A 1,118,611-nucleotide genomic window follows, 5' to 3' on the forward strand; every position below is an offset into this window, starting at 1 on the left:
CCCTCACAGACCTCGAGGAGCGAGTCCACCAGATTGTTGGAAGCCGGATGAGTGGTCCTGTCACCTCTGGAGCTGCCGATCCCATTGTGCACAGCGATGGTAAGGTCATCACCTTTTTGAGCTCTCTCCTTCCACTTGTTCCCCCCACCAGCATGCTTTTTCACTTTGGACCCAAGTCAGTGCATTGCAGCACTCATGCATCCCTTGCTGCCACCCTGTCCTTTCGCTAAAGCCACTCTTCAACCTCCTTGCTTTCAGATGCTGCATCACCAGCTCGGGAGCCGGGCCCTCAAGCTGCCACTGCCACTGACTCCGGAGGCGACGAGCAGGAGGAATCCGGACCATCCCTACCACCCTCAGGTGAGCCAGCCCCTCTGCAGACTGGGGAGACTACTTCCCTGGAGGGGAGCAGGGGGGAATGCTCTGAGGAGGAACCAACTCCAGGAACCAGCAGGCTGCAGCAACCCAAGGGGGGTAGGGAAGCTCGGGGGCCGTCTCCCCGGAGGGCGAGTCAGGCCGCGAGTGCTGCTGCACAGAGCGCAGAAGAGGTGCGTGCCCTCGCAGAAATGAGCGCCCAGGCTCGGCTCAGGCACACTGAGCTCATGGCTGCAGTGGCAAGGATGCCTGAATTCATCGAGACACTGGCAAGGAGTGTCCAAGACTTCGGCGCAGCACAGTCAAGGAGTCTCCAGACTTCGGCGCAGCACAGGCAAGGAGTGCGCAGGACTTCGGGACAGCACAGGCAAGGACTGCCCAGGGCTTCGGGACAGCACTGGAAAGGACTGTCCATGGCTTCACCGAAGCACTGGCACCTGCCACGCAACTGCTGAGTGCTGCCACGCAGTCACTCGCTGGTCTCTTGCAGACGCAGATTGAGGCCACGCGACCACTGACTGCTGCCACCCTCGCTGGATCAGGCAGGATTACCCAGGGCCCTTGCAGCACCACAGCAGGCCAGCAATCTGTGGACCATCTGATTGCTGCGCATGCTGCGGTGCTGCCCCGTCAGAGTGCCAGTGTGTTGGCCGACCAGGGAGCTGCTGTCCGCTCTCAGGATGACAGCATTCCTGATGCCACCGCTGGCACGTCTCCACTGCAGCTGCCACCACCTGCAGGACAGACTGCTTCCACCCATGCACAGTTGGAGCAGTCAGCAGCCAGGCCCTCCAGGCCCAGAGGTCGTCCAGGCCGCCCCTCAGGGGCATCTGCACTTTCGGACAGTCAGCAGGCCTCCCCCAGCCTTGCTCCAGCCACTGGGGTCCCATTACGGAGGAGCTGCAGGGAGGGAAGGGGCCAATTTCGCAAGAGAAGCAGATCACCATCAAGGGGGAAAGAGTAGAAGGTGCTGCTGAAACGTCTTATTTGTAGAAATCAAGGCCGAGGATGCTGGTCTGAATGTTAGTTATGTTTTGGACAGTCTCCCAGGTGTGCAATACACTTATGTGTCAGTGTGTTAGTTTTGCTTTCTGTTACCATTGCTTTGTCTTGTTGGAAGGAAGCACATTTTGTACAATAAACAACTTTCTTTATTTACAATGGCCATGTCTGCTATTTACATGCATTTTGCCCTTCACAGGTTTTGGGGTATCAGAACGGTTCCATTCCTGGTCTTGGAATGGCAGCAAGCATTCCGTGAGAGGGGCCTAGAAGTGACTTCTGATCAGCCTCTGATGGATGGCCCTTCCAGTTTGTGCCTCCCTCCCATCTTGGTCCTCCTCTTCCTCTTCCTCCTCCTCCTCCTCTGCTGGTGCTTCAATGTCTGGTGGCATTGGCTGGGTACGTAGGATAGCGAGGTTATGCAGCATGCAACATACAACCACGAAGTGGGAGACTCGCTCAGGCGAGTACTGCAGGGCTCCTCCGGAATGGTCCAGACAGCGGAACCGCTGCTTCAACATGCCAACTGTGTGCTCCACAATGTTCCTCGTCGCCCGATGGCTCGCATTGTAGCGTTCTTCAGCAGGGGTGCTGGGTGAACGGAGCGGGGTCATCAGCCACGGGCACAGAGGATTGCCCTTGTCCCTGAGAAGCCAGCCTCCTGGGTGAGCCGGGGCCTCGAAAAGGTTTGCAACAGAAGTCTGGCGCAGGATGAAGGCGTCGTGGCTGCTGCTGGGAACTGCACATTCACTGCGAGGATCAGCTGTCGGTGGTCACAGACCAGCTGGACATTCAAGTAATGGAACCCCTTGCGGTTGCGGAACTCCTCCGGATTCAATACAGACGCCCGCAAAGCCACGTGCGTGCAGTCAATGGCACCCTGCACCATGGGGAAGTCTGCTGTTGCTGCGAAACCCTCTGCGTGCTCCCGCTGCTTGTCCGGGGTCATTGGGAAGGAGATGTACTGCCGCCTCCTTTTAAACAGGGCATCAGTCACTTGACGGATGCAGCAATGCACCGCAAACTGCGAGATGTTGGCTATGTCCCCTTTGCGGCCTGAAAGGAGCCGCTTGCGTCGAAGTTTAGGGCAACAGTCATCTTCACAGCCACCGACAGAGATGTCCTGCACCTTATCTGAGGCTGCAGATCGGGCTGAAGCAGGTGGCATGGCTCAGTCACCACCTCCTTTCTAAAGCGCAGCCTTCTGATACACTGCTCCTCCGACATGTTCATGTGGGAAAACTGCTGTCGGAAAACCCTGGCAGCGTAAGGTCTGGTGTGGCGACGTCTGTTGGCCCTCCTCCGTCTGGCCATGCCTGCCCCTCTCTCCCTGCGTCTCTGCGCCCTTTCCAGATGATTCAGCAGCAGGACGTTCCCCTCCAATGCAACCCCCATAATAAGTGCGCACAGAAAGTTTCCCCATTTAAAATGCTCACCAACAGCAAGGTGATGGTCAGAAGGCTGAAGTTCCTCTGCCAGCGCTGGCTCAGTGGTGAAATGGCTCTCAGTGTGCAGCTCAGCAACTCTCTGTAACTCTCGAAGAAGTTGTGCTCCAAAAATGGCTGCCGCTTTTATACCACAGCAGTCCCCTTTAAAGAACGCCCCCCCAGCCCGACAGCGACTGGGGAACGTTCCAGGTAAGCTGTCCTTATTAGCGCCAGGCGGAACGGAGGGGGGCGCCACTGAATTTCCGGTCCGGGGCGCCCAAAAGGCATTGCACACTGAAATGATGTCATGATATGCCTGCGCCCGTGAGCGGGCGCTAAGATTTAGCGCCGGCGCTAAATATCCGCTCAATATGGGAAGAGGCGCAGTGTTCGCTGTGCCCGGGCACTAGTTGGTTACCGCCCCACTTCTCGGCCTCTTTAGGCGCTAATGGGTGGCGCAACCAACCGAATTTCTCCCCCAATATCATTTTGGGGGAGAGAATTCCAGATTTCCATTAACCTTTGTGTGAAGTAGTGCTTTCTGACATCACCTGAATGGCCTAGCTGTAATCTTAAGCTTATGCCCCCTTGTCATGGACACTGCCACCAGAAGTAATAGTTTTTCTCTAGCTACACCATGGCTGCGATTTTCCTAGCCCTGAGGAGGCGGGTTTGGAGGCGGGACAATTGGGAAAATCGCAAAACGTCAGCGTAGGCTCAGAACCCGCCTCCGCGCAATTTTGCCGGAGGCGGGTTTGATGGGTGCGATTCGGTCCCGCCTCCATCAGTCAGGAGAAGTAGTTAAGACCATTAAATAGTCATTCAGAGCCTCTATAATCCTATTTTGACAGACCTTTGTTATTTTGCCACATTTTGTGCGTGTTGCATGACCCTCCTAAACCACGCCAGCTGATCCTGGCGGGTTGACAAGTGGGTGGCCTCCTCACAGCTGCAGCTCCACCATTAAAATGGAGCTTTCATCGGGGAGCAGTTGCAGGTGGCAGAACTTTTGTTCCACAGGCCTTTCAGCACTTTTAGTAGGCCTACCAAAGTCAGAGGTGCTGCAGCTTCGATCTCTCAACTACGGGACCTCCTTGGAAGACCCTCTCCCCGCTTGGACTGAGCGCTTCCCCGACAGAGGTATCTGCCAGCAGCATGGGAAGCATTTATTTCCTTTCATCATGGTCCTCAGATTCGGATGAGGAGCAGCCATGACAGCAGCAGAACCAGGCAGCTCAGCAGCAACAGCAGCAGGAGCCCCAACCTCCTGCTCATCCACCTGATGCTGCACAGGGCAGAAGGCGCCAGCGCATGGCAGCACATCGCCACAGGAGATACCTTCCTCTCAGCGTTTACAGACAGAGGATGAGCTACCTCAACATGACTGAGCAGCAGTGCCAAAGGAGGCTGAAAGTTTTGCGAGAGGTTGTCGGAGACATCTGCGTACTGCTGCACCAACACCTGGAGCCCAGAGGAGCGGGTGGACACCCCTTACCTGTGGCTGTCAAAGTCACCACCGCACTCAACATTTTTGCCTCAGGCTCCTTCCAGGGATCATCAGCAGACATCAGCAGCATCTCCCAGTCGGCTGCCCACAGTTACATCACGCAGGTTACCGATGCCCTTTTCGAAAAGGCGCACAATTACATCCACTTCTCAAGGGATCAAGCAAGTGAAACCGCATGTTCAGTTGGCTTGCAAATATGGCAGGCTTGCCAATGGTGCAGGGCATCATAGACTGCACACATGTGGCCTTAGGGCACCCCACCAAAACCCAGCTATCTTTGTCAACCGCAAGGGCTTCCATTCCCTCAATGTACAGCTGGTGTGTAACCACAAGAAGGAGATTTTGCATGTTTAGAAACATAGAAACATAGAAGATAGGAGCAGGAGTAGGCCATTCAGCCCCTCGAGCCTGCTCCACCATTCAATGAGATCATGGTTGATCATCCAAACTCAGTACCCTGTCCCAGCCTTCTCCCCATATCCCTTGATCCCTTTAGCCTTAAGAAATATATCTAACTCCTTCTTGAATATATTTAATGAATTGGCCTCAACTGCCTTCTGTGGTAGAGAATTCCACAGGTTCACCACTCTCTGGGTGAAGAAATTCCTCCTCATCTCTGTCCTAAATGGCTTACCCCTTATCTTTAGACTGTGACCCCTGGTTCTGGACTCCCCCGCCATCGGGAACACCCTTCCTGCATCTAGTCTGTCTAGTCCTGTTAGAATTTTATAAGTTTCAATGAGATCCCCTCTCATTCTTCTAAACTCCAGCGAATATAAGCCCAATCGACCCAATCTCTCCTCATACGTCATTCCTGCCATCCCAGGTATCAGTCTGCTGAATCTTCGCTGCACTCCCTCCATGGCAAGAACATCCTTCCTCAGATAAGGTGACCAAAACTGCACACAATACTCAAGGTGTGGTCTCACCAAGGCCCTGTACAACTGCAGCAAGACATCCTTGTTCCTGTACTCAAACCCTCTCGCTACGAAGGCCAACATACCATTTGCCTTCTTAACCGCCTGCTGCACCTGCATGCTTACCTTCAGCGACTGGTGCACAAGGACACCCAGGTCTCATTGCACTTCCCCTTCTCCCAATCTATTGCCGTTCAGATAATAATCTGCTTTCCTGTTTTTGCCACCAAAGTGGATAACCTCGCATTTATCCACATTATACTGCATCTGCCATGCATCTGCCCAATCACCCAACCTGTCCAAATCATACTGGAGTTTCTCGGCATTCTCCTCACAGCCAAGTTTGCGCCAAGTTCTGTGGTAGTTGCCATGACTCGTTCATCCTGCGGAACTCAATATTCCTCCGCTCTTCAATCCGCCAAACCAACTTAACGGATGGCTCCTTGGTGACAAGGGCTACCCCCTGAAGAAGTGGCCGATCAGGAGACCAGCTAACGAGGTGGAGGAGCGCTACAACGCCAGCCACATTGTGACCAGATCCATCATTGAGCAGACCATTGGCTTGCTGAGGATGCGATTCTGATGCCTTGACAGATCAGGTGGAGTATTCAGCAGCTGGGGTCTCCAGAATGGTTGTGGTCTGCTGTGCACTGCACAACATGGCACAGCGTCATGGCTTGCAGCTTCCTGATGAGCAAAAGGCTCAGTTCATAGCCTCCTCAGAAGAGGATGAGGAGGAGAAGCGTGCGGCAGCGCATTTACCAGCAGCAGCGGCAGCACGTGAACACATGGCTTCCCGTGATGCAAGGGATGCACTCATCCTGGTCAGATTTGCATAGGTTGACCATTGTGGAACATGTGCTTGGCTCCTTCTTAACACATGACAGACAATGGACGTGACTCTCTGGCCTCCTTTCATTCTCACCACCAGCTTGACCATGCAAGTGTTGCGGAGCCCGCAATGTGGAGCTGCCTAAGCCGAAATAACAGATGCCATCACACCAACAGTTTGCCATCACCCAATTTTAATACATTCACACAGGGATGGCATTTAAGAACATAAGAACATAAGAAGTCGCAGCAGGAGTAGGCCATTCGTCCCTTCGCGCCTGCTCTGCCATTCAATGAGATCATGGCTGATTTTCTGCCTCAACTCCACTCACCGGTCCGATCGCCATATCCCTTGATGCCCTTACTAGTCAGAAATCTATCGACTTCTGTTTTGAATATACCCAATGACTGAGCCTCCACAGCAATTCTGGGGTAGAGAATTCCAAAGATTCACCACCTGTGTGAAGAAATTTCTTCTCATCTCAGTCCTGAATGGCCTACCCTTTATCCTGAGGCTGTGACCCCTGGTTCTAGACTCCCCAGCCAAGGGAAGCATTCTCCCAGCATCCACCTATCAACCCCTGTAATAATTTTGTATGCTTCAATGAGATCCCCTCTCATTCTTCTGAATTCAAGAGAATACAGGCCTAGTTTACTCAATCTCTTCTCATACGACAGTCCCGCCATCCCAGGAATCAATCTTGTGAACCTTCGTTGCACTCCCTCTATGGCAAGTATATCCTTCCTTAGGTAAGGAGACCAAAATTGTATACATTACTCCAGGTGTAGTCTCACCAAGGCCCTATATAATTGGAGTAAGACTTCTTTACTCCTGTACTCAAATTCTCTTGTAATGAAGGCCAGCATACCATTTGCCTTCCTAGTGGCTTGCTGCAGCTGCACATTCACTTTCAGTGACTCATGTACAAGGACATCCAGGTCCCTTTGAGCATCTGCATTCCCCAATCTTTCACCGTTTAGGAAATACTCTGCCTTTCTGTTTTTTCTACCAAAGTGGATAACTTCACATTTATCTGCTTTATATTCCATCTGCCATGTTCTCGCCCACTCACTGAGCCTGTCGAGATCCCCTTGAAGCCTCTTCACATCCTCTTCACAACTGACACTGTCACCTAGCTTTGTATCATCAGCAAATTTGGAAATGTTACATTTAATCCCCTCATCCAAACCATTGATATAGATTGTGACTAGCTGGGGCCCAAGCACCGATCCTTGTGGTACCCGACTAGTCACAGCCTGCCATCCTGAAAAAGACCTGTTTATCCCTACTCTTTGTTTTCTGTCTGTTAACCAATTCTCGATCCATGCTAGTATAGTACCCCCAATTCCATGTGCCCTAATTTTGTTCACCAACCTCTTGTGTGGGACCTTATCAAAGGCCTTCTGAAAATGCAAATACACCACATCTACTGGTTCCCCTTTGTCTACTCCACTAGTTACATCCTCAAAGAACTTCAATAGGATTTCCCTTTCATAAATCCATGTTGACTCTGCTCAATCTTATAGAGTCATAGTCATAGACATAGGGGGAAAAATTCAGTTGTTTGCGTCTCCCGTTAGCGCCTTAAGAGTGCGCTAATGGGGTGCAAAGCAACGAGCGCCTGGGCGTGGCGATATTTGCGCCGCTCGCGAAATTAACTAGACATTTTGCGGCGGCGCTAAGCACTACTGCCACAATCTCCTGTGCCGGCAGATCTTGACATCAGTCGAGTGCGCAACACCCCGGTAGCGCCCCGGACCGGATATTGAGTGTCGCCCCCTGCCTTACCGCCTGCCGCTAGCAACGACAGGTTTAGGGGAGCGTTTTGCAGTCAGAAAGGGACTGGGGGAGCGCTATTTAAAGGCGATCGCTTCCTGCCTTTTTTTGTTGATGATATTTTTGCACCACGCATTCTGAGAGAGAGAGAGCGAGAGAGACTTCTGGAGAGATTCAACGCTGTGTGAAAGAGTTTTGGGTACTGAGCAGCACTTTGCAGGTTCATTTTGATTTGCCCTTCCTTGCTTTGTCAGCGCTCTGAGGTAGCGCCTCGCTCCTCGGCCTTTGCGCCTGAAGACAGGTGTGAAGCACTTGATTTAGCGCTCCAATCACCTCCAGGGGCGATAAAAGCCAAGTTTGTCGTCGGAGGCGATAATTAGCACCAAGCATTAAACTTTGCGCACGGGCGATGATGGCGCCCCAAAGAGTGCGATACTGAATTTTTCCTCCATAGTGTTATACAGCACAGAAAGAGGCCCTTCGGTTCATCGTGTCCGCACCAGCCATCAAGCCATGTCTATTCTAATCCCATTTTCCAGCACTTGGTCCGTAGACTTGTATGCTATGGCGTTTCAAGTGCTCATCTAAATGCTTCTTGAATGTTGTGAGGGTTCCTGCCTCTACCACCCTTTCAGGCAGTGAGTTCCAGATTCCAACCACCCTCTGGGTAAAAAAGTTTTTCCTCAAATCCCCTCTAAACCTCCTGCCCCTTACCTTGAAACTATGCCCCCTGGTTATTGACCCCTCTACTAAGGGGAAAAGTTCCTTTCTATCTACCCTATCTATGCCCCTCATAATTTTGTACACCTCAAATGTGTTTTCTGCGTAAATCCGAGCTTTGCTGGACAAATCCTCGGACATCTTCGGAGAAAAAATTAGTTTTTCACCCCCCTCAGCCTTCTCTGCTCTAAGGAAAACAACCCCAGCCTGTCCAGTCTCTCTTCATAGCTGAAGCACTCCAGCCCAGGTAACATCCTGGTGAATCTCCTCTGCACCCTCTGCAATGCAATCACATGCTTCCTATAGTGTGGCGACCAGAACTGCACACAGTATTCCAGCTGTGGCCTAACTAACGTCTTGCACAGCTCCATCATAACCTCCCTGCTCTTATATTCTATGCCTCGGCTAATGAAGGCAAGTATTCCATATGCCTTTTTAACCACCTTATCTACCTGTCCTGCTGCCTTCAGGGATCTATGTACATGCACACCAAGGTCCCTCTGATCCTCTGTCCTTCCTAGGGTCCTACCATTCATTGTGTATTCCCTTGCCTTGTTAGCCCTCCCAAAATGCATCACCTCACACTTTTCAGGGTTAAATTCCATTTGCCACTGTTCTGCCCATCTAACCAACCCATCTATATCATCCTGTAGCCTGAGGCTTCCCTCCTCGCTATTTACCACTCCAAAAATTTTCGTGTCATCTGCAAACTTACTGATCATGCCTCCTGCCACTAAGCCAATTTTGGATCCAATGTGCCAAATTGCCCTGGATCCCATGGGCTCTTACCTTCTTGACCAGTCCCCCATGCGGGACTTTGTCAAAAAGCCTTACTGAAGTCCATGTAGACTACATCAACTGCACTACCCTCATCCACACACCTAGTCACCTCCTCGAAAAATTCAATCAAATTGATTAGACATGATCTCCCCCTGACAAAGACATGCTGACTATTCTTGATTAATCCTTGCCACTCCAAGTGAAGCTAATTCTGTCCCTCAGAATTTTTTCCAATAATTTCCCTACCACTGATGATAGGCTCACTGGCCTGTAATTCCCTGGTTTATCCCTACTACCCTCTTGAATAATGGTACTACATTAGCTGTCCTCCAGACCTCTGGCACCTCCCCTGTGGCCAGAGAGGTTCTGAAAATTTGTGTCAGAGCCCCTGCAATCCCCTCCCTTACTTCACACAGAAGCCTGGGATACATCTCGTCTGGGCCTGGGGATTTATCCACTTTTAAGCCCGCTAAAACCGTTCATACCTCCTCCCTCTCAATGCTAATTTGTTCAAGTATATAACAATCCCCCTGCCTGATTTCTATGCCTACATCGTCCTTCTCCATAGTGAACACAGATGCAAAATATTCATTTAAAACCTCACCTACATCTTCTGGCTCTACACACAGATTGCCACTTTGGTCCCTAATGGGCCCTACTCTTTCCCTGGTTATCCTCTTGCCATTAATATACTTATAAAACACCTTGGGATTTTCCTTTATTTTGCCTGCCAGTGTTTTTTCATGCCCCTTCTTCGCTCTCCTAATTTCTTTTTTAAGTACCCCCCTGCACTTTCTATACTCCTCTAGGGCTTCCACTGTTTTTAGTCCTTTGTATCTGCCAAAAGCCTCCCTTTTTTTCCTAATCCATTCTTGTATATCCCTTGACATCCAAGGTTCCCTGGGCTTGTTGGTCTCACCCTTGACCTTTACGGGAGCATGTTGGTGTTGTACTCTATTTCCTTTCTGAAAGACTCCCACTGCTCTGATGTGGATTTTCCTACAAGTAGCTGATTCCAGTCCACTTTGGCCAGATCCTGCTTTATCATATTAAAATCGGCCTTCCCCCAATTTAGAACCTTATTTCCGGACCATCTTTGTCCTTTTCCATGACTGCCTTAAATCTCACCGAATTATGGTCACTGTCACCAAAATGCTCTCCTACTGACACTTCTACCACTTGCCCGGCTACATTCCCTAGAATTAGGTCCAGTACCGCCCCCTCTCTTGTAGGAATTTCTACATGCTGGCTCAAAAAGCTCTCCTGGATGCACTTTAAGAATTCTGCACCCCCTAAGCCTTTCATGCTCTGACTATCCCAGTTAATATTGGGGAAGTTGAAATCCCCTACTATTATTACCCTATTATTTCTAATCTTACTATTAGTTTCTAAGTGCCCAGTTATTGCATCCTTTATAATAGATTCCAGCATTTTCTCAACTACTGATGTGAGGCTAACAGGTCTGTAGTTCCCCATTTTCCCTCTCCCTCCTTTCTTAAATAGCGGGGTTACATTTGCTATCCTCCAATCTGCAGAAACCGTTCCAGAATCTAAAGAATTTTGGAAGATGACAACCAATGCATCCACTATCCCAATAGTCACCTCTTTCAAAACCCTAGGATGTAGGTCATCCGGTCCTTGGGATTTATCGACTTTTAGTCCCATTAATTTTGCTAGTATTGTTTTTTTACTGATAATAATTTCTTTAAGTTCCATTTCGCATGCATTCCAAGAATTCATCCTCCACACCATTAGTGGTAATTTGATTTGCCCAGTCAATATGTAGATTGAAGTCCCCCATGATTACCATATTGCCCTTGTTACATGCTCTTTTACTTTCTTGATTGATACTGTGCCCTACATTACCACTACTGTTTGGTGGCCTATACACAACCCTTTGCTGTTTCTTAGCTCCACCCAAACTGATTCCAGTTCTACATCACGATCTGCCAAGCCAAGATCTTTCATCTCTACCATACTGATCTCATCCCTTATTAACAGTGCTACGCCACCTCCTTTTCCTTTTTGTCTGTCCTTTCTAAATGTTGAGTACCCTGGAACATTCAGTTCCCAGCTTTGGTTACCCTGCAACCATGTATCTGTAATGGCACTTACATCATACCCATTTACTTCTATTAGTGCCATTAATTCATCCACTTTGTTGCTAATGCTACGTGCATTTAGATAAAGTGCCTTCAACTTTGCCTGTTTAATATTTTTCTGCACTTTGACCCTCTTTACTGTTGGCCTTTGTTTCTGCTCCCTACTAGCTGACTACTTTTCTAACTTGCACTTCCAGCTTTGTTTCTCTCCGTTCTGGGCCCACACTTAGGTTCTCAATTTCATCAATAAACAGAACGAATCACCCAATCTTCACACAGATCTGGAGGTTATATCCCTTGCCAGCTGGACCCACACAGCCTTGGTTTCTTTGGGAGACCTCTTCCTCCCAGATGAGGGGAAGAGCACCTACCTGATAGCTCTCGCCCCCTCAACCAGCATACCCAGCGCCTCATCCGAGAACCTCGGGGAGGCCCTTGCCTTGGAGCTGGACATTCTTCAATGAGATAAAAGTTTGGAGGTGTTGCAGCATCGACCAAAAACCAGTGGAATGAGCCAAGGCAGCAAGCAGCCCTTAAATGAAGCTGGATAAATGATGTCAGCAGAGGTGAGCTTCAGTCCCAAAAGACGAATAGGCCCAGGGGAACCCACACCTCTGAAATTAACTGGCCAATTAGGGGAAAATCGCAAATGTTTCCCACCTGACAGTAGAGACGGGTTTGGAACCCACCCAAACCGAAACCCGCCTCCAATGGGAAAATCGCCCCCCCATGAAATCCATTAATCAACTTAAACACCTCAATTAGATCATCCCTTAATCTTCTATACTTAAGGGAATACAAGCCTAGTCTATGCAACCTGTCCTCATAATTTAATCCTTTTAGCCCTGGTATCATTCTGCTGAACCTGCACCGCACCCCCTCCAAGGCCAATGTATCTTTCCTAATGTGCGATGCTCCAAACTAAATGCAATACTCCAGGTGGGATCTAACCAGAGCTCTGTACAGCTGTAACATAACTTCCACCCCTTTGTATTCCAACCCTATTGATATAAAAGCCAACATTCCATTAGCCTTTTTAATTATATTTTGTACCTGCCCAGTAGCTTTTAGTGATTTCTGTACTTGGATCCTTAAATCTCGCTGCTCATCCACAATTCCTAGCTTCTCACCATTTATACAATACTATGAGCTATTGTTCTTAGGTCCAAAGTGGATGACCTCACACTTTCCCCCATTGAACTCCATCTGTTACAGTTTTGCCCACTCACCTAATCTATCAATGTCCCTTTGCAACTTCCTGCTCCCATCTACACATTTACTGCGCCACCTAACTTAGTGTTGTCAGCAAATTTAGATATATGGCTCACTATTACTTCATCAAAGTTATTTAGAAATATATTGAAAAGCTGAGGCCTTAGTACAGATCCCTTGGGGACACTACCAGTCACATCCTGCCAATTTAAGTACATACCCATTATTCCTACTCTCTGACTCCTACCTCCTAACCAATTTCCTATCCAAGCCAATAGATTGACTCCAATTCCATGCACTTTTATTTTTGTTAACAGTCTCTTATATGGAATGTTGCCAAATGCCTCTGGAAGTCCATTTAAATAACATCCATATGTTCATTAGACTTGAATTACTCTTTACAAATCCATGCTGGCTCTTTCTGATGAGCTCATATTTGTCCAAATGCTCAGTCACTCTGTCCCTAATAACAGCATATAGATGAGGACAATAATTTCCTAGTTTATCTCTCCTACCCTTCTTAAATAATGGAGTGACATTGGTAGTTTTCCAATCCAAGAGGACAATTCATGACTCAAGAAAGTTTAGGAAGATTAACAATTTCCTTACCAATTTCTTTTAATACCCTAGGGTGGAAACCATCGGGTCCTGGGGATTTGTCTATCTTTTCAGATGACAGATGTCAGGTTGAGAATACAAGTGAGAACCAGGCTGAATATAGAAAGTTCAGAGGGGAATTGAAAATGGAAATTAAGAGAGGCAAAGAGATGAGAATAGACTGGCAGCTAACATAAAAGGGAATCCAAAAGTCTTCTGTAGGGTAGTAAGAGGAGGGGTGGGGCTGATTAGGGACCAAAAAGGAGACTTATGCATGGAGGCAGAGGGCATGGCTGAGGTACTAAATGAGTACTTTGCATCTGTCTTTACCAAGGAAGAATATGCTGCCAAAGTCATAGAGGAGATAGTTGACATATTGGATGGGATAAAAATTGATAAAGAGGAGGTACTAGAAAGGCTCACTGTATTTAAAGTAGATAAGTCACTAAGGGCGGATGGGATGCATCCTAGGATGCTGAGGGAGTGTAGATATTCATGTATCTCTGGTAAACAGGATCGAGTGCAAACCAATATGGTGGGTGACGTAAGAAAACTACTAGGCACTTGGTCTGAGTATTAACAAGGCTTTAATCAACTGTTTTTCAACATGGAGATCTAGTTGTGTCCTTCACTAGTTCCTGTTAAAAAATGTCCTGAGCAAGCTGGGCCCATGCCCGAGTATTTATACTCTCCCTGGACAGCGCCACCAGTCATTTCCACATGAATGATAAGATTCATGTCATTCTTCCCGCCTGAAAGATTGGAAGTCTGGCGGCTTCCTTCTACTGAATTAATCAGACTAAGAATAGACGCAATCGTTTGGATTTCCTTTGGAGGCCGGAAGACACGTCTCTTCGGACCGTGTTTTGGTCCCTGGGTCACTTGGTTCATACCGGCAGGCCGGCAGAGTCCGTGTCATCTTGATCAACCTGAGGAGGACTGGGGAGATCGTGGCTCCGGGTGTGGGCCCCCACCGGCGCAGAGCTGGCTTCACCCTGCTCAGTAGTCGGTGACTGACCGGCGTCCTGGCTTCGGGTGGCCATCCCACGGGGAGCGCTCTGTTCCCCGGGTTGATCCGGCGGAATAGCTGGCAGATGCCTTGACGTCCTGGGCAAGGCGTCATCCTCAGAGGAGCACAGGGTATCGGCGTCATTAATACGGATCCCACTATCGATTGGGTCCATGGGACCGGTTGGGCAGGGAGCCAGATCCCGAAGTGATACTGTGGATTCCCGCCATCAGGGTACCACACGTGCGTGTACGTGGGATTGACATCCATCAGTTCCACTTTGTCGACGAAGGGATCACTCTTAGAGGATCGGACGAGTCTTCGGAGCAGCACGGGGCCAGGAGCTGCCAACCATGATGGTAGGGACGTCCCGTGAGTGGAGCGATGCTGGAATCCGCAGAATCGTTCGTGAGGAGTAGCTTTGGTGGATGTAGAAAGAAGAGACCGGATGGAATGCAATGCGTCAGGGAGCATAGTTTCCCACTGCTGGTCTGATAGGTTGCGTGACCTCAGTGCAAGACAAACAGCATTCCAAATGATAGCGTTGTATCTCTCAACCTGTCCATTTCCAATAGGATGATATGGTGTTGTTTTACTTGTGGCGATTCCCCATTGGGAAAGATAACTTTTGAGTTCGCTTGACATGAAGGAGGGACCCTGATCAGAGTGGATGAAATTGGCCATACCGCAAAGGGAAAAGACCTGATCAAGGCATTTGATCACTGTGGAAGTAAGCATATTGGGACAGGGGAAAGCAAAGGAAAAGCGTGAATATTCATCCACCATAGTAAGCAAGTAGGTGTTTCGCGTTGAGGAAGGCAATGGCTCTTTAAATTCAATGCTGAGTCGCTGCATAGGCTGTGTAGCATGTATGAGCGAGCCAACCGATGGGTGGAAGAATTGTGGTTTTAATTCTGCGCAAATTCTACAAGTGGAGCATGTTCTTTTCATGTCTTCCGTAGAAAATGGGAGATTTTTAGATCGCACAAAGTGCAACATATGGGCAACGCCAGGATGGCACAAGTCAGTATGAAGATCCGTAAGAGTCGAAGTTGACATGGAAGAGCAGAATGCACGCGTGAGGGTATCTGGGGCCACATTGTCTTTGCCGGGTCGATAATGTATGGTGTAGCCAAAGGCGGCAAATTCCATCCTCCAGAGCTGTATTTTGTTATTCTTGACCTTAGTGCGTTTCCGGTTATCCAGCATAAAGGCCACAGAGCGCTGATCAGTTATGAGCGTGAAATGATGACGAGCGAGAAAATGACTCCATTTGTGTACTGCTTCGATGATGGTCGTAGCCTCCTTCGACAGGAGGATAATGGAGCTCGCTACCCTGCAAAGTTCTGGACAGAAATGCAACGAGTCGACCGCCTTGATTCAAGGTAGCCGAGTTCGCCACCTCCGGTGCATCGCACTCGACCACGAAAGGGAGATATTCATCGATGGAATAAAGCGTGGCTTTTTCCAGTTGTTGCTTGAGGAGGTCAAAAGCTGAAATAGCCATCGCGTCCAACGGAAATGACTTCGCGTGAAGCAGGGACTGGATCTTGCCGGAGAAGTGGGGTATCCACTTCGCATAATAGGCAAAAATGCCGAGGGCCCGACGAAGAGAGCCGAGATTCGTAGGAGGAGGGAGCTCCTGAAGCAGACGAAGTTGCTCCGGATCCGGTTTGATGACAGCATTGCTCACCCAGTAGCCAAGGATGTTGACTGATGGTACTGATTTCACAGATTTGGACCTTTAAGGTTAATTTGCGATGACGGAGGACGTCAAAAAATTTCTGGAGGTTGGCATCATGCTCCTTCTGGTCATGACCAGTAATGGTGATATTATCCAGATATGGAAAAGTTTCCATTAAGTTCTCCTGTTTGACTAGGCTGTCCATTGCCCGTTGAAAGACGGCCACTCCATTGGTGACCCCAAATGGAAGGCAACAAAACTGTTAAAGCCGACCATTGGCCTCAAAGTCCTTTAACGGTACTTGATGGTATGCGCTCTTTAAATCAAAAGTTGAAAATACCCTGTAGTTGGCAAGGTTATTGACCATGTCATCGATGCATGGTAGTGGGTAGGCATCCAGGTCGGTATACTGGTTAATAGTTTGCGAGTAATCGATGCAAAGACATTTCTTGTGTTGCTTCAGAGGATTTTTAACAACGATGACTTGATCCCGCCAGGAAGATGAACATGGCTCAATGATACTGATGTAAAAAGACTACTGAGCGCTTGGTTTGAGTATAAAACAAGGCTTTAATCAACTGTTTCAAAACCATGAGATTTCTAGTTACATCACTAGTTCCTGGTTACAGAAACATCCTGAGCAAGCTGGGCCCACGCCCGAGTATTTATACTCCATGGACGGCACCACCAGCTGGCCGCCTAGTGTTACTTCATGAGTCATGATAAGATTCATGACATCCTTCCCGCCTGAAAGTTTTGGAAGTCCGACGACTTCCTTCTAGTGGATTAGGCGGACCACGAATAGGCGCAGTCTTTTAGATCTTCACTTGTGGCTGGAAGCCACATCTCCTCGGACCGTGTCTTGGTCCCTGAGTTGCTTGGTCCGTACTGGTAGATCGACGGGGCCTGTGTCGCTTTGATCGACCTGCAGAAGACTGGGGAGATCGTGACTCCTGGTGGGAGTCCCCACAGGCGCAGAGCTGGCGTCATCTTGGTTGGTAGCCGGGGATTGACCGGCGTCCTGGCTTCAGGTGGCCATCCCATGGGAAGCGCTCGGCTCCCTGAGTTGATCCGGTGGAGTAGCCGGCAGATCCCTTGATGTCTCAGGTAGGGCGTTATCCTCAAAGGAGCGCAGAGCATCGGCATCATTACCATGGGTTCCTCTACCAGTTGGGTCCATGGGACTGGTTCGACAGGAAGCCAGATTTCGGAGTGAAACGGTGGACTCCCGGCCATCAGGGTACCACACGTGCACGTAAGTGGGATTAACGTCTGTTAGTTCTACCTCGTCGATGTGGGGATCGTTTTTGGAAGATCGGATGAATCTTCGGAGCAGCACGGGGCCGGAAGCTGCCAACCATGATGGTAGGGACGTCCCATGAGTGGAGCGATGCTGGAACCTGAAGAATCGCTTGTGAGGAGTGACATTGGTGGACATAGAAAGAAGAGACCTGATGGAATGCAACGCGTCAGGGAGCATAGTTTCCCACTGCTGGTCTGGTAGGTTGCGTGACCTCAGTGCAAGACGAACAGCGTTCCAAATGATGGCGTTGTATCTCTCAACCTGTCCGTTACCTATGGGATGATATGGTGTCGTTTTACTTGTGGCGATTCCCTGTTGGGAAAGATAACTTTTGAGTTCACTTGACATGAAGGAGGGACCCCGATCAGAGTGGAAGAAATTGGCCGCAAAGGGATAAAACTTGATCGAGGTATTTGATCACTGTGGAAGTAAGCATATTGGGACAGGGGAAAGCAAAGGGAAAGCGTGAATATTCTTCCACCATAGTAAGCAAGTAGGTGTTTCGCATTGAGGAAGGCAATGGCCCTTTAAAGTCAATGCTGAGTAGCTGCATAGGCTGCATGGCGTGTATGAGCGAGCCATCCGACGGATGGAAGAATTGTGGTTTTAATTCCGCACAAATTCTACAGGTGGAGCATATTCTTTTCACATCTTCCGTAGAAAATGGGAGATTTTTAGATCGCATAAAGTGCAACATACGGGTAACGCCAAGATGGCATAAGTCAGTATGAAGATCCGCAAGAGTCGAAGTTGACATAGAATGCACGTGTGAGGGTATCTGGGACTACATTCTCTTTGCTGGGTCGATAATGTATGGTGTAGCCAAAGATGGCCAATTCCATCCCCCAGAGCTGTATTTTGTTATTCTTGATCTTAGTGCATTTCCGGTTATCCAGCATAAAGGCCACGGAGCGCTGATCGGTTATAAGCGTGAAATGGCGACGAGCGAGAAAATTACTCCATTTGCGTACTGCTTTCATGATCGCCGTAGCCTCCTTCTTGACAGGAGCACAATGGAGCTCACTACCCTGCAAAGTTCTGGACAGAAATTCAACGGGTCGACCACCTTGATTCAAGGTAGCCGAGATCGCCACCTCCGATGCATCGCACTCGACCACGAAGGGAGATTTTCTTCGATGGAACGAAGCGTGGCTTTTTCCAGTTGTCCCTTGAGGAGGTTGAAAGCTGAAATAGCCGTTGCCTCCAACAGAAATGACTTTGCGTGAAGCAGGGGCTGGACCTTGTCGGAGAAGTGGGGTATCCACTTTGCATAATAGGCGAACATGCCGAGTGCCCGATGAAGAGAGCCGAGATTCGTAGGGGGAGGGAGCTCCTGAAGCGGACGAAGTCGCTCCGGATCCAGTTTGATGACACTGTTGCCCACCCAATAGCCAAGGATGTTGACTGATGATACTGATTTCACAGATTTGGACTCATTTAAGGTTAAGTTGCGACGAGGGGGAACATCAAAACATTTCTGGAGGTTGGCATCATGCTTCTTCTGGTCATGACCAGCAATGGTGATATTATCCAGATATGGAAAGGTGTCCGTTAAGTTCTCCTGTTTGACTAGGCTATCCATTGTCCGTCGAAAGACAGCCACCCCATTGGTGACCCCAAATGGAAGGCGACAAAACTGATAAAGCTGACCATTGGCCTCAAAGGCCATATACTTTTTAAGAACATCAGAACATAAGAAATAGGAGCAGGAGTAGGCCAATCGGCCCCTCGAGCCTGCTCCGCCATTCAATAAGATCATGGCTGATCTGATCCTAACCGCCAATCTACTACCACTGAACCATCTCCTGAATCTAACAGAATTAGACACACGAAATAGGAGCAGGATCAGGCTACATGGCCCCTGGGCCCGCTCCGCTACCCACAGGGCCATGACCGATCCAAACCTAGACTCATGTCCAAATTCCTGCCCGTTCCCCATAACCCTTTATTCCCTTTACTTCTAGGAAACTGTCTATTTCTGTTTTAAATTTATGTAATGATGTAGCTTCTACAGCTTTTTGGGGCAGCATATTCCATGGACCTACCACCCTCTGAGTGAAGTAGTTCCTCCTCATCTCAGTTTTGAAAGAGCAGCCCCTTATTCTAAGACTACGCCCCCTAGTTCTAGTTTCACCCATCATCGGGAACATCCTCCCCGCATCCACCCGATCCAACCTGTAGTGTATGTACCCGTCTACCTTTAAGAGAACTATTGTATGTAACCGTTCACCTTTAAGAGAACTACTTTAGGTGTGGCACTACTTGTTTGGCTTCTGTATACTGTAATACCGACGGTGACCACACCGGTATATAAGTGTTGTGGCATGATTCCTTGGGCAGATTCGCCCTGACCTTCGAATAGTAAAGACCTGTTTGTTTGTTATTCCTGAAGTCTGTGTCATTATTAACTGTACAACCCACAGACTTTACAGTGGCGACGAGTCCGATCGTACCCTGCGGCAAGACTACCAAAGCAACTAAAGAGCGTCGAAGAGAGGCAACCGCCCTCGTCGTTCTGCTGGAAGAAAACACGAGGCTGCAGCAATAGAAAGGAGGAAGACTTTAGCAACAAAAGCTTCCATCAGCAACAGGCACTGACTACCCTTCTACCACGGTGCGGAGTGAGCCGATCAGCAGGAAACAAGGCGGCCGCGGAGACTGTGAGTAGGGGAAAGTGTAAAGAATATCCGGAGGATAAGGGCTGTGCACTCGACCACGGTCGAGGGGGAGCGGAGCCGGTCAGAAAGTCGGGTCCAACGGCGTCGTGAGATAGCCGGACCGCGATCGGCGGGAAAAGCCGGGCAGCGACCGAAGCCACGAAGCGCTGAGACCGGGAGCAGGCGCGGGAAGAGAGAAACTCAGCCGCAGCCGGGGAGGGAAGCACCGGACTGCGTGAGGGCTGGGAGGCGAATGGGAGCCGGGCGTGTGGGAGAGGCAGAGCCGACCAAAGGAGGCTGCGCGAGAGCCAGTCCAGCGGCTGAACTGTTCCCCACCAACGGGGTACCCAGCGCCGGTAGAGCTGAACGTGGGGGAGAGAGAGACAGAGCCGAGCAAGGGGAGAGGGACTGCGTGAGAGCCAGTCCAGCGGCTGAACTGTTCTCCGTGAACGGGGTACCCAGCGCCGGTAGAGCTGTGCGAGCGGGAGAGAAAGACAGAGCCGAGTAAGGGGAGAGAGACTGCGCGAGAGCCAGTCCAGCGGCTGAACTGTTCTCCGTGAACGGGGTGTACCCAGAGCCGGTAGAGCCGTGCGAGCGGGAGAGAAAGACAGAGCCGAATAAGGGGAGCTGTGCGGAAGCCAGCCCAACGGCTGAACCTGTCCGCTGTGGGGAAAGCGTACCCCTCCCACCAGGGAAGAAACGCGGGAAGCCGCCATTAGGCGGAGAAGACGACAGACGCGGGAAACCGCCATTGAAGGGGCGGGGAGAGAAGGAAAGAGCGGGAAACCGCCATTTTCGCGGGAAAAACCGCCATCTTAGAAATAAATAAATAATAAATAAGAATTTAAAGAAATACTTGTGCTGCTCCCAAGGAAAGGAAGATGCCTAAGCGAGGGAATATTAACGATTTTAATTCTGAGATAGAAGACTGGGCCACGTACGTGGAACGCATCGAGATCTATTGTGAAGCCAACAAAATAGAGGAAGACGACAAAGCGATAACATTGCTAAACTCGATGGGCGCAAAGACATACGGGCTCTTGAAGCATCTACTAGCACCAGCTAAACCGGCGGATCAGACTTTCGAAGGGATTGTGGCTGTTCTGAAGGACCACTTGAACCCCACACCGTTGATGTTGGCTGAACGATTCAAATTCTATGCAAGAACGCAACGGAAAGACGAAAGCAACGCGGAATATTTGGTCGAACTGCATAGGCTAGCGAAATGCTGCCAGTTCGGAGGGAATCTGACAGAGGCACTGCGAGACAAGTTCGTATGCGGATTGTCCAAGGAAGGGACATAAAAGCGACTACTCGAAGAGAACGACCTCATACTTGACAGGGCTGTCCTTATAGCTGCATCGCACGAAGCCGCAGTGAAAGGAACGGCGGAAATGCAGCTAAAGGCGGCGGCACTCGGGGTGGACCAAATTACCTCAAGTACAACAAAATGCTATCGTTGTGGGAAGACAACACACGACCAGAATCAATGCTGGTTTAAGAACCAAGAATGTAGGAAATGTGGCAAACTGGGTCACATCGCTAAGGTATGCCGGTCAGGGAAGAAGACCAACAACCAAAGGAAGCCACCACAAGAAAAGTACAACAAGGTACACAAGGTGGCTGAGAAGAGTTCAGACGAACAGAATTCAGACTCAGACCCAAACAGCCAGGAGCTGGGTAGTCTGAGAATTCACAATGTGAGTAAGGAAGCTGACCTACAAACTATCTGGGTCATACTAAAAATAGCTGGAGTCCAAGTAAGAATGGAGTTGGACACTGGATCAGCTCTATCAGTCATAAATCAAAGGGACTACCACCGGCTATTCTCTCACATACCCTTAAGAAATACCAAGTTCGTATTGCAGACATACACGGGGCATAAGGTATACCCCATGGGGAAGATAAGAGTCAAGGTGAGAGATAGGGGTAAAGAACACCCAAGAATGAACTTGTACGTATTATCTGAGGGAGGACCACCACTTCTAGGACGAGAGTGGATCAAGAAAATAGACATGGAATGGCACTATCTAAAAGCCATAATGAGTGAGGACTCGGTGCAAGCTATCAGCTCAGATTCTGAAACGGATGACGATAAGACCAACTCAAATATGGAAGACAAGGCTAAAATGAACTTGCCGACTATGGTGGAGAAAACGAAGACATGCATAAAGGCTTATGCTACCGAGAAGAATAAAGCTTCAGAGCAGAACTCCAGTTTGACAGAGAATTCTGAGCCTGTTCAAGTTAAGGACTTATCCACGACGGAAGAACACCGAACTCGGACTCAAACTTATTTCAAAGTACGACAACAATTAGAACAGTTGAGTTACCGTCTCGTACAAGAGATGAAAACAATGGAAAAGTTCTGGGATGCCGAATGGGAGAACCTGGAAAGACAGCAGAGGCAGCTAGCTCAAGCAAAGAGCGACCATAGAGCCATCGTGACCAATTACCGATCACATCTCCCTTATGATGTTCAGGAGTTAGAATATTTGCATGATCTAGAGATACAGCATAAAGGCAAACCACGCTACACTGAGGATTTTGTTCTGCAATTGGAGACGGAGCTAGTGCAGGCAAGGTTAAGAGAAGCTGAATCGCAGTGTGCACTTAAAGATATGCAGAAAAAAATCTTGGACATGGAAAAGAGAAACGCTTCTTTACCTGATGTGAATAATGTGGCCATGTTGCAAGAGGAGCTTATAGGGGCGAAACTGATAGAAGCTAAGCAAAGGATGTTGGAACTTGAAACACAGAACCAAATCAGCAGTAACCAGCTATGTCGAGCAGAGAAGGAGTGCTATGGTCTACATGAGAAGGTGCAATATCTCTCAGCCCAGAATAAGGGACTACTCACTCAGTTAAATGAAAGTAATCGGAAAATGGCTGAGATAGACTGCAAGAATAAAGAAGATTTGATGGCAGTGAGACTTCGAGAGGCAGATAGCATTGCAGCCTTGGCTGAACTCCAACAGGAAATTGCGAAAGAAGCAAATGAAGAGGAATCTTCAGGAAGCCAGGATGTTATTCCAGTTCTTCTCTACGACTCCTTACAAGCAGAGTGTGAGAAGTTGAAAGAACAGTATGAACAGGCCCAGGCTACAATCCTGGAGGGGGTTAACTCGGCAACCTCCGAAAAGCTAGTTTCAGTAGAAGCATATGAACAACTAAAGGTTGAACATGAGCAAGAAGTCCAAAGGCTGCAGGAAATTCTTGATGAGCTCAAGGCCAAGACAGACTCATCGGTAGAAGTTCCATCCATAGATGAGAAATTAGAGGTGAAAGACATGGCAGAACATGAAAGACAAGATGTCCAAGAACTCATAAAAATATTGAAGGAAACCCAAGACAAATATGAGGCGGCAATGTCCGAGGTTCAACAACTTGAAGAACAGATTCAACTGGGAATCCTTTCAGTGGAAGAAAAGGAAACTGTAAGAAACACAGAGACTGTAAGAATGGTCCCTGAACATGAGCTAGAGAGCATCAGGGCGCAACTTTTCCGAGCGCTGAAAGCCAAAGTACAAGAGGAACAGAAGGTGGAAGCATTGGAGGAAAAGGTGGATGAAATGGAGAAGACTCTGATCCACAGTGTTCCCGTGGAAGAGTTAACGGTCAGCCAACTCCTTCATATGCTGAGGGAAAAGACTCTGCAATGGGAACAATCTGAACACAAGCTTCAATCTTCAACGGGAAGGAGTTCGGAGCTCTCAAAAGTTTGGGAAATAGCTGATGTTGCAAAACAGACTTTACTGGGTTGCCAAAAGTACGCTGAATCACGTCTATGTGAACAACAGAATGTTGAAACAGCTGCTCCAGTAGAAGGATTGAATAGCCCGATCAATCAATCCCCGAGGGAAGGGGAAGTATTGAAATCACAAATGAGGTCATTAGTGAAGGATTTGCAGGAAACCCAGGAAGAGCGGGATGAAGATGAATGCATGAAGAAGTCTTTTCAAGAAAGATGTCTAGGGAAGGAACCACAGTCAGCTAACGTCCAGATGGGTAAGGAGGAAGTAGAAGGCCCTCTCGCTGGCCTAACTCAGGACGAACCCGAATATTACCATGACCTGTTGAGTGACACTGAATATTACGAGGATGTGGTCTGCCCAGTTTGTGATGAAAACTCCCAAAGTGCCGAAATCAGGATGAAGCACTTAAAGTCGAAGGAACATAGAGAGTTGGTGGCGCTACAGCTGGCAGCTGATAAGGGAGCCCCGAGAGTCTCCAAAAAGCAGAAAAGAAAAAGAAGAAGCAGAAGATGATAACTATCGCAAATATTATCACTTCTACCAGATCATGCGTGGACCCTACGAAAGGAGTTAAATCAGTTGGGAAGTAGGAAAATATCAAGGCAACCCAGTTGTTGTAAAAGTCAGCACTGCTGGTTCAGCAGGACGAAAGTTCAAGCTGTTACGTCAAGAAAAGGATATGGAGGAGTCACGCTAGCAATGTGAACCATCTACACCAAAGAGATGTTGTTCGGACCGAGTCAAGATCAGAGACTGAATCTGTGAACTGTTCCCGCAGAGACTGAACCTGTGAACTGTTTCCCACCGAGACTATGTCTGTAAATTGTTTTATATGAAGTTGAAGATATGTTATGTTTAATGGGGACTCTGTATGTAATAAGCTAAAAAGGGAGGATTGTAGTGTATGTACCCGTCTACCTTTAAGAGAACTATTGTATGTAACTGTTCACCTTTAAGAGAACTACTTTAGGTGTGGCACTACTTGTTTGGCTTCTGTATACTGTAATACCGACAGTGACCACACTGGTATATAAGTGTTGTGGCATGATTCCTTGGGCAGATTCGCCCTGACCTTCGAATAGTAAAGACCTGTTTGTTTGTTATTCCTGAAGTCTGTGTCGTTATTAACTGTACAACCCACAGACTTTACACAACCCCTTCACAATCTTATATGTTTCAATAAGATCGCCTCTCATTCTTCTGAACTCCAATGAGTAGAGTCCCAATCTACTCAACCTCTCCTCATATGTCCATCCCCTCATCCCCGGGATTAACCGAGTGAACCTTCTTTGTACTGACTCGAGAGCAAGTATGTCTTTTCTTAAGTATGGACACCAAAACTGTATGCAGTATTCCAGGTGCGGTCTCACCAATACCTTGTACAACTGAAGCAATACCTCCCTATTTTTATATTCTATCCCCCTAGCAATGAAAGCCAACATTCCATTGGCCTTCTTAATCACTTGCTGCACCTGCATACTAACCTTTTGAGTTTCGTGCACCAGGACCCCCAGATCCCTTTGTACTTCAATACTTTCCAGTTTCTTGCCATTAAGATAATAACTTGCTCTACGATTTTTCCTGCCAAAGTGCATAACCTCACACTTTCCAGTATTGTATTCCATCTGCCAAATCTCTGCCCACTTACTTAGCCTGTCTATGTCCCCTTGCAGGTTTTTTATGTCCTCCTCACTCACTACTTTCCCTCCCATCTTAGTATTGATGTAAGAAAAAGGAGTCTTACCATCAAGTAATTTTAAAGTAAGCTTTAAGTAACTTATAAACACACTATATACAAGAGAGGTCTTTACCATGCCTCTGGTCGAAGCCTCTTACAATACTGAACAGTCCAGTATTTATACCAGTCCAACAGGAAGTGACATATGACAGGAAGTGAGGGATGTACACAGTTCATAGTTCATAGTTCACAGTTCACAGGAAGTGATGACATAACTTCCCGGAAGTTATTATTATTATCACAAGTATCATCTGCAAACTTTGACATGTTACACTCGGTCCCCTCCTCCAAATCGTTAATATAGATTGTAAAGAGTTGGGGACCCAGCACTGACCCCTGCGGAACACCACTGGTTACTGATTGCCAGTCCGAGAATGAACCATTTATCCCAACTCTCTGCTTTCTGTTAGATAGCCAATCCTCTATCCATGCCAGAATATTACCCCCAATCCCGTGATTTTTTATCTTAAGCAATAATCTTTTGTGTGGCACCTTGTCAAATGCCTTTTGGATGTCTAAATACACTGGCCTAGAAATTGAGTGGGCTTAGCGCCCATTTTGCGGCGCTAGAGGGCATTCACAGAATCACAGAATCACAGAAACCCCACAGTGCAGATAGAGGCCATTTCGGCCCATCGAGCCTGCACCGACACATATCCCACCCGATCCCTGTAACCCCTACACCAACACATATCCCACCCTATCCCCGCAACCCCACGTATTTAATCCCCCTAACACTAAGGGTCAATTTATCATAGCCAATCAACCTAACCCGCACATCTTTGGACTGTGGGAGGAAACCGGAGCACCCGGAGGAAACCCACGCAAACACGGGGAGAATGTGCAAACTCCACACAGACAGTCACCCGAGGCCGGATTCGAACCCGGGTCCCTGGCGCTGTGAGGCAACAGTGCTAACCACTATGCCACCATGCTGGACTTACAGCCGGTTTTGAAATTGACTAGGGCCCAACATCGGCGTTACACCGGTAGCACTGCGCCGGCACCGATGACGTCATCGGTGTGCGCAGCGTCCCGGTTGCCGTGGTGACGGGCCCCAGCGCCGAAATTCAGTTGCGGCCGCCTCGCCCGTGGCAGCCGCAACTAAGACTCTGGCAACAGAGTCTTGCACGACTTTGCGCCGGCGCATAAAGGTGGAGCGGCGGCCGGCCGCTTTCCCGCCGGCCGCCTGCCCGCACCTCCCTTCCCGGACTCCCCCACCCCCCCCCCGCGGAACAGATGCTTCTCGGCTGCGAGCCCGGCACTTCCCCGAGGTGCCGGGCTCATTTTTGTGAAGATTTTACCGGCCAGCGGGCGGGTGCAGGCAGCTCCTCCTTAACTGAAGGAGGAGGCCTGCACTTCCTGAGCCTGCCGCACCGCATCGGGCGCCGCAGCGCCGGAATAGCGCTGCAATGCAGCGCGTAGCGCCAGTTTTCAGGCGCAAACCGCCTTCAGTAGCGCCGGCAGCCGTTTGGGCGCGGCGCTACTGAATTTTTGGCGCGCACAGCGCGACTTAGCACCGGCGCTAAATTTCCGGCGTTAAGCCCCGGCGCAGCGCAACCTCAATTTCTAGGCCACTACATCCACTGGTTCCCCTTTATCCACCCTATATGTTACTTCCTCAAAGAACTCCAGCAAATTTGTCAAACATGACTTCCCCTTCATAAAACCATGCTGACTTTGTCCTATTAAATTATGATTATCCAAATGTCCTGTTACTGTCTCCTTAATAATGGACTCCAATATTTTACCTACCACAGATGTTAGGCTAACTGGTCTATAGTTTGCAGCCTTCTGTCTACTGCCCTTTTTAAATAAGGGCGTTACATTAGCAGTTTTCCAGTCTGCCGGGACCTTTGCTGATTCCAGGGAGTTTTGGAAAATTATTACCAATGCATCCACAATCCCTACCGCCACTTCCCTCAAGACCCTAGGATGTAAGCCATCAGGTCCAGGCGATTTATCTGCCTTGAGTCCCATTATTTTACCGAGTACCACTTCCTTAGTGATTTTGATCGTGTTTAGCTCCTCCCCCCCTATAGCCCCCTTTTTATCAGAGTCCTTTAACGGTACTTGATGATATGCGCTCTTTAAATCAAAAGTTGAAAATACCTTGTAGTTGGCAAGGTTATTGACCATGTCATCGATGCATGGCAGTGGTTAGGCATCCAGGTCGGTATACTGGTTAATAGTTTGCGCGTAATCGATGCAAAGATGTTTCTTGTGTTGCTTCAGAGGATTTTTAACAACGACGACTTGAGCCCGCCAGGAAGATGAACATGGCTCAATGATACCGTCAGCTAGAAGGCGAGAGATTTCTGCCTCAATAAAGGATCGATCATCTTGGCTGAAACGTTGTGATTTAGTGACTCTGGGCTTACATCAGGAGGAAAGATTGGCAAACAAGGAGGGCTTGTCGAGCAAAGCCGCCGAAAGTGCACAAAACGGTACTTTGGAAATAGTAAGCTCCGGCTTTGACCCTCCAAACTCGAAAGTGAATCTTTTATGTTGTTTCTGGAAATCCTGTCCCAGGAGCACAGGTTTTTGAGCACCCCGAGCCGGGTGGAGAAATAAGTGCAGCCATTGAGAATAAGGTCGACAAGACAAAAGCCGGAAGAGTTGGTGGTGAGTGTCATCAGAGCCATTGCAATTTCCCTGTCCGAGGGGTAAATACGCAGTTTTAACTTACTGACAGCCCGCTCACTAATGAAGCTGTCAGAGCTGCATGAATCGATTAGTGCACTCAAAATGTGTCCATTTACCGAAACCTTCATGGCTGCATGAGACAGACTTTGGGGAAAAACAGCTGTGATGGGGGAAGGGGCAGTTTTACCCTTGACAGCTGTAACCTTAGTAGTGGTTCTTGGCGGGGGGAGCAGTTTTATAGATTGCAGCTGTAACCTTAGTAGTGGCTCTTGGGGGAGGAGCAGTTTTATAGATAGTAGCTGCAAAACTAACGGGGCTCTCGACCGGTAAACCTTAGAAAAGTGGCCTTTTTTACTAACAGAGGCTCTTGACTGGCATACCTTAGAAAAGTGACCTTTCTTACTGCAATGATTGCAGACTGCGTTACGAGCAGGACAACATTTCCTATAGTGGAATGCACCTCCACAGAAGAAACACTTCCTTCCAGATTGCCAATATGCCGCTAGGGCAGGGTCGTCATCAGTGAAGGCTTCTAGGGCAGGGTTGTCATCAGCCAGGTGGGAGTCATCATCAGTGAGAGCTTCCGCTCGAGGCCTGTCGAAGGAGTCACTAAAAATGATAGCAGCAGCCTGTGCACGTGGTGAAAGATAGGTATCTGCATTCCTCTTTGCTAAGTCCAGAGAGCATGCCTGGTCATAGGCAGCCTGTAACTTAGGGGTTTTATTCTCCAACAGACGCTGACGTATGAAGGGAGACGCAATCCCATTAATAAAGGAATCACAAATTAACTCCTCCTGGTACTGCTCAGCTGTGACAGTTTTAAGATTACAATCCTTGCTGAGCCTGCAAAGTTTCTGAAGGAATTCGTTAAGTGATTCCCCTGGTTGTTGTTGAGTTGTGGCCAATAGATACCAGTGTTTCCATACCTTAGCAGCTGTAAGTGAATTCGGGCCCAGGTCGAGATTGGCGGGTCTGAGTAGTTTCTCCATGATGGATTGATTACTATGTCTGAGTTCCCTTCTACAGTTTGAATCGTAGCTGTCTGTTCCCAAATCTCTCAGAGCGTGAAGCGGGTTGCAGTTGATTAAATTGACATCAGAAAACTACTAGGCTCTTGGTCTGACTATTATCAAGGCTTTAATCAACTGTTTCTTAACATGGAGATCTAGTTGTGTCCTTCACTAGTTCCTGTTAAAGAATGTCCTGAGCAAGCTGGGCCCATGCCGAGTATTTATACTCTCCCTGGACAGCGCCACCAGCAGGCCACCCAGTATTACTTCATAAGTCATTTCCACATGAATGACAAGATTCATGTCAGTGGGTATATTGTGTTTAATTGGAGTTTAGGACGGAATATAACGCACAAGTAATACAGGAAACTTTGTTATATCCGGCACCGACGGGACCGAGCTGTTGCCGATCTATCAAAACTGCCGGACATACAAAGTTAATGTTGAAGCATACGGAGGTTTTCATCTCTGTATCTGACAACAAACACTGTTGCTTAGCAACAGCTTGTAAACAGTCGGCCCGTACCTTGGAAGCGTCTCTGTAGCTTAGCATCAGCTTCAGAGAGACTTTCCAGAGCCCGACTGTTGAAAACAAAGCCACGAGAAGAAAAAAAACCTAACAAAACGGCTCCTGATTTCTGCCGGTAGATCGAGGTTTCCGGACATACAACCTCCGGATAAACCAAAGTTTCCTGTACAGCAAAAACATACAACTGTGACAAGCAGCTGGTACCGGACCCGATTGGAGAGACAGCTGGCGTGCGTGAACAGTCCTCTGGCTTCCGGCCTCTCTCACTCTCTCTGTAGAACCTTCGATGGTGAGCATGGGTCACTCTCAAAAGAGCATTCGACCAGCCCAACTTCTGTTCGACTCTCCCCTCCACCGTCTGTGTGGACAAGCCCTGAGGGTGTCACTTTTATTCTCTTTTTAGGGGTCGGCCTGAGGCCAAGTTATTGACAAGACCATTTAACCTATAGAGGTTCCTCTAAAACCTCATCAACCAATGGGGCATCGAGTTCTTTGTCTCAATTCTTGGATGAAAGCCCTCCCCCAAAGGGGGTCTCATTGTGTCATCCAATTTATCTTTCTTGTTTTTACATTTTGAAGGTTCCTCCATTGGAATTCCTCTTATCTATCTTGACTCTATCCTCCTTGACCCAACAAGTATAAGACCCGGCCCTATCCCTCTTAATCATGGCCCCATCCAGAGCTGTCGCACGTTAGCCAGTCGCTATCTCACCTTCATCTAGCAAATGGCCCATTCTAAGATGGATACCTTAGCCTCCTCATTTCAAGTTTGGAGAGACCCAGGAGTGGAAGTATATGCACCTCAGGAGCCCTCAGGTAAGTTCGTAGATTTTTCCAGATCAGAGGCCTCCGCACGCAGGAAGCCTCCAATTGGAAAATATGGGTCTGTCTTTTCCTAATTAACTGTTAATGATCTTCGCAGGCAGTTATGCTAAACAAACTCCAAATTCTATCTGTAGAGACTATAATATGGTTATTAGTAATAATGGAAGAAACATAAGTTGGGCCTTCACTGGCCAAATTAAAGATACATTAACAAAGTCAAAACCCTAACTTACAAACAACAGATAACTAGCCTGACAGGGCCATCCTATGGGCCCCCACGTGGAATGTTTATGCTTCACCTAATCTACCTGATTAAAAAGACGGTCTCAAATTCTAATGCAAGCTTTCCAGGAAAACAAAACTTATCATTTAAACACAATATTATTCGTGTAGCTATATATATTTTTAGGCACCCCTAGTTTCTAACAGGAGGTAAGGGTGGAAATTGTGGAGGTACTGGCCATAGTCTTCCAATCTTCCTTAGATACAGGGTGTGGTAAACCACTGTTATAGTTATCACTGTATATTGTTCTCACTGTTCTCACTGTCACATCACTACACGAGGTCGCCTCTTGTCGCACTGTTATACCTGGGCTGACCACCTCCGACTCCGCCCATTACCTGCCCAGGTATAAAGGTAGCTGACTGGCTAGTATTCCTCCCTGTTGGATCGGATCACCCACGAGGGTGGGCTCTGTTATTTAGCCAATAAAAACCTTCAGTTACGTTCTTAACTCGTCGCCTTTTATTGGACTAATTGATAGGCATATCAATTTTATTAAGGCCCGCAACCTGCCATACTCCATCGAGGAGGTCAGGACCATGACCAGGAACTGCCAGATCTGTGCTGAGTGCAAACCGCACTTCTATAAGCCGGACAGAGCAAGCCTGATCAAGGCCACCCGCCCCTTCGAGCGTCTGAGCATCGACTTCAAGGGGCCCCTACCGTCATCCGACCGTAATGTGTACTTCCTCAACATCGTTGATGAGTACTCCCGTTTCCCCTTTGCCTTCCCCTGCCCAGACATGACCAGTAACACGGTCATTAAATGCCTGAACAAACTCTTCGCCTTGTTCGGGTTCCCGAACTATATACATAGTGACCGGGGCGCCTCCTTCATGAGCGAGGAACTCCGTCAGTTCCTATTGGAGAGGGGTATTGCAGCAAGCAGGACCACCAGCTACAACCCCCGAGGGAACGGCCAGGTGGAAAGAGAGAACGCGACGGTATGGAAGGCCACCCTCTTAGCCTTAAAGTCTAAGGGCCTCCCAACCTCCCGCTGGCAAGAGGTCCTCCCGATTGCGCTGCACTCCATCCGGTCACTACTTTGCACTGCCATTAACACCACCCCCCATGCTCGAATGTTTGTCTTCCCCAGGAAGTCGACTACGGGAACCACCCTACCAACCTGGCTGACCTCTCCGGGACCCGTCTTGCTGCGAAAGCACGTGAGGGCCCATAAAACGGACCCCCTGGTCGAGAAGGTGAACCTCCTGCACGCCAACCCCCAGTACGCCTATGTGGCTTACCCAGACGGACGGGAGGACACTGTCTCCTTACGAGACCTCGCACCCTCACCCCCCCCTCCCAACCCCCCGAGTCCAGCCGAGGTAGACGGCATGCCGGAACCCCACGAGCCTTTGCCGACTACGCAGACACCAGCTTTAACACCGGATAATGTAACACCGCCGCTGCGACGATCGGAGAGGCTAACGAAGCCTCCGGACAGACTGACATACCAGAGCTGGTAATACACTTCACCCCGCCGGACTCTAATCTAAACAAGGGGTGAATGTGGTAAACCACTGTTATAGTTATCACTGTATATTGTTCTCACTGTTCTCATTGTCACATCACTACACGAGGTCGCCTCTTGTCGCACTGTTATACCTGGGCTGACCACCTCCGACTCCGCCCATTACCTGCCCAGGTATAAAGGTAGCTGACTGGCTAGTATTCCTCCCTGTTGGATCGGATCACCCACGAGGGTGGGCTCTGTTATTTAGCCAATAAAAACCTTCAGTTACGTTCTTAACTCGTCGCCTTTTATTGGACTAATTGATAGGCATATCACAGGGGTGCTGCCAGAGGACTGGAGAATTGCAAATGGTACACCCTTTTTCAAAAAAGGATGTAAGGATAAACCCAGCAACTGCAGACCAGTCAGTTTAACCTCGGCAGTGGGAAGCTTTTAGAAATGATAATCCGGGACAAAATTAACAGTCACTTGGACAAGTGTGGATTAATTAAGAAAAGCCAGCATGGATTTCTCAAAGGGAAATTGTGTTTAACTAACTTGATTGAGTTTTTGATGAGGTAACAGGGAGGGTTGATGAGGGCAATGCGGTTGATGTGGTGTACATGGACTTCCAAAAGGTGTTTGATAAAGTGCCACATAATAGGTTTGCCAGCAAAGTTGAAGCCCATGGAATAAAAGGGACAGGGATATGAAATTGGCTAAGTGACAGGAAACAGAAAGTAATGGTGAATGGTTGTTTTTTGGACTGGAGGAATGTATACAGTGGTGTTCCCCAGGGATCGGTACTATGACCACTGCTTTTCTTGATATATATAAATGACTTGGACTTGGGTGTACAGGGCACAATTTCAAAATTTGCAGATGATACAAAACTTGGAAGTATAGTGAACTGTGAGGAAGATAGTGATAGACTTCAAGAGGACATAGACAGGCTGGTGGAATGGGCGGACACGTGGCAGAAGAAATTTAACGCAGAAAAGAGCAAAGTGATACATTTTGGTAGGAAGAATGAGGAGAGGCAATATAAATTAAAGGGTATAATCCTAAAGGGGGAGCATGAACAGAGAGACCTGGGGGTATATGTACACAAATCGTTGAAGGTGGCAGGGCTGGTTGAGAAAGTGGTTAAAAAAGCATACGGTATCCTGGCTTCAAAAATAGAGGCATAGGGCAGGATTTTGTCAATGGGGAGCTTTTGGAGGCGGGACTCCTACTTGTTGGGTTTTAGTCCTGCCTCCATCGACTTGTGGCCAACCCACTCTATTTTCCCTTGATTGACCTTGTTAAGCCCACCCAGTCGGTTTAGCAGGCCAATTAAGGGAAAGCCAGTTACAGGTGATGTCAGCGAGTGCCGTTTCATCTGTCAAGAGCTTTTGACAGATGAAATGTCATCGTTTGACAGCTCTGTGAAGCTGTCAAACACTGACAATCTGTCTTCTAAGTTGTGTCTTTACTCAAGACTCAATTAGAAAGCCTTCCTGACCAGAAAGCAGAAGGCTGCAGCTTTTGACAGTTCAGCGGCCATTCTGCTTTCTGTGCCAGTGAGCTGAGGGACTCCCGAGACCTGAAGGGAGGAAGCCTGCAGGAAGAAGTAAAGGTAAGTAAAACTTATTAAAATACTTTACACACACCTCACACACTTACCTCTGCACACATGCACCCATTACTCACCTGCACAACAGACATCTCGGCCCCTCCGACCCCCGCGGACCAACAGCCTACCTCGCTGACCCTGGCGAGGTTCGGAGCCATCGGGAAGCCCACACTTTAGGGCTCAAAATATGATTAGCCAAAAAACTGCCTGTTTACTACCTGTTAACAGGCAGTTAATTGGCATTAATCCCCTTCCTGCCTCGGCGGGACCCGGCGCGGGTCGGCTACCCGCCTCCTGGGAAGATAGCATGGAGGCGGGTTGGGTGGGCTGGGCACCCGCCCCCAAATTCTGCCATTTTCCCGGCAGTCCCGCCTCCAAACCCGCCTCCCCAGGGCTGGTAAAATCCAGCCCATAGAATACAAAAGCAAGGAAGTTATGATGAACCTTTATAAAACATTGGCTCAGCCTCAACTAGAGTATTGTTTCCAATTCTGGGCACTGCGCTTTAGGAAGGCTGTGAGGGCCTTAGAGAGGGTGCAGAAAAGATTTACAAGAATGGTTCCAAGGATGAGTGACTTCAGTTACGTGGATAGACTGGAGAAGCTGGGGTTATTCTCCTTAGAGCAGGGAAGGTTGAGAGGAGATTTGATAGAGGTGTTCAAAATCATGAGGGGTCTAGACAGAGTAGATAGAGAGAAATTGTTCCCACTGAAGGGTCGAGAACCAGAGGACACAGATTTAAGGTGATTGGCAGAAGAACTAAAGGCAACATGAGGAAAAACTTTTTTATGCAGCGAGTGGTTAGGATCTGGAATGCACTGCCTGAAAGGGTGGTGGAGGCAGATTCAGTCGTGGCTTTCAAAAGGGAATTGGGTAAGTACTTGAAGGGAAAAAAATTGCAGGGCTATGGGGAAAGGGCGGGGGAGTGGGACTAGCTGAAATGCTCTTGCAGAGAGCTGGCACAGGCTCGACAGGCCAAACGGCCTCCTTCTCTGCTGTACCCATTCTATGATTCTATGATTCTTTGATTCTATAATTTCACCAGTTTCTCCATTACCATTTTTTTTACTTACATTGAAACTAGTTAGTTCCTCCCCTTGATTTATTTTTATTTTTCCTTGCATCTCTGGTACTTTATCCACATTTAGTATCAACTAATTAGCATCTCTGCCATTTCCTGATTTCCAATTACAATTATCACCTGCCATTTATTATTAAGGGGCCCACATTACTCTTAGCCACTCTCTTTCTCTTAATATATCTGTAAAACCCTTTAGTATTGTCCTTGAGATCCCTCACAAGCTTTTTCTCATATTCCCTTTTTGAAGCTCTTTGTATGCCTTTGCAGTTCTTTATATCTCTCCCAATCTGCGGGATCTAAGAACATAAGAACATAAGAATTAGGAGCAGGAGTAGGCCATATGGCTCCTCGGGCCTGCTCCGCCATTCATTAAGACCATGGCTGATCATCGACCTCAACTCCACTTTCCCGCCGATCACCATATCCCTTGATTCCCCAGAGCCCAAATATTTATCTATCTCAGCCTTGAATATACTCAACGATTCAGCATCCACAGCCCTTTGGGGTAGAGAATTCCAAAGATTCAAACCCTCTGAGTGAAGAAATTCCTCCTCATCTCAATCTTAAATGGTCGGCCCCTTATCCTGAGACTATGCCCCCTAGTTCTAGACTCTCCAGCGAGGGGAAACAATCTCTCAGCATCTACCCTGTCAATCCTCCTCAGAATTTTATATGTTTCAATCAGATCACCTCTCATTCTTCTAAACTCCAGAGAGTATAGGCCCAATCTACTCAATCTCTCCTCATAGGACAACCCTCTCATCCTAGGGATCAATCTAGTGAAACATCATTGCACCGCCTCTAAGGCATATATGTCCTTTCTCAGATAAAAAGACCAAAACTGTGCATAATACTCCAGGTGATGTCTCACCAAGGCCCTGTATAATTGTAGCAAGGCTTCCTTACTCGTGTACTCCAACCCCCTTGCAATAAAGGCCAAAATTCCATTTGCCTTCCTAATTGCTTGCTGTACCTGCAGGCTAACTTTCTGTGTTTCCTGTACGAGGACACCTAAATCTCTCTGAACACCAACATTTAATAGTTTCTCACCATTTAAAAATATTCATTCTGTTTTTCTATTCTTCCTACCAAAGTGAATAACCTCATATTTCATCACATTATACTCTATCTGCCACCTTATTGCCCCTTCTATAGTAAGGGGAACAGATAGGCGTTTCTGTGGCCGTAGACGTGAATCCAGGATGGTTTGTTGCCTCCCTGGTGCCAGGGTCAAGGATGTCACTGAGCGGCTGCAGGGCATTCTGGAGGGGGAGGGTGAACAGCCAGTGGTCGTGGTCCACATTGGTACCAACGACATAGGTAAAAAGAGGGATGAGGTCCTGCAGCAAGAATTTAGGGAGCTAGGTGAAGGATTAAGGAGCAGGGCCTCAAGGGTTGTAATCTCTGGATTACTCCCGGTGCCACGTGCTAGTGAGTATAGGAATAGGAAGATAGAACAGATGAATGCGTGGCTAAAGGGATGGTGCAGGAGGGAGGGCTTTAGTTTCCTGGATCACTGGGTCTGCTTCTGGAAAAGGTGGGACTTGTACAAGTCGGACGGTTTACACCTGAACCAGAGGGGAACCAATATCCTTGTGGGGAGGTTTGCTAGCACTGCTGGGGGGGGTTTAAACTAACTTGGCAGGGGGATGGGGTACAGAGTGGAGCTATAGTAGGGGGTGATTTACAGCCAAATACAGAGGGAAAAACAAGTCAGCTGGGAAGGCAGAGCAAATATGTGAAGGCAAAAGGGAATATGGCAGGGCTGGAAGGCATTTATTTTAATGCAAGGAGTCTTGCAAATAAGGTGGATGAACTGAAGTTGTTGTTGAACACATGGGAGTACGATATTGTTGCTATCACGGAGACATGGTTGAGGGAGGGTCAGGACTGGCAGCTCAATATTCCGGGGTATAGAATCTTCAGGCGAGACAGAGGGGGGTGTAAAAGGGGAGGGGGTGTTGCAATATTAATTAAGGAGTCAATTACTGCTGTAAGGAGGGATGATATATTAGCGGGTTCCTCTAATGAGGCCATATGGGTAGAACTTAAAAACAAAAAGGGGGCAAGCACTTTGCTGGGAGTGTACTATAGGCCCCCAAACAGTCAGGGGGAGATAGAGGAACAGATATGTAGGCAAATCTCAGAAAAGTGCGAAAATAATAGGGTAATAATAGTGGGGGATTTCAACTTCCCCAATATAAATTGGGATAGTCAGAGTGTGAAAGGCTTAGAGGGTGCAGAATTCTTAAAGTGCATCCAGGAGAGCTTTTTGAGCCAACATGTAGAAAGTCCTACAAGAGAGGGGGCGGTACTGGACCTAATTCTAGGGAATGCAGCCGGGCAAGTGGTGGAAGTGTCAGTAGGAGAGCATTTTGGCGACAGTGACCATAGTTCGGTGAGATTTAAGGTGGTCATGGAAAAGGACAAAGACGGCCCGGAAATAAGGGTTCTAAATTGGGGGAAGGCCGATTTTAATATGATAAGGCAGGATCTGGCCAAAGTGGACTGGGAGCAGCTACTTATAGGAAAATCCACATCAAAACAGTGGGAGACTTTCAGAAGGGAAATAGAGAGAGTACAACGCCAACATGTTCCTGTAAAGGTCAAGGGTGGGACCAACAAGCAAAGGGAACCTTGGATGACAAGGGATATACAAAAATGCATTAGGAATAAAACGGGGGCTTTTGGCAGTTACAAAAGACTAAAGACGGAAGAAGCCCTAGAGGAGTATAAAAAGTGCAGGGGCGTACTTAAAAAAGAAATTAGGAGGGCGAGGAGGGGCCATGAAATAACACTGGCGAGCAAAATAAAGGAAAATCCTAAGATGTTTTATAAGTATATTAAGGGCAAGAGGATAACCAGGGAAAGGGTAGAGCCCATTAGGGACCAAAGTGGCAATCTGTGTGTAGAGCCAGATGAGGTAGGCGGGGTTTTAAATGAATTTTTTGCATCTGTGTTCACTATGGAGAAAGACGATGCAGACATAGAAATCGGGCAAGGGGACTGTGACATACTTGAACATATTAGCATCGAGAGGGAGGAGGTGCTAGCGGTTTTAGCAGGCCAAAAAGTGGATAAATCCCCAGGCCCGGACAAGATGTATCCCAGGCTGCTGTGGGAGGCAAAGGAGGAGATTGCAGGGGCTCTGACACAAATTTTCAGAACCTCTCTGGCCACAGGGGATGTACCAGAGGACTGGAGAACAGTTAACGTAGTACCATTATTCAAGAAGGGTAGCAGGGATAAACCAGGGAATTACAGGCCAGTGAGCCTAACATCTGTGGTAGGGAAATTATTGGAAAAAATTCTGAGGGACAAAATTAGTCTCCACTTGGAGAGGCAAGGATTAATCGGGGATAGTCAGCATGGCTTTGTCAAGGGTAAATCATGTCTGACAAATCTGATTGAATTTTTCGAGGGGGTGACTAGGGGGGTGGATGAGGGAAATGCTGTGGATGTGGTTTACATGGACTTCAGTAAAGCTTTTGACAAAGTCCCGCATAGGAGACTGGTCAAGAAGGTAAGAGCCCATGGGATCCAGGGTGCCTTGGCGCGTTGGATCCTCAACTGGCTGAGTGGCAGGAGGCAGAGGGTGATGGTCGAAGGTTGCTTTTGTGACTGGAAGCCTGTGTCCAGTGGGGTACCTCAGGGATCGGTGCTGGGTCCCTTGTTGTTTGTGATCTACATAAATGATTTGGATGAGAATGTAAAAGGTATGATCAGTAAGTTCGCAGATGACACGAAAATTGGTGGGGTGGTAAATTGCGAGGAGGAAAGCCTCAGGCTACAGGACGATATAAACGGGTTGGTCAGATGGGCGGAAAAGTGGCAAATGGAATTTAACCCTGAAAAGTGCGAGGTGATGCATTTTGGACTTACAAATAAGGCAAGGGAATACACAATGAGTGGTAGGACCCTAGGAAGTACAGAGGGTCAGAGGGACCTTGGTGTACATGTACATAGATCCCTGAAGGCAGCGGAACAGGTAGATAAGGTGGTTAAAAAGGCATATGGGATACTTGCCTTCATTAGCCGAGGCATAGAATATAAGAGCAGGGAGGTTATGATGGAGCTGTACAAAACGCTGGTGAGGCCACAGCTGGAGTACTGTGTGCAGTTCTGGTCGCCTCACTATAGGAAGGATGTGATTGCTTTGGAGAGGGTGCAGAGAAGATTCACCAGGATGTTACCTGGGATGGAGCGCCTCAGCTATGAAGAGAGGCTGGACAGGCTGGGGTTGTTTTCCTTGGAGCAAAGAAGGCTGAGGGGGGACCTGATTGAGGTGTACAAAATGATGAGGGGCATAGATAGGGTAGATAAAGAGGAACTTTTCCCCTTAGTGGGGGGGTCAATAACAAGGGGGCATAGATTCAGGGTAAGGGGCAGGAGATTTAGAGGGGATTTGAGGAGGAACCTTTTCACCCAGAGGGTGGTTGGAATGTGGAACTCAATGCCTGAAAGGGTGGTAGAGGCAGGAACCCTCACAACATTCAAGAAGCATTTGGATGAGCACTTGAAATGCCATTGCATACAAGGCTATGGACCAAATGCTGGAAAATGGGATTAGACTGGACAGGGATGGATGGGCGGCGCAGACACGATGGGCCGAAGGGCCTCTTTCTGTGCTGTAAAACTCTATGACTCTATGACTCACTTAACCTGTCTATATCCCTTTGCAGGTTCTTTGTGTCCTCCTCACAGCTTACTGTCCCACCCAGCTTTGTACCGTCAGCAAACTCGGATACACTGCACTCGGTTCCTTCATCTAAGTCATTAATATAAATTGTAAATAGCTGAGGCCCAAGCACTGATCCTTGTGGCACCCCACTAGTTACATCCTGCCAACCAGAAAATAACCCATTTATTCCTACTCTCTGTTTTCTGTCCGTTAACCAATCCTCTATCCATCCATGCTAATATATTACCCCCAACCCCATGAGCCTTATCTTGCATAGCAACAATTTATGTGGCAACTTATCAAATGCCTTTTGGAAATCCAAATATACTACATCCACTGGTTCCCCTTTTTCTACCTGCTAGTTACATCCGCAAAAAACTCCAATAAATTTGGTAAACATGATTTCCTTTTCCCTCTCTACTGTTCATATAAGCCTTTTCTTTTAATTTTAAACTATCTCTCACTTCCCCTGTTGACCATGGTTGTTTAATTACATACATAGAGCTCTTGCCCTTTAGGAGTATGTACAGGTCTTGTATTCTACCAAATACTTTTTTAACACCTCCCACTGTTCATGCCAACTCTCCATCCTGCACTCACAGTGGAGAAAATAAGCTTCTGATTTTCCAGACAAGGACAGCCAGCACCATACACTGCTGAAGAGCATTGGTGTCACCTGGAGAAAATGCTTAAAGCAAAGGTAAATTGAGTATTGAAGTACACGCAAAAAGTGATAAGCATGTAAAATAACTTCCAGGTAGGTTAGGTGGGAAAATCCCTGGAATCATTTAAACTATAGTAGGATGATGTGACGGGAGGACTGGAGCTTCTTTCTGGTTGGATGATCGACCCATCTAATGGTCTTTCTCATTAATACCTATCTTAAAATGTTGTGATGCTGTGAACAAGCAGGCAGAATAATGAGTGTGTTCCATTCCAAGAACACAACATACATCATAGGTTTCGAACCTGGTGTCCACAGACTCTAAAGGATTCACAAAATTATCAGATTTCTTCAAGCATGATGTCTTGTAAATTGTGTATGCTTTGTTTTATTTATATTATTATCTGCAAACTTGAATGCATATGGTGCATAACTGGATTAACCATTCTTCACCAGATCTGATTGGATCACATCAAGTGCTGCTGGGCCTTGCTTTTCTCTGCCAAAGCTGTTTACTACTCCAGGGTCATCCTGGGAAGCAAAGATAATCCCCATTACCAACAATCTCCTTAAACCGCTCTGCCCTGCACCTTCCTACCTCATCTGCAACAAGTGCAAGGAGCTCATGGACTTCTTTGTTACTAAGATTGAGACCATCCGTTCATCTGCCTCTGCCGCACCCCACTTCTCCATGTCCACCAAACCAAAGCTCTGCCAAGGTTCCTACCTACCCTAGCCCTGACCTGAACTTGCATTATTTTACACTCTTACCTATCCAACTATAGCCAGAGTATTTCAGGCAATGTCTTCTCTTCTTACCCAAACAGTTACCTCTGGAGCCCGCCCAAAATTTTATCCTTGACCCCTTCTTCTTCCTCATTTACTTGCCGCCTCTTGGCAACATCATCTGAAGACATGGGATCAGGTTCCACATGTACACTGATGACACCCAGCTCTACATTTCCACCAACTCTCTTAAACTCTCCACTGCCTCTGTTTTGTCTGACTGCTTGTTGACATCCAGTCCTCGATGAGCTGGAATTTTCTCCAGTTAAACATTGGGAAGACTGAAGCCATGATCTTTGGACCCCCTGCCACAAACTCTGTATCCTTGCCACTGATTCTATCCCTTTCCTGGGACACTGTGTCAGGGGGAACCAGACTTCGCAACCTTGGCATCCGATTTGACCCTGAGCTGAGATCCTAACCCCATATCCCCTCCATCATAATGATTGCCTACTTCAACCTCTGTAACATCGCCCATCTCTGCCCTTGCCTCAGCACATCTGCTGCCAAAATCCTTATCAATGTCTTTGTCACCTCCAAACTCGACTTTTCCAATACTCTCCTGGCTGGCTTACTTACTTCGACCCATAAGCGCTTTGTGACGTTTTACTATGTTAAAGGTATTATATAAATGCAAGTTGTTGCGAATGCATAAACTTCAGCTCATCCAACTCTCTGCTGCCCATATCCTATCCTGCACCAAGTTCCAGTCATCCATCACCCCAATGTTCGTCCACCTACTTTGAATCCCAATCGCTCAATGCCTCAAGTTTAAAATTCTCAATCTTGTGTTCAAATGCCTTCTTAGCCTTATAACTGTCCAAGAATTCTACATTCCTCCAATTCTGACCTCGTGCATCCCAAAATCCCTTTGTCCCACCATTGGCAGCCGTGCCTTCAGTCATCTAGGCCATAAGCTCTGGAATTCTCTCCCTAAACCTCTCCACATCCCTCTCCTGTATGACCCTTCTTAAAACCCATATCTTTGATAAAGCTTTTATTTGTCCCTCCTAATATCTCCTTCTTTGGCTCGGTGATTTTTGTCTGATAACACTTCTGAGAAGCAGCTTGTGACGTTTTACTATGTTAAAGGCGCTATATAAATGCAAATTGTTGTTATTGACTTAGGGCATTTTTTCTGTTACTGCACAAAGAAAGAAATAACTTGTATTTATTAAATGTCTTTATTTTCTCAGGACTTCGCAAAATGCTTTACAGCCAATTAAGTACTTTTTGAAGCGTAGTCACTGTTGTAATATAGGGCAACAAAGGAATCAATTGCACACAGCAAGCTTCCATAAACAGTAATGAAATAAAGAACCAGATAATTTGTTCTTAGTGGTGTTGGTTGAGGGACAAATGTCCAGGAAATCAGGAGAACTCCCCACCCTTCTTCAAATAATGCCATGAGATGTTTTACTTGCACCTGAGAGGACAGATTGAACCTTTGTTTAACATCTCGTCCAAAAGACAGCACCACTATCCATGCAGCAGCCCCTCACTACTGCAATGAAAAATCAGCTTAGATTACAGTCTTGGAATGAGGCTTGAACCCAGAACCTTCTAAATTAGAGGCAACATTGCTACCACTGAGCCAAAGCTATTAATAACAACAGTTTTTTTGCTAATAGTACTGATTCTCTTTGGTTAGTTCAAAATCTATATATATAAAAGGATACATCTGTCTGTCTGCCTGTCTGTCTATCTGTCTGTCTGTCCTTCGGTGTGTGTCTGTCCGGCTATACACTCTAAAGTTATAGAGCGTACCTACACGTGCGTCACATCAAAAGAAAGCTTACGATTCCAAAACGGTCGTAAGCATATTTATGTTTCGGCCGGACAAAAATTGCACCCACGGTATCCAAAAAAGTTCAAAATTCCGCTCATTAGCATCTCATTATCCGCTCATTAGCAATAGAGTGACGTCGAGGTCGACCAATCGTACGCCGGGTTCCTGGCGCGTACGGGCGGGCCCTCCTACAGTCGAGTGACGGGACGATTGACCAATCCTACGCTTCGGTGACCTGACGGTCCACCAATCGGTGCGTGTGTGGGCGGGCCTTATCGTTCTGAAATGAGGTGAGTGGCCGCCATCTTGGTTCCAAACTTTTCATTTCTTTTTCCCGCTTTCTGCGTGTTTCTTTTCAAATCTACACTTCCAGCAAAAAAAAAGTTGCTTTTAAAAGACAAATTGTTTTTAAAAAAAGTTAATTCATTTGTAAATCTTTTGTCTAACCTCTATAATTTTCCTACCTTTCACCATTTTTCCAGGCCCGGGGCCTAGGCTTCTCCAACTGCCAGCAGCGCAACTCCACTCCCAGGCTCCCGGCCTAGACAGGGACCAACACTTCCAGAGGGGAGAGGGTGTGCTGCCTCAGCTCCATTCCCGGGGTCGGTAGGTGGGGAGGCTTCATAAGCAACTGGGGTAAGTCGCAAGCCCCGAATAATAATCTAAAGATCCTGTGTTTGCAGCTGAGGGAATTTCTTCTGCTGACAGCCCCAGCTGTCAAGGAGGGCAAAAAGTTTCAGTGCAACGCCATTTTGATTCAGCGTGTAACAGAGTGCATGCGCGGCCATCTTAGTACAGGAACATAGAGTGGGTGGGGCTTCTGTGCTCCCAATCGGGTCCTGGTGACCTAGACAGACAATCGACTGTGTGGGCGGGGCCTAATCTTTCCAACTGAAAAGCAAGCAGCGGCCATTGTTTGTGATACAACACACTGAGAGGTGAGCACCCCTTTTTTAATAAAAAGATTGGTGAGGTTGTAAAGTGTATGTTATAGAAAGATTTACCAAAAATGTTTTATAAGTACAGGAAACTTTGTGCAATCCGGAGGTGAGCTATCCGGCAATCTGGAGCCACCAACAAAAATCAGCAGCCATTTTTTATTCTTTTTGTTTGTTTTTTTTGCATTGTTTGAACAGTCAAGCTGTGTAAGGCCTGTAGCTATAGCAACAGCTTTAGCTACAGAGCTTGCAGGCCACACCTGAGTGTTTAGAAGCTGTTGCTAAGCAACAGTGTTTGTTGTCAAATACGGAGATAAGGATCTCCGTATCTCTCAACATTAACTCTGGAGAGTACAGCAGTTTTGAGGCAAGGCAGCAGCTCGGTCCGGTGGGTGCCGGATAGCACAAAGTTTCCTGTACTTTAAGTTTATCTCCCCCACCTCCCTTTCCACCCCCACACCCCCCACACCCCCTTCCCCCCCACCCCCCCACCCCCCCTCCCCACTCTCTCTCCCCCTCCCCCCCACACCCCCTTCCCCCCACACCCCCTTCCCCCCACACCCACTTCCCCTCCTCCACCCCCCCACACCCCCCTTCCCCCCACACCCCCTTCCACCCCCTCCACCCCCCACACTCCCCTTCCCCCCTCCACACCCCCTTCCCCCTCCCCCTTCCACCCCTCCCCTCCCCCAAACCTTCCCCCTTCCCTCCCCCCCTCCCCTCCCCCCTTCCCTCCCCCTCTCCGCTCCCCCCTCCCCCTTCCCTCCCCCTTCCCCCCTCCCCTCCACCTCCCCTCCCCTCCCCCCTTCCCCCCCCTCTACCCCTCCCCTCCCCCACCCCCTCCCCCTCCCCCTCCCCACCCCCCTTCCCCCCTCCCCTCCCCCCCACCCACCCCTCCCCCACCCCTCCCCCCTTCCCTCCCCCCTCCCCTCCCCCTCCCCTTCCCCCCTCCCCTTCCCTTCCCTTCCCCCCTCCCCTTCCCCTCCCCTTCCCCTTCCACCCTCCCTCCCCTCCCCTTCCCCCTCCCTCCCCTTCCCCTCCTCCCACCCCCACTTCCCCCCTCCCCTCCCCCTTCCCCCTCCCCCTTCCCTTCCCCTCCCCTTCCCCTCTCCCCTTCCCCTCCCCTTCCCCCTCCCCTTCCCCTCCCTCCCCTTCCCTTCCCTCCTCCCTCCCCTCCCCTTCCCCCCTCCCTCCCCTTCCCCCCTCCCTCCCTCCCCTTCACTTCCCCCCTCCCACCCCCCTCCCTCCCCCTTCCCCCCCTGCCTCCCCCTTCCCCCTCCCCCTTCCCCCTCATCGCTTCCCCTTCCCCCACTCCCCCCTCCCCCTCCTCCCCCCCACTCCTCCCCCACCTCTCCCCCACTGCTCCCCCACTCCTCCCCCTTCCACTTCCCCCACTCCTCCCCCCTTCCCCTTCCCCCACTCCTCCCCCCTTCCCCTTCCCCCACTCCTCCCCCTTCCCCTTCCCCCACTCCCCCCTTCCCCCACTCCCCCCTTCCCCTTCCCCCACTCCCCCCTCCCCCTCCCTCCCTCCCCCTCCCTCCCCCCTCCCTCCCCACTCCTCCTCCCCTTCCCCTTCCCCCACTCCCTCCCTCTCCTCCCCCCCTCCACTCCCCCCTCCCCCTCCCCCTCCCCTCCCCCCCCAGTCGCCCTCTCTCTTCCCCCCAGTCACTCTCTCTCTTTCCCCCAGTCGCTCTCTCTCTCTCTTCCAACAACAACATGCCCTCGAAAAAGCCTCGGAACCGCCGGGCACTCCAGCTAGTATTTCATAAATTAAGACACAAAGGCCACGAAATTCGGGATTGTAGCGCCGGCCATTAAGGCCAGTTTTGTTGAAAAAATGGCAGCTGCCTTGCTTCTGCCCACTTCCGGCAAGGAACACGGCAGCCACCATTTTGGAGAGGTCGGCAGCGTAGCCATTGTCTGCACTTGCCTCTCCCATGTAAATATACAAATTATAATATCAATCGGCGTGCAACGCCTGAATTGACACATGACTGTGATTTTGGACATCGTCGCTCCCCATACCACTCTCTTTTAACCACGCATGGAAGAACGTGCTTGCAGCAGCTGTACAGAGACGCTTTCAGCGTTTCATAAAGGGATACACACATCTTTCAGGTAATTTTCAATTTCAACTTTTGGAGTTTTTTAAAACATTTTATTGGAGTAGTGGCTTGGTGCAATACATTTAACAAGATGTTAAAGTGTGCAGGGAGTGCAGGGCATGCTGCTGGATGCTTGCAAGGCTTTGGATGTTAAATGAAGGCCTCTTAGAAGACCACTTGCTCCCAGTCCTGGGGGCTCTAGTTGCAATCCCCCTTGGGCTGCAACATCACGTGGAGATGAAGCAGAGGCAGTAAAAGGGACAAGCTGCTCACAGAGGGAAGAGGAAGAAGCAGAAGAGGAGGAAGCAGAGGAGGAAGATGCAGAAGAGGAGGAACCGGAAGGAAGGAGGCAACCTAGACAGCCCCTTTCTGACCGGGATATCTGGGATCGAATCATCTGCCTACTGTACTAGTGACCACAAACCCATTCCACTTTCAACATTTGTCCCATACCTTATGTTCTCTCTGTTACTGACCATCACAGCGTCTTCGTGGCCACAATGCTGAAATAAAAGCCACCACAAAGCAAACTTTCCAATCCAACTTTATCCATATATGCATTCAATAATACATCAAAACATCAACTAATCACCCTTGTCCAAAGTGTCAACCGTGGCTCAGTTGGTAGCACCCTCGCCTCTGAGTCAGAAGGTTGTGGGTCCAAATCCCACTCTGGGTCCAAATCCCATTCTAGAGACTTGAGCACAAAAATCTAGGCTGACACTCTAGTGCAGTACTGAGGGAGTGCTGCACTTTTGGAGGTGCCGTCTTTCAGATGAGCTGTTAAACTGAGGCCCTGTCTGCTCTCTCAGGTGGACGTAAAAGACCCCATGGCACTATTTTGAAGAAGAGCAGTGGCGTTATCCCCAGTGTCCTGGTCAATATTTATCCCTCAATCAATATCACTAAAACAGATTAACTGGGCATTATCACATTGCTGTTTGTGGGAGCTTGCTGTGCACAAATTGGCTGCCACATTTCCTACATTACAACAGTGACTACACTTCAAAAGGTACTTCAATTTTTGTACAGCACTTTGGGACGTCTGGTGGGCGTGAAAGGAACTATATAAATGCAAGTCTTTGTTTTTGCATTCCCTTGGTGACTGTCTTGTGTGTGCCTTTGCCTATCCTACTGATGTCACACAGTGCTACCCCAGTGGCTGCAGCATGGCTGGTGGAAGGCTGCTGACTTTCAGTGGGGGACACTGCAGATGATCTTGCAGGACGACCTAGAATCATCGGCCAACATTTTCCTTACCTCGGCGGATCCGGAGCAGGCAACATCGGTGGCGTGTTCCAACCCCGCTGCTGTCTCCATCCTACTCTGGAAAATGATTTTCTGTTGATAGGGTTTGCTAAGTCCGCCCAGCAAGTTTCCTAGGCCAATTATAGAAAGTGGGTCTGGTGACGTCATTCATGACAAGTCATCCTCCAATGAAATAAGAGTAGATGGAGAGTGGAAAGTGGAATGTCTGCCGAATCTGTGCTGGAAATGGACTGAGAAACAGCTTGTGGCTGAGGAAAGTGATGATCTGCCAGGTGGGAACTTTTACTGTACATTTTAAGCTGTCAAGTAATCAGCTGGAGCAATGGCCACTGAACTCCTGCCTCAGGTTGACAGCCGTGGACCCCGAAAAGTGGTTCCCGTGGCCATGCAGTTAAAGTGAAAAGGTAAGTTAAAAAAGCCTGTTAATGATCTGTCAACTAAATACTAATGAGTTTAATTGGGTCACCGCCGCTGCCTGTTGGGTCTGCTCAGCGCTGACAGACCCGACATCGGGAAAGGCGCATTGAAACTGTTCCCATTGGTGGAATGGCTGAGAACCAGAGGACACAGATTTAAGGTGATTGGCAGAAGACCCATTGTCAAAAAAAATCAAATTTCCCACCTGACCTGCCACCGATCCCGCCCGCTGACCCCTGGAAAATTCTGGCCATAGAATCATACAATAGTAACAGCGCAGAAGGAGGCCATTTGGCCCGTTGAGACCATGCTGGCTCTCTGCAAGAGCACTTCAGCTAGTCCCACATCCTTCTTCCTGGAGGGCCTCCTGGTTCCCTGTGGGTAGAGGACAACTCTTCCAGTGTTCACCCTCTGCACAAAGCTCAAGTGCTGTGTCCAAGAGCCTGGGTGTCCTTTCCCTGGCCTATTGAGCCATTTGTGTTATTGCTGAAGCACTTTTACCATTTTGTACATGCAGAAGGCAGTTCAGCTTTAAGAGCTGCAGTATGCCTAGTTTGGAATGATTTTTAATTTTTTTTTCAGAAGTCAGTTCACCTTTAAGGGCTCGAGACTGCTTTCAAAACTAACAACCTTGCTTTAAGAAAATGCAGTTCGCTACAACAATGCAACATTGGGCCTCCTGCTGAGTGCACAGCCTGAAGCAATGCGATAGTCACTGGGCTATGCGCTTAAATCATTAAAATTTGCAGGCAGCACCAAATTAACGTGCTTCCTGCATTTTGTAAATGGACGCGAGCAAATCTCGTCCTGTGGTGCCACCGCCCGTTTTCGGGCCTTATCGAATTTCACCCCCAAAGTCTCTGGAGTATTGATCCCTGGAGTATATAATTATTTATGGGTCTCTTTGTCAATAGTTGCAGGGATCCTCATTAGGGTTGCCAACTCTGGCGAGACATATTCCTGGATACTTGGTCATGTGACAGTTGAATGCATGGTATTCGTTCTCGTGACACCACTCATGTGATGCTTAATCACATGACATCTGATCACGTGACATTTATCCACTGTTTTCAAATGTTACTGCATTTATCTTAGTTGAGTGCCTCACTATCACCATAGAAACATAGAAACATAGAAGATAGGAGCAGGAGTAGGCCATTCGGCCCTTCGAGCCTGCTCCGCCATTCAATGAGATCATGGCTGATCATCCAAATTCAGTACCCTGTCCCTGCCTTCTCCCCATATCCTGTGATCCCTTTAGCCTTAAGAAATATATCCAACTCTTTTTTGAATATATTTAATGAACTGGCCTCCACCGCCCTCTGTGACAGAGAATTCCACAGGTTCACCACTCTCTGGGTGAAGAAATTCCTCCTCATTTCAGTCCTAAATGGCTTACCCCTTATCCTTAGACTATGACCCCTGGTTCTGGACTCCCCGGCCATCAGAAACATCCTTCCTGCATCTAGTCTGTCCAGGCCTGACAGAATTTTATAAGTTTCGATGAGATCCCCTCTCAATCTTCTAAACTCCAGTGAGTATTGTAATGTATGTAACCGTCCACCTTTAAGAGTTGTAGTGTATGTAACTGTCCACCTTTAAGAGAACTATTTTAAGGGTTGCACTACTTTATCTTGGCTGCTGTATACTGTAATACCGGTGGTGACCACACCGGTATATAAGTGCTGTGTAATGATTTATTGGGCAGTTCCGCCCTGACCTTCGACTAGTAAAGACCTGTTAAATTTTACTCTTGTGGTCTGTGTATTAATTCTCAATATAACACACAGACTTAACAGTGGCGACGAGTACGATCTTACCCTGCGGCAGAGATACATCCAAGGCAGTTTGACGGACGTCGAGAAGAGGCATCCGCCCTCATCATTCTGCTGAGAGAAGACTCGGGTCTGCAGAGCAACGGAAGAATTCTAACACGAAGCCTTCCATCAGCAACAGGCAGGATCATCCCTTCTATCACGGTGGTGGGTAAGCTGATCAGCGACGAACAGCGAGTCAGCCACGTTGACTGTGAAGTAGGGGAGGGAAAAACGGAGGATATAAGGGCGGAGAACTCGACCACGGCCGGGGAAAAGAGCCGGACAGAAGTCGGGGCCAGAGGCGCTGAAACTGGGGCAGCGTAAGGCACGGAAGCCGCGGTGAAGGCTAACGCAGCCGGTGTGAGAGACCGTGCTGCAAGCGGGCTGGGAGACGCAACAGTGTCGAGAGCAAGCTCGACCGCGACCGGTAAAAAAAAAAAAAAGGCCGGGCAGCTACCGAGGCCGCGAGGCGCAGCGACCGAGAACCGCTTGCGCGGGAGAAAATAAAAAAAATAAAATAAAAAAAACCGCGGAGAACTCAGCCGCAGTCGGGGGGGGGGGGAAAGGACCGGACTGCAAGAGGGGCTAGGAGGCACGATTGAAAACCGCTGGGGAGGGCGAACGCAGCATTACGGCAATCGCCATTACAGCCAGCGGGAGAGACAGAGCCCGAGCGAGCAAGGGGGAACGAGACCGAGCGAGCGAGGGAGACCGTGCGAGCGAGGGAGACCGAGCGAGCGAGGGAGAACGAGACCGAGCGAGGGAGACCGAGCGAGGGAGACCGAGACCGAGCGAGCGGGAGTGACAAGAGACAGCCAGCGGGTGAGAAAGGTGGACAGCTCCCCCCCTCTGTGGAGCCTCGCTGCCCAAACTGAAGCCGGCGCGCAGGCTGCGAACCCCGAAAGCCAGCGGTCGTTGCCCGAGGGCAAAGCTTTACCCCTCCCGCCCGAGGAAGAAACGCGGGAAGCCGCCATTTAGGCGTGGAAGAAGACAAGCGCGGGAAACCGCCATTTTGAAAGTAGGCGGGGAAGAAGACAAGCGCGGGAAACCGCCATTTTGAAAAAAAAAAGTTAAAGAAAAATTTCTTTTTGTTTTCTCAAGAAGAGTGCGAGGATGCCTAAGCGTGGTAACATCAACGATTTCGATCCCGATGTTGAAGATTGGGCCACGTATGTAGAACGCATAGAGATATATTGTATGGCAAATAAAATATCAGATGAAGACAAAGCTCTAACCTTACTAAACTCAATGGGTGCGAAGACATACGGGCTATTGAAGCATCTTCTATCACCAGCTAAACCGGCGGATCAGGCTTTCGCTAATATTGTTGCTGTCCTGAAGAATCATTTGAACCCCACACCGCTGATGTTAGCGGAACGATTTAAATTTTATGCGAGAACGCAACTGAAAGAGGAAAGCAACGCGGAGTACTTAATTGAACTGCGTAAGCTAGCGAAATACTGTCAGTTTGGGGAAAATCTGACAGAGGCACTGAGAGACAAATTCGTGTGTGGGTTGTCGAAAGAAGGAACACAAAAGCGGCTACTTGAAGAGAATGATCTTACATTTGATAAGGCTGTCACTATTGCAGCATCGCACGAAGCCGCAGCAAGAGGCACTGCGGAAATGCAGCTGAAGGCAGCGGTACTCAGCGCAGATCAAATGGCTTCGGGTACAACAAAATGTTATCGTTGTGGGAAGACAACACACGATCAGAACCAATGCTGGTTTAAAAACCAGGAATGTAGAAAATGTGGCAAGCTTGGTCACATAGCTAAAGTATGCCGGTCAGGAAAGAAGACCAGCAACAAAAAGTCACCGCAGGAAAAGTGCAGAAAGGTACATAAGGTGGCTGAGAAGAGTTCGGATGAACAGAATTCGGATTCAGACTCCAACAACCAGGAACTGGGTAGTCTGAGAATTCACAATGTGAGTAAGGAAGCTGACCTACAAACTATCTGGGTCACGCTCAAGATAGCCGGAGTCCAAGTGAAAATGGAATTGGACACAGGATCAGCCTTAACAGTCATAAACCGAAGGGACTACAAGCGGCTATTCTCACGTATACCCTTGAGAGATACCGAGATTGTCTTGAAGACATACACGGGGCAAAGAGTATACCCCATCGGAAAGATAAAAGCCAAGGTGAGACACAAGGGCAAAGAACACCAAGGAATGGACTTATATGTACTACCTGAGGGAGGTCCACCACTTCTGGGACGGGAGTGGATCAGGAAAATAAATATGGACTGGCACTCCCTAAACGCAATAACGGGAGATTCCGGAAAAAGAAAAGATGTCAAACCTGCACGATTGTCCAGAATATTGGATGAGGGCATATGCAGCAGTGACAGTGACAAAGCAGCGAGTGAGAACTCAGGGAAGACAATCAGCTCAGACCCTGGAACTGATGATGGTAAGACCAGCCCATGTGCAAAAGACAAGTCTAAAATGGACTTGCAGACAATGATGGAAAAACGAAGGAGTGTATAAATGCTTCAGGAGAGAACAAAGTATCAGAACAGAATTCCACTGAACAACAACAACATAGTTTGACAGAGAATTCTGAGTCTGTCCAGTCTACAGACATGCACATTTCTGAGGAACCCGGGGCTCGAACTCAACTCAATCTCAAACTACAACAGCAATTAGAACAAATGATTCGCCGTTTTGAGCAAGAGATGAATGCAAAGAAAAAGTTCTTTGACACAGAGTTGGAGAATCTGGGAAGACAGCAGAAGCAGCTGATGGAGGAAATGGAGCAGGAACACACAAACCGTCTGCACGAGGAGGCTAAACGAATCAAAGCTGATTCGGTTTCTGAAGGTGCGTGCTCTAATCTGGTGGAGCAAGATGTTCAGCAACTGAAGGCGATTGTTAGCAGGTTGCAGGCAGAAAAGACTGATTTGGTTGCCATGAATTCCGAGCTCCTACTGAAGTTGGGTGCAGCATCACCGGACGATTCATTTGTTGAAATTCGAATGGTGGAGGCTGCGGATGATGGCGAATTAAAAGCAACAAAGGAGCCCCAGTGCAAGGTCACAAACAGCCCTGCAACCTATACGTCAAAAACACATGACGACGATACTGGGAAACGTCTGATGTCAGAAGAGTTAACGGTCAGCCAACTCCTTCATATGCTGAGGGACAAGACTCTGAAATTGGAAAAACTTGAACACGAACTTCAATCTTCAAAGGAAAGGGGTTCGGAGCTCTCAAAAGTTATGGAAACAGCTGAGGTTGCAACACAGACTGAGAAGATTGCAGCAGAGCAGCCCTTGGATGCCAAGAGTACGCTGACTCACGTCAATGTAGAACAACAGAATGCTGAAACAGCTGCTCCAGTAGAGGGATTGAATAGTCCGAACAATCAATCTCCGAATGAAGTTGAAGTATTGAAATCACAAATGATGTCATTAGTAAAAGACTTGCAGGAAGCCCAGAAAACGCTGGATGAAGCTGAACACATGAAGAAGTCTCTTCAGGAGAGATGTCTGGATTTGGAACAAAAGCTGGCTAACGTCCAGCTGGGCATGGAGGAAATAGAAGACAATAGAGAAGAAGCAGAAGATGAGGACTCATCTGAACCATTATCACCCCAACAGGTCACGCACGTGGTCCCTCCGAACTGAGCCAAATCAGTCTGGCAGTAGAAAAACTTCCCAAGGTACTCGAGCCTTCTCTGACTATATAAGCTGTGTCTTTATGCATTTCTCCACTTCACCTGAAGAAGGAGCAGCGCTCCGAAAGCTTGTGATTTCAAATAAAGCTGTTGGACTATAACCTGGTGTCGTGTGACTTCTTACATTTGTCCACCCCAGTCCAACTCCGGCATCTCCACACCGAGCCTTTAGAAGTCAGCAATGCTGGTTCTGAAGTTACGGAAGTTCAAGCTGTTAAGTCCAGTGAAGGACTATTAGATGAGTCACCCCAGCAACAAGAACCTACTACACCATCGAAGACTACTACACCACCGAGGCGTTATCCGGACCGAGTCAGGAAGCGCAGGAGGCGCCACCGCAGAGACTGAATCTGTGAACTGTTTTTACATGAAGTTGTGTATATATATGTTATGATGTTATGTTTAATGGGGGAATATATATACTGTTAAGCTAAAAAGGGAGGATTGTAGTGTATGTAACCGTCCACCTTTAAGAGTTGTAGTGTATGTAACCGTCCACCTTTAAGAGAACTATTTTAAGGGTTGCACTACTTTATCTTGGCTGCTGTATACTGTAATACCAGTGGTGACCACACCGGTATATAAGTGCTGTGTAATGATTTATTGGGCAGTTCCGCCCTGACCTTCGACCAGTAAAGACCTGTTAAATTTTACTCTTGTGGTCTGTGTATTAATTCTCAATATAACACACAGACTTAACAAGTATAAGCCCAATCGACACAATCTCTCCTCATACGTCATTCCTGCCATCCCAGGTATCAGCCTGGTGAATCTTCGCTGCACTCCTTCCATGGCAAGAACGTCCTTCCTCAGGTAAGGCGACCAAAACTGCACACAATACTCAAGGTGCGGTCTCACCAAGGCCCTGTACAACTGTAGCAAGACATCCTTGTTCCTGTACTCGAACCCTCTTGCTAAGAAGGCCAACATACCATTTGCCTTCTTAACCGCCTGCTGCACCTGCATGCTTACCTTCAGCGACTGGTGCACAAGAACACCCAGGTCTCTTTGCACTTCCCCTTCTCCCAATCTATTGCCATTCAAATAATAATCTGCCTTGCTGTTTTTGCCACTAAAGTGGATAACCTCACATTTATCCACATTATAGTGCATTTGCCATGTTTCTGCCCAATCACCCAATCTGTCCAAATCGTACTGGAGTTTCACGACATCCTCCTCACAGCTTACCCTCCCACCCAGCTTTGTGTCGTCTGCAAATTTGGAGATATTACATCCAATTCCCTCGTCCAGATCATTAATATATATTGTGAACAGCTGGGGTCCTAGGACCGATCCTTGCGGTACCCCACTAGTCACTGCCTGCCACTCGGAAAACGACCCGTTTATTCCAACTCTTTGCTTTCTGTCCGCCAACCAGTTCTCTATCCAAGTCAATACCTTGCCCCCAATCCCATGTGCCTTAATTTTGCACGCTAATCTCTTATGTGGGACCTTATCGAAAGCCTTCTGAAAGTCCAAAGACACCACATCCACTGGTTCTCCCTTATCTATTTTACCAGTTACATCCTCAAAAAATTCCAGTAGATTAGTCAAGCATAATTTACCTTCTGTAAATCCATGTTGACTTTGTCCGATCCTGTCACTGCTTACCAAGTGCTCTGCTATAACATCTTTTATAATAGATTCTAGCATTTTCCCCACTACCGATGTCAGGCTTACCGGTCTATAATTCCCCGCTTTTTCTCGACCACCTTTTTTGAATAGTGGGGTAACATTAGCTACCCTCCAATCCATGGGTACTGTTCCAGAGTCTATCGAGTTCTGGAAGATGACCAGCAATGCATCTACTATTTCCAGGGCCACTTCCTTAAGTACCCTGGGATGTAGATTATCAGGCCCTGGGGATTTATCGGCCTTTAGTCCCATCAATTTTCCTAACACCATTTCCCTACAAATACTGATTTCTTTCAGTTCCACCCTTTCATCAGGCCCTATGTTCCCCGGCATCTCTGGGAGATTATTTGTGTCCTCCTTTGTGAAGACAGAACCAAAATATGAATTTAGTTGGTCTGCCATTTCTTTGTTTCCCATTATAAATTCCCCTGATTCTGACTGTAAGGGACCTACGCTTGACTTCACCAATCTTTTTCTCTTCACATATCTATAAAAGCTTTTACAGTCAGTTTTTATGTTCCCTGAAAGCTTACTCTCATATTCTATTTTCCCTTTCTTAATTAATCCCTTTGTCCTCCTTTGTTGAATCCTAAACTGCTCCCAATCCTCAGGATTATTGCTTTTTCTGGCCAATTTATATGTCGTCTCCTTGGATCTTATGTTATCCCTAATTTCCCTTGTTAGCCACAGTTGAGTCACCTTTTTTGTTTTATTTTTATGCCAAACTGGGATGAACAAATTCTGTAGCTCATCCATTCGGTCTTTGAATGTTTGCCATTGCTTATCCACCGTCAACCCTTTGAGTGCCATCCCCCAATCAATCCTACCCAACTCGCTCCTCAGACCATCGTAGTTTCCTTTATTTAAATTGAGGACCCTAGTCTCTGAGTCAACTACTTCATTCTCCATCTTAATGAAGAATTCGATCATATTATGATCGCTCAGACCCAAGGGGCCTCGTACAACAAGATTGCTAATTAATCCTTTGTCGTTACATAATACCCAGTCTAAGATGGCCTGATCTCTGGTTGGTTCCTTGACATATTGGTCCAGGAAACCATCCCGTAAACACTCCAGGAATTCCTCCTCCACAGTATTGTTACTAATTTGGTTGGCCCAATCTATATGTAGATTAAAGTCACCCATGATGACTGCTGTGCCCTTATTGCACGCTTCTTTAATTTCCCTTTTAATGCCATCCCCAACCTCCGCCTTAGTGTTGGGAGGTCTATATACCACTCCCACTAATGTTTTTTTCCCATTAGTATTTCTCAATTCTACCCATACAGATTCCACCTCATCAGAGCTAATATCCTTCATTACAATTGTATTAATCCCTTCTTTAACCAGTAATGCTACCCCACCTCCCTTTCCTTTTTGCCTATCTTTCCTGAATATTGAATACCCCTGGATGTTGAGTTCCCAGTCTTGGCCATCCTTGAGCAACGTTTCCGTAATCCAAACCAAATCATATTCGTTTACCTCTGTTTGCGCAGCCAATTCGTCCACCTTATTACAAATGCTCCTCGCATTAAGACACAAAGCCTTCAGGCTTGTTTTTTTAACGCACTTAGACCGATTAGAATTATTATTTACTGTGGCCACGTTTGATTTAAACCGTTGATTTCTCTGACTGCCACTTTTGTTTTTCTCCTTCCTATCTTTTGCTTTTATCCCTGTTTCCCTTTCCTCTGTCTCCCTGCTCAGGTTCCCAACCCCCTGCCATTTTAGTTTAAACCCCCCCGAACAGTGCTAGCAAACCTCCCCGCAAGGATATTTTTCCCGCTCTGGTTCAGGTGCAACCCGTCCGACTTGTACAAGTCCCACCTTTCCCAGAAGCAGGCCCAGTGATCCAGGAAACTCAAGCCCTCCCTCCTGCACCAACTCTTTAGCCACGCATTCATCTGCTCTATCCTCCTATTCCTATACTCACTAGCACGTGGCACCGGGAGTAATCCAGAGATTACAACCTTTGAGGTCCTGCTCTTTAATCTGCTACCTAGCTCCCTAAATTCTTGCTGCAGGACCTCATCCCTCTTCCTACCCATGTCATTGGTCCCAATGTGAACCACGACCTCTGACTGTTCACCCTCCCCCTTCAGAATGCCCTGAAGCCTTTCAGTGACATCCTTGACCCTGGCACCAGGGAGGCAACAAACCATCCTGGAGTCACGTCTATGGCCACAGAAATGCCTATCTGTACCCCTTACGATAGAATCCCCTACCACTATTGCTCTCCCACTCTTTTTCCTCCCTTCCTGAGCAGCAGAAGCACTCCTGGTGCCAAGAAGTTGGCTGCTGCTGCCTTCCTCTGGTAAGTCATCCCCCTCAACAGCATCCAAATCGGTATACCTGTTTGAGAGGGGGCTGGCCACAGGGGTCCCCTGCACTACCTGCCTGCCTCTACTGCTCTGCCTGATGGTCACCCGTTTCCCTTCTGCCTGTGCAGCCCTTACCTGCGGTGTGACCAACTCACTAAACGTGTTATCCACGACCCTCTCAGCATCGTGAATGCTCCAAAGCCCATCCATCCGCAGCTCCAGCAATGCAATGCGGTCTGCTAGTAGCCGCAGCTGGATGCATTTCTGGCACACGTGGTCATCAGGGACACCGGCAGTGTCCCTGAATTCCCACATAGAGCAAGAGGAGCATAATACGGGGCTGGGCTCTCCTGGCATGACTTACCCTTTAATTAATTTAAATTAATTCACTATCACCAATTAAAGATAACTCTAAGGTGCTTGTATGGTTTACCAACAGTCCCTGCTACACCAGAAAAGACCTTAGTAACTATAAACTACAGAGTTAAAGTTTAAAAAAGAGAAATACTCACCAACCAATCACTTACCTGCTCCCTGGTGACGTCACACTCTGATTACTTTTTACCTCGCTCCTCCTTTTATACCCGGCCTCGGTGCTCTCCTGGTCCGCCCTGGCCGGGCCTCGCCTCGCTCCTCCTTTTACACCCGGCCTCGGTGCTCTCCTGGTCCGATCTGGTCGGGCCTCTCCTCGCTCCTCCTTTTATACCCGGCCTCGGTGCTCTCCTGGTCCGATCTGGTCGGGCCTCGCCTCGCTCCTCCTCTTATACCCGGCCTCGGTGCTCTCCTCGTCCGATCTGGTCGGGCCTCACCTCGCTCCCCCTTTTATCCTCGGCCTCGGTGCTCTCCTGGTCCGCTCTGGCCGGGCCTTGCCTCGCTACTCCTTTTATACCCGGCCTCGGTGCTCTCCTGGTCCGCTCTGGCCGGGCCTCGCCTCGCTACTCCTTTTATACCCGGCCTCGGTGCTCTCCTGGTCCGCTCTGGCCGGGCCTCGCCTCGCTCCTCCTTTTATACCCGGCCTCGGTGCTCTCCTGGTCCGATCTGGCCGGGCCTCGCCTCGCTACTCCTTTTATACCCGGCCTCGGTGCTCTCCTGGTCCGCTCTGGCCGGGCCTCTCGTCGCTCCTCCTTTTATACTGCCGCCTCGGTGCTCTCCTGGTCCGATCTGTTCAGGCCTCGCCTCGCTCCTCCTTTTATACCCGGCCTCGGTGCTCTCCTGGTCCGCTCTGGCCGGGCCTCGCCTCGCTCCTCCTTTTATACCCGGCCTCGGTGCTCTCCTGGTCCGATCTGGTCGGGCCTCGCCTCGCTCCTCCTTTTATACCCGGCCTCGGTGCTCTCCTGGTCCGATCTGGTCGGGCCTCTCCTCGCTCCTCCTCTTATACCCGGCCTCGGTGCTCTCCTGGTCCGATCTGGTCGGGCCTCTCCTCGCTCCTCCTCTTATACCCGGCCTCGGTGCTCTCCTGGTCTGATCTGGTCGGGCCTCGCCTCGCTCCTCCTTTTATACCCGGCCTCGGTGCTCTCCTGGTCCGATCTGGTCGGGCCTCGCCTCGCTCCTCCTCTTATACCCGGCCTCGGTGCTCTTCTGGTCCGATCTGGCCGGGCCTCGCCTCGCTCCTCCTTTTATACCCGGCCTCGGTGCTCTCCTGGTCCGATCTGGTCGGGCCTCACCTCGCTCCTCCTCTTATACCCGGCCTCGGTGCTCTCCTGGTCCGATCTGGCCGGGCCTCGCCTCGCTCCTCCTTTTATCCTCGACCTCGGTGCTCTCCTGGTCCGAGCCCCGAATAAAATATTTGGCTTTTTTATAGTGAGATGAATAGCATAATTTTATAACTCAAACAAAGAACACAAAAGTATAGGAAGATTTAATATTTTAATGTTTAAATAAAAACTACTTGTGATGTTTCTACAGTATCGACCACGATGAGAAACACCAAGTAAATACCACTGATTCAACAAAATCATCAACATAAGTAATTTCTCACTAAAATTTTCATACAATTTTATGACTTTTTTACAATATACAGGAAGTAATAAAAATAATAAATAAAACCAAAAACAAACCTAATTCAATTCACTGACTCCCACACCACACTGCTGAAGCCCAGCTTCAGGGAGGTAAGATTCAGGCCTCAGGAAGCAGCACCAAAGCTGCACGGCACCCGTAATAAGAACATAAGAAATAAAACACATTATACAACAACGCACATCACAGGCCAACATGAACTACATAGAATTACATAGGATTACACAGGATATACAGCACAGAAACAGGCCATTCAGCCCAACCAATCCATGCCGGTGTTTATGGTCCACTCGAGCCTCCTCCCATCCTTCCTCATCTAAATCTATCAGCATAACCCTCTATTCCCTTCTCCCTCATATGTTTGTCCAGCCTCCCTATAAATGCATCTATACTATTCGCTTCAACCAATCTCTGTGGTAGCGAGTTCCACATTCTCACCACTCTCAGGGTCAAGAAGTTCCTTCTGAATTCCCTCTTTGATTTCTTGGTGACTATCTTATATTAATGGCCACTAGTTATGCTCTTCCCCACAAGTGGAAACATTCTCTCTGTATCTACTCTATCAAAACCTTTCATAATTTTAAAGACCTCTATTAGGTCACCCCTCAGCCTTCTCTTTTCAAGAGAAAAGAAACCCAGCCTGTTCATCCTTTCCTGATAGCTATATCCTCGCATTTCTGGTATCACCCTTGTAAATCTTCTCTGCACCCTCTCCAGTGCCTCTATGTCCTTTTTTATAACATGGCGACCAGAATTGTACGCAGTACTCCAAGTGTGGTCTAACTAAGGTTCGATACAAGTTTAGAATAACTTCACTACTTTTCAATTCTATATCTCTAGAAATAAACCCTAGTGCTTGGTTTGCTTTTTTTATGGCCTTGTTAACCTGTTTCGCTACTTTTAGTGATTTGTGTATTTGTACTCCGAGATCCCTTTGTTCCTCTACTCGACCCAGACTCACACCGTCCAAGTAATAAGTGACCTCCCTATTCTTCCTACAAAAATGTAATACCTCACATTTATCTGTTGAAATTCATTGGCCAATTATATGCCCATTCTACAAGTTTATTATTGTCTTCTTGTAATTTGTTGCAGTCCTCCTCAGTATTGACTATCCCCCCAATTTGGTGTCATCCGCAAATTTAGAAATTGTGTTTTTGATTCCAAAGTCTAAATCGTTAATATAAATTGTGAACTATAGTGGTTCCAGCACTGAACCTTGTGGAACACCACATCCCACCGTCTGCCACTCTGAATAGCTACCCTTTACCCCTACTCCCTGCATTCTGTCTTGAAGCCAGCCAGCAATCCATTCTGCTACTTGTCCCCTGACTCCGCATTCTCTGACCTTGTTCATCAGTCCATTATGGGGTACCTTATCGAAGGCCTTTTGAAAATCTAGATAAATTACACCTACTGCATTACCATTGTTTACTCTCTCTCTGTTACCTCTTCAAAATAATTTAATGAGGTTGATGAAGCAAAACTTTCCCTTTTGAAATCCATGCTGACTATTCCTTATTAAATTTTTAATTTCTAGATGTTCTTCTATTTTCTCCCTTAGTAGGGATTCCATTATTTTTCCTACCATCGGTGTTAAGCTGACTGGTCTATAGTTCCCTGGACATGTTCATCTCCCTTCTTAAATATAGGTATTACATTAGCTATCCACCAGTCCTCTGGCACTGCACCTTGTTCTAATGAATTATTAAATATGTGTAGTAATGCCTCTACTATCTCCTCCCTAGATTCTTTTAAAATGCGCAGATGTAATCCATCTGGACCAGGGGTTTTATCCTCTTTGAGTTTGATTAGTTTATTTAATATATCCCCTCTTTTTATTTTAAATACAGTTATCTCATTAATAATCTCACCATCTGATGTCATGTCTGCCTGTTCTATCTCCCTGATAAATACTGAAGCAAAGTAATTGTTCTGGACCGATGGACATTATGTGACATTCTGGACATTTTTACATGCAATAGCACCCTCTGGTGGCGGTTATTGTGTTAACAGTTTGATTGCAGAAAGGTCATCTGATCTTTCTTCCTGTGTGAGGTCATTTGACCTTTGTTCCTTTCTTCCTGTGAGGGGTCATTTGACCTTCCTACCTTTCTTCCTGTTGACCCCAGGAAGCAGTTTTGCCAGGAAGAACCTGACTTGAGTAATGGAGAATTTGCTATGAGAGGTTCCATTTACAATCCAGTGTAATCTGACTTCATATGTTAGGCCAAGTGCAATATCTGTGAGTATCTTTGTTCCTTAGCATAATAGCAACGTTGTCAGAGTAATATTTTGATAACACTATGTTTATAAAAGGTTAATATTTGATAGTTATAGAAGTTAGTCCAAATGTTAGTTAGTTATACAATTAGTCTATTCTACTGTTGTAAATATGTTTATATCTTGTGTAATATCGAATGTGTAGTACTCAGTTTATGTACAAAGCATACTTTGTCTTTGTTTACAGTTTCACAAATTTGTTCAAGTAAAACCTTCAAAACAGCAAACAGAATTATTTTGAATGAGTGTTTAACTTGCTGGATAGCTAGATAGGAGCACGTCTAGCGCGGCCAGTACAGTGAAAAGATATCAGTGAAAAGATAGCAATACGGCTAGCTGTGAAGAGCGGAGCAGGAGGAACCCAGAGTAAGCCTTAACCTCGTAGAGCACATCTACCTCACATCAACATGTCAGAAGATAATAACGAAAATGCTTTGCAGCAAGTAGAAGACCCTAAACAGGCAGACGAAACTGTAGAACGTGACAATCGGTCTATAAGCACCGGTTACTACAGGTCGCAAGTTGGCTCACGGTCATCGGGTGGTTCTAGAGTAAGCATAGCCCTCGCCAAAGCACGGGCTAAACTAGTAGCAGCTCAAGCCAGAGCTGCGCATACGGACAGTGAAATAGAAATAAAAGTAAGTCAGGCCCGTCTCCAAGCTGAACCCCAAGCAGAACAGGCCCGGCTCCAAGCAGAACAGGCCCGGCTCCAAGCAGAACAGGCCGGACTCCAAGCTGAATCCCAAGCAGAACAGGCCCGACTCCAAGCTGAATTCCAAGCGGAACAGGCCCGACACCAAGTGGAACGCCAGGCTGAACAGACCCGTCTCCGAGCCACATTAGAGGCTCTGCAGCAACAAAAGGAGATAGATGCTGCATTAGCCGAGACACAAGTATTCGAGGCAATTTTGGAGGGAGCTGATCCCGAGACAGCTTACAAGCCTTTAATTCCCGTTCCGTGGCAGAGCCACGACAGCGCACCATAGATTACGTGAGCGACCATGCCGACATACAGTTTACAGGAGAAAGGGATGGAGGCCCGCACATCTCTACAGACGCAAACACTTCGTATAACATGCCACAAGTTGCCAACCAGGTCAAAGCAGACGGCGTGCCTCAAGCCGCAGAGTCTCCGCCAGCAGAACGGAAGACACGGTGCAAAGGAATAGGACGCCGAATAGAGAAAGCCAGAGGCACATCCCCTCTCGGTCCCTTGAGACCCCCAACAGAGCCCCCAGCCAAGGCAACCCTGGCACAGGTCCCAGCACCTACGGCCTCGTCAAATACCTTGCACGCACCCAGCTGGTGACTTCGGGGTTAATCAAGTTTGATGACAGGCCAAAGAATTATCGGGCTTGGAAGTCCTGCTTCCACGATGCCACATCGGGCTTAGACCTGTCGGCAGGAGAAGAGCGCGGCCTCCTTATCAAAGAAGCCAAAGCCAGGAACGACCCCAGCTTCAACTTCTTCTCCTCCCACCCAGCACTTGCCAGAAGAGACAAGTTCGACAGACATGGAAAGACACCAATATCTGTCCACAGAATGCAAGTGTCCTCAACTGAGCACACAAAGATTCAGAAGAAACCTGAGGATATGAGCAAACAATGCCCTATCCACAACAAGCCCCATCCTTTAAAGAAGTGCAGAGGCTTCAGGGAGATGTCCCTGGAAGATCGGAAACAATATCTTAAAGAGAACTCTATATGTTTCAGGTGCTGCTCGTCCATGAGCCATCTCACCAAGAACTGCAAGGTGGATGCAAAATGCACTGAATGTGAAAGTGATCGGCACGTTTCAGCACTACCCCCAGGCCCAGCTCCTTGGAAGTCAGAGACGCCTCCTCCTGCATCAGAGCACGGCGGGGAGAGAGAGGGAGCTGCTGGTACGGAGATTACATCAAGGTGCACCGAGGTGTGTGGAGAAGGAGTGAGCGCAAGAGCATGCTCCAAGATATGCCTCGTTAATGTGTACCCTGTAGGACGTCGCACACTAGAGAACAAGCCATCTCAGGTGAGCACACTCAAGACTTCCATCTTGGAGAATGGTCGTCCAAGCTACCTTACCCCATGCAGTAGTCAGATCCGCGTGGTGTTTGACACCAGTGCACCATATCAGGGAGTCTCTCTCAACGTCGTACTCCTCACAGGGCCCGATCTTAACAACAGCCTCTTGGGAGTGCTCATGAGATTCAGGAAAGAGCCCGTCGCCATCACTGCCGATATCCAGCACATGTTTCATTGCTTCGTGGAGAGAGAAGACCACAGAGACTTCCTCCGCTTCCTGTGGTATCGGGACAATGACCCTAATAGAGACATTGTGGACTACAGAATGCGTGTCCATGTCTTTGGGAATAGCCCATCCCCTGCTGTCACCATATACGGACTAAGGAGGGCTGCCAAGGAAGAAGACGACGACTTTGGCAGTGATGTGAGAGGGTTCATCGAACGAGAGTTCTACGTCGACGACGCACTGAAGTCATTCCCGACCGAAGCAGAGGCCATCAGTACCCTCGGACGAGCCCAGGAACTACTTGCACTATCCAACCTCAGGCTGCATAAGATAGCCTCTAACAGACCAGCAGTGATGGAGGCATTCCCCCCTGAAGATCGTGCTAAGGACGTCAAGGACCTAGACCTCTTCACTGATGACCTCCCCCTACAGCGTAGCCTAGGGGTGTCGTGAAACAGAGCAACAGACACGTTCACGTTCCAAGTCCTAGACGCCAAGAAACCCTTCACACATAGAGGAGTGCTCTCTACAGTCAACAGCCTATACGACCCTCTCGGCTTCTTAGCCGCTGTCACCATACAAGGCAGGCTGCTCCTCAGGGAACTCTCCACATGCGCTGAAGAGTGGGATTCACCTCTCCCTGAAGAGATGGAAGCAGAGTGGGACAGATGGAGAGACTCACTCCAAGACTTACAGGAGATCCGAATACCTCGCTGCTATTCGTCTTTCTCTCCCTTAAATGCCCAATTCAAAGAGCTTTGTGTCTTTGCAGACGCATCCGCTAAGGCCATTGCAAGTGTGGCTTATCTGAAGGTCACCACTCAAGATGGACAAAGCAAAATCAGCTTTGTCTTTAATAGAGCCAGACCTCACCATACCCAGGTTGGAACTGTACGCAGCAGGACGCAACCTACCCCCTCACAGCAGTCTAATGAAGCTGCATCCTATCATCGACACCAACGGACCGTCTCCGAGGTGGTTCTTCTTTTGTCGCCAGAGGACTCCAGTGACAAGTAGAGTTTGGACTATGTGGAGTCGTTAATGACCCCAGACGGGGAGTGTTCTGGACCGATGGACATTATGTGACATTCTGGACATTTTTACATGCAATAGCACCCTCTGGTGGCGGTTATTGTGTTAACAGTTTGATTGCAGAAAGGTCATCTGATCTTTCTTCCTGTGTGAGGTCATTTGACCTTTGTTCCTTTCTTCCTGTGAGGGGTCATTTGACCTTCCTACCTTTCTTCCTGTTGACCCCAGGAAGCAGTTTTGCCAGGAAGAACCTGACTTGAGTAATGGAGAATTTGCTATGAGAGGTTCCATTTACAATCCAGTGTAATCTGACTTCATATGTTAGGCCAAGCGCAATATCTGTGAGTATCTTTGTTCCTTAGCATAATAGCAACGTTGTCAGAGTAATATTTTGATAACACTATGTTTGTAAAAGGTTAATATTTGATAGTTATAGAAGTTAGTCCAAATGTTAGTTAGTTATACAATTAGTCTATTCTACTGTTGTAAATATGTTTATAGCTTGTGTAATATCGAATGTGTAGTACTCAGTTTATGTACAAAACATACTTTGTCTTTGTTTACAGTTTCACAAATTTGTTCAAGTAAAACCTTCAAAACAGCAAACGGCTTCAGAAGAATTATTTTGAATGAGTGTTTAACTTGCTCGATAGCTAGATAGGAGCACGTCTAGCGTGGCCAGTACAGTAATTATTTAATATTTCTGCCATCTCTCTATTGCTGCCTACAGTATTATTCTGTCCATCACTTAGTGGTCCTATTCCCATCCGGACCTTATTTATTTAAGTGCCTGTAAAATATTTTATTATTTTGTTTTATATTCCTTGATAATTTAATTTCATAGTTCCTCTTTGCTTCCTAATTGTTCTTTTGAATTCTCTCCTAGTCTCTTCATATTCTCCTTTATCATACTCTCCTCTGTTGTCCATGTACTTAATGTATACTTCTTTCCTTACACTCAATTTTTCCCTTATGGCTTTATTCATCCTTGGTGTCTCATTAGTGTTTTAGCTTGTTCTTGTTTTTTAGTGGAATATATTTTTCCTGAACTCTGTTGAATACCATTTTAAATGTTTCCCATTGCTGTTCTACTGTTTGCCAGTAATGTTGTCCATTTTATTTTCCCAGGTTCTGTTCTCAGCTCCTCAAAATCAGCTTTTCTCCAATCTACTACCCTGGTCTTCATCATACTTATGTCCTTCTCAATTATTATCTTAAAGCGTATTTTATTATGGTCACTATTGCCTAGATGTTCCCCTACTTTTGCTTCTCTTATCTGCTCTGGTTCATTCCCTATTACTAGATCCAATAGCGAATTCTCCCTTGCTGGGTTTTTTACATATTGGGTTAGAAAGGAGTCCTGTACATATTGTAGGCACTCCATTCACTTATCCCCTTTACCTACCTCTTCTGTCCAATTAATATCGGGGTAGTTGAAATCCCCGATGATTATTACTCTATGATTTTTACTCATTACCCTAATTTGTTTGCATATATCTTCCTCCACCTCCCTTCCACTATTAGGTGGTTTGTAGATGACCCCTATTAGTGTGATTGATCCTTTATCATCTTTTATCTCTCCCCACCCTCCAGTTTGTGTTTCTCTCTCTCTCACACTCCCTCCTAATTTATGTTTCTCTCCCTCCCCAGTTTGTGTTTCTCTCTCTCTCCCTTCACAGTTTGTGTTTCTCTCTCTACCCAGTTTGTGTTTCTCTCTCTCTCCCTCCGCAGTTTGTGTTTCTCTCTCTCCCTCTACAGTTTGTGTTTCTCTCTCTCTCTCCCTTCCCAGTTTGTGTTTTTCTCTCTCTTTCTCTCTCTACCTAGTTTGTGTTTCTCTCTCCCTCCTCAGTTTGTGTTTCTCTTTTTCTCTCTCCCCAGTTTGTGTTTCTCTTTCTCTCCCTCCCCAGTTTGTGTTTCTCTCATTCTCTCTCTCCCCAGTTTGTGTTTCTCTCTCCGTCCCTCACTCTCCAGTTTGTGTTTCTCTCTTTCACTCTCTCCCCAGTTTGTGTTTCTCTCTCTCTCTTCCTGAGACTGGAAGGAGCGGACCTGGTGGGAGCTCAGAGAGAGCAGAGCAGTTAAAAGTAGCAGTCCCGAGCGGCAGCAACTCAACAGAGGTAGTTTTTGAAAAAGTGACGTCAGAGTAAAAAAAGTGACATCGGCAAAAGGGAAGGAGCTGATTGGTGAGTAACTGGTGAGTGTATTTTTTTAATTAAAAATGTTTTTTTTTTAATTTTAAGTTCATAAATTTATTTCTGCTAAGTTAGTCAATAGCCTATAAAATAGAGGGAAAGAGCTGATTGGTGAGTAGCTGGGGAGTGCTTTTTGTTAAGTTTTAAGTTTATTTCTGCTGGGTTAGTTCTTAGTCTATTAACTAGAGGCAGGGCAGGGCAGCTTAGTCCCATGGAGTGCACATCCTGTACCATGTGGAAAGTCCTGGATGCTTCGCGTAGCCTGAACAACCATATGTGCAGGAAGTGTCACCAGCTACGGCAGCTCGAGCTCCGGGTGTCGGAGATTCAGTGGTGGCTGGAGTCACTGTGGTGCATCCGCAAGGCTGAGAACTTTGTGGATAGCATGTTTCTAGAGGTGGCCACCCCGCAGCTTAAGAGTATGCAGGCAGAGAGGGAATGGGTGAACACTAGACAGAAAGGGAAGACCAGGCAGGTAGTGCAGGAGTCCACAGAGTGCATCGTGCTCTCCAACCAGTATTCTGTTCTGAGTCCTGGTGAGGGCGATGATTCCTCTGAGGAGTGCAGCCAGAGTCAAGTCCATGGCACCAAGGGTGGCTCAGCTGCACAGGGGGGGAAGAAGAAGAGTGGAAGAGCAATAGTGATGGGGGATTCGATAGTTAGGGGAGCAGACAGGCGTTTCTGCAGCCACAGACGTGACTTCAGGATGGTATGTTGCCTCCCTGGTGCCAGGGTCAAGGATGTCACTGAGCGGCTGCAGGACGCTCTGAGGGGGGAGGGTGAACAGCCAGAGGTCATTGTCCATATTGGTACAAACGACATAGGCAGAAAGAGGGATGAGTTCCTGCAGGCAGAGCTTAGGGAGCTAGGAGTGCTATTAAAAAGCAGGACCTCAAAGGTAGTAATCTCCGGATTACTCCTGGTGCCACGTGCTAGTGAGTACAGGAATAGGAGGATAGAACAGATGAATGCGTAGCTGGAGAGATGGTGCAGGAGGGAGGGCTTTAGATTCCTGAGGCATTGGGATCATTTCTGGGGAAGGTGGGACCTGTACAAGCCGGATGGGTTACACCTCAACAGAGCCGGGACCAATATTCTCGCGGGGAGGTTTGTTAGTGCTGTTGGGGAGGGTTTAAACTAACTTGGCAGGGGGATGGGCACCAGCATATAGGAGTAGAAAAGAGGAATAAGGTGCAAAGCGGAGTGAGTGTGTTGGATAGTACTAGAGAAGAAAGTAGTACTAGAGGCATAAGTAGTACCATATTAGATAGGAGCAGACTAAGAAAGACTACGAAAAATTCCAAAATGGATTTAGAATGCATGTATGTAAATGCACAAAGTGTGGTGAATAAGGTAGGTGAGTTACAAGCACAATTATCCGTGTGGTAATATGATGTTGTGGCAATAACGGAAACGTGGCTTAAAAATGGTGAGGACTGGGCACTTAATATTCAAGGGTACAAGGTATTCAGAAAAGATAGGGAAGGAAAAAAGGGAGGCGGGGTGGCAGTGCTGATTAAGGAAGACATTTTAGTGTTGGAAAGGGAGAATGTTCTTGAGGGGACAAGGACAGAATCCATTTGGTTAGAGTTGAGGAGCAAAATGGGTATGATCACGCTATTGGGGGTATTCTATAGGCCTCCAAATAGTGAGAGGGAGGTAGAGGAGCAAATCTGCAGGGAAATCACAGAGATATGCAAGAGCCATAGAGCAGTGATATTGGGGGACTTTAATTACCCAAATATCGATTGGGATAATGCTAGGGTAAAGGGAAAGGAGGGGGAGGAATTTCTGAAATGTGTTCAGGAGAATTTCCTTGACCAATACGTTCTTGACCCAACTAGGAAGGAGGCATTGCTGGATCTGGTGCTGGGGAATGAGGTGGGCCAGGTTGACCAAGTGTCTGTGGGAGAACACAAGTGATCATCGTATCATAAGATTTAGATTAGCAATGGAGAGGAGCAAGGAACAATCTAGAGTGGAACTTCTAAACTGGAATAGGGCTAACTTCAATGGGATGCGAAAGGATCTAGCCAGGGTAAAATGGAATCAAAGACTGACAGGAAAACCTGTAATGGAACAATGGGTGATCTTTAAGGAGGAGATGTTGCAAGTACAGGCTAGGTACATTCCAACAAGAGGTAAGGTTAAGGGAACCAAAGCAAGGGCTCCTTGGACGACGAGGGAGATAGAGAAGTTGATGAAACAAAAATAGAGGGTGTATGATGCATGTCAGGTGAATTCTTCAAGGGAGAACCAGACCAAATACAATAAGTTGAGAGGGGAAGTGAAGATGAAAATAAGATTGGCATAGAGAGAATATGAGAGTAAAATGGCAGTTAACATAAAAGGGAACTCAAAAATCTTCTACCGGCATGTAAACAGTAAGCAGGTAGTAAGCGGCGGGGTGGGGCCTATTAGAGACAAAGAAGGTGATATATGCTTAGAGGTGCAGGGCAAGGCTAGAATACTCAATGTGTACTTTGTATCTGTGTTTACTAAGGAGGTGGATGCTGACAAAATATCGGTAGAAGTGGAAAAGGTAGAAGCAATGGAAGGCGTGAAAATTGATAGACAGGATGTACTAGAAAGGCTGGGTATGCTTAGAGTGGACAAGTCGCCTGGTCCAGATGGCTTGCATCCCAGGTTGCTAAGGGAATTGTGAGAGGAGATAGTGGAAGGGCTTGCCATAATTTTCCAATCTTCCCTAAATGCGGGGAGGTGCCTGAGGATTGGAAAGTGGCAAATGTGACACCATTGTTCAAAAAAGGATGTAAGGACAATCCTAGTAACTACAGGCCGGTCAGTTTAACATCAGTGGTGAGTAAAGTTTTAGAAACAATAATCAAGGAAAAAATTAACGGGCACTTGGAGAGGTTTAAGTTAATTAAGGAGAGCCAACACAGATTTGTAAAAGGTAGATCGTGTTTGACTAATCTAATTGAATTTTTTGAAGAATTAACAGAGCGGATTAATGAAGGGAATGCAATGGATGTTGTTCTATTCCTCGATTTTTGGAAGGCATTTGACAAAGTACCACAAAATTGAGACTCATGGAATAGGTGGGTCAGTGGCAGCTTAGGTAAGGATTAGGCTTAAGGACAGAAAACAGCGAGTTGTGGTAAATGGCTGATTTTCAGACTGGAGGATGGTAGACAGTGATGTTCCCCAAGGGTCAGTGCTGGGTCCACTGCTTTTTTTGATATATATAAATGACCTGGATATTGGAATACAGAGTAGAATTTTTAAATTTGCCGATGACACCAAACTTGGAGGTGTGGCAAACAGTGATGATGATATCAATCGACTGCAAAGGCTAGCAGAATGGGCAGACAAGTGGCAGATGGAATTTAATACAAAGAACTGTGAGGTGATGCATTTTGGCAGAAGGAACAGGGAGAGGCAATATAAACTTAATGGCACAATTTTAAAGAGTGTGCAGGGACAGAGGGACCTGGGAGTTAATGTGCATAGGTCCCTGAAGGTGGCAGGACATATTGAGAGAGTGGTTAGCAAAACATATGGGATCTTGGACTTCATAAATAGAGGTATTGAGTACAAAAGTAGAGAAGTTAAAATGCTGAACCTTTATAAAGTGCTGGTTAGGCCACAACTGGAGTATTGTGTCCAGTTCTGGTCACCACACTTTAGGAAGGATGTGAAGGCCCTTGAGAGGGTGCAGAGGAGATTTACCAGAACGGTTCCGGGGATGGGGGATCTTAGCTACAAGGACAGGTTGGAGAAGCTGAGTTCATTTTCATTAGAGCAAAGGAGGTTCAGGGGTGATTTGATAGATGTGTACAAGATTATGACGGGTTTGGATAGGCTAGACAGGGAAAGGCTGTTCCCACCAGTTGATGGTACAAGGACTAGGGGACACAGATTTAAGGTTTTTGGCAAGAGATACAGTGGGGACGTGAGGGAAGACTTTTGTACGCAGCGAGTGGTGAGAACCTGGAATTCGCTGTCGACGGAAGTGGTGGAAGCGGACACACTCAATGTTTTCAAGGGGAGACTGGATAGGCATTTGAGGGAAATAAACTTACAGGGCTACGGGGATAGAGCAGGGGAATGGGACTGACTGGATTGCTCTACAGAGAGCCGGCACGGACTCAATGGGCCGATTGGCCTCCTTCTGTGCCGTATGACTCTATGACTCTTTTTCTCTCTCCCCAATTTGTGTTTCGCTCTCCCTCCCCAGTTTATATTTCTCTCCCTCCCCAGTTTGTGTTTCTTTCTCTCTCTCTTTCCCTCCCACTGTTGGTGTTTCTCTCTCGCTCCTTCCCTCCTCAGTTTTTTTTCTCTCTCTCCCCCTCCCCAGTTTGTGTTTCTCTCGCCCTCCCTCCCCAGTTTGTGTTTCTCTCGCCCACCCTCCCTCCCCAGTTTGTGTTTCTCTCGCCCTCCCTCCCTCCCCAGTTTGTGTTTCTCTCGCCCTCCCTCCCCAGTTTGTGTTTCTCTCGCCCTCCCTCCCCAGTTTGTGTTTCTCTCGCCCTCCCTCCCTCCCTCCCCAGTTTGTGTTTCTCTCGCCCTCCCTCCCTCCCCAGTTTGTGTTTCTCTCTCCCTCCCTCCCTCCCTCCCCAGTTTGTGTTTCGCTCTCACACTCCCCAGTTTGTGTTTCTCTCTCCCTCCCTCCCTCCCTCCCCAGTTTGTGTTTCTCTCTCCCTCCCCAGTTTGTGTTTCGCTCTCACACTCCCCAGTTTGTGTTTCTCTCACCCTCCCTCCCTCCCTCCCCAGTTTGTGTTTCTCTCTCCCTCCCTCCCTCCCCAGTTTGTGTTTCTCTCTCCCTCCCCAGTTTGTGTTTCTCTCTCTCTCCCTCCCCAGTTTGTGTTTCTCTCTCCCTCCCTCCCTCCAGTTTATGTTTCTCTTGCCCTCCCGCTCATTTTTTGTTTTTCCCTCCCTCCCCAGTTTATGTTTCTCGCTCCCTCCCCAGTTTGTGTCGCTTTCTCACTCTCCCTACCCCAGTTAGTGTTGCTGGAGGTTGTCCAGTGGAATCAGAGGGCTGAGGAGGAGTAGAGCGTCAACCGTGAGCCAGTAGAGATTGATACAGTGGCCCAGCAGAGGTGCAAAATGGCCTCAGGCATTAGCAATGCACACCAGAAGAAGAGCAAGAAGCAGTGGGAGTGAAACTTGAGGGCTAAGAATAGTCAAGTTTGGGGACCCAGGGGAGGGTGAGGGGTAAATCCATAGGCTCTGTGCAGATGAGGGAGCTGGTTTAAGGAACAGCTGAAGGAAGATAAGGAGCACAGAAGATCAATAACAGCAGTGGAAACTTGTGAAGTTGGTCCAACAAAGGATGATGGAGGAGCCATGAAGGATGAGTGGAGCAGAGCAGTCAGTGGCCATAGGAAGCAGGTGGATAACAATGAAATAGAGATCATTCAACAGCATGGGAGCAGAATTCAGAGCAGGATGGGAACCAGGAGAGGCAGATCAGAGCTAGTTCAGTGTAGAGTGAAAAACCCCAGGAGAAGAGCAGGAAACTGAGCCTGCAGAAACAGGTAAGAAAATTGAACAGAGGTCATCCAGAAGAGAATGCTTTCTCAGCAGAAAGCAGTGGTGAAGGTGAAGGTTACAGTAAAGCACAGACGCCAGCAGAGAAATGGAATTCAGCCCAGGATACAGTGGATCTTTACCCAGGAACCAACACAGCAGAGAGTGAAGTTGACAAGTCAGCAGAGCAGTACAGTCCTGAAGCCCATCAGGTAATAGGAGCAGGTGGTGGCTGGGCGGTGTAGGCTGAAATGTGTTACCTTAAACTTAAACAGATTGGGCCAGAAATTCGCGGCCAGAAGCGTGAGTATGGTCGGGGTACTCACGCATCTGGCCGTTGGAAAAGCCGGCGTTCAGCAGGAACAGCGCATGCGGGGAACGCCGGCATTTCCAGACCCGAGGTCTATTCATAGCGCGTGCGACTGCACAGGCAGCGCTTGCACAGTGAACTTTGTGGATTTCAATGATGGATTCAGTGAGGGTAAGTCCTTGGAAGTTACACTTGAAAAAAGCAAGTGTAAAGTTGTTCATTGGCTGCGGAGGAAGATATATTTTATCGTGGAGCTTCTGAAATGCAATATTTTTGTTTGGGAAAGGGAGGGAAGTTATTTTAAGAAATTTTAAGTAAGTTTTAAAGTTAAATTTTTTTTTTTTTAAAGGGTTTTCAGAACGGTAGGTAGAAGGAGCAATTGTGGCTGTGTGAATGGAATGTGAGAATGAGTTATGTATGTATGTCCACATATATTCCTTTACGTATATGTATGTATGTTTTATATTCCTTTACTAATGTGTATGAATGTATGTTTTTAATTATGATTTTCCAATAAGTTACTTTCTCTGAAAGTCATAATTAAATAATACATTCATACACATAAGTAAAGGAATATATACATAACACGCAAAGGAATATATACAGACATACATACTTTCAGAAGCTCCACGATAATAAATATCTTCCTCCGCAGCCTCTGGAGCAACTGTACCCATGCTTTTTTCATGTGTAAGTTGTAATGACTTGACCTCGCTGAAAGCATTAATGAAAGCGGCGAATTATACTGCGCACGCGCTGTCTGTGCAGTCGCACGCGTTCTGCCTCTGAACTCCTTCGTTCAGAGGACAGGAAATGCCGGTTTTCCCCACATGCACTGTGCATGCTGAAAACCGGCATTTCATCCGGCCAGATGCGTAAGTACCCCGACCGTACTTGCGCATTTGGAAGGGAATTACTGGGCCAACATTTTCCATGTCAATAAAATGAAAAATTTAACAATTGCACGACTTGCCCCCTCGCATCTGCGACTGAGGGTCCAAGGAGGTGCATTGCGCAAGAGGTCATCATCGTACGTATCCTCACACTGTTCCCTTTGGGGAACTGTATGAAGTGGTGGAAGGATTTATGGCCGTGATTAACGCTCATTCCGTGACCGTAACCATCTTTGAACCAGCCATTAGGGTGGTTAGTCCTATGGCGGGAGGGTTTTACGGGCTCCCACAACCCATCTGAGGGGGGGGGGGGCCACCAACACCCACGGACGCAAGTATCCCGCTGGATGTCCACCCAGAATTTAAAGTTGGAGCTCCGACTCCACTTGCCGGGACTGTCTGGAGTGGGGTTCAAAACCCTACTCCTTCTGGCCCAGCGGCGGGGATGCTTACTGCTACGCAAAAGGCCCACTCCGCACAAAAGGTGACACCCATACGTTTCCTGCGCCTTTTCCCTCCCCGTGATTGGAGCCCTATGCTGCCATTTCACGTTGCTAATCGGATTGGGCCTTTGTCATAGCGGTAGGATCCCCGCCGCTGGGCCAGATCAGGGTAGGGTTTCGAACCCCGCTCCAGACAGTCCCGGCAAGTGGAGTCGGAGCTCCGGCTCTAAATTCTGGGTTGACATCCAGTGGGATATTTGCGTCCGTGGGTGTGGGTGGCCCCCCCTCCTTGTATAGCTTGTGGGAGCCCGTAAAACCCTCCCGCCATAGGACTAACCACCCTAATGGCTGGTTCAAAGATGGTTACGGTCACGGAATGAGCGTTAATCATGGCCATAAATCCTTCCACCACTTCATACAGTCCCCCAAAGGGAACAGTGTGAAGACACGTATGACGACGACATTGCTAAATAAATAAATGGAATTAAAAAAATTCTTTTAGGGCTTTTAAAAGTCTTTAAATTGCTTTAATTCTCTTTAAAACTACTTCAGATTACTCAAAATAATGTAAACATTTAAAAAAGTTTATAAAAGTTACCAAAATCTTCAAAAAACTTCCAAAAACCTATTTAAACTGCTGCTTTGCATGTAAAAATGCTTAGCAGCTTGACAGAAACATTGGGGGCGTGTCCAGTGAAACTGAGACCTCAAGGGGCGTGTCTCACTTACACTGCACGCTCCTGGCTTCGCGCTGGCTGCACTCCTGGGCGGCATGACGTCATACGCTGCCCGGGATTCTTCTTTTTCAAACACCAAGTCCAGGCGTCCCTGGAGCTGATCGGCAGCAGCGTGGGGTAAGTGCATATACGGGGCTTGCACGCGCGGCAAGCCCCGTTCACCAATTTCTGGCCCATTAAGTGATGGAGCAGAGTTAGGGCAGCCAAGGATTACAGTGTAGTCGAGGAGAGCCAAATGGCAGAGGAGTCCAGGAAATCAAATATGAGTAGAGTTCCAGCCTCTGAAAAGAGCTCCAAGTAAAATCACAGAAAAAGCAGGGTCAGGGATGGACAATGTGCTCTACACAGGTAGTTTGATCTGGTAGCTTAAATGTGTATATTGAACTAAAAATAACTCACTACTAGGAGCAGGGGCTTGCATAGTGGAGGAGAAGTCACTGGGGGACAAAGGCAGTAATGCCAGCTCTTGCGAATTACACAATTTTTAATGAAAATTTAGCCCAACTCATGATCTCGCGATTCAACTCTGAAAATTTGTTATTTGTTTTCTACTGTATCTTCTCCAGTATCCTGTTCTCACAAGCACTCCCTTCACTATTTTGCCGAGTCACTAACTAAGTTTCCAGGAAGCAGTTTGCAGGCTGTCCTTTCCCACGGAGTTCGCCGGTCTCCACAAGGCCAACACTCCCCCGTCCCAAAGTGGGACTGGGCTCTCTGCCCTCCAACAGAATGGGCGACAACTTCCTTGCACCCCGTGACTCCACTTCCACAACAGATATAACTGTCGTGTTTTTCTCCTTCCATTCGTTCGGTCACTTTCTGTTATTTCCTTAGCTCTGAAAATGTTGATTTCAGCAAACCAACTGCCCACTGAAGGCCACCTTTATACGGCTACATGGGGGGTGGGGGGGCGGTGGGGGGGGGGTAAGAACTAGGAAGTTAAAAAGGGATTGTTTTGCACATGTGCAATACAGAAAAGGCCAATCAGAGGGAATGCCCGCCAGGCCATGCATGTGCGCAGTAGCTTTCTTTTGGCTCCTGCTGTCATTAGTTACAGAGGCTGCTGGGAATAAACATTGTCTCTGGTGATGGGAAGCGTGGCTGTGGGAGAAATTGTTCCAATCGGCTGCGGCTGGACTAGAGGGACCGAGACCTCACTCGGCGCACTGCAGCTATATGTAAACAGCAAACAGGCGCAAGACTTCGCTGAAAGAGCAAAGAGTAAAATAAAAGCAGGGGCAGTGTTGAATTTGATGGCAGGCTTACTGGTTTCCACAGAAACTGGCGGTGGGTGCTGATAGTGTAATTGCCTCATGGTGTTGGCCCCAGGACCAGACCTAGTTGTGGATCTCCAACTGTTGCTGAAATGTCAGATGTTTGCACATTTTACTTGTGACTTATCCCACCGAAGAATACATACATAAATTTTTAAGATGTCCGGGATTCTTTACTAGAAGAGGTCTGCCAATGGAATGAGGAGATGTGAAAGAGGAAGATGGGACCTGTTCTCCCTGAACTTGTCATATCCTTTAACTGTTTTATTTGAAGTTCTGTAATATTGATTTGTTATTACCAAAACTGATAAATACGAAGTTACTAGCAAACATGCTAGCAAAGTTAACAAGTGAGAATCCCTAGTTAATTAGAATGAGGTAATGCATATTTAATGAAAATGACAGATACGTGACAGGTAGTGAATTATGGGGTAAAGATTTATCATAAGTTATGGAAATTTCGACCAGGATCATCTCTGGGTTTGGCAGAGGAAATTCAAAGGGTGCATTTGCACAATAACTACAGTTATAGTGTAACAGCAGCCTAAGTCCCGAGTCAGAATCCAACTTGACACCAGAGCAAAGTAACAGTCAAAAGCAGAGCGAGGCCGGCCTGCGAGTGACGCAACAGTGGGGCCACCAATCCACCTACTCCTGCTCCTATTTCTTATGTTCTTAAGTTCTTATGTCAGTAATCGGTTAGTGACGGCAAAATGCACTTCCTGTCCGGGAGCAAAGAACACAAGAACGTAAGAATTAGGAGCAGGAGTAGGCCATATGGCATTCGAGCCTGCTCTGCCATTGAGCAAGATCATGGCTGATCTTCGACTTCAACTCCACTGTCCTGCCTGATCCCAGGTCATGGAATGAGCTACCTGTCTGGAAGCAAAGGTCACCAAGAGGTCGGGTCAGGAAAAAATAGCAACTCATTATTGCTATACTAAATCTCATGATTTTTAAGAGTATTTCTCCTGATTTATGAGGCGGTGGGTTTGGCAATACTGCAAAAGGCAAAGGATGGCCATGGATGGAGTTGGAAAGGAGAGGAGCACAGTAGGGATCTACCAGCCATTGTGCCATCTCCCTAATTGTTCAGCTGGGATTCAAGTAAGTACCATTCTACATTGGAGGGCAGGTTTTTAACATGCAGTTCACTTTTTCAGAGATGCACCTACACTTCCATTTGATTGGTGTTTGGGCCATTTTAATGCTCACACATTGCCAAGTGTTCTTTGCACTGGCGATTTCCAAAGGTTGACTTTGGGGCATCATCAATTTTCATTTCCTGCCCGTTTAACAGTTTTTAAAGGTTATGGGGTAAACCTCTCTGCCTCTCGACCTCCCTCTCCTCTTTTAAGACACTCCTTAAACCCTACCTCTTTGACTAAGCTTTTGGTCATCTGCCCTAATATCTCCTTATGTGGCTCAGTGTCAGATTTTGTTTGATAACTTTCCTGTGATGTTTTACTACATTAAAGGTGCTATATAAATACAAGTTGTCGTGGTTGTTAATTGGGTTAGGTAACATTATGCTTACAATGCCACCTACCATGTTCCCATGCAACATTGAGGCATGCTTGATGCAAGACTTTCAATTATATAGATATTAATGCAAACTGTTGGTATATAGATAAAATTTCACTCGAAATAACATCCTGCATAGAGGACAATGTATTAAATAGAACATATATAAAATAAGTATTGACTCATAGTTCTGGTTCACTGAATGGATTGTTGAATGTAATTGAATTAGGAATTTGTCTGAAAAAATGGTAAACAAACTACAGACTTGAAGTGGATCCTTGATGGCATAATGGACTAGTTTAAAGTGTGCAAAGATCCATGGGATATGATTTATATCCAATGCTGGACTGACTGCATAACTCAGCGCAATGAATTATGATCATTGCTATGTAAGATATAAATCATATTCTGTGGGTTTTCATAATTTAATCTGTTTACATCAAAAGGCACAAAAAACTGAAAGAAAATACTGTGGCCTAGAAATTCAGTTAAGGCCCGCCAGCAGGCTAATGCCCAAAAGTTAGCGCTGCGCGCGGAGCCAGTTGCGCCCGCCAGCTATTCATTTTTAGCGCCCCAAGTCGGAACCGGGCGCTGTTCCAAGGTGTGCCCACCTCCGCTTGGGGCGCTGAAAGTGAATTTCAGCGCTCTTGGCGCCGCTGCGCCAGCCGATGCGGTGCGGCAGGCTGGGGTACTGCAGGCCTCCTCCTTCTCTTAAGGAGGAGCTGCCTGCAGCCGTGAGATCGCCGCTGGATTCTGCCGGCAAATGAGGCCGGCACCACGGAGAAGTGCCGGGCTCGCGGGAATCAGCCACCAATGCCGCGGGGGGGGTGGTGTAGGAGGCCGGGGAGAGAGGTGCGGGCAGGCGGCCGCCGAAAAAGCGGCCGGCCGCACCTCCACCTTAAAGCGCCCCAGTTGCGCAGCAGTACGGCCCCGTTTTTCCAGCGCTGTTTGCGGCCGCTGCAGAAGAGGCGGCCGCAACTAAATATGGGATTTGGGCCGGAAGCGGGGCGGAACCGGGGCACTGCGCACACCGATGACGTCATCAGTGTTGGCGCAGCGCTACCGGCTACCGCCGCCATTACCGCAGCGCTGAATATCAGCGCACCCTCTTACACTGGCGCAGAAACCCTCTTTGGGCGAAAAGTGGGCGCAAAGCCTACTGAATTTCTAGGCCTGTATGTTTAAATAGGTACTTATGTAGAACTATAAGCAATCATGGATTTTGGATTGGTTTCAGTGGGAACTGATCATAAGAGAAATTTAGATGTAACTGTTAGTTGCAGGCAAAATGAGTATTAATTAGTCTATTGTGTGACGCATGTGAGGATATTAATTATGTGAATATTCATTTAAAACCAATCTTCAAAGGAAACCATAGATCTAGCAATTTGGATGTGATGACACTAGGGACTGGGTGCAGTGAGTTAAAAATTGTTGGGCCAGAAATTCGGGTTGGAAGCTTCCCGCAGGTGCAAGCCGCGACCTGCACTTACCTAGCGCGCCGTCCATTGTGCTGTGGGCTCATGTGGGATTCCGATCCTGGGCCTGCTCCAACTGCTGGCGTACAGTGCTTGTGTATCCCAGGGGCGCAGTTAGTTTGAAGTGTCCCCTGGGCTCACATGGGCCATGGAGAGTCAATCGTAGCAGGGAATCTCTATTCATAGATTTGACAGGAAGGCCTGTCAAATCTATGAATACAGTTCAGCCCCATAACATAACTAAAACTTCAAATATTTTTTTTTTAAATCACATTTTTAAAATAACTATAAATTACATAAAATAACTATTTTAAACAATAATTTAAATTTTTGAAAAAATTAATTACAGTTTTTAATGGGGCTAAAAATAAACTTACCTTTCTTTAAGGTACTTAAAAATAATAAACCTGTGGAAAAAATGTTTTAATTTTACTTAATTCACCACTACCTTGTTAAAAGCAGGCCTTGCGACTGCTTTTTAAAAGCGTAGCTGCTGGAGACTTACCCTCCTGGAGAAACCTGTAAAAAAAATGGAAGTTCCAGGCATACGCGCTGCCTCTCCGGCACACGCGTTCGACCTGTGAACCCCTTCCTTTAAGGGAACAGAAGTTCTGGTTTCCCACGCATGCGCAGTGCATGCATGAAACCGGCACTTTCGTGGGCCTACGCGTGAGTACCCAGCGCGTACTCACCCGTGGGGACCCGAATTTCTGGCCCCATGTGTTATCTCTTGAACATGCACTTGACTTCAGCCCAGACTGATAGAATGAAACTCTGTTGCTCGCAGCAAGGGCCATATGTCCAAATGTGTTTGGGCCACTTCAATTCATTCCTAGTGGATTGTGCCCACAGTATGAAACTGTTCAAGTTCAACTATAACAGTGTTATTTAGGGAGGCTACCACATGCCTAGTGTGGGAAATGAAAAAAATGTCCCATAATGCAGTAGGGGGGTACGCTTCTGAAAATTGGGGCAAAGGCATATTTTTGGAGCTTTACCCGGCTTTAACTGTGCCATATATGGGGCCAGAAATTCGCGGCCAGAAGCGTGAGTACGGTCGGGGTACTCACGCATTTGGCCGTTGGAAATGCCGGCGTTCAGCAGGAACAGCGCATGCGGGGAACGCCGGCATTTCCAGACCCAAGGCCTATTCACAGCGCGTGCGACTGCACAGGCAGCGCTTGCACAGTGAACTTTGTGGATTTCAATGATGGATTCAGTGAGGGTAAGTCCTCAGAAGTTACACTTGAAAAAAGCAAGTGTAAAGTTGTTCATTGGCTGCGGAGGAAGATATATTTTATCGTGGAGCTTCTGAAATGCAATATTTTTGTTTGGGAAAGGGAGGGAAGTTATTTTAAGAAATTTTAAGTAAGTTTTAAAGTAAAAATTTTTTTTTTTTAAAGGGTTTTCAGAACGGTAGGTAGAAGGAGCAATTGTGGCTGTGTGAATGGAATGTGAGAATGAGTTATGTATGTATGTCCACATATATTCCTTTACGTATATGTATGTATGTTTTATATTCCTTTACTAATGTGTATGAATGTATGTTTTTAATTATGATTTTCCAATAAGTTACTTTCTCTGAAAGTCATAATTAAATAATACATTCATACACATAAGTAAAGGAATATATACATAACACGCAAAGGAATATATACAGACATACATACTTTCAGAAGCTCCACGATAAGAAATATCTTCCTCCGCAGCCTCTGGAGCAACTGTACCCATGCTTTTTTCATGTGTAAGTTGTAATGACTGGACCTCACTGAAAGCATTAATGAAAGCGGCGAATTATACTGCGCACGCGCTGCCTGTGCAGTCGCACGCGTTCTGCCTCTGAACCCCTTCGTTCAGAGGACAGGAAATGCCGGTTTTCCCCACATGCACTGTGCATGCTGAAAACCGGCATTTCATCCGGCCAGATGCGTAAGTACCCCGACCGTACTTGCGCATTTGGAAGGGAATTACTGGGCCAACATTTTACATGTCAATAAAATGAAAAATTTAACAATTGCACGACTTGCCCCCTCGCATCTGCGACTGAGGGTCCAAGGAGGTGCATTGCGCAAGAGGTCATCATCGTACGTATCCTCACACTGTTCCCTTTGGGGAACTGTATGAAGTGGTGGAAGGATTTATGGCCGTGATTAACGCTCATTCCGTGACCGTAACCATCTTTGAACCAGCCATTAGGGTGGTTAGTCCTATGGCGGGAGGGTTTTACGGGCTCCCACAACCCATCTGAGGGGGGGGGGGGGCCACCAACACCCACGGACGCAAGTATCCCGCTGGATGTCCACCCAGAATTTAAAGTTGGAGCTCCGACTCCACTTGCCGGGACTGTCTGGAGTGGGGTTCAAAACCCTACTCCTTCTGGCCCAGCGGCGGGGATGCTTACTGCTACGCAAAAGGCCCACTCCGCACAAAAGGTGACACCCATACGTTTCCTGCACCTTTTCCCTCCCCGTGACTGGAGCCCTATGCTGCCATTTCACGTTGCTAATCGGATTGGGCCTTTGTCATAGCGGTAGGATCCCCGCCGCTGGGCCAGATCAGGGTAGGGTTTCGAACCCCGCTCCAGACAGTCCCGGCAACTGGAGTTGGAGCTCCGGCTCTAAATTCTGGGTTGACATCCAGTGGGATATTTGCGTCCGTGGGTGTGGGTGGCCCCCCCTCCTTGAATAGCTTGTGGGAGCCCGTAAAACCCTCCCGCCATAGGACTAACCGCCCTAATGGCTGGTTCAAAGATGGTTACGGTCACGGAATGAGCGTTAATCATGGCCATAAATCCTTCCACCACTTCATACAGTTCCCCAAAGGGAACAGTGTGAAGACACGTATGGCGACGACATTGCTAAATAAATAAATGGAATTAAAAAAATTCTTTTAGGGCTTTTAAAAGTGGGATGCTCCTCCTGCGCTATGTGGGAAATCAGGGACACTTCCTGTGTCCCTGACGACCATGTGTGCGGGAAGTGTATCCAGCTGCAGCTACTGACAGACCACATTGCAGTGCTGGAGCTGCGAATGGATACATACTGGAGCAGTCGCGATGCTGAGGACATCGTGGATAACACGTTTAGGGAGTTGGTCACACCGCAGGTAAAGGCTGCACAGGCACGAAGGGAATGGGTGACCACCAGGCAGAGTAGTAGGTGCAGGCAGATAGTGCAGGGGTCCACTGTGGCCATCCCCCTCTCAAACAGATATACCACTTTGGATATTGTTGAGGGAGATGGCTTATCGGGGGAAGGCAGCAACAGCCCATTTCCTGGCACCATGGGTGGTTCTGCTGCACAGGACAGGAGGAAAAAGAATGGGAGAGCTATAGTGATAGGGGACTCTATTGTAAGGGGAACAGATAGGCGTTTCTGCGGCCGCAAACAAAACTCCAGGATGGTATGTTGCCTCCCTGGTGCAAAGGTCAAGGATGTCTCGGGGCGGCTGCAGGGCATTCTGGAGGGGGAGGGTGAACAACCGGTTGTCGTGGTGCATATAAGTACCAAGGATATAGGTAAAAAACAGGATGAGGTCCTAAAAGCTGAATATAGGGAGCTAGGAGGTAAATTAAAAAATAGGACCTCAAAGGTAGTAATCTCAGGATTGCTACCAGTGCCACGTGCTAGTCAGAGTAGAAATAGGAGGATATTTCAGATGAATACGTGGCTAGAGGAAACATAGAAACATAGAAGATAGGAGCAGGAATAGGCCATTCGGCCCCTCGAGCCTGCTCCGCCATTCAATACGATCATGGCTGATCATCCAAATTCAGTACCCGGTCCCTGCTTTCTCCCCATACCCCTTGATCCCTTTAGCCTTAAGAAATATATCCAACTCCTTCTTAAATATATTTAATGAATTGGCCTCTACTGCCTTCTGTGGTAGAGAATTCCACAGGTTCACCACTCTCTGGGTGAAGACATTCCTCCTCATTTCTGTCCTAAATGGCCTACCCCTTATCCTTAGACTGTGACCCCTGGTTCTGGACTCCCCAACCATCGGGAACATCCTTCCTGCATCTAGTCTGTCCAGTCGTGTCAGAATTTTATAAGTTTCAATGAGATCCCCTCTCATCCTTCTAAACTCCAGCGAGTACAAGCCCAATCGACCCAATCTCTCCTCATACGTCATTCCTGCCATCCCAGGTATCAGCCTGGTGAATCTTCGCTGAACTCCTTCCATGGCAAGAACATCCGTCCTCAGATAAGGCGACCAAAACTGCACACAATAGTCAAGATGTGGTCTCACCTAGGCCCTGTACAACTGGAGCAAGACATCCTTGTTCCTGTACTCAAACCCTCTCGCTATGAAGGCCAACATACCATTTGCCTTCTTAACCACCTGCTGCACCTGCATGCTTACCTTCAGCGACTGGTGCACAAGGACACCCAGGTCTCGTTGCACTTCCCCTTCTCCCAATCTATTGCCATTCAGATAATAAATTGCCTTCCTGTTTTTGACACCAAAGTGGATAACCTTACATTTATCCATGTTATATTGCATCTGCCATGCTTCTGCCCAATCACCCAACCTGTCCAAATCATCCTGGAATTTCTCGTCATCCTCCTCACAGCACACACGGCCACCCAGCTTTGTGTCGTCTGCAAATTTGGAGATATTACATCTAGTTCCCTCGTCTAGATCATTAATATATATTGTGAATAGCTGGGGTCCAAGGACCGATCCCTGTGGTACCCCACTAGTCACTGCCTGCCACTCGGATAAAGACCCGTTTATTCCAAGTCTTTGCTTTCTGTCTGCCAACCAGTTCTCTATCCAAGTCAATACCTTGCCCCCAATCCCATGTGATTTAACTTTAAACGCTAATTTCTTATGCGGGACCTTATCAAAAGCCTTCTGAATGTCCAAATACACCACATCCACTGGTTCTCCCTTATCTATTTTACCAGTTACATGCTCAAAAAATTCCAGTAGATTAGTCAAGCACGATTTACCTTTTGTAAAGCTATGTTGACTTTGTCCGATCCTGTCACTGTTTTGCAAGTGCCCTGCTATTACATCTTTTATAAAGGACTCTAGCATTTTTCCCACTACCGATGTCAGGCTTACCGGTCTATAATTCCCCGTTTTCTCTCTACCACCTTTTTTGAATAGTGGGGTAACATTAGCTACCCTCCAATCCATGGGTACTGTTCCAGATTCCATCGAATGTTGGAAGATGATCAGCAATCCATCTACTATTTCTAGGGCCACTTCTTTAAGTACCCTAGGATGTAGATTATCAGGCCCTGGGGATTTATCGGCCTTCAATCCCATCAATTTCCCTAACACCATTTCCCTACAAATACTGATTTCTTTCAGTTCCTCCCTTTCATCAGACCCTATGTTCCCTGACATCTCTGGGAGATTATTTGTGTCCTCCTTTGTGAAGACAGAACCAAAATATGTATTTAATTGGTAGCCATTTCTTTGTTCCCCATTATAAATTCTGCTGATTCTGACTGCAAGGGACCTACACTTGACTTCACCAATCTTTTTCTCTTCACATATCTATAAAAGCTTTTACAGTCAGTTTTTATGTTCCCTGCAAGCTTACTCTCATATTCGATTTTCCCCTTCTTAATTAATCCCTTTGTCCTCCTTTGTTGAATCCTAAACTGCTCCCAATCCTCAGGTTTACTGCTATTTCTGGCCAATTTATATGTCCTCTCCTTGGTTCTTATGCTATCCCTAATTTCCCTTGTTAGCCACGGTTGAGTCACCTTTTTTGTTTTATTTTTATGCCAAACTGGGATGAACAAGTTCTGTAGTTCATCCATGCGGTCTTTGAATGTTTGCCATTGCCTATCCATCGTCAACACTTTGAGTGACATTCCCCAATCAATCCTACTCAACTCGCGCCTCAGACCATCATAGTTTCCTTTATTTAAATTCAGGACCCTAGTCTCCGAGTCAACTACTTCATTCTCTATCTTAATGAAGAATTCGATCATATTATGATCGCTCCGACCCAAGGGGCCTCGTACAATAAGATTGCTAAGTAATCCTTTCTTGTTACATCATACCCAGTCTAAGATGGCCTGATCTCTGGTTGGTTCCTCGACATATTGGTCCAGGAAACCATCCCGTAAACCCTCCAGGAATTGCTCCTCCACAGTATTGTTACTAATTTGGTTAGCCCAATCTATATGTAGATTAAAGTCACCCATGAGGACTGCTGTGCCCTTATTGCACGCTTCTCTAATTTCCCTTTGATTGCCATCCCCAACCTCCGCATTACTGTTTGGAGGTCTATATACCACTCCCACTAATGTTTTCTGCCCCTTGGTATTTCTCAGTTCTACCCATACAGATTCCACATCATCAGAGCTAATATCCTTCCTTACAATCGTGTTAATCCCTTCTTTTACCAGCAATGCTACCCCACCTCCCTTTCCTTTTTGCCTATCTTTCCTGAATATTGAATACCCCTGGATGTTGAGTTCCCAGCCTTGGCCACCCTGGAGCTATGTTTCCGCAATCCCAATCAAATCACATTCGTTTACCTCTATTTGCACAGCTAATTCATCCACCTTATTACGAATGCTCCTTGCATTAAGACACAAAGCCTTCAGGCTTGTTTTTTTAGCGCTCTTAGACCGATTAGAATTATTATTTACTGTGGCCATGTTTGATTTAAACTGTTGATTTCTCTGACTGCCACTTTTGTTTTTCTCCTTCCTATCTTTTGCTTTTATCCTTGTTTCCCTTTCCTCTGTCTCCCTGCTCAGGTTTCCAACCCTCTGCCATTATGGTGCAAGGTGTAAGGGGGAAGGATTCAAATTCCTTAGACATTGGAATTGGTTCTGGGGAAGGTGGGACCAGTGCAAACTGGATGGTTTGCACCTGGGCGTGACCGGGACCGATGTCCTATGGGGAGTGTTTGCTAGTGCTGTTGGGGAGGGTTTAAACTAAAAGGCAGAGGGTTGGGAACCTGTGCAGGGAGACAGAGGAAAGGGAAGCAAGGATAGAAACAAAAGACAGGAAGGTGAAAAGCAAAAGTGGAAGGCAGAGAAATCAAGGGTGTAAATCAAACAGGGCTACAGTAAATAATAATTCAAATAGGACTAAGGGGGAAAAATTCAGTTGTTTGCGCCTCCCGTTAGTGCCTTAAGAGGGAACTAATGGGGCGCAAAGCAACTAGCGCCCGGGCGCGGCAATGTTTGCGTCGCTCGTGAAATTAACTAGACATCGGCGGCGCTAAACACTACTGCCACGATCTCCTGCGCCGACAGATTGTGACGTCAGTCGAGTGTGCAACGCCCCGTTAGCACCTCGGACCGGATATTGAGTGGTGCCCCCTGCTTTACCACCTGCCACTAGCAACGACAGGTTGAGGGCATCATTTTGCTGTCAGAAAGGGACTAGGGGAGCGCTATTTAAAGGCGCCCGCTTCCTGCCTTTATTTGTTGGTGACATTTTTGCACCACGCATTCTGAGAAAGAGAGAGAGAGTGAGACTTCTGGAGTGATTCAACGCTGTGTGAAGGAGTTTTGCGTACTGAGCAGCACTTTGCAGGTTTATTTTGATTTGATCTTCCTTGCTTCGCCAGCGCTCTGAGGTAGCGCCTTGCTCCTCGGCCTTTGCGCCTTAAGACAGGTGTGAAGCGCCTGATTTACCGCTCCAATCACCTCCAGGGGCGATAAAAGCCAAGTTTGCTGTCGGAGGTGATAATTAGCGCCAGGCACTAAACTTTGCGCACGGCCGATAATGGCACCTCAAACGGGGCGATACTGAATTTTTCCCCCTCAGAGTGTTAAAAAAAACAAGCCTGAAGGCTTTGTGTCTTAATGTGAGGAGCATTCGTAATGAGGTGAATGAGTTAGCCGCGCAAATAGATGTAAACGGATATGATGTAATTGGAAATACGGAGACATGGCTTCAGGATGAACAAGGCTGGGAAGTCAACATCCAGGGGTATTCAATATTCAGGAAGGACAGGCAAAAAGGAAAAGGAGGTGGGGTAGCATTGCTGGTTAAAGAGGAGATTAACACAATATTAAGGAAGGATATTAGCTCTGATGATGTGGAATCTGTAATGTATATACCTTTAAGGGGGGGAACTACTTTTTACAGCTCATGTATACTGTAGTACCAGCAGTGACCACACCTATATATAGCACTGAGTAGTAATCTGTACAGTCAGTTGCAGTGTGAGCCACGTTGAGTAAACACCTGTTGTACCGTTCTCTGCAATCTGTGTCTTATTATTGCATGGACGCAACATTGGCGACGAGGCAGGTTCGAACCTACCTGCAACTCTGCATCACCTCCCGGGGATTCGTTCCTGGAGATCAGTGGATTGGAGGTCAAGGCCAGAGACTCGGGCGTCGACCATGGGCAACCGCCCAGTCATCCAACAGAGACTCGAGAATTGCGGGGGAGGCTGTCGAGAGCCAGGCTTGGCTTTCCAGTCGAGGTGGTCCAGCGAAACGGGCTGGCAACAGGTAGTGCGCAGACCCTTCCTGGACAGCGGCAGGCTAGAGCTCGACCGAGCGGCACAGCAAAGGGCCGAGCAGCGTCGACGGGGGAGAGAGAGAGAGGGCAGAGCGCACAGGGCGCAGCCGGTGTTCAGGGGCTGAGCAGCGTCGGAGAGAGGGAGAGAGAGACGCGCAGAAACCCGCGAGGCGCCGCCATTGCCACGAGGACCACTGAGAGCGGCGTTGGCAGCAGCGCAGGAGAAGTGCGTGAAACCTACAGGGCGCCGCCATTGCCACGAGAAACTCCGGGAGTGGCGTTGGCAGCAGCGGGGGAGGAAGGAAAGCGCGGGAGATGCCATTTTAAGCCATTGGGAGATGCCATTTTAAACCACACCCAAAATGCCGAAGAGTGGCAGTATCACCGCATTTGACAATGAAGTCGAAGATTGGACTGCATATGTCGAATGAATAGAGGTGTACTGCAAGGCAAATGAGGTGTCAGATGACAAGAAAGCGTCGGTATTGTTAAATTTAATGGGTGCAAAGACGTATGGTTTATTACGAAATCTAGTAACCCCAACGAAGCCAATGGAAAAGAGTTTTGAAGACATAGTAACGATACTAAAGGAAGATTTAAACCCCACACCGCTGCTGATAGCAGAAAGATTCAAGTTTCACAAACGGAACCAGCATAAGGATGAAAGCAATGCTGATTATTTAACAGAACTGCGCAAACTATCGAAACACTGCCAGTTTGGAGCGGGACTGGCAGATACCTTAAGGGGCAAGTTTGTGTGTGGGCTTCAAAGTGAAGGAACCCAGAAACGGCTTTTATCTGAAAAGGACCTTACGCTGGAAAAGGCTTTCAGCATTGCGGTATCATGTGAAGCAGCAGCACGGGGCGCTGCAGAGATACAACAGAGACCGCAAGAATATGGCACAAACGAAATGTCATATGGAACAGAGAAGTGCTATCGCTGCGGCAGAACAACACACGACCAGAATGATTGCTGGTTCAAAGACAAAGTGTGCAGACAGTGTGGAAAAGTAGGACACATAGCAGGAGTCTGCAGGTCGGGAAAGAAAACCAGCAATAAGAAACCTACCAAAGGAAAGTACAAGAAGGTACATAAGATGACAGAGAATAGTTCAGACGAACAAAAGAGTGATAACGACTCCGAAAGCAGGGAACTGAGTTGTCTGAAACTAAATAATATGATCACAACGGAGGATCACCGAACCATTTGGGACACTCTCAAGGTAGCAGGAATCCAGGTAAAGATGGAATTGGACACAGGATCAGCCCTAACAGTCATAAACCGACAGGACTACGAGCGGCTATTCTCAGACATACCCTTGAGAGACACAGAAATTATTTTGAAGACGTACACGGGGCAAAAAGTCTACCCCAAAGGAAAAATAAGGGTGACCGTTATATATAACGGTAAGGAAACACCAAAACTAGACCTGTATGTATTGCAAGATGGAGGACCACCATTACTGGGACGTGAATGGATCCGGAAAAGACAACTGGATTGGCATTCCATACAGGCACTGACTGTGGCTGACAAAAAGGATGATGACGTCACACCTGGGCGACTGTCAAAGATCCTAACTGACGTGAAAGAAGTGTTCCAGCAAGGACTCGGAACGCTAAAAGGCATGACAGCAACGATTAAAATTGAAGAAAACGCAAGCCCAACATTTTTTAAGGCCAGACCGGTACCTTATGCGATCCGCCCAGCCGTCGAAGCAGAGCTGGAGAGTCTGGAACGTTCAGGTGTACTGTCCAAGGTAGACTGGAGCGAGTGGGCTACACCCATCGTCCCTGTGATGAAAAAGTCGTTGAGCAGCACGCCTGGGGAACCAAGGAAGGTTCACATCTGTGGGGACTTTAAGGTAACAGTGAACCCGGTCCTTCACACCGTACAATATCCACTTCCGCGGATTGAAGATATTTTCGCCTCGCTATCTGGAGGGAAACGCTTCACTAAGATTGATCTGGCCCAGGCGTATCTGCAAATGGAGGTAGAAGAAGCATCAAAAAAATACCTCACAATCAACACACATAAAGGTCTCTACCAATACAACCGGCTGGTATTCGGGGTAGCATCAGCTCCGGCTATTTGGCAGAGGGCAATGGAACAAGTCCTGCAAGGGATCCCAGGGACCCAGTGTTATTTGGACGACATCCTGGTCACGGGCGAAAATGACAGTGATCACCTTGCTAACCTGGAGCAGGTGCTCACTAGATTGCAGGATTATGGGCTCCGAGCTAACCGCCCCAAATGCGAGTTTTTTAGAAAACAGATCTCGTATTGTGGCCATGTTATCGATAAAGAGGGGTTACATAAGTCCCCAGAGAAGATTGAGGCAGTAGTCAAGGCTCCAGCACCGGAAAATGTGTCACAACTGAGGTCGTTCCTCAGGCTGCTAACTACTACCATAAGTTCTTGCCAAATTTGTCTACAATACTACACCCACTGAACACCCTACTGCAAACTGGGGTGCCATGGAAGTGGAGTGACGAATGTAGACGAGCTTTCCAGAAGAGCAAAACACTAATCACATCGAAAGAGGTATTGGCCCATTACAACCCGGCATTACCAATTCGGTTGGCATGTGATGCATCACCCTACAGCATTGGAGCGGTGCTGTCGCTCAAATTCTCGGATGGCTCAGAGAGGCCAATAGCCTTTGCGTCATGATCACTAACCTCAGCCGCGCGTAACTACGCCCAGATTGACAGGGAGGCCCTCAGCCTAGTGTGGGGAGTGAAAAAGTTCAATCACTATCTGCACGGGCAGAAATTCACCTTGCTGACTGATCACCAACCTCTTGTCTCCATTTTTAATCCGAAGAAGGGCGTTCTGGTGATGACTGCGCAACGACTACAAAGATGGTCACTTTTTCTAGGGGCGCACCACTATGAGATTGAATATAAGGGCACGAAACAGCATGGAAATGCTGATGGGCTATCACGCCTGCCACTGCCTACTGCGGAGGAAGCACCAGCAGTGGATCCTGTCGAAATATTCCATTCGACTATAGTTGAATACCTACCGGTAACTAACGCTTGTATCGAAAAGGAAACCCGAAATGACCCGACACTGTCTCGGGTATATGATTTGACGGTGAAGGGATGGCCAGCACATGGCGACTCACTGTTGCCAGCATTCTCGACAAGGAGCGAACAGCTGTCAGTGTGCCGGGGGACCTTGATGTGTGGATCCTGAGTGGTAATTCCACCCAAGTTAAGGGATAGAGTGCTCAATGAGCTTCATGAGGGTCATCTGGGAGGGGTAAAAATGAAAAGCCTAGCCAGGGCTTATGTGTGGTGGCCGGGAATCGATAAACAAATTGAGGACCTGACCAAGAGCTGCTCAGGATGCCAGAAAGTCCAAAATGCGCCACCACAGGCCCCTCTACACCCATGGGAGTGGCCCTCATCTCCATGGCAACGGGTGCATATTGATTTTGCTGGTGCATTCATGGACTCAATGTTTTTAATAGCCGTGGATGCGCACTCGAAATGGCCTGAGGTCATCAAAATGTCCTCCACCACCACGGAGAAAACTATTGCAGTCCTATGGACCATTTTTGCCAGGAATGGCTTGCCAGAACAGATTTGCTCCGACAACGGACCACAGTTTGTGTCCGAAGAGTTCCGAAGGTTCTTGAAAAAGAATGGGGTAAGGCATTACACATCCGTCCCTTATCATCCAGCCACAAATGGATTGGCTGAGAGGTTCGTACAAACCTTTAAGAAGGCAATAAAGGCTATGTACAATGACAACATTCCGCTACAGCACAAGGTGGACAATTTCCTGTTCGCCTATCGGAATGCGACACATGCAGTCACCAACCAGGCCCCAGCCATGATGTTCTTTAACCGAAGGTTAAGATCTCGCCTGGATTTGCTCAGACCAAACGTACGAAGAGATGTTGAGAGTAAGCAATTCCAGCACATCCATGAGAAGCCAACAAGGAGCTTCAATGTAGGGCAACCAGTCTTGGCCCGCGACTACCGAACAGAAAAATGGCAGCCAGGAACGATATGCACACGGCAGGGCCCACTAATGTACACAGTGGACGTTGGGGAGAGCATCGTGTGACGCCATGCTGACCAGATCCTAGAGTCACAGGAACAAGTCAACCCCATGCCTCGCCCATACGTACCTGGTGATGAACCCGACGTACAGGTTACATCTACCCCAGAAACAGTAGCATCGGAAGCTGATGAACCAACCGACGACAGGGGGCCAGAATCGCCTCCGCACCAAGAGCAAGACACTCGGGAAAGGCGCTATCCAGAAAGGATCAGGAGGCCTCCCCAAAGACTGAATATATAAATAGACTATTTTCAGCTAATGTTGCATGTTAAAAGTGTTCATTGTAATTAGTTTGATATTTAATTGTTAAATGAGTGTTATGGTACTGTTAATCTAAAAGGGGAGGAATTGTAATGTATATACCTTTAAAGGGGGGGGAACTACTTTTTACAGCTCATGTATACTGTAGTACCGGCAGTGACCACACCTGTATATAGCACTGAGTAGTAATCTGTACAGTCAGTTGCAGTGTGAGCCACGTTGAGTAAACACCTGTTGTACCGTTCTCCGCAGTCTGTGTCTTATTATTACACGGACGCAACATAATCTGTATGGGTAGAGCTGAGAAATACCAAGGGGCAGAAAACGTTAGTGGGAGTTGTATACAGACCCCCAAACAGTAATACTGAGGTTGGGGATGGCACTACGTGGGAAATTAGAGATGCGTGCAATAAGGGCACAGCAGTTATCATGGGTGACTTTAATCTATATATAGATTGGGCTAACCAAATTAGAAACAATACTGTGGAGGAGGAATTCCTAGAGTGTATACGGGATGGTTTCCTGGACCAATATGTCGAGGAACCAAATAGAGATCAGGCCATTTTTGACTGGGTATTATGTAATGAGAAAGGATTACTTAGCAATGTTGTTGTGCGATGCCCCTTGGGGAGGAGCGATCATAATATGATAGAATACTTCATTAAGATGGAGAGTGAAGTAGTTGTCTCAGAGCCTAGGGTCCTGAATTTAAATAAAGGAAACTATGAAGGTATGAGGCGCGAGTTGGCTAGGATAGATTGGGGAACTTACTTAAAGGGTTGACGGTGGATAGGCAATGGCAAACATTTAAAGATCGCATGGATGAACTACAGAATTTGTTCATCCCTGTTTGGCATAAACATAAAACAAAAAAGGTGACTCAACCGTGGCTAACAAGGGAAATTAGGGATAGCATAAGATCCAAGGAGAGGACATATAAATTGGCCAGAAAGAGCAGCAAACCTGAGGATCGGGAACAGTTTAGGATTCAGCAAAGGAGGACAAAGGGATTAATTAAGAAGGGGAAAATAGAATATGAGAGTAAGCTTGAAGGGAACATAAAAACTGACTGTAAAAGCTTCTATAGATATGTGAAGAGAAAAAGATTGGTGAAGTCAAGCGTAGGTCCCTTGCAGTCAGAATCAGGGGAGTTAATAATGGGGAACAAAGAAATGGCAGCCCAATTAAATACATACTTTGGTTCTGTCTTCAAAAAGGAGGACACAAATAATCTTCCAGAGATGTTGGGGAACATAGGGTCTAATGAGAGGGAAGAATTGAATGAAATCAGTATTTGTAGGGAAATGGTGTTAGGGAAATTGATGGGATTGAAGGCCAATAAATCCCCAGGGCCTGATAATCTACATCCTAGGGTACTTAAGGAAGTGGCCCTAGAAATAGTAGATGCATTGCTGGTCATCTTCCAAAATTCTATAGACTCTGGAATAGTTCCCATGGATTGGAGGGTAGCTAATGTAACCCCACTATTCAAAAAAGGTGGTGGAGAGAAAACAGGGAATTATAGACCAGTAAGCCTGACATCGGTAGTGGGGAAAATGCTAGAGTCCATTATAAAAGATGTAATAGCAGAGCACTTGGGAAACGGTGACAGGATCGGACTAAGTCAACATGGATTTACAAAAGGTAAATCATGCTTGACTAATCTACTGGAATTTTTTGAGGATGTAACTGGTAGAATAGATGTGGGAGAACCAGTGGATGTGGTGTATTTGGACTTTCAGAAGGCTTTTGATAAGGTCCCACATAAGAGATTGGAGTGCAAAGTTAAAGCACATGGGATTAGGGGTAAGGTACTGACTTGGATAGAAAACTGGTTGGCAGACAGGAAGCAAAGAGTTGGAATAAACGGATCTTTTTCCGAGTGGCAGGCAGTGACTAGTGGGGTACCGCAAGGATCGGTGCTAGGACCCCAGCTATTCACAATATATATTAATGATCTAGACGAGGGAACTAGATGTAACATCTCCAAGTTTGCAGATGACACGAAGCTGGGTGGGCGTGTGTGCTGTGAGGAGGATGCAGAGGAACTCCAGTATGATTTGGACAGGTTGGCTGATTGGGCAGATTCATCGCAGATGCAGTATAATGTGGATAAATGCGAGGTTATCCACTTTGGTGGCAAAAACAGGAAGACAGATTATTATCTTAACGGCAATAAATTGGGAAAAGAGGAAGTGCAACGTGACTTGGGTGTCCTTGTGCACCAGTCACTGAAGGTAAGCATGCAGGTGCAGCAGGCGATTAAGAAGGCAAATGGTATGTTGGCCTTCATAGCGAGAGGATTCGAGTACAGTAGCAAGGATGTCTTGCTGCAGTTGTACGGGGCCTTGGTGAGACCACACCTTGAGTATTGTGTGCAGTTTTGGTCGCCTTATCTGAGGACGGATGTTCTTGCCATGGAGGGAGTGCAGCGAAGATTCACCAGACTGATACCTGGGATGGCAGGAATGACGTATGAAGAGAGATTGGGTCGATTAGGCTTATATTCGCTAGAGTTTAGAAAAATGAGAGGGGATCTCATTGAAACTTATAAAATTCTAACAGGACTAGACAGACTAGATGCAGGAAGGATGTTCCCGATGGTGGGGGAGTCCAGAACCAGGCGTCACAGTCTAAGCCATTTAGGACTGAGATAAGGAGGAATTTCTTCACTCAGAGAGTGGTGAGCCTGTGGAATTCTCTACCACAGAAGGCAGTTGAAGCCAACTTATTAAATATATTCAAGAAGGAGTTAGATATATTTCTTAAGGCTAAAGGGATCAAGGGATATGGGAAGAAAGCAGGGACAGGGTGCTGAATTTGGATAATCAGCCATGATCTCATTAAATGGCAGAACAGGCTCGAGGGGCTGAATGGCCTACTCCTGCTCCTATCTTCTATTCATAGGTGACATCAAGTACAAAAGCAAAGAGGCAATGCTAAACCTATGCAACTGATTGATTAGGCCGCATTTAGAATATTTGTCAAGTTTTAGACCTTACTTTAGGAAGGATGTCAATACAATGGAGAGAGTGCAGAAGAGGTTCACTCAGATGAAACCCAGGATGAGAAGCTTCAGTTTTGAGGGGAGAGAAGAGAAACTGGGCCTCTTTTCATTCGAATAGAAGAGGAGATCTGAAATCTAGAATAAATTAAGTCTTAAGATAAATAGTCAGTACTAAAGAGCATAAATTTAAGATTATCCCCAAAATAACAAAGGGAGAGGTAGGAGTATTATTTTTACGCAGAGGGATGTTAGTAAATGGAATGCCCAACCAGAAACAGGGGTTGAAGCAGAATCCTAAAATGGAAGTACATAAAGATTTGAAAAAGGAAAATTTAAAAGGGTATGGGAAAAGGGCAGGGGCGTGGGATTAATTGGGTTGCTCTTTCAAGAGCTGACATAGGGATAATGGGTCAAATGGCCTCCTTCGGTGCTATAAAATAATATAATACAAATAAATATATATTTTTAAATAGCATAACCGCATTTATACACATACATATATGTGTATGCATATAAATTATATGTATACTAGCTGAAGTGCCCGGCGGTGCCAAGACTTTTTTGAGGGCATGTTGTTGTTGGAAGAGAGAGAGAGTGACTGGGGGGGGGAGAGAGAGAGAGAGAGAGCGCGACTGGGGGGGGGGAAGAGAGAGAGCGACTGGGGGGTAGAGAGAGAGCGACGGGGGGAAGAGAGAGAGAGACTGGTGGGAAGAGAGGGCGGGTGGGGGGAAGAGAGGGCGGGTGGGGGGAAGAGAGGGTGGGTGGGGGGGGAAGAGAGGGCGGGGGGAAGGGAGGGCGGGGGGGGAGAGGGGGGGAGGGGGGGCGGGGGGAAGGGAGGTCGGGGGGGAGGGGAGCGGGGGGGAGGGGGGCGGGGAAGGGGGGGCAGGGGGGAGGGCGGGGGAAGGGGGGGCGGGGGGGGAATGGGGGGAAGGGAGGGCGGGGGGAAGGGAGGGCGGGGGGGAAGGGTGGGCGGGGGGGAAGGGAGGGTGGTGGCGAGGGGAGAGGGGGGAAAGGGAGGGCGTGGGGAGGGGGGGCGGGAAAGGGAGGGCGGGGGCGGGGAAGGGAGGGCGGGTGGGGGAAGGGAGGCGGGGGAGGGCGGGGGAAGGGGGTGCGGGGGGGAAGGGAGGGCGGGGGGAGGGGTGGGGGGAAGGGTGGGCAGGGGGGAAGGGAAGGGAGGGGGGAAGGGAAGGGAGTGGGTGGGAAGGGGGAGGGGAGAGGGGAAGGAGGGGGAGGGGAAGGGGGGAGGGGGAGGAGAAGGGGGGGAGGGAGGGCGGGGAGGGGAAGGGGGGGGAGGGCTTGAGGCTGAGAGACGGCCACGGCCACGACCGGTTGCCGGGGTAACCCTGCCGCGCCGCCCCGCCCCGCACTCCCGAGAGCCCCGCTCTCGAAGCCCCAGCCGCCCGCCCCGCACTCCCGAGAGCCCCGCTCTCCGAGCCCCGCCCCCCCCGGCTGAGAGCCCCGCTCTCCAAGCCCCAGCCGCCCCGCCCCACACTCCCGAGAGCCCCGCTCACCAAGGCCGAGATCCGCACTCTCGAGAGCCCCGCCCCGCCCGAGCCGAGCACGGAACAGAGAGAGACGCCGCGTCTCACCTGCTCCTGCTGCGCGCGCACCCTGACCCTCGTGGCTGACGCCGTTGCCCCGGGTAACGTGACACGGTGGGGGGTTGGTGAGGAGCTTAGCAGAAGCCCAATTACCTAGCTCGGGCCTGGCTGGGCAAGAAAGTCCCAGGCTTTCAGGCCTAAGAAAAAAACGGGGAAAGGTAGGAAAAAGAATCTTCAGGTTAGAGAAAATATTTACAAATGAGTGATTTTTTTTAAAACAATTTAATAAATTCAATTTTATTTTGCTGGAAATGTATATTTGAAAAGAAAGACGCAGAAAGCAGGAAAAAGAATGGAAGCAAGATGGCGGCTACTCACCTCGGTTCAGAACGATAAGGCCCGCCCACACATGCACCGATTGGTCGACCGTCAGGTGACCAAAGCGTAGGATTGGTCAATCGTCCCGTCACTCGACCGTAGGAGGGCCCGGCCGCACGCGGCAGCAAGCCGGCGTACGATTGGTCGACCTCGAGGTCACTCTGTCGCTAATGAGCGGATAATGAGATGCTAATGAGTGGAATGTTGAAGGTTTTTCGGATACCGCGGGCGCAATTTTAGCCCGGCCGAAACGTAAATACGCTTAAGACCGTTTTGGAAAGGTAAGCTTTCCTTCGACGTAACGCACGCGCATAGCCCGACAGACGCACACGTGACACAGACAGACAGAAGGACAGAATGACAGACAGACAGACAGATAGACAGAACGATCCTTTTATATATATAGATGCATATATACCTGCATATATTCACACTCAAAAAATATATATAAATCACAGACAAAGTTATCAGTGCATGCTACTTTTGTGCCTCCACATCCTTCCAGTTTAGTATAAGAATTATTTGCACTGTCATGCAATGTGCTGCCTATAGTTGTACGGAACAACTGACTGATGGTATGGTCAGTCTAGCTGGCTATTTATTTCCTTTGCTATTGATTAGCACCAGGAGCATCACTTAGCTGCCCAATGTGATCATATTTCTACATTTTCCAAAGTACATGGGATGGGAGCAGAAATAAACATGTAACAGGTTGTCCAGCAACACTTTGTGGTTTGCATACTTGGGGTATGTACCTGGTAATTGGTACCATTGGATAAGCTTACAATGACCATCTTCTTCCTCATCTGTTCCCAGGATCTTATGGGTAGTGCACACAATCATAAGCTTGACTACCACCTCCTGACAACCATGTTACAATGCTGTCCATTGGGAAGAGTGTTCTGGAGTGCTACAGGCTCCTTTACACTTCATACATCACTAGTCCTCAAACAGGAAATACTGTCCCATTCTGTCAGATCCTATGGGCTGGATTTTCCTCCACAATGCCATCCCAAATTAGATGATATAGTAGTGAAAAATGTGGGAAAATTGATGGAAAGGCTTACAGATGCATCCCTGTCCTGATCTCCAGGTTTCTCATCCAGCCACAACCAGTAAGATCTCCAGTTGCCCCTTCACTGCCTTGCCGCATGTAAATGACAGTGCCCTCTGATTTTCCTACTTATTGCCACTGAAACCACCAACTCTAGGGACCACCAGGAGAGGGGTGTTGTTGGACCCTATGGTAGCAGTTGCAAGTCCTCTAATTTGTTGATTAGAGGGAGAAGGCCGAGTAGTGGCCTCCTTTCCCTCCATAAAGGCCCCAATTTTGAAGACCTCCGCTCAGCCTCAGGCCTTCAGTAAAAGATTTGATGAACACTTTGGGGCATTTCTGCTACTTGAAATGGTTTCCCTCCTCTTCTGGTGCTGCAGTGGGTGTCCTGCTATATCTTCTTGGCAGTGGCGGGCTCCCTCTTGGTGATAGAGATCCCGTGGGGAACCTGTCCTGCATTACTAATGAGGCCTGAGGAGGAAAATGGGGTGGGTGTGAAAAGAGCAGAAGTCCCGCCCTGACCTCCTGTGACCCCATTAGGAAAATCCAGCCCCATTTCTTCCCTCCACATATATTTTGCCTATCACTGGTTTTTGGCAATCAGTATTTTCCCCCACACAGCCTTTATAAAGGCTTTCTTAATTTTATAATGATTTAAAACTGTTTTTAAAACACACCATTTCATTTGTTGTAATTTAAGACAGCCTTTGGAAAGGCTTTGAAAGAAATTCCTTCAATCAGTACAGCCTTTCTGTCCCCATATATGTGGTCACTTCCTTTTAAGAGGTTGCGTCCCTTTTAAATTCCCCACGATTCCCCTTTGGAGGGCTGCAACACACAATTTCCCACCTCCCCATAGCAAGTTCTCAGTGGCAGCCTGATACAGTTCTGATGGATAACAATGACGAGATTTAAACATGAACTTACGCAGATGACAGTATAGACAGGGGGATAGATACTGTTCTCTGCAGCCGCGACAGGGAGTACCGAAGGCTGTGTTGCCTACCCAGTGCCAAATTAAGGATATCTCCCCGCAGCTGGAGAAGAACTTGGAGTGGGAGGAGGAGGATCCAGTTGTCGTGGTCCACGTAGGAACCAACGACATAGGCAGAACTAGGAATGAGGCTCTGCTGAGGGAGTTTGTGGAGCTAGGATCCAAATTAAAAAGCAAAACCTCAAAGGTAATAATCTCTGGATTGCTACCTGAGCCATGCACAAATTGGCATAGCGATAAACGTAATAGAGGTTTAAATGCATGGCTCAAAGAGTGGTGTGGGAGGAAGGGGTTTCAGTTCATGGGACACTGGCACCAGTACTGGGGAAAGAGGGAGCTGTTGCATTGGGACGGGCTCCACTTAAACCAGGCTGGGACCAGTGTCCTAGCGAACTGAATAACTAAGGCAGTAGACAGGGCTTTAAACTAATGAAGTGGGTTGTTGGGGGGGGCGTGGGGGTGGGGGGGGGGGGAAGGGCAAGGAGGTCATTCAGGAAAGAGTAAATTTAAAAGCAGTGAGAGAAATGTCAAGGCTCTAGAGCAGAGCAGAGTTTTGGGTAAAAATAAGCAGAGTGGGTCAGGAAGGGACAGAGAGAGTAACAAAGGTAATAGGGCATCAGTGACTAAGGTGACATCAGGGGAAATTAGAAAAAAGTCAACACTAAAGGCACTATATCTGAATGCACAAAGCATTCACAACAAAATAGATGAATTAGAAATTAATAGGTTTGATCTAATAACCATTATGAAGACGTGGTTGCAAAGTGACCAAGGTTGGAAACTAAATATTCCAGGATACTTAACTTTTGGAAGAGATAGGCAAAATGGAAAAGGAGGAGGGGTGGCCCTGACAATGAAAGCTGAGATAAAGACAGTAGAGAGAAAGGATCCTAGCTCCGAAAATTAAGAAGTAGAATCAGTTTGGGTGAAGCTAAGAAACAGCAAGAGGCAGAAAACTTTGGTGTTTATATTTGTTTATAGGCCCCCAAACAGTAGTTGTAATGTAGAGCAGAGTATAAATCAGGAAATTAGAGGCATATGTAACAAGGGTAATGCAGTAATCATGGGGGACTTTAATCTACATATAGACTGGGCAAACCAAATTTGCAGTAATAGTATGGAAGATGAATTTATGGAATACATACAAGATAGTTTTCTAGATCAGTATGTTGAGGAACCAACTAGGTAACAGGTCATTTTAGATCTAGTATTGTGCAATGAGAAAGGGTTAATTAATAACCTTGTAGTAAAGGGGCCTTTAGGGAAGAGTGACCATAATATGATAGAATTTTATATTGAGTTTGAAAATGATTTAGTTAAATCCAAAACTAGGGTCTTAAATCTAAACAAAGCAAACTACATAGGTTTGAGGGGTGAGTTGGCTACTAATTAGCTTCTGAAAGAGGGAATAGACATTTTTTAGATCATGAATGGGCAGCTGATACCTGTTGCTTGCAATTCCTGCACTGTGTGGGAACTTCAGGACACTTTATGTGTCTTGGGGGACCATGTGTGTAGGAAGTGTTTCTGGCTGCTTGAGCTCAAGCTCAAGGTTTCCTACTTGGAGTCACAGCGGAGCATCAGGGAGTTTTGAATAGGTGCCTCCTGCCCCCGAGCTAATCATAATGCCACAAGAATCTGAAGCACTCCCTCCTGCACCATGCCTCAAGGCACGCATTGATCCTCCTGATCTTCCTATTTCAACTCTCGCTGGTGCATGGCATTGGGAGTAATCCAGAGATTACTACCTTTGAGGCCCTACTTTTTAACTTCCTCCCTTGCCCCTGAAAGTCTGATGGTAGGACCTCAATACCTGCCCTCTATATGTCATTGGTACCGACGTGTACCACATCTCCTGGCTCACTCCCTTCCCCCTGCAGAATATTCTGCACCCTCTCCACGATGTCCTTTACCCTGGCACCAGGGAGGCAACACACCATGCGGAACACATGGTGACGGTTACAGAAACACCTGCCTGTCCCCCTAACTATGGAATCTCTTATAACGACTGCACAGGGGGGATCAGCAAAGCTTAGAAATGCAGGTTCACTAGTGTGGTTGGGGAGGGTTTAAACTAAATTGGCAGGGGGGTGGGGACCAGCATATAGAAGTAGAAAAGAGGAATAAGGTGCATAAAGGAGGGAAAGTGTTGGATAGTACTAGAGAAGGAAGTAGTACCATATTAGATAGGAGCAGACTAAGAAGGACTACAAGGAATACAAAGACTGGTTTGGAATGCATGTATATAAACGCACAAAGTGTGGTGAATAAGGTTGGTGAGCTACAAGCATAATTAGCCGTGTAGGAATATGATGTAGTGGCAATAACGGAAACGCGGCTTAAAAATGGTGAGTACTGGCTGCTTAATACAGGTCCACAATCCCTTATCCGCAATTCCGAAATTCGAAAAGCTCTGAAAACCGAAAGTTTTTTCGTGGAGCGTCACTCGTGTGCATGACATGACCCGAGTGGCGCCAAACATGACCCGACGCGGCCGATGCTTGACCCACGCAGGTGTGAGGCGTCAGTTGTGTCTCAACGCTGCTACCAGTCACACGTGCGTCTGCTGCTCTCTGATATTTTTTGTTATTTTGTGATTTTGAGTTTAATTTCACTGAAAATGTCAAAAAGAGTTGCAGATACCCCTACCGTTCTGAAATCCGAAAAATTCCGAATTCCAAAACACATCTGGTCCCAAGGGTTTCGGATAAGGGATTAATAACCTGTATTCACGGATACAAGGTGTTCAGAAAAGATAAGGGAGGAAAAAGGGAGGTGAGGTGGCAGTACTGATTAAGGAAGATATTGTAGTGTTGGAAAGAGAGGGGCCTAGAAATTCAGTAAGGCCCCGCCAGGTCTTTAGCGCCCAAAATTTAGCGCTCGCCCGGATTCCCGTAGCGCCCGCCTGAAATTCAGTTGCGGTGCCCCAAGACGGAGGCGGGCGCTATTGCAGGGTTTGGCCGCCTCGCTTGGGGCGATGAAAGTCAATTGCAGGCGTCCAGCTGCCGCTGCGGCACCCGATGCGGTGCGGCAGGCTGGGGTACTGCAGGCCTCCTCCTTCTCTTAAGGAGGAGCTGCCTGCAGCCGTGAGATCGCCGCTGGATTCCCCCGGCAAATGAGCCCGGCACCACGGAGAAGTGCCGGGCTCGCGGGAGTCAGACACCAATGCCGCGGGGGGGTGGTGCAGGAGTCCGGGGAGGGAGGTGCGGCCAGGCGGCCGCCGGGAAAGCGGCCGACCGCCCGTCCACCTTTATGCGCCGGCCTCTCGGAGCTGCAAGGCACCGTTTTTCAAACGCTGTTTGCGGCCGCCACGGGCGAGGCGGCCGCAACTGAATTTGGCGGTCGGCACGGAATCGCATTGGAGCCGGGGTGCTGCGCACACCGATGACGTCATCGGTGCCGGCGCAGCGCTACCGGCTAACGCTGATGTTAGGGACCAACTGAATTTCGGGTGCTAAAAAACTTCCGGCGCAAACCACTCTTTAGCCAATAAGTGGGCGCAAACGTGACTGAATTTCTAGGCCAGGATGTCCTTGAGGGGGCAAGTACAGAATCCATTTGGTTAGAGTTGAGAAGCAAAGAGGTTATGATCACACTATTGGGGGTATTCTATATGCCTCCAAATAGTGAGAGAGAGATAGAGGAGCAAATCTGCAGGCAAATCACAGAAGAACTATAGAGTGGTGATATTGGGGGACTTTAATTACCCAAATATCGATTGGGATAATGCTAGCGTAAAGGGAAAGGAGGCGAAGGAATTTCTGAAATGTGTTCAGGAGAACTTCCTTGACCAGTATGTTCTCGGCCTAACTAGGAAGGAGGCATTGCTGGATCTGGTGCTGGGGAATGAGGTGGGCCAAGTGGAAAGTGTCTGTGGGAGAACACTTGGGTAAGAGTGATCATCGTATCATAAGATTTAGATTAGTAATGGAGAAGAGCAAGGAACAATCTAAAGTAGAACTTCTAAATTGGAAGAGGGCTAACTTCAATGGGATGAGAGGTGATCTAGCCAGGGTAAAATGGAACCAAAGACTGACAGGAAAAACTATAACGGAACAATGGGTGATCTTTAAGGAGGAAATGTTTTAGGTTCAGACTAGATACATTCCAACAAGAGGGAAAGGTAGGGGAACCAAAGCCAGGGCTCCTTGGATGACGAGGGAGATAGAGAAGATGATGAAGCAAAAAAAGAGGATGTATGATGCATGTCAGGTGAATACTTCAAGTGAGAACCAGGCCAAATATAATAAGTTGAGAGGGGAAGTGAAGATGGAAATAAGACTGGCAAAGAGAGAATATGAGAATAGAATGGCAGTTAAGATAAAAGGGAACCCAAAAATCTTCTACCGGCATGTAAACAGTAAGCGGGTAGTAAGCGGCGGGGTGGGGCCTATTAGGGATAAAGAAGGTGATATATGCTTAGAGGCACAGGGCAAGGCTAGATCACTTAATGAGTACTTTGCATCGGAGTTTAGTAAGGAAGAGGATGCTGACAAAATATCGGTAGAAGCGGAGATGGTAGAGGTAATGGATGAGATGAAAATTGATAGGCAGGATGTACTGGAAAGGCTGGATATGCTTAGAGTGGATAAGTCGCCTGGTCCGATGGCTTGCATCCCAGGTTGCTAAGGGAAGTGGGGTGGAGATAGCGGAAGGGCTTGCCATAATCTTCCAATCTTCCCTAGGGTGGGGGAGGTGCCAGAGGATTGGAAAGTGGCAAATGTGACACCCTTGTTCAAGAAAGGGTGTAAGGACAATCCTAATAACTATAGGCCAGTCAGTTTATCATTAATGGTGGGTAAGATTTTAGAAACAATAATCAGGGAAAAAACTAACAGGCACTTGGAGAGGTTTAAGTTAATTAAGGAGAGCCAGCACAGATTTGTAAAAGGCAGATCATGTTTGACTAATCTAATTGAATTCTTTGATGAAGTAACAGAGAAGGTTGATGAGGGGAATGCAGCGGATGTTGTCTATGTGGATTTTAAGAAAGCATTTGACAAAGTACCACATAAAAGGCTGGTTAACAAAATTGAGGCTCATGGAATAGGAGGGTCAGTGTCAGCTTGGATAAAAATTGGCTTAAGGACAAAAAACAGCGAGTCATGGTAAATGGTTGTTTTTCAGACTGGAGGACGGTAGACAGTGGCGTCCCCAAGGGTCAGTGCTAGGACCACTGCTTTTTTGATATATATAAATGACTTGGCTATTGGAATACAGAGTAAAGTTTCAAAATTTGCTGATGATACCAAACTTGGATGTGTGGCAAACAGTGAGGAGGATACCAATCGACTGCAACAGGACATAGATAGGCTAGCAGAATGGGCAGACAAATGGAATTTAATACAGAGATGTGTGAGGTGATGCATTTTGGCAGAAGGGTTAAGGAGAGGCAATATAGACTTAATGGAACAGTTCTAAAGAGTGTGCAGGGACAGAGGGACCTGGGGGTTCATGTGCATAGATCTTTGAAGGTGGCAGGACATATTGAAAGAGTAGTTAGCAAAGCATATGGGATCTTGGGCTTCATAATTAGAGGTATTGAGTACAAAAGCAGGGAAGTTATGCTAAACATTTAGAAAGCTCTGGTTAAGCCACAACTAGAGTATTGCATCCAGTTCTGGTCACCACACTTTAGGAAGGATGTGAAGGCCCTTGAGAGGGTGCAGAGATTTACCAGAATGGTTCCAGGGATGAGGGATTTTAGCTACAAAGCTAGGTTGGAGAAGCTGGGTTTGTTCTCCTTGGAGCAAAGGAGGTTGAGGGGAGATTTGATAGAGGTATACAAGATTATGACGGGTTTGGATAAGGTAGACAGGGAAAGGCTGTTCCCATTAGTTGATGGTACAAGGACTAGGGGACACAGATTTAAGGTTTTGGGCAAGAGCTACAGGGGGGATGTGAGGAAAAACATTTTTACATAGCGAGTGGCAATGACCTGGAACTCACTGCTGACGAGGGTGGTGGAAGTGGAGACGATCAATGATTTCAAAAGGAAATTGGATAGGCACTTGAGGGAAATAAACTTGCAGGGCTACGGGGATAGAGCGGGGGAATGGGACTGACTGGATTGCTCTACAGAGAGCTGGCATTGACTTGATGGGCTGAATGGCCTCCTTCTGTGCTGTAATGACTTTATGACTAGACTCTATGGCTAAGGTAGATTGGGAAACTACATTAAAGGGTATGACAGTAGACAAGCAATGGCTAGCATTTAAAGAATTAATATATAATTTACAGCAGATAGACATTCCTTTAAGGCACAAAAATCCCAGAGGAAAAGTGGTCCAACCGTGGCTAACAAGAGAAGTTAAAGATAGTATTAGATCAAAAGAAGAGGCTTATAATGTTGCCAAAAAGAGTAGGAAGCCTGAGGATTGGGAGGATTTTAGAATTCAGCAAAGGAGGACCAAAAAATTGATAAGGAAAGAGAAAAAAGAATATGAGAGTAAATTAGCAAGAGACATAAAAACAGGTTGTAAATGTTTCTGTACATATGTAAATAGGAAGAAATTGGTGTCCTGGCCAATATTTATCCCTCAACCAACATACAAATTACCTGGTCATTATCACATTGCTGTTTGTGGGACCTTGCTGTGCATAAATTGAGTGCTGCATTTCCCACATTACAACAGTGACTCCATTTTAAAAAAAGTACTTCATTGGCTGTAAAGCACTTTGAGACGTCCGGTGGTCGTGAAAGATGCTATATAAATGCAAGTCTTTCTTTTTTCTTTCTAATCTTCCAGAATTCCCTAGATTCTAGAACAATCCCCAAGGGTTGGAAGGCAGCAAACAAAACCTCGCTACTTAAGAAAGGAGGAAGAGAAAAAATGGGGAACTATAGGCCTGTTAGCCTGACATCAGTAGTAGATAAAATGCTAGAATCTATTATTAGGGACGTGGTTACAGGACACTTAGAAAATCATAATGGGACGAATTTTCCGATCGGAGGCTTCCTGCGTGCGGATGCCTCCGATCTGGAAAAATCTACGCACTTACCTGCTGGCTCCGTAGGTCCCGAGACTTCCGATCCTGGACCTCTCCGGGTCCGTATGCACAGAGGCCCAGGTATCCCAGGGGCGCATGCTGGCCATGGGGAACCAATCAAAGAAGGGAATCCCCCTTCACACTTTTGGCTGGTCTCTACGCATAGATCTGTCAAAAGTATGAATGGGGATCACTTAAAAAACAGTTAAACATTAAGGCCTAGAAATTCAGTACAGCCACGTTTGGGGCGCTACAGCCGGGCGTTCGTTAAATTTAGCGCCCGGTGCAACTTAGCGCCACCTTCGCCGATATTCAGTTGCATCACCCCAAGAGGTTGCTGCTGCGCTAAAGCAGGCGATGCATGACTATCATAAGGCGCTAAGCCGGCGTGCCAAGGCGCTAACACCGAGGGCGGGCGCAGCGCAGGTGCGGCGAGTTGCTGATTGAAGGCAGACACGCCGGCGCCGGTCAGCTCTTAAAGGGGGAGGGTGGACTTGTTTGGCTGCCACGCCCTGCACACTGCAGCCCTGAAGCAAGGCCTGACCATTGCTGGATCATCATTTCTACGCCCAGGACCATGCAGAAGGCTAGGGAGCGAGCGGAGCACTTCAGCGAGGGTGCCCTGAGGCTACTGGTTGGCGCAGTAGAGCGCAGGCGACCTGTCCTCTTCCCTGACAATGGGAGGAGGCCGCTCCCCAGCGAATACCGAAAAGCCTGGAGGGAGGTGGCAAACAAGGTGACCACCAACAGCATGGTTGCCAGGACTCCAGTTCAATGCAGGAAAAAGTTCAATGACCTCACTCGGGTTGTCAGGGTGAGTACCCTTTCCACTATCCTGTTCATCCCTGCACATGCACCTCAGTTTCTGGCCAAAGGGACCGGAAAGCCCCAATGCCCAGCCCTCATCCAAGAGCTATGGGACTCTCATGAAAACCACTTGCACATTCAGCACGTTACACACTGTTAGGGCTATTCCACCATGGGAGGCAGTGCAGGCAAGATGAGGGCTTGACACTGTCAGGGCTATTCCACCATGAGAGGCAGTGCAGGCAAGATGAGGGCTTGACACTGTCAGGGCTATTCCACCATGGGAGGCAGTGCAGGCAAGATGAGGGCTTGACACTGTCAGGGCTATTCTACCATGGGAGGCAGTGCAGGCAAGATGAGGGCTTGACACTGTCAGGGCTATTCCACCATGGGAGGCAGTGCAGGCAAGATGAGGGCTTGACACTGTCAGGGCTATTCTACCATGGGAGGCAGTGCAGACAAGATGAGGGCTTGACACTGTCAGGGCTATTCCACCATGGGAGGCAGTGCAAGCAAGATGAGGGCTTGACACTGTCAGGGCTATTCCACCATGGGAGGCAGTGCAGGCAAGATCAGGGCTTGACACTGTACTTAGAGGCTGTCCTTTCTCTTGCAGGGCAAGCTGGCCCACAATAACAGGCAGTGGCGACGGACCAGGGGAGGCCGTCCTGGCCTCAAAGAGCTCAGCGACCTGGAGCAGCATGTGGAGCACATTATGGCAGGCCGGCTGATTGGCCCCGTCGCCAGTGGAGATGCCGACCCTGTTCTGGACAGCAATGGTAAGGGCATCACCTTTTGACCTCTCTCTTTCCACTTGTGCCTCACACCAGCACCCTTTGCCACTCTCGAACCAATGCAGTGCATAGCAGCACTCATGCCTCCCTCGCTGCCGCCCTGTCCTCACTCTAAAGAAACTCTTGTGCCTCCCTGCTTTCAGATGCTGAATTGCCAGGTGAGGAGGCGGGCCCTCAAGCTGCCACTGTCAGTGATTCTGAATTCGAGGAGGAGGAAGAGGAAGCCGGCCCATCAGTGCCACCCTCAGCCGAGGCAGCCCATGGCCATGATGGGGACACGTCTTCCCTGGAGGGGAGCAGGGGGGAAGGGTCTGAGGAGAGTGAAGCTCCGGGGCCCAGCGGGCTGCAGCAACGCGGGAGGGGTGGGGAAGCTCGGCGGCCTTCTCCCCGGAGGGTGAGTGCGGCCTCCAGTCCTGCTACGGTGAGCGCAGAGGAGGTGCGGCTCCTTGGTGAAATGGGCGCCCAGGTTGAGTGCAGGCACACTGAGCTCATGGCTGCAGTGGCAAGGATGCTTGACTCCATAGAGTCACTGGCAAGGAGTGCTTAGGAATTCAGGGCAGCACAGGCCAGGAGTCTGCAAGAATTCAGTGCAGTACAGGCAAGGCGTCTGCAGGACTTCGCGGCAGCACAGGCGGCTTCCAGCCAAGGGCTCAGTCGTGCCGTGCATTCACTGGCTGGTCTGATGCAGACACAGATCAGGGCCACACGGGCACTAATTGCTGCCACCCTTGCTGGATCGGCCAGGCATCGCCTGGACCCTCGCCGCGCCGCAGCAGCCCAGCAGCCTGTGCTTCAGCAGATTGCTGCACATGCTGTAGTGCTGGGCCGTGCGAGTGCCAGTGTGTCAGCCGACCAGGGAGTGCCTGTGCTCTGTCAGGTTGGCAGCATTCCTGCAGCCAACACTGTCGCTCTTCCACTGCAGCTGCCACCACCCGTAGGACAGACTGCTGCCGCCCAAGCAGAGTTGGAGCAGTCAGCAGCCGGGCCCTCCAGGCCCAGAGCTGGTCCAGGCCATCCCCCAACGGCATCTGCCGTCTCACCATCTGACCCTCAGCAGCCTTCCCCCAGCCTTGCTGCAGCCACTGGGATCCCATTGAGGAGGAGCTGCAGGGCGGGAAGGGGCAACTCGCGGAAGCGAGGTGGATCACCCTCGCAGGGGAAAAAGTAGAAGGTGTGGCCAATTGTTTTTTTTACGTAAAGGCCGCGAAGGTTTTTTTTACATATGAAGGCCGATAAGGTTTTTTTTATATATGAAGGCCGAGAATGTTTTTTTATATATGAAATCCAAGATTGTTGTGTTTGTTTTTTATGAAGGCCGAGACTGTTGTGTTTGTTTTTTGTATGAAGGCCGAGGATCATGGTCATTTTTGTTTAACTGTTTTTTTCATTTTCGGAAGGTTGTGAGAGCCAGTTATGTCTCTGACTGTTTTTTGGGGGGTTTATGTGAATTAGTTTGTCATGCGGGAAGGGCACAGAGTTTGCACAGTAAAAAAAATTCTTTAATCACATTGTCCATGTTTGCACTTTGAACTATTTGTTGCCATGACCGGCTGAGGGCTTGCGGAGCGGCTCCATTCATGTTCTTTCATTGGCACAAGCCATTCCCTGAGAGGGGGCCTAGAACCGAGTTGCAATAAGCCGCCGACGGAAGGCCCTTGCACTTTGTGCCTCCCTCCCGTCTTGGTGCTCCTCCTCCTCCTCCTCCTCCTCCTTTGGTGGTCCTCCAATGTCTGCTGGCAGTGGCTGAGTCCTGCGGATAGCCAGGTTGTGCAGCATGCAGCACACTACAACGAAATGGGAGACTCGCTCAGGCAAGTACTGTAGGGCTCCTCCGGAACGATCCAGACAGTGGAACCGTTGCTTGAGCACGCCGATTGTGTGCTCAATGATGTTCCTGGTAGCTTGATGGCTGTCATTGTATCGCTCTTCAGCAGGGGTGCTGGGCGCACGGAGCGGGGTCATCAGCCAGGTGCACAAAGGATAGCCTTTGTCCCCGAGAAGCCATCCTTGTGGGTGAGCCTGGGCTTCGAAAATGTCTGCCACAGAAGTCTGGCGCAGGATGAAGGCATCGTGGCTGCTGCCTGGAAAGCGGGCATTGACAGCTAGTATGAGCTGCCTGTGGTCACACAACAACTGGACGTTGAGCGAATGGTAGCCCTTCCGGTTGCGGTAATCCTCGGCATTCTGTAGAGGTGCCCGCAAAGCCACATGCGTGCAATGGCGCCCTGGACCATGGGGAAGCCCGCTATTCCTCCAAATCCCATTGCACGCTCTTGATGCTTGTCCAGGGTCATGGGGAAGGAGATGTACTGACGTCTCCTTCTGAAAAGGGCATTGGTCACCTGGTGGATGCAGCAATGTACCGCGAACTGGGAGATGTTGGCAATGTCCCCAGTAGCGGATTGGAAGGAGCCGGTGGCATAGAAGTTGAGAGCCACCGTCACCTTCACTGCCACCGACAGAGATGTCCTGCTCCTCAGCTGTGGCTGCAGATCCCTGCGAAGCAGGTGGCAGATCTCAGTGACCACCTCCCTTCTGAATCGCAGCCTCCGAATACACTGCTCCTCAGACATGTTCAGATATGAGAACTGCTGGCGGTATACCCTGGGTGGGTAAGGCCTCCTGTGCCGACGCCTGTTGGCTCTTCTCCGTCTGGCCATGACTGGCACTCTCTCACGGCATCTCTGAGCCCTTTGAATTCAGTGCAGTAAGCCAACGTTTCCACCCATTGCAGCCCCCATTATATGTGATGTGGCGACTCAAGGCTATGGCACTGAAAGTTAAATTCAAGTGCAAAGCTCTGGACTGAAGCCAGAAGTACCTGTGCGAGCGCTGAGTCAAACCAGAAAGCCCTCACCCTTTGTCTCTCTCCAAATATCCGTCTCTCACACAGAAGGATTGCCACAAAATGGCTGCCACTTATAATGCAGGAGGAGTCCCCTTTAAATAGCATCCCCCGTGCCCCGCAGCGACTGGGATCCGTTCCCCTCTACCAGTCGCTGGGGGCGCCACTGAAGTTCCAGTTTGGGGCGCACCAAGGGCATTGCACCATGAAATGCCATCAGGATCTGCACGCGCAGCTGAGCAGGCGCTGCGGTTTTGCGCCGCCGCTAAATCTTGAGTGAAGTTTGCGAGAGGCGCAGATCGCGCCGCGCCCGGGCGCTAGCCGCTTAGCGCCCCACTTCTCCTCCTCCTAATGCGCTAGCAGCTGGCGCTAACAACTGAATTTCTAGGCCTAAATAATTTTTTTTTAAATCACGTATTTAAAATTAGTTAAAATTACATTAAATTAAACATTTTAAACAAAAATTTTTGAAAAAAATAATTAAAGTTTTTTACAGGACTAAAAATAAACTTACTTTTTTGAAAAGTATTTTTACATTATAAATGAGTGAATTAAAAAAAAAAACTCTTATGCAGGTAAAAGCAGACCTTATGCCTGCTTTTACGAGGCGTAAGATTTTTAAAGGTTTTCAGCGGCCGGAGGTTGTGCAGAAAGCGGAACTCTCTGCCCGTGGAGGCCCATCTCCCGGGCAGGTGAACGATCTGTCAAGAGGATTCTTGACAGATCGGAAGTGCTGGGCTTTAGTGCATGCGCTTCGCATGCCTGAAACCAGCACTTGCGAGGCCCCTATGGGCGCGTACACACCTCGTACACACCCATGGGGGTCGGAATATCTGGCCCAATATGATTAGGCAGAGACAGCATGGTTTTATGAAAGAGAAATTGTGTTTGACAAATCTGTTAAGAGTTTTTTGAAGATGTAACTAGTAGGATGGATAAGGGGGATCCAGTGGATGTAGTGCATTTGGATTTTCAAAAAGCATTCGATAAGGTGTCACACAAGAAGTTATTATACAAAATTAGGACTTATGGTATTGGGGGTAATATATTAGCATGGATTGAGGATCAGTTAATGGACAGAAAACAGAGTAGGAATAAATAGAACTTTTTCAGGTGGCAGGCTGTAACTAGCGGGGTACCGCAAAAGATCAGTGCTTGGGCCACAGCTATTTACAATCTATATTAATGAATTAGATGAAGGGGCTGGAAATAACGTATCCTAGTTTGCTGATGATACAAAGTTAGGTGGGAAAGTAAGCTGTGAGGAAATCACAGAAATCACAGAAACCCCACAGTGCAGATAGAGGCCATTTCGGCCCATCGAGCCTGCACCGACACATGTCCCACCCGATCCCCGTAACCCCTACACCAACACATATCCCACCCTATCCCCGTAACCACACGTATTTAATCCCCCTAACACTCAGGGTCAATTTATCATAGCCAATCAACCTAACCCGCACATCTTTGGACTGTGGGAGGAAACCGGAGCACCCGGAGAAAACCCACGCAAACACGGGGAGAATGTGCAAACTCCACACAGACAGTCGCCCGAGGCCGGATTCGAACCCGGGTCCCTGGTGCTGTGAGGACGCAAAGAGGCTGCAGAGAGATATAGACAGGTTGATTGAGTGGGCAAGAAGATGGCAAATAGAGTACAATGTGGGGAAATGTGAAGTTATCCACTTTGGTAGGAAAAACAAAAAAGCAGAATATTTTTTGAATGGTGCGAGACTGAGAAATGTTTGCACTCAGAGGGACCTGGGTGTCCTTGTACATGAATCACAGAAAGTTAACATGCAGGTACAGCAAGCAATTAAGACAGCAAATGATACGTTAGTTTTTGTTACAAAGGGATTGGAGTATAAGAGTAAAGAAGTCTTACTACAATTATACAGGGCATTGGTGAGGCCACACCTGGAGTACTGTGTACAGTTCTGGTCTCTTTACCTAAGGAAAGACGTACTTACCTTAGAGGTAATGCAGCAAAGGTTCACTAGACTGGTTCCTGGGATGAGGGGATTAGCCTGTGAGGAGAGATTGAGTGAACTAGGTCTATATTCCTTAGAGTTTAGAAGAATGAGAAGTGATATAATTGAAACATATAAAATCCTTAAGGGGCCTGACAGGGTTAATGCTGAGAAAATATTTCCCCTGGTTGGGGAATCCAGAACATGAGGTCACAGTCTCAGAATAAGGGGTCGGCCATTTAGGACTGAGATGAGGAGAAATTTCTTCACTCAAAGGGTTGTGGACCTTTAGAATTATCTATCCCAGAGAGCTGTGGATGCTCAGTCATTGAGTATATTCAAGACACAGGTCAAAAAAATTTTGAGAATGAAGGGAATTAAAGGATATCGGGATAGTGCGGGAAGGTAGAGTTGAGGTAGAAGATCAGCCATGAACTTGTTGAATGGTGGAGCAGGCTCGAAGGGCCAAATGGCCTGCTCAAGCTCCTATTTCTTATGTTCTTAGTTATGAGAAGTTCTATGACAAGTTTTAGTCAATCAGAAACCTCATTTATCTTTACACAGAATCTAATAATCAAAATAATAATTGTGTATTAAAACAATTATTGTCAAAGAGTTTATATTGCAATTCATTGTACAAGTGGTGAAAAAAAATTTCATTAATTTTAAAATGTGCCCTTTCACAATCTTATGACAGACATTTGTATTTTCCGATCCCTACAGGTGTGTACGAGCTGTGTACACACCCGTAGGGACCTCGCAAGTGCCGGTTTCAGGCATGCGAAGCACATGCGCTGAAAACCGGCAATTTCCAATCTGTCAAGAATCCCGTTGACAGATCGGACGCCTGCCCTGGAGAAGGACCTCTGTAGGTGGAGAGTTCCACTTTCTGCAGAACCTCCGCCCGCTGAAATCCTTTAAAAATCTTACGCCTGGTAAAAGCAAGCGTAAGGCCTGCTTTTAGCAGCATATAAGAGTTTAAAAAAGTTTTAAAAAAATTTTTTACTCATTTATAATGTAAAAATACTTTTAAAAAAGGTAAGTTTATTTTTAGCCCTGTAAAAAACTTTAATTTTTTTCAAAAAATTACATTTTTGTTTAAAATATGTAATGTAATTTTAACTAATTTTAAAAACGTCATTTAAAAAAAAAATTATTTAATGTTTTGATGTGTTTTTTTAGTGATCCCCATTCATACTTTTGACGAGTCTAAGCTGAGAGACCTGTCAAAAGTATGAAGGGGGATTCCCTTCTTTCATTGGTTCCCCATGGTCCACGTGATACTGCTTGCGAACCGCATGCACCCCTGGGATACCTGGGCCCTGCACATTATGTAATGGAGAGGCCCAGGAGCGGAAATGTCCGGACCTCCGGAGCCCTCATGTAAGGGCGTAGATTGTTTCCAGATCAGAGGCCTCCGCACGCAGGAAGCCTCCGATCGGAAAATACAGGCCAATATTTCATCATCGCTGAACTCCCTGCCTAATAGCTTCACAGATGAACTGCAGCAGTTCAAGAAAAAAAACACCGCCACCTTCTCAAGGGCAACTAGGGACGGGCAATAAATGTTGGACTTGCCAGTGACACGACACCCATATCCTGAGAATGAATTGAAACAAAATCGTATTTACAGTATTTTTAACATTTCAGATGGCCTCCGGAGGGCGCTCTGAGACAATATCCTTTATTGACAAGTGGGAACTCCATTTGATTTCCACTCAGGAACAGGTATTGATGAAACTGTGACAATCAGTAATTTCTTCACTCATTAAGAGTAATGTTCTGTTCTGAGCATGCCATTCTTCATAAACAAATAGTATTCTTCATGACTTAGCCATTTAATTATAATATCCTTGTAGTACTGCAACACTAAACTTCACATTGAGGAGCTTTGATAGTGGAGAATTCATCAGTCCAGGACTGTGACACAGGAGAGGAGTTTGGTCATCACCTAAGTAACCTAAGTAACAGCAATAGTGCAATTATACATGTCTACTCTTCCTGATTAAGCATAGTCCAAACACTGTGGGAGTATAGCCTAGCTTGAAAGGTTCTGGGGGAACTATGCGCTTAGCATACACATAAAAATATTGTCAAGACCTTTCTGTGCACGGACCTATATTTTTCCTCCATGGTAGTTTACCTGCCGGAAGTGCCCCGGGGCTACCCTTGTGCCCCTGTCGGATTTTCCTCAGTGGATCCTAATTATTGTGGGAACACTGACTGTCAGCATGAAACACTGACTGGTGGCATGTGTGCTTGAATTTTACATAGGTTTTGCTAAATTACTTCATGATGCTGATCTCACAAAGCCATCAATGAAACAGAGGATGCTTCATGAGCATGTTTGGGTGAACCAGTCACATCTCCAAACAGCATGTAGTCCCCCACAGTTGGTGCAGGACAGACTATTCCATTTGGTCCGCAGTACGCAGAGTGAGGCAGCCAGTGCAATCACAAAGTGGTTCTCAGGAGACCTCTCACGATGCTTTTACTTTGTTAGTAGGCCATTGCTTAGAAGTAGAATACCAGCAAGATCATGGTGCATCACTGTGGTGCATTACTACACATTTCACAAGGGAAAAGAAAAATAGCATGCCATGTATTATTTAAATAAAAGCACATCAATTAAAAGCCAGTATTTTATTTGTAAATTTTCTTTCATATTATAAACAGCAATAAGGAATGTGTTTTAAAAAAAATGTTAACAGGCAACGAATATGAAATGAAACAAAGGTTTGAAACTTCAAGGAATTATTTATGATTGTTGCTTCACAGGCTTCAGGATCTCATCAGGGATAGCTTAGCTTTTTGCATTAGCTATTCTGCATTTGCTGGCTCGCTGGCATTATCTTCCTCTTCCTGTGGCATGGTTTGTAGTTGTTGTGTAGAAAAGCTCAGGTACATAATACACAGAACAAAAAATGAAAATATTCATCCCATCAAGCCTACATTTTCTACAATCCATGCGCAAGTTGCTAATTTAGGACGTGACATTCATTTTCTTACAAAAGGGGATATATAGCCTATTTTTCTGTCAAAGTAATGAAGTGCTAATGAAACGTGTGATTCCTGAGAATGCAATTTTGATAGTGGTAATAAGAAATAGCAGCCGCTCATAACATAACTACAACAATAATGCTTTAACACTTCTCAAGCAGTTAACGAGCCACTTAACTGATATAAATGTTGGAAAGTTTGTTAATTCAGCTGTGGAAAGTGCACAATTGTTGAAGGAAATGTACTGAATATCAGCAAAAATAATCACAACTTTCCAATTAGGCCCTGCAATTCCTGGTGATCAGAATATTGAAGTGTTGCAAGCACATTTTTGGTGGCGGAGGATCGCCCTCTGAGAAAGAAGTTGCATGACTTAAAGAAGATCACTGAAATAAGACATATAGGGATAAAAATTTGATTGCATAGCATCCGTTGTTTGGGTGCTACATGTGCCGTTTTGGGTCGAAAATGGCATCCGAGCCATGGGCACACAATTCTGGTGTGGGACACGCCGAACGCTGGAACTAACTCCCTGTGTTAACCTCACACAGCTGAACATGTGTTCAGCAGCTGCAAGGAACCCTCACCAGCGATATTTAAAGGGATCATCAACCACTCTCAGGTGAGTTGCTGATTAATTTCTACTGGCTCTGTGCAAGTTTGTGGAAGTGCTTGGAGCTTTCCAGAGTTGTTTAAAGTTGCTAAGGTGACAGGGAGTGGTGCTGCAAGTGGAGAAAGCCTTGGTTCTGACTTCAAAGGTTTTGGTCAGACCACTTGCTCTCAGTCATGGGAGCTCAAGTCGTCATCCCCTTGGCCTGCAGCAAGACAGGGAGATGGAGCAGAGGCAGCAAAGAAGAGGACAAGCTGCTCGCAGAGGGAGGAGGAGGAGGAGGCGGAGAAGGATTCTCAGCAGGAGGCCTTACCCAACTAGGGTCTCTTAGCTCAGCCTGAGCCAGGAGCAGTGTGTGAGATGTCTGCGCTTTACAAAGGAGGTGCTCACAGAACTCTGCCACCTCTTGCAACCAGATCTGCAGCATCACACCAGGGCAAGGACAGCACTGCCAGTGGCTGTGAAGGTGACCATGGCTCTGAATTTCTTCACGTCAGGATCCTTCCAGGCTGGAGCAGGCGACATCTGTAACATCTCCCAGTTCGCCGTCTCCTGGCTGTCACCTCTCTTATGCAGCAGTGGAGGGGACTTCATTGTCTTCTCTCTGACCAGAGAGAAGCAGGCGGAGCAATGCACATGGCTTTGCCAGGATAGCGGGCCTCCCCTGGTGCAGGGTGCCATTGATTGCATGCACGGGCACCGCATCTAAATGCTGAGATGTACCGCAACCACAACGTTTATCATTCGCTGAATGTACAGTTGGTGTGCGACTATGCTCAGCATATCATGATGGTGAATGCCCGGTATCCTGACAGCAGTCATGATGCTTTCATTCTGCAACAGCCCGCTGTTCCCTCAGTCTTTGAGCCATCAAGACAAACCAAAGGGTGGTACTGGGCAAAAAGGGCTATCCGCTGACCAACTGGCTCATGACTCTGCTCCGCAATCCATCCATACGTGGGCAGCATGAGTACAATGACAGGAAGTGGAAGAGGAGGAAGCAGAAGCGAGGAGGCAAACCAGACAGACCCTTCCTGCCTTGGCTGTCCGTGATCGACTCATCTGACTGAGGTATGAGTGAAAGCAACCCCAATTTCCCATTCAACAATTGTCCCACACTCCTTACCTCTCTCTGTTACTGACCATCACAGAATCCACAATGCTGAATGCTGAAATAAAAGTCACCACAAAAGAAACATTCAAATCCAACTGACGTAATAAAACTCACTACGCACTTTGTTCGAGTATAAAGCAAGGCTTTAATCAACTTGTTTCAGAACATGGAGGTCTAGTTGTACTTCACTAGTTCCTGTCTTACAAAATGTCCCTGGGCAAGCTGGGCCCACGCCCGAGTATTTATACTCCTTGGACATCGCCACCAGCTGGACATCCAGCGTTATTTCATGAGTACTTCTTTACGATGATGAGATTTATAACATTCTTCCTGCCTAAAAGATTTGGAAGTCCGACGACTTCCTCCTAACGGATTAGGCGGACCACGAATAGCTGCAGTCTTTTAGATCTTTGTTTATGGCTGGAAGGCACGTCTCCCCGGATCGTGTCTTGGTCCCTGGGCCGCTTGATCCGTACTGGTAGATCGACAGGCCCGTGTCTCATTGATCGACCTGAGGGAGACTGGGGAGATCATGACTCCGGGTGCGGGTCCCCACAGGTGCAGAGCTGGCTTAATCTTGTTTGATAGCCGGGGATTTACCGACGTCCTGGCTTCGGGTGGCCATCCCATGGGGAGCGCTCAGCTCCCTGAGTGGATCCGGTGGGGTAGCCGGCAGATCTCTTGATGTCCCAGGTAGGGCATCATCTTCAAAAGAGCGCAGAGTGTCGGCATCATTACCGTGGGTCCCTCTATCAGTTGGGTCCGTGGGACCGGTTGGACAGGGAACCAGATCTCGGAGTGAAACGGTGGACTCCCGGCCATCAGGGTACTGCACGTGCGCGTACGTGGGGTTAACGTCGGTGAGTTCCATCTCGTCGACAAGGGGATCGTTTTTGGAAGATTGGACGAATCTTCGGAGCAGCACGGGGCCGGGAGCTGCCAACCATGATGGTAGGGACGTCCCATGAGTGGAGCGACGCTGGAACCTGAAGAATCGCTTGTGAGGCATGACATTGGTGGACGTAGAAAGAAGAGACCTGATGGAATGCAACACGTCAGGGAGCACAGTTTCCCACTGCTGGTCTGGTAGGTTGCGTGACCTCAGTGCAAGACGAACAGCGCTCCAAATGATAGCGTTGTATCTCTCAACCTGTCCATTACCGATGGGATGGTATGGTGTCATTTTACTTGTGTCAATTCCCTGTTGGGAAAGATAACTTTTGAGTTCACTTGACATGAAGGAGGGACCCTGATCAGAGTGGATGAAATTGGCCGTACCGCAAAGGGAAAAGACTTGATCAAGGCATTTAATCACTGTGGAAGTAAACATATTGGGACAGGGGAAAGCAAAGGGAAATCGTGAATATTCATTCACCATTGTAAGTAAGTAGGTATTTCACGTTGAGGAAGACAATGGCCCTTTAAAGTCAATGCTGAGTCGCTGCATAGGTTGCATGGCATGTATGAGCGAGCCATCCGATGGATGGAAGAATTGCGGTTTTAATTCCGCACAAATTCTACAGGAGGAGCATGTTCTTTTCACATCTTCTGTAGAAAATGGGAGATTTTTAGATTGCACAAAGTGCAACATACGGGTAATGCCAGGATGGCATAAGTCAGTATGAAGATCCGCAAGAGTCGAAGTTGACATGGAAGTGCAGAATGCCCGCATGAGGGTATCTGGGGCCACATTCTCTTTGCCGGGTCAATAATGTATGGTGTATCCAAAGGCAGCCAATTCCATCCTCCAGAGTTATATTTTGTTATTCTTGATCTTAGTGCGTTTCCGGTTATCCAGTATAAAGGCCACAGAGCGCTGATCGGTTATAAGCGTGAAATGGTGACGAGCGAGAAAATGACTCCATTTACGTACAGCTTCGATGATGGCCGTAGCCTCCTTCTTGACAGGAGGATAACGGAGCTCGCTACCCTGCAAAGTTCTGGACAGAAATGCAACGGGTCGACGACCTTGATTCAAGATAGCAGAGATCGCCACCTCCGATGCATCGCACTCGACCACGAAAGAAAGATTTTCATCAATAGAACGAAGCGTGGCTTTTTCCGGTTGTCGCTTGAGGAGGTTGAAAGCTGAAATAGCCGTTGCCTCCAATGGAAATGACTTTGCGTGAAGCAGGGGCTGGATCTTGTCGGAGAAGTGGGGTATCCACTTCACATAATAGGCGAACATGCCGAGTGCCCGACGAAGAGTGCTGAGATTAGTAGGGGGAGGGAGCTCCTGAAGTGGACGAAGTCACTCCGGATCCGGCTTGATGACACTGTTGCCCACCCAGTAGCCAAGGATGTTGACTGATGGTACTGATTTCACAGATTTGGACTTATTTAAGGTTAAGTTGCGACGACAGAGAACGTCAAAAAATTTCTGGAGATTGGCATCATGCTCCTTCTGGTCATGACCAGCAATGGTGATATTATCTAGATATGGATAAGTGTCCGTTAAGTTCTCCTGTTTGACTAGACTATCCATTGCCCGTTGAAAGACGGCCACCCCATTGGTGGCCCCAAATGGAAGGCGACAAAACTGATGAAACCGACCATTGGCCTCAGAGGCCGTATACTTTTTGTCAGAATCCTTTTAATGGCACTTGATGATATGCGCTCTTTAAACCAAAAGTTGAAAATACCTTGTAGTTGGCAAGGTTATTGACCATGTCACCGATGCATGGTAGTGGGTAGGCATCCAGGTCGGTATACTGGTTAATAGTTTGCGAGTAATCGATGCAAAGATGTTTCTTGTGTTGCTTCAGAGGATTTTTAACAACGACGACTTGAGCCCGCCAGGAAGATGAACATGGCTCAATGATACCGTTAGCTAGAAGGCGAGAGATTTCTGCCTCGATAAAGGATCGATCATCTTGGCTGAAACATCGTAATTTAGTGACTATGGGCTTACATTGGGGGGATAGATTGGTAAACAAGGAGGGCTCATCGAGCGAAGCCGCCGAAAGCGCACAAAACGGTACTTTGGAAATAGTAAGCTCCGGCTTTGACCCTCCAAACTCGAAAGTGAGTCTTTTGTGTTGTTTCTGGAAATCCTGTCCCAGGAGCACATCACTGCATAGGTTTTTGAGCACCCCGAGCCGGGTGGAGAAATAAGTGCGGCCATTGAGAATAAGGTCGACAAGACAAAAGCCGGAAGAGTTGGTGGTCAGTGTCGTCAGAGCCATTGCAATTTCCCTGTCTGAGGGGTAAATACGCAGTTTTAACTTACTGACAGCCTGCTCACTAACGAAGCTGTCAGAGCTGCATGAGTCGATTAGTGCGCTCAAAATGTGTCCATTTACTGAAACCTTTGTGGCTGCATGGGACAGACTTTGGGGAAAAACAGCTGTGATGGGAGGGGGAGCAGTTTTACCCTTGACAGCTGTAACCTTAGTAGTGGTTCTTGGGGGAGGAGCAATTTTATAGATAGTAGCTGCAAAGCTAACAGGAGCTCTTGACCGGTATGCCTTAGAAAAGTGGCCTTTCTTACTAACAGAAGCTCTTGACTGGCATACCTTAGAAAAGTGACCTTTCTTGCTGCAATGATTGCAGGTTGTGTTACAAGCAGGACAAAATTTCCTATAATGGAACGCACCTCCACAGAAGAAACACTTCCTTCCAGATTGCCAAGATGCTGCTAGGGCAGGGTCGTCATCAGTGAAGGCTTCCAGGGTAGGGTTGTCATCTGCTACATTAGAGTCATCATCAGTGAGGGCTTCCACCCGAGACCTATCGAAGGAGTCATTAAAAGTGATAGCAGCAGCCTGTGCACGAGGTAAAAGATAGGTATCTGCATTCCTCTTTGCTAAGTCCAGGGAACATGCCTGGTCATAGGCAGCCTGTAACTCGAGGGTTTTATTCTCCAACAGATGCTGGCATATGAAGGGAGACGCAATCCCATTAATAAAGGAATCACGAATGAACTCTTCCTGTTACTGCTCAGCTGTGACAGCTTTAAGATTACAATCCTTGCTGACCCTGCAAAGTTTCTGAAGGAATTCATCAAGTGATTCCCTGGGTTGTTGTCGAGTTGTGGCCAGTAGATGTCAAGCAAAAATTTTGTTTGGGGCCTTAACGTATAGTCGCTGTAATATTAGGATAGTGGAGTCATAGTCTACACAGTCTTCGATATCGTCAAACACATGAGGAGATACATAATTGGCAAGTATCTCTAATTTATCAGGAACATTCTCACCACACACCCTGAGGAAGTTGCTGAAGGTACGATACCAGTGTTTCCATACCTTAGCAGTTGTGGGTGAATTCGGGTCCAGGTCAAGACGGGCGGGTCTGAGTAGTTTGTCCATGGTGGATTGATTACTATGCCGGAGCTCCCTTCTGCAGTTGAAGTCGTAGCTGGCTGTTCCCGAAATCACTCAGAGCGTGGAGTCGATATCAAGTTGATTAAATTGACGTAATAAAACTCACTACACACTTGGTTCAAGTATAAAGCAAGGCTTTAATCAACTTGTTTCAAAACATGGAGGTCTAGTTGTCCTTCACTAGTTCCTGTCTTACAAAATGTCCCTGGGCAAGCTGGCCCCATGCCCGAGTATTTATACTCCTTGGACGGCGCCACCAGCTGGCCATCCAGTGTTATTTCATGAGTCGTTTCTTCATGATGATGAGATTTATAACACGAACATTATCCCTCCAATATAAAATAACAGAGTCAACTAATCACCCTTGTGCATTCCCTTAGTGCCTGTCTTCAGTGTGCCTTTCCCTGACCCAGTGCTCCTACAAAGTGCTACCCCAGCGGGTGCAGCATGGCTGGTGTAAGGCTGCTGACTTTCAGTGGAGGAGATTGTAGATGGTGTTGCAGGACGATCTTGAGCTACTCTGGGCCTAGAAGGCCAGGCTGCGGACTGCACCACCTCGGCATGGGCGGTAGCCGTCTGGGCTGACTGGCAACGGCAAAGGCAATGGCAGAGTAGCAGTGCTGGGAGGACGAATGCTGTCATACTGAGAGAAGACAGCAGGTTCGTTCTCCATGGAGCCACTGCCATTCCCCCGGGACGGCACCTCAGCACTCCTAGCCATCTGTTGGAGGACAGATTTCTGGACTGCTGTGACACCCTGCAAGCCCCTTTCCATACTGGTAAACCCAGCCACGATGGCAGCTGTCTGAGCTTGCGTGGCAGCAAGCTGAGCCTGCATGAGTGCAGTCTGAGCTTGCATGACTTCAGTCTGAGCTTCCGCTGCAGCACTCAGGCGGATGATCGCATGTGCGTGTGCTGCAATGGAAGCTGAGACATCAACCATCAGAACTGCATGATGGATGGGTCCACAAGTGCGCTAATGGATCTGACCACCCCTTCCATTCTGGAAAGGATGGACTTCAAGCTCTGCACATAGCCCTGTGCAAGGTTGGTGCCTGACTCCTCCATGCTCCTTGACATTGCACTCAGGCTTTCTGGCAGGCCTGCCAATGCACCAAGCATTTTGTTGTACATACCCATCAGCATTCTTTTGTAGCCTGCCCCATTGAAGTCCTCATCTGAGTTCTCTGGAGCAGAACTCGTGAGCAGCCTCACTCTCCAGGGAGCTGGCACCTGCTCTATCCTTTCCCTCTGTCTTGGCTGCAGCCCACTCGTGCCCGGTGACTCACCACGTGCAGATCCCACCCAAAAGCTACCCTCTAAACTCCGCGCAGTGCCAGTATCTGAGCTGGTGGCTACAACTGTCAGGTCGAGTGACAGTGTTTCTTCTTCTTCATCGCTCTCCACTCCCTTTTCTTCAACCACTGGCTGGGCAGATTGGATTTCTTGGGTCTCTGAAATGAGAATTGCACAAGGGTAGGGTTGTGGTGAGGGGAAGGGGGGAAAGCAAGAGGTGCATGCTTACACCATGTGCAGCTTGTAAATCAGGAGAGATTGTGGGATGAGGAGGAAGTGGGATGGAAGAAGGAGGATAACGTATGAGGATACTGGCATCTTGTACTCTTTCAGCCCTGCCGCTGGCCACAGGCTCAGCCTTGCCCCCTAAGAATGGCCAGCGACGTCTCCTCCACGGGGGTAAAGTGATGCAAGTGAGCCTGTCTCCCACTGGTTAGGTTCTGGTGGTGCCGGTTATGTGCCACCTTTTCCTGCAAGAGAAAGGGAAGTGTGTCAATGAGTGTGGTGCAATGTGTTTGGGTGATGTGCCTGTCATGGTTGAATAGCTGACAGTGTGTGAAAGCTGTGAGATGTGGGTGTGATGCTTACAGCAGTGGTAAATGTGTGAGGGCAAGATGGAACATGTGAATGTGAGGCATGAGTTGTGATTAATAGAGATTGTTACATAAGAACATAAGAATTAGGAGCAGGAATAGGCCATATGGCCCCTCGAGTCTTCTTCACCATTCAATAAGATCATCGCTGATCTTCGATCTCAACTCCAATTTCCTGTCCTATCCCCATATCCCTTGATTCATCTGGAGTCAAAAATCTATCCAACTCAGCCTTGAATATACTCAACGATTCAGCATCCACAGCCCTTTGGGGTAGAGAATTCCAAAGCTTCACAACCCTCTGAGTGAATAAATTCCTCCTCATCTCAGAATTAAAAGGCCAGCCCCTTAACCTAAGAGTATACCCCCTAGTTCTAGATTCTCCAGCCAGGGAAAACAATCCCTCAACACTTAACCTGTCAATCTCCCTCAATCTTATATGCTTCAATGAGATCACCTTCATTCTTTTAAACTCCAGAGAGTATAGGCCCAATCTGGTCAATCTCTCCTCATGGGACAACACTCTCATTCCAGGAATCAATCTAGCGAACCTTCGTTTCACAGCCTCTAAAGCAAGTATATCCTTCCTTAACTAAGGAGACCAAAAGTGTACACAGTATTCCAGGTGTGTTCTCACTAGAGCCCTGTACAATTGTAGCAAGACTTCCTTACTCTTGTACTCCCACCCCCTTGCAATAAAGGCCAGCATACCATTCGCCTTCCTGTTTGCCCGTTGGTAGGTGAGTGATGGGGATGTGGTGCATTGAGCAGAATGTAAGGCAAGTCTTGCAGTTTGAGGGACATGGCATTGGAAAATTAATTCACTTATCATGATCACTCATGTGAGTTCATTAAACTTCTTCCTGCACTGCGCCCAGGTACTCGGGGCTACACTGCTGGCATTCACCACAGTGACTATCTGCTCCCACTGTACTTTGCTCTGTTGCCTGGAGGGCCTCCTGGCTCCCTGTGGAAAGTGGACCTCTCTCCTCCTTTTGCCCTCCTGCACTATGGCCTCCAGTGCTGCATCAGAGAACCTTGATGAACACTCTCTCCCCTGTTGTGCCATCATTAATAGTTCCTTTCCACTATCTTCCTCAGCCAGTTCAATGATCTGTTGCAGTAGTGCAGGCTAGCTTTAATTGGTGCTAGAGGTTTTTAAAATTAAACTTCAAAACAAATCTTACCTTTTCTTTCTGTCTCTTTTTTTCTCTCAATGAAATCTTTCTTTCCTTCACTTTATTTCTCTCTCTGTATCTAATTTGACTCTAATTCACCCTATTTCCTCCTCTGTCGTTCCTCTGTTTCTTTCTCAATCCTTAAATTTCATCGGTTAAGGACAGACTGTTGGTCCCGTCATTCACCAAGGTCCCCGATGCACTGCTGACCTCGCCGTGTCGTTCTCAACAGCAATTTGTGGCACAAATTGTTTTCGAGCTGAAGGGCGAGGAAAAAATCCAACCCCACTCCAGCAAATTCTGGGCCAATAAGTTTTTAAAAACTTTTTCTCGGGATGTGGGCTGCAAGACAACATTTATTGCTCATCCCTAATTGTCCTGAGAAGGGGAGGTGGGTCTTCTCCTTTCCCATTCCTATCCTCCGTCTTAGCTATTTGCATGTTCTTTTTTTGTGATAATGTATTTTCATTGTCTGACTGTGATGATCTTTTATATGATTTAACAGTCCTTTACTTCTCTATTAACCAGTTGACAGGCCCTTCAACCCACTATCCCACTCTGATCTGGGTATCTGTTGTTTCTTTCTCGCCCTTTAATTTTATCTCCACCCCCATTAAGTCATTGTTTATCTTCCAGCTTTCAGTTCTGATGAAGAATTATATCCAAAACATTACTCTGGTCTTTCTTTTTACAGATGCTGACAGGCTTGTTTTATATTTCCCACATTTTTGGCTTTTGTTTCATGATCTGTTCATACTGTTTAGCACTCATTACATTCTGTGTCATCCCATAACCCTGCATTCGTGACAGCTGGTGCTGCTTCTGAAAGCAATGACCACATTGCAACTACAGTATAGGAAGACCCCTGGCATTGATGTAGCTCTATCAGGGTTAGTCACAGATAATGATATATCTTCTATACCCACTGTAGTTCATTAGTTGGTTATGCAACTACATACTAGTACTACCCCCTCAACTGGGGATGCATTTATTAGTGGGGTAAAAAGGGAGTAAAACAAATAACATAGTGTTCTGACACAAGGTCATCGACCTGAAACGTTAATTCTGTTTCTCTCTCCACAGATACTGCCCGACCTACTGAGTATTTACAGCATTTTCTGTTTTTATTTCAGATTTCCAGCATCCACAGTATTTTGCTTTTATATAACATAAGGATTGTAACACTTCAAAAAAAAACACACTCAATATATATCTGAATCTGTCATTCCTTCATTGTGCAGATGTTCAAAAGTAAACCCAACAGAACATATGCAATTCTCTGAAAACTAAATAGGCTAAACTACTAGCAATTTAGAAGCAGTATGCCAATCATATCCCACTCTATATTATATTAAAAATCTTATGTAGGGCATACACTTCCTGTTTGACTGTCAGCTGTGGCTCAGTTGGTAGCACCCTTGCCTCTGAGTCAGAAGATTTTGGGTTCAAGTCCCACTCCAGCGACTTGAGCACAACAAATCTCAGCTGACAGTCTGAGGGAGTGCTGCCCTGTCAGGGGTGCTGCCTTTTGAATGAGACGTTAAACCGCGGCCCAGTCAGCCCTCTCAGGTGGACGTAAAAATCCCACAGCACTATTTCGAAGAAGAGCAGGGGAGTTATCCTCGGTGTCCTGGCCCATATTTATCCCTCAATCAACATCACCAAAACAGATTATCTGGTCTTTATCACATTGCTGTTTGTGGGACCTTGCTGTGTGCAAATTGGCTGCTGCATTTCCTACATTACAACAGTGAGTACACTTCCAAAAAGTACTGACGAAAGGTCATCAACCTGAAACGTTAACTTTGTTTCTCTCTCCACAGATGCTGCCTGACCTGCTGAATATTTCCAGCATTTTCTGTTTTTATTTCAGATTTACAAAAAATACTTCATTGGCTGTAAAGTGCTTTGGGACATCTGGTGGTCGTGAAAGGCACTATATAAATGCAAGTCTTTCTTTCTTTCTGTTGACTAACCTTACCTCTGTTGTCAAGATTTTTGGTCACACTTTTGTCAAATTTCCCATTCTAAATTGATGCTCCAACATTTCCCATTTAATTTTGCAATGTCAACTGTCACAATGTAGGTGAATTCCCTGGGCATTAAGTGGTTCTGTGGAGCAAACTTCCAAACTCTATCTCCCAGTTCCATCTCCCAACCCTTTGTCTGGTTGAAGATAATTATATCTCCCATGTCCTGGCTGGTCAAAGTTCCAAATAAATTATTATTTTTCTGTATTTAGGCTTCTGGGCCTGCTCCTGATTTCAACTTTTCTCCCCCAAGAAAGTATTTTTTTTTGTACACTTGCAGCTTGTCCTTAACTTTCCACTGCCACTGCTACTGTGGTTCCTGCTACCATCGGGCTCCCACAGCCACCATCAACCTCCCTGTGCAAGCTCTCAGCCAATGCCGGCCTCCCACCATCTGTTCTCTGCTGCACCCCAGCTCCCAACCTGCTCCCTGTTGCCTGATGGCGTTTAGCATCTCTCGCTTTTTCACTCCCTACGTATTCCTCTCAGTTGCTCTCAGGCCTGTTCTTGGCTCAGCCCACAGCCTCCACCCAATGACTTTGCACACCTCTACCTGCTCTTGTCTGGCATTGGCCATCTTCTGCCTGTTCTCTGCCTTTCTATAGCGCATTCCTGGCTACTCCCTGCCACTTGACGGTTGGTCACTCTCTGTGCTATATGGTGACCTTTTGTGTCTGGGCCTCGGCACTGCAGTTCTCATTGCCATGGATCCTGCCACCTTTCCTCTTGGAGGGGGAAGACTTGAATTAGGACTGAGGAGTCATATTAGGTAGTGAGGGGGAGGAGAATGTTAGGAGCCAAGGAGTAGGAGGAATTTTAGGGCAGTGAAATGTTTGGGGGCAAAGAAGCATCAAGCATTTAAGGGACACATGAAGAAGTTAGGGAGGTGGGGTATTGGAGGATACTGGGGGGCACAGGAGGATATTAGGAGCAAGGAGGCACAGTGGCATGTTAGAGGGCACAAGCAAATATAAGGGAGGCAGGGCAGAGGGTAATGTTGAGGAGAGAGGGGATTTTAGGGAGCAAGAATGATGTTGGGGAAGAAGCACTGGGGTTCAAGAGGAGAGGCAATGTGGGATAGTCATGTTAGAGTAGGGGTGGGAGATGTTAGGGATCGAAGAAGAGGATGTTAATGGAGAAAAGGGGATCTTAGGAGTTGACAGAGATATTAGGGGATGAAAAAGGCATGTTAGGGGTCATGTTAATAGGAGCAGAGGGGGTTGTTGGGGACAGAGGTGAGTATTAGGTCATGAGGGTGATGTTGGGGGAAGAAGTAATGGGGGTCAATTGGACGGGGACTTGTTAGGGAGTGAAGGTGCTGTTAAAGAATAATTTAGTGGAGGAATTTAACAGCACAAGGGGCCAGAGGGGATGTTAGAAGGGGGTAAAGGAGGCTTTTAGGGGTTAAGGCAATATTAGGCGGGAAATGGGAATTTTGCATGGACAAGAGCCCAAGAGACCTACCTTGTGATGTGGGCAGATGTTAGAAACGGCAGAAAGATATTGGGGGATATAGAAATATTAGGGACAAAGGTGATGTTACGGGGGAAGCAATTGGGGTCAAGGAGAGGGGGAATGGAGCTGAAGGGAAGGGTTGGGGAAAAAAACAGGGAGGGGAGGATAAAGGAAATGAGGTGAGTATAAAGGTGTGAGGGCACAGCAAATGATGGGTGACTCAGAAAGCAGACATGTGACGAAACAGCTGAGAGCTCTATTCTCTTCACATTGCCTGCTGCTACCACTGGAACAGATGGCCTCTTACCCGCAGCAGCACCCTTCCCTGTCACACCATCCACCACCACACCTGGGCCTAGAAATTCAGTATAGCCACTTTTGGGGCGGTAAAGTCGGGCGGCCGCTAAAGCTTGCGCCCGCCGGAAAGTGGAGGGCAGTTCGCTGAAATTCAGTAGCTTTGGCCAAGGAGTTTGCTCGAGCGCTAAAACTGGCAATGCACGGCTATCCTTAGGCGCTAAGCCGGCGGTGCAGACTGATACCGCCGAGGCCGGGCGCAGCGCCGGTGCGGTCATGTTTTGATTGACAGCAGACACCCTGGCGCCGGCCAGCTCTTAAAGGGGGAAGGGTCGACTTGGTCTGCTGCCACGCCCTGGATCCTGCCGCCCTCCAGCTAGGCCTGAACACTGCTGCTGGAGAGAAATAGCGCCAGGAAGGGTGGAGAGGGCCCGTGAGCGAGCGCAGCGCTTCTCTGGCCATGATTTAAAGGTGCTGGTTAGGGCTTTGGAGAAGAGAAGCCATATCTTGTTCCCGGACAGTGGCAAGAAGCCTCCCAACAGGGTGTACAGGAGAGCCTGGAGGGAAATCGCCCAGAGGGTCACAGCCACCTGCGATGTCCCCCGGACTGTTGTCCAATGCCGGAAGAAGTTTAACGACCTCACTCGGATTGTCAGGGTGAGTACCCTTTCCAGTGTCCTCCTCATCCTTGCATGTGCACCTCACATTATGGGCAAAGGGACCTCAAAGCCCTAATGGCCAGCCCTCATCCAGCAGCTATGGCACTGGCATGAACATCATTTGCACTTTCTGCACTTTACACACTGGCCAAGCTATTCGACCATGGGAGGCAGTGCACACAACAACAGGGCACCACACTGGCCAAGCTATTCGACCATGGGAGGCAGTGCACACAACAACAGGGCACCACACTGGCCAAGCTATTCGACCATGGGAGGCAGTGCACACAACAACAGGGCACCACACTGTACTTAGAAGCCGTCCTTTCTCTTGCAGGCCAAGCTGGCCCAGAATCTGAAGAGCCGGACTGACACCGGGGGAGGCCGTACCCAGTTCCAGGAGCTCAGTGACCTGGAGGAGCGCGTGGGTCGACTCATGGGTGCCCGGGTGATTGGCCCCATTGCAATTGGAGATGCCGACCCTGTGCTGGGCCCCAATGGTAAGAACATGACCTTTTGGACCTCTCTCGTTCCCCTTGCGCTTCAGATCTACATCCTTTGCCACTGTCCGACCAATGCGCAGAATGCCACCACTCATGCCTCCCTCGCTGACGCCCTGTCCTCACTCTAAAGCTACTTTTGTGCCTTCCTGCTTTCAGCTGGTGAGGAGGAGGTCCCTGAAGCTGCGAGTGTCAGTCCCTCGGAAGAGGAGGATGAGGAGGAGCAAGAGGAAGGCGGCCCATCGGGGGAACCCTCATCCGCGCCAGGGGATGGCAATGGAGGGGACACGTCTTCCCTGGAGGAGAGCCAGGGGGAAGTGTTGCAGGGGAGTGTAGCTCCTGTGCCCAGTGGCGTCCAGCCACGCGGGAAGGGTTGGGCAGCACGGCTGCCTTCTCCCCAGAGGGGGGAAGTGTTGCAGGGGAGTGTAGCTCCTGTGCCCAGTGGCGTCCAGCCACGCAGGAAGGGTCGGGCAGCACGGCTGCCTTCTCCCCAGAGGGGGGAAGTGTTGCAGGGGAGTGTAGCTCCTGGGCCCAGTGGCGTGCAGCCACGCGGGAAGGGTCGGGCAGCACGGCTGCCTTCTCCCCAGAGGGGGGAAGTGTTGCAGGGGAGTGTAGCTCCTGGGCCCAGTGGCGTGCAGCCACGCGGGAAGGGTCGGGCAGCTCGGCGGCCTTCTCCCCAGAGGGAGAGTCCGGCCTCCAGTCCAGAGACGGTCCTCGCCCAGGAGGTGCGCCTCCTTGATCAAATGTCCGCGGACTCGGATCGTCGGCACACTGAGTTCATGGGGGTTGTGGCACGGTTGCCTGAGGCCATCGAGTCCCTGGCTCATAGTGTGTCCGATTTCGGGGCCTCACAGGCCAGGGGTTTCGAACAACTCGCGGCAGCACAGGCCAGGGGTCTGGAACAATTCGGGGCATCACAGGACGCGATTCGGGAACAATTCGGGGCATCACAGGACGCGAGTCGGGCACAATTCGGGGCATCACAGGACGCGAGTCGGGCCGAATTCGGGGCATCACAGGACGCGAGTCGGGCCGAATTCAGGGCAGCACAGGACGCGAGTCGGGACGACTTCAGGGCAGCACAGGCAGTGAGTGGACAGTTGATCAGTGGTGCCGTGCAGTCACTGGCTGGTCTGATGCGGGCACAGACCAGGGCAGTACGGGCACTCACTGCTGCCACACTCGCTGTGTCACGCAGGCGTCGCCAGGGCTCCCGCCGCGCTGCTGCAGCACAGCGGTCTGGCCTTCACCAGATTGCTGCGCTTGCTGCAGTGCCAGCCCGGCCGAGTGCCAATGTCTCTGGCGAGCAGCGAGCGCCTGGCATCAGCCAGCTTGCCCCCATTCCTGCAGCCGCCACTGCCACTCCCCCAGTGAAGCTGCCACGAGCTGCTGGAGAGACTGATGCTGCCCAGCCACAGCTGCAGCAGTCAGCAGCCGGCCCCTCGAGGACCAGAGCTCGTCTAGGCCGACCCCCAAGGGCATCTGCCGTCACGCAATGTGCCCCTCAGGAGCCTTCCCCCAGCCTTGCAACACCCACAGGGCCCAGGTTGAGGCGGAGCAGCAGGTCGGCCAGGGGCCGGAAAAGGCTGGACAAGGACTCGCCCTCTCGGCACACAAAGTAGAGTGTGTTGGCAAATGTTTTTTTATATGGGGGTGGTTGTGCTGTCTATGGGGGGGGTTCTTTTGGTAAGGCCGAGGATGAAGGCAAATGTTTTTTTATATGGGGGTGCTTGTGTTGTCTATGGGGGGGTTCTTTTGGTAAGGCCGAGGATGAAGGCCATTTGGATGGACAAGTTTTGTTATTCCTCCCCAGGTTGTGGGAGTGAGATATGTATTTGAGTGTTTTTTGGGGGTGTTGTCTGTTTTTGGGTTTCATGTGGGAAGGGCCCTGAGTTTGTTCAATAAAGCTTTTTCTTTATTCAGCTTGTCCATGTGTGATGTTTCAAGTGTTTGTTGCGTTAACCGGCTGAGGGCTTGCGGAGCGGCTGCATTCATGTGCCTTCATTGCCACAAGCCATTCCCTGACAGGGGGCCTAGAAATGTCGTTGAATAAGCCGCCGACGGACGGCCCTTGGACCTTGTGGCTCCCTCCTGGGCTGGTACTCCTCCTCCTCCTCCTCCTCCTCCTCATGGTCCTCCTGATTGTCCTCCTGAGGTGGTGGTCCAACGTGAGGTGGCAGTGCCTGAGTCCTGCGGATAGCCAGGTTGTGCAGCATGCAGCAAACGACGACGAACTGGGAGACTCTATCCGGCAAATACTGCAGAGATCCGCCGGAGCAATCCAGGCAGCGGAACCGTTGCTTGAGGGCGCCAATCGTTTGCTCTATGATGTTCCTTGTGGCTTGATGGCTTTCGTTGTAAGCCTCCTCAGCAGGGGTCCTGGGCGCGCGGAGCGGGGTCATGAGCCATGTACACAAAGGATAGCCTTTGTCCCCGATAAGCCATCCTCTTGGGGGAGGTTGTGCCTGGAACATGTCAGCCACAGTAGTCTGGCGCAGGATAAATGCATCGTGGCTGCTGCCTGGGAAGCGGGCATTGACAGCTAGGATGCGCTGCCTGTGGTCACACACCAGCTGTACATTGAGGGAATGGTAGCCCTTCCGGTTGCGGTAATCCTCGGCATTGTGGATAGGTGCCCGCAAAGCCACATGCGTGCAGTCAATGACGCCCTGCACCATGGGGAAGCCCGCTGTTCTCGCAAATCCGACTGCACACTGCTCCTGCCTCTCTAGGGTTATGGGGAAGGAGATGAATTGGTGTCTCCTTGTGAAAAGGGCATCGGTGACCTGCCAGATGCAGCGATGCACGGCGAACTGGGATATGTTCGCTATGTCCCCAGCAGCGGCTTGGAAGGAGCCGCTTGCATAGAAGTTCAGAGCCACCATGACCTTCACTTCCACCGACAGAGACGTTCGGCACATCAGCTGTGGACGCAGATCTCTGTGAAGCAGCTGGCAGATCTCTGCAACCACCTCCCTTCTGAAGCGCAGCCTCTTAACACACTGCGCGGCAGTCATGGTGAGATAGGACACCTGCTGGCGGTATTCCCTGAGTGGGTAAGGCCTACGTTGCCGACGCCTGATGGCCCCTCTGCGTCTAGGCATGGCTGCCCCTCTCACACAGCGTCTGCGAGCCCTTCGCACATAATGCTGGAACTGAGGGTTGGAACCCCATGCAGCCCCCATAATATACTTGCAAACAGTGAAATCACAATGAGTCAAATTTCCAAGCTCTGGCCAGAAGCCAAAAATGCCTCTCCTATGTTGGCCCAAATCAGTAAGGTCTCTTCCTTGGTCTCTGTCCAGAAATCCATTGCACTAAAGTCATTGGAGCAAAATGGCTGGCCTTTATAGTTCAATCTAAGTGCCCTTTAATTAGCGCTCCCCGAGGCCCGCAGGGCCTCTGCTGCGTTCCACTTCACAGTTCTTAACAGCGCCACACCCACATTGGGCGGGCGCGACTGAAGTTCCGGTTTGGGGCGCACAAAGGGCGTTGCACGACGAAATGACGTCATAAGTTGCGCGCGCAGCTGAGCGCGCGCAAACACTTTGCGCCGGCGCTAAATGTCTACTGAAGTTGGGCGTAGGCGCAGATCGTTCTGCGCCCAGGCGCTAAGTGCCTAGCGCTCGAAATCTACTCCTCCTATGGCGCTAACGGCTGGCGAACGTAACTGAATTTCTAGGCCCTGGTCTGCACAGAGTGGTCTTAACTGGAGTGCACGTAAAGTTTGGAATTTGGAGAGAGTAAAAGTCTCTGGTAAGTATTGGGCTACGCGGCCACCTAAGGTTTCAAAATGCACACTTCTGACAGGAAGTGCACAGGACACCATCTTGGTAAAGGGGTTTGTGCGTGCGCGCCCAACAACCACTGACAGCATGCAGAGCAGCGCGATGCCGACGCAAATCAGTGTGCAACGGTGATTTGAAGCCACCTCTGCCATTTTGGAACTCCACACTCCAGCCAACGCCCTGTCTTAACCGCGCACAGCTGAACACGATGCTAAAAGGCATGAAGGACCCTGCCATCAATTCTATTTAAAGGTATCATGAAGTACTTACAAGTTAGTTGTTGGATTATTTTTTCTGGCTGCTGGTGCAATTGTACAAGTTTTTGGGGGTTTCCTATATTTTTTCCAATACTAAAGTTTTTAAGTACTCTACAGGGAGTGGTCTGGCTGGTCTTGTAGTCCTCTTTGTGTCATTTAAAATATTGTGCTTCCAGATATGAGTGATCTGGTAGGGTTTCCTCTGGGAATTGAACATGACTAGGAGAATGAAGAGAGGCCACACAGGGCAGGACAAGCTGCTAGAAGAGGGAGTAAGGAGAGCAGGGAACTCAGCAGGAGGCCATATCCCCAGAGGGTCTTCAGAGAGGAATTCTCTTATCTTAACTTCAGCAACGACCAATGCAGGAGGTGCCTTTGGTTCACAAAAGAGTTTGTGACTGTAATCCGTCAACCGCTGCAGCCACAACTGCAGCCTCAAAGCAGGGCAAGGACAGTATTGCCTGTGGCTGTCAAGGTTGAATAGTTGCCAGTGTGTGTGAGCTGTGAGTTGTGGGTGTGCTGCTTGCAACAGTACTAAGTATGTGAGGGTGAGATAAAGCATATGAAGGGTTGAGTACTGATTGATAGAGATTGTTGGTAGGTTGGTGATGGGGGTGTAGTGAATTGAGGTTAGTGATGCAGTTGGTAGGATATGCCATTTGAAGATTAAACTCACTCACCTTGACAACTTTCAGATCACGAAACTTCTTCCTGCACTGCATCCATATTCTTGGAGCTATACTCCAGGCACTGATCTCCGCCATTACTTCCTCCCATTGCCTCTGCCACCCCGCGGATACAGGATGTCTTTCCTTTTCTCCACCTCCTGCACCAAGGCCTCCAGTTCATCATCAGAAAACCTTTGTGCCACTCTCTCGCAGGTTCAGCCACCTTGACAAAATATTTCAAAATCAATTCACTTCCTGATACCACTTCCAGCAGCCACAATGCATCTCCCCTTTAAAAGGTTCAGGCTGCCTTTAGGTAGGGCTAGCCACTCGCAATATCAGGCTTCCTGCTGATGCTGCAGCCAATGAACAGTGCACGGAACAATCATGGAAATCAGCAGGCAGCACAAATCTACCATACTGCCTGCAACGCAATGAACGGGCTTGGGTTAATTATGTACCGCGATCCCCGTGCCCGTTTTCGGGCATTATCCAATTTCAGCTTCGTCGATAAAACCTGTTTCTTCTGAGAGAGATTAATGCATCAGACCAGAAATGCATTGCTGCTGCAATGTAGGGCCCTTCCCTCTTAAATGCTTAATCTGACGCATTAATTGCTGTACCACATGAATTGAGTGTATTAGCGCTCAAAGTAAAAATTTTATTGCAGTAATTTGGTTGGCCTCAGGAAATATGTGCTAAGCAAGCATTGTATCACACTCCTAACTGAAGCAAATAAACAAGATTTGCATTTATATAGCGCCTTTCACGACCTCCGGACATCCCATTGTGCTTTACAGCCAATTAAATACTTTTGAAGTGTAGTCATTGTTGCTCACTATAATATATCTGACACTGCCACAAAGGCTTTACGTTGACAGTAATCTCTAGCCTTTAACCTCTAGGTTACTGTTACCTTCTTGTTTTGTGACAACAACAACAACAACTTGTATTTATATAGCACCTTTAACGTGCTGGGAATTCTGCGGTGAGTGTCTCACCTCCTGATTCCCCAAAGCCTTCCCACCATCTACAAGGCACAAGTCAGGAGTGTGATGGAATACTCTCCACTTGCCTGGATGAGTGCAGCTCCAACAACACTCAAGAAGCTCGACACCATTCAGGATAAAGCAGCCCGCTTGATTGGCACTCCATCCACCACCTTCAACATTCACTCCCTCCACCACCGGCGCACTGTGGCTGCAGTGTGTACCATCTACAAGATGCACTGCAGCAACTCGCCAAAGCTCCTCCAACAGCATCTTCCAAACCCGCGACCTCTACCACTTAGAAGGACAAGGGCAGCAGACGCATGGGAACATCACCACCTACAAGTTCCCCTCCAAGCCACACACCATCCTGACTTGGACCTGTATCGCCGTTCCTTCACTGTCGCTGGGCCAAAATCCTGGAACTCCCTTCCTAACAGCATTGTGGGTGTACCTACACCATATGGACTGCAGCGGTTCAAGAAGGCGGCTCACCACCATCTTCTCAAGGGCAATTAGGGATGGGCACTAAATGCAGGCCTAGCCAGCAACGCCCACATCCCATCAATGAATTAAAAAAAAAAAAATACGTCCCAAGACGCTTCACAGGAGTGTTATAAGACAAAAAATTGACACTGAGCCACATAAAAAATGAGGGCAGATGACCAAAAGCTTGGTCAAAGAGGTAGGTTTTAAGGAGCATCTTAAAGGAGGAAAGAGAGACGGAGAGGTTTAAGGAGGGAATTCCAGAGCTTAGGGTCTAGGCAGCTGACGGCACGGTCACCGATGGTTGAGCAATTATAATCAGGGATGTTCAAGAGGCCAGAATTTGAGGAGTGCAGATATCTTGGGGGGGTTGTGCCTTCTCTTGCCTAGGCCCTAAGTTCTGGAATTCCCTGCCTAAACTTGTCTGCCTCGTTACTTCTCTTTCCTCCTTTAAGATGCTCCTTAAAACCTACCTCTTTGACCAAGCTTTTGGTCATCTGCCCTAATTTATCCTTATGTGGATCAGTGTCAATTTTTTTGTCTTAAAATACACCTGTGCAGTGCCTTGGGACATTTTACTATGTTAAAGGTGCTATATAAATACAAGTTCTTGTTGTTGTTGTAGGGCTGGAGGAGATTACAGAGATAGTGAGGGCCAAGGCCATGCAGGGATTTGAAAACAAGGATGAGAATTTTGAAATCAAGGTGTTGCTTAACCAGGAGCCAATGTAGGTTAGCGAGTACAGGGGTGATGGGCGAACGGGATTTGGTGTGAGTTAGGACACGGGCAGCTGAGTTTTGGATGACCTCAAGTTTACGTAGGGTAGAATGTGGGAGGCCAGCCAGGAGTGCGTTGGAATAGTCAAGCCTCGAGGTAACAAAGGCATGGATGAGAGTTTCAGCAGCAGATGTGCTGAGGCAGGGGCGGAGACGGGCGATGTTACGGAGGTGGAAATAGGCGGTCTTAGTTATGCCACGGATATGCGGTTGGAAGCTCATTTCAGGGTCAATAATAACACCAAGGTTGCGAACAGTCTGGTTCAGCCTCAGACAGATGCTAGGGAGAGGGATGGTGTCAGTGACATGACAGTCTTTCAGTTGTGATACAACTAAGTTATTTTTTTATATTCAATGTATCCTTTCTGTATCTCATTGTGTTTATAAATTCAATCTCGGAATCACAAAAAATCTTTAATGTGGATGAAAAATGCAAAGTTCCAGCTTTTCAAGTGCTTCATACTGTGGTTCTAATCTAAAAATAGAACTGTTGCATCGTGTTATTCAGGTTTCTTCTTTCTTTCTTCTAACATTGTTCTTAGTTTTTTAAAGATTGAGTTCACTGAGATACTACAGTAAAAATAAGGTCAACTTTGACAACATAGAACTATTTACTGCAGACTAAAAAATTCCTAATATGTACATTACAGCCAAAAAGCACAAGAGGGGTTTGAAGCACAGAAATACTTGTGACACTTGGCAAGCTGTATGAGGCATCAAAATCATACCAAATCGAAGCTTAATTTGGGATTTGGCATGAAAGTAGAGGCAGAGTGCCTGTTGCTGTAAACAATACCCAGTGTTTTGTAGATTTGGACTAGCTGACAAGAAAAGCTATTATAGTAACAGACCAAAGATGGAATTGGTACTACATATGTCAACTAATAGTTGCTCAAGCGTGCTGACACATAGAGGAGAATTTTAACACTTCCCACTCATTGGAAACCAGGCCGAGGGGGGCGCAGTTATAATGGAGTAAGGGAATTACTCACTGGATTTCTGCTTTGATCTGGCCATTTGCAATTTTAAATTGCAGATGGCAAGGACCCCTGTCCAAAGCCGTGGTGTCTTTATGCAGATTGGATTCCGATGTCAACATTGAGGCCCGACTGCAATATTAACGTGAGGCCTTAGTGGGTGGGCAGCAGTGGCTCCCTTGTCAGGCCAAAGCTGTCAGGAAGTGAATCCAGGGCCAGAAAAGGCCCAGAAAGGTAAGAGTTAAAAAAAAAAAAAAGTTTCCTTTTGGGCCAGGAAGAGCACGAGGTACAGGCGTTCTCCACTGGGACCCACAAGGAAACCTTATGCCTCTCCTGCCTCGAGCTGCACTCCCCTTCCTTGGCCACGATCCTTGTTGGAACCCGTCCTCATCACTTACCTTAGATCTGGGGACCAATCCCTCTTGTCCCTGGCACCAGTCTCCTGTTGCCTGATTTTAGCGGCTGGGCAACCATTTCCCGCTGACTTCTAGGCCATGTTGGTCAGGAAGTCGGCCAGTGACATGCTAATGAGGCCTGACTGTTAAAATCAGCTGCCTCCCCACTGCTAATCCTAGATAGGCCAGTCGCTCGCTAGGCCGTGTTTTCGCCCAGGACTTAAAATCAACCCCATAGACTGTTATAAAAAAAACTGTAACCAGGTTCTGAGTCTCAAATATAGCTATACAAGTTCTTTTATACATTATAAGCTGTTTAATCTCCTGTCGCTGGACGTTTATATTGACACTTATCTCAACATGAAATCCAAGTATTTTAGGAACTAGCTGTGCGTTTAAGGGTGAATGCATATTATGCGGGGTAGAGGTATTGCCTACAGTTTGATTGTCTATGAGAAAATGTGCTGTATTTTTAAACTTATTTATTTAAAAAAAACATAGGGAGTTTGTTTTTTTATGTTATCCTACATACAAAATATTTATTGAATACAAAGAAGTGAATTGAACATGCCTTTCCCATTTATAGCATACTCTGGAACTATCAACAGGAAGATCAGGGCAGTTACATTTCAGGACCTGTTACTGCACTAGACTAATCCCTCGAATTAGTCTGTGGGCATGAACGGAATCTTTGGAGTATTAAAGATACAGATATTACTTACCTGGATATTATAGTTATTGGCATTGGTTGTTTTCTTGCTTTAAGTATGTTTTATGAGTACATACCATCATATGGCCTCTCATCAAAATTATGTTCACAGTTGTCTAGTTCCCTCTCAAGTCACTATCTTTTCTGTAATTGATCGCTCATCCTTTGATTCTTTCCATTAACTCATGGATTTTCCGGGGCTCTGTCCTCTTTTCATATCAGTGATCTTTTCCACTCACCAACCAACCCTATTCATTCTTTTGGTAATGATTCTACTTTTCATTTATTAATTTTCTTCAGATCACATGCCCTCAGAGCACCAACTTCCAGCCCTCTTGTAATGTAGTGCCTGAATAACTATATCTCGATATAGTTATATAAAGGAAAAGTAATAGCAGGATATTAGAAAATCATAATACAATCAAGCAGAGTCAACATGGTTTTATGAAAGGGAAATCGTGTTAGACAAATTTGCTGGAGTTCTTTGAGTATGTAACGAGTAGGGTGGATAAAGGGGAACCAGTAGATGTAGTGTATTTAGATTTCCAGAAGGCATTCGATAAGATGCCACATAAAAGGTTACTGCACAAGATAAGAGCTCACGGGGTTGGGGGTAATATATTAGCATGGATAGAGGATTGGCTAACTAACAGAAAACAAAGAGTTGGGATAAATGGGTCATTTTCCAGTTGGCAAACTGTAACTAGTGGGGTGCCACAGGGATCAGTGCTGGGGACTCAAGTATTTACAATCTATATTAATGACTTGGATGAAGGGACCGTGTGTACTGTAGCCAAATTTGCTGATGATACATAGATAGGTAGGAAAGCAAGTTGTGAGGAGGACACAAAGGGCTGGATTTTACTCACTGAGGTGCGTTGGGGTCAGGACTGCTGCCTTCAGGGTTCTAGTCCCGCCCCAGTGACGTCCGACACACAGACACTATTTTCCCCTGATTGGCCTAATTAAGCCCGCCCTGCAGGCTTGCTGGCCAATTAAGGAAAAGCCGGTGACAGATGATGTCAGTTGATGACGCTTCATCTCCCAGTTCTCTTAAAGGCACATGAACCATAATTTTTTGACAGATGATTTGACAGTGTTTGACAGCATTGAGGTGCTGTCAAACACTGACAATCACTGTACACAGGTGAGCCCTTGAACCCAGGCTTTCCAGTGACTCTCTCCTTAGGATGAAACAGATGGCAGCTGCAGGCGAAGGTACAGAAGCGATCTGCCACTTCTCAAATTGAGGTGAGGCCACACAAACACTTCAGAGCTTGTCACCTACAGAAAAATCTAAACACATTAAAAATGACTTTCCCAACATTTCCTTACCTGTGATACTCACCAGTGTCCCATTGATTCCTTCACACCACTTCTGCAGCTGTCATCTATACACCAACATAACAACAGACCCACAGCACACCTGACTTACCCTGGTGCGTTCCCCGATGTCAGGAAGCCCACAGCAGAAGTCTAAAAATTGGAAAAAGCCTCTTAACTGCCTGTTAACTACCTGTTAACAGGCAGTTAAGTGGCTATAATCCTCTTCCCGCCGCTAGGAGTTGGGTCCCTGCGCAAATCAGGGACCCGACTCCCAGGAAGATTGGTTGGTGGTGGGTTTGGGAGTTGGTTTGGGACCTGCTCCCATTCTTTTGACTTTCCCAGCAGTCCCGCCTCCAAACCCGCCTCCTCGGGACTGGTAAAATCCAGCCCAAAGAGTCTGCAAAGGGATATCGATAGGTTAAGTGAGTGGGCAAAAATTTGGCAGATGGAGTATAATGTGGGAAAATGTGAGGTTATCCACTTAGGTAGGGAAAATAAAAAAGCAAATTATTATTTAAATGGAGAGTGACTACATAATGCTGTGGTACAGAGGGATCTGGGGGTCCCCGTACATGAAACACAAAAAGTTAGCATGCAGGTACAGCAAGTAATGAGGAAGGCACATGGAATGTTGGCCTTTATTGCAAGGGAGATGGAGTATAAAAGGAGGGAAGTCTTGCTACAACTGTACAGGGTGCTGGTGAGACCACACCTGGAGTATTGCGTACAGTTTTGGTCTCCTTATTTAAGGAGTGATATACTTGCATTGGAGGCAGTTCAGAGAAGGTTCACTAGGTTAATTCCTGAGATGAAGGGGTTGTCTTATGAAGAAAGGTTGAGCAGGTTGGGCCTATACTCATTGGAGTTTAGAAGAATGAGAGGTGATCTTATTGAAACATAAGATTCTGAGGGGGCTTGACAGAGTAGATGCGGGGAGGATGTTTCCCCTCATGGGGGAATCTAGAACTAGGGGGCACAGTTTCACGATAAGGGGTCGCCCATTTAAAACGAAGATGAGGAGGAATTTCTTCTCTCAGAGGGTCATGAATCTTTGGAATTCTCTACCCCAGAGAGCTGTGGAGGCGGAGTCATTGAATATATTCAAGGCGGAAATAGACATATTTGAGCTACATGGAAGTCAAGGGTTATGGGGAGTGGGTGGGAAAATGGCGTTGAGGCCAAGATTAGATCAGCCATGATCTTATTGAATGGTGGGGCGGGCTCGAGGGGCTGAATGGCCTACTCCTACTCCTATTTCTTATGTTCTTATGTTCTTATGATCTCCTCCATGCTCTTTAATGGGATAATAATGGGGCAAATTATCCCATTTAGTGATTTGGCATAAATAATCACCTAATAGAGCACACAATGAATATCATATGGGAAGGAAAGCCAGCCTGTAATGGAACTCGCCTGATTTTTTTGTCCATTAATTTGAATGGACAGAAAACCGGCAGGCTCCATTATAGGCATACAATCCTCCAATTTTCTTCCATTTGCTCTACCAGGTAATTATTTATGCAAAATAGCAAAATCTGTCCCCTTTTATTAAACACCAGGTTAGTGCCTCTATTAAAATATTGTGCTGAGGTATTGCATGTGAACACGTTAAGCACTGAATAATTTCAAGGCCACGATTTCTTCAAATCTGTGGCAAGCTTAACCAAGAGCTACCACCTCTTACATTTGATGGATTCCCCACTAGTCCTTCATCTATTGACATTCTTGGCCTCATTAACTATTCTGATCTCAAATGGAATTCTCACACCTTTACTACTATAGCTGCTTCCAACTGGCTTAATTTTGTCTTTCATGCCAAACATTCCTTTTTCCTTCAACAACTCTTAACTCTCCATAAAGTCTAAGGGCTGGATTTTGTCAATGGGGACGTGATGGAGGCGGGACTCCCACTTTTTGGGTTGTAGTCCCGCCTCCATCGACTTGTGGCCAACCCACGCTATTTTCCCTTGATTGACCTTGTTAAGCCCGCCCAGCGCCCAGTGGGCTCAGCAGGCCAATTAAGGGACACCTGGTTACTGGTGACGTCAGTGATTGACATTGCATCTGTCAAGAGCTTTTGACAGATGAAAAATCAGCATTTGACAGCTCTGTGAAGCTGTCAAGCACTGACAATCTGTCTTCTAACTTGAGTCCTTCTACTCAGGCTCAGTTAGAGATCTCTCCTGACCAGAAAGCAGAGACTGCAGCTTTTGACAGTTCAGCGGCCATTCTGCTTTCTGTGCCGGTGAACTGAGGGGCTCCCGAGAACTGAAGGAAGGAAGCCTGCAGGAGAAAGTAAAGGAAAGTAAAACTTATTAAAACACTTTACACTTACCTCACACACTTACCTCTGCACATATGCACCCATCACTCACCTGCACAACGGACATCTCGACCCCTCCAACACCTTCAGACCGACGGTCCGCCTTGCTAACTTGGCGTGGTTCGGAGCCGTCGGGAAGCCCACACTTCAGGGCTAAAAATAGGGATTAGGCAAAAAAACTGCCTGTTAACTACCTGTTAACAGGCAGTTAATTGGCACTAATCCCCTTCCTGCCTCGGGGAGGCGGCTCCCAGCCCAGGTTGGATACCCGCCCCCTGGGACATTGACACAGAGGCGGGTTGGGGGCAGGATGGGTTCATGCCCCCCGATTCTGCAATTTTCCCACCACTTCCCGCCTCCAAACCCGTCTCCACGGGGCTTGGACATTCAAGCCCTAAGTCTGTCCAAGACTAGAACATTTCTATATCTGGGGAGAGTCTTCTAACATTTTTCTTCCATTTCTTGACAGGATTAAAAAAAGCTTGTCATCTGATAAGCAATCCGTCTCTCATTTCGAGTCTGAATCCCTTTCTCTGTTACAGTCTTTCTTCTCTTTCTCTCTAATTTATTTATAATTCTGTGGTCACTATGTTTTTCTCTCTTATTCCTTCTAATTTGCAAATATTACATCCTACATACTCTTCCTCCTCTCTCCATCTTCACTGTGTTGAAATTATGACTCTTTGTAGAGTCTTGTGACATTGGGTCAGAGCTATGGCTATAGCACTTCAGTGTTTTGATGTCCTACAGTGATATTCTAAATGGCGTTGAAGTTCTCCGATAACTGGTAATAAACAAGAAGAAAGATTTTGTGATTTGGAAATTGTCTAATGTCTTGTACCATTATTTAAATGGGTCAAGAGAAATGCCTGGAAATTGAAATGACTTTTAAAGATCTAGTTGGTGAATGTTTGGAGAAGTAAAACTTGTAATAGGACAGTCAGCATTGATTCAGAAAATGGAGCTTTCATTTAATTAATGAAGGGACAGCACACTACAGAGGGAGCTGGTAACAAAGTGAGATAGAAACAGAATGAAAACAGTACTTCCAAAGCAGAAAACAGGAAAACTGGCAGCACAAGCTACCCACATGCTGCAAATGCAGACTCACATGAGGTAGAATCTGCACAGTGCACTTGAATGTCACACATCTTCTTCATTCCAATATACCCCTTTTCTATCCATTTACAGGGGAAGGCCTGAAACAGGTGCCAGACCGGATGGGGCATTGTAAGCAAAAGGCTTAACACTCATAACGATCATGGGTCAAAGATAGAGCTTCAGCTCTGCAACACTGATTCTCCACCACATACGCCCTTTGAGCATGATTCCCTTCTGGGTACATAGGATTTGTAAATTTTCCCATGGATATCTATTTCTATCTCTCATTTTGTGTTTTTTGTAAGATGTTCTCCCTTCCTTTCTCTATTTTCTCTGCTGTTCTCTAGTCCCTGTCATTCTTAACGTTCAATCCCTGTCTCTCCTTATTACTTGAGCGAATGATGTTTGGTGTTGTGAGGGTCTTCATCCAGAGCAGTCATTAACCTCTATTTATTATGTGCTGCCTTCTCCTTCAAGAAGATACAAAAGAGAGGAAGATGAAAGAAGATCAGTATCAACCAATACAAGTGCAACAGCTGCCTTATGTGAGTCCATGAATACATAACAAGCAGGTAGCGTGTGTAGGCAGCATGCCTGGTGCTCCCAGCAAGAAATTTGTATGATAGTGTCAGTTCATTCATATGATAGCAATACAAAGTGTCCTGCAGAAACATGGCCATGCCTGCACATTGGGAAAGTAGTTGAACAGTTACCAGAGTGCTGTACAAGATTCCTCTGAAGAGGACAGTGAAGTGATGTTGGCATTGTAAGGATACCACTTCTATGATTGGTGTGCATGTAACACTGAAATTATCCTTTCAGCAACCTCCATCTAGACTGTCCTTGTAATACTTGTGCTAGGAGGATGTTCTCCACCAATAACGAGCATCCTTTTGTGAAGGGTCTCTTGCAGCAGAGCCTCTAAAACTGCATCTTTGAATATTACTGTTTACCCTTTTACCCAGTGTTCCCTCCTCAGTAGCAAGAGGGTTTAAGAGCACTCAGCAAACCTTTAAGAGTTGCTTTGGCCAGATTTCTTGCCCATTATCCCAGTGTACTCCTAAGGCATCATTTGATATGCTGCTGTGATAGGATTCCAAAATTGGCCCCACTGTGCCATTGGGGGAATATAAGTTTGCTGCCTTAAGTGCCTGCTGTCGTGTTCTCTGAATATGACTAAAATTTCCATGCCTGTTCTATATTTTCTCCAGTGCAGTAATTCACATTATTTTAATTCACTAAGTATGATTTGAAGAGTATTGATTTCCGGTTCAATATTTAAATAACAATGGGAAAAAACTGAAGTAAGCATTTAAAATGGTAGTGTATTAATAAATTACACGATGCAGCATGTTCATTCAGGAAAATCAACTGCGAATCAGCTGAGTAGGTTAACAGGCAACTGCAGAGTAACAACACATCTGGATAGCAACAAAACAAGGCAACATAATGAAGCATCCTGCCCATGACTATTTAAATTAATAATGAACTGTAATTGTAACACTGCCCTGCAAAACCAACCTAAGAAAGTTAACACTGTAAAGGTGAGCCAAAACCTTGTTAGAAGGGAGAATTATAGTTTTAGTTTGCTTGCCAATACATGTTAAGGGCCTTTACTTTTATGTTGCTTCATTATCTCATTGAAAGATATGGGGGGAAAAATTTGGTTGCTTTGCGCCTCCTGTTAGCACCCTAAGAGGCGCAAAGCAACTAGCGCCCGGGCACAGTGCTGCCAACGCCTCCCACGAAATTCAGCAGGAGGATAGCGGCAGCGGTAACCGTTAGGGTCCTGCAGCGCTGCGCTGCCGGCGATGACGTCATCGCCGTGCGCAGTGCCTCACTCACACCCCAACCATGATCTTCGGTAGCGCCCCCTGACTTACCACCGGACGCTATGTCCGATGGGGTCAGGCGGGCCTACCTGCGGCCAGGGCGGCACTAATTAAAGGTGAGGTGCCGGGCAGCCATTTTTGTTGCTGGCCGCCTGCTAGCACCTGCCCCCGTTGCTGTCCCCGGTCTCCTCTGCAGCCCACCCATGGAGTGCCAGCTGCGCTCCGTGAGCCCCGCACTTCTCTTGAGTGCTGGGCTCTTTTGCCAGCACTCCGATCCCTGGTGGCCCAGCTGGGCCCCAGGTCACGCTGCACTAGGCCCCTCCCCTTTAAGAAGAGGAGGAAGGCCTGCAGTGCCGGGGCGTGACATTCCCTCACAACGCCCCAAGAGGGAGGCGGGGCGCTTCCAGTAGCGCCATCTTCCCTCTTGGGGCGCTACCGATGAATTTCGGCTGCGGGGGCGCTAATTTTTTCGGGATAGCGCCCCGGTGAAGTTAGCGCACCAAAGGGGGCACGACTCAATTTTTCCCCCATAAGATTTTGAGGGGATTAACAGGGTAGATGCTGAGAGGTTGTTTCCCCAGGCTGGAGAGTCTACAACTAGGGGGCATAGTCTCAGGATAAGGGGTTGGCCTATTAGGACTGAGATGAGAAGAAACTTCTTCACTCAGAGGGTTGTGAATCTTTGGAATTCTCTACCCAACAGGGCTGTAGATGTTGAGTTGTTGAGCATATTCAAGGCTGAGCTAGATAGATTTTTGGACTCTAGGGGAATCAAGGGATATGGGGATCAGGCAGGAAAGTGGAGTTGAGGTCAAAGATCAGCCATGATCTTATTGGATGGCGGAGCAGGCTCGAGGGCCCGTATGGTCTACTCATGCTCCTAATTTTTAGGGGGAAAAATTCAGTTGCTTTGCGCCTCCTGTTAGAGGGTGCTAACGGGGTGCAAAGCAACTAGCACCCGGGTGCGGTGCCACCAACGCCTCCCGCGAAATTCAGCGGGAGGTTAGTGGTTGCGGTAACTGTTAGTGCCCCGCGGTGCTGAGCCCTGGCGATGACATCATCGCCGTGTGCAGCGCCCCGCTCATGCGCCGGCCGCGATCTTCGGTAGCACCCCCTAAGTTACCGCCGGACGCTATGTCTGATGGGGTCAGGGGGGCCTACCTGCGGCCGGGGCAACGCTAATTAAAGGCGAGGTGCCGGGTGGCCATTTTTGTTGCTGGCCGCCTGTCAGCACCTGCCCCCGTTGCCATCCCCGGCCTCCTCTATAGCCCCCCCTCCCCCCTGGCGGAGTGCCGGCTGCACTCTGTGTGCCCGGTACTTCACTTGAGTGCCGGGCTCCTTTGCCAGCACTCCGATCCCTGGTGGCCCAGCTGGGCCCTGGGTCACGCTGCGCAAGGCCCCTGCCCTTTAAGAAGAGGAGGAAGGCCTGCAGTATCGTGGTGCGACGTGCCACAGTGCATGGCACTGCGGCAAGTAGCGCCGCAGTATTCCCTCGCAGTGCCCCAAGAGGGAGGCAGGATACTTCTAGTAGTGCCCCGCTTCCCTCTTGAGGTGCTACCGATGAATTTCGGCTGCGGGGGCACTAATTTTTTCAGGGTGCTAAAAGTAGTGCCCCGGTGAAGTTAGCGCCCTAACGGGGGCGTGACTCAATTTTTCCCCTTTAGGGTCTTATGTTGCTGTCTAAATTTTTCAGAATATTTGCCATTATCGCGGTATCACTGCTTATTAAACAGTTTCAAAAAATATTATTTTGTTGCATTTTAACTGGTAACTATGCTGGATACTGTTTTAAAAACTGAATAGCTTCTTAAGAGTGACTGGATAATACTGTGAATTGGAGTATTAGAGTGGATTCAATTATCCCAGATAAAATGGCACTGAGATCATTGGATTCTTGCTTGACTTTTTGCATCCAGTTGACCTTGCCCAATTCAACAAGGAGAGTTCATGAATATACTTAGAATATGCTACCTGCATGTATTTTCACAACCATAGACACTACTATCATTTGCAGGAGATGGGGAATCTAGAGCAGCAGTGTAGGAATTAACGGTGGGGCTGGGGTTATTGTCTCTGGCCAGTCAGAAGCCTCTGAGCTGCTCCAGGGACCCCCATGCGGTTTCGAAGCGCTCCCCTATTCCTGGTTCTGACCGCCGGACTTATTCGGTAGCGATGTAGACAGAAAATGTGACTCGTGGTTTGGGTGCAAAACAGACCAATATTTATTGAAACAAAAAGAAAGAAACAACTTAAAATGTAATCGATATAGCACTTATGCCTAGTACAGCACTTTTGCTTAATGCAGTACACTCAGTGTCCACTAGAGCGCTCCTTGCTCAGTGCAACACTCCTTTATTAAAATACAGCACTTTTAAATATAGAAACACCTTGCTCACTACAGCACCTTTGCTTAGTGGCTTTTACTTAAAAACAGCACTTTAATACAGCTACTCTCAGTGCTCACTACAGCCTTATCTACTAGTGCAACACTGTTACTTAAATAGGGGAGGAGAGAACGGACACAACGAGGGAAGATCGACTAAAATCACTGTGCTAACAAAATTCCCACTTAATTCCCACCCCTATACCTATTCTAAGTTGCCTTGTAATGGGCCAGAAAAATATATGCTCACCAATGAAATCGCCTTCTCCATGCCGTGCGATCTTTGATCTTCACTGCCCCGAAGTAAAAACACCCCAGTATTTTAAAAGTAAACTGCTGGTGTTCCACTTCTTCAGGCAGACTCCCACGTTGTAGAGAGCACGGAGGCGAGGCCACAGAGAGAGAGATGGCTTCTGAGAAGCTATCTTTTATACCCCAATTTGTGGCCAAAATGTTCCCGCCCAGATCCGGATGTATCTGGGTTAAAACAAAAGGGATCCAAGTTGCCCCATTGTCTTGTAATGGGTTTGGATGAATCACCCATTCGTTTAAACTGTTTCCAGTTTAAATGTGTCCATTGTCTGTGAAGGCTTTGAATAAAGTTGCAGTTTAAATGTGTCCATTGTCTGTGATGGCTTTGAATAAAGTTGCAGTTTAAATGTGTCCTTTGAATAAAGCTGCCGTGGTTTGAATGTGTCTTCATTGTCTGTGATGGGCTATCGAATAAAGCCATTTCCTTGATTGCTTGAGTAAATAGCCTTGAAGGTATTGTAAACAGAAAGTCATTGTCCTTGTGGTCAGACTGAAACCAGTCTCAAGTGGTTAATCCTTTGTGTAGCAGTTTCTGTAAACACATCGATTGTCTCTGCAGGGAGGGGAAACTCCCTGAACTGCCTTTGATTGGCAGTCTGGTCAGCCATCTTTGATCTTCACCCTTTTCACAGACACACACACAAGCTGCCTTTTCAAGTCCTTTGTCTTTTGCCATGCGGTCTGGTGGCCATTTTGATCCCCTGGATTTTTTAAAGGTATGTTACCCCAGGTATTCTTTAATCAAAATTAATCTTCAGAACTGTAGAAAATTTTGAAATTATTGCAAAATCCTACAGTAGGTCTTTAAGAGCTGCTGCTTCAACTTAAAATTAGTCAATTTAGTATCCTGCTAGAAATCTGCAAACCAAGAATGGCAGGTGGCCAAGGGAGAATGGGCAAAATTGTCCCATTTTAGGAAGAGCGCTTAAATATTCACCTGGAAGAGCTGCCTCTTACAAACGTACAGGGTGTTCTTTCTATTCCTTCCTCCCCTCCTAACCACCCCCCTATCTCTGCACCTGCTTAATATCTGTTACATCTCCAGCTTTTTCCAGTTCTGATGAAGGGTCCCAGACCTGAAACGTTAACTCTGTTTCTCTCTCCACGGATGCTGCCTGGCCTGCTGAGTATTTCCAGCATTTTCTGTTGTTATTTCAGATTTCCAGCATCCGCAGTATTTTGCTATTATATAGGCAGTGAGTTGTTAGAGCATGAAATGCTTTGCCACAGGGATTGTTACAGCAGTGCCCAATACATTGTTTAAGGAAAGAGTAAACAAACATTTGAAGCAAAGTAAGATGCAGGGAGTACAAGGCAGTGGTATTGGTTTTGGATCACTCTAGTAAAGAGCTGGCACCGATATGCTGGGCCAAATGATCCCCTGCTGTGCTGTAAATTTCTACAGTTCTATTTGGGGATGAGAGGAATCTTCTTCAATGTCACAGTGTTCAGCAAGTATGCGGCAGGTGGCAGACTGAGTCAGTGCTGTGTCCCCACACCCATGGGTCATGTGAGCAGATTTGAAATTCTCTGGCTTGAGGAAGAGTTACAAGATAAGACTGCATACAGGTTGACAACTCTAATTATGTCTCTGGCATGCCACAAGAACTGTGGTGCAAATATGGTGCAGCATCAGCAAAGGAGCCAGACAAACACTGATAAACCTTTCAGATTTTCAACATCTGCACTTGCAACTGCATAGCGCTGCAGTTTGAGCCCTGTGACTGACACTTAGGGCTGAATTTTGCCAGTGCTCAGTGCGGATTTGGAGACAGGTCTGCTGTCAAAATCGAAATGATGGACAGCGGATTGAGAACCCGCTCCGAACCCGCCTCCATGTAAGTTTCCAAAGTGTCGGGTCTGTGATTTCAGAACAGACCCGACACCAAGCGGCAGGGGAGGCATTTAAGATACTTAATTGCTTGTTCAATGCTTGTTAACTACTATTTTGCCAGCCTATTTCTATTTTCCCAATTTTTTTCACGAGGTTCACGTCGTTCGGAGATCACGTCAGGTAAGTAGGTCGGGTTCTCTATGTCTCCCCATTGCTGTGAATAGGTGACAGCTGCAAAAGTGGTATGAAAGCCAAAAATTCACAGCTGGTCACTTTCCAATTTCAGAAGCTTGAGCCTTCAGGAGTTGGAAGACACTTTTGAGCTGTATGCAGTTTGGAAGTGTTTGGAGTAAACTCTATCCACTGTCACCTCCTTGGAGCAAGCTCTCTCATCACTGACAGATTGCACTGTCATCTCAACTGCAGCTGCCATCTATTCCAGCAACATCGGTGCCCTTGAAAAAATCTAATCTTGGTCCTCTGAATCCCTCCACGATCAGCCCCAACACCAACATCACCAGGCACACCAACATCACCAACAACAATACCAACTTTCTCCGCAATCACCTGATGTGGCAGAGGACACAGGGCATCAGCACCCGACAGCATTGTTGCCCGGGAGGCCAGCGATGGCCTCACCATGGCCAGATTTACTTCACCTGACGCTGTACACCCTGGCTGCCACATGATGCACCAGGTTGACACCATCCCACACCAGCACCATAAAGCATCCCTACAATGTCCAAGCCATTCCTTTCACACTCATCACATATGGGGAGGTGGGGGGGGCGGATGTTATGTCTCAACATTCACTGGAACTCACCAAAGGTGAGCACAGACCTGTCCAATAAGGTAAAGTCTTAAAAATATAGATTTCAATGTTTGACAACACATTAACAGAAACTTCACATGAATATTGGCTAATCCACCCAGGTGCCTACCCTTGTATGATGACGCATCATCAAATGATGTCATCAGACCTGCTTCCTGTTAATTGGCCAAGAACCTCGCAGGGCAGGCTTAACAAGCCCAATCAGGGGAAAATCCTTTTCACAGAGCAGCTGGAGGTGAGAGCGGGACCGGGACCCGCCAACGACCTCTCCCGCTGCAATCCCGCCTCCGATGGTGAAATCATGGCCTTAATAAACCATGCAATGTTACATATTGTGGTATCAAACCAAACTGCACCTAGAGGTACTTGCACATTGCTTTATCATGTACTAGCTGAAGTGCCCGACGGTGCCGAGGCTTTTTCGAGGGCATGTTGTTGTTGGAAGAGAGAGAGAGAGCGACTGGGGGGAAGAGAGAGAGCGACTGGGGGAAGAGAGAGAGCGACTGGGGGGAAGAGAGGGAGGGGAGGGGGGAGGGAGAGGGGAGGGGAGGGGGGAGGTGGGGAGGGGAGGGGAGGGGGAGGGGGAGGGGAGGGGGGGGAGGGGAGGGGAGGGGGGGAGGTGGGGAGGGGAGGGGGAGGGGAGGGGGGAGGGGGGGAGGGGAGGGGAGGGAGTGGGGAGGGGAGGGGGGGAGGGGGAGGGGAGGGCGGGGAAGGGAGGGGCAGGGGGAGGGGAGGGGGGAAGGGAGGGGGGAAGGGAGGGGAGGGCGGGGGGGGAAGGGAGGGGGGAAGGGAGGGGGAGGGCGGGGGGGGAAAATGGGGGGGAAGGGAGGGCAGGGGGCGGGGGGGGAAGGGAGGGTGGGGGGCCCCCCCGAGGGTCGCGGCCCCCCCCGAGGGTCGCGGCCCCCCCGAGGGTCGCGCCACCCCCCCGAGGGTCGCGCCCCCCCCCGAGGGTCGCGCCCCCCCCCCAGGGTCGCGCCCCCCCCCGAGGGTCGCGCCCCCCCCGAGGGTCGCGCCCCCCCCCCCAGGTGAAGACCGCCGATTGCGCGCGCAGCAGGAGCTGAGACGCGGCGTCTCTCTCTGGCTCGGCCGGCGGGCCCGGTTGCCAGGATAACCGTGACGCTGACCAAGCCCCCGCCCCCCCGGCCGAGCCAGAGAGAGAGACGCCACGTCTCAGCTGCTCCTGCTGCGCGCGCGGCCCCCCCCCGAGGGTCGCGGCCCCTCCCGAGGGTCGCGGCCCCCCGAGGGTCGCGGCCCCCCCCCCCGAGGGTCGCGGCCCCCCCGAGGGTCACGGCCCCCCCCCCCGAGGGTCGCGGCCCCCCCCGAGGTGAATTCGCCGATTGCGGCTGTGTGAGACGTCCGGCGGGCCCGGTTGCCAGGGTAACGCTGGACGCTCAGCAAGCCCCGCCCCCCGGCTGAGCCAGAGAGAGACGCCGCGTCTCAGCTCCTGCTGCGCGCGCACCCTAGCGGCGCTGGGCTGAGGCTTGGCCCTCCAGCCTTCGAGTGGGGCCGGGAGGTGCCTAGCTCGGGCGTGGGTGCAAAGGAGAAGCCGAGGCTTCGAGGCCTACCTGGAAAAACAGGGAAAGGTAGGAAAATTAATGAGATTAGATAAGTTAATTCGTTTCTAAATCATTTTTTTAAAAAACAATATGTGTTTTAAAAGCAACGTTTTTTTTAAAGACGCAGAAAGCGGGAAAAAGAAAGGAAAAGTTTGGAATCAAGATGGCGGCGACTCACCTCGGTTCAGAACGATAAGGCCCGGCCACACACGCACCGATTGGCCCAGCGGCACACGCCAGCAACCCGGCGTACGATTGGTCGAGCTCGAGATCACTCTGTCGCTAATGAGCGGATAATGAGATGCTAATGAGCGGAACGTTGAAGGTTTTTGGGATACCGCGGGCGCGATTTTAGCCCGGCCGAAACGTAAATACGCTTAAAACCGTCTCGGAAGCGTAAGCTTTCTTTGGAGGTAACGCGCGCGTAGGTACGCCCTGTAACTTTCGAGCGCATACCCGACAGACGCACACGCGATGACAGACAGACAGACAGACAGAAGTACCGATTTATATATATAGATATAGATAGATTCACACAAGGTAGGATGAAGTCTGGACACTGGATGGGCACATTGGGCTTTTAAAAATGCTAACAGCAGCATGTTTTATCTTGATTTAAAGGATAAAGCAGCAAAAAACCATAAGGCGACAACAAGAACCAGTGCTGGCCTTGTGAACCAAAAGACATGAGGAGGCAAGACCTGCAATTTGTTGGAGAGGCGTCAATTGAGGATGTGAGCAAGGGAGAGTTTGGTGACTTCTTGCCAGCCCAACAAGGCAAATCTTCTCTTCTTCTTGATCTTTTTCCTCTCTTTTCAAACTCACTCCCTCACTAAGAACCATGCTCATTCTGCACAATAGCAACATGACACTCAGGGCTAGAAATTGGGTACCTTAGCGCCTCCGGTTAGCGCCTCCGGGGGTGCTAACGACTTAGCAGCCAGGCGAGGCGATGTTAGCGTCGCCGGTGAAATTCACCTGGCGGTTTGCGGCGGTGCTAACCACTGTCGCCATGCCTGCCTGCGGCCAGAGATCGTGATGTCGTCTGGCGGCGCATCGCCCCGGTAGCGCCCCAGACCAGAAATTCATTCTCGCCCCTTGCCTCAGCGCCTGCCATTAGGAACAACCAATAGAGGAGGAGGTTTGCAGTTGGCTGGGAGCTGCAGGAGTGCTATTTAAAGGCATGAACTTCCAGTTTTATTTTTGTTCGGCAAACAATGCTGCCTTGTCACTTTGACAGAAGCAGACAGGCGTTTTGACCCATTTGAGTGTTTTGCTCCTGAGAAAAATTTATCATTTTGATTTGTGTTACATTTGATAGTGCAACATTTCCAACACTTAATGGGGGCTGTACTGGCATGGGACCTCGCCCTCCAGCTTCACCGTCAGAGGCAGCGGAGGTGGAGAGAAAGATTGCAAAGCATGGCCAGAGGGGGGAGGGCCAACAGGGCTCTCAACTGCAGACCATACCTTCCCAGGGCATTCCGGGAACAGTTCTCCTACATTCATCTGTCAGAGGAGCAGTGTTTTAGAAGGCTCTGCTTCAGCAAGTTGTTGGTCACAGAGCTTTGCCACCTCCTGCAGCCAGAGCTCCAGCCTCAGATCAGGACCAGGATGTCTCTGTCAGTGGCAGTGAAGGTCACAGTCGCTCTCAATTTCTATGCCAGCGGCTCCTTCCAGGCTTCAACAGGGGATATTGCAAACATTTCGCCATTCGCTGTCCATTGCTGCATCCGGGAGGTGACAGATGCTCTGTAAAGAAGGAGAAGGGAGTACTCATTCCCCATGACCAGGGAGAAACAGGATGGACGCTCATACAAAAGCAAAATACTGCGGATGCTGGAAATCTGAAATAAAAACAGAAAATGTTGGAAATACTCAGCAGGTCAGGCAGCATCTGTAGAGAGAGAAACAGAGTTAACATTTAGGTTTATGACCCTTCCTGATAACTGGAAAAAGCTGGAGATGGAACAGGTTTTTAAGCAAATATAGGGGCAGGGAAAGGGGGAGGGGAGGAAAGAACAAAAGAGATACCTGATCAAACACGAGAAGGGAAACAGAAAGCAATGAAGGTGAACAAGGTGAAAGAGACAAATGGAAATCCCGTCGGAGAGAAGAGCAGAACTTCTTCAAGGTGGGCATTCCTAGAAGAGAAGTGGCAGTGAATTAAACACTAATACAAAAGCAAAATACTGCGGATGCTGGAAATCTGAAATAAAAACAGAAAATGCTGGAAATACTCAGCAGGATGAACGCTCATGTGGCTTCGCAAGGATAGCGGGCTTCCCCATGGTTCAGGGCGTCATTGACTGCACCCACGTGGCATTGCAGGCACCTCATCACAATGCAGAGGTGTTCCATAACCACAACGGATACCACTCTCTGAATATGCAGCAGCCACGATGCATTCATCCTGCGACAGACTGGTGTCCCAGCATTGTTCCACACACCACATGAAGCTCGAGGCTGGCTGCTTGGAGACAAGCGTTATCCACTCACCACCTGGCTGATGACACCCCTCCGCAACCCCAACATTCCTGCTCAGCACGCATACAATGACAGCCATAGCGCCACCAGGAACCTGATCGAACACACTATCGGGGTGCTAAAGCAACGGTTCCGCTGCCTTGACCACTCTGGAGGAGCCCTGCAGTACTCCCCTGATCGAGACTCCTTTTTCATTGTTGTGTGCTGCATACTGCACAACCTGGCCATTCTGAGGGCGCAGCCATTGCCACCAGGGATTGCAGATCCACCTCAGGAAGAGGAAGAGGGACAAGAGAAGGAGGAGGTGGAGGAGGAGGATGAAGAGGAGGAGGAGCAGCAGCAGCAATGTAGGAGGAAGCCGATCAATCTTGTTTCTGCAAGGGCCGTTCTTGAGCGCCTCATTACACAGCACTTCCAATAAATGAGATAGCACATGGCATTTGCGCAGAACAACCACATCATTACAGCCAGCTCGCAGCCCCTATCACCGGGCAAAGCTCAAATGAGAAACATCACAAAATGTGCTATGTCGAAATAAACATTTATTACTGTGCACAACTCTCTCTTATGAAACTCAGTCTTCACTCAGAGGGTGGTGAATCTTTGGAATTCTCTACCCCAGAGGGTTGTGGAGGCTCAGTCGTTGAGTATATTCAAGACAGAGATCGATAGATTTTTGAATATTAAGGGAATCAAGGGATATGGCGATAGTTCAGGAAAGTGGAGATGAGGTAGAAGAACACCCATGATCTTATTTAATGGCAGAGCAGGCTCGAAGGGCCAAATAGTCTACGCCTGCTCTTATTTCTTATGTTCTTATGTTCTTCACCCCAACCAATAATAAACAAACACAGCAATTTATCAACCAACACAACTTGTTCTTAGCAAACTGAACTATTTGTTACCAAACTCAACAATATATTTACAAACATTTACACAGACCATTTGCTAATACCGCATTATTCAGTCGCCTTTCCTCAATGATTTCCCTCCCTTTTGAATTCCCCCCTCCCAACCCTACTGCTCCTCCATAATGTGGCCCCAGTGGCTGCAGCAAGGCTGGAGGAAGGCTACTGAGTCTGGGAGCCAGAGACTGCAGATGGCCTTGCAGGACGCCCTCAGCCAGCTCTGGGCCTGGAAGGCCTGGCTGCAGACTGCAACACCTCAGCATGTGCGGCAACAGTCTGGGATGGCTGGGTTACAGGCTGAGGCAAGTGCAATGGTGGAGTGGCAATGGTGGGAGCAGGAATGCTGTAATCCTGAGAGAGGACAGCACCTTCCTGCTCGACCGACACACTGCCACTCTCCCGAGGTAGAACCTCAGCATCTGGAGCAATCTGCTCGAGCACAGATTTCTGGCCTGCTGCGGCACCGTGAGATCCCTGGTAAACAGTGGGCGACCCAGCGAGGATGGCAGCAGTCAGCGCTTGAGTGACATCAATCTGAGACTCCATGAGAGCACGCTGAGATTGCATGCCAGCAACCACTGACACTATTACAGCACTAAGCCATTGCGTTGCTTTGGCCTGTGCTGCAAAGCTGCTGCATGAGGTCTGAGTCCTCACGGTTTCCCTGCAAGTCAACCATCCTCTGCAAACTGCCAAGGATGGGCTCGACGGTTTGCGCAGAGATGAGTGCAATGCTGGCGGCGGACTCCTCCACGCTCCTAGCCAGTGCATCCATGCTCTCGGGCACCCTTGCCATTACACCCATGAGCTCGGTGTGCATGCCCATCACCCGTCTGGTCAACGCCTCCACATCGACATCCTCATCTGAGTCCTGTGCAGCAGAATCGTGTGCGCACTCACCCTCTGGGGAGATGGCTCCCGAGCTTCCCTTTCCCTGTGGCATTGCTGCAGCCCGCTGTGTCCCGGAGCTTCACCCACATCAGAGCCATTTCCTTGGCTCCCCTCCAGCGACCGTGTGGCCCTATTGTCAGGCCTCTCGCCCTCAGGAGACACAGGCAGTGAGGCTCTGGCTTGCTGTTCCTCCCCCTCTCCCGCGTCGCTGCCACTGGGAGGCTGAGGGACAGGCTGGTCAGCTGGTGGCTGATTATCTGAAAGCATAAAGGCACAAGAGTAGGTTTAACATCACAGGAGGGGGCAGAATGGAAGCAATGAATGGAGACAATATACTTAGATGGAAAGTGGGAAGCTCTTGTGGTGTGAGGGGGAAGTGGTATGAGAGAAGAGGGAGTAGTGATGAACATACCATTGTTGTCCCCAAGGGGGTCGATGTCTCCGACTGCCACTGCGCCACGACCTGGGCCGCAATGATGCTGCGCACTTGCTCCTCCAGATCTGTAAGGGGGTGCCGCTTCACCTGACCTCCTCCCGTGCATTGCCGCTCCCTCCTGTTATGAGCGAGCTTGGCCTGAAAGAAAAAGGACAGCATGTGAGTGAGTGTGCAGCCATGTCTATTGGTAGATGTGCCTACCATAGTTGAATTGCTGTTTATGTATGCAAGGTGTGAGATGTCAATGTGACTTTTAGTAGATGGGCATAGTTGGTGGGTGAGTGTTGGGGATTTGGCGGTTTATACCGCCTGTGCACAGAGTGAGGTTGCGATGGTGGGATATAGAGGTTTTTGAAGCATGTACTCACCCTGACCACCCGAGTGAGGTCGTTGAACTTCTTGCGGCACAGGGTGTGAGTCCTGTGGACCACGCTTCTGGTCGAGACGTACTGGGCGACCTCGCTCCCTGGACTTCTGATCAGCCATGAGATCCTTCAAGGATGGGTTGCAGCTCCTTGCAGGCCCGGTTCACAAGCAGCAATGATCAAAGTGAGGCTGTGCAGCATGATTGAACCTCACCTTTAAGAACTGGAAGACGCCAGTCTTTCTGAGTACTTGTAATTGACGGCGCCTGAACTTGAGTAACGCTCTGCGGTAGCGCACCGCTCTCCGATGTTAGCACCCTAAGAGGAGTGTGTAGCGCTTGATTTAGTGCTCCACTTCCATCTTGGGGCGATAAAACTGAATTTCGCGGTTGCCAGCGCTAATAAGTATTTAGTTGGTCTGCCATTTCTTTGTTCCCCATTATAAATTCCCCCGATTCTGACTGCAAGGGACCTACGTTTGACTTCACCAATCTTTTTCTCTTCACATATCTATAAAAGCTTTTACAGTCAGTTTTTATGTTCTCTGCAAGCTTACTCTCATATTCTATTTTCCCTTTCTTAATTAATCCCTTTGTCCTCCTTTGTTGAATCCTAAACTGCTCCCAATCCTCAGGATTATTGCTTTTTCTGGCCAATTTATATGCCCTCTCCTTGGACCTTATGCTATCCCTAATTTCCCTTGTTAGCCACGGCTGGGTCACCTTTTTTGTTTTATTTTTATGCCAAAATGGGATGAACAAATTCTGTAGTTCATCCATTCGGTCTTGAATGTTTGCCATTGCCTATCCACCATCAACCCTTTGAGTGCCATTCCCCAATCAATCCTACCCAACTCGCTCCTCAGACCATCATAGTTTCCTTTATTTAAATTGAGGACCCTAGTCTCCGAGTCAACTACTTCATTCTCCATCTTAATGAAGAATTCGATCATATTATGATCGCTCCGACCCAAGGGGCCTCTTACAACAAGATTGCTAATTAATCCTTTCTCGTTACATAATACCCAGTCTAAGATGGCCTGATCTCTGGTTGGTTCCTTGACATATTGGTCCAGGAAACCATCCCGTAAACACTCCAGGAATTCCTCCTCCACAGTATTGTTACTCATTTGGTTGGCCCAATCTATATGTAGATTAAAGTCACCCATGATGACTGCTGTGCCCTTATTGCATGCTTCTTTAATTTCTCTTTTAATGCCATCCCCAACCTCCGCCTTACTGTTTGGAGGCCTATAAACCACTCCCACTAATGTTTTTCTCCCCTTAGTATTTCTCAATTCTACCCATACAGATTCCACCTCATCAGAGCTAATATCCTTCATTACAATTGTGTTAATCCCTTCTTTAACCAGTAATGGTACCCCACCTCCCTTTCCTTTTTGCCTATCTTTCCTGAATATCGAATACCCCTGGATGTTGAGTTCCCAGTCCTGGCCTTCCTTGAGCCACGTTTCCGTAATCCCAACCAAATCGTATTTGTTTACTTCTATTTGCGCAGCCAATTCATCCACCTTATTACAAATGCTCCTCGCATTAAGACACAAAGCCTTCAGGCTTGTTTATTTAACGCTCTTAGACCTATTAGAATTATTATTTACTGTGGCCATGTTTGATTTAAACCGTTGATTTCTCTGACTGCCACTTTTGTTTTTCTCCTTCCTATCTTTTGCTTTTATCCTTGTTTCCCTTTCCTCTGTCTCCCTGCTCAGGTTCCCAACCCCCTGCCATTTTAGTTTAAACCGCCCCCCACAGCACTAGCAAACACTCCCCCTAGGACATTGGTTCCAGCCCTGCCCAGGTGCAAACCGTCCGGTTTGAACTGGTCCCACCTCCCCCAGAACCGGTTTTGGTTCTGTCTTCACAAAGGAGGACACAAATAACCTCCCAGAGATGCCGGGGAACATAGGGTCTGATGAAAGGGTGGAACTGAAAGAAATCAGTATTTGTAGGGAAATGGTGTTAGGAAAATTGATGGGACTGAAGGCCGATAAATCCCCAGGGCCTGATAATCTACATCCCAGGGTACTTAAGGAAGTGGCCCTAGAAATAGTAGATGCATTGCTGGTCATCTTCCAGAACTCGATAGACTCTGGAACGGTACCCATGGATTGGCGGGTAGCTAATGTTACCCCACTATTCAAAAAAGGTGGTAGAGAAAAGGCGGGGAATTATAGACCGGTAAGCTTGACATCGGTAGTGGGGAAAATGCTAGAATCCATTATAAAAGATGTAGTAGCAGAGCACTTGGAAAGCAGTGACTGGATCGAACAAAGTCAACATGGATTTACAAAAGGTAAATCATGCTTGACTAATCTACTGGAATTTTTTGAGGATGTAACTGGTAAAATAGATAAGGGAGAACCAGTGGATGTGGTGTATTTGGACTTTCAGAAGGCTTTCGATAAGGTTCCGCATAAGAGATTAGCGTGCAAAATTAAGGCACATGGGATTGGGGGCAAGGTATTGACTTGGATAGAGAACTGGTTGGCAGACAGAAAGCAAAGAGTTGGAATAAACGGGTCATTTTCTGAGTGGCAGGCAGTGACTAGTGGGGTACCGCAAGGATCGGTCCTAGGACCCCAGCTGTTCACAATATATATTAATGATCTGGATGAGGGAATTGGATGTCATATCTCCAAATTTGCAGACGACACAAAGCTGGGTGGGAGGGTATGCTGTGAGGAGGATGTCGTGAAACTCCAGCATGATTTGGACAGGTTGGGTGATTGGGCAGAAACATAGCAAATGCACTATAATGTGGATAAATGTGAGGTTATCCACTTTGGTGGCAGAAACAGGAAGGCAGATTATTATTTGAATGGTAATAGATTGGGAGAAGGGGAAGTGCAAAGAGACCTGGGTGTTCTGGTACACCAGTCGCTGAAGGTAAGCATGCAGGTGCAGCAGGCGGTTAAGAACGCAAATGGTATGTTGGCCTTCGTAGCAAGAGGGTTCGAGTACAAGAACAAGGATGTCTTGCTGCAGTTGTACAGGACCTTGGTGAGACCACACCTTGAGTATTGTGTGCAGTTTTGGTCACCTTACCTGAGGAAGGACGTTCTTGCCATGGAAGGAGTGCAGCGAAGATTCACCAGGCTGATACCTGGGATGGCAGGAATGACGTATGAGGAGAGATTGTGTCGATTGGGCTTATACTCACTGGAGTTTAGAAGATTGAGAGAGGATCTCATCGAAACCTATAAAATTCTGTCAGGCCTGGACAGACTAGATGCAGGAAGGATGTTTCTGATGGCCGGGGAGTCCAGAACCAGGGGTCATAGTCTAAGGATAAGGGGTAGGCCATTTAAGATTGAAATGAGGAGGAATTTCTTCACCCAGAGAGTAGTGAACCTGTGGAATTCTCTGCCACAGAGGGCGGTGGAGGCCAGTTCATTAAGTATATTCAAGAAAGAGTTGGATATATTTCTTAAGGCTAAAGGGATCAAGGGATATGGGGAGAAGGCAGGGACCGGGTACTGAATTTGGATGATCAGCCATGATCTCATTGAATGGCGGAGCAGGCTTGAAGGGCCGAATGGCCTACTCCTGCTCCTATCTTCTATGCTTCTATGTTTCTATGTTACCGCCCAGGTGATGTTAGCGCCCTAAAATGGTCGATACCGGATTTTTCCCCCCTCAGATTTTTGCCTTGGAACTTTGCATCCAGCCATTTCAGATACATAACATATATTTCTTTTATTTTTTTTGAGGAAGCCCCATGCTCATTCTGCACAACAACAACATGACACTCAGATTTTTGCCTTGGAATTCTGCATCCAACATCTTTTGTCTTTTTTTTAGGAAGCTCTCACGATGATGACTCTGACCAAAGAATGTATAAGTAACCTTGGCCGTCACACAAGCACCCATTACATATGTACCTCAGGGGATTTATTTAATCAGTGTTAGGAGGAATCACCTGGTAAAGCACTCAACACAAATGACGAGGAACAAAAGGGTTAGCAGCAGAGAAGCAGGAACCAGCTGAACTGAGGCCGAAGCAAGAATGTTCCTCTGCCACAGTAGCCATGGCTGCCGATAGAAGGGAACTCAGAAATGGGCACAACTGTTTCATGCAATCTTTTGAAAATATTCCAAGTACCTTGCACAGTATGTCAGGGACTGCAGAAGTACAGCTCCAACATCTCTGAAACAGTATATGAGGGATTCTAAAACCTGTTGTCCACAAGTGGCAGCTCCACAGCATCACAGACTATCTCACAAAAGGTGTGAGTGGCAATGTTTCAACGGGATTACCATCATCGAATCCCCCACCATCAACATCCTGGGGGTCACCATTGACCAGAAACTTAACTGAACCAGCCACATAAATACTGTGGCTACAAGAGTAGGTCAGAGGCTGGGTATTCTGCGGCGAGTGACTCACCTTATGACTCCCCAAAGCCATTCCACCATCTACAAGGCGCAAGTCAGGAGTGTGATGGAATACTTGCCACTTGTCTGGATGAGTGCAGCTCCAACAACACTCAAGAAGCTCAACACCATTCAGGACAAAGCAGCCCGCCTGACCATCACCCTATCCACCACCTTAAATTTCACTCCCTCTACCATCGGCGTACCGTGGCTGCAGTGTGTACCATCTACAAAATGCACTGCAGCAACTCGCCAAGGCTTCTTCGACAGCACCTCTGAAACCCACGACCTCCAGCACCTAGAAGCACAAGGGCAGCAGGCGCATGGGAACACCACTACCTGCAAGTTCCCCATCCAAGTCACTCACCAAACTGACTTGGAAATATATCGCCATTCCTTCATCGTCTCTGGGTCAAAATCCTGGAATTTCCTCCCAAACAGCACTATGAGAGTACCTTCACCTCACGGACTGCAGCGGTTCAAGAAGGCAGCTCACCACCACCTTCTCAAGGGTAATTAGGGATGGGCAATAAATGCCAGTGATGCCCACACCCTATGAATGAATAAAAGAAAAGGTGGAAATATGTAACCTTGGTGATTGACCGGGTGTACCAAGTAGGTAAGTTAGCTCAGAGTTAAGCAGAACACTGAGGTTGTGCACAACCTAGTTCAGCCTAAGTGTGCTGCTCAGGCGAGTGATACAGCTGGAGCTGAATGCACACAGGAGCTGGTGAAAACCAAACGGGATGGCTTCAGTTTTCTGAATTCAGTTTTGCCAATATTGGGATGAGGGATATTTTAGCACATCCATGGTTTGGTAGCTGGTAGCAATGACTTTTGAGTTGAAGCCAGTGGTGGAGAGCCAGAGTTAGGAACTTTAGGCATAAAAGCTGAGTCCATGCTTGCTCCAGCTCAAACTGATGGGATGGAAGTACCCACTGTCTGAGAACTGTAACGGTCATGGGTGGAATGAGTTTGGACAGTTCATTCTTTTTCTTAGTGGCTATGACTTCACAGCACAGAAATAACCATAACTGTCACTGACTGGATAATTTCATTCAGAGGGGATAAGTGGCTGTGTAGGGATTGGAAAGTCTGGATTGGTGCAATAGGGGATACTCGCCAGGTGTTGAAATTTGTTGGATAATGTAGAGAGAGATTCCCAATACATTTAACCCAAACTGGAGAGTATGAACGATGAAAACTGTTTCAATTTCCCAACACTGATATTGCATAATATGATGAACATGAAAGTAGTGGAGAGAGGAGGATCAATAGATTTCTCATACAGTACATAGATTTTCAGATGGTATATGATAAGGTTCGGCACAAGATTTGTCAGCTAAAGCAGAGGTGCATGGAATTAGAGGCAAGATCACGGGAGAGATAGAAAAATAAATTGGAAGGTACGAGGCAATAGCAGTAAATGACAAACGGTGCTCCTAGAAATTGTTGCTGGAGCCATAGCTTTTTAGTTGATATATTGGCTGTGAATCGCTGCGGGCCACCAATCCTGATGTAAGTGCCCAGATCCGTCCTGCAGGAACCTCCGCTGCACACCATGGCAGAATCAAGGGGAGATTTTCCAATTTAAATATTTGTGATGGGTGCCAGCACCACTGGGTCACATCTTGGGTGCCTACCAGAGCATTGGGGTGGTGGGGGGTGGGTGGGGGGGAGAGGAAATAACAGCAGAGATCAATGCTTTAAAAGATCCCAGCGGCCCCAGCTCCAGAGGCTTTGTTGTTGGGACCATAATTACCAGACATGAGAATAGAGGGGGTTGTATCCACAATTGTAGATGGTATTTAGCTGGAAGTTTTTAAATGGAAGACAGATATTTGCTTGGGAAGTCAGTATATTAAGAATTGTGAAGAAAGGTCAGAGAATTGAGATTTAAAATATAGAGCTATCTGGCTGACAAGATGGCGAACAGACTCGATGGGATGAATGGCCGACTCTTAACATAAGATTCACCAAACTAAAAAACGATAGAAAAAGCACCTTCTTAAATGTTGAATTCATAATCTTACTTGGATGTTTGAGAGGGGGTGGGCGTGGGAAGGTACACAGAAATGAAAGCAGGACGGCAGCAAAAATTGAAAGGTGTCCCAACCTAGATAGTCTCATATGGCCCTGAGTGGCTGTTTACTCAAAAGCATTGACCATTGGTTTGGAATACGTTGCCTAGCTGTCTCATGTGGGGGGATAAGAAAAGAACTAAAGAAAAAAAATTACATTAAATTCTAAGGGGTGGAATTTCCACAGCAGTTGGTTTGATTGTCTGCTGTAACTTTGGTGTTTCTTTCATTTTCTTTGAACACTTTTGTTTATTAGCTACAAAAATTTTGGAGATGGGGAAAAAAGGTGGGGCAGTTGAAGGCCACGTGAAGAAACCTCCAGGAATACGTCCAATCAGAGTTGGCAACCCTACACGGAACGGAAGCTGTTCAAAGCGAATATAGTTTTGAGGCTTTAAATCACAGAGACCTTACTTTGGTTCCTTGTTGATGGAGAGGGCTGTACTCTGATTGTTACACAGAAAAGAATTCAGGCAAGCTGTTGGATTTCACATAGGCAGCCATCTATGTCAAATAACTGGATTCATAGGATATTTAATGAAAGTAATAGCAGCTGACAGCTGGTCCCAGAATGCAACAGCCGGTTATCAAGCTGCAAACTAGAAGTATAAGTGTGGTTATGAGTTCCCACTTGACATTCTGCGCAAAAGTATTGCAGGCGTTTCCCAGGTGCACAAGCCGATTGCTGAAATGAGACCTCTGGGATGCTGTGTGATTCTAATCTTGATTCTGGTTAATTACAGTGGATAATCTTAAATTTAGCATTCTTATTGAAGATGCAAATGTAACTGTTCAAACAGAGAAAGCTCCAAACATCAAGAAAGAAAATGGAAGAAAGCTGAACAAGGACATATGATATAAGAGACTCAGAGACTCATGGGGGGGGGGTGTAATGATATCAGCAAATAGAGATGGTATTTGCCTGTTTGATTACCTGTTTGATTATGATGCCTTACCAGCAAGTTTGCATGTATTGATTGCTTGTGCCTGACCAGCAGAGGGCATGTGACCGAGACAAGCAAGGCAGTTTAGTTTAGTTTCAGTTTCGCTTTAGATGGATCACTAGCATGATGTCTCCTGTAAATGCTGTTAAAAGAGTTGAACAAGCTTTAGATTAAAAGACATTCTCTTTCATAAATGTCTCGTCATTGAACCCACAAAGAAATCAATACAGGGGGGGGATTTTAACCCCAAATAACAGGTGGGTTGGGGTTGGGTGGGAGGTTTAAGAGTTAAAAACCTGAATCCTGACTCCAACCTGCCCACTTTCGGTTTTAACGGATGCAGGACGTGGGTGGGCAGCCAACCCGCTTGCAGGAGGCGGGTTAGCACTTTAAATATTATAATGAGGCTCCATGCCTCATGGTGATCCACCCATTTAAATTTAGCTGTGGGCAGCTGGGTTTCCCAGGCCTCGGGGAGCCCGCCAGCTAACAGGAGGCGAGGACTGCTGGATCCAGGAGGTAAGTGCCTTTCCACTTACCTGCTGGATCCAGCGTTAATGTCTCGCCAACCCCCTCATAATCTATCACCCCACCCAAATCTTCTGATCTCCCAGGCCAACAGGCCTCTGCACAGGAGACCTTACCCTCCCAGGGTATTCCGGGAACAATTCTCCTAAATTCATTTGTCTGGGGAGCAGTGTTTGCGCAGGCTGCGCTTCAGCAAGGAGGTGGTCACTGAGCTCTGCTGCCTGCTGCAACCAGATCTTCAGCCTCAACTGAGGACCAGGACATCTCTGTCAGTGGCAGTGAAGGTGACAGTGGCTCTGAATTTTTATGCCAGCGGCTCCTTTCAAACTTCTACTTGGGACATTGCCAATATCTCCCAGTTCGCTGTCCATTGTTGTATCTGGGAGGTGACAAATGTCCTGTATAAAAGGAGACGTCAGTACATCTCTTTCCCCATGACCCGGGCCAAACAGCATGAACGCGCATGTGGCTTTGCTAGGATAGCGGGCTTCCCCATGGTGCAGGGCGCCATTGACTGCACGCATGTGGCATTGCGGGCACTGCATGAAAATGCTGGGGTATTCCGAAACTGCAAGGGCTACCACTCCTTAAATGTACAGTTGGTCTGTGACCACACACAGCTCATACTCGCCGTCAATGCCCGCTATCCTGGCAGCAGCCATGATGTTTGCATCCTGCGCCAGACTGGTGTGCCAGACCTTTTCCAGGCACCGCATTACCCAAGTGGATGGCTCCTCAGGGACAAGAGTTATCCACTCTGCACCTGGCTGATGACACCGCTCCGTAACCCCAACACCCCTGCCGAGCTGCGGTATAATGAGAGCCATATCGCCACCAGAAACATAATTGAGCAGACGATCGGCGTGCTGAAGCAATGGTTCCGCTGTCTGGACCACTCAGGAGGAGCCCTGCAGTACTCTCCTGAGCGAGTCTCCCTCTTCACAGTTGTGTGCTGCATGCTTCACAACCTGCCAATCCTGAGGACCCAGCCAATGCCACCAGGGATTGGTGCACCACCTGAGGAGGAGGAGGAGGAGGAGGAGGAGGATGAGGAGGAAGATCAGCAGCAGCACCAACGTGGGAGGGAGGCGCACAATGTTGCCAGTGCAAGGGCTGTCCGTCAACGGCTGATAAGAAGCCGCTTCTAGGCCCCTACTCAGAAGATGGCTTCTGGCATGGAGAACAACATCATGGAAAGCAACCCGCACCCCCTATTGCTGGCCAAAGCTGGAATGATTCAAAAGACCAAGGGCTAAAAATTGAGTAGCGCCCCAATTGGGGCACTAACTTTGCCGCCGAAAAATTAGCGTCCCCGCGCCGGAAATTGAGTGGTTGCGCCCCAAGAGGGAAGCGGGACGCTACTGGAAGCACCCCGCATCCCTCTTGGGGTGCTGTGAGTCAATATTGCGGCATTATGTGCCGCAGCGCCACACGCTGCGGCACATCATGCCACAGTATTGCAGGCTTTCCTCCCCTTCTTAAAGGGGTGGGGCCTTGTGCAGCGCGACCTGTGGCCCAGCTGGGCCCCCAGGGATCGGGAGTGCAGGCAAAAGAGCCCGGCACTCAAGAGAAGTGCCGGGCTCTTGGAGCACAGCCAGCACTCTGCGGGGGGTGGAGGGGGGGGCGTTTCAGGAGGTCTGGGACGGGAGCGCAGGCAGGTGCTGGCAGGCAGCCAGCAACAAAAATGGCCGCCCCGCACCTCGCCTTTAAATTGCGCCTCCCTGGCTGCAGGTACGCCCCCTTGATCCCGTCGGACATAGCGTCCGGCGGTAAGTCAGGGGCGCTCCCGAACTTCGTGGCCGGGGCGTGAGCGGGGCGCTGCGCACACCAATGACATCATCGCCAGCGGCGCAGCGCCGCAGGGCGCTACCGGTTAGTGCCACCACTAACCTCCCGCTGAATTTTGTGGGAGGCGTGGGCAGTGCCGCGCCCAGGCGCTAGTTGCATTGTGTCCCATTAGCGCCCTCTTAAGGCGCTAATGGGAGGCGCAACCAACTGAATTTTTCCCCCCAAAAATGTAAATTTTGAATACAAAAACTTTTTTATGTAACAAACTCAATTGGGCTGGATTTTGTCATTCGGGCGGGCTGGGGTCGTATCATCCGCTTTTCGTGTTATCCACCCGATTCCAAATCGATGTGGGAGATTGATGCGATTTTCACATAATTGGGTAATTGAGTTCCAGCGTGTGGGAACCCATGGCCCAATTAGCTTTTTCAGTCTGAAACTCACCTCCGATGACGTCATCATTGCTGCTGCATTTAAGGTCTGCAAGAAGCCTTGCTTCTTCTGCAGACTGCCAACCCTTTGGCCTTTGCAGTAAGAGGGGCCTGGAGGCAGAATGAGCAGCAGGAGACCTAAGTCTGCTCCCAGATTTGATGATGTCGCCCTGCAAGCTTTGGTGGAGGGAGCAAGAGCTAGTAAGGAGGTGCTCTTCCCTTCTTCAGGGAGGAAGAAGCCTCCCCAGCAAATGAATACTGTGTGGGTCCGGGTGGCCCAGGAGGTGAACTCGTTGTCCCTCATCCGCAGAACCTGGCTTCAGTGCAGGAAGAGGTTTCATGACTTTCTTCACGCTGGAAAAGTGAGTATGAAGTTCCCATCACCCTCAATCTGATCCCCATTGTCTCTCCTCACCAGCACTCAGCTTTAGCAATCTCTTCCTCCACATCCCACTTGACACTGACAGCCCTGCACCCTTACCCATTCCCTCTCTCTCTATGGTCACATTCAGCTAACTATTCGACTATGCAGCCCTCACACTCCCTATCACTGTGATGCTATGAAAACAACTTACAACACACAGGGAGGACCCTTGGTCTTGCCACCTCACTCCATCTTTGTCTCCTTCTAAGCATCTATGCTATGGATTCTCTACACTCACTCCTTCATTCTCACTCAAACTCCATTTGTCTCCCTCATTGCAGGAAAAGAGAGCTCACAATAAGAGAGAAAGAGCGAGAACAGGAGGAGGGCCACCCTCAGTAGCCCACCTCACCCCTTGGGAGGAAGCGGTCCTGGAGATAGTGGGACTCAAGGCTGATGCGCAAGTGGGGGATGGACAGACAGGTGTATCAGAGAAAGCTGGTGACAGGATAGTTTTTCATCTCTCTCATTGACATTGCCTGAGTCGCTGATAATGATTCTGAAGCTCTAACAGATGGACTTATGATCATCTGCAATATGCGATGTGCATGTAACCTTGGCATCACATCTCTGACTCTTTCCTTTACTCCCCCACAGGACCATCACAAGCACCCGTCCCCACTATCCAGGAGGAACAGCCTGAGTCTCCAGACTCCTCAGAGGAAGCTGCAACCTCTGAGGGCGCAGCATCAGCAGAATTCACCGCACCCAGCACCAGCGCAGACACTCACACCTCGGAGGGACCTTCGCGAGATAGAGTAGTGTTGTCATCTGGTGTATCACAGCTCACAAGTGAGCATCAGCAGATTGTGGAGACAGGGACAGCAGTGGAGAGTCCTAGTCAGAGGGCGCAGGACTCTCCCAGCTCGGCTCAGCTGCATGTCGACCCTCTGCCTCTGGGTCCATCCAGAAGAACAGCAGTGCTGGAACTCCAGGAACAGGTGCAGGAGTCTCTGGCAGGTTTTGTCTCCAGGGTCGCTGCGAGTGTGGAGCGAATGAGGGAGTCCTTCGCGAATATGAGCAGAGTCTTTGTGGAGTCATTGGCTCATGAACGTAGCACCACGGAAAGGATGGCAACCTCCGTGGAAAGGATGGCGACAGTAGACGAGAGGATGACTATGGCCATGGAGGAGCTAAGTCGCCAGAGTGTAGAAAACATGGTGAGTGTTCAGAATAGACTGACATCTCTGGAGGAGCGATGGTCAGCTATTGAACAGAGAAACCAGACCTTCATGGAAGTCCTTCTGAGTAGGACTGCCAGTGCAGATACAGGTCCCCATGGCCCCCCTGATGTGCAGCAAGGTGCTCTCAAGCCACTTGCAAGTGCTGAGGTGGACCTGACCCCTGAGAGGGATGTTGGTGGCAGAGAACAAGGAAGTGGGGGCTCCTCTCCAAGCGTTCACATGACTATGCCACTGCAGAGCCCTCGGTCAGAGCCCCACCAGAGTCCCCACCCAACTGAGATCGGCGCCTCAACCCCTGCACAGCCGCAGGAGCAGCAGACTGTTGGCGAGCCCTCACAGGTTCGCAACCGCAAAGGACGCCCGCCAAAGGTGTCAAGACAGGAGCAGCAAGAAAATGAGTAAGGGGCCTCCACATCTGCTGAAGCCACAGGGGAAGCACCACGTAGGAGCACGCTTAAGAGAAAGATACTGCGCAAATAGTCACAAGGGTAGTCACTTGGGTGAAATGTGTTTATTTTTAAAATGCCTTCAGTTGGTTATTGTAAATAAAAATTCTGATGGCAACTGTTGCAGTTGTGGCGCGTGTCATTTTGCAAATGGGACTTCCACATTGAGGGCTTAGGATTACTTGCAATTGTCAGTATGGTGGTTAGAGTGCTAGGAATCCTCTGGTTCTTGGCCATTGTCGATGCTCTGGTGAGAAGCTGCGAGGCAAAAGTGCTTGATTGGCTAGGCTAAGCAAATCTGGCCAAGATGAGTGCGTTCCTTGCATCCTGGGCAGCAATGTTTTCGCGTACTGCTGCCGCTGGTTGATGGGCCTCTGCAAGATGTTCATTTTCGCTCTCCTCCTCCTCCTCATCTGAGGAGGATATGTGAGGAGCCACTTGGTCCTCAGGAATCTGCAAGCCACGACGCTGTGCTATGTTGTGAAGTGCACAGCAAACCACGATGATTCTGGAGATCCTGGCTGCTGAGTACTGCAGGGCTCCACCTGATCTATCCAGGCATCTGAAGCGCATCTTCAGCATGCTGATGGTTTGCTCGATTATGGCTCTGGTGGACATGTGGCTGGAGTTGTAGCTCTCCTCAGCTTCGTTGGATGGGCTCCTCAATGGTGGCATTAGCCACGTCTTCAGGGGATAGTCCTTGTCTCCAAGTAGCCATCCGTTAAGTTGGTCTGGCGGACTGAAGAGCAGAGGCACACTAGACTGGCGCAGTATGAAGGAGTCATGGCAACTGCCAGGGTACTTGGCACAAACATGCAAAATTTCATTCTTGTGGTCACACACCAGCTGCACGTTGAGGGAGTGGAAGCCCTTGCGGTTGACAAAAATACCTGGATTACGATGGGGTGCCTTAAGGGCCACAGGTGTGCACTCAACGATGCCCTGCACCCTTGGAAAGCCTGCCAGATTAGTTAATCCAACTGCACGCGCTGTGACACTTGCTTGATCCTTGGAGAAATGGAGTGATTGTGCGCGATGGCAAAGAGGGCATCGGTTACCTGCATGATGCAAGTGTGTGCGGCCACCTGGGAGATGCCGCTGATGTCTGCTGCTGATCCCTGGAATGAGCCTGAAGCAAAAAAGTTGAGTGCAGTGGTGACTTAGATGGCCACTGGTAAGGGGTGTCCATCTGTTCCTCTGGGCTCCAGGTCTTGCTGCACCATTGCGCAGATGTCACCCACTACCTCTCGCGAAAGTCGGAGCTGCCTTTGGCACTGCTGCTCACTCATGAGGTAGCTGATCCTCTGTCTGTAAACCCTGTTTGGGGGGTATCTCTTGCGCCGACGGGCTTCCATGGGCTGGCGCCTTCTGGCCTGTGCAGCTTCAGGTGGGTGATCAGCAGCTTGGCGCTCCTGTTGTTGCCACTGCTGTTGGTGCTGCAGTAGTTGATGATTATGCTGCTGCCGTGGCTGGTCTTCATCCTCATCTGATGTCCAGGAGGAAAGGAAATAAATGGTTCCCATGCTTCTGGTAGATGCCTTAGTTGAGGAAGCGCTCAGTCAAGGTGGCGAGAGGGGTTTCCCAGGAGGTCACACTAGAGATGTATGTCAGGCTCCAAACTTCCATAGCTATGGTTATGCCTGCTAAAAGTTCCCCCAGACCTGAGACAACAAAGTCCTGCCACCTGCAAATGATGACTGATCAAATCTCCTATTTAATGTTGGAGCTGCAGCTGATAGTCAGCAATCCAAATGTGCTCCAGCCAGGTTTCACCGTCGTGTTTCAGAGGAGACGTGAATCACATGGGAAACATGTTAAAATTGGAAAGGCCTCTCAAAATGGGATTATAGAGGCAATTTAGTGGTTGTTAAGGGCCTATCCCGCCTCTTGGAGGCGGGACGGAGACGGTATCAGAAACCACGCAATTGGGAAAATTGCTTGGAGGTGGGATGGAGGCGGGGTTGGGCCCGCCCGCCAATTTTTACAATTTTAACACCCCACATGCCTCCATTCCCGCCTCCTCGGACCTGGCAAAATCCAGCCCTGTGTGCGTCATTTAATCAGGACAAACAATTAGAAGCCAACACAACAAATCATGAACTAACAGAACTTGTTTATGGTCATATTTATGTTAATATACTACAAGCCAAATGTATGTTGAATGTTTAAATGTCTTAATCCAAATGTACACTCTCGGGAGCCGCAAGCCTACATTTCGTTGTACTGCACTTGTGCACTAACAATGACAATAAAAGTTGATTTGATTTTGATTTGATTTTTTTTGTTCTCACAAGATGGAAATAAATGGCAAAACAGTAAACAAATGTTGTCACACGAACCTCGACCTTTACTACAAACATTCCCAGCATTTATTTAGATCTCCTACTGTTTGCCCTTCGAGGGTGATCTCCATCTCCAGCGCACTGCCCCCCTTCCTACCCTACTGCTCCTCCATAATGGGGCCCCAGTGGCTGCAGCAAGGTTGGTGGAAGGCTGCTGAATGTCAGATCCAGAGACTACAGATGCCGTTGAAGGACGCCCTCGACCAGCTCTGGGCCTGGAGGGCCCGGCTGCAGAATGCACGGGCAGCAGCAGTCTGGGCTGGCTGTGTTGCAGGCCGTGGCGAGTGCAATGGGGAAGTGCCAGTGGTGGGAGCAGGAATGCTGTCATCCTGAGAGAGGACAGCACCTTCCTACTCGACCGACACACTGCCACTCCCACGGGGCAGTACCTCAGCATCCAGAGCAATCTGCTCGAGCACAGATTGCTGGCTTGCTGCGGCACCATGAGAGCCCCAGGGCAATGTGGCCGACCCAGCGAGGATGACAGCAGTCAGAGCTTGCGTGACATCAATCTGAGACTGCATGAAAGCAGTCTGAGACTGGATGGCACCAGCCACTGACTGAATTGCAGTACTAAGCCATTGCATTGCATCAGCCTGTGCTGCAGCGGACTGCTCCACACTCCTAGCCAGTCCATCCATGCTTTCGGGCACCCTTGCCATTGCACCCATGAGCTCAGTGTGCATGCTCAAGGCCTGGCTATTCATGGCCGCAATGGCGCGGTCCTCATCTGAGTTCTGTGCAGCAGGACTCGCTTGCCTACTCACCCTCCGGGGAGCTGGCCCCCAAGCTTCCCTATTCCCATGGCGTTGCTGCAGCCTGCTGGGTCCAGGAGCTTCGCCCTCATCAGACCCTACCCCACTGCTCCCCTCCAGGGAAGGCATGGTTCCAGTGTCGGAATGGGCTCCCTCAGGAGACGCAGGCAGTGAGGCTCCGGCTTCCTCTTCCTCCTCGCCTGGGGCGTTGCTGTCATTGGTAGTTTGAGGGACAGGCTGGTCAGCTGGTGGTTCACTATCTGAAAGCAGGGAGGTACAAGAGTGGCTTTAGCTTGCGGTCAGGGGGGCAGTAAGGGAGCAAGGACTGGAGACAGTTAGTAAGTTGGATTGAAAGTGTAAAAGGCTGGTGTTGTGAGGGGCAAGTGGAATGAGAGAGGAGAGAAATCTGATGAACATACCAATGCTGCCCCCAAGGGGGTCAACCTCTCCAGCGGCCACGGCACCTATGACCTGGCTGGCAATGATTCTGTGCACCCGCGCCGCCAAATTGGTGAGGGTGTGTAGGTCAGCCAGTCCTTCTCCCATGTGTTGCTGCTCCCACCTATTATGAGAGAGCTTGGCCTGCAAGAAAAAGGACGGCATCTGAGTGAGTGTACAGCCATGTGCTTGCCTGATGTGCCTCCCATAGTTGAATAGCCCTTAATGTATGCAGGCATGTGCTTGCCTGATGTGCCTCCCATAGTTGAATAGCCCTTAATGTATGCAGCCATGTGCTTGCCTGATGTGCCTCCCATAGTCGAATAGCCCTCAATGTATGCAAGGTGTGAAATGTGTGTGTCTGTTTTATGAGATGGCCATAGGTCATTGGATGAGTGTTGGGCATTTGGGGTTTTTAAACCCTCTGGGCACAGAGTGAAGTTGAGATGGGGGGATGTAGAGGTATTGAAAAGCAGCCACTCACCCCAACCACCCGAGTGAGGTCTTTGAATTTCTTCCGACATTGGGCGTGGGTCCTCGGCACCAGGCTCCTCGAGGAGATGTGCTGAGACACCTCCCTCCAGACTCTTCTGTATTCACAGGGCAATGGCCTCCTGCCACTCTGTGGGTAGAGCACTGCCCTTCGCCGCTCCACAACGTCAACCAGAGCCACCAAGGCCTGGTCGCTGAAGCTCTGAGCTCTTTCCCTAGGCCTATCCATTAGTGGTTCCAGCACAATTGCTTTAGAGGCCTCTCCAGGCCGAGATTCAAGGCTGCAATGAGCAGGGTGTGCCTGGCCAGCAAGATGGACCCTCCCCTTTAAGAACTGACCGGCGCCAGTCTGTCTGTGTTCCATTGCTAACTGACATCACATGAGCTTCGGCAGCGCTCTGAGATAGCACCTCGCTACTCGACGTTAGCGCCTTAAGAGAGGTGTGTAGCGCCTGATTTAGTGCTCAAATCACCTCCAGGGGCGATAGAGGCCAATTTTGCAGTCAGAGGCGATAATTAGCGCTGGGCACTAAACTTTGCGCCCAGCCGATAATAGCGCCCAAACAGGACGACACTGAATTTCTCCCCCCTGAACTTTTGTTTGAGGAGACCTATTAGTGTGCTCAATTATGATCCTGATGGTCCCATAGATCTGATTATATGTCTGTTGTTCAGGCTTGGTGGGGTTGCAGAGGGGTTTCATGAGCCATGTAGGTAATGGGTATCCGTTGATCACCAGCAGCTATCCTATCACATTCCTGGCAGGGTCGAATATTGGGGGACAGTTGAGTGTCACAGGATTAAAGCACTGTGACAGCTGCCTGGGAACCGTACACAAACTTGCATTATCCTTTTGCTATGATTGGAGATGAGCTGCACATTACTGGATTGGTCGCCTTTCCTATTTACAAAGGTTGTTGGCTGGTGTTCTGGTGCCCTGATAGAAAGTGATGTTCTGGTTGTCTCTGGCAAAGATGGCAGTGGTGACCTGCTTGATGCAGCTGTGCATTGCAGACTGGGATATGCAGGAAATGTCCCTTGTAGCAGCCTGGAATGAGCCAGTGGAAAAGAGGTTAAGGGATATGGTGACTTTGACACCCACTGGCAAACATGACTGCCTGGTCCAGCAGGCATCAGGTCCTGTTGCAAGAGACTGCAGAGATCAGGAACAGCCTGCCTGGATAAGTGCAGCCTCCTGATCCACTGCTCCTCAGCTAGATCGATAAAATGGATTCTTGGCCTATAGACCCTGTGTGCTGGGTATGGCTTCCAATGAGCAGCCTCCCTCACCTGTTGTGTTCTAACAGGCCCATCTGCTGCTCCCTGCGTTTGCTGCTGCTGCTCCTTTTGCTCCACCTCTTGATCCATCCAAATCAAAGTTTGCAGTGGTGCATACTAGACCTGATGAAAACCAACTAGGAGGTAGAATTCCTAATTTTAGACCACTGAGTCAGTTTGAACAGGCCATGCTTGACATCTTGGGGCCTGAGAACTTGGAGAGAATAGTCCAGGGTGAATCTGAGGCCTTCCTGACACTCAGGGCTAATGCTATCATTTTCTTGTTATTCTACCTTTACTCACTTACATACCATGCATTGCAGCACATCACCAAAGGAAAGCAGGAATCTGATGGCTGTAGGGCCAGTTTGCAGAACACAAAGATTCAGCAACAGTTGCTGGGCCATGACCAAGTGCAGGAAAGTAGAGGGACACTTCAATCCCAAAAGCCTCCCAGCACCTTACTTGCTCCTGCCACTTGGAAGCACCTAGAAGGCGCACAGGATTAGGATGCAGAATACAGAAAACATACACCATCACCAGGGAGAAGTACTGGGACAAAAAACACAAGCCACAAATAAATCACTTTTCGGGAATTAAATTTCATTGCACTTTATTTCAACTGTGTCCATATAGTTTTTCTAGGGGCGCACATGAAGGGGTATTAGTAGATCAAAGAACAGACACCCATGGTAGTTGATTTGTTACAGAGGTCAATGTTCCTGAAGGTATTTTGGGTCACTGCATTATGTAGATGTGTAGAGAGGATTATTAGAGGATTATTCATGCATTAAGCAAATGTAGAACTCAGCTGAAGGTCTCATCTATGGCTCTTCCTGCCCACAATTGCATTTCAGCAAATAACTTCTGGCTTATTGTTAGTGTCTTGCAGTGCCTTTGGCTGCAGGAACTCCATTGTTCGGCCTCTCTGGATGTTGAAGTTGTGGAGCATATCCAGGCAACTCAGTCTAATTTGTGCTTATATTTCTTATTTACTAGTTTATCCTGTTTGCATTTTGTGAGCCTGAAGGATTAGGAAGGGCCGTTTTTAGTGCCTATGCCTCATAGGAACATAGGAACAGGAGTAGGCCATTGAGCCACTTGAGCCTGTTATGCCATTCAATGAGATCATGGCTGATCTGTGACCGAACTTCATATACCCGCCTTTGGCCCATATCCCCTTGTAGGAATCAATGGATTCCTATCTAAATCACTGAGGTCGAGTCAGTTCAGTAAATTAACCGAATTTAATTAAACTGGTGAACAAAACAAAAACATGCAGGAGCAACAGCAAACAGGTCTATACAGTAGCTTGTTCCACGAGGTCTGAACTCAGAACCTCCCACCTCTGACGTCATGACGTCATCACGTTTCCCGCCACTCGGGGCACCACGTGACCAACGTGATGACGTCATCGCGTTGTTTCAGGGTTTTTACAGCAAACGGACATAAGTGCTGTAACATTGCTTTAAAGACAGTTATTCATTTGTACAGGAGTTCATTGGTGGTTTTACCACATGCGCCCCCCCAGAAGTGTCTTTAATCATCAAAGTCAATCGCAGAGGAGGTCGGACAATCCTGTCGGAGTGACTCCGATATTTCCAGAATCACCAACTGTCATTGTGGAGGCGAAACCGACCTCGGGGCTTCCCTTCCGGTCGCGCAATCGGCGTTGCTACTTTCTCGGTGCCGGCGGCGCGAATTTACATGGGGGTCGGCAGCATCTGGCTTTCTGACCGAAACGGGCGTGGTAGTAGCAAAGGCCGGTCTGTGGAGGTGCCGAGGCGGGGTTCTTGGAGGCGGGGCGTGTTGAGGTGGCACAATACTGTTGCATCATCGCGTAAATGGTGTCGGCTTCGGCCGCGAGCGCCACACCGTCCGTAGCCGTCGACCTGGCCAGGGCTGCTTGTACCTGCTCAGGGAGCTGGCTCAGGAACAGTTCACGAAATATAAAACACTGCGGCTCAGACCCAAGGAGGGTGAGCATGTGGCTCATCAACTCGGAAGGCTTAGCATCGCCTAACCCGGGGAGTGCGAAAAAGTGTCGTGCGCGCTCCGCCTTTGTGAGACCGAATACTTGCATGAGGCGCGCCTTGAGCGTTTCGTACTTGTTCTCCACGGGCGGGGTCTCCAGCAGGCTGATAATGCGGGAAGCCGTCGAGCTGTCCAGTGCGGAGACCACATAAAGGTAACGGGCCTGATCCAGCACTATGTTTCGCAGTTGGAACTGAGCCTCCACTTGAACAAACCAGGAGGCTGCCTGTTGTTCCCAAAATTGAGGGAGCTTCAAACTCGCTGCATTTACATCCATCTTGTTCTCGAGCTTGCCTCCGCGAAAATCGTCCGCGAAGCTTCGGGGTCACCAATGTAGGAATCAACGGATTCCTATCTAAATCACTGAGGTCGAGTCAGTTCAGTAAATTAACCGAATTTAATTAAAGTGGTGAACAAAACAAAAACATGCAGGAGCAACAGCAAACAGGTCTATACAGTTGCTTGTTCCACGAGGTCTGAACTCAGAACCTCCCACCTCTGACGTCATGACGTCATCACGTTTCCCGCCACTCGGGGCACCACATGACCAATGTGATGATGTCATCACGTTGTTTCAGGGTTTTTACAGAAAGCTTGTTTACACTCAGCAAACGGACATAGGTGCTGTAACATTGCTTTAAAGACAGTTATTCATTTGTACAGGAGTTCATTGGTGGTTTTACCACACCCTAATACTTTTGGGTAACAAAAAGCTATCAATCTCAGATTTAAAATTAACAATTGATCTAGCATCAATTGCCATTTGTGGAAGAGAATTCCAAACCTCTACCACCCTTTGTGTGTAGAAGTGTTTCCTAATTTCACTCCTGAAAGGTCTGGCTCTAATTTTTAGACTATGCCCCCTAGTTCTAGAATCCCCAACCAGCGGAAATAGTTTCTCTCTATCTACCCTTTCTGTTCAACAATAACAACAACGACAAGTTGTATTTATATAGCGCCTTTAACAGAGGAGTATTTTAAGACAACAAATTTGACACCGATCCACATAAGGATAAATGAGAGCAGGTGACCAAAAGCTTGGTCAAAGAGGTAGGTTTTAAGGAGCGTCTTAAAAGGAGGAAAGAGAGGTAGAGAGGTGGAGAGGTTTAGGGAGGGAATTCCAGAGCTTAGGGCCTAGGCAACAGAAGGCATGACCACCAATGGTTGAGCGATTATAAACAGGGATGCTCGAGAGGGCAGAATTAGAGGAGCGCAGATATCTCGGGAGGTTGTGGGGCTGAAGGAGATTACAGAGATAGGAAGGGGCGAGTTCCCCTTAATATCTTGAAAACTTTGATCAGATCACCCCTGAACCTTCTAAATTTTGGAGAATCCAACCCTAATTTGTGTAATCTCATGGTGGATAAATCCTAATTAGAGCACAAAGATTTTTTAGCAGCAGCAAATTCAGATATCTACAAATTAATGGGAACATTGGTTCAAACTTAAAATGCAGCACCCAAGGCGCCATACAGCTATGTGTCCCACAAAGACAAAAGATTGTACAGCCCTGTTATATTCCACCTGGGCTGTCCAGACATCTGACGCAGTGCTTTAGGATGCCTATATACTATTTGGTAATGATACCGATGACCTCTTCACTCTGCTATCTGTGGCTGTCTCAGTGGTGTCATGAAGCAGGGCTGAAGAAGCAAGCTATCCTCGCTCTCTGCCATTTCCTTCAAATGGCACAGACATATTAGCAAGACTGACGGTATAGTTTTTGGCCCCTGCTTATAACTCTGCATCCTTGCCACTGATTGCATTTCCCTCACTAGCCACACACTCAATATGAATCAGGCCAAGCAAAAGCTTGACATCCTGTTTAACTCACAGTATTTTATATATTAACTCCGAATCATGCCAATCAGACGAAGTTTTGGTTTTAATTGCTGTCAGGTGTTAGAAGCAAAAAGATTAGCAGGCGTTTGCATGAAGACAATAATATTTAAACATCAAAACCCCACCTCACAAGGTATGAGAGGTGATTTTAAAGGCTTGGCTGTAGCATGAACTTCCATGACATAAGTTACGGCACATGTCGCCCATTTCTTTAGTTCTAATGGGAGATCAGAACGCATTGGTCAACTAGGAGTTGCATTGTGACAATTAATGAAAGACTATTTCATTCAGAAGTCCTGCTGATTATCCAGCCATGTAAGAGAAACATTCTAGGAAGGGAATAATAACCCCTTTTCAATTTTTTATTGTTTTATAATATATTCTATGGGCTCAATTTACCGAGTACGCACTGTACCTATCGAGAAATCATTGGCAGACTGCCTGCCAATTTCTGATATGTGCATTGGCCAGACAAAGCTTCCTGCTGGCAGCATGTTCTTGGAAAATCAGCCCTTATATATCTTGCTTTGTCATCTAGTTCTCAACTGACAAATAAAGAAAGGAGGGAGAGAGAAAATGGGGAACTACAGACCTGTTAGCCTCACATCAGTAGTTGGGAAAATGCTGGAATCTATTATAAAGGATGCAATAACTGGGCACTTAGAAACTAATAGTAAGATTGGGCAGAGGGCAATCTAGTATACTGTATTCGCTGCTCACGATGCGATCTCCTCTACATTGGGGAGACCAAACGCAGATTGGGTGACCGCTTTGCGGAACACCTCCGTTCAGTCCGTAAGGGTGACCCCGAGCTTCCGGTCGCCTGTCATTTTAATTCACCGCTCCATTCCCACTCGGACCTCACCGTCCTTGGCCTCTTGTATTGTTCCACGGAAGCTCAACGTAAACTCGAGGAACAGCACCTCATCTTCCGATTAGGCAGTCTGCAGCCTTCCGGACTCAATATCGAGTTCAACAATTTCAGATCATAAGCTCGGCCCCCATTTCATTTTCTCTTGTAATTGTTCCACTCCTTTCCCCCCCCCCCCTTTCCTTTTGTTTCTCTCTCACACCTGGCAGCTATCTTTTGCCCTGCCAGTACACTTTACACCTAATCCCAGCCTATTACCATCTCGTCTAGCTTCTAATCTCTTTTACTTCTTTTGTTTCTTTTATTCTTTTGTCCGATCGCAGCCCTGCCTCCGATCTAGTTTATTTTCTTTCCAGTTTTGAAGAAGGGTCCAACCCGAAACGTCAACTCAAATTTCTCTCCACGGATGTTGCCTGACCTGCTGAGTTTTTCCAGCATTTTCTGTTGTTATTTTGGGCAGAGTCAACATGGATTTATGAAAGGGAACTCCTGTTTGACAAACCTATTGGAGTTCTTGAGGATGTAACTAGTGGAGTAGACAAAGGGGAACCAGTAGATGTGGTGTATCTGGATTTTCAGAAGGCCTTCGATAAGGTCCCACACAAGAGGTTGGTGAACAAATTTAGGGCACATGGAATTGGGGGTAATATACTAGCATGGATTGAGAATGGGTTAACAGACAGAAAACAAAGAGTAGGGATAAACGGGTCTTTTTCAGGATGGCAGGCTGTGAATAGTGGGGTACCTCAAGGATCGGTGCTTGGGCCCCAGCTAGTCACAATCTAATGATTTGGATGAGGGGACTAAATGTAACATTTCCAAATTTGCTGATGATACAAAGCTAGGTGGCAGTGTCAGTTATGAAGAGGATGTGAAGAGGCTTCAAGGGGATCTCGACAGGCTCAGTGAGTGGGCGAGAACATGGCAGATGGAATATAATGTGGATAAATGTGAAGTTATCCACTTTGGTAGAAAAAACAGAAATGCAGAGTATTTCCTAAATGGTGAAAGATTAGGGAATGCAGATGCTCAAAGCAACCTGGGTGTCCTTGTACATGAGTCACTGAAAGTGAATGTGCGGGTGCAGCAAGCCGTTAGGAAGGCAAATGGTATGCTGGCCTTCATTACAAGAACATTTAAGTACAGGAGTAAAGAAGTCTTACTCCAATTATATAGGGCCTTGGTGAGACCACACCTGGAGTACTGTGTACAATTTTGGTCTCCTTACCTAAGGAAGGATATAATTGCCATGGAGGGAGTGCAATAAAGGTTCACGAGATTGATTCCTGGGATGGCGGGACTGTCATATGAGAAGAGATTGAGTAAACTAGGCCTGTATTCTCTTGAATTCAGAAGAATAAGAGGGGATCTCATTGAAGCATACAAAATTATTACAGGGCTTGATAGGGTGGATGCTGGGAGAATGTTTCCTTTAGCTGGGGAGTCTAGAACCAGGGGCCACAGCCTCAGGATAAAGGGTAGGCCATTCAGGACTGAAATGAGAAGAAATTTCTTCACACAGAGGGTGGTGAATCTTTGGAATTCTCTACCCCAGAGGGCTGAGGCGGCTCAGTCATTGGGTATATTCAAAACAGAAGTCGATAGATTTCTGACTAGTAAAGGCATCAAGGGATATGGCGATACGGCCAGTGAATGGAGTTGAGGCAGATGATCAGCCATGATCTCATTGAATGGTGGAGCAGGTTCGAAGGGCTGAATGGCCTACTCCGGCTACTATTTCTTATGTTCTTATTGTTGTGTCGGTACCTTTCTACCTAGACACAATTTAGGACTCAGAACTCAGAGATTCAAACATGAAGTGCTTTATTGGAAGGAAAGGAAGTTCTGGAAAGTTCCGAACAAAGAGAGCTAAACTTAACTGAGAGAATACCCAACCATTTATCTCCTGTGACAGCGCCACCACAGGTGGGAGGAGAACACACAATAGAACACACAATACATAACATTTCCTCCGCTCTTAAATGGAAGGTCCACATTATTCCTCAATAGGTAAGTTACTTTCAATACACTCAACTAACCTAGGGTAGAGGTAAACTGCCTCAAACCCTGACTTTACCCTGGGGTTTATTCTGCCCCAGTCTTGTGGGTATGTCACTAAGCCTACAGATCCAAGCGTCTTGGAGGCCGCCGCTCTCTGACAGGATACCGGCGGTCATCGCTGGCTTCCACAGCAGTAGGCATTGACACAGGCCTGGATGGAGAAGGTGCCTGTGTCAGTCGAAAGTCAGGAGTTTGCACAGGTGGAACCTTCTCTTTGACTTCCTGTGTTGGAGAAGAGCACGGTGGCAAAGGATGCTGGTTTGTGGTATCATTCGGAAACAGTTCAGGCCAACCAGCCGTTGGAGCCTCTGTGGCTGTCTCTGCTCCAAGCAACAGTTGATCTGTGTGTCTTCTCCAGACGACGTCCTCAGTAGTCTCAACCGTGTAAGACACAGGGCCCATCTGCGCGATCACCGTAGCAGGAACCCATTTCGGTCCAGTGTTGTAGTTTCGAGCTAGGACGTGCTCTCCCGGATGAAACCGCCTCTCCTTGGCTCTTTTCTCTCTCTTTTCAACTTGAGCTTGTTGTTGACGATGGACAACCTGCTCTGCCCTTGGAGGTTTGAGTAAGTCAAAACTTGTCCGCAACTGCCTCTTCATCATGAGCGAAGCAGGGGAAGTTTTGGTTGTGGTATGCAGCTCGTTCCTGTAGGACAACAGGAAGCTGTTCAGACGTTGGTGGATTGAGCCCTGACCTTGCGATGCCTTCAAGGCGTGCTTCAAAGTTTGCATGAACCTTTCTGCCTGGCCGTTAGTAGAGAGATGATAGGGCGCAGACCTGCTGTGTTGGACACCATTCACATGCAGGAAGGTTGCAAACTCCTGTGATACAAATTGTGGACCATTGTCACTTACGAGTTGTTCCGGTGAGCCATAACGGCTGAACATCTCACCAAGTTTCTCAATTCTTTTCTCTGCCGTGGTAGAACTCATCACAGCGACCTCCGGCCACTTGCTATGAGCGTCCACACCACCATAAACATCTTCCCTTCGAAAGGACCGGCGAAGTCCACATGTACTCACTGCCACACTTCTGCAGGCCAATCCCAGGGGTGTAGGGTTGCCAGCTGTGGAACATTCCGGACCTTTTGACATGGGGAACATGTTTTGGCTTTCTCCTCAATATTCCCATCGAGACCTGGCCACCAGAAGTAGCTTCTTGCCATTTCCTTCATCTGAACCATCCAACTGTGGCCTGTATGAAGTTGTTGCAGTATAGGTTCCCTCAGAGGTGGCAGAATGATGACACGGCGTCCCCAAAGAAGACAACCTGCCTGGACGGAGAGCTCATTTCTTTTTGAAACGTAAGGTTTCAAACTAGGAGAATCTCCTATCGCTTTCCCTCGAATGACATCGTCCATTACCTCAGACAGGACTGGATCGTTGCGGGTGTACCTTCGCACCTGAACTGCAGTGACAAGTGCTCCCTCCACTTGTCTAAAGTAGAAGATGTCTACCTGACGAGGCTCTGGGGGAGTAACAGGCAAGGGTAGCCTCGAGAGACCGTCTGCGTTGCCGTGCAAGTCTGATTTGCGATATTTGATGTCGTATGTGTGTCCTGACAACAGTAAAGCCCATCTTTGCATCCTGCTTGCAGCGAGAGACGGAATTCCGGTGTGGGGCCCGAAGATTGAAGTCAATGGACGGTGGTCTGTCAGGAGTGTGAACCTTCTCCCAAACAGGTATGTTATGTTCATTAATAAATAGACATTCTTATTATAAACACAGCTAGCTTTTGCTAGATACTTTTATTGAGCACATGTGGACTTGTACAGCATCTTGTAGAGGCTTCCATCTTGACTGCTGCCTTCTGGGTAGCCTAGCCTCATGGCTAATGTAGTCTTAATATAATGTATAGCTGGGTAGTGTAGTTTTATACATACAGCTATATACAGCTCTACTGCTCCACCTAGTGTCCACCACAGAATGACATGTTATTGATCACTACATCCTCCTTTCTTTGAGGTTTAACAAAATCAATATCAATCAACTTTCAAGAAAACAATAAAGATAATATCAGTAACACTTTTGTTAGTGCTCTATAAACATAAACATTTTCAAAACAGTCAACACATTTTCAAAGCTTTACATTTTACTCAAAGATTAAGTCTATCAGGCTCTTTTACTTCACGTGTGGATCTTCTCAACACGAGTAAGTCTGATGTGTCTTCATGAGATTGTCCTGGCGGTGAATGACAAGATGCAGTTGCAGCATTGTCATCAATCTGCTCTTGTATAGATCGAGGTCTCCTTGCGATCTTTGCTTGGAGAGGGTTTCAGTGTTTCCTTCACTCTTCATGCCATAACTCTCAATGTAGTCAATGCACTCTCGAAAAACTGCTGGCAGCTGGATCCCATCATACAGCATAGTCCTCTCAGCAGCCTCGGCTAATGGAACACTGAAGTAAGATATTAAAAATTGGATTTAATAAGGTAAAACAAACCAGGATTCATCTGTAACACCAATATACAAAATGGAGGGAATAGGTTAATTCGTGCTCCGAGTTGAACAATAGAAGTCTGTAAAAGTTGTATAAACCCAGATAAGGTTTAAACAGGACTACGGGTTAACTGCTGAGAGATTAAAACTGTCAAAACAACCCCTTAGAAAGAGGGAGAAATATATGGGTTCGGCCACGCGAGTCGACACCTTTGCACTTAAGGGTTTGTTAAGTGTGAAGCTCAATAGGGTTCTATTCTTTTAACTAACTAAAGTGTTTTTGCTCTGTAGAAATAATTTAAGAGAGAGAGACAGAAAGTCTGCGGATTGCCCGCTTTGGAAAGATCTACTATCTTAGAGAAATACTTAAAAAGACCAAGCCATCTGACAACAGCAAATGGACGATCGTAAAGTAATAAAGTTGAGGCCCCTGGGTCATGAGAAAGTAACAGGACCAACTGATAACGAAATGTGAGATTTGTAAGCGACTGGAAGAATGGAATGTCACGGTTTTATAATTACAATTTAACTATAATTCTGTATATGCTAATAAGCTTATCCCCGCCTTTAGGGCAGGGCCTTAATTTTTGTATAACTGTGTGAACCTCAAGAGATTCGGGGGAGTTGGAGCCTTGTGTTGGGATGCAAGAGCCATAGCTCCCCAGGCCTGAATAAACCGTTTTTACTTCAATTATTGGGTCTGTCTTTCTTATAACAAGCCAGTGTTGTTGACTTTGTATATCACTTAGTCCACACTTTGGGGGCTTACATCAAACACCAAAGATTGGCCTGAGGGAAGAAGGAGTATCCACCGGAACTGCTTCCTGCTCTGGTGCAGGCTTCTTCTTTTTCTTTTTCTCTTTCCACTGCTTAACAACATCTGCTGCGGTTATATCTTTGGACTTTTTCTCCTTGTGTTTTTCCTCTTTGTGCTTTTCTTCCTTTGGCTTCTCTTTGACCTTAAAGTCTTTTTCTTTCTTCTTGGAGAAACTAGGCTTTTTCAAGACATGGATATCCTTTGGCCTTTTCATCCTTGATGGGCTCTCTGCTTCATCACCTGAGTCATCTGGTCTGCTTATGGCACAGTTTATACGGTAGACTCTCTTGACCAGTTCTAAGTCTTCACAAGCTTTGTCACCTAGTATCGAATCAAGTCTTTCAGCCACAACAGAATACATGAGATGATGCACTTTGTCTTTGACTGTCACTTTAAGTCTGCATACACCTAAGCTATCTATTTTCTGCCCATTATAGTCCTTCAGTAGTACTGACTTTTTCTGTATTTTGGGCTTTTCTTTCATATTGTTAATGTCACTCATACTGATTAAGTTTGCTTTTGCCCCAGTGTACAGTTTCAATGTAACTAATGCTCCATTTATCTGCAGTGGGATCATCCATTTGTCCTCTTTTACTGCATTAACTTTATGTTCAGCATTGTCTATTTCTGAGGGCTGCACATTTTCTGTATCTTTTTTGATATCGTCACATGACACCATTCCTACAAAAAATGTCTCACTTAAATCAGTGTCCTCAATCACATTAACTCGTTGCCCTTTCGTCGTTTTCACTTTTGAAAAGCATTGTTTGGCAAAGTGATTCTTTCCATTACACTTTGTGCACATTTTTCCAAACGCTGGGCATTGTCTTAACTGGTGTTTGTAACCACAGCGTTTACAATTAAAAATTTCATCCTCCGATTGCTTTTCATTTCTGTTCTGCCCACGTTTCTTCCCCTTGTAGGACACAGCACCAGCAGCAGCATTATCACTCATTACATTCGCATCATTATTGATTTCACTGAAAGTCTTCGCGTGATTTCGAGCTAGCTCGCTGGCTTGGCATATTTTCACCACATTTTCCAAATTTAGTTCGGTTTCTCTCAACAGACGTTCCCTGACTTTTGTATCATGAATACCAAACACAATCTGGTCACGAATCATGGATGCTTTGAGCTCAGAGAAATTACATGTCTGTGCTTTCAGTTTCAGATCAGTTATAAAGCTATCAAAAGTCTCATTTTGTTGTGTCCGAGAACGGAAGATGTATCTTTCATACGTCTCATTCTTTTTGGGAGAGCAATGTGCATCAAATTTTTTTTAGCACATCTTCTAATTTTCCTCTGTTCTCCTCTGGATTAAATACAAATGTATTAAATACCTCTATCGCCTGTGGGCCTGCAACCGTAAGCAGCAACGCTATCTTCCTTGCATCTGGCTTCGTACCAAATCCGATGGCTGCAATGTAGAGTTTGAATTGTTGTTTAAAAGTCTGCCAATTGTAGTCGATTTTTTCTGTGAGATTCAAACGCTCTGGTGGCTTCAAATTCTCCATGTTGCTTTTCACAATTTTCAGCAGATCTTCACCACCCTGGTACCATGTTATGTTCATTAATAAATAGACATTCTTATTATGAACACAGCTAGCTTTTGCTACATACTTTTATTGAGTACATGTGGACTTGTACAGCATCTTGTAGAGGCTTCCATCTTGACTGCTGCCTTCTGGGTAGCCTAGCCTCATGCGTAATGTAGTCTTAATATAATGTATAGCTGGGTAGTGTAGTCTTATACATACAGCTATATACATCTCTACTGCTCCACCTAGTGTCCACCACAGAATGACATGTTATTGATCACTACAAGGTACTGATGAAATTTTCGAATTCCAAAAACGATTCCCAAGGCCTAGCGCTCGATCTGCGCATAGTTACTCTCGGCCTTGTTCAAGGTGCGTGATGCGAAGGCGATAGGTTTCTCTTCACCCAAAGGCATGATGTGGGATATGACTGCTCCCACACCATATGGTGATGCATCACATGCTAGCTGCACGGGTGGCTTTGGGTCGAAGTGTGTCAGGACCTCCGAATTCAGCAATGCTTTCTTTGCTTGGGCGAAAGCTTCGTTGCACAGTTCAGTCCATTTCCATGTTTTGCCTTGACATAGCAACTGATGTAACGGCTTCAGCAATGTTGCTAAGTCTGGAATAAACTTCCCATAGTAGTTAAGTAGCCCCAGAAATGAACGTAACTGGCTCACATTCTGGGGTGCTGGGGCCTCCACGATCGCCTTGACCTTTGGCGGCGCCTTATGCAGGCCAGTAGCGTCAATCACATGCCCCAGGTACTCAACTGAAGACTGAAAGAATTCACATTTGTCTTTACGAACTCTGAGTCCGTACTCTTTCAGTCGTTGTAGTGTCGCATCCAAGTTCAGAAGATGATCCTCCTCATTTGTCCCAGTGACAAGGATGTCGTCCAGGTAGCACTGGACTCCTGGCAGTCCACTCAAAATCTGATCCATTGCCCTTTGGAATAGAGCAGGGGCCGACGTAATTCCAAACGGAAGGCGGCAGTACCTGTATAGCCCCTTGTGTGTCACAATTGTCAGCAGCTCCTTTGATTTGTCATCGACATGCATTTGTAGATAAGCCTGGCATAAGTCTATTTTGCTGAACTTTTGCCCTCCGGCCAGGCCCATAAAAAGATCATCAATGAGGGGAAGAGGGTACTGTTCCACAGACAGCACTGGGTTAATAGTCACTTTAAAATCCCCACAGATTCGAACAGATCCATCCTTTTTCAGGACAGGAACAATGGGTGTGGCCCATTTGCTCACGCTCACAGGCTCCAGGACTCCATTCTCGACTAAGGCCTCCAAGTTAGCCTCAACTTTTGGCCTAATTGCATAGGGTACAGGTCGGGCTTTGTGAAACTTCGGCTTGCTGTCAGGTTTAATGTCCAGTCTCACGCTGATCTTTTTCATGCTCCCAAGTTCCCCATTGAAGAGTTCTGCATGTTTGTTTAACACTGCAGTCAGACCTGACTCCCCTTTTGACATCATGCGGACTGCAGGCCAGTCCAGCGTGATTTTCTCTAGCCACGCACTTCCCAGTAGTGATGGGTAATTTCCCTTTACCACATATAGTGGCAGTTTTGCAGTCTGTCCGTTCAATTTAACTGTCACCTCAATGACGCCTCTCATGGCCACAGGTTCGCCGGTGTACATCTTTAGCACAATGTTTGTTGGCTGAAAGGTAAGATGCTTTAGCATTTTGTTGTAGACAGTGTCTGAAACAAGGGACACAGCCGCGCCAGTGTCCACCTCCATCCGCACTGTTTGTCCCTCCACCAGTGGTGACACCCAGTAGCCATTTGAACCACCTGCAACCGTCAGTATATGCACCTCTTCCTCCTCAGAGGTGTCGCTCCCCTCTGTTTTGCTTGTTCCATCATACTGCTCTGAATGAACACTCTTTTTCCTCTCTTGTCCAAATACAGACATTTTGCTTCCATGCTTCCCAGCTCTGTCTGTTCTTTTTTTACCTCTACAGGCGCGTTCAATGTGACCCTTTTTGCCACAATTTCGGCATTCCAGCTCCGTACACCAGCAGTCATTAGCGTGATGGCCCATTTTCCCACAACGGTAACATGTGCCGTTCCGCACACCTTTAGGCTCAGATGACACCTTGTGAACTCTCCCTGTTGAACTCAACTGGTGAGCCTCCTTTTCCGCCATCTCCATGGAGACACTAACTTCAATGGCCTTTTCAAGAGTAAGGTTGTCCTCAGTAAGAAGGCGCTTCTGTGTGGCTGCATTTTGCAGACCACACACAAGTCTGTCTCTAATGGTGTCATTCAGCACCTCCTTGAACTGGCAGTGTTCCGACAACCTTTTTAAAGCAGCAATAAACATCGTCACTGATTCCCCCTCCTCTTGATTCCGTTTGTGAAATCTAAATCTCTCAGCAATAACCAGAGGTTTTGGTGAAAAATGTGCTCCAAGAATTTCCACTAGTTGCTTATATGTTTTAGTTCCTAGCTTATCTGGCTGCATGAGGCTGCGAAGTAAATTGAAAGTCTTCGGCCCGATTACACTCAAAAAGGTAGGCACGACCTTTTCATTTGCCACCGCATTCGCCAATACAAAATAGTCAAAACGTTCCGTATATGCGCTCCATTGCTCCACATTTTCATCAAAATCACCGATGTTTCCCAATATAGTAGCCATCTCACATTTCAAATTAAATTTTCTGTTTACTCACTACACCCGTAACGTACGCAGATTCACCCGCTCCTCATTGCCACTTGTTGTGTCGGTACCTTTCTACCTAGACACAATTTAGGACTCAGAACTCAGAGATTCAAACATGAAGTGCTTTATTGGAAGGAAAGGAAGTTCTGGAAAGTTCCGAACAAAGAGAGCTAAACTTAACCGAGAGAATACCCAACCATTTATCTCCTGTGACAGCGCCACCACAGGTGGGAGGAGAACACACAATAGAACACACAATACATAACACTTATGTTCTTAAATATGACTATTAGTTTTAACCTGAACATATCAGTCTGATGGGATAGCAAAATACTGCAGATGTTGGAAATCCGAAATAACAACAGAAAATGCTGGAAAAACTCAGCAGGTCAGGCAACATCCATGGAGAGAAATTTGAGTTGACGTTTCGGGTTGGACCCTTTTTCAAAAGAAGGGTCCAACCCGAAACGTCAACTCAAATTTCTCTCCACGGATGTTGCCTGACCTGCTGAGTTTTTCCAGCATTTTCTGTTGTTATTTCAGTCTGATGGTGTGTGCTTACTGCATTTCAGAGAAGACAGGACAATGTGGTGGGTAATCCATGTGATCTCCACTCCCCAGTGCCCGATATACCATAAGTAGAAAGTAATTATTTAAGCCTATGGCATACTATCCCACTCACAACACATACAAGGGTGCATGTTTCAGTTCATAGGAGACTTGATCTGCTTATGGAAATTGCCTTTTTGCCCTGACCACCAAAGAAAAGTGTTGGGAGAAACGTAACAATCATATGCCTGCAGCCCTGAAATAATAGAATGAGGATAGTTATGAGAGTGTTACAAAGATGCATGCAGCTCTGGGTTGATTTGAACCAGTTTATGCACAACTGTTGCTGCTACGATTACTAGTAAAAATCCAAAATCAAGAGACAGTTACAATTCATCCTGGACCATCTATTATTTCTAAAATCACATTTTACACAAATTAATTATTTTTCTAATTATAATTTGGATAGAGATTGGGGATATGATTTTTTATATGCCTGTGCACTTTCCACACCAGTCATCCTTGTGGCCATCCTACATTACATTACAACAGTGACAACGTTTCAAAAAGTATTTCATTCTGTAAAGCGCTTTGGGACGTCCGGTGTTCGTGAAAGGCGCTATATAAATGCAAGTCTTTCTTTCTTTCATCCTGAGTAAGACTGCCAAGTTTGTGCCAAATTATGGGCAATTATATTCCATGGACTCTTGTCCACTAGAAAGTGGAATGATAGCAGTTGTTAGAAAGAGACTTTCATTTGATCACTTGGGGCAATATTCAAACCCAGTTTTAGAGGTGAAAGGCCTGCAACTCGAAATACCATCATGTGAATCTTCTTTAAGATGGTTTATCCAGCTGGTCAAGATGAGTTCAAACAGATAAGTAGGTGATTTGTAATAAAAAAAAGAATGGATGCGTACTGGAGCTACAAAAACACAATGAACACATCATAAGTTAAGCATCTTATTCCAGTGCCACTATATGCAAGTTACAAAGAACAAAATGACCACGTTGTTTATTCCAATATATATCAGATTCATTGCAGAAATAAATTTAAAATCTGCTCCAGTCTAGGCCAAGATACTAATTTTACATCCATGGCAGCAGCACCACTATTGTTTCAGCTATACTGGAGAATTGGGCAGTCATAGCAAGAGGCAATCAATATTTTTTGTGCTGTGCTCTACAATTTCCCTCTAAGCAATGGAATCAAAGGCTGGTGGTTCGAAAACCAGATGAGGGCTGGTATTAGTACAAAATAATGATCACAATAATTTATGAAAAATTGTTTATGCACCTATACACCATGAAAGAAATTCAGGTTGATTTTTTTCCCTTAATATTTTGGGTTTTATTTTAGGATTACAAAACAAACTTTTGATTTTCACCTTTAACTTGCACCAAACATCCAATTTTATATCCAATATAATAGTTGGCACACGTTAAAAGATTTGCTTATTTACAGTCAAGAATGCTTACATATATTAAAATTAACAGCTATTACTATGCAATTAATACAGTTTTGAGCCTGAGCACATGGCATCAACACTCAACCATGGCAGTCAACCGCGAAACATCTGGTCACCTCAATGGATGTTGCAGATGGGCCCTCCCTGCAGGTGTCTGTGTCATCGGTAATTGCATCTCTCAGAGTCATAGTCATAATCATAGAGTCATAGATTTAGACAGAACAGAAAGAGGCCCTTCGGCCCATCGTGTCCGCGCCGGCCATCAAGCCCTGTCTATTCTAATCCCATTTTCCAGCACCTGGTCCGTAGCCTTGTATGCTATGGCATTTCAAGTCCTCATCTAAATGCTTCTTGAATGTTGAGGGTTCCTGCCTCTACCACCCTTTCAGGCAGTGTGTTCCAGATTCCAACCACCCTCTGGGTGAAAAAGTTTTTCCTCAAATCCCCTCTAAACCTCCTGCCCCTTACCTTGAAACTATGCCCCCTGGTTATTGACCCCTCTACTAAGGGGAAAAGTTTCTTTCTATCTACCCTATCTATGCCCCTCATAATTTTGTACACCTCAATCAGGTCCCCCCTCAGCCTTCTCTGCTGTAAGGAAAACATCCCCAGCCTGTTCAGTCTCTTTTCATAGCTGAAGCACTCCAGCCCAGGTAATATCCTGGTGAATCTCCTCTGCACCCTCTCCAATGCAATCACATCCTTCCTATAGTGTGGCGACCAGAACGGCACACAGTATTCCAGCTGTGGCCTAACTAGCATTTTGTACAGTTCCATCATAACCTCCCTGCTTTTATATTCTATGCCTCAGCTAATGAAGGAAAGTATCCCATATGCCTTTTTAACCATCTTATCTACCTGTCCTTCTGCCTTCTGGGATCTATGTACATGCACACCAAGGTCCCTCTGATCCTCTGTCCTTCCTAGGGTCCTACCATTCATTGTGTATTCCCTTGCCTCGTTAGTCCTCCCAAAATGCATCACCTCACACTTTTCAGGGTTAAATTCCATTTGCCACTGTTCTGCCCATCTAACCAGCCCGTCTATTTCATCCTGTAGCCTGAGGCTTCCCTCCTCGCTATTTACCACTCCACCAATTTTCGTGTCATCTGCGAACTTACTGATCATACCTCCTACATTCATATCTAAATCATTAATGTACACTACAAACAGCAAAGGACCCAGCACCGATCCCTGTGGTACACCACTGGACACAAGCTTCCAGTCACAAAAACAACCTTCGAGCATCACCTTCTGCCTCCTGCTACTAAGCCAATTTTGGATCCAACGTGCCAAATTGCCCTGGATCCCATGGGCTCTTACCTTCTTGACCAGTCTCCCATGCGGGACTTTGTCAAAAGCCTTACTGAAGTCCATGTAAACTGTATCAACTGCACTACCTTCATCCAGACACTTAGTCACCCCCTCGAAAAATTCAAATTGGTTAGACATGATCTCCCCGACAAAGCCATGCTGACTATACTTGATTAATCCTTGCCTCTCCAAGTGGAGACTAATTCTGTCCCTCAGAATTTTTTCCAATAATTTCCCTACCACTGATGTTAGGCTCACTGGCCTGTAATTCCCTGGTTTATCCCTACTACTTCTTGAATAATGGTACTACGTTAGCTGTTCTCCAGTCCTCTGGCACCTCCCCTGTGGCCAGAGAGGTTCTGAAAATTTGTGTCAGAGCCCCTGCAATCTCCTCCCTTGCCTCACACAGCAGCCTAGGATACATCTCGTCTGGGCCTGGGGATTTATCCACTTTTAAGCCCGCTAAAACCGCTAGTGCCTCCTCCATCTCAATACTAATTTGTTCAAGTATATCACAATCCCCCTGCCTGATTTCTATGCCTACATTATCCTTCTCCATAGTGAACACAGATGCAAAATATTCATTTTAAACCTCACCTACATCTTCCAGCTCTACACACAGATTGCCACTTTGGTCCCAAATGGGCCCTACTCTTTCCCTGGTTATCCACTTGCCCTTAATATACTTATAAAACACCTTGGGATTTTCCTTTATTTTGCCCGCCAGTGTTTTTTCATGCCCCCTCTTCGCTCTCCTAATTTCTGTTTTAAGTAGCCTCCTGCACTTTCTATACTCCTCTAGGGCTTCCACTGCTTTTAGTCCTTTGTATCTGCCAAAAGCCTCCCTTTTTTTCCTAATCCATTCTTGTATATCCCTTGACATCCAGAATTCCCTGGGCTAGTTGGTCCCACCCTTGACCTTTACGGGAACATGTTGGCGTTGTACTCTTTCTGTTTCCTTTCTGAAAGACTCACATTGCTCTGATGTGGATTTTCCTACAAGTAGCTGATCCCAGTCCACTTTGGCCAGATCCTGACTTATCATATTAAAATAGGCCTACCTCCAATTTAGAACCTTTATTTCCGGTCCATCTTTTTCCCTTTCCATGACTACCTTAAATCTCACCGAATTATGGTCATTGTCACCAAAATGCTCTCCGACTGACACTTCTACCACTTGCCCGGCTACATTCCCGAGAATTAGGTCCAGTACCGCTCCCTCTCTTGTAGGACTTTCTACATGCTGGCTCAAAAAGCTCTTCTGGATGCCCTTTAAGAATTCCACACCCTCTAAGCCTTTCACACTCTGACTATCCCAGTTAATATTGGGGAAGTTGAAATCCCCTACTATTATTACCTTATTATTTCTACGCTTCACTGAGATTTGCCTACATATCTGTTCCTCTATCTCCCCCTGACTGTTTGGGGGCTTATAATACACTCCCAGCAAAGTGCTTGCCCCCTTTTTGTTTTTAAGTTCTACACATATGGCCTCATTAAAGGAACCTGCTCAGATATCATCCCTCCGTACAGCAGTAATTGACTCCTTGATTAATATTGCGACACCCCCTCCTCTTTTACTCCCCCCTCTGTCTCACCTGAAGATTCTATACCCTGGAATATTGAGCTGCCAGTCCTGCCCCTCCCTCAACCACGTCTCTGTGATAGCAATAATATCATACTCCCATGTGTTCATCAACACCTTCAATTCATCTGCCTTACTCGCAAGACTCTAGGGCCTAGAAATTCAGTGCGCTGCGCCACCATTTAGCGCCTTAAGAGGGCGCTAAGTGGGTCAGAATCCACTGGCCACGCCTCCCGCTAAATTCAGCGGGACGCTAATGGTGGCGCTCGCCGTTAGCGCTGCGCCGCTACCGATGACGCCATCGGTGTGCACAGCACCCTGCTAACGCCCCGATCACGATATTTAGATGCGCCCCCTGCTTTAACGCCGGGTGCTATTTGCGACCAGTTCAGGTGGCCTACCTGCAGCGGTAGAGGCGCTAATTAAAGGAAAGGTGCGTGGCGGCCATTTTTTTTGCTGGCCGCCTGCCAGCACCTCTCCGCGCTGCTGTCCCCGGCCTCCTGAGCCCCCGCCCGTGGAGTGCCGACTGCGTTCCAAGAGCTCAGCACTACTCCTCGGTGCCGGGCTCTTTTGCCGGCACTCGCGATCCTCGATCGCGCTGCACAAGGTCCCTCCCCTTTAAGAAGGGGAGGAAGGCCTGCAGTACCGCAGTGCACCGTGCCGCAGAGTGTGGCGCTGCGGCACGTTGCGCAGCGATATTCAGCTGCAGCGCCCCAAGAGGGATGCGGGGCGCCTCCAGTAGTGCCGCACTTCCCTCGGGTGCGCAAACTGAATTTCTGGCGGGCGGCCACGACTGCTTCCGAGGCGCTACTTTTAGCGCCCAGGTGAGGCTGGTGCCCCAAATGGGGCTATAGTGAATTTCTAGGCCTAGAGGCCCAGCGTCGGGAGAAGCCGAGGCCCAGTGTCGGGAGAAGCTGGTGAGTACTTAAACTCACTTTCGCGGGCTTTTTTCCTCAGAGGCTTAACAATCTCACAGACCGGCGGCGGCATTCCGGTGCCACGTCATGATTCAAAAAGTGACACGGGCAAGAGGAAGCAGCTGATTGGGTGAGTATGGCCAGGTGAGTATTTATACTACCCTATAGTTTGACAGTTAAATTAATAGTTTATAAAATTTAGAAGGTCTTAATTTTTGTGGTTATAGTTTCTAAGGTCTCTGTTGTGTATCGGGGAGTGCTAGTAACCAAAGGCCCTTGAGTATATCATTTAATTGTAGTGTAATTAGTGGTATTGATTTGATTTAATTTAAATTAATTAAAGGGTAAGTCATGGCAGGACAGCTCGGCCCCGTGGCATGCTCCTCCTGCGCTATGTGGGAAGTCAGGGACACTTCCTGTGTCCCTGACGACCATGTGTGCGGGAAGTGTACCCAACTGCATCTACTGACAGACTGCATTGCGGCGCTGGAGCTGCGAACATATACATACTGGAGCATTTGCGATGCTGAGGACATCGTGGCTAGCATGTTTAGGGAGTTGGTCACACCACAGGTAAAGGCTGCACAGGCAGGAAGGGAATGGGTGATGACCAGGCAGAGTAGTAGGCGCAAGCAGGTAGTGCAGGGGCCCTGTGGCAATCGCCCCTCTCAAACAGATATGCCAATTTGGATATTGTTGAGGGAGATGACTTATCAGGGGAAGGCAGCAGCAGCCAACTTCCTGGCACCATGGGTGGTTCTGCCGCACAGGATGGGAGGAAAAAGAATTGAAGAGCTATAGTGATAGGTGTTGTGTATGTACCTTTAAGGGAAGAACTGGTTTTAGACTGCAGTACCGGCAGTGACCACCCCTGTATAAAAGGCTCTAGCAGGCTTCTGTATTTCAGTCTGACGTTACCCTCCTGTTCAGTAAAGTACCTGTTAAACTGTTCTCCCGAAGTCCGTGCATTATTGAGGCGCGGACTTTACAGTGGCGACGAGTAAGTTCGAACTCACCTGCAGTGTGGCATCATCTCACGGGGATCTCGCCCTGAGAGGAGGTTTCTTGGAGGTCGTAGTCTGAGCAACGGGCGTCGACCGCGGGCAACCGCCCAAAGAATTCATCGGTGTTCGGAGAATTGCGGGAGAGACTGTGGAGAGCTGTGCTTGGCTCCCCAGTTAAGGTGTTCCAGCAAATTGTGCTGGTAGCAGGTAGTGCGCGGACCCTTCCGGACTGTGGCAGGCTCAAGCTTGATCGAGCAGCTCTACAAAACGGGCCGCGCAGCGTCGCCGGGAAAAGAAAACTAGAGAGAGAGAGGGTGGAGCGCACAGGGCGCGGTCGGTGCTCAAGAACCGGGCAGCGGAGAGAAAATAAACGGGGGGGAAGGAAAGCAAGACGCGCCGAAGCCGCGGGTCACCGTCATTACCCCGTAGAACGCTAGGAGCAGCGCGGCAGCAAGGGGAAGAAGGAAAAGCGCGGGAGGCGCCATTTTATCCCATTGGGGAAGAAGGAAAAGCGCGGGAGGCGCCATTTTATTCCATTGGGGAAGAAGAAAAAGCGCGGGAGGCGCCATTTTAAATCACCCAAGATGCCGAAAAGTGGCAGTATCACTGCTTTCGACAACGAGGCAGAAGACTGGACCACGTATGTGGAAAGAATTGAAGTGTACTGCAAGGCAAATGAGGTGGCCGATGGAAAGAAGGCGTCGGTATTATTGAATTTGATGAGCGCGAGTACATACGGCCTATTGCGGAATTTAATTACCCCAGCTAAACCAATGGAGAAAAGTTTTGAGGAGATTGCTAATATCTTACAGGAACACCTAAACCCTACGCCGCTGCTGATAGCAGAAAGATTCAAGTTCCATAAAAGAAACCAGCACAAAGATGAGAGCAATGCTGACTATCTTACGGAACTACGCAAGTTATCGAAGCACTGCCAGTTCGGAGCAGGACTGGCAGACACCTTGCGGGATAAGTTTGTCTGCGGGCTCCAGAGTGAAGGAACCCAGAAACGACTACTTTCAAAAAAGGACCTGATGCTAGAACAGGCTTTCAGCGTGGCAGTATCCTACGAAGCAGCAGCACGGGGAGCTGCGGAAATACAACAGAAACCACAAGAATACAGCGCTAACGAAATGGCGTATGGAGCAGAAAAGTGCTATCGCTGTGGCAGAACAACCCATGAGCAGAAGGACTGCTGGTTTAAGGACAAAGTATGCAGGCAATGAGGAAAAATGCGACATATAGCAAGAGGCTGCAGGTCGGGAAAGAAAACCAACACGACAAGAACTACTAAGGAACAGTACAGGAAAGTAAAGAAACTGACAGACAGTAGTTCGGAAGGTCAGGAGAGTGATAAGGACTCCAGGAGCAGGAGACTAAGTTGTCTAAAGTTACACAACGTGATCGCAAAGGAAGATCACCGAACGATTTGGGTCACCCTCATGATAGCAGGGTCCCCAGTAAAGATGGCATTGAACACAGGATCAGCCCTAACTGTCATGAATTGACGAGACTATGAGCGGCTATTCTCACACATACCCTTAAAGGACACGTCCATTGTATTGAAGACATACACGGGGCAAAAGGTCTACCCCAGAGGAAAAATAAGGGTGCCACTTAAATATAACGGCAAGGAAACACAGAAACTATATATGTATATACTACGAGATGGAGGACCACCATTATTGGGACGTGAATGGATCCGAAAAATACAATTGGATTGGCATTCCATTCTGGCGCTAACTGTGACTGATAAAAAGGATGATGACGTCGCACCTGGACGTCTGTCACAAATTCTATCTGACGCGGAAGAGGTGTTCCAACAAGGACTTGGGACTCTAAAAGGAGTAAAGGCAACCATAAAGATTGACAATAACGCAAACCCAAAAGTTTTCAAGGCCAGACCGGTGCCATACGCGATCCGCCCAGCCGTTGAAGCTGAACTGGAGAGTCTGGAGCATTCGGGTGTGCTGTCCAAGGTGGACTGGAGCAAGTGGGCCACACCCATCGTTCCTGTAATGAAGAAAGCATTGAGCAGCACGCCTGGGGAGCCAAGGAAGATTCGCATCTGTGGGGACTTCAAGGTGACTGTGAACCCAGTCCTGCACACAGTACAGTATCCACTTCCGCGGATAGAAGATATTTTCGCCTCACTATCTGGAGGGAAACATTTTACAAAGATTGATCTGGCCCAAGCGTATCTACAAATGGAGGTGAAAGAAGCATCTAGAAAATACCACACGATAAACACTCACAAAGGCCTTTACCAGTACAATCGACTGGTATTCGGGGAAGCATCGGCCCCGGCTATTTGGCAGAGGGCAATGGAACAAGTCCTGCAAGGGATCCCAGGGACCCAGTGTTATTTGGATGACATCCTGGTTATGGGCGAAAATGACAATGAACACCTTGCCAACCTGGAGCAGGCGCTCACGAGATTACAGGAATATGGGCTACGAGCCAACCGCCCCAAATGCGAGTTCTTCAGGAGACAAATCTCGTATTGTGGCCACATGATTGATGAGGAAGGGTTGCATAAGTCGCCGAACAAGATTGAGGCTGTAGTCAAGGCTCCAGCACCGGAAAATGTGTCGCAACTGAGGTCGTTCCTCGGGTTGGTGAACTACTACCATAAGTTCTTGCCGAATTTATCTACAATTCTGCACCCACTGAACGCCCTGCTGCAAACTGGAGTGACATGGAAATGGAGTGATGAGTGTAAGCGTGCCTTTCAGGAATGTAAATGCCTAATCACTTCAAAAGAAGTATTGGCCCACTACAACCCAACACTACCGATTCGGTTGGCATGTGATGCGTCACCCTACGGCATTGGAGCGGTAATGCCACACAAATTCCGTGACGGTTCAGAGAGGCCAATAGCCTTTGCGTCGCGCTCGCTAACCTCAGCCAAGCGTAACTACGCCCAGATTGACAGGGAGGCCCTCAGCCTGGTGTGGGGGGTGAAGAAGTTCAATCACTATCTGCACGGGCAGAAATTCACCCTACTGACTGATCATCAGTCCCTGGTCTCCATTTTTAACCCAAAGAAGGGCGTTCCGGTGATGACGGCGCAACGGCTGCAAAGATGGTCACTTTTTCTAGGGGCACATCAGTACGACATAGAGTACAAGGGTACGAAACAGCATGGAAATGCTGATGGGCTGTCGCGCCTACCGTTGCCTACGGTAGAAGAAACACCTGCAGTGGACCCTGTTGAGATATTCCATGCGACCATAGTCGAATGTTTGCCTGTTACAAACTCGAGTATAGAGAAGGAAACCCGAAATGACCCGACACTCTCTTGGGTCTACGATTTGACGGTGAAGGGATGGCCAGCATATGGCGACTCACTGTTGCCAGCATTCTCGCCAAGGAGAGAACAGCTGTCAGTGTGCCGGGGAACCTTGATGTGTGGATCCCGAGTGGTAATTCCACCCAAGTTGAGAGATAGAGTGCTCAATGAGCTTCATGAGGGTCATCTGGGAGGGGTAAAAATGAAGAGCCTAGCCAGGGCGTTTGTGTGGTGGCTGGGAATCGGTAAAGAAATCGAGGATATGACCAAGAGATGCACAGGATGCCAGAAGGTCCAAAACGCTCCCCGCTACATCCATGGGAGTGGCCCTCATCTCCATGGCAATGGGTACACATTGTTTATGGACTCAATGTTTCTAATCGCTGTGGACGCCCATTCGAAATGGCCAGAGGTCATTAAAATGTCCTCCACCACCACGGAGAAAACTATTGCAGTCCTAAGGACCATCTTCGCCAGGAATGGGTTGCCAGAACAGATTTGTTCCGACAATGGGCCACAGTTTGTGTCTGAGGATTTCCGGAGGTTCCTGAAGAATAATGGGGTGAAACATTACACATCTGCCCCATATCATCCAGCCACAAATGGATTGGCTGAGAGGTTTGTTCAGACCTTTAAAAAGGCCATAAATGCAATGTATAATGATGACATACCACTACAACATAAGGTGGATAGCTTCTTGTTTGCTTACCAGAATGCGACACATGCAGTAACCAACCAAGCTCCAGCCGTACTGTTCTTCAACCGAAGGCTAAGATGTCGCCTGGATTTGCTCAAACCAAACATAAGGCGAGATGTTGAGGATAAGCAATTCCAGCACATAAATGAGAAGCCAACCTGGAGCTTCAAGATAGGGCAACCAGTCTTGGCCCGCGACTACCGAACAGAAAAATGGCAGCCAGGAACAATATGCACACAGCAGGGACTACTAATGTACACAGTGGACGTTGGAGAGAGCATTGTGAAGCGCCATGCTGACCAGATTCTAGAGTCACAGGAACAAGCCAAACCCGTGCCACGAGGAGGTGCACCTGGTAATCAACCTGAAGTACAGATTGCGTCTACCTCAGAAGCAGTGGTATTGGAAGCTGACGAACCAACCAGTGACCATGAACCAGAATCAGCTTCGCCGCAAGAACAGAATACTCGAGAAAGGCGCTATCCAGTCAGGATCAGGAAGCCTCCTCAAAGACTGAACTTATAAATGATTATTTCAGTTGATGTATATAATATCCAGAAAGTTGTAATTAGTTATTATTTAGTTGTTAAATGAATGTTATGTACTGTTTATCTAAAAGGGGAGGAGTTGTTGTGTATGTACCTTTAAGGGAAGAACTGGTTTTAGACTGCAGTACCGGCAGTGACCACCCCTGTATAAAAGGCCCTAGCAGGCTTCTGTATTTCAGTCTGACGTAGCCCTCCTGTTGAGACCTCATTCTCAGCATTGCTGGCTGTGCAGCTGCCTCAGTCAGCAGGAGGAGAAGGAGCAGCCAAACCAGGAGAGTGGAGAGTGGAAAGTGGTGGTCTCCTGCACAGGAAGAGGAGGATATCGATAGACCACCACCACCTCCACCTCCACCATCATCACAGCAACTGAGGTGCCTGGAGAGAGAGGACAGAGGAGGAGAAGGAGAAGGGAGGCCAGCAACAACACCATCCAGGGGAGAGGCCTTTCCTATCACTGCCTCCCCAAATTGGCCTCCATTCCAGGAGAGAGGGGAGAGAAACAACCAACAACCACCAACTGTTTGGAAGGAGGGAAGAACAACATCATCTTTCAGGTGGGCGTTATTTGGTGCACTCTCCCAAAGACTTTGTATTTTAGGTGGGGGGAGAAAAGAAGAAAAAAGGGCCGGATCATCAAGGGGTGTGTGTGTGTGGCTCTTGTAAAACACTAGGCCACACTCACCACTAATAAGCACCCCTTCCTATTGCCTGACCTGGGATAGCTGGAGCTGCCTAGGTGGACAGCCCAATTAATACATCGTTAAGACCTGGTGTGGGACTGAGCCTGGGGCATCTCCAGCTTTCCCAGGTGAAGACATCTTCTCCCCCTGCTAGAAGACCACCACCATCAAAGACTTTTAATTCCCATCGGAGAGTGCACCCCTGCCAACACCCACCCATCCACCCACCATCCTGAGTGGCAACCCTGCCCTTGCGGCCTCCCTCCTTCCCACCCCCCTCTCTCTCTCTCTTTGTCTTTCTCTCTCTGCCTTTCTCTCAAAAGGCACCTCATCTATCTATATTTTAATTACCTATTGAGCAGAGGGGAGAAGGCCCCTCCCCCAATTCTAATCAATAAGGGGAGAGGTGTGCCTTCAATTTAAACAGCTCCCTCTGCTCAATAGAGGCCCAAAAAATACCTGAGGCCACAATTAACACCTTCAGGCCTGTGACTTGGGGTGAGTGTAGCCCTTTTTAGAAAACACCCCAGAAAGGCGACTGCATCTTCGCCGGTGGCGGGGCCAGCCAGGACTTATGCGGGAGTGGCAGCCACAGCCACAGCTGCTCCCGCTGCTTCTGCTGCCCCGTCACCATTCAGATTGATAACAAAAAAGCTTGGGGTGAAGAGCTACACTCACCCCACTATGACCATTGAGGTCTGCGTTAAAGCCATAGCTGGGGTTGTCGGCCCCTCAGCCATCGTCGCGGCCTCAGAAATGTATGGGAAGGCTGTGTTCTTCCTGGGGTCGGAGCGGGCGGTGTCCCTGGCCATCGCCAAGGGGCTCACCGTGGGCGGGACCTTCCTGCCGGTGGATCCTCTCAAGGCCACCGCGCAGAAAATTGTCATCTCAAACATCCCGCCCTACGTCCCTGGTGAGCTCCTCCTCCCACATTTGCGCCAACTTGGGGAGGTGAGGTCGGGGATTACGCCCATCCCGCTCGGCTTCCGGGAAGCCAGCCTTCGCCACGTCTTCTCCTTCCGGCGCCAGCTGTTCGTCCAGCTGGCGCGTGAGGAGGACACTGATGGGGCGTTCGTCGTCCACCACGAGGGGACCACCTATCGCGTCTTCTGGATGTCGGACGGTGTGCGGTGCCACGCCTGCAAGGGGGTGGGGCACATCCGGAAAAACTACCCCGCCTCCAAGGCCGCCGGATCATCTCGTGCGGCCGAGGCTGGCGCCGCCGCCGCTCCTCCCCCCGGATCTGCCCACGCGTCAGGAACGTCTGATGCGCGGTCGACATTGGGGGCCGATGCCACCAAGGCCTCCGGCGGGGGGGGAGGGAGCGCGTCCGGCCGGAAAGAAGGCGCGGCGAAAAAATAAACACGTTAGGGCGGGACCCCCATGGATGGCCAGCCCTTGCCCCTTGCGCCCCTTACACCCGCGCTCCTCGCGGAGTTAGTCGGGGCAGACGCGAGTGGGAGGGGCCTCGTGCCCGAGCCTGTGGCCGCAACCACGGCAGCGGTAATGCCAATACCTGCGGCCGGGCTCGGGCCCGAGGAACCCGACAAACCTGCTCCGCCGGAGGGAGCAGAGGAGGAGGCCTCTGCAGACATGGAGGTCTCCCTCGCTCCCTCCGTGCTAAAAAGAAGGCGCGACCCCCTGGAAGAGGAGGAGGACCGGGAGGAGGAAGGTCCCTCCGAGCAGGGGGAGTCGTCGCCCGCCGCGGGTACTGCGCCCCCTCCCCGCTGTCGACATCACCAGCGATCGGCAGGGGTCGCCTGTCCCTCGGGAGGCTGAGGCAGATGTGTCTGTCTGGCACGTGCCTCCCGGGGATGGGGATGAGACCCTGCCCGTGGGGGGGGGGTCGCGGAACAACCCGCGGCTATTGACATTTTATCGGTGCCGTTACCCCTCGCTGGGTCGGGCGGCCTGGGGTCTGGGTCGGGCGAGCTCGAGGAAAATAAGCTCGCCCAATGCGACCCGGACATCTCCCAGGGGGTGCTCGACCTGGTAGAGCGTTTAAATCAAAAGACCCCATCCGCTGGGTCGGAGGTTGGTGGCGGGGAGGAGGATCGCCCCCTGGCTGCGTCTCTGGTGCCGGACGTACTGGAGGAGCTGGGAATTGTTCTCTCCCCGGTTTCTCCGGTCGTTCTGGCGGCTGGGGCGGAGGGGAGCTCTGAACAGCCGCCGTCTTCTGGCCCAGCGCCCCTAGAGGAGCCCAGGACGGAATCCTCTGTCGCCGATCCTGTGGGTGGGATCCGGGCGGAGGCGGGGCTGGCTGGTGCGGCCGAGCCGTTCGCTGCGCACCGCGTGACGGATGGGTCGGCCGCTGGTGACGACCCCCTGGAGGAGGTTGGGGACTCGGTGATGGGCACGGAGGACGATTCGGATTCTAGCGCCGACGAGGCGATGGATGACCTCGTGCCCCTTGCCGAGTCTCCCCTCATTCCCGTAAGGGAACTCTGGGATTTTATGGCCACATGCCTGGGTCGGTGCAATAAGGTCCGGCTGGCCCTCGACAGGTGGTCGGAGCTGGCGCTGCTCATCGTGTCCATCCGCACCGCAGTTAAGATCATGGGCGCGGACGAGGGAGTGAACCCGCTCGAGCTGCGTCGGCTCAGAACGTTCCTCACTGGGCTGCTGGGGAAGTGGCGGCTGACCAGCGGCTGCGCTTCCCAACCCCGTTAGGTGTAGGTCGAGGTTGCACTATGCTTCTGACATGAAGATAACCATAGCCAGCCTCAACATCAATGGCAGCAGGGAGGTGCGCCGCAGGTTCAATAACTTCTCGGTCCTTCGGGACGGGAAGTATGCGGTGTGCTTCCTGCAAGAAACCCACACCGTTCCGGGAGACGAAGCCATGTGGCTCCTGGAGTGGCAAGGAGGGGTCAGCATGAGTCACCTCTCCAACAATTCCAGCGGGGTGGCTATCTTGCTGGCCCCGCATTTTCAGCCGGAGATCTTCGAGGTCAAGGAGCACGTGCCAGGCCACTTGCTCCAGGTCACTGTTCGCCTGGGGGGCGTGCCGCTCCACCTAGTGAACGTGTACGCCCCTCAGACCGGTGCGCAGCAAGTGCGCTTCTTCGAAGAAGTGTCCGCTCTTTTGGGCTCCGTCGACGTGGGCGAGTGCGTCATCCTCGGGGGGGATTTTAACTGCACCCTCGAGGCGAGGGACCGTTCGGGTCCACCGCGAAGCCCGGCGGCGATGGAGAAGTTGAGGGACCTGGTCGGGTCCTTCGACTTGGTGGACGTCTGGCGAAATCTCCACCCCGACTCCAGCGCCTTCACTAGCATGAGGTCTGGGGGAGGAAGGTTCAGAATCAACCGCCTCTACATTTCCCGGGCGTACGTCTCCTGCATTCCGGCGGCTTCCATGCGGCCGGTGTCGTGCACGGACCACCACCTGGTGTGGGCGGAGCTCGCTCCGCTGCGCGCGTGGGGGGGTTCCGCATACTGGCATTTTAACAACCTGCTGCTGGAGGACGCGCGGTTCCGGGATTCATTTCGTCAGTTCTGGGCCGACTGGTGAAGGAAGCTGGGGGGCTTCCCCTCCTTGAGGCTATGGGGGGATGTTGGCAAGGCTCACATCCGTCTCTTCTGTCAGGAGTACACGAAGGGGTCGACCAAGAGGCGGGAGGCCCGGGTCGGGCGGTTGGAGAAGGAGGTGCTCGACCTGGAGACCCGTCTCGGTCAGGTCGTCGAGGACCCGGCCCGGCGGAAGGTGTACAAAGAGAAGAAGGGCGCGCTGAAGGACCTGCAGCTCGTCGGGTCCCGAGGCGCGTACGTGAGGTCGCGGATTAAGCTCCTGCGGGACCTGGACCGCGGCTCCCCCTTCTTCTACTCGCTGGAAAAAAGACGGGGGGTCCGTAAGCAGCTCTTGGGCTGCTGGCCGACGACGGATCTCTGGTCTCGGATCCGGAGGGAATCAGCGCGGAGACCCGCGCCTACTATGGGGCTCTGTTCTCTCCGGATCTGTACAGCGAGGATGCGCACAGAGTTTTGTGGGAGGACCTGCCGAAGGTCAGCCCGGAGGGCGCTGAAAAATTGGACACTCCGCTAAGCCTGGCGTAGCTGACCAGCGCCCTCCGCCAGCTCTCTAGGGGAAAGTCCCCAGGGCTGGACGGGCTGACCGTGGAGTTCCACAGGATGCTCTGGGATGTCTTGGGGGGCGACTACGCGCGGGTCCTGGGCGAAAGTTTGGCGACCGGGGAGATGCCCCTCTCTTGGCGCAGGGCGGTCATTGTCCTGCTGCCTAAGAAGGGCGATCTCCACCTACGTAAGAACTGGAGCCCGGCTCCCTCCTCAGCACGGACTAGAAAATCTTTGCCAGGGCCATGTCTGCTCGTCTTGGCACTGTGCTGGCCCACATGATCCACCCCGACCAGTCCTACACGGTCCCGGGCCGGACCATCCACGATAACATCCATCTGGTCCAGGACCTGGTCCACCACTCCCAGAGGGCTTGGCTGTCGGTCGCCTTCCTTTCCCTGGATCAGGAGAAGGCGTTCGACAGGGTGGATCACGAGTATCTCTTCGGGACTCTGCGCGCATTCAGGTTCGGGACGCATTTCGTCGCCTGGATCCGACTTCTGTACGCCGCCGCAGTGTGTCTGATTAAAGTTAATGGGTCCTTGACGGCGCCCCTTCGCTTCGAGAGGGGGTGCATCAGGGATGCCCCATGTCCGGTCAGTTACACGCCGTTTGCGTGGAGCCATTCCTGCGCCTCTTGCGGAAGTGGTTGACGGGACTGGCTCTGCAAGGGCCGGGCGTGGAGGTGGTCCTCTCGGCTTACGCCGATGACGTGCTCCTCACGGTCACGGATCCCGCTGACTTGCGGAGGATGCGGGAATGCCAGCAGATTTACTCGGACGCATCCTCCGCCAAGATCAACTGGGAGAAATGTTCCGGACTCCTGGTGGGTCAGTGGCGGGTGGACTCCCTGCCGGAGGAGTTCAGGCCTTTCGCCTGGAGCACCACGCACCTCCTCTATTTGGGAGTCTACCTTCGCCCTGCCGAGGACGCCTGGCCGGCGAATTGGCAAGAGTTGGAGGCCAAAGGCACCGCTCGCCTAGGACGCTGGACAGGACTGCTCCGAGTGTTGTCCTACAGGGGTCGAGCGCTGGTCATAAACCAGCTGGTGGCCGTCATGTTGTGGTACCGGTTGGCCACTTTGATCCCTCCCCCTGCATTTGTCGCCAAGATGCAGAAGAAGCTCATCGACTTCTTCTGGGACAAAAGGAAGCACTGGGTCTCTGCCACGGTTCTGTGTCTCCCACTTAGGGAGGGCGGTCAGGCGCTGGTGTGCCTTCGCACCCAGGCTGCGACTTTCCGTCTTCAGATGCTGCAGAGATACCTGTACGTCGAGAATCCTCCGAGATGGTGTGCGCTGGCGACGTATTTCTTCCGCCAGCTGCACGGCCTCAATTACGACATGCAGCTCCTGTTTGTGAAAGTAGGCTGCAGGCGTGCCGGCCTGCGGGAGCTGCCTGTCTTCTACCAGGAACTACTATGGGTTTGGAACTACGTTGCTTCCAGGCGGAGCTCTCCCCCGTCAGGAGTGGCGGCTCTCCTTCGGGAACCGCTGCTCAGGAATCCGCACCTCCATGACCGCGATTTCGGGCGGCTGGCGAAGGGCAGGGCTGTGCCTGGCAAAGTGACCAGAGTCGGGGACCTGCTCGATGGCGGAGGAGCGGGCTGGATGGCGCCGGAGGAGCTGGCGTGGCGCCTGTCCTGGGCCAACGTCCGGCTCGCGGTCGAATCCATCGAATCGGTGAAAGCGGCACTGGGCCCTGACTCCACTAGGTGTATCGAGGCGGCTCAAGCACGTGGGGCGATCCTGTCTGAGCTTACCCCCATTCGGACGGAATTCCTCATCGGCGCCCGGCCCCGAAACTCCCCTCAGGAACCGGCGCCTCACAACTTGAGCCGTCTCGAGGAAATACCCTCCATGCCTTTTCATTCCGCGCGGAGGGGTTTCCTGTACAGGCTGCTCCTGCACACTCTCCACTTTGCTATCTTCGTCTACCGTCCGGACACGCCTTGGCGTGGCGTCTTGCCGACTGGTGATGGCGGAGGTCCCCAATGGAGGGCTCTCTACGCGGGAGTCCTCCCTTGTTCCATCGGGGACTTGGCCTGGAGGGTGTTGCACGGAGTGGTCCCGTGCAATAAGGTTTTAAGTAGGTTCACGGACTCCCAGGCCGCCGGCATTTTTTGCGGCCTGGAGGAGTCCGTGTTTCACGTTTATATGGAGTGTGAGAGGTTGCAGTCCATGTGGTGATTATTCCTTGATTAGTAAAAGTATTGTGATTCGTTGTTTGTTAACTGCCTTGGGATATGTGTTGTAATCTCATTGGTAGTTGATGATCACATGATGTGTTGTGGCTACCTTAAATTCAGTCCTTTTCTAGCTTTAGTTGGGACTTGATGTAGAAAGATATGCTGCTGATTTTAAAGTTAATAAAGCCTAACTTTGGAAGGCAAATCTATTCTTTATTTCAATTTATTAACTTTATGTTAGAATGGAGCGATATCTTCAACCAGAACGATTCAAGGCTGACCCCAATTCTGCTGGAGTGGATGATAAATGGAAACATTGGTATTGTACATTTAAAAACTTTTTGGGCGTGTTGGATCAAGAGGCTCTAAATAAGCTGAATATGCTGATCAACTACATTGACCCGGATGTATATAAATATATTTTGCACTGTAAAACGTATGAAGAGGCTACTTCTACATTGGAAAAGATTTTTGTTAAACCAAAGAATGAGGTATTTGCACGTCATCTTCTATCTGCCCGTAGGCAGCAGGTGGGAGAATGTTTGGATACTTATTTACAAGCACTTCGGTGCCTTAGTGTTGACTGTAATTATAAGGCTGTGACGGCTGAAGAATATAAGGACGAATCGGTACGGGATGCTTTTATTAATGGATTACTGCCTAGATCAATTCGTCAGCGGTTGTTAGAAAATAAGACTCTGGATCTTAAAAGTGCTTTTGAGCAAGCTTCTACATTGGATATGGCTCAGAGAAGTTCGGATTCTTATGCTCTTTTTAATCGGCCTGCGACTATGGTTTCAGCAGCTTCGGATGAAAAGGAATTATGTGGACTTAATGGGAGTGGTTTACTAGATTTTGAAACAGTTTCTACTTCGGCGGCCATTGCCTCTAGGATTCAGAAGTGTTATTTTTGTGGGAATATCCGGCACCCTCGTCTGAAGCGTCCTGCTCGGGAGGCTGTGTGTAGTAAATGCGGCAAGAGAGGTCATTATGCACGTGTGTGCAAATCATCAGGTTCAATTACCTTCCCTTCTCCTGGTGTGGGAGGGTCTTCCTCCACTACCTCTTCTGTGACTATTCAGCCTTTAGATAGGGCGTTTATTGCATCAATTTCTGCTGCATTTGCTCATGGCCTAAACAAAGCTATAGTTATGGCTCAAGTTAATGGGTTGGAAGTGAAGGCCCTTATAGATACGGGCAGTACTGAGAGTTTTATAAGTCTTCAGTTTGCGAAGGAGAAGCATTTGAAAATTTCGCCTGTTACGTATCAGGTGTGTATGGCTCAGACGACCCTTATTTCACAAATAGCTGGTTGTTGCTTTGTGAAAATGATTCTTCTGGGTAATACGTATACTGATATACGCCTATCTGTTTTGCCTAATCTCTGTGCGGGTATTTTGATTGGACATGATGTGCTTCAGTTACACGAGTCTCTTAGTCTTTCATTTGGAGGGACTAAGCCACCTTTATCTATTTGTGGATTAACCTCTTTATCTATTCCTCCATTATCACTTTTTTCCAATTTGATGTCGGATTGTAAGCCAATTGCTACCAAGTCAAGAAGATATAGTAGTCAGGATAGAGAATTTATTAATTCTGAAGTTCAACGTCTCTTATTGGAAGGAATCATTGAACCTAGTTGTTCGTCTTGGCGAGCACAGGTAGTTGTCACGACTAATGAGAGACACAAGAAACGAATGGTGATAGACTATTCCCAAACTATTAATAGGTATACTCAATTAGATGTGTACCCTTTGCCTAAGATTGATGAGCTTATCAATAAAGTATCTCAGTATAAAGTTTTTAGCACTATTGATTTAAAGAGTGCTTATCATCAGATTCCTATTGTTAAGAAGGATCAACCATATACGGCCTTTGAGGCTGGTGGAAAGCTATCAGTTTTGCCGAATACCATTTGGTGTTACTAATGGTGTTGCTTGTTTTCAACGGGCAATGGATGCTTTTATAAGTGATAACTCCCTCTCTGGCACCTTTTCATACTTAGATGACATCACAGTGTGTGGCAAATCAAGGGTGGAGCATGATTCTAATTTAAAAAGATTCCTTCAAGCTGCGGAAAAAGTTGGTTTAACTTTTCACAAAGAGAAATGTGTCTTTTCGACTACTGAGGTAAATCTATTGGGGTATATTATTTCGGGAAATAAGATTAAACCAGATCCAGAACATCTGCGACCATTGATCGATTTACCTTGTCCTACTAATTCTAAGGCTTTGCAACGAGTTGTTGGACTGTTTTCTTATTATTCTAATTGGATTGCAAATTTTTCACGGAAGATCCGGCCTCTTATTCGGGTTACGACATATCCTCTATCATGGGAGGCCAGGACATGTTTTGAGAATTTTAAAAAGGATATTTTAGGAGCAGTTGTGCATTCCATTGATGAGCAGGTTCCCTTTGTGATTGAGACGGATGCTTCGGATTTTGCAATTGGGGCTACTTTGAACCAAAATGGAAGACCTGTGGCCTTTTTCTCACGTACTTTGAATAATAGTGAAAAAAGACATTCCTCAATAGAAAAAGAGGCATACGCAATAGTAGAAGCATTGCGTAAATGGAGACATTATTTATCGGGGTGACATTTCACGTTGGTAACTGACCAAAAATCTGTGTCCTTTATGTTTGATGTTAAACATTTTGGAAAGATTAAAAATGATAAAATAATGAGATGGAGGATTGAGTTGACATGTTACCATTTTGACATAGTTTATCGTCCGGGGAAGGATAATGTTGCTGCTGATGCACTGTCGAGGGCTTATTGTTCGGTGATTCACGGAGATACGCTTATTAATCTTCACAATGCCTTATGTCATCCTGGGGTTACGAGGATGATACACTTTGTACGCAGTAAGAACTTGCCTTTTTCAGTTGAAGACGTCAAGCGGATGACTTCATCATGTTCTATCTGTGCTCGGTGTAAACCGAATTTCTTTAAGCCTCAACGAGCTCATCTTATAAAGGCTACTTCTCCTTTTGAACGCTTGAGTGTTGATTTTAAGGGACCTCTTCCTTCAACTACTCAAAACCGATATATATTTACTGTTGTGGATGAGTTTTCAAGGTTCCCTTTTGCTTTTCCTTGTGCAGATGTATCAGCTGCTACAGTTATTAAATGTTTGACTCAACTTTTTGTCATCTTTGGGATGCCTGCGTATATCCATTCGGATCAGGGAAGTTCTTTTATGTCTTCCCAGTTGAAGGAATACCTTCAGAGTCGGGGAATTTCTACTAGTCGAACTACCCCGTATAATCCCCAGGGTAATGGACACTGTGAACGATACAATGGGGTGATCTGGAAGGCAGTTATGTTGGCGTTGACATCCCGGAACCTTAAGAATACACAGTGGGAAATGGTACTGCCTGATGCCCTGCATTCCATTAGATCATTGCTTTCAACGGCTACTAATGCGACCCCCCATGAAAGGCTCTTTAACTATCCGCGGAGATCTACTACGGGATATTCGGTACCTTCATGGCTTACTATGCAGGGACCTGTGTTGCTTCGACGCCATGTTAGATTGTCAAAATATGACCCCTTGGTGGAGGAGGTGGAGCTGTTGGAGGCAAATTCCCAATATGCTCATATTCGATTCCAAGATGGGAAAGAAAGTACTGTTTCAATTAAAGACTTGGCTCCTTGTGGGGGCCAGCCCTCTTCTGAGGATAATAATAATGGTCATGATTCGGATAATGTGGATGCTGTTAGATACTACGAATATTTCCAATCCGATTGCAGATAATCATACTTCAATTAGTCAGCCTTTGATAGATGTTTATGACCGTCCCAGTTCATCTTCTGATGGGATTTCTAATCCGGAAACCGTTGAGAATCGGGATATGGATAGCCTTCCTGTTGAAGATACTTCTGTGCCTTCTGGCGTGGGAGGGCAAGGAATTTCACCAAGGTTAAGAAGGTCGACACGGACAAGATATCCGGTCGACCGATTGAAAATGGACTTTTAAATTGATAGTAATGTTTTAAATTGTTGAAATATTATAGTATATTGTTTTAGTTGAGAGATACTTAATACTTATGCGTAATGTTATTATTTGTTGTTGTTCATTTAGTATTGTGTTATGTAAATAGTTTTATTCTCATGCATAGTTTAGTTGTAAATAATTAATTGTAAATTGTAAAAGTTATTAGGTTGGAGTATATTTTAAAGGAGGGGTGAATGTGGTGATTATTCCTTGATTAGTAAAAGTATTGTGATTCGTTGTTTGTTAACTGCCTTGGGATATGTGTTGTAATCTCATTGGTAGTTGATGATCACATGATGTGTTGTGGCTAACTTAAATTCAGTCCTTTTCTAGCTTTAGTTGGGACTGGATGTAGAAAGATATGCTGCCGATTTTAAAGTTAATAAAGCCTAACTTTGGAAGGCAAATCTATTCTTTATTTCAGTCCCTCTTTCACTACTTGAAGGGGCTGCTCCTCGATTTTTGGTTGCACTTCAGTCCCACGCTCTTGATCTACGGTCACCCGGTGCAGAGGGGAGCGGACAGGTTGGAGGACCTCCTTGTGGGCCTGCTCCTGGGCCTGGCTAAAAGAGCCATCAATTGGTCCAGGCAGCGGGCGGTCGAGGGGGTTGTCCAGCCGATTGCCTGCCTCTCTTCCGCGGCCATGTTCGCGCCCGGGTGGCCCTGGAGATGGAGCATGCGGTGTCCGCTGGCGCGCTTGAGTATTTCCACGACCGGTGGGCACCGCGGGGACTGGAGTGCATGATCAACCTGGAAAACCAAATTTTAATTTGATTTCTTAAGTTTTAGTTGAACTTTTGTTTATTTACAGTCCAATTGGGTTTTTTTTGGGTCCAAATAAAAGAGTGCCCTCCTGTTCAGACCTCATTCTCAGCATTGCTGGCTGTGCAGCTGCCTCTGTCAGCAGGAGGAGAAGGAGCAGCCAAACCAGGAGAGTGGAAAGTGGTGGTCTCCTGACCAGGGAGAGGAGGAGAAGGAGAAACCACAGACCACCACTATCACAACAACAACTACAACAACAACAACAACTACTGAGGTGCCTGGAGAGAGAGGACAGAGGAGAAGAGAGGGGAAAAAGGAGGCCAACACCGACCAGAGGAGAGGCCTTTCCACCACTGCCTCCCCAAATTGGCCTCCATTCCAGGAGAGGGAGAGAGGGGACAGAAGCAACAACCAACACCCACCATCAACTGCTTGGAAGGAGGGAAGGATAACATCTTCACTGAACATCTGCAGGTGGGTGTTATTTGGTGCACTCTCCAAAAGACTTTGTACTGTAGGTGGGGGGAGGAAAGAAGACCGGAACACCAAGGGGTGTCTGTGTGTGTGTGTGGCTCTTGTAGAACACTAGGCCACAGACGCCACTATCAAACAGCCCCTTCTATTGCCTGGCCTGGGACAGCTGGAGCTGCCTAGGTGAAGTGGTTAATTTCCATTAAACATCGTTAAGACCTGGTGCAGGACTGAGTCTGGGCATCTCCAGGTTTCTGAGGCGAAGACGTCTTCTCCCCCTGCCAGAAGACCACCAACAGAGACTTTGTTAATTGCATCGGAGAGTGCACCCTTGCCGACACCCACCCACCCACCATCCTGAGTGGCAACCCTGCCCTTGCGGCTTCCCTCCTTCCCACCCCCCCTCTCTCTCTCTCTTTGTCTCTCTCTGCTCTCTCTCTCAAGCAGCACCTCTATTAATCTCTTTATTGATTGCCACTTGAGCAGAGGGGAGAAGGCCCCTCTCCCAATTCCAATCAATAGGGGGGAGAGGTGTGCCTTCAATTTAACAGCTCCCTCTGCTCAAGGGAGGACTTTAAAATAACCCGAGGCCATTAACACCTTCAGGCCTGTGACTTGGGGTGAGTGTAGCTCTTTTTTAAAACCACCCCATAATGGCGTCTGCTTCATCGCCGGTGGCGGGGCCAGCTGAGTCATACGCGGCGGTGGCAGCCACAGCTATGGCTGCTTCTGCCGCCCCGTCACCTTTCTCACTAATAACCAAAAAACTTGGGGTGAAGAGCGACACCCACCCCACAATGACAATTGAGGCGTGTGTAAAGGCTATGGCTGGGGTTGTCGGCCCTTCAGCCATCCTCGCCGCCTCAAAAATGTACGGGAAGGCTGTGTTCTTCCTGGGGTCGGAGCGGGCGGTGTCCCTGGCTGTCGCCAAGGGGCTCACCGTGGGCGGGACCTTCCTGCCGGTGGACCCCCTTAAGGCCACCGCGCAGAGGGTGGTTATTTCTAACATCCCGCCCTTTGTTCCTGGTGAGCTCCTCCTCCCCCACTTACGCCAACTCGGAGGTGAGGTCGGGGATCACACCCATCCCGCTCGGCTTCCGGGAAGCCAGCCTTCGCCACGTCTTCTCCTTCCGGCGCCAGCTCTTTATTCAGCTGGCGCGGGAGGAGGACACCGACGGGGCTTTCGTCGTCCTCCGCGAGGGGACCGCCTATCGCGTCTTCTGGACGTCGGATGGTGTGCGATGCCATGCCTGCAAGGAGGTGGGGCACATCAGAAAAAACTGCCCCGCCTCCAAGGCCGCCAGGTCATCTAGTGCGGCCGAGGCTGGCGCCGCCGCCGCTCCTCCCCCCGGGTCTGTCGGCGCAACCGATGTGCGGTCGGAGGCCGATGCCACCAAGGCCTCCGGCGGGGGGGAGGGAGCGCGTCCAGGCGGAAGGAAGGCGCGGCGAAAATCGGAACATCTCAGTGCGGGTCCACCCGTGGAGGGCTGGCCCTTAAACTTAGAGCCCCTGACACCCGCGCTCCTCGCGGAGTTGATCGGGGCAGACGCGAGTGGGAGGGGCCTCGTGCCCGAGCCTGTGGCCACAACTGCCGTAGCGGTAACGCCAATACCTGCGGCCGGGCTCGGGCCCGAGGAACCCGACAAACCTGCTCCGCCGGAGGGAGCAGAGGAGGAGGCCTCTGCAGACATGGAGGTCTCCGTCGCTCCCTCTGTGCTAAAAAGAAGGCGCGACCCCCTAGAAGAGGAGGAGGACCGGGAGGAGGAAGGTCCCTCTGAGCAGGGGGAGTTGTCGCCCGCCGCGGGTACTGCGCCGCCCCGCCCCCACTGTCATCATCACCAGCGATCGGCAGGGGTCGCCTGTCCCTCGGGAGGCTGAGGCAGATGTGTCTGTCTGGCATGTGCCTCCCGGGGATGGGGATGAGACCCTGCCCATGGGGGGGAGTCGTGGATCAACCCGCGGAAATTGACATTTTATCTGTGCCGTTACCCCTCGCCGGGTCGGGCGGCCTGGGGTCCGGGTCGGGCGAGTTTGAAGAAAATGAACTCGCCCAATGCGACCCGGACATCTCCCAGGGGCTGCTCGACCTGGCCGAGGTTTTAATTCAAGACACACCACCCGCTGGGTGGGAGGTTGGAGGCGGGGAGGAGGATGGCCCCCTGGCTGCGTCTCTGGTGCCGGACGTACTGGAGGAGCTGGGAATTGTTCTCCACGGTTTCTCCGGTCGTTCCAGCAGCTGGGGAGGAGGGGAGCTCTGAACCGCCGCCGTCTTCTGGCCCGGCACCACTAGAGGAGCCCAGGGAGGAATCCTCTGCCGCCGATCCTGGGGGTGGGATCCGGGCGGAGGCGGGGCCGGCTGGTGCGGCCGAGCCGTTCGCTGCGCACTGCGCGACGGACGGGTCGGCCGCTGGTGACGACCCCCTGGAGAAGGATGGGGACTCGGTGATGGGCATGGAGGACGATTTGGACTCCACCGTCGACGAGGCACTGGATGAACTCGTGCCCCTCGCCAAGTCTCTCCTCATTCCCGTAAGGGAACTCTGGGACTTTATGGCCACGTGCCAGGGTTGGCACAATAACATCCAGCTGGCCCTCGACAGGTGGTCGGAGCTGGCGCTGCTCATCGTGTCCGTCCGCACCGCAGTTAAGATCATGGGCGTGGACGAGGGTGTGAACCCGCTCGAGCTGCGTCGGCTCAGAACGTTCCTCACTGGGCTGCTGAGGAAGTGGCGGCTGACCAGCAGCTGCGCTTCCTCCCCCCATTAGGTGTAGGTCAAGGTTGCACTATGCTTCTGACATGAAGATAACCATAGCCAGCCTCAACATCAACGGCAGCAGGGAGGCGCGCCGCAGATTCAATAACTTCTCGGTGCTTCGGGACGGGAAGTATGCAGTGTGCTTCCTGCAAGAAACCCACACCGTTCCGGGAGACGATGCCACGTGGCTCCTGGAGTGGCAGGGAGGGGTCAGCATGAGTCACCTCTCCAACAATTCCAGCGGGGTGGCTATCTTGCTGGCCCCGCATTTTCAGACGGAGATCTTGGGGGTCAAGGAGCACGTGCCGGGCCGCTTGCTCCAGGTCACTGTTCACCTGGGGGGCATGCCGCTCCATCCATTGAACGTGTACGCCTCTCAGACCGGTGCGCAGCAAGTGCGCTTCTTCGAAGAAGTGTCCGTTCTTTTGGGCTCCGTCGACGCGGGCGAGTGCGTCATCCTCGGGGGGGATTTTAACTGCACCCTCGAGGCGAGGGACCGTTCGGGTCCCCCGTGAAGCCCAGCGGTGATGGAGAAGTTGAGGGACCTGGTCGGGTCCTTCAACTTGGTGGACGTCTGGCGAAATCTCCACCCCGACTCCAGCGCCTTCACTAGCGTGAGGTCTGGGGGAGGAAGTCCAGAATCGACCGCCTCTACATTTCCCGGGCGTACGTCTCCTGCATTGCGGCGGCTTCCATGTGGCCAGTGCCGTGCACGGACCACCACCTGGTGTAGGCGAAGCTCACTCCGCTGCGCGCACAGGGGGGGTCCGCGTACTGGCATTTTAACAACCTGCTGCTGGAGGACGCGCGGTTCCGGGATTCGTTTCGTCGGTTCTGGGCCGACTGGAGAAGGAAGCGGGGGGGCTTCCCCCTCCTTGAGGCTATGGTGGGATGTGGGCAAGGCTCACGTCCATCTCTTCTGTCAGGAGTACGCGAAGGGGTCGACCAAGAGGCGGGAAGCCCGGGTCGGGCGGTTGGAGAAGGAAGTGCTCGACCTGGAGTCCTGTCTCGGTCAGGTCATCGAGGACCCGGCCCTGCGGAAGGTGTACGAAGAGAAGGGCACGCTGAAGGACCTGCAGCTCGTCGGGTCCCGAGGCGCGTACGTGAGGTCATGGATCCAGCTCCTGCGGGACCTGGACCGCGGCTCCCCCTTCTTCTACTCGCTGGAAAAAAGACGGGGGGTCCGTAAGCAGCTCCTGGGGCTGCTGTTCGACGACGGATCTCTGGTCTCGGATCCGGAGGGAATCAGCGCGGAGACCCGTGCCTATTACGGGGCTCTGTTCTCTCCGGATCTGTCCAGCGAGGATGTGCGCAGAGTTTTGTGGGAGGACCTGCCGAAGGTCAGCCCGGAGGGCGCCGAAAAACTGGACGCTCCGCTTAGTCTGGCGGAGCTGACCGGCGCCCTCCGCCAGCTCTCCATGGGAAAGTCCCGGGGCTGGACGGGCTGACCGTGGAGTTCCACTGGGCGTTCTGGGACGTCTTGGGGGGCGACTACGCGCGGGTCCTGGGGGAAAGTTTGGCGACCGGGAAGATGCCCCTCTCTTGGCGCAGGGCGGTCATTGTCCTGCTGCCTAAGAAGGGCGATCTCCGCCTCCTTAAGAACTGGTGCCCGTCTCCCTCCTCAGCACGGACTATAAAATCTTTGCCAGGGCCATGTCTGCTCGCCTTGGCACCGTGCTGGCCCACATGATCCACCCCGACCAGTCCTACACGTTCCCGGGCCGGACCATCCACGATAACATCCATCTGGTCCGGGACCTGGTCCACCACTCCCAGAGGGCTGGTCTGTCGGTCACCTTCCTTTCCCTGGATCAGGAGAAGGCGTTCAACAGGGTGGATCACGAGTATCTCTTCGGGACTCTGCGCGCATTCAGGTTCGGGACGCATTTCGTCGCCCGGATCCGACTTCTGTACGCCGCCGCGGAGTGTCTGATTAAAGTTAACGGGTCCTTGACGGTGCCCCTTCGCTTTGGGAGGGGGGTGCTTCAGGGATGCCCCATGTCCAGTCAGTTATACGCCGTTTGCGTGGAGCCTTTCCTGCGCCTCTTGCGGAAGGGGTTGACGGGACTGGCTCTGCAAGGGCCGGGCATGGAGTTGGTCCTCTTGGCTTATGCCGATGACGTGCTCCTCACGGTCACGGATCCTGCTGACTTGCGGAGGATGCGGGAATGCCAGCAGATTTACTCGGACGCATCCTCCGCCAAGATCAACTGGGAGAAATGTTCCGGACTCCTGGTGGGTCAGTGGCGGGTGGACTCCCTGCCGGAGGAGTTCAGGCCTTTCGCCTGGAGCACCACGCACCTCCTCTATTTGGGAGTCTACCTTAGCCCTGCCGAGGACGCCTGGCCGGCGAACTGGCAAGAGCTGGAGGCCAAAGTCACCGCTCGCCTAGGACGCTGGACAGGACTGCTCCGAGTGTTGTCCTACAGGGGTCGAGCGCTGGTCATAAACCAGCTGGTGGCCGCCATGTTGTGGTACCGGTTGGTCACTTTGATCCCTCCCCCTGCATTTGTCGCCAAGATGCAGAAGAAGCTCATCGACTTCTTCTGGGACAAAAGGAAGCACTAGGTCTCTGCCGCGGTTCTGTGTCTCTCGCTTAGGGAGGGCGGTCAGGCGCTGGTGTGCCTTCGCACCCAGGCTGCGACTTTCCGTCTTCAGACGCTGCAGAGATACCTGTACGTCGAGAATCCTCCGAGATGGTGTGCGCTGGCGACGTATTTCTTCCGCCAGCTGCACGGCCTCAATTACGACATGCAGCTCCTGTTTGTGAAAGTGGGCTGCAGGCGTGCCGGCCTGCGGGAGCTGCCTGTCTTCTACCAGGAACTGCTATGGGTTTGGAACTACGTCGCTTCCAGGCGGAGCTCTCCCCCGTCAGGTGCGGCGGCTCTCCTTCGGGAGCCGCTGCTCAGGAATCCGCAGCTCCACGACCGTGGGTTCGGGTGGCTGGCGGAGGGCAGGGCTGTGCCTGGCAAGGTGACCAGAGTCAGGGACCTGCTCGATGGCAGAGGAGCGGGCTGGCTGGCTCCGGAGGAGCTAGCGTGGCGCCTGTCCTAGGCTAACGTCCGGCTCGCGGTCGAAGCCATCGAGTCAGTGAAAGTGGCACTGGGCCCCGACTCCACTAGGTGTATCGAGGCGGATCAAGCACGTGGGGCGGTCCCGTCCGAGCTTACCCCCGTTCGGACGGAATTCCTCATTGGCACCCGGCCCCGAAACTCCGCTCGGGAACCGGCGCCTCACAACTTGAGCCTTCTCGAGGAAATACCCTCCGTGCCTTTTCATTCCGCGCGGAGGGGTTTCCTGTACGGGCTGCTCTTGCACACTCTCCACTTTGCCATCTTCGCCTGCCGTCTGGACACGCCTTGGCGTGGCGTTTTGCCGACCGGCGGAGGCGGAGGTCCCCAATGGAGGGCTCTCTACGCGGGAGTCTTCCCTTGTTCCATTGGGGACTTGGCCTGGAGGGTGTTGCACGGAGCGGTCCCGTGCAATATGGTTTTAAGTAGGTTCACGGACTCCCCCAGGCCGCCTGCATTTTTTGCGGCCTGGAGGAGTCCGTGTTTCACGTTTATGTCGAGTGTGAGAGGTTGCAGCCCCTCTTTCACTACTTGAAGGGGCTGCTCCTCGATTTTTGGTTGCACTTCAGTCCCATGCTCTTGATCTACGGTCACCCGGTGCGGAGGGGAGCGGGTAGGTTGGAGGACCTCCTTGTAGGCCTGCTCCTGGGCCTGGCTAAAAGAGCCATCAATTGGTCCAGGCAGCGGGTGGTCGAGGGGGTCATCCGGCTGGATTGCCTGCCTCTCTTCCGCGGCCATGTTCGCGCCCGGGTGGCCCTGGAGATGGAGCATGCGGTGTCCGCCGGCACGCTTGAGTATTTCCGCGACCGGTGGGCGCCGCGGGGACTGGAGTGCATCATCAACCCGGAAAACCAAATTTTAATTTGATTTGTTAAGTTTTAGTTGAATTTTTGTTAAATTACACTCCAATTTGTTTTGGTTTTTTTTCTTGGGTCCAAACAAAAGAGTGCCCTCCTGTTCAGTAAAGTACCTGTTAAACTGTTCTCTCGAAGTCCGTGTATTATTGAGGCGTGGACTTTACAATAGGGGATTCTATTGTAAGGGGAATAGATAGGTGTTTCTGTGGCCACAAACGAGACTCCAGGGTGGCATGTTGCCTCCCTGGTGCAAGGGTCAAGGATGTCTCGGGGCGGCTGCAGGGCATTCTGGAGGGGGAGGGTGAACAGCCTTTTGTCGTGGTGCATATAGGTACCAACGATATAGGTAAAAAATGGGATAAGGTACTAAAAGCTGAATATAGGGAGTTAGGAGGTAAATTTAAAAAAATAGGACCTCAAACGTAGTAATCTCAGGATTGCTACCAGTGCCACGTGCTTGTCAGAGTAGAAATATAAGGATATTTAAGATGAATATGTGGCTAGAGGAATGGTGCAAGGGGGAGGGATTCAAATTCCTGGGACATTGAAACCGGTTCTGGGGGAGGTGGGACCAGTACAAACTGGACGGTTTGCACCTGGGCGGGACCGGGACTGATGTCCTAGGGGGAGTGTTTGCTAGTGCTGTTAGGGAGGGTTTAAACTAAAATGGCAGGGAGTTGGGAACCTGTGCAGGGAGATAGAGGAAAGGGAAGCAAGGATAGAAACAAAAGACAGGAAGGAGAAAAGCAAAAGTGGAAGGCAGAGAAATCAAGGGTGTAAATCAAACAGGGCTACAGTAAATAATAATTCTAAAAGGACTAAGAGTGTTAAAAAAACAAGCCTGAAGGCTTTGTGTCTTAATGCGAGGAGCATTCATAATAAGCTGCACAAATAGATGTAAATGGATATGATGTAATTGGAATTACAGAGACATGGCTCCAGGGTGACCAAGGCTGGGAATTCAACATCCAGGGGTATTCAATATTCAGGAAGGACAGGCAAAAAGGAAAAGGAGGTGGGGTAGCATTGCTGGTTAAAAAGGAGATTAACACAATAGAAAGGAAGGATATTAGCTCTGATGATGTGGAATCCTTATGGGTTGAGATGAGAAATACCAAAGGGCAGAAAACGTTAGTGGGAATTGTATACAGACCCTCTAACAGTAATGCTGAGGTTGGGGTTGGCATTAAACGGGAGATTAGAGACGCGTGCAATAAGGGCACAGCAGTTATCATGGGTGACTTTAATCTACATATAGATTGGGAAAACCAAATGAGTAACAATACTGTGGAGGAGGAATTCCTAGAGTGTATACGGGATGGTTTCCTGGACCAATATGTCGAGGAACCAACTAGAGATCAGGCCATCTTAGCCTGGGTATTATGTAATGAGAAAGGATTAATTAGCAATGTTGTTGTGCGAGGCCCCTTGGGGAGGAGCGATCATAATATGATAGAATTCTTCGTTAAGATGAAGAGTGTAGTAGCTGACTCAGAGACTAGGGTCCTGAATTTAAATAAAGGAAACTATGATGGTATGATGGTGTGCATGTACATAGATCCCTGAAGGCAGCAGAACAGGTGGATAAGGTGGTTAAAAAGGCATATGGGATACTTGCCTTCATTAGCCGAGGCATAGAATATAAGAGCAGGGAGGTTATGATGGAGCTGTACAAAACGCTGGTAAGGCCGCAGCTGGAGTACTGTGTGCAGTTCTGGTCGCCACACTATAGCAAGGATGTGATTGCTTTGGAGAGGGTACAGAGGAGATTTACCAGGATGTTACCTGGGCTGGAGCGCTTCAGCTATGAAGAAAGACTGGACAGGCTGGTGTTGTTTTCCTTGGAGCAGAGAAGGCTGAGGGGGGACCTGATTGAGGTATACAAAATTATGAGGGGCATAGATAGGGTGGATAGAAATGAACTTTTCCCCTTAGTAGAGGGGTCAATAACAAGGGGGCATAGATTCAAGGTAAGGGCAGGAGGTTTAGAGGGGATTTGAGGAAAAACTTTTTCACCCAGAGGGTGGTTGGAATCTGGAACTCACTGCCTGAAAGGGTGGTAGAGGCAGGAACCCTCAACATTCAAGAAGCATTTGGATGAGCACTTGAAATGCCATAGCATACAAGGCTACGGACCAAATGCTGGAAAATGGGATTAGATTAGATAGGGCTTGATGGCCGACGCGGACGCGATGGGCCGAAGGGCCTCTTTCTGTGCTGTTTAACTCTATGACTCTATGAGGCGTGAGTTGGCTAGGATGGATTGGGGAACGTTACTTAAAGGGTTGATGTTGGATAGGCAATGGCAAACATTTAAAGATCGCATGGATGAACTACAGAATTTGTTCATCCCAGTTTAGCATAAAAATAAAACAAAAAAGGTGACTCAACCGTGGCTAACAAGGGAAATTAGGGATAGCATAAGATCCAAGGAGAGGACATATAAATTGGCCAGAAAAAGCAGCAAACCTGAGGATTGGGAGCAGTTTAGGATTCAGCAAAGGAGGACAAAGGGATTAATTAAGAGGGGGAAAATAGAATATGAGAGTAAGCTTGCAGGGAACATAAAAACTGACTGTAAAAGCTTCTATAGACTCGAGAAGAGAAAAAGATTGGTGCAATCAAGCGTAGGTCCCTTGCATTCAGAATCAGGGGAATTTATAATGGGGAACAAAAAAATTGCAGCCCAATTAAATACATACTTTGGTTCTGTCTTCACAAAGGAGGACACAAATAACCTTTCAGAGATGCTGGGGAACATAGGGTCTAATGAGAGGGAAGAATTGAATGAAATCAGTATTTGTAGGGAAATGGTGTTAGGGAAATTGACGGCATTGAAGGCTGATAAATCCCCAGGGCCTGATAATCTAAATCCTAGGGTACTTAAGGAAGTGGCCCTAGAAATAGTAGATGAATTGCTGGTCATCTTCCAAAATTCTATGGACTCTGGAACAGTTCCCATGGATTGGAGGGTAGCTAATGTTACCCCACTATTTAAAAAAGGTGGTAGAGAGAAAATGGGGAATTATAGACCGGTAAGCCTGACATCGGCAGTGGGGAAAATGCTGGAGTCCATTATAAAAGATGTAATAGCAGAGCACTTGGAAAACAGTGACAGGATCGGACAAAGTCAACATGGATTTACAAAAGGTAAATCATGCTTGACTAATCTACTGGAATTTTTTGAGGATGTAACTGGTAGAATAGATAAGGGAGAACGAGTGGATGTGGTGTATTTGGACTTTCAGAAGGCTTTCGATAAGGTCCCGCGTAAGAGATTAGCGTGCAAAGTTATAGCACATGGGATTGGGGGTAAGGTACTGACTTGGATAGAGAACTGGTTGGCAGACAGGAAACAAAGAGTTGGAATAAACGGGTCTTTTTCCGAGTGGCAGGCATTGATTAGTGGGGTACCGCTAGGACCCCAGCTATTCACAATATATATATTAATGATCTGGACGAGGGAACTAGATGTAATATCTCCAAATTTGCAGATGACACAAAGCTGGGTGGGCGTGTGTGCTGTGAGGAGGATGCAGAGAAACTCCAGTGTGATTTGGACAGGTTGGGTGATTGGGCAGATGCATGACAGATGCAGTATAATGTGGATAAATGCGAGGTTATCCACTTTGGTGGCAAAAACAGGAAGACAGATTATTATCTGCACGGCAATAGATTGGGAAAAGGGGAAGTGCAACAGGACCTGGGTGTCCTTGTGCACTAGTCGCTGAAGGTAAGCATGCAGGTGCAGCAGGTGTTTGAGAAGGCAAATGGTATGTTGGCCTTCAAAGTGAGAGGATTCGAGTACAGGAAGAAGGATGTCTTGCTGCAATTGTACAGGGCCTTGGTAAGACCACACCTTGAGTATTGTGTACAGCTTTGGTCGCCTTAGCTGAGGAAGGATGTTCTTGCCATGGAGGGAGTGCAGCAAAGTTTCACCAGGCTGATACCTGGGATGGCAGGAATGACGTATGAAGAGAGATTGGGTCGATTAGGCTTATATTCACTAGAGTTTAGAAGAATGAGAGGGGATCTCATTGAAACTTATAAATTCTAACAGGACTAGACAGACTAGATGCAGGAAGGATGTTCCCGATGGCGGGGGAGTCCAGAAACAGGGGTCACGGTCTAAGGATAAGGGGAAGCCATTTAGGACTGAGATGAGGAGGAATTTCTTCACCCAGAGAGTGGTGAACCTATGGAATTCTCTACCACAGAAGGCAGTTGAGGCCAACTCATTAAATATATTCAAGAAGGATTTAGATATATTTCTTAAGGCTAAAGGGATCAAGGGATATGGGGAGAAAGCAGGGACAGGGTACTGAATTTGGATGATCAGCCATGATCTCATTGAACGGCGGAGCAGGCTCGAGGGGCCGAATAGCCTACTCCTACTCCTATCTTATTTGTTCCTATATTTCTATGTTTTTTCCTCAATATTTGGCTGTGCAGCACCCCCTACTATAGCTCCACTCCATATCCCATCCCCCTGCCAAGTTAGTTCAAATCCCCCCCCCCCCGCTCCCAACAGTGCTAGCAAACCTCCCCGCAAGGATGTTGGTCCTGTTCCGGTTCAGGTGCAACCCACCTGACTTGGAGAGGTCCCACCTTCCCCAGTAGCAGACCCAGTGATCCAGGAAACTAAAGTCCTCCCTCCTGCACTAACTCTTTAGCCATGCATTCATCTGCTCTATCCTCCTATTCCTATACTCACTAGCACATGGCACTGGGAGTAATCCAGAGATTACAACCTTTGAGGTCCTGCTTTTTAATCTGCTACCTAGCTCCCTAAATTCTTGTTGCAGGACCTCATCCCTCTTTCTACCCGTGTCGTTGGTACCAATGTTAACTACGACCTCTGACTGTTCGCCTTCCCCCTTCAGAATGCCCTGCAGCCGTTCAGTGACATCCTTGACCCTGGCACCAGGGAGGCAACATACCATCCTGGAGTCATGTCTGCAGCCACAGAAACGTCTATCTGTTCCCCTTACGATAGAATCCCCTATCACTATTGCTCTCCCACTCTTTTTCCTCCCCTCCTGTGCAGCTGAGCCACTTGTAGTGCCACGGACTTCGCTCTTGCTGCATTCCCCTGAGAAACCATCTCCCCCATCAGCATTCAAAATGGAAAATCTGTTGGAGAGGGAGATGGACCCAGGGGACTCCTACACTACCTTCCTAGTTCTTTTACTCTGTCTGGCGGTCACTCATTTCCTGTCTGCCTGTGCACTCTTTACCTGCGGTGTGACCACCTCGTTAAACATGCTATCCACGAAGATCTCAGCTTTGCGGATGCTCCACCATGACTCCAGCCGCAGCTCCAGCTCTGAAATGCGGATTTTGAGTAGCTGCAGCTGGGGACACTTCCTGCACATGTGTTCGCCCTGGACACTGAAATTGTCCCTTACTTCCCACATAGCACAGGAGGAGCTCTGCCATGTCCTACCCTTAATTTACTCACTTTAAATTAAAGAATATTACATACACTAGGGACCTTACTTCCCTTTAAATGCTACTTACTCTAAACTAGAGACCTTACTTTTACTTTAACAACTGGACTGTAGAAATACTCACCAGGTCCTACTTACCAATCAGCTCCTTCCCTGGTTATGACATCACTTTAGCGGTTTCGCGGGTGTTGTTGTTTGACTGCTCCTGCTCTCGGACTCTTTCCTTGGTGTAAAGTACGAACCAATTCCCAACTCACAGCACTCTGTTTAAACTGCACTTTTATTTTTCTCCAGATGTGGTTGTGGGGTGTCACAGAGCCGAACTCCTGCTGGTTCTCTGTCCCCTCTTGTGCAGCTTTTTAGCTCCTGCTCTCCTGGAAGCTGACAAAGATAGAAAAAGAAAGGAACACCTCACCTCCCCTCACTCACTCACCCACTCGCTCACTCACTCACTCACTCTCCAAACTCGCAGCTTAACACTCTGTTCTGATCTGCACTCCGTGGCCGCAGAGATGCACACCCTGGGGCCATGCCGGTTCTTGGCTCAACCTTGAACAGGCTGGGAGAGTTAATGGGTATGGGCTCCAGGATATCCTAGAGTCTGATCTTTTGTACATCAGTATGTGTGCTGAGCCACAGCCCAGTCACAGCAGCAGTTGTGAAATGGGCAGATAGCAATGGAATATGTTGCTATCTCTCAGGATGACAGCACATCTGGACCCCTGCAACCGCCTCAACCAATGCCTACACTGGTGCTAGAAAGCCAGTCCGGTCAGACTGCCCCAGCATCTGCTGAGATGCTGCAGGCTGCTGCTGGGCCTCTCAGGGCTCAGCTTCTAGATGTTGCTTAGATTAGCATGAGCATCTCGAGCTTGCATCTGAAATACAGTAGCCTTCCGCCTCCTATGCTAAAACCGTTGAGAAAGTACTTTATAGGAGTAGTAAGAGATTACTTAAGACACTACAGGCTAACGCCTGCATTATAATTATTCTGATGGTTTTTGTGTTAGAATGGTTACAGCATCAAGAAGGCCATTCAACCCGTCGAGCCCGTGCCGGCTCTCTGCAAGAGCACTTCAGCTAGTCCCACTCCCCCGCCCTTTCCCCGTAGCCCTGCAAATTTCTTTCCTTCAGATACTTATCGAACTCCCTTTTGAAAGCGGAGATTGAATCTGCCCCCACCACCTTTTCAGGCAGTGCATTCCAGACCTTAACCATTCGCTGCGTAAAAAAGTTTTTCTTGTGTCACCTTTGGTTCTTTTGCCAATCACCTTCAATCTGTGTCCTCTGATTCTCGATCCTTCTGCCAATGGGAAGTTTCTCTCTATCTACTCTGTCCAGACCCCTCATGATTTTGAACACCTCTATCAAATCTCCTCTCATTCTTCTCTGCTCCAAGGAGAACAACCCCCAGCGTCTCCAGTCTATCAACATAACTCCCTCATTCCTGGAATCATTCTCATGAATCTTTTAGCCAGAAAAATTCTAAAGCATTTAAAATCTTTTGTGTGCAGAATGTTCCTATAGTAACTGACCCTAACCCCGCAAAGTTAGTCGACATCTATATCTATATCCTTGGATGGAACTAGTTTAACTGGAGGGTGTAGGAACTGCATGAGATGTTGGACGTGACTGTTAATGGGGTGGGGGGTGGTGGTAGGGGGAGAAACAGGGATTGTTCAGCTAAAGCACTGTTCAATGAGCAGCTGCTGAAGACTGCAGGCTGGTGTTGGTGATTTTCTGCTTCTTTGCCATCCTTGACATAATCTGTGTTGACATCGTCATCTGGTTGTGTTGTCCCCATTGCAGAACAAGGTTATGCAGTATACAGCAAACCACAATATAGGGCACTCTCTGTGGGCTGTTCTGGGGGAAGCCACCAGACTTGTCCAGGCAGCAGAAATGTTGCTTGAGCACTTTACTGGTCTGCCCTGAGAGCTCTCGTTGATCCATGGATCTGGTTGTAGAGCGGTTGGCACGGTGAATATGGGTTTCTTAGAGGAGTCAAGAGCCAAATATGCAGCCCTTGTCCCCATGCAACTAGTCTCTAACTTGCTTTACAGGGTCAAGCAATGGAGGATTGGCACAATGTGAAAGTGTCATAGCAACTGCCAGGAAAGCAGGAACAGATCTGCATGATGAAAATGATGCCCACCTTTTCCAGCTCTATTATTTTCTTCCCAACAAATAGAACCCATAAAGTTTGGTCATTACTTTTTGCCATTAATACAGTGCCATTTAAGATATCTGAGTAAGCAGTGAATACATGGCAGCAGAGGCTTTCTTGCTTCCTAACTTCCTGCTCTATTGCAGATAAGTCTCACGCAGCAACTCCCTGAACTCCTGCCAATTGCAGCAACTCTGAGGTGATGTCAGTGAGCTGGACACAGTGATCTGATTGGTTGCAGCCAGCGCAGCGGCTGCATCGGCGCGCACTGCTGCTGTGAGCGCGCGCGGGCGCCCGAGCTTTGCTGGGGCGTGGACGCGCGAGGTCTGACAGACTCCGGCTGGCAGTAAGGGCTGTTGCTCAGAGCAGAGAGACTGGCAGAGGTGAGACGAGCGGAGCGAACCTAAACTCAGCCAAAATAAGACTCCGCTTTCTGTCGAATGCAGAGCTTAAGCGGTTACCAAACAAACCGGAGAGATGGAAGAGTTTTTGCAGCACACCAAGTCCATTCTGGTAAGAGTATCCTCAGAGTTTTACAGTAGTGAGGGGGTGCAGCATAAAACACCAACCTATTTGCACTGGCGATCCCGGCGAAGTCCCCAAAGTGTTACTCAGTGAGAAAGTCATTTGCTGAGGATTGGGTGGGTTGCACTGTGGTTTTATGATTTGCCTTTTTACAATTAAAGTCAAATAAATTCTTCGTGCCTACAATAGACGGGCATTGCTGGCAGCAGTCACCGATTGCTGGCCACTTTGTTGTCATTGTGTACAAAACAAGCACCTCTAATTCCACCTATCATCAACTTCTTTTTAAACTTGCTGATAGAAACCTCCATGCAGAGTATCCACTGCAGCATGCAACCTTTTTATTTTTCAGGGTTTTATGAATTCAGCGAAGTTGAGATACTTTCTTGGGTTATAGCATATTACATGTACAGACAATGATGGTCTTAGAATTCAGTATATTTGGCAGATTAGTTATTGAGGGTTAAGAAGGTCAATTTTTTCTTTAATAGGAGGGGAGGGGGTTAGCAGCGGCGAGGCAGATGAATCAGGGTGGCGGGCAAGGTTTGGGCAGAATGCTGCCCCTGGAGGTATTGGTAGTGAAAGACTCCGCTGCAGCCTGTAGACTTAGCGCGGTGAGAAGATCCACACCACTGCTGCACCCCTGTAATATTTGCCAGTGGACCATGTGACACGCAGGCTATGCACTAAAGTTGGGAAGCACTATGAGTTGTGGACTCCAGGTCTGCAGGTTTTCCCACAATCCCAGGACCCCACCTCAGTGGAAGGGAGCGGATAGTATCGTACTGTTTTTATTATTGGAATATAGTTATTTATTATGACATTATTGTTGTGGTGATTATTCCTTGTTTAGTAAAGGTATTGTGATTGGTTGTTTGTTAACTGCCTTGGGATATATGTTGTAATCTCATTGGTAGTTGATGATCACATGATGTGTTGTGGCCACCTTAAATTCAGTTCTTTTCCAGCTTTGGTTGGGACTGGATGTGGGAAGATGTGCTGCAGATTTTAAAGTTAATAAATTGAAATAAAGAATAGATTTGCCTTCCAAAGCTAGGCTTTATTAGCTTTGGAAGGCAAATCTATTCTTTATTTCATGTTGATACTTGTATTTCTTTGTGACTAATGGTTTTATGGGGTGGGGTGGGAGGTTAACTTATTTAAGAATGATATGTAGGTTGTTGCTTACTGCTGTCTATATTGTGCTGTTAGACTAATTCAATTTGGGAATGCAAAGCCACAATCAATATTAAATCCATCAGTATTTAATGAAATTTTAAATTCAAAGTTTATTCCTCAGAAGTGTAGGGAAAGTTTCAATTTCCATGTTTTACTGTCTAGAAGATTACTTTGAGTCTTATGAAATAATAGAAATAAAAGTGAAGGTACTGCTGTGGAGGTCAGACGTGTCAGTTTTAGGTAGATTATTTTCTCACTAAAGTAAATATTTGTACAGTTAAAGAATAGCCAGAAGCTTCTGTTGGAATGTAGTTGTGAATGTGGAATCTTGCAGTGATACGACACTCATTTTCTGTGAGCAGACATAATGCATAAACAGCAAGTTGTTTTCTGGTGCTAGTGCTCAGGCTAATAATCAAACTAAGTGCTTTTAGGATGTTGACTTCAGTGTTGTACTCGTAGGTTGAAGACGACCAACTTGTTGTCAGGATGTACTTTGAACCTCAGTGAGCTGTCGCCTTGCTGCTTTGTAATAATAAGAGTAGGTAAAAGTGACTGTGTCTGTCATTATTTACTTTAAACAATGTTCCGTATGAAATAGGATTGAACTAATGGGGTCTAAATTCAATGTTGTTGTACCCGTTGTCCAGGCATGAAGCAGTCGCAATGGTGACCAATTTAGAAGGGCAGAGGCCAGTGCCCGATCTGCACAGGCATTTGGGCCACTGCTAAATTAGTCAGGGCCTATTATTAGGTGGCCCTGGAAATTGCCTGAAATGAAGGCAAGCCTAATTTCAATATTGAAATGAGGCTCCTCTTCCATTTCTGACCCGGATGCCTACATTTGCAAGCTCTGACCAGTATTTCCGGTCTTCAGCGGCCGAACCTGTAGTTCTTAAAGGGACCACTGGAGAACGCTCAAAAAGAGGCCGCAAAACTTTGTGATGTATTTTTGTGAAGTCGGAAACCCTAGCTCCACAAAACAACTTTGGGCTGCTGCTGGCCCACCTTTGTCCTCCTTCCCGGACTTACCTGTGGGCCTTGGTGCTGGCCAAAGTTGGTTAGACCCCAACAAACGAGTGCTGTCGGGGTGCCTGATTGGCGCTGACAGCTTGCCTGAATTATGATGATGAAGCCCAAGGAGAAGTTTAGGACGGACCTCGAGCCTCTTTGTTCTAGCGTGGCATCACTGTGAACCACTGGAATTGTGCTCTGTTTCAGACACTAATGAATTTAGGCACCAATATGCCTGTAAAACCCAAATGGGACTGTTATGTTTTTTGGCATTTTTTCACTTTCATTTACTTTAGATTTCTTTTTGGGTTCAGCGTCATCAATCACTCCCGTAGGCGAGCCTTTGCTCTCTGTGTACCACAGAGTGCTTTCACTTCCTCAGCTTTCTAAGTAAATTTGTAGAATGCTTAGGGATTGAATTTAGAACCATCTTTACTTTTTTTCACTTTACTGGTTTTACCATGTATCCTCATGTGATCTCCCCGGGCTTCAGAAGGTGGCAGAATAATATTCCCACAGACAATGACATCGGCTTTAATTGTTAAATTTATTAAACAGTAAAAGAGTAAGTGAATAGTAGCAATGACACAACATTGATTTCCCTAGTAATTAATAAACTTAACTGTGCTCTCGAGTAAATAGAAAATAATACATTTGTGTAATTGTTGCACTAAACCATGTATTTTAGGTGGTGATCCTTTTTGTTTCCTCACCATTTATGGAAAATATCTGGCCTGACTATCACACTCAAATATTTCACACAATTGCCCAATTTGAACCAGTCAGTCTGAGAAATAGTTTCCAGAAAATAACTAGACCTAAGCAGATTTAAATAACACTCTGGCTGATTTTTTTTTTGTTTTAACAATCAAACATTATTTGAACTAATCCCAGACAATGTTTGTATTTGAATTAAATGGCTTGACCCCATCTTCAGACACCCGGCTGTAGTTCTTATATCAAGAATAAACTGCGTCATGTTTTTCTGAGCATGAAGCTCGTTTTTAACCCCTTATTTACTGTGACAGAATATCATGCATCTTATACACGATGCTTCATTTTTTCACCGTGTCATTGTACTAATAAAGACAGTTTGAATATAATTGAAAATAATTCATCACATGAATAAAGACTGTTTAATTTTGAAACTAAATTATATTTAAGTGTTTTCCTTTTGCCCCTCACCTAACTCGAGCGTTTAGGAATGATGGGTGACTCTCCTACAATAGAAAAATTAACGTTAAGTTTTGCAATGGCTTAATGGGAAATATACTGCCAAATTTAATACTGAAACATGGATTCTAAATTTGTTTCCTGAGTTGGTTAATCTCAGCCAGTGCATTAGAAGAGAAATTACAGTTGGCCTTGGCGTCCCTGGACTAGGCGGGAAAATATCAGCCAGATTCTCTGCTCTTTATTCCTATCCGGTGACCCACTATTGTTCAAAATGCACATATGTGTGCTGGCTGAGTACAGAATCGGGCACCTAATCCTGCCATGATGCTCCCCTATAAAATAGTCCACCGATTCACTGTCTGGTCTCATGTAAAGAGTGGCCATTTCGTTACGGTACTGGAGGCTGCCTGGCACCCATGAGCCACCACCTTCAGGAGAGAAGAAACGATTAAGGGGGGAAAAACAAAAAAATAGGGCAGAGAAGGTTAAGGGGAAATTTAATAGAGGTGTTTAAAATTATGAGGGGTTTTGATAGAGTAAATAAGGAGAAACTGTGCCCACTGGCAGGAGGGTTGGTAACCAGAGGAGACAAATTTAAAGTAATTGCCAAAAGAACCAGCGAGGAGATGAGAATTTTTTTTATGCAGCGAGTTGTTATGATTTGGAATGTACTGCCTGAAAGGGTGGAGGAAGCAGATTCAATACTAACTTTCAATACTTGAAATGGAAAAAAATTGCAGGGCTATGAGGAAAGAGCGTGGGAGTGGGACCAATTGAATAGCTCTTTCAAAGAGCCAGCCTAGGCACTATGGGCCGAATAATCTCCTGTGCTGTATCATTCTGTGAAAAAAGTAATGTTAAGGCATAATTAAATGTGAAGAGTAAAAACCTGTACCTTTGCCCATACTTGGAATATTTCCAAAGGCTGAAAATTCTAGACCAGGGTTATAGGATTTCAGACCATCTGTAATAATTAACAGACATGTATAAATAAATTAAATATTGCCTAGTGCTTTTTAATACTTTGTAAGTGCCTCTTTTATTAAGAAATCTTTACAAATTAAAATTTCCTGCAAGTTATAACACTATTTACCTGAAGTGTATCTTTGTAATTTTGTTTAGTCATTTTATTGTTATGATGATGATGCCATCCCAGTGGAAATAGGATTTTATTTTCACAAAAGAGTGAGACAGACGTATCTAGAATTTTTTTTATTTAAGATACTGAAATTGCAATTTTTTTTGTGCAACCCTTAAAGGGGAACATTTCTGCAGGGAGATAGTCTGTAAAATATTTATAGAAGTTTGCCAGTTTAGAATAATTTAAAAACAGAGAATGCTGAAAATGCACAACGCATCAGTTAGCATCTGAAAAAGAAAACCGAGGTTTCATCAAAATATCAACCTTTCATTCCAATGGTTAACACATCTTCAGAAGCTGACTGACTGTATTTTAAGCAATTTTCATTTTTACATTTCAGATTGTCAGCATTTGTGATTTTTCTTTTTATCTTTAGGATGATAATTTGTTGAAGGACTTCTTTATAGAATTTGGCAGGTATTTCTGGGAAAGTAGATGCACTCTGCTAATATCAGATAAGGGACTCCGAGACCATGGTTGCTGATTGCCATAGTTGCTGAATTATTGATAATTGGTCTCTGCCTCTCAGACTCTGTCTCTGGGGCTCTGTTTAGAGAGTGACCAGGAGGACATGTTTCTTTACTTTTATAGTAGTCCCTGACAATTTTTGCTGTGTTCTCAGCTAACCAACAGCAAAATTCAGACAGATATTGATTTTAAAAGAGAATGCTGCTCCTCGCCTGAGACTGGTATCAGTACTGGTGTCATGTTCGGCTGGCAGACCACAGTTACACTGCTGCCTGCACTTCACTGTACTTTGAACTTTCCCCAGTCAGGAGAGAGCTCTGCACATGAGTGTTTGATGCATACATGCGCAGAGCTCTGCTTCCAGGCAGTTAGCTTTTAATGGTATGAGAAGTGGGCGGGAGCAATAGTCATTTAACATTAAAAATATTTTATAATAGTTTTAATGAATAATCAGGTGCTCCAACACTTTGCATGGACATTTTATAAACTTCATTTTTTCTAGAGTTGTATTATACCCAATGTGGAATCCAATTGGTGTAAGACTATTTCTTTCTTGAGTAAACTCAGGATTCAGGTTGATGGTCTTACTCCCGATTTCCATTGATACTTTTGCATTGATGTGTACCTGAAACAGCTTTCCATCGACACAAATATAATAGATTTGTGACATCAAGTGGACATAATGCTTACAAATGAAATCGCTGTTCTGCCTGAGCCCCCATACTTCAAGCTCTCTCTCTCCCTGAGCCCCCATTCCCCAGTCTCTTTCAATTTCACTCAAGCCACATTCCACCAACCGCCAGTCTTCCTCTCTCCAGCCGTGCCTCCACACCGACCATCATTCCCCAGTCTTCCCTGAGCCTCCAACTCCCAGTCTGCTGTCACTCTCTAATTAGCGCACAGCAACCTCCCACAGACAGAAAGGTGATAATGACCAGATAATCTGATTTTACTGATGTTGATTAAGGGATAAATGTTGGCCAGGACAATGGTATAACGCCCCTGTTCTTCAAAACAGTGTCATGGGATCTTTTACATCCACTTGAGAATGCAGAGAGGGCCTCGGTTTAATGTCTCATCTGAAAAACGGAACCTCCGGCAGTGAAGCACACCCTCAGTACTGCACTCGCGTGTCAGCTTAGATTTTTTGCCTGTTAACTGCCTTGCTAATCCTATTTTTGTAGTGGTTTCCCATTTTCGTGCCTCTGGCTCCTGTTTCCCGTCTTGTCAGAAACAGGCCAGCTGCAAGGAGACGAGTTGCTGGAGGACATGATTTGTAGTCATTGGCGCAGCACTTTAAAAGCGTTCCAGTAACATGGCTGACATTCAAATGCAACAACTTTGTTGTTGGAGGTTTGGGATAAGATTTTGCAAATCTACTGACCTTGTGACAGGTCAAGCTGACAGCCAGCTACAGTGTGACCTGATTGGAATAATTTCAGGCCACTTCGACTGTGCGCTTACATGCTTCTTGTCTCAATTAAAATCTACAGCAACGGGATGGGGACCATTTATATCCTTTCGCCCTGGTTGTCAGATTAGGAGGAATAGCAGCCGCAGCAGCACCAGCACCAGCACCAGGAGCCCCAACTTCCTCCTCACCCACCTGATGATGCATAGGGAGGAGGGCCTCAGCGCAGGACTGCACCTCGCTGCAGGAGATACCCCCAACACAGAGTTTACAGGCAGAGGACCAGCTTCCTCAGCATGACTGAGCAGCAGTGCCAAAGGAGGCTGAGACTTTCGAGAGACTTAGTCGCTGACATCTGCGCAATGCTGCACCAACACCTGGAGGCCAGAGGAGCGTGTGGACACTCCTTACCAGTGGCTGTCAAAGTCACCACCACACTCAACTTTTTTGCTTCGGGCTCCTTCCAGGGATCAGCTGCAGACATCAGCTGCATCTCCCAGTCGGCCGCACATATTTGCATCACACAGTTCACCGATGCCCTCTTTGCAAAGGCGCGCAATTACATCCACTTCTCCATGGATTTCCCAAGTGTGACGGTGCGTGCGGTAGGCTTTGCCAATATAGCAGGCTTGCCAATGGTGCAGGGCATCATAGACTGCACCCATGTAGCCATTAGGGCCCCCTATCACAACCCAGCTGTACTTGTCAACCGCAAGGGATTCCATTCCTTGAATGTCCAGCTGGTGTGTAACCACAGGAAGATCATCATGAATGTCCAGCTGGTGTGTAACCACAGGAAGATCATTATGCATGTTTGCACTAAGTACCCTGACAGTTGCCATGACTCCTTCATCCTGCGCTAGTCTACTGTGCCTCAGCTCTTCCAGCTTTCCGGATGGCTTCTAGGCGATAAGGGCTATCCCCTGAAAAAGTGGCTCATGCCATCGATGAGGAGGCCATCAAACGATGCTGAGGAGCGGTACAATGTGAGTTACATATCCACCAGAATCATCATCGAGCAAACCATCGGCTTGCTCAAAATGCGCTTCCGATGCCTCGACAGATTTGGAGGCAGTACGCACCAGCCAGGGTGTCCAGAATCGTCGTGGTCTGCTGTGCCCTGCACAACATCGCACAGCAGCGCGGCTTAGTGCTGCCGGATGAGCAAATGGCTCACCACACAGCCTCCTCTGAGGAAGAGGATGAGGATGAGGACGAGGAGGAGGCGCTGGAGGGCGACGCCATGTGGGTCCGCATGTCGCCAATCCAGCAACAGACGACCACATTGCTGGCCGTCAGGCAAGGGATGCAGTCATTCATGCCAGATTCGAGTAAGATTATGCTTCAACCACAGGTGGCTGGCACGTGGAGATAAATATAAAGAAAGAAAGACTTGCATTTATATAGCGCCTTTCATGACCATCGGACATCTTGAAGCGCTTTACAGCCAATGAAGCACATTTGAAGTGTAGTCACTGTTGTAATGTGGGAAACGCAGCAGCCAATTTGTGCACAGCAAGCTCCCACAAACAGCAATGTGATAATGACCAGATAATCTGTTTTTGTTATGTTGGTTGAGGGATAAATTTTGGCCAGGACACCGGGGATAACTCCCCTACTCTTCTTCGAAATAGTGCCATGGGATCTTTTACGTCTGCCTGAGAGAGCAGATGGGGCCTTGGTTTAACGTCTCATCCAAAAGACGGCACCTCCAACAGTGCAGCACTCCCTCAGCACTGCACTGGATTGTCAGTCTAGCTTTATGTACTCAAGTTCCTGGAGTGGGACTTGAACCCACAACCTTCATGACTCAGAGGTGAGGGTGCTACCAACTGAGCCACAGCTGACACATAAGTCCTACATTCTGAAAACCCCAGGCATCATCTGTCAAATAAACAGTGGTTTGCACTCAGTGTCACCACCAACATTCTACATGGAATTCTCCGAGCCCTCACTCTTGAACTTCCATTCCCAGAACACAGAGGCCACACTTTAGGTGATCTCAGCAGATCATTAAATCTTTTTCGACACTGAACCCATGTGCGTCTGCACACAGACCTCAAACTCACCTCCTCAGCAATTTGCAGCTAAGCTGCCTTGGTTTGCTGAGTAGGCCTCCTTCCATTTCCAGGGTAGAGGACCTCCTGACACCCTCTAACTCCCTCCACAAGAGCATGGAGGGAGCCCTCATTGAACCTGGGTGCAGCCTTAGTTTTTGGGGCTGCCATTCCTGCAGCAGCCAGCCTTTAAGAGGAAAAACCTAATGCTTTTGCAAAGGGGACATGGCCCCTTTAAATTTTTACCTGAAACAACGCGTCATCAGAGGCGAGAATCTAACGCTCTGCAACCAATTGCCTGGAGGGACCCGCACATCGGCCATAATAGTAACGGCTGGGAGGCAGCATGCGGGAGCGGGTGCGAAAGCTGCCAAGCAGTGGGCACCCCCTCAACCCGCCTCCTCTATAAAGATCGTGGCCTAAGTCTCTGGAGTGGGACTTGAACCCACAACCTTTATGACTCCGAGGTGAGAGTGCTACCAACTGAGCCACAGATGACCCTGCTCTACTATCACTCCATCTTCGCTGATGTACATTGGCTCCCAGTCTGTCAACACTTTAAATTTAAAGTTCTTGCCCTTGTCTTTAAATTCCTCCATGGCTTTGTGCCCCTCCCTAACTCCATAAGCTCCTCTAGCTCTATAACCTCCCTGGACTCTCCATTCCTCTTACTCTGGCCTCTTGTGCATCCCCTCCCCCTTTGCCCCATCGTTGACTTTAATGCCTTTACTTACCTCGGCTCCACTCTCTGAAATTTACTTCCAAAACCCCTCTCCACCAAGACCCTCTCTAAAACCTGCCTCTTTGACCAAGCTCTTCATCACTCTCCCCAATCATTCCTTCTTTGGCTTGATTTTCCTCATGCCTCTGTGAAGCAACTTGTTAAAGGCACTATATAAATGCAAGATGTTGTTACACAGTCCTTCTTGAACATCCTATACCCTGTAAGAATTTTGTATGTTTCAATGAGATCACCTCTCATTCTTCTAAACTCTAGAGAATATAGGCCTAGTCTCCTCATAGGACAATCCTCCCATCCCAGGAATCAGTTTAAGGCAAGTATATCCTTTCTTGGGTAAGGAGACCAAAACTGTACACAGTACTACAGGTGTGGTCTCACCAAGACCCTATATAATTACAGTAAGACTTCTTTACTCTTGGCCTTTATTGCAAAAGGATTGGAGTATAACATACCATTTGCTTTCCTAATTGCTTGCTGTACCTGCATGCTAACTTTCAATGATTCGTGTACAAGGACACCAGGTCCCTCCGAATACCAACATTTCCCAATATCTCACCATTTAAAAAATATTCTGCTTTTCCATCTTTCCTACCAAAGTGGATAGCTTCACATTTCTCCATATTATATTCCATCTGCCATGTTCTTGCCCATTCACTTAACCTGTCTATATCTATATATTAATCATCATTTAGGAAGGCACAGATTAGTCAAGGACAGTCAGCATGGATTTCTTAAGTTAAGGTCATGTCTGACTAACTTGATTGAATTTTTTGAGGCGGTAATGAGGAGAGTTGATGAAGGTAGCGCATTTGATGTAGTCTACATGAATTTTAGCAAGGCTTTTGACAAGGTCCCACATGGCAGACTGGTCAGAAAATTAAAAGTCCAAGGGAAAGTGGCAAGTTGGATCCAAAATTGGCTCAGTGGCAGGAAGCAAAGGATAATGGTCAACAGGTGTTTTTGTGACTCGAAGGCTTTTTCCAGTTGGGTTCCACAGGGCTCAGTACTAGGTCCCTTGCTTTTTGTGGTATATATCAATGATTTAGGCTTCAATGTAGGGGGCATGATTAAGAAATTTGCAGATGGTACAAAAATTGGCCATGTGATTGATGGGAAGGAAGAAAGCTGTAGACATCAGCAGGAAGATATCAACTGGTCAGGTAGGCAGAAAAGTGGCAAATGGAATTCAATCTAGAGAAGTGTGAGGTAATGCATTTGGGGAGGGATAACAAGGAAAGGGAATACACAGTAAATGGTTGGATACTGAGAAATGTAGAGGAACAGTGGGACATTGGAGTGCATGCCCACAGATCCCTGAAGGTAGCAGGACAGGTAGATAAGGTGGTTAAGAAAGCATACGGGATACTTTCCTTTATTAGCTGAGGCATAGAATATAAGAGCAGGGAGGTTATGTTTGAACTGTATAAAACACCAGTTAGGCCACAGCTACAGTACTGCATGTGTTAGGTCCGTGTATCTTAATGTTGTGTCCTTCAATAATCAGACTGCAGGGAACGATTCAACAGGTGTTTACTGAATGAGGGTTACTCTAGAACTAACTGTACAGATCACTACTCAGGGTTTATATACAGGTGTGGTCACTGCCGGTGCTACAGTATACATGAGCTGTAAAAAGTAGTTCTCCCCTTAAAGGTACATACATTACAATTCCTCCCCTTTTAGATTAACAGGTACCATAACACTCATTTTACAATTGAATATCAAACTAATTACAATTAACACTTTTAACATGCAACATTAGCTGAAAATAGTCTATTTATAAATTCAGTCTTTGGGGAGGCTTCCTGATCCTTTCTGGATAGCGCCTTTCCCGAGTGTCTTGCTCTTGGTGCGGAGGCGATTCTGGCCCCCTGTCGTCGGTTGATTCGTCAGCTTCCGATGCTACTGTTTCTGGGGTAGATGCTACCTGTACGTCGGGTTCATCACCAGGTACGTATGGGCGAGGCATGGGGTTGACTCGTTCCTGTGACTCTAGGATCTGGTCAGCATGGCGTCTCACGATGCTCTCCCCAACGTCCACTGTGTACATTAGTGGGCCCTGCCGTGTGCATATCGTTCCTGGCTGCCATTTTTCTGTTCGGTAGTCGCGGGCCAAGACTGGTTGCCCTACATTGAAGCTCCTTGTTGGCTTCTCATGGATGTGCTGGAATTGCTTACTCTCAACATCTCTTCGTACGTTTGAGCAAATCCAGGCGAGATCTTAACCTTCGGTTAAAGAACATCATGGCTGGGGCCTGGTTGGTGACTGCATGTGTCGCATTCCAGTAGGCGAACAGGAAATTGTCCACCTTGTGCTGCAGCGGAATGTTGTCATTGTACATAGCCTTTATTGCCTTCTTAAAGGTTTGTACAAAACTCTCGGCCAATCCATTTGTGGCTGGATGATACGGGGCGGATGTGTAATGCCTTACCCCATTCCTTTTCAAGAACCTCCGGAACTCTTCGGATACAAACTCTGGTCCGTTATCAGAGCAAATCTGCTCTGGCAAGCCGTTCCTGCAATAGTTTTCTCCGTGGTGGTGGAGGACATTTTGATCACCTCAGGCCATTTCGAGTGCGCATCCACGGCTATTAAAAACATTGAGTCCATGAATAGACCAGCAAAATCAATATGCACCCGTTGCCATGGAGATGAGGGCCACTCCCATGGGTGTAGAGGGGCATGTGGTGGTGCATTTTGGACCTTTTGGCATCTTGAGCAGCTCTTTGTCAGGTCCTCAATTTGCTGATCGATCCCCAGCCACCACACACAAGCCCTAGCAAGGCTTTTCATTTTCACCCCTCCCAGATGACCTTCGTGAAGCTCATTGAGCACTCTCTCCCTTAACTTGGGTGGAATTACCACTCGGGATCCACACATCAAGGTCCCCTGACATACTGACAGCTGTTCTCTTCTGGATGAGAATGCTGGCAACAGTGAGTCGCCATGTGCGGCCATCCCTTCACCGTCAAATCATATACCCGAGACAGTGTCGGGTCATTTCGGGTCTCCTTCTCTATACCAGCGTTAGTTACTGGCAAGCATTCAATTATAGTCGAATGAAATATTTCGACAGGATCCACTGCTGGTGCTTCCTCCGCAGTAGGCAGTGGCAGGCGTGATAGCCCATCAGCGTTTCCATGCTGTTTCGTGCCCTTATACTCGATTTCATATTGGTGCGCTCCTAGAAAAAGGGACCATCTTTGTAGCCGTTGTGCAGTCATCACCGGAACGCCCTTCTTTGGATTAAAGATGGAGACAAGTGGTTGGTGGTCAGTCAGCAAGGTGAACTTCTGCCCATGCAGATAGTGATTGAACTTTTTCACTCCCCACACTAGGCTGAGGGCCTCCCTGTCAATCTGGGCGTAGTTACGCTCGGCTGAGGTTAGTGAGCGTGACGCAAAGGCTATTGGCCTCTCTGAGCCGTCCGAGAATTTGTGCGATAGCACCGCTCCAATGCCGTAGGGTGACGCATCACATGCCAACTGAATTGGTAATGCTGGGTTGTAATGGGCCAATACCTCTTTCGATGTGATTAGTGTTTTGCTCTTCTGGAAAGCTCGTCTACATTCGTCACTCCACTTCCATGGCACCCCAGTTTGCAGTAGGGTGTTCAGTGGGTGTAGTATTGTAGACAAATTTGGCAAGAACTTATGGTAGTAGTTTACCAGCCCGAGGAACGACCTCAGTTGTGACACATTTTCCGGTGCTGGAGCCTTAACTACTGCCTCAATCTTCTCTGGGGACTTATGTAACCCCTCTTTATCGATAACGTGGCCACAATACGAGATCTGTTTTCTAAAAAACTCGCATTTGGGGCGATTAGCTCGGAGCCCATATTCCTGCAATCTAGTGAGCACCTGCTCCAGGTTGGCAAGGTGATCACTGTCATTTTTGCCCGTGACCAGGATGTCATCCAAATAACATTGGGTCCCTGGGATCCCTTGCAGGACTTGTTCCATTGCCCTCTGCCAAATAGCCGGAGCTGATGCTACCCCGAATAGCAGCCGGTTATATTGGTAGAGACCTTTATGGGTGTTGATTGTGAGGTATTTTTTTGATGCTTCTTCTACCTCCATTTGCAGATACGCCTGGGCCAGATCAATCTTAGTGAAGCGTTTCCCTCCAGATAGCGAGGCAAAAATATCTTCAATCCGCGGAAGTGGATATTGTACGGTGTGAAGGACCAGGTTCACTGTTACCTTAAAGTCCCCACAGATGCAAACCTTCCTTGGTTCCCCAGGCGTGCTGCTCAATGACTTTTTCATCACAGGGACAATGGGTGTAGCCCACTCGCTCCAGTCTACCTTGGACAGTACACCTGAATGTTCCAGACTCTCCAGCTCTGCTTCGACGGCTGGGCGGATCGCATAAGGTACCGGCCTGGCCTTAAAAAATGTTGGGCTTGCGTTTTCTTCAATTTTAATCATCGCTGTCATGCCTTTTGGTGTTCCGAGTCCTTGCTGGAACACTTCTTTCGCGTCAGTTAGGATCTTTGACAGTCGCCCAGGTGTGACGTCGTCATCCTTTTTGTCAGCCACAGTCAGTGCCTGTATGGAATGCCAATCTAGCTGTATCTTCCGGATCCATTCACGTCCTAGTAGTGGTGGTCCTCCATCTGGCAATACATATAGGTCCATTTTTGGTGTTTCCTTGCCGTTATATATAAAGTTCACCCTTATTTTTCCTTTGGGGTAGACTTTTTGCCCCGTGTACGTCTTCAAGACAATCTTTGTATCTCTCAAGGGTATATGTGAGAATAGCCGCTTGTAGTCCCTTCGGTTTATGACTGTTAGGGCTGATCCTGTGTCCAATTCCATTTTCACTTGGACTCCTGCTATCTTGAGCATGACCCAGATAGTTTGGTGATCCTCCGTTTTGATCACATTATGTAGTTTCAGCCAACCCAGCTCCTTGCTTCTGGAGTCTGTATCACACTTCTGTTCGTCTGAACTACTCTCCGTCACCTTATGTACCTTCTTGTACTTCTCCTGTGGAGATTTCTTGCTGCTGGTTTTCTTTCCCGACCTGCAGACTCTTGCTATGTGTCCTACTTTTCCACACTGTCTGCACACTTTGTCCTTGAACCAGCAATCATTATGGTCGTGTGTTCTGCCGCAGCGATAGCACTTCACTGTTCCTAATGACATTTCATTTGTGCCATATTCTTGCGGTCTCCGTTGTATCTCTGCAGCGCCCCGTGCTGCTGCTTCGTGTGATACTGCAATGCTGAAAGCCTTGTCCAGCGTAAGATCCTTTTCTGATAGAAGCCGTTTCTGGGTTCCTTCACTTTGAAGCCCACACACAAACTTGTCCCTTAAAGTATCTGCTAGTCCCGTTCCAAACTGGCAGTGTTTCGATAGCTTGCGCAGTTCCGTTAAATACTCAGCATTACTTTCATCTTTATGCTGGTTCCTTTTGTGAAACTTAAATGTTTCTGCTATCAGCAGCGGTGTGGGGTTTAAGTGGTCCTGTAGGATTGACACTATGTTTTCAAAATCCTTTTCTACTGGCTTCTCTGGGGTTACTAGGTTTCGTAGTAAGCCATACATTTTTACACCCATTGAATTCAACAATACCAGCGCTTTCTTGTCATCTGGCACTTCATTTGCCTTGCAGTATACTTCTATGCGTTCGACATATGTCGTCCAATCTTCGACTTCATTGTCGAACGCTGTGATACTGCCACTCTTCGGCATTTTTGGTTGTGGTTAGACTGGCTTAAAATGGCATCTCCCGCGCTTTCCTTTCTTCCCCGCTGCGGCTTAAAATGGCGTCTCCCGCGCTGCTGCCAACGCCGCTCTCGGCGGTCCTCGTGGCAAATGGCGATGCCCTGTGGGTTTCATGCGCTGCTCCTGCACTGCTGCCAACGCCGCTCTCTGCGGTCCTCGTGGCAATGGCAGCGCCTTGCGTTTTCCTGCGCGCCTCTCTCCCCCGTTGACGCTGCTCGGCCCTTGAACACCGGCTGCGCCCTGTGCGCTCTGCCCTCTCTCTCTACCCCGCTGACGCTGCTCGGCCTTTTTCTGTGCCGCTCGGTCGGGCTCTAGCCCATCGTTGTCCGGGAAGGGTCTGCGCAGTACCTGTTGCCAGACCGTTTCGCTGGACCACCTTGACTGGAAAGCCAAGCCTGGCTCTCGACAGCCTCCCCTGCGATGCTCAAATCTCCGCTGGATGACTGGGCGGTTGCCTGTGATCGACGCCCGTGCTTCTGGACTCGACCTTCTTCCACTGTTCTCCAGGAGCGCATCCCTGGGAGGTGATGCAGAGTTGCAGGTAGGTTCGAACCTGCCTCATCGCCAATGTTAGGTCCGTGTATCTTAATGTTGTGTCCTTCAATAATCAGACTGCAGGGAACGATTCAACAGGTGTTTACTGAATGAGGGTTACTCTAGAAACTAACTGTACAGATCACTACTCGGGGTTTATATACAAGTGTGGTCACTGCCGGTACTACAGTATACATGAGCTGTAAAAAGTAGTTCTCCCCTTAAAGGTACATACATTACAGCATGCAGTTCTGATCACCACATCACAGGAAAGATGTGATTGTACTGGAGAGGGTAGATTTTTGATGATGTTGTCTGGACTGGAGAATTTTAGTTATGAGGAAAATTGGATAGGTTGGGGTTGTTTTCTTTGGAATAGAGGAGGCTGAGGGAAGATTTGATTGTGGTGCATAAAATTATGAGGGGCCTAGATAGAATGGATAGAAAGGACCTATTTCCGTTAGCAGAGAAGTCAATAACCAGGGGGCATAACTTTAAAGTAATTGGTAGAAGGATTGGAGGGGAGTTGAGGAGAACTTTTTTTCAGAGGGTGGTGGGGGTCTGGAAATCACTGCCTGGAAAGGTAGTAGAGGCAGAATCCCTCATTGCATTTAAAAAGTACTTGGATATGCAGTAAAAGTGCTGTAACCTACTAGGCTACGGACCAAGAGCTGGAAAGTAGGATTAGGCTGGATAGCTATTTTTCAGTTGGCACAGACACAATGGGCCGAATGGCTTCCTTTTTTGTCGTAAATTTCTATGATTATATATCTCTTTGCAGCCCTTTAACCAATCCTCAATCCATGCTAATATATTACCCCCAATCCCATAAGCCCTAATTTTGTATAACCTATTGTGTGGGACCTTATCAAATGCTTTCACAAAATCCAAATACAATACATCCACTGGTTCCCCCTTATCTACCCTGCTAGTTACACTCTCTAAAACTCTAATAGATTTGCCAAACACAATTTCCTTTTCATAAATCTGTGTTGACTCTACCCAATCATATTATGATTTTATAAGTGTCCTGTTACCACGTCCCAAATAATAGATTCTAGCATTTTCCCTACTATTGACGTCAGGCTAACTGGTCCATAATTCCTTGTTTTCTCACTCCCTCCTTTCTTGAATAGTGTGAAGGCCCATCGTGCCTGTTCCGGCTCTTTTGTAGAGCTAGCCAATTAGTCCCACTTCCCTGCTTGTTCCCCATAGCCCTATACATTTTTTCCCTTCAAATATTTAATTTGAGCAATTTTGTTACAATCCTAGCATTCATGTACAATCACCTTATTAAATTTTTCTTTCTTGTGCCCTCACTGTCTGACTTGCTGGAGGCTAGATTCAGTATTTCTCCGAGTTACAAATTTCTTGCTAATCTGTTAGCTATCATTCCTTATTTCCTTAATCTCATGTGGGACTTTTCACTCCAGTCTGCCCTCATTTATCCCCTAACCTACCATCCAGTTTAAATGTGTTGTAATGGCCCTGTTCCTCACTAGTCTCATGGTTTTTGCTCAATTAAGATGCAGCCTTTCTTTTCCAAACCATTTCCTTTTATTCAGATAACAGTCCCAGTTACTTCCGAAAATGGCCTCATTATTACACTCAGTCGTTCACATCCTCTAATTTCTTAGTGAATTCATCTCAATTACAAAACCCAGAAGTTCGTCTGAGCAAGTTTGTTTACATCCCAAATTGGTAAATATCAATGTCATCCTCACGTGTTGATTTCCTCTGATGATTCCACCCTCTATTGTTAACTCCTGTGCAGACTTTCACTGTCACTGGCTATGCTTCATTGTAACTGGCTCTGCTTCCATTTATTGCAGTAGCCCTTCTATACTTTTCTCAATGTGCAAAGCTCTAACTTGCCAACTTACTGGCCTGTAGGTTTTATCTTTCTGATACACATGCCTATCCACTTTTCTTGGCAATCCTCAACAGCTAATAACTCCCTTTTCCCTCACAATTTGCTGCCTTGCCTCACTTATTTTCCTCTGACTTTTTGACATTCACTTCATTCTGACTTGTACCTGCAGTGAAGGCCAGAATTTGATCATGGTAATGTGTCGTGACGTACCTACTGAGTCCAGCACAACCTACATCATCTTCCTCCATGCTGACTTGTATTGGCTCCCCTGCTGAAACCATTACTAACCATTCCCCTTAGAATCATAGACTAGTACAGCACAGAAGGAGGCCATTCGCCCAGTTGAGTCTGCGCCGGCTCTTTTGAAGAGCAATCCAGTTAGTCCCACTCCCCCGCTCTTTCGCCATATCCGTGCAATTTTTTCTCCTCCAAATATTTATTCAATTCCTTTTTAAAGGCTGCTATTGAATCTGTATCCACCACACTATCAGGTAGTGCACTCCAAATCCTAACCACTTGTTGCGTAAAACATTTTTTCCTAATGTCGCCTCTGGCTCTTTTGCCAATCACCATAAATTTGTGCCCTCTGGTTATCGACCCTTCAGCAATTGGAAACAGTTTCTCTTTATTTACTCTGGGCTGGATTTTCCGATCGGAGGCTTCCTATGGGTGGATGCCTCCAATCGCCAAAAATCTACGCACTTACCTGCTGGCTCTGTATGTCCTGAGACTTCCGATCCTGGGCCTCTCCACTACGAAATGCGCATAGGCAGGCGGATGATCTGTCAAGAGAATTCTTGACGGATCGTAAGTGTCGGGTTTTAGCGCACGCACCCATGGGGGTCGGAATATCGGTCCTCTATTTAAAACCTTCATGATTTTAAACACCTCTATCAAATCTCCTCTTAGCCTTCTCTGCCCTGATTACCTAAGTGGAGAAGATCAGCCATGATCTTATTCAATGGGGCCGTATGGACTACTGCTCCTATTTCTTATGTTCTAACCTAAATCGGAAGGTTTTGTGAAGTTGTTAGCTTTTCAAGAAGATTAGAAGTCTATCAGAATAATTAATTCACTAGCATGAGCTTCAAAACATACAGTGAAGCACTCTATAATAGAGAATTAGACTAGGGTAGCTAAAGCTGGGAACCGAAGAAGATGAGCAAAAAAGGAAAACAATAACCACAGACAATGACTCACTGCAGATGTTCCCAGAGGTGAAGCCAGAATATCCCAGAGGAAAGCCGAGCTGGTGAACACCACTGTAGCCTACTAGTCGAGAAGATTTCATGTTCATATCACAAAGGGACAACCTTAACACTAGAAACTTACCAGCGATATGTTGAATACAGACTGCAAAGTTAACCTTGTTAAGTCTGTTTTATAACCTTAGCTCTCGAATGTATATTTTTACACTGTTATTAAGTGAAACCCACCTATGGTTGATACAATATTTACATTACTGTTGCGCTTATGATTTAGATTGTGTTGATTGATATTAAGGATCAGTTTACTTTTGCTGTAATCATCAATACCTAACCTTGTGATGGTGTTAATTGTGTTAGTATTAATTGTGTTGTCATAGATGTTATTAAATAAAGTAGTGTTAGCCAATACACTTATGTAACTTAGCCTCTGATTGCCAGAGGCATCAATGACGAAGTGACACTTCATTCAATGTTGCACTGCGGTTTTGGTGTGCATAGACCTGGCTTGGACAAATTGATATTTTTTGGTATGTTGGACAGCTCGAAGTGACCCAATTTAGGCATCGTTTAAAAAAACTCTGCGCATGAAAGAGAAATCCCAGTGCAATTTTCTGATGTTCGAGAAAGGGGGAAGATGCCCGTCATTTAATACAGATAACTAATAATGGAATTTCAAATACAATATTTTTATATACTGTTACAATCGAGTCTACAGCACAGAAACAGGGCATTCATCCCAGCTGGTAACTGCTAATATTTATGCTCGACACAAGCCTCCTCCCACCCCTCTTCATCTAAGCCCATCAACATAACCTTCTATTCCTTTCTCTCTCATGTACTTAACTAGCTTCCCCTTAAATGCATCTATGCTATTTGCCTTAACTATTCCTTGTGGTAGCAAGCTCCACATTCTCACCACTTTCTGGGTAAAGAAGTTTCTCCTGAATTCCCTATTGGATTTATTAGTGACCATCTTATATTTATGACCCCTAGTTCTGGTCTCCCCCACAAGTGGAAACATCTTCTCTACGTTTACCCTATTGAACCCCTTCATAATTTTAAAGACCTCTATCAGGTCACCTCCTCGGCCTTATAAGAACATAAGAAATAGGAGCAGGAATAGGCCACTTGGCCCCTCGAGCCTGCTCCGCCAATCAATAAGATCATGGCTGATCTTGGGCTCAAAGCCACTTCCCGCCTGCTCCCCATAACCCTTCACTCCCTTATCTTGCAAAAATTTGTCTATCTCCACCTTAAATGTATTTAATGACCCAGCCCCACTGCTCTCTGGGGCAGAGAATTCCACAGATTTACGATCCTCTGAGAGAAGAAATTCCTCTTCATCTCAGTTTTAAAAGGGCGACCCTTTATTCTAAAACTGGGCCTTCTCTGTGCTGGAGGAAAGAGCCCCAACTTGTTCAATCTTTCCTGATAGTTGTAACCTCTCAGTTCTGATATCATCCTTGTAAATCTTTTTTGCACCTTCTCCAGTGCCTCTATGTGATTTAGCATTCATATATCCTACAGTGTATAAATTATGTTCAAGTATAAATTCATGTTAAGAAATGGAGAAGTTAATAGTAACCGTAATGCCAACTCTTGCGATTTAATCGTGAGACACGTGATTTTCTATGAAAAGGCACCCCTACTTGCGATCTCACGATTTGAACTGTGAAAACTCACAATTTTCTTTCTGCTGTATTAATCTTCATCAGGACTCCTGTGATTGGCTGCTGCTGGTACACGCAAGTTCTCAAATTGGTGGTCCGAGGCCTCCCAGGGGTCCGCGAGTTGGTTTGTCCCATTAGTAGTCTCCCACGAGTTGGTTTTCTCATCAGAAGCCTCCCCCTGCTCCCCTTTTTTTTGAGTCGATTGGAATAGTCTCGGATACAAAGACACTGCATTTGCACAGTTGGGACACCATTTGCAACACGTGTTAGGTGAATTCACTGGCTTGAGGATTATCTCGGTAAGATTTCTTTGATTGAAACCTGAGGGCCAGGCAGGAAAATCACTGTAGCCATTTTCAGAGCTTGTTTTTAAGGACTTGTAAATTCTTCGCATCTGCTCCTCTGACGAGGGTCTGTCTCCTCATGGGATCGGGATATTTTATTCTTTTCCAAGGAGGGAAAGTGAGTAGATTTAAAAATAATTAACCGGGGGGGAGAGAGAGAGTCCGAGCGGAGCAACTGGTCTAAAGTTGGAAAATATGTGGAAAGGAATCCAACCAGCTCCGGGGAAAGTCTTGGCCGGAGTTGGGGATTCACCGGTGGCAGAGAGTGCAGTTTTTGCCGGGAACGGCAGTCTACAGGAGCAGGTGGGGAAGAGCGTGATGTCGATGGCCTTGGTGTCTGGGTCTTCTTGCAAGCAGCAGCCGATGGCTGCTCAACTCCTTACGGTGTGGTGAACAGGACAGGACTAGTACCGCCTACTCTGGGAAGGACTTCGGTAAATGAGGATCATTTGCCCCCTCCCAGTGGTTTGTTCCAACGGCCTCGTGGGGAGGTGGGGGTTAAGGGTGGGGTGGACGAAGTGGGGGGAGGGGGTAAAGGGGGGTTGGAGGACACATCAATGCCCTTTTTGGCTGTAATTATTTGAAGCTGTAGCCGCACATTGGATACTTTAATAATGTCTCAAGTTAGTGTGCGTACCACGTGGCCTTGGAAGGGGGTGGGTGGAAAGAAAGAGATTCACCAGTCTCTGGGCCTGCAGCAAGGCCGTAACCCAATATAAGAAGAAACAGGGGCTTTGAGACCAATTGTAGCATCGCTACTGCCAACTAGCTCAGACCTGGTAACTCAGCATAGGCCAGGGATCAAACCCAGGCACCTTCCTGCTCTTACATTAAGTAAGTAAAACAAAAATAATAAATATATATGCTCATTTTATATAACTAATTTTTATAAAGAAAAAAATACCAATTGTGTTAGAGGGGTGTTCTCCAAATTTGTTTTTGTAACACGGGGTGGGGGTGGTGCCTAGGAAGCAAGAGGCCCAAGAATCGATAAAGGTTCAGACCACATCTACATACTTGGGGCGAGCTGCTGACACTGGTGGCGCTTCCATGGGTGAATTGCTCGATCAAAGACATCAATGCCAGCACCAGCCCTCTGGCACATCCCAGGAGGGGGCTTGGAGCGGCCTACAGCAGGGATGGGGGTGTTGGGGGCTGATCGTGCCTCCTGTCTCCATGTGAAGGTATTTTGATTTTTTTTCCCCAAAACTTACCTTTTGGTTAGCAGCTGCAGGGCGTGCGTTGTGTTGGGCACAAGTGAAGGGTGGTGATAATGGGTAGGATTTAAAAAAAAGTTTTTTGTAAAACATAAAGAGCTGTGACCTGTCAGAGGTTAAATAAAACCACTAATCTATATATATAAAACGGTCTGTCGGTCTGTCTATACAATCAAAAGTTATAGAGCGTACCTACACATATGTTATATCAAAAGAAAGCTTATCATTAGGGGAGTCTAATAGGTGTATTTACTTTTTGATCAGACAAAAATTGTTCGGACAGTATACAAAAAAGGTTCAAAAAACGGCAACATTCCGCTCATTAACGTTGAGTGACGTGATGGTTGACCAATCGTACAGGGGATTAACCTGATGGTTGACCAATCGGTGCGTTACGGGGGCGTTTCATTTCGTGTGTGGGTGGGCCTAATCCTTCTGAGCTGAGGTGAGTGGCCACCATCTTGATTCCTAACGATTTATTTTTCCCACTTTCTGTGCGTTTATTTTTCCCACTTTCTGTGTGTGGAGGGGAAATTGTTTTTTAAAAAAAAAGTAAATTAATTTGTAAATATTTTTTCTAAGCTGATTAATTTTCCTACCTTTCACCCTCTTTTTTTCCTCTTGACTCGCTACCTCCGCCGGGCGCCGCAACCTTGGAGGCTTACCCCACCTGCAGGTCTCGAAGCCTCGGCCTCTCCTAGCCAGCCACGCCCGAGCTAGGCACCGCCTGTCCCGCCCCGCGATCACCGCCATCTTGGTAAAGGCTGGCAGCGCGGGACTGGGCTGAGCGTAGCCATCTCCGCCATCTTAGTAAAGGCTGGCGGGGCGGGAGTCAGCGCGCGCGTCAACGTCGGCCCGGAGCACGACCTGAGCTAAGGTGAGTCCGGCCGGGCCTCATGCGCTAGGCCGCGCACCGGCCGGCCCTGAGGCGCTGATCCATGGAGGAGGGGGGGGAGGGAGGGAGAGGAGGAGGAGGAGGGGGGGAGGGAGGGAGAGGAGGAGGAGGAGGGGGGGGAGGGAGGGAGAGGAGGAGGAGGGGGGGGAGGGAGGGAGAGGAGGGGGGGGAGGGAGGGAGAGGAGAGCGACAGGAGGGGGGGAGGGAGAGGAGGGGGGAGGGAGAGGAGGGGGGGAGGGAGAGGAGGGGGGGAGGGAGGGTGGGGTGAGGAGGGAGGGTGGGGAGAGGAGGGAGGGAGGGTGAGGAGAGGGGGGGAGGGAGGGGGAGGGGGAGGGAGGGTGAGGAGAGGGGGAGGACAGGGGGAGGGAGGGAGAGGAGAGGGGAGGGAGGGAGAGAGAGTAAAGCAGGGAGAGACAGGGGGAGGGAGAGAGAGGGTGAGGGAGGGAAAGAGTGAGGGGGTGGGACAAGGAGGGAGAGCTCGCCTTCTTCCTTCGCAGGGGTCGATCGGGCCAGGCCTGAGGCGCTCCTTCCCCCCCTCTCTCTCCAGGCTAATCCCGAACTAAATCCAGCAGTCTCTCTCTCTTTTCCCCCCCCCGTCTCTCTCTTCTCCCCCCAGTCTCTCTCTCTAACTCTCTAACTCTCTATCTCTCTCTATCTCTCTATCTCTCCATCTCTCTCTCTCTCTCTCTCTCTAACAACAACATGCCCTCAAAAAACCCTTGGCACCGCCGGGCACTCCAGCTAGTAAAAATTTATAAATGAACTGTCAATCTATATATTTTCAAAGATGTTTGCAGTGAAGCACTATTGCTTGTTTCAATCGAAGGGCACCACGATCTTTTTCAGAGACAAAGTGGAGGACAAACTCAGTAAATTACTGGTCTTTGTCAAATGTGAAATGCTACTGGCATCTGATGCAGGAAAAAGAAGTGGTGGTATATGCATGTGCACAGAATAGCTTCTGAATTACTGCCCATCTTGGGGCGGTAAACAGAGCAAAATGTGTTCTTAAAGGCTACCACTTCAAAACCATCACTAAAAAACTGCACCAGAATTCTTCCCTTTAAGACCCATCAAAAGCCCATTCTACGACATTTAAATGGTGCCTAGAGACCAGAGCTAACCCCTTTGCCTCATTAACCTTCATTTCCACCCCAACTGAATACTGGCACTATATCAATGGCAATAAGAGTTGGTGCAAGGTATCCCTGAGGCAGATACCATGTTAAGGAGGCCATTTTGTGTGCTGCTACTGAAGGTTGGTGTTTCTTTGCCTGCATAACGATCTTTTTAGTACTTTAGGGTTTGAGTCTGGATTTCCAATCCTTTTACTCAGCTCTGCTCGAAGTATTATTTGCACTCTAAACATGGATTTCTCAATGGGACTGCCTTTATTTTGACATTATGAATAGGAAGTGGATGAACATGTGGAAGAAGCTAGTTTACATGCTCTTAGAGTCAGGCATCACCAAAGGTATATCTTCCCTACTGGTAGACACTCACTCACCAGGGTCTACAGACCAAGAAGGTCTTAGTAAGGCATCCCCAAAGCATGAGGAGGTTGCAGAAGAATGAGACAAAAACCTGCTGCCAGAGCAAGAAGAGCACAAATGAGAGCCTAGAACTTTCATTAAATAAAGGTTGACTCACCAAATAAAGTTACGTCATATCTGCTTGTTCTCCTCCACACTCTGAAAGTCCCTCACTTTCCAAGATTTCTGCCAAGTTTTACACAGGATAGAAGTCTTCATTTCTTTTGGAATCATCCAAATCCCAAAGGTTGAAAGCAGAACTCACAACTCTGTGGTCAGCCTAACAATCAAGCTATCTTTACTTGAAACTACAATGTTAATGAGGACGTGCCAACAAAACATATTCTCCTTTTCTAAATTACTTATTAACATCCTGACTACCCTTTATGCCAACTACCTTACTTACTCTAGTTCCTGAGTGTTCTCCGAGTGAGATGAAGTTGAGTGGATGGCTGGGGTGGTTCCCCTTGAGCCTTCAAGCCCTGAGCTGAGACTTGTCTCAAGATAACTGCTGTACCAGGGGGACCAGCTTTTGGCTGCCTGGCACTTGCAGTAACAAGAGGTACTGGACCCATGGCTGGAACTCCCTCAAGTAAAGGTAGTGGAGGGGGCCTTAAGGAAGTAGTCTCACTGCTGCTCTCTGAAGAGCCACTGGCATCTTCACCCAGTCCTTACAACCCACTGGTGCTTGACACAGATGCAGTGTGTCACTGGTCAGTGTCATCAGATCTAATGGTCTCAATGAGGTCTTAAAAACCCTGTGAGTGTTTTTATTTAAAGCATCCATTGAGGTATTGGTAGCTGCCACTTCGGAAGCCACCAATGTCCTTAGATCCTCATGGCATCTTAATGCTGCAGCAATTTCCTGGGCTGACGCAGTCTCCAGGGTATTATGCAGGTCATGAGAAACTTCCTGCAATGTGTTGCAGATTAGGTAGTGAACTCCTCCCACTTATCCATCATCTCAATTATATGCAGGGAAATTGTCTCCACTGCCTGCATTTGAGATCAATACTCCTGAATCATTGATGACTGGATCCCTCAGATCTGGGCCCCAAGGCTCTTAAGCTGAAAGCGGTCATTTATCCCCTCTCCATAGAGCAAGAACACTTTCCCTCTCATCCATGTCCAGGTCCTCATTCTCACTCGTAATCAGTGACGCAGCTGGTAACAGCCCTTCGAACTAATTCCTCACAAGTGGGCTTCTCTAGTGCTGGTACTTATGCAGGTAAGATGCTTGAATGGAATAGGTGACAACATGGCTTCAGCTGTTGATCTGGAAGTGCCTGAGCAGTCATCAGAATGACTGGCCTCTTCCTTCAAGACGATGAGAAAGACTGGAGTTTGTTTAGCTATGCACACAGTGACATATGCCCTTGAAGAAATAGTGGGTGAGTGTAAAGGCATAGAAATACTTTAAGAAAGCACAAGAAGCTGAAACTAGGGTAATTTTAACCTTAAAAAACAGGTGGGTTTGGAGCTTGGGTGTAGTTAAATTGTAAAAAATCAGATTCCTGCCCTGAACCCGCCTTCAACCCACCCACTTCCGGTTTTAATGGAGGCGGGATGGGGCAGGCAACCAACCTGCTCCCAGGAGGTGGGACGTCAATTTAAGTATAATGAGGCTGAAAGCCTTTTTTTAACCTCCATTTTGGTTTTAACTTCACACAATTCGTGAAACCCGGCAGTTACAGCAAGGCAGGGACTATTGGATCCAGGAGTTAAGTGCCTTTATACCTACCTTGTGGAATCAGGGTCTCAACCTAACCCACCCGCCGCCCCCCCCCCCCTGCAATCGGAGACCCCCTCATGAGGCTTTTGATTACCTTGAAGCATAGAAACATAGAAGATAGGAGCAGGAGTAGGCCATTCGGCCCCTCGAGCCTGCTCTGCCATTCGATGAGATCATGGCTGATCATCCAAACTCAGTACCCCGTACCTGCCTTCTCCCCATATCCTTTGATACCTTTAGCTCTAAGAAATATATCTAACTCCTTCTTGAATATATTTGAAGACTTGGTCTCAACCACCTTCTGTGGTAGAGAATTCCACAGGTTCACCACTCTCTGGGTGAAGAAATTCTTCCTCATCTCTGTCCTAAATGGCTTACCCCTTATCCTTAGACTATGAACCCTGGTTCTGGACTCTCCGACCATCGGGAACATTCTACCTGCATCTAGTTTGACCAGACCTGTCAGAATTTTATAAGTTTCGATGAGATCCCCTCTCATTCTGCTAAACTCCAGCGAGTATAAGCCCAATCGACCCAATCTCTCCTCATACGTCATTCCTGCCATCCCAGGGATCAGCCTTGTGAATCTTCGCTGAACTCCTTCCATGGCAAGAACATCCTTCCTCAGATAAGGCGACTAAAACTGCACACAATACTCAAGGTGTGGTCTCACCAAGGCCCTGTACAACTGCAGCAGAACATCCTTGCTCCTGTACTCAAACCCTTTCGCTGTGAAGGCCAACATACCATTTGCCGCCTTCACCACCTGCTGCACCTGCATGCTTACCTTCAGCGACTGGTGCACAAGGACACCCAGGTCTCGTTGCACTTCCCCTTCTCCCAATCTATTGCCATTCAGATAATAATCTGCCTTCCTGTTTTTGCCACCAAAGTGGATAACCTTGCATTTGCCCACGTTATATTGCATCTGCCATGCTTTTGCCCAATCATCCAACCTGTCCAAATCATCCTGGAGTTTCTCGGCATCCTCCTCACAGCACACATGCCCACCCAGCTTTGTGTCGTCTGCAAATTTGGAGATATCACATCTAGTTCCCTTATCTAGATCATTAATGTATATTGTGAATAGCTGGGGTCCAAGGACCGATCCCTGCGTACCCCACTAGTCACTGCCTGCCACTCGGAAAAAGACCCGTTAATTCCTACTCTCTGCTTTCTGTCCACCAACCAGTTCTCTATCCAAGTCAATACCTTGCCCCCAATCCCATGTGCTTTAACTTTACATGCTAATCTCTTATGCGGGACCTTATCGAAAGCCTTTTGAAAGTCCAAATACACCACATCTACTGGTTCTCCCTTATCTATTTTCCCAGTTACATCCTCAAAAAATTCCAGTAGATTAGTCAAGCACGATTTACCTTTTGTAAATCCATGTTGACTTTGTCCGATCCTGTCACTGTTTTCCAAGTGCTCAGCTATTACATCCTTTATAATGGACTCTAGCATTTTCTCCACTACCGATGTCAGGCTTACCGGTCTGTAATTCCCCGCTTTCTCTCTACCACCCTTTTTGAATAGTGGGGTAACATTAGCTACCCTCCACTCCAGCGAATTTTGGAAGATGATCAGTAATGCATCTACTATTTCTAGGGCCACTTCCTTAAGTACCCTAGGATGTAGATTATCAGGCCCTGGGGATTTATTGGCCTTCAATCCCGTCAATTTCCCTAACACCATTTCCCTACAAATACTGATTTCTTTCAGTTCCTCCCTCTCATCAGACCCTATGTTCTCCAACATCTCTGGGAGGTTATTTGTGTCCTCCTTTGTGAAGACAGAACCAAAATATGCATTTTAATTGGTCTGCCATTTCTTTGTTCCGCATTATAACTTCCCCTGCTTCTGACTGCAAGGGACCTACACTTGATTTCACTAATCTTTTTCTCTTCACACATCTATAAAAGCTCTTACAGTCAGTTTTTATGTTCCCTGAAAGCTTACTTTCATATTCTATTTTCCCCTTCTTAATTAATCCCTTTGTCCTCCTTTGTTGAATCCTAAACTGCTCCCAATCCTCAGGGTTACTGCTTTTTCTGGGCAATTTATATGCCCTCTCCTTGGATCTTATGCTATCCCTAATTTCCCTTGTTAGCCACGGTTGAGTCACCCTTTTTGTTTTATTCTTATCCCAAACTGGGATGAACAACTTCTGTAGTTCATCCATGCAGTCTTTGAATGTTTGCCATTGCCTATCCACCATCAACCCTTTGAGTGACATTCCCCAATCAATCCTACCCAATTCGCGCCTCATACCATCATAGTTTCCTTTATTTAAATTCAGGACATTAGTCTCCGAGTCAACTACTTCACTCTCCATCCTAATCAATAATTCTATCATATTATGATCACTCTGACCCAAGGGGCCTCGTACAACAAGAATGCTAATTAATCCTCTCTCATTACATAATACCCAGTCTAAGATGGCCCAATCTCTGGTTGGTTCGTCGACATATTGTTCCAGAAAACCATCCCGTAAACATTCTAGGAATTCCTCCTCCACTGTATTTTTACTAATTTGGTTAGCCCAATCTATATGTAAATTAAAGTCACCCATGATGACTGCTGTGCCCTTACTGCATGCTTCTCTAATTTCCCTTTTAATGCCATCGCCAACCTCCGTATTACTGTTTGGAGGTCTATATACCACTCCCACTAACGTTTTCTGTCCCTTGATATTTCTCAGTTCTACCCATACAGATTCCGCATCATCAGAGTTAATATCCTTCCTTTCAATTGTGTTAATCCCCTCTTTAACGAGCAATGCTACCCCACCTCCCTTTCTTTTTTGCCTATCCTTCCTAAATATTGAATACCCCTGGATGTTGAGTTCCCAGCCTTGGCCACCCTGGAGCCATGTTTCTGTAATCCCAATCAAATCATATTCGTTTACCTGTGTTTCTGTGTAATACCTCTATTTGCGCAGCTAATTCATCCACCTTGTTTCGAATGCTCCTTGCATTAAGACACAAAGGCCTAGAAATTCGGTTGTTTGCGCCAGCGGTTAGCACCTAAAGAGACCGAGAATTGGGGCGTAACCTAATGTTGGGGCGGGCGCAATGAAGATAGCGACAACTCCCATATTGACTATACATTTAATGCCTGTGCTAAGTGTTTGCGCGCGCCCGCGAGCGCAAGCAGATCATGACGTCATTTCATTGTGCAACGCCTTTTAGGGGCGCCTGAGCGGATATTGGGTGGCGCCCGGAGCCTTTACGCCTAGCGCTATTAGTGACAGTTCGAAGGAGCGTAAGCAGGCCCTTCTCGGAGTCGGGGGGCGCTATTTAAAGGGGACAGCTCTAGTACAGAAGCTTCAGCCACTTGGCCTGTTCATTGCGATCGTTGGTGGAGAGAGTTGGTGAGCTACTGTGGAGCAGAGCTTTTGGAATTTAGCATTAGAGTACTTGGGACCCTCAAACCTGTCCGGAGCAGTTGGAGCACTAGACCTAACAGCCTTTTGACCAACTGGCATCAGAATGGGAGATGCTTTGGAGGGCGACGGCCTCATGGCCGAACACTATGAAGGGGCAGAGAGACGGCGGGAGAGAGGGCCGGGATTGGCCAGAAGGAGGAGGGGCAATGGCGGTCGGCCAATCCGAGGGTATGCTGCGAGGGTCTTTAGGCAGCAGGTGTCATACCTTGACATGTCGGAGGAGCAGTGTGTGCGAAGGCTCCGATTCGGGATGGACGTTGTTACTGAGCTGTGCCACCTGCTTGCTGAGGATCTGCAGCCATGTCTACGGTGCATGACCTCTCTGTCGGTGGCCGCTAAACTGACTGTTGGCCTCAATTTTTATGGCAACGGATCCTTTCAGTGAGCCATTGGGGACATCGCGAATATCTCTCAGGTTGCAGTCCACTGCTGCATCCGGCAAGTTACAGCTGCCCTTTATAGGCGAAGGCGTCAATTCATCACCTTCCCTCTGACCCTGGAGAAGCAGGCGGAGGAGGAGGAAGATGGAAGGGCTCCTGAAAGTGGAAGGACCATCCGTCACAGGCTCATGAGGACTCGTATCGAGGCCCCTCTGGCGGAATGATGAGTGTCTTAACTGCTGCGCACTTTGGATGTTTGAAAGCCTCTGAAGGCCAGCATCACTGTAATTAGTCACGTACACCATAGCACATTTAAACTTCTCTTTATTGTCACAAAAGTCTTTCATTACAGCAAAACAACGTCATGTCAACAGAAACCATAACTAACAAAATAACAGTTAACTCTTCGGCAAAGCCGCCAAACTAAACAAACTATTTCCAACAATTCCAACAGGTGAGGGTCTCCTTGATTTTGGCCAAAGAAACGTCTCAGCACCTCCCTCTACTGCTGGCCCCTTGATGGAGAACGACTTCTCTTTCGCGCTCAGCCCCTTCCCTCCCTGCTGCTCCTACGTAATTGAACCCCAGTGGCGGGGTGAAGGCTGGGGGATGCCTGCTGACTGTCTGGAAGCACAGAAGCCCCTGAGGGACGGCCTGGCCGACCTCTGGGCTTGGAGGGTGCGGACGCAGGATGCTTGATCTGAGCATGGCTGGAAGCAGTGTGCACTGCAGGTGGTGGCAGCTGCACTGCAGACGTGCCAGCGCTGGCATGTGGAATGGTCACCTGCCGAGAGAGGACACCTGCACCATTGTCGGACGACACACTGGCTCTCTGAGGGGACCGGCTCGGCTCATCCACCACAATCGCATGCTCCACTGATTCCTGGCCTTGTATGGGACTGGAAGGGCCCGGGGTGATCCTAGCTGATGCAGATAGGGTGGCTGCAGTGAGAGTTCGCGTTGCCTCAATCTGGGTGTGGACGAGGCCGGCACGTGACTGCGTGGCAGCAGTGAGGACCTGTGAGCCAGGTGCCAGTGCTTCGGAGAAGCCTGGACAGTTCTTTCCATTGCTTCAGACAAGGCCGGTGCTGACCGCTCCACTGCCTCGGACAAGCCCTGCACAGACCTTTCCAGGGATTGTCCGAAGCCCTGAGCAGTCCTTTCCATAGCGGCCTCGAAGCCCTGGACAGTCCTCTCCATTGTTGGCCCAAAGCTCTCGACAGACCTTTCCATTGTTGCCCCGAAGCCCTGGAGAGTCCTCTCCATTGTTGCCCCGAAGTCCAACACACTCTTTGCCAGTGTATCTATTGACTGAGGCATCCTCCCCACTGCAGCCATCAGCTCAGTGTGCCTGAGCCGGGCCTGGGTGCTCATTTCAGCCAGGCGACGCACCTCCTCTGCACTCTGTGCAGCAGTCATCACTACCTGCCTTGCTCTCCGGGGAGACGGTGGCCGAACTTGCCTACCCCCCTTGCGTTGCTGCATGCCGCTTGGTCCGGCAACTGCCTGATCCTCAGAGCCCCCCCGCCTCCCCTCCAGGGAACTACTATCCCCAGTCTGTACATGTGTATGCTCCCCTGAGATTGGAACGGATGGTCCGGCTTCCTCCTGATCCTCGCCTCCGGAGGCACTGGCACTGGCAGCTTCAGGGCGTGGAGCCCCAGTTGGTGATGCATCATCTGAAAGCAGGGAGGTAGATGAGTGGCTTTAGCAAAAGGACAGGTTGGCGGAAAGGCATGGCAGATTGCGGCACACTGAGGAAGCATGCTGGCGGGGGGACCAAGTGGAAGGAGACAGCTGCAAAAGGTGAGAGCCTTACCCTCGCTGTCGAGAATGGGGTCGGCAGCTGCAGTGGTAACAGGACCAGACAGACATCCTCCAAGAATCTGGTGCACTCTCTCCTCGAGATCCGTGAGAGTGACCACTTGTGGAGGTCTGCCACCGGTTCGACGCTGCTCCTTTCGCATCGTCGCCAGCTTGGACTGCAGGGGAAAGAAGGGGAAGTTCTGTAACATGATGCCTTGAGAGATCATCTCATGCCCCCCATGGTGCAAGAGCCCTTACATGATGCCTTGAGTGAAATGTCCATGTGTGTGCCCAGAAAGGGCCATGGGTGCTTGCTGACAGATGGCCATTGGGGCATCATGGCAACAGGGTCCTCGAAGTTAGGTGTAGATGGAGGGAATCGGAAGTTTGCATAACCAACACTCACCCTAACGACCCGAGTGAGGTCGTTGAATTTCTTCCTGCACTGAACAGGGGTCCTGGTCGCCATGCTGTTGGAGTTGACCCTCTGAGAAACCTCCCTCCAAGATCGCCGGTAAGCCTTTTGATTCGGCCTCTTGCCATTGTCAGGATACAGAACATCTCGACGGCGCTCAACTGCAGACACCAACTGGTCCAGAGCCTCAGTGCTGAAGCGCTCTGCTCTCTGTCTCACCTTCTCCATCCTCACCAAGTTTCTTGCGCCAGAGAAGGGTGAGCGCCGATTCTGAGGCCTACAGGGCGTTGAGTGTAGCAGCTCAGGCTGACTGACCCACCCCTTTAAGAGCCGGCCGGCGCCTGGAAGTCTCGTGGTTTCCGGTAATTGAGATCACCTGCGCTGCGCCCGTCCGTGCCGATATTGGGTAGCGCCTGAACTTTTGCGCCTTAGGAGCCCCGTGCAACGTCTGAGTTCGCGCCTCAATCCCCTTTGAGGGCGATGCAACCCAATATCTCGCCAGGCAGCGATAAGTTTCGTCTGGCTATAAACTTTGCGCACCGCCAGTTCTAACGCCTCAAGCGGGGCTATACCCAATTTCTAGGCCAAAGCCTTCAGGCTTGTTTTTTTAACGCTCTCAGACCTATATGAATTATTATTTACTGTGACCATGTTTGATTTAAACCATTGAGTTCTTTGCCTTCTAATTTTGTTTTTCTCCTTCCTGTCTTTTGCTTTTTTCCTTGTTTCCCTTTGCTCTGTCTCCCTGCTCAGGTTCCCAACCCCCTGCCACTTTAGTTTAAACCCTCCGCCACAGCACTATCAAACACTCCCCCTAGGACATCGGTCCCGGCCCTGCCCAGGTGCAAACCGTCCCGTTTGTACTGGTCCCACCTCTCCCAGAACCGGTTCCAATGTCCAAGGAATTTGAATCCCTCCTCCTTGCACCATTCCTCTAGCCACGTATTCATTTGAAATATCCTCCTCCTATTTCTACTCTGACTAGCATGTGGCACTGGTAGCAATCCTGAGATTACTACCTTTGAGGTCCTGTATTTTAATTTACCTCCTAACTCCCTATATTCTGCTTTTAGGACCTCATCCCGTTTTTACCTATATCGTTGGTGCCTATGTGCACCGCGACAACTGGCTGTTCGCCCTCCCCATCCAAAATGTTCTGCAGTCGTTCCGAGACGTCCTTGACCCTTGCACCAGGGAGGCAACTCACTATCCTGGAGTCTCGATTGCGGCCGCAAAAACGCCTATCTATTCCCCTTACAATTGAGTCCCTATCACTATAGCTCTTCCACTCTTTTTTTCTCCCGTCCTGTGCAGCAGAGCCACCCATGGTGCCAGGAAGTTGGCTGCTGCTGCCTTCCCCTGATGAGTCATCCCCCCCCAACAGTATTCAAAGTGGTATATCTGTTTGAGAGGGGGATGGCCACAGGGGATTCCTACACTACCTGCCTGCGCCTCTTACTCTGCCTGCTGGTCACCCATTCCCTTCCTGCCTGTACACCCTTTACCTGCGGTGTGACCAACTCGCTAAATGTGATATTCACGATGTCCTCAGCATTGCGAATGCTCCAAAATGAATCCATCCGCAGCTCCAGTGCCGCAATGCGGTCTGTCAGTAGCTGCAGCTGGACACACTTCCCGCACACATGGTCGTCAGGGATGCTGAAAGCATCCCTGATTTCCCACATAGAGCAGGAGGAACATACTACGGGGCTGGGCTGTCCTGCCATGACTTACCCTTAATTAATTAAAATTAAATGAATCCCACCAATTTTACTTCAATTAAATGATATACTCAAGGGCCCTTGCTTAATAGTAGTCCCCGCTACACAACAGAGACCTTAGAAACCACAAAATGTAAGTTTAGAAAAATTTAGAAAGAAAATACTCACCAACCAATCACTTACCTGTTTCTTGGTGACGTCACACTTCGATTACTTTTTGCTTCCCTCTCCCGGAACCTGGATTGGTAAGCAGCCTCTGGTGCTCCCTCGCAGGTCCGCCACCTCTCCGCTCTGGGCCTCGCTGCCTCGGGCTGCTCCTTTAGTACCTCCGCCGCCTCTGGTGCTCCCTCGCAGGTCTGCTGCCTCTCTGCTCTCGGGGCTCTGGGCCTCGCTGCCTCGGGCTGCTCCTTTTATCCTCCGCCGCTTCTGGTGCTCCCTCGCAGGTCCACCGCCTCTCCGCTATCGGGGCTCTGGGCCTCGCTGCCTTGGGCTGCTCCTTAAGTACCTCCGCCGCTTCTGGTGCTCCCTCGCAGGTCCGCTGCCTCTCCGCTCTCGGGGCTCGTTTCCTCTGCCCACCTGGGGCTCATGTCATGTCGGAGCTCCGAGTAGAGCGCTTGTTTTGGGAGTCTTGTATCGGGCATGTGGATGATGTGGCCTGTCCATTGGAGCTGATCGAGCGTGGTCAGAGCTTCGATGCTGGGGATGTTGGCCTGAGTGAGAACACTGATGTTGGTGTGCCTATCCTGCCAATGGATTTGCAGGATCTTGCAGAGGCAGCGTTGGTGGTATCTCTCCAGTGCTTTGAGGTGCCTGCTGTACATGGTCCATGTCTCTGAAGCATGCAGGAGGGTGGGTATCACTACTGCTCTGTAGACCATGAGCTTAGTGCTGGGTTTGAGGTCCTGGTCTTCAAACACTCACTTCCTCAGGCAACCGAAGGCTGCACTGGCACACTGAAGGCAGTGTTGGACTTCGTCATCGATGTCTGCCCTTGTTGACAGTAGGCTCCCGAGGTATGGAAAGTGGTCCACGTTGTCCAAGGCCTCGTCATGGATTTTGATAATCGGGGAGCAGTACTGTGTGGTGGGGGCTGGTTGGTAGAGGACCTTTGTCTTACGGATGTTTAGTGTAAGGCCCGTGCTCTCGTATGCTTCGGTGAAGGTGTTAACGATGGTTTGGAGTTTGATCTCCGAGTGTGCGCAGACGCAAGCGTCGTCTGCATACTGTAATTTGATGACAGAGGATGGAGTGACCTTGGATCTGGACTGGAGGCGACAGAGGTTGAACAGTTTCCCATTTGTTCTGTTGATTAGCCCCACTCCAGTGGGGAGCTTACTGAGGGTGAGATGGAGCATTGCAGCAAGGAAGATCGAGAAGAGCATTGGTGCAATGACACAGCCTTGCTTGACTCTGGTCCGTACGTGAATTGGGTCTGTGGTGGGTCCGTTGGTCAGGATCATGGCTTGCATGTCATCGTGAAGCAGGCGGAGGATGGTGACAAACTTTTGAGGGCAGCTGAATTTGAGGACGACACTCCATAATCCCTCACGGTTGAGTGTTGAAGGCCTTTGTGAGGACAAAGAAACCCATGTACAGCGGTTGGTGCTGTTCCCTGCATTTCTCTTGTCATTGACACGCGATGAAGATTGTGTCCATTGTGCCCCTTAGTGGGTGGAATCCGCATTGCGACTCTGGGAGGAGCTCTTCAGCCACTGGGTGAAGGCGATTGAGGAGGATTCTTACGATGTTTTTCCCTGTGGCAGACAGCAGGGAAACTCTTCTGTAATTACCGCAATCAGACTTTTCACTTTTCTTGAAGATGGTGACGATCACGGTATCTCTGAGATCTCCTGGCATGCTCTCCTCCTTCCAAATAAGAGAAATTAGTTCATGTATTCACGCCAGTAGTGCTTCTCCCACCATGCTTAATGCCTTGGCGGGGATTCCTACTGCTCCTGAGGCCTTGTTGTTGTTCAGTTGTTGGATAGCCTTTTCAAACTCATGTCAGGCTGGGGTTGTGTTGAGGTGGTGGCAGGTAGCATGCTGCTGGCTGGAGTTGAGAACACTCGCGTCGAAGACAGAGTCTTGGTTAAGGAGATCTTCAAAGTGCTCCTTTCAGCGGGCACTGACTGCCTCTCTGTCCTTGATGAGTATCTCTCCGTTCTTGTCCCACAGTGGGGTAGGACCTTGGGTGTTTGGGCTGTAGGTGGTCTTGACTGCGCTAAAGAATCCACGCACGTCGTGGTTGTCGTCTAGCTGCTGGATCTCCTGCACTTTCTCCATCCACCATCTGTTTTTTAGGTTGCAAGTTTTTTGTTGGACCTCGGCCTTCAGGCATCTGTAGAGTTGCTTTCTTGCTCTCGAGTTGTGTTGCTGTTTCCAGATCAGGAATGCCTTGCGCATGCGGCTAATTATCTCCTGGGTCTCCTGGTCGTTCTCATCAAACCAGTCTTGGTGTTTCCTGGTCGAGTGACCGAGCGTCTCTTCACAGGTGCTGATTATGGAGGCCTTGAGTGCAGACCAGGCGGGTGGACACTCTGTCGCTGAATCACTGCGATTCTGTGTCTCTGAATCGCAGCGCCATTGAAGACACCATAAATTCTGGCCCATTATGTCTTGATAGAGTTGTAACGTTACTCCAATTTTCCAACCGCAATGATCTGCTTTAAAAACTCCTGTAAATTATATTGAGGCACAGGTGCTTGGGGGAAAAAAAAATTAAAATAGGAATCAATTTAAAAAAAAAAAAAAAAAATGTTTTTCTTAGTTTTAATCCATTTAATAAAATGTTTTAGCTGATGGTGTTGTTTGGAATTTTTCTTTGTGTCGCTGAGAAGAACTGATGTTTATACCGAGGACAGAGAGGGATATTTATGAAACACTTTGATGCTGAGCTCTGGCATTGTGACTAATTGCAGGGAATCAGACATGGAGCATGTTCAAAGTGCTGCTCATTGTAGAAGCAATGGTGGGAAAAATCTCCCTGGTATAGCAATACATCAAAAGAGCTTCAGCAAGAACTACAAAACCACTGTGGGGAGTAAATGGGGGAGAAAATAACTTTTACAATTATGCTATGAGAAAAGGAAGGGTTTATGGAGTAAGGACGGAAGAATAAACAAGTGCTTGTGTTTCAAAATTCTCATCCTTGTAATCAAATTTCTCCATGGCCTCGCCCTATCCTATCTCTGTAATCTCCTTCAGCCCCACAACCCCCCCGAGATATCTGCGCTCCTCTAATTCTGCTCTCCTGAGCATCCCTGATTATAATCACTCAAACTTTGGTTGCCATGCCTTCTGTTGCCGAGGCCCTAAGCTCTGGAATTCCCTGCCTAAACCTGTCCGCCTCGCTACCTATCTTTCCTCCTTTAAGAATCTCCTTAAAACCTACCTCTTACACCAAGCTTTTGGTCACCTGCCCTAATTTACCCTTATGCGGCTCGGTGTCAAATTTTTTGTCTTAAAATACTCCTGTGCAGCGCCTTGAGACATTTTACTATGTTAAAGGCGCTACATAAATACAAGTTGTTATTGTTGTATCTTAAGCAAATATTGGACACCCATCTTGGGTGGTAGAGCAAATCATTTTGTAATGTAAATAATTAAGTGTAGGGTGGTTTGAAGAGGAAAGAACAGAATTGCCTTCATTTTGAGAGAATTTTGTGAAGTGGTAGGTAAAAAATGTTAAAAATATAAAATAAAAATATCTAAGACCCTGTATTTTTCAGGTATCAATATGGTGTGCAATATTTTTAGCTCATGCCAGTCATGTATTATATTACTTCAATAAATTTGAATAAGCAATAGATTAGCTGTTGTTGCATTTCGGCGGTAGTTGGACTGTAGTAAACATCAGAAACTGTCAACTTGGCTGGGTGTAGCACTCTCGCCTCTGAGTCAGAAAGTCATGGGCTCAAGTTTACTACAGGACCTGAGCATGTAATCAACATTAACATGCCAGTGCATTACTGAGGGATTGCTACATTGTCAGAGCGCTGTCTTTAGGATGAGCCATTAAACTGAGGGTCCATGACATTATTAGAAGAGTAGGGGAGTACACTGACCTCCTGGCCAAACTGTATCCCTCAACTAACACCACCAAAGGAGAGTAGCTGGCCATTTCTTATTGCTGTTTGAGGGACCTTGTGTGCAAATTGGCTACCGCGTTTCCCTACATTGCAACAGTAACTACGCTTCAAAAGTAGTTAGTGATGTTCTGACAGGAAAGGTGCTATATAAATGCAATTTTTTCTTTCCAGGTACAGGGTTAGCAATTTTTTTTCTTTCTTTCCAGGTCCTGGGTTAGCCATGAGCAGTGTCACAGGAGATGTACAAGTAAAATGAAAAGTCTCTGTGCTATTTCACCTGTATAGAGTTTACATATTGAATGTAGAGGATGAGACTGGGGAATTAATAATGGGGAATGGGGAAATGGCTGAGACTCTGAACAAATATTTTGCATCTATCTTCGCTGTAGAAGACACTAACAACATCCCAATAATGGATAATCAAGGGGCCACAGGGAGTGGGGAACTGAAGACATTCACCATCACTAAGGAAATAGTACTCGGTAAAATAATGGGACTGAAAGATGACAAGTCCCCTGGACCAGATGGCCTGCATCCCAGGGTCTTAAAGGAAGTGGCTGCAGAGATAGTGGATGCATTGGTTGCAATATACCAAAATTCCCTGGACTCTGGAGAGGTCACAGCAGATAGGAAAACCACAAATGTAACACCCCTATTTAAGAAAGGAGAGAGACAGAAAGCAGGAAACTATAGACCAGTTAGCCTAACATCTGTCGTTGGGAAAATGCTGGAGTCCTTCATTAAGGAAGCAGTAGCAGGGCATTTAGAAAAACATACTGCAGTCAAACAGAGTCAGCATGGTTTTCGGAAAGGAAAATCATGTTTAACAAATTTGCTGGAGTTCTTTGAGGATGTAACAAGCAGGGTAGACAAGGGTGAGCCAGTGGATGTGGTGTATTTGGATTTCCAGAAGGCATTCAATAAGGTGCCACATATAAGGTTACCGCATAAGATAAGAGCTCACGGAGTTGGGGGTAATATATTAGCATGGATAGAGAATTGGCTAACTAACATAAAGCAGAGAGTCGGGATAAATGGGTCATTTTCAGGTTGGCAAACGGTAACTAGTGGGGTGCCACAAGGATCGGTGCTGAGGCCCCAACTATTTACAATCTACATTAATGACTTGGATGAAGGGACCAAGTGTAATGTAGCCAAGTTTGCAGATGATACAAAGATGGGTGGGAAAGCAAGTTGTGCAGAGGACTCGAAGAATCTGCAAAGGGATATAGGTGAGTGGGCAAACATTTGGCAGATGGAGTATAATGTGGGAAAGTGCGAGGTTATCCACTTTGGCAGGAAAAATAAAAAAGCAAACTGTTATTTAAATGGAGAGAGATTACAAAATGCTACAGTTCAGAGGGACCTGGGGGTCCTTGTGCATGAAACACAAAGTTAACATGCAGGTACAGCAAGTAATCAAAAAGGCAAATGGAATGTTGGCCTTAATTTCAAGCTGGTTGGAGTATAAAAGCAGGGAAGTCCTGCTACAACTGTACAGGGTATTGGTGAGAACACACCTGGAGTACTGCGTACAGTTTTGGTCTCCTTATTTAAGGAAGGATATACTTGCATTGGAGGCAGTTCAGAGACGATTCACTAGGTTAATTCCAGAGAGGAGGGGCAGAATTTTCATTGGGCCGTGGAGGCGGGATTGGAGGCGTGTGGAGGGTTAAAATTGCAAAATCTGGTGCACGGGCCCAACCCCGCCTCCATGCAATTTTCATTAATTCGTGTCTAATGGTCCCGCCTCCGTCCCGCCTCCAAGAGGTGGGATAGGCCGTTAAGGCCCTTAACAAGCACTAAATTGCCATTTTGAAAGGCCTTTGCGATTTTAACCCTTTCCCCACGTGAAACACGCCTGTTCTGAAACACGACGGTGAAACCTGGTGGGAGCACAATTGGATTGCTGACTATCAGCTGCAGCTCAACCATTAAAGAGGAGATTTGATCAGCCATCATTTGCAGGTGGCAGGACTTTGTAGTCTCAGGTCTGGGGGAACTTTTAGAAGGCATAACCACAGCTGTGGAAGTTTGGACCTGACACCCATCTCCAGTGTGAGCTCCTGGGCAACCCCTCTCGCCACCTTCACTGAGCGCTTCCTCAACTGAGGCATATACCAGAAGCATGGGAGGCATTTATTTCCTTTCCTTCTGGAGATTAGATGAGGACGAAGACCAGCCGCGGCACCAGCAGAACCAGGAATAACAGCAGCAGCAACAACAAGAGCGCCAAGCTGCTGCTCACCCACTTGAAGCTGCACAGGCCAGAAGGGGCCAACACATGGAAGCCCGTCGGCGCAGGAGATAGCCCCCAAACAGGGTCTACAGACACAGGGTCAGCTACCTCAACATGTCTGAGCAGCCGTGCCAAATGCGGCTCCGACTTTCACGAGAGGTAGTGGGTGACATCTGTGCAATGCTGCAACAAGACCTGCAGGCCAGAGGACCAGATGGACAGCCCTTACCAGTGGCCGTCAAAATCACCACCGCACTCAACTTTTTTGCCTCGGGCTCATTCCAGGGATCAGCACTAGACATCAGCGGCATCTCCCAGGCAGCCGCACATACTTGTATCACACAGGTAGCTGATGCCCTCTTTGCCATCGCGCACAAACACATCCATTTCACCAAGGATCAAGCAAGTGTCACGGCGTGTGCGGTTGGATTCGCTAATATGGCAGGCTTTCCAAGGGTGCAGGGCAACGTTGACTGCACACATGTGGCCCTTAAGGGACCCCATCGCAATCCAGGTATTTTCGTCAACCGCAAGGGCTTCCACTCCCTAAACGTTCAGCTGGTGTGACCACAAGAAGGAAATTTTGCATGTTTGTGCCAAGTACCCTGGCAGTTGCTATGGCTCCTTCATACTGCGCCAGTCTAGTGTGCCTCCACTATTCAGTCCACCAGACCAACTTAATGGATGGCTACTTGGAGACGAGCGCTATCCCCTGAAGATGTGGCTAATGACGCCATTGAGGAGCACATCCAACGAAGCTGAGGAGAGCTACAACTCCAGCCACATGTCCACCAGAGCCATAATCAAGCAAACCATCGGTTTGCTGAAGATGCGCTTCAGATGCCTGGATAGATCAGGTGGAGCCCTGCAGTACTCAGCAGCCAGGGTCTCCAGAATCGTCGTGGTTTGCTGTGCATTTCACAACATGGCACAGTGTCGTGGCTTGCAGATTCCTGAGGACCAAGTGACTTGTCACATATCCTCCTCAGCGGCAGCAGTACGCGAGAACATTGCTGCCTGGGATGCAAGGAATGCACTCATCTTGGCCAGATTTGCTTAGCCTAGCCAATCAAGCTTTTGCCTCACAGCTTCTTACCTGAGCATCGACAATGGCCAAGGACCAGCGGATTCCTAGCAATTTTACCACCATATTGACAATTGCAAGTAATCCTAAGCCCTCAATGTGAAAATCCCATTTGCGAAATGACACACGCTACAACTACAGCAGTAGCCATCAGATTTTTTATTTACCTTATTCATCTGATGGCTTTTTCACAGAAAACATCAAATTTCACCCAAGTGACTACCCTTGTGACTATTTGTGGAGTATCTTTCTCTTACGCGTGCTCCTACGTGGTCCTTCTCCTGTGGCTTCAGCAGATGTGGAGGCCCCTTGCTCACTTTCCTGCTGCTCCTGTCTCGACACCTTTGGCGTGTATCCTCTGGGGTTGCGAACCTGTGATGGCTCGGCAACAGTCTGCTGCTCCTGCGGCTGTGCAGGGGTTGAGATGCCGATCTCAGTTGGGTGTGGACTCTGGTGGGGCTCTGACCGAGGGCTCTGCAATGGCATGGAAGTGCGAGCGCTTGGAGAGGAGCCCCCACTTCCTTGATGTCTGCCACCAACTTCCCTCTCCGGTCCCCCTTAGCGCTTGCAAGTGGCTTGAGAGCACCTTGCTGCACATCAGGGGGGCCATGGGGACCCGTACCTGCACTGGCAGTCCTACTCAGAAGGACTTCCATGAAGGTCTGGTTTCTCTGTTCAATAGATGACCATCGCTCCTTCAGAGATGTCATTCTATTCTGAACACTCGCCATGTTTTCTGCACTCTGGCAACTTATCACCTCCATGGAGGTTGCCATCCTTTCCATGGTGATGCGTTCATGTACCAATGACTCCACAAAGGCTCTCCTCCATTCGCTCCACACTTGCAGCGACCCTGGAGACAAAACCTGCCAGAGACTCCTGCATCTGTTCCTGGAGTTCCAGCACCGCTGATCTTATGGATGGACCCAGAGGCAGATGGTCGACATGCAGCTGAGCCGAGCTGGCAGAGTCCTGCGCCCTCTGACTAGGACTCTCCACTGCTGTCCCTGTCTCCACGATCTGCTGATGCTCACTTGTGAGCTGTGATACACCAGGTGACAACACTACTCTATGTCCCGAAGATCCCACCGAGGTGTGAGTGTCTGCGCTGGTGCTGGGTGCGCTGAATTCTGCTGACGCTGCACCCTCAAAGATTGCAGCATCCTCTGAGGAGTCTTGAGGCTCATGCTGTTCCTCCTGGCTAGTGGGGACTGGTTCTTACGATGGTCCTGTGGGGGAGTAAAGGGTGGAGTCAGAGATGTGATGCTAAGGTTACATGCACATTGCGTATTGCAGATGATCATTAGTCCATCCGTTCGTGCTTCAGAATCATTATCAGCGACTCGTGCAATGTCAATGAGAGAGATGGAAAACTATTCTGTCACCAGCTTGCTGTGATGCACCCCTCTGTCCATTCCCCACTTACGCATCTTCCTCCACTCCTACGATCTCCAGGACCGCCTCCTCCCAGGGGGTGAGGTGGGCTACTGAGGGTGGCCCTCCTCCTGTCCTCGCTCTTTCTCGCTTATTGTGAGCTCTCTTTTTTCCTGCAATGAGGGAGACAAGTGGAGGTTGAGTGAGCATGAAGGAGTGAGTGTAGAGATTCCATAGCATAGATACATAGAAGGAGACAAAGATGGAGTGAGGTGGCAATACCAAGGGCCCTCCCTGTGTGTTGTCAGTTGTTTTCATAGCATCAAAGTGATAGGGAGTGTGAGGGCTACATAGTCAAAATAGTTAGGTGAATGTGACCATAGAGAGAGAGGGAATGGGTAAGGGTGCATGGATGTCAGTGTCAAGTGTGATGTGGAGGAAGAGATTGCTAAAGCTGAGTGCTGGTGAGGAAAGGCAATGGGGATCAGATTGACGGTGATGGGAAATTCATACTCACTTTTCCAGTACGCCGAAGGTCATGAAATCTCTTCCTGCATTGAATCCAGGTTCTGCGGGTTACTGTTAATGAGTTGACCTCCTCTGCCACCTGGATCCACACAGCCTTGGTCTGCTGGGGAGGCTGCTTCTTCCCTGAAGAAGGGAAGAACACCTCTTTATGAGCTCTTGCTCCCTCAACTGAAGCCTGCAAGGCAACGTCATCAAACCTCGGAACAGCCCTCGGTCTCTCGCTGTTCATTCTGCCTCCAGGTCCCTGTAGCATGAAAGGCCAAAAGGTTGGCAGTCTGCAGAAGAAGCAAGACTTGTTGCAGATCTTAAATGCAGCAGCAATGATGACGTCCTCGGAGGCGACTTTCAGACTGCAAAAACTCATTTGCCTTGGGTTCCCACACATTGGAACTCAATTGGCCAATTAAGTTAAAATCGCATCAATCTCCCACATCTATTTAGATTTGGGTGGATAACGCGAAATGCGGATTACACGACCCCAGCCCGCCCCTGAATTAAAATCCAGCCCGAGAGGTTTGACTTATGAGGAAAGGTTGAGCAGGCTGGGCCTATACTCATTGGAAGTTAGGAGAGTGAGAGCTGATTTTATCAAAACATAACCCTTAACTCCCTTATCTTGCAAAAATTTGTCTATCTCCACTTTAATGACCCAGCCTCCACAGCTCTCTGGGGCGGAGAATTCCACAAATTTACGACCCTCTGAGAGAAGAAGTTCTTCCTCATCTCAGTTCTAAAAGGGCGACCCTTTATTCTGAGACTGTGCCCCCGAGTTGTAGATTTCCCCACGAGGGGAAACATCCTCTCTGCATCTACCCTGTCGAGCCCCCTCAGTATCTTATATGTTTTGATAAAATCAGCTCGAGGAGCCAAGTGGCCTATTCCTGCTCCTATTTCTTATGTTCTTATGTGATTAATGTCTCACGAAAGAAGCACTTTCAGAAATTATTCTTAAGGTGCAACCTTACATTCAGTATTATGTGGATGAAGTTCACTATTTTACCAGAGTTATGCAAGACTAGATGGAGAATTCACTAGAATTATATGATTTTCCCCATAAATTTTCAAATATTCATTATCTCTTGTGTTAAGGATAACTGCCATTGTTATCCTTAAGTGTGCTCACTGGAAAGTGTATTTTAAATGCTCATGAGCCTGCCTTCTGGGTATCCATAAACTGCATACCTGTATGCGTACACCAGACACACATTATTGGTTTATAAAATATGAAACTCCCTAGGAAATGTGCTGAATAATATTTCACAATGTTAATTTTTTTCTGATATTGTACACTGGAAAGTGACACACTTTTGTCATTTCAAAATTTGCATCACATTTTTAGTCCATCAAGTTATAAGAACATAAGAACAAGTTATATAAAGAATGTTTCATTATTAAAACCAACTGCTCAACAACAACAGTTCAGATACAGAGCAGTGCAGATTTTATTTTGACTGCAGGTAAATGATATGTAAAATCATGAAATGGCAACAAGCCCTATTAATATGCTGAAAGGTACAGGTTCTGTTCTGCCTGCTGTGCAAATATTTGTTGTTGCTTTCAATACACTGAATTTGAATTTTGGCCAAATATAACAATGAAATTGACTTTAGGCACAGGATTTCTCTGCTGTGCAGCTGTAAGTACTGATAACTTCTGAGAGCTTCCTGAATTAATGCAGTGCTTCTGCTGAATCATAAAGCAAGCATCATCAGTTATTACAACAGGCTTTGCAAACGAATTTACTCTCACTAATGGTAGCAATATTCTAAAGTTTATGATCTATTATTGGACAAAGGTATTGACTGGTATGCTGTTGGTCCTTTTAATGTTCTTGTAACCATGAAAATAAATGTTTGTTGTGTGGATGTTTATGGATCAGACTTTGGAACATCGAAGAAAGTGTTTGACAGAGCCTTTTTTTTTGAAAATATACAATGAACTAACATAAGCTGTCATTAAATCATTAATGCAAATATTGTCATAAAAAATGAGATGTTGTTTCTCTCCCTCTGTAAACAAGAATGGGTTTGCATGATATTTGTTTTTGGAGATGATGGCCTTATAAAAGACTACGTTGTGGCAGAGCCACCAAGGGTCTCAGAACAATTAGTAATAATCCCTTTAACTACAGTGTAGTGCAGTTGCGGACTGCACCTTTAAACTGCCTGTTAACTACTGTATTGTACTTTCCTGCACTCCACGTGATGACGTCATGACGCCGATCACGTGACCGCCAGTGGCGTGAAGAACGCGATGACGTCATGACGTCAGCTTCCAGAATCTTCCAGCAGTCGTCGAGTGCCCAGCAAGCTGATTAGACCTGTGTACTGTTTCTCCTGTAGTTTCCCTGTTAACTTCGTTGTTCATTAAAACCTGTTGATTTGATTCGTCGAGTCAAATACCTTTATTCAGATGACCCCGATCTCGTCGGACAACTTTCGTCGAGGATGAACACGAACGCCGTCGCCCTTAAACTGCCGCAGTTCTGGGAACAGCAGCCAGCAGCATAGTTTTTCCAGGCAGAAGCACAGTTCGCACTCCGGGAGGTCACAGCGGATTCGACCCGTTATTATTATGTGGTTTCCGCTCTCGACAGTGCCACGGCCTCGCGGGTCGTCAGCCTCCTTGGCAACCCACCGGAGGAGGGCAAGTACAAAGCGCTTAAAGCCCGTTTGCTACAGGTATTTGATCTTAATAAGTCGGAGCGTGCATGCAAGCTTATTTCCATGCCCAGCCTCGGGGACTCAAAACCGTCAGAACTGATGAGTCAAATGCTCACGCTGTGGGGCGCGGAACCCCAATACTTTTTATTCCGTGAGCTTTTCCTCTGCCAGCTACCCGAACCTGTTCAGGCGGCCTTGGCCAACACTGCCATTACAGACGGTGCCGAACTCGCTGCAGAGGCAGACAAGATATTTACTGTTACTCAGCAATGTTGTGCAGCCACGAGGCGCCTTTCCCCCCACGCGAGCGAAGCCCAGCCCTCCCCCAGCAGGATGGTGCGCGTACCACGCTCGTTTCAGCGCCAAAGCTCGATGCTGCCGGCCTCCTTGCAGTTTCCCTCCAGAAAAAACTCCAACAACCCCTCCCAGACGGACGACAAGGTCTGAAAAGCACGGCAAGTTAGCTATGGCGGCGGGCTCAGCGGGCAAACTCATTTACTTTACGGATTCCGTTACGGGCTGACGATTCCTGTGCGACACTGGTTCACAGTGCAGCATCCTGCCAGCTTCAAAGCTGGACCTACTATCCGGCAGCCATGGGCCTTCCCTCGTGGCAGTAAATGGCGCTGCCATGCGTACGTTCGGTAAACGGACAGTAAACTTAACCTTCGCCGGTCAGCGTTTTGTCTGCGACTTTATTACAGCTAAGGTCTCACAGGCCATCCTGGGAGCCGATTTTTTTCTGTGCCAACGGTCTGCTGGTCGACGTCCAACACTGCCGACTCATTAATGTGTCCACTTTCCACGCAGTGCTCTGCCACCGCAGCACCGCCGTGTCCTGGTCGGTTGCCTGTGCGGTTCCGTCGCAAGACGGGTTTATGCGCCTGCTCGGCGAATTCCCGGAGCTCACCAGGCCTACCTTTTCGGCTGCAGTCACACGGCACAGGGTGGCGCACCATATCTCCACGACCGGAGCACCCGTTTACGCTCTGGCGCGGCGATTAGAAGCTGGCAAGCTGGCAGCCGCAAAGGCTGAGTTCCAGACCATGGAGCGCCTCGGGATCATCCGTCGCTCGGACAGCCCTTGGTCCTCCCCACTGCATATAGTACCCAAACCAGGTGGTGGATGGCGACCTTGCGGGGATTACAGACGCTTAAACGACGCCACGACACCGGACAGGTATCCTATTCCCCACATCCAAGACTTTTCGGCACATCTGGTTGGCAACTCTATATTTTCTAAAGTGGATCTCGTTCGTGGATATCACCAAGTCCCGGTGCACCCTCCAGACGTCCCCAAAATGGCAGTCATCACTCCGTTCGGCCTGTTTGAGTTCCTCCGCATGCCGTTCGGTCTGAAAAACGCAGCTCAAGCATTCCAGCGGTTGATGGACTCTGTCTTACGGGATCTGCCCTTCATTTTTGTGTATTTGGACGACCTCCTAATAGCCAGCAAGGATACGACAGAACACATGGCTCATTTACGCACACTTTTTGCCCAGCTCAGCCAACACGGCCTTATTGTCAATCCGGCCAAATGCACGTTTGGAGTAACCAGTATTGATTTCCTGGGACACAGGATTACCCCGGAAGGCGCCGTCCCGCTGGCCACCAAGGTAGAGGCAGTTACCGCTTTCCCGCGGCCTCTCACAGTCAAACCCCTGCAAGAGTTTTTGGGGATGGTAAATTTTTATCATCGTTTCGTCCCCAAGGCGGCCCGGTTAATGCAACCTCTGTACAAAGCACTAAAAGGAAAGTCGGGCAAGGATGTTCTCACTTGGACACCGCAAATGGACCAGGCGTTCCGCGATACCAAGGCGGCGTTGGCAGATGCAACTATGCTCGCACACCCACTCCCGGGCGCGACTGTCGCCCTCACTATGGATGCCTCCGACTACGCCATCGGGGCAGTTCAAGAGCAGTGGGTCAACGGGAGTTGGCAGCCGTTAGCCTTTTTCAGCCGCCAACTGCGCAAGAACGAGCGAAAGTATAGCACTTTTGACAGAGTTGCTAGCCCTGTTTTTGGCCATCCGGCATTTCCGTTTTCTTCTAGAAGGCCGTCCGTTCACTGCATTCATGGACCACAAGCCGCTCACCTTCGCCATGGCCAAAACGGCGGAACCTTGGTCAGCTCGGCAGCAGCGCCACCTCACGTTTATATCCGAATTCACAACGGATTTGCGGCACATGTCAGGCAAGGATAATCTCGTGGCAGATTGCCTTTCCCGGGCTCCAGTCCAGGCAGTCCACCTGGGCATTGATTTCGTCGGACTGGCAGAGGATCAACTGGCAGACCCAGAGGTACAAGCGTTTAGGACCACGCCTTCCAGTTGGCAGGTTGCAGACGTTCCATTTCAAGCAGCAGGAACCACGCTCTTGTGCGACACTTCCATGGGAGTGCCCCGGCCCATTGTGCCGGTCGAATGGCGCAAGAAAGTATTCCAGGCAATCCACGGGTTATCTCACCCGGGGATGCGGGCTTCTCAATGGCTCATGTCCCGCAAATTTGTTTGGAAAGGCATGCATTTGGACGTCCGGGACTGGACAAACAATTGTGTCGAATGTCAAAAATCCAAAGTCCACCGTCACGTCAAGGCTCCAGTGGCCAACTTCCCGGTGCCTGAGCGCCGCTTCGACCACGTTCACGTGGACTTAGTAGGTCCCCTTCCCGGGTCACGAGGATTCACACACCTCCTGACGGTGGTAGGCCGGACCACCAGGTGGCCAGAGGCGATTCCCTTGGCCGTTACCACTGCAGCAGACGTCTCCAGGGCGTTTCTTTCGTCGTGGGTGGCTCGGTTCGGGGTGCCATCTGACATCTCCTCGGACCGCGGTCCGCAATTCATATCAGAGCTGTGGAACGCAGTGGCACAGGGCCTGGGTACCAAGCTGCACCGTACCACCGCGTACCATCTGCAGGCGAATGGTCTGTGCGAAAGGTTCCATCGGTCTCTCAAAGCGTCCCTCCGTGCCAGCTTGAGGGGACCCAACTGGGTGGACAGGCTCCCATGGGTGATGCTAGGCCTCCGGACATCCCCAAAGGAGGATCTCCAGTCTTCATCGGCTGAGCTGGTTTATGGCCAGACACTGAGTGCCAGGTGACTTTCTCCCTCCACACAACGAACCATGGTCTGCAGCTCAACAGCTCCTGCTACGTTAGGAGGCGGCCAGGAATTTCCTGCCTATCCCAACCTCGCATCATGACCTGCAGAGGCCTCATGTCCCGACAGAGAACTTATGAGTTCGGACTATGTATTTATTAGACAGGACGGTCACAGAGACCCGCTCAAGCCGCCTTATACCGGACCATTTCGTGTCATCTCATCGGGGGAAAAGTTTTTCACAGTCGAAGTGGGTGGCAAGTCCGATACCATCTCTATCGACCGGCTTAAACCGGCCCATCTAGATCGGAGTGAGCCTGTCGTGGCTGCCCAACCGCCTCGCCGCGGCCGACCGCCAGACCAGTCGTGCACCAGCCCGCCGTTGACCAGCCCGATTCGGCCTCCGACGCGCCTGCACCTCTGACTACCGTTTCTGCCTCACCTGATGCGCCGCTTCTGCCGCAACCTGGCACTGGTTCGTCTACCAACGCTCCGTTTCCGCTGCCTGATTTTCGTCGTCGTTCAGCCAGGATCATTAAACCTCCTGCTCGGTTGACAATGTCCGTTAAAGTGGATTCTGGGGGGGCACCTGTGGCGGAGCCACCAAGGGTCTTGGAACAATTAGTAATAATCCCTTTAACTACAGTGTAGTGCAGCCGCGGACTGCACCTTTAAACTGCCTGTTAACTACTGTATTGTACTTTCCTGCACTCCACGTGATGACGTCATGACGCCGATCACGTGACCGCCAGTGGCGCGAAGAACGCGATGACGTCATGTCAGCTTCCAGAATCTTCCAGCAGTCGTCGAGTGCCCAGCAAGCTGATTAGACCTGTGTACTGTTTCTCCTGTAGTTTCCCTGTTAACTTCGTTGTTCATTAAAACCTGTTGATTTGATTCATCGAGCCGAATACCTTTATTCAGATAGGAACCTCCGTTCCTACAACGTATCTATTTTTTATCTGATCATGCATGTGATGCTCTTGTGCAATAGTTTAATTTTATTGTGAATATTGTTTTTGTCAAGATGTAGGATATAATTTTAGCTGTATAGAAAACTTTTTTTTCAGTATAGTTTTAAAATGAAGTAATCATTGGCTATGTATCAAAACAATTTGATATCCACTGCAGTGCTGTTTTTTATTCGTTTATGGGATGTGGGCATCGCTGGCAAGGCCAGCATTTGTTGCCCATTCCTAGTTGCCCTTGAGAAGGTGGTGGTGAGCCGCCGCCTTGAACCGCTGCAGTCCGTGTGGTGAAGGTACTCCCACAGTGCTATTCGATAGGAAGTTCCAGGATTTTGACCCAGCGATGATGAAGGATCGGCGATATACTTCTAAGTCAGGATGGTGTGTGACTTGGAGGGGAACTTGGAGGTGGTGGTGATACCATGCACCTGCTGCCCTTGTGCTTCTAGGTGGAAGAGGTCGCGGGTTTGGGAGGTGCTGCCGAAGAAGCCTTGGCGAGTTGCTGCAGTGCATCTTGCAGATGGTACACACTGCAGCCACGGTACGCCGGTGGTGGAGGGAGTGAATGTTTAAGGTGGTGGATGGGGTGCCAATCCAGCGGGCTGCTTTGTCCTGGATGGTGTTGAGCTTCTTGGGTGTTGTTGGAGCTGCACTCATCCAGGCAAGTGGACAGTATTCCATCACATTCCTTACTTGTGCCTTGTAGGTGGTGGAAAGGCTTTGGGGAGTCAGGAGGTGAGACACCCACCACAGAATACCTAGCCTCTGACCTGCTCTTGTTGCCACAGTATTTATGTGGCTGGTCCAGTTAAGTTTCTGGTCAATGATGACCCCCAGGATGTTGATGGTGGGGGATTCTGCGATAATGCCGTTGAATGCCAAGGGGCAGTGATTAGACTCTCGCTTGTTGGCACTTCTGTGGCGTGAATGTTACCTGCCACTTGTCAGCCCAAGCCTGAACATCGTCCAGGTCTTGTTGCATGTGGGCTTGGACTGCATCATTATCTGAGGAGTTGTGAATGGCGCTGAGCACTGTGCAGTCATCAGCGAACATCCCCATTTCAGACTTTATGTTGGAAGAAAGGTCATTGATGAAGCAGCTGAAGATGGTTGGGCCTAGGACACTGCCCTGAGGAACTCCTAAAGTGATGTCCCGGGGCTGAGATGATTGACCTTCAACCACCACAACCATCTTCCTTTGTGCTAGGTATGACTCCAGCCAATGGAGAGTTTTCCCCAGTTTCCCATTAACTTCAGTTTTACTAGGGCTCATTGATGCCGCACCTGGTTAAATGCTGCCTTGATGTCAAGGGTAGTCACTCTTGCCTTACCTCTGGAATTCAGCTCCTTTGTTCATGTGTGGGTCAAGGCTGTAGTGAGGTCGGGAGACGAGTGGTCTTGGCCAGACCCAGACCGGGCATCAGTGAGCAGGTTATTGGTGAGTAAGTGCTGCTTGATAGCACTGTCAATGACAACTTCCATCACTTTGCTGATGATTGAGAGTAGACTGATGGGGTGGTAATTGGCCAGATTGGATTTGTCCTGCTTTTTGTGGACAGGACCTACCTGGGCAGTTTTCCACATTGTTGGATAGATGCCATTGTTATAGCTGTGTAAGGCTTGCAAAATTCTATGGATTCCCCCAAACCAAGAAAAGGGAAGATTTTTGGACTGTTTGAAGGAAATATTGGGCCAAAAGGGACTTAAAATCAGAACCCCAGGATTTCTGCTAGTTTAAAAGGCATGTTCAGGCCTGTGGAAAAGCTGTGACAAAGGGAATGGGTTGGACACTGTGGGACAGACAGTTTGAGTATTGGAAAGGCCAGATTATCTGAGAATGTTCTGGACTGTCCCAGTCATTCTACATAAAGACAATAAGCCCACGGGAGGACAGTTCCTGCCGAAAACCTACAGGGCCATCAAGTACATGAATAATACAATACATGCCAACAACCAACAAAAGAGACCCTGGCCCCAGCAGGAGAAAACAATCAAACAACAGATTAACCACTCAAAGATTTCCAAAAACACTTTGCACACTTAAACTGATTTTCGAAGCAATCCCGAAACTAGTTAAAAGCCAATTAAAAATAGATGGGACCAGCCCCGAAACTCTAAGAATTTTAAAACTATTAATTTTAACGAGCCCGCCCAAAATCTAACAAGATTAGCAGGCTTCGTTTAGTATAAACTAAAGACCTGTCTCCACAAGAAATCAGTTCGATCAGTTTTGTTCAGTCAGAGAATTGAAACAGCAGTCAGTGAATTGAAGTCAGCAGTACAGTTCGGACAGACACAGACAGAGGCACAGCTCATTCGAAAGACATCAGCCTCGGGACAATCAATCGACGGAAGGACAACAGAAGGAGAACAGAAAGGAATCGCGGCAACCAAGGGCCCCATGAAACAAACAACCAACGATATTACCAACAACCAGGTAATACTGGGCCACCGCGACCAACAAGAAACCAACTCGGAAGAAACCGAAGATCTGCAAGTTTTTCCCACTCTACAAACTATTCCTGCATTTGGTGAGCATTATCCCTGATCCTTGTCCAACTTAGCTAGTAAGGTGGGATTGGTAGGGGTGAAGTGTTTTGTCTATTGTCATTCTCCCTTGTATATTCCGAAGCGTTCCCCCTTTTAAAGTGATAAGATTTATTGTGTTGTGTATATTTTCTTATTATCTCAAATAAAATCCAAGTTCTTTTCACCAACTCAGTATCTGCGGCAATTTCATTACAACCCCCAAATAAGTCCCGGTCTAGAACCAAGGGAGTGGGAGCGATTCGAACCGCTCGGAGTCAGAGGTGAAGCTGACCACACACACCACCCCTTACAAGCTGTACTGGAACAGCTTGGCCGTTTCTTGATATCTCGTGGAGTGAATTGAATTGGCTGAAGACTGGCTTCTGAGATGGTGGGGACCTCAGGAGCAGGCCGATATGGATCATCCACTCGGCACTTCTGGATGAAGATGGTTGCAAACGCTTCAACCTTGTCTTTTGCACTCACGTGCTGGGCTCCACCAACATTGAGGATGGGGATATTCATGGAGCCTCCTCCTCCCGTTAGTTGTTTAATGATCCACCACCATTCACGACTGGATGTGGCAGGACTGCAGAGCTTTGCTCTGATCTGTTGATTGTGGGATCGCTTAGCACTGTCTATAGCATGCTGCTTCTGCTTTTTAGCATGCATATAGTCCTGTGTTGCAGCTTCCCCAGGTTGGCACCTCATTTTTAGGTAGGCCTGGTGCTGCACTTGGCATGCTCTTCTGCACTCCTTATTGAACCAGGTTTGTTCCCCTGGCTTGAAGGTAATGGTAGAGTGAGGGATATGTCGGGCCATGAGGTTACAGATTGCAGTGGAATACAATTCGGCTGAGCGCAGTGGATACAGCAAAAGCTATGGGCCCTGACAACATCCTGGCTGACGAGCTGAAGACTTGTGCTCCAGAACTAGCTGTGCCTCTAGCCAAGCTGTTCCAATACAGCTTCAACATTAGCATCTACCTGACAATGTGGAAAACTGCCCAAGTATGTCCTGTCCACAAAAAGCATGACAAATCCAATCCGGTCAATTACTGTCCCATCAGTCTACTCTCAATCATCAGTGATGGAAAGTGTCGTCGATAGTGCTATCGAGCAGCACTTACTTACCAATAACCTGCTCACCGATGCTCAGTTTGGGTTCCACCAGGACCACTCGGCTCCAGATCTCATTACAGCCTTGGTCCAAACATGGACAAAAGAGCTGAATTCCAGAGGTGAGGTGAGAGTGACTGCTCTTGACATCAAGGCTAGAAATTTCTGAAGTTGCAGAGCTATTGGTGGTGGGGGATGGAGAGAGGGGGACCTCCCAGCAACCTGGTGACAAAATTAAATCTCATACAACCACATGGCATACAACAGTCACTCATGGTGACTTATGTCAGCAGCTAATTAAATTTCATCATGTGCATCATGGTAATGTTGCACATTCTTCTTGAGATTTAATTCATCTCTACTCTCCCACAGGTCCATCAAGTACACCCCCACCCCCACACTTTCTAGCCGGAGGAGATAGATTACTCCTCAGGGAGCTCCAGTCTCTGAGGGTGCACCCTCACACAACCCATGCACACCCAGCACCATTGCAGATGCACTCACCTCGGTGTGTCCTTTGAGATAGAGTAGTGTTGTCACCTGTTGTCTCATACATTACAAGTGAGCAAGAGCAGATGGTGTTGACAGGGTGGAGGGCGCAGGATACTCCAAGCTGTGCTGACCTGCATGCTGATGCTGAACCTCGGGGGGGCCATCGAGAAAGAGGGTGATCTTGGAGGAGCAGCAACAGTTGCTCGAGGCCCTGGCAGCTTTTGCAGTCGCGATGTGTCCAACTTTACAGAGAATGGAGGAGTCCATCTCCAACATGAACACCACCACCTCACAGACGATGTGCAGTCCCATGGAAAGTATGGCCACCCGCATGGAGCAGCAAATGCGCCAGTCCAACGAGAACATGCTGTGAAGAACAGATTGCAGATACTCATTGACCCCCCATCTTGAGGAGGGATACTAACGTAGACTTGGGCCTTCATCACCCCAAGTGCTCTCTAGCTCCTTGCTAGCAAGATGTGCGGGTGACCCATGAGAGGGATGATGGTGAGAGGGCACATGGAGGTGGGGACTCTTCTCAAAGTGCTCCCACTTCTCCCCGATTGCCTCCCCCTCAGTCAAAGCCCTACATGCTGCCTCTGATCCTGATGTGGAGATGCTGGAGTTGGACTGGGGTGGATAAATGTAAGAAGTCACAAAACACCAGGTTATAGTCCAACAGCTTTATTTGAACAGCTCTGTTTGGACACCATTCACACCTTTGATTGCTGTGATTATCTCTCTGCCGAGGTGTGATAAATGGCAGTTAGAAAGATTACCTGTAAACATCTGACATTATTCTCTGACTATATAAGCTGTGTCTTTATGCATCTCTCCACTTCACCTGATGAAGGAGCAGCGCTCCGAAAGCTTGTGACTTCAAATAAAGCTGTTGGACTATAACCTGGTGTTGTGTGACTTCTTACATTTGTCTGATCCTGATGGCCAAGTCTGCCCCTGCACAGTTGCAGGAGGAGCAGTCACCAAAACCCAGAGGACGTCCGCCAAAAGTGTCTAAGCAGTAGCAGCAGGGAAGTGAGCAGCCTGCCTCTAACTCTGCTGAAGCCACAGGGATTGCACCTCGTAGAAACATGTGGAAAAGAAAAAAGACACAATCCTAGATGAACATGGGTATGCATATGGGTGTATGAAAAAATGTTAATGTTAAGTTTCAGTTATATTTCTGACGCAATTTATTTCTTTGCACAACATTCCCGTCTTATCCATTTTTACCTGCTACCTGGGAAGTAGTTTGTTCACTTGGAGTGAGTGGTGAGACATTACTTAACCTCGAGCAATGGATGTTGGGGTGACAGGAATGGCTTGGCCATTGTAGGACTGCTTTGTGGTGGCGGGGGTGGCTGGGAACTAAGTACTGCATCTGGGAGCCAAATGGGTGCATTGGAGCAAGTTAAGTAAATCTGGCCGTTATGAGGTCACCGCGGGCCTCCCGGGCAGCAATGAGCGCCACTGCTGGTGCCATCTCCACCTCAGGTCCCGGTTCTTCTCCTCCTCCTCCTCGTGTTCCACCTGTTCCTGCTCCTCCTCTGAAGATGCTGTGCACTCTGCACCTTGCTCCTCCTGCAGCTTTAATCCTCGCTGCTGCGCTATGTTGTGCAGCGCGCAGCATCCGACGATGATTCTGGAGACCCTGGCTGGTGTGTACTGAGAGCTCCTCCAGATCTGTCAAGGCACCTGAAGCGTATCTTCTTACCGATTGCTTGCTCTATGAGCTATCTGGACGTCATGTGGCTGTCATTATAGCGCTCCTCGGCCTTATTGCTTGGCCTTCTCAAGGGTGTAATCAACCACGTTTTCAGTGGATAGCCCTTATCTCCAAGCAGCCAGCCAATAAGTTTGTTTCAAGATGCGAAGAGCTGAGGGAGGGTGGACTGGTGCAGTACGAAAGAGTCATGACAGTATCCAGGGAATCTGGCGCACACATGCATGATCTTTTTATGGTTGCAGACAAGCTGCACAACACTCCTGGGTGATGTGGGGGTGCCTTGATGGTCACGTGTGCAGTCGATGATGCCCTGCACCTGTGGGAAGCCAGCCAGAGCCACAAAGCCGAGCGCCCGCTGAGTAACACTAGCTTCATCAGTGGTAAAGTTTACATATTCGGCTGACTTGTGAAACATGGCATCGGTCACCTGGGTGATGCATCTGTGGGCTGCCGGCTGTGAGATGCTGCAAATGTCTGCTGCAAATCCCTGGAAGGAGCCTGAGGTGAGGAAGTTGAGAGTGGTGACTTTGACAGCCACTGGTAAGGCATGTCCACCAGGTCCTCGGGGCATCAGGTCTTGTTGCAGCAAGTCTGCGACAGCTTAGCGCGATAGGCTGAGCCTCCTGAAGCACAGCTGTTCAGTCATGTCCAGGAAGCTCATCCTCTGCCTGTAAACCCTGTGTTGGGGGTATTGCATCCGGCACGGTGCACCCCTGTGCTGACCGCCTGTGGAGCATCAGGTCATTGTGGAGCAGGCTGCTGTTGTCATGGGTGCTGCTGGTGTTGTTGGTGCTGGGGCTCATCTAAGTCTGATTCTGAGGTCCAAGATGAGAGAGCATAAGCGGCACCCATGCTGATGTAATAGATGGCAGGTAAAGTGGCGATCAGAGGCACAATCCTTCAATGTAGTGAGAGTGACTAGCAATGTGGTGAGAGCGGCTTCCGAGGTTGCAGAAATGACCTGAAAACTCCTGAAAGCTAAACCTCTGCACAAAATGATGTCAGCAAGAGCCTTTCCATTAGACAAGGAAGCCGGTGTAAGGTGTGAGTATTTGTGTATGTTTCCAGCTGTCAGTTAATAGATTTGCACAACTCCCCTTCACAGACGAGATTCCCGAAGTGCGTGAATCTCGTGTGCAAAAAGTTAAAGCCAAAATGTGAGGTTAAAAAGGCAGTTAAGGGTCTATAAACAAGCAGATAGGTACCTCAGTGAGGTCACCCGCCTCTCCCGAGCGGGTTTGTGGCGCGCCTCTAAACACCCCCAAGTTAAATGCATAAGTTGGTGGGATGATGGCGAGTTCCTGCCCTGCTGTCGATTTCTGCGCTTTTAACTGCCTACCGTCCCCGTACCCACATGCTCTGCAATGGGAAAATTCCGGCCAATATCTTTGTTGTGTGAAGTCCTGTTAAGATTTCAACGACATAGGTAGGACAAAGAAAGAGGTTCTGCTGAGGGAGTATGAGCAGCTAGGGGCTAAATTAAAAAGCAGAACCACAAAGGTAATAATCTCTGGATTACTACCTGAGCCACGTGCAAATTGGCATAGGGTAAATAAGATCAGAGAGATGAACGAGTGGCACAAAGATTGGTGTAGAAATGGGTTTCGATTCCTGGGGCACTGGCACCAGTATTGGGATAAGAGAGAGCTGTTCCATCAGGATGGGCTTCATTTGAACCAGGCTGGGACCAGTATCCAGGCAAATCGAATAACTAGGGCTGTAGATGGGGCTTTAAACCAAATAGTGGGGTGGGGGAGGGATATGCTGAGCAGAAATTTAAAAGGTCAAAGAAAAATGAGACGGTAAAAGTGCAGGGTAGCGCTGGGGTTAATGATAACCAGAGTGTGACAGGAAGGGACAGAGCGTATACAAATAAGAGTGCATCAGAAAGAGGGGTCAGAGTAGGGAAAAATGGTAAAAAGACAAAATTAAAAGCTCTATATCTGAACACACGCAGCATTCGTAACAAGATAGATGAGCTGACAGCACAAATAGAAATAAATGGGTATGATCTGATAGACATTACAGAGACGTGGTTGCAAGGTGACCAAGGCTGGGAACCGAATATTTAGGGGTATTTGCCTTTTCGTAAGGATAGGCAGAAAGGAAAAGGAGGTGGTGTAGCTCTGTTAATAAGGGATGAGATTAGTGCAGTAATGAGAAATTATATTGGCCTAGAAGATCAAGACGTCGAATCAGTTTGGGTGGAGATAAGAAATAATAAGGGTAAGAAGTCACTGGTGGGAGTGGTCTACAGGCCCCCAAACAGTAGCCATACTGTAGGACAGACTATAACTCAAGAAATAATAGAGGCTTGTAAGAAAGGTATGACTATAATCATGGGAGATTTTAATCATCTTATTGATTGGACAAAGCAAATTGGCAAAGGTAGACTTGAGGAAGAGTTCAGAGTGTATACGGGATGGTTTTTTGGAACAATATGTTGTGGAACCAACCAGGGAGAAGACTATTTTAGATCTGGTAATGTGTAACAAGGCTGGAGTAATTAATGGATCCTCTTGGGAAAAGTGATCATAGCATGGTAGAATTTCAAATTCAGATTGAGGGTGAGAAAGCTAGGTCTCAAACTAGCGTCCTGAACTTAAACAAAGGTAATACAAAGGTATGAAGGCAGACTTGATTAAAGTGGACTGGGAAAATATATTGCAGGGTAAAACTGTTGAAAAGCAGTGGCAAACATTTAAGGAGATATTTCATAACTCTCAGCAAAGATATATTCCAGTGAGAAAGGAAGACTCTAAGAGAAGGATGAACCATCCGTGGCTAACTAAGGAAGTAAAGGATGGTATCAAATTCAAAACAAAAGCATACAATGTTGCGAAGAATAGTGAAAGGCCAGAGGATTGGGAAACGTTTAAAAACCAGCAAAGGACGACTAAAAAAATGATAGAGAGAGAAGATAGCTTATGAGAATAAGCTAGCAAGAAATATAAAAACAGACAGTAAGAGCTTCTACAGGTATATAAAAAGGAAGAGAGTAGCTAAAGTAAACATTGGTTCCCTAGAGGATTAGTCTGGGGAATTAATAATGGGAAACAGGGAAATGGCAGAGACTTTGAACAAATATTTTGTATCGGCCGTCACGGTAAAAGACACTAAAAGCATCCCAATAATGGATAATCAAGGGGCTATTTTGGTGGGCGGGGGGAGAACTTAAAACAATCACTATCACTAGAGAAAAAGTACTCGGCAAATTAATGGGACTAAAGGTAGTCAAGTCCCCTGGACCCGATGGCCTGCATCCTAGAGTCTTAAAAGAGGTGGCTGCAGAGATAGTGGATGCATTGGCTGTAATCTACCAAAATTCCCTGGATTCTGGAGAGGTCCCAGCAGACTGGAAAACCGCAAATGTAACGCCCCTATTTAAGAAAGGAGGAAGACAGAAAGCAGGTAACTATCAACCAGTTAATCTAACATCTGTCATTGGGAAAATGCTGGAGTTCATTATTAAAAAAAGTGGTAGCAGGACATTTAGAAAATCATAATATAGTCGAGCAGAGCCAGCATGGTTTTATGAAAGGGAAATCATGTTTGACAAATTTGCTGGAGTTCTTTGAGGATAAAGGGGAACCAGTAGATGTCATATATTTGGATTTCCAGAAGGCATTTGATAAAGTGTCACATAAAACACAAGATAAGAGCTCACGGGGTTGGGGATAATATATTAGCATGGATAGAGGATTGGATAACTAACAGAAAACAGAGAGTCAGGATAAATGGGTCATTTTCAGGTTGGCAAACTGTAACTAGTGGGGTGCCGCAGGGATCAGTGCTGGGGCTTCAACTATTTACAATCTATATTAATGACTTGGATGAAGGGACTGCGTGCAATGTAGCCAGATTTGCTGATGATACAAAGATAGGTGGGAAAGCAAATTGTGTGGAGGACGCAAAGAATCTCCAAAGGGATATAGACAGGCTAAGTGAGTGGGCAAAAATCTGGCAGATGGAGTTTAATGTGGTAAAATGTGAGGTTATCCACTTGGTAGGAAAAATATAAAAGCAAATTATTATTTAAATGGGGAGAGATTACAAAATGCTGAGGTACCGAGGGATCTGGGGGTCCTTGTACATGAATCACAAAAAGTTAACATGCAGGTACAGCAAGTAATTAGGAAGGTAAATGGAATGTTAGCCTTTATTGTACAGGGAATGGAGTGTAAAAGTAAGGAAGTCCTGTTACAACTGTACAGGGCGTTGGTGAGACCACACCTGGAGTGCTGTGTACAGTTTTGGTCTCCTTATTTAAGGAAGGATATACTTGCATTGGAGGCAGTTCAGAGAAGGTTCACGAGGTTGATTCCGGAGAGGAAGGGGTTGTCTTATGAAGAAAGGTTGAGCAGGTTGGGCCTATACTCATTGGAGTTTAGAAGAATGAGAGGTGATCTTATTGAAACATATAAGATTCTGAAGGGGCTTGACAGGGTAGATGCAGAGAGGATGTTTCCCCTTGTGGGGGAATCTAGAACTAGGGAGCATAATTTCAGAATAAGGGGTTGCCCATTTAAAATGGAAATGAGGAATTGCTTCTCCTGAGGGTCGTGAATCTTTGGAATTCTCTTCCCCAGAGAGCTATGGAGGCTGGGTCATTGAATATATTTAAGGTGGAGATAGACAGATTTTTGGTCCAGAGTCAAGGGTTATGGGGAGCGGGTAGGGAAGTGGAGTTGAGGCAAGAACAGATCAGCCACGATCTTATTGAATGGCGGAGCAGGCTCGAGGGGCCAATTGGCCTACTCCTGCTCCTATGTCTTATGTTCTTATGACAGTAGTTTCAGACGCAAGTTGCTGCCAGTATGTGTGTTCTATTGTCTTGCATTCAATACCATTGGTTAGCAAAAATCTATCGATCTCAGATTTAAAATTAACAATTGATCTAGCATCAATTGCCTTTTGCAGAAGAGAGTTCCAAACATCTACCACCCTTTGTGTGTAGAAGTGTTTCCTAATTTCACTCCTGAATGATCTGGCTCTAATTTTTAAACTATGCCCCCTAGTCCTAACTATGCCCCCTAGTCCATTCCATACATTCCCCATTCTGTATATTTTCATTTTTATGGTATAATAACAATTTGTATTTATATAACATGCTTAATGTAGAAAAACGGCCTAAAACTCTTCAGAGTTGTAAATAAAAACTTGGATGCTTAGCCAAAGAAGGAGATCTTAGGAGTCGTGATCAAAGTAGTAGGTTTTAAGGAGGGCCCTAAAGGAGGAAAGGGAGGTAGAGGCGGAGGGGTTTAGGGAGAGAATTCCAGAGCGTGAGGCCTAGACGGATTAAGGCATGGCTACCAATGATGGGATGAAGGGAAGGGAAGGGAAATGCACAAGAATTCAAAATAGATGAAGGGAGAGGTTTTTTTTTGGTGGGGTAGATTGTAGGGCTAGATGAGGATACAGAGATAGGCATAGGTGAGGTTACAGAGATAGGCAAGTGATTTAAAAACATGGATGATACTTTTTAAATTTGAGATATTGCTGGACTGGGAACCAGTGTAGGTCAGCAAGGACAGGGGTGAGCGAGACTTGGTGCAGGATGGGAGATATGCAGCAGAGTTTTGGATGAGCTGGAGTTTATGAAGGTGGATGTTTGGAGGCCGGCCAGGAGACCTTTGGAATAGTTGAATCTAGAGGTGACAAAGGCATGGATGAGGATATTATCAGTAGATATGCTGATTTAGGGGCAGAGGTGAGCAGCAGGCAATCTTTGCCATGGAGAAAATATGGGGTTGGAAGCTCAGCTCGGGGTCAAATAGGAGGTCAAGGTTGTGAATACTACAGATTATGGGGTAGAGTTTCTGCTAGGTCCAGTGCAATTCTCCTGAAATCGGCCAGTGTAAAAGTTCGAGCAACTTCAAGCGCAAGTTACGTCCAGCCCAAATTGAGTATCCGCGATCTTTTATGCTGGTTTAACAAATATCGCGCTAGAAGCTGACCCGGCCCACAAACTGGCCACGCCCCAGATCAAATTAATGAACATAGTGAGTTTCCGACAATTGTGCCCGTTTGCGGCCATAAAGGAGGCTCTTCAAATTATGCTTTTTTTTTAGGCACAAAGGCACCTTTTTAAAAAAAAAAAAAGTTTTATAATTTTTTTTTAAACTATTTACTAAGAAATTGACTACCAATGAAACTAGTAAATGGTTTTTTAAAGTCAATCTTGAGATTTAAAATCAGGTCCATTCACAGGTGGTGGACTAGACATTCTTATCTTTTTGTGATAAACCCATTTTCAGCTGTATTAATAAAACTGCACCAGGTTGCTGCTCTTAAATACACTAAGGAATATTTTTTAATGCAAGGGAGAAAAAAAGTGTTCTAAAATGCTGCCTGATTGCATGGGTTAACAGAAGATTTTACTTTTGTGATTATGCAAATGAGTTTGAGCAGAAACCTGAACCATAACTTCATTTCGGAAAACTAGCACAATTTCAAGCACAATTTGTACCCAGATTGGCGATTGCGCCCAAAGCAGAAACTCTACCCTGATGTTTTTAAATACTGGGGTAGTAGTTGAACCTGTTTAGAGGTGAGCGTACTACTATTGAAATAACAGTTCTTCAATCAAGTTGTGGTTAGTAAATTTGGTGTGGCGGCTGCCTGGCATGTCCAAAAGCTTGTACACACAGAGTAGAACGCTAGAAAATAGCAGCCTAAAATGTTTGGTTTTATAAAAGATTGATCAATATAATCTGCAAGAAACGGACTTTGTACCAAAGATTGAATGACTGAAACTGGCATGAAATAGAATAGTTTAAAAGAATTGAATGCAGGGCTCGATTATCGGGAGTGAAAAAACTGGTGCTGGTTTCAGAAGTAGTTGACTGCTGATATTCAGTCGACGTGTATCGCATTATTACTCAAGGGAACGGTAGCACAGTGGTTATATTACTGGACTAGTATTCTAGAGGCCTGGACTAATGATCCAGAGACATGAGTTCAAATCCCACCACGGTATGAAACTATTGGATTGTCATAAAAACCCATCTGGCTCACTAATGTCCTTGAGGGAAGGAAATCTGCCGTCCTTACCTGGTCTGGCCTATATGTGACTTCAGCAATGTTGACTCTTAACTGCCCTCTGAAATGACCTAGCAAGCTACTCGGTTGTACACAACCGCTACGAAAAACAGTAAGAATAAAAGCGGATGGACCACCCAGCATCAACCTCGGTACCTGCTATGAACACGACAATAACACACCCAGCTCAGTCGAGCCTGCAAAGTCCTCCTCACCAACATCTGGGGACTGGTGCCAAAATTGGAAGTCCCACAGATTCATACCTTTCAGCCAGTGTCCTAAACTCCTCCATCACCATCCCAGGGTATGTCCTGTCCACCAGTGGCACAGTGGTATACAGTTGGAAAGGAGCCCTAGGAGTTCTCAACATTGACTCCAGACCCCATGAAGTCTCATGGCTTCAAGCATGGGCAAGGAAACCTCCTACTGATTACCACCCTCCCTCAGCTGATGAATCAGTACTGCTCCATGTTGAACACCACTTGGAAGAAGCACTGAGAGCAGCAAGGGCAAATAATGTACTCTGGGTGGAGGACTTCAATGTGGTAGCACCACTGGCCGAATCCTAAAGGGCCTGCGACAGGTGGTGAGAGAACCAACACAAGGGAATCACCTACTTGACCTCGTCTTCCCCAATCTAACTGTCGCAGATGCATCTGTCCATGACTGCATGGGTAACAGTGACCAGCGCACAGTCATTGTGGAGATGAAGTCCCAACTTCACACTGAGGACATCCTCCATCGTGTTGTGTGGCACTATCACTATGCTAAATGGGATAGATTCAGAACAGATATAGCAGCTCAAAACTGGGCATCCATGAGGAGCTGTGGGCCATCATCATCAGCAGCAGAATTGTATTCCACCACAATCTGTAACCTCATGGCCCGACATATCCCTCACTCTACCATTACCTTCAAGCCAGGGGACCAAACCTGGTTCAATAAGGAGTGCAGAAGAGCATGCCAAGAGCAGCACCAGGCCTACCTAAAAATGAGGTGCCAACCTGGGGAAGCTGCAACACAGGACTACATGCATGCTAAACAGCGGAAGCAGCATGCTATAGACAGAGCTAAGCGATCCCACAATCAACGGATCAGATCAAAGCTCTGCAGTCCTGCCACATCCAGTTGTGAATGGTGGTGGACCATTAAACAACTAACGGGAGGGGAGGCTGCATGAATATCCCCATCCTCAATGATGGTGGAGCCCAGCACGTGAGTGCAAAAGACAAAGCTGAAGTGTTTGCAACCATCTTCAGCCAGAAGTGCCAAGTGGATGATCCATATCGGCCTCCTCTTGAGGTTCCCCACCATCTCAGAAGCCAGTCTTCAGCCAATTCGATTCACTCCACGTGATATCAAGAAACGGCTGAGCGCACTGGATACAGCAAAGTCTGTGGGCCCCGACAACACCCCAGCAGTCATGCTGAAGACTTGTGCTGCAGAACTAGCCGCGCCTCTAGCCAAGCTATTCCAATATAGCTAGAACACTGGCATCTATCCGACAATATGGAAAATTGCCCAAGTATGTCCTGTCCACAAAATGCAGGACAAATCCAATCTGGCTAATTACCGCCCCATCAGTCCACTCTCAATCATCAGCAAAGTGATGGAAGGTGTCATTGACAGTGCTATCAAATGGCACTTACTCACCAACAACCTGCTCACTGATGCCCAGTTTGGGTGCTGCCAGGACCATTCAGCACCAGACCTCATTACAGCCTTAGTCCAAACATGGACAAAGGAGTTGAATTCCAGAGGTGAAGTGAGAGTGACTGCCCTTGACATCAAGGCAGCATTTGACTGAGTGTGGCATCAGGGAGCCCTAGTAAAACTGAAGTTAATGGGAATCAGGCAGCTGGCGGGGGGAAACTCTCCACTGGCTGGAGCCATACTTAGCACAAAGGAAGATGCTTATAATGGTTGGAGGTCAATCACTACAGCCCCAGGACATCGCTGCAGGAGTTCCTCAGGGCAGTGTCCCAGGCCCAACCATCTTCAGCTGCTTCAGCAATGACCTTCCACACTTCTGACCTTTCTGATGGAGGGATGTTTGCTGATGACTGCACAGTGTTCAGTGCCATTTGCAACTCCTCAGATAATGAAGCAGTCCATGCCTGCATACAGCAACACCTGGATGACATTCAGTCTTGGGCTGATAAGTGGCAGGTAACATTCGCGCCAGACATTGACTATCTCCAACAAGCGAGGCTCTAACCACCGCCCCTTGACATTCAACGGCATTGCCATCACCGAATCCCCCACCATCAACATCCTGGGGGTCACCATTGGCCAGAAACTTAACTGGACCAGCCACATAAATACTGTGGCTACAAGAGCAGGTCAGAGGCTGGGTATTCTGCGGCGAGTGTCTCACCTCTTGACTCCACAGATCCTTTCCGCCATCTACCATGCACATGTCAGGAGTGTGATGGAATGCTCTCTCCACTTGCCTGGATGAGTGCAGCTCCAACAACACTCGGGAAGCTCGACACCATCCAAGACAAAGCAGCCTGCGTGATTGGTACCCCCTCCACCACCTTAAACATTCACTCCCTCCACCACCGGCATACCGTGGCTGCAGTGTGTACCATCTACAAGATGCATTGCAGCAACTCACCAAGCCTTCTTTGGCAGCACCTCCCAAACCTGCGATCTCTGCCACTTAGAAAGATAAGGGCAGCAGACGCATGGGAACACCAGCACCTCCAAGTTCGCCTCCAGGTCACACACCATCCTGACTTGGAAGTATATCGCCATTCCTTCATCGTCGCTGGGTCAAAATCCTGGAACTACCTCCCTAAGAGCACTGTGAGAGTACCTTCACCTCACGGACTGCAGCGGTTCAAGAAGGTGGCTCACCACCACCTTCTCAAGGGCAATTAGGGATGGGCAATAAATGCTGGCCTTGCCAGCGACGCCCACATCCCATGAACAAATAAAAAAAATATTGCATAGCTGCATTTGCTCCCAAGAGTGTCTGAAGAACTGAAACATGTAAAGGACAGTTCGAGGAAAAACAACCTGCTCTTTCCATGCAAGTCAGTGTGAGAAATTATAACCTTACTGGGTCAATAGTCCTTCCACAACCAACAGCACCAAAAACTGATGAACTGGTCATTCATTCCATGCTTTTTGTGGGACCTTGCTGTTTGTGACTGCCTGCTGCATTTGATTACATAATCAACAGTGACTGCACTTCAATTGGTTGTGAAATGCTTTGGGTCATCCTGAAAACATGATAAAGTGCAATGTAAATGCAAGTTATTTCTTATGAATCATGTTTGGCAGCTTAGCTTGCTTTTGGCATGGTATGGGCCTCCTGAATTAAATGTGTGACTTCCAACCAATCCTATTTAATTAAATTTGCATTGTTTGAACACAGAAGTTAAAATTTTTAGTATATAATTTGCATTCTAGTTAAATAAATCTACATCTACTGTAGTGTAACAATGCAGAAACTGGAAAATGAGAAGGTTAGAAGAATATTCTGGGGCTGTTATAAAAGATTCATATTAGTACTCTGGCTTGATTGTCTTTCTACGACTGTTTTCCTGATTTATAATAAATCCATAATGTGATTTTTTTTTTGCAGATATTGTACTGTTACAAGAAATGTATTGATAATCATTAGCAACTGGCATCTAGACATACCATAGTTCAAGCACTAACAGCAAGATTCAAGGATACAGCAGCTAATTTCATGCTCTTAATTGATTTTTTTTATTGCTGTGCTCCTTCCATTTTTCTGCAGTTGTCTGGTTAAAGTTGACTTTGGATCTTGTTCAGTTGTGGGAACAATTCAGATTTTAATGGTAAAATTAGTAGTAGATTTCATTTACGTGCAGTGTTGAAATATTTTCTTTAAAATAAATTTGCATGTTTAACATAATTTTTTGTTATGGGGAAAGGCAATTAGGCTTTACAACCCTTTTTGGATAATTAATCCCACCTTCTCACCATATCCCTCATTTCCAACGCTCCCCAAAAGTGCGCGTTATTGTCTTTTCAGTTGCTTTAACTTTAGCTGTCTTAATTTTGATTCCTGAAGACTTGGTGCCCATGATCTGGCTCCCAATGTTTACACTACCAAAACTGGCTTCCTTATCCTGGGGTGGTCTTGTAGATCCACAAAAGATTATGGGGGTAATTTTTACATAACCCGCCTGACGGAAAACTGATGGGATCGGATCGGCTGCCCCTTTTACACCCAGCCTCATTGTACTTTCCACTAACTTTAATGTAAGGGTGGGTGTAATTTGCATTCCATCAAGGATAGCCAAGGACAGAGGGCCATTTTGCAAATGTGATTTTGTATAAGCTTACCATGTGTTACAAAGACTGTTTTCTACTTTCCCATTCTCTAATTTTCACCTTTTTCCTTTTGGATTCCACTGCATTATTCTCTGACCAAAAGAGTGGGCATGAATCTTCTTAACCCTTTGTTAATCTTGCTTTCAAAAGCCTTGAAATCTGCCTCTTGGACCATACCTTTGGTTTTCCATTCTAGGCTCCCTATTCATTTTTCCCATTCTGATGTATGGTGAGCAATGTATTATTTTCCTCCTTATTGTAAAGCACTCGGAAATATTTTCCTGTATGTAGGAGTAGTGTATAAACACAGGTGGTTGTTCCTTCTTTTGAAAGTTAGTGGGTGTATTGAAAGATTTAACCTAATTTATTGCTGAGCTGTGCTGGACAGGTTTTCATCCTAATAAATGAAAAGCATCAATATTGAGTTTTTGGAAATAAAGTATTGAATATAAACTTTAAATCAACATCTGCAAGAAAAATCAATAGCAACAATGACAAATTATGCACTTTTTTATTACAGTAACATTTCTTTCACATGCAGTATTTTTGGGAAGATACAATAAATAGAAGATACCATTCTTCATTCTGCTTCTTTTACACACTGTGGGAGCATAGCCTAGTTTAATAGGTTCTGGGGAAACCATATGGTGAACAGTCAAATGAAAATGCTGTTATGATGTTGCAAATAGGCATTTCAAGGAGGAATTAGACAAGTTCTTGTCAACAAGTAAGACTCATCGCCATTCGAAATGCATCAAGGGAATGTTGTGGGTGGGTGGGCTAGATGGACCGAAGGTTGTTTTCTGCTTGAATCTATTACTATGTTATAGTATCATAAACTCTGTCATCTCTCAGTTCATTGTAGTAAGTGGAGAATTCAATTGGAGGTAGTGAAGAAGATTTTTAGGAGTAGGAGATGTTCAGAGATGGATCTTTTTGCCATTTTTGAATAAGTATCAGTTCCCATGTTTCTGCTTGAGAACAGATACTGTGTTACCCTGGAAGTGAGATAGTCTCTCTCTTTTTCCTGGACATAAGGTTTCTCGTTCATTTCCCCAGGTCCAGTGGGTAGTTCAAAGATACTAGCAGACAAAGTGGAAGTCATTGTGGTAACCATTGTTCATCTTGCAAACCATAGTTCTTGGGCATCATGGCAGGATATGACTGCTTCCTAGGAGATGTCTCCTTTCACAGTTAGGTTTGGGGTCAAATATTGCATCCAAATCTGAAGACATCTGGTTTTCCCCTCATTATTGAAAGATGATGGCTGTGAGATTATTGTCTCCTATCCCTGTTGCTAGATACCATGATTTATTCTTACATGGCATCCACTAATATACCTTGTAATACAAAACGGAAACAGTTTGTGCGATGGTGTTTCGTGAAATTGGTGAGTACTATCTTGTGCGTATCTTCATCATCTGTTCAATATTATTTTAAACCCCTGCTAGTATCTGGATTCATGTTATGGCCACTTCAGTCTTCCATGAATCAAGGGGATTACTCATTGATGTCCCATTTAATGCAAGTTGTTTGGAAATTGTACCCAGTTGGGCCCTTGCTGCTATTTGAATCCTAACTGTGACCTTATTTTAGTTCAACACGAGTTAGTGTACCCAGCATTCAAACATTTTTGAATGTGGAAATTAAAGTATTTTTGCAATACTGTGAATGCTGTAAATCTGAAATATAAGCAGAAAATGCTAGAAATACTCAGCAGGTCAGGCAGCCTCTGTGGAGAGAGAAATAGTTAACATTTCAGGTTGGTGACCTTTCATCAGAACTGGAAAAAGTTACAGATGTAACAGCTTTTAAGTAAGTATAGTTCCTCTAGACTAGAAGCAACAGATGGGTCTAGAGGAGCCATACTTGCTTGAGACCTGCTATATCTCTAACATTTTCCAGTTCTGATGAAGGGTCGCCGACCTGAAACGTTAACTTTGTTTTTCTCTCCATAGATGCAGCCTGAACTGCTGACTATTTCCAGCATTTTCTGTTTATATTGCATTATTGTTAGCATCAGTTTCACCTTGTAGAGATAATGAATTGTAAGGCCTTATTGTAGATTCGGCATATTTGATTTGGCATTCGGTTATCTGGAGTTTTAAACTTATGATTACTCTTCAGTTTCATTTGCGTTAAGAAAATATTGTTCATTTGTTTTATCTGATGTCACAAAAGTGAGAACTGGAGCATTGGCATAGAAATTTGTTTAGAACTGTCTTCACACCTGAAATGGCTGGTGCGCTAAGAGCATGTGCCAGAAGACGGAGGTCTGAGGCTCCCTCGATACTGGGGCTTGGGCCTCATCAACATAAGCCACTGAAGATGTGCCACCCAGGGACCAGATTTCATGTTGCTGAAAGGTAGGAAGATCCTTCACCTGTTGGATGTGTTTGCTGGAATTTTGCATTTCAACTTCCTGGAGGAGATTTGCATAAAAAATGCAGGTCGGGCATATTTGGAGCAGATTGGCACAGATGCAGTCAGATTGCAGTTTGAATACTTCTGCTTTGATCTTCCTTTTTTGAAGAAAGGGCTGATAAATAATGGGCCTGAATTTGCGGTTGGCATCGAAGCTAACGAGTACGTCGCCAACATCGTAAGTGAATCGGTACCTACCTCGTGCGATTCCCCGCTGTGAGAACGTCCTTTAAAATGCTGCAGAGTTCTGCGCAGTGTACTTCCCCACTGAGCCCAGGAGCGCACAGGGGTTCTTTTACTTCCTGGTTCTTAGCCTGTAAGCTATTCATTTGGGTCTCACCAGCTTTAATGCCGCCTGTAGCTGGTGTGTCTGTGTTTAGCTTCAGCTAGCAGCTGACTCATTGCAGAAATAAACCAGCACCATGTCGTTCATTTGATCTACACTGCTAGGCAAAGTGGCTGGAATAATCATTGCCCGAGCTTGTCTCCGCACTGTGACGTGCTGACATTTACTAGTGTTTCTTACAGCAACGCATTCTGCAACAAGGATTTGTACACACACTGAACAAACAGCTTTATCTTGAACTGCATTAATCATCATGCTTCACTCTTGAACTGGGATAGGAAACGAGTTCATGTTCTGGCTGGGAGTTAATGACTGACTCGAGATCATTCTGTGATGTGGTTATGTTACTGTTGATAGCGAGACAATCATTGTCCTTGGTGGCATATATTCTGCAAAATATCTAGGTCAATTTCCTCCGTAATTACAACACTAAACATACCATCTGGTGGCACATGTTCGGGACATCTAAAAATAAAAATGCTTCCGTTCTCATGATTTAAGTTAAAATAAAAATGTCAATCTACAATGATTGTTCTAAATTTGCATTTGCTGATTGTAAACCATTTTCTTGCAGGATACACAGCCTAACAGGGCTATGTACAATATACAATCGATGCTACCTATTAATTGAGTTTTGTGTAATCCTTTCTTCCAGTCCACTTACGGTGTGCAACAGGCTTCCTGCGCCTGCTTGCACAAGACTGAAAAACTGAAAGTGTAATTACTTCGGAGTAGGTGGGCAATTTTTTTGCCAGCCCAGTTGATTTCTATCAGGGGGTGAAAGGTGCAGCGAAGCCTCTCTGTATTCGTAACTTGACAGATCGCAAGTTCGTGATTAAGCGCATGTGGAAATTCCAAAATTGCGGTCAGTTTCAAAAGCGGTATGACTGCGACCGCTGACAGTTTGCCATCATGCCGACTGCAAATTCAGGGCCTATATGTTGTAAACACCTGGGTGTCACTTGTCTTATTTTTATTTTGTTATTATATTCTGTTCATATTCCTTTTGCTAAACACTGGAATGAGATGCTCTGAACCATTCAATGCTGCACATTGTGATTCCTGTGAGAGTCCCTTTTTCATGGAGCATAATGTCTTTTGTACTATTTATTCTAGGTTGAAGCAGCACACCTTTGAGCATAAACATCCTATACAGGTAGCACAGTATATAACACCACATCTTATGTTCATAAATATTTGCGTTGTCTATGAAGTGTGGGTCATCACCTTTTTTCTGGATTTTATTTCTAAATTGATGAATATATAACAAGTTCAGTGTTGGACTGCAGCCTACTGTAGGGAAGTTGGAAATGATTGAACTCAAAATTATGAAGTGAGCTTCTTAATTCTGCTGTCATCCATATATTCAAATCGTATTAGGAGTGTTGGATACTTCGCATAGAAACTAAGAGTATAACTCTTTTGGGTTCACTGGGAATAATATTCAAGTCTGACACTGAGCTCACTCAATGTTCATACATGTAACAGGAGTGGAAACACCAGCTGATTTTTGTCTTCTCTAGGGCACGGAGGCCAGTTGTAGCACCCGTGTTACTATCATGGTTGAGATTAGCTGACACAATATTGACCAGCACTGAACATGGGACATCCTTGGTCTCTATGGCTCAGCTACTCACTAGATCAGCAGATTTTTAAAAAATGTAAATACTAATGCTGAATGTTCATTAAATTTACAGAATATGACCATCTCTTTACAACACAGGTTGCAAACTGACAATTTGGGTGCCAAAAATTCAGTTTAGAATGAAATAGTGCAGTTGACTATAACACAGCCAATTCTGGTAGACGTGTCACTGAAATTTCACCTAACTTTTTGTAAAAATATAAAACTAGATTTCCTGTCACAAAGTTATAGTAGTACAAGTGAACAAATTTACATTTATATAGTGCATTTTACATCCTCAGGATGTCCCAAAGTGCCTCACAGCCAATGAAGTACTTTGAATTATAGTCACTGTTGTAATATAAACAAATGCGGCAAGGTCCCACAACTGTAATGAGATAAAAGACCAGATAGTCTGTTTTGGTGGTATTGGTTGTGGTGGTGTTGGCCAGGACACTGGGAGAACTCCCCTGCTCTTGTAATAGTGCCACAAGATTTTTTACACCCACCTGAGAGGACAGATTGGGCCTCTGTTTAACGCCTCATCTGAAAGATAGTGCCTCCAACTGTGCAGCACTCCCTTCCCGTGCAAGCGCAGGAGATGCAACACTTGCCCTTATACCTCCCCACTGTCCAGGGCCCCAAACACCCCTTCCAGGTGAAACAGTGATTTACTTGTACTTCTTGCAATCTAGTATACTGTATTCGCTGCTCACGATGTGGTCTCCTCTACATTGGGGAGACCAAACGCAGATTGGGTGATCGCTTTGCAGAACACCTCCATTCAGTCCGTAAGGGTGACCCCGAGCTTCCGGTCGCCTGTCATTTTAATTCACTGCCCCATTCCCATTCAGACCTCACTGTCCTCGGGCTCTTGCATTGTTCCACGGAAACCCAGCGTAAGCTCGAGGAACAGCACCTCATCTTCCGATTAGGCACTTTACAGCCTTCCGGACTCAATATTGAGTTCAACAATTTCAGATCATAACCTCGGCCCCTATTACATTTTTATATATATATTTTTATCCACACCTTTGTTTTGTGCCCTTCCCCCTTTTTTCCTCTCCAACATGGCAGCTGTCTCATTCTGCCAGCGCATTTCACACCACATCTAGAACCGTCTTTTGTCTCTTTACTAGACCTATCACCATCTCGTCTCGTTTTCAATACCTCTTAATGTCTCTTCATTTCTCTTTTGTTCTTTCATCCCCATTTCCCAACCCCCAAACTGGCCTTTTAATCTCTTTCATTTCTTGTGTTTTTTCAGTCCTGATGAAGGGTTTCTGTGGTGTATGTGCCTTTAAGAGCCCCCTGTGTACTGTAATGCCGGTAATGGCCACTCTGGCTATATAAGCCTGTTTCGTGTCTTGTATCAGTTAGTTCACCTCCAGACTTTGTTCAGTAAACACCTGTGAAACCAACTCCTGCATTCCGTGTCTCCATTAACACACGGATACAACAGTGGTGACGAATTGGAAACGGACTTACCTGCAATTCGGCAGCACCTCAAGGAGATCGAAGAAAAACAAGAAAGAAAAAAAAAACAAAAACAAACTGTGGTTTCACCAGCTAGCCGAGCTGATGGCAGGTACTGCAATAATCCTTCCTGGGCGGCGGGCTGGGGCTCCATCGGCTGCCTCTGCAGCGGGGCCGAGCAGCGAAGGCGGAGGCAAACAGAGACAGAGGGGGGGAGCACTCGGGAGACGGCCGGCGCTGCAAAGCAGGTCGGCGTTCGGACCAAGCAGAGGGAGGGAAAGGTCCCAGAGAGTCCGGCGGGAACGAGTCTCCACCGATTGGAAAAAAAAACCTATGTAATTAAAAACCGCGGAGAACAGCGTTGTCAGCAGCAGCAGCGGCGGGAAAGCGCGGGAAGCGCCATTTTTTTCTGCAGAGAAGAAAGGAAAGCGTGGGAGGCGCCATTTTTTTTTCAGGATGCCTAAGGCTGGCAATATTACTGCTTTCGATAGTGATATAGAGGATTGGACCACATATGTGGAAAGAGTGGAGGTATATTGCACAGCGAATGAAGTAGAGGATGATAAAAAGGCATCGGTACTTCTAAATCTGATGGGCGCAAGGACATACGGGCTGTTACGAAACTTAATCACTCCAGCCAAACCGATGGACAAGAATTTTAAGGAGATTGTTGATACCCTACAGGAGCACTTAAACCCAACACCGCTGCTGATAGCGGAATGATTCAAATCCTTCAGGAGGAATCAGCACAAGTATGAAAGTAACGCTGATTACCTCACCGAATTAAGAAAGCTGTCAAAGCACTGCCAATTCGGGGCAGGACTGGCGGATTCTCTACGAGACAAATTCGTCTGCGGTCTCCTAAGTGAAGGAACACAGAAAAGGCTAGTTTCTGAGAAAGATTTGACACTGGACAAGGCTTTCAGTGTGGCTGTATCATACGAAGCAGCAGCAAGAGGAGCTGCAGAGATACAGCAAAAGCCACAGGACTTCGGCACTCATGAAATGACACGGGGTTTCGAGAGATGTTATCGCTGCAGCAGATCCACCCATGACCAGAGGGACTGCTGGTTCAAGGACAAAGCATGCAGGCAATGCGGAAAGATGGGACACATTGCACGTGTATGCCGACCTGGAAACAAAAAATCCACTGACAGAAAAAAAAATCAATAACGAAAAGTACAGAAAGGTACAAATGATGACGGACAGTAGCTCCGAAGACCAGAAGAGCGATAGCGACTCCGGAAACAAGAGACTAAGCTGTCTCAAATTACATAATGTAATTGCCAAAGAAGATTACCAGACCATTTGGGTTACCCTCACGATAGCGGGGTCCCCAGTTAAAATGGAGCTAGATACAGGATCAGCTCTGACCATCATAAGTCGACGGGATTACGAGCGGCTATTTCCGCATATACCTTTGAAAGACACATCCATTATCTTGAAAACCTATACGGGGCAGAAAGTATACCCCAAAGGGAAAATAAAGGTGCCTGTTGTATACAACAGCAAGGAAATACAGAAGTTGTATTTATACGTTCTGCAAGATGGTGGTCCACCGCTGTTGGGACGTGAATGGATCAGGAAGATACGTTTAGACTGGCACTCCATTCAGGCACTGACGGTGACCAGTAAGAAAAAAAATGATGATGACATCATACCTGAACGATTAAAAGACATCTTGGCCAACGCCAAGGAAGTGTTTCAACAGGAACTAGGAACCTTGAAAGGCGTCACCGCCTCAATAAAAGTGGAAGATGCGGCAATTCCCAAGTTTTTTAAGGCAAGGCCGGTGCCATACGCAATTCGTCCAGCAGTCGAGGCAGAGCTGGAGAATTTGGAAAAAGCAGGCGTATTATCCAAGATAGATTGGAGCGAGTGGGCAACACCCATCGTCCCGGTCATGAAGAAAATGTTGAATCTATATATATAAAGCGGTACTTCTGTCTGTCTATCTGTCTGTCATTTCCTGTGCGTGTTACGGGTATGCACTCGAAAGTTACAGGGCGTACCTACGCGCGCGTTACCTCCAAAGAAAGCTTACGCTTCAGAGACGGTTTTAAGCGTATTTACTTTTCGGTCGGACGAAAATTGTTCGCGCCTTATGCAAAAAACCTTCAAAATTAAACTCATTATCTGCTAGCATTGATTGACTGACATCAAGGTTCCACCAATCCTGTTCCGTCACGATTGACCAATCCTACAGTACGGTCCCCTGATGGTTGGCCAATCGGTGTGTGTGTGGGCGGGACTATTCGTTTTCATCTCGGGGAGCTGCCAGCCATTGTTTGACTACCAGTTTCCAGCTCAAATGACTTCACCTTCCAGCTAAAACGACTTTCAAAGTTAGTTTCTCTTTTAAAAATAACATAAGATTTACCAAAAACGTTTTATAAGTACTTTCACTTTTATTTTTCAACCTTTTAAAAGGTAGACATACAGGGACACAGACAGGGCCCTGAGCCTCCCACTCGATTTAAAATGTTGCCCAGCCCCAGATTCACAAAGGGACACAGACAGGGCCCCAAAGCCTGGCACTCGATTTAAACCGCCTGCCCCAAAACAGCCCCGGCAACGCCGGGCTCCCCAGCTAGTAATGATATATCTGAAGAACAGAGAAAAATTCGCATCTGTGGGGACTTCAAGGTGACTGTAAACCCGGTCCTTCACACGGTACAGTATCCTCTTCCGAGGATAGAAGATATTTTCGCCTCACTATCCGGAGGGAAACGTTTCACCAAAATTGACGTAGCACAGGCATATCTACAGATGGAGGTTGAAGAGGCCTCTAAAAAGTATCTCACGATAAACACACACAAAGGCCTGTACCAGTACAATCGACTGGTTTTTGGAGTAGCATCAGCTCCAGCTATCTGGCAAAGAGCTATGGAGCAAGTCCTCCAAGGGATTCCGGGGACTCAATGCTACCTAGACAACATCCTTGTAACAGGAGAAAACGACAACGAGCTCCTTGCCAATTTGGAGCAGGTGCTCACTAGGCTGAGAGAACGGGGTCTACGAGCAAATCGCCCCAAGTGCGAATTTTTCCAGAAACAAATATCATATTGTGGCCACATAATTAACGAGGAAGGGTTGCATAAGTCACCTGAAAAAATTGAAGCGGTCATAAAAGCCCCAGCACCTGAAAATGTCTCACAATTAAGGTCGTTCCTGGGATTGATAAATTATTATCATAAATTTTTACTGAACTTGTCAACTCTTCTGCACCCTCTTAACGAACTGCTACAAACTGGAGTAGTTTGGAAATGGAGCGAAGGCTGTCAACGTGCCTTCCATAAATGCAAAGGCTTGATCACGTCCAAGGAAGTTTTGGCTCATTACAACCCATCACTGCCAATCAGACTGGCGTGCGATGCATCCCCTTACGGCGTAGGAGCGGAATTATCGCATAGATTCCCTGATGGCTCGGAGCGGCCGATAGCTTTTGCGTCACGCTCATTGAACTCAGCTGAGCGTAACTATGCCCAGATCGACAGGGAAGCACTCAGCCTGGTATGGGGAGTGAAGAAATTCAACCATTACCTACACGGACAAAAATTTACCTTGTTGACTGACCATCAACCCCTCGTCTCCATATTCAACCCTAACAAGGATGTTCCCATTATGACAGCGCAAAGGCTACAGAGGTGGTCCCTTTTCCTAGGGGCACACCAATATGACATAGAATACAAAGGATCAAAACAGCATGGGAATGCTGACGGTTTATCGCCACTGTTGCCAGCATTCTCGCAAAGAAGAGAACAGCTGTCAGTGTGCCGAGGAACTTTGATGTGTGGATCCAGAGTGGTGATTCCACCCAAACTCCAGGATAAAGTGCTAAAGGAGCTTCACGAGGGGCATCTGGGTGGAGTGAAAATGAAGAACCTAGCCAGAGCGTTTGTGTGGTGGCCAGGTATCGATGGAGACCTCGAAGAAATGACCAAGAGCTGCCTAGGATGCCAGAAGGTCCAAAACACCCCACCACAAACCCCTCTACATCCATGGGAGTGGCCCTCCTCTCCATAGCAAAGGGTACACATCGACTTTGCTGGTCCGTTTATGGACTCAATATTCTTAATCGCGGTTGATGCACACTCCAAGTGGCCGGAGGTAATAAAGATGTCCTCCACCACCACGGAAAGAACCATCACAGTATTAAGGACCATATTTGCCAGGAATGGGCTGCCTGAACAGATCTGTTCTGATAATGGACCGCAATTTGTGTCCGAAGAATTGAGGAAGTTCTTAAAAAACAATGGGGTTAAGCACTACACGTCCGCCCCATACCATCCCGCCACCAGTGGATTGGCTGAAAGGTTTGTCCAGACCTTCAAGAAGGCCATAAAGGCCATGGGTAATGAAGACATAAATCTTCAGCATAAGGTAGATAACTTCTTGTTTGCATACAGGAATGCAACACATTTGGTTACAAACCAAACTCCCGCCATGATGTTCTTCAATAGAAGCCTAAGATGCCGGCTGGATTTGATCAAACCAAACATCAGAAGGGACGTGGAGAACCGGCAATTTCAAGGCATCAATGAAAGGCCAACTAGAACCTTCCAGATAGGTCAACAAGTTTTGGCCCGGGACTACCGTACCGAAAAATGGCAGCCTGGAACTATGCACACGACTAGGACCGCTGATGTATACCGTGGACATTGGAGAAAGCATAATAAGGCGCCATGCTGACCAGATCATAGTCATCTGAAAAGGGACAACCTACACCACAACTCTATACGCCTAATGATGAAGCAGAGATACCCATAGTATCTACCTTCGATCCGGTGATACTGGAACCAGATGAACCCGACACTGGCATTCAAGCCGAATCGACCTTGCCAAAAGAACCTACTACACCACCAAAAACTACTACACCAGCGAGGCGTTATCCGGACCGAGTCAGGAAGCCTCCAGAGAAACTGACTTATAATTGATTAACTGCAGCAAATGTGTAGATTATTGTTCTTGTAATATGTTGATTAATGATTACTTAAAATGTTATGTACTGGTTGTCTAAAAGGGGAGGAATTGTGGTGTATGTGCCTTTAAGAGCCCCCTGTGTACTGTAATGCCGGTAATGGCCACTCGGGCTATATAAGCCTGTATAGTGTCTTGTATCAGTTAGTTCACCTCCAGGCTTTGTTCAGTAAACACCTGTGAAACCAACTCCTGCATTCCGTGTCTCTATTAACACACGGATACAACAGTTTCGACCTGAAACGTTGACTCTATTTCTCTCTCCACGGATGTTGCCTGGCCTGCTGAGTTTTTCCAGCATTTTCTGTTGTTATTTCGGATTTCCAGCATCCGCAGTATTTTGCTATCCCCTCAGTATGGTATTGAAGTGTCAACCAAGATTATGTGCTTAAGTCTGTGTTGTGGGGCATGAAGCTACAACCTTCTGAATCAGAGATGAAAGTGCTACCACTGAGCCAAGGCTGATACTTAAACCAGTTTGCCCAATAAAGATCAGGTTCTGCTGAAGGGGACAATTTTAAATGTACTGAGCAAGCACTGCAATGACCAGCTTCTTTTCCTTATTCTATATGGCCAGGTTCCAAATTTTCAATCTTTTTAATTGGTTCCCTGAAGAACAGCAGCCAATGCACACAGTAAAGGAAAAAGCTTGGTTTGCATTATTTATAGTTTTTGTAGCAGTTTTATTATTGTTTTTTATAAGTCATTGATTTATCTAGTTATTTTATTCACTCATTCCTTAAGTAGAGGGTATTTATTTTATAGAGATGCTTCCTTTTTTTTCTCGGCTCTTCTAAATTTGGACCTGTAAAAGCAAATGTTGTGCCTTATCTCAAGAATACTGCTTCTTTTAAATTAGTCCCTCTATTGGTTTCAATATGTTTCACTAATTAGTTAAATGCATTTACCTAATTGGTGAAATATATTACTGCAATTAAAATCTTGAGATCAGCTATGCAAATAAAAAGGGGAAGTTTTTCTGAACATTGTGAAATTTGTGTTAGAATGTCCTGATATTTCTCCTGTAAAGCAGCCCGTCTAATTAGGGTAAGGAGATTTAATAGATCTGGTATATGATGTTTAAATAATACATTTCCTGCTTATTCAACCAGTAACAATTAAAATGATTATCTGCAGTACATTACTTGAAATCAATGAACTGGTATCTTTAATGGATGAAGAAAATTAGCAAGATAAAAATGTTTAACAAGAGATGTGGGGGGAAAGATTTGGTCACGCCCCCTCTGGGGTGCTAACTTCTAACTCTAATTTGCGCCGCTGTGGCTGCAAAAACACCACCCTGACGCTGTCGGACATATCGTCCGGCGGTAGGTCAGGGGGTGCGACTAAGGTCTGCGGCCGGGGCGCTGTGCACGACGATGATGTCATCGCCAGAGGCGTGGCGTTACCGCCGCCACTTACCTCCTGCTGAATTTCGCGGGAGGTGTTCGCGGCGCCGCGCCCAGACACTAGGGGCTTTGAGCTCCATTTAGCGCCCTTCAGGCGCTAACGGAAGGTGCAGAGCAACCCAATTTTTCCACTGTGATGTGTTAATCATCTTTATTGTAATATGTTTCTGTCTCTTGATGTAAGAAAAGGTATTTTAACAATAAAATGCATTGCAGTATCAGTGATGTAGAGAAATCTTTGCATTCATAGTTTTTTTAAATAAACATACAATAATTATTTATTACAGGTCCTAAAGGCAGTTTAGACAAGGTATACTTGCTAATCTTTCATCAGGGGCCACAATCCTATTTGTTGAAGTGCTGATATTGTAGACTACCCATAAAACAACTCCAGGTGGTTATTTACTTTAATTTTTTTGTTTTTGAGAATTTTTCTCTCTCTCAAGCTCTAATCTCAGCTGCAGGAACATCCCAGTACCTTCCAGGTGAAACAGCAATTTACTTGTACTTCTCGCAATCTAGTATACTGTATTCGCTGCTCACGATGCGGTCTCCTCTACATTGACGAGACCAAACGCAGATTGGGTGACCGCTTTGCGGAACACCTCCGTTCAGTCCGTAAGGGTGACCCCGAGCTTCCGGTCGCCTGTCATTTTAATTCAATGCTCCATTCCCACTCGGACCTCACTGTCCTTGGCCTCTTGTATTGTTCCACGGAAGCTCAACGTAAACTCGAGGAACAGCACCTCATCTTCCGATTAGGCACTCTGCAGCCTTCCGGACTCGATATCGAGTTCAACAATTTCAGATCATAACCTCGGCCCCTATTTCATTTTTTCTTGTAATTTTTCCACTCCTTTCCCCCCCCCTTTCCTTTTGCTTTGCTCTCACACCTGGCAGCTATCCCTTGCCCTGCCAGTACACTTTACACCCAATCTCAGCCTATTACCATCTCGTCTAGCTTCTAACACCTTTTATTGTCTCTTTTTTATTTCTTTTGTTTCTTTTATTCTTTTGTCCGATCGCAGCCCTGCCTCCGATCTATCTTTTCTTTCCAGTTTTGAAGAAGGGGTCGACCCGAAACGTCAACTCAAATTTCTGTCCATGGATGTTGCCTGACCTGCTGAGTTTTTCCAGCATTTTCTGTTGTTATTTCGGATTTCCAACATCCGCGGTATTTTGCTATCGTACCAGTACTGATGAACTCTGGATTCAGGTCCACTGAGGACCACACGGTAGGTGGAGATGGGTCATAAGTGGCCCTGGTATAATTAGAGTATTACTACTTTGAATAATTCACTTTAAATTGCATTATTGTATCCTATCCTAATTGATACTGTAATTTCATGGTCATGAATCTCTGTCTAACATGGGTTACTGGAATAGCTGCTGTCACTGCTTCATGTAATATCAAATGGGATAAAAAGAACATGGTACTTTATCTTTTGACATTTACATCCTTTGCAATAATGCCAGGATGTACAGATTATTGGCCCTGAAATTAGGATCGGGAGCTTGCCGCACATGCAAGCCCCCAATGTTCACTTACCCAGCGCGCTGACATTTTAAATCTGGCCCGCATTGAATTTCCTCTGACTGGCCCACTTGAGGTCCTGCCGCGTGCGTGACCCAGTGGCGTACTTAGTGCGATGAGCCGGCTGGGATCACCTGAGCACAGGGCAACCAATGGGAGGTTGCAAAAGTTCATTCATGAGTTTGACAGTAAGAGCTGTCAAACTCATGAAAACTCCTGGCCCAAAACACTACTTAAACCTGAAAGAAAATTTAAAAAAACATTGCACTACTTAAATGAACCATAAAGAACTCTGAAAAACTATTTTAAACAATAATTTTAAAATTTGAAAAAAAAAATTATATAAAAAATCGGGGCTAAAACTAAACTTACCTTACTGTAAAATCTTTAAAAATAACAAACCTGTGGAAAAAAATTTTCTCAATTGCATTAATAGACCAATTACCTGAAAAACTAAGTACTTACGTGTGGTTTTTCAATGTGTAAAGACCGGAGGCCTTTACACATGCGCAACTCTGGGGGGAAAAAAAAAAAGGAATTTCACTGCGCACGCGCTGCCTGTGCAGTCGCGCGCATTCTGCCTCTTAACCCCTTGGGGCAGAGGACAGGAAATGCCGGTTTTCAGCGCATGCGCTGTGCATGCTGAAAACCGGCAATTCCTCCGGGCACACGCGAGTACCCCGTCCGTACTCGCGCGTTGTGCCCGGAATTACTAGGCCAATGATTTCGCTCACAGCTGCAATCTACTTCTACATAAAAACGAGCAGGAGTGGGCCAATCGGCCCTTTGAGCCTGCTCCAGCATTCAATGAGATCATGGCTGATTATCTTTTACTGTAACCCCACCTTCTTGCACTATCCCCATATCCCTTAGTTCCCTTAGTATCTAAAAATTTGTTGACCTTTATCTTGAATATACACAACTGAGCATCCATAGCCCTCTGGGGTAGAGAATTACAAAGATTCACAACCCTTTGAATGCTGAAATTTCTCCTCATCTCAGTCCTAAATGGCTGACCCCCTCATTCTGAAACTGTGACCCTGTGTTCTAGACTCCCCAGCCAGGGGAAACAACTACCCAGCGTCTACCCTGTCAAAGCACTTAAGAATTTTATACGTTTCAATGAAATCACCCCTCATTCTTCTAAACTCTAAGGAATATAGGTCTAGTCTACACAGTCTCTCCTCATAGGACAATCACTCCATCCCAGGAATCAGTCTAGTGATAACAACAGAAAATGCTGGAAAAACTCCGCAGGCCAGGCAACATCTGTGGAGAGAAATTACAGTGACGTTTTGGGTCTAACCCTTTTTCAAACTGGAAAGGAAATAAAATAGATCGAAGGCAGGGCTGCGATAGAACAAAAGAAGTAAAAGAAGTAAAAGAGACATTAAGAGGTATTCAAAACCAGACGAGATGGTAATAGGACAGTGGAGAACCAGAGACAGTTGCTGAGGAAAATGATGTGGCTGTGAAATCAGTCTAGTGATCATTTGTTGCACTCCCTCTAAGGCAAGTATATCCTTCCTTAGGTAAGGAGACCATAACTGTACAGATTACTCCAGGTGTGGTCTCACCAGGGCCCTTTATAATTGCAGTAAGACTTCTTTACTCTTGCACTCCAATCCTTTTGTAATAATGTATAACATACCATTTGCTTTTCTAATTGCTTGCTGTACCTGTATGTTAACTTTCAATGTCTAACATTTAAGGAACTAATGCATGAGGAACGTAAAGAAATAGTACTGGAGAAATCAATGGGACAAAAAAGCCAACAGATTCCCTAGACCTAATGCTCTACATCTTGGGTTTTAAAAGAGGTGGCTACAGAAATAGTGAATGGATTGGTTCTGATCTAGAATCTAGGGAATTCTGGAAGAACAGTCCCCAAAGATTGGAAGGTAGCAAATGCAACCCTACTATTCAAGGAAAGAGGGAGAGAGGAAACCTGGAACTATAGGGAAATTAGCCTGACATCAGTGGTGGGGAAAATGTTAGAATCTATTATTAGGGACTTGGCAACAGGGCACTTAGAAAATCATAATGGCCCATATTTTCCGATGCCTACGGGTGTGTACGAGCTGTGTACACACCCGTAGGGACATCAGAAATGCTAATTTCAGGCAAGCGAAGCACACGCGCTGAAAACCGGCATTTCAAATCTGTCAAGAATCCTCTTGACAGATCAGACGCCTGTCCTCGAGAAGGGCCTCTGCGGGGAAAGAGTTCTGCTTTCTGCAGAACCTCCGCCCGCTGAAAACCCTTAAAAAATCTTATGCCTGGATGCCTGAAAACCCTTAAAAATCTTATGCATGGATGAACTACAGAATATGTTCATCCCAGTTTGGCATAAAAATAAAACAAAAAAGGTGACTCAACCATGGCTAACAAGGGAAATTAGGGATAGCATAAGATCCAAGGACAGGACATATAAATTGGCCAGAAAAAGCAGCACACCTGAGGATTGGGAGCAGTTTAGGATTCAACAAAGGAGGACAAAGGGATTAATTAAGAAAGGGAAAATAGAATATGAGAGTAAGCTTTCAGGGAACATAAAAACTGACTGTAAAAGCTTTTATAGATATGTGAAGAGAAAAAGATTGGTGAAGTCAAGCGTAGGTCCCTTGCAGTCAGAATCAGGGGAATTTATAATGGGGAACAAAGAAATGGCAGACCAATTAAATACATATTTTGGTTCTGTCTTCACAGAGGAGGACACAAATAACCTCCTAGAGATGTAGGGGAACATAGGGTCTGATGAAAGGGAGGAACTGAAAGAAATCAGTATTTGTAGGGAAATGGTGTTAGGGAAATTGATGGGATTGAAGGCCGATAAATCCCCAGGGCCTGATAATCTACATCCTAGGATACTTAAGGAAGTGGCCCTAGAAATAGTAGATGCATTGCTGATCATCTTCCAACATTCGATAGAATCTGAAACAGTACCCATGGATTGCAGGGTGGCTAATGTTATCCCACTATTCAAAAAAGGTGGTAGAGAGAAAACGGGGAATTACAGACCGGTAAGCCTGACATCGGTTGTGGGGAAAATGCTAGAGTCCATTATAAAAGATGTAATAGCAGAGCACTTGGAAAACAGTGACAGGATCAGATAAAGTCAACATGGATTTACAAAAGGTAAATCGTGCTTGACTAATCTACTGGAATTTTTTGAGGATGTAACTAGTAAAATAGATAAGGGGGAACCAGTGGATGTGGTGTTTTTGGACTTTCAGAAGGCTTTCGATAAGGTCCCGCATAAGAGATTAGCATGTAAAGTTAAAGCACATGGGATTGGGGGCAAGGTATTGACTTGGATAGAGAACTGGTTGGCAGACAGAAAGCAAAGAGTTGGAATAAACGGGTCTTTTTCCGAATGGCAGGCAGTGACTAGTGGGGTACCACAGGGATTGGTCCTTGGACCCCAGCTATTCACAATATATATTAATGATCTAGACAAGGGAACTAGATGTAATATCTCCAAATTTGCAGGTGACACAAAGCTGGGTGGGCGTGTGTACTGTGAGGAGGATGCCGAGAAACTCCAAGATGATTTGGACAGGTTGGGTGATTGGGCAGAAGCATGGCAGATGCATTATAACGTGGATAAATGTGAGGTTATCCACTTTGGTGGCAAAAACAGGGAGGCAGATTATTATCTGAATAGCAATAGATTGGGAAAAGGGGAAGTGCAACGAGACCTGGGTGTCCTTGTGCACCAGTCGCTGACGGTAAGCATTCAGGTGCAGCAGGCGGTTAAGAAGGCAAATGGTATGTTGGCCTTCATAACAAGAGGGTTTGAGTATAGGAACAAGGATGTCTTGCTGCAGTTGTACAGGGTCTTGGTGAGACCACATTTTGAGTATTGTGTGCAGTTTTGGTCGCCTTATCTGAGGAAGGATGTTCTTGCCATGGAAGGAGTTCAGCGAAGATTCACTAGGCTGATACCTGGGATGGCAGGAATTACGTATGAGGAGAGATTGGATCAATTGGGCTTGTACTCGCTGGAGTTTAGAAGAATGAGAGGGGATCTCATTGAAACTTATAAAATTATGACAGGACTGGACAGACTAGATGCAGGAAGGATGTTCCCAATGGTCAATGAGTCCAGAACCAGGGATCACAGTCTAAGGATAAGGGGTAGGCGATTTAGGACAGAAATGAGGAGGAATTTCTTCACCCAGAAAGTGGTGAACCTGTGGAATTCTCTACCACAGAAGGCAGTAGAGGCCAATACATTAAATATATTCAAGAAGGAGTTGGATATATTTCTTAAGGCTAAAGGGATCAAGGGGTATGGGGAGAAAGCAGGGATCGGTTACTGAATTTGGATGATCAGCCATGATCACATTGAATGGCGGAGCAGGCTCGAGGGGCCGAATGGCTTACTCCTGCTCATATCTTCTATGTTTCTATGTGAATAGCTGGGGCCCAAGCACTGATCCCTGCGGTACCCGACTAGTCACCGCCTGCCACCCCGAAAAAGACCCATTTATTCCTACTCTCTGTTTCCTGTCTGTTAACCAATTTTGAATCCATGCCAGTATATCACCCCCAATTCCATGTGATTTAATTTTGCACACTAGCCTCTTATGTGGGAACTTTATCAAACCTTCTGAACATCCAAATACCCTACATCCACTGGTTCTCCCTTATCTATTCTACCAGTTACATCCTCAAAAAACTCCAGTAGGCTTGTCAAACACGATTTCCCTTTCATAAATCCATGTTGACTTTGTCTAATCCCGTTGCTATTTTCTAAGTGTCCTGTTATCACATCCTTTATAACAGACTCTAGCATTTCCCCTACTACTGATGTTAGGCTAATGGGTCTGTAGTTGCCTGTTTTCTCTCTACCTCCTTTTTTAAATAGTGGGGTTACATTTGTCACCCTGCAAACTGCAGGAACTGTTCCATAATCTACAGAATTTTGGAAGATGACAACCAATGCATCCACTATTTCCATGGCTACCTCTTTTAGTACTCTGGGATGCAGATTATCAGGCCCTGGGGATTTATCGGCTTTCAGCCCCGTTAATTTCTCTAGCACTTTTTTTTACTAATACTAATTTCCTTTAATTCCTCCTTCTCACTAGACCCTTGGTTCCCTAGCATTTCTGGGAAGTTATTTGTGTCCTCTTCCGTGAAGACAGAACTAAAGTATTTGTTTAATTGCCATTTCCTTGTTTCCCATTCTAAATGCTCCTGTTTCTGACTGTAAGGGACCTTCATTTGTCTTCACTAATCTTTTTCTTTTTACATACTTGTAGAATCTTTTACAGTCCACTTTTATGTTCCTTGCAAGTTTACTCTCATACTCTCTTTTTCCTCTCTTAATCAATCTCTTGGTCCTTTTTTGCTGAACTCTAAACTGCATCCCAATCCTCAGGCTTGCTACTTTTTCTGGCTACTTTATATGACTCCTCTTTGGATCTAATACTATCCTTAATTTCTTTTGTTAGCCATGGTTGGGCCACTTTTCCCTTTTGTGTTTTTGCGCCAGAAAGGAACGTATAACTGTTGCAACTCATGCATTAGTTCCTTAAATGTTAGCCATTGCCTATCCACCGCCATGCCTTTTAATGAAACTCCCCAATCTATCATAGCCAACTCACTCCTCATACCTTCGTAGTTTCCTTTCTTTAGATTTAGGACCCTAATTTTGGATTGGGCTTCTTCACTTTCTATCTTAATAAAGAATTCTATCATGTTATGGTCTCTCTTCCCTAAAGGACCCCGCAAAACAAGATTATTAATTAACCCCTTCTCATTGCACAATACCCAATCTAGGATAGCCTGTTCCCTAGTTGGCTCCTCAACGTACTGGTCTAAAAAACCATCTCGTACACACTCCAGGAATTCATCCTCCACAGTATTATTGCTAATTTGGTTTGGCCAGTCTATATGTAGATTAAAGTCACCCATGATTACTGTAGTACCCTTGTTACATGCATCTCTAATTTCCTGATTGATGCCATCCCCTACATTACCACTACTGTTTGGAGGCCTATAGATAACTCCCACCAATGTTTTCTGCCCCTTGGTGCTTCTTAGCTCCACCCAGACTGATTCTACATCTTTATTTTCTGAGCCAATATCCTTTCTCACTATTGCTCTAATATCATCCTTTACTAACAATGCCACCCCACCTTCTTTTCCTTTTTGCCTGTCCTTCCCAAATATCGAATATCCTTGGATATTCAGCTCCCAGCCTTGGTCACCCTGCAGCCATATCTCCGTAATCGCAGTTATATCATATCCATTTACATCTATTTGCGCTGATTACTTATTATGAATGCTTTGTGCATTCAGATACAGTGCCTTTAGATTTGTCTTTTTAACATTTTTAGACATCTTAACATTTTTTTATACTATGGTCCTATTTGTCTTATTACCATTTTTTTTACCCGGACCCTATTTGTTACTGCACTCCTTTGTTTGTACGCTCTGTCCCTTCCTGACACAATCTGATTTTCCTTACCCCAATCACTTTCCTGCACTGCTTCCTTGCCCTGCAATGTCTGCAAATCGGACTCCAGTTCAGCAACTTGGAGCTGAAGTTCCTCGTGATGTGGACACTTGCTGCAGATGTGGTTGTCTGAGATCGCGATGCCCTCCACAAACTCCTACATGCTGCATTTGCAGCACACCACCTGCACTGCCATCCCTAAGTAACCTTGTTTTTTAAAAATGAGTTATAGTTTCTGTATTTAATCAATCTAGATTATAGTTCTTAGTTTTTTAACTAATTACTTGATCTAGTTTAAGTTATAGGTAGATTAAATTAAATTAAAGCCTGATCCTGCTCCTATTTTGTGTGTCTAATTCTGTTAGATTCAGGAGATGGTTCTGTGATAGTAGATTGGTGGTTAGGATCAGATCAGCCATGATCTTATTGAATGGCAGAGCAGGCTCGAGGGGCCGATTGGCCTACTCCTGCTCCTATTTCTTATGTTCTTATGTAATATTTACCTGTAACACGATCCACTACAAATAATGGAGGCAAAAAGCAGCACCTCCTTCCCCTTCTGCACTGCACTCCCAATCTCATCAAATTCCCAACTTTTACATTCTATTTATGATGCACTTCGCTTCTGACAACTCTGCGACCACTCTGTGCGTCAGCAGATACTGTTTACTTTTATACTCATTTGTGCCACAGCCAAGTTACACGTGCTCACTCTTTTTCTTGCTGGCAATTGCCAATTTAAAGTTAAGCATGTGCCCCCCTTCTTAAAGGGGCACAACCAATAAAAAATGTAACTTAACCAAAATTAAAAGGAAACTTCACAAATTAAATTCCCGGGGTGATGATGCACTCCAGAAGTTACAAATACTCACTCAGCTTCCTGCTCACAGTAATTATTAGCCCCTATTCAGGCAATCACATTAGCAGTCAACCTCCTTCCTTCTATGGTTCACAACACATTTCAAGTCAGCACGAGACAGTGTAGTACATGGAACAGACTTTATTGATACACAATGCAAGTGATCAGCGTAACTGTATACAGAGAGTGGCTTTTCGATTTCTGTATATTTCGAGCCCTCCGAAGTAATGCTGAAAATCATGCTCCTTTATATGCCATATTTTGGCTACATCAAATGTACATGTGATAGATAAGACCTCATGATGTATCTATTCCCAAATCCTTTGAAAACCGGCTATTCATGTAAATATTTGTCGTTGTTTACTGCAAAACTACTTCCCTTAAACAAGACTTCCTGATCTAACAGTTACTGACATCTTTGAAGAAAAAGCTTTACCAACTGTTATCTTTCCATACTATAGCTAATGGATACTTCCTATCCATGTTTTATTACCGTAAAGTTACACTTTAATCACTGATGGCTAATGTCATTACTGTCATGTATTTCCTTGCACAAGCACTTTACATATCAGAAGACAAGCTATGCATTCCCCACACGATACTTCAAAGTCATCCTGTTTACATTGGAAATCCTGTTTCTCCAAGATACAAAAAAGTGTAAGTGTTAACCCGGATCTTCCCAAGATGTCCAAAATACATCTCTCCAGAATGTCCAGCAACTTACAGCCGATTGACTGTTAACTGATAACTGCCACTGGCAGGCAGTTTCTTTTAACTGTTGACTAACTTGCAGTTTCTTTTAGTTTTAAAAGTTCGAAGTTAAATTTAAAATGTTAAACTAAATTTCAGTTTCAATCCAACACACCCACTACTCACCAAATTCCCAACTTTTACACTCTGTTTTTGATGCACTCTGTTTCTGACAAATCTGTGCGACCACTCTTGATGTAATGCCGCATTAGTGGAAGGAAGGGTAGAAAAAACACTTAAAATGTGCTGTACAGAATAATGGAATGTCAAGAGTAAACTAAAAATGTTTGGGTCCATGTTGCCTTTTGGTTTCCATCTATAGTGGCTTCAGGAATAACATATAGATTAACCCAGGTACTCAACGCACATCTGTAATTCATAGAAACATAGAAACATAGAGATAGGAACAGGAGTAGGCCATTCGGCCCTTCGAGCCTGCTCCGCCATTCAATGAGATCATGGCTGATCTTCGTCTGAGATCATAGCTGATCTTACCAGTTCAGTACCCCGTCCCCGCCTTTTCTCCGTAACCCTTAATCCCCTTAGCCTTCAGAAATATATCCAATTCTCTCTTGAAAATATTTATTGAATTAGCCTTCACAGCCCTCTGTGGCAGGGAATTCCACAGGCTCACCACTCTTTGAGTGAAGAAATTCTTCCTCATCTCTGTTTTAAATGATTTGCCCGCTATTTTTAGACTGTGGCCCCTGGTTCTGTGCTCCCCGGCCATTGGAAACATTCTCTCTGAATTCAGCCTGTCCAGGCCTGCCATAATTTTATATGTTTCGATGAGATCCCCTCTCAATCTTCTAAACTCCAGTGAGTACAAGCCCAAACTATTTAATCTCTCTTCGTAGGTCATTCCCGCCATTCCAGGTATCAGCCTGGTGAATCGCCGTTGCACTCTTTCCATGGCAAGAACATCCTTCCGCAGATGGGGCGACCAAAACTGTACACAATACTCCAGATGCGGTCTCACCAGCACCTTGTACAGCTGTAGTAAGGTATCCCTATTCCTATACTCGAACCCCCTTGATATGAAGGCCAACATACCATTTGCCTTCTTAATCGCCTGTTGCACCTGCATGCTCTCCTTCAGTGACTGGTGCACAAGAACACCCAGGTCCCTCTGCACTTCCCCATCTCCCAATCTATTGCCATTTAGATAATAATCTACCCTCCTGTTTTTACCCCCAAAGTGGATAACCTCGCATTTATCCACATTATAGTGCATCTGCCACGTATCCGCCCATTCCACCAACCTGTCCAAATCGCACTGTAGCCTCCTGACATCCTCATCAGAGCCCACCCCTCCTCCTAGTTTAGTGTCGTCAGCGAATTTGGAAATATTGCATCCAATTCCCTGATCCAGATCATTTATATATATTGTGAACAGCTGGGGTCCCAGGACAGATCCTTGCGGCACCCCGCTGGTCACTGCCTGCCACTCCGAAAACGAGCCGTTTATTCCAACTCTCTGTTTTCTATCCGCCAGCCAGTTCTCTATCCACGTTAATACTTTGCCCCCAATCCCATGAGCCTTAATTTTGCATGATAATCTTTTGTGTGGAACCTTATCGAAGGCTTTCTGGAAGTCAAGGTACACCACATCCACTGGCTCTCCCCCATCTATTTTACCAGTTACTTCCTCAAAATATTCCAGCAGATTAGTCAAACACGATTTACCCTTTGTAAATCCATGTTGACTCTGTCCGATCCTTTCCCCATTTGTCAAGTGCTCCGCTATTTTATCCTTAATAATGGACTCTAGCATTTTGCCCACAACCGATGTAAGGCTTACTGGTCTATAATTCCCTGCTTTCTCTCTACCCCCCTTTTTAAATATTGGGGTAACATTAGCTACCCTCCAATCCACGGGTACTGTTCCCGAGTCAATGGAGTTCCGGAAGATGATCCTTAGAGCATCTGCTATCTCCAGGGCCACCTCCTTAAGTACCCTAGGATGTAGTTTATCAGGCCCCGGGGATTTGTCGGCCTTCAGTCCCCTCAACTTACCCAACACCATATCCCTAGAGATACTAATTTCTGTCAGCTCCTCCCTCTCATTAGTCCCTATGTTTGCCGATATTCCTGGGAGGTTATTTGTGTCCTCCTTTGTGAATACAGAACCAAAGTATGAGTTTAATTGGTCTGCCATTTCCTTATTCTCCATTATATATTCTCCCGAATCGGACTGCAAGGGACCGACTTGGGATTTTACCAGTCTTTTCCTCCTGATATACTGATAAAAGCTTTTGCAGTCTGTCTTTATGTTTGCTGCAAGTTTACTTTCGTATTCTATTTTCCCCTTCCTGATTAATCCTCTTTTGCTGTATCCTGTACTGCCCCCAATCTTCCGGCCTGGTGTTTTTTTTTGCCAGTTGATATGCCCTTTTTTTTGATTTTATGCTGTCCCTAATTTCCCTCGTTATCCACGGTTGAGTCACCTTTTTAGGTTTATTTTTATGCCAAACCGGTATAAACATGTTCTGGAATTCTTCCATTCTATCTTTGAATGCTTGCCATTGTCTATCCACTGTCAATCCCCCCAGAAACACCACCCAATCAATCTTACCCAATTCCCGTCTCATACCCTCGTAATTCCCTTTATTTAAGTTCTGGACCTTAGTCTCTGATTCAATTTCCTCACTCTCCATCTCGACTGAGAGCTCGATCATATTATGATCGCTCTGACCCAAGGGGCCTCGTACAAGAAGATTGCTGATAAGTCCCTTCTCATTGCACAATACCCAGTCTAAAATGGCCTGATCTCGAGTCGGCTCCTCGACATATTGGTCCAGATAACCGTCCCGAAAACATTCCAGGAATTCCTCCTCCTCAGAATTTTTACTAATTTGGGTAGTCCAATCAATATGTAAATTAAAGTCACCCATGATGACAGCTGTGCTCTTATCGCACGCTTCTCTAATTTCCCTTTTTATGCCTTCCCTCACCTCCATATTACTATTTGGAGGCCTATATATCACACCCACTAACGTTTTCCTCCCCTTGCTATTTCTCATTTCTACCCATACAGATTCCGTTTCATCCGAGTTAATATCCTTCCTTTCCATTGCATTAATCCCCTCCTTTACCAGCAATGCTACCCCACCTCCCCTACCTTTTTGCCGATCCTTCCTAAATATTGTATATCCCTGGATGTTAAGTTCCCAGCCTTGCCCACCCTGCAGCCACGTTTCTGTAATCCCAATCAAATCATACTTGTTTACCTCTATTTCCACAACTAATTCATCCACCTTGTTCCTAATGCTTCTAGCATTAAGATACAAAGCCTTCAGGCTTGCTTTTTTCACACTCTCATTATGAATTAGTTTGGCCCTTTGTGTTTCTCTCCTTTGCTTATTGCTTCTCACCTTTCTACCATCTATTTCTGACTTCATATGACTTCCCTCTTTTCCACTACCTAGGTTCCCATCCCCCTGCCAAATTAGTTTAAATCCTCCCGAACCGCCCTAGAAAATATTACCCCGAGGACATCGGCTCCCTCACAGTTCAGGTGTAGAGCGTCCCCTTGGTACAGGTCACTCCTCGCCAAGAACTGGTTCCAATGCCTCAAGAATTTAAATCCCTCTCCCTTGCACCACTGCTCAAGCCACGTATTTAGCTTATCTATCTTACTCTCTCTAAACTTATTAGCTCGTGGCACTGGTAGCAATCCAAAGATTACTACCTTTGAGGTCCTACTTTTCAATTTAGCTCCTAACTCCCTAAATTCAGCTTGTAGGACCTCCTCCCTCTTTTTACCTACATCGTTGGTACCTACATGTACCACGACAACTGGCTGATCCCCCTCCCCCTTCAGAATGCTCTGCACCCGCTCCGAGACATCCTTGACCCTTGCACCAGGGAGGCAACATACCATCTTGGAGTCTCGGTCTCGGCCACAGAAACTCCTATCTATCCCCCTTACAATTGAATCCCCTATCACTATAGCCCTATCCCTCTTTTTCCTGCCCTTCTGTGCAGCAGAGCCAGTCATGGTGCCCTGAACCTGGCTGCTGGTGCCTTCCCCTGATAAGTCATCTCCCCCAACAGTACCCAAAACGGTAAACCTGTTTTGGAGGGAGATGACCGCAGGTGACTCCTGCACTACCTTCCTGCCTTTACCCTGCCTTTTGGTCACCCATTTACTGTCTGAGCTAGCCTTTACCTGCGGTGTGACCAACTCACTGAATGTGCTATCCACAACATCCTCAGCATCGCGTATGCTCCAGAGTGAGTCCATTCGCAGCTCCAGCGCCGCCATGCGGTCCGCTAGGAGCTGCAGCTGGACACACTTCCTGCACACATAGTTGTCAGGGACAGTGTCCCTGATTTCCCACATGGCACAGGAGGAGCATGACACGGGTCCGAGCTGCCCTTCCATGACTTAACCCTTACAATACCCTTTTATTTACTACGATTTAGCTTAATTATTGAATTCTACTTAGAATAAGTTTGTGAAAGTACTCACCAACCAGTCACCTACCTGTTTTCTGGTGTTGTATTTTCACTGCCGCCTCCTGTCCTGGAACCTTTTCCACCTAGGTTAGGCTCCTGAAATAAAATAAATTGAACCTACCTTTTCAACTTCCCCTAACCCCTAAAAGGTTAGAGGAGGTGGAAGGGTGGGAGACACTACACTGCTCTCCCGACTGCCCCAGCTGTGAAAGAAAAAGCCCCCGAAAGGTGAGCTTTTAAACTCACCAGTTACTGGCCTCCTGCTCTCCCGACTGCACCAGCTGTGAAAGAAAAAGCCCGCGAAAGGTGAGCTTTTAAACTCACCAGTTACTGGCCTCCTGCTCTCCCGACTGCCCCAGCTGTGAAAGAAAAAGCCCCCGAAAGGTGAGCTTTTAAACTCACCAGTTACTGGCCTCCTGCTCTCCCGATTCACTCCAGAGCATCTGTCTACTACTCTGCATGTAATTAAAGAACTGAGTCAATGTGCTTACAGTATTAAACATGCATATTAGGAACCTGTCGGTTTACAGGAGTATTTGCATTTTACTATATTACATTTTACACTTGAGGATAAGTAGATTGTGGTGTATTTTTTTTGTGGCAGTGATTTTTGCATGTTTTGGGGATGCAGAAAATCACTGAATTCTAGTTTTAAATGTACTAAATAGCATTAACATGCTGAAGAACTGTTTAGTCAGGCCTAAAGGACTGTCTACAGTAGTAAATCATCTTAAGCATTATTACCAGAAATTGTCCCATAAAAGGGTAACAAACTTTTTCTCATGTCCTACTTGTGCACGTATGGTCAGTGTATTAAACTGTGCACCAACAGTGATTTGAGGCTATTCGAGCTGACCTGAGAGTGTGCTGCATAAATTTTTAAGAGAAATTAAAAAACTTAACAGTTATTGCAATATTCAAATATTTTCATTTCGTCGTTGCATTATGTATTAGCTGATCTTCCGCGATGCTGCTCGTGGTGGGCAAGAAGATGCATTGCCCTTTGCACAATACATTACCAGGACCAATAATTTTTGATGATTTTAATAAGTCAAATTTCTTTTTTACTACAAAGTATTATGGGAATGTTTGCAATATGTTCATGGGTGCTGGTGTAGTGCAGAAGAACTGGTGAGGGGGTGCGTGTAAGTGTCTGGGATGATTAGAGAGAGGGTTGTGGGGTCTAAAGAATGGAAAGGGTCTGGAATGTGCTGGTGTTGGAGGGTTTGGGAGGGCTAGTAATAATTTTGATGGGGGGTGGTGATGGAGAACAAAGGTTATAATTTACTCCCCCACTTCAAAGCACTTAACAGGAGCCTAGCTTCATCCTGGTTGGAATGGAGGTGCAACTTTGTCGGGGCAGAAATCCGCCTTCCCACTGAGGGAAATCCCCACGTCAGCCCTTAACAGGTAACAGTTTAATAGGGCTCTGAGACAGCTGAAGAAGATAAGTAATTTTTTTAAAAGAAGTGAATTTAATTAATTACCTGCAATTGATTTAATTCCTTTTGGTGTATTTAAAATGAAAAGTTCTCCATTTCCACATGCCATATGCATGATGTTACTAGTGTCCATTGTTGCTGTTGCAGAAATTAAGCAAATGCGTTGTATGATACTTGTCCATGTTTGGGCAGATGTATTGAACTCTCAACATTACTTTACAAAGTGATGGCATGTGGAGGAGTGCTGGTGGCATGGCTCCCTGCCTGATATCTCCTCCCAAATGCTGGAGTTATATTAAGGAGCCAGATGAAAATTGATCCCCCTTAATTTGGATATACTTTAACGCCCACTCGTGCCATTGCCACAGCTTACCTTGAGATTGGATGTTTGGGCTGGTTGTGGTAGGAAGAAGGATTCCCTAAATTTAGTTTCCTCCAGTTTTCTCTGCTGAGGAAACTCTTTAGGAAGTTCCCCACGACATAGCAAGTACTCCACCCTCCTGCTGCTGCTTGCTTTTTCCACTCCTCCCCTTGTGATAGTTTTAAAAATGAGAGACACCGGCTGCATCAGGAAGCTTGATTTTAGTATCCCCAAGGAAGGTGGGGCTGTGGAGAATCGTGCCAATTATCTTGGAAATCAAACTTGGAGGACTAGATCAAAGGTAAGTGAATGAAGTGTAAGTTTAATTGTGACAGAAAATCTTGATAGGGATGATGGAAGTAGGTTGACAGAAGAAAATAATTGTTATTTAACAGGAGGTGCATGCATACGCCTGGCTTTTAATATATCACTCATAGATCTCCCATGGTGTTGCTCACTGAGTTCAAGGATGTGCTGTTTTGCCATCCCTACGATTATGTAAACAATCGCAGTCATGGATATTGTGCCACCTGCAGTGACATGAAAAGTAAGAAAACAAATCCTCTTTACAATTACTAAGGTAAGGAAAGAAGCTTTAGTCAGAATTAGTACAGTATATTTGAGAGATGATCTTATAGAAGTATATAAAATAATAAAAATGAAAATGTAAATCTGGAAATTTACATTAAACTAAATTGCAAGAGTAGGTCAAGGGGACACAAGTTCAAATTGGTAAAAGTTAAATTTATGACCAATATCAGGAAGTTCTTCACACAGCAACCAACACATGGAATGGACTCCAAGATAAAGTAGTGGAGGTGGAAACCCTGGAATCATCTAAGAACCAATTGGATACTGCAATGATCCTGGCTTTATAAATAGAGGCACAGAGTACAAATGCAAGGACGTTGTGCTAACTTTTATAAATCGCTGGTTAGGACTCAGTTGGAACATTGCATTCAATTCTGGGCAACCACATTTTAGGAAGGACATCAAGGGACTGGAGAGGGTGCAGAGGAGATTTACGAGAATGGTACCATGGATGAGGGACGTTAATTATGTGGACAGACTAGAGAAGCTTGGAATGTTCTCCTTGGAGCAGAAAAGTTTAAGGGGAGATTTAATAGAGATGTTCAAAATTATGAAGGGATTTGGTAGAGTAAATAAGGAGAAACTATTTCCACTGGCTGGAGGGTCGAACCAGGGGACACAGATTTAAGGTAATTGGTAAAAGAACCAGAGGCGACATGAAGGGAACATTTTTACACAGCGAGTTATGATCTGGAATGCACTGCCTGAAAGGGTGGTGGAAGCAGATTCAATAGTAACTTTCAAAAGGGAATTGGATAAATACCTGAAGGGAAAAAAATACACGGCTATGGGGAAAGAGCAGGGAGTAAGACTAATTGAAGAGCTCTTTTAAAAGATCAGCACAGGCACAATGGGCCGAATGGCTTCCTTCTGTGCAGCATGATTCTATAACTAAGATGGGCTGAACAGCCTTTATTGTCCATAATCATCTTGTGATCTTTTGATTTGTAAAGGCTTCATTATTTCTGGTGTCCCCCAAAGATCTATCCTTGGCCCCCTCCTATTTCTCATCTACATGTTGCCCCTTGGCGACATCATCTGAAAACACAGCATCAGTTTCCACATGTACGCTGATGACACCCAGCTCTACCTCACTACCTCTTCACTCGACCCCTCCACGGTCTCTAAATTGTCAGACTGCTTGTCCGACATACAGTTCTGGATGAGCACAAATTTTCTCCAATTAAATATTGGGAAGACCGAAGCCATTGTTTTCGGTCCCCGCCACAAACTCCATTCCCTAGCCACTGACTCCATTCCTCTCCCTAGCCACTGACTCCATTCCTCTCCCTAACATCTGCCTGAGGCTGAACCACACTGTTCGCAAACTTGGTGTCATATTTGACCCCGAAATGAACTTCCAACCACATATCCGCAGCATAACTAAGACCGCCTACTTCCACCTCCGTAACATCGCCCATCTCTGCCCTTGCCTCCGCTCATCATGGTGTTCCGCAGGGGTCGGTGCTGGGACCCCAACTCTTTACAATCTATATTAACGATTTGGAGGAAGGGACCAAGTGCAACATATCCAAGTTTGCCAACGATACAAAGATGGGAGGGAAAGCAGTGAGTGAGGAGGACATAAAAAACCTGCAAAAGGACATAGACAGGCTAAGTGAGTGGGCAGAAATTTGGCAGATGGAATATAATGTTGGAAAGTGTGAGGTTATGCACTTTGGCAGAAAAAATCAAAGAGCAAGTTACAGGAAACTTTGTGCTATCTGGCACCGACGGGACCGAGCTGTTGCCATCCCATCAAAACTGCCGGACAAACCAGCGCTAATGTTGAAACATATGGAGATTTTGAGCTCTGTATCTGGCAACAAACCCTGCTGCTTAGCAACAGCTTCTAAACAGTCGGCCGTACCTTGCAAGCGTCTCTGTAGCTTAGCAACAGCTTCAGCGAGACCTTGCAGAGCCTGACTGGTGAAAGAAAAGCAACGAAAAGAAAAAAAAACCGAACGAAACGGCTCCTGATTTTTGCCGGTGGCTCAAGCATTCCGGACAGTTAACCTCCGGATAAACCAAAGTTTCCTGTATTATCTAAATGGAGAGAAACTGCAAAGTGCTACAGTACAAAGGGATCTGGGGGTCCTGGTGCATGAAACACAGAAGGTTAGTATGCAGGTACAGCAGGTGATCAGGAAGGCCAATGGAATCTTGGCTTTTATTGCAAGGGGGATGGAGTATAAAAGCAGGGAAGTCTTGCTTCAGTTATACAGGGTACTGGTGAGGCCACACCTGGAATATTGCATACAGTTTTCGTTTCCATATTTAAGAAAAGATATACTTGCTCTCGAGGCAGTTCAGAGAAGGTTCACTCAGTTGATTCCGGAGATGAGGGGGTTGACTTATGAGGAAAGGTTGAGTAGGTTGGGCCTCTACTCATTGGAATTCAGAAGAATGAGAGGCGATCTTATCGAAACATGTAAGATTGTGAGGGGGCTTGATCGGGTGGATGCGGGGAGGATGTTTCCACTGATGGGTGAGACTAGAACTAGGGGGCATAATCTAAGAATAAGGGGCTGCCGTTTCAAAACTGAGATGAGGAGAAACTTCTTCACTCAGAGGGTAGTGAATCTATGGAATTTGCTACCTCAGAGAGCTGTGGAAGCTGCGACATTAAATAAATTTAAAACGGAGATAGACAGTTTCCTAGCTGATAAGGGAATTAGGGGTTACGGGGAGCGGGCAGGGAAGTGGACATGAGTCTAGGTTCGGAGCAGCCATGATCCTATTGAATGACGGAGCAGGCCCGAGGGGCCGTATGGCCTACTCCTGCTCCTACTTATGTTCTTATCTGCTGCTGAAACCCTCATCAATGCCCTTGTTACCTGTAGACTTGACTATTCCAACACACTCCTGGCTAGCCTCCCACTTTCAATTCTCTGTAAACTTGAGGCAATCCAAAACACGGCTGCCCATGTCCTAACTCGCACCAAGTCCCGTTCACCCATGATCCCTGTGCTCGTTGATATACATTGGCTCCCTGTTAAGCAATGCCTCGATTTCAAAATTCTCATCCTTGTTTTCAAATCCCTCCATGGCCTTGCCCCTCCCTATCTCTGTTATCTCCTTCAGCTCCACACCTCCACCCCCCCCCACCCCGAGATATCTACGCTCCTCTAATTCTGCCCTCTTGAGCATCCCTGATTAAAATCGCTCAACCATTGGTGGCCGTGCCTTCCATTGCCTAGGTCCCAAGCTCTGGAATTCCCTGCCTAAACCTCTCTGCCTCTCTTTCTTCCTTTAAGACACTCCTTAAAACCTACCTCTTTGACCAAGCTTTAGGTCACCTGCCATAATTTCTCCTTATGTGGCTTGTTCTCAAATTTTTTGTCTTTTAATACTCCTGTGAAGCACCTTGGGACATTTTACTATGTTAAAGGCACTATATAAATGCACGTTGTTGTATTAGTTTAGGCAACACAAACATTGGATGCTCAGAGGGAATTACATAGAATGTACAGTGTAGAAACAAACCATGTACAGTGTAGAAACAAACCATGTACAGTGTAGAAACAAACCATTCAGCCTAACTGGTCTATGTGGGTGTTGATGCTCCACATGAGCCTCCTCCCACCTTACCTCATCAAACTCTATCAGCATATCCTTCTATTACTTTCTTCCTCAAGTGCTTATCTAGCTTCCCCTTAAATGCATCTATGCTATTCGCCTCAACTGCTCCACGTGGTAGCGAGTTCCACATTCTCACCACTCTCTGGGTAAAGAAGTTTCTCCTGAATTCCCTATTGGAATTATTAGTGACTATCTGATATTTATGGCTCCTAGTTTTAGACTCCTCCACAAGTGGAAACATCTCTATGTCTACCCTATCAAACCCCTTGACAATTTTAAAGACCTCTATCAGGTCACCTCTCAGTCTTCTCTTTTCTAGATGCCTCGATATCAGGCTGCAGCTTTGAAACCTCCCCACCTGATTGTGATGCTCTGATCCTGGTTGTTCATTATTCCCCCGCCCATGGCTTTAGAGGTTTGTGGGGAGTCGTTTGTCACCACACTTGTGTGGCTGTATATCAAACACGTTGCTTTCAGGCAGCCTGGGTGAGCTCTGTGGTCACTCACTTCTGCACTTACTGACATTTCCTGATACGAGAGGAAGCAGCATGAAACAATAGTATTGATCCGTCCTCAACCTGGCAAACTGGTAATGGGCAGTTGAATGTGACAGCCGGACAAATGCGGGCTGGAGTTACAAACTCCCCTGATCCCGCACACCGTGAGAGACTTGAAACATTACGTAGAGAAAACTGATACAGAATGGAAAAGCTGCCTGATATTGTGCGACAGGTAAATGCGCCATCAATAGTAGCCCTAAGTGTCAGTCGTGGCTTGGTGTGTAGCACTCTCTTGCCTCTGATTCAGAAGATTGCAGGTTCAAGTTCCACTCCAGAGAGCTAAGCCCATAAGCTCCAAGAGGAAGGGTGGGGGGAAGGCATTGCGAGTTCCAAGGTGTTGGGGCTCAAGTCCTGACCACTGTTAATTAAGACAAGAAACTGGGGAGGCGGTGGGAGATAACCCTAATGCCAATTGGGCTGCTGCAAGTGCGTCGGGTAAGTAGGCCCAAATACTAGATTCAACACCAGACTACATGGTGAGTATAGAGTGGGGAGACCACAGCTTGAGGCCTGGAGTTGTGTGGTTGCAGCAGGCCAAATGAGTGTGGGGGTCCTGGGTGCCCCAAAACTAGAATAAAAAACTAAATGGTGTATAGACCAGGGCAATTTGCACCACAGTACAACCTTATTTCTGGAGATCTGCAACTACAACATGACTGCAATTGTTAACCTAGGATTGTGCCTTTACAAAATGTTAGCATGTTGATATAGGGTTTTGTCAAGAAAAACGTTGACACAAAAAGTGTGACCTCAAAATCAAGACAGAAAATATGATTACTGTTGACTGGAAGTGCACACCATATGCAGATCATAAACATATGCTACATAAACTATCAGTACAGTATCAATTTGACTACTGACTGAAAATATAGGCCTAGAAATTCAGTTGGTAGCGCCAGCCGCTAGTGCCTTAAGAGGGCGATAAGTGGGGCGCGAAGCGGCTAGCGCCCGGGCGTGGCACGATCTGCGCCTCTCGCGAACTTCAGTCAAGAATTAGCGGCGGCGCAAAACCGCAGCGCCCGCTCAGGTGCGCGCGCAGATCCTGACGTCATTTCATGGTGCAATGCCCTTGGTGCGCCCCGAACCGGAACTTCAGTGGCGCCCCCCTTCTGTGCGTCTGGCGCTCCCAGCGACTGGTTGAGTGGAACGGTTCCCAGTTGCTGTGGGGCGCTGGGGGCGCTATTTAAAGGGGACTCTTCCTGCATTCTTTGTGGCAGCCATTTTGTTCCACTCCTGTGTGAGAGAGAGATTTGGAGAGAGGCAAAGGGAGAGAGGTTTCTGCTTTGACTCAGTGCTCGCAGAGGTACTTGTGGCTTCAGGCCAGAGCTTTGCAGTTGGATTTAACTTTCAGTGCCATAGCCTTGAGTCGCCACATATAATGGGGGCGGCAATGGGTAGAAACATTGGGTTTCCCATTGCATTGAAAGGACTCGGAGACGCCAAGAGAGAGTGCCAATCATGGCCAGACGGAGGAGGGCCAACAGACGTCGGCACAGGAGGCCTTACCCACCCAGGGTATACCGCCAGCAATTCTCATACCTCAACATGTCTGAGGAGCAGTGTATTCGGAGGCTGCGATTCAGAAGGGAGGTGGTCACTGAGATCTGCCACCTGCTTCAGAGAGATCTGCAACCACAGCTGAGGAGCAGGACGTTGCTGTCGGTGGCAGTGAAGGTGACAGTGGCTCTCAACTTCTATGCCACCGGCTCCTTCCAATCCGCTACTGGGAACATTGCCAATGTCTCCCAGTTCGCGGTGCATTGCTGCATCCGCCAGGTGACGAATGCCCTCTTCAGAAGGAGACGTCAGTATATTTCCTTCCCCATGACCCTGGACAAGCAGCAAGAGCGCGCAATGGGATTTGCAAGAATAGCGGGCTTCCCCATGGTCCAGGGCGCCATTGACTGCACGCATGTGGCTTTGCGGGCGCCTCTAGAGAATGCCGAGGATTACCACAACCGGAAGGGCTACCATTCGCTGAACGTCCAGTTGGTGTGTGACCACAGGCAGCTCATGCTAGCTGTCAATGCCCGCTTTCCAGGCAGCACCCATGGTGCCTTCATCCTGCGCCAGACTTCTGTGGCAGACATTTTCGAAGCCCCGGCTCACCCAGGAGGCTGGCTTATCGGGGACAAGGGCTATCCTTTGTGCACCTGTCTGATGACCCCGCTCCGTGCGCCCACCACCCCTGCTGAAGAATGATACAATGACAGCCACCAAGCGACCAGGAATGGAGCAGGTGATGTGTTACTGTTGCGAGATGTGGGAGCCGGTGAACCCCATTGAGGCTCACGGTGATTACGTCTGTGACAAGTGTCTGCTGCTACAGGAACTCCAGCTCCGTGTTGATGAGCTGGAGTCTGAGCTTCAGACACTGCGACACATCAGGGAGGGGGAGAAGTACCTGGACTCTGTGTAACAGGAGGTGGTCACATCTATGAAGTTAATTAATTCAGATGTAGCCCATGGTCAGGGACAGGACGGTGTGACTACGAGTGAGGCAGGTATGGGGATCCAGGAGGTAGAGCTGGAGGAGCCGCAGCCCTTGTTCTTGTCCAACAGGTTCGAGGTTCTCACTCCCTGTGGGGACAGGAGCAGGGACTGCAGGGAGGATGAGCAACCTGGCCACAGCACCGTGGAACGGGGGGCCATTCAAGAGGGGGGAGTAACTAGAAATGCTGTAGTGGTAGGAGATAGTATTATTAGGGGGATAGATAGAGTTCTCTGCAGCAGAGAGCGAGAGTCCCGAAGGCTGTGTTGCCTACCCGGTGCCAGGGTTAAGGACATCTCCTCTGGGCTGGAAAGAAACTTGCAGTGGGAAGGGGTGGATCCAGTTGTCGTGGTCCATGTTGGTACAAACGACGTAGATAGGACTAGGAAGCCGGTTCTGTTAAAGGAGTATGAGCAGCGAGGGGTCAAATTAAAAAACAGAACCTCAAGGGTAATAATCTACCTGAGCCACGAGCGAATTTGGCTAGGACAAATAAAATTAGAGAGTTAAATGCGTGGCTCAAAGACTGGTGTGGGAGAAATGGGTTTTGCTTCCTGGGACACTGGCACCAGTACTGGGGCAGGAGGGAGCTGTTCCGTTGGGATGGGCTTCACTTGGCCAGTGCTGGGGCTAGAGTCCTGGCGGATCATATAACTAGGGCTGTAGAGAGGGCTTTAAACTAACTAGTGGGGGGGAGGTTACTAGAGAGCAAATAATAAAAACGACAACAGAGAAGGTCATAGACTTAGGTAGCAATGGGGAAATTAAAAACCAGAGCGTGTCAGGAAGGGGCAGAAGGTATGGAGTAAAAGGTAAAGTAATAAAAAGGGCAAAAGCAGGAACTAAGTGTCACAAAGCATATTTGAAAGTTCTCTATCTGAATGCACGTAGCATTCGTAACAAAATAGACGAGTTAATGGCACAAATAACTACATATGGGTATGATCTTGTGGCCATTACAGAAACATGGCTGCAGGGTGACAATGCCTGGGAATTAAACATACCAGGTTATTTAACGATCAGGAAGGACAGGCAGGAAGGAAGGGGAGGTGGGGTGGCTATGTTAATAAAGGAAGGAATCACTGTAATACAGATAAATTATATTGGGTCAAAAGATCAGGATAATGAAACAGTTTGGGTGGAGGTAAGGAATAATAAGGGGAAAAAAACACTAGTGGGCGTAGTCTATAGGCCTCCGAACAGTTGCAACTCTGTTGGACGGAGTATCAATCAGGAAATAGTTGAGGCTTGTAATAAGGGAACATCTATAATTATGGGGGATTTTAACTATCATATTAATTGGACAAATCAAATTGGGCAGGGCTGCCTTGAGGATGAGTTCATTGAGTGTATTAGGGATGGGTTTCTTGAGCAGTATGTAACTGAACCGACCAGGGGGCAAGCAACCTTAGATCTGGTCCTGTGTAACGAGACAGGATTAATTAAAAATGTCCTAGTAAAGGATCCCCTTGGAATGAGTGACCATAACATGGTTGAATTCCATATTCAATTAGAGGGTGAGAAGGTTGGATCTCAAACAAGCGTCCTAAGCTTGAATAAAGGAGACTATGAAGGTATGAGAGCGGAATTGAGTAGAGTGGATTGGGAAAATAGATTAAAGGGTAAGACAATACATGATCAGTGGTGTACATTTAAGGAGTTATTTTACAACTTCCAAAGAAAATATATTCCACTGAAAAGAAAAGGGTGTAAAAGAAAAGATAGCCATCCGTGGCAAAGTAAAGAAATTAAGGATAGTATTCGACTAAAAACAAGGGCATATAAGGTAGCCAAATCTAGTGGGAGGATAGAGGATTGGGAAAACTTTAAAAGACAGCAAAAAATAACAAAAAGATTGATTAAGAAAGGGAAGATAGATTATGAAAGTAAATTAGCAAAAAATATAAAAACAGATAGTAAGAGTTTTTATAGTTATATAAAAAGAAAAAGGGTGGCTAAAGGAAATGTTGGTCCCTTAGAGGATGAGACCGGGAAATTAATGGTGGGAAATATGGAGATGGCAAAAACACCGAATGAATATTTTGTATCAGTCTTTACAGTAGAAGACACTAAGAATATCCCAACACTGGACAAACAGGGGGCTATAGGAGGGGAGGAGCTAAACACGATCAAAATCACTAAGGAAGTGGTACTCGGTAAAATAATGGGACTCAAGGCAGATAAATCACCTGGACCTGATGGCTTACATCCTAGGGTCTTGAAGGAAGTGGCGGTAGGGATTGTGGATGCATTGGTAATAATTTTCCAAAACTCCCTGGACTCAGCAAAGGTCCTGGCAGACTGGAAAACTGCTAATGTAACACCCTTATTTAAAAAGGGCAGTAGACAGAAGGCTGGAAACTATAGACTGGTTAGCCTAACATCTGTGGTAGGTAAAATGTTGGAGTCCATTATTAAGGAGACAGTAACAAGGACATTTGGATAATCATCATTTAATAGGACAAAGTCAGCATGGTTTTATGAAGGGGAAGTCATGTTTGACAAATTTGCTGGAGTTCTTTGAGGAAGTAACATATAGGGTGGATAAAGGGGAACCAGTGGACGTAGTGTATTTAGACTTCCAAAAGGCATTTGACAAGGTGCCACACAAGATTATTGCTTAAGATAAAAAACCCGGGATTGGGGGTAATATTCTGGCATGGATAGAGGATTGGCTATCTAACAGAAGGCAGAGAGTTGGGATAAATGGTTCATTCTGAGAATGGCAATCAGTAACTAGTGGTGTTCCGCAGGGGTTGGTGCTGGGTCCCCAACTCTTTACAATCTATATTAACGATTTGGAGGAGGGGACCGAGTGTAACATATCAAAGTTTGCAGATGATACTAAGATGGGAGGGAAAGTAGTGAGTGAGGAGGACATAAAAAACCTGCAAGGGGACAGACAGGCTAAGTAAGTGGGCAGAGATTTGGCAGATGGAATACAATACTGGAAAGTGTGAGGTTATGCAGTTTGGCAGGAAAAATCATAGAGCAAGTTATTATCTTAATGGCAAGAAACTGGAAAGTACTGCAGTACAAAGGGATCTGGGGGTCCTGGTGAACGAAACTCAAAAGGTTAGTATGCAGGTGCAGCAAGTGATTAAGAAGGCCAATGGAATGTTGGCTTTCATTGCTAGGGGGATAGAATATAAAAATAGGGAGGTATTGCTTCAGTTGTACAAGGTATTGGTGAGACCGCACCTGGAATACCGCATACAGTTTTGGTGTCCATACTTAAGAAAAGGCATACTTGCTCTCGAGTCAGTACAAAGAAGGTTCACTCGGTTAATCCCGGGGATGAGGGGATGGACATATGAGGAGAGGTTGAGTAGATTGGGACTCTACTCATTGGAGTTCAGAAGAATGAGAGGCGATCTTATTGAAACATATAAGATTGTGAAGGGGTTGGATCGGGTGGATGCGGGGAGGATGTTCCCGATGATGGGTGAAACTAGAACTAGGGGGCATAGTCTTAGAATAAGGGGCTGCTCTTTCAAAACTGAGATGAGGAGGAACTACTTCACTCAGAGGGTGGTAGGTCCATGGAATATGCTGCCCCAAAAAGCTGTAGAAGCTACAGCATTACATAAATTTAAAACAGAAATAGACAGTTTCCTAGACGTAAAGGGAATTAAGGGTTATGGGGAGCGGGCAGGAATTTGGACATGAGTCTAGGTTCGGATCGGACATGGCCCTGTGGGTAGCGGAGCAGGCCCAGGGGCCGTGTAGCCTGATCCTGCTCCTATTTCGTGTGTCTAATTCTGTTAGATTCAGGAGATGGTTCTGTGATAGTAGATTGGCGGTTAGGACCAGATCAGCCATGATCTTATTAAATGGCGGAGCAGGCTCGAGGGGCCGATTGGCCTACTGCTCCTATTTTTTATGTTCTTAACATCATTGAGCACACAATCGGCGTGCTGAAGCAACGGTTCCGCTGTCTGGACCATTCCGGGGGAGCCCTACAGTATCCCATTTCGTTGTAGTGTGCTGCATGCTGCACAACCTGGCTATCCTCAGGACTCGGCCACTGCCAGCAGACATTGGAGGACCACCAGAGGAGGAGGAGGAGGAGCACCAATACGGGAGGGAGGCACAAAGTGCAAGGGCCGTCCGTCAGCGGCTTATTGCAAGTCAGTTCTAGGCCCCCTCTCAGGGAATGGCTTGTGCCATTGAAAGAACATGAATGGAGCTGCTCCGCAAACCCTCAGCCGGTCAAGGCAACAAATAGTTCAAAGTGCAAACATGGACAATCTGAATAAAGACCATTTTTTATTTGACCAACTCTGTGCCCTTCCCGCATGACAAACAAATACAGAGAAACCCCCCACAAAACAGTCAGACACATAACTGGCTCTCTCAACCTGGAGAAAATGAAAAAAACAGTTAAACAAAAATGACCATGATCCTCGGCCTTCATATAAAAAAAAAACATAAAATCCTCGGCCTTCATATAAAAAAAATCACATTCTCGGCCTTCATATAAAAAAAAAAGATTTTGCTACTTTTTCGCCTGCGAGTGTGATCCGCCTTGCTTGCGCGCTTGGCCCCCTCCCGCCCTGCAGCAGCTCCTCAATGGGACCCCAGTGGCTGCAGCAAGGCTGGGGGAAGGCTGCTGAGGGTCAGATGGTGAGTCAGCAGATGCCCTTGGGGGACGGCTTGGAGCAGCTCTGGGTGTGGAGGGCCCAGCTGCTGACTGCTCCAACTCTGCTTGGGCGGCAGCAGTCTGTCCTACAGATGGTGGCAGCTGCAGTGGAGGAGTGACAGTGTTGGCAGCAGGAATGCTGCCAACCTGATAGAGCACAGGCACTCCCTGGTCGGCCGATACACTGGCACTCGCACGGGCCAGCACTGAAGCATGCGCAGCAATCTGCTGAAGCACAGCCTGCTGGGCTGCTGCGGCGCAGCGAGTGCCCCTGCGATTCCTGGCTGACCCAGCGAGGGTGGCAGCAGTTAGTGCCCGTGTGGCCCTGATCTGTGCCTGCATCAGACCAGCCAGTGAATGCATGGCACGACTAAGCACTTCGCTGCATCACATGCGGCTTCCAGCCAAGTCCTGCTGACTCCTAGCCTGTGCTGCCCCGAAGTCCTGCAGACTCCTGTCCTGTGCTGCACTGAATTCCTGCAGACTCCTGGCCTGTGCTGCCCCGAATTCCTGAACACTCCTTGCCAGTGACTCTATGGAGTCAGGCATCCTTGCCACTGCAGCCATGAGCTCAGTGTGCCTGCGATCAGCCTGGGCGCCCATTTCACCAAGGAGCCGCACCTCCTCTGCGCACACCATAGCAGGACTGGAGGCCGCACTCACCCTCCGGGGAGAAGGCCGCCAAGCTTCCCCACCCCTCTCGCATTGCTGCAGCCCGCTGGGCCCCGGAGCTTCACCCTCATCAGACCCTTCCCCCCTGCTCCCCTCCAGGGAAGACGTGTCCCCAACGTGGCCATGGGCTGCCTTGGCTGAGGGTGGCACTGATGGGCCGGCTTCCTCTTCCTCCTCCTCAAATTCTAAATCGGACACAGTGCCAGCTTGAGGGCCCACCTCCTCACCTGGCGATTCAGCATCTGAAAGCAGGGAGGCATAAGAGTTGCTTTAGAGTGAGGACAGGGCGGCAGCGAGGGAGGCATGAGTGCTGCTATGCACTGCATTGGTTCGAGAGTGGCAAAGGATGCTGGTGTGAGGCACAAGTGGAAAGAGAGAGGTCAAAAAGGTGATGACCTTACCATTGCTGTCCAGAACAGGGTCGGCATCTCCACTGGCGACGGGGCCAATCAGCCGGCCTCCCATAATCCGCTCAACTCGCTGCTCCAGGTCACTGAGCTCTTTAAGGTCAGGACGGCCTCCCCCGGTCCATAGCTGCTGCCTGCGATTGTGGGCCAGTTTGCCCTGCAAGAGAAAGGACGGCCTCTGAGTACAGTGTCAAGCCCTGATCTTGCCTGCACTGCCTCCCATGGTGGAATAGCCCTGACCGTGTCAAGCCCTCATCTTGCCTGCACTGTCTCCCATGGTGGAATAGCCCTGACAGTGTCAAGCCCTGATCTTGCCTGCACTGCCTCCCATGGTGGAATAGCCCTGACAGTGTGTAAAGTGGTGAATGTGCATGTGATTGTCATGAGAGTCCCATAGCTGTTGGATGAGGGCTGAGCATTGGGGCTTTCAGTGGCATTGGGGCTTTCAGTACCCTTTGGCCGTAAAGTGAGGTGCACATGCAGGGATGAAGAGGATACTGGAAAGGGTACTCACCCTGACAACCCGAGTGAGGTCATTGAACTTTTTTCTGCACTGCGTGGATGTCCTGGGGACCAAGCTGCTGGAGGTCACCCTGTTTGCCACCTCCCTCCAGGCTTTTCTGTACTCGCTGGGCAGCGGCCTCCTGCCACTGTCAGGGAACAGGACAGGTCGCCTGCGCTCCACTGCGCCAACCAGAAGCTTCAGGGCACCCTTGCTGAAGCACTGCGCTCGCTCCCTGGCCTTCTCCATAGTCGTGGGCATTGCAATCTTGAAGCAGCTCTGTTTAGGCCTGGATTCATGGCTGCAGTGTGCAGGGCGCAGAAGCAAAACAAATCGACCCTCCCCCTTTAAGAGCTGACCGGCGCCAGCGTGTCTGCCTTCAATCAATAACTCGCCGCACCTGCGCTGCGCCCGCCCTCGGTGGTAGCGCCTTGGCTCGCCGGCTTAGCGCCTTATGATAGTCGTGCACCACCTGCTTTAGCGCAGCAGCAACCTCTTGGGGTGATGCAACTCAATTTCGGCGAAGGTGGCGCTAAGTTGCGCCGGGCGCTAAATTTAGCGAACGCCCAGCTGTAGCACCCCAAACGTGGTGATACTGAATTTCTAGGCCATAGTCTTCTGTTTGGATGTCATTTCACTTTTAAAAATGGACAATTTATAACTCAATATGATGCGCCAGTATTGATCTGACACAAACAATCAGAGATAATCTTGTGCATGGTTATAACCAATAAATAAGTAGGCATGATGAGTTGTTGACCAATTACCTTTAGTATGTTGTCAGACCAGTGGACCATTCTCTATTGATTAACTGTATATTTCTTGCAGCCTTAGATTAGTCTTGGAACAACGGCCTTCAAAAGTTATAATATTGAGGATAGGCAAATTGATTGAAGGGCGCACAACTGCAGGTTGAGAAATTCAATTGGCTGCCTTTCCTCAATTTTGTGTTACTATAAATGAACAGTGCTGCTGTCTACTGTCAGCTTTTAACATTTTGCTCAGTTTCCAGTTTTTATGTATTCATTTCTAGAGACTTAAGAAAAATTGAAAAATATTCTTTTGAAAATAATAGCGGAGACTGTGATTTAATAACCATATTGGACAATGTAAGGGCAAATTTTAAGATAATGCAGCTGATGTACTGCTACAGCAGCTTTAGACATGTGTTTTCACCAAATACTAGCTCATGTTTAGTTTTTTTAACAAGTTTGAGGCTGTGAAAGTTTACATGTGTCAATAAATATATAATTTGGACTTTCATTGAGCTACTGGAAGATGGCACAAATTTGGTATAAAAATCTGACTACTCAATGTTTTCCCCAACATCCCTGCAGTTGTAGATCATGCTTACTTGTTAATTATAACCATGCACAAAATCATATACGGTTGAGTGTGTTAAGCATACTACTTCTGAATTAATTTGATAACTCAAACTTATCTATTGTAAATTGTTATTGTGCATCAAAGATTTCCAGTGCTACTTGAAAGTAAGTACATTTTATTGAATCTAACATTGCATTATTCAAATATTAACAAATTGTTTAGCATGCCACACTGCAATACTTTGTATGAAAGCATATTTAAAAGACTATTATCATTTACTTTCCTTTATTCCATTTATTTCTGTTTTATCATTCACCATTTTCCCAGTAAGATAATGGAAAGGGAACTTGGTTCCAGGCTTCTGTCAATACCACTGTAGTAAGCATACAAGATTGACTATGGTCAACTCACCCTTAAGTTTCGTGTTCCCATTTGACAAAATCATTTTTTTCTGCATTCACTACCTCTAATGACACTGTAAAGATTGGTGAATCAAGGATGAAAATATGCTTCCTACCTCTTAATGACATATTGCATCGGACATGGAGCAGTTTTGAGAGAGTAAGGAAGGAGGTTAAGGGAGATAACAAGGAGCAAGATATTGGAAACTAAGATGGTAAAGTAAAAAAAAGACTAAGATAAGCAAAAGGAAACTTAGAAATGTTAGGGGACACAAGAGCAATAGATCACAGGGAGGAAATAGCAGCAAGGAGATACAGAAGTGGAAATAGCTGTTGTACAAATGTCAAAGTTGCATGTAAATACCACATAAACACTAATGTATCCATTGCTGTAACACATGCTTACCGTAGTTCTCAGAGTTATTAAGAACGACCACTCTTCTTCTTAGGCAGTCCCTCGGAACCGAGGATGACTTGCTTCCACATTAAAAATGAGTTTGCAGGTGACTAATGAGTCCAATGCGGGATCTGCAGTCTCTCACAGGTGGGGCAGACGGTGGTTGAAGGGGCGGGTGGGTGGGGTGCTTGGGTTGACGTGCGCTCCTTGCGCTGCCTGCACTTGGCTTCCGCTTGCTCCCGGCAAAGAGACTTGAGGTGTTCAGCGCCTTCCCAGATGCTTCTCCTCCACTTTGTGCGGTCTTGGGCCAGGGATTCCCAGGTGTCGGTGGGGATGTTACACTTTCTCAAGGAGGCTTTGAGGGTGTCCTTGAAGCATTTCCTCTGCCCACTTGGGGCTCTCTTGCTGTGCCGGAGCTCCGAGTAGAGCGCTTGTTTTGGGAGTCTTGCATTGGGCATGCGGGCAATATGACCCACCTATTAGAGCTGATCGAGCGTGGTCAAAGCTTCGATGCTGGGGATGTTGGCCTGAGCAAGAACACAGACGTTGGTGCACCTATCCTGCCAATGGATTTGCAGGATCTTGCGGAGGCAGCGTTGGTGGTACCTCTCCACTGCTTTGAGGTGCCTGCTGTACATGGTCCATGTCTCTACTCTACTGTTAAAGACAACTGCAATCATTCTTCTGTATGCTCATTTTTAATATTATTACTGTGGCTGTGGCACTTCTGCTAAAAATGAACAAACTCGAGCGGCAGAGCGGGGCTATAAAAGGCTCCAGAGACCCAGGTAAGGCCTACCAGTCTCCGAACTCGGAACTCAAAGGGAAGGAGAGAGGTAAAAAATAATCGAAGTGTGACGTCACCAGAAAGCAGGTAAGTGATTGGTTGGTGAGTATTTCTCTCTTAAACTCTATGGTTTATAGTTTCGAAGGTGTGATATTCATCATCTAAAATCGGGGCAGAGGGTATTTAAAAATAATATTAATAAATTTAATTAATTACATGGAATGGGAGAGCAGGTGATGTGTTGCTGCTGCAATATGTGGGAGCTGGTGGACACCATTGATGCTCACGGTGATCACATTTGCAGTAAGTGCTGGCTGCGCGAGGAATTCCGGCTCCGTGTTGATGAGCTGGAATCCGAGCTTCAAACACTGAGACACATCAGGGAGGGGGAGAGTTACCTGGACTCTGTGTTTCAGGAGGTAGTCACACCAATTAGAGTAATTAATTCAGATGTAGTCCGTGGCCAGGGACAGGATGGTGTGACTAGAAGTGAGGCAGGTACGGGGATCCAGGAGCTAGTGTTGGAGGAGCAGCAGCCCTTGCTCTTGTCCAACAGGTTTGAGGCGCTTCCTCCCTGTGAGGATGGGAAAGGGGACTGCGGGGAGGATGAGCAACCTGGCCACAGCACCGTGGAGCAGGGGGCCATTCAAGTGGGGAGGAGTTAAAAGAAATGTTGTAGTGGTAGGGGATAGTATCGTTAGGGGGATAGATAGGGTTCTTTGCAGCCGAGAGCGAGAGTCCCAAAGGCTGTGTTGCCTGCCCGGTGCCAGGGTTAAGGACATCTCCTCTGGGCTGGAGAGAAACTTGGAGGGGGAGGATCCAGTTGTCGTGGTCCATGTTGGTACCAATGACATAGATAGGACAAGGAAAGAGGTTCTGCTGAGGGAGTTTGAGCAGCTAGGGGCCAAATTAAAAAGCAGAACCACAAGGGTAATAATCTCTGGATTACTACCTGAGCCACGTGCAAATTTGGCTAGGGTAAATAAAATTAGAGAGTTAAATGCGTGGCTCAAAGACTGGTGTGGGAGAAATGGGTTTTGCTTCTTGGGACACTGGCATCAGTACTGGGACAGGAGGGAGCTGTTCCGTTGGGACGGACTTCACTTGGCCAGTGCTGGGACTAGAATCCTGGTGAATCGAATAACTAGGGCTGTAGAGAGGGCTTTAAACTAATTAGTGGGGGGGAGGTTTCAAGAGAGCGAAAAATAAAAATGTCAGCGGGGAAGGCAATAGAGCAAGGTAGCAATGGGGGAATTAAAAACCAGAGCGTGTCAGGAAGGGACAGAATGTATAATGATAAAGGTAAAGTAGTAAAAGGGGTAAAAGCAGGAATAAATTGTCACAAAACATATTTGAAAGTTCTTTATCTGAATGCACGCAGCATTCGTAACAAAATAGACGAGTTGACGGTACAAATAACTACACATGGGCATGATCTGGTGGCCATTACGGAAACATGGCTGCAAGATGATCATGACTGGGAACTAAACATACAAGGGTATTTGACAATTAGGAAGGACAGACAGGAAGGAAAGGGAGGTGGGATTGCTATGTTAATCAAGGATGGAATCACTGCAATAGTCAGAAATGATATTGGGTCAAAGGAGCAGGATAGTGAAACAGTTTGGGTGGAGATAAGGAATAATAAGGGGAAAAAGCCACTAGTGGGCGTAGTCTATAGGCCTCCTAACAGTTGCAACTCTGTTGGTTGGAGTATAAATCAGGAAATAGCTGGGGCTTGTAATAAGGGAACAGCTATAATCATGGGGGATTTTAACTTTCATATTGACTGGACTAATCAAATTGGGCATGGCAGCCTTGAGGAAGAGCTCATAGAGTGTATTAGGGACGGGTTCCTTGAGCAGTATGTAACTGAACCAACCAGGGGGCAGGCAATCTTAGATCTGGTCCTGTGTAATGAGACAGGATTAATAAAAAATGTCCTAGTAAAGGATCCCCTTGGAATGAGTGACCATAATATGGTTGAATTCCAAATTCAGTTTGAGGGAGAGAGAGTTGGATCTCAAACCAGCGTACTGAGCTTAAATAAAGGAGACTATGAAGGTGTGAGAGTAGAATTGACTAAAGTGGACTGGGAAAACAGATTAAAGTGTAAGACGGTACAAGAGCAGTGGTCTACATTCAAGGAGATATTTCACATCTTTCAAGATAAATATATTCCACAGAGGAAAAAGGGGAGTAAAAGGAAAGACAGCCATCCGTGGCTAAGTATAGTAATAAAGGATAGTATCCAACTGAAAACAAGGGCATATAAAGTAGCCAAACCTAGTGGGAGAATACAAGATTGGGAAGCATTTAAAAGCCAGCAAACAATAACTAAAAGATTAATTAAGAAAGGGAAGATAGATTATGAAAGTAAACTAGCAAAAAATATAAAAACAGATAGCAAGGGTTTCTACAGCTATATAAAAAGAAAAAGGGTGGCGAAAGTGAACGTTGGTCCCTTAGAGGATAAGACCGGGAAACTAGTGGTGGGGAACATGGAGATGGCAAAGATGCTGAACAAATATTTTGTATCAGTCTTTACAGTAGAGGACACTAAAAATATCCCAACACTGGACAAACAGGGGGCAATGGAGGGGGAGGAGCTAAACACGATTAAAATCACTAAGGAGATGGTACTCTGTAAAATAATGGGACTTAAGGCAGATAAATCCCCTGGACCTGATGGCCTACATCCTAGGGTCTTGAGAGAAGTGGCGGTAGGGATTGTGGATGCATTGGTGATTATTTTCCAAAACTCCCTGGACTCAGGAAAGGTCCTGGCAGATTGGAAAACTGCTAATGTAACACCCTTATTTAAGAAGGGAAGTAGACAAAAAGCTGGAAACTATAGACCGGTTAGCCTAACATCTGTGGTTGGCAAAATGTTGGAGTCCATTATTAAGGAAACAGTAACAAGGACATTTAGATAATCATCATTTAATAGGACAAAGTCAGCATGGTTTTATGAAGGGGAAGTCATGTTTGACAAATTTGCTGGAGTTCTTTGAGGAAGTAACATATAGGGTGGATAAAGGGGAACCAGTGGACGTAGTGTATTTAGACTTCCAAAAGGCATTTGACAAGGTGCCACACAAGATTATTGCTTAAGATAAAAAACCCGGGATTGGGGGTAATATTCTGGCATGGATAGAGGATTGGCTATCTAACAGAAGGCAGAGAGTTGGGATAAATGGTTCATTCTCAGAATGGCAATCAGTAACTAGTGGTGTTCCGCAGGGGTCGGTGCTGGGTCCCCAACTCTTTACAATCTACATTAACGATTTGGAGGAGGGGAACGAGTGTAACATATCAAAGTTTGCAGATGATACTACGATGGGAGGGAAAGTAGTGAGTGAGGAGGACATAAAAAACCTGCAAGGGGACATAGACAGGCTAAGTAGGTGGGCAGAGATTTGGCAGATGGAATACAATACTGGAAAGTGTGAGGTTATGCACTTTGGCAGGAAAAATCGTAGAGCAAGTTATTATCTTAATGGCAAGAAACTGGAAAGTACTGCAGTACAAAGGGATCTGGGGGTCCTGGTGAACGAAACTCAAAAGGTTAGTATGCAGGTGCAGCAAGTGATTAAGAAGGCCAATGGAATGTTGGCTTTTATTTCAAGGGGGATGGAGTATAAAAACAGGGAGGTCTTGCTTCAGTTATACAGGGTATTGCTGAGGCCGCACCTGGAATACTGCATGCAGTTTTGGTTTCCATATTTAAGAAAAGATATTGCTCTCGAGGCGGTTCAGAGAAGGTTCACTCAGTTGATTCCAGAGATGAGGGGGTTGATTTATGAGGAAAGGTTCAGTAGGTTGGGCCTCTACTCATTGGAGTTCAGAAGAATGAGAGGTGATCTTATCGAAACATAAGATCGTGAGGGGGCTTGATCGGGTGGATGCGGGGAGGATGTTTCCACTGATGGGTGAGACTAGAACTAGGGGGCATAATCTTAGAATAAGGGGCTGCCGTTTCAAAACTGAGATGAGGAGAAACTTCTTCACTCAGAGGGTAGTAAATCTATAGAATTTGCTACCCCAGAGAGCTGTGGAAGCTGCAACATTAAATAAATTTAAAACAGAAATAGACAGTTTCCTAGCAGATAAGGGAATTAGGGGTTATGGGGAGAGGGCAGGGAAGTGGACGTGAGTCTAGATTCGGATCAGCCATGATCCTATTGAATGGCAGAGCAGGCCCGAGGGGCCGTATGGCCTACTCCTGCTCCTACTTCTTATGTTCTTATGTTCTTATTCACGTGCAATGTAGCAAGCTACCAATCTGCATTTACCACCTACTGGCTTTAGTGAGTTAGCAATCCAGATTTAAGCAACTTATGTTTGGGCTTAATGGATATCTGGCTAAATTTTAATGTCTGTATGACATGCAAATGATGCATTGTAGGAATTGTCAGGTTCCTAATCAAAAGCCTCGTAGAGTGGTTGCATTAGTTGAGCGGCCCTAGGAACGAAACGGTGGTAAAAATTTACCATACCCAGGAACTCCTGGAGGGCCTTGATGGACTGCGGCCGTGGGAATGCTGTAATCGCCTCTACCTTCGACTGAAGCGGCCTCGCACCCTCCGAAGTGATGCGGTGGCCCAAGAAGTCGAAACGTGGTAGGCCGAACTGACATTTGGCCAGGTTGATTATCAAACCATGTTGATGGAGGTGGCGAAAGAGGGTGCGCAACTGGCAGATGTGTTCCTCTTTGCTGGAGCTGGCGATCAGAATATCGTCAAGGTAGACGAATAAAAAGGGAAGGTCCCGCAGCACCGAATCCATCAGACGCTAAAACACCTGCACCACATTCTTAAGCCCAAACGGCAGCCGGAGGAACTCGAAGAGGCCGAAGGGAGTAATAACCGCCATCTTTTGGATGTCTTGGGGGTGTACCAGCACTTGATAGTATCCCCGTACGAGGTCGACCTTCGAGAATATTGACTTTCCCGCCAAATGTGCGGAGAAATCCTGTATATTGGGTACCGATCGGGGGTTGTAATGTCATTAAGGCGTCATTAGTCACCGCATGGCCGCTATCCGCCACCAGGTTTCGGGACGATATGGAGTGGTGAGGACCAGGGACTATTCGACCGGCGAATAATCCCCAACCACTCCAATGTGGCGAATTCTGCTTTAGCGGCTGCGAGTTTGGTGGGTTCCAGGTGCTGAGCTCGTGCGTAAACTGGAGAGCCGGTCGTTGCGATGTGGTGCTCCACGCCGTGTTTGGCGGTGGATGAGGAGAAAGTAGGCTTGGTTAGCTCCGGAAATTCCCCGAGCAGGCGAGTGAATTCGTTAGGTGCGGGCGTAGCACAGGAAACCGTGTGCGACACAACTGTGCTGCGGAAACAAGGGATGGAGTTGAAGGTGGCCGCATTAATCAGACGGCGATTTCTCACATCCACCAAAAGGCTGTTGGTGCATAAGAAATCGGCGCCGAGGATGGCTTGCGAGATTTTGGCGGTGTTGAAATCCCATTGAAAACGCTGTCCGCCGAAACACACCTGGGCTCGCCGTTTACCGTAAGTACGGATAGCACCACCGTTGGCGGCCTGGAGGGGAAACCATGCCTCCCAGTCCGGATGTTGAGGACGGAGTCGGTCAGGATGCTACACTGTGCCCCTGTGTCGCATAGAAACCGTCGGCCGGAGATGGAATCAGTAATATAAAGGAGCTTCCCGGAATCGCCGATTGCCATCGTGGCCGTGGGACATCCCTCAGGCTCGGGCTGCCTTTCCCGGACTTGGCGCTGGTGTCTTTTCTTCGGTTGAGGCGTGAAACTGTAGGGAGGCCGGCAGCATCTGGCTCTCGCGCCGAAACGGGCGTGGTAAAAGCACAAGCCAGGCGATGGAGGCGTCAGGGGGCGGGGGGGGTCGCCTCATGGCAGCGCAGTACTGCTGCGTGACTGCATAAATGGTGTCCGCCTCCGCGGCAAGTGCGACGCAATCCGTAGCATCCGATCTTGCGAGGGCTGCCTGTACCAGTTCGGGCAATTGGCTCAAAAACAACTCCCGAAAGAGGAAGCATTGCGGTTCGGAGCCAAGGAGTGTGAGCATCTGGCACATCAACTCCGATGGCTTGGAGTCGCCTAACCCGGGCAGCGTAAGTAAACGGCCTGCGCGTTCCGCCTTCGTGAGGCCGAAAACTTGAATTAACCATGCTTTTAGCATTTCGTACTTGCCGTCAACCAGGGGGTTGATGATCCTTGAAGCCGTGGAGCCGTCGAGTGCGGAGACCACGTAGAGGTAACGGGTCTGATCCGCCACGATGTTTCGCAGTTCAAACTGAGCTTCCGCTTGCACGAACCAGGAGGCCGCCTGTTGTTCCCAGAACTGAGGGAGCTTCAAAGCCACCGCGTTCACTTCCATCATCTCGTTGCGTGTCGCTTCCTCGCGAAGATCGTTCGCGAAAGTTCGGGGTCGCCACTGTAGGAATTGTCAGGTTCCTAATCAAAAGACTGAGATCGAATCAGTCTGTTAACTAAACTAAGTTTAATACTGTTTTGCAGGAGTAACAATCAAACGCAGGAGAACTAACAAACAGGTCTATGCTCAATGCTGGCTCCACGAGGACTGAGAGTGAGGGCTCCTCCCTCTGACGTCATCACGTTTCCCACCGTTGGGAACGTCACGTGACCCACGTGGTGACGTCATCACGTTTGGTCTTAACCCTTTAGAGACCGCGCTATTTGCATGTAGTAAAACGAATACAGGTACAGATTCATTCTGTTACAGATAATTATGTACATCGATATAAGAGTCCCTTGGTGGCTCTGCCACAGCATCATATATTACTTTCTTCTGTTTACAGCAGAGTACAAATACTGTATTGTGCTTGCGCTACTAAACCGAGGTGGAGGGGAGTGTTAATCCAATACCTACAATAATGCCACCATTGTTTAATTTCTAATTTGTGCATATACTGCTGAGCAGTTAGCACATGGTGCGTAGCCAAGAATAAGTGTTTAATTTTAAAATAATTGCACTTATCTTAGAAGCCAACTGGTTATGGATTTCCGCAAGGTCAGAGTGCCTTGTCAATTTATTGTGACTCCCTCAACTCAGGAAGGAAATAGCCTCAGTACACAATATCCCTGAACTTCCTTGCTATTGTCAGCCATTATCATGCTGTTAATGCACTAAAAAAATCAAGGAAAAGTTGTCTAGAAATGTGTTTGTCCTCAAACAGGCGTGGGATCAACCTGCGCCCGCAAACTCCTCTGCTGCCTGCTGATTAACATGATTGGCATGCAGTCCAGCGCTGAACGTGCTGCATGCTCAGAAAGGGGGCCCAAGTTCATGCGAAGTTAGCACCAATTAAAGCTAGCTTGCACTTCTTAAATGCAGTCTGCACCTCTTAAAGGGGTGGTGCATTCTGCCTGCAACAGGTGATTCAGCTGGGGAACAGAGTCTGAGTAGGAAAAAGTACTGCTAATGTCACAAGAGGGGAGAGAGCCTGCTCCAAGGTTCTCTTCTGAAGCACTGGAGGCCTTGCTGTAGGAGGTGAACAAGAGGAGAGAGGTCCTGTTTCCACAGGGTGCCAGGAGGCTCTCCAGGCAAATGTGGAAAAGGCATTGGGAGCAGATAGCCAGCATGGTCAATGCCAGCAGTATAGCCCCAAGGACCTGGACGTAGTGCAGGAAGAAGATTAATGACCTCACACGAGTGGTCAAAGCCAGTGAATTAATTTTCAAATAACATATCCCACCATCTACACCACTAGCCTCACACACTGCTCAATGCACCACACCCCCATCACTCACCTACCACCAAACATGACTCATAGCTCGCACCCATATCTTCACTTCACCTTCACACACTTAATACTGCTGCAAGCCTCACACCCACATCTCACAGCTTGCATACATTGTCTGCTATTCAACCATGGCAGGTCGGAAGCAGCAGGACTTAACTGGCATAGGGACATGTGCGCAACGCTGCTGGCTATTATTGGGAGGACCACTGCTGAGCCTGTGGCCAGCGGCAGGGTTCAAACACTACAACATGACCGTATACTCCTAAGTAATCCTCCTTCTCACATCCCAATTCCCCCTCATCCCACAATCTCTTCTGATTTACAAGCTACACATGGTGCAAGCATGCACCTCTTGCTCCCCCCTCACCTCCAACCCCTCACCACAACTTATCCTTTTGCCTTTTGCCTTTCAGATAGCAAAGAACTGTCATAGAAACATAGAAACATAGAAGATGGGAGCAGGAGTAGGCCATTCAGCCCCTCGAGCCTGCTCCTCCATTCAATGAGATCATGGCTGATCATCCAAATTCAGTACCCTGTCCCTGCCTTCTCCCCATATCCCTTGATCCCTTTAGCCTCAAGAAATATATCCAACTCTTTCTTGAATATATTTAATGAACTGGCCTCCACTGCCCTCTGTGGCAGAGAATTCCACAGGTTCACCACTCTCTGGGTGAAGAAATTCCTCCTCATTTCTGTCCTAAATGGCCTACCCCTTATCCTTAGACTGTGACCCCTGGTTCTGGACTCCCCGACCATCGGGAACATCCTCCCAGCATCTGGTCTGTCTAGTCCTGTTAGAATTTTATAAGTTTCGATGAGATCCCCTCTCATTCTTCTAAACTCCAGCGAGTACAAGCCCAATCGATCCAATCTCTCCTCATACGTCATTCCTGCCATCCCAGGTATCAGCCTGGTGAATCTTCGCTGAACTCCTTCCATGGCAAGAACATCCTTCCTCAAATAACGTGATCAAAACTGCACACAATACTCAAGATGTGGTCTCACCAAGGCCCTGTACAACTGCAGCAAGACATCCTTGTTCCTGTACTCAAACCCTCTCGCTATGAAGGCCAACATACCATTTGCCGCCTTAACCGCCTGCTGCACCTGCATGCTTAGCTTCAGCGACTGGTGCACAAGGACACCCAGGTCTCGTTGCACTTCCCCTTCTCCCAATCTATTGCCATTCAGATAATAATCTGCCTTCCTGTTTTTGCTACCAAAGTGGATAACCTCACGTTTATCCACGTTATATTGCATCTGCCATGCTTCTGCCCAATCACCCAACCTGTCCAAATCATCCTGGAGTTTCTTGGCATCCTCCTCACAGCACACACGCCCACCCAGCTTTGTGTCATCTGCAAATTTGGAGATATTACATCTAGTTCGCTTGTCTATATCATTAATATATATTGTGAATAGCTGGGGTCCAAGGACCGATCCATGCGGTACCGCACTAGTCATTGCCTGCCACTTGGAAAAAGACCCGTTTATTCCAACTCTTTGCTTTCTGTCTGCCAACCAGTTCTCTGTCCAAGTCAATACCTTGCCCCCAACCCCATGTGCCTTAACTTTACATGCTAATCTCTTATGCGGGACCTTATCAAAAGCCTTCTGAAAGTCCAAATACACCACATCCACTGGTTCTCCCTTATCTATTTTACCAGTTACATCCTCAAAAAATTCCAGTAGATTAGTCAAGCATGATTTACCTTTTGTAAGTCCATGTTGACTTTGTCCGATCCTGTCACTGTTTTCCAAGTGCTCTGCTATTACATCTTTTATAATGGACTCTAGCATTTTCCCCGCTACCGATGTCAGGATTACCGGTCTGTAATTCCCCATTTTCTCTCTACCACCTTTTTTGAATAGTGGGGTAACATTAGCTACCCGCCAATCCATGGGTATTGTTCCAGATTCCATCGAATGTTGGAAGATGATCAGCAATGCATCTACTATTTCTAGGGCCAGTTCCTTAAGTACCCTAGGATGTAGATTATCAGGCCCTGGGGATTTATCGGCCTTCAATCCCATCAATTTCCTTAACACCATTTCCCTACAAATACTGATTTCTTTCAGTTCCTCCCTTTCATCAGACCCTATGTTCCCCGACATCTCTGGGAGGTTATTTGTGTCCTCCTTTGTGAAGACAAGCTTTTGAAATGGGAATGGGTTATTGACAATAAAACAGTGGCCCTATTGAAGGAAACCATTGGGCCTAGAAATTCAGTTGGGCCCCGTTTGGGGCGCCAAGCTCGCCTGGGCGCCGGAATTACCGCTGCGAGCGGAGCCACTTACGCCATCCCGATATTCAGTTTCAGCGCCCCAAACGGAAGTGGGCCGCTACTCGAGGCTCCCCGCGCCCCGCTTGGGGCGCTCACACTGAACATCGCTGCGCTAAGGGCCACAGCGCCACACGCTGTGGCACGGCACGCTGCGGTACTGCAGGCCTTCCTCCCACTGTTAAGGGGGAGGTGCCTGCAACAGCGTGATCCCCGCTCACGAGTGCCGGCAAATGAGCCCGGCACCAAGGAGATGTGCCGGGCTCTCGGGAAACAGCGGCAATGCCGCGGGGGGGGCGGTTTAGGAGGCCGGGGACGGAGGTGCTGGCAGGCGGCCGCCGAAAAAGCGGCCGCCCTGCACCTCCACCTTAACTTGCGCCACTATCGCCACAGGTAGGCCCTGTGAACCGGTCGCGATTTGCGACCGGCGTTAGAGGCGGGCGCGACCAAATATGGTGATCGGGGCGGGAGCGGGGCGCTGCGCACACCGATGACGTCATCGGTGGCGGCGCAGCGCTACAGGCTAACGCCGCCATTAGCGCCCCGCTAAATATCGCGGGAGGTGTGGACAGTGGCGCTAAAGCCACTAAGTGCCCTCTTTGGGCGCTAACTGGTGGCGCAGCCCACTGAATTTCTAGGCCTTGGAGTTTCCAGAAAGTCTGCAGTTTGGGAGAAACACAATATCATTGCCCAGATTAAAATGTTATAAACTAACACTCTGGGAAACAGAAACTTAGAACATTAAGCAACCATATGCCTTCATAATATCACATCAAATGAAACAAGCAGACACGAAGTCTGTGGTATAACCATTGAGATAGCTAGAAAACAAGTAAATACTCGGTTGAAGTGTTTTCAATGTACATATTTTAAAAGTACCTACAGAAGACTTTGAAAATATGACTTCAATAGATGACACCAAGCAATCACATTGTGTTTGTGTTGAACTTGGAACACATAGGAGTCATGACATCTGTTTCCAAACAGCTAGGTGATTTTAGAATTGAATGGAAGTCCTTCGATTAAAATGGCATCAAATTGTTACATAAGTTATAACCATTTCTTATGATACGTTTTGAACACCTAAACAACAGACAGGATTCTGAGAGTTGGCAGCTGAAATGACAGTAAGAATAGAAAAGAATTCAATAGAGAATGACTAGAGATAATTAGCTTACATCAGCAGAAAACTTCAAAGAATAAACCACTAAAAAAAGGTATAAAAATAGAGCTTTTCAGATGGAGAGTCAGAAGTCGCTGGAAAGGGCAAGCAATTCTCAACTTCAGAGGCAGGCTCTGTAAGTTTTTAATTCTTTGAGCCTCGGGGCTCTTATTTGATTTTGGTGGATATTCTGGATTATAAATAATAAGAAATGTATAAATGTAACGAAGTTAAGATTTGAGAATAAGGATCTCTGAGAATAAAAATGTAAGCTATTTGTATTTTGAACTGTTAAAGTCGTGATTGACTCACAAGCTGTTAACTGTATGTCGGCTCTTAAATAAATCTATATATTTTTTGAATTGTCTGAAATAGTATTTCTGTATCAAACTCGCAAACTCAATTTCTGTACACTCGTTGGTGAGGAGTTGCAGATTCTGGGGGAGTATGCCGGACCCTCATAATATCCGGAAGGTTACAGTCTAGTTAAACTTATAAAAGTGCTATCTGGAAGATGGTAACATCTTCAAGTCGTTCCTTTCCTTTAGAGAGAGATTGCCTGGACCTTTAGACCCAATTAAGCATCTTATAGAATTCGGCTATCTCAAACATTAGTTGAAGGTGAACGTCTGAGGAATACGCCTGATCTGGGTTAGCCCAAAAAGAGCTAGGACTAGTAAATATCCCTTCAGCACTGCATATGAGCAATAGGACAGGCAAAGGCACATGGAAGACAGGCATTAATTAAGAAAGGGAAAATAGAATATGAGTGTAAGTTTTCAGGGAACATAAAAACTGACTGTAAAAGCTTTTATAGATATGTGAAGAGAAAAAGATTGGTGAAGTCAAGCGTAGGTCCCTTGCAGTCAGAATCAGGGGAATTTATAATGGGGAACAAAGAAATGTCTGACCAATTAAATACATATTTTGGTTCTGTCTTCACAAAGGAGGACACAAATAACCTCCCAGAGATGTCGGGGAACATAGGGTCTGATGAAAGGGAGGAACTGAAAGAAATCAGTATTTGTAGTGAAATGATATTAGGGAAATTGATGGGATTGAAGGCCGATAAATCCCCAGGGCCTGATAATCTACATCCTAGGGTACTTAAGGAAGTGGCCCTAGAAATAGTTGATGCTTTGCTGATCATCCTCCAGCATTCGATGGAATCTGGAACAGTACCCATAGATTGGAGGGCAGCTAATGTTACCCCACTATTCAAAAAAGGTGGTAGAGAAAAAACGGGGAATTACAGACCGGTAAGCCAAACACCGGTAGTGGGGAAAATGCTAGAGTCCATTATAAAAGATGTAATAGCAGAGCAGTTGGAAAACAGTGACAGGATCGGACAAAGTCAACATGGATTTACAAAAGGTAAATCATGCTTGACTAATCTACTGGAATTTTTTGAGGATGTAACTGGTAAAATAGATAAGGGAGAACCAGAGGATGTGGTGTATTTGGACTTTCAGAAGGCTTTCGATAATGTCCCACGTAAGAGATTAGCATATAAAGTTAAGGCACATGGGATTGGGGGCAAGGTATTGACTTGGACAGAGAACTGGTTGGCAGACAGAAAGCAAAGAGTTGGAATAAACGGGTCTTTTTCCGAGTGGCAGGCAGTGACTAGTGGGGTACCGCAGGGATTGGTCCTTGGACCCCAGCTATTCACAATATATATTCATGATCTAGACAAGAGAACTAGAAGTAGTATGTCCAAATTTGGAGATGACACAAAGCTGGGTGGGCGTGTGTGCTGTGAGGAGGATGCCGAGAAACTCCAGGATGATTTGGACAGGTTGGGTGATTGGGCAGAAGCATAGCAGATGCAATATAACGTGGATAAACGTGAGGTTATCCACTTTGGTAGCAAAAACAGGAAGGCAGATTATTATCTGAATGGCAATAGATTGGGAGAAGGGGAAGTGCAACGAGACCTGGGTGTCCTTGTGCACCAGTCGCTGAAGGTAAGCATGCAGGTGCAGCAGGCGGTTAAGAAGGCAAATGGCATGTTGGCCTTCGTAGCGAGAGGGTTTGAGTACAGGAACAAGGATGTCTTGCTGCAGTTATACAGGGCCTTGGTGAGACCACATCTGGAGTATTGTGTGCAGTTTTAGTCGCCTTATCTGAGGAAGGATGTTCTTGTCATGGAAGGAGTTCAGCGAAGATTCACCAGGCTGATACCTGAGATGGCAGGAATGACGTATGAGGAGAGATTGGGTCGATTATGCTTGTACTCGCTGGAGTTTAGAAGAATGAGAGGGGATCTCATTGAAACTTATAAAATTCTAACAGGACTGGACAGACTAGATGCAGGAAGGATGTTCCCGATGGTCGGGGAGTCCAGAACCAGGGGTCACAGTCTAAGGATAAGGGGTAGGCCATTTAGGACAGAAATGAGGAGGAATTTCTTCACCCAGAGAGTGGTGAACCTGTGGAATTCTCTACCACAGAAGGCAGTAGAGGCCAATACATTAAATATATTCAAGAAGGAGTTGGATATATTTCTTAAGGCTAAAGGGATCAAGGGGTATGGGGAGAAAGCAGGGACTGGGTACTGAATTTGGATGATCAGCCATGATCGCATTGAATGGCGGAGCAGGCTCGAGGGGCCGAATGGCCTACTCCTGCTCCTATCTTCTATGTTTCTATGTTTCACTAAGAGAATGCACAAGTGTGATTGGTTGACTTTGTTATGTAATATTCGATGGATGTATAAAGTTGGTTTGGAATGTTTCTTTGGCAGTGGCTTTTATTTCAGCATTGTGGCCAAGAGAACGCTGTGATGTTCCAGAACAGAGGGATGGTAAGGTGTGTGACTGTTGTACAATGGGGATTTGGATTTGTGTTCATTGGAACCGTAGTCGAATGAGTTGATCACGGATGTTTGCCTCCTCCCTTCCTCCTGCTGCTTCTCCTCTTCCTGTTCCTCCTCCTCCTCCTCCCTCTGTGAGCAGCTTGTCCTCTTTGCTGCCTATGCTCCATCTCCCGGTCACGCTGCAGGCCAAGGGAGATGGCACTGACAGCACCCAAGACTGGGAGCAAGTGGTCTGACCAGAACACTTGCAGCACCACTCCCTGGCACCTCACCAAATTTAAACAGTTCTGGAAAGCAGCAAACGCTTCTACAAAGATAATCCAAAAGTCTTTTATAGGCATATAAATAGTAAAAAGGTAGTAAGAGGAGGGGTGGGGCTGATTAGGGACCATAAAGGAGACCTATGCATGGAGGCAGATGCTTTGGCTGAAGTACTAAACGAGTATTTTGTTATCTGTCTTCACCAAGGAAGATGATGCTGCCATAAACATAGTAATGGAGAAAGTAGTGGAGATACTTAATGGGATAAAAATTGATGAAGAGGAGGTATTAGAAAGGCTGGCTGTACTTAAAGTAGATAAATCACCAGGAGCGGATGGGATGCATCCTAGGATGCTGAGGGAATTGAGGGAGGAAATCGCGGAGGTACTGGCCATAATGTTCCAATCCTCCTTAGATATGGGGGTGGTGCCAGAGGACTGGAGAATTGCAAATGTTACACCATTGTTCAGAAAAGGGTGTAAAGATAAACCCAGCAACAACAGGCCAGTCAGTTTGACCTCTGTAATAGGGAAGCTTTTTAGAAACAGTAATCAGGGACATAATTAACAGTCACTTGGACAAGTGTAGGTTAATTAAGGAAATCCAGCATGGATTTGTTAAAGGCAAATCATGTTTAACTAACTTGATTGAGTTTTTTGATGAGGTAACAGAAAGGGTTGAGGAAGGCAATGCAGTTGATGGAGTGTACATGGATTTCCAAAAGGCGTTTGACAAAGTGCCACATAATAGGCTTACCAGCAAAGTTGAAGCCCATGGAATAAAAGGGATATGGAATTGCCAAGTGGCAGGAAACAGAGAGTAGTCGTGGACGATTGTTTTTTGGACTGGAGGCCCATACAGTGGTGTTCCCCAGGGATCGGTTCTAGGACCACTGCTTTTTTTGATATATATTAATGACTTGGACATGGGTGTACAGGGCACAATTTCAAAATTTGCAGATGATACAAAACTTGGAAGTGTAGTGAACAATGAGGAAGACCATGATAGACTTCAGGAAGACATAGACAGGCTGGGGAAATGGGGTGGACACGTGGCAGATGAAATTTAACACAAAAATATGTGAAGTGATACATTTTGGTAGCAAGAATGAGGAGAGGACATATAAACTAAATGGTACAATCCTGAAGGGGGTGCACGAACAGAGAGACCTGGGGTATGTGTGCACAATCATTGAAGGTGGCAGGGCAGGTTGAGAAAGTAGTTCAAAAGGCTTATGGGATCCTGGGCTTCATGAATAGAGGTATAGAGTACAAAATGTGGAAATTATGATGAACCTGTATAAAACATTGGTTCGGCCCCAACTGGAGTACTGTGTCCAATTCTGGGCACCACACTTTAGGAAGGATGTGAAGGTCTTAGAGAGGGTGCAAAAAAGATTTACGAGAATGTTTCCAGGAATGAGGGACTTCAACAACAACAAGAACTCTTATTTATTTGTGCCTTTAACGTAGTAAAACGCCCCAAGGCGCTTCACAGGAGTATAATAAGACAAAAAGTTTGACACTGATCCACATAAGGATAAATTAGGGCAGATGACCAAAAGCTTGGTCAAAGAGGTAGGTTTTAAGAAGCGTCTTAAAGGAGGAAAGAGATGTAGTGAAGCAGAGAGGTTTAGGCAGGGAATTCCAGTACTTAGGGCCTAGGCATCAGAAGGCACAGCCATCAATGGTTGAGCGATTATAATCAGGGATGCTCAAGAGGGCAGAATTAGAGGAGGGCAGATATCTCGGGGGATGTGGAGCTGAAGGAGATTACAGAGATAGTGAGGGGCAAGGCCATGGAGAGATTTGTAAACAAGGATGAGAATTTTGAAATCAAGGCGTTGCTTAACCGGGAGTCACTTCAGTTACGTTGATAGACTGGAGAAGCTGGGGTTGTTCTCGTTGGAGCAGAGAAGACTGAGAGGAGATTTGATAGAGGTGTTCAAAATCATGAGGGATCTGGACAGAGTAGATAGAGGGAAATTGTTCTCATTGGCAGAAGGGTCGAGAACCAGGGGACACAGATTTAAGGTGATTGGCAAAAGAACCAAAGGCGACATAAGAAAAAACTTTTTTACGCAGTGACTGGTTAAGATCTGGAATGCACTGCCTGAAAGGTTGGTGGAGGCAAATTCGATCACGGCTTTCAAAAGTGAGTTGGATAAGCATCTGAAGGAAAGAAATTTGCAAGGGCTACGGGGAAAGGGCGGGGGAGTGGGACTAGCTGAAGTACTCTTGCAGAGAGCCAGTACAGGCTCGATGGGTCGAATGGCCGCCTTCTGTGCTTTAACCATTCTGTGATTCTATAAACTTACACAGAGCCAGTATAAATGAATCAGCAACTAATCTGAGTGTGGTTGCTGATCCCTTTAAATATCATTGGTGGTGGGGGTGGGTGGGTCTTTGCTGCTGCTGTATGCATGTTCAGCTGGTTAAGACAGGGCATTAGCCCCAGCGTTGAGGATGAAAATGGCAGCGCTGGCGTCAAATCATCATTGCACGCTGAGTGATGTCATCATCTGCCTACTCTACATACATCCGTCGCACGGTCCTAATGCCCGCCCTCAGTAAAATGTCTTCTGGCATGACCCACACCAGAAGTGTGCGCGCGCCAGCACAGATGCCATTTTGGATACAAAATGGCACCCATAGCGCTGAAAAATTGGAGCCGAATTTCTAGCCCCATGTTTTTAACATATGCTAATTATGTGGTGTTCATGTACTCTATACAATTTTCCTTGATCTTTATGGCGGTTTTGACAATCTGCCCACCCAAGCCCCGTGTGGCTCATTTGCAGAGGAGCAGCATTCACCTGGTGGCACTGTGCCTGAAAATTTCCTGCTTGTAAGCCACCACTGCATTCTAGGGAAGTTAAACCGATGTAAAACAGGCACAGCTGCTCAGTCACTGATTTGAACGAAAGTGAGGAGTTTGAGAGCTTTGAAGAGTCCTCAGACTTTGCCTGTTGATTTCTAGCTTCACAGACATTTTTTCTACTCATTTTAGTTTTGCTCATTGAGATTCAAGAAAGAAAGACTTACATTCATATAGTGCCATGAAGTACTTTTAAAATGTAGTCACTGTTGCAATGTAGGAAACGTGGTAGCCAGTTTGTGCACAGCAAGTTCCCACATAATCTGTTTTGATGTTGATTGAGGGATAAATATTGGCCAGGACACTGAGGTTAACTCCCCTGCTCTTCTTTGAAATAGTGCCATAGGATATTTTATGTCCACCTGAGAGAGCAGAAGAGGCCTTGATTTAACATCTCATCCGAAAGATGGCTCCTGCGACAGTGCTTCATTAGTGCACTGGAGAGACAGCCTAGATTTTTATGCTCAATTCTCTGGAGTGGGACCTGAACCCACAACCTTCTGACTCAGAGGTGAGAGTGCTACCAACTGAGCCACAGCTGTCACTTGCATTTGATCCCTCCCCCACAGTGATACAGTCTCAGCCCACCCCTACATTTTTTAACCCCCGACCCATCCAGCCTCGCCCTCACCTGTTCTTGCTGGTTCCCATCCTGCTCTGGATTTTGTATCCTTGCCGGTGAATGATCTCTGCTTTGATGCTTTCTGCTTGCTTCCTGTGTCCACTAACTCCACTTATCATTCAGAACTCTTCAGTCACCCTCATTGGACTGATGCTCCGTAGCTCCTATTGCTGCTCCCGAACTTGTGTGCTCCTCATCTTTCTACAGCCGTTCCTTGGACTGACTTCTGCATCTGCATTGATCCTATGGATTTACCTTTCGTTGTCCCCTGGCTCCCTGGACTTCACTGCTCTTGGTCCTAGTGCTCTACTTCTAGTGCTCCTCACTCCTCTGCTGGTATAACAGATTCGTTGGTGTGCACTGCTAACATCTGATGCCACTATGCATCTCCACTGGACCCCTGGGCCAAGTTCTACTGACTCACAGTCAGCTCTCCACTCCTTCTCGGCCCTTTAATTCCACTAGATAACCTCCAGCAATGTGTCCACCGATACTCTGCTTCTCAAACAGCTCCTTTTGTCACCCCCTTAAAAACAGTTGCTTTTGGACCCGGACATTAGTGTATCGATACTCCTAGCTGATTCCATTCTGTCTACAAGTTAACGTTGTTCCACCATAGAACCTCAGACTTTAATTTGGACTCTTCTATTGCCTCCTCCCTGTCCTGTGTTTTGAACCAGGACATGTCTGTCCTAATCTCTGCCATGCTATGTAACTTAAATTCCCCCCTCTATCCATTTGTGTGCACCTTTTGGGTAGCCATCCAGACCTGAGCCTATTACTTCTTTCCCCCTTTTTTTTTTTTGGACCCTCTTGGGCCATTATCTCCTGTCTCTTTCCCTTCCTATCGCCCAATCATGCCACGTTTTATTTCTCCCCTCCTGGGTACTTTGCCTCTCCAACCTGTACCCCACCCATCACTATTCCTTTGCTTTCCTGCCACCATCCTAGGCTCGAATCCCCCTTGAATAAGATCACAGTTTACCCTCTGCCTTGCTCCATTCTGTGATGGGCTCATAGAGACAAAAATGACTGCCTCCTTAGGAGCAGCAACCCAACTGCACTATCCTTCTCTCTTGCCGACCTTCCAACCAAAGAGCATGCAGTTAGCTAAGCACACCAGCCTCCTTCCTGTCCTGCTTACTACTTACCTCCTGAATATCTGTTTTCACCGACCAAGGCCCTTGTCATCCATGATCTTTTTGTGGATGTTTGCAGTAACATTCCATTTTGTTACTAAAACTTGGCTCACAAGTGGCGACACCTTGTGCTTACTGAAGCCTTGTCACCTGGCTATAATTTCAACCACCTGGCCCACCCAACCTGCCATGGTTATGGCATGGCCCTTATCACCAAACCATACCTAGGTCTCTCCCCTACTCCTCTGGCACTTTCTCCTCCTTCAAGCACCTCAGCATGTTCCACCCCTCTCACCTTTCCTTTAAAATTCTCATTCTCTCTCTCTCCAAACCTCGCCCTGTGTTTCTCCCCAAGATAGCCTCCCTCCACTTTCCAGCCTCAGTCTCTGTACTGAGCAACTCCTCATCCTCTGATTTAAATCTCCATCTAAATTTACCATGTCCTCTCCTCTTTGATTTCACTGCCCTCCTGACCTCTCTAAACCTCTTCCTCCATATAAACTCTCCTACCCATATTCACAGCCACTCCATTGACCTTACTATTTGCTGTGGCTTCTCCACTCTCATTGTCTCGATTACAGCCTGTTCTGATCACTCCGACCACTTACCATCCCTTATCATCCACACCCCCGACCACTTTCTAACCCTACTTCCTTTTGTGCGGGGGGTGGTGGGGCAGGGCGGGGGAAACTCTCTCCTAGGTTGCTTACAATTGCACTTTCAAACGCCTAACTGCCTAGCCTGTGGCTTTCCACTCACCATTATGCTTTTGCAGTAATCAATCTGTTCAACTTTTCCCTCACCTTTGATGCCTCTGTCCTCAGTAAAACCAATACTCTCCCACCCTGACTGCTTAACCTGGTATGGTTCCCGTCTTTGCTTTTCAAGTCCAGGGACACAGTGTATCAAGTGCACATCTGGTATATCCTTCCATCGCCAGATCTGGATGGACCACATTGGGCCTCATTTTCCTCTGCTAAAACTGCCCACTACTCCAGGATCATCTTTGAGAGAGGAAAGATACCCCCACCTTTCCCTTAGACATCTATTCACCATGATCATTCATCTCCTTAAACCCCTCTCCTCTGTGTGAGGAGCTCATGGACTTCTTTGTCACTAAGATTGACACCATCTGTTCTCCTGTTTTCCTTCCTTACTCTTGCCTACCAAACCAAACTTGCCCTAGGTCTTATCACACGTCTTTTCCTATTTTCTCTCCAATTTCTCCACTCTTGCCCTTTCCAGGCTCATCTTATCCACTCCATCCTGGTAAACTACCACCCCATCTCCAATCTCCCTTTCCTCTCCCAAATCCTTGAACATGTTGTCGCCTCTCAAATCCGTACCCATCTTTCACACAGCTTCATGTTTGAATTTTTCCAATCAGGTTTCTGCCCTTGCCACAACACTAAAATGGCTCTAATCAAAGTCATAAATTACAACTTCTGTAACTGTGACCATGGTGCAATTTCCTTTCTCATCCTCTGTGATTCTTCTGCAGGCTTGATATGGATGACCACACCAACCTCCTCCAATTCCTTTACTCTTGTCCAGCTTAGTGGAGCTACCCTTGTTTGGTTCCACTCTTGCCTATCCAATCACAACCACAGCACCACCAACAATGGCTTCTTTTCCTGCCCCCACACTGTTACCTCTGGCATTCCCCATGGATCTATCCTTGGCCCCTCCCTTTCCTCATCTACATACTGCCACTGCATATCCTCCTCATCACAATGGCCGCCTACTTCTACCTCCATAATATCACCCCCCCTCCGCCCCTGCCTCAGACTACCTGCTCAAAGGAGCACAGACTTGAGCATATAAGGAGCATAACTAAAACTCTCATCCATGCTTTTGTCACCTCCAGACTCGACTATTCCAGGCTGGCCTTCCATCCTCCATGCTCTGTAAACTTATCCAAAACTCTGCTGCTGTTCTGGACTGATGGACTAATTTATGTGCAAATAGCACCCTCTGGTGGTGGTTATGTGTTAGCAGTGTGTTTGTATGAAACAGAGGTCATTTGACCTTTGTTCCTTTCTTCCTGTGTGAGGTCATTTGACCTTCGTACCTTTCTTCCTGTGTATCCCAGGAAGTAGAATTCCAGGAAGAACCTGGCAGTAATGGAGGATTCCATAAGGGTTTCACAATCCAATGTAATCTGATTTCATATGTTAGGCCAAGCGCAATATCTGTGAGTATCTTTGTTTGTTAGCATAATAGCAACTTTGTCAGAGTAGTATTTTGACAATAATATGTTTATAAAAGGTTAATATTTGATAGTTACAGAAGTTAGTCCAAATGTTAGTTAGTTATACAATTAGTCTATTCTACTGTTGTAAATATGTTTATATCTTATGTAATATTGAATGTATAGTACTCAGTTTATGTACAAAACATACTTTATCTTTGTTTACAGTTTCACAAATTTGTTCAAGTAAAGGCTTCAAACAGCAAACAGCTTCACGAAGAATTATTTTGAATAAGTGTTTAACTTGCTGGATAACTAGATAGGAGCACGTCTAGCGCGGCCAGTACAGCTGCCCATACCCTACCGTGCACCAAATGCCACTCACTCATCACTCTTTGCTTGCTAACCTACATTGGGTCCTGTTCCCCAAAATTTTCATCCTTGTGTTGAAATCCTTTAATACCCTTGCCCCATCCTACCTATGTAACCTCCTCCAGCCGGACAACCCTTCCCCGTGAACTGTCCGTACCTCTGACACTGGAGCCTTGTGCATCCCCATTGCTCCACCATTGGTGGTTATGTCTTCAGCAGTCTAGGGCCCACACTCTGAAATTTCCTCCCGAAAACCTTCTGCCTCTCCAACTCTTTGTCCTCCTTTAAGACATTGTTTAAAACTCACCACTTGAATCAAGCTTCTGGCCATCCCTCCGAATATCTCCTTTTTTGTCTTGGGATCCATTTTATCTTTTATGAAGTAACGTGCACATTTTCTATGTTGACATGCGATAGTTGTTGTTCTGCACTTTTGAATTGCTAATCTTTGACATAGAAACATAGAAACATAGAAGATAGGAGCAGGAGTAGGCCATTCGGCCCTTCGAGCCTGCTCCGCCATTCAATGAGATCATGGCTGATCATCCAAATTCAGTACCCTGTCCCTGCCTTCTCCCCATATCCCTTGATCCCTTTAGCCTCAAGAAATATATCCAACTCTTTCTTGAATATATTTAATGAACTGGCCTCCACCGCCCTCTGTGGCAGAGAATTCCACAGGTTCACCACTCTCTGGGTGAAGAAATTCCTCCTCATTTCAGTCCTAAATGGCTTACCCCTTACCCTTAGAATATGACCCCTGGTTCTGGACTCCCCGGCCATCAGAAACATCCTTTCTGCATCTAGTCTGTCCAGACCTGACAGAATTTTATAGGTTTCGATGAGATCCCCTCTCAATCTTCTAAACTCCAGTGAGTATAAGCCCAGTTGACACAATCACTCCTCGTACGTCACTCCTGCCATCCCAGGTATCAGCCTGGTGAATCTTCGCTGCACTCCATGGCAAGAACGTTCTTCCTCAGGTAAGGTGACCAAAACTGCACACAATACTCAAGGTGCGGTCTCACCAAGGCCCTGTACAACTGCAGCAAGACATCCTTGTTCTTGTACTCGAACCCTCTTGCTACGAAGGCCAACATACCATTTGCCTTCTTAACCGCCTGCTGCACCTGCATGCTTACCTTCAGTGACTGGTGCACAAGAACACCCAGGTCTCTTTGCACTTCCCCTTCTCCCAATCTATTGCCATTCAAATAATAATATGCCTTCCTGTTTTTGCCACCAAAGTGGATAACCTCACATTTATCCACATTATAGTGCATTTGCCATGTTTCTGCCCACTCACCCAACCTGTCCAAATCGTACTGGAGTTTCATGACATCCTCCTCACAGCATACCCTCCCACCCAGCTTTGTGTCGTCTGCAAATTTGGAGATATTACATCCAATTCCCTCGTCCAGATCATTAATATATATTGTGAACAGCTGGGGTCCTAGGACCGATCCTTGCGGTACCCCACTAGTCACTGCCTGCCACTCGGAAAACGACCCGTTTATTCCAACTCTTTGCTTTCTGTCCGCCAACCAGTTCTCTATCCAAGTCAATACCTCACCCCCAATCCCATGTGCCTTAATTTTGCACGCTAACCTCTTATGCGGGACCTTATCGAAAGCCTTCTGAAAGTCCAAATACACCACATCCACTGGTTCTCCCTTATCTATTTTACCAGTTACATCCTCAAAAAATTCCAGTAGATTAGTCAAGCATGATTTACCTTTTGTAAATCCATGTTGACTTTGTCCGATCCTGTCACTGCTTTCCAAGTGCTCTGCTATTACATTTTTTATAATGGACTCTAGCATTTTCCCCACTACCGATGTCAGCTTACCGGTCTATAATTCCTCGCTTTTTCTCTACCACCTTTTTTGAATAGTGGGGTAACATTAGCTACCCTCCAATCCATGGGTACTGTTCCAAAGTCTATTGAGTTCTGGAAGATGACCAGCAATGCATCTGCTATTTCTAGGGCCACTTCCTTAAGTACCCTGGGATGTAGATTATCAGGCCCTGGGGATTTATCGGCCTTTAGTCCCATCAATTTTCCTAACACCATTTCCCTACAAATACTGATTTCTTTCAGTTCCACCCTTTCATCAGACCCTATGTTCCGCAGTATTTCTGGGAGGTTATTTGTGTCCTCCTTTGTGAAGACAGAACCAAAATATATATTTAGTTGGTCAGCCATTTCTTTGCTCCCCATTATAAATTCCCCCGATTCTGACTGCAAGGGACCTACGCTTGACTTCACCAATCTTTTTCTCTTTACATATCTATAAAACTTTTACAGTCAGTTTTTATGTTCCCTGAAAGCTTACTCTCATATTCTATTTTCCCTTTCTTAATTAATCCCTTTGTCCTCCTTTGAATCCTAAACTGCTCCCAATCCTCAGGATTATTGCTTTTTCTGGCCAATTTATATGTCCTCTTCTTGGATCTTATGCTATCCCTAATTTCCCTTGTTAGCCACGGTTGAGTCACCTTTTTTGTTTTATTTTTATGCCAAACTGGGATGAACAACTTCTGTAGTCCATGCATGCGGTCTTTGAATGTTTGCCATTGCCTATCCACCGTCAACCCTTTGAGTGCCATTACCCAATCAATCCTACCCAACTCGCTCCTCAGACCATCGTAGTTTCCTTTATTTAAATTGAGGACCCTAGTCTCTGAGTCAACTACTTCATTCTCCATCTTAATGAAGAATTCGATCATATTATGATCGCTCAGACCCAAGGGGCCTCGTACAACAAGATTGCTAATTAATCCTTTCTCATTACATAATACCCAGTCTAAGATGGCCTGATCTCTGGTTGGTTCCTTGACATATTGGTCCAGGAAACCATCCCGTAAACACTCCAGGAATTCCTCCTCCACAGTATTGTTACTAATTTGGTTAGCCCAATCTATATGTAGATTAAAGTCACCCATGGTGACTGCTGTGCCTTATTGCACGCTTCTTTAATTTCCCTTTTTAATGCCATCCCCAACCTCCGCCTTACTGTTTGGAGGTCTATATACCACCCCCACTAATGTTTTTTTCCCCTTAGTATTTCTCAATTCTACCCATACAGATTCCACATCATCAGAGCTAATATCCTTCATTACAATTGTGTTAATCCCTTCTTTAACCAGTATTGCTACCCCTCCTCCCTTTCCTTTTTGCCTATCTTTCCTGAATATCGAATACCCCTGGATGTTGAGTTCCCAGTGTTGTCCATCCTTGAGCCACGTTTCCGTAATCCCAACCAAATCATATTCGTTTACCTCTATTTGCGCAGCCAATTCATCCACCTTATTACAAATGCCCCTCACATTAAGACACAAAGCCTTCAGACTTGTTTTTTTAACGCTCTTAGACCTATTAGAATTATTATTTACTGTGGCCATGTTTGATTTAAACCGTTGATTTCTCTGACAGCCACTTTTGTTTTTCTCCTTCCTATCTTTTGCTTTTATCCTTGTTTCCCTTTCCTCTGTCTCCCTGCTCAGGTTCCCAACCCCCTTCCATGTTAGTTTAAACCCTCCCCCACAGCACTAGCAAACACTCCCCCTAGGACATTGGTTCCAGCCCTGCCCAGGTGCAGACAGTCCGGTTTGAACTGGTCCCACCTCCCCCAGAACCGGTTCCAATGTCCCAGGAACTTGAACCCCTCCCCCTGGCACCATTCCTCTAGCCACGTATTCAGCTGAAGTATCCTTCTATTTCTACTCTGACTAGCACATGGCACTGGTTGCATTCCTGAGATTACTACCTTTGAGGTCCTGTTTTTTAATTTACCTCCTAACTCCGTATATTCTGCTTTTAGGACCTCATCCTGCTTTTTACCTATATCGTTGGTGCCTATATGCACCACGACAACTGGCTGTTCACCCTCCCCTTCCAAGATGTTCTGCAGCCGCTCAGAGACATCCTTGACCCTTGCACCAGGGAGGCAACACACCATCCTGGAGTCTCGTTTGTGGACGCAGAAACGCCTATCTATTCCCCATACAATTGAATCCCCTATTACTATAGCTCTACCACTCTTTTTCCTCTCATTCTGTGCAGCAGAGCCACCCCTGGTGCCAGGAAGTTGGCTGCTGCTGCCTTCCTCTGATAAGCCATCCCCCCCAACAGTACTCAAAGTGGTATATCTGTTGGAGAGGGGGATGGCCACAGGGTCCCCTGCACTACCTGCCTGCGCCTAGTACTCTGCCTGTTGGTCACCCGTTCCCTTTCTTCCTGTCCAACCTCTACCTGTGGTGTGTCCAACTCCCTAAACGTGCTATTCACGATGTCCCGAGCATCTTGAACGCTCCAGTATGCATCCAATCGCAGCTCCAGTGCCGCAATGCGGTCTGTCAGTAGCTGCAGCTGGGTGCACTTCCTGCACACGTAGTTGTCAGGGACACAGGAGGTGTCCCTGAGTTCCCACATTTTGCAGGAGGAGCAGATCACAGGGCCAGGCTGTCCTGCCATGACTTACCCTTTAATTAATTGAGTTTAAATTAAATCAATCAATCCCACTAATTGCACTACAGTTAAATAGTTTACCAACAGTCCCCGCTACACCAGAGAGACCTTAGAAACTATAAAACAGTGTTAAAGTTTAAAAAAGAGAGAAATACTCACCAACCAATCACTTACCTGCTTCCTGCTGACGTCACACTTGGATTACTTTTTACCTCTCTCCCGGAACCTGGATTGGTATGCCTCTGGTGATCCCTCGCAGGTCCGCTGCCTCTCCAGTCTCGGGCCTCTGGGTCTCGCTGCCTCGGGCTGCTCTTTAAGTAGCTCCGCCGCCTCTGGTGATCTCTTGCAGGTTCGCTGCCTCTCGGGGCTCTGGGCCTCGCTGCCTCGGGCTGCTCTTTAAGTAGCTCCGCCGCCTCTGGTGATCCCTCGCAGGTCTGCTGCCTCTCCGGTCTCTGGGCTCTGGGCCTCGCTGCCTCGGGCTGCTCTTTAAGTAGCTCCGCCGCCTCTGGTGATCCCTCGCAGGTCCGCTGCCTCTCCGGTATCGGGGCTCTCTCTCCGGTCTCGGGGACATATTGCTGCACTTTTCATTTTGAGCACCTACTGTCAGCAACAAGCAGTTTCTATATAGCACAGCTAGATGCAGAATAAATATCTCTGCTCTGCCCCAACAATGTGCCTCAACCCCACCTTCAAGAGCACACCCTAATGCAGCAGTTTGATGTTTCTCACATAGCCATCCTGTGGACTATCGAAGTGAGCTTGGCAAATTTGTGCCAAAATCCAGGCAGTTTTATTCTGTAGGTCCATACCCAACTCATTTCAAATAGCACTATTACAGTCAACAGACTAGAATGAAGTTAATTTACAGAACAAACCGGAAACTTCAACCACCGTCGCCTCCAGTCCAGATCCAAGGTCGTTCCATCCTCTGTCGTCTAATTGCAGACGACGCTTGCATCTGCGCACACTCGGAGGTCAAAGTACAAACCATCATCAACACCTTCACCGAACCGTACGAGAGCATGGGCCTTACACTAAACATCCGTAAGACAAAGTTCCTCTAGCAATCTGCCCCTGCCACACACTACTGCCCCCCGATTATCAAATTCCACGACAAGGCCTTAGACAACGTGGACCACTTTCCATACCTCGGGAGCCTACTGTCAACAAAGGCAGACGTTGATGACTAAGTCCAACACCGCTTTCAGTGTGCCAGTGTAGCCTTCGGCTGCCTGAGGACCAGGACCTCAAACCAGGCACCAGGCTCATGGTCTACAGAGCAGTAGTGATACCCGCCTGTGGAAGCAAGTCATCCTTGGTTCTGAGGGACTGCCTAGGAAGAGAAGAGAATTCATCCCTTCAGTCTAGACTGGATTCAAACCCAGGTCCCAGAAGTGAGACACCAGTGTCTAACCCTCTATGCCACCAATCTCCCAGTCTTTGATAACTCTTGAAAACACAATCCTAATTTCAACCAGTTTAAGAGGTTGAAATTCATATGGGTTTTTAAAGATTATATCAAGAGTTTACACAATTTTCAGTTTACAAATGCACAAATTTCAATAATGTTATTTCCATAAGAACACATCATTATGTCACTTTCATTGTAACGAAATTCAGCAAGCAGCTGTTCTCCCCACCAAACAATAAAAGGTTTGCTGAAAATCTTTTCACAAAGACATTACCTCTTTAAAAATGTTCCAATTTAAAATCCTGGTGGACAAAAGTTGACAAGTAAATGTCTTCAAACTTACATTATCATAACATCATAAACTAGATATGTTTATGAGTAAAATCTATGTGCAACAAGACAATAATAAAATCACAATGCATGACTGAGATTTGAAATGCAATTGCAAAATAATTTTAGACTTTAAGATTTGACATATTACACTTCCATTTCTCATAGAATATTTAAGTGCTTTATGAATTCCTGAGATCAAATTCTTATGGATTAGTCCAGACTAATGAGGTGAAAGTTATGGATCTTGAAAGTTTGTGGCATTTGTTTTTTGGCAAAGGATTAAAATGCCCTTTCAGTAGAGAATGTTCTGTTGAAGACAAGATCTAAATCATTGTAACAACAGAAAATGCTGGAAAAACTCAGCAGGTCAGGCAACATCCGTGGAGAGAAATTTGAGTTGACGTTTCGGGTTGGACCCTTCTTCAAAACTGGAAAGAAAAGAAACTAGATCGAAGGCAGGGCTGCGATCGGACAAAAGAATAAAAGAAACAAAAGAAGTGAAAGAGATTAGAAGCTAGACGAGATGGTAATAGGCTGGGATTAGGTGTAAAGTGTACTGGCAGGGCAAAAGATAGCTGCCAGGTGTGAGAGAGAAACAAAAGGAAAGGGGGGGGGATCATTGTATTTAACAATATTAAGAATAGTGTACTTGGTGATGTATTGGGTTGGAAAATTGTCCTTTTTAATGGTTTAACATTGGAGATCACTAATCTAAATAGGTTTGGATGATGCAGTGGAATCGCACTTTGGGGGAGAAATTGAGTATAGCCCCGTTTGGGGCGCCAGCCACGCCAGGGTGCTAAAAGTAGCACCCCGGAAACATTTCGCGACCCCGCACCGGAAATTGAGTGGTTGCACCCGAAAGGGAAGCGCGGCGCTACTGGAGGCGCCCTGCCTCCCTCTTGGGGCGCTGTGAATGAATATCATGGCGCTACGTGCCGCAGCGCCACACGCTGCAGCATGTCGCGCTGCGGTATTGCAGGCCTTCCTCCCCTTCTTAAAGGGGAGCGGCCTTGTGCAGCGCGATCTGGGGCCCAGCTGGGCCCCCGAGGATCGGGAGTGCCGGCAAAAGAGCCTGGCACCAAAGAGAAGTGCCAGGCTCTTGGAGCACAGCCGGCACTCCGTGGGGGGGTGGGGGGGGTTCAGGAGGCCGGGGACGGGAGCGCAGGCAGGTGCTGGCAGGCGGCCAATGACAAAAATGGCCGCCCCGTACCTCACCTTTAATTTGCGCCTCCCCGACCGCAGGTAGGCCTCCCTGAACCCGTCGGACATAGTATCCGGCGGTAAATCAGGGGGCGCTGCCAAGTATCGCGGCCGGGGTGTCAGCGGGGTGTTGCGCACACCAATGATGTCATCGGCAGCGGCGCAGCGCTAACGGTTAGCGCCACCACTAACGTCCCGCGGAATTTAGCGGGAGGCGTGGGCAGTGCCGCGCCCGGGCGCTAGTTGGCTTGCGACCCACTTAGCGCCCTCTTAAGGCGCTAACGGGTGGCGCAACCTGCTGAATTTCTCCCCCTTTGTCTTTTAACATTTGGACCTAAGATTTAAGACTAATGAGGTGAAAATCTGCTTTCGGTACCACCTGTAATTATCTTAAATTAGTGAGTTTGGACAATGTTCAATCCAGTTCTGAGTTGGTGAAATCGGCACTTTTATTTAGAGAAGTTGACTGATGTAACACATAGAAATGGCACATTAGTGCAGTTGTTGTTGCTTTTCTGAAGATGGCATTCAGGCATATGTTAGAATCAGTCAGGGAGAATTTACACTCTCTAACCTATGCTGTACCCACCAAGGTTGAGTGAAAAATGTATTATAACAAGTAAACAAACCCAAATGGTGAAATGTTACAGGGGATTCTCAGAACTTAGTAGAACGTCAATTTATAAATTACTCATTACATATGTCAATATCTTAAATTTTGTGAGATGTTAGTTTTAGGACCACTTATGGGCCAGGAATTTCCTCGGCGTTGCTCTTGCTCCACTGCCATAACTTTGCTGGAATTGTGGTGGAAACAGGGTTTCTGCCACACTTCCATCAAGGTTATGGTGACTGAGTGGGAGCAGCTCCGAGGAAATTGCTGACCATAGTATTACCACTTTTCCTACATATACAGATAGAACGTCCCGAATCCGGCAACCTCGGGACCGAGGCCAAGCCGGTTTCGGGTTTTTCCGGACTTCGGAACGTGTTTCTGATGTCCGAAGTCCAGGAACGCCCGAGCCCAGGTTGCGATATTTCCGGACTTCGGACATCAGAAACATGTGCCGAGTCCGGAAATGCCTTGGCCAGGTTGCGCTTTTGGTAAGCTCCCTCAGGGTGTCCGGATTCCGGAACAATTTACGGATTCTGGACCCTGCCACCAATCGTCCTGGATTCGGGAACATTCCGGATTCCAGAACTCCGGATTTGGGACGCTCAACCTGTATCTAGTTAGCACAATTGTAATTCCACTAATTGGAATCGATGAGCGAGAATTCCCAATGTGTAAATATATTTGAAAAACTCAGATCTCTTATCCAGTCCTTTGAATGAACGATGAATCTCGATTTAAATGACAACCTTAATTTTTTTTTTGCAACCACGTGAATTAATAATTTAATCTAAAATGCATCAAGTATTATCAATTTTTTAATGTTTGAATTGTAGAAATAATTAACTAGTACTGAAGAGAGTATGATTAGGCATATATTTTGCTTCTACTAAAAGATGCACTCACTCATACCTGTAACTTTCTACCTTCACTCACTAAATTTTTGATTTATATCTTAAATTGTGTAAGTCGTATAAGAGCCATTATACTGTTTCTTGGAGTGAAACAGAAAAGAATGGAAACACGCAGCGGGTCAGGAGGCATCTATGGAGAGAAGAGACCAGTTAATGTTTCTAAAACTTCCCAAATAAGACAAAGCCAACATTGAATATAAGGAGCGAGAAACAGAGTTAACGCTTCAGGTCGTCAGAACTAACGAAAGGTCATCGGCTTGAAACATTAACATTGTTTCTCCACAAAAGCTTCCTGACTTGCTGAGTAGTTCCAGAACTTTGTTTTTATTTCAGATTTCCAGCAGTATTTTGCTTTTATATTGAATATAAGGCGTTGTAGATGTCAGCTGGGCAAATGGGATGCATTTCAAGTGTTTCTAACATATTCTGTTTTAGTTTTAGATATTGATGCGCTATCAATTACTCATAAAAGACTGAGAGTTAAGAGAGTAACTAAAGGCTTTTATTAACAAAAGAATGAAGGTCTGCCTCGAGTGGTCGACCGGTCCAGAAATACAAAGGGCTGGGGAGCAGTCACCTTTATACTAGGACTTGTGGGAGGAGTCAGCCGAGGCATGTCCAGGCATGTACACAGTGGAATACAAACAGTGGTTTACCACAGATATCCAGCATGTGTTTTTTTTCTTTTTCTTTACACTGTCTGGTGGGTCTGCCTGTCTTTGGGAGGTTGGGTGTTAGCACTGAATAGATATGGAAACGAATGCCTCATATTGCTAATGATGGACAGAAAGCCAATGATATTAAGGCAACAGATTATTTTGCAACTAAAATAGTGTACCAATTACCTAAATGGTGATGCAACTACTCAGATCCACAAAGATCTCACAAAAATAGTACTAGAACCAAAGAATTTTACAGTACAGAAGGAGGCCATTCTGCCCATTGTGCCTGCACTGGCTCTTTGCTAGAGCAATTGAAAACTAATTACACTGCCCATCTCCCTCACCATAGACCTGCATTTTCCTCTGCTTCAATACTTATCCATTTTTTCCTTAAAAGATGCAATGATCTCTGTCTCAACTATTCCCTATAGCAAAGCATTCCATGCTCCAACAATTCTCACCGTACCCCTCTCAATCTTTAGTGGAAATTTTAAATTGATATCTCCTCATCACTGACTCTTCAATTAGTGGAAAGTTCTGTCCCTATTGATCTTATCAAAACTCTTCATATTTTTATGACCGCTATTAGATCTCATCTTCGGCTTCTCTGCTCCAGTAGAATTAGTCCCAGCATCTCAAAAGTCTCCTCATAAGTAGAGTTTTCCATCCTAGCATCATCCTTGTGAATCTACGCTGTACATCTCTATGAATTTAAAGTCTTTTATATAATGTGTTGCTGAATACTGCTCATAGGCTGCGAAATTTGCCTCCTTAGCGCCGGTAGTTTTGGCTGTTTTGGCTTCCGCCCACTTCCAGTGTGACCTGCGCTGTTCGCTATCTTGGTGAGGGCGATAGTGCGGGTGGCACGTGAGTGCGCTGGCAGTATGCAGAGTAGGCAAATTGTGATGTTGCTGACTTGACACATGACCTGCCATTTTTGATGTTGTCATTCCATACAATGACCTCTCCTAAACATGCACAGCTGAACGCGCGTTTGCACGAGGGACCCCACACCAGGGCTACTTAAAGGGATAAATCCAACTTGCAGGTAAGTTAATTATTGCTTTTGTACTGGCTCTTGCAGAGTTTGTACGAGTACTGGGTTGCTGGAAGAGATTTAGAAGTTGTTAGTTTGCAGGGAGTGGTGCTGGACGTTGAGAAGGCCTCTTAATACACCACCTGCTCCCACTCTTAGGGCTCCAGTTGCAGTCCCCCTAATGCTGCAGCATGACAGGGCGATGAAGTAGAGTCAGTGAAGAAGATGAGTTGGTCGCTGAAGGAGGAGGGCTCTCGGCACGAGGCCTTACCCACCTTGGGTCTTCAGGGAGCACTTCTCCTACCTGCACCTAAGCCAGGAGCAGTGTATCCGGTGGATCCGGTTCACCAAAGAGGTGGTCACAGAACTCTGCCACCTCTTGAAACTAGACCTGCTCAAACTTATTTGCATATTGTTGAACAAAAATCTTCCATGAACCAATGCAATTGGGCAGCGTTTAAGAACGTAATTAAAAAGAAATTGCTTTAAAATATATTCCTTAATATATTTGAGTGGTAACCTTGTGCAGTTTTATTAACACCACTGAAAAGGGGATTAACCCCCCAAAATAAGCATTTTTAATCAGTGTCTAGTCCATCACCTGTGAGTAACCTAATTTTAACTCACTGAAAAAGACTTTAATAAACTATACTGAACCATTTATTAGTTACATTGGTGTACAGTAGCCAGTTTATTAGTAAATTTAAAAATAATTTAAAGCTTTTAAAAGGTGCCTATTATTGCCCTTGCGCAAAAAAAGCTCAATTTTAACACCCTCTTCGAAGGCCCGCAAGCAGGCACAATTACTGGAAATTTGCCATGGTGATTAATTTGATCTGGGGGTGTGGCCAGTTTTGTGGGCGGGGCTGGCTTCTAACTTTTTTTTAAACTAGCGCAAAAGATCACGGAAACTCGATTTACGTTGGACATAATTTGCACTTGAAATTCCTCGATCTTTTGCGCTGGTTTGGCCGGTTTTGGGTGAAATGTTTGGAAATACCACGCAACCTAATGGAAACCCAGGCCAATGTGTTTCTGGTGGTATTGGGTAAAGAAGGAATGCTGGCAGGACACTGGGAAAACTTACAGCTTGTTTTTTTGAATAGTGCCATGGGCTACCAACCCAGTTTAACTTCAGGCTACAAAACCAATCTCAGTTCATCAATGAGGGACCTTGGCCCTTAACTACAATTACAGACAATTGTTTCATGTAATTTTTGTATTTTACTTGGACACTTCTTTCCCTGTGGACTGGCAATGGGTGTCCAGAAAAACTTTTCAGTAAAATGTCAGGCCTCTGTAGGGCAATTTTCCAAAATTATTCCTCAAATACTTTTGATGACACAATAGTTACATAAGAACATAAGAAATAGGAGCAGGAATAGGCCACTTGGCCCCTCGAGCCTGCTCCACCATTCAATAAGATCATAGCTGATCTAGGGCTCAAAGCCACTTCCCAGCCTGCTCCCCATAACCCTTCACTCCCTTATCTTGCAAAAATTTGTCTACAGTATTTCCATCTTAAATGTATTTAATGACCCAGCCTCCATAGCTCTCTGGGGCAGAGAATTCCACAAATTTACGACCCTCTGAGAGAAGAACTTCCGCTTCATCTCGGTTCTAAAATGGGGCGACCCTTTATTCTGAGACTGTGCCCTCGAGTTCTAGATTTCCCCATGAGGGGAAACATCCTCTCTGCATCTACCCTGTCGAGCCCCCCTCAGTATCTTATATGTTTCGATAAGATCACCTCTCATTCTTCTAAATTCCAATGAGTATAGGCCCAGCCTGCTCAACCTTTCCTCATAAGTCAAACCTCTCATCTCTGGAATTAACCTGGTGAATCGTCTCTGAACTGCCTCCAATGCAAGTACTGTATATCCTTCCTTAAATAAGGAGACCAAAACTGTACGCAGTACTCAAGGTGTGGTCTCACCAATACCTTGTACAGTTGTAGCAGGACTTCCCTGCTTTTATACTCCAACCAGCTTGAAATAAAGGGCAACATTCCATTTGCCTTTTTGATTACTTGCTGTACCTGCATGCTAACTTTTTGTGTTTCATGCACAAGGACCTCCAGGTGGCTCTGAACTGTAGCATTTTGTAATCTCTGTCTGTTTAAATAGTTTGCTTTTTTATTTTTCCTGCCAAAGTGGATAACCTTGCACTTTCCCACATTGTACTCCATCTGCCAAATGTTTGCCCACTCACCTAGCCTGTCTATATCCCTTTGCAGATTCTTTGAGTCCTCTGCACAACTTGCTTTCCCACCCATCTTTGTATCATCTGCAAACTTGGCTACATTACACTCGATCCCTTCATCCAAGTCATTAATGTAGATTGTAAATAGTTGGGGCCCCAGCACCGATCCTTGTGGCACCCCACTAGTTATCGTTTGCCAACCAGAAAATGACCCATTTATCCCGACTCTCTGCTTTCTGTTAGTTAGACAATTCTCTGTCCATGCTAATATATTACCCCCAACTCCGTGAGCTCTTATCTTATGCAGTAACCTTCTATGTGGCACCTTATCGAATGCCTTCTGGAAATCCAAATACACCACATCCACTGGCTCACCCTTATCCACCCTCCTTGTTACCTCCTCAAAGAACTCCAGCAAATTTGTTAAATATGATTTCCCTTTCCTAAAACCATGCTGACTCTGTTTGACTGCAGTATGTTTTTCTAAATGTCCTGCTACTGCTTCCTTAATGAAGGACTCCAGCATTTTCCCAACGACAGATGTTAGGCTAACTGGTCTATAGTTTCCTGCTTTCTGCCTCCCTCCTTTCTTAAATAGGGGTGTTACATTAGTAGTTTTCCAATCTGCTGGGACCTCTCCAGAGTCCAGGGAATTTTGGTATATTGCACCAATGCATCCACTATCTCTGCAGCCACTTCTTTTAAGACCCTGGGATACAGGCCATCTGGTCCAGGGGACTTGTCGTCTTTTAGTCCCATTATTTTACTGAGTACTATTTCCTTAGTGATCGTGATTGTCTTTAGTTCCCCATTCCCTGTGGTCCCTTGATTATCCATTATTGGGATGTTATTAGTGTCTTCTACAGTGAAGACAGATGCAAAATATTTGTTCAGAGTCTCTGCCATTTCCCTGTTCCCCATTACTAATTCCCCAGTCTCATCCTCTAAGGGACCAATGTTTACTTTAGCTACCCTGTTCTTTTTATATACCCGTAGAAGCTCTTACTATCTGTTTTAATGTTTCTTGCCAGTTTACTCTCATAATTGATCTGTCTCTTTATTATTTTTTTGGTCATCCTTTGCTGGTTTTTTAAAAATTTCCCAATCCTCTGGTCTCCCACCAATCTTGGCAACATTGTTTGCCTTCATTTTCAATTTGATACCATCCTTTACTTCCTTAGTTAGCCACGGATGGTGCTCCCTTCTCTTAAAATCTTTTTTTCTCACTGGAATATATTTTTGTTGAGAGTTATGAAATATCTCCTTAAATGTCCACCACTGCATTTTAACTTTCTTATCCTTTAATTTGTTTTTCTAGTCCACTTTAGCCAGTTCTGCCCTCATGCCATTATAATTGCCTTTGTTTAAGATCAGGACACTGGTTTGGGATACAACTTTCTCACCCGCCAACTGAATTTGAAATTAAACCATGCTATGATCACTCTTTCCTAGAGGATCCTTTACTGTGAGATCATTCATTAATTCTGCCTCATTACACAGTACCTGCTCCCTGGTTGGTTCCATTACATACTGTTCTAGGAAAACATCTCGGATGCACTCTATGAACTCCTCCTCAAGGCTACCATGGCCAATTTGATTTGTCCAATCAATATGGAGATTAAAATCACCCATGATTATTACCGTACCTTTTTTACAGGCCTCCATTATTTGTTGATTTATACTCTGTCCAACAGCATTGCTACTGTTCGGGGGCCTGTAGACTATGCCCACCAGAGACTTTCCCCTTACTATTTTTATCTCCACCCAAACCGATTCTACATCTTGATCTTCTGAGCCAATATCACTTCTCACCACTGCACTGATCCCATTTTTTACCAACAAAGCCACCCCACCTCCCTTTCCTTTCTTTCTATCCTTCCGAATTATCATATACCCTGGAATATTCAGTTCCCAGCCCTGGTCACCTTGCAACCACGTCACTCTAATGGCGATCAGATCATACGCATTTGTATATGTTTATCTTGTTACGAATACTGCGTGCATTCAGATATATAGCTTTTAACTTTGTCTTTTTACCATTTTTCCTTGTTTTGACCTTTTTTTCCTGTTACACTCTTATTTTTAAACATTCTGTCCCTTCCTGTCACACTCTGGTTATTATTCCCCCCATCTCTAGCCTGCTCTATTGCTTTCGCATTTCTCATTGACTTTTTATTTTCCCACTCACCTGGATCCTCCCCCCAACTTTTTAGTTTAAAGCCCTCTCTACAGCCCTAGTTATTCGATTTGCCAGGACTCTAGCCCCAGCATGGTTCAAGTGAAGCCCGTCCAAACTGAACAGCTCCCTCTTATTCCAGTACTGGTGCCAGTGCCCCACAAATCGAAACCCATTTCTCCCACACCAGTCTTTGAGCCATTCGCTCATTTCTCTGATCTTATTTGCCCAATGCAAATTCGCTCGTGACTCAGGTAGTAATCCAGAGATTATTACCTTTGTGGTTCTGCTTTTCAATTTAGCCCCTAGTTGCTCATACTCTCTCAGCAGAACCTCTTTCTTTGTCCTACCTATGTCATTGGTACCTACGTGGACCATAACAACTGTATCTTCCCCCTCCCACTCCAAGTTTCTCTCCGGCCCAGAGGAGATGTCCTTAACCCTAGCAAACAACTAAGCCTTCGGGACTCATGCTCTTGGCTGCAGAGAACAGTATCTAGCCCCCTCACTATACTGTCCCCAATCACTACAACATTTCTTTTTGCTCCCCCCACTTGAATGGCTCCCTGTACCACGGTGCTGTGGTCAGTTTGCTCATCCTCCCTGCAGTCCCTGGCCTCGTCCACACAGGGAACAAGAATCTCGTACCTGTTGGACAAGGCCAAGTGCTGAGGCTCCTCCACCACTACCTCCTGGATCCCAATACCGGCCTTGCTTGTAGTCACACCCTCCTGTCCCTGACCATGGGCCAAATTGGAAGTAATTATTCTAGTGGGTGTGACTGCCTCCTGGAACATAGTGTCCAGGTAACGCTCCCCCTCCCTAATGTGTCGCAGTGTCTGAAGCTCAGACTCCAGCTCATCAGCTCTGAGCCGAAGTTCCTCGAGCAGCCAACATTTGCTGCAGATGTGGTCGCCCTGGACCTCAATGGTGTCCACCAGCTCCCACATGCAACAACACATTGCCTGGTCTCCCATCTCAATTAATTAATTAGTTTTAAATTTGGAACACATATATCTTTTAATCTACACCAAGTTACTGCAGCCCTAGTGTCCACTTTATCAGGGGGCTATCTAGTGTTCAGTTAATAATATGCAGTTACCATACATATTAAATGATACTGTTTTAATAATTACTACATAGAATCTATAACAAAAAAGTGGGTCAGCCGGTCCAGCTGGCCTTTGCTGTAGTTTATACTCCATATGAACCTCCTTCCACCCGTATTACTTCTTCCCACTCCATGCCAATATCCCTCTATTCCCTTCTCCCTCATGTATGAGTCAAAACTCCCCTTAAATATGTCAATGTTATCTGCATTAAACATAGGCCCAGATTTTCGTGTAACGGCGAGATCAGCGACCTAGATCATAAATTTCTCCATCTAGTCTACAGATCTTCCTGTTGATATTTTTCTGCATTTCTAATTAGATCAAAGCTGAGCGGCAAAGCTAATGACCAATGTACCGATCCCACCATTAATGGGGCCATTTCTTTATCATGGTGGTAAAATGCTACAGTTTAACCCTGTGACAATGGAATTCTGGCAATTTGAGATAACATAGGAATTGCTTTTCCATATTTATTTGAAAAAAGTTTTTAAAAGTTCTGTTTCTGTAAAACAAATAAAATATGGATGTGTCCACATAGAGGCTTTGTTCTTCTGTATAAGCAATATCTAAAATCTTCTTCTTAAGCCATCCCTCGGAACTGAGGATGACTTGCTTTCACATTAAAAATGAGTTTGCAGGTAACTGATGAGTCCAATGCGGGACCTACAGTCTCTGTCACAGGTGGGGCAGACGGTGGTTGAAGGGGCGGGTGGGTGGGGTGGGGCTCTCTTGCCATGTCGGAGCTCTGAGTAGAGCGCTTGTTTTGGGAGTCTCGCACCGGGCATACGGATGATGTGGCTCGTCCATCGGAGCTGGTCGAGCGTGGTCAAAGCTTCGATGCAGGGGATGTTGGCCTGAGTGAGAGCACTGACGTTGGTGCACCTATCCTGCCAATGGATTGGCAGGATCTTGTGGAGGCAGCATTTGTGGTACCTCTCCAGTGCTTTGTGGTGCCTGCTGTACATGGTCCATGTCTCTGAAGCATACAGGAGGGCGGGTATCACTACTGCTCTGTAAACCATGAGCTTGGTGCCGGGTTTGCGGTCCTGGTCTTCAGTCTCCTGCTCAGGCGACCGAAGGCTGCACTGGCACACTGAAGGCGGTGTTGGACTTCGTCGTTGACGTCTGCCCTTGTTGACAGTAGGCTCCCGAGGTATGGAAAGTGGTCCACGTTTTCCAAGGGCTTGTCGTGGATTTTGATAATCGGGGGGCAGTACTGTGTGATGGGGGCAGGTTGGTAGAGGACCTTTGTCTTACGAATGTTTAGCGTAAGGCCCATGCTCTTGTACGCTTCGGTGAAGGTGCTGATGATGGTTTGGAGTTCGACCTCTGAGTGTGCGCAGACGCAAGCGTCTAAAATATTCTCTGGTTCTGATGCAAGGTCATTGACTTGAACCGTTAACCCTACCTTCCTCTCTCCACAGACTCTGCCTGACGTACTGACTATTTAGAGCATTTTCTATTGTGTAAGAGATATAGGCCTAGAAATTCAGTTGTTTGCGCCAGCCGCGAGCGCCTTAGGAGGAGGAGAAGTGGGGTGCTAAGCGGCTAGCGCCCGGGCGCGACGTGATCTGCGCCTCTCGCGAACTTCAGTTAAGATTTAGCGGCGGTGCAAAACCTTTGCGCGCGCTCAGCTGCGCGCGCAGATCCTGACGTCATTTCATGGTGCAACGCCCTTTGTGCGCCCCGAACCGGAAATTCAGTGGCGCCGGCCTATTGTGCACCTGGCGCCCCTAGCGACTGGTAGAGGGGAATGGTTCCCAGTCGCTGCGGGGCGCGGGGGGTGCTAATTAAAGGGGACTCCTCCTTCAGTATAAATGGCAGCCATTTTGCACCACTCCTTCTTTGTGAGAGACGGATCTTTGGAGAGAGACAAAGGTAGAGAGCTTTCTGGTTTGGCTCAACACTCGCACAGGTACTTGTGGCTTCAGGCCACAGCTTTGCACTTGTCTTTAACTTCAGTGTCATAGCATTGATTGGAAACATATAATGGGGGCTGCAATGGGTGGAAACATTGGGCTTCTCCATTGCATTCAAAGGGCTCAGAGACGCCGTGAGAGAGTGCCAGTCATGGCCAGACGGAGAAGGGCCAACAGGCGTTGGCAAAGGAGGCCTTACCCACCCAGGGTACACCGCCAGCAGTTCTCATATCTGAACATGTCTGAGGAGCAGTGTGTTCGGAGGCTGCGATTCAGAAGGGCGGTGGTCACGGAGATCTGCCACCTGCTTCGCAGAGATCTGCAGCCACAGCTGAGGAGCAGGATGTCTCTGTCGGTGGCAGTGAAGATGACGGTGGCTCTCAACTTCTATGCCACTGGCTCCTTCCAATCCGCTACTGGGGACATTTCCAACATCTCCCAGTTTGCGGTACATTGCTGCATCTGCCAGTTGACCAATGCCCTTTTCAGAAGGAGACGTCAGTTCATCTCCTTCCCCATGACCGTTGACAAGCAGCAAGAGTGTGCAATGGGCTTTGCAGCATTAGCGGGCTTCCCCGTGGTGCAGGGCACCATTGACTGCACGCATGTGGCTTTGCGGGCACCTCTAGAGAATGCCGAGGATTACCGCAACCGGAAGGGCTACCATTCGCTCAACATGCAGTTGGTGTGTGACCACAGGCAGCTCATCCTAGCTGTCAATGCCCGCTTTCCAGGCAGCAGCCACGATGCCTTCATCCTGTGCCAGACTTCTGTGGCAGACATGTTCGAGGCCCAGCCTCACCCACAAGGATGGCTTCTCAGGGACAAAGGCTATCCTTTGTGCACCTGGCTGATGACCCCGCTCCGTGCGCCCAGCACCCCTGCTGAAGAGGGATACAATGACAGCCATCAAGCAACCAGGAACATCATTGAGCAAACAATCGGCGTGCTGAAGCAACGGTTCCGCTGTCTGGATCGTTCCGGGGGAGCCCTACAGTACTCGTCTGAGCGAGTCTCCCATTTCGTTGTCGTGTGCTGCATGCTGCACAACCTGGCTATCCGCAGGACTCAGCCACTGCCAGCAGACATTGGAGGACCACCAGAGGAGGAGGAGGAGGAGGAGGACCAGCACAGGAGGGAGGCAGAAAGTGCAAGGGCCGCCCGTCGGCGGCTTATTGCAAGTCGGTTCTAGGCCCCCTCTCAGGGAATGGCTTGTGCCAATGGCAGAAGATGAATGTAGCTGCTCCACAAGCCCTCAGCCGAGCAGGGCAACCAGGACTTCCAAAAGAAAGCATGGACAGTGCGATTTAAGAACATTTTTTACTGTGATACCTCTGTGCCCTTCCCACATGACAAGCTAATGGAGAGAAACCCCCCCCCCCCCCCCCAAAACACACATACACCAGTCTCGGCTTTGCAAGTAAAACAAATATACCAGTCTCGGCCTTTAAATATGAAACAAATACAGCAGTCTCGGCCTTTATATATGAAACAAATACACCAGTCTTGGCCTTTATAAGTAAAACAAACATACCAGTCTCGGCCTTTAAATATGAAACAAATACAGCAGTCTCGGCCTTTATATATGAATCAAATACAGCAGTCTCGGCCTTTATAAGTAAAACAAATATACCAGTCTCGGCCTTTAAATATGAATCAAATACAGCAGTCTCGGCCTTTATATATGAAACAAATATACCAGTCTTGGCCTATATATATAAAACAAAACATTTGGCCACATCTTCTACTTTTTCCCCTGCGAGGGTGATCCGTTTCGCTTCCGTGACTGGCCCCTACCCGCCCTGCAGCTCCTTCTCAATGGGACCCCAGTGGCTGCAGCAAGGCTGGGGGAAGGCTGCTGAGGGTCAGATGGTAAGACGGCAGATGCCCTTGGGGGTCGGCCTGGACCAGCTCTGGGCCTGGAGGGGCCGGCTGCTGACTGCTCCAACTCTGCTTGGGCGGCAGCAGTCTGTCCAACAGCTGGTGGCAGCTGCAATGGAGGAGTGACAGTGTTGGCTGCAGGAATGCTGCCAACCTGACAGATCACAGGCACTCCCTGGTCGGCTGATACATTGGCACGCGCACGGGCCAGCACTGCAGCATGCGCAGCAATCTGCTGAGGCACAAACTGCTGGGCTGCTGCGGCACGGCGAGTGCCCCGGCGATGACTGGCCGATCCAGCGAGTGTGGCAGTAGTTAGTGCCCGTGTTGTCCTGGTCTGTGTCTGCATGACAGCAGCCAGTGAATGCACGGCACGACTGAGCACTTGGCTAGAAGCCGCCTGTGAAGTAGCGAAGTCCTGCTGACTCCTAGCCTGTGCTGCCGCGAAGTCCTGCAGACTCCTGGCCTGTGCTGCACTGAATTGTTGCAGACTCCTGGCCTGTGCTGCTGCGATGTCCTGCAGACTCCTGGCCTGTGCTGCCCCGAATTCCTGCACACTCCTTGCCAGTGACTCTACAGAGTCAGGCATCCTTGCCACTGCAGCCATGAGCTCAGTGTGCCTGCGCTCAGCCTGGGCGCCCATTTCCGCTAGGAGCCGCACCTCCTCTGCGCTCACCGTAGCAGGACTGGAGGCTGCACTCACCCTCCGGGGAGAAGGCCGCCGAGCTTCCCCAATCCTCCTGCGTTGCTGCAGCCCGCTGGTCCCCGGAGCTTCACTATCCTCCGACCCTTCCCCCCTGCTCCCCTCCAGGGAAGACGTGTCACCATCATGGCCATGGGCTGCCTCGGCTGAGGGTGTCCCTGATGGGCTGGCTTCCTCTTCCTCCTCCTCTATGTCTGACTCGGACACAGTGCCAGCTTGAGGGGTCGCCTCCTCACCTGGTGAATCACCATCTGAAAGCAGGGAGGCATAAGAGTTGCTTTAGAGTGAGGACAGGACGGCAGTGAGGGAGGCATGAGTGCTGCTGTGCACTGCATTGGTTCGATAGTGGCAAAGGATGCTGGTGTGAGGCGCAAGTGGAAAGGGAGAGGTCAAAAAGGTGATGACCTTACCATTGGTGCCCAGAACAGAGTCAGCATCTCCAATGGCGACGGGGCCACTCAGCCGGCCTGCCATGATCCGCTTCACTCGCTGCTCGAGGTCGCTCAGCTGTTTCAGGTCAGGACGGCCTCCCCCGGTCTGTCGCTGCTGTCTTTTGTTATGCACCAGCTTGGCCTGCAAGAGAAAGGACAGCCTCTAAGTACAGTGTCAAGCCCTGATCTTGCCCGCACTGCCTCCATGGTCGAATAGCCCTGACATTGTCTAAAATCCTGAATGCGCAAGTGCTTTTCATGACAGTCCCATAGCTGCTGGATGAGGGCTGGCCATTCGGGTTTTCAGACCCGTTTGGCCATAAAGTGAGGTGCACATGCAGGGATGAGGAGGATACTGGAAAGGGTACTCACCCTGACAACCCGAGTGAGGTCATTGAATTTTTTCCGGCACTGGGTTGGTGTTCTGCCAACCACGCTGTTGGACGTGACCCTGTTTGCCACATCCCTCCATGCTTTCCGATATTCGGCGGGCAGCGGCCTCCTGCCACCCTCAGGGAAGAGGATATGGCGCCTGCGGTCCACTGCGCCAACCAGCAGCCTCAGGTCACCCTCGCCGAAGCGCTGCACACTCTCCCTGGCCTTTTCCATTCTCCTGGGCATGGAGCTGTTCCAGAAGCGGTGTTCAGGCCTTGCCTTAGGGCTGCAGTGTGCAGGGCGTGGCAGCCAAGCAATTTCACCCTCCCCCTTTAAGTGCTGACCGGCGCCTGACTGTCTGCCCTCAATGAGCAACTCGCTGCACCTGCGCTGCACCCGCCTTCGGTGTTTGCGCCCCGGATCACCGGCTTAGTGCCTAATGATAGTCGTGCATTGCCTGCTTTAGCGCAGCAGCAACCTCTTGGGGCGATGCAACTGAATATCGGCGAAGGTGGCGCTAAGTTGCGCCGGGCGCAAAAGTTAGTGAACGCCATGCTGTAGTGCCCCAAACGTGCTATACTGAATTTCTAGGCCATGGGATCTGTTTATGGTAGTGTTCAGGTGTCTCTAACCTGAATGTATCTATCTGAGGCAGACCCAAAACGTTTAACAGCATATAATAACTTTAAACAGCAAATAATACATGGAATGTTATAATCATGGAAGTGGAAATACCTCCAGCAGACCTCCTGAGCACTTTGTAAACCAAGTTTGTCAACATACTGGATTTACAATCCATGCAGTGTCAAACCAAAGAGGTCTGAGATTACTGCGTTCAGGGAGGCAAATGTCACTCCTCTGGAGCCAGCTTGGGCCCTCAATATGCAATTATATCACCAATTTAGTGTCTGTGTGAAGTGAAAATTGCTTCTCTCTGTAATGTATGTACCTTTAAGGGGGGAACTATTTTTTACAGCTCATGTATACTGTAGTACCGGCAGTGACCACACCTGTATATAACGCTGAGTAGTAATCTGTACAGATCAGTTGCAGTCTGAGCCACGTTGAGTAAACACCTATTGTACCGTTCTCCGCAGTCTGTGTCTTATACACGGACGTAACATTGGCAACGAGGCAGGTTCGAACCTACCTGCAACTCTGCATCACCTCCCGGGGATTCGTTCCTGGAGATTAGTGGATTGGCGGTCAAGGCCAGAGACTCGGGCGTCGACCACGGGCAACCGCCCAGTCATCCAGCAGAGACTCGAGAATTGCGGGGGAGGCTGTCGAGAGCCAGGCTTGGCTTTCCAGTCGAGGTGGTCCAGCGAAACGGGCTGGCAACAGGTAGTGTGCAGACCCTTTCTGGACAGCGGCGGGCTAGAGCCCGACCGAGCGGCACAGCAAAGGGCCGAGCAGCGTCGACGGGGGAGAGAGAGAGAGGGCAGAGCGCACAGGGTGCAGCCGGTGTTCAGGGGCCAAGCAGCGTCGGAGAGAGGGAGAGAGAGACGCGCAGAAACCCGCGAGGCGCCGCCACTGCCACGAGGACCGCCGAGAGCGGCGTTGGCAGCAGCGCAGGAGAAGCGTGCGAAACCTACAGGGCGCCGCCATTGCCACGAGAACCGCCGGGAGCGGCGTCAGCAACAGCGGGGGAGGAAGGAAAGCGCGGGAGACGCCATTTTAAGCCATTGGGAGACGCCATTTTAAACCACATCCAAAATGCCGAAGAGTGGCAGTATCACCGCATTTGACAATGAAGTCGAAGATTGGACTACATATGTCGAACGAATAGAGGTGTACTGCAAGGCAAATGGGGTGTCAGATGACAAGAAAGCATCGGTATTGTGAAATTTAATGGGTGCAAAGACGTATGGTTTATTACGAAATCTAGTAACCCCAACGAAGCCAATGGAAAAGAGTTTTGAAGACATAGTAACGATACTAAAGGAACATTTAAACCCCACACCGCTGCTGATAGCAGAAAGATTCAAGTTTCACAAACGGAACCAGCATAAGGATGAAAGCAATGCTGATTATTTAACAGAACTGCGCAAACTATCGAAGCACTACCAGTTTGGAGCGGGACTGACAGATGCCTTAAGGGACAAGTTTGTGTGTGGGCTTCAAAGTGAAGGAACCCAGAAACGGCTTTTATCTGAAAAGGACCTTACGCTAGAAAAGGCTTTCAGCATTGCAGTATCATATGAAGCAGCAGCACGGGGCGCTGCAGAGATACAACAGAGACCGCAAGAATATGGCACAAACGAAATGTCATATGGAACAGAGAAGTGCTATCGCTGCGGCAGAACAACACTCGACCAGAATGATTGCTGGTTCAAAGACAAAGTGTGCAGACAGTGTGGAAAAGTAGGACACATAGCACGAGTCTGCAGGTCGGGAAAGAAAACCAGCAATAAGAAACCTACCAAAGGAAAGTACCAGAAGGTACATAAGATGACGGAGAATAGTTCAGAGGAACAAAAGAGTGATAACGACTCCGAAAGCAGGGAACTGAGTTGTCTGAAACTACATAATGTGATCACAACGGAGGATCACCGAACCATTTGTGTCACTCTCAAGATAGCAGGAGTCCAGGTAAAGATGGAATTGGACACAGGATCAGCCCTAACAGTCATAAACCGACGGGACTATGAGCGGCTATTCTCACACATACTCTTGAGAGACACACAAATTATTTTGAAGACGTACACGGGGCAAAAAGTCTACCCCAAAGGAAAAATAAGGGTGACCGTTATATATAACGGTAAGGAAACACCAAAACTAGACCTGTATGTATTGCAAGATGGAGGACCACCATTACTGGGACGTGAATGGATTCGGAAAATGCAACTGGATTGACATTCCATACAGGCAATGACTGTGGCTGACAAAAACGATGACGACGTCACACCTGGGCGACTGTCAAAGATCCTAACTGACGCGAAAGAAGTGTTCCAGCAAGGACTTGGAACACTAAAAGGCATGACAGCGACGATTAAAATTGAAGAAAACGCAAGCCCAAAATTTTTTAAGGCCAGACCATATGCGATCCGCCCAGCCGTCGAAGCAGAACTGGAGAGTCTGGAATGTTCAGGTGTGCTGTCCAAGGTAGACTGGAGCGAGTGGGCTACACCCATCGTCCCTGTGATGAAAAAGTCGTTGAGCAGCATGCCTGGGGAACCAAAGAAGGTTCGCATCTGTGGGGACTTTAAGGTAACAGTGAACCCGGTCCTTCACACCGTACAATATCCACTTCCGCGGATTGAAGATATTTTCGCCTCGCTATCTGGAGGGAAACGCTTCACTAAGATTGATCTGGCCCAGGCGTATCTGCAAATGGAGATAGAAGAAGCATCAAAAAAATACCTGACAATCCACACCCATAAAGGTCTCTACCAATACAACCGGCTGGTATTCGGGGTAGCATCAGCTCCGGCTATTTGGCAGAGGGCAATGGAACAAGTCCTGCAAGGGACCCCAGGGACCCAGTGTTATTTGGACGACATCCTGGTCACGGGCGAAAATGACAGTGATCACCTTGCCAACCTGGAGCAGGTGCTCACTAGATTGCAGGAATATGGGCTTCGAGCTAACCACCCCAAATGCGAGTTTTTTAGAAAACAAATCTCGTATTGTGGCCACGTCATCGATAAAGAGGGGTTACATAAGTCCCCAGAGAAGATTGAGGCAGTAGTCAAGGCTCCAGCACCGGAAAATGTGTCACAACTGAGGTCGTTCCTAGGGCTGGTAAACTACTACCATAAGTTCTTGCCAAATTTGTCTACAATACTACACCCACTGAACACCCTACTGCAAACTGGGGTGCCATGGAAGTGGAGTGACGAATGTAGACGAGCTTTCCAAAAGAGCAAAACGCTAATCACATCGAAAGAGGTATTGGCCCATTACAACCCAGCATTACCAATTCAGTTGGCATGTGATGCGTCACCCTACGGCATTGGAGCGGTGCTGTCGCACAAATTCTCGGACGGCTCAGAGAGGCCAATAGCCTTTGCGTCACGATCACTAACCTCAGCCGAGCGTAACTACGCCCAGATTGACAGGGAGGCCCTCAGCCTAGTGTGGGGAGTGAAAAAGTTCAATCACTATCTGCACGGGCAGAAATTCACCTTGCTGACTGATCACCAGCCTTTTGTCTCCATTTTTAATTCGAAGAAGGGCGTTCCGGTGATGACTGCGCAACGACTACAAAGATGGTCACTTTTTTTCTAGGGGCGCACCACTATGAGATTGAATATAAGGGCACGAAACAGCATGGAAATGCTGATGGGCTATCACGCCTGCCACTGCCTACTGCGGAGGAAGCACCAGCAGTGGATCCTGTTGAAATATTACATTCGACTATAGTTGAATACCTACCGGTAACTAACGTTTGTATCAAAAAGGAAACCCGAAATGACCCGACACTGTCTCGGGTATATGATTTGATGGTGAAGGGATGGCCAGCACATGGCGACTCACTGTTGCCAGCATTCTCGACAAGGAGAGAACAGCTGTCAGTGTGCCGGGGGACCTTGATGTGTGGATCCCGAGTGGTAATTCCACCCAAGTTAAGGGATAGAGTGCTGAATGAGCTTCATGAGGGTCATCTGGGAGGGGTAAAAATGAAAAGCCTAGCCAGGGCTTATGTGTGGTGGCCGGGAATCGATAAACAAATCGAGGACCTGACCAAGAGCTGCTCAGGATGCCAGAAAGTCCAAAATGCACCACCACAGGCCCCTCTACACCCATGGGAGTGGCCCTCATCTCCATGGCAATGGGTGCATATTGATTTTGCTGGTCCATTCATGGACTCAATGTTTTTAATAGCTGTGGATGCGCACTCGAAATGGCCTGAGGTCATCAAAATGTCCTCCACCACCACGGAGAAACCTTTTGCAGTCCTACGGACCATTTTTGCCAGGAATGGCTTGCCAGAACAGATTTGCTCCGACAACGGACCACAGTTTTTGTCCGAAGAGTTCCGGAGGTTCTTGAAAAAGAATGGGGTAAGGCATTACACATCCGCCCCGTATCATCCAGCCACAAATGGATTGGCTGAGAGGTTCGTACAAACCTTTAAGAAGGCAATAAAGGCTATGTACAATGACAACATTCCGCTGCAGCACAAGGTGGACAATTTCCTGTTCGCCTACCGGAATGCGACACATGCAGTCACCAACCAGGCCCCAGCCATGATGTTCTTTAACTGAAGGTTAAGATCTCGCCTGGATTTGCTCAGACCAAACGTACGAAGAGATGTTGAGAGTAAGCAATTCCAGCACATCCATGAGAAGCCAACAAGGAGCTTCGATGTAGGGTAACCAGTCTTGGCCCGCGACTACCGAACAGAAAAATGGCAGCCAGGAACGATATGCACACGGCAGGGCCCACTAATGTACACAGTGGACGTTGGGGAGAGCATCGTGAGACGCCATGCTGACCAGATCTTAGAGTCAAAGGAACAAGTCAACCCCATGCATCGCCAATACGTACATGTAAATATTAACCTCCTTTAAGATTCCCTCACATGATGCCAGTAGGGAAAGTTAGCTTTAGGCGAACTCAGGTTAAGAGCCACTCAACTTTTTTCCCTTTCTATAGGTGTCACAATGAGGAAGCGTGGGTCCTGCGACAGTTTAGTAAGATTGGACTGCAGTACCCTCCATTTGGAAATTTTAGCAAGAAAGTAGACAGGAATATGGAGTGATGGACACAGTTGCATATTTACATCTATTTTCTGTTAAAGTTAAAGAATGTACCCAATTGTTCTTGCAGAGCATATAAAAAGTGCTCAAAGTTCTAACTGGGCAAGAAAATTAGAATTAGATTTTTTTTGTACAAATGGGATTGTATGTGGGCTTAACCTTACAGTTGTAGCTAGTGTGAAGATGTTTTTGTTGAAGTCACGAAGTGAATACAGATGTTGATGGCAATTTGGCCCTCACATATCCTACAGTCAATCCTCACCCCATCCAACAGACTCTTGAATTCCTCAAAAGTTTTATCCTCCACTATTCATCCTGGAAGTTTATTGCACATTTTGATTACTTTATGTGAAGAAATTCTTCCTGATATAAATCCGAAATTTGCCCTTCTGCAGTTTGAATCTAAGGGGGTGATTTTGCCAACCCTGGGGAGGCGGGACTGCCGGGAAAATGGCAGAATTTGGGGGCGGGTGGGATAGGCCCTTAAGGCAGTTAATTGCTTGTTAACTGCCTGGATAATGCTATTTTGACAGCGGTTTTAGATTTTGCCACTTTTTCTGCGTGTTCCGCACCATTCCCAAACCACGCCAGCTGATTGTGCTGGGTTCACAAGTGGCTGCCTTCTTCACTGCTGCAGCTCCAACTTTAAAACAGAGCTCTCAACGAGGCTCAGTTGCAGATGGCAGAACTTTGTTTTTTCAAGTCTTGGAAAACTTTTTGCAGGTCTACTGACCTTGGAACTGGTGAAGCTGAGATCCATCTTCACTGTGACCCCCTGGGAAAACTCTTTCCTCACATTGACTGAGCGCTTCCTCAACTGAGATATCTACCAGCCGCATGGGAACCATTTATTTCCTTTCATCCTGGTCCTCAAGAGGAAGAGCAGCCATGGCAGCAGCAGCAGAACTAGGCACAACAGCAGCAGCAACAGGAGCGCCAACCTCCTCCTCCACCCCCCCCCCCCGATGCTGCACAGGGCAGAGGGCATCAGCGCAGGGTTGCACGTCGCCGCAGGAGGTTCCCTCAACACAGGGTTTACATGCTGAGGATGACCTTCCTCAACATGACTGAGCAGCAGTGCCAAAGGAGGCTGAGACTTTCACAAGAGGTAGTCGGTGACATCTGCACAATGCTGCACCAACACCTGGAGTCCAGAGGAGCGGATGGACAGCCCTTCCCAGTGGCTGTCATAGTCACCACTGCCCTCAATTTCTTTGCTTTAGGATCCTTCCAGGGCTCATCAGCGGCATCTCCCAGTCAGCCACATACACTTGCATCACGCGGGTAACAGATGCCCTCTTTGCAAAGGCACATAATTACATCCACTTCTCGACAGATCAAGCAAGTGTAAATACGTGTGCGGTTGGTTTTGCAAAAAAGGCAGGCTTGCCAAGGATGCAGGGTGTCATAGACTGCACTCATGTGGTCCTTAGGGCACCCCATCACAACCCAGCTGTTTTTGTCAACTGCAAGGGCTTCCACTCCCTTAACGTGCAGCTGGTGTGTAACCACAGGAAGGACATTTTTTATTTTTGCGCGAAGTATCTTGGCAGTCGTCATGACTCATTCATCCTGCAACACTCTAGTGTATCTCTGCTCTTCAATCCACCAACACAACTTTTCGGATGGCTACTTGGAGACGAGGGCTATCCCCTGACGACGTGGCTGATGACGGCACTGAGGCGTGCTACAACGCTAGCCACATTTCGACAAGATCCATCATCAAGCAAACCATCAGCTTGCTGAAGATGCGATTCAGATACCTTGACAGATCAGGTGGAGCCCTACAGTACTCAGCAACCAGGGTCTCCAGCATCATCGTGGTCTGTTGTGCACTACACAACATCGCACAGCATCAAGGCTTGCAGCTGCCTGAGGAACAAGTGGCTCAGTGCATAGTCTCCTCAGATGAGGAGGAGGAGGTGGAGGGGGAGGAAAAAGACCTTGCGGAGGCAGATGAGCCAGCTGCAGCAGCAAGCGAGCACATTGCTGCCTGGGATGCAAGGGATGCACTAATCTTTGCCAGATTCGCTTAGGTAGACAAATCAAACACATGTGGCTGGCACCTTCTTATCACACCACAGACAATGGACAAGAACCTGTGGGTTCCAATCACTCTGACCACCATCATTACAAATGCAAGTCGCCCTGAGCCCTCAATGTGCAACTTCCATTTCCCAGATCACATAGGCCAGAACTAAGTAAGGGAACCTAAGTGTGGGCCCAGAACAGAGAGAAACAAAGCTGGAGGTGCAAGTTAGAAAAGTAGTTAGCAAAACTAGTAGGGAGCAGAAACAAAGGCCAACAGTAAAGAGGGTCAAAGTGCAGAAAAATATTAAACAGGCAAAGTTGAAGGCACTTTATCTAAATGCACGTAGCATTCGCAACAAAGTGGATTAATTAATGGCACTAATAGAAGTAAATGGGTATGATGTAATTGCCATTACAGAGACATGGTTGCAGGTTAACCAAAGCTGGGAACTGAATGTTCCAGGGTACTCAACATTTAGGAAGGACAGACAAAAAGGAAAAGGAGGTGGCGTAGCACTGTTAATAAGGGATGAGATTGGTACGGTAAAGATAAAAGATCTTGGCTTGGCAGATCGTGATGTAGAACTGGAATCAGTTTGGGTGGAGCGAAGAAACAGCAAAGGGAGGAAAACATTGGTGGGAGTTGTATATAGGCCACCAAACAGTAGTGGTAATGTAGGGCACAGTATCAATCAAGAGAGCATGTAACAAGGGCAATATGGTAATCATGGGGGACATTAATCTACATATTGACTGGGCAAATCAAATTACCACTAATGGTGTGGAGGACGAATTCTTGGAATGCTTGCGAGATGGTTTCCTGGATCAGTATGTGAAGGAACCAACCAGGGAACAGGCTATTCTGGATCTGGTACTGTGTAATGAGAAAGGGCTAATCAATAATCTTGTGGTAAAGGGGCCTTTAGGGACAAGTGACCATAATTTTATATTAAATTTGAGAGTGATGTAGTCCAATCTGAAACTAAGGTCTTCAATCTAAACAGAGGAAACTACAAGGGTATGAGGAACAAGTTGGCCATGGTAGATTGGGAGACTATACTAAAAGGTATGAAGGTGGACATACAATGGCTAACATTCAAGGAAATAATGCATAATTTGCAACAAACATATATTTCTCTAGGGCATTAAACACTCAAAAGGAAAAGTGATCCTACCATGGTTAACAAAATAAATTAAAACTAATATTAAGTCAAAGGAGGAAGCTTATAAAGTTGCCAGAAAAAACGGTCAGCATGAGGATTGGGATGTTTTTAAAAATCAGCAAAGGGGGACCAAGAAATTGATAAAGGGAAAATGGAATATCAGCACAAACTAACGAAAAATATAAAAACGGATTGTAATAGCTTCGATAGGTATGTGAAAAGGAAAAGACTGGCGAAGGTAAATTTAGGCCCTTTGCAGTCAGAGACGGGAGAGTTTATAATGGGGAATGAGGAAATGACAGAGAAATTAAATAAATACTTTGTTTCTGTCTTCACAAAGGAAGACACAAAAAACCTCCCAGAAATACGAGAAAACCAAGGGTGTGGCGAGAATGAGGAACTTAAAGAAATTATTTGTAGTAAAACAACAGTACTAGCAAAATTAATGGGACTAAAATTCAATAAATCCCAAGGACCGGATGACCTACATCCTAGGGTTTTGAAAGAGGTGGACATTGGGATAGTGGACGCATTGGATGTCATCTTCCAAAATTCTATAGATTCTGGAATGGTTCCTGCAGATTGGAGGGTAGCAAATGTAACCCCACTATTTAAGAAAGGAGGGAGAGAGAAAACGGGAAACTACAGACCTGTTAGCCTCACATCAGTATTTGGGAAAATGCTGGAATCTATTATAAAGGATGCAGTAACTGGGCACTTAGAAATAGTAAGATTGGGCAGAGTCAACATGGATTTATGAAAGGGAAGTCACTTTTGACAAACCTATTGGAGTTCTTTGAGGATGTAACTAGTGGAGTAGACAAAGGGGAGATGTGGTGTATTTGGATTTTCAGAAGGCATTCGATAAGGTCTCACACAAGAGGTTGGTGAACAAAATTAGGGCACATGGAATTGGGGGTAATATACTAGCATGGATTAAGAATTGGTTAACAGACAGAAAACAAAGAGTAGGGATAAACGGGTCTTTTTCAGGATGGCAGGCTATGACTAGTGGGGTACCGCAAGGATTTGGATGAGGGGACTAAATGTAACTTCCAAATTTGCTGATGACACAAAGCACAGTGTTAGTTGTGAAGAGGATGTGAAGAGGCTTCAAGGTGATCTTGACAGGCTCAGTGAGTGGGCGAGAACATAGCAGATGGATTATAACGTGGATAAATGTGAAGTTATCCACTTTGGTAGAAAAAACAGAAAGGCAGAGTATTTCCTAAATGGTGAAAGATTGGGGAATGCAGATGCTCAAAGGGACCTGGGTGTCCTTGTACATGAGTCACTGAAAGTGAATGTGCAGGTGCAGCAAGCCATTAGGAAGGCAAATAGTATTGTGGCCTTCATTACAAGTGGATTTGAGTACAGGAGTAAAGAAGTCTTACTCCAATTATATAGGGCCTTGGTGAGACCACACCTGGAGTACTGTGTACAATTTTGTTCTCCTTCCCTAAGGAAGGATATACTTGCCATAGAGGGAGTGCAACGAAGGTTCACAAGATTGATTCCTGGGATGGCGGGACTGTCATATGAGAAGAGATTGAGTAAACTAGGCCTATATTCTCTTGAATTCAGAAGAATGAGAGGGGATCTCATTGAAGCATACAAAATTATTACAGGGCTTGAAAGGGTGGATGCTGGGAGAATGTTTCCCTTGGCTGGGGAGTCTAGAACCAGGGGCCACAGCCTCAGGATAAAGGGTAGGCCATTTAGGACTGAGATGAGAAGAAATTTCTTCACACAGAGGGTGGTGAATCTTTGGAATTCTCTACCCCAGAGGGCTGTGGAGGCTCAGTCATTGGTTATATTCAAAACAGAAGTCGATAGATTTCTGACTAGTAAGGGCATCAAGGGATATGGCGAGAAGACCAGTGAATGGAATTGAGGCAGATGATCAACCATGATCTCATTGAATGGCGGAGCAGGCTCGAAGGGCTGATTGCCCTACTTCTGCTCCTATTTCTTATGTTGTTATGTTCTTAACTTCAACTGTTTGCGATCACTTCTGTTTAATCAATGCACAAAAGGATGACAATGGCAAAAATTAAAGACAACAGAACATAACGCCCAAGTGACTACCCTTGTGACTAATTGTGCTTTATCGTCCTCTTACGCGTGCTTCTACCTGGTGCTTCCCCTGTGGCTTCAGCAGATGTGGAGGCACCTTGCTCACTTTCATGCTGCTCCTGCTCCGACACCTTTGGCGGGCATCCTCTGGGTTTGTGATCCTGTGAGGGCTCGGCAACAGTCTGCTCCTCCTGTGTCTTTGCAGGGGCTGAGACACCCATCTCAGTTGGGTGAGGACTCTGGTGGGGCTCTGACCGAGGGCTACTCCAGTGGCATTGGAGTATGAGCGCTTGGAGAGGAGCCCTCACTTCCTTGTTGCCTGCCACCAACATCACTCTCATGGGTCAGCCCCACTTCAGTGCTAGCAAGTGGCTTGACAGCATCTTGCTGCACATCAGGGTGGCCAAGAGAACCTGTATCTGCACTGGCAGTCCTACTCAAAAGGACTTTCATGAAGCTCTGGTTTCTCTGCTCAATAGCTGCCCATCGCTCCTCCAGAGATGTCAGTCTAATCTGAACATTCACTATGTTTTCCAGACTCTGGCGACTTATTTCCTCCACGGAGGTAGCCATCCTTTCCACGGAGGTAGCCATCCTTTCCACGGAGGTAGCCATCCTTTCCACGGAGGTAGCCATCCTTTCCACGGCGGTAGCCATCCTTTCCACGGCGGTAGCCATCCTTTCCACGGCGGTAGCCATCCTTTCCACGGAAGTAGCCATCCTTTCCACGAGGTAGCCATCCTTTCCGTGGTGGTGCGTTCATGCGCCACTGACTCCACAAAGGCACTGCTCATGTTAGAGATGGACTCCTCCATCCTCTCCACACTTGCAGTAACCCTGGAGACAAAACCTGCCAGAGACTCCTGCATCTGTTACTGGAGTTCCAGCACCACACTCTTTCTGGATGGACTTGGAGGTACAGGGTCCACATGCAGCTCAGCAGAGCTGGGAGTGCCCTGTGGCCTCTGATGAGGACTCTCCACTGCTGTCCCTGTCTCCACTATCTGCTGATGCTCACTTGTGAGCTATGATACACCAGGTGACAACACTACTCTATCTCGTGAAGGTCCCACCGAGGTGTGCGTATTTTGTTGGTGCTGGGTGCGCTTAATTCTGCTGACACTCCTCTCTCAGTGGTTACAGGTTTCTCTGAGGAGTCTTCTGCCTTGGGCTCTTCCTCTGAACAGTGGGGAGGGGGGCTGTCGATGGTCCTGTGGGGGCGTAAAGGAATGAGTTAGACATGTGATATTAATGTAGCATGCACATGGAATTGTGCAGATGATCATAAGTCAATCTGTATGAGCATCAGATGCCATATCAGTCACTCATGCAATGTAAATGAGAGAGATGCAAATCTATTCTGTCACCAGCTTGCTCTGCAGCGCCTGTCTGACTGTCCCCCACTTCCAGATCCTCATCGCCTCCAATGATTTCCAGGGCCGCCTCCTCAGCATTGGTGAGATGGGCTATGGAGGGTGGCCCTCCTCCTGTCTTAGCCGTCTTCCTCTTATTGTGGGCTCTCTTCCTGCAATGAGGGACACAAGTGGAGTTTGAGTGAGAAGGATGGAGTGAGTGTAGAGAATCCATAGCATAGTTGCTTAGAAGAAGACAAAGATGGAGTGAGGTGCCAATACCAAGGGCCCCCCCTGTGAATTGTTCATTGTTGTCATAACATCACAGTGATGGCGAGTGTGAGGGCAGCATAGTCGAATAGTGAAGCGATTGTGTACATAGAGCGAGAGGGATGGTTAAGGGTGCAAGGGATGTAAGAGTAAAGTGGGATGTGCAGAAGTAGGTTGACAATGCAGAGTGCTGGTGATGAGAGGAGATGGGGAGCAGATTGAGCCAAGTGTGATGTTAAGCTCACTTTTCCTAAGCGGACCAGGTCATTGAACCTTTTTCTCCACTGCACCCAGGTTCAAGTGTACATGGATCTGGAGCTCACCTGCTGAGCAATTTGCAGCCAGACTGCTTTGGTTTGCAGTGGTGGCTTCTTCCACCCAGAGGATGGGAAGAGTACCTCCTTGCACCCTCTGACTCCCTCCACAAGAGCATGGAGGGAGTCATCATCTACTCGGGGAGAGGCCTTGGCCCTTGAGGTAGTCATGGCAGCAGTTGTCAGAAAGAAATGCAGCAGCAAATAGCGAGAGAATGAACCAAGGCTGCATGGGCCCCGTAAATGCAGCTGGCTCACAGACATCAGCAAAGTAGAGTTACAGACCCAAAACACTAATTGGCCAGGGGAGTGCACACGCAGGGGACTCAATTGCCCAATTAGGGCAAAATCGCAAATTTTTACCGGCTGAAAGCGACGGCAGGACCGGAACCCGCCAACCACCTGACCCGCACCCAACCTGCCATCAGTGGGAAAATCGCAGCCATTAACTCTGTTTCTTTCTCCACAGATGCTGCCTGATCATCTGAGTATTTCCAGCATTTTCTATTTTTATTTTAGCCTAACTTCCTCTGACTAGTACTCTACTGATTTAGCAAAATAGTTTTAACATTTGTTTTCTTCGTCAGCTCATGCTCCACTGTGCCAAGCCTATTAACATCTCTCGATCTCTTTCAACTCCACCTTTAGCTATTTCTACACCAGTCATCGAGTATGTACTTCTGCCATTTTTCTTTCAGTACGCAATGTTTAAGATGTCATAATACTCCCAGACTTTGCAGTGTCTGATCAGCAGGCCCTTTTTAAAATCAGAGAATTAGGAATGACATAACTGTCACCCTTTAGTTCTGCTGAGTTCAGCTGTTTTCCTTGGAATACTTTTGTTTAAAGTGTGAGTACTGATATAATTGGGGGCACTGGCTTGGAAGGATTAATGAGCCTGGTAGTATGAAGGAGCTGAATGCACTGTTGACTCTGGGTTTATGACTTCATTTTCATTAATGATAATTCAGCGCTCTCTCCGTCTGCCTCAGTAACTTCTTTGTTCTTCTGTTGCTCTGCTGAATGTTATTTTTTAAATCAAACCTTTAATGAACGACAGAGCAAAACAAAAGAATTATGATGTTAATCATAGAATCTGCGATTTTTAAAAAGAGATTCTAATGATGAAAGTCCCCCTGGATCCATCTAAATTTGTAGATTTTGATGCTTTTGTGTCATAAACCAAAATTGTATTGTCATGCAAGGAAATAATTAATTTAAAAAATGTTGATAGTAGCATGATTAATGGCACCAAGATTCAGGTATATAGAGCATTTAACTTAAAATCCCGCCTCCATGGCCCAATGAAAATCCTGCCCGTTAAGTGAGTGGGCAAACATTTGGCAGATGGAGTATAATGTGGGAAAGTGTGAGGTTATCAACTTTGGCAGGAAAAATAAAAAAGCCGTTTATTATTTAAATGGAGAGAGACTACAAAATGCTGCAGTACAGAGGGACTTGGGGGTCCTTGTGCATGAAATACAAAGTTAGCATGCAGGTACAGCAAGTAATCAAAAAGGCAAATGGAATGTTGGCCTTTATTGCAAGGGGGTTGGAGTATAAAAGCAGGGAAGTCCTGCTACAACTGTGCAGGGTATTGGTGAGACCACACCTTGAGTACTGCATACAGTTTTTGTCTCCTTATTTAAGGAAGGATATACTTGCATTGGAGGCCATTCAGAGATGATTCACTCGGTTGATTCCTGAGATGAGGGGTTTAACTTATGAAGAAAGGTTGAGCAGGTTTGGTCTATACTCATTGGAATTTAGAAGAATGAGAGGTGATCTTATATTGAAATATATAAGATACTGAGGGGGCTTGACAAGGTAGATGCAGAGAGGATGCTAGAACCCGGGGGCAGTTTCAGAATAAAGGGTCGCCCTTTTAGAACTGAGATGAGGAGGAATTTCTTCTCTGAGGGTCATAAATCTGTGGAATTCTCTGCCCCAGAGAGCAGTGGAGGCTGGGTCATTAAGTACATTGAAGGTGGAGGTAGACAGATTTTTGCAAGATAAGGTTATGGGGAGCGGGCAGGGAAGTGGCTTTGAGCCCACGATCAGCCATGATCTTATTGAATGGCGGAGCAGGCTCGAGGGGCCAAGTGGCCTATTCCTGCTCCTATTTCTTATGTTCTTATGTAAGATAAACTGTTTCCAATGGCTGAAGGGTCAATAACAAGAGGGCAGATATTTAAGGTGATTGTCAAAAGAACCAGAGGCGACATGAGGCATAACTTCTTTATGCAACGAGTGCTTAGGATTTGGAAAACACTGCCGAATAGGGTGGTGGATACAGATTCAATAGTGGCCTTCAAAAAGGAATTGGAGAAAAAATTGTAGGGATGTGGGAAAGAGCGGAGGAGTGGGGCTAACTGGATTGCTCTTTGAAAGAGCCAGCACAGACTTGATATGCCGAATGGCCTCCTTCTGTGCTATGAATATGTCCAACCGGAGTTGGCAACCTTATGTATAAATCACTGAACGGATCTTTCCAGTCAGGTATTGTCAAGGCAATTGTCCGTGAGCTTGATTGTGGATTATTAAAAGTAGAAAAATCTGCACCAGAGCAGCAGATATAATTGCCTATTTTAAATTGTTTTTATTTACATTCAAAGTATTGTTACCCCGTCATCCAGAGTTACATCCTCTTTAAAGTAACATATAAAAATTGTTATTTTTGTTTATATACACAGGACTGGATTTTCTTTGTTGTCAGCGACAGTGGGCTTGAAACGTAATACTGTTTCATGGTTGTGATAGCCATTCTTGAAATGTAACTGCACAGAAATGCCCAAATCAAAGCTAACAGATGGATTTCTCTAAAGGAGCATTTGAGTTCTGTACTGCTTATTAATTTGATTATTATATGCTGGATCCCAGAAGTCTGGGCAGCTGCTGATTTATATATTTTTTTAAATCATTTAATTACCAGAACAAATTCTCTACTTCCCCCTTACCCTGCACATTTAACCATTTACACAAAGCAACCCTAAAGCACTGTGGGTAAATGATGTGTGCAATTTAAATACAATGCTTTACCTTCCTTCTGGGAATGAGTGAGTGAGTGACAGGTAACGATGCAGAAAACATTCCCTTGCCAACTTGCACTGCAAAAAGTATTAAGCTGAGAAGCAGAAAATGAATCTGTTAGATAAAGTAGAACCTCAGAACTGAGGATATCTTAGGACTAAAGGTGTCTATGAAATGGATCATTAAGCTGAATTGTTAGTGCATGTAACATGAAAATGATGCAAAGCTATTTTACTTGTGTAAACAACATGCCTTAATGTACAAACTTAATTGATTACATATAATACACTGTAGCAAGTGCTAAACTATAAAATGATAATTTGAGGAGTTGCAGCACCTCCCTCTGACATCCAACTAACTTTAACGGTCATAACTTTGAGGTTCTGTAATTATGAGAAGTTAATAAATTTTCAACTCATTATACTCGAATGAGCTTCTGTTCATAGCAACACTACACCACTACTCAGGATCCCTACATGTACACAACTGTATAAAAGCTATTGGCAACTTGTCATGATAGAATTAATTTCTCTTTGAATATTTCCTGACAAGGTTTCAGAGACTGCTTACCAATGACCCTGGAAAGATGCTGGTGAGCAAAAGATTATCGGCTAAGTACCCTTCTTCTTACAGCCCTAGTCATTTGCAAAGCAGTTCCAGTTTATTGACAGTAAATAGGCTAATTGTTCAGTTTCAATGCTAAGGTGTTAAATCACTTGGATAAGAATGGCCAAGAAATTCGGTGGGCTGCGCCACCAGTTAGCACCTAAAGAGGGCACTCAGTGGCTTTAGCGCCACTGGCCACGCCTCCTGCGATATTTAGCTGGGGCGCCAATGGCGGTGTTAGCCTGTTGCGCTGCACCGCCACCGATGACGTCATCGGTGTGCGCAGCGCCCCGCTACTGCCCCGATCTTGATATTCGGTGGCGCCGTTAGCAAATCGCGCCCGGGTCACGGGGCCTACCTGTGGCGGCAGTGGCGCAAATTAAGGTGGAGGTGCGGGGCAGCCGTTTTTTCCGGCAGCCGCCTGCCAGCACCTCCATCCCCGGCCTCCTGATCTCCCCACGCGGCAGTGCCAGCTGTTTTCCGAGAGCCCGGCACTTCTCCTCGGTGCCGGGCTCTTTTGCCGGCACTCGCGATCTCCGATCGCGTTGTGCAGGCCCCTCCCCCTTAAGAATGGGAGGAAGGCCTGCAGTACCGCGGCACGTTGCGCTGCGATATTCAGTTTCAGCGCCCAAAGAGGGACGCGGAGCGCCTCGAGCCTCGCCCTGTGTCCCTCTTGGAGCGTTCAAGCTGAATTTCCGGCGGTCGCAACTGCTCCGATCGCTGCGCTAATTCCGGCGCCCAGGCGAGCTTGGCGCCCCGTTTGCGGCTCCACCGAATTTCTCCCCCTTTGTGTTTTAATCTAAGTTTTAATGTTTCAATACTGACCAGTTAGAAAGGGGGAATTCTTACCTAGATTTTAGGTTTTGGTTATTTGTGGTGATTAAAGTAAGAGTCATCTTATTGTAAGTGTAATAACTTGATTGTTGGTTGTATATCAAATTGTGGGATTCTTGTTCAGACTTTGAAATCTTCAGAAGAGTTAATGGGTTCCTTTTAGATAAGCTAATTCACAGTGTAATGACTCAAGAACATAAACTATGCATTTTATATAAAAATCCTAAATACAAACCTAAAGCTCCATTATTCTAACACAATCCAATGGATACAAGGCTTATTCCTCCCAATTACAGGTTCATCAATATCAGCCTATGTTCTTAGTCCCAAAAGAATGAAGGGTTAAAAAGAAAAAAAAGTTTCCAAAAAGTAATGGAAAGACGTAGGAGGTTGGTCATGATCTGGAAAGAGAAAGACAGGTTAACATTTTGGGTATAGATCCTTAGTCAGAAGTAGAAATTGGAAGATACTGTACATAAGTCCCTTTTATAGGACTGAACAAAATGAAGAAGTAAGTATTTTTAATCCTGTCGCAGGACAGTAGTTAATCTGGATTTTACTGTGTGATTCAGCATGAAATTGGGCAGCATAGCAGTAGAAAATGGTGTAAAATCAGGCATTAAGGTCTACTGCTGCCTCCCCATCCAAGTTCCATTTTCTTTCCTTTGCCCGAACTCAGACAGTTGCCATCCGCCGCTTCCCTGACATGCATATAAATGCAGGTAGGTGGTGGGGTCCGGGCTTTCTGGCCCATTTCCCAACCAACAACCCTTCTTACCGCTGCTCACCGGAACTGCCTGGTGAAAGGTGATGGTATACCGGGTGTGACTGCGCTAAGGCCCCAGACTGTGGCCATTTCATCTTCTACCCCTGTAAATGTTGCAGCAGTGAACTTCTGGTGTTACACCAGGGATGCCCAGTTTCTCTCTGTTGCAGTGACTTGGTAGTAGGAATCCTGCTGGGAGCTCACCATGCATGTCTAATTAACCCGACCCAGGAGTCCCATTCCACCCACTGCCAGAAAGAGGGAAATCCAACCTAATGTGTTCACTGGCCTGCATTGAAAGGGCTAACCGATTACTTCACAGTAAAAAGTAGAGTGTTGACACACAAAATCTTGTTGATCTTGAAAATGTAAATGTCGTTAACCAGATTGCTTAATTCCCACTTAGCTGTACACCATTGATCTTGCCCATTATTATACCTTAAATAACTTGTGTATTTTGTCTGAGTGGTTGTTGCAATTGATAACCCCTTGTTGCCCCGGATTTATATAAAGAGAGTGCCTACCAGTGATATGTGAGACTTTTTCTTTTGTTAGTTTTATAGGTGCTATTTTAAGCTAATGATATTGATGTGTAGAAGGCTTCAGAAGATGAGAAATTAATATGAACAGTATTCTCTTTTCTACTCCCATCTCCCAGACTGGAGCTATCACGCACTGATACATAGCCAGGTGGCTGACAGAAGCATAAGTGACCCTTGTTGGAGATTGCACATGGGTATGGTTGTTAGGTGATGATCGGCACTGGCTTTGAGATCTCATGTCTTTAGGAAAGGGTGAAGATAAGGGCAAAAAACTAAGGATAAGGAACTTGCTGTAATCTAGAATTTAAATTTCCACCACATTTGTTGATGCTTATCCAAACTTTCCTGGTAGTGTCAGTTTGCTTCAGTGGTAGCAATGTTCCCTTTAATCTTTTTTGGGTGCGCGGCCCCTTTAACAGGCTGTGCAGCCCATTCAAATTTCCGCTGTTTTTCCATTCACAAGCCAGTGAGCCGGCTGCACGGGACCTACAGACAGCTGCGCAACTTAAAGGGAACATTGGTTGGTAGTGCTCTTTTCTGAGTCAGAAAGTTGTTGGCTTGAGCCTCATTCTAGGACTTGAGTACATAATATGGGCTGACACAGTTGTAGTATTGAAGGAATGCTGTATTGTCAGAGGTGTCATCTTTTGGATGAGACATTAAAGTGAAGCCCTATCTGCTTGTTCAAGTGGATGAAAAAGCCCCCATGGCTCTATCTGAAGAAGAACAGGGAGTTTGCCCAGTGTCTTGGCCAACATTCCTCCCTCAACCAACACCACCAAGCACGTCAGGACATCCTGAGGACATGAAAGTTGCTGTCCAAGTGCACGTTCTTTCTTAATTTATTTGCTTTTAAGAAAGGAACCCGGCAGAATATAGTGCAATGTAAAATACAAATAAAGAAAGCTAATTTCTAGTTATACTTTGAAATCAGGCAGATAAAGTATAACCTAGGTTCTGAATGGACTATTTCAATCAAGTTAACAAAACTACTTGTATCATAATTAAATATCAAAAGAGCTGACATCAGAAACACATCAGGACAAAATTGAGTTACAGTCAAGATCGGCAAAAACAATATGGATTACAAGCCCATTTAAACATAGAACTGTTTATTTTTAAGTGTCATATTGGTTAAAATAGGTTGCATTTATACTGTGAAATTGAATGATTGTCATCTCTGATGAGTGCTACTTTGCAGGCCTGAAAATAACCTTGCATCAAAATCATTTCTTCTCCTTACCCCCAACCTAATAGTCAAACCTGAAATAGAACATGAAGTAGCTTTTCCAAGTTTACAGAACCTGCAGGAGTCTGAACCCTTTTTAAATAATTAAAAGTCGCAAGCCTTTGCAGTTTCCAACAGCTGACACAGGAAGCAGCCAGATTGATCAAGTAAGCATAGTACATTGGCCTGCTGCCCAGGTTGCTTGTGAAGCATTCAGCTGAATGATTGCTTTATATTACTGGGGCATCACTGACTGCAAGTTAACTGATTTTGACAGATGACAAGTTGTTTTTTTTAAGTGAGCCTTGTGAATGATCAGTATAAACTTGTACAGGTCTCTCTGGAGCTTGTGTTGATTTGTACAGTACCTTATATTGGTGAAACGATAATGCACCAAGATTTGACTGGAACAGGAACACACCTTTGCCATAAAATATATGTATATGTTGTGTACATCAAATATCATCTACATCATTGTTATTGGCCAATTCTCTTTGTCATCCTTGGTTATATGTAAGAAGTCACACAACATCAGGTTATAGTCCAACAGTTTTATTTGAAATCACAAGCTTTCGGAGCGCTGCTCCTTCGTCAGGTGAAGTGGAGAGATGCATAAAGACACAGCTTATATAGTCAGAGAATAATGCCAGATGATTACAGGTAATCTTTCGAACTGCCATTTATCACACCTCGGCAGAGAGATAATCACAGCAATCAAAGGTGTGAATGGTGTCCAAACAGGTCAGTCAGGAAAACATTACATCAAAGAACAATGAGGTGGGGTCACAAGGGGTCAAATGTTGCAGATGCTGGCGTCTGTATGAAAAACAAAAAACAGACAAAAAAACATTTTTTTTGCTGGAAATCACAGCAGGTCCGGCCGCATCTGTGTTTTTTTGTCTTTTTTGCTTTTCATACAGACCCCAGCATCTGCAACATTTGACCCCTTGTGACCCCACCTCATTGTTCTTTGATGTAATGTTTTCCTGACTGACCTGTTTGGACACCATTCACACCTTTGATTGCTGTGATTATCTCTCTGCCGAGGTGTGATAAATGGCAGTTAGAAAGATTACCTGTAATCATCTGGCATTATTCTCTGACTATATAAGCTGTGTCTTTATGCATCTCTCCACTTCACCTGATGAAGGAGCAGCGCTCCGAAAGCTTGTGATTTCAAATAAAACTGTTGGACTATAACCTGGTGTTGTGTGACTTCTTACATTTGTCCACCCCAGTCCAACACCGGCATCTCCACTCCTTGGTTATGTGTTTAAGTAATTTGTTTTCTATTTTCTAGCAGGTTATTTGCTACTTAGTTAATCACATTGCCTAAAATGCCTAAAACCTTTCTCCCCAATGACATTCCACCAAAATAATTCTCTGATAGTCGCCATGTATATTTCCCACAGTCTCACGACATTCACCATTAAAATAACATCTATAGGGGCTGATAATGTGGTCTAGGTGCAGTGGAGCCTGGACTAAGCTTTCTGTGTATTGCGATTCCTGCACTGACGTGCCCTGACCTGACTTTGCACGGTAATATGAAGTCAGTGTAGCTCTTAAAGGAATGCTACTTGCTTTAAAGCTGTCCTGGGGGTAACGTAACTGGAGCAAGTCACTGAAGTTGAACTGCTCCTTTCAATGAACATGTTGTTCAGGCACTCAAAATCCTAGCTTCTAATTTAATAATGACCCTTGTGCACAACTGGTGCACAGGCCCTGAGTCATAGATGTTCCATGAGTATTATAATGTGCTTTGTTCTTGAGGGGCTTTGCAGACTCTGGATTCTATAATGCAGGGAACTGGCATCTGATTCATAGTATTGTTGCAAGCACCAAACATTGCAGTACTAGCTCTATAATGCGACATACAAATATTCAACAATTCAGGAAAATAAATCACAAGCTTATTCTAATAGCTTTAACACCCCCTCCCCCCTTCTCCATGCATGGAGCGATGCTTCTATGCTTTGTAGATCATGACACCCAACTCATAATGTGACCTATTTTCTTCTGTCTTATTATGTCCGTGAATGATTGAGACACGGACAGCAGGAGTTGAACAAAACAAGTCTTTACTGAATTAAGTCAATCGGGAAACTGAAACTACAGAGGCTCACTAGCGCCTTTTATACAGGGGTGGTCACTGCTGGTACTGCAGTCTGAGACCAGTTATTCTCTTAAAGGTACATACACAACAATTCCTCCCCTTTTAGATAAACAGTACATAACATTCATTTAACAACTAAATGATAACTAATTACAATCACAATTACAGTTGCTAGATACATTGGTTAAGTTTAAGCAATTATAAGTTCAGTCTTTGAGGAGGCTTCCTGATTCTGTCTGGATAACGCCTCTTTGGGGTATCAGGTTCTTCTGGCAAGGTTGAGTCGGGATCAATGTCTTTGTTTGGTTCATCTGCTTCCAATATCACCGATTCTGCGGTAGCTGCAATTGGTACGTCGATTTCATTGCCAGGTGTATCAGATCGTGGTGTGGAGTTGGCGTTTTCCAGTGACTCTAGAATCTGGTCAGCATGGCGTCTTACAATGCTCTCTCCAACGTCCACGGTATACATGAGAGGTCCTTGCCGTGTACAAATCATTCCTGGCTGCCATTTCTCAGTGCGGTAGTCCCGGGCCAAAACTGGTTGACCTATCTTAAAACTCCTGGTCGGCCTTTCATTCATATTCTGAAACTGCCTGTTCTCCACATCTCTTCGGACGTTTGGCTTAACCAAATCCAAGCGGCATCGTAGTCTTCGATTGAAGAACATCATGGCTGGAGTTTGGTTGGTAACCGCATGTGTCGCATTCCGGTAGGCAAACAAGAAGTTGTCCACCTTGTGTTGTAGGGGTATATCTTCATTACACATTGCCTTGATAGCCTTCTTGAATGTTTGAACAAACCTCTCGGCCAATCCATTAGTGGCTGGATGATATGGGCAGATGTGTAATGCTTAACACCATTGTTCTTTAAGAACCTCCGGAACTCTTCAGACACAAACTGTGGTCCATTGTCAGAGCAAATCTGTTAAGGCAGCCCATTCCTGGCGAATATGGTTCGTAAAACTGTGATAGTTTTTTCCGTGGTGGTTGAGGACATTTTTATTACCTCTGGCCACTTTGAATGTGCATCCACCGCAATTAAAAACATCGAGTCCATGAAGGGACCAGCAAAATCAATGTGCACTCTTTGCCATGGAGATGAGGGCCACTCCCATGGATGTAGAGGAGCTTGTGATGGGGCGTTTTGGACTTTCTGGCATCCTGCACAGCTCTTGGTCATCTCTTCCATTTCTCTATCGATTCCCGGCCACCACACAAACGCTCTGGCTAAGTTCTTCATTTTTACCCCACCCAGATGACCCTCATGAAGCTCATTGAGCACTCTATCCGACAACTTAGGTGGAATTACTACTCTGGATCCACACATCAAGGTTCCTCTGCACACTGACAGCTGTTCTCTTCTCGGCGAGAATGCTGGCAGCAGTGGTTCGCCATGCGCTGGCCATCCCTTCACCGTTAAATCATAGACCCGTGATAGTGTCGGGTCATTCCGTGTTTCCTTTTCTATGTTTGCATTCGTCACAGGGAGACGTTCGACTATGGTCGAGTGGAATAACTCCATTGGATCCATTGCAAGGTCTTCTTCTTCCACCGTCGGCAACGGTAGGCGTGACAATCCATCAGCATTCCCATGCTGTTTAGTTCCTTTGTACTCGATGTCATATTGGTGTGCCCCTAGGAAAAGGGACCACCGCTGCAGCCGTTGCGCTGTCATTATCGGTACGCCCTTCTGAGGGTTGAAAATGGAGACAAGAGGTTGATGATCGGTTAGTAGAGTAAATTTTTGACCGTGCAGGTAGTGATTGAACTTCTTCACCCCCCACACTAGGCTGAGGGCCTCTCTGTCAATCTGGGCGTAGTTATGCTCGGCAGAAGTTAACGAGCGTGACGCAAAAGCTATCGGCCTCTCTAAACCATCAAGGAATTTATGTGACAGTACCGCCCCAATGCCGTAGGGAGACGCATCACACGCCAGTCTGATCGGCAGTGCTGGGTTGTAGTGAGCCAATACTTCTCTTGAAGTGATTAAGTCCTTACTCTTCTGAAAGGCACGCTTACAGTCATTGCTCCATTTCTATGCTACTCCCGTTCGTAGCAGGGCGTTCAGTGGGTGCAGAATTGTCAACAAATTCGGCAAAAACTTATGGTAGTAATTCACCAATCCGAGGAATGACCTCAGTTGCGACACATTTTCAGGTGCTGCGGCCTTAACAACCGCTTCAATTTTGTCAGGGGACTTATGTAACCCCTCTTCATCAATCACGTGGCCACAATACGATATCTGTTTCTTACAAAACTCGCACTTGGGGCGGTTGGCTCGTAGCCCATGTTCCCGTAGTCTAGTGAGCACCTGTTCTAGGTTGTTAAGGTGTTCACTGTCATCTTCACCTGTCACAAGGATGTCGTCCAAGTAACACTGAGTCCCCGGAATCCCTTGCAGGACTTGTTCCATCGCTCTTTGCCATATCGCCGGAGCCGATGTTACTCCGAATACCAATCGATGATACTGGTAAAGACCTTTGTGAGTGTTTATCGTGAGATACTTCCTAGAGGATTCTTCAACCTCCATCTATGAAGGTATGAGAGCGGAATTGAGTAAAGTGGATTGGGAAAATAGGTTAAAGGATAAGACGATACATGATCAGTGGTGTACATTTAAGGAGTTATTTTACAAATTCCAAAAAAAGTATATTCCACTGAGAAAAAAAGGGTGTAAAAGAAAAGACAGCCATCCGTGGCTAAGTAAAGAAATTAAGGATAGTATTCGACTAAAAACAAGGGCATATAAGGTAGCCAAATCTAGTGGGAGGATAGAGGATTGGGAAAACTTTAAAAGACAGCAAAAAATAACAAAAAGATTGATTAAGAAAGGGAAGATACATTATGAAAGTAAATTAGCAAAAAATATAAAGACAGATAGTAAGAGTTTTTATAGTTATATAAAAAGAAAAAGGGTGGCTAAAGTAAATGTTGGTCCCTTAGAGGATGAGACCGGGAAATTAATGGTGGGAAATATGGAGATGGCAAAAACACTGAATGAATATTTTACATCAGTCTTTACAGTAGAGGACACCAAGAATATCCCAACACTTGACAAGCAGGGGGCTATAGGGGGGGAGGAGCTAAATACGATTAAAATCACGAAGGAAGTAGTACTTGGTAAAATAATGGGACTCAAGGCGGATAAATCACCTGGACCTGATGGCTTACATCCCAGGGTTTTGAGGGAAGTGGCGGTAGGGATTGTGGATGCATTGGTAATAATCTTCCAAAACTCCCTGGACTCAGCAAAGGTCCCGGCAGATTGGAAAACTGCCAATGTAACACCCTTATTTAAAAAGGGCAGTAGACAGAAGGCTGGAAACTATAGACCGGTTAGCCTAACATCTGTGGTAGGTAAAATTTTGGAGTCCATTATTAAGGAGACAGTAACAGGACATTTGGATAATCATAATTTAATAAGACAAAGTCAGCATGGTTTTATGAAGGGGAAGTCATGTTTGACAAATTTGCTGGAGTTCTTTGAGGAAGTAACATATAGGGTGGATAAAGGTGAACCAGTGGATGTAGTGTATTTAGACTTCCAAAAGGCATTTGACAAGGTGCCACACAAAAGATTATTGCTTAAGATAAAAAATCACGGGATTGGGGGTAATATTCTGGCATGGATAGAGGATTGGCTATCCAACAGAAGGCAGAGAGTTGGGATAAATGGTTCATATTCAGACTGGCAATCAGTAACTAGTGGTGTTCCGCAGGGGTCAGTGCTGGGTCCCCAACTCTTTACAATCTATATTAACGATTTGGAGGAGGGGACCGAGTGTAACATGTCAAAGTTTGCAGATGATACTAAGATGGGAGGGAAAGTAGTGAGTGAGGAGGACATAAAAAACCTTCAAGGGGACATAGGCAGGCTAAGTAAGTGGGCAGAGATTTGGCAGATGGAATACAATACTGGAAAGTGTGAGGTTATGCACTTTGGCAGGAAAAATCGTAGAGCAAGTTATTATCTTAATGGCAAGAAACTGGAAAGTACTGAAGTACAAAGGGATCTGGGGGTCCTGGTGCACGAAACTCAAAAGGTTAGTATGCAGGTGCAGCAAGTGATTAAGAAGGCCAATGGAATGTTGGCTTTCATTGCTAGGGGGATAGAATATAAAAATAGGGAGGTATTGCTTCAGTTGTACAAGGTATTGGTGAGACCGCACCTGGAATACTGCATACAGTTTTGGTGTCCATACTTAAGAAAGGACATACTTGCTCTCGAGTCAGTACAAAGAAGGTTCACTCGATTAATCCCGGGGATGAGGGGTTGGACACATGAGGAGAGGTTGAGTAGATTGGGACTCTACTCATTGGAGTTCAGAAGAATGAGAGGCGATCTTATTGAAACATATAAGATTATGAAGGGGTTGGATCGGGTGGATGCAGGGAGGATGTTCCAGATGATGGGTGAAACTAGAACTAGGGGGCATAGTCTTAGAATAAGGGGCTGCTCTTTCAAAACTGAGATGAGGAGGAACTACTTCACTCAGAGGGTGGTAGGTCCATGGAATATGCTGCCCCAAAAAGCTGTCGAAGCTACATCATTACATAAATTTAAAACAGAAATAGACAGTTTCCTAGTAGAAAAGGGAATTAAGGGTTACGGGGAGCGGGCAGGAATTTGGACATGAGTCTAGGTTCGGATAGGTCATGGCCCTGTGGGTAGCAGAGCGGGCCCAGGGGCCGTGTAGCCTGATCCTGCTCCTGTTTTCGTGTGTCTACTGCTGTTAGATTCAGGAGATAGTCCTGTCATAGTGGATTGGCGGTTAGGATCAGATCAGCCATGATCTTATTGAATGGCGGAGCAGGCTCGAGGGGCCAATTGGCCTACTCCTGCTCCTATTTCTTATGTTCTTATGTTCTTGTCTGCAAATATGCTTGTGCTAGGTCAATTTTTGTAAAACGCTTCCCTCCAGACAGTGAGGCGAAGATGTCTTCTATCCTTGGAAGAGGATATTGTACTGTGTGAAGGACTGGGTTCACCGTCACCTTGAAATCCCCACAGATGCGAACCTTCCTTGGCTCCTCAGATTTATTGCTTAACGTTTTCTTCATGACAGGAACGATGGGTGTTGCCCACTCGCTCCAGTCGACCCTGGACAACACGCCTGCATTCTCCAGATTCTCCAGCTCTGCCTCGACGGCTGGGCGAATTGCATATTGTACCGGTCTTGCTTTGAAAAACTTGGGAATTGCATTCTCCTCTATTTTTATCGAGGTGGTTACGCCTTTAAGAGTGCCCAGTTCTTGTTGAAATATCTCTTTGGCGTTAGCTAAGATTGTTGACAATCGTCCAGGAGTGACGTCTTCATCTTTTTTACCGTCCACTGTCATTGCATGAATGGAGTGCCAATCTAAGCTTATCTTCCTGATCCATTCATGTCCCAATAACGGTGGTCCACCATTTTGCAGTATGTAGAGATACAATTTCCGTATTTTCTTGCCGTTGTATTTGACAGGCACCCTTATTTTTCCTCTGGGGTATACTTTTTGTCCCGTATACGTCGTCAAGACGATGGATGTCTCTCTCAAGGGTATGTGTGAGAATAGCCGCTCGTAGTCTCGTCGATTCATGACGGTTAGCGCTGATCCTGTATCCAATTCCATTTTAATTTGGGACCCTGCTATCGTGAGGGTGACCCAAATGGTTCGGTGATCCTCTTTTGCGATTACATTGTGAAGTTTGAGACAGCTTAGTCTCCTGTTCCCGGATTCACTATCGCTCATCTGGTCTTCGGAACTACTGTCCGTCATCTTTTGTACTTTCTTGTATGGTTCCTTAATAGCCTTTTTGTTGTCGCTGGTCTTCTTCCCAGACCTGCAAACTCGTGCAATGTGTCCCATCTTTCTGCATTGCCTGCATATTTTGTCCTTGGACCAGCAGTCGTTCTGGTCATGGTTAGTTCTGCCGCAGCGATAACATTTTGCAAATCCCCGTGTCATTTCGTGGGTGCCGTAGTCCTGTGGCTTTTGTTGAATTTCCGCAGCTCCCCTGGCTGCTGCTTCGTTCGATACTGCCACGCTGAAAGCCTTATCTAGCGTCAGCTCTTTCTCTGATAGTAACTTCTTCTGGGTTCCTTCACTCAGGAGTCCACAGACAAATTTGTCCCGTAGGGTATCTGCCAGTCCTGCTCCGAACTGGCAGTGCTTTGATAGCTTGCGTAGTTCCGTAAGGTACTCGGCATTGCTCTCATCTTTATGCTGAGTTCTCCTGTGGAATTTAAATCTTTCTGCTATCAACAGCGGTGCAGGGTTTAGGTGTTCCTGTAGGACAGCAACAATTTCATTAAAACTCTTCGCCTTCGGTTTGGCTGGTGTAATCAGGTCCCGCAATAGGCCGTACGTTCTAGCGCCCATTAAGTTTAGCAATACCGATGCCTTTTTCTCATTGGCTATTTCGTTTGCCTCGCAATATACCTCGACTCTTTCCACATACGTGGTCCAGTCCTCTATTGTATTATCAAAGGCAGTGATACAGCCAGTCTTCGGCATCTTGAAAATCTAAAATGGCGCCTCCCGCGCTTTACCTTTTTCCCCGATTTAACAAAATGGCGCCTCCCGCGCTTTGCCTTCTTCCCCGCTGATTAAGATGGTGCCTCCCGCGCTTTGCCTTCTTCCCCGCTGTTGTTAGCGCTGCTTTCCGCGGTTTCCGTTGCAACCTGCAGCTCCTTGCGGTTTCCTGCGCGTTTAATATTTCTTTCTTTTATTATTTTCCCGTCGTGGAACAACCCTGTGGGACTCTTGCCTCCCTCTTCTCGGGTCTATACGCAGCCCGGCTTCGTAGCACCGGCTGCGCCCTGTGTGCTCCACCCTCTCTCTCTCCTCTTCCCGACAACGCTGCTCGGCCCCGTTGCAAGCCACCTGCTCGAGTTCGCGACCGCCGCAGCCCAGGAAGGATCAGTGTACTACCTGCCACCAGCCCGATTAGCTGAAGCACCGTCGACAGGAACCAGGCCCCGCTTTCGACAGCTTCTCCAGCAATCTTCAACTCCGCTAACACAGGGGCTGATGCCCACGGTCGACGCCCGTTTCTACTGCTTCTTTCTTCCTTCTGGCCTCGACCTCTGCTCACTTCGCTGCAGGAATAGATCCCAGGAGGTGGTGCAGACTGTAGGTAAGTTCGTATCTGCTCGTCGCCAGTATTATGTCCGTGAATGATTGAGACACGGACAGCAGGAGTTGAACAAAACAAGTCTTTACTGAATGAAGTCAATCGGGAAACTGAAACTACAGAGGCTCACTAGCGCCTTTTATACAGGGGTGGTCACTGCCGGTACTGCAGTCTGAGACCAGTTATTCTCTTAAAGGGACATACACAACATGTCTAAATTTTGTAACACAGGTTGTGGAAAAATTTTGATCAATTGCTTTATCGCTTTAAAATCTCTATCAAAATGTTGAATCTAGTTGAAAAGTGCATCATTTTTCATTACATTACATAGCAGTTTTGGCACCTGCGTTTAATCTTGGAGCAAATTTAATTACATTTTCAACATTCAATCACTGTCTCTAGTTCTGCTTTTATTTTTTGGAACTCAGTATTTCAATTTCTTGGACCTTTTTATGATCTGGTTCAAGATGCTTAGCAGTAATTACTACTTTTGGAAATGTGACTTTTTTCTTCTTACTGAATCTTGGGCTATTCTCTGGCATCTTTGAAGCAGTGCTCTGAAGGTTTTTGTTCTTCATGTCTTGTGGAGCTCTTAATACCAAAATTATAATTGACTTATCATTTCAACACCCCTGTATCCATGTAGGACTTCATGAGTTTTCTCCAAACAGGGTATTAAACTTCGCTAGTTTGGATGAAAGGTCATCGACCTGCAACGTTAACTCTGTTTCTCTCTCCACAGTTGCTGTCTGACCTGCTGAGTATTTCGAGCATTTTCTGTTTTTATTTCAGATTTCCAGCATCCAAAGTATTTTGCTTTTGTATTAAACTTAGCTTACTGATTTTTTTGCAATATCCCAACCTTGCATCAAGGCTAGAGAAAGTTCACATATCTGTAAGTTTATGTGTAATGCCTTCAATTATTGGCATTGGGTAGTGTTGCCTCATGATTGTTTTGTTTAAGTGCTTGGGATTGTTGCACCTACAAATCTGATTGAAAGTTTTCTTATTGTTCACTACCAGAGCTGACCCATGGTGCTGGCTCTATTATCTTTTTGATTAAACTACCTTTCTCCATCTGTTTTTTTACTGCATTATTCTAGGAGTACTCTTAGTCTTGGACTACTTTTGCTATTTCTGGATTTAGCTTCATGTTATAGTTACCTGTTAAGCAACCAAAACGATCAGTCATATCTCTGTACACTTTGAGTATGTTTATAGATAAAGTATTGGTAACTTTTACATTTCCTAGGTATGAGGCCTAGTTCCAAACATAAGAAATCACACAACACCAGGTTATAGTCCAACAGCTTTATTTGAAATCACAAGCTTTCGGAGCGCTGCTCCTTCGTCAGGTGAAGTGGAGAGATGCATAAAAACACAGCTTATATAGTCAGAGAATAATGTCAGATGTTTACAGGTAATCTTTCTAACTGCCATTTATCACACCTCGGCAGAGAGATAATCACAGCAATCAAAGGTGTGAATGGTGTCCAAACAGGTCAGTCAGGAAAACATTACATCAAAGAACAATGAGGTGGGGTCACAAGGGGTCAAATGTTGCAGATGCTGGGGTCTGTATGAAAAACAAAAAAACAGACAAAACACATTCCAAACAAGCTTTCTTACCAAAAATTGCTTTAATGTCACGATTCACCAATTGGAATTTCAAAATGTATGCTTTTCCCTAATGGCTGGCAGCCGCGTATTTGGTCTGTCTGGCCTTACTTTATGTTTGATAGATGATATCAGTTTGATAAGCTGGTGTCAAACCTATTAACCTATTATTGTGCTGAATTTTGTTGTGCTGCAACTGTGCCATAACATTGGCTTGTGCATTGGTGTTGAGCTTAAATTTAACGTTAGGGTCATTGATCATGTTGTTATCAGCTCAGTTGTCAATATCTGCCACTGCACCTATTTTCAACAGAGGGCTAGTTCAGTTGCAGATATTATCTATTGATCACAATCACGTTCTAAATCCTGATTCATTTTCTTTTGGTATCTGTATGCAATACATACAACTGCAAATGCTTATTTTTTTCCCCACACTTGTGACATTTAGCAGAGGCAAAGTTGCATGGAGAGGGAGAGACGCACACATTTTAGGCTGTGAACAATAGGAAATCAATTAGTTTGTAATACACTTTCTTAGCTTTAATGAATGTAGACAAGCAGTTGATTAGTTTTCCATACTGATAAGCTTGGAAATTATTCTACAGTCGTTTAAAGCTCTGGCTAGACCACATCTGGAGTACTGTATTCAGTTCTGGGCATCGCACCTCAGGAAAGATATATTGGCATTGGAGGGGGTGCAGTGCAGATTCACCAGAATTATACTGGAGCTAAACGGGTTAACTTATGAGGATAGGTCGCATAGACTAAGCTTGTATTTCCTTGAGTATAGAAGATTAAGAGGCGATCTAATTGAGATGATTAAGATGATTAAAGGATTTGATAGGGTAGAGAGAAACTATTTCCTCCAGTAGGGGAGTCCAGAACAGGGGGGCATAAAATTAGAGCTAGACCATTCAGGGGTGATGTCAGGAAGCAATTCTTCACACAAAGGGTAGTACAAATCTGGAACTTTTCCCTCTAAGATGTTGAGGTTAGGTCAATTGAAAATTTCAAAACACAGATTGTTAGGTTTTTTGTTAGATAAGGGTATGGAACCAAGGCAGGTAAATTGGTTAAGATGCAAATCAGCCATGATCTAATTGTATGGTGGAACAGGCTCAAGTGCCTGAATGGCCTAGTTCTGTTCCTATGTAAATATCCAACAGTTTAAAAATATGGCCAGTTTGAATTCCATATTTAAAAGGAACACAACCCACATACAAAAATGGATGTAATTCAAGCCCCATGCCAACTTCCCTTCCTAGATTACCAGGGAAAGAGGGAGGGAGGGAAATGAATCCCAGAACTTGCAATCTTCCATGATGGAAACAACATTTATGTGGGAAAGAAAAATAGATGTTATGCATGCAGAAGGAAATTTCCCCTTTGCAAACCAGTAGTATTGTACGAGATAGGTTAAGTGAACTAGAAGTGCCTGAATTGAATCAGCTATGAATCACTGAATTTGGAATTCAGACCATGACTTAATCTTAATAACAGTATGTCTTGTATGTTTTGGATCATTTATATCATTGCTATAATCATGGGGGATTTTAACTTTCATATTGACTGGACTAATCAAATTGGGCATGGCAGCATTGAGGAAGAGTTCATAGAGTGTATTAGGGACGGGTTCCTTGAGCAGTATGTAACTGAACCAACCAAGGGGCAGGCAATCTTAGATCTGGTCCTGTGTAATGAGACAGGATTAATAAAAAATGTCCTAGTAAAGGATCCCCTTGGAATGAGTGACCATAATATGGTTGAATTCCAAATTCAGTTTGAGGGTGAGAGAGTTGGATCTCAAACCAGTGTACTAAGCTTAAATAAAGGAGACTATGAAGGTATGAGAGTAGAATTGACTAAAGTGGACTGGGAAAACAGATTAAAGTGTAAGACGGTACAAGAGCAGTGGTCTACATTCAAGGAGATATTTCACATCTTTCAAGATAAATATATTCCACGGAGGAAAAAGGGGAGTAAAAGAAAAGACAGCCATCCGTGGCTTAGTAAAGTAATAAAGGATAGTATTCGACTGAAAGCAAGGGCATATAAATTAGCCAAATCTAGTGGGAGGATAGAAGATTGGGAAGCATTTAAAAGCCAGCAAACAATAACTAAAAGATTAATTAAGAAAAGGAAGATAGATTATGAAAGTGAACTAGCAAAAAATATAAAAACAGATAGCAAGAGTTTCTACAGCTATATAAAAAGAAAAAGGGTGGCTAAAGTGAACGTTGGTCCCTTAGAGGATGGGACCGGGAAACTAGTGGTGGGGAACATGGAGATGGCAAAGATGCTGAACAAATATTTTGTATCAGTCTTTACAGTAGAGGACACTAAAAATATCCCAACACTGGACAAACAGGGGGCAATGGGGGGGAGGAGCTAAACACAATTAAAATCACTAAGGAGATGGTACTCAGTAAAATAATGGGACTTAAGGCGGATAAATCCCCTGGACCTGATGGCCTACATCCTAGGGTCTTGAGAGAAGTGGCGGTAGGGATTGTGGATGCATTGGTGATCATTTTCCAGAACTCCATGGACTCAGGAAAGGTCCCGGCAGATTGGAAAACTGCTAATGTAACACCCTTATTTAAGAAGGGAAGTAGACAAAAACCTGGAAACTATAGACCAGTTAGCCTAACATCTGTGGTTGGCAAAATGTTGGAGTCCATTATTAAGGAAACAGTAACAGAGCATTTGGATAAACATAACTTAATAGGACAGAGTCAGCATGGTTTTACGAAGGGGAAGTCATGTTTGACAAATTTGCTCGAATTCTTTGAGGATGTAACATACAGGGTGGATAAAGGGGAACCAGTGGATGTAGCGTATTTGGACTTCCAAAAGGCATTTGACAAGGTTCCACACAAAAGATTATTGATCAAGATAAAAAATCACGGGATTGGGGGTAATATACTGGCATGGGTGGAAGATTGGCTATCTAACAGAAAACAAAGAGTTGGGATAAATGATTCGTTCTCAGGCTGGCAATCAGTAACTAGTGGTGTTCCGCAGGGGTCAGTGCTGGGACCCCAACTCTTTACAATCTATATTAACGATTTGGAGGAAGGGACCGAGTGCAACATATCCAAGTTTGCTGACGATACAAAGATGGGAGGGAAAGCAGTGAGTGAGGAGGACATAAAAAACCTGCAAAAGGACATAGACAGGCTAAGTGAGTGGGCAGAGATTTGGCAGATGCAATATAATGTTGGAAAGTGTGAGGTTATGCACTTTGGCAGAAAAAATCAAAGAGCAAGTTATTATCTAAATGGAGAGAAACTGCAAAGTGCTACAGTACAAAGGGATCTGGGGGTCCTGGTGCATGAAACACAAAAAGTTAATATGCAGGTGCAGCAGGTGATCAGGAAGGCCAATGGAATCTTGGCTTTTATTGCAAGGGGGATGGAGTATAAAAACAGGGAAGTCTTGCTGCAGTTATACAGGGTATTGGTGAGGCCACACCTGGAATATTGCGTGCAGTTTTGGTTTCCATATTTAAGAAAAGATATACTTGCTCTCGAGGCGGTTCAGAGAAGGTTCACTCGGTTGATTCCAGAGATGAGGGGGTTGACGTATGAGGAAAGGTTGAGTAGGTTGGGACTCTACTCATTGGAGTTCAGAAGAATGAGAGGCGATCTTAGCGAAACATATAAGATTGTGAGGGGGCTTGATCGGGTGGATGCGGTGAGGATGTTTCCACTGATGGGTGAGATTAGAACTAGGGGGCATAATCTTAGAATAAGGGGCTGCCCTTTCAAAACTGAGATGAGGAGAAACTTCTTCACTCAGCGGGTAGTAAATCTATGGAATTTGCTACCCCAGAGAGCTGTGGAAGCTGCAACATTAAATAAATTTATAATGGAGATAGACATTTTCCTAGCAGATAAGGGAATTAGGGGTTACGGGGAGAGGGCAGGGAAGTGGACGTGAGTCTAGATTCAGATCAGCCATGATCCTATTGAATGGCGGAGCAGGCCCGAGGGGCCGTATGGCCTACTCCTGCTCCTATTTGTTATGTTCTTATGTGTGCTGATCACACAAAGCTGATTTACACAAGAAGAGAATAAAATACTTTGTACAATCACTTATGAATTAAAATGGGTATAGGATTTTTTTCTACCTGTCAATAAATACTCCATTTGGTTTCAGCAAGATGGAAAGTCAAGTTTAGGCAGAAATTTGGGTTTGACCAAATTTCTGTCTGTTTGCATTATCTACCTGTGTCAAGCTAGATTCGGTACAATCACAAAATTATACGAACTGAACCAATTACAGTATAAGGGATTTGATCTAGTTTATTTTAGTCTATCCCCAGTTGATGAATGTGATTGTTATTTTAGTATGATACCATTTATCCTTTGGGGTACTTACAGAGCTGAATAGTAAAATGTATTGTCTGAATTTACCTGTTCTCCCCACTCTTTATTCATTTTCCTCTTAGTTGGTAAATATTTATCTGATCTACTTACCTCTGTGAAATACATTAAGAAATTGATTAAATTTATTATGCACAATATATTGCCTGTACATGTGTATATGTCCAAAGATGTGCAGGTTAGGTTGATTTGGATTGATTTGGCTATGATAAATTGACCCTTAGTGTTAGGGGATTAAATACGTGGGGTTACGGGGATAGGGTGGGGTATGTGTCGGTGCAGGCTCGATGGGCCGAAATGGCCTCTATCTGTGCTGTGAGGATTCTGTGATATATATATATATGCAAATGTTGGACTTGATTATATCCTGTTGACTTGGCAATCTGTCTTTTTCAGATTAATAGAAATGATCTACCCAGAGTTCATGCTGTACTTGGAGACAGAAAATGTGACCTCGACTCTGCTGTTTCAACCTTAGCCTATGCTTACTTCCTTTATAAGGTACAGGAATGGTATAAAATACAGCGACAGTTTTGTACATGCATTTTCTATAAATCTAAAAGCCATTGTATGTATATAAAAAAAATTAGGAGATTATGCTGCAAGTGATGGACCACAAAGTGAAGCTAACTGGCCATCTCCTGCACTGTGGTGCAAAGATGATAGGTGGATTTTCCAATGATGGGAATGTTTGCAGCAGCTAGCTTCTGGCTACTATTTGAGGCTGGTGTAAAGGGCTTTTGCACCGAATTCAAGGCACTAATTAACACATGCAATTTCACATTTCACAATTAACACATGTAATTCCACTATTTCAAAAGCATTGGTAAGGTGCAACACAAGAGGTTATTACACAAAATTAACGCTCATGGGATTGGGGGTAATATACTCGCATGGATTGAGGATTGGTTAATGGACAGAAGACAGAAAGTAGGAATAAAAGGGTCATTTTCTGGTTGGCAGGCTGTAACACGTTGGGTACCGCAAGGATCGGTGCTTGGGCCTCAGATATTTACAATCTATATCAAGGACTTAGATGAGGAGACCGAGTGTAATGTACCCAAGTTTGCTGATGATACAAAGCTAGGTGGGAAAATAAGTTGTGAGGAGCATGCAAAGAGGCTGCAATGGGATATAGACCGGTTAAGTGAGTGGGCAAGAACATGGCAAATGGAATATAATGTGGAGAAATGTGAAGTTAGCCACTTTGGTAGGAAAAATAGAAAAGCAGAGTATATTTTAAATGGTGAGAGATTGGGAAATGTTAATGGTCAGAGGGACCTGGGTTTCCTTGTACATGAATCACAAAGTTAACGTGCAGGTACAGCAAGCAATTCGGAAAGCAAATGGTATGTTGGCCTTTTTTACAAGAGGATTTGAGTACAAGAGTAAAGACGTTTTATTGCAATTATATAGGGTCCTGGTGAGACCACACCTGGAGTATTGTGTACAGTTTTGGTCTCCTTACCTAAGGAAGGGTATACTTGCCATAGAGGAAGTGCAACAAAGGTTCACTCGACTGATTCCTGGGATGGGGGGGATTATCCTATGAGGAGAGATTGAATGGACTAGACCTATATTTCCTAGAGTTTAGATGAATGAGAGGTGATCTCATTGAAATGTATAAAATTCTTAAGGGGCATGACAGGGTAAATGCTGGGAGAATGTCTTCCCAGGCTGGGGAGTCTAGAACTAGGGGTCACAGTCTCAGAATAAGGGGTCAGCCATTTAGGACTAAGATGAGAAATTTCTTAACTTAAATGTTTGTGAATCTTTGAGATTCTCTACCCCAGAAGGCTGTGAATGCTCAGTCATTGAATATATTCAAGACAGAGATCGATAGATTTTTGGATACTAAGAGACCCAAGGGATGTGGGGATATTGCGGGAAGGTGGAGTTGAGTTAGAAGATCAGCCATGATCTTATTGAATGGTGGAGCAGGCTTGAAGGGCCGAATGGGCTACTATTGTTCCTAGTTCTTATGTTCTTATGCGCTTATAAGCTATATTGAAATTAGTCTTTTAGATCTTTGCATTCTTTTTAATGGGATTGCACATATCCAAGGGAGCTCTTAAAGGAGGAAAGCTTTTTCCAGTATATTTTGGGGATCTATTTTTATGCACTTTTGTCTCTTTTGATTCGAGCTTGGCATTTATAAAGTGCCTTTCCCATACTCAGGATGTCCCAAAATGCTTCACAGCTAATGAAGTACTTTTGAAGGGTAGTCACTGTAGTAATGTATGGAAACGCAGCAGTCATACTGCAAGGTCCCACAAACACCAATGAGATGAATAACCTGTGCAAACGGAGACCTGTGCAAACGAAGACCTGCAAAAAAGACAGTTGTTAACAATCCCAAATAACTTGCATTATAATAGACATGTGCTGCACCTTGAAACCATGGACACTTGCAAATTACGAAGTACGGACAGCCTTCAATACACCAAGTCCATTTGCAACTGAAAACACCGGGTATGCAGGTAACTGCGAGATGGCAATGGGTGAAAAAATAATGGCATTTGTGGAATGGGGATCACTTTATGTAGCGGTAGAGAAACAGCTCTATCTCTGGGATTGAATGCTTTATCCCAGGGATAAACTGGTTTCTCTTGTCACTATGGCTGCTGGGGAAAGAACTCCCCATTCCACAAAACCTGGGAACTGCACTGGAAGAATCGATACTCTTCCAAACTGGGGCACAGCTCTCCAAGGCGCTGTCTCTGGATTATTTACATGGTGATCATTGCAGTAATTTGCCCCCGCACCCCGCGTTCCATGATGTCACCTGACAACTGCCGCAGAGAGACATTACAGTGTGGTGCGCAATCTGGAGGGGACTAGAGTGTTAGGAATCATGGATGTCGACATAGAAACATAGAAACATAGAAGATAGGAGCAGGAGTAGGCCATTCAGCCCCTCGAGCCTGCTCCACCATTCAATGCGATCACGGCTGATCATCCAAATTCAGTACCCTGTCCCTGCTTTCTCCCCATACCCCTTGATCCCTTTAGCCTTAAGAAATATATCCAACTCCTTCTTGAATATATTGAATGAATTGGCCTCGACTGCCTTCTGTGGTAGAGAATTCCACAGGTTCACCACTCTCTGGGTGAAGAAATTCCTCCTCATTTCTGTCCTAAATGGCTTACCCCTTATCCTTAGACTGTGACCCCTGGTTCAGGACTCCCCGACCATCGGGAACATCCTTCCTGCATCTAGTCTGTCCAGTCCTGTCAGAATTTTATAAGTTTCAATGAGATCCCCTCTCATTCTTCTAAACTCCAGCGAGTATAAGTCCAATCGACCCAATCTCTCCTCCTACGTCATTCCTGCCATCCCAGGTATCAGCCTGGTGAATCTTCGCTGAACTCCTTCCATGGCAAGAACATCCTTCCTCAGATAAGGCGACCAAAACTGCACACAATACTCAAGATGTGGTCTCACCAAGGCCCTGTACAACTGCAGCAAGACATCCTTGTTCCTGTACTCAAACCCTCTCGCTACGAAGGCCAACATACCATTTGCCGCCTTAACCGCCTGCTGCACCTGCATGCTTACCTTCAGCGACTGGTGCACAAGGACACCCAGGTCTCGTTGCACTTCCCCTTCTCCCAATCTATTGCCATTCAAATAATAATCTGCCTTCCTGTTTTTGCCACCAAAGTGGATAACCTCGCATTTATCCACATTATATTGCATCTGCCATGCTTCTGCCCAATCACCCAACCTGTCCAAATCATCCTGGAGTTTCTCGGCATCCTCCTCACAGCACACACGCCCACCCAGCTCTGTGTCGTCTGCAAATTTGGAGATATTACATCTAGTTCCCTTGTCTAGAGCATTTAATATATATTGTGACTAGCTGGGGTCCAAGGACCGATCCCTGCGGTAGCCCACTAGTCACTGCCTGCCACTCGGAAAAAGACCCGTTTATTCCAACTCTTTGCTTTCTGTCTGCCAACCAGTTCTCTATCCAAGTCAATACCTTGCCCCCAATCCCATGTGCCTTAACTTTTCACCCTAATCTCTTATGCGGGACCTTATCGAAAGCCTGGTTCTCCCTTACCTATTCTACCAGTTACATCCTCAAAAAATTCCAGTAGATTAGTCAAGCACGATTTACCTTTTCTAAATCCATGTTGACTTTGTCCGATACTGTCACTGTTTTCCAAGTGCTCTGCTATTACATCTTTTATAATTGACTCTAGCATTTTCCCCACTACCGATGTCAGGCTTACCGGTCTGTAATTCCCCGTTTTCTCTCTACTACCTTTTTTGAATAGTGGGGTAACATTAGCTACCCTCCAATCCATGGGTACTGTTCCAGATTCCATCGAATGTTGGAAGATGATCAGCAATGCATCTACTATTTCTAGGGCCACTTCCTTAAGTACCCTAAGATGTAGATTATTAGGCCCTGGGGATTTATCGGCCTTCAATCCCGTCAATTTCCCTAACACCATTTCCCTACAAATACTGATTTCTTTCAGTTCCTCCCTTTCATCAGACCCTATGTTCCCCGACATCTCTAGGAGGTTATTTGTGTCCTTCTTTGTGAAGACAGAACCAAAATATGTATTTAATTGGTCAGCCATTTCTTTGTTCCCCATTATAAATTCCCCTGATTCTGACTGCAAGGGACCTACGCTTGACTTCACCAATCTTTTTCTCTTCACATACCTATAAAAGCTTTTACAGTCAGTTTTTATGTTCCCTGCAAGTTTACTCTCATATTCTATTTTCCCCTTCTTAATTAATCCCTTTGTCCTCCTTTGTTGAATCCTAAACTGCTCCCAATCCTCAGGTTTACTGCTTTTTTTGGCCAATTTATATGTCCCCTCCTTGGATCTTATGCTATCCCTAATTTCCCTTGTTAGCCACAGTTGAGTCACCTTTTTTGTTTTATTTTTATGCCAAACAGGGATGAACAAATTCTGTAGTTCATCCGTCTGGTGTTTGAATGTTTGCCATTGCCTATCCACCGTCAACCCTATGAGTGACATTCCCCGATCAATCCTACCCAACTCGCGCCTCAGACCATCGTAGTTTCCTTTATTTAAATTCAGGACCCTAGTCCCTGAGTCAACTACTTCATTCTCCATCTTAATGAAGAATTCTATCATATTATGATCGCTCTGACCCAAGGGGCCTCGTACAACAAGATTGCTAATTAATCCTTTCTCATTACATAATACCCAGTCTAAGATGGCCTGATCTCTGGTTGGTTCCTCAACATATTGGTCCAGGAAACCATCCCGTAAACACTCCAGGAATTTCTCCTCCACAGTATTGTTACTAATTTGGTTAGCCCAATCTATATGTAGATTAAAGTCACCCATGATGACTGCTGTGCCCTTATTGCATGCTTCTCTAATTTCCTTTTTATTGCCATCCCCAACCTCCGCATTACTGTTTGGAGGTCTATATACCACTTCCACTAACATTCAGGGGGGGTCTGATGTGGGGGAGTCTCAGGATTCGGAGGGCTTCTCAGCATTTGGAGAGGGTCTTGGTATTAGGAGAGGGTTTCTGAAATCGGTGGGGGCTGGCGCTTTCAGAAATCGGGGGCGGGAAGAGATGGTGACTGGGAATGGAGGCTCGGGGGAGAGATGGGGAACAATGGCTCGGGAGGCAGACTGGGAATGGGGGCTCGGGAGAGATGGGTAACAATGGCTCAGGAGAGAGAAGAGAAGAGTACTAGGAGTCGGGAGATTGGGGCTCAAGCGGAGGGGTTGGGGGTTGGCACCATCATTCTCTGCAGAGCCGGGAACAGCACTGAGAGGAGCAGCCAGTAAAGTGGAAGAACCAAGGGGGAAGGGACGAGGAAGGATCTTAAACTGAGTGTTATTAGATCGCGGGACCTTTCACCACCTGTGGCTATTGAGATAGAGACTAATATTTAATATGAAAGGGAAGGGTGTGGCAGAGCCACCAAGGGACTGTTATATCGATGTACATAATTATCTGTAACAGAATGAATCTGTACCTGTATTCGTTTTACTACTTGTAAATAGCGCGGTCCCTAGAGGGTTAAGACCAGATGCGATGACGTCACCACGTGGGTCACGTGACGTTCCCAACGGCGGGAAACGTGATGACGTCAGAGGGAGGAGCTCTCTCTCTCAGTCCTCGTGGAGCCAGCATTGAGCATAGACCTGTTTGTTAGTTCTCCTGCGTTTGATTGTTACTCCTGCAAAACAGTATTAAACTTCGTTTGGTTAACAGACTGACTTGATCTCAGTCTTTTGATTAGGAATCTAACAATTCCTACAAGGGGATAAATATCTCAAAAGGAACAATATAGAAGGTTCTGGGGTTAACAGGAGAGAGTGCCAGCACCCGGGGGCTGAAGGCCTCCTCCTGTGCTGTCCTGCTCACGGGTGGTCTCCTGGTTGTTAGAACTTCTTACACAACAACGCAGGCTGACAGTGTAGCAGATCCCAGAATCAGGACATTTCTCCCTCAATGGAAAAGGACCCCAAGATGGAAATGAACTGGGAAACCCAACAAACAGAAAATCAAACTCAAATCACATCCCATTGGCAGGGCTCCAGAATTAGGCACAATCCCAGGTGAGAGCAGAAAAAAAGAAGGAATGCTGCAGGAGATGTAGCCAATCCTGGGATATTTGGCACATCCGGTTTACTGTACATACAGTGACCATTTTGAAAATAAGGGCACCTGTAAATAAAGGACACCTGATGCAAGTCCCTCAGGTGACCCTGATTTACGAGGAGCGATTACACAAATTAGGGTTGCATTCCCTAGAATTTAGAAGGTTAAGGGGTGATCTGATTGAAGTTTTCAGGATATTAAAGGGAACAGATAGGGTAGATAGAGAGAAACTATTTCCATTGTAGTCCCGCCTCCTTCCCGACTTCTGAATGAAAATCCAGCCCTAGGACTAGGGGGCATAGTCTAAAAATTAGAGCCAGACCATTCAGGAGTGAAATTAGGAAACACTTCTACACACAAAGGGTGGTAGAAGTTTGGAACTCTCTTCCACAAACAGCAATTAATGCTAGATCAATTGTTAATTTGAAATCGGAGATTGATAGCTTTCTGTTAGCCAAAGGTATTGAGGGATATGGGCCAAAGGCAGGTACATGGATTTAGATCGCAGATCAGCCATGATCTCATCGAATGGTGGAACAGGCTTGAGGGGCTGAATGGCCTACTCCTGTTCCTGTGTTCCAATGTTTCACTGTAATCTGTTTTTAGTGGTGTTGGTTGAGCTGTAAATGTTGGCGAAGACACCGGGAGAACTCCTCTTCAAAGAATGCCATGGAATCATTAATGTTCATCTGAGAGGACAGACAGCGCCTTTGTTTAACTTCTTATCTGAAAGACATTGAACTGGAATTTGTGGTCGGTAATAATGGTGAACTATCCATGTTAGACTGAAATCAGACATAACATAGATCACATAATCTAGGCTGAAACTTCAGTGCAGTACTAAGGAAGGTGCTGTCTTTTGTATGGGATGTTCACAGAATCACAGAAACCCCACAGTGCAGATAGAGGCCATTTCGGCCCATCGAGCCTACACCGACACATATCCCACCCGATCCCCGTAACCCCTACACCAACACACATCCCACCCTATCCCCGTAACCCCACGTATTTAATCCCCCTAACACTAAGGGTCAATTTTATCATAGCCAATCAACCTAACCTGCACATCTTTGGACTGTGGGAGGAAACCGGAGCACCCGGAGTAAACCCACGCAAACACGGGGAGAATGTGCAAACTCCACACAGACAGTCGCCCGAGGCCGGATTTGAACCCAGGTCCCTGGCGCTGTGAGGCAACAGTGCTAACCACTATGCCACCGTGTCATCGTTTATGAGCGATGAACTCCGTCAGTACCTGCTAACTAGGGGTATTGCCACAAGCAGGACCACCAGTTACAACCCCCGGGGGAACGGACAGGTGGAAAGAGAAAATGCGACAGTTTGGAAGGCCGCCCTGCTAGCCTTAAAGTCTAGGGGCCTTCCAACCTCCCGCTGGCAGGATGTGCTCCCCGATGCGCTCCACTCTATTCGGTCACTGCTCTGCACTGCCACTAACGCCACCCCTCATGAGAAAATGTTTGTCTTCCCAAGGAAGTCCACATCGGGGACATCGCTACCGCCATGGCTGACGTCCCCAGGGCCGGTCCTACTGAGAAGGCACGTGAGGACCCATAAAACGGACCCCCTGGTCGAGAGGGTCGACCTCCTCCACGCCAACCCCCAGTATGCTTACATTGCATACCCGGACGGGCGGGAGGACACAGTCTCCATAAGAGACCTTGCACCCTCGGGGGCCGCAGTAACCCACTACTCACTACCACCCCCCCCCACGATCCGATATCCAGCCCCAGCAGACGGCAGGCCTGGGCCCCGCGACCCGCTCGACATCTACGAGGACGACACGCCTGTGCCACAGCCCACGCAGGACTCGACGCCGGAAGCTCCACTACCCCTGCCGTCGCCATGCCGATCACAGCGGCAGACAAGACCTCCGGAGAGACTCCAATACACTAACTTTTAATACACTTCACCCCGCCGGACTCAATTTTAAACAAGGGGTGAATGTGGTAAACCACTGTTTGTATTCCACTGTGTACATGCCTGGACATGCCTCGGCTGACTCCTCCCACAAGTCCTAGTATAAACTATGCCACGGTGTTAAACTAAGGCTTTGCTTGCTTGCTTCTGATGGATTTAAAATATCTTACCACCAAAAAAGATTAACTAGTCATTTACTTCCTTGCAGTTTGTGGGACTTAACTGTGTGGAAATCTGCTGCAGTGTTTGCCTACATAACAAGTGTTTAAACTTCAAGAAGTAATTTATTGGCTATTAAGCAATGCGGAATATCCTGAGGATCTGAAAGGCATTATTTAAATGCAACTCCTTCCTTCCTCCTTTTCCATCCCTCCCTCCTCAAGCTCACGAACTGCATCATTTATGGTGGTTGTTGCTCTGCTGCTGGTTGCAAACATTGGTGAGAGGGATGCAGGGTGCTGTAAGGTGCTGGTTTGTTCTCGGCTACAAGCAGGCTGCTGTTCCAGACCTACAATGACAGAAGAGGAACACATGTTACAATTCTGTCTTCATCAGATATCTTCAAACAGAGTGCATTGCAAGATACTTTGTCATTGCTTGATGTGTGAAGAGCAGGATGATACTAGCCCTGAGCTTCGAGGAGGCCTGCAGCCTTACCTGCTGCTACTTCCTTCCTGCTCTTGTAGGGAAGGATGCCCAGGGTGGCCTTCGCAAAGTGAGTTATGGCCCTTCCTGCACTTAGGACCTGGTCCCTTTCCTGCATTCAGAGGAAAATTCATGGGCCTAGAAATTCAGTTGCGTGCGCCAGCCGTTAGCGCCTTAGGAGGAGTAGATCTCGAGCGCTAGGCACTTAGCGGCCGGGCGCAGCACGATCTGCGCCTACGCCCAACTTCAGTAGACATTTAGCGCCGGCGCAAAGTGTTTGCGCGCGCTCAGCTGCGCGCGCAGATTATGACGTCATTTCCTCGTGCAACGCCCTTTGTGCGCCCCAATCCGGAACTTCAGTCGCGGCCGCCCAATGTGGGCATGGCGGTCCTAAGAACTGTGAAATGGAACGCAGCAGAGGCCATGCGGGCCGCGGGGAGCGCAAATTAAAGGGCACTTACCCTGAACTGTAAAGGCCAGCCATTTTGCAGCAATCACTCTTGTGCAACGGATTTATGGACAGAAACCAAGGAAGAGAGCTTACTGCTTTGGCCCAATATAGGAGAGGTATTTTTGGCTTCAGGCCAGAGCTTGGCAATTCGCCTTCATTGTGAGGTCATTGTTTGCCAGTATATTATGGGGGCTGCATGGGGTGCCAACCCTCAGTTTCAGCATTATGTGCGAAGGGCTCACAGACGCTGTGTGAGAGGGGCAGCCCTGGCTAGACGCAGAGGGGGCAACAGGCGTCGGCAACGTAGGCCTTACCCACTCAGGGAATACCGCCAGCAGGTGTCCTATCTCACCATGCCTGCCGCGCAGTGTGTTAGGAGGCTGCGCTTCAGAAGGGAGGTGGTTGCAGAGATCTGCCAGCTGCTTCACAGAGATCTGCGTCCACAGCTGAGGTGCAGGACGTCTCTGTCGGTGGAAGTGAAGGTCACGGTGGCTCTGAACTTCTATGCAAGCGGCTCCTTCCAAGCCGCTGCTGGGGACATTGCTAACATATCCCAGTTCACCGTGCATTGCTGCATCCGCCAGGTGACCAATGCCCTTTTCAGAAGGAGACACCAATTCATCTCCTTCCCCATGACCCTGGAGAGGCAGCAGCAGCGTGCAGTCGGATTTGCAAGGATCGCGGACTTCCCCATGGTGCAGGGCGCCATTGACTGCACGCATGTGGCTTTGCGGGCACCTATCGACAATGCCGAGGATTACCGCAACCGGAAGGGCTACCATTCCCTCAATGTACAGCTGGTGTGTGACCACAGGCAGCGCATCCTAGCTGTCAATGCCTGCTTTCCAGGCAGCAGCCACGATGCATTTATCCTGCGACAGACTACTGTGGCTGACATGTTCCAGGCACAGCCTCCCCCAAGAGGATGGCTTATCGGGGACAAAGGCTATCCTTTGTGTACCTGGCTCATGACCCCGCTCCGCGCGCCCAGGACCCCTGCTGAGGAGGCATACAACGAAAGCCATCAAGCCACTAGGAACATCATAGAACAAACGATTGGCGTCCTCAAGCAACGGTTCTGCTGCCTGGATCGTTCCGGCGGATCTCTGCAGTATTCGCCGGAGAGAGTCTCCCAGGTCGTGGTCGTTTGCTGCATGCTGCACAACCTGGCTATCCGCAGGACTCGGGCACTGCCACCTCACGCTGGAGCACCACCTCAGGAGGAGGAGCAGGAGGAGCATGAGGAGGAGGAGGAGGAGGAGGAGTACCAGCCCAGGGGGGAGGCACAAGGTCCAAGGGCCGCCCGTCGGCGGCTTATTGAACGTCACTTCTAGGCCCCCTGTCAGGGAATGGCTTGTGGCAATGAAGGGACCTGAATGCAGCCGCTCCGCAAGCCCTCAGCCGGTTAAGGCAACAACCACTTCAAACATCAAACATGGACAAGCTGAATAAAAAAAATGCTTTATTGAACAAACTCAGGGCCCTTCCCACATGAAACCCAAAAACAGACAACACCCCCAAAAAACAGTCACACACATGACTCACTCCCACAACCTGGGGAGGAATAACAAAACATTTCCACAAAAATGGCCTTCATCCTCGGCCTTACAAAAACAACCATCCCCATAAACAAAACAACCATCCCCATATAAAAACAACCATCCCCATATAAAAACACATTTGCCCACACCCTCTACTTTGTGGCCCGCGAGGGCGATTCCTTGTCCAGCCTTTTGCGGCCCCTGGCCGCCCTGCTGCTCCTCAAAGTGTGCCCAGTGGCTGCTGCAAGGCTGGGGGAAGGCTCCTGAGGGGCACATGGCGTGACGGCAGATGCCCTTGGGGGTCGGCCTAGACGAGCTCTGGCCCTCGAGGGGCCGGCTGGTGACTGCTGCAGCTGTGGCTGGGCAGCAGCAGTCTCTCCAGCAGCTCGTCGCAGCTCCACTGGGGGAGTGGCAGTGGCGGCTGCAGGAATGGGGGCAAGCTGGCTGATGGCAGGCGCTCGCTGCTCGCCTGAGACACTGGCACTCGCCCGGGCCAGCACTGCAGCATGCGCAGCAATCTGCTGAAGGACAGACCGCTGTGCTGCTGCAGCGCGGCGGGTGCCCTGGCGATGCCTGGCTGACACAGCGAGTGTGGCAGCAGTGAGTGCCCATACTGCCCTGGTCTGTGCCCGCATCAGACCAGCCAGTGACTGCACGGCACCACTGATCACCTGGCCACTCGCTGCGTGAGCTGCCCCGAATTCCGCCCAACTCGCTGCCTGTGCTGCCCCGAATTCGGACCGACTCGCGGCCTGTGCTGCCCCGAATTCGGCCCGACTCGCGGCGTGTGCTGCTTCGAATTGCTCGAAACTCCTGGCCTGTGAGGCGCCGAAATCGGCCACACTATGAGCCAGGGACTCGATGGCCTCAGGCAACCGTGCCACAACCCCCATGAACTCAGTGTGCCGGCGATCCGAGTCCACGGACATTTGATCGAGGAGGCGCACCTCCTTGGCGAGGACCGTCTCCGGACTGGAGGCCGGACTCTCCCTCTGGGGAGAAGGCCGCCGAGCTGCCCGACCCTTCCCACGTTGCTGGATGCCACTGGGCCCAGCAACTACACTCCCCTGCGACCCTTCCCCCTGGCTCTCCTCCAGGGAAGATGTGTCCCCTCCATTGGCATCCCCTGGCGCGGCTGAGGGTTCCCCTGATGGGCCGCCTTCCTCTTCCTCTTCCTCTTCCTCCTCCTCCTCTTCCGAGGGGCTGTCACTGGCAGCTTCAGGGACCTCCTCCTCACCATCTGAAAGCAGGAAGGCACAAGAGTAGCTTTAGAGTGAGGAGAGGGCGTCAGCGAGGGAGGCATGAGTGGTGGCATTCAGCGCATTGGTCGGACAGTGGCAAAGGATGTAGATCTGAAGTGCAAGTGGGACGAGAGAGGTCCAAAAGGTGATGTCCTTACCATTGGTGCCCAGAACAGGGTCGGCATCTCCAGATGCAACGGGGCCAATCACCCGGGCACCCATGAGGCTACCCACGCACTCTTCCAGGTCACTGAGCTGCTGGATCTGGGGACGGCCTCCCCCGGTCACAGTCCGGCTCTTCTGATTGTGTGCCAGCTTGGCCTGCAAGAGAAAGGACGGCCTCTAAGTACAGTGTGGTGCCCTGATCTTGTGTGCACTGCCTCCCATGGTCGAATAGCTTGGCCAGTGTGGTGCCCTGATCTTGTGTGCACTGCCTCCCATGGTCGAATAGCTTGGCCAGTGTGTAAAGTGCAGAATGTGCAATTGATGTTCATGCCAGTCCCATTGCTGCTGGATGAGGGCTGGCCATTAGGGCTTTTAGGTCCCTTTGCCCATAATGTGAGGTGCACATGCAAGGATGAGGAGGACACTGGAAAGGGGACTCACCCTGACAATCCTTGTGAGGTCATTGAACTTTTTCCGGCATTGGACAGCGTTCCTGGGGACCTCGCTGTTGGATGTGACCCTGTGGGCGACCTCCCTCCAGGCTTTCCTGTAGACGCTGGTGGCAGGCTTCTTGCCACTGTCCGGGAACAAGAGTTTGCGTCTCCTCTCCAAAGCCCTAACCAGCACCCTCAAATCATGGCCAGTGAAGCGCTGCGCTCGTTCACGGGCCTTCTGCATCTTTCCCGGCGCTATTTCGGTTCAGCAGCAGTGTTTAGGCCTAGCTGGAGGGCTGCAGTGTCCAGGGCGTGGCAGCAGACGAACTCGACCCTTCCCCCTTTAAGAGCTGGCCGGCGCCAGGGTGTCTGCTGTCAATCAAGAAATGACCACACCTGCGCTGCGCCCGGCCTCGGCGGTTTAGCTCAGCACCGCCGGCTTTGCGCCTAAAGATAGTTGTGTAACGCCAGTTTTAGCGCTCGAGCAAACTCTTAGGGCGAAGCTACTGAATATCGGCGAAGTGGCCTCGACTTTGCGCCGGGCGCAAACTTTAGCGGCCGCCCGACTTTTCCGCCCCAAAAGTGGCTATACTGAATTTCTAGGCCATGATGTTACAAGTTTTGAGAAAACATATTGTGGAAGATGAGTGCGCAACCTGCAGCTCACCTTTGTATCAGTAACTGATCATGCAGCTACATTGTGATATTTTTGTGTGTGGGCCTCAGTGTGCCAAGGGTTTTAGCTGTATGCTGTGGCTGAATCGTGTATCTGTGCCCTGCTGAAGCATGGAGGCGTGCGGTAAGCAATGATGGAGCTGTAATGTTGTGCGAGGGCTTCGCATAGGCCAACAGTACATGTGCAGTAGGACAGGTAGCACTTTGCAACATGCATATTTGGGCCATTTACCTGGCATATAGTACTGTTGGGTAATTGTACTGTGGCACTTTTTTAGGATCTGCCATGTTCTTCGACATCTGTTCCTAGGTTCTGTGGGTACCTTATAGAATTTTGCACTGGCTGTGACCTCCTGCCAGACAGCAGTACCACTCTTCTTCCCTCATCTCTGGGAGGATGCCCTGGAATGCTAAACAAGAATTCAGGTGCAGAGGCCAGTGTGCAACACAATTTATTGTCCATTTATTAATTGGGTCAGGTTCTGACCATCACACCCAAATTTCTGATGTGCATTCATGTCACATGAAGCTATGCACCCAAAGCGCTACAGGAAACTTTGTGTTATCCGGAGGCTAAATGTCCAGCAAGCTCGAGCCACCGGCAAAAATCAGGAGCTGTTTCGTTAGGTTTTTTTTCTTTTCGTTGCTTTTTCTCAACAGTCAAGCTCTGCAAGGTCTCGCTGAAGCTGTTGCTAAGCTACAGAGATTCTTGCAAGGTACGGCCGACTGTTTAGCAACAGGGTTTATTGCCAGATACGGAGCTCAAAATCTCCGTATGTTTCAACATTAGCGCTGGTTTGTCCGGCAGTTTTGATGGGACGGCAACAGCTCGGTCCCGTCGGTGCCGGATAGCACAAAGTTTCCTGTAATTGGTAAGATCTAACCCATTCTTCTATAGTTTGTTGAATAAATACCAGTTGGTTCCTAAAGTTATCGCATTTATGTTAAAACAGTAACCCTCATTGTAGTGAATGTGGAAATAAATTTATTGATAGTAGGTGTAAAATATTAACCTCTACTGTGTATTACTGCATAATTGGTTTATAATTTTACGAGGAAACATTAAGCATTATAAAACTATGAATTTTAGAGATTTAATTTGGGAAATTATATTTGTTTGTTTTTAGATTTAAAATGTTACTCCAGCTAAGTTCTGTGTGTTTTCTCTTCAGACCCATCCAACAGATCATCTTTATGTGCCAGTTCTGAATATACAAAGATCAGAATTTCCTCTTCGCACTGAAGTTTTGTTCATTTTGCAACAGCTGAATATCTCAGATTCTTCTTTAATATTCAGAGATGAAATTGACCTCCATTTGCTGAACAGAGAAGGGAAACTGACTTTAACGCTTGTTGATCATAATATGCTGACAAGGTACAGTGATTCCAAATTTAAATTTCCAATTAGTGTAATGAAACATGAATTAATTTTGACATTAGCTATATGTTGAAATTTTGGGATAGTTTATTCAGCCCGTTGACTATAAATGGGCAGAAAATCTAACCCTTCAACTGAATCAGAAGGCCTGGATTTTTAATGGAACTGGATGACTGAGAATGGGAAGTGTTGTGTATGTAATATGTGTGCTACTTTGAACCTATGGACAGGACTGCACTACTTGTTGGGCGTAGTGATACGCAGTACCACTCCTGGCCATAGGGGTATAAATAGTACTGTGGGTACTGATCCCCCTCAGTTCCCGCCTGTGGGCATGAAGTAAAGACCTATGTATAGTCCCTACCTCCAACCAGTAAAGACCTGTTTGAGTTATACGTTTAAGTCTTTGTGTTAATTGTTCAATACAATACACATACTTAACACTGGCGACGAGTCAGGTTCTTACCCTGCGGCAGTTGAAGAGAGGTTTCAAACATCACCACCCCACTAGAAGCGACAGGCTTTAGGACTCTGAAGCCTCCATCAGCGACTGAGCACTGGAGTGCAGCAAACATCCTGACAGCTTCCAGCGACTGACAGAAGTCTTTCTGCAGTTTCCTTGTTCAACCTAGGTGGTGGGGTAAGCCGTGCAGTGTTGGCTGCAAAGACAGGGCTGGGGAAGTTGGAGAAGATAAGGGCGATCGCAATCCCTGATAAGAGCCGCGGTGAAACGCGCGAGCGGGTGAGCCAGAGGCCGGGAGCCGCTTCAAGTGCGAGGCGCAGCGCGGGCCAGCGATCGGAACCAAAGATAAGGGCCGCACTCGGGGGCTGAAGGGAGACGGCGTCGGGGGACGGGTGAAGACCGCCAAGCGCGGGAAAACCGCCATTTTGTGGGCGGAGGACGACGGCAAGAGCGGGAAGCCGCCATCTTTGATAACAAGTAAAGAAAATAAAATCTGAGAAATTGCAAATCTACAATGCCTAAACACGGGAATATTAGCACCTTTGATAGTGACCTCGAAGATTGGGCCATATATGTTGAAAGAGTAAAAAATTATTGTAAGGCCAATAAAATTCGTGACCAAGATAAAGCTCTAACATTATTAAATTTAATGGGTGCGAAGACATACGGGCAATTGAAACACCTGTTATCACCAGATGAACCGGCGGATAAGACGTTCGATGAGATTGTTACTGTCCTGAAAGATCAACTAAACCCCACGCCGCTGATGCTAGCGGAACGATTTAAATTTTACGACAGAAGGCAGCTACAGCATGAAAGCAATGCTGATTATTTGCTGGAATTGCGTAAATTAGCGAAATATTGCCAGTTTGGAACGGGACTGACAGAGGCACTTCGAGACAAATTTGTGTGTGGTTTATTTAAACAGGATACACAAAAGCGACTGCTCGAGGAGAATGAGCTGACGCTTGAGAAGGCGGTCACTATGGCAGCAGCACACGAAGCCGCAGCGAGAGGCACGGCAGTAATGCAGCTACAGTCACCGGAGCTCAGTGCACACAAATTGGGTGTGAGTTCTGGCAAATGTTATCGTTGTGGAAAGACAACGCATGATCAGAACCAGTGTTGGTTTAAAAACCAAGAATGTAGAACTTGTGGTAGGCTTGGACATATAGCTAGAGTATGCAGGTCAGGGAAGAAGACCAGCAACAAGAAGTCACCGCAAGGAAAATACGCAAAGGTACACAAGGTGACCGAACAGGAGTCCGATTCAGACGCTAGCAGTAATGAACTGGCTAGCTTAAGCTGTAATGAACTGGCTAGCTTAAGAGTACTCAACGCTGGTAAGGGTGCAGACCTCCAGACAATTTGGGTCACTCTTCAGATAGAAGGAGTCCAAGTAAAACTGGAATTGGACACTGGATCGGCATTGACGGTCATAAATAAGAAAGATTACGGAAAGTTATTCCAACATATTCCCCTACAGGATACGGGGATTATATTGAAAACATACACGGGGCAAAGAGTGTACCCCATCGGGAAAATAGAGGTTGCAGTGGTCCACAAGGGCGAAGACAGTCAAATAATGGACTTATATGTGATATCTGAAGGAGGTTCTCCACTACTAGGACGGGAGTGGATTAGGAAAATGAATATGGACTGGCATTTCCTACAAACAATAACGAGTGAGAACTCGGTGAAGATAGTCGGCCCAGACTCTGGAACGGATGATGGTAAGCCCAACTCCGGTGCAAAAGACAAAGTTTCAGCACAGAATTCCACTGAGCAACAACAACATAGTTTAACTGTGGATTCTGAGTCTGGCAAGTCTACTGATGTGCCCATTTCTGAGGGACACCGGGCTCGAACTCAACTCCATTTCAAACTACAACAGCAATTAGAACAAATGCTTCGCCGTTGTGAGCAAGAGTTGAATGCAACGAAAGAGTTCTTTGATATAGAGTTGGAGAATCTGGAAAGACAACAGAAGCAGCTGATGGAGAAAATGGAGCAGGAGCACACAAAACGTCTGATGTCAGAGGAGTTAACGGTCAGCCAACTCCTGCATATGCTGAAGGACAGGACTCTGAAATGGGAAAAACTTGAACACGAACTTCAATATTCAAACGAAAGGGGTTCGGAGCTCTCAAAGGTTATTGGAAGAGCTGAGGTGGCAACACAGACTGAGATGACTGCAACAGAGCAGCCCTTGGATGCCAAAAGTACGCTGACTCACGTCAACGTAGAACAACAGACCGCTGAAACAGCTGCTCCGGTAGAGGGATTGAATAGTCCGATCAATCAATCTCCAAAAGAAGTTGAAGTAGTAAAATCTCAAATGAGGTCATTAGTAAACGACTTGCTGAAAGCCCAGAAAAAGCTGGATGAAGAGGTACGCATGAAGAAGTCTCTTCAGGAAAGATGTCTGGACTTGGAACAAAAGCTGGCTAACGCCCAGCTGGGTATGGAGGAAATAGAAGACCCTCTCGCTGGCCTAGATCAGGACGACACCGAATATTACTATGTCCTGTCCTGCCCAACTTGTAACTTCGACTCCCACCATACAGAAATCATGGAGGAGCACCGAAAGTCTACGGAACATCGGGAGAAGGTGGCTCTACTACGGAAAAAGGAGGGAGAGAAGGAGGAACTGCGCATGCAGCTGGCAGCTGACAGTGGAGCCCAGAGAGTCTCCAAGAAGCAGAAAAGGAAAAGTCGAAACAGAAGATGACCCATCTGAACCATTATTACCTCTACCAGATCACACACGTGGTCCCTCTGAACGGAGCCAATTCAGTTCGGAAGTTCAAACTGTTAAATCCATGGAAGGACTATTGAATGAGTCACTCCAGCAACGTGAACCGACTCCACCACAGAGATTGAATCTGTGAACTGTTTTCCGCAGAGACTGAATCTGTGATCTGTTTTGACATGAAGTTATCTATGTATCTATGTTATTCTGTTATGTAAACCTGAAGTTATATATGTATATATGTTATTACGTTATGTTAAATGGGGAGATGACTGTAAAGCTAGGAAGGGAGGAATGTTGTGTATGTAATATGTGTGCTACTTTGAACCTATGGACAGGACTGCACTACTTGTTGGGCGTAGTGATACGCAGTACCACTCCTGGCCATAGGGGTATAAATAGTACTGTGGGTACTGATCCCCCTCAGTTCCCGCCTGTGGGCATGAAGTAAAGACCTATGTGCAGTCCCTACCTCCAACCAGTAAAGACCTGTTTGAGTTATACGTTTAAGTCTTTGTGTTAATTGTTCAATACAATACACATACTTAACAGGAAGTGGGTCTGGGAACTGTTCCTGCTGGGTTCTGCCTATTTTTGCAGCCCTCTAATTGCCAGTTGGAAATAATGAGCAGGTGTATTGTAATCATATTCCAATGACTGACTGAATCATTTGTGTCATAGTAATGCTGGACAGCAGGGGTGCCTGTTCATCCAGTGTTGCTATTACAGTGGAGAGAGAGTAGTTAAAGTTTAAAGCCTGTGCAATCGATGGATATGAATTATTTTTAATTTTCTTTAAAACTTCAAATGGCAGTGCAGAGGTTGAAGTTTTAAAGAAAAATTAAATTTTTTAGAATTCATATCCAAGCCTCTGCAATCAATTGCACTGACTTTAAATTTAAATGTGCCTTTAAAGTAAAAAATGTTAAAAGGCACTTCATGGAAGTGTAATCAGACAAAAATTGACACTGAGCCAAAGGAGAAGATATTAGATGGGTGATTCAAATCTTGGTCAAAGAGATAGGTTTTAAGGAGCGAGAGAGACTACACACTGGGCTGGATATTCTGCAATTCTAGAATAGGGGGCATTTTTGACATAACAAGAATTCCTCCTGCCACAAAGATGTGCCTCTGACCCCGCTGATTTTCCAGCTCTGGTTCATTTAAATAATTATGACCGGCTTCCCAGCCTCTGCCAGGCGATGCAAGAGTGGTGAATATTGCATTGCGCACAGTGAGTCAGAGGGTTTATTATTTTATAATGTAACTCACTAATCCAAATAATTATCATCTCTCCCACTTCCAGCAGTCAGAGATGCCACATACCCTGCAACAGAGCTTCTCTCTCTTTTCCAGGCTGTGTTTCTCGCTTCCTTTTCTTCTCTCTCTGTCTCTCCCTCTCTTTTCTATCCCTCTTTTATGCCTCTCCTTTGCTTATGAACAATGTCTTGGGCCCTGATCTTATCTCCGAAGCGAGTTCCCTGCTGAAGTTGGGGGGTGGGTGAGTGAAGTTAGGAACAAAAAACCCTGAAATACAGTTTCCCAATGTCTTTTCATTTTTTTCTGGAGGTTTCCCGCCCACAGCCAGCTTGATTGACAGGCTGGCTAGCTGTCCAGCGGGAAAGCCTGCAGCAGAAGATAGTGGTCGGGGGGGGGAGTCCGATCGCGGGGGTGGGTGGAGATGGGCAGATGGTGGTCAGGGAGAGGGGCAGATGGTGGTCGGGGGGTGGGTCTGATCGCCGGGGGCGGGGTAGCGGGGGAGGGAAGGTGGAGCAGACAGATCGTGGGGGTGGGGAATTTACTGGTAAGCTTGTTGGGCCTGAAGGAAACACTCCTGTCCACCTGGCCCACAAGAAATGCTGTCAAAGCACTTATCGCATGGATTCAGCCCTTCTTGCCTCCTTTCACCTGCCGGGTTTCTCGAGGCCAGGGAAATCCAGCCAACTGTGATTAAAAATAGAATCACTGTTAAAATGAAGGCAGCAGCCTCATTAAACTAGTTAAATGACCAACCGATTATGCACTTTACAGCCTTCCGGACTCAATATCGAGTTCAACAATTTCAGATCATAACCTCGGCCCCTATTATATTTTTATATATTTTTTATCCACACCTTTGGTTTGTGCCTTTTCCTTTTTTTCTTTCCCACATGGCAGCTGTCTCTCATTCTGCCAGCGCATTTCACACTTCATCTAGAGCCATCTTTTGTCTCTTTACTTGTCCTATTACCATCTCGTCTCGTCTTGAATATTTCTTGATGTCTCTTCACCTCTCAGACCTTCCCTTTTGTTCTTTCATCCCAGCCCCCATTTCCCAGCCCCCAAACTGGCCTTTTAATCTGTTTCATTTCCTGCTTTTTTCTCAGTTCTGAAGAAGGGTTTCGACCTGAAATGTTAACTCTGTTTCTCTCTCCACGGATGTTGCCTGGCCTGCTGAGTTTTTCCAGCGTTTTCTGTTGTTGTTTCAGATTTCCAGCATCTGCAGTATTTTGCTATCGTAAATGACCAACCTACCTCCTGAGAGTGGATTGGTCGCCCTCCTCTCGTCCCGCCTCTGTTGAAACTGGTAGTGAGCAGGTTCAAGGCGGGTTGGGTTCCTCTAAGAGTTTTAGCGATTTTTAGCTTTTTAACCCCTCACCTGAGCCAATCCCAGCTGTTTTTGGGGTTAAAATTATCTGCTGTGCCTTTGTCTCCGAACCTTTTTCCCTTAAAGTTACTTTAAATTTGAAAATTACTAACCTAACATTTTGTAGATATAATCTAGTAGTCTGAAGTTCCTCTGATGAAGGAGATACAAGCTACCTGTTGGGAGCTTGTCCGTTTCTGGAATTAGCATTAACAATGGAATTCTTTTAATAAAAGAAAATAAGCTCATTCCATTGCACAAGTCTAAAGGCCAGAAAGACAGATTTAGAGTATTTGGAGTATTAAAAAAATGGAGGAAGTCAGTGGGGAAAAATGTGGACCCCAAAAGACCTGGATAAATTTAGAGAAAATTAATAAAGATCAATATTTATTTGGAACATCGCTGACAACCAAGGAACTTATAAAAGGCAAAGTTAAGCTAAATGACAATTCACAATGATTTGCACAGTTCACAGACACAATTTTATTGAAATGAGAGAGAGTAGTTAATAAGATTGGTGAAAATAGAAAGTATATAATGTATAAAATAACCATCTGTAAAGGAGCAAAACACAGACCTAAACACTTAACCAAGAAGGAAGAAGAAATCTCAATGGCACCCTGATGATCACAATATGTACTTGATATATATGATAAATACAATAAATTTTATTTTTAAAGTTCAGTACTATGGCAGTTTAATGGGGTTGGGGAAACAAACTTCTGATCTTTAGGGGTGGAGGATGCAATTTTCAACTGTAATTTACTATGGGGGACATTCTATCTCTGATCTATGGCATCAGAATATATATCCGTTTCCCTTGGTGCACTGGCTCTTTTGGCATTATGGGAATGAGAAATGAGGCTGCTCCCAGTTCCTGTGGTGAAGTACCTATACTCCCTGACAGTATGAGGGAAATTTTATACTGGCCATTGTAGACAGCCGAGAACAGATTTCAAATTTAGCTTCATAGAGAACCATATTTTGAATGACTATTAGTGTTGTTTCATCCTTTTGAGTTATTTACATTACAACAGTGATTACAGTGTTGTAATGTAAGTAACTCATAAAAGGATGAAACAGACTACTATCACTAGAGAGAAAGTACTAGGCAAACTAATGGGACTAAAGGTGGACAAGTCCCCTGGACCCGATGGCCTGCATTCTAGGGTCTTAAAAGAGGTGGCTGCAGAGAATTTATAATGGTGCATGAGGAAATGGCAGAGAAATTAAATAAATACTTTGGGGTCGATTTTCAGTGTGCTGTGAGGCGGGCTTTTAGGCGTGCGGGGGGCTAAAATCCTGAATTCGGGGGTCCCGACACCATCCCGCCCAAAACCCGCCTCCATGTAAGTTTCAAAGGAGGCGGGTACCCGCCCCACACTGGGACCCGCCGACCCGAGGCGGGAAGGGGAAGGGATTAGTGCCAATTAACTACCTGTTAACAGGTAGTTAACAGGCAGTTTTTAGCCTAATCCCTATTTTGAAGGGTGTCATGTGGGATTCCCGACAGCTCCAAACCATGCCAAGTTAGAAGAGTCGGGCCGTCGGGTTGAAGGACTTGGAGGGGTCGAGATGTCAGTGTTCAGGTGAGTGATGGGTGCATGAGTGCAAAGGTAAGTGTGTTTGGTGTGTCTAAAGTGTGTAAAGAAGTTTAAATTATCAGTACTTACCTTTACAGCCTTCCTTCCTCTAGGCTTCAGGAGTCCATCATTCAGCCGGCACAGAAAACAGAATGGCTGCGATCTGTCAAAAGTGACAGCCTGCAGCTTTCAGTGCCGGCGAGATTTCTAACTGAGTCTGCGTAGAAGGACTCAGGTTAGAAGTCAGACTGTCAGTGTTTGACAGCTTCAAACAGCTGTGAAACACTGATATTTCATCTGTCAGCACGTCTTGACAGATGAAATTTCAGTCTGTGACGTCACCTGTTGCCGGGTGGCTCTTAATTGGCCTGCTGAGCCCGCTGGGCGGGCTCAACAAGGTCAATCAAGTGAAAATCGCGTGGATTGGCCGCATCTCGATGGAGGCGGGACTACAACCCGAAAGTTGTAGTCCCGCCTCCTTCCCAACTTCTGAATGAAAATCCAGCCCTTTGTTTCTGTCTTCACGGAGGAAGACACAAAAAAGCTCCCAGAAATACGAGAAAACCAAGGGTGTGGTGAGAATGAGGAACTTAAAGAAATTATTAGTAAAAAACAGTACTAGCAAAATTAATGGGACTAAAAGTCAATAAATCCCAAGGATCGGATGACCTACATCCTAGGGTTTTGAAAGAGGTGGCCATTGGGATAGTGGATGCATTGGTTGCCATCTTCCAAAATTCTATAGATTCTGGAACGGTTCCTGCAGATTGGAGGATAGCAAATGTAACTCCGCTATTTAAGAAAGGAGGGAGAGAGAAAATGGGGAACTACAGACCTGTTAGCCTCACATCAGTAGTTGGGAAAATGCTGGAATCTATTATAAAGGATGCAATAACTGGGCACTTCGAAAATAGTAGTAAGATTGGGCAGAGTCAACATGGATTTATGAAAGGGAAATCCTGTTTAACAAACCTATTGGAGTTCTTTGAGGATGTAACTAGTGGAGTAGAAAAGGAGAACCGGTAGAGGTGGTGTATTTGGATTTTCAGAAGGTCTTTGATAAGGTCCCACACAAGAGGTTGGTGAACAAAATTAGGGCACAAGGAATTGGGGGTAATATACTAGCATGGACTGAGAATTGGTTAACAGACAGAAAACAAAGAGTAGGGATAAACGGGTCTTTTTCAGGATGGCAGGCTGTGACTAGTGGGGTATCACAAGGATCGATGCTTGGGCCCCAGCTATTCACAATCTATATCAATGGTTTGGATGAGAGGACTAAATGTAACATTTCCAAATTTGCTGATACAAAGCTAGGTGGCAGTGTCAGTTGCAAAGAGGATGTGAAGAGGCTTCAAGGGGATCTCGACAGGCTTAGTGAGTGGGCGAGAACATGGCAGATGGAATATAATGTGGGTAAATGTGAAGTTGTCCACTTTGGTAGAAAAAACAGAAAGGCAGAGTATTTCCTAAATGGTGAAAGATTGGGGAATGCAGATGCTCAAAGGGACCTGGGTGTCCTTGTACATGAGTCACTGAAAGTGAATGTGCAGGTGCAGCAAGCCATTAGGAAGGCAAATGGTATGCTGGCCTTCATTACAAGAGGATTTGAGTACAGGAGTAAAGAAGTCTTACTCCAATTATATAGGGCCTTGGTGAGACCACACCTGGAGTACTGTGTAAAATTTTGGTGTCCTTACCTAAGGAAGGATATACTTGCCATAGAGGGTTCACAAGATTGATTCTTGGGATGGCGGGACTGTCGTATGAGAAGAGATTGAGTAAACTAGGCCTGTATTCTCTTGAACTCAGAAGAATGAGAGGGGATCTCATTGAAGCATACAAAATTATTACAGGTCTTGATGGGGTGGATGCTGGGAGAATGTTTCCCTTGGCTGGGGAGTCTAGAACCAGGGGCCACAGCCTCAGGATAAAGGGTAGGCCATTCAGGACTGAGATGAGAAGAAATGTCTTCACACAGAGGGTGGTGAATCTTTGGAATTCTCTACCCCAGAGGGCTGTGGAGGCTCAGTCATTGGGTATATTCAAAACAGAAGTCGATAGATTTCTGACTAGTAAAGGCATCAAGGGATATGGCGATAGGGCCGGTGAATGGACTTGAGGCAGAAGATCAGCCATGATCTCATTGAATGGTGGAGCAGGCTCGAAGGGCCGAATGGCCTACTCCTGCTCCTATTTCTTATATTCTTATTTTCTTATGAGATAGTGGATGCATTGGTTGGAATCTACCAAAATTCCCTGGATTCTGGAGAGGTCCCAGTGGAATGGAAAACTGCAAATGTAACGCCCCTATTTAAGAAAGGAGGGAGACAGAAAGCTGGCATCAAAAGTCCAGTTAGCCTAACATCTGTCATTGGGAAAATGCTGGAGTCCATCATAAAGGAAGTGGTAGCAGGACATTTAGATAATCATAAAATAGTCAAGCAGAGTCAGCATGGTTTTATGAAAGGGAAATCATTTTTAACAAATTTGCTGGAGTTCTTTGAGGATGTAACGAGTAGGGTGGATAAAGGGGAACCAGTAGATGTTGTGTATTTGGATTTCCAGAAGGCATTCGATAAGGTGCCACATAAAAGGTTACCGCACATGATAAGAGCTCACCGGGTTGGGGTAATATATTAGCATGGATAGAGGATTGGTTAACAGACAGAAAACAAAATGGGTCATTTTCAGGTTGGCAAACTGTAACTAGTGGGGTGCCGCAGGGATCAGTGCTGGGGCCTCAACTATTTCCAATCTATATTAATGACTTGGATGAAGGGAATGAGTGTAATGTAGCCAAATTTACTGATGATACAAAGATAGGTGGGAAAGCAAATTGTGTGTAGGACGCAAAGAATCTCTGAAGGGATATAGATAGGCTAAGTGAGTGGGCAAAAATCTGGCAGATGGAGCATAATGTGGGGAAATGCGAGGTTATCCACTTTGGTAGGAAAAATAAAAAAGCAAATTATTATTTAAATAGAGAGAGATTACATAAAGTACAGAGGGACCTGGGGGTCTTTGTACATGAATCACAAAAAGTTAGCATGCAGGTACAGCAAGTAATTAGGAAGGCAATTGGAATGTTGACCTTCATTGCAAAGGGAATGGAGTATAAAAGCATGGAAGTCCTGTTACAACTGTACAGGGCGTTGGTGAGACCACACCTGGAGTACTGTAAACAGATTTGGTCTCCTTATTTAAGGAAGGATCTACTTGCATTGGAGGCAGTTTAGAGAAGGTTTGCGAGGTTGATTCCGGAGATGAAGGGGTTGTCTTATGAAGAAAGGTTGAGCTGGTTGGGCCTACACTCATTGGAGTTTAGAAGAATGAGAGGGGATCTTACAGAAACATAAAAGATTCTGAAGGGGCTTGACAGGGTAGAGGCAGAGAGGATGTTTCCCCTCATGGGGGAATCTAGAACTAGGGGGCATAATTACAGAATAAGGGTGCACCCATTTAAATCAGAAATGAGGAAGAATTTCCTCTGAGGGTCGTGAATCTTCGGAATTCTCTTCCCCAGAGAGCTGTGGAGGCTGGGTCATTGAATATATTTAAGGTGGAGATGCACCGATTTTTGAATGGTAAGGGAGTCCAGGGTTATGGGGAGCGGGCAGGGAAGTGGAGTTGAGGCCAAGATCAGATCAGCCATGATCTTATTGAATGGCGGAGCAGGCTCGGGGGGCCCAAAGACCTACTCCTGCTCCTACGTCTTATGTCTTACACTTCAAAAAAAAGTACTTCATTGGCTGTAAAGCGATTTGGGATGTCTAGTGGTCGTGAAAGGCACTATATAAATTCAAGTCTCTTCCTCCCCTCCCTTTCCCTCCCTCTCCTTCATTCCTCCCTCTCCTTCCTTTCTTTCCTTCCTTCCCCTTTCCTACCTTTTCCTTTCCTCCCCTCCCCCTTTCTTTCCTTTCCTTCCTTGCTTTCCTTTTATTCCTTTCTTTCCTTCCCTTTCCTTCCTTCCCCTCCCTCTCCTTCCTCTCCTTCCTTTCCTTCCCTTTCCTTCCTTCCCCTCCCTCTCCTACCAAATCCTCTATTGCATCTGGAGAGATCACTCTTATAAAGAGACCCAGCTCCTAAGAAAATATCTTCACTAATCTTACTGTGTTGGAAAATGTAGTCATGTATCCAAGTCAATTATACGAAAAACCCCGTTTTGTGCATTATTTTTAAGTTACTGGCTTTATCCTTAAGCCTCCACAAGATCGATCTACATTTCTTTAAGGAATAAAATGTCATGAGACCTCACTATAATTTAAATCTATTAAGCAAATATATTAAATAATGAGAAAGCAAAGACATAACAACTATATTTAATATATATATATTTAAACCCTCCCCAACAGCATTAGCAAACACCCACCATGAGGATATTGGTCCTGGCCCTGTTGAGGTGCAACCCTTCCCCCAGAACCAGTCCCAATGCCTCAGGAATCTAAAGTCCTCCATCCTGCACCATCTCTCTAGCCACACGTTCATTTGCTGTACCCTCCTATTTCTGTACTCACTAGCGCGTGGCACCGGAGTAATCTGGAGATTACTACCTTTGAGTTCCTGTTTATTAATCTCTTTCATAGCTCCCTAAAATCTGCCTGCTTGACCTCATCCCTCTTTCTACCTATGTCGTTGGTACCAATATGGACCACAACCTCTAGCTGTTCACCCTCCCCCCCTCAGAATGTCCTGCAGCTGCTCAGCGACATCCTTGACCCTGGCACCAGGGAGGCAACATACCATCCTGGAGAGACATCTGTGGCTGCAGAAATGCCTGTCTGTTCCCCTAAGTATTGGATCACCTATCACTACTGCTTTTCTGACCTTCCTCCGCACGCACCCCCCAATACAGCTGAGCCACCCATGGCTCTGGCTGTGCTCCCTAGAGGAACCATCACTATTACCAGTATTCAATACTGATTCGAGGGAGTGATGCACTCAAGAGACTCCTGCACTACCTACCTGGTCCTCCTTGTCTATCTGGCGATCACCCATTCCCTCTCTGTCTGCAAGCTCTTAAGCTGCGGGGTGACCACCTCCTGAAATGTGCTATCCATGTAGCTCTGAGCTTCGCGGATGCACTACAGTGACACCAGCCACTGATCAAGTGCTGAAACCCAGAGCTCGAGCTCCTCCAGCTGATGACACTTCCTGCACATGCGGTTGTCCAGGACACGAGAAGTATCCTGGACTTCCCACAAGGCACAGGATGTGCATTCGATGGGACTGAGGTGCTCTGCTAAGCCTCTATTTATTAGACTACTGACTAAACTTCTTAGTTTAACCCACTGCCCTAACTTAGAGAGAAAAAAGACAAAATTATTTACTCAAATTTAACAAGAACCACTGAGATACTAACAGAACACACAGAACTTAAATATTAGATATCTAGATACTTAACTTAGAGTCCTCGGGATCTGTGGCTCTGCTCCTCCTTTAGAGTTGGATGTGAGAAACTGCCTTCCTCCTCCACCGAATTTCTACTATCACCAAATTCTTCCACTCTGCATGTGATCCACTCCGATTGCAATTCACCTAGCTCTGCCTCCAAGCTCTGTGCTCAAGCTCTTGTTTCATCTTGTTTTGCTGAGCAAACCTTTAGCATTTGTATCATCTAGCTCCTTGAAAAGCAAAACAATAGAGTTGTGAATCTATATTCTACTCTCTCCTTATAAGCAAATATTATACACATAGCTTCCTTTCTTCTTGTCTCCTTATAAGCTAGCTGAAACATATCAGCCTTTCTAGTAAGATTTTAGTTTGTTCAGTTCAGCTCTACTCCAAGGCTGTTTTCTCCTTTTTATCATTCTTGATCTGTGACAAAGGCTTGTTAAAAATTCTTAGCTACCAGCCTCATTCAAAAAATAAAAGGCTACCATAATCATAACTAAGTCAATTACAAACTCAATATATTTTAAAATTCTTGTGTTAGACCTCCTCTCAATCCTTTATGAAGGTGATCATAACAACAACTAGAAACTTTATAATAATATAGGTTGAGGCTGTGTTGGTATCTGATTTAAAGGGACAGCTAATAGACCAAAACAGACAGAACTTCTTCATAGTTATCAATATAATATATTCTGTGCCAATATTGATACTCAAATAAAACTAATGAATATATAATCATTTCTCTGAGCAAACCTTTTGCACTTAATATGGCAGTATCCACAGAGAATGTTTACATATTTGTTTGTCAAATTCTGTTGGTTCTATTGTGCAGGAGACACTTCTCTAAAAGAGCATGAGTAAGAATTGCTGCTACTTGGGCTTGTATTTATGGACTTCAGATCTGTACTTCTGTTGATTTGAATTGTAAGCATTTATCACAGCTGTAAGTTGAATTTGAATCTGAAGTTGCCAGGATGTTCATCCATATTGCAAAACCCTACATCATGTTTCACGTGACTTGGTAGTTGTTGTTTTGGAGTACTGGATATTCATAGGTCTTGGTTACAGCTCTTCAGTTGACCCACCTGGTCATAATGGATTGGTATTGATGGTAATTCTGTGCAAATTGATGCCCTAGACTACCCTGCCCTTTTAAATAGAGGAGGAAATATAGTGGTGGGGGAAACAATATGGGTTATAACAAAAAACAAAAGTACATGGACTTTAGCAAGGCTTTTGATAAGGTTCCACAGGCAGGCTGGTCACGAAGTTAAAAGCCCATGGGATCCAGGGCAAAGTGTCAAGTTGGATTCAAAACTGGCTCGGAGACAGGAAGCAGAGGGTAATGGTTGATGGGTGTTTTTGTGACTGGAAGGCTGTTTCCAGTGTGGTTCCGCAGGGGTCAGTACTAGGTCCCTTGCTTTTAGTGGTATATATCAATGATCTAGACTTGAATATAGTGGGTATGGTTAAAAAGTTTGCAGATGATACTAAAATTGGCTGTGTGGTTGATACTGAAGAAGGAAGCCGTAGACTGCAGGAAGATATCAATAAATTGGTCAGGTGGGCAGAACAGTGGCAAATGGAATTCAATCCAGAGAAGTATGAGGTAATGCATATGGGGAGGGCTAACAAGGAAAGGGAATACACATTAAATGGTAGGACACTGAGTAGTGTAGAGGAACAAAGGGACCTTGGAGTGCATGTCCACAGATCCCTGAAGGTAGCAGGCCAGATAGATAAGGTGGTTAAGAAGGCATACGGAATGCTTGCCTTTATTTGCCGTGGCATAGAATACAAGAGCGGGGGGTTATGCTTCAACTGTATAAAACACTAGTTAGGCCTCAGCTAGAGTACTGCGTGCAGTTCTGGTCACCACATTACAGGAAAGATGTGATTGCACTAGAGAGGGTACAGAGGAGATTTACAAGGATGTTGCCGGGAGCAGAGAATCTTAGCTGGATAGGCTGGGTCTGTTTTCCTTGGAACAGAGGAGGCTGAGGAGAGACCTTATTGAGGTGTATAAAATTATGAGGGGCCTAGATAAAGTGGATAGGAAGGACCTATTTCCCTTAGCAGAGGGGTCAGAAACCAGGGGGCACAGATTTAAAGTAATTGGTGGAAGGTTTAGAGGGGATTTGAGGGGAAATTTCTTCACCCAGAGGGTTGTGGGGGTCTGGAACTCACTGCCTGAAAGGGTGTTAGAGGCAGGAACCCTAACCACATTAAAAAAATATCGGCTGAAAATTCAGTAGCCTTAGCGCCTCATTTGAGGCGCTAGAGGGCCTTGCGCCGGAGTTATGGCCAGTAGTGAAATTCCCTGGGGCCCTAAATCGGCGTTGCTCCGGTAGCGCTGCGCCGGCACCAATGACGTCATCGGTGTGCGCAGCGTCCCGGTTGCCGTGGTAACCCGCCCGAACTCCGAAATTGAGTTGCGGCCGCCTCGCCCGTGGCAGCCGCAACCAGCGTTTTGTCAGAGGTGCCTTACTGCAGTTAGCGCCGGCGCATTAAAGGCCCCGCGGCGGCCGGCCGCTTTCCCGCCGGCCGCCTGCCCGCAGCTCCCTCCCCGGACTTCTCTCTCCCCCGCCCCCCCCCCCCCGGAACAGATGCAAGCCCGGCACTTGTCCGAGGTGCCGGGCTCATTTTTAAGCAGATTTGCGCGGGCCGCGGCCGGGTGCAGGCAGCTCCTCCTTAACGGAAGGAGGAGGCCTGCACTTCCCCAGCCTGCCGCACCGCATCGGGTGCCGCAGCGCCGAAATTGCAGCGCGAAACGGCAGTTAGCGCCCTTTTCCAGGCGCTAAGACCCTTCAGTAGCGCCGGCAGCCGTTTGGGCGCGGCGCCACTGAATTTTTGGCGCGCGCAGGGGACTTAGCGCCGGCACTAATTTCCGGCGCTAAAGCCCTGGCTAAGCCAAAACCCAATTTCTAGGCCTATATGTGCACTTGGGATGCTCTAACCTGCAGGGCTGCGGACCAAGAGCTGGGAAGTGGGATTAGGCTGGATAGCTCTTTGTTGGTCGGTGTGGACACATTGGACCGAAATGTGGACACATTGGACCGAAATGGCCTCCTTCCGTGCTGTAACTTTCTATGATTCTATGATTCTACACATCACGAAATGAAAGAGCTTATAAGGGCTTCTCTAAATCAATAACTCTCTAGATGTTTAATTTTGGTGTTCTCTTCTGGATGCTTGCCATTATATTGATTACTAGGATAGAGGCTGCTGATTTGACGATCCAAGTGTTGTTTGATTTCTCAAGTATTTCTGTACATCTGAAGCTTTTAACTGAGTAATGCATCGTCTGTTCTTTTTGGATAACATTGAGTTTCCTGCTGCATCCTGGTTTTTAAATTACTGTTTGCCAAATAAATACTAATGTAATTATGTAAAGACTTACAGAATATCTACATTTGTGAAAATTACTGAAATCATTAAATTTAAGGAGTCAACTGAGTAGAAGTAAATAGGAGTATATTTAATGCAAAAATGTTCTTTAGTAAACTGAAATGCCTAAAGAGTCACAAAAATACTGACAGAGCACAAAATGCCATCTAGGTAATAGTTTGGATTAATTAGTTTACCTGAAGTGCTGTACATTTGTAACAATGCCCAGTAATATTTAAAAGGAAAACATTTTTGTAATCTGATACAGGCTTAATAGGAAAATTGTTGATATATTGGTACCACACAATACCAATTTAAAAGCTATCAGTGATCTAATTTATTTTCTATGCGTTAAAGGCAGCTAATTTCAACCAATAATGTTACATGCCACAAACAATTATGCTGAAATAATTTGATTGGAATATTTTAATATTTGGATTTAATTGTTTTTTTTAAATACACATTACAACTATAGGGCAGTTTCAGTTGGACTGTGTTCTTGGACCTGGAGCCTTGCTACACTGGAGTGCAATTTGGAGAATTAAGGCTGTAGAATTGTCATATTTGTGATTTATGCTTCCATCGAGTGAGGCTGCACTCGGAACAGAGTTTTGTTGAGTTAGCCCTTATATTCCTAGTATCTTTTAAATTTTGCAATTCTTATGGTAACAGAAATTAAACAGTAAGTATGCATGGAAGAATATGGACAATATAAAATTACATCTGGTGCCTTCTTGTCTTTTAGTGATGACAAAGCACTTGAAACAGCTGTTGTCAAAATAATTGACCACCATGAACAAGAGCGATTACATTCTGCTCAGTGTGAAATTGTCCTGGAGCCAGTGGGATCCTGCACCACCCTAATAGTTTCAGAGATTCTTCAAAAAGCTCCAGATTTACTCAACCAACAACTAACACATCTTTTCAGAGGTAAGAAAATGTATTTTCATTTCGAGTAAAAGGACTCTGTGCATGTGCATTTGTGTTCTTGATCACACATGCACGCACACACACACACACACACACAAACCCTTAAAGGGCACTTGTGAAAGGAGTATGTGGGAACTACTTACACCAGAATTAATCAAAGTACTGTGTTGACGAAGTATACATTATGTGCTAAATTATAGTTTTGATGTGTAGGTCAGTATCCAGGAAGATGAACTATACCTTCTGGTACCTTTTAGAACATTTGTCTATTTCACGCATGATTTTTAGCCAATCTACTCCAAACAGTGTGGGTGCTGCAATTTTGTATTGCATAGCGTGGATTTAATGCAAGTCAGTGTTGGGTTGCTTGAGAAGTTTTCCCACCCCCAGTACATTACTTGATATTGCCAATGTGTAGATCAAATATTTAGGAAATTACAAGAGGTGTATATATAGAAACAAAGGAGTGTTCTTTGTGAGTCTAGAAGAGGGCAAATATATATTACACATGTTGTTTCTTGATGGGGGAAAATTAGCAGTTGAAAAACTGGATGAATAAAAAACCACAATACTTAAAATAAGGATGCTGTAATTTATCGCAACGTATTAGTAACACAGAAATAATGACACAATGGGGTCTAAATTTTACATCATTGCACCTGAAACAGCACAACAATAAACAAATTTAGCAGTGCAGAGAACTGCGCCCAATTGGCATGGGAATTTGGGATACTGCTAAATTGGTTAGGGGCTATTTTTAGGTGGCCCTGGCTCCTGTGTTTATTTCAGACCCGGCTCCGACTGGCATTTCCGAGTCTTGAGCAGCCTAACCAGCGGTCCTTAAATGGACCACTGGTGACCGCTCAAAAAGGACAAAACTTGGAAAATGCTCAGTATTTTATGGCGTCAGAAAGAGCCTTCTAGCTCCACAAAACAACTACGGGACACTTGTGGGGGGAGGGGTTAAAAAAGAGAGGTGTGTCATCATCCGTGATTAAGAGCAATCTTGATGAGCACTAATTCAGTTAAGAATCATAGGCCTAGAAATTCAGTTTGGGCCCGCCAGCTCGCTTGCGCCCAGAAGTTACCGCTGCGCGCGGAGCCACTTGCGCCCGCCGGAAATTCAGTTTCAGCGCCCCAAGTCGAAGCCGGCTGCTATTCAAGGGTGTGGCCGCCCCCGCTTGGGGCGCTGAAACTGAATTTCGGCGCGCTAGGTGCCGCAGCACCACCCGCTGCGGAGCGGCAGGCTGCGGTACTGCAGGCCTTCCTCCCTCTCTTAAGGGGGAGGTGCCTGCAACAGCGGGATCGCCGCTCGCTAGTGCCGGCAAATGAGCCTGGCACCACGGAGAAGTGCCGGGCTCCCAGAAAACAGCCGGCAATGCCGCGGGGGGGGGGGGTGGAGGAGGCCGGGGAAGGAGGTGCGGGCAGGCGTCCGCACCTCCGCCTTAACTCGCCCCACTAAGGCTGCAGGACGGCCCCGTTTTCAGATCGCTGTTTGCGGCCGCTGCGGAAGAGGCGGCCGCAACTAAATATGGCGGTCGGGCCGGTAGCGGGGCAGTAGCGGGGCACTGCGCACACCAATGACGTCATTGGTGGCGGCGCAGCGCTACTGGCTAACGCCGCCATTACCGCAGCGCTGAATATCGGCGCAATCTCAGCAAATGGCGCAAAAGCCCTCTTTGGGCGAAAACTGGGCGCAAAGCCTACTGAATTTCTAGCCCATAGAATGATACAACACAGAAGGCAGCCATAGGGCTCATCGTGTCTGTGTCGGCTCTTTGAAAGAGCTATCCAAATAGTCCCACTACCCTGCACTTTCCCTATAGCCCTGTAAATTTCTCCTTTTCAAGTTGCTCAACCAACAACTAACACATCTTTTCAGGAGGGAAAAATCTATTTGATCTTGTCTTCACCAATCTACCTGTCGCAGCTGCATCTGTCCATGACAGCATTGGTAGCAGTGAAAGAAAGAAAAGAAAGACTTGCATTTATATAGTGCCTTTCACGATCACTGGACGTCCCAAAGCACTTTACAGCCAATGAAGTAATTTTGAAATGTAGTCACTGTTGTAATGTAGGAAACGCAGCAGCCAATTTGTACTCAGCAAGCTCCCACAAACAGCAATGTAATAATGACCAGATAATCTGTTTTTGTTACGTTGATTGATGGATAAACATTGGCCAGGACACCGGGGATAACTCCCCTGCTCTTCTTCGAAATAGTGCCATGGGATCTTTTATGTCCACCTGCGAGAAAGCAGATGGAGCCTCGGTTTAACGTCTATCCGAAAGATGGCACCTCCGACAGTGCAGCACTCCCACAGTACTGCACTGGAATGTCAGCTTAGATTTTTGTGCTTCAGTCTCTGGAGTGGGACTTGAACCCGCAACCTTCTGACTCAGGCGAGAGTGCTACCAACTGAGCCACTGGCTGACCACCACGCAGTCCTTGTGGAGACGAAGTCCCGTCTTCACACTGAGGACACCCTCCATCGTGTAGTGTGGCACAACCACCATGCTAAATGGGATAGATTCAAAAACGATCTAGCAGCTGAAAACTGGGCATCCATGAGGCGCTGTGGGCCATCAGCAGCAGCAGAATTGTATTCCACCACAAGCTGTAACCTCATGGCCTGACACATCCCTCACTCTGCCATTACCATCAAGCCAGGGGGCCAACCCTGGTTCAATGAGGAGTGCAGAAGAGCATGCCAGGAGCAGCACCAGGTGTACCTAAAAATAAGGTGCCAACCTGGGGAAGCTGCAACACAGGTCTACATGCATGCTAAACAGCGGAAGCAGCATGCTATAGACAGGGCTAAGTGATCTCACAATCAACGGATCAGTACAAAGCTCTGCAGTCCTGCCACATCTTGTCGTGAATGGTGGTGGACAATTAAACAACTAACTGGAGGAGGCTCCATGAAAATCCCCATCCTCAGTGATGGCAGAGCCCAGCATGCGAGTGTAAAAGACAAGGCTGATGCGTTTGCAACCATCTTCAGCCAGAAGTGCCGAGTGGATGATCTATATCGGCCTCCTCCTAAATCCCCACCATCACAGAAGCCAGTTTTCAGCCAATTCAATTCTTCTCCAGATGATATCAAGAAACGGCTGAGCGCACTGGATATATCAAAGGCTATGGGCCCCGACAACATCCCAACTGTCATGCAGAAGACTTGTGCTCAAGAACAAGCCGCGCCTCTAGCCAAGCTGTTCCAGTAAAGCTACAACACTGGCATCTACCTGACGATGTGGAAAACTGCCCAGGTATGTTCTGTCCACAAAAAGCAGGACAAATCCAATCCGGCCAATTACCGCCCCATCAGTCATCAGCAAAGTGATAGAAGGTGTCATCGACCATGCTATCAAATGGCACTTAATCACCAATAACCTGCTCACCGATGCTCAGTTTGGGTTCCGCCAGGGCCACTTGGCTCCAGACCTCATTACAGCCTTGGTCCAAACATGGACAAAATAGCTGAATTCCAGAGGTGAGATGAGAGTGATTGCCCTTGATATCAAGGCAGCATTTGACCAAGTGTGGCATCAAGGAGCCCTAGTAAAATTGAAGTCAATGGGAATCAGGGGAAAACTCTCCACTGGCTGGAGTCATACCTAGCACAAAGGAAGATGGTCGTGGTTGCTGAAGGCCAATCACCTTAGCCCCAGGACATCGCTACAGACACTCCTCCGGGCAGTGTCCTAGGCCCAACCATCTTCAGCTGCTTCACCAATGACCTTCCCTCCATCATAAGGTCAGAAGTGGGGATGTTCGCTGATGATTGCACAGTGTTCAGTTCCATTTCCAACTCCTCAGATAACGAAGCAGTCCATGTCCGCAATCAGCTAGACCTGGATGACATTCAGGCCTGGGCTGACAAGTGGCAAGTAACATTCGCATCACACAAGTACTAGGCAATGACTATCTCCAACAGGTGACAGTCTAACCACTGCCCCTTGACATGCAACGGCATTACCATCGCCGAATCCCCCAACATCCTGGGGGGTCAGAACCTTAACCAGAAACTTAACTGGACCAGCCACATAAATACAGAGGCTGGGTATACTGCGGTGTGTGTCTCACCTCCTGACTCCACCCCCCCCCCCCCAAAGACTTTCCACCATCTACAAGGCAGAAGTCAGGAGTGTGATGGAATACTCTCCACTTGTCTTGATGAGTGCAGCTCCAACAACACTCAAGAAGCTCAACACCATCCAGGACAAAGCAGCCTGCTTGATTGGCACCCCATCCACCACCTTAAACATTCACTCCCTCCACCTCCAGCGCATCATGGCTGCAGTGTGTACCACCTAAGATGCACTGCAGCAACTCGTCAGGGCTTCTTCAGCAGCACCTCCCAAACCCGCAATCTCTACCCCCTAGAAGGACATGCAGCAGGCACCTGGGAACACCATCACCTGCAAGTTCCTCTCCAAGTTACACACCATCCTGACTTAGAAATATATCGCCGATCCTTCATCGTCACTGGGTCAAAATCCTGGAACTCCCTCCCTAACAGCACTGTGGGAGTTCCTTCACCACACAGACTGCAGCGGTTCAAGAAGGTGACTCATCACCACTTTCTCGAGGGCAATTAGGAATGGGCAATAAATGCTGGCCTTGCCAGCGACGCGCACATTCCAGGAACGAAAAAAAGTATATATCCAATTCCCTTTTGAAAGTTACTATTGAATATGCTTCCATCACCCTTTCAGGCAGTGCATTTGAAATCACAACAACTCACTGTGTGAAAAATAATAAATGTTTCCTCATGTTTACTCTGGTTCTTTTGACAATCACCTGAAATCTGTGTCCTCTGGTGACTGACCCTTCTGGCACTGGAAACAGTTTCTCCTTATTTACTCTATCAAAACCATTCATGATTTTGAACACCTCTATCAAATCTCCTCTTAACCTCTTCTGCTGTAAGGAGAACATACCCAGTTTCTCCAGTCTCTCCATGTAACTGAAGTCCTTCATCCCTGGTACCATTTGACTAAATCTCCTCTGCACCCTCTCTAATGCCTTGAGTTTTGGATGAACTTAAATTTATGGAGGATGTAAGATGGGTAGTCAGTCCAGGAAGGCCAAATCACAGCCTCATGTACTCCATTTCTGCATGACTGGTCTGTTTGGCTCTTCCTAATTCTTGACAAAGTCAGGGATGACATTAGGGCTGTGCAACCCATGCAGTTTCACAGTCAGGTGTCCCCGAGCAGATTGAGTCATTAAACCGAACCTTTGCAAGTCAAACACCGCCCCTGCAGCCTTGAACAACTCTTCACTGAGTGGTTGTATGTTTTGGCAAGCAGTACTACTGAAAGATGGAGTCACATCCAAATGGGAAAATATAAATAATATAATAATTCTTGCATTTGTGTAGCATCTTATCATGTTGAAATACCTTAGTGCTTCACACAATTAATTATTTTTGAAGCCCAGTGACTGTTATTACGTAGACAACAGTGCAGCCTTTCTGCAACAACCATGTCTTAAATATAACAATGAGACAAGTTACCAGGAAATCTTTTCTTTTGGTGATATTGGTTGAGGAAAGAATGTTGATCAGGACATCAGGAGAACTCTGTTATTCCAGTAGTATTACCTGAGTAGATAGATAGGACCTCGGTTTTGCATCTTATCTGAAGGACATATCACAACAATGGAGCAATTCTGTAGTACCGCACCGGAATGTCAGCCTTGATTGTGCTCAAACCCTGGTATATGTCTGAAATCCAAAGAAAGGAGTGCAGTCAACTGAGTCGAATTAGTACAAGAAACAGCAGTAGCACTAGGAAATGGAATTGTGTCAAGAAAGCTCCATATCTTTGAAGGGGTGATGCATTAAGATAATGCTCATTTTCTCCGATGTTATGGAGCAGCTATTACTTGAGAACCAGTTCTCTGCCTACCACATTGCTTTATCTGTAATGTGGTGAATACTGCCACTAATCATGGTAGAGCTATATTAAATGAAATCCCTTACCTCTACTAAATTTTCCACAGTACAACTTGTAATCTCCAGTGTCAGACAGCCCTGCTCCTGGAGCTGCTGTAAAAGATGACCACCTCTCATATTCACAGGCAGAGCACTTTACAGCATTACCCCTGCATCTGTGATCACTAAAAATTCTATTACAATCACCGTGTTGGTTAATACCCTTGCTTGGTTCACCTCATTGTTACCATTACATTATCCAAGATATTAAGGCTTGGATGGTGCCCAGCCTTTTCTGGTGAGTGCAACATTTAAAATATACATCTCCACTGATGCTTCCACAGCCATACCCTGAAATTTTGTGCAATAATCTGTACACTCACCTTATCCTCCACGGGTACATCAGGTCTATGAGGCATCTGAACCAGGCACTTCAATGTTGACTCATTGTGACTGGAGTCAGTCAGCCAGTTGGGTTGGACCAGGGTGAATAACACCTTTTAAGGCACTGGTCATTGGAGACTTCAGAGTGAGAAAAATCTCCCTTGGAAGTGCTATACCAATGAGGGCTTCAGCAAGATTATTTAAATGAGAGAACCTCTCACTGAACCTGGAAAGTCTAACTGGAAGTTCCCAACAGAGAGATTCCTGCCTGGGTTCAAAGGCTGCAGATTTTCAGCATCTAAGTCTCTTTTAGTTTTGATTTTTTTTTCCTGTTTGTTTGTAAATGTTCTGCCTGGTTTTCATGTGAGATGGGTTGTTGTAGTTTCACAGGAACAGAGCAACTACAACTACCACGGTACTGTAGGAATTAACGAATTCCTACAAATAATGGAGATCGACACAGGAGAACAATTAAACAGGTCTTTACTCAATGGAGATGCCACGAGGACTGACTGGGCAGCCCTGTGGTTTGCGACGTGATGTCATCGCGTTTACCCACATTTTCCCGCGCTCTTAAAGGGGCCACGCCCCGTACATGCAAACTCTATATACAAAACACAGTAATGCCTAACACAATGGTACAGGTTTAGGCTGGTGTTAGAACATCGTTAAAGAGAATTATATACAGTTAGCCAGAGTCATTCAGTGGTTCTGCCACAGTACATCTCTCTACCGTAAACAGAATTTGCCCAGAGGAACGTGAAATCCCCAGTATGCAAGTGTTGAGTGAAATTTCCAGCTCTGGGTTTGAAGTAGATTCAAGAGAAAGGGGTTGGCCTCCATGGGCAAAACTTATAGGGATTTATAACATTAAATGATTGCTTTATTTGAAGTGCAATTTTAAAGCAAATGAATTTGTTTTTAATAGTTTTCTTGGGTTCTAAATGCTGTTTATACAATTACCTATTCAGCTGTGTCAGAAACCAAGATGGCAGTTAATAACACTTCAAAAAATAAATTGAGCAAAATGATTGCAAATTGCACTTTTTGAATGGGTTGCTTTTATCTATGATCTTTTATGATTTACATTCGAGCAAATAAATATGGCAACAGTACGGTTAGGGGCAACAATGTTAAGTTACTGAATTTACAAGGTTTCCTGAGTAAGTTGCTCAAAATTATTGCAGGGCTTGTCAGTGGTTAGTGAGCCACCTTGCCCAGATTCACATTCAGCTGATTAAACAATGGTAACCTGCTACTTAATGGAGGAACTTGCAATATTTCTGACTTCGTGTACTGCATGTGCAGTGCAGTAATGTTACCCACTTGAGCTAGGCATTAAGAGGCTAGCCCAGGTCTTGCATGTTGGAAACTGAAGAATAGCGGTGTTTAATTTGCTTTGCTGGCAGTAGGAACTGTTTTCAGTGCTCTCTTGTCATACTATCAGATTTGCACAAGTGTAATGGAGGATGACAAACCGGAACAAAGAAAGGCTGCCAGAGATGTCGGATGGCACCAGAGGTGGACTGTTCCATACTCCTCAATATGCTACCCACTGCATCTATAGATTCAAGCATAGTTACCTGGCAACAACTGAGTAGCACTGCCCTTGCAGGCTTAGGCTCAGCAGGGAGGCACTTCAAGTTCTGTGCTATCTGCCCAAGATTATCTGCATCCAACCTCCAACATAGGAACAGCATAGGAATTCCTCAGGACAGCATCCTAGGCCCAAACATCTTCAACTGTTTCATCAATTATCTTCCCTCCATCATAAGGTCAGAAGTAAGGCTGTTCGCTGATGATTGCAGTGTGCAGCTCCATTCGCAATTCCTCAGATAATGACAGTCCATGCCCGTGTACACCAAGACTTGGACAACATCCAGGCTGGGGCTAATAAGTGACGAGCAACATTTGCGCCACACGTGCCCGTCAATGACCACAACCAACAGTAGAGAGCATAACTACCTCCTCATGACATTCAATATTGCCAAATCCCCCACCGTCAACATCCTAAGGATCACTATTGAACAGAAACTTCGTAACTGGACCAACCACATAAATACTGCAGCTATAAGAGCAGGTCAGAGGCTGGGTATTCTGCAGTGAGTGGCCTACCTCCTGACTCGCTTCCACTTACAAGGTACAAGTCAGGAATAGGATGGAATACTTTCCACTTGCCTGGATGGGTGCAGCTGCGTGATTTGTAGGTCATTTAACCTGGAAGTGGGACTATTAGAGGAAACATTAAGTGTCTAATATGCATTGCATTATGTTTATGTGGAATTTGCTTTCCAGAAATTTCAAAGACAAAAGGGACATTTTGAGCTTGTGGCATGGAGATGGACAAGAGAGAGAAAGAGTGAACCTCAAAAAGAGGAGAATCACATAGTGGTCTAGAATGAAGCAGAACAGTAAGCATGTGCTCGAAAGTTACAGGCTGGTGGTAGCTTGGACTCTATGGGGGAAAAATTCATTTGGTTGCGCCTCACGTTAGCGCCTTAAGAGGGCGCTAAGTGGGGTGCAAACCAACTAGCGCCCGGGCACGGCACTGCCCATGCCTCCCGCAAAATTCAGCGGAAGGTTAGTGGTGGTGCTAACCGGTAGCGCCCTGCGGCGCTGCGCCGCTGGTGATGACATAATTGGTGGGCGCAGCGCCCCGCTCACGCTTTTCGGAAGCGCCCCCTGATTTACCACCGGACGCTGTGTCCGACGGGGTCAGGGGGGCATACCTGCGGCCAGGGAGGCGCAATTTAAAGGCGCGGTGCGGTGCGGCCATTTTTGTTGCTGGCCACCTGCCTGTGCTCCCATCCCCGGCCTGCTGGAACCCCCCCTCCACGGAGTGCCGGCTGTGCTCCAAGAGCCTGGCACTTCTCTTGGGTGCCGGGCTCTTTTGCCTACACTCCCGATCCCCGGGGGCCCAGCTGGGCCCCAGGTCGCGCTGCACAAGGCCCCTCCCCTTTAAGAAGGGGAGGAAGGCCTGCAATACCGCGGCGCGATGTGCCGCAGCGTGTGGCACATAGCGCCACGATATTCACTCGCAGCAATATTTAGCCCTATACGTTCACTGATTGATTGTAGATTTAAAAGACCTGGATTGGAGGATAGCTAATGTAACCCCACTATTTAAAAAAGGTGGTAGAGAGAAAATGGGGAATTATAGACCGGTAAGCCTGACATCGGTAGTGGGGAAAATGCTAGAGTCCATTATAAAAGATGTAATAGCAGAGCACTTGGAAAACAGTGACAGGATCGGACAAAGTCAACATGGACTTACAAAAGGTAAATCATGCTTGACTAATCTACTGGAATTTTTTGAGGATGTAACTGGTAAAATAGATAAGGGAGAACCAGTGGATGTGGTGTATTTGGACTTTCAGAAGGCTTTCGATAAGGTCCCACATAAGAGATTAGCGTGCAAAGTTAAAGCACGTGGGATTGGGGGTAAGGTACTGTCTTGGATAGAGAACTGGTTGGCCGACAGGAAGCAAAGAGTTGGAATAAACGGGTCTTGTTCTGAGTGGCAGGCAGTGACTAGTGGGGTACCGCAGGGATCGGTGCTAGGACCCCAGCTATTCACAATATGTAAATGATCTAGACGAGGGAACTAGATGGAATATCTCCAAGTTTGCAGACGACACAAAGCTGGGTGGGCATGTGTGCTGTGAAGAGGATGCAGAAAAACTCCAGTATGATTTGGACAGGTTGGGTGATATGGCAGATGCAGTATAATGTGGATAAATGCGAGGTTAAGCACTTCGGTGGCAAAACAGGAAGGCAGATTATTATCTGAACAGCAATAGATTGGGAAAAGGGGAAGTGCAATGAGACCTGGGTGTCCTTGTGCACCAGTAGCTGAAGGTAAGCATGCAGGTGCAGCAGGCGGTTAAGAAGGCAAATGGTATGTTGGCCTTCATAGCGAGAGGATTCGAGTACAGGAGCAAGGATGTCTTGCTGCAGTTGTACAGGGCCTTGGTGAGACCACACCTTGAGTATTGTGTGTAGTTTTGGTCGCCTTATCTGAGGAAGGACGTTCTTGCCATGGAGGGAGTGCAGCGAAAATTCAGCGGACTGATACCTGGGATGGCAGGAATGACGTATGAGGAGAGATCGGTCGATTAGGCTTATATTCGCTAGAGTTTAGAAGAATGAGAGGGGATCTCATTGAAACTTATAAAATTCTAACAGTACTAGACAGACTAGATGTAGGAAGGATGTTCCCAATGGCGGGGGAGTCCAGAACCAGGGTCACAGTCTAAGGATAAGGGGTAAGCCATTTAGGACAGAGATGAGGAGGAATTTCTTCACCCAGAGAGTGGTGAACCTGTGGAATTCTCTACCACACAAGGCAGTTGAGGCCAATTCATTAAATATATTCAAGAAGGAGTTAGATATATTTCTTAAGGCTAAAGGGATATGGGAAGAAAGCAGGGACAGGGTACTGAATTTGGGTGATCAGCCATGATCTCATTAAATGGTGGAACAAGATCGAGGGGCCGAATGGCCTACTCCTGCTCCTATCTTCCATGTTTCTATGTACTTTCTACGGTCATTATACAAAAACTTGTGCTGTTCTGGAGGTGACTTATTTGCTTAACTTATGTGACTCAACCTACTTGGTTAATCCAGAGTCTAACACCAACCCATGTATAATGTCTTGGAGAGAAATAAAGTGTCCTGGGACACTAGCAATCCAGGATTGTAAGAGTCCTAAAGGATACAATGGGGTCAATTTTCTGGCCGCCGTCGGGCGGCTTTTCATGCAGCCGGGGTCTGAAAATCGGCGAAAAAGCGGGTCGGGACCCCCCCCCGCCTGATTCCCCGCCCCGTCCGACTTTTGGACCGCCGTTTCTACTCGACCTGCTTCAGCCCCGGCCGCTGCTGGTGGGACTGGTCGTCGTAGCACTAACAAGCAATTATCAGCTTGTTGAGGTAGCTTTTCCGGGGCCGTTGCGGCTTTGGGGCTTTCCCCACATCAAACCCGCCTGCGGGGAACCCCGCTGCTGAGAGCTGGCGTGAAGCATGCCGGCTTGCTTGCTGTCAGCTGCAGGTAAGGAGAAGCTGCGATTTAAAGGGACAGCACTTGTATGTTGAAGGACCTTGTTGTTGCAGGTTTGGGGCTACTTCTTCAAGGCTTGGGCACAGCTGTGGAAGGTTGGAGCCTCACACACTTCTCCAATGCGATTGCCTGGGAAGCCCCTCTCGCCACCCTCACTCAGCGCTTCCTCAGCGGAGACATCTACGAGAAGCATGGGACGCCTTTTTTTCCCTTCCCTTCTTGCCATTAGAGGATCTCCAGCAGCAGAGGTGGCAGCAGCAGAACCAGGAACAGCAGGATGAGCACCAGGCTGCTGCTCACTCACCTAAAGCTGCACAGGCCAGAAGGGGCCAGCGCTTGGAAGTGGCTTGAGAGCACCTTGCTGCGCTTTAGGGGGCCATGGGGACCCGTTTCTGCACTGGCAGTCCTACTCAGAAGGACTTCCATGAAGATCTGGTTTCTCTGTTCAACAGATGGCCAACGCTCCTCAAGAGATGTCATTCTCTTATGAGCACTCACCATATTTTCCGTACCCTGGCGAGTTATCTCCTCCATGGAGGTTGCCAACCTTTCCATGGTGATGCGTTCATGCGCCAATGACTCCACAAAGGCTCTGCTCATGGTCGCTATGGACTCCTCCATTCGCTCCACACTCGCAGCCACCCTGGAGACAAAACCTGCCAGAGACTCCTGCATCTGTGCATGGAGATCCATCACCTCTTCTCTTGCGGATGGACCCAGAGGCAGAGGATCGACATGTAGCGCAGCTGAGCTGAGCTGGCAGAGTCCTGCGCCCTCCGACGAGGACTCTCCACTGCTGTCCCTGTCTCCAGAATCTGATGAGGCTCACTTGTGAGCTGTGAAACGCCAGGTGACAACACTACTCTATGTCCCGAAGGTCCCCCCGAGGTGTGAGTGTCTGCGCTGGTGCTGGGTGCGCTTACTTCTGCTGACGCTGCGCCCTCAGAGGTTGGAGCTTCCTCTGAGGAGTCTGGCTGCACAGCCTCTTCCTCCTCCACAGTGAGGATGAGGGCTCTGGATGGTACTGTGTGGGAGTAAAGGAAGGAGTTCGAGATGTAATGCCAAGGTTCTTCTGGTGACTCCCAGCGAGTTGGCATCTGCTGACACCTGCATCCATGCAGCATTGGTCTCAGTGGGAGGCCTCTTCCTCCCTGACCTAGGGAAGAGGACCTCCCTGTGGGCCCTAAACCCATCCAATAATGCCTGCAGTGAAGCCTCGTCGAATTTGAAGGCAGCTCGTGGTCTGGCACTGGCCACAGCTGCTGCAGGCTCCTCTGCCATCCTGTATGGTTCGTTTGGAAGCCTTCAGAGGATGCAGTGCTTGCTATGGACCTTGAAAGCACCACGAATGATGACATCATACTGTGGGGATTTCTGACTCGAATTGGACAATTAGCAAGGCTTCCCACATGCTGGGAATTAATTGGCCACTTGAGGGAAAATTGCGTGGAGTTGGCTGACACTTTTTTTATGTGTGTCAGAAACCCCACATTCGGGGAAACCCGACTATTTCCCACACAACCCAAAAATCAGGGCCCATGTCTCTGCAAGGGCAGGAAACTGCAGGGTCACGGCTTTTGGTTTATATGGGTTGCGACGTCTGCTTTCGGAAAGTGCATCAAGACAGTTGCAAGAGGAAATGGTTCATTTAACTAACCTAAAATGACATCACACTGATGGCAACAAGTTGTAAAAGATACCTGGTTCCATCACAAGCACGTCATATCCCCCCTACCAATGGGTGTGTTCCACAGCCATTTTCAATGCCACTAGTCCTCCCATATTATTATAATGAGTCTGACCCCAGGAATACACATAGGTTCAGCATACTAAAGGTTAGGCAAGTGCTCCTCTCACAGCCCCACTCGTGATCAAGTTTGATTGGAAAATCTAGACTATGGTGCTATTTATAGTCCTTAAATATTATGAACGGTTTTGAGAGGGTAAATACAGAAAGATTGCTTCACCTGGTTAGCAAATTGATTCAAGATTATCACGAGAAGAATGATGAGGGAAGTTAAAATATCTTTTGTTTGCTCGGGAGATTATTATAACATGGACTGCTTTACCACAAGTCTATTCTGTCAGAGTTAATCATGTGATTTAAAAGGGAATTGGATACGTATTTTAAAGGAAAAATATGAATGGGCACAGAGAAAGGGCAAGGAAATATGATTGGAGTAGATAGCTCCAGTTGAAGAATTAGCACTGGCATGAATTCAAATAGGCAAATGGCTGCCTTCTGTGCTGTAATTTCCACAATTTTATATTTACTTATCTGTTAAGGGGTGGGGGAAGTAATGGTGATTCCACACAATGATTGGAGATCTTTTCCTGATTGGCTTCTCGGTTGTGTCAGTTGTAATGCACTGAGCTTCATAAACATCATCTGTGCTCCTACAAGTGCATGTACAAAATTTGGAGAAACAAAATAACGAATTTAAGGCATAATAGGTGCAAATTAAACCCCTAAGTGACTTAATAGAGAATTAAAGTTGTACTCTGGAATAAAATAGTCTGTTGTCAATGAGTGGTAGTGAATCTTGTGAGTTTAAATGCAGTGGTGAAGCATTCTGTGCGTTCAGTGAAAGTTTGTTCAACCAAGGACTGTTATCACAATCTGTTTTGTGTGCATGTATGAACAATTGTTGCTGGTATCTATAAATAATTAGTGCAGCAATGGTAGAAGTGACTGGTGATAACTGCACTAACCTTTACATATTAACATCTTCATCCCTAAGTTTTCACATTGTATTTGATAGTCAGTTTCTGCTTCATTGAACTACCGATGAAAGATTTTTTCATTGATATTGGAGTATTCAATTCTAAAAGATGTGATTACTACTTGTTTTGTAACAATATGTTTGTTTGTTTGTTAGGAGCAATAATCTTAGACTGTGTGAACATGACTTCTGAAGCTGGAAGAGTGACTTTAAAAGATGAAGAAATGATAGCTGCCCTGGAACAGAGGTTTCCTGACCTCCCTGCACAACAAGAGGTTTTTGATGCTTTGCAACAAGCAAAATTTGATGTCTCTGGTACTTAACTTATTTTTATTTTCTCTATCAGAGTTGATTTCAAATAGCCAGTAAAGCAGTGTGCTCCATTTTATTCCTGTGATTTGCGCTGGTCCTGATTGAGACTGCCTTTTAGATTTGCAATTTTTTTTAAGAGACACTGGGGGAGAAATTCAGTATCGCCCCATTTGGGTCGTGATTATCGGCCGGGCGCAAAGTTTAGCGCCTGCCGCTAATTATCGCCGATTGGAGCGCTAAATCAGGCGCTAAACCTGTCTTAAGGCGCAAAGGCCGAGGAGCGAGGCGCTAACTCAGAGCGCTGGTGAAGCTCATGTGATGTCAGTCAGCAATGGAACACAGACACACTGGCGCTGGCCAGTTCTTAAAGGGGAGGGTCGATCTTGCTCATTGCAGCCTTGAATCTCGCCCTGGACAGACCTGTACATCAAATCTGTTGGAAAGAACAATGGAGAGGCCCAGGGAAAGAGCTCAGAGTGCAGCCCCCATAGTCTCTTGCAAATCGATGCAAGGAAGATCAAATCAGAAAGAACCTGCAAAGTGCTGCTCAGTACCCAAAACTCCTCAACACAGCTTTGAATATCTCCTGCAGTCTCTCTCACTCAATGCGTGGTGCAAAAATTTCGCCGACAAAAAAAGGCAGGAAGCGGTCGCCCAGTCCCTTCCTGACTGCAAAACGCTCCCCTCAACCTGTCATTGCTAGCGGCAGGCAGTACGACAGGGGGCGCCACTCAATATCCGGTCTGGGGCGCTACCGGGGCGTTGCATGCGCGACTGATGTCAAGATCTGCGGGCGCAGGAGATCATGGCGGTAGTGTTTAGCGCCGCCGCAAAATGTCTAGTCAATTTCGTGAGCAGCGCAAACATTGCGATGCACAGGCGCTAGTTGCTTTGTGCCCCATTAGCGCCCTTTTAAGGTGCTAACGGGAGGCGCAAACCAACCGAATGTTTCCCCCATTAACATTTTGAACGTGCTGTAAAACATAGAAAGAGTGGGGTAGATTATCACTATCAGGTGGCCGACTGGTGGAGTGCGCTGGCTGGCCGCCCGATTCTGCCATTAGGAGTGCCGGTCCATTTTGAGAGCTGGGCCTCATTACCATGCTGTAGGCAAACAGTTGCCAAACAGACACCCTTCTGCAACTTGTCAGCTTCAGGCCAGCACAATATTGGGGGGGAAAGTGGAGGGGAAATGGAGAGGAATGGGGAAATGAAGTGGAGAGGGAAGAGAGAAAGTGGGAACTAGAACGGAGAGGGATGGGGAAATTATCTGGTTGGTCTGTTATGTCGCTTCGTTTTTCTTCTTTAAATTAATTTCCATTAATTGTGAAGTATAAAATTAACTAAAATGTACTATTTTTAATGCTACAATTAAAAATATATCCAGGTGAGCCCCAGTCACCACATGTACGAGAGAGGGAACTACATTGGAAGGGGTGTTTCTATTTACATAGGAACAGGAATAGGTCATTCAGCCCCTCGAGCCTGTTCCGCCATTTAATGAGTTCATGGCTGATCTGTATCTAAACTCTATTCACTTGCCTTGGCTCCATATCCTTTTATTCCCTTGATAAGTAAAAATCTATCAACCTCAGGTTTAAAGTTGTGAATTGAGCAAGCATCTACTGCTTTTACTGGGAGAGAGTTCCATACTTCTCCCACCCTTTGCATGAAGAAGTGTTTCCCAACTTCGCTCCTGAATGGCCTGACTCTGATTTTAAGGCTATGTCCCCTTGCCCTGGACTCTCCCACCAGCAGAAAAAGTTTTTTTTATCTATTTAATTAGCAAGCTCATAGTAAAGGATCCTCTGGGGCAGAGTGATCATAATATGATAGAATTTCACATTAATTTTGAGAGCGACTTGCCTAAGTCCGAAACTAGAGTCTTAAACTTAAATAAAGCCAATTACATAGGTATGAGGGGTGAGTTGGCTAAGGTAGATTGGAAAAATAGATTAAAAGGTATGGCGATAGATAAGCAGTGGCTAGCATTTAAAGAAATATTTCATAATTCTCAACAAAAATACATTCCATTGAGAAACAAAAACTCCACGGGAAAAGTGATCCAACCATGACTAACTAAAGAAGTTAGCATTAGATTGAAAGAAGAAGCTTATAATGTTGCAAAGAATAATAGTAAGTCTGAGGATTGAGAGAGTGTCAGAAACCAGCAAAGGTTGACCAAAAAATTGATAAAAAGGGAAAAAATAGAATATTAGAGAAAACTAACAAAAAATAGAAAAGCAGATTGTAAGAGCTTCTACAAGTATGTAAAAAGGAAGAGAGAAGCAAAAGTAAACGTTGGCCCCTTAGAGGCTGAGACAGGAGAAATTATTATGGGGAATAAGGAAATGACACAAATGTTAAACAAATATTTTGTATTTGTCTTCACAGTAGAAGACACAAAAAGCATACCAAAAATGGTGGGGAACCAAGGGTCTAATGAGGGTGAGGAACTAAATGTAATTAACATAAGTAGAGAAAAAGTACTCGAGAAACTAATGGGACTAAAAGCTGACAAATCCCCTGGACCTGATGGCCTACATCCTAGTGTTCTAAAAGAGGTGGCTAAAGATATAGTGGATGCATTGGTTTTGATCTTCCAAAATTCCCTAGATTCTATAATGGTCCCAGCAGACTGGAAGGTCACAAATGTAACACCACTATTCAAGAAAGGAGGGAGAGAAAAAACAGGGAACTGCAGGCCAGTTAGCCTGACGTCAGTCATTGGGAAAATGCTGGAATCCATTGTTACGGAAGTGGTATCCGGGCATTTAGAAAATCATAACATGATTAGGCAGAGTCAGCATGGTTTTATGAAAGGGAAATTGTGTTTGACAAATTTGAGAGTAGGGATAAACAGATCTTTTTCAGGTTGGCAGGCTGTAACTAGTGGGGTGCCACAAGGATCAGTGTTGGGGCCTCAGCTATTTACAATCTATATTAATGACCTAGATGAAGGGACCGAGTGTAATGTATCCAAGTTTGCTGATGATACAAAGCTAGGTGGGACAGTAAGCTGTGAGGAGAACACAGAGTCTGCAAAGGGATATAGATAAACTAAGTGAGTGGGCAGTAAGGTGGCAGATGGAGTATAATGTAGGGAAATGTGAGGTAGGAAGAATAGAAAAACAGAATATTTTTTAAATGGTGAGAAACTTTCAAATGTTGGTGTTCAGAGAGATTTGGGTGTCCTCATGAAAGAAACACACAAAGCTAGCATGCAGGTACAGCAAGCAATAAGGAAGGCAAATGGCATGTTGGCTTTTATTGCAAGGGGGTTGGAGTATACGAGTAAAGAAGTCTTGCTACAATTGTACAGGGCTTTGGTGAGACCACACCAGGAGTACTGTGCACAGTTTTGGTCTCCTTATCTAAGGAAGGATATACTTGCCTTGGAGGCGGTGCAACGAAGGTTCACTGGATTGATTCCTCAGATGAGAGGGCTGTCCGACGATGAGAGATTGTGTAGAATGGGCCTATACTCTCTGGAATTTAGAAGAATGAGAGGTGATCTAATTGAAACATACAAGATTCTGAAGGGGATTGACAGGGTAGATGCTGAGGTTGTTTCCCCTGGCTGGAGTGTCTAGAACTAGGGGCATAGTCTCAGGATAAGGGGTAGGCCATTTAAGGCTGAGAGGAGGAGGAATTTCTTCACTCAGAGGGTTGTGAATCTTTGGAATTCTCTGCCCCAGTGGGCTGTGAATGCTGAGTCTTTGAGTATATTCAAGGCTGAGATAGATAGATTTTTGGACTCTAGGGGAATCAAGCGATATGGAGATCGAGCGGGAAAGTGGAGTTGAGGTTGATGATCAGCCATGATCATGTTGAATGGCGGAGCAGGCTCGAGGGGCCGTATGGCCTGCTCCTGCTCTTAATTCTTATGTACCCAATCAATTCCTTTCAAAATCCTAAGAATCTTAATCACATCACCCCTGACCCTTCTATATTCAAGGAAATGTAAGCTTAATTTCATAGAATCATAGAATGGCTACAGCACAGAAAGAGGCCATTCGGCCCGTGGAGCCTGTGCCGGCTCTCAGCAAGAGCACTTCAGCTAGTCACACTCCCCTGCCCTTTCCCTGCAGCCCTGCAAATTTTTTTCCTTCAGATACTTATCCAATTTCCTTTTGAAAGGCATGGCTGAGTCTGCCTCCACCACCCTTTCAGGCAGTGCATTCCAGATCCAAACCACTCACTGCGTAAAAAAGTTTTTCCTCATGTTGCCTTCGGTTCTTTTACCAATCACCTTAAATCTGTGTCCTTTGGTTCTCGACCCTCTGCCATTGGGAACAGTTTCTGTCTATCTACTCCGTCTAGACCCCTCATGATTTTGAACACCTCCATCAAATCTCCTCTCATCCTTCTCTGCTCTAAGGAGAACAACTCCAGCTTCTCTAGTCTTTCAAAGTAACTGAAGTCCCTCATCCCTGGAATCATTCTCGTAAATCTTTTCTGCATCCTCTCTAAGGCCTTTACATCCTTCCTAAAGTGCAATGCCCAGAATTGGACACAATACTCCAGTTCAGGCCGATTTATAAAAGTTCATCATAACTTCCTTGCTTTTGTACTCTATGCCTCTATTTATGAAGCCCAGGATCCCGTATGCTTTTTTAACCACTTCCCCAACCTGCCCTACCACCTTTAACGATTTGTGCACATATACCCCCAGGTCTCTCTGTTCATGCACCCGCTTTAGAATTGTACCCTTCAGTTTACATTGCCTCTCCTCATTCTTCCTACCAAAATGTATCACTTCGCACTTTTCTGTGTTAAATTTCATCTGCCATGTTTCCACCCATTTCACCAGCCTGTCTGTCTGTCTTGAGCAGGGAGACAGAGGAAAGGGAAACAAGGATAAAAGCAAAAGATAGGAAGGAGAAAAACAAAAGTGGCAGTCAGACAAATCAATGGTTTAAATCAAACAGTAAATAATAATTCTAATAGGTCTAAGAGCGTTAAAAAAACAAGCCTGAAGGCTTTGTGTCTTAATGCGAGGAGCATTTGTAATAAGGTGGATGAATTAGCTGCGCAAATAGAGGTAAACGAATATGATTTGATTGGGATTAAGGAAACATGGCTGCAGGGTGGCCAAGGCTGGGAACTCAACATCCAGGGGTATTCAATATTCAGGAAAGATAGGCAAAAAGGAAAGGGAGGTGGGGTAGCATTGCTGGTAAAAGAAGGGATTAACATAATTGTAAGGAAGGATATTAGCTCTGATGATGTGGAATCTGTATGGGTAGAACTGAGAAATACCAAGGGGCAGAAAACGTTAGTGGGAGTGGTATATAAACCTCCAAACAGTAATGTGGAGGTTGGGGATGGCATTAAAAGGGAAATTAAAGAAGCGTGCAATAAGGGCACTGCAGTCATCATGGGTGACTTTAATCTACATATAGATTGGGCTAACCAAATTAGTAACAATACTGTGGAGGAGGAATTCCTGGAGTGTTTGCGGGATGGTTTCCTGGACCACATGTTGAGGAACCAACCAGAGATCAGGCCATCTTAGACTGGGTATTATGTAATGAGAAAGGATTAATTAGCAATCTTGTTGTACGAGGCCCCTTGGGTCGGAGCGATCATAATATGATAGAATTCTTCATTAAGATGGAGAATGAAGTAGTTGACTCAAAGACTAGGGTCCTGAATTAAATAAAGGAAACTACGATGGTCTGAGGCGCGAGTTGGGTAGGATGGATTGGGGAATGTCACTCATAGGGTTGACGGTGGATAGGCAATGGCAAACATTCAAAGACCGCATGGATGAACTACAGAATTTGTTCATCCCAGTTTGGCATAAAAATAAAACAAAAAGGTGACTCAACCATGGCTAACAAGGGAAATTAGGGATAGCATAAGATCCAAGGAGGGAACATATAAATTGGCCAAAAAAGGCAGTAAACCTGAGGATTGGGAGCAGTTTAGGATACAACAAAGGAGGACAAAGGGATTAATTAAGAAGGGGAAAATAGAATATGAGAGTAAGCTTGCATAGAACATAAAAACTGACTGTAAAAGCTTTTATAGATATGTGAAGAGAAAAAGATTGGTGAAGTCAAGCGTAGGTCCCTTGCAGTCAGAATCAGGGGAATTTATAATGGGGAACAAAGAAATGGCTGACCAATTAAATACATATTTTGGTTCTGTCTTCACAAAGGAGGACAGAAATAACCTCTCAGAGATGTCGGGGAACATAGGGTCTGATGAAAGGGAGGAACTGAAAGAAATCTGTATTTGTAGGGAAATGGTGTTAGGGAAATTGACGGGATTGAAGGCCGATAAATTCCCAGGGCCTGATAATCTACATCCTAGGGTACTTAAGGAAGTGGCCCTAGAAATAGTAGATGCATTGCTGTCATCTTCCAACATTCGATGGAATCTGGAACAGTACCCATGGATTGGAGGGTAGCTAATGTTACCCCACTATTCAAAAAAGGTAGTAGAGAGAAAACGGGGAATTACAGACCGGTGGTAAGCCTGACATCGGTAGTGGGGAAAATGCTAGAGTCCATTATAAAAGCTGTAATAGCAGAGCACTTGGAAAACAGTGACAGGATCGGACAAAGTCAACATGGATTTACAAAAGGTAAATCGTGCTTGACTAATCTACTGGAATTTTTTGAGGATGTAACTGGTAAAATAGATAAGGGAGAACCAGTGGATGTGGTGTATTTGGACTTTCAGAAGGCTTTCGATAAGGTCCCGCATAAGAAATTAGCATGTAAAGTTAAGGCACATTGGATTGGGGGCAAGGTATTGACTTGGATAGAGAACTGGTTGACAGACAGAAAGCAAAGAGTTGGAATAAACGGGTCTTTTTCCGAGTGGCAGGCAGTGACTAGTGGGGTACCGCAGAGATCGGTCCTTGGACCCCAGCTATTCACAATATATATTAATGATCTAGACGAGGGAACTAGATGTAATATCTCCAAATTTGCAGAGGACACAAAGCTGGGTGGGCGTGTGTGCTGTGAGGAGGATGCCGAGAAACTCCAGGATGATTTGGACAGGTTGGGTGATTGGGCAGAAGCATGGCAGATGCAATATAACGTGGATAAATGTGAGGTTATCCACTTTGGTGGCAAAAACAGGAAGGCAGATTATTATCTGAATGGCAATAGATTGGGAGAAGGGTAAGTGCAACGAGACCTGGGTGTCCTTATGCACCAGTCGCTGAAGGTAAGCATGCAGGTGCAGCAGGCAGTTAAGAAGGCAAATGGTATGTTGGCCTTCGTAGCGAGAGGGTTTGAGTACAGGAACAAGGATGTCTTGCTGCAGTTGTACAGGGCCTTGGTGAGACCACACCTTGAGTATTGTGTGCAGTTTTGGTCGCCTTATCTGAGGAAGGATGTTCTTGCCATGGAAGGAGTTCAGCGAAGATTCACCAGGCTGATACCTGGGATGGCAGGAATGACGTATGAGGAGAGATTGGGTCGATTGGGCTTATACTCGCTGGAGTTTTGAAGAATGAGAGGGGATCTCATTGAAACTTATAAAATTCTGACAGGTCTGGACAGACTAGATGTGGGCAGGATGTTCCCGATGGTCGGGGAGTCTAGAACCAGGGGTCACTGTCTAAGGATAAGGGGTAAGCCATTTAGGACAGAAATGAGGAGGAATTTTTTCACCCAGAGAGTGGTGAACCTGTGGAATTCTCTACCTCAGAAGGCAGTAGAGGCCAATTCATTCAATATATTCAAGAAGGAGTTGGATATATTTCTTAAGGCTAAAGGGATCAAGGGGTGTGGGGAGAAATCAGGGACAGGGTATTGAATTTGGATGTTCAGCCATGATCGCATTGAATGGCGGAGCAGGCTCGAGGGGCCGAATGGCCTACTCCTGTTCCTATCTTCTATGTTTCTATGACGTCTATCACTATCCTCCTCACTGTTCACTATACTGTACGTCCAAGTTTTGTGCCATCTGCAAATTTTAAACTTGTGCCCTGTGCACCCAAGTAAAAGTCATTAATATATATCAATAAAGCAATGGTCCTAGTACCAACTCCAAGGGAGCACCACTGTATACCTTCCTCCGGTCCGATAAACAACCGTTCACCATTACTCTCTGTTTCCTGTCACTTAGCCAATTTCGTATCCATGCTGCCACTGTCCCTTTTATTGCATGAGCTTCAACGTTGCTGGCAAGCCTATTTTGTGGCACTTTATCAAATGCCTTTTGGAAGTCCATGTACACCACGTCAACCGCATTGCCCTCATCAACCCTCTCTGTTGCCTCATCAAAAAACTCGATCATGTTAGTTAAACACGATTTGCCTTTAACAAATCCGTGCTGGCTTTCCTTAATTAATTCACACTTGTTCAAGTGACTCTTAACTTTTTCCCTGATTATCGTTTCTAAGCGCTTCCCCACTACCGAGATTAAACTGACTGGCCTGTAGTTGCTGGGTTTATCCTTACACCCTTTTTTTGAATAATGGTGTAACATTTGCCATTCTCCAGTCCTCTGGCACCACCCCCCGTATCTAAGGAGGATTGGAAGATTATGGCAAGTACCTCTGCGATTTCCTCCTTAACTTCCCTCAGCATCCTAGGATGAATCCCATCAGGTCCTGGTGACTTATTAACTTTAAGTACAGACAGCCTTCCTAGTTCCTCCTCTTTATCAATTTTTATCTCATCCAGTATTTCCACTACATCCTCTTTAATGGGTTGAGATCGGATCTGGCCCTGATAAATTGGAATTGTTTTTTGGCAAACAAAACTGTAATCGAGCAATGGGCTGCCTTGAAAGAGGAGATGGTTCGGGTACTGTCGAGGTTCATTCCCACTATGACTTTGTCAGCATCTTCTTACTTGGTGAAGACAGATGCAAAGTACTCATTTAATACCTCAGCCATGCCCTCTGCCTCCATGCGTAGTTCTCTTTTTTTTGTCTCTAATCGGCCCCACCACTCTTACTACCCATTTATTATTTATATGTCTATAGAAGACTTTTGAATTCCCTTTTATATTAGCTGCCAATCTATTCTCATAATCTCTCTTTGCCCCTCTTTTCTTTTTCACTACCCCTCTGAACTTTCTATATTCAGTCTGATTCTCACTTGTATTCTCAACCTGACATCTGCCATACACGTACTTTTTCTGCTTCATCTTGCTCTCTATCTCTTTAGTCATCCAGGGAGCTCTGGCTTTAGTTGCTCTACCTTTCCCCCTCATGGGAATGTACCTTACAGTTTTGCCTGCCAATCTTAGATTCTAATTTACCCGGGCCAGATCCATTCTCAACCCACTAAAATTTGCCTTCCTTCAATTAAGTATTTTTACTCTAGATTGCTCTCTGTCCTTTTTCATAGCTAATCTAAACCTTATGATACCATGATCACTGTTCCCTAACTGTTCCCCCACTGACACTTGCTCCACTTGACCCACCTCATTTCCCAAAACCAGATCCAGCAATGCCTCCTTCCTTGTTGGGCCAGAAACGTACTGATGAAGAAAGTTCTCCTGAACACACTTCATAAATTCTTCCCCCTCTCTGCCCTTTACACTATTATTATCGCAGTCTATATTAGGATATTTGAAGTTCCCCATTATCACTATTCTATAGGAATGTAGTTGTGGTATTGGATGGTATATTCAGGGGGATAGATACTTTTCTCTGCAGCCGCGACCGAGAGTTCCGAAGGTTGTGTTGTCTTCCCGGTGCCAGGGTTAAAGACATCTCCTCGCGGCTGGAGAAGAACTTGGAGTGGAAAGGGGAGGATCCAGTTGTCGTGGTCCATGTAGGAACCAATGCCATAGCTGGAACTAGGAATTAGGTTCTGCTGAGGGAGTTTGAGGAGCTAGGATCCAAATTAAAAAGCAGAACCTTAAAGGTAATAATCTCTTTATTGTTACCCGAGCCACATGTAAATTGACATAGGGACAAACAGATAAGAGGTTTAAATGCGTGGCTCAGAGTGGTCTGGGAGGAAGGGGTTTCAGTTCATGGGGCACTGGCAACAGTACTGGGGAAAGAGGGAGCTCTTCTGTTGGGACGGGCTCCACTTAAACCAGGCTGGGAACAGTGTCCTGGCGAACCGAATAACTAGGGCGGTAGACAGGGCGGTGTGGGGTGGGTGGGAGGCTTCAGGAAAGAGTAAATTTAAAAGCAGCGAGAGAAATGTCAATGCTCTAGAGCAGAGTAGAATTTTGGGTAAACTTCAGTAGAGTGGGTCAAGAAGGGACAAAGAGAGTAACAAAGGTAAAAAGGCATCCGTGACTAAGGTGACATCAGGGAAAAATAGAAATAAGTCAAAGCTAAAGGCACTACATCTGAATGCGCCAAGCATTCGCAACAAAATAGATGAATTAATAGCGCAGATAGAAATTAACAGGTTTGATCTAATAGCCATAACTGAGACGTGGTGCAAAATGGCCAAGGTTGGGAACTAAATATTCCAGGATACTTAACTTTTAGAAGAGATAGGCAAAATAGAAAAGGAGGAGGGGTAGCCCTGATAAAGGATGGGATAAAGACAGTAGAGAGAAAAGATCTTAGCTCCGAAAATCAACAAGTAGAATCAGTTTGGGTGGAGCTAAGAAACAGCATGGGGCAGAAAATATTGGTGGGAGTTGTTTATAGGCCTCCAAACAGTAGTTGTAATGTAGGGAAGAGTATAAATCAGGAAATTACAGGCGCATGTAACAAGGGTAATACAGTAATCATGGGGGACTTTAATCTACATATAGACTGGGCAAACCAAATTTGCAGTAATAGTGTGGAGGATGAATTCATGGAATGTATGCAAGATAGTTTTCTAGATCAGTATGTTGAGGAACCAACTAGGGAACAGGCTATTTTAGATCTAGTATTGTGCAACGAGAAAGGGTTAATTAATAACCTTGTAGTAAATGGGGATTTTAGGGAAGAGTGACCATAGATGATAGAATTTAATATTGAGTTTGAAAGTGATTTGGTTAAATTCAAAACTAGGGTCTTCAATGTAAACAAAGCAAACTACGTAGGTATGAGGGACGACTTGGCTAAGGTAGATTGGGAAACTACATTAAAAGGTATGATGGTACACAAGTGATGGCTAGCATTTAAAGAATTAATACATAATTTACAACAAATATACATTCCTTTAAGGCACAAAAATCCCACAGGAAAAGTGGTCCAACTGTGGCTAACAAGAGAAGTTAAAGATAGTATTAGATCAAAGGAAGAGGTTTATAATGTTGCCAAGAAGAGTAGTAAGCCTGAGAATTGGGAGGATTTTAGAATTCAGCAAAGGAGGACCAAGCAATTGATCAAGAAAGAGAAAATAGAATATGAGAGTAAACTAGCGAGAGACATAAAAACAGACTGTAAAAGCTTCTATAGGTATGTAAAATGGAAAAGATTAGCGGAAGTAAATGTGGGTCCCTTACAGGCTTAGGCAGGAGAAATTATAATGGGGAATAAGGAAATGGCTGAGAAATTAAACAAATACTTTGGGCTGGATTTTCTGAATGGGAAGCTTTTGGAGGCAGGACTGCTGCTTGCCGGGTTTCAATCCCGCCTCCATCAGCTTCTGGCCAACCAGCGGGAATTTCCCCTGATTGACCTTGTTAAGCCCACCCAGCGGGCTCAGCAGGCCAATTAGGGGGAAGTCAGTGACAGAGCACGTCAACGTATAACATGTCACCTGTCAAGAACTTTTGAAAGAAGAAATGTCATTGTTTGACAGCTCTGTGAAGCTGTCAAACAGTGACATTCTGTGTAGTTTGATGAGAACTTGTGTTCAGGACTCATCAAACATTTCTACTTTGCAGAAATCTACTGGCTGTTGGATCGGAGGATGCAACAGCCAGTCTCTGATCTCTACAATGGAGCTGCTGGGGACTCCAGCTCCACAGCGGCTGAAGGGTGTAGGTAGAAACAAAGGTAAGTTAACATTTTCTAACACTTTACACTCACTTCACATACTTACCACTCCACACTTGCACCCATCACTCACCTCTACATTGCACTTTCAGACCCCTCTGACCGCTGCAGACCATCTACTCACCACCTATGCCCCAGCGGGGTTCCACCAGGTCAGGAAGCCCGCACTTCAGCACGAAAAATGGGGATAATCCTATTTTCTGCCTGTTAACTACCTGTTAACAGGCAGTTAATATGCTTTAATCCCTTCCCGCCTCCAAGGAGACGGGACCCGGGGCCGGACAGCTTCCTGGCAAGAGGGCACGGAGGTGGGTTGGGGGCGGGTTTGCCAACCGTCCCCAAATTCTGCAATTTTTCCGGCAGTCCCGCCTCCATACCCGCCTCCTCGGGGCTGAGAAAATCCAGCCCTTTGTGTCTGTCTTCCTGGAAGAAGACAGAAAAATCTTCCCGGAAATAGTAGTGAACCATGGCTCTAGTGAGAACGAGGAATTCATATTAGTAAAAAAGTAGTACTGGAGAAATCAATGGGACTGAAAACTGATAAATCTCCTGGACCTGATGGCCTACATCCTAGGGTTTTGAACGAGGTGGCTATAGCGATAGTGGATGCATTGGTTGTCATTTTCCAAAATTCCATAGATTCTAGAATGATTCCTGCAGATTGGAAGGTAGCAAATGTAACCCCACTATTTAAGAAAGGAGGGAGAGAGAGAACGGCGAATTACAGACCAGTTAGCCTGACATCAGTAGTAGGGAAAATGCTAGAATCTATTATTAAGGACATGATAACAGGGCGCTTAGAAAATAATAATAGGATTGGGCAGTGTCAACACGGATTTCTGAAAGGGAAATTGTTTGACAAATCTGTAAGAGTTTTTTGAGGTTGTAACTAGCAGAATAAATAAGGGGGGATGGATGTGGTGTATTTGGATTTTCAGAAGACATTCGATAAGGTGCCACACAAGAGATTATTAAACAAATTAGGCTCATGGGATTGGGGGTAATATACTAGCATGGATTGAGGATTGGTTAACGGACAAAAAAACAGAGAGTAGGAATAAATGGGTCATTTTCAGGTTGGCAGGCTGTAACTAGTGGAGTACCACAATGGTTTAGTGCTTGGGCCTCAGCTATTCACAATTTACATCAATGATTTGGATGAGGGGACCAAATGTAATATATCCAAGTTTGTTGTTGATACAAAACTGGGTGGGAATGTAAGTTGTGAGGAGGATGCAAGGAGGCTTCAAGGGGATATAGACAGGCTAAGTGAGTGGGCAAGAACATGGCAAATGGAATATAACGTGGAGAAGTGTGAAGTCATCCACTTTGGTGGAAAAAATAGAAAAGCAGAGTATTTTTTAAATGGTGAGAGATTGGGAAATGTTGGTGTTCAGAGGGACCTGGGTGTCCTTGTACACGAATCACTGAAAGTTAACATGCAGGTACAGCAAGCAATTAGGAAAGCAAATGGTATGTTGGCCTTTATTACAAGAGGATTTGAGTATAAGAGCAAAGACGTCTTACTGCAATTATATAGGGCCCTGGTGAGACCACACCTGGAGTATTGTGTACAGTTTTGGTCTCCTTACCTAAGGAATGATATACTTGCCATAGAGGGAGTACAATGAAGGTTCACCAGACTGGTTCCTGGGATGAGGAGATTGTCCTATGAGGAAAGATTGAGTTTCTCTAGAGTTTAGAAGAATGAGAGGCGATCTCATTGAAACATACAAAATTCTTACAGGGCTAGACAGGGTAGATGCTGGGAGGATGTTTCCCCTGGCTGGGGAGTCTAGAACCGGGGGTCACAGTCTCAGAATAAGGGGTCGGCCATTTAGGACTCCGATGAGGAGAAATCTTTTCACTCAGAGGGTGGTTAAATCTTTGGAATTCTCTACCCCAGAGGGTTGTGGAGGTTCAGTCGTTGAGTATATTCAAGACAGAGACCGATATTAAGGAAATCGAGGGATATGGGGATAGTGCAGGAAAGTAGAGATGAGGTAGAAGATCAGTCATAGAAATCTCACCGACACTCAAAGCTGAAGGCTGTCACTTTTGACAGCTCACGGCCATTCAGCTTTCAGTGCCGGCTGAGTGATGGACTCACGAAGCCTAGAGGAAGAAAGGCTGTTAAGGTAAGTACAGGTAATTTAAACTTCTTTACACACTTTAGACACACCAAACACACTTACCTTTGCACTCATGCACCCATCACTCACCTGAACACTGACATTGCGACCCCTCCAAGTCCTTCAACCCGACGACCCGCCTGCTCTAACCTGGCGTGGTTTGGAGCCGTCGGGAATCCCACACGACACCCCTCAAAATAGGGATTAGGCTAAAAACTGCCTGTTAACTACCTGTTAACAGGCAGTTAATTGGCACTAATCCCTTCCCGCCTCGAGTCGGCGGGTCCCAGTGTGGGGCGGGTACCCGCCTCCTGTAAAACTTACGTGGAGGCGGGTTTTGGGTGGGATGGTGTCGGGACCCCCGAATTTGGTATTTTTCCCCCCACACACGCCTGAAACCCCGCCTGACGGCTCCAGGAAAATCAACCCCTTTATATCCAGGAATATTTAAAACCGGATCCTGCCCTTTTTTGAGCCAGGTCTCCGTTTGCGCCACAGCATCGTATTCCCATGTGGCTATTTGCACCTGCAGCTCACCAAACTTATTTACCACACTTCATGCATTTACACACATGCACTGTAAACCTATCTTAGACCTTCTTGTATTCTCTCTTAGTCTGACCCCAATAATACCTTCCTATTTTACATGATCTCTCCTCATAATCTAATCCTTGGAGCCCTGGTAACATTCTGGTGAATCTACGCTTCACTTGCTATACTTGCTGCCTACATGATTCTTAGGTTATTACTGTGGGAGTTAAATCCACTATGTGCTATTGAATTTTTTAATAAAGAAAATGAAACATTTTTTTTCTTCCAGGAATAAATTAACTGCTGCTACTTCAGGAAAGACATTTTAAAATAAGAAAAAAATAATTTATTCCCAAAAGGCAAATGATGAGTAATTCTCATTAAAATTCAGCAAATGTCTTTTTTTAAGAAGTAAAAATACAAAGCCTGTGTTCAGTACATATTCCAAAATATTGGCAAATGCGCCAAATAACATGTCAAAAATCAAATGTTTCTGGGTTGCATGTCTCCAGAACCCCGGAAATAAACATTGTGGCTTCAACAGTTTTATTTCCACTTCAGGCTTTTGTGTTTGTTTATTTTTGGCCCACTACAAGTGAAGGAATGTTGTGGCTGAAAACCCATGGGGATGACATCCCAGCATAAGTGCTAGAATGCACTCACCCGTGACCAGCAGTACTGACCCCATCAAAGTTTGTGGGTCCATGGTGAGGTAGCTCGGTTTGAATAAAGTAGGTGGGCACCTGTGCCATTCGGGTTGTACCTCTGGCTTGCCTCCAACCCTGAAAGAAAGATACAGGTGCCCCCTTTGCTCCCAGTCCTGGACCCCCTAAGGTGAACCGTACAAGTGTCATATGCTTCAATGTATGGTCTACTATGTTTCTTTCATTGGAGCATATGGGAACTCCTGGTCTGGATGTGCCTGCCACTCCCACCCTCCTCCTGCCCCTCGTCCCTGCCCCTTACTATGTTGCTGGCCTTGTTTGGAGAAGGTGGAGGTTCTGACTCTCAACTGAACAGAAACTCCCTGCACGACTGGGACCTGGTATATCTAGGTCCCGGCCTAATTTGTAGTTTTTCTTCCGTGCTCCTGCTGGAAGGACTGCGGGTTCTCAACTCCATTGAGTATACTGAAAGCTTAAGTTAGAAGCCTATGAAACAATTTGTTTTTATATGTCATAGGTTTATAATCAGGGCTGTTCTTGAGTTGTTAGGTTTTTGGGATCTATGGCTGCTTTTTTGAAGCTGTTGGTCAACTTTTGTTGGTTTTCTACTTGGCATGTATGACTTACAGGTGAGAGTACCAACAACTGAGTCATGATGACACTGGATGAGGGCAATATGGTTGATACCAATGCCCTGAAATTATACCATGGGATGAATGCTTAAAGCATTCATCTGACATTCACTCTACTACTTTAGCAGAGATGTTGACCACTTTGAAATAAATGGGTTAATGTCTTCATTAAAATAGCGGACAGAGGAATTTCAGATAAGCATGTTTAACATATTTATGTTAGTATCTTTATCATGACCATTATATCTTGACTTTTGGAAATGTATGATCAAAAAAATTGGCTGAAATGAAAAACCCTGTAAGCTGCATAATAGATTTGTTGTATAATAGGGAACACGTGGTAGTTATCAATGATGTGTTCTAATTGGGCAGCTGTGACCAAAGAAGTCCTCCAGGGATCAACCTTGGATTCTCTCTGTTCATAATATTTATTAATGACTTCAATTATGGAACTGTGAGTGGAATGTGTGTTTTTATGGATGATACCATATTGTGTGAAAAGGGATATTATTCAAAGAGATCTTCAGAAACTTGACAAATGGGCAAATGAGTGGCAAGTTCTAATAAATATTGAGAAATATAAGGTCATGTATATAGGTACTAAAACTGGCAAATCTAGTTATACATTGAAAAGTACATTGTTAAATAAGGTGAAAACAGTTGGGTAGGATAGTGGCATAATGCATTGTATTGTATCCTGAAGATGTCCCAAAGCGCTTCACAAACGATTAAATTATTTTTGAAATATAATCATTGTTATGTAAGCAAATGCAATAAACAATTTATATACAGTACTGTCATACAAATGGTAAATTAAGATGAATGAGTACTTAAGCTTATTGTGGTGGTGTTTGTTGACTGAACATTAATGGCTAGGACTCGAGGAGAACTCTTTTTTTTTAATAATAGTGCCATGGGATCTTTTATGTCCACTTGAAGAGGCAGAAATGGCCTCAGTTTAACATCTTATCTGAAAGACAACACATCTGAAAATGCAGTACTGCCTGAAGTGCCATCCTAGATTATATGCTGAAGTCTTTGACCTGGGCTTGAATCAATAGGTGACACTTGAAATGTTTGGGTTTAAAACTAAATTACTAGAATGTAAATCTAAGCAGACTCCATGGATACATTCTATGCACCATCTATAAAACATTAAGAGAATGCTTGGCGCATTGGGAGCGAAAATCCACATGCCTTCCGGGAATCCGCCAGAAAGGCCACAAATTAGGCTGGTACATGGTTGCATCTCCCCTGGCACCTAAAAGGTGACACTTGAAATGTTAAAAAGTAAATTGCTAGAACTTAAATCTAAGTAGATTGTGTGGACATGCTATAAAATATTAGTAAGAGCACACACGGAGCCAGACTTTCCGGACTTTTTAGTGGACAGGCATCATTGATATGCTTCTAGTGGTGCAGGCACCCAGTGCTGTCAAAGTAACTGGTGAGTTGCTGCAGTGCATCCTGTAGATTGTATAAACTGCAGTCTTAATATGCTGGTGATGATAATGGGTTGGGGGGCTGGGATGGGGAAGGGGCGGGGGTGAATATTTACCCTGGTGATAAGGACACCAATTAAGCAAACTACTATGTCCTGGATGATAAAATTCTTTAAAAGCTGCGTCTATCAGGGCGATTGGTGACTATCCCATCATACTCCTCACTTGATCCTTGTAGATGGTGGATAGGCTTTGAGGGGTTAGAAGGTGAAGCACACATCAGGGAGTGTTGTTGATAGGTCCGTTCAATTATCCTCCTATTGTTGAACACTGGGTGGCTTGCTGAGCCACTTCACAGGGCAGTGAAAGTCAACCATGTAGTGTGATTTGAGGTCTTATGTAGGTCAGACTGGGAGGGAAGGCACGCTCCCTTTCCTGAAGGATTTAGTGTACCATTTGGATCTATACAACAATCCATTACCTGGTATAAGCCCACAAGTAACCAGATTTATTGAATTCAATTTCACAACCTGCTGCGGTGGGATTTGAATTTAAATAAAGGAACCTCCCGCTGAGCCTGGGAACCTAGTAGAGTTAGCACAACCCTCCAATGGGGGTATCCTAGTCCTTATGATGGGATATGCTCCTTGGGAATTTTTGTGTCCAGTTTAGAGGAATTATAGTTAACAAGTACAAGAAGAATGGGAATGAATCTTCAATCAATAAGCTGTTAACCAATTTAAATTTGTTCTTATTGGAAATAAAACTAAAGGAAAGATGGGATCCAAAATTCTGAAATCAGGACTAGATTTGCCAGGCTAGTTAGGAAGAAGTTCTTTAAACTGAACTCTGACAAGAAAGCCTGGAACGATTGTACAATTAGAAACTGCAAATTAAATGTAACTTAAGTAGCTTCTTCACACTTTGTTCAGAAATAGGAGGGAATGGAGAGGGGGGAAATGCAAGGCAGACCAAGATGGGTTTAGAGTGCATGTGCGTAAATGCACAGAGCGTGGTAAATATGGTTGGTTGGCTGCAGGGACAAGTAGCCACACGGTTATGATATAGTAGCAATAAAGGAGACCTGCCTCAAACAAGGGGAGGAATGGATACTTGATATTCCTGGCTACAAAGTATTTAGGAAAGATGGGGAAGGATAAAAAGAAGGCGGTGTGGCAGTATTGGTCAAAGATACTGTTATAGCACTAGAAAGGGATGATGTACTTGAGGGTTCAAATATAGAATTTATTTGGTTAGATTTAGGGAACAATAGAGGAACTGTTACACTGCTGGGTGGATACTATAGGCTGCCAAATAGTGGGAAGGAGTCAGAGGAGCAGATTTGCAGGCAAATTGCAGAAAGATGCAAGAACTTTCGAGTAGTTATAGTGGGTGACTTCAATTATCCTAATATAGGCTGGGAAAATAACAGTGTAAAGGGAAAAGAGAGGGAGGAATTTCTCAAGAGAACTTTCTTGATCAGTATGTTTCCAGCCCACCGAGGAAGGATCCAATTCTGGGAAATGAAGTGGGACAAGTGGAGCATTATTCAGTGGGAGAGCATTTGATAAGCATTGATCAAAGTATCATTAGGTTTAGAGTAGTTATAGAAAAGGACAAGGAAAAATCAAATGTGAAAATATTCAACTGGAGGAAGGCTAATTTCAGTGAGTTGAAAAGGGATCTGGCCCAGGTGGTTTGGAATCAAAGATTGGCGGGTAAAACAGTAAATAAGCAATGGGAGGCCTTCAAAGAGGAGATAGTTCGGGTACAGACTAGACACAGTCCCATGAGGGGGAAAGGAAGGACATCCAAGCTGAGAAAAAATTTATTGGACTTGGGGGAAAAATATGGGATAATAAATGAAAGCCAGCACGGATTTGTTAAAACCAAATCGTGTTAGACTAACTTGATTTTTTTTTGATGAAGTAACTAAAAGGGTGGATGAGGGTGGTACGGTTGATGTGTATATGGACTTTCAAAAGGCATTTGATAAAGTACCGCATAATGGACTTGTTAATAAAATTAAAGCCCATAATGTTAAAGGAGCAGTGGCTGTGAAAGAAAGAAAGACTTGCATTTATATAGCGCCTTTTATGACCCCAGGACGTCCCAAAGCGCTTTACAGCCAATGACGTACTTTTGAAGTGTAGGCACTGTTGTAATGTAGGAAACGCAGCAACCAATTGCACACAGCAAGCTCCCACAAACAGCAATGTGATAATGACATCTGTTTTTTAGTGATGTCAAATTGAGGGATAAATATTGGCCAGGATACCGGGGATAACTCCCATGCTACTCTTCAGAATAGTGAGGGCCTCGGTTTAATGTCTCCTCCGAAAGACGGCACCTTCAACACTGAAGCATACCCTCAGTACTGGAGTGTCAGCCTAGATTTTTGTGCTGAAGTCTCTGGAGTGGGACTTAAACCCACAACCTTCTGACTCAGAGATGAGAGTGCTACCCACTGAGCCATGGTTGACACAATGTGGATATGAAATTGGCTAAGGGACAGAAAGTAGTGGTGAACAGTTGTTTTTCAGACTGGAGGGAAGTGTGCAGTGGTGTCCCCCAGGGATCGGTATTGTGACTACTGCTCTATTTGATAGATATAAATGACTGGGACTTTGATATTGAGGGCATAATTTCAAAGTTTGCAGATGATACGAAATTTTGAAATGTAGTAAACTGTGAGGATGATAGTAACAGACTTCAGAAGGACATAGACAAATTGGTGAAATGGGCAGACACATGGCAGATGAAATTTAATGCTGTGAAGTGATTCATTTTGGTAGGAAGAACGAGGAGAGGTAATATAAACTAAATGGTACAATTTTAAAGGGGGTGCAGGAACAGAGAGACCCGGGAGTGTACTTGCACAAGTATTTGAAGGTGGCAGGTCAAGTTGAGAAGACTGTTAAATAGGTGTATGGGACCCTTGGCTTTATAAATAGAGGCAGAGAGTACAAAAGCAAGGAAGTAATTCTAAACCTTTCTAAAACACTGGTTAGGCCCCAACTGGAGTATTGTGGCCAATTCTGAGCACCACACTTTAGGAAGGATATCAACGCCTTGGAGATGGTGCAGGGGAGATTTATTAGAATGGTACCAAGGATGAAAGACTTCAGTTACGTGGAGAGACTAGAGAAACTGGGATTGTTCTCCTTAGAGCAGAGAAGGTTAAGAAGAGATTTGCTGGAGGTGTTCAAAATCATGAAGGGTTTTGATAGAGTAAATAAGGAGAAAATATTTCCAGTGGCAGAAGGGTCAGTAACCAAAGGACACAGATTTAAAGTAATTGGCAAAACAACTTGAGGCAACATGAGGAAAAAAAATATGCAGCGAGTTGTTATGATCTGAAATGCACTGCCTGAAATGGTGGTGGAAGCAGATTCAATGTTCAAAAGAGAATTGGATAAATACTTGAAATGGAAAAATTTGCTTGGCTATGGTGAAAGACCAGGGGAATGGAACTATTTGGATAGCTCTTTCAAAGAGCTGGCATAGGCATGATGGACCGAATGGCCTCCTTCTGTGCTGTGTCATTCTATGCTTTTTCTGTTAATTTAAGAAATGTATAACCTGATACTGTGAAAGCTTTGTCAGTTCAAATATTTCAAACCAAACAGACAAGTTACACATTAAACAGGAAGTAAAGAGATCAGAGACAGGAGGGTGACGATAACAAGGTCATCAGTGTTCTGCATGGTGAATGAAGTGACCAGACACACACAGTGCATTTCTTCACTTCTCACTTTGTCTTAATTTTAAACTTGTCACTAAGCAGTAAAATAAGGCAATCACATTTAATTCCAAATAAAACACAACTTATGTGAATTGAAAATTTCTGGAAAGTTTCTTATTTTACTTCAAAATTGCACTTGTGTTATTGCATGGTCATTCTTATATTTTTTCATATTCATATTTTTCACAAATTGCCCAATTTACTTGATGGGAATCATTTGAGTCTCATTCTCTTTGCCACTTGAAATCAATATAAAGATTTGTGGCCAGCATATTATTTTCTGGATTGACTACCATCAAGCCAGGGGACCAACCCTGCTTCAATGAGGAGTGCAGAAGAGCATGCCAGGAACAGCAGCAGGCATACCTAAAAATGAGGTGCCAACCTGGTGACACTACAACACAGGACTACATACATGCTAAATAGTGAAAACAGAATGCTGTAGACAGACCTAAGCATTCCCACAACCAATGGATCAGATCAAAGCTCCGCAGTCCTCCCACATCCAATCTTGAATGGTGGTGGACTGTTAAAAACCAACGGGAGGAGGAAGCTCCATGAATATCCCCATCCTACATGATGGTGGAGACCAGCACATGAGTGCAAAAGACAAAGCTGAAGCATTCGCAACCATCTTCAGCCAGAAGTGACGAGTGGATGATCCATCTCAGCCTCCTCCCAAGGTCCCAACCATCACAGAAGTTGTCTTCAGCCAATTAAATTTACTCCACGTGATATCAAGAAATGGCTGGGCACATTGAATATGGGCCCCGACAACATCCCGGCTGTTGTGCTGAAGACTTGTGCTCCAGAACTAGCTGCACCTCTAGCCAAGCTGTTCCAGTACAGCTACAACACTGGTATCTACCTGACAATGTGGAAAATTGCCCAGGTATTGTTGTATCCGTGTGTTAATGGAGACACGGAATGCAGGAGTTGGTTTAACAGGTGTTTACTGAACAAAGTCTGGAGGTGAACTAAAAGATACAAGACGCTATACAGACTTATATACCCGAGTGGTCACTACCGGTATTACAGTACACAGGGGCTCTTAAAGGTACATACACTACAATTCCTCCCCTTTTAGATAATTAGTACATAACATTTTAAGTAATCATTAATTAACACGTTTACAAGAACAATAATCTACACATTTGCTGCAGTTAATCAATTATAAGTCAGTCTCTCTGGAGGCTTCCTGACTCGGTCCGGATAACGCCTCGGTGGTGTAGTAGGTTCTTTTGGCAAGGTCGATTCGGCTTGAATGCCAGTGTCGGGTTCATCTGGTTCCAGTATCACCGGATCGGAGGTAGATACTATGGGTATCTCTGCTTCATCATTAGGCGTATAGAGTTGTGGTGTAGGTTGTCCCTTTTCGGATGACTCTATGATCTGGTCAGCATGGCGCCTTATTATGCTTTCACCAATGTCCACGGTATACATCAGCGGTCCTAGCCGTGTGCAAATAGTTCCAGGCTGCCATTTCTCAGTACGGTAGTCCCGGGCCAAAACTTGTTGACCTATCTGGAAGGTTCTAGTTGGCCTTTCATTGATGCCTTGAAATTGCCGGTTCTCTACGTCCCTTCTGATGTTTGGCTTGATCAAATCCAGCTGGCATCTTAGTCTTCTATTGAAAAACATCATGGCGGGAGTTTGGTTTGTAACCACATGTGTTGCATTCCTGTACGCAAACAAGAAGTTATCTACCTTATGCTGTAGATTTATGTCTTCATTACCCATGGCCTTTATGGCCTTCTTGAAGGCCTGGACAAACCTTTCAGCCAATCCATTGGTGGCGGGATGGTATGGGGCGGACGTGTAGTGCTTAACCCCATTGTTTTTTAAGAACTTCCTGAATTCTTCGGACACAAATTGCAGTCCATTATCAGAACAGATCTGTTCAGGCAGCCCATTCCTGGCAAATATGGTCCTTAATACTGTGATGGTTTTTTCCGTGGTGGTGGAGGACATCTTTATTACCTCCGGCCACTTGGAGTGTGCATCAATCGCGATTAAGAACATTGAGTCCATAAATGGACCAGCAAAGTCGATGTGTACCCTTTGCCATGGAGATGAGGGCCACTCCCATGGATGTAGAGGGGCTTGTGGTGGGGCGTTTTGGACCTTCTGGCATCCTAGGCAGCTCTTGGTCATTTCTTCGATGTCTCCATCGATACCTGGCCAACACACAAACGCTCTGGCTAGGTTCTTCATTTTCACTCCACCCAGATGCCCCTCGTGAAGCTCCTTTAGCACTTTATCCTGGAGTTTGGGTGGAATCACCACTCTGGATCCACACATCAAGGTTCCTCGGCACACTGACAGCTGTTCTCTTCTTTGCGAGAATGCTGGCAACAGTGGTTCGCCATGTGCTGGCCATCCCTTCACTGTTAAATCGTAGACTCGTGAGAGAGTCGGGTCATTTCTCGTTTCCTTTTCAATGGCAGAATTTGTTACTGGTAGACATTCCACTATGGTTGAGTGGAACATCTCCACTGGGTCCACTGTAGGTGCCTCTTCTACCATTGGCAACGGTAGGCGCGATAAACCGTCAGCATTCCCATGCTGTTTTGATCCTTTGTATTCTATGTCATATTGGTGTGCCCCTAGGAAAAGGGACCACCTCTGTAGCCTTTGCGCTGTCATAATGGGAACGCCCTTTTTAGGGTTGAATATGGAGACGAGGGGTTGATGGTCAGTCAACAAGGTAAATTTTTGTCCGTGTAGGTAATGGTTGAATTTCTTCACTCCCCACACCAGGCTGAGTGCTTCCGTGTCGATCTGGGCATAGTTATGCTCAGCTGAGTTCAATGAGCGTGACGCAAAAGCTATCGGCCGCTCCGAGCCATCAGGGAATCTATGCGACAATACTGCTCCTACGCCGTAAGGGGATGCATTGCACGCCAGTCTGATTGGCAGTGATGGGTTGTAATGAGCCAACACTTCCTTGGACGTGATCAAGCCTTTGCATTTATGGAAGGCACGTTTATAGTCTTCGCTCCATTTCCAAATTACTCCCGTTTGTAGCAGTGCGTTAAGAGGGTGCAGAACAGTTGACAAGTTCGGTAAAAATTTATGATAGTAATTTATCAATCCCAGGAACGACCTTAATTGTGAGACATTTTCAGGTGCTGGGGCTTTTATGACCGCTTCAATTTTTTTCAGGTGACTTATGCAACCCTTCTTCGTTAATTATATGGCCACAATATGATATTTGTTTCTGGAAAAATTCGCACTTGGGGCGATTTGCTCGTAGGCCCCGTTCTCTCAGCCTAGTGAGCACCTGCTCCAAATTGGCAAGGTGCTCGTTGTCGTTTTCTCCTGTTACAAGGATGTCGTCTAGGTAGCATTGAGTCCCCGGAATCCCTTGCAGGACTTGCTCCATAGCTCTTTGCCAGATAGCTGGAGCTGATGCTACTCCGAAAACCAGTCGATTGTACTGGTACAGGCCTTTGTGTGTGTTTATCGTGAGATACTTTTTAGAGGCCTCCTCAACCTCCATCTGTAGATATGCCTGTACCAAGTCAATTTTGGTGAAATGTTTCCCTCCGGATAGTGAGGCGAAAATATCTTCTATCCTCGGAAGAGGATACTGTATCGTGTGAAGGACCGGGTTTACAGTCACCTTGAAGTCCCCACAGATGCGAATTTTTCTCTGTTCTTCAGATTTATCATTATTCAATGTTTTCTTCATGACCGGGACGATGGGTGTTGCCCACTCGCTCCAATCTACCTTGGATAACACGCCTGCTTTTTCCAAATTCTCCAGCTCTGCCTCGACTGCTGGACGAATTGCGTAAGGCACCGGCCTTGCCTTAAAAAACTTGGGAATTGCCGCATCTTCCACTTTTATTGAGGCGGTGACGCCTTTCAAGGTTGCTACTTCCTGTTGAAACACTTCTTTGGCGTTAGCCAAGATGTCTTTTAATCGTTCAGGTATGTTGTCGTCATCATTTTTTTTCTTACTGGTCACCGTCAGTGCCTGAATGGAGTGCCAGTCTAAACGTATCTTCCTGATCCATTCACGTCCCAACAACGGTGGACCACCATCTTGCAGAATGTATAAATACAACTTCTGCATTTCCTTGCCGTTGTATAGAACAGGCACCCTGATTTTCCCTCTGGGGTATGCTTTCTGCCCCGTATATGTCTTCAAGATAATGGATGTGTCTTTCAAAGGTATATGCGGAAATAGCCGCTCGTAATCCCGTTGACTTATGACGGTCAGAGCTGATCCTGTATCTAGCTCCATTTTAACTGGGGACCCCGCTATCGTGAGGGTAACCCAAATGGTCTGGTAATCTTCTTTGGCAATTACATTATGTAATTTGAGACAGCTTAGTCTCTTGTTTCCGGAGTCGCTATCACTCTTCTGGTCTTCGGAGCTACTGTCCGTCATCATTTGTACCTTTCTGTACTTTTCCTTATTGATTTTTTTTCTGTCAGTGGATTTTTTGTTTCCAGATCGGCATACACATGCAATGTGTCCCATCTTTCCGCATTGCCTGCATGCTTTGTCCTTGAACCAGCAGTCCCTCTGGTCATGGGTGGATCTGCTGCAGCGATAACATCTCTCGAAACCCCGTGTCATTTCATGGGTGCCGAAGTCCTGTGGCTTTTGCTGTATCTCTGCAGCTCCTCTTGCTACTGCTTCGTATGATACAGCCACACTGAAAGCCTTGTCCAGTGTCAAATCTTTCTCAGAAAGTAGCCTTTTCTGTGTTCCTTCACTTAGGAGACCGCAGACGAATTTGTCTCGTAGAGAATCTGCCAGTCCTGCCCCAAATTGGCAGTGCTTTGACAGCTTTCTTAATTCGGTGAGGTAATCAGCGTTACTTTCATTCTTGTGCTGATTCCTCCTGAAGAATTTGAATCATTCCGCTATCAGCAGCGGTGTTGGGTGTAAGTGCTCCTGTAGGGTATCAACAATCTCCTTAAAATTCTTGCCCATCGGTTTGGCTGGAGTGATTAAGTTTCGTAACAGCCCGTATGTCCTTGCGCCCATCAGATTTAGAAGTACCGATGCCTTTTTATCATCCTCTACTTCATTCGCTGTGCAATATACCTCCACTCTTTCCACATATGTGGTCCAATCCTCTATATCACTATCGAAAGCAGTAATATTGCCAGTCTTAGGCATCCTGAAAATCAAAAATGGCGCCTCCCGCGCTTTCCTTTCTTCCCTGCCGAGAAAAAAATGGCGTTTCCCGCCGCTGCCGCTGCTGACAACGTTGTTCTCCGCGGTTTTTATTTACACAGATATTTCTAATAGTTGGAGACTCGTTCCCGCCGGACTCTCTGGGACTTTTCCCTCTCTCTGCTTGGTCCGAACGCCGACCTGCTTTGCAGCGCCGGCCGTCTCCCGAGTGCTCCACCCTCCGTCTCTGTTTGCCTCCGCCTTCTGACTCGCTGCTTGGCCCCGCTGCAGAGCCACCCGATCGAGCCCCAGCCCGCCGCCCAGGAAGGATTAGTGCAGTACCTGCCACCAGCCCGGCTAGCTGGTGAAACCACAGTTTTTTTTTTTTCTTCGACCTTTGTCTGAGGAATCGATCTCCTTGAGGTGCTGCCGAATTGCAGGTAAGTCCGTTTCCAGTTCGTCCCCACTGTTGTATCCGTGTGTTAATGGAGACACGGAATGCAGGAGTTGGTTTAACAGGTGTTTACTGAACAAAGTCTGGAGGTGAACTAAAAGATACAAGACGCTATACAGGCTTATATACCCGAGTGCTCACTACTGGTATTACAGTACACAGGGGCTCTTAAAGGTACATACACTACAGGTATGTCCTGTCCACAAAAAGCAGGACAAATCCAGTCAGGCCAATTACCGCCCCATCAGTCTACTCTCAATCATCAGCAAAGTGATGGAAGGTGTCGGCGACAGTGCAATCAAGGGGCACTTACTCACCAATAACCTGCTCACCGATACTCTGTTTGGGTTTTGTAGTGTCCGCGTATCAATAACACACGGACTGCAGGAGAATGGTAATAACAGGTGTTTACTGAACAGAGGGTATGCTGGAACTGAAAGTACAGAAGCCTGCTACGGCTTTATATACAGTTGTGGTCACTGCCGGTACTACAGTATAAAAGCAGTTCTCTCTTATTGGTACATACACAACAATTCCTCCCCTTTTAGATAAACAGTACATAACATTCATTTAACAATTAAATAATAACTAATTACAATTACAATTTTCTCTGTACTATATACATCAACTGAAGTAATCATTTATAAATTCAGTCTTTGAGGAGGCTTCCTGATCCTGTCTGGATAGCGCCTTTCTCAAGTATCCTGTTCTTGTGGCGGAGTCGATTCTGGTTCATTGTCATTGGTTGGTTCGTCAGCTTCCAATACCACTGATTCTGAGGTAGACGCAATCTGTACTTCGGGTTCATCACCAGGTGCGCCTGCTCGTGGTATGGGTTTGACTGTTCCTGTTACTCTAGAATCTGGTCAGCATGGCGTCTCACGATGCTCTCTCCAACGTCCACTGTGTACATTAGTGGTCCCTGCTGTGTGCATATCGTTCCTGGCTGCCATTTTTCTGTTCGGTAGTCGCGGGCCAAGACTGGTTGCCCTATCTTGAAGCTCCTGGTTGGCTTCTCATTGATGTGCTGGAATTGCTTATCCTCAACATCTCGTCTTATGTTTGGTTTGAGCAAATCCAGGCGACACCTTAACCTTCGGTTAAAGAACATTATGGCTGGAGCTTGATTGGTGACTACATGTGTCGCATTCCGGTAAGCAAACAAGAAATTATCCACCTTGTGTTGTAGTGGTATGTTGTCGTTATACATCGCCTTTATTGCTTTTTTAAAGGTCTGAACAAACCTCTCAGCCAATCCATTTGTAGCTGGATGATATGGGGCAGATGTGTAATGTTTTACCCCATTATTCCTCAAAAACCTCCGGAAATCCTCGGACACAAACTGTGGTCCATTGTCGGAGCAAATCTGTTCTGGCAAGCCATTCCTGGCAAAGATGGCCCGTAGGACTGCAATAGTTTTCTCCGTGGTGGTCGAGGACATTTTGATGACCTCTGGCCATTTCAAATGTGCATCCACGGCGATTAAAAACATTGAGTGCATAAATGGACCAGCATAACCAATGTGTACCCGTTGCCATGGAGATGAGGGCCATTCCCATGGGTGTAGCGGGGCCTGTGGTGGAGCGTTTTGGACTTTCTGGCATCCTGTGCATCTCTTGGTCATATCCTCGATTTCTTTATTGATTCCTGGCCACCACACAAACGCCCTGGCTAGGCTCTTCATTTTTACCCCTCCCAGGTGACCCTCATGAAGCTCATTGAGCACTCTCTCTCTCAACTTGGGTGGAATTACCACTCGGGATCCACACATCAAGGTCCCCCGGCACACTGACAGCTGTTCTCTCCTTGGCGAGAATGCTGGCAACAGTGAGTCGCCATGTGCTGGCCATCCCTTCACCGTCAAATCATAGACCCAAGAGAGTGTCGGGTCATTTCGGGTTTCCTTCTCTATACTTGAGTTTGTAACAGGTAGACATTCGACTGTGGTCGAATGGAATATCTCATCAGGGTCCACTGCAGGTGCTTCCTCCACCGTAGGCAATGGCAGGTGCGACAGCCCATCAGCGTTTCCATGCTGTTTTGTACCCTTGTACTCTGTCGTATTGATGTGCCCCTAGAAAAAGGGACCATCTTTGCAGCCGTTGCGCCGTCATCACCGGAACGCCCTTCTTTGGGTTAAAAATGGAGACAAGAGGCTGGTGATCAGTCAGTAGGGTGAATTTCTGCCCGTGCAGATAGTGATTGAACTTCTTCACCCCCCACACCAGGCTGAGGGCCTCCCTGTCAATCTGGGTGTAGTTACGCTCGGCTGAGGTTAACGAGCGCGACGCAAAGGCTATTGGCCTCTCTGAACCGACAAGGAATTTGTGTGACAGCACCGCTCCAATGCCATAGGGAGACACATCACATGCCAACCGAATCGGTAGTGTTGGATTGTAGTGGGCCAATACTTCTTTTGAAGTGATTAGGCATTTACATTTCTGAAAGGCACGCTTACACTCATCACTCCATTTCCATGCTGCTCCAGTTTGCAGCAGGGCGTTCAGTGGGTGCAGAATTGTAGATAAATTCGGCAAGAACTTATGGTAGTAGTTCACCAACCCGAGGAACGACCTCAGTTGCGACATATTTTCTGGTGCTGGAGCCTTGACTACTGCCTCAATCTTGTCTGGGGACTTATGGAACCCCTCTTCATCAATCATGTGGCCACAATACGAGATTTGTTTCCTGAAAAACTCGCATTTGGGGCGGTTGGCTCGTAGCCCATATTCTTGTAATCTAGTGAGCACCTGCTCCAGGTTGGCAAGGTGTTCACTGTCATTTTCGCCCGTAACCAGGATGTCGTCCAAATAACACTGGGTCCCTGGGATCCCTTGCAGGACTTGTTCCATCGCCCTCTGCCAAATAGCCGGAGCTGATGCTACCCCAAATACCAGTCGGTTGTACTGGTAAAGACCTTTGTGAGTGTTTATCGTGAGGTATTTTCTAGATGTTTCTTCTACCTCCATTTGTAGATACACTTGGGCCAGATCAATCTTCGTAAAGCGTTTCCCTCCAGATAGTGAGGCGAAAATATCTTCTATCCGCGGAAGTGGATATTGTACTGTGTGCAGGACTGGGTTCACAGTTACCTTAAAGTCCCCACAGATGCGAACCTTCTTCGGCTCCCCAGGCGTGCTGCTCAATGATTTCTTCATTACAGGAATGATGGGTGTGGCCCACTCGCTCCAGTCCACCTTGGACAGAACACCTGAACGCTCCAGACTCTCCAGCTCTGCTTCGACGGCTGGGCGGATTGCGTACGGTACCGGTCTGGCCGTAAAAAATTTGGGGTTTGCGTTATCTTCAATTTTTATCATTGCTGTTACTCCTTTTAGAGTCCCAAGTCCTTGCTGGAACACCTCTTTCGCGTCAGTTAGAATTTTTGACAGTCGGCCAGGTGTGACGTCGTCATCCTTTTTGTCAGCCACAGTTAGCGCCTGAATGGAATGCCAATCCAATTGTATTTTTCGGATCCATTCATGTCCCAATAATGGTGGTCCTCCACCTTATAGTATATATAGATACAGTTTCTGTGTTTCCTTGCCGTTGTATTTTATGGGCACCCTTATTTTTCCTCTAGGGTAGACTTTTTGCCCCGTATATGTCTTCAATACAATGGACGTGTCCTTCAAGGGTATGTGTGAGAATAGCCGCTCATAGTCTTGTCGATTCATGACTGTTAGGGCTGATCCTGTGTCCAATTCCATCTTTACTTGGGACCCTGCTATCATGAGGGTGCCCCAAAAGGTTCGGTGATCCTCCTTTGCGATCACGTTGTGTAACTTTAGACAACTTAGTCTCCTGCTCCCGGAGTCATTATCATTCTCCTGATCTTCTGAACTACTGTCTGTCATTTTTTTTTACTTTCTTGTACTTTTCCTTAGTAGTTCTTTTAGTGTTGGTTTTCTTTCCCGACCTGCAGACTCGTGCTATGTGTCCCACTTTTCCACATTGCCTGCATACTTTGTCCTTAAACCAGCAGTCCTTCTGGTCATGGGTTGTTCTGCCGCAGCGATAGCACTTTTCTGCTCCATATGCCATTTCGTTGGTGCTATATTCTTGTGGTTTCTGTTGTATTTCCGCAGCTCCCCGTGCTGCTGCTTCGTAGGATACTGCCACGCTGAAAGCCTTTTCTAGCGTAAGGTCCTTTTCCGAAAGTAGTCGTTTCTGGGTTCCTTCACCCTGGAGCCCGCAGACAAACTTATCCCTTAAGGTATCTGCCAGTCCTGCTCCGAACTGGCAGTGCTTCGATAACTTGCGTAGTTCCATAAGATAGTCAGCATTACTCTCATCTTTGTGCTGGTTTCTTTTATAGAACTTGTATCTTTCTGCTATCAGCAGCGGTGTAGGGTTTAGATGTTCCTGTAAGATATTGACAATCTCTTCAAAGCTTTTCTCCATTGGTTTAGCTGGGGTAATTAAATTCCGCAATAGGCCGTACGTTCTCGCGCCCATCAAATTTAATAATACTGACGCCTTCTTTTCATCGGCCACCCCATTTGCCTTGCAGTACACTTCAATTCTTTCCACATACGTGGTCCAGTCTTCTATTTCGTTGTCGAAAGCAGTGATACTGCCACTCTTCTGCATCTTGGGTGGTTTAAAATGGCGCCTCCCGCGCTTTTCCTTCTTCCCCTTGCTGCCAATGCTGCTCCTAGCGTTCTAAATAGTAATGGCGGCGCCCTGCAGCTTCGGCGCGTCTCTCTTTTGTTAGTTAAATTCCTTAGTTTTATTCTTCTTCGACGCTGTCCACTGCGCGTCTCTTTTCCTTCCCCTCTTTTATTTTCTCTAACGCTGCCCGGCTCTTGAGCACCGACCGCGCCCTGTGCGCTCCACCCTCTCTCTATCTTTTCCTTCCCGACGACGCTGCACGGCCCCCTTGCAGAGCCGCTTGATCGAACTCAAGCCCGCCGCAGTCCGGAAGGGTCAGCGCACTACCTGCTACCAGCACGATTTGCTGGAACACCTTGACTGGGGAGCCAAGCCCAGCTCTCCACAGCTTCCCCTGCGATTCACTGAACTCCGATGGATCACTGGGCGGTTGCCTACGGTCGACGCCCGTTGCTCTGGCTTCGACCTCCAAGAAGCTTCTTTTCAGGGATGGATCCCCGTGAGGCGATGCAGTACTGCAGGTGAGTTCGAACCTGCTCGTCGCCACTGTAGTGTCCATGTATCAATAACACACGGACTGCAGGAGAACGGTAATAACAGGTGTTTACTGAACAGAGGGTATGCTGGAACTGAAAGTACAGAAGCCTGCTATGGCTTTATATACAGGTGTGGTCACTGCCGGTACTACAGTATAAAAGCAGTTCTCTCTTAAAGGTACATACACAACAGGTTTCACCAGGACTACTCGGCTCCAGACCTCATTATAGCATTGGTCCAAACATGGACAAAAGAGCTGAATTCCAGAGATGAGGTGAGAGTGGCTGCCCTTGACATCCAGGCAACATTTGACTGAGTGTGGCATGAAGGAGCCCCAGTAAAATTGAAGTCAATGGGAATCGGGCGGGGGGTCGGGGGGGGACTCGCCACTGGCTGGAGTTGTACCTAGCACAAAGGAAGATGGTTGTGGTTGTTGGACGCTAATCATCTCCGCTCCAGGTCACAATTCCAGGCAGTGACCAGGGAGTCTAACCACCGCCCCTTGACATTCAACGGCATTACCATCACTGAATCCCCCACCATCAGCGCCCTGGGGTCACCATGGACTAGCCACACAAATTCTGTGGCTACAAGAGCACTTCAGAGACTAGGGCCTAGAAATTCGGTTTTGGCGCAGCGAGGGCTTTAGCGCCGGAAGTTAGTGCCGGCGCTAGGTCCCCCTGCGCGCGCCAAAAATTCAGTAGCGCCGCGCCCAAACGGCTGCCGGCGCTACTGAGGGGTCTCAGCGCCACGCGCCGCATTGCGGCGCTATTCCGGCGCTGCGGCGCCCGCTGCGGTGCGGCAGGCTCGGGAAGTGCAGGCCTCCTCCTTCCGTTAAGGAGGAGCTGCCTGCACCCGGCCGCGGCCCGCGATAATCTTTTTAAAAATGAGCCCGGCACCTCGGACAAGTGCCGGGCTTGCTTCTGTTCCGGGGGGGGGGGGAAGTCCAGGGAGGGAGCTGCGGCCAGGCGGCCGGCGGGAAAGCGGCCGGCCGCCGCGGGGCCTTTAATGCGCCGGCGCAAAGTTCTGTAAGGCACCTCTGCCAGAACGTTGCTTGCGGCTGCCACGGGCGAGGCGGCCGCAACTCAATTTCCGAGTTCGGGCGGGTTACCATGGCAACCGGGACGCTGCGCACACCGATGACGTCATCGGTGCCGGCGCAGCGCTACCGGCCTAACGCCGATTTAGGGCCCCTGTCAATTTCTAAACTGGCCATAACTTCGGCGCTAGGCCCTCTAGCGCCTCAAAAGTGGCGCTAAGGCCAGTGAATTTCTAGGCCTTGGTATTCTGTGGTGAATGACTCACCTCCTGATTCCCCAAAGCCTTTCCACCATCTACAAGGCATAAGTCAGGAGTGTGATGGAATAATCTCAACTAGCCTGGATGAGTGCAGCTCCAACAACACTCAAGCTTGACACCATCCAGGACAAAACAGCCTGCTTGATTGGCACCCCATCCGCCTTATGTTATCAAAATTTTATGCCTAAAAAGTGCTATTCAGTGGTTAACTGTGGGATATGAAAAGTTTTTGGGAGAGTTTGTTCCTGGTTGTTTACTCTTAATTGTAATGTTCTCAGCCTGTGGGCTGAAATGTGCTCCACACCTTCCACACAATGGGGAGCAGCACGAATTCTCTTAATCAGTTGTGACCTGCAAATAGGAGACAGCTAAGAACCTGAAAAAGAAGTGGGGAAGGCAAAGCTTGATGTTTACTCAGCAAAATTGAGTAAGAGAGTGAGGAAACCAGGTTTTACAGGGCAGGAGCTGCAAGGCTTTTCCAGGAGAGGAGAAGTACTGTTTATGAGATTGATGCCCCACCTTTCCCAGAAGTGCCTTGTGTACCAGGAGATTGCAGAAAGCAGGCAGCACCAGTCAACTACCACTGCCCTGGACATGGCTGACTCACAAGCAGAGCACAGCCCAAGGAGATCCATGGCCACCAGAATCCCAATAAGCTATTGCTATAGTCCTGCAGCCAACCAGCCAGCGCACATCTATAAAGGAATTATTGATTGGTAGTTTAAGTATCGCACATCTGGGGGAAAAAAAGCACACGCAGTAAGGGGCAAGTACATCAACTGAAGGTGCTGCATAATAGAGGATATATATTCGCCACACTTGATTTAAAGATTGTGCTGCAGATTTATTTGTCATTGGTTACAAAATACAGGCACCCAGCATAAGATGGTAATAGACGATATTTGCAGAACTGATCATAAAAATTAAGGACAGATGATCTGACCACATTCCTTGGCAGATGTGATTTGACGCTTTAAGAAATTGTGTAGCCGTGCCATATCTGGAATCATAGAATAGAATCATAGAAATTTATGGCACAGAAGGAGGCCATTCAGCCCATCGCGTCTGTGCCAGCCGAAAAAGAGCTATCCAACCTAATCCCACTTTCCAGTTCTTGGTCCGTAGCCCTGCAGGTTACGCCACTTCAAGTGCATATCCAAGTACTTTTTAAATGTGATCAGGGTTTCTGCCTCTATCACTCTTTCAGGCAATGAGTTCCAGATCCTCTGTATGGAAAAAAAAGTCCTCCTCAACTCCCCTCTAATCCTTCTACCAATTACTTTAAATCTATGCTCCCTGGTTATTGACCCTCCTGCTAAGGGAAATAGGTGCTTCCTATCCACTCTATCAAGGCCCCTCATAATTTTATACACCTCAATTAAATCTCCCCCTCAGCCTCCTCTGTTCCAAAGAATACAACCCCAGCTTATCTAATCTTTCCTCGTAGCTAAAATTCTCCAGTCCTGACAATATCCTTGTAAACCTCCGCTGTACCCTCTCCAGCACAATCACATCTTTCCTGTAATGTGGTGACCAGAACCAAGCACCCTGGGATCACGTGGACTGGCCCAACCAATCAGAAGAGAGATTCTCATTATGCTTATGGGGATTCTACTTTTGATCTTTCAGCGTAAACTGTTGTAGTTGATTCAGACACTGGCCCTGACCAAATTCATGTCAGTACAGTGATGGAATTCTGTAAAGTAATGGGATTGCAGAACTGTGTCTAATGTTTGTTGGGAAATCGACTAAAATATTTTTTTTCAAAAGGAAATTGAGATATTGCTTTGAGGAATGACTTCAGTGCACTTTGGTTAAGTTTCTGAGCCACACCACAATCCAACCATAATCTTACATAAATGTTGTATTAAGTTAGATTGATTTAACCTCATTTCACATAGAATAATTCTGGCGAGCTAGAGGCATCTGTTGGGCCCCCTGAGGCAGCTCGCAGTTTCCTCTGGACCAATTTGGGCTTGCTGCAACTCTGGCTCCCTCAAGTAGATCCTGGGGGGCGGGGTGAGGTGAAAGGGTTAGGGGGTGGAACGAGCACTGGCCACCAGAGGCCCACGGTAGTATTTTGGAGCCAGAAAGAGTATTCCTTTAAGGATCACTGGTTAGACGGCAGAAGGAACAAGACAAACTGAGTGGAGCATACCTGGCGCCAATGTTTCCTGTAATTTTTTTTTGAACCACGCGGCCCCTTTAACGGCTGTGCAATCCATTCAAAATTCCGTGCATGCACTTTTTTTTAAATTAAAAGCTGACTCACTGGCTGCGCAGGACCCTTGGAGTGCCGCATGGCCATGCAGCTTAAAGGGAACTTAAAGCTCAGTTTCTGATAGTGCGTGGGAAACCTGGAAGTAATTGCAGTGCATCTGTCAGTGGCTTTTTAACTCGGCCACCTTATTATCATTTTACTTTTAGGTTTCCTGACTAATTAGCATCAGTGGGCATGATGGTGACGGGGATTGTGTATGTGCCTTTAAGAGCCCCTGTGTACTGTAATGCCGGTAATGGCCACTCGGGCTATATAAGCCTGTATAGTGTCTTGTATCTGTTAGTTCACCTCCAGACTTTGTTCAGTTAACACCTGTAAACCAACTCCTGCATTCCGTGTCTTCATTAACACACGGATACAACGGTGGCGACGAATTGGAAACGGACTTACCTGCAATTCGGCAGCACCTAAAGAAGATCGATTCCTCAGACGAAAGTCGAAGAAAAACAAGAAAGAAAGGGAAAAGCTGTGGTTTCACCAGCTAGCTGAGCTGGTGGCAGTTACTGCAATAATCCTTCCTGGGCGGCGGGCTGGGGCTCGATCGGCTGGCTACGCAGCGGGGCCGAGCAGCGAAGGCGGAGGCAAACAGAGACGGAGGGTGGAGCACTCGGGAGACGGCCGGCGCTGCAAAGCAGGTCGGCATTCGGACCAAGCAGAGGGAGGGAAAAGTCCCAGAGAATCCGGCGGGAACGAGTCTCCACCTATTAAAAATACCTGTGTAAAAAAAACAACAAAAAAAACGCGGAGAACAGCGTTGTCAGCGGCGGGAAAGCGCGGGAGGCGCCATTTTATTTCTGCGGGGAAGAAAGGAAAGCGCGGGAGGCGCCATTTTTTTTTTTCAGGATGCCTAAGACTGGCAATATTACTGCTTTCGATAGTAATGTAGAGAATTGGACCACATATGTGGAAAAAGTGGAGAAATATTGCACAGCGAATGAAATAAAAGATGATAAAAAGGCATCGGTACTTCTAAATCTAATGGGCGCAAGGACATACGGGCTGTTAAGAAACTTAATCACTCTAGCCAAACCGATGGACAAGAATTTTAAGGAGATTGTTGATACCCTACACTGCCATTCGGGACAGGACTGGCAGATTCTCTACGAGACAAATTCGTCTGCGGCCTCCTAAGTGAAGGAACACAAAAAAAGCTACTTTCTGAGAAAGATTTGACACTGGACAAGGCTTTCAGTGTGACTGTATCATACGAAGCAGCTGCAAGAGGAGCTGCAGAGATACAGCAAAAGCCACAGGACTTCGGCACCCATGAAATGACACGGGGTTTCGAGAGATGTTATCGCTGCAGCAGATCCACCCATGACCAGAGGGACTGCTGGTTCAAGGACAAAGCATGCAGGCAATGCGGAAAGATGGGACACATTGCACGTGTATGCCGATCTGGAAACAAAAAATCCACTGAACGGACAGAAAAAAAATCAATAAGGAAAAGTACAGAAAGGTACAAATGATGATGGACAGTAGCTCCAAAGACCAGAAGAGCAATAGTGACTCCGGAAACAAGAGACTAAGCTCTCTCAAATTACATAATGTAATTGCCAAAGAAGATTACCAGACCATTTGGGTTACCCTCACGATAGCGGGGTCCCCAGTTAAAATGGAGCTAGACACAGGATCAGCCCTAACCGTAATAAGTCGACGGGATTACGAGCGGCTATTTCCGCATATACCTTTGAAAGACACATCCATTATCTTGAAAACATATACGGGGCAGAAAGTATACCCAAAAGGGAAAATAAAGGTGCCTGTTGTATACAACGACAAGGAAATACAGAAGTTGTATTTATACGTTCTGCAAGATGGTGGTCCACCGCTGTTGGGACGTGAATGGATCAGGAAGATACGTTTAGACTGGCACTCCATTCAGGCACTGACGGTGACCAGTAAGAAAAAAAATGATGATGACGTCATACCTGAACGATTAAAAGACATCTTGGCCAATGCTAAGTAAGTGTTTCAACAGGAACTAGGAACCTTGAAAGACATCACCGCCTCAATAAAAGTGGAAGATGCGGCAATTCCCAAGTTTTTTAAGGCAAGGCCGGTGCCATGCGCAATTCGTCCAGCAGTCGAGGCAGAGCTGGAGAATTTGGAAAAGGCAGGCGTATTATCCAAGATAGATTGGAGCGAGTGGGCAACACCCATCGTCCCGGTCATGAAGAAAACATTGAATAATGATAAATCTGAAGAACAGAGAAAAATTCGCATCTGTGGGGACTTCAAGGTGACTGTAAACCCGGTCCTTCACATGGTACAGTATCCTCTTCCGAGGATAGAAGATATTTTCGCCTCACTATCCGGAGGAAAACGTTTCACCAAAATTGAATTGGCACAGGCATATCTACAGATGGAAGTTGAAGAGGCCTCTAAAAAGTATCTCACGATAAACACACACAATGCCCTGTACCAGTACAATCGACTGGTTTTCGGAATAGCATCAGCTCCAGCTATCTGGCAAAGAGCTATGGAGCAAGTCCTCCAAGGGATTCCGGGGACTCAATGCTACCTGGACGACACCCTTGTAACAGGAGAAGACGACAACGAGCACCTTGCCAATTTGGAGCAGGTGCTCACTAGGCTGAGAGAACGGGGCCTACGAGCAAATCGCCCCAAGTGTGAATTTTTCCAGAAACAAATATCATATTATGGCCACATAATTAACGAGGAAGGGTTGCATAAGTCACCTGAAAAAATTGAAGCGGTCATAAAAGACCCAGCACCTGAAAATGTCTCTCAATTAAGGTCGTTCCTGGGATTGATAAATTACTATCATAAATTTTTACCGAACTTGTCAACTGTTCTGCACCCTCTTAGCGAACTGCTACAAACGGGAGTAATTTGGAAATGGAGCGAAGACTGCAAACGTGCCTTCCATAAATGCAAAAGCTTGATCGCGTCCAAGGAAGTTTTGGCTCATTACAACCCATCACTGCCAATCAGACTGGCGTGCGATGCATCCCCTTACGGCGTAGGAGCGGTATTATCGCATAGATTCCCTGATGGCTCGGAGCGGCCGATAGCTTTTGCGTCACGCCCATTGAACTCAGCTGAGCGTAACTATGCCCAGATCGACAGGGAAGCACTCAGCCTGGTATGGGGAGTGAAGAAATTCAACCATTACCTACACGGACAAAAATTTACCTTGTTGACTGACCATCAACCCCTTGTCTCCATATTCAACCCTAAAAAGGGTGTTCCCATTATGACAGCGCAAAGGCTACAGATGTGGTCCCTTTTCCTAGGGGCACAACAATATGACATAGAATACAAAGGATCAAAACAGCATGGGAATGCTGACAGGTTATCACATCTACCGTTGCCAACGGTAGAAGAGGCACCTACAGTGGACCCAGTGGAGATGTTCCACTCAACCATAGTGGAATGTCTACCAGTAACAAATTCTGCCATTGAAAAGGAAACGAGAAATGACCCGACTCTCTCACGAGTCTACGATTTAACGGTGAAGGGATGGCCAGCACATGGCGAACCACTGTTGCCAGCATTCTCGCAAAGAAGAGAACAGCTGTCAGTGTGCCGAGGAACCTTGATGTGTGGATCCAGAGTGGTGATTCCACCCAAACTCCAGGATAAAGTGCTAAAGGAGCTTCACGAGGGGCATCTGGGTGGAGTGAAAATGAAGAAACTAGCCAGAGCGTTTGTGTGTTGGCCAGGTATCGATGGAGACATCGAAGAAATGACCAAGAGCTGCCTAGGATGCCAGAAGGTCCAAAACGCCCCACCACAAGCCCCTCTACATCCATGGGAGTGGCCCTCATCTCCATGGCAAAGGGTACACATCGACTTTGCTGGTCCATTTATGGACTCAATGTTCTTAATCGCGGTTGATGCACACTCCAAGTGGCCGGAGGTAATAAAGATGTCCTCCACCACCACGGAAAAAACCATTACAGTATTAAGGACCATATTTGCCAGGAATGGGCTGCCTGAACAGATCTGTTCTGATAATGGACCGCAATTTGTGTCCGAAGAATTCAGGAAGTTCTTAAAAAACAATGGGGTTAAGCACTACACGTCCGCCCCATACCATCCCGCCAACAATGGATTGGCTGAAAGGTTTGTCCAGACCTTCAAGAAGGCCATAAAGGCCATGGGTAATGAAGACATAAATCTACAGCATAAGGTAGATAACTTCTTGTTTGCATGCAGGAATGCAACACATGTGGTTACAAACCAAACTCCCGCCATGATGTTCTTCAACAGAAGCCTAAGATGTCGGCTGGATTTGATCAAGCCAAACATCAGAAGGGACGTGGAGAACCGGCAATTTCAAGGCATGAATGAAAGGCCAACTAGAACCTTCCAGATAGGTCAACAAGTTTTGGCCCGGGACTACCGTACCGAGAAATGGCAGCCTGGAACTATTTGCACACGACTAGGACCACTGATGTATACCATGGACATTGGAGAAAGCATAATAAGGCGCCATGCTGACCAGATCATACAGTCATCTGAAAAGGGACACCCTACACCACAACTCTATACGCCTAATGATGAAGCAGAGATACCCATAGTATCTACCTCCGATCCGGTGATACTGGAACCAGATGAACCCGACACTGGCATTCAAGCCGAATCGACCTTGCCAAAAGAACCTACTACACCACCAAAAACTACTACACCACCGAGGCGTTATCCAGACCGAGTCAGGAAGCCTCTGGAGAGACTGACTTATACGTGATTAACTGCCGCAAATGTGTAGGTTCTTGTTCTTGTAACATGTTAATTAATGATTACTTAAAATGTTATGTATTGGTTTTCTAAAAGGGGAGGAATTGTGGTGTATGGGCGTTTAAGAGCCCCTGTGTACTGCAATGCCGGTAATGGCCACTCAGGTTATATAAGCCTGTATAGTGTCTTGTATCTGTTAGTTCACCTCCAGACTTTGTTCAGTAAACACCTGTAAACCAACTCCTGCATTCCATGTCTTCATTAACACACGGATACAACAGGCATGACATGATTTCAACTCCAGTATTTAAAGGGACACTCCAAATATGCAAGTTGAAGGAGTTTGGAGTTGTCATGGAGAGCCACAGACCTCTTACTGTGGAGCTGAGACATGCAAAAGCTACGCCCTGCTTCAGCGATGCCTCCCTGGATGTGCTGTTGGGAACTGCAAGGGCCCGGAAAGAGATTCTCTTCCCTAGTGACTGGAAGAAGAAGCCTGCAGCTAAGACGAAGAAAGCGTGATTCAAGTTTGCCGAGGAGGTCAGCAGCAGGAGCGTGGTGCCACACTCCTTAATCCAATGCAGGAAGTGATTCAATGACCTCAGCAGGGCAGGATAGATGAGAGCAATGGCACATTGCCCTACATCCTGATGTGCTTATCACTCTAACCCCCTCACTCTACCTTCTCAAGCCTATTCCAGCACATCATTCCTCACACCAACTTATCTTGCAGGTGTGCCCATCCCTCTCTGTCTATGCACTTACTCACATCCCCATCTATCCATCCACCACTAAAGCACGCATCCTTATGCCTATTCCTCATAGTCACCCTCAACAAATGCTCTCCATCCATTGGGTGAACACATGCAATTACTCTCACACATAGGACTCTTCTTGCCCACCTTGCAGGAGAAGAGAGCAGAGAATCAGAGGTGGCCCTCCAGCCATCTCTCAATTAACATCTGCAGAGGAGGAGGGGCTGGACATCAGCGGAGTCTCGGCGTGCCTGGCTGTTGGAGATAGGGGCCTGCCAACTACCTGGTGACAGAATTAAATATCAGGCAGCCACTTGGCATACAACACTCAAGTCAACAGCCACTGAAATATGATCATGTGCCTAATGATAACTTCAAGCATTCTTACCTTCACAGTACTCATTCATGTCCTTTGTCTCCCATATGGCCTTCACGCATCCAGCAGGAGGTGGTCCAGTTCACCCATGACAATGACAACGACTCCTCAGAGGAGCTCATTTCCTCTGAGGGTGCACCATCACAGGACTTATGCAGACCTGCTCAGATACTTACACTTCTGTGGAACAAGTTAGAGAGATGGTTGGGTTTTCATAAGATGACTCGCATTTCAAAGTGAGGAAGAGCAGATAGTGGAGTCAGGGACAGCAGTGGTGAGTCCATGTCAGAGGGCGCAGGACTCTCCAAGCTCTGCTCAGCTGGACGCAGATGCTATACCCCAAGGTCTGTCGACTAAGAAGATACTTCTTGAGCAGCAGCAGAGTATTTGCCATGTAATGGCAGGCCTTCCAAGTGCAAAGTGCACGATTGCAGAGAGATTGGAGGAGTCTGTCTCAAGCATGAGCAGCATGCTCTTGCAGGCCATTGCGATTATGTCTTCTTCCATGGAAAGAGTGGCCAACTGTTTGGAGCATCAAATGCAGCAATCACATGGGTGCATGTAGGCATTCACCAACGGCTTGCACACTATGAATGGCACCTTAAATTGGAGGAATGATAACCTATCTTTAGCCTTTTATCACCCCACTGATCTGCAGCAAAGATGTTCTCCAGCTCATTGCTAACAGGGACATGGAGCTGGGCCTCAAGAGGGATGATGGTGAAAGGAGACATGGAAGTGGCGACTCGGCTCAAAGCGCTTCCAGTTCTCATCCGTTGCCACGCCCTCCTCTCAGTCAGTACCCCACATGCAGCCTTGTGTCCCGATGGTCGAGTCTGCCCCTGCACAGTCTTTGGCGGGGCTCTCACTGGCTCCAAAACTCGGAGGACATCGGCCAAGAGCAACTCAACAGTCAGAGCAGGGATCTGAGCAGCCTGCCTCCACCTCTGCTAAAGCTACAGGGTACGCACCCTGTAGAAGTGCTAGGAAAAGGAAGAGTAAAGATTTGTAGTTGCTCAAGGGTATGCACATGGGTGTGTTACACATTGTTAGATTGTTCTGTTGTCTATTTGAAACACACAAATATTATTCTTTTGCACCACTTTCGCATCTTGCCCTTTCTTAGTTGCTGGCTGTCAAGTGACCTTTTCAGTTGTGTGATGAAGAATGGGAAGACATGAATTAACGCTGAGTAATGGGGGGCTGTGAAAAGGATGCTTGGTTGTTTGCAGGACTGCTTTGTGTTAGTGGCATTGGGGGGTGGGGGGCAAAAGTGGCTTTTGCATGTGGTTGTTAGATGGATGCACCGGTGGAACCCAAGTGAACCTCGCAATAATGAGGACATGCTGGGCAGCAATGTATGCCGCTGGTGGTGCATTGCCTGCATCACCTTCCGCCTCCTCATCCTCCTCCTCCTCTTCCCCCTCCTCATCCTCCTCCTCCTCCTCAGAATCATCTGAAGAGGCTGTGTGCTCTGTGCCTTGTCCCTCCTGCAGGTCCAAACCTCACTGCTGCACAATGTTGTGCAGAGCGCAGCACACGATGACCATTCTGGAGACCCAGGCTGGTGCACACTGATAGTCGCCACCAGATCTGTCCAGGCACCTGATGTGCATCTTCAGCATGCCGATGGCTTGTTCAATGACACATCTGGTGGTCATATGTCATTCATTGTATCACTATTATTTTAACCTGGAGGAGCTCATGGGGTTGGGGTGCAGGTGGGGGGTTAAATCTGGCAAAAATGCGAGCGTGTTGGGAAGCCAGCTCCAACCTGCTAATTTCTGCATTTCACTCCAGCGTATTGAACTGCGTGTGCGCAACTCCCTTGGGACAACACCTTTCAGCACAAGAACTGTGAACAAAGCCTTTCCCACAAGCAGTTAAGAAAGCAGCTGTGTGTACTGAGTACTTATTGGCATTTTTCCCTGTCATGGCTTCCGCCCCCTCAATTGCTGTTATGCTCTCACCTTGCTTTCACTGGTGAGTTCCAGGAAGCTTGGGAAGCCCGTGGACCCAAAGTTAATGTGCAAAACCCATGTCAATATCGCTCTACTTGAGCAATTGACATATGTCAGTTGACAACCCACCTCTCCCAAGGGGGTTGCGCACACGCAGCCTAACGTGCTGGAGTGAAATGTGGAAGTTGGTGGGTTGGAGCCGGCTTCCTGATGGACTCGTGTTTTTGCCAGATTTAGCCCTCCACCTGCACTCAACCCCACACGCGTCTCCAGGTTAAAATTGCCCCCCGTAACTCAAACAATTTTCTTCAAGTAATCAAGGTCAGCATAGTGTAACCAAATTGACAACCTGGCCGGCAGTACGAGGCCGTAGCCGGGGACCCTAGGGGACGGTCCCTGGCAGTTGGGAGAGAGGAAAGGCCTGTGATTGTGGCTGGGAGGGGTTAAGGTCAGCTGGGGGGAGAAGAGAATGGACATTAGAGCTGGGGGGAGAAGATGGGGCTGGAGGTCAGTAATCGGAGGGGTGGGGGAGGGATAGAGAGGCCTCGTTCAGCAGAGAGGAATTGTAGGCTTTCCTGAGGGGCTGGGGGGAGAAACCCTGCTCCTCCTGGCCCATGAGGAGTGCTGAGAAAGGCACTTACCTTGTGGAGCTGGCAGTTCACTGCCGGGTTTCTCAACCCCTGGGAAACCTGTGCACCAGCAGCAAATTTTAAATTGGGCTCCCAATTGCACTGTGGGAGCCCAATTTAAATATGTTAATGAAGCGTCCATAGCAGGACAATCGTACACCACGAAACCCACTGCCATAAAAACGGTAATGTGTGTCGCAGGTTGAGGTCGTGTTTTGCGCACTTAACGGTTTAACCCTGCTCTCCTGCCCATCGTGCAGGGGTTAATATCGAGGCCTTTGTCTTTCTCTAACCCCAAATAATGTGAAATAGTTAATTTACAATCATTTGAATAATTTTGACCATATTGTAATAAGTTTAATTCATTTTTATTATAGATTCTTACAGCACAGAAAGAGGCCTGAAAGAGGCCATTCGGCCCATCGTGCCTGTGCTGGCTCTTTAAAAGAGCTATCCAGTTAGCCCCACTCCCCTGCTTTTTCCCCATAGCCCTGGAAATGTTTCTTTTTCAAGTATATATCCAATTTCATTTCAGGTGGGGCATTCCAGATCATCATAACTTGCTGTGTAAAAGTTTCTCCTCATTTCCCCTCTGATTCTTTTGCAAATTATCTTAAATTTAAGTAATTAATGTGTATATTCCTAAGAGGAGAAAATATGGAATATATTTGTTGTACGTTTTCACTGAGCAACATGTGTTTGCATGCAAAGCTATATTAGCATACAAATAACCTGATCTGTTGAAAGTAACAATGTTAATGCATTGCTTTGAGGGATGCAAAAGTGACAGGTAGTTTGACATAATGGTACAAAGGCTTAATACCTTGGTGAATTAAGAATCATAGCTGATGGATGTCAAGGCACAATATTTCTGTTGTGCGAATGACATTATTTACTGCTACAGTTGAATTTCAAGCAACATGGAGAACTTTAGTCACACTGCTTTATCAAGTGATAGCTATAATTTGAGTTAAAGTTTTGAAAGAATTTTAAATGCTTGCTAAGGTTAACGCTTTATAACCCAAAGCAATAACAAATTATTGCTGCTGTGCCATGTAAGGGAAATATTAAACCATTTTTATTTCCGCTTCTGTTGTAGGTTTAAATACTGAACAGATTTTGCTGAAAGATCTTAAGGAGCTGTCAGAAGGAGATACAAAACTAGCAATTAGTACTGTGTATATGACCCTGGAGGTGAGTGAATTGCTGTTAAAACTAGATACAATTTGACAATAGGAGTGCATAGGGTGGTCCATTCCATCACATCAATATTTACTTTTGATACTGCAAACAACACTAACAGCACAGTTTGAGTGATGTTACCACCGCTTTACAGATCTAAATGCTTAATTGTAGACTGATTTGCATAATGCATATTAATAACTTTTTTAATGAAGAGTGATTTATCATAATGTTTTAGAACATCACAAATGAAATATTACGTTCCTCATTCCGAGAGATGTATGTCATCCTGTGATGGCTCAATAGGGAATCCTTAATATAGAATTGAACAGGATGTTTTTCAGCTCTTTGGATGTGTGCACTACTTACCTGTCAGAAACAGAATGCATGTACAAAATTGGATATCAGCTGTGAGAGTTATGGTGGTGGTTTATTTTCTTTTTTTCCAATTTTATGAAGTCCATGTGAGATTTTTTAAAAGTCTTTAATGCATTTCATTGAATATCATTGGTTGATTTATGCATTTTTCAGAAAAAAAATACTCTTGGTTAATGCAACTGTATTGTTTTTGTCTTTTTGATCCTATAGTTCTTTTATTGCAACAGAGTTTTATTTTTAAGTTGCATAGTTTACACCAGCTAATTCATATATACTTCATCTGAAGTCTGTTCACTTTTTCTGTTGCACCTTCTTTTGCTAATTAGGGGTGACTGGCAGGTAATAAAGTGCAATAAAAAAATAAGTGAAACATCCATTTTTCAAATTGTAATTTGAAATTGTGAGTCATTTATCAAACTTGTGGAAATGTGTGACTTTTGAGAATGTAATTTAGTTAGTGGTAACAAAAATATCAGCCAAAAAACACTTCTCAAGCACTTAATAGGTATAAGTGTCAAAAGGTTCATTAACACAGCTTTGGATAGTTCAATGACCATTGCGAAAAGTCCACTTTAGTAACAAGGCTTTAGGCTAATTTGTAACTATTGTAATAGTATTGCATTAAAGTTTTTGGTGGGAGAGAAGGACAGCACACAAATCAACTGAGAAGGAAACCATAGAAAATGCCAAGGACTAAACAACCATAGGTCCATCCAGTCCACCTTTCTGCTCTCCTAGCAGCTGTAACTAATAATGGGCCAGTAATTCCGGTCCCAACGCGTGAGTACGGATGGGGTACTCACGCGTGGGCCCATTGGAAGTGCCGGATTTCAGCATGCACAGCGCATGCGCGGGAAACCGGCATTTCATCCAAGGGGTTCAGAAGCCCAATGCGTGCGCGCAGGACTCTGCGCGCACGCGTTGAACTTCCTTCTTTTTGACAGGTTTGCCCGTGTGTAAGGGCCTGAACTTTTTAGAAATGTAAAAAGGAGGCGTAAGGACTTGATTCTTTAAGGTAAGTGGTCTATTATTTAAAATTATAACATTTTTTCCACAGCCTTATTGTTTTTAAGGACTTTACAGTAAGGTAAGTTTATTTTTAGACCCAATTTCTTAAAAAAAAAATTTTTTCAAAAATTTGATTAATTGTTTAAAATCATTTTTTAAAGTTATTTATAGTTCATTTAATTAGTGGGATGTTTTTTAAAATTTTATTTAAAGTTTATGTAGTGTTTTGGGCGCCCGTAGTTTTCATGAGTTTGACAGTTCTTACTATCAAACTCATGAATGAAGTTTCCCCTCCCCTGATTGGCTGCCCAGTGCTCACCTGATCCCAGCCGGCACATCGCACTAACTACGCCGCTGGATCAGGCAAGCACAGCGCGCCAACAGCTGAACCGGGCCAGTGACAGGAATTCCAAGCAGTCCCAGGCTTCAGCTGTCGGCGCGTCGGGTAAGTGCACATCGGGGGCTTGCACACGCGGCAAGCCCCCGATCCTAATTTCTGGGCCGATGTGTTTCTCTTCAAGATGGTTGTCCAGTTTGACCTTGAAGAGATCTAAACTATTTGTCCCTATAACCTCCATTGTCAAGGTATTCCAAAAGCCAAACTCTCTAAAATAATGTTTGCTTACATCCTTCCTTAATCTATCTCTTTTCATCTTGTACTCATGTCCCCTTGTCCCCTTGTTCTATTGTCTTGTACCAAATCAAATAAACCTGACTGATCCTCTACATCTCCCAGGTTTTTTAATTTGAAAACCTCAATCATGTGCTTTCTCAGGGCTGGATTTTACCTTTTGGTGCGGCCTAGGGGCGGGACAGCTTCCTTCCGGGGTCCAATCCCATCCCCAATGACGTCCGACACACAGACACTATTTTGCGACAATTGCCCTTGTTAAGCCCGCCCTGCGGGCTTGCCAGCCAATTAGGAGAAAGCTGGTGTCAGATGATGTCAGTTGACGTCGCGTCATCTGCTGGTTTTCTTAAAGGGGACATGCTCAATTTTTTTGACAGCTGATTTTTCAGCATTGAGGTGCTGCAAACACTGACAATCACTGTACAAAGGTGAGCCTTTGCATCCAGGCTCTCCAGTGACTCCTTCCTTAGGCTAGAACAGATGGCAGCTGCAGATGAGGTTACAGAAGCGATCTGTCAATGGTGAGAGAGGTTTTCCCAATGAGGTGGGACTACACAAACACTTCAAAACTTGTTACCTACAGAAAAGTCTAAATGCATTAAAAATTATTTTCCCAACATTTTCTTATCTCTGAAACTCACCAGTGTACCATTGGATCCTTCACACCACTTCTGCAGCTGTCATCAATGAAGAAACATTACATTAGACCCACAGCACGCCACACTTACCCTGGTGTCTGGACGTCGGGAATCCCGCAGCAGACCTGTCAAAATTGGAAAAAGCCTCTTAACTGCCTGTAACTGGCTATAATGCTCTTCCCACTGTGAGGTGTCGGGTCCATGCGCAAATCAGGGACCCGACATCCGGGAAGATTGTTTGGAGGCGGGTTGACAGCGGGTTCGGGACCCGCTGTCAATCTTTGCAATTTTACCAGATGTCCCGCCCCCTGAGGGCCGGCAGAATTCCCCCCTCAGTCTTCTTCTCTCCTACAACTAATATCCCAGTTCTGCGAGTCTATTCTCATTTGTTTTATTCTGTAGACCACAAATCAATCTAATAGCTCTTCTATGCAACTTTTCCAGCTTCTTGTAGCATGGTTTTCAGATTGCACGCAATACTCCAGGCAGGTCTGACCAGTGCTTTATACAAATAGTACAGTAGATTCCTTTGATCTGCACTCTCACTCTTTTTATACAATATAACATTAGATTTGCTTTTGACAGCAGTCAGACTTTGGCTTGATAGCTTGATAGGTTTATCTATGACTGCTAGATTCCTTTCGGATTCTTCTTGTCAGTATTTCTCCATTAATCCTATAATTTCTCTGCTTATTTCATATACCTTATGGCATTACTTTCTATTTATCTACATTAAACTACATCTGTCAATTGTTTGCTGACATATCCCAAACATTTTAAGTCCTCATGTAGCTGGTAACCCTATCTTCCACCATATTAATCAGCCCTGCTACTTTGGTGTCATCTAGAAATTTTAAGATGAAGAAGATACCAACATTGACTTCCAGATCATTTATGAAAATCTTGAAGCATAATAGTTCCAACATGGAGCCCTACAGGGCTCTACTCGTCAAACCCTTCTACCATTTGCACACACTATGGCCGTGATTTCGCCAACCGAGGCTGGCTAAGTGCGGCCGAGGTAGGTGGCGGACTGCAACCCTGCTCCCGGTTCCATCGCGCTCTGTTGAAGTGATTTTGCCCTGATTAGGCTTGTTAAGCCCACCCTGCGAGGTTCCTGGCCAATTAAATGGAAGCGGGCCTGATGCTGTCATTTGATGACGCGTCATCAGCTGGTTTCCTTAAAGGGACCATGTGCGCATTGATTTGGACAGTTGTGCTGTCAGTGTTCTACAGTATTGAGGTGTTGCAAACACTGACAAGCACTGCACAAAGGTGCACAGCTGCACCAGGCTCTCCCATGACTCCCTCCATATGGCTATGGAGGGAGTCACAGCACGCAGGGCGGGGTTCTCTTCCCTTCCAATGGGCAGAAGAGACCCCCCCCAGGAGACCAATGCAGCCTGGTTGCACATTGCACAGGAGGGTACAAGCAGGGATGTCGTCAGGAGGACCAGGCTGCAGTGGCGCAAACCTTTCAATGATCTCAGTAGTTCATGAAATGCTACTGCAAAGCCACATTCAACCTCATCCTGCTGTGCCACTCATCACATCCCCATCACTCTGCCTTCCCTACCCTACTTCTGCACATCCTTACTCACACCAACTTACCTTGCACCTCCACCCATCCCTCTTTATCTACATTATCACTTCCCCATCTCACTAGCCACCCCTCACAATCACCCTCATCCTAGTCCAATCATACCAACTAACAACACACAAGGGTAGGCACTTTCTGTTAATGTGCTGTCAGACATTGAAATCTTTATTTTGAACGCTTTGCCTTCTTGGACAGATTTGTGTGCACCTTTGGAAGTGGCTTAGTGAGTTGTAGTGAATGGTGAGACATAAGGGCACCCCCTGCAATGGTGGTTGTTGTGTATGTACCTTTAAGAGAATAACTGGCCTCAGACTGCAGTACCGGCAGTGAGCATCCCTGTATAAAAGGCGCTAGTGTGCCTCTGTTTTTTTAGTTTCACTATTGACTTCCACCAGTAAAGACGTGTTTTGTTTAACTCCTGCTGTCCGTGTCTCAATCATTCACGGACATAATAGTGGTGAGTGTGAAAGGAATGGTTTAGGCATTGCAGGGATGCTTTATGGTGCTGGTGTGGGTTGGTACCAGCCTGGCGCATCATGTGGCAGCCAGGATGTACAGCGTCAAGTGAAGTAAATCTGGCCATGGTGAGGCCATCCCTGGCCTCCCGGGCAGCAATGTAGTCAGGTGCTGATGCCCTGTGTCCTGTCCAGCATCAGTTGATTGTTGTTAGTGTTGTTGGTGTGCCTGGTGATGGTGGTGTGCCTGGTGATGTTGGTGTTGGCGCTGATCGTTGTGGGATTCTGAGGACCAAGGTGAGATTTTTTGAAGGGCACCGATGCTGATGAAATAGATGGCAGCTGAAGTTGAGATGTCAGAAGCGATCTGTCAGTGGTGAGATAGGTTGTTCCAAGGAGGTGACAGTGGATAGAGAGTTTACTCCAAACCCTTCCAAACTGCATAAAGCTCAAAAGTGTGTTCCAAATCCTGAAGGCTCCAGCTTCTAACATTGGAAAATGAACAGCTGTGAAACGGTAGCTTTTATACCACTTTTGCAGCTGTCGCCTATTCAGAGCAATGGAGTGTCATTAAAAACCCGATCTACTTACATGACGTGATCCCCGAGCGCCGTGAAACTTGTCAAAAAGCTGGAAAAATGGTAAGTAGATGGTAAAATGCTATTTAAGTAACTTTTAACAACCTCTTCACTATTTCAGTTGGCTCACCCACTGCTTAGTGTCGGGTCTGTAAAGTGCAGGCAGACCCAGCACCTGGGAAACTGACACAGAAGTGGATTCACAGCGGGTACCCGACCCGCTGTCAATCTTTTAAATTTTGACAGCGGACCCACCTCCAAACCCACCCTCTGAGCGCTGGCAAGCTTCTGGCCATAGTATGATACGGCACAGAAAGAGGCCATTTGGTCCATTGTGCCTTACTTACATCCTTAGATACTTTTCCAAATTTTCCAATTTTCCAAATAATTTTCCAAAACTCCCTGGACTCAGCAAAGGTCCCGGCAGACTGGAAAACTGCTAATGTAACACCCTTATTTAAAAAGGGCAGTAGACAGAAGGCTGGAAACTATAGACCGGTTAGCCTAACATCTGTGGTAGGTAAAATTTTGGAGTCCATTATTAAGGAGACAGTAACAGGACATTTGGATAATCATAATTTAATAGGACAAAGTCAGCGTGGTTTTATGAAGGGGAAGTCATGTTTCACAAATTTGCTGGAGTTCTTTGATGAAGTAACATATAGGGTGGATAAAGGGGAACCAGTGGACGTAGTGTATTTAGACTTCCAAAAGGCATTTGACAAGGTGCCACACAAAAGATTATTGCTTAAGATAAAAAATCACGGGATTGGGGGTAATATTCTGGCATGGATAGAGGATTGGCTATCTCACAGAAGGCAGAGAGTTGGGATAAATGGTTCATTCTCAGACTGGCAATCAATAACTAGTGGTGTTCCGCAGGGGTCAGTGCTGGGTCCCCAACTCTTTACAATCTATATTAACGATTTGGAGGAGGGGACCGAGTATAACATATCAAAGTTTGCAGATGATACTAAGATGGGAGGGAAAGTAGTGAGTGAGGAGGACATAAAAAACCTGCAAGGGGACATAGACAGGCTAAGTAAGTGGGCAGAGATTTGGCAGATGGAATACAATACTGGAAAGTGTGAGGTTATGCACTTTGGCAGGAAAAATCGTAGAGCAAGTTATTATCTTAATGGCAAGAAACTTGAAAGTACTGAAGTACAAAGGGATCTGGGGGTCCTGGTGCACGAAACTCAAAAGGTTAGTATGCAGGTGCAGCAAGTGATTAAGAAGGCCAATGGAATGTTGGCTTTCATTGCTAGGGGGATAGAATATAAAAATAGGGAGGTATTGCTTCAGTTGTACAAGGTATTGGTGAGACCGCACCTGGAATACCGCATACAGTTTTGGTGTCCATACTTAAGAAAAGACATACTTGCTCTCGAGTCAGTACAAAGAAGGTTCACTCGGCTAATCCCGGGGATGAGGGGTTGGACACATGAGGAGAGGTTGAGTAGATTGGGACTCTACTCATTGGAGTTCAGAAGAATGAGAGGCGATCTTATTGAAACATATAAGATTGTGAAGGGGTTGGATCGGGTGGATGCGGGGAGGATGTTCCCGATGATGGGTGAAACTAGAACTAGGGGGCATAGCCTTAGAATAAGGGGCTGCTCTTTCAAGACTGAGATGAGGAGAAACTACTTCACTCAGAGGGTGGTAGGTCCATGGAATATGCTGCCCCAAAAAGCTGTCGAAGCTACATCATTACATAAATTTAAAACAGAAATAGACAGTTTCCTAGAAGTAAAGGGAATTAAGGGTTACGGGGAGCGGGCAGGAATTTGGACATGAGTCTAGGTTCGGATCGGACATGGCCCTGTGGGTAGCGGAGCGGGCCCAGGGGCCGTGTAGCCTGATCCTGTTCCTATTTCGTGTGTCTAATTCTGTTAGATTCAGGAGATGGTTCTGTGATAGTAGATTGGCGGTTAGGATCAGATCAGCCATGATCTTATTGAATGGCGGAGCAGGCTCGAGGGGCCGATTGGCCTACTCCTGCTCCTATTTCTTATGTTATCAAAAAAAATTTCAATGGCATGACCTGTGTGGCAATTTATCACTAAAGAGTGAATATGTGGTTCGTAGTTTGGAGGACCTTGAAGAAGGAAGCAGAGCACAAAGGTAAGTGAAGAATGTTACTATAAAATAGCAGTACAGTGCATACATCGACATTGCTGTACTGACGCAGAGAAATGTTAACAAAGATTTAGTGAGCAAGTGAAACAGAATTATGCAAATTATATTACACACACCATGATGGGAAAAAGAATGTACTACAGGAACATAATTTTGTTTCTATTCCCACAGCTCTTGTGTTTGAAGACAAAATTGCCACATTGCTTTGGGGAGCATTGTGGAACAAGTTTTTAACCCAATGACAAAGAACTTGCTCCATAATAAAGAAAGAATAGTTAATTTATTCAGGAGGGTGAGTCTGGAAGGCGTTTGATTTGGAGGAATGTGCAGAACTATTGATATGTATCATATTAGATGTAAATTCTATTAATTTATATGTTTTGTTACATTAGAGTGTCTATTTACACTGACCATAATAGCAGCATGTAATTTACAGTACAGTACCCAAATGGATAAATATGCCATTGTACTCATAGCCCCAATTTTAACTCTGGTGTTAAGTGCAGAATGCTGGGGCCGGGGCATCCGGGAAGCGCCTATAATGGCACTGGCGTATGGCTGGGGCCATTTTAACTCCTGGGCCTCAATACCAAGTTGGAAGATGGATTTCTGGTCAAAAATAGCAGCGATCAATAGGTGGCCGGCAGGTGGGAGCAGGATTTCATGCAGTAGGAGGCCACGCCGGGGACCTGAGAGAATGGTCCCTGACAATAAAGTAAGTGGCATTGGGTGGAAGTTCAGAGGGGATCGCGGTCAGTGGACAGGGAGGGAAGCCTGGGGCATGGGATACCCAAAGTTTCCTTGTCGGGGCTGGAGGAACACACCTGTTTTTTCTGGCCCACAAGAAAACCTTAAAAAAAAAGTAAATATTGAAACTTACCTGCCCCTCTTCTGGTCAGGCTGCTGCTTGCCACCAAGTTTCAGCGGCTGGTTCGGCATTATGCTATACTTGCGCAACTCACGGTTAAAATCAATTCGGGGTCCGAAGGATGTCTTTGGACACAATTTTTACATTTTAATGAGGCCTCCCCCTTCCTGTGGCGGCGTCTTTTCTGACTCCAGAATCAGCACTGTTGAAATGGCGATGAATTTAAACAAGTTGGGAACATATGCAAAGCGACGACTTCCATTTTAACCACCCACCCGCTCTGTTGCTGCTGAGTAGGCATCAGTCCTTTTAATGTACCATCTGCTCTTCTCAATTAGCAAGGGCAATCCACTGATCTACATGATGTACTCATAAAGCACATCACTCATCTTAGCATTAATTGTCATCACCTCCACTTAAAGTAGGCACCAACACAAATGGACACAATACAGGAGAAGATTGTAAAGACGATCAAGAGGAAGTACATAGTGAACACTAAGTATTGGTGATAAAGAGATAACAATTGGGAGTGGATGAGGAGGCTCTTGGTATAGGCCTGACATTTTAAATGCCCCTCATGACTGGTATGGGGAACTTCGTAAGTCTGCTTTTGAATAGAGGCCTGTGTAATACCAGGGATTTATTGTTAAGCCATTTGTCTTCATGTACAAAGCATTGGAAGGTGGTATCATTAGGTTAGATCAATCGATCAGCATGTATTGAAGTCTGCAATTGGACGTGTGATGAGTACAGTTACACAGACCCAGTACACAGTAGCAGCATGTGTCATGAATAATTCTACTGCTGAAAAGGAAGCTTTTTGAACCAAAATTTAGTTGTGGCCAGCTTCAACTTGCTTGGTGAACAATTACAGAAAACCAGAAGAGAGGGATTCTTAAGCTCTCATAGATGCTCATTGTTCTTCGCTTAGATAGGCATGGTGAGGAAGTGTGGCATGCATGGAGTAGCACAGGAGCAATAGATTGGTAATCATGTCAGTGGCAGCTCTGTGCAATCATGTAACCCTGAAAGCTAAGAGCCCACAGTGACTCCTACAAAAGAGATCCTGGCATTAATGTGACTCAGGTAACCATTAAGTGCAGATACATGTACCAGGCCTTCTGTTGCCCTGTAGATTCCCAGTTAGCTATATAGTCACACTTCTGTGTTACTCCATTAACTAAGGGAACACATAACAGTGGTGTGCATTTAGAAGTTCATGCCACAAAACATATTAAATACAAGCACAAGTACTGAGAAACATAATATTAACATTTAATATTTCTTAGTCAGCCGTCCTTTCATTGTGCAGAAAATGAAGTGTCAGATCTTCAATAGACACAGTGCGGCTGATTGCAGAGATGTCCCTGTGTGATAAAAGTTTAGTCTAGTGCTGACCCTCACTGTCACTAGTAGTGATGTGTGGATGGTTGACTGTCCTTTCAGGTCTCTGTATCCTGGGTGACACACCTTAGTCTTGGCCTCCCTGGCAAGTTTGAGCCTTTTCATGCAGCCTTCCTCTGCCACATCCAGGCAGTTGACTCTTATATGGTAGCCCTGCTGTCCAGAATAGTACCTGCTTCAAGTTGTACACTTCCTGTGCCTCTATGCTCCTGGGCTATCCTCTCCTCCTGCTCCACTTTGATATACCCACCAGTGGCTGCAATATCTATGCTCTTTGGCAGAAAACTCTGTTGCATTATTTAAATTCTTATCCTGTTAGTAATATTATGAAATAGTTTCTTCCTTAAATTTATTAACTCCATATCTGACCTGGAGCAAAATATTCACTTTCCAATTTGAGTTTCCACCTATGGAATGAGTTTAGCAAGACATTAACAAACTAGCAGTTGCTTCCCCCCCCAGTTTTCCCCTTTCGCAGGCCTTTTTTAATTCCCTTTTTTGTGGGAAGAGGGATACTCAGAGCAGAACAGTATTAATGAATAACTTGTTGTCACTTTCTACCATATTACACCATTTATACTCACACCTACTTTTTGTATCTGCTCATACTTGCTGATTCTGAAGTAAAAGATGGTTTTACTTTAAGAGGTTGTGGTTCTATGAAGCCCACTATTTCCAGCACAGATACTTATTTCCTTATCCTGTTGGTAATAATGCAATTCTACTGCATGTATGAGTAATCATGAAGGACAAATTGCACAAGGTATTTTATGATGGTTGCAGTGGAGATGGTTTTCTAGTTCTCATTTATTTTTGCCCCCAATCAAATATGTTCTGTTTAATAACTTGCCTGTTTTCAATATAAACAACTGCTTGCCCTTTATTATATGTATATTTATTAAGGAATGATTCTATCTTATTATTGTACTAATAAATCTATATGCCATGTATATTTACGTATCAGTTTTTGAAGTGAGATATCACTGCTTTAGATATGCCACTTAACTTTACTGAACATGCCATTCTCTTGGGATCGTGAGAGTGTGGACTGAGGACAGAAAATCATGTTTGATACTGCTAACCAGCTCCCACTGCTGGACAGTCTGAGGAACACAGGTATTTGTTGCAGCTTGCCTTCTGAAAGACTGGACATTTTATTTAATAAAGGAAATATTAAATACAACTGCAATATAATTGCAGGTGATAATCCATTATTTTATTGTTTACTAATTATGTTGGTCAGTCTAAAGTGAAAGGCTGAACTATTGCAAATCTACTCCTTAACTCTTGGAGCACTAGAGTTTGCATTTTTACCTGAAAACAGCTCATGAATAGAAAGATAGCAAAGCCCATCCATACTTACCCTATCCATTAAGTGATACAATCTTGTGTGTCAACCCTATCCATTAAATGGTACAATCTTGTGTGTCACCTTCCCCAACTGCTAGTAATACTGAGTCTTGGAGGAGCGGCAACAAAAAAAAAACGAGAAAAAATACTGTGGCCAATATTGGAGGTTTTCTTTTTTGTTTTACTAGTTATATTTATAGTAAGCCATATATAATCTTTAATCCGAAACAATGAAATGAATCTGAGGCTACAGTTACACGAAAACTATAGTGTTTGAACAAAGTGGTTTCAGGTTGGGTCTTGACTCCAGGTTTACACTAAACTTGTCAAGTATATGCAACCTGAAGCTGAAGTAGTAACACTTTGTGAAATAATCACTTTTTTCGACTAGTACTGAAACCAAACTTTGGTACTAATTTTAAAACACAATGAAATGGAGTATACATATTAAACATTAATTGCATATTTTGCATAGATATAAAAACAATAAAAGCTGAAATTACATATTCAAGTCCTGGAGTTATGCTTGAACCCACAACTTTCCGATTCGGAGATGAGAGTGTGACCACCTGAGCTAAGGTTCACAAAAGTTGACCGAGGGTGCCATGCCCTCCTATTTCGCAACTCTACGGCAAAATGCCTAGTCCTTCCCTGCTGGCACAAAACAATATTGAAACTGGTTTTCCCTTTCTCTTTCTAATGTAAAAATATACCTAGTTAGGAACAAATGTATCAATTAGTTCCTGCAGATCATAGAATCATAGAATGCTTACAGCACAGATGGCGGCCAATTGGCCATTCGAGCCCGTGCCAGCTCTCTGCAAGAGCACTTCAGCTGGTCCCACTCCCCCGTCCTTTCCCCGTAGCCCTACAAATTTTTTTCCTTCAGGTACGTATCCAATTCCCTTTTGAAAGCCACAATTGAATCTGCCTCCACCACCCTCTCAGGCAGTGCATTCCAGATCCTAACCACTCGCTGCGTAAAACAGTTTTTCCTCATGTCGCCTTTGGTTCTTCTGCCAATCACCTTAAATCTGTGTCCTCTGGTTCTCGACCCTTCCGCCAATAGGAACAGTTTCTCTCTATCTAATCTGTCTAGACCCCTCATGATTTTGAACACCTCTATCAAATCTCCTCTCAACCTTCTCTGCTCTAAGGAGAACAACCCCAGCTTCTCCAGTCTATCCACATAACTGAAGTACCTCATCCCTGGAACCATTCTTGTAACTCTTTTCTGCACCCTCTCTAAGGCCTTCACATCCTTCCTGAAGTGCGGTGCCCAGAATAGGACACAATACTCCAGTTGAGGTCCGACCAGTGTTTTATACAGGTTCATCAATAACTTCCTTGATTTTGTACTCTATGGGCTCGATTTTGCCATTGGGGATGGGCTGGGGCGTGTCAGGTGATTTTTGTGTCAGGACCCCAAATTCGATGTGAAGTGGGGAAAAAAGTGCGATTTTGCCCTAATTGGGCACTTGATTTCCAGCGTGTGGAAATCCCTGGCCCAATGAGTCTTTTCATACAGAAAGTCGCCACCGATGACGTCATCAATGCTGCTGGATTTAAGGCCTGCAAGCAGCCTTGCTTCTGGAGGCTTTAAACATTATGCCCATTGTTGTGATCATTTCATTCAGCAACTATATCCAGCAGTAGGCCAGAGTGTGCTCCAAGGTTCGATGAGGCCTCCCTCCAAGCTCTGGTGGAGGGAGCAAGATCAAATAAGGAGGTGCTCTTCCCTTCCTCGGGGAGGAAAAAGCCTCCCGAGCAGACTAAAGCTGTGTGGATGCAAGTGGCCCAGTAGATCAACTCAATCTCTATGTGCCACAGAACCTGGCTGCAGTGTAGGAAGAGGTTTCATGACCTTCTCCACACAGGAAAAGTGAGTATGACTTTCCCATCACCCTTAATCTGATCTCCATCGCCTCTCCTCACCAGCACTCTGCTCTGCCAACCTCTTCTTCCACATCCCACTTGACACTGACATCCCTGCATCCTTATCCATTCCCTCTCTCTCTATGGTCACATTCACTTAACTATTCGACCATGCAGCCCTCACACTCCCTATCATTGTGATGCAATGACAACTTACAACACACAGGGAGGGCCCTTTGTCTCCTTCTAAGCATCTATGCTATGGATTCTCGACACTCACTCCTTTATTCTCACTCAAACTCTACTTGTGTCCTTCATTGCAGGAAAAGAAAGCCCACAATAAGAGGGAAAGAGTGAGGACAGGAGGAGGGCCACCTGCAGTAGCCCAGCTCACCACCTCGGAAGAGGTGGCCCTGGAAATTGCCAGTGTTGAGGAAGATTTGCAAGTGGGGGACAGACAGATGGGCGCATCACAGCAAGCTGGTGACAGAATAGTTTTGCATCTCTCTCATTGACATTGCATGAGTGACTGATAATGATTCTGATGCTCTAACAGATTGACTTATGATCATCTGTACAATTCAATGTGCATGCAACCTTTACCTCACATCTCTAACGCTTTCCTTTACTCCCCCACAAGACCATTGACAGCCCCGGTCCCCACTATCCAGGAGGAACAGCCTGAGCTTCAAGACTCCTCAGAGAAAGCTGCAACCTCTGAGCGTGTAGTGTCGGCAGAATTCAACGCACCCAGCACCAGCGCAGACACTCACAGCTCGGTGGGACCTTCGCGAGATAGAGTAGTGTTGGCACCTGGTGTATCACAGCTCACAAGTGAGCATCAGCAGATGGTGGAGACAGGGACAGCAGTGGAGAGTCCTTGTCAGAGGTCGCAGGACTCTTCCAGCTAGACTCAGCTGCATGTCGACCCTGTGCCTCTGGGTCCATCCAGAAGGAGAGTGGTGCTGGAACTCCAGGAACAGCTGCAGGAGTCTCTGGCAGGTTTTGTCTCCAGGTTCGCTGCGAGTGTGGCGCAAATGGAAGAGTCCATTGCAAACATGAGTAGAGCCTTTGTGGAGGCATTGGCGCATGAACGCATCATCACGGAAAGGATGGCAATCTCCGTGGAAAGGATGGCTACGGTAGAGGAGAGGATGGCTATGGCCATGGAGGAGCTAAGTCACCAGAGTATTGAAAACATGGCCATTGTTCAGAATAGACTGGCATCACTTGAGGAGCGATGGTCAGCTATTAAGCATAGAAACCAGACCTTCATGGAAGTCCTCTGGAGTAGGACTTCCAGTGCAGAAATGGGTCCTCATGGCCCTCTTGATGTGCAGCAAGGTGCTGTCAAGTCACTTGCTAGCTCTGAAGTGGGACTGACCCATGAGAGGGATGTTGGTGGCAGACAACAAGGAAGTGGGTGCTCCTTTCCAAGCGCTCACATGACCATGCCTCGGTCAGAGCCCCACCAGAGTCCTCACCCAACTGAGATGGGCGTCTCATCTCCTGCACAGCCACAGGAGCAGCAGACTGTTGCCAAGCCCTCACAGGTTTGCAACCTCAGAGGACGGCCGCCAAAGGTGTCGAGACAGGAGCAGCAAGAAAGTGAGCAAGGGGCCTCCACATCTGCTGAAGCCACAGGGGAAGCACCACATAAGAGCACGTGTAAGAGGAAGCTAATGCACAAATAGTCACAAGGGTAGTCACTTGGGTATTATGTTGTGTTTATTTTTGAAATGCCATCAGTTGCTTGTTGTGATAAAAAAATTCTGATGGCAAACTGTTGAAGTTGTGGCCTGTGTCATTTCGCATATGGGACTTCCACATTGAAGGCTTAGAGCGACTTGCAATTGTCAGTATGGTGGTCAGAGTGATAGGAATCCGCAGGTTCTTGTCCATTGTCGATGCTCTGGTAAGGAGGTGTGAGGCAAAAGTGTTTGATTGTGCAGGCTAAGCAAATCTGGCTAACATGAGTGCGTCCCTTGCATCCCGGGCAGCAATGTGGTCGCGCGCTGGCGCCTTCTGGCCTGTGCAGCTTCAGGTGGGTGAGCAGCAGCTTGGTGCTCTTGTTGTTGGTGCTGCTGTTGGTGGTGCTGTTGTTCAGGGTTCTGCTGCTGCCACGGCTGGTCTTCGCCCGAATCTGATGTCCAGGATGAAAGGAAATAAATGGTTCCCATGCTTCATGTATATGCCTCAGTTGAGGAAGCACTCAGTCAAGGTGGGGAGAGGGGTTTCCCAGGAGGTCACACTGGAGATGGGTGTCAGGCTCCAAACTTCTACAACAGTGAGTATGCCTGCTAAAAGTTCCCCCAGACCTGAGACAACAAAGTACTGCCACCTGCAAATGATCGTTGGTGAAAACTCCTTTTTAATGGTGGAGCTGCAGCTGTTAGTAGGCAATCCACTTGTGAGGCCGCCAGGATTAACTGCCGTGTTCCAGAGGAGATGTGCAGGATGGGGGAAAAGTGTTAAAATCAGAAAAGCCTCTCAAAATGGGATTATAGAGGCAATTAACTGGTTGTTAAGGGCCTATCCTACCTCTTGGAGGTGGGATGGAAATGCATGGGTCTGAAACCCCGATTCTGGGAAAATTGCCTGGAGGCGGGACTGAAGCCGCCCGCTATTTTTTATGATTTTAATACCTCAGATGCCTCCAATCCCACCTCCTCGGGCCTGGCAAAATCGAGCCCTATGCCTCTATTATAAAGCCCAGTATCCCGTATGCTTTTTTAATTGCTTTCTCAACCTGCCCTGCCACCTTCAACGAATTGTGCACATATACCCCCCAGGTATCTCTGTTCATGCACCCACTTTAGAATTGTGCCCTTTAGTTTATATTGCCTCTCCTCATTCTTCCTAGAATCATAGAAAGTTACAGCACGGAAGGAGGACACTTCGGCCCATCGTGTCCGCACCGGCCAACAAAAAGCTGAAATAAAGAATAGATTTGCCTTTCTAATCTAGGCTTTATTAACTTTAAAAATCCAGTAGCACATCTTTCAACACCAGTCTCCCACCATGACTGGAGAGAACTGAATTTAAGATGGCCACCACAAATCACCTGACATCCACTACCAATGAGTTTACAGCATATATCTCAAGGTAGAAACAAACAACCAATTACAATACTTCTTACTAACACAGAGAACAACCACCCCATTCACCAATCACAATACTTCTTATTAAACATAGGAAATAATCACCACAAGAGCTATCCAGCCTAATTCCACTTCCCAGCTCTTGGTCCGTAGCCCTGCAGGTTAGAGCATCCCAAGTGCACATCCTGTGATGAAATATTTCCATTCATCACTGCCTGTGACTGAGATCGGTTTCAGTGTCATTTCCCTTCCCCCAGACCTCATTGTATTGTGTACTGGAATGTGCTGTATTGTATACTGGAATGTGCTGTGTGTAGGGCTCCGCCCATACCTGGCCCCGTTTGTAAGCGAGCTTCAGTCTAGCCCCAGTCTCCAGAAGGACGACATCTCTCTCGCTTACGTGTTTCGTTCTAAGTTAATAAAAGCCTTGTTTTGTTCTGCTACCTTCGAGTCTCGGAATTATTGAGGCACATCAATTTTATTAACTTATTTTCAACACTATGGATCAACTCCTGAAACCCGAACGTTTGGATTTGGATCAATATGCTCCGGACGCATCAGCACGCTTCGGACACTGGTTTGAGTGTATGGAATTCTTCCTGGACAATTCCGCAGCCGTCAAAGACGCTACGGACGCTGCAAGGATGAGACTCGGAATTCTGCGGAATTGGGTAAGCCACCGGGTTTACCCCCTCATCCAAGACGCCGAGACGTACCTGGCCGCCTGCGACATCTTAAAGGCGCATTACCAGCAGCCTACGAATGAGGTGTATGCTAGGCACCTGCTCGCCACCCGCGCACAGCGACCTGGGGAATCGGTGGAGGAGTTCCTAAGCACCCTGAAAATGCTTGGCAAAGACTGCAAGTGCCGAGATGTAAAAGCCGCAGTGTACACTGACGAGCTTGTTCGCGATGCCTTCATCACAGGCCTCAGCTCCACTTACATCCGGCAAAGACTGCTGGAAAAAATGGGGTTGGACCTGAAACAGGCTGCGGACACCGCGCGATCCCTGGATGTGGCCCAGAGAAACTCGGACGCCTACTCTTCAGCCCGCGCCATCCACGCCGCCACGTGTGCACCGAGGGCGCCGCCACCTTGGAAGGCATCTTCCCCGCCCGACAGCCCGACACCGGCTGGGCCCCGCTCTCCCCCCAGAAGCCCTACGACAGCCGCGACGCGTCAGGGACCCAACTGCTACTTCTGCGGGCAGCCAAAGCACACCAGAAACCTGTGCCCGGCGAAAGGCACCACCTGCTTTAAGTGCGGTAAGAAGGGGCACTTCGGGAAGGTGTGCAGAGGGAACCCCGCCGGAAAACCAACCGCCAGAAAACCCGCCACCGCCGCGTGTGCGCCGTGGGAGCGGCCATCTTGGACACCATCTTGCCCGACCTCGTGGGGTCCGCCATCTTGTGAGCAGACAGCGTGGACGCCATCTTGTATCGATCAGGGCCCTACAGTGGCATCGGTCACAGTGGACCAGACCAGGCCGCACCCGCTATCCAGATCAATGGTGGACATCGAGGTAAACGGGTGCCGGGTTAAATGCTTAATTGACAGTGGAAGCACGGAGAGCTTTATCCACCCAGAACTGGCACAACAACTCTCCCTAAAGGTGGTCCCTACTCAGGGTACCATCTCTATGGCTGACAAAACCCAGACATCGACCATTCTGGGTTAGTGCACGGTACAATTGTGCGTTAACGGAACTGTATATGATAATTTTAAAGTATTAATCATGAAGAACCTATGTGCGAGCGTGATCTTGGGCCTGGATTTCCAATGCAACCACCAAAGCATCACGCTCAAGTACGGTGGGTCCCAGCCGCCCCTCACAGTGTGCGGTCTGGCTACCCTGAAGGTAAAGCCGCCTTCGCTATTCGCGAACCTTACCCCTAACTGCCGGCCAATAGCGACCAAAAGCAGGAGGTACAGCTGGGAGGACAGGCGGTTTATCGCGACCGAGGTAGACAGGCTCCTGAAAGAGCACATTATTGAACGCAGCAACAGCCCGTGGCGCGCCCAAGTGGTAGTGGTAAGGGTAGCGAGAAGAAACAGATGGTGATCGACTATAGTCAAACGATCAACAGGTACACCCTACTAGACGCCTACCCGCTACCCCGCATATCAGAAATGGTGAACCAAATCGCCCAATACCGGGTGTTCTCCACCATCGACCTCAAGTCAGCGTACCACCAGCTCCCTATCAGACCAGAGGACCGCCCGTACACCGCCTTCGAGGCGAACGGACGCCTCTACCAATTCCTCAGAGTCCCCTTTGGGGTGACGAATGGGGTCTCGGTCTTCCAGAGGGAGATGGACCGCATGGTCGATGACCACCACTTGCAGGCAACCTTCCCCTACCTCGACAACGTCACCATCTGCGGTCACAACCAGCAGGATCACGACTCGAACCTCGAGAGGTTCCTGAAAACCGCACAAAAACTCAACCTCACCTACAACGAGGACAAGTGCGTTTACAACACCACGCGCCTCTGCATACTAGGCAGCGTGGTGGAGAATGGGGAAATCGGACCAGACCCCGACCGATTGCGCCCCCTACGGGAGCTGCCCCTGCCCAACACTCCCAAAGCCCTGAAAAGGTGCCTGGGGTTATTTTCTTATTATTCCCAATGGGTCCCCAACTACTCCAACAAAGCCTACCCCCTCTTGAAAGCATCCTCTTTCCCGCTCTCTGCTGAGGCCCATGCCGCCTTCAAAAGCATTAAGCAGGATATTGAGCGGGCCACGCTACAGGCAGTGGACGAGAACACTCCATTTCAAGTGGAAAGTGATGCGTCTGACTTCGCCTTGGCGGCCACCCTCAACCAGGCGGGGCGGCCCATAGCTTTCTTCTCGAGGACCCTCCAAGGGCCCGAGATCAGACACTCCTCCGTGGAAAAGGAGGCCCAAGCCATCGTGGAGGCAGTGCGCCACTGGCGCCACTACCTAGCCGGCAAATGCTTCACCCTACTTACCGACCAGCGGTCGGTAGCGTTTATGTTCAATAATAAACAGAGGGGGAAGATTAAAAATGATAAGATTCTTAGGTGGCGGATCGAGCTCTCCACCTTCGAGTACGACATCATTTACCGGCCAGGGGCCCTTAACGAATCCCCTGACGCCCTCTCACGAGGGATGTGTGCCAGCGCCACCGGGGATCGGCTACAGACCCTCCACAACGACCTCTGCCACCCAGGGGCCACGCGGCTGTTCCACTTCATAAAGTCCCGTAAATTACCCTACTCGATTGAGGAAGTTCGGTCCCTGACCAGGAACTGCCGCACTTGCGCTGAGTGCAAGCCTCGGTTCTACCGCCCAGATAGAGCCCACTTAATCAAAGCTACATGGCCCTTTGAGCGGCTCAGCTTAGATTTCAAGGGCCCCCTCCCGTCCGTCGACCGCAATGTTTACTTCCTGAACATTGTGGACGAATACTCCCGGTTCCCATTCGCCTTCCCCTGCCCAGACATGACCAGCGCCACGGTCATTAAATGCCTCAACAGCCTGTTCTGCCTGTTCGGTATGCCGAGCTACATCCATACGGATAGGGGGGCGTCCTTCATGAGTGAAGAGCTACGCCAGTACATGCTGTCCAGGGGGATCGCCACGAGCCGTACCACCAGCTACAACCCCCGGGGTAACGGCCAAGTGGAGCGAGAGAACGGGACAGTATGGAAAGCAGTCACTCTAGCTCTAAGGACCAAGGGCCTCCCTATCTCCCGCTGGCAGGAAGTCCTCTCGGATGTGCTCCATTCGATACGGTCGCTATTGTGTACGGCCACTAATACCACGCCTCATGAACGAATGTTTGTCTTTCCCCGGAAATCCACCTCAGGCGTATCCATGCCGTCATGGCTCTCCACCCCAGGTCCGGTACTCGTGCGAAGGCATGTGAGGGGCCACAAGACGGACCCTCTCGTGGAGCCAGTACACCTACTCCACGCCAACCCCCAATACGCATATGTCCGGCACGCCGACGGAAGGGAGGACACCGTGTCCATAAAAGACGTCGCCCCAGCCGGCATCGACAACAACCACGGCAATAGCGGCAACGACGATCACAGCAACTCTTACCCACCCACTACTCTTTCATCACCCCCGGAAGAACACCGACCAACGGCACCCCCACCAACTACCCCTTCAACAACCCTGGCGGCACCCCCGGCAGAGACCCAGGAGGCTACCGGGGACACCCAGCCGACACCCGCGGCACCGCAACAGCCACGTCGGTCGCAGAGGACTATCAAACCCCCGAACAGACTAAATCTATAGAAGGGGTGAATGTGATGAAATATTTCCATTCATCACTGCCTGTGACTGAGATCGGTTTCAGTGTCATTTCCCTTCCCCCAGACCTCATTGTATTGTGTACTGGAATGTGCTGTATTGTATACTGGAATGTGCTGTGTGTAGGGCTCCGCCCATACCTGGCCCCGTTTGTAAGCTAGCTTCAGTCTAGCCCCAGTCTCCAGAAGGACGACATCTCTCTCGCTTACGTGTTTCGTTCTAAGTTAATAAAAGCCTTGTTTTGTTCTGCTACCTTCGAGTCTCGGAATTATTGAGGCACATCACATCCAAGTACTTTTTAAATGTTGTTAGGGTTCCTGCCTCTACCACCCTTTCAGGCATTGAGTTGCAGACCCCCACAACCCTCTGGGTGAAGAAATTTCCCCTCAAATCCCCTCTAAACCATCCCCCAATTACTTTAAATCTGTGCCTCCTGGTTTTTGACCCCTCTGCTAAGGGAAATAGATCCTTTCCATCCACTTTATCTATGCCCCTCATAATTTTATACACCTCAATAAGGTCTCCCCTCAGCCTCCTCTGTTCCAAGGAAAACAGACCCAGTCTTTCCTCATAGCTAAGATTCTCTACTCCCAGCAACATCCTTGTAAATCTCCTCTGTACCCTGTCTTGTGCAATCACATCTTTCCTGTAATGTGGTGACCAGAACTGCATGCAGTACTCTAGCTGAGGCCTAACTAGTGTAATATGAAAGAGGCATTGGCCCAGAAATTCCAGAACGGGGCTTGCAGCGCGTGCAAGCCCCGTATTTGCACTTACCCCGCGCTCGTGCCGATCAGCTTCTGGGACGCCTGAACTTGCAGAAATAGAAAGCACATTCCCAGGCAGCGTATGACGTCACACCGCCCAGGAGTGCAGCCAGCGCGAAGCCAGGAGCGTGCAGTGTAAGTGAGACACGCCCCTTGAGGTCTCAGTTTCACTGGACACGCCCCCAATGTTTCTGTCAAGCTGCTAAGGATTTTTACATGCAAAGCAGCAGTTTAAATAGGTTTTTGGAAGTTTTTTGAAGATTTTGGTAACTTTTATAAACTTTTTAAAATGTTTACATTATTTTGAGTAATCTGAAGTAGTTTTAAAGAGAATTAAAGCAATTTAAAGACTTTTAAAAGCCCTAAAAGAATTTTTTAAATTCCATTTATTTATTTAGCAATGTCGTCGTCATACGTGTCTTCACACTGTTCCCTTTGGGGAACTGTATGAAGTGGTGGAAGAATTTATGGCCATGATTAACGCTCATTCCGTGACCGTAACCATCTTTGAACCAGCCATTAGGGCGGTTAGTCCTATGGCGGGAGGGTTTTACGGGCTCCCACAAGCTATACAAGGAGGGGGGGCCACCCACACCCACGGACGCAAATATCCCACTGGATGTCAACCCAGAATTTAGAGCCGGAGCTCCGACTCCACTTGCCGGGACTGTCTGGAGCGGGGTTCGAAACCCTACCCTGATCTGGCCCAGCGGCGGGGATCCTACCGCTATGACAAAGGCCCAATCCAATTAGCAACGTGAAATGGCAGCACAGGGCTCCAGTCACGGGGAGGGAAAAGGCGCAGGAAACGTATGGGTGTCACCTTTTGTGCGGAGTGGGCCTTTTGCGTAGCAGTAAGCATCCCCGCCGCTGGGCCAGAAGGAGTAGGGTTTTGAACCCCACTCCAGACAGTCCCGGCAAGTGGAGTCGGAGCTCCAACTTTAAATTCTGGGTGGACATCCAGCGGGATGCTTGCGTCCGTGGGTGTTGGTGGCCCCCCCCCTCAGATGGGTTGTGGGAGCCCGTAAAACCCGCCCGCCATAGGACTAACCACCCTAATGGCTGGTTCAAAGATGGTTACGGTCACGGAATGAGCGTTAATCACGGCCATAAATCCTTCCACCACTTCATACAGTTCCCCAAAGGGAACAGTGTGAGGATACGTACGATGATGACCTCTTGCGCAATGCACCTCCTTGGACCCTCAGTCGCAGATGCGAGGGGGCAAGTTGTGCAATTGTTAAATTTTTTATTTTATTGACATGTAAAATGTTGGCCCAGTAATTCCCTTCCAAATGCGCTAGTACGGTCGGGGTACTTACGCATCTGGCCGGATGAAATGCCGGTTTTCAGCATGCACAGTGCATGTGGGGAAAACCGGCATTTCCTGTCCTCTGAACGAAGGGGTTCAGAGGCAGAACGCGTGCGACTGCACAGGCAGCGCGTGCGCAGTATAATTCGCCGCTTTCATTAATGCTTTCAGTGAGGTCCAGTCATTACAACTTACACATGAAAAAAGCATGGGTACAGTTGCTCCAGAGGCTGCGGAGGAAGATATTTCTTATCGTGGAGCTTCTGAAAGTATGTATGTCTGTATATATTCCTTTGCGTGTTATGTATATATTCCTTTACTTATGTGTATGAATGTATTATTTAATTATGACTTTCAGAGAAAGTAACTTATTGGAAAATCATAATTAAAAATATACATTCATACACATTAGTAAAGGAATATAAAACATACATACATATACGTAAAGGAATATATGTGGACATACATACATAACTCATTCTCACATTCCATTCACATAGCCACAATTGCTCCTTCTACCTACCGTTCTGAAAACCCGTTTTTAAAAAAAAAAAATTAAATTTAAAACTTAGTTAAAATTTCTTAAAATAACTTCCCTCCCTTTCCCAAACCTAAATATTGCATTTCATAAGCTCCTCCATAAAATATATCTCCTTCCCCAGCCAATGAACAACTTTACACTTGCTTTTTTCAAGTGCAAGTTCTTGGGACTTACCCTCACTGAATCCATCAGTGAAATCTACAAAGTTCACTGCGCAAGCGCTGCCTGTGCAGTCGCACGCGCTGTGAATAGACCTCGGGTCTGGAAATGCCGGCGTTCCCCGCATGCGCTGTTCCTGCTGAACGCCGGCATTTCCAACGGCCAGATGCGTGAGTAACCCGACCGTACTCACGCTTCTGGCCTGGAATTTCTGGCCCATTATATATCACTTGCATTAAAATGTATCACTTTGCACTTTACTGCATTAAATTTCATCTGTCACGTGTCCGGCCATTCCACCAGTCTGTCTGTCTGTCTTGAAGTCTGTCACTATCCTCCTCATTGTTCACTATACTTCCAAGTTTTGTGCCATCTGCAAATTTTGAAATTGTGCCCTGTACACCCAAGTCCAAGTCATTAATATACATCAAGAAAAGCAGTGGTCCTAGTACCGACCCTTGGGGAACACCGCTGTATACCTTCCTCCAGTCCAAAAAACAACTGTTCACCACTACTTTCTGTTTCCTGTAACTTAGTCAATTTCATAGCCATGCTGCCACTGTCCCTTTTATTCTATGGGCTTCAACTTTGTTGGCAAGCCTATTCGGCACTTTATCAAACGACATTTGGAAGTCCATGTACACCACATCAACTGCATTGCCCTCATCAACCTTCTCTGCTACCTCATCAAAAAATATCGATCAAGTTAGTTAAACACGATTTGCCTTTGACAAATCTATGCTGGCTTTCCTTATTATTCAAATAAAATTTTATGTTGATGTTAGATATTTCTATTTGCAATAAGTAGAATCTTCAGGAAAGTACAGAGATATGTAGAACTGAAAATATCAATTTAATGCCTCTTTCGTATTACATTTAGATTACGGACATCCTATGGCAATTTACTTGTTTTACCCCAGGATACTAGTTAAACAGTTTAAAATTGTGCAAGCAGTATTATCAAGGATATTCATAATATCTCATTCAAAAAACAAATCCTCTGCAGTATTTATCTTCAGTTGGTTCATTTTAAATGTGAACACATTAATATCAGAGACATTTACGAGGTTATTACAAAAAAACTGCCAATTGCTCACCATGATAATTAATTTGCAATATAAATTAGCTTAATTGTCAAAAATTCTTAAATTTTTAACTTTTTGGAATATTCGCCAACTAATCAATACCCTTGTACTTAGCTATTCCGAATCTGAAAGTTTTGTTCTTTTCATCTGCTCCATATTCACACTTCTTTCCAAACTTTTATTTTGTAATTGATATATTTTAATAATGAGTTGAATAATGACGTAACATAAAACTCTAGTTTATGATTCATGGCCTTTTAAAAAATCTTTTTTGGAGTTAAGATTTTTTTAATACCATAATATTTAATAAGATTGCAGAATGAACAAAGCAAAGTTTGCATCTAAAATTGCAAGTAAGGTTAACATTTTGGTTCTGACCTCAAAGCTTTAATCTTTCTCTCTCAGATGCTGACTTTTCCTTTTTTTATTTCTAGCATTCAATAATTTTGCTTTTTATTTCTATATAATCAAATTAGTTTTATGTTATTAAATACTCGTGCATGTAAGGTATTATGTCTCAAGTTATGACTCAATGATATACAGATAAATGAACAAGGGCATTAAAGTAAATCTTTCTCGGCAGCACAAAAACATATAAAAAAGAAAAAGGTGTCTATCATCCTTGACAAAACTTGCCGAAAATCTGCCGAAAACATGTGTGTCTGTGCTGTAGAAAACCTAGCCACTTATTTTTATATACTCTGGACTTTTGGTGATGTGCTGCATAGCCGAGGGGAGGCCATTAGAGATTAATATTAAATAAATCACCAAGGGGTCCTTTCGCAACCCAAATCCTAAAGCCACATAGTGTGCTACTAATGTGCTTAAATGGGTTGAAATGAATTTGTTTCATGGATGTCATTTACATTATGTATATATTTATTTATGATTTTTTAATTGTGGCTAGAAATAAATGTTAGCAGATACAGTGTTCCCCTTTGCTGAATACATATTGTATGCTAAATCAATCAGTTCCAATTAATCTTGAGTGTACTATGGCAGTGTGAGACTAATTCTGGTAGTATTTGACATCATGAAAAATAATTCTTTTGCGATGAAAGAGGAATTATTTAGATGCTTCAGAGGCAAGTGGCCTGTCACTTTAATTATCATTAATGTGCAATGGTATTGCAGCTTTTATAAGGAATTAATAATAGTTTGATACAAGTATTAAGCAAACCTTGAGAGAATGTCACAATTTAAAAAAAATCTTCACTTTTATATCCAGTCATAAATAAATATTCTGCATTACTACATTAACTCTTGTAGAAATTATTTTTCTACAATTGGCAAGAATTTTAATATTGGATCTTGCTACAGTATGAACACTTTATCGCTGTAAATTATATAAAATGCAAAGGGTTAACATTGCTCTGTATAATCCAATTAAATATTTTAGTAAAGAAAAGATCAGTTAAATTTTCAGGCCAGTATTCTTTTGTTCAAATCAATTGATATTATGTATTTACACTTAAAAACATGGCAGTGTTGCTTCATAAATATTGTTCCTCTGATACCAGGTTCCTTTCTTTATCATATAGAAAACAAAAATAGCTATTGGAAAGGAATATCTAGCTATAAGTTAATAGGGCAGATTTTGCAAATCAGACAGATTTAATTCTAGTTTAAAAAACAAACATCCATTTTCCTTTATCTTTTAAGTAATTTTATAAGATTTCCACCATATGGAGGTCCCAGCATCATACTCACTGCATGCTTAATTTGTACCAGACACATTTTTAAACAAAATTGTCTTAAAATGTCCCAATGGACATTTTAAGGGAAAAATCTGAGTTTCTGATCTGTGAACTTTTTTTTTTTTTTTTTTTTAAAAGAGTGTTCCCTAAGGTTTTTGAGAACAGGTAACTTGAAATTGAAAGTTTTGCTCATCCTGTCTGTTTTTTGCAATGCCATTATTATCAGTACGTTATTTGTTTCCTTTGAATTGAACATCATCAGACAGCTAAATGACATGACATTAGCTCATAAGCTGCTGTGGGCGTTCCATTGACTGTGAGACTAATGCGTTTGTCTATCTAAAAGTTATGGAAGTTTTATTTATCTCGCATACTGTCAAGAGTGATGCCTTAATACTTTCACTGGGATTTGATGATGTCTTTTATTTTGCAGTAATTTATTTCATGCCTGGTGTTGTACAGATGTTGTACCAGCAGGATTTTATTTCTTTACATTTTATTGGCTACTCATTAACCCTTAAAGTGCTAGTCATGAAATTTGCTTTGTTGAATGTATATTTTTCTCTTTCTTCAACAGTATTCTAATATAGAATAGCTTTGAACTGACATTAAGTGACATTTTAATCTTCACACAGTGGAAATTGATGAACAGGAGAAGGTTTCAGTTGGACATCTAAAACACACTTGGACTATTTGCATGACATTGCTAACTGTCAATATCTGCTCTGATGTACTAGACATGTTGGCATTTTATTTTTTTCTCCTGTTTATGCATGCTTAAAAAACTGCGATATTTAAAAAAAATATTTGGATATAGCTTGTTTATGCAAGGCTGACTTGCTAACATGCCAAATGTTTAAATATTTGTTACTGGATTAGCATAGTTTGATATAATTTGTAGGTTAATTTTCTGGTATAGATGAAATTTATCATGGTTCTCTTCTCTCCTCACCCCTACAGATTATAGTTTGATGTACTAACTTCATGGCTCAAATTTTGCGGTGAACGGCGATTGAACGGCACCAGCCGTTCATTACACTTACACTTGCCCACAGACTTTATATTGGCTTTTGCACTGGAACTTATGGTAATTAGAAATCCATTTCCGTACGGTGTCCTGTACAGGGGATCTGGGACCTGTGTGAACAGGGAAACCAACTGTATATCTCCTTAACCAATCAGATTGAAGAATTCTTAATGAGCAGCGCAGAGTCTAAACCAGGAAGTGTGGACTGAATCTTAACTCCAAAAAACAGGTGGGTGGGGATCTTATCAGAGGTTAAAATACAAAATATCAGGAACAGGAAATGAACCTGCCCACTTTTGGTTTTAATGGAGGTGGGACGAGGGCGGGTGACCAATTCGCTCGTGGGAAGCGGGTTGGTCATTTAAATATTATAATGAGGCTGCCTGCCTTCATTTGAACAGTCATTCTATTTTTAATCACAGGCAGCCGGGTTTCACAGGCCTTGAGAAACCTGGCAGCTTAAAGGAGGTGAGAAGAGCTGAATCCATAAGGTAAGTGCCTTTACACGACAGATCCTGGGCCAGGAGTGTAATGATCAGTAACATGTCATTCTAGAATGGTACACTAGGTGGAGTTGTATGTTTAGTAGTGGGCTACCCACAAGGCAGTAGTCAAGATGGATGCCTATACACTAGTCCACATGGCTGAATAAATGACTAGCTCAAGCTAGCTGTTCACAATGAAAATGTCTATTTATTTATGAACATAACATGGTACCAGGATTGGTAATATCTGCTGAATATTGTGAAATGCGACATGGAGAATTTGAAGCCACCGGAGGGTTTGAAACTCACGGGGAATGTCGACTGCAATTGGCGGACTTTCAAACAACAATTCGAACTCTACATTGCCGCCATCGGATTCGGTACGATGCCAGATGCAAGGAAAATAGTGTTGCTGCTCACGGTTGCAGGCCCGCAGGCGATAGAGGTATTTAATACGTTTGTATTTGATCAAGAGGAGGACAAAGAAAAAATGGACGATCTGCTAAAGAAGTTTGATACACATTGTTCTCCCAGAAAGAACGAGACCTATGAGAGGTACGTGTTCCGTTCATGGACACAGCAGCAAAATGAGACACTTGATAGCTTTGTGACCGATCTGAAACTGAAAGCACAGACATGTAATTTCTCTGAACTGAAATCATCCATGATTCGTGACTAGATTGTGTTTGGTATTCATGATAAAAAAAAAGTCAGGGAACGTTTGTTGAGAGAAACCGAACTAACATTGGAGGATGCTGTGAAAATATGCCATGCCAGTGAGCTAGCTCAACAGCACGCAAAGACTTTCAGTGAAATGAATAATAATGCGACTGTAGTGAATGACAGTGCTGCTGTTGGTGCTGTGTCCTACAAGGGGAAGAAAAGTGGGCAGAACAGAAATGCAAAGCAATCGGTGGATGGAATTTTTAATTGTAAACGTTGTGGTTACCAGCACCAGTCAAGACAATGCCCAGCGTTTGGGAAAATGTGCACAAAATGTAATGGAAAGAATCACTTTGCCAAACAATGCTTTTCAAAAGTAAAAACAAAGAAAGGGCAACAAGTCAATGTGATTGAGGACACTGATTTAAGTGAGACATTTTTTGTAGGAATGGTGTCATGTGACAATATCGAAAAGGATACAGAAAATGTGCAGCCCTCAGGAATGGACAATGCTGAACATAAAGTTAATGCAGTAAAAGAGGACAAATGGATGATGCCACTGCAGGTAAATGGAGCATTAGTTACATTGAAACTAGACACTGGGGCAAAAGCAAACTTAATCATTATGAGTGACATTAAAAATATGAAAGAAAAGCCCAAAATACAGAAAAAGTCAGTACTACTGAAGAACTATAATGGACAGAAAATAGATAGCTTAGGTGTATGCACACTTAAAGTGACAGTCAAAGACAAAGTGCATCATCTCATGTTTTCTGTTGTGGCTGAAGGACTTGATTCACTACTAGGTGACAAAGCTTGTGCGGACTTAGAACTGGTCAAGAGAGTCTACCGTATAAACTGTGCCATAAGCAGACCAGATGACTCAGTGGATTCTGTAGTGAGTAATTGCCAGGATGTATTCAAAGGATTTGGAGTTCTACCATTCACTTATAAGATCCAGCTAAAGGAGGATGCTCAGCCAGTGGTACATGCTCCATGGAGAGTTCCAGCACCCCTGTGTGACCGGCTCAAGAAAGAACTGGACAGAATGACCACACTAGGAGTCATCAGGAAAGTCGAAGCGCCAACAGACTGGGTTAACTCCATGGTATGTGTAAAGAAAAAGAACAATGATCTAAGAGTATGCATGGATCCAAAGGACTTAAATGCAAACATAAAACGTGAACACTACCAGATTCCCAAGCGAGAAGAAATCATCAGTGAAATGTCAGGTGCCAGATACTTCACAAAGCTCGATGCCTCACAAGGATTTTGGCAACTAAAACTGGATGAAGAGAGCACCAAATACTGTACCTTCAACACACCATTTGGCAGGTATTGTTTCCTCAGAATGCCTTTCGGGATAATATCTGCATCTGAAATCTTTCATAGAGCGATGGAACACATAATTGAAGGTCTGGAAGGAGTTCGGGTCTATGTTGATGACATCATCATCTGGGGCTCTACACTGAAAGAACACAATGAGACTGACTAAAGTGCTACAGAGCATACGCCGAAATGGACTGAAGCTCAACAAAGCCAAGTGTCAGTTTGGCGTCCAGGAAGTCACTATCCTAGGAGATAATCTATCTGGTAAAGGAATAGAGCCAGATATGGAAAAAGTAAATGCCATACTCGACATGCCCTGACCCACTGACAAAAAAGGAGTGCTACGCATCATGGGGATGATAAACTTCATTGGAAAGTTCATTCCTAACTTGTCAGCCAAGACAGCCTGTCTGCGAGACCTGCTACATAAAACAAATGAGTTCGCATGGACAGAAAGACATGAACAAGAGTGGATGAACCTCAAAACAGTGCTGACAACCACACCTGTACTAACCTTCTTTGACCCAACAAAAAGAATCAAAATGTCAACGGATGCATCAAATGATGGCCTAGGCGCAGTCTTGCTACAAGCAGAGGGTGAAGATTGGAAGCCTGTTGCCTATGCCTCCAGGTCTATGACTGATACTGAGTGTCGATACGCCCAGATTGAAAAGGAATGTCTAGGCTTGGTAGTTGGACTAGAAAAGTTCCATGGCTATATATATGGACTTCCCACCTTCACAGTTGAGACAGACCACTGCCCACTGGTTGCCATCATAAAAAAAAACCTGAATGAGATGTCTCCAAGGATTCAACGACTCATGATGAAGCTGCAAAGATATGACTTTGAACTGATCTACACACCAGGCAAACACATAGTGTTAGCAGATGCACTATCCCGAGCACCCACAATGAGTCATGTGAGCTCTACTGAGGAAGACGTGGATGTTCATGTGAGTATGGTCATTGCTGCGCTGCCCGTGTCAGACACAAAATCAAAGCAAATAGCAGAAGAAACAGTAAAAGATACAGTGTTACAAACAGTAATAGAGAACATTCATCATGGTTGGCCAAAAGGTTCCTGCCCAAAGTACTATCACATCAGGTCAGAGTTGAGTGTCGCAAGTGGACTATTACTAAAACAGAACAGAATAGTCATTCCACAGGCTCTACGTCGAGACATGCTCAAAAGGATTCATGAGGGACATCTCGGAATTGATAAATGCAAAAGGAGCGCAAGAGACACTGTTTATTGGCCTGGCATATATAAAGACATTGAGATCATGATAGGCATATGTGAGACATGTCAGAAACACCAAAACAAACAAGCAAAGGAATCAATGATAGTAGCTGACTTACCAACAGCACCATGGCAAAAGGTTGGTATGGACCTCTTTCATTTGAATGGTAAAGACTATCTAATAGTGATTGACTACTATTCTAACTATCCTGAGATGGCGCTGCTCTCAAGCACATCAGCAAGCAGTGTCATAATGCATGTTAAATCCATCTTCGCCAGACATGGAATTCCCAGGATTGCCGTTAGCGACAATGGTCCGTGCTTCAACTGTAAGGAGTGGCAACAGTTTGCAGCACATTATGACTTTCAACACATCACATCCAGTCCTCTGTATGCTCAGTCAAATGATAAGGCAGAGAAAGGTGTTCAAGTTCTCAAACAGCTACTGAAGAAAGCAACAGAAAGCAAGTCTGATCCTTATCTCGCCCTGCTGAGCTACCGAGCCTCCCCTTTAGACTGTGGTTCTTCACCTGCTGAACTCCTAATGGGTCGCAAGTTGCGCACCACGCTACCCTGCTGTGCACAAGAAAAGCAGAGTAAGGAACTGAGACAGAGACTTCAACTGTTAAAGCTGAAACAGAAATCACACTATGACAAGTCATCCAAAACTCTAAAACCATTGACAAGGGATGATGTTGTCAGGATTGAGGATCCAGATGCATGGAACAGGAAAGCTACAGTTCTTGAGGAAGTAGGACCAAGGTCATACACTGTTAGAACTGAGGAAGGACAGATTCTCGGGAGGAACCGCCGTTCCCTCCTGAAAACACAAGAAACTATCCAAGAGCAAATCGATGACAATGCCACAACTGAATCTTATCACTCTCCACCAGAACAATCTAACACAAACACACATACAGGCTCTCATGCAAACACATCAGACTTACCTGTGCTGAGAAGATCCACACGTGAAGTAAAAAAGCCTGATAGACTTAATCTTTGAGTACAAAGAAAACTATAATAAAAGAATGAAAAGCTTAGAGTTCATAAAGTAAAGCTTTGAAAATGTGTTGACTGTTGTGAAGATGTTTATGTCGTTATGATTGATTGATATTGATTGATAGTGATTTTGTTTAACCTCTAAGGAAGGGGGATGTAATGATCAGTAACATGTCATTCTAGAATGGTACACTAGGTGGAGCTGTATATTTAGTAGTGGGCTACCCACAAGGCAGTACTCAAGATGGATGCCTGTACACTACTCCACATGGCTGAATAAATGACTAGCGCAAGCTAGCTGTTCATAATGAAAACGTCTATTTATTTATGAACATAACAAGGAGGAGCAGGAGTGTTTCCTCCCTGTTCAATAAGCTAACCAGTAAATCCCACCTCATCCCCTGTGATCTGTCTGCTCCCCCCCCCCCCATCATCAGACCCTCCCAACCACCATCTGCCTCCCAGTCCCACTCCGCGATCCGGACCGCATCCCGCCCCCCCCTCCCCCCCAGGCAATCCAGATCCCACCACAATCTCTCTCACTCCCCAATACACCTACCTGCTCTCTGTGAAGCAGGCTTTCCACCTGAAAGGCATCCAGCCTGTCAAAGTTTTCTTTGGTTGCCGGTGCTGACAGCTCAGCCTACGCTGATCAGCGATGCTTTAGATCGCCCTCGGCCCTAAAGGGTAAACTCATAGTTGTGCAGGCAATCATCTGGATTATTAAAATTCAGAACCTTCCCCTGACCCTGGATACTCCAAACACCACCCCCCCGCCCCACAAAATACACACACATGTTATAACATCACCATGATGAAATTAATCATTAGGAACAATTGCTTAGTTTAAGCTGAAGGATAGTATTGCTGCAGCTGTGTAGTGCTCTGGTCAGGTCGTATCTTGAATACTGCTTTCAGTTCTGATCAGTGAAGTACAAGGGAAACTTCAAGTTCTGGATTTGGTGCAGGAAAGGGACGTGAGACTGACTAGTGCGGGAAGACTGAGTTATGAGGAAAGGGTAGAAAAATTTGAACTTGTTGATCCTGAAAGGAGACAATTGAGTGGCGATCTTATAGATGTATATAAGATCATAAGTGGAATAGAAAGTTTAGTCCTGAACACCATTTCAAATATAACTATGACTGCAGAGCAAGGTGACATAGGTACAAACTGGTGTAAGTACTAATGTCAGGAAGCACTTCTTCATACAGAGTGACTAATACAGAATGATTAATACCGGGAATGATCGTCCCCATGTCATGGAGGCAAATGTCAGTTTGATACTGTAAAGTGGGGATTAAGGTTTCTATGGAAGGATGATCTGAGTCCTCCCTAATTTGTATTTATTTCCATTATCTTTGAGGCCATCTGCAAGACAGCAATGTGGAGCAGTTTACACTTTCACTAGACGTCACTGTCTTGACTTAGCATCTTGAGATGACAATGAGCTTTGCCGGCGCAGTGCTCTAAACGAGCCTGACTATGCAGGGGACGAATTTAACACTTCCCACCCATGGGACTCACCTACCGACTTTCTGGACCGAGCCCGCAGGTTATGATTTTAAACTGCTCTTCTGAGCAGGCAAGAAAGACACCTGCCAGAAACTGGTGGGATCAGGCTCTGATGACGTGTCGGTTGAGGGACAAGTGTTGGCCAAGACACCAGGAGAACTCCCTGATTTTCTTCAAATAGTGCCATGGAATCTTTTACGCCCACCTGAGAGGGCAAACGGGACCTTGGTTTAATGTCTCATCTTAAAGACAGCACCTCCGATAGTACAGCATTTCCTCTACTGCACTGGAGTGTCAGCGTAGATTACATGCTCAAATCATGGAGTGGGTCTTGAAACCACGACCTTCTGACTCAGGCAAGAGTACTACGCTAGAGTCAAGGCTGACACCTGACTCTGGTAATTAATATGCCATTTGTTTTAGCTGTTGTCTCTGACATTTTACTTAGGACTGTTAAGCTATTAGAGCAGGGGACTTTCATATATTAGGGTGTCAGGCTTTTCAGGGAGGTATTCAGGTTTAGATGCTTCTCTAACTCATTGCACTACTAAGGCTTTAAGCTCATTCATACATTGTATCACCTGGAATAGAAATATAGCACTTTGACCCTGACATCCTCAATGTCACTTACTAATGTTACAAAAAGAGGGTAGTTGGAAAAGGTTTTGTAGCCTCTGTTGTGATGCAAACTTTTCCAATTTACCATCCAACATCTGCGCAACATGGGTGGGTGGGTGCTGCCAAAGGATTTGTACATGTCATTGAGATTGTACACGGCCTCTGAAAATACAGATCTTAGAAACAGAGGTGCTCAATGACAGTTGCATTTAAGTGCCCCTGAGATGCTTTAGGACTCTGATATTTGTACACTGTTTTAGCTTGAGGCTTTCTATACAAATTTGATTACCCGGTTAGCTATCCTGTTAACTTTATTCTCATCTAGCTGATATCTAGATCAAATTTCCCAGCCTAGCATGCAGTCAAAGTGGAAACAAAATCATCTGTCTGGTTTACCACTGAGAAATGAATATTCTGGACTTTTTGGCATGCAACACCAGCTGAGATTTAATCTTCTTCTTCTGTTCAGAAGAAAGCAAAGCCAATGACATTCTTTAACCAAATGCATCAAACAGTGAGTATCTAGTGGCAGGGGTCAGATTTATCATTCTATATAGATAAAACTGCATGTGGTGGCCTTCTCTTTCCAGTCCATTGTGGAGTCAAACTTTTATTTGAACCGATTGCATTGTAATATACATATAGAAAACCATATTACATCGCAGTTATAAATAAAAGATGAATTGATAGGGAATGTGCATCTTTCAGAAGCTGTTGCTGTTTTGATACAAAGGTTTTCTAAAAAAGAAATATGTTGCTTAGTAGGATATTAAAATTTGCACTATACATATTTAAACTGATATTGAAATGTAACCTGTTCCATAATTAAGCACTTGAGTGTATAGAACACAAGTAGCACTCTCACAGACAAGGTACTGCTGAACACAATGCTACTTAAATGTTAACTTCTGAGTATTGTGATATGTTATTTCACTGACTTCATTATTTTTTATTACCCATTAAAAAGCATTTGTTTTTTAGTTCAGCTTTGTATTCCTGTTTATTGGAGGTTTGCAAAAATAAGCTTGAAAATGTGTACAATTGTTTTTAAAAAACATACACTACCAAACATTAAGTCAAAGTGTCATTATTGGAAATACTTATAAATTATTTAAATATAGACATAATTGGTCTAGATTTTCCGTTCAGCTGTTGCTCTGGTGGAAGTGGATGAATGCCCCCTGAGTGCAGCTGATTTTCTTGGCTCAGGGTTCCCTTGGGGAAGGATGGGGATTCTGCCTGGGGGAAGGTGTGAAGAATGGCTTTGATATACCATGAAGACCTGTCGCAGTGTAGCAATGTCGGTGACCTCTGCGATGCCTGAAGAATTAAAACAAAAATTTGTAACCTCTTTTTTAAGCAACACCTTTACCTGTGCAATTGATCATGTTTTGAACAACAGTGTGGGCCTTCAGGCTTTTTAAAATTTCAATGTCCCCTCTGCCATCCATAGCAATGCTGGATGCCAAGGACAGCTGCTCCTTGTGTCCAGCATTGCTAAAGTGGAAATGACAGGAAGTACATCTTATGATGTATTTCCATAATTTGCCTAGAATTATATTATGCCAATCCACATTTGTATTACTTCCAGAAGCAAATGCCAGCAGTGGTGGAGTGAGTGGAAGCCATTGGAGCGGCTCTCGAATAAACATTTGCCACATTCTGTTGGAGGTAAGCCAGCTCCCTGGCATAATTCGAATGGAAAATCTAGGCAAATGGCTGCTTCTCAGAATTAAGTAACAGGGAACTATATAAATTGATATAGGAGCTGTAACATTCCCTTACAACTGCCGTGAAGTGTCCTCTGCTCAGCTGGTAGCACTCTCGCCTTTGAGTCAGAAATGTTTTAGGTTCAAGCCCCACTCCAGGACTTTAACATGTAAGATAGGCTGATACTTCACTAATGCAGTCCTGATGGAACGTTGCATCATCAGAGGTATTGCCCTTTAGATGAGATGTTAAACTGAAACCTCATCTGCCTATTCCAGTGGTTCTAGTGGATGTTAAAGATTCTGTGGCACTGGTCAGTCATCTATTTGCTGTCAGTGGAATCTTGCTGTGTGCAAAATCATTGCCATATTTGCCTACATAGTAGTGACTGCAATTCAAAAAGTAATTCATTGCACATGAACATCTTTGGAACATTTTGAAAAGGCTTGATAAGATGCTATGGAAATGCAAGTTCTTCCTTTCCTAACTACTGTACGTGACTCTGTTTTAAAGCTGGCACCAGTAGTTCTTGCACAATTCTTAATTCAGTTTCGTAACTGAACAGTAAGAATGTGCAACTAGATGTTTCTGGTATTGACTCAGAATTTTGCTTTAGGCCCAGCAGATTGTAATTGGTGATTTTTATTATAGTATTTTTAATGTTCTTTAGTAGAAATTAATTAATTTGTTTGATGGTTTATGCTTGTAATATGTTGGGGTGGACAATACAATTACATACTGTACTGCACTGTGACATTCTATGTGAGATTAACATGGTTAGCACAAGTCTCACAGAAAAGCCCCTTTAATCTTGACCCTTACTGTTTCTGTCCTTCACAGAGCACTCTACACTGCATCTGGTCCTTAAGAGAAGGTGCTGCTATGTAAGAGTAGATTTGCCACATTTGTAGGAAAAGTTTTTGAAACAATTTTGAGAGACCTATTTTGGAATAAATGGAAAATACAACTTGTTAAAGGAGTGTAAGTATGGATTCAGGGGAGAAAAGGGCCATGTTTATGTCACTTGATGAAGATTATCAGAGATTGCTGACATGGTGCATGGAGGAAGTTAACTTGATAAACATTTTATGAAAATCCAATTATTTAACAAGGTCAACAAAACAACTTGCATTTATATGGCCTGCCTCCTGTCAGAAGGATGTCTCAATGTTTTACAGAGAGGAGAAAAAATAGACACTGAATGGGAGGGAAAGTTCCTGCACTCTTATTTTGGGATGTGCAGTGGCCAATTGCATAGCTCTGATAGGGCTCCTTAAACACTCAGCACTTCAATGTATTCATTATTGAAGGAAAAAGAGGCCTGCAGCAGAAGGGAGAGATTGGCAACTGGAAAAAGCATCCCCAGTTTAAAGCCCTAAATTGCCTGGAAGAGCTAACTCTTAATATTATGGGCCACCGGTAGGAGAGCCAATTGAAGAAGTAGTGAACTGGTATCAGCAGGCTAGCCTCCATTCTTTCAATTTTCATTTCCCTGAAGGAATTTTGTTTATCAGTCAGGCATTCTGCAATAGGCAACTTATCTGGCACCACACCATTATCAAGGCATGAAATGTCATACAATGAGTATCTTTCAGACGGCAATATATGCTTCTTCCTGTTATATTTCCCCAGGAGTGGCTGGGGAGCATCAGTTTGCAGAGCCTGAGGCTAAGAGCCCATTCACCTCACATCACCCAGCATCACTCACTCTACCTGCATTAAGCATTAGCCCAGGAATATCCAGTCTGGGGAAAGACAGCCAAGGGGAAATTTTGGCATGGTGGTCAGCAAGGACATCTGTCTGAAACAATGGAACATAGAAACAGGAGTGGATCAGTCAGCCCTATGAGCCTGTTCGGCATTCAGTCACGGCTGATCTGTACCTTAACTTCATCTACCTGCCTAGAACATAAGAATTAGGAGCAGGAGTAGGCCCTACGGCCCCTCAAGCCTGCTCCACCATTCAAGAAGATCATGACTTATCTTCGACCTCAACTCCATATCCCTTGATTCCCCTAGAGTCCAAAAATTTATCTATCTCACCCTTGAATATACTCAAAGACTCAGCATCCACAACCCTTTGGGGTAGAGAATTTCAAAGATTCACAACTTTCTGAGTGAAGAAATTCCTCCTCATCTCATTCTTAAATGGGTGGCCCCTTATCCTGAGACTATGCCCCCTAGTTCTAGAATCTCCAGCCAGGGGAAACAGCCTCTCAGCATCTACCCTATCAATCCCCCCTCAGAATCTTGTATGTTTCAATGAGATCACCTCTCATACTTCTAAACTCCAGAGAGTATAGGCTCAATCTACTTGGTTCCATAACCTTTAATACACTAGTCTAACAAAAATCTATCAATCTCCATTTTTAAATTTTCATTTGACTTAACCTCAGCAGCTTTTGGTGAGAGAGTTCCAGATTTCCATTGCCCTTTGTCCGTGGAAGTGCTTTCTGACATCACCCTTGAACAGCCTAGCTCTAATTTTAAGGCTATACCCTCTTGTTCTGGACTCTCCCACCAGAGGCAATAGGTTATCTCTATTTACCCTATCAACTCCTTTAATCATCTTAAACACCTCAATTAGATCACCCCTTAATCTTCTATACTTCAGGGAATACAAGCCTTGTCTATGCACCTGCGCTCATAATTTAACTCTTTCAGCCTTGGTATCATTCTGGTGATCTGCGCTGCACTCCCTCCAAGGCCAAACTGGTGGGGGTCCTTCTTTAAATATTCAGATTGGGCTCCGATCACATCATCGGGGCCTGACTTTTATTTTAACTGGTGGCCTGAATGGAGAAGCCATCGTGGTTTCTCACCAGGTGAAGCTAGTGGGAAGAGGAGCCGGGCCAGAGGAAGCCCAAAGAGAAAATATTTTTTTAAACCTTCCTTTTGGAACTAGAAGGAGCGGGGGTGATTATCCAGGCCCCAGAACAGCCCCCCCTGCAACTTACCCGAGTGCTGGGGACAATCTTCAGTCCCGGTCTGAAGCCTCCTGCCACCCGCCGTTCCATTTCCACCCAGCTGCTGCATTTCACTGGTCTCAGGTGGGTAACTGACTGATGGCATGCAGATGGTGCCTGAGCAGTGAAATTTCCCAGGTCTCACACTGCCGAGGTCAGGGTTTGGTGCGCGCCTTGGCCCCTTCCCACCCGATTCCTGCTCTGGATTAAAATTGGACCTACAAAAGTAGGCTGCTTTCTTAGCACATTCAATTTATTGAGTCCTTTGAGAATCTGTAAAGAACCCTGCAATTATTAATGGATATTATGGAGAAATCCATTATTTGTATTTATACAGTGCTGTTTGACTGCTTTACAGACCTGCAGTCCATCCTGGGGTGAGTGGCATCTCCAGGGGCATCTGCAGGAAAGCCTCTCTTAACAGAGATCCTAGCAGTAGAATTTCTCAGGTGTGGTAAAATTGATGTTATAGAGCCTTTGGGCTCCAATTACCATGAGTTGATTCTGTCTGGATTCATCATGCTGGAGGATTGCCTGGACAGGAGCTTGCTGAAAGGCTTCAGTGACCTCATTGCAGCTCTGTACTATGCTTCCGTGGAGTTGCCAAAAAAGCTAAGGGAGTGCCCAGCAGCAGCGGTATGACAGGAGTAGCCAAGGATGAGGAAACTGCCTCTCAAGGTGATTCACCATCCATGCTTCACAGCTGCCCCACTCAAAGTCATGTAGAGCCAGAAAGCAAGCAGGCCATGCAGCTACCATAGTAGCAGATGCAATGTCTGATGTTCCAGGGCTATCTTCTGACCCTACAGAAAGAAGAACAAGACATCCCATCCCAGCAAGCTCTCTTGGATACCCTTCAGCCAGCCATTTCTCTTTTTCCACTATAGTGGGACCTACAATAAGCACTAGAATAATTAGTAACAGACCTTCACTATACATTGTCATAAAGGGGAAGCACTGGACAAGAGAAGCACCTATACTCCGCAAAAACCCTCACAAATAAATATTAGGAATTTGGAGTTGAATTTTGTGCTGAGATTTCCTTTGTCTTGTAACACCTTTCTGCTTCATGATATGACTAGATGCACAGACATAGTGGGAGAGATATGGTACTGAGCCAAGATTGGTGTGACAGTTCATTGTAGGAATGATTGTGCATTTGAAGAGAATTTGTTCTCCACTAAATGTCAAAGTTGAGAACTTTGTTACTGCTTCAGTGGGGCTGGCAACTCCTGAGGCTCAACTTCATTATTTCTGTCTTTTTTGTCCCATTCCTGAACTCTCTCTTTCCCCCTACTGCATGGTGATTCCGCTCCTGAGAACATAATTGTGCAGCATACATTCACAACTAATTTTGTTCACCTTTTAAAAGGTGTGTAACAACATCTCTTGGATTATTTGAGACAGCAGAATCTTTGGCCGCGATAACGACCCGAAGTTGGGAACACAGTGGGCAGCGAAACTGCAGCATCACGTGACGTGTAAGCCTGGTTGATTTTAATGGCCAGGCTTCACTTAAATAAAGATCCAGGTTCTTCATTGCCATGACGTGACTGCAGGTGTGTCACCCACCCGCATGACACAATTTCCCAGCCACTATTTAAAGGCTCAGTCCACCTCTGCAAGGGAGGCTGAGGGAAATGAGTGAAGTAACATTGAAGAAAAGTTACAAATTGGATATATGGTTGCAAAGAGAGGGAAGGTGGCCCCTAGGTTATCGGATGTTTCCCTAGAAGTCATACTGGGTGCACTGAGGGTGAGGAGAAATGTGCTGTTCCCCACAAGTGGGAAGAAGTAACCTGCTGCCACTTCCAAGTGGGTGGCTGACTGCAACAACTTCTTATGTCCTCCTGACAGCCTGGATGTAGCCAGAGGTTTAAAAGTTGAGGGCGGTGGTCACTTTCTGTATTACTGGCATAGCATGGCCGCCAGGTCCAGCAGGTAGGAGGTCGTCTTCGAGGAGGTTGCAAAGGTCTGCGACTACCTGTCTTGACAATCTGAGCCTCCTGAAGCACTGCTCCTCATCGGTCAAGGAAGGTGAGCCTCTGTCTGTAGACCCTATGAATGGGTAAGCCCTTCTGTGCGCTTACCCTACCTGTTGCTGCCTGCTCTGTAGTCGATCTGCAGCTTCTTCAGCATGCCCTTGCTGCTGCTGCTCCTCTTCCTCCTCCTTCTCCTCCTCTTCACTCCAATAGAGTGCAACTGGAGCAGCAACCATAATCAACATCTCATTTTTTTCAAAAGATTCTCAAAAATACAACCCAAAGCAAACAGTGATCACAGAATCACAGCTCACGGTGAAGTGAAAGAGCACCTGAGTATTGCAGGTTTATTCACATCGTGGTCTCTTTACTTTCAGCGCCCAATCCCCAGCAGCCTTGCTGCACTCGTTAAAATCACATCAGGGTCCTAATTGCATCATAGGACTCCGATTTACATATATGCATGACCCTCCTTTCTACAGCGGAAGACTCGTCGAACCTGATACTCACTTTGTTAATATAGCGGCATCTGTGAACGCAGGGGGTTGGGGGCTGGATCACCATTTCTAGGATTTTAACACCTCACCTGACCCTTCCCTGCTCATCGAGTGCAGGGGGAGATGTGGGCAGCAGTTAGCATCGAGGCCTTTGTTTCAGCAATCCTATTGTATGCTCAATTTGCATTCTTGTAGAGCCATGTGATACATTATATTTTCTTTCTGCTGCCAGGAGGAATAGTGATATTGGTATATAATGCTTCAGTAACCAAGATGTAAACAGTTGGTGCTTACTGGCTTATTTCGCAAACTTTCACCACCATGGGAGGTGCCAGCCCCCAGTCATCAAGGCTGTTAGAAGTTTTGGCTGCAGGAAATGGTAATGTTGCACAGCTGCTTCCCTTGTAAAATATAAGAAGCAAAGACACTACTCCTTAGACATGTTCAGGTAACTGTGGAATGGTCTGTACATGTGGCTCTTTGGGTAGGGATGAGTTTTAAAATTCCCCTTTATGATCGTTGAAAATTACTGACAAATTGGAGTGATGGGTCTGAAAGTGAAATCTTTTTATTTGTAAAAAAACCACAATTATTCCTGACACGGGAATACATACATGATGCTGCTCAGTGACATAATACTTTTTTGGTTCAAAAAGGTGAACCAAAAATAATCAAATTATTAATGCCTCTGCCCCAAGTTGGCTTTTACAAGTCATCTGCCATTATAAATGGGTAGAATCAGAGTATGATGCATTTTATTATGTTGCTCAGTTATATTTGCTGTGTGAAATGTGACACAGGAGCAATTGTGTCACCATGCTATGTATGCCCACTGCAAGAGGGTAAGAAAAGTTGAAAATTATTACTTATTTAACATTACAACCCCCTTTTCCTTTTTTAAGTTACTTTATACCGCCCACTCTTTCCTTTCTGGGTTTTCTGGCCCACACACTAACTGCGGGAGGTGCCTTACTTATTGACCTTTGCAGATGCTGCTTTTGCATTGGTCTTAGTAAAGTGCTTGCACTGCTAGTTCCTGTATACCATGCAACAACATCAATGGTCTTTTGAAATCTAAGTGAATCCAGTAAATTTAAACTGGGGTCACTGCCAGGTGTGTTAACTCGCCTATCTGGAACCAACAGTGTCAGCACTTTTCTAAAATTAATGTAAAAGTAGTTTACAAGGGATGAGAAAGTGATACACTGACTTTTCCTCACTTTATAAGGAAGTGCCAAGCTTCGGATCAGCACCTCTTCAGAGTGAACACCCCTGAAATCAAAAAGTCAGTGTGGGGGACTGGATGGGGAAGCACACATCCCACTACTAGGTGCTGCAACATGCTGCACTACTGTAATTCCAAGAATGTTGCTGCTTCATAAAATAAAGTGCATGCTACATATGGTGAAGAAAACAACTGCCTGGCAGTGAGCTTGAGAGTCAATCCCAAGGTTCTGCTGACATTTGTAAATCCTTTGAGCTTCATTTTCATGATTTGTGTCAGCAGAACCCCTCAATTGAACTACTGCATTGTGTCAATCTTTTGTTATCATATATTTTGCCCATCATCTGGCAGTACACACAACTGCTTTCTCTTTGCAACTTTTAAGGTGTTGCTCATTGTGGTGCAATTCTAGATAGAGTAAACTTTTAGTAATTTTGATAGTAATTTGTCATTAAATGATTTATTTAAAGGCATCCAGGATTAAAGAGAATAACATTGGTTGTATGCTTAATATTTTACCAGTTGAAATTTGAAGTGCAATCAAACCAGCAATTGGGGATAATGTTGTGAAACGTAAAGGTGAAAGGTTGAAGGAACCATTGTTTGGCAATTAGCAGTGTAAGTGAAACATTCATTATACAGCATGCTGGGAAGTTGATGAACTGTACAGCAAAACTGAGCCTACAGTCACCACTGAGATGAGTCATAACAAAGACTATAAAATATTTATGAGTACAATGAACAGTGAACTGGGGTTTCCTGATGCATGTGTAAAATCTTTTGATGAAAAATTGTTACACCATTAGTTCTTAAAGGAATGCTCGTTACATAAAAATGTAACTGTCTAAAACCTCAAAGAACAGCGCCAACAAATCCTATAATAAAAGCATAAAGATACAGTTGCATCTCTAAATGCATTCTCTAATTAGCAGGTAAAATTTTATTTCAAAAATCAGGATGCATTAAAATGCCATCTGTTTTGTCCTAGAATTAGGATTGGTATGTTTTTCATAATATACATGTATACTCAATAAAAATTGCTCAATGTCTTACATTACCAATCTTACTAAAAGAAAATGAACAAAATAATTTTAAAGCAGCAACCAAAACTGCAATTTCCCTGCAAATTGTTTCTTAGTTATTATAAAGAAACTATGCAAGTAATACTAGAGATGAACACTGAATCAAAAACTACTTGCAGAACACATTGGTAAGAATTTTTACAACATTTAGGACTTTGTGCAGTTTTAAGCACTCTGCTTTCAAAAACACAATGCTTTGGAGAGAATTTAGGAAATAATGATGAGGATGATTGCAGGACGTCAGCTCTAAGTTAAGGTAAGACATTCACAGAACTGAACTTGTTCTTATTGGAGAAAAGAAATTAAAAGGGGCATCATTATAATGATGAAAGGCATGGATAACATTAACATAAGCAGTCTATTTCATTTAAATTGATTACAAGATTAGAGAACAGAAAATTAATGAGCCTCACGTAAGATTAGAGATTGAAGGATTTTTTTTCTGGCGGATTAGTAGATACATGGAACAACATTTCAACACAAGCAGTTAGTGTGATTCAAGTTGTTTTTTAAAAGTGCGTTATAAGAATAAGTTTAGACATAGATGATCAAATACTCCATGGGACATCATGAAACCTGCGCTGTTGGGACAATGGAAATACCAACTGGAATAAATTTGGTCAGGATTGAATAATATAATAATGCAGCACACTGTCACTTCTGGGATCTTCAAGTGTAGGTGAGGGTGAGCATTGAATATGTTCCCCCAAATATGGGTGGAAGTATTCAAATCCACTGATAGGAAAGCATCACAAACATATATTTCCTCTCATTAACACCATAGAATTTTGGACATTAGGAACGCTGGTACATAGCTGACATCCAAAGTTGCTATGGCTGGATAGAGATTTAAATCCTTCTCTAAGCGACTGTAATTATTCCTCAATCCCAAATTTTTCAAAATAAATAAATACTTTTTTTTTCAGCTGCGCTGCTGCAGGCTCCCAAAGGCCTGCAGTAGTAATTTTCCTCCCTCCCTCAAGGTGTGCTCTCCAATGCAGGTGGCAATCATGCTGGGAGCCCACCAATATTAAGTAGATAAGGCTAGAATAGGGTCAGCAGTGCAGCACAGGGAGGAATAAATCCAAAGTTGTGGTGAAACTCCACTGGAGGAAATTCCCTCTAATAAGTTGGTGAGAGCTCATAATCGTGCAAATTGTGAGTGGTCTATGGAGAGGAGGGGGTGGTGGAGTGGTTGGCTCTGGTAGTGAATTTCCATGGTCTGTTCTCCCACTTGTTCGCTGTAAATTTGGCAGAACACCCATGGTAACCCTGGAAAAGCGGCATAAACTCTGTTTATGTTGTTTTGTGTGCGGGGGTGGTGGGGTGGTGTTCTGTGGCTCCTCCACTGAAGGTATGGGAGCAAAAGTGAGAACCCCTGTGGAGATTCAGCCCTGTGGAGTTGCACCACTTTTATGTTCACATAAATTCCAACTGGTAAGTTAGACCTCTTCTAATATATTTTAAAATGTTTGCATTCATTGCAGTTTGATTCAGATGTGCCTGCTTATTTACATAAAATGCAGTAAGTTCAAGTGTGGCTTCTATTTGCTCTTACTGCAGGTAATTGATAAAAGACGAAGAGTGGGTACAAGGCAATAACCTATTTGTCCTGCTGCTACCCATCCTATTCCACCAGTTTGGAGATAAGCTATCAACCCACTCATTTAGATGCCATGAGAAAAATAGTTTTTTGTGGTGGTTGTTGTCATGACCAGTTGGAAAAAATATAGCAGTAAAATTAGCTCCTGACAAAAGACACTTAATTGCAGTTACTCTAAATCTTGTTTATGCCTGTATGGCTAAAAACAGGTTTTAGACCGACACAAATGGAAGTGTGCTATTTTGTCCAATTTTTTATGGTCAGCCACTATCATATACATAGCTCTATATTTAGACATATTAAAGGAGCACATAAATAGTGGGAAGTTTTATGTGCGTGAAATTTAAAGTAATGTGGAGAATTAAAGGGGAGTGTCACAATATGATAACATTTTTGAAAGGCTTTAAGAGGCTGAAAAGGTATCTCAATCCATAGCAGCTTTACTGAGGCTCATGTGGTGTGAAGTGTCGGGCAAAAATGAAATGACTAAAAACCCAAAGTGCAGCCATGAGACTCCAGACAAATGATGGAGGAGCCCAGCACCCGACCCGTGCTGCATGAGGTGGTTGTGAGGAAGGTTACCCTATATATCCAAGTTTGCAGATGACACTACATTAGGAGGGACAGCAAGTAGTGCAGATGGGAGCAGGACATTGCAAAAGGACATAGACAGATTAAGTGAATAGGCAAAACTATGGAAAATGGAGTTCAATATGGGCAAGTGTGACGTTATCCATTTTGGATCCAAGAAAGATAAATCTGAGTATTTTTGGAGAAACTAGGGACTGTAGAGGAGCAGAGAGATTTGGGAGTCCTGGTACACATATCATTAAAAGCCAGTAGACGGGTACAAAAAGCAGCCAAAAAAGCTAATGGAATGCTGGCCTTTATCTCAAGGGGGCTGGAATACAAATAGGAGGAAATTATATTTCAGTTGTGTAAAGCCTTGGTCAGATGGCATCTGGAGTACTCTGTTCAGTTTTGGGCAACACACCTCAGGAAGGATATATTGGCCTTGGAGGGGATGCAGCACAGATTCACCAGAATGATAGACTTAGAGGGTTAAATTATGTAATTATTATTACATGAACTTGGCTTGTATTCTCTTGAATATAGAAGATTGAGGAGTGATCTGATCAAGGTGCTTAAAATGTTAGAAGGATTTGATCAGGTACATGTGGAGCAACTATTTCCTCTGGTGGGGGAATCAAGAAGAAGGGAACTCAATCTTAATATTAAATCTAGGCCATTCAGGAGTGAATCAGGAAGCACTCTTTCACATAAAGGGTAGTGGATATCTGGAGCTTGCTCTTCCAAAAGGCTGTGGATGTTGGGTCAATTGAGGTTTCAAGACTGAGATTGATAAGAGTTTTATTAGGTAAAAGTATCTAGGGATATGGATCAAAAGCAGGTAAATGGAGTTCAGATACATATCAGCCAGGATCTAATAGAATGGCAGAGCAAGTTAGAGGGCTACTCTTGTTCATGTGCCATAATTTCCTGGGCCATTTGCGCTAGAATAATGGCATATGCTGTAGGGTTTTCTATGCTGCAAGTTTTCAGGAATTTCTAGCCCTAATGTCATATGCTATAAAATAAACTATTTTTAGAATGTAAAAATGTGAGGGAGGGCCTTTTTTATACAGATTTCTGATATCTTAATCCAGTTTCACCAAATTAATCTATGTAGGCTGATTGAGAGGAGCTGCATCATTTGCAATGCTCCCCCCAGTTAAGGCAACTCCATGGAAAAAAATTTTGTTTGTTTCATTAGCAGTTTCTTTCTTTCAAATTTTTATAGTGAGCAGAAATTGGTAATGCGTTGCAACCATTTTTCAGAATGCAAAACTGGCACAAAGCATAGCAATTTAGCAATAGAATGGCCTGTGCCCAATCGGTTGGCGTTGGTTCCATTGCTAAAAGTGGGCCCAATTTTTAGGCGTCCCTGGCAGACCTGCCCCAATCGGGATACTTCAGCGGCCCCCATGGCTGCCAGCGAAAGCTAAGTTGTAAACAGTTTTTTTATACCCTTCCTGTGAACCCAGGAGGAGCAGGAGTGCTTCCCCTACTCCCATAGGCATTGTGATTGCCTCAACCCCACCTCCTGGGATTTACCTGAGGGCCACTGCCGGCAAAGCATACGGCTCTACAAAAATATTTTTATCTTTGAGCGCAATGCCTGTAGAGGCACAACTACCTCCGGCAGCTCATCCTGAGTATATAGATGAGGCCCGAGGGACAGTTTCTATTGATCTTTAAGCCTCTTATTTTGGGTGCATGATGCTCATGCAGCGCCGAGTCTAGGCCCGGAAACAGGCTACACATCTGGTGGTTATGGCATCAGGGCAGGACTAGCTATGAGCGATTTCCAAACTGTATCTCAAAATGGGAGGCAGGGAATGCCTGAGAGCCTGTCAACAGAAGACAGGCAGCTGTATCTGTGAAGCCTTGCGCGTCAGATAGGTAGGTATAATGACGGTGGCAGGATTATGCTGGAAGGTTTTCACACCAACAGCCATAGCACGAGAAGTACATGGTTGTGCAGGCGCGAACGCAAAGTACTTTTTTCTTGGGTTGCGAGCAACAGTGCCCAGGAAATCAATTTTAGACATTGGGAGACTCCTGGACACTCCAGGTGTGCTCTCCAGGCCCCACAAAAATCTTCCAGCCTGCTGCTGGCTTCTTCCTGCCCTTTGGGCATCCACTCCACCCCCCAACAAGCCTTACCTGCCAGCTGGCTGCATACAGCAGCAGGTTTATAGGTCCTATTCTTTGGAATTCCCTCCATAAACCCCTCTGCTTTTCAGCCTCCCACTCCTCCTCTAAGACCCTCAATAAAACCAACCTCTTTGACCAAGTTTTTGGACACCCTCCTAATCTCTCTCCCTTTAGCATGCTGTCCTTTTTCCTCTGCAGAACGTTGATGAAAAATGAAACCATTCTTTCCCCAATAATTTGCGAAAAAGTGGTGCCATGAATCCTTGGTATAAACCAATGCACACTGTATAAAAATAATGAAATCACGATAGAAAATTGTCAGTATAATGGTGAGTGGTCAAGGTTAGGGCATCTCCATGGAGTTGTAACTTGGGTGCATTACGTGATTTATTCTGTTAACTATTCCCTAACACTGTTGCAATGTTTTTCAAACTGGTTTCTGAATCTGTTTACAAAGCTCTGTTGTGCTCAGGAATGTGGCATTTTGGTGACTCTCTAACCTTAATTTGGGCAGCTTTGGTTGCCCTATGGCACTGCAACACAGCACAATATATTGGGCCCAAAAATGCACAGACCTGCTCCACCAACTGGTGATCTTCACTCCTGACCCCGTTGAAGTATCTGGGGTTAGAGGGAAGTCACCTCATCATCGTGCCAGTGATGGGTGATTGCGCCATTCTGGATGCATCTTGGGCACCTGCTAGAGGTGGGGAGGGTGGTGAGGGGAAATGTGATGTGGGTAAGCTGCTAGAGCAGCTACTGGCGCCACTGACTCAGTAAGGATTCTTTGCAGGCCCTCTTTAGCAGGGGGCTGATCTGCCTAATATGCTGGCAATTTTTTGGGTGGGGTCCACATGGGCCCCACATCCAGCACTCATTCTGGTATGCCAGCATACAGGTCACTCACTGAGCTGTAAGGACATTCCCAGTGTGAAAATTCACTCTCTTCCCCCCCCCCCCCCCCCCCACCCAATATCCTCAGGCCTTTCAATGTCATGAGCCGTGTTTTGGGTGGATGGAGGTTTCGCCTCAAACGAGCCCTGATGGAAACTGTCAGCATAGGCAGGGACCTAACAAATCCAGATCCTGGCTGATTTCCTGCCCTCTCCGTTGCACTCCTGGTGGACTTACTCTGGGATTGGGGGTTTTGGGCCCTGCAGAAATTCAGGGCCATTATGTTTAAATAACTTTTAAATCAAATCAAAATATAGAATTGCTCAATATAAAAGTAATTACCAATGTTTTAGCTCCACCTAGTGGACTGGATTTAACCCGTTTCTTTGTGAATGCTTAGCTGTATGTTGGATGTGGTTAAACTAAGTTCTGCTCTGTGTTAATTATCTCACAGAATTTACTCACCGCTTTTTGTTTGTCAACATGCTTACGATATTACAATGGTTTTACTTTTACTTGAATACTTCTGAAATTGTAATAGAATAGATGATTTACTAAACAGCAGCAGCAAACAAAAATACATATTTGAGACTTAGATTATAACACTATGTGCTACACCGAGTTTGCCAACCTATAGAAGGTTGTGAAGTAATAGTTCAGTTAAATGTGGTTAGATAAGAATTACAGCATTGATCGGTTTTAATGCTGTTTATTCATGAATTATTCATCTTGAGTTCAATTTTACACATGGCCCTTCATTCTAGCATGCCACTATGCAAGCATTATTGGTTATTCAGGAAAGTGTAATTTTCTTTTGTGGTTTTGTTCCATGACTTGATATTTTTTCCTCCACTATAAGGAAATGGTTACATTATAGTGGCAGAATTACTCATTACTACCACAAAATATAGTTTTTTCTTTCCCATATCAACTTTAATTATAACATTGAAACAAAAAGTCTGAACTCTAGAAAAATGCCATGTGATTATTTTGTAGCATGCTTTGAACACAGCTTTTGTTTGATCTAAGAATTAGTCATGTAACTTATTTATACATATGTTACATGAATTTTGAACATATCTATATACCATGGATTTTTCAGACCTATCTAGCATTTTGATAACTGTTTAAATAGTTAATATTCTGACTGCTGTTCAGATAAGCTTAGTCTCGATAACTAATGAAGACATTAAAATAACCAAATAGGAATATTAAATTTATTGGGGGGGTGGGAAAAGGCTACTTGGCTTAATCAGTTTGTCCCTTTCTGATCTCAATCATACCTACTCACTTTCTAACTCTCTTACTCAACCCTTTCCCTCTTGAAACATGCCTAATTGCTTTTTCAACCCATTTATTCCATCTGCTTCAATGATCTTTCACAAGTCTATTAGTCCTTTGACTTTCCTCCCATGTTTGTTTTCCTAATTTCTAACTTATTCCCCCTGGTACTTGAGCCCTTTCACCATTGTGAACAGGTTATAGTCCAGAATTAGATTATGCCAAAATGAGCATATAATTCAAATCCGGCATTGTGCCTAATCTTCCTTTGGTTGGCCCATCGGGAAATGTTATTGAGTAGTCTGGAATACTAACCTCTTCCCTCCCCATCCCCAATCAGTTTACCCTCCTCCCTTCTAAGGGGACTGCTGAAATCTGTTTCTTACGGAGAAATCAAGGGCAAGTAATTGTCAAGACTCTTCAGTGCTCAGTATTTTACTGCTGACCAATTTGATGCAGCTATCCCATTTTAAGATCTGATCACACTTTGTGCATCTATCTTCTTTGTTATACACAAGAAAATTAATTAATAAAATGTGAAAAATTATGACGTGTATCTGCTATGCAATATCGTACTTGTTTCTCAGGATGTTGTGGTATTGCTGACAGGCATTCCTCCTACCAATTGCAATTTAACACATTAAGCAAAAATAACAATATTTTGCACATAGTTTGAGAAGGACTTTCCACTTCTTGGAGGTTGGATGATAACACAGGACCTAATTTTAACCCTCTTTATTATCTTGTGGTTTTCTGGTTTTGTCTTGGGAATATGCTATTTTTCAGCATTCATTTGTCTAGTGTCTGAGTTTTGGCACAGCCACAACATAAGTTGACTTGTGCTGCATTTCTGGTACAAATGGTGCTCTGTATATTTCCTGTAGAAATGACCTATGGCTTGTATAATATGTGAAATTTGCATGTAACGTATAACACGTTCAAAAAATATATGTAGCTCAAAGATCAGGGTAATTGTTAAAAAACAAGTGTCATGAAGATCTGCTTAAAAAATAAAATACTTCAAAAAAAATTATGAATAAATTTGATGTGCTCTCGAGGCTAAATTAAAGCTACAAAGTTAATGCAGAATCATTCCTGGGTTTATAACTGTAATAGTTAAGCTTCCCAATGGTCAGGCTCAGTAATTATTTTAAGCCAGTGCCATTTCCCTCCAAAAGCAATGTCAAAAGCACTTACAGGAAACTTTGTGATATCTGGCACCGACGGGACCGAGCTGTTGCTGTCCCATCAAAACTGCCGGACAAACCAGCGGTAATGTTAAAAACATACGGAGCTTTTGAGCTCCGTATCTAGCAACACACCCTGTTGCTTAGCAACATCTTCTAAACAGTCGGCCATAGCTTGCAAGCATCTCTGTAGCTAAGCAACAGCTTTAGCTAGACCTTGCAGAGCCTGACTGGTGAAAAAAAAGCAACGAAAAGAAAAAAAAACTAACTGAACCGACTCCTGAATTTTGCCGGTGGATCGAGCATTCCAGACAGTTAACCTCCGGATAAGCCAAAGTTTCCTGTACTATGTAAATAAACATATTCAAACATTGCTAAAATAGACAGCACAAAATAAAAGGACATAATTCTTTGTCACCATTTGGTTTTTAAAGGAAATGGTGATAGAGGGAGTCTATCCTATCATAGTAGCTTGCAATATTTTTTTTATCTAAATCACAGGCTTGTAGGCAATACTCAATTTACAGTATCTTCAATTATTCCAGGAAATATACTGCACACTAACCAAAAAGTTAAATCTTCTTCCATCAAAATATGTTGTGACTAGTATTCTGAACCCAATTGGGGATGTCCTGAGGTCATGAAAGGCACTATATTAAATGCAAGTCTTTCATTTTTTTTTCTTTTTTTACCCTTCTGACTCTGAGACGGGAATACTATCACTGAGCCAGTGTCACTCTGTCTGGATACAAGGACCCCACTGCGTGTTAACCCAATATTTAGAGACAATGGTCCGTAATTTCCGATAGGAGGCTTCCTGCGTGCGGATGCCTCCTATCGGGAAAAAATCTACGCCCTTACCTGAGGGCTCCCGAGGCCCGGCCATTTCTGATTGTGGGCCTTTCCACGATGAAATGCACAGGGCCCATGTATCCCAGGGGCACATGCGGTTCGCAAGCGTCCTTGGGATCACGTGGGCCAGGCGAGCCAATGGGAGAAGGGAATCCCCCTTCATACTTTTGACAGATAGACATTAAATAATTTTTTAAAAAACCATCACATTTTAAAAATGAGTTAAAATTACATTAAATTAAATATTTTAAACAAAAATTAATTTTTTGAAAAATAATTAAAGTTTTTTACGGGGCTAAAAATAAACTTACCTTTTAAAAAAAAAATATTTTAAAATTATAAATGAGTGGAAAAAAAATTACTTTTTTAAACTCTTATGCTGGAAAAAAGCAGGTCTTACGCCAGCTTTTACCAGGCGTAAGATTTTTAAGTGATTTCAGTGGGCGGAGGTTCTGCAGAAAGTGGAACTACCCCCCCAGCAGAGGCCCTTCTCCAGGGCAAGCGTCCGATCTGTCAAGAGGGTTCTTGACAGATCGGAAATGCCGGTTTTCAGCGCATGTGCTTCGCATGCCTGAAACCTGCATTTCCGATGACCCTACGGGTGTGTACACACCCGTAGGGATCGGAAAATACAGGCCATTATTCTAGTCTCCACATGCTGGGGCTGTCTGGAGTGGGGCTTGAACCCTTCACCTTCTGACTCAGAGATGGGATGCTACCACTGAGCCAAAGACTCTTTCCCTGATCTCAGTAATACCAGTTTATAGTGCTGTTAATTGAAATTGACTAAGAACACAAGAACGTACGGACAGATGAAAGACCCATTGAGCCTTCCAAAAAATTCACCAGCTTGGACTCTTGCTAACTCATTTAATCTCCTGAGGGAGGCAAATGTCTACAGGTAAAATTCCAATGCAGATAATACTGTGACTTTTCTTATTGATCTCCTCCCTTTGCTGTGGTAGGCCATTTGGCTGTTGATGGGGTTCACAGACGGTGGGAAGAACTAGGCCTGGAGCTTGGTGTTATTCCTTGGCCTGGAAGCGAATACGGGTAGGGCAACTTGGATCTCACACGCAATACCAAAGAGGTTGGTTGGGGAGAGGGCAATGAGTGGGACCAGGTGAGGTGTCAAGAGTAACCTCCTCCACCTTTGATGGCTCTACACTGAGGCAGTCCAAACAAACGAGTTCAGGGAGGGGGAGGGGGAGAAGTGGCACAGGTGGTTCCACGCTAAGGTTTCCTGGATTGGGGGATGTTGAAGGAGGCTAGTGTGGAGGATTGATCTTGGGTAACTATATGACTGACAGTACAGCTATCACAGACCAATGAGATGTATTGAAATGGACCGATGCAATTTTTTTTAATATAAATGTTTTCCGGTAAGTTTATTTTTCCTTTTGAAGGGCTCTCAGAAGTTGTGATGTATTGGACTTTTGTGTGGTATACATTAGTAGATTTGTCCAGTACAGTGTTTTTTGTTTTCTTGTCATGGCTTTTGTGATGTTTGGTCATTGAAAAGCATGCAGTGAAGGAACAAATAATGGTTGCTCGGACTTGAGCACAGTGGGAAATTTGTTTAGTTCTATTTTAAGTGGCATTTGTAAGTTTAAAAAAAAATTCAGCTGAGCACCATTTATTTCTTTTGTCAGAAAGTTCCAGTTAGGTTTTATTTCATAGAAGAATGGCCACTCTGTGTCCTTTAGGAGAGAAAGGGAGAAAAAGAGAATGAATTGAAGGAAATAAAAAGTTGCAGAACCTTGCCTTTGCAGAAATATAAAATTAATTAGCTCTGTATTTTGAAAACTATAAAGAATTTTGAGTACTTAAAAGCTTAAATAGTGGCATATGTGAATCAGTTTTTTGTTGTAAAATCTGTTACTATTTTTCTTTAATGTATGCGTTTTGTCTAGTAACTTGAATCAGTTTAAAAACTTCAACTACCAAACCATTTTCTGATAATGCAGTAAATTTCTGGCTTTGGTGAAACATATTTAAATGCTAATGAGTTTTGATATAGGAACTTGAAATCTAAAGTTGTTTATAGATAACAAACTTTTGCCAACAACTATAGCCAAGAAATTCCTGGTTATGCACAAATTTGAGGTAAATGTGATTATTTAAGGGCTTCCACCAAACGTACATGGTTGCGTAGTTCTGATATACAGGATGTTACTTATTCTGAGCAGGTACATGCCTGCACAATTCCACAGTAAGCATTCGCACCAGGTTCACAGGTGGAAGGATCTTGAAGTGCTCCAGCAGCCATTTAAATGGAGCTGGCTCAAAGCGGAGGAAATTTCAAGTCCTTAACATTATTGGTGTGAGAGCAGAGGTACTGGGGAGGGTGAAGCCAAAGGTCTTCCCCAGGGCTAGAACCAATGTTATTATAGCTCATCTCCTTACATGTACGCAAGGGCCTCATTGCATCTGCATACTACTTTTCGCTGTGGCTGCTACATGTTTTAGGAGGCCAACAATGACCTCATGTTCTTTGAGAAATCGAGTAGTGTGATGAAAGTAAGAAGCCCTGCCATGTGGCTCTTGCTGTTTAATGGGAAAAGTGATTAAAATGTTTTCACTTCTGATCAGATGACAGATAAAGCCATCAAAAGACCAATAGCATTTTGGACTTTATAAATAAGAGTATAAGAGCAAAAAGATTGAGAAATTTGTACAAGGCAGTGGTTAGCTTACAACTGTGCAGTTTTGTGTGCTCCATTATAGATAGGATATTAACGCCACATAGGGCATGCAGTGTAGATTCACCAGGATGATATTGTAAGAAAACTGGGATTGATACCCTGACAAGAATAGTCATCAATGGGACTAGACGAATCCTTAACCCCTTCACCTTAATTCCTTGTCAAGGAACAGTCTGGGATTTACCCAGTCAATGCCTAAGAGTTAATGATGACTAAATTTGGTTCACTGAATTGTTTTATGGCAACCAGTTCAGATTATATTAGCATTTACACTACCAACCTCCCGTCAGGATCTGCAGAAGCTATTGAGTGAATGTATTGAGCCAATTGTCAAAAAAGTCAGACAACAAAGTCATGAACTACAGTTGTTTGTCACCTTAGAATCTTAGTTAGCAACACTTAAACATTGAGTATGCAAATAAAGGTAATTAATTAAATAAATAACGGCTTACAAAGGGACTAATACAAAAGCAAAATACTGCGGACGCTGGAAATTTGAAATAAAAACAGAAAATGCTGGAAATACTCAGCAGGTCAAGCAGCAGCTGTGGAGAGAGAAACAGATTTAATGGCCCTGATGGTCGGTATGATGGTGTACTCTCAAAATATGCCGTCATACCGCCTTTGAAACTGAACTTGCGATCTGTCAAGTTCCGACTACACATAACTTCACTGCGTCTTTCACCTTCTCATACAAATGAATGTGCTGGTGAAAAGTTGGGCTAGTTGTCCACCTACTGTGAGGTAATTATGCTGAACATTTTTAAGTCTGGTACAAGCAGGTGCAGGAAGCCTGTTGCACGGCGTAAGGGGATTGGTATTCTGGTTTCATTAACTGTCCATTATCTTTACAGTTGTTTTCCATTTGGTTAACCCTAACAGTTTAATGTCAATGGTAGATTTATTTTATGTGAACGAACTGTGGTGTTTTCATGCACATATTGGATGACCAAGGCAATGATTTTTTTTTTAAAGAAACCTCATAAAAAGAAAGAAAAAGAGAACTGGGACAAGGGGACGATATCAGAATATAGGGATAAAAGTAATAGACAACTAGCGTCCTTTCACACCCTACTAAATCTAAATTATTAACTGGTGCCATACAATAGGTAAATATTTATCTTCAATTATTTGCTGCCATTGGATAGGTGTAGCTTTTTATTTTAAACCATGGACCTACCCATTCTACACCTAAATGTCTCATCATCTCTTTGTGTAAAAAATACAGTTTGTTGACTGAATATTTACAGCACCCCTGATATAAACCCCTTTACAAGTGGCCATACATAAACTTTCACTTCCATATCCTACATCAAACAATGAACATTTTCTTCTCATTTATTAGAAAAGTCAATTTTAGTAGCATACACTTTTTTTTTAAAAACCTCCACTATATTTTGCATTGCAGGAATCCCTTTTCAGATCTATTCAATGTGCCTTAAACACTGGCTACAGTCACCTGGGGTTTATATATTAACTAATTAAAAAATAAAATGACCACTTCAACCGAATAAATAGATCTTACATTGTATGATAGTGATAGTTCCAACATAAAAAGTTGGCTTAATGAACACCACACTGGTTGAATTACCTGTTTACCCAGAATTTCATTTTGGGAGTATTGGATTGGCAATTGGCTAAGAGTCAGGAAATGAAATAAGCGCCGCCCCCACGCAATCTAAGGTTCGCATGTGCACAAAGGTGCGCTCCTGGGCTCCGTGAGGCACTACGCTGCGCACCACTCTGCAGTGTTTGAAACAAGTTCTCGAAGGGGAGTTCACACAAGTTAAGTGCGGAATTCCTTGCGATATGAAAAGCTGAAAACAGTGGAAGTCAAAGAGACTTGGGGGTCCAGGTACATAGATCATTAAAATGTCATGAACAGGTACAGAAAATAATCAAAAAGGCCTTTATATCTAGAGGACTAGAATACAAGGGGGTAGAAGTTATGCTGCAGTTATACAAAGTCCTGATTACACCACACTGGAGTACTGTGAGTAGTTCTGGGTATCACACCTTAGGAAGGATATATTGGCCTTGGAGGGAGTGCAGTGTATGTTTACTAGAATGATACCTGGACTCCAAGGGTTAAATTATGATGAGAGATTACACAAATTAGGGTTGTATTCCCTAAAATTTACAAGGTTAAGGGGTGATTTGATTGAAGTTTTCAAGATATTAAAGGGAACAGATAGGGTAGATAGAGAGAAACTATTTCCGCTGGTTGGAGAGTCTAGGACTAGGGGCGTAGTCTAGAAATTAGAGCCAGGCCGTTCAGGAGTGAAATTAGGAAATGCTTCTACACACAAGGGTGGTCAAAGTTTAGAACAGTTTTCTTTTATTCGTTCCTCGGATGTGGGAGTCGCTGGCAAGGCTAGCATTTATTGCCCATCCCTAATTGCCCTCAAGAAGGTGGTGGTGAGCCGCCTTCTTGAACCACTGCAGTCCGTGTGGTGAAGGGAGGAGTTCCAGAATTTTGACCAAGTCAGGATAGTGTTTGACTTGGAGGGGAACTTTGAGGTGTTGGTGTTCCCATGCACCTGCTGCCCTTGTCCTTCTAGGTGGTAGAGGTCGTGGGTTTGGGAGGTGCCGCAAACGGCAATTGATGCGAGATCAATTGTTAATTTTAAATCGGAGATTGATAGATTTTTGCCAACCAAAGGTATTGAGGGATATGGGCCAAAGGTGGGTATATGGAATTAGGTCGCAGATCAGCCAAGATCTCATTGAATGGCAGAACAGGTTCGGGGGGCTAAATGGGCTACACCTGTTCCTCTGATGTCGGCAGCGTATGCCGTAGTTACGCCACCGACCACGAATTCAGGGGCAAAGTTTCAGGTCGATGACCTTTTGTTAGATTACAAAGCGAGTTATGTCTTAGTAATTCTGCATTAACTGCTTGCTGATTATAAATTTACTGTTGAACTCAGTGTTGGAGCTTGATATAAATTGCTAAGATTAATTTAGCATTTGATTCCTTAGTTAGATGACAAGTTAATAACATTGGTGCAGAAATTCCGATCCCTACGGGTGGGAACGCACTGTGTACTCACCCGTGGGGACATCGGAAATGCCGGTTTCAGGCATGCATTGCGCATGTTTTTCAAAAAATAAAATTTTTGTTTGAAATACTTAATTTATTGTAATTTAAAGTTATTTTAAAAATGGGATAAAAAAAAAATTTTATTTAAAGTTTTACTAAGTTTTGGGGGTGATCTCTCTTCATAATTTGACAGGTCTTCCTGTCAAATGTATGAAGGGAGATTCCCTTCTCTGATTGGCTCCCCATGGCCCACGTGATCCCAGGGACGCTGCAAACCGCCTGCGCCTCTGGGATACATGGGCCCTGCACACCAGCAGTTTGGAGAGGCCCAGCAGCGGAACTCTGCACCTCCCGGGAGCTCTCCAGTCTTGGCACAGATTTTTCCAGATCGCAGCCCTCCGCCCGCGGGAGGCCTGCGATCAGAATTTCTGGGCCATTAAATAGTCAGTGTACTGAGTAGTTTAAAGTCTATGGGCCGTATTTTGTGACCCCCACAGGTGTGTACGCACCCGTAGGGGCCACGCAAGTTCTAGGTTTAGGCATGCGACGCGCATGCGTGAAAACTCGGAACTTGCGATCTGTCAAGAATCCTCTTGACAGCCGTGGATGCGCACTTGACAGATGATCGCATCCTGGGAGATAGGCCTCTGCAGGTGGAGAGTTGTGCTATTTGCCCAACTTCTGCCCGCTGAATGCCTGTGAAATTCTATGCCTGCTTTTACCAGCGTAAGAGTTTTAAAAAATAGAAAAATAAAATTTTATCACTCATTTATACATTAAAAACCCTGTCCAATAAGGCAAGTTTATTTTTAGCAACGTTAAAACATTTTTAAAAAATTCAAAAAATTTAATTTTCGTTTAAAATATTTTTTAAATGGCATTTTAATTAATTTTAAATATGTAATTTTTAAAAATTTATTTCAATGTGTGTGTATTTTTTTTAAGTGATCCCCATTCATACTTATGGGAGTTCCGTACGTACACAACACCCATAAGTATGAATGGGGATTCCCTTCTTTTATTGGTTGGACCGGCCCACGTGATCCCAGGGGTGCTTGCGAACTGCATGTGCCCCTGGGATACGTGGGGCTTTGCCTGCGCGGACCCAGCGAGACCCAGGATCGCAAGCCTCCATATCTCCCGGGCCACCAGGTGCATTCGTAGATATTTTACAGGTCAGAGGCATCCGCCCGCAGGAGGCCTCCGATCGCATTTTCAGGCTCTATATGCTCGTAGTTAGCAGTTTTTGTAGAATTTATATAGCCATGTCATTTTGAATGGAGATACTGGTCACCTCATCATCTTCTGGGAGGATGGTGTATGGTTCTATAGTTCTAAGTATGGCACAGAATGGACAGAAAGTTAGTTATGATGCCACATGGATATTTCCCATAGGAGTTTACAGAACTTAAAACTGTCCATGGCAAAAAAAAATATAAGCCATCAGACTCAAAAGTGATTTTAGATATGACGAAACTAAAATAAATACTGGGATATGACATTTTGTGAACAAAGTGCTAATGATTGCTTTCTGTTTCAATGGTTTCACAGTGGTTACTATAAAAGGACCATGGCCCCTATAATCAGGAAGCTGAATTTTGCTGTACCCTGTTCTTGCAGAGTTGTATGATGCTGAGGATTAACAATTACCCTAATTGTAGTAATCTACTTGTACAAAGTGTAGCTCCATGCTGTGCTGTACACATTTTCTGCATAGGTGGATATTACCCACAAAGTTGTTATAGGCTGAAGCAACTGATATTTATTTTGCTTACGTAAGTTACTGCCATTCAAAGTAATTTGGTGTACATGAAGCACTTTGAAATAGTTTTGAGATGCGTGATATGATATTTAAAAGCATTTAAATTAAAACTTTGTATTTATAATTGTGGAAATATGAAGTATAAAATAAGTCAAATCAAATCAAATCAAATCAACTTTTATTGTTATTGTTAGTGCACAAGTGCAGTACAACAAAATGTAGGCATGCGGCTCCCGAGAGTGTACATTTAGATTAAGACATTTAAACATTCAACATACATTTGGCTTGTAATACATTAACATAAACATAACCATAATAAAGTGCATTGGCAGATGTGCAGGCTTTAGAGTTTATTTGTGGAGTTCAGTAGGATGACAGCCCTGGGAAAGAAGCTGTTCCTAAATCTGGTCGTACAGGTGCGAATGCATCTGTAGCGTCTCCCAGATGGCAGGAGGGCGAACAGACTGTGGCTGGGGTGGGTAGGGTCTTTGATGATGGACCGTGACCTCCGTAAACAGCGTTTCTGGTATATGTACTCTATGGTCGGTAGCCGGGTGCCAGTAATGTGTTGGGCAGTTTTATTGATACATAATATTGAACAAATATTCAAAGTAATTATGAGCATAGGCAGTAATGGGTTAATTACCCTTTTTGAGAAATGTCTTTGGAGATTAAATTCTCTGGATTGGCAGATTCTCCCTCCTGTGAACTCTTATGCCCTTTCAGTCTCTGTCTGTGTGTCTTTGTAATGTACATATCTGGTTACAGAGCGCTCCTTCTGATGGAACTTTTAGAACTGAGAGTGAACTCAAATACATTACAATTTAATAACCTGTTGGGTGTTGGAGGCACCATAGTGTTTAATAATACAAAAGCAATATAAGTTCATATAATATACATTGGTGCCAAGCCCTTATTCTTGCTATCCATTTTTTTTCTCTTATACAAGTACAACCTAAGGACTTGCAACTTACCATGGTCTCTATTTCATCATTTTTAATTTAACCTGCATTACTCATGGCATCTCTTTGAATTTTGAGTCTCTCCATTTCCATCTCCAGTTGGCTGCCAGCTTTTTTTTTGCTGGAAGCCACGTCTGGCTTGTTCTCAGTCTCCCCCCTTCCAATTTCCCTCTTGCATTTTTTATACTAACTTCTGATCAAAAGGAGATGTATATGCTTATCTTTATTTTGATGTCGCTGCTGCTTACTTTAGCTCTTCTGAATGTTTTGGCATTTGATCTAATGTCGCCAAAAAAATTGGCAGTGGAGAAAGGAAGTCGGGGGTTATCTTTTCATTCCAGGATAATCCTGGAGTAGTAAGCAGTTGTAGCAGAGCAGGGCCCAGTAATGCATGATGTGGTCCATCCAGACCAGGTAATGAATGGCTAAGCTAGTTGGGCATCATATACGTTCATACCTGCACCCCTTAGACTTGAGGCAGAGAAGATAAAGGAGTGATTGAGCAGATCAACCGCTGCAGAAGTAGTGTGGTGAATGGGGGGTCAAAGATTAGACAGTTGGGTGTTTGAAAGTGTCATAAGTGAATTAGGGAGAATTTTTTCCAGGGATGGATGCAGAGGATTTGGAGTAGGAAGGGGGATATGAGTGGTGATAGCCTTGTTTGTGATTTGAGATGATGGGAATAGAGAGCCAAGTGAAATAGCAAGGTTGAGGGTGTGGCTGTAAATATGGGTAGGGGAGTTTATATGGAGGAAGAGGTTAAAGGAGGACAGTAGAATAGTCAGAAGAGATGGGGCAAGGTGAATTGAGTTGAGCTCAATGCAGGGGCTGAGGAAGGAAAGGACTGACAATATCTCAGTGAGAAGCTTAGGTGGGTGGTAGAGTATGATGATTTTAAAGGTCCGGTGAGAGGGATGGAATAAGGTGAGATGGTCAAAGGAGGAGAAGGTGCCAGAAGAGTAGACGACAGACCAAGATGAGATTTGGTGATGAGTGCCACCGCGGAAGTTTTGGCAGGACAGGTGCTGAAAAGTATAGCCAGGCAGGGAGGCTTCCTAAGGGGAAAAGTGTCGTCACCCATAAGCCAAGTTTCCATCAAGGCTATCATGTCCAGTTAATCATCCATAGTAAGGTCATGGATGGCAAGAAAGAAAAGAAAGAACTTGCTTTTATACAGTGCCTTTTGCGACCTCAGTGCATCTGAAAGTGGTTAACAGCCAATTAAGTACTTTTGAAGTGCAGTCACTGTTGTAATGTAGGGCACCATGACAGCCAATTTACACACATTACCCAATCTGATCTGTGGCAAGGACAATGTTCGTAAGTGAATGGACATTCTGGAGGGAGATGCAGAGAGAGGCGATGATTGTTGATCGCTGGCAGGATCCATGGGCTCAGTGGTGGGAGGGGTGAACCTGATGGGAAGGAGGTTGTAAGAGTAGCCTCCAGCTGGTGTGCTGGGTGGGAAGGTCTGCAAGAGAGGAAAATAATTGGAGTTGCTGATTGTAAGGAGGCAGCAACAAGTGCCTCAATGGGCCCTTTGGAGAATGCTGGGAGAGGCACAGAGGAAAGCTTATCCAAGTAGGAGTCAAGCTTGGGACAGTGGAAGGAGATTAGGAAGATAGAGGAATAGTGAAGGTTCAGGGTAGGGATGGAAGGGCAAAGTACCCAAGAGGAGAAACGTGAAAGGAGGCATGACTCTAGTCCAGACAGCAATCAAAATGCGAATGCGAATGGACACACAGGCAATTCAGGTTATGTAGGCATGGCACAGATTAGGATAGATATACCCTTGGTTGTAAATGGAGACTGGGAAGAAGGTAATAAGAGAAAGTCCAATGTTAAAGTTGGAGGTCCCATGGTGGGATGAAATTGACTTGTATAGATGGGTGGAGTCAGCTTGGAGCACCGACAAACTAATGTCCAGGATCGGAGATGGGTATGGAAACACAGTGAGTCCAGGAGCTGTCTGAAGGTCAGAGTATTAGTGGGCTCACTGCTAGAGGTTTTCCGTGGAAAATGGAGAGCCGAGGAGGCGTGGAGAATCAATCATTATTCAGCATAGGTTGATCTAGGGGTCCAGCAGAGGTAAATAGTGGCCTTGGTGATAAGTAGTGCACACCAATGGATCCACTATACTAGCAGAGAAATGAATGGAGTCAGCAATAATGGGAAGCCGGGGGAAAGCGTCAGAGCAATGGTCTTTCAGCCGCAGTGTAGCAGAAGCCAGAGCAGGATGAGAACCAGCAGGAACAGATAGAACTAGCTCAACATAGCGTGAAAAATTCTCAGCAGAGGAGCAGAAAACTGAGGATGTAGGAACAGGCCAGGTGCAAAAATTGAGATGGACTAACAGAAAATACAATCTCTGTAGAAAATGGTGGTGATGTTGGCGATCACTAAGGTCCATAAGAAGTGGAGAAATGGACTTTGACTCAGGAGAAAGTGGATTTCTGTCTAGGAACCACACAGTAGCTAAAAAAGAGAGCTTTCAATAGGTTGTTTTTAAAGTTATTTAAATGTTACTTTTATTGAGGAAGGAGATGGCATTGTACTAAGCTGTCTACTTTCAATGCAAATGTTGATTTAAAAACTTAACTATATTTTAATTTTCCTATTTTGTGCTTGAGTAGTACAAGAGTAGTAAACATAGGTATAACTGGACTGAGACAAAAACTTAAATCAAGGAAGCATTTCTGCCAATTCATGAAAATATTTTTCCCTGAGGAACTCTGTGAAGAACCAAGCTGTACTAACATTACATGACCAAAAATAAAACAAAAACATTAATTTTAGAGCAGGTCTAAGTTAACCTCAATGCTTTGGTGGTTAATGTACTGTTGTGGAGTACTTCTATGAGAAGGATGTTGAAATATTATTCGGAATTGTATGTTTAATGCATTGTTATGCTACAAATTTGCTGCCAAGTTAACAAATCCAACCCCTGTTCTGGCTGAGAATTGCACTGGTATGTAGATTTCAGCATGTTTGGCTGCTCATGGATGGACACACCTAAATGTGGTGCTACTTTGCACACATTTATGCACATTAGCAATGGCAAACTGTTTTGGAGAGACCCAGAGTAGCAGTGCTATAGGCTGTGTTATCCCTGCTGATGAGAGTGAGGTGGCATTGTTTAAGGTGGCTTAATCCCTGAGTTACTTGTCATGTAATATCAGCTAGAGAAGCTAGAACAAATCCTGAATTGTGAAAAATAGCAACTGTGTGGCTTGGGTAGAATGCTAAGTAAAATGTTAAATAATAAAGTGCTGGCACAACAGTTTTTGATGCGAAAGGGACTGCGATCAAAGCAGAAATTCCCTGGACCTAGCCAGGAGTCAAAATGACCAGGAATGGTTTTGAAATAACTGAAGATTCCCAGTCATCCCTGGAGGGTTGACAGGTGTGATAGTATTATCACTTGCTGTGGTTGCATCTGCAGTTGAGACTAGGTGTAGTTTTTTTCCCTTTCTTACTGAGCATAATTAACTCATTCCTTTCAGGGTTTCCTTCTGAAAGCTGTTATCATGAAACCCTCTCATAGGCTGTATTTCCAGGAAGCCCTTCCACATATCTTCCATTAGCTGTATTGCCAACAAGCTCTTCAACTCTCCCATTAGCTGTGCTTCCAGAGTATGATGCAGCCATTGTGAACCAGACACAGGAGACATGATCTTACGTAATACAGAGGGGAGGAAGTTATGTTTCAGTTGTATAGAGCTTTGGTCAGATCCCATCTGGAGTGCTGTGTTCAGTTTTGGGCATCACACCTCAGGAAGATTATACAGGCCTTTGAGGATTTCAGCGCAGATTCACCAGAATTATACTGGGGCTTCAGAGGTTAACAGAAAACTTTCGATTTACCGGCACCTAAATAACCGGAGATCTCGGTTAACCAGCAAAATTCAGGAGTAGGTTCAGGTAAGTTTTACTTCATATTGTACTTGCCTTCCTCGATCTGTTGCTGTGCAAGGGTGTGGCTGCAGCTGTTGCTAAGCTACAGAGACGCTTGGAACTTGTGACCATTGTTCTGAACCTGTTGCTAAGCAACAGGGGTTGTTGCTTTATACGGAGATCTCATCTCTCCGTATGTTTTACTATAGCTTTCGGTTATCCGGAATTTTTGATGAACCGGCACCACGTCGGTCCCGTCGGTACCGGATAAAAAAAAGTTTCCTGTATGAGGACAGGTTGCATAAACTTGGCTTGTATTCCCTTGAATATAGAAGATTAAGGGGTGGTCTGATTGAAGTGTTTAAAATGTTAAAAGGAATTGATAAGGTAGATACGGAGAAACTGTTTCCTTAAGTGGGAGAATCAAGAAAAAGGGGACATAATCATAGAATTAGAGCTAGACTATTCAGGAGTGAAATCAGGAAGCATTTTTCACACAAAGGGTAATAGAAATCTGAAACTCTCTTCCCCAAAAAGCTGTGGATGATGGGAAATATGGAGCTTTTAAGACAGAGATAGATTTTTGTTAGGTAAAGGTATCAAGGAATATGGAGCAAAGGTGGGTAAATGGAGTTGAGGTGCAGATTAGCCATGATCTAATTGATTGGTGGAGCAAGCTCGAGGGGCTGAATGGCCTAATCCTATTCCAAAGCTCCTGTGTAAAGCTTGTTAATACGATTAACTGGCAGATAACCTTGATTTGTTCACAAAATGATAGTATGTCCAAGTGTTCTTGTTTGGTAGCTATAGCTAGTTTATACTGGCACAAAACAGTACCTGATTACATCGTTCCTGGACTTGGGTCTTACATCGTTCCTGGACTTGGGTCTTAAGTTGTCCCTTATTTTGCATTGGCACAATATGCAAATACACACCACATGTATAAACATTCTATTGGGTGATCGCTTTGCTGAACAGCTCCATTCAGTCCGCAAACATCACCCAGAGCTTCCGGTCGCTTGTCATTTTAATTCACCGCCTCACTCCCACTCTGACTTCTCTGTCCTTGGCCTCCTACACTGTTCTAATGAAGCTCAACGGAAGCTCGAGGAACAGCACCTCATGTTTCAATTAGGCACTTTACAGCCTTCAATACTCAACACTGTGTTCAACAATTTCAGATCATAACCACTTCTCCCATTTTTTCTGACAGCAGCTGTTGGTAATGATTCTGCTATTGCCATTTACACCTTCTCTAGAACCATCTTTTGTTTCTTTACTTGTCCCATTACCATCCCCTCTGGCCTTGCACCAACATGGCCCAGATATTCCGATCGCAGGCCTCCCGCGGGTGGAGGGCTGCGATCTGGAAAAATCGGCGCCCTTACCCGAGGGCTCCCGGGAGGCACACAGTTCCACTGCTGGGCCTCTCCAAACTGCCGGTGTGCAGGGCCCATGTATCCCAGGGGCGCAGGTAGTTTGCAGTGTCCCTGGGATCACGTGGGCCATGGGGAGCCAATCGGAGAAGGGAATCTCCCTTCATATATTTGACAGGAAGACCTGTCAAATATATGAATGGAGATCACCCCCAAAACATAGTAAAACTTCAAATAAATAAAAATAAATCACATTTTTAAAATGACTTGAAATTACATAAATTAACTATTTTAAACAAATTTAAATTAAAAAAAAATAATAATTAAAGTTTTTAACGGGGCTAAAAATAAACTTACCTTTTTTGAAAGTATTTTAAATGATAAATCAGTGGAATTTTTTTTTTTTACTTTTTTCAACTCTTAAGGCGCAAGAATTGTAAGTGTTTTCTGCGGCCGGACGGTCTCCAAAAAGCGGAAATATCCGCCCGCAGAGGCCCTTCTCCCGGGCAGCTGGAGGATCTGTCGAGAGCTTTCTTGACAGATCAGAAATGCCGGTTTCCAGCACATGCGCAGTGCATGCCTGAAACCGGCATTTCCAATGCCGCTATGGGTGGGTACACAGCGCATACCCACCCGTAGGGATCGTAATACCCGGCCCATTGTCTTTTGTTATTTAAACTCTCCTGCCTTCCAGCTTATCACAGACTTTTCCTTTTGTTCTTTCCTCCCATCCCTCCTTTCCCTGCTTCTGTATTTGCTTAAAACCAGTTACATCTCTAACTTTTTCCATTTCTGATGAAAGATCATCGACCTGAAACATTAACTCTGTTTCTCTGTCCACAGATGTTGCCTGACCTGCTGAGTATTTCCAGCATTTTCTGTTTTTATTTCAGATTTCCAGCATCTGAGTATTTTGCTTTTGTACAAGGATTCTAAGTTCTACATTATGGGCTGGATTTTCATTTAGCTGTCGGGAAGGAGGTGGGACTACAACTTTCGGGTTTTAGCCCCGCCTCCATCGACATCCGGCCAATCGACGCGATTTTCCCTTAATTGACCTTGTTGAGCCCGACCAGCGGGCTCAGCAGGCCAATTAAGGGCCGCCCGGCAACAGGTGACGCCACAGACTGAAATTTCATCTGTCAAGAGTTTTTGACAGATGAAACATCAGTGTTTCACAGCTGTTTGAAGCTGTCAAACACTGACAGTCTGACTTCTAACCTGAGCCCTTCTACGCAGACTCAGTTAGAAATCTCACCGACACTCAAAGCTGAAGGCTGTCACTTTTGACAGCTCGCTGCCATTCAGCTTTCAGTGCCGGCTGAGTGATGGACTCCCGAAGCCTAGAGGAAGAAAGACTGTTAAGGTAAGTACAGGTAATTTAAACTTCTTTACACACTTTAGACACACCAAACACACTTACCTTTGCACTTATGCACCCATCACTCACCTGAACACCGACATCGCGACCCCTCCAATCCTTCAACCCGACGGCCCGCCTGCTCTAACCTGGCGTGGTTTGGAGCTGTCGGGAATCCCACACGACACCCCTCAAAATAGGGATTAGGCTAAAAACTGCCTGTTAACTACCTGTTAACAGGCAGTTAATTGGCACTAATCCCTTCCCGCCTCAGGTCGGCGGGTCCCAGTGCGGGGCGGGTACCCACCTCCCTTGAAACTTACGTGGAGGCGGGTTTTGGGCAAGATGGTGTCGGGACCCCCGAATTCGGGATTTTTGCCCCCCCGCACGCCTGAAAGCCCGCCTCACGGCACACTGAAAATCTGGCCCTGTGTGTCCTATCCTTGCAATCGCAGTGGCATTTCTGATCAAAGTTAAATTTTTTTTAATTAATTCTCAGGATGTGAGTGTCACTGACGAGGCTGGCATTTATTGCCCAACCCTAGTTGCTGAGCCGCTTCAGAGTGCAGTTAAAAGTCAATCACGTTGGTGTGAGATTGGAGTCACAAATAGGCCACACCAGGCAAGGATAGCAGATTCCCTTCCCTGAAGGACATTAATGAACCAGTAAGGTTCATGGTCACTTTTACTGATACTAACTTTTTATTGCAAGATTTGGACTGAATACAAATTCTCAAACTGTCATGGTGGGATTTGAACTCGTGTTCCCTGAGTTATTATTAGGAGCACCTGGGAAAAACAAGTTCAATTAAGACAAAAGCAAAATACTGTGGAGGCTGGAAATCTGTAATAAAAACAGAAAATGCTGGAAACATGGAAACATAGAAGATAGGAGCAGGAGTAGGCCATTTGGCCGCTCGAGCCTGCTCTGCTATTTAATGAGATCATGGCTGATCATCCAAATTCAGTACACTGTCTCTGCTTTCTCCCCATATCCCTTGATCCCTTTAGCCTTAAGAAATATATCTAACTTCTTCTTGAATATATTTAATGAATTGGCCTGAACTGCCTTGTGTGGTAGAGAATTCCACAGGTTCACCACTCTCTGGGTGAAGAAATTCCTCCTCATCTCAGTCCTAAATGGCTTACCCTTTATCCTTAGACTGTGACCCCTGGTTCTGGACCCCCCCCCCCCGCCATCGGGAACATCCTTCCTGCATCTAGTCTGTCTAATCCTGTTAGAATTTTATAAGTTTCAATGAGATCCCCTCTCATTCTTCTAAACTCTAGCGAATATAAGCCTAATCGACCCAATCGAAACACTCAGCAGATCAGGAAGCATCTGTGGAGAGAGAAACAGAGTTAACGTTTCAGGCCGATGTTCTTTTCATCAGGGTCATTGACCTGAAACGTTAACCCTGTTTCTCTTTCCAAGTTTAATTAAGCCCTCTTTTTCAGTTGCTGAGGCATTCTAGGTGCATTATGGTGAACAATTCTACTTTGAATAGGCTTTAAGGCCTAAATGAACCAAAGCACTATTGGAACACAGGCTCCCAGTGTGCTATGCACAGGCTCGCTGCACTTGGATGTGCAGTATTGTGGTAAACCACTGTTATCGTTCACAACCGTTCACTATTGTTACACTGTTGTTATCACTGTTTACACTGTTGTTATCACTACACAAGGTTACCTCTTGCCACGCACGCTGTTATACCTGGGCTGACCTCAGCTGACTCCGCCCATGGCTCCGCCTGCTTGCCCAGGTATAAAGGTGACCGCTTGGCTAGTATTCTTCCTTGTTGGAACCGATCACCCACGAGGGTGGGCTCTGTTATTTAGCCAATAAAAACCTATAGTTACTACCTTAACTCGTCGCTTTTCATGGACTGAATTGATAGGTATATCAAGTATGCCCCAGGCCTTTGCGTCTGATAAAATAGGGACCTAGCACCTGGTGTACTTCAGGAAAATCATATTGTTTTTTCTGGTTTTCATGCCAAATTTATGCTGTGATGGACATAATTTAGCATGAAAGTCCAAGAATAATGAGATCAGTACTGTACTGCTTTGGAGATTGCTAAGCAATATGATTGAAGTTAAGATTAGGCGGTTATACTGAAGAGAATCTAGCCTCACAGTGATTGTGATCTGAAGGCAAACTGTAAGATGTCCCATATGTCAGTTATACTGCACCAAATGATGCAGTATCAGGGATAGTTCTAAGAAACTACAGTGTCCACTCACACCACTCTCAAGTCAATAAAGCAGGAGGGTGAAATTTGGCTACGGCGGTAGCGACAAATGGCCAATGGTGAATCGGTAGCCCATTTTACATCCTGCCTGATTTTCTTTTTCATTCACAGTGTAAAACAGGCTGCCGATTGGCTATCATCCATTTTGCACTTCCACCTCAGTCAAATTTTACTGCTTAGGTTTCTACACAAGTGTACATATGTGCATCCATGTTTGTGAAATATCCAATGTTTCAAAAGATTTAACACAGCTCTTTTCCACCATTAGGAATTTGAAAACAGGTCAACAGGCTTGCATGGATTCTTTTAAACTCTGCTCTTTGCAGCATTATGTGTATGTTTGGCACCAGTGCAATGCGAAAGATTATGCCATATTGACATTGATGTTGAATGACTGATATTGTTAAAACTACAAGTTCGATATTGGTGTGGTTGCTATATTAATGTCCATATTGGGTTTATGAGCTGTTTGAATTAGCTTTGTGGTCGACAGACTGTTTGATATAAAATGGAAATGGGTTCATGACTATTAAAACCCCTTATTACCAAGATTATGTCAAACATAAACTCATTGATTTCACAGGTACATTCTCTCTTCAAAAAGATTGTTACCCCAAACAATTGTGTGATGTTTCCATTTGCTTGATTTTGAACTTCTTTGTTTGAATGTATGTTGGCTACAGTGACCCCAATTTTAATTTTACCGCTTTGAAGGGAACAGGGCAGGTGAGTAGTTAAAATTGTGAAAATTGATTTACCACCCCTATCCTGCCAGAAATCCACTCCTGCCATTTTAACTGCAGCACTGAAACGTGTCAGAAAGGCATCAACTGGTAACAGGCTGCAGGAGGGCTGACTGTATAGGATATAAGTGACTCCTTGAAAATTCCTATCCACTTGCAGCACTAATGTTTCCAAGGATGTCTTTCCAATGCGGAGCATAGGTTTGAACCCAAAGTCTGCATAGCAGCTGTTTGAGCTTGCATCAAAACTGCAAAGCACGCAAATATGGACTCCTTTTGTGATGGCCTGACTGTAGCGTCCCTTGAGGTGGGCGCACTCTCTAAGGTAGACTGCACAATGCTGATGCCATCCGAGATGACACCAATCAGGCTGAAGCCAGACTCCTTCATACATCCAGCCATGGTGGTGAAACTCCTTAGTAGCACTGCCAATATTTCATACAACTGCTTGTGTGAGGCAAGCAATTTTCTTCTCATTGCTGAGCCCTGGAAGTCCTCATCTCTGTCCGCCTCAGCAGAGGTAGAAGTGGACCTTGCCATCTGTTTTACTGTCTCCTGAGCTGTCCCTGACACCACTGCTTGCTCCTGTGCACTAATGCCAGGTGCATGATCATTGTGTAGACCCCTCTACCTCACGCTCTAAGTCAGTTGCAGTGAAAATTTCTGTGCTGGTGCTTGCAAGTGATGGAGCATGTGACAGCACCTCCTCAGAAGGACTCTCCTCCTGAGGTGTCTTCTTCAGGGGCTCTGGTTGTTGAGAAGGACCTAGAGGAAATAGAAATGGGAGAAGAGTTAGGATGGCATTGAGAGGCTGCACAGTTGCAGAAGACATGCATCACAGTGTAATTTGATGTAGTCAGGTTGGCTGGCTATGCATTTTTCCAGTGCTTAATGAAGGGGTACAAGTATTCGTTAGAGACCATGTTCAATGAAGCCCTCAGTCCTGAAATGCCTGATGTGCACAGCTCTGGCAGGCCCACAAATTTCCATGGCTTGATGTTCCAGCTCACTCAGGATCATCAGGTTAGCTGTTCCTCCCCTCATCTTGCTCCTTTCATGATTATTGTGCACCGTTTTGTCAGTAAGAGAAGGCAAGGTTTAGTGAGTGGCTACTGAAAAGGAGTGCAGATGTGTGGGGCTTATGCTGGCACTGCATATGCTGAGAAGGAGAAGAAGCAAGATGCAAGCAGGATGAGGAGGTATTGAATGGGAAGCAAGTGTCTGGAATGCAAAGTGAGGAAGGACACAGAGAAGTTGCTGATTTTGGAAAGGCTACCAAGTGAGAGGAGAATGGTGCTAATGGCTGGTGTGAAGTGAGCAAAGAAGGGGTGAGTCTGTTTGTATTGTGAATGAGAGCTCATTAGTGATAGCTAGCTCTTGTGCTGGGTTGTGAAGAAAATGGTAGAGGGAAGGGAATTGTTCAGAGTGCTGGGGGAGGTGTGGGGGGACTGCTGCCTTGTGTTGTAGAGAGAAATTTAAATGAAGAGCAGTACTCACCTGTACTATTCTGGTGAGGTAATTGAAGTGCTTCCTGCACTCTATCCAAAAGAAAGAAAGACTTGCATTTTATAGCGCCTTTCATGACCACTGGACATCCCAAAGTGCTTTACAGCCAATTAAGTACTTTTTTTTTTGAAGTTTAGTCACTGTTGTAATGTAGGAAATGTGGCAGCCAATTTGGGCACAGCAAGCTCCCATAAACAACAATGCGATAATGACCAGATAATCTGTTCTAGTGATGTTGGCTAGGACACCAGGGATAACTCCCCTGTTCTTCTTCAAAATAGTGCCATAGGATATTTTACTTCCACCTGAGAGAACAGATGGGGCCATGGTTTAACGTCTCATCCGAAAGATGGCACCTCCGACAGTGCAGCACTCCCTCGGAGTGTCAGCCTAGATTTTTGTGCTTAATTCCCTGGAGTGGGACTTGAACCCACAATCTTCTGACTCAGAGGTGAGGGTGCTACCAACTGAGTCACAGCTGACCCAAATCCAGGTCCTGGGGGTGACACTTGGAGCTGATGACTTCTGAAATCTTTCTCCATGCCTGGTGGACAGATTGTTTGGCAACTCTCCTAGCACTGCTGTGGAACAGGAGCTCCCTCCTGGCCCTCACCTCTCCCACAAACTCCTCCAGGGAGACTTCTGAGAACCTGGGGCTTGCCTGCATCTCATTTCATCGAAGATTGATCTTCCACCCCCTTACAAAAGGAACAAGCCCCAAGGGAATACAACCTAACTTTAAGAGGTGCATTGCCGCTTTAAATAGGCCTCTGGCTGACCCGCCGGAAATTGCTCCCCGGAAGTGGGTGGCTTCCCTATTGGGTCAGTCATATCAGTGGGAAACTCACCGCTGAAATTATAATGTGGCCTGGGAGTTAAAATACCCTAGGCCTATTTTTGACTGGAGCGGGTGAATTTGAAACTGAAACCACAATTCACCAATCGAAAACTGGCCCATAGTTAAAATCGGGGCTACCGTGTTTTTGTGGCTGTAAATGCTGTGTATTGATACAGTACTTGGAACGTATTGTTAAAGTGCAAATGAAACAAATACGCCAGCAGGAACCTTCTTGCTGTCATAATGTATTTAACTTGTTCTTTCAGTTTCTCGCCAGCTGTTTCTTCTTAGCTCATATGTTTTACCTGACTAGACCAGTCATTTAGTGGGTACTTCATTTTTGAGATATGTATACAAGGTTAGTGATAGCTAGCCATCAGTCGTTGAATGCTAATGATATAATTTTGATAGTGATACGTATTATTATATCACATTGAGCTGAAACACATTTAAATTTGATGCTATTTAGGAGAACATGGATAGATAATGATTGAGAAAAGAAAAATACCTTCACAGTTACAATTAAAATATATATCTATAAAACCAAAATCAGAAAATATTGAGATGTTATTTTTAAAGTTTTTTGTTGGTAATTCCCAATATCACAGTAAAAAGTTTATCTTTTCACATTTAAAGAAAACCTAGAAACCATATCATGTTGTTCTATGTAATGGTGCAATGCAGAAATGAGTGCTGTTTATTACATAATTTTCCCCATTGTTTTCTAAGTGAATGTCCAATGAAGCAGAACTCTATGTTTATTATACTTACGGTTGATTCGCTAGTTGTGAACTTAGTATTTTAAGATTTTTGTTACTTTCTGCAGGAACTGCTTTCCAGTGTATTTTTTTTTGCCTGCTTCATATAAAAGTTAACATAATACTGGTATTGTAAAAGGTTTTCTATTTTTATTGTGAACATATTGACTATTCACACCAAATGGATATGTGAATAGTTTTGTGTTTCATTTCTAGTTTAAATATCTTTACTTCTGGAATCTTCCTCCTAAGCAATCAGCTTTGTAACAAATGAGTTGCTGGAGGCATAAGACTTTGCTTGAAAAATACAAGTGTTTACAAATAGACTTTTCATTACACCATTAATTGAAGTGAAAATTAAAACAAAACTGTTTTTTTTAAATCTAACTCCTTAATTTCCTTACTACTTTATTGAGTACTGTCTCTAAATTATTGTATTAAAGAGCGGTCAGTAGTTTTTCAAGATATAAATGCACATGTTTCAACTGAAGAAGTTGAATGGTAAACAGGATAAATCAGCTGAAAGAGTTAAACCTGTAATGATATTTTGTGTTTACTGAAAAATCTACCAGATTTTTATGCTAGACCAACTTTATCTATACAGCCACACAAATAATTATCTATGATAATTACCAGCCTGAAGATGAATCTCTAAATGTTTTTCTGATGATAGTGCTGGGGTTGGCAGGTGTTAAAAGTGCCTCCTAGGGACAAAGATTGAAGAGGGGATAGTTCCCACTAATCCTTGAGGCAAGGATGTTTTACATTGTATTCTGTCATGTGAAAAGGAGCCTTGTGTGGTGCCCTACTAATGAAATTTAATAGGCAAAGGTCATGTATCTTTATGAGAAAACAGAGGAGCTCTAGCATGATGAATGTACTGTGCAGGGTTCAATGGAGGGTGCTCATGGATAAAATCCATGTTTAAACAGTGTTCCATGCAACTGATAAGCATTTGACAATTTGAAAGGACTGCCTCAGATAAATATTATTTTTCTACCTTGTCACCTTTTATCAAATATAACATATTATGGGTTACATCAGATCGTATTTCATGGGTTCTTTGCTGTGTTGTACTTTGTAATACTTCACTGTTTTTGAAGGCTGCAGTTTGCATCCAGTTATGTGTGGTACTTTAAGTAGAAAATATATGCATGTATTAGTCTTTTATTTTAAAAAAGAATTCTCAAGTGGCAGCTTGCACCTTTAAAATTTGTTGATTTGTGTGTTGATTACCCATCATATAGTAATTGTACAAAATGTTTTCATGACAGCTTTTCAACTCCGACATAGACATTCCAAAGGTATGTATGTTGAAATGCACATCTTAGTAATGATGACTTGTCCCTTTTAGGATAACTGAAATGCATTGAAACCTTATGGGGACGGGGCTGGTGGGTGGTAGTGGTGGTGAGAGCTATTTGATGCAGCAGTCAGAAAACCCATGCTTTTTTAGAAGATGCATAAAACAGTTAAATTTGGAATTGCTGCTGGTTTGTAGTAGAGCAGTGATGATATCAGTTCATTTGCTGAAGTTCTACTGCTGAGTCGGGAGACACTTCAATAAATCAAACAGAGCTTGATGGATTCTCCAATTCATTCAAATGAATGCCTGGAAGAGTGAAGAAATCTTGCAGTATTCCCTATTTGACAAAGGCTGTGCAAAGAGCCTGAATGGATGAATGGTTGATTAATTTTTGCCAGAAATTTTACTGACAGCAGAAACTGTATTTTTGCTTTTACTTTGATCGCATGGTAGTATTTTTATGAAGGGTGTGAATTATTACATTTTAATGTATACCTACAGCTAAGTTATTTAATCTGCTGTCAGGTAGTTTGGCTCAGAGGTAATAATGAGGTCATACTTGCAGTACTTTTCCAAGAGTTGAATTGTTTTATTTGGTCAAAAGCCACAGCAAATACAAATGCAACCCTGTGGCATTTATGCCTATCTGCCCTCATTACCATGTTAGTGGTGTAGCCAAATTCTGATTGTTGAATGTTCCTCTTTGTTTTCCATTCTCACATTCACATTTTACAAGTTTTAAGAAACTTTGTTAAAATTCCCTCTAAGCATCTTCAAATTTAGGAATTTCCTGAATAATTATTCTTAACATTAATCTGCTGTCTTTAAACATTGAGATATTTTGTTAGCAGAATAATAAATATTTTATAGAAAGAGAGATTTTTTACATTAGTGAAGATCAAAATTATTATAAAATTGAGCACCACCTCAACACCTTGCAGCAAGAGATGAAGGAAGAGTTAATTACTCAGCGATTCTGGCGACCTGCTCATTCCCCTACCCTGAAAACTTACACATTAACTTTCCTTGTTACATTCTTCACTTCCCCCTTAATCCTGCATTTAAGAACATTGAAACCATTCAACCAACTTCTATACCAATGACATTTCTGACGATGCAGACTCAGAAGCTACTATAAAACCACATTGCAGATTGGATATATACTTGAAAAGGAAAAATTTGCAGGGCTGTAGGCAATGTTTCCTTTAAGCCGTGCGGCGCTCTGCAGCTCCTGCGCAGTGGGCTCACTGGCTTTTAAATAGGAAGAATGGGCCACCCCTTAAAGGGGCTGTGCACCCAAAAAAATTAAAGGGAACATTGGCTATCGGAAAAGAGCGGAGGAGTGGGACTAACTGGATAGCTCTTTGAAAGAGCTGACACAGACATGATTGGCCAAATGGCCCCCTTCTGTGCTGCATGATTCTATGACACCAAAGTGCCAAAGGTGATAAAGGTAATGAATTTGATTCCCAACACAATAATTGCCTTCCCTTCATTTCTCACCCAAGGGTTAACCTAGGGCGCCTTTCTTATAAGAAGGTTTCCATGTCTGTTACTTTTGAGTTGCTCTCCCACTGGTCTCGGCAAAGCTAGTGGAAGGTTGCTGTTGCTCTGTATTGTGACCCTTGAGATACTCATAGTCGGTGACTTCTGGGTGCTCGGGCCTGTGAGGGCCCAGCTACAGACCGCTGCACCTCAGCTGTTCCCGGGACAGCATAGTCCAGCTGACTTACTGGCATCATGGTGGGTGTTGGTTGAGGGAGTGATGCAAGAGCAGATGTGCTGACATCCTGAGAGGTCAACACATGCTGTTCCCATCACAGGATTACCACTCCTGTGGGGCTAGGGCTCATCACTTCTACTGACCTGTGGGAGAACAGACTGCAGCAGATCAGTGACTCATTTGAAAGCCCCTATCTATTCCGTCAATCAGTCTGTCCAAGGTGGACACATGTTTCTTGAATGTGGAGCCCAGAGCCAAAATGGCAGTTTTCTGGCTCCACTTCAGTCCCATGCTCCAGATCTTTGGCCACCTATTGTGGAGGAGTGCAGGTAAACAGGAGGGCCTCCTCATAGGTCTGCTCCTGGGCCTGGCCAAGGTGGCCATCCACAAGTTCGGGTTGGGCGCGGCCCATGGTGGTGGTTGCTCTGGTTGTCTTCCTCTCTTCTGCGGCCTTGTCTGCGCTCAGGAGGCCCTGGAGAAGGGTCATGTTTGAGGCCTTCTGCGACCGGTGTGCAATGCAAGGACTGGAGGGTGTGGTGAGCAGTGCCGATAATATTATTTAAGTTCATAAGTTTCTTTTGTTTTTACTTAAGTTCTTTATTAGTTGTCATACTTTAAAAAGGGGGCACTTTTGTTAGGTTTTTTTGTTTGATGACACTGGGGCAACCCAACGTCTCCTAGCTTAATAAAGAAAATGCAGTTATTTGAGCTCCCACCAAAGCTGCAAAGGCTGCTAATACTGACTCCTGTTATGAGGGCCTGGCTACAGCATCCCTGGAGGTGGTCACACTCTTCAAGGCAGACTGCAGAGTGTTGATGCGAGTTGACAGCATACAGGCTGAAAGTGGGCTCCTCCATATTTTCAGCCATAGTGCTGAAGTCCATCAGAACTCCAGAGAGATATCTAGGGGCAGTCCCGTGATTCATCACTGCAAAGATAATTCTCTCCGCATTATTGCAAAGAAATCTGACTTCTGGGAATGCAACCTCGCTTTAATAGGCGTCAAGAGGCCCACCGGAAATTGAGCCACAAAAATGAATGGACTGCCCGTTAACTGATGCGATCAAGTGGACAGCCCATCAATCATATTAAAAAGAAGCCCGGGAGTTAAAATTGGCCAGGCCTCATGCTGGTGGTGTCCTAGCAGCTTGCCCCAGTAGACCTGTCAGCATCTGAAAAGAGAAACAGCAGCTTAATGTTTTGGGTTACATCAGAAACCAAAATCTTTTCACCTGAAACTTTAATTTGCCTTATTTTTTCAGATGCTGATGAATCTGCTATACAAAGCTAGGTGGGAAAGTAAGCTGTGAGAAGGACACAAGCCTGCAAAGGGATATAGACAAGTTAAGTGAGTGGGCAATAAGATCGCAGCTGGAGTATAATGTGGGGAAATGTGAGGTTATTCACTTTGGTAGAAAGCATAGAAAAACAGAATATTTTTTAACTGGTGAGAAACTATTAAATGTTGGTGTTCAGAGAGATTTAGGTGTCCTTATACAGGAAACACAGAAAGTTAGCATGCAGGTACAGCAAGCAAATAGGAAGGCAACTGGTATATGGCTTTTATTGCAAGGGGGTTGGAGTACAAGAGTAAGCAAGTTTTACTACAATTGTACAGGGCTTTGGTGAGACCACACCTGGAGTACTGTGCGCAGTTTTTGTCTCCTTATCTGAGGAAGGACATACTTGCCTTAGAGGCGATGCAACAAAGGTTCACTAGATTGATCCCTGGGATGTGCGGTTTGCCCTATGAGGAGAGATTGAGTAGATTGGGGCTATACTCACTGAAGTTTAGAAGAATGAGAGGTAATCTGATTGAAACATAGGAGATTCTGAGGGGGATTGACAGGGTAGATGCTGAGAGAATCGGCTGGATTTTGATACTGGAGGCGTGATGGAGGCGGGACTACAACTTTTGGGGTTGTAGTCCCGCCTCCATTGAGTTGTGGCCAACCCACACGATTTTCACTTGATTGACCTTGTTGAGCCTGCCTTGCGAGCTCAGCAGGCCAATTAAGGGCCACCCGGCAACAGGTGATGTCACAGATTGACATTTCATCTGTCAAGAGCTTTTGACAGATGAAATATCAGCGTTTGACAGCTCTTTGAAGCTGTCAAATACTGACAATCTGTACTCCAAGTTAATTCCTTCCTCTCAGGCTGATTTAGAGATCACTCCAGAACAGAAAGCTGAATGCTGCAACTTTTGACAGCTCGCGGCCATTCTGCTTTCTGTGCCGGTGAGATGAGGGACTCCTGAGACCTGAAGGAAGGAAGGCTGTAAAGGTAAGTAAACTTCTTTAAACACTTTACACACACCAAACACACTTACCTCTGCACTCATGCACCCATCACTCACCTGAATACCGGACATCTCGAACCCTCCAAGCCCTTCAGCCCGACAGTCCGCCTCGCTAATTGGCCTGGTTTGGAGCCGTCGGGAATCCCACACTTCAGCAATAAAAATAGGGATTAGGCTAAAAACTGCCTGTTAACTACCTGTTAACAGGCAGTTAATTGGCACCAATCCCCTTCCCGCCTCGGGGAGGCGGGTCCCAGCACAGGTTGGGTATCTGCCTCCTTTGAAACTGGCATGGAGGCGGGTAGGGGGCGGGATGGGTTCGTGCCCCCCGATTTTAAGATTTTAACCCCCCACATGCCTCCAATCCCGCCTCCACGGCCCAATGAAAATCCTGCCCAATGTTTCTCCTGGTTGGAGAGTCTAGAACGATGGGGCCTAGTCAGGATAAGAACATAAGACGTAGGAGCAGGAGTAGGTCATTTGGCCCCTTGAGCCTGCTCCGCCATTCAATAAGATCATGACTGATCTGATCTTGGCCTCAACTCCACTTACCTGCCCGCTCCCCATAACCCTTGACTCTCTTACCTTTCATAAATCTGTCTATCTCCACCTTAAATATATTCAATGACCCAGCCTCCACAGCTCACAGGGGAAGAGAATTCCAAAGATTCATGACCCTCTGAGAGAAGAAATTCCTCCTCATTTACGATTTAAAATGGTACCCCTGTATTCTGAAATTATGCCCCCTAGTTCTAGATTCTCCCATGAGGGGAAACATCCTCCCTGCATCTACCTTGTCAAGCCCCTTCAGAATCTTTTATGTTTCAATAAGATCCCCTCTCATTCTTCTAAACTCCAATGAGTATAGGCCCAACCTGCTCAACCTTTCTTCATAAGACAACCCCTTCTTCTCCAGAATCAACCTTGTGAACCTTCTCTGAACTGCCTCCAATGCAAGTATATCCTTCCTTAAATAAGGAGACCAAAACTGTACGCAGTACTCCAGGTGTGGTCTCGCCAATGCCCTGTACAGTTGTAACAGGACTTCCTTACTTTTATACTCCATTCCCTTTGAAATAAAGGCCAGCATTCCATTTGCCTTCCTAATTACTTGCTATACCTGCATGCTAACTTCTTGTGATTCATGCACAAGGACCCCCAGATCCCTCTGTACCTCAGCATTTTGTAATCTCTCTCCATTTAAATAATAATTTGCTTTTTTATTTTTCCTGCCAGAGTGGATAAGCTCGCATTTTCCCACATTAAACTCCAGCTGCCAGATTTTTGCCCACTCACTTAGCCTATCTATATCCCTTTGGATATTCTTTGCATCCTCCACACAATTTGCTTTCCCACCTATTTTAGTATCATCAGCAAATTTGGTTACATTACACTCAGTCCCTTCATCCAAGTCATTAATATAGATTGTAAATAGTTGAGGCCCCAGCACTGATCCCTGCGGCACCCCACTAGTTACAGTTTGCCAACCTGAAAATACCCATTTATCCTGACTCTCTGTTTTCTGTTAGTTATCCAATCCTCTATCCATGCTAACATATTAACCCCAACCCCGTGAGCTCTTATCTTGTGTAGTAACCTTTTATGTGGCACCTTATCGAATCCCTTCGGGAAATCCAAATACACGACATCTACTGGTTCCTCTTTATCCACCCTGCTCATTACATCCTCAAAGAACTCCAGCAAATTTGTCAAATATGATTTCCCTTTCATAAAACCATGCTGACTCTGCTTGACTATATTATGATTTTCTAAATGTCCTGATACCACTTCCTTAATGATGGACTCTAGCATTTTCCCAATGACAGATGTTAGGCTAACTGGTCGATAGTTGCCTGCTTTCTGTCTCCCTCCTTTCTTAAATAGGGGCGTTACATTTGCGGTTTTCCAGTCCGCTGGGACCTCTCTAGAATCCAGGGAATTTTGGTAGATTACCACCAATGCATCCACTATCTCTGCAGCCACCTCTTTTAAGACTCTAGGATGCAGGCCATCGGGTCCAGGGGACTTGTCCACCTTTAGTCTCATTAGTTTGCCTAGTACTTTCTCGCTAGTGATAGTGATTGTTTTAAGTTCCCCCCCACACCACCCCAATAGCCCCATTGATTATCCATTATTGGGATGCTTTTGGTGTCTTCTACCGTGAAGACCGATACAAAATATTTGTTCAAAGTCTCTGCCATTTCCCTGTTACCCATTATTAATTCCCCAGACTCGTCCTCTAGGGGACTGACATTTACTTAAGCTATTCTTTTTTTTATATACCTGTAGAAGCTCTTACTGTCTGTTTTTATATTTCTTGCTAGCTTACTGTCATAAGCTATCATCTCTCTATCATTTTTTTAGTCGTCCTTTGCTGGTTTTTAAAAATTTCCCAATCCTCTGGCCTTTCACTATTCTTCGCAACATTGTATGCTTTTGTTTTGAATTTGATACCATCCTTTACTTCCTTAGTTAGCCACGGATGGTTCATCCTTCTCTGAGAGTCTTCCTTTCTCACTGGAATATATCTTTGCTGAGAGTTATGAAATATCTCCTTAAATGTTTGCCACTGCTTTTCAACAGTTTTACCCTGCAATATATTTTCCCAGTCCACTTTAATCAAGTCTGCCTTCATACCTTTGTATTACCTTTGTTTAAGTTCAGGACGCTAGTTTGAGACCTAGCTTTCTCACCCTCAATCTGAATTTGAAATTCTACCATGCTATGATCACTCTTCCCAAGAGAATCCTTCACTTCAAGATCATTAAATAATCCAGCCTCATTACACATTACCAGATCTAAAATAGTCTTCTCCCTGGTTGGTTCCACAACATATTGTTCCAAAAAACCATCCCGTATACACTCTATGAACTCTTCCTCAAGTCTACCTTTGCCAATTTGCTTTGTCCAATCAATATGAAGATTAAAATCTCCCATGATTATAGTCATACCTTTCTTACAAGCCTCTATTATTTATTGATTTATACTCTGTCATACAGTGTGGCTACTGTTTGGGGGCCTGTAGACCACTCCCACCAGTGACTTCTTACCCTTATTATTTCTTATCTCCACACAAACTGATTCTACATCTTGATGATCTAAGCCAATATAATTTCTCATTACTGCACTGATCTCATCCCTTATTAACAGCGCTACGCCACCTCCTTTTCCTTTCTGCCTACCCTTACAAAATGGCAAATACCCCTGAATATTCAGTTCCCAGCTTTGATCACCTTGCAACCACGTTTCTGTAATGGCTATCAGATCATACCCATTTATTTCTATTTGTGCTGTCAACTCATCTATCTTGTTACGAATGCTGCGTGCATTCAGATATACAGCTTTTAATTTTGTCTTTTTACCATTTTTCCCTACTCTGACCCCCTTTTTCTGATGCACTCTTATTTGTATACGCTCTGTCCCTTCCTGTCACACTCTGGTTATCATTACCCCTATCGCTACCCTGCACTTTTGCCTTCTCATCTTTCTTTGACTTTTTTAATTTCCGCTCAGCGTATCCCTCTCCCCACTATTTAGTTAAAAGTGCTATCTACAGCCCTAGTTACTCGATTCGCCAGGACACTGGTCCCAGCCTGGTTCGAATGAAGCCCGTTCCGACAGAACAACTCCCTTTTATCCCAGTACTGGAGCTAGTGTCCCAGGAATTGAAACCCATTTCTCCCATACCAATCTTTGAGCCACTCGTTCATCTCTCTGATCTTATTTACCCTATGCCAATTTGCACGTGGCTCAGGTAGTAATCCAGAGATTATTACCTTTGTGGATCTGCTTTTTAATTTAGCCCCGAGCTGCTCAAACTCCCTCAGCAGAACTTCTTTCTTTGTCCTACCTATGTTGTTGGTACCTACATGGACCATGACAACTGGATCTTTCCCCTCCCACTTTAAATTCCTCTCCAGCCCAGAGGAGATGTCCTTTACCCTGGCACTGGGCAGGCAACACAGCCTTCGGGACTCCTGCTCTTGGTTGCAGAGAACAGTGTCTATCCCCCTAACTATACTGTCCCCTACCCACTACCACATTTATTTTTGCTCCCCCCACTTGAATGGCTCCTTATACCACGGTGCTGTGGTCAGTTTGCTCATCCTCCCTGCAGCCCCTGCTCTCATCCACACAGGGAGTAAGAACCTCGTAACTGTTGGACTAGAGTAAGGGCTGAGGCTCCTCCACCACTACCTCCTGGGTCCCCATACCTACCTCGCTCATAGTCACACCCACCTGTCCCTGACCACAGACCAAATTTGAATGAATTAATCTAAGGGGTGTGATTGCCTCCTGGAACATAGCGGCCAGGTAACTCTCCCCCTCCCTGATGTGTCGCAGTGTTTGAAGCTTGGACTCCAGCTCATCAACATGGAGCCGAAGTTCCTCGAGCAACCAACACTTACTGCAAATGTGGTTGCCGTGGACCTCAATGGTGTCCACCAGCTCCCACATGTTGCAGCAGTAACACATCGCCTGCCCTGCCATCTCTAATGCATTTAATTAATTAAGTGTTTAAGTTTTGAATGTTTAGTTTTTAATCCCAGCTCTTAATTTAAACCAATGCCCAAGAAAAGAGAGAGCCCCAGGTGGGCAGAGGAAATGCTTCAAGGACACCCTCAAAGCCTCCTTCAAAAAGTGCAACATCCCCACCGACACCTGGGAATCCCTGGCCCAAGACCACACAAAGTGGAGGAGAAGCACCCGGGAAGGCGCTGAACACCTTGAGTCTCTTCACCGGGAGCAAGCGGAAGATGAGCGCAAACAGCAGAAGGAGTGCACCTTGACACAAGAACCCCACCCACCCACCCCTTCAACCAACATCTGCCCCACCTGTGACAGGGACTGTCGGTCCCGCATTGGACTCATCAGTCACCTGAGAAATCGTTTTTAGTGTGGAAGCAAGTCATCCTTGGTTCCGAGGGACTGCCTAAGAAGTGCGAAGTTTATTAACTCACTTTCCCAGCTCTGTCACCAACTTGTTTTTGCACTGTGTTTACAGGTAAGTACCTCAATTTTTAAAATGCAATTTAAAAAATGTATATACATATTTTTATTTTATTCCCCCAGGTTTTCTCACTCCTGTGATATTCCAGGTGCCAGTTATGTCTTGCCTTATTTTTTTCTTCAGCATCTGGTCTCTTCCTCTACCCTTGGGTTCCCAGTCCTGTGATCCCTGCTTGTTTTTCAGCTGTTGATCTCCCTGCACCTTTCTGGCTTTAGTTCTTGCCTCCATGTTGCCTCCAAAAGTTTATTGGACTGCTTCTTCCCTTCCTGGCCTCAGATACTTTGCTTCTGTGTCAGCTGTGGCTCAGTTAGTAGCACACTGTGGCTGCAGTGTGTACCATCTAAAAGATGCACTGCAGCAACTCGCCAAAGCTCCTTCAACAGCACCTTCCAAACCCGCGACCCCTACCACTTAGAAGGACAAGGGCAGCAGACGCATGGGAACATCACCACCTACAAGTTCCCCTCCAAGCCACACACCATCCTGACTTGGACCTGTATCGTTGTTCCTTCACTGTCGCTGGGCCAAAATCCTGGAACTCCCTTCCTAACAGCATTGTGGGTGTACCTACACCACATGGACTGCAGCGGTTCAAGAAGGCGGCTCACCACCATCTTCTCAAGGGCAATTAGGGATGGGCACTAAATGCAGGCCTAGCCAGCGATGCCCACATCCCATTAATGAATAAAAAAAAACACTCGCCTCTGAGTCAGAAGGTTGTAGGTTCAAGTCTTACTCCAGGTACTTGAGCACATAAAGCCAGCCTGACACTCCAGTGCAGTACTGAGGGAATGCTGCACTGTCAGAGGTGCCGTCTTTTGGATGAGACGTTAAACCGAGGTCCCGTCTGCTCTCTCACGTGGACGTAAAAGATCCCATGGCACTATTTCGAAGAAGAGCAGGGGAGTTAACCCCGGTGTCCTGGCCAATATTTATCTCTCAACCAACATAACAAAAACAGATTATCTGGTCATTATCATATTGCTGTTTGTGGGACCTTGCTGTGTGCAAATTGGCTGCCACATTTTCCACATTACAACAGTGACTGCACTTCAAATGTACTTCATTGGTTGTAAAGCGCTTTGAGACGCCCGGTGGTCGTGAAAGGTGCTATATAAATGCAAGTCTTTTTTCCCCACTACCCTGGGAGATTAGATTCCAACAACCTGTCCCCCTTCCCTCCTGATCTTTGCTGCAGTTTGGATCTCTGGCTACCTGTCCATTTTCCCTCCCCTAGTGCAAATATAAGAAAAAAACACAGCAACCTAGAAGCACTTCAAACAATAATTAAACTTAAGCTGAGTGACTCTGAATGTTGTAAGCTCCAGCTGAATTCCCAAAGTTATTTATTGCTCAAAGTATTTCTGGGGTTCTGGGTTTGTTTGATTTTCCATCATTTAAAAAAAAATTCCAGTGCAGACGACCTAGGTTACTTGCCTTTTCCAGGAACCCTATTGCCAGCCAGCATCGACTAATAGAAAGGGCAGGCAGGGAAGAGACCTTGTTCTTCAGGAAGACCTTTTTCCAAATTTACTTTGAATTCCTTTCCCCCTCAGAAACATTTGTCTATCTGTCAGCAGCAGAAGGGCACGTCACAATACACACGTGGGTACAGGACAGGAGTGAGGTGTGTGGGGTGTATGTTGTGGGCTTGTGGCTATACATAGAGGCTTCAGGCAGGGATCGGCACAGAATCATTCTTTTCAGCACAGAATATCCTTCGTGGCATAGTGCAAACGGTTGATAGGTGTTCAGCCACAAGTGGGGTAGGGAGGGGGCAAATGGAATAGAGGACTACAGCAGAGAAGAACGGCCAGAGAACGGGGAATCACTTGGTCAGCCAAAGAGGGGAAGGCGGCTTCAGGGTCACCCTCTCTAGGATGGGCTATCAGCCAGAGAAGAAAAAATTGGGAGCTGAAGCAAAGATGGGGAAATAGGCATTTAACTACAGAAAGGAAGTTCTGATGGTAAAGCAATGAAGGTGAGTGGGGTCAGCTGGAGGAGGCGGTGTGGGGGGGGGCGTGGCGGGCGGGGTGTGGGTTGGCTAGAGTGCTATGTAGAAAGGAGAGGATAGCTCATTAGGCAGGAGTAATAAGGACGTGAGCTAGGATGGTAGTGCAGGTGGCACAGGAGTTCAGATGCAGCACATGATGCAGGGGTTGAGGGAGTACTGCAAAGGGAATGGTATGAACGGTAGTGCATGTCAGCAACAGGAAGAGGTAGGGTAAGTGATAGGAGTGAGGCACTAACAAAGGAGGGGGATGATTGCAGGAGGGATCACATCCCTCCTCACACAGAGTATCCTCCTCACAGTGAGAAATACCACAGGAGATTTGCTAATAAAAGAAAAATGCTGGTCAGATATTTTAACTTCCTGAAGGATGAGTTGTGTTTTCATTTTTTTTCAGCTGTTGCTTTCCTCCCAGTTTCTTCCTTCTTCTTTGCCTCCCTCGCTGGCATACCCAAGTTCACATTATTCACGTGTGAGCCTCAAGACTTAAGTGTTAGCAGGGTTGTCGTTCATGGGGGTAATATCACAGGGGAGCTCAGTCCTGTTCTTAAGGACACTTTCATTAAAGCATTGCTACATGGTGATCGGGTCAGGAACCCTGACTTATTTGTCTTCCCTCACCTATGGATACTAAGGTCAATTGTGTAGTGTATGTACCCGTCTACCTTTAAGAGAACTATTGTATGTAACCGTTCACCTTTAAGAGAACTATTTTAGGTGTGGCACTACTTTGTTTGGCTTCTGTATACGGTAATACCGATGGTGACCACACCAGTATATAAGTGTTGTGCCAGGAGTTATTGGGCAGATTCGCCCTGACCTTCGAATAGTAAAGTCCTGTTTTAAGTTACTCTTGGAGTCTGTGTATTAATTAACTAAACAACCCACAGACTTTACAGTGGCGACGAGTCCGATCGTACCCTGCGGCAACAATAATTCCGAAGCAGTTAACGAGCGTCGAGAAGAGGCGAGCGTCGAGAAGAGGCAACCGCCCTCGTCATTCTGCTGGGAGAAAACTCGAGTCTGCAGAGCGGGAAAGGAGGAAGAATTCAGAGACAAAGACTTCCATCAGCAACAGGCACTGACTGTCCCTTCTGCCACGGTGAGGAGTGAGCCGATCAGCACGAGAAGCAAGGCGGCCACGGTGACTGTGAGTAAGGGAAAAGTAAAAAGAATAACCGGAGGATAAGGGCGGTGCACTCGACCATGGTCGAGGGGGGAAGGAGCTGGACAGAAGTCGGGCCCAGAGGCGCTGAGACTGGGGCAGCGTGGAGCAAGGAAGCCGCGGTACAGACAGGCTGGGGACGCAACGGCGTCGTGAGACAGCTAGACCGCGACCGGCGAAAAAGGCCGGGCAGCGACCGAAGCCACGAAGCGCTGCGACCGGGAGTGTAGGCGCGGGAAGATATTAAAAACTCAGCCGCAGCCGGGGAGGGAAGCACCGGACTGCGAGGCGGCTGGGAGAGGCGTTTGGGAGCCGAGCGAGCGGGAGAGGCAGAGCCGACCAAGGGAGACTGCGCGAGAGCCAGTCCAGCGGCTGAAACTGTTCTCCGTCAACGGGGTGTACCCAGCGCCGGTAGAGCTGAGCGAGCGGGAGAGGCAGAGCCGGCCAAGGGAGACTGCGCGAGAGCCAGTCCAGCGGCTGAAACTGTTCTCCGTCAACGGGGTGTACCCAGCGCCGGTAGAGCTGAGCGAGCGGGAGAGGCAGAGCCGGCCAAGGGAGACTGCGCGAGAGCCAGTCCAGCGGCTGAAACTGTTCTCCGTCAACGGGGTGTACCCAGCACCGGTAGAGCCGAGAGAGCGGGAGAGAGACCGAGCCCGAGCAAGGGGAACTGAGCGAGAGCCAGCCCAGCGGCTGAACCTGTTCGCCGTCAACGGGGTGTACCCAGCGCCGGTTGCCTTGCCGAGAAAAGGGAAAGCACTGAAGCCGACGCGCAGGCTGTGAATCTGAAAGCCAGCGGCCGTCGCCTGTGGGGGAAAGTGTACCCCTCCCGCTAGGGAAGAAACGCGGGAAGCCGCCATTAGGCGGGGAAGAAGACAGAAGCGGGAAACCGCCATTGAAGTGGGCGGGGAGAGAAGATAAGCGCGGGAAACCACCATTTTCGCGGGAAAACCGCCATCTTAAAAAAAAAAAGAAAGAAGTTAAAGAAATAATTCGGGGTGTTATCAGAAAGAGAGGAAGATGCCTAAGCGTGGTAACATCAACGATTTTAATGCCGAGGTAGAAGACTGGGCCACGTACGTGGAACGCATCGAGATCTATTGTGAGGCCAATAAAATAGAAGAAGATGACAAAGCTATAACCTTGCTAAACTCAATGGGCGCGAAGACATACGGGCTCTTGAAGCATCTACTATCACCAGCTAAACCGGCGGATCAGACTTTCGATGATATTGTGGCTGTTCTGAAGGAGCACTTGAACCCCACACCGTTGATGTTGGCGGAACGATTCAAATTCTATGCGAGAACGCAACGGAAAGACGAAAGCAACGCAGAATACTTGGTCGAACTGCGTAGACGAGCGAAATACTGCCAGTTTGGAGGGAATCTGACAGAGGCATTGCGAGACAAGTTCGTGTGCGGGTTGGCAAAGGAAGGAACGCAAAAGCGACTACTCGAAGAGAACGACCTTACACTTGACAGGGCTGTCCTTATTGCAGCATCGCACAAAGCCGCAGCAAAGGGAACTGCGGAAATGCAGCTAAAGACAGCAGCACTAAGTGTGGATCAAATTACCTCGACAACAACAAAATGCTATCGTTGTGGGAAGACAACACACGACCAGAACCAATGCTGGTTTAAGAACCAGGAATGTAGGAAATGTGGCAAACTGGGTCACATAGCTAAGGTATGCCGGTCAGGGAAGAAGACCAACAACCAAAGGACCAACAACCAAAGGAAGCCATCACAGGAAAAGTACAACAAGGTACACAAGGTGGCTGAGAAGAGTTCAGACGAACAGAATTCAGACTCGGACCCAAACGGCCAGGAGCTGGGTAGTCTGAGAATTCACAATGTGAGTAAGGAAGCTGACCTACAAACTATCTGGGTCATGCTAAAAATAGCTGGAATCCAAGTGAAAATGGAGTTGGACACTGGATCAGCTCTATCAGTCATAAATCGAAGGGATTACCACCGGCTATTCTCACATATACCCTTAGAGATACCAAGTTCGTATTGCAGACATACACGGGGCATAAAGTATACCCCATGGGAAAGATAAGAGTCAAAGTGAGAGATAGGGGTAAAGAACACCCAAGAATGAACTTATACGTACTACATGAGGGAGGACCACCACTTCTAGGACGGGAGTGGATCAAGAAAATAGACATGGAATGGCACTATCTAAAAGCCATAACGAGTGAGGACTCGGTGCAGACAATCAGCTCAGATTCTGAAACGGATGACGATAAGACCAACCCAAATATGAAAGACAAGGCTGAAATGGACTTGCCGACGAAGGTTGGAAAAACGAAGGCATGCATAAAGGCTTATGCTCCAGAGAAGAACAAAGTTTCAGAGCAGAACTCCACCGAACAACGACAACCTAGTTTGACAGAAAATTCTGAGCCTGTTCAAGTTACGGACATATCCATGACGGAAGAACACCGAGCTCGGACTCAAACTTATTTCAAATTACGACAACAATTAGAACAATTGAGTTACCGTCTCGTACAAGAGATGAAAACAATGAAAAAGTTCTATGACACCGAATGGGAGAATCTGGAAAGACAACAGAAGCAGCTAGCTCAAGCAGAGAGCGACCATAGAGCCATCGTGACCAATTACCGATCACATCTCCCTTATGCTGTTCAGGAGTTAGAATATTTGCAGGAAGAAGCAAATGAAGAGGAATCTTCAGGAAGCCAGGATTTTATTCCAGTTCTTCTCTACGACTCCTTACAAGCAGAGTGTGAGAAGTTGAAAGAACAGTATGAACAGGCCCAGGCTACAATTCTGGAAGGGGTTAACTCGGCAACCTCCGAAAAGCTAGTTTCAGTGGAAGCATATGAGCAACTGAAGGTTGAACATGAGCAAGAAGTCCAAAGGCTGCAGGAAATTCTTGATGAGCTCAAGGCCAAGACAGACTCATCGGTAGAAGTTCCATCCATAGATGAGAAATTAGAGGTGAAAGACATGGCAGAACATGAAAGACAAGATGTACAAGAACTCATAAAAATATTAAAGGAAACCCAAGACAAATATGGGGCGGCAATGACCGAGATTCAACAACTTGAAGAACAGATTCAACTGGGAATCCGTTCAGTGGAAGAAAAGGGAACTGTAAGAAACACAGAGACTGTAAGAATGGCCTCTGAACATGAGCTAGAGAGCATCAAGGCGCAACTTCTCCGAGCACTGGAAGCCAAAGTACAAGAGGAAAAGAAGGTGAAAGCATTGGAGGAAAAGGTGGATGAAATGGAGAAGACTCTGACCCACAGTGTTCCCGCGGAAGAGTTAACGGTCAGCCAACTCCTTCATATGCTGAAGGACAAGACTCTACAATGGGAACAATCTGAACACGAGCTTCAATCTTCAAAGGGAAGGAGTTCGGAGCTCTCAAAAGTTATGGAAATAGCTGGGGTTGCAACACAGATTTTACAGGGATGCCAAAAATACGCTGAATCACGTCAATGTGAACAGCAGAATGTTGAAACAGCTGCTCCAGTAGAAGGATTGAATAGCCTGATCAATCAAACCCCGAGGGAAGGGGAAGTGTTGAAATCACAAACGAGGCCATTAGTGAAGGATTTGCAGGAAACCCAGGAAGAGCGGGATGAATATGAACGCATGAAGAAGTCTCTTCAGGAAAGATGTCTAGGGAGGGAACAACAGTCGGCTAACGTCCAGTTGGGTACGGAAGAAGTAGCAGGCCCTCTCGCTAGACTAGCTCAGGACGACACCGAATATTACCATGACCTGTTGAGTGACACGGAATATTACGATGACTTGGTCTGCCCAGCTTGTGATGAAAACTCCCAAAGTGCAGAAATCAGGATGAAGCACTTAAAGTCTAAGGAACATAGGGAGATGGTGGCGCTACAGCTGGCAGCGGATAAGGGAGCCCCGAGAGTCTCCAAGAAGCAGAAAAGAAAAAGACGAAACAGAAGACGATAACCATCTAAATCATTATCACTTCTATCAGATCATGCATGTGGGCCCACGAAGGGGGCCAAATCAGTTGGAAAGTAGGAAAAATTACCAAGGCAGTCCAGCTGTTTGTAAAAGTCAGCACTGCTGGTTCAGCAGGACGGAAGTTCAAGCTGTTAAGCCAAGGGAAAGACTATTGGATGAGTCACGCTAGAAATGTGAACCGGCTACACCACAGAGATGTTGTTCGGACCGAGTCAAGACCAGAGACTGAATCTGTGAACTGTTCCCGCAGAGACTGAATCTGTGAACTGTTTCCCGCAGAGACTATATCTGTGAATTGTTTTACATGAAGTTGATTATATGTTATGTTTAATGGGGAATAAGTATGTTGTAAGCTAAAAAGGGAGGATTGTAGTGTATGTACCCGTCTACCTTTAAGAGAACTATTGTATGTAACCGTTCACCTTTAAGAGAACTATTTTAGGTGTGGCACTACTTTGTTTGGCTTCTGTATATGGTAATACCGATGGTGACCACACCAGTATATAAGTGTTGTGCCAGGAGTTATTGGGCAGATTCGCCCTGACCTTCGAATAGTAAAGTCCTGTTTTAAGTTACTCTTGGAGTCTGTGTATTAATTAACTAAACAACCCACAGACTTTACAAATTGTAGTGCTCCTGCTGCAGCCCAGTTAAGATCAGCTAACTTGGCACAGATAAGGATTGAGCCTGAGACATTTCCTCTTCAGAGGAATTCACTACAGTATTTTCAATTTGGAAATAGATGCAACAGTGAGACAATCTTGATTTAAAAAAAAAAGTATTTTAATGAAGAGTTTGGTTGGAAAATCCTGTTTGAGCCTAGGAAGAAATTATGATGCTTCATCCAATTCAGAAGATAGAATTATTAGTTTGATGGTGTGTGGGAGATGTTTGGATATAGACTCCAAAATCAGTGTGCTAGCTTGAGGCTCAGCTGTATAGGTAACCTGGGCTTGTTGTGGTTTAACTAATAATTGCTGGTACTTAAAAAAGAGCTTAGATTTCACAATATCGAGCAGTCTCCTGTAACACTGAACATCAAGCCCGATCTGCTGCGCTACTTCTAGTTGTGTTTTGGGACAGGTGGGAATGTTACAAATATTTTCACTGGCATCATTTATGCATCTACAAATAGAGATTGTATGCTTTTTACCACTGTACTGGAGAGCCATGCAGATGGGGAGACATGTTGTTGTCACCCTGCTGAGAAAAATTAAGTGAGTCAATTAAAGAGAAGTCTGGAAGTATTGAATAAATAAGTGGTCTGTGCTTAGAACTGAAATCTAAAATACAGGAATCAATGAAGGTTGAAGTTCGTTAATATTTATAAAGGTTGGTTTGGGTCTGGGTTAAGTTGATAATTCAAAATTATATTTTCACTTTTCGGGACACAGTGAACTAACATGGGGGGTTACTCTCAATATAGGTAAGCTGGAGTCCTCTATCTGGACATATAAAGAGGTTAAACATTTAAAAGGACAAGGATCTTATTGGAATTTCTGCTCTTGTAAATAGATACATAATGCAACTGCTGCTAAATAATTGCTGGGTTTGTACTATATTTCATTTCACCTCATGTAACTGGCATTGTTTTGTTGCATAAATTCAATGAAACATTTTATTTAAACAAATTAGTTTTCAAATTTAGGTTAGGCAGGCCCCAAATAAAGTTGTATTTTGTTGGATCAGATTTCAACTTTAGTTCCAGCAGCCTGAATGTAATAATAATAAAAACAAATTCACATTTTACTCATTAACTCCATTTATTGTTGCATGCATGGATTGTATAAATGAAGGAGAATATAAATCATTACTGTTTTCTTGGATCTGTTTCAGCCTTTGTTAATGTTTATGAGAAGAAACAATCCTGGAGATAATAGCCTAGATGTTACCCCACCCTCCCCCTTTTGTTGCTTCTTATGCTAGGGGATGGAGACTTGTTGCAGCAGGCCTCAGAAGCCTGCAGCAGGAGAAAGAAGTGGTCAGCAAGCTGTCTATTGAAAAAGAAAACAAGCTACCAAGACTTGTGCCAAATTAGAGCCAAAGAATTCTGACATGCAGTAAAAGTTATGTACCTCTCTCGTCCTTTCAACTGTGAAAGTGATAAAGCCATTTCCTTGGCAAACTTGCTTTGTACAAGTATGAATTGCAGACCTGCATATCTGGCAGATGTCCCTGCAGTGGCCTGGAAGGATCCTATTGCATAGAAGCTTAATGTTGTACTGTGTTTTTTTTTTCACCCCTTAATTAAGGTTTTCTTTTCTTTTACGCAGCCCCATAGCTGGGGGTGACCATCACCACCCCATTACTGGGGTGTGACTATGCTTGATCTTAGCCAAAAGGCCGAGAAGCGATTTGTACTGTAGTGACATTTGCAGCTACTGGGAGAGTTTTCCCAATCCTTGGTGTTGTCGGTAAGTCAGCCCACAGTAGATAGCATAGCACAGTAAAGTGCAGGTGGCAAAGGTGACAATACCCAGATAGGAATGGTGTGGTCTGTAACCACCACATATTCTTGGTTGTGGACTGCAGCAAACATACGTTCTGAGGTGTCTTTTGACTTAAAGCTGTTGTTTTATTCACATGGATTAGTCCTCCTCATCCAAATCATGCAGCATTATGGGTACAACCAAAGGAATTGCCATCCTCCCGACCTTGCTGGGTGCAACATATAGTGTAGCAGTCATTTGAGAAGATTTGGGAAGTAGTAGCTTTGAAAACTAAAGTTTTCAGCAGAAATACTGAAGGAAATAAAAATTTTCAAAATGGTCCCCACCAAAAATAAACGAAACTTCGATAGCAACTGAAAACTGATCGAATAGCAACCTATTTTTTAAAATCACTATAAAGCAGGCCAGGCCCATTGACCAGTCATGTGCACATTTTCTGTGGGAAAGGTATATGCTGAGAGTGGATGGAGCCTCACCGATTGTGCAATTCAGTTTGGGACCTCGTACCTAAATATATTACATTTCCGCTCACGCATCCTTGTAGTACGGTGGCATAGTGGTTAGCACTGTTGCCTCACAGCGCCAGGGACCCGGGTTCAAATCCGGCCTCGGGTGACTGTGTGGAGTTTGCACATTCTCCCCGTGTTTGCGTGGGTTTTCACCAGGTGCTCCGGTTTCCTCCCACAGTCCAAAGATGTGCGGGTTAGGTTGATTGGCCATGATAAAAATTGACCCTTAGTGTTAGGGGGGATTAAATACGTGGGGTTACAGGGTTACGGGGATAGGGCTTGGGTGGGATGGCTGTCGGTGTAGGGACCGGGTGCTAGGGTTTGGATGATCAGCCATGATCTCGTTGAATGGCGGAGCAGGCTCGAAGGGCCGAATCTCCTGCTCCTATCTTCTATGTTTCTATGTACAGCCTCAATCATCAAAAATGTACATTGGGAAACTGGACGGACTGCAAATCAGGTGCGCAATCCCAGTTTGCTGATCTGCACTTGCTACTACCGAGGCTCCGTGACAACAGCAGAGCCTTGGAAAATTGGCCCTGAATTTGAGGTCGGAATGACAGTGAGCTGACAGTGTTCACCATCATTCCACCTTTGAAACTGACTGCAACTTCGGGATTTGGTGCAGGCGTATGTGGAAATCCCAAAGTTGCAGTCAGTCATTGACAGCTCCAAAACAGGCTGCGCTGTGCCGCCACGCCCTCCCCCCCAAACAGAGATAGCAATCAGTGTAATCAGCCTAATCTTTGAAACTGATGAAAACTTCAGCTTTTCCGCAGTAATTACGCTGTTAAATTCCCCACTAAAAGTTAGACCCAAAAGGATTAGGTGTAACTGGGGTTTTGACAGCGTATTGACTGCTAAACAAAGGTTAAGGGCCTGGAAAACTAATTTTAATTTTGTGCAGTGTGAAATTTGTCCATTTTAATAAAAATTGAAATATTTAAGCAACTTTTCATTTTAAAGTTTGTCCATCTTTATTTCAGGTTTGCCTTTTCCCCATGTCAGAGCCCCAATCTTTCTTTTGCTCTTTCTAACTATGTAAAAAAAATTTAAGAGCTTACTCACTTCCTTGTCTGCTGTCTGTGAGAATTCTGCCTTTTGATTGGCTGCTGAGACAGTTTGTTGACGTCACAGCAGCTCACACTAGGGGATCCCCTCTACAGTCCGTTGAATTTAATTGAATTGAAGGTCGGAAAACCCGAAGTTCTTGACACAGGGATTGCGAGATTCTTGTGTGAAGCGTACTTCGGGGCCAGTGGCGAACGCCTTCGCTTCGCTGTTGACTGCAAATTCTGGGCCATTATCAATTTCCATGCACCAGATTTCCTTTGTGAAACTAATAGCTGTTTGATTTTACATGAACAGTTAATACTCTTTGGGTATATTTCAACCATGTTGCATGAGAAGACACCTTTAAGGCAGCTGTATTGAAGAGTCCTCCTGCTTTGATTAAACATTGGTTTGTATTTGCAAAGAAAGATATAGTTTAGTAGATCTATGCTCACCTCTGCCTCAAACATGAAGTAAGCAGTCGTCTCCTTTCCCTTAAGAGGTCCAACATAGGAGAATTAGTCATGGTACATGTAAAATAATGAATGAAGAACAGTAGATTATAAAATTTTAGCTGTAATTATCCTCATTTTTAAAAATTAAGTTATCCTCCATGTGCCGTGCAATCACATGGGAGTATCCAGCCCACCTTTTAGCTAAGTATCATTGACAGAGTAAGCTACCACCATAAGAGATATGCATTTAAGAAAGATTAGTGAGAAGAGGTAACTACAGGGGAAAAAAATACTCAAAATAAATTTAAAAAAATAAAAATTTGAAATGCATTCTTGTTTGTTAACAATAAATAAAACCTCTGCTGGTAGAAAAGAATAAAAGATGATCATGTCAGGGTGGGGAGAATTAACATGGGTATTGATGAAAGGTATAGAATGTAAAAAGTCATAGCATTCGGGACAAAAATATCTAAACAGACAAGAATTACTTTGCGTTCCTTTTGTTACTTTGACAGACTTACCTATAATATGAGGAAGATAACTTCATGTGAGGAAGGGTGGTTGAGACCAGGACATTGGACTCTTTAAGAAAAAGATGTAATGGGAAGATGTTAGGGTTGGTATTTTAGGATGAGATCAAATGGGATGAAGGACTTTCTTCGCCGAATCTATTTTATGATTGAAAAATAAATCTGATAGCTTTAGATGAATCTTGTGTTGAACTTGAAAATTACCAAACATTCTGGCAATAATTTTCTAGTTGACAACTGTATCTAAAACTCAACATATTATAATCCCTTTTGCATTCCTTTTAAACTAATGACTTGTTTCAGCACTGTGACAGACTATCTATGTTCGGCTTCATATCATATTTAAAGAGAACATGCATTTCACAAATGAATTGAGTAAACTTATTAGACAAGCCTAATAAAATAAAAGGCAGGTATTAGCAACATAAGACCTAACAAATTCAAGCTGATGAATGAGGATAGTCTAGAACACAATCTAACCCTTTTAATACAAAGTTGCGTCATTTAAATGATCTGATATTTTAAATTTCTTTAGCACTAAATTTCTACTTTATTAATATGACCCTGAATTTGTGGTTGGAGGCTTCCTGCGGGGAAATGCCTCCGATCCGCAAATAAAATGCCCGCGTACCTGGTGGTCTGGGAGGTACGGAGATTCATGGTCTTGGGCCTCTCTGGGTACCCGCGGGTAGAGGTCCATGTATCTCAGGCGCACGCAGTTCGCAAGCGCCCCTGGGATCACGTCGACCAGCCCAACCAATAAAAAATTAGAGAATCCCCATTCACAGGGATTCCGTATGTACGGAAACCCCATAAGCATGAATGGTAACACCCTAAAAATACATCTACACGTCAAATAAGTTTTTTTTAAAAATACATAGCTAAAATTAATTAAAATGGCATTTAATTAAATATTTAAAACAATTTTATTTTTTGCAAAATTTACATGTTTTAACAGGTCTAAAAATAAACTTACCTTATTGCACAGGGTTTTTAATGTATAAGTGATTGATAACATTTTATTTTTATGTTTTTTTAAACTCTAACACTGGCAAAAGCAGGCCAAGAAGATTCTTGAGAGATCGCAAGTTCCTGGTTTTCGCGCATGCGCGTCGCACCCATAGGGGCCGCAAATTAGGGCCCATTATTTATGTTGCTTCATTTCAATTACTGGATAATTCAAATCTTTTAGTGCATAAAACAACTTTGAATTATCAGGAGTAGATCATATTGCTGAAGATACAATTGTCCACAAACTTTGTAAGTATGTTTTAGTGAAAACATGCATTAAGTAATAGCACAATTGATATGTTTACATCTGTACTAAGTAAGCCATAAGGTAATTAAAATGATGAACAAAACAAGTTATAATTATTTCTGTAAAAATAACAGGATTTTTAACTCTCTATTCCTGTAGAATTTTAAATATAACCAATACCATCTGATTGTTCCAAATATATATATCTACACCTTAAGAAAATATATGGAATTATTTTTCATTAAGGTTTGTAAAAACATGTATTTGCTAGTGATGTTAAAAATCTATTCTCTAAAAAAGAACTAACTGAAGATTAATTTGTATTTGCAACAAATGGCACACAGGCTGCTGCTCTGCGTGTGTTCACTAATTTTCAGCCTATTATATAGCAATTCAAACACATTACAAACTTGGAGCAAAAACTGAACCTCACAAGAAGTCTGAATCAGATTAATGCAGCATAAATGAAGATGTGTTCACCCGGAATTTACTGATTTTTTTTTTCCTTTTGCTTTCTTTCTAATACACAGCTTGTGCAGGACTAATTATCTAAGTAGTTTATTAACCCTCTTCACCTGATTATTGTTGGGTATTTATAGTAAATGAGTTGTCAGCAGAAAGGCTTCATTAGACACATCAGGATGTCGTCTCCTGAAAAATGATTCCTGCTTCAAACTGACAGTTCCTTCATGTCAGAGTGATAAAGCTGCTCCAACAAATACCATATTGTGCACTCCATGAGTAAAGTACCAGTAACAAAATAAGTCAGTTTGTTCTCAATTTTGCCAGGTTAATATTGACATAATTTACTTGGAAATGATAAGAATGGCAACAAGCAGACAGTTTTAATGGTTACTTGGGAGAACTGAGTTTTGGATATTGGATTATTGTCATCAGTTGGCAAATTAGGGAAACATAGGGGGTGAAATTGGTCTTCGTCAGTTGTGCAAAATCGTGACAGCGAATCAGTGGCATGTTTTATACTGCTCCTAATTTTCTTTTAAAGAAAATCAGGCAGGGTGTAAGACGCCCCACTAATTCACCCTCTCCCATTTTGCATTACTGCTGAAGACCAATTTTATCCCCATAGTTTTTTAAAACTGATCTCTCTTTTTGAAAACGATATTTGGAATTTTTTGATTATAAATGAATTTGAACTGTACAATAACTGTTTACTCTTTGTGAGAAGTTTGTACATTTGCATTTCTTCTATCCCTCTCCTGAAAGTTGTTATCCTATTCTAACACTACTCAAGTACGGATGGGAGGTGGCTTCTTTCTCATGACTCAGACTCTTCAGTCTTTCTTCATAACGCAATCCTTTAATAGCAGAGATCAGCCTTATAACTCTTCTTTGCACTGCCTCCATGGCTTGAATATTTCCCTTATGACCTGGTGACCAAACTAAATACAGTACTCAAGGTTGACCAGGTTTTGTTACTGCTCCAAGATAATTTGATATGTTAAGTGTGGAATCTACTATCTCTCCCAGACCCTTTCTTCTTTACTTTGGGCTATTTTTACATCATCCATAATATATACTTGCATTGCCCACTTTTCCTTCCCAGGAATTAAAGTGGGCCAGAATGGTGTACCAATACTTGCCACACTGGCAGAAGTGAGAGTCCTGGCTACAAAATGCTCTGCAGTATGAACAGTTACCATCAGTACATGGTCAGCTAGGCAGAATTGCCAGCTAATGGTTTGATCACAAGACTGATCCAGAATTATAGTTTCTCAGTTCATTGCTGTGTACATGTTAACTGGTATAGCACATGATATAGTGGGCAAGATCTTTATCTATATATATAAACTGGTACGTCTCTCTGTCTGTCTCCCTGTCTGTCTCCCTGTCTGTCTCCCTGCCTGTCTCCCTGCCTGTCTCCCTGCCTGTCTCCCTGCCTGTCTCCCTGCCTGTCTCCCTGCCTGTCTCCCTCTCTGTCTGTCTCCCTCTCTGTCTCCCTCTCTGTCTGTCTCCCTGTCTGTCTCTCTCTCTGTCCGGCTATACAATCAAAAGTTATAGAGCGTACCTACACGTATGTTATATCGAAAGAAAGCTTTTCATTAGGGGACTCTCGTAGGCATATTTACTTTTTCGTCAGACAAAAATTGTTTGGACAGTATACAAAAAACGTTCAAAAGTCCACTCATTAGCGGTTGACCAATGCTACCTCTCATTAGCGTTGAGTGACGTGCTGCTTGACCAATCCTACAGTTCACTCACCTGATGGTTGACCAATCAGTGCATCACAGGCGGGTCCTAATCCTCCAGTCTCCCTAAACTTCGCCGCCATTTTTTCCATCCCCACAGGGACAGCAGCTGCAAAAGAAACCCCCACATTGCGGCTCCCGATCCCGCTCCCGCCCCGCCGGAGCGGCAGGTAAGTTGGGCTCACTCGGGCCGTGCCTCGCAACCGCTCGGCCCGACACACACAGCGGTCGGGGGAGCGTCAGCGGCCGGCCGTCAGCCGCGCGATCCGCGGGGGAGCTCAGCTCGGGTCCGTCTCGGTCCGACTGCCTGGCCGCGCCTCAAGCGCTAGGCTCCGCACGGCCGCTATCACAACGGCACCGGGCCTCAGGCGCTAGGCAGGGAGAGGGGAGGGAGGGGAGGACAGCACGGAGAGGGGAAGAGGGAGAGAGAGGGGGGACAGACACGGGCAGGGAGACCGCGCGGCCCAAAATTGCCCTGGCAACGCCGGGCACCCCCAGCTAGTATATATTAATAAATTGATTCAAGGAAGCCCAAATAACTGTACCTCAATCTGCTCTGTTTTACTAATTTTAAATATAGTTAGAAATTAACTTCACACCATTTGCATGGGATGTTTTCGCACTCTTAATGCTTTTTTCCTGTTTTTTTATTATCCTTTTATCCTGATCTCAGCATTCTATTTTGCTGCTCTTGATCACATTTAGGGAGATTATTTTAGTTTATTTAGTTTAGATACTTTTAACATTTAAAAAAAAAAAGAAAAGAAAGAATTTTCTAAACTCTTCTCCATGTCCTACCATATCAGACTCCTAATTTTTGGAGCGGAGGAGGAGAGAGCAATCTTAGCAAAGGAGTTAGGAATAGAAACAAACTGAATTATATTTCTTTCAGCTTAAATTTTTTTTTTTAAATACCCACATTTTTATTTTGTGTTTTTTAATTTTGAAGAAGAATAGAACTTCACCAAATGAATATAGAATATTCCAATGCAGAATACTTGGGAGTGCTAGCTTTCTGCTCGGGGATCTTAGACCAGCTTCCAGCATCACAAGGCAGTGGCTTGCTTTTTCGCCACAGGAAGGAAAAACACAAGAAAAGCTCTCCTGGACCATGCCGGAGAAACTGTTTATATAACACAATGTGCAGAGACCTAAGAGTCGGTCACCTGGCCAGACTCTATCTGGCTAAGTATGTAAATTGGGAAGACAATAAACACATCTATCTATCTATATATAAAACGGTTGGTCTGTCTATCTTTCTGTCTTTTTGTCTGTCTGTTTGTCTTTCTGTCTGTTTGTCTTTCTGTCTGTCCGGCTATACAATCAAAAGTTATAGAGCGTACCTACACATATGTTATATCAAAAGAAAGCTTATCATTAGGGGAGTCTAATAGGCATATTTACTTTTTGGTCAGTCAAAAATTGTTCAGACAGTATACAAAAAAGGTTCAAAAAATGGCAACATTCCGCTCATTAGCATTGAGTGATGTGATGGTTGACCAATCGTACAGGGGATTAACCTGATGGTTGACCAATCGGTGCGTCACGGGGGGGCGTTTCATTGCGTGTGTGGGCGGGCCTAATCCTTCTGAGCTGAGGTGAGTGGCCGCCATCTTGATTCCTAACGATTGATTTCTTTTTCCCACTTTCTGCGTGTAAATATAGATTTCCAGCAAAAAAAAAGTTGCTTTTAAAAGAAAAAAAAATCCTTTTGCAAAGGGGACTTGGGCTTTCCCCCCCTCGGCGGTGGATGAGCTGCCTGCAGGCCTCAGGCCTCAAAGCCTCGGCCTCTCCTCGCCAGCCACGCCCGAGCTAGGCACCGCCCGTCCCGACCCGCGATCGCCGCCATCTTGGTAAAGGCTGACGGCACGGGACTGAGCCGAGCGTAGCCATCGCTACCATCTTAGTAAAGGCTGGCGGGGCGGGAGTCAGCGCGCGCGTCAACGTCGGCCCGGAGCGCGACCTGAGCTGAGGTGAGTCCGGTCTGGCCTCACGCGCTACGCCGCGCACCGGCTGGCCCTGAGGCGCTGATCCACACACGGAGGCTTTGGCTCACCGCGTCCGGGCTCTGAGGAAAGGCAGAGAGAGAGGGGGAGGGAGGGACAGTGAGGAAATCAGGGAGAGGGAGAGGAGAGGAGAGGGGAGAGGAGAGGGGGGGAGAGGGGGGGGGGAGGGAGGGAAGGAGAGGAGAGGAGAGGGGAGGGAGGGAAGGGGAGGGGAGAGAAGAGGGGGGAGAGGGGAGGGAGGGAGGGGAGAGGAGAGGGGAGAGGAGAGGAGAGGGTGGGGGGAGAGAGAGGAGAGGGAGAGGGGGGAGGGAGCGAGAGGAGAGGGGGAGGGGGAGGGAGAGGGGAGGGGGAGGGAGGGAGAGAGAGTAAAGCAGGGGGAGTGAGAGAGAGCGGGGAGAGAGAGAGGGTGGGACAGGGAGGGAGAGCTCGCCTTCCTTCCTTCCTTCCTTCCTTCGCAGGGGTCGATCGGGCCAGGCCTGAGGCGCTCCTTCCCCCCCTCTCTCTCCAGGCTAATCCCGAACTAAATCCACCAGTCTCTCTCTCTCTCTTTCCCCCCCACCCCCCGTCTCTCACTTCTCCCCCCAGTCTCTCTCTCTCTCTTCCAAAAACAACATGCCCTCAAAAAACCCTCGGCACCGCCGGGCACCCCCAACTAGTCTATGTATATATATAAATTGGTCCTTCTGTCTGTCCTTCTGTCTGTCTGTCCTTCTGTCTGTCTGTCCTTCTGTCTGTCTGTCCTTCTGTCTGCAGGTGCGCGTCTGGGCGGCTATGCGCTCGAAAGTTACAGGGCGTACCTACGCGTGCGTTACGTCGAAAGAAAGCTTACCTTCCAAAACGGTTTTAAGCATATTTATGTTTCGGCCGGGCTAAAATCGCACCCGCGGTATCCGAAAAACCTTAACATTCCGCTCATTAGCATCTCATTATCAACTCATTAGCGACAGAGTGACCTCGAGCTCGACCAATCGTACGCCGGGTTGCTGGCGTGTGCCGCCGGGCCAATCGGTGCGTGTGTGGGCGGGCCTTATCGTTCTGAACCGAGGTGAGTAGCCGCCATCTTGCTTCCATTCTTTTTCCTGCTTTCTGCGTCTTTCTTTTCAAATATACATTTCCAGCAAAATAAAATTGAATTTATTAAATTGTTTTAAAATAAATCACTCATTTGTAAATATTTTATCTAACCTGAAGATTCTTTTTCCTACCTTTCCCCGTTTTTTTCTTAGGCCTGAAAGCCTGGGCCTTTCTTGCCCAGCCAGGCCCGAGCTAGGTAATTGGGCTGCTGCTAAGCTCCTCACCACCCCCCCTCCCCCGGTGTTACGTTACCCGGGGGCAACGGCGTCAGCCACGAGGGTCAGGGTGCATGCGCAGCAGGAGCAGGTGAGACTCTGTTCCGCGCTCGGCTCGGGCGGGGGGGGGGCGGGGCTCTCGAGAGTGCGGCTCTCGGCCTTGGTGAGCGGGAAGGGTTACCCCGGCAACGGGAGTGCGGGGCGGCTGGGGGCTTGGAGAGCGGGGCAGGCTCGGAGAGCGGGGCTCTCGTGAGTGCGGGGCGGGGCGGCTGGGGCTTCGAGAGCGGGGCGCTCGAGAGTGCGGGGCGGCGCGGCAGGGTTACCCCGGCAACCGGGCGTGGCTGTCTCTCAGCCTCAAGCCCTCCCTTCCTCCCTCCCCCTCCCTTCCCCTCCCTTCCCCCCTTCCCCCTCCCCCCGCTCTCCCGCCCCTCCCCTCTCCCCCCCCCGCCCTCTCCCCCCCCCCTCCTCCCCCTCCCTCCCTCCCTTCCCCCCTCCCTTCACCCCCCCTTCTCCCCCGCCCCCCTCCCCCCCGCCCTCCCTTCCCCCCCCCCGTTCCCCCCGCCCTCTCTTCCCCCCCGCGCTCTCTTCCCCCCACCCGTGCTCTCTTCCCCCCCACCCGTGCTCTCTTCCCCCCACCCGCGCTCTCTTCCCCCCCACCAGACGGACCACCTGGCAAAGACCTTGGCACCCGGTTTCAGACACGACAACGGCACACCCAGCTCAGTCAAACTTGTAAAGTCCTCCTTACTAATATCTGGGGAATTGTGTCAAAATTGAGAGAGCTGCCACACAGACTGGTCAAGCCTGACAAAGTCATACTCACAGAATCATACCTTTCAGCCAATGTCCCAGACTTCTCCATCACCATCCCTGGGTATATCCTGTCCCATCGGCAGGACCAACCAACCGAGGTGGCGGTACAGTGGTATACAGTCGGGAAGGAGTAGCCCTGGGAGTCCTCAACATTGACTCCGGACCCCATGAAGTCTCATGGCTTCAGGTCAAGCATGGGCAAGGAAACCTTCTGTTGATTACCACCTACTGCCCTCCCTCAGCTGATGAATCAGTACTCTTCCATGTTGAACACCACTTGGAAGAAGCACGGAGGGTAGTAAGGGCACAGAATGTACTCTGGGTGGGGGACTTCAATGTCCATCACCAAGAGTGGCTCGGTAGCACCACTACTGACTGAGCTGGCCTGCGGCAGGCGTGAGAGAATAAAAAACCTACTTGACCTCGTCCTCACCAAGCTACCTGTCGCAGATGCATCTTTCCATGACCACATTGGAAGCAGTGAACACCGCACTGTCCTTGTGGAGACGAAGACCAGTCTTCACACTGAGGACACCCTCCATCGTATTGTGTGGCACTACCACCGTGATAAATGGGATGAATTCAGAACGAATCTCAGCTCAAAACTGGGCATCCATGAGGCACTGTGGGCCATCAGCAGCAGCAAGAATGTACTCCACCACAATCTGTAACCTCCTGGCCCGGCATATCCCTCACTCTACCATTACCATCAAGCCAGGGGACCAACCCTGGTCCAATGAGAGTGCAGAAGAGCATGCCAGGAGCAGCACCAGGCGTACCTAAAAATTTGGTGCCAACCTGGGAAAGTTGCAACACAGGCATGCTAAACAGCGGAAGCAGCATGCTATAGACAGAGCTAAGCAATCCCACAATCAATGGATCAGATCAAAGCTCTGCAGCCCTGCTACATCCAGTCATGAATGGTGGTGGACAATTAAACAACTAATGGAGGAGGAGGCTCCATGAATATCCCATTCCTCAATGATGACGGAGCCCATAACGCGAGTGCAAAAGGCAGCGCTGAAACGTTTGCAACCATCTTCAGCCAGAAATACCGAATGGATGATCCATATCGGCCTACTCCCGAGGTCCCCACCACCACAGAAGCCAGTCTTCAGCCAATTCGATTCACTCCACATGATATTAAAAAATGGCTCAGCATACTGGATACAGCAAAGGCTATGGGCCCTGACAACATCCTGGCTGTCATGCTGAAGACTTACGCTCCAGAACTAGCCACATCTCTAGCCAAGCTGTTCCAGTACAGCTACAACACTTGCATCTATCCGACAATGTGGAAAACTGCCCAGGTATGTCCTGTCCACAACAAACAGGACAAATCCAATCTGGCCAATTACCGCCCCATCAGTCTACTTTCAATCATCAGTAAAGTGATGGAAGGTGTCATCAACAGTGCTATCAAGCAGCAGTTACTCACCAATAACCTGCAACCAATGCTAAATTTGGGTTCCACCAGGACCACTTGGCTCCAGACCTCATTACAGCCTTGGTTCAAACATGGACAAAAGAGCTGAATTCCAGAGGTGAGGTGAGAGTGACTGCTCTTGACATCAAGGCAGCATTTGACTGAGTGTGGCATCAAGGAGCCCTAGTAAAACTGAAGTCAATAGGAATCAGGCGGAAAACTCTCTACTGGCTGGAGTCATACCTAGTACAAAGGAAAATGGTTGTGGTGGTTGAAGGTCAATTATCTCATCCCCAGGACATCGCTGCAGGAGTTCCTCAGGGCAGTATCCTAGGCCCAACCATCTTCAGCTGCTTCATCAATGACCGTCCCTCTATCATAAGATTAGAAGTGGGGATGTTCACTGATGATTATACAGTGTTCAGTTCCATTTGCAACTCCTCGGATAATGAAGCCATCCATGCCCGCATGCAGCAAGACCTGGGCAACATTCAAGCTTGGGCTGATAAGTGGCAAGTCACATTCGCTCCACAGAAATGCATGGCAATGACTATCTCCAACAAGTGAGAGTCTAACCACCTCTCCTTTACATTCAATGGCATTACCATTGCCAAATCCCCTACCATCAACATCCTGGGGGTCACCATTGACCAAAAGCTTAACTGGACTAGCCACATAAATACTGTGGCAAAAATAGCAGGTCAGAGGCTGGGTATTCTGTGGTGTTTGTCTCACCTCCTGGCTCCCCAAAGCCTTTCCACCATCAAGGCTCAAGTCAGGCGTGTGATGGAATACTCTCCACTTGCCAGTTCCAACAACACTCAAGAATCATCCAGGACAAAGCAGCCCACTTGATCGGCACCCCATCCACCACCTTAAACATTCACTCCCTCCACCAACGGCATACCGTGGCTGTAGTGTGTACCATCTACAAGATACACTGCAGCAACTCGCCAAGGCTTCTTCAGCACCTCCCAAACCCACGACCTCTACCACCTAGAAGGACAAGGGCAGCAGACGCATGGGAACACCATGTTTCCCTCCAAGTTACACACCATCCTGACTTAGAAAAATATTGCCATTCCTTAATTGTTGCTGGGTCAAAATCCTGGAACTCACTCCATAAAAGCACTATGGCAGTACCTTCACCACACAGATTGCAGCAGTTCAAGAAGGCGGCTCACCACCACCTTCTCAAGGGCAATTAGGGATGGGCAATAAATGCTGGCATTGCCAGCGACACCCACATCCCAGGAACGAATAACATTTTTTAAACTATATTCTTCTTTAGAGAATATTGCAGGATTTATTCACTGAGTACTTCAACTAACTCAGATCATTCTCTGTCTGATCCCTCGGAAATCCTTTGAAATTCTCATCTGTTCCTTAATTCTTCTCTTGCTGTTATAGTACTGGGAGAATTTCTTATTGTAGAGTTTAGTGTCTGCAATTACATTCATTTTCAGTTCCCTCTCTGCACCTCTGATTTTTGAACACGCTTCTGAAGTTACATGCAACTTTCCCAGTAGCCCCAAGTAGACTGATCAAGATTAACCTCCCAACACCTTTTCCTTTCTCCTTGAGGGGGAAGTACCTTGCTCTACTCAGCACTATAGTCATTGGCCTGGTATTAGCGGTCAGCGGCGAAGCAAAGGCGGTCACCGCTAGCCCCGAAGTACACTTCGCACAAAGATCTCGCCATCTCTGTGTCGAGAAGTTCGGGTTTACCGACGTTCAATTCAAATGAACGGAGTATAGTAGAAATCCCCTAGTGCGAGCTGCTGTGATGTCAACAAGTTGTCTAAGCAGCCAATCAAAAGGCAGAATTGTCAGAGACCGCGAACAGGGAATTGAGTAAGCTCTTAAAATTCTTTTTTTTAATGTTAGAGCAGAAGAAAGATTCGGGCTCTGACATGGGGAAAAGGCAAATCTGAAAAAAGATGAACTAACAAAAAAAATGTAAAAAAATGTTTTTTAAAAGTTTCTTAAAAATGTTAATTCTTATTCAAATGGACAAATTTCACACTGCACAAAATTAAAATTAGTTTCTCAGGCCCATAACCTATGTTTAACAGTCAATAGTTAAAACCCCAGTTACACCTTTGCATCTAACTTTTAATGGGAAATTTAACAGCATAATTATTGCGGAAGAGCTGAAGTTTTCATCAGTTTCCCTGATTTGAGTGGATAAACTGATTGCCAGCTCTATGGGGAGGGGTGGGGTTGCCATGCACAGCGCAGCCTGTATCGGAGCAGTGAATGACAGACCGCAACTTCAGGATTTATACATGAGCCTGCGCCAAATCCTAAAGTTGCAGCCAGTTTCAAAGGCCAATTCGGCGTCATCCGGACTGTAAATTCTGGGCCAATATTTCTGAAATCGGGAACTCATCATGTGAGGAATTGCAGATTAGAGTATAGGGCCAATTTTCCAAATGCGTGCTCCAGGCACAAAGTATCATCCTTCCGGAGCATGTATCAGGAAATTATGGATTTTCAATCTGTTAATAGATGGAAAATATGCCAGAAGTTTACACTAAACAAATGATGGAATGTTGTTTATACCTGTGCCTTAAGTTACAATAAGCCTGTGTCCATTGCACTTTAAGTGTAACTATATATTATAACCTATACTCAGGGCTATTTAAGCTGTCATCTTTTCTAAGGCTCTTTCAGTTTTTGCTAGTTTTCCAAGTTGTTCTATGTGCAACTTACAACCTGCTATCCATCTTGATGTTCTGATGGCCAAGTTCAATGCCACGTACTACGTTTATTTGTTACTAACTGCTCAATTTGGGTTCTCATGCAAAGGGATGTGCTTACTAAAATTGAGATGGCCAACTGGACTTAGTAGGTCCCTCAGGTTCATTTTGTACTTGGTACCCTGAGCATGTAGCATTCTTGCAAGGGTTAGGACTTTGTCTTTCAGTCTGTACAACTCTTTGTACTATCTGGAGCTTATTTTAACTGAAAATGATTCTGTGGCAATTCTACAGCAATGGCACCGCAGCAGCATCTAACACAGTGGTTCTTAAACTGGGGTCCGTGGAGACGTTCCAGGGGGTCTGCGAAACATTGACCAATTATTCATTGAAGATCTCTGAAAAATTGCAGACTGTAAAAATGAACCAGTGAGGATCGGGGAGGAGGCGGGGCCAGAGTGTTTGCATTCAGGTTCCTTCCAATGACCTCACTGGTGTTTGTGGGAGGAGAGCGGAGGTTGGCAGGCTGGTAATGCAGCGAAGGGCGACTGAAAAATAGGAAAGTTTCATCGGGAGTCGGTAAGTTTTAAATTTCAACCAAGGGCGAGTTGCCATCGTTCATCGCGAGTCTCCTGCTGGCTTTGTGCGGTCTGCTGGAAGGTTTTTATTCATTACTTGAACTTTTCCCGAACCAGTTGCGTGGAATAATCTTGGATCATTGATGTCGGCGAGTTGAAACTGCTGCTGGGCTGAATCGAGCCGAAATCCCGTTACTGTGGCAGCACTGATTTATGTGCTGAAAAGGTTGCGTGATGGAGGGAGCGGGGCTGTTGGAGACCTGGGGCCCATCAGGTTGCCAGGCTATTTTTTTTGGGGCGGGGCGGGACGGTACGCAAGAGGAGAGTTCGGGTTCGCATGTCACTACCTTGAGACACCAGGATGCGGACTGGCTTAGAGCTGGAAATGTAAGAACTTGTTCCTGACCTGTTGGGAACGCCCTGACCACAAAAGAACAAGTTTGTTTGATGTGGATGTCGGCAGACGGGTGTGAAGCAGACGATCCCAATCACTCAAGCAGCTGTATGTTTTGGAATTTTTAATTTTCGTCTTGAGTTCTTTTTAATTTCACTTCTTTAGCTAATTAGCATTGAATTAAAATTGAGGTTTTTGTTAATTTCAAATATTTTTTGAAAAAGGTTCGTAATTAAAATTTGTAGATGCGCAGTAGTTTTTAGAACAGTACTTAAAATTATTGTAACAAGTAGGAAAGTGAACAGGTGCAGTTTTAAATAAATTGTTAAATATCACACCAAGGATAGACAGACTGCAGTGAGAAGCAGGCACACCCAACTCACTGATATCTGTAAGTAAATACCTGTTTTCTTGAAAGCATTATTAAAACATTGTTTACATGCAGCACTTTCATATTATGAGTATTGTATAGTATAATTTTGATGGGGTGGGGGGTGTCGGTGATTACCAATCGATTTGAAAAGGGGTCCTTCAACCAAAAAAGTTTGAGAACCACTGCTCTAACAAAATAACTATAAGGGAGTTAGTTCAAAGCTAAAATGCAATCTTCTGCTTCAAATGTCATAACTTGCTTTGGCTTTTGATTTCCTGAGCTGTAATGTCATTTGAACACCTCAATTGGATTACACTCTTGTCACTCATTCTAAAGCAACTGTTATTCTATATGTAACTGCATTGTTGCTCATGTCCCCTTGTTGGTTAGTAACAGCGGGCATACATTCAGTCGGACAACTTTGATGTTACGGGTGACTACATATCTTCGATAGTATATATGACGAATGTACTACTGTAAGCTAAATACTCTATAATTAGGATTTTTTTTGTAAAATGAACAAGTGAAACACATCTTCTACTTAGCCCTTCCTAATTAAAGGACCCCTTGCATATAAACAAACAAAACCTTTAATTAGTGCATTTTCTTACCTTCATAAATCATTTTTTACATGTCACTAGAATTAACATAATTTATGAATCCTGAATAATTCAAGTGCAGTATTATAGTTCAAATAACATAAATCATTTATATCTTAGCTTGCATTGTAACAAAATGCCCTTCTAAGATCAAGTAGCTGAAATAGGAATTTTGATTTTTTTTGTTTTGTGCACAAGTACATCCACACAAATGCTTGCATATCTGTATGAATGCTGTATGGGAAACAATTTATAGAACCAGCCTTGTTTAAGGGACGGAGTGAACAAGCTACTTCTAAGAAGCTAAATAAATCAAAAGATGAATAAGAAACAAGAAAATTAACAGAAATGTTGCTAAAATCACTGAGATTTCACTGGAACATTTTTAAAAACAAAAATAGGCAGGAAATTTTGCAGAACAAAATGTTTAAGCATGATTCTGTCTCCTGAGGTATTGTAAGCACAGCAGCGCTTTGGCTACACATTCTGAAACGTCTTGTGACAAAAACTGTTTGTCAGCAGCTGTTTGCTACCTTTGTTCAATAAGGGAATGATAGATTGAAATTTGGAATAGATTAACAAATATTACCTGTTACATATATTACAAGTAATTTATCAGCTGGTAGGCAGACAAACAATTTAATGATGAGCAATCTGGATTGTCGCTTTGATAATGAATTGCTGTTTAACGTAGGACAGTCCAATCAGACAGTTAGGTAATTTGGCCTATTCTGACCATCAGAAACTATTAACATTTTTTGTAAAGCTGGGTGGACACTGAAGGACAGAATGAACAAAATGCTGAGCTACAACACTATCTACCTGACAAGGCTACCGTGAATATTGTTACAAATATTTATCAAATCCCATTTTAACCAATCCACCCATGTACACTTTCCAACAGGGGTCGCTGGATATTTTAAGGAGGCGATGGTGGTGGACCAAACTTTCTTGTATTGCAGGATTGCAGGATTACCATTATAAAAAGAAATAAAGAAATACATTTATTTAATGCCTTCATGTCATCAAGACCTCCCAAAGCACTTCATTATCAATTAACTAATTTTTAAAGTGGAAATGCTGTTATTACGTAGGCAAACACAGCAGCTAGTTTGCATACAGCAAGGTTCCATAAACAAAATTAAGGTAAAGGACCAGATAATCTGTTTTTTGGTGGTGTTGGTTGAGGGATAGGTGTTGGAGAACGCCCTGATCCTCTTCTAATAGCACCATGGTGTATGTTACATCCACTACAACCTGGTTTGACATCTCATCTTCCAACAATGCAGTTCTCCCTCACAACTACACTGAAGTGTCAGCCGAGATTATGTGCTCAAGTCCTGCAGATTCAACCCCAACTTTCTGACCTTAAAGGTGAGATGTTACCACTGAGCCAAATATGACATTATGGAGCTAGAACACAGGTTCTACTTTGAGCTCTTTCTATAAGGCTATTTTTAAAAATGTCATAGTGTTCTATACAGGTAGAAACATTTAGTAAGATAACAAAAGAAAATTCTGGATAGGGATACACGATAAACTCACAGGTAATGACAGCAAAATGGCAGAAATATTAAATCATTACTTTGCCTCTGAATTTACCAGGGAGACTAACATGGTGGACATGACATTGGAAGAAGAGATCAAAAAAGGTATAAAGACATTTAAGATAGAAAGGCGGGGGAGATAATTGATAAACTAATCAAACTTAGAGAGGATAAAACCCCTGGTCCAGGTGGATTGCATCCACACATATTAAAACTGGTTAGGGAAGAGATAGCAGAGGCACAGTTACATATACATAAAAATTCACCAGTAAAGGGAATAGTGCCAGCTATTAGTGGATACCTAATGTGATTCCTATATTTAAAAAGGGAGATAGAACATGTCCAGGAAACTATAGACCAACTAGCTTAATGTCGGTGATAGGAAAGATAATGAATAGTTATTCTAAGATGTAACAGAAAAATCTAGAAACTGAAAATATAATAGAGAAGTCAACACAGATTCCAAAAGGGAAGGTCATGCTTGACCAGCCTTAATGTATTATTGAAAAAGTAACAGGGTAGGTAAGGGTAATGCAGTAGACTTAATATATGACTTAATAAATGACTACGGTCAGAACATGTGGAGTCAGGGGACAAATAGCAGAATGGATAGAAGCTGGCTACAAAACAGAAAAAAGAGAGTAGAGGTTAAAGGTAGTTACTCAGACTGGCAAAAGGTGGGAAGTGGTGTTCCACAGGGATTGGTGCTGAATCATAGAAATTTACAGCACAGAAGGAGGCCATTCGGCCCATCGAGTCTGTGCCAGATAAAAAAAGAGCAATCCAGCCTTATCCCAATTTCCAGCTCTTGGTCCGTAGCCTTGTAGGTTACGGCACTTCACGTGCATGTCCAAGTACTTTTTAAATGTGATGAGGGTTTCTGCCTCCACCACCCTTTCAGGCAATGAGTTTAAGACCCCCAACCACCCTCTGGTTAAAAATAATTTCTCATGAACTCCTCTTGAATTCTACTAATTACTTTAAATCTATGCCCCCTGGTTATTGACCCCTCTGCTAAGGGAAATAGGTTCTTCCTATCCACTCTATCTAGGCTGCTCATAATTTTATACACCTCAATCAAGTCTCCCCTCAACCTCCTCTGTTCCAAAGAAAACAACCCCAGCCTATCCAATCTTTCCTCATAGCTAAAATTCACTATCCTGGCAACACCCTCATAAATCTGAGACCACTGTTAGTCACAATTTACATAAACTATTTGGACTCGGGAATCAGAAGTATAATTTCAAAATTTGCGGACAACACCAAATTGGGGGTGTAGTTTATACCGAGAAGGACTGCAACAAAATACAGGGAGACATTAATAAACTTGCAGAGTGGGCATGTAATTGGTAAATGAACTTCAATATAGCGAAGTGCGAGGTGGTACATTTTGGTAGGAAGAAAAAGGAGGCTATATACGCCTTGAAAAATAAGTATCTAAGGGGGTAGAGGATCGGAGGGATCTCGGAGTACAGAAAAACAAATCACAAAATAGTAACACAGGTTTATAAGGCCAATAAAAAAAAAGCCAACCAAGCACTGGGGTTCATTTTTAGAGGGATAAAATTGAAAGGCAGAGAAGTCATGTTAAACTTGTATAGAATCTTGGTTAGATCACACTTTGAGTACTGTGAACAGTTCTGGTCTCATTTATTAAAAGGATATAGATGTGCTGGGGAAGGTGCAAAAAAGATTTACTAGAATGATACCAGAACTGTGAGGTATACCTATCAGGAATTGAACAGGCTGGGGGCTCTTTTTTATCTAGAAAAGAGAAGACTGAGGGGTGACCTGATAGAGGCCATTAAGATTATAAAATGGTTTGATAGGGTAGACGTAGAGAAAATGTTTCCACTTGCAGGTGAGACCAGAACAAGGGGCCATAAATATAAGATAGTCACTAAGAAATCCAATAGGAAATTCAGGAGAAACTTCTTTATCAATTTCAATTTTTATTTTTATTTTTTTTATTTGTCACATAACCAAATACAACAAGTGAAATCCAGTCAGTGAAATGCTTTTTTCTTAACGAGCCGCGTGCACCAAGCAGCAAAGGACACTTAGCTGCCTGGTACGCACGGAGCCCGCAAGGACGGCAGCCATCTTCATCGGCGCCATCACAATAGGGTCCGCTCTCGCCTCGCTCCGCCTTTCCCGCACTCCTGCCCGACAATCTTCAGCCGTCGTGGTACCGACGTCCCGGGGCCTGCTTCTCCCTAGCTCTCCTTCCACCCGGTCTGACCTCCGAGCCTCCCGCAGTGTCTGACCTTCCAGGGCCTGCTTTTCCCGCCCTCGGTCCACTGGCCGCCTCCACTCCTACCGGTTCGACCTCCAAGCCTCCCGCCGAGGAGCTGCTGGCCGCCGTGCTACAGCGGGTCATCGTGGCCTCCATCGCTGCTTCTGCTGCCTCCCCGCCGACTCACCGAATTCATCAGCGCCGATGCACAGTGTCTGTAGCGGGACTGAGCCGACCGACTCAGGGAGAGCACTTACCCTGCAAACGCCACGGACGCCATCTTGATTATCCAAAGAGTGGTTAGAATGTTGAACTCGCTAGCACAAGGAGTAATTGAAGCAAATAACAGTTGCATTTAAGGGGAAGCTAGATAAACACATGAGGGAGAAAGGAATAGAATAAAACCAGGAGCTTAGCCAAGGTAGACATTTGGGAGATTTGTGCTTGCACATCTAAGGGTAATAATTATGATTGACAGCTTGGTGGCCTGAACCTCCAATCTCTCTCTCTCTTCCTCTCTCTATCTCTCTCCATTTCGCTTTCTCCCCTTTTTCTCCATCTCTCTTTATCTCTCCCTCCCTTTCCCCCTCTCTCTCTTTCTCTCTCTCTCTTTCCCTCCCTCTCCTCCCTCTCCGCTCTTCCTCTCCCAATCTCCCTCCCTCCCTCCCCCTCTCTCTCTCTCTCTCTCCCTCTCTCTTCCTCCCTCTCTCCCCCCCTCTCTCCCTCCCTCTCTCCCTCCTTCCCTCTCCTCCCTCTCTCTCTCTCTCTCTCCCTCCCTCCTTCTCTCTCTCTCCCTCATGCATGTGTGTTTGCTCTCCCTTTCCTCTGTCTGTCTGTCTCTTCCTCTCTGTCAGCCTCAGTGGATGGACTTTGCAGGAAGTCTGGGTCTACATTTATGGAATTAGTATCACTATTTTTCCGTACCCAAGGAGAGTAGCAAATTGACTACTTTCACTGTAAAAAATGTATTGTGTTCATTCATGTGCTTTATCAAAAATAACTTAGCTTTGTTTGTGTATTCATCTTGATAGAATGCTTTTCAATTTGACTTTCATAAAGAGAGGAGAACGCATGTGGCAGCACATGATACTTTCGTAGCCGGTATATAAATCAAGGGTTCGTGGTTGTGATCTCGGGTCATGCCACTGTTTATTTACATATTAGCCACTAAAGGATGCACTTCATATCATAGAGAATATGAGTTCTTCCTACAGCACAACTGGTGATGCTGACCCTAAGAGAATATCTAGTACAAAAAAACTATTAAGTTGTGTCTTTCCACCTCCTAATTTGAGTTCTTGTTTTTAAAAATGCATTAATTGTGAAAGCAAACAAAGCTTTTAATTATCACCTGATTATTACCACTGTTTTGATAGTTGGAAAATGTAAACATTCAAATCACTGATACCTGTGAAAGCCAGCAAGGCCCAATGCCATCAGGCCTATGGCATAGCCCTTCCCTCACTGATAGCTGACACCAGGAATCCACAGTAAGACATACCCGAAGCTCCATCCCCAGGTTCTGCTAAATCCAAAGTTCCCATTTCATAGTGATACTGAACCAAAGACCGCTCCCCTCCCCCCCCCCCACCCCCCACCCCCCACCCACCCACCATGCTGCTAAACCCCAGCAAATCCTCTTTGATACTGCCAAGATCCCCAAACCAGTTCAGCCAATGCCCAGGACCAACCAGCTAAACACCACTCTTCCTACCTAGTACTGCTAAATAGCAAAATTATATCTCTAGCTGGTAGGAAAATAGGTATATCTTGCATACATTTTGCAGTGTATTATTAGCTTTAAAACTAATAGGAACAAAATTACATACTTCACTAAAGGTATAAATCTAAATAAAATAAATTCCACTCATTTAAAGGTTTTCACAGAATAATGGAAAGAATTGTGGAGATTGTACTGGCCGCGCTAGACGTGCTCCTATCTAGTTATCCAGCAAGTTAAACACTTATTCAAAAATAATTCTTCTGAAGCCGGTTGCTGTTTTGAAGCTTTACTTGAACAAATTTGTGAAACTGTAAACAAAGATAAAGTATGTTTTGTACATAAATTGAGTACTATACATTCGATATTACATAAGATATAAACATATTTACAACAGTAGAATAGACTAATTGTATAACGAACTAACATTTGGACTAACTTCTATAACTATCAAATATTAACCTTTTATAAACATAGTATTATCAAAATATTACTCTGACAACGTTGCTATTATGCTAAGGAACAAAGATACTCACAGATATTGCGCTTGGCCTAACATATGAAATCAGATTACATTGGATTGTAAAACCCTTACGGAATCCTCCATTACTGCCAGGTTCTTCCTGGAATTCTACTTCCTGTGTTACACAGGAAGAAAGGAACAAAGGTCAAATGACCTCACACAGGAAGAAAGATCAGATGACCTTTCCAGCATACAAACTGTTAACACAATAACCACCACCAGAGGGTGCCATCTGCACACACAAAATGTTCACTGCATGTAAAAAGTCCATTGGTCCAGAACACTCCCCGTCTGGGGTCGTTAATGACTCCACATAGTCCGAACTCTACTTGTCACTGGAGTCCTCTGGCGACAAAAGACGAACCACCTCAGAGACGGTCCGTCGGTGTCGATGATAGGATGCAGCTTCATTAGACTGCTGTGAGGGGGTAGGTTGCGTTCTGCTACGCACAGTTCGAATCTGGGTATGGTGAGGTCTGGCTGGGGCGCCAACTTGCCTCTATCAAAGACGAAGCCGATTTTGCTTTGTCCTTCTTGAGTGGTGACCTTCAGATAAGCCACACTTGCAATGGCCTTAGCGGATGCGTCTGCAAAGACACAAAGCTCTTTGAATTGGGCATTTAAGGGAGAGAAAGACGAATAGCAGCGAGGTATTCGGATCTCCTGTAAGTCTTGGAGTGAGTCTATCCATCTGTCCCACTCTGCTTCCATCTCTTCAGCGCATGTGGAGAGTTCCCTGAGGAGCAGCCTGCCTTGTATGGTGACAGGGCCTAAGATGCCGAGAGGGTCGTATAGGCTGTTGACTGTAGAGAGCACTCCTCTATGTGTGAAGGGTTTCTTGGCGTCTAGGACTTGGAACGTGAATGTGTCTGTTGCTATGTTCCACGACACCCCTAGGCTACGCTGTAGGGGGAGGTCATCAGTGAAGAGGTCTAGGTCTTTGACGTCCTTAGCACGATCTTCAGGGGGGAATGCCTCCATCACTGCTGGTCTGTTAGAGGCTATCTTGTGTAGCCTGAGGTTGGATAGTGCAAGTAGTTCCTGGGCTCGTCCGAGGGTACTGATGGCCTCTGCTTTGGTCGGGAACGACTTCAGTGCGTCATCGACATAGAACTCTCGTTCGATGAACCCTCTCACATCACTGCCAAAATCGTCGTCTTCTTCCTTGGCAGCCCTCCTTAGTCCATATATGGCGACAGCAGGGGATGGGCTATTCCCAAAGACATGGACACGCATTCTGTAGTCCACAATGTCTCTATTGGGGTCATTGTCCCGATACCACAGGAAGCGGAGGAAGTCTCTGTGGTCTTCTCTCACCACGAAGCAATGAAACATGTGCTGGATATCGGCAGTGATGGCGACGGGCTCTTTCCTGAATCTCATGAGCACTCCCAAGCGGCTGTTGTTAAGATCGGGCCCTGTGAGGAGTACGTCGTTGAGAGAGACTCCCTGATATGGTGCACTGGAGTCAAACACCACGCGGATCTGACTACTGCATGGGGTAAGGTAGCTTGGACGACCATTCTCCAAGATGGAAGTCTTGAGTGTGCTCACCTGAGATGGCTTCTTCTCCGATTCTTGGCGACGTCCTACAGGGTACACATTAACGAGGCATATCTTGGAGCATGCTCTTGCGCTCACTTCTTCTCCACACACCTCGGTGCACCTGGATGTAATCTCCGGACCAGCAGTTCCCTCTCTCTCCCCGCCGTGCTCTGATGCGGGAGGAGGCGTCTCTGACTTCCAAGGAGCTGGGCCTGGGTGTAGTGCTGAAACGTGCCGATCACTTTCACATTCAGTGCATTTTGCATCCACCTTGCAGTTCTTGGCGAGATGGCTTGTGGACGAGCAGCACCTGAAACCTATAGAGTTCTCTTTAAGATATTGTTTCCGATCTTCCAGGGACATCTCCCTGAAGCCTCTGCACTTCTTTAAAGGATGGGACTTGTTGTGGATAGGGCATTGTTTGCTCATATCCTCAGGTTTCTTCTGAATCTTTGTGTGCTCAATTGAGGACACTTGCATTTTGTGGACAGATATTGGTGTCTTTCCATGTCTGTCGAACTTGCCTCTTCTGGCAAGTGCTGGGTGGGAGGAGAAGAAGTTGAAGCTGGGGTCGTTCCTGGCTTTGGCTTCTTTACGGATGAATTTAATGAACGCAGAGAATGGTGGGAACGCCACGTTGTGCTTTAGCTTGAACTTTGATCCAAACGTTATCCACTTCTCCTGCAGGTTAAATGGAAGCTTCTCAATGATGGGACTTACCCCTCTGGAAGTGTCTAAGTACGATAGACCGGGTAGGTAGCCGTCCTGCTTTGTGGCTTCGAGTTCCGACAGCAGATCTCAAAGGTCGCGGAGCTTCTGGGGTTCCTTACTCATCAACCTCAGAAAGTTCTCCAACCTGTCAAAGAGAGCCCTTTCAATGGCTTCGGGCGAGCCGTAGCTTTCTTCCAGCCTCACCCAAGCCTTCTTCAACCCCTCTGGCAGCTGTCCCACATTGGCCGCTTTTATCCTGCAGGCCTGTCTGGCGGACTCTGGGCCGAGCCATTTGATAAGGAGGCCGAGCTCGTCTCCTGCCGACAGGTCTAAGCCCGATGTGGCATCGTGGAAGCAGGACTTCCAAACCCGATAATTCTCCGGCCTGTCATCAAACTTAGTTAACCCTGTAGTCACCAGCTGGGTGCGTGCAAGGTATTTGGCAAGGTCGTAGGTACTGGGACCTGTGCCAGGGTTGCCCTGAATAGGGGTTCTGTTGGGGGTCTCAAGGAAACGAGAGGGGGTTCGCTGCTGACTTTCTCTATTCGGCGTCCTATTCCTTTGCACCGTGTCTCCCGTTCTGCTGGCGGAGACTCTGCGGCTTGAGGCACGCCGTCTGCTTTGACCTTGGTTGGCAACTTGTGGCATGTTATACGAAGTGTTTGCGTCTGTAGAGATGTGCGGGCCTCCATCCCTTTCTCCTGTAAACTGTATGTCGGCATGGTCGCTCACGTAATCTATGGTGCGCTGTCGTCGACTCTGCCGCAAAACGGGAATTAAAGGTTTGTAAGCTGTCTCAGGATCAGCTCCCTCCAAAATTGCCTCGAATACTTGTGTCTCAGCTAATGCAGCATCTATCTCTTTTTGTTGCTGCAGAGCGTCTAATGTGGCTTGGAGGCGGGCCTGTTCAGCCTGGCGTTCCACTTGGTGATGGGCCTGTTCCGCTTGGAATTCAGCTTGGAGTCGGGCCTGTTCTGCTTGGAGTCGGGCCTGTTCTGCTTGGGGTTCAGCTTGGAGACGGGCCTGTCTTACTTTTATTTCTATTTCACTGTCCGCATGCGCAGCTCTGGCTTGAGCTGCTACTAGCTTAGCCCGTGCTTTGGCGATGGCTATGCTTACTCTAGAACCACCCGATGACCGTGAACCAACTTGCGATCTGTAGTAACCGGAGCTTGTAGACCGATTGTCACGTTCTACAGTTTCGTCTGCCTGTTTAAGGTCTTCTACTTGCTGCAAAGCATTTTCGTTATTATCTTCTGACATGTTGATGTGAGGTAGATGTGCTCTACGAGGTTAAGGCTTACTCTGGGTTCCTCCTGCTCCGCTCTTCACAGCTAGCCATATTGCTATCTTTTCACTGTACTGGCCGCACTAGATGTGCTCCTATCTAGTTATCCAGCAAGTTAAACACTTATTCAAAAATAATTCTTCTGAAGCCGGTTGCTGTTTTGAAGCTTTACTTGAACAAATTTGTGAAACTGTAAACAAAGATAAAGTATGTTTTGTACATAAATTGAGTACTATACATTCAATATTACATAAGATATAAACATATTTACAACAGTAGAATAGACTAATTGTATAACGAACTAACATTTGGACTAACTTCTATAACTATCAAATATTAACCTTTTATAAACATAGTATTATCAAAATATTACTCTGACAACGTTGCTATTATGCTAAGGAACAAAGATACTCACAGATATTGCGCTTGGCCTAACATATGAAATCAGATTACATTGGATTGTAAAACCCTTATGGAATCCTCCATTACTGCCAGGTTCTTCCTGGAATTCTACTTCCTGTGTTACACAGGAAGAAAGGAACAAAGGTCAAACGACCTCACACAGGAAGAAAGATCAGATGACCTTTCCAGCATACAAACTGTTAACACAATAACCACCACCAGAGGGTGCTATCTGCACACATAAAATGTTCACTGCATGTAAAAAGTCCATTGGTCCAGAACAGAGATCTATCCCCAAAATGGCAGCAACAATCTCAGAATGCCATTTAATAAAAATGGAATTTGATGTATTCAGTCACTGTAAATCAGTGGTCCTGTAGTTATCCATTGAATAGCATAAACATCTGTATTGTATAAAGCAGTATATCCTCTGACTCAATATGAGCAATGCCACAGGAGATTTGCTAGTAGATATTAAATGTCTTGTATATGATGTGTACTTCTTTTGCATGTTACCCTTACTTTCTTGGCACAATTTTTCAGCAATGTTTTTGTATCAACATTTATAATAGGAAAACTTTGGGGGGAATTTTAACCTAAAAAAAACAGGTGGGTTTGGGTCGGGTGGAAGGTTCAAGCATTAAAAATTAGAATCCTGACCTGAACCCACCTCCAACTTGCCCACTTCCAGTTTTAACAGAGGCAGGACGGGAGGCAGGATGGGGGTGGGCCATCTATTTAAATGTTATAATGAGGCTGGGAGTCTCTTCTTTAACCTCCATTTTGTATTTAACTTTAGCTGGTTGGGTTTTGCACACCTCATAAAACTCGCCAGCTACAGCAAGGTGAGGACTGCTGCATCCAGGAGGTATGTGCCTTTACACCTAGCTCCTGGATCCAGGGTCCCTGCCTAACCCACCCCTCCCCCACGAGGTCTCCACTCACCACCGCCAACTCCCCCCCCCCACCCCCAGGCCTCCAATCATCACCTCTCCTCTGGCCCTCCCAAGCTGCTCCTCCTCTCCCACCGTACTTCTCCCAGCCCCCGATCCCTCAATCTTCTCCCAGCACAACCCCTACAACCCTCTCTCCTCTGTGCGGCCTAGTGCTGCAGGCCTACCCACCCAGAGCCAGCCAGCCCCTCAATCTGGCTGGCTGCGGGTAGAAAACAGAGGCTTCCCATTCAAATCGAGCCCTGCAGGAAACCTGTGCTCCCAGGATTCCCAATGGCGTCAGAGCCCCCCTGCCCCCAACCCACCTTCCCCATTTAAATTCAGCCCTTTATATCAACAGCAAACACAGAGCTATACTTCAAACTCTTATTTCCTATAGATCACCAAGACTGTTTATTTTCACCTTCACAATACTATTGCCCATCCCATTTGTGCAAAAACCCTTCTCCACTTCTAGACTCCTAAACTCATTGAATCATTTGGGAGCCTGTGTTGTGTTTGTTAATCATTTGGGTGTGTTTGTGCATCATGAAATATGCACAATTTAACAATGTTATTTATACATAAAATATCTACTGCAAAATGCTGGACAAAATAAAAAAATAAAAATTACTGGGTGGCATGCCTCCCAGACCTCACCAGAAAATAATTCTTGTGTATAATGTACAATATACCCATTTCTAAAATTGGCAGTACACCACTGGGGGCACAGGAAGAAGACGAGTGCCTCTATGATTTGGAAGAAGGGGAAAAAAAGTGTTTCGCTGCTAATTGTAGAAACAATTTAGCAATCAGATTTAGCAACACAGAGTATGTTACATAATAGCCTGCAATTACTGCACAAGAAATTATGGAAAATTCCCACAGCTTGCCTTTATCTTCTGATAAACAAGTGTTGGAATGATGAGAACACCTGCAACTTATGACAAGCTCATGCCCCATTTTGTTTAATCATTGTGAGTTTTCATATGTATACTGATGATACCCCGCTCTACCTCTCCTCTACTTCTCTCGAACCCGCCACTGTCTCTATACTGTCAGACTGCTTGTCCAACAGCCAGCACTGGATGTGCAGAAATATCCTCCAATTAAATATCGGGAAGACCACTGGGGGAAAAATTCAGTTGGTTTGTGCCTCCCATTAGTGCCTGGTGGGAGCACTAATGGGTCGCTGATGAAGTATCGCTGGGGTAAGGCAAATCCAGCGATGCACGGGAAATCCGCCCCCCTCCCCCCGTAGCGCCACAGCTAACAGTTACCGCCGGGGACTTCAACGCCAGGCAGATCGTGACGTCAGTGGGCGCCCGATCTGCAAAATTCATTTTCGCCCCCTGCTTTAGCGTCTCGCCCTGACAGCAACAGGGAGAGGAGGCGTAAAGCAGGTGGATGCCTGCTCCAGGGGCGATAGTTAAAGGCATCCTCAGTAATGAGTCCCAGCTGTCAGGTTAGTAGTGTTTCACTGCTTCCTTGTCAGTTTGACATTGTGAAACCGATTCATTCAGTCATATAAAGGTTGTTTAGTATCAGGAATGTTGTGCCTACTAACAATTAGTTACATTTATTCTCACAACTTATCAAAGTGCTACACTTGGTTACATTAATGGGGGCTGTACTGGCAGTCGACCTCGCCCTACAGGATCTATGGTGGAGGGAGCAGAGGCAGCAAGAACGATTGGAACATGTGGGCAGCGGGAGGAGAAGGGCCATGAGGGCTTTCAATAGGAGGCCTTACCCTCCTAGGGTATTCCGAGAGTACTTCTCCTACCTCCATTACATGAAGAGCAGTGTATTAGAAGGCTCTGCTTCAGCAAGGAGGTGGTCACAGAACTCTGCCAGCTCCTGCAACCAAACCTCGAGCCTCAGATCAGGGCGACCAAGGCGCTCTCAGTGGCAGTCAAGGTCACCGTCGCCCTCAATTTCTTCACCAGCAGATCCTTCCAGTCTGCAACAGGAGATATAGCTAACATCTCGCAGTTTGCCATCGATCGCTGCATCCGGGAGGTCATGGAGGCTCTCTACAGTAGGAGAAGGGATTACATTCCCTTCCTCATTACCAGAAAGAAGCAGGACGAACGTGCATGTGGCTTTGCCAGGATAGCAGGATTCCCCATGGTGCAGGAGGCCATTGACTGCACCCATGTGGCTATGCGGGCACCCTATAACAATCCTGAGATCTTCCGTAACTGCAAGGGCTACCATTCACTTAATATGCAGTTGGTGTGCAACCACAGACAGCGAATCCTCAGTGTGAATGCCCGCTATCCTGGCAGCAGCCACGATGCCTTCATCCTGCACCAGACCGGTGTGCCAGCACTCTTCCAGCCACCATGTCAAACTCGCGGCTGGCTGGTCATAGACCAAGGTTATCCGCTCTCCACCTGGCTCATGACTCCCCTCCACAACTCCAACAATATAATGAGAGCCATGCCGCCACCAGGAACACCATCGAGCAGACCATCTGGGTGCTCAAGCAACGGTTCCGTTGCCTTGACCACTCGGGAGGAGCCCACCAGTACTCGGCTGAGCGGGTGTCCCATTTCGTCGTGGTCTGCTGCATCCTCCACAACTTGTCCATCATGAGGGCCCAGCTCTTGGCACCAGGGATTGCGGGACCATCTCAGGAGGAGGAAGAGGGAGAGGAGGAGGAGGAGGTGGAACAGGAGCGAGGGAGGAGGCAGCTACTCAATCGGCCTTCTGGAAGGGCGGTCCGTGACCGCCTCATCAGACTGCAGTTCCAATAAATTAAACCCCAGATCCCCGTTGCTCATCCCATCCCCATCATTCCATCCCTGTCGCAGGCCATATCACAGCGCAAAGGTGAAGTGAGAGACACCACAAAATAATCCAAACTGCATTAATAAATTTATCAATAATCAGTGAACACATATTTACAGCAACATTATTACCTATTCACCCTTGTGCAATCCCCTAGTGCCTCTCGTTACTGTGTCTTTGCCTACTCTAGTGCTCCTACGAAGTGTTGGCCCAGTGGCTGCAGCAGAGCTGGTGGAGACTTCAGATGGCCTTGCAGAACGCCCTCGATCAGCTCTAGGCCTGGAAGGGCCGGCTGTAGACTGCACCACTTCAGCATGGGCAGCGACAAGGACAATGGCTGAGTGGCAGTGCTGGGAGCAGGAATGCTGTCATTCTGAGAGAGGACAGCAGCTTCTTGCTCCACTAACCCACTGCCACTCCCCCGGGGCAGCTTTTCAGCATCACTAGCAATCTGTTGCAGCAGAGATTGCTGGCCTGCTGCGACACCGTGAAAGCCCCAGTCAATGGTGCTAGACCCAGCCACGATGGCAGCAGTCAGAGCTTGTGTTGCATCAAGCTGAGACTGCATGAGAGCAGTCTGAGATTGATTGCCACCAAGCATAGACTGCATTACAGCACTTAGGCATTGCGTCACTTCCGCTGTGCTGCAATGGAAGCTGCCAGATCGCCCATCACATGCGGCATCAGGTCTGGGTCGCCATGGTCTCTCTGGGAGTCTACCATCCTTTGCAGACTGGAAATGATGGCCTCCATGGTGTGTGCATAGCTCTGTGCAATGTTTGAGGCGGACTCCTCCACGCTCCTTACCATTGCCGAGAGGCTCTCGGGCACCCTTGCCATTGCACCTATCTTCTTCATGTGCATGCTCATCACCCTTCTTCTAAAGGCCTCCCCATCGAGGTCCTCATCTGAGTCCTGTGCAGCAGAACTCGCCCTCCGGGGAGCTGGCACCCGAGCTACCCTTTCCCCCTGGCCTTGCTGCAGCTCGCTCATGCCCCGTGCCTCACCCTATGCAGATCCCGCTATATACTATCCTCTAAAGAACGTGTAGTGCCAGTGTCTGAGCTGGTATCTGCGGGTGAGACCTGCAGTGACGTGGTGTGTTCTTCCTCCTCCTCTTCTCCCGCCTCGCTATCTATGGTACCCTCAGGGACAGGCTGCTCAGGTGCTTGCTCATTATCTGAAAGCATAAAGGCACAAGATTTGGGTTAAGTTGAGGGGAGGGGGCAGGAAGAGAGAAATGCATGCATGCAACATGATTAGCTGGAAAGTGCGAAATGCTTGTGGGGTTATGAGGAAGTGGGGATGTGAGAAGAAGGAATAGGGATCAACATACCATTGTCACCAAGGGGGTCAACATCACCGCTGGCCCCGGCGCCCAATAATCTGCAGCACGCGAGTCTCCAGCTCAGACAGTGATTGGATGTTGGCTTGTCCCCTGTCTGTGTGCTCCTGCTCCCTCTTGTTGTGAGCCACCTTGGCCTGCAAGAGAACGGAAAGTGTGTGAGTGAGTGCGGAGCAATGTGTTTGGGTGATGTGCCTACCATAGTTGAATAGCTGTCATTGTGTGCAAGGTATGAGATGTGGGTGTAAGTGTTGGTAGGTAGAGATTGTTGGTGGGTGAGTGCTGGGGGTGTGGTGCTTTGGGCAGTGTGTGCAGACTGTGGTTCAGTTGGTGGTATTTTGCATTTGTTGAAGCATTAACTCACCCTGACCACTCGAGTAAGGTTGTTAAATTTCTTCCTGCACTGTGTGTGGATCCTGGGGACCACAGTGTTGCCCGAGATGTGCTGCGCTACCTCCCTCTACATGGTGCGGAAGACTTGTTGCAAGGGCCTCCTGCCACATGCCGGGTAGAGCACCGCCTTCCGTCTTTCCACTGCGAACACCAATGCCTCCAATGCATGGTTGCAGAATCTGCGGGCTCTCTCCCTGGGGCATGGATCTGCCATTATTACAGCTGCTTGAGTCATCCGGCTCCTTGTGCTTGATCTACTGCTACTGGCTGAGATGGCTGCACAGCCAGCAATGATGAGAATGAGATTCTGCAGCATCAACAAACCTCCACTTTAAGAACTGGAAAGAGCCTGTGGCACTGATGACTTGTGATTAGATTGCACCTGATATTGGTCAGCACTTCGAGTTTAATGCCACTGAGCTAGGCAATTAGTGCTTGATTTAGCGCTCCTTTCCTTTCTTTGTGCAATGAGACTTAATTTTGCGAGCAGTCTGAAGCATTAGCACCTGTTGCTAATTCTCAAACTTTTCAAAAGTTACTGCCCATGCCTGGGCTATAATGATTTCTCCCACATTGTCTTTGGTCCACGCCACTAACTCCGTTCCCCTGGAAACTGTGTGAGGCTGACCAAGTCTGTTTGCAACCTTGGTATCATATTTGATCACAAGTTGAGCTTCCGACATCATCCGCTCCATCGCTAAGACCGCCCATTTCCACCTCCGTAACATCTCCCGTCTCTGCCCCTACCTCAGCTCATCTGCTGCTGAAATCCTCCTCCATACATTTCTTACCTCTAGACGTGACTATTCCAATGCATTCCTGGCCTGCCTCCCATGTTCAACGCTCCATAAAATTGAGGTCATCCAAAATTCTGCCGCCTGTGTCCTACCTCGCACCAAGTCCTGTTCATCCATCATCCCTGTTCTCGCTGACCTACATTGGCTCCCAGTTAAGTAACGCCTTGATTTTAAAATTCTCATCCTTGTTTTCAAATCCCTCCAGTGCTGCGCCCATCCCAATCTCTGTAATCTCCTCCAGCCTTACAATTCCCTGAGATCTCTGCGCTCCACCAATTCTGGCCTCTTGATCATCCCCAATTTTAATTACTCCACTATTGGTGGCTATGCCTTCAGCTGCCTAGGTCCTAAGCTCTGGAATTCCCTCCCTAAACCTCTCTGCCTCTCTACTTCTCTTTCCTCCTTTAAGATGCTCCTTAAAACCTACCTCTTTGACCAAGCTTTTGGTCATCTGCATAACATCTCCTTATATGGCTCGGTGTCAAATTTTGGTTTTGGAAACGCTCCTGTGAAGTGCCTGGGGATGTTTTACTACATTAAAAGTGCTATATAAATGTAAGTTGTTGTAATTGCATTTTGTAGGCCAATATTCAGAGCTGTCAGCTTTTTTAAAATTTTGATTAGCTTCTGTTAGGTTGCCAGTTTACAGGAAGTATTTTGAAAATCTCTGCCATGCTAAGGGGTCAAAGATAAGGGTGTGGGAGGGAAAGAAGGGTTACAATAGTGCAGGTTAAGTAGAAAGTGTGCCTCTGCTTTTGCAAATAAAGTCTTCACTTTCTAGTACTGTAAATCTGACTAATACTGTTTCTTCTTGACATATTTGAACCTAGAACCTTCGATCCTAAACTGGATTAAGCCCAACAGAATTTCACCAATTATACATTTCTGAGTATTTGAGATGTAGTGAAATGGGAGTCCTGGTCTGCTGCCCACCTCTTGCATAACCATACTTAGATACTGTCAGCAAAGTCCACTCACCCTATTTAATTGCCCTTATATTAGGAACAGTTCATTGCTGGATAAAAGCAAATATGCCATGACAAAGATTGCATAATCTTGTGATTGACCTTTCTTCTGTTTATCTGTAATCTATCTATTTATATGAGTGTGACTGAGGAAGAGAGTTGTGAGGAAAGATACTGCAGTGTGGACTGATGAGAGTCAGCTGTTCTTTTAAAATATAACTAACATTATTTTCCCACATCTATTTAAATGAGATCAATCTTCTTAAACAAAGATGATGTGAAGTGACCCCAACTTAACCCAGGCTAATTTTCATCAGGCCCCTGTGGAGAGGAAAATTTTTACTTCAACTAAAACCAATTTAGAATCAAACATAACAGACCAGCTTCCAGACATTACTGTATGTATGTATGATATATATCGTAAAATATGCATGTGCACCATTTTATCCATATTTTTGCATCGAGAGCATGTTTTGTTCTTCACATTAAAGGCATTGCATTTGAACGTATCACTTTTCTAAATGGAAATGTGACACACGCGCACCTGACTAGCTCAAATTCCATATTCATTAAATCACAACTAAACAAGTCGAGAACATACCAATCATTAACGGCCAAATCAGGTACATAAACTTCAATGAAAATCTAATAAAGGTGCATTAAAACAACCAATCAACAATGAACAATCTGCAAAAGCAAGCAGTAAAAATAGAAGAGCAACTAGTGAAATTGCTCCAAAATACCTTTGGAAAATCCTGTCAGCCTCCATTTTGGACTCTCACTAAACTGAGCAATTTAGGACTGAAAGTAAGGTTTGTCACATAATAAAGGCACAAAAATCACATTCACAAGAAACAGATTAATTACCTCTATAGTTGCATTTCATGGCCTGGAATTTCCTCAGAACTGCTATTGCTCCAAGGAAATTCTTGGCCCATGTGTTTAAGATTTGTCCAACAACATTTTCAGTTGGAGGCCTGTGCATCTTGCGAAGCCAAGAGCTTCAGTTCACTGGTGTAACTTTCAACTTCAGTGGGGGCAAAAAACTAACAGCATTGGATCGATTGGCTGAAGTCAATGGCAAAGAGAAACTGGTGGAAACTGGTTTGTAACAGATGACCGCTCTGATACTGCCAATTTTCCGCCCCCCGCCCCCCCCCCCCACTGAAGCCGAAAGTTACCCCCAGATGTTTCCCAGACCTGTCACTCTCGGTGAAGAAACTCAACATGATAAGCATGCTGGGAGCTTTAGTATGTTCTGATTTTTTTGATTGGCAGTAAGACTGTCCATTCACAAAGCATGCTGATTGTGAGTCCCCTTCTTTCCTTGTACAGTGATAGAAAGATTTTATTTTGTATTCCAAACATCAAAATAACATAAAACATGAACTTTTGAACTACTTGGGATGTAATTTTTGACAGAAAAAAAACCTAATGTCAGCCTTGCCCCTGAGTCAGAAGGTCATGGGTTCAAGTCCTACTCTGGAGACTTAGCAAATAATCTAGGTTGATACTTCGGAGGTGCCATCTTTTGGATGTGATCATAAAAGATCTCATAGCACTATTCAGTGAAGTGCAGTGGAGTTTTTCCCCAGTGTCCTGGCCAATATTTATCCCTCAATCAACATCACTAAACAGATTATCTGGTCATTTGTCTCATTGCTGTTTGTGGGACTTTGCTGTGCATAAATTAGCTGTGTAACGTATACTATAGTGACTTCACTTCAAAAGTACTTAATTGGCTGTATTGCACTTTCGGACAACCTAAGGTTGTGAAAGATGCTACATAAATACAAGTCTTTCCTTTCCTTAATTTGAATTTTATATATATAAATATATATATATATATATATATATAAAGGAAATTGTCAATTTATACAATTCAAGTTTATTCAAACAGCCATGTGCTTATTTACTGTTTGCGATAGACTCCTATTCCCATTGTCAATCTCCCCACTCTCTCAGGAATACTATCTTGCCTTGGTTTATGCTCCCAATGTTCAGTGTCTGGCCCCTGGGCCCGCTTTCAATCTCTCTAACTTGATCAGCGATTGAACACATCACTACTTTGGAAGTGAAAATGTAGGTGTACTAGAGGAGGGTCTGGAACAATGGGGTGAGGCTGGGCGGAGTGCCTGCACTTACAGCAGCAGAATGGGCCGGCAGGAATTTACAGGCCTTAAGTCCTAAATGAAACTGGAACTGTGGCTTTTATCAAAGAAGTACTGATAATAGGCATCTGGCTCCTCATCTCGGTTTCTTCACTGACATACTGATTTTTAGAGTAAGGTTATCCATTATTTTCAGTCAGAGTGGCTCCATTGGAAACTGAAGACTCCAATGGAGCCACTCTGAAGAAGGATCAATTACCTTATTCTAACGAAGACCCCCACAGCCATTTCCCTTTGATGTCACGAGGAAGGGCAGGTGGAAGATCCACCCCTCCAACCAGAATTTAAAAGACTGGTCTAAATGGAGTGGAATCCCAGGAGAGCAGGATCCCAGCCCATATTCTGGGCCCTCATTAGACAGAAATAAGATTTACACCCTCTCTTAACCAAGGAATTCTGGGGCCTATATTTCCATATGGAATTTGTCTTCTAAAGTAAAAAATAATTTAAAATATAGAGTTGTTGGGGCTGTAACAGCGCTCAGAGGAAAGTTAAAGGTAAATAATGAAATGTTTCCTATGCTTACAGTAGTTTTAAATAAAGCGGAAATGAAATATTAATTAGATTATTTTAGCATTGCTGTTCTATTTTTTATACCATATAATTGAGTAAACAAACTATTCCGTGGCAATGTGTAATTTATCCTGTGGGTGGTTGATAACAGTAGGCCTTACAAGCAAGTTGTTTGGATCCCCGAAATCTTAAGAAAACTTCATATTCAAAGGCATAAAACATCCTCTATATAAAGAACTATTGTAGTTATTTTACATAAAATCATGAAGATTTTTTTTAAATGTAATCTATTGGAGTAAATTTGAATCCAATTTTGTATCTGTTCTATTCTTTTTCTTTGAAAAAGGCAAAATCTGATTCATTATACATTTACCTTAATGGTTTGGACTGTCCTCAACAATATGCATGGTTGAACACATATTCTGCTACAGTTCTGACCTAATTTGGATTCCAGTGAACAAAACCGTGCTCATGGAATGCATTTTTTCAAACTCTCATGAGCTCATTATTGCTATGAACTGGGATTTTGAGCTTACATAGATCATGTGATAAGAATGTCAAAATAGGACATGGGGTTTTATAGCAGTGACTTTACCATTAGCAGCAACCTTTTGAATGATTTTTATTTTGTGCATCATTTTGTGACACTGTAGCACCATCTAATGTGTATCTTCTAAAAAAAATATCTGGCTGAGGCTGACACATATAATCAACATTTGTTAAGTGTTCAATACATGGAACTTATCGATGTTGGTAAAAAATTTAAATTTGTGCAAAAATTGTGCTGATTGTACCCTCCCTCTGGCTATAACTGTACATAGTTTGCTTCAAAATCAAATAAACATCAATACTTTCATCATTCAAAACATAAAAGCTTTATAATGGGTTTTGAATCTGGTGCCTTTTTTAAAATCATATTGTCTAACATTGTTTTTACATAAGCCTGTTCTTTTTCAAAAATACTTAAACTGTAATTCCCTTGAACTCGCCTATAATTAAATAATTTAATTAAATTATTTAATAATCACATTTACCAGCGAACTGAGATTTAGTACTTTCTGCAGCACCCTGAAATCAATGTTCTACAACTCCTTGGCCACTGTATTGATTTCCTTCCCCTGTTTAAATCATGGACTGGTTATGGTGTTTCTTGCATGTGCTTTGATCCATTGTATAGGAATTGTGCATGCAATAGATTTAGGTGCTTTTGCGTTAGTTTGGGAGGAATAGGTGGATGATGTTGGTAACTTCTGCAACTCTGTTATTTAAAAAAAACTCAGCATGGCTCTAGTGTTTTAAAGGGACTATTCCCCTACGTCAATAATATTTTATCCTCTTGTACCCTCTAGTGCTGGCAAGAATGAAGTTCATTAAACAGTGACACTTCAGTCACATCTGAAGAAAAAAACAAAGAACTTGCATTTATAAAGCACCAATCACATCTTCAGGATGTCCCAAAGTGGTTTACAACCATTGAATTACAAATGTGGGATAAATGACAGGGAAAGTTTAGCTGCTCCTTCAAGCCTGTTTCATCCCGGCATAGTGTAATTTAACCCCCTACCCGCCAGTCATGCAATCTCCTGGGTGAGGCAAAAGAAAACAGAAGAAAAACCTTTGGCTAATTTAGGGAAAAAATCTAGGAAATTCCTCGACATACGAAGGTGATCAAGTAAGCGCCAAGAGATATCGAATACTGGTGTCACTAGCCTTCAGTAACTCATCTACATTCTGTTTACCGCTCGCAGGAACCCATCCAGCTCCCTTTGAATGCCTGCAGTGAATCCGCATTCACTACACATGTCAGCAACTTACTTCAGAGGTCGGCAACATTCCATGACAAGAAGCACACCCTAGCATCTAACCAAGTTCTATGCTTTTATAATCTATACTTATGTTTCCTAGTCCTCCCTAACATATCCAGCTCAAATAGTCCATCCACGTGAATAGAAGCAAAACCGTCTTTATTTTAAAGACCTCAATCATATCTTTGCCAAAGTAAAAAACCCCAGTTCTCTAAACCTATCCTGATAAGTAAGGCCCTGATATCAATTGAGTGGGCCCTTCTGATCATTTTCAAGGCTCAATGTCTTCCACCATGCGACGAATAGCCTCCACCATGTGAGGGGACCAAAACTGGGAACAGTATACTTGATGCGGCTGGACCAAGGCCTTTTGCAGGGAAGGGATAGTACTCCTTGTGTTATGTTTAAATGTCCTAACAATACATCGTAAAACCCTATTCACTTCCGCAACAACCTTGCGACACTGGTCATGGACCCTCAATGAATCATGCACTGTAGCCCCCAAATCCCCCTCCCATTTAGTCGCTTCCAATACACAACCCTGTATGGTATGGAGATGTTTGGAATTGCCCTACTAAATTGCATCATGCTGTTCTTGCCTATGTTAAAAGGCATCTACCAGCCACTGGCCCATTTCCCCATTGCATCTACATCCACCTCCAACCTATATTTTCATCTAAGATTTTTACTTGCACATAGCTTTGTGCTATCCACAAACATGCAGATATTACTGATGCCTTTATACAGATCATTGATAAAGATAGTGAAGTGCGATAGCCCTAATGCTGATTGCTGCAGGACTCCACTAGTGACTGGCCCCCACACAGAGCCATCACCATTAATAACTACCTTCTAAATTACTTAGTTTTGTAACCAAACATGGGAGCTAATATGCCCACAGCAAGGTCACATACACAGCAATGAGCTAAATGACCAGTTAATCTGTTGGTTGAAGTGTTGGCCAGGACACCAGGAGAACTCCTGCACTATTCAAATAGTGTCATAGGAACTTTTAGGTCCATCTGAGAGGGCAGAGGGTTTAACGTCTCATCCAACAGATGGCACCTATAACAAAGCAGAACTCCCTCAGTACCACACTTGAGTGCCAGTCTAGATTATGGACTCAATTCCTGCAGTGGGGCTTGATCCCACAATCTTCTGACTCTGAGGTGAGAGCGCTATCTATGAGTCTAGGCTGACATCATTAAGGAAAGTTTATAACTTTCCTTAGAGGGCCTCCCCTCCTTCCCTGCCAAGCTTTACTGAATGGGCGTTTACAGCACCCCCGCTCAGTGGGCCATTAAAATGCTATTGGATTCCTATAGATAGCATGGGACTCCGATTATCATACATTAATGAGGCTCCCGACTGAGTCATGCCGGTGCCTTGGCCACCATAAAAAAGGGCCCAGTTACAATGACGGCAGTTGGGAATCAAGTTGGAATGGGGCGATAAGTCTTTGCACAGCTATTTTAGCTGCATGCCCGCCCCGTTCCCACCAGGGTGGGGGGGGGGGGGGGGAGGTTAAAATTCCCCCTTTTGAGTTTTGATGGTAACGAGCACATTGAATTCCCTTGGGTTGTTATGTAGATTTCAGACTCACACTGGTAGGTGGTTAGACCTGTGCTATGTATGTCATGACAATGTAATGTTAACCATTTTTTGAGTGTTGTCTATTCCCCTCTCCTGTAATATTGGAGATGAGTTAATTCTGGGATTTGGCAGTCACTTTCTGTGGGTCTAGCTGGCAGCAGCCTTGGGCTGTTGATTTAAGAGGTCACTGGTTTTATGCTACTAATTTGGCACTTAGTTTAACCTATGTGAATTTGGCCCCATATTGAAATATAACAGTGTCAGTTAGCCCTGTGATATCTACTAATGTGATGTGAAGGAGTGCAGAGCATGCAACTGCAAGTAGACTCGAACCAAAATTTTAAAAGTGACTTGTGTAGTCACAGGCTTTTTTACTGAAAAATGTGAGCTGAGTGCTCTAAATTGGAAAACCCTATTAGAGCATTACCTGCAGGTGTCACAAGTTGTTAGAAATGTATTCGAGTGTGGATATAATTTACATGGATCTCTCCATAAAGAATGTTAACAGGTGACAGAACATAGATTTTAATCATATATAATAGATAGATTCTAATATGAATATTTTTAGTTATTTACTGAAACACTGAAAATTCATGCAAGATTATCACATGGGATTTTTTTTAAACCAGGTTTAACCAAAAGGGGGGAACTCTATACACAAAATGTTCATACCCCATGTACATTTTAGATATAGATAACCCTGTAATAATTTATTCATTGCCAAGGTGCACGAGATACCATGTAAGTAGAGTTCTCTTCAGAACAGAAAAAAATGACCCAGTTTAAACAGAAATATTCTATTTTTGGAGATACTTAAACATCACACTAAACAGTAGCAGTCAGGCAGGAGGAATTACTCTTTAGACTGAAAATCTGAGACTTTACAACAGGCTGGTCAGAATTTAGTTGCGCATTCATAGTTGCTCAATATGTCACATTGTGTTGTTACCTTTAGCTCGCTGAGTTTATTCAGCTTTAATGTTATGGCCCAGAGAAACTGTCCAAAACTTTACAGTAATTGGCACTAATTTGGCAGTTAGTAAGAGGGGCTGCAAAATAGGTAACTGTCACTTTGGGAGTTGTGGAAGGGGATGCTTCTTTGAACACAGTAGAAGGAGACTTGCTCTGATTTTGGAATTTACTGTACTTGACCTGTGAGTGTGTGATACTGACAGTAGGTGCAAGAAGTAAAAAGAATATTCCGTATCCCAGCAGATCCTTCACTAGCTAGAGAAAAAAAAAACATTCTTAAAATACTTAAGAAATGATTGATTTGTATGAACAATGGCAAATTGTTCAACATCTTGTTATGGATGTGTAGGCTAATCACTAAAATTTTGAAGATATTCCAGAATAAAAGAAAAGCTTACTGCATTGTAGGATTGCAGGGGAGTTTGGCTAAATAGATGATCTAAATAATGGTTTACTGAATTTGAAACGGAGCTTTAAGTTAATATCTGGCACCATTTTTCTTAACGGTCTCTTAATGATCTAAGAATCAAATTAAGGGCTAATAGTCAATTCTCTTTGTCCTACCCAACTGTCACATAATATGGAATTGTTTATAAATGCAGGTTCTTCCATTTTATTTTTTTCATGATTAGTTTCCAGGACAATCACCAATGTAACATATTGGTGTGCTAGTCCACTGTACCAAGTATTTGTATGATATAATTGTTCACCTATGATTTGCTTATTCTAGGATTTATTATTTTCAACCAAATCATCTTGGTGAGGCAGACTGCGGAGAGCCGGATGGTAAAATCTTAGGGTTAATAAGAATGTATTGCTTGTGTGCACCATCTAGTGGCCAGTTAGATTTCAGCAGATGCCTGTGAGTTGGTTGGGGACCATCCAAAAGCTCATATGCTGAAAGTTATAAGGTTTTGCACTCCTCTCCCTCCCCTCTCCCTTCTCATCACCCCCAGCACTACCCCCACCACCACCACTATCACTTTTCTAAACATTCCTCACAAAGTTCATACAATTTTGACCTGGTTCTTCAAAAAAAAAATAATAATTTGGACTTAGAAATACTACTTATTTCAATTCAGATAAAACAGATTTGATTATAGACAGAGAAATGGTTAAACAATTGAGAATAGTGTCTGTATGCTTTGGCATGTTTTTTCAACCCCTCCTTCCCCACTACCGGGCATACCCGAAGGACAGCCTCGTGCCATCTGACTACTCAGATGGGAAAGCATTTTTAGATGTGGAACTAATCAAGGGAATTTTTTCCAAACATTTTGGTGAAAAATTTGTTTCTATTTACCCTGACTCTTACTCTCCTACAAAAAACACTCATCCTTCAGACTAATATTCTTACATTTTTTATGGCTCTTAAAAATCTGTTTTAACTCTTGTTAAGTAATAATGGTCTAAGGTAATAAAAATCAGATGGGTGGAACTTGTATGGTAATTGGTTAATCTTTGTTTAAAAAGTGAGGTTACCATAAGTCTATTAGACTTTAAATGTCTGAAAAATTGTCTATAGATGTAAAGGTTAATTATTTAATATATGGTAATCGGTAATAGAAACAAGTAATTATCACACCTTGGGAAAAATGAGGTGTCTGACTTTTCAGAAGATCATATTGCTGTACCTTTTAGACATGATCCGACAATGGTACCTGGGGCATTACAGTATGTTCATTATGTTGAAAAATGTTAAGGTTACACGCTTGCAGAGTAAATTAAAAGGCAATGAGATGGTTCTTCTTTAATTTGTGAGTTAATGTAATTAATTTGATGTCCGTTTTTTCCCAAAGGGAAATTGACGCTCAACATTTAGTGTGTTTCAAATTTATCATGGCCCGTCCTGGGGGGCTGTTTAGTGCCCTTTTTGTAAATTTTGCATTTTGCGGAGAACAGCACTTCAAATCTAGCATGTCTGCTTTAACACTTAAAGGATACCAACATTTATTACACTTTTTTTTACACAAGTTTGTTGGTATTTGGGAGGTGCTTACCTTTGTTTTATAAGGTTTTTTTATTCAGAGTTTCTATAGTGTTGGGAAATTGAAGAGGTGCCACTGTCAGCTGAGGTACCAGTTAGTACCTCCAATATATTGCAGCATTTATTTTCATAAATTATTTGAATTATACTAAATTGTTCTTTACCAAATGGTCTTATTGGGGCTACTGTAGAAAATACTTGAAAAATAGATTGCTGCTACATGCAGTGGCAGATTAGTTAGAAGTAACAATGTGATTTATAATCATTTGTATGCAAAATTGTTTCCATATTTTTATAGCTGCCACATTATAATGTCTTAGTTACATCATCAATGGGTTGTGACAGTTTCCTGGCTTTGCAAAAAATAATTTAATTTATAAATCTTTTTTATAAAAACTGATTTTGTGTGACTCAAAATACTTGTGTGATGAACACGATATTTAGTGCCCACTTTCCCCACCCCTTTGCTATTTAATTAGCATATTCCAGGGTCTTGACAAAGAGTTTGACCCAAAACGTTGATATATAAGGGCAAGGCTGGATGGCATCTATTTTAATGCAAGGAGTCTTGCAAATAAGGTGGATGAACTGAAGGTGTTGATAAACACATGGGAGTATGATATTGTTGCTATCACGGAGACATGGTTGAGGGAGGGGCAAGACTGGCAGCTCAATATTCCGGGGTACAGAATCTTCAGGCGAGACAGAGGGGGAGGTATAAGAGGAGGGGGTGTCGCAATATTAATTAAGGAGTCAATTACTGCAGTAAGGAGGGATGATATATTAGCAGGTTCCTCTAATGAGGCCATATGGGTGGAGCTTAAAAACAAAAAGGGGGCAAGCACTTTGCTGGGAGTGTACTATAGGCCTCCAAACAGTCAGGGGGAGATAGAGGAACAGATATGTAGGCAAATCTCAGAGAAATGTGCAAATAATAGGGTAATAATAATGGGGGATTTCAACTTCCCCAATATTAACTGGGATAGTCAGAGTGTGAAAGGCTCAGAGGGTGTAGAATTCTTAAAGTGCATCCAGGAGAGCTTTTTGAGCCAGCATGTAGAAAGTCCTACAAGAGAGGGGGCGGTACTGGACCTAATTCTAGGGAATGTGGCCGGCCAAGTGGAAAAAGTGCTAGTAGGTGAGCACTTTGGTGACAGTGACCATGATATGGTGAGATTTAAGGTGGTCATGGAAAAGGACAGGGATGGGCCGGAAATAAAGGTTCTAAATTGGGGGAAGGCCGATTTTAATAGGATAAGGCAGGATCTGGCCAAAATGGACTGGGATCAGCTACTTGTAGGAAAATCCGCATCGGAGCAATGGGAGGCTTTCAGAAGGGAGATTGAGATCATACAATGGCAACATGTTCCCGTAAAGGTCAAGGGTGGTTCCAAAAACCACAGGGAACCTTGGATGTCAGGGGATATACGAGAATGGATTAGGAAAAAAAGGAGGGCTTTTGGCAGATACAAAAGGCTAAAGACGGAGGAAGCCCTAGAGGAGTACAAAAAGTGCAGGGGGATACTTAAAAAAGAAATTAGGAGATCAAGGAGGGGCCATGAAATAACACTGGCGAGCAAAATAAAGGAAAATCCTAAGATGTTTTATAAGTATATTAAGGGTAAGAGGATAACTAGGGAAAAAATAGGGCCCATTAGGGACAAAAGTGGCAATCTGTGTGTGGAGCCGGAAGATGTAGGAGGGGTTCTAAATGAATTTTTTGCATCTGTTTTCACAATGGAGGAGGACGATGTAGACATAGAAATAGGGCGGGGGGACTGTGATATGCTCGAACATATTAACATCGAGAGGGAGGAGGTATTGGCGGTTTTAGCAGGCCTAAAAATGGATAAATCCCCAGGCCCGGACGAAATGTATCCCAGGCTGCTGTGTGAGGCAAAGGAAGAGATTGCGGGGGCTCTAACACATATATTCAGGACCTCTCTGGCCACAGGGGATGTGCCAGAGGACTGGAGAACCGCTAATGTAGTACCATTATTCAAGAAGGGAAGTAGGGAAAAACCGGGGAACTACAGGCCAGTGAGTCTAACATCAGTGGTAGGAAAATTATTGGAAAAAATTCTGAGGGACAAAATTAGTCTCCACTTGGAGAGGCAAGGATTAATCAGGGATAGTCAACATGGCTTTGTCAAGGGAAGATCATGTCTGACTAATTTGATTGAATTTTTTGAGGGGGTGACTAGGTGTGTGGATGAGGGTAACGCAGTGGATGTGGTATACATGGATTTCAGTAAGGCCTTCGATAAAGTCCCGCACAGGAGACTGGTCAAGAAGGTAAGAGCCCATGGAATCCAGGGTGCCTTGGCACATTGGATACAAAACTGGCTTAGTGGCAGAAGGCAGAGGGTGATGGTCGAAGGTTGTTTTTGTGACTGGAAGCCTGTGGCCAGTGGGGTACCACAGGGATCAGTGCTGGGTCCCTTGCTGTTTGTGGTCTACATTAATGACTTGGATATGAATGTAAAAGGTATGATCAGTAAGTTCGCGGATGATACAAAAATTGGTAGGGTGGTAAATAGCGAGGAGGGTAGCCTCAGTCTGCAGGACGATATAGATGGGTTGGTCAGATGGGCGGAACAGTGGCAAATGGAATTTAACCCGGAAAAGTGCGAGGTGATGCACTTTGGGGGGACTAACAAGGCAAGGGAATACACTATGAATGGTAAGACCCTAGGCAAGACGGAGGGTCAGAGGGATCTGGGTGTGCAAGTACACAGATCCCTGAAGGCGGCAGAACAGGTGGATAAGGTGGTAAAAAAGGCATATGGGATACTTGCCTTCATTAGCCGAGGCATAGAATATAAGAGCAAGGAGGTTATGATGGAGCTGTATAAAACACTGGTTAGGCCACAGCTGGAATACTGTGTGCAGTTCTGGTCGCCACACTACAGGAAGGATGTGAACGCTTTGGAGAGGGTGCAGAGGAGATTCACCAGGATGTTACCAGGGCTGGAGCGCTTCAGCTATGAAGAGAGACTGGGCAGATTGGGTTTGTTTTCCTTGGAGCAGAGGAGGCTGAGGGGGGACATGATTGAGGTGTACAAAATTATGAGGGGCATAGATAGGATGGATACTGAGGAGCTTTTTCCCTTAGTAGAAGGGTCAATAACTAGGGGGCATAGATTCAAGGTAAAGGGCGGGAGGTTTAGAGGGGATTTGAGAAAGAACTTTTTCACCCAGAGGGTGGTTGGAGTCTGGAACTCACTGCCTGAAAGGGTTGTGGAGGCAGGAACCCTCACAACATTTAAGAAGCATTTGGATGAGCACTTGAAATGCCATAGCATACAAGGCTACGGACCAAATGCTGGAATATGGGATTAGATTAGACAGGGCTTGATGGCCGGCGCGGACACGATGGGCCGAAGGGCCTCTATCCGTGCTGTATAACTCTATGACTCTATGACTCTATTTTCTCTCCACGGATGTTGCCTGGCCTGCTGAGTTTTTCTAGCATTTTCTGTTGTTATTTCAGATTTCCAGCATCTGCAGTATTTTGCTATCGTACTCAGTTATCTCAAGGTCTTCTACATAGGACATATACATCCAGCTGTTTTTGTTTTTTATTTCACTTACTTCAATTCTTGCAATATAATCCCTCTCTGCCCTGACCTCATTCCCAATATTGTTGAAATCCTGAAGCATGCTTCTGTCATCTCCAGGCTTGATGGCCAATTTCAACCCCGCCCCTTCCCGTTCCCGATGAGGACATCGCAGCGGGAGGTTAAAATAGAGGCAGCATCCGCCTCCACAGCATCTGCACTTGCACCCGCCATTGTTTGGCTAATCCAACCAAATCCCTAAATATAGAGCTCCAGTTTTAGACTGCAACTTAACTACAACTCCAAGAATGGATAGCAGAGTTCACTATGCTGTTGACTTGGATAACACGAAGAACCAGAGATGACTCTTTTTATAGAAAATAATACTACAGTACTTGTTTCCTGAGCTAAATTATTTGGCTGATTTATTAATAGTAAGAGTAAGGAAGTCTTGCTACAATTATATAGGGCCTTGGTAAGACCACAACTGGAGTACTGTGCACAGTTCTGGTCTCCTTATCTAAGGAAGGATATACTTGCCTTAGAGGCAGTGCAACAAAGGTTCACTAGATTGATTCCTGGGATGAGAGTGTTGCCCAATGTGGAGAGATTGTGTAGAATGGGTCTATACTCTCTGGAGTTTAGAAGAATGAGAGGTGATCTCATTGAAACATAAAAGATTCTGAGGGGGATTGACAGGGTAGATGCTAATAGGTTGTTTCCCCTGGCTGGAGAGTCTAGAATTAGGGGGCATAGTCTCAGGATAAGGGGTCGACCATTTAAAACTGAGATGAGGAGGCATTTCTTCACTCAGAGGGTTGTGAATCTTTGGAATTCTCTACCCCAAAGGGCTATGGATGCTGAATCGTTGAGTATGTTCAAGGCTGAGATAGATAGATAGATTTTTGGGCCTAGAAATTCAGTTGTTTGCGCCAGCCGCTAGCGCCTTAGGAGGAGGAGAAGTGGGGTGCTAAGCAGCTAGCGCCCGGGCGCAGCGCGATCTGCGCCTCTCGCGAACTTCAGTTAAGATTTAGCGGTGGCGCAAAACCTTTGCGCGCGCTCAGCTGCGCGCGCAGATCCTGACGTCATTTCATGCTGCAACGCCCTTTGTGCGCCCCGAACCGGAAATATATGCCTTCATCAGCCCATGTGTTTTACCTGCTTGTATTTTACCTGCTTGTATTGTGTGAACCGCCCCCTTTTGTTCCTATTGTGTGTATTTGCTACGCCCCTGTCTTTTGCCATATAAAGGTCTCAGGAGCTGTATGAGTCATTTACTACCAGACGAACCCGATGTGGGAAGACCTACAATGCTGCTATGTTCTTAGTGATTAAAAGCCTTCAGTTGAATCCTTGTCTTTGAGTCATTGATGGCATATCAATTTTAATCACTAAAACACCAAGATGGATCGACTCCTGAAACCAGAGCGCTTGGATCTGGACCCCCATGCCTCAGACGCAGCCACACAGTTCGGACACAGGTTCCAATGCTTCGAATTTTTCATTGCAAACTCATCCACCGCCATAGCCGCAGCCGAAACCGCTACCGGAGACATGAAACTGGGAATCCTGCGAAACTGGGTGAGCCATCGGGTCTCCCCTCTCATCCAAGATGCCACCAGCTACGAAGATGCCTGCACCATTCTGAAGGCCCACTACGCGCGGCCAATAAACGTGGTGTACGCCAGGCATCTTCTGACTACTCGCACACAGCGGCATGGTGAGTCACTAGAGGACTTTATACTAAGCCTAAAAGTACTGGGCAGAGACTGTAACTGTAAGGCCGTGTCTGCCATCGTGTACACGGAGGAGCTGATTCGAGACTCCCTTATTGCGGGCCTCAGTTCAAATTACATTCGGCAGAAACTGTTTGAAAAGGAGGGACTGGACTTAAAACAGGCTATAGATATAGCGCGATCGCTGGATATGGCCCAGAAGAACTCTGAATCCTGTTCCCCAGGCCACGCGGCCCACTCCGCCTCGTGCGCGCCGTGGGGGCCGCCATCTTGGAAGCCATCTTCACCTCCCAGGTCTCAGGCCAGCCCAGCAGCATCGGAGCCCCAGCCTCCACCCAGGAGCCCCACTACTGCCGCGATGCATCGGGGCCCGAAATGCTACTTCTGCGGCCAGGACAAACACTCCAGGCATCTGTGCCCAGCGAAGGGCACCACCTGTTTTAAATGCGGGAAGAAAGGACATTTCAGCAAATCTGCAGAGGGAACTCCGCCTCCAACTCCACCGCCGCGTGCGCGCCGTGGGAGCGGCCATCTTGGAAGCCATCTTGTCCACCCTCATGGAGTCCACCATCTTGCCCCGACTACACGGACCTCCAGGACCCACTGGTGGCCTCGATCACAGTGGATCAATCCAGGCCGCATCCGTTGTCTAAATCGATGATGGACATAGAGGTAAACGGGAACAAGGCTAAATGCTTGATTGACTGCGGGAGCAACGAAAGCTTTATTCATCCTAGCCTGGTAAAACGACTTTCACTAACGATAGTCCCCACACAGGGCAAAATCGCCATGGCCGATAAGACTCATACCTCAAAAATTACAGGTTTCTGCGCGGTTATGTTGTTGGTAAAAGGCAATGATTACAGAGATTTTAAACTATTGATAATGCCAGATCTCTGTGTGAGCGTGATCTTGGGTCTGGACTTCCAGTGCCACCACCAAAGTATCACGCTTACCTACGGTGGGTCCCAGCCGCCCCTCACAGTGTGCGGTCTGGCTACCCTGAAGGTCAAGCCGCCCTCTCTGTTCGCCAACCTCGCACCCAACTGTCAACCCATAGCGACCAAGAGTAGGCGGTACAGCTGGGAGGATAGACGGTTCATTGCGTCGGAAGTAGAAAGACTCAAGCGGGAGGGTATCATCGAATGCAGTACCAGCCCGTGGCGCGCCCAGGTAGTAGTAGTTAAGGGTAGCGAAAAGAAGCGGATGGTGATAGATTATAGCCAGACGGTTAATCTATACACCCAGCTAGACGCCTACCCTCTGCCCCGCATAGCGGATATGGTTAACCAAATCGCGCAAAACCGGGTGTTTTCCATCATCGACCTAAAATCGGCATACCACCAGCTCCCCATTAGGCCGGAGGACCGTCCATACACTGCCTTCGAGGCGAACGGACGTCTCTACCACTTCCTCAGAGTCCCCTTTGGGGTAACGAACGGGGTCTCGGTCTTCCAGCGGGAGATTGACCGCATGGTCGATGAGAACCAGTTAACAGCCACCTACCCATACCTAGACAACGTCACCATCTGCGGCCACGACCAGCAAGACCACGACTCGAACCTCGCGAGATTTCTGAAAACCGCCCTCAGACTCAATCTCACCTACAACGAGGATAAGTGTGTCTTTAGCACCACGCGCCTCTGTATCCTGGGCTGCGTGGTGGAAAACGGGGAAATCGGTCCGGACCCCGACCGATTGCGCCCCCTACGGGAGCTACCCCTACCAAACACTCCCAAGGCCCTGAAAAGGTGCCTGGGGTTCTTCTCCTATTACGCCCAATGGGTCCCCAATTATTCCGACAAGGCCCGTCCCCTCCTGAAATCAATGTCCTTCCCGCTCACGGCCGAGGCCCACGCCACCTTCAACAGCATCAAACACGACATTGAGAAGGCCGCGCTGCGGGCAGTGGATGAAAACATCCCTTTCCAGGTCGGAAGCGATGCGTCCGACTTCGCTTTAGCAGCCACCCTCAACCAGGATGGGCGGCCCGTAGCCTTTTTCTCAAGAACCCTCCAAGGGCCCGCGATCAGGCACTCCTCGGTAGAGAAGGAGGCCCAGGCCATAGTGGAGGCAGTGCGGCACTGGAGGCACTACCTAGCCGGCAAACGCTTCACCCTGCTTACCGACCAGCGGTCGGTAGCCTTCATGTTTAACAACAAACAAAGGGGGAAGATCAAGAACGACAAAATTCTCAGGTGGCGGATCGAACTCTCCACGTTTGAGTATGACATAATATATAGGCCGGGGGCCCTCAACGAATCCCCCGACGCCCTATCACGAGGGATGTGTGCCAGCATCCAGGGGGACAGGCTACAGAGCCTCCACAATGGCCTCTGCCACCCGGGGGTCACCCGGCTATTCCACTTTATAAAATCCCGTAACCTGCCCTATTCCATCGAGGAGGTCCGGTCTATGACCAGGGACTGCCGCACCTGTGCAGAATGCAAGCCCTGTTTTTTCAGGCCCGACCGAGCCCACCTGATCAAAGCTACACGGCCATTCGAGCGCCTGAGCTTAGATTTCAAGGGACCACTCCCCTCCACTGACCGCAATGTGTACTTTCTCAACATTGTGGACGAGTACTCCCGCTTCCCATTCGCCTACCCCTGCCCAGATATGACCAGTGCCACGGTCATCAAGTGCCTCGGCAACCTGTTTTGCACGTTCGGCATGCCTAACTACATCCACACTGACAGGGGGGCGTCGTTCATGAGCGATGAACTGCGCCAATACCTGCTGTCGAAGGGTATAGCCACGAGTCGGACCACTAGTTATAACCCCCGGGGTAATGGGCAAGTGGAGAGGGAGAACGCGACAGTGTGGAAGGCGGTCACCTTAGCACTAAGGTCTAAAGGCCTCCCCACCTCCCGCTGGCAGGAGGTCCTCCCTGACGTACTCCACTCGATAAGGTCGCTACTGTGCACTGCTACCAACGCCACTCCTCACGAGAAGATGTTTGTTTTTCCCCGCAAATCAACCTCAGGAGTATCCCTACCCTCGTGGCTCTCCACCCCAGGGACAGTCCTGTTACGGAAGCATGTGAGGGGCCACAAAATGGATCCCCTCGTGGAGGCAGTACACCTACTCCACGCAAACCCACAGTACGCGTACGTCAAGCACGCCGACGGGCGTGAAGACACCGTGTCCATAAAGGACCTCGCCTCGGCAGGAAGCGACGACGACGACCCATCACCACCACCCCCAGAAGAACCTCCACCATCCCCAGGCTCACCACCCCCAGAAGTACCCGCAACACCCCCAACACATGGGTATGCCCAGGAGGGCACCACGGACTCCCGGTCGGAACCCGAGGTACTGTTGCGACGTTCAGGAAGGACTATCACACCCCCGGACAGACTAAATCTGTAGAAGGGGTGAATGTGATGAAATATATGCCTTCATCAGCCCATGTGTTTTACCTGCTTGTATTTTACCTGCTTGTATTTTACCTGCTTGTATTGTGTGAACCGCCCCCTTTTGTTCCTATTGTGTGTATTGGCTACGCCCCTGTCTTTTGCCATATAAAGGTCTCAGGAGCTGTCTGAGTCATTTAGTACCAGACGAACCCGATGTGGGAAGACCTACAATGCTGCTATGTTCTTAGTGATTAAAAGCCTTCAGTTGAATCCTTGTCTTTGAGTCATTGATGGCATATCATTCAGTGGCGCCGGCCTATTGTGCGCCTGGCGCCCCTAGCAACTGGTAGAGGGGAACGGTTCCCAGTCGCTGCGGGGGGCGCTAATTAAAGGGGACACCTCCTGCAGTATAAATGGCAGCCATTTTGCACCACTCCTTCTTTGTGAGAGACGGATCTTTGGAGAGAGACAAAGGTAGAGAGCTTTCTGGTTTGGCTCAACACTCGCACAGGTACTTGTGGCTTCAGGCCACAGCTTTGCACTTGTCTTTAACTTCAGTGTCATAGCATTGATTGGAAACATATAATGGGGGCTGCAATGGGTGGAAACATTGGGCTTCTGCATTGCATTCAAAGGGCTCAGAGACGCCATCAGAGAGTGCCAGTCATGGCCAGACGGAGAAGGGGCCAACTGAAGGAAGCCTTACCCACCCAGGGTATACCGCCAGCAGTTCTCATATCTGAACATGTCTGAGGAGCAGTGTGTTCGGAGGCTGCGATTCAGAAGGGCGGTGGTCACTGAGATCTGCCACCTGCTTCGCGGAGATCTACAGCCACAGCTGAGGAGCAGGACGTCTCTGTCGGTGGCAGTGAAGGTGACGGTGGCTCTCAACTTCTATGCCACCGGCTCCTTCCAATCCGCTACTGGGGACATTTCCAACATCTCCCAGTTTGCGGTACATTGCTGCATCCGCCAGGTGACCAATGCCCTTTTCAGAAGGAGACGTCAGTTCATCTCCTTCCCCATGACCGTTGACAAGCAGCAAGAGCGTGCAATGGGCTTTGCAGCATTAGCGGGCTTCCCCATGGTGCAGGGCGCCATTGACTGCATGCATGTGGCTTTGCGGGCACCTCTAGAGAATGCCGAGGATTACCGCAACCGGAAGGGCTACCATTCGCTCAATGTGCAGTTGGTGTGTGACCACAGGCAGCTCATGCTAGCTGTCAATGCCTGCTTTCCAGGCAGCAGCCACGATGCCTTCATCCTGCGCCAGACTTCTGTGGCAGACATGTTCGAGGCCCAGCCTCACCCACGAGGATGGCTTCTCGGGGACAAAGGCTATCCTTTCTGCACCTGACTGATGACCCCGCTCCGTGCGCCCAGCACCCCTGCTGAAGAGGGATACAATGACAGCCATCAAGCAACCAGGAACATCATTGAGCAAACAATCGGCGTGCTGAAGCAATGGTTCCGCTGTCTGGATCGTTCCGGGGGAGCCCTACAGTACTCGCCTGAGCGAGTCTCCCATTTCGTTGTCGTGTGCTGCATGCTGCACAACCTGGCTATCCGCAGGACTCAGCCACTGCCAGCAGACATTGGAGGACCACCAGAGGAGGAGGAGGAGGAGGACCAGCACAAGAGGGAGGCAGAAAGTGCAAGGGCCGCCCATCGGCGGCTTATTGCAAGTCGGTTCTAGGCCCCCTCTCAGGGAATGGCTTGTGCCAATGGCAGAAGATGAATGTAGCCGCTCCACAAGCCCTCAGTCGAGCAGGGCAACCAGGACGCCCAAAAGAAAGCATGGACAGTGCGATTTAAGAAAATTTTTTACTGTGATACCTCTGTGCCCTTCCCACATGACAAACTAATGGAGAGAAACCCCCCCCCAAAAACACAAATACACCAGTCTCGGCCTTTAAATATGAAACAAATACAGCAGTCTCAGCCTTTATATAAGAAACAAATACACCAGTCTCGGCTTTTATAAGTAAAACAAAACATTTGGCCACACCTTCTACTTTTTCCCCTGCGAGGGTGATCCGTTTCGCTTCTGTGACTGGCCCCTACCTGCCCTGCAGCTCCTCCTCAATGGGACCCTAGTGGCTGCAGCAAGGCTGGGGGAAGGCTGCTGAGGGTCAGATGATGAGACGGCAGATGCCCTTGGGGGTCGGCCTGGACCAGCTCTGGGCCTGGAGGGGCCGGCTGCTGACTGCTCCAACTCTGCTTGGGCGGCAGCAGTCTGTCCAACAGCTGGTGGCAGCTGCAATGGAGGAGTGACACTGTTGGCTGCAGGAATGCTGCCAACCTGACAGATCACAGGCACTCCCTGGTCGACTGATACATTGGCACGCGCACGGGCCAGCACTGCAGCATGCGCAGCAATCTGCTGAGGCACAGACTGCTGGGCTGCTGCGGCACAGCGAGTGCCCCGGCAATGCCTGGCTGATCCAACGAGTGTGGCAGCAGTTAGTGCCCGTGTGGCCCTGGTCTGTGTCGGCATGAAAGCAGCCAGTGAATGCATGGCGCGACTGAGCACTTGGCTAGAAGCCGCCTGTGAAGCAGCGAAGTCCTGCTGACTCCTAGCCTGTGCTGCCGCGATGTCCTGCAGACTCCTTGCCAGTAACTCTATGGAGTCAGGCAGCCTTGCCACTGCAGCCATGAGCTCAGTGTGCCTGCGCTCAGCCTGGGCGCCCATTTCCGCTAGGAGCCACACCTCCTCTGCGCTCACCGTAGCAGGACTGGAGGCCGCACTCACCCTCCGGGGAGAAGGCCGCCGAGCTTCCCCACCCCTCCTGCGTTGCTGCAGCCCGCTGGTCCCCGGAGCTTCACTATCCTCCGACCCTTCCCCCCTGCTCCCCTCCAGGGAAGACGTGTCACCATCATGGCCATGGGCTGCCTCGGCTGAGGGTGTCCCTGATGGGCTGGCTTCCTCTTCCTCCTCCTCTATGTCTGACTCGGACACAGTGCCAGCTTGAGGGGCCGCCTCCTCACCTGGCGAGTCACCATCTGAAAGCAGGGAGGCACAAGAGTTGCTTTAGAGTGAGGACAGGGCGGCAGCGAGGGAGGCATGAGTGCTGCTGTGCACTGCATTGGTTCGATAGTGGCAAAGGATGCTGGTGTGAGGCGCAAGTGGAAAGGGAGAGGTCAAAAAGGTGATGACCTTACCATTGGTGCCCAGAACAGGGTCAGCATCTCCAGTGGCGACGGGGCCACTCAGCCGGCCTGCCATGATCCGCTCCACTCGCTGCTCGAGGTCGCTCAGCTGTTTCAGGTCAGGACGGCCTCCCCCGGTCTGTCGCTGCTGTCTTCTGTTATGCGCCAGCTTGGCCTGCAAGAGAAAGGACCGCCTCTAAGTACAGTGTCAAGCCCTGATCTTGCCCGCACTGCCTCCCATGTTCGATTAGCCCTGACAGTGTCTAAAGTCCTGATTGCGCAAGTGCTTTTCATGACAGTCCCATAGCTGCTGGATGAGGGCTGGCCATTAGGGCTTTCAGACCTGTTTGGCCATAAAGTGAGGTGCACATGCAGGGATGAGGAGGATACTGGAAAGGGTACTCACCCTGACAACCCGAGTGAGGTCGTTGAATTTTTTCCGGCACTGGGTTGGTGTCCTGCCAACCACGCTGTTGGACGTGACCCTGTTTGCCACATCCCTCCATGCTTTCCGATATTCGGCGGGCAGCGGCCTCCTGCCACCCTCAGGGAAGAGGATATGGCGCCTGCGGTCCACTGCGCCAACCAGCAGCCTCAGGTCACCCTCGCCGAAGCGCTGCGCTCTCTCCCTGGCCTTCTCCATTCTCCTGGGCGTGGAGCTGTTACAGAAGCAGTGTTCAGGCCTTGCCTTAGGGCTGCAGTGTGCAGGGCGTGGCAGCCAAGCAATTCCACCCTCCCCCTTTTAAGTGCTGACCGGCGCCTGACTGTCTGCCCTCAATGAGCACCTCGCCGCACCTGCGCTGCGCCCGCCTTCGGTGTTTGCGCCCCGGATCGCCGGCTTAGCGCCTAATAGTCGTGCATCGCCTGCTTTAGCGCAGCAGCAACCTCTTGGGGCGATGCAACTGAATATCGGCGAAGGTGGCGCTAAGTTGCGCCGGGCACAAAAGTTAGCGAACGTCATGCTGTAGCGCCCCAAACGTGGCTGTACTGAATTTCTAGGCCTTGGACCCTAGGGGAATCAGGGGATAAGGAGTTGGGGTCAAAGATCAACCACGATCTTATTGAATAGGTAGGCTTGAGATGCCGTATGAACTACTCCTGCTCCTACTTTTTATGTTCTTGAGATTTTTAACCATCCCATTTATGTGGCAACAGTGCTAGGACCCACAAGTCTTGGTCATTGTGAACTGGCGTAAGATGTGTTTGTAATATTGTGGCAATGGGTCATTTTATTTAATGGTGTTTCTCAAATGTGATAGGCAAAATATTTGGGTGCTATCTCAGCGACTGCAAATCCATTAAATTATACTATAAAATACATTTTGGGATATTTTATATGCCACTTTCTACTGCAAGTTCATGTTTGAATACAGTGTGGAACGAAGACATGAGATCATCATTACTGATTCAGTAGCTACAAATCAAAGCGTGGGCCTTTACTACTCTGCACTCTGCCTATTTCTAATTGTGTCAAAAATTACGTATTTTTTTGCCTAAAGCCAAATTTTTACACCAAGCATAGCTCAATATAATGTTGCAAAGTTTGTTATAGTCTCCCTGGTAATAGTTATACTGATGCATGATTTACAAATATAGATAGGCTTTGTGATTGGTTCAGTTTGTGTTTGACTGAAGGTATTTTTGAATTTGATAGGTTAGGTATTCAGGAAATCTCTGCAATTTTTTCTGGAATATTGAAAAGAGCTGTTTTGTTCAAATTGGCAGTTGCATAATCTCTTTCGAAGGGTCCTTTTGAAAATCTGAGACACAAAGAGACTATTTGAATTTCCCAGAAGAGGCAGGTTGATATTCCCAAAGGAAAGAGAAATACTGTGGCCTAGAAATTCAGTTGGCGCCGCGCCAGGGCTTTAGCGCCGGAAAGTTAGCGCCGGCGCTAAGTCCCCCTGCGCGCGCCAAAAATTCAGTAGCGCCGCGCCCAAACGGCTGCCGGCGCTACTGAAGGGTGTTTGCGCCTGAAAATGGGCGCTACCTGCCGCATTGTGGCGCTATTCCGGCGCTGCGGCGCCCGATGCGGTGCGGCAGGCTCGGGAAGTGCAGGCCTCCTCCTTCAGTTAAGGAGGAGCTGCCTGCACCCGCCTGCTGGCCGGTAAAATCTTCACAAAAATGAGCCCGGCACCTCGGGGAAGTGCCGGGCTCGCAGTCCAGAAGCATCTGTTCCGCGGGGGGGGGGGTGGAGGAGTCCGGGGAGGGAGGTGCGGGCAGGCGGCCGGCGGGAAAGCGGCCGGCCGCCGCGCGACCTTAATGCGCCGGCGCAAACTCCTGTAAGACTCGGTTGCCAGAGTCTTAGTTGCGGCTGCCACGGGCGAGGCGGCCGCAACTCAATTTCGGCGCTGGGGCCCGTCACCACGGCAAACGGGACGCTGCGCACACCGATGACGTCATCGGTGCCGGCGCAGCGCAACCGGTCTACCGCCGATGGTAGGGCCCCAGGGAATTTCTGAACCGGCTGTAAGTCCAGCGCAATGACCTGTAGCGCCGCAAAATGGGAGCAAAGCCCACTCAATTTCTAGGCCTGTGTGTTTAAAAGTTATCTACAAAGTTTAAGCATAAACCTTAGAGTTATGAACCTTTTATTATTTTGCCTACTTGAGTTAGAATTAAAAATCTATATTAACTAGTATATCACTGTTACATTATTCACTCATTTATTATTTGTGTAATAAATTCATGTCACCATTTAAATATTTTTGGTATATTGTGTTGCCTCAGTTTTTGTGTAATGAATAACCATACTATTAAAAATGTTGGTGGCCCAGATTTTGCAGTGGTAACGATGGCGAAACTATCAGCATTCGCCGTCATTACCCCTCTGAAACGGACCGTAACTTCAGGATTTAATGCATGCGCAGATAAACGCAGAAATCCTGAAGTTGTGGTCAGTCATTCCCTGCTCTGTCACAGGCTACGCTGTGGAGCTCCCCATAGCTGGCAATCCGTAAATTCACTTTAACTGATAAAAACTTCCCCTTTTCCACTCTAATATCGCTGTTAAACACCCCACAAAAAGTTAAGCCTTGTTGAAAGAGGTTTAACTGTATTGACTGCTGAACAATTGTTCTGGCCCTAAAAAACTAATTTTATATTTGTGGAATGTCAAATTTCTCCATTATAATAAAAATGATTTTTAAAATAAAAAATATTTTAAATGTTTTTTTAAGATTGTTTATGGAAAAAGCTTCAGCTTCCTCATTAATTCCAGTTCTATGTCCCAATCTTTATTCCACTCACTAAAAAAAAAAATTAAAGTATTGATATAAGCTGCTTTTTATTTCCTGGTTTGCTGTCTGTGAGAATTCAATGTGATTGGCTGCTTATACAGCTTAATGACATCACTGCTACTGTATGCTGGAGATCCCCATTTGACAGGGCTATGATCAAATTAAGGTCAACAAAGGTAAAGTTTTTGCCACAGAGATTGCAAGAAATTTGTGGGCAGCTGTCTTCGAGGTCAACGGCGATTGCCGTCACTTCACCGCTGACTGCAAATTCCGGGCCAAGGTAAATTTTGTGCTCATTGAGTCCCCAGTTTTACTGCACTGCCAGTCTGAGACAGAATCTATAAAGTGCAACAGGAAAATTAGCAGGATCTGAGTTATATTGTTGGTGGTGAACCATACTCTTCTCGCAAAGTGTGAGCTCTGAGCATATGTACTTGCAGAGGTACAGAGTTTTGCATCCCTAGCAGTAATTTTTAGTCTTGGGAAGTATGTAGGGTGTCTGTTTTGTTGTAATATTAAAAAGACTTTGCAGTAAATTTTATAAAGTGCCCAGAAGGTCCAACAAATTCACACTGCATTGGCATTATATTCCATACAATGTCAAGCCATGTGATTTGAGATGAACTGCTGAAAATGGTCTCGTGTCACTTGGTTTCAATGAGTTCTTGAATCCGATTGGTTCTGATTTTGGAGTTCAGCTGCAAATTTTATAGATGTGCATCCAAAACTACTTCACATCACGCATAGTTGCAGTATAACTGCAGGTCAAGTGTCACTGAGCAGTAGTTGAAATATTTTTCCACTTTTTGTATTGAGTGTTAGCATTATGCATTCCTAGAACATGTATAATACAGTGGCAGAGTGAGGCTTCAACTGCACTGCACCACCCCAACAGTGGGTTGAATTCTGTTCAGAAATGTGTGTATGAGCATAGGCATCTTGCAATGTATTGAGCGTGGTTTGGTGGTTTTTATCTTATTTGTTCTGATGTATTATTTTGACCTTTAAAATGAATTTTAGAACATATACAGTGTATAGATTTATGGCATATTTTAAGTTTGTGTATAATAATGTTTCAGAGCACTGACTCTTGGGAGAAAAGTATATACTGTATTAGATTTTACAATCTTTTCTCCCCCCCCAAAAAAACTTAACAATATTCCACTCCTCCTAGTCAAGAGAGAAGTATTGCCTTGAAAATAATAAAATTCTGTTGCCTATACAGCATCTTCATTGTGCTAGTGTCATATTTCTCTTCCAGATCAAGTCATCCTTCTAGTTTTTCCTGAGTGAGTGATATCTATTGTATTCTAGTGCCAATTAATACTCAATTAAGTGTACCCATTCAAAATTACATTGAGACTGGCTATGCTAATTTTGCTAAGGACCCTCACAGTCATCAGAGACAGGGGAATCTTTCACGCCATTAATTTGGGCTGGAGATATTTTGGCCCACTTTACCCAGTAATTCAAAGTTTTAAGAAATTTCCATTTAAAATAAGTCACATATTTTGACTGTATAAATGTCAGTACAGCGTACTGAAAATAATACTGGCATCTGCAGTACCTGAATTTTGTCTTACAACTTGAATGCTGTGAATATTGACATTGCTTTCAGTACTAACATTTCTAACATCTCCAAAGTGCACATTTCATTCTGGATTGTAAATGTTTAGATTTTTAAAGTGCTATTGAGTCAAAGAGGTTAAATCTTTCAACAGCTCTGTGACCAACTACAAAGCTGTTTGCAATTTTGTTAACGGAAAATATGCCTTGTCAAGGAAGCTTTCACCCTGTGTTCTTGAAATTTTGTAATTGTGGCTAGTTGAGGAAGTAGTGCTGTTACTGGATTTCTAAACTGTATTACATAAGATCTGATTTGTTAACCAGTAGGAGGAATTTAGGAACTAATTCTAAAACTTAGCCTTTGGCAAAAAAATTATGTAGAGATATTTTCGTGTTAACAGATGCAATTTCTTTGCTGGAAAATATAGCACATTAGCATATTGATATATTAGTATAACAAGGCACTGTGCTGCTGAGCTGCCTTTGGAGTAGCAGTTTTATTATAACACTAATGGATCTCCCATGGCGTTTCTCACAATAAATTGGCATATGGTCTGCTTCTCTTGTGTGTGTCTCTGCTTTTGTGCTGCTGGTTCTCACTTTCTTCTTTCTCTGTTAGTCTTCTGCTTCCCTCCCTCTTTTTTTGGGTAGGAGTAGATGGATGGTATGGTGGGAAAGGGGAGACACTGAAGGCTGTAAGCTGCCTCTGTTGCTGCCCTTTCCTGTTTTTGCATCATTCCTGTTGTGCTGCACATTTGAGCTATTTGCCTTAACTTCCTGTTTTTCCAGTGTTGTTCCCTGTGAAAATCCTTCACTTTCCTGTTTTCTTGCTTCTCTTCTTGTCCTACAGCCCTTCTACACCCTCTTCTTCACCTCTTTCTATTTTTGCTCTAAAATTTATATCCTCTGCATACTGGCATAACCTTCCCCCATCACTCACCAGTCTTACCACCTGGCCCCTCAATTCCATTACCTTCTTCCATTCCCTTCCTTCACTCTTCAACCGTGGAAAATATATTAAAGGCACTGATAGCACTTTAGAACTAAAGTGCTAGTTTATGAAGCCAGTGAAGATTAGCCAATGTGTGTGGGTGAAATAGGCAGTAGCCCATAAATTATTTCAGGGAAGGCCATGGCCCTGTAAAGGGTATGAAATGTGACTGGAATACGGTGGCCCTAGGAAGGGATTGAAGCAGGCAAAGGAAGCCCTGGGCCTGGGAGAAAAATGCAGTAGGCCTGGCAGTGGGAGGCAGCAGGATAGGCTCAATGGAAACCTAATGAGGTTAAAATAAAGCCCCTGTATTTCTTAGTACTACAACAGGTGTTGCTTTTACCCACTAGGGGGCATATTCTGTCTATGGGATTTTCAAATGTTTGCCCTTGCTTTCTGTTGCCTTGGAGCTGGTGTGTCCTAGTGTTCGTAATGGTGTTTAAAAGCTATTAACACCATAACACCATAAACCTATCATTTTAGTAGAGGGCTTTAATTGCTGCTGTGAATGCTGGAAGTAGCTCCACCTCCAAAATGATGTGTTGCTTTTGCAAGAGAAAACAATATAGGCATACCTCCCACCTGCAGGAGATAACAATAACAATGAGCAAACGCATGGCAGAGGAAATTCAACACAGAAAAGTGTGAGGTGATGCACTTAGGCAGGAAGAATGAGGAGAGACAATACGTGCTTAATGGTACAATTTTAAAGGGGGTGCAAGAAGAGGGAGACCTGGGGATGCTTGTGCACAAATCTTTGAAGGTGGCAGGACAGGGTAACAAAGCACTTAATAAAGTATATGGGATCCTGGGCTTTATAAATAGATGCATCAAGTACAAAAGCCAGGAAGTTATGCTAAACCTATATAAAACACTAGTTTGGCCCCAGCTGGAGTATTGGTCCAATTCTGGGCACCACACTTTAGGAAGGGCGTAAAGGCTTTGGAGATGGTACAGAAGAGATTTACTAGAATGGTTCCAGGGATGAGGGATTACGGTTACGTAGATAGACTGGAGAAGCTGGGGTTGTTCTCCTTAGAGCAGTGAAGTCTAAGAGGAGATTTGGGAGAGATGTTTCATGAACAATTTAGATAGAATAAAGAGAAACTGTTTCTAAAGGCTGAAGGGTCGATAACGAGAGGGCACAGATTTAAGGACAAAAGAAACAGAGGCAAAATGAGGTAAAACGTTTTTGCGTAATGAGTGGTTAGGATTTGGAATGCACTGATAGGGTGGTGGGTACAGATTCAATAGTAGCCTTCAAAAGAGAATTGGTTACATATTTGAAGGAGAAAAAATTGCAGGGATATGGGGCGTGGGACTAACTGGATTGCTCTTCGAAAGAACCAGTGCAGACTCAATGGGCCGAATGGCGGCCTCCTATGCTGTACTACTCTATGATTCAATGGTCACCTTTGAGTCTCCTGCTGAATACGGGAGAGTTGATGGGCTTAATTTTTACAGAAGTGAATAGGGCAACCTTGTATACCTTTGTACTTATTTTAAAAAGATGGTGACAGGACTATAGCAATTAGATTTATTAAATAACATAATTATAAGGGATTGTTACTTTTTTTTCAGGTGGAAAACATGCAGCTTAAACACCCCTTACTCTTACCACATGCCCAGTATCATCATCTCATCCTCCATATAATTTCTAAATTCCTATTTCAGATATAGATTAGAACCAGCAGACTCCAGGATGCAGTTTTCATAGTTTCTTGAAGAGGCATAAAAACTGCAGCTTTCTGAAATATTTTATTACACATGGTGCTTTTATCCTATTATTCCCATTAATATATTTACTGCATTTCTATAGATTTCCTCTGTCCACTATTTTTTTGTGTTGTGTCACGGTGTCCACTCAGAATAATTTAGCAATGCAGCAATGTTGCTGCAAATCATTAATATTGTTTCTTGGTGCATTATATGTGATCAGTAAAGCTTAAACATTCAATTTATATGAAAAATATGATACATGAAAACAGTAAACAATAACTTAAATGTGTCATAACTAATAAAACCTGGCCAAAGCATGATATAAGAACATAAGAATTTTTAGAAACGTGAAAGGGCTATTATCCAAACAAACAAACTTACTGCCTTCTCACCATATCGCTCAATCCTTTCTCTCTCCAGGAATGCATCTTTCTTGAATCTACTTATATTGTCTGCTTCAATGGCCTTGCCTAATAACTTATTCCACAATGCTAATGTAATTGAGTTAAAAATATCTGCTTCAATTCCTTTCTTCCTAACTTTCTGGGGGTGATTTTGCCAGCCCTGGGGAGGCGGGTATGGAGGTGGGATTGCTGGGAAAATGGCAGAATTTGGGGTGGGTGGCAAACCCGCCCCTAACCCACCTCCATGCCATCTTCCCAGAAGGCGGGTTGCCGTCCCATGCCGGGTCCCGTCTCCTTGGAGGTGGGAAGGGATTAAAGCCTATTAACTGCCTGTTAACAGATAGTTAACAGGCAGAAAATAGGATTATCCCCTTTTTGCCCTCACAAGTGCAGGCTTCCCGACAGCTCCAAAACCTGCCAGCTCAGCGAGGCGAGTGCAGGGTCGGGGGGGTGCAAAAGTGTGGTGTGAAGGTAAGTGATGGTTGCAAGAATGTAGAGGTGAGTATCTGAGGTAAGTCCTAAGTGTTTTTAAAAGTGTACTTACCTTTGTTTCTTCTGGCAGGTTTCTATGCGGAGAGTCTCGCACCTCCGTGTTGCAGATGAGAGATGTCCATTGCATTCTCAGATGCAACAAACATCTCAATTCTGTAAAAGAAAGAAGGTTGATGAGGTAGACCTCATCAAACTGTAGAGACTGTCACTGTTTGACAGCTTCACAGAGCTGTCAAACGATGACAATTCATCTGTCAAAAATCAACCGCTGGGCGGGCTTAACAAGGTCAATCAAGGGAAAATAGCGTGGGTTGGCCACAACTCGATGGAGGCGGGACTGAAACCCGGCAAACAGCAGTCCCGCATCCAACGTGCCTCCATTCACAAAATCGTCCCCTCTATTTGTTTTCACTTTTGTCCCATATCAATTGAACCTTTTCCCATAGTGCACAACTTGCCTGATCAATTTTTCTCAATTCTGTTCATAATCTGGAAAACTTCAAATATATCATTTGAAAGTCTCCTCTTTTTCAAAGAAAACCAGCCCAATTTCTTTAACCTCTCCTTATAATTTAATATCCTGATACCCAGAAAAAACTTTGTTGTTTGCTTACTGAAGGTCAATATTAATACATACTAGGGACCTGAACTACCACAATTGTCCATATTTAGCAGTGGTAGCATAATGAAATATTGGAAAATAGCAGAATTACTTTAGGAAGAATTTGCATTTATATAGCACCTTTCGTGACCGCAGGGCATTCCAGGTAATAGAATTTTCTAATAATTTGCTTCAGTTACCCTTTTTATTTCACCAGTGTTAATTTTTTACAACTAAGTTAACCTCATACTAGAAAATGTGATGTGCATTTCAATGGTCAAAGTGAATATCCTCATCTGAAAATGATGACATATGCCCAGGATTGTTCTAGAGATACTGTATGTCATCCAGTAACTTACCACATGACCACCTGTGTCATTATACTGTTTAAAGATGGGGACATCACATGTGAGCTTGATCTTATCTTCATCCAATAGCCATATGTATATAATTTATATTGGGAGTCAGAAGATGAACTCTGGTTGACTTTTCCCTTCCATAACCCAGATTTAATGGGCAGCCCCGCCCCCCCACTGGTGTCCTGGCTGAGATCAGCCAACTCAAGACAAACTAGGGGGGCGATTTTCCCAGCCCTGAGGAGGCGGGTCAGTTGGCACAATCGTAAAAAGTGAGAGCAGGTTCGGAACCCGCCTCCGCGCAATTTTACCGGAGGCAGGTTTCATGGGTGCAATTCGGTCCCGCCTCCATCAGTCGGGAGAGGTAGTTAAGACCTTTAAATAGTCGTTAAGGGCCTCTATAATATTTTGACAGGCCTTTGTTATTTTGCTACATTTTGTGCATGTTGCATGACCCTCCTAAACCACACCAGCTAATCCTGGCGGGTTGACAAGTGGGTGGCCTCCTTATAGCTGCAGCTCCACCATTAAAATGGAGCTTTCATCAGGGAGCAGTTGCAGGTGGCAGAACTTTTGTTCCACAGGTCTTTCAGCACTTTTAGCAGGCCTACCGAAGTCAGAGGTGCTGCAGCTTCTATCTCTCAACAGTGGGAGCTCCTTGGAAGACCCTCTCCCCGCTTGGACTGAGCGCTTCCCCAACAGAGGCATCTGCCAGCAGCATGGGAACCATTTATTTCCTTTCATCATGGACCTCAGATTCAGATGAGGAGCATCCATGGCAGCAGCAGAACCAGGCAGCTCAGCAGCACAACAGCAGGAGCGCCAACCTCCTGCTCACCCAACTGAAGCTGCACAGGGCAGAAGGCACCAGTGCATGGAAGCACGTCGCCGCAGGAGATACCCCCCTCTCAGGGTTTACAGACAGAGGATGAGCTACCTCAACATGACTGAGCAGCAGTGCCAAAGGAGGCTGAGACTTTTGCGAGAGGTTGTCGGCGACATCTGTGTACTGCTGCACCAACACCTGGAGCCCAGAGAAGCGGGTGGACACTCCTTACCAGTGGCTGTCAAAGTCACCACCGCACTCAACTTTTTTGCCTCGGGTTCCTTCCAGGGATCATCAGCGGCATCTCCCAGTTGGCCACCCACAGTTGCATCACGCAGGTTACCGATGCCCTTTTCGCAAAGGCGCTCAATTACATCCACTTCTCAAGGGATTAAGCAAGTGTAACTGCGTGTTCAGTTGGCTTTGCAAATATGGCAGGCTTGCAGGGTGTCATAGACTGCACACATTGTGGCCCTTAGGGCCCATCAAAACCCAGCTATCTTTGTCAACTGCAATGGCTGCCACTCCCTCAACGTACAGCTGGTGTGTAACCACAAGAAGGAGATTTTGCATGTTTGCGCCAAGTTCTGTGGTAGTTGCCATGACTTGTTCATCCTGTGGAACTCTAGTGTTCCTCCACTCTTGAATCCGCCAAACCAACTTAACAGATGACTCCTTGGTGACCAGGGCTATCCCTGAAGAAGTGGCTAATGACGCCGATCAGGAGGCCAGCTAACGGAGGCTGAGGAGCTACAACGCCAGCCACATTTCGACCAGATCTATCTTCGAGCAAACCATTGGCTGGCTGAAGATGCGATTCCGATGCCTTGACAGATTAGGTGGAGTCCTGCACTATTCAGCAGCCAGGGTCTCCAGAATGGTCGTGGTCTGCTGTGCACTGCACAACATGGCACAGCGTCATGACTTGCAGATTCCTGATGAGCAAGTGGCTCAGTTCATAGCCTCCTCAGATGAGGAGGAGGAGGAGGACCGAGCGGCAGCGTATCTACCAGCAGCAGTGGCAGCACGCGAGCACATGGCTGCCGGTAATGCAAGGGATGCACTCATCCTGGCCAGATCTGCATAGGTTGCCCATTGTGGCACATGTGCTTAGCTCCTTCTTAACACATGATAGACAATGGACATGACTCTCTGGCCTCCTTTCACTCTGACCACCAACTTGACCACGCAGGTGTCGCGGAGCCCACAATGTGGAGCTGCCTAAGCCAAAATAACAGATGCCATCATGCCAACAGTTTGCAATCACCTAATTTTAATACATTCACGCAGGGATGGCATTTCATCAATAAACAGAAACAATCACCCAATCTGCACACAGATCTGGAGGTTATATCCCTTGCCAGCTGGACCCACACAGCCTTGCTTTCTTTGGGAGGGCTCTTCCTCCCAGATGAGGGAAAGAGCACCTCCCTGCTAGCTCTCACCCCCTCAACCAGCATACCCAGCACCTCATCCAAGAATCTCGGGGAGGCCCTTGCCTTGGAGCTGGCCATTCTTCAATGGGATAAAAGTTTAGAGGTGGTACACCATCGACCAAAAACCAGTGGAATGAGCCAAGGCAGTAAGCAGCCCTTAAATGACGCTGAATAAGTGACGTCAGCAGAGGCGAGCTTCGGTCCCAAAAGACTAATTGGCCCAGGGGAACCCACACCTCTGAACGTAACCAGCCAATTAGGGGAAAATCGCAAATCTTTCCCACCTGCCAATGGAGGTGGGTTTGGAACCCACCCAAACCGCAACCTGCCTCCAATGGGAAAATTGCGCCCTACAGATTCTAAACTGGTACCATTCTAACTCCATGGCTCAGGCTCACACTATTTTGTGCATTGGTTCATTGAATCAGGGAACCAAACAAGCTTCAGCAGCAAGTATGCTATTTTCCACTTGGCAGTAGTCAATATTAAAATGATAGATGTTTGCAAAATAGGATTGAGCAAGGCAAGAATGTCATTTAATTCTCAATAGTCGAATTCCATGGTAATTCCAAGGCCATGAATAAAATTGAACTACTGATGTTAAAAACATTTTGTAAATTAAAAAGTAGTGTTTTTTCTGTCAATCTTTTTGTTTTTCTTTGATACATTCCTAGTTGAGTTAGTGTTCAATTTTAATATGCTTTATGTCAAAGTTCAATACAAACAGATCGCTCCCATTCTAAAGGCCTGTCATATTTAATCGTCTTTCTTCATTAGAAGATGGGCTGGTTATTTTTTGCTTGGCTGATTTGCATACTGTAATTAAAATTCAGTATTCTATTATTATCCAGTGTGTCATTACATGTAGCAGAAGTCATAAATTACCGCTGTAAAAAATCAGCTGAACATGGACATAGCAGGAAATCTAGCTGACAACTCCTGCTCTGAATATGCAATAGAAAGGAAGTGGCTTTTCCACTAATTTATCCTCTTGTGCAGTGTGTAATGTGATAGAAACATAGATTGATGCATTAAGTTGGTTTATAAGCATTTTCCCTCATTTTACTGCTAATAAGATGCTAAGAATTAACTGTTTGTCCCCTGTATGTCAAAATGTAGTGAACATTAGGAACTTCCACTTAACTGTAACATCAGTTACCATTTGTCAAACCAATACTTAGATTTTTTCCACAAAAACAAACAATAAAAGACTTTCTAGTATAAATTAGGATGGTGAAGATAAAATCTTATACTTTGATTCACTCCTGAAAAATCTGATGTTGAATGATTAGCACTTTTGTTGATTCGGATGCCCCCATTCCCAAATCACTGATCAAACAGGCCAGTGAATGACGAGTCAGAGGAAGAGCCTTTCCAAACTGCTACAGAAACACCCCTCAAATGGATAGCCCTTTAGACATCAGAGAAATGCAGTAATCAATCTGCAACTTTAGCCATGTAAATTAATGCAAAGATCATTGAGACTAATACAGGAATTCATGCCAGTTGCATAGCTCACTAGATAGCTAAGGAATGCAAAAATAAATTACTGGACCAGTTTGTAAATTGAATTACAACGACAAGATCACGACACAAATTTCACAGATTAATTATACTTCTAGTATCAATCAATTAGTCAATCTCTCTTGTCTCTTCATTATAGGAGTTGCCTATGGTGAGTCAGAGACTAGGGTCCTGAATTTAAATAAAGGAAACTATGATGGTATGAGGCGCGAGTTGGGTAGGATTGATTGGGGAATGTCACTCAAAGGGTTGACGGTGGATAGGCAATGGCAAACATTCAAAGACCACATGGATGAACTACAGAATTTGTTCATCCCAGTTTGGCATAAAATAAAACAAAAATGGTGACGCAACCGTGGCTAACAAGGGAAATTAGGGATAGCATAAGATCCAAGGAGAGGACATATAAATTGGCCAGAAAAAGCAGTAAACCTGAGGATTGGGAGCAGTTTAGGATTCAACAAAGGAGGACAAAGGGATTAATTAAGAAGGGGAAAATAGAGTATGAGAGTAAGCTTTCAGGGAACATAAAAACTGACTGTAAAAGCTTTTATAGATATGTGGAGAAAAAGATTAGTGAAGTCAAGCGTAGGTCCCTTGCAGTCAGAATCAGGGGAATTTATAATGGGGAACAAAGAAATGGCAGAACAATTAAATACATATTTTGGTTCTGTCTTCACAAAGGAGGACACAAATAACCTCCCAGAGATGTCAGGGAACAAAGGGCCTGAGGAAAGGGAGGAACTGAAAGAAATCAGTATTTGTAGGGAAATGGTGTTAGGGAAATTGACGGGATTGAAGGCCGATAAATCCCCAGGGCCTGATAATCTACATACTAGGGTACTTAAGGAAGTGGCCTTGAAATAGTAGATGCATTACTGATCATCTTCCAACATTCGATGGAATCTGGAACAGTACCCATGGATTGGAGGGTAGCTAATGTTACCCCACTGTTCAAAAAAGGTGGTAGAGAGAAAACGGGGAATTACGTCGGTAGTGGGGAAAATGCTAGAGTCCATTATAAAAGATGTCATAGCAGAGCACTTGGAAAACAGTGACAGGATCGGACAAAGTCAACATGGATTTACAAAAGGTAAAACGTGCTTGACTAATCTACTGGAATTTTTTGAGGATGTAACTGGTAAAATAGATAAGGGAGAACCAGTGGATGTGGTGTATTTGGACTTTCAAAAGGCTTTCAACAAGGTCCCGCATAAGAGATTAGCGGGTAAAGTTAAGGCACATGGGATTGGGGGCAAGGTATTGACTTGGATAGAGAACTGGTTGGCAGACAGAAAGCAAAGAGTTGGAATAAACGGGTCTTTTTCCGAGTGGCAGGCAGTGACTAGTGGGGTACCGCAGGGATCGGTCCTTGGACTCCAGCTATTCACAATATATATTAATGATCTAGACGAGGGAACTAGATGTAATATCTCCAAATTTGCAGACGACACAAAGCTGGGTGGGCGTGTGTGCTGTGAGGAGGATGCCGAGAAACTCCAGGATGATTTGGACAGGTTGGGTGATTAGGCAGAAGCATGGCAGATGCAATATAACGTGGATAAATGCGAGGTTTTCCACTTTGGTGGCAAAAACAGGAAGGCAGATTATTAGCTGAATGGCAATAGATTGGGAGAAGGGGAAGTGCAACGAGACCTGGGTGTTCTTGTGCACCAGTCACTGAAGGTAAGCATGCAGGTGCAGCAGGTGGTTAAGAAGGCAAATGGTATGTTGGCCTTCGAAGCGAGAGGGTTTGAGTACAGGAACAAGGATGTCTTGCTGCAGTTGTACAGGGCCTTGGTGAGACCACATCTTGAGTATTGTGTGCAGTTTTGGTCGCCTTATCTGAGGAAGGATGTTCTTGTCATGGAGGGAGTTCAGCGAAGATTCACCAGGCTGATACCTGGGATGGCAGGAATGACTTATGAGGAGAGATTGGGGCGATTGGGCTTATACTCGCTGGAGTTTAGAAGAATGAGAGGGGATCTCATTGAAACTTATAAAATTCTAACAGGACTGGACAGACTAGATGCAAGAAGGATGTTCCCGATGGTTGGGGAGTCCAGAACCAGGGGTCCCATTCTAAGGATAAGGGGTAAGCCATTTAGGACAGAAATGAGGAATTTCTTCACCCAGAGAGTGGTGAACCTGTGGAATTCTCTACCACAGAAGGCAGTAGAGGCCAATTCATTAAATATATTCAAGAAGGAGTTGGATATATTTCTTCAGGCTAAAGGGATCAAGGGATATGGGGAGAAAGCAGGGACAGGGTACTGAATTTGAATGATCAGCCATGATCTCATTGAATGGCGGAGCCGGCTCGAGGGGCCGAATGGCCTACTTCTGCTCCTATCTTCTATGTTTCTATGTGTGTTTGTGTTTGTTGTGGGGGGAGGGGGGCTGCAAGGGTGAGGGGCAGAATTGGTGGAATTGAAGGAGGGGTGCACATCTCCAGTAAAGATATTTCAAAAGAAGTATCTAAGATTTCTGTCCAGAGATACTGAAGTAAGTGTTTTTTGATTGGTTTCTGGAACATAAACAAATAAACCTGGATTTTCCTCATCGCTAATGCCAACTTTCAGGTGGAACTGAAGTGAGTATTTTGAGAAATCTGTAAGGAAGGCACTCTGCCCACTCCCTGCCAATTGCTGCTACTTCTGGGATTTTCTACCAGACGTGATGGTGGATGTTGAATATGGCAATATATATATGGGCAGGCATGCAGTCATGTGTAAAGGAGGGGGTAATGGTGAAGTGATGTTAAACATCATGGCCTAGAAATTCATTATGGGGCGCCCAGCTCGCCTGGGCGCCGGAATTACCGCTGCGCGCGGATCCACTTGCGCAAGCGGGATATTCAGTGCCAGCGCACCAAGTGGAAGGCGGCCGCTAAACAGGGGTTTCGGCGCCCCGCTTGGGCGCTGAAACTGATTATCGGCGCGCTAGTGGCCGCAGCGCCACCCGCAGCGGAGCGGCAGGCTGCGGTACTGCAGGCCTTCCTCCCTCTCTTAAGGGGGAGGTGCCTGCAGCAGCTGGAGCCCCGATCGTGAGTGCTGGCAAAAGAGCCCGGCAGAATGGCGAAGTGCCGGGCTCCCGGAAAGCAGCCGGCAATGCCGCGGGGGGGGGGGTGGTGGAGGAGGCCGGGGAAGGAGGTGCGGGCAGGCGGCCGCCGAAAAAGCGGCCGGCTGCACCTCCACTTTAATTACCGCCACAGGTAGGCCCTGTGTACCGGTCGCTGTTTGCGGCCGGCGCTGAAGAGGCGGGCGCGACTTAATATGGCGTTCTTCGCGGAAACGGGGCGCTGCGCACACTGATGACGTCATCGGTGGCGGCGCAGCGTTACAGCCTAACGCCGCCATTAGCGCCCCGCTGAATTTCGCCTGAATTTTGCAGACTGGCGCAAAAGCCCTCTTTGGGCGCAAACTGGTGGCGCAGGCCACTGAATTTCTAGGCCCATATTTTCTATCATTGCTGTCAGATTTCACACACTCAAATTTTGTATTCATTAGCCAGTGACAAATCATAATTAAACAGGTAGGCACTGTGCCATAGTATGTGGCTAAATTTCCAAAGAAAAAGTAAGGACTTGAGAATACAACTAATTTTGACTGAACCAGACTGTTCACAGCCTTGGCATCCTATTCGACCCCGAGCTGAACTTATGACTGGGATACTCGTCTCTTTCACAAAGACCACCTACTTTTACCTCTGTAACATCTCCCACTTCTGCTCCTACCTCAGCCCCTCTGCTGCTGAACCCCTCAACCATGCCTTTATTGGCCTGGGCTCAGTGGTAGCATTGTCGCTTCAGAGTCAGAAGGTTATGGGTTCAAGTCCCGCTCCTGAGACTTGAGCACCTAATCTAGGCTGGCACTTCAGTGCAGTACTGAGGGGGTGCTGTGCTGTCAGAAGTCCCACCTTTCAGATGAGATGTTAAACCGAGACCCCATCTGCCTTCTCGGGTGGAAGTAAATGATCCCATGGCAGTAGTCAAAGCGCAGGGGAGTTCCAATGCTAATGCCTCTCCCCTTTCCTCAACTATTCCAATGCTCTCCTGGCCAATCTGTCATGTTTCATCCTCAATACACGAGCTCATCCAAAACTTGGTTAACCATATCCTGTCCCACACAGAGCCCTGCTTACCATTTGCATATCCATAACCATTGAATGTATGTTTCTCATAAGTATGCATTTTTCATTATTTTTTGTTTCTATTTGATGTAAATGTTATTTAACACAAACTAGATTGTTGCTTAACAAAAGGCATAATTTGTTTTTTTTGTATATCGTAGTTCATGATTACACAAGATGCTGTGTTTAATCTTATATGATATTGTGAGATTTATGATAGCTACCCAAAAATTCTCGGTAAATAAATGCACTGTCCACTGTGGTACTGAGGCATACATAAAGGTAAGGTCCCATGTTGGACTTCTGATCTGTGCTTGGTTAGCTAATCCCAACCAGAGTAGTGGTGAGGGTCAAAACTGATTTTGATGTCCATGGAGTACGAAAGGGAAAAATCAGCAGGTTTCCTGTTTCTGATTCAAGAGTATGCACATGAGCAAGAGGTGAGAACAGATTTGGCCATAGCTGCAATTATCATCTGAAGTCGAATAGCCTGCCAATACTCACTGTATAGGATCACATGAAGAATGGCCACTTGGGGGAGATACTAGAGGGCGACAGTGCCAGTCGAACTGCACACCGACAGTGCCAGTCGAACTGCACACCATATGAGTTACCATTTTCAGGTCAGGCAAAAAAGGGGTAAACTAAGGTTAGAGGCAAAACAGTGCGTGCATATAATTTATATAAAATTTGAATACTTATCGTATATTACTTTACATTTAAAAAATTCTCTAACTTTCAACTTATATTAGTGATATAGAAAAGCTCACTAAGTAAAACTATAATGATTGAGTTCAAGGTGTAGCAACATTATAATGCTGCTGGAGTTTCCTGCTTGTAATGGGATATTGGGGCTCAGTAATGTGTTGACATCACACAATGGGGCTGATGATACAATGCTGGACATAGCATTTTATTAGCATGGCGGCCTGAAACCTGCGGGTCTACTGTAGTGCTTAGAGTAACATAATGTGGTTGAACAGCACAAATTGTGCTCAAGGCTCATTAAGACTCCAAGAAATATTAAAAATGGAGACCTCCCTGATAATGTGCCTGGAACGTCTGAACTGGTTTAACCAAATGAAATGTAAACACTTTTTCTAGACATTGCCGTGTTTTGGATTTTGGTGTAATCGCCAGAGGCATTCTTTATATAAGGCTTAAATGCAGTGTAAGTTGCTGTTAAAATCCATTTGAAATGTGCCTTCTCATTATGCGATGTCTTTGAACAAACAAAATTCTTACAGGGCTTGACAGGGTAGATGCAGGGAGGATGTTTCCCCTGGCTGGGAAGTCTAGAACCAGGGGTCACAGTCTCAGAATAAGGGGTCGGCCATTTAGGACTCAGATGAGGAGAAATTTCTTCACTGAGGGTGGTGAATCTTTGGAATTCTCTACCCCAGAGGGCTGTGGAGGCTCAGTCATTGAGTATATTCAAGACAGAGATCGATAGATTTTTGGATATTAAGGGAATCAAGGGATATGGGGGTAGTTCAGGAAAGTGGAGTTGAGGTAGAAGATCAGCCATGATCTTATTGAATGGTCGGAGCAGGCTCGAGGGGCCAAATGGCCTACTCCTGCTCCTATTTCTTATGTTCTTATGTTTGAAGTGCCATCAGGTTTTGTCTTTTACACAGTACAAGTCAGCACAAAACCAAATCTACTATGAGAAGTAAAATATTCTCTTTAATAGTGTCCTAAGAGGGTTTATCCACTGAGGTTGTTTCAGTAATTAATTATCACCAGTATTTGATTGTTAGTTAATTGGGTTCTTTGTTAGTCATTGTTTGTTTATCTGTGTTGCAGGACTTTCTATCTCGTCCAAATCTTATTGACGATTTCAAAATATTTACTGGAAGGCATGGTTATGATATTCTTGTCTTGATGACTATCTTTTTAAGTGAAAGGGGTGAAGCAACTCGGCAAATTGCCATCTATACTGACAATGATGAGCTATGCAACAGAGTAAGTAATTTAAAATTCACACCTTCATTTCAGTATATTTGCTTGCTGGATTTTATATTTCATGGGGCAGGATTTTCATTGGAGGCGTGTGGGGGGTTAAAATCCCGAAATCGGGGGGGGGGGCACAAACCCAACCTGCCTCCATGCCAGTTTCAAAGGAGGCGGGTACCCGACCCGCACTGGGACCCGCCTCCCCAAAGCGGGAAGGGGATTAGTGCCAATTAACTGCCTGTTAACAGGTAGTTAACAGGCAGTTTTTAGCCTAATCCCTATTTTCATTCTTGAAGTGTGGGATTCCCGACGGCTCCAAACTACGCCAAGTTAGCGAGGCGGGCAGTTGGGCTGAAGGGCTTGGAGGGGTCAAGATGTCCGGTGTTCAGGTGAGTGATAGGTGCATGAGTGCAGAGGTAAGTGTGTTTGGTGTGTTTAAAGAAGTTTTATTTACCTTTACAGCCTTCCTTCCTTCAGGTCTCGGGAGTCCCTCATCTCACCAGCACAGAAAGCAGAATGGCCGCGATCTGTCAAAAATTGCAGCATTCAGCTTTCTGTTCCGGAGAGATCTCTAAATCATACTGAGAGGAAGGAATTAACTTAGAGTACAGATTGTCAGTGTTTGACAGCTTCAAACAGCTGTAAAACGCTGATATTTCATCTGTCAAAAGGTCTTGACAGATGAAATATCAATCTGTGACGTCACCTGTTGTCAGGTGGCCCGTAATTGGCCTGCTGAGCCCTCTGGGTGGGCTCAACAAGGTCAATCAAGTGAAAATCGCGTGGGTTGGCTACAACTCGATGGAGGCAGGACCACAACCCCAAAAGTTGTAGTCCCGCCTCCTACCCACCTCCTCAATGAAAATCCAGCCCATTGTGTCTATTTTAAAACTAAAGCTATTGTACTTTTTTTGTGGAAAGATGATTATTTTGGGGGTTATTATTTTAAGAATGTAGGAGGATGGAGTCACTTTTCAATTTGGCATCCAATATTAGCATCAATAACTCTAGGATAGGACACAGTACTGCCAGATACAGGGTACAGTTTCTTTTATTATGCCCCAACAATGTACCTTAGATCTTGAGGTGCTTTTACATTGGTGTTTGAATTGCAGGAGTAAAATATCTATGCACCAGCTGTCTGTTTACACTGCAAAAAGCAGCTTCCTTATTCTGACAGCATAATTGAGCTAGATTTAGTAGTGTAAATGCAAGGAGCCAGCATACAAATGCCTTCACCTTTGGATTATTTCCTATTGTACCAGACTGAATTTTCCAGTGTAGTCACACCAGCCATGTTCATGGGCTCTCTGAGAGAAATTCCAGTTTGTACTAAAGTATATGCAGTTTTGTTCTGTAGCAAAAATGTGCACTATAGTACTAGGAAATAAGTTGAAACATCCCCATATTCACTTCACTTAGGACTTCACAGTCACCTCCAAGATAACATGCTCATTCTGTCAGTCTGGGCTGGATTTAACTAAAAATCCAAGAGATAAGAAGATAAAGCTCTGATGCATTGAACTACTCAAAATCCTGGTAACATAATACAAAGTTTAAAGAAATACACCAGGGTAAGGTACAAACTATTTTTCCTGTTTCCAGACATAGTCTAATTTGAAAATCAATGGCCTTTAACTTATGCTAAAGGATACAGAGATATGAACACTTACCATTGATTTGAAAGTCCTTCCTCCACTACTTTAATGAAGGCGTTAACACTCATCCAAACCTTATTAAGGATTTGAATGTATTTACTGGAAAGGATTTTATACAAACACATTAAGCATTTGTATGTAATATTTCATGGCTCAATTTTAAAGCCATGTTTACTTAAAAAAGATATTTCATTAGTTAGATGAAAGAATGGGAGGAACTAATTATATATTGGAAATTAATTAGTCCACATGGAGCCTTTATCACTTTTATACTACAGTTTTAGCTTTGTGCTGAAGTGGTTTCGGCTTTGACCAATACTAAACTTCAGTCATGTAAATTGGGGGTTAAAGTCCGAACTAACTCCAAAGTGAAGTGGAGTGAGACCCCCTGCTCCAGAGGGTTTTGTTCCTTTTGTCCTTGGTGTTGGTTGGACCTTGACTCATGATTCAGGCTGCATTACACTTTAAGCACATTTACACTATACACTAATTGTTAAAGATGTCCAATTATCTCAGCTGCCCATGTGGCCCTCCAGAGAGATGCCCCACTGAGCCCAGCCAACTTTCCAGCCTAGTGGGTAATTATCATATTGGAGGTTGGTGCCCCAGCCTCCAATGGGGAGTCTTGTTGATAAGAGGGCACAATTTCAATGTGGTTAAGCCTCAGGTCCTGCTACAGCATTGCGATGTAGGCAGCCTCCTGTAAAGTGGCAATTTTTTATTAAAATGTTCCTTAGTCCTGTACAAGGCACTGCTCCCTAAGCACTTGCACAGGTTTTAGCTTCTCTCAGATGTTCTGGCCCCTATGCCGTTAAACACTAAGGGGGAAAAATTGGGTGAGTAGTGTTAAGTATGTGTATTGTATTGAACAATTAACACAAAGACTTAAACGTATAACTCAAACAGGCCTTTACTGGTTGGAGGTAGGGACTGCACATAGGTCTTTACTTCATGCCCACAGGCGGGAACTGAGGGGGATCAGTACCCACAGTACTATTTATACCCCTATGGCCAGGAGTGGTACTGCGTATCACTACGCCCAACAAGTAGTGCAGTCCTGTCCATAGGTTCAAAGTAGCACACATATTACATACACAACATTCCTCCCTTCCTAGCTTTACAGTCATCTCCCCATTTAACATAACGTAATAACATATATACATATATAACTTCAGGTTTACATAACAGAATAACATAGATACATAGATAACTTCATGTCAAAAACAGATCACAGATTCAGTCTCTGCGGAAAACAGTTCACAGATTCAATCTCTGTGGTGTAGTCGGTTCACGTTGCTAGAGTGACTCATTCAATAGTCCTTCCATGGATTTAACAGTTTGAACTTCCGAACTGAATTGGCTCCGTTCGGAGGGACCACGTGTGTGATCTGGTAGAGGTGATAATGGTTCAGATGGGTCATCTTCTGTTTTTACTTTTCCTTTTCTGCTTCTTGGAGACTCTCTGGGCTCCATTGTCAGCTGCCACAGCTGCCAGCTGCATGCGCAGTTCCTCCTTCTCTTCCTCCTGTTTCCGTCGTAGAGCCAGCTTCTCCCGATGTTCCGTAGACTTTTGGTGCTCCTCCATGATTTCTGCACTTTGGGAGTCGAAGTTACAAGCTGGGCAGGACAGGACATCGTAATATTCGGTGTCGTCCTGAGCTAGACCAGTGAGAGGGTCGTCTATTTCCTCCATACCCAGCTGGACGTTAGCCAGCTCTTGTTCCAAATCCAGACATCTTTCCTGAAGAGACTTCTTCATGTGTACCTCTGCATCCAGCTTTTTCTGGGCTTTCAGCAAGTCGTTTACTAGTGACCTCATTTGTGATTTTAATACTTCAACTTCCTTTGGAGATTGATTGATCGGACTATGCAATCCCTCTACCGGAGCAGCTGTTTCAGCGGTCTGTTGTTCTACGTTGACGTGAGTCAGCGTACTTTTGGCATCCAATGGCTGCTCTGTTGCAGTCATCTCAGTCTGTGTTGCCACCTCAGCTCTTCCAATAACCTTTGAGAGCTCCGAACCCCTTTCGTTTGAATATTGAAGTTCATGTTCAAGTTTTTCCCATTTCAGAGTCCTGTCCTTCAGCATATGCAGGAGTTGGCTGACCGTTAACTCCTCTGACATCAGACGTTTTGTGTGCTCCTGCTCCATTTTCTCCATCAGCTGCTTCTGTTGTCTTTCCAGATTCTCCAACTCTATATCAAAGAACTCTTTCGTTGCATTCAACTCTTGCTCAAAACGGCGAAGCATTTGTTCTAATTGCTGTTGTAGTTTGAAATGGAGTTGAGTTCGAGCCCGGTGTCCCTCAGAAATGGGCACATCAGTAGACTTGCCAGACTCAGAATCCACAGTTAAACTATGTTGTTGTTGCTCAGTGGAATTCTGTGCTGAAACTTTGTCTTTTGCACCTGAGTTGGGCTTACCATCATCCGTTCCAGAGTCTGGGCCGACTATCTTCACCGAGTTCTCACTCGTTATTGTTTGTAGGAAATGCCAGTCCATATTCATTTTCCTAATCCACTCCCGTCCTAGTAGTGGAGGACCTCCTTCAGATATCACATATAAGTCCATTATTTGACTGTCTTCGCCCTTGTGGGCCACTGCAACCTCTATTTTCCCGATGGGGTACACTCTTTGCCCCGTGTATGTTTTCAATATAATCCCCGTATCCTGTAGGGGAATATGTTGGAATAACTTTCCGTAATCTTTCTTATTTATGACCGTCAATGCCGATCCAGTGTCCAATTCCAGTTTTACTTGGACTCCTTCTATCTGAAGAGTGACCCAAATTGTCTGGAGGTCTGCACCCTTACCAGCGTTGAGTACTCTTAAGCTAGCCAGTTCATTACAGCTTAAGCTAGCCAGTTCATTACTGCTAGCGTCTGAATCGGACTCCTGTTCGGTCACCTTGTGTACCTTTGCGTATTTTCCTTGCGGTGACTTCTTGTTGCTGGTCTTCTTCCCTGACCTGCATACTCTAGCTATATGTCCAAGCCTACCACAAGTTCTACATTCTTGGTTTTTAAACCAACACTGGTTCTGATCATGCGTTGTCTTTCCACAACGATAACATTTGCCAGAACTCACACCCAATTTGTGTGCACTGAGCTCCGGTGACCGTAGCTGCATTACTGCCGTGCCTCTCGCTGCGGCTTCGTGTGCTGCTGCCATAGTGACCGCCTTCTCAAGCGTCAGCTCATTCTCCTCGAGCAGTCGCTTTTGTGTATCCTGTTTAAATAAACCACACACAAATTTGTCTCGTAGTGCATCTGTCAATCCCGTTCCAAACTGGCAATATTTCGCTAATTTACGCAATTCCAGCAAATATTCAGCATTGCTTTCATGCTGTAGCTGCCTTCTGTCGTAAAATTTAAATCGTTCCGCTAGCATCAGCGGCGTGGGGTTTAGATGATCTTTCAGGACAGTAACAATCTCATCGAACGTCTTATCCGCCGGTTCATCTGGTGATAACAGGTGTTTCAATTGCCCGTACGTCTTCGCACCCATTAAATTTAATAATGTTAGAGCTTTATCTTGGTCATGAATTTTATTGGCCTTACAATAATTTTTTACTCTTTCAACATATATGGCCCAATCTTCGAGGTCACTATCAAAGGTGCTAATATTCCCGTGTTTAGGCATTGTAGATTTGCAATTTCTCAGATTTTATTTTCTTTACTTGTTATCAAAGATGGCGGCTTCCCGCTCTTGCCGTCGTCCTCCGCCCACAAAATGGCGGTTTTCCCGCGCTTGGCGGTCTTCACCCGTCCCCCGACGCCGTCTCCCTTCAGCCCTCGAGTGCGGCCCTTATCTTCGCCGCGATCGATAGCCCGCGCTGTGCACCGCGACTCTCGCACCTTGAGCTTCTGCAGCCGCCGCGCCTTTCAGTCCGAGTGCGGCTCTTATCTTTGGTCCCGATCGCTGGCCCGGCTGCGCCCCTCACTTCAAAGCGGCCCGGCCCTTATCTGCCGATCGCTATCGCCCTACCTCTCTCTCTTCCCCAGTCCTGTCTTTACTCCGGTTCACAAGCTGATGGAGGCTTCAGGGTCCTAATGCCTGTCTCTTCCAGTCGCTGGAAGCTGTCAGGATTTCTGCTGCCCTTCAGTTTTGAGTGGGGTGTTGAGGATTGAAACCTCTCTTCAACGTCCTGTCTTTGGACGAAGCCGCCTGGAATAACTGCCGCAGGGTAAGAGCCTGACTCGTCGCCAGTGTTAAGTATGTGTATTGTATTGAACAATTAACACAAAGACTTAAACGTATAACTCAAACAGGCCTTTACTGGTTGGAGGTAGGGACTGCACATAGGTCTTTACTTCATGCCCACAGGCGGGAACTGAGGGGGATCAGTACCCACAGTACTATTTATACCCCTATGGCCAGGAGTGGTACTGCGTATCACTACGCCCAACAAGTAGTGCAGTCCTGTCCATAGGTTCAAAGTAGCACACATATTACATACACAACAAGTAGCGCCACCTGTTAGCGCCTAAAGAGGCAGTCAGTGGCTGTAGCGCCACTGGCTGCGCCTCCCGTGATATTCAGCAAGGGCGCTAATGGTGGCGTTAGCCTTTTGCGCTGTGCCGCCACCGATGACTTCATCGGTGGGCGCAGCGCCCCGATCGCGATATTTGGTAGCGAACACCGTTGTAGCGCCATTCGCTACCCGCGCCCGGTTCACGGGGCCTTGCTGCGCCGGCAGAGGTGCAAGTTAAGGTGGAGGTGCGGGGCAAGCGGCTGCCTGCCAGCACCTCCGTCCCCGGCCTCCTGGTACCCCCCGCGGCATTGCCGGCTGTTTCCCGAGAGCCCGGCACTTCTCCTTGGTGTCAGGCTCTTTTGCCGGCACTCGCGATCGGGGCTCGTGCTGTTGCAGGCCCCTCCCCCTAAAAAGTGGGAGGAAGGCCTGCAGTACCGCAGTGTGCCGTGCCACAGCGTGTGGCGCTGCGGCACGTAGCGCTGCAAAATTCACTTTCAGCGCCCTAAGAGGGACGCGGAGCGCCTCGAGCCGCGGCCCGGCTCCTTCTAGGGGCACTTCAACTGAATTTGCGGCGATCGCGGCGCAAATTCCAGCGCCCAGGCGAACTTTGCGCCGCTTGGGCGCCTCAGGCCAATTTCTAGGCCTAAATGTCTCATTTAAACAATGAAAATGGCAGGAAATAGATCAGAGGCCATCTTTCCCTAATTTGGAGCCATTATCATGCACCTGCCCACATATTGTGCCCCACCGAACTGGCTCCCGGAAAATAGGGAGGAGGTTCACCAAGGTGGCAGTTTTCCACCCTCGCATGCCCCAGATCTGAAAAATTGGTGGGTTGGGGTGGAGGTGGAAAGCTTGGAGCAATATGTATACTTTTATCAATTCATATGTGTTTTGTGGTGATATAGAACACCAAAAGTCTGGTTTAAAGTCCACTATTCCAGCACAAAACATTAGAATATTCACTATTACTACAATGACTGGTAAAGATCATTTCAGGGAGGCAAATGATTGCCACGTATTAATGGTGACTGTCTTTATCAGTTAAATCACATTTCATTTATGTTATATTGTTATAACTTTTATTTTACAGGAGCTTATTTTTTCCTTCTCTCATTATTAATGATGAAAACATTGATTAAAATTCTATGGACTTGCAACAGAAGTGAAAATTGAATAGCTATGCTGTTTTTATGTTTTTATTTAACTTTTTTTGACTTGTGATCTAAATGACACAATAAACAAATTGAACAATAGCAAAACAATGGCCCAGATATTCCGATCCCTACGGGTGTGTATGCGCTGTGTACCCACCCGTAGGGACATCAGAAATGCCGGTTTCAGGCATGCACACCAGCATTTCTGATCTGTCAAGAATGGACAGATCCTCTGGCTACCCTAGAGAAGGGCCTCTGCGGGCGGAGAGTTCCGCTTTTTGGAGACCCTCCGCCTGCAGAAAATCCTTACAATTTTTACGCCTGGTAAAAGCAGCGTAAGGCCTGCTTTTACCAGGAAAATAGTTGAAAACAGTAAAAAAAAAAAAAAAAAAAAAAAAAAAAAATTTTTTTGGACTGATTTATCATTTAAAAATACTTAAAAAAAAAAGTTTATTTTTAGCCCTGTAAAAAACTTTAATTATTTTTTCAAAATGTTAAATTTTTGTTTAAAATACTTAATTTATTATAATTTCAAGTCATTTTAAAAATGTGATTTTATTTTTTAAATTTATTTAAAGTTTTACTATGTTTTTGGGGTGATCTCCATTCCTGTCAAGTGTATAAAGGGAGATTCCCTTCTTTGATTGGCTCCCCATGACCTACGTGATCCCAGGGACGCTGCGAACTACATGCACCTCTGGGATACGTGGGCCCTGCGCATTTGGAGTTTGGAGAGGCCTCCGGGAGCCCTCGGGTAAGGGCGTAGATTTTTCCAGATCGCAGGCCTCCATCCGCGGGAGGCCTGCGATCGGAAAATATGGGCCATTATTTTAAGTTGCAGAGAACTGAAATATGATCTACTGTGGTAACCTTTTATGCTAACAGTGATTGTTTAACAAATACTTGCCATTTTTTTGTTGTTGTAGGTTTTATACTAGCAAAGTTCACTGAAATAAAAGTACTCACTAATATTCTCATTGTTTGACAGATATGTAATACATTAGAAGAGTGTCAGAATCCATGTCTCCAACTGGAGCCAACAGAGTATGGATTCCATGAGATCAAAGCGTATCAACAAGGGAGCTCTTCAGTTTCATGCAAGCAGATTCTTCCCCTGATAAAAGACTGCATCCACAGGCGACCGCAAGGAATGTTGATGAACAGAAGAACTTCCTCCACTGAAGCTGTCAATGGCAGTGCTCCGGTTTCAGAAGGGTCATCTGGTGTTCTAGACTTATCTGGTCCCGATGTAGATTCTCAGAACACTGAATATATTGGTGATAATTTATTGGAAAATTCTCAAAATATGAACTCTTCCTTACAGACCCATGGTGATGGCAATTTAGATCTTATGAGTCCAGACAGTGGACTAGCTACTATCCGAAGCAATCGTTCATCCAAGGAAAGCTCAGTTTTTCTCAGTGATGAAAGCCCAATCAGAGAAGCAGTTGTACCACCCTCCAGCATTGTACATGGATATGATCTGTTCAGTTCGCTGCCTGAATGTGAATTAGTAGAGGAAAAAGTACCATCAGTTGTGAATGTGAATGATAATTTTGATTTGTCTGTCCTCGATCCTTCACATTGCAGTAACACTAAAGCTGATTTTTCTGGAGATAATGAAGAATTTTTGATGATTGCCAGTTTGTCAAAATTAAATTCCGCCCCTCCAAAAAATGATTTTGTGAAAACAGCTCCTTTAAATAGTAACTCGCCTAAGTTTTCTACAAGTATATCAGAGGAAACCAGTGAAATAACTGACCAGATAAAGGTAGAGGATGTTCATGTTTACAAAAAAGAAAATGCTAGAGATGAACCAGAAAAAGATCAAATGATGCAACACTTTGCTAGATCCCATGTGGCTGATATTTCTTTAACTTCACAAAATCTTTCGAATGATGTGATTGGAGTGGACACTGTAAATAAGAATGTACCCCCAACACCCATGAACAGTCTTGTAGAAGGTTCACCTCTTGATGAGGGTCCTCATAATATTTTTGCAGAAGATGTAATTGAAAAAATGAATGAAATTGTTATTGTTGACTCTGATCAGTCAGATTCTAAGTATATTGAACAACAGAATGAATTTGAAGTAGGTCCTAAACAGGCTGTGTCAGGCCCAAATGATGTCTGGAATGGAAACCAAAAAGAACTAAATGTACTTGTGCAATCTTCTGATTTTTGGACAGATTTTGATCAGGAATTCAGTCAATCTGATTTCTCCCATTTTGACATTTGGAATGAAATTGATATGCAGTCTAAACAATCAGTTGCAAGAAATGTTGATGATGTATGGAGTACACCTGAACAAACCATTTTCCAATCACCCTCTGCTAAACCAGATGTATGTGATGAATTGGACAAGACTCAATTGATCTTAAACAGTCCTAATAACGGGAACAAATCTGGGAATGAAGCTAATGTGTCTGGTTTCAATAATTTTGATCCACATTACAAATTTGGAAATGAAACATTATTAGCACACGAATCCCAAATTATGACAAATTTACCAATGCAAGAGGACAAACAACAAGGTGCAGATGGTCAGCATATAGGTTTTGAACAGAAACAATGTACATCAGCTGTAGAAAAGACATTTATTTGGGATGAGCCTATACAAGAAGTTATAAGGCCGGTTGGAAATCTCTCAGAGATAGCAAAGGAATCTGAGTGGAAAATTCAACATTCAAACACTGAAAACCCAGATATCTGTACTGAGCCTACACAGGATACTGATCTTCTTTCATCACAAATCCCTACAATATTAAGTGATCCTGAACAGGAAGTTAATTTGCTAGTTGCTGTAAATTCAGATATAGGGAGCGAACCTACAAATGAAATTACCCAGCCAACTGATGAAATTTTAGGTGCATGGACTACATTTGACCAGGAAACTAGCAACTCAGCTTCTGAAAGTGAACACATACAGATTGCAGAAGACTACCAAACAATTGCACATAAATATCCAATGGAGTTTAGTCCCGAAAAGGAGAAAAGGCAGTTAACCTTTGAAAATACAGATTTATGGGATGAACATTTACAGACATACAGTCAACCATTGGCAAAGAACTTGGAAGCATGGAATATTTCTCAAGATGATCCCAAACAGTCACCATTGACAAATGCCAACCTATGGAGCAGACAAATAGACAGCATTAATCAGCCAGGTACAAAGATAAGGAGTGAATCTGAACAGGATGTCACTCAGCCAGTGTTTGAACCTATCATGCCAGGGGTTGAACACATGCAGGAAGTACGTCATGCTAAAATTAGTCACAGTCAGGCAGTATTTGAAACTGTAGAGACAGTGAACACAAAGGAATACAAACCAACATCTCCAAATTCTTCTGCTATATGGAATGAATTTGAACAGAGCAGCCATTCATCTTCTGAGAGTCAAGAGGAAAGTGGTGAATGTATTGAGAGGGTCAGTCGGCAAAGTGTAGAATTACTGGATAAAGTGAGAAGTTCGGACCAGGAAACCAGATATTCTGCAACTAAAAATCCATATATAGAGAATAAATATGTACAAGAGAGCAGCCAGCTTTCTACAGGGATACATCATCAACAGGCCAATAGTGAGTCAACATTTACAAGCCAAGAACTCTGGTTCAATCAAGTACAAGAAATCAGTCAACCAAATGCAGACCACCCTAATTTGTGCCATGATTATGAGATGGAAGACAGATTGCCAGACTATGTAAGTGATGAATTCTCCAGTTCTGTTGAGTTTGAATCGGTAAAAACAGATAACCAGCAAAGCTCTGCAAGTCCTCATACTTGGAATCAGTTACAAGGAGTTACTGAACTGAATGCAAAAAATTCAGATTTACAGAGCAAATGTGAAGAGGAATTTTCCTATTCTGACCTAGAAGAAAAATGGAAAGCATCTACACAGAAAACAAAACAGCCAGTGTTCAACCTTCTTGATATACATTGTGAAACAGAACAACACCGCCAATTGTCAGCCTCTGAAATGCTACAAGACCACCTGGCTACAAGACCACCTGGCAACCACTGCATCCAACCTTTGGAAGAAGGAAAACCACAAGCCGTGAAGAATCCTGATCTATATAATGATTCTGAATATGAGTTTATCCAGCCAATTACTGATCTTCATATTTCAAATAAATTTGAACAAGAACTGCCAAATGCGCTAGATCCTAACAAACATATAGAAGGTGAGAATAACCAGTCTTTTGCTGAAATTCCTGACACTTGGATAGACCCTGGGTATGAATTTCCTGAGTTGCTTTCTACTAGTAGTGATGTTTACAGTGGATCTGAACAGGAGTTAACAGATGGAAAAATTCCTGATATCATGAATGACTATCGCCAAGACACAAACCAGACTTCTTCAACAAATCCTGATCTGTGGGTTAAATCCGATCAGTTTTTTGGTTCAACTGCTGTAAACCCTGATATTTTGAATGACTATGAATTAGATTCCAGCCACTCAGCCTCAAACAGCCCTGATAGATGGAGTGAATCTGTTGAGGCAGAAAAACAAGATTCTGGAAGTCCAGATATGTGGATTGACTCAGAAGAAAAAACTGATGAACCTCTGACCAAACGGCCTGATATAATGGACGTATCTGGACAGCAGTCTCGCCTATCGGTCTCAGACAATGTTGCTTCATGTGACTTAGCTGAACAAGCTTTTGTTTATCCATATCCAAGTGTGTACAATGAATTAGTACAGCAGGCAAGCCATTCACCTATAGTTGCTGTGGATGCAGGGTTTTGTTTAGTACAGTTAGACAACCTAAAGGAATCAAAACCTGCTGATGTTTGCATTGAATCAGGACAAGATTTTATTACAGCAGAACAAACATTTGATAAAGATAAAGATTTGACTGCATTAAATAATCTTGTTAAGTTTGAATCTGTACAAGGAGATGAACAACAAATTTCTGGACATCCTGATGCTTGGATTCAATTAGAAGGAGTTACTGAATCAATCACAAAAAATCCAGATTCACAGGATAAATATAAAGAGGGAATAAGTTACTATGATTTAGAAGATCATAAATTTACGGGGCATAGAGACCATGTAGTTAATCATGCAAATTTGGAACATCTTGATGCCTGGAACCCAGAGGAAGAGATTTCTGCTCCTGTGGATAGTGTATTACCTTGTGCAAAGGATATTTCATGGACAGAAAGTAAGCAGTTTCAAAGCTCAGATTCTGAAAATAATGTTTTGTACACTATGGAAAAAGAGCAAGAGGGCAGTGTTTCAAAAGAGAAACATTCAAATTTATACCTAGATAATAATTCACACAGTACAAATAATGGGGAAAATGATGATGAAACCCTTTTATCAAAATCCGGATTTGCAGATGACTATTTTACTTCTGCTACTTCTGACTACAACCTGGATAGTCAGGTAGTTGCTTTACATAATTTAGAAGTGATGGAATACTACTCTGTATCAGAAGAAAATCTTTTGCATAAGGAATCACTGAAAGATTTTCCTCAGGCAGTAACTGAGGACACAATTTCATCTGCAAGCATCAGTGCTTCCAAAACCACGAAGGATGAGTTTGTCACAATGCAGAAAACACCCATAATTAGTGGTGAGGGACCCCTGCCAACTAGTCCTGAAGTCCAAGGTAATAATAGAGAAACTAAATCAGACATGTTTAAAGACAAGACAGCATTTGTCCATGAAAATGTAGGACTTCTTTCATCAAATGGTGCTTGTGAATATGTACAGCAGTCCGATTTACTGAAAACTTCAACCAAGGATATTGAAGACAGTAACATATTTCCACCAGCAGATGGTACTGTAGCACCCTCTAACACCAATGTATCAAACCAAAGAAATACAGAAACTGAACATGCAATACATAATGTTGTGGAAAGTGCATGGGTTTCATTTGAAAATACAGATAGCAGCAGTAACAGTAATGTGACATCCTCTAGCTTATCCAGTATCCAGAAATCAGGCTTTTGGGAAGACCTTAGTCCTCAGGATGGTAGTATAATTGATGCTGAAGGGTTTTCTCATGTTTCTGTTTCAGAGACAATTGCTGCAACAGATAGGCATAAAGAGATTGTAGGAAGTGAATTAAAAGTGGAAATTGCAGACCAGTTGACAGAGTTCTGTAACAAAGGAAGTGATCCCCTTTTGGAACAAAGGTGTGATAATCAGGACAGCTGCTTGGTTTCTTCACTCAGCTCTCCAGCTTCCTCTATTGAGATTGGCAACAATTCCCCAGACGTTGAATATGTGGGTAAATGTCAGACCAAGGAGAACCCAAATGAACTTGGTAGCAAGGACATCAGATTAACTTCGGATAAGGACCGTGGCAAAGGAGAAATGGACTATATCATTGTATCTGGAAAAGATGAACCTTGTGAAGAAGCCGCAGGTAGGCAGGAGAATGTAAGTTGGGTGGTAGAAGATGCGAATGCAACAATTGTAAAAACAGACTTTCAAGAAGATATACTTTCAACATTTCCTTCAGATACAGTTCAACCAGGGATCAATGGAAATGAAACTAGTGTCTTGGAGAGATTTTCCAATGAGACTCTTTCTACATACAATGCCTCAGATTACCAGTCTGTGGAAAATAATGGCCAAGTTGAAGGGGAAGTCTATTTAGATGAGAAAACCACTGGAGATCAACAAAGCAGAAAAGTGGTGGATGTAAATCAACTCTTGGACACCTCATCCGAGGGAAGTTCTAGTAGGACAGAAATGAGTGAATCTGGTTCAGAGAATTCAGTTAAAGAGCTAAAGGCAGCGGGTCCTCTAGTTGCTGAGACCTGTGCAGATAAATCTGAAGAATCTAAGACTGAGCATGATGTCATATGTGATATTTCTTTAGAAATGAAAAATACAATTCATTCAAATAAGACTCTATCTATGGACGATCTAAGCTACACTGGAACTGTATCACAGTTCCCCGTGAAAGAGGCCAACTTTTCACCCGAAGATTTAAGAGAAGGTGAAAAGGTGGCAGAACAGGTTTATTCAGAACCATCTGCTACTGAATTTTGTGCTTTGATGGATAAAGGATTAAGAAGGGAAGAGATTATTTTAACTGAAAAGAAAGATTCAACTGAAGTAAGGTAAGCTATGCCATATTCAATTACTTTTAAAAACATAAGAACATAAGAAATAGGAGCAGGAGTAGGCCATTTGGCCCCTCAAACCTGCTCCGCCATTCAATAAGATGATGGCTGATCTGATCTTGGCCTCAACTTCACTTTTCTGCCTGTTCCCGATAACCCTTGACAGCCATGTAGTTCAAATATCTGTTTATCTCGGCCGTGAATATATTAAATGACTCCGCCTCCATGGCTCTCTGGGGTAGAGAATTCCAAAGATTCACAACCCTCTGAGAGAAGAAATTCCTCTTCATCTCCATCTTAAATGGGCAACCCCATATTCTGAAACTGTGCCCCCAGTTCTAGATTCCCCCATGAGGGGAAACATCTTCTCAGCATATACCCTGTCAAGCCCCCTCAAAATCTTAAAATGTTTCAATAAGATTACCTCTCATTCTTTTAAACTCCAATGAGTATAGACCCAACTTGCTCAACCTTTCCTCATAAGTCAACCCCTTCATCCCAGGAATCAACCTAGTGAACCTTCTCTGAACTGCCTCCAATGCAAGTATATCACTCCTTAAATAAGGAGACCAAAACTGTACGCAACACTCTAGGTGTGGTCTCACCAACACTCTGTACAGTTGTAGCAAGGCTTCCCTACTTTTATACTCCATCCCCCTTGCAATAAAGGCCAACATTCCATTTGCCTTCCTAATTACTTGCTGTACCTGCATGCTAACTTTTTATGTTTCATGTACGAGGACACCCAGATCCCTCTGTACCACAGCATCTGTAGTCTCTCTCCATTTAAATAATATTTTGCTTTTCTATTCTTCCTACCAAAGTGGATAACCTCACATTTTCCCACATTATACTCCATCTGCCAAATTTTTGCCCACTCACTTAACCTATCGATATCCCTTTGCAGACTCATTGGGCTGGATTTTCATTGGGCCGTGGAGGCAGGATTGGAGGCGTGTGGGGGGTTAAAATCACAAAATCGTGGGGCACGAACCCATCCTGCCCCCAACCCGCCTCCATGACGGTTTCAAAGGAGGCGGGTCCCAGTGCTGGTCGGGTGTTCAGGTGAGCGATGGGTGCATGAGTTCAGAGGTAAGTGTGTTTGGTGTGTTTAAAGTGATTAAAGAAGTTTTACTTACCTTTACAGCCTTCCTTCCTTCAGGTCTCTGGAGTCCCTCATCTCACCGGCACAGAAAGCAGAATGGCCGCGATCTGTCAAAAATTGCAGCATTCAGCTTTCTGTTCCAGAGAGATCTCTAAATCATCCTGAGAGGAAGGAATTAACCTGGAGTACAGATTGTCAGTGTTTGACAGCTTCAAAGAGCTGTCAAACGCTGACATTTCATCTGTCAAAAGGTCTTGACAGATGAAATGTCAATCTGTGACATCACCTGTTGCTGGGTGGCCCTTAATTGGCATGCTGATCCCGCTGGGCGGGCTCAACAAGGTCAATCAAGTGAAAATCGCGTGGGTTGGCTACAACTCGATGGAGGCAGGACTACAACCCCGAAAGTTGTAGTCCTGCCTCCTACCCGCCGCCTCAATGAAAATTCAGCCCATTGTGTCCTCCTCACAACTTGCTTTCCCACCTATCTTTTTATCGTCAGCAAATTTGGCTACAGTACGCTCAGTCCCTTTATCCAAGTCATTAATACAGGGGCGATATTCTGAGCCTCGAGGAGGCGGGTTTGGAGGTGGGAAAGGCGGGCAAATCGCAAAAAATGAGTGTGGGTTCAGAACCCACTTCCGTGGGATTTTGCTGGTGCCGGTTTTGCAGGGTGGAAAACGGTCCCGCCTCCAGCAGGCCAGAGAGGTTGTTAAGAGCCTCAAATGATCATTAAGGGCCTCTCTAAGTCTATTTTGAGAGGCCCTCGTTATTTTTTGACATTTCCAGCGTTTTTCACGACTCTCCTAAACCACGCCAGCTAAACCTGGCGGGTTGACATTTGGGTGGCCTCCTCACAGCTGCAGCTCCACCATTAAAACGGCGCTTTCATCAGGGATTAATTGCAGGTGGCAGAACTTTGCTTTAAAAGGTGTTTCAGCACTTTTAGCAGGCCTTCCAAAGTCGGAGGTGCTGCAGCTTCTATCTATCAACTGTGGGACCTCCTTGGAAGACCCTCTTCCCGCTTGGAATGAGCGTTTCCCCAATAGAGGCATCTGCAAGCTGCATGGGAACCATTCATTTCCTTTCACCATGGACCTCAGATTCGGATGAGGAGCATCCACGGCAGCAGCAGCAGGAGCCCCAACTTCCTGCTCAGCCATCTGATGCTGCACAGGGCGGAAGGCGCAAGTGCATCGAGGCACCTCGCCGCAGGAGATACCACCAACAGAGGGTTTACAGACAGAGGATGAGTTACCTCAACATGAGTGAGCAGCAGTGCCAAAGGAGGCTGAGACTTTCGCGAGAGGTTGTCTGAGAGATCTGCGGACTGCTGCAGCAAGACCTGGTGCCCAGAGGAATGGGTGGACACCCCTTACCAGTGGCTGTCAAAGTCACCACCGCACTCAATTTCTTTGCCTCAGGCTCCTTCCAGGGATCATCAGCAGACATCAGCGGCATCTCCCAGTCAGCCATCCATAGTTGTATCATGCAGATTACCGATGCCCTTTTCACAAAGGCGCACAATTACATCTACTTCTCAAGGGATCAAGCAAGTATGACTGCGCGTTCGGTTGGCTTTGCAAATATGGCAGGCATGCCAATGGTTCAGGGCGGCATGAACTGCACACAAGCGGCCCTTAGGGCACCCCATCACAACCCAGCTATCTTTGTCAACCCAAGGGCTTCCACTCCCTCAATGTACAGCTGGTGTGTAACCACAAGAAGGAGATTTTGCAGGATTGCACCAAGTTCTGTGGTAGTTGCCATGACTCTTTCATCCTGCAGCACTCTCTTGTTCCTCCGCTTTTCAATCCGCCAAACCAATTTAACGGATGGCTCCTTGGTGACAAAGGCTACCCGCTGAAGAAGTGACTAATGATGCCGATCAGGAGGCCAGCTAATGAGGCTGAAGAGTGCTACAACGCCAGCCACACTTCGACCAGGTCCATCATCGAGCAAACCATTGGGTTGTTAAAGATGCGCTTCCGATGCCTTGACCGATCAGGTGGAGCCCTGCAGCATACACCATACAGGGTATCCAGAATGGTCGTGGTCTGCTGTGCACTGCACAACATGGCACAGCATCGTGGCGTGCAGCTTCCTGATGAGCAAGTGGCTCAGTTCATAGCCTCTTCAGATGAGGAGGTGGCTGAGGAGGAGGAGGAGCAGGAGGAGGACCGAGCGCTGGTCTATCGACCAGCAGCAGCGGCACCACGCGAGCACATGGCTGCCCGTGATGCAAGGGATGCACTTATCCTGGCCAGATTTGCATAGGTTGCCCATGTTGGCACATGTCCTTGGCTCCATCTTAAGACATCATAGACAATGGACATGACTCTCTGGCCTCCTTTCACTTTGGCCACCAACCTCACAACGCAAGTATCGCGGAGCCCGCAATGTGGAGCTGCCTAAGGCGAAAGAACAGATGCCATCACACCAACATTTTGCCATCAAATCATTTTAATGCTTTCCAACAGGGATGGCGTTTCTTCAATACACAAATATTCACCCAGCTGCACACAGATCTGGAGGTTATATCCCTTGCCAGCTGGATGCACACAGCCTTGGGGGGAGAAATTCAGTTGTGAGCGCCACCCGTTCGCGCCTTAAGAGGGCGATAAGTGGGGCGCCAACCAACTAGCGCCCGGGCGTGGCAATACCTGCGCCTCTCGCAAAATTGAGCGGACATTTAGCGGCGGCGCTAAACCATACCGCCCGCTCTCCTGCGCACGCAGATCTTGACATCATTCCAGAGTGCAACGCCCTTGGGGCGCCCCGGACCGGAAATTCAGTGGCGCCCCCCTCCTTTCCGCCTGTCACTACCAATGACTGGTTGACTGGAATGCTTCCCAGTCGCTATGGGGCTGGGGGGGGGCGCTATTTAAAGGGGGCTCTTCCTGTCTTCTGTGTGGTAGCCATTTTTGGACCACTCGTTCTGTGAGAGAGAGAGATTTGCAGAGAGACAAAGGGAGAAAGAGAGACTTCTGCATTGAGTCAACGCTGTCTGAGGTAGTTTTGGCTTCTGACCATAACTTTGTAGTTGCTTTGCTTTTTCACCGGCATAACTTTGATTGCCCACATATTATTGGGGCTGCAATGGATGGGAACGTCGTGCTTCTCCATCACATTGAGAGGGCACAGAGACGCAGAGAGAGAGTGGCAATCATGGCCAGACGGAGGAGGGCCAACAGGCATTGGTACAGAAGACCTTACCGTCCCAGGGTTTTTTGACAACAGTTCTCCTACATCAATATGTCTGAGGAGCAGTGTTTGCGAAGGCTGCAATTCAACAAGGAGATGGTCACTGAGCTCTGCCACCTCCTCCAGCCAGATCTGCAACCTCAACTGCAGGACGTCTCTGTCGGTGGCAGTGAAGGTAACAGTGGCTCTCAACTTTTATGCCACCGGCTCCTTTCAAACTGCTACTGGGGACATTGCCAATATCTCCCAGTTCGCGGTGCATTGCTGCATCCGTCAAGTCACAAATGCCCTCTTTAAAAGGAGACAAGAGTACATCTCTTTCCCCATGACCCCGGACAAGCAGCAAGAGCGTGCAGCAGGCTTTGCAAGAATAGCGGCTTCCCCATGGTGCAGGGCGCCATTGACAGCACCCATGTGGCTTTGCGTGCTCAGCAAGAGAATGCCGAGGATTTCCGCAACTGAAAGGGCTTCCATTTCTTGAACGTCCAGTTGGTCTGTGACCACAGACAGCTGATACTCGCTGTCAATGCCCACTTTCCAGGCAGCAGCCATGATGCCTTCATCCTGCGCCAGACTTCTGTGGCAGACCTTTTCGAGGCCCCGCTTCACCCAGGAGGCTGGCTTCTCGGGGACAAGGGCTATCCTCTATGCACCTGGCTGATGACCCCGCTCCGTTCGCCCAGTACCCATGCAGAAGAATGATACAATGAGAGCCATCAAGCTACCAGGAACATCGTTGAGCACACATTCGGCGTGTTCGAGCAACAGTTCCGCTGTCTGGACCACTCTGGAGGAGCCCTGCAGTACTCGCCTGAGCGAGTCTCCCACTTCGTTGTTGTGTGCTGCATGCTGCATAACCTGGCAATCCTCAGGACCCAGCCAATGCCTCCGAGCCTTGGAGCACCAGCAGAGGAGGAGGAGGAGGAGGAGCAGCACCAAGACGGGAGGGAGGCACAAAGTGCAAGGGCCGTCCGTCAAAGGCTTATAGCAAGTCGCTTCTAGGCCCCCTCTGAGGGAATGGCTTCTGCCATTCAAAGAACCTGAATGGAACCATGCTGCAACTCCTAAGCCGGTCAAGGCAACAATGAGTGCAATGAACAAACATGCACATTTTTAATAAAGACACTTCTTTATTTACAAAACTGTGTATCCTTCCCGCATGACAAAATAATAGAAAGAAACACACAAAGAAACAGTCAATCACATAACTGGCTCTCACAACCTGGAGACAATGTCCAAAACAGTAACAAAAATATGACCACGATCCTCGGCCTTCAATAAAACAATGAACAACATTTTGCCACACCTTCTACTTTTTGCCTTTCGAGGGTGATCTGCTTCCCTTGCGAAATTGCCTCCTTCCCACCCTGCAGCTCCGCCGCACTGGGACCCCAGTGTCTGCAGCAAGGCTGGGGGAAGGCTGCTGAGTGTCAGAAACTGAGACTGCAGATGCCCTTGAGGGACGGCCTGGACCAGCTCTGGGCCTGGAGGGCCCGGCTGCTGACTGCTCCAAATCTGCATGGGTGGCAGCAGTCTGTCCTATAGGTGATGGCAACTGCAGTGGAGAAGTGACAGTGCTGGCAGCAGGAATGCTGTCATCCTGAGAGAGGACAGCAACTCCCCGCTCGACCGACACACTGGCACTCCCACGGGGCAGCACTTCAGCATGCGGAGCAATCTGTGGGAGCACAGATTGCTGGCCTGCTGCAGCGCAGGGAGGGCCCCAGGGAAACCTGCCCGATCCAGCGAGGGTGACATCAGTTAGTGCTCGCGTGGCCTCAATCTGCATCTGCATGAGACCAGCCACTGACTGCATTGTAGCACTTAGCATTTGCGTGGCAGACGCTTGTGCTGCACCGAAGTCCTGGACACTCCTTGCCAGTGACTCATTGGATTCGGGCATCCTTGCCACTGCAGCCATGAGCTCAGTGTGCCTTTGCTCCACCTGGGCGCTCATTTCAGCGAGGAGCCGCACCTCTTCTGCGCTTACTGTAGCAAGATTGGAGGCCATACTCTCCCTCCGGGGAGAAGGCCCCCGAGCTTCCCTACCCCCCTTGCGTTGCTGCAGCCCACTGGGTCCTGGAGCTTCACCCTCATCAGACCATTCCCCCCCGCTCCCCTCCAGGGAAGGCGTGTCCCCAGTATGGCCATGGGCTGCCTCAGCAGAGGGTTGTGCTGATGGACCGGCTTCCTCTTCCTCCTCGCCTTCAGATTCACTCCCAGTGGCAGCTTGAGGGCCCGCCTCCTCACCTGGTGAATCAGCATCTGAAAGCAGGAAGGTACAAGAGTGGCTTTAGCGTGAGGACAGGGTGGCAGCAAGAGAAGCATGAGTGCAGCGATGTACTGATTTGGATCGAGAGTGTCAAAGGATGCTGTTGTGAGGAACAAGTGGAAGGAGAGAGGTCAAAAAGGTGATGACCTTACCATTGCTGGCCAGAACGGTGTCGGCGTCTCCAGTGGCGATGGGGCCAAGCATCCGGCTTGCCACAATCCGGTGGACTCGCTGCTCCAGATTGGTCAGGGCTTGAAGGTGAGGTCGGCCTCCCCCGGTCCGTTGCTGCTGCCTCCTATTATGCACCAGCTTGCCCTGCAAGAAAAAGGATGGGGTCTGAGTAAAGATGCAGCCATGATCTTGGCTGAAATGCCTCCCATGGTCGAATAGCCCTTACTGTGTGCAGCCATGATCTTGGCTGAAATGCCTCCCATGGTCGAATAGCCCTTACTGTGTGCAGCCATGATCTTGACTGAAATGCCTCCCATGGTGGAATAGCCCTTACTGTATGCAAAGTGCTGAATGTGCGTGTGAGTTTCCTGAAAGGGCTATAGGTGTTGGAGGAGTGCTGGGCATTGGGGCTTTCAAGACCCTTTGGCCATAAAGCGAGGTTGAGATGGAGGGATGAAGAGGTTTCTGAAAAAGGCACTCACCCTGACGACCCGAGTGAGGTCGTTGAACTTCTTCCTGCATTGCACAGGGGTCCTAGGCACCATGCTGCTGGAGGTCACTCTGTGAGCCACCTCCCTCCAAGCTTTTCGGTACTCGCTGGGCAGAGGCCTCCTGCCACACTCTGGGTACAGGAGAGATCGCCTGCGCTCCACCGCGCCAACCAGAGCCTCCAAGGCCCCCTCGCTGAAACGCTGCACTCGCTCCCTGGCCCTCTCCATGGTCCTTGGCTGCAGGATTTCGCAACAGGTCTGTCCAGGCCGAGATTCAGGGCTCCGATGCGCAGGGTGCGGCTGCAAATCAAGATCGACCCTACCCTTTAAGAGCTGACCGGCGCCAGCGTGTCTGTGTGCAATCGCTAACTGACAGCACCTGCGCTGCGCCCACCCTCTGAGTTAGCGCTTCGCTCCTCCAGCTTAGCGCCTTGAGAGTCGTGCAGCGCCTGATTTAGCGCTGCAATCAGCTCCAGGGGCAAAACAGACCAATTTCGCAGTAGGCGGCGATAATTTGCGCCGGGCGCCAAACTCAGCGCCCAGCCGATAATCGCGCCCCAAATGGGGCGATACCGAATTTCTCCTCCTTGATTTCTTTGGGAGGCCTCTTCCTCCCAGATGAGGGGAAGAGCACCTCCCAGCTAGCTCTCACCCCCTCAACCAACATTTGCAGCGCTTCATCCGAGAACCTCGGGGAGGCCCTTGCCTTGGAATTGGACATAGTGGTTTCTCAAAATATGTTGCAGGTGGTGCAGCATCGACAGAAATCCAGTGGAATGATCCAAGGCAGCAAGCAGCCCTTAAATGAGGCTGGAAAAGTGATGTCAGCAGAGGCGGGTTTCAGTCTCAAAACACTAATTGACCAAGGGCAACCCACACCTCTGAAATCAACTGGCCAATCGGGAAAATCTCAATTTTTTCAAACCTATCAGTGGAGGCGGGTTTCAAACCCACCCAAACCAAAACCAGCCTCCATCCCGCCTCCAGTGGGAAAATCGCCCCCATAGATTATAAATAGTTGAGGCCCCAACACTGATCCCTGCAGTACCCCACTAGTTACAGTTTGCCAAGCTGAAAATGACCCATTTATCCTGACTCTCTGTTTTCTGTTAGTTAGCCAATCCTCTATCCATGCTAATATATTACCCCCAACACCGTGAGCTCTTATCTTGTGCAGTAACCTTTTATGTGGCATCTTATCGAATGCCTTTTGGAAATCCAAATACACTACATCTACTGGTTCCTTCTTGTGGAGTCTTTCTTTCTCACTGGAATATATCTTTGTTGAGAGTTATGAAATATCTCTTTAAAAGTCTGCCACTGCTTATCTACCATCTTACCTTTTAATCTATTTTCCCCATCCACTTTAGCCAACTCTGTCTTCATACCCTTGCAATTGCTTTTATTTAAGTTTTAGACACTAGTTTCAGACCCTCAGAATTATCATGTTATGATCACTCTTCCCTAAAGGACCCTTTACTATGAGATCATTAATTAATCCTCTCTCATTAAACATTACCAGATCTAAAATAGCCTGTTCCACAACATATTTTTCTAAGAAACTGTCCTGAATACACTCTAAATTCATCCTCAAAGCTGCTTTTGCCAATTTGATTTGCCCAATCTATATGAAGATTAAAATCGGCCATGATTATTGCAGTACGTTTCTTACAAGCCCCCATTATTTCTTAATTTATACTCTGTCCCACAGTGTAACTACTGTTAGGGAGCCTACAGACTACTCCCACCAGTGACTTCTTTCCCTTATTATTTCTTATCTGCACCCAAACTGATTCTACACCTTGATCTTCCAAGCCAAGATCATTTCTCACTACTGCACTGATCTCATCCTTTACTAACAGAGCTACATCACCTCCTTTTCCTTTCTGCCTATCCTTCCGAAATGTCAAATTCCCCTGAATATTCAGTTCCCAGCCTTGGTCACTTTGCAGCCACGTCTCTGTAATGGCTATCAGATCATGCACATTTATTTCTATTTGTGCCATTAATTCATCTATCTTGTTACGAATGCAGCGTGCTTTCAGATAACGAGCCTTTCATTTTGTCTTTTTACCATTTTTCCCTACTCTGACCCTATTTGCTGGTGCACTCTTATGCTTGCATGCTCTGTCTCATCCTGTCACACTCTGGTTAACATAACCACTATTGCTACCCTGCACTATTGCCTCGTCCTTTCTCTTTAACTTTCTAAGTTTCCCCTCACCTGAACCCTCCCCCCCACTATTTAGTTTAAAGTCCTACTTTAGTTTAAAATAACTACAGCCCTAGTTATTCAATTCGCCAGGACACTGGTCCCAACATGGCTCAAGTGAAGCCCATCCAAACGGAACAGCTCCCTCTTTCCCCAGTGCCCCATGAATCGAAACCCATCTCTCTCACACCAATCCTTGAGCCACGTATTCAACTCTTTGATCTTATTGACCCTATGCCAATTTGCTCGTGGCTCAGGTGGTAATCCAGAGATTATTACCTTTGTGGTGCTGCTTTTTAATTTAGTCCCTAGCTGCTCATACTTCCTTAGCAGAACCTCTTTCTTAGTCCTACCTATGTCATTGGTGCCTACATGGACCATGCTGGGCGGGCTTAACAAGGTCAATCGGGAAAATAGCGTGGGTTGGCCAGAAGTTGATGGAGGCAGGAATAAAACCTGACAAGTGGGAGTCCTGCCTCCAAAAGCTCCCCATTGGCAAAATCCAGCCCTTTATATAGAGTATTTTCACCAACAGGATTTAGGTGTGCGGGGACATCTGATGATCTTGCCCCAGGGCTCACAGTAATCCACACTGCCCTTCCCCCATCTTCCTGCCATCCTTGTGTAATTTCCTAATTGGGCTAAATGCCTGCTTAAATTGCTCTTGCACATTCAGTGTCAGAGTTTTATTTTAATGTTTAAAAAAGTAGAACATCCATGAAAATGATTTCCCATTGTTTATGATGGGATTGCACTGTGCATTCAGCCTGTTCATCTGAGTAGGCAGAAAGGGAAGCTCCATGTGCAGATGATCTCTTAAAGTTGGCTGAGACTTCCTACACTGCTGTCCTCAAGGGATGGTATACTGAACTGCCAAACTAGGTAACCTTCCTCACACCCATTTTTACAGCAGAATCGCTGATCTGCCAGCCATCAAACAAGGGTTTCCGGCGCTGCACCTTTCCGTCATTTTTCCAGTTTCCTGCCTCCACATTTGTTTTTGCCCACAACTTATTTTTCTAGTAGATCTTTGAAAAACCTGGCAAAAATTCTGAGCTTCAGAAAGGCTGACAAAAAAATTGTCAGCACATGAAACCTCTGACCTTTAAGTTGCTTTTTATCTTTTAAAATCTGCTGTAGCTTTTTAGTGGCTGCTAACTCGCTGGATATTTGACATTCCCCCATCCCTTCCCATTGGTCTGTTCCGAGCACAAGGCCCAATCCAGCCCAGGAGCACATTGTGCAAATGAATTTAGGAGCTACCCCAGAATATGGGCAGGATTTTCATTGGGCCGTGGAGGCGGGATTGGAGGCGTGTGGGGGGTTAAAATCCCGAAATCTGGGGGCACGAACCCATCCCGTCCCCAAACCGCCTCCATGCCAGTTTCAAAGGAGGCGGGTACCCGACCCGCACTGGGACCCACCTCCCCGAGGCAGGATGGGGATTAGTGCCAATTAACTGCCTGTTAACAGGTAGTTAACAGGCAGATTTTAGCCTAATCCCTATTTTATTCTTGAAGTGTGGGATTCCCGACAGTTCCAAACCACGTTAAGTTAGCGAGGCAGGCCGTCGGGCTGAAGAGCTTAGAGGGGTCGAGATGGCCGGTGTTCAGGTGAGTAATGGGTGCATGAGTTCAGAGGTAAGTGTGTTTGGTGTGTTTAAAGTGTTTAAAGAAGTTTTACTTACCTTTACAGCCTTCCTTCCTTCAGGTCTCGGGAGTCCCTCATCTCACTGGCACAGAAAGCAGAATGGCTGCGATCTGTCAAAAATTGCAGCATTCAGCTTTCTGTTCCAAAGAGATCTCTAAATCATCCTGAGAGGAAGGAATTAACTTAAAGTACAGATTGTCAGTGTTTGACAGCTTCAAACAGCTGTCAAACGCTGATATTTCATCTGTCAAAAGGTCTTGACAGATGAAATATTAATCTGTGACGTCACCTGTTGCCGGGTGGCCCTTAATTGGCCTGCTGAGCCCGCTGGGTGGGCTCAACAAGGTCAATCAAGTGAAAATCACGTGGGTTGGCTACAACTCGATGGAGGCGGGACTACAACCCCGAAAGTTGTAGTCCTGCCTCCTACCCACCTCCTCAATGAAAATCCAGCCCACTATGTGTTGCGATTGTCCTTTTTTAAAGCTAACCAGTCCCACTGGGATCATAAAGTCTACCCCTACATCTTATGTTTACTTGCATTATTGCAGAAGTGATCATCAACACTGTACTCAGAAACCCAAATTTGTTCACGTGAATGTAATATGTAGTTTATAATTCTTGAGCAATCCCTGCAATAAAGATGAATGTATAGTAGTTAACTTCATGCCTAGAACTTGAACTGCACATAATGAAGTGAGTGCATCAACATGGAAACTGTTTTAAAAAGAAATTAATTTTTCTGGGTGTGGACTTTTGAAGAGCTAAGATGATGGGGTAGATTTTCATCTTTATTGTCTGGACATTAAGCATCCCCTGGGCAGAAGAACCTGGCAGAGAGATTCACATGCCCTGAACAGAACTCTCTGATTTTCCTTCCATTCATTTCAATGAAGCACAATCAGGCGGGTTCTGTTACAATCATTCATCGTAAATGCATCCATTTAGTTTCACCGTATTGTCTGGTGATTATAGATAACTGCAATTGTTTGAATTTTTGGTTTTATGACACTGAAAGTGGTTTGTTTTCTTGATGCTATAATAAGTGGCATTGACCCTTTGATACAAAAGAACTGGCTTGATCAATTTTTGCATTATTGACACAGATTTCCAAAGTGCTTCTGTCATTTGAGACATGCATTATTTCATTGTTCCTCTTCCTCAATTAAATTGGTACAAATGATTGTAAAGAAGATGAAATGGACTGAATTGGTCATTTGGAAACAGAACTTTGTTCAATGTTTATTAAAAAACCTTAAACCCTGATTTTAAATGAATACTGCCAGATTTTTGCAAAGGACTGAGCTCCATTAGTTTGTTTCCTGCCCATTTTGGAACTTGCCCAATTTTCTACCATAATTTTGGATGGATGGTAACAACTGCTTTACCAACTACCTTTGTGAGGCTATGAGGCTTCTATTTCTCCCCCCCCCCCATTCTAAAGAGGGAATATTGTGTTAATCATTAGGAATGGATACGTTTTCTGAAGGAAGAAAAGAATGACTGATCAACGTAGGGAGGCCAGGCTTGTAAATGTAAGTTACATAAACAATATTCCTGGGTCAAATGGAGGTAGGAGTGCCTCGGTCTGTATATTCTGATGTGGGTGCCATCCACAGGGTGCACAGTATTTGTTGAAAATCAACAAACATTAGAGTCTAAGGCTGCGATTTTGCAAATGGATGTGGCTTGGGAGTGGGTCAGCTGGTTTCTGGGTTCCAGTCCCGTCCCCACTGCATCCGGCCCACGGACGTGACTTTCTGTTGATTGGCCTTGTTAAGCCTGCCCTACGGGTTTGCCGGCCAATTAAGAGGAAGCCAGTCAGATGACGTCATTTGACGATGCGTCATCGGCCTGTTTTTTTAAAGGGACCACGCACAATTTTTCTTTGACAGCTCATTTCTCAGTGTTTGACAGCATTGAGGTGCTGCAAATACTGACAATCACTGTACAAAGGTGAGCTCTTGCACCCAGGCTCTCCAATGACTCCCTCCATAGGCTAGAATGGATGGCAGCTGCAGGTGAGGCTACAGAAGCGATCTGTCACTGATGAGGGAGGTTCTCCCAATGAGGTGGGACTAGACATCCAATTCAAAACTTGCTACCTACAGAAAAGTGTAAATGCATTAAAAGTGATTTTCCCAACATTGTCTTATCTCTGAAACTCACCATTGGATCCTTCACACCACTTCTGCAGCTGTCATCAATGCAGAAACACTACAGCAGACTCACAACACATCACACTTACCTGGCATGGTGTCCGGACATCGGGGAACCCGAGGCAGAAGCGGCAAAATTAAAAAAGAGCCTGTTAACAAGTATCAAGTACCTGTTAACAGGCAGGTAAGTGGCTATAATCCTCTTCCTGCTGTTAGATGTTCGGTCCATGCGCAAATCGGGGACCCGACACTTGGGAAGATTGATTGGAGGCGGGTTGACGGCGGGTTTCCTACCCACTGTCAATCTTAGCGATTTTGACAGCGGTCCTGCCTCCAATCCCGCACTCTGAGGACTGGCAAAATTCTGTGCTAAATAGCTACTGTCTCAGGAAGGTTCCTCCAGATGTAACAAGGTCATTGACAGCAAATTAAAAACAATGGCTGCTGCTGTTGGCACTGGATGAGGCTTGCTGCCTTTTTGTCCTGTCTGTGTGTGGATTGAACACTCAACCTCCCTATACAAAGCAGCAATGCAGCTATTGCTTTTCTGGTCAGTACAGACCTGTGCTGACATTGTGAAAGATATGTGCCCAGAAAGTCACATTTTTTTCCTGAACTGGATGTGAGAACATAATGCCCTGGATTTTGCAGTCAGCGGCAAAAGAACGGTGCTTGCTATTCACTGCGCTGACAACTGTCCACAGAGTTTTCGCGGTCTTTTGAACGTAGACTTGCTGTCATCGGGCATCTGATCCAGCGTGGCACCATCTGTGGTGTTTATGAGCAGGAAAAGCAACAGTGTGGCTCTTCCAAAGCAACAGTGTGGCTCTTCAGCCAATCAGACTGAAGAATCCTCATTGAGCGATGCAGAGTCTAAACCAGGAAGTATAAATTAGATTTAAATCATGTACAGAAAGCGAAATAAAGAAAGGGAAAGTAAGATGAAATTAAGAGAGGGGGAGAGATAAGAGACAGACAGAAAAAGCAAAGAAAATTTAATTTGGTTTTAAATCTCCAACACAAATTAAATTCTGAAGGAATGAGACTCCAAACTTGTAAAATGTATTTTTTCAGACAGATGTGCCAGAGAGGTTGTTTGGCAGTAATTATGACTTATCACAAATGTTCCCTTTAAGCCGCGTGCTTGCGCAGCACTCTGGAGCTGCCGCGCAGCCTGCTTACCGGCTTTTAAATAGGAAAAACCGTGCATGCAGTTTTTTGAATGGGCCACGCAGGCCCTTGGAGGGGCCACGCACCCAAAAAAAATGATAGGGAACATTGCTTATCAAGCTATTAAAAATTCACTTACACCGGAATGCACCAGCCCTATTTTTTTCTGGCATGTTTAGTGAGTAACTAATGGATAAGTACAGCAACTTCATGCCCTGGACACTAAGTTCCAGGAGGCAGTCACACCCACGAGAGTATTTACTTCCAATTTGGCCCATGGTCAGGGACAGGAGGGTGTGACTACAAGCGAGGCAAATATTGGGATCCAGGAGGTAGTGATGGAGGAGCCTCAGCCCTTGGCCTTGTCCAAAAGGTACAAGATTCTTGCTCCCTGTGTGGATGAGGGCAGGGACTGCAGGGAGGATGAGCAATCTGACCACAGCACTGTGGTACAGGGAGCCATTCAAGTGGGTGGAGTAAAAAGAAATGTTGTAGTGATAGGGGATAGTATAGTTAGGGGGATAGACACTGTTCTCTGCAACTGAGAGCGTGAGTCCCGTAGGCTGTGTTGCCTGCCCGGTGCCAGGGTTAAGGGCATCTCCTCTGGGCTGGAGAGAAACTTGGAGGGGGAGGATCCAGTTGTCGTGGTCCACGTAGGCACCAATGACATAGGTAGGACAAAGAAAGAGGTTCTGCTGAGAGAGTATGAGCAGCTACTTTAAAAATTAAAAAGCAGAATCATAATCTCTGAATTACTACCTGAGCCACGAGCAAATTTGCATAGGGTAAATAAGATCAGAGAAATGAACGAGTGGCTCAAAGACTGGTGTGGGAGAAATGGGTTTCGATTTGTGGGACACTGGCACCAGTACTGGGATAAGAGGGAGCTGTTACGTTTGGACGGGCTTCACTTGAACCATGCTGGGGCTAGAGTCCTGGCGAATTGAATAACTAGGGCTGTAGAGAGGGCTTTAAACTAAATAGTGGGGGGAGGATCCAGGTGAGCGGGAATTTAAAAAGTCAATAAGAAATGAGAAAGCAATAGAGCAGGATAGAGATGGGGGAAATAATGACCAGAGTGTGACAGGGAGGGACAGAATGTTTAAAAAATAAGAGTGCAAGAGAAAATGGGGCCAAAACAAGGAGAAATGGTAAAAAGACAAAGTTAAAAGCTCTATATCTGAGTGCATGCAGCATTCGTAACAAGATAGATGAGTTGACGGCACAAATAGATTCAAATGGTATGATCTGATCACCATTACAGAGACGTGGTTGCAAGGTGACCAGGGCTGGGAACTGAATATTCCAGGTTATTTGACAATTTGGAAGGATAGACAGAAAGGAAAGGGAGGTGGGGTGGCTTTGTTGGTAAAGGATGGGATCAGTTCAGTGGTTGAAAAGTGATATTGGCTCAGAAGATCAAGATGTAGAATCGGTTTAGGTGGAGATAAAAATTAATAAAGGGAAAAAGTCTCTGGTGGGCGTAGTGTATAGGCCCCCAAACAGTAGCAATACTGTTGGACAGAGTATAAATCAACAAATAATAGAGGCCTGTAAAAAAGGTACGGTAATAATCATGGGTGGTTTTAATCTCCATATTGATTGGACAAATCAAATTGGCCATGGTAGCCTTGAGGAGGAGTTCATAGAGTGCATCAGGGATGGTTTCCTAGAACAGTATGTAATGGAACCGACCAGGGAGCAGGCTATCTTGGATCTGGTACTATGTAATAAGACAGAATTAATAAATGATCTCATAGTAAAGGATCCTCTAGGAAAGACTGATCATAGCATGGTTGAATTTCAAATTCAGTTGGAGGGTGAGAAAGTTGTATCTCAAACCAGTGTTCTGATCTTAAACAAAGGCAATTACAATGGCATGAGGGCAGAACTGGCTAAAGTGGACTCGAAAAATAAATTAAAGGGTAAGACAGTTGAAATGCAGTGGCAGACATTTAAGGAGATATTTCATAACTCTCAACAAAAATATATTCCAATGAGAAAGGAAGATTTTAAGAGAAGGAAGCACCATCCGTGGCTAACTAAGGAAGTAAAGGATAGTATCAAATTGAAAATGATGGCATACAATGTTACCAGGATTGGTGGGAGACCAGAGGATTGCGAAAAATTTAAAAACCAGCAAAGGATGACTAAAAAAATAATAAAGAAAGAGAAGATCAATTATGAGAGTAAACTGGCAAGAAACATTAAAACAGATAGTAAGAGCTTCTACAGGTATATAAAAAGGAAGAGGGTAGCTAAAGTAAACATTGGTCCCTTAGAGGATGAGACTGGGGAATTAATAATGGGGAACGGGGAAATGGCAGAGACTATGAACAAATATTTTGTATCTGTCTTCACGGTAGAAGACACTAACAACATCCCAATAATGGATAATCAAGGGGCCACAGGGAGGGGGGAACTAAAGACAATCACTATCACTAAGGAAATAGTGCTTGGTAAAATAATGGGACTAAAAGATGACAAGTCCCCTGGATCAGATGGCCTGCATCCCAGGGTCTTAAAAGAAGTGGCTGCAGAGATAGTGGATGCATTGGTTGCAATATACCAAAATTTCCTGGACTCTGGAGAGGTTCCAGCGGATTGGAAAACTGCAAATGTAACACCCCTATTTAAGAAAGGAGGGAGACAGAAAGCAGGAAACTATAGACCAGTTAGCCTAACTTCTGTCATTTGGAAAATGCTGGAGTCCTTCATTAAGGAAGCAGTAGCAGGGCATTTGGAAAATCATAATGCAGTCAAGCAGAGTCAGCATGGTTTTATGAACGGGAAATCATGTTTAACAAATTTGCTGGAGTTCTTTGAGGAGGTAACGAGCAGGGTGGACAAAGGTGAACCAGTGGATGTGGTGTATTTGGATTTCCAGAAGGCATTCGATAAGGTGCCACATAAAAGGTTACTGCATAAGATAACAGCTCACGGAATTGGGGGTAATATATTAGCATGGATAGAGAATTGGCTAACTAACAGAAAGCAGAGTCGGGATAAATGGGTCATTTTCTGGTTGGCAAAAGGTAACTAGTGGGGTGCCACAGGGATCGGTGCTCGGGCCTCAACTATTTACAATCTACATTAATGACTTGGATGAAGGGACCAAGTGTAATGTAGCCAAGTTTGCAGATGATAGAAAGATGGGTGGGAAAGCAAGTTGTGCAGAGGACCCAAAGAACCTGCAAAGGGATATAGACAGGCTAAGTGAGTGGGCAAACATTTGGCAGATGGAGTATAATGTGGGAAAGTGCGAGGTTATACACATTGGCAGGAAAAATAAAAAAGCAAATTATTATTTAAATGGAGAGAGATTACAAAATGCTACAGTTCAGAGGGAACTGGGGGTCCTCGTGCATGAAACACAAAAAGTTAGCATGCAGGTACAGCAAGTAATCAAAAGGTAAATGGAATGTTGGCCTTTATTTCAAAGGGGTTGGTGTATAAATGCAGGGAAGTCCTGCTACAACTGTACAGGGTATTGGTGAGACCACACCTCGAGTACTGCGTGCAGTTTTGGTCTCCTTATTTAAGGAAGGATATACTTGCATTGGAGGCAGGTCAGAGACAATTCACAAGGTTAATTCCAGAGATGAGGGGGTTGACTTATGAGGAAAAGTTGAGCAGGCTGGGCCTATACTCATTGGAATTTAGAAGAATGAGAGGTGATCTTATTGAAACATATAAGATACTGAAGGGGCTCAACAAGGTAGATGCAGAGAGGATGTTTCCCCTCGTGAGAAAATCTAGAACGCGGGGGCACAGTTTCAGAATAAAGGGTCGCCCTTTTAGAACGGAGATGAAGAGGAATTTCTTCTCTCAGAGGGTCATAGATCTGTGGAATTCTCTGCCCCAGAGAGCTGTGGAGGCTGGGTCATTATATACATTTAAGTTGGAGATAGACAGATTTTTGCAAGATAAGGGAGTGAAGGGTTATGGGGAGCGGGCAGGGAAATGGCTTTGAGCCCTAGATCAGCCATGATCTTATTGAATGGCGGAGCAGGCTCGAGGGGCCAAGTGGCCTATTCCTGCTCCTATTTCTTATATGGATTTCAACGCTGAGTCTATCGGCAAGGCACTGTTATAGCGCAGCCTGTGGGGGAGCAGGATAATTTGGACTGCAACTTCCAGATGACCATGTTTAACTGCGCATGTGCAGACTTCGGGAGTTGCTGTCTGATTTATCCATAGTAACAGTGAGCGCTGTTAGCTTCACTGTTGTTCTCAAAGCAAAATCCAGGCCTTTTTGTTGGAAGTACTACTTTGTACACTTGCCATCTCCTTTAAAATAAACAAATGCAGGACAGCATTAATGCCAGAACAATGAATACACACAAAATTAATTGTCCAGTGCCCTGTCCTTTTTAGCAGACACTGAGAATAAAAAGCTATGATGTATATTGCAGGAAACTTTCGTTTAACCGGAGGTTAAATGTCCGGAAAGCTCTATCTACCGGCAAAATTCAGCAGCCGTTTCCTATAAGTTTTTTTACTTCTCGTTGCTTTTTTTTTTCCAGTCAGGCTCTGCAAGGTCTAGCTGAAGCTGTTGCTTAGCTACAGAGATGCTTTTAAGCTGCGGCCGACTGTTTTGAAGCTGTTGCTAAGCAACAGGGTTTGTTGATTCACACGGAGCTCAAAAGCTCCATGGCCTAGAAATTGGGTATAGCCCCGCTTGAGGCGTTAGAACTGGCGGAGCGCTAAGTTTATAGCCAGATGAAAGTTATCGCTGCCTGGCGAGATATTGGGTTGCATCACCCCCAAAGGGGATTGAGGCGCTAATTCAGCCGTTGCATGGTGCTCCTAAGGCGCAAAAGTTCAGGCGCTACTCAATATCGACGCGGACGGGCGCAGCGCAGGTGATCTCAATTACGGGAAACCACGAGACCTCCAGGCGCCGGCCGGCTCTTAAAGGGGTGGGTCAGTCAGCCTGAACTTCAACACCCAACGCCCTGTAGGCCTCAGAATCAGTGCTCGCCCTTGTCTGGCGTTACAAACTTGTTCAGCATGGAGAAGGTTAGACAGAGAGCAGAACGCTTCAGCACTGAGGCTCTGGACCACTTAGTGGCTGCAGTTGAACGCTGTCGAGATGTCCTGTATCCGGATAATGGCAAGAGGCCGAATCAGAAGGCTTACCGATGATCTTGGAGGGAGGTTGCTGTGAGGGTCAACTCCAGCAGCATGGCGACCGGGACCCCTGTTCAGTGCAGGAAGAAATTCAATGACCTCACACGGATCGTTAGGGTGAGTGATGGTTTAGCAAACTTCTGATTCCCTCCATCTGCAGCTGACTTCGGGCACCCTGCTGCAATGATGCCCCAATGGCCATCTGTCAGCATGCACCCATGGCCCTTTCTGGGCACACACATGGACAGATGTCTCAAGGCCTCATGTAAGGGCTCTTGCACCATGGGGGGCATGCGATGATGTCTCAAGGTCTCATGTAAGGGCTCTTGCACCATGGGGGGCATGCGATGATCTCTCAAGGCCTCATGTAAGGGCTCTTGCACCATGGGGGGCATGCGATGATCTCTCAAGGCCTCATGTAAGGGCTCTTGCACCATGGGGGGCATGCGATGATGTCTCAAGGCATCATGTTACAGAACTTCCCCTTCTTTCCCCTGCAGTCCAAGCTGGCGATGATCCGAAAGGAGCAGCGTCAAACCGGTGGCGGACCTCCACAAGTGGTCACTCTCACGGATCTCGAGGAGAGAGTGCACCAGATACTTGGAGGACGTCTGTCTGGTCCTGTGACCACTGCATCTGCCGACCCCATTACCGACAGCGAGGGTAAGACTCTCACCTTTTTCACCTGTTGCCTTCCACTTGGTCCCCCCGCCAGCATGCTTCCTCAGTGTGCAGCCATGTCAGAGCCTTGCCGCAATCTGGCATGCCTTTCAGCAAACCTGTCCTTTTGCTAAAGCCACTCTTCCACCTCCCACTTTCAGATGAAGCAGCACCAACTCGGGCTCAACGCGCTGAAGCTGCCAGTGCCAGTGCCACCGGAGGCGAGGACCAGGAGGAATCCGGACCAGCCGTTGCAGAATCCGGGGAGCTGACACATCTACAGACTGGGGATAGTAGTCCCCTGGAGGGGAGGGGAGGGGGCTCTGAGGATGGACCAGTTGCCGGACCAAGCGGCATGCAGCAACGCACGGGGGATAGGCAAGTTCGGCCACCGTCTCCCCGGAGGGCAAGGCAGGTCGTGATGACTGCTGCACAGAGTGCAGATGAGGTGCGTCGCCTGGCTGAGATGAGCAAACAGGCCCAGGTCGAGATGAGCAAACAGGCCCAGGTCAGACACACGGAGCTGATGGCTGCAGTCGAGAAGATGCCTGAGTCAATAGATTAATTGGCTAAGAGTATGTTGGACTTCGGCGCAACAATGGAGAGGACTCTCCAGGGCTTTGGGGCAACAATGGACAGGACTCTCCAGGTGTTCAGGCCAACAATGGACAGGACTATCCAGGGCTTCGGCCCAACAATGGAGAGGACTGTCCACGGCTTTGAGTCGGCTATGGAAAGGACTGTTCAGGGCTTCGGACAATCCCTGGAAAGGTCTGTGCAGGGCTTGTCCGAGGCAGTGGAGCGGTCGGCACCTGCCTTGTCCGAAGCAATGGGAAGAACTGTCCAGGCCTTCTCCGAAGCACTGGCACCTGGCACACAGGTCCTCACTGTTGCCACGCAGTCACTTGCTGGGCTCCTCCACAGCCAGATTGACGCAACGCGATCTCTCACTGTAGCCACCCTCTCTGCATCAGTTAGGATCACCCCGGGCCCTTCCAGTCCCATACAAGGCCAGGAATCAGTGGAGCATGCGATTGTGGCGGATGAGCCGAGCCGCTCCCCTCAGATAGCCAGTGTGTCGTCCGACCATGGTGCAGGTGTCCTCTCTCGGCAGGAGACCATTGCACATGCCAGCGCTGGGACACCTGCATTGCAGCTGCCACCACCTGCAGGCCACACTGCTTCCAGCCATGGTCACATCAAGCATCCTGCATCCACACCCTCCAAGCCCAGAGGTCGGCCAGGCCGTCCCTCAGGGGCTTCTGTGCTTCCAGACAGTCAGCAGGCGTCCCCCAGCCTTGAGGCCGCCACTGGGGTCCAATTACGTAGGAGCAGCAGGGAGGGAAGGGGCCGGGCGCGAAAGAGAAGTCGTTCTCCCTCAAGGGGCCAGTTGTAGAGGGAGGTGCTGAGACGTTTGTTTGTCCAAATTCAAGGACACCCTCACCTGTTGTTATATTTGCAGAAGGTTTGTTGAATTTTGCGGCTTTGCCGAACAGTTCACAGTTATTTTGAAAGTTATGGTTTCTGTTGACATTACGTTGTTTAGCTGCAATGAAAGACTTTTGTGCCAATAAACAGAAGTTTCAATGTGGCATGGTGCATGTGACTAGTTTCAGTGATGCTGGCATTCAGAGGCCCTCAAACATCCAAAGTGCGCATGAGTTAAGACTCTCATCATTCCGCCACAGGGGTCTCGACACGAGTCCAGATGAGCCTCTGACGTATGGCCCTTCCACTTTCAGCAGCCCTTCCATCTTCCTCCTCCTCCTCCTCCTCCTCCTCCTCCTCCGACTCCTCCTCCTCCGCCTGCTCTTCCTCCTCCTCCTCCTCCTCTGCCTGCTCTTCCTCCTCCTCCTCCTCCTCCTCCTCCTCCTCCTCATACTCCTCCTCCTCCGCCTGCTCTGCTGGTCGTTGAGGGACAGCTGGAATTGGCTGGGTGCATCGATTCGCCAAGTTGTGGAGCATGCAGCAGACGACGACGATGTGTCCCACTTGCTGCGGCGAGTACAGCAGGGATCCCCCCGAATCTTCCAGACATTGGAAACGCTTTTTGACAACACCAATAGTGTGCTGTTTACTGTGCCTGGTCGCCTGATGGCCGCTGCTGATCAGCTCTTCTGCTGGGGTGTCGGCCACACGGAGTGTTGTCATCAGCCATGGCCAGAGAGGATAGCCCTTGTCCCCAGTAAGCCAGCCTCGTCTTCGAGGCAGCCCCTCAAAAAGGTAACAAACTGAGGTCAACCGCAGGATAAAGGCATCATGGCTGCACCCTGGGAAATGCGCGGTGACTGCCATGATGATTTGGCGGTGGTCACAGACCAGCTGCATGTTGAGGGAGTGGAACCCCTTGCGGTTGCAGAAGTCCTAAGGATGATGGCATGGCGCCCTCAAAGCCACATGTGTGCTGTCACTCGCCCCCTGCACCATGGGGAAGTCCGCAATAGAAGCGACACCCTGCGCGCCCTCTGCCTGCTTGTGCAGGGTCCGAGGGAAGGTAATGAATTGACGCCTTCGCCTATAAAGGGCATCTGTAACTTGCCGGATGCAACAGTGGACTGCAACCTGAGTGACAGTCGCAATGTCCCCAATGGCTGACGGAAAGGATCCGTTGGCATAAAAATGGAGGCCATCAGTCAGTTTAGCCATCATGGACAGAGAGGTTCTGCAGCGTTCACGCGGCTGCAGATCCTGACCAAGCAGGTGGCACAGATCAGTAACAATGTCCCTCCAGAATCGGAGCCTTCCCAAACACTGCTCCTCCGACATGTCAAGGCTTGTCACCTGCTGCCTAAAGACCCTCGCAGCTTCCCGTCGGATTGGCCGACCTCCATTGCCCCTCCTCCTTCTGGCCAATCCCGGCCCCCTCTCCCGCCGTCTCTCTGCCCCTTCACAGTGTTGGGCGATGAGGCCATCGCCCTCCAAACAAGCTCTCATTCCGATGCCAGTTGGTCAAAAGGCTTTTAGGTGTAGTGCTGCAAGTGCTTCAGACAGGTTTGAAGGTCCCAAGAACTGTAAAGCTCAAATTCCCAGAACTCCGCTCCACATTAGCTCGCCAACTCTCTCTAGCAACGATCGCAATGAGCAGGCCAAGTGGCAGAAGATTCTGCACTAGAGCTGTACCCTTTAAATAGCACCCCCCTACTCCGAGAAAGGCCTGTTAGCCCTCCCTCGAACTGTCACTAATAGCGCTGGGCGTTAAGGCTCTGGGCGCCACCCAATATGCGCTCAGGCGCTCCTAAAAGGCATTGCACACTGAAATGACGTCATGATCTGCTTGCGCTTGTGGGCGTGTGCAAACACTTAGCGCAGGCGCAAAATGTATAGTCAATATCTGAGTTGTCGCTATCTTCATAGCAAACGCCCCAACATAGGGTATCGCCCCAATTCTAGGACTCTTTAGGCGCTCAGCGCCGGCGCTACCAACTGAATTTCTAGGCCCATATGTTTTAACATTAGCGCTGGTTTCTATGGCAGTTTTGATGGTACGGCACCAGCTCGGTCCCGTCAGTGCCGGATACCAGAAAGTTTCCTGTATAAGAGCTTATGTAACCAATAAAATGTGAAAGCAATTACACATGACTACATGTTTTTTTTATTCGTTTTTTATGGGCTGTGGGCGTCGCTGGCAAGGCAGCATTTATTGCCTTAAAGAATTTCAATAAAGAAATATCATTAAGTAGTGAAGAGATAGTAACTGAAAGCAGGAAGCTAATTGCAAAAATTGGATTGCAGCAGTAGCAAGTTGGTCAGTAAGTTACGTAAAACTAGTGAGTATATTTCCTGTGAGTCTTTGAGCAGACTCTCAAGCTAAATAAATTGTTTCCCACTGATGGCTTCAATAGAATGTAAGTATATATGTTATGGAGCAATGCCAAAGTATGTTAAGGAGCTTGCTTGAGTGTTACAGTACCTGTTGAGTAATAGCTGACTATTTAAACACTGTATAGATTGTGTATCTGTATTAATTTCTGTAGTAGGTTAAAGATACCATCATAGAGGAATTGATCATTTGAGAGCTGCTTTTATAACAGGTATTCTTTTGGTGATGGAGGAGCCAACATTATTTCTTTGGAACAATCTACATCTCCTGTAGAAACATATCAGGAATGGTGGTTTAAGATGTAAAAAAATAAGTAAGTTGTGAAGTAGGAAGTTTGAACTTTGATAAGGGTGTAGCCTTTCACCTCCTGCATACAGATCTATCGCACGAGATACCATACTCAGCACAAAGTTAAGCATCACCAATTGTGTTCACAACCTTTGATGTTTGTTCATGTTTTGCAAATTTAAAAAAAGTTTTTTTTTAGCTTTTTGATACTCGATACAATTGTAAATTGTAAGAAAATTATGTAAAATATCTATCAGAATTCAATGGTGTGCTATCCACATTTTTAAAAATGTGTAGTGCATGTATGAGAGGAAATGATTGTAGAATTACTTTTGCATTTATATCTAATTGTAGTCTGAACAAGAAATTCTAGAACAATTTTAGATAAAAACACAAGTAATTTTTAATTTATTTTTAGTACAGTGTTGTACAGTAGTTTCCTTTGAGACCCTCCTTAAAACTTACCTCTTTGACCAAGCTTTTAGTCACCAGTCCTAATATCTCTTTCTTTGGCTCTGTCAATGTTTGTCTGCTTATGCTCCTGTGAAGCACCCTAGGTCATTTTCCTATGTGAAATTTGCTATATAAATGCAAGTTGTTTTAGTCACGTCTCAAGATAACATAAAGAGTTTCTTCAATGTGATATACTTCCCCAGCTATGTAAAATAGTATGAAAAGTTTCCACCTGATAAAAGATTTTTTTTTAAATTTTCTTTTAGCCCCTGCAATTTCAGGTTATCTATTGGACCAGTAATGAAAGTACTTCCTCTTGCCTCTGTCCTTTTCCTTTCCTAGGTTAATTTACAGGCAACACTTCACAATTTTATAAAATATTTTTAAACTACAGTTTATTTCTTTTTGTCTGCCCTTCTTATTTTTACAGTTCCTTGAACTTTGTGCAGGAGCAAGCACCTCAAAGCTCCGTAGCAATGGCACAAGATTCCCTTCAGGGACCGCCTGAGGAAATAAAGAAAAACTGTCTCTATGAAGAATATACAAGGTAAGCACAGATATTTCATTTATACTTCTGTAAAGGGTAATTTATTCTGAATTGTCATATTATTGTGCAAATGTTGTGAATGACGATACATGTACACTTACCTTGAGTGTCTCTGGATTTTTTTTAATTCCTGTATTTTTAAAAGTACATTGGGATAAGAAATTAATCCTAAAATTTTAAGAGGCCATTGTCTTCCTGAATTAGTGAAATGATTAGTTGATCGTTCATATAAATAATGAATTTATCTTCAAATAAATGTAGATTGAAGGGAGTTAGATGTAACATGGATGGATCATTAAAATGAATTTTCGCTCAATACATGGGCCCCGATTTTCCCCCGGCCATCGGGCGGGGTTTCAGGTGGGTGGGGGCTGAAAATCCCGAATTTGGGGGTCCCGACACCATCCCGCCCAAAACCCTGCCCCACGTAAGTTTCAGGGGCGGCAGATACCCGCCCCACACTGGGACCCGCCGAAACCAGGCGGGAAGGGATTAGTGCCAATTAACTGCCTGTTAACAGGCAGTTTTTAGCCTAATCCCTGTTTTGAGGGGTTTCGTGTGGGTTTCCCGACGGCTCCAAACCACGCCAGGTTAGAGCAGGCGGGCCGTCGGGTTGAAGGAGTTGGAGGGGTCGCGATGTTGGCGCTCAGGTGAGTGATGGGTGCATGAGTGTAAAGGTAAGTGTGTTTGGTGTGTCTAAAGTGTGTAAAGAACTTTTACTTACCTGTACTTACCTTCACAGCCTTTCTTCTTGTAGCCGTCGGGAGCGCATCACTCAGCCGGAACTGAAAGCTGAACGGCTGCGATCTGTCAAAAGTGACAGCCTTCAGCTTTGAATGCCGGTAAGAGTTCTAACTGAGTCTGTGCAGAATGGCTCATGTCAGAACTCAGACTGTCAGTGTTTGACAGCTTCAAACAGCTGTGAAACACTGATATTTCATCTGCCAAAAACTCTTGACAGATGAAATTTCAGTCAGTGACATCACCTGTTGCCGGGTGGCCCTTAATTTGCCTGCTGAGCCCGCTGGGCGGGCTCAACAAGGTCAATCAAGGGAAAATCGCGCGGATTGGCCGGACGTTGAAGTAGGCAGGTCAAAAACCCGAAAGGGGAAGTCCCGCCTTCTTCCCGACAGGTTCAGAAAAATCTACCCCATGGTGTCTGCAAGCTTGACTGTTAGTAATGGACAATGATAAGTAACAACAGTTACTGAGGACTCTCGCTAGGTTCAAACTAATTGAATTTTGGGCTATTTCACCCTAGGATATAATTTGATTCAACAATGAGTCACAGAGCTACTGGAATTTATTTTAACTCTGTGATTTAGTATTACAAATCATACAAATGCATTTAAATTTGCCAGTGGATGCTGTATGAAATTAAAATCCTGCTTACCACTGCAATTCCATAGACCAGAGACTTCTGGTAATTTGTACCACCTGACCCCAGAGTGTTTTTGATGAGTTGAAAATAGTGTAATAGGATGGCATTCTCATTGAAAGTGTGAAATTATGAAAATAATCCCACACTTTGAAGTTCAGTTGAGTTATCGCTCTGCCTCCTGATGATTGTAGATCCCACATGAAATCAGGTTAAACAGTCTTGATGTTGTTTCAAATAGACTTCCATTCACACAAAGCTACCTCTAATTTACCACAAATTGAGCAATCTCTCTCTGGGAATCCTTAAAGATAAATGGTATCAGAAATGGAAACATTATAGTAGTGCTATAGCACATTTTCTTCTGAGATTGGGGCTAAGGTATCACAATTTTGGGATATAGTAGCAGAGCTCTACACTGTATAAAAAGAGGGGATATATTAAATAAACCAATCAAATTCAAAGAGGATAAAATCCCTACTCCGGATGGATTGCATCCACGCATTTCAAAAGAATCTAGGGAAGAGATAGCAGAGGCATTACTAAACATATTTAATAATTTGTTAGAAAAAGATGTAATGCCAGAAGACTGGTGGATAGCTAACGTAATTCCAATATTCAAGAAGGGAGATAGAACATGTCCAGGGAATTATAGACCAGTCAGCTTAATATTGGTGGTCGGAAAAATAATGGAATCCCTACTAAAGGAGTGATGCGCTATCAATTACTCATAAAAGACAGAGAGTTAGGAGAGTAACTAAAAGGCTTTTATTAACAAAGAACAGAGCATGCCTCTTGTGGTTGACTGGTTTCCAAGAAGGCAGGGGGCTGCAGAGCAGTCACCTTTATACCTGGGCCTGTGGGTGGAGCCAGGGGCGGAGCCAGCAGAGCATGCCTAGATACAACAGTGTGCAACAACAACAACAATGGTGAACAACAATAACAGTGGTTTACCACATTCACCCCTTGTTTAAAATTGAGTCCGGCGGGGTGAAGTGTACTAAAGGTTCATGTAAGTAAGTCTATCAGGTGGCCTTGTATGCCGTCCTGATCGTCGTGGTGGCGGCGGTGATGGTGCAGCATCCACGTTGAATCTGGCGTCTCATTGAGTGGTTGGGTGGTTAATGACGGGTCCTGGGGCTGCGGCATGCCGTCTACCGGGGTTGGGTTGTGGGTAGTGGTGGATGGCAATGGTAGTGTTTCAGGGGCACCCGAAGGTGCGAGGTCTCGTATGGAGACTGTGTCCTCCCGCAATGGTAGTGTTTCAGGGGCACCCGAAGGTGCGAGGTCTCGTATGGAGACTGTGTCCTCCCGCCCGTCCAGGTACGCCACGTAAGCATACTGGGGGTTGGCGCGGAGGAGGCTCACCCTCTCGACCAGGGGGTCCGTTTTATGGGACCTCACGTGCTTCCGCAGTAGGACGGGTCCTGGAGACGTCAGCCATGTCGGTAACGAGGTCCCCGATGTGGACTTCCTGGGGAAAGTGAACATTTTTTCATGGGGGGTGGCATTGGTGGCCATACAAAGCAGTGACCGAATGGAGTGGAGCGCCGCAGGGAGGACCTCCTGCCAGCGAGAGGTCGGAAGGCCCTTAGATTTTAAGTTTAAGAGGACGGCCTTCCAAACCGTCGCGTTCTCTCTTTCCACCTGGCCGTTCCCCCGGGGGTTGTAGCTGGTGGTTCTGCTTGTAGCAATACCTCTCGTGAGCAGGTACTGACGGAGTTCGTCGCTCATAAAGGATGAGCCCCGGTCGTTATGGATATAGCTAGGGAAGCCGAACAAGGCGAAAAGGTCATTCAGACATTTAATGACCGTGGTACTGGTCATGTCTGGGCACGGGATGGCAAACGGGAAACGGGAGTACTCATCAATTATGTTGAGGAAGTACACGTTGCGGTCAGAGGAGGGGAGGGGCGCTTTAAAATCGACGCTCAGGCGCTCGAAGGGGCGAGTGGCCTTGATCAGGCTTGCTCTGTCTGGCCTATAAAAATGCGGTTTGCACTCGGCACAGATTTGGCAGTTCCTGGCCATGGTCCTGACCTCCTCGATGGAGTAGGGCAGGTTACGGGATTTGATGAAGTGGAAGAACCTGGTGACTCCCGGGTGGCAGAAGTCATTGTGGAGGGTCTGCAGTCTATCAACCTGCGCGTTGGTGCATGTACCACGTGATAGGGCATCTGGGGGCTCATTGAGTTTCCCGGGCCGGTACAAGATATCATAATTGTAGGTGGAGAGTTCAATTCTCCACCTCAAGATCTTGTCATTCTTGATTTTGCCCCTCTGGTTATTATTAAACATAAAAGCTACTGAACGCTGGTCAGTGAGCAGGGTAAATCGTTTTCCGGCCAGGTAATGCCTCCAATGTCGCACCGCTTCCACAATGGCCTGGGCCTCCTTTTCGACAGAGGAGTGTCGAATCTCGGGGCCCTGGAGGGTCCTTGAGAAAAAGGCCACGGGTCTCCCCGCCTGGTTAAGGGTTGCAGCTAGGGCGAAGTCGGATGCGTCACTCTCCACTTGGAAAGGGATGGACTCATCCACTGCGTGCATTGTGGCCTTCGCAATATCTTTTTTTATGAGAGTGAAGGCTGCACATGCCTCTGCTGTCAGGGGGAAGGAGGTGGACTTGATGAGGGGTCTGGCTTTGTCCGCATAGTTGGGCACCCACTGAGCATAGTAAGAGAAAAACCCTAGGCATCTCTTCAGTGCTTTTTGGCAGTGGGGGAGGGGGAGCTCCATAAGGGGGCGCATTCTGTCGGGGTCGGGGCCGATGACTCCGTTCTCCACTACACAGCCAAGAATGGCGAGGCGCGTGGTGCGAAACATACATTTGTCCTTGTTGTATGTTAGATTCAGCCGCTGGGCCGTACGGAGGAATTTCTCTAGGTTAACGTCATGGTCCTGCTGGTCGTGGCCGCAGATGGTGACGTTGTCTAGATAGGGGAAGGTGGCCTGCAGCGCGTTCTGGTCAACCAATCGGTCCATCTCCCTTTGGAAGACCGAAACCCCGTTGGTGACGCCGAAGGGGACTCAGAGGAAGTGGTAGAGATGACCGTCAGCTTCAAAAGCTGTGTACTGGCGGTCCTCAGCCCTGATGGGGAGCTGGTGGTATGCCGACTTCAGATCAATCGTCGAGAACACCCGGTATTGTGCTATCTGATTGACCATGTCAGATATGCGGGGGAGTGGGTATGCATCTAACTGGGTGTAGCGATTGATCGTCTGGCTGTAGTCAATAACTAGGCGCTGTTTTTCGCCAGTCTTCACTACCACCACTTGTGCTCGCCATGGGCTAGTGCTACCCTCAATAATCCCTTCCTTCAGGAGTCTTGCTACTTCGGATTTAATGAAGCTCCTATCCCCGGCACTGTACCGCCTGCTTTTGGTAGCGATGGGCTTACAGTCGCGGGTGAGGTTAGCGAACAAGGGGGGGGTGGAGACTTTAAGCGTGGAGAGGCTGCAAATGGTGCGCGGCGGGCGATTTAAAAGCTGCTGGCTGCAGACTGTGAGTGGGGGGAGGGGTCCGCCGTACGCTAATGTGACACTTTTAAGGTGGCACTGAAAATCCAACCCCAGTAGAACGGCAGCGCAGAGATGGGGCAGGACAAGAAGTTTAAAATTTTTGTATTCTGTGCCCCTTACTGAAAGGGTCACTACACAGTAGCCACCGACGTCTGCTGAATGGGATTTGGAAGCCATAGAGATCCGATGGCGCGTTGGCAGGACCGGGAGAGAGTAACCGCGCACCGTGTCGGGGTGGATAAAGCTCTCCGTGCTCCCGCTGTCGAAAAGGCAGGTAGTGGCGCGGCCGTTTACCATAATGTCCATCATGGACCTGGACAGTTGGCGAGGGAGAGATTGGTCCAGCGTCACGGAGGCCAGCGTATGGTCGAGCGAGTCGCTGTGGTCGTCAGACGAGGCGGTGGTTGAGTCCGGGTCACCCGCGATTGGTGTTGGAGGCGTCCAAGATGGCGGACAAAATTGCTGCGCCCATGATCCCGATCCCCACGCGGCTGGAGGTGTCCAAGATGGCGGACAAGATGGCTGCCCCCACGGTTCACACGCGGCGCTGCTGGCGTTAGCGGTTTTACCTTTGCAGGCGCTGACGTAGTGTCCTTTCTTCCCGCAGCCAGAGCAGGTAGCGTTTTTCGCCGGGCAGCATGCTCTGGGGTGTTTTGCCTGACCACAAAAGTAACATTTCGGGCCCTTGGACATCGCTGCAGCCGTTGGTGCCGGGGGTCCCATGACCCAAGGTTGCGGCGTCCACGGTGCGGAGCGGTTAGGGGAGAATGCGTCCATATTCCGGTGGGCCGCGTCTAGCGAGAGCGCGAGGGACACTGCCTTCTTCAGGTCGATTTCGCCCTTCTCCAGCAGTCTCTGCCGGGAGTAGTCGGATTTGAGGCCCGCAACGAAAGCGTCTCGGATAAGTCCCTCCGCGTGTGTCGCGGCCGATACCTCTTTACAATCGCAGGCTCGGCCGAGTATCTGTAGTGCCCGTAGGAATGCCTCCAACGATTCCCCGGACTGCTGTTTGCGGGATCTCAGGAGGTGTCTGGCATAAACCGTATTTACCGGGTGTGTGTATTGTCCTTTTAGCAGATTGATAGCCGCCGTGTAGGTAGTCGCGCCCTGGATGAGCGTGTAGACTTGGTGGCCCACCTTGGAGGCCAGGATTTTTAGTTTGTTTCCATCTAGTGTCACGGCTGAGGCTTCCAGGTAAGCTTCGAAGCAACGCAGCCATTGTGCGAACTTGGTAGACGAACCCGCCTCTTGAGGGTCTAGGTCCAGGCATGTTGGTCTGAGGGCATGCAGCAGCGCCTGCTGCTCAGCATTTGGTGCCGTTGTTTGCTGCAGCGCCTGCTGCTCAGCGTTTGGTGCCGTCGTTTCCTGCTGCTCAGCGTTTGGTGCCGACATTTTGTTTTTGTTAATAAAATTGATGCGCTATCAATTACTCATAAAAGATGGAGAGTTAGGAGAGTAACTAAAAGGCTTTTATTAACAAAGAACAGAGCATGCCTCTTGTGGTTGACTGGTTTCCAAGAAGGCTGGGGGCTGCAGAGCAGTCACCTTTATACCTGGGCCTGTGGGTGGAGCCAGGGGCGGAGCCAGCAGAGGCATGCTGAGGCATGCCTAGATACAACAGTGTGCAACAACAACAACAACGGTGAACAACAATAACAGTGGTTTACCACAAGGAGAAAATAGAAGAACATCTAGAAACCAAAAATATAACGAGGAATAGTCAGCATGGATTTTAAAGGGGAAAGTCTTGCTTGACCAACCTCATTGAATTTTTTGAAGAGGTAACAGAGAGAATAGACAATGGTAATGCAGTAAATGTAATTTATCTAGATTTTCAAAAGGCCTTCAATTAAGGTACCCCATAATAGACTGATGAACAAGGTCAGAGAATGCAGAGTCAGGGGACAAGTAGCAGAATGGATAGCCAGCTGGCTTCAAGACAGAAAGCAGAGAGTAGGAGTAAAGGAGCTATTCACAGTGGCAGAAGGTGGGTAGTGGTGTTCCACAAGGATCAGTGCTGGGACCACTGTTGTTACAATTTATATTAATGATTTAGACTTTGGAATCAAAAACACAATTTCTAAATTTGCGGATGACACCAAATTGGGGGGGGGGGGGGAGATAGTCAATACTGAGAGGGACTGCAACAAATTACAGGAGGACATTAATAAACTTGCAGAATGGGCATATAATTGGCAAATGAAGGTCAGCACAGATAAATGTGAAGTATTACATTTTGTTAGGAAGAATAGGGAGGTCACTTATTACTTGGAGGGTGCGAGGTAGTGGAACAAAGAGATCTAGGAGCGCAAATACACAAATCATTAAAAGTTGCGACGCAGGTTAGCAAGGCCATAAAAAAAGCAAACCAAGCACTAGGGTTTATTTCTAGAGGGATAGAATTGAAAAGTAGGGCTGTTATGCTAAATCTGTATCGAACCTTAGGTAGACCACACTTCAGAGTACTGCGTACAGTTCTGGCTGCCATATTATAAAAAGGATATAGAGGTACTGGAGAGGGTGCAGAGAATATTTACAAGGATGATAACAGAAATGCGAGGGTATACATATCAGGAAAGGATGAACAGGCTTTCTCTTGAAAAAAGAAGGCTAAAGGGTGACCTAATAGAGGTCTTTAAAATTATGAAAGGTTTTGATAGAGTGGATACAGAGAGAATGTTTCCACGTGTGGGGAAGAGCATAACTAGAGACCATCAATATAAGAGTCACCACAAAAACCAATAGGGAATTCAGAAGAAACCTCTCTACCTAAAGAGTAGTGAGAATGTGGAACTCACTACCACAGGGAGTGGTTGAAGCGAATAGTATAGATGCATTGAAGGGGAGGCTCGACAAGCATATGAGGGAGAAGGGAAAAGAGGGTTATGCTGATAGATTTAGATGAGGAAAGACGGGAGAAGGCTTGAGTGGCGCTTAAACGCCGGCATGGACTGGTTGTGCCGAATGGCTTTTTTCTGTGCCGTATATCCTATGTAATATCTCGTATACTACCTGAACTAACTGTGTTTACTGCCACTGAGTGAAAAGGAGGAATTTTGTGCATTTTTTAAAATCAGGAGAAGTTAAAAACAGGACATATACTTCATGAATTTCATCCTGGTGGTTGATAGGTGCACAAAAAGACTTGGGCCGGAATTTTCTGGCATCCATGCGGGCGCGATTGGAGGTGGGTCGGGAGAGAAATTTGAAATAACTTGGAGCGGGTCGGTAACCCGGCATCATCCCGATCCACGCGCCTTTCCTTCGGGCGCGTTTGCCAGCGTGGCAATGACCCGAACAGCAGAGGCAGCCAAGGTAATTTAGATGATTATTATGTACTTGTCAGACCCTTAAACCTCTTTTTAACCCTACCTTTCAAATTTCCCTGGATGACCACGGGAATCACGCAGCTCAGGACTCACGTCTGTGAACCTGAGGCGGAAGTTCAGTAGCCATTGATCCAGCTCATTAGTGCACAGCATGAAAAGTACAATAAATACTCCCACTTGACACCTGGTCACTTTCCTAAGGCAGATGCTGTTGCTGAGTTCATTGTCAGCACAGATTTAGGTTTCTGGAGGTTGCAAGTCTTTTCAGCAAAGTCGGGATCAACTATCACCTCATTGGAAGAACCTATCACACCAATGGCAGATTGCTTCTATCATCTCTACTTGACCAGCCAACTATTACATAAGCATATCTCAACAAGGCCAGAATTCTTTCATAAGATAGTGTATTTTTCTAAAAAGGTTATATAGTTTATTACTTCACGAACATGACTGAGCGGCAGTGCCAAAGGAGGCTCCGGCTTTTGCGCCAGGTCATCGCAGACATTTACACATTGCTGGAGCAAGACCTGCAGCCCAGAGGAGCAAGTGGACACGCCTTACCGGTGGTTGTCAAAGTCACCAGCACCCTCAACTTCTTGGATCTGCAGCAGACATTTGCGGCATCTCACAGTCGGCCGCCACAGATGCATCACACAGGTCACCGATGCGCTCTTTGACAAGTCAGCCAATTATATCAACTTTGCCACTGATGAAGCCAATGTTACTGAGCGGGCATTTGGCTTTACCACTCTGGCTGGCTTCCCACGGATGCAGGGCATCATCGACTGCACACATGTGGCCATCAGGGCACCCCATCATCACCCAGAAGTCTTTGTCAACCGCAAGTGCTTCCACAACCTCAATGTGCAGCTCGTCTGCAACCATAGGAAGATCATCATGCATGTGTGCACCAAATTCCCATGCCACTGCCATGACTCTTTCATCCTTCGCCAGTCCACCCTACCCTCAGCTCTTCGCTCCTCCAAACAGACTTTCAGGCTGGCTGTTTGGAGACAAGGGCTATCCACTGAAGATATGGCTCATGACATCCTTGAGGAGGCCAAGTACTGCGGCCCAGGAGAGATATAATGAAGCCACATTTCCACCACATGCGTCATAGAGCAGACAATAGGCATGCTGAAAATGCTCTTCAGATGCCTTGACAGATCTGGAGGAACCCTTCAGTACGCACCAGCCAGGGTGGTCTGCTGCGCCGTGCACAACATAACGCATTAGGGAGGATTAGCGCTACATGAGGAGCAAGGATCTGCGTGTACAGCCTCTTCGGAGGAGGAGCATCAGCTGGAAGATGAGGAGGAGGAGGAGCAGGAGGAAGCTGCGGTCCAAATCCTACCAGCACCCGAGCACATTGCTTCCCGGGTGGCCAGGGATGGCCTCATCGTGACCAGATTTACTTAACCTCAGGCATTACACCCATATGGCTGCCCCATGCCGCACCAGGTTGGCACCACCCCACAGCAACACCATAAAGCATCCCTGCAATAACCAAGCCATTCCCTTCACACTGACCACCATTGCTGGAGGTAACGTTATGTCTCACTATTCACTCCAACTCACTCAGTCATTTCCAAAGTTGCACACAAATTTGGCCAGGAAAGTGGTGAAAATAAATATTTTTATCTGTGACATCACAGTAATGGAAACTTTACACAAACATTTATTAAAACACCCAAGTGGTTAACCTTGTGTTTCATCAACTTGTGTTTCATCTTCCTCTTACATATGCTTCTATGAGGTGATACCTCTGTGGCTTCAGCAGAGGTAGAGGAAGCCTGCTCACTTCCCTGCTGAGACTGCATAGAAACTTTTGGTGGATGTCCTCTGAGTTTTGGAGCCTGTGACGGCCCCGCCAAAGTCTGCTTCTCCTGCGACTGTGCAGGGGCAGACTCGGCCATCGCGATCCGAGGAGCCATCTGGGGCTCTGACTGGGGCGGGGGGGTGGTTGTTGGTGGGCAAAGGGGGAGGAGTGTGATCGTTTTAGCAAATGGAATACAATGTGGGGAAGTGTGAAGTTATCCACTTTGGTAGGAAAAACAAAATCAGAATATTTTTAGAATGGTGAGAGACTGGGAAATATTTGCACTCGGAGTGACCTGGGTGTCCTTGTACATGAATCACAGAAAGTTAACATGCAGGTACAGCAAGCAATTGGGAAAGCAAATGGTATGTTAGCTTTTGTTACAAAGGGGTTAGAGTATAAGAGTAAAGAAGTCTTACTACAATTATACAGGGCATTGGTGCGGCCACACCTCCAGTACTGTGTACAGTTCTGGTCTCCTTACCTAAGGAAAGACACACTTACCTTCGAAGGGAGTGCAACGAAGGTTAACTAGAATGGTTCCTAGGATGAGGGGATTGCCCTATGAGGAGAGATTGAGTAGACTAGGCATATATTCCTTAGAGTTTAGAAGAACGAGAGGTGATCTAATTGAAACATATAGGCCTAGAAATTCGGTTGGTAGCGCCAGCGATTAGCGCCTAAAGAGCCCGAGAATTGGGGCGTTACCCAATTTTCGGGCAGGCGCTGTGAATATAGCGCCACCTCCCATATTGAGTATGATTTTAGCGCCGGCGCTAACTCTTTGCGCGTGCCCGCGGGCGCAGGCAGATTATGACGTCATTTCAGTGTGCAACGCCATTTTTGCGCCCCGGACCGGATATTCGGTTGCGCCCGCAACCTTTCCACCTGGCGCTATTAGTGACAGTTGGATGGAGCGTTCCCAGGCCCTTCTCGGACTCGGGGGGCGCTATTTAAAGGGGACAGCACTAGTATAAAAGCTGCAGCCATTTGGGCTGGCCATCCTGATCGTTGCTGGATAGAGTTGCTGACCTTCTGTTGGACAGTAATTTTCTCATTGAGCCTTCGGAGGCACTGGCACTGGCAGCTTGAGGGCCCGGCTCCCAAGCTGGTGATGCAGCATCTGAAAGCAGGGAGGTGGAAGAATGGCTTTAGCCAAAGGACAGGTTCGCAGCAAGGGATGCCAGATTGCGGCAAGGCTATGACATGGGTCCACAGTGAGAAAGCATGCTGGCGGGGGGAACAAGTAGAAGGAGACAGTTGTAAGAGGTGAGAACCTTACCATCGCTGTCGACAATGAGGTCAGTAGCTGCAGTGGTTACAGGACCACTCAGACGTCATCCAAGAATCTGGTGGACTCTCTCCTCGAGATCTGTGAGAGTGACCACTTGTGGAGGTCCTCCACCGGTGCGAAGCTGGTCTTTGCCAATCCTCGCCAGCATGGACTGCAGGGGAAAGGAGGGGAAGTTATGTTACCTGATGCCCTGAGTGATCATCTCATGCCCCCCATGGTGCAAGAGCCCTTACATGACACCCTGAGTCAAATGTGCATGTGTGTGCCCAGAAAGGGCCATGGGTGCTTGCTGGCAGATGGCCAATGGGGCACAGGCCAACCTGTAGCCATAAAGTCAGGTGCAAATGAAGGGATGCAGAAGTTTGCAGGAACAACACCCACCCTCACGACCCGAGTGAGGTCGTTGAATTTCTTTCTGCATTGGACAGGGCTCCTGGTCACCATGCTGCTGGAGTTGACCCTCTGGCACACATCCCTCCAAGCTCGTCGGTAGTCCTTATGATTCGGCCTCCTGCCATTGTCTGGTTAGAGCCCCACTGCGGCCACCAATTGCTCCAGAGCCTCATTGATGAAGCGCTCTGCTCTCTGTCTCACCTTCTCCATCTGGTCCAAGTTTTTATCGCCAGAGAAGGGCCTGCGCCGATTCTGAGGCCTGCAAGGCGCAGAGTGTGGATGCTGAAGCTGACTGACTCACCCCTTTAAGAGCTAACCAGTGCCTGGAAGTCTCGTGGTCATCGGTAATTGAGAGCACCTGCGCTGAGCCCGTCCACTCTGATATTGGGTTGTGCCGGAAGTTTAGCGCCTTAGGAGTCCCGTGTTAACGCCTGAATTCGCGCCTCAATCACCTTTAGGGGCGATGCAACCCAATATCGCGCCAGGTGGCGATAAGTTTCGTCTGGCTATAAACTTTGCGCCGCGCCAGTTCTAACGCCTCAAGCCGGGCTATACCCAATTTCTAGGCTATAACATTCTTAAGGGGCTTGACCGGGTAGATGCTGAGAAAATGTTTCCCCTGGCTGGGGAGTCTAGAACACGAGGTCACAGTCTCAGAATAAGGGATCGGCCATTTAGGACTGAGATGAGGAGAAATTTCTTCACTCAAAGGGTTGTGAATCTTTGGAATTCTCTACCCCAGAGAGCTGTGGATGCTCAGTCGTTGAGTATATTCAAGACAGAGGTCGATAATTTTTTGGGAATTAAGGGATATAGGGATAGTGCGGGACGGTGGAGTTGAGGTAGAAGATCAGCCATGATCTTGGCTCGAAGGGCCAAATGGCCTACTCCAGCTCCTATTTCTTATGTTCTTTTGTTCCATGTCCCCTCTCACCATCATCCCTCTCATGGGCCACCCGCACTTCCCTGCTAACAAAGAGCTGAAGAGCACCATGCTGCACAGCAGTGGGGCCATGAGGACCCAAGTCTACGTTGACATCCCTCCTAGAGAGGAGGTCTATGAGCGTCTGCCATCTATTCTCCATAGAAACCATGTGCTCCTGTGAGTGGCACATTAGTTGCTCCATGCAGGTGGCCATCCTATTCATAGAAGAGCCTACAGTCGCCATTGCTTGTGACCCGGTGTGCTCATGTTGGAGCTGGACACCTCCATTCTCTGTACATTTGCAGACATCACGGTCGCAAAACCTGTCAGAGCCTCCTGCACTTCTTGCTGCACCTCCAGGATCGCCCTCTTTCCGGATGTCCCCCAAGGCTCAGTTTCTGCATACAGCTGTGCAGAGCTGGGAGCATCCTGTGCCTTCTGGCAAGGAGTCTTCACTGCTGTTCCTGTCTCCACCATCTGCTCTTGCTCACTTGTGACTTGTGAGGCACCAGGTGAAAACACTACTCTATCTCACGTGGCACCCACTGATGTGTGCTTATCTGTACTGGTGCTGGGTGCGCTCATGTCTGGTGACGGTGCACCCTCAGAGGCTGGAGGCTCCTCTGAGGAATCATCTTCCTCTTCCTCCTGGACAGTGGGGGTTGGGGGGGGTGGGTGCGCATGATGAACCTGTGGGACAGTTAAGAGATGAGTTAGATATGTCTTATCAAGAATGGGTACAGATACTATTATGCACATGATAAACATTCACGAGCTACTGACATCAGTCCCCATATGAGTGACTGCTGTATGCCATGTGGCTGTAAGAGATGTAATTCTGTCACCAGGTTGCTGAGTTGTCCCCCTCTCTCCGTCTCCCACCTCCAGCTGTTTTGCGACTCCTGACATTTCCAGGGCGACCTCTTCTGCTGCTGTTAAGGTGGCCAATGATGGAGTGCCACCTCTGATTCTCTCCCTCTAATTGTGGGCTCTCTTCTCCTGCAAGGAGGGAAAGAAGAGAAGGTTGAGTGAGATTGATGGAATGAGTGTAAGGAATGGATGGGTTGCATCTTTAAAGGGTGACTATGATGGAGTGGGGCGCCAATGCCAAATGGCCTCCTTGTGTGTTGTTAGTTGGTATGCTTGCATTAGGATGAGGGGGAGTGTGAGGGGTGGTTACTAAGATGGGGATGTGATAATGTAATTAGAGAGAGAGGGATGGGGGGATGGGTGGATGTGCAGGGTATGTTGGCGTGAGTAATGATGTGCAGGAGTAGTTTGGGGAATGCAGCGTGATGGGGTGTGATGCGAGGCACAGCAGGATGAAGTTGAGTGTGGCTTTGCACTCACATTTCCTGATTTAATGAGATAATTGAAACGTTTCCAGTACTGCACCCAGGTCCTCCTGACAACCTCCCTGTTGTTGACCTCCTCTGTTATTTGGAGCCAGGCTCCTTTGGTCTGCTAGGGAGCGCTCTTCTGCCCATTGGAAGGGAAGAGGTCCTCCCTGCATATTCTCACTCCCTCCACAAGCTTATGGAGGGAGTCATCTGAGAACCTGGGTGCAGCCCTCTGTCTCTGTGCAGTCATGTTTTCTAGTCTTTCCAACACTCCAATGGTCCAGTGCAGTGCCTGCACAGTCTTAGATGAACCTTCAAATGCAATGTGGCCATGGCTCCTTTAAATATCCCGGCTGAAAACGTGTCATCGATGACGTCATCAGACCCGCATTTAATAGGGCCAGGTAACGCGCAGGGTTGCCTTAATAGGCACCATTAAGTGAAATTCGATCTCGGGAGCGGGATGAAATAAAGAATGGAGTCACGACCCACCACAGCAACCGCCCTCACCCAACCCACCCAGGTACAGAAAATTCCGGCCTTGGTGATATATTAGGGTACCATTGGACAAATCATAGATTTCTAGTTTAATGCATTTTACAACAACCCTAGTTCAGCAAGTGATGATTAACTCTGTGTTTAACCTTCTGCATACATTGAGATAGATTTCAAAGAGATGATACTTGATTAGAGAGTATTTCACAAGCAAGAGAAATGCTATGTGAAATTTGGTGCTGATATTTTATACAGATGTTTTAGATTGATGTCAATTTTTTATATCTTATATCCCTGGCATAAATTGATTTAAGCAGTAGATAATCTTGCCATGCTGCCCTAATATTAATCTATAGAATACTGATGGTGAGAGCCTGCACGTTTCTCCAATGCTATAGAAACAGATTCTTGGCTCGCAGTGGGGTAGGACCTTGGGTGCTCGGGCCGTAGGTGGTCTTGACTGCGCTAAAGAATCCATGCACGTCGTGGTTGTCGTCTAGCTACTGGATCTCCTGCGCTTTCTCCACCCACCATCTGTTCTTTAGGTTGCGAGTTTTTTGTTGGACCTCGACCTTCAGGCGTCTGCAGAGCTGCTTTCTTGCTCTTGAGTTCTGTTGCTGTTTCCAGATCAGGAATGCCTTGCACTTGCAGCTTATTAGCTCCTGGATCTCCTGGTCGTTCTCGTCGAACCAGTCTTAGTGTTTCCTGTTCCTGGTCGAGTGACTGAGCGTCTCTTCACAGGTGCTGATTTTGGAGGCCTTGAATGCAGGCCAGGCGCTGTGGGTACTCTGTGTCTCTGAATCACTGGGAGTCGTCAGGTTGGTTGTGAGGCGCAGGCTGAATAGGGCTTTCTTAGCAGGGTCTTTGAGTGCTCCAGCTTTGATTTTCCTGTGGCATTGCTTCTGTTGCCGCCGCTGTTTTGGGGCTACATTGATGGAGATGATTAGGTGGTGATCTGTCCAGCAGTCATCAGCTCCTGTCATGGCGAGAGTGATGCGGACGTCCTTGCGGACCCTTGCTCGGATGATTATGTAGTCCAGCAGGTGCCAGTGCTTGGAACGAGGGTGTTGCCATGAAGCCTTATACTTGTCTCTCTCATGGAACAAGGTGTTGGTTATGACAAGGCCATGACACAGAGGTACTCATCAAGGACAGGGAAGCAGTCAGTGCCCACTGGAAGGAGCACTTCAAAGATCTCCTTAACCGAGACTCTGTCTTCGACGCGAGTGTCCTCAACTCCATCCCGCAGCATGCTACCCGCCACCACCTCAGCACAACCCCAGCCCGGCATGAGGTTGAAAAGGCCATCCAACAACTGAAGAACAACAAGGCCTCAGGAGCAGATGGAATCCCCGCCAAGTCGCTAAAACATGGCGGAGCACTATTGGTGCAAATACATGAACTCATTTCTATTATTTGGAAGGAGGAGAGCATGCCAGGGGATCTCAGAGACGCTGTAATCGTGACCATCTTCAGGAAAGGTGACATGTCCGATTGCGGTAATTACAGAGGAATCTCCCTGCTGTCTGCCACAGGGAAAGTCATTGCAAGAATCCTCCTCAATCGCCTTCTCCCACTGGCTGAAGAGCTCCTCCCAGAGTCGCAATGCGGATTCCGCCCACTAAGGGGCACAATGGACATGATCTTCACCGCGCACCAATTACAAAAGAAATGCAGGTAACAGCACCAACCGCTGTACATGGCCTTCTTTGACCACACAAAGGCCTTCGACACTGTCAACCGTGAAGGATTATGGAGTGTCCTCCTCAAATTTGGCTGCCCTCAAAAGTTTGTCACCATCCTTTGCCTGCTTTACGACGACATGCAAGCCGTGATCCTGACCAATGGATCCACCACAGACCCAATTCATGTATGGACCGGGGTCAAGAAAGGCTGTGTCATCGCACCAACGCTCTTCTCGATCTTCCTGGCTGCAATGCTCCATCTCACCTTCAATAAGCTCCCCACTGGAGTGGAGCTAATCTACAGGACAAACGGGAAACTGTTCAACCTCTGTCACCTCCAGTCCAGATCCAAGGTCGTCCCATACTCTGTCATTGAATTACAGTATGCAGACGACGCTTGCGTCTGCGCACATTCTGAGGCTGAACTCCAAACCATCGTTAACGTCTTCACCGAAGCGTATGAGAGCCTTACACTAAACATCCGTAAGACAAAGGTCCTCTACCAACCTGCCCCCGCCACACAGTACTGCTCCGCAATTATCAAAATCCATGATGAGGCCTTGGACAACGTAGACCACTTTCCATACCTCAGGAGCCTACTGTCAACAAGGACAGACGTCGATGATGAAGTCCAACACCGCCTTCAGTGTGCTAGTGCAGCCTTCGGTCGCCTGAGGAAGAGTGTGTTTGAAGACCAGGACCTCAAACCCAGCACCAAGCTCATGGTCTACATACCCACCCTCCTGTATGCTTCAGAGACATGGACCATGTACAGCAGGCACCTCAAAGCACTGGAGAGGTACCACCAACGCTGCCTCCGCAAGATCCTGCAAATCCATTGGCAGGATAGGCGCACCAACGTCAATGTTCTCACTCAGGCCAACATCCCCAGCATTGAAACTTTGACCACGCTCGATCAGCTCCGATGGACAGGCCACATCGTCTGCATGCCTGATACGAGACTTCCAAAACAAGCGCTCTACTCGGAGCTCCGACACGGCAAGAGAGCCCCAGGTGGGCAGAGGAAACGCTTCAAAGACACCCTCAAAGCCTCCTTGAAAAAGTGCAACATCCCCACCAACACATGGGAATCCCTGGCCCAAGACCACACAAAGTGGAGGAGACGCATCCGGGAAGGTGCCAAACACCTCGAGTCTCTTCGCTGGGAGCAAGTGGAAACCAAGCGCAAACAGCGGAAGGAGCACATGTCAACCCAAGCACCCCACCCACCATCTGCCCCACCTGTGACAGAGACTGCAGGTCCCACATTGGACTCTTCAGTCACCCGAGAACTAATTTTTAGTGTGGAAGCAAGTCATCCTCGGTTCCGAGGGACTGCCTAAGAAGAGGAGGAGAAACTGATTCTATCATAGAGTAAGCCATCCTTATCATGTCCACTAGCCTGCATAGAATTGAACTTTAATGAGTCTAACACCTAATGGATGTATTTCTTTTTCAATGTAGAAAACAAGGCTACAATATTGCATACAATAGCAAAATACTGCGGATGCTGGAAATCTGAAATAACAACAGAAAATGCTAGAAATACTTAGCAGGCCAGGCAGCATCCATGGAGAGAGAAACAGAGTTAATGGGACCCTTCATCAGAACTGGAAAAAGCTGGAGATGTAACAGATATTAAGTAGGTGCAGAGACAGGGCGGGGGGGGTGGTTTAGGAGGGGAGGAAGGAACTGAAAGAACATCCTGTACTTTTATAAGAGGCAGGAAAGATAAAATGTTGCAAATGGGAGTGGCAAAAATCATACAGCATGAAAAATGGGGGCAGGGATTATTATCTGAAATTGTTGAACTTGATGTTGAGTCCAGAAGGCTGTAAAGTGCCTAATCGAAAGATGAGGTGCTGTTCCTCGAGCTTACGTTGAGCTTCATTGGAACAATGTAATAGGCCGAGGACAGAGAGATCAGAGTGGGAGTGATGCGGAGAATTATAGTGACAGGCGACTGGAAGCTCAGGGTCACCCTTACGGACTGAACGGAGGTGTTCCGCAAAGCGGTCGCCCAATCTGCGTTTGGTCTCCCCAATGTAGAGGAGACCACATCGTGAGCAGCGAATACAGTATATTAAATTGCAAGAAGTACAAGTAAATCGCTGTTTCACCTGGAAGGGGTGTTTTGGGCCCTGGACAGTGGGAAGGGAGGAGGTAAAAGAGCATGTGTTGCATCTCCTGCGCTTGCACATGAAGGTGTCAGGTGAAGGCGAAGGAGAAGGGCTGTTAGGGGGTGATTGAGGAGTGGACCAGGGTGTCGCAGAGGGAGTGGTCCCTTCGGAATGCTGAAAGGGGAGGTGAGGGGAATATGTGTTTAGTGGTGGGATCACGTTGGAGGTGGCGGAAATGGCGGAGGATGATACGTTGAATGTGGAGGCTGGTGGGGTGAAAGGTGAGGACAAGGGGAACCCTATCGTGGTTCTGGGAGGGAGGGGAAGGGGTGAGAGCAGAAGTGCGGGAAATGAAACGGACACGGTCAAGGGCCGTGTCAACCACAGTAGAGGGGAATCCTCGGTTGAGGAAAAAGGAAGACATGTCGGAAGCACTGGCATGGAAGGTGGCATCGTCAGAACAGACGCGGCGGAGACGGAGAAACTGGGAGAATGGAATAGAGTCCTTACAGGAAGCGGGGTGGGAGGAAGTGTAGTCCAGGTAGCTGTGGGAGTCAGTGGGCTTGTAGTGGATGTTTGTCGAAAGCCGATCGCCAGGAATGGAGACGGAGAAGTAAAGGAAGGGAAGGGAAGAGTCGGAGATGGACCATGTGAAGGTGAGGGAAGGGTGGAAATTGGAAGTAAAGTGAATGAACTTATCTAGTTCAGGGCGAGAGCAGGAAATGGCACCGATACAATCATCGATGTACTGGAAAAAGAGGTGTGGGAGGGGACCTGAGTAGGATTGGAACAAAGAATGTTCCACATATCCCATAAATAGGCAGGCATAGCTAGGGCCCATGCGGGTTCCCATAGCAACACCTTTAATTTGGACGAAGTGAGTGGAGTCAAAGGAGAAGTTGTTCAATGTGAGAACAAGTTCAGCCAGGCAGAGGAGGGTGGTAGTGGATGGGGACTGGTTGGGCCTCTGTTCAAGGAAGAAGCGGAGCGCCTTCAGGCCGTCCTGGTGGGGGATTGTATATTTATTGTTCACAATTTTTCCACTTACACGCTTTGAAAGAAAAGTTGACCCACAATACATAGAATTACGTAGAATCTACAGGATAGTAATACGCCATTCGGCCCAACTGGTCTCTGCTGGCGCGTATGCTCCACTCGTGCCTCCTCCCACCCTACTTCATGTAACCCTATCAGCATGTCCTCCTATTCCTTTCTCCCTGATCTGCTTATCTAGCTTCCCCTTAAATGCATCTTGATCCACATTGTAGTCCAGACAGTATTTTGTCATCAAACATTTAATTATGTACATAGCTTGCAAATACAGCATCATCATAACAACAGCATCTTGGTGAATTTGCAGCTTCTTTAAGATGATTAATTGAATGTTCAATGTTTCTAACATTTTTATACCGAGGATAATTCTCTGCAGCTACTATAATGTCCTGAAAACTCAGACATGATTGTAATGGTTCTCAATCTTCCAAAATGTAGAGAAAAGAAAGCAGTCACCTCCTTTAAAACAATTTAGGATTAAGATTAAACTGCTTTTAAACAAAAGTTGATGCAACAATGAAGAGCAGTGCATCTTGATCATATTTTCTTTGTATCACAGCAAAAATGTGTTTCCTCTGCATTTAGTAGTGCTTGTGCATTTTTATGGCATGAATGTGCTATAATACCATCCCTCCCACCCTTCCCATGTTGCCATGATACCATACATCTGTGATTCACCAATAATGAAATAGTGGAGGCAGTATCAATGCTGTTCATGCTGCTGAGCACCAACACTGGCATTCTGATTCAGTGAGAAATTGAGCATGTGTTAGCACGGTGACTGTGTGAAATGGCTGTGGACAAAGTTCCAATGCAAGTACATTGACAGTCAGGCAGGTACAAATTCCACTCCGTGGGTGAATTTAAAGAGGAAGGAAAAAGTTGGTCAGCTGCCCATTCGAAAGAGGTGGGAAGCAGCAGTTGGCCAGTATTTACTGCCCATCCCTAGTTGTCCTGAGAAAACAGTTTTAATACAATTGAGTGGTTTGATAAGCCACTTGAGAGGGCAGTTAAGAGTCAACCACATTGGGGTGGAACTATAATCACACCAGGCCGGGTACGGACATCAGACTTCGGGGGCAATTTTGCCAGCTCTGGGGAGGCGGGTTTGGAGGCGGGACTGCCAGGAAAATGGCAGAAACTGGGGGCGGGTACCCATCCCACATCCGTGCCTTCTTCCCAGGAGGCGGGTACCCGACCCGCGCCGGGTCCCGTCTCCTCGAGGCGGGAAGGGGATTACAGCCATTTAACTGCCTGTTACAGGTAGTTAACAGGCAGTTAAGAGGATTATCCCATTTTTCCAACAGAAGTGCGGGCTTCCCGACGTCAGGAAACCCCCCCAGGGTCAGCGAGGCGGTCAGTGAGTCTGTGGAGGTGAGAGGGGTCAAAAAGTCCGCTGTGGATGTGAGTGATGGGGTGCAAGTGTGGACAGGTAAGTATGTGAGGTGAGTGAAAACTGTTAGAAAAAGTTTCCTTACCTTTGTTTCTTCCTGCAGGCTTCAATCGTTGGGGATTCGGAGTCTCCGGCATCTCCACGGCAGTGATGACAGAATGGCTGCTGCATTCTCCGATGCAACAGCCATCTGCTTTCTGCTCAGGAAAGAGGTTTGGTGAGTCTTGCGTACAAGAACTCACCAAGCAACAGAGATTGTCAGTGTTTGACAGCTTCTCAAAGCTGTCAAACGATGACAATTCATCTGTCAAACATTTTTGACAGATGAAACGTCCTACGCTGACGCTCTCTGTTACCAGCTTTCCCTTAATTGGCCTGCTAAACCCGCTGGGCGGGCTTAACAATGTCAATCAAGGGAAAATAGCGTGGGTTGACAGACATCGATGGAGGCGGGTCTAAAACCCGACAAGCTGTAGTCCCGCCTCCATCACGACCCCATTGGCAAAATCACCCCCTTCCTTTCCTAAGCAACATTAATGAACTAGATCATGGTCACTTTTTACTGACATTAGCTTTTAATTTCCATATTTATTATTAAACAATTCAAATTCTCAAACTTCCATGGTGGGATTTGAATTCACATTCACGACTCCAGTAACATATCCACTACAATTAGAATACTGTGTGCAGTTCTGGGAATCCTGTTATAGAAAAGACATTAAACACTTGAAGCAAAGGAAGGTATATGACTATGAGGAGAGAGCAGAGCCATTGCATTACTCTAGCAAAGAGGCAACATAGATACGATGAATTGAATGGACTCTTTCTGTGCTGTAATCTTCAATAGTTCACAGTGAGGACATGCAAATGTTGGGTGTCTCCACACAACAATTCATCCATATTAGGAAATCGGTGGATTGGTGAATTGAAATTCATCCATATTGGGAAATCAATGGATTGGTGAATGTGTCCTTCCACTCTGTGGCATCACACATTTGTTAATATTTTTTAAAGCTTTTATAAGCTATTCTTCCTCACCATAATCATAGCTTTCTTGGGCCAGGGAATTAACTTTTTTTTACAGCGGGCGGGGGTGGAGAGGTGAACTATCTCTACTGTAGTATCACAAATGAGAAAAGGGCCAGTAATGCCCCCAGTCCGAAGAAATATGGGAAAATGAAGAATCTGCCACAAGCCATTTTTATCACTGTCACCAAGTGCAGAATTAAATTAATAATGGCACTACTCCTGATTACTGCTGGCAGAAAAATGATAAATAACTTCAAGAAATGCCTTGCATGTCTATTGTAAAACACTTATTGCAAGTGAATATCTTGCATTGTCACTAGAGGGAGCTATTTGTTAGTGGTAGTCAAGATTTTTAAATCTGGGGAATGTTGACTAAGCTTACTTCAAAAGATGGGTCAGAGTAATAAAATACATTTTATGCGTGTCTTATCCAAGAGTTCCCTGTTTCATTGAAGCAACTTTAATTTCGACAAAATCGCAACACATTTCATTTCAGGTATCTGGAATCAGACACCTTGACATGAGATATGCAGATGCAGAGTGAAGCTGCTTGTACTCTGTGCTAACGGTCTGCCCCAACCTCAGAAAAGAACCCAATGGCACAGTATGGTGACATTTCCATTTCCCACTCACCTATCGCCTTTCTGAATGAGATTGACAATTAATGGACAGTTTTGTGCTGTGGGTTGTTGCCCACTAAGAACTGGGAGGATACTGCCCATACTAATTTCAGGTAGGACAATCAGAAGACAAACGTCCATCCCACCATTTTGGGTTGGATTTTCAGCCAGTTTCTAACTGCTGTCCAGTATCTCTATTGTAGGTTGTAAACTAAGAGATCTCTATATTCAGTTTATGTTCTGGATGCAGGTGGTATTAAATTATATTGGAAGCAAAAGGGCAAGAAAAGAAAATTATTCAAATAAATTTCATTTATTCCAGCGATGCTTAAATTCATACAAATATTACTGCAACCTCAGCCATTTTTTTTAAACACAGTGCAAAGACACTGAACATCAAGTTGTAAATGTTTACATGAATAAGCACAGCTTATGCTTGTCCATCAAATTTCACGGTTCATTGTCTGTTCACTATGGAAACATTTTTAACTGTCAGATGAGCACTGGAGTATGAAGTGCTGGACCAGTAATAAAGGTTACCACTATCATAAATGCAATCCCTTTATGCAGCCAAAAGAATGGGATTGCTCTCCTCTGAAGAAAATTCCTGACTCTATAGTTCAAAATCCCAAATCGACAGCACATTGGCAGTTATTTTGCTTCTTTTGATTGTTAATTGGAAACTATTCGACAGCAAATTAAACTAATAATCTGAGGAGCATGACCAAAGTTCCATCAGTGGAAAAGTTAGAAAACAGCATCAAGTTTGATAATGAAACTGATAAAATATGGACATGGATTTTAAGCTTTTGTAATTTTTACGTGATTATTTTCAGTTTTTAAGCTTTGCTGTTGGAAGCAGAGGGAGGAACCTCATTCTGTTTTCCGAAAGTTGCTTTAAAAGTAACAAAGCTGGCAACAGTGCTTTTCACCTATGTTCAAAAAGGACAGACAAAAGCATGGAATAACCAACAAGCCTAGTCTTTCCACGGACCATTGTTTAATCTCGTGAAGGAAAGTATTCCAAAATTTCTTCCCACGCCCCCCAAAAGGATAGATAGGCAAACCTCCACAATATCCATTTAGATTTAAAGCTTTATTATTCAATCCTATCCAATTGTTTAGCACAGATGACATTTCCATGGTCTCTGCAGCACAGAAATCTATGGAGTATTTGATACTTCAAATAGTGATTTCAATCATTATTTATTTATTCTGTAAATTTTTAAATGCTTTGGGAGTTGTAGAGGCACTCAACATTACATGAGCATGAAATCCAATTTAACACAAAGTGCATTTAATGATTCTCAGCATTTCAAAGAGGTGAGCCTCCATAGTTTATCTGCCAATGTGCTTTCAGTTCCGTTATCTCTTTGTGTAGAGAATGTACTAATGTGGAAGGCTAATATTTGAAATATTTTGTTTTGAAGGTTCTGAAATATGAAGGGGGGAATTTTCAGGTGGCAGGTCGGGTGGGAAAGTATTTTTTTTTGACAGTGGGTCGGGACCTTCTCTGCTCCAGTAGAAGTAGGCCAAGTATTTTCTCATGACTATGGCTTCTCATCCTTGGCATCATCAGGTGAATCCATGCTGTGTATTCTCTATGGCTTTAATGTTCTTTCTATAAAAAGCTAGTATCAGTAATGCTAACCATGAAACTACCGGATTGTCGTAAAACCCATCTGGTTCACTAATGTCCTTTAGGGAACGAAATCTGCCGTCCTTACCTGGTCTGGCCTATATGTGACTCCAGACCTACAGCAAAGTAGTTGACATTGGCTGAAAGGTATGATTCTGTTAGTATGAATATGTCAGGCTGTTGCTTGACTCGTCTGTGGGACAGCTCTCCCAATTTTGGCACTGTAGTGTATGTACCTTTAAGAAAGAACTACTTTTACAGCTCCTGTATACTGTAGTACCGGCAGTGACCACACCTGTATATAAGCCCTGAGCAGGCATCTGTACTGTTAGTTATTAGACTACCCTCATCCAGTAAACACCTGTTGATTGTTGATCTGCAGTCTCCGTCTATTTATTGAAGAACACCATACCTTAAGATTCACGGATTTAATAGTGGCGACGAGGTCGATTCGAACCTACCTGCAACTCTGCATTTCCTCCCAAGGATTCGCTCCTGGAGGACAGTGGAAGAAAGTCGAGGCCAGAAGCACGGGCGTCGACCACGACCAACCGCCCAGTCATCCGGCAGAGAGTGAGCATCGCAGGGGAGGCTGTTGAGAGCTGGGCTTGGTTCTCCAGCCACAACGATCCAGCAACAGGCTGGCAACAGGTACAGCGCAGACCCTTCCCGGACAGCGGCGGCTGGAGCCGACCGACGGCACAGAAAAGGCCGAGCAGCGTCGACAGGGTAAGAGAGAGGGTAAAGTGCACAGGGCGCAGCCGGGGGTTGAAGACCGAGCGGCGTCGACGGAAAACAAAAAGAGAGAGAGGGTAAAGCACAGCCGGGGTTCAGGACCGAGCGGTGGCAACGAGAGAGGCGCACAGGAAAACGCGCAGAGCGCAGCCAGGGCTCAAGGGCTGAGCAGCATCCGCGGGGGAAGAAAGGAAGCGCGGGAGATGCCATTTGAGCCGCGGAAAAGAAGGGAGAGCGCGGGAGACGCCATTTTTGAAGCCGCAGTGGAGAAGAAGGGCGAGCGCGAGAAGAAAGGGAAGCGCGCGAGACGCCATTTTGAGCCAGCGGGGAAGAAGGGAGAGCGCGGGAGATGCCATTTTAGCCAGTCTAACCACACCCAGGGATGCCGAAGAGTGACAGTGTCACAGCGTTCGACAATGAAGTCGAAGATTGGGCGACATATGTGGAACACACTGAGGTGTACTGCAAGGCGAATGAAGTGTCAGATGCCAGGAAAGCACTGGTTTTGTTGAATTCCATGGGTGCAAAAACGTATGGCTTACTGCGAAACCTAATAACCCCAGAGAAGCCAGTGGATAAGGATTTCGAAAACATAGTGGAAATCCTACAGGACCACTTAAACCCTACACCGCTGCTGCTGATAGCAGAAAGATTTAAGTTTCACAAAAGGAACGAGCATAAAGACAAAAGTAATGCTGAGTATTTAACGGAACTGCGCAAGCTATCGAAACACTGCCAGTTTGGAATGGGACTAGCAGATACGTTAAGGGACAAGTTTGTGTGTGGGCTTCAAAGTGAAGGAACCCAGAAATGGCTTCTATCAGAAAAGGATCTTACGCTGGACAAGGCCTTCAGCATGGCAGTATCACACGAAGCAGCCGCACGGGGCGCTGCAGAGATACAACGGAGACGGCAAGAATATGGCACCAATGAAATGTCATATGGAGCAGGGAAGTGTTATCGCTGCGGCAGAACAACACACGACCAGAAGGATTGTTGGTTCAAGGACCAAGTGTGCAGACAGTGTGGAAAAGCAGGACACAGAGCAAGAGTCTGCAGGTCGGGGAAGAAAACCAGTAGCAAGAAATCTCCACAAGAGAAGTACAAAAAGGTACATAAGGTGACGGAGAGTAGTTCAGACGAACAGAAAAGTGATACAGACTCCGGAAGCAGGGAGCTGGGTTGTCTGAAACTACATAATGTAATCAAAATGGAGGATCACCAGACTATCTGGGTCACGCTCAAGATAGACAGAGTCCAAGTGAAAATGGAATTGGACACAGGATCAGCCCGAACAGTCATAAACCGAAGGGACTACAAGCGGCTATTCTCACATATACCCTTGAGAGCTACAGAGATTGTCTTGAAGACGTACACGGGGTAAAAAGTCTACCCCATAGGAAAAATAAGGGTGAACATGATATACAACGGCCAGGAAATACCAAAAATGGACCTATATGTATTGCCAGATGGAGGACCACCACTACTAGGATGTGAATGGATCCGGAAGATACAATTAGATTGGCATTCCATACAGGCACTGACGGTAGAGGCCAAAAAGGATGACGACGTCACACCTGGACGACTGTCAAAAATGCTAACTGACGCACAAGAAGTGTTCCAGGAGGGACTCGGAACACTAAAAAGCATAACAGTGACGATTAAAATAGAGGAAAAAGCAAGCCCAAAGTTTTTTAAGGCCAGACCGGTGCCTTATGCGATCCACCCAGCCGTTGAAGCAGAGCTGGAAGGTTTGGAACGTTCAGGAGTACTGTCCAAAGTGGACTGGAGCGAGTGGGCTACACCCATTGTTCCTGTAATGAAGAGGTCGTTGAGTAATACGCCTGGGGAACCAAAGAAGGTTCGCATCTGTGGGGACTTTAAGGTGACAGTGAACCCAGTCCTTCACACGGTACAATATCCGCTTCCGCGGATTGAAGATATTTTCGCCTCGCTATCTGGAGGAAAACGCTTCACTAAGATTGATCTGGCCCAGGCATACCTGCAAATGGAGGTAGAAGAAGCCTCGAAACAATACCTCACGATCAACACTCACAAAGGTCTCTACCAATACAACCGGCTGGTGTTCGGGGTAGCATCGGCTCCGGCTATTTGGCAAAGGGCAATGGACCAAGTCCTGCAAGGGATTCCAGGGACCCAGTGTTATTTGGACGACATCCTGGTCACGGGCAAAAATGACAGTGATCACCTTGCCAACCTGGAGAAGGTGCTCACTAGATTGAAGGAATATGGGCTCTGACCTAATCGCCACAAATGCGAGTTTTTCCAGAAGCAGATCTCGTATTGTGGCCACGTTATTGATGAAGAGGGGTTACATAAGTCCCCTGAGAAGATTGAGGCAGTAGTCAAGGCTCCAGCACCGGAAAATGTGTCACAACTGACGTCGTTCCTCGGGCTGGTGAACTACTACCATAAGTTCTTACCAAATTTGTCTACAGCATTACACCCACTGAACACCCTACTGCAGACGGGGGTACCATGGAAGTGGAATGACGAATGTAAACGAGCTTTCCAGAAGTGCAAAGAATTGATCACATCAAAAGAGGTGTTGGCCCATTTCAACCCAGCACTACCAATTCGGTTGGCGTGTGATGCATCACCCTATGGTATTGGAGCGGTGCTGTCGCACAAATTCCCAGACGGGTTGGAGAGGCCAGTAGCCTTTGCGTCTCGGTCACTAACCTCAGCCGAGCGCAACTACGCTCAGATTGACAGGGACGCCCTCAGCCTAGTATGGGGAGTAAAAAAGTTCAACCACTATCTGCACGGACAGAAGTTCACCTTGCTGACTGACCATCAACCACTTGTCTCCATCCTTAATCCAAAGAAGGGCGTTCCGGTGATGACTGCGCAACGGCTACAAAGATGGTTCCTTTTTCTAGGGGCGAACCAATATGAAATAGAGTATAAGGGCACGAAACAGCATGGAAACGCTGATGGGCTATCACGCCTGCCACTGCCTACTGCGGAGGAAGCACCAGCAGTGGATCCTGTCGAAATATTTTATTCGTCGATAATTGAACGTTTGCCAGTAACTAACGCGGATATAGAGAAGGAGACCCGAAATGATCCGACACTGTCTCGGGTATATGATTTGACGGTGAAGGGATGGCCAACACATGGTGACTCACTGTTGCCAGCATTCTCATCCAGAAGAGAACAGCTGTCAGTATGCCAGGGGACAGTGATGTGTGGATCCTGAGTGGTAATTCCACCCAAGTTAAGGGAGAGAGTGCTCAATGAGCTTCACGAAGGCCATCTGGGAGGGGTGAAAATGAAAAGCCTTGCTAGGGCTTATGTGTGGTGGCCGGGAATCGATCAACAAATCAAGGACCTAACAAAGAGCTGCTCAGGATGCCAGAAGGTCCAAAATGCACCACCACATGCCCCTCTACACCCATGGGAGTGGCCCTCCTCTCCATGGCAACGAGTGCATATTGATTTTGCTGGTCCATTCATGGACTCAATGTTCTTAATAGCAGTGGATGCACACTCGAAATGGCCTGAGGTGATCAAAATGTCCTCCACCACTACGGAGAAAACGATTGCAGTCCTACGGACCATATTTGCCAGGAACGGCTTGCCAGAGCAGATTTGCTCTGATAACGGACCACAGTTTGTGTCCGAAGAGTTTCGGAAATTTATGAGAAGAAATGGGGTAAGGCATTACACATCTGCCCCGTATCATCCAGCCACAAATGGATTGGCTGAGAGGTTCGTACAAACCTTTAAAAAGGCAGTAAGGGCCATGTGCGATGACGACATTCCACTGCAGCCTAAGGTGGACAATTTCCTGTTAGCCTACAGAAATGCGACACATGCAGTTACCAACCAGACCCCGGCCATGATGTTCTTTAACCGAAGGTTGAGATCTCGTCTGGATTTGCTCAAACCAAATGTGCGAAGAAATGTTGAGAATAAGCAATTCCAGCACATCAATGAGAAGCCGACAAGGAGCTTCAATGTAGGACAACCAGTCTTGGCCCGCGACTACCGAACAGAGAAATGGCAACCCGGAACGATATGCACACGGCAGGGGCCACTAATGTACACAGTGGATGTCGGGGAGAACATTGTGAGACGCCATGTCGACCAGATCCTAGCGTCACAGGAACGAGTCAACCCCATGTCTAGCGTACCTGGTGATGAACCCGACATACCGCTAGCATCTACCCCAGAAACAGTAGCATCGGAAACTGATGAACTAACCGACGACAGGGGGCCAGAATCGCCTCTGCACCAAGAACAAGACACTCCGGAAAGGCGCTATCCAGAAAGGATCAGGAAGCCGCCCCAAAGACTGAATCTATAAATGGACTGTTTCAGTTACTGTGCATGTTAAAAGTGTTAACTGTTATTTGAATGTTATGGTACTGTTAATCTAAAAGGGGAGGAATTGTAGTGTATGTACGTTTAAGAGAGAACTATTTTTACAGCACCTGTATACTGTAGTACCGGCAGTGACCACACCTGTATATAAACCCTGAGCAGGCATCTGTACTGTTAGTTATTAGACTACCCTCATCCAGTAAACACCTGTTGATTGTTGATCTGCAGTCTCCGTCTATTTATTGAAGAACACCATACCTTAAGATTCACGGATTTAATAGGCACAAGTCCCCAGATGTTAGTGAAGAGGACTTTGCCGGTCGACTGGGCTGGGTGTGCCATTATCGTATCTGAAGCTGCTGCCGAGGTCGATGCTGGTTGAAGCGAATAGTATAGATGCATTTAAGGGGAGGCTAGACAAGCATATGAGGGAAAGGGGAATAGAGGGTTATGCTGATAGATTTAGATGAGGAAAGACGGGAGTAGACTCATGTGGAGCATCAACGCCGGCATGGACTGGTGGGGCCGAACGGCCTGTTTCTGTGCTGTATATCCTGTGTACTCTTAACTGCCCTCTGAAATGGCCTAGCAAGCCTGCCAGTTGTAACAAACCACTACACAAAACAATAATAAGAATAAAACCAGACAGACCACCCAGCATCAACCTCTGCACCGGCTTCGGGCACATTCTCCTCATCTCCCCTCTGATTCTTTTGGCAATTATCTTACATCTGGGTCCTTTGGCTACTGACCCATCTGTGATTGGAAACAGTTTCTCCTTATTTACTCTAGCAAAACCTTTATAAATCACTGGTTAGACCTCAGCGGCAAGAGATTTCCAGGAGGGCAGAGAAAACGCTTCAAGGACGTCCTCAAAGCCTCCTTGAAAAAATGTAACATCCTCATCGACTCTTGGGAGTCCCTGGCCCAAGACCGCTCAAATTGGAGGAGAAGCATCCGAGAACGCGCCAAACACTTTGAGTTTCTTCGTTGGGTGCATGCGGAGGCCAAGTACAAAAAGCGGAAGGCGCGTATGACAAACCAGGCACTCCACCCACTCGTCCCTTTAACCACTACCTGCCCCACCTGTGGCAGAGTCTGTAGATCCCGCATAGGACTCATTAGTCACCTTAGAACCCACAATATTGGAGTGGAAGCAAGTCATCCTCGACTCCGGGGACTGCCTAAGAAGAAGAGTATTGTGCCAAATTCTGGCCACCACACTTTAGGAAGGATGCCAAGGCATTGGAGAGTCAGCAGAGGAGATTTACCAGAATGGTGCCAGGGATGAGGGACTTCAGTTATATGGAGACACTAGAGAAGCTGGGATTGTTCTCCTTAGAGTAAAAAAAGGTGAAGGCGAGATTTAATCAAGGTGTTCAAAATTACATGGGGTTTTGATAGAGTAAGTAGGAAGAAACTATTTCCACTGACAGGAGGATCAGTAAACAGAAGACACAGATTTAAGATAATTGGCAAAAAGTCCAGGGGGAAAATGAGTTGTTATGATCTGGAATGCAGTGCCCGAAAATGTGGTGGAATCAGATTCAAAAATAACTTTCAAAAGGGAGTTGGATATATACTTGAAAAGGAGAAATTTGCAGGGCTATGGGGAAAGAGTAGGGAACTGGGACTAATTGGATAGCTCTTTCAAAGAGCTGGCACAGACACGATGGGCCGAATGGCCTTCTTCTGTGCTGTATGATTCCATGAAAACCCCTTGTAAATGTGAACACCTCTTAAAACTCTTAGGCCTAGAAATTCGGTGGGCTGCGCCACCAGTTAGCGCCTAAAGAGGGCACTCAGTGGCTTTAGCGCCACTGGCCGCGCCTCCTGCGATATTTAGCTGGGGCGCTAATGGTGGTGTTAGCCTGTAGCGCTGCGCCGCCACCGATGATGTCATTGGTGTGTGCAGCGCCCCGCTACCGCCCCGATAGCGATATTTGGTTGCGCCCCCCGCTGTAATGCCGGTCGCAATTTGCGACCAGGCCAGGGGGGCCTACCTGCGGCGGCAGTGGCGCTAATTAAAGAGGAGGTGTGGGGCGGCCATTTTTTTTGCTGGCCGCCTGCCAGCACCTCCTCGCGCCGCCGTCCCCGGCCTCCTGAGCGCCCCCCCCCCCCCCGGGCAGTGCCGGCTGTGTCCCAAGAGTCCGGCACTTGTCCTCGGTACCAGGCTCTTTTGCTGGCACTCGCGATCTCGGATCATGCTGGTGCAGGCCCCTCCCCTTTAAGAAGGGGAGGAAGGCCTGCAGTACTGCAGCGTGCCGTGCCGCAGCGTGTGGCGCTGCGGCACGTTGCGCTGCGATACTCAGTTTCAGTGCCCCAAAAGGGATGCGGGGCGCCTCGAGCAGCGCCGCGCTTCCGTTTGGGGCGCTGAAACTGAATATCGGGCGGGCGCAAACGGCTCCATTCGCAGCGGTAATTCCGGCGCCCAGGCGAGCTTGGCGTCCTTAATCTTCTCTGCTCTAAGGGAAGCAATCCCAGCTTCTCTAGCCTCTCCACATAACCAAGTCTATCATCTGGTAAATCTCCTCTGCACCTTCTCCAAAGCCTTGACCTCCTTCCTAAAGTGTGGTGCCCAGAATTGGACACAGTACTTTACCTGAGACCTAACCAGTGATTTATAATGGTTTAGCATAGCTTTACTGCTTTTGTACACTCCGCTCCTATTTATAAAGACAAGGATCCCACAGCTTCCTGCTCCCGCATCATTACCTCTGGTGTCCCCCAAGGATCTATCCTTGGCCCCCTCCTGTTTCTCATCTACATGTTGCCCCTTGGCGACATCATCCGAAAACACAGCGTCAGTTTCCACACCCAGCTCTACCTCACTACCTCTTCTCTTGACCCCTCCACGACACTGCTTGTCTGACACAGTTCTGGATGAGCAAATATTTTCTCCAAATTTTGGAAAGACCGAAGCCATTGGGGCAGAAATTACGATCCCTACGGGTGTGTACGTGCTGTGTACTCACCCGTAGGGACATTGGAAATGCCGGTTTCAGGCATGCACTGTGCATGTGCTGGAAACCGGCATTTCCGATCTGTCAAGAAAGCTCTTGACAGATCCTCCGGCTGCCCTGGAGCAGGGCCTCTGCGGGTGGAGAGTTACGTTTTTTGGAGACCCTCCGCCCGCAGGAAACAATTCTTGCACCTGGTAAAAACAAGCACAAGACCTGCTTTTACCAGGATAAGAGTTGAAAAAAAGTTTTTTTTTAAATTTCCACTGATTTATCATTTTAAAATACTTTAAAGAAAGGTAAGTTTATTTTTAGCCCCGTTAAAAACTTTAATTATTCTTTTCAAAAATTTAAATTTATGTTTAAAATAGTTAATTTATGTAATTTCAAATCATTTTAAAAATGTGATTTTTAAAAATTTATTTAAATTTTACTATGTTTTTGGGGGTGATCTCTATTCATATATTTGACAGGTCTTCCTGTCAAATGTTTGAATGGAGATTCCCTTCTCTGATTGGCTCCCCATGGCCCACTTGGAACAGTACCCATGGATTGGCGGGTAGCTAATGTTACCCCACTGTTCAAAAAGGGTGGTAGAGAGAAAACGGGGAATTACAGACCGGTAAGCCTGACATCGGTAGTGGGGAAAATGCTAGAGTTCATTATAAAGGATGTAATAGCAGAGCACTTGGAAAAAAGTGACCGGATCGGACAAAGTCAACATGGATTTACAAAAGGTAAATTGTGCTTGACTAATCTACTGGAATTTTTTGAGGATGTAACTGGTAGAATAGGTAAGGGAGAACCAGTGGATGTGGTGTATTTGGATTTTCAAAAGGCTTTCGATAAGGTCCTGCATAAGAGATTAGCGTGTAAAATTAAGGCACATGGGATTGGGGGCAAGGTATTGACTTGGATAGAGAACTGGTTGGCAGACAGAAAGCAAAGAGTTGGAATAAACGGCTCTTTTTCCGAGTCGCAGGCAGTGACTAGTGGGGTACCGCAGGGATCGGTGTTAGGACCCCAGCTATTCACAATATATATTAATGATCTGGACGAGGGAATTAGATGTAATATCTCCAAGTTTGCAGACATCACAAAGCTGGGTGGGCGTGTGTGCTGTGAGGAGGATGCCGAGAAACTCCAGTATGATTTGGACAGGTTGGGTGATTGGGCAGAAGCATGGCAGATGCAATATAACGTGGATAAATGCGAGGTTATCCACTTTGGTGTCAAAAACAGGAAGGCAGATTATTATCTGAATGGCAATAGATTGGGAGAAGGGGAGGTGCAACGAGACCTGGGTGTCCTTGTGCACCAGCCGCTGAAGGTAAGCATGCAGGTGCAGCAGGTGGTTTAGAAGGCAAATGGTATGTTGGTATTCGTAGTGAGAGGGTTTGAGTACAGGAACAAGGATGTCTTGCTGCAGTTGTACAGGGCCTTGGTGAGACCACATCTTGAGTATTGTGTGCAGTTTTGTTCGCCTTAACTGAGGAAGGATGTTCTTGCCATGGAAGGAGTGCAGCGAAGGTTCACCAGGCTGATACCTGGGATGGCAGGAATGACGTATGAGGAGAGATTGGGTCGATTGGGCTTGTGCTCGCTGGAGTTTAGAAGAATGAGAGGGGATCTCATCGAAACGTATAAAATTCTAACAGGACTAGACAGACTAGATGCTGGAAGGATGTTCCCGATGCTCGGGGAGTCCAGAACCAGGGGTCACAGTCTAAGGATAAGGGGTAAGCCATTTAGGACAGAGATGAGGAGGAATTTCTTCACCCAGAGAGTGGTGAACCTGTGGAATTCTCTGCCACAGAAGGCAGTAGAGGCCAATTCATTAAATATATTCAAGAAGGAGTTGGATATATTTCTTAAGGCTAAAGGGATCAAGGGATATGGAGAGAAGGCAGGAACAGGGTACTGAATTTGGATGATCAGCCATGATCTCATTGAATGGTGGAGCAGGCTCGAGGGGCCGAATGGCCTACTCCTACTTCTACTATGTTTCTATGTGATCCCAGGGATGCTGCGAACCGCCTGCGCCTCTGGGATACGTGGGTCCTGCGCACCGGCAGTTTGGAGAGGCCCAGGAACGGAACTCTGCGCCTCCCAGGAGCCCTTCGGTTTTGGCGCAGATTTTTCCAGATCGCAGCCCTCCGCCCGCGGGAGGCCTGCGAACGGAATTTCTGGGCCATTGTCTTTGATCCCCGCCACAAACTCTGTTCGGTAGCCACTGACTCTATTCCCTCTCCCTAACATCTGTCTGAGGCTGAACCACACTGTTCGCAGCCTTAGTGTCATTTGTGACCCTGAAATGAGCTTCCGACCACATATCCGCAGCATAACAAAGACCGCCGCCTATTTCCACCTCCGTAACATCACCCATCTCTGCTCTTGCCTCAGCTCATCTGCTGCTGAAACCCTCATCCATGCCTTTGTTACCTCTAGACTTGACTATTCTAACACACTCCTGGCTGGCCTCCCACATTTTACCCTACGTAAACTTGAGATCATCCAAAACTCGGCTGCCTGTATCCTAACTCGCACCAAGTCCCATTTGCCCATCACCCCTGTGCTCGCTGACCTACATTGGCTCCTAGTTAAGCAATGCCTCGATTTCAAAATTCTCATCCTTGTTTTCAAATCCCTCCATGGCCTTGCCCCTCCCTATCTCTGTAATCTCCTTCAGCCCCAAAACCCCCCCAAGATATCTGCACTCCTCTAATTCTGCCTTCTTGAGCATCCCTGATTATAATCGCTCAACCAATGGTGGCCGTGCCTTCTGTTGCCTCGGCCCTAAGCTCTGGAATTCCCTGCCTAAACCTCTCTGCCTCGCTACCTCTCTTTCCTCCTTTAAAACGTTCCTTAGAACCTATCTCTTTGACCAAGCTGTTGGTCACCTGCCCAAATTTCTCCTCCTTCGAGCATCTCACCTTGTTCCACCCCTCTCGTCTCTCTCTTTTAAAATCCTTATTCTGTATCGCCCACCAAAATACCACACCAATTTTCTCAATGAGATGTCTTCTCTGTTTCCCTCTGCCTCTGCACCAAACGACTTCTCATCCTCGGTGATTTCAACCTCCACATCAACTCTTCTTGCTTCCTCTCCTCTGAGTTCACTGCCCCCCTTTCTCCCTTAATCTCTCCCTTCATGTCAACTCCCCCAATCATATACACGGCCTCCCCCTCGATCTTATCATCTCACATGGCCTTGCTATCCCCTCCCTAACCATCACCAATAAAGCAATCTCCGAACATTTCCTTATATCACTTTCTACCCATATTCCCCTTCCCCCTCCTAAACCCACTTCTTTTCATATCTGCCCCTGGAAAAAACTCTCCCTCATGTCCCTTACCACTGCACTTTCTAATTCCCAACTACTAGCCTTTGGCCTACAATTGTTCATGACATCTCTGCAGCTACTGACTTACTAAACCACACCCCCTCCACCACCTTTGATGCCCTTGTCCCCAATAAATCATTGCACTATCTCACTCTAGTCATTCCCCCTGGTATACCCCTCATCTCTGCTCCCTTAAGTCCAAGGGACAGTGACTTGAATGTCTTTGGTGGACAACTGGTCTAATCATCCAGCACCAGATTTGGCTAGATCATATAAAGCACTACCGGGTGCTGCTCTCTATCACTAAAACCGCCCACTTAATCTAAGATCATCCAGGATGGCAAAAATAACACCAGGATTCTATTCACCACTAACCATCTTCTCGAACCACCCTCCCCTGCTTTCTCCTCCCTCACCTCCAACAATAAATGTGAGGAGCTCATGGACTTCTTTGTTAAAAAGATCGACAATATCCGTTCAACAGCTTTTGTTTTCAATTCCCTCCCTTCCCCTAGCCCACTGAACTTTACTTCCTCTTTGTTTTCCCTATGTCCTAACTCTAAATTTGCATATTCGCCTAATATCTGCGTCACGATCTGCGGGCGCAGGAGATCGTTGCAGTAGTGTTTAGCGCCGCCGCAAAATGACTGGTCAATTTCACGAGCGCCGCTAAAATCGCCGCGTGCGGGCACTAAGTTCCTAGTGCCCCATTAGCGCCCCCCGGAGGCGCTAACGGGAGGTGCTAACCAACCAAATTTTTCCCCATTGTCTTTGGTTCACGTCACAAATTCCGTTCCCTTTCCACTGATTCGCTCTCTCTTGCCGGCAACTATCTAAGGCTGACCAAATCTGTTCGCAACCTCGGTGTCATATTTGATTACGAATTGAGCTTTCTACCTCACATCTGTTCGATTGCTAAAACCGCCCATTTCCAGCTTCGTAGTATCGCCAGTCTCTGCCCTTACCTCAACTTACCTGCTGCCAAAACCCTCATCCATGCCTTTATCACCTCTAGACTTGACTATTCCAAAGCTCTCCTGGCCGGCCTCCCTAGTTCTACCCTCCATAAACTTGAGGTCATCCAAAACTCTGCCACCCGTGTGCTAACTTGCTCCAAGTCCCGCTCACACATCTACCCTATGGTTGCTGACCTATATTGGCTCCCAGTTAAGCAACGCCTTGATTTTAAAATTCTCATCCTTGTTTTTAAATCCCTCCATGGCCTCGCCCCTCCTTATCTCTGTACTTTCCTCCAGCCGTATAATCCCCCTAGACTTCTGCGCGCCACCTATTCTGGCCTTTTGAACATCCCCGATTTTAAATGCTCCACATTGGCAGTCATGCCTTCAGGTCCTAAGCTCTGGAATTCCCTCCCTAAATCTCTCCACCTCTTCTTCTCTTTCCTCCTTTAAGACGCTCCTTAAAATCTACCTCTTTGACCAAGCTTTTGGTCATCTGCCCAAATTTCTCCTTATGTGGCTTGGTGCCAAATTTTGTTTTATAACACTCCTGTGAAGCACCTTGGAATATTTTACCACATTAGGAGTGCCATAAATAAAGTGCTGATTTCCTTGCCTAATTCTCTAGTCCACGCTCCCATTAAACATAGGAGTGGAGTCACAGAAAATTTACCCAAGTTTTCTTTTTTATAAATTGCTGGACATTGTAGATAGAATTTTCATCTGTACTGCCTGAATATAAAATATTACCTGAGCAGAGCACAAAAAGGAAAATCGGATGGGCCTGGAAAAGTGCATGTGATTTTTCGCCAACCAATTTTCCTAGTTGTGCTTTATACAGATAATATTTTACGTATAGTCAGTACAGACTTGAATCTACCACTATGCATTAGCCTCTGTTTGAGTTCACACTTGTGCTTTCTTCTTCTCTATGCTTCCATCATTTCTTATGATTATTCCTCATCCCATAAAATGTGGTAGCACAACAAAACATAAAGGCTGGAATTTCCCCCTAAAAATAACTGGTGGGTTTGGAGCGTGGGGGCAGTTAAATTGTTAAAAATGGAATTCCCGACCTGATTCCGCCTCCAACCCGTCCACTTCCGCTTTTAATGGGGATGGGATTGGGGGGGCGGGCAACCAACCTGCTCCCAGGGGGTGGGACATCAATTTAAATATAATGAGACTGGAAGCCGCTCTTTTCACCTTCATTTTGTTTTTAACTACATATGGACGGGTTTCACACATTTCGTGAAACCCGATAGTTAAACTGAGGTGGGGACTGTTGCATCCAGGCGGTAAGTGGCTTTGTACATACCTCCTGGATCCAGGGTCCCTCCCTAACCCCCCACCGCCCCCCCCCCCCGGTTTCAGGGACCCCCTTATGAGGCCACGGATCAACCCCCCAGTCCTCCAATCCCCACCATGAGGCCTCCCCCCCCCCCCCCCCACCGATGATGCTGATGCTGACCACAATCCTCTCTTCCCCCACTGCCGATCCCCGGCTGACCCCCCCACTGCCAATGCTCCGGCCGACCACTCCCCCTCCGGCCCCACACGATGCCGAATGCCAACCCCGCCCCACACTAGCCCCGATGCTGGCCCCCCTCCTACGATGCCGAATGCCAACCACCCCCGTCGGACCGACCCATCGCATCTGCAAGCCTACCCGCCCACAGCCAGGCAGCCTCTCAATCTGGCTGGCTGCAGGCGGGAATCTGAGGCCTCACCTGTAAATCAGGCCCTGCCATTAAAGTCGGCAGGGCCTGCGGGAAACCCGGCCTCCTGGGTTTCACGCCTGCCTCCGAGGCCCCCCACCCCCAACCCGCCTCTCTGGAGAAAATTCCGGCCAAAGGCCCTGAAAATCAGCAGGCCTTCTAGATTCAGCACGCAGGGAGCCTACACCATTGATTTTGTCAGATTATCCAAAGTTGAAGGAAGGTTCCATCATCTACATAAAACTAGCACGAGCCCACACCACTATGGGCACATCTTGGGTGCTGGCCTGACCACCGGGCTGTTTGAAGTAGCAGCAGCCAGCCAACCAGTCCTGCATTTTTAAATGACCCATCAGCTCCCTTGTAAAGAGGGTCGATAGAAGGCAACTAGAATTCTTTAGTGTCCAGACTGACCCAGGTCTTCCACCTCCCAGATAGGTCCAACATCCACCAGACGTAAAGCCAGTATGTGAGTTCTCGTTTTATACCTGCTGTCCAGCAAAGCTGAATAAAGGAAACTTTTGGCATGTGAGTTCGCCCCCCCTCCCTCACCAAACCTGGCTATCCCTCTCTAACATAGCAGACCAAGTTTGGAGCAAAAAGCGGTTCTACTCCAAACAGGCCCCTTCCTCAAGATGTGTACGGTAGTGGATTCCTGGGATTTCTGGCACACATCTGACAGACTTATGCCAGGAATGTGCCAGAAAGGTCTGCAAAATTTTGGAGGCAAATTACTGGTTTTTTACACTGAGTTAGACAAATTAGGACTGAGTACATCAAGGGTATGTTCCACTTTGTTGAGCAATTATATAAGATATATTGAAAATGTTATGAGAAAGTATTGCATCTAGCACAGCAACAGGTAAGTGCTTGTGCATTGCAATTGTGTCCATTCAAAATACCTGTAGTGTTAGCAAATATTCAATTTTTCTTTGCTGATTTGTTACATGCACAGCCCTTTGTGATAGCTCTGTGGTTCACGGACATTATGTTTCAGAAGTACTACATTACAAACCTCTGGGACTGTAAAGCAGTTGCCAGCCCTTGATGAATTCTTACTGCTCTCCAATCCATCACTAAAATCAAAGCTGCTGTGCTTTCTCATTGAAGGGCTATCAGGAAGCAGGTGATCATCTGTGTTTTGATGTGTCATCAGTCACGTGAGCAGCAGTGTAAAATGGAAGATCTGTTTTGGGAATAAACTGCACATAGGGATGCTGAGTTTAAACTAAAGAATATTGTGATATTTTAGTGACAAGATTGTCTAAGTCTTTAAAAGGTAAGGCATTCAATAGAGTGTGTTTTTAAAAAATTGGTATTTGAATAAATGAAGCTGAAGAAATCCATGTTTATTTGTGACTGTTCACAAAGAACTGGATACGGCTATCAGTGCTGCTGCTTGAATGAAACACAGCTGCTATTAAATATTTATTTTATTTTAAAGAAATGTTAATTCTTCTTATGACTCAAAATGACCTTACATACTAAATCTTACACCAGCAGTAGTGCATTGAAGATAACTTATTTTTGGTCTAGAACAGATGTCAATAATATTTTTGCACTATGTTTGTAAAGTGTAATGTGTGTAGCTTTATGTGTTGGACTATAGTAGGTCGTCTAAGACTTAATGAAATAAAACTGTGTCCTTTGCAAGCCATACAGAATATTAACAATAGAATTCCTGATGAGGTATCCTTCTGATGAGTATTTGGCTGGTTTAAAATCAGTAGAGATTGACTTGTGTATATATAATAATATGGATTTCAGAAATATAGCTTGGTCTATTGTGTGCAAATAATTTTCGAATCTAATTTTTTTATAATGAAGAAAATTGAAGACTGGATGAGAAAGCAGAAAGGCACCAATATTTCTTTGATGCCTTATGCAAACCACATATTTGCAGCAACTATGCAAAACAAGTCCATGTGAAAATGGTAATACAAATGTGTTCGTTTACTGCTCAGTGTGTGCTCGCTGTTAGTCAGATACCAGCTGCACAGCTCTATTGTGACCCATTGTCTATAGCTGTAGCCTCTATCTTTCCCTCATTCATTTAATCCTTAAAGCTGATTGGCCACAGATAGTCTTTTCTCCCCTCCCACCCCCACAGAAACTGTGTCTGTTACAGTGCCATGAATTGTTTGCTTTCATTTCCTGTAATTTGAATCTCTGCTGTTCACTTGAAAGACCGGTTTGTTGTTGGAAACGAAAGGTAATTTAAAACATCATGGGAATTTTTTATTAAATCTTAGTTCACTGTAAGTATGAAGGTTGCCATGGGAAGTATATTTGCATGATTAGAAATGACTTCTGGCACAGATCAAGTTTTCAATTTTGGAACTGAAGCTGCTTGGAGGATAAGTACTTTCATTACTTTAGAAACGTAGTTATTATGTGAGCAATGTCTTTTGATAACTGCACTTTATTCTGTATTGCAGTTTAAGTAAAAGTCTTAAAATGTTCAATCCACATTAATCTTTATTCTCCAACAAAATTATTCCATATTTCAGCAGAGAGATGCATGGACTGTGTTCTCTTTATGTCCTTGCATGGAGGATAATTAAATAGAATTAATAACCTGTACTGTATTTGATATCCATATGATTCATTATTAAAATAAGAGTTGCTATTTGTGGTCCAGAGCCTGTTAAAGTTTTTTCAATAGGAAAATGTACAATTTCACTGTAAAATGATATGTTGATTTTCCAGTAATCTACGTAGTGGAGTGCTGAGCACAATTTCTGATGCTATGAGTTCTGGTAGGAAGGGTAATCGAAACATTGATTTCACATGTTTCTTGATGGCTAGTGCCTTGGAGGTCAGTGAGCAGATAGCACATCCACTTACTAGACCGTAGTGATTGTGGCCCACGGCACAGGTACAGTGGAGGGTACACTAGTCTATACATAGTACATCCATTCCTTTTTTTAGAGGCAAGAATTTGTCCACTTCTTGGCAGCATGCAATTGATGGTATACTGAGCATGCTCACTTTTTACTTCTGGAGGCTGAAATCGAAAAGCACAAGATGGCAAACCACATAAGGTCAAGGTGAAAAACAGTAGCCACCTTCTGATGAAGGTTGTAAAGCTCTGTGGCAGTTACTGCAATAAAGAGCTTATTTAATACAATACTATTATATTATCAATGATGAATTTTGAGATAAAAGCCCAGAAAAATTACTATTGCTGATATTAGCAGACGAACACTTAACCCTTTTGTGTGTTCAGCTTTTTTCGTCTGCTGTTTTGCCCATTTAAAATCAATGGGTTGATGCCAATATGAAAATAGTGGAGAGAGACCTAACACATAAATGTATTAAATGTTTGTCTGCTACTATTACAACAATAATTTCTAGGCTGAAAAATGTATAGTTGTGGAGCAAAACACGTGGTATTGAGATAGAGGATCAGCCATGATCACATTGAATGGCGGAGCAGGCTCAAAGGGCCGAATGGCCTCCTCCTGCTCCTATTTTTCTATATTTCTATGATACTTAAACCTGAAATAATTAATTTAGTCCTAGATTTTATACTGTTTTGCTGAGCAGTAAATCGTACATTCACGCTACAAGGTTAGCATTAGTGTGAGGGGTTTTTTGCTTTGCACTGACACTAAAGGGGGAATTACAGCCCTGTTCCTATTGGAGTCCCACTAGCCACCATTTTAACTGCTTACTGCAGTTCAATGGCTGGGACCCCCGCCAGAAACAGACAGAAGCCTCATAAATTTATGCAAGTTGGGGTCAATGGGATTCCAATTGGATTTTAACTCTGGCTTGAGCGGGGAAGCCGCCATAACTTTCCCACCAGGCTGAAGCAGGTCAGCTGTCGCGAGGACAAAGGCAAGTCAAAAATTTTATTTTGTCAGGCCAGGACCAGGCCCCAAAAAGAAAGTAATGGCCTCGCCTGCCTGACTTGCCTGTTTGCCAGTGAACCCTTCTTTGTTGCCGGCTGCTGGTCACCCAGACCTCCACCCTCGCTCCCCGGCCAGCTGTCGCATTCCACCCATTGTGGTTGGGCAGCTGACCACTGGCATGTCAGATGAGGCCCCGGGCCTGAAATCTAGGCCAACAAGTGCGTTGTGCACTTGCCCCATCCCTCCGCTCACCCGAAACTCACTGGGAATTAAAATAGACCCCCTGGTCTCTCTGTTTTCGTACTGCATTGTCACACCACAAGGATGTGTGCTGAGCCCCCTCCTCTACTCCCTCTTCACCCATGACTGTGTGGCTGTTCATGGTTCCAACACCATCATCAAGTTTGCGGATGATACCACGGTAGTAGGCCAGATCACCAACAATGATGAGTCAGCCTACAGGGAGGAGGTCCAGCATCTCATGAAGTGGTGCGCCGATAACAACCTGGCCCTTAACATCAAGAAAACCAAAGAAATCATTGTGGACTTCAGGAAGTCTAAAGGCGGAAGTCACACCCCCATCCACATCAATGGGGCTGTGTTGGAAAGGGTGGACAGCTTTAAGTTCCTTGGAGTCCACATCACGGAAGACCTCTCCTGGTCCCTCAATACCTCCTCTCTGGTGAAGAAGACCCAGCAGCGCCTATATTTCCTAAGGAGGCTGAAGGGATGTAACCTGTCACCCCTGATCCTCTCTAACTTTTACTGCTGCACAATAGAGAGCATCCTGACAAACTGTATCACAGTATGGTATGGCAGCTGTAACTACTATGACCGGAAAGCCCTGCAGCGGGTAGTCAAAACTGCCCAACGCATTACCGGCACCCGGCTACCGACCATAGAGCACATATACCAGAAACGCTGTTTATGGAGGTCACGGTCCATCATCAAAGACCCTACCCACCCCAGCCACAGTCTGTTCGCCCTCCTGCCATCTGGGAGACGCTACAGATGCATTCGCACCCGTACGACCAGATTTAGGAACAGCTTCTTTCCCAGGGCTGTCATCCTACTGAACTCCACAAATAAACTCTAAAGCCTGCACATCTGCCAATGTACTTTATTATGGTTATGTTTATGTTAATGTATTACAAGCCAAATGTATGTTGAATGTTTAAATGTCTTAATCTAAATGTACACTCTCGGGAGCTGCAAGCCTACATTTCGTTGTACTGCACTTGTGCACTAACAATGACAATAAAAGTTGATTTGATTTGATTTTGATTTGAAAAAAATAATGACAAGACAATCTGTAATCTATCAAATGTAGTTCAATCTTTGACTTAATGATTTGTGTAGTTTTCACTGTGCATCTTTGATATTGATATAAAATGATTACTATAAATTTCAGATGCTAGTATTTCTAAAACTGAAGTAGGCTTAAAGTCCACATGATTGCATAGTTTGTGACATTTGGTTATAGTATATTTTTACATTGACACAGAATTTCTACCTTGATCAATTCCCAAAAAATGCTATCAAAATAAAATGACCTATGTAGACAATACTATCTTTTTGTTAATTTTTCCATGTAGGAAAAATAGGTATATTTGTCCAATGAAAGGTGAAGAAATAGCTAACTGTGTTGCAATGGATATGGGGGGTAAAAGTGTGCACTGATTTGGTTAGACTGCTTCTTGTGATCAGTTTTAGTTCCCAAGGTTTTCGGGAAAAACTCAAACTACAGAGGCAAGACAGAGAAAATGTTACAAGGCTGATCCCTTGCAGCAGAAGATTTAGTTATGAAGAAAGACAGAAAACTGAGCTCTTTAGTCCTGAAAGGAGACAATTGAGTGGGAACCTTGCAGAAATACAAACGATATATTCAAATCTATAGATGAGGTAAATCTAGAGCATTATTTCAAGGTAAGCCAAATCATTGAAATAAGGTGGCATAGGTTAAAACTGATGAAAGGCTAATTTAGGATTGATGTTTACACAAAAAATGACCAACACTTGAATGTTCTTCTGAGCAGTGTAGTGGAGGACAAAAGCTCCACTGCCCTGCATTCAGGTTTTGTTAAATGACATAGGGGAGCACTGTTTTTGTTTTCCTAGGAGAATAATCTAAGGATGAATGGCTTTCTTCATCTGTATTTGTCTTACGAGAGTAATATGCTGCTAAAATGAATCATATTCCTGTTAACACACGATTTAACATTTTCTTCAAGTCATGTAGAACTGTTTATTAAGACTAAAGAATGTTGAGTGGATTTGAGGATTTTATTTTTAAGATTTCAGACATTCAGCGGGTACTTAGAGGAGGGGAATTTATACCAAGAGCAAGAAAGGCTTAAAATTTTTTATGACACTCACATTTAATTCTTAAGATTTTGCAAAGGATTGGAATAGGCTAGGTGTTTTGCGGATAATTATTTCTATTTATACCCTATGTGCTGTAAAAGTAATGAATATGATTCTAACCTCCTGTAACAGTCATCAGTATGATAACTAACCTCCACCCCTGCTGTGGCTTTAAAATGGAATTCTGATTGTGAATGCAGTGTGAGACTTTGACAGTTAAAGTGAGAAAAGAAAAGAGAAAGTGATGATGCCCTGGCAGGGAAAGAAGTGTGAAGTATGTGCAGAAGTTTTGAAGGATTCCAGAAGCAAGAATACTGAAATGTACTGATATCTATATTTTAACTTCTCTATTTGCTAACGTAATATTACAGCTTAAATTTATACTTCTGTTAATTTTTTTAAATGCTTGGTACCTGCAGAAATACTGCAGTGGTTATGCAGATTATAGCCAACAAATTACTGTTTGCAATATTAGCATACGGCGGCATTGTATAACTGTGCTTTTAATGGATGCTTTAACTTTTATTTTAAATGGGCCAACACCTATTTAAATAGTGGACAGAGAAATGTTACATGTATATGTTAAGTATTCATAAGCTAATGTCACAAACAGTCATTTCTAAGCTTTTGATTTTTATCCACAGAGTAACTATTAGATTTGTATTTTTTTTAATATGAAAACAGCTTATATTCAAGTGAGGAAAATACACATTGTCATTAAGGTGAATGGAGTTGGTTGAAGGGTTTCATGTTTGTAATAGCTGCAAATACATTCAGCGTTTGTATAAAATATGTTTGTTATTTGCTGCTGTCTGGCTAAAGGTGCTCTATTGTGCATTTTTGGTGTTTGGTATTAGTGCTGTGTGCCATTCAGGAATTGATACGAACAGGGCATCAAGCATCACTAGCGGATTTATATAAAAATGCTCACATTGCATAGGTCTTTGGCTAGAAATACTATTAGCCACACCAAGATGATGGCATTGATTGGACACTACTCAGGTAATCCCATATTTAAACATCAACAGTGAAGGACGTTGTGTTCTTTATGGGACCGCATCTAAACAATCTTTGAAATATGTAGAATGACTCTGAATTTAACTTGTGGAGCAATAACAACACACAAGCTTAGCATGTCAACAGGCTGTATTTATGTCCTATGTTACCATTATCCATACCTTAATCTCCATATCAATTCTGAAATGAATCATTTTGGAGTGTCATATTAATTATGATCAAATACCATCAATATTAACTTTCAATATTAACTACAGTTAAACTGAATTTGAGTTTGAGGGTGAGTAGCTGTTATTTGTATCTCTGCTTGACTGGACCAGCACTCTAATTAATTTCTTCACATTTAAAATGGATGGTAAATTAATAAAAAATGGAATTAAGGCACTCATCTTGGGTGATAGGGATCCTGAGGCTGAAGTCCTTAAAGGTCAAAGACTTTTGGCCAGTCTCACTGGTGGCCCACTTAAAATTCAATTGTCTACAAAGTAAAAAGCAGTACCAGGGCTAGACATCTCTGTTATTTATACAGCCTGCAGCCAGCCTGTTCCCCTCTATGCTTCTGTCTCCTAGAATTAATTCTGTGGATGCTGAAATTACTTCAGTGCCTTGGCAACCAATTGTTGAAATAACTCCAGCTCAATGGGTAAGCATAATGCATCATGGTTGATTTCCTAAAGAGCAGGAGAAATCAGCAGCAATTTTACTGACCAGTAATTAAGAAGGCCTTAATTAACCTCAACAACCTGCAAGCTGAATTCTTCAAGAAATTTCCCAAAGTATTTTAGCCTATCTTTTTAAAGGGTAGAAAACTGGGAATACTGAAACCAACAAGATTGCTGGGCCTGAATTCTGCTTGCAAAACCCACTTATTTTTGGGTAGGTTAGTGGTAGTAGCTGAAGGAAATAAGGACAGTGTAACATTCTGCTGCAATCCCACCCCAAAAGATCACCTTAAATATTTTCCTTCAGATTACTTGCTAGACAGCGGTACCATCTGCACTGAGCTCACCCTACTGCATTTAAAAGAATATGGGGTGGGTGGACTAAATGTATCCCTCAGATTTCCCATTGTTACTGCTTCTAACCAGCCCACTGATAACCACGTCACTATATAAGGAGCAGTGTCAGGAAAAGAGACATTACTGCAAGATGGAAACCATATTGGCTGAAGTTCTTGCGGCTCTCTCAGACTTTGTCAAGACAATGATTATAGGACTTTTGCACTCAAACATCACTGAAAGGTTATTTAAAGCGAGTACCTGAAAAGTTGAAAATTTGGGGCCCCTCTCTTCCTGTGTTATGAAGAGGAGGATGATGAGAATATGGAAGAGGCTAGAATGGAGGAAGCAAGAGTGTGGCATCACTAATGATGGTTAAATCACTGATGATTATATCCAACCCATTGATACTCAATTCACAAGAGTTTATAGACTTTGCAGATCTTATCTAGATTTCCCAGTCCATCCATTGATCAGAAGACTGTGCTCTACCTTCTAGATGTTATTGAGGAATTATGCCAGATGCTGACAGAAGATTTGCAACCTGCATCATCAAAATTCACAGAATTAACTGTGGTTGTGAAAATCACCACTGCGTTGACCCAGGTCACATAAGTCGAACAGCAAACCACTGCAGGTGGACATCTCAATTTATTAATTTCCCCACTGAGCTTGCAAAACAACAAAAGAGAGCAATCTAATTCTATACCGGCATCCCACTAGTGCAGCGTACAATTTACAGCACGTATCTGACCTAGAAGGTCCCAATGACAACCCCTCAGTTTTATCTATAGGAAGTGCTTCCATTCGAATCACCTAATCTTGCATGTCAAAGCCCCCTACTCAGTAGCTACCATGAGTCCTTTATTCTTTGCCAGTTCACCATAGTGTTTTAGATAAATTTGATGAGGCAACACAGTGTACTGAGGTGGTTGATTGGTGATCAGTGATATCCCCTATAATCATGGCTAAAGAATCCTATTAGGCATATGCACTCAGGTGATAGCAGGTATAATTGTTGTGGGCAACCTTTTCTTTTGCAAGGAGAATACAGTTTGAAAAAGGCACCTGGTTAGCAGAACATTTAAATTCACAGATGTCTGCAAACATTCCATGTTGACAATGCTTTTAGGTGCAGACTATGCATCAATCTCATTTCACTAACACTACATCCCTTGGTCTCGGGCAAGAGAATAAGGAGGTGGAAGAGGAATGTGGTTTGGAGAGTGTGTAGTGCCTTGCGAATACTCCTCCACCTCTTCAGTGAGACCATGAAGATGAGTCATTCTTCTAGCTTTATTTCAAAATGTGCATGGCTACTTGTGACTTCACTTATCTTGGCCAACTACATGAGGTCATCAAACCATTTCTGGTACAATCATGGGGTGATTGAGCTGGCACTCGCTACCTGTGCTACCTTCCTCCATACTTGTCGTGTTCATGGATGGCAATGTTGGGACAAAGGATGGGGATGTGCAAGGTCAGAGCCAGATTAATGGAGAGTTCAGAATGGTTGTAGGGCTGAAGGAAGTTACAGAGCGATGGAGGGGTGTGGCCACGAAGGAATTTTCACGAGGATGAGAATTTAAAATTTAGCCAATGTAGGTCGGCAAGGAGTGGGTGAATGGTGACCAGGACTTAATGCGGAAAAAGATACTATGGGAGTGCTGTACTTTGAGATGTTGTCCCTCAGGCAAGACTTTAAACAGAGGCCCTATCTGCCTGTTGTAGTGTTTTAGATGAATGTTAAGGATTCCATGATACTATTCAAAGAAAAGCAGAACACTCTTCCAGTATTCCTGCCTGGCTAATGCTGCATAGAACAGATGAACTGGTTATTCATCTCATTATTAATTTTGGGATTTTGTTGTGCAAAAATTGGCTGCTGCATTTGGTGAAATAATGGTCACTTGACTTCAAAGCAATTCAAACAATTATTTTGAGATATGTGATATGGTGCTATGTAAATGCAAGTCATTTTTTTCATTAGCCTTTCCTTCATTTTTTTTAATATAACTTTGTTTTAAGCAAGAACTGAAAATTATACATCAAAATTGTATTTTGTTTGTTTCGATAATTATTCCTAGCAAATAAGAATTGGTTGAACTATGACATGAAGCAGTTCTAATTTGTATGTGCATCTTGCACATGCTGAGTGAGAGTGGGTACATTTTATAACTAGGCAACAGTTGGATATATCCATGCCTGTTTCAGTAACTACAGTCTCCATGTCCCCTTCTTCCCCTTTGGTTTCTAAAGCCAAAGTTTGGTTAGAATTCAGCTTTAGGCCATTTGAAGAACAACCAAACCAGAGGGTTGGATCCTAATTATTATTTGAAGCATTGTTTTGCATTTGTACATGGAGAAAATGGAATTTTATAAGTTCTTGCAGTGATGATCTTGAAGTTAATAAACTTTAATGTTAATGCGTAAAATCAAGACTTTAATTTAACAAGCTAATCTGTAAATTGATATGACCTTCATAAATTCAGTTCAAAAACAAATTCAGTCTTAAATTACCTTCGTAACATCTCTTTTTTTAATCACACATTTTAAATAGATATGGGATTGAACCTTGTTATTTGCAATAGATTAGCATAGCCAAAAATATTATCATAGCAATTTAAGAAAAAATGGAGACTATTTGGCCCATCATGCATCTGCCATGCTGCCAAACTTGTCTTTAGGAGTTCTGCATGTTACTGGAATCAAAACTTGAGAACAGTGTTCACTTAATAGGAGTGTCAATGTATCAATGTTACATACACAGCATTCACAGTAATTACTTTGGTGGTGTGCTTTTGTTTTACAGATCAGTGCCGGAGGATGTGGGAATGGACATTCCCTTTGATGAGGGTGCGCTAAGTCCCTTAGCTGAAGAAAGCAGACCTGGTAGGAACAGCTTAATTAATTCATTCTGTAAATAACCGTGTTAAATTATGTGCTGAGAATCAATGTCACAATAATTATGACTCATCATTTTGTTTGGGATAGAAGTGTAACTTAAAGTCCTTCACCAAGCTAGCATAACTGGCAGACATGATAAGAATGAGCTGTTCAACAGAGAATGAATCCCTTACATTTTCTTTAATGACAGTCCATTTTTTTCTTTGTTAACTAACAGTAGACTGTTTTTGTCTTTGTTAACTAACAATACAGTCTGTTTAAAACCTGGAATCACTTTTTAGAAGTTGATATTTAAAGGTAAATAGATAAGGGAGAACCAGTGGATGTGGTATATTTGGACTTTCAGAAGGCTTTCGATAAGGTCCCGCATAAGAGATTAGCGTGTAAAGTTAAGGCACATGGGATTGGGGGCAAGGTATTGACTTGGATAGAAAACTGGTTGGCAGACAGAAAGCAAAGACTTGGAATAAACGGGTCTTTTTCCGAGTGGCAGGCAGTGACTAGTGGGGTATTGCAGGGATCAGTCCTTGGACCCCAGCTATTCACAATATATATTAATGATCTAGACAAGGGAACTAGATGTAATATCTCCAAATTTGCAGACGACATAAAGCTGGGTGGGCGTGTGTGCTGTGAGGAGGATGCCGAGAAACTCCAGTATGATTTGGACAGGTTGGGTGATTGGGCAGAAGCATGGCATATGCAATATAATGTGGATAAATGTGAGGTTATCCACTTTAGTGGCAAAAACAGGAAGGCAGATTATTATCTGAATGGCAATAGATTGGGAGAAGGAAGTGCAACGAGACCTGGGTGTCCTTGTGCACCAGTCGCTGAAGGTAAGCATGCAGGTGCAGCAGGCGGTTAAGAAGGCAAATGGTATGTTGGCCTTCGTAGCGAGAGGGTTTGAGTACAGGAACAAGGATGTCTTGCTGCAGTTGTACAGGGCCTTGGTGAGACCACATCTTGAGTATTGTGTGCAGTTTTGGTCATCTTATCTGAGGAAGGATGTTCTTGCCATGGAAGGAGTTCAGCGAAGATTCACCAGGCTGATACCTGGGATGGCAGGAATGACGTATGAGGAGAGATTGGGTCAATTGGGCTTGTACTCGCTGGAGTTTAGAAGAATGAGAGGGGATCTCATTGAAATTTATAAAATTCTGACAGGACTGGACAGACTAGATGCAGGAAAGATGTTCCTGATGGTCGGGGAGTCCAGAACCAGGGGTCACAGTCTAAGGATAAGGGGTATGCCATTTAGGACAGAAATGAGGAGGAATTTCTTCACCCAGAGAGTGGTGAACCTGTGGAATTCTCTACCACAGAAGGCAGTAGAGGCCAATTCATTAAATATATTCAAGAAGGAGTTGGATATATTTCTTAAGGCTAAAGGGATCAAGGGGTATGGGGAGAAAGCAGGGACCGGGTACTGAATTTGGATGATCAGCCATGATTGCATTGAATGGCGGAGCAGGCTCGAGGGGCCGAATGGCCTACTCCTGCTCCTATCTTCTAAAGCATGAATATTATGCTTAAGCAATGCCTCGATTTTAAAATTCTCATCCTTGTTTTCAAATCCCTCCATGGCCTCATCCCTCCCTATCTCTGTAACCTCCTCCAGCCCCACAACCCCCAGAGATATCTGTGCTCCACTAATTCTGGCTTCTTGAGCATCCCTGATTTTAATTGCACAACCGTTGGTGGCCGTGCCTTCAGCTGCCTTGGCCCTAAGCTCTGGAATTCCCTCCCTAAACCTCGCCGCCTCGAGACCTCTCTCTCCTCCTTTAAGATGCTCCTTAAAATCTACCTCTTTGGCCAAGCTTTTTGTCATCTGTCCTAATTTCTCCTTATGTGGCTCAGTGTCCAATTTTGTTTTATGACACTCCCGTGAAGCACCTTGAAAAGTTTTACTATGTTAAAGGCACTATATAAATACAAGCTGTTGTTGTTGTAGAAAATAAATTTAAATTGGAACGAAGAAAGAAACTGCCTGTCTGTTTTTCTCTCTCGTTGTATCCGTCTCTGGGCTAACGCGCGACAGAGGCAGGCAGTGTGGGCAGGGGGGAGGGGGGGGCGGAGTTTCTGTCAGGATGCGTCCTGGGAAATCGTATTCTGCAAATGCTTAGACTGCACAATCCAAATTTAGTTCCCAGGGCAAAAATATAAACTCTAAGTCAAGGCTTATTTGGAAGAGGCAACTTTAATGAAGGTATTAAAAGACAATTCAATGAATAAATGTAATCATATAATCAAGTGTGACAGCAGGAAGTCAGCAGATGTAAGATTTTTAATACATTAGCCATAATACTTTACCTATATATTTAATTTTTATCTCAGTACTACCAATTTTAAATCTGAAAATACACAGTAAGGTAAGATGCAAGATGTGCCAGTTGGAGTTAGCTATCTGATATTTAGTAGTACTATCTAATAGGAATAGGGTTTGCTGCACTGGAGGCCTTCCTGTACTTTGGTAGTACGGGGGAATGGTCCCGGGCTTTGACAGAACTGGGTTGATGGTCCTGGAGTTTGGAAGCTCTTTAGTGGGGCTGCTGGTATTGGCAACATTGGGGGGGGGGGAAGGGAATCTTTTGGACTTCCATCATGACGGAGGTGGGGCCTGAGATCTGGCAGAACTGGAGCTGGAATGCGGATGTTGGTTTAGGGGTGGATTTCAAGTGTTAGTCAGCAGTTAGGGGAGGGGAGGGCCCGGGCCTTACACACGAGCTAGGGGTGTTTCAGATCCTACAGCACTGGTTTGTATTTTTTAAGCGATCTCTGCAAACATTTGTGATTGGTTCCTGGAAGCCACTGTCTGTTTGCCTCCCTTACCTCCCACAGTCTAACACATATCCTCTCTGCATAAACCTTTTGAAATTTGTCCTGTAGCTTTTCTTCAAGTAATCTTGAAAAACAACATATTATATTCAAGGCAGAAAGAGTAACATTCTATTGTTTGGCTATCTTTAGTGCTGCTGATGTATCCTGAGGAATGGTGCTGACTGCACCTACTCAGACTGCAGGATTTACCTCCAGATACCAGCGTCACCACTCTGGACAAAAATATTAAGTGTAAGCCCAGGCTTTTAAGAGAGTGAGGCTTTCAAGTGAAAATTTACTGAAGGTATTAATAGACACAAATGTAAATATATCATCGTGCAATATGCCATTTTTTTTTTTTTTTAATCATTTAGAAACCCTATTTTGGACATTAAGGGCAAAAAATTCAGCTCCATAGTGCCTGATTTTTCGGCGCTATGGGTGTTGTTTTGTGAGCACACTTCTAATGCATGCTGCGCTGATGAGGGCATTAGCGTTGGTGCTGGGAGTGTGCACCAGAAGAATGTAGAGTAGGCAGATCGTGACGTCACATCCGTGCTGCCATTTTCATCCTCAACGCTGGAACTAACCTGTGTTAACCACGCACAGCTGAACATGCATTCAGCAGCAGCAAGGACCCCCCCCCCCCCACCAGTGATATTTAAAGGGATCATCATCTCCTTCCAGGTTAGTTGCTGATTAATTTCTACTGGAAGTAGAAGTGTTTGGAGCTTTCTAGAGTTGTTTAAAGTTGGTGAGGTGACAGGGAGTGGTGCTGCAAGTGGAGACGGCCTTGGTTCTGACAAGGGTTCTGGTCAGACCACTTGCTCCAAGTTATGTGTGCTGTTAGTTGTCATTCCCCCTTGGCCTGCAGCATGACAAGGAGATGGAGCAGAGGCAGCGAAGAAGAGGACAAGCTGCTTGCAGAGGGTGGAGGGGGAGAAAGGCTTTCAGCAGGAGGCCTTACTCATCGAGGGTCTTACGAGAGCAATTCTCTTAGCTCAGCCTGAACAGGAGCAATGTGTAAGGCGTCTGCCCTTTACAAAGGAGGTGCTCGCGGAACTCTGCCACCTCTTGCAACCAGACCTGCAGCCTCACACAGGGCAAGAACGGCACTGCCAGTGGCTGTGAAGGTGACCGAGGCCCTGAATTTCCTTGCGTCGGGATCCTTCCAGGCTGGAGCAGGCGACATCTAACATCTCTCAGTTTACCACCCACTGCTGCGTAAGAGAGGTAACAGACACTCTTTATGCCAGGAGAGAGGACTTCATTGTCTTCTTTCTGACCAGAGAGAAGCAGGCAGAGCATGCACGTGGCTTTGCCAGGATAGTGGACTTCCCCATGGTGCAGGGCGCCATTGACTGCATACACGTCGCTTTGCAGGTGTCGCATCTAAATGCTGAGATGTACCGTAACCGCAAAGATTATCATTCACTGAATGTGCAGTTGGTGTGCGACCATGCTCAGCACATCATGATGGTGAATGCCTGGTATCCTGGCAGCTGTCATGATGTTTGTATTCTGCACTAGTCTGCTGTTCCCTCAGTCTTTGAGCTGCCAAGAAAACCAGAGGGTGGCTACTGGGCAACAAGGGCTATCCGGTGACCACCTGGCTCATGACTCCACACCACAAACCAACCACACATGGGCAGCATGCATATAATGAAAGCCATGCTGCCACATGGAATCTGATAGAATAGACCATTGAGTGCTTGCCACCAGGCATACAGTGAATAGCTGAGGAGGAGGAGGAGGAAGCGGAAGGGAGGAGGCAACCCAGACAGCCCCTTTCTGCCTGGGCTGTCCATGATTGACTCATCCGAATGCACTACCAGTGAATGCAACCCAAATTTCCCATTCAAAAATAGTCCCACATCTTACCTTCCCTCTGTTACTGACCATCACAGCATCCTCTAGGCCAGAATGCTAAAATAAAGCCACCACAAAAGAAACATTCCAATCCAACTTTATACATGAATCCATCCAATATTACCTAACAAAGTCGCCTAATTGTAAGAGCTTCTACAAGTATATAAAAAGGAAGAGAGTAGCAAAAGTAAATGTTGGTCCCTTAGAGGCTGAGACAGGAGAAATTATTATAGTGAACAAGGAAATGGCAGAAATGTTAAACAAATATTTTGTATCTGTCTTCACAGTAGAAGACACCATAGCATACCAAAAATGATGGGGAACCAAGGGTTTAATGAGGCTGAGGAACTTAATGTAATTAATATAAGTAGAGAAAAAATACTAGAGAAACTAATGAGACTAAAATCCGACAAATCCCCTGGACCTGATGGGCTACATCCTAGGGTTCTGAAAGAGGTGGCTGAAGAAACAGTGGATGCATTGGTTTTGATCTTCCAAAATTCCCTAGATTCTAGAATGGTCCCAGTTGATTGGAAGGTCGCAAATGTAACACCACTATTCAAGAAAGAAGGGAGAGAAAAAATCAAGAACTACAGGCCAGTTAGCCTGACATCAGTCATCGGGAAAATGCTAGAAACCATTGTTAAGGACATGGTATCAGGGCAATTAGAAAATCATAACATGATTAGGCAGAGTCAACATGGTTTTATGAAAGGGAAATCGTGTTTGACAAATTTATTAGTTTTTTGAGGATGTAACTAGCAGGGTAGATAAAGGGGAACCAGTGGATGTCGTATATTTGGATTTCCAAAGGCATTCGATAAGGTGCCACATAAAAGGTTATTACACAAGATTAGGGCTCATGGGGTTGGGGATAATATAATAGCATGGATAGAGGATTGGTTAATGGACAGAAAACAGAGAGTAGGGATAAATGGATCTTTTTCAGGTTGGCAGGCTATAACTAGTGGGGTGCCACAAGGATCAACCTTGGGGCCTCAGTTATTTACAATCTATATTAATGACCTAGATGAAGGGACCCGAGTGTAATGTATCCAAGTTTGCTGATGATACAAAGCTAGGTGGGACAGTAAGCTGTGAGGAGAACACAGAGTCTGCAAAGGGATATAGGTAGACTAAGTGTGTGGGCAGTAAGGTGGCAGATGGAGTATAATGTAGGGAAATGTGAGGTTATTCACTTTGGTAGGAAAAATAGAAATACAGAATATTTTTTAAACGGTGAGAAACTTTCGAATGTTGATGTTCAGAGAGATTTGGGTGTCCTCGTGCAAGGAACACAGAAAGCTAGCATGCAGGTACAGCAAACAATAAGGAAGGCAAATGGCATGTTGGCCTTTATTGCAAGGGGGTTGGAGTATAAGAGTAAGGAAGTCTTGCTACAATTGTACAGGGCCTTGGTGACCGCACCTGGAGTACTGTGCACAGTTTTGGTCTCCTTATCTAAGGAAGGATATACTTGCCTTGGAGGCGGTGCAACAAAGGTTCACTAGATTGATTCCTGTGATGAAACTCTGGAGTTTTAGAAAAATGAGAGGTGCTCATTGAAACATACAGGATTCTGAAGGGGATCGACAGGGTAGATGCTGAGAGGTTGTTTTCCCTGGCTGGAGTGTCAAAAACTAGGGGGCATAGTCTCAGGATGGGTAGGCCATTTAAGACTGAGATGAGGAGGAATTTCTTCACTCAGAGGGTTGTGAATCTTTGGAATTCTTTAAAAAAAAAATTTGTTTATGAGATGTGGGCGTCGCTGGCAAGGCCAGCATTTATTGCCCACCCCTAATTGCCCTTGATAAGGTGGTGGTGAGCCGCCTTCTTGAACCGCTGCAGTCTGTATTTTTCGTAGTGCTTTGTTACAACTGAGTGGCTTGCTAGGCCATTTCAGAGGGCAGTTAAGAGTCAACCACATTGCTGTGGGTCTGGAGTCACATATAGGCCAGACGGGTAAGGACGGCAGATTTCCTTCCCTAAAGGACATTAGTGAACCAAATGAGTTTTACGACAATCTGATAGTTTCATGGTTAAGCTGAATTTAAATTTGAACTCATTAGTCCAGGCCACTGGATTACTAGCCCAGTGACATTACCACTACACTACCTGCCCCAGAGGGCTGTGCATGTTGAGTCTTTGAGTATATTCAAGGCTGAGATAGATAGATTTTTGGACTCTAGGGGAATCAAAGGATATGGAGATCGGGTGGGAAAGTGGAGTTGAGATCGATGATCGGCCATGATCTTCTTGAAGCTTGAGGGGCCGTATGGCCTACTTTTGCACTTATTTCTTATGTTCTAACTAATCACCCTTGTGCATTCCCTTAGTGCCTGTCTTCAGTGTGCTTTTGCCTGTCCTAGTGCTCCAACAAAGTGCTCCCCCAGTGGCTGCAGCATGGCTGGTGGAAGGCTGCTGACTTTCAGTGGGGAGACTGCAGATGGCCTTACAGAATGACCTCAAACACCTCTGGGCCTAGAAAGCCCGGCCCGGCTGCAGACTCCATCACGTCAGCATGGATAGCAGCAGTCTGGGCTGGCTGGTTGACAGGCAATAGCAAGGGCACTGGCGAAGTGGCAGTGGCGAGAGGACAAATGCTGTCATCCTGAGAGAGGACAGCAGGTTCTTGCTCCATGGAGCCACTGCCCTGTCCCGGTGCGGCACCTCTGCTTTCCTAGCCATCTATTAGAGGACAGATTGCTGGAATGCTGTGACACCCTGCACTTTACACTTTTGGCTGGTGGGCCTCCTGGCCCCCTCCGGAAACAACACCTCTCTCTCCTATCCACCTCCTGCACCAAGGCCTCTAGTGCTGCATCCCAGAACCTTAGTGCACACTCTCTCCCCTGTTGTGCCATCATTAATAGTTGTTCACTGTCTTCCCCAGCCAATTCAATGAGCTTCTCCAGGCAGAATGCACCACCCTTTTAAGAGGTGCAGACTGCCTTTAAGTAGTGCAGGCTAACTTTAAGTGGTGCTAGCCTTGCACGAACTTGGGCCCACTGTCTTGCGTTCAGCACTGGACTGAATGCCGCAATCATGCGAATGAGCAGGCAGCACGAAGTTGGCATTCCTCTGAACGGGCGCGGTTTGATCACGCATCGCGATCCCTGCTCCCATTTTCAGGGGCTAATCAATTTCTAGGCCTAATTGTTCAATTATTGAGAAAATGGGCAACAGCATTCTGTTATTTGGTTAACAAACTGTGATAACAAAATGTTGACACAAAAGTTTTCACAATACAAAATATTCACATGCAGAATCGCATTATAAATGTTTACCTATGCAATTTTCACTGTAAATGTTAATGTAAAGAGCATGTAAGATTTGTGCACAGGAAGTGCATATCATATGCAAGATTTTTAATTGTGTGTATACAATATATTATATGTGCACCCTCAGAGAATGGAGTCATCTTCCTCCTCCAGCTGGACAGTTACGGGGGGCACTTGATGGACTGGTGAGAGAGTAAAGACATGAATTAGACCTCTTATGATAAGAACGTGTAATGTTACCATTATGCATATGATGATATTTCTCTGGCTGCTGACATTAGACACCATGAGTGACGTTGTATGCCATGTGGCCATTTTAAATTCTGTCACCAGGTTGCTGGAAGGTCCCTCTCTCTCCATCTCCCACCGCCATCAGCTGTAACATTTCCAAATTTGCTGATGATACAAAGCTAGGTGGCAGTTTCAGTTGCGAAGAGGATGTGAAGAGGCTTCAAGGGGATCTCGACAGGCTCAGTGAGTGGGCGAGAACATGGTAGATAGATTATAATGTGGTTAAATGTGAAGTTATCCACTTTGGTAGAAAAAACAGAAAGGCAGAGTATTTCCTAAATGGTGAAAGATTGGGGAATGCAGATGCTCAAAGGGACCTGGGTGTCTTTGTACATGAGTCACTGAAGTGAATGTGCAGGTGCAGCTAGCCATTAGGAAAGCAAATGGTATGCTGGCCTTCATTACAATAGGATTTGAGTACAGGAGTAAAGAAGTCTTATAGGGCCTTGGTAAGATCACACCTGGAGTACTGTGTACAATTTTGGTCTCCTTACCTAAGGAAGGATATTCTTGCCATAGAGGGAGTGCAACGAAGGTTCACGAGATTGATTCCTGAGATGGCGGGACTGTCATATGAGAAGAGATTGAGTAAACTAGGCCTGTATTCTCTTGAATTCAGAAGAATGAGAGAGGATCTCATTGAAGCATACAAAATTATTACAGGGCTTGATAGGGTGGATGCTGGGAGAATCTTTCCCTTGGCTGGGGAGTCAAGAACCAGGGGCCACAGCCTCAGGATAAATGTTAGGCCATTGAGGACTGTGATGAGAAGAAATTTCTTTACACAGAGGGTGGTGAATCTTTGGAATTTTCTATCCTAGAGGGCTGTGGAGGCTCAGTCATTGGGTATATTCAAAACAGAAGTCGATAGATTTCTGACTAGTAAGGGCATCAAGGGGTATGGCGATAAGGCCGGTGAATGGAATTGAGGCAGAAGATCAACCATGATCTCATTGAATGGCAGAGCAGGCTCGAAGGGCCAAATGGTCTACTGTTCTTATGTTCTTATATTACATTAGACTATGTCTTTGTTATATTATATTGGCCCAATCTCAGTTATTACTGTACTAGACCCTGTTTCTACTTATATGACACAAAGGCATCAAGGGGTATGGGGAGAGAGCGAGAATATGGTATTGAGATAGAGGATCAGCCATGATCATATTAAAATTGCGGAGCAGGCTCGAAGGGCCGAATGGTCTACTCCTGCTTCTATGTTTCCACTTATTTCGAGAGCCCCTCCTCTGCGGGTGTCAAATTTGTATATATTGGAGGGCTACCTCCGGTTCTCTTTCTTTCTTTCTGTCCTGTTCTGCGCTCTCTTCTCCTGCAAGGAGAGAAAGAAGAAAACTTTGAGAGTGATGAAATGATTGGAGGGATGTATGGGCTACATCTGTAGAGGGTCACCATGAGGGAGACAGCATGACGTTGCCAAATGGCCTCCTTCTGTGGTGTTACTTTGTAGGATTGCATTAAGATGAGGATGAGTATCAGTGGTGGATAGTCAGATGGCGATGTGAGTAAGTGCATAGACAGTGAGAGATGGGTGCAGCTGTAAAGTAGGTTGGTGTGAGGAGTGATGTGCAGGAGTAGGCTTGGGAAGGCAGAGTGATGGGGTTGGGGTGACCGACACATCAGGATGTAATTGAATGTGACATTTTACTCACCTTACCTGATCCCATGAGATCATAAATCTCTTCCGGCATTGAATCCAGGAGCGACTGACAACCCCCCTAATGCTCACTTCTTGGGCAATCTCCAGCCATGCCCTCTTTGTTTCTATGGCTGCTTTTTTCTTGCTGCTGCCAGGGAATAGTACCTCCCTACGTGCTCTGACTCCCTGGACCAGGACTTGCAGGGTGGCATCTGAGAACCTGGGTGCAGCCTTCTGTCGCTGTGACTCCATGTATGCTTGCACCCACACAAATCTCTGCAAAATAGACCAATAGCCATCTCTCCCAAAAACCTTTATGCCTCCTCCAACAACCCTCAACTGGGATGTGTGCAAGGCTCCTTTTAAATATCCGAGCTTAAAACGAGGCATCAGTGATGTCATCAGATCTGCTCCATTTAATTGGCCGGGTAACCCGCATGACTGTTTCAATTGATGTAATTGAGTTAAAAGCGCAGTGCAGAACGCGCTGTTGAAAACTACGGGATAGCGACCCGCTACGCGACCTGCACGCACCCACCCCGTCTCCAAGGTAAAGATTCCAGCCTATGTTATTGTAGATGGGCACTTCCTTTGTCTGTACTGAATCCAGGACAATTTCAAATCTGTAATTTTATTCTTAAAATGTTCACAAAACTTAGGTGCTGCAATTAACTGACTCTTAAAAATTTACATTTCGGTGGTAGAATTGATAATACTATAGGCTATAGGGGCAAAATTGATGACTTCGCCTTGCGCAGCGTCCCACTCGCCGCGGCCGCGAACTTTGGTAGCATCCCCTGACTTACCGCCGGATGCTGTGTCCGATAAGGTCAGGGGTCATACATGCGGCTGGGGTGACGCAAATTAAAGGGGAGTTGCCAGGCGGCCATTTTTGTTGCTAGCCGCCTGCCAGCACCTGCCCCCTTTGCCGTCCCCGGCCTCCTATGCAGCGCCTCTTGAGTGCTGGGCTCTTTTGCCGGCATCCCGATCCCTGGTGGCCCAGCTGGGCCCCGGGTCGGTCTGCGCAAGGCCCCTCCCCTTTAATCTGTGGAAGAAGGCCTGCAGTACCGCGGCGCGACGTAGCGCCGCGATATTCACTGGGAGCACCCCAAGAGAGAGGGGGAGCGCTTTCAGTAATGCCCCACCTCCCTCTTGGAGCGCTACCAGTGAATTTCGGGTGCAGGGGCGCTAAAAGTAGCCCCAAAGGGGCCGCGACCAAATTTTTCCCCCATTGTGCTTTTTATAATAATATAGCTGCAAAATAAATTATTCTCTTTAAATGCAGTGACTTGTTATAGAAAAACCTGGTAGCCGTTCTGTGCCGGCAACAACCCATAAATAGACGAGAGATGAATGAGCCTTCAGTCTGTTTTTATTGGTTGATGGCCAGGACATCAGGATAACTCCTTCCATTTCTACAAATAGTTATTATGGGAATTTTTATTTCCACCTGAACCCACCGGAACAAGCAAAGGAGACCTCAGCTTCTGGTCTCTTGTGAAGGGTGCACCTCTGACAATTAGTGCCAGCCTGGTTATGCACTCCATCCATCATGGGTTCAAAACCATAATCTTATGCACAGCCAAATGTACTATTAACTGAGTTACGTTTCTCTAGGAATATAGGCCCGGATTTTGCAGTAGAAATAATGGTGAGGCTATCAACTCTCACTGTTATTAAAGTGTAAATAGGACAGTAACTTCCGACGACAGCACATGCGCAGTTAAAGTTGGAAATCAGGATGTTGCTGTTCGAGTTACCCTCCTCCTTGAGAAGCTTTGCTATACCGGTACCTCGCCGAGAGACTCAGCATTCAAACATATGGAAGGGCGTGAAGTTGCGGTACTTACCCACTAGATACGCACTAAACTCACCAGAAAAAGTTAAGGCTTGTCCATTCTAGTGTAGTGGTTTTTTAACGGTGTTAATTAAGTCTTAATTTTTTTAAATTTAATTACTGTCAAACAACCTCTCTGGCACTGAAGTTTAACTTTTACAAGTATGGAGTCTTGGAGATTTAAAAAAAATTAATAATTTTTTTCTTTTACTTTTTCTTTCTGTCTCTTTTTTCTCTCTCTTAATCCCATCTTTCTTTCCCTGTCTTTATTTTGCTTTCTGTACGTGATTTCACATTGAATTAACTATTCTAACTTACACTTCCTGGTTTATACTCTGCTGCTCATTAAGAATTCTTCAATCTGATTGGTTAAGGAGATACACAGCTGCTTGTCCTGTTCACACAGGTCGCAGGTCCCCTGTAGAGGCCGCTGCACCAAAATGGATTTCTAATTACCACAAGTTCCAGTGCAAAAGCCCATAGAAAGTCTGTGGACAAGTGTAAGTGGGCTGACCGCAAAATCCGGGCTGTTGTCTCTACCACAGAATGTGGTCCAATTATTTCTACATTGCCTGGATTGCAATTCAAAAGATCCTGCCAAAAATGACAGTGAACGTTACGTCATTAATTTGTGATTACAATTTATTTATTTTCTGACATTTAAAAAAAAAATCTTTGTATTAGCCATCAAGCAACCATTTTTTGCCTTGGTTGATGGGACTGAATATTGAAGTCCATATGATGGCAGTTGTATCCCATGCTCCTCAGTGATGATGAAGCAGCTCTAAAAAGTTTACAGAGCAGTTTCAGCCACATAAAAGACAACTGCCAGTAGATGCCATCTAAACCAAACACAAAATACTGCGGATGCTGGAAATCTGAAATAAAAACAGAAAATGCTGGAAATACTCAGCAGGTCAGGCAGCATCTGTGTAGAGAGAAACGGAGTTAATGTTTCAGGTCTATGAGTTAGTTATATGAAGGGAGATATGAAAGAAAGGAAAGTGTTGATGGACATAAAGCATACCATAGAAGAAGTACGAGGAGGTACAATTTTTGATAAAATAATTACATGGGACAGTGAGACCTGTTACCAGGATGCAGTCTTCATTATGGAGGTCTCCATAGCTGCCATCTAGCCTCTGCTCCATCACCAACTAACTAAAGTTACAATTTTGTAAGGTAAGAAAGATTCTGTCAGATTCTCCTCCGTGCTGAGATAAAGCAGTACACTATTACTGGTTGATCCCAATCAGGCCAATGGCAGTAGGCTGAAAATAGACCCTCCACATGAGATGTACTTTTCTGATTGATAGAACCCACTTTCAGGGCACAGATTTTGGATCATGCTTTTTTAATGCTGTATTTATGGGGGAAGGACTTTAGTTTGAAATTGCTAACTTTCCTCCCATCTAATGTTAACAATTAAACTATAAGTGTTGATGCTGCCATCAGGAGCATGAGCTTGGATAGAATATTGATTCGAGTAGTGTGAAGGAGATGAATTAACATGCAGTTGATCTGGAGATTCATGACTTTGATAGTTTATCTCCGAACACTTGTCTTCAGCAATTCCTTCAGACCAATGCTCCATCCTGTCAGATGTACTCACTAAAATAACATTTTTAAGAGATCCTGATGGTGAGACTTCCTATTCAAATAAACCTCCTGGAATATTTGGGGCTTTAATCTGTATCTAAGTAAATGTACCTGTTATATGCTATTATTGGTGATTGTATGTGTACATTGATTTCCATATAACTTATTGTCAAAGATTGTGAATAGAAATTGCACCGTGGTTGGCTGTGCTTAGATACTGTTCTCAACAATGCTGTTTTAATTGAAATTACAGAAGCACAGCAAATTGATATTTTTTTAAAAGGTATGTGCATGCTGTGATTTAATATTTTTTCTCCTTTTTCATTGTTTTTAATCAGCACCACCTAATTCCCTTGACCTCAATGGAATCCACCCTGGAAAGAAGAAACTTACAGCTCCTGATATTAGTCTTTCACTTGATCAGAGTGAAGGCTCAATCCTATCTGATGATAACCTCGATACCCCAGATGATCTTGACATCAATGTCGATGACCTCGAGACCCCTGATGAGGCAGATTCTCTTGAATACTCAGGGCATGGTAATGAACTGGAGTGGGAAGGTAAAAAAAATCAAAATCAGCTGTCATTGAACACACGTTTCTGACCCTCCTTTTGATATATTTTTCATATTGCATCTTTACTATTTACTAAGCTTATATTCCTCCTTTTATTATTTCATCTTTAGGGATATGCTTTCTGCTGTTGTTTAAGCACAATGATGGCAGCTGGAAAATAAAAATGGCAAATAACTTAGTCATGCTGCAACAGTCAGTTTTTTCATTTTTGGCACTGCTCCCTATTTTATGTCTTCTTCCCCAAAAAAGTAATGAAATAGATGGATCTTTTCTCAGTTATGTTGTAAAATTATTAATTGCATCATATTTATTATAATCCCTGCTCTCTTAGTTGTAGATTAATCTATATATAAACTGATATGTGACTGCTGTCACCTACATTTATTTTGAGAGGGAAATCATTTTGCATCAGAGGGGAAGAGGGACAGTAATTGCAAACAGAATTTACCTAGGACTGATTCAAAAGAAGGGTCTCCCCAACATTCTGTGTGGTAATGTGCCATCAATGGTAGTTTGTACTATCTATGGTAATTTACCTTAAATTGTGCTCATTTATTACATAGAAACATAGAAGATAGGAGCAGGAGTAGGCCATTCGGCCCTTCGAGCCTGCTCCGCCATTCAACGAGATCATGGCTGATCATCCAAACCCTAGCACCCGGTCCCTACACTGACAGCCATCCCACCGAAGCCCTATCCCCGTAACCCCACGTATTTAATCCCCTCTAACACTAAGGGTCAATTTTTATCATGGCCAACCAACCTAACTGAATACTGAACTAGTTGAATTTGATCAGCAGCAGCACCTCAGTTTCCATTGGCAGCAAAAACTTTAAAATGACATGTGAAGCCTAAGTCACCAGAAAACCAGATCTGAGGAAGGAATTAAAACATTTGGTGAAAGACAGGTTCAGGATTGCATCCATGGAGTGAGGGGAGGTCCTGTCCCACCCCAAATCCACCTCTAAAAAGCTTCTTTCAGAAATTTGGCCCCAGAATGACAAACTGCCCATGTCATTGGATTGTTGTAATGCCTATTGAAACTGCCTTTTTGTGAGCGCAAATTAAAAGGCCTCAATTTTAACCCACTCGCCCAGCTAGAATGGTGCGTGGGAGGGTTTAAGATTAGACCAAGTTCACTTGCCGGCCTGAGGTCACACCGTTCCTGCCCCGTGCCAATTCATCTTCGCTACAGGCAGGCCGGGGCCTAATTTAAATTCAAAAGTCGCAGCCCGATGAGGTCATCAGTGCTGCATCATGATTATAACGCCGAGTCGGGGGAGGCCTGCAGCCACACCACGGCGGGAGGCCTCCAACTGGCCAGAAGAGTTAGCTGAGCTTTCTAGCCTTTGTCTGTCACCTAAATCATCTTCTGGAATGTCAGCTGCTTGCACCACACCCTAATCTTTTGCTGCCAAGACTCTCATCGAGACCTTTGTCACCTAAGGGATTGATTTATTAATGCTTTGCTTGCTGGCCTAATCGCCTCCACCCTTCATAATCATCATCTAATCCTGAACTCTTCTGCCCATGTGCTCTTCCTCAAAAAAGCCCCACATGCCCATCAGTCTGGTCTTTGCCAATGTCAGCTAGCTCCCTGTGTCTCAGTGAATTGACTTCAGGACCCGTGCTCTTGATTTCAAATCCCTCCATAATTTTCCCCACCCTATTTGGGCATTATTCTCTAGCCAGCATCCTAATCACCCTCCCCCGTCCCCCTAAATTCCAGAAACTCCAGATTACTGCTTGTCCTTCCAGCTCCACTGCTCCACTATCAGAGGCTGATATTTCAGTAATTAAGCCCCTGTCCTCTGGAGCTCTCAGTTGTGCCTGCAATCTCTTCCCACAAACTTCTTGCTTGGTGTCCACATCTCCCCCCTTGTAAAGCACTCGGAGATGTTTATTTACTTGAGAAGCACTATATAAATGTTAGCTTTGCTGATACTATTTACCTTTGACTTTTTTTTGCATAAGCCTAATATCTGTCTTTTCCTATGGCAGAATCCCATTTTATGTGTATCTGCTCATCTTTGGTTATGCTGCAGGTTTAAAGCATTTTGGTTACTCTGTTGAATGTTCAGAAATGTTTTACAAACATTATAAAAGGGCCCCAAATTTGGCTTGCAAACTACATTGGAAATTTATCATGTGAAATCAAAGATATTTTTGTGTGTTTACTGAGTGCACAAAGGAGCCTTTTATTCAGTGAGAGCTCGCAGCATAAAATGGGTCACTGCTTCTCATGCAGAAAATAACAGGAAAACGGGAATGACGAATCTACATTAATAATTGTATACATCTGTGAAAAATGTTCAATAGTGAAAAAAAATCAATATGCAGCCCTGTTGGTGTAATCTGTTTATATAGTAATACATTGTTCAAAATATTCGGATACATATTTTTGTTATTGTCCTGAAGGGACCAGAGATAACAATTTGAGGAGGAGAGAAGAGTATGTACACTGAATAAGTTAGATCTGTGTCTCTGTCACATCATTCCACATTATTTTTCCAGTTCTTCGGTCACTGTTTGGATCCTGTTTTGAGACGAGTTATACAGATGGCAGCCTCTGTGTCTGCAGCTAATTTTCTCTCCCACTGTGAATCCTGTTCTCTTTGTGTGTGTGTGTGTGTGTGTGTGTGTGTGTGTCTCTCAAATAAATGTTTTATTAGAAATGTTTCTAAAGCTGCAAAACTTTCTTCTCCCTGCCAAGATGAGTTCCATTGATGCTGTGGATCCTGAGCGTTTCTAAGAAGTTTGTGAATCTGAGTAAACATCGCTTCACATAGCATGAATGGAACTCTGCTTCACAGAAGAGTAAGTTGCCTGGGTTTCAAGGGCCAGTTTGCCAATGGTCTGGGATCCCTGCTCTAGATCTCCGGGAATAATGCATTACAAGTGACCTGTATGTGAGTTAGCCACGTCTTGAACTGTGTTGGCTGATTGCTGCTGTCTGTTTTCTGCCACTTCCTCCTGTTTCTGGTGTTTAAAAGCCTCCTAATCACAGTTCATAACTGATTAAGAGCACTAATACTTCCTTCTTTTTATTTGCTGGCTGTCTGTTGCAAGATATAGCCCACAGACTGAAAACAGCAAAATTGTGTGTAAAAGAGCAGAATTTTTTGTTATTCCCAATATTTCTTATAACCCACAGTTAAAGCTTGAGAAGTACACCAACAGGACCTTTGGGCAATGGATTCATTTGCCTACTTTTTGCTAGACTCTCACTGTAATTTTAATATTTTTTGTTTTGCGGTTCCAAAAATGTCAAAATAGTTGGGTACAGAGGAAGCTTACGTCAACTATTTTCTATCCACATGCATGTCCATATGGAGCTGCTAAGCAGAATAAATTGCCCCGCCGGGTCTGTGTACTATCTCCTTGCCTTATGTTACAGTTTTGTCTGTCTCCTACTAGGAAGCTTGACACTAATGCAAAGGGGCAGGTGGAAGGAGAGGAGTGGGGGTGGGAGGGGAGCAAAAATGTTAAGCTTGTCAGAAAACAGGTTTTTATGCTTTTCCTGAAGCAGACTGCATTCCTTCCCCCTCCCTCACCCACAGGCAAATATGACTGACCCCAACACATCAGAGAGAAATGGAGCCTTTATTCTCAGCAATTTGTTATTGATGCAATGTATGAAAATGTCTAGTAATATATTTACAGTCATTTGCATTCTTTGTCACAGTAACATGTATAAAAAGAACTTTAATTGTGTTTTATTAAAAGCTTCCTTGAATTTAACACAAAAAATTATTTTTAAAAGTATTGCACTATAATCTTTACATTTTGTACAATTATTTGTTTTTCTCCTTTTATTTCCTTCTCACTGTCTCCTTGGCCATATGTCTTTCCTGAATGATAGGACATTTTGGAGATCAGCTCCCAGAATTCTTCTAGGGCTGATATGAGATGCTTAAGTGCATGTTCATGCTGAGCCCCTTCCCAACATAGTTGTGATTTATAATTCAAAGTAGTGAGCTGTAGGTGTTGGTGTACATCCCACTATTTATCGATATAACACATAGGATCATTTTCATGTTTTTATTCATTCAATTCATTTTCTGATGGCGTTTGATTTTAAAAGTGCTGACATGTTTCTTGTTTCATAAATTTTTGATATTGTTTCAGATTTTGCCATTCCCTTTAATTGTCTCTGTTACGTGAGGTAGTGGTCGTTGTGGGATATGGTTCCATGGGCACTGGCAGCAGTCCGATACCTCACTCAAGTGCCCAGTTTTCATGCGTGAGCCTAGACAATAATCAGTAATAAAGTGGCAGCACTAACTGCCCAGGCTCAACATAAAGAATGATCACACGGCTAAGGTATCTCAGATTAACAGGTTCCTCCTGAGACATAATCCAACATAAGATAGCATAGAGGAATGGAAAAAAATTAAAATGAAGAAAAGATTGCTGGATTCTTCTGGCCTCTATCCCCATATCCTCAGCAAAAGAAAGAAAATAAATACTTGTCTTTTTTTTAATTAGACATGATTTCTTTAAAGTATAAATAAAAATCAATAATAGATTGTGTTCCTACAGTGGAAGGTGAATGAAAGACAATTCTACTGGATCAAGTCCTTCAATCCAGCGACCTATCCTCCACTCCAATCTGCTGGGCTCCTTAACATCTATTGTATCCTAATTGAATTACATTTCAATCAATACCATTTGAATTGAATCCTTCAGGTTATTTTTGATTTAATCTTTGCCCTTATATGAATTGTGCCAAGAGCACACCAATTTATTATTGACAAATTAAACACTAATTATTAACGAAAATACGATAGGCCTTATTTTATGCTTTGTTATGCTCCATAAGTAAGTGCAGTCAGGACATAATTGGGTAGAAATTCGTCTCGGGCAATGGCGCAAAACAGTCGGTATCGGATCGGCCGCCCGTTATACGCAGCACCTGATATTCAGTTCCATTGTCTGCATTTAGACATCCACGCAATCCTGGTGACTATAGAAAACAGACATCCACAATAGCTTTGCGGAACACCTCCATTCAGTCTGTAAGGGGGACCCCGTGCTTCCGGTCACCTGTCACTTTAATTCTCTGCTCCATTCCCACTCAGATCTCACCATCCTCGGCCTCTTGCATTGTTCCACGGAAGCTCAGCGTAAGCTCGAGGAACAGCACCTCATCTTTCGATTAGGCACTTTACAGCCTTCCGGACTCAATATCGAGTTCAATAATTTCAGATCATAACCTCAGCCCCTATCACATTTTTTATCCACACTTTTTGTTTGTCCTATTTTTCCCCCTGCCACATGGCAGCTGTCTTTCATTCTGCCAGCACAATTCACACTCCATCTAGAGCCATCCTTTGTTTCTTAACCTGTCCCATTACCATCTCCTCTTGCCTTGAATATCTCTTAATACCTCTTTACTTCTCCTGCCTTCCATCCTTTGTTCTTTCATCCCCTCCCCCATTTCCCAGCCCCTAAACTTGCTTTTAAATCTGCTCCATTTCCTGCTTTTTTCCAGTTCTGCCGAAAGGTCTTCGACCTGAAACATTAACTGTTTCTCTCTCCACGAATGCTGCCTAGCCTGCTGAGATTTTCCAGCTTTTTCTGTTGTTAATCCACAATAGCTAGGTGTTTTTCTTAGAAGCAAATCTCATTTAAAAGGACATATTGGTACTTTATAATAATTATTGGCACTTGTAGGCATTTTTGAAGATTTTCTGGATTTTTTTTAAAAGAGATTTCTGGGACCAGTGACGGACAATATTTGTACCATGGGTTTTGGAATTGCTATGTTTTGGTTTGGTTATAGAAATTGAGACACTGGGTTTCCCAATGGGAACCCAACTATAAGAACATAAGAACATAAGAAATAGGAGCAGGAGTAGGCCAATCGGCCCCTCGAGCCTGCTCCACCATTCAATAAGATCATGGCTGATCTGATCCTAACCTCAAATCTTCTATCACTCTGCATCCACCCGAACCCATGTAGGATGAAGAGACAGAGGAGCAAAAGAGGGATGCCAGGCAGGTGACGTTGCACTGCAAAAGGACTGTGCCCACCTGCCATTACCCTGCCACACGCAACAGACGCACAGTAACACTTAACTGGATTTGTCTGAGAAACTTTGGGGGTGATTTTCTCACTGGAGGTGAGATGGAGGCAGGTTTCGGGTTGGGTGTGTCAGAAATTCACCTCCACTGATAGTTTTCAAAAAATTGAGGTTTTCCCATGATTGTCCACTTGATTTCAGAGGTGTGGGATGCCTTGCTCAATTAATGTTTTGGGACTGAAGCTCGCCTCTGCTGACAGCACTTTTCCAGTCTGATTTTATGGCTTCTTGCTCCCTTGGCTCATTCCATAGCATTTCTGCTTCCCCTGCACCACCTCCAACATCTTTTGAGATACGAATATCCAATTCCAAGGCAAGGGCCTACCCGAGGCTCTCAGATGAGGCGCTGCAAATGTTGTTTGAGGGGGTGAGAACTAGTATGGAGGTGCTCTTCCACTCATCTCTGAGGAAGAGGCCTGCCAAAGAAACCAAGGTTGTGTGGGTACAGCTGGCAAGGGATATAAGCTCCAGACCTGTGTGTAGTTTGGGAGACTGTTTCTGTGTATTGATGAAATGCCATCCTTGTTGGAAAGCATTAACATGATTTGATGCCAAAATGTTGGCATTATGCCATCTGTTACTTAGCCTTAAGCAGCTGCACATTGTGGGCAACGCCACACTTGCGTTGTCAGGTTGGTGGTCTGAATGAAAGGAGGCCAGAGAGTCATGTCCATTGTCAATGAAGTCCTAGCATGGAGCCAAGGACATGTGCCAACTTGGCCAACCTATACATATCTGGCCATAATAAGTGCATCCCTGGCAGCCATGTGCTCGTGTGCTGCCACTGCCGCTGGTTGAAACACCGGCGCTCTGACCTTCTCCTGCTGCTCCTCCTCCTCCTCCTCCTCAGCTTCCTCCTCATCCTCATCTGAGGAGGGCTGGAAATGAGCCGCTTGCTCATCGGGAAGCTGCAAGCCACGACGCTGTGCGATGTTGTGCAGTGTACAGCAGACCACGACCATTCTGGAGACCCTGAATGGTGTATACTGCAGGGCTCCACCTGATCGGTCAAGACAACGGAAGCACATCTTCAGCAACCCAATGGTCTGCTCTAAGATGGACCTAGTCGAAGTGTGGCTGGTGTTGTAGCGCTCTTCAGCCTCGTTAGCTGGCCTCCTGATCGGCATCATTAGCCACTTCTTCTTGAAAAGTGGAGGAACATTAGAGGGCCGCAGGATGAAAGAATCATGGCAACTGCCAGGGTACATGGCGCAAACATGCAAGAACTCCTTCTTGTGGTTACACACCAGCTGTACGTTGAGGGAGTGGAAGCCCTTTCGGTTGACAAAGATAGCTGGGTTGTGATGGGGCGCCCTAAGGGCCACATGTGTGCAGTTTATAACGCCCTGCACCATTGGCATGCCTGCCATATTTGCGAATCCAACTGAACAGGCGGTTATACTTGCGTGATCCCTTGTGAACTGGATGTAATTGTGGGACTTAGCAAAAAGGGCATCGGTAACCTGGGTGATGCACCTGTGGGTGGCTGACTGGGAGATGCTGCTGATGTCTGCTGATGATCCCTGGAAGGAGCCTGAGGCGAAGAAGTTGAGTGCGGTGGTGACTTTGACAGCCACTGGTAAGGGATGTCCACCCGTTCCTCTGGGCACCAGGTCTTGCTGCAGCAGGCCGCAGATCTCTCGGACAACCTCACGCGAAAGTCTCAGCCTCCTTTGGCGCTGCTGCTCACTCATGTTGAGGTAGCTCATCCTTTGTCTGTAAACCCACTGTGGGGGGTATCTCCTGCGGCGAGGTGCCTCGATGCGCTGGCGCCTTCTGCCCTGTGCAGCATCAGGTGGCTGAACAGGAGGTTGGGGCTGCAGCTGATGTTGCTGCTGAGCTGCCTGGTTCTGCTGCTGCCCTGGATGGTCCTCATCCTCATCTGAGGTCCAAGGTGAAAGGAAATGAATGTTTCCCATTCTGCTTCCAGATGCCTCCTCTTGGGAAGCGCTCATTGTAAGCGGGGCGAGGGTCTTCACAGGAGGTCCCACAGTTGATGGAGTCAAACTGTAGCACCTCCGACTTTGGAAGGCCTTCTGAAAGTGCTCACAGACCTTTTAAAGCCAAGGTCTGGCACCTGCAAGTAATCCTTGCTGCAGTAAACGAGGTCTTGTTAGGCCTGCAGCAGTGAGGAGGCCACCCACGAGTCAACCCACCAGGTTTACCTGGCGTGGTTCAGAAGTTGCGTGAGGCACGCCGAAATGATGGGAAATTCACGAGGGCCTCTCAAAATAGGATTATAACAAGCATTTGCAGACGCTAATTAACACGATGGCCAGCTGGAGGCGGGAGCGATTCCCGACCTCCAAAACTGGCACTAGCAAAATCCCACAGAGGCGGCTTGGAGTTGGGTTTCTGACCTGACCTCACTAAGTCGAATTTTCCCGCCTTTCCCGACTCCAAACCCGTCTCCTCCAGCGTAAAAAATCGCCCGCTTTGTCTACGTAGGCTCCAGTTCTCTCACTATAGAGACAGTAGCAGAGACAGACCTGCAACTGAACTCCACCATAGGCAAAGCACTACCTGTTGTTGTGAAGCTCACTTCAGCTATTACCTTGTCTACAGTGTATCACTGCACTGCTGCCCTATGGGGACAGTAACCTACTGGCATCCATCTCATGCAGAATAACATCCACTTCTCAAGTCATGAAACTACATTTTTGCCTGACATTCCTTTCCTCTCTCACCCCTCTTAGTCATGCGAAAGGCTGCTAATGATTTGAAATGTCGTGAGCCTTTGTAAAAGCTGTAACTATCTGAAATAACTTCCCTTTAGGTATTTACATCCCTTCAGATTTTACCTACACCATGATTTTCTACATCCCCCTTTGGGCTAGCTCCCTGCCCAAGGCCAAAACTATATTAAGAGTTATTAATAATTGTGGAAATGAGCTTGCCCTGGAACATTCAATGCAATTAGCATGCTACAATTCTAGTTAGATTTGTACTAGAACTTAAACAGTACTTCACCAGGGAGGCGATTTTCCCACTGGAGGCTGGATGAAGGCGGGTTTCGGTTTCGGTGGGTTTGAAACCCGCCTCCACTGATCGGTTTGAAAAAATTGTGATTTTCCCCTAATTCGCCAGTTGATTTCAGAGGTGTGGGTTGCCCTTGGTCAATTAGTGTTTTGGGACTGAAACCCGCCTCTGCTGACATCACTTTTCCAGCCTGATTTTAGGGCTTCTTGCTGCTTTGGATCATTCCACTGGATTTCTGCCAATGCTGCACCACCTGCAACATATTCTGAGAAACCACTATGTCCAATTCCAAGGCAAGGGCCTCCCCAAGGTTCTCGGATGAGGCGCGGCAAATGTTGGTTAAGGGGGTGACAACTAGCAGGGAGGTGCTCTTTCCCTCATCTGGGAGGAAGAGGCCTCCCAAAGAAACCAAGGCTGTGTGGGTCCAGCTGGCAAGGGATATAACCTCCAGATCTGTGTGCAGATTGGTGAATGTTTGTGTGTATTGATGAAATGTCATCCCTGTTGAAAAGCATTAAAATGATTTGATGCCAAAATATTGGCATTATGGCATCTGTTCTTTCGCCTTAGGCAGCTCCACATTGCGGGCTCTGCGACACTTGCATTGTCAGGTTGGTGGCCAGAGTGAAAGGAGGCCAAAGAGTCATGTCCATTGTCAATGATGCCCTAGGATGGAGCCAGGGACATGTGCCAACTTGGGCAACCTATGCAAATCTGCTCCACATCGCGGGCTCTGCGACACTTGCATTGTCAGGTTGGTGGCCAGAGTGAAAGGAGGCCAAAGAGTCATGTCCATTGTCAATGTTGCCCTAGGATGGAGCCAAGGACATGTGCCAACTTGGGCAACCTATGCAAATCTGGCCAGGATAAGTTCATCCCTTGCATCACGGGTAGCCATGTGCTCGCGTGCTGTCGCTGCTGCTGGTCGATACACCGGCGCTCTGACCTCCTCCTTCTCCTCATCCTCCTCCTCATCCTCATCTGAGGTCCATGGTGAAAGAAAATGAATGGTCCCCATGCTACTTGCAGATGCCTCAGTTGGGGAGGTGCTATTGGAAGTAGGGAGAGGGTCTTCCAAGGAGGTCCTACAGTTGATAGATTCAAGCTGCAGCACCTCTGACTTCAGAAGGCCTGCTAAAAGTGCTGAAAGACCTTTTAAAGCAGAGTTCTGCCACCTGCAACAAATCCCTGATGAAATCTCCGATTTAATGTTTGAGCTGCAGCTGTGAGGAGACCATCCAATTGTCAACCCACCAGGTTTAGCTGCTGTAGTTTAGGAGGGTCGTGGAACACGCCAAAATGGTTGAAAAATAACAAGGGCCTCTCAAAATAGGTTTAGAGAGGCCCTAAACGAGCATTTAAGCCTCTTAACAAGCTCTCTGGCCAGCTGGAGGCGGGACTGTTTCCTGCCCTGCAAAACCTGCACCAGCAAAATCCCGCAGAGGCGGGTTCCGAACCCGCACTCATTTTTTCCGATTTTCCCGCCTCTCCCACCTCCAAACCCGCCTCCTCGGGCGTCAGAAAATCGCCCCCCAGGACTTGCAAACTACCCTAAAATCATTTATATTGTTGGTTCCTTACAAATTTTTGGTCAGTTTGTTTTGAGTTTGTCATTGAAAATATTAAATTGTGACACGTTCAATAGATGCTGTCTTTATTGGGAACAATTACTGTGATACAGATTTATATTGGGAAGATGTTGAGCCTAAAAGTTACAGTTGCCAGTACTAGCAGATAAATACTTGACATGTTTGTATTGCAGTCCAGTGTCCATTATTTCAGTGCAGACATGAGGCTGTTTATTTTAAATAGGCTAATCAATTAGGTAAAATAATGAATAAAGGAGAATCAAAGGCCAGAATTTTGCCAGCGTTCAGCGGACAGGGTGGGTGGCAGGTCAGCTGTTAAATTTTAAATGATTGACAGTGGGCTGGGAACCTGCTGTCAAAATGCGCACACTGGACCTTCCCAATGTTGGGTCTGCCAGTGCTGAGCAGACCCGACAGGCAGCGGTGGAGAAGGCAATTAAAATCATTAGTAGCTTGTTTACAGCCACTTATCAATGAAGGGAGACATGGGAGAACCTGGGTGCAGCCCTGCACCTCTGTGCAGTGCTTGTCAGTGTTTGCAGCACCTCAATGCTGTAGAATACTGACAGCACAAATGTCAATAGAAAGTTGGGCATGGTCCCTTTAAGGAAACTGGCTGATGACGTGTCATCAAATACGTCACCAGACCCGCTTCCTCTAATTGGCCAGGAAATGCGCTGGATGGGCTTAACAAGCCCAATCAAGGGAAATTCATTTCAGAGGCCAGGATGGAGACAGCAACAGCCCGCCATGGACCCGCCGAGGTTCGTAAAATCGCGGCCAAAGGAACAGTTAAATGTTGGTCTGTAATATCACTTTACCAGTGACTCTTCTTGAGATTCTACTAACATCTTGCAACTTCACAGGAAGAAAATTGCGACGCAGAAAGATTGTACTTCCAATGAAAATGTTTTTTTAATAAATCAAAACACTTCCCTGCTGAGTTTATCTGCCATCATCTAGCTCTTAAATCTGATTTGTAGATTGCAACCAAAGTTCAGGTCCTTTTCTAGTGACTCTGTGCAAGTTGTGCACACTTCCAATCAAGTTATTGTGGTGGCTGGGACACTTGCATGTGATATAAGTTTCTCTGCAGCTAATGCAGAGCTTAAACTATCCTCTCAGGAGGCATAACGGTATCCCCTGATTGGTCTGGAGGGGGGTTCTAATTGATATTTAATGCTGAAGGTATGCAATTTGATAGTAGGAGAAGGAGCTGCACAAAATAATGATTTCTTAAACAGGCATCCATTATAAGGCAAAGCTAAAGACCTTATTGATTAATTACTTATAATTATGCTCTCCCTGGACTGCAAGCAGTAAAACTAAAGAGCAATGGTTTAATCATATCAAGAAGGTTTCTACCTCCTCCTATGTACTGCCCTTGAGTTCAAGAACTGATCTTTATTTCAAATTTGTGTTCAAGAATTGCTGAAAGGCATTCTTTAAGTCTTAAGTAAAATAAAATTAAGCTTATGCATAAGTTGTGACTATTGGTGAGGAGAACTTCCAATATATTGCTTTAGATGTTATCCAAATCCTGGGAAATTGGGTTTTGTCATGGATACAATTAAATTCTGGTTTAAATATTTAAAGATTCAGGGGTTGACTTTCAGTGTGCCGTGAGGCGGACTTTTAGGCATGCGGGGGGCAAAAATCCCGAATTCGGGGGTCCCGACACCATCCCACCCAAAACCCGCCTCCACGTAAGTTTCAAAGAAGGCGGGTACCCGCCCCGCACTGGGACCCGCCGACCCGAGGCGGGAAGGGATTAGTGCCAATTAACAGGTAGTTAACAGGCAGTTTTTAGCCTAATCCCTATTTTGAAGGGTGTCGTGTGGGATTCCCGACGGCTCCAAACCACGCCAGGTTAGAGGAGGCGGGCCGTCGGGTTGAAGGACTTGGAGGGGTCGAGATGTCGGTGTTCAGGTGAGTGATGGGTGCATGAGTGCAAAGGTAAGTGTGTTTGGTGTGTCTAAAGTGTGTAAAGAAGTTTAAGTTACCTGTACTTACCTTTAAAGCCTTCCTTCCTCTAGGCTTCGGGAGTCCATCATTCAGCTGGCACAGAAAGCAGAATGGCTGCGAGCTGTCAAAAGTGACAGCCTTCAGCTTTCAGTGCCAGCGAGATTTCTAACTGAGTCTGCGTAGAAGGACTCAGGTTAGAAGTCAGACTGTCGGTGTTTGACAGCTTCAAACAGCTGTGAAACACTGATATTTCATCTGTCAACATGTCTTGACAGATGAAATTTCAGTCTGTGACATCACCTGTTGCTGGGTGGCCCTTAATTGGCCTGCTGAGCCCGCTCAACAAGGTCAATCAAGGGAAAATCGCGTGGATTGGCCGCATCTCGATGGAGGCGGGACTAAAACCTGGAAGTTGTAGTCCCACCTCCTTCCCGACTTCTGAATGAAAATCCAGCCCTTTTTCTTCAATTTTAGGAAGTGTTGAAATGTCTGAAGCTTTAGCTGAACTTGTTTCACTGAAAGGGCCCTGTAAGTTTTGAGCTCAATTGATGAGCCATCTAAGGCTGCAGTTCCACCACAGATACTGATCTAAGAACTATCTCTGCTGCTGAGATGTGTAGTCAACAGACCCTTGTTATACTGCATACTAACCTCATCAGCACCGATGAGCAGTGAAAACAGCTCTGAACAGCTCTTCAACACATGCACAGTGCCTTGCTCTCCCTGAAGCTAATTTGTATTAGGACAAAGTGGATATTCGTCACTAAATAGTTTCCATATAAAGTTATAAAAAATTGCAGCCGGTACAGTGACTTTTGAACCAGACTGGAGTTATAGTGCAACCAATGCAAACTCAAAGCTTTGTGAGATGGCCTCTTGAAGGTGGGGTTCACACCACTTGTCTTTAGTGTGCTTGGGTATCAGACATTGCTGTTAAGTTATATTACCACTTTTAGTTTATGCACAATGGAAACTGCTTTGCATCCACATGAAAGTGCAGTTTAAATGCACTGCAAGAAAATCAGTCAACTTTTGTGAACTCCAAATATTAAATGTAATTTGACAGATGTGCAACTGAACCTATCTGTATGGCATCTCAATACCTCTAAGGAAATTAGAGTAAAATAAAGGAATGGAGAAAATTAATAACAATGAAAAATAGAAAAGTTAATTTAAAAAGGTGTGAAGCAGGAAAAGAATTATGAAAAGAAACAATTAAAAAACAGAATAAACAACTGATCTTGAACAACTTAGATTATCACAACTTCTAACACGTTAGTTTGAATTTTCCAATTGCGTCCACCCAATTTAAGGCTGTAAATCTAGTAGAGCCAACTGAAAAATGGGTGCAGTTTTGCGCCACTGGATCTCTGCCTGTTTTTGCACCCACCCCATTTTCTATCATAATTTCTGTCGACCACAGGAAGTGTCCAGCCATTTTTAGGGAGGCCCATGCAAATGAGGGAACCATGTTGTCATGTGCCTCATATTCTGTCAGTTCCACCTCAGTTGCTCTGTTTATTCTACTCACCCTTATAAAACAGGCAGCTAGGCATTATGGAGAAGGTGAAAAGGAATTTATGAATTCAGCATCAAAACTGATGGCATCGGCTTATTTCTGACTCATTTTGGAAGTTTTCTTTTGTGCTTTTGCTGTTGCAAGGGCTCGAATATTGGCCTTTGTGGCATTGCTGCTGGGCTGCCATTTCTCTTCCCATCATTTCAGACAGGCCACATTGGGTTTCCTATTGGAATTCCCCTGTATTTTTCATTTCTGGAAGAAGAGAAAGAGCAATGAAGGGATGCCAGGTTGGTCAGGCAGTCCTGGAGGCACAGGGCACCCACTGTTGGTATCCCCACACCAGAATATATAGGCAGAGGAACACATACCTGCATTAGTCAGAGGAGTGGTAACTGGAGAGGCATTACTTCATAAAAAAGGTTAGCATTAAAAGTGGGAGGGTAAGTTAATAAAGCTGTTTTTAAATAAAAGGCATAGAGGATCCTAGATTTTAAAAGTAGTGATATAGAGTACAAAAGAAAATAGGTAATGCTAAACCTATGTAAATCATTGGTTAAACACCAGTTAGGATATTGTGACTTGTACATGATGCTAGTTAACTTCTCTTGAGCCAGCACATGGTCCCTGATGCCTGCAACAATGGCCCATATTTTCCGATCCCTACGGGTGTGTACGGACTGTGTACACACCCGTAGGGACATCAGAAATGCCGGTTTCAGGCATGCAAAGCGCATGTGCTGAAAACCGGTATTTCCGATCTGTCAAGAATCCTCTTGACAAATCGGACGCCTGCCCTGGAGAAGCTTTCTGCAGAACCTCCGCCCGCTGAAATCACTTAAAAATCTTAACGCCTGGAAAAAGCAGGTGTAAGGCCTGCTTTTACCAGCATAAGAGTTTAAAAAAGTAAAAAGAAAAATGTTTTCACTAATTTATAATGTAAAAATACTTTTTAAAAAGGTGTTTATTTTTAGCCCCGTAAAAAAACTTTAATTATTATTTTATTTTATTTAATTTTTGTTTAAAATACTTAATTTAATGTAGTTTTAACTCATTTTAAAAACGTGATTTAAAAAAAATGTATTTAATGTTTTGATGTCTTTTTTCAGTGATCCTCATTCATACTTTTGACAGGTCTATCTGTCAAAAGTATGAAGGGGGGTTCCCTTCTCCCATTGGCTCACCTGGCCCATGTGATCCCAGGGACGCTTGCGAACCGCATATGCCCCTGGGATACGTGAGCCCTGCGCATTTCGACTGGAGAGGCCCAGGATTGGAAAGGGCCGCACCTCAGAGCCCTCAGGTAAGGGCATAGAATTTTTCCCGATTGGAGGCATCTGCACGCAGGAAGCCTCCTGTCGGAAATTACAGGCCAAAACTTGATACGCTGCAAACAGCATTCTTTTAAAAAGAGGACTTGCGAGCCAAATCCCAGAATCTTTAGCCAAAAGACTGCACGTAATGATCTTCTGGCCAGCAATGTTTTTCCTCCTCATGTGCCACCAACAACCCCTATTGCTCACTTGTGCTCTGAGTCTCACCTAGTGCACTCCCCTCTGGCTCACTCTCTAACTTACCCAGGGTGGATGTCTCTGAGATGGCGCATCAGAGGAATGCATCGCCGTGGTCTTCCCAAGATCTGAAAAATTATTTCCTTTATAGGGGATGAAAGATTGGCAGTTTGGGGGTCACCGTGTGTTGCACCTTTTTCTCTTGTGTTAAGAGCTTTCTTGTCCTTGAAACAGAATGCAAACAAAAAGAATTACCTTATGCTGCCATGACGGCAGCTTTACGTGACCATAATAGGTGTGATCACAGGTACATACAACAGCAGTTAGATTCCATGTGAGAGTTTTGTGGGGTGAATGCGTGTAAAAATGTAAGTGAAGGAAGACTTCTAAGTGGAAGCTGGGAATATCAAGGGACTTCACTACCTCATGGGCATGTGAAGTGGGGGGCACTGATAGTAGCTGACATGCCTATTACTGTGTACTCTTGGAAGATCTGGCTGGCTTCCTTTATATTCCCTGATAAGATGGTTACCTTTAGTTCTGTGCTGCCTGGTTGTGCTTAGGGTGGCTAACCTGGCATTGACTGTCCTGGCCAACTCCTTTCATCCTCTCTGGGCAGCTCTCCTTGGGGCCCTGTAACCCTCCATGCTGAAGAGCACATCCAAAATGGTATAAGGAACCTGACCCTGAAATTACAGTGGATTCAGCACTTGTGACATCAGGTGAGCACAAATTGTGCTCTGTTCCATTTCTAGTTCAGCTGCACTTGATCAGAAATCCAGGCTATACAGCGCTATTGGCATGTGTGTCACCAAGTTCTGTACAGATTATTGGTTTATTCAATTACAATAATGGGGAGTGTAAAAAGTATTATCTAAAATGAGTCATGCTTGATCCCATCCATGACCTGTGCTCCTGACCCGCCTGAATATCCAATATAGATTGGGCCAACCAAATTAGTAACAATACTGTGGAGGAGGAATTCCTGGAGTGTTTACGGGATGGTTTCCTGGACCAATATGTCGAGGAACCAACCAGAGATCAGGCCATCTAAGACTGGGTATTATGTAACGAGAAAGGATTAATTAGCAATCTTGTTGTACGAGGCCCCTTGGGTCGGAGCGATCATAATATGATCGAATTCTTCATTAAGGTGGAGAATGAAGTAGTTGACTCAGAGACAAGGATCCTCAATTTAAATAAAGGAAACTACGATGGTCTGAGGAGCGAGTTGGGTAGGATTGATTGGGGAATGGCACTCAAAGGGTTGACGGTGGATAGGCAACGGCAAACATTCAAAGACCGAATGGATGAGCTACAGAATTTGTTCATCCCAGTTTGGCATAAAAATAAAACAAAAAAGGTGACTCAACCGTGGCTAACAAGGGAAATTAGGGATAGCATAAGATCCAAGGAGAGGACATATTGGCTAGAAAAAGCAATAATCCTGAGGATTGGGAGCAGTTTAGGAGTCAACAAAGGAGGACAAAGGGATTAATTAAGAAAGGGAAAATAGAATATGAGAGTAAGCTTGCAGGGAACATAAAAACTGACTGTAAAAGCTTTTATAGATATGTGAAGAGAAAAAGATTGGTGAAGTCAAGCGTAGGTCCCTTACAGTCAGAATCAGGGGAATTTATAATGGGAAACAAGGAAATGGCAGTCCAACTAAATACATACTTTGGTTCTGTCTTCACAAAGGAGGACACAAATAACCTCCCAGAGATGCCGGGGAACATAGGGTCTAATGAGAGGGAGGAACTGAAATAAATCAGTATTTGTAGGGAAATGGTGTTAGGAAAATTGTTGGGACTGAAGGCCGATAAATCCCCAGGGCATGATGGTCTACATCCCAGGGTACTTAAGGAAGTGGCTCTAGAGATAGTAGATGCATTGCTGGTCATCTTCCAGAACTCGATAGACTCTGGAACAGTACCCATGGATTGGAGGGTAGCTAATGTTACCCCACTATTCAAAAAAGGTAGTAGAGAGAAAAAGCAGGGAATTATAGACCGGTAAGCCTGACATCGGTAGTGGGGAAAATGCTAGTGTCTATTATAAAAGATGTAATAGCAGAGCACTTGGAAAGCAGTGACAGGATCGGACAAAGTCAACATGGATTTACAAAAGGTAAATCATGCTTGACTAATCTACTGGAATTTTTTGAGGATGTAACTGGTAAAATAGATAAGGGAGAACCAGTGGATGTGGTGTATTTGGACTTTCAGAAGGCTTTCGATAAGGTCCCACATAAGAGATTAGCGTGCAAAATTAAGGCACATGCGATTGGGGGCAAGGTATTGACTTGGATAGAGAACTGGTTGGTGGACAGAAAGCAAAGAGTTGGAATAAACGGGTCGTTTTCCGAGTGGCAGGCAGTGACTAATGGGGTACCGCAAGGATCGGTCCTAGGACCCCCAGCTGTTCACAATATATATTAATGATCTGGACGAGGGAATTGGATGTAATATCTCCAAATTTGCAGACGACACAAAGCTGGGTGGGAGGGTAAGCTGTGAGGAGGATGTCGTGAAACTCCAGTACGATTTGGACAGGTTGGGTGATTGGGCAGAAACATGGCAAATGCACTATAAATGTGAGGTTATCCACTTTGGTGGCAAAAACAGGAAGGCAGATTATTATTTGAATGGCAATAGATTGGGAGAAGGGGAAGTGCAAAGAGACCTGGGTGTTATTGTGCACCAGTCGCTGAAGGTAAGCATGCAGGTGCAGCAGGCGGTTAAGGCAAATGGTATGTTGGCCTTCGTAGCAAGGGGGTTCGAGTACAAGAACAAGGATGTCTTGCTGCAGTTGTACAGGGCCTTGGTGAGACCGCACCTTGAGTATTGTGTGCAGTTTTGGTCACCTTACCTGAGGAAGGACGTTCTTGCCATGGAGGGAGTGCAGCGAAGATTCACCAGGCTGATACCTGGGATGGCAGGAATGACGTACGAGGAGAGATTGTGTCGATTGGGCTTATACTCACTGGAGTTTAGAAGATTGAGAGGGGATCTCATCGAAACCTATAAAATTCTGTCAGGTCTGGACAGACTAGATGCAGAAAGGATGTTTCTGATGGCCGGGGATTCCAGAACCAGGGGTCATAGTCTAAGGATAAGGGGTAAGCCATTTAGGACTGAAATGAGGAGGAATTTCTTCACCCAGAGAGTGGTGAACCTGTGGAATTCTCTGCCACAGAGGGTGGTGGAGGCCAGTTCATTAAATATATTCAAGAAAGAGTTGGATATATTTCTTGAGGCTAAAGGGATATGGGGAGAAGGCAGGGACAGGGTACTGAATTTGGATGATCAGCCATGATCTCATTGACTGGCGGAGCAGGCTCGAAGGACCGAATGGCCTACTCCTGCTCCTATCTTCTATGTTTCTATGTCAGGCAGCATCATGTAATTTATATAATTCTGGTGGGTACAACAGCATGGCTGCATCTTGGGTTCCCAAAGTTGGAGGAGCTTAAGGTGTGGTGCTGGGAAGCAGCATTAAGTTCAAAGTTGCCAGGACCAGCTACAAGGTTACTGGACATCTTTGAACTGCCCCAATCAGTCCAGATTGCAATTCTCTCCTTTTTCTCTTTATCCCTCGCCTTCTTGCTCTCTTTCTCTTCTCTCTCTCCTCTTGCTTGCTCTCTTTTTCTCTTTGCTGCCCCCATCACTTTCTCCTTAATGTTCATATACACACTTTCTCTATTAGTCCCCAGCTGTTCTCCCTGGACAGATGTTAAGCAGGATCTCTTTGAAGTCGAGTTGGCTCCACCTAGCGGTGGAATATTGAAACCTGTGTTAATTTTCTGTGTCAGCCTCAATAATCTGATACCTAAGCCAGGTGGGTCTGCAGTACTCCAGGGCAGTCGTTGATGGGCCCTGGAGAGGTATATCTGTCACTGGGAGCTGTGATTCTTTCTATTCAGCTTTAGATAACCATGCAGGCTCGGGTGTTTGTAACTTGGCAAGCAGTGGAAAGCTTACTGGTGTACTGTGCTGATAGGCTGCTTGATAGGTAAGCTTGTTGAGCTACAGCAGTTCCACCTTCCACACATTGGCATCCTTAACCTTTGACTCTTGTCAACTTGGACCTGTTCTCTGAGCTTAGGTAAGTGGAGTGTATTCCTGCAGCAACCTGAAACTCCACATATGTGCATTTCTTAGATGTTTGGTGTGGAGATTCTTGAGTGTACATTTTCATAGAAATAGAATCATAGACATTTACAGCACAGTAGGAGGCCATTCGGCGCATCTTGTCCATGCCGGCCGACAAAGATCTATCCATCCTAATCCCACTTTCCAGCACTTGGTCTGTAGCCTTGTAGGTTACAGCACTTCAAGTGTATATCCAAGTACCTTTTAAATGTGATGAGGGTTCCTGCCTCTACCACCCTTTCAGGCAGTGAGTTCCAGACCCCCACCACTCTCTGGGTGAAAAAAATTCTCCTCAAATCCGCTCTAAACCTCCTACCAATTACTTTAAATCTATGCCCCCTGGTTATTGATCCTTCTGCTAAGGAAAATAGGTCCTTTCTATCCACTCTATCCAGGCCCCTCATTTTATTTTCCAGGTGTATCAAACAACAGGCTGGCCAAAACAAATATCTATATCTGTCTTACACAATGTACAGAAGGAAATAAATAAAGTTGTGGCATATTACCTTTGCTAGTGTTTTATTTGTCTCCTACCTCATTTGAGATATCCCCTCATCCTCTCTGTCTCCAAGACTGCCCTCCTATATTATAGCTGAGAAATTCTCTCGTATCTGGCTCTTGACTCTCGGCATATAATTCTGTATCAAACCCACTGTCCTCTGTGTATTGCAGCCACCACAACCAATCCCTCAGTTTATTGACAAGACAGAGTGCTAAAGCAGCAGAGCTAGCCAGCATTTTCAACACTAGTGAAATCTGTCTCATGTCATTCAAAATGTGGGCTAGCTCTGTCTTGCTGATGTGAGCAGGAGTTGGACTGTGAGTGGTAGTGTAGTGACCATGCAAAGAAAGATAATGGGCCAGTAATTCCGGTCCCAACGCGTGAGTACGGACGGGGTACTCACGCGTAGGCCCGTTGGAAGTGCCGGATTCCAGCATGCACAGCGCATGCGCGGGAAACCGGCATTTTCTCTCCATCGAACTAAGGGGTTAAGAGGTCCAACGCGTGCGCGCAGAACTCTGCGCGCACGCGTTGAACTTCCTTTGTTTTGACAGGTTTGCGCGTGTGCAATGGCCTGAACTTTTTGGAAATGAAAAAAGGAGGCGTAAGGAGTGGATTCTTGAAGGTAAGTGGTCCATTATTTAAAATTATTACATTTTTTCCACAGCTTCATTGTTTTTAAGGACTTTACAGTAAGGTAAGTTTATTTTTAGACCCAAATTCGTAAAAAAAAAAAAATTCAAAAATTTTATTAATTGTTTTAAATAGTTTTTTAAAAGTTATTTATAGTTTATTTAATTATTGGGATGTTTTTTAAAATTTTAATTAAAGTTAAACTAGTCTTTTGGACGCCCGTACTTTTCATGAGTTTGACAGTCTTTACTATCAAACTCATGAATGAGTTTCCCCTCCCCTGATTGGCTGCAGAGTGCTCACCTGATCCCAGCCGGCACATCGCACTAACTACGCCGCTGGATCAGGTAAACACATCGCGCCGACATCTGAACCGGGCCAGTGACAGGAAATGCAAGCAGGCCCAGGCTTCAGATGTCAGCGCGCAGGGTGAGTGCAGATCGGGGGCTTGCACGCGCGGCAAGCACCCGATCCTAATTTCTGGCCCAATAGTGTCATGCAAGGAAGACAATGTTTGAAGTCTGTTCTATGTGGGTGCAAGTTAGGTATATCTGGCAAACATAGGTAAAACTTGAAATGCATATTGGACAGATGAAGGTTAAACAACTCTCCACATTTGACAGGATGTTCAGCCTGCAATGTGCCAGTAAATCCCATCTGTTTGCATCTATTTTGCTCTCTCTCACTAGAAGGGAAGAAAATCGAACAGAACTATGGTAATGGAGATATTCCAGAATCCATAAAAAATTTCAATTAATGCTATGTAAGGTAATCTGTCTGTCAGGCTAACAGAATACTTAAAGAAAAAGGTGAGGTAAGAATACAGCAAAATGCTTGTGGATTTCATGGTGACATTGCAGGAAATGCAAAAGGAAAGTGGGAGTTATCCTTCATGTGTATTTTAGCCTGAAGCAACCTGCTGGCCTTGCCAAAGCGGCAGTGTTGTCTGTAACTTCACATTAACCAACCAATGCTTCCATATTTATATGTTGAATTCTAGGCAGATTTACAAAATCAGTAAGTTAGTGTGGCTTTGCCTGTAGCAGTGGAATTTAATGACAGGATTCAATTTCCATGGTACTGCTGCTTAGTCCAAAGCTGGTGTCATTTTCTAGCCCACTCTGTTTATTTTTATCAGTCAGATTACCACTACGCTGGTGAATCAAGCATGTCTTTATATCTGTTTTCTATGACAAGAGCAAACACAATAATTAAGGAGGAAAAGTTACGGTTTTCTGGTGAAGTTAAAAAGGACTGTCGGTGCCTGTAGACCCTTTTCTCCATAGCTAGGGTCAGCACTTTAAGAAGAAAGGAGAACATTGGAGAAGAAAATATGCCTAATATAAAATGCTGAACTACATTTTGCTGTGAAATATTCACAGTGACAGCTGTTTCTATCAATAGTTTTAACATTCACAAGTGAAATGAGGAATCAGTGACCAGAAGAAAAAAGCTATTTTTGCAACAGTTTTATATTAAATAGTGTCTGACAGATGGCAAGGCCAATACACACAAACCGCTAAAATGACTGGAAGCTACATTTCTGTATAACTTTCTTTCTTAGGCAGTCCCTTGGAACTGAGGATGACTTCCTTCCACATTAAAAATGAGTTTGCAGGTGACTGATGAGTCCAATGCGGGACCGACAGTCTCTGTCACAAGTGGGGCAGATGGTGGTTGAAGGGGCGGGTGGGTGGGGTGCTTGGGTTGACGTGCATGCCTTGCGCTGCCTGCGCTTGGCTTCCGCTTGCTCCCGGCGAAGAGACTCGGTGTTCGGCGCCTTCCCGGATGCTTCTCCTCCATTTTGTGCGGTCTTGGGCCAGGGATTCCCAGGTGTCGGTGGGGATGTTACACTTTTTCAAGGAGGCTTTGAGGGTGTCCTTGAAGCGTTTCCTCTGCCCACCTGGGGCTCCCTTGCCGTGCCGGAGCTCCGAGTAGAGCGCTTGTTTTGGGAGTCTCGTATCGGGCATGCGGACAATGTGATCTGTCCATCGGAGCTGATTGAACGTGGTCAAAGCTTCGATGCTGGGGATGTTGGCCTGAGCAAGAACACTGACATTGGTGCGCCTATCCTGCCAATGGATTTGCAGGATCTTGCGGAGGCAGCATTGGTGGTACCTCTCCAGTGCTTTGAGATGCCTGCTGTACATGGTCCATGTCTCTGAGGCATACAGCAGGGCGGGTATCACTGCTGCTCTGTAGACCATGAGCTTAGTGCCAGGTTTGAGGTCCTGGTCTTCAAAAAAACTCTTCCTCAGGCGACCGAAGGCTGCACTGGCACACTGAAGGCGGTGTTGGACTTCGTTGTCGATGTCTGCCCTTGTTGACAGTAGGCGCCCGAGGTATGGAAAGTGATCCACGTTGTCCAAGACCTTGTTGTGGATTTTGATAATCGGGGGGCAGTACTGTGTGACGGGGGCAGGTTGGTAGAAGACCTTTGTCTTACGGATGTTTAGTGTAAGGCCCATGCTCTCGTACGCTTCGGTGAAGGTGTTGATGATGGTTTGGAGTTCGACCTCCGAGTGAGCGCAGACGCAAGCGTCGTCTGCATACTGTACTTCAACGACAGAAGATGAGACGACCTTGGATCTGGACCGGAGGCGACGGAGGTTGAACGGTTTCCCGTTTGTTCTGTAAATTAGCTCCATTCTGGTGGGGAGCTTAATGAGGGTGAGATGGAGCATTGCAGCAAGGAAGATCGAGAAGAGCGTTGGTGCGATGACACAGCCTTGCTTGACCCTGGTTCGTACGTGAATAGGGTCTGTGGTGAAACCGTTGGTCAGGATCATGGCTTGCATGTCGTCGTGAAGCAGGCGGAGGATGGTGACAAACTTTTGAGGGCAGCTGAATTTGAGGAGGACACTCCATAATCCCTCATGGTCGACAGTGTTGAAGGCCTTTGTGAGATCAAAGAAGGCTATGTCCAGTGGTTGGTACTGTTCCCTGCATTTCTCTTGTAATTGACTACCAATATAACTACCAAAACAATGACGGATGGACACAAAAAAGTTACCACAATCATGGATTCACATTGTGACCTGTGCCCCTAAAGTTGCCTCCTAAGCCCCCTCCCCAGCGAAGAAATAGCAGACTGCTTTCTGATAACAAACTAGAGAGTTATGACACCTTGGTCAATTTAAATGCTTCTCTCTCCAGCAGAAAGCATTGTGTACATGCAGGTTTTGTAAATCGTGGCCCTACAGCCCCACAAACTCCCAGTTCTCCCTGGCACATCGTTCATACCGTGTTTCTGCTGCTGCACCACTCTCATGGCTATTAGGCACCATTGCACCTCGGCCACACGCTGTCCTGGCTGTGCCTAATTTTTCCCGACACCACTTCTCCCCATTGGCCTGACACATAACATGTAGTTTTTCCATGGCAGGTATCGGGGAAGATGTCCCTGATGATGATCTGCCATTCTCTCTGGGGCCCCAAGATCCTCGCACATGTGTATCTACACGTTCTCTCACCTGGCAGACTTTTGCTTGGGTCCAACACCCTCTCCTACCCTGTCACCCTCGGCATGTCTTTCCCACTGAATGACTTTTCAGGCCTCTGGGAATTTTTGTTCCCCTCACATATATCCACTGCTGGTGAATCATTTTGGGCCTGTAAACCCCTCCTCCAAACTGACAAACTTATGGGCCCTGACGCCCCCTGGCTTTTTTGGGCCAACTTCCCATTGATGCACTTTTCATACTCCCCACTTCCATTTCCTCCACCCCCATCAGTGGGTCGGTTTTGGGGGGCACACCCCCTCCCCCGACTTGGTAGAAACGTTACTGGCGGGATGGTCTGCACCCTTGGTATCAATCTGCTTTTCTTTCTCCACCAAACTTCCGGGCAACTGGAGCCTACTCTGCCTAACCAATTTTTCAAGCTTCCATTTCTATCTACCCCTATTTAGCTATTCATAATCTGTCTCTTGTATACAGATTTTAATTCTCTGATTAAGCCTCCTTTTGTCCCCTGCTAATATCGCTTCTGCCATGTAACCATCTCCTGTTCTCCACCCACGCCCTTCATAGGTCATTCTATCTCTTTTCCTGCATAATGGGCCGAAATGGGCGTACCTCCAGAGTATGCTTCTGACCCAGAAAAAAATACGAACATACCTGCTGGCTCCCGGGCTTCGGAGTCTTCGGGTCCTGGGCCTGCAGGCATACGCCTGTGTAAAGGCCCACTGATCCCAGGGACGCAGGTGGCTCGGAAGCGTCCCTGGGATCATGTGGGCCAGGTCAACCAATTAGAAAGGGGGAATCCCCATAAGCTTATGGAGATTCCAGAATCCCCAAATAAATAAATAATTAACACAACTCTAATAAAAAAAAATAACTTTCCCATGTTCAAAATTAATTAGAAGTCCTTTAATTAAGCATTTTAAATAAATATGTAATTTTTTTGAAAAATAATTTTAAACATTTTAATCCGGGCCAAAATTTACATAAACGGATTTACTAATTTTTAATGTTTTTGTATGTTTTAATTATTTTTTAAATTTTAATTTAACATTTATTTTAACCCTTATGCTGGTAAAAGCAGGCCCTATGCCTGCTTTTACCAGGCGTAAGGGTTTTGTGGGCATTTGCCGGGCAGTAGTTGGGCAAATAGCCCAACTCTGCGCCAGCGGAAGTGTTTTTGGCTCACAGGTGGAAGATCTGTCAAGGCGAACCTTGAAAGATCACAAGTTCCAGGTTTTCGCGCATGCGCAGTGCATGCCAAAACCTGAAACTTGCGGGGGCATTTTGAGTGCTTACGACAGCATATGCAACGTCATCGGCCCCACAAAATCCAGGCCATCATCTTTCAATTCTGAGGAAGGGTATATACCTAAACTGTCAACTGAATTTTTCTTGACTGATGCTACCTGACCTGCTGAGTGTTTTCTGTTTTTTCAGATTTCCAGCATCTACAGTATTTTGCTTTTTGTGTCTTTACAGTAGATTTGATCATACCTTATATAATAATATTGTACATGTGCTGAAGTATATTTACCTATTTTTAAACTTAATGTTCCTGATTATTCCTTGTAATGTTGAAATATTTACTCAAAGTTTTCTCTTTTTAGATGAAACACCCAGTGCCACCAACACTGGAAGAGAAGTAGTAGAACCTATACCAGAATACACTGCTGAAGAGGAACGGACAGATAATCGGTTATGGAGAACTGTTGTCATTGGGGAACAAGAAAACAGGATTGACATGAAGGCTATTGAACCTTACAGAAAAGTTGTCTCTCATGGGGGTAAGTCAATTGACCAAACCATTTCTTTATACTGTACAGAAAAACATAACTTAGATCACTAATACAAACAGAAAATACTGCAGATGCTGGAAATCTGAAATAAAAACAGAAAATGCTGGAGATACTCAGCAGGTCAGGCAGCATCTGTGAAGAGAGAAACAGAGTTAATGTTTCAGGTCGATGACCTTTCGTCAGCACTGCAAAAACGCAGGAAATGGAACAGATTTTTAAGCAAGTGAAGAGGCTGGGAAAGGGGAGGGGATGAAAGAACAAAAGGGAAGGTCTGTGATATTCAAGACAAAAGGAGATGGTAATGGAACAGGTTAAGAAACAAAGGATGGCTTTAGATGAAGTGTAAATTGTGCTGGCAGAATGAAAGCTGCCATGTGGGGGAGAAGAACAAAAGACAGACAAAAAGTGTGGATAAAAAAAATATATATATCTATATATATATATATGAAAGGGGCCTTCCCTTTTGTTCTTGAGTTTCTCCAGCACTTCTGTTTTTATTTTATAACTTAGATCACTGATTATATATCAAGCGATAACTCTGGTGTCATTTGTTATGAAGTGAAATGTTGCCATTGGTGCAGTAAGGTGACCTTCTGTTTTACTTTGTACAATTCTGCTACAAAAAAAAATTGTTCCTGTTCAGTAGAATAAAACTGTCTATTACAATGATTCTTGTTACAGTGGTCTATAATAAACCTTCATTACAATATGATATTTGAGAGCCAGCCTAAAGATGTACTATACAAAGGGGCATATTAAACTTCAGGTTTCCAGTTTTATATTGCATTAAATTTGATTTTTTATCAGTGCTTCTAAATCTGTCAACGGTTTGTTGTTCACTTATTATTTGTCCCACAGCACTTTAGATTTCCATCAGCTTATTTTAAAGCAGGGCTGTTCCACCATAATCAATCCCAACAGACATTTTAAACACTAATAAATCTCCTGCGGCCTTACTCACAGTTAGTCAGTGGAAATGGTATGTCTTTCAGCTGTATATGTTGTAAATAGCCTAAATGGCAGGGGTACCTGTATGATTTGTATCAATAGTAGGTATACTTGTTCTTTATGTTGAAATAGTGCACTGGTGTAACATGCATCTTCTATAATGGATGTGGTCTCTGACACAGTGTGACAATATTAGTTCAAACAACTTTTTCCAAAGATTCGTTTTCCACTACAGACAAAGCAGAAATCTACCTTACAGATATTAGGCAGGATAGTATTACCTAGAAGTAGGTATTACAATTACACTTAGATGTCATCTCTAGGTTTTATCAATGTAACAAATGTATTGGATTGCTAAGTTGTGTCAGTAGGAAATAGGCATGAGTTTTATATGTATACAGTATGTAGATTTTTTTTAATGTGAGCGATACATAGCGATGATCTATTTGTAAAACAGTTAAGCTGTATCTCACCTAAAATTATTAATTTCTCATAAATTGGCCTAAAAGTTACATGCCATTTCTGGCATATCATTTCAAAATTCACATCCTTGTTTTCAAATATTCTCACTCCTTCCTATCTCTAATCTCCTCCAGCCGCACAACGCCCTGAGATCAGCGCTCCTCTAATTCTGCCCTCTTGAGCATCCCTGATTATAGTCGCTCAATCATTGATGGCCATGCCTTCTGTTGCCAAGGCCCTAAGTTCTGGAATTCCCTTCCTAAACCTCTCCGTCTCTCTACCTCTCTTTCCTCCTTTAAGATGCTCCTTAAATACTACCTCTTCTGCCCTAATTTCTGCTTATGTGGCTCGGTGTCAAATTTTTGTCTTATAATACTCCCGTGAAGCGCCTTGGGACATTGTAGTACGTTATAGGCGCTATATAAATAAAAGTTGTTGTTGTTGTTATCCTTGGCACAATAGGATTTTCAGACCTGAAAATTGGGATGGTTTTAATTTCCACTGGTTTCTGCCCCAAAATTGATGTGCCCTGTTCCTGTTGCTTTTTAGGGCCTCTCCATTGATCTACCCAATGAGGTACCTTTTTTTACTTGTTCTCAGGATGTAGGCAACACTAGCAAGGGTGCTCCCCATCCCTAGTTATACTGAGGTGCTGGTAGTGGGCTTTGTCCTTGAACCTCACCCTGTGGTGATGGTGCTCCCACAGTGGTGTTAGGCAATGATTTCCAGGATATTGACCCAGTGACGTTGAAGGAGTGGTGATATATGTTCAATTCGGGATGGAATGTGACTTGGAAAGGAACATGGAGGTGATGGTGTGCCCACATTGTTGCTTTTCTCCTTCTTGGTGGTAGAGGTCACAGGGAAGGGAGGTTTTGTTAAAGTAACGCTGGTAAATTGCTGCAGTGCATCTTGTAGATTGTACATACTGCTACCACATTGCATTGCTGATAAAAGGGGTGGATATTGAGTCCAGTCTCGGGTCACCGATCAATCGAACTGCTCTGTCCTAGATGGTATTAAGCATCTTGTTGCGGCAACACCCATCCAGGCGAGTGGTGAGTATTCTATCACACTCCTGTTTTGAGCCTTGTAGATCATGCAGAGGCTTTGAGGGGTCAGGAGATTTGCCACTCATCACAGAGTGCCCTGCTCTTGTAGTCACGGTGTTGATGTAGCTTTTCCAGTTCAGCTTCTGGTCACTGATGACCCCCCAAGTTGTTGTTGGTGGGAGACTCGATGATGGTAATGCCCTTGAAGGTTAAGGGGTGATGGCTGGACTTTCCCTTGGTGAAGATGACTACTGCCTGGCACTTATGTGGTGTAAATGGTACCATCCAATTGTCAGCCAAGTTTAGATGGTATCCAGGTCCTGCGGTACGTTGGCATGGGCTGCTTCATTATTGGAGGAAATGTTAATTGAACTGAATACTATGAAATCGTCAGGGAACAGCTCCATTCTTGACCTTATGATGCATGGAAGATCATTGATGAAACAGCTGTAGATGGTTGGGCTGAGGATGCTTTCCTAAGGAACTCCTGCAGCGATGTCCTGGGGCCTGACAACAACCACAAACATCTTCCTTTCAATCAGGTATGACTCTAACCGCTGAAATACCAAAAGTTTTGCCTTTGATTCTCAATGACTGTAGTTTTGCTAAGGATCCTAGTTGCCTTAATCAGTTGAATACTGTGTTGATATCAACGACAGTCACTCCCATCTCTCCTCTGGTATTCAGCTCTCGTCTCCAAGTCTGGGTCAAGGTTGTGATGAGGCCTGGAGCTGAGTGATTCTGATGGAACCCGAACTTTGCGTCGGTGAGGAGGTTATTGGTGACAAGGTATTGCTTGTTGGCACTATTATCGATTCCTCCCTTCACTTTACTGGTGATTGGGAGGCGACTGATAGGGCAGTAATTGGCCATATTAGATTTACCATGTTTTTGTGGATCGGACATACCTGGGCAACCTTCCACTTTGTTAGGTAGATGCCAGTGTTAAACTGGAACAGCTTGGCCAAGGGGAGCAGCTAACCGTGGTGGACAGGTCTTCAGGACAACAGTTGGGTTGTTATCAGGGCCTCTTGTTTTTTTCTGTATCCAGTGCTTTGTAATGTCACATGGAATGAACCAAATAGTATATGCACTCCATAAAGAACAAAGTTCAGAGAAGAAGTGAAAAAGGAAATAAGAGGTGCAAAGAGAGGGTATGAGAACTGAATGGCAGCTAACATAAACGGTAATCTAAAAGTCTGTCTTTAGGCATATAAATAGTAAACAGGTAGTAAGAGGAGGTGGGGCCGATTAGGGACCAAAAAGAAGACCTACGCATGGAGGCAGAGAGTATGGCTGAGCTGCTAAATGAATACTTTGCATTTCTCTTCACCAAGGAAGAAGATGCTGCCATAGGCATAGTGAAGGAGGAGGTAGTTGAGATACTGGATGGGATAAAAATTGATAAAGAGGAGGTACTAGAAAGGCTAGCTGTACTTAAAGTAGATAAGTCACCAGGACCAGATGGGATGCATCTTAGAATGCTGAGAGAAGTGACGGAAGAAATCGTGGAGGTACTGGCCATAATCTTCCAATCCTCCTTGGAAACGGGGTTGGTGCCAGAGGACTGGAGAATTGCAAATGTTACACCTTTGTTCAAAAAAGGGTGTAAAGATAACCCAGTAACTACAGGCCAGTCAGTTTAACCTTGTTAGTGGGTAAGCTTTCAGAAACAATAATCAGGGACAAAATTAAAAGTCACTTGGAAAAGTATGGATTAATCAAGGAAAGCCAGCACGGATTTGTTAAAGGCAAATCGTGTTTAACCAACTTGATCGAGTTTTTTGATGAGTAACAGAGAGGATTGATGAGGGCAGTGTGGTTGGTGTGGTGTACATGGATTTCCAAAAGGCATTCAAAGTGCAACATAATAGGCTTGCCAGCAACGTTGAAGCCCATAGAATAAAAGGGACAGTGGCAGCATGGATACAAAATTGGCTAAGTGACAGGAAACAGAGAGTAGTGGTGAACGGTTGTTTTTCAGACTGGAGGAAGTTATACAGTGGCGTTCCTCAGGGGTCGGTTCTAGGACCACTGCTTTTCTTGATATATATTAATGACTTGGATGTGGGTGTAGAGGGCACAATTTCAGAATTTGCAGATGACATAAAACTTGGAAGTATAGTGAAGAGTGAGGAGAATAGTGATAGACTTCAAGAGGACATAGACAGGCTGGTGGAATGGGCGGACACATGGCAGATGACAATTAACGCAGAAAAGTGCAAAGTGATACATTTTGGTAGAAAGAATGAAGAGAGGAAATATAAACTAAAGGGTACAATCCTAAAGGGGGTGCATGAACAGTGAGACTTGGGGGTGCATGTGCACATATTGTTGAAGGTGGCAGGGCAGGTTGAGAAAGCAGTTAAAAAAGCTTACAGGATCCTGAGCTTCATGAATAGAAACATAGAAGATAGGAGCAGGAGTAGGCCATTCGGCCCCTCGAGCCTGCTCCGCCATTCAATGCGATCATGGCTGATCATCCAAATTCCGTACCTGGTCCCTGCTTTCTCCCCATATCCCTTGATCCCTTTAGCCTTAAGAAATATATCCAACTCCTTCTTGAATATATAGAGTACATATAGAGTATATAGAGGTATAGAGTACAAAAGCATGGAAATTATGATGAACCTGTATAAAACACTGGTTTGGCCTCAACTGGAGTATTGTGTCCAATTCTGGGCATCGCATTTTAGGAAGGATGTGAAGGCCTTAGAGAGGGTGCAGAAAAGATTTACGAGAATGATTCCAGGGATGAGGGACTTCAGTTACGTGGGTAGACTGGAGAAGCTGGGATTGTTCTCCTTAGAGCAGAGAAAATTGAGAGGAGATTTGATCGAGGTGTTCAAAATCATGAGGGGTCTGGACAGAGTGGATAGAGAGAAACTGTTCCCATTGGCAGAAGGGTCGAGAAACAGAGGGCACAGATATAAGGTGATTGGCAGAAGAACCGAAGGCAACATGAGGAAAAACTTTTTTACTCAGAGAGTGGTTAGGATCTGGAATGTACTGCCTGAAAGGATGGTGGAGGCAGACTCGATCATGGCTTTCAAAAGGGAGTTGGATAAGCACCTGAAGGGGAAAAAAATTGCAGGTCTACAGGGAAAGGGCGGGGGAGTGGGACTAGCTGAAGTGCTCTTGCAGAGAGCCGGCATGGGCTCGACAGGCCAAATGGCTTTCTTCCGTGCTGTAACCATTCTATGATTCTAGGAGTAATTGAAATCTATTTTTTGGACTTGTGTTACCTATAAAATCGTCTGTTTCATGTTGTGCTTGTGACTAGCCTCTTAGCCTTTCTAATCAACTCATTTCTCCTTAAGATTCTGAGGAATGCACATTAATTTTATTCCAGGAGTTTAAAATTATCTTAATTGACATCTGGCTCATACTTTCATGAATTTATAATTAATCGTGATCTCTCGTTCTTAGCTGTTAGCTCTGCTCAAAGAACTTGATATTTTTAACTGCTTGAGCCATATATCCTGAGTTTTATGCTAATTATGACAAATTGAGATCAAAGTCATGGAAACTTTCCAATTGCCTGTCTTGACAGTACAGTAATCTTTATTTCAGCTCATTTTCATGGTCAGGATTTCTGAGAAAATGTTATGAGACTAAGCTGATTGTTAGGACTGAGGCTGCTTTGTGGATCCTGTTAAGCCCTTCAGATGTGTCAGCAAAATGGGCTAGGATTATGAGAATAGAATATCCTGAAAGTTATTTCTATTGGACTGGATGTGTAGGTAGAGACTAACCACAGGGCCAAGAGGCTAGAGAAGCACAACTTACCTTATAGTTCTCTTCTCCATACCAAATTTTCCTGCAACAGTGATATCAACGATATGCACAGTAAATTTTATGATCTAGCACTTTGATCTTGCTGTCGATAACTTCCCCCATACCTTCCTGTATTTCCAATTAGAATACGTCACAATGATCATGGCGGTGAATTAGAAGTTGTGCAACCAGTGACCATTCATTTAGTGACAGTACTAAATCTTCTTTGTAGTTTTTATGTAAAACCGTGATCAAAACTAAGGGGGTGAAATTTGGCTCCTTTGCGCTTGCTGTTAGCACCTCTGGGGGCTGCTAACAGGGCGCAAAAGGATTATCACGCAGGGGGGCTGAAAAAAGCGCCCCCCATGAAATTCGGCAGGGTGTTGCTGAGGCGTTCCCCGATAGTGCCCCGAGCTGCTGCGCCTCCAGCGATGACGTCAATGCCGTGCGCGGCGACCACTTAGCCCCCCGCCGCATCCCCTTACCGCCCCATGGCAGAAATTCGGCTGTGTCCCACGAGGCTGCTGCAGGCAGTGTCAGCGCCAGCCTCACGGGTCGCTAGCCGGGCTGACCTCTGCTCATGGGGCGGTAGTTAAAGGGGAGGTGCGGCCGTGACCCGCACCGCCATTTAATTTTTTTGTGCCGACCTCCAGGTCAGCCCTCCGTGGCGTGGACCTGGCTGCCATCGCGCACGCAGCCCAGCACCGCGTCTCAGCGCCAGGCTGCTGCCATGGCACCACACCGCCGTGGTGGCCTAGTTGAGGCCATCGGAGGCCCTGTAGCGTGCACAGCGGCCCTTCCCTTTAACTGAAGGGGAGGGGCATTGAAACGCAGCAGCACGCCGCGGAGCACTGCCAATCACGCCCCGGAATCGCCTCGGTTACCGCCCCACTAGGAAGTGGAGCGCCCAAAATTGCGCTTCACTTCCTGGCCGAGGCAGTAAGGCGAATTTCGCGGCCAGGGTGGGACTCCCTCGCCGGGCGCAAGATGTCCCACCTTGCTAGCGTTACCGCCCCGAAACCGGGCGCTAGCTACCGAATTTTGTGCCCAAGTCTCTACTTATGCCTTCTGGCCTCCAAAGTCGATCCATGTTAATAGGACAATTTTAAATCGTCGAATGTGCATTTGATGAAGTAATAAACTAGAAACTAAAAGGCAATGAAACCGATAAAAGTTGCAGTCAGTTGAATTATACAATGGGCTTGATTTTGTCAATGGGGAGCTTTTGGAGGCGGGACTCCCACTTTTTGGGTTGTAGTCCCGCCTCCATCGACTTGTGGCCAACCCACGCTATTTTCCCTTGATTGACCTTGTTAAGCCCGCCCAGCGGGCTCAGCAGGCCAATTAAGGGACACCTGGTTACTGGTGACGTCAGCGATTGACATTTCATCTGTCAAGAGCTTTTGACAAATGAAAAATCTGCGTTTGACAGCTCTGTGAAGCAGTCAAACACTGACAATCTGTCTTCTAACTTGAGTCCTTCTACTCAGACTCAGTTAGAGAGCTCTCCAGACCAGAAAGCAGAGGCTGCAGCTTTTGACAGTTCAGCGGCCATTCTGCTTTCTGTGCCAGTGAGCTGAGGGACCCCCAAGAACTGAAGGAAGGAAACCTGCAGGAGAAACTAAAGGTAAGTAAAACTTATTAAAACACTTTACACTTACCTCACACACTTATCTCTACACACATGCACCCATCACTCACCTGCACAACGGACATCTCGACCCCTCCAACCCCTTCAGACCGACGGTCCGCCTCGCTAACTTGGTGTGGTTCAGAGCCGTCGGACAGCCCACACTTCAGGGCTAAAAATAGGGATTAGGCAAAAAACTGCCTGTTAACTACCTGTTATTGGCACTAATCCCCTTCCCGCCTCGGGGAGGCGGCTCCCAGCATAGGTCGGGTACCCGCCTCCTGGGACATTGGCATGGAGGCGGGTTGGGGGTGGGATGGGTTCCTGCCCCCCGATTCTGCAATTTTCCCACCACTCCCGCCTCCAAACCCGCCTCCTCGGGGCTTGGAAAATCGAGCCCTGTATCATAAATTTCAGCTGAGTTGTCTGCCCTGTGAACACCTTTCTGATGCTGTAATCTGAGTGAAATGTCCATTAATTAGACAAGTTATGATCATGGTTGTTTATTATTATCTACCATGACTCCGGTCACTGCAGCTTTATCTGCTACAATTCGTTCTGTTGTCTCAAAGCAATGCACAAATTATTTCCATCAAATAAAATATTTAAAACATTTTAGAATGTTGCTTTTGCTGATATTGTTTCCTTTTGGCTGTTCGAGTTAGTGTGCTGTTCAAGTGAATTCTGACTATTTCTGGAAAGATATAGAAATATATTAACATAGGAACAGGGCTAGGCCATTCAGCCCCTCGAGCCTGTTCTGCCATTCAATTAGATTATTGCTGTTAATTAATTTTTATTAAATGTAATTAAACAGTTTAATTCATTGCATGATCAAATTCAAGGAAACTTCATGGGGCATTATGTATAATAAATAACAACCATTAAGTTGAAGTAGGACTAATTAGATGGCTCTTTCAAAGAGCTGACACAAGCATGATGAGCTGAATGACCTCCTTCTGTGCTGTATCATTTTATTTTAAGTCAATAAAATGATAATCCTAACATTTGGGAAAGTGCTAAAGGTAATTGTACAGATATGCCTTTTTTTCTTCTGAGTGTAAACAAACAGCTCTCTGTTTCCATGCCTATCTTGGAGGAATCACGCTGCTGCCAGGTCACCAGCACCATTATTTTCCAGTCTAACTGGCAGCGGCGAGAAAATAGGCGGTCGTGTCTATTTGCAACACCAAATTTCAGATTGGTCCCCTTGGAGGACAAGACCAAATTTCTGCTTTGTCCCTTGGCGGACAAGACACACCCAACAGTTTTTCTGGAATGTGTAATTTGATCCTGCCTGCTGGCGTAATCAAGATGTTTGATCCATTCATTGTGACACCCAGGCTCCAGAGCTCACAGTGCTAACACTACTGCTTTCAGAGAACAGACGGGGCTCACCCTCCTGGGTTAGGAGCAGTCACAGCGCTCACATTGCAGAGTTCAGATAGGAAGGTGTGAGGCCATGGAGGGATTTTAACATGAGGATGAGAATTTTAAAATCAAGGTGTTGGTGGACAATGTTCCCCCTAATTTATTTTTAAGTGCACCATCCCTTCATTGGGTGATGAGGAGAGGGCGAACATGGTGTAGGTGTAAAGGGGGTAGGGGTGAAAGTATGTGATCCAGGTTTAACAGAGGGTAGGAGAACGTGATCTATCTTCCCATCTGGATCATGTTCTTGCTCTCATTTCCCCCACCCCCATTTAGACCTGGGTCATGTTCTCTCCTCCCCCCCTCCCCCCGTTCTCACCATGCTACCCCCCTTACAAGCTCCTGACCTTCTCTCCCTGAGTTCCTGATCTCCACCCCCCATCCCCCACCCCAAGCTCCTGACCTTCTCTCCCCCTCTCTGAGCTCCTCCGTCTCCGAGCTCCTCTCCCCCCACCCACTTCAATCCCCTCTCCGACCCCCTTCGATCCCCTCTCCCCTTCCTGTCCCCCACATCCAATTCCCTGACCTTCTCCGCATGGAGCTGAGGAAAGCCGACGCACAGTTTGGTACTGCACATGCACGACCGGATCGAGTATACATGCGCGACTGGATCAAATGCGCATGCGCAGTACCAAATGGGCACGCATGCGCAGTACCAAATGGGCACGCATGCGCAGTACCAAATGGGCGCACATGCGCAGAGGGAGTCAAAAACGCCATGCAAATAATCACACCGAAAATAGACACCCATTCAGGAAAGTAGCTATTGCCATTGATTTTATTGTGGGGGGGGCAAAGCTATGAAAATTAATTTAAAGACTGTTTCGGATGCACAAGATGATACACAGACTGTCTCTTACACCATAATTTCCTGGAAAATCTGCTCTCGTATAATGTCGTAAGCTATAGATGCACGATTACTATGTTGCTCTGAGGATACATTTACTGTTTTTACTTTGTATTAAGTTAAGAAAATGTATTTGTGTTATAACATGGTGGCATGAGTGTGACCAGTACAACTGGTATAGAGCTAGAAATTTCCTATGTATTACTTCTATTCCATGAACAAAGTGAGGGTTAAGGTGAAGGAAATTCTTACATGTGCACTACACCACCTATATTTTGCACATCTCCTAAAATTATTGCCTAGTTTTTAGAGTAATAAATAGAGATCCTATGGATAACTGCAATTGAACTTTTTAATTCTTTGTTAAACGGAAAAGACTTAACAAGTCCATTAGGGCTGTGTGCCTGCCACTTCCCAAGATGCACTCCTTCTCACTGTGAACACCAGATGGAAAATCACAGCCTGTGCACTTACTTTTTCCAAGACGCATCCTCTGGGAGCATCAGATTATGAATCATTCCTCAATCCTCATATTTGAACCAGTGCCAGTAACTACGGAGTGAGCTGGAAGCATCCAGAATGAAACAGAGGTGGATCAGACCACTAAAGGATACTTTATTTTTGTGTTCATGGTGCTGCATGCAGTGACCCATTGGTCAATTATTTGAGGAAGAAGAGAAAGGGCAACCTGGAAGGTCTGAAGGCATGGAAGGAGGACATGTAGGACCCAGTGACATCCTAGACAGTCTCTGTACCATCTTGTGCATCATCCGAGGCTCTGCTACCTGGATTTCATCAAGGACAAGTGGGCACCTCTGTCCACTTCCTTGTATCTCTCAGCACCCACATCCTCCTTAGCCTTTTTCAATCCCCACTTCTTTCCACTCCTGTAAAAAAAACTCTTGAGGGAATACGCCATATTTCAAAAAGATATACCATAATATGAACAGAATACTGATATTAATACATGATAAAAATCTAAAGCCTTGGAGACACAGGCTACAAACAGAAATACAGGCTTCTGAGATAAAGATCAGTTGTTTAACAAAGTTGTAAAAACCAAACAAGCTTTGAAATGGGAATTAGTTAATTATACTGAAACAATGACTCCATTGAAATGGCAGTTTGGCACTTCCGAAAGGTAATGGCCTAGAAATTCAGTTGGGCGCGCCAGCCGTTAGCGCCTTAGGAGGAGTAGATCTCGAGCGCTAGGCGCTTAGCGCCCGGGCGCAGCGCAATCTGCGCCTCGCCCCAACTTCAGTACACATTTAGCGCCGGCGCAAAGTCTTGGTGTGCGCCCTGCTGCGCGCGCAGATCATGACGTCATTTACTACTGCAACGCTCTTTGTGCGCCCCGAACCGGAACTTCACTCGCGCCGGCCCATTGTGCGCCGGGCGGCCCTGACGACTGTGAAGTGGAACGGTACACAGCCGAGGCGGGCCGCGGGGAGCGCTAATTAAAGGGCACTTACCCTGCACTATAAAGGCCAGCCATTTTGCAGCATTCACTCTTGTGCAACGGTTTTTTGGAGAGAGACCAAGGAGGAGAGCTTACTGGTTTGGACCAACACTAGGACAGGTATTTTTGGCTCAGGCCAGAGCTTAGCAATTATCTTTGCCTTCATTGAGAGCTCAGTGTTTGCCAGCATATAATGGGGGCTGCATTGGGTGCCAACGCTGACTTTCAGCCTTATGCCAGAAGGGCTTACAGACGCCGTGAGGGAGTGGCAGCCCTGGCTAGACGCAGAGGGGGCAACAGGCGTCGCCAACTGAGGCCTTACCCACCCAGGGTATACCGCCAGCAGTCCTCCTATCTGACCATGTCTGCCGCGATGTGTGTTAGGAGGCTGCGATTCAGAAGGGAGGTGGTTGCAGACATCTGCCAGCTGATTCACAGAGATCTGCAGCCACAGCTGATGTGCAGGGCGCCTCTGTCAGTGGCAGTGAAGGTGACGGTGGCTCTCAACTTCTATGCCACCGGCTCCTTCCAATCCGCTGCTGGGGACATCGCTAACATCTCCCAGTTCGCCGTGCATTGCTGCATCCGCCAGGTGACCGAAGCCCTTTTCAGAAGGAGACATCAATTCATCTCCTTCCCCATGACCCTGGACAAGCAGCAGCAGCGTGCAGTGGGATTTGCAAGAATAGCGGGCTTCCCCATGGTGCAGGGCGCCATTGACTGCACGCATGTGGCTTTGCGGGCACCTCTGGAGCATGCCGAGGATTACCGCAACCGGAAGGGCTACCATTCCCTCAACGTACAGCTGGTGTGTGACCACAGGCAGCGCATCCTAGCTGTCAATGCCCGCTTTCCAGGCAGCAGCCACGATGCCTTTATCCAGCGACAGACAACTGTGGCTGACGTTCCAGGCACAGCCTCACCCAAGAGGATGGCTTATCGGAGACAAAGGCTATCCTTTGTGTACCTGGCTCATGACCCCGCTCCGCGCGCCCACGACCCCTGCTGAAGAGGCATACAATGAGAGCCATCAAGCGACTAGGAACATCATAGAACAAACAACCGGCGTCCTCAAGCAACGGTTCCGCTGTCTCGATCGCTCCGGGGGAGCCCTCCAGTATTCGCAGGAGCGAGTCTCCCAATTCGTCGTCATTTGCTGCATGCTGCACAACCTGGCTATCCGCAGGACTCGGGCACTGCCACCTCACGTTGGACCCCCACCTCAGGAGGAGGAGCAGGAGGAGCATGAGGAGGAGGAGGACGAGGAGTACCAGCCCAGGAGGGAGGCAGAAGGTCCAAGGGCCGCCCGTCGGCGGCTTATTGAACGTCACTTCTAGGCCCCCTGTCAGGGAATGGCTTGTGCCAATGAAAGAACATGATTACAGCCGCTCCGCAAGCCCTCAGCCGGTTAAGGCAACAAACACTTCAAAGATCAAACATGGACAATGTTAATAAATAAAATGCTTTATTGTACAAACTCGGGGCCCTTCCCACATGAAAACCAAAAACAGACGAAACCCCCAAAAAACACTCAAACACATTACTCGCTCCCACAACCTGGAGAGGATTAACAAAACAGTGCAACTAAAATGGCCGTCATCCTCGGCCTTCGTAAAAAACAAACATCACATCCTTGGCCTTCAAAAAACAAACATCCAATTCTCGGCCTCAAAAAACAAACATCCAATTCTCGGCCTCAAAAAACAAACACAACTGGCCACACATTCGACTTTTTGGCCCGCTAGGGCGATGCCTTGGCCATCTTTGTGTGGCCCCTGCCCGCCCTGCTGCTCCTCCTCAAAGTAAGGCCATTGGCTGCTGCAAGGCTGGGGGCAGGCTCCAGAGGGGCACATATCGTGACGGCAGATGTCCTTGGGGGTCGGCCTAGTCGAGGTCTGGCCGTCGAGCGGGCGGCTGTTGAATGCTGCAGCTGTGGCTGGCCAGCATCAGTCGCTGCAGCAGCTCCTGGCAGCTCCACTGGGGGAGTGGCAGTGGCGGCTGGAGGAATGGGGGCAAGCTGGCGGATGGCAGGCGCTCGCTGGTCGCCTGAGACACTGGCACTCGCCCGGGCCAGCACTGCAGCATGCGCACCAATCTGCCGAGGGACAGACCGCTGTGCTGCTGCAGCGCGCCGGGTGCCCTGGCGATGCCTGGCTGACACAGCGAGTGTGGCAGCAGTGAGTGCCCGTGTTGACCTGTTCAGTGACCTCATCAGAGCACCCAGTGACTGCACGGCACCACTGATCAGCTGCCCACTCGCTGCCTGAGCTGCCCCGAATGCCGCCCGACTCGCTGCCTGCTCTGCCCCGAATTCCGCCAAACTGATGGCCTGTGAGGCCCCGACGTCGGTGACACTCCGTGAGAGGGACTCGATGGCCTCAGGCAACCGTGCCACTACCCCCATGAGCTCCGTGTGCCGGCGCTCCGAGTCCGCGGACAAGTCCTCGAGGCGTTCCATCTCCTCGGCGAAGACCATCTCCGGACTGGAGGCCGGACTCTCCCTCTGGGGAGAAGGCCGCCGAGCTGGCCGACCCTTCCTGCGTTGCTGGACACCGCTGGGCCCAGCAATTGGACTCCCCTCCGACCCTTCCCCCCTCTGGGGAGAAGGCCGCTGAGCTTCCACCCCCCTCCCGCGTTTCTGCAGGCCGCAGGTCCCATGAGCTGCCCTCCCCTCCGACACTTCCGTCACGCTCCCCTCCAGGGAAGACGTGTCCCCTACATTTGCATGGGTTGCCGCGGATGAGGGTTCCCCTGATGGGCCGCCTTCCTCTTGCTCCTCCTCCTCCTCCTCTTCTGAGGGGCTGTCACTGGCAAGTTCAGGGACCTCCTCCTCACCATCTGAAAGCAGGAAGGCACAAGAGTAGCTTTAGAGTGAGGAGAGGGCATCAGCGAGGGATGCATGAGTGGTGGCATTCAGCGCATTGGTCGGACAGTGGCAAAGGATGTAGATCTGATGCGCAAGTGGGACGAGAGAGGTCCAAACGTTGATGTCCTTACAATTGGTGCCCAGAACAGGGTCGGCATCTCCACATGCAACGGGGCCAATCACCCGGCCACCCATGATGCGCTCCACGCGATGTTGCAGCTCGGTGAGCGGCTGGATCTGGGGTCGGCCTCCCCCGGTTGCAGTCCGGCTCTTCCTATTATTGGCCAGCTTGGCCTGCAAGAGAAAGGACGGCCTCTAAGTACAGTGTGTCGCCCTGATCTTGTGTGCACTGCCTCCCATGGTGGAATAGCCTGGCCAGTGTGTCGCCCTGATCTTGTGTGCACTGCCTCCCATGGTGGAATAGCCTGGCCAGTGTGTCGCCCTGATCTTGTGTGCACTGCCTCCCAAGGTGGAATAGCCTGGCCAGTGTGTCACCCTGATCTTGTGTGCACTGCCTCCCATGGTGGAATAGCTTGGCCAGTGTGTTAAGTGCAGAATGTGCAATTGATGTTCATGCCTGTCCCATAGCTGCTGGATGAGGGCTGGCCATTAGGGCTTTCAGGTCCCTTTGCCCATAATGTGAGGTGCACATGCAAGGATGAGGAGGACACTGGAAAGGGTACTCACCCTGACAATCCGAGTGAGGTCATTAAACTTTTTGCGGCATTGGACACTGGTCCTGGGGACCTCGCTGTTGGCTGACACCTTGCTGGCGACATGCCTCCAGGCTCTCCGGTAGACGCGGACCGGCGCCTTCCTGCCATTGTCCGGGTACAAAAGATGGCGCCTCTTCTCCACACCACCAACCAGCACACTCAGATCAAGCTCTGAGAAGCGCTGCGCTCGTTCACGGGCCTTCTGCATGGCTTCAGGCGCTATTTGGGTCCAGCAGCAGTGTTCAGGCCTAGCTGGAGGGCTCCACTATCCAGGGCGTGGCAGCAGACCAAGTCGACCCTTCCCCCTTAAGAGCTGGCCGGCGCCAGGGTGTCTGCTGTCAATCACGAGATGGCCGCACCTGCGCTGCGCCTGGCCTCGGCGCTCTCGCTCAGCACCTCCGGCTTAGCGCCTAAAGAGAGGCATGCAGTGCCAGTTTTAGCGCTCGAGCAAACTCTTAGGGCGAAGCTAATGAATATCGGAGAAGTGGCCTCGATTTTGCGCCGGGCGCAAACTTTAGCGGCCCCCCGACTTTACCGCCCCAAAAGTGGCTACAATGAATTTCTAGGCCCTAGAGTTTGGAGGGAACACAATGAAAATGCCCAATTTAAGGTGTTACCAGCTAACACATTGAACAGGAACACAAACGTTAAAAGAACCAAGTGCCTTTGAAAAGATGACGTCAAGTAAAAGAAACACCTGCTGGTCAAATAGTTTTTATGTTAAACTTGGAAGACAGGAAACACAATTAAATATGCAACCAATTGAGATAGCTAGAAATGCATGAACCACCCTAGTTGAAGTGTCTTTAATATATACATGGTAAATATGATACCAACAAGAACACTTTGAAGATATGACTTCAATAGATGCACTAAGCAATTACATTGGGGTCGATTTTCAGTGTGTCGTGGAGTCGGGATTGGAGGCATGCGGGGAGTTAAATTCCCGAATTCGGGAGTCCCGACACCATCCCGCCCAAAACCCGCCTCCGTGTAAGTTTCAAAGGAGGCGGGTACCCGCCCCACACGGGGACCCGCCGACCCGAGGCAGGAAGGGATTAGTGCCAATTAACTGCCTGTTAACAGGTAGTTAACAGGCACTTTTTGGCCTAATCCCTATTTTGAAGGTTGTCGTGTGGGATTCCTGACGGCTCCAAACCACGCCAAGTTAGAGGAGTCGGGCCGTCGGGTTGAAGGACTTGGAGGGGTCGAGATGTCGGTGTTCAGGTGAGTGATGGGTGCATGAGTGCAAAGGTAAGTGTGTTTGGTGTGTCTAAAGTATGTAAATATGTTTAAATTACCTGTACTTACCTTTACAGCCTTCCTTCCTCTAGGTTTCGGGAGTCCATCATTCAGCCGGCACAGAAAGCAGAATGGCTGCAATCTGTCAAAAATGACAGCCTGCAGCTTTCAGTGCCGGTGAGATGGCTAACTGAGTCTGTGTAGAAGGACTCATGTTAGAAGTAAGACTGTCAGTGTTTGACAACTTCAAACAGGTGTGAAACGCTGATATTTCATCTGTCAACACGTCTTGACAGATGAAATTTCAGTCTGTGACGTCACCTGTTGCCGAGTGGCCCTTAATTGGCTTGCTGAGCCCGCTGGGCGGGCTCAACAGGTCAATCAAGTTAAAATCGCATGAATTGGCCGCATCTCGGCGGAGGCGGGACTGCAACCTGAAAGTTGTAGTCCTGCCTCCTTCCCGACTTCTGAATGAAAATCCAGCCCATTGTGTTTGTATTGAACTTGGAACACCATGGAGTCACAATGTCTGCAAAAAACCAGTTAAGCCAATATTAAGAATTGAATGAAAGCATTTTGTAAGAATGACATCAAATAAAGACTACTGTCATATTGTTTTTATGATGGTTTTTGAAACACCTAAAGGTAGAGTCATAATTATGCATGCAATTAAGATAGAAAACATTCAACAGAGGTCTCAATAAAGACAATTAGCTGACATCAGCAGAGAACTTCAAAGAATAAACCACTGCCAAAAGGGTATAAAAATAAGAGCTTTTCAAACAGAAAGTCAGAACTCGCTGAACGGGACAAGCGTTTCTCAACTCTTCAGAGGCATCTCTAAGTTTTTAACTATGAGAGTCAAAGTAATTGATTTTGGTGGATAATCTGGATTTAGAAATAAGTAAGAAATGTAGAAATGTAACGAAGTAAAGATTTGAAAATAAGGATCTCTGAGAAATAAGAAATGTAAGCTATCTGTATTTTGAATTGTTAATGATACGACTGATTCAACAGCTGTTAACTGAATGTCGGCTCTTAAATAAAACTATGGCCCAGAAATTAGTGTCCCAACGTGCGAGTAAGCACCATGTACTCACGCGTGGGACCGATGGAATTGACGGTTTTCTGCATGCACAGCGCATGCGCGGGAAACCGGCATTTCCGATCCTCTGAACCAAGGGGTTCAGAGGTTGAACGCGTGCGTGCAGGAGTCTGCGCGTGCGCGTTGAACTTCCTTTTTTTTTCCAGGTTTGCCCGTGCGTGAAGGCCTCTACTTTTTGCACATTTAAAAACCAGGCGTAAGGACTTAATTTTAAAAGGTAAGTGGTCTATTAATTAAAATTAGATTTTTTTTTCCACAGGTTTATTATTTTTAAAGACTTTACAGGAAGGTAAGTGTAGTTTTAGCCCCGATTTTTTTATAAAATTATTTTTTTCAAAAATTTAAATTATTGTTTAAAATAGTTATTTAAAGTTATTTATAGTTCATTTAAATAGTGTGATTTAAAAAAAAAAATTATTTCAAGTTTAAGTACTGTTTTGGGCACCCAGAGTTTTCATGAGTTTGACAGTTCTTACTGTCAAACTCATGAATGAACTTTTGCATCCACCGATTGGATGCCCAGTGCTCACGTGATCCCAGCCGACGCATCGCACTAATTCCGCCGCTGGGTCACGCAAGCACAGCGCGCCGGGAGCTGAACCGGGCCACAGACAGGAAATCCACGCAGACCCAGGCTTCAACTGCCGGCGCGCTAGGTAAGTGTAGGTCGGGGGCTTGCACCCGCGGGAAGCCCCCGACTCGAATTTCTGGGTGTTGTGTCCGTCAGTAATAAGACACAGACTGCAGGAGAACGGTGCAACAGGTGTTTACTCAACGTGGCTCACTCTAAAACTGACTGTACAGATTACTACTCAGTGCTATATACAGGTGTGGTCACTGCCGGTACTACAGTATACATGAGCTGTAAAAGGTAGTTCCCCCCTTAAAGGCATATACATTATAATTCCTCCCCTTTTAGATTAACAGTACCATAACACTCATTTAACAATTAAATATCAAACTAATTACAATTAACACTTTTAACATACAACGTTAGCTGAAAATAGTCCATTTATATATTCAGTCTTTGGGGAGGCTTCCTGATCCTTTCTAGATAGTGCCTTTCCTGAGTGTCTCGCTCTTGGTGCGGAGGCAATTCTGGCACCCTGTCATCGGTTGGGTCATCAGCTTCCGATGCTACTGTTTCTGGGGTAGATGCTACCTGTACGTTGGGTTCCTCACCAGGTTAGTATGGGCGAGGCATGGGGTTGACTTGTTCCTGTGACTCTAGGATCTGGTCAGCATGGCGTCTCATGATGTTCTCCCCAACGTCCACTGTGTACATTAGTGGGCCCTGCCGTGTGCATATCGTTCCTGGCTGCCATTTTTCTGTTCGGTAGTCGCGGGCCAAGACTGGTTGCCCTACATTGAAACTCCTTGTTGGCTTCTCATGGATGTGCTGGAATTGCTTACTCTCAACATCTCTTCGTACGTTTGGTCTGAGCAAATCCAGGCGAGATCTTAACCTTCGGTTAAAGAACATCATGGCCGGGGCCTGGTTGGTGACTGCATCTGTCGCATTCCGGTAGGCGAACAGGAAATTGTCCACCTTATGCTGCAGCGGAATGTTGTCATTGTACATAGCCTTTATTGCCTTCTTAAAGGTTTGTACGAACCTCTCAGCCAATCCATTTGTGGCTGGATGATACGGGTCGGATGTGTAATGCCTTACCCCATTCTTCTGCATAAACCTCCGGAACCCTTCGGACACAAACTGTGGTCCGTTATTGGAGCAAATCTGTTCTGGCAAGCCGTTCCTGGCAAAAATGGTCCGTAGGACTGTAATAGTTTTCTCCGTGGTGGTGGAGGACATTTTGATGACCTCAGGCCATTTCGAGTGCGCATCCACGGCTATTAAAAACATTGAGTCCATGAATGGACCAGCAAAATCAATATGCACCCGTTGCCATGGAGATGAGGACCACTCCCGTGGGTGCAGAGGGGCATGTGGTGATGCATTTTGGACTTTCTGGCATCCTGAGCAGTTCTTGGTCAGGTCATCGATTTGTTTATCGATTCCCGGCCACCACACATAAGCCCTGGCAAGGCTTTTCATTTTTACCCCTCCCAGATGACCCTCATGAAGCTCATTGAGCACTCTATCTCTTAACTTGGGTGGAATTACCACTCGGGATCCACACATCAAGGCCCCCCGGCACACTGACAGCTGTTCTCTTCTTGTCGAGAATGCTGGCAACAGTGAGTCGCCATGTGCTGGCCATCCCTTCACCGTCAAATCTTATACCCGAGACAGTGTCGGGTCATTTCGGGTCTCCTTTTCTATACGAGCGTTAGTTACCGGTCGGTATTCAACTATAGTCGAATGTATTATGTCCATGTATAATTGAGACACAGACTGCAGGAGTTGATTATAACAAGTCTTTACTGAATGGAGACAACCTGGAAACTGAAACTACAGAAGCCTGCTAGGGCCTTTTATACAGGGGTATTCACTGCCGGTAATGCAGTCTGAGACCAGTTATTCCCTTAAAGGTACATACACAACAATTCTTCCCCTTTTAGATAAACAGTACATAACATTCATTTAACAACTAAATAATAACTAATTACAATTACGGTTGCTAGATATATTGGTTGAAGTTAAGCAATTATAAGTTCAGTCTTTGAGGAGGCTTCCTGATTCTGTCTGGATAACGCCTCTTTGGGATATCAGGTTCTTCTGGCAAGGTTGATTCGGGATCAGTGTCGTTGTTTGGTTCGTCTGCTTCCAATATCACCGATTCTGCGGTCGATGTAATTGGTACTTCGGTTTCATCGCCAGGTGTATCAGATCGTGGTGTGGAGTTGCCGTTTTCCAGTGACTCTAGAATCTGGTTAGCATGGTGCCTTACAATGCTCTCTCCAACGTCCACGGTATACATTAGAGGTCCTTGCCGTGTACAGATCGTTCCTGGCTGCCATTTCTCTGTGCGGTAGTCCCGGGCCAAAACTGGTTGACCTATCTTAAAACTCCTGGTCGGCCTTTCATTCATATTCTGAAACTGCCTGTTCTCCACATCTCTTCTGACGTTTGGCTTAACCAAATCCAAGCGGCATCGTAGTCTTCGATTGAAGAACATCATGGCTGGAGTTTGGTTGGTAACCGCATGTGTCGCATTCCGGTAGGCAAACAAGAAGTTATCCACCTTGTGTTGTAGGGGTATATCTCCATTACACATTGCCTTGATAGCCTTCTTGAATGTTTGAACAAACCTCTCGGCCAATCCATTAGTGGCTGAATGATATGGGGCGGATGTGTAATGCTTAACACCATTGTTCTTTAAGAACCTCCGGAACTCTTCAGACACAAACTGTGGTCCATTGTCAGAGCAAATCTGTTCAGGCAGCCCATTCCTGGCGAATATGGTTCGTAAGACTGTGATAGTTTTTTCTGTGGTGGTTGAGGACATTTTTATTACCTCTGGCCACTTTGAATGTGCATCCACCGCAATTAAAAACATCGAGTCCATAAAGGGACCAGCAAAATCAATGTGCACCTTTTGCCATGGAGATGAGGGCCACTCCCATGGATGTAGAGGGGCTTGTGGTGGGGCGTTTTGGACCTTCTGGCATCCTGTACAGCTCTTGGTCATCTCTTCGATTTCTCTATCCATTCCCGGCCACCACACAAACGCTCTGGCTAAGTTCTTCATTTTTACCTTCCCAGATGACCCTCATGAAGCTCATTGAGCACTCTATCCTTCATTTTGGGTGGAATTACTACTCTGGATCCACACATCAAGGTTCCTCTGCACACTGACAGCTGTTCTCTTCTCGGCGAGAATGCTGACAGCAGTGGTTCGCCATGTGCTGGCCATCCCTTCACCGTTAAATCATAGACCCGGGATAGTGTCGGGTCATTTCGTGTTTCCTTTTCTATGTTTGCATTCGTCACAGGGAGCCATTCGACTATAGTCGAGTGGAATAACTCCACTGGATCCACTGCCAGTTCTTCTTCCACCGTCGGCAACGGTAGGCGCGACAATCCATCAGCATTCCCATGCTGTTTAGTTCCTTTGTACTCGATGTCATATTGGTGTGCCCCTAGGAAAAGGGACCACCTCTGTAGCCGTTGTGCCGTCATTATCGGTACGCCCTTCTGAGGATTGAAAATGGAGACGAGAGGTTGATGATCAGTTAGTAGAGTAAATTTCTGACTGTGCAGGTAGTGATTGAACTTCTTCACCCCCCACACCAGGCTGAGGGCCTCTCTGTCAATCTGGGCGTAGTTACGCTCGGCTGAAGTTAACGAGCGTGACGCAAAAGCTATCGGCCTCTCTGAACCATCAAGAAATTTATGTGACAGTACCGCCCCAACACCGTAGGGAGACGCATCACACGCCAGTCTTATCGGTAGTGATGGGTTGTAGTGAGCCAATACTTCTCTTGAAGTGATTAGGTCCTTACTCTTCTGAAAGGCCCGCTTACATTCATCGCTCCATTTCCATGCTACTCCCGTTCGTAGTAGGGCGTTCAGTGGGTGCAGAATTGTGGACAAATTTGGCAAAAACTTATGGTAGTAATACACCAATCCGAGGAATGACCTCAGTTGCGACACATTTTCAGGTGCTGGAGCTTTAACTACCGCTTCAATTTTGTCAGGGACTTATGCAACCCCTCTTCATCAATCAAGTGGCCACAATACGATATCTGTTTCTTAAAAAACTCGCACTTAGGGCGATTCGCTCGTAGCCCATGTTCACGTAGTCTAGTGAGCACCTGCTCTAGGTTGGCAAGGTGTTCACTGTCGTCTTCACCTGTCACAAGGATGTCATCCAAGTAACACTGAGTCCCCGGAATCCCTTGCAGGACTTGTTCCATCGCTCTTTGCCATATCGCCAGAGCTGATGCTACTCCGAATACCAGTCGATTATACTGGTAAAGACCTTTGTGAGTGTTTATCGTGAGATACTTCCTAGAGGATTCTTCAACCTCCATCTGCAAATATGCTTGTGCTAGGTCAAGTTTTGTAAAACGCTTCCCTCCAGATAGTGAGGCGAAGATATCTTCTATCCTTGGAAGAGGATATTGTACTGTGTGAAGGATTAGGTTCACCGTCACCTTGAAGTCCCCACAGATGCGAACCTTCCTTGGCTCCTCAGACTTATTGTTTAACGTTTTCTTCATGACAGGAACGATGGGTGTCGCCCACTCGCTCCAGTCTACCTTAGATAACATGCCTGCCTTCTCCAGATTCTCCAGTTCTGCCTCGACGGCTGGGCAAATTGCATATGCTACCGGTGTTGCTTTGAAAAACTTGGGCATTGCATTCTCCTCTATTTTTATCGAGGCGGTTACGCCTTTAAGAGTGCCCAGTTCTTGTTGAAATACCTCTTTGGCATCAGCTAAGATTGTTGACAATCGTCCAGGAGTGATGTCGTTATCCTTTTTACCAGCCACCGTCAGTGCCTGAATGGAGTGCCGGTCTAAACTTATCTTTCTGATCCATTCACGTCCCAATAACGGTGGTCCACCATCTTGCAGAATGTAGAGATACAATTTCCGTATTTTCTTGCCGTTGTATTCGACAGGCACCCTTATTTTTCCTCTGGGGTATACGTTTTGCCCCGTATACATCCTCAAGACAATGGATGTCTCTCTCAAGGGTATGTGTGAGAATAGCCGCTCGTAGTCTCGTCGATTCATGATGGTTAGAGCTGATCCTGTATCCAATTCCATTTTGACTTGGGACCCTGCTATCATGAGGGTGACCCAAATGGTTCGGTGATCCTCTTTTGCGATTACGTTGTGAAGTTTGAGACAGCTTAGTCTCTTGTTTCCGGATTCACTATTGCTCATCAAGTCTTCGGAACTACTGTCCGTCATCTTTTGTACTTCCCTGTACGGTTCCTTAGTAGCCTTTTTGTTGTCGTTGGTCTTCTTCCCAGACCTGCAAACTCATGCAATGTGTCCCATCTTTCCGCATTGCCTGCATATTTTGTCCTTGGACCAGCAGTCCTTCTGGTCATGGTTTGTTCTGCCGCAGCGATAACATTTTGCAAATCCCCGTGTCATTTCGTGGGTGCCGTATTCCTGTGGCTTTTGTTGTATTTCCGCAGCTCCCGTTGCTGCTGCTTCGTACGATACTGCCACGCTGAAAGCCTTATCTAGCATCAGCTCTTTCTCTGAGAGTAACCTCTTCTGGGTTCCTTCACTCAGGAGTCCACAGACAAATTTGTCCCGTAAGGTATCTGCCAGTCCTGCTCCGAACTGGCAGTGCTTTGATAGCTTGCGTAGTTCCGTAAGGTAATCAGCATTGCTCTCATTTTTATGCTGATTTCTCCTGTGGAATTTAAATCTTTCTGCTATCAACAGCGGTGCAGGGTTTAGGTGTTCCTGTAGGACAGCAACAATTTCGTTAAAACTCTTCGCCTTCGGTTTGGCTGGAGTAATCAGGTCCTGCAATAGGCCGTACGTTCTTGCGCCCATTAAATTTAGCAATACCGATGCCTTTTTCTCATCGGCTATTTCGTTTGCCTCGCAATATACCTCGACTCTTTCCACATACGTGGTCCAGTCTTCTATTGCATTATCGAAGGCAGTGATATCGCCAGTCTTTGGCATCTTGAAAATCTAAGATGGCGCCTCCCACGCTTTGCCTTCGTCCCCGATGGATCAAAATGGCGCCTCCTGCGCTTTTCCTTCTTCCCCGCCGAGTTCAGATGGCGCCTCCCGCGCTTTCCCACCGCTGCCGCTGCTGCCAACGCTGTTGCTGGCGATTATATTTATTTTACTATCCTGTAATGGCGACGCCCTATGGTCTTCGCACCTCCCCGATCGCTGCTGCCAATGCCGCTCTCCGCGGTATTTTTATTTTTCTATCGCGCTTCAATATTTGCTCCGTTAATTGAAGGACCATTCCCGTCATGGAGTGGACCCTCTGGGACACTTCCCCCCCCTCTTCTTGGGTCCGAACGCTGCCCGGCTGCGAAGCACCGGCCGCGCCCTGTGTGCTCCACCCTCTCTCTCTTTGCTTGCTGACTCGCTGCCCAGCCCCATTGCAGAGCCACCCGATCGAGCTCTAGCCCGCCGCAGCCCAGGAAGGATCAGTGCACTACCTGCCACCAGCCCGATTAGCTGGGAAACCACAGACTGGAGACCAAGCCTGGCTCTCGACAGACTCTCCTGCACTTTTCAATTCGATGATTTGGAGGGCGGTTGCCCACGGTCGACGCCCGTTTCTCGAGTTTCTTTGGATTTTTTTTTTTTCTTCTTTCTTCTGGCTTCGACCTTCAATAACGTCGTCTGAGATGCTGCTGAGTTGCAGGTAAGTTCGTTTCTTACTCGTCGCCAGTATCATGTCCGTGTATAATTGAGACACGGACTGCAGGAGTTGATTATAACAAGTCTTTACTGAATGGAGACAAACTGGAAACTGACACTACAGAAGCCTGCTAGGGCCTTTTATACAGGGGTGGTCACTGCCAGTACTGCAGTCTGAGACCAGTTATTCCCTTAAAGGTACATACACAACAGAATGAAATATTTCGACAGGATCCACTGCTGGTGCTTCCTCCGCAGTAGGCAGTGGCAGGCGTGATAGCCCATCAGCATTTCCATGCTGTTTCGTGCCCTTCTATTCAATCTCATAGTGGTGCGCCCCTAGAAAGAGTGACCATCTTTGTAGTCGTTGTGCAGTCATCACCGGTACGCCCTTCTTCGGATTAAAAATGGAGACAAGAGGCTGGTGGTCAGTCAGCAAGGTGAATTTCTGCCCGTGCAGATAGTGATTGAACTTTTTCACTCCCCACACTAGGCTGAGGGCCTCCCTGTTAATCTGGGCGTAGTTACGCTCGGCTGAGGTTAGTGATCGTGACGCAAAGGCTATTGGCCTCTCTGAGCCGTCCGAGAATTTGTGCGACAGCACCGCTCCAATGCTGTAGGGTGATGCATCACACGCCAACCGAATTGGTAGTGCTGGGTTGAAATGCGCCAATACCTCTTTCGATGTGATTAGTGTTTTGCTCTTCTGGAAAGCTCATTTACATTCGTCACTCCACTTCCATGGCACTCCAGTTTGCAGTCGGGTGTTCAGTGGGTGTAGTATTGTAGACAAATTTGGCAAGAACTTATGGTAGTTGTTTACCAGCCCGAGGAGCGACCTCAGTTGTGACACGTTTTCCGGTGCTGGAGCCTTGACTACTGCCTCAATCTTTTCTGTGGACTTATGTAACCCCTCTTTATCGATAACGTGGCCACAATACGAGATCTGTTTTTTAAAAAACTCGCAGTTGGGGTGGTTAGCTCGGAGCCCATATTCCTTCAATCTAGTGAGCACCTGCTCCAGGTTGGCGAGGTGATCACTGTCATTTTCGCCCGTGACCAGGATGTCGTCCAAATAACACTGGGTCCCTGGGATCCCTTGCAGGATTTGTTCCATTGCCCTTTGCCAAATAACCGGAGCTGATGCTACCCCGAATACCAGCCGGTTATATTGGTAGAGACCTTTATGGGTGTTGATTGTGAGGTATTTTTTTGATGCTTCTTCTACTTCCATTTGCAGATACGCCTGGGCCAGATCAATCTTAGTGAAGCGTTTCCCTCTAGATAGCGAGGTGAAAATATCTTCAATCCGCGGAAGTGGATATTGCATGGTGTGAAGGACTGGGTTCACTGTTACCTTAAAGTCCCCACAGATGCGAACCTTCCTTGGTTCCCCAGGCGTGCTGCTCAACGACTTTTTCATCACAGGGACGATGGGTGTAGCCCACTTGCTCCAGTCTACCTTGGACAGTACTCCTGAACGTTCCAAACTCTCCAGCTCTGCTTCGACGGCTGTGCGGATCGCATAAGGTACCGGTCTGGCCTTAAAAAATTTTGGGCTTGCGTTTTCTTCGATTTTAATTGTTGCTGTCATGCCTTTTAGTGTTCCGAGTCCTTGCTGGAACACTATTTGCGCGTCGGTTAGGATCTTTGACAGTCGCCCAGGTGTGACGTCGTCATCCTTTTTGGCAGCCACAGTCAGTGCTTGTATGGAATGCCAATCCAGCTGTATTTTCCAGATCCTTTCACGTCCCAGTCATGGTGGTCCTCCATCTTGCAATACATACAGGACTAGTTTTGGTGTTTCCTTACCATTATATATAACAGTCACCCTTATTTTTCCTTTGGGGTAGACTTTTTGCCCCGTGTACGTCTTCAAAATAATTTTTGTGTCTCTCGAGGGTATTTGTTAGAATAGCCGCTCATAGTCCCGTCGGTTTATGACTGTTAGGGCTGATCCTGTGTCCAATTCCATTTTTACCTGGACTCCTGCTATCTTGAGAGTGACCCAAATGGTTCGGTGATCCTCCGTCTTGATCACATTATGTAGTTTCAGACAACTCAGCTCCCTGTTTTCGGAGTCGGTATCGCTCTTTTGTTCGTCTGAACTATTCTCTGTCACCTTATGTACCTTCTTGTACTTTTCTTTTGGAGATTTCTTATTGCTGGTTTTCTTTCCCGACCTGCAGACTCGTGCTATGTGTCCTACTTTTCCACACTGTCTGCACACTTTGTCTTTGAACCAGCAATCATTGTGGTCGTGTGTTGTTCTGCTGCAGCGATAGCACTTCTCTGTTCTGTATGACATTTTGTTTGTGCCATATTCTTGCGGTCTCTGTTGTATCTCTGTAGCGCCCCGTGCTGCTGCTTCATATGATACCGCAATGCTGAAAGTCTTGTCCAGCGTAAGGTCCTTTTCAGATAAAAGCCGTTTCTGGGTTCCTTCACTTTGAAGCCCACACACAAACTTGTCCCTTAAGGTATCTGCCAGTCCCGTTCCAAACTGGCAGTGTTTCGATAGTTTGCGCAGTTCTGTTAAATATTCAGCATTGCTTTCATCCTTCTGCTGGTTCCGTTTGTGAAACTTGAATCTTTCTGCTATCAGCAGCGGTGTGGGGTTTAAATGTTCCTGTAGTATCGTCACTATGTCTCCAAAACTCTTTTCCACTGGCTTAGCTGGGGTTACTAGATTTCGTAATAAGCCATACGTCTTTGCACCCATTAAATTTAACAATACTGGCGCTTTCTTGTCATGTGACACCTCATTTGCCTTGCAGTATACCTCTATTCGTTCGACATATGTAGTCCAATCTTCGACTTCATTGTCAAATGCGGTGATACTGCCACTCTTCGGCATTTTGGGTGTGGTTTACAATAGCTTAAAATGGCGTCTCCCGCGCTTTCCTTCCTCCCCGCTGCTGCCAACGCCGCTCTCGGCGGTCCTCGTGGCAATGGCGGCGCCCTGTAGGTTTCCCGCGCTTCTCCTGCGCTGCTGCCAATGCCGCTCTCGGCGGTCCTCGTGGCAATAGCGGCGCCTCGCGTGTTTCTGCACGTCTCTCTCCCTCTCCTCGACGCTGCTCGGCCCCTGAACACTGGTTGCACCCTGTGCGCTCTGCCCTCTCTCTCCCGTCGACGCTGCTCGGCCCTTTGCTGTGCCGCTTGGTCGGGCTCTAGCCCGCCGCTGTCCGGGAAGGGTCTGCGCACTACCTGTTGCCAGCCCGTTTCGCTGGAACACCGCGACTGGAAAGCCAAGCCTGGCTCTCAACAGCCTCCCCCGCAATTCTCGAGTCTCTGCTGGATGACTGGGCGGTTGCCCGTGGTCGACGCCCGTGTCTCTGGCCTTGACCTCCAATCTACTGGTCTCCAGGAACGAATCCCTGGGAGGTGATGCAGAGTTGCAGGTAGGAACGAATTTGCCTCGTCGCCAATGTTGTGTCCGTCAGTAGTAAGACACAGACTGCAGGAGAACGGTACAACAGGTGTTTACTCAACGTGGCTCACTCTGGAACTGACTGTACAGATTATTACTCAGTGCTATATACAGGTGTGGTCACTGCCGGTACTACAGTATACATGAGCTGTAAAAAGTAGTTCCCCCCTTAAAGGTATATACATTGCACTGGGCCTATATATTTTTAGAATTGTCAAAAAGAGTATTTCTGTATAAACTCGCGAACCTAATTTCTGTACACATTTTTTTGTAAGGAGTTGCAGAATTCTGGGGGTATTCCGGACCCTCATAATATCCAGAAGGTTACAGTCTGGGTAAACGTATTAAAAATGCTATCTGGAGGACAGTAACATCTTCAGTCATTCCTTTCCTTTAGGGAGAGATAGCCTGAACCTTTAGACCCATTTAAGCGCCTTATGGAATTCGGCTATCTATAACTTAAGTTGAAGGTGAACATCTGGGGAATACGCCTGATCTGGGGTAGCCCGAAAGGGCTAGGACTTCTAATTATCCCTTCACTCTTTCCCAAATCACATACAACTGCACTTTCAAACTAAGATCCAAGATGCAATAGCAAAATACTCCGGATGCTGGAAATCTGAAATAACAACAGAAAATGCTGGAAACACTCAGCAGGTCAGGCAGCATCTGTTGCAAATGGGGATGGCAGAATCATCAACAGCTGCCGCCTGAAAAAACGGGGGCAGGGGTTCTAGTCTGAAATTGTTGAACTCAAAGATGAGGCGCTGTTCCTCGAACTTATGCTGAGCTTCATTGGAAGAGTGTAAGCAAGAGAGGTCAGAGTGGGAGCGGAGCAGATAATTAAAGTGACAAGCGACTGGAAGGGTGACCCCGAGCTTCCGGTCACTTGTCACTTTAATTCTCCGCTCCAATCACACTCTGTCCTCGGCCTCTTGCACTGTTCCAATGAAGCACAACGTAAGCTCGAGGAACAACACCTCATCTTTTGATTAGGCACTTCACAGCCTTCTGGACTCAATATTGAGTTAACATAGAAACATAGAAGATAGGAGCAGGAGTAGGCCATTCGGCCCCTCGAGCCTGCTCCGTCATTCAATGAGATCATGGCTGATCATCCAAATTCAGTACCCTGTTCCTGCCTTCTCTCCATATCCCTTGATCCCTTTAGCCTTAAGAAATATATCCAACTCCTTCTTGAATATATTTAATGAATTGGTCTCCACTGCCTTCTTTGGTAGAGAATTCCACAGGTTCACCACTCTCTGGGTGAAGAAATTCCTCCTCATCTCTGTCCTAAATGGCTTACCCCTTATCCTTAGACTGTGACCCCTGGTTCTGGACTCCCCGACCATCGGGAACATCCTTCCAGCATCTAGTCTGTCCAGTCCTGTTAGAATTTTATAAGTTTCGATGAGATCCCCTCTCATTCTTCTAAACTCCAGCGAGTACAATACCCATCGACTCAATCTCTCCTCGTACGTCATTCCTGCCATCCCAGGTATCAGCCTGGTGAATCTTCGCTGCACTCCTTCCGTGGCAAGAACATCCTTCCTCAGTTAAGGCGAACAAAACTGCACACAATACTCAAGATGTGGTCTCACCAAGGCCCTGTACAACTGCAGCAAGACATCCTTGTTCCTGTACTCAAACCCTCTCGCTACGAAGGCCAACATACCATTTGCCTTCTTAACCGCCTGCTGCACCTGCATGCTTACTTTCAGCGACTGGTGCACAAGGACGCCCAGGTCTCATTGCACATCCCCTTTTCCCAATCTATTGCCATTCAGATAATACTCTGTCTTCCTGTTTTTGACACCAAAGTGGATAACCTCGCATTTATCCACGTTATATTGCATCTGCCATGCTTCTGCCCAATCACCCAACCTGTCCAAATCATACTGGAGTTTCTCGGCATCCTCCTCACAGCACACACGCCCACCCAGCTTTGTGTCATCTGCAAACTTGGAGATATTACATCTAGTTCCCTCGTCCAGATCATTAATATATATTGTGAATAGCTGGGGTCCAAGGACCGATCCCTGCGGTACCCCACTAGTCACTGCTTGCCACTCGGAAAAAGACCCGTTTATTCCAACTCTTTGCTTTCTGTCTGCCAGCCAACCAGTTCTCTATCCAAGTCAATACCTTGCCCCCAATCCCATGTGCCTTAATTTTACACGCTAATCTCTTATGCGGAACCTTATCGAAAGCCTTTTGAAAATCCAAATACACCACCTCCACTGGTTCTCCCTTATCTATTTTACCAGTTACATCCTCAAAAAATTCCAGTAGATTAGTCAAGCGTGATTTACCTTTTGTAAATCCATGTTGACTTTGTCGGATCCGGTCACTTTATTTCCAAGTGCTCTGCTATTACATCCTTTATAATGAGCTCTAACATTTTCCCCACTACCGATGTCAGGCTTACCGGTCTGTAATTCCCCGTTTTCTCTCTACCACCCTTTTTGAACAGTGGGGTAACATTAGCTACCCGCCAATCCATGGGTACTGTTCTGGAGTCTATTGAATTTTGGAAGATGACCAGCAATGCATCTACTATTTCTAGGGCCACTTCCTTAAGTACCCTAGGATGTAGATTATCAGGCCCTGGGGATTTATCGGCCCTCAATCCCATCAATTTCCCTAACACCATTTCCCTACAAATACTGATTTCTATCAGTTCCTCCCTATCATTAGACCCTATAGGGGGAGAAATTCAGTTGGCTGCACCACCCGTTAGCGCCTTAAGAGGGCGATAAGTGGGGCGTGAGGCGGCTAGCGCCCGGGCGCGGCGAGACCTGCGCCTCTCATGAAATTGAGCGGACATTTAGCGGCGGCGCTAAACCGCAACGCCCGCTCAGCTGCGCACGCAGATCCTGGCGCCCCGAACCGGAAATTCAGTGGCGCCCCCCTTCTGTGCGCCTGGCGCTCCCAGCGACTGGTTGACTGGAACGGTTCCCAGTCGCTGTGGGGCTGGTGGGGGCGCTATTTAAAGGGGGCTCTTCCTGGCTTCTTTGTAAGAAATCACACAACACCAGGTTATAGTCCAATAGCTTTATTTGATTTCACAAGCTTTCGGAGCGCTGCTCCTTCGTCAGGTGAAGTGGAGAGATGCATAAAAACACAGCTTATTCAGACTTCTTCGTTGCACAGGACCTCCAACCAACGCTATACACCAGATACATCAACGACATTTTCTTCCTATGGACCCACGGCGAAGAATCACTGAAAAGACTACACGATAACATCAACAAGTTCCATCCCACCATCAAACTCACCATGGACTACTCCTCAGAATCGGTTTCATTCTTGGACACACGAATCTCCATCAAAGACGGACACCTCAGCACTTCACTCTACTGCAAGCCCACGGACAACCTCACGATGCTCCACTTCTCCAGCTTCCACCCTAACCACGTTAAAGAAGCCATCCCCTATGGACAAGCCCTGCGAATACACAGGATCTGCTCAGACGAGGAGGAACGCGATGGACACCTACAGACACTGAAAGACGCCCTCGTAAGAACGGGATATGACGCTCGACTCGTCGATCGACAGTTCCGACGGGCCACAGCGAAAAATCGCATAGACCTCCTCAGAAGACAAACACTGGACACAACCAACAGAGTACCCTTCGTCGTCCAGTACTTCCCCGGAGCGGAGAAACTACGCCATGTTCTTCGCAGCCTTCAACATGTCATCGATGACGACAAACATCTCGCTAAGGCCATCCCCACGCCTCCACTACTCGCCTTCAAACAGCCGCCTAACCTCAAACAGACCATCGTTCGCAGCAAATTACCCAGCTTTCAGGAGAACAGCGACCACGACACCACACAACCCTGCCACAGCAACCTCTGCAAGACATGCCAGATCATCAACACAGATACCATCATCACACGTGAGGACACCACCCACCAGGTACATGGTACATACTCATGTGACTCGGCCAACGTTGTCTACCTCATACGTTGCAGGAAAGGATGCCCCGGAGCATGGTACATCGGCGAGACCATGCAGACACTGCGACAACGGATGAACGGACACCGCGCAACAATCGCCAGGCAGGAGTGTTCCCTCCCAGTCGGGGAACACTTCAGCAGTCAAGGACATTCAGCCTCCGATCTTCGGGTAAGCATTCTCCAAGGCTGCCTTCGAGACACACGACAACGCAAAATCATCGCGCAGAAACTTATAGCCAAGTTCCGCACCCATGAGGACGGCCTGAACTGGGATCTTGGGTTCATGTCACGCTACATGTAACCCCACCTGACGTAGGGTCATCCAGACTCGAGTCGTCGTTGGCTTGTTCTCTCCACACAGATGCGGCCGGACCTGCTGTGATTTCCAGCAAAAAAAATGTTTTTTGTCTGTTTTTTTGTTTTTCATACAGACCCCAGCATCTGCAACATTTGACCGCTTGTGACCCCACCTCATTGCTCTTTGATGTAATGTTTTCCTGACTGACCTGTTTGGACACCATTTACACCTTTGATTGCTGTGATTATCTCTCTGCCGAGGTGTGATAAATGGCAGTTAGAAAGATTACCTGTAAACATCTGACATTATTCTCTGACTATATAAGCTGTGTTTTTATGCATCTCTCCACTTCACCTGACGAAGGAGCAGTGCTCCGAAAGCTTGTGATTTCAAATAAAGCTGTTGGACTATAACCTGGTGTTGTGTGATTTCTTACATTTGTCCACTCCAGTCCAACACCGGCATCTCCACACCATGGCTTCTTTGTGGTAGCCATTTCTGGACCACTCCTTCTGTGAGAGAGAGAGATTTGCAGAGAGACAAAGGGAGAGAGCATTCTGCATTGAGTCAGCACTCGCAGAGGTACTTTTGGCTTCTGACCAGTACTTTGTAGTTGGTTTGCTTTTTCACTGGCATAACCTTGAGTGGCCACATACTATGGGGGCTGCAATGGGTGGGAACGCTGGGCTTCTCCATTACATTGAGAGGGCACAGAGACGCCGAGAGAGAGTGCCAATCATGGCTAGACGGAGGAGGGCCAACAGGCGTCGGCACACGAGACCTTACCATCCCAGGGTTTTCCTCCAACAGTTCTCATACCTCAACATGTCTGAGGAGCAGTGTTTTCGGAGGCTGCGATTCAGCAGGGAGGTGGTCACTGAGCTCTGCCGCCTGCTTCAGCCAGATCTGCAGCCTCAACTGAGGAGCAGGACGTCTCTGTCGGTGGCAGTGAAGGTCACAGTGGCTCTCAACTTCTATGCCACCGGCTCCTTTCAATCCGCTACTGGGGGCATTGCCAATATCTCCCAGTTCGCGGTGCATTGCTGCATCCGTCAAGTCACGAATGCCCTCTTTAAAAGGAGACGTCAGTACATTTCCTTCCCCATGACCCCGGACAAGCAGCAAGAGCGCGCAATAGGATTTGCAAGAATAGCGGTCTAGGGCGCCATTGACTGCACGCATGTGGCTTTGCGGGCGCCACAAGAGAATGCCGAGGATTACCGCAACCGGAAGGGGTTCCATTCGTTGAACGTCCAGTTGGTCTGTGACCGCAGACAGCTGATAGTCGCTGTCAATGCCCGCTTTCCAGGCAGCAGCCACGACGCCTTCATCCTGCGCCAGACTTCTGTGGCAGACCTTTTCAAGGCCCCGGCTCACCCAGGAGGCTGGTTTCTCGGGGACAAGGGCTATCCTCTGTGCACCTGGCTGATGACCCCGCTCCGTTCGCCCAGCACCCCTGCTGAAGAACGATAAAATGAGAGCCATCAAGCGAACAGGAACATCATTGAGCACACAATCAGCGTGCTCAAGCAACGATTCCGCTGTCTGGACCATTCCGGAGGAGCCCTTCAGTACTCACCTGAGCGAATCTCCCATTTCGTTGTTGTGTGCTGCATGCTGCATAACCTGGCAAGCCTCAGGACTCAGCCACTGCCACCAGACATTGGAGCACCAGCAGAGGAGGAGGAGGAGGAGGAGGAGCAGCAGCACCAAGACGGGAGGGAGGAACAAAGTGCAAGGGCCGTATGTCAGCGGCTTATAGCAAGTCGGTTCTAGGCCCTCTCTGAGGGAATGGCTTCTGCCATTCAAAGAACATGAATGGAACCATGCCGCAACCCCTAAGCCGGTTAAGGCAACAAATACTTCAAAGAGCAAACATGCACATTCTGAATGCACTTCTTTATTTAACAAACTGTGTGCCTTTCCCGCATGCAAAGTAATAGAGAGAAACCCAAAAAAAAGGAGTCAGTCACATAACTGGCTCTCACAACCTGGAGACAATGAACAAAACAGTAACCAAAAACTGACCACGATCCTCGGCCTTCAATAAAACATTTAACAGCATTTTGCCACACCTCCTACTTTTTGCCCTTCGAGGGTGATCTGCTTTGCTTGCGAGATTCGTCCCTTCCCACCCTGCAGCTCCTCCACAATGGGACCCCAGTGGCTGCAGCAAGGCTGGGGGAAGGCTGCTGAGTGTCAGAAACTGAGACTGCAGATGCCCTTAAGGGACGGCCTGGACCAGCTCTGGGCCTGGAGGGCCCGGCTGCTGACTGCTCCAACTCTGCATAGGCGGCAGCAGTCTGTCCTACAGGTGGTGGCAGCTGCAGTGGAGAAGTGACAGTGTTGGCAGCAGGAATGCTGTCATCCTGACAGAGGACAGCAACTCCCTGGTCGGACGACACACTAGCACTCCCACGGGTCAGCACTGCAGCATGCGGAGCAATCTGCTGAAGCACAGACTGCTGGCCTGCTGCGGCGCGGCGAGGGCCCCGGCGATTCGTGCCCGATCCAGCGAGGGTGGCAACAGTCAGTGCTCGTGTGGCCTCAATCTGTGTCTGCATGAGACCTGCCACTGACTGCAATGCAGCACTAAGCACTTGCGTGGCAGCCGCCTGTGCTGTGCCGAAGTCCTGGAGACTCCTTGCCTGTGCTGCGTCGATATCCTGGACACTCCTTGCCTGTGCTGCGCCGAAGTCCTGGACACTCCTTGCCAGTGACTCAATGGATTCGGGCATCCTTGCCACTGCAGCCATGAGCTCAGTGCGCCTGGGCGGTCATTTCAGCGAGGAGCCGCACCTCTTCTGCGCTCACTAGCAGGACTCGAGGCCAGACTCTCCCTCCGGGGAGAAGGCCACCGAGCTTCCCTAAACCCCCCCCTCCGCGTTGCTGCAGCCCGCTGGGCCCCGGAGCTTCACCCTCCTCAGACCATTCCCCCCTGCTCCCCTCCAGGGAAGGCGTGTCCCCATTATGGCCACAGGCTGCCTCAGCTGAGGGTGGCACTGATGGTACGGCTTCCTCCTCCTCGTCGCCTTCAGAGTCACTCACAGTGGCAGCTTGAGGGCCCACCTCCTCACCTAGCGAATCAGCATCTGAAAGCAGGGAGGTACAAGAGTGGCTTTAGCGTGAGGACAGGGTGGCAGCGAGGGAGGCATGAGTGCTGCAATGTACTGTATTGGTTCGAGAGTGGCAAAGGATGCTGGTGTGAGGCACAAGTGGAAGGAGAGAGGTCAAAAATGTGATGACCTTACCATTGCTGTCCAGAACGGGGTCGGCATCTCCAGTGGCGACGGGGCCAATCATCCGGCCTGCCATAATCCGCTGGACTCGCTGCTCCAGATCGGTAAGGGCTTGAAGGTCAGGCCGGCCTCCCCCGGTCCGTTGCTACTGCCTCCTGTTATGGGCCAGCTTGCCCTGCAAGAGAAAGGACGGGCTTTTAGTACAGTGTGAAGCCCTGATCTTGGCTGCACTGCCTCCCATGGTGGAATAGCCCTTACAGTGTGAAGCCCTGATCTTGGCTGCACTGCCTCCCATGGTGGAATAGCCCTTACAGTGTGAAGCCCTGATCTTGGCTGCACTGCCTCCCATTGTGGAATAGCCCTTACAATGTGAAACCCTGATCGTGGCTGCACTACCACCCATGGTGGAATAGCCCTTACAGTGTTTAAAGTGCTGAATGTGTGTGTGAGTTTCATGAAAGGCCCATTGGTGTTGGATGAGGGCTGGGCATGGGGGCTTTCAGGACCCTTTGGCCATAAAGTGAGGTCGACATGCAGAGATGAAGAGGATTCTGAAAAGGGTACTCAGCCTGACGACCCGAGTGAGGTCGTTGAACTTCTTCCTGCATTGCACAGGGGTCCTAGGCACCATGCTGCTGGAGGTCATTCGGTGAGCCACCTCCCTCCAAGCTTTGCGATAGTCATTGGGCAGCGGCCTCCTGCCACTGTCCGGGAACAGGACAGATCGCCTGCACTCCACCGCGCCAACCAGAACCTGCAAGGCCCCCTCGCTGAGCCGCTGCGATCGCTCCCTGGCCCTCTCCATGGTCCTAGATGTAAGAATGTGGCAGCAGGTCTGTCCAGGCCGAGAATTAGGGCTCCAATGCGCAGGGTGTGGCTGCAATCCAAAATCGAGCCTCCCCTTTAAGAGCTGACCGGCGCCAGTGTGTGTGCGTTCAATCGCTAACTGGCTGCACCTGCGCTGCGCCCGCCCTCGGTGGTAGCGCCTCACTTCTGAGGTTTAGCGCCTTAAGACAGTTGTGCAGCACCTGTTTTAGCACTCCAAACACCTCCTGGGGCGAAGCAGGTCAATTTACCAGTAGGTGGCGATAATTTGCGCCGGGTGCAAAATTTCGTGCCCGGTTGATACTTACGCCCCAAACGGGGCAATACTGAATTTCTCCCCCTATGTTCCCTGACATCTCTGGGAGGTTATTTGTGTCCTCCTTTGTGAAGACAGAACCAAAATGTGTATTTAATTGGTCTGCCATTTCTTTGTTCCCCATTATAAATTCCCCTGATTCTGACTGCAAGGGACCTACGCTTGACTTCACCAATCTTTTTCTCTTCACATATCTATAGAGGCTTTTACAGTCAGTTTTTATGTTCCCTGAAAGCTTACTCTCACACTCTATTTTCCCCCTTTTAATTAATCCCTTTGTCCTCCTTTGCTGAATCCTAAACTGCTCCCAATCCTCAGGTTTACTGCTTTTTCTGGCCAATTTATATGTCCTCTCCTTGGAGCTTATGCTATCCCTAATTTCCCTTGTTAGCCACGGTTGAGTCACCTTTTTTGTTTTATTTTTATGCCAAACTGGGATGAACAAATTCTGCAGTTCATCCATGCGATCTTTGAATGTTTGCCATTCCCCTCCACCGTCAACCCTTTGAGTGACATTCCCCAATCAATCCTACCCAACTCGCACCTCATACCATCGTAGTCTCCTTTATTTAAATTCAGGACCCTAGTCTCTGAGTCAACTATTTCACACTCCATCTTAATGAAGAATTCTATCATCTTATGATCGCTCTGACCCAGGGGGCCTCGCACAACAAGATTGCTAATTAATTCTTTCTCATTACATAATACCCAGTCTAAGATGGCCTGATCTCTACTTGGTGCCTCGACATATTGGTCCAGAAAACCATCCCGTATACACTCCAGGAATCCCTCCTCCACAGTATTGTTACTAATTTGGTTAGCCCCATCTATATGTAGATTAAAGTCACCCATGATAACTGCTGTGCCCTTATTGCACGCTTCTCTAATTTCCCGTTTAATGCCATCCCCGACCTCCGCATTACTGTTTGGAGGTCTATATACCACTCCCACTAACGTTTTCTGCCCCCTGGTATTTTTCAGTTCTACCCATACAGTTTCCACATCATCAGAGCTAATATCCTTCCTTTCAATTGTGTTAATCCCCTCTTTAACCAGAAATGCTACCCCACCTCTTTTTCCTTTTTGCCTATCTTTCCTTAATATTGAATACCCCTGGATGTTCAGTTCCCAGCATTGGCCACCCTGGAGCCATGTTTCCGTAATCCCAATCATATCATACTCGTTTACCTCTATTTGTGCAGCTAATTCATCCACCTTATTACGAATGCTCCTCGCATTAAGACACAAGGCCTTAGGCTTGTTTTTTTAACGCTCTTAGATCTTTTAGAATTATTATTTACTGTGGCCATGTTTGATTTAAACCCTTGATTTCCCTGCCTGCCACTTTTGTTTTTCTCCTTCCTGTCTTTTGCTTTTATCCTTGTTTCCCTTTCCTCTGTCTCTCCACTCAGGTTCCCAACCCCCTGCCATTTTAGTTTAAACCCTCCCCAGAGCATTAGCAAACACTCCCCCTAGGACGTCGGTCCCGGCCCTGCCCAGGTGCAAACCGTCCAGTTTTGTACTGGTCCCACCTCCCCCAGAACCGGTTCCAATGTCCCAGGAATTTGAATCCCTCCCCCTTGCACCATTCCTCTAGCCATGTATTCATCTGAAATATCTTTCTATTTCTACTCTGACTAGCACGTGGCACTGGTAGCAATCCTGAGATTACTACCTTTGAGGCCCTATTTTTTAATTTACCTCCTAACTCCCTATATTCAGCTTTTAGGCCCTCATCCCGGTTTTTACCTATATCGTTGGTACCTATATGCACCACGACAACTGGCTGTTCATCCTCCCCTTCCAAAATGTTCTGCAGCCGCTCTGAGACATCCTTGACCCTTGCACCAGGGAGGCAACACACCATCCTGGAGTCTCGTTTGCGGCCGCAGAAATGCCTATCTATTCCCCTTACAATAGAATCCCCTATTACTATAGCTCTCCCCCTCTTTTTCCTCCCGTCCTGGGCAGCAGAACCACCCCTGGTGCCAGGAAGATGGCTGCTGCTGCCTTCCCCTGGTAAGCCATCCTCCCCATCAGTATCCAAAATGGTATATCTGTTTGAGAGGGAGATGGCCACAGGGGACCCCTGCACTACCTGCCTGTGCCTACTACTCTGCCTGTTGGTTACCCACTCCCTTTCTGCCTGTGCCACCTTTACCTGCGGTGTGACCAACTGATTAAATGTGCTATTCACGACGTCCTCAGCATCGCAAATGGTCCAGTATGTATCAAATCGCTGCTCCAGCGCTGCAATGCGGTCTGTCAGTAGCTGCAGCTAGACACACTTCCTGCGCACATGGTTGTCAGGGACACAGGAAGTGTCCCTGAGTTCCCACATAGGGCAGGAGGAGCATACCAGGCTGTCCTGCCATGACTTACCCTTTAATTAAGTTGAATTAAATTAAACAAATCAATCGCACCAATTTCACTACAGTTAAATGATATATTTAAGGGCCCTGGTTTACAAACAGTCCCCGCTACACCACAGAGAGCTTAGAAACTATAAACCACAGAGTTAAAGTTTAAAAAGAGAGAAATACTCACCAACCAATCACTTACCTGCTTTCTGGTGGCATCACACCTCGATTACTTTTTACTTCTCTCCCTCTGAGATTGGAGATTAGTACGCCTACCCGCGCCTCGGGCTTACCTTATATACTGCCGCCGCTGAGATTCCCACCGCTGCCGCACTGAGGCCTACCCGCGCCTCGGGCTTACCTTATATACTGCTGCCGTTGAGATTCCCGCCGCTGCCGCACTGAGTTCAACAATTTCAGACTATAACCCCTGCCCCCGTTTTTTCAGGCGGCAGCTGTTGATGATTCTGCCATCCCCATTTGCAGCATTTAATTTCTCCTGCCTTCCACCCTAGCACAGAGTGCGATGAGTGCGAGTCATCAAAGAGTGCTGTGAGTTTGGGTAAGTGTGAGAGTTCTTTAATTGTTATTTCTCTTTAAATCATTCTTGATAAGATTACTTAAGCAGTTTAAGTAAAGGGGAAAAGTTAAATATTTGTGATTCTGTTGGTTTAAGAAGAGTAAAACAAGGTTACACTGCAGTAGGAGTAAATTAGCACAGCAGGCAGTGGAAACCAGTTTTCTAACCAATCAGCAGGGGTGACTCATTTGGCTGTAAACAAACAAACAGTATAAAAAGACCAGCCCTAGTGCGAGCAAGCACTGAGTGCGAGTCATCAAAGAGTGCTGTGAGTTTGGGTAAGTGGGGTGTCAGGTGCTCTTCTCAAACTTTAACTCTGTGGGTTGTAGTTAATAAGGCTTTTCTGGTGCAGAGTGACTTGGTAAACCATTTAACTGGTGTAACTAGAGGGATTGATTTAATTTAAATCCAATTAATTAAAGGGGATACTAGCATCTAAAATCGGGCAGAGGGTGTCCATAACTAACAATAAAAAATTTAATTAATTACACAGAATGGAGCAGGTGATGTGTTACTGTTGCGAGATGTGGGAGCCGGTGAACCCTATTGAGGCTCACGGTGATTACGTCTGTGACAAGTGTCTGCTGCTACAGGAACTCCAGCTCCGTGTTGATGAGCTGGAGTCTGAGCTTCAGACACTGCGACACATCAGGGAGGGGGAGAAGTACCTGGACTCAGTGTACCAGAAGGTGGTCACACCTATGAAGTTAATTAATTCAGATGTAGCCCATGGTCAGGGACAGGACGGTGCGACTACGAGTGAGGCAGGTACGGGGATCCAGGAGGTAGAGCTGGAGGAGCTGCAGCCCTTGCTCTTGTCCAACAGGTTCGAGGTTCTTACTCCCTGTGGGGACAGGAGCAGGGACTGCAGGGAGGATGAGCAACCTGGCCACAGCACTGTGGAACAGGGGGCCATTCAAGAGCGGGGAGTAAATAGAAATGTTGTAGTGGTAGGGGATAGTATTATTAGGGGGATAGATAGAGTTCTCTGCAGCTGAGAGCGAGAGTCCCGAAGGCTGTGTTGCCTACCCGATGCCAGGGTTAAGGACATCTCCTCTGGGCTGGAAAGAAACTTGCAGTGGGAGGAGGTGGATCCAGTTGTCGTGGTCCATGTTGGTACAAACGATGTAGATAGGACTAGGAAGCCGGTTCTGTTAAAGGAGCATGAGCAGCTAGGGGTCAAATTAAAAAACAGAACCTCAAGGGTAATAACCTGAGCCACGAGTGAATTTGGCTAGGACAAATAAAATTAGAGAGTTAAATGCGTGGCTCAAAGACTGGTGTGGGAGAAATGGGTTTTGCTTCCTGGGACACTGGCACCAGTACTGGGGCAGGAGGGAGCTGTTTCGTTGGGATGGGCTTCACTTGGCCAGTGCTGGGACTAGAGTCCTGGCGGATCATATAACTAGGGCTGTAGAGAGGGCTTTAAACTAACTAGTGGGGGGGAGGTTCCTAGAGAACAAATAATAAAAATGACAAGAGAGAAGGTCATAGACTTAGGTAGCAGTGGGGAAATTAAAAACCAGAGCATGTCAGGAAGGGGCAGAAGGTATGGAGTAATAGGTAAAGTAATAAAAAGGGCAAAAGCAGGAACTAAGTGTCACAAAACATATTTGAAGGTTCTCTATCTGAATGCACGTAGCATTCATAACAAAATAGACGAGTTAATGGCACAAATAACGACATATGGGTATGATCTTGTGGCCATTACAGAAACATGGCTGCAGGGTGACAATGCCTGGGAATTAAACATACCAGGTTATTTAACGATCAGGAAGGACAGGCAGGAAGGAAGGGGAGGTAGGGTGGCTATGTTAATAAAGGAAGGAATCACAGTAATACAAAGAAATGATATTGGGTCAAAAGATCAGGATAATGAAACAGTTTGGGTGGAGGTAAGGAATAATAAGGGGAAAAAAACACTAGTGGGCGTAGTCTATAGGCCTCCGAACAGTTGCAACTCTGTTGGACGGAGTACCAATCAGGAAATAGTTGAGGCTTGGAATAAGGGAACATCTATAATTATGGGGGATTTTAACTATCATATTAATTGGACAAATCAAATTGGGCAGGGCTGCCTTGAGGATGAGTTCATTGAGTGTATTAGGGATGGGTTTCTTGAGCAGTATGTAACTGAACCGACCAGGGGGCAAGCAACCTTAGATCTGGTCCTGTGTAACGAGACAGGATTAATTAAAAATGTCCCAGTAAAGGACCCCCTTGGAATGAGTGACCATAACATGGTTGAATTCCTTATTCAATTAGAGGGTGAGAAGGTTGGATCTCAAACAAGCGTGCTAAGCTTGAATAAAGGAGACTATGAAGGTATGAGAGCGGAATTGAGTAGAGTGGATTGGGAAAATAGATTAAAGGGTAAGACGATACATGATCAGTGGTGTACATTTAAGGAGTTATTTTACAACTTCCAAAAAACATATATTCCACTGAGAAGAAAAGGGTGTAAAAGAAAAGACAGCCATCCGTGGCTAAGTAAAGAAATTAAGGATAGTATTCGACTAAAAACAAGGGCATGTAAGGTAGCCAAATCTAGTGGGAGGATAGAGGATTGGGAAAACTTTAAAAGACAGCAAAAAATAACAAAAAGATTGATTAAGAAAGGTAAGATAGATAATGAAAGTAAATTAGCAAAAAATATAAAAACAGATAGTAAGAGTTTTTATAGTTATATAAAAAGAAAAAGGGTGGCTAAAGTAAATGTTGGTCCCTTAGCGGATGAGACCGGGAAATTAATGGTGGGAAATATGGAGATGGCAAAAACACTGAATGAATATTTTGTATCAGTCTTTACAGTAGAGGACACTAAGAATATCCCAACACTGGACAAACAGGGGGCTATAGGGGGGGAGGAGCTAAACACGATCAAAATCACTAAGGAAGTGGTACTCGGTAAAATAATGGGACTCAAGGCGGATAAATCACCTGGACCTGATGGCTTACATCCTAGGGTCTTGAGGGAAGTGGCGGTAGGGATTGTGGATGCATTGGTAATAATTTTCCAAAACTCCCTGGATTCGGCAAAGGTCCCGGCAGACTGGAAAACTGCTAATGTAACACCCTTATTTAAAAAGGGCAGTAGACAGAAGGCTGGAAACTATAGACCGGTTAGCCTAACATCTGTGGTAGGTAAAATTTTGGAGTCCATTATTAAGGAGACAGTAACAGGACATTTGGATAATCATAATTTAATAGGACAAAGTCAGCATGGTTTTATGAAGGGGAAGTCATGTTTGACAAATTTGCTGGAGTTCTTTGAGGAAGTAACATATAGGGTGGATAAAGGGGAACCAATGGACGTAGTGTATTTAGACTTCCAAAAGGCATTTGACAAGGTGCCACACAAAAGATTATTGCTTAAGATAAAACATCATGGGATTGGGGGTAATATTCTGGCATGGATAGAGGATTGGCTATCTAACAGAAGGCAGAGAGTTGGGATAAATGGTTCATTCTCAGACTGGCAATCAGTAACTAGTGGTGTTCCGCAGGTGTCAGTGCTGGGTCCCCAACTCTTTACAATCTATATTAACGATTTGGAGGAGGGGACCGAGTGTAACATATCAAAGTTTGCAGATGATACTAAGATGGGAGGGAAAGTCGTGAGTGAGGAGGACATAAAAAACCTGCAAGGGGACATAGACAGGCTAAGTAAGTGGGCAGAGATTTGGCAGATGGAATACAATACTGGAAAGTGTGAGGTTATGCACTTTGGCAGGAAAAATCGTAGAGCAAGTTATTATCTTAATGGCAAGGAACTGGAAAGTACTGCAGTACAAAGGGATCTGGGGGTCCTGGTGCATGAAACTCAAAAGGTTAGTATGCAGGTGCAGCATGTGATTAAGAAGGCCAATGGAATGTTGGCTTTCATTGCTAGGGGGATAGAATATAAACATAGGGAGGTATTGCTTCAGTTATACAAGGTATTGGTGAGACCGCACCTGGAATACTGCATACAGTTTTGGTGTCCATACTTAAGAAAAGACATACTTGCTCTCGAGTCAGTACAAAGAAGGTTCACCCGGTTAATCCTGGGGATGAGGGGATGGACATATGAGGAGAGGTTGAGTAGATTGGGACTCATTGGAGTTCAGAAGAATGAGAGGCGATCTTATTGAAACATATAAGATTGTGAAGGGGTTGGATCGGGTGGATGCGGGGAGGATGTTCCCGATGATGGGTGAAACTAGAACTAGGGGGCATAGTCTTAGAATAAGGGGCTGCTCTTTCAAAACTGAGATGAGGAGGAACTACTTCACTCAGAGGGTGGTAGGTCCATGGAATATGCTGCCCCAAAAAGCTGTAGAGGCTACATCATTACATAAATTTAAAACAGAAATAGACAGTTTCCTAGAAGTAAAGGGAATTAAGGGTTACGGGGAGCGGGCAGGAATTTGGACATGAGTCTAGGTTCGGATCGGACATGGCCCTGTGGGTAGCGGAGCGGGCCCAGGGGCCGTGTAGCCTGACCCTGCTCCTATTTCGTGTGTCTAATTCTGTTAGATTCAGGAGCTGGTTCTGTGATAGTAGATTGGCGGTTAGGATCAGATCAGCCATGATCTTATTGAATGGCGGAGCAGGCTCGAGGGGCCGATTGGCCTACTCTTGCTCCTATTTCTTATGTTCTTAGACCGTCCCTTTTGTTCCTTCCCCTTCCTCCACCTCCCCCCCCCCCCCCCCCCCGCCTTTCCCTGCCTCTGCACCTGCTTAAAACCTGTTACATTCCTAACTTTTGCCAGTTTTGGCGAAGGGTCACAGACCTGAAACAGTAACTCTGTTTCTCTCTCCACGGATGCTGCCTGGCCTGCTGAGTGCTTCCAGCATTTTCTGTTGTTATTTAAGATCCAAGGTACTTCTGCAGCCATTGATTTGCTTCGCTACTTCTTCGCCTTCATCTTTGATGCTCTTTGGCTGTGTTACACAAACTGAACATTACGGAACAAATCTGGACAATGGACTCCTACTTTGGCATCCCCAATGCCACTTTAGGGCATCTCAGCTTAATAATCAAGCCATTATGCCAAGCATTGAAATTACACTATTTACTTACCACCATATGTTATGACTTGAGTCGTGATCATTAGACATGTAAATAATATTTGGCACGTGTACAGTTGGATGAAATGCCCTCACACAATGAATACAGCCTGCAACCACTGCAACCAGAATAATTTGCCTAAAGCAAATTAGGCACAAGAATTCGCACCTGCTGCAATAGCTCCACAGACTGAATTTTTAAAAATTTGGATTCAAATTCTGCACTATTTCCATGGTGCTGTTTAGAGACCCTGTTCAGTCTATTTGAATTCCCAAATCAAGTAGTTGTAAACAGAATTCATTGATGTTTTGTATACTTTTTTTTTTACAGGAGCAGACAATGAAATAACTTATAAATTTGAAACAGTACAGATTCAGAAGTCTTTTAATAGTGTTTCCATTATGGTGCACTCTGCAATTGGCACTTAATGTTCTTCTGAGTGAGAAAGAAAGAAGCTTGAGCTGCTGTTACAATTACTAGATTTCCTGTTTCCTTGCAATGCTAAAAGATTCTAGGTAATTCTGTTAGCAGTGCACAATATTAAACAAATTCTTTCTTGTTTTCCTCAGGATACTATAGTGATGGACTCAATGCCATCATTGTGTTTGCTGCATGTTTCCTGCCAGAGAGCAGTCGACCTGACTATAATTATATTATGGAGAATCTCTTTTTGTGAGTAGAATATCAGTATTTGTCTTAGAATAGCTCCTCTGAGTTGTTAAACATGTATAATGTATGTCATAATTTGTGAACAGATAACTACATTGGACTATTAAAAGCTGAGTCTACTCATTGGCTGAAATTTTTTTCTTGTAGGCTTTATGGCCTAGAAATTCAGTTGCTTGCGCCAGCCGGTAGCGCCTTAGGAGGAGGAGATGTTGGGCGCTAGGCGGCTAGCGGCCGGGCGCAGCGCGACCTGCGCCTCTCCCCAACTTCACTAGAGATTTAGCGTCGGCGCAAAGTCTTTGCGCGCGCTCAGCTGCGCGCGCAGATCCTGACGTCATTTCATCGTGCAACGCCCTTTGTGCGCCCCGAACCGGAACTTCAGTGGCGCCGCCCTTCTTTGCGCCTGGCGCCCCCAGCGACTGGTAGAGGGGAACGGTTCCCAGTCGCTGCGGGGTGCGGGGGGCGCTATTTAAAGGGGACTCCTCCTGCATTATAAGTGACAGCCATTTTGTGCCAATCCTTCTGTGTGAGAGACAAAGGCAGAGAGCTTTCTGCTTTGATTCAGCGCTTGCACAGGTACTTCTGGCTTCAGGCCAGAGCTTTGCACTTGGATTTCACTTTCAGTGCCATAGCCTTGAGTCGCCACATATACTGTAATGGGGGCTACAATGGGTGGAAACGTTGGCTTTCTGCATTGCATTCAAATGGATCAGAGACGCCGTGAGAGAGTGCCAGTCATGGCCAGACGGAGAAGGGCCAACAGGTGTCGGCACAGGAGGCCTTACCCACCCAGGGTATACCGCCAGCAGTTCTCATATCTGAACATGTCTGAGGAGCAGTGTGTTCGGAGGCTGCGATTCAGAAGGGAGGTGGTCACTGAGATCTGCCACCTGCTTCGCAGAGATCTGCAGCCACAGCTGAGGAGCAGGACGTCTCTGTCGGTGGCAGTGAAGGTGACGGTGGCTCTCAACTTCTATGCCACCGGCTCCTTCCAATCCACTACTGGGGACATTGCCAACATTGCTGCATCCGACAGGTGAACAATGCCCTTTTCAGAAGGAGACGTCAGTACATCTCCTTCCCCATGACCCTGGACAAGCAGCAAGAGCGTACAATGGGATTTGGAAGAATAGCGGGCTTCACCATGGTCCAGGGCGTAGAACTGATGAACCAGCATTGGTCAGGCCTTGCTTCAGGGCTGCAGTGCGCAGGGCATGGCAGCCAGACAAGTCCACCCTCCCCCTTTAAGAGCTGACCGGCGCCAGAGTGTCTGCCGTCAATCAGCAACTCGCCGCACCTGCGCTGCGCCCGCCCTCGGGGATATCGCCCCGGACCGCCGGCTTAGCGCCTAATGATAGTCGTGCATCGCCTGTTTTAGCGCAGCAGCAACCTCTTGGGGCGATGTGACTGAATATCGGCGAAGGTGGCGTGAACTTGCGCCGGGCGCAAACTTTAGCGGCCGCCCGACTTTAGCGCCCCGAACGTGGCTATACTGAATTTCTAGGCCTATAGGTCTATTATATAAAAGGAGTCCGGGGTAATTATTGTTCCATGTTTTCTTTATTATAAAGTATAACATGTGGATTTTCAAAACGTCTATTTATTCTAAACCTTACTTTCCTCTTTAAAAAAAAAGCCTGCATTTATATACCCTTTATCATGTCTCTCAGAATGTCCCAAAACATTTCACTTCCAATAAAGTATTTTTGATGTGTAGTCATTGTTACCATGTGGGTAAACACAGCAGCCAATTTATGCATAGCAATGTCCCATAAATAGAAAATCAGATGAAGGACCAGTTAATCTGGTATCGGTTGAGGGATGAATACTGGCCAGGAAATCAGAGAAATTCCCTGTTCCTCTTCAAAAAGTACCATGGGATCTTTTATGTCCATCTGAACAGGCAGATAAGGCTTCAATTTAACAGCATAGATTTTAACTCATGGGTAATGCCAATGTTAAAATAATGTCTGTCTGAAAATCTAGGCTAATGTCTCACCTGAAGGGCAGTAAATCTGAAAAACAGCATTCCCTCAATAATGTGCCAAGTGCTCAAGGTTATGTGCTTAGGCATGACATGGAGCCACAACCTGCTGACAGAGGTGACAATGTTACAACTGAACCAAGCTGACACTTATGACTCTGGCTAAAAAGCTGGACTTCAGACCAATCAAAAGCACAAAGACTGAACCAAAAACAGAAAATGCTGGAAACACTCAGCAGGTCAGGCAGCATCTGTGGAGAGAGGAAAAAACATTACAGGTATATCATTTTGTCAGAACTAGGAGATATTACAGATTAACAGCTTATAAGGAGGAACAGAGCAAAGGAAGGTGGGGGGGAAATAAAAAACTGCATGCACAAGAAAAGAAAAAGAATAACCAGCAAAGTGATTAGGTGGAGGACAGGAGATGGTTAAATGACAGAAGTGATAACGTGACAAAAGAAGGCATGATGAGAGAAATTAGAGAAATAAAAGTAGGAACTATTCATACAGTCTCTGGATTTCATGTGTCTTTTATTTCTCAAGTGTCTCTCATCGTGCCTCCTTTTGTCTTATGTTATTATCACTTAGGTCATTTAACCATCTCCTGATCTCCACCTGATCATTTTACAGGTCATTCTTTTTTTTCTCTTGTATGCTGCCTTTTTTTTTCTTTCTGTTCCTCCTTATAAGCTGTTCATCTGTAATATCGTCCAGTTCTGATGAAGGGTTAGACCTGAAACATTAACCTTTTTCCATTCTCCACAGATGCTGCCTGATCTGCTGAATGTTTTCAGCATTTTTTGTTTCTTGATTCAGATTTCCAGCACCTGAATATTGAAATGATTGATTGGTTTGCGTTATAAAAATAATCATTGATTGGTTTGCGTTATAAAAATAATCATTGATGTGTGAAAATATGTTAAACCAGAAAGGGCTACCAATAGATAAGTAAATGTATCCAGGTCCAACAAAGCTCGATTATGCCCAGAAAAGTAAGTCAGTTTGTACTGTGTTAAGAGTTAAAGGGGAATTGTCACCTTAATAAGGTCCTAGGTTTAATCCCTGGCTTTTGTTTGGAGGCAAAGAGCCCAAAGATCTAACCATTGTTTTTGTTGGAATGATGATTGATGCAAGCTATCTAGGATACATTTTAATGTGATTGAGCCAGTATCCTAATCATTTATATTTTTATGGTGAAGATTTTGAGATCATCAACAGGAAGTAAGCCAATGCTACATCAACCATTATTATTGCAACTCTGAGTGACTTTGCCAGTTTATTGATAAATTTGGAGTTTGGACTGGTTTGTTTCTGTGACTGCTCCTGCTAAAAATTGGGTTGAGGTTGTGCATACTTATTTGATGATGAATGTTGCAACTGACAGAGAAGACTTTTCTATTAATCTGGGCTTAGAGTCCATTTTTTGGTGATAAATCATAATTGTGTTTATCCTTTCAGTAAGATATAAAAATAAAGTCCAGTTGCAAATGGTATGAATTATGATAGCTATAATTCCCTGAAGTATTAATCATTCCCAGATTTACTTTAATTTGACTGCAAGCAAAAAGTGAACTTCTTCCATTTATAATTGGTCTAAAGAGTTAACGTGCATCCAGCTAAACTTTGATTCTTTAGCTATTTCTTGTTTTTCTCTGAATAATTTTCTACCCTCTCTATCCATCTGCTGAAGATATTGATTCCTTGCTTGGGGTATGATTCCACGGGTGCCAAGCACCCTCCAATGCCTCACTGGATAATGTTGGGCATTATTTATTTATTAGCCTTATTAAAATTAATCAATGTAAAATTGTGAGCCACATGTGCCTGAATGTCTGCTGTGCTCTGCCATCAGGAAGGCTCTAAACTAGGCACACACATTTATAACATTACACAAGTGTTAGAAGATTATTTGATGATTGGTGGTAGTGGGGAGAAGAGGAACTTACAAACAGCATAACCCTGTTTTCACCTGATAACTACAATCCACTCACTGTATTGCAATCAGGACCAATAACACTACCCCAATTTCTCATCCTTGGCCAAGAGGTGCTGATGCTCATTGTAGCACCTCTACTGTCACCCAAGCTGAGACCAGCTAATTCAACAAAGATTGGGGATCAAAGCTACAACTTTCCTTGTCTCTCTGGCACAGCTACTCACTGGATAATGTTAATCAACCATTGGGAAAGCCTATTTCAGCTATTTCTAATGTTGTCAGATTGACCCCACTATTTAAAGACTTACTTTAAAGAAAAGTTTGGAAAATGTAGCTCACATTAAATAAGCTTCTAAATTTGAGTCTACAACCAGACATGCCTTAACCAGATATCCCCTTGAGAAACAAAAAGCTGATGTAGCATTATGATCCTTACTGTTTGACAGGCAATAGCTAGCTCGTGTTTAAAAAGAAATCTATTTTCTGTACATTTGAATTTGTTTGCCAGCCACAATTTTTATAGAATTAAACAGCAATATTTTGTCCATGCTTCAAACTATAATCCTGTCTTTTAGTTTAATGATTGTTTTCATTTAAAATTAAACACCAGCATATACTTGGCAGTGACTGATATTGCAGTAAAAAGTCCTTCATTCTCTGAATCCCAACTGTACCTGCTCCATGATAAGGTTTCATCCAAGTATCAAATGCAACAGACTGTTATGTGTTTATGGTTAGGTGCTACTTCAGAACAGGCAAACCTTATAGGAAGGGAGGTGATGATAATTAAGCAATTTAACTGCTTAATTCTAACATTCAATTTTTGAAATTACTTCGTATATCTTAAAGATAAAATTGCTGCAACATCCATGAAATCTAAAATGTATTGTGCCCATTTAAAATTTTGCAATCCTTACATTCACATTTTCTTTTGAATATTATTTCCAAATATAAATCCTGCTTACTTTGCATACTGCAAACATATCATAAATGGCAAAGTTGGATTCTGTAAAGGAGAATAACAATGACCCAGTTCCTTTTTTCTCTCTTCTCTACTTATTTCCACTTATCTTTTAGACAGTATATGGCCCTCTGATTTCCCAGATGATGTTTTTTTCTATTGTCTTGCCAGGCCATGCATGTCTTACTGTCAGAGGTGAGGCTGGTCAAGGCAGGGCATGGGGAGGTGAGGTACAACCCGTCAACAGAATCCTACCCTAACCACATTAGAGCCAGCCAGTATGAGGCATACAGCAGCATAACAACAAGACTCCATCCAATTTTCCTACCGACAAAGGATGCCAAATGGCCCCCACTTGCCACTTCTCCATGCAGCACAGCTGAGCTTAGGAACTTGGCAGATTGCAGTACCAAATCTCCCTCCCACTGTGCAATGACACCATGAGTTAATGATTACACATGCCTGTAACTGTGCCTCTGGGAATTTATAATTTGAGACTCAGAATTCTCAACAAAATGTTGTCTACTTGTGATGTTGGTGCAGGGAATATTAAACGATAAGCATTTAAGATAACTGATTTGGTCTAGTACGAATATACGAACAATGACGGACAGATAAAGACCCTCTGGTCCATCCAGTCAGTCCCACACAATTGTCATATCTCCACCCCACCCAAAACCATGTGATCTCCTTGGCGAGGCAAAAAAAACAGATAAAAACCCAGGCCAGTTTGGAAGGAAGAAAATCTGAGAAATTCCTCTACGACCCATCTAGATGATTGAAACTAGTCTATGAGATCATTCTGGCACTGAATTCCCAGAAGTAACTACCTTTTGTAAGAGATAATGTCTGCCCCAACCAGAAACAGTTCCAGCTCTCGCTTGAAGGAATTCAGTGAATCGGTGTCCACTGCACGAGACAGCAGCCTGTTCCAGAGGTCCATTTCTCTGGGAAAAGAACCACCTCCTGACATCTAACCTTGATCTAGCGTTACACGGCTTAAAATTGTGAGCCCTGGTCCTCCCTAAACTTTTTAATTGGAACAAACTGTCACTGGAACACAATCTATTCCCTTCATCATCTTATAAACCTCAATCAGATCCCCACATAGTCTACGCTTCTCTAAAGTGTAAAGTCCCAACTCTTTTAGCCTATCTTGATAACTAAGATGCTTTAAACTGTGAATTAGTCTAGTGTCCCTCCTCTGCACCCTTTCCAAAGCCTCAATATCACCCACCATGTGAGGAGACCAAAACTGGACACAGTATTCAAAGTGAGGCCTGACCATGGTCTTGTACAAGGACAAAATAGTATGCCTCATCTTGTACTCAATTGTCCTATGAATGCATCCTAATACTCTATTTGCTCCAGCTATCGCTTCACAGCATTGCTCATGTACCTTTAGAGTTCTATGCACTAGAATGCCTGGATATCTTTCTTTCTCCATCTTCTTTAATGCTTTTCCCTGAAGGGTGTATGAATGTTGAGCATTTGCCCTGCCCACATGCAGAACACTGCACTTACCCAAATTAAACATCATTTGCCAGTCATGAGTCCAATCTTCCAACACATTATGATCCACCTGAAGCAGTTGAGCATTGTCTAGTCCTAACACTCACACAGATCCTAGTATCATCTGCAAATTTGCAGATCATGCCCCTGACACCTGCATCCACATCATTGATAACAATAGTAAAGAGCAACGCTCCCAACACCGATCCCTACGGGACACCACTGGTGACTGGTCTCCAAACAGATCCAAATCCATCTATAACTACTTTTTACCTGCATCCAGCCTGCCAGTTGTCAATGCAACTCGATATAGTACCACTAATACCAGAGGCTTTAATCTTGTAGAGAAGCCTTTTGTGTGGTACCTTATCGAAAGCTTTTTGGAAGTCTAAGTAGACAATGTCTCCTGGGCTTCCCTTATCCACCATCTTCATAACTTCTTCAAAAAATACAATTAGATTTGTAAGACATGACCTTTTTATGAAGCCATGTTGGGTGTCCCCCTCTATCCAAGCAATCATATATTGCATCCCTAAGGATTCCCTCAAGCATCTTTCCTATTACTGAAGTCAAACTAATGGGCCTATAATTACCCAGGTCCGTCTTGTCACCATTTGAAAGATGGGAGCTATATAAGCCTCCATCCCGTCTACGGAAACCATCCCAGAGTACAGTGAACTACTAAAAATATGGGCTAGGGGCTCACACAGCAAGTGTCCCATCTCCCTGAGGACCCTCGGGTGGATATCATCTGGCCCAGCTGCTCTATCTATTTTCAAGTTCTTAATTCTGTCTAAAACAATATGTTCATCTAATTTAATATTACTAGTTTTATTATTATAATCATTCAATTCTAATAGTCGCGCATCATCTTCAAGAGTGAAGACTGATGCAAAGTGCTCATTTAATATTTTCATCATACCCAATGAGTTCATTGTAACCTGTCCTTGGACATCCTTTAATGGCCCAATACAATCTTTGACAGTTCTGACTTTTCACATTACTAAAAAATCTTTTCCCATTACTTCCACATTTGTCTACGATCCTCTTTTGCATTAGCCTTTAGCTGATCTGTCTTCTTTAGCCGTTCCTTATATTCAACGTTGTTTAGTGGTGTATTAGATGCCTTTAATTTATAGAAACATTTCTGTTTGCATATTATTTGTCTTTATACATAACCAGTCAGCCATCTGGGCTTTTTCTTACCACACACCCTTCTTTTGACTTTGGATACATATTTGTCCCCCACATTTTTAATCTTCTTAAAAACTTTCCATTTATATTCTACGTCGATCTCATCACCACAAAGTAGGGTTAGCCAATTTACCCGTTCCAAATCGTCTGCCATTTTAGTGAAGTTTCCTCTTCTGAACTCAGGTACAAGTTGCAAGTTCTCAGTGTCTTTAGTTCTACCAGCCAGTTGAAACCATATAATGTTGTGGTCACTGTTGGCCACATGTTCCCCCACATGGAGGCCAGACTCATTACTAAACACTAGATCTAATATATGATTATCCCAAGTTACTTCATTAACATGCTGAGTCAGGAAACAGTCTTGTATATTTTCAACAGAATTTTCAGCTGCACTTCTCACCTCAACAGAGGGTAAACCATCGTGCCACTGAATTCCAGGAAAATTAAAATCACCCATCAAACAAAGGTGGCATTTCATATAAAAACAGTTTATAATCTGTTTCCATAATAACTCATCATGTTCAAGTGTCTGACCATGGGGTCTATAAAAATTACCAATAATAAGTCCCTGCCTTAGTTCATTTGAATCCAGATAACCTCTGCTGTACCTAATGAGGCAAAATCAAGGGCTGGATTTTACCAATTGTGGCGGGCGCTGACCGCTCCAGCCTGCTGTCCAAAATGATTTTCCCCTGATTAGGCTTGTTAAGACCGCCCAGCGCGTTTGCCGGCCAATTGAAGGAAGCTAGCCTGATGATGTCATTTGATGACGCGTCAGCAGCTGGTTTCCTTAAAGGGACCATGAGCAAATTGATTTTGACATTTGTGATGTCAATGTTCTAAAGAATTGAGGCGCTGCAAACACTGACAAGCACTGCACAGAGGTGCATGGCCGCACCCAGGCTCTCCCATGACTCCCTCCATATGCTTATGGAGGGAGTCACAGCACGCAGGGAGGTTCTCTTCCCTCCTGGACAGAAGAGACCGCCCCCCCCAGGAGACCAACGCAGCCTGGTTGCACATTGTACAGGAGGACACAAGCAGGGATGTCGTTGGGAGGATCAGGCTGTAGTGGTTCAAACCTCTCAGTAGATCACAAAACGTTGGTACAAAGCCACACTCAACCTCATCCTGCTGTGCCACTCATCACATCCCTATCATTCTGCCTTCCCTACCCTACTCCTGCACATCCTTACTCGCACCAACTTACCTTGCACCTCCACCCATCCCTCTCTATCTACATTATCACTTCCCCATCTCACTATCCACCCCTCACACTCACCCTCATTCTAGTGCAATCATACCAACTAACAACACACAAGGGTAGGCACTTGGGTATTTTATGCAATGTTCATGTAAAGTTTCTGTGAATGTGCTGTCAAACATTGAAACCTTTATTTTGAACACTTTGCATTCTTGGACAGGTTTGTGTGCACCTTTGAAAGTGGCTTAGCGAGTTGCAGTGAATAGTGAGACATAACGGTAACCCCGCAATGGTAAAGAGTGTGAAAGGAATGGCTTGGGCATTGTAGGATGCTTTATAGTGTTGGTGTGGGGTGGTGCCAACCTGATGCATCATGTGGCAGCCAGGGTGAACAGCGTCAAGTGAAGTAAATCTGGCAATGGTGAGGCCATCCCTGACCTCCCAGGCAGCAATGTGGTCATGTGCTGATGCCCTATGTCCTGTGCAGCATCAGTTGATTGTGGAGAAGGTTGGTGTTGTTGGTGCTGCTGGTATGCCTGGTGATGCTGATGCAGAGGCTGATTGTGGTGGGATTCTGAGGACCAAGGTGAGCGAGTATAGAGGACACCCATTATTATGTCCGTGTGTAATTGAGACACGGACTGCAGGAGTTGGTTATAACAGGTCTTTACTGAGTGGAGACAAACTGGAACTAACTATGCAAAGTTACTACACAGGCTTATATACAGGGGTGGTCACTACTGGTACTGCAGTATACAGGGGCTGCAGAATATAGTTCCTTCTGCAAAGTACATACACTACAATTCCTCCCCTTTTAGCTAAACAGTACATAACATTCGATTAATAATTAAATAACATATTTACAATTACAGTTGTCATATACATTAGCTGAAGTTAAGCAATTATAAGTTCAGTCTTTGAGGAGGCTTCCTGATTCTGTCTGGATAACGCCTCTTTGGGGTATCAGGTTCTTCTGGCAGAGTTGATTCGGAATCAACGTCGTTGTTGGGTTCGTCTGCTTCCAATATTCCCGATTCTGAGGTAGATGCAATTGGTACTTCGGTTTCATCACCAGGTGTATCAGATCGTGGTGTGGAATTGACGTTTTCCAGTGACTCTAGAATCTGGTTAGCATGGCGCCTTACAATGCTCTTTCCAACGTCCACGGTACATTAGAGGTCCTTGCCGTGTACAGATCGTTCCTGGCTGCCATTTCTCTGTGCGGTAGTCCCGGGCCAAAACTGGTTGACCTATCTTAAAACTCCTGGTCGGCCTTTCATTCATATTCTGAAACTGCCTGTTCTCCACATCTCTTCTGACGTTTGGCTTAACCAAATCCAAGCGGCATCGTAGTCTTCGATTGAAGAACATCATGGCTGGAGTTTGGTTGGTAACCGCATGTGTCGCATTCCGGTAGGCAAACAAGAAGTTATCCACCTTGTGTTGTAGGGGTATATCTTCATTACACATTGCCTTGATAGCCGCCTTGAATGTTTGAACAAACCTCTCGGCCAATCCATTAGTGGCTGTATGATATGGGGCGGATGTGTAATGCTTAACACCATTGTTCTTTAAGAACCTCCGGAACTCTTCAGACACAAACTGTGGTCCATTGTCAGAGCAAATCTGTTCAGGCAGCCCATTCCTGGCGAATATGGTTCGTAAGACTGTGATAGTTTTTTCTGTGGTGGTTGAGGACATTTTTATTACCTCTGGCCACTTTGAATGTGCATCCACCGCAATTAAAAACATCGAGTCCATAAAGGGACCAGCAAAATCAATGTGCACCCTTTGCCATGGAGATGAGGGCCACTCCCATGGATGTAGAGGGGCTTGTGGTGGGGCGTTTTGGACCTTCTGGCATCCTGTACAGCTCTTGGTCATCTCTTCGATTTCTCTATCGATTCCCGGCCACCACACAAACGCTCTGGCTAAGTTCTTCATTTTTACCCCTCCCAGATGACCCTCATGAAGCTCATTGAGCACTCTATCCTTCAATTTGGGTGGAATTACTACTCTGGATCCACACATCAAGGTTCCTCTGCACACTGACAGCTGTTCTCTTCTCGGCGAGAATGCTGACAGCAGTGGTTCGCCATGTGCTGGCCATCCCTTCACCGTTAAATCATAGACCCGGGATAGTGTCGGGTCATTTCGTGTTTCCTTTTCTATGTTTGCATTCGTCACAGGGAGCCATTCGACTATAGTCGAGTGGAATAACTCCACTAGATCCACTGCCAGTTCTTCTTCCACCGTCGGCAACGGTAGGCGCGACAATCCATCAGCATTCCCATGCTGTTTAGTTCCTTTGTACTCGATGTCATATTGGTGTGCCCCTAGGAAAAGGGACCACCTCTGTAGCCGTTGTGCCGTCATTATCGGTACGCCCTTCTGAGGGTTGAAAATGGAGACGAGAGGTTGATGATCAGTTAGTAGAGTAAATTTCTGACCGTGCAGGTAGTGATTGAACTTCTTCACCCCCCACACCAGGCTGAGGGCCTCTCTGTCAATCTGGGCGTAGTTACGCTCGGCTGAAGTTAACGAGCGTGATGCAAAAGCTATCGGCCTCTCTGAACCATCAAGAAATTTATGTGACAGTACCGCCCCAACACCGTAGGGAGACGCATCACACGCCAGTCTTATCGGTAGTGATGGGTTGTAGTGAGCCAATACTTCTCTTGAAGTGATTAGGTCCTTACTCTTCTGAAAGGCCCGCTTACATTCATCGCTCCATTTCCATGCTACTCCCGTTCGTAGTAGGGCGTTCAGTGGGTGCAGAATTGTGGACAAATTTGGCAAAAACTTATGGTAGTAATACACCAATCCGAGGAATGACCTCAGTTGCGACACATTTTCAGGCGCTGGAGCCTTAACTACCGCTTCAATTTTGTCAGGGGACTTATGCAACCCCTCTTCATCAATCAAGTGGCCACAATACGATATCTGTTTCTTAAAAAACTCGCACTTAGGGCGATTCGCTCATAGCCCATGTTCACGTAGTCTAGTGAGCACCTGCTCTAGGTTGGCAAGGTGTTCACTGTCACTTTCACCTGTCACTAGGATGTCGTCCAAGTAACACTGAGTCCCCGGAATCCCTTGCAGGACTTGTTCCATCGCTCTTTGCCATATCGCCGGAGCTGAATTCTCTTCTATTTTTATCGAGGCGGTTACGCCTTTAAGTGTTCCCAGTTCTTGTTGAAATACCTCTTTAGCGTTAGCTAAGATTTTTGACAATCGGCCAGGTGTGACGTCGTCATCCTTTTTACCAGCCACCGTCAGTGCCTGAATGGAGTGCCAGTCTAAACTTATCTTTCTGATCCATTCACGTCCCAATAACGGTGGTCCACTATCTTGCAGTATGTACAGATACAATTTCTGTATTTCCTTGCCGTTGTATTCGACAGGCACCCTTATTTTCCCTCTGGGGTATACTTTTTGCCCCGTATACGTCTTCAAGACAATGGATGTGTCTTTCAAGGGTATGTGTGAGAATAGCCACTTGTAGTCTCGTCGATTCATGACGGTCAGGGCTGATCCTGTATCCAATTCCATTTTGACTTGGGACCCTGCTATCGTGAGGGTGACCCAAATGGTTCGGTGATCCTCTTTTGCGATTACATTGTGAAGTTTGAGCCAGCTTAGTCTCTTGTTGCCGGATTCACTATCGCTCATCTGGTCTTCGGAACTACTGTCCGTCATCTTTTGTACTTTCCTGTACTGTTCCTTAGTAGCCTTTTTGTTGTCGTTAGTCTTCTTCCCAGACCTGCAAACTCGTGCAATGTGTCCCATCTTTCCGCATTGCCTGCATATTTTGTCCTTGGACCAGCAGTCCTTCTGGTCATGGGTTGTTCTGCCGCAGCGATAACATTTTTCAAATCCCCGTGTCATTTCGTGGGTGCCGTATTCCTGTGGCTTTTGCTGTATTTCCGCAGCTCCCCTTGCTGCTGCTTCGTACGATACTGCCACGCTGAAAGCCTTATCTAGCGTCAGCTCTTTCTCTGAGAGTAACCTCTTCTGGGTTCCTTCACTCAGGAGTCCACAGACAAATTTGTCCCGTAAGGTATCTGCCAGTCCTGCTCCGAACTGGCAGTGCTTTGATAGCTTGCGTAGTTCCGTATGGTAATCAGCATTGCTCTCATCTTTATGCTGATTTCTCCTGTGGGATTTAAATCTTTCTGCTATCAGCAGCGGTGTAGGATTTAGGTGTTCCTGTAGGATATCAACAATTTCGTTAAAACTCTTCGCCATCGGTTTGGCTGGAGTAATCAGGTTCCGCAATAGGCCATACGTTCTTGCGCCCGTTAAGTTTAGTAGTACCGATGCCTTTTTCTCATCGGCTACTTCGCTTGCCTCGCAATATACTTCGACTCTTTCCACATACGTGGTCCAGTCTTCTATTGCATTATCGAAGGCAGTGATATTGCCAGTCTTCGGCATCTTGGAAATCTAAGATGGCGCCTCCCGCGCTTTGCCTTCTTCCCCGATTTAACAAAATGGCGCCTCCCGCGCTTTCCGTCTTCTCCGCTGCTGCTAGCGCTGTTGCTGGCGTTTTATGCCTTGATGGCGACGCCCTATGGTCTTCACGCTCTTCCCCCCCCCCCGCGCTGCTGCTAACGCCGCTCTCCGCGGTTCCCGTGGCAAACTGCAGCTCCTCGCGGCTTTCCGCGCTTCTAATTTCTTTTATTTTCCCGTCGTCGGAGCAACCCTATGGGACACTTTCCTCCCTCTTCTCGGGTCTGTACGCTGCCCGGCTTCGTAGCACCGGCCGCGCCCTGTGTGCTCCACCCTCTCCTCTTCCCGACAACGCTGCTCGGCCCCGTTGAAAAGCCACCCGATCGAGCTCTAGCCCGCCGCAGCCCAGGAAGGATCAGTGTACTACCTGCCACCAGCCCGATTAGCTGGAACACCATCGACAAGATAACCAAGCCCCGCTCTCGACAGCCTCTCCTGCAAATCTTCAACTCCGATGAATCAGAGGCGGTTGCCCACGGTCGACGCCCGTTTCTTCTGTTTGTTTTATTTTTTTTTCTTTCTTCCTTCTGGCCTCGACCTCTGACAACTTCGCTTCAGGGATGGATCCCCATGAGGTGGTGCAGACTGTAGGTAAGTTCGGATCTGCTCGTCGCCAGTATTATGTCCGTGTGTAATTGAGACACGGACTGCAGGAGTTGGTTATAACAGGTCTTTACTGAGTGGAGACAAACTGGAACTAACTATGCAAAGTTACTACACAGGCTTATATACAGGGGTGGTCACTACTGGTACTGCAGTATACAGGGGCTGCAGAATATAGTTCCTTCTGCAAAGTACATACACTACACCCATGCTGATGGAATAGATGGCAGGTGAAGTAGAGATGACAAAAGCAATCTGTCAATGGTGAGAGAGGTAATGAGATCAGACTGGATGGAGACTTGTGTAAAGACTTGCAGCATTATGAATCTGTAGTGGAAGTGCAGTTTAGAGAAGCTAGTGGCTAAGGGAATATATCTGATTCAGCTGGGAGCTTTGACTTGACATTTGAAGCTGTCAACTCATCAGCTGAAAGAATGGCAAGTCACCACCTGCGCCAGCTTCACTGACAAGATCTTGGCACAGCAGGAAACTGGTAGGCGACCTGTCAAAATCAAAAAGCTGGGAAGAAATGCATTGTTAAGTGGCTGTAAACAAGCCACTAATGATTTCAGTTGCCTCCCCGCCGCTGCATATCGGGTCTGCTCAGTGCTGGCAGACCAGACGCTTGGTCCCGACCTGCTGTCAAAATAATGTTTTCCCATCTGACCTGCCACCGATTGCGCCTGCTGACCCCCACAAAATTCTGCCCCAAGTCTCTCTCTGGCTGTTAGATTCTCACTGATAAAAATAGCAACCCCATGTCCTCTAATCTTGTTGCCACGAATGTGGATGAGGGAATTTTTATACTTGAGATGTAGCTGTTTTTCTCCACATGGGTTATGATAAGCATGTGTGCTTGTTGAAATTAATCTGCCTCTGATTACTTTTTTAATATCCAGTAAAAAAAGACTGAATCCATGAATAGTGCAAGAGTGCGTATAATTACTAAATATTACAAAGCAACAATGAAAATGGTAGACATTCATTTAGTATTTTATAACTTCTTTATTGAGAGAGCTCTCTGCTACTTGATATTATAGTCTGAAGCATTCTTCACACATTGTCAAACTGTGAGACATCAGCTGAATATTTTTTAACTTGAGAAATAGTTTCTGTCCAAAACTGTGAACAAATCACTTACCGGTAAGACTAGTGCTAATATGTGTTAGTGTGAACAAGTTATTTTTCCCTTGAAATGCATTGCTAAAATACAATTTTTTAATATATTAAGCACTTTGACAAAATTCATACACATAAAACATTCTAGTTGTTCAATTCAGGTAGCTCTGAAAAGAAGAACTGTATCTGTATTAAATTATTTATAGAGTGACTTTGTATCAGTATTTGTTAAGGAGGTGGATACTGACAAAATATCGATAGAAGTGGAAAATATAGAAGCAATGGAAGGGATGAAAATTGATAGACAGGATGTACTAAAAAGGGTGGGTATGCTTAGAGTGAACAAGTCGCCTGGTCCAGATGGCTTGTATCCCAGGTTGCTAAGGGAATTGGGGGAGGAGATAGCGGAAGGGCTTGCCATAATTTTCCAATCTTCCCTCGATGCAGAGGAGGTGCCTGAGGATTGGAAAGTGGCAAATGTGACACCATTGTTCAAGAAAGGGTGTAAGGACAATCCTAGTAACTATAGGCTGGTCAGTTTAACATCAGTGGTGGGTAAAGTTTTAGAAACAATAATCAAGGAAAAAATTAACAGGCACTTGGAGAGGTTTAAGCTAATTAAGGAGAGCCAACACGGATTTGTAAAAGGCAGATCATGTTTGACTAATCTAATTGAATTTTTTGATGAAGTATCGGAGGATTGCACGGTGGCATAGTGGTTAGCACTGTTGCCTCACAGCGCCAGGGACCCGGGTTCGAATCCGGCCTCGGGTGACTGTCTGTGTGGAGTTTGCACATTCTCCCCGTGTTTGCGTGGGTTTCCTCCGGGTGCTCCGGTTTCCTCCCACAGTCCAAAGATGTGCGGGATAGGTTGATTGGCAATGATAAATTGACCCTTAGTGTTAGGGGATTAAATACGTGGGGCTACGTGTTGGTGTAGGGGTTACGGGGATCGGGTGGGATATGTGTCGGTGCAGGCTCGATGGGCCGAAATGGCCTCTATCTGCACTGTGGGGTTTCTGTGATCCTGTGACTGATGAAGGGAATGCAATGGATGTTGTCTACATGGATTTTAGGAATTTGACAAAGTACCACATAGAAGGTTGATTAACATAATTGAGGCTCATGGAATAGGTGGGTCAGTGGATAAGGAATTTGCTTAAGGACAGAAAACAGCGAGTTGTGATAAATGGCTGTTTTTCAGACTGGAGGATGGTAGACAGCGCTGTTCCCCAAGGGTCAGTGCTGGGGCCACTTTTTTTTGATTTATATATAAATGACCTGGATATTGGAATACAGAGTAGAATTTCTAAATTTGCCGATGACACCAAATTTGGGGAGTTGGCAAACAGTGAAGATGATACCAATCAACTGTAAGAGGACATAAAAAGGCTAGCAGAATGGGCAGACAAGTGGCAGATGGAATTTAATACAGAGAAGTATGAGGTGATACATTTTGACAGAAGGAACAGGGAGAGGCAATATACACTTAATGGCACAGTTTTAAAGAGTGTACAGGGACAGAGGGACCTGGGAATTAATGTGCATAGGTCCCTGAAGGTGGCGGGACATATTGAGAGTTTGGTTAGCAAAGCATATGGAAACTTGTGCTTCATAAATAGAGGTATTGAGTACAAAAGTAGAGAAGTTATGCTGAAACTTTATAAAGCGCTGGTTAGGCCACAACTGGAGTATTGTGTCCAGTTCTGGTCACCACACTTTAGGAAGGATGTGAAGGCCCTTGAGAGTGTGCAGAGGAGATTTACCAGAATGGTTCCGGGGATGGGGGTCTTAGCTACTAGGACAGATTGGAGAAGCTGGATTTGTTTTTATCAGAGCAAAGGAGGTTCAGGGGTGATTTGATAGAGGTGTACAAGATTATAACGGGTTTGGATAGGCTAGTTGGGGAAAGGCTGTTCCCACTAGTTGGTGGTACAAGGACTAAGGGATACAGATTTAAGGTTTTGGGCAAGAGATACAGGGGGGATGTGAGGGAAAACTTTTTACGCAGCGAGTGGTGAGGGCGTGGAACTCGCTGCCGACGGAATTAGTGGAAGCGGAGACACTCGGGGGGAAAATTCAGTTGTTTGCGCCTCCGGTTAGCGCCTTAAGAGGGCGCCAATTGGGGCGCAAAGCAACTAGCGCCCGGGCACGGCGATGTTTGCGCCGCTCGTGAAATTAACTAGACATTTTGCGGCAGCGCTAAACACTACCGCCACGATCTCCTGCGCCGGCAGATCGTGACGTCAGTCGAGCGCGCAACGCCCCATTAGCGCCCCAGACTGGATATTGAGTGCCGCCCCCCTGCCTTACCGCCTGCCACTAGCAACAACAGGTTGAGGGGAGCATTTTGCTGTCAGAAAGGGACTGGGGGAGCGCTATTTAAAGGCGGCCGCTTCCTGCCTTTTTTTGTCGGTGACATTTTTGCACCACGCATTCTGAGAGAGAGAGAGAGAGAGAGAGAGAGAGACTTCTGGAGAGATTCAACGTTGTGTGAAGGAGTTTTGAGTACTGAGCAGCACTTTGCAGGTTCATTTTGATTTGCCCTTCCTTGCTTCACCAGCGCTCTGAGGTAGCGCCTCGCTCCTTAGCCTTTGTGCCTTAAGACAGGTGTGAAGCACCTGATTTAGCGCTCCAATCACCTCCAGGGGCGATAAAAGCCAAGTTTGCTGTCGGAGGCGATAATTAGCGCCAGGCAGTCTTTAGCCTAATCCTTATTTTCATTGTTGAAATGTGGGATTCCCGACGGCTCCAAACCACGCCAATTAGCGAGGCGGGCCGTCGGGCTGAAGGGCTTGGAGGGTTCGAGATGTCCAGTGTTCAGGTGAGTGATGGGTGCATGAGTGCAGAGGTAAGTGTGTTTGGCGTGTTTAAAGAAGTTGTACTTACATTTACTCACCTTTACAGCCTTCCTTCCTTCAGGTCTCGGGAGTCCCTCATCTCACCGGCACAGAAAGCAGAATGGCCGCGATTTGTCAAAAGTTCCAGCATTCAGCTTTCTGTTCCAGGGAGATCTCTAAATCATCCTGACAGGAAGGAATTAACCTGGAGTACAGATTGTCAGTCGAACACTGATATTTCATCTGTCAAAAGGTCTTGACAGATGAAATATCAATCTGTGACATCACCTGTTGCCGGATGGCCCTTAATTGGCCTGCTGAGCCCACTGCGTGGGCTCAACAAGGTCAATCAAGTCAAAATCGCGTGGGTTGGCTAGAACTCGATGGAGGCGGGACTACAACCCCGAAAGTTGTAGTCCCGACTCCTCAATGAAAATCCAGCCCTATGACTATGACTCTATGGCCTAGAAATTGGGTATAGCCCCGCTTGAGGCGTTAGAACTGGCGATGCGCTAAGTTTATAGCCAGACGAGAGCTATCCGCGCCTGGCGCGATATTGGGTTGCATCGCCCCCAAAGGGGATTGAGGCGCTAAATCAGCCGTTGCACGGTGCTCTTAAGGCGCAAAAGGTCAGGCGCTACTCAATTTCGACGCGGACGGGCGCAGCGCAGGTGAACTCAATTACGGCAAAGCACGAGACCTGCAGGCGCCGGCCGGCTCTTAAAGGGGTGGGTCAGTCAGACTGAGCTTCAACACCCAACGCCCTGTAGGCCTCAGATTCGGTGCTCGCCCTTGTCTGGCGGTACAAAGTTGTTCATTATGGAGAAGGTTAGGCAGAGAGCAGAGCGCTTCAGCACTGAGGCTCTGGACCACTTGGTGGCTGCAGTTGAACACCGTCGACAGGTCCTGTACCCGGATAATGGCAAGAGGCCAAATCAGAAGGCTTATCGATGATCTTGGAGGGAGGTTGCTGTGAGGGTCAACTCCAGCAGCATGGCGACCAGGACCCCTGTTCAGTGCAGGAAGAAATTCAACGACCTCACACGGATCGTTAGGGTGAGTGATGGTTTACCAAACTTGTGCTTCCCTCCATCTGCAGCTGACTTCGGGCATCCTGCTGCAATGATGCGCCACTGGCCATCTGTCAGTATGCACCCATGGCCCTTTCTGGGCAGACACATGGACAGATGTCTCAAGGCCTCATGTAAGGACTCTTGCACAATAGGGGGCATGCGATGATGTCTCAAGGCCTCATGTAAGGGCTCTTGCACAATGTGGGACATGTGATAATGTCTCAAGGCCTCATGTAACAGAACCTCCCCTTCTTTCCCCTGCAGTCCAAGATGGTGCAGATTAGAAAAGAACAGCGTCGAACCAGTGGCGGACCTGCACAAGTGGTCACTCTCACGGATCTGGAGGAGAGAGTGCACCAGATACTTGGAGGACGTCTGTCTGGTCCTGTGACCACTGCATCTGCCGACCCCATTACCGACAGCGAGGGTAAGACTCTCACCTTTTCCACCTGTTGCCTTCCACTTGGTCCCCTCGCCAGCATGCATCCTCAGAGTGCAGCCATGTCAGAGCCATGCCGCAATCTGGCATGCCTTTCAGCAAATCTGTACTTTTGCTAAAGCCACTCTTCCACCTCCCACTTTCAGATGAAGCTGCACCAACTCGGGCTCAACGCGCTGAAGCTGCCAGTGCCAGTGCCACCGGAGGCGAGGACCAGGAGGAATCCGGACCAGCCGTTGCAGAATCCGGGGAGCTGAGACATCTGCAGACTGGGGATAGTAGTCCCCTGGAGGGGAGGGGGGTGGCTCTGAGGATGAACCAGTTGCCGGACCAAGCGGCATGGAGCAACGCAGGGGGGATAGGCAAGTTCGGCCACCGTCTCCCCGCAGGGCAAGGCAGGTCGTCATGACTGCTGCACAGAGTGCAGATGAGGTCCGTCGCCTGGCAGAGATGAGCAAACAGGCCTGGGTGAGACACACGGAGCTGATGGCTGCAGTGGAGAAGATGCCTGAGTCAATAGATTCATTGGCTAGGAGTGTGTTGGACTTCGGGGCAACAATGGAGAGGACTCTGCAGGGTTTGGCGCAACAATGGAGAGGACTCTCCAGGTGTTCGGGGAAACAATGGACAGGTCTATCCAGGGCTTCGGAGCCACAATGGACAGGACTATCCAGGGCTTCGGCCCAACAATGGAGAGGACCGTCCACGGCTTTGAGTCGGCAATGGAAAGGACTGTTCAGGGCTTCGGACAATCCCTGGAAAGGTCTGTGCAGGGCTTGTCCGAGGCAGTGGAGCGGTCGGCTCCTGCCTTGTCCGAAGCCATGGGAAGAACTGTCCAGGCCTTCTCCGAAGCACTGGCACCTGGCACACAGGTCCTCACTGTTGCCACGCATTCACTTGCTGGGCTCCTCCACAGCCAGATTGACGCAACGCGATGTCTCACTGCAGCCACCCTCTCTGCATCAGATAGGATCACCCCGGGCCCTTCCACTCACGTACAAGGTCAGGAATCCGTGGAGCCTGCGATTGTGGCGGATGAGCCGAGCCGCTCCCCTCAGACAGCCAGTGTGTCGTCCGACCATGGTGCAGGTGTCCTCTCTCATCAGGAGACCATTGCACATGCCAGCGCTGGAACGCCTGCATTGCAGCTGCCACCACCTGCAGTCCACACTGCTTCCAGCCATGCTCAAAGCAAGCATCCTGCGTCCACACCCTCCAAGCCCAGAGGTCGGCCAGGCCGTACCTCAGGGGCTTCTGCGCTTCCAGACAGTCGGCAAGCGTCCCCCAGCCTTGAGCCCGCCACTGGGGTGCAATTACGTAGGAGCAGCAGGGAGGGAAGGGGCCGGGCGCGAACGAGAAGTCGTTCTCCCTCAAGGGGCCAGTTGTAGAGGGAGGTGCTGAGACATTTGTTTGTCCAAATTCAAGGACACCCTCACCTGCTGTTATAGTTGCAGATTTTTGTTGAGTTTTGCTGCTTTGCCGAACAGGTCACATTTATTTTGGAAGTTATGGCTTCTGCTCACTTTACGTTGTTTAGCTGTAATGAAAGACTTTTGTGTCAATAAACAGAAGTTTCAATGTTGCTTGGAGCATGTGACTACTTTCAGTGATGCTGGCATGCAGAGGCCCTCAAACATCTAAAGTGCGCATGAGGTAAGACTCTCATGATTCAGCCACAGGGGTGTCGAGACGAGTCCAGAGGAGCCTCTGACGTATGGACCTTCCACTTTCAGCAGCCCTTCATAAGAACATAAGAACATGAGAAATAGGAGCAGGAGTAGGCCAATCGGCCCCTCGAGCCTGCTCCGCCATTCAATAAGATCATGGCTGATCTGATCCTAACCGCCAATCCACTATCACAGAACCATCTCCTGAATCTAACAGAATTAGACACACAAAATAGGAGCAGGATCAGGCTACACGGCCCCTGGGCCCGCTCCGCTACCCACAGGGCCATGACCGATCCGAACCTAGACTCATGTCCAAATTCCTGCCCGCTCCCCGTAACCCTTAATTCCCTTTACTTCTAGGAAACTGTCTATTTCTGTTTTAAATTTATGTAATGATGTAGCTTCTACAGCTTTTTGGGGCAGCATATTCCATGGACCTACCACCCTCTGAGTGAAGTAGTTCCTCCTCCTCTCAGTTTTGAAAGAGCAGCCCCTTATTCTAAGACTATGCCCCCTAGTTCTAGTTTCACCCATCATCGGGAACATCTTCCCTGCATCCACCCGATCCAACCCCTTCACAATCATATGTTTCAATAAGATCGCCTCTCATTCTTCTGAACTCCAATGAGTAGAGTCCCAATCTACTCAACCTCTCCTCATATGTCCATCCCCACATCCCCGGGATTAACCGAGTGAACCTTCTTTGTACTGACTCGAGAGCAAGTATGTCCTTTCTTAAGTATGGACACCAAAACTGTACGCAGTATTCCAGGTGCGGTCTCACCAATACCTTGTACAACTGAAGCAATACCTCCCTATTTTTATATTCTATCCCCCTAGCAATGAAAGCCAACATTCCATTGGCCTTCTTAATCACTTGCTGCACCTGCATACTAACCTTTTGAGTTTCGTGCACCAGGACCCCCAGATCCCTTTGTACTGCAGTACTTTCCAGTTTCTTGCCATTAAGATAATAACTTGCTCTACGATTTTTCCTGCCAAAGTGCATAACCTCACACTTTCCAGTATTGTATTCCATCTGCCAAATCTCTGCCCACTTACTTAGCCTGTCTACGTCCCCTTGCAGGTTTTTTGTGTCCTCCTCCTCACTACTTTCCCTCCCATCTTTGTATCATCTGCAAACTTTGATATGTTACACTCGGTCCCCTCCTCCAAATCGTTAATATAGATTGTAAAGAGTTGGGGACCCAGCACTGACCCCTGCGGAACACCACTAGTTACTGATTGCCAGTCTGAGAATGAGCCATTTATCCCAACTCTCTGCCTTCTGTTAGATAGCCAATCCTCTATCCATGCCAGAATATTACCCCCAATCCCGTGATTTTTTATCTTAAGCAATAATCTTTTGTGTGGCACCTTGTCAAATGCCTTTTGGAAGTCAAATACACTACGTCCACTGGTTCCCCTTTATCCACCCTATACATTACTTACTCAAAGAACTCCAGCAAATTTGTCAAACATGACTTCCCTTTCATAAAACCATGCTGACTTTGTCTTATTAAATTATGATTATCCAAATGTCCTGTTACTGTCTCCTTAATAATGGACTCCAAAATTTTACCTACCACAGATGTTAGGCTAACCGGTCTATAGTTTCCAGCCTTCTGTCTACTGCCCTTTTTAAATAAGGGTGTTACATTAGCAGTTTTCCAGTCTGCCGGGACCATTGCCGAGTCCAGTGAGTTTTGGAAAATTATTACCAATGCATCCACAATCCCTACCGCCACTTCCCTCAAGACCCTAGGATGTAAGCCATCGGGTCCAGGTGATTTATCCGCCTTGAGTCCCATTATTTTACCGAGTACCACTTCCTTAGTGATTTTGATCGTGTTTAGCTCCTCCCCCCCTTTAGCCCCCTCTTTGTCCAGTGTTGGGATATTCTTAGTGTCTTCTACTGTAAAGACTGATGTAAAATATTCATTCAGTGTTTTTGCCATCTACATATTTCCCACCATTAATTTCCCGGTCTCATCCTCTAAGGGACCAACATTTACTTTAGCCACCCTTTTTCTTTTTATATAACTATAAAAACTCTTACTATCTGTTTTTATATTTTTTGCTAATTTACTTTCATAATCTATCTTCCCTTTCTTAATCAATCTTTTTGTTATTTTTTGCTGTCTTTTAAAGTTTTCCCAATCCTCCATCCTCCCACTAGATTTGGCTACCTTATATGCCCTTGTTTTTAGTCGAATACTATCCTTAATTTCTTTACTTAGCCACGGATGGCTGTCTTTTCTTTTACACCCTTTTCTTCTCAGTGGAATATATATTTTTTGGAAGTTGTAAAATAACTCCTTAAATGTACACCACTGATCATGTATCGTCTTACCCTTTAATCTATTTTCCCAATCCACTCTACTCAATTCCGCTCTCAGACCTTCATAGTCTCCTTTATTCAAGCTTAGCACGCTTGTTTGAGATCCAACCTTCTCACCCTCTAATTGAATATGGAATTCAACCTTCCATCTTCCTCCTCCTCCTCCTCCTCCTCCGCCTGCTCTTCCTCCTCCTTCTCTGCCTCCTCCTCATACTCCTCCTCCTCCGCCTGCTTGGGCAGGGTCCGAGGGAAGGTAATGAATGGACGCGTTCGCCTATAAAGGGCATCTGTCACTTGCCGGATGCAACAGCGGACTGCAGCCTGAGCGACAGTCGCATTGTCTCCAATGGCTGACTGAAAGGATCCGTTGACATAAAAATGGAGGCCTTCAGTCAGTGTAGCCATCACGGACAGAGTGGTTCTGCAGCGTTCACGCGGCTGCAGATCCTGACCAAGCAGGTGGCACAGATCAGTAACAATGTCCCTCCAGATTCGGAGCCTTCGCAAACACTGCTCCTCCGACATGTCAAGGCTTGTCACCTGCTGCCTAAAGACCCTCGCAGCATCCCGTCGGATTGGCCGACCTCCATTGCCCCTCCTCCTTCTGGCCAATCCCGGCCCTCTCTCCCGCCGTCTCTCTGCCCCTTCACAGTGTTGGGCGATGAGGCCGTCGCCCTCCAAACAAGCTCCCATTCCGATGCCAGTTGGTCAAAAGGCTTTTAGGTGTAGTGCTGCAAGTGCTTTGGACAGGGTTGAAGGTCCCAAGTACTGTAAAGCTCAAATCCCAGAACTCCGCTCCACATTAGCTCGCCAACTCTCTCTAGCAGCGATCGCAATGAGCAGGCCAAGTGGCAGAAGATTCTGCACTAGAGCTGTCCCCTTTAAATAGCGCCCCCCTACTCCGCGAAGGGCCTGTTAGCCCTCCCTCGAACTGTCACTAATAGCGCTGGGCGCTACGGCTCCGGGCGCCACCCAATATGCGCTCAGGCGCTCCTAAAAGGCGTTGCACACTGAAATGACGTCATGAGCTGCTTGCACTCGTGGGCGCGCGCAAACACTTAGCGCAGGCGCTAAATGTATAGTCAATTTCTGAGTCGGCGCTATCCTCATAGCGTTCGCCCCAATTCTAGGTCTCTTTAGGCGCTCAGCGCCGGCGCTACCAACCCAATTTCTAGGCCTATGACTCTGCTTGTTCAGAGCTAAAGTATTTATACATGCCCTCAAATTTTCCTTCAGCTTTGCTTGTTCTTCTGGAAACAAACGGCAAGTCAATCAGCATGTGTTTCCAGCATTTTCTGTTTTATTTCAGATTTTTAACATTTGTAATTTTTAGCTTTTTATGCATATTATTCTACTAGGCTGAATTTACTTGGCTCTATGTAGCCTTCAACAGTACTTTTCCAGTTTTTTTTACAATTACAATCACTTGCATTCTGTTAACTATTACATTCACCAGCGTCATTTAAAAAAGAACAATGAAAAATCCTCCATCATATCAAATAAGACTGATGTGATGGGTGAAATTAGTCTTCACCAGCAATGTGAAACTGGCTGATAGTGAATCGGAAGCCTGCTTTACACCAGTGATGGAAAGGCTGCCGATTCACCATGAACCAGTTTTGTGCTACCAATGGTGTCAACCAATTTCACCCCCACTCTCTTGTGGAGAGACTGGCAAATGACTTAACCACCAGTGAATTGTATAAGCTTCTGAACAGAAAGCTCATTTTTTCGTGTCTGTAAAAATACCTTGGGTTTTAAAAACCATCTCTTAGCAGTAATTTTGTATACTATCACTGAATTAATTTTAACCTTTGTTCCTCATAGTCACTACAGATTCATCATTCTCTTGACAGCCTTTACCTTTGTAATTTTTGCCATACTTAGTGTAGATCTCATTTTATTCGAGTCACCCATTTCAAACAGAAATGCATGTTGAGCACACGATCAGAATCAATTTGGAAGATTGATTTAATCATAGGAACTCCAAATAATTTTCCAGGTGGTTTTGCGCAACAGGATTGATATCCAAGGGACAGGTGTGAAGATCAAAACAAAAATTGAAATACTGTAACATTGTAGGAGATTTCTCAAACCCAACTCTCAAACCAGAAATAAATCTTTATGTGGAAATTCAATACGACATCCATAACACATGATTCATTCCCTGAAGCCTGGCAGGGCTGGTTTAGGAAACTGCCTGATTTACTACTTGCAGAAAATGAAATAGCCAAATCATGGTTTGTGCACTAGATTCTGATGTGAGAAGATATAAAAACTTATTTGTGAACAATATTGACCCAATGTTTGACTTTGTAGGGTATACAGAGCTGATCATGTAACATAATTTCAATATTATCATTGTACAACTTTGAGTAATTGTTGCCCATCTTCAAAAATATTTTATTAAACTCCAAGCCTGATTTTAAAGTTTGGCAGGTCATCTATCCTATTCAACACAATTTTATCTACAATTGTTTGTGCCTAGTATGCAAAATAATTTACTGCTCTGACTTTATTTTTGGTTAATTTCAAAAATAAGATTGGAGTTTGATTTTAATATTTAATATTTTCATGTATATCAAGATAATGCATGTCCTCTTTAACCACAGCAGAATGGATCCATAAATAGGTCCATATCAAACATGCCATACTTGCTATAAAATTTGGTTTGAATTGTATTGAATCAAAGATAATTTATTTTACTTTGTTTTAAGCAGTTCTACTTTTTTTTTAATCATCATTCCCTCATATGCATTGTAAAATGCTTTCTGATCCCCTCTTTAATGAGCTTATTAAAAATACAAGCTCAGAATAAAAGCTGAAATTGTAATTAGCTACAAAGAGTTTTTTATGTCAATTTAATTTTCCCATTGATTTTGTTGGAACAAATGGCAGCTAATTTTACAGACTAAAATAATGTGCGAAGCAGACACAATTAAAATTTAAGATCATCCAATTTGCATAAAATATTTTAATCATCATCTTTACTGGAAATTTAGTGGAATCCTGCAGTCAGATTGATGAAAATCTCTCTTTGGCACTTCTAATTGAGTGAATTCTATCAGTCTCAATCCATTACCATTGAAAATGAGTTCACTACTGCTCAAAACACATCTCAGATTTTTCACAATATTTCACCAGCTTGACAATTGTACTCGAGGAGCAATAACAAATGAAAATGAAAATGCATTGAGATGTAATTTCTCAGGCTGGAGTTTAGGTATATTGGATCAATATCACAAGAGAAATGCTTCACTCTATTTGATGACTTGTCACACTATCATCAATCTTTTAGTCACAATGTCCTTCTCCAAACCTGAAATAGAAAATAACTAAATAAAAACTCATTCAACATAGAGAAGTCTGAGGGCTATAAAGGCTAAATGTGGGCGCAAAATAAATTTCCTAGAAAGTGTACCCAATCATACATGCATGGTTGTATTAAGTGAATTTGCAGTCTTGTTAAATTAATTTGAAGGATGTTTATTTCTAGTTCAGTCTCTTAAATAAATATAAGCAGGTTGAAAATCCTCAGCCCATCTGACACACTTTTATTGTAGCTCTGGCAGAAGAGCTGAAAAATAGGCCGAGATCCACATATGCCTATGTTGGTACTTCCCATGGGGCTGTGTAAGGGGCATAGCATCCAACTCGTGGAGCTGTGTAAGGGGCATTACCTCTAACTCATGGGGCTGTGTAAGGGGCACAGCCTCTACCTCATGGGGTTGTGTAAGGGGCACAGCCTCTACCTCATGGGACTGTGTAAGGGGCACAGCCTTTACCTCATGGGGCTGTGTAAGCGGCATAGCATCCACCTCATGAGACTGTAAGGGGCATAGCCTCTACCTCATGGGGTTGAGTAAGGGGCACAGCCTCTACCTTATGGGACTGTGTAAGGGGCACAGCCTCTACCTCATGGGGCTGTGTAAGGGACATAGCCTGCATCTGCTCCTTACAATGTCAGCGATGCGCAGAAGGGGCTCCCTACTTTGGGAATCCCCACAACCACAACCTCTGAGGCTTGGTTGAACTATGATGGCCAATGCACCCTATGAGAAGAGGAATACTAGTCTTTGATTCTCAGCTAACTGATTAAATGTATTAATAGGGTTTGCTAGAGACCTCAAGTTATGAAATGTATTCATTGTTCTCGAGCTTTATAGATTTAAATTCAAACTCTTGCTTTGACTAGCTGGTGTTTTTTCTAGCATCTGATAGGTAATAATTCAATCAATCTGGCAACTCTGAAGACAGTGACTGAATGCAGGTTTTAAAGTTCTGTAATATAAAACCCTTTTTCTTTGGGGACAGGTACGTGATTAGTACTTTAGAGCTCTTGGTAGCTGAGGACTACATGATTATTTATCTGAATGGAGCGACTCCACGAAGAAAGATGCCAGGTTTTAGCTGGATGAAAAAGTGCTATCAAATGATTGATAGAAGGCAAGTATTCTTTATTGTTTGCAGTACGGTCAACTTCTCTAGAACACAGTAAGGCTCTTTCCCCCCCGCCCCACCCCCACAATCAACAACAACTTCAAGGGTTTAATTTCAGCATATGTTTGGTAATCAGAGCACTAAAACTCAAGCCCCAGTCGAAAATGATAGGTACTAACATTAGCTGTTGTTCTTCTCACTCTTATGCAATCACTTCAACCTGGAGACCAGGTGAGTAGAGCTGTGGATACTCATATGACTGATCATGATGAGCCAGAGATGCAGTCTGAGCAATATAATGGACACAAGTTTGTTATCTTCCTTTCTTAGGCCGTAATCTCTCCATTGGTTGTAGGACAGACTATCAAGTTGCACAATGGAGAATTAGCTAATTTGATTCAATTCAATTATGAACCCAAACTGGAGCCAAAACCTGAAAATATATCATCCTTGGATGAAGCATTCGATCAGTGTGCAGCGTTATTTATTTAAGTATTTTTGATCTAGGTCTCAGTGATCAACTAAAGGAAATCTGATTAGGAACAGCATAGTTCCTTGACTAAGATTACAAAAGTCAGGGATGAGGAAAAACCATCCTACGCCCACCCTAAAAAATCTTCTCTCTCCAATACACTAACTCTCACATCATGGTATCTAATTTATTTTGAATAAGCTGAATGTTTTTGCTTCTATTACATTATTGAAAGCTTTCCACATTGAGATAAATAGAAACCTAGTATTAAATGTCAGAAATAACAACTGAAAAGTAATTTATTATACTGCTGATCATTGCTCTTCTTCACTTTACTGACTGAGTGCAGTGTACAGATTTGAAGGTGCGGCATCATCAGTTTCAAACTTGTTCACAGTGATTATTTTCTGTGATTTTCTGAATTCACAATTCATCTGTAAGTGTTTTTCTTAAACCAATGAAATAAAACTGTCAGATCACCCACATTGTGAATATAATTTATTCAAAGTAGTTAAGTAGATAATAAAAACAGCAATTTGTCTGAATGTTAGCAATTAGAAAAAAACACAGTAATAGGTATATGTGCCATTAAGAAGTGTTACTATGTTACTAAGAGATTTATTTCTAATGCAGGTTGAGGAAGAATTTGAAATCATTTATAATTGTGCATCCGTCATGGTTTATCAGGACGATCCTCGCTATCACTCGGCCTTTCATTAGGTAGGTGTTACTGATCTACTATATGATATTCAGAGAGTGAAGCTAAGAATGCTGGGTGTATAAATGTTCACTTGTAAAGGAGGTGTGTAAACAGGGCGGATCTTCATTAATTTATTCATCATTATGGAACTACTTAAAGGTCAGGCAGATTTTATCAGCACTGTAAATTAAACTGTAATAATTTTAATGAATTCATGAAACAATTTTACAGGAGCAAAATTGAAGTCTCAAACACTGGGATTGTTTTGGTAAATTTTAGTCTATTAGAGGAAAAAAAATTAGTTGGACTTTTTCACTGAATTTCCTACCATGAAAATGGTAAAAATTATACCAATAGAGACTTGGGGGGAGAAATTCGGTATCGCCCTGTTTGGGGCACAATTATCGGCCAGGCGCAAAGGTTAGCGCCTGGCGCTAATTATCACCTCCGACTGCTAACTTGGCTTCTATCGCCCCTGGAGCTGATTGGAGCGCTAAATCAGGCACTACACAGCTCTCAAGGCACTAACGCCGAGGAGCGAGGCGCTACCTCAGAGCGCTTGCAAAGCTCATGTGATGTCAGTCAGCAATGGAACACAGACACACTGGCGCTGGCCAGTTCTTAAAGGGGAGGGTCGATCTTGCTCTCCATCCACACCCTGCTCATTGCAGCCTTGAATCTTGGCCTGGAGAGACCTGTACATCAATTCTGCTGGAAAGAACAATGGAGAGGCAGAGTGCAGCCCCCATAGTCTCTTCTAAATCGATGCAAGGAAGGTCAAATCAAAATGAACCTGCAAAGTGCTGCTCAGTACCCAAAACTCCTTCACACAGCATTGAATCTCTCCAGAAGTCTCTCTCTCTCAGAATGCGTGGTGCAAAAATGTCGCTGTCAAAAAAAAGTCAGGAAGCGTCCGCCTTTAAATAGCGCTCCCTCAGTCCCTTCCCGACTGCAAAATATTCCCCTCTACCTGTCGTTGCTAGTGGCAGGTGGAAAAGCAAGGGGCGCCACTCAATATCTGGTCCTGGGCGCTACCGGGGCGTTGCACGCTCGACCGGCGTCACGATCTGCCGGCGCAGGAGATCGTGGCGGTAGTGCTTAGCACCGCCGCAAAATGTCTGGTCAATTTCATGAGCGGCGAAAACATCGCTGCGCTAATGGGAGGCGCAAAGCATCCAAATTTTTCCCCCTTAGGATATTCAGTTATCTAAAGGCAAAAATTACAGTGAGCCAAAAGGTACATCCTTGAGACAATACAAAACCAGAGGCAGAGATTTTCAGCAGTCCAGTCAAAATCAGTATGGAGACTAAATTTTGTGGAAAGGGAGATTGATGTTGTGGCGGGGGAAGGGCCAGAATGTTAATAACTTAAACTAGGCCCAAATGTCATAATATGGCTGGAGTGCCTAAGCAGCACCCAGGCATTCAGCACCCATAACAAACAGGCATTGTAATGGAGGACTACAAAAAATATGTCGGTGGCTCTATCCTTTCAACAGCACCACCCAACTTATCTGTATGTTGACTGTTGGGCCTTAAAATATCAATTTTAATTGTACTTTACCTCCTTTCCTCCCCCTCTCCATTTCCGTATTCCTGCTACTGGAAATCTCGCCCCCCCGCTGGCCTTGTTACACTCGCATTATCTCATGAGCTATGCACTGGGTGTAGTGTCAAATTATGTAATGAGCTGACGTCATATTACGGGTCATAGTCAGTTCATTTAGATGCAGGCACAGCCAGTGTCTCAGGAGTTATGGCCCCTATAGTGTCTATTCTGAGTATCCCAGGGAGGTAATTGCACACAGTTGTGTTTATCAGAGATTGGAGATGTCTTGTGCACTAGTATCAACTAACTGGTCTCTTCGTGCAGCTGTCAGTCACAATGGAACAAAGCATGGGAATTTGGAGGCAGGATGATCCCACCCCTGTTAATGATTCATCTCTGGTGATGTTACTTTGGGTATTATATCCTCAGATGAATATGAAGTTAGATATTGGAGCCTCCATAACTTAATCATAGTAATTTACAGCAGAGAAGGAGGCCATTTGGCCCATTGTGTCTGTGCCAGCTGAAAAAGAACTATCCAGCTTAATCCCACTTCTCAGCTCTTGGTCTGTAACCCTGTAGGTTATGGCACTTCAAATAGAAAGACAAAAAAGTGCATATCGAAATACTTTTTTAATGTGATGAGGGTTTCTGTCTCTACCACCCTTTCAGGCAGTGAATTTCAGATCCCTTCCCCCCCCCCCCCCCCCCCCCCAAACCCTCTGGGTGAAAAAAGTTCTCCTCAGCTCTCCTCTAGTCCTTCTACCAATTACTTTAAATCTATGACCTCTGGTTATTGACCTCTCTCAGGGAAATAGTTCCTTCCTATCCACTCTATCTAGGTCCCTCATCTATCTATCTATCTATATATATAAAGCGGTCGATCTGTCTGTCCTTCTGTCTGTCCTCGGGTGTGCGTCTGTCCGGCTATGCGCTCAAAAGTTATACGGCGTATCTACGCGCGCGTTACCCCCGAAGAAAGCTTATGCTTCCAGGACGCTGGTAAGCGTATTTACTTTTCGCTCGGACGAAAATTATTCGCGCCTTATGCAAAAAACCTTCAAAATTAAACTCATTATCTGCTACTTAGCATTGATTGACTGACGTCAAGGTTCCACCAATCACAGAATCACAGAAACCCCACAGTGCAGATAAAGGCCATTTCGGCCCATCGAGCCTGCACCGACACATATCCCACCCGATCCCCGTAACCCCTACACCAACACATATCCCACCCTATCCTCGTAACCCCACGTATTTAATCCCCCTAACACTAAGGGTCAATTTATCATAGCCAATCAACCTAACTCGCACATCTTTGGACTGTGGGAGGGAACCGGAGCACCCGGAGGAAACCCACGCAAACACGGGGAGAATGTGCAAACTCCACACAGACAGTCGCCCGAGGCCGGATTCGAACCCAGGTCCCTGGCGCTGTGAGGCAACAGTGCTAACCACTATGCCACCGTGCTGTCACGATTGACCAATCCTACAGTATGGTCCCCTGATGGTTGGCCAATCGGTGTGTGTGTGTGTGTGTGGGCGGGACTAATCCTTTTCATCTTGGGGATCTGGCAGCCATTGTTTCACTGCCATGCCTTCAGCTTCCAGCTCAAACTACTTTGAAAGTTAGTATCTCTTTTAAAAATAACATAAGATTTACCAAAAACGTTTTATAAGTACTTTCACTTTCATCTTTCAAGGTATTAAAAGGTAGAAATGTTGCCCGGCAGCAGATTCACAAAGGGACACAGACAGGGCCCTAAAGCCTGGGACTCGATTTAAAATGTTGCCCAGCACCAGATTCACAAAGGGACACAGACAGGGCCCCAAAGCCTGGCACTCGATTTAAACCGCCCGCCCCAAAACAGCCCTGGCAAAGCCGGGCTCCCCCAGCTAGTATATATATATATATATATAAAAAAATTGATCTGTCTGTCTGTCTGTCTGTCCGGCTATACACTCGAAAGTTATAGAGCGTGCGTTACATCCAAAGAAAGCTTACGATTCCAGAACGGTCGTAAGCGTATTTACTTTTCGGTCGGACAAAAATTGTTTGCGCGTTATACAAAAAACCTTCAAAATTCCACTCATTATCCGCTCATTAGCATTGATTGACTGACGTCAAGATCAACCAATCCTGTTCCGTCATGATTGACCAATCCTACAGTTCAGTCACCTGATGGTTGACCAATCGGTGTGTGTGTGGGCGGGACTAATCGTTTTCATCTCATGGATCTGGTAGCCATTGCTTCAACTACTTCCAGCTCAAAATCTGCTAATCCAGCTTCGAAAAAGTTAGTATCTCTTTTAAAAATAACATAACATTTACCAAAAACGTTTTATAAGTACTTTCACTTTCATCTTTCAAGGTATTAAAAGGTAGAAATGTTGCCCGGCAGCAGATTCACAGAGGGACAGACAGACAGGCCCGAAAGCCTGGGACTCGATTTAAACCGCCCGGCCCAAAACAGCCCTGGCACCGCCGGGCTCCCCCAGCTAGTAATTTTATACACCTCAGTTAAATCTCCCCTCAGCCTCCTCTGCTCCAAAGAAAATAACGCCAGCCTATCCAATCTTTCCTCATAGCTAAAATTCTCCAGTCCCGGCACATCCTCGTAAATCTCTGTACCCTCTCTAGTGTACCCTCTCTAGTGCAATCACATTTTCCTGTAATGTGGTGACCAGAACTGCACGCAGTACTCTAGCTGTGGCCTTACTAGTGTTTTATACAGTTCAAGCATAACCTCCCTGCTCTTGTATTCTATGCCTCGGCTAATAACGGAAAGTATCCTGTATGCCTTCTTAACCACCTTATCTACCTCTACATTTCTCAGAATCCTACCATTTATTGTGTATTCCCTTGCCTTGTTAGCCCTCCCCAAATGCATTACCTCACACTTCTCCAGATTTAATTCCATTTGCCACTTTTCTGCCCACCTGACTAGTCCATTGATATCTTCCTGCAGTCTACAGCTTTCTTCCTCTATCAACCACACAGCCAATTTTTGTATCATCTGCACACTTCTTTGTCATGCCCCCTAAATCGTTGATATATTCCACAAAAAGCAAGGGACCTAGTACTGAGCCCTGTGGAACCTCATTGGAAAGAGCCTTCCTGTCACAAAAACAGCCAATTTTGGATCCAATTTGCCAATAATACTGGTGCTAATGTTGAGTCTATTATCCACAATCCACAAATTGAGCACTTACCTATTGACGTAGCTCCTTCCTCAAATAATATTGCTATGACACAGCTTGCATCATGGCTACAATCTTCTGCTAGTGGTTACTAGGTTAGTGATAGGCACACATTTTTGTAACTCTGTAATACATTTCTTGAATTTGCTAGTTATCTGAAAGTCTTTAAAACCTCAAGTATATAGATAATGTATTTACTGAATAAAAAGTTAAAAAATATTTTTTCTTTCATAGAGGTTATAAGGTCCATGTTTGTACGAGTTAATATAATGTGGCAATTCCATGTAACTCAAGTTGAGCATACTATAAACCATTTTTTGAGCATTATAAATACCTTTCCTATTACAGTAAAAATAACACAAATAATTCATCCTATGAGAAACTTCAGTATGTTTTCATATGAGGTCAAGTCACTTGGTTGGGACTTTAGGAAATGCCAGCTATCAGCAGAAAACCCCTTCGCTTTTACATGACCAGGTAGTTAGAGTTCAGTTTTGTCAGCTTCCATTACACAAAAATATTTATCAATGTGAAGGTTCAACCCCTATTGTCAGATAATGCAACATATAAGAAACTGCTGCAAAGAATTTGAAAATGTTTACTAGGTCGTACAATAAATACTATCCGATCAAACCAAACATCTCAATCTTTGCTTTAGCATTCCAAACATATGGTCAACAATGGCCTTATGCTTTAATGTGCCTGATCATACTTATGTTCTACATAATGTTTAATGCCTGATTAGCCACAGTTTCAAATCTTACACTTGTTCATTGGAAAAACATTCTTGCAGACAGTTAACTTGTTCAAATAAGGTAGAATGAAGTAGTAATGCTGAGAACCAAGGAACGTTATTATATGTGCATCGTGAATTATCTGTATGTCGATGGAATAGAATCTATTATGATTGATAAAGATCATAGTATTTTCAGAAGGTGTTTATAGGACCACGTGTACAGTTGAAGATGCGATAAATTATTTTTCTTCCAGTTTTATCCCCATCTCTCCTGAAGCTGACTTGAGACTCCATGGGAGCTGACAGGCCAACAAGACCTCACCCTGAACATGTGCACACTCACATACATGCACTTTTCAGTAGGGATATTGAACCAAGAGCAGGAACCCTGGCTGTTTTTTCTTGTCCTGGGGACATAAATTAATTTGTAGTGTGATAACTGAGAGCTAATTCAATGTAGACTAGAATTGAACCTGGAACTTTCTAGTCTGTGTGACTTAGTGCTATTCTAGTCAGTGTCTTCACCCACTAAGCCATCAGGGAGCTTACCACTCAATTGACCCAAAAAAAAGATTTCTGCCCAACATTCAGTTTTTCAGCTAGTGGAATTTTCTGGCACTTGGAGAATAATGTCGAAAGTGTATGTGTGTTAGTGGTTAAAGATATGCAATAAATCTTACTAAAGATCTTGGGGGCGATGGGCTCACTAGCTTTTTTTAGCAGCACAACATGCAGGAAATTTGGGTGCAGATTCACAATGCTGGAATTGCACCCTGCCCCGGTTGTGATCAATGTTCCTGACTGCCTCCACTTCACATAAATTAGGGCGTGCCTGAAATAAATCCAGCCATTTAAATGACATGTAAATAGAGGCCATAGATGCATTTAAGGGGAAACTAGATAAACACATGAGGGAGAAAGGAATAGAATGTTATGCTGATAGGGTTAGATGAAGAGGGATGAGAGGAGGCTCTTGTGGAGTATAAACACTTGCATGAACCAGTTGGGCTGAATGGCCTGTTTCTGTGCTGTACATTCTATGTAATTCTATGTCATCTGACATCAATCCTGTCTGCACCAGCTGTCCTACATTTCTGCTGGTCATAGCTCAGGAGCAAGACCTGCCGATAAAAACAGAGCACAGGATTTCTGCAATTAATCTTCCTGCATTGTAGCTCCAGGGAAAGTGTAGGGCAATTGTCCAGAGTATTAACAAGGTGTTTTGCTGCTAAAAGTTTTTGTTTACTCTTTGGAGGAGAGCATCTTTAAAACCTGAATCCACCCTGGGGAAGAGGCTTGCAGTTGCAGTTCCCAATGGGGCTAACTCCTGGAATGCCATTGCACCTAGCTTATTTGGAAGAGGAAGAAGCACTTTTGGAAGCCAGAGACATTCGGCAGTGCATGAGGAGGAGGAGGGTGTGGCGGAGCCACTAAGGGACTCCGATCAAATGTATATAATTCCCTTTAACAATATGTTAACTACAGCCTGAGTCTGTATCTTTGTATATACTGTTTGCATGTACAGAGCGCGGTCCCTTTAAGAGCACGGGCAAACGTGATGACGTCACGCCGTTCATCACGTGATCCCCATCGGTGGGAAAAACGTCATGACGTCATGACGCCAGCCACGGGACCGTCCAAGCAGTCCTCGTGGCGCTTCCGAACTGACTAGACCTGTATTCGTAGTTTTCTTGCATCTGTTTGTTAAACTCAATTAGTTTCACATTAAACATCGTTTGTTTGATCGCCTAAGTCGACCTCAGTCTCTTGATAGGAACTAGACATTCCTACAAGGGCACCATTACCCATGTCTAAAGATTTACTGCACCTGCAGAATATTTTTAGGTCCTTCTGAGGGGCAATGCTTTAAGGCTTTGTTTTTTTCCAGGGAGGTGGTAAGGGAGCTTTGTATCTTGCAGGAGGATGATCTTATGCCCCAATCCACATGAGGATTGGCCCTCTTTATAGCAGTGAAAGATACCACTGCATTAAACTTATTTGCATCAAGATTATTCCAGGCTTTCACAGGTGACATATCAAACATCTGCCAGTCATCGATGCGTGGTGCATCCAGCAAGTCATTGACAATTGTTAGACAGAAAAAGACCATGCTCCATCTGATTTGCCTTCTACCGTCCTCGTAGTCGCAACATATAATAATGATGGCGTTGTTGACTAATCATAGCAATCAATCTCTATCAATTAGTCTACAACAGACCCAGAAAATCCCAGTGGTGGAGAGCATGGGTCCAAAGTCATCTGTTCCTCTCAAGCATGCTGCACTTACCACATGTCATGTCTCAAATTACTCATATACAATGTTCCCTCTGCGCAGTAATGGGAAAGGTACTGCGCAGACTGCTCACCGGACTCTCCATTGTAAATACCGCGCGTGCACAGAAATTTAAAGGGACCATGCAATAAAAGAAACAGGCCGTGCAGAACAAAGTGCAGCTTACAGGGAACATTGCTCATATACTGTACTTTCTGAAAGATATTTATCTAATTTACATTTGAATTAATTAATTCTAACTGCTTCCACTGTCTCCATAGGGAGCCTTTCCCATAGATTGAATTCTCACTCGCTGAAGTATTAGGGTCGATATTAACGCCCGCCCCCCCACCCCAAATGACGGTCAAGGGTTAAACCCTAAAAAACAGTGAACGCGTCCCCAACCCACCGAATACGTACCTGTTGCAGTTTTTACGGTGGAGGGGAGTGAGGCGTGCGTGTGTCCCGTCTTGGAGAGGCAGGACACTTTGTTATCATATTTAAATCAGGCTCCCACAGTGCACTTGGGAGTCCAATGTAAATTTAACAGCTGCCAGCCGGGTTTCCCAAGGCCCAGGAAATCTGGCAGTGAAAGGGAGGTGAGAGCTGCCAGCTCAAGAAGGTAAGTGCTTTTTATAGCACTCCGTGTGGGCCAAGGGGAGCAGGAGTGCTCCATCCGGCCCCTCAAGTTAGCCTTCAGCCTTGCTTCTGCCGATTGCAGCCTCTCTCTCTCCCTGCCTGCCATGATTGGCAACTCCGCCCCACCCTCCCTCGCCAGCCTGACATCTCTCGCCTGCCCCACAATCGAACTTGTCGGGGACCATCCCCAAGGGTCCCCGGCTGTGGTCTCCTGCCGCTAGCTTTTCTGTTTGGCAGCTGGCCAGGCTATCAATGTGGCCACTGCCGGGTGGGAAACAGAAGAAAAAAGTTATAAATGGGGTCTTGTTATTTAAAAAGGGCAGTAGACAGAAGGCTGGAAACTATAGACCGGTTAGCCTAACATCTGTGGTAGGTAAAATTTTGGAGTCCATTGTTAAGGAGACAGTAACAGGACATTTGGACAATCATAATTTAATAGGACAAAGTCAGCATGGTTTTATGAAGGGGAAGTCATGTTTGACAAATTTGCTGGAGTTCTTTGAGAACATATAGGGTGGATAAAGGTGAACCAGTGGACGTAGTGTATTTAGACTTCCAAAAGGCATTTGACAAGGTGCCACACAAAAGATTATTGCTTAAGATATAAAATCACAGGATTGGGGGTAATATTCTGGCATGGATAGAGGATTGGCTATCTAACAGAAGGCAGAGAGTTGGGATAAATGGTTCATTCTCAGACTGGCAATCAGTAACAAGTTGTGTTCCGCAGGGGTCAGTGCTGGGTCCCCAACTCTTTACAGTCTATATTAACGATTTGGAGGAGGGGACCGAGTGTAACATATCAAAGTTTGCAGATGATACTAAGATGGGAGGGAAAGTAGTGAGTGAGGAGGACATAAAAAAACCTGCAAGGGGACATAGACAGGCTAAGTAAGTGGGCAGAGATTTGGCAGATGGAATACAATACTGGAAAGTGTGAGGTTATGCACTTTGGCAGGAAAAATCGTAGAGCAAGTTATTATCTTAATGGCAAGAAACTGGAAAGCACTGAAGTACAAAGGGATCTGGGGGTCCTGGTGCACGAAACTCAAAAGGTTAGTATGCAGGTGCAGCAAGTGATTAAGAAGGCCAATGGAATGTTGGCTTTCATTGCTAGGGGGATAGAACATAAAAATAGGGAGGTATTGCTTCAGTTGTGCAAGGTATTGGTGAGACCGCACCTGGAATACTGCGTACAGTTTTGGTGTCCATACTTAAGAAAGGACATACTTGCTCTTGAGTCAGTACAAAGAAGGTTCACTCGGTTAATCCCGGGGATGAGGGGATGGACATATGAGGAGAGGTTGAGTAGATTGGGACTCTACTCATTGGAGTTCAGAAGAATGAGAGGCGATCTTATTGAAACATATAAGATTGTGAAGGGGTTGGATCGGGTGGATGCGGGGAGGATGTTCCTGATGATGGGTGAAACTAGAACTAGGGGGCATAGTCTTAGAATAAGGGGCTGCTCTTTCAAAACTGAGATGAGGAGGAACTACTTCACTCAGAGGGTGGTAGGTCCATGGAATATGCTGCCCCAAAAAGCTGTAGAAGCTACATCATTACATAAATTTAAAACAGAAATAGACAGTTTCCTAGAAGTAAAGGGAATTAAGGGTTACGGGGAGCGGGCAGGAATTTGGACATGAGTCTAGGTTCGGATCGGTCATGGCCCTGTGGGTAGCGGAGCAGGCCCAGGGGCCGTGTAGCCGGATCCTGCTCCTATTTCGTGTGTCTAATTCTGTTAGATTCAGGAGATGGTTCTGTGATAGTGGATTGGCGGTTAGGATCAGATCAGCCATGATCTTATTGAATGGCGGAGCAGGCTCGAGGGGCCGATTGGCCTACTCCTGCTCCTATTTCTTATGTTCTTATGTCCCTGGCCTTGCCGGGTTCCCCCCAGCCCACTACCATGCTCCCCTGCATCCTCCCTGCCTCCCCGTAAATATAGGGGCCATTGTTTTGCAGATTAGTTTTGAATTTATCACTCTTCAAGTGCAGGTCCTGTCCTCTGATTCTACTGGTCTGGACAAGGTGAAATAGCTTGCTATGGCTTACATTATCTAGACTCTTCAGAATCCTAAAAGCAGCAATGATATCACCTCAATGAAAGCACCTCTTTTCTAATGAGAAGATGCCCAATCTACATAATCAATAGATAAGTGATAGATACTCTGTTTAAATTAAATTCCCTAGAGTGCATGGGATTACTGATGGGACCCTTTGAGCTTCTCCTAGCAGGAATGCCCTCAATATGAACAGGAAGGGTTAATTTGTAAAGTCATAACTGGTAATTTTACATAGTGGTAGAATTATCAGTCAGATCAAATTTTTGCACTTCTATGGAATGTATGTCTGGTCTTTCAAGCAGAGAACCTGTCCTGAGATGTTATAAATTGAAGGAAGATGTACACTAGCAGGCATGTGCCCAAGCTGCTATCCATCCTGTGTAACTGGTCCAGATCAGAAAACTGATCAACTACAGCCTATCAGGAAGTGCCCTAAGTATGCACAACCTGAGATGCTATTTTTAAATGTATAGGTTTTTACACTGACTTTATATCAATATGGGCAAAAATGATAGCTGGGAAAAATTCCTCGGATGGTCACCAAATACTTTGGCGAATGATATGGAACAAATGTTCAATTTAGGGCACTTGGGATATTGACCCACTTGCAGTAAATGTAAACTTATTTTCGAAAACATTTGAGAAGAGACTGCTCAGTACGTAATATTGTGTTTATCTTTATGCGTTGAAAGATATAAAAATATTTTTTTAATAATTTATTTTCTTCAGTTCGAAGTTCAGCAGTAAGATAAGATACGTCAGTAGCCTGGCAGAGCTGGAGGAGCTGATTCCCATGCAGCATGTTCAGATTCCAGAGACGATAAGAAAGTGAGTAATGTATTTCACATTCAGATAGTTGATGTGTACATACTCCAATGACATTAGTGCCGAAGTCCTTAAAATGACATTAAGTTAATCACTTCCTCTTTCCAATCTTTGGTAATTATTTTTTTTAAGTGTACCATAAAAGCTTTTGTTTGTGATGTGTATCTCTTTTATACACTCTTTTAAATTAATTTAAAAGTGAATTTCAACAGAATTAAGGTACATTGCCACATCTCCTATACCATGATACCTGTGGTGAACTATGCATATTTTATCTTTATTAATCTTGAAAAGTATGCTACTCAGTATTGAATCATAACCACTATATTTACAGGAAAACCAAATCCCAGTGGTAAATTTATTCATTTCACTGCATTACTTAATTTCCTCTCCAGTTAATTACTTTTGCATGCTTCTCAGCCATTTCTGTTTCCTCTATGAAGAGTACGATACACCTAAATTTAAGTTTCTTGGGTTACTGTAGTTTCTATTTGCCTGTTGTTATGGGTGAATGATGTAATCATAGAATCCTAACTCTTATTTGAAGCCCAACTCTATGAGCTCAGTATCTTAAATGATGATGTGAGGTAGGATCAAGGTAAAAACTGAGTGCACAGTGACATCTTGTATCCACTGTTCTTAGTAGGAAAAAGGTGCCTAGGCTACCTAAGTAAGTGCACATTTTATGTATGGATTTTAGGAGTAATAAAATGCTGAGAGCATTATTGGCAACTGATGCAATGATTTCTTCTGTGCACTAGATATAGCACAATAAACCTATTCTTTATGAAAATGTTTATGACTTTGCTACCGCTTTCACACAGAGGAAACCTTCCTCCTCCTCTTCCCAATGGACAATTGAGTCATAATCAGAGGACTTATATTACTAATTGGGTTTATTCCAAAACTAAAGCTGTACTTTTAAAAATGGCAATGAAGAAACAATTTGCCAGCAGCTCTAGTAACATGGCCTGCTCACGCACTGGTTTGCTGTGTACAGTGTTAACCACAGGCATTCTCCCCTACCGGTTGCATGTGGCATCTTCACAATTTCAGCCTGGCTGTCTGTGGTGAGATGAGCAGAGACAAGAAGGGTGCGATCTTGCCAGCCCTGGGGACGCAGGTATGGAGGCGGGACTGCCGGGAAAATGGCAGAATCTGGGGGTGGGTGCCCAACCCACCTCCGTGCCATCTTGCCAGGAGGCGGGTAGCCGACCCGCGCCGGGTCCCATCTCCTTGGAGGCGGGAAGGGGATTAGTGCCACTTATGTGCCTGCTAACAGGTAGTTAACAGGCAGATAAGAGGATTATCCCCATTTTACCCACACAATTGCGGGCTTCCCGAAGGCTCTGAACCCCGAGGCGAGCAGTGGGTCTGCGGGGTGCAAAAGTGCGCTGTGAAGGTAAGTGATGGGTGCAAGTGTGGAGAGGTGAGTAAGTGAGGTAAGTGGAAAGTGTTAGAAAAAGTTTACTTACCCAACTCTTGAAGCCTGCAGGAAGAAACAAAGGTATGTGGAGAGTCTCACACCTCCGCGGCAGAGATGACTGATGCAACAACCATCTAATTTCTGCTAAATACTGTAAAGAGGTTTGATGAGTCTTGAATTCAAGAACTCATCAAACTACAGAGAATATCAGTGTTTGACAGCTTCACAGAGCTGTCAAACGATGACTATTCATCTGTCAAAAAATTTTGACAGATGAAACGTCATATGTTGACATTCTCTGTAACCCTCTTTCCCTTAATTGGCCTGCTAAGTCCACTGGGCAGGCTTAACAAGGTCAATCAAGGGAAAATAGCGTGGGTTGGCCAGATGTTAATAGAGGCAGGACTAAAACCCAACAAGTGGGAGTCCCGCCCCCAAAAGGACCCCATTGGCAAAATCCAGCCCAAAGTATTCTAGAGGAAGGGAAAAATCAAAGGATAAGAATGCTTCCATTCTTTGTCATGCATTTATGAGCAACATAGGTAGAGGTAGGGAAGCAAATTACTGCCTGCCCTGTCAGTTTGTGGTGTCAGGAGAAAAATAACGAGGGAATTGAGAAATATTTAAAAAGGAAAAGTAATTAATGACTTCAACAGTGAACTGTCAATAAAGTCTGCACAGTTATTAGCAGCAGATATTTTCACTCAGTATATCACTCTTTCCCCCCTCCAGAAATGATAGTATGATCATAGTCTGATAGCATAAAGGTAAAAATCTTATATAAATGTTCAATCACTCATCAAATTCTTCTATCCGGTGTTATATTGGAGGCATTAACTTTTGTTAAAATAGTGGAGAGAAGAATTTGATATGACCGCATTATACATAACATCATAATGTGTATATCCTGAATATGCTGATTCCTTCTTGCAGTCTGACTGAAGAGCTGCCTTTTGTGTATTTTTCACTTTCAGTATCTAAGATACTGTTTCCATTATAGAACTGGTTCCTTTCAAACATTAAAAGCTTTGGATACCGACCAGAATATTTACTCCAAACCATAAAATCACGACTTTCTACTAGCACTCACTGGACTTTAGTGGTTGACACCAGCTCCTCTATCTGCATCTTACCCTATCCCAAGTTCTTCTCTGCTCCGATAGCAAAATACTGCAAATGTTGGAAATCCGAAATAACAACAGAAAATGCTGGAAAAACTCAGCAGGTCAGGCAACATCCGTGGAGAGAAATTTGAGTTGACGTTTCGGGTTGGACCCTTCTTCAAAACTGGAAAGAAAAGAAACTAGATCGAAGGCAGGGCTGCGATCGGACAAAAGAATAAAAGAAACAAAAGAAGTAAAAGAGATTAGAAGCTAGACGAGATGGTAATAGGCTGGGATGGGGTGTAAAGTGTACTGGCAGGGCAAAAGATAGCTGCCAGGTGTGAGAGAGAAACAAAAGGAAAGGGGGGGGGAAAAGGAGTGGAACAATTACAAGAGAAAATGAAATGGGGGCCGAGCTTATGATCTGAAATTGTTGAACTCGATATTGAGTCCGGAAGGCTGCAGACTGCCTAATCGGAAGATGAGGTGCTGTTCCTCGAGTTTACGTTGAGCTTCCGTGGAACAATACAAGAGGCCAAGGACGGTGAGGTCACACCTGGCAGCTATCTTTTGCCCTGCCAGTACACTTTACACCCCATCCCAGCCTATTACCATCTCGTCTAGCTTCTAATCTCTTTTACTTCTTTTGTTTCTTTTATTCTTTTGTCCGATCGCAGCCCTGCCTTCGATCTAGTTTCTTTTCTTTCCAGTTTTGAAGAAGGGTCCAACCCGAAACGTCAACTCAAATTTCTCTCCACGGATGTTGCCTGACCTGCTGAGTTTTTCCAGCATTTTCTGTTGTTATTTCTTCTCTGCTCCCTGTTTGTGTCAGTAGTATCTGGATACTATGACACTAGGGGGGCGAAATTCAGTTAAACCCCGTTTGGGGGCAGTAACTGAATTATCGCCAGAGATTTAGCACCCGGCACAGAAGTACCGCCCCGGCCACTAAATTCAGCTTACCGCCCCGGCGACGATGTGGAGCGCTATCTCGAGCGCACCACTTCCTCTTGGGGTGGTGTCATGGGGCACAAAGCACGGTAGCGCTGGAGCGTTAAGCGGCCGCTCCCCATAGCACTGACGCGTTTCACCACCCCTCCCCTTCTGTTAAAGGGGAGGGACGCTGCGACCTCTGCAGGGCCTCCGATGGCCCACACTAGCCCACCAGAGCAGCGTGGTGCTGTGGCTGCAGCCCGGCACCAAAACGCGGTGCTGGGCTGCGCGATGGCGGCCACGGACCATGTCGAGGGCCGCCACGGAGGGCTGACCTGGAGGTTGGTCAAAAAAAGTAAAATGGCGGCGTGGGTCACGGCTGCACCTCCCTTTATCTACCGGCCCGCGAGCGGAGGTCGGCCCGGCTCATGACCCGCAAGGCTGGCGCTGACACCACCCACAGCAGTCTCGCAGGGCGCAGCCGAATTTCTGCCATGAGACGGTGAGGGGTCGCAGTGGGGCGCTTAAGGGGTCGCAGCGCACGGCGATGACATCATCACCAGTGGCCCAGGGCACTACTAGCAGGGGCGCGGTGCTATCGGCTAGTGCCTCAGCAGCGCCCAGCCAAATTTCTCGGGAGGCACCCCTGCCCAGGCAATGAGCCCTTTGCGCCCCATTAGCGCCCCCCCCCCCCCTCAGAGGCGCTAACGGCAGGCGCAAAGGAGCCGAATTACGCAGCCTAAATGTTTGGCCCACATACTGCAGTCTCTGTGTTGGTTTAATTCACTACTGTGGACAACTTTATCCTGAGACTCCAGCTCCTTCCTGTCTGGTGCCCTTGGCTTTACATTGCTCAAGGATCACAGTTACTACTTTAGCTTGCTATCATTATTACCAGCATCGTACCTCAAGACTTCTCTTGTTAAGGTTTGTTTCACTGGCATCTATAATTTACCTCAGGACCACTTCGATAGTACTTGACATCGGAGTTAGCACCATTCTATACTCACTAAAAATACAGTGCATTCTCCCTCAACAGTGATATTTCTAATCAGCTGCCTTCCGAATTATCCAGTAGAATTTTTATGGGACAAAGGGGGTGAAATTCAAAGTGGTGTAGGCAGCACGCAAAATTTGTGCTGCCTGCTCATTATAATGATTGGAGTGCTGAACTCAGCGCTAAACGTGCTGTTGGTTGGCTTAGTGTTCAAGAATTAGGGGCCAATATCAAGTGCAATTTACTTGCCAATAAAATTTTGCCAAGGCTCTCTGCACTACTTAAAGGGGAGGTGCTTTGTTGCAGAAACATCTCGTTGTCACTTTGAAGTCATGGCTCAACAAGGAAGAGAGAGGGCAAGGAGTTTCTCAGATGCAGCACTGGAGGCCTTGGTCCTGGGGTGCACGGAAGACGCCAGGTCTTCTACTGGCAGGGGGGCAGGAGGCCTTCCAGGCAGCACACCAGAAGGCAGTGGGAGGAGATAGCAAAAGCTGTCAGTGCCACGTGTGTTACAGCTAAGACCTGGATCCACTGTCGCAAGAAGTTTAATGAATAACCTCACACAAGTACTCAAAGTCAGTGAATGCATCTTCAAATGCCATATCCACCAGCTGCACCACTAGCCTCACACACTGATCAATGCACCATACCCCATCACTCACCTACCAGCAGTCTCATAGCTTCACCTCATCCTCAGACATTTACCACTACTGCAAGACTCACCACCATATCTCACATCTTGCACACACTGCCAACTATTCAACCATGACAGGTACATTGCCCAAACACATTACACCACACTCACTTCTCTTTCTCTTACAGGCAAATGTGGCGCACAACAGACGTGAACAGCAGCAGACGGGTGGAGGAGAAGCCTGTCTTCAGAACCTCAGAGCTGGAGGAGACAGGGCTGGAGATCATTGGAGGGGCCCCCACCGAGGCCATGACGAGCAGCGAAGTTGAAAGCATTACTGGTGACGGTATGCTCATACCTAATTCTTCTTCTCATTCCCCCTTATCCCACAATCTCTTCGCACTTACAAGCTGCATATGGCGTAAGAGGCACACCTTGCTTTCCCCCTCCCTTTATGACAACCTGACCCTTGTGCCTTTTTCCTTTAAGGTACCCAAGAACTGCCAGCAGCCCAGCCTGTCCCCGGCATTGTAGAGGAGGAGAGTGAAGGGGAAGAGTTACTGTCACTGCATCTGACACTCCCAGGCACCAGCTCAGAAAATGGCACTGCACATACTTTAGAGGGCAGTACAGAGGCGGGATCTTCACGTGGTGTGTCACCAGGCATGAGTGGGCTGCAGTGAGGCCCGGGGTAAAGGGTAGCACAAGTGCCAGCTCCCCAGAGGGCATGTTCATGCATGAGTTCTGCTGCACAGGACTCAGATAATGACTTCAATGGTTTGGTCTTCAGAAGAAGGGTAATGGGCGTGCACACACAAATGCTTGGTGCAATGGCAAGCCTGCCAGAGAGCATCTTATCAATGTCAAGGAGCATGGAGGAGTCCGGCTCCAACTTTTTTCAGCGATTTGCGTGGAGCTTGGAGCCCATGATTTTCAGGATGGAAATGATGGGCAACTTGTGATGGGCGATGTCGCAGCTTCCATTGCAGCACAAACGGAAGCAACCCAACATCTGAGTGCTGCAGTGGAAGCTCAGACTGCTTTCATGCAGACTCAGTTTGCTGCCGCACAAACTCTCACTGATGCCATCACGGCTGTGTTTACAAGTGTGGAAAGGGGCTTGCAGGGTCTCGCAGCACTGCAGCGGTCTCTGCTCAAACAGACGGCTAAGAATGTTGAGGCGTCGCCCCGGTTGAGTGGCAGTGGCTCTGTGGAGCATGAACCTGCTGCCGTCTCTCAGGATGACAACATTCGTACTCCCACCACTGCCATTCTGCCAGTGCCCTTGCTGCTGCCTGTCATCCAGCCAGCCCAGACTGCTGCAGCCCATGCCGAGGTAGTGCAGTCTACAGCCGAGCCTTCCAGACCCAGACTTGCTCAAGGACATCCTAAAAGGCCATCTGCATTCTCACCCACGGAAAGTCAGCAGTCTTTCACCAGCCATGATGCAGCCACTGGGGTAGCACTGCATAGGAGCACTACAGTAGGCAAAGGAACATGAAAGACAGACACTAAGGGAATGCACGAGGGTGATTAGTTGACGTTAGGTAGTTTTGCATTCTTTCATTTTTAAACTATGTTTGGAAAGTTTGTTTTGTGGTGGCTCTCATTTCAGCGTTGTGCCCAAAAGGAAGCTGTGATGTTCCATGACAGAGGGAGAAGTGGTGAGCAACGGGGATCTGGGGTTTCATTCGGGGGAACCGGATTCTGATGAGGTGCTCAAGGACTGCCCATCCGGAACGTGGATCTGCTGCCTGCCTCCTCCCTTCCTCTTCCTTCTCCTGAGGTGGGCACGGAACCCATGGTGACTAGGGCTACGCCCTAATGATGGCCACGTTGTGGAGGATGCAGCAGACCACCACGAAATGAGACACCCACACTAGCATGTACTGAAGAGCCTTCCATGTGGTCAAGGCAGTGGAACCGTTCCTTCAGCAGCCCGCTTGTCTGCTCGATGAGGTTCCTCATGGCAGCATGGCTCTCATTATATGAGTGATGGTCATGAGTGGTGGGGTTGAGGAGGGCAGTCATCAGCCAGGTGTAGAGCCGATAGCCCGAGCCGCCACCCTCGAGTTCAACGTGGCGACTGGAAGACTGCTGGCACTGCAGACTGACACAGGATGAAGGCATCATGACTGCTGCCAGTATATTGAGCATTCACCATCATGATGTGCTGGGCATGGTCACACACCAACTGAACATTAAGTGAATGGTAGCCTATGCTGTTGTGGTACATCTCAGGATTGGTATGCAGTGCCCGCAAAGCCACATGTGTGCATTCGATGGCGCCGTACACCAGGGAGAAGCCTGATACCCTGGCAAAACCACATGCACGCTCCTCCTGCTTCTCTTTGTTCAGAGAGAAGACAATGAAGTCCCTTCTCCTGGAGTACAGAGCCTCTTTGATCTCCCAGATGCAGCGATGGACAGCGAACTGGGAGAAGTTAGCTATGTCTGCTGCTCCAAAGTGGAAGGATCCGGTGGCGAAAAAACTGAGGGTCACAGTGACCTTGAGGGCCACTGGGAGAGCTGTCGTTGCCCTGCTCTGAGGCTGCAGGTCTGATTCCAGGAGGTGGCTGAGTTCTGTGACCATCTCCTTGGTGAAGTGGAGCCTCCGAATACACTGCTCCTGGCTTAAGTGCAGGTAGGAGAAGTGTTCCCTGAAGACCCTAGGTGGATAAGGCCTCCTGCTGAGAGGCCTCCTGCCCCTCTTCCTCCTCCCTCTGCGAGTAGCTTGTCCTCCTCTTTGCTGCCTCTGCTCCATCTCCCTGTCATACTCGAGAGTGAGGGGCAGTTCAAGTAGAGCATCCATGACTGGGAGCAAGTAGTCTGAGCAGAACCCTTGAAATCAGAAGCAAGGCATTCTCCACTTGCAGCATCACTCCCTGTCACCTCAGCATTTTTAAATAACTGTAGAAAGCTCCAAACAGTTGCACAAACTTACACAGAGCCAGTAGAAAACAGAAAGCACGTCACCTTCAAGTTGTTAATGATCCCTTTAAATAGCACTGGTGTGGGGGGTAGGTCCCTCATGCAGCTGAATGCACATTCAGCTGTTCATGTTTTGGAGAGGACATTGAATGGAGCGGCAACCTTGAAAATGGCAGGTCTTGCGTCAAATCAGCATTGCACACTCATTGATGTCACAATCTGCCTCATTACCATTTTTCTAGGGAGAGCAGACAGCGGCCCCGCCACCGACCTGCCCAAAATGGAGGCTGTTGTGGGAAGCGAGGCTGGCTTTTTTTTTTCCAGAAACTGGCCTTAACAGCTGTCACTAAGGTGCCAGGTTTCACTACCAAAGGGGTAAAAATTCAGTGGCGCCCCCTTTAGGGCGCAAACTCACCAGTGCCCCGAAAAAGTTAGCACCCCTGCACCATAAATTCAGTGGTAGCACCCCAAGCAGGAGGTGGGGCACTACTGGAAGGGCTCCCCCTCCTTCCTGGGGCGCTACCAGTGAATATCGCGGCACAGTGTGCAGGCCCAGAGGTTCTGTACACCAGGCGAAGTAACTTCATTGTCTTCTCTCTCAAGAGAGAGAGAAGCAGGAGGAGCGCGCATGTGGTATTGCAGACCTCCCTCCCTGATTAAAGGGGAGGGGCCCAGCGCTGTGCGGACCAGGGCCCTACTGGACCTCCGGGGAGCGGAGTGCGGGAAAGCAGCCCGCCACTCAAGAGGAGTGCCGGGCTGAGCGATCGCGGCCGGCACCCCGAATAAAAAAGGGGAAGGGGAAGGGGCAGGTGCTGGCAGGCGGCCCAAAAAAAGGCTGCCCGACACTTGCCCTTTAACTTGCGCTTCTGTGGCTGTAAAAACGCCACCCTGACCCTGTCAGACATATCGTCCGGCGATAGGTCAGGGGACGCAACTGAAGTTAGAATTTCACGGGAGACGTTAGCGGCGCCACGCCCGGGCACTAGGGGCTTTGCGCCCCATTAGCGCTAGCAGGAGGCGCTAAGCAACCCAATTTTTCCCCCAAAGTCTTTCTGATGTGTCGTTTCATTGTACAATTGATAAAGACTAAAAATTTTTTGTTATTTGTATTGTATTTTTATCCTGTGCCTAGGGTATTACTGTACCATACATGAAAGATCAAATTTTAAAGAATTGTGATTATCTGCCAGTTTCCATTACTCACTCACCAGAAGCAGATGATGAAGATTCCACTGTAAAATATAATTATTGACTGGACTGATTGTTTTAAATAAGTAAATTACAGGATTCAGTACCTGAATAAGTCATCTTACTTCTGCTGATCTCTACCTTAATGTGCCAGTCTGCACTTCGAGATGCTAGTTCATTTTAGCAGACAATTCCCCTTGGAGAGGCAAGGATTAATCAGGGATAGTCAACATGGCTTTGTCAAGGGAAGATCATGTCTGACTAATTTGATTGAATTTTTTGAGGGGGTGACTAGGTGTGTGGATGAGGGTAACGCAGTGGATGTGGTATACATGGATTTCAGTAAGGCCTTCGATAAAGTCCCGCACAGGAGACTGGTCAAGAAGGTAAGAGCCCATGGAATCCAGGGTGCCTTGGCACATTGGATACAAAACTGGCTTAGTGGCAGAAGGCAGAGGGTGATGGTCGAAGGTTGTTTTTGTGACTGGAAGCCTGTGGCCAGTGGGGTACCACAGGGATCGGTGCTGGGTCCCTTGCTGTTTGTGGTCTACATTAATGACTTGGATATGAATGTAAAGGGTATGATCAGTAAGTTCGCGGATGATACAAAAATTGGTAGGGTGGTAAATAGCGAGGAGGGTAGCCTCAGTCTGCAGGACGATATAGATGGGTTGGTCAGATGGGCGGAACAGTGGCAAATGGAATTTAACCCGGAAAAGTGCGAGGTGATGCACTTTGGGGGGACTAACAAGGCAAAGGAATACACAATGAATGGAAAGACCCTAGGCAAGACGGAGGGTCAGAGGGATCTGGGTGTGCAAGTACACAGATCCCTGAAGGCGGCGGAACAGGTGGATAAGGTGGTAAAAAAGGCATATGGGATACTTGCCTTCATTAGCCGAGGCATTGAATATAAGAGCAAGGAGGTTATGATGGAGCTGTATAAAACACTGGTTAGGCCACAGCTGGAATATTGTGTGCAGTTCTGGTCGCCACACTACAGGAAGGATGTGATCGCGTTAGAGAGGGTGCAGAGGAGGTTCACCAGGATGTTACCAGGGCTGGAGCGCTTCAGCTATGAAGAGAGACTGGGCAGGTTGGGTTTGTTTTCCTTGGAGCTGAGGAGGCTGAGGGGGGACATGATTGAGGTGTACAAAATTATGAGGGGCATAGATAGGATGGATGCTGAGGAGCTTTTTCCCTTAGTAGAGGGGTCAATAACTAGGGGGCATAGATTCAAGGTAAAGGGCGGGAGGTTTAGAGGGGATTTGAGAAAGAACTTTTTCACCCAGAGGGTGGTTGGAGTCTGGAACTCACTGCCTGAAAGGGTTGTGGAGGCAGAAACCCTCACAACATTTAAGAAGCATTTGGATGTGCACTTGAAATGCCATAGCATACAAGGCTACGGGCCAAATGCTGGAATATGGGATTAGATTAGACAGGGCTTGATGGCCGGCGCGGACACGATGGGCCGAAGGGCCTCTATCCGTGCTGTATTACTCTATGACTCTATGACTCAGGTTGCTTAGCTTCTGCCCAGATACTCTTTATCAGGCAGCTCAGATTGGTGTTCTGCCAAGCTGCTTTTGATTTTCCCTCCAACTAAGGCCCTGTTACAGCTAGCAGAGTGGTTTGCTCTCCTGCACTGTCTCACCACCAACTGTCATCAAACTTTCCAAAGGCCGTTCAGCTTTGCTATATAGGAAAAGCAGATCTAATCATAGAAACATAGAAAAATAGGAGCAGGAGAAGGCCATTCAGCCTTTCGAGCCTGCTCCGCCATTCAATATGATCATGGCTGATCCTCTGTTCAATTCAATTCAATTCAAATCGCTTTATTGGCATGACAAGGTACATCTTATGTTGCCAAAGCATCGAAAAACATTCATGGTTGAACACATAAATATAGATCTATCCATACAGTGTATAAACAGATATATCCCTGAGTGTATAAATATACATTCATATAATTTGTATATACTCTTTTCTTATATTTAGTGGTTGTCCCTCTGTTTATGGCAAGCTGTAACATAGTGTGCCGCTAAGGTTACACAATTTCTCTCTTCCCCTAGTAGGTATGGGAGTTTTTGGTCGTCATTCAAATTTCTGAATTCCGGGCATATTTTTGTGAATTTTGGGTAGAAATTCTCCCTTATGCCCTGATATTTTCTACAAGCTGTGAGGAAGTGCATCTCTGTCTCCACCACTCCCTGACTGCAGTGAGAGCATATCCTGTCCTCTCTTGGTAGCCGGGTCTGCCTGTGTCTACCTTTTTCGATCGCCAGGCTATGTTCACTAAGTCTGTACATTGTCAAGGTTTTTCTCAGTTTGCTATCCTTTACCATGGTCAGGTAACTCTATCTCAATACCATATTCCCGCTCTCTCCCCATACCCCTTGATGCCTTTTGTGTCTAGAATCCTGTTGGATGAAGTCATCTAATCCTGTTGGATGAAGTCAACACCTGAGGCTCTGGTTTTAGTGCTGATACTTACTTTGATATCCTATTTATATTGCAGATCTGCTTTAAGAAGCAGTTTACATTAAGAATTGTATTCCAAAGCACTCAGCCATCAAGGAACAAATTACATGTACAAGCTTGTAATGTATCCATTAAAATCCTTTTCTGAAAGAGGGACATCCTTGAGAAGCTCATTCTGTACAACTGCTACCCCTCTGCTCCAGTTAAAATCTTTCAACATTCTGCTTTTATTTTCTCTCTATATCTGCTTTGGAATTTTTGTTATTACTTTGTGGGCTATAACCCTCTTTTAGTTTTCTTCCCTTATTGGCCTTTCCCAGGCTGCACAAGTCATCCAGATGAAAGTTTTCAACACCACCAATTCCAGTTGCTCAAACAGTTTTCACTGGGCCTATTTTTTGTTCAGTACGTCCACACGGTAATGTAGCTGAGATAACGAACTCAGAAAGGGTGCTGGAATCTGCATGCCATTATGATGCCTCAGTTTAGGTGTTTTGTGTCAGAAAGTAAATACTGAAGACATTGGTGGAACTATCTTAGAGCAGTAACCAAGCCCAACAGTTTAAGGGAGCAAAATTAACATCAGTAAAAATTCAATTGTTAATAAGGATGTTTCAGCAATCTTGTCATTTCAACTGCATATGTGTTAATTATGTTCTATTGCACGGTTACACTACACCGAGGTGATTATGGGCTCCTGTTGCAATTAGAACAGAGATAAAAAATAAAAGTTGCAAATATGGAAAACTGAAATTTAAAAAAATGTTGAAATGACAAACTTGACTAAACTGTGAATTAGTCAACCTCATTCTTTAATTGCAATAAATCTTAATTAGCTGCAGTATGGGACTTGGCCTGGGACTCAGATATGAATCATTTAGCTGGCAGTACAAACTGCTACTAAAATAAATGTCAATTGCCATGATTGATTAAATTTGATCAATTTGTTTCACTTAATTAGTTACAAATTATTATAATAAGCAGTTAGATAAGCACATGATTGTATATACAATAGCAAAATACTGCGGATTACGTGATTATATATAGATGGTTTGGATATTTCACTGGATTCTCTAAAGCAGTACGCATTCTCTCTCTCGACTATATAATAGACTGCAATCCAAAACCAATGAAACACTTGCTTGATCACTACATAAGAAATAGGAGCTGGAGTAGGCCATTTGGCCCTTCGAGCCTGCTCTACCATTCAACAAGATGGTGGCTGAAATTCTACCTTAACCCCACCTTCCCGCACTATCCCCATATCCCTTTGTTCCCTTCGTTCTCAAAAATTTATCAACCTCTGTCTTGAATAAACTCAACAACTGAGCATCCACAGCTCTCTGGGGTAAAGAACTCCAAAGATTCACAACCCTTTGAGTGAAGAATTGCTCCTCATCTCAGTCCTAAATGGCCGATCCCTTATTCTGTGACTGTGACCCCGTGTTCTAGATTCCCCAGCCAGGGGAAACATTTTCCCAGCATTAACCCTGTCAAGCCACTTAAGAATTTTATATGTTTCAATCAGATCACTTCTCATTCTTCTAAACTCTAAGGAATATAGGTCTAGTTTACTCAATCTCTCCTCATAGGGCAATCCCTCATCCCAGGAACCAGTCTAGTGAACCTTTGCTGCGCTCCCTCTAAGGTAAGTACGTCTTTCCTTAGGTAAAGAGACCAGAACTGTACACAGTACTCCAGGTGTGGCCTCACCAATGCCCTGTATAATTGTAGTAAGAATTCTTTACTCTAATACTCTAATCCCTTTGTAACAAAAGCTAACATACCATTTGCTTTCCCAATTGCTTGCTGTACCTGCATGTTAACTTTCTGTGATTCATGTACAGGACACCCAAGTCCCTCTGAGTGCAAACATTTGCCAGTCTCTCTCCATTCAAAAAATATTCTGCTTTTTTGTTTTCCCTACCAAAGTGGATAATTTCACAGTTCCCCACATTTTATTCCATTTGCTATGTTCTTGCCCACTCAGAAAACTTGTCTATATCTCTCTGCAGCCTCTTTGTGTCCTCCTCACAGCTTACTTTCCCACCTAACTTTGTATCATCAGCAAACTTGGTTATGTTAAACTCAGTCCCTTCATCTAAGTCATTAATATAGATTATAAATAGCTAAGGCCCAAGCACCAATCCTTGTGGTACCCCGTTAGTTACAGCCTGCCAACCTGAAAAAGTCCTGTTTATTCCTACTGTCTGTTTTCTGTCCATTAACCACTCCTCAATCCATGCTAATACATTACCCCACTACCATGAGTCCTAATTTTGTGTAATAACCCTCTTGTGTGGCACCTTATCGAATGCTTCCTGAAAATCCAAAGATCTGGTTCCCGCTTATCCATCCTACTAGTTACATCTTCAAAAAAACTAACAGATTTGTCAAACATGATTTCCCTTTCATAAACCATGTTGACTCTGCCTAATCATATTATGATTTTCTAAATGTCCTGTTCCCATGTCCCTAATAATAGGTTCTAACATTTTACCTACTACTGATGTCAGGCTAACTGGCCTATAGTTCCCCGTTTTTTTCTCTTCCTCCTTTCTTAAATAGCGGGGTTAAGTTTGCTACCTTCCAATCCTTGGGGACTGTTCTAGAATTTAGGGAATTCTGGAAGATTAATTCCAGTGCACCAACTATCTCGGCAGCTACCTCTTTTAAAACCCTAGGATGCAGGTCGTCGGGTCCAGGGAATTTGTCGCCACTTAGTCCCATTAATTTCTCCAGTACTATGGCCTAGAAATTCAGTTGTTTGCGCCAGCCACTAGCGCCTTAGGAGGAGGAGAAGTGGGGCGCTAAACAGCTGGCGCCCGGGCGCGGCGCAATGTGCGTCTCTCGCGAAATTCAGTTAAGATTTAGCGGCGGCGCAAAACCTTTGCGCGCGCTCAGCTGCGCGCGCAGATCCTGACGTAATTTCATGGTGCAACGCCCTTTGTGCGCCCCGAACCGGAAATTCAGTGGCGCCGGCCTATTGTGCGCCTGGTGCCCCCCACGACTGGTATAGGGGAATGGTTACCAGTCGCTGCGGGGCGCGGGGGGCGCTTATTAAAGGGGACTCCTCCTGCAGTATAAATGGCAGCCATCTTGCTCCTCTCCTTCTTTGTGAGGTACAGATATTTGGAGAGAGACAAAGGTAGAGAGCTTTCTGGTTTGGTTCAACACTTGCACAGGTACTTGTGGCTTCAGGCCAGAGCTTTGCACTTGTATTTAACTTTCAGTGTCATAGCATTGATTGGAAACATATAATGGGGGCTGCAATGGGTGGAAACGTTGGCTTACTGCATTGCATTCAAATGGCTCAGAGACACCGTGAGAGAGTGCCAGTCATGGCCAGATGGAGAAGGGCCAACAGGCGTCGGCAAAGGAGGCCTTACCCACCCAGGGTATACCACTAGCAGTTCTCATATCTGAACATTTCTGAGGAGCAGTGTGTTCGGAGGTTGCGATTCAGAAGGGAGGTGGTCACTGAGATCTGCCACCTGCTTCGCAGAGATCTGCAGCCACAGCTGAGGAGCAGGACGTCTCTGTCGGTGGCAGTGAAGGTGACGGTGGCTCTCAACTTCTATGCCACCAGCTCCTTCCAATCCACTACTGGGGACATTTCCAACATCTCCCAGTTCGCGGTACATTGCTGCATCCGCCAGGTGACCAATGCCCTTTTCAGAAGGAGACGTCAGTTCATCTCCTTCCCCATGACCGTGGACAAGCAGCAAGAGCGTGCAATGGGCTTTGCAGCATTAGCGGGCTTCCCATCGTGCAGGGCGCCATTGACTGCATGCCTGTGGCTTTGCGGGCACCTCTATAGAATGCCAAGGATTACCGCAACCGGAAGGGCTACCATTCGCTCAACGTGCAGTTGGTGTGTGACCACAGGCAGCTCATCCTAGCTGTCAATGCCCGCTTTCCAGGCAGCAGCCATGATGTCTTCATCCTGCGCCAGACTTCTGTGGCAGACATGTTCCAGGCCCAGCCTCACCCACGAGGATGGCTTCTCGGGGACAAAGGCTATCCTTTGTGCACCTGGCTGATGACCCCGCTCCGTGCGCCCAGCACCCCTGCTGAAGAGCGATACAATGACAGCCAGGAACATCATTGAGCACACAATCGGCATGCTCCAGCAACGGTTCCGCTGTCTGGATCATTCCGGGGAAACCTTACAGCACTCGCCTGAGCAAGTCTCCCATTTCGTTGTCGTGTGCTGCATGCTGCACAACCTGGCTATCCGCAGGACTCGGCCACTGCCAGCTGACATTGGAGGACCACCAGAGGAGGAGGAGGAGCACCAGCACGGGAGGGAGGCAGAAAGTGCAAGGGCCGCCTGTCGGCGGCTTATTGCAAGTCGGTTCTAGGCCCCCTCTCAGAGAATGGCTTGTGCCAATGACAAGATGAATGTAGCCGCTCCGCAAGCCCTCAGCCGATCAAGGCAACCAAGACTTCCAAAAGCAAACATGGACAGTGCGATTTAAGAATTTTTTTTACTGTGAGACCTCTGTGCCCTTCCCACATGACAAACTAATGGAGAGAAACCCCCCCCAAAAAACACAAATACGCCAGTCTCGGCCTCTGTATATAAAACAAATACACCAGTCTCGGCCTCTGTATATAAAACAAATACACCAGTCCAGGCCTCTATATATAAAACAAATACACCAGTCTCGGCCGCTATATATAAAACAAATACACCAGTCTCGGCCTTTATATATAAAACAAATACACCAGTCTCGGCCTCTATATATAAAACAAGTACACCAGTCTCAGCCTTTATATATAAAACAGCACATTTGGCCACACCTTCTACTTTTTCCCCTGCGAGGGTGATCCGTCTCTCTTCCGTGACTGGCCCCTTCCCTCCCTGCAGCTCCTCCTCAATGGGACCCCAGTGGCTGCAGCAAGGCTGGGGGAAGGCTGCTGAGGGTCAGATGGTGAGATGGCAGATGCCCTTGGGGGTCGGCCTGGACCAGCTCTGGGCCTGGAGGGGCCGGCTGCTGACTGCTCCAACTCTGCTTGGGCGGCAACAGTCTGTCCTATGGCTGGTGGCAGCTGCAGTGGAGGAGTGGCAGTGTTGGCTGCAGGAATGCTGCCAACCTGACAGAGCACAGGCACGCCCTGGTCGGCTGATACACTGGCACTCGCACGGGCCAGCACTGCAGCATGCACAGCAATCTGCTGAAGCACAGACTGCTGGGCTGCTGCGGCGCGGCGAGTGCCCCGGCGATGCCTGGCCGATCCTGCGAGTGTGGCAGCAGTTAGTGCCCGTGTGGCCCTGGTCTGTGTCTGCATGACACCAGCCAGTGAATGCACGGCACGACTGAGCACTTGGCTAGAAGCCACCTGTGATGCAGCGAAGTCCTGCTGACTCCTAGCCTGTGCTGCACTGAATTGTTGCAGACACCTGGCCTGTGCTGCCCCGAATTCCTGCACACTCCTTGCCAGTGATTCTATGGAGTCAGGCATCCTTGCCACTGCAGCCATGAGCTCAGTGTGCCTGCGCTCAGCCTGGGCGTCCATTTCCGCTAGGAGCCGCACCTCCTCTGCGCTCACCGTAGCAGGACTGGAGGCCACACTCACCCTCCGGGGAGAAGGCCGCCGAGCTTCCCCACCCCTCCCGCGTTGCTGCAGCCCGCAGGGCCCCGGAGCTTCACTCTCCTCCGACCCTTCCCCCCTGCTCCCCTCCAGGGAAGATGTGTCACCATCATGGCCATGGGCTGCCTCGGCTGAGGGTGTCCCTGATGGGCCGGCTTCTTCTTCCTCCTCCTCTATGTCGGACTCCGACACAGTGCCAGCTTGAGGGGCCGCCTCCTCACCTGGCGATTCACCATCTGAAAGCAGGGAGGCACAAGAGTTGCTTTAGAGTGAGGACAGGGCGGCAGCGAGGGAGGCATGAGTGCTGCTATGCACTGCATTGGTTCGAGAGTGGCAAAGGATGCTGGTGTGAGGCGCAAGTGGAAAGAGAGAGGTCAAAAAGGTGATGACCTTACCATTGGTTCCCAGAACAGGGTCGGTATCTCCAGTGGCGATGGGGCCAATCAGCCGGCCTGCCATGATCCGTTCCACTCGCTACTCTAGGTCGCTGAGCTGTTTCAGGTCAGGACGGCCTCCCCCGGTCTGTCGCTGCTGTCTTCTGTTATGCGCCAGCTTGCCCTGCAAGAGAAAGGACGGCCTCTAAGTACAGTGTGAAGCCTTGATCTTGCCTGCACTGCCTCCCATGGTTGAATAGCCCTGACAGTGTGAAGCCCTGATCTTGCCTGCACTGCCTCCCATGGTCGAATAGCCATGACAGTGTGAAGCCCTGATCATGCCTGCACTGCCTCCCATGGTCGAATAGCCCTGACAGTGTGAAGCCCTGATCTTGCCTGCACTGCCTCCCATGGCTGAATAGCCCTGACAGTGTTTAAAGTCCTGAATGTGCAAGTGCTTTTCATGACAGTCCCATAGCTGCTGGATGAGGGCTGGGCATTAGGGCTTACAGGTCCCTTTGGCCATAAAGTGAGGTGCACATGCAGGGATGAGAAGGATACTGGAAACGGTACTCACCCTGACAACCCGAGTGAGGTTGTTGAATTTTTTCCGGCATTGGGCTGGAGTCCTGCCAACCACGTTGTTGGACGTGACCGTTTGCCACCTCCCTCCAGGCTTTCCGATATTCGGCGGGCAGCGGCCTCCTGCCACCCTCAGGAAAGAGGACATGGCGCCTGCCACTGCGCCAACCAGCACCCTCAGGTCACCCACACCAAAGCGCTGCGCTCTCTCCCTGGCCTTCTCCATTCTTCTGGGCATGGAGCAGTTCCAGCAGCAGTGTTCAGGTCTTGCTTTAGGGCTGCAGTGTGCAGGGCGTGGCAGCCAAACAATTCCACCCTCCCCCTTTAAGAGCTGACCGGCGCCTGACTGTCTGCCCTCAATGAGCCACTCGCCACACATGCGCTGCGCCCGCCCTTGGTGTTAGCGCCCCGGATCGCCAGCTTAGCACCTAATGAGAGTCGTGCATCGCCTGCTTTAGCGCAGCAGCAACCTCTTGGGGCATTGCAACTGAATATCGGTGAAGGTGTCGCTAAGTTGTGCCGGGCGCAAAATTTAGCGAACGCCCAGCTGTAGCGCCTCAAACGTGGCTATACTGAATTTCTAGGCCTATGTCTTTACTTATACTGATTTCTTTAAGTTCCTCATTCTCTCTAGGCCCTTGGTTCCCCATTATTTCCGGAATATTTCTTGTGTCGTCTACTGTGAAGACAAATACAAAGTATTTGTTTAATGTCTCGGCCATTTCCTTATTGCCCATTATAATTTCTCCTGTCTCTGCCTCTAATAGGCCCACGTTTACTTTCACTAGTCTCTTCATATTTACATACATAGAAACGTTTACAATTTGTTTTTATGTCTGTTGCTAATTTACTCACATTCTTTTTTCTCTTTCCTTATCAATTCCTTGGTCCTCCTTTGCTGAATTCTAAAATCCTCCCAATCCTCAGGCTTACTATTTTTGGCAACATTATAAACGTATTACTTTGATCCAATACTATCTTTAACTTCTCTTGTTAGCCATGGTTGGATCACTTTTCCTGTGGGGTTTTTGTACCTTAAAGGAATGTATATTTGTTGTAAATTACATATTAATTCTTTAAATGCTAGCAATTGCTTGCCTACTGTCATACCTTTTAATGTAGTTTCCCAATCTACCTTAGCCAACTCACCCCTCATACTTACGTAGTTTGCTTTGTTTAGATTGAAGACCCTGGTTTCAGATTTAACTAAATCACTTTCAAACTCAATATAAAATTCTATCATATGATCACTCTTCCCTAAAGGCCCCTTTACTACAAGGTTATTAAATAACCCTTTCTCATTGCACAAACTAGATGTAAAATAGCCTGTTTCCTAGTTGGTTCTTCAACATATTGATCTAGAAAACTATCTTGTATACATTCCATGAATTCGTCCTCCACACTATTATTGCAAATTTGGTTTGCCCAGTCTATATGTAGATTAAAGTCCCCCATGATTACTGTATTACCCTTGCTACATGCACCTCTAATTTCCTGATTTATACTCTGTCCTACATTACAACTACTGTTTGGGAGCCTATAAACAATGCCCACTAATGTTTTCTGTCCCTTGCTGTTTCTTAGCTCCACCCAAACTGATTCTATTTCTTGATCTTCGGAGCTAACAGCCTTTCTCTCTACTGTCTTTATCCCATCCTTTATTATCAGGGCTACCCCTCCTCCTTTTCTATTTTGCCTATCTCTTCTAAAGTTAAGTATCCTGGAATATTTAGTTCCCAACTTGATCACTTTGCAACAATGTCTCTGTAATGGCTATTAGATCAAACCTATTAATTTCTATCTGCGTTATTAATTCATCTATTTTGTTGTGAATGAAATTGACCAGAGTTTTTGCGGCAGCGCTAAACTCTACTGCTCCGATCTCCTGCGCCCGCAGATCGTGCTGTCAGTCGAGCGTGCAACGTCCCGGACTGGATATTGATTGCCGCCCCCTTCCTTTCCACCTGCCGCAATCAACGACAGGGAGAGTGGAACGTTTTCCAGTCGGTAAGGGGCTGGGGGAGCGCTATATAAAGACACCCTCTTCCTGCCTTTTATGGTTGGAGACATTTTTGCACCATTCATTCTGACAGAGAGAGACTTTTGCAGAGAGTCAACGCTGTGTGAAGTAGCAGCACTTTGCAGGTTCTTTTGGATTTGACCTTCATTACTTTGATTGTCAAGAGACTATGGGGTCTGCACTGATTCGGGGCGTCATCCTGCGCCTGCAGAATCGGAGGCATCAGAGACGAAGAGAGAGAGTGGCAATCATGGCCAGAGGGAGGAGGGCCAACAGGCCTCTGCACAGAAGACCTTACCTTCCCAGGGTATTCCGGGAACAATTCTCCTACATTCATTTGTCTGAGGAGCAGTGTTTGTGCAGGGTGCACTTCAGCAAGGAGGTGGTCACTGAGCTCTGCCACCTGCTGCAGCCAGATCTGCAGCCTCAACTGAGGACCAGGACGTCTCTGTCAGTGGCAGTGAAGGTCACAGTGGCTCTGAATTTTTATGCCACCAGCTCCATTCAAGCAGTCACTGGGGACATCGCCAATATCTCCCAATTCGTGGTCCATTGCTGTATCCAGCAGGTCACAAATGCCCTCTATAAAAGGAGATGCCAGTACATCTCTTTCCCGATGACCCGGGCCAAACAGCATGAACGCGCATTGGGCTTTGCGAGGATAGTGGGCTTCCCCATGGTGCAAGGTGCCATTGACTGCACACATGTGGCACTGCAGGCACCGCATGAGAATGCAGACGTTTTCCGAAACTGCAAGGGGTTCCACTCCTTAAATGTCCAGTTGGTCTGTGACCACAGACAGATGATGCGCGCTGTCAGTGCCCGCTATCCTGGCAGCAGCCACGATGCTTTCATCCTGCGCCAGACTGGTGTGCCAGAGCTTTTCCAGGCAGCGCATCAGCCAAGTGGTTGGCTCCTCGGGGACAAGGGTTATCCACTCTGCACCTAGCTAATGACACCGCTCTGTAACCCCAACATCCCTGCTGAGCTGCGGTACAATGAGAGCCATCTCGCCACCAGGAACATTGAGCAGATGATCGGCGTGCTCAAGCAATGGTTCCGCTGTCTGGACCACTCAGGAGGAGCCCTGCAGTACTTGCCTGAGTGAGTCTGTCTCTTCTTAGTTGTTTGCTGCATTCTTCATAACCTTGCAATCCTCAGGACCCAGCCAATACCACCAGGCCTTGGTGCACTACCGGAGGAGGAGGAGGATGATCAGCAGCAGCACCAAGGCGAGAGGGAAACCCACAGTTGAAACTGCAAGGGCCATCGGTCAAAGACTGATAACAAGCCGCTTCTCGGCCCCTACTCAGGAAATGGCTTCTGGCATGGAGAACAACATGATGGAAAGCAACCCGCAATCCCTATAGCCAGACAAGGCAGCGATGATTCCAAAGGCCAAACGTACATTTTGAATACAACAACTTTTTTATTTTACAAATTTTGTGTGCGTCATTTATTCATGACAAACTAACAGAAACAAACACAAAAAAATCATTAATATAACTGGTTCTCACAACCTGGAGATAATGGCCAAAACACTAAATAAAAGTTATCAGATGAACCTCGGCCTTTAATAAAAGCATTCCCAACATTTCGTCAGAACTCCTACTTTTTGTCCTCGAGGGTGATTTTCCCTTGCCACTTGCCCCCCTTCCCACCCTACTGCTTCTCTGTAATGGGGCCCCAGTGGCTGCAGCAAGGCTGCTTGAAGGCTGCTGAATGTCAGATCCTGAGACTACAGACACCCTTGAAGGATGTCCTCGATCAGCTCTGGGCCTAGAGGGCCCGGCTGCATACTGCACCAATTCTGCATGGGCGGCAGCAGTCTGGGCTGCAGGTGGTGGCAAGTGCAATGGGGAAGTGACGGAGGTGGCAGCAGGAATGCTGTCATCTTGAGAGAGGACAGCACCTCCCTGCTCGACCAACACACTGGCACTCCCACGGGGCAGCACCTCAGCATCCAGAGCAATCTGCTGGAGCACAGATTGCTGTCCTGTTGCGGTGCCGTGAAAGCCCCGGGGCAATGTGTCTGAACCAGCAACGGTGGCAGCAGTCAGTGCTTGCGTGGCCTCAATCTGAGACCATTCTGAGATTGGATCACGGCAGCTAGTGACTGAATTGCAACACTAAGCATTTGCATGGCATCCGCCTGTGCTGCAGCGTTGTGCTCCATACTCCTTGCCAGTGCATCAATGCTTTCGGGCACCCTTCCCACTGTACCCATGAGCTCAGTGTGCATGTCCACCGCCTGGGTGTTCATTTCAGCGATGAGCAGCTGCTCCTCTGCGTCCAGTGCAGCACGATTCGCTGGCCTACTCTCCCTCTGGGGAGAAGGCCCCCGAGCTTCCCTACTCCCATCGCATTGCTGCAGCCTGCTAGGTCCCGGAGCTTCACCCTCATGAGACCCTTCCCCCCTGCTCCCCTCCAGGGAAGAAGTGGTCCCTGTGTGGGCATGGGCTTCCTTGGGAGAGGTTGGCGCTGAGGCTCTGGCTTCCTCTTCCTCCTCGCCTGCGGCTTCACTCCCACTGGCAGCTTGAAGGCCCGTCTCCTCAGCTGGTGAATCACCATCTGAAAGCAGGGAGGTACAAGAGTGGCTTTAGTGTGAGGACAGGGGGGCAGTAAGGGAGGAAGGAGTAAGTTGGATTGAAAGTGTAAAAGGCTGGTGCTGTGAGGGACAAGTGGAATGAGAGAGGAGAGAAAGCTGATGACCTTACCATTGCTGTCCCGAACGGGGTCGGCCTCTCCAGGGATGACGGGACCGATCACCTGGCTTGCCACAATCCTGTGGACGCGCACCTCAAGATCGCTGAGGGGTTGCAGCTGAGGCGGCCCTCCACCCATCCGTTGCTGCTGTCTCCTGTTGTGAGATAGCTTGGCCTGCAAGAAAAAGGACGGTGTCTCAGTAAATATGCAGCCATGGTCTTGCCTGATGTGCCTCCCATATTTGAATAGCCCTTACTGTATGCAGCCATGGTCTTGCCTGATGTGCCTCCTACATTTGAATAGCCCTTACTGTATGCAGCCGTGGTCTTGCCTGATGTGCCTCCCATAGTTGAATAGCCCTTAATGTATGCAAGGTGTGGAATGTGCATGTGTGTTTTATGAGATGGCCTTAGGTCTTGGATGAGTGTTGGGCATTGGGGTTTTAAAACCCTTGGGCCATAGAGTGAGGTTGAGATGGGGGGATGGAGATGTATTGAAAAGCAGCCACTCACCCTGATGACCCGAGTGAGGTCGTTGAACTTTTTGCGACATTGTATATGGGTCCTGGGCACCATGCTCCTGGAGGAGACGTGCTGAACCACCTCCCTGCACACTCTTCTGTAGTCGCGCAGCAATGGCCTCCTGCCACCCTCAGGGTACAGTATAGCTCTTCAGCGCTCCACTGCGCCAACCAAAGCCTCCAAGGCCCGCTCGCTGAAGCGCTGAGCTCGTTCCCTGACCCTCTCCGTAGTCCTTGGCTGGAAAGTTTAGGCACCGGTCTGTCCATGACGAGATACAAGCCTGCAATGAGCAGGGTGTGGCTGGAGAGCAAGATCGACCATCCCCTTTAAGAACTGGCCGACGCCAGTGTGTCTCTGTTCCATTGCTAACTGACATCACCTGAGCTTCGCCCGCGCTCTGAGTTAGCGCCTCGCTCCTCGGCCTTTGCACCTTAAGACAGGTGTGTAGCGCCTGATTTAGTGCTCCAATCACCTCCAGGGGCGATAGAAGCCAAGTTTGCAGTCCGAGGCAATAATTAGCGCCAGGCGCTAAACTTTGCGCCCGGCCGATAATTGCGCCCCAAACGGGGCGATATCGAATTTCTCCCCCCCCCCGACTTTCTGGGTGCAGGATTACGGAATGGTGCAGGAAAATCTAAACACTCCCAAGGGTCCTGTTTACCTATAGATTAACAGGAATTCATTTATAAGATGGAATATGGCGGAAGTTATTTGAGAGACAGGAGTGAGATTACCTTTCTGCTAGGAGATGGTGGCAATCATACTGTTTTGCAAGCATCAGTTCACGCGCATAAATGGTAATTCTGAGATTAGTACCAAGAGTTCCTACTCTGGGAGGTAAGAAAAATGAGTCGTCTTCTATAGTTAGACTAACTTAAATGAAAATATTGAAAAACAACTTTTATGATACAGCATAATCTCAAAATTCAGGACCCTTCTTAAAATATACTTCTTTGACCAAGCTATTGGTCACCCCTCTGAATCTCTCCTTTGGCTCATGCTCTGTTTTTCCTTGTGAAGCACCTTGGGAAAATTTCTATTTTAAACATGCTATATAAAACACCATCGCATACCTGAAAAGTATTCATAGGAAATGAGAAAATGTCCATCAAGCTCTATAAGGATGCAGTCAGAGTACATACTCTAGTTGAAGAGCTGGAAACCAACACAAGCACAGTGGGTCAAATGGCCTCTTTCTGTGCTGTAATCTTTATGATTCAGTGAATTTCAGTTAGATTATTGGATCGCATGAAAGCACTAATACCGTGACGGCACCATACACACTACTTTCCCCACAAGACTAGCAGGAATTAGGCAGGTATACAAAAGCCATTAAGTGAGTGTATAATACATTCCTCACTACACTGCAATATATTATATAGATATATACTCCCCGCACTTCACCCCCCACCCCCACCCCCAGTCCAGAGTTCCAAAGACAGCACAGGTATGTTAACATTGGGGTGGTCTCACTAGTAAGAGGGAGGGGCTCTGAATGTTCAGAATAATTTCCCAAAGTACCTCTGTACCATAAATATAAACTGATTTAATCATATATCAACTGCAAACATTTTTTTTTAACTTCTCTTGAACACTTTGCTAGGATTTTAATAGCACACAATTTATTGATTTGCACATGTTATTGTGAATCATTAAAAACAGTGAAACAGAGATTTACTTATTTCACCAATTGTATACCCATCAGAATAATGTAGGGAACAGAAAAGATCACTGTGGATAGTCTGTGAAATGCAAAATTGTTCTCTTAACCAATTGAACTATCTTACTTCACCTCATAAACGACCAGTCTATATGATGAAATTGCCTTTTTTTATAATCACTTGTTGGAGTTGGTTCCTTTGCTTTTTGGGTTCATGTAGCCTCTTGCATTTTTCAATTAACTTTGTTCAGAGACTACAGGAAACTCTTTTTTATCCGGCACCGACAAGACCGGTGTGGTGCCGGTTGATTAAAATGTCCGGATTATAGAGAGGTATACTTACCAAGGTACGAGAGCCCCGTACACGGCCACAGGTGCAGGAGCCCCGGTTACACAGCCACAGATCCAGGAGTTCATGTTGCACGGCCACAGGTGCAGGAACCCCATTTACACGGCCACAGGTGCAGGAACCCCATTTACACGGCCACAGGTGCAGGAACCCCATTTACACGGCCACAGGTGCAGGAACCCCATTTACATGGCCACAGGTGCAGGAACCCCATTTACACGGCCACAGGTGCAGGAACCCCATTTACACGGCCACAGGTGCAGGAACCCCATTTACACGGCCACAGGTGCAGGAACCCCATTTACAAGGCCACAGATCCAGGAACCCCGGTTACATGGCCACTAATCATCTATCTATCTATATATATGAAAGGATAGTGGTGTCTGTCTGTCCGGGCATCACTCAAAAGTTATAGGGCGTACCTACACATATGTTATATCAAAAGAAAAGTTATGACTAGGAGGGTATCCTAGGCATATTTACTTTTTTTTAAAAGTTTAAAAAACATACAAAATCCGCTAATTAGCGGTTGACCAATCAGGGGAGTGTCATAGGCGTATTTGACCAATCAGGGGAGTGTCATAGGCGTATTTGACCAATCAGGGGAGTGTCATAGGCGTCTTTACTTTTAAAAAAATGTTCAAAATAGCGGTTGACCAATCCTGAGGTGAGTGGCAGCCATTACAGACCGGCCGGGCCTGCAGCTAAAGAAATTTCTCTCTCTCTCTCTCTCCTTTCCCCCCCAGTCTCTCTCTCTCTCTCTCTCTCTCTCTCTCTCTTCCCCCCCGTCTCTCTCTTCTCCCCCCAGTCTCTCTCTCTCTCTCTCTCTCTCTCCTTCCCTCCCTCTCTCTCTGAGCCGTCCCTGACCGAAATCGGACACGGGAGTCCGCAGTGAAAGGCGATCGTCTGCCGCCCGGCCAACCGGGTCCAAAGGCCCGCCACGTTAACGATGAGGGAACCCCGGGCTCGCTTCGGAGCGATGGGCACCTGGCCTCCAGGTGTCGGACTGACTCCGTTCTGGTACTGGAAAGGAGGGAGAAACAGGGGAGGGGAGAGGGGGAGGGGGAGAGAGAGTGGGGAGGGAGGGGGAGAGAGAGCGGAGAGAGAGAGTGGAGAGAAAGGGGCAGGGAGAGAGAGAGGGTGAGGGAACTTCCCACCGACCTCACAAAATGGCAAAGGAGGGAGAGACAGGGGGGAGGGAGAGACAGGGGGAGGGAGAGGGAGAGGAAGGGAGAACGAGCGGGGAGGGAGGGGCAGGGAGAGAGAGGGGGTGGGAGAGAGAGGGGGAGGGAGAGAGAGAGGGGGTGGGAGAGAGAGGGGGAGGGAGAGAGAGAGGATGAGGGAACTTCCTGCCGACCTCACACACCTCTCGCGGCCATCAGGCGCCATTCCCTCCTTCCTCTCCGACCAGCGAAAAGCAAGCTGCGGCTAATTGTCACAGGTGAGGACGGTGTTTGTTGTCCGGTGACTCGGTCGGCGTGCCGCAGCGCGAGCTCAGCTGGGGTGACTCGGGCTGGGCCTCAGGCGCTACCCCACGCACGGGGACTCCGGGCCCCTCTCTCTCTCTCTCTCTCTCTCTCTCTTCCCCCCCCGTCTCTCTCTTCTCCCCCAGTCTCTCTCTCTCTTCTCCCCCCCCTCTCTCTCTCTCCCCCCCAAGTCTCTCTCTCTTCCCCCCCAGTCTCTCTCTCTCTCGCTCCCCAGTCTCTCTTTCTCTCTCTCTCCCCCCCGTCTCTCTCTTCTCCCCCCAGTCTCTCTCTCTCTCTCTCTCTCTCCCCCCCAGTCTCTCTCTCTCTCTTCCCCCCCCAGTCTCTCTCTCGCTCCCACGCCTCTCTCTCTCTCTCTTCCCCCCAGTCTCTCTCTCTCTCTCCTTCTCCCCCTCTCTCTCTCCTTCCCCCTTTCTCTCTCTCTCCTTCCCCTCTCTCTTTCCTCTCTCTCTCTCTCTTTCCCTCTCTCTCTCTCTCCTTCCCACACAGACAGACAGACAAACTCATTTATATATATAATAAAAATTATTTCTACTTTTTTCATAACAACATGCCCTCAAAAAAACCCTCGGCACCGCCAGGCACTCCAGCTAATATATAGTAAAACTTACTGAACCTACTCCTGAATTTTGCCGGTTAAGAGAGATTTCCGGATATCTGGGTGCCGGTTAAAAGATAGTTTCCTGCACCTTGCTTATTCCACGCAATTTGTTTGTTTCTTTCTCCTTAAAATATAGGGATTCACCAAGCTACAAGATTTTTAGTAAATCTCTAGTGAAAGCAAACCTAATTCAGCCAACTCCTTCCCCAACAATTTGGGAGTTAGGTATACAAAATACATATAGAACTCCTTAATTAACTTTAGAAAGACTGTGACAACGTGTCACAGTCCACAACATTTCCTTGTCCGGTTTCAAGGAATGCAACCTGCAGCTGTACCACTGTGAACCTTGGTTCTGCACGCCAGTTCTCAATAATGATAATTACAATTTTGTTTTAAAAGTCAAAAGATTAAAAGACAAAAAATCTCCTAATGAAATCTAATTTCACTATTGATTGTGAACACTGTTGGTAATCACCTAGCAAATGAAAATCTTTCCATTGAGCCCCAGTGCTTGTTTAAGTATCAAATTTTCAAATTTAAAAATCTCTATCAGATACCATAGAAATTTGCTCTGAAATAAATATTTGTTATCGAGTGCTTGAATTTTCACTTTTAAGATGTAAAGCCTAGACATTTTTTGTAGAACTGCAGTACAGAACAATTATTAGAGCACACTTCAATGTGTTGGACTAATGGTTGTCTTGTACTCCAGTAGGATGTTCTGTGATGACTTCACTTTTCAAAAGTTCTTATCAATGTCCAAACCAACACCTCTTGTTGATTTTTTAATATGCTGTCATTCATTTCCACTGATGTCCTAGAGGTGATTTCTTCTGCCTGCATGTCTATTTTGTGACAGAGATTTTTTATTTCCTAACTTTGGTTTAATGACTTATTTCCTATAAGGTATGAAGAAGAAAAGTGTATAAAAAGAAGGATGAGGTAAATTATGGTATTTCAAGCCATGTTACAGGCTGTAGCACTGCCCTCCTTTGCAGAAAACTAACCTATTGCTGTTGGGTGATCTCAACAATAGCTATTTTTGCTTGAATGTGCTGATCTTCTGTCTTTCTCCTGTCCCCTTACCTCTATTCTCATTGAAGTGTGAGTAATACTGGAACATAGCTTCATAGTCACTGACGGACAACATCAACAGCAACAACTTGAATTTATATAGCGCCTTTAATGTAGTAAATCGTCCCAATGCATTTCACAGGAGCACACAGAAATTGACACTGAGCCAAAGAAGGAGACATTAGGACAGGTGACCTTGGTCAACTAGGTAGGTTTTAAGCAGTGTCTTGAAGGAGGAAAAAGAAGTGGAGACACAAACAGGTTTGAAGAGGAAATTCCAGACCTTGGGGCCTAGACAGCTGAAGGCACGGCCGCCAATGGTGGGGCAAAGGAAGTGGGGGATGCACAAGAGGCCAGAATTGGAGGAGTGAAGAGATCTCAAAGCATTGTAGAGCTGGCGGAGATTACAGAGAGGGAGAGGTGAGGCCATGGAGGGATTTGAACATGAGGATGAGAATTTTAAAATTGGTGCATTGGTGGACTGGGAGCCAATGTAGGTCAACAAGCACAGAGGTGATGGGTGAACGGAACATGGTGAGAATTAGGATACAGGCAGCAGAGTTTTGGATGAACTCCGGTTTATGGAGGGTGGAAGATGGGAGGCCGGCCAGGAGAGCATTGGAATAGTCGAGCCTGGAGGTAACAAAAGCGTAGATGAAGGTTTCAGCAGCAAATTGGCTGAGGCAAGGGCGGAGATGAGTGATATTATGGTGGTGGAAGGAGGTGGTGTTTGTAATGGCGAGGATATGAGGTCGGAAGCTCACCTCAGGGTCACATAGGACGCCGCAGTTGCGAACAGTCTGGTTCAGCCTGAGACAGTGGCCAGGGAGGGTGATGGAATTGGTGGCTAGGGAATGGAGTTTGTGGAGGGGGCCAAAGACAATGGCTGGCATTTTGTGGAGGAAGGCAGGTTGGGAGCGGGGGCTCCAAGGCGGTCGGGAAACCCGGGAGGCTGGCTTTCCCACAGGCCCTGCCAACTTTAATGGCATGATTTGCATGTGAGGCCTCAGTTTCCTGCCCGCAGCCAGCCAGATTGAGAGGCTGGCTGGCTGCGGGGTGGATAGGCCTTCGGCTGAACAGAGGAAGAAGGGGGAGGGCGTGAGGGCCGGGCCAGGCTTTTAAATGGATTGGGGTGTGGGGATGGGTGAGAGAGGATCAGGGGGAGGGGCTGGGCAGACAATCGGCGGGGTGGGTGTACAGACAATCGGGGAGGTGGTAGACAATTGGGGGCTGGGCAGACGATCGGGGGGTGGGGGGACAGACGATCAGGGAGGTGGTAGACAATTGGGGGCTGGGCAGACGATCGGGGGGGGGGGGACAGACGATCGAGGAGAGAAAGGATCAGGGATCGGACCTGGGAAAGGATCGGGGGGTGGGGGGAGTCAGCCAGCAATCGGGGGTCGGGCCATGCTGTTAAAAGGATTGGTCGGGGGGTGGGCGGGGGGGCAGAGATTGGGGCCAAATGATCGGGGTGGGTGAAGAGAAGATTGGGGTTGGCCACCGGAGGATCATGGCTGGCCTCAGCATCATCATTGGGGGGAGGCTTGGGGGGGTTGATCGGATGCCTCGTGAGTGGGTCCCCGATCACGGGGGTTGGGTTAGGTAGGGGGTAGGTTAAAAAGCCACTTAACTCCTGGATCTAGCAGTCCCCATCTTGCTTTGACTGCTGGGTTTTACGAATTGTGTCCACATGCAGTTTTAAAAAAAAAGAGGCTTCCAGCCTCACCCGCAGAAATGTTGTGGGGAATGAAAGGCCAAAGGCTAGACATTTGAGAGTTTGAAAGTGCCGTTTTAAGTGACTTTTGGGGAGAATTTTTTTCTAGGGGAGGATAAAGAAAGAAGTGGAGGTGGAAAGGGTTGTGAGTGGTGATGGATACAAGGAAGAGATCAGAGATGGCCTTGTATGTGATTGAGACCATGGGAATGGAAAGGCCATGTGTGATGGCAAGGGCGAGGGCCTGGCAGTGAATATGGGTAGGACACTTTATATGGAGGGAGAGGTTAAAGGGAGAAGTTGCTCAGTGCTGAGGTTGAGGGAGAAAATCAGTGAGAATATCTCAGTAAGAAATTTGGCGTAGTTCTTGGGTGGGTGGGCAGTAGAAAACCTGGATTTTGAAGAAGAGGTGAGTGGGGTGGAACAAGGTGAGCTGCTCAAAGCGAGATTTGGTGATAAGGGCCAGATGAAACAGGTTTATTAAAAAATAACTGATAAGCAGTAGCAATGGACAGTGCAGCACATTATGGTAGTCTACAGAACTTTACCTACACCTTCTCCATACACAAAGTAACAAACAATACAAGCCTCCCCTAATTCTCTCAGTAATATTAGACCTGGATCAGCATTGGTAACATAATGGATACATGAGGATTCATCCAATCCACAGAGTCCCAAGTTCTTATCTTGATGGCCTATAAAGAACTGCCACAAGCCTGTCAAAGACACACTTTCCATCGCTCCTGAATTTGAGCCAGGATCGAATGAAGTCAGATATATATTGACCTCTGATGGTTTGCCCAAGGGGCCATGTTTAAGCCCAGGCAGTGATGGTCAGGAGGCTATTTCACCATAGGGACATCACACCCAAACCTAAAACTGATGTTCCGAGTAGGCACTTGTTAGTAGGGGTCACTGAATACTGATCAGGAGTGGGAACTTTGTCTGACATTTTTCCTTCTCTAGTTCAGGGATACGGAGGCCAATTTTTGGACTGCTATTGCCAGCCCAGCTGACATCAGATATGCACTGGCTTTTTTCCCTTTATCAAGCCAGGACTGTTGAGATCAAGTTTTTAGATCTCTTTAAATAACAGGTTTTCCTTCTTTTACCCAGAATGAATGTCTTTCGCTTTGCCAGGTTACTAAATGCTGAATATTAACAATATCTGACAAGGCGGCTGCACTTTCAGCTTTCTATAATAAGCATGTGATTTTTGAAAAACTGTCTCGCTGTCATGCATAGTTCTGCTGTGAAGGTATCTGTGTTTCCGTATATTGAATATTGTCAAACAATGACAGGTGAAAGCTGTTGAGGGCATTCTGAGTTGAAAACAGTAGTTATTTTACAGTATAAAAGAGCTCAAAATCTCTTCATTTTGAGACTTGCATCAGGCTTAGCAGCATGTTAAAGATAATATTGTTTTACTTTGCAATGATCTCAAACTGTTTTCTTTTTAATTATCATTATTATTCATCTTTTCTGCAGATTGGATGAAGAACTAAGAGACGCATCAGAAGCAGCAAAGTAAGACAGAGAGCAATGCCCTAAGACAAGTTTTTAAAAAAATATTTTGGGTTTTACTCACTTATTTCTCTGAGGCTCTGCACCAAAGATCCCTTCCATAAGCAAGCTTCTGCTCCCTGCAAACTGGAGTGTGACTTTATCCACAATTATATCTGGTAATATAACTACCCAGGAGTCGAATAGAAATCTTTGTTACTGTATTTAACTTACTGGATATGTCACAAGCCCTCTCGTGGCGTCTAGACTTTGGAGAGCATTAGAATAAACACTATCAGATCATCATATAGGCTATAAACTACAGAACTGGTATATTCTAAATAACAGATAGGCAGTAGTAATAGACAAGGCAGCATATTATAGTAGTGTACAGAACTTTACCTACACTTCCTCCATACACAAAATAACAAGCAATACAAGCCTAGATGGGTCGGAGAGGAATTTCCCAGATTTTTTCTCCCAAATTGGCCATTGGGTTTTTTATCTGGTTTTTCGCCTCTCCCGGGAGATCACATGGGTTCGGGTGGGATGGAGAGTGATAGAAGATTTGAGGTTAGGATCAGATCAGCCATGATCTTATTGAATGGTGGAGCAGGCTCGTGGGGCCGATTGGCCTACTCCTGCTCCTATTTCTTATGTTCTTATGTTAATTCAGTAATATTAGACCTGGATCAGCATTCATAACATAATTGATCCATGGAGTTCCATCCAACCCACAGAGTCTCAAGTCCAAATCTCAGTCGCCTTTAAAGAACTGCCAAGGCTGTCCAAGACATACTTTCCATCACCTCTGAATTTTAGCCAGGATCAAATGAAGTCAAATTTGTATCAGAATGTGAGTTCAAATCCCACTATGCCAGTTTGAGAATTTGAATTCAGTTTTTTTTAAACTGGAAATAAAAAGCTGATACCTGTAAAAGTGACCATGAAGCTGTCAGATTGTTGTAAAAACCCAACTGGTTCACTAATGTCCTTTAAGGAAGGAACTCTGTCAACCTTGCCTGATGTCACCTATATATGACTCCAGTTCCACACCAACGTAATAGCCTCTGAAGTGGCCTAGCAAGCAACTCAGTTGTATCACACCACGACTCGGCAACTAAGGATGGAAAATAAAATACGGCCTTGCCAGTGATGCCCACATGCTGAGAGAGAATTTTTTAAAATATTTCAAAATCAATTCAAATAATCCAATCATACTTAGAATTAAAGACAGAGAATGTTTGCAGACCAAGGAACTATCCATTTAATAGGTTTTGACACAAAACCATTTGCAGAACAAAAAAAGCAGGCCGTGCCTCTGATGAATGACTTTTCAGTTAATCAGCATTAACATAGTAAAGCCAACTGGTTTCATGCCAGCTGTTTTGTCTTTGGGAATGGATACAATGACATAAAATACACAGTTCATGATGGGTTCTTTCTTTAAGTAAACCTAAATTTAACTGAAAATACTGTAAAGAAAGACAGAACAAAAATACACATGGACAAAATGCTTTGTCATCTCATTGTGTTTATAATTAAGCCTATAATTTTCTGAACACATTACAGAAACTTTGCCTCTCTTAATGAGAAATTGAGCATGGAATCAATTATGTGGCTTGCTAGAATTTTTTTAAAATTTTTTATTCATTGATGGGATGTGGGCGTCGCTGGCTAGGCCTGCATTTAGTGCCCATCCCTAATTGCCCTTGAGAAGATGGTGGTGAGCCGCCTTCTTGAACCGCTGCAGTCCATATGGTGTAGGTACACCCACAATGCTGTTAGGAAGGGAGTTCCAGGATTTTGTCCCAGCGACAGTGAAGGAACGGCGATACAGGTCCAAGTCAGGATGGTGTGTGGCTTGGAGGGGAACTTGTAGGTGGTGATGTTCCCATGCGTCTGCTGCACTTGTCCTTCTAAGTGGTAGAGGTCGCGGGTTTGGAAGGTGCTGTTGAAGGAGCTTTGGCGAGTTGCTGCAGTGCATCTTGTAGATGGTACACACTGCAGCCACAGTGCGCCGGTGGTGGAGGGAGTGAATGTTGAAGGTGGTGGATGGAGTGCCAATCAAGCGGGCTGCTTTATCCTGAATGGTGTCGAGCTTCTTGAGTGTTGTTGGAGCTGCACTCATCCAGGCAAGTGGAGAGTATTCCATCACACTCCTGACTTGTGCCTTGTAGATGGTAGGGAAGGGATTCCTCCAGTCTATGTGTGAGGTCCAGGACCAAGCTGTAAGGTGAATTTGAAGCAAACCATTTGAGTTGAAAACAGATCATTTGTTTGCATTTCAGTGTTACAATATATTATTATTGTAATTACTTGTTCTGCAGTGTTCTTTAATGTCAATGAATCATTAGATCTAAAAATTGTATTATTTGCATGCAATAGTTATCTCATGGATCATTGTCAACTCCTGTTAAGAATACTTGAAAACATTACTTTGCACTGACAGTAGCTTCTTTTCTCCTAAATTATTGAACAGCTAAAGTGAAGGGCCAAGGCAGGAGGTCACCAAAGATTAAGAAAAAAATGGGTATATCAGGAGGTAGTGATTAGGTGACCTGAAGTTTAGATTTTCAAAACCTGAAGATAGTAGAAGGAGGGAAAATCTGAGTGAGATAAGGGATTGAAAGGGTTGAATTTAAAACTGCTTGGACTGGCTCTGATTTTATCTTCGATATTTTTTTAAACTGGCAATAATAATTTATCTCCATCTATCCCAATTGTTGATTCATATCCTGGGGCTCTTGGTGGTTGCCAGCTTTACCCTGCACACCATCCTTCAGATCCACATTAAGAAGTGGCAAAGAGAACTTTGGTCATACATCTTTCATTTTTCAATGACTGCAAAGTCCCAAATATTGATGAAAATTGTTACATATATTTGTCCAAACAGTTATCTTTGCTGGTTTAGGACTCTGTAGGCATGCATGGAAGGGATTCCTCCAGTCTATGTGTGAGGTCCAGGACCAAGCTGTAAGGTGAATTTGAAGCAAGAAAGGGGAAACAGTTGCATGGAGGGGAGGCTCCAGCATACACTGAATACCCTGGAGAAGGATTGAGTCTCACTGCAGGCATAACTCTGTCAAAGCCCATCACTGGAAACTGGATTAAGCAGTTGGTGAAAAGCAAGTGTGATACTTGGCACTGAACCTGAATGAATTAGAACATCAAGGTGGCTGGCATATTTCAGGCTGCCCTGTGTAGGTACTTCCAGCACACTGTAGTGTCCGTGTGTTGATAAAGACACTGAAGACAGGAGTTGGTTCATAGGTGTTTACTAAGCAAAGTCTGGGGGGGGGGGTGCTAACGGATATACACAATATACAGGCTTATATAGCCCGAGTGGCCATTACCGGCATTACAGCACACCTGGGGCTCTTAAAGACACATACACTACAATTCCTCCCCTTTTAGTTAACCAGTACATCATATTTTAAGTAATTATTAATTACATGTTATAAGAAAAATAATATACACATTGCTGTAGTTAATTAATTATAAGTCAGTCTCTCAGGAGGCTTCCTGACTCGGTCCGGATAACGCCTCGGGGGTGTAGTAGTTTCTGGTGGTGTAGTAGGTTCTTTTGGCAAGGCTGATTCGGCTTGAATGCTAGTGTCGGGTTCATCGGGTTCCGGTATCACCGGATCGGAGGTAGATATGGGTATCTCTACTTCATCGTTAGATGTATAGAGTTGTGGTGTAGGTTGTCCCTTTTCGGATGACTTTATGATTTGGTCAGCATGGCGCCTTATTATGCTTTCTCCGATGTCCACGGTATACATCAGTGGTCCTAGTCGTGTGCAGATAGTTCCAGGCTGCCATTTCTCGGTACGGTAGTCCCGGGCCAAAACTTGTTGACCTATCTGGAAGGTTCTAGTTGGCCTTTCATTCGTGCCTTGAAACTGCCGGTTCTCCACGTCCCTTCTGATGTTGGGCTTGACCAAATCCAGCCGGCATCTTAGGTTTCTATTGAAGAACATCATGGCGGGAGTTTGGTTGGTAACCATATGTGTTGCATTCCTGTATGCGAATAAGAAGTTATCCACCTTGTGCTGAAGTTTTATGTCTTCATTACCCATGGCCTTTATGGCCTTCTTGAAGGTCTGGACAAACCTTTCAGCCAATCCATTGGTGGCGGGATGGTATGGGGCGGACGTGTAGTGCTTAACCCCATTGTTTTTTAAGAACTTTCTGAACTCTTCGGACACAAATTGCGGTCCATTATCAGAACATATCTGTTCCAGCAGCCCATTCCTGGCAAATATGGTCCTTAATACTGTGATGGTTTTTTCCGTGGTGGTGGAGGACATCTTTATTACCTCCGGCCACTTGGAGTGTGCATCAACCGCGATTAAGAACATTGAGTCCATAAATGGACCAGCAAAGTCGATGTGCACCCTTTGCCAGGGAGATGAGGGCCACTCCCATGGATGTAGAGGGGCTTGTGGTGGAGCGTTTTGGACCTTCTGGCATCCTAGGCAGCTCTTGGTCATTTCTTCGATGTCTCCATCGATACCTGGCCACCATACAAACGCCCTAGCTAGGTTCTTCATTTTCACTCCACCCAGATGCCCCTCGTGAAGCTCCTTTAGCACTTTATCCTGGAGTTTGGGTGGAATCGCCACTCTGGATCCACACATCAAGGTTCCTCGGCACACTGACAGCTGTTCTCTTCTTTGCGAGAATGCTGGCAACAGTGGTTCGCCATGTGCTGGCCATCCCTTCACTGTTAAATCGTAGACCCGTGAGAGAGTCGGGTCATTTCTCGTCTCCCTTTCAATGGCAGAATTTGTTACTGGTAGACATTCCACTATGGTAGAGTGGAACATCTCTACTGGGTCTACTGTAGGTGCCTCTTCTACCGTTGGCAATGGTAGGCGCGATAAACCGTCAGCATTCCCATGCTGTTTTGATCCTTTGTATTCTATGTTGTATTGGTGTGCCCCTAGAAAAAGGGACCACCTCTGTAACCTTTGTGCTGTCATAATGGGAACACCCTTTTTAGGGTTGAATATGGAGATGAGGGGTTGATGGTCAGTCAACAAGGTAAATTTTTGTCCGTGTAGGTAATGGTTGAATTTCTTCACTCCCCATACCAGGCTGAGTGCTTCCCTGTCGATTTGGGCATAGTTATGCTCAGCTGAGTTTAATGAGCGTGACGCAAAAGCTATCAGCCGTTCTGAGCCACCAGGGAATTTATGGGATAATACTGCTCCTATGCCGTAAGGGGATGCATCGCACGCCAGTCTGATTGGCAGTGATGGGTTGTAATGAGCCAAAACTTCTTCGGATGTGATTAAGTCTTTGCATTTATGGAAGGCACATTTACAGTCTTCGTTCCATTTCCAAATCACTCCTGTTTGTAGAAGTTCATTAAGAGGGTGTAGAAGAGTTGATAAGTTCGGTAAAAATTTATGATAGTAATTTATTAATCCCAGAAACGACCTTAATTGTGAAACATTTTCAGGTGCTGGGGCTTTTATGACCGCTTCAATTTTTTCAGGTGACTTATGCAACCCTTCCTTATTAATTATGTGGCCACAATATGATATCTGATTTTGGAAAAATTCGCACTTGGGGCGATTTGCTCGTAGGCCCCGTTCTTTCAGCCTAGTGAGCACCTGCTCCAAATTGGCAAGGTGCTCGTTGTCGTTTTCTCCTGTTACAAGGATGTCGTCTAGGTAGCATTGAGTCCCCGGAATCCCTTGCAGGACGTGCTCCATAGCTCTTTGCCAGATAGCTGGAGCTGATGCTACTCCAAAAACCAGTCGATTGTACTGGTACAGGCCTTTGTGTGTGTTTATCGTGAGATACTTTTTAGAGGCCTCCTCAACCTCCATCTGCAGATATGCCTGTGCCAAGTCAATTCTGGTGAAACGTTTCCCTCCGGATAGTGAGGCGAAAATATCTTCTATCCTCGGAAGAGGATACTGTACTGTGTGAAGGACCGGGTTTACAGTCACCTTGAAGTCTCCACAGATGCGAATTTTTCTCTGTTCTTCAGATTTATCATTATTCAATGCTTTTTTCATGACTGGAACGATGGGTGTTGCCCACTCACTCCAATCTATTTTGGATAATACGCCTGCCTTTTCCAAATTCTCCAGCTCTGCCTCGACTGCTGGACGAATTGCGTATGGCACCGGTCTTGCTTTAAAAAAATTGGGAATTGCTGCATCTTCCACTTTTATTGAGGCGGCGATGCCTTTCAAGGTTCCTAGTTTCTCTTGAAACACTTCTTTGGCGTTGGCCAAGATGTCTTTTAATCGTTCAGGTATGATGTCATCATTGTTTATTTTCTTACTGGTCACCATCAGTGCCTGAATGGAGTGCCAGTCTAAACGTATCTTTCTGATCCATTCACGCCCCAACAACGGTGGACCACCATCTTGTAGAATGTATAAATACAACTTTTGTATTTCTTTGCCGTTGTATACAACAGGCACCCTTATTTTTCCTTTGGGGTATACTTTCTGCCCCGTATATGTTTTTAAGATAATGGATGTGTCTTTTAGAGGTATATGCGAAAATAGCCTCTCGTAATCCTGTCGATTTATTACGGTTAGAGCTGATCCTGTATCTAGCTCCATTTTAACAGGGGACCCTGCTATCATGAGGGTAACCCAAATGGTTTGGTAATCATCTTTGGCAAGTACATTATGTAATTTGAGACAGCTTAGTCTCTTGTTTTCGGAGTCGCTATCGCTCTTCTGGTCTTCGGAGCTACTGTCCATCATCATTTTTACCTTCCTGTACTTTCCTTTATTGATTTTTTTTTTTCTGTCTGTGGATTTATTTTGTCCAGCTCGGCATACCCGTGCAATGTGTCCAATCTTTCCGCATTGCCTGCATGCTTTGTCCTTGAACCAGCAGTCCTTCTGGTTATGGGTGGATCTGCCGCAGCGATAACATCTTTCGAAACCCTGTGTCATTTCATGGGTGCCGAAGTCCTGTGTCTTTTGTTGTATCTCTGCAGCTCCTCTTGCTGCTGCTTCCTATGATACAGCCATACTGAAAGCTTTGTCCAATGTTAAATCTTTTTCAGAAAGCAGCCTTTTTTGTGTTCCTTCACTTAAGAGACGACAAACGAATTTGTCTCGAAGATAATCTGCTAGTCCTGCCCCGAATTGGCAGTACTTTGATAGCTTTCTTAATTCGGTTAGATAATCAGTGTTACTTTCATTCTTGTGTTGATTTCTCTTGAAGAATTTGAATCGTTCCGCTATCAGCAGCGGTGTTGGGTTTAAGTGCTTCTGCAGGGTATCAACAATTTCTTTAAAATTCTTGTCCTTTGGTTTGGCTGGAGTGATTAAATTTTGTAACAGCCCATATGCCTTTGTGCCCATTAGGTTCAGCAGTACTGAAGCTTTTTTTTCATCTTCTATTCCATTTGCAGTGCAATATACCTCTACTCTTTCCACGTATGTGGTCCAATCCTCTATTTCGCTATCAAAAGCATCAATATTGCCAGACTTAGGCATTTCAGATAAGATATGGCGCTTCCCGCGCTTTTCTTTTCAGCAGCAAAGATATGGCGCTTTCCCGCCGCTGCTGCCGATGACAACGCTGTTTCCCGCGGTTTCCGTTCTTTGGTTTTTTTTAAATTTTTATTTGTTTACAGTTGGAGACTTGTTCCCGCCGGACTTTCTCTGCAGGTCTGAACGCTGACCTGCTTGCCGCGCCGGCCGTCTCCCGAGTGCTCCCTCCCAGTCCGTTATTGCTTGCCTCCGCTTTCGCTGCCTGTCTCAGCTGTAGAGCCAGCCGCTGGAGCCCCAGCCTGACGCCCAGGAAGGATTAGCACAGTACCTGCCACCAGCTTGGCCAGCTGGTGAAACCACAGCTTCTCTCACTTTCTTGAGTCTTCTGGACGCCCGAGGAATCGATGTCCTGGAGGTGCTGCCGAATTGCAGGTAAGTCCGTTTCCACTTCGTCGCCACTGTAGTGTCCGTGTGTTGATAAAGACACTGAAGACAGGAGTTGGTTCATAGGTGTTTACTAAGCAAAGTCTGGGGGGGGTTCTAACGGATATACACAATATACAGGCTTATATAGCCCGAGTGGCCATTACCGGCATTACAGCACACCTGGGGCTCTTAAAGGCACATACACTACACACACTGAAGACATCTGTCTATTGTATAGTTGATGAGCAAACTCAGATTCTGGATGACAGCTACTGGAAGGCATTACCTTTGTGAAATAGTACATGTGATCATATCCAGAATTCAATGCTTACCATGTCTGGGTCGCAGAGGATCAATCAACATAAGAACTTAAGAAATAGGAACAGGAGTTGGATATTCGGCCCTTCGAGCCTGCTCCGCCATTCAATCTTCTTTCAGGCTGATCTTCCATCTCAACTCCACTTTCCCACCCTATCCCTATATTCCTTCATTCCCTTAGTATCCAACAATCCATCGATCTTTGTCTTGAATATATTCAACGACTGAGCGTCCATAGCCCTCTGGGGTAGAGAATTCCAAAGATTCACAACCGTTTGAGTGAAGAAATTTCTCCTCATCTCAGTCCTAAATGGCAACCCTTTATTCTGAGACTCTGGCCCCTAGTTCTCGACTCCCCAGCCAGGGGAAACATCTACCCAGCATCTACCCTGTCAAGCCCCTTAAGAATTTTATATGTTGCAATGAGATCACCTCTCATTCTTCTAAACTCTAGGGAATATAGGCCTAGTCTACTCAATTTCTCTTCAGAGGACAATCCCCTTATCCCAGGAATCAGGCTAGTGAACCTTTGTTGCACTCCCTTAAGGTGAGCATATCCTTTCTTATGTAAGGAGACCAAAACTGTACACAGTACTCCAGGTGTGGTCTCACCAAGGCCGCATATAATTGCTGTAAGACCTCTTGGCCTGTATTTTCCGATCGCAGACCTCCCGCGGGCAGAGGCCTGCAATCTGGAAAAATCTACGCCCTTACCTGAGGGCTCCCAGGATGCACACGCTTCCAATCCTGGACCTGTCCAAACTCCAAGTGCGCAGGGCCCACGTATCCCAGAGGTGCAGCATCCCTGGGATCACGTGGGCCATGGAGAGCCAATCAAAGAAGGGAATCTCCTTTCATACATTTGACAGGAAGGCCTGTCAAATATATGAATGGAGATCACCCCAAAAACATAGTAAAGCTTTAAATAATTTTTTTTTTAAATCACTTGAAATTACAATAAATTAAGTATTAAACAAAAATTTAATTTTTTGAAAAAATAATTAAAGATTTTACAGGGCTATAAATAAACACCTTTTTTAAAAAGTATTTTAAAATGATAAATCAGTGACATTTTTTTTTTTTTTTTAACTTTTTTCAACTCTTATCCTGTTAAAAGCAGCCCTTACGCGGGGTTTTCTGCGGGCGGAGGGTCTCCAAAAAGCGGAAATATCTGCCCACAGAGGCCCTTCTCCAGGGCAGCCGGAGGATCTGTCAAGACCATTCCTGACAGATCGGAAATGCCGGTTTTCAGCGCATGCACTCTGCATGCCTGAAACCGGCATTTCCGATGTCCCTACGGGTGGGTACACAGCGCGTACGCACCCATAGGGATCAGAATATCTGGGCCCTTTATTCTTAGCCTTTATTACAAAGGGATTGGCATATAACATACCATTTGCTTTCCTAATTGCTTGCTGTACCTGCATGCTAACTTTCTGTAATTTGTGTACAAGGACACCCAGGTCCCTCTGAATACCAACATTTCTTAGTCTCTCACCTTTTAAAAAGCATTCTGCTTTTCTATTTTTCTTGCCACCGAGATGGATAACTTCACATTTCTGCACATTTATATTCCATCTGCCACATTCTTGCCCACTTACTTAACCTGTCTATATCCTTTTGCATTCCATGAACTTTTCCTCCACACTATTACTGCAAATTAGGTTTACCCAGTCTATATGAAGATTAAAGTCCCCCATGATTACTGTATAACCCTTGTTGCATGCACTTCTAATTTCCTGATGTATACTCTGCCCAACACTACAACTACTGTTAGAGGCCTATAAATTACTCCCACCAGTGTTTTCTGCCCTTTGTTGTGTCTTAGCTCCACCCAAACTGATCCTTCGACCAAGATTTTCCAGGGGGCCAGCGGGCGCGATCGGTGGTAGGTCGGGTGGGAAAGTGTTTTTATTCCCCAGTGGGTCAGAACCACGTTGTGAACCCACCGCCGTGTGCCTTTCCCCGATGTCTGTTCTGCTAGCGCTGAGCAGACCGGACATGTAGGGGACCCAATTCAGGCAATTAGAGATCATTAAGAATACATTTGGCCCACCTTTTGATTTTACGTGCTCGCCCACGGGGTCCACGCTGCTCGGGGATCACATCTGTTAAGCTGAGGCAGGAGTTCAGTGGCCATTGAATCAGCTGATGAGTTGACAGCTTCAAATGTAAAGTAAAAGCTCCCACCTTTCGGAGATATTTTCCCTCAGCCACAAGCTCTTCCTCACTGCATTTCCACAACAGATTCACCATGCTGCAAGTCTTTACACAAGTTTCCATCCAGTCTGACCTCATTACCTCTCTCAGCATTGACAGCTCACTTCTGTCATCTCTACTTCACCTGCCATCTATTCCATCAGCATGGGTGCCCTCTATACTCTCTCACCTTGGTCCTCAGAATCCCACCACGATCAGCCCCAACACCAGCATCACCAGGCACACCAGCAGCGCCAACAACAACACCAACCTTCTCCGTAATCAGCTGATACCGCACAGGAGAGAGGGCATCAGCACCTGAGCACATTGCTGCCCGGGAGGCCAGAGATGGCCGCACCATTGCCAGATTTACTTCACTTGATGCTGTACCCCCTGGCTGCCACATGATGCGCCAGGTTGGCACCACCTCACACCAACATCATAAAGCATCCCTACATTGCCCAAGCCATTCCTTTCACACTCATCATCATTGTGGGTGGTACCGTTATGTCTCACCATTCATTGCAACTCACTAAGCCACTTTCAAAGGTACACACAAATCTGTCCAGGAACGCAAAGTGTTGAAAATAAAGGTTTCAATGTTTGACACCACATTAACAGAAACTTTACATAAACATTGCATAAAACACCCAAGTGCCTACCCTTGTGTGTTGTTAGTTTGGATGATTGGACTAGGATGAGGGTGAGTGAGGGGGGTGGCTAGTGAGATGGGGATGTGATAATATAGATAGCGAGGGATGGGTAGCGGTCCACGGTAAGTTGGCATGAGTAAGGATGTGCAGGAGTAGGGTAGCGAAGGAAGAGTGATGGGGATGTGATGACTGGCACAGCAGGATGAGGTTCTGTGGCTTTATACTAACGTTCCGTGATCTACTGAGATAATTCAAACGTTTGCGGCACTACACCCAGGTCCTCCTGATCACATCCCTGCTTGTGCCCTCCTGTGCAATGTGCAACCAGGCTGTGTTGATCTCCTAGGGAAGTCTCTTCCACCCATGAGAAGGGAAGAGGACCTCCCTGCATGCTGTGACTCTCTCCATAAGCATATGGAGGGAGTCATGGGAGAGCCTGGGTGCAGCCTTGCACGTCTGTACAGTGCTTGTCAGTGTTTGTAGCACCCCAATGCTGTAGAACACTGACAGCACAAATGTCAAAATAAATTTGGACTTGGTCCCTTTAAGAAAACCGGCTGATGACGCATCATCAAAAATCGTCACCAGACCCGCTTCCTCTAATTGGCTGGGAACGCGCTGGGTGGGCTTAACAAGCCCAATCAAGGGAAATTTATTCTACACAGTGGGATGGAGCCAGCAGCGGGTTCGGGACCCGCCATCGACATTGCCCGCCATGGACCCACCAAGGTCAGCAAAATCGCAGCCTACGTTTGATTTTCCAAGCTAAGACCTTTTCTACGGTCTTCATCCCACCCTTTAATATCAGGACTAACCACCCCCTCCCCCCCTCCCCTTGCCTATCTCTTCTAAAAGTCAGTTTCCTGGAATATTTAATTCCCAACCTTGGTCACTCTGCAACCACGTCTCCGTAATGGTTATTAGATCAAACCCATTTAATTCTATTTGTGCTATTAATTCATCTATTTTGTTGCGAATGCTTTGTGCATTTAGATATAGTGCTTTAGCTTCAACTTTTTTCTATTTTTCATGATGTCACCTTAGTCACTGATGACCTATTACCTTTGTTAATCCCTGTCCCTTCCTAACCAACTCTGCTTATTTTTACCCAAGTCGCTACTCTGATCTACAGCCTTGACTTTTCTCTTACTGCTTTTGAATTTACCCTTTCCTGGATCATCCCACCTCCACCCCCCACCCCACCTCATTAGTTTAAAGCCCTATCTACTGCCCTAGTTATTCGATTCGTCAGGACACTGGTCCCATCCCAACAGAATAGCTCCCTCTTTCCCCCAAACTGGTGCCAGTGTCCCATGAATCTAAACCCTTGCCTCCCACACCACTCTTTGAGCCACATATTTAACCCTAATCTGTTTCTCCCTATGCCAATTTGCATGTGGCTCGTGGAACAATCCAGAGATTATTCCCTGTGAGATTCGGCATTTTATTTTGGATCCTAGCTTCTTAAACTCTCTCAGAAGAACTTCAGTCCTAGTCTACCTATTTTGTTGGTTCCTACAAGGACCATGACAACTGGATCCTCCCACTACAAGTTCTTCTCAAGCCACAAGGAGATGTCCTTAACCTAGGCACCAAGCAGGCAGCACAGCCTTTGGAACTCCCGGTTGCGGCTGCAGAGAAAAGTATCGATTTCCCTGACTATACTTTCTCCTACCACTATCCCATTTATTTTCACTCCCCTCCCCGCTCCCCTGAATGGCCTATATCACTGAGCCATAATCATTTTGATCATCCACACAGGCAGCAAGAACCTCGTACCTTGGATAAGGGCAAAGTCCGAGGCTCCTCCAGCACTTCACCTGGGGTCCCTTTACCTGCCTGACTTGCAGTCACACCCTCCTGTCCCTGACCACTAACCAGACATGTACCACTATCTGCCCTAAAGGGTGTGACTGCCTCCTGGATCAAAGTGTCCAGGTAACTCTCCCCCTCCCTGATGCCCCGCAATGTTTGCACCTCGGACTCCAGCTCAACAACTCTGAGCTGAAGTTCCTCAAGATACAAACACTTACTGCAGATGTGGTTGTCTGGGATCATGATGCTCTCCACAAACTCCCACATGCTGCAGTTGCGGCACACTTCATGTATTGCCATTCCTATCTAACCTTGATTTATTCATTTAATTTATTAAAGTTTATGTATTTAATCAACTTAGCTTATTTTTTTAACTAATTACTTGATCTAGTTTAAGTTATAGGTAGATTAAATTAAATATTTACCTGTAACTACCCCACCACCCTTCCTTGTGCTGTGACGACACTTTGCGATATTTCTCCCATGCCACTGACAAACTCACAGACCACCCTTTTCTCCCGTTCCGCTCTTGGCCTCGCTTTTTCTACCACTCCGCTCTCGGCCTCGCCCTTTTCTACCACTCCGCTCTCAGCCTCACCCTTTTCTACCACTCCGCTCTCGGCCTCGCCCTTTTCTACCACTCCGCTCTCAGCCTCACCCTTTTCTACCACTCTGCTCTCAGCCTCGCCCTTTTCTACCACTCCGCTCTCAGCCTCGCCCTTTTCTACCACTACGCCCTCAGCCTCGCCCTTTTCTACCACTACGCCCTCAGCCTCGCCCTTTTCTACCACTCCGCTCTCAGCCTCGCCCTTTTCTACCACTACGCCCTCAGCCTCGCCCTTTTCTACATCTACGCCCTCAGCCTCGCCCTTTTCTACCACTCCGCTCTCAGCCTCGCCCTTTTCTACCACTCCGCTCTCAGCCTCGCCCTTTTCTACCACTCCGCCCTCGGCCTCGCCCTTTTCTACCACTCCGCTCTCAGCCTCGCCCTTCCACTCCACTCTCAGCCTCACCCTTTTCTACCACTCTGCTCTCAGGCTCGCCCTTTTCTACCACTCCGCTCTCAGCCTCGCCCTTTTCTACGACTCAGCTCTCAGCCTCGCCCTTTTCTACCACTCCGCTCTCAGCCTCGCCCTTTTCTACCACTCCGCCCTCGGCCTCGCACTTTTCTATGACTCAGCTCTCAGCCTCGCCCTTTTCTACCACTCCGCTCTCAGCCTCGCCCTTTTCTACCACTCCGCCCTCGGCCTCGCCCTTTTCTACCACTCCGCTCTCGGCCTCGCCCTTTTCTACAACTCAGCTCTCGGCCTCGCCCTTTTCTACCAGTCCGCTCTCGACCTCGCCCTTTTCTACCACTCCGCTCTCGGCCTCGCCCTTTTCTACCACTCCACTCTTGGCCTTGCCCTTTTCCCAAGTACAGCTGAAACTCTCCACCCCCACTAGGGGGACCACCATTTGCTGGGAGATAGTGTGTGTCCAAGCTGTGGTCAGGAGGAAGGTAGCAATGCATTATCATATTTTATGGTGAATGATGCTGTTCAGGAGGAGCTCCTAGTACCTGCTGTCCACCTAGCAAGGGCTCAAGCCTGCACTTTTCAGTTGTCTAATGACAACTAGTAATTATCCATCTGTAGGGGGAGGGAGAAGTAACAGGAATATTTATGGTGTCAATATGACACCAAGATGACACCCCAGCAATGAAAATTTGGAATCAAGCCAACCCTCTGGCAGAATCCTGAGCTGGGCAAGTCCAGCGCACTGCTGATAATTGCCCAACCAGCCTGGCTCATTACTCGGACCTGGAGGGATAGACTTATCACTGGGGCTAGGATTCTACCTACTCAATTTCAGATAACCCTGCAAATCAATGTCCTGACAGATAGGGTAGTCCTGGCTGGACTATAAGTGGGAAGCTGTGCTAGTATGCTGTACAATTTTAGCTAGTTAAATTCCAGTGCACATTTGGGCCCCCAATGCCTTAGCTCTGCTACCAAGTTCTTTGAAATTAGATAAATGGGGTGTACCCATGTCGGGAAGGAGTATGCACTCCATATGGGGCAAACAGAAATTCCATCCATGTGGAATTCTTAGTAGTTTGTTTTGGGGACTCTTAAACACAGTGCAGGTAATAATTTTGCTATCGTACAGGTAATAGGTTTCTGTGTATGCAACCCTTGCCCATGGTGCTTAATAATAATAATAAATGCCAAAACATTAATTTCTCACTATGATAAGCACAAAACTTTGCCTCTCCTGAAGAAAATAGAAACATACTCAACTTTTATTCATTTTTTTATTCAATTGGCTGACCTGACAACATACACACAATTGCATTATTCATATGTTGTTTGATTCCATCTGTCAGATACATATTATATCCTCTGTTTTCAGAATTGTTCAGGTTTGGCTAATTGAACTGTAGTGTCTCTGGCATGTTAACAAACTAATCTTGCTTATTGTTCCCTTTGTTTTTGTTGTTTTTTTGATTTTCGTTACCATAGAACTAGCAGACTGTCGGTTGAATCAGAAACACCTTCAGGGGAACAGGAGTAAGGATAATATTATGATTGGAATAAATCATCTGTGGTGATTTGTGGTCATTCTGCATGGCTGTCTAGTTCTACCTAGTGTTTTGATCAGTTCTGTGTTGTGTGGTGCTATACAGTAATCTATTGTATTATGTTTTGTGGATTAATTGGCATAAACTTCTTGGATGATTTCTGGATCATAATATCCCCTCCCAATTTTTTCAAACGATGATATAGCCCTTGTCTCAGAAAAGGAGATGACTTCTTCACTTCTCTTCAAACTATTGCGAAACATCTATGCAATATGTTCATGCTAAACAATTCAGAATAGCCCTGCAGACTGTAATAGCAATAGTCTTGTCATCTTTATGTGCAACAATGATTCATCAATAGTCTTCCTTTTGTCGGTGGATAGATGTAAATGATGTGGAACACTCAATTTAACCAATTTGACAAGTAAGCCATTCAGCTGGGAAGGACATCACAGTCAAGTACAATACTGCCCTCCAATTCATACAGAAGTGCTTCCAGCAAGGGTTTCTGGCCAGTAATTGAGATTGGGAACCCTGGTGTATTTTTCTCTTCCTAACCCAGGGGCACTGAAACTGTAGCCCAGGGATGGACCTGGTTTGTGTGGATCAGCTACTCAACTGTCTTAACAAGTAAATTTATCAGTGAAGCTGTATTCAGCTTTCTCAATTTGACAAACTAACATATTAAAGATTGTAAAGAATAAATATACTGTATTGCACTTGTACGAGTGTTCTGCAGATAATTTAGAAGGATCGCTGTAGTGTGTGTGCCCATTTTAAAATGCTTAATGCTGACATTTGTTGCAAAGCACTACCATTCCTCATAAATATTTTTAGCTTCTTCGATGTTTTGGTGAGAGTAACTGAGCCGTTCAGACTAAGAAGGCACCAGATTTGATCTGTGCCGAGTTAGCTTATCTCAGTTGGGGTGGCACTGTAATTTGTTTCTGCACCCCTTGTTTAGGGAAGGAAGATAAACCTGCATTCCCGATCACTAACCATTAACCATTGGAAATGCACAGGTGAACAAAGGCAAGGATAGGTTCAAACTCAGTTATGATGCTCCGCATCATCGAATAACCTGTTGACCCTCACTGTCCAGGTTCATTCATGAATAATGGCCACTTGGGTGAAGTACCAGAGCGCGACCAACACCCGTGGAATGGTACCCCAGCCAGGAGTCGAAACCTTCAGGAGAAAAAGAGGGCATGCCCAAATTCCTGACATGCTCTGCGCCAGGAGTCTGCATTTGTTAAATTACTCCTTGTAAAAACAAGGATAATTTTATGTACTTAGAGAAACTTACACTGCTGCACCATGAGGAGAAAATCAAATATGGCATCACATTTGAAGTTGATACCACTCTTAACATTTCTCTAACCACAGTCAGTGCAGTAATTATTGAACTTGCTGTGCCCTTCACCCCAATTTTGAAAAAAACTACATAGACAAAATAAATACTGTTTGCGGACTTCCCTCTTGTGTTTTTTAATTTAATGTTATTACAATGCAACTATGCTGTAATCTGGTTCTCTTTTCTTTCTATTTTTACCCAGAGCTGAAACAACACTCAATTATTACATGGAGTAACCAGTGAGCATGTACTCCCAACTACCGCATACAATTTTTGTTTCTGACTCACAACAGTACCAATTAACTTCCTTCATTAATTCCTGACTTATCTGTTTACATGTTGGTTGTTCATGTTTATTTTATGAAGTGTTAGTCTGTGAGTCATAAATTGAGACTAACAGTTGTGCCTGTGAATAAAATGTCATAAAGAATATTGTGATAAGTGGCAATAATATACATCTACTTAAATAACTTTTATTTCAAAGTAATTGTCTATTAAAAAAATAAAACTGCATTAGCATTGCCATATTTAAAGGGAATCTCCACGTGTCAAATTAAATATTAGTGCCTACTCCCCCCTCCCCCACACACTTTCCTAGTGAGCAGTAAAATGAGTACCACTTTTTGAAATGAGACCTTTAGCATAAGATTGCTGACTGGAGATAGCCTATGATGTGAGTTTTATTTACAGATTGTTTCACTTCTTTCCAAATAAATGAGGAGGGGAAAAGAAGATCTGTTTATTTGAAACTTCAAAACACTGAACTGTTTAAAGGGTAAATTAGACTTTTCATTGATTATCTCTTTTTGACATAGCTAAACTATGTAAGAAAGGCTTTAGAAGTTTTTTCATGCTGTGTTTTACATATATTTTCTCAAAAAAGTAGTAGCTGAGTGGAGGTGATTTATTTTCAACTCATTCTATTGTGGCAAACTAGAAACTTGCCCTCATCAAAACAATTATTTTTTACAATATAGTTATTTATAAAACATAATTTTCTAAATTTGTTTCAAGGTCATTTACTGTTACCTATTTCATTTGAGAGGTTGGGGTCATCTGTATTATCCATACCATTTCCTGATCACTTGTAGGAGGTTCAAATCTGGCCCTAGGTATTCCACATCTGTGCAATGAGAGCTGGTGAACTGGAACTTTAATCAAGGGTAGAGTTACAAAGACAACTCTCTTGCTTAGGAGTTGCTACCCTCACAAAGCCAGCAACTCCAGGGAATTCGGTTTGCTCTGAACTCGTCATTTTTCAAACACATGAGCTCATGCATGATGAAACTAGAAAACCCTCCTCAATGCTGCGGAGATATCAAAGTAGCTTTATTACTGTAATATGATTAAATACATACTTTTAAATAATTGTAATTAAAAACAGTTTTATAAAGTTAATTTCTTCACTACCTGTCTTTGTTGTTCATAATTTTTCTTCTCTATTTCAATTTATTCCCTAAAAGCCAAAATTATAATTGACATTAAATAATAAAATGCTATTTCTCTTTGGGTCATTTAGATTTTGTTACTTTCCGTGAGGGTGGTGGGCTGCTATTAATGCAATTTGTCAACATTCAGTAAGGAAAAGGGCAGTCTTGGAAATCTTACTGAGTATTTTATCTTGTGTAGATTTTGTTTTTAGGAATATTTTGTCAGGGTACAAATTCCAATTTCCAAACCTCCATCAATGCCATTTATAAATCAGTTGGTAGGACCCATGCCACAGTAGTCTTTCCCTTTCCACAGCAATACGACTGAGATTGACAACTCACCCACACAGAGATTTCTCCCAAATCTCTTCTTAAATTGATGGTTTATTTCAGTTACTGTAATTCTGCTTTGTTCTCCTTTTGAAATGTTTTTTTATTCTTAAACTTGTCATTGTTTAAAAATTTGTATTGTCTTTTTTATCTCCCTAAAATCAAAATCTTCTTATTTGGATTTTTTAAACTTTCTATGAATCTACTAACTGCAACATAACATGGAGATTTCCTTTAACAAATAGCCATCTACAATGACGGTTGCCAAGATAAATTAGTGGTTTTAAAATTTTACTTTTGAAAAGAAGTCTTAGTTCCTGAGTAATTTTTTTACAAATTAGAAAAGTTTAGATGCAATACTGTTAGCTTAACTGGTAATTTTAGTGAGCTTGTGTTCCTTAGTTTAAAAAAAAATTACATGATTTAATAAAGCTATATCTGACTTTCATGAGTCATTTACCCATGAGTGTTCTTTAGCTTATTAATACAACAGTGCTTTCAAAAAGACTATTACAAATTTCTAGGGGGAATTTTAACCTAAAGAAAATGGGTGGGTTGCGGGGGTGGGGGTATTAAAGTGTTAAAAATCAGAATCCCGATTCCAATCCTCCTCCAACCCGCCCACTTCCGGTTTTAATGGAGGTGGGGTGCGGGGGCAGGGGCGGGCAGCCAATTCGCTGCCAGGAGACAGGTCGTCTATTTAAATATTATAATGAGGCTGGAAGCACTATTTAACCTCCATTTTGAATATAACTTTAGCTGGTCAGGGTTTGCATGCCACGTGAAACCTGCCAGCTACAGCAAGGCGAGGACTGCGGCATCCAGGAGGTGTAAGTGCTTTTACGCTTACGTCCTGGATCCAGGGTTCCTTCCTAACCCACCCCCCTGCGATCAGAGATTCCCCCCCCCCCCGCAGGCCTCCGATTTCCCACCAACCCCCCAGGCCTTCGATTCCCCCCACGAGGCCTCCACCCCCAGGCCTCCGCTTCCCAGCCCAGGTCTCCCCCGCAAGGTCTCCAATTCCCCCCATGAGGCAAACCCCCACCCCTCGGCTCCTCTGACCCTTCTCATGCTGCCCCTTCGGCCCCCGAACTCTTAAGACCCTCCCACCACGGCCCTTTCCCCCATGATCTTTTTCTTGGCCCCCAATCATCTTCCCGACCCCCCCCCGATCTTCTCTGCCTTCCCGCTCTTCTTCCCAGCCCCCGATCATCTTCACGAACCCCCCCAATCTTCTCTGCCCCCCACTCTTCTTCCCAGCCCCCGATCATCTTCACGAACCCCCCCAATCTTCTCTGCCCCCCACTCTTCTTCCCAGCCCCCGATCATCTTCACGAATCCCCCGATCTTCTCTGCCCCCTCGATCTTCTTCCCAGCCCCCAATCATCTTCACGACTCTTCCCCCCTCACCCCCCCGCTCTTCCCAGCCCCCGATCATCTTCACAACCCCCTCCCCCAACCGATCATCTTCCCAGCCCGCGATCATCTTCCCGATTCTTCCAGCCCCCCCCAATCTTCTTCCCACTCCCCGGCCTCCACGCGATCGTTCCCTCCCTCCTCTGTGCGGCCTAGTGCCGCAGACCTACCTGCCCGGAGCTAGCCTGCCTCTCAATCTGATCTGGCCTGATCCCATTCAAATCAGGTCCTGCCGTTAAATTTGGCAGCACCTGCAGGAAACCCATTCTACCGGGTTTCCTGACCGCCCCGGAGCTCTCGCACCCCCAACCCTCCTTCCCCATTAAAATTCAGCCCCTAGGGTGGACCTTGGTTAATGTAAATGAAATAACAATTTGAAAAAAATATTTGCATCAAAGTTTAAAATAAGATTGGCCCAGAATTTGCAGCTCGGATGATGGCAAACTGGCAACATTCGTCATCACTCTGCCTTTGAAACTGACCGCAACTTCTGGATCTAGCATATGCACAGGCGCATGCAAAAATCGTGATGTTGTGGTCTATTATTCACTACTCCAATACAGGCTGCGCTGTGCACCCCCCTTCCCCCAGAGCCAGCAATCAGTGTAATCTCTCAAATCGGGGAAACTGACAAAAACTTCAGCTCTTCCGCAGTAATTCGCAGTTAAATTCCCCACTAAAAGTTAGACCCAAAGGGATTAGGTTTAACTGCGGTTTCAACAGCGTTATTACTGCTAAACAAATGTTATGGCCCTGAAAAACTAATTTTAATTTTGTGCAGTGTCAAAATTATTTTTTAAAGTTTGTTCATCTTTATTTCAGATTTGCCTTTTCCCCATGAGAGCCCCAATCTTTGTTTTGCTCTCTCTAAAATTAGAATTTTAAGAGCTTACTCACTTCCTTGTTCGCTATCTGTGAGAATTTTGAGTTTTAATTGGCTGCTTAGACAGCTTGTTGACGTCACAGCAGCTCGCACTAGGGGATCCCCACTATACTCCATTGATTTGAATTGAATGTTGGAAAACTCGAACTTCTCGACATAGAGATTGCGAGATCTTTGTGTGAAGCTTACTTCAGGGCCAGCGGCAAAAACCTTTGCTTCACCGCTGACTGCAAATTCTGGGCCATTATTTTCTTAGTGAATATATATTTGTCATTCCTTAAATTTCTGTAATGCCGTTCTACACCATTCAAGATTTCTAACAAATCTACTGCAGTAAAGAACAGCAAGAATGATGCATCATGCCCTGGGAAGGGTTACAATCACATCCGGAGTTGGATTTATTGTTTTCAGTGGGAGAAGACCCAACTTAATCCACTTCCATGACCAAATCACTTGCTCAATGAGTGTTCTGAGCCCCTTCTCCAAAATACTGTGTTTCCTCGCCCTCGTCCCATAGGTTATCTGCACAATCCTTCCAACAGCTGTTTTTAAAAGTCATTACTCAGAGGTATTTGGGCAGTTCAGCAGTTCATGGGTGAGCTTCCAGCACTTTTTTCCTTTACACACAATCTGCTTGCTTGGTGGCAAAGCTACATCCCAGTCAATAAACTATTACTAATGACTTAAAAAACTTGCAACTAATGTGTGTTGGAATCTTATGCATGTTCTGAAAAGTGTAATGGAAATTCAGTCTTCACTCGGTAAATTCTAAATACACTCACTTTTTGCATTCATAAGTTCGTGGTCAGTAGATTATTATAGATGAAAACCATCACATGTCTAATATTCTCTCATAACTGCCTTTAAATATTGTTAGAAATGCAATGTAGTTAACAGCACCATGCAAGTCAGATATTACTCATTACATTTTCAATAGTATTTTGTTTATATTAAAGTGTAGTTTATGTCAGTGTGTTACATTGCCATACAGTATAACAAAATGGGCCATTTTAATGGATAAATTCTCTCTTTATTAGGATTTAAAAATGAACTACCTAAAGTGATTGCAAGAAAGACAAAGATGTTTCTAAAAGGGCACATTTTTCCCATGTGACGTAACATTCTCCTCTTTTCTGTGCCATATTAGCTGCACGGAATTTAGAAAAGTTCGAATTATGATCATGGTAATTGAACAATGCTATCTTAATGTAGATTTCTGCACTATCTCTTTTGACATAGAGACATCTGAATCTAAGAAAAATGCTGTTTCTGTATATATATTATGTTAGGGAATTAAAGATGCCCAACAGTTAAAGAACATGTGCACACTTGGGCAGAGGCTGCAGCATCGCTAAAGGAGAAAACTTTACTAGTAGCTATACTTGCTGCACTGTCCGTCTGCCATGGTAAAGCAATGCCCTCTGCTACTGTATCCCTTAAGGCATTATTACTTTGAAAAATTGCTGGTGACCCTTTATGTAAAAATATGATGTGAAACTTTACATATCCTTAAAAAATGGTAATTTGCACTATTAAATGCTGTGCTGTCCTTTATATTGTGTTGCTTTTTTTATTTGAACTATAGAACACTAGAAAAGTAAAGAGGATATGTGTTGGGAAAGGATACAGTAGTGTCCCCCATGGGCTGGTATTCAGACCACTGCTCTTTTTGATAAATATTAATGACCTGTACTTGGGTATAAAGGGCATAATTTCAAAGTTTGCAGATGACACAAAACTTGGAAATGTAGTTAAACTGTGAGGAGGATAGTAGCAAACTTCAGGAGGTCATAGATAGACTGGTGAAATGGGCAGTCACATGGTAGATGAAATTTAATGCAGAGAAGTGTGAAGTAATGCACTTTGGAAGGAAGAATGAGGAGGCAATATAAACTAAATGGTACAATCTTAAAGGGGCTGCAGGAGCCCCTTTACATACACATACACAAATATTTTAAGCTGACAGGATAAGTTGATAAGGCTGTTAAAACAAAAAAAGCATATGGGATTCTGAAATGTATAAATACAGATAGAGTACAAAAGCAAGGAAGTTATACTAAACCATTACAAATCACTGGTAAGGCCTCAGCTGGAGTATTGTATCGAATTCTGGGAACCACACTTTAGTTAGGATGTCAAGGTAGAGAAGGTATAGAGGAGATTTACTTGAATGATACCAGGGACTTCAGTTATGTGGAGAGACTGGAGAATCTGGATTGTTCTCCTTAAAGCAGAAAAGGTTAAGAGGAGAGGTTATAGAGGTGATCAAAATTATGAAGAGTTTTGATGAGAGTAAATAAGGAGAGACTGTTTCCACTGGCAGGAGGGTCAATAACCAGAGGATACGTATTTAAAGTGAAATCTGGCCAAAGAACCAAAGTGGCGATGAGATTATTCTTATGCAGCGAGTTATGATCAGAAATGTGTGGTGGAAGCAAATTCAATACAGTAGTAACTTTCAAAAGGTAATTGGATATATACTTGAAATGGAAAAAATTGCAAGATTATGGGGAAAGCGCAGGGGAGTGGGACAAATAGCTCTTTCAAAGAGCTGGCACAGTGGACCAAATGACCTCCTGTGCAGTATCATTCTATGACACAATGCAACTTTTTTGTAATGCCCTGCAAGGTCAAATAGCTTATAGAAATTCACTATCTTGTTTACTCTTTCACAAGAAGACTGGTCAATTGGGCAAGATATGAGAAGGGGGCTGACATCTTTAAAGCTGTATCTCTGCAGAAGTGTTACAAGAGGAAAGGGAAGTCATTTTGGAGAAGACAGCAGTCCTGATTTAGAGTAAGCAGGCATTTTTAATTCTATAGCTATTTTCCGTGTGAACTTTACTGCATCAAAGTTAAAATTACTTTATAATAAAATTAACAGCCTTGCATTATGCTCTCTGCAATTGAAAACTATGGGAACACTTCTGAACATCTTTATATTGGGCTATTTAATGGAGCAGATTAATATTCCATCATATTGTAAAGAAAGAACAGCTCTGAAGAAGCCTGCACTGAAGCAGCCAATGGAATTAGCAATGTCCAGCTAACAATCTGCTTTTCAAATAGAGAAAGGTTTTCCAAGTATAAAATACCCTGGAAATAGAGGCTGGAATTTTTCGGGGGGGTCAGCCGGCACGATCGGTGGTGGGTCAACAACGACAACTTGTATTTATATAGCACCTTTAATGTAGTAAAATGTCCCAAGGCGCTTCACAGGAGTATTAAAAGATAAACACTTTCACACCAAGCCACAAAAGGAAAATTAGGGCAGGTGACCAAAAGCTTGGTCAAAGAGGTAGGTTTTAAGGAGCGTCTTAAAGGGGGTAGAGAGGCGGAGAGGTTTAGGCAGGGAATTCCAGAGCTTAGGGCCTAGGCAACAGAAGGCACAGCCACCAATGGTTGAGCGATTATAAGAACATAAGAAATAGGAGCAGGAGCAGGCCATTCAGCCCCTCAAGCCTGTTCTGCCATTCAGTAAGATCATGGCTGATCTTCTACCTCAACTCCACTTTCCTGCATTATCCCCATATCCCTTGATTCCATTAATATCCAAAAAATCTATCGATCTCTGTCTTGAATATACTCAACGACTGAGCCTCCATTGCTCTCTGCGGTAGAGAATTCCAAAGATTCACCACCCTCTGAGTGAAGAAATTTCTCCTCATCTCAGTCCTAAATAGCCGACCCCTTATTCTGAGACTGACCCCTGGTTCTAAATTCCTCAGCCGGGGAAACATCCTCTCTGAATCTACCCTGTCAAGCCCTGTAAGAATTTTGTATGTTTCAGTGAGATCACCTCTCATTCTTCTAAACTCTAGAGAATATATGCCTAGTCTACTCAATCTCTCCTCATAGGTCAATCTCTCAACCCAGGAACCAGTCTGGTGAACCTTCATTGCACTCCCTCTATGGCAAGTATATCCTTTAGGTAAGGAGACCAAAACTGTACACAATACTCCAGGTGTGGTCTCACCAGGGCCCTATATAATTGCAGTAAGACATCCTTTATGCTTATACTCAAATCCTCTTTTAATAAAGGCCAACCATTTGCTTTCCTAATTGCTTGCTGTACCTGCATGTTAACTTTCAGTGATTTGTGTACAAGGACACCCAGATCCCTCTGAATACCATCATTTCACAATCTCTCACCATAGGAAAAATAGCAAAGCAGAGTATTTTTTAAATCAAAGTGGATAACTTCACATTTCTCCACATTATATTCCATTTGCCACGTTCTTGCCCACTCACTTAGCCTGTATATATGTCCTTGAAGCCTCTTTGAAACCTTCTCACAACTTACATTCCCACCCAGCTTTGTATCATCAGCAAACTTGGATATATTACATTTGGTGCCCTCATCCAAATCATTGATATAGATTGTGAATAGCTGAGGCCCAAGTACTGATCCTTGCGGTACCCCACTAGTTACAGTCTGCCAACCCGAAAATGACCTGTTTATTCATACTCTCTGTTTTCTATCTGTTAACCAATCCTCAATCCATGCTAGTATATTATCCTCAATCCCATGAGTCCTAATTTTGTTTAATAACCTCTTGTGTGGCACCTTATCGAATGCTTTCTGAAAATCCAAATTCACCACATCCACTGGTTCCCCCTTATCTATTCTGCTCATTACACCCTCAAAAAACAGATATGTCAAACACGATTTCATAAATCCATGTTGACTCTGGCTAATCCTATTATTATTTTCTAAGTGCCCTGTTACCACGTCCTTAATAATAGATTCTAGCATTTTCTCTACTACTAATGTCAATTATAATCAGGGATGCTCAAGAGGGCAGAATTAGAGGAGTGCAGATATCTCGGGGAGGGGGGTTGTGGGGCTGGAGGAGATTACAGAGATAGAGAGGGGTGAGGCCATGGAGGGATTTGAAAAAAAGGATGAGAATTTTGAAATCGAGGCATAGCTTAACCGGGAGCCAATGTAGGTCAGCGAGCACATGGGTGATGGGTGAACGGGACTTGGTGCGAGTTAGGACATCGACAGCTGAGTTTAGGATAACCTCAAGTTTGCGTAAGATAGAATGTGGGAGGCCAGCCAGGAGTGCGTTGGAATAGTCAAGTCTAGAGGTAACAAAGGCATGGATGAGGGTTTCAGCAGCGGATGGGCGGAGACGGGCAATATTACGGAGGCGGAAATAGGCAGTCTTTGTTATGCTGCGGATATGTGGTCGGAAGCTCATTTCAGGGTCAAATATGACACCAAGTTTGAAAACAGTGCGGTTCAGCCTGAGACATGTTAGGGCGAGGGATGGAGTCAGTGGCTAGGGAACGGAGTTTGTGGCAGGGACCGAAAACAATGGCTTCAGTCTTCCCAATATTTAATATTAAATATGACACCAAGGTTGCGAACAGTGTGGTTCGGGTGGGAAAGTTTTTTTTCCACAGCGTGTCGGGACTCCGCTGTGACCCCGCCGCCATGTGCCTTTCCCAATGTCGGGTCTGTCAGCACTGAGCAAACCCAACACACAGCGGCGGGGGACCCAATTCAGGTAATTAGTGGCCTGTTTAGAGCCACTTACGAATGGTTTTCAGCTTACCTTTTGCATTTGACAGCTCGCCCACAGGGTCCACGCTGGTTGTGGACCACATTTGTCAAGCTGAGGCAGGAGTTCAGTGGCAATTGAATCAGCTGGTCGTCGTCGTACGTGTCTTCACACTTCCCTTTGGGGAACTGTATGAAGTGGTGGAAGGATTTCTGGCCGCGATTAACGCTCCTTCCGTGACCGTAACCATCTTCGTACCAGCCATTAGGGTGGTTAGTCCTATGGCGGGAGGGTTTTAGAGGCTCCCACAACCCATACGAGGGGGGGGCCACCCACACCCATGGACGCAAGTATCCCGCTGGATGTCAACCCAGAATTTAGAGCCGGAGCTCCGACTCCACTTGCCAGGACTGTCTGGAGCGGGGTTCGAAACCCTACGCTTTCTGGCCCAGCGGCGGGGATGCTACTGCTACACCAAATGCCCACTCCTAATCAGCTGGTAAGTTGACAGCTTCAAATGTAAAGTAAAAGCTCCCACCTTACAGAGATATCTTCCCTCAGCCACAACCTGTTCCTCACTACATTTCCACAACAGATTCACCATGCTGCAAATCTTTACACAAGTCTCCATCCAATCTGACCTCATTATCTCTCTCACCATTGACAGATCGCAAGTGTCATCTCTACTTCACCGGCCACCTATTTCATCAGTAAGGGTGCCCTTGAAACTCTCTCACCTTGGTCCTCAGAATCCCACCATGATTAGCCCCAACACCAGCAGCACCAACAACAACACCAACCTTCTCTGTAATCAACTGATGCTGCACAGGACAGAGGGCAACAGCACTCGACCACAGTGCTGCCAGGCCAGGGCTGGCTTCACCATGGCCAGATTTACTTCACTTGACGCTGTACACCCTGGCTGCCACACCCAGGTAGGCACCACCCCACACCAACATCATAAAGCATCACTACAATGACCAAGCCATTCCTTTCACACTCATTACCATTGTGGGGGGTACCGTTATGTCTCACCATTCACTGCAACTCACTAAGCCACTTCCAAAGGTGCACACAAATCTGTCCAAGAACACACAGTGTTGAAAATAAAGGTTTCAATGTTTGACACCACATTATAAGAAACTTTATATGAACATTGGATAAAGTGCCTACCCTTTTGTGTTGTTAGTTGGTATGATTGGACTAAGATGAGGGTGAGTGTGAGGGGTGGCTAGTGAGATTGGGATGTGATAATATAGATAGAGAGGGATGGGTGGAGGTGCAATGTATGTTGGTGTGAGTAAGGATGTGCAGGAGTAGGGTAGGGAAGGCAGAGTGATTGGGATGTGATGAGAGGCACAGCAAGATGAGGTTGAGTGTGGCTTTGTACTAATGTTTTGTGATCTACTGAGATCATTGAAAGGTTTGCAGCACTGCGCCCAGGTCCTCCTGACCACATCCCTGCTTGTGCCCTCCTCTGCAATCTGCAACCAGGCTGTGTTGATCTCCTGGGGAGGTCTCTTCTGCCCACGGGAAGGGAAGAGCATATGGAGATAGTCATGGGAGAGCCTGAGTGCAGCCCTGCACCTCTGTGCAGTCATTGTCAGTGTTTGCAGCACCTCAATGCTGTAGAACACTGACAGCACAAATGTCAAAATAAATTTGGCCATGGTCCCTTTAAGGAAACTGGTTGATGATGCGTCATCAAATGATGTCACCAGACCCGCTTCCTCTAATTAGCCGGCAAATGGCTGGGCGGTCTTAACAAGCCCAATCAAGGGAAATTAATTTTACACAACGGGATGGAGCCAGCAGCGGGCTCAGAAGCCACCACCAATGTCGCCCACCACGGACCCGCCAAGATGAGCAAAATCCCGGCCATAAAGTGGAACAGATTTATTATTGAATGTTGCTCTCATTCAAATACAGGCCATTGCAATGCTCCAGTGGGCATCCAAAGCTTACTCATGCTTGCAAAGTTGCTGCTTTGTTAAAAACCATGTTAACTCACTCCTACACATGTTACTATTCATAATGCCTACTTGAACCATGATGAATCATTAAGTCAAGCTATTTTGCACAGACTAGTTAAGTGACATCAGTAGAAACGTCCTGAAATATTAGAAGGGGGAGTTTGGGGGTGGGTGGAAAGGTAATAATTTTTAAATTTTCAAACCGAATCCTAAACTGCCTCCAACCCACCCATTTCCAGTTTTAACAGGCAGGTCGGGGTATGGGCAACCAACCAGTTCACAGGAGGCGGGTCGGAAACTAAAATCTTTTAAGGAGACTGTGTGCCTCCATTTTAACTGAAATTTAATTTTTAACACATGGAGGCCCGGGAATCTCAGTAGATAAAAGGCCAGGAGGAGCAGGAGTGTTTCCCCTAGGCCCAACAAGCTTAACTCCACACGATCACACCCCTGCAATTGGCCGATGTCCGACGCCCCCCCCCACGTTGTCAGACTTACCTGACATCCACTCAGCGGATGTTTTCCCGCCCGATATGCAGCTAACGTCACTCTGGCTGGAGACCGGCTGAAAAAAATCCCATATTTACTGTGTGAGTGGCGCTATTTATGTATAATTGTTATTTCATCTCTTCAAGTAAATATTATGGTATCAACTTTTCAGATCCAAAAAACAATAGTATTGACAGGTTGGTTAATTTTCTAATACATTTACACAGAGAGAAATACTGCGCGGGGTTCATTCTGCTCCAATCCATTATGTTATAGTCAATTGTTATTTTCTCAAGTATATCATCCCAGTTTTGCACCTAATTTTAAAAGCTGCTCCTGCAAATAGTAAAACCACTTTTGTCAAAAGCAGTGAATGGTATTATGTCCGTGTATGATTGAGACACGGACAGCAGGAGTTGAACAAAACAAGTCTTTACTGATTGAAGTCAATTGGGAAACTGAAACTACAGAGGCTCACTAGCGCCTTTTATACAGGGGTGGTCACTGCCGGTACTGCAGTCTGAGACCAGTTATTCTCTTAAAGGTACATACACAACAATTCCTCCCCTTTTAGATAAACAGTACATAACATTCATTTAACAACTAAATGATAACTAATTACAATCACAATTACGGTTGCTAGATACATTGGTTAAGTTTAAGCAATTATAAGTTCAGTCTTTGAGGAGGCTTCCTGATTCTGTCTGGATAACGCCTCTTTGGGGTATCAGGTTCTTCTGGCAAGGTTGAGTCGGGATCAATGTCTTTGTTTGGTTCATCTGCTTCCAATATCACCGATTCTGCGGTAGCTGCAATTGGTACGTCGATTTCATTGCCAGGTGTATCAGATCGTGGTGTGGAGTTGACGTTTTCCAGTGACTCTAGAATCTGGTCAGCATGGCGTCTTACAATGCTCTCTCCAACGTCCACGGTATACATGAGAGGTCCTTGCCGTGTACAAATCGTTCCTGGCTGCCATTTCTCAGTGCGGTAGTCCCGGGCCAAAACTGGTTGACCTACCTTAAAACTCCTGGTCGGCCTTTCATTCATATTCTGAAACTGCCTGTTCTCCACATCTTTTCGGACGTTTAGCTTAACTAAATCCAAGCGGCATCGTAGTGTTCGATTGAAGAACATCATGGCTGGAGTTTGGTTGGTAACCGCATGTGTCGCATTCCGGTAGGCAAACAAGAAGTTGTCCACCTTGTGTTGTAGGGGTATATCTTCATTACACATTGCCTTGATAGCATTCTTGAATGTTTGAACAAACCTCTCGGCCAATCCATTAGTGGCTGGATGATATGGGGCAGATGTGTAATGCTTAACACCATTGTTCTTTAAGAACCTCCGGAACTCTTCAGACACAAACTGTGGTCCATTGTCAGAGCAAATCTGTTCAGGCAGCCCATTCCTGGCGAATATGGTTTGTAAAACTGTGATAGTTTTTTCCATGGTGGTTGAGGACATTTTTATTACCTCTGGCCACTTTGAATGTGCATCCACCGCAATTAAAAATATCGAGTCCATGAAGGGACCAGCAAAATCAATGTGCACCCTTTGCCATGGAGATGAGGGCCACTCCCATGGATGCAGAGGAGCTTGTGGTGGGGCGTTTTGGACCTTCTGGCATCCTGCACAGCTCTTGGTCATCTCTTCGATTTCTCTATCGATTCCCGGCCACCACACAAACGCTCTGGCTAAGTTCTTCATTTTTACCCCACCCAGATGACCCTCATGAAGCTCATTGAGCACTCTATCCGTCAACTTAGGTGGAATTACTACTCTGGATCCACACATCAAGGTTCCTCTGCACACTGACAGCTGTTCTCTTCTCGGCGAGAATGCTGGCAGCAGTGGTTCGCCATGTGCTTGCCATCCCTTCACCGTTAAATCATAGACCCGTGATAGTGTCGGGTCATTCCGTGTTTCCTTTTCTATGTTTGCATTCGTCACGGAGACATTCGACTATGGTCGAGTGGAATAACTCCATTGGATCCACTGCAAGGTCTTCTTCTTCCACCGTCGGCAACGGTAGGCGCGACAATCCATCAGCATTCCCATGCTGTTTAGTTCCTTTGTACTCGATGTCATATTGGTGTGCCCCTAGGAAAAGGGACCACCTCTGCAGCCATTGTGCTGTCATTATCGGTACGCCCTTCTGAGGGTTGAAAATGGAGACAAGAGGTTGATGATCGGTTAGTAGAGTAAATTTTTGACCGTGCAGGTAGTGATTGAACTTCTTCACCCCCCACACTAGGCTGAGGGCCTCTCTCTCAATCTGGGCGTAGTTACGCTCGGCAGAAGTTAACGAGCGTGACGCAAAAGCTATCGGCCTCTCTAAACCATCAAGGAATTTATGTGACAGTACCGCCCCAATGCCGTAGGGAGACGCATCACACGCCAGTCTGATCGGCAGTGCTGGGTTGTAGTGAGCCAATACTTCTCTTGAAGTGATTAAGTCCTTACTCTTCTGAAAGGCCCACTTACAGTCATTGCTCCATTTCCATGCTACTCCCGTTCGTAGCAGGGCGTTCAGTGGGTGCAGAATTGTCGACAAATTCGGCAAAAACTTATGGTAGTAATTCACCAATCCGGGGAATGACCTCAGTTGCGACACATTTTCAGGCGCTGGGGCCTTAACAACCGCTTCAATTTTGTCAGGGGACTTATGTAACCCCTCTTCATCAATCACGTGGCCACAATACGATATCTGTTTCTTAAAAAACTCGCACTTGTGGCGGTTGGCTCGTAGCCCATGTTCCCGTAGTCTAGTGAGCACCTGTTCTAGGTTGTTAAGGTGTTCACTGTCGTCTTCACCTGTCACAAGGATGTCGTCCAAGTAACACTGAGTCCCCGGAATCCCTTGCAGGACTTGTTCCATCACTCTTTGCCATATCGCCGGAGCCGATGCTACTCCGAATACCAATTGATGATACTGGTAAAGACCTTTGTGAGTGTTTATCGTGAGATACTTCCTAGAGGATTCTTCAACTTCCATCTGCAAATATGCTTGTGCTAGGTCAATTTTTGTAAAACGCTTCCCTCCAGACAGTGAGGCAAAGATGTCTTCTATCCTTGGAAGAGGATATTGTACTGTGTGAAGGACTGGGTTCACCGTCACCTTGAAATCCCCACAGATGCGAACCTTCCTTGGCTCCTCAGACTTATTGCTTAACGTTTTCTTCATGACAGGAACGATGGGTGTCGCCCACTCGCTCCAGTCGACCTTAGACAACACGCCTGCCTTCTCCAGATTCTCCAGCTCTGCCTCGACGGCTGGGCGAATTGCATATGGTACCGGTCTTGCTTTGAAAAACTTGGGAATTGCATTCTCTTCTATTTTTATCGAGGTGGTTACGCCTTTAAGAGTGCCCAGTTCTTGTTGAAATACCTCTTTGGCGTTAGCTAAGATTGTTGACAATCGTCCAGGAGTGACGTCGTCATCTTTTTTACCGTCCACCGTCATTGCATGAATGGAGTGCCAATCTAAGCTTATCTTGCTGATCCATTCACGTCCCAATAACGGTGGTCCACCATTTTGCAGTATGTAGAGATACAATTTCCGTATTTTCTTGCCGTTGTATTCGACAGGCACCCTTATTTTTCCTCTGGGGTATACTTTTTGCCCCGTATACTTCGTCAAGACGATGGATGTCTCTCTCAAGGGTATGTGTGAGAATAGCCGCTCGTAGTCTCGTCGATTCATGATGGTTAGCGCTGATCCTGTATCCAATTCCATTTTAACTTGGGACCCTGCTATCGTGAGGGTGACCCAAATGGCTCGGTGATCCTCTTTTGCGATTATATTGTGAAGTTTGAGACAGCGTAGTCTCCTGTTCCCGGATTCACTATCGCTCATCTGGTCTTCGGAACTACTGTCCGTCATCTTTTGTACTTTCTTGTACGGTTCCTTAGTAGCCTTTTTGTTGTCGCTGGTCTTCTTCCCAGACCTGCAAACTCGTGCAATGTGTTCCATCTTTCCGCATTGCCTGCATATTTTGTCTTTGGACCAGCAGTCCTTCTGGTCATGGTTAGTTCTGCCACAGCGATAATATTTTGCAAATCCCCGTGTCATTTCGTGGGTGCCGTATTCCTGTGGCTTTTGTTGAATTTCCGCAGCTCCCCTGGCTGCTGCTTCGTACAATACTGCCACGCTGAAAGCCTTATCTAGCGTCAGCTCTTTCTCTGAGAGTATCTTCTTCTGTGTTCCTTCACTCAGGAGTCCACAGACAAATTTGTCCCATAGGGTATCTGCCAGTCCTGCTCCGAACTGGCAGTGCTTTGATAGCTTGCGTAGTTCCGTAAGGTACTCAGCATTGCTCTCATCTTTATGCTGAGTTCTCCTGTGGAATTTAAATCTTTCTGCTATCAACAGCGGTGCAGGGTTTAGGTGTTCCTGTAGGACAGCAACAATTTCGTTAAAACTCTTCGCCTTCGGTTTGGCTGGAGTAATCAGGTCCCGCAATAGGCTGTACGTTCTAGCGCCCATTAAGTTTAGCAATACCGATGCCTTTTTCTCATCGGCTATTTCGTTTGCCTCGCAATATACCTCGACTCTTTCCACATACGTGGTCCAATCCTCTATTGTATTATCAAAGGCAGTGATACAGCCAGTCTTCGGCATCTTGAAAATCTAAAATGGCGCATCCCGCGCTTTGCCTTCTTCCCCGATTTAACATAATGGCGCCTCCCGCGCTTTGCCTTCTTCCCCGCTGTTTAAGATGGCGCCTCCCGCGCTTTGCCTTCTTCCCCGCTGTTGCTAGCGCTGCTTTCCGCTGTTTCCGTTGCAACCTGCAGCTCCTCGTGGTTTCTTGCGCGTTTAATATTTCTTTTTTTATTATTTTCCCGTCGTGGAACAACCCTGTGGGACTCTTGCCTCCCTCTTCTCGGGTCTATACGCAGCCCGGCTTCGTAGCACCGGCCGCGCCCTGTGTGCTCCACCCTCTCTCTCTCCTCTTCCCGACAACGCTGCTCGGCCCCGTTGCAAGCCACCCGCTCGAGTTCGCGACCGCCGCAGCCCAGGAAGGATCAGTGTACTACCTGCCACCAGCCCGATTAGCTGAAGCACTGTCGACAGGAACCAGGCCCCGCTTTCGACAGCTTCTCCAGCAATCTTCAACTCCGCTAACTCAGGGGCGGATGCCCACGGTCGACGCCCATTTCTACTGCTTCTTTCTTCCTTCTGGCCTCGACCTCTGCTCACTTCGCTGCAGGAATGGATCCCAGGAGATGGTGCAGACTGTAGGTAAGTTCGTATCTGCTCGTCGACAGTATTATGTCCGTGAATGATTGAGACACGGACAGCAGGAGTTGAACAAAACAAGTCTTTACTGATTGAAGTCAATCGGGAAACTGAAACTACAGAGGCTCACTAGCGCCTTTTATACAGGGGTGGTCACTGCCGGTATTACAGACTGAGACCAGTTATTCTCTTAAAGGTACATACACAACAAATGGGGGACAATTTGCAGAATCCTTTTACATAAATATTTGCAACTTGACTTTCATATACATCAGGTTGTTTCTGCAGAAGTACTGCATCCAATCTGTATGAAGATGGATCTGCCAATTCTACCTGCCAATAAAATGATGCCACACTCTAGGTCTCTCTTGATTTGTTGAAGTACCTTATCTTGGGGTTATATTAAGAGTTGGAACCACCTCCTGCACTGCTCATCAGCAAAACAAGGTCTGGTCACTTTTGTATGCAGACATGAGTATGCAGGTATAGTAGGTGGCACCCTTCAGGGTCCTCCTCTTCCCAGCACCTCACACAGCCTCTTCCTCCTGAAAAGTCTAACTATAGCTTATTCAAATTTCATGGGTTGTTGTGGTGTGAAAGGTTCTATCGACATATCACTGACTTTTGACCATGTTTTCACAGGATACATTTGGAAAAGAGTTACATTTAAATGTTTTTTTAAAGCAATATATATTCACACAAATTTCCAAAAAGCGCTGAGATAAAAGATGATTAAAATGTGAATGACCTAGGTATTGAAGTTTTTTCCTCAAAGACGATGAGCAATTTGTTAACTTGTCTCACTAATCGATAATTGCCTCACACCCAGTAAGTCCCCTGTCCCCAACATTCGACGGAGATTGACCATCCCTTTGGCTGTAAACACAGGGCATAAGATGGGGGACAGAAACCCACACTGAGAGTCATTCTTTTAAAACAGAAAGCTTTTAGCATAGGCTTTCATACAGACTCAGAAGGTTAAGATGTAGGAGAGTAGTTAGAAGTAATTTTGTTTAAGTTAAGCAAGATGTCCACTAATGTGGGAAAGCATAACGTTTTATTAATTTGTTAAGTTGTAATGAATGAATTAAGTGATCATAACTCTTGCTCTTTATATTCAGTTGCTATCTGTAAAATCAAGCAGTTTAACAATTCATAACTGGCTTCATGTTACCAAATGTTTTCTCGGTCTACTTTCAAAAAAGAATGGAGAAGCACATGTAGAAATACATGTGAAAGACACAGCATCCAGTTAAGATCACAAGGGGATTCTATTGTTACACCTGTGGGCTATACTATCCTATAAAGAAAGGAAGAACTTGTATTTATGTAGCACCTTTCATGACTTCAGGACGTTCCAAAGCACTTAACAGCCAAGTAAGTCATATTTGAAGTATAGTCAATGTTGTAATGTAGAGAAATGCAGCAGCTAATTTTTTCACAGCAAGGTGGCACAAACAGCAGTAAGATAAATGACTAGAAAATTTGTTTTGGTGGTGTTGGTTGAGAGTTAAATGTTGGCTGGATCATTGGGAGAACTCCTCCACTCTTCTTCAAATAGTGTTATGGGATCTTTTACTTTCACCTGAGAGGGCAGACAAGGGGGGCGATTTTGCCAATGGGGGCGCGTTGGAGGCGGGACTGAGCCCCAGAGACAGAGCCCCAGAGACAGAGTCCGAGAGACAGTGTCCCAGAGACAGAGTCCCAGCTGGATGTCGGGTCGTTGTCCCGCTTCCATCGACTTCTGGCCAAACACGTTATTTTCCCTTGATTGATCCAGTGGGCTTAGCAGGCCAATTAAGGAGAAGCCAGTTACAGAGAACGTCAGAGTATGACGTTTCATCTTTCACAAAATTTTGACAGATGAATTGTCATCGTTTGACAGCTCTGTGAAGCTGTCAAACATTGACATTCGATGTTGTTTGATATGTTCTTGAATTCAAGACTCATCAAACCTCTTTCTTAAGCAGAAATCAGATGGTTGTTGCATTGGAGAATGCAGCAGCCATTCTGTTATCTCTGCCGATGAGATGTGAGACTCTCCGCATCCCCAACTGTTGAAGCCTGCAGGAAGAAACATGTAGTGTCCGTGTGTTGATAAAGACACTGAAGACAGGAGTTGGTTCATAGGTGTTTACTAAGCAAAGTCTGGGGGGGGGGGGGTTCTAACAGATATGCACAATATACAGGCTTATATAGCCCGAGTGGCCATTACAGCACATTTGGGGCTCTTAAAGGCACATACACTACAATTCCTCCCCTTTTAGCTAACCAGTACATCATATTTTAAGTAATTATTAATTACATGTTATAAGAAAAATAATATACACATTGCTGTAGTTAGTTAATTATAAGTCAGTCCCTCAGGAGGCTTCCTGACTCGGTCCAGATAATGCCTCGGGGGTGTAGTAGTTTCTGGTGGTGTAGTAGGTTCTTTTGGCAAGGCTGATTCGGCTTGAATGCCAGTGTCGGGTTCATCGGGTTCCAGTATCACCGGATCGGAGGTAGATATGAGTATCTCTACTTCATCGTTAGACATATAGAGTTGTGGTGTAGGTTGTCCCTTTTCGGATGATTTTATGATTTGGTCAGCATGGCGCCTTATTATGCTTTCTCCGATGTCCACGGTATACATCAGTGGTCCTAGTCGTGTGCAGATAGTTCCAGGCTGCCATTTCTCGGTACGGTAGTCCCGGGCCAAAACTTGTTGACCTATCTGGAAGGTTCTAGTTGGCCTTTCATTCATGCCTTGAAACTGCCGGTTCTCCACGTCCCTTCTGATGTTGGGCTTGACCAAATCCAGCCGGCATCTTAGGTTTCTATTGAAGAACATCATGGCGGGAGTTTGGTTGGTAACCATATGTGTTGCATTCCTGTATGCGAATAAGAAGTTATCCACCTTGTGCTGAAGTTTTATGTCTTCATTACCCATGGCCTTTATGGCCTTCTTGAAGGTCTGGACAAACCTTTCAGCCAATCCATTGGTGGCGGGATGGTATGGGGCGGACGTGTAGTGCTTAACCCCATTGTTTTTTAAGAACTTCCTGAATTCTTCGGACACAAATTGCGGTCCATTATCAGAACATATCTGTTCCGGCAGCCCATTCCTGGCAAATATGGTCCTTAATACTGTGATGGTTTTTTCCGTGGTGGTGGAGGACATCTTTATTACCTCCGGCCACTTGGAGTGTGCATCAACCGCGATTAAGAACATTGAGTCCATAAATGGACCAGCAAAGTCGATGTGCACCCTTTGCCAGGGAGATGAGGGCCACTCCCATGGATGTAGAGGGGCTTGTGGTGGAGCGTTTTGGACCTTCTGGCATCCTAGGCAGCTCTTGGTCATGTCTTCGATGTCTCCATCGATACCTGGCCACCATACAAACGCCCTAGCTAGGTTCTTCATTTTCACTCCACCCAGATGCCCCTCGTGAAGCTCCTTTAGCACTTTATCCTGGAGTTTGGGTGGAATCACCACTCTGGATCCACACATCAAGGTTCCTCGGCACACTGACAACTGTTCTCTTCTTTGCGAGAATGCTGGCAACAGTGGTTCGCCATGTGCTGGCCATCCCTTCACTGTTAAATCGTAGACCCGCGAGAGAGTCGGGTCATTTCTCGTCTCCCTTTCAATGGCAGAATTTGTTACTGGTAGACATTCCACTATGGTAGAGTGGAATATCTCTACTGGGTCTACTGTAGGTGCCTCTTCTACCGTTGGCAACGGTAGGCGCAATAAACCGTCAGCATTCCCATGCTGTTTTGATCCTTTGTATTCTATGTTGTATTGGTGTGCCCCTAGAAAAAGAGACCACCTCTGTAGCCTTTGCGCTGTCATAATGGGAACACCCTTTTTAGGGTTGAATATGGAGATGAGGGGTTGATGGTCAGTCAACAAGGTAAATTTTTGTCCGTGTAGGAAATGGTTGAATTTCTTCACTCCCCATACCAGGCTGAGTGCTTCCCTGTCGATTTGGGCATAGTTACGCTCAGCTGAGTTTAATGAGCGTGACGCAAAAGCTATCGGCTGTTCTGAGCCATCAGGGAATTTATGGGATAATACTGCTCCTATGCCGTAAGGGGATGCATCGCATGCCAGTCTGATTGGCAGTGATGGGTTGTAATGAGCCAAAACTTCTTCGGATGTGATTAAGTCTTTGCATTTATGGTAGGCACGTTTACAGTCTTCGTTCCATTTCCAAATCACTCCTGTTTGTAGAAGTTCATTAAGAGGGTGTAGAAGAGTTGATAAGTTCGGTAAAAATTTATGATAGTAATTTATTAATCCCAGGAACAACCTTAATTGTGAAACATTTTCAGGTGCTGGGGCTTTTATGACCGCTTCAATTTTTTCAGGTGACTTATGCAACCCTTCCTTATTAATTATGTGGCCACAATATGATATCTGATTTTGGAAAAATTCGCACTTGGGGAGATTTGCTCGTAGGCCCCGTTCTTTCAGCCTAGTGAGCACCTGCTCCAAATTGGCAAGGTGCTCGTTGTCGTTTTCTCCTGTTACAAGGATGTCGTCTAGGTAGCATTGAGTCCCCGGAATCCCTTGCAGGACTTGCTCCATAGCTCTTTGCCAGATAGCTGGAGCTGATGCTACTCCAAAAACCAGTCGATTGTACTGGTACAGGCCTTTGTGTGTGTTTATCGTGAGATACTTTTTAGAGGCCTCCTCAACCTCCATCTGTAGATATGCCTGTGCCAAGTCAATTTTGGTGAAATGTTTCCCTCCGGATAGTGAGGCGAAAATACCTTCTATCCTCGGAAGAGGATACTGTACTGTGTAAAGGACAGGGTTTACAGTCACCTTGAAGTCTCCACAGATGCGAATTTTTCTCTGTTCTTCAGATTGATCATTATTCAATGCTTTTTTCATGACTGGAACGATGGGTGTTGCCCACTCACTCCAATCTATTTTGGATAATACGCCTGCCTTTTCCAAATTCTCCAGCTCTGCCTCGACTGCTGGACGAATTGCGTATGGCACCGGTCTTGCCTTAAAAAATTTGGGAATTGCTGCATCTTCCACTTTTATTGAGGCGGTGATGCCTTTCGAGGTTCCTAGTTTCTCTTGAAACACTTCTTTGGCATTGGGCAAGATGTCTTTTAATCGTTCAGGTATGATGTCATCATTGTTTATTTTCTTACTGGTCACCGTCAGTGCCTGAATGGAGTGCCAGTCTAAACGTATCTTTCTGATCTATTCACGTCCCAACAACGGTGGACCACCATCTTGTAGAATGTATAAATACAACTTTTGTATTTCTTTGCCGTTGTATACAACAGGCACCCTTATTTTTCCTTTGGGGTATACTTTCTGCCCCGTATATGTTTTTAAGATAATGGATGTGTCTTTTAGAGGTATATGCGAAAATAGCCTCTCGTAATCCTGTCGATTTATTACGGTTAGAGCTGATCCTGTATCTAGCTCCATTTTAACAGGGGACCCTGCTATCGTGAGGGTAACCCAAATGGTTTGGTAATCATCTTTGGCAAGTACATTATGTAATTTGAGACAGCTTAGTCTCTTGTTTTCGGAGTCGCTATCGCTCTTCTGGTCTTCAGAGCTACTGTCCGTCATCATTTGTACCTTCCTGTACTTTCCTTTATTGATTTTTTTTTTTCTGTCTGTGGATTTATTTTGTCCAGATCGGCATACCCGTGCAATGTGTCCAATCTTTCCGCATTGCCTGCATGCTTTGTCCTTGAACCAGCAGTCCTTCGGGTTATGGGTGGATCTGCCGCAGCGATAACATCTTTCGAAACCCTGTGTCATTTCATGGGTGCCGAAGTCCTGTGTCTTTTGTTGTATCTCTGCAGCTCCTCTTGCTGCTGCTTCGTATGATACAGCCATACTGAAAGCTTTGTCCAATGTTAAATCTTCTTCAGAAAGCAGCCTTTTTTGTGTTCCTTCATTTAAGAGACCGCAAACGAATTTGTCTCGAAGATAATCTGCTAGTCCTGCCCTGAATTGGCAGTACTTTGATAGCTTTCTTAATTCGGTTAGGTAATCAGCATTACTTTCATTCTTGTGTTGATTTCTCTTGAAGAATTTGAATCGTTCCACTATCAGCAGCGGTGTTGGGTTTAAGTGCTCCTGCAGGGTATCAACAATTTCTTTAAAATTCTTGTCCTTTGGTTTGGCTGGAGTGATTAAATTTTGTAACAGCCCGTATGCCTTTGCGCCCATTAGGTTCAGCAGTACTGAAGTTTTTTTTTCATCTTCTATTCCATTTGCAGTGCAATATACCTCTACTCTTTCCACGTATGTGGTCCAATCCTCTATTTCGCTATCAAAAGCATCAATATTGCCAGACTTAGGCATTTCAGAAAAGATATGGTGTTTCCCGCGCTTTTCTTTCTTTTCAGCAGCAAAGATATGGCACTTCCCGCACTTTCCCGCCGCTGCTGCCGATGTCAACGCTGTTTCCTGCGGTTTCCGTTCTTTGGTTTGTTTTTTTTTAAATTTTATTTGTTTACAGTTGGAGACTCGTTCCTGCCGGACTTTCTCTGCAGGTCTGAACGCTGACCTGCTTGCCGCGCCGGCCGTCTCCCGAGTGCTCCCTCCCAGTCCGTTATTGCTTGCCTCCGCTTTCGCTGCCTGTCTCAGCTGTAGAGCTAGCCGCTGAAGCTCCAGCCTGACGCCCAGGAAGGATTAGCGCAGTACCTGCCACCAGCTTGGCCAGCTGGTGAAACCACAGCTTCTCTCACTTTCTTGAGTCTTCTGGACGCCCGAGGAATCGATGTCCTGGAGGTGTTGCCGAATTGCAGGTAAGTCTGTTTCCACTTCGTCGCCACTGTAGTGTCCGTGTGTTGATAAAGACACTGAAGACAGGAGTTGGTTCATAGGTGTTTAGTAAGCAAAGTCTGGGGGGGTTCTAACGGATATACACAATATACAGGCTTATATAGCCCGAGTGGCCATTACAGGCATTACAGCACACCTGGGGCTCTTAAAGGCACATACACTACAAAACAAAGGTAAGTAAACATTTTCTATCACTTTCCACTCACCTCACATACTTTCCATCACTTACCTTCACAGCGCACTTTTGCACCCCTCTGACCCCTGCAGACCCACTGCTCACTTCAGTGACCTTGGTGGGGTTTCCCAACGTCGGGAAGCCTGCGACTCTCCTGGAAAAATGGGGATCTTTCTCTTAACTGCCTGCTAACTACCTGTTAACAGGCAGTTAAGTGGCTGTAATCCCCTTCCCGCCTCCAGGAGACGGGACCCGGTGCGGATCGGCTACCCGCCTCCTGGAAAGATGGCACGGAAGCGGGTTGGGGGCGGGATGGGAACCTGCCCCCAGATTCTGCCATTTTTCCGGCAGTCCCGCCTCCATACCTGCCTCCCCAGGGCTGGCAAGATCGCGCCCAAGGTCTCAGTTGATGTCTCATCCAAGTATATTGGGCAGGAATGGACATGTCCCTACATGTTTGACACCCAGACAACTTTCTGGGGTTGCAGCACCCCACTCCAAAAATATTAAAAACTGACATCTGCATGCACTTCCTTTCTGCACAACCTCACTTCCTGTTGTCACATTTTTCTCATACTGTAGCACCTAGAAAATGGTAACCTGCCAGTGCCACTGTGGACTGAAGTTAACGGCCGCCCAAAATAATAGCACAGGCAGCTATTTTGGTGCTGCCTGCTAATTTAAATTAGCGCAGTGCTAAACCTACCGTGGAAGATTGGTTTTCCGGTGGTACTCTCAGCAGGAAGCTCAATGTAGCATGGCCATGGTGTCCTTCGAGCAAGAGCAGCATTGTCTTAAAGCAAGGCTGTCATTTTAGAAAGCAGTGTCGGTCCCCTAAAGGGGAACTGCCTTCTAAAATGACTAAAATAAAATCATTTAAAAACAGGCAGTCTTTAGCTCTAAAGTGCCTACTGCACATTATAAAATGGTAAAAGTCCTTCAGCACGAACACAAATGGCTCAACAACCCAGGGAAAGGGCACCCAGGGTCTCACATGCATTGAGGTGCTGTCAAACACTGACAATCACTGTCCAAAGGTGAGCCCTTGCACCCAGGCTCAACTATGACTCTCTCCTTAGGAGAAAGCAGATGGCAGCTGCATGTGAGATTGCAGAAGCCATCTGTCAATTCTTCTGATCAGATGAGGCTTCAAAGAAACATCACATCTTTTCACCTGCAGTTACATATAAACAGAATAAAAATATTTCTCACTATGTTCTCTCACCTGTCATACTTACCTGTGCACCATTGCACCCATCACACTACCTCTGCAGCTGTCATTTGCACACTTACACTGCAGCAGACCCACAGCTTGCCTCGCTGACCCTGGTGGGGTTTCCTGCTGTCGGGAAGCCCGCATTAACAGGCTGAAAATGGGGAAAAGCCTCTTAACTGCCTGTTACCTACCTGTTAACAGACAGTTAATTGGCTCTAATCCCCTTCCCGCTGCTAGGAGACAGGTCCCTGAGAATTCCTGCCCCAGTTCAGTTGAGTTTTCAAGCATTTAGATCTTTAAAAAAAATTCTGAACAATGTCAGTTCAAGTTAAGCCTGGTAAAAGTTGCCCCAGGCCTGAAACAACAAAGTCCTGCCACCTGCAAATGATGACTGATCAAATCTCCTCTTTAATGGTCTTGGAAAATGGGAAAAATTGGGAGCGGCTCCCAACCCCACTCCCAACCCACCTCTGAACCAGCTTCCTGGCAGGCGGGACTGGTCTTTAAGGCCCTTAATCAGCAATAATTGACCTTTATAATGCCATTTTAACAGGGCCTTGCATTTTTAACCATTTTCCCGTGTAAAACACGCCTGGTGGGGATCACGCCTGTGAAACCTGGCGTGGGCACTATTGGCTTGCTGACGATTAGCTGCAGGTCAATTTATTAAAGAGGAGATTTGATCGGTCATCATTTGCAGGTGGCAGGACTTTGTTGTTTCAGGCCTGGGGCAACTTTTACCAGGCTTAACCACACCTGTGGAAAGTTGGAGCCTCACACACATCTCCAGTGTGAACTCCTGGGAAACCCATGTCGCCACCCTCATTCAGCGCTTCCTCAGCGGAGGCATATGCCACAAGCATGGGAGCCATTTTTCTCCTTCCCTTCTTGGCATTATCGGAGCTCGAGCACCAGGCACGGCAGCAGCAGAACCAGGAACAACAGCAGCATCAGCAGCAGCAGGAGCAACAGGCTGCTGCTCACCCACCTGAGGCAGCACAGGCCAGAAGGAGCCAGTGCATGGCAGCCCGTCGGCACAAGAGATACCCCCCAAACAGGGTCTACAACCACAGGGTCAGCTACCTCAACATGACTGAGCAGTAGTGCCAAAGACTGCTCAGACTTTCGCGACAGGTAGTGACTGACATCTGTGCAATGATACAACAAGACCTGCTGCCCAGAGGAGCAGGTGGACACTTCTTACCACTGGCCATCAAAGTCACCACCGCACTCAACTTTTCTGCCTCAGACTCATTCCAGGGATCATCAGCGGCATCTCCCAGGCGGCCGCACACACTTGCATCACACAGGTAACCGATGCCCTCTTTGCCCTCGCGCACAATCACATCCATTTCACCAGGGATCGCGCAAATGTGACGGCACGAGCAGTTGGATTAGCTCATCTGGCAGGCTTTCCAAGGGTGCAGGGCGTCATTGACTGCACACATGTGGCTCTTAGGGCACCCCATCGCAATCCAGGTATTTTTGTCAACCACAAGGACTTCCACTCCCTTAACATTCAGCTGGTGTGTGACCACAAGGAGGAGATTTTGCATGTTTGTGCCAAGTACCCTGGCAGTTGCCATGACTCCTTCATATAGCGCCAGTCAAGTGTGCCTCCGCTATTCAGGCCGCCAGACCAACTTGACGGATGGCTACTTGGAGACAAGGGCTATCCCCTGAGGACTTGGCTAATGACACCGTTGAGGAAGCCAGCCAACGAAGCTGAGGAGAGCTACAACTCCAGCCACATTCCCACCAGATCCATAACCGAGCAAACCATCGGCTTGCTGAAGATATGCTTCAGATGCCTGGATAGATCAGGTGGAGCCCTACAGTACTCAGCAGCCAGGGTCTCCAGAATCATTGTGGTTTGCTGTGCACTTCGCAACATAGCACAGCGTCGTGGCTTGCAGATTCCTGAGGACCAAGTGGCTCCTCACATACCCTCCTCAGATGATGAGGAGGAGGAGGAGGGCGAAAACGCGTATCCTGCAGAGGCCCATCAACCAGCGGCAGCATTACGCGAGAGTATTGCTGCCCGGGATGCAAGGAATGCACTCATCCTGGCCAGATTTGCTTAGCCTAGTAAATCAAACTCTTTTGCCTCGCAGCTTCTTGCCTGAGCATCGACAATGGCCAAATCCTGCGGATTCCTAGCTATTTGACCAGCATCCTGACAACTGCAAGTAATCCTAAGCCCTCAATGTGAAAGCCCCATTCGCGAAATGAAACATGCCAGAACTGCAACAGTTGCCATCAGAATTTTTATGCACAAAAACCAACTGATGGCATTTTTACAATATACACAACATTTCACCCAAGTGACTACCCTTGTGACTACTTGTGTTTATTTTCCTCTTACGCATGCTCCTATGTAGTGGTTCCCCTGTGGCTTCAGCAGATATGGAGGCCCCTTGCTCACTTTCCTGCTGTTCCTGTCTCGACACCTTTGGCGGGGGTCCTCTGGGGTGGCGAGCCTGTGAGGGCTTGTCAGCAGTCTGCTGCTCCTGCGGCTGTGCAGGGGTTGAGACGTCTATCTCACTTGGGTGTGGAAACCGGCGGGGCTCTGACCGAGGGCTCTGCAGTAGCATGGAAGTGTGAGCACTTGGAGAGGAACCCCCACTTCCTTGAGGCCTGCCACCAACCTCCCTCTCATGGGTCAGCTCCCCCTCCGTGCCTGCAAGTGGCTTGAGAGCACCTTGCTGCACATCAGTGGAGCCATGGGACCCCGTATCTGCAATGGCAGTCCTACTCAGAAGGACTTTCATGAAGGTCTGGTTTCTCTGTTCAATAGATGCCCATCGCTCCTCAAGAGATGTCATTCTATTCTGAACAATCACCATGTTTTCCATACCCTGGTGACTAACCTCCTCCATGGCCGTAGCCCTCCTCTCCTCTGCCGTAGCCAGCCTTACCATGGAGGCAGCAATCATTTCCACATAGGTAGCCATCCTTTCCATGTTGATGCGTTCATGTGCCACTGACTCCACAAAGGCTCTGCTCATGTTCGCTATGGACTCCTCCATTCACTCCACACTCGCAGCGACCCTGGAGATAAAACCTGCCAGAGACTCCTGCATCTGTGCATGGAGTTCCATCACCTCTGATCTATGGATGGACCCAGAGGCAGAGGGTTGACATGCAGCTGAGCCGAGCTGGCAGAGTCCTGCGCCCTCCGACGAGGACTCTCCACTGTTGTCCCTGTCTCCACAATCTGCTGATGCTCACTTGTGAGCTGTGATACACCAGGTGACAACACTACTCTATGTCCCGAAGGTCCCCCCGAGGTGTGAGTGCCTGCGCTGGTGCTGGGTGCACTTATTTCTGCTGACGCTGTGCCCTCAGAGGTTGCAGATTCCTCTGAGGAGTCTGGAATCTCAGGCTCTTCCTCCTGCACAGTGGGGACGGGGGCTCTTGATGGCCCTGTGGGGGAGTCAAGGAAAAAGTTAGAGATGTGATGCCAAGGTTACATGCACATGATCATAAGTCCATATGATGTAGCTTCAGAATCATTATCAGCGACTCATGCAATGTCAATGAGAGAGATGGAAAACTATTCTGTCACCAGGTTGCGGGGATGCACCTGCCTGTCCTTCCCCAACTTCCGCATCTGTATCAGCCCTGACAATCTCCAGGATGGCTTCCTCCCAGGGGGTGAGCTGGGCTAATGAGGGTGGCCCTCCTCCTGTCCTGGCTCGCTCTCTCCTGTTGTGAGCTCTCTTCTCCTGCAATGAGGGAGACAAGTGGAGGTTGAGTGAGAATGAAGGAGTGAGTGTAGAGATTGCATAGCATAGATACTTAGAAGGAGAGAAAGATGGAGTGGGGTTGCAAGACCAAGGGCCCTCCCTGTGTGTTGTCAGTTCTGTTCAAAGCATCAGAGTGAGAGGGAGTGTGAGGGCTGCATGTTCGAATAGTTAGGTGAATGTGAGCATAGAGAGAGAGGGAATGGCTAAGGGTGCATGGATGTAAGTGTCAAGTGGGATGTGGAGGAAGAGATTGCAAAAGCTGAGTGCTGGTGAGGAAAGGCAATGGGGATCAGATTGAGGGTGATGGAAACTTCATACTTACTTTTCCAGTGCGATGAAGGTCATGGAATCTTTTCCTGCACTGCATCCAGGTGCGCCGTGTGAGCCCCAAGGAGTTGACTTCCCCAGCCACCTGTAGCCACACAGCCTTGGTCTGACTGGGAGGCCTCTTCCTCCCTGAAGAAGGGAACAGGACCTCCCTGTGGGCCCTAGCCCCATCCAACAATGCCTGCAGTGATGCCTCATCAAATTTAGGCACAGCTCTTGCCCTCCCGCTGGCCATTGTTCCTGCAGGCTCCAGTGCCATCATGAGGGGAAAGCTTGGAAGCCTGCAGAGGAAGCAAGGCTTGCTGTGGACCTTAAATGCAGCAGCAATGATGTCGTCATTGGAGGGGACTTGCAGTCATGAAAAACCTATTTGCAAAGGCTTCCCACACGTTGGAAATCAATTGGCCAATTGAGTTAAAATTGCATCAATCTCACACATCCATTTAGATTCGTGTGGGAATCACGAAATTCCGGGAACCCGACAATTGCCCGTACCTGAGTTAAAATCGACCCCGTTAACTCTGTTTCTATCTCTATGGATGCTGCCTGACCTGCTGAGTATTTCCAGCACTTTTTGTCTTCTTGGAGGCCTTCCTTTACAACCCAAAGCTTTGCAAGTGCCCAGCAACACGCCCTGCAATCCTTTACTGCACCAAGCCACTACATAGCAAACTTTCCAATAAAATATAAAAAAAAGTCCAAAATCTTAAATACAAACTTACCTGAAAGATGTGTGTGTCCCTTTAAGAAGCGCTGACAGTGTCTCTGCGGGGCTGCTTCACGCACGCTTTTCTGAGCGTGCTTAGGACCCAGCATTAAACAGATTGAAAAGGTCAACGTTTTCACACACGGTGTCAAGTCGGCATGCACGTCATGCTTTGCTCATTTACATTTCAGGGGCCAGCGCTGCCGACAGTAGGGCTACGGCACCTATCAAAAAGTGGCCGCTGTGTCCCGTGCCGCCATATTTTTCTGAAAATGGCCTCAACGGCCAGCGCAAAGACTTCAAATTTCTAGGCCTAGGTTTCTAATTTTCCCCCATTATAAATTCTTATGTCCATTTTTAGAATGGAAACTGTCTATGTAAATGTGTCATGCTACACCCGAATGCCAGTGGTGGTGCTGTAGGATCTCAGTTTTGTGCAATCTACCACCAGGTTCCCACAAATTGTTCAAAATGATTTCTGAAATTCTTTTCATCCACCATTTTTTTGCAGTCACTGTAATTCCTATATCCAAAATAAGGGTTTAAGCAAATTAAAAATTAAGAGATGTGGTGAATTGAGCAGTGGCTTAGGCTATAGCATTTGAAGATGCATTCACTGACCTTGACCACTCACGTGACCTGGTGAGTATTTTGACGGTCCAGTCATTAAAGTAAAAGTAAGGTCTCTAGTTTAGAGTAAGTAGTGTGTAAAGTGAAGGAAGGTCCCTAGTGTATTTAATATTCTTTAATTTAGAGGAAGTAAAGGGAGTAAATTAAATGAAAGACATTGCATAGCAGCTCGGCAGTGTGGAGGGCTCCTCCTGTGCTATGTGGGAAGTCAGGGACACTTTCGGTGTCCAGGGTGAACACATGTGCAGGAAGTGTCTCCAGCCGCAGCTACTTGAAATCCGCGTTTCAGAGCTGGAGCTGCGGCTGGAGTCACTGTGGAGCATCCGCGAGGTTGAGATCTTCGTGGATAGCACGTTTAACGAGGTGGTCATGCTGCAGGTAAAGAGTGCACAGGCAGAAAGGGAATGGGTTAGGGTTAGGGTAAAAGAACTAGGAAGGTAGTGCAGGAGTCCCCTGGGTTCATCTCCTTCTCTAACAGATTTTCCGTTTTGGATACTGCTGGGGGAAATGGTTTCTCAGGGGAATGCAGCAAGAGCCAAGTCCATGGCACTACGAGTGGCTCAGCTTCATAGGAGGGGAGGAATAAGAGTGGGAGAGCAATAGTGATAGGGGATTCTATCATAAGGGGAACAGATAGATGTTTCTGTGGCTGCAGACGTGACTCCAGGATGGTATGTTGCCTCCCTGGTGCCAGGGTCAAGGATGTCACTGAGTGGCTGCAGTGCATTCTGAAGGGGGAGGTTGAACAGCCAGAGGTCATGGTCCATATTGGTACCAATGACATAGGTAGAAAGAGGGATGAGGTCCTGAAAGCAGACTATAGGGAGCTAGGAAATAAATTAAAAAGCAGGACCTCAAAGGTAGTAATCTCAGGATTACTCCCAGTGCCACATGCTAGCGAGAGCAGAAATGGGAGAATAGACCAGATGAATGCGTGGCTGGAGAGATGGTGTAGGAGGGAGGGATTTAAATTCCTGAGGCATTCGGACCGATTCTGGGGAAGGTGGAACCTGTACAAGCTGGACGGGTTACACCTCAGCAGAACTGGGACTAATATCCTCACAGGGGGGTTTGCTACTGCTGTTGGGAAGGATTTAAACTAGTTTGTCAGGGGGCTGGGAACCTAAGTGTGGGCCCAGAACATAGAGAAACAAAGCTGGAAGTGCAAGTTAGAAAAGAAGTCAGCAAAACTAGTAGGGAGCAGAAACAAAGGCCAACAGTAAAGAGAGTCAAAGTGCAGAAAAAAATTAAACAGGCAAAGTTGAAGGCACTTTATCTAAATGCACATAGCATTCACAACAAGGTGGATGAATTAATGGCACTAATAGAAGTAAATCTTCTCTTCTTTTTAGGCAGTCCCTCAGAACTGAGGATGACTTGCTTCCACATTGAAAATGAGTTGCAGGTGACTGATGAGTTCAATGCGGGACCTACAGTCTCTGTCACAGGTGGGGCAGACGGTGGTTGAAGGGGCGGGTGGGTGGGGTGCTTGGGTTGACGTGCGCTCCTTGCGCTGCCTGCGCAAGTAGTAAATGGGTATGATGTAATTGCCATTACAGATACATGGTTGCAGGGTAACCAAAGCTGGGAACTGAATGTTCCAGGGTACTCAGCATTTAGGAAGGACAGACAAAAAGTAAAAGGAGATGGCATAGCACTGTTAATAAGGGATGAGATCGGTGCGGTAGAGATAAAAGATCTTGGCTTGGCTGATCGTGATGTAGAACTAGAATCAGTTTGGGTGGAGCTAAGAAACAGCAAAGGGCGGAAAACATTGGTGGGAGTTGTATATAGGCCACCAAACAGTAATGGTAATGCAGGGCACAGTATCAATCAACAGATTAGAAGTGCATGTAACAATGGCAATAAGGTAATCATGGGGGACTTTAATCTACATGTTGAATGGGCAAATCAAATTACCACTAATGGTGTGGAGGACGAATTCTTGGAATGCTTGCGAGATAGAAACATAGAAACATAGAAGATAGGAGCAGGAGTAGGCCATTCGGCCCCTCGAGCCTGCTCCGCCATTCAATGCGATCATGGCTGATCATCCAAATTCAGTACCCGGTCCCTGCTTTCTCCCCATACCCCTTGATCCCTTTAGCCTTAAGAAATATATCCAACTCCTTCTTGAATATATTTAATGAATTGGCCTCTACTGCCTTTTGTGGTAGAGAATTCCACAGGTTCACCACTCTCTGGGTGAAGAAATTCCTCCTCATTTCTGTCCTAAATGGATTACCCCTTATCCTTAGACTGTAACCCCTAGTTCTGGACTCCCCGACCATCGGGAACATCCTTCCTGCATCTAGTCTGTCCAGTCCTGTCAGAATTTTATAAGTTTCAATGAGATCCTCTCTCATTCTTCTAAACTCCAGCGAGTATAAGCCCAATCGACTCAATCTCTCCTCATACGTCATTCCTGCCATCCCAGGTATCAGCCTGGTGAATCTTCGCTGAACTCCTTCCATGGCAAGAACATCCTTCCTCAGGTAAGGTGAACAAAACTGCACACAATACTCAAGATGTGGTCTCACCAAGGCCCTGTACAACTGCAGCAAGACATCCTTGTTCCTGTACTCAAACCCTCTTGCTACGAAGGCCAACATACCATTTGCCGCCTTTACCGCCTGCTGCACCTGCATTTTTACCTTCAGCGACTGGTGCACAAGGACACCCAGGTCTCATTGCACTTCCCCTTCTCCCAATCTATTGCCCTTCAGATAATAATCTGCCTTCCTGTTTTTGCCACCAAAGTGGATAACCTCACATTTATCCACGTTATATTGCATCTGTCATGCTTCTGCCCAATCACCCAACCTGTCCAAATCACCCTGGAGTTTCTCGGCATCCTCCTCACAGCACACACGACCAGCCAGCTTTGTGTGATCTGCAAATTTGGAGATATTACATCTAGTTCCCTTGTCTAGATCATTAATATATATTGTGAATAGCTGGGGTCCAAGGACTGAGCCCTGCGATACCCCACTAGTCACTGCCTGCCACTCGGAAAAAGACCCGTTTATTCCAACTCTTTGCTTTCTGTCTGCCAACCAGTTCTCTATCCAAGTCAATACCTTGCCCCCAATCCCATGTGCCTTAACTTTACACGCTAATCTCTTATGCGGGACCTTATCGAAAGCCTTCTGAAAGTCCAAATACACCACATCCACTGGTTCTCCCTTATCTATTTTACCAGTTACATCCTCAAAAAATTCCAGTAGATTAGTCAAGCAAGATTTACCTTTTGTAAATCCATGTTGACTTTGTCCGATCCTGTCACTGTTTTCCAAGTGCTCTGCTATTACATCTTTTATAATGGACTCTAGCATTTTCCCCACTACCGATGTCAGGCTTACCGGTCTGTAATTCCCTGTTTTCTCTCTACCACCTTTTTTGAATAGTGGGGTAACATTAGCTACCCTCCAATCCATGGGTACTGTTCCAGATTCCATCGAATGTTGGAAGATGACCAGCAATGCATCTACTATTTCTAGGGCCACTTCCTTAAGTACCCTAGGATGTAGATTATCAGGCCCTGGAGATTTATCGGCCTTCAATCCCATCAATTTCCCTAACACCATTTCCCTACAAATACTGATTTCTTTCAGTTACATAGATACATAGATACATAGAAGATAGGAGCAGGAGTAGGCCATTCGGCCCTTCGTGCCTGCTCCGCCATTCGATGAGATCATGGCTGATCCTTTAATTCAGTATCCCGTCCCCGCCTTCTCTCCGTAACCCTTAACCCCTTTTGCCCGTAGAAATATATCTAATTCCCTCTTAAATATATTTAATGAGCTGGCGTACACTGCCCTCTGTGGCAATGAGTTCCACAGGTTCACCACTCTCTGAGTGAAGAAATTCCCCCTCATCTCTGTCCTAAATGGTTTAGCCCTTATCCTTAAATTATGTCCTCTTGTTCTGTTCTCACCCGCCAAGGGAAACATTCCTTCTGCATCCAGTCTGTCTAGACCTGTCAGAATTTTATACACTTCTATGAGGTCCCCTCTCAATCTTCTAAACTCCAGTGTGTACATCCCTAAACTACATAGTCTCTCCTCATAGGTCATTCCCGCCATTCCTGGTATCAGCCTGGTGAATCGCCGCTGCACCCCCTCCATGGCAAGAACATCCTTCCTCAGATGAGGCGACCAAAACTGTACACAGTACTCGAGGTGTGGTCTCACCAGTGCCCTGTACAGCTGCAGCAAGGTATCCCTGTTCCTGTATTCTAACCCTTTTGCTATGAAGGCCAGCATACCGTTTGCCTTCTTGACCGCCTGTTGCACCTGCATGCTCGCCTTCAGTGACTGGTGTACAAGAACACCCAGGTCTCTCTGTACTTCCCCCTCTCCCAATCTATTGCCATTTAAATAATAATTTGCCCTCCCGTTCCTGCACCCAAGGTGGATAACTTCGCACTTGTCCACATTATAGTGCATCTGCCATTTATCCGCCCAATCGCCCAGTCTGTCCAAATCGCTCTGGAGCTTCCTGGTCTCTTCCTCTGAGCCCACCCCCCCTCCTAGTTTAGTGTCGTCTGCAAATTTGGAAATGCTGCATCCGACTCCCTGATCCAGGTCATTAATGTAAATTGTAAGTTCCTCCCTTTCATCAGACCCTATGTTCCCCGACATCCCTGGAAGGTTATTTATGTCCTCCTTTGTGAAGTCAGAACCAAAATATGTATTTAATTGGTCTGCCATTTCTTTCTTCCTCATTATAAATTCCCCTGATTCTGACTGCAAGGGACCTACGCTTGACTTCACCAATCTTTTTCTCTTCACATATCTATAAAAGCTTTTACAGTCAGTTTTTATGTTCCCTGAAAGCTTACTCTCATATTCTATTTTCCCCTTCTTAATTAATCCCTTTGTCCTCCTTTGTTGAATCCTAAACTGCTTCCAATCCTCAGGTTTACTGCTTTTTCTGGCCAATTTATATGTCCTCTCCTTGGATCTTATGCTATCCCTAATTTCCCTTGTTAGCCACGGTTGAGTCACCTTTTTTGTTTTATTTTTATGCCAAACTGGGATGAACAAATTCTGTAGTTCATCCATGCGGTCTTTGAATATTTGCCATTGCCTATCCACCGTCAACCCTTTGAGTGACATTCCCCAATCAATCCTACCCAACTCGCGCCTCAGACCATCGTAGTTTCCTTTATTTAAATTCAGGACCCTAGTCTCTGAGTCAACTACTTCATTCTCCATCTTAATGAAGAATTCTATCATAGTATGATCGCTCTGACCCAAGGGGCCTCGTACAACAAGATTTCTAATTAATCCTTTCTCGTTACATAATACCCAGTCTAAGATGGCCTGATCTCTGGTTGGTTCCTCGACATATTGGTCCAGGAAACCATCACGTAAACACTCCAGGAATTCCTCCTCCACAGTATTGTTACTAATTTGGTTAGCCCAATCTATATGGAGATTAAAGTCACCCGTGATGACTGCTGTGCCTTTATTGCACGCTTCTCTAATTTCCCTTTTAATGCCATCCCCAACCTCCGCATTACTGTTTGGAGGTCTATATACCACTCCCACTAACGTTTTCTGCCCCTTGGTATTTCTCAGTTCTACCCATACAGATTCCACATCATCAGAGCAAATATCCTTCCTTACAATTGTGTTATCCCTTCTTTAACCAGCAATGCTACCCCACCTCCCTTTCCTTTTTGCCTATCTTTCCTGAATATTGAATACCCCTGGATGTTGAGTTCCCAGCCTTGGCCACCCTGGAGCCATTTTTCCGTAATCCCAATCAAATCATATTTGTTTACCTCTATTTGAGATGGTTTCCTGGATCAGTATTTGGAGGAACCAATCAGGGAACAGGCTATTCTGGATCTGGTACTGTGTAATGAGAAAGGGCTAATCAATAATCTTGTGGTAAAGGGGCCTTTAGGGACAAGTGACCATAATATGATAGAATTTTATATTAAGTTTGAGAGTGATGTAGTCCAATCTGAAACTAAGGTCTTCAATCTAAAAAAAGGAAACTACAAGGGTATGAGGGACAAGTTGGCCATGGAAGATTGGGAGACTACACTAAAAGGTATGAAGGGGGACATACAATGGCTAACATTCAAGGAAATAATGCATAATTTGCAACAAACATATATACCTCTCGGGCATAAAAACCCAAAAGGAAAAGTGATCCAACCACGGCTAACAAAAGAAATTAAAGCTAGTATTAAGTCAAAGGAGGAAGCTTATCAAGTTGCCAGAAAAAGCAGTCAGCCTGAGGATTGGGATCTTTTTAGTAATCAGCAAAGGGGGACCAAGAAATTGATAAAGAAAGGGAAAATGAAATATGAGCACAAACTAGCGAAAAATATAAAAACGGATTGTAAAAGCTTCTATAGGTATGTGAAAAGGAAAAGACTGGTGAAGGTAAATGTAGGTCCTTTACAGTCAGAGACGGGAGAATTTATAATGGGGAATGAGGAAATGGCAGAGAAATTAAATAAGTACTTTGTTTCTGTCTTCACGGAGGAAGGCACAAAAAATCTCCCAGAAATACGAGAAAACCAAGGGTGTGGCGAGAATGAGGAACTTAAAGAAATTATTATTAGCAAAAAACAGTACTAGCAAAATTAATGGGACTAAAATTCAATAAATCCCAAGGACCAGATGACCTACATCCTAGGGTTTTGAAAGAGGTGGCCATTGGGATAGTGGATGCATTGGTTGTCATCTTCCAAAATTCTATAGATTCTGGAACGGTTTCTGCAGATTGGAGGATAGCAAATGTAATCCCGCTATTTAAGAAAGGAGGGAAAGAGAAAATGGGGAACTACAGACCTGTTAGCCTCACATCAATAGTTGGGAAAATGCTGGAATCTATTATAAAGGATGCAATAACTGGGCATTTAGAAACTAATAGTAAGATTGGGCAGAGTCAACATGGATTTATGAAAGGGAAATCCTGTTTGACAAACCTATTGGAGTTCTTTGAGGATGTAACTAGTGGAGTAGACAAAGGGGAACCGGTAGATGTGGTGTATTTGGATTTTCAGAAGGCCTTCGATAAGGTCCCACACAAGAGGGTAATGAACAAAATTAGGGCACATGGAATTGGGGGTACTATACTAGCATGGATTGAAAATTGGTTAACAGACAGAAAACAAAGAGTAGGGATAAATGGGTCTTTTTCAGGATGGCAGGCTGTGACTAGTGGGGTACCGCAAGGATCGGTGCTTGGGCCCCAGCTATTCATAATCCTTATCAATGATTTGGATGAGGGGACTAAAGGTAACATTTCCAAATTTGCTGATGACACAAAGCTAGGTGGCAGTGTCAGTTATGAAGAGGCTTCAAGGGGATCTCGACAGGCTTAGTGAGTGGGCGAGAATATGGCAGATGGAATATAATGTGGATAAATGTGAAGTTGTCCACTTTGGTAGAAAATACAGAAAGGCAGAATATTTCCTAAATGGTGAAAGATTGGGGAATGCAGATGCTCAAAGGGACCTGGGTGTCCTTGTGCATGAGTCACTGAAAGTGAATGTGCAGGTGCAGCAAGCCATTAGGAAGGCAAATGGTATGCTGGCCTTCATTACAAGAGGATTTGAGTACAGGAGTAAAGAAGTCTTACTCCAATTATATAGGGCCTTGGTGAGACCACACCTGGAGTACTGTGTACAATTTTGGTCTCCTTACCTAAGGAAGGATATACTTGCCATAGAGGGAGTGCAACAAAGGTTCACGAGATTGATTCCTGGGATGGCGGGACTGTCGTATGAGAAGAGATTGAGTAAACTAGGCCTGTATTCTCTTGAATTCAGAAGAATGAGAGGAGATCTCATTGAAGCATACAAAATTATTACAGGGCTTGATAGGGTGGATGCTGGGAAATGTTTTCCTTAGCTGGGGAGTCCAGAACCAGGGGCCACAGCCTCAGGATAAAGGGTAGGGCATACAGGACTGAGATGAGAAGAAATGTCTTCACACAGAGGGTGGTGAATCTTTGGAATTCTCTACCCCAGAGGGCTGTGGAGGCTCAGTCATTGGGTATATTCAAAACAGAAGTGACTAGTAAGGGCATCAAGAGATATGGCGATAAGGCCAGTGAATGGAATTGAGGCAGAAGATCAGCCATGATCTCATTGAATGGCAGAGCAGACTCGAAGGGCCAAATGGCCTACTCCTGCTCCTATTTCTTATGTTCTCATGTTCTTATGTCATTAAACTTCTTGCGGCACTGCATCCGGGTTTTGGGGCTTGACTCCTGGCATTGACCTCCACGGCTATCTGCTTCCACTGCCTTCTGAGCATGCACCTGGAGGGCCTCCTGGCGCCCTGCAGATATAGGACATCTCTCCACCTCCTCCACCAAGGCTTTCAGTGCAGCGTCCAAAATCCTTGGAGCCCACTCTCTCCCATGTTGTGCCATTTTTCACTCTTTCCCAACTCATAATCTCTTAAACTATGACTCCCAGCACCTGCTCCAGCCCTTTTTAGAGGTGCAGCTATCCACAATATATATTAATGATCTAGACGAGGGAACTAGATGTAATATCTCCAAGTTTGCAGACGAAACAGAGCTGGGTGGGCGTGTGTGCTGTGAGGAGGATGCTGAGAAAGTCCAGTTTGATTTGGACAGGTTGGGTGATTGGGCAGATGCATGGCAGATGCAGTATAATGTGGATAAATGCGAGGTTATCCACTTTGGTGGCAAAAACAGGAAGGCAGATTAATATCTGAACGGCAATAGATTGGGAGAAGGGGAAGTGCAACGAGACCTGGGTGTCCTTGTGCACCAGTCGCTGAAGGTAAGCATGCAGGTGCAGCAGGCGGTTAAGAAGGCAAATGGTATGTTGGCCTTCGTAGCGAGAGGGTTTGAGTACAGGAACAAGGATATCTTGCTGCAGTTGTACAGGGCCTTGGTGAGACCACACCTTGAGTATTGTGTGCAGTTTTGGTCGCCTTATCTGAGGAAGGATGTTCTTGCCATGGAGGGAGCGCAGTGAAGATTCACTAGACTGATACCTGGGATGGCAGGAATGACGTATGAGGAGAGATTGGGTCGATTGGGCTTATACTCGCTGGAGTTTAGAAGAATGAGAGGGGATCTCATTGAAACTTATAAAATTCTAACAGGACTAGACAGGCTAGATGCAGGAAGGATGTTCCCGATGGCGGGGGAGTCCAGAACCAGGGGTCATAGTCTAAAATTAAGCGGTAAGCCATTTAGGACAGAGATGAGGAGGAATTTCTTCACCCAGAGAGTGGTGAACCTGTGGAATTCTCTACCACAGAAGGCAGTGGAGGCCAATTCATTAAATATATTCAAGAAGGAGTTAGATATATTTCTTTAGGCTAAAGGGATCAAGGGATATGGGGAGAAGGCAGGGACAGGGTACTGAGTTTGGACGATCAGCCATGATCTCATTGAATGGCGGAGCAGGCTCAAGGGGCCGAATGGCCTACTCCTGTTCCTATCTTCTATGGTTCTATGTGCAGGCTAGCTTTAAGCAGTGCAGGCTAGCTTTAACTGGTTTTAGCCGCTCACGATATTGGCCCCCTACTGATGTGTACAGCCAATAAACAGTGTGGTTAGCAGTGGCTGGACACAGAAATCATTTAAATGAGCATGCAGCACCAAGTTGATGTGCTGCCTGCAGTGCAATCAACGGACGCGGGTTAATCGCACATCGCGATCCCCATGCCCATTTTCAGGGGCTATCCAATTCAGCTCCCTTTATATTGCAGAATAACATGATTAAATGTATTCTTTTAATGTCTTCATTAAATTTTTTATTTGATGGCCTCAGCCTCTCCCAAAAGCCTTGACTTAGACATGATATTTTGTCAGAGCAGTGACTCTGTGAGCTGAATTTGGATGTGCAATGTGAGCATGTGCAGTGCATCTAATTTCCTAGAATGCATCAGTATCATTAATCCAGCTGTGCTGATGGAATATTTTTTAGCTTGTAACACTTTATGCACTGTAGCTTTCCTTGAAATAATTTTGAAAAACAAGAGGACTAATTTCAAAATTTTTATTAAGATAAACTTATATTGAGTGTTTTTTTAAAAATAGGCTGTGTGTGTGAGAGAGTGAGTGAGCAAACAATGACACTTATGTAGTTATTTATCTGTTGTAGTTTTAGTGTTGTGTTCCATAAACTTGAGAAACTATATTAAGCTGAGGGAGAGAAGGGGAGAAAGAAAGAATCTATTAATGTTTAATTTTCAAAAAAATACGAGTTGTATTTTGAAGCCAGCTAATTATCTCACCTATGTCAATGCTATTTCCTGAGAACTGCAAGAGAGAGGTTGTTATTTCTAATGCCCATGAAACAAAAAGACACAAATAGAGAGTAAGGCTGACCTTTCAGTCCTCATTCTTATTTAATTTGTTTAAAAAAAACAAGTTGAATTTTGAAAGCAAACAAAACCCCTTTGATGAAAACAGATAGGAACTGAAGGTAGGAGGGACAGATGAGAAGGCCCACAGGTTGAGGATGAAGGGGCCTCAGACCTCTCACCACCCATCCTTGGGGCATCAATGTGGGGTAATGGTTAAGGGTGAGGTGACTGACAGTGCAGCAAAGGCGAGGGTAAGATCTAGGGATTGAGTAAGTATCTCAAAGGGGAAGGAGTTGGGGTAATGATGGAATGAATGTTGCCTGTTGCCTGTTAACATATTTGGAAATTGCCCTTTTAACTGGCATATGCAGGACTGAGTCACTTAATAAGGTTTTCTGATTTTTTGTTGAGTCATTATCCAGAAATATTGCACACTCTGGAGCTGCATAATCAAATTTCACAATTCTATAATGGTTAAGTGTGTCATTTGGTGCTTGAGAACTGTTTTACTGGATATTTATTATACAGGTCTCATGATTAGCTACTATTTTTTCATTAACACTTTGAAACTGCATTCTCGGGAATCCAAAATGTAAAAGCTGCACATTTCTGCAATTTTGATTTAACAACAAAAAAAAGTTCTCCCATTTTTCATTAAAAACGAGTAAATTTTAACCTATACTGTGCAGTCAGTGTAGATTTTTCTACCTCTAGTGCATAGAGGAAATATTTCCTTGCTGCTCAATACTACAAAAAACAATATAAAATTGTTGGAACTGTGGACTAGTGGATAGCATTACAAAAAGTGCAGTGAGAATTTATCAATAGCTCCAAATAAGTACGACAGCTTCCTGGAAATTCATACTGTGGCTTCATAATCTGTTTCATTATCAAAACACTATAATGATGTGGTTCACAGTAGTTCTTTATGTTCTCCACACAGAACCATGTTTCATGAGATCTGTTGAAGAGAAACAAGGTCAATGTTTTTTCAGGCACACTGCCTCACTACTTGTCTTGCAGTTCTGTCAAGAAATCTCCAGAATTGGTTTTGGAGCCCATAATCCTTTTCCTATGAAACTGGAGCAAATTTATAATTTAAGAATAGTCCAAGATTCACAATTTTGTAAGGCCCCCGTCAGTAGTTTGAGGCCTTGCAGGCAGTGGGTGCGGTCCAGAAAATAGGGCACACGGCTAATTTCTGGGCTATCGTATTTTCTGACAGAGCAAATATTTATTCAAAATGCTACATTGTATTTTATTTCTTTGGGTCAGGTCCATGGGCACATGGGAATTTTTTTGTATTCATTCCTGAGATGTGGGCATCGCTGACAAGGTCAGCATTTATTGCCCATCCCTAATTGCCCTTGAGAAGGTGGTGGTGAGCTACCTTCTTGAACATCTGCAGTCCACATGGTGAAGGTACTCCCACTGTGCTGTTAGGGAGAGAGTTCCAGGATTTTGACTCCGTGATGATGAAGGAACGGTGATATATTTCCAAGTCAGGATGGTGTGTGATTTGGTGCCGGAGATGAAGTGGTTGTCTTATGAAGAAACGTTGAGCAGGTTGGGCCTATACTCATTGGAGTTTAGAAGAATGAGAGGGAATCTTATTGAAACATATAGGGGGGCAAATTTGGTTGCTTTGCGTTAGCGCCCTAAGCTAATGGGGCGCAAAGCAACTACTGCCCAGGCGCGGTGATGTTTGCAAAATTGACCAGAGTTTTTGCGGCGGTGCAAAACTCTACCGCCCCGATCCCCTGCGCCCGCAGATTGTGATGTCAGTTGAGCGTGCAACGCCCCGGTGGCGCCCTGGACCGGATATTGAGTGACGCCCCCCTCCTTTCCGCCTGCCGCAAGCAACGACAGGGAGACTGGAACGTTTTCCAGTCTGTGAGGGGGTGGGGGGGGGGCCGCTATTTAAAGGTGGCCTCTTCCTGCCTTTTTTGTGGGAGACATTTTTGCACCATTCATTCTGACAGAGCGAGAGATTCTGAGAGAGAGAGGGAGACTTCTGCATAGAGTTAATGCTGTGTGAAGTAGTTTTGGCTACTGAGCATCACTTTGCAGGTTCTTTTGGATTTGACCTTCATTACTTCGATTGTCAAGAGACTATGGGGGCTGCACTGATTCGGGGCATCGTCCTGCGCCTGCAGAATCAGAGGCATCAGAGATGCAGAGAGAGAGTGGCAAGCATGGCCAGAGGGAGGAGGGGAAACAGGCCTTACCCTCCCAGGATATTCCAGGAACAATTCTCCTACATTAATTTGTCGGAGGAGCAGTGTTTGCGCAGGCTGCACTTCAGTAAGGAGGTGGTCACTGAACTCTGCCACCTGCTGCAGCCAGATCTGCAGCCTCAACTGAGGTCCTGGACGTCTCTGTCGGTGGCAGTGAAGGCCACAGTGGCTCTGAATTTTTATGCCACCAGCTCCTTTCAAGCAGCCACTGGGGCCATCGCCAATATCTCCCAGTTCATGGTCCATTGCTGTATCCGGCAGGTCACAAATGCCCTCTATAAAAGGAGACTCCAGTACATCTCTTTCCCGATGACCCGAGCCGAACAGCATGAACGCGCATTGGGCTTTGCGAGGATAGTGGGCTTCCCCATGGTGCAGGGTGCCATTGACTGCACGCATGTGGCATTGCGGGCACCGCATGAGAATGCAGACGTTTTCCGAAACTGCAAGGGGTTCCACTCCTTAAACGTCCAGTTAGTCTGTGACCACAGACAGCTGATGCGCGCTGTCAGTGCCCGCTATCCTGCCAGCAGCCACAATGCTTTCATCCTGCGCCAGACTGGTGTGCCAGAGCTTTTCCAGGCAGCACATCAGCCAAGTGGTTGGTTCCTCGGGGACAAGGGTTATCCACTCTGCACCTGGCTGATGATACCGCTCTGTAACCCCAACACCCCTGCTGAGCTGCGGTACAATGAGAGCCATCTCGCCACCAGGAACATCATTGAGCAGACGATCGGCGTGCTCAAGCAACGGTTCTGCTGTCTGGACCACTCAGGAGGAGCCCTGCAGTACTCGCCTGAGTGAGTCTGTCTCTTCTTAGTTATGTGCTGCATTCTTCATAACCTTGCAATCCTCAGGACCCAGCCAATGCCACCGGGCCTTGGTGCACCACCGGAGGAGGAGGATGAGGAAGAGGAGGAGGAAGAAGAGGAGGAGGAGGAAGAGGAGGATGCTCTGCAGCAGCACCAAGGCAGGAGGGAGGCCCACAATGTTGAAACTGCAAGGGCCGTCCGTCAAAGACTGATAACAAGCCGCTTCTAGGCCCCTACTCAGGATATGGCTCCTGGCATGGAGAACAACATGATGGAAAGCAACCCACAACCCCTATAGCCGGCCAAGGCAGCAATAATTCCTAAGGCTAAACATGTACATTTTCAATACAAAAACTTTTTTATTTTACAAACTCTGTGTGTCATTTCTTCATGACAAACTAATAGAAACAGACACAAAAAATCATTAACATAACTGGTTCTTACAACCTGGAGATAATGGCCAAAGCACTTAGCAAAAGTTATCAGACGAACCTCGGCCTTTAATAAAAACATTTCCAACATTTCATTAGACCTCCTACTTTTTTCCCTTCGAGGCTGATCTCCATCCCTTGTGCACTTCCCACCTTACTGCTCCTCTGTAATGGGGCCCCAGTGGCTGCAGCAAGGCTGGTGGAAGGCTGCTGAATGTCAGATCCTGAGACTACAGATACCCTTGAAGGATGCCCTCGACCATGTCTGGGCCTGGAGGGCCCGACTGCAGACTGCACCAACTCTGCATGGGCGGCAGCAGTCTGGGCTACAGGCGGTGGCAAGTGAAATGGGGAAGTGACAGTGGTGGCAGCAGGAATGCTGTCATCTTGAGAGAGGACAGCACCTCCCTGCTCGCCCAATGCACTGGCACTCCCATGGGGCAGCACCTCAGCATCCGGAGCAATCTGCTGGAGCACAGGTTGCTGGCCTGTTGCGGTGCCGTGAGAGCCCCGGGGCAATGTGTCTGAACCAGCGATGATGGCAGCAGTCAATGCTTGCGTGGCCTCAATCTGAGACTGCATGAGAGCAGTCTGAGATTGGATCAGGTAGCCAGTGACTGAATTGCAGCACTAAGCATTTGCGTGGCATCCACCTGTGCTGCAGCGTTGTGCGCCACACTCCTTGCCAGTGCATCAATGCTTTCGGGCACCCTTCCCACTGTACCCATGAGCTCAGTGTGCATGTCCACTGCCTGGGTGTTCATTTCAGCGATGAGCTGATCCTCCTCTGCGTCCAGTGCAGCAGGACTCGCTGGCCTACTCTCCCTCTGGGGAGAAGGCCCCCGAGCTTCCCCACTCCCATCGTGTTGCTGCAGCCTGCTAGGTCCCGGAGCTTCACCTTCATCAGACCCTTCCCCCCTGCTCCCCTCCAGGGAAGAAGTGTTCCCAGTGTAGGCATGGGCTTCCTCGGGAGAGGGTGGCGCTGATGCTCCGGCTTCCTCTTCCTCCTCGCCAGTTGCTTCACTCCCACTGACAGCTTGATGGCCCGTCTCCTCAGCTGGTGAATCACCATCTGAAAGCAGGGAGATACAAGAGTGGCTTTAGCGTGAGGACAGGGGGGCAGTAAGGGAGGAAGGAGTAAGTTGGATTGAAAGTGTAAAAGGCTGGTGTTGTGAGGGACAAGTGGAATGAGAGAGGAGAGAAAGCTGATGACCTTACCATTGCTGTCCCGAATGGGGTCGGCCTCTCCAGGGCGACGGGACCGATCACCTGGCTTGCCACAATCCTGTGGATGCATGCCTCAAGATTACTGAGGGGTTGCAGCTGAGGCGACCCTCCACCCACCCATTGCTGCTGTCTCCTGTTATGAGATAGCTTGGCCTGCAAGAAAAAGGATGGCGTCTGAATAAATATACAGACATGGTCTTGCCTGATGTGCCTCCCATCGTTGAATAGCCTTACTATATGCAGCCAGGGTCTTGCCTGATGTGCCTCTCATAGTTGAATAGCCCTTACTGTATGCAAGGTGTGGAATGCGTGTGTGTGTTTTATGAGAGGGCCATAGGTCTTGGATGAGTGTTGGTCATTGGGGTTTTAAGACTCTCTGGCCATAGAGGGAGATTGAGATGGGGGGATGGAGATGTATTGAAAAACAGCCACGCACCCTGACGACCCGAGTGAGGTCGTTGAACTTTTTGCGATATTGAGTATGGGTCCTGGGCACCATGCTCCTGGATGAGATGTACTGAGCCACCTCCCTGCACACTCTTCTGTAGTCGCGTGGCAATGGCCTCCTGCCACTCTCAGGGTACAGTACAGCTCTTCTGCTCTCCACCGCGCCAACCAGAGCCTCCAAAGCCCGCTCACTGATGCGCTGAGCTCATTTGCTCACCCTCTCCATAGTCCTTGGCTGGAAAATTTAGGCACAGGTCTCTCCAGGCCGAGATTCAAGGCTCCAATGAGCAGGGTGTGGCTGGAGAACACGATCGACCCTCCCCTTTAAGAACTGGCCGGCGCCAGTGTGTCTGTGTTCCATTGCTAACTGACATCACCTGCGCTGCGCCCGCGCTCTGAGTTAGCGCCTCGCTCCTCGCTCCTCGGCCTTTGCGCCTTAAGACAGGTGTGTAGCACCTGATTTAGCTCTCCAGTCACCTCCAGGGGCGATAAAAGCCAAGTTTGCAGTCGGAGGCGATAATTAGCGCCAGGCGTTAAACTTTGCGCCCAGCCAATAATTGCGCCCCAAACGGGGCGATACCGAATTTCTCCCCCATAAGGTTCTGAAGGGGTTTGACAGGGTAGATGCAGAGAGGATGTTTCCCCTTGTGGGGGAATCTAGAACTACAGGGCATAATTTCAGAATAAGGGGGCACCCTTTTAAATCAGAAATGAGAAGGAATTTCTTCTTTCAGAGTGTCATGAATCTTTGGAATTCTCTTCCCAGAGAGCTGTGGAGGCTGGGTCATTGAATATATTTAAGGTGGAGATAGACAGATTTTTGAAAGGTAAGGGAGTCAAGGGTTATGGGGAGTGGGCAGGGAAGTGGAGTTGAGGCCAAGTTCAGATCAGCCATGATCTTATTGAATGGCGGAGCAGACTCGAGGGGCAAAATGACCTACTCCTGCTCCTACGTCTTCTGTTCTTATGTTCTTGGAGGGGAACTTGCAGGTGATGGTGTTCCCATGTACCTGCTGCCCTTGTCCTTCTAGGAGGTAGAGGTTGCAGGTTTGGGAGGTGCTGCTGAAAAGCCTTGACGAGTTGCTGCAGTGCATCTTGTAGATTGTACACACTGTAGATGGTGGAAAGGCTTTGGGGGGTCAGGAGGTGAGACACTCACTGCAGAATACCTAGCCTCTGACCTGCTCTTGTAGCCACAGTATTTATGAGACAGGTCCAGTTAAATTTCTGTTCAATAGTGACCCCCCAGGATGTTGATGGTAGGGGATTCGACAATGATGATGCCATTGAATGTCAAGGGGTGGTGGTTAGACTCTCGCTTGTTGGAGATAGTCATTGCTTGGCACTTATGTGGCACGAATGTTACTTGCCACTTATCAGCCCAAGCCTGAATATTGTCCAGGTCTTGCTGCATGTGGGCATAGACTGCTTCATTATCTGTGGAGCTGCGAATGGAACTGAACACTGTGCACTCATCAGCGGACATCCCCACTTCTGAGGGAAGGTCATTGATGAAACAGCTGAAGATGGTTGGACCTAGGACACTGCCCTGAGGAACTGCTGCAGCGATGTCCTGGGGCTGAGATGATTGACCTCCAACAACCACAGCCATCTTCCTTTGTGCTAGGTATGACTCCAGCCAGTGGAGATTTCCCCCCGATTCCCATTGACTTCAGTTTTACTAGGGCTCCTTGATGCCACACTCAGTCAAATGCTGCCTTGATGTCAAGGGCAGTCACCCTTACCTCACCTCTGGAATTCCAGCTCTTTTGTCCATGTTCCAAGGCTGTAATGAGGTCTGGAGCCTAGTGGTCCTGGCAAAACCCAAACTGAGCATCGGTGAGTAGTTTATTGGGGAGTAAGTGCCACTTGATAGCACTGTCGATGACATCTTCCATCAATTTGCTGATGATGGGGCGGTAATTGGCCAGATTGGATTTGTCCTGCTTTTTGTGGACGGGACATACCTGGGCAGTTTTCCACATTGTCGGGTAGATGCCAGTGCTGGAACAGCTTGGCTAGAGGCACGGCTAATTCTGGAGCACAAGTCTTCAGCACGCCAGCCGGGATGTTGCCGGGGCCCAAAGCCTTTGCTGTATCCTGTGTGTTCAGCCGTTTCTTGATATCACGTGGGGTAAATCGAATTGGCTGAAGACTGGCTTTTGTGATGGTGGGGGCCTCAGGAGGAGGCCGAGCTGGATCATCCACTCGGCACTTCTGGCTGAAGATGGTTGCAAACACTTCTGGGATTTGGATGGCTGAAGCAGGGAGAACATGTTTGATGAAATTATTTCTTGTTTGCATTTTATGTTCCTTTTGATAACGTAGAAATATTACAAAGATTCAATAGGGTAGATACAGAGAAACTATTTCCTCTGATGGGAGTTTCTGTCACTGGGGTGAATACCATCTGCCAGTTTCCAGTACCCACCCTAGTGACTGGCACAAACAATGCAAGAAGCAGAGTAGAAAGACCACTTGATAGAAATTCTAATATTTAAATGGTCTGACTTTTGCTGCAACTGGGTAAAATTTGCGTTTTGGACAGCAGTAGAATTACAGCCAGAAAATACACTTACGAGTTTTCCATTTCATTTAATGAGAATCATGTTCGTTGATCTTAAGTATAAGCATTAGTTCTTATTCTAAAACAATGTATTTTGTAACATTTGCCACAAGGTGTCACTGTTTAGTGCAATTCTGAGTACACATACAGGCCTAGAAATTCGGTGGGCTGCGCCACCAGTTAGCGCCTAAAGAGGGCACTCAGTGGCTTTAGAAGGGGAGGAAGGCCTGCAGTACCGCAGCGTGCCATGCCACAGCGTGTGGCGCTGCAGCATGTTGCGCTGCGATATTCAGTTTCAGCGCCCCAAGAGGGACGCGGGGCGCCTCGAGCAACGCCCCGCGTCCCTCTTGGGGCGCTCCAACTGAATTTCCGGTGGGCGCAACTGCTCCGTTCGCAGCGGTAATTCCGGCGCCCAGGCGATCTTGGCGCCCCGTTTGGGGCTCCACCGAATTTCTAGCCCACAGTGCTTAAAGGTAAATACGCATAATGGCAGCAGGTTTCTCTGTGTGCCATATGCTTAGACAAGAGATCAATTTGTGGTAAAGTTCATCTTGTCAAATGATTAATATTTATAAGGAAAAATTTTAGATGAGCCAGCATTATGATCATATCACCTGTAGAAATAAGCTAGGGTGTTGGCACCAGCTATTTACTTAATTGTGTTAAATTATTGTTATTGTGATCAGGTTCCAGCTCTACCTCTCCACCACCTCTCTTGACCCCTTCACTGCCTCTGTGCTATCAAACTGCTTGTCTGACATCCAGTCTTGAATGACTGCAATTTCTTTCAGCAAAATTCTTGTATGATCAAAGTCGTCATCTTCTGCTTCCACCACAAACTCTCTTCCCTCACCACCGACTCCACCCCACTCCCTGGCCACTGCCTAAAGCTGAACCAGACTGTTTGCAACTTCATCGTCCTATTCAGCCCCAAGCTGAGCTTATGATCCCATAGTTTCTTCATCAAAAACACTGCCTTGTTCCACCTCCGTAACAACGTCTTACTCTCACCCAATTCATCAGCCACTGAAACCTTCATCCATGCCTTTGTGACCTCCAGACTCAACTCTTCCAATGCTCTTATACCCAGCAGTCTGTAATGTATGTACCTTTAAGGGGGAGAACTACTTTTTACAGCTCCTGTATCCTGTAGTACCGGCAGTGACCACACCTGTATATAAACCCTGAGTAGTGATCTGTACAGTCAGTTGCAGTTTGAACCCTCATTCAGTAAACACCTGTTGATCATTCCCTGCAGTCTGTTGTCTGATTATTGAAAGACACAACATTAAGATACACGGATATAACATTGGCGACGACGCAGATTCGAACCTACCTGCAACTCTGCATCACCTCCCAGGGATTCGCTCCTGGAGAACAGTGGAAGGAGGTCGAGTCCAGAAGCACGGGCGTCGACCACGGGCAACCGCCCAGTCATCCAGCGGAGATTTGAGCATCGCAGGGGAGGCTGTCGAGAGCCAGGCTTGGCTTTCCAGTCACGGTGGTCCAGCGAAACGGGCTGGCAACAGGTACTGCGCAGGCCCTTCCCGGACAGCGGCGGCTAGAGCCGACCGAGCGGCACAGAAAAAGGGCGAGCAGCGTTGACGGGGGAGAGAGAGAGGGCAGAGCGCACAGGGCGCAGCCGGTGTTCAGGACCGAGCGGCGTCAACGGGGAGAGAGATGAGAGAGAGCAGAGCGCAGCCGGTGTTCAAGGGCCGAGCAGCGTCAACGGGGGAGAGAGGCGCGCAGGAAAACGCGAGGCGCTGCCATTGCCACGAGGACCGCAGAGAGCGGCAATGGCAGCAGCGCAGGAGCAGCGCACGAAACCCACAGGGCGTCGCCATTTGCCACGAGGACCGCCGAGAGCGGCACTGGCAGCAGCATGGGAGACACCATTTTAAGCCACAGCGGGGAAGAAAGGAAAGCGCGGGAGACGCCATTTTAAGCCGCAGTGGGGAAGAAAGGAAAGCGCGAGAGACGCCATTTTAAGCCAGTCTAACCACACCCAAAAAATGCCGAAGAGTGGCAGTATCACAGCGTTCGACAATGAAGTCGAAGATTGGACAACATATGTCGAACGCATAGAAGTATACTGCAAGGCGAATGAAGTGCCAGATGACAAGAAAGCGCTGGTATTGTTGAATTCAATGGGTGCAAAAATGTATGGCTTACTACGAAACCTAGTAACCCCAGAGAAGCCAGTAGAAAAGGATTTTGAAAACATAGTGTCAATCCTACAGGACCACTTAAACCCCACACCGCTGCTGATAGCAGAAAGATTTAAGTTTCACAAAAGGAACCAGCATAAAGATGAAAGTAATGCTGAGTATTTAACGGAACTGTGCAAGCTATCGAAACACTGCCAGTTTGGAACGGGACTAGCAGATACTTTAAGGGACAAGTTTGTGTGTGGGCTTCAAAGTGAAGGAACCCAGAAACGGCTTCTATCAGAAAAGGATCTTACCCTGGACAAGGCTTTCAGCATTGCAGTATCACACGAAGCAGCAGCATGGGGCACTGCAGAGATACAATGGAGACCGCAAGAATATGGCACAAATGAAATGTCATACGGAACAGTGAAGTGCTATCGCTGTGGCAGAACAACACACGACCATAATGTTTGCTGGTTCAAGGACAAAATGTGCAGACAGTGTGGAAAAGTAGGACACATAGCAAGAGTCTGCAGGTCGGGAAAGAAAACCAGCAGCAAGAAATCTCCACAGGAGAAGTACAAGAAGGTACATAAGGTGACGGAGAGTAGTTCAGACGAACAGAAAAGTGATACAGACTCCGGAAGCAAGGAGCTGGGTTGTCTGAAACTACATAATGTGATCAAAACGGAGGTTCACCAAACTATCTGGGTCACGCTCAAGATAGCAGGAGTCCAAGTGAAAATGGAATTGGACACAGGATCAGCCCTAACAGTCATAAACTGAAGGGACTACAAGCGGCTATTCTCACATATACACTTGAGAGATACAAAGATTGTCTTGAAGACGTACACAGGGCAAAAAGTCTACCCCAAAGGAAAAATAAGGGTGAACGTTATATATAACGGCAAGGAAACACCAAAAATGGACCTATATGTATTGCCAGATGGAGGACCACCACTACTAGGACGTGAATGGATCCGGAAGATACAGCTAGATTGGCATTCCATACAAGTACTGACTGTAGACGCCAAAAAGGATGACGACGTCACACCTGGACGACTGTCAAAAATTCTAACTGACACACAAGAAGTGTTCCAGCAGGGACTCGGAACACTAAAAGGCATAACAGCGATGATCAAAATAGAGGAAAATGAAGGCCCAAAGTTTTTTAAGGCCAGACCAGTACCTTATGCGATCCGCCCAGCCGTCGAAGCAGAGCTGGAAGGTTTGGAACGTTCAGGAGTACTGTCCAAAGTGGACTGGAGCGAGTGGGCTACACCCATCGTTCCTGTAATGAAGAGGTCGTTGAGTAATACGCCTGGGGAACCAAAGAAGGTTCGCATCTGTGGGGACTTTAAGGTGACAGTGAACCCAATCCTTCACACTGTACAATATCCGCTTCCGCGGATTGAAGATATTTTCACCTCGCTATCTGGAGGGAAATGCTTCACTAAGATTGATCTGGCCCAGGCGTACCTGCAAATGGAGGTAGAAGAAGCCTCGAAACAGTACCTCACGATCAACACTCATAAAGGTCTCTACCAATACAACCGGCTGGTGTTTGGGATAGCATCAGCTCCGGCTATTTGGCAAAGGGCAATGGAACAAGTCCTGCAAGGGATTCCAGGGACCCAGTGTTATTTGGACGACACCCTGGTCACGGCGAAAATGACAGTGATCACCTCGCCAACCTGGAGCAGGTGCTCACTAGATTGAAGGAATATGGGCTCTGAGCTAATCGCCACAAATGCGAGTTTTTCCAGAAGCAGATCTCGTGTTGTGGCCATGTTATTGACAAAGAGGGGTTACATAAGTCCCTTGAAAAGATTGAGGCAGTAGTCAAGGCTCCAGCACCAGAAAATGTGTCACAACTGAGGTCGTTCCTCGGGCTGGTGAACTACTACCATAAGTTCTTGCCGAATTTGTCTACCGTACTACACCCACTGAACACCCTACTGCAAACGGGGGTACCATGGAAGTGGAGTGACGAATGTAAACGAGCTTTCCAGAAGAGCAAAGCATTGATCACATCAAAAGAGGTGTTGGCTCATTTCAACCCAGCACTACCAATTCGGTTGGCGTGTAATGCATCACCCTATGGCATTGGAGCGGTGCTGTCACACAAATTCCCGGACAGCTTGGAGAGGCCAGTAGCCTTTGCGTCTCGGTCACTAACCTCAGCCAAGTGTAACTACGCCCAGATTGACAGGGAGGCCCTCAACCTAGTGTGGGGAGTAAAAAAGTTCAATCACTATCTGCACGGGCAGAAGTTCACCTCGCTGACTGACCACCAACCACTTGTCTCCATCTTTAATCCAAAGAAGGGCGTTCCGGTGATGACTGCGCAACGGCTACAAAGATGGTTCCTTTTTCTAGGGGCACACCAATATGAAATCGAGTATAAGGGCACGAAACAGCATGGAAACGCTGATGGGCTATCACGCCTGCCACTGCCTACTGCGGAGGAAGCACCAGCAGTGGATCCTGTCGAAATATTTCATTCGACTATAATTGAATGCTTGCCAGTAACTAACGCTGGTATAGAGAAGGAGACCCGAAATGACCCGACACTGTCTCGGGTATATGATTTGATGGTGAAGGGATGGCCAGCACATGGCGACTCACTGTTGCCAGCATTCTCATCCAGAAGAGAACAGCTGTCAGTATGCCAGGGGACCTTGATGTGTGGATCCCGAGTGGTAATTTCACCCAAGTTAAGGGAGAGAGTGCTCAATGAGCTTCACGAAGGTCACCTGGGAGGGGTGAAAATGAAAAGCCTTGCTAGGGCTTATGTGTGGTGGCCGGGGATCGATCAGCAAATCGAGGACCTGACAAAGAGCTGCTCAGGATGCCAGAAGGTCCAAAATGCACCACCACATGCCCCTCTACACCCATGGGAGTGGCCCTCATCTCCATGGCAACGGGTGCATATTGATTTTGCTGGTCCATTCATGGACTCAATGTTTTTAATAGCCGTGGATGCGCACTCGAAATGGCCTGAGGTGATCAAAATGTCCTCCACCACCACGGAGAAAACTATTGCAGTCCTATGGACCATTTTTGCCAGGAATGGCTTGCCAGAGCAGATTTGCTCTGATAACGGACCACAGTTTGTGTCCGAAGAGTTTCGAAGATTTATGAAAAGGAGTTGGGTAAGGCATTACACATCCGCTCCGTATCATCCAGCCACAAATGGATTGGCTGAGAGGTTCGTACAAACCTTTAAAAAAAGCAGTAAAGGCCATGTGCGATGACGACATTCCACTGCAGCATAAGGTGGACAATTTCCTGTTAGCCTACAGAAATGCGACATATGCAGTCACCAACCAGGCCCCGGCCATGATGTTCCTTAACCGAAGGTTGAGATCTCATCTGGATTTGCTCAGACCAAATGTACGAAGAGATGTTGAGAGTAAGCAATTCCAGCACATCAATGAGAAGCCGACAAGGAGCTTCAATATAGGGCAACCAGTCTTGGCCCGTGACTACCGAACAGAGAAATGGCAACCAGGAACGATATGCACACAGCAGGGGCCATTAATGTACACAGTGGATGTTGGGGAGAACATTGTGAGACGCCATGCTGACCAGATCCTAGAGTCACATGAACGAGTCAACCCCATGTCTCGGCCATACATACCTGCTGAGGAACCCGACGTACAGGTCGCATCTACCTCAGAAATAATAGCATTGGAAGCTGATGAATCAACTGATGACAGGGTGTTAGAATCACCTCCGCACCAAGAGCGAGACACTCGGGAAAGGCGTTATCCAGAAAGAATCAGGAAGCCTCCCCAAAGACTGAATTTATAAATAGACTATTTTCAGTTAATGTTGCATGTTAAAAGTGTTAATTGTAATTAGTTTGATATTTAATTGTTAAATGAGTGTTATGGTACTGTTAATCTAAAAGGGGAGGAATTGTAATGTATGTACCTTTAAGGGGGAGAACTACTTTTTACAGCTCCTGTTTCCTGTAGTACCGGCAGTGACCACACCTGTATATAAACCCTGAGTAGTGATCTGTACAGTCAGTTGCAGTTTGAACCCTCATTCAGTAAACACCTGTTGATCGTTCCCTGCAGTCTGCTGTCTGATTATTGAAGGACACAACATTAAAATACCCGGATATAACACAGTCCATCTTCCACCCTCCAGAAGCTGCAGCTTATCTGAAACTCTGCTGCCTGTATCCTATCCTACACCAAGTCCCACTTGCCCATTGACCCTGCCCTCACTGACCTACATTGCCTCCTGGTCCTCCAATGCCTCAAATTCAAAATTTTCATCCTCATATTTAAATCCCTTCATGGCCTTGTCCTCTCCATCTCTAACCTGTTCCAGCCCTACACACCCCCTGAAACCACCATTTCTCTGACTCTGGCCTCTTGTGCAATCCCCTCCCTTGACCACACCGTTGGTGGCCGTGTCATCAGTCGCCTAGGCCCCACACTCTGGAATTCCTTCTCGAAACCACTCTTTTTTTCTACCTTCCTTTAAGACCCCACCTCTTTGACCAAGCTTTTGATCACCCCTTCTAATAACTCCTTCTTTATTTGTTTGGGCTTCATAAATAGAGAGAGGTGTTGAGTACAAAAGTAGAGAAGTTATACTGAACCTTTATAAAGCACTGGTTAGGCCATAACTGGAGTATTGCGTCCAGTTCTGGTCACCACACTTTAGGAAGGATGTGAAGGCCCTTGAAAGGGTGCAGAGGAGATTTACCAGAATGGTTCCAGGGATAGGGGATCTTAGTTACAAGGGCAGGTTGGAGAAGCTGGATTTGTTTTCATTAGAGCAAAGGATGTTGAGGGGTGATTTGATAGAGGTGTACAAGATTATGACGGGTTTGGATAGGCTAGGTGGGGAAAGGATGTTCCCACTAGTTGATGGTACAAGGACTAGGGGACACAGATTTAAGGTTTTGGGCAAGAGATACAAGGGGAGTGTGAGGAAAAACTTTTTTACGCAGCGAGTGGTGATGACCTGGAACTCGCTGCCGACGGGAGTGGTGGAAGCGGAGACACTCACTGTTTTCAAGCGGTGACTGGATAGGCACTTGAAGGAAACAAACTTGCAGGACTATGGGGATAGAGCGGGGGAATGGGACTGACTGGATTGCTCTACAGAGAGCCGGCACGGACTCGATGGGCCAAATGGCCTCCTTCTGTGCCGTTATGACTCTATGGGGGCGATTTTGCCAGCCCTGGGGAGGTGAGTCTCAAATCAAATCAAATCAAATCAACTTTTATTGTCATTGTTAGTGCACAAGTGCAGTACAACGAAATGTAGGCAACGAAAAGGTGGGACTGCCGGGAAAATGGCAGAATTTTGGGGGATGGTACCCATCCCGCCTACGTGCCATCTTCCCAGGAGGCGGGTACCCGACGCGCGCCGGGTCCCATCTCCTGGAGGCGGGAAGGCGATTACAACCACTTAACTGCCTGTTAACAGGTAGTTAACAGTCAGTTAAGAGGATTATCCCCATTTTTCCAACAGAGGTGCAGGCTTCCTGACGTCGGGAAACCCTGCCAGGGTCAGCGAGGCGAGCAGTGGGTCTACGGGGTTGAGAGGGGTCCAAAAGTATGCTGTGGAGGTGAGTGATGGATACAAGTGTGGAGAGTATGTGAGGTGAGTGAAAAGTGTTAGAGAAAGTTTCTTTACCTTTGTTTCTTCCTGCAGTCTTCGTTGGGGATTGGGAGGCTCCGGCATCTCAATGGCAGAGATGACAGAATGGCTGCTGCATTCTCCGATGCAACAGCCATCTGCTTTCTGCTCAGAAAATAGGTTTGGTGAGTCTTGAGTACAAGGACTCACCAAACAACAGAGATTGTCAGTGTTTGACAGCTTCTCAAAGCTGTCAAACGATAACAATTCATCTGTCAAAATTGTTTGACAGATGAAACGACATACGCTGACGTTCTCTGTCACCGGCTTTCCCTTAATTGGCCTGCTAAACCCGCTGGGCGGGCGTAACAAGGCCAATCAAGGGAAAATAACATGGGTTGGCCACAAGTCGATGGAGGTGAGACTAAAACGCAACAAACAGCATGTGATGAAATATATGCCTTCATCAGCCCCTGTGTTTTACCTGCTTTGTATTGTGTGCACTGCCCCCTTTTTCCTATTGTGTGTATTGACTACGCCCCTGCCTTTTGTCATATAAAGGTCTCAAGAGCTGTATGAGTCATTCTATCAGACGAACCCGATGTGTAAAGACCTGCAATGTTCTTAGTGATTAAAAGCCTTTAGTTGAATCCTTTAAACTCCTTGTCTTAGAGTTATCGATGGCACATCAATTTTAATCACTAAAACACCAAGATGGATCAACTCCTGAAACCAGAGCGCTCGGATCTGGACCCCCATGCCTCAGATGCAGCCACACAGTTCGGACACTGGTTCCAATGCTTCGAAATTTTCATTGCAAACTCATCCACCGCCATAGCAGCCGCAACCGCCACCGGAGACGTGAAACTGGGAATCCTGCGAAACTGGGTGAGCCATCGGGTCTCCCCTCTCATCCAAGACGCCACCAGCTACAGGGATGCCTGCACCATTCTGAAGGCCCACTGCGTGCGGCCAATAAACGAGGTGTACGCCAGGCATCTTCTGACTACTCGCACGCAGCGGCACGGTGAGTCACTAGAGGACTTTATGCTAAGCCTAAAAGTACTGGGCAGAGACTGTAACTGTAAGGCCGTGTCTGCCATCGTGTACACGGAGGAGCTGATGCGAGACTCCTTTATTGCGGGCCTCAGTTCAAATTACATTCGGCAGAAACTGTTTGAAAAGGAGGGACTGGACTTAAAACAGGCTATGGGTATAGCGCGATTGCTGGATATGGCCCAGAGGAACTCTGAATCCTGTTCCTCAGGCCACGCGGCCCACTCCGCCTCGTGCGCGCCGTGGGGGCCGCCATCTTGGAAGCCATCTTCACCTCCCAGGTCTCAGGCCAGCCCAGCACCATCGGAGCCCCAGCCCCCACCCAGGAGCCCCACTACTGCCGCGATGCATCAGGGCCCGAAATGCTACTTCTGCGGCCAGGACAAACACTCCAGGCATCTGTGCCCAGTGAAGGGCACCACCTGTTTTAAATGCGGGAAGAAAGGACATTTCAGCAAAGTCTGCAGAGGGAACCCCGCTTCGAACTCCACCACCGCCGCGTGCGCGCCGTGGGAGCGGCCATCTTGGACGCCATCTTGTCCACCCTCATGGAATCCACCACCTTGCCCCGACTACACGGACCTCCAGGACCCACTGGTGGCCTCGATCACAGTGGATCAATCCAGGCCGCATCCGTTGTCTAAATCGACGATGGACATAGAGGTAAACGGGAACAAGGTTAAATGCTTGATTGACTGCGGGAGCACCGAAAGCTTTATTCATTCTAGCCTGGTAAAACGACTTTCACTAACGATAGTCCCCACACAGGGCAAAATCGCCATGGCTGATAAGACTCATACCTCAAAAATTACAGGTTTCTGCACGGTTATGTTGTCGGTAAAAGGCACTGATTACAGAGATTTTAAACTATTGATAATGCCAGATCTCTGTGTGAGCGTGATCTTGGGTCTGGACTTCCAGTACCACCACCAAATTATCACGCTTACCTACGGTGGGTCCCAGCCGCCCCTCACAGTGTGCGGTCTGGCTACCCTGAAGGTCAAGCCGCCCTCTCTGTTCGCCAACCTCGCACCCAACTGTTGACCCATAGCGACCAAGAGTAGGCGGTACAGCTGGGAGGATAGACGGTTCATTGCGTCGGAAGTAGAAAGACTCAAGCGGGAAGGTATCATCGAATGCAGTACCAGCCCGTGGCACGCCCAGGTAGTAGTAGTTAAGGGTAGCGAAAAGAAACAGATGGTGATAGATTATAGCCAGACGGTTAATCTATACACCCAGCTAGACGCCTACCCTCTGCCCTGCATAGCAGATATGGTTAACCAAATCGCGCAATACCGGGTGTTTTCCACCATCGACCTAAAATCGGCACACCACCAGCTCCCCATTAGGCCGGAGGACCGTCCATACACCGCCTTCGAGGCGAACGGACGCCTCTACCACTTCCTCAGAGTCCCCTTTGGGGTAACGAGCGGGGTCTCGGTCTTCCAGCGGGAGATTGACCGCATGGTCGATGAGAACCAGTTAACAGCCACCTACCCATACCTAGACAACGTCACCATCTGCGGCCACGACCAGCAAGACCACGACTCGAACCTCGCGAGATTTCTGAAAACCGCCCTCAGACTCAATCTCACCTACAACGAGGATAAGTGTGTCTTTAGCACCACGCGCCTCTGTATCCTGGGCTGCGTGGTGGAAAACGGGGAAATCGGTCCGGACCCCGACCGATTGCGCCCCCTACGGGAGCTACCCCTACCAAACACTCCCAAGGCCCTGAAAAGGTGCCTGGGGTTCTTCTCCTATTACGCCCAATGGGTCCCCAATTATTCCGACAAGGCCCGTCCCCTCCTGAAATCAACGTCATTCCCGCTCACGGCCGAGGCCCACGCCGCTTTCAACAGCATTAAACACGACATTGAGAAGGCCGCGCTGCGGGCAGTGGACGAAAGCATCCCTTTCCAGGTCGAAAGCGATGCGTCCGACTTCGCTTTAGCAGCCACCCTCAACCAGGATGGGCGGCCCGTAGCCTTTTCCTCAAGAACCCTCCAAGGGCCCGAGATCAGGCACTCCTCGGTAGAGAAGGAGGCCCAGGCCATAGTGGAGGCAGTGCGGCACTGGAGGCACTACCTAGCCGGCAAATGCTTCACCCTGCTTACCGACCAGCGGTCGGTAGCCTTCATGTTTAACAACAAACAGAGGGGGAAGATCAAGAACGACAAAATTCTCAGGTGGCGGATCGAACTCTCCACGTTTGAGTACGACATAATATATAGGCCGGGGGCCCTCAACGAATCCCCCGACGCCCTATCATGAGGGATGTGTGCCACCATCCAGGGGGACAGGCAACAGGGCCTCCACAATGGCCTCTGCCACCCGGGGGTCACCCGGCAATTCCACTTTATAAAATCCCGTAACCTGCCCTATTCCATCGAGGAGGTTCGGTCTATGACCAGGGACTGCCGCACCTGTGCGGAATGCAAGCCCCATTTTTTCAGGCCTGACCGAGCCCACCTGATCAAAGCTACACGGCCATTCGAGCGCCTGAGCTTAGATTTCAAGGGACCACTCCCCTCCACCGACCGCAATGTGTACTTTCTCAACATTGTGGACGAGTACTCCCGCTTCCCATTCACCTACCCCTGCCCAGACATGACCAGTGCCACGGTCATCAAGTGCCTCGGCAACCTGTTTTGCACGTTCGGCATGCCTAACTACATCCACACTGACAGGGGGGCGTCGTTCATGAGCGACGAACTGCGTCAATACCTGCTGTCGAAGGGGATAGCCACGAGTCGGACCACTAGTTATAACCCCCGGGGTAATGGGCAAGTGGAAAGGGAGAACGCGACAGTGTGGAAGGCGGTCACCTTAGCACTAAGGTCTAAAGGCCTCCCCACCTCCCGCTGGCAAGAGGTCCTCCCAGACGTACTCCACTCGATAAGGTCGCTACTGTGTACTGCTACTAACGCCACTCCTCACGAGAAGATGTTTGTTTTTCCCCGCAAATCAACCTCAGGAGTGTCCCTACCCTCGTGGCTCTCCACCCCAGGGACAGTCCTATTACGAAAGCATGTGAGGGGCCACAAAACGGATCCACTCGTGGAGGCAGTACACCTACTCCACGCAAACCCACAGTATGCATACGTCAAGCACGCCGACGGGCGTGAGGACACCGTGTCCATAAAGGACCTCGCCTCGGCAGGAAGCGACGACGACCCATCACCACTACCCCCAGAAGAACCTTCACCATCCCCAGGCTCACCACCCCCAGAAGTACCTGCAACACCCCCAACACATGGGTATGCCCAGGATGGCACCACAGACTCCTGGTCAGAACCCAAGGTACTGTTGCGACGTTCAGGAAGGACTATCACACCCCCGGACAGACTAAATCTGTAGAAGGGGTGAATGTGATGAAATATATGCCTTCATCAGCCCCTGTGTTTTACCTGCTTTGTATTGTGTGCACCGCCCCCTTTTTCCTATTGTGTGTATTGGCTACGCCCCTGTCTTTTGTCATATAAAGGTCTCAAGAGCTGTATGAGTCATTCTATCAGACGAACCCGATGTGTAAAGACCTGCAATGTTCTTAGTGATTAAAAGCCTTTTGTTGAATCCTTTAAACTCCTTGTCTTTGAGTTATCGATGGCACATCACAGCAGTCCCGCTTCCAACACGCCTCCATTGGCAAAATCACCCCCCCCCAATGACTCTATGATCTGTATGAAGCACTTTGGGAAATTTTTCTATGTTAAATGTGCTGCATAGATGCAAGTAGTTGTTGTTTCTGTTGTTTTAATTTTAGAGAGTGAAGGCTGTGCAGGTGCCCAGGGTGCCAAGGGAAAAAAATGGGAGAGTAACTGGTGTGTTACTTTGCTTGCCCTGTTTCAGGCCATTGAACTTCTTACGGTACTGGTCTGAAATCCTGGGAATTAGAGAGTTGGCTCGAGACACATTTTTGTAGGCTTCCTCCCGTGAACAACCAGCACTCTGTCTCTCCTCTGCTCTCTTTTTTTGCAGCTCTGACTCATTGAAGTTGTGGGCTCCTTTTTTATGCCTCTGTGCCATGGCCTTGTCCCTTCTCTGGCTGCCTCTGCCAACTCTTTCTATAGTAGACATTATCGAAGGATGGCACAAACACACTCATCAGGCATCTAGTCAAGGTACCTGACAGTGAATGGAGTGAGACTGGCACTTTGCTAGTTACCTGCTGCTCCACCCCCACCCTCCCCCAGCCCCAGCCTGCTGCTGCAATCTTCAGCCAGAAATGTTTTTTTGAAGCCACCCACGCAGCACATTATTTCGGTTTTACATGTGAATTAAACTGACGACTTCTTCTAGTGCAAGCAGCTGTCCAGACCACACTCAACAGTCTCAGTGGGGCAAATGTGGTGCACCTCACCGAGTGGAATTTTGGGGCCAGGGTCTATGTTGAATAGTCACTTGCTTTCATGCATGCAGCAATGAAAGATTCTGTTGCTCGGTTGAGAACAGATAACCTGAGACCTTTCTTGCCTGTGAGGCTCAGTAATGCATTGATTGCTGCAGTAGTCAGTGAACTGTAGATACAGTTCATACATGAATAAAAGTAAAAGCTTACATCCTTAAATCGGGAGCAGAGCAAATTGGTTGTGCTAATCTCTGTGCCTGATTTCCCAATGCTCTGTGCCATTGAGTGAAAAAGAAAGAGCTTGCATTTATATAGCGTCGTTCATGATCTCAGGAGGTCCCAAAGCATTTCACAGCCATTGAAGTACTTTTGCAGTGTAGTCACTGTTGTAATGTAGGAAAAGCAGCAGCCATTTTGCGCACAGCAAGCTCCCACAAACAGCAATGTGATAATGACCAGATAAAGGGGGAGAAATTGGGTGAGTAGCGCCACCTGTTAGCGCCTAAAGAGGCAGTCAGTGGCTGTAGCGCCACTGGCTGCGTCTCCGGCGATATTCAGTAGGGGCGCTAATGGTGGCGTTAGGCATTTGCGCTGCGCCGCCACCGATGATGTCATCGGTGTGCGCAGTGCCCCATTCGTGCCCCGTTCACGATATTTGGTAGCGAACGCCGCAGTTGCGCCGCTCGCTACCCGCGCCCGGTTCACGGGGCCTTACTGTGCCGGCAGCGGCGCAAGTTAAGGTGGAGGTGCGGGGCGGCCGCTTTTTCGATGGCCGCCTGCCAGCACCTCCGTCCCCGGCCTCCTAACCCCCCCCGCCCCGCGGCATTGCCGGCTGTTTCCCGAGAGCCCGGCACTTCTCCTTGGTGCCGGGCTCATTTGCCAGCACTCGCGATCGGGGATCGCGCTGTTGCAGGCACCTCCCCCTTAACAGTGGGAGGAAGGCCTGCAGTACCGCAGCATGCCGTGCCGCAGCATGTGGCACTGCGGCACGTTGCGCTGCGATAATCAGTTTCAGCGCCCTAAGAGGGACGCGGAGCGCCTCGAGCCTCGCCCCGTCTCCCTCGAGGGGCACTGAAACTGAATTTCTGCCGATCGGTATCACACCGATCGCTGCGCTAAATCCTGCGCTCAGCCGTCTTTTGCGCCACTTTGGCGCCCCAACCCAATTTCTAGGCCAAACTGTTTTAGTGATGTTGGTTGAGGGATAAACGTTGGCCAGGACACTGTTATGTTCATTAATAACTAGACATTCTTATTTTGAACACAGCTAGCTTCTAGCTAGTCATTTATTCAGTACACGTTCTCTAGGTACAGTATCTGTAGAGATGCAGCATGTGTGCTCCTGTGTGCAGGCTGCCATCTTGACTGTTGCCTTCTGGGTAGCCTAGTGCCTCATGGGTAATGTAGTCTTAATATCTATACAGCTGGGTAGTGTAGTCTTATACATACAGCTATATACAGCTCTATGGCTCCACCTAGTGTCCACTATAGAATGACATGTTATTGATCATTACAGACACCATGAGAACTCCCCTGCTCGTCTTCGAAATAGTGCTAAGGGATCTATTTACGTCCACCTGAGAAGTCAGACGGGGTCTCAGTTTAACATCTCATCCGAAAAATGTGAAATCCCGCACAGGCTGGGAGTTTCACAATTTTGGAGCTTTAATGCCCTTCTTACTAAAGTAAAATGAAAAAATTGACAATTTCTGAAAATAATGATTAAGTTTAACCATTTATGGAGACATCTTTATTGTGCATTATGGGATACAAAATTGCAAGCTATTTATAAAGAATGTAGTGTGCAGTTGAAATCTTCTTCCTTATTTACATAACACCAGCAGGCAAGGAAATCCCTGGTGTCAGTGTGTATATAGAAAGAAAGACTTGCATTTATATGTCCCCAATCGGTGCAGTGTGTACAATCTACAAGATGCACTGCATCAAGTTGCCAAGGCTTCTTTAGCAGTACCTCCCAAACTGTTGGAGGTCAAGTTGTTGGAGCTGCGGGCTGACAAGTCCCTGGGTCCTGATGGACTTCATCCTAGGGTCTTAAAAGAAGTGGCTAGTGAGATAGTTGATGCGTTAGTTTAATTTTTCCAAAATTCCCTATATTCGGGGAAGGTTCCATTAGATTGGAAAATAGTGAATGTAACTCCTTTATTCAAAAAGGGAGGGAGACAGAAAGCAGGAAACTACAGGCCAGTTAGCTTAACATCTATCATAGGGAAGATGTTAGAAGCTATTATTAAAGACGTTATAGCAGGGCACTTAGAAAAGTTCAAGGTAATCAGGCAGAGTCAACATGGTTTAGTGAAAGGGAAATCATGTTTAACCAACTTATTGGAGTTCTTTGAGGAAGTAAATGTGCTGTGGATAAAGGGGAACCAGTGGATATACTGTACTTAGATTTCCAGAAGGCATTTGATAAGGTGCCACATCAAAGGTTATTGTGGAAAATAAAAGCTCATGGTGTAGGGGGTAACATATTGGCATGGATAGAAGATTGGCTAGCTAACAGGAAACAGGGAGTAAGCATAAATGGGTCATTTTCTGGTTGGCAAGATGTAACGAGTGGTGTGCTGGGGCCTCAACTTTTTACAATTTATATAAATGACTTGGATGAAGGGACCGAAGGTATGGTTGCTAAATTTGCTGATGACACAAAGATAGGTAGGAAAATAAATTGTGAAGAGGACATAAGGAGGCTACAAAGGGATATAGATAGGTTAAGTGAATGGGCAAAGATCTGGCAAATGGAGTATAACGTGGGAAAATGTGAAATTGCCCATTTTGGCAGGAAGAATAAAAAAGAAGCATATTATCTAAATGGTGAGAGATTGCAGAGCTCTGAGATGCAGAGGGATCTGGGTGTCCTAGTGCCTGAATCGCAAAAGGTTAGTATGCAGGTACAGCAAGTAATTAGGAAAGCTAATAGAATGTTATCGTTTATTGCGAGGGGAATTGAATACAAAAGTAGGGAGGTTATGCTTCAGTTATACAGGGATTGGTGAGACCACATCTGGAGTACTGTGTATAATATTGGTCTCCTTATTTAAGGAAGGATGTAAATGCATTGGAAGCAGTCCAGAGAAAGTTTACTAGACTAATAGCTGGAATGGGCGGGTTGTCTTGTGAGGAAAGGTTGGACAGGCTAGGCTTGTATCCGCTGGAGTTTAGAAGAGTAAGAGGTGACTTGATTGAAACATATAAGATCCTGAGGGGTTTTGACAGGGTGGATGTGGAGAGAATGTTTCCTCTTGTGGGAGAATCTAGAGCTAGGGGTCACTGTTAAAAATAAGGGGTCGCCCATTTAAGACAGAGATGAGGAGACATTTTTTCTCACAGAGGGTCATAAGTCTTTGGAACTCTCTTTCTCAGAGGGCGGTGGAAGCAGAGTCTTTGAATATTTTTAAGGCAGACGTAGATAGATTCTTGATAAGCAAGGGGGTGAAAGGTTATCGGGGGTAGGTGGGAATGTAGAGTAATCAGATCAGCCATGATCTTATTGAATGGCAGAGCAGGCTCGAGGGGCCGAGTGGCCTACTCCTGCTCCTAATTCATATGTACGTATGTATGTTCGTATGAACTCTGCGTCTTTTTCCTCCTGCAGGTCCAAACCTTGCTGCTGTGCAATGTTGTGCAGAGCTCAGCACACCACGACCATTCTCGACAACCTGGCTTGTACGTACTGAAGGGCACCTCCAGATCTGTCTAGGCACCTGTTGTGGAGTAATTTTAAATACTCAACACAAGTCTGATATCGAGAGTTCAAGTAGTCTTTATTCGCACGCGTGGGGAGACAGCCTGCTCTGTCTTAGCCAAGCTTCTCCAAATTATTACAGCAGTTGTCAGATATTTATACATCCAAATGATGCATTCTACATTGTTCCCCTCTCTCCAGGACATTCTAAGTTACGATATCATTTGTCCCAGTTCCTATTAATACCAGGTGGCTATCAGTGCACCCTTGCCCTAATTTTGAGAATTGTTAACTCCATGGGGGAGAAATTCGGTATCGCCCTGTTTGGGGCGTGATTATCGGCTAGGCGCAAAGTTTAGTGCCTGGCGCTAATTATCGCCTCCGACTGCAAACTTGGCTTTTATTGCCCCCGGAGGTGATTGGAGCGCTAAATCAGGCGCTGCACACCTGTCTTAAGGCGCAGAGGCCGAGGAGCGAGGCGTTAACGCAGAGCACTGGCGAAGCTCATGTGATGTCAGTCAGCAATGGAATACAGACACACTGTCGCTGGCCAGTTCTTAAAGGGAATTGGGTCGATCTTGCTCTCCATCCACACCCTGCTCATTGCAGCCTTGAATCTAGGCCTGGAGAGACCTGTACATCAAATCTGTTGGAAAGAACAATGGAGCGGCCCAGGGAAAGAGCTCAGAGTGCTGCCCCAATAGTCTCTTCTAAATCGATGCAAGGAAGGTCAAATAAAAAAGAACCTGCAAAGTGCTGCTCAGTACCCAAAACTCCTCAACACAGCTTTGAATATCTCCTGCAGTCTCTCTCTCTCACTCAGAATGCGTGGTGAACAAATTTCACCAACAAAAAAAGGCAGGAAGTGGTCGCCTTTAAAAAGCGCTCCCCCAGTCCCTTCCCGACTGCAAAACGCTCCCCTCAACCTGTCATTGCTAGCGGCAGGCGGAAAGGCAGGGGGCGCCACTCAATATCCGGTCCGGGGCGCTACCGGGGTGTTGCACATTCGACTGACGTCACGATCTGCAGGCGCAGGAGATTGTGGTGGTAGTGTTCAGCGCTGCCGCAAAATGTCTAGTCAATTTCGTGAGCTGCGCAAACATCGCCGCGCACGGGCGCTAGTTGCTTTGCGCCACATTAGCGCCCTCTTAAGGTGCTAACGGGAGGCGCAAACCAACTGAATTTATCCCCCCATGCCTATTGTGGCCGACTCATCGTGAGTTGCCTAAGTCATGTGGATCCCCGTCTGCACAGATACGTTATCTTGCAACATCAGCTCTTTCGCCACGTCTGTTGACCAGACCATTTTTAGTTTCTTGCAGCATTTGCAACCCTGTGGTTGCGTCCCGTGATTGTGTCTGGCAATGTTGCTCCCTGCTCTCCTTGACCATTGTCTGTATAGAACCAAGCCCCCGTCATGCAACATGACTCTACACTAACTTTCCCGATATTCTTTACCTTTCCCCGTTCAGCACCTGAAGCGCATCTTAAGCATGCCAATGGCTTGTTCAGTCATACATCTGGTGATCATATGGCATTCATTGTAGTGCTGTTGGGTTTCATTGGTCAGGTTTCTGACGGGTGTCATCAACCAAATTTAAAGTGGGTTCTTAACCAGTTAACCTCCTTTCTCCTCTGGTTCACAACAACATGTTCGAGTAAGCACGAGACTTAATAGTGGAGTATACGGAACAGATTTTATTCATATACAGTAAAGGTGATCAGCCTTTAACTGTATAGAAAGAGTAGATATTCAGTTTCTGCATCTTTCAAGCACACTTTGACAAACTGCTGAAAACCATGTTTTGACTACATCAAAGGAAAATGTCAAAATGACGTATCTATTTCCCAAATCCTTTGAAAACAGACTATGTAAACAACACTGAAACGTTAACTCTGTTTCTGTCTCCACGGATGCTGCCTGGCCTGCTGAGTATTTCCAGCATTTTCTGTTGTTATTTCAGATTTCCAGCATCCGCAGTATTTTGCTATTGTATCGATGTAAACAGTTTGCAATTGTTTACCTCAGAACCACTTCTCTTAAACAAGATTTCCTTTACCTACTGTTATCTTTAGCAAATGGACGCGCTACCCTTGTTTTATTACCCTAAACCTAAAGTTACATTAACCACTCATGGGTGACATTAACCACTCATTGGTGACATCATTACTAACACTTATCCCCTTACACAAGCACTTTATATCTCAGAAAAGTGTTCTTTTATGACACTTCAAAGTCATCCTGTTTATATCTTGGAAAGCCAGTTGCTTTAAGAAGTTCAACTGTTAACCCTTAACTTCCCAAGATGTCCAACATGCAACTCTCCAGAATGTCTAACATGGGTATCCCTTGTCTCTGGCAGCACCCCTTAAGTCTGTAGTGTATGTGCTTTAAGTCAGAACTACTTTTTACAGCTCCTGTATACTGTAGTACCGGCAGTGACCACACCGGTATATAAGCTGTGCGCATGCCTCTGTACCCTAGTCTAGAGATTGCCCTCCTCCAGTAAAGACCTGTTATTTGTTTACGTACAGCATCCGTGTAATTATTTATCCACTGAACCACGGATCTCACAGTGGCGACGAGTGTTGATGCGAATCTACCTGCAACATAAATTTTTTTTTAATAGTCGAGTCCAGGAACACGGGCGTCGACCGCGAGCAACCGCCCAGCAGTCAGGCAGAGATCCAACATCGCTGGGGAGGCTGTGGAGAGCCGGGCTTGGTTCCCCAGCCACAACGAGCAGTAAGAGACCGACGACAGGTCCAGAGCAGACCCTTCCCGAGCAGCAGCGGCTGGAGCCGACCGACGGCAGAGAGGGAGAGCCGGGCAGCGTCGACGGGGTAAGAAAGAGGGTGAAGAGAGCAGGGCGCAGCCGGGGGTTGATCACCAAGCGGCGTCGAGGAAAAATACTGCAAACTGGAGAGAGAGAGGGTAAGAAACAGCCGGGTTCTAGACTGAGCGGCGTCGACAAATATCAAGAGAAGAACGCGCAGAGCACAGCCAGGGATCACGGGCTGATCAGGGTCCGTGGGGCGAAGCAAGGGGAGATGCCATTGAGCCACGGAGAAGCAGGGAGAGCGCAGGAGATGCCATTTTGCGAAGCCGCAGCGGAGAAGATGGGCGAGCGCGGGAAGGAAGGAAAGCGCGGGCGACGCCATTTTGTGCCAGCGGAGAAGAAGGGGAAGTGCGGGAGGCGCCATTGGGGATAGTTAACGCACAACTAAGGATGCCGAAGAGTGGCAGTATCTCTACGTTCGACAATGAAGTCGAAGATTGGGTGACATATGTGGAACGTATTGAGGTGTACTGCAGGGCGAATGAAGTGCCAGATGCTAATAAAGCACTGGTTCTGTTAAATTCCATGGGTGCAAAAACTTATGGGTTACTGCGAAATCTAATAACCCCAGAGAAGCCGGTAAACAAGAATTTTGAAAGCATAGTAGAAATCCTACAGGACCACTTAAACCCCACACCGCTGCTGATAGCAGAACGATTTAAGTTCCATAAAAGGAACCAACACAAAGGCGAAAGCAATGCTGAGTACCTAATGGAACTGCGCAAGCTATCGAAATACTGCCAGTTTGGAGCGGGACTAGCAGACACGTTAAGGGACAAGTTTGTGTGTGGGCTACAAAGTGAGGGAACCCAGAAACGGCTTCTATCAGAAAAGGACCTTAAGCTGGACAAAGCTTTCAGTATGGCAGTATCACATGAAGCAGCCGCAAGGGGCGCTGCAGAGATACAACGGAGACCGCAAGAATATGGCACCAACGAAATGACCTATGGAACAGGGAAGTGCTATCGCTGTGGCAGAACAACACATGACCAGAAAGATTGTTGGTTCAAGGACCAAGTGTGCAGACAGTGTGGGAAAGCAGGACACATAGCAAGAGTCTGCAGGTCTGGGAAGAAAACCAACAGTAAGAAATCTCCACAGGAGAAGTACAAAAAGGTACACCAGGTGATGGACAGTGGTTCAGATGAACAGAAAAGTGACACAGACTCCGGAAGCAAGGAGCTGGGTTGTCTTAAACTACATAATGTAACCGAAATGGAGGATCACCAGACTATCTGGGTTACACTCAAGATAGACGGAGTCCAAGTGGAAATGGAATTGGACACAGGGTCAGCTCTAACAGTCATAAATCAAAGAGACTACAAGCGGCTATTTTCACACATACCCTTGAAAGCTACAGAGATTGTCTTGAAGATGTATACGGGGCAAAAAGTCTACCCCACAGGTAAAATAAGGGTGAAAGTGACATATAAAGGTCAGGAAATACCTAAAATGGATATATATGTATTGCCAAATGGAGGACCACTACTGCTAGGACTTGAATGGATCCGGAAGATACATTTAGATTGGCATTCCATACAGGCACTGAAGGTGGAGGCCAAAAAGGATGACGACGTCACACCTGGACGACTGTCAAAAATGCTAACTGACACACAAGAAGTGTTCCAGGAGGGACTAGGAACACTAAAAGGAATAACAGCAACAATTAAAATAGAGGATAATGCAAGCCCAAAGTTTCTGAAGGCTAGACCAGTGCCTTATGCGATCAGACCAGCGGTTGAAGCAGAGCTGGAAGGGTTGGAACGTTCAGGAGTACTGTCCAAAGTGGACTGGAGCGAGTGGGCGACACCCATTGTTCCTGTAATGAAGAGGTCGTTGAGTAATACGCCTGGGGAACCAAAGAAGGTCCGCATCTGTGGGGATTTTAAGGTGACAGTGAACCCAGTCCTTCACACGGTGCAATATCCGCTTCCACGAATTGAGGATATTTTCGCCTCGCTATCTGGTGGTAAACGCTTCGCCAAAATTGATCTAGCCCGGGCATACTTGCAAATGGAGGTAGAAGAAGCTTCGAAACATTACCTTACGATCAACACCCATAAAGGTCTCTATCAATACAACCGGCTGGTGTTTGGAGTAGCCTCGGCTCCGGCTATCTGGCAAAGGGCGATGGATCAGGTCCTGCAAGGGATTCCAGGGACCCAGTGTTATTTGGACGACATCTTGGTCACGGGCGAAAATGACGGTGATCACCTCGCTAACTTGGAGAAGGTGCTCGCCAGATTAAAGGAATATGGGCTACGAGCTAATCGCCACAAGTGCGAGTTTTTCCAGAAACAGATCTCGTATTGTGGCCACGTCATCGATGAAGAGGGGTTACATAAGTCCCCTGACAAGATTGAGGCAGTAGTCAAGGCTCCAGCATGGGAAAATGTGTCACAACTGAGGTCGTTCCTCGGGCTGGTAAACTATTACCACAAGTTCTTACCAAATTTGTCTACGGTATTACACCCGCTGAACACCCTACTGCAAACAGGGGTACCATGGAAGTGGGATGACGAACGTAGATGAGCTTTCCAGAAGTGTAAAGAATTGATCACATCAAAAGAGGTGTTGGCCCATTTCAACCCAGCACTACCAATTCGTTTGGCATGTGATGCATCACCCTACGGCATTGGAGCGGTGCTGTCGCACAAATTCCCAGGCGAGTTGGAGAGGCCAGTAGCCTTTGCGTCTCGGTCACTAACCTCAGCCGAGCGCAACTACGCCCAGATTGACAGGGAGGCCCTCAGCCTAGTATGGGGAGTAAAAAAATTCAACCATTATCTGCATGGGCAGAAGTTCACCTTGCTGACTGACCACCAACCACTTGTCTCCAGCTTTAATCCTAAGAAGGGTGTACCAGTAATGACTGCACAGCGGTTACAAAGATGGTCCCTGTTTCTAGGGGCGAATCAATATGAAATAGAGTATAAAGGCACGAAACAGCATGGGAACGCTGATGGGCTATCGCGCCTGCCACTGCCTACGGTGAAGGAAGCACCAGCAGTGGACCCGATCGAGATATTTTATTTGTCGATAATTGAACGATTACCAGTAACAAACGCGGATATAGAGAAGGAGACCTGCAATGATCCAACGCTGTCACGGGTATATGAATTGATGGTGAGGGGATGGCCAACACATGGCGACTCACTGTTGCCAGCATTCTCATCCAGAAGAGAGCAGCTGTCAGTATGCCAGGGGACAGTGATGTGTGGATCCAGAGTGGTGATTCCACCCAAGTTAAGGGAGAGAGTGCTAAAGGAGCTACATGAAGGTCATCTGGGGGGAGTGAAAATGAAAAGCCTTGCTAGGGCTTATGTGTGGTGGCCGGGAATCGATCAACAAATCGAAGACCTAACTACGAGCTGCTCAGGATGCCAGAAGGTCCAAAATGCACCACCACATGCCCCTCTACACCCATGGGAGTGGCCCTCCTCTCCATGGCAACGGGTGCACATTGATTTCGCTGGTCCATTCATGGACTCAATGTTCTTAATAGCAGTGGATGCTCATTCAAAGTGGCCTGAGGTGATAAAGATGTCTTCAACTACTACAGAGAAAACGATTGCAGTCCTACGGACCAGATTTGCCAGAAACGATTTGCCAGAGCAGATTTGCTCTGATAATGGACCACAGTTTGTGTCTGACGAATTCCAAAAATTCATGAAAAGGAATGGGGTAAGACATTACACATCCGCCCCGTATCACCCAGCCACCAATGGATTGGCTGAGAGGTTCGTACAAACCTTTAAGAAGACGATAAAGGCCATGTGCAACGAGGAAATTCCACTACAGCATAAGATGGACAATTTCTTATTAGCCTACCGAAACGCGACACATGCAGTTACCAACCAGACCCTGGCCATGATGTTCTTTAACCGAAGGTTGAGATCTCGTCTGGATTTGCTCAGACCAAATGTGCAAAGAAATGTTGAGGACAAACAATTCCAGCACATCAACGAGAAGCCGACAAGGAGCTGCAATGTAGGGCAACCAGTCTTGGCCCGTGACTATCGAACAGAGAAGTGGCAACCCGGAACGATATGTACAAGGCAGGGGCCATTAATGTAAACAGTGGATGTTGGGGAGAACATTGTGAGACGCCACGTCGATCAGATTTTAGCGTCACAGGAAGGCGTCAACCCCATGTCTCGAGTACTTGGGGATGAACCCGACATACCGGTAGCATCTACTTCAGACCCAGTAGCAGTGGAACCCGATGAACTACCCGATGAAAAGGGGTCAGAATCGCCTCTGCACCAAGAACAAGAACCTCCGGAAAGGCGCTATCCCGAAAGGCTCAGGAAGCCGCCCCAAAGACTGAATCTATAAATGTACTTTTGTTATTGAATGTACATGTAAAAATGTAATTGTTATTTGAATATTAAGGGGGTATTATTAATCTAAAAAGGGAGGAATTGTAGTGTATGTGCTTTAAGTCAGAACTACTTTTTACAGCTCCTGTATACTGTAGTACCGGCAGTGACCACACCGGTATATAAGCTGTGCGCATGCCTCTGTACCCTAGTCTAGAGATTGCCCTCCTCCAGTAAAGACCTGTTATTTGTTTATGTACAGCATCCGTGTAATTATTTATCCACTGAACCACGGATCTAACAAAGTCTACTTTCAGATCCGAAGAAATCAGGGAGCTTGGAGTGCCGCAGGACAAAAGCATCATGGTAGCTCCCTGGGAATCTGTGCACACCTGCATCAATATCTTTTTGCAGTTTGCACATCAGCTGCACATTGATGGAGCGGAAGCCTTTGCGGTTGATGAATCCTCCTGGTTGATCTGAGGATGCCTGGATTGCCACGTGTGTGCAGTTGATGATGCCCTACGCCTGTGGGAAGTCAGCCAGAACTGCAACCTGAGTGCCTGCTCATTCTGACTGGCATCATTACAAGCGAAGTTCACATAATTGCCGGCCCTGGCAAACAAGCCATCAGTCACCTGTCTTATGCATTTGTGGGCCGCTGACTGAGAGATCTTGGATATGTCTCCAGCAGAGTCCTGGAAGGGTCCTGAGGCTAAATTAGTCTGTATTACAGGAGCCCTGTACCATAGTCAGACAGAAGAATTTTGAGATTCAGCTCACTGCATTGATCAGTATCCACTGCAAAATTCAGGTCCCCACAAAGTAAAAAGGAATGTCCATCACAATGCATTTCTGTACTACAAAGAATTGATTGTACCTTAATTTATGAGGAAGTGACTTGATTAAAACTATTTGTGTTTTTTAAATATGTCTTATTTAATGGTTATCTCACACAGGTTTTGAAATGTTTCAACAACACAACGGTTTTACTCAAGTCACTTCATCATGGGCTGTCATTCCTATCTGACACACCTTGAAACATTTCAAAACCTGTGTGTGCTAACCATTAAATAAGGAAGGTTTCTGGCCTAAGGTGTATCAGATAGGAATGACAGCCCCAGCTTTTATGCATTGTTAAATAAATTGCTGCTGGCTTAAAGTTTAGTGGTTGCTGCTATTATATACACAGAGTTTTGGAAACCATTAACATACAGCAAATATAATCCTCTGACACCCTAAAATTGGTCCGTATGATTTTATTTCATTCTATTTGTTGAGCACCACTGATGAGAAGAGCAATCACCTCTCTATTTTTCCAATTGTACAAATAGTGCAGCTACACAGCACAGCCCCATCAGATAAGAATGAAAACGGAACGGGCAAAGTGTACTGCTGGAACTGTTGTCGGGGTGGTAAAATTAATTGCTGTTAAACATTTTTCCTAAGCTTAAAACCTGTAAATAGACAGAATTCCTGGCCGCTCCCAATTTTTCAATGGTATATGTGAAAGAGGCTGCCAGAGGTGACGTAAAATTTAATAAAACTGGAAATTTTCACATTTGCAGCAGTAAAGGAGGCATTTAATACCTATCTACCATTATCCTCCCAGTACAAAATGCAGATGAAGGCACTTGTACCTCCAGCTGATCCAGAGGGTATGTCTTTGGGGGTTATGCTTCACAGAATACCTGTGCCACATGTTGAACCCTGATCAACAGACCACCTCCACCATAAGAACTTTGTTGTTAATGGCTGTGGAAATCACAATGGCCCTGAATTTTTAAGCAACAAGGCCACTTCAGGCTGCGTCTGGGGACACCTGCAATATTAGCAAGTCAGCTGTGCATTTCTGTATTGAACAAGTGACTGATGTCTTGATCCATTGGCAGGATAGGCGCACCAAAGTCAGTGTTCTCGCTCAGGCCAACATCCCCAGCATCAAAGCTTTGACCACGCTCGATCAGCTCTGATGGACGGGTCACATTGTCCGCATGCCCGATACGAGACTCCCAAAACAAGCACTCTACTCGGAGCTCTGGCATGGTAAGAGAGCCCCAGGTGGGCAGAGGAAATGCTTCAAGGACACCCTCAAAGCCTCCTTGAAAAAGTGCAACATCCCCACTGACACCTGGGAATCCCTGGCCCAAGACCGCACAAAGTGGAGGAGAAGCATCCGGGAAAGCGCTGAACACCTCGAGTCTCTTCGCCGGGAGCAAGCGAAAGCCAAGCGCAAGCAGCGCAAGGAGCGCATGTCAACCCAAGCACCCCACCCGCCCCTTCAACCAACGTCTGCCCCACCTGTGACAGAGACTGTACGTCCCGCATTGGACTCATCAGTCACCTGAGAACTCATTTTTAATGTGGAAGCAAGTCATCCTCGGTTCTGAGGGACTGCCTAAGAAGGAGAAGAAGATGTCTTGTCTGATAGAGCTAGCCTCTCATTCCCCATGGGCCCCAGCACCAGCATGAGATGGCACTCCAACTTTACAGAGGTACAGGATTCCCAACCGTACAGAGGGTCATTGACTGCACACACATACCTCTACATACAAGATTAATTGTAAGGGATTTAGAACAAATGGCACGAGAAACATCTTTACACAGAGTTGTGAGGATGTGGAATTCACTTCCAGGGTTATGGTTAGTGTTTGAGGCAGAAGCCATGGTAACATTCAAGATCAGACTGGACAGGAGGATGAAGGAGAAGGGATATGGGATCAGGGTTGGTAAATGTGATTGGAACGATTCTTAACATCCAATTCAGATTGGGAGGGGAGACTCTACAATAAAGATCGGCTAGAGAGTCAAAGATTGTTGTGATGCGCTGCATGATTCACATCTTTGCCTTGAAAAGAAGATTACTCCTGGGTGCACCAGAGGAGCAAGAGGAAGAGCAGCAGGAACAGAAGAGGCATCAGAGGTATTCCATTTGCTGGTTACTAGATAAATTCATGCAAATCTCACAGCGGAGGCCTTCTCTTAACTATATACTGTGCCCACTGTATAAACAATCTAGACAACATCTCCCTCTTTCCCAGCACAAAGATGCATTCATGTACTTACAGTTCTCTGTGAGCATCAATGCAAACAGCTCCATTTCCAGTAACCTCATCAAAATCACTTCCCATACTAACCAAAAACAATTCCTGCAGATGCATCAACTGTATTGCTACCATAATTTTTATTAGCAAGCTTATACTGCGTACCTATATTTTCTTATCACCATGCTCCTCTTTGTTTACACATTATGGGAACGGTAGCATAGTGGTTATGTTACTGGATGAGTAATCCAGAGGCCTGAACTAATGAACTGGAGACGTGAGTTCAAATCTCACCATGGCAGCGGGGGAATTTAAATTCAGTTAATTAAATAAAATCCGGAATAAAGAGCTAGTATCAGTAATGGTGACCATGAAACTATCGGATTGTCATAAAAACCCATCAGGTTCACTAATGTCCTTTAGGGAAGGAAATCTGCCGTCCTTACCTGGTCTGGCCTATATGTGACTCCAGACCCACAGCGATGTGATTGACTCTTAACGGCCCTCTGAAATGGCCTAGCAAGCCACTCAGTTGCAAAAAACAATAAGAATAAAACCAGATGGACCACTCAGCATCGATCTCAGCACCAGCTACGGACACGACAACAGCACATCCAGTCCAGTCGACCTTGCAAAGTCCTCCTCACCAACATCTGGGATCTTGTGCCAAAATTGGGAGAGCTGACCCACAGACTAGTCAAGCAACAGCCTGATATAGTCATGCTCACAGAATCATACCGTTCAGCCAATGTCCCAAACTCCTCCATCACCATCCCTGGGTATATCCTGTCCCACCGGCAGGACAGACCCACCAGGGGTGGTGGGCACAGTGGTATACAGTCGGGAAGGAGTGGCCCTGGGAGTCCTCAACATTGACTCCGGACGCCATGAAGTCTCATTGCATCAGGTCAAGAATGGACAATGAAACCACCTGCTGATTACCACCTACCGCCCTCCCTCAGCTGATGAATCAGTGCTTCTCGATGTTGACCACCACTTAGTCTGGGCCTGCAACAGATAGTGAGAGAACTAACATGAGAGAAAAACCTATTTGACCTCATCCTCACCAATCTACCTGTTGCAGATGCATCTGTCCATGACAACATTGATAGCAGTGACCACCGCACAGTCATTGTGAAGACGAAGTCCTGTCTTTACACTGAGGACACCCTCCATCGTGTTGGGTGGCACTACCACCGTGCTAAATGGGATAGATTCAGAACAGATCTAGCAGCTCAAAACTGGGCATCTGTGAGGCGCTGTGGGCCATCAGCAGCAGCAGAATTGTATTCCACCACAATCTGTAACCCCATGGCTTGGCATATCCCACATTCTATCATTAAGATCAAGCCAGAGGACCAACCCTGGTTCAATAAGGAGTATAGAAAAGCATGCCAGGAGCAGCACCAGGCAAGCCTAAAAGTGCAGTGCCAACCTGGGGAAGCTGCAAAACAGGACTACATGCATGCTAAAAAACAGAAGCAACATGCTGTAGACAGAACTAAGAGATCCCACAAACAATGAAACAGATCAAAGCTTTGCAGTCCTGCCACATCCAGTCGTGAATGATGGTGGAGCTTGAAACAATTAATGGGAGGAGGAGGCTCCATCAATATCCCCATCCTTAATGATGGTGGAGCCCAGCCCATGAGTGCAAAAGACAAAGCTGAAGCGTTTGCAACCATCTTAAGCCAGAAGTGCCAAGTGGATGATCCATATCGGCCTCCTCCTAAGGTCCCTATCACCACAGAAGCCAGTCTTCACCAATTCGATTTACTCCACGTGATATCAAGAAACGGCTGAGTGCACTGGATACAGCAAAGTGTGTGGGCCCCGACAACATCTCAGTTGTCGTGCTGAAGACTTGTGCTCCAGAATTGGCCGCGCCTCTAGCCAAGCTGTTCCAGTACAGCAATAACAATGGCATCTATCCGACAATATGGAAAACTGCCCAGGAATGTCCTGTCCACAAAAAGCAGGACAAATCCAATCCATCCAATTACCGCCCCATCAGTCTACTCTCAATCATCAGCAAAGTGATGGCAGGTGTCGTCGACAGTGCTATCAAGCAGCAATTACTCACCAATAACCTGCTCACTGATGCTCAGTTTGGGTTCTGTCAGGACCACTCGGCTCCAGACATAGAAACATAGAAGATAGGAGCAGGAGTAGGCCATTCGGCCCTTCGAGCCTGCTCCGCCATTCAATGAGATCATGGCTGATCATCCAAGTTCAGTACCCTGTCCCTGCCTTCTCCCCATATCCCTTGATCCCTTTAGCCTCAAGAAATATATCCAACTCTTTCTTGAATATATTTAATGAACTGGCCTCCACCGCCCTCTGTGGCAGAGAATTCCACAGGTTCACCACTCTCTGGGTGAAGAAATTCCTCCTCATTTCAGTCCTAAATGGCTTACCCCTTATCCTTAGACTATGACCCCTGGTTCTGGACTCCCCGGCCATCAGAAACATCCTTCCTGCATCTAGTCTGTCCAGGCCTGACAGAATTTTATAGGTTTCGATGAGATCCCCTCTCAATCTTCTAAACTCCAGTGAGTATAAGCCCAATCGACACAATCTCATTACAGTTATGGTCCAAACATGAACAAAAGAGCTGAACTCCAGAGGTGAGGTGAGAGAGACTGCCCTTAACATCAAGGCAGCATTTGACCGAGTGTGGCATCAAGGAGCCCTAGTAAAACTGAAGTCAATGGGAATCGGGGGGAAAAATCTCCACTGATTGGAGACATACCTAGCACAAAGGAAGATGGTTGTGGTGGTTAGAGGTCAATCATCACAGCCCCAGGACATCGCTGCAGGAGTTCCTCAGGGCAGTGTTCTAGGCCCAACCATCTCAGAAGTGGGGATGTTCACTGCTGACTGCACAGTGTTCAGCGCCATTCACAACTCCTCAGATAATGAAGCAGTCCATGCCCGCATGCAGCAAGACTTGGATAACATTCAGGTTTGGGCTGATAAGTGGCAGATAACATTCACGCCACAGAAGTGCAAGGCAATGACTATCTCCAACAAGCGAGAGTCTAACCACCTCCCGTTGACATTCAATGGCATTACCATCGCCGAATCCCCCATCATCAGCATCCTGGGGGGTCACCATTGACCAGAAACTTAACTGGACCAGCCACATAAATACTGTGGCAACAAGAGCAGGTCAGAGGTTGGGTTTTCTGCAGCGAGTGTCTCACCTCCTGACTCTCCAACGTCTTTCCACCATCTACAAGGCACAAGTAAGGAGTGTGATGGAATACTCTCCACTTGCCTGGATGAGTGCAGCTCCAACAACACTCAAGAAGCTGGACACCACCCAAAGCAAAGCAGCCCACTTGATTGGCACCCCATCTACCACCTTAAACATTCACTCCCTCCACTCCCGGTGTACTGTGGCTGCAATGTGTACCACCTACAAGATGCACTGCAGCAACTCGCCAAGGCTTCTTCGGCAGCACCTCCCAAACCCACACCCTCTACCATCCTAGAAGGACAAGGGCAGCAGGCACATGGGAACGCCACCACCTCCAAGTTCTCCTCCAAGTCAAACACCATCCTGACTTGGAAGTATATCGCTGTTCCTTCATCATCACTGGGTCAAAATCCTGGATCTCCCTCAATAACAGCACTGTGGGAGTACCTTCACCACACGGACTGCAGCGGTTCAAGAAGGCAGCTCACCACCACCTTCTCAAAGGCAACTAGGGATGGGCAATAAATGCTGGCCTTGCCAGCAACGCCAACATCCCATGAACGAATTAAAAAAACATTGCCACCTTGTATGCTAATCTAATTCTCCTACGAGTCAACTGAGCTCATTGCTCCCCCTGAACAGGAGCCTCTTGAGGCTGAATTGGTCCTTGTCTCTCATCTCAGGTCACCTGAGATGGATCTGTTGCAGGCTGCATCTCTTGTCAGCTTTGCTATGCCTCCTCTTTGACACATGTTTAGATATCTGAAGGAGCTGGTGGAGAGTGCATATGTGCTGTTATGTTGAGAGATAAAATTATCATGTGATTTAAGTCATGCCATGTCACTAGCATTGGGCTGTGAAGGAATAAGCCATATAAACTATTCAGAAAAATACACCAGTCTATGAAAGAATTCTGGCCTTATTAAAACATGACAAACTGGGTCTGGAAATCTAGAAACCAATGATGGAGAAGCTGCGAAAGCATTCTGGCTATAGAGATAAGATAAGTTGTTGACGCTGAATCAATAACCTTATTGAAACAGAAGGTTAAAGGCTCCCAACAGGCTGACCTTTGGGAACAAGACAATGGTTCACCCTGGACAAAGTGTTCTAATTTACACCTCGTAAAGAAGCACAAACATCTGCCTTCGTAAAAATGACATCAAGTAAAACACACCTGCCGTTACACCATTTTTTATGGTAAACTTAGAACACCTAGAGAAGAGACATAATTCTGTAATGCTACCAGCTGAGGTGACTGTAAGAATTGCAGGGGTCAGCAGAAAAATGACTAGAGATAATTAGCTTACATCAGCAGAAAGCCTTAAAGGAAATGCCACTGGAAAAGGGTATAAATATTGAACTCTCAAATGGGATAGTAGATTCGCTTTAAAGGGGCAAAATGAATCTCAGCTTCAGAGGCAGCTCTGTAAGTCTCCAACGCTTTGTACCTCGGGGATCAAAGGTATTTGATTTTGGTGGATATCCTGTAGAAAACTAAGAACTGTAAAACTGTAGCGAAGTTAAGATTTGAGAGTAAGGGTCTCTGATAATAGAATTGTAAGCTTTCTCTTTTTGGAACTGTTAATGTTGCGATTGAGTCACCTACTATAAATTACATGTCGGTTCTTTAATAAATCTATATATTTTTAGAATTGTCTCACTTAAGACTTCTGTATCAAACTTGCAAACTCAATCTCTGTACATTCTTTGGTGAGGTGTTGCAGAATTCTGGGGGAGTTTTCCGGACCCTCATAATATCCGGAACGTTACAGTCTAGTTAAACTTATTAAAAGTGTTATCTGGAGGATGGTAATATTTTCAGGTTGTTCCTTTCCTTTTGTGAGAGATAGTCCGGACCTTTAGACCCAATTAAGCGTCTTTAGGATTCGGCTACCTCAAAATTTAGTTGAATGTGAACATCTGAGGAATACTCCTGATCCGGGGTAGCTCTAAAGGGGCTAGGACTAGTAATTATCCCTTCAGGGCTCTGGCTCTGCTTGGTTACAAATTAGTGGGAGAGCAGACCAAATGGTCGTAATTCGATCACTGAAGCCCTTATGATGGATTACTACAAGGCTTAGGAGTCACATGGCACAGTGTTCTCTAATTTGTCACCTCAGACTTTAATGGCAACAGGCTGAGCATTCATTCCAGCAGCTAAGAATGCCCTTTGGGCCAATATATTGGAGGCATCCACTGGCGCTGCCATATCCAGGATAGACTCATATCCATCATGGTGACGCAGCTATGGGTAGAAGACTTCTCCAGTGGCCCTGCCACCTGACACATATTTTGCAAGACTATCCTCAGTGCCTTCACACAGCTTCAATATTCTGACGGCATCCTTCTTTTAAATGCTAGACCCTTGAGATCTGAGTCCCAAGGCTCCTCAGCCAGGGCCAGATATTGTGTAACCCCCTGGACACCAGCATCTCATTCTCATGTTTAACTCCTAATTTCTTTTGTTCACTCATGCTTTGTGTGCCACCCTATGAAATCACAATCTAATAACCCCTGGGTGGGTGTCAAGGCTAGTGTTTGGGAGGAAAAGAATCTTTGGCAGCATATGTGCCAAAATGGTGATAGCTTCTGAAAGAGAGGGTTGTGGAAGTGTAAATAAAATGGCCAACAAACTGGCTAACAAAATGGCTTAGCATAAGGAATGAATTGCATAAGGTAATAATAGATGTTTTTAGTTTTGGAAAGGGAGCAAAAAAAAAGGAACTTCAGCTTCGCAAAATGCAAGCATAGCAGAATTGGCAGTTTGTAAACTCAATAAGAAGGAAGAGGAACACCTGCTCTTTGACCTGTGGTTTAGTATTAAAAAACAATAAAGGTCACGAGGGCTTGACTGCTAGATGGAATATTGAATCATTGCAGGATATGGTTAACTAGCTATTGTACGGCATCCAATCGTGATTCGGCACCTCAGAAAGGCATACGATGTGGTTAGATAAGACAGGAACTTGTGGTTCAGATGGTTGGACTAAGTAGAGATAAGAAGTGGAATTGAAAGAATAGGCTTTGTTTAATGTAAGTTGTTTTTTGAGAAATTAGTGTTGCTAAACCAAAGATGTAATATCCACATATTACCTGGAACTTGTTTACTCCAATGTATAAATATGAGCCTTTTGTAAGCTTTCATTGAAGTTGTGGTATCGACCTTTGATTATACTGCTCTTCCCTTGTGACAAGTAAAGAAAGTATGGTTTGCCAGTTACTGTGTGTCTGAGTCTTGCTCGAACTTCGACAGTATTTCTTGGAGGTCCCACCGAGATCGCTTACTACTTGACGGGGAGCGGACGCCAAGATTGTGACGTTCCGGGGAACGGTCTCTGACTGGCCAGGGAGTGTCTCTTGAACACTCAAAACCAGGAAGCCTTCCCCGGTAACAGGTACTATTGAGTCCCGCTCGTCGACAAGTGTACTGCGATCTGTGAGTAGACTCAGTTCAGGGTTCAGTTGACTTTAAGTAATCATTTTCTCTTTTATCAACTACAGCAAAGAGAGGATCGGTTCTCAGAAAGCCGGACCCTGAAAATACTGGCACGTAGAGAGTAAGAGATACCGGTAAGGTTTAAGGGTTAAGACTGTCCGGACAGCAGAAGGTTAAGACTACTACCAAAGGAGGAGTAGCATAGTTGTAGGAAAACCGGCTGGTTGGACTCCTAAACTGGTTGGTGGGTTAAAATCCCTAAAAGTGGATGTGTAATGGGTTGAAGTCCCGATAGTGGGAAAACCGGCGGGTTGGAATCCCAAATAGAAGAAGGGAATGTGTGACGGGTTAGAGTCCCGGTAGGAAGAATAGGTTAAGGTCCACACGGTGTAATAAATTGATGTTATAAGTACTTAAATTCATGTTTATTGTTTGTGGTGGTCTCTCGATTTCAAACCTTGTCGCGGTCAGTCAACTGAGCCCGATCGGACAAGGAGAGTGTTAAATCTCTAACGCCTAGCCTCAGGCTGGTTATTAAGAGGGCAAATGCCCCACGTGAAGGCCAGGACCACGAAGTAGGCGCCAAGACCCTGAGACACTCTGAGCGGCAAAGGTTGGAGATTCTGTGACACTGGTTCGATGTTGATAAAGACCACTAGGATTGTCTCATAATGTTTGTTAATTGTTATGTCTAATTTTGTCAATTCTCATAATATTGATGAAGTGTTGCGACAACTGTTCAGATTGTTAATTATAATCCTCATATTGTGGTGTATAATTTTATGCTACGGAATCAAAGTATTAATTGTTAAGAAAGTAAGAAAGACAACAGACCCCGAGGAAGTACCCCTGTTAACAGTTACGTAGAGGGAAATGGGTAGTCAATCAAGTAAGACGCCAGAAAAAGGCACTCCAGCCTGATTTATGTTGAAAAATTGTGGTCAGTCTTCCATCGACCATATGGAAAATTGGACTAATTGGACTAAAAATAAAATAAGACCCTTTCCGCCAGACGGATCCTTTAATTTAGATAGGATTACTTGTCTTGAAGAGTGTCTTCTTGATAGAGATCCAGGTAGAAGGGGAAAGAAAAAAGTTAATTGGTCAGCATTCGGCGATTGGAAAAGGGAAGCCGAAAGGTGAAAACAGTTAAGTACTGAGGCTAGTGAAAGAGGGAACCAGAAAAAGAGATCAAAAGAAGAGACCAAGGAAAGCCCAGACAAACAAATGGTGGTCCAAGAAGTTAAACAAGTTAAGGTCAAGTCTATATATCCTATAGCAGACCAAGAAGAAGAAGGTGAGGAAGATTTTTCACCCATATTCAGAATGCCCAATAGAAGGGAGACACGGACATACGTCTCGCCCCCACCTTATTCCCCAATTCCAGTCACAGCCAGTCGGATAGTGACTCCCTCCGCACCACCAGGTCTAGCTATATCAACCCCGGCAGTAAACGACATTCCTACAAATGATCAGGCATTAACAGGTCCAGCTTTCTGTAGTGTATGTGCTTTAAGTCAGAACTACTTTTTACACCTCCTGTATACTGTAGTACCGGCAGTGACCACACCGGTATATAAGCTGGGCGCATGCCTCTGTACCCCAGTCTAGAGATCACCCTCCTCCAGTAAAGACCTGTTATTTGTTTATGTACAGCATCCGTGTAATTATTTATCCACTGAACCACGGATCGAACAGTGGCGACGAGTGTTGATGCGAATCTACCTGCAACATAAAAAAAAAATAGTCGAGTCCAGGAACACGGGCGTCGACTGCGAGCAACCGCCCAGCAGTCAGGCAGAGATCCAACTTCGCTGGGGAGGCTGTGGAGAGCCGGGCTTGGTTCCCGAGCCACAACGAGCAGTAAGAGACTGACGACAGGTCCAGAGCAGACCCTTCCCGAGCAGCGGCGGCTGGAGCCGACTGATGGCAGAGAGAAAGAGAGCCGGGCAGCGTCATTGGGGTAAGAAAGAGGGTGAAGAGAGCAGGGCGGAGCCGGGGGTTAATCACCGAGCAGCGTCGAGGAAATACTGCAAACTGGAGAGAGAGAGTGTAAGAAACAGTCGGGTTCTAGACTGAGCGGCGTCGACAAATATCAAGAGAAGAACGCGCAGAGCACAGCCAGGGATCACGGGCTGATCAGGGTCCGCGGGGCGAAGCAAGGGGAGATGCCATTGAGCCGCGGAGAAGCAGGGAGAGCGCGGGAGGCGCCATTGAGCCGTGGAGAAGCAGGGAGAGCGCGGGAGGCGCCATTGAGCCGCGGAGAAGAAGGAAGAGCGCGGGAGACGCCATTTTGTGAAGCCGCAGCGGAGAAGACGGGCGAGCACGGGAAGGAAGGAAAGCGCGGGAGACGCCATTTTGTGCCAGCGGAGAAGAAGGGGACGCGCGGGAGGCGCCATTGGGGATAGTTAACGCACAACCAAGGATGCCGAAGAGTGGCAGTATCTCTACATTCGACAATGAAGTCGAAGATTGGGCGACATATGTGGAACGTATTGAGGTGTACTGCAGGGCGAATGAAGTGCCAGATGCTAATAAAGCACTGGTTCTGTTAAATTTCATGGGTGCAAAAACTTATGGGTTACTGCGAAATCTAATAACCCCAGAGAAGCCGGTAAACAAGAATTTTGAAAGCATAGTAGAAATCCTACAGGACCACTTAAACCCCACCCCTCTGCTGATAGCAGAACGATTTAAGGTCCATAAAAGGAACCAACACCAAGACGAAAGCAATGCTGAGTACCTAACGGAACTGCGCAAGCTATCGAAATACTATCAGTTTGGAGCGGGACTAGCAGACACGTTAAGGGACAAGTTTGTGTGTGGGCTACAAAGTGAAGGAACCCAGAAACGGCTTCTATCAGAAAAGGACCTTACGCTGGACAAAGCTTTCAATATTGCAGTATCACACGAAGCAGCCGCAAGGGGTTCTGCAGAGATACAACAGAGACCGCAAGAATATGGCACCAACGAAATGACCTATGGAACAGGGAAGTGCTATCGCTGCGGCAGAACAACACATGACCAGAAAGATTGTTGGTTCAAGGACCAAGTGTGCAGACAGTGTGGGAAAGCAGGACACATAGCAAGAGTCTGCAGGTCTGGGAAGAAAACCAACAGTAAGAAATCTCCACAGGAGAAGTACAAAAAGGTACACCAGGTGATGGACAGTGGTTCAGACGAACAGAAAAGTGACACAGACTCCGGAAGCAAGGAGCTGAGTTGTCTGTAACTACATAATGTAACCGAAATGGAGGGTCACCAGACTATCTGAGTTACACTCAAGATAGACGGAGTCCAAGTGGAAATGGAATTGGACACAGGGTCAGCTCTAACAGTCATAAATCAAAGAGACTACAAGCGGCTATTTTCACACATACCCTTGAAAGCTACAGAGATTGTCTTGAAGACGTATACGGGGCAAAAAGTCTACCCCAAATGAAAAATAAGGGTGAAAGTGACATATAAAGGTCAGGAAATACCTAAAATGGATATATATGTATTGCCAAATGGAGGACCACCACTGCTAGGACTTGAATGGATCCGGAAGATACATTTAGATTGGCATTCCATACAGGCACTGAAGGTGGAGGCCAAAAAGGATGACGACGTCACACCTGGACGACTGTCAAAAATGCTAACTGACGCAAAGAAGTGTTCCAGGAGGGACTAGGAACACTAAAAGGAATAACAGCAACAATTAAAATAGAGGATAATGCAAGCCCAAAGTTTCTGAAGGCCAGACCAGTGCCTTATGCGATCAGACCAGCGGTTGAAGCAGAGCTGGAAGGGTTGGAAAGTTCAGGAGTACTGTCCAAAGTGGACTGGAGCAAGTGGGCTACACCCATCGTTCCTGTAATGAAGAGGTCATTGAGTAATACGCCTGGGGAACCAAAGAAGGTCCGCATCTGTGGGGATTTTAAGGTGACAGTGAACCCAGTCCTTCACATGGTGCAATATCTGCTTCCACGAATTGAGGATATTTTCACCTCGCTATCTGGTGGTAAACGCTTCACCAAAATTGATCTAGCCCAGGCGTACTTGCAAATGGAGGTAGAAGAAGCTTCGAAACATTACCTTACGATCAACACCCATAAAGGTCTCTATCAATACAGCCGGCTGATGTTTGGAGTAGCCTCGGCTCCGGCTATCTGGCAAAGGGCGATGGATCAGGTCCTGCAAGGGATTCCAGGGACCCAGTGTTATTTGGACGACATCTTGGTCACGGGCGAAAATGACGGTGATCACCTCGCTAACTTGGAGAAGGTGCTCGCCAGATTAAAGGAATATGGGCTACGAGCTAATCGCCACAAGTGCGAGTTTTTCCAGAAACAGATCTCGTATTGCGGCCACGTCATCGATGAAGAGGGGTTACATAAGTCTCCTGACAAGATTGAGGCAGTAGTCAAGGCTCCAGCACCGGAAAATGTGTCACAACTGAGGTCGTTCCTCGGGCTGGTAAACTATTACCACAAGTTCTTACCAAATTTGTCTACGGTATTACACCCGCTGAACACCCTACTGCAAACAGGGGTACCATGGAAGTGGGATGACGAACGTAGACGAGCTTTCCAGAAGTGTAAAGAATTGATCACATCAAAAGAGGTGTTGGCCCATTTCAACCCAGCACTACCAATTCGTTTGGCATGTGATGCATCACCCTACGGCATTGGAGCGGTGCTGTCGCACAAATTCCCAGACGGGTTGGAGAGGCCAGTAGCCTTTGCGTCTCGGTCGCTAACCTCAGCCGAGCGCAACTACGCCCAGATTGACAGGGAGGCCCTCAGCCTAGTATGGGGAGTAAAAAAATTCAACTATTATCTGCATGAGCAGAAGCTCACCTTGCTGACTGACCACCAACCACTTGTCTCCATCTTTAATCCTAAGAAGGGCGTGCCAGTAATGACTGCACAGCGGTTACAAAGATGGCCCCTGTTTCTAGGGGCGAATCAATATGAAATAGAATATAAAGGCACGAAACAGCATGGGAACGCTGATGGGCCATCGCACCTGCCACTGCCTACGATGGAGGAAGCACCAGCAGTGGACCCTATCGAGATACTTTATTCGTCGATAATTGAACGATTGCCAGTAACAAACGTGGATATTGAGAAGGAGACCCGCAATGATCCGACGCTGTCACGGGTATATGAATTGAGGGTGAGGGGATGGCCAACACATGGCGACTCACTGTTGCCAGCATTCTCATCCAGAAGAGAACAGCTGTCAGTATGCCAGGGGACAGTGATGTGTGGATCCAGAGTGGTGATTCCGCCCAAGTTAAGGGAGAGAGCGCTAAACGAGCTACATGAAGGTCATCTGGGGGGCGTGAAAATGAAAAACCTTGCTAGGGCTTATGTGTGGTGGCCGGGAATCGATCAACAAATCGAAGACCTAACTAAGAGCTGCTTAGGATGCCAGAAGGTCCAAAATGCACCACCACATGCCCCTCTACACCCATGGGAGTGGCCCTCCTCTCCATGGCAACGGGTGCACATTGATTGCACTGGTGCATTCATGGACTCAATGTTCTTAATAGCAGTGGATGCTCATTCAAAGTGGCCTGAGGTGATAAAGATGTCTTCAACCACTACAGAGAAAACGATTGCAGTCCTATGGACCATATTTGCCAGAAACGGGTTGCCAGAGCAGATCTGCTCTGATAATGGACCACAGTTTGTGTCCGACGAGTTCCAAAAATTCATGAAAAGGAATGGGGTAAGGCATTACACATCCGCCCCATATCATCCAGTCACCAATCGATTGGCTGAGAGGTTCGTACAAACCTTTAAGAAGGCGATAAAGGCCATGTGCGACGAGGAAATTCCACTACAGCATAAGATGGATAATTTAGCCTACCGAAACGTGACACATGCAGTTACCAACCAGACCCCGGCCATGATGTTCTTTAACCGAAGGTTGAGATCTCGTCTGGACTTGCTTAGACCAAATGTGCGAAGAAATGTTGAAGACAAACAATTCCAGCACATCAACGAGAAGCCGACAAGGAGCTGCAATGTAGGGCAACCAGTCCTTGCCCGTGACTATCGAACAGAGAAGTGGCAACCCGGAACGATATGTACAAGGCAGGGGCCATTAATGTACACAGTGGATGTCGGGGAGAACATTGTGAGACGCCACGTCGATCAGATCTTAGCGTCACAGGAAGGCGTCAACCCCATGTCTCGAGTACCTGGGGATGAACCCAACATACCGGTAGCATCTACTTCAGACCCAGTAGCAGTGGAACCCGATGAACTACCCGATGAAAAGGGGTCAGAATCGTCTCTGCACCAAGAACAAGAACCTCCGGAAAGGCGCTATCCCGAAAGGGTCAGGAAGCCGCCCCAAAGACTGAATCTATAAATGGACTTTTGTTATTGAATGTACATGTAAAAATTTAATTGTTATTTGAATATTAAGGGGGTATTATTAATCTAAAAAGGGAGGAATTGTAGTGTATGTGCTTTAAGTCAGAACTACTTTTTACAGCTCCTGTATACTGTAGTACCGGCAGTGACCATACCGGAATATAAGCTGGGCGCATGCCTCTGTACCCAAGTCTAGAGATCACCCTCCTCCAGTAAAGACCTGTTATTTGTTTATGTACAGCATCCGTGTAATTATTTATCCACTGAACCATGGATCTAACACTTTCCACACCAGGTCTCGAGCTACTTAGCTAGGAATACCAGACCAAGATAGAATGGACGAATTTAATCAGTTGAGGTCGATTTTAGAAACCACCTGGAATCGAGTCAGATCAGCGAACCCAGAATCGGCTAACTCCGATACTGAACTCTCAGCCCCACCATCTCCGGTGACAGGACCCCCACCCCGGCCTAGCAGACCGGCTGGAAACACCAGATCCCTGGTCGCACAAAGGGAAGCCCTCCCAGACCAGGTAGAACAGATTAGAAGAACTCTAGAAGAAATCTTAGTAAGTCGTAGACATCACATAGGGGATAGTCCGTCGGAGACTGGAACGACCATCACCAGCGGGTCTACAACCCCTGTTCCAGATCGTATGGCCCCACTAAGATACTTCCCCGGGCCCAGTGGGTACCCGGTCGGGGTACATAGACCCTGGACCCGAACCGAATTACGAAGTTTAATGTCAGACCTCCCCAGAGTTAGAAGTAGAAAAGGCAATCGAACAATTTAAAACACTAGTAATATGTTATGAACCCAGTATCCTGGACGGACAGATATTGGAAAAGGGTGGCTGAAAGACGCAAAATTTAAACAATTGGAACAGAATTTTGCGAGTTTCAGAGACCATCGAGAAAACTCCGATAACTGTCCCACCACCATGCCAACTGTAGTGTCCGAGTATCAATAATACACGGACTGCAGGAGAACAATAATAACAGGTATTTACTGAACAGGGGGTAAACTTAAGACTGAAGTACAGAAGCCTGCTATGGCTTTATATACAGGTGTGGTCACTGCCGGTACTGCAGTATAAAATCAGTTCTCTCTTAAAGGTACATACACAACAATTCCTCCCCTTTTAGATAAACAGTACATAACATTCATTTAACAACTAAATAATAACTAATTACAATTACAATTTTCTCTGTACTATATACATCAACTGAAATAATCTTTTATAAGTTCAGTCTTTGAGGAGGCTTCCTGATCCTGACTGGATAGCGCCTTTCTCGAGTATCCTGTTCTTGTGGCGGAGTCGATTCTGGCTCATTGTCATTGGTTGGTTCGTCAGCTTCCAATACCACTGCTTCTGAGGTAGACGCAATCTGTACTTCGGGTTCATTACCAGGTGCACATGCTCGTGGTATGGGTTTGGCTTGTTCCTGTGACTCTAGAATCTGGTCAGCATGGCGTCTCACGATGCTCTCTCCAACGTCCACTGTGTACATTAGTGGTCCCTGCTGTGTGCATATCGTTCCTGGCTGCCATTTTTCTGTTCGGTAGTCGCGGACCAAGACTGGTTACCCTATCTTGAAGCTCCTGGTTGGCTTCTCATTGATGTGCTGGAATTGCTTATCCTCAACATCTCGTCTTATGTTTGGTTTGAGCAAATCCAGGCGACATCTTAGCCTTCAGTTGAAGAACATTATGGCTGGAGCTTGGTTGGTGACTGCATGTGTCGCATTCCGGTAAGCAAACAAGAAATTATCCACCTTGTGTTGTAGTGGTATGTCGTCGTTATACATCGCCTTTATTGCCTTTTTAAAGGTCTGAACAAACCTCTCAGCCAATCCATTTGTGGCTGGATGATATGGGGCAGATGTGTAATGTTTCACCCCATTACTCCTCAGAAACCTCCGGAAATCCTCGGACACAAACTGTGGCCCATTGTCGGAGCAAATCTGTTCTGGCAAGCCATTCCTGGCGAAGATGGTCCGTAGGACTGCAATAGTTTTCTCCGTGGTGGTGGAGGACATTTTGATGACCTCTGGCCATTTCGAATGGGCATCCATGGCGATTAGAAACATTGAGTCCATAAATGGACCAGCAAAATCAATGTGTACCCATTGCCATGGAGATGAGGGCCACTCCCATGGGTGTAGCGGGGCCTGTGGTGGAGCGTTTTGGACCTTCTGGCAATCTGTGCATCTCTTGGTCATATCCTCGATTTCTTTATCGATTCCCGGCCACCACACAAACGCCCTGGCTAGGCTCTTCATTTTTACACCTCCCAGATGACCCACATGAAGCTCATTGAGCACTCTATCTCTGAACTTGGGTGGAATTACCACTCGGGATCCACACATCAAGGTCCCCCGGCACACTGACAGCTGTTCTCTCCTTGGCGAGAATGCTGGCAACAGTGAGTCGCCATGTGCTGGCCATCCCTTCACCGTCAAGTCATAGACCCGAGAGAGTGTCGGGTCATTTCGGGTTTCCTTCTCTATACTTGAGTTTGTAACAGGTAGACATTCGACTATGGTCGAATGGAATATCTCAACAGGGTCCACTGCAGGTGCTTCCTCTACCGTAGGCAACGGTAGGTGCGACAGCCCATCAGCGTTTCCATGCTGTTTCGTACCCTTGTACTCTATGTCGTACTGATGTGCCCCTAGAAAAAGCGACCATCTTTGCAGCTGTTGCGCCGTCATCACCGGAACGCCCTTCTTTGGGTTAAAAATGGAGACCAGGGGCTGATGATCAGTCAGTAGGGTGAATTTCTGCCCGTGCAGATAGTGATTGAACTTCTTCACCCCCCACACCAGGCTGAGGGCCTCCCTGTCAATCTGGGCGTAGTTACGCTCGGCTGAGGTTAACGAGCGCGACGCAAAGGCTATTGGCCTCTCTGAACCGTCAAGGAATTTGTGTGACAGCACCGCTGCAATGCCGTAGGGAGACGCATCACATGCCAACCGAATCGGCAGTGTTGGATTGTAGTGGGCCAATACTTCTTTTGAAGTGATTAGGCATTTACATTTCTGAAAGGCACGCTTACACTCATCACTCCATTTCCATGTTACTCCATTTTGCAGCAGGGCATTCAGTGGGTGCAGAATTGTAGATAAATTCGGCAAGAACTTATGGTAGTAGTTCACCAACCCGAGAAACGACCTCAGTTGCGACACGTTTTCCGGTGCTGGAGCCTTGACTACAGCCTCAATCTTGTCTGGCAACTTATGCAACCCTTCCTCATCAATCATGTGGCCACAATACGAGATTTGTCTCCTGAAGAACTTGCATTTGGGGCGTTTGGCTCGTAGCCCATATTCCTGTAATCTCGTGAGCACCTGCTCCAGGTTGGCAAGGTGTTCACTGTCATTTTCGCCCGTAACCAGGATGTCGTCCAAATAACACTGGGTCCCCGGGATCCCTTGCAGGACTTGTTCCATCGCCCTCTGCCATATAGCCGGGGCTGATGCTACCCCGAATACCAGTCGATTGTACTGGTAAAGGCCTTTGTGAGTGTTTATCGTGAGGTATTTCCTAGATGCTTCTTCCACCTCCATTTGTAGATACGCTTGGGCCAGATCAATCTTTGTAATGCGTTTCCCTCCAGATAGTGAGGCGAAAATATCTTCTATCCGTGGAAGTGGATATTGTACTGTGTGCAGGACTGGGTTCACAGTTACCTTGAAGTCCCCACAGATGCGAACCTTCTTCGGCTCCCCAGGCGTGCTGCTCAATGATTTCTTCATCACAGGAACGATGGGTGTGGCCCACTCTCTCCAGTCCACCTTGGACAGCACACCCGAATGCTCCAGACTCTCCAGCTCTGCTTCAACGGCTGTGCGGATCGCATACGGTACCGGTCTGGCCTTAAAAAATTTTGGGTTTGCGTTATCTTCGATTTTTATCATTGCCGTTACTCCTTTTAGAGTCCCAAGTACTTGTTGGAACACCTCTTTCGCGTCAGTTAGAATTTTTGACAGTCGCCCTGGTGTGACGTCATCATCCTTTTTGTCAGTCACAGTTAGCGCCTGAATGGAATGCCAATCCAATTGTATTTTTCGGATCCATTCACGTCCCAATAATGGTGGTCCTCCATCTTGTAGTATATATAGATACAGTTTCTGTGTTTCCTTGCCGTTGTATTTAACTGGCACCCTTATTTTTCCTCTGGGGTAGACTTTTTGCCCCGTGTATGTCTTCAGTACAATTGACGTGTCCTTCAAGGATATGTGTGAGAATAGCCGCTCATAGTCTCGTCGATTCATGACAGTTAGGGCTGATCCTGTGTCCAATTCCATCTTTACTTGGGACCCTGCTATCATGAGGTTGACCCAAATGGTTCGGTGATCCTCCTGTGCGATCACGTTGTGTAACTTTAGACAACTTAGTCTCCTGCTCCCGGAGTCATTATCACTCTCCTGATCTTCCAAACTACTGTCTGTCATTTTTTTTACTTTCTTGTACTTTTCCTTAGTAGTTCTTTTAGTGTTGGTTTTCTTTCCCGACCTGCAGACTCTTGCTATGTGTCCCATTTTCCCACATTGCCTGCATACTTTGTCCTTAAACCAGCAGTCCTTCTGATCATGGGTTGTTGTTCTGCCGCAGCGATAGCACTTTTCTGCTCCATACGCCATTTCGTTAGCGCTGTATTCTTGTGGTTTCTGTTGTATTTCCACAGCTCCCCGTGCTGCTGCTTCGTAGGATACTGCCACGCTGAAAGCCTGTTCTAGCGTCAGGTCCTTTTCCGAAAGTAGTCGTTTCTGGGTTTCATCACTCTGGAGCCCGCAGACAAACTTACCCCTTAAGGTGTCTGCCAGTCCTGCTCCGAACTGGCAGTGCTTCGATAACTTGCGTAGTTCCGTAAGATAGTCAGCGTTGCTCTCATCTTTGTGCTGGTTTCTTTTATGGAACTTGAATCTTTCTGCTATCAGCAGCAGTGTAGGGTTTAGGTGTTCCTGTAAGATATTACAATCTCTTCAAAACTTTTCTCCATTGGTTTAGCTGGGGTAATTAAATTCCGCAATAGGCCGTACGTTCTCGCGCCCATCAAATTTAATAATACCGACGCCTTCTTTCCACCGGCCACCTCATTTGCCTTGCAGTGCACTTCAATTCTTTCCACATACGTGGTCCAGTCTTCTACCTCGTTGTCGAAAGCAGTGATACTGCCACTCTTCGGCATCTTGGGTGATTTAAAATGGTGCCTCCCGCGCTTTTTCTTTTTCCCCAATGGATTAAAATGGCACCTCCTGCGCTTTTCCTTCTTCCCCAATGGAATAAAATGGCGCCTCCCGTGCTTTTCCTTCTTCCCCTTGCTGCCACGCTGCTCCTAGCGTTCTACAGGGTAATGGCGGCGACCCGCGGCTTATCTCACTTTTCCTTCCCCTCGTTTTATTTTCTCTACGCTGCCCGGTTCTTGAGCACCGACCGCGCCCTATGCGCTCCACTCTCTCTCTCTCTCTCTCTCTCTTTTCCTCCCGACGACGATGCATGGCCCCTTTGCAGAGCCGCTCGATCGAGCTCAAGCCCGCCGCAGTCCGGAAGGGTCAGCGCACTACCTGCTACCAGCACGATTTGCTGGAACACCTTGACTGGGGAGCCAAGCCCAGCTCTCCACAGCCTCCCCTGCAATTCTCCGAACTCCGATGGATCCTTGGGCGGTTGCCCGCGGTCGACGCCCGTTGCTCTGACTTCGACCTCCAAGAAGCTTCTTCTCAGGGAAAGATCCCCGTGAGGTGATGCAGTACTGCAGGTGAGTTCGAACCTGCTCGTCGCCAGTGTAGTGTCCGAGTATCAATAATACACGGACTGCAGGAGAACAATAATAACAGGTATTTACTGAACAGAGGGTAAACTTAAGACTGAAGTACAGCAGCCTGCTTTGGCTTTATATACAGGTGTGGTCACTGCCGGTACTGCAGTATAAAATCAGTTCTCTCTTAAAGGTACATACACAACACCAACGGCAGGTTTCTGGGAAGAATTTAACACCGCGTTAAGAACAACTTTCCCGAAAAAGACAAACTGGTCAAAAATTATGGAAACCACCCAGTAAAAGGATGAAGATGTAGAGGATTATAGTGAGAGATTGCAAAAGAATATGGATCAGTTTTCAGGCCTGAAGGATACAGAATCAATTGGCCCAATGGTCAGCACCCTAGTAAATGGATTAAGACCAGAATTAAGAGACCCACTAAAATTTATTTGTTTAGAATGGAGACAAAAACCCCTCCCAGAACTAGCTGCGATCCTTAAGGGTCTGCAAGAGAGAAGTAGAGAATCAGAGAACCAAAAAGGGAAAGCTGCCGTCCTCATGCCAGAAGGCTCCCTCTGCAATGATGTACGCAGGCCCCTATTATCCCCAACAACAAAGAGGAAGAGGAAGGGGGTTTGGGGGATGAGGGAGAGGCCAAAGAACAAATCAAGGGGGAGGTTGGAACACACCCGGTACATGTTGGAATTGTGGCATGACAGGCCACTGGCGGAAAGATTGCCGCCAACCGCCCCAGCAACAGGGAGGTAATCCCAATAATTACAACCAAAGGCCACCCCCAGTCCCAGGTCACAACCGCCCCTACAACAGGGAGGTAATCCCAATAATTACAACCAAAGGCTACCCCTAGTCCCAGGTCACAACCGACCCCAGACTCATTTCACAGTCAATGATCCGGCAAGAGGGCCCTATCAAGGAAACGGTACCAATATTGACCACCAAAATCATTTCCAAGTGACCCAGACACTCTGATGCCCGTTCTGTCAGTAAATCCTAAAAATGAGCCAATCATGAAACTTAAGATTGACAACAAAGAGGTCCCCTTCTCGGTAGATACAGGAGCTACCTGGTCAATGTTGGGATTAGAGTACTCGGAAGGAAAACCAATGTCACAAAAATCTATATCAATTATTGGGCTAGGAGGAGTGCCCTCTCGTTTATCGCTGTCTGAACCCTTGGATGTAAAAGCTGATGGAATGACCAAAACTCATGCATTTCTCCTATCCAATGTTACAAAATGGAACTTATTAGGGCAAGACCTACTGTGTAAAATGAATGCTAAAATTTTGTGTTCTCCAAGGGGAGTTGAAATAGAGATACCAGAGGATAAATGTTTTGCTAGTCCATTAACATGCTTCCCACTAAGAGAGCTTGAGGACCCTGTTCTCTACGCATAGATGATATCAGACCCTACGGTCAGCACAGAACTAGCTACATTGGTGGGAGCATGGGGTTTCGTTACCAGCTTGGTATCACAGTACTTAAAGGATTTGAATACGGATGATTGGCACCCTGGTCTACATTGCACGGCGTACTATGATGAAACTAGAAAAGACGTAGAAATGGAACAGTTTTATCAACCCTTTATAGGACTAAAGTATCGATTGATTAGTAAACAAATCTTTATCGGACCAGAAGGTATAGCTGCTGCTGTTGAACTATCCTCCAGGACTATGCCTCTTTATAGAGTTAAAAATGCTTATCCACACTGTACCCTTGCAATCGCCCAAGGATTCCATTCTAAAGATTTAGGTCCAATGGTGAAGCGAATGAAGCCATGGATGAAGGTCTAGCATACATGGGAACGATCAGGGGCCACTTTGATCGAATTCAAGGACGGAGGATTTTCAATTCAACTAAACCAACCGCTCGATCTCAACGGGGAGATGACAAGGACGCAGCGATCACCGGCGGGAATTTGGCCATGCACTGAACAGACTGATCTCTTACAGCAGGTACCCGAGACGCTATGGGCGCAACATCCAAATGAGGTAGGAAAAATGTTAACAGCACAACCTTATAAGGTCACCTTGAACCCAGATGCGCCTCTACCATGAAAAGCCCAGTATCCCCTTTCAAGAAAGGCAGAGGAGGGTATAGAACCTGTAATTACGCCCCTCCTTTCACAAGGGGTACTAGTACCTACCACCAGTAGCTGCAACACTCCTATACTGCCAGTCGAGAAGGCTGCGACTAACAAATGGCGACTAGTACAGGACTTAAGAGCTGTCAACGAATCAGTTTTTCCAACTTCCCGGTAGTGCCAAACCCTGCCACCATCCTAACAAGTATTCTGCCAGGCACAACCTATTATACAGTTGTAGATCTGTGCTCAGCCTTTTTCTCCATTCCAATACACCCGGAATCCCAATTTCTGTTTGCCTTTACGTACAAGGGACGCCAGTACACCTGGACACGACTGCCGCAAGGTTTTACCGAAAGCCCGACTATATTTTCCCAGTGCCTCAAGAAGGACTTGGAGGATCTTGTCCTCCCCGCAGGTTCCACACTTATTCAATATGTGGATGACCTACTGATAGCGTCTCCCTCAAAGCAAGCATGTGAGCAAGATTCCCTTGTGCTCCTCAGAGCCTTAGCACAAAAAGGCCACAAGGTTTTGAAAGCAAAGTTGCAGTTGGTTTCACCAAGGGTGAGGTATCTAGGGCATGAGCTGTGCAAGGTGTTGTGTATGTAATAGGTATGTTGCTTTAAACCTATGACCAGGGCAGCACTACTTTGTAGGGCGTAGTGATACCATAGTACCACCCCTGGCCATAGGGGCATAAATAGTACTGTGGGTACTGATTTCCCCTCAGTTCCCGCCTGTTGGTATTAAGTAAAGACCTACGTTGAATCTTCCAAGCTGTCTCTTCATTATTGGATTAAGTATAGACACATACTTTATACTGGCGACGAGTAAGGTTCGAACTCACCAGTACACGGTGCAACAAAGGAACGGCAGCAGTACGGAGAGAGAAGGAGAGAGGCTTCTTACCAGCCAGCCTGCAGAGTCCAGCGTCGACCAAAGGAAATCGCCCAGCACTCCAGGTTCGGAGGAGCAGCAGCAAGAGAGAGAGAGAGGGGGCCAACAGAAGCTGCAGCAGCTGACAGGAGGCTGAACAGGTGCTCCAGCCACGGGGCAAAAGTCCACCCAGGGCCAGGTAACTGAAATCCTTCCCGGGGAACGGGTGCTGCAAGGGCCAGAATGGGCAGGCGATCTGGGGAACAAACGGAGCCACGAGGAGTAGCACGCCATCTAGTGGACAAAAGGGAAAAGTTTTTTCTCTTCAGCAGTTAAAATATAAAAAAAAAGCCATCTAGTGGACAAAGGGGAAAGCGATCTGGGGAACAAACGGAGCCACAAGGACTAGCACACCATCTAGTGGACAAAAGGGGAAAAGTTTTTTCTCTTCAAAGTTTTTTTTTCTCTTCAGCAGTTAAAATGTCTAAAGAAGGGTGGTTGGCACCATTTGTGGAGGACACAGAAGAATGGGAGGCCTATATCAAAAGGCATGAACTTTATTGCATAGTAAACAAGGTGGAAGATGACCAAAAGGTAGCAACCTTATTAAATTTTATGGGGGCAAAAACATACGGGCTGCTGAGGAATCTTCTTACTCCAGAAAAGCCAGCGGACAAAACGTACGCCCAAATTGTTGATACGTTAAGGGAACATTTAAACCCTAAGCCACCATTTATAGCGGAAAGGTACCGCTTCTACAGACGCGACCAAAGGAATGATGAGTCGCAGGCAGCCTATTTAGCTGAGCTCAGAAGGTTGTCCAAACATTGCCAGTTTGGAGCCATATTGACGGACGCGATCAGAGACAGATTTGTCTGTGGCATGTTAAATGAGAATACACGTAAGCGGTTGCTAGCCAAGAAACAGCTCAGCCTAGATCAGGCGATTGAAATAGCATCCACCCACGAAGCAGCAGCACAGGGTGCTGCTCAAATACGACAAAACACAACTGGCTATGACACCCATAAGGTGACATTTCACAAAGGTAAATGCTACCGTTGTGGCAAAACCACCCACGACCAAAGTAATTGTTGGTTTCGTGATAAAATATGCCGGCAGTGTGGGAAAAAGGGGCATATAGCGAAAGTTTGTCGGTCTGGTACGAAACCCAATCATGGGGGCAATCCGAGCAGTACCAAGGCAAGGACAAAAATACATAAGATGTCTGACAGTAGCTCAGACAAGTCACAGGAAGGCACAAAAGCAGAGCCTAAAGGTCTAGGATGTCTCAAGTTATATGGTGTAGACAAAACGGAGGACCACAGCACAATGTGGGTTAAAATGATGGTAGCAGGCGTCGAAGTTAATATGGAGCTGGACACGGGTTCAGCCCTATCAGTAATTAATGAACAAGATTATAACAGGCTGTTCAAAAGCATTCCCTTAAAGGATACGGAAATTAAATTAAAAACATATACGGGACAAAAAGTTTACCCGAAGGGAAAAATGCAAGTAACAGTTAAATACAACGGCAGAAAAGTGCCAGGACTTTATTTATACGTCCTACCAAATGGTGGACCACCACTTTTGGGTAGGGAATGGATAAGAAAAATCCACTTCGACTGGAAGTCGATACACGAGTTAAAAGTAGAGACCACCACGGATGATGCAACCATTACAAGCAGGCTGTCGAAACTGTTGGCAAAAACGCCAGAGGTGTTCCAACAAGGGCTGGGGACCTTAAAGGACATTAGAGCAAAAATAACTATTGCTCAAGACGCAAACCCCAAGTTTTGTAAGGCCAGACCGGTGACTTATGCCATTCGGCCAGCGGTGGAAGCAGAACTGGACGCCTTAGAGAGTGCAGGTGTCCTTACAAAGATTGAGTGGAGCGAGTGGGCCACGCCCATCGTCCCAGTTATAAAGAAATCTGCAAATAACACACCGGGGGAACCAAAGAAGGTTCGCATTTGCGGGGATTTTAAGATAACTATTAACCCAGTCCTGCACACGGTACAGTATCCGCTGCCGCAGATAGAGGACATATTCGCATCGTTAGCTGGGGGTAGACACTTTATGAAGATTGACCTTTGTCAAGCTTATTTACAGATGGAGGTGGAGCAGGACTCGAAAAAGCTCCTAACGATTAACACACACAAGGGATTGTACCAGTACAATCGCCTGGTATTTGGTGTGGCGTCTGCCCCGGCAATATGGCAGAGGACCATGGAACAGGTCCTACAGGGCATTCCAGGAACGCAATGCTACCTGGATGACATCCTGGTGACAGGACAAACGGATAACGACCACCTCGCTAACCTGGAGCGAGTACTTCTGCGGTTACAACAATACGGACTCAGGGCGAACAAGCAGAAATGTGAGTTTTTCCAGGAACGTATCTCATACTGTGGTCACATTATAGATAAGGAAGGCCTGCATAAGTCCCCGGAAAAGATCGAGGCAGTAGTGAAGACCCCGCCCCCTGAGAATGTATCTCAGTTACGATCATTCTCAGGCCTTATAAACTATTACCATAAGTTCCTCCCGAACTTATCGTCCATTTTACATCCACTAAATTCATTGCTGCAAAAGGGAGTCTCCTGGAATTGGGACGAAGCGTGTGAGGCTGCTTTTAAAAAGGGTAAACAACTCATCACATCATCACATCAAAGGAAGTGCTCGCACACTTTGACCCAAAAATGCCAATGAGGTTGGCATGTGACGCCTCCCCGTACGGTATAGGGGCAGTGTTGTCACACAAATTTCCCAATGGGACGGAGAGGCCAATAGCATTTGCCTCAAGGTCGTTAACTACAGCCGAAAGAAACTATGCGCAAATCGACAGGGAGGCCCTCAGTCTGGTGTGGTGTGTAAAGAAATTCCACCACTACCTGCATGGGCAACGTTTCACACTACTGACGGATCATCAACCGTTGGTGTCGATATTTAATCCAACAAAAGGGGTGCCCCTGATGACGGCCCAAAGGCTACAGAGATGGTCACTGTTTTTAGGAGCACACCAGTACCTTATCGAATATAAGGGTACCAAACAGCATGGCAATGCGGATGGCCTGTCGCGGCTACCCTTGCCTACTGAGATCGAAGAGATAGTACAGGACCCCGTGGAAATATATCATACGGCTGTAATGGAACACTTGCCCATCACCAGCCAATGTATCGAGCGGGAAACACGGAATGACCCGACATTGGCAAGGGTTTACGAATTAACCATGAAAGGCTGGCCGGCGCAGGGTGACGCATCATTGCCGGCGTTTTCGGCAAGGAAGGACCAGTTGTCCGTCTGCCGGGGCACATTGATGTGCGGAGCCAGGGTGGTGGTCCCTCAAAAATTACAACATAAAGTGTTGCAGGACTTACACGAAGGTCATCTGGGGGGTGTCAAAATGAAAAGCCTCGCCAGAGCCTATGTCTGGTGGCCCAGCATTGACAGGGACATTGAGGAAGTAGCAAAAGCATGCCAAGGATGCCAGATGGTACAGAACGTACCACCACAAGCCCCACTACATCCGTGGGAGTGGCCCTCAACGCCGTGGCAAAGGATCCACGTGGACTTCGCTGGCCCCTTCCTGGATGCGATGTTCCTTATTGTAGTGGACGCCCATTCAAAATGGCCGGAGGTCATAAAGATGTCATCAACGACAGCCGAAAAGACGGTCGCAGTCTTAAGGACCATTTTTGCCCGAAACGGGGTGCCCGAGCAAGTCTGTTCGGACAATGGGCCACAATTTGTGGCAGAAGAATTTCAAGCATTCCTAAAAAGGAATGGAGTGCGACATTATACGTCCGCACCATATCATCCGGCTACAAATGGGCTGGCAGAGCGATTTGTACAGACTTTTAAAAAGGCCATCAAGGCGATGGGGGAGGAAAGGTTGCCACTACAACACAAGGTGGACAACTTCCTATTCGCATACCGTAATGCTGCACATATGGTGACCAACCAGGCCCCCGCCGTCATGTTCTTTAATAGAAGGTTAAGGTCTCGCCTTGAATTGCTCAAACCAAACATTCGGAGAGATGTGGAAAACCGAGTATTTCGTAGGGCTCCTGACAGACAGACACGGAGCTTCGAGGTGGGGCAGCAAGTGTTGGCCCGTGATTATAGGAAGGAAAAGTGGCGGTCTGGTACGATAAAGGCCCGCCAGGGACCCTTGATGTACACAGTTGAGACAGGGGAAGGCATAATCAGACGACATGCTGATCAACTTGTGGAGTCCAGAAACCCAACTGATTCACTACCTCAAACGTCTCAGCACATTGTTACAGCGGAATCACGGCCCAGCTCGTCGTTACAGAGGTCTCAGGATTGCGAGGAGTTCAGCACTCCAGTGATCTCCACGGCACAGGATGTGCCATCAGACACCGACGAGTCCAGCGATGAAGGGGTGACGGAAGTACCGCCGCCTACACCGAGACCGACTAGAGAAAGACGTTATCCTAGTCGAGACAGGAGGCCTCCTCAGAGACTGAATCTATAACATGTTTCTGCTTATATATATATAAGTAGACAACTCTTGATGTAAATATGTTATGTATATTGTGTTACCAAATGTTATTAGCCCTAGTTATGGGGCATCCATTGACTTAATTGCACGGATACGTTTTAATTAAAAGGGGAGGAATGTTGTGTATGTAATAGGTATGTTGCTTTAAACCTATGACCAGGGCAGCACTACTTTGTAGGGTGTAGTGATACCGTAGTACCACCCCTGGCCATAGGGGTATAAATAGTACTGTGGGTACTGATTTCCCCTCAGTTCCCGCCTGTTGGTATTAAGTAAAGACCTACGTTGAATCTTCCAAGCTGTCTCTTCATTATTGGATTAAGTATAGACACATACTTTATACAAGGACACTAAACAATTGGCGCCTGACCGTGTACAAGCCATCTGCGACGCACCCAAACCTGTAACTAAAAGAGAAATGAAGCATTTCCTTGGAATGTCGGGGTACTGTAGACAGTGGATCCTTAACTTTTCCGAAATCACCAGGCCACTGTTAGACATAAGCTCACCCACAGCCCCTGACCCATTAGAATGGACAGATAAGTCACTGGCATCCTTCCAACAACTAAAACAGGCATTGGTGTCAGCACCAGCACTTGGGTTGCCCTACTATCAAAAGACTTTTCACCTCTTCGTCCACCATAAATCAGGATTTGCTCAATCTGTCCTTACCCAATTGCACGGAAATCGACATAGACCGGTCGCATATTTCAGTGTGCTACTTGACCCGGTGGCTAGAGGACTGCCAGGCTGCCTTCCGTCTCTGGCTGCCGCATATTATGCAACCCAACAAAGTCAGACTGTAACTCTGAACCACCATACCATCCTCCACGTACCACACTCGATTGATATTTTACTTACCAAATGTGCTACCCAACACCTTACCTCTGCAAGGTCCACTAAGTATGAGGTTGGGCTACTATCAAACCCAAACTTGACCATACGGCACTGCACTATTCTTAATCCTGCGACCCTATTACCCACAGAAGAAGATGGGGAACAACATTCCTGTGAGGAAGTTACCTGATTGGTCACTAAACCAAGAATAGACCTCACAGATGTCCCTAAAGTTAACCCAGACCACATTTATTTTGTGGATAGCTCAGCCCTCCGCAACGAACAAGGACAGCCACGAGCTGCCTACGCAGTCATTTCCCCACATGGTACCATTGAAGCTGCGTCCCTACCAGATGGACTCTCAGCTCAACAAGCCGAACTGTTTGCGCTTACCCGTGCCTGTATTTTAGCCGAAGGAAAAGTGGCTAACATTTATACTGATTCGCGTTATGCCTTTGGAGTGGCCCAGGATTATGGACAGATTTGGAAACTATGTGGATACCTTACATCCTCCGGTTCAGCTATCAAAAACCATGTAGAAGTAGAAAACCTCTTAAAAGCAATTCAGAGACCTAAACAATTGGCGATTATTAAATGTCAAGCTCATACGGGAGGCCGGGATGAGCTGTCACTTGGAAATGAAAAGGCAGATCATGCAGCAAAAAGAGCTGCTTTGTCCCTCACTGGTCCTCAGGTATCGATGTTACCTTTAAAACCAGCTCCTCCACAGAAGGAATTAAACCCCACTCTAGATGATGTGGTGGCCTCTCAGTCTCAGGCCACTGCCGATGAGACAAAAGAATGGGTGTCCAAAAATTGTTTCCAGAACCCGGATGGATTGTGGGTTCATCAGGATGGTAGAGTAGTGGCACCAAGAGCCCTATTGCCTTGGATTGCCCGATGTGTTCATTCTTTCACCCATGCGGGCAAAGGGGGGATGGCAGATTATATTTTAAAATCCTGGTAGGCCCCAGGTATTTCGACCGTTGCAAAAAGTATTTGCGAAAATTGTGTTACCTGTCAGACTATGAATCCGGGTAAGACAGAGAAAGTACAGTCTGCCTCCCATCCAAACCCCACGGGTCCTTTTGTACATTTACAGATGGATTTTATGGAATTACCAGCATGTATGGGATTTAAATATGTATTAGTCATTGTAGATATGTTTTCAAGATGGATTGAAGCTTTTCCGTGTAAGAAAAATGATGCTGTTACTGTAGCTAAATGCTTGTTGAAAGATATTGTACCTCGCTTCGGGATACCGGTTCAATTATCAAGCGACAACGGATCCCATTTTACAGGAACTGTAATCAAAGAACTATGTAAAGCTCTACAGATTAACCAGCACTTCCATTGCAGTTACCACCCCCAATCAGCAGGATTGGTGGAAAGATATAATGGAGTGCTGAAAAACAAACTCGCAAAACTCAGTGAAGAAACAGGACTTAAATGGGTTGAACTACTACCTTTAGCATTGATGACGATGCGATCCGCAACCAACAGGACTACAGGATTGTCACCACACAAAATCGTCATGGGAAGGCCACAGAGACTACCTTTCTCAGCACCCTTCACGGCCAAGCAAATGGACATTCACAAGATGGAAGAAAATATGCTGAACTACTGCATTGCACTAACAAAATGCATTTCTAGTTTCCACCAACAGGTGAAGGAGGCCCAGGTTGAACCTGCAGATGGACGTTGCCACAACCTCGAGCCAGGAGACAACGTCTACGTAAAGATCTTCAAAAGAAAGAATGGCCTGGAACCTCGCTTCGAAGGACCGTTCCAAATCCTCCTTACCACCAACACAGCCGTAAAGGTGAAAGAAAGGCCTACATAGATACACGCGTCACGCTGTAAGAAGGCTCCGACTCCAGACGAAGAACCCGGGAGGAAATAACGAAAAAGAGAAAAAAATAAAGAGAAAGCCCTAAAAGATTGTTAAAACAATGTATCAGATATTGGTCACATGTGTTGTCCTGATAACTGGTTTACATACAGCAACAGAAGTAACAAGGAAAAGAGTATCAGGGAATAGTTACTTGTATATGTCATGGAAGTATGCAAGCCAGTTGTATCTCTCTAGTTGCTGGATATGTTCACAAGGACCGGCAAATGCCGAAGAGGGACTTCCTTTGAATGTGATCCCATTTTCACTGGAAGAAACCATTTCATGGCTCTTATCGTTAAATAAAACAAGTGTCGAAAGCTATTGTAGCAACTCCCCCGAATCAGGTGACCCAGTAATTACAACTCGATGCCAATGGGAAGAAATGGGGTATAACTTAAATAAGTTTAGAGGATGGTATGTCCCCAGTTATGATCGAACACACAGCCCTCCAGCCCTTGTAATTGATAAAATTGTAACTGGGAAGGTGTGCCTAGACTTCGCCTTAGGGAAAATCACAACCATCAATAAAACTAGGGGTTGTAACCTTACTATTCACATATGGAACAACCCCCAGGCCAACAACCTAAATGTTCCACTGAAAAACGGGTCTGAAGGACCTGTAAATATCACTGTATACACCAGAGGGTTTGAAGTTTGCCTAGTAAAATCACGGGTTTGGCGGGGTGGAGTCAAATCACGGGTTACCATCTGCACAAGTGCAGATAGATCCCAAAACCCAACACGGGGAGCATACAACGGCACGTATTTCATATGTGGTAACTGGGCTTATCCTTGGCTGCCACAGGAATGGGATAGCACTTGTTTCCTGGGATATGTTCAACCAAGCATGTTCCATGTCAGAAATCTAGACGAGGCAAGAAGGAAAGTCAGGCAAAGAGTAAAACGGGAAATACCCATATGGGACAAGGTATTGAGCCTCTTTGTGCCCCAATATGGAATACACCGAACAATAAGGGAAACTGAGGTAATGAACCAACTACTAGAGAAGGTAGCCAATGATACTGCTAGAGCCAACCAGTTGCTAACCGACAAAATGGTGGCCAATAGGACGGTTGCCTTGCAGAACAGAATGGCACTTGACTACTTACTAGCAGAACAAGGAGGGACATGCGCTATAATAGGACCTACATGTTGCACTTACATCCCCGATAACTCAGAAGAGATATAGGCCTAGAAATTCAGTTGCTTGCGCCACCAGTTTGCGCCCAAAGAGGCCACTCAGAGGCTTTAGCGCCACTGGCCACAACCACCGCAATATTTAGCGGGGCGCTAATGGCGGCATTAGCCTGTAGCGCTGCGCCACCACCGATGACGTCATCGGTGTGCGCAGCGCCCCGCTACCGCCCCGAACGCCATATTAGGTCGCGCCCGCCTCTTCCGCGCCGGCCGCAAATAGCGACCGGTACACAGGGGCCAACCTGTGGCGGTAGTGGCGCGAGTTAAGGTGGAGGTGCGGCCGGACGCTTTTTCGGCGGCCGCCTGCCCGCACCTCTGTCCCTGGCCTCCTCCTCCCACCCCCCCCCGCGGCATTGCCGGCTGTTTCCCGAGAGCCCAGCACTTCTCCTTGGTGCCGGGCTCATTTGCCGGCACTCGCGAGCGGGGATCGCGCTGTTGCAGCCACCTCCCCCTTAACAGTGGGAGGAAGGCCTGCAGTACCGCAGCGTGCCGTGCCGCAGTGGGTGGCGCTGCGGCACTTTGCGCACCGATATTCAGTTTCAGCGCCCCAAGTGGGGCACGGGAAGCCTCGTTTAGCGGCCGGCTTCCATTTGGGGCGCAGAAACTGAATATCCCGATGGCGCAAGTGGCTCCGTGCGCAGCGGTAATTCCGGCGCCCAGGCGAGCTTGGCGCCCCAAACTGAATTTTTAGCCCATACAGTCTTGTAGACAAGATAAGAGAAAGTGGAAAGAGAGCACGTGAGAATCAGGGATGGGGAGACTATTTTGGCAATTGGGCCATGGGGAGTTGGTGGGATTGGCTAGTCAATGGACTAATTTGGCTAGTGGTAATAATAATTAGTATCTTCCTAATTCTGGCTATGCTTAAATGCTGTTGCAATAACATGGGTCAAATGTTAACCAAGCTAGGGCCTGCGAAGCTGATGGTCCAGATGGAAATCAAAAGTCCAGAAGAGGAGGAGATAGAACGATTGAACAAAATTGAAGTTTAAATTTAAAGATTGTCCTTGAGAAGGACAAAAGGGGGGAATGTGGAAGTGTAAATAAAATGGCCAACGAACTGGCTAACAAAATGGCTTCGCATAAGGAATGAATTGTATAAGGTAATAATAGATGTTTTTAGTTTTGGAAAGGGAGCAAAAAAAAAGGAACTTCAGCTTCGCAAAATGCAAGCATAGCAGAATTGGCAGTTTGTAAACTCAATAAGAAGGAAGAGGAACACCTGCTCTTTGACCTGTGGTTTAGTATTAAAGAAAAGTAAAGGTCACGAGGGCTTGACTGCTAGATGGAAGATTGAATCATTGCAGGATGTGGTTAACTAGCTATTGTACGGCATCCAATCACAATTCGGCACCTCAGAAAGGCATACGCTGTGGTTAGATGGTTGGACTAAGTAGAGATAAGAAGTGGAATTGAAAGAATAGGCTTTATTTAATGTAAGTTGTTTTTTGAGAAATTAGTATTGCTAAACCAATGATGTAATATCCACATATTGTCTGGAACTTGTTTACTCCAATGTATAAACATGAGCCTTTTGTAAGCTTTCGTTGAAGTTGTGGTATCGACTTTTGATTATACAGGAAACTTTGTGCTATCCGGAAGTTGAATGTCCGGCAACTTTGATCTAATGGCAGAAATCAGCAGCCGTTTTGGTTATTTTTTTTTCTGTTTTTCACAGGCAGGCTCTGGAAAGCGTCTTTGTCGCTTAGCAACAGCTTCAGAGACGCTTCCAAGCTACTGGGCCGAGTGTTTACAAGCTGTTGCTGAGCAACAGTGTTTGTGGTCAGACATGGCAGGCTCTAGAAAGCGTCTCTGTATCTTAGCAACAGCTTCAGAGACGCTTCCAAGCCACGGGCCGAGTGTTTACAAGCTGTTGCTGAGCAACAGTGTTTGTGGTCAGATACTGCGATGAAAAGCTCCTATCTGATAACATTGACGCTGTTCTATCCGGAGCTTTCAAAAAAAACGGCAGTAGCTCGGTCCCATGGGTGCCGGATAGCACAAAGTTTCCTGTACTGCTCTTCCCTTGTGACAAGTAGAGTCATAGAGTCATAGAGTAATACAGCACGGATAGAGGCCCTTCGGCCCATCGTGTCCGCGCCGGCCATCAAGCCCTGTCTAATCTAATCCCATATTCCAGCATTTGGCCCGTAGCCTTGTATGCTATGGCATTTCAAGTGCACATCCAAATGCTTCTTAAATGTTGTGAGGGTTTCTGCCTCCACAACCCCTTCAGGCAGTGAGTTCCAGACTCCAACCACCCTCTGGGTGAAAAAGTTCTTTCTCAAATCCCCTCTAAACCTCCCGCCCTTTACCTTGAATCTATGCCCCCTAGTTATCGACCCCTCTACTAAGGGAAAAAGCTCCTCAGCATCCATCCTATCTATGCCCCTCATAATTTTGTACACCTCAATCATGTCCCCCCTCAGCCTCCTCAGCTCCAAGGAAAACAAACCCAACCTGCCCAGTCTCTCTTCATAGCTGAAGCGCTCCAGCCCTGGTAACATCCTGGTGAACCTCCTCTGCACCCTCTCTAACGCGATCACATCCTTCCTGTAGTGTGGCGACCAGAACTGCACACAATATTCCAGCTGTGGCCTAACCAGTGTTTTATACAGCTCCATCATAACCTCCTTGCTCTTATATTCAATGCCTCGGCTAATGAAGGCAAGTATCCCATATGCCTTTTTTACCACCTTATCCACCTGTTCCGCCGCCTTCAGGGATCTGTGTACTTGCACACCCAGATCCCTCTGACCCTCCGTCTTGCCTAGGGTCTTTCCATTCATTGTGTATTCCTTTGCCTTGTTAGTCCCCCCAAAGTGCATCACCTCGCACTTTTCCGGGTTAAATTCCATTTGCCACTGTTCCGCCCATCTGACCAACCCATCTATATCGTCCTGCAGACTGAGGCTACCCTCCTCGCTATTTACCACCCTACCAATTTTTGTATCATCCGCGAACTTACTGATCATACCCTTTACATTCATATCCAAGTCATTAATGTAGACCACAAACAGCAAGGGACCCAGCACCGATCCCTGTGGTACCCCACTGGCCACAGGCTTCCAGTCACAAAAACAACCTTCGACCATCACCCTCTGCCTTCTGCCACTAAGCCAGTTTTGTATCCAATGTGCCAAGGCACCCTGGATTCCATGGGCTCTTACCTTCTTGACCAGTCTCCTGTGCGGGACTTTATCGAAGGCCTTACTGAAATCCATGTATACCACATCCACTGCGTTACCCTCATCCACACACCTAGTCACCCCCTCAAAAAATTCAATCAAATTAGTCAGACATGATCTTCCCTTGACAAAGCCATGTTGACTATCCCTGATTAATCCTTGCCTCTCCAAGTGGAGACACATTTTGTCCCTCAGGATTTTTTCCAATAATTTTCCTACCACTGATGTTAGGCTCACTGGCCTGTAGTTCCCCGGTTTTTCCCTACTACCCTTCTTGAATAATGGTACTACATTAGCGGTTCTCCAGTCCTCTGGCACATCCCCTGTGGCCAGAGAGGTCCTGAATATATGTGTTAGAGCCCCCGCAATCTCCTCCTTTGCCTCACACAGCAGCCTGGGATACATTTCATCCGGGCCTGGGGATTTATCCATTTTTAGGCCAGCTAAAACCGCCAATACCTCCCCCCGCTCGATGTTAATATGTTCGAGCATATCACAGTCCCCCCGCCCTATTTCTATGTCTACATCGTCCTTCTCCATAGTGAAAACAGACGCAAAAAATTCATTCAGAACCCCTCCTACATCTTCTGGCTCCACACACAGATTGCCACTTTTGTCCCTAATGGGCCCTATTTTTTCCCTAGTTATCCTCTTACCCTTAATATACTTATAAAACATCTTCGGATTTTCCTTTATTTTGCTTGCCAGTGTTATTTCATGGCCCCTCCTTGATCTCCTAATTTCTTTTTTAAGTATCCCCCTGCACTTTTTGTACTCCTCTAGGGCTTCCTCCGTCTTTAGCCTTTTGTATCTACCAAAAGCCCTCCTTTTTTTCCTAATCCATTCCCGTATATCCCCTGACATCCAAGGTTCCCTGTGGTTTTTGGAACCACCCTTGACCTTTACGGGAACATGTTGCCATTGTATGATCTCAATCTCCCTTCTGAAAGCCTCCCATTGCTCCGATGCGGATTTTCCTACAAGTAGCTGATCCCAGTCCATTTTGGCCAGATCCTGCCTTATCCTATTAAAATCGGCCTTCCCCCAATTTAGAACCTTTATTTCCGGCCCATCCCTGTCCTTTTCCATGGCCACCTTAAATCTTACCATATTATGGTCACTATCACCAAAGTGCTCACCTACTAGCACTTTTTCCACTTGGCCGGCCACATTCCCGAGAATTAGGTCCAGTACCGCCCCCTCTCTTGTAGGACTTTCTACATGCTGGCTCAAAAAGCTCTCCTGGATGCACTTTAAGAATTCTACACCCTCTGAGCCTTTCACACTCTGACTATCCCAGTTAATATTGGGGAAGTTGAAATCCCCCATTATTATTACCCTATTATTTGCACATTTCTCTGAGATTTGCCTACATATCTGTTCCTCTATCTCCCCCTGACTGTTTGGAGGCCTATAGTACACTCCCAGCAAAGTGCTTGCCCCCTTTTTGTTTTTAAGCTCCACCCATATGGCCTCATTAGAGGACCCTGCTAATATATCATCCCTCCTTACTGCAGTAATTGACTCCTTAATTAATATTGCGACACCCCCTCCTCTTATACCTCCCCCTCTGTCTCGCCTGAAGATTCTGTACCCCGGAATATTGAGCTGCCAGTCTTGCCCTTCCCTCAACCATGTCTCCGTGATAGCAACAATATCATACTCCCATGTGTTTATCAACACCTTCAGTTCATCCACCTTATTCGCAAGACTCCTTGCATTAAAATAGATGCCATCCAGCCTTGCCCTTATATATTTGCCCTGTCTACCAAGCTGACTTGTTTTTTTCTCTATAATTGGCAGCACATCCCCCCCTATTTCAGCTCCCCTCTGTATCCCATCCCCCTGCCAAGTTAGTTTAAACCCCCCCCAACAGTGCTAGCAAACCTCCCCGCAAGGATATTTGTCCCGCTCTGGTTCAGGTGCAACCCGTCCGACTTGTACAAGTCCCACCTTTCCCAGAAGCAGGCCCAGTGATCCAGGAAAGTAAAACCCTCCCCCCTACACCAACTCTTTAGCCACGCATTCATCTGCTCTATCCTCCCATTCCTATACTTACTAGCACGTGGCACTGGGAGTAAAGAAAGTATGGTTTGCCAGTTACTGTGTGTCTGAGTCTTGCTCGAACTTCGACAGGGTCCAGACTCCTCTTGCTCTTCCTCCTCTATTTCTTACTACAAAATCTATAAGACAGAAAAAGAAGAATATAGGTAAGCTGTGCAATTCCCATTTAATTGCCAGTACAAGGAATAGCATGAGGGTTTATTTATTTATTGGGATGACCAAGCCCCAGCTAACACCTGCCATCTACTTTCCATTCTCCCAATCCCTCAGCCATCTGTCTGCCCAGTAGTTCGAGGGCTTTCTCCCCCCGGGGTGAGACTGCATCAACTTCACATCTTGTAAGACTCTTAAAGCCAGCAAAGAGTGGGGATTTCCATCACATCTGCCTGGCCTGGATTCAAGCCCAAGTTCCAGAGATGAAAAGATAGCGTACAAATTGCCTTACTGCCTACTGTGCTGCTAACTCCTTCCAACTTTAGAACGACAGATACACTAGCAGCAGTAGATTATTGCTACAGAATGAAAATACTGAAGTCAGCACTCTTAACATGGGTTAGGAGATTTACAGTGGAGCAATAGTCAAATACATCACGGATATTATTCAACAGTAAGCTAATTGTATGCATTATGCAAGACTGGCAATGTAATTTTTGAAATAATGCATCCAATCAAAATCTTTCCAGCTATAAGCTGTAATATGGTCTTGGGAGTCAGATAGCTTTAGAGATGGCTCTTATCCAACTGCTATGGTTTGTAACACTGACTGAAACCTTCAGTTCTATTACAGCCATCTGCTGTTCTGTAAATTCAGGACAGCACATTAAACATACAAGGTCTGTGTTCCAGGGTGACTAATGCTGATCATGTTCATCATATCATTTTAGCAGCAAGCAAGGTATGCTAAATATTTTAATTTATGAGTCTGTAGTCTTAGGATCATAGGGGCCAGTCATACTATCTAGAAAAGTACAGCAAAGTTGTTTTCAGTGGAATTATGCAGGCTTGAATACCTCATCACGCCATTCACTGTACATTAACAGTTATAGGACCCATATGGTTAGACTACTGCTAAGCTTTTCTGTAGTTAAGTTAGAAAGGAAAAACAAATACACCAGTCACCAGAGACAAGTTGGTGCAATGATCTAAGAGCAGGCTTGATGAACTTTACCCTAGAGACTCAATTTTCCATTTGCAGAGAGTCCTGTTTAAATGTGCTTATGACAGTCTGCTCCCACCAACAGTTTTCCATGTACAGGCTAAAAAAATTAGGAATCAAGTGAATTAAAACATGACCTCACTTTAAAATGAAATCATGTAAACTAAGCATTGAAACACTGACAGGCTGGGTGGACCAATATGTAATTTCCTGCCCATCAGTTTTCATATGTTCATAGGAATCAACAAGCTGGGAGAAAAACAATAAAAAAAGAAACACCATTCGCAACACAGAATCTAATGAATAAATTGTATTACCGTGGCACCTTATACAAAACCAACCTATGCTTTTACTGGCTAATGAATTTCTGCAACATGTTATTCCCAAGATTTTTACATTGCAGTTAAGCACCTCTGATGATTCACTGTGAAATGTATTGCCTAGAGTGGTACTGAGCCATGCAAACCCAGAAAAGCCCCAGATTTGATCCTATATTGTGTTGAATTAGCTGACCTCAATAAGCGCAGCAGAAGATATGTATATCACCTAAAATCAACAGTCACTTTATGTGAATCCCTGAACATGCAACATCAGGCTACCTTCTGTTGGCTTGTGCTTGGTGTTTGTAGCTTGCCAAATTTAATAGATCACAGTCCAAACACATTGGCCCAGAAATTCCAGAACGGGGCTTGCAGCGCGTGCAAGCCCCGTATTTGCACTTACCCCGCGCTCGTGCCGATCAGCTTCTGGGACGCCTGAACTTGCAGAAATAGAAAGCACATTCCCGGGCAGCGTATGATGTCACGCCGCCCAGGAGTGCAGCCAGCGCGAAGCCAGGAGCGTGCAGTGTAAGTGAGACACGCCCCTTGAGGTCTCAGTTTCACTGGACATGCCCCCAATGTTTGTGTCAAGCTGCTAAGGATTTTTACATGCAAAGCAGCAGTTTAAATAGGTTTTTGGAAGTTTTTTGAAGATTTTGGTAACTTTTATAAACTTTTTTAAATGTTTACATTATTTTGAGTAATCTGAAGTAGTTTTAAAGAGAATTAAAGCAATTTAAAGACTTTTAAAAGCCCTAAAAGAATTTTTTTAATTCTATTTATTTATTTAGCAATGTCGTCGTCATACGTGTCTTCACACTGTTCCCTTTGGGGAACTGTATGAAGTGGTGGAAGGATTTATGGCCATGATTAACGCTCATTCCGTGACCGTAACCATCTTTGAACCAGCCATTAGGGCGGTTAGTCCTATGGCGGGAGGGTTTTACGGGCTCCCACAAGCTATACAAGGAGGGGGGGCCACCCACACCCATGGACGCAAATATCCCACTGGATGTCAACCCAGAATTTAGAGCCGGAGCTCCGACTCCACTTGCCGGGACTGTCTGGAGCGGGGTTCGAAACCCTACCCTGATCTGGCCCAGCGGCGGGGATCCTACCACTATGACAAAGGCCCAATCCAATTAGCAACGTGAAATGGCAGCATAGGGCTCCAGTCACGGGGAGGGAAAAGGCGCAGGAAACGTATGGGTGTCACCTTTTGTGCGGAGTGGACCTTTTGCGTAGCAGTAAGCATCCCCGCCGCTGGGCCAGAAGGAGTAGGGTTTTGAACCCCACTCCAGACAGTCCCGGCAAGTGGAGTCAGAGCTCCAACTTTAAATTCTGGGTGGACATCCAGCGGGATACTTGCGTCCGTGGGTGTTGGTGGCCCCCCCCCTCAGATGGGTTGTGGGAGCCCGTAAAACCCTCCCGCCATAGGACTAACCACCCTAATGGCTGGTTCAAAGATGGTTACGGTCACAGAATGAGCGTTAATCACGGCCATAAATCCTTCCACCACTTCATACAGTTCCCCAAAGGGAACAGTGTGAGGATACGTACGATGATGACCTCTTGCGCAATGCACCTCCTTGGGCCCTCAGTCGCAGATGCGAGGGGGCAAGTCGTGCAATTGTTAAATTTTTTATTTTATTGACATGTAAAATGTTGGCCCAGTAATTCCCTTCCAAATGCGCTAGTACGGTCGGGGTACTTACGCATCTGGCCGGATGAAATGCCGGTTTTCAGCATTCACAGTGCATGTGGGGAAAACCGGCATTTCCTGTCCTCTGAACGAAGGGGTTCAGAGGCAGAACGCATGCGCAGTATAATTCGCCGCTTTCATTAATGCTTTCAGTGAGGTCCAGTCATTACAACTTACACATGAAAAAAGCATGGGTACAGTTGCTCCACAGGCTGCGGAGGAAGATATTTCTTATCGTGGAGCTTCTGAAAGTATGTATGTCTGTATATATTCCTTTGCGTGTTATGTATATATTCCTTTATTTATGTGTATGAATGTATTATTTAATTATGACTTTCAGAGAAAGTAACTTATTGGAAAATCATAATTAAAAACATACATTCATACACATTAGTAAAGGAATATAAAACATACATACATATACGTAAAGGAATATATGTGGACATACATACATAACTCATTCTCACATTCCATTCACACAGCCACAATTGCTCCTTCTACCTACCGTTCTGAAAACCCTTTTAAAAAAATAATTTAAACTTTAAAACTTACTTAAAATTTCTTAAAATAACTTCCCTCCCTTTCCCAAACAAAAGTATTGCATTTCAAAAGCTCCACGATAAAATATATCTTCCTCCGCAGCCAATGAACAACTTTACACTTGCTTTTTTCACGTGTAACTTCTAAGGACTTACCCTCACGGATTTCATGAATGAAATCCACGAAGTTCACTGCGCAAGCGCTGCCTGTGCAGTCGCACGCGCTCGAGGTCTGGAAATGCCGGCGTTCCCCGCATGCGCTGTTCATGCTGAACGCCGGCATTTCCAATGGCCAGAAGCGTGAGTAAGCCGACCGTACTCACGCTTCTGGCCTGGAATTTCTGGCCCATTGGTATGGCAACAACACCTCTCAATCTCTCCTCCCTAACCTTTTCCAGTTCTGACGCAGGGTTCGACCCAAAACGTTGATTCTGTTTCTCCTCTCTTCGATGCTGTCTGACTTGCTGAGTGTTTCCAGCACTTTCTGTTGTTACTCCTCTCAATCTATGTCAGCTGCCTTGCACAAATGACTCCAGTTATGTCAGATAGTGATCAGATGCAGGCAGCCTTTGCATTAAAGTCAATGGTGCCTGAAGTTGCACTGCTATGTACAGACCCAGCTTAAGGTTGTGGTACTAGACCACTCCCATCCCTTGAGGCAGATATTGATGCCCAGTGGACATCTCACTTTCTCCTCCAGCTGGTGATACATTTGCAGCACATGGTGTGGAGACAGAGGATTTGTGCCACACACTTTCACAAAAGGGAAACATGGAGGTATAAGACAATGAAGAAACTTGCACCTTACACTGTTATGGTAATCAAAATTTGTTTTTTTTAATCCTCTCCAAGGATGACATCGTTCATCCTCCCACCACTGCCACTCTGCCAGTGCCCTTGCTGTTGCCTGTCAGCCAGCCCAGACTGGGATGGGGAAGCATCGGAGCTGGAGCATCGAGTGAGGAGGGGAGCGTCAGGACCGGAGCATCGAGGGAGGGGGGGAAGCATCAAGGCTGGAGCATTGGGTGGTGGTGGGGGGGGCGGGGAGTCCAGGAAGATGATTGTAGGCCTCGTGGGGAGGATCGGAGGCCTCGTGGGAGGTAACGGAAGCCCTGTGGGGGGGATCAGAGGCCTAATGGGGAAGATCGGAGGCCTCGCAGGGGATGGTTGAGGCTGCAACTATGGTTCCAGGAGGCAAGTGTAAAAGCACTTACCTCCTGGATCCAGCAGTGCTCGCCTTACTTTAGCTGGCAGGTTCTCTGAGGCCTGAGAAACCTGACCAGCTACAGTTAAATTTAAAATGCTGGTTAAATCTGAGGCACGCCAGCCTCGTTATAATACTTAAATAGGCGACCCACCTCCTGGGAGAGTGTTGGCTGCCTGGCCCCCATCACGCCACCGTTAAAACCATTTTTTGGGGTTATAATTCCCCCCAATGATTCACGACCAACCAGAAGTAGTCACTGCTGATGTAAAGCAGCATTTATTTTAATAAGTGCACGTAACATATTGTAAACAAACCAACTCACAAATAAAAAAGACATTTCCGATTCACCTACATCAAATAAGATACAAATTCAACCTTGTTATTAATGTCAGCACACATTTCCAAGCAATGTAATGCAAATATTTCTTGGAATCGTGTCCTTAGGTACATGTAACCGGCATTGATTCACTGGCTTATTGAATGAATCTGAACTATTTGCTCACACCTTGAAGTTCAACAATGCGGCACTGTGTTGCAACTTGAGGCAGATTATTTTCCAAATAACTGTAACTGTATACTGCAGTTTTTATTCAATCTAATTAATGGTCTAAGAAAAATGATCCATTGAAACGTATAATTATTTTACAAATCAAGTGGGATTCAAATGAATCATTTTGAAGATATTTATTGGCTAATTTAAAAATCATTAGTTTGACAGGGATTGTGCTCAGCTACTTTGCAACAAGGAAGTATCAGGGCAGGGGGGAAGCATCGGGGGAGGGGGGAGCATCGGGAGAGGGGGGGAGCATCGGGGGAGGGGGAGCATCGGGGGAGGGGGAAAGCATCGGAGGAGCATCGGGGAAGGGGGGAAGCATCGGGACCAGAACATCAGGGGGTGGGGTGTCGGGAAGGCGATTAGAGGCCTCGGGTGGAGGATTGGCGGCCTCGTGGGGGGAGGATTGGAGGCCTCGTGGGGGTCTCTGATCGCAGGGGCTGGGTGAGGCAGGGACGCTGGATCCAGGAGGTAAGTGTAAAAGCACTTACATCCTGGATCCCGCAGTCCTCGCCTTACTTTAGCTGGCGGGTTCTCCGAGGCCTGAGAAACCCGACCAGCTACAGATAAATTTGAAATGCTGGTTAAATCTAAGGCACGCCAGCCTCATTATATTTAAATAGCTGGCTGCCCGGCACCCATCACGCCACTGTTGAAACTTTTTTTTGGGTTGTAATTCTCCCCAATGGTTTCACGACCAACCAGAAGTTGTAAATCAGCAGAACGTTTATCTTAATGAGTGCACATAACATCTTGCAACCAAGCCAACCCCACAAATGACATTTCCAGTTCACTTACATCAAATTCATCACAAATTCACCTCTGTGATTCATGTAAGCAGACATTGCCAAACGGGATTATACGATATGCAAATATTTCTTGGAATCGTATCCTTACATACATGTGGGGGAAAAATTGGCCACTGAATTTATGGGGTAGGGGTGCTAACTTTTTCGGGGTGCAAAAATTAGCGCGGTTAGTGGCCCTACCCCGTAAATTCAGTAGTAGTGCCCCAAGAAGGAATTCCTCAGGGCAGTGTCCTAGGCCCAACCATCTTCAGTTGCTTCATCAATGACCATCCCTCCTTCATAACGTCAGAATTGGGGATGTTCGCTGATGACTGCACAATGTTCAGTTCCATTTGCAACTCCTCAGATAATGAAGCAGTCCATGCCTGCATGCAGTAAGACCTGGACAACATTCAGGCATGGGCTGATAAGTGACAAGTAATATTCGAGTCTAACCACCTCCCCATGATATTCAATGGCATTGCCATCGTCAAAACCCCCATTATCAACACAATAGCAAAATACTGCAGATGCTGGAAATCCAAAATAACAAACAGAAATTGCTGGAAAAACTCAGCAGGCCAGGCAACATCCGTGGAGAGAAAAAAGAGTCAACGTTTCGAGTCAAACCCTTTGTCAAGACTGGAAAAGCACAGGAAATTAAATAGATTAAAATGATTTAAAATAGATTAAATAGATTTTTAATCTATTTAATTTCTTGTGCTTTTCCAGTCTTGACAAAGGGTTTGATCCGAAACGTTGACCCTTTTTTCTCTCCACGGATGTTGCCTGGCCTGCTGAGTTTTTCCAGCAATTTCTGTTGTTATTCCCCATTATCAACATCCTGGGCATCACCATAGACGAGAAACTAAACCGGACCAGCCACATAAATACTGTGGCTGCAAGAGCTGGTCAGAAGCTGGATATTCTGTGGCAAGTGACTCATCTCCTGGCCAAAGTCTTTCACCATCTACAAGGTACAAGTCAGGACTGTGATGCAATACTCTCCACTTACGTGGATGAGTGCAGTTCCAACAACACTCAAAAAGCTCGACACCATCTAGGACAAAGCAGCCCTTTTGATTGGCACCCCATCCACCACCTTCCAAATTCACTCTCTCCACCACCGGCGTACCGTGGTTGCAGTGTGTACCATCTACAGGATGCACTGCAGCAACTCGCCAAGGCTTCTTCGACAGCACCTCCCAAACCCGTGACTTCTACCATCTAGAAGGACAAGGGCAGCAGGCACATGGGAATACCATCACCTGCAAGTTCCCCTCCAAGTTACACAGCATCCTGACTTGGAAATATATCGCCGTTCCTTCATCGTCGCTAGGTCAAAATCCTGGAACTCCCTCCCTAACAGCACTGTGGGAGTACCATCACCACAAGGACTGCAGCGGTTCAAGAAGGTGGCTCACCACAACCTTCTCAAGGTCAATTAGGGATGGTCAATAAATGGTGGCCTTGCCAGTGACGCCCACATCGCAGAACGAATTTTAAAAATCCCATGAGGGTCCCTATTCCACAAGCATCTTTCTCAGTTCCAGTGTATATTTATGTTTTCAACAAAAAAAAATGATGATCAAAACAATATTGCTGACAACAGAAATCAGACAAGGACTCTGAGACTCTATGGGATCGATTTTAACTCAGCTGTGAGGCGGGCTTTGAGGCGTGCGGGGTGTTAAAATCGCTAAAACTGGCGGGCGTGACGCTCCCCGCCTGGTTCCCAACCCCGAGCCATTTTAACCCAGGCGTGTCTGGTAGTCCCGAATCAGTCCCGCCTCCAACAGGCGGGACTGGTCTTTAAGGCCCTTAAACAGCAATAATTGGCCTTTATAATGCCATTTTAACAGGCCCTTGCATTTTTAACCCTTTTCCCACGTAAAACACGCCTGGTGGGGATCACGCTTGTGAAACCTGGCGTGAGCACTATTGGCTTGCTGAATATCAGCTGCAGGTCAACCATTAAAGAGGAGATTTGATCAGTCATCATTTGCAGGTGGCAGGACTTTGTTGTTTCAGGCCTGAGGCAACTTTTACCAGGCTTAACCATACCTGTGGAAGGTTGGAGCCTCACACACATATCCAGTGTGAACTCCTGGGAAACCCCTCTCGCCACCCTCACTCAGCGCTTCCTCAGCGAAAGCATATGCCAGAAGCATGGGAGCCATTTTTCTCCTTCCCTTCCTGGCATTAGAGGAGCTCGAGCACCAGGCGGGACAGCAGCAGAACCAGGAACAACAGCAGCACCAGCAACAGCAGCAGCAGCAGGAGCGACAGGCTGCTGCTCACCCACCTGAAGCTGCATAGGCCAGAAGAGGCCAGCGCATGGAAGCCCATCGGCGCAGGAGATACCCCCCAAACATGGTCTACAGACACAGGGTCAGCTACCTCAACATGACTGAGCAGCAGTGCCAAAGGCGGCTCCGAATTTCGGGACAGGTAGTGACTGAAATCTGCGCAATGATACAGCAAGACATGCTGGCCAGAGGAGCAGGTGGACACTCCTTACCAGTGGCCACCAAAGTCACCACCGCACTCAACTTTTTTGCCTCAGGCTCATTCCAGGGATCATCAGCAGACATCAGTGGCATCTCCCAGTCGGCCGCACACACTTGCATCACACAGGTAACTGATGCCCTCTTTGCCCTCGCGCACAATCACATCCACTTCACCAGGAATCGCGCAAATGTGACGTCGCGAGCGGTTGGATTAGCTCATCTGGCAGACTTTCTAAGAGTGCAGGGCGTCATTGACTGCACACATGTGGCCCTTAGGGCACCCCATCGCAATCCAGGTATTTTTGTCAACTGCAAGGGCTTCCACTCCCTTAACGTTCAGCTGGTGTGTGACCACAAGAAAGAGATTTTGCATGTTTGTGCCATGTACCCTGGCAGTTGCCATGACTCCTTCATACTGCGCCAGTCTAGTGTGCCTCTGCTATTCAGGCCACCAGACCAACTTGACGGATGGCTACTTGGAGACAAGGGCTATCCCCTGAGGACTTGACTAATGACGCCGTTGAGGAGGCCAGCCAACGAAGCTGAGGAGCGCTACAACTCCAGCCACATTTCCATCAGATCAATAATCGAGCAAACCATCGGCTTGCTGAAGATGTGCTTCAGATGCCTGGATAGATCAGGTGGAGCCCTACAGTACTCAGCAGCCAAGGTCTCCAGAATCGTTGTGGTTTGCTGTGCACTCCACAACATGGCACAGCGTCGTGGCTTGTAGATTCCTGAGGACCAAGTGGCTCCTCACATACCCTCCTCAGATGATGATGATGATCAAGATGAGGAGGAGGAGGAGGAGGAGGAGGAGGAGGATGAGGAGGAGGAGGAGGAGGGCGAAAATGAGCATCCTGCAGAGGCCCATCAACCAACGGCAGCATTACGCGAGAACATTGCTGGCCGGTGTTGTGTATGTACCTTTAAGAGAAGAACTGATTTTATACTGCAGTACCGGCTGTGACCACCCCTGTATAAAAGGCCCTAGCAGGCTTCTGTACTTCAGTCTGACGTTACCCTCTGTTCCATACCTCATTCTCAGCATTGCTGGCTGTGCAGCTGCAAGCAGAGGGAGAAGGAGCAGCCAGACTAGGAGAGTGGACTAAAGTGGTGGTCCCCTGACCAGGAAGAGGAGGAGAACGCTGGACCACCACCACCAGCAACTCCACCATCATTACATCAACTGAGGTGCCTGGAGAGAGAGGACAGAGGAGGAGAAGGAGAAAGGAGGCCTGCAATAACATCAACCAGGGGAGAGGCCTTTCCTATCACTGCCTCCCCAAATTGGCCTCCACTTCAGGAGAGGGAGAGTGGGGAGAGAAACCACCATCAACCAACACCAACTGTTTGGAAGGAGGGAGGAGTATCATCTTTAAAATATCTACAGGTGGGTGTTATTTGGGGCACTCTCCCAAAGACTTTGTATTTTAGGTGGGGGGAGAAAAGAAGAAACAAGGCCGGAACATCAAGGGGTGGCTGTGTGTGTGTGTGTGGATCTTGCTAAAAGCTAGGCCACACATACCACTAATTAGCACCCCTTCTATTGCCTGCCCTGGGAGAGCTGGAGCTGCCCAGGTGAAGTCTTTAATTTCATTTAATTACATCATTAAGACCTGTTGCAGGACTGAGCCTGGGCTTCTCCAGCTCTTCCAGGTGAAGACATCTTCTCCCCCTGCCAGAAGACCACCACCACCAAAGACTTTTAACTCCATCGGAGAGTGCACCCCTGCCAATACCCACCCACCATCCTGAGTGGCAACACTGCCCTTGAGGCCTCCCTCTCTCTCTCTCTTTGTCTCTCTCTGCCTGTCTCTTTAAGGCACCTCAGTTTCATCCCTTTTTTACTAATTGCCTATTGAGCAGAGGGGAGAGGGCCCCTCTCCCAATTTAAACCAGTAAGGGGAGAGGTGTGTCCTCATCTTAATCAGCTCCCTCTGCTCAATAGAGGACAAAAAAATATACCGAGGCCATTAAAACCTTCAGGCCTGTGACTTGGGGTGAGTGTAGCCCTTAAAAAAGCACCCCAGAATGGCGACTACATCTTCGCCGGTGGCGGGGCAAGCCAAGACTTATGCAGGAGCGGCAGCCACAGCCACAGCTGCTCCCGCTGCTTCTGCTGCCCCGTCACCATTTAGACTGATAACCAAAAAGCTTGGGGTGAAGAGCTACACTCACCCCACTATGACCATCGAGGCCTGCGTCAAAGCCATGGCTGGGGTTGTCGGCCCCTCAGCCATCGTTGCGGCCTCGAAAATGTATGGGAAGGCTGTGTTCTTCCTGGGGTCGGAGCGGGCGGTGTCCCTGGCTGTCACCAAGGGGCTCACCGTGGGCGGGACCTTCCTGCCGGTGGATCCTCTCGAGGCCACCGCGCAGAGGATCATCATTTCCAACATCCCGCCCTATATTCCCGGTGAGCTCCTCCTTCCCTATTTGAGTCAACTTGGGGAGGTGAGGTCAGGGATCACACCTATCCCGCTCGGCTTCCGGGAGGCCAGCCTTCGCCACGTCTTCTCCTTCCGGCGCCAGTTGTTTATCCAGCTGGCGCGGGAGGAGGACACTGACGGGGCGTTCGTCGTCCTCCACGAGGGGACCGCCTACCGCGCCTTTTGGACGTCGGACGGTGTGCGGTGCCACGCCTGCAAGGAGGTGGGGCACATTAGAAAGAACTGCCCCGCCTCCAAGGCCGCCAGATCGTCTGGCGTGGCCGAGGCTGGCGCCGCCGCCGCTCCTCTCCCCGGGTCTGGCCGCGCCCCCCAAACAACTGATGCGCGGTCGTCGTCGGAGGACGATGCCATCAAGGCCTCCGGCGGGGGGGAGGGAGTGCGTCCGGCCGGAAAGAAGGCGCGGGGAAAAAAGAAACACCTTGGGGTGGGTCCCCCCGCGGAGGGCGAGCCCCTGGACCCGGTGCCCCTGACACCCGCGCTCATTGTGGAGCTGGTCGGGGCAGACGCGAGCGGGAGGGGCCTCATGCCCGAGCCTGTGGCCGCGACCGCCGCAGCGGTAATGCCAATACCTGCGGCCGGGCTCGGGCCCGAGGAACCCGACAAACCTGCTCCGCTGGAGGGAGCAGAGGAGGAGGCCCCTGTAGGCATGGAGGTCTCCCTCGCTCCCTCCGCGCTAAAAAGGCGTGACACCCTGGAAGAGGAGGAGGACCAGGAGGAGGAGGGTCCCTCCGAACAGGGGGAGTCGTCGCCCGCCGCAGGTGCTGCGCCCACCCCCACCGCTGTCACCATCACCGGCGATCGGCAGGGGTCGCCTGTCCCTCGGGAGGCTGAGGCAGATGTGTCTGTCCAGCACGTGCCTCCCGGGGATGGGGACGAGACCCTGCCCGTGGGGGGGGTCGCGGAACAACCCGCGGCGGTAATTGAAATTGACCTTCTATCGGTGCCGTTACCCCTCGTCTCCGGTCGTTCCGGCGTCTGAGGCGGAGGGGAGCTCTGAACCGCCGCCGTCTTCTGGCCCAGCACCCCTAGAGGAGCCCAGGGAGAAATCCTCTGCCGCCGATCCTGGGGGTGGGATCCGGGCGGAGGCGGGGCTGGCTGGCGCGGCCGAGCCGTTCGCTTCGCACTGCGCGGCGGACGGGTCGGCCGCTGGTGACGACCCCCTGGAGGAGGATGGGGACTCGGTGATGGGCACGGAGGATGATTCGGACTCCAGCGCCGACGAGGCGATGGATGACCTCATGCCCCTTGCCGAGTCTCCCCTCATTCCCGTAAGGGAACTCCGGGATTTTATGGCCACGTGCCTGGGTCGGCGCAATAAGGTCCGGCTGGCCCTCGACAGGTGGTCGGAGCTGGCACTGCTCATCGTATCCGTCCGCGCCGCCGTTAAGATTATGGGCGCGGATGAGGGTGTGAACCCGCTCGAGCTGCGTCGGCTCACAACGTTTCTCACTGGGCTCCTGAGGATGTGGCGGCTGTCCAGCGGCTGCGTTTCCTCCCCCCGTCAGGTGTAGGTAGAGGTTGCACTATGCTTCTGACATGAAGAGAACCATAGCCAGCCTCAACATCAACGGCAGCAGGGAGGCGCGCCGCAGATTCAATAACTTCTCGGTCCTTCGGGACGGGAAGTATGCGGTGTGCTTCCTGCAAGAAACCCACACCGTTCCGGGAGACGAGGCCACGTGGCTCCTGGAGTGGTAAGGAGGGGTCAGCATGAGTCACCTCTCCAACAATTCCAGCGGAGTGGCTATCTTGCTGGCCCCGCATTTTCAGACGGAGATCTTGGGGGTCAAGGAGCGCGTGCTGAGCCGCTTGCACCAGGTCACTGTTCGCCTGGGGGGCGTGCCGCTCCATCTAGTGAATGTGTACGCCCCTCAGACCAGTGCGCAGCAAGTGCGCTTCTTCGAAGAAGTGTCCACTCTTTTGGGCTCCGTTGACGTGGGCGAGTGCGTCATCCTCGGGGGGGATTTTAACTGCACCCTCGAGGCGAGGGACCGTTCGGGTCCCCCGCGAAGCCCGGCGGCGATGGAGAAGTTGAGGGACCTGGTCGGGTCCTTCGACTTGGTGGACGTCTGGCGAAATCTCCACCCCGACTCCAGCGCCTTCACTAGCGTGAGGTCTGGGGGAGGAAGGTCCAGAATCGACCGCCTTTACATTTCCCGGGCGTACGTCTCCTGCGTTCCGGCGGCTTCCATGCGGCCGGTGCCGTGCACAGACCACCACCTGGTATGGGCGGAGCTCGCTCCGCTGCGTGCGCGGGGGGGTCCGCGTACTGGCATTTTAAAAACCTGCTGCTGGAAGACGCACGGTTCCAGGATTCGTTTCGTCGATTCTGGGCCGACTGGAGAAGGAAGCAGGGGGGCTTCCCCTCCTTGAGGCTATGGTGGGATGTGGGCAAGGCTCACATCCATCTCTTCTGTCAGGAGTACGCGAAGGGGTCGACCAAGAGGCGAGAGGCCCGGGTCGGGCGGTTGGAGAAGGAGGTGCTCGACCTGGAGTCCTGTCTTGGTCAGGTCGTCGAGGACCCGGCCCTGCGGAAGGTGTACGAAGAGAAGAAGGGCGCGCTGAAGGACCTGCAGCTCGTCGGGTCCCGAGGCGCGTCCGTGAGGTCGCGGATCCAGCTCCTGTGGGACCTGGACCGCGGCTCCCCCTTCTACTCGCTGGAAAAAAGACGGGGGGTCCATAAGCAGCTCTTGGGGCTGCTGGCCGACGACGGATCTCTGGTCTCGGATCCGGAGGGAATCAGCGCGGAGACCCGCGCCTACTACGGGGCTCTTTTCTCTCCGGATCTGTCCAGCGAGGATGCACGCAGAGTTTTGTGGGAGGACCTGCCGAAGGTCAGCCCGGAGGGCGCCAAAAAACTGGACGCTCCGCTAAGCCTGGCGGAGCTGACCGGCGCCCTCCGCCAGCTCTCTAGGGGAAAGTCCCCGGAGTTGGATGGGCTGACCGTGGAGTTCCACAGGACATTTTGGGACGTCTTGGGGGGTGACTACGCACGGGTCCTGGGGGAAAGTTTGGCGACCGGGGAGATGCCCCTCTCTTGGCGCAGGGCGGTCATTGTCCTGCTGCCTAAGAAGGGCGATCTCTGCCTCCTTAAGAACTGGCGCCCGGTCTCCCTCCTCAGCACGAACTATAAAATCTTTGCTAGGGCCATGTCTGCTCGCCTTGGCACCGTGCTGGCCCACATGATCCACCCTGACCAGTCCTACACGGTCCCGGGCCGGACCATCCATGATAATATCCATCTGGTCCGGGACCTGGTCCACCACTCCCAGAGGGCTGGTCTGTCGGTCGCCTTCCTCTCCCTGGATCAGGAGAAGGCGTTCGACAGGGTGGATCACGAGTATCTCTTCGGGACTCTGCGCGCATTCGGGTTCGGGACGCATTTCGGCGCCCGGATCCGACTTTTGTACGCCGCCGCAGAGTGTCTGATTAAAGTTAACGGGTACTTGACGGCGCCCCTTCGCTTCGGGAGGGGGGTGCGTCAGGGATGCCCCATGTCCGGTCAGTTATACGCCGTTTGCGTGGAGCCATTCCTGCGCCTCTTGCGGAAGAGGTTGACGGGACTGGCTCTGCAAGGGCCGGGCGTGGAGGTGGTCCTCTCGGCTTACGCCGATGGCGTGCTCCTCACGGTCATGGATCCCGCTGACTTGCGGAGGATGCGGGAATGCCAGCAGATTTACTCGGACGCATCCTCCGCCAGGATCAACTGGGAGAAATGTTCCGGACTCCTGGTGGGTCAGTGGCGGGTGGACTCCCTGCCGGAGGAGTTCAGGCCTTTTGCCTGGAGCACCACACACCTCCTCTATTTGGGAGTCTACCTTAGCCCTGCCAAGGATGCCTGGCCGGCGAACTGGCAAGAGCTGGAGGCCAAAGTCACCGCTCGCCTAGGACGCTGGACAGGACTGCTCCGAGTGTTGTCCTACAGGGGTCGAGCGCTGGTCATAAACCAGCTGGTGGCCGCCATGTAGTGGTACCGGTTGGTCACTTTGATCCCTCCCCCTGCGTTTGTCGCCAAGATGCAGAAGAAGCGCATCGACTTCTTCTGGGACAAAAGGAAGCACTGGGTCTCTGCCGCGGTTCTGTGTCTCCCGCTTAGGGAGGGCAGTCAGGCGCTGGTGTGCCTTCGCACCCAGGCTGCGACTTTCCGTCTTCAGACGCTGCAGAGATACCTGTACGTCGAGAATCCTCCGAGATGGTGTGCGCTGGCGACGTTTTTCTTCCGCCAGCTGCACGGCCTCAATTACGACACGCAGCTCCTGTTCGTGAAAGTGGGCGGCAGGCGTGCCGGCCTGCGGGAGCTGCCTGTCTTCGACCAGGAACTGCTATGGGTTTGGAACTACGTCGCTTCCAGGTGGAGCTCACCCCCATCAGGAGCAGCGGCTCTCCTTCGGGAGCCGCTGCTCAGGAATCCGCACCTCCACGAACGTGGGTTCGGGCAGCTGGCGGAGGGCAGGGCTGTGCTTGGCAAGGTGACCAGAGTCAGGGACCTGCTCGATGGCGGAGGAGCGGGCTGGATGGTGCCGGAGGAGCTGGCGTGGCGCCTGTCCTGGGCCAACGTCCGGCTCGCGGTCGAAGCCATCGAATCGGTGAAAGCGGCACTGGGCCCCGACTCCACTAGGTGTATCGAGGCGGCTCAAGCACGTGGGGCGATCCCGTCCGAGCTTACCCCCGTTCGGACGGAATTCCTCATCGGCGCCCGGCCCCGAAACTCCCCTCGGGAACCGACGCCTCACAACTTGAGCCGTCTCGAGGAAATACCCTCCGTGCCTTTTCATTCCGCGTGGAGGGGTTTCCTGTATGGGCTGCTCCTGCACACTCTCCACTTTGCCATCTTTGTCTACCGTCCGGACACGCCTTGGCGTGGTGTCTTGCTGACTGGCGGTGGCGGAGGTCCCCAATGGAGGGCTCTCTACGCGGGAGTCCTCCCTTGTTCCATCGGGGACTTGGCCTGGAGGGTGTTGCACGGAGCGGTCCCGTGCAATAAGGTTTTAAGTAGGTTCACGGACTCCCAGGCCGCCTGCATTTTTTGCGGCCTGGAGGAGAGTCCGTGTTTCACGTTTATATGGAATGTGAGAGGTTGCAGCCCCTCTTTCACTACTTGAAGGGGCTGCTCCTCGATTTTTGGTTGCACTTCAGTCCCACGCTCTTGATCTACGGTCACCCGGTGCGGAGGGGAGCGGACAGGTTGGAGGACCTCCTTGTGGGCATGCTCCTGGGCCTGGCTGAAAGAGCCATCAATTGGTCCAGGCAGCGGGCGGTCGAGGGGGTCGTCCAGCCGGATTGCCTGCCTCTCTTCCGCGGCCATGTTCGCGCCTGGATGGCCCTGGAGATGGAGCACGCGGTGTCCGCCGGTGCGCTTGAGTATTTCCGCAACCGGTGGGCGCCGCGGGGACTGGAGTGCACCATCAACACGGAAAACCAAATTTTAATTTGATTTGTTAAGCTTTAGTTGAACTTTTGTTTATTTACAGTCCAATTGGTTTTTTTTTTGGGTCCAAATAAAAGAGTGCCCTCCTGTTCAGACCTCATTCTCAGCATTGCTGGCTGTGCAGCAGCACACAAGGAGAGGGAGCAGCCAGACCAGGAGAGTGGAGAGTGGAAAGTGGTGGTCTCCTGACCAGGAAGAGGAGGAGAACGATAGACCAAAACCACCTCCACCTCCGCCATCATCACAGCAACTGAGGTGCCTGGAGAGAGAGGACAGAGGAGGAGGAGGAGAAGGAGAAAGGAGGCCAGCAACAACACCAACCAGGGGAGAGGCCTTTCCATTACTGCCTCCCCAAATTGGCCTCCACTTCAGGAGAGGGGAGAGAAACCACCATCAACCAACACCAACTGTTCGGAAGGAGGGAGGAATATCATCTTTCAGAATATCTACAGGTGGGTGTTATTTGGGGCACTCTCCCAAAGACTTTGTATTTTAGGTGGGGGGAGAAAAGAAAAAACAAGGCCGGAACATCAAGGGGTGTCTGTGTGTGTGTGTGGCTCTTGCTAAAAACTAGGCCACACATACCACTAATAAGCACCCCTTCTATTGCCTGACCTAATACATCGTTAAGACCTGGTGTGGGACTGAGCCTGGGGCATCTCCAGCTTTCCCAGGTGAAGACATCTTCTCCCCCTGCCAGAAGACCACCACCATCAAAGACTTTAAATTTCCATCAGGAGAGTGCACCCCTGCCAACACCCACCCACCCACCATCCTGAGTGGCAACCCTGCCCTTGCAGCCTCCCTCCTTCCCACCCCCCCCTCTCTCTCTCTTTGTCTCTCTCTGCCTCTTTCTCTAAGGCACCCCAATTCACTCTATTAATTAATTGCCTATTGAGCAGAGGGGAGAAGGCCCCTCTCCCAATCTCAGTCAATAAGGGGCGAGGTGTGCCTTCATTTTAAACAGCTCCCTCTGCTTAATAGAGGACAAGAAAAATACCTGAGGCCATTTCCACCTTCAGGCCTGTGACTTGGGGTGAGTGTAGCCCTTTATAATACCACCCCAGAATGGCTGCTGCATCTTCGCCAGTGACGGGGCCGGCCAAGACGTATGCGGGAGTGGCAGCCACAGCCACAGCTGCCCCCACTGTTTCTGCTGCCCCGTCACCATTCAGACTGATGACAAAAAACCTTGTGGTGAAGAGCTACACTCACCCCACTATGACTATTGAGGGCTGCATTAAAGCCATGGCTGGGGTTGTCGGCCCCTCAGCCATCGTAGCGGCCTCAAAAATGTATGGGAAGGCTGTGTTCTTCCTGGGGTCGGAGCGGGCGGTGTCCCTGGCCGTCGCCAAGGGGCTCACCATGGGCGGGACCTTCCTGCCGGTGGATCCTCTCGAGGCCACCGCGCAGAGAATTGTCATCTCAAACATCCCGCCCTATGTCCCTGGTGAGCTCCTCCTCCCACATTTGCGCCAACTTGGGGAGGTGAGGTCGGGGATCACTCCTATCCCTCTCGGCTTCCGGGAAGCCGGCCTTCACCACGTCTTCTCCTTCCGGCGCCAGCTATTCGTCCAGCTGGCGCAGGAGGAGGACACTGATGGGGCGTTCGTCGTCCACCATGAGGGGACTGCCTATCACGTCTTCTGGACGTTGGACGGTGTGCGGTGCCACACCTGCAAGGAGGTGGGGCACATCAGGAAAAACTGCCCCGCCTCCAAGGCCGCCAGATCATCTTGTGCGGCCGAGGCTGGCGCCGCCGCCGCTCCTCCCCCCGGATCTGCCCGCGCGTCCGGAACATCTGATGCGTGGGCGACGTCGGGGGCCGATGCCACCAAGGCCTCCGGCGGGGGGGAGGGAGCACGTCCGGCCGGAAAGAAGGCGCGGCGCAAAATGAAACACCTCAGGGCGGGTCCCCCCATGGAGGGCCAGCCCTTGCCCCTTGCGCCCCTTACACCCGCGCTCCACGCAGAGTTAATCGGGGCAGACACAAGTGGGAGGGGCCTCATGCCCGAGCCTGTGGTCGCAACCACCGTAGCGGTAACGCCAATACCTGCGGCCGGGCTCGGGCCCGAGGAACCCGACAAACCTGCTCCGCCGGAGGGAGCAGAGGAGGAGGCCTCTGCAGACATGGAGGTCTCCCTCGCTCCCTCCGTGCTAAAAAGGCGCGACCCCCTGGAAGAGGAGGAGGACCGGGAGGAGGAAGGTCCCTCCGAGCAGGGGGAGTCGTTGCCCGCCGCGGGTACTGCGCACCCCCCCCTGCTGTCGTCATCACCAGCGAATGGCAGGGGTCGCCTGTCCCTCGGGAGGCTGAAGCAGATGTGTCTGTCCGGCGCGTGCCTCCCGGGGATGGGGACGAGACCCTGCCCGTGGGGGGGGGGGGTGTCGCGGAACAACCCGTGGCTATTGACATTTTATTGGTGCCGTTACCCCTCGCCGAGTTGGGCGGCCTGGGGTCTGGGTCGGGCGAGCTTGAGGAAAATGAGCTTGCCCAATGCGACCCGGAAATCTCCCAGGGGCTGCTTGACCTGGTAGAGGGTTTAATTCAAAACACCCCATCCGCTGGGTCGGAGGTTGGTGGCGGGGAGGAGGATGGCCCCCTGGCTGCGTCTCTGGTGCCGGACCTACTGGAGGAGCTGGGAATTGTTCTTTCCCCGGTTTCTCCAGTCGTTCTGGCATCTGGGGCGGAGGGGAGCTCTGAACCGCCGCCGTCTTCTGGCCCAGCGCCCCTAGAGGAGCCCAGGGAGGAACCCGCTGCCGCCGATCCTGGGGGTGGGATCCGGGCGGAGGCGGGGCTGGCTGGTGCGGCCGAGCCGTTTGCTGCGCACTGCACAACGGACAGGCCGGCCGTTGGTGATGACCCCCTGGAGGAGGATGGGGACTCGGCGATGGGCACGGTGGACGATTCGGACTCCAGCGCCGACGAGGCGATGGATGACCTCATGCCCCTTGCCAAGTCTCCCCTCATTCCCGTAAGGGAACTCCGGGATTTTATGGCCACGTGCCTGGGTCGGCGCAATAAGGTCCGGCTGGCCCGCGACAGGTGGTCGGAGCTGGCGCTGCTCATCGTGTCCGTCCGTGCCGCCATTAAGATCATGGGCGCGGACGAGGGCGTGAACCCGCTCGAGCTGCGTCGGCTCAGAACGTTCCTCACTGAGCTGCGCTTCCTCCCCCCGTTAGGTGTAGGTAGAGGTTGCACTATGCTTCTGACATGAAGATAACCATAGCCAGCCTCAACATCAACGGCAGCAGGGAGGCGCGCCGCAGATTCAATAACTTCTCGGTCCTTCGGGACGGGAAGTATGTGGTGTGCTTCCTGCAAGAAACCCACACCGTTCTGAGAGACGAAGCCATGTGGCTCCTGGAGTGGCAAGGAGGGGTCAGCATGAGTCACCTCTCCAACAATTCCAGCAGGGTGGCTATCTTGCTGGCCCCGCATTTTCAGCCGGAGATCTTGGGGGTCAAGGAGCACGTGCCGGGCCACTTGCTCCAGGTCACTGTTCGCCTGGGGGGCGTGCCACTCCATCTAGTGAATGTGTACGCCCCTCAGACCGGTGCGCAGCAAGTGCGCTTCTTCGAAGAAGTGTCCGCTCTTTTGGGCTCCGTCGACGTGGGCGAGTGCGTCATCCTCGGGGGGGATTTTAACTGCACCCTCGAGGCGAGGGACCGTTCGGGACCCCGCGAAGCCCGGCGGCGATGGAGAAGTTGAGGGACCTGGTCGGGTCCTTCGACTTGGTGGACGTCTGGCGAAATCTCCACCCCGACTCCAGCGCCTTCACTAGCGTGAGGTCTGGGGGAGGAAGGTCCAGAATCGACCGCCTCTACATTTCCCGGGCATACGTCTCCTGCGTTCCGACGGCTTCCATGCGGCCGGTGCCATGCATGGACCACCACCTGGTGTGGGTGGAGCTCGCTCCGCTGTGCGCGTGGGGGGGGGGTCCGCGTACTGGCATTTTAACAACCTGCTGCTGGAGGACGCGCGGTTCCGGGATTCGTTTCGTCGGTTCTGGGCCGACTGGAGAAGGAAGCAGGAAGGCTTCCCCTCCTTGAGGCTATGGTGGGACGTGGGCAAGGCTCACGTCCGTCTCTTCTGTCAGGAGTACGCGAAGGGGTCAACCAAGAGGCGGGAGGCCCAGGTCGGGCGGTTGGAGAAGGAGGTGCTCGACCTGGAGTCCCGTCTCGGTCAGGTCGTCGAGGACCCGGCCCTGCAGAAGGTGTACGAAGAGAAGAAGGGCGCGCTGAAGGACCTGCAGCTCATTGGGTCCCGAGGCGCGTCCGTGAGGTTGCGGATCCAGCTCCTGTGGGACCTGGACCACGGCTCCCCCTTCTTCTACTCGCTGGAAAAAAGACGGGGGGGTCCGTAAGCAGCTCTTGGGGCTGCTAGCCGACGACGGATCTCTGGTCTCGGATGCGGAGGGATTCAGCGCGGAGACCCGCGCCTACTACGGGGCTCTGTTCTCTCCGGATCTGTCCAACGAGGGTGCGCACAGAGTTTTGTGGGAGGACCTGCTGAAGATCAGCCCGGAGGGCACCGAAAAATTGGACTCTCCGCTAAGCCTGGCGGAGCTGACCGGCGCCCTCCGCCAGCTCTCTAGGGGAAAGTCCCCGGGGTTGGACGGGCTGACCGTGGAGTTCCACAGGGCGTTCTGGAACATCTTGGGGGGCGACTACGCGCGGGTCCTGGGGGAAAGTTTGGTGACCGGGGAGATGCCCCTCTCTTGGCGCAGGGCGGTCATTGTCCTGCTGCCTAAGAAGGGCGATCTCCGCCTCCTTAAGAACTGGCGCCCGGTCTCCCTCCTCAGCACGGACTATAAAACCTTAGCCAGGTCCATGTCTGCTCGCCTTGGCACCGTGCTGGCCCACATGGTCTACCCCGATCAGTCCTACACGGTCCCGGGCCGGACCATCCACGATAACATCCATCTGGTCCGGGACCTGGTCCACCACTCCCAGAGGGCTGGTGTGTCGGTCGCCTTCCTTCCTCTGGATCAGGAGAAGGCGTTCGACAGGGTGGATCACGAGTATCTCTTCGGGACTCTGCACGCATTCGGGTTCGGGACGCATTTCGTCGCCCGGATCCGACTTCTGTATGCCGCCGCGGAGTGTCTGATTAAAGTTAACGGGTCCTTGACGGCGCCCCTTCGCTTCGGGAGGGGGGTCCGTCAGGGATGCCCCATGTCCGGTCAGTTATACGCCGTTTGCATGGAGCCATTCCTGCGCCTCTTGCGGAAGAGGTTAACGGGACTGGCTCTGCAAGGGCCGGGCCTGGAGGTGGTCCTCTCGGCTTACGCCGATGACGTGCTCCTCATGGTCACGGATCCCGCTGACTTGCGGAGGATGCGGGAATGCCAGCAGATTTACTCGGACGCATCCTCCGCCAAGATCAACTGGGAGAAATGTTCCGGACTCCTGGTGGGTCAGTGGCGGGTGGACTCCCTGCCGGAGGAGTTCAGGCCTTTCGCCTGGAGCACCACACACCTCCTCTATTTGGGAGTTTACCTTAGCCCTGCCGAGGACGCCTGGCCGGCGAACTGACAAGAGCTGGAGGCCAAAGTCACCGCTCGCCTAGGACGCTGGACAGGACTGCTCCGAGTGTTGTCCTACAGGGGTCGAGCGCTGGTCATAAACCAGCTGGTGGCCGCCATGTTGTGGTACCGGTTGGTCACTTTGATCCCTCCCGCTGCGTTTGTCGCCAAGATGCAGAAGAAGCTCATCGACTTCTTCTGGGACAAAAGGAAGCACTGGGTCTCTGCCGCGGTTCTGTGTCTCCCGCCTAGGGAGGGCGGTCAGGCGCTGGTGTGCCTTCGCACCCAGGCTGCGACTTTCCGTCTTGAGACGCTGCAGAGATACCTGTAGGTCAAGAATCCTCCGAGATGGTGTGCGCTGGCAATGTTTTTCTTCCGCCAGCTGCACGGCCTCAATTACGACACGCAGCTCCTGTTTGCGAAAGTGGGCGGCAGGCGTGCCGGCCTGCGGGAGCTGCCTGTCTTCTACCAGGAACTACTATGGGTTTGGAACTACGTCGCTTCCAGGCGGAGCTTTCCCCTGTCAGGAGCGGCGGCTCTCCTTTGGGAGCCGCTGCTCAGGAATCCGAACCTCCACGAACGCGGGTTCGGGCGGCTGGCAGAGGGCAGGGCTGTGCCTGGCAAGGTGACCAGAGTCGGGGACCTGCTCGATGTCGGAGCAGCGGGCTAGATGGCGCCGGAGGAGCTGGCGCGGCACCTGTCCTGGGCCAACGTCCGGCTCGCGGTCGAAGCCATCGATTCGGTGAAAGCGGCACTTGGCTCCGACTCCACTAGGTGTATCGAGGCGGCTCAAGCACGTGGGGCGATCCCGTCCAAGCTTACCCCCGTTCGGACAGAATTCCTCATCAGCGCCTGACCCCGAAACACCCCTCGGGAACCGACGCCTCACAACTTGAGCCGTCTCGAGGAAATACCCTCCGTGCCTTTTCATTCCATTCCACGTGGAGGGATTTCTTGTACGGGCTGCTCCTGCACACTCTCCACTTTGCCATCTTCGTCTACCGTCCGGACACGCCTTGGCGTGGTGTCTTGCCGACTGGCGGTGGCGGAGGTCCCCAGTGGAGGGCTCTCTACGCGGGAGTCCTCCCTTGTTCCATCGGAGACTTGGCCTGGAGGGTGTTGCATGGAGCGGTCCCGTGCAATAAGGTTTTAAGTAGGTTCACGGACTCCCAGGCCACCTGCATTTTTTGCGGCCTGGAGGAGTCCGCGTTTCATGTTTATATGGAGTGTGAGAGGTTGCAGCCCCTCTTTCACTGCTTGAAGGGGCTGCTCCTCGATTTTTGGTTGCACTTCAGTCCCACGCTCTTGATCTACGGTCACCCGGTGCGGAGGGGAGCGGACAGGATGGAGGACCTCCTTGTGGGCCTGCTCCTGGGCCTGGCTAAATGAGCCATCAATTGGTCCAGGCTGTGGGCAGTCGAGGGGGGTCGTCCAGCTGAATTGCCTGCCTCTCTTCCGCGGCCATGTTCGAGCCCGGGTGGCCCTGGAGATGGAGCACGCGGTGTCTGCCGGCGCGCTTGAGTATTTCCGCGACCGGTGGGCGCCGCGGGGACTGGAGTGCATTATCAACCCGGAAAACCACATTTTAATTTGATTTGTTAAGTTTTAGTTGAACTTTTGTTTATTTACAGTCCAATTGATTTTTTTTGGGTCCAAACAAAAAGAGTACCCTCTGTTCCATACCTCATTCTCAGCATTGCTGGCTGTGCAGCAGCACACAAGGAGAGGGAGCAGCCAGACCAGGAGAGTGGAGAGTGGAAAGTGGTGGTCTCCTGACCAGGAAGAGGAGGAGAACGAAAGACCACCACCACCTCCACCACCACCATCATCACAACAACTGAGGTGCCTGGAGCGAGAGGACAGAGGAGGAGAAGGAGAAAGGAGGCCAGCAACAACACCAACCAGGGGAGAGGCCTTTCCTATCACTGCCTCCCCAAATTGGCCTCCACTTCAGGAGAGGGAGAGAGGGGAGAGAAACCACCTTCACCATCAACCACCAACCGTTTGGAAGGAGGGAAGGAGAACATCTTTCAGATCATCTACAGGTGGGTGTTATTTGGTGCACTCTCCAAAAGACTTTGTATTGTAGGTGGGGGGAGGAAGGACGACCGGAACACCAAGGGGTGTCTGTGTGTGTGTGTGTGTGGCTCTTGTTGAATACTAGGCCACACACACCACTAATAAGCACCCCTTCTATTGCCTGGCCTGGGACAGCTGGAGCTGCCTAGGTGAAGTATTTAATTCCATTAAACATCGTTAAGACCTGGTGCAGGACTGAGCCTGGGCATCTCCAGCTTTCCCAGGTGAAGACATCTTCTCCCCCTGCCACAAGACCACCACCATCAAAGATTTTTAATTCCCATCGGAGAGTGCACCCCTGCCAACACCCACCCACCCACCATCCTGAGTGGCAACCCTGCCCTTGCTGCCTCCCTCCTTCCCACCCCCCTCTCTCTCTCTCTTTGTCTCTCTCTGCCTCTTTCTCTGAGGCACTTCAAGTTCATCTTTATTTATTAATTGCCTATTGAGCAGAGGCGAGAAGGCCCCTCTCCCAATTTCAATCAATAAGGGGAGAGGTGTGCCTTCAATCTAAACAGCTCCCTCTGCTCAATAGAGGACCAAAAAAAAATACCTGAGGCCATTAACACCTTCAGGCCTGTGACTTGGGGTGAGTGTAGCCCTTATAAAAACACCCCATAATGGCGACTGCATCTTCGCCGGTGGCGGGGCCAGCCAGGACTTATGCGGGAGTGGCAGCCACAGCCACAGCTGCTCCTGCGGCTTCTGCTGCCCCGTCACCCTTTAAACTTATAACAAAAAAGCTTGGGTGAAGAGCTACACTCACCGCACTATGACCATTGAGGCCTGCGTTAAAGCAATGGCTGGGGTTGTCGGCCCCTCAGCCACCGTCGCGGCCTCAAAAATGTATGGGAAGGCTGTGTTCTTCCTGGGGTCGGAGCGGGCGGTGTCCCTGGCCGTCGCCAAGGGGCTCACTGTGGGCGGGACCTTCCTGCCGGTGGATCCTCTCGAGGCCACCGCGCAGAGGATCGTCATTTCTAACGTCCCGCCCTATGTTCCTGGTGAGCTCCTCCTCCCCCATTTACGCCAACTTGGGGAGGTGAGGTCGGGGATCACACCCATCCCGCTCGGCTTCCGGGAGGCCAGCCTTCGCCACGTCTTCTCCTTCCGGCGCCAGCTGTTTATCCAGCTGGCGCGGGAGGAGGACACCGACGGGGCGTTCGTCGTCCTCCACGAGGGGACCGCCTATCGCGTCTTCTGGACGTCGGACGGAGTGCGGTGCCACACCTGCGAGGAGGTTGGGCACATCAGGAAAAACTGCCCCACCTCCAAGGCCGCCAGATCGTCTAGTGCGGCCGAGGCTGGCGCCGCCGCCGCTCCTCCCCCCGGGTCTGCCCGCGCATCCCAAGTAACCGATGCACGGTCGACGCCGGAGGCCGATGCCACCAAGGCCTCCGGCGGGGGGGAGGGAGCGCGTCCAGCCGGAAAGAAGGCGCGGAATAAAACTAAACACCTTAGGGTGGGTCCCCCCGTGGGGGGCCAGCCCTTGCCCCTTGAGGCCCTTACACCCGCGCTCCTCGTGGAGTTAATCGGGGCAGACGCGAGTGGGAGGGGCCTCGTGCCCGAGCCTGTGGCCGCAGCCGCCGTAGCGGAAACGCCAATACCTGCGGCCGGGCTTGGGCCCGAGGAACCTGACAAACCTGCTCCACCGGAGGGAGCGGACAGGGAGGCCCCTGCAGACATGGAGGTCTCCCTCGCTCCCTCCGTGTTAAAAAGAAGGCGCGACCCCCTGGAAGAGGAGGAGGACCAGGAGGAGGAAGGTCCCTCTGAGCAGGGGGAGTCGTCACCCGCCGCGGGTACTGCGCCCCCCCCCGCTGTCGTCATCATCAGCGATCGGCGGGGGTCGCCTATGCCTCGGGAGGCTGAGGCAGATGTGCCTGTCCGGCACGTTCCTCCCGGGGATGGGGACGAGACCCTGCCCGTAGCGGGGGGTCGCGGAACAACCCGCGGCTCTCCCCCGTCAGGAGCGGCGGCTCTCCTTCGGGAGCCGCTGCTCAGGAATCTGCACCTCCACGACCGCGGATTCAGGCGGCTGGTGGAGGGCAGGGCTGTGCCTGGCAAGGTGACCAGAGTTGGGGACCTGCTCGATGGCGGAGGAGCGGGCTGGATGGCGCCGGAGGAGCTAGCGCGGCGCCTGTCCTGGGCCAACGTCCGGCTCGCGGTCGAAGCCATCGAATCGGTGAAAGTGGCACTGGGCCCCGACTCCACTAGGTGTATCGAGGCGGCTCAAGCACGTGGAGCGATCCCGTCCGAGCTTACCCCCGTTCGGACGGAATTCCTCATCGGCGCCCGGCCCCGAAACTCCCCTCGGGAACCGGCGCCTCACAACTTGAGCCGTCTCGAGGAAATACCCTCCGTGCCTTTTCATTCCGCGCGGAGGGGTTTCCTGTACGGGCTGCTCCTGCACACTCTCCACTTTGCCATCTTCGTCTACCGTCCGGACACGCCTTGGCGTGGTGTCTTGCCGACTGGCGGTGGCGGAGGTCCCCAATGGAGGGCTCTCTATGCGGGAGTCCTCCCTTGTTCCATTGGGGACTTGGCCTGGAGGGTGTTGCACGGAGCAGTCCCGTGCAATAAGGTTTTAAGTAGGTTCACGGACTCCCAGGCCGCCTGCATTTTTTGCGGCCTGGAGGAGTCCGTGTTTCACGTTTATATGGAGTGTAAGAGGTTGCAGCCCCTCTTTCACTACTTGAAGGGGCTGCTCCTCGATTTTTGGGTGCACTTCAGTCCCACGCTCTTGATCTACGGTCACCCGGTGCGGAGGGGAGCGGGCAGGTTGGAGGACCTCCTTGTGGGCCTGCTCCTGGGCCTGGCTAAAAAAGCCATCAATTGGTCCAGGCAGCGGGCGGTCGAGGGGGTCGTCCAGCCGGATTGCCTGCCTCTCTTCCGCAGCTATGTTCGCGCCCGGGTGGCCCTGGAGATGGAGCACGTGGTGTCCGCCGGCGCGCTTGAGTATTTCCGCGACCGGTGGGCGCCGCGGGGACTGGAGTGCATTATCAACCCGGAAAACCAAATTTTAATTTGATTTGTTATGTTTTAGTTGAACTTTTGTTTATTTACAGTCCAATTGTTTTTTTTTGGGTCCAAACGAAAAGAGTACCCTCTGTTCCATACCTCATTCTCAGCATTGCTGGCTGTGCAGCTGCCTCAGTCAGCAGGAGGAGAAGGAGCAGCCAAACCAGGAGAGTGGAGAGTGGAAAGTGGTGGTCTCCTGACCAGGAAGAGGAGGACAACGATAGGCCGCCACCACCACCTCCACCATCATCATCACAACACAGAGGTGCCTGGAGAGAGAGGACAGAGGAGGAGAAGGAGAAAGGAGGCCAGCAACATCATCAACCAGGGGAGAGGCCTTTCCCATTACTGCCTCCCCAAATTGGCCTCCACTTCAGGAGAGGGAGAGAGGGGAGAGAAACCACCATCAACCAACACCAACTGTTCGGAAGGAGGGAGGAATATCATCTTTCAGAATATCTACAGGTGGGTGTTATTTGGGGCACTCTCCCAAAGACTTTGTATTTTAGGTGGGGGGAGAAAAGAAGAAACAAGGCCGGAACATCAAGGGGTGTCTGTGTGTGTGTGTGGCTCTTGCTAAAAACTAGGCCACACACACCACTAATAAGCACCCCTTCTATTGCCTGACCTGGGACAGCTGGAGCTGCCTAGGTGAAGCCCAATTCACATAATACATCGTTAAGACCTGGTGTGGGACTGAGCCTGGGGCATCTCCAGCTTTCCCAGGTGAAGACATCTTCTCCCCCTGCCAGAAGACCACCACCATCAAAGACTTTGAATTTCCATCAGGAGAGTGCACCCCTGCCAACACCCACCCACCCACCATCCTGAGTGGCAACCCTGCCCTTGCGGCCTCCCTCCTTCCCACCCCCCCTCTCTCTCTCTCTCTTTGTCTCTCTCTGCCTCTTTCTCTAAGGCACCTCAAATCACTCTATTGATTTGTTTTGGGGGGTTTTTTGGTCCAAACAAAAGAGTACCCTCTGTTCAGTAAAATACCTGTTTGATCGTTCTCCCGAAGTCCGTGTATTATTGAGGCGTGGACTTTACAGCCGGGATACAAGGAACACAACTCATCCTGCCCAGATTTGCTTAGCCTAGTAAATCAAACTCTTTTGCCTCGCAGCTTCTTACCTGAGCATCGACAATGACCAAACCCTGCGGATTCCTAGCTATTTGACCAGCATCCTGTCAACTGCAAGTAATCCTAAGCCCTCAATGTGAAAGCCCCATTCGCGAAATGACACATGCCAGAAATGCAACAGTTGCCATCAGAATTTTTATGCACAAGAACCAATTGATGGCTTTTTTACAATATACACAACATTTCACCCAAGTGACTACCCTTGTGACTACTTGTGCTTTATTTTCCTCTTACACGTGCTCCTACGTAGTGGTTCCCCTGTGGCTTCAGCAGATGTGGAGGTCCCTTGCTCACTTTCCTGCTGCTCCTGTCTCGACACCTTTGGTGGGCGTCCTCTGGGGTGGCGATCCTGTGAGGGCTCGTCAGCAGTCTGCTGCTCCTGTGGCTGTGCAGGGGTTGAGACGTCTATCTCACTTGGGTGTGGACTCCGGTGGGTCTCTGACCGAGGGCTCTGCAGTGGCATGGAAGTGTGAGCGCTTGGAGAAGAACCCCCACTTCCTTGAGGCCTGCCACAAACCTCCCTCTCATGGGTCAGCTCCCCCTCCGCGCCTGCAAGTGGCTTGAGAGCACCTTGCTGCACATCAGGGGGGCCATGGAGACCTGTATCTACAATGACATTCCTACTCAGAAGGACTTCCATGAAGGTCTAGTTTCTTTGTTCAATAGATACCCATCGCTCCTCAAGAGATGTCATTCTATTCTGAACACTCACCATGTTTTCCATACCCTGGCGACTAACCTCCTCCATGGCCGTAGCCCTCCTCTCCTCTACCGTAGCCAGACTTAGCATGGAGGCAGCAATCATTTCCACGTAGGTAGCCATCCTTTCCGTGTTGATGCGTTCATGTGCCACTGACTCCACAAAGGCTCTGCTCATGTTCGCTATGGACTCCTCCATTCGCTCCACACTCGCAGCGACCCTGGAGACAAAACCTGCCAGAGACTCCTGCATCTGTGCCTGGAGTTCCATCACCTCTGATCTTATGGATGGTGCCAGAGGCAGAAGGTCGACATGCAGCTGAGCTGAGCTGGCAGAGTCCTGCGCCCTCCGACGAGGACTCTCCACTGCTGTCCCTGTCTCCACAATCTGCTGATGCTCACTTGTGAGCTGTGATACACCAGGTGACAACACTACTCTATGTCCCGAAGGTCCCCCCCGAGGTGTGAGTGTCTGCGCTGGTGCTGGGTGCGCTTATTTCTGCTGACGCTGTGCCCTCATTGGTTGCAGATTCCTCTGAGGAGTCTGGAATCTCAGGCTCTTCCTCCTGCACAGTGGGGATGGGGGCCTCTCGATGGTCCTGTGGGGGAGTCAAGGAAAAAGTTAGAGATGTGATGCCAAGGTTACATGCACGTTGCATTTTGCAGATGATCATAAGTCCATATGATGTAGCTTCAGAATCATTATCAGCGACTCATGCAATGTCAATGAGAGAGATGGAAAACTATTCTGTCACCAGCTTGCGGGGATGCACCTGTCTGTCCTTCCCCAACTTCCGCATCTGTATCAGCCCTGACAATCTCTAGGACGGCTTCCTCCCAAGGGTTGAGCTGGGCTAATGAGGGTGGCCCTCCTCCTGTCCTGGCTCGCTCTCTCTTGTGAGCTCGCTTCTCCTGCAATGAGGGAGACAAGTGCAGGTTGAGTGAGTGTTAAATCCATGAATCTTAAGGTATGGTGTTCTTCAATAAATAGACGGAGACTGCAGATTAACAATCAACAGGTGTTTACTGGATGAGGGTAGTCTAAAAACTAACAGTACAGATCCCTACTCAGGGTTTATATACAGGTGTGGTCACTGCCGGTACTACAGTATACAGGAGCTGTAAAAGTAGTTCACCTCTTAAAGGTACATACACTACAATTCCTCCCCTTTTAGATTAACAGTACCATAACATTCAAATAACAGTTAACACTTTTAACATGCACATTAACTGAAATAGTCCATTTATAGATTCAGTCTTTGGGGCGGCTTCCTGATCCTTTCTGGATAGCGCCTTTCCTGAGTTTCTTGTTCTTGGTGCGGAGGCGATTCTGGCCCCCTGTCGTCGGTTAGTTCATCAGCTTCCGATGCTACCGTTTGTGATGTAGATGCTACCGGTATGTCGGGTTCATCACCAGGTATGCGAGACATGGGGTTGACTCATTCCTGTGACACTAGGATCTGGTCGACATGGCATCTCACAATGTTCTCCCCAACATCCACTGTGTACATTAGTGGCCCCTGCCGTGTGCATATCGTTCCTGGTTGCCATTTCTCTGTTCGGTAGTCGCGGGCCAAGACTGGTTGTCCTACATTGAAGCTCCTTGTCGGCTTCTCATTGATGTGCTGGAATTGCTTATTCTCGACATTTCTTCATACATTTGGTCTGAGCAAATCCAGACGAGATCTCAACCTTCGGTTAAAGAACATCATGGCCGGGGTCTGGTTGGTAACTGCATGTGTCGCATTTCTGTAGGCTAACAGGAAATTGTCCACCTTATGCTGCAGTGGAATGTCTTCATCGCACATGGCCCTTACTGCCTTTTTAAAGGTTTGTACGAACCTCTCAGCCAATCCATTTGTGGCTGGATGATACGGGGCGGATGTGTAATGCCATTCATTCTCATAAATTTCTGAAACTCTTCGGACACAAACTGTGGTCCGTTATCAGAGCAAATCTGCTCTGGCAAGCCGTTCCTGGCAAATATGGTCTGCAGGACTGCAATCGTTTTCTCCGTAGTGGTGGAGGACATTTTTTTCACCTCAGGCCATTTTGAGTGCGCATCCACTGCTATTAAGAACATTGAGTCCATGAATGGACCAGCAAAATCAATATGCACCCGTTGCCATGGAGAGGAGGGCCACTCCCATGGGTGTAGCGGGGCATGTGATGGTGCATTTTGGACCTTCTGGCATCCTGAGCAGCTCTTTGTTAGGTCCTCGATTTGTTGATCGATCCCCGGCCACTGCACATAAGCCCTAGCAAGCCTTTTCATTTTCACCCCTCCCAGATGGCCTTCGTGAAGCTCATTGAGCACTCTCTCCCTTAACTTGGGTGGAATTACCACTCGGGTCCACACATCACTGTCCCCTGGCATACTGACAGCGGTTCTCTTCTGGATGAGAATGCTGGCAACAGTGAGTCGCCATGTGTTGGCCATCCCTTCACCGTCAAATCATATACCCGAGACAGTGTCGGATCATTTCGGGTCTCCTCTATATCCGCGTTAGTTACTGGCAAGCGTTCAATTATAGTTGAATAAAATATTTCGACAGGGTCCACTGCTGGTACTTCCTCCGCAGTAGGCAGTGGCAGGCGTGATAGCCCATCAGCGTTTCCATGCTGTTTCGTGCCCTTATACTCTATTTCATATTGGCTCGCCCCTAGAAAAAGGGACCATCTTTGTAGCCGTTGCGCAGTCATCACCGAAATGCCCTCCTTTGGATTAAAGATGGAGACAAGTGGTTGGTGGTCAGTCAGCAAGGTGAACTTCTGCCCGTGCAGATAATGGTTGAACTTTTTCACTCCCCACACTAGGCTGAGGGCCTCCCTGTCAATCTGGGCGTAGTTGCGCTCGGCTGAGGTTAGTGACCGAGACGCAAAGGCTACTGGCCTCTCCAACCCGTCTGGGAATTTGTGCGACAGCACCGCTCCAATACCATAGGGTGATGCATCACACGCCAACCGAATTGGTAGTGCTGGGTTGAAATGAGCCAACACCTCTTTTGATGTGATCAATTCTTTGCACTACTGGAAAGCTCGTTTACATTCGTCATTCCACTTCCATGGTACCCCCGTTTGCAGTAGAGTGTTCAGTGGGTGTAATACTGTAGACAAATTTGGTAAGAACTTATGGTAGTAGTTCAACAGCCCGAGGAACGACCTCAATTGTGACACATTTTCCGGTGCTGGAGCCTTGACTACTGCCTCAATCTTTTCAGGGGACTTATGTAACCCCTCTTCATCAATAACGTGGCCACAATACGAGATCTGCTTCTGGAAAAACTCGCATTTGTGGCGATTAGCTCGTAGCCCATATTCCTTCAATCTAGTGAGCACCTGCTCCAGGTTGGTGAGGTGATCACTGTCATTTTCGTCCAAATAACACTGGGTCCCTGGAATCCCTTGCAGGACTTGATCCATTGCCCTTTGCCAAATAGCCGGAGCTGATGCTACCCCGAACACCAGCCGGTTGTATTGGTAGAGTCCTTTGTGAGTGTTGATCGTGAGGTATTGTTTCGAGGCTTCTTCTACCTCCATTTGCAGGTACGCCTGGGCCAGATCAATCTTAGTGAAGCGTTTTCCTCCAGATAGCGAGGTGAAAGTATCTTCAATCCGCAGAAGTGGATATTGTACCGTGTGAAGGACTGGGTTCACTGTCACCTTAAAGTTCCCACAGATGCGAACCTTCTTTGGTTCCCCAGGCGTATTACTCAACGACCTCTTCATTACAGGAACAATGGGTGTAGTCCACTCGCTCCAGTCCACTTTGGACAGTACTCCTGAACGTTCCAAGCCTTCCAGCTCTGCTTCGACGGCTGGGCGGATCGCATAAGGCACCGGTCTGGCCTTAAATAACTTTGGGCTTGCATTTTCCTCTATTTTGATCATCGCTGTTATGCCTTTTATTGTTCCGAGTCCCTCCTGGAACACTTCTTGTGCGTCAGTTAGCATTTTTGACAGTTGTCCAGGTGTGACGTCGTCATCCTTTTTGGCCTCTACCGTCAGTGCCTGTATGGAATACCAATCTAACTGTATCTTCCGGATCCATTCACGTCCTAGTAGTGGTGGTCCTCCATCTGGCAATATATATAGGTCCATTTTTGGTGTTTCCTTGCCGTTGTATATCACGTTCACCCTTATTTTTCCTTTGGGGTAGACTTTTTGCCCCGTGTACGTCTTCAAGACAATCTTTGTATCTCTCAAGGGTATATGTGAGAATAGCCGCTTGTAGTCCCTTCGGTTTATGACTGTTAGGGCTGATCCTGTGTCCAATTCCATTTTCACTTGGACTCCGTCTATCTTGAACGTGACCCAGATAGTTTGGTGCTCCTTCATTTTGATTACATTATGTAGTTTCAGACAACCCAGCTCCTTGCTTCCGGAGTCTGTATCACTTTTCTGTTCGTCTGAACTACTCTCCGTCACCTTATGTACCTTTTTGTACTTCTCCTGTGGAGATTTCTTGCTGCTGGTTTTCTTTCCCGACCTGCAGACTCTTGCTATGTGTCCTGCTTTTCCACACTGTCTGCACACTTGGTCCTTGAACCAACAATCCTTCTGGTCGTGTGTTGTTCTGCCGCAGCGATAACACTTCCCTGCTCCATATGACATTTCATTGGTGCCATATTCTTGCGGTCTCCGTCGTATCTCTGCAGTGCCCCGTGTGGCTGCTTCGTGTGATACTGCAATGCTGAAAGCCTTGTTCAGCGTAAGATCCTTTTCTGATAGAAGCCGTTTCTGGGTTCCTTCACTTTGAAGCCCACACACAAACTTGTCCCTTAACGTATCTGCTAGTCCCATTCCAATCTGGCAGTGTTTCGATAGCTTGCGCAGTTCCGTTAAATACTCAGCATTACTTTCGTCTTTATGCTGGTTCCTTTTGTGAAACTTAAATCTTTCTGCTTCAGCAGCGGTGTGGGGTTTAAGTGGTCCTGTAGGATTGCCACTATGCTTTCGAAATCCTTATCCACTGGCTTCTCTGGGGTTACTAGGTTTCGCAGTAAGCCATACGTTTTTGCACCCATGGAATTCAACAATACCAGTGCTTTCCTGGCATCTGGCACTTCATTCGCCTTGCAGTACACTTCAATGCGTTCCACATATGTCGTCCAATCTTCGACTTCATTGTCGAACGCTGTGACACTGCCACTCTTCGGCATCCCTGGGTGTGGTTAGACTGGCTAAAATGGTGTCTCCCGCGCTCTCCCTTCTCCGCTGGCTCAAAATGGCATCTCCCGCGCTTCCCTTTCTTCCCGCGCTCGCCCTTCTTCTCCGCTGCGGCTTCAAAAATGGCATCTCCTGCGCTCTCCCTTCTTCTCCACGGCTCAAATGGCGTCTCCCGTGCTTCCTTTCTTCCCCCGCGGACGCTGCTCAGCCCTTGAGCACTGGCTGCACCCTGCACGTTTTCCTGCGCGCCTCTCTCGTTGCCGCCGCTCGGTCCTGAACCCCGGCTGTGCTTTACCCTCTCTCTCCTTTTGTTTTCCGTCGACGCCGCTCGGTCTTCAACCCCCGGCTGCGCCCTGTGCGCTTTACCCTCTCTCTTACCCTGTCAACGTTGCTCGGCCTTTTCTGTGCCGTCGGTCGGCTCCAGCCGCCGCTGTCCGGGAAGGGTCTGTGCCGTACCTGTTGCCAGCCTGTTGCTGGATCATCGTGGCTGGAGAACCAAGCCCAGCTCTCAACAGCCTCCCCTGCGATGCTCGCTCTCTGCCGGATGACTGGGCGATTGCTCGTGGTTGACGCCCGTGCTTTTGGCCTCGACTTTCTTCCACTGTCCTCCAGGAGCGAATCCCTGGGATGAAATGCAAAGTTGCAGGTAGGTTCGAATCGGCCTCGTCACCACTGTTAAATCCGTGAATCTTAAGGTATGGTGTTCTTCAATAAATAGACGGAGACTGCATATTAACAATCAACAGGTGTTTACTGGATGAGGGTAGTCTAAAAACTAACAGTACAGATCCCTACTCAGGGTTTGTATACAGGTGTGGTCACTGCCGGTACTACAGTATACAAGAGCTGTAAAAGTAGTTCTCCTCTTAAAGGTACATACACTACAGTGAGAATGAAGGAGTGAGTGTAGAGATTGCATAGCATAGATACTTAGAAGGAGGCAAAGATGGAGTGAGGTTGCAAGACCAAGGGCTCTCCCTGTGTGTTGTCAGTTGTGTTCAAAGCATCAGAGTGAGAGGGAGTGTGGGGGCTGCATGGTAGAATAGTTAGGTGAATGTGAGCATAGAGAGAGAGGGAATGGCTGAGGGTGCATGGATGTGAGTGTCAAGTGGGATGTGGAGGAAGAGATTGCTAAAGCTGAGTGCTGGTGAGGAAAGGCAATGGGGATCACATTGAGGGTGATGGAAACGTCATACTTACTTTTCCAGTGCGATGAAGGTCATGGAATCTTTTCCTGCACTGCATCCAGGTGTGCCGTGTGAGCCCCAAGGAGTTGACTTCCCCAGCCACCTGTAGCCACACAGCCTTGGTTTGACTGGGAGGCCTCTTCCTCCCTGAAGAAGGGAACAGGACCTCCCTGTGCACCCTAGCCCCATCCAATAATGTCTGCTATGATGCCTCATCAAATTTAGGCGCAGCTCTTGCCCTCCCACTGGCCATTGTTCCTGTAGGCTCCTGTGCCATCATAAGGGGAAAGCTTGGAAGCCTGCAGAGGAAGCAAGGCTTGCTGTGGACCTTAAATGCAGCAGCAATGATGACGTCATCGGAGGGGACTTGCAGTCATGAAAAACCCATTTGCAAAGGCTTCCCATATGTTGGAAATCAATTGGCCAATTGAGTTAAAATTGCATCAATCTCACACATCCATTTAGGTTCGTGTGGGAATCACGAAATTCGGGGAACCTGACAATTGCCCGCACCTGAGTTAAAATCGACCCCTATAACTGAGAGCTGAATGGGTCTCACCACTGTGTACTCTCCTTGTCACTTTTCACTTTGTTCTCAGCTCTATTCTAACACATCTTCAAGGTGCCATTTCTGTATCTAACTGCCTGCTGGTTCTACTTTAAGTGCAGTTCAGCTTTAAATCCTGCAGCTGTGCTCTCAGGATGATTTCCCCAGGTCCCCCATGAATTTTCTGGGCCTCCCAGGCGCAGTGAACAATTGCTGATCCTGCACAGCAATATTATCATTAACTGAACTCATGATTTAAGGCGTGGCCATTTGGTGGACAGATGTTCCACTTCACCACACTGCAGCAGCAAATTGTGATACTTGAATACCAGGGCCCATACGTTTTGTGATGTAAATTATTAAATACATTATTGTATATAATTTTTTATGCTAGTTTTGATCTTTATGAATAAATGGGAAAAATTAAGTACTGTTCCTTGTTCTCTCTCTCTTCTCCTTATCTCCATTTCTGCCCCCCCCAGCTTCCTGTAATTGCTATTGTGTCCTGATAATATTTAATTTCATACAATAACATTTCAGTTCTCTCATAATAACTGTGTTATCCTCAATCTATATTTGCTTCTTCAACTAGAAACGATTAAGATTCTTAGGGCATTATCGCCCAACTCCAGCCTTCCCCTCTTCAGTCATGCTAATGGACACTTTTCAAGTACTAACTTTTGTGCTCAACACTAACCAGCCAGCTGCAAGTAATGCCTGCTAACAAACAAATGTTATCCGTACCAACTCAGAACAAAAGTAGCATTTTCATATCAGTAATACATGTCTCACATATTCGCCAACACTGTTTTCTTATTGCACAGCGCGTCCCAGTTTCCTTCCTTTTTAATGGAAAACAGATGTTGACTCCCACTGTTGGAAAATAGTACCATTATGTAACTGAAAGTGAATGGGCCTCATTCATGGTGAATACTTTTCAAGTTAACGGTTAATTAGGTATAATGTTGATAAGCCAGTGTTCAATTTTGTACTATCCTGAGGTTTAAGTTAATTCCCTTGTACTTGGATGGCACAGATATCAAAAAAGTTTTATTTTGGAATATTTTCTATTACCTGGCATGTTGAATCATCCACTATAATGACATAAAAATTTTACAAGCAGCACAAAAATTGAACAGCCAATCAGAATTTGGTTACAATGACTGATTACCATCCTAAATGCTGGAAATAAACCATTTGATACAAACAAATTACTTTTCCCCCCACTCTGCACAGTCAGTGAATATACAAAAGTGGCATCTGCAGCAGACACACCATAGAACCCACACACAATTGTGGTTTTAAAGATACTTGCAAAGCAATTATAAGCTTAAAAACAAAATACATTTCATCAAAGATAGATAGAAACAACTTGCATTTATACAACACCTTTCATATCCTCAGGACATCACAAAGTACTTCACAGTTAATTACTTTTGAAGTGTAGTCACTCTTATTTTCTAGGCAATTTGACAGCCAATTTACATATAGCAAGGTTGACAAACAGCAAATATGATGAATAATCAGTTCATCTGTTTTGGTGATGCCTGCTAATGGATGAATGTTGACCAGGACACTGGGATAACTCCCAAGAGATCAAAATGGTTAGAACAATATGGGCACAAAAGTCAACAATGCTTCCAAAGTAGTTTAAGTCCTAGAAGATTGTTGAAAGTAAGTCAATCACTTACTATGGGCTTGGCAAAACATAAAAACAAAATAACTACAAAAGAAACAGCAAAAATCCAAGAAATGTATATGCCAAAGGAAAAAATCCCATTGTAGACAAAAGAAAGCAATATTCCATTCAGGAATACAGAGTCACAACCTCCTCTTACAAGAGCGATTCTGATGAATCTTACTTTCTTTGTTTTATCAAATCCATTTTCTGTCATTTAAAATATTGCACTATTAGCAAATGACTTTACACTTTGATTTGTATTTCAAAGCGGGAGACCTGGAAAGTGCAGCATTGCCAAGCCACTCTGGGGTGGCATCGGTGGCACTAGCACAAAAGATTTCTATTGTGGCTCAGTTTGGAACTGAAAAAAAATCATTTACATACTTTTGGGGGGTCCAGGCCATGATCCAGACCTGGACCCCTCCCGAAGTGGACCCCACTTCTGTCACTCCATCAGCTGGTACCTCTCCTTCATCTGGGTGAACTGGCCACCTGTCTTCCACCATGCTGGGGCTGAGGAAATTCCAGGCCTGGGAATTCCTTCCTGCTGGCCACATTTCCATGATGTTAGTGGCCATGTTTGAGGTGGACAGAGACTCGGTGCTGAGGTCTGGATCCAACATATATAATTGCCTGACACTTGCACTCCCAATGGTCGTCCTCCGAAAGTGGGCTGTTCAAGGCCCTGCAACTTTCAGGCCTATGTATTTAAAGGACATTTGTAAAAGATTAAATTTAGAGTTGCAAACTTTTTATTATTTTGTTTAATTGAGAAGTTAAATAAAAGATTGTCCACTGTAAATATATAACTGTTAGTAACTTATATACCTTGATAAGGTTGCATTTCCATGCCGAAATCTCTCCAGTCTTTCCTCATAACTCAGACCACTGACACTGAGGATCGGCCTCATGGATCTTCTCTGCAATGCTTTAATGTCTTTTGTTTCTCAGAGCTCTATACAGTTTGAACACAAGGTCCTCTGACATAGACGCTACTATTTTCACTATGTATTTCAACATTCTATTCATTTTGTTAATCACTGCTCTGCATTGGTTGGGCATGTTGAGGCATGAGACTCCTAGGTCCCTTTCAATTTCATCCTTACCTATTTCAACACTATTCATGGAGTATGCATGTCACCCATTTTTCCTTCCTTTGTGCAATAGATTATATTTAAGTTTCATCTGCCATTGCTGATCCACTCACATGTTTTGTTTAGCTCATTCTGTAATTTCTGGGCTGCTTCCTCTGATTCCACAGCTCCTCCTAGTTCGGCATCATCTGCAAATTCGACCAGCTTGAATTGAGTTTCTGAATGCAAGTCATTGATATAAATTGGAAACAGCAGTGCTACTAATACTGAGTCCTGGGGCACTTAACTCAGTACTTCCCCCACCCTGACATTACCCCTTTAACCAGTACAATTCAGCCAATTTCTTCTCCATTCCCAAGTTTTGCCCTGAATCCCCACAGCTTTGAATCAACAGGCTCTTCATCAATTTTAACAATAGGCAATATCAGAGCATCTCACGATACACTGAAAGTTTCCTCTTTTTGGTGATAAACAGGAAACTATCCAAGAGGAGACAATCCAATTCTAGGCTAATTATATTTTATAATTCTTCAGGCTAGGGTACTAAGCTAAATACAGTTTGCACTGCACATCTTTAATTCTTGGCAAGTAATGAGAATGATATGAACCATAAGCCTATGTGTTGCCTCATTATTCTCTACCTTTCATTGACGTTAGAAGCACACTTGTGCATCTTTACAAATTAGTTCATCAGCCATCAAAATTCAATAATTTTAATGTCACAGGGATCACATAATGTATTCAGAATTTGTGCCCTGCACAGCAATTCTTTCAAGGTTTCACATTTTATTTGTAATTAGGTTTCATGAAGTTATCGCATCTGGTATTAGTTTGACAATTTTCCTTTCCACCCTCCTGAGCTCAGAGGGAGTATTCTATTACTGTTTCAGTAGAAGCAGTTATCTCTATTGAGAAATAGTACACTTTGTTTAAACTGAGAAGCTACTTTCAGTTTGGATCAGTTCCATTTCTCAGGCTGGGGTGCATGCACATATTCTGTGATGCCTGCCATATTGGTAAAGGCTCCAATATAGATGTCCAGGGCACAAGCCTGAAATAGGCATTAGGTCCTTTGCATATGCAAATAGAAGGCCTAATACCTGTTTGAAGCTCCCCAAAATTGGGCTGCCCTGAATGTAGCCGGCGCAGTGCCTGTGTACATGCAGCTTAACCAGTGATCCTTAAAGGGACTGCTGGAGATGGCCACAAAAAAGTAAGTTTTAAAAGTATTTACCTGCCTGTGGAGCCAGGAGGAGCAAGACTGCTCCTCCCGACTCCTCAACAGTCCCAAAAACCATTGCCCGCCCCCAATCTCCCTCCAACGCGCCCCACCAGGACTTATCTGTACGCTGCTGCCAGGGAGCTAGCTGGCCAACTTTGTCCTTGTGGAACCTAGGTGCTGCATTTGGATGCCTGATTGGCATCAGCAGTTTGTCAGCAATATGCTGATTAAGCCCAAGGACCAATTTGGGGTGAGCCTCAGGCCTCCAGCTTTTGGTGCGCACTTTTGGCGTGCGTTCCCAGCGCGCTGCCTATTTCAGGCTCGAAAATGGGCTGAAACGAACTTCCACCCCTCAGTATTTATATTCACCTTTGCCCTCCCCACTTCTGCCTCATTTATGGGCTGGATATATTCAGAGCTGGACTCACAATAATTTATAGTTAGCTTTAAATTAACATCAGCAGGTGGGAACGCTTATTTTGAGTTAATGATGGATTAAGTAATTGCACAGGAAGCCAATTTACTGTGTATTGTGGCAACTGGAAAACGTGTGTTCCTATAAACAATGGTATTGTATCGTAATTTGACACTTTTGCTCTGTTAAAGGCACTATATAAATGTTGGTTGTTATTGTATCACAATTTGACACTTAATTTCTTCAAATTATCTGTATCTTAAAAAAGTTCCTGAAACTGCATTTTCTGCAGAATAGAAAATCAGCCCTAAAATTTCTTGTTCATCTTAGTGTTTCTGTGGCTCAATGTTTTTTAAAGTAATGCAAAAGATCGTGGAAACTTGATTTGCGCTGAACATAATTTGCACTTGAAATTCTGAGATCTTTTGCGCTGGTTTTGCCGATTTCAGACAAATTATGCCACAAAAACCAGGGCAACCTAATGGAAACACCAGGCCCTTATCTTTTGTCATCCAGGAAGCTCTTTCCTTTTACCTTGTGGGAATTTATCTATTCTATCCCCAAACCATCTCCTCTTTGAAGGTCCCCCATTGTTCAATTACTGTTTTCCATACCAATTTTGATTACAATCCACCTGGGCCAGATCCCTTTTCAACTCACTGAAGTTAACCCTCCTTCAGTTAAGTATTTTTATGCTTGATTATTCTTTGTCCATTTCCATAACTATTCTAAACCTGATGATATTATAATCACTGTTCCCCAAATGCTCTCCTCTGAAACATGCTCCACTTGCCTCACTTATTTCCCCAGAACTAGATCCAGCACTGCTTCCTTCCTCGTTGGGCTGGAAGCACACTGATCAAGAAAGTTCTCTTGTACATATTTCAGAAAAATGCTCCCCACTTTGCCCTTTGCACTGTTACTATCCCAGTCTATAGTAGAATAATATAGACTGGGATTCGCAAAAGACAAGGCTGAAGCATTTGCAACCATCTTCAGACAAAAGTGCCGAGTGGATGATTTCGGCCTCCTCCTGAGGTCTCACCATCACAGAAGCCAGTCTTCAACCCATTTGATTCACTCCAAGTGATATCAAGAAATGGCTGAGCACATTGGATACAGCAAAGGCTGTGGGCCATGATAACATCCCAGCTGTTGTGCTGAAGACTTGTGCTCCAGAACTATCCGCGCCTCTAGCCAAGCTGTTCCAGTGCAGCTACAACACTGGCATCTACCCGAAAATGTGGAACACTGCCCAGGGATGTCCTGTCCTCAAAAAGCAGGACAAATCCAACCCGGCCAATTACCCGCCCCCCCCATCAGTCTACTCTCAATCATCAGCAAAGTGATGGAAGGTGTTGGCAACAGTGCTATCAAGTGGCACTTACTCACCAATATTCTGCTCACCAATCCTCAGTTTGGCTTCCGCCAGGACCACTCGGCTCCAGACCTCATTACAGCCTTTGTCCAAACATGGACAAAAGAGCAGAATTCCAGAGGTGCAGTGAGAGTTGTTATGTTCATTAATAACTAGTCGTTTTTATTAAGAACAGCTAGCTTTTGCTAGACACTTTATTGAGCACATGTGGACTAGGTACAGTATCTGTGTAGGCCTTCATCTTGACTGCTGCCTTGTGGGTAGCCTGGTGCATCGTGGGTAGCCCACTCTTACATACATACAGCACCACCTAGTGTACCATTCCAGAATGACAGGTTACTGATCATTACATCCCCCTTTCTTTGAGGTTAAACAAAATCAGTATCAATCAATAACAACATAAACATCTTCAACAGTCAATACATTTTCAATGTAGTTTTCTTTGTACTCAAAGATTAAGTCTATCAGGCTTTTTTACTTCACGTGTGGATCTTCTCAGCACAGGTAAGTCTAATGTGTTTTCATGAGAGCCTGTATGTGTATTTGTGTTAGATTGTTCTGGTGGTGAGTGACAAGATTCAGTTGCAGCATTGTCATCGATTTGCTCTTCGATAGTCTCTTGTGTTCTTAGGAGGGAACGGCGGTTCCTCCTGAGAATCTGTCCTTCCTCAGTTCTAACAGTGTATGACCTTGGTCCTACTTCCTCAAGAACTGTAGCTTTCCTGTTCCATGCATCTGGATCCTCAATCCTGACAACATCATCCCTTGTCAATGGTTTCAGAGTTTTGGATGACTTGTCATAGTATGATTTCTGTTTCAGCTTTAACAGTTGAAGTCTCTGTCTCAGTTCCTTACTCTGCTTTTCTTTTGCACAGCAGGGTAGCGTGGTTCGCAACTTGTGACCCATTAGGAGTTCAGCAGGTGAAGAACCAGAGTCTAAAGGTGAGGCTCGGTAGCTCAGCAGGGCGAGATAAGGATCAGACTTGCTTTCTGTCGCTTTCTTCAGTAGCTGCTTGAGAACTTGAACACCTTTCTCTGCCTTACCATTCAACTGAGCATACAAAGGACTGGATGTGATGTGTTGAAAGTCATAATGTGCTGCAAACTGTTGCCACTCCTTACAGTTGAAGCACGGACCATTGTCGCTAATGGCAATCCTGGGAATTCCATGTCTGGCGAAGATGGATTTCACATGCATTATGACACTGCTTGCTGTGGTGCTTGAGAGCAGCGCCATCTCAGGATAGTTAGAATAGTAGTCAATCACTATTAGATAGTCTTTACCATTTAAATGAAAAAGGTCCATACCAACCTTTTGCCATGGTGCTGTTGGTATGTCAGCTACTATCATTGGTTCCTTTGCTTGTTTGTTTTGGTGTTTCTGACATGTCTCACATTTGCCTATCATGTTCTCAATGTCCTTATTTATGCCAGGCCAATAAACAGTGTCTCTTGCTCTCCTTTTGCATTTTTCAATTCCGAGGTGTCCCTCATGAATCCTTTTGAGCATGTCTTGATGTAGAGCCTGTGGAATGACTATTCTGTTCTGTTTTAGTAATAGTCCACTTGCGACACTCAATTCTGACCTTATGTGAAAATATTTTGGACAGGAACCTTTTGGCCAACCATGATGAATGTTCTCTATTACTGTTTGTAATACTGTATCTTTTACTGTTTCTTCTGCTATTTGCTTTGATTTTGTGTCTGACACGGGCAGCGCAGCAGTGACCATACTCACATGAACATCCACGTCTTCTTCAGTAGAGTTCACATGACTCATTGTGGGTGCTCGGGATAGTGCATCTGCTAACACTATGTATTTGCCTGGTGTGTAGATCAGTTCAAAATCATATCTTTGCAGCTTCATCATGAGTCGTTGAATCCTTGGAGACATCTCATTCAGGTTTTTTTTATGATGGCAACCAGTGGGCTGTGGTCTGTCTCAACTGTGAAGGTGGGAAGTCCATATATGTAGCCATGAAACTTTTCTAGTCCAACTACCAAGCCTAGACATTTCTTTTCAATCTGGGCGTATCGACACTCAGTATCAGTCATAGACCTGGAGGCATAGGCAACAGGCTTCCAATCTTCACCCTCTGCTTGTAGCAAGACCGCACCTAGGCCATCTTTTGATGCATCCGTTGACACTTTGATTCTTTTTGTTGGGTCAAAGAAGGTGAGTACAGGTGTGGTTGTCAGCACTGTTTTGAGGTTTATCCACTCTTGTTCATGTCTTTCTGTCCATGCGAACTCAGTTGTTTTACGTAGCAGGTCTCGCAGACAGGCTGTCTTGGCTGACAAGTTAGGAATGAACTTTCCAATGAAGTTTATCATCCCCATGATGCATAGCACTCCTTTTTTGTCAGTGGGTCGGGGCATTTTGAGTATGGCGTTTACTTTTTCCATATCTGGCTCTATTCCTTTACCAGATAGATTATCTCCTAGGAAAGTGACTTCCTGGACGCTAAACTGACACTTGGCTTTGTTGAGCTTCAGTCCATTCTGGCGTATGCTCTGTAGCACTTTAGTCAGTCTCTCATTGTGTTCTTTCAATGTGGAACCCCAGATGATGATGTCATCAACATAGACCCGAACTCCTTCCAGACCTTCAATTATGTGTTCCATCGCTCTATGAAAGATTTCAGATGCAGATATTATCCCGAAAGGCATTCTGAGGAAACAATACCTGCCAAATGGTGTGTTGAAGGTACAGTATTTGGTGCTCTCTTCATCCAGTTTTAGTTGCCAAAATCCTTGTGAGGCATCGAGCTTTGTAAAGTATCTGGCACCTGACATTTCTCTGGTGATTTCTTCTCGCTTGGGAATCTGGTAGTGTTCACGTTTTATGTTTGCATTTAAGTCCTTTGGATCCATGCATATTCTTAGATCGTTGTTCTTTTTCTTTACACATACCATGGAGTTAACCCAGTCTGTTGGCTCTTTGACTTTCCTGATGACTCCTAGTGTGGTCATTCTGTCCAGTTCATTCTTGAGCCGGTCACGCAGGGGTGCTGGAACTCTTCGTGGAGCATGTACCACTGGCTGAGCATTCTCCTTTAGCTGGATCTTGTAAGTGAATCATAGAACTCCAAATCCTTTGAACACATCCTGGAAATTATTCACTACAGAATCCACCGAGTCATCTGGTCTGCTTATGGCACAGTTTAAACGGTAGACTCTCTTGACCAGTTCTAAGTCCTCACAAGCTTTGTCACCCAGTAGTGAATCAAGTCCTGCAGCCACAACAGAAAACATGAGATGATGCACTTTGTCTTTGACTGTCACTTTAAGTCTGCATACACCTAAGCTATCTATTTTCTGTCCATTATAGTCCTTCAGTAGTACTGACTTTTTCTGTATTTTGGGCTTTTCTTTCATATTGTTAATGTCATTCATACTGATTAAGTTTCCTTTTGCCCCAGTGTCTAGTTTCAATGTAACTAATGCTCCATTTACCTGCAGTGGGATCATCCATTTGTCCTCTTTTACTGCATGTTCAGTATTGTTAATTCCTGAGGGCTGCACATTTTCTGTATCCTTTTTGATATTGTCACATGACACCATTCCTACAAAACATGTCTCACTTAAATCAGTGTCCTCAATTACATTAACTCGTTGCCCTTTCTTAGTTTTTACTTTTGAAAAGCATTGTTTGGCAAAGTGATTCTTTCCATGACATTTTGTGCACATTTTTCCAAACGCTGGGCATTGTCTTAACTGATGTTTGTAACCATAGCGTTTACAATTAAAAATTTCATCCTCCGATTACTTTTCATTTCTGTTCTGCCCACGTTCCTTCCCCTTGTAGGACACAGCACTGACAGCAGCATTATCACTCATTACAATCGCATCATTATTGATTTCGCTGAAAGTCTTCGCGTGCTTTCGAGCTAGCTCGCTGGCTTGGCATATTTTCACAGCAATTTCCAATGTTAGTTCGGTTTCTCTCAACAGACGTTCCCTGACTTTTTTTATCATGAATACCAAACACAATCTTGACACGAATCATGGATGCTTTCAGCTCAGAGAAATTACATATCTGTGCTTTCAGTTTCAGATCAGTCATAAAGCTATCAAAATCTCATTTTGCTGCTGTGTCTGAGAACGGAAGATGTACCTCTCATAGGTTTCATTCTTTTTGGGAGAACAATGTGTATCAAACTTCTTTAGCACATCGTCTAATTTTTCTCTGTTCTCCTCTGGATTAAATACAAATGTATTAAATACCTCTATCGCCTGTGGGCCTGCAACCATGAGCAGAAACGCTATTTTCCTTGCATCTGGCTTCGTACCGTACCTGATGGCAGCAATATAGAGTTCGAATTGTTGGTACAAAGTCTGCCAATTGTAGTCGATATTTCCTGTGAGTTTCAAACACTCTGGTGGCTTCAAATTCTCCATGTCGCATTGCACAATATTCAGCAGATCTTACTTTGCTGGCAAAAACAGGAAGGCAGATTATTATTTGAATGGCAATAGATTGGGAGAAGGGGAAGTGCAAAGAGACCTGGGTGTTCTTGTGCACCAGTCGCTGAAGGTAAGCATGCAGGTGCAGCAGGCGGTTAAGAAGGCAAATGGTATGTTGGCCTTCGTAGCAAGAGGGTTCGAGTAGAAGAGCAAGGATGTCTTGCTGCAGTTGTACAGGGCCTTGGTGAGACCACACCTTGAGTATTGTGTGCAGTTTTGGTCGCCTTACCTGAGGAAGGACGTTCTTGCCATGGAAGGAGTGCAGCGAAGATTCACCAGGCTGATACCTGGGATGGCAGGAATGACGTATGAGGAGAGATTGTGTCCATTGGGCTTATACTCACTGGAGTTTAGAAGATTGAGAGGGGATCTCATCGAAACCTATAAAATTCTGTCAGGCCTGGACAGACTAGATGCAGGAAGGATGTTTCTGATGGCCAGGGAGTCCAGAACCAGGGGTCATAGTCTAAGGATAAGGGGTAAGCCATTTAGGACTGAAATGAGGAGGAATTTCTTCACCCAGAGAGTGGTGAACCTGTGGAATTCTCTGCCACAGAGGGCGGTGGAGGCCAGTTCATTAAGTATATTCAAGAAAGAGTTGGATATATTTCTTAAGGCTAAAGGGATCAAGGGATATGGGGAGAAGGCAGGGACAGGGTACTGAATTTGGATGATCAGCCATGATCTCATTGAACGGCGGAGCAGGCTCGAAGGGCCGAATGGCCTACTCCTGCTCCTATCTTCTATGTTTCTATGTTTCTATGTAATCCTGGTGCCATGTTATGTTCATTAATAACTAGTCATTTTTATTAAGAACAGCTAACTTTTGCTAGACACTTTATTGAGCACATGTGGACTAGGTACAGTATCTGTAGAGGCCTCCATCTTGACTGCTGCCTTGTGGGTAGCCTGGTGCATCGTGGGTAGCCCACTCTTATATACATACAGCACCACCTAGTGTACCATTCCAGAATGACAGGTTACTGATCATTACAAGAGTGACTGCCCTTGACATCAAGGCAGCATTTGACCGAGTGTGGCATCAAGGACCTCTAGTAAAATTGAAGTCAGTGGGAATCAGGGGGAAAACTCTGCACTGGCTGGAGTCATACCCAGCACAAAGGAAGATGGTTGTGGTTGTTGGAGGCCAATCATCTCAGCCCCAGGGCAGTGCTGCAGGAGTTCCTCAGGGCAATATCCTAGGCCCAAACATCTTCAGCTGCTTCATCTTGACCTTCCCTCCATCATAAGGTCAGATGTAGGGATGTTCACTGATGATTGCACAGTGTTCAGTTCTATTCGCAACTTCTCAGATAATATAGCAGTCTGCGCCTACAACATGACCTGGACGACAATCAGGCTTGGACTGATAAGTGGCAAGTAAATTATGTCTGACAAATCTGATTGAATTTTTCGAGGGGTGACTACGAGGGTGGATGAGGGAAATGCTGTGGATGTGGTTTACATGGACTTCAGTAAAGCTTTTGACAAAGTCCCACATAGGAGACTGGTCAAGAAGGTAAGAGCCCATGGGATCCAGGGTGCCTTGGCGCGTTGGATCCTAAACTGGCTGAGTGGCAGGAGGCAGAGGGTGATGGTCGAAGGTTGCTTTTGTGACTGGAAGCCTGTGTCCAGTGGGGTACCTCAGGGATCGGTGCTGGGTCCCTTGTTGTTTGTGATCTACATAAATGATTTGGATGAGAATGTGAAAGGTATGATCAGTATGTTCGCAGATGACACGAAAATTGGTGGGGTGGTAAATTGCGAGGAGGAAAGCCTCAGGCTACAGGACGATATAAACGGGTTGGTCAGATGGGCAGAAAAGTGGCAAATGGAATTCAACCCTGAAAAGTGCGAGGTGATGCATTTTGGACGGACAAATAAGGCAAGGGAATACACAATGAGTGGTAGGACCCTAGGAAGTACAGAGGGTCAGAGGGACCTTGGTGTACATGTACATAGATCCCTGAAGGCAGCGGAGCAGGTAGATAAGGTGGTTAAAAAGGCATATGGGATACTTGCCTTCATTAGCCGAGGCATAGAATATAAGAGCAGGGAGGTTATGATGGAGCTGTACAAAACGCTGGTGAGGCCACAGCTGGAGTACTGTGTGCAGTTCTGGTCGCCTCACTATAGGAAGGATGCGATTGCTTTGGAGAGGGTGCAGAGAAGATTCACCAGGATGTTACCTGGGATGGAGCGCCTCAGCTATGAAGAGAGGCTGGACAGGCTGGGGTTGTTTTCCTTGGAGCAGAGAAGGCTGAGGGGGGACCTGATTGAGGTGTACAAAATGATGAGGGGCATAGATAGGGTAGATAAAGAGGAACTTTTCCCCTTAGTGGGGGGGTCAATAACAAGGGGGCATAGATTCAGGGTAAGGGGCAGAAGATTTAGAGGGGATTTGAGGAGGAACTTTTTCACCCAGAGGGTGGTTGGAATGTGGAATTCAATGCCTGAAAGGGTGGTAGAGGCAGGAACCCTCACAACATTCAAGAAGCATTTGGATGAGCACTTGAAATGCCATTGCATACAAGGCTATGGACCAAATGCTGGAAAATGGGATTAGACTGGACAGGGATGGATGGGCGGCGCAGACACGATGGGCCGAAGGACTCTTTCTGTGCTGTAAAACTCTATGACTCTATTTGTGCCACACAAGTGCCAGGCAATGATTATCTCCAACAAGAGAGAGTTTAACCACCGCCCCTTGACATTCAATGGCATAACCATTGCCGAATCCTACACCTTCAACTTCCTGGGGGGTTACCATAGACAAGAAACTTAACTGGACCAGCCACATAAATACTGTGGCTACAAGAGCTTGTCAGAGGCTGGGTATTCTGCGACAAGTGTCTCACCTCCTGACTCCCCAAAGCTTTTCACCATAAACAATGCACAAGTCAGCAGTCTAATGGAATACTCTCCACTTGCTTGGATGAGTGCAGCTCCAACAACACTCAAGAAGCTCGACACCATCCAGGATAAAGCAGCCCGCTGGATTGGCACCCCATCCACCACCCTAAACAATCACTCCCTCCACCACCAGCGCACCGTGGTTGCAGTGTGTACCATCTACAAGGTGCACTGCAGCAACTCGCCAAAGCCTCTTCGACAGCACCTCCCAAACCTGTGACCTCTTCCACCTAGAAGAACAAAGGCAGCATAAGCATGGGGACACCACCACCTCCAAGTTCCCCTTCATACAACACCCTGACTTGAAAATATATCACCATTCCTTCATCGTCGCTGGGTCAAAATCCTGGAACTCCCTCCCTAACCTTCACCACACGGACTGCAGCGGTTCAAGAAGCCGGCTCACCATCACCTTCTCAAGGGTAATTAGGGATGGACAATAAATGCTGGCCTTGCCAGCGAGGCCCACATCCTGTGAAGGAATATAAAAAAGGCCCCAATTATCACCACTCTGTAGTTCATGCAACTTTCTGTAATTTGCCTGGAGAATTTGCTCCTCTACCTCTCTCCCATTACTTGGTGGCCTATTGTATACGCCCAGGAGCGTAATAGCTCCTCTATTGTTACGTAATTCTCACCAAATATACTTTGGCCTTGAAATTGGATAAGGCCCGAAAACGGGCACGAGCAGCGCTATGTGCCCATGCCCATTCATAGTGGTGCAGGCAGCATGCAAAATTTGTGCTGCCTGCTCATTATAGTGATTGCAGTGCTGATCTCAACACTGAACACGCTGCTGATTGGCTTAGTGTTGAACAGTGGGAACAATATCGGGTGCAGTCTATTGACCAAGATAGTTTGGCCTAGGCTCTCTGTACTATATAAAGGTGAGCTGCTTTTTTGCAGAAGCACCTCATTGTTATTGTGGAGAGAACCATGGCCTAACAACCAAGAGAAAGGATGAGGAGATTTTCAGATGCGGCACTGAAGGCCTTGGTCTTGGTTGTTCAAAGATGCCGTCCAGTCCTCTACCCGCAGTGGGACAAGAGGCCTTCAAGGCAGGACACCAGAAGGCTGTGGGAGGAGATCGCTGAAGCCGTCAGTGTGACGAGTGTTGTCCCCAGGACCTAGATACAGTGCTGCAAAAAGTTTAATAACCTGATATGAGTGGTCAAGGTGAGTGAATGCATCATCAAATGCAATATCTCACCATCGACACCACATGCCTCACACACTGCTCAATGCACCACAGCCCCATCACTCACCTACCAACAATCTCTAGCAATCAGCACTCATACCTCATATAGCTTCACTTCACCCTCACACACTTACCACTATTGCAAGACTCACACCCACATCTCACACCTTGTACACACTGCCAGTTATTCAACCAACACATCACCCAAACACATTGCACCACACTCACTGACACGCTTCCCTTTCTTTTGCAGGCAAAATTTGCTCAAAACCGCCGGGAGCAGCAGCAGACGGTTCGAAGGGGAAGCCCATCTGCAGAAACTGATGGAGATGGAGCAATCAGTGTGGGATATCATTGGAGGGTCAGTCATAGAGCTCGTGGTGAGCGGGGAAGTTGTACGCATTGATGATGATCATGGTATGCTCATACCTAATCCTTCTCCCCACATTCCACTTCTCCCTCATTCCACAATCTCTTCTCAATTACAAGCTGCTGATGGTGTCTGCATGGATATCTTACTTTCCCCCACTCCCCTCACCACAACCCAACCCTTGTGCATTTCTCCTTTCAGATACCCAAGAACTCCAACCTGGCCAGCCAGTCCCCAAAGTGATGTAGGAGGACAGTGAAGGAGGAGAAGCAAATACACCGTCACTATATCTGACACTCGTAGGCACCAGCTCAGAAAATGGCGCTGAGTGGACTTTAGGGGAAAGAATAAAGGCGAGATCTGCACGTGGTGAATCAACGAGCATGATTGGGCTGCAGCCAGGCCAGGGGGAAAGGGTAGCTTGGGTGCCAGCACCCCGGAGGGCAAGTTCATGCACGAGATCTGCTGCACAGGACTCAGATGATGAACTCAATGGGGAGCCTTCAGAAGAAGCGTGATGGGCATGCACACAGAAATGTTAGGTACAATGGCAAGCCTGCCAGAGAGCCTCTTGTCAGTGTCAAGCAGCATGGAGGAGTCCGGCTCCAACATTGCACGGGGCTTTGTGCGGAGCTTGGAGCCCATGCTTTCCAGGATGGAAATAATGGACAACTCCAGGAGAGACCTTGTGGACCCAGCCATGATGCTGCATGTGATGGGCGATCTCACAGCTTACATTGCAGCACAGGCAGGAGCGACCCAACATCTCAGTGCTGCAGTGGAAGCTCAGACTGCTGCCAACGGAGCTGAGTTTATGATTGTGGAAAGGGGCTTGCAGGATCTCACAACACTGCAGCAATCTGCCTGCTCTCATTTCAGCTTTGTGCCCAGGAGAATGCTATGATATTCTGTGACAGAGCAATGGTAAGATGGGGAAGTGCTGAGTGACAGGGATCTGGCATTTCATTCATTGGAACCGGAGTCTGATGAGCCATTCACAGACAGCCCATCCAGAACGGTGATCTACTGCCTGCCTCCTCCCTTTCTCCTCCTCATCTTGAGGTGGTCCCAGAACCTGTGGTGACAAGGATTGCTCCCTCATGATGGCCAAGTGGTGGAGCATGCAGCAGACCACCACGAAATGGGACACCCGCTCCGGCATGTACTGGTGGGCTCCTCCTGAGCGGTCAAGGCAGCGGAACCGTTGCTTCAGCAGCCTGATTCTCTGCTCGATAAGTTTTCTCATGGCTGCATGGCTCTCATTATATAATTGTTGGCCACGAATGGTGGGGTTGCAGAAACGTGTCATCAGTCAGGTGTAGAGCGGATAGCCCTTGTCTCCTAGCAGCCACCCTCGGGTTTGACGTGGTGGCTGAAAGATTTCTGGCACACCGGACTGGCGTGGGATGAAGGCATCATGACTGCTGCCAGAATACCGGGCATTCACCATCTTGATGAACTGGTCACACACCAACTGCACGTTAAGTGAGTGGTAGCCTTTGTGGCAGCTCAGGATTGGTATGCGGCGCCCACAAAGCCACATGTGTGCAGTTGATGGTGCACTGCACCATGGGGAAGCCCGATATCCTGGCAAAACCACATGCATGCTCCTCCTGCTTCTCTCTGTTCAGAGAGAAGACAATAAAGTCCCTTCTCCTGGAGTACAAAGCCTCTGTGATCTCCCGGGTGCAGTGATGGATGGTGAACTGGGAGCTGTTAGCTATGTCTCCTGACTGGAAGGAACTGGTGGCAAAAATAACTGATGGCCACAATGATGTTGAGGGCCACTGGCACAGCTGTCGTCGTCCTGTTCTGAGGCTGCAGGTCTGATTCCAGGAGGTGGCAGAGTTTTGTGACCACCTCCTTGTTGAAGTGAAGCCTTCGACTACACTGCTCCTGGCTTAATTGCAGGTAGAAGAAGTGCTCTTGGAAGATCCTAGGTGGGTAAGGCCTCCTGCTGAGAGCCCTCATGCCCCTCCTCCTTCTGAGTATCTTGCTCTCTTCGCTGCCTCCGCTCCATCTCCCTGTCATACTCGAACGCAATGGGGACTGCAAGTAGAGCCCCCATGACTGGCATCAAGTGTTGTGAGCAGAACCCTTTAAATGAAAAGCAAGGCCTTCTCCATTTGCAGCTCCACTCCCTGTCACCTCACCAACTTTAAACAATTCTAGAAAGCTCCAAACAGTTGCACAAACTTACACAGAGCCAGGAGAAATGAAAAAGCAAGTCAGCTGCAAGTTGTTGATTATCCCTTTAAATAGCGCTGATGGGTGCTCCTTCCTGCGGCTGAGCGTATGGAGACGCCGTCAAATGGAGTGGCGACATCCAAAATGGCAGGTCATGGATCAAATCAGCGATGCACACTCATTGATGTCACCATCTGCCTCATTTCCATTTCTGCAGCGAGCACAGGCAACGGCAGCTCTGCCGAACTGGCCAAAATAGAGGCTGCCGTGGGACCTGCTGGAAGCAGGCGGAAAGTCATTTTTTCTTCCAAACCAGCCTTAACAGCCAATGCAAATGGGTCAAATTTCCAGGCCTCTGTCTTTGACGCCTCACATACATCACCCCTCTCCAGTGCTATAATAGTTTATTTGATCAATACTGATACATACCTCCTTTTTATCCTTCTCTATATTTCCTGACTACCTTGTAGTCAGGAATATTAAGATCCCAATCCTCCCCTTCTTTGAGTCAGTTCTCTGTTATTGCCGCTATATCATAGTCCCATGTGGTGACATTCGCCTGCAGCCCACCAATCCTATTTACACAAATGCAATCCAAACCCATCATAGACTGCTTTGCATTTGCCCCCTGTCTGAACCCTCCTATTTCTGAACTATTCTTTACTCTGGTGCTTTTTGTCTCTCCCAGTCGTCTGTGCACCTTGCTTCTTCTCTTTAATGTTTCATCCTGGTGACCACTCCCCTGCCAAGTTAGGTAAAACCCTCTCCCATGCACTATTTAAACTTCCTGTGAGGACATTGGCCCCAGCTCTGTCGAGGAACAACCCATCCACCTTGAACAGGTCCATCCTGCCCTGAACTGGTCCCAATGCCACAGGAATCTAAAGCCCTCCCTCTTGCACCATTTTTCCAACCACACATTGATCTGTTTTATCCTAGAGGCCAGGCCATCTTAGACTGGGTATTATGTAATGAGAAAGGATTAATTAGCAATCTTGTTGTGCGGGGCCCCTTGGGGCGGAGCGATCATAATATGATAGAATTCTTCATTAAGATGGAGAGTGAAGTAGTTGATTCAGAGACTAGGGTCCTGAATTTAAATAAAGGAAACTACGATGGTATGAGGCGCAAGTTTGGTAGGATTGATTGGGGAATGTTACACAAAGGGTTGACGGTGGATAGGCAATGGCAAACATTCAAAGATCGCATGGATGAACTACAGAATTTGTTCATCCCTGTTTGGCATAAAATTAAAACAAAAAAGTTGACTCAACCGTGGCTAACAAGGGAAATTAGGGATAGCATAAGAGCCTAGGAGAGGACATATAAATTGGCCAGAAAAAGCAGTAAACCTGAGGATTGGGAGCAGTTTAGGATTCAGCAAAGGAGGAAAAAGGGATTAATTATGAGGGGGAAAATAGAGTATGAGAGTAAGCTTTCAGGGAACATAAAAACTGACTGTAAAAGCTTTTATAGATATGTGAAGAGAAAAAGATTGGTGAAGTCAAGCGTAGGTCCCTTGCAGTCAGAATCAGGGGAATTTATAATGGGGAACAAAGAAATGGCAGTCCAATTAAATACATTCTTTGGTTCTGTCTTCACAAAGGAGGTCACAAATAACCTCCCAGAGATGTCGGGGAACATAGGGTCTAATGAGAGGGAGGAACTGAATGAAATCAGTATTTGTAGGGAAATGGTGTTAGGGAAATTGACGGGATTGAAGGCTGATAAATCCCCAGGGCCTGAAAATCTACATCCTAAGGTACTTAAGGAAGTGGCCCTAGAAATAGTAGCTGCATTGCTGGTCATCTTCCAAAATGCTATAGACTCTCGAACAGTTCCCATGGATTGGAGGGTAGCTAATGTTACCCCACTATTTTAAAAAGGTGGTAGAGAGAAAACGGGGAATTATAGACCTGATATCGGTAGTGTGGAAAATGCTAGAGTCCATTATAAAAATGTAATAGCAGAGCACTTGGAAAACAGTGACAGGATCGGACAAAGTCAACATGGATTTACAAAAGGTAAATCGTGCTTGACTAATCTACTGGAATTTTTTGAGGATGTAACTGGTAGAATAGATAAGGGAGAACCAGTGGATGTGGTGTATTTGGACTTTCAGAAGGCTTTCGATAAGGTCCTGCATAAGAGATTAGCGTGTAAAGTTAAGTCACATGGGATTGGGGGCAAGGTACTGACTTGGATAGAGAACTGGTTGGCAGACAGAAAGCAAAGAGTTGGAATAAACGGGTCTTTTTCTGAGTGGCAGGCAGTGACTAGTGGGGTACTGCAGGGATCGGTCCTAGGACCCCAGCTATTCACAATATATATTAATGATCTAGACAAGGGAACTAGATGTAATATCTCCAAGTTTGCAGATGGCACAAAGCTGGGTGGGCGTGTGTGCTGTGAGGAGGATGCTGAGAAACTCCAGTATGATTTGGACAGGTTGGGTGATTGGGCAGGTGCATGGCAGATGCAGTATAATGTGGATAAATGCGAGGTTATCCACTTTGGTGGCAAAAACAGGAAGGCAGATTATTATCTGAACGGCAATAGATTGGGAGAAGGGGAAGTGCAACGAGACCTGGGTGTCCTTGTGCAGCAGTCGCTGGAGGTAAGCATGCAGGTGCAGCAGGCGGTTAAGAAGGCAAATGGTATGTTGGCCTTCGCAGCGAGAGGCTTTGAGTACAGGAACAAGGATGTCTTGCTGCAGCTGTACAGGGCCTTGGTGAGACCACACCTTGAGTATTGTGTGCAGTTTTGGTCGCCTTATCTGTGGAAGGATATTCTTGCCATGGAAGGAGTGCAGCGAAGATTCACCAGACTGATACCTGGGATGGCAGGAATGACGTATGAGTAGAGATTGGGTCGATTGGGCTTATACTCACTGGAGTTTAGAAGCATGAGAGGGGATCTCATTGAAACTTATAAAATTCTAACAGGACTAGACAATTTAGATGCAGGAAGGATGTTCCCGATGGCAGGGGAGTCCAGAACCAGGGGTCACAGTCTAAAGATAAGGGGTAAGCCATGGGACAGCAGGTGATGTGTTTCTGCTGCAATATGTGGGAGCTGGTGGACACCATTGATGCTCACAGCGATCACATTTGCAGTAAGTTTTGGCTGCTCGTGGAACTCCGGCTCCGTGTTGATGAGCTGGAGTCCGAGCTTCAAACACTGCGACACATCAGGGAGGGTGAGAGTTTCCTGGACTCTGTGTTCCACGAAGTAGTCACACCAATTAGATTAACTAATTCAGATGTAGTCCGTGGTCAGGGACAGGAGGGTGTGACTATGAGTGAGGCAGGTACGGGGATCCAGGAGGCAGTGTTGGAGGAGCCGCAGCCCTTGCTCTTGTCCAACAGGTTTGAGGCTCTTACTCCCTGTGAGGATGGGAACAGGGACTGCAGGGAGGATGAGCAACCTGGCCACAGCACCGTGGAACAGGGGGCCATTCAAGTGGGGGGAGTAAAAAGAAATGTTGTACTGGTAGGGGATAGTATCATTAGGGGGATAGATAGGGTTCTTTGCAGCCGAGAGCGAGAGTCCCGAAGGCTGTGTTGCCTGCCCAGTGCCAGGGTTAAGGACATCTCCTCTGGGCTGGAGAGAAACTTAGAGTGGGAGGGGGAGGATCCAGTTGTCATGGTCCATGTTGGTACCAACGACATAGATAGGACAAGGAAAGAGGTTCTGCTGAGGGAGTATGAGCAGCTAGGGGCCAAATTAAAAAACAGAACCACAAGGGTGATAATCTCTGGATTACTACCTGAGCCACGAGCAAATTTGGCTAGGGTAAATAAAATCAGACAGTTAAATGCATGGCTCAAAGACTGGTGTGGGAGAAATGGGTTTTGCTTCTTGGGACACTGGCACCAGTACTGGGACAGGAGCGAGCTGTTCCGTTGGGACGGACTTCACTTGGCCAGTGCTGGGACTAGAATCCTGGCGAATCGAATAACTAGGGCTGTAGAGAGGGCTTTAAACTAATTAGTGGGGGGGAGGTTTCAAGAGAGTGAAAAATAAAAATGTCAGCGGAGAAGGCAATAGAGCAAGGTAGCAGTGGGGGAATTAAAAACCAGAGCATGTCAGGAAGGGACAGAATGTATAAAGATAAAGGCAAAGTAATAAAGGGGGTAAAAGCAGGAATAAATTGTCACAAAACATATTTAAAACTTCTTTATCTGAATGCATGCAGCATTCATAACAAAATAGATGAGTTGACGGTACAAATAACTACACATGGGTATGATCTGGTGGCCATTACAGAAACATGGCTGCAAGGTGACCATGACTGGGAACTAAACATCCAGGGGTATTTGACAATTAGGAAGGACAGACAGGAAGGAAAGGGAGGTGGGGTGGCTATGTTAATAAAGGATGGAATCACTGCAATAGTGAGAAATGATATTGGGTCAAAGGATCAGGATAGTGAAACAGTTTGGGTGGAGATAAGGAATAATAAGGGGAAAAAGTCACTAGTGGGCCTAATCTATAGGCATCCTAACATTTGCAACTCTATTAGTCAGAGTATAAATCAGGGAATAGTTGGGGCTTGTAATAAGGGAACAGCTATAATCATGGGGGATTTTAACTTTCATATTGACTGGACAAATCAAATTGGGCAGGGCAGCCTTGAGGAAGAGTTCATAGAGTGCATTAGGGACTGGTTCCTTGAGCAGTATGTTACTGAACCAACCAAGGGGCAGGCAATCTTGGATCTGGTCCTGTGTAATGAGACAGGATTAATAAAAAATGTCCTAGTAAAGGATCCCCTTGGAATGAGTGACCATAACATGTTTGAATTCCAAATTCAGTTGGAAGGTGAGAGAGTCGGATCTCAAACCAGCGTACTACGCTTAAATAAAGGAGACTATGAAGGTATGAGAGCAGAGTTGACTAAAGTGGACTGGGAAAATAGATTAAGGTGTAAGACGGTATATGAGCAGTGGTGTACATTCAAGGAGATATTTCACAACTTTCAAGAAAAATATATTCCACTGAGGAAAAAGGGCCGTAAAAGAAAAGACAGCCATCCGTAGCTAAGTAAAGTAATAAAGGATAGTATCGGACTGAAAACAAGGGCATATAAAGTAGCCAAATCTAGTGGGAGGATAGAAGATTGGGAAGCATTTAAAAGCCAGCAAAGAATAACTAAAAGATTAATTAAGAAAGGGAAGATAGATTATGAAAGTAAACTAGCAAAAAATATAAAAACAGATAGCAAGAGTTTCTACAGTTATATAAAAAGAAAAAGAGTGGCTAAAGTGAATGTTGGTCCCTTAGAGGATGAGACCGGGAAATTAGTAGTGGGGAACATGGAGATGGCAAAAACGCTGAACAAATATTTTGTATCAGTCTTTACAGTAGAGGACACTAAAAATATGCCAACACTGGACAAACAAGGGGCTATAGGACAGGAGGAGCTAAACACGATTAAAATCACTAAGGAGATGGTACTCGGTAAGATAATGGGACTTAAGGCGAATAAATCCCCTGGACCTGATGGCTTACATCCTAGGGTCTTGAGAGAAGTAGCGGTAGGGATTGCGGATGCATTGGTGGTAATTTTCCAAAACTCCCTGGATTCAGGAACGGTCCCAGCAGATTGGAAAACTGCCTTATTTAAAAAGGGAGGGAGACAAAAGGCTGGAAACTATAGACCAGTTAGCCTAACATCTGTGGTTGGTAAAATGTTGGAGTCCATTATTAAGGAAGCAGTAACAGGACATTTGGATAAGCATAATTTAATCGGACAGAGTCAGCATGGTTTTATGAAGGGGAAGTCATGTTTGAAAAATTTGCTCGAATTCTTTGAGGATGTAACAAACAGGGTGGATAAAGGGGAACCAGTGGATGTGGTGTATTTCGACTTCCAAAAGGCATTTGCAAGGTGCCACACAAAAGATTACTGCACAAGATAAAAAATCACGGGATGGGGGTAATATACTGGCATGGGTAGAAGATTGGATATCTAACAGAAAACAGAGAGTTGGGATAAATGGTTCATTCTCGGGTTGGCAATCAGTAACTAGTGGTGTTCCGCAGGGGTCAGTGCTGGGACCCCAACTCTTTACAATCTATATTAACGATTTGGAGGAGGGGACCAAGTGCAACATATCCAAGTTTGCCGACGATACAAAGATGGGAGGGAAAGCAGTGAGTGAGGAGGACATAAAAAACCTGCAAAAGGACATAGACAGGCTAAGTGAGTGGGCAGAAATTTGGCAGATGGAATATAATGTTGGAAAGTGTGAGGTTATGCACTTTGGCAGAAAAAATCAAAGAGCAAGTTATTATCTAAATGGAGAGAAACTGCAAAGTGCTACAGTACAAAGGGATCTGGGGGTCCTGGTGCATGAAACAGAGAAGGTTAGTATGCAGGTACAGCAGGTGATCAGGAAGGCCAATGGAATCTTGGCTTTTATTGCAAGGGGGATGGAGTATAAAAGCAGGGAAGTCTTGCTTCAGTTATACAGGGTATTGGTGAGGCCACACCTGGAATATTGCGTACAGTTTTGGTTTCCATATTTAAGAAAAGATATACTTGCTCTCGAGGCAGTTCAGAGAAGGTTCACTCGGTTGATTCCAGAGATGAGGGGGTTGACTTATGAGGAAAGGTTGAGTAGGTTGGGCCTCTACTCATTGGAATTCAGAAGAATGAGAGGCGATTTTATCGAAACATATAAGATTGTGAGGGGGCTTGATCGGGTGGATGCGGGGAGGATGTTTCCACTGATGGGTGAGACTAGAACTACGGGGCATATTCTTAGAATAAGGGGCTGCCGTTTCAAATCTGAGATGAGGAGAAACTCCTAGTAAATCTATGGAATTTGCTACCTCAGAGAGCTGTAGAAGCTGCGACATTGAATAAATTTAAAACGGAGATAGACAGTTTCCTAGCTGATAAGGGAATTAGGGGTTACGGGGAGCGGGCAGGGAAGTGGACGTGAGTCTATGTTCGGATCAGCCATGATCCTATTGAATGGCAGAGCAGGCCCGAGGGGCCGTATGGCCTACTCCTGCTCCTACTTCTTATGTTCTTATGTTTATGTTCTTATTTAGGACAGAGATGAGGAGGAATTTCTTCACCCAGAGGGTGGTGAACCTATGGAACTTTCTACCACAGAAGGCAGTTGAGGCCAATTCATTAATTATATTCAAGAAGGAGTTAGATATATTTCTTAAGGCTAAAGGGATCAAAGGATATGGGGAGAAGGCAGGGACAGGGTACTGAGTTTGGATGATCAGCCTTGATCTCATTGAATGGCGGAGCAGGCTCGAGGGGCCGAATGGCCTACTTCTGCACCTATCTTCTATTTTTCTATGTTTCCTACTATTCTGATAATCACTACCGTGTGGCACTGGGAGTAATCGAGAGATTACAGGGGAGAAATTCTGTGCCAAAAAGTTAGCACCCCTGCATCGTAAATTCCGTGGTAGCGCCCCAAGCAGGAGGTGGGGTTTTACTGGAAGCACTCTTCCTCCTTCTTGGGGCGCTACCAGTGAATGTCACATCGCTATGTGCAGCAGCACCACGCGCATTGGCACATAGCCCCACAGCATTGCAAGCCTCCCTCCCCTGATTAAAGGGGAGGGGCCTAGCGCTGCATGCACCGGGGCCCTGCTGGACCACCAGGGAGTGGGATGCCAGGAAAACAGCTCTCAAGAGGAGGGCCAGGCTGAGTGATTGCAGCCGACACCCCGAAGAAAAAAGAAGGGGGCAGGTGCAGGCAGGCGGCCCAAAAAAAATTGGCCACCCGACACTTGCCCTTTAAGTTGCGCTGCCACAGCTGCAAAAACACCGCCCTGACCCTGTTGGACATATTGCCCGGCCGTAGGTCAGGGGGCGCAACCGAAGTTTGCGGCCGGGGCGCGAGTGGGGTGATGTGCATTGCGATGACGTCATCGTCGGTGGCGCAGTGCCACGGGGCACTACCAGTTACTGCCACCGCTAACCTCCTGCTGAATTTCATGGGAGGCATTAGCGGCGAGGCGCCCGGGTGCTAGGAGCTTTGTGCCCCGTAACAGGAGGCGCAAAGCAACCGAAATATTCCCCCTACTACTTTTAAGGTCCTTTAATTTCCTCCCAAGCTCCTGAAACTCTTCCTGCAGGACCTCAACCATTTTCCTTCCTATGTCGTTGGTTTCCTTGTAAGGGGTCGTTTTAACGAGCTTATGGTGTGCTAGATCGGTTTTGATTTCACACTGCTCGTGAGCGGTTCCGAAGCGCTCCCCCCTCACCGGTTCTATGCACTGGGCTTATTGCCAGACAACCTTGATGTGTGGCCCAACTTGTGACTCGGAAGACAAATGGATCAGGTGAGACAAGGTGAGTTTTAAATCAGAAATATCTTTATTTTCAAGGAGAATAAACACAGAGAATGCAAGAATCAATTTAGACAAAAATCATTAGCACGTCTCCCAATGGGAACTAATATTTAACACACAAGGAATAACTTTGACTATCTTAAATCATACAACAATTCTTAATCAGCGGTATACTAAAACGGGGGTGGGAAAAGCACACGGACACATCAAGGGATAAATCACACTCCTGAATTACAAAACCCTTAATGTTACAAACCCTCCCGTTGCTAAAATATACCTCAACTATGTCAGTTAGGTAGAGTTGGGCCTTTATGCTCACCAGAATTTTAAAACCGTCCTTAATCTTGGTACTCCTGTGACATCCGGGATCTCCGATCTTCCTCATGGGACCGGCTCCTGAACCTGCTCTCCTGCACAATCTTGAAAGTCCTCCGAACTCCTCGAACCATCTCCTCTCCACTCAGCCTTCGAACTCCTGATGGTCTTGGATCTGGACTGAACTTCTGAATCTGCTCTCCTGCACAATCTTGAAAGTCCTCCGAACTCCTCGAACCGTCTCCTCTCCACTCGGCCTTCGAACTCCTGATGGTATCTGGACTTGGACTTCACTGCTTCTGCTCTCCTGCACAATCTTGTGGGTCCTCCTCGCTCTGTCCTTGAACTTGTGTCTGTGTGAATCTGTGATGGATCTGTCTGAATCTCACTGAATGAATAAGAAGTCTTGCTGTCGATTCTCCCTCCACAGTTATACTGTTTCCTTGTCCTTATCTCGGCGCCAAATCAGGGGTTTTCTTTTGTCATGGTAATGGGCAGGCTGCTTTGACAAAAGCAAGTACTTTATTTTAATGTCTTGTAAATGAAACTGATGGGATCTGTCCTGTGTCCCTCTGAGTTTGGTGCAGATAATGGTTTTTTTTCTGTGCTCAGCGATTTCAGAGATGGGTTTGCATTTTGCTAGCAATTAGCGCACCTCCAGGTGCAAATACTTTTGTTTACGAGTTCGTTACTGCTGTAACCATATTATCATATCAATAGCAGTAAGTTCTGGAATCTTCTAATCGGTGATGACTCAGGCTGCTGTAAGATACTGCTGGAGTGTCCTTTTGAACTGAGCCATGAGAACTGCCAACTCCATCTTGTGTTCTCACAATGTGGCCATTTCAGGGGTTTTACCAATCTAGACTGTATTTTCTGGATTTTGCGAATCCTACATCCTCATGGACCACGACTTCTGGCTGCTCCCCTTCCCCCTTCAAAATGTGCTCCACCCTCTCAGTGACGTCCAAATAACTGCCTATTCCGTGACTATCAAATTCCCTATAACCACTGCATTTCTACAATTTGCTGTGCCTCTTTGTGCAGTAATTTGTCCCATGATACCATGGATGTGCTCTAGACAGCATTCCCCCGAGGTGTCGTTACCCTTAGCCCTCGCGGTGTTGTCACCCTCTAGCACTGAAAACTGGTTTGAGAGTGCCCCACTCCCAGCGGATTCCTGCACTGCCTGCTGCTGCCCACCTCGTCGGTGGCCATCCACTTCCTATCCACCTGAACTCTCTCTAGCTGCAGATTGACCATTCTTGGAACATGCACTCCAGGAACTTCACAGCCTCCTGTGTGCCCTGACATGACTCAAGCCACTCTTCAAGCTCAGAAACCCTGAGATTGAGTTCGAGCAACTGAAGTGTCCTGGAGTTCCCACATAGCGTAAGAATTGCAGACGATGGGTCTCAGCTGTCCCATTATTTTACTTAAAAGTCTATCTACTTATCTATCTATATATATAAACGGATCGTTCTGTCTGTCTATCTGTCTGTCCTTCTGTCTGTCTGTCCTTCTGTCTGTCCTCACATGTGCGTCTGTCCGGCTATGTGCTCGAAAGTTATAGAGCGTACCTACGCGTGCGTTACGTCGAAAGAAAGCTTACCTTTCCGAAACGGTCGTAAGCGTATTTACGTTTTGGCCGGACAAAAATCGCGCCCGCGGTATCTGAAAAACGTTCAAAATTCCACTCATTAGCATCTCATTATCCGCTCATTAGCGACAGAGTGACCTCGAGGTCGACCAATCGTACGCCAGGTTCCTGGCGCGTGGGGCCGGGCCCTCCTACGGTCGAGTGATGGGACGATTGACCAATCCTACGCTTTGGTGTCCTGACGGTCGACCAATCGGTGCGTGTGTGGGCGGGCCTTATCATTCTGAACTGAGGTGAGTCGCCGCCATCTTGATTCCAAACTTTTCCTTTCTTTTTCCCGCTTTCTGCGTCTTTCAAAAAAACGTTGCTTTTAAAACACATATTGTTTTTTAAAAAAGTTAATTACTTTCTAAATCTTTTATCTAATCTCATTAATTTTCCTACCTTTCCCCGTTTTTCCAGGTAGGCCTCGAAGCCTCGGCCTCTCCTCCGCACCCACGCCCGAGCTAGGCACCTCCCGGCCCCAGTCAACAAGCGGCCCCCGATCGCCGCCATCTTTGTGAAGGCTGGAGGGGCGGGCCTCAGCCGAGCGCCGCTTCCTTAGTAAAGGGTGCGTGCGCAGCAGGAGCAGCTGAGACGCGGCGTCTCTCTCTGTTCCCCGCTCGGCTCGGGCGGGGCGGGGCTCTCGGGAGTGCTGATCTCGGGCGGGGCTTGGAGAGCGGGAAGGGTTACCCCGGCAACCGGGCCCGCCGGCCTTCTCTCACAGCCACAATCGGCGCTCTTCAAGCCAGCTCGGGAGGGCGGGGCCATGTCAGTGCGTGGGGCGGCACAGAGCTCCGTGGAGCCATCGCTGGCGCTGGGCTCGGGTGCTTTGTGGCCTGCGGCCGAACAGCGGCTGCGGACCTCGAGCTGACCGGGGCGCTGGACTCGGCTGGGCCATGTCTTTGCGGGTGTTCGCCTCAGCCAACAGCATCAGGGTGGCGGCCGAGGCCGCCAAAAGCGTCCAAGGGAACGCGTTCATCCAGGTGCCGAGGCCCGGGCCCCGGGGTAGAAAGAGGGATTGGAGTGGGGGATGAGGGCTCGGGCAGGGGAGAGGGAGAGGGGGGAGGGAGAGGGGGGAGAGAGAGGGGGAGGAGGGGGAGAGGGAGGAAGGGGGTAGGGAGGTGGTGAGAGGGAGGAGGAGGGGGTAGGGAGGTGGTGAGAGGGAGGAGGAGGGGGAGAGAGAGAGGGTGGGGGGAGGGGAGAGAGAGAGAGGGTGGGGGGAGGGGAGAGAGAGAGGGTGGGGGGAGGGGAGAGAGAGAGTGCGGGGGGAGGGGAGAGAGGGAGGGTGGGGGGAGGGGAGAGAGAGAGAGGGTGGGGGAGGGGAGAGAGAGGGTGGGGGAGAGAGAGAGAGAGAGGGTGGGGGAGAGAGAGAGAGAGGGTGGGGGAGAGAGAGAGAGAGGGTGGGGGAGAGAGAGAGAGAGGGTGGGGGAGGGGAGAGAGAGAGGTTGGGGGAGGGGAGCGAGAGAGGGTGGGGGGAGGGGAGCGAGAGAGGGTGGGGGGAGGGGAGCGAGAGGGGGTGGGGGGAGGGGAGCGAGAGAGGGTGGGGGAGGGGAGCGAGAGGGGGTTGGGGGAGGGGAGCGAGAGAGGGTGGGGGGAGGGGAGCGAGAGAGGGTGGGGGACGAGAGAGGGTGGGGGGAGGGGAGCGAGAGAGGGTGAGGGAGGGAGAGCGTGAGGAGAGGGGGAGGGAGAGTAAAGCAGGGAGAGACGGAGAGAGAGAGAGGGTGAGGGAGGGAAAGAGTGAGGGGGTTGGGACAGGGAGGGAGAGCTTACCTTCTTCCTTCCTTCGCAGGGGTCCATCGGGCCACCTTCCCCCCCCGTCGTGCTCTCTCTCTTCCCCCCCAGTCGCTCTCTCTCTTCCCCCCCAGTCGCTCTCTCTCTTCCCCCCCAGTCGCTCTCTCTCTTCCCCTCAGTCGCTCTCTCTCTTCCCCTCCGTCGCTCTCTCTCTTCCCCCCAGTCGCTCTCTCTCTTACCCCCAGTCGCTCTCTCTCTTCCCCCCCAGTCGCTCTCTCTCTTCCCCCCCAGTCGCTCTCTCTCTTCCCCCCCAGTCGCTCTCTCTTCCCCCCAGTCGCTCTCTCTCTTCCCCCTAGTCGCTCTCTCTTCCCCCCCGTCGCTCTCTCTCTTCCCCCCAGTCACTCTCTCTCTTCCCCCGAGTCGCTCTCTCTCTTCCCCCCAGTCGCCCTCTTTCTTCCCCCCAGTCGCGCTCTCTCTTCCCCCAGTCGCTCTCCTCTTCCCCCCAGTCGCTCTCTCTCTCTCTTCCAACAACAACATGCCCTCAAAAAAGCCTCGGCACCGCCGGGCACTTCAGCTAGTATATATAAAGCGGTCGATCTGTCTGTCTGTCTGTCCTTCCATCTGTCTGTCTGTCCGGCTATACACTCTAAAGTTATGGAGCGTATCTACACGTGCGTCACATCAAAAGAAAGCTTACGATTCCAGAACAGTCATAAGCATATTTACGTTTCGGCGAGACAAAGATTGCGCCCGCGGTATCCAAAAAACGTTCAAATTCCGCTTATTATCAGCTCATTAGCATCGAGTGACATCGAGGTCGACCAATCGTACGATCGAGCGACCCGACGGTCGACCAATCGCTGTGTCACGGGGGTGGGTTCGTCGTGCGTGCGTGCGGGCCTCCTACAGTCGAGTGACAGGATGATTGACCAATCCTATGCTTCAGTGACATGACAGTTGACCAATCGGTGCGTATGTGGGCGGGCCTTATCGTTCTGAACCGAGGTGAGTGGCCGCCATCTTGATTCCAAACTGTTCATTTCTTTTCCCGCTTTCTGCGTGTTTCTTTTCAAATCTACATTTCCAGCAAAAAAAAAGTTGCTTTTAAAACACAAATTGTTTTTAAAAAAGTTAATTAATTTGTAAATCTTTTCTCTAACCTTTATAATTTTCCTACCTTTCACCGTTTTTTCCAGGCCCGGGGCCTAGGCTTCTCCAACTGCTAGCAGCGCAACTCCAGTCCCAGGCTCCCGGCCTAGACAGGAACAACACTGGCAGAGGGGAGAGGGTGTGCTGCCTCAGCTCCATTCCTGGGGTCAGTAGGTGGGAGGCTTCATAAGCAACTGGGTAGGTCGCAAGCCCCAAATAATAATCTGAAGATCCCGTGTTTGCAGCTGAGGGGATTTCTTCTGCTGACAGCCCAGGTTAACGGCAGCCATCTTTGTCAAGGAGGGTGAAAAGTTTCAGTGCGACGCCATTTTGATTCAGTGTGTAACAGAGTGCATGCGCGACCATCTTAGTACAGGAACATAGTGTGGGTGGGGCTTCAGTGCTCCCAATCGGGTCCTGGTGTCCGGGAGAGTCAATCGACTGTGTGGGCGGGGCCTAATTTCCAACAGAAAAGCAAGCAGCGGTCATTGTTGTTTGTGATACAACACACTGACAGGTCAGGGCCTTTTTTTTAATAAATAGATTGGTGAGGTTGTAAAGTGTATGTTATAGAAAGATTTACCAAAATATTTTATAAGTACTTTAACCTTTCATGTTTCAAGTATTAAAAGGTAGGGTGGCATGCAAGACTGTGCAGGGCCGGAGGCCTAGCTTCTCCAACGGCCAGCAGCGCAACTCCAGTCCCAGGCTTCCGCCCAGACAGGGACCAACACTGGCAGAAGGGGTGAGGGCGGGTGAGGGTCTGCTGGCTTCCCCCTCCCTTTCCCCCCCCTGCCCCCACATCTCCCTTCCCCCCAACACCCCCATCCCCCCTCCCTTCACCCCCTCCCCTCCCTCTCCGCCCCTCCCTTCCACCCCACACCCCCCGCCCACCCTTCCCCTCCACCCCACCCTCTTCCCCCCCACACTCCCCCCACCCCCCCTCCCCCCTACCCCCTTTCCCCCACACCCCACCCACCTCCCCCCCCACCTTCCCCCCCAACTCCTCCCACCTCCCCCACCCCCCTTTCCCCCCCCACCTTTCCCCCCACCCCTTCCCCCACCCCCCCTTCCACCACCGCCCTTCCCCTTCCCCACCCCCCACCCCCTTCCCTTCCCCTTCCCCACCCCTTCACTTCCCCTTCCCCACCACCACTTCTACTGCCCCCCTTCCCCATCCCCCACCCTTTCCCCACCCCCCTTCCCATACCCCCCCTTCCCCTCCCTCCCACCCCCTCCCCTTCCCTTCCTCCCCTTTCCTTCCCTCCCCCCTTCCTTCCTCCCCCCTTGCTTCCCTTCCCCCCCACCACCCCTTCCCCCCCACCCACCCCTTTCTCCCCCACCACCCTTCCCCCCCACCCACCCCTTTCTCCCCCCCCCACCCCCCACCCACCCACCCATTTCTCCCCCACCCGCCACACCCCTTTCTCCCACCCCCCCCACCCATGCCTTTCTCCCACACCCCCCACCCACCCCTTTCTCCCAACCCCCCCACCCAACCCTTGCTCCCACCCCCCCACCCACCCCTTGCTCCCCCACCCCTTTCCTCTTTTCTCCTTCCCTCTCTGTCTCTCTCTCCTTCCCTCTCTCCCTCCTTCCCTCTCTCTCTCCTTCCCTCTCGCTCTCCTTCACTCACTCTCCTTCCCTCTCTCTCTTCTTCTCTCTCTCTCTCTCTCTCTCTCTTCTGCCCCGTCTCTCTCTTCCCCCCATCTCTCTCTTCCCCCGTCTCTCTCTTCCCCGTCTCTCTCTTCCCCCCAGTCGCTCTCTCTCTTCCCCCCCGTCGCTCTCTCTCTTCCCCCCAGTCGCTCTCTCTCTTCCCCCAGTCGCTCTCTCTCTTCCCCCCAGTCGCTCTCCCTCTCTCTTCCAACAACAACATGCCCTCAAAAGACCCTCGGATCCGCCGGGCACTTCAGCTAGTCTATCTCTATGTATAAAAGCGGTTGATCTGTCTGTCCTTCCGTCTGTCTGTCTGTCCGGCTATACACTCCAAAGTTATAGAGCGTACCTACACGTGCGTCACATCAAAAGAAAGCTTACGATTCCAGAACAGTCATAAGCATATTTACGTTTCGGCGAGACAAAAATTGCGCCCGCGGTATCCAAAAAACGTTCAAAATTCCGCTTATTATCAGCTCATTAGCATTGAGTGATGTCGAGGTCGACCAATCGTACGGTCGAGCGACCCGACGGTCGACCAAATCGCTGCGTCGCGGGGGTGGGTTCGTCGTGCGTGCGGGCGGGCCTTCCTACAGTCGAGTGACAGGATGATTGACCAATCCTACGCTTCAGTGACATGACGGTTGACCAATCGTGCGTATGTGGGCGGGCCTTATCGTTCTGAACCGAGGTGAGTGGCCGCCATCTTGATTCCAAACTGTTCATTTCTTTTTCCCGCTTTCTGCGTGTTTTCTTTTCAAATCTACATTTCCAGCAAAAAAAAAGTTGCTTTTAAAACACAAATTGTTTTTTAAAAAAGTTAATTAATTTGTAAATCTTTTCTCTAACCTCTATAATTTTCCTACCTTTTACCGTTTTTCCAGGCCCGGGGCCTAGGCTTCTCCAACTGCTAGCAGCGCAACTCCAGTCCCAGGCTCCCAGCCTAGACAGGGACCAACACTGGCAGAGGGGAGAGGGTGTGCTGCCTCAGCTCCATTCCCGGGGTCGGTAGGTGGGGAGGCTTCATAAGCAACTGGGGTAGGTCGAAAGCCCCGAATAATAATCTGAAGATCCCGTGTTTGCAGCTGAGGGGATTTCTTCTGCTGACAGCCCCAGGTTAACGGCAGCCATCTTTGTCAAGGAGGGTGAAAAGTTTCAGTGCGACGCCATTTTGATTCAGTGTGTAACAGAGTGCATGCGCGACCATCTTAGTACAGGAACATAGTGTGGGGTGGGGCTTCAGTGCTCCCAATCGGGTCCTGGTGTCCGGGAGAGTCAATCGACTGTGTGGGCGGGGGCCTAATCTTTCCAACTGAAAAGCAAGCAGCGGCCATTGTTGTTTGTGATACAACACACTGACAGGTCAGGACGCCTTTTTTAATAAATAGATTGGTGAAGT

At 46.6% G+C, this 1,118,611-nt stretch overlaps 1 protein-coding gene across 14 annotated transcripts; it reads left to right on the forward strand.

The window, feature by feature from the left end:
• Positions 1 to 226,612: 226,612 nt before the first annotated feature.
• LOC147124368 (protein prune homolog 2-like) lies at positions 226,613 to 943,578 on the forward strand. Of its 14 annotated transcripts, none has more exons than XM_085985885.1 (22): positions 226,634 to 226,865; positions 416,814 to 416,918; positions 431,296 to 431,498; positions 448,452 to 448,636; positions 462,898 to 463,056; positions 507,930 to 508,024; positions 674,232 to 674,390; positions 682,660 to 688,751; positions 713,973 to 714,089; positions 763,235 to 763,314; positions 777,019 to 777,240; positions 803,265 to 803,441; positions 843,205 to 843,246; positions 848,887 to 848,989; positions 876,689 to 876,820; positions 877,920 to 878,006; positions 889,182 to 889,280; positions 894,559 to 894,716; positions 917,775 to 917,810; positions 921,145 to 921,183; positions 938,168 to 938,740; positions 943,062 to 943,578. In XM_085985885.1, the coding sequence occupies exons 1-19, from the start codon at positions 226,830 to 226,832 to the stop codon at positions 917,795 to 917,797; spliced, it is 8,274 nt and encodes a 2,757-aa protein (XP_085842011.1). In that variant the 5' UTR covers positions 226,634 to 226,829; the 3' UTR covers positions 917,798 to 917,810; positions 921,145 to 921,183; positions 938,168 to 938,740; positions 943,062 to 943,578. The 14 variants fall into 14 exon arrangements, with proteins under 14 accessions (XP_085842121.1, XP_085842110.1, XP_085842094.1 ...); XM_085985912.1 differs by lacking the exon at positions 894,559 to 894,716 and adding an exon at positions 936,553 to 936,600; XM_085985968.1 differs by lacking the exon at positions 777,019 to 777,240 and having other exon boundaries at positions 226,628 to 226,865.
• The last annotated feature ends 175,033 nt before the right edge of the window (positions 943,579 to 1,118,611 follow it).

This window comes from Somniosus microcephalus, chromosome 1, assembly GCF_052327205.1.
Source record: "Somniosus microcephalus isolate GS21.2 chromosome 1, FLI_Smic_1.0, whole genome shotgun sequence".
Classification (NCBI taxonomy): Eukaryota; Metazoa; Chordata; class Chondrichthyes; order Squaliformes; family Somniosidae; genus Somniosus; species Somniosus microcephalus.

Excerpts from the sequence above, each read along its gene's own strand:
- LOC147124368 (XM_085985885.1), top strand. The coding sequence starts at position 226,830 with ATGGAAGAGTTTTTGCAGCACACCAAGTCCATTCTG. Across the intron at positions 463,057-507,929 it reads AGCAAAATTTGATGTCTCTG|GTTTAAATACTGAACAGATT; the intron begins GTACTTAACTTA and ends CTTCTGTTGTAG. Across the intron at positions 803,442-843,204 it reads AAAAGTTGTCTCTCATGGGG|AGTGCGATGAGTGCGAGTCA; the intron begins GTAAGTCAATTG and ends ACCCTAGCACAG.